The sequence below is a fragment of the Calypte anna genome, chromosome 18 (assembly GCF_003957555.1).
Source record: "Calypte anna isolate BGI_N300 chromosome 18, bCalAnn1_v1.p, whole genome shotgun sequence".
In the NCBI taxonomy this organism is placed as follows: Eukaryota; Metazoa; Chordata; class Aves; order Apodiformes; family Trochilidae; genus Calypte; species Calypte anna.
The window spans coordinates 4,643,826-5,675,514 of NC_044263.1; the positions used below are offsets into that span (position 1 = coordinate 4,643,826).

The 1,031,689-nt window shown below is 45.6% G+C and overlaps 23 protein-coding genes and 5 long non-coding RNA genes across 52 annotated transcripts; 18 read left to right on the top strand and 10 right to left on the bottom strand.

Moving 5' to 3' along the window:
- Positions 1-395: 395 nt before the first annotated feature.
- Positions 396-170,403, bottom strand: DNAH9 (dynein axonemal heavy chain 9). The gene is given in 70 exon segments (XM_030462115.1): positions 396-1,048; positions 5,898-6,287; positions 12,027-12,209; positions 14,942-15,112; positions 15,859-16,050; positions 16,851-17,042; positions 20,982-21,209; positions 28,274-28,401; positions 29,711-29,859; positions 34,018-34,211; positions 47,599-47,721; positions 49,605-49,775; positions 53,982-54,122; positions 55,977-56,141; positions 61,462-61,666; positions 63,340-63,462; positions 66,070-66,305; positions 67,639-67,827; positions 77,207-77,326; positions 80,529-80,954; positions 81,421-81,681; positions 86,113-86,346; positions 87,235-87,396; positions 89,619-89,761; positions 91,686-91,809; positions 93,411-93,573; positions 95,731-95,927; positions 96,988-97,149; positions 104,205-104,444; positions 105,587-105,689; positions 106,059-106,224; positions 111,279-111,486; positions 112,235-112,408; positions 116,798-116,821; positions 116,823-116,973; positions 118,971-119,118; positions 119,776-119,884; positions 120,335-120,462; positions 122,618-122,828; positions 123,257-123,544; positions 124,729-124,867; positions 125,169-125,326; positions 128,237-128,341; positions 129,183-129,339; positions 130,376-130,536; positions 131,602-131,841; positions 132,487-132,612; positions 133,639-133,791; positions 136,696-136,822; positions 137,950-138,080; positions 139,890-140,760; positions 141,364-141,530; positions 143,819-144,041; positions 146,316-146,740; positions 146,821-147,017; positions 147,849-147,984; positions 149,437-149,678; positions 150,838-151,093; positions 151,671-151,797; positions 152,746-152,814; positions 155,078-155,192; positions 156,207-156,357; positions 157,235-157,351; positions 159,391-159,558; positions 161,800-162,033; positions 162,217-162,428; positions 164,609-164,739; positions 165,470-165,628; positions 167,318-167,514; positions 170,059-170,403. Coding segments are annotated over 70 exon segments (13,389 nt in total). The 3' UTR covers positions 396-820.
- Positions 170,404-171,732: 1,329 nt separating this feature from the next.
- On the bottom strand, positions 171,733-184,965 carry ELAC2 (elaC ribonuclease Z 2). Its single transcript, XM_030461931.1, has 24 exons — positions 184,775-184,965; positions 184,653-184,703; positions 184,496-184,566; positions 183,734-183,798; positions 183,050-183,107; positions 182,554-182,622; positions 181,894-182,043; positions 181,369-181,427; positions 180,618-180,676; positions 180,458-180,530; positions 179,615-179,727; positions 178,931-179,029; positions 178,580-178,718; positions 178,423-178,508; positions 177,344-177,453; positions 176,494-176,590; positions 175,935-176,073; positions 175,280-175,318; positions 175,008-175,117; positions 174,498-174,597; positions 174,297-174,417; positions 174,050-174,128; positions 173,172-173,316; positions 171,733-172,484 (listed from the first exon to the last, which is right to left on the bottom strand). Exons 1-24 carry the CDS (start codon positions 184,963-184,965, stop codon positions 172,233-172,235), a joined length of 2,475 nt encoding a protein of 824 aa, XP_030317791.1. The 3' UTR covers positions 171,733-172,232.
- A 132,612-nt stretch (positions 184,966-317,577) lies between these two features.
- Positions 317,578-417,327, top strand: MYOCD (myocardin). 8 transcript variants are annotated; one of them, XM_030461946.1, is made up of 13 exons: positions 317,578-317,742; positions 390,524-390,589; positions 393,317-393,372; positions 398,795-398,870; positions 401,072-401,233; positions 404,907-405,082; positions 406,009-406,134; positions 406,645-406,904; positions 407,272-407,425; positions 408,585-409,538; positions 412,667-412,780; positions 414,052-414,109; positions 414,761-417,327. In XM_030461946.1, the coding sequence occupies exons 1-13, from the start codon at positions 317,595-317,597 to the stop codon at positions 415,324-415,326; spliced, it is 2,916 nt and encodes a 971-aa protein (XP_030317806.1). In that variant the 5' UTR covers positions 317,578-317,594; the 3' UTR covers positions 415,327-417,327. The 8 variants fall into 8 exon arrangements, with proteins under 8 accessions (XP_030317806.1, XP_030317808.1, XP_030317809.1 ...); XM_030461952.1 differs by lacking the exon at positions 317,578-317,742 and adding an exon at positions 357,529-357,585; XM_030461947.1 differs by lacking the exon at positions 317,578-317,742 and adding an exon at positions 381,971-382,141.
- Positions 417,328-422,033: 4,706 nt separating this feature from the next.
- On the bottom strand, positions 422,034-495,812 carry MAP2K4 (mitogen-activated protein kinase kinase 4). 2 transcript variants are annotated; one of them, XM_030461913.1, is made up of 12 exons: positions 495,585-495,812; positions 471,299-471,401; positions 458,737-458,832; positions 452,989-453,163; positions 442,863-442,982; positions 436,769-436,888; positions 433,999-434,050; positions 433,456-433,583; positions 427,883-427,960; positions 426,915-427,063; positions 423,874-423,919; positions 422,034-422,983 (listed from the first exon to the last, which is right to left on the bottom strand). In XM_030461913.1, the coding sequence occupies exons 1-12, from the start codon at positions 495,682-495,684 to the stop codon at positions 422,870-422,872; spliced, it is 1,281 nt and encodes a 426-aa protein (XP_030317773.1). In that variant the 5' UTR covers positions 495,685-495,812; the 3' UTR covers positions 422,034-422,869. The 2 variants fall into 2 exon arrangements, with proteins under 2 accessions (XP_030317773.1, XP_030317774.1); XM_030461914.1 differs by lacking the exon at positions 458,737-458,832 and having other exon boundaries at positions 495,585-495,810.
- Positions 495,813-505,299: 9,487 nt separating this feature from the next.
- TMEM220 (transmembrane protein 220) lies at positions 505,300-509,726 on the top strand. The gene is made up of 6 exons (XM_030461816.1): positions 505,300-505,429; positions 505,558-505,587; positions 506,540-506,600; positions 507,491-507,614; positions 508,412-508,471; positions 509,257-509,726. Exons 1-6 carry the CDS (start codon positions 505,358-505,360, stop codon positions 509,387-509,389), a joined length of 480 nt encoding a protein of 159 aa, XP_030317676.1. The 5' UTR covers positions 505,300-505,357; the 3' UTR covers positions 509,390-509,726.
- A 1,027-nt stretch (positions 509,727-510,753) lies between these two features.
- Positions 510,754-512,662, bottom strand: ADPRM (ADP-ribose/CDP-alcohol diphosphatase, manganese dependent). Its single transcript, XM_030461813.1, has 3 exons — positions 512,009-512,662; positions 511,344-511,460; positions 510,754-511,087 (listed from the first exon to the last, which is right to left on the bottom strand). Exons 1-3 carry the CDS (start codon positions 512,562-512,564, stop codon positions 510,801-510,803), a joined length of 960 nt encoding a protein of 319 aa, XP_030317673.1. The 5' UTR covers positions 512,565-512,662; the 3' UTR covers positions 510,754-510,800.
- Positions 512,604-517,401, top strand: LOC103529210 (protein SCO1 homolog, mitochondrial). The gene is made up of 6 exons (XM_030461812.1): positions 512,604-512,826; positions 512,932-513,022; positions 513,820-514,017; positions 514,299-514,391; positions 514,511-514,626; positions 516,441-517,401. The coding sequence occupies exons 1-6, from the start codon at positions 512,623-512,625 to the stop codon at positions 516,567-516,569; spliced, it is 831 nt and encodes a 276-aa protein (XP_030317672.1). The 5' UTR covers positions 512,604-512,622; the 3' UTR covers positions 516,570-517,401.
- Positions 517,402-524,851: 7,450 nt separating this feature from the next.
- On the top strand, positions 524,852-548,084 carry LOC103529209 (myosin-3). Its single transcript, XM_008494631.2, has 39 exons — positions 524,852-525,055; positions 527,210-527,353; positions 527,440-527,596; positions 528,317-528,344; positions 528,426-528,534; positions 529,037-529,129; positions 529,444-529,507; positions 529,589-529,687; positions 531,013-531,116; positions 531,201-531,339; positions 531,887-532,005; positions 532,182-532,331; positions 532,773-532,943; positions 533,662-533,971; positions 534,086-534,162; positions 534,701-534,788; positions 534,880-534,997; positions 536,302-536,425; positions 536,516-536,652; positions 536,730-536,985; positions 537,153-537,395; positions 537,730-537,906; positions 537,987-538,132; positions 538,216-538,306; positions 538,676-539,065; positions 539,174-539,300; positions 540,301-540,419; positions 540,915-541,111; positions 541,333-541,516; positions 541,754-541,919; positions 542,509-542,633; positions 542,791-543,099; positions 543,185-543,388; positions 543,502-543,627; positions 544,631-544,801; positions 544,894-544,998; positions 545,076-545,171; positions 545,295-545,433; positions 548,008-548,084. Exons 1-39 carry the CDS (start codon positions 524,852-524,854, stop codon positions 548,082-548,084), a joined length of 5,883 nt encoding a protein of 1,960 aa, XP_008492853.2.
- Positions 548,085-556,915: 8,831 nt separating this feature from the next.
- Positions 556,916-614,122, bottom strand: LOC115599304. Of its 3 annotated transcripts, XR_003988297.1 has the most exons (9): positions 613,946-614,122; positions 613,079-613,212; positions 587,836-587,949; positions 585,915-585,978; positions 573,397-573,513; positions 563,906-564,004; positions 559,953-560,048; positions 557,851-558,026; positions 556,916-557,087 (listed from the first exon to the last, which is right to left on the bottom strand). It is a non-coding gene; the product is annotated as an uncharacterized LOC115599304 (long non-coding RNA). The 3 variants fall into 3 exon arrangements; XR_003988296.1 differs by lacking the exon at positions 563,906-564,004 and having other exon boundaries at positions 613,946-614,120; XR_003988298.1 differs by lacking the exons at positions 563,906-564,004; positions 573,397-573,513 and having other exon boundaries at positions 613,946-614,120.
- LOC103529093 (myosin heavy chain, skeletal muscle, adult) lies at positions 563,812-581,722 on the top strand. Its single transcript, XM_030461705.1, has 38 exons — positions 563,812-564,018; positions 564,107-564,250; positions 564,343-564,499; positions 565,064-565,091; positions 565,189-565,300; positions 565,385-565,477; positions 565,609-565,672; positions 565,764-565,862; positions 565,964-566,067; positions 566,155-566,293; positions 567,246-567,364; positions 567,462-567,611; positions 568,150-568,320; positions 569,910-570,223; positions 570,325-570,382; positions 571,603-571,690; positions 571,780-571,897; positions 572,241-572,364; positions 573,177-573,313; positions 573,404-573,659; positions 575,071-575,313; positions 575,421-575,597; positions 575,682-575,827; positions 575,916-576,006; positions 576,097-576,486; positions 576,671-576,797; positions 576,892-577,010; positions 577,306-577,502; positions 577,882-578,065; positions 578,152-578,317; positions 578,490-578,614; positions 578,803-579,111; positions 579,212-579,415; positions 579,696-579,821; positions 579,917-580,087; positions 580,173-580,277; positions 580,375-580,470; positions 581,569-581,722. The coding sequence occupies exons 1-38, from the start codon at positions 563,812-563,814 to the stop codon at positions 581,719-581,721; spliced, it is 5,811 nt and encodes a 1,936-aa protein (XP_030317565.1). The 3' UTR covers position 581,722.
- Positions 593,727-642,619, top strand: LOC103529092 (myosin heavy chain, skeletal muscle, adult). Of its 2 annotated transcripts, none has more exons than XM_030461694.1 (38): positions 593,727-593,948; positions 594,033-594,176; positions 594,269-594,425; positions 595,657-595,684; positions 628,225-628,336; positions 628,538-628,630; positions 628,762-628,825; positions 628,913-629,011; positions 629,118-629,221; positions 629,303-629,441; positions 630,002-630,120; positions 630,215-630,364; positions 631,146-631,316; positions 631,741-632,050; positions 632,198-632,280; positions 633,490-633,577; positions 633,669-633,786; positions 634,097-634,220; positions 634,845-634,981; positions 635,097-635,352; positions 636,183-636,425; positions 636,655-636,831; positions 636,913-637,058; positions 637,147-637,237; positions 637,328-637,717; positions 637,869-637,995; positions 638,175-638,293; positions 638,756-638,952; positions 639,302-639,485; positions 639,572-639,737; positions 639,898-640,022; positions 640,180-640,488; positions 640,581-640,784; positions 641,031-641,156; positions 641,252-641,422; positions 641,508-641,612; positions 641,756-641,851; positions 642,464-642,619. In XM_030461694.1, exons 1-38 carry the CDS (start codon positions 593,742-593,744, stop codon positions 642,617-642,619), a joined length of 5,835 nt encoding a protein of 1,944 aa, XP_030317554.1. In that variant the 5' UTR covers positions 593,727-593,741. The 2 variants fall into 2 exon arrangements, with proteins under 2 accessions (XP_030317554.1, XP_030317555.1); XM_030461695.1 differs by lacking the exons at positions 593,727-593,948; positions 594,033-594,176; positions 594,269-594,425; positions 595,657-595,684 and adding exons at positions 626,127-626,368; positions 626,454-626,597; positions 626,690-626,846; positions 628,100-628,127.
- On the top strand, positions 596,542-603,320 carry LOC103529208 (myosin heavy chain, skeletal muscle, adult-like). Its single transcript, XM_030461700.1, has 17 exons — positions 596,542-596,658; positions 596,739-596,877; positions 597,405-597,523; positions 597,619-597,768; positions 598,142-598,312; positions 598,785-599,094; positions 599,252-599,322; positions 599,925-600,012; positions 600,100-600,217; positions 600,385-600,508; positions 600,590-600,726; positions 600,852-601,107; positions 601,859-602,101; positions 602,206-602,382; positions 602,467-602,612; positions 602,701-602,791; positions 602,883-603,320. The coding sequence occupies exons 1-17, from the start codon at positions 596,557-596,559 to the stop codon at positions 603,303-603,305; spliced, it is 2,865 nt and encodes a 954-aa protein (XP_030317560.1). The 5' UTR covers positions 596,542-596,556; the 3' UTR covers positions 603,306-603,320.
- Positions 610,563-624,295, top strand: LOC115599308. Its single transcript, XR_003988303.1, has 3 exons — positions 610,563-610,962; positions 622,490-622,616; positions 624,215-624,295. It is a non-coding gene; the product is annotated as an uncharacterized LOC115599308 (long non-coding RNA).
- LOC115599305 lies at positions 618,009-649,028 on the bottom strand. 2 transcript variants are annotated; one of them, XR_003988300.1, is made up of 3 exons: positions 648,946-649,028; positions 644,512-644,618; positions 618,009-618,611 (listed from the first exon to the last, which is right to left on the bottom strand). It is a non-coding gene; the product is annotated as an uncharacterized LOC115599305 (long non-coding RNA). The 2 variants fall into 2 exon arrangements; XR_003988299.1 differs by lacking the exon at positions 618,009-618,611 and adding an exon at positions 624,319-624,464.
- A 16,031-nt stretch (positions 649,029-665,059) lies between these two features.
- Positions 665,060-693,413, bottom strand: LOC115599306. The gene is made up of 7 exons (XR_003988301.1): positions 693,238-693,413; positions 692,953-693,009; positions 675,217-675,315; positions 672,791-673,335; positions 671,268-671,344; positions 667,443-668,847; positions 665,060-665,434 (listed from the first exon to the last, which is right to left on the bottom strand). It is a non-coding gene; the product is annotated as an uncharacterized LOC115599306 (long non-coding RNA).
- Positions 675,111-763,244, top strand: LOC103529205 (myosin heavy chain, skeletal muscle, adult). Of its 4 annotated transcripts, XM_030461696.1 has the most exons (40): positions 745,248-745,263; positions 745,487-745,530; positions 746,390-746,627; positions 746,716-746,859; positions 746,952-747,108; positions 748,758-748,785; positions 748,883-748,994; positions 749,074-749,166; positions 749,273-749,336; positions 749,418-749,516; positions 749,623-749,726; positions 749,810-749,948; positions 750,801-750,919; positions 751,019-751,168; positions 751,748-751,918; positions 752,127-752,433; positions 752,727-752,812; positions 754,284-754,371; positions 754,455-754,572; positions 755,289-755,412; positions 755,498-755,634; positions 755,736-755,991; positions 756,977-757,219; positions 757,323-757,499; positions 757,582-757,727; positions 757,816-757,906; positions 757,998-758,387; positions 758,500-758,626; positions 758,850-758,968; positions 759,051-759,247; positions 759,658-759,841; positions 759,928-760,093; positions 760,254-760,378; positions 760,574-760,882; positions 761,016-761,219; positions 761,572-761,697; positions 761,793-761,963; positions 762,049-762,153; positions 762,392-762,487; positions 762,971-763,244. In XM_030461696.1, the coding sequence occupies exons 3-40, from the start codon at positions 746,424-746,426 to the stop codon at positions 763,121-763,123; spliced, it is 5,829 nt and encodes a 1,942-aa protein (XP_030317556.1). In that variant the 5' UTR covers positions 745,248-745,263; positions 745,487-745,530; positions 746,390-746,423; the 3' UTR covers positions 763,124-763,244. The 4 variants fall into 4 exon arrangements, with proteins under 4 accessions (XP_030317557.1, XP_030317558.1, XP_030317559.1 ...); XM_030461697.1 differs by lacking the exons at positions 745,248-745,263; positions 745,487-745,530; positions 746,390-746,627; ... (2 more) ...; positions 748,758-748,785; positions 748,883-748,994 and adding exons at positions 675,111-675,329; positions 675,419-675,562; positions 675,655-675,811; positions 676,120-676,147; positions 676,245-676,356; XM_030461698.1 differs by lacking the exons at positions 745,248-745,263; positions 745,487-745,530; positions 746,390-746,627; ... (35 more) ...; positions 762,392-762,487; positions 762,971-763,244 and adding exons at positions 675,111-675,329; positions 675,419-675,562; positions 675,655-675,811; ... (33 more) ...; positions 691,029-691,124; positions 691,709-692,001.
- LOC115599307 lies at positions 763,153-765,197 on the bottom strand. The gene is made up of 2 exons (XR_003988302.1): positions 765,104-765,197; positions 763,153-764,893 (listed from the first exon to the last, which is right to left on the bottom strand). It is a non-coding gene; the product is annotated as an uncharacterized LOC115599307 (long non-coding RNA).
- Positions 765,198-772,439: 7,242 nt separating this feature from the next.
- Positions 772,440-790,082, top strand: LOC103529204 (myosin-1B). The gene is made up of 38 exons (XM_030461704.1): positions 772,440-772,643; positions 772,733-772,876; positions 772,969-773,125; positions 773,675-773,702; positions 773,800-773,911; positions 773,991-774,083; positions 774,190-774,253; positions 774,335-774,433; positions 774,540-774,643; positions 774,727-774,865; positions 775,431-775,549; positions 775,649-775,798; positions 776,369-776,539; positions 777,135-777,444; positions 778,004-778,077; positions 778,385-778,472; positions 778,552-778,669; positions 779,494-779,617; positions 779,767-779,903; positions 780,582-780,837; positions 781,344-781,586; positions 781,692-781,868; positions 781,953-782,098; positions 782,187-782,277; positions 782,368-782,757; positions 783,413-783,539; positions 784,405-784,523; positions 784,741-784,937; positions 785,348-785,531; positions 785,630-785,795; positions 786,402-786,526; positions 786,722-787,030; positions 787,132-787,335; positions 788,190-788,315; positions 788,404-788,574; positions 788,660-788,764; positions 789,042-789,137; positions 789,770-790,082. Exons 1-38 carry the CDS (start codon positions 772,440-772,442, stop codon positions 789,920-789,922), a joined length of 5,820 nt encoding a protein of 1,939 aa, XP_030317564.1. The 3' UTR covers positions 789,923-790,082.
- A 15,002-nt stretch (positions 790,083-805,084) lies between these two features.
- On the top strand, positions 805,085-832,256 carry LOC103529203 (myosin-1B). The gene is made up of 38 exons (XM_008494627.2): positions 805,085-805,288; positions 805,386-805,529; positions 805,622-805,778; positions 806,355-806,382; positions 806,475-806,586; positions 809,237-809,329; positions 809,423-809,486; positions 809,576-809,674; positions 809,770-809,873; positions 810,099-810,237; positions 810,599-810,717; positions 810,818-810,967; positions 811,047-811,217; positions 811,494-811,806; positions 813,202-813,275; positions 813,801-813,888; positions 815,042-815,159; positions 815,954-816,077; positions 816,763-816,899; positions 817,475-817,730; positions 819,720-819,962; positions 820,368-820,544; positions 821,223-821,368; positions 821,456-821,546; positions 822,324-822,713; positions 822,806-822,932; positions 823,337-823,455; positions 824,109-824,305; positions 824,807-824,990; positions 825,869-826,034; positions 826,837-826,961; positions 828,148-828,456; positions 828,543-828,746; positions 828,837-828,962; positions 829,865-830,035; positions 831,309-831,413; positions 831,493-831,588; positions 832,011-832,256. The coding sequence occupies exons 1-38, from the start codon at positions 805,085-805,087 to the stop codon at positions 832,254-832,256; spliced, it is 5,916 nt and encodes a 1,971-aa protein (XP_008492849.2).
- Positions 832,257-841,761: 9,505 nt separating this feature from the next.
- GAS7 (growth arrest specific 7) lies at positions 841,762-920,836 on the top strand. 3 transcript variants are annotated; one of them, XM_030461702.1, is made up of 14 exons: positions 841,762-842,047; positions 868,265-868,388; positions 879,442-879,513; positions 881,383-881,468; positions 884,330-884,383; positions 893,355-893,444; positions 895,605-895,720; positions 899,056-899,130; positions 902,126-902,204; positions 905,980-906,108; positions 908,554-908,677; positions 910,631-910,710; positions 911,666-911,764; positions 912,517-920,836. In XM_030461702.1, exons 1-14 carry the CDS (start codon positions 841,865-841,867, stop codon positions 912,628-912,630), a joined length of 1,425 nt encoding a protein of 474 aa, XP_030317562.1. In that variant the 5' UTR covers positions 841,762-841,864; the 3' UTR covers positions 912,631-920,836. The 3 variants fall into 3 exon arrangements, with proteins under 3 accessions (XP_030317562.1, XP_008492734.1, XP_030317563.1); XM_008494512.2 differs by having other exon boundaries at positions 841,825-842,047; positions 868,268-868,388; XM_030461703.1 differs by having other exon boundaries at positions 841,825-842,047; positions 912,521-914,171.
- Positions 920,837-926,729: 5,893 nt separating this feature from the next.
- On the bottom strand, positions 926,730-950,057 carry GLP2R (glucagon like peptide 2 receptor). The gene is made up of 13 exons (XM_008494511.2): positions 949,953-950,057; positions 944,597-944,690; positions 943,605-943,709; positions 942,403-942,524; positions 940,037-940,143; positions 939,636-939,792; positions 938,660-938,819; positions 937,687-937,747; positions 936,054-936,123; positions 935,522-935,610; positions 934,474-934,612; positions 929,004-929,045; positions 926,730-927,147 (listed from the first exon to the last, which is right to left on the bottom strand). Exons 1-13 carry the CDS (start codon positions 950,055-950,057, stop codon positions 926,797-926,799), a joined length of 1,602 nt encoding a protein of 533 aa, XP_008492733.1. The 3' UTR covers positions 926,730-926,796.
- Positions 950,058-953,044: 2,987 nt separating this feature from the next.
- LOC103529089 (germ cell-specific gene 1-like protein) lies at positions 953,045-959,360 on the top strand. Its single transcript, XM_008494509.2, has 5 exons — positions 953,045-953,357; positions 954,899-954,946; positions 956,915-957,067; positions 957,692-957,803; positions 959,105-959,360. The coding sequence occupies exons 1-5, from the start codon at positions 953,048-953,050 to the stop codon at positions 959,358-959,360; spliced, it is 879 nt and encodes a 292-aa protein (XP_008492731.1). The 5' UTR covers positions 953,045-953,047.
- A 3,931-nt stretch (positions 959,361-963,291) lies between these two features.
- On the bottom strand, positions 963,292-971,756 carry DHRS7C (dehydrogenase/reductase 7C). The gene is made up of 7 exons (XM_008494508.2): positions 971,627-971,756; positions 971,030-971,185; positions 968,033-968,145; positions 966,567-966,777; positions 965,910-966,002; positions 964,106-964,261; positions 963,292-963,612 (listed from the first exon to the last, which is right to left on the bottom strand). The coding sequence occupies exons 2-7, from the start codon at positions 971,181-971,183 to the stop codon at positions 963,404-963,406; spliced, it is 936 nt and encodes a 311-aa protein (XP_008492730.1). The 5' UTR covers positions 971,184-971,185; positions 971,627-971,756; the 3' UTR covers positions 963,292-963,403.
- A 9,691-nt stretch (positions 971,757-981,447) lies between these two features.
- Positions 981,448-995,206, top strand: FBF1 (Fas binding factor 1). 7 transcript variants are annotated; one of them, XM_030461757.1, is made up of 31 exons: positions 981,448-981,505; positions 981,667-981,784; positions 982,087-982,114; positions 982,796-982,837; positions 983,164-983,254; positions 983,688-983,748; positions 984,123-984,173; positions 984,295-984,439; positions 984,933-985,013; positions 985,727-985,846; positions 986,063-986,216; positions 986,438-986,574; positions 986,800-986,902; positions 986,999-987,394; positions 987,818-987,895; positions 988,194-988,288; positions 988,632-988,690; positions 989,403-989,447; positions 989,536-989,670; positions 989,874-989,974; positions 990,373-990,579; positions 991,053-991,160; positions 991,458-991,597; positions 991,880-991,998; positions 992,114-992,236; positions 992,462-992,647; positions 993,368-993,544; positions 993,722-993,859; positions 993,938-994,058; positions 994,382-994,551; positions 995,021-995,206. In XM_030461757.1, exons 2-31 carry the CDS (start codon positions 981,782-981,784, stop codon positions 995,102-995,104), a joined length of 3,498 nt encoding a protein of 1,165 aa, XP_030317617.1. In that variant the 5' UTR covers positions 981,448-981,505; positions 981,667-981,781; the 3' UTR covers positions 995,105-995,206. The 7 variants fall into 7 exon arrangements, with proteins under 7 accessions (XP_030317617.1, XP_030317620.1, XP_030317619.1 ...); XM_030461760.1 differs by having other exon boundaries at positions 987,002-987,394; XM_030461759.1 differs by having other exon boundaries at positions 986,441-986,574.
- A 521-nt stretch (positions 995,207-995,727) lies between these two features.
- MRPL38 (mitochondrial ribosomal protein L38) lies at positions 995,728-1,000,193 on the top strand. The gene is made up of 9 exons (XM_008494507.2): positions 995,728-995,819; positions 996,023-996,202; positions 996,767-996,895; positions 996,978-997,186; positions 997,549-997,621; positions 998,179-998,224; positions 998,570-998,728; positions 999,083-999,219; positions 999,564-1,000,193. Exons 1-9 carry the CDS (start codon positions 995,753-995,755, stop codon positions 999,698-999,700), a joined length of 1,137 nt encoding a protein of 378 aa, XP_008492729.1. The 5' UTR covers positions 995,728-995,752; the 3' UTR covers positions 999,701-1,000,193.
- Positions 1,000,194-1,000,836: 643 nt separating this feature from the next.
- Positions 1,000,837-1,005,338, top strand: TRIM65 (tripartite motif containing 65). The gene is made up of 6 exons (XM_030461819.1): positions 1,000,837-1,001,296; positions 1,002,289-1,002,384; positions 1,002,460-1,002,693; positions 1,003,148-1,003,319; positions 1,003,647-1,003,727; positions 1,004,635-1,005,338. Exons 1-6 carry the CDS (start codon positions 1,000,859-1,000,861, stop codon positions 1,005,165-1,005,167), a joined length of 1,554 nt encoding a protein of 517 aa, XP_030317679.1. The 5' UTR covers positions 1,000,837-1,000,858; the 3' UTR covers positions 1,005,168-1,005,338.
- Positions 1,005,339-1,006,985: 1,647 nt separating this feature from the next.
- On the top strand, positions 1,006,986-1,017,144 carry TRIM47 (tripartite motif containing 47). 2 transcript variants are annotated; one of them, XR_003988311.1, is made up of 7 exons: positions 1,007,023-1,007,730; positions 1,009,652-1,009,747; positions 1,010,272-1,010,502; positions 1,011,064-1,011,253; positions 1,011,934-1,012,002; positions 1,012,771-1,013,987; positions 1,014,100-1,017,138. XR_003988311.1 is itself a non-coding variant. In XM_030461818.1 (6 exons), exons 1-6 carry the CDS (start codon positions 1,007,023-1,007,025, stop codon positions 1,013,394-1,013,396), a joined length of 1,920 nt encoding a protein of 639 aa, XP_030317678.1. In that variant the 5' UTR covers positions 1,006,986-1,007,022; the 3' UTR covers positions 1,013,397-1,017,144. The 2 variants fall into 2 exon arrangements, 1 of the variants encoding a protein (XP_030317678.1); XM_030461818.1 differs by having other exon boundaries at positions 1,006,986-1,007,730; positions 1,012,771-1,017,144.
- Positions 1,017,145-1,019,229: 2,085 nt separating this feature from the next.
- On the top strand, positions 1,019,230-1,027,035 carry WBP2 (WW domain binding protein 2). The gene is made up of 8 exons (XM_008494504.2): positions 1,019,230-1,019,348; positions 1,021,070-1,021,178; positions 1,021,698-1,021,833; positions 1,023,335-1,023,427; positions 1,023,715-1,023,831; positions 1,024,069-1,024,191; positions 1,025,268-1,025,344; positions 1,025,434-1,027,035. Exons 1-8 carry the CDS (start codon positions 1,019,290-1,019,292, stop codon positions 1,025,485-1,025,487), a joined length of 768 nt encoding a protein of 255 aa, XP_008492726.1. The 5' UTR covers positions 1,019,230-1,019,289; the 3' UTR covers positions 1,025,488-1,027,035.
- The last annotated feature ends 4,654 nt before the right edge of the window (positions 1,027,036-1,031,689 follow it).

Here is a 1,031,689-nt window from a genome sequence, read left to right on the forward strand (position 1 = left end):
CCAACAGAGCTTCTGGTACTGCTGCTGCTTGTCCTTTGTGCAAATATATTGCTGGGTACCCAGCATATGGTACATGGGATGCACTGCCCTGGACAAGAGCAGTGCCATTTCCCCAGGTCACCTCCCTTCCCAACACATCAATCCTCACCCACCACATTCAGAGTTGTAACTTCCCCATGTGTGCCCACCGTGGCAACACCTGACACAGCCTCCAGGCAATTTTTATAGACTAGGTGAAGAATAATGACTTTTATTAGTAAATTTCTATCATTATGAAATGTTCTTCTGAAATAACCCCTGTGCTGTATTTTTAGCAGTGATTACATTAAGCACATTGGGACATTAATGTTATTTTTAATGTTTCTAAAACGTACAGGAATATTAGCAATAGCCACACCACCTGCTGATCCCCCAACTTCTGACATAACGGGTATGACAAACACTCAGGTGTAGAAAAAAATGAGTATTTCAAAGGTCACTCAACTAAGAATATTGGAGACCACTTACTTTACAATTACTTTGAATCACACAAGAGAAAGATGCATTCAATTCAGATTTGAGCACAGCACTCCAGGTGTGGAAGATTCGGCTGGAGATTGGGATCTCCAGTGTAGGAATTACAGGACATTGATTTATAGCAGCCAAGAAGCTGCTCCTTGTGTCCCTCTGCACCTCTGTAACCTCCTTTCAGGCTCCATTTGGGCTACGTGCCCTGTGGTCAGGGAGGGGGAGCTGGGCTTCAAACTCAGGACATTATTTTTCTTGTTGTGGGAGAAAGCCACTGCCAGGGATTTGCAGACGAGGAGCTCCACTGGTGAGCCTAGATCTGTAGAAGCATTGCCACACCAGCCAGAACCCACTTGGAAGGATTTTCTCTAGTTTTAAGGTTAAAAGTCCACACATATGTTGGCCCTCTTTGGCGGGTTTTGTACACAGGACATGGGTACATACTCCGGGTGTCTTGTTTGTCAGCAGGAATGGCTCTGATGAAAATGACAGGCATGGCTTGGGCTAGCTCCTTGAGCCTGGCATCTGTGATTAACCCAGTCTGCAAAGGGAAGAAGACAGAGTCTCAGTTAGGTTTCCAAGATGAACACCAGCAGTCCCAAAATACACACAAGCCCCTGTAATGTTTATACAAGCTGATGTTTTGGAGAGGTGCAAGGTTCTCTCCTGAGAACATGGGGGTGGATGAATCCATCTGAGGTAAGATCAAACATCTCTCCTGTTTCATCAGAAGCCTCCTTCAAGTGTAGCTTATCTGTGGAGGCATGTAGAGACACCTGCTCTCCCCAGGTGCCCACACCCACACCTGAGCTTGACATCAGAGGGGAACAATGTTCCTGGCTATGTCCAGCCACATCATCCTCATGCTGCTCATCAAGAGCAGGAGGAGATCATGGGAAGTGTTGCTTGAGCTTGGTCAATTGTGGACATCTGGAGAGGGCTCAGGATGGAGAAGAATGCTCCCTTGAGAAAAGTCTAAAAGGTACTGAGTGAGTCTCTCAGCACACAACCAAAATTTAAGCATGACCTGGGATGCACTTGATTGTGCAATGAATGTATTCAAGGTTTTATGTAGCCCCAAGATGCCCCACAGGATTGTTTCCACTCTCACACCCACAAGGGAGATTCAGATGGACCATACCTGAGGGAATATTACCATTAAGCAAGTCCATGGGATCCCCTTCAAAGCAATGTGCTGGCTCAGCAGGATGCCTGACCCAGCAGAAGCATGGTGTGCTCTCAGGGCATGACACCACAGAACCCCAGACAGCTTGGGGTTAGAAGGGACATTCAAAACCATCTCATTCCAACCCCCTGCCATGGGCAGGGACACTTCCCACAGCCCAGGTTGCTCCAAGCCCCATCCAACCTGGGCTGGAACACTGCCAGGGATGGGGCAGCCACATTTTCTCTGGGCCAAAAAACATTTTGTTTCTTTAACTTGGCTCTCTGGCAACTTCTGGTTCTCTTCTGACAATAAACTGCCCTACACAGCAATAATTTTTCCAGGGAAGCTTGCAAAATTGCTTAATGGAAAGCAGAGAAAAAACAAATACAGAAATGGAAATAAAACTTCTCAGTGCTAAAGAAACTGACTCTCACTGCAGCTTAGCTTCACATATCATTATTATTTCAAATGCTCTTAGATCAGACTTGTGGGATGAGATTCAGCCTCTCTAGTATTTTATTTAGTTCTTCAAATTAGTGAAGAAAAATGATCCCTCTTGTGACACACCTTGGTTTAATTGTACTAATGCCATCTGTTATCCTAAGCTGTGATAAATCCAACTCTATGGATTTTTTATTTCCAACATGCTGAACAAACGTCAAATAATTCTTATAATACCTTGTGAAGAAGCTATTTATCAAGCTTTATTTTGGTCTCTTCTTAAATCCACATCTTTCACTTCTGAGGGAGGATTGTGATCAGATTTTTTTTTTTTTTTTTTACTGCTGACAATTGTTGAAATCAAATTTCTAAGATATATTCTGTCTCTTTCTGGGTTAACAAGAGTTGAAATCTTCCCAAGCTATCTCTGTAGAACGTTTCATTGTGTTATGTCTGGGCTCATTTGCGTTTGAATTTTTTATCACTCTCATCACCAGAAACTAATTCTACTCTGAAAGCAATTTTCCCCAACTAAAAAAGCCATGGTGAAAGCCATGGTTCTGTGCTCAGAGAGCTCAGGCTTCACATCCTACAGAAATCCCCAATTCTGCTTGTCCTGGCTTCTCAACAGGCAATTTGAGGAGCAGACTTGTTGCCTTGCCACATATCCTAGAATCATCTTAATTGGGAGGTGGGAATAGGTATCATCTGTGTGTCACCTTTTAACTGTGTCTGAGAATCATAGAATCATTTAGGTTTGAAAGGACCCTTAAGACCACCAAGTCCAACTGTTAACCCACTACTGACCATGTCCCTCAGCACCACATCCCCAGGGCTTTGAAACCCCCCCAGGGAGGGGAACTCCACCCCTGCCCTGGGCAGCCTGGGCCAGGCCCTGACAACCCTTTCCAGGGAGAAATTGTTCCTAATATCCAATCTAAACCTCCCCTGGCACAACTTGAGGCCATTCCTCCTGTCCCATCCCTTGTTCCTTGGGAGCAGAGCCCAACTCCCCCTAGCTCCAACCTCCTCTCAGGGAATTGCAGAGAGCCACAAGGTCTCCCCTCAGCCTCCTCTGCTCCAGGATCAACACCCCCAGCTCCCTCAGCTGCTCCTGGGCAGACTTGTGCTCCAGACCCTTCCCCAGCTCCATTCCCTTCTCTGGACACACTCCAGCCCCTCAATGTCCTTCTGGTCCTGAGGGGCCCAGAACTGACCCCAGGACAATCCCTGCCCTGCTCCCGCTGGCCACACCATTGCTGATACCTATCTATGGGTCCAAAGACACAAAACAGATGTCACAAGCAGGGGATGCTAACAGATGGCCCAAATACATCTGCAGGAAGCCAATATCCCTGCTCATTCAGCTGCATTTTGAGATGTTCTTAGCACAGGCTTACCTGAACCAGAGCTCATTTAGCATCAGTTGGCTTAAAGACCTTTAGCATAGCTCAGTCTTTCAGATGGAATTGCCTTTGTCTGTACCAAGGTGGTACAGAGATTCCTGGGATTAGTGGCTTCAATGGGACATGAGTAATGAGAAAAGAGCCACCCATGGAGCTCACAGTGCAGAAGACCTAATGATGTGCTGTTCAGTAAAGCCAAATGAGAGAGGAAATTTTATCACTGAGTATTTTAAGAGTTCAGATATAGATGAAAAAGGGTTTGCCAAGTTACTAATTTTTCAAAAAAACCATAAATAAGAGACTGGCTGTTCACAGCACAATTTGCAAGTGTCCCCTCCATGGCTGCATTGTAATTTTACCACTGGAGACCTCAGCTTGAGCTACATTCTATTCTTGCTCTCACAGCTTTCAAATAAATGAGCATTACTGACAGTTAACATCTGCAGGGAAAGGCTTCACATGATGTCCCAGCTCATCCCTCCAGGAAAAATTTCAATCTCTGATGCATGAGATCTGGTGTACCTGGTGCCTCTGCAGAAGAATGAGGCAAGCTGTGATGTTTGGGACTGTAGCACCAGAACTGGCTATGCCACTTACATACTAATGGTATTTTCATCTGCAACTAATGCTGGGAGCAGCTCAGATAAAAAAATGAATGGTTTGTAACTGCTCCCACAGATCCCAAGCTGCTTGAACCCTCAGATAAATACGACTGTTCCAGGTCTGCCCTTCTCAGCCTCTCTACTGGTTTAAGACAGGTGCTTCACATAGGGCTGTCTTTAAGAAGTGCACAGAAATGGAAGGAGGCACAGCAGTCTCAGAGCTCAGACAGCACAGCACACTGGGCATCTCTTCCAGAGAGAGGTGCTGGGCTGTCTGGACCTTGTAAATCTGTGTTAGGTACCCATGGTGCAAACCCACCCCAATCCTTCTCCTCTCCTGTTCCAGTACTCTTCATGAGGAGCTGGGCATACATTTGGCATCAAAATCTCCATTGCTGGGAGCAAGAAAGCCCCAAATCATTCAGCAGTGTCCTATGGCTTGAGATAAAAATGTTTCATAGTGTCACCAGTTATACCAACCCTGCCTGAGTCCCACTGACTTTAATGGTGCTACAGCAAGAGATCAAATAACCTGCTTGGTTTCATTTCATCTAATAGCTTCCTGTAATGAATGTTTTGTAAATGCAAGACACCCAAAGGCAAACATAAATGTTTAAATAAATAGAGAAATGTGAGTAGCAGAACACAAGATTGTTAGGTTTTTTTCCTTTTTTTGGAGGCACATTCTAAATGTGAAAAGTGAAGTTGTTCCTCAGAGGAGTTCTTCTAAACATGGCTTGCCATTCCTATCAGAGGATTAATTTGGAAAAACTTTACAGTCTTTACCTGTTCTGACAATGCTGAATCCATTAACATATAGTGGTGCTCACTGGATTACAGGTAAAATGAAAAGTTCCACTAGGTGGAAATGATATATTCAGTGTCAGCAGCAATATGAAAATATTCTTTTCCTTTCTGAAATAAACTGAAGCATGAAGCCCAGAGATTATGACTGGTTCTATAAATGTAATTGCTAGGTGTCTTTTAATCACAAGGAAAATGTAACCAGAAAAATATACTTACCAAAGTCTGGGTTTGTCTAAAAATTGTCTCTGCAGAAAAACCTCAGTGCTCAATGCAATCACTCCTCTGGTAGGAGAGAGGCAGAGGGGAGAAGCCACGTGCTTCCCCAAAATATCTGGCTTTGCACCACTAAAATTTCTCACACTTCACTCATATCACCACTGGGGGATGGGTAAAACCCAGGCAGAACTCAGCCATTTTGACCATTATATTTTCTAGCAATGATGGTAATGCTGGTGAAGAAAAATGTAACAACAGCCACTCGGATTTGTTTTTAATGGAGTATTTGGTAATGCAATACCAGAATTTTTTTTAAACTTTCTCTGCACTATTTTGTGAAGCTGATTTGTATCAGCTTAAAAGGTCAGGTCTGAGGGTAACTGAAACCCAGTGCTCCCTGGAGTAAGGGGTTGTGATCTCCAAGAGCTGCACAAGGTTTTGTGTGGCAGCCACACCAAAGGCTTAGACAAGGAAATAGGCAGGGAGGTGTGGGACCAGGGCTTGGGAAAGGGACTGGGCTGGAACAGACAGCTCCAGGGGGAGATTCATCTCACCAGCCTGGACACCCAGTCTAGGCTGCAGAGGAGAGGCCCACTTTTCACATGTTTCCCATTCCTGAAGGGGCAGCTCAAATAACTATTTTAGACAAGTACCTGGCTGGGCTGAGTAGGTCCCCAGAGTACAGTACCAAGCAATCAGAGTGTAACACCCATGGTTTCTCTATAAACACAAGAGCCTTGGTGAGCTCACCTCTGTGTCCCAGCGTGCACCCTCCATGAAGAAGCCATGGACATATGCCCCTTCCCGAGGAGGACTGGCACAATCTTCTCTGTTCTTTTTTGTCACATCACACTGCAAGGTCATCTTGTCCAAAGGCCACTCATTCTTTCGGGCTGTGGACTGCATGATGGCTGTCAGGAAAGACTGGGGATTGAAGAACCCAGCCAGCCACACTGAGGAGGGTAAGGAAAAGTCTCCTGTCCAAGCCTCCAGCTCCTTGATGCGAGTGAGAAGGTCAGCAAACCACCCCCCCAGGCTGGCTGTGGAAGGGTAAGCCCTCTTCATCCAGGACTCAGGCACCATGTCCAAGAAGAGGGCGTTCTGCAAGTTCTCCATGTCACTTGTCATGGTCAGTTCTCCCTGCATGAGAAAGGGCATAATTAGTAAGGACAACTGTTAAATAAAGTTGGGAAGCAGAGGCTGAGCTAGGACACAGTCACCAGTGTTCACATGATGTGAATTTCTTCGGGAGTTCTGGGTTTTCATTAACACCTTCTGTACATTCTTGCATCCTCATCTTCCTTACTGTAAAGTTACTATTTGGAGGAAAATGTGTGACAGCAAAGATGGGTGTCCCTCCCTGACAAACAGTGTTTCTGGTTTCTCTCATTGACTGAGGATCTGTACAGGGCAGATTTTCAGAAGTGCAAAGCTGTTTTCAACTCACACTGCCAGAGCAGGAGACTGGAGTCCTTGATGATCTACCTCAAAACTCTCTCAATGTTTGTTATGTCAAGTCCTAACCCCTCCTCTCCTCCACTTTCCCTCACTCCCCTCCTCCTTTATCACTTTGCTGGGCAAGTCTGTCTTTATGACTTCATATGTTGTCTGCAGATGTAATCACAGTTTGTTTCCCAGCAGGGAAACACAACAAATTTGGCCAAGCGAGATATAGACAGAAGTTGGGCTTTTCTTTTGTCCACCAATTACTTATTTTTAAAGCTTTTAGAAACTTGTATCAGTTTTGCTCAGGCAGGAGAAGAGCTGAAACATCATTGCATGGCCAAAAAGGCCTTCTGGACAAAAATATCATTCTTGAACTTGTGCTCTGCAGAGGGTTCCTGGGGTATACCAGTCAAAGGCTGGGGCTCAGCTCATCATTCCTGGGACTACAGACAGTGCCTGAAGCCTCTCCCTGAGCCTAGGACTGGGACATTGTCTTCTTGCCTGTTGTATCTGCAGGGGTAGAGGCAGGGATACCTGACCCTGCTTTGAGAATGGGGTTGGACTTGATGATCTCAAAACAACTGATCTGTGTTGCTGTGACTCTCAAGCCAACTAGTCTTGCAAATGTAAAAAAAAAAACTTGTAAATGTAGGGTCAAATTCTGTAAGTATGTAAAGCACTTCAACATTGAAATCTTCACATGCTGCATGTTGAGCTAGAGGGGTACAACCCACCCCAGCAGTCTGGAGTTTTAGTTAATATTGTTCACAGATTTCCATTGTAAGGGCTTACGACATTTGTCCCTTTACCATTTTGCCAAAATTTATCTGTCTTACAATTTCTCTTTGCCCGAGGCTGAGTGTTTTTGGAAAGATTAACTAAAGTCAGTGGAGGCACTGCTGATAATGAAGGCATGGGAACTGGGTCAGTCTATTCACATTAAAAAATTCCAACTGTTCTTTCACAGGATTTCAGTGCCTCCAGCCATGAGGTCAGCAGAGGTGCCCTTTACTGGGGCCACAAAAGTCTAGGAAGCTTTAGTAAAAGCTGAAACCTACTTAAAGAAACCCAAAGACACATTTAGCACTTCTTGTCAGAGCCAGCAGTTAAAAATCTTCCCAGTTTAATCCTGCACTGACCATGCCCTGCAGAGCTCTGATCTGGAGATCCCACTGACAAGCTCCAGCAGGACAAGATCATCACTAGACACCAACCAGGCCATGGGAGAGCCAGCATCAGCACCCTTCTTGATGGTCCAAACTGTACTGGGCAATGTGGATTTTGTTGCAATTAGCAAGGGCAGTACTTTGGGCTGGACAGGACGTGGCCCCCGCAGAACCCACCAGTTCAAATTAGAGCTCAGAGCATCTTTGTAATGTCCTCATGTCTGGAAGCCACTGCAGCCCTGGGGTCCCTACTCAGAGTTGCCCAGACTGAGCTGTGGTGGTCCATGCAGAAATGTCCTCCCTAGGAACTGTTCCTCTGTCAACAGAATGGGCTGCAGTGAGTCCAGAGAAGGCCACAAAGATGATCCAAGGGCTGGAGCAGCTCTGCTCTGGAGCCAGGCTGAGAGTTGGGGTTGTTCAACCTGGAGAAGAGAAGGATGTAATGGGGAGACCTTAGAGCACCTTCCAGTGCCTGAAGGGATCCAGGAAAGCTGGGGAGGGACTTGGGACAAGGGCAGGGAGTGATGGAACAAGGGGGAAGGGTTTCAAACTGGAAGAAGGGAGATTGAAATGAGATCTTAGAAAGCAATTCTTTGGTGTGAGGGTGCTGAGCCCCTGTCCCAGGTTTTCCAGAGAAGCTGTGGCTGCCCCATCCCTGGCAGTGTTCCAGCCCAGGCTGGATGGGGCTTGGAGAAACCTGGGCTGGTGGGAGGTGTCCCTGCTCATGACTGGGGGCTGGAATCTTTAGGGTCCCTCCCAACACAACCCAACCCACTCTGTGATCCTACAAGGCAGTATTAGATCCCTGCTCAAAATAGGGCTTGTTAAAATGCATTGAGTTTTGAAAGGCAGAAAGCATCTGAACCTTCTGGGCTTGCCCATGGAGAACAGATTTCTGGTCAACAGAGAAAATCATGCTTACAAAGGTTTTAAGGTTAATCTTTTGTTACACTCTTGAAGCCAAAAGCTGCAAATAGGTTAAATGAAAAGCTGGAAGCAGGACTACTTGCAATTAGTCCTAAACCAGGAGGAACACCTGTAACAGAAAGAAGAAAAATTCTGAGGGGAAAAGTCCTGCACTGATCACCACAGGACACCAAGAACCACAGAGCCTTCCAGTAGTGACAGTTAGAAGGGTTTGGTACTCCTGGAAAGGTTTTAAAGTGGGTAAAAATATAGCAGAATCTGTCCAAGCAGTCAAATTGATTTAAAGCCATAACCCACATGATCATATATCCTGGCTGATTTTGTTTTCAGGAAACAAATGAATTAGCAAATGTAATTCTCAGGAAGGCTTAAGAAAAGCAATGTTTAAAACCTGTGCACCCAAGCATACTTGCTGGAATCTCCTGTGAGGGTTTAAAGCATCTATAGCAACTATCTCATATAGTTGTTCAAACAAAATTATGCATAAATTTGCATTTCAGATGCTGAATACTTAAATGCATCTGGAATGATTCAAGTTACTTTTTTTTTTTTTCCCAAAAATGCTGGCAGCAATTTTCATTAAAGACACCCTTGAAGGAAATCCTAATCAGCCTGCAGACATTCCCTCAAGATGAGCAGACTATTGACACAAATTGTTTTCTCAGTTAAGGTTATTTTCACTTGATATAGTGAAATACCAAGCTAGCCTTGCAAAATTTGGTCTTGCTTTCTCATTTTATAATATTTATTATCCTCATTTTGGAGGCTCACTCTTCACTGAAGTTCCAAGATAGAAAATCTGCTTGCAGAACTGGGTACAGCATTAACATGCAAGTGGTTCAGCCCAGCCTCTGGTCTCACCCAAGTCATCCAGAACAAAGGGCTTTGGAATGCAACACGCCAGTTATTTTTGATGGCTACCAGTCTATTGCAATTTCTCTTCCTCTTAATAGGATGTCTCCTATTTTTGGAGCAAACAATCACTTTCCGTTACACAGACAAAATGAATTATTCAAAAATTCAAATTAGGCATGACATTTCCAAATCGACTTCCTTCAGCAGATAGTCAGTTAAAAACAATAAGACTTGCTTCCTCTGTATTTTATTTATTCTCTTCCGAGGTCTGTGGCTCCTACTGTGTAAACTCTCCTCCTCTTAGTGCTGTCAGTCAAGGTCCCCAATCCCCAGGACTCCTCACAGCTCCCACAGAGCTGCTCTCAAAAGGAACAATTAAAAGAACAATTTATCTCCCAAACCAAGTATGGGACCTTACAGCCAAGTCAGGGCAGCAGCTCTGCCTATGGAGCACAGATCTGAGCAGCAGCACCCGAGGGACCTGGGGGGGTTGACCTGGAACTGAACCTTCTTGCTCTCTGCAGCTCCCTGAGAGGAGGTTGGAGCCAGGGGGGGTTGAGCTCTGCTCCCAAGGAACAAGTGATGGGACAAGAGGAACCACCTCAGGTTGCACCAGGGGGGGGTTTAGATTGGAGACTGGAAACAATTTCTTCCAGGAAAGGGTTGTCAGGCCCTGGCCCAGGCTGCCTAGGGCAGGGGTGGAGTTTCTATTCCTGGAGGGTTTTAAAAGACATACAGACATGATGCTGAGGGACATGGTTTAGTGGTGGGCTTGGCAGTGCTAGGTTAATGGTTGGACTTGATGATCTTAAAGGTCTTTTCCAACCAAAACAATTCTATGTTTTTATAAAAGAGCCAGCAGCAGAGCCAAGAGTTGCCTGGCCATTCTGTGGTACCCAAGGCATGTGAAGGGCCTGTTGGAGGATGCTGGGCAGTGATGCAGGTCATGCTCAACATCTAATTCAGCTCTGCAGGGACCCACATGCAACCTTTTCTTGCAGACATAGAAACACTGCCTGCTGGTGGTATTTCAGACCCTTTAAATTTGTCTCTTCGACAAATACAAGATGAAGAAATGCTGACAGGAATAGATACTGCTACTCATCTGCTCCTCAGCAGTCCTTGAATCACACTGTAGAAACCAAGGCTGTTGGGAGAAACCTACATGGACATTAGAGGTACCTTTTCTGCAGTTAAATCTCACTTCCCTGCCCTGAATTGTAGCAGGTTTTGGGGGAGAAATTTGCACCCCTTATCATTGCCTGATTTCCGTGGTTTATTTAAGCCCATGCATCCGCTCATTCCCCCTCACACCACTATTAAATAGCTTATTCTTCTCCCCATTAAATCTAATAGCTAGGCATTGTCCCAGTTACAATGACATCTTGTTTAGTACTCCAGGATAGAAACATTAAATCACTTCTGTTTACCTGTCTCAGGAAACAGAATTTTCAATTCCACTGCCTTATGCTAGAAAATAAAGGAAATCTGTCGATAATAATTAACTACATAAATATCAGCCTGTTTTCAATTGGATTGTACATCCTGGGCCACCATAAAGTCTATATTGGATGTCTCTCTCTTTAATTGAGACAATGAACATCAGCAGAAATACAGTGCAGAAATGTCTGAGCTAGCACAGACCTGAGCTGCTGGGTTCACAGGGCACAGAACAATGTGGCTGGGAGTTAGAAGCAGCCACGTCCTATCCCTGCAGTGCTGCAGCTCCCTAAAATCCCAGAGCAAACCCCAGCACCTCTGTGTGCACCCTGCAGATGTATCATTTGAAGAACTCTCTTTAAAGCTCCACTCAGGAGAGGGCTGGGACTGTCATTCAGTCTCAGGACAGATCCTCCTCTCTCACCTGTCAACCCTTTCAGTGGGACACGGGCATCAGCTTCCTGGAGAAGAGCCTAATTTCCTATAAGGGAAGAGAAGCAAGCATGGACAATATCTCCATAGGGAAGGTCTGCTCCTGACCCTCCTCCATTAGTAAGTGACTCATACTCAGCAAGGGGAGTTGTATCTCACTCAAATATTGAGGTTTTAGGCTTTTTCTCTTATAGCTCTGGACATTTTATGCCATTACACATGACCAATCTTTCCTTTGATTTCAGCTCAGCTTATGTTTTTAATGGCCCTTTGTTAAAATTCCATCCAGTACATGGGCCTGTTGTGAAAAGATGTGATTTGGGGGGGGCTTTCTTTTAAATATGTCACATCTCAATTTCTGAGTGATGTGTTGGTGCTGTTTTACAGTATTTGGTGGACAGAACTGCCTGTTCTGTTCTCCAGAAGCAGTCACTGCTACATGTATCTTTAAGCAGTGCCTGTGCTCTAGCCTGCTGACCGTGTGCCATTCCAAATCCACCTGTGAACCCTTCCCTGTGGAGCCATGCTGGTCACGCAGTGCTGAATGCAGAGCGTGGCTCCTTGTATTCCCAGCACACCTTTTCCATTCATCCCAAGCACTCGGAGCTCCCACCTTCAGCCCCAGGTCCAGCTCCTGGAGGGAGCGTTTGATTTCACTGGTGAGGACGTTCATGCGCTCACACTCCTGGAGGGCAACCACGACATAGGGGGTTCTCTCCTCCACCTTCACCATCAGTTCAGCAATGTTAAACTCATCCGTTAGCTTCTCCAACATCTCTTCCAGAAGAGCTTTCATCTGCACGCAAGAAGGGAAAAGGGGATGATAGTGAGTGACCCGTGGGGCTGCCTGGAAGCAAAGGGAAAACCTCCCCTGCCCTGGGCCTGGCACCTTCCAAAATTCTTGCCCCATCCTATTAAAATTCAAATGCTTCCAGAACTACATGGCAGATGAGAAGCTTTCAAGGTGATGGTTTTAAAGGGTCACAATGACACGTAGCAGTCTCCTTCCTCCCTGTCTCTCAAGCCTGTTCTCTGGCTGCTCCTAAGGCCAGATGCAATGCCAGAAAATGGATGGGGCCATAACCTCAGCTGAGCCTCAGGATAGCTGAGCTTGTAAGTTGCTTTTATGGGGTATATTGCTAGAGAGAGGTGATTATTTAAAATTTCATTTTAAGCTGAAATTCTGAACTAGCAGAGCTGTGGAAGAAAAGCAAAAAGAAAGAAAATTATTTGCTGGTCACAATCACTTGATTTGGAAATAGTGTTTTATATCTCTAAATACTAAACAGGGGAAGCTCCAAAGCCACAAGGTGTTTCTAGTGTCTAAAAAATAAATAAAACAGACAAAACCCTTTCTGCTTGACAATGTGGCATGAAGCCCTTAATTCTGTCACCTGTTATCTCTCAGGTTTGATTGGCCCTTAGCTTGGTATGGAAGCCTTATGGAAGCCTCATCCAATGCTTTGCTCTACTTTTCTGCTGGAACCTGAGCATGACTTGTGCTTCCTGGGGATTTTTCAGGAATACATAACACACACAACTCTCTGCCCTGATGTGCAAAACCTGGAGTGCAGGTGACACTGACAGCTGCCAGCTCATGGCAGAGGCAGCCCAGGGGAACGTTAGTTCCATGCCCACCAATACTCATCGTTTGGGCTCTATACTCCAATTTCCACCCACTGCTGCTTTTCCAACTTCTCCACACTCATCTCAGCTGTTAGGCAGAGGTGATGATGTGAGGTTCTCACTGCACCCAGCCAAGGGGCTCAAGTTAAAGCTCAGCTGGAAAAGCTCTTCAGCTGCACCTCAGATGCAGTACAGAAACATCCTCTAATTCAAAATTCCCCTGCAAATCCCTTTGGCTCTGATTTTTTTTCACAGCAATTACAGCTCCTTTCCTCAGAAGGCTTTCCTCCTTTCTGTGGCCTCAGAAACCTGTGGGAGTGACTGGGCCTTAGGAAAATGCCAGGATCACTGTGACCCTGAGAGCTTCAGCAAACCACCTCAGCCAAACCAGGGGCTGGAAATCTCAACTGGAGGAGCTGAGAGACAGCTCTGAACTCATTCTCATTCAAGGATCAAATGGAAGGGATACAGCCAGAGCTCAGGTAAAGGAGAGAGACCACTCCCAAAAGAAGACCATCTGAGGTAGCATCCCCTTGGGCCCAGCTGGCGCTGTTTTCAGCAGCTTTTCTTCTCAGAGAGATCACAAATGCCATGAGGACTTCTGTGCTCCTGTGACAGTCTTCTTAACAGTCACCAGGAGTTTGCAGGGTAGCCATGCCCTCTGATGACACTGTTGGATCACTCACTACTAATTTTGCTTCTCTGGCCAAGAAGTTTAATTGTATTTCAATAGCAAAAGGATCTGGAAGGAAAGAGAGGAAGTCATATCTGCCAGAAATAAGAAACTCTTCTGGCTTCGCTACCACTGGATTATTTCCCTCACCTTCAATTCCAGTATGGACTGAAAATTGAACAAGCTGACCACATCTAAGAGCCCCTTGGGCTAAGACAAGAAGTTCCTGAGCTCCACACCAAGCCAAAGGAAACATGTGAAACCACAGACTTCCTAAGAGCTTTCTATTAGCCATTCATTAATTTGCAAAGCTTGAAACAGAGCTAGGACCTTAAGATTGCAGAAATAAAAAACAGAGCTGCAGTTGGCTGCTTTCAGATCCTGCTATGAATGCCAAATTTTAATGAGCTGTGAGTTTGGAGAGGAAGGGCTGAAAGCAGCCTGGTACATAGGCATAACAAAGGAGTTCAGCTGGGAATAAGGAATTACAAGGTCCTTGGGAACCTGGGAGATGGGTAGGATCTGGTGGCAGCAGTAAAAGATGGGGTGAGCTCTGGGTGACACACTGTACCCAGCAGACAGTGCTCAGGGCACCCACTGCTGTGCCGGGCACAGCCTGGTCCACAGGGTGGCTCAGAGGCAGGGGAGGCCACTGAAGGTTTATTTGCAACATCCTCACAGGATGATAATGAAGACACTGCAGTTCAGGGGGTAATTAGAAGCCACTGTCCTATTACTGAAAAGACTTCAATTACATCCCACTATGGTGATGTTCTGAATAACAAGAGACTGGTGATTTTAGACACTTGGCTTGCATCTGGAAAGGACAGAAAACATTATCATAGAATGATGGAATGGTTGGGTTGGAAGGCACCTTAAAGATCATCCAGTTCCAACCCTTTGTATGGGCAGAAACACCTCCCACCAGACCAGTTTGCTTCAAACCCCATCCAACCTGGCTTTCAACATTTCCAGGGAGGGGGCAGCCACAACTTCCCTGGACAACCTGTTCCAGTGTCTCACCACCCTCACAGGAGAAAATTCTTTCCTAATGTCTAACCTAAATCTCCCCTCTTCGTGTTTCAAACCACTACTCATTGTCCTCTCACTACACACCTGTGCAAAAAGCCCTACCCTGGGTAGCTGTGAGACAAACTGGAGCTAGACAGGACTACTCATGAATGAGCCAGGTATCAAAATTCAAGAGCTCCTTCCTCTACCACTCTCACCGTTTCTTCCCTGGTCACCACTCCTCCTTCACCCACGCTGCAGTCTCGGGGCTGCATCTCCAACAGGACACGGAAGAGCCTCTCCGAGCTCTGGGTCAGGAAGCCAATCTCAGCGTTGGGATGGAGGCCATACAGATAAGGAGACTCTGGAGGCAAGGCATCATCTATGTACTGTGCAGAGAAATTCAGGTTCAGGTGAAGTCCAGCACACTTTGCCTGCAGAGTTCACTGTGCTGGAATTATCAGGCTGAGAGAACTCTGCTTTGTGGCTGAAACACCAGCAAAGGGGTGGGAGAAAGGAATGCACAATTATTACAGAATGGCTTCTACTCCTGCTGTGAAAATTCAGTAATTGGTACAGTTTGGCTTGCTTACATATCTCAGGCCTGGGTCTTCTCTAGCAATTATCCACTGTGCATTTCAGCATCAATATCCTGAAATCTCTTGTGGGAATTTAGCTTCCAGTAGTTAAGTTTTATGAACAAAACCAGCCTAATATGCCCATCTCTGTGACCGCATTTGTGTACAAAGAACAGATGAGATCAGTAAGTAGATCAACAAGACTCTTCACTGTGTCTCATTGAAACTGATGATAAAAGGAGCTTGAAAGGGCCATTTCAGCAAACAGTATGTGGATGTAATTTTCCAGGAGCCCTGCTCAAGTCTCAAGAACCAATACAGTTGTTCTATTCATGCACAAACAGAATGAGCCTGTGATGAAGTAGCAAATTACCATTAGACTTGGTTCAGCCAAGGGAATGCTGAAACATCTACAGAAACAGAACATAATGGGGCATAACAGGAGGTGTGCTGAAACACTGCAGTCCTATTCACTGCCTCCTAAAACAGATTATAAGGCAGTTATGGAAGACGCTATATTTATGTGTATAAATAATGTTGGAAAACAAAGAGCTTACCTGATGGTAGCCATTGTAGTCCATGTTCCCTGGGAGAGGGAAACCTGGAGCAAGAAAGAATTCTCCTTCTAGCATTTCTGGCTTAATAAATTCTTCCAAATAGGTTTTACAAAGCCTCCTGTCCCAGTCATCTGTGATGTGACCTCCATACATGATCTCACCAAAGAGGTAACGTAAATCATCATATGGCACCTGAAGGATGAACCAGGAGGATGTGAAAGAGTTCAGGCAACCAGAGCTCCTCCAGCCATGTGGTTGAACTGCAGGCTACAGAATGAAGAACTGATCTTCTGATCAGTGAGCTGAAGGGCTTCCACTTCACTATTTCAGTTTTATAAGTAAACAAACATTATGTAGCAGTTAAATCCTGCCCAAGGAAAACTGAATCACAGCACAGATCCCCTGTACTTTCCCACTGAAATGCAAATTTATTCTAAGCTCTGTTAAACCAAAGACCAATGTGTATTTTCAATTAATAAAGACCAGAGGCACAATTTGCTATGATTTGTAAGGCACTTCAGATACAGGAGACACTGAAGCTTCCCATCTCACCACAAAGGTTTACTGGACTGTGAAGTTATCAGACTAAAGATACCAAGGAAATGTCATTTAAGGAGACTTCCCAGGAGTTTCAGCACAGGTCAGTCTATTGCTGGTGATTAAAAGCCACCAATGATTGAATCATAGAATGCCAGACAGGTTTGGCTTGGGAATGACCTGAAAGATCATCTATTTCCAACCTCCTGCCATGGGCAGGGACACCTCCCACCAGCCCAGGTTGCTCCAAGCCCCATCCAACCTGGGCTGGAACACTGCCAGGGCTGGGGCAGCCACAGCTTCTCTGGGCAACCTGGGCCAGGGGCTCAGCACCCGCAGAGTCAAAGTGAAGAATTTCTTCCTGATGTTTGGCCTAAATCTCTCTTCCATTTTAAGGCTACCCCTTGTCCTGTCACACCATACCCTACAAACCAGCCCATCTATGAGTCTCATACCTTTGAGCTGGCCTCCAGGTAATTATACAGCACGTTCACAGAGATAGTGAGGTCTCCAGTGTTAAAGGGGTAGGAATGGTTCCAGCCTTGGGGACCAAACTTCCGTCTTTCTGCCACCACAGCATGGAAGTAGCAGAGGGCAAAGAGGATGCTCTTGAACTCGTTCTCCCGGGTGCACATCTCCAGGGTATCCTGCAGCACAGGAGAGGCAGAGCTGTGTAAGTCCACTCGATCTCAGTGACTCTCAAGTTCACCAGATTTTGGACAAGGGTGGGTTGCTTTGCTCAGTCACTTCATTTCTGCATAATTTACACGTTCAATGATTTTCTAAGCTGGTGGCTTTGCATTGCAAATGTATCAGCAAAGTCTGATGCATATATTCTGAATTAATGCTTTATTTTCCAACTCAAAGCAGCTTTGCACAGATATACATACTGCCAGCCAAGAAGGAAGGAGATGTGCACCCACCCAGCATGCCCCATATCCCACTCTGGAAGGATGGAGAGAGGCACCTCACCAGGCAAGTGTGCCAGTGGTGGGACTGGGACTGTGGCCCCAAACCAGGCTCCTGCCATGGAGAGCTGTATCTGGAAAAACTAAAGTCCCTCCTGCCTCTTGTGTCCAAAATGTTTCCCTGAGGCAGGGTTTCCCTTAGCTGTAGGGTGCTCTCCCAGGCAGGCTGTGTGCCTACTGCTGTTACCTGCTGCTGTCACCCCCTGCACAAAGCCTGCCTGGCCATGTGTGCAGCAGTGCATTTGCTGACAGCAGGACCTGTGCAGCACATCAAGGGAGGGATGTGAGAAACTGCTAAAAAGCCAGGTAGGGGAGATCAAACACTTGTGAAAAAAACCCTAAAATCTAATGGAGCCCTTTAAAGCCAGCACAGCAACAGCAGCTGTGAAGCAACCCTTACCCAGTTTCCAGGTGATGCAAGTTTGAATATCTACGAACAAATAGGCAGAGTACTGTTGTTGGAAGTGGAGAGGAGGGAGCTTGAGTCATTTAATCAATGAAAATGAACAAAGGAAACTGCTCTCCAAATACATCTGAACAGTGCTGGAAGTGATGTCTCAGCAGGCACACACTCAGGGGAGCAGCCTGAGCATCAGTGTTACAGAATCACAGAAGCACAGAACAATTTGGGTTGGAAGGGACCTCTCAAGGTCATCCAGTCCAAGCCCTTCAGTCAGCAGGGACACCCTCACCCAGATCAGGCTGCTCAGAGCTTCCTCAAGCCTCACCTTGAACATCTCCAGGGAATAGGCCTCAACCCCTCCCTGGGCAACCTGTGCCATCTTTCTACTACCTCGTGGTAAAGAACTTGTTCTTAACACCCAATCTAAATTTACTCTTCTCTAAATTAAAACCATTGCCCCTCATTCCATTCACTCCAGGCCCTTGCACACAGCTCCTACAGTTCCTGTAGCCCATTCAGATTCTGGAAGGTCACTGTTAGGTCTTCCTGGAGCCTTCTCCTCTCCAGGTGCTAAACACCCCCAGCTCCTTCAGTGGGAGAGACCTCCCTCCCTGGTGCTAGAGGAGAGCAGAGCAGCAGAAAGGCTAAAGGGCTGGAGCTGTGTGCATGGCTTGAAGCTGAAGCTCACTCAGCTCTCCAGGGGGAAGCTGATCTCCCTTTCCATGGCTGAAGCTGGGAAGGGGCTTGCCCAACTCTAGCCCTTGCTCTGCAGCAGATCCCCAGCCCCACAGCAGGAACCTGAGAGGATCTCCAACAGCCAGAAGTTAAGATCTCACCAGACCTGGGAGGTGAACGTGCTGGGAAGGGTTGTCTGAGCCTTCATTCCTGTCTCTGCAAACCCTCCCCAGCATGCTGTGGCTCTGACCTGTGCAGCTGATAACCAGGGAGTAGCTACTCCAGCCCCTCCATCCTTCCCCTGGGTAAGTCCCTTCAAGTCCACTCTGATGTGTGACAAAGACTACAAAGGGCACTCATGTGACTTCCCTTCCTTATCTCTATCTAAAAAAATTACAGTGTTAGACCTCTTATCAGCTGGGGAGCATAACAGAGCTTGGGGGCTGTGCTGAAAAGGGGAGAATCCATTATTCTGAACTGCAAGGCATTGAGTAACTGCATAAGGTGATCAAGAACATCCCAAACCCTGCTTTCCCCTTGATTACACAACTCTCTAAACTCTCTTCTATTATCAGCAACCTGATGAAGAACTGGTTCAAATATTCACTGAGCACTCTTCTAGTTTTAGAAAATGTCCCTGGACTTCATGGGGAGCTTGCCTGAAGGAGCAGTGGGTAAGAACCCAGCTCAGTCTCACCCAGCCTCTCCATTTAGTTGTGCATTTTTCTTTCACTACAAAGCAGAACAATATTCTGAGCACGGAATAATGGTCCTTCTTTGTGGCTTTCAGCTGAAAGCTAAATTTGAACATCCATTCTGTATAAAGCAGGGAAATGAGGTGTAAAGGGGCCCAACCCACTCGCTACAGGATTTCTGATAAGAGGCGTTTTATAATACTCCAGCAATTTAGAAAATGCTAATTACTATCTGATTGAAATGAGCAGAGGCAGGATGAAAACGTTACTTGGGGTGAAGGTTCTCCCCTCCCTTGCTCCCCAGGACATTTGGTAAAGTTCATGATGAATGACAGGAGATAAAAATGGAATAATCTTTCCTGACTGCTCCCATTAATCCTTGCATGGTGCCTCCCCGCCTCACCTACTCAGTCATTTTAGTTCCTGCACTTCAGATTCCCTCCATAACCAAGTCTAAGTGCAAAAATAGTGGTGAGCTGCCCTGGTTCTCTGCCCCATGGAGTGGTGCTTGGGCTCCACAATGAGCTGGGGTTGTTCCTGCCTGCTCCCAGAAGACAAGAGGCCAAATAAAATCCTGCAAGGTTTGCTCCTCCTGTTCCTGGCACAGTCATCAGCCTTAACAGCTTCAGTGCTAGTGACACAAAAAGGTAGTTTGAGAGGTGAAAGGTCTGCTGGAGGTCTGAGAGCTGGAGTCCTGCTGCGAGAACTGGGCACACCGAGGTGACAGTGATGTGTGAGTGAAGGGAATGAGCACTCAGGGCAGCAGAAGGCCATGGCCCGTCTCTGGAAAAGGTGTCACCACAAATGTAAGCTGTTAGCCCTTAGCTCTTGTGTCACGTGAAGAACAGGGTCAGCAGAAGCAGCGAGGCTGAGCTGGCACCTCCTCCCTGCCCCACTGCTGGCAGCATCCCCGTGGTACCCACAGCTCCTGAGTGAGGCCATGAAGCCCATCTCATTTCATCACCACATTATGATGACTCAAACACCCCTGTCTGCTCTCTGCAGCACCAAGAGTACTTCCCACCATTTCCCCACACTTTGCTTTGGTGTCCTCTGCACAAGGGACTCAGCTGAGGCTCCAGCAGCAAAGAGCAGGAGTGGTGGCTGCTGCCACAGAAGGATATGCATGTGGTCACTGGGGAATAAAAACAACCAGCAACCTGCTTTTCTCAGAGGCTGCCATGTCTCAAGGTGGTCAACTTCACTCTTGTCTGGCAAAGCAAGTCCCCCCTGCAGGGAGATTACAGCTCCATTTGACATCACCCCTGATGCCAGCCAGGTTTTGAGCACCCAGCACAGTTCTGAGGAATGATGTGGGGTGTGACATAACAGTGCTTATGAACTTCTAACCACAGTTAAACAGACAGGTAAAAAAGTAGGGTTGAACCTGCAGAATCTAACTTCTGAATGCAGCATGTCACAAAATGGCCTTTTTGAGGAACACACATCAGTGAGGAAATTATTAAAGCAGGCAGACATTATTAAAGTCTGGTATCCTCTGATCTTCTGCTTGAAAGAGGTTGTTCAGGGTTACCTGAGTTGTCTTTGGGGAAAAGCAGTGCTTGGAAAGAGATCTGGGAGGTGAGGAGAAGAGAGAGAAGAGAGGAGAGGAGAGGAGAGGAAAGGAGAGGAGAGGAGAGGAGAGGAGAGGAGAGGAGAGGAGAGGAGAGGAGAAGGAGAGGAGAGGAGAGGAGAGGAGAATTGTTGAATCCAGAGGTTACATAGTGCTTGGATCCAGAGACTAGAGGATGCAAAGGGACTCACAGGTGACACTCCCTATGGGGCTCCAGCAGCTCCAAGCTGGTCTGTTGGAAGTCCCCAGCATGAACCCCTCTGCCCTCCTACCTGGTTGAAGTTGTCGAGGGCTTTGTGCAGGTTGGCATGCATCCCGGTGGGGGCTTCATTGGTAATTTTGATGGAATTCTGCAGGATGCCCTGAGGAATGATGTGACTGTCAGGGGAGGGTGCTGGCTCCGCACTGATGAAGACACGGAAATTCTGGTGGCTGCCCTCACTGTGCTGCTCCAGCTTCTTCTCCAGAGAACTCAGCCACTTGGCCACCAGGTGAATGTTCTGGCAGGGACAAAGGGGACAAAGGCTCTGTAAGTCCCCCCTCATTTGCACCCACCCTAAGCATGCACTGAATCCATCACGCAATTGAACGGCACCTGCCAAGGCCATGCCCTCGATGTTGGTGTTTGTCCCAGTCATCCCCGTGTGTAATTCACAGCCCTAAATATTCTGTCACATCAACAATACTTTTAAACTTAAAAATAAGCAGTAGAAATAACCAGTAATGGAGCAAGTCACTGTCGGGTTGTTTGAGTTGTAGGGGATGATGCTCTTCTTGTCACAGCAATGTACAGCTGATAAAGGGGAGTTATTTCCCCAGATCAAATGAAAATGTTTGTTCATTTTTAACAGAATAACAGTGAGGAGCCTCCATAGCAGTTACTGGGGAGAAAAAAATAAGTCACACAGGTGGTTTTACAAAGATCTTCAACATAAAATATTTATTTACTCCTGCAACTCATAAGCCATATCTGTCAGAAAACTGAGCAGTGTTATGTGGAGATGGTGAAACGGATGAGGAGAAGCCTCCATTTTTCAGCTAGAGCCATACACAGCCTTGTAGTTCCCAGGTAAGAAACTGTGTAAGAAACTGTGTATTAGGAATGGAGCAGGACACATACAGCAGGGATTGGTGGGATGAAACTACCCTTAGTGTAAAGTTAGTTGGATAATCCAAACTGACTGTGTTAACAGGCACTCTAGAAGATGATTTATCCCATCCAAAAACAGGACAAAGAACTTGATAAAATACAATTAAAAGTTGCCATCAAAAAGATAAACTGTTTGCAGGTGGCAAGGAAATTACATCAAGAAACCACATTAGAGGCTTAGAATAAATATGTATCACCTATAAAAAAGACCAGAAAGGAGCTCTCATGGTTAAATAGCAGAGTAATGGAGACTATTAGGAATAAAATTACTTTCATCAGAAAGTGAAAACTGTGTCCAAATGAGAATAACAGAAAGCAGCACAAAACCCAGTCATTGTAAGGGCAGAAAAGGTTTTAAGAAGCAATATTCTGAAAATCACAAAACCTAATCATAAAGCCTTTCTAGAAGCCAGCAACCTACTAGAAAGCCTGTAAAAGTAAAAGATGATGAAGGTGTACAGAAAGTGCCCAAGAAAGGTAAGGCCATTACAAAACAGCTTCTATGTGCAGGAATCACAGAACCACAGAATCATCCAGGCTGGAAGGGACCTCTGAGATCATCAAGTCCAACCCTTGATCCACTGTCACTGTGGTTCCCAGCCCATGGCACTGAGTGCCACAATCAGTCTCTTCTTAAAAACCTCCTGGGATGGAGAATCCACCCCCTCCCTGGGCAGCCCATTCCAATGCCTGATCACCCTCTTTGGAAAGAATTTCTTCCTAATATCCAAGCTAAACCTCCCCTGGCAGAGCTTAAGCCCATGGCCTCTTGTCTTACTGATATCTGCCTGGGAGCAGAGCCCGACCCCCCCCGGCTCCAACCTCCTTTCAGGGAGCTGTAGGGAGTGATGAGGTCTCCCCTGAGCCTCCTCTTCTCCAGCCTGAACACTCCCAGCTCCCTCAGCCCTTCCTCACAGGAATACTGCTGGATCCCTTCACAGTCTCCTTGCTCTTTGGACCTGTTCCAGCACCTCAATCTGCTTTCTGAACTGAGGGGCCCAGAACTGGACACAGGACTCAAGCTGTGGCCTCACCAGCGCTGAGTACAGGGGCAGAATCCCTTCCCTGGACTTGTTGGCTACCCTGTTCCTGATCCAGCCCAGGATGCCATGAGGCCACCTGGGCACACTGCTGGCTCATGTTCAGCTTCCTGTCAATCTAAATATTCACTGCAGAGCTTGGGGAAGTCTTGGTGTCACCATGTGTTATGTGGTGGTGCCACCCAAATGCTCAGGCTGGGGACAGCTCTGGAGACCATCCACCCAATCCTTCTAGGGTCATCTAGAGCAGGTTACTAACTGCATCCAGTTGGGTTCAAAATTATTTGGATAAAAATTATTTTTAAGGGGAGTCTGTATTTCAATTTGTGCCCATTGTCTCTTGCTTTTTCACTGGGCATCACTATGAAGAGTCAAGCTCCATCTTCTGTACTCCCCCTGCCCTGAGGTATTCAAACACATTAACAAACTCTTCTGAACCATCACTTTGTAAGGTTAAAATATCTCAGCCATCTCAGCCTCCTCTCATATAAAAGATGCTCTTATCCGTAAATCATTGGAAACTCTTAGACTAAAGCAGTAGATGAGGTTTTTTCAGAAAAAATTATAACTTAGCAATAACAATTGAGTAGGATGAGGTGGTATCCACCCTGAAGACACTTGGACATGGAGGAGCTGCCTTACTTCTTGGTAGGTACCAGGGCTCCAACACACCAGGAACTAACACACAAGCAGTGTGAGCCAGATAAAAGCAGTAACCTGAAACTTCTCACCCATTTTCACAGGGAAATGGAGTGACATGGCGAGGAAGAAGTTTCAAACTGGAAGAGGGGAGATTGAGATAAGATCTCAGGAAGATTTTGTTTGGTGTGAGGGTGCTGAGCCCCTGGCCCAGGTAGCCCAGAGAAGCTGTGGCTGCCCCATCCCTGGCAGTGTTCCAGCCCAGGCTGTGGTTCTGTGATTCTAGGTAGTTAAAAGGGGAACGTCCAAATCTGAGCTTATCTCCATAAATTCCCTTTGAGACAGGTGAGCTCTAGCAGGCAGCTGGGGAAGGAATTGTCTCCATGGATCAGTGTACCTCCAGGTTTGGATTCTCATCAGTATCAGCTCTTTCAGCTACCAGTATTCCTGCAGCTGAGAGGAAAGGTCTCAGAGGCTACCGACTGGTTAAGGCACAGAAAATGGGAGGTGGGAAATGACTGATGGAGCTTGAGCTCCTCACCACATCAACAAACAGTTGAAAAAGCAAATGATCAGTGAGCTGACAAAATTAGTCATAAGACAAAGTAATTCTGAGTAATGAAAATAAAAGCTAGTGGTAAAGAACAGCAGCAGTAGATCAGCATTCTAACTGACTGGCAATGATAGGGAGGAAGAAATTCAGTGCTGATGGACGCAAAGTAATGCACACAAGGAAAACAACCCTAGCTATGGATATAAACCATGATGGGTTCAGAATTAGATATTACCACTCAGTGAAGAGATCTCAGAGTCCTTATGGTTATTTCCTGCAACTAATAGTTGAATGCTTAACAGTGTGAAAGCAATCAAATGTCAGTTAAGGAACAGAGAGTAACACTGCAAATCTTATTATGCCAAACCATAAATCCATGGTGGGCTTCCATCTTGAGAACAATACCCAGTTCTCACTTCTCTACCCCCAAAAGGATAGAGCTTTCACACAAGGAGACTATAAATTGTTATGGACTTGTCAATTTGGAGAGAAAAGAGATTAAGGTGGAGAGGGTGAGTGAAGAACAAGAATGGAGAAGCGAATAGAGCAGACTGAGTAAGTGGAAGTGCATTTCCATTCAGCACATAACTGTGAATATATTGTCTTGGGCTTTTGTGGAAGTTGAGAGAATCATAGAAAGTGAGGGGTTGAAAGGGACCTCAAAAGCTCGAGTCCAACTCCCCTGCCAGAGCAGGGTCCCCCATAGCAGTCACACAGGAACACATCCAGGTGGGCTCTGAATGTCTCCAGGGAAGGAGACTCCACAACCTCCCTGGGCAGCCTGGGCCAGGGCTCTGGCACCCTTGCAGTAAAAATTTTTTCCTCATGTTTATATGGAACCTCCTATGCTTAAGTTTAAATCTGTTGCCTCTTGTCCTATCATTGGGCATAACTGTGAAGAGTTTTCAAGGGTACTGGACATGGGTAAATCTGATGTCTAAGATGGCTGCAGATGGAGCAGTCATCCCTCTGGAGAGCCATGGAGAAGGTAGTCACCTAATCTTGAACCAGATGGCTGTGAAGCATCCCACGGCTCACTCTGGTGAGAGGTCCTGGCTCTTCCCCAGCCTGCAAGAGGCACCTGTGGGGCTGGGTCAGGGGAAGTTGTCCCTTGCATGCTCCTGAAGTCACAGGGAATGTGTGGTGCTTTCTGAAGCTTTCTAGTGGAAAGGAGAGATGTTACTACCCCTGGCTTCAGGAGTATCAGAAAATAACACAGTGAGTATGCAACTTTAGTTTCAAGTCTGCAATATCTTTTAAAAATGTGCATTTAACTCTTTCCATTTCCTTAGTCCCTGTTCAATATTGCCCTCTTTTGCACAGGATTTTATGGGGCCGTCTTGATGCCTTAAGTCAAATAAATTGCTAGAGGACTCCTGCCAGAGGTCAAGCCTCCATCTCTGAGACAGCAGCTGCTTCATAGTCAGAATTATTTACAGAATCACAGAATAGTCATGGTTGGAAAAGACCTCTAAGATCATGGACAATTTTCACCTTCCAGTCTTGTTGCTGATTCACATGGTTGGGAACAACATTTCTTATTTAGAACTGTATAAATTGCCTCCTTCCCTGCACAGATGTAGGGTTGTGTTCATGTTGGCAGCCAACTCAATCTAAAAACACAATGCCAATAATAAAGTGGGAGGGGGCTGAAACCTGTAACCAAAGTGTCTCAAACAATGACAGAGATTTAGCAATAGAGTGAAAAAGCTCAAGAAAATAGCAGAAGAAAAATTATGCATTAGGTATCAGCTTAATCACAGACTACACACCTGACCTTGAGTATTTTCATCTTTTATTGGTAGTTTCTTCCTACATCTGCTTTTGTGGTTTTAGATGGCTGAAAAATAATTGCTTTTGCTTCTGTTGACATGACACCAACAGTCCTTGTTTGTCCAACAGCTGACTTAGGGAATATTTCTGACTTACTGAGAATTGAGTGCATTTCTACACAATCCTTTTGTGTCAGAAGTGATGGAAAAAAGGAATATATGCAGGAAACATGGGTTAGTACTAAGAACTTATGACTTGGTCAGGTGAATGCATCTGCAAAAAACAGAGAGAAATGCTGTGGAGGGGATTCACAGGTTTGAAGGAAACCTTGCACATTAATATCCAGGGTCAGATAACACAACTTGACAGAATATGCCTAATGACAACATATGTGGCCATAGCAATGGACTGGTCCACCAGTAATCAATAAAGACACAAGACAGTTACTGCACCAGTGCCCATGAGCTATATGTTTATGGAAGAACCTTCTCTTGCTTGGGTTGAAACCTGCCTCCTACCAGTTTCTTGGGCTACTTCTAGATCTTATTTGGGAGAAAGGGGGATAATCCATGCACTCCCAATGCTATCTCCCTGAACCACACTGCACCTGCTTGACACCCACCTGAAGACACATTTGCTCAGGACACAGCAAGGTAATTCCTTGCTTTATCACATTTTTTTCTCAGCCAGATTTTGAAGCCTGTGGAAGAGCTGCTGTGCAAGGGGAAAAGACAATTCCCTGATATCTTTGGGTTTTCACAGCTCATAGTTGTCTCTGTGCTGCAGGCAGAAATAGGCCAGGCTTTTAAATTCATTACCTTGCTTTATGAATGGAGGGTGGGGGCTAAACATGTCTCAAAAGCAAACTGCTGAAAAGAAGGCAATAAAGAAAACTGAAGCACCTTCCCATGCACACTGATCACTGCCCCAGGGCCTTGCCCTGTGTTATTTCCCCACTTTGCATTTTGGAGCATGAGTGCAGGTACCAGAATGAGAGGCTGTGGCAAGAGGTGAAGTGGGGTGCAGGAGTGAAACCATGGGAGCACCAGAGGCTTTTCTGTGGGAATTCACTTCCAAGCACCTCTGTGTTTGTACTTCACAAGGCAGAACATATACCAGAGGATGCAAGTGTCGCTATGGTAACCATCAGAAATAGCACCACACAAATATATAAAGCAGCATGCACTCCACAATGCCTTCCCTTTGCTGACAGCAACTGGAGACCCTGCACATTTCTGAAAGTGGCTCTTTCCTTCAAAAATCACCTCATGCAGCCATCAGAATTAGTCGTTTTTACGAAGTCTCATACTCCTCTGAGATGCTCTTAGAAAACTGTTGCTGATTTCCCAGTAAACCTGCAAGCTGGACTTTGCAGTCCAGGGGCAGCCCAACACCTCAGTGCTCACTACATCATCTTGTGGTATGAAAAAAAGGACCTGGAGGCTCTGCAGAGATTCTCTTCCCTTAGCCATGCTTACTGTCCATGGGAGCATGGGCTTTCATCACATGAGAAGGTGCCATGCACACTCAGGAATGGCTCCATCCCTCCAGAGCCAACCCAGTGATCACATGAACTCTGCCATAGGACCAAGAGACCAAAACAGGTGAGCACAGACCCCATCATCAGCACCCAATCATACCTCTAAGCGACCAAGCTGTTTCTGAACAACAAGCTTGCTGATGCTTCACGTGGAGAGAGGTAATTTCAGAGCTCTGGAAGCCCCAGAGAGGTTTTACCCAGTTCCTGGAATGTACTTTCCCCCAGCTGAGGAATGACAGCAGCCACCTTACCAAAGGTGCCCTGCCTGGTAGGCAGTGAGGGCTGCATCACATCCTCATCTCTCCCAGGTGCCTGGATTTCAGCAGTAACACCCTGAGGCTTTTTCAGCTCTCACTCCACAAGTCAAGGAAGAACAGGTTTGATCCTTGCAGAGTCAGTACTCCCTGATCCCTCCCCCCTGAAGCCCTTACACCACCGACAGACAGGGGGGAGGATCACAGTGAGTAAGAGCAAGGGCAAGTAATTTGTTGTCCTCCAGTCTCACCTCTGAAGATTCCCTCTCAATTTCCCCACCATCTTCCCCGTGCTGGGCCACACAAAGTAGCTCTGTCACCTACCAATTGTCACTCCTCTGCTCATAGCCTTGGCCGCTAAGTAATTAGGAACATGATGGCACCACTCTGCCTTTTGCTGCCCAAAAAACCAATGCATCTGTTCCCATCCTATGTTTGTGGACGTGGCTCCTCCACATTTGCTATATGATTTCAGCAGTACAGCCCAGGTGCAGCATTGGCCAAGCATGAAAGGTTCTGGCAATGCTGAGTCTGTTCCCATTCCTGGAGGGGCTTCAGAGTTCTGGAGATGTGGTGCTGATGGACATGGGGCAGTGGTGGCCAAAGACACCATACCTGCAGGATGACCCAGTGACCTTCCTTCGCAGCCAGATCTAAAACTTGCTCAGCAACAACCTCTTGGCCTTGTCCAAGGGAAACATTGTGGAAATTCCTGTTGTTGAATGCATAACCAAGTTTCCTCCCTAAAAGAGAAACAAAACAAAACCAAACCAAAAAGCACCATGTTCAGCAGTTCCCTGGAAGTGCAGGCAACAGAGCTGAGCTCACCTGGCAGAGTCAATCTTATCAAAGCACCTCACAGAAGAGCTATTGCACAGCTGATAACACTTACCTTGTCTCTCATGCCCTCTCTGCCAGAGCACTGAGCACAGCAGTGGCTTCTTCCAAACCACTTTTAATTACAGAGCAGCATCAACACGAAGGTACATTATAACAAACTGCCTCTTATTTAAGGAACATTATTCCCCTGCAGCTGTGTTTAAAAATGTATTTTACAGTGATAGCAAATTAAAATCTTTTCCTGCTGATTAAATAGGCTTTGAACAAGACACTGTGTGGTGGGGAAATGCACCCTGTGCTATGTGTGAGAAACAGCAGTAAGGTGCATCATGAAATCATAGAATGGCTGAGGTGGGAAGGGAGCTTAGGACCATCCACTCCCACCTCCCTGCCATGGACACCTCTCATCTGGACAAGGTTGCTCAAGGCCTCATCCATCCTGGGCTTCAACACCTACAAGGAGCTTGAAACTTCCCACTTGTCCCATCACTAAAGTAGTGATCACAGTTACTTCTGTTCAACCATCACAAGTGACCCCATTTCCAGACTTGGTGGAATTGCTGTGGTCAAGCTGAAAATGGTAATTCTCCCACAGTGGAGCTGAGACCCAGAGCCAATTCTGCACACTGGCAGCTTTACAGCACAGGCACTGGCTACAGCAGTCAGAGCACAACAGAGATCTCTGCTTTCTCAAATGAGGGTCCTTGGACAAGCCCCTTCAGTTTGCAGCCAGCCAACAGCACTGTATCAGATACCCACATCTGGTACAAAATCAGCTCAGGAAGGAAGGGATTAAAAGCTGGAAACTCTGCCACTAACCAGCAGATTGTAGTAGGGAGCTGTTGCTTATTTTAGCTATCTGACAGCATATTAGATATCTCTGATGTAAATTACAGGTTGCACAGAAGACCAACTCAGAAATCACTGCAGTGTGAACCACACTGGGAATCCTGGCATTGCAGGAAAACCAACAAGTTTAATTTAAGCTTTAGATGAAAAATCCAAAAACCTTTAAGAAATGGAAGAAATAAAAACCCAAAACAACCACAACCTCTCACAGTTATCTATTTTTAAGAGATTACTACATTATCTTCAAAGAGATGAGGAAAAAAAAAAACAAAAACCAAACAGAACAAGAATCCCCTGCCAAGATAAGTATGCAGAAGATAAAGAGCAATGCTTGTGCTATGCCAGGAGATGTGATTTATTTACCTTGCTTCTCCACATCCTTCAGTGGATCAACTCCTGGGGACAGGATAAAAAATATGGGGGTTCCAGGTCCTGATTCCTCAAAGGTTGTTGCGAAATCCAGGGATCTCCCTACCACATATTTACTGCCAAGCTTTTCTTCTACAAAATCTCTGCCAGAAAGAAAAAAGTTTTATCAGTCTACTACTGTTCAGAAAAGACAGATTTCCCTGCAAATAATCAATTATTTAGTTTTGATTTTCCTTATTCAAACAAATTTGGAACTAAATGGAAAAAAAGTGGGCATGAAATCATTTTAGAGAAGATCTGCAGGCTGGGCTTCTGGAGTTATCACTTAGTGGCAATGTCTGGCATTTTTAAGGGGTAAAATGAAACCTTGGCACACCAGTGTCTGACAAACAAAAAGAAGTAAGAAGGGAACCCCCTGGAACCCACCAGCCCAATGCTGTATTCAGAAATTCATTACAAGTACTGTCTCGATTCTGACAAAGGTATCACAGGAGAGAGGAAATAGTTAAGGCAATGTATAGAAAACTGCCATGTACTTTGTAATCCATACAGGTTTTGAGAGGAAACAGCATCCCTTTAGATTTATCACTGAAAGTCACAAAAAGTCCAGATGATTTACAAAAGTACTTTGTTCTGGAAAGATCAAAGGGAAGAGTGCTAAGAATATTTTAGTGTGTGTAGCTTAGCCTCTGTATGAGAGTTACAAGGAAAAAAACAACTGAGTGAACGGGAAAAAATTCAGCTCTCCATCAGCTGCCTGAGCACATGGAGGGTTCCAGGTTGGATTTCCCCAGGATGAGCTTCCAAAATTGCTGCTTTAAAATAAAAATCAGACAGTGACCATTGATTTGAAGGTAGGATTGTTATAGTCCAGCCCCAGGAAGGAGCAGTTAATCTGCTGCAGATACATGACTCAGGTCTTTTGAAAACCTCAGTATCACAGGGTACTAAAACATGAGGCTGTTTTCTACTGGTAGATGAGACCAGAACAAAGCAGGCAAAGTCTTCCATAGAGAGGCAAGAGTCTCCTGCAAGGAAAGGCAGTTGGGGTAGAAATACCTATGGGATTGCAAGAGAAAAAGCTTTGTTTGGTACCTCTTTCAAGCAGATTTTTCTGTTCTGGGTCAAGATTTGATAAAGAGCTGCTGGAAAGCTTCCCTCCACAAAATTCTAAAAAGTCCACCAGATAGGAGGTCACAACATTCTTGTTTAACATCAAGTCTCAGCTGTATGAAACGATGCCTTAGAGGTTCAGAAACACACCTAACATGACTTGGAGACTTTGACATGGAGCACAGGTGCAGAAAAGGAAGGCCTGAGCTCAGAGACAGGGCTGGAGAGTGCCTAACCTCAGTGTTTTTCAAACAATGCATTCATAGGGGTGGTTCACAGTAGAGGCAGCAGGACTTGAGAAATGGTGCCAGAATGAAAAACAAAACTAGAATGCAAGAAAAACAGCTGTCTTACAGCTTTCCTAGGTTAGAAGAAGCCACAGCTGCCTAAGACCCTTTATCTGAGTTATCTTCATCTGACATAGCAGCGATCAGAGTCCTTAGTCCTCCTACATTATTTTAAGATCTATCCCTAAAGGCAGAAGTAGCAGCATTTTTGGAAGGACTTCACCATGACCAAGTTATCTGCTGCTAATAGCTGTTGGACTGATCTGAACTCTTTGTGGATGTGGAAGCATAGGAGTAAAAGGGGTTGTGAAAGCTCCTTGATGGTCTTCAGTAAGATAGAAGAATGAAATAGGTGTTTGCACAAGAAAACCCCTCATGAGAAAATGATGGTTCTTGGTGATGAACAGTAGAGCACTGCCTGCACCTAAGCTCTAAGGAGTGAGTCAGGGTAAAGAGTGGTTTCTCCTGATAGCTCTTTGGACCTAGGGAAGAAAACAGCCTGTGCAAATATCCCCAGGGATCTGCTATGAGGAGTGGCTGAAAAACCTACCTTCCAAGACAGGGAAATGCAAGAAGCCTGTACAGGGTGGATCATCTACATAGCAAAGAACTTCCTAGATCATCTTCATGGGGCTGCCACATAAGACATGAGGGATAAAGGGGCTTGCACCTTCCTGAAGAGCATCTCCAAATGAGGTAGAGATATCCTATGGAATGTAAAGTACACCCCAGTCACCTGTGGTTAGACTACCAAGTTACTCCTTGACCCCTAAAATCCACTTGTCAATACTCTCAGGGAGGCAGGAGGTTAGGCCTGGTAGTGATGCCCTCTGACCACCCACACAGGATTTAATGTTAGCAGATTTATCTGATGTACAGCAGGAAGAGAGCTGCTAGTTGAAAACAGCAAACCAACACATGGGATCCAGTGACATTGCAGGAATCTAAAACCTGATGAATTTAGCCCTCACATATCTTGAAACACTGCTGGCTAAAGCAGAGATGCTGAGGCTGAAGCCCTCGTGGTCAGGGTATGCTGGAACCCAGTACTCTACAAAACTACTTTTTGCAGGGTCACAGACACAACACAGCTCTGAGGGTGCTCAGAGATCCCAGATGCCATTAGTATTCCCTGTGGGGCCTCTCAGGAATCCTAATGGTATGAAGATCAATCCAAAGGTGTCTTTTCCTTCCTACATCAGAGCACCAGACTTGAGTCTCGAAGGACCTGACATGAGCAGGACAGATGAACAGACTTGTGCATTTTCCAGAGGTGGATCTCTTAGGAACAGCAAATTTCTTCATTAAGGCCATAAAGTTCTGGCTCTGTCTCAGCCAGACCACTGGCTGAAGGAAGGTCTGGGGAGCATGATACTATCAAGGATGAACCAGGAGTTCAGACACATTCTGACTGTCATCACTATCACTAATAAATTCACATTTGCTTCTGGGGTATGAGAATTCCCCAAAACAAAAGCTCTTTCTAGGACTTTTGGGCCTAGGGTCTGTCTACTCTGAACTTTAAGAATAATTTTACTCACAATTCTACAAAAAAAGCCTTGGGGAAGGTGCTGTGAACTGTTACTTCTTGCAAATATTCATGTTCTAACCTATTTCTTGATAAGAAACAAACAAGCAAAAAAAAAACATTTAAATACTCCTGTGCAAATGGGAAAATTTGACATGCCCAGGCCCTAAAATATCCAGCCAAGCTTTTGAACTTGGATTCTGTTACCTTTTCATAGAAGAGAACTATGAAGGGTGTTGAAACTTTATGTTCTAGTTATTTTTGTGGTGAGTGCCACCATTTTGATTGAAAGAGATGAATTAACCTTACTTAAATGAAATATGCATTTAAAAGTTCAGAAACACAAAAGCTCCTTTTACTCAAACTAAGCAGCAGTAAAAACAATCTTTTCAGCTGAGATAACACATGGAACATCCAGCCCTAAAAGAGCAAACATTGAAAAAGAAGATGGTTTAGAATGGTATGATTATGACAAATCACAGTATTTAATTTAATAAAAACATAATAACATGAGCATAGGGAGGCTTCACTCAGCCTTCTAAGCACTTTTCTGTGAAGTTTAAAGCACAAAGAGAAATCTATTTCATACACTAAGTAATCCAATCTGCTACATGCCCCCATATACATGCACATGCCAGATGGTGGAGCAATATAAACTATTTGAGAGGCATGAGAGGCACTACAGAAATGTCATATCATAGACAACAAGGACAGAGAAGGAAAAAACAAGTCCTAATGGAGAGAAAGACCTTTAGTTTCCCCTGGAACAAGCATATTGCTTTGCATACCTTCATAAAGCTTAGACTCGCCTAGTTACCTTCAGTACATAATTTACAACTACAACTTTCAGAACTAGCATCACATAAATTTTGCATTTTACAGGAAAGAAAAAAAAAGATGAAACCTCTGTAAGACTTTTCCTTACTTCTACCCTTTATCCTTAGCCTAAGGAAGAGCCTTAAAGACAGAGTACCCAAAATTGACCTTAGTGAACTCAAGAAGTTATACTGCTCATTAAAAGGCTCTAGCAGATGCCTAACAGCTATATGATGATGATGATGCTTATTTCTGGCTTGACGTGTCTGCTCCTCACCCAGTGCTGCTTATGCTGCTCCATCACTATTGGTGATATTGGGGTTAGATCTCCCTGAGCCAGGAATTCCAGAAAAATGAAACGTGTTGACTACTTGCAGAGTTCAGACGTGACTCATTCAGCATTTTCCTCCTTCACAGGAAACCATTTTGCAGAATTAATTTTCTACAATAAATAAATCTAAACATATACCTGAATTACTCTTGTTCCTTAGAAAATACAGACCCAAAGTTGCCTGCTAAGGAAGAGCATCCCAGACCCAGTGAGGAGATGTCCCCACCTGACAGCGTAGCTCATGCGGTCGGGTCGCAGGGCTCTCAAGATGCACAGGCGCTGCAGAGCTGACTTGTTCTTCCACTCCTGAGGGAACTTCTCCTTTTCTGGACACTCAGATTCAACAAATTTCTTCCATCGTTTTGCAGACCCCTCAATATCCCGATCCAGGTTTCTGAATTCCTCCATGGATGACAGAGCCTGGAAAAATTAAGGGAAGAGCTCAAGAAGAACATTCCAACGTGCCTCTGGACTGTTTTTTTAACACCACTGATTGCTCTCATTTTGCTCCACAAGAAGCAAACCTGGGGCCTGCAAACCAGAGCCAGAAACTCACAATTAGACTTTCTCCATTCTCCTTCCCCCAACTCATCAGCATGTTGTCAGAGGAGCAAGAACTATGATAGCCCATGTGCAAGGATGCAGGAAGTATGACCAAGGGCAGTTCCATACTTGTGGAAGGTCTCCTGAGCAGAAAGGTGTCTAAAGGCTGCCCACAGAATGTGAGGTGTAACATGCTGCACCTAAAATGGGCTTCCCTGATGCTCTCATCCCCAGCTGCCAGCCAGTGAAGCCACACAGGACATCCAGGTCATCTCCCCTGCAGCACAGCTGCTGAGCGACGGAAGTTTGAAAATGACAGTACAAGAAAGGATTAAATAATTGAGGATCAGAGTTTCACAGAATCCCAGAGTGGTTTGAGTTTGAAGAGACCTTAGAGATGACCTCGTTCCACCCCCCTGCCATGGGCAGGGACACCTCCCACCAGCCCAGGTTGCTCCAAGCCCCATCCAACCTGGGCTGGAACACTGCCAGGGATGGGGCAGCCACAGCTTCTCTGGGCAACCTGGGACAGGGGCTCATCAGCACCCACAGGAAAAAATTTCTTCCCAAGATCCAAACTCATTCTCCCTTCTTCCAACTTGAAACCCTTCCCTCTCATCCCATCCCATCCCTCCCTGCCCTTGCTCAAAGTCCCTCCCCAGCTTTCCTGGAGCCCCTTCAGGCACTGGAAGGTGCTCTAAGGTCTCCCCATTGCATCCTTCTCTTCTCCAGGCTGAACAACCCCAACTCTCTCAGCCTGGCTCCAGAGCAGAGCTGCTCCAGCCCTCCACCCACAGTGTGGTTCTCCATAATTCCATGCAAAAATAAATCTGCTCTCATGATTTGAAACCTGAACTGAAGAATCTCAGGTGACAAGTACTTGCTGCCATCAGTTATCCCAGAAATGCCTGATTTGGATGGGAAATTTTGAGCCCATGTCTGATAGGAGAGCACATTGCTGGTATTCCTGTGAGCTTCCAGTCTGCAAACAGACTCCTTGCTGCTTCAACAGACACAAAGAGAAGTGTGCAGCAAAAAATTACAACTGATGAAAAAATGTGCTTTTGTATCCAGGGAGCTCAGTATCCAAAGCAGAGACTCAAGCATATCATGCTCACCAAAACTGTTTTTTAAAGGGATTTCACAGCTAGAATATTAATTATCTTTATATACATACAGTTATTTTTCTCTCCCTGTTCCCCAGTGCATACACCTCTCTGCCTGCATAGTCTGGTGCCCACACTCTGCAAGCACAACACTGAGACTTCACCAATCTCACTACACAACACGGAGCCACAGATCTCCATAAGCACAGTGCAAGCTGTAAATGGGTGGGTGCCTCCTTTGTACCAGTGTGTAAACCATCCTGAGCTGATCTAAAAAACAAATCACTCTGATTTGCACCTGCCAAGGGCACACAGAGATTAACTTGAGGTGCTCCAAGTCTGGAGCAGAAAGAGGTAGCTGAAGAATGCTGTGAGGAACAGCTGAAGATGGCAGTAAATAAATAATAATTATAATGAAAACATAGCTAGAAAGTGGCAACTACAAATGTTATGCAGAGAAGGAAAGAATCTAAATCATCTTTCATACACGTGACAGCAAAATGTATTGCACAGCTTGTAAGGTTCTTCTGGATTTCAAGGAAAATTCTCACTGAAACAAACATCTTCAGAGCATTTTGCATAATTCGGAGCTGGAAGCAGTTGAACATGAAGTGGAAAAGACAACTGGAGTATAAAAGACAGTGAATGAGAAATTCATCAAGAAGATATATCTTCTTACTAAATAGGAACAGGACACAGAGAAAAGCAGAAGCTTTCTGATGGGCAGAGGTGTTGGGCACTGCTAATGCTCCAGCTCACATCCCATACAGCTCCACTGTGGAAAGCAGCTGAGAAAGCTCCTTGAAAAAATGGTAGTGTCACCTTGTGCAGATCAGCTGAAAATACACACCAAAGTCATGCAAATGCCCTCAGAGAAGGGCAGAGAGATTGCCTTGGGTACACTGTTGCTGCCTATGAGGCAGATGACACTGAAGGCTACTGTGCTCTGAAAAGTGAAGAAAAGCCACGTGTTCCCCCTGGAAAGGCATCCAAGTGGGAAGGCAGGAGCAGTGTGAAACTTTGCTCTTTCTGACAGACTGAATGGAGTTAGAAACCAACCTTCAAAACAGAGACTGAACACAAGCAAGAGGCAGATAAAGGGACTCATGACAAACAGGTTCATGTTTTTAGCAGTGGGAATGTCTGTAGATGACAGAAAGAAAAAGGATTTAAAGCTGTTCCCAGTGTGAGTCACTGACCCAGAACATTTATTGAATATATCCTTCCAGCAATTACTGGAAGAAGCCTCTGGAGGTGCCCAGTCCAACGTGGGGCTAGGGTTACAGCCAGCATTGACTCAGGTCAGCCATGGCTTTGTCTACCAGAACCCTGACCTCTAAACTAAAGCTCTGGAAAAGAGGAGGCTCCAAGGAGACCTCATCACTCTCTCCAACTCCCTGAAAGGAGGTTGGAGCCAAGTGGGGGTTGGTCTCTTTTCCCAGGCAACTCTCAGCAAGACAAGAGGGCAGGGTCTCAAGTTGTGCCAGGGGAGGTTTAGGTTGGAGATTAGAAAGAATTTCTTTATGGAGAGGTTGATCAGCCATTGGAATGGGCTGCCCAGGGAAGTAGTGGATTCTTCATCCCTGGAGATATTTAAAAAGAGACTGGATGTGGCACTCAGTGCCATGGTCTGGGAACCACAGCAGTAGTGGATCAAAGGTTGGACTTGATGATCTCTGAGGTCCCTTCCAACCCAGTCGATTCTGTGATTCTCTCAGCTCCTCTGGGTGCCCTGCTGCAGAGCTGCACTGTCCTCCAGGCCAGGAAGATACTTCAAATTTTACTATGCTCAAACCTCCCTACCTGTGATCTGCCACAGCTTGATCCTTTTTGAAATCATTTCTAATAACAAGGAGAGTTTGGTCCTGTCACCTGGTAGCTGGATAAATCCTTCCACCTTTCCTCACAGGTTGTGTGCCCTAGGGCCAGAGTTAGAGCTATTGGCAGAGAATTCCCTGTGGATATCCCTGTAAAGACTCCCACAAGAAACCAAGCCTTGCCCAAGGTCCCAGGTTCAGGGCTCTGACAGCAAAAGGCACAGCTAAGAGCAGAGTCTTTTCTGTACTGACTCGAGCTGGTGCTGATCAGCTCCATGCCAAGCTCCCAGGGAGGCTGAGAAGTTGGTATAGGGGAGTGTGAACAAAGCAGTGATTCAACAGAAGTTGTTTCCATGTGTGGTTTAGCATTGGCATGGAGAAGTGTCAGTGACAGAATTCATTTCTCCACCATCAGTGCAATATCCTGCTTTCTGTGGAAAACTAGAAACCAGAGCACAGAACACGAGAACTTGAACCTCAGAAAAATAATGCCACATATTCTCATCTCCCAAACCCTTGTCCTTGCAGCAATAAATGCATTTGATGCATCTCTCACAGCTGAACACAATACAATGGCATATGTTGAAATCATCAGTGCAAGTGCTTATACAAAACATTTTAACACACTTGACTTTTGAAATGACTTTCTTAAAACACCACCTCGGAACTTTGGCTGCTGCTGCTTTGAGGAGTCTCTTGCTGATGTTAACAAGAGAGACTCTGAAAAATTGCTTTCTTCTTACTAAATGACAGACATGTAATCAGAGATGATAGTCTCTCTCTCCCTGAACAACATGTTGCAGAATCAAGAAAGTGCTAATTACAAGTGTAAATTCTGTATTATATAAATTAACACTAAAATTTTCATTAGTCAACAATTTTAATTGCATTTATTAGGAGTGATGGTATTAATAAGAGATGCTGCTATTTAAAAGCCAGTGCAGTGAAAGCTATCTCAATCAGTAATCTTTCTGTGAATATTAATTCTTTTCAATATCTCTGCTGTGAAATTTTCCAAGAAACTTAGACCAACAACAATATTTCACTGTTTCCAAGCAGCAGGAGTAAAAGCAGGAATGGAACATGGGGAGAGCAGATGGGGACTACACAGCAACCTGTGCAGTGTGGCTATTTTTGTCAACATAATGAAGATTACATTTGTCAATTAGGGTTGTCATGGAAATTGAAACAAAAAACATTGATTAAAATCAAATACCAAACGGGCTGGAGGACTTCAGTTCCTCTCTTTGCAACCCACACTATAATCATCTCTGATGGCTTGAAACAGGAGGGTCTTGAGTTTCTATCTCAAAATGAGACTTTGCCAACAAAACAGATCTCTGCACCATCTAGACCAGGATCCCTGCTGTCTCAGAATGATTTTTCATTCACTGAATCCCAGACAACTTGTTTTATTACTTTGGTTTTCTTTGACAGTTTCTCATCTAAGCCAGAAGCAGCTTTACATGGAGCCAGTATGTCAGAAGATTTAACACATTCACAACTGCAAAATGTTCCCTGTAGAAAACACAACGTGCATCAGCTGTTGGCTTTGAGAAAGAAATTCTGGTTGCCATTGCTGGTGTGGTTAGCAGGTGTCCCTTCAGAACCAGCTGGAGGGATAGGTGAGGACAGGATGATGTCGCCTCCCAGGCAGAGGGGACAGATGAGGAGATGGGACACTCAGTTTCTTCTCACTGCTTCCTGCCTCCAGGGGATGGATGGCCTGAGCTTTTTAGTAAAAAGAACAACTTCAAAGGTTTGGTATCATTGCTACTACATACAATTCATCTCCTAATGCCAGATACACACCAAAAAGATTTTGTAAATTTGTCAGAGAAGACACTTGCTCTTAGCACTGAAGGCTGTTATTCAAAGGACTCCACCTGGGCAAAACTTGCCCCAAGTTTAAGCATTGCTTCATAAGTTTTTATAAAATCTAAATGAAAAAGATATTATCTTCATGCTTTCTTAACCTTAGCTCTAAAGGAAATTATTCTTTTTTTTTTTTTTTTTTTTTTTTTTTACATGAGATTGGTTTGTATTTTAAATTATTTCCCCAATTTAATATACTCTTCCCAAGAGTCATCTGACTCAAAACCAGCTCTGGGGCAAGGGGACCCAAAGCAGCTCCTCATTGCCATGTTCTGTGCTGACATAAATAATGTGGAAAATAACACAGCACAAGTCAAACCAGTGCTGCCAGAGGAAGCTTCCAACACATATTGACCAAGTTCCCCAGCAGCCATGAGGCTGGTTTCTAAAAAAAACATTGTTTAAAAAAAATTGTGATTTTGTTATGAGGTTGTTTTTTAAAAAATCTATCCTTACTTTTTTTTTTTTTTTGAGTCTTCAGGTTAGTAAGTTATATAAGGAGCTAAGACTCCAGATAGGAATATCTGGAGTCTTAGCTCCTTTTCTATCCTGCTTTTTAAAAAAAGAATCCTCTACTTTAAAAAATGAGGTCTATAAAGAGTACAACATCAAATGTCTCTCTGGAAATCACGACTTGATAACATTGGAAAGAAATTATATTTAATACTCACACAGTTTTAATAATCTGTGAGATGATTAAATTCTGACCATTACTCACAATTTCACTTGCAAAACTGAGATATGTTTTTAGGAAGTACATCACACAGTTTTTAAGTAGAGAAGGCTCCACAAATGAACAGATGACAGTGCTCAGCAGTTGTGCAACTGCCCAAGACTCTGCTTCTGGAAATACAATGTCCCTTGCAGAGGGTACCAAGGTTTCAGGGGGACAGGGCTGGTCCCAGTGCTGGGGGAAGACTGGTTGTGTGCAAGCCCAGCCCATAGGTTAATGAGAGTTAAAGGCTAATGAGAGTCAATGGGGAATCATTTCAGAGAATCACAGTATGGAGAGGGTTGGAAGGCACCTCTGGAGATCATACAGTCCAAGCCCCTGCAGGTTCTTTTAGAACAAGTGGCACAGGATCATGTCCAGGGGGGTTCTGAATGTCTTCAAAGGAGGCTCCACAACCACACTGGGCAGGCTGTGCCAGTTCTCTGTTGCCCTCACAGTCAAGAAGTTTCTCCTCTTGATGGAAATCCTCATGTTCCAGTTTGTGCCCACTGCCCCTTGTCCTCTCACTGGGCACCACTGAGGACTGCCTGGGCCCCTCCTCTTAACACTACACTCCAGATATTGATAAGCTCTGATAAGAAACCTTCCCAGACTTCCCCAGATCCAGGTGTCTCAGCCTCTCCTCATAAGAGATATCCTCCAGTCCCCTCATCATCCTCCCAGCCCTCTGCTGGACTCTCTCCTTGTCTTTCTTGTATCAGGAAGACCAGAACTGGACACAGTTCTCCAGATGTGGGCAAAGGGGGAGGAAAATCTTTCAGATGAGATTTTCAGAAGTCAAGTGAGGTGTGCAGCAAGCCTACCCAGATTCAACTGAGAGCTTTCAAAACCAGCATCAGCATTAGAGTCTAAGACTAGAAACACGAAGTATTTCACATGTGCAGCTATTGCCATGGCTTGGCTGGATGCCTTGGAGCTGTGTTTCACCAGCCTGAGGGATGCAGGTTCTTGGGGGGATAGGGAGAGGCCCCGTCACAGCTCAGCTTCCCAGTTGTCTGCCTGTACATGGGCTTGTAGAGTTTTAAGCAACTCATGTGTGAACCTTTGGAACAGGGATAAAGCAGAGCAGCTGCACAAATGCTTGGTGCTTGGGAATAAATTCATACATTTTCAAAACACCTTCTAAAGGTCTTACATTGTCCATGTGCAAGTTCTGCTTATATAAGTTTCTGCAAACATTCAGAATTTCTTTTGCTTTCTGCAGGTGGACCAAATCTCATTTGGAAAAACAACAGCCCCACAGATGGTGAACACTCCTGGAAGGATGATAAAATGAAACCTGCATCTGGCTTGAATTGATAGACTGGATCATTCAAGAAGTAGATGGATAAGCAGATAAATTACTGCACATTTGTGTTAACTCGAAGGAATAATGTAGAAAATGATAGATTATTTGCTATCTTTCCAACACTAGGTTTTAGTTTGTATTCTTCATTCACTGAAGGTGTTATTTTCTGTCCACTGGCATCTTTCAGGAGTGCACTGGAAATAATCTTTTCTTATTTTCTAAGTAAAGCAAAATTATTTTAAAAGATTCCCAAAAGATTCTTTTCTAAAAAAGATCCATTTGATATCTAAAGCACCTATCTCTGGTGAAGCAATTGGTTCCCTTTCCCTCCATTTAGAGGGTGAAAGAATTTTTATATTTGAAGTGAGGAGGTTCCAGCAGGCTTTGTGTCATGGCTGGACTGAGATTGAGGGGCAGAGGCTGACACTGCTGCAGAGGTATCCAGACAAACTTGATTTCCACTCTGCAAGCAAACCAGCAAAATGTCTCTAAATATTCGATGTGATCAAAACTTCTGATGGATTCAGATAAACATCTGATCGATGGCAGGTTAAAAAAGAAAAGGGAAAACAAAATGAAAGTGTTTTCAAGTGTAATTTCTGTGAGACACTGGGAGCATTTCTCTGAGACCTGAGTGCTGGTGAAGACCAATGAATGTCCTCAAGAACTCCTACCTGAGAGCAGATAAATGCACATTGAAGTGTCATAATAAATGTTTTCGCTGAAAGAGGCACTAAAAGGCTGTACATCTGAAGAACTGAGTTAAGGGAAGATATTTAATTAAGACTATGATTTTCTGCTGTAATAATAATACTGAATGTGCATGAAAAGCTGTGGGTTGCAAGCCTTTCATATCTGACCAGCCTGATCAAAGGACCTTGCTTATGCACAAAGAGCACAATACAGGCAGCAGATTGTGTCACAATGAATCTTTGACAAGAATGAAAAATTTCAGTCTCTAAAAAGTACAAAAAGTAAAAGTTGGAAAAGAGATTGCAGTTCTTTTGTAAAAAAAAAATAAAAAATCCAGTTTTCTTAAATGTAAAATATATGAGTTGGTATTTTATCTCCTAAACCACACACGCAATCTTATCATCTGCATTCTGCAAAATTATAAATATGGAGTTAATATAGTACTTTGTCTACTGCTGCTCTCCTCCTCGAAAGCTGAATTCAGTATTTAGAGCTCATTATTCAACATCACATCTATTAAACAATGCCCTTTCAGTAGCGTTTTCATATCTACATAATGAAAATTCTTCCTCTTCAGAATAAGATGAGGGAAATGATTGGGATGAAGAAGTGATCCGAGTTGGCCAGGTGTGTTCTTGCTGTATAGTAATGAGTTTCTCTTATCCTATGGGACACATCTGCATTCAGCATTGAAGAGGCACTGCAGAAATTACCACAAAGAAAAGCAGCCTGGGGAAATGGGATCTGTACAGAGCAGACCCAGAGCTTCCTGCACCCAGCCTGGGGGAAGAGGCTGCTGTGGGGAGAGCCAGGAGCAGGCAGGGTTAACCAGGGACCACAGCTCTGCAGGAGGCACAACACAGACACAGCTCCCCAGGAAGGGCACAGCATGGAGGGAGCTGGAGGGTGTGAGAATTCCAGAGCAGAGATCTCTGGGGCCACAGGGAAATCCATTCGCCCAACCTTTAGCTGGTCGCAGTGGTCTGAGAACAACCCTCACCTTCTAAAAAGGGCTGGGTTTGGCCAAGAGAATCATCTGACTGGGAATGATGACAAGGGAATGACCAGAAGAGCATGACCATTGGCTTTATTAGAAGTGGTGAGGCTGAAGAAGAGCCCAGCTTGACACTAGGTGTGTTCAGAGGATTTATCCCTAGGCAAATGCAAACTGCTCACTGCTCTCCTGAGCCCCTGAGAACATGGCCATGGTCTTTTGGTACTGGGCACTGAACAGAAGGTGGACACATGTGGCTGGGGGAGGCTTTGCCTAAGTTTACAAGCCTGATGGCTAGATGGTATTAGCTCAGGGCTAAAACCATACTCATGTACCCATAAAGCTGTTCTGAAGGAAACAACCTTACAGGCACTCAAAACTTTTGCAGAAATGCCAACAGAAATGCAAACTTTCAAGCTAGGTACTGAGAACAGAGGGTCAGGAAAGTGTAATGTGCTGTAATAGAGGAAATTGAAAAAAAGACAGAAAGCCTCATAAAGAGGAAAAGAATACTTTTGACTTCTCAAGAGATCTGTTAAGAACCTGCAAAAGCCAGGCCTTAGAGCAGAAACAACCAATACTGTTGAGCACGAGAGCTAGGGACCCAGCAAGGTAATAATTTCATTAAACCATATAATTTTCTCCCCTTTCTGTTCCTACCTAATCGTTCACCACACCAGCAGCAGTGTTTCCAGGAAGGGTAATGCCTGTGTCCTTTGCCCACATCTCCCAGTGCTCCAGCACCAGCTAACAGGGCTCTGCAGGGGCTCCACAGGTTTTTTTATGTTTTCCTTCATCTAGGCTGCCTGGTGAACAGAATCCAGTTAAGCTCAAAACAGTTTTTCTCAACCTGTATTTAGTTTGAATTCAGTTCCTCTTTCCGGCTTAGAGAAGCACCTAACAGCCTACTCCCTTTTTTTCTTTTTTTCTCTTTTTTTTTTTTTTTTCCTCAGGCCTATTAGCAGATCTAATAAAAGATGTTAACCTTCCCTACAAACTGGGCCCTTCTGGACAGGTCTGTAGTTTTTTTTTAATTCAATGGTAAATATTGAGCTTGCCTGGCACAGACATTATAGCTAAAAGCTCTGTGAAACTTTGTACTGAACTGAAAAGGAACTGTAGGACTAAGTCATAAATATGTATCAGATGATCCAGTATCAGGGGCTGAAAACAGCAGCCCAGCTGCAAAGGACTATTAGCCAATATATATTATTAATCAAACAGCAACAATAAATAACAAGCCAAGTCACACAAGGATATTTGCATGCCCAGAGTCCTCAGCTTTTATGGAATTTTCATTTGAAATTCATGTGTCCAAAATGGGAGGCACAGAAAGGGCCACAAATGGCATTAGTGACTTCTTTTGGCACTGCTGTCTTGACCCGAAACCTCTGGCAAGAGGACCCCTTTGTGCAGGAGAATTTTCAAGTTTTCTATGAAAAATCAGCAGAATACTAAATTCCACTGTGAATTTGAAATATGAATCTGAAATGTGCTTTGCTCAAGCTTTGTTGAAGAAACAAGTTATTACAGCACTTAATCTTCCTGATGAAAGAAAAGGAGACTTTTGCCTGCTAATAAGCTGTATAGAAGCCATGACTAATTAACCTAATTATGGCAGTCTGTGACAAAATGTGATTGTATTAAAACTGTGCCTCAAGTAACTGGAGTTGCCAAAAACTCAAAGGCTAATAAACCAACACACATTAATAGAACATAAACACTAATAAAGTTGACACCAACCATATTATTTATAGCAAAATCAACACTGGAATTATCACAAAAGACAATCTGAAGAGTATTCAGTGTCTGATAATATAGAATTCACCATCTGAAAATCCTGAAATACAGAAAATTAATGTGGATAATTGGGCAGTGTCTGTGACTCTCCAAGATGTGCTGTTTGTGAGGACAGCAGATGTACACTCGAGCTGAGCAGACCTGATGCCTGCAGAAACACTTGGAAATGTTCACATCCTTCAACCTCTCAGCTCAGCAACAGGGCAGTTCTGGCATCCCAGGGCTGCCTGCTCAGCCCCAAACCCCAAGAGGCTCCGTGAAAGGGAGGGAGATGAAAGGGAAGGGTTCATCTCAACAAGAATCAGTTATTGCAAAGCAACTTCAGTGGACAGTCCACTCTCCATCCCTCTGTATCTCAGGGTAAGTCTCCTCCTGTATGATCATCACCCAACACTGCACCAGTTTGGGAGTGCAGGCTGCTGGTGGGGATGAAGCTGGGACACACAGCTGGGAGAAGGGGTGAAGACTTTGTTCAAGGCTGTCATTGACAGCATTTGGGCTCTGCTGAGTAGAAGCTCCTTGCTGTTAGTCTCCTAACAGGCTCTGACACTACACAGAAATGCCTCTTCTGGATATGTCAAAGAGTGATGCAAGAATAAAGCCTGGGAATTGATGGGAATGTCTGGGGATTGATGTTCCTTCTGCTGGTTATCATAGAATCATAGAATGTTTTGGGTTGGGATGGACCTTAAAGATCATCCAGTCCCAACCCCCCTGCCATGGGCAGGGACACCTCCCACCAGCCCAGGTTGCTCCAAGACCCATCCAGCTTGGGCTGGAACACTGCCAGGGATGGGGCAGCCAAAGCTACTCTGGGCAACCTGGGCCAGGGGCTGGCTCAGCACCCTCACAGCACAGAATTTCTTCCTGATGTCTCACCTGTATCTCCCCTCTTACAATTTAAAGCCATTACCCTCTGTCCTATTGCTCCCTGAACTGGCAACAGCACCAACTTCATCACAGCAGTGAGACAGTTGTAACCATCATGATGAAGCCCCCAGGGAACACAAGAGGCCATGTCACACACATTGAATGGAACTGCCCAGCACAGAAGGGATCATGGCCCAAAGAAAACTCACTGCAGACTTAGAAGTTCTGCTTGGAGAATGTACCACCTGCAGGCAAGATTAGCAAAGGCATCCCTGGGCACTACATGATTAATATGTAAAGGGATCTCCAAAATAAGAATCAGAGCCCAGAGCCTCTGAAACCTATGGTGGAAGGAAGTTCGGCTTTCAAAGGAAACTCAGAAGACTGAATTAGAAAGAGGCTTTGCAGTGCAGAATGCCCCCAGGCAGTGAAGAACACCCAGCCAGAAGGACTCCAGAGGAACTGAAATGCATCACTCATCTCTTACATCTCCATGCTGAACATGGGCAGGCACAGAGAGGAGCTGAGAAAGCCCAAGCTTTCAAACAATAACATGTATGTACATCTACAATCTATACAGACTGCACAGCCCAAAGACTAAATATGCTGTTGTAAAGTATCTATTTCATTAGCTCCTTGGCTGAGTTCCCCTAATTATGTGTTGACCCTAAGTGTCCATTAAATTTGTCTTCAAAGGAGAAACAAAAATAAACCTGCTACTATCTCAACAGCAAAGCGCCACTGCTGAACAAAAGATGATTAAAGAAAGGGTGTAGAAATTTCTTTAATTCCTCCATTCTTATGGAAATATGCCTTTTAGAAGACGAAGAGGGCTGGTTTAGCAAGAAGATCTGAGCTTATTTTATGGCTGAAAATGTGACTGTGACCTTTTCAACATGAGCTGCGTGCACAGAATAAGCCAGAGGCTCCATCCTCATCACACTGAAGAGTCAGAGATGTGTCCTGCTCAGGGCAGACACATCTGGCATGAATTCTTCCATTTGAAAGTGCTATGGGAGACCTGTTTTAGAAAAAAGCAGCACCATTTGACTTCTGAATGGGAGCCTGAAAAGTAGAGCTCTAACTTTGTGTTGCTTTAAGCAATTGCCAAACAAAGCACAGTGTAGCATGTGCTGGCCTAGAAAGGCTTCTGGCACCATAAGAGAGAGCTCCTGCAAAACTCTGGAAAGGCACCCAAACCAATTCAAACAGGGAAAGAGTATCAGAGATGTCTCGGGCCTGGATGGAGATATTTTGTCTGGTCACCCTCCCAGAACATTCTCTGTGCAGCATGGTGGAAGGGAGAGAAAGGGAAAACCAAATGTTCTAGATGAAAATTTGAGAACTATCCAAATGAAACATAAGATGTCTTCACTCCCTACTTTACAGCAGCAGAGAAATGTTCCACTAAGGCAGCATGCTACAAATAAAACAGATTTTTAAATCACAGCAGGTGCCAAAGACTGATCAGAATCCACAACAAAAGACACAATCTCAGATCCAACAAGGTGGGAATGAGCATACATCACTTGAACATTTTATCTCCTTCCAGAAAACAAATCCCACCCTGCTGAATTAGGTCCCAGTCCAACACAATTCATGTTTGTTGATAAACAGAAGCAAAGATGGGATAACCCACATCTCCTTGGGATTGCTCTTCCTCACCTCTCACCCTAAACCCATGGTAGCTGGTAGCCCACATTGCCATGGCAGTGCATTTCAGCAGAAGCTCTGTCATCCATTACTGCTCTGACCCCAGCACATTTCTGCAGATGCTCTACCTTGAATTCTCACCTCCTTCCAAATACAGTGAAGATCTCCATATCCTTCACAATCCATTAGTCAAAAAAGGAGGATACTCTCATTCCTGTCCTACAGAGAGAGAAGCCTAAATCTCAGAAGGAAAACTCTTCTTGGGGGGACACAGATCACCAGAACTCTCCCTCTCTGTGGTGGTTTTGTGCTATTATTCAGGTATGGTGAGAACATTGTTCACCAAATGCTTAAAGGACCAACCTGAAGGCTGCTGAAAGGCTTTTAGAGGAGATCAGGGAAGCTGATTTCACACAGTTCAAGCAAAGCAGATACCTTGATTCCTCCCCAGGAGTGATTTGACAGGAACTCCACAGGGCTTGTGACTCCAGTCTGTGCTGGGTATCTTAGTAGGAAATCCAGTTCTACTGGGTCAATCTCTTTATTCATCAGAAGTATCTGTAATTCCAAATACACAAGATATTCTTGAGCAGCCAAGACACAGACCAGCATTATCCTCTAGCAGAATAATTATTCATTTCATATAGCTGCCAAGTGTATGCCTAAAAAGTTACAGGGTCCTGATGAAACATGTCGGTGCTTTGGGTCTCCCTGGAAGATGACCAGAAATGACTGTGGAGATTGGCACCATAAGAGGACCAAAGTTTGGGAAAACTGTGTAGCAAGGGCTGTGACCCAGCTTCATAGATAGAATGTTGAGGATAAGTCCTTGCCAGCAGAGACAGGCTGCAGGGTGTGCTGCTAATAACGTCTTGTCTGTCTCCACTACCTTGCTTTCAAAGTGGAAAATGTATAAAAAAAATCCCAACAAACAAACAAAAACAAAGCAAAAAACAAACTTAGAAATAAAAAAAAAAACAAGCAAACCCCAGAGAAAAATCTCATCTCTTGGTACATCCCTTAGGTCTCAAACACTGGAAAGCACCTGGGCCATTCAGCTACTATGAATGATTTTGGTATGTTTTATGAGGATGCCCCATCCATCCCTGGAAGTGTTCAAGGCCAGGTTGGATGAGGCTTGGAATAGCCTGGTCTAGTGGGAGGTGTCCCTGCTGATGACAGGGGTTTGTAAAGAGGTGGGTTTTTAGGTCCCTTCCAACTCAAACCAGTCTGGGATTCCAAGACTTTTACCATCAGTGGTGGCTTTTAGAACACAGGGAGTAAGACCACCAGAGTGATGTTCAAGGTACTTTTGGAAATGGGAAGCCCTAGATGCTCCTGCTGAAGCCATTGCTCCAAGTGCATTGCCAGGCTTTGGAAATCTCACACACAGTCTAAAACCCTGAGCACCAGTTTTGGGTGAAATAAAAAACAGTGCTGAAGTGGTGAGTTTGGCATTCCCTGGTCACAGTTCCTAAAATCTATCTCATTATTGGCTGCTGAGCAATAACCTCTGGAGTGTGCCTGGTGTCTCTTCCACCTACACTGAGCTACTCAGTTCAACAGCCAACTGCTTTTTGATATAGGACAATCCTGTCTCTCATCACCCAACAGCCTCCACACACTGAAACTGTGGTTGCTGCTTTTCCTGAGAGCTTGAAGTGATCCCTTAAATATTTTTAATTCTTTATGCAGTTACAAACACAATGTATGCTACCAAAATACTTTATTTAGAGATCTATATTAGAAAACAGGTCTCCTTTGGGTCAGAATTAAGGCTGACATTGAAAAATACAAACCGACTTTTTACACACAATGTATTAACTAATGTATTGGTAGAGTAATTTTTAATGTATGTATATATATGTGTGTATATATACTTACTTTCCCTTTCACACATAGTATTTTCTTATGCAGAATTTAAAAATCCATGGCAATCCCTGAGTCGAGGTTAACCAGACCTGCACAGTGTTTGAGCAGTCAAACATGGTTCCCATCTGTGTTCTACATGTCAGGGCATTTCCACATTCACTGCACAAACAGTAACAACTCTGCAACATCATGCTAAGCACTATCTATTGATTGAATTTGATTTCAGCATAGGGATACACTAAATTACACAAACGTACTATATAAAAGAGAGCAGCTATGTAGCACACATTTCTCCTGGAGAAACCCAATAAGCCTTCAAGATCATCTTGTCTTCCTGTTTCTTCAGGTTCTGCAAGCAGTTTTACTCTCTCAACCATCTGTCAGCATAATGCAAATCAAACACAGCATTGGTGACTGTTCAGCAAGAGAGCCAGAGAAGAAAATCAGTCCCCAGCCCTTGTATTTGCTGCTCTGATGCTGAAGGCCACAGCTGTGAGAGCCTGAGCTTTCTCTGTGTGCCAATACCTTTGCCTGTAAAATAACTCATGGCACAAAATGGTGGTGTTTACCTGGAAGGTAAGTTGAGCAGTGTAGGTGAGTTTATCACACTCAAACAGCCCCCGGGTTGTGTACTGGAAGACAGAGAAGGTGATGCTGTCGATGAGGTTGAGCACTCGGGTGGGGAGGTTCTCATCTGGAGCTGCCCTCTCAATGGCCTTCTGGAACACAATGTGGAATGCCTGGATGGGGACACAGAAAGAGAGGGATGGTTTCCAAATGCTCTTTGCATGCTTTGCATGCACCTGAGGGGCTACAATAGGGGAAGCCAACTCAGCAGTTCATGTCTGGAGCCACAGATTCCCATCTCCCAGCAGTGCAACCCACTAGATCCAGGAGGCAGGGGAACAACACCTAGAAACAAGACCCTCAACACACCTTTCTCTGCTGTTTCAGACACACACAGCCAGGCAATGATGACATTCCCTGGGACATTGTGCTCGCTTGGGCTCCAGGAAGCAGGGCTGACTGAATTAAGACACAATGGATACGGAAACATTGCTCTGAGCGTGTTCTCTCACAGGCATTACACAATCTACTTTCTCTGCAAATGTTGAGCCAAGAAGTTTTCCCAGAGGGAAGCACAGCTCTCAGTTCACAATTGCTTCAACTTAGAAAAAAAAAACCAACTCCTCAAAATAATAATGATAATTTTTTTTAAAAAGTCCAATGGGTATTTTACTTATTGAAGCAAAGGACTAGATGAGAAGGGCAGGTGGGACTGCACTTTGCTGAAGAGGGATCAACCAGACAGGAATGAGGCTCTTATGTAAAATACTAAGGATGTTCTTGTAACAACATTCCTGACCTAAATGAGAGAAGACAAAAAACTTTCAGAGCCATCCAAAGAAAACCCAAGAGCAAATTACAAAATGCAACTAGAAAAAGAAAAAATCCTGTGTCCTGATCAGCAGCACAAAGGCTCCAAACTCTGGGGCCCAGCTGATAGGAAGTAACCAGGAAAATGCAAATGAAAAGCACCAACTGGACAAGGCATGACTGTGATGGCAGCATTATTTTTAGGGTTCTACAAAGAGAAAATGCCTCAACAAATTAAAGTAACACTGATACCTACATTATTAAATAATGGCAGAATGGATTTTTCTGCTTGCATTTCTTTAAATTGTGTTAAAACATGCTGCAGAGTCACATATAAATCTTATGTGCTCTAATTTATAATGGGCTTCTAGCTGTGTAGTAAGTATTTAAAATAATCTCTCTGCATCTTTACACAATGCTTTATGATCTCTCATCAAAATTTATTAGATATAAACCATTTCACACAATAATTTTCTATGTATTTATACACATTGCCAATGTAAACTAGAAAACAAACCAAACAAAATACAGAAGACATAGACTAAAGGTGAAAACTCAGAACTCCTGTATCTATTATGTATGTGTAAGGAATGAATCTTTCAAAGGGCACCCTTCCACAAAAGATATTCTGTACATTTTCCTCATAAAATTATTTCATCATATGAGTTGTAGCTATCAAAAAGAAAAGCTTCTTTGTGGATGAGCCTCAAAATGTTGAATTCTCTTTGCAATTACTTTTTCCAGGTCACTTGTCAAGGTAAGAAATCATTTGGAAGAAATTCTAGACTAGGATGCCATTGCATTTAACCCTCCATCCCCCAAAATACCTTCCTACCAAGATAAAAAAGGTCTTGCATTCATTAAAAATGGAACTCTTCAAAAAATACCAAAAAGGATCTTGGGTCTCTATGGGCCAGACCAGACCTACTGAGAATACTTTGCCAAGGCAAGGAATTGTCTGCACTTTCCATTTTACTGCTGCCCAGAGACCAAGACTTCCCCAGGTACTTTGGGGAACAAACAGAAAGAGGGGATCCCTGGGTAAGCAGCCTCAGAGATAGAGAGGATGGCTTGAAAGAAACCCCACTGCCTACCAGTCTAGGAACAGAGAACAATGGATTAGGTGATGCCCATGTGTGAAGCAAAAGCATGAACTATGAATTCATTGCTGGTCATGTGTTTTGTTCTATAGCTCCAGCTCCTCCATCATGGTAAGTGGAGTCTCAGTCTATTCACAGCTAGAACAAGGAAAAGCACTGGTGCCTCAGAGATAGTCAAGAAATTTGGAAAACATGGCCATGCCTTCATTGCCACAAGCTACTAGCTTCTCACTGGGCTCTGCTGCCACATGGCAGCATTATCACATCAGCCCCATCACTAAGAGTAGTAATAATTACATGGAAATCAATCAGTAATGCTGGAAATTGTGTTCTGGTAAGAAACTCCAGGTCAGAATGTTCTCTAAAGGAAGAACATTAATCCTAGATCTCCATAGAACATGTCCATATATTAGAGAACCACACCTACTATGCAGGGAGGGGTAATCTGTTTAGACAAGACAGAAAAGTAGCAAGGCTTTTGGAGCATAGACCCCTTGGCTGTGGCTGTTCTACATTCATTTTAGGAGCACAAGGCAAAAGTGGTCTCTTGCCCAGCATGGTCCCCATTGAGATGTTCATGGTGCCATCCTGAGCATCCCTGTAGCTGAGACTGACAGCAAGCACACTGCAAAGGGGTATCACACGATATATATACACATGGGATATATATCCCATCTGGATTTCTAGTCTAAGGACATTTTAGGCTGTAGGCTTCTAAGTCTGTCTGACAGGCACACAACATTGTGAAGAAAGTGGAAACAGAGCCCTCCAGAGGACTGCTCCAGACTGTAGACAAGTGCATGGGTGGGCCTGTACCAGAAGGCAGTAATGGTCCAAGTCATGAAAATCTTCACACCAGCCACCCACAGACACAAACTCAAAGTTAGATTTCCCACCAGGCTGCTGATTGCCTGAAAGACTCCTGTAACTGATGTAGAAAGCATCCAAGCTCCTGAAAGCCCAGATGCTTCAGACCTTTCTTGTGTTTTAGAGATGGGAGTAGGAATGACTTGCCTTTTGTACAGAAGGTGGCAATAAACCCCTGGTGATGTGGTTTCCATGGGATAAGACTGTATTTAAAGAGTGATGTTTTTTAATACAGTGTCATTTGGGAAGCCAGGACTGTTTCAACATCAAAGTCTTGAATCATTGATAAGGGCTGTGGCAATTCCTGTTAACTTATGAAATACCTGCACAGGCACCATGACCCTGATGACACCACAAATACAGAACCAGTGTAAGTATAAAGAAATATAGATATTAATTTACAGAGCCAGTGGTTCCAATGCTGTGCAAAATCTCTATGCATAAATACATAAAATACACAGAAAAAGGTACTTTCTTGGTTCTTTCCCTAAATGATATCTTTTAAATCCATTGCTCATCATATTCTGCCAGACCAAGGCTGTGAATATGAAGGAAAGAACAAATGGGATCATAAGGTTCTGCTTTCAATGAAACTTCCTGGATTGAAGTAATAAAGGATTTTAGTGCATTGCTAAGTCTGACTCTATCATTCCACACACTTCAAGTGCTCAGAAAGAAAAGTTAATGAAGCTCATGTAATCTGATCCTAATATAACCACCTGCAGTGGGCTGGCTGGCAAGGTCAGTCATGCTGGGACCCTGGCCCACACTCAGGCCAGGGAGGGACCTTCTCTTCTGGCCCTCAGCCCACTCCTCCCTGGGCCTTTGCAGGCACTGCAGACTCTGCTCCTTTCCCCAAGGCAGCAAAAAACATGCTCTGCTCAGTGCTTGCAGCAGGTTTTGGACAAATCTTTCATAACAACAGCTGATCACTATCAAAAGAAGGACATGGAGCTCCTTGAGTGTGTCCAGAGCAGAGCTACTAAAAAGCTCAGAGGGCTGAGCACCTCCCTGTGAATCCAGGCTGAGGGATTGGGGTTGTTCAACCTGGAGAAGAGGAGGCTCCCAGGTGACCTTATAGAAACCTTCCAATATCTGAAGGGGCTACAAGAAAGCTAGGGGAGGGCTTTGGACACAGGGGTGTGGGGAGGGGACAAGGGGAAATGGTTTAAAACTTGAAGAGGGGAGACTTAGATTAGATATTAGGAGGAAATTCTTTAGAGGATGATCAGATGCTGAAATAGGTTGCTCAGGAAAGCTGCAAAAGCCCCATCCCTGGCAGTACTCAAGGCCAGACTAGATGGGGATCTAAGCTACCTGGTCTCGTGGGAGGTGTCCCTGCCCATGCAGGGGGTTGGCTATGGATGATCTTTAAGGTCCCTTCCAACCCAAACCATTCTATGAGTCTTTAAATTAAGGATAATGTATGTAAAGCAGACTTCAACACAGGAAAGTACAGGAAACTCTTCCATAAACCAAAGTAGTGGAATATTTTTTGTCTGGGATATCAAATGTCCCCAGGATGCCCAAGATGATGGTTTTGTGGCTCAAAAGGAAGAAGTGTCCCAACCTTCTGCAGCCCTGGGCAGGTGGGGATGGTACCTTCAGTGAGAACTGGTACATGGGGTGGATGGTGTGGAGGTCACTCATGGTGAAGTAGAGCAGAGAGGCCCGAGCAGCAGCAGGTCTGTAGTGCTCTCTGGCCTCGTTGATCTTGGTTTCTGTGACTTTAGACTCCTGGACCTGGGAGGCAAACACAGACCAAAATTACTGCGGAAGCAACTTTTTGGATTGAGCATGCAGCCTAGGGGAGGGCTGAGCCCTGCCACAAAGGTGTCAGGCTGAGCAGTGTCAGTTCCTCCTCCTCTGCAATGTTCCCCCTTTAACTGCATTTACCAGCATTTTGCCCAGTGCTCTGCCCCAGCCTATTCCTGCTCCTCACCAGGGTCCCTGCTCTTTACTAACTGGAACTGTTTTTCTCCTCCCCCTCCTGTGCAGGTCATGAATAACACAGGGCTGAACAGACCCAGTGCTGCTCTCCAGGCAGCTTCTCCAAGGCTGAGAACAGTGAATTTATAAGGGCTGTTTGCTGCCTTTCCTCACCAGCATTTAACACTCCCTGCCTTGCTGGCCAGGTGTCTGCAGAGCTGTCTTGATGGACACAGTGAAAATCCTTTTGGCAGGTACATCACTCCATTATCATCTCACTCCTGTTCATTCTTTCATTCCACTTCAGCAGCACAAAGTGACATCCTCGAGCCTCTCAGGGATTATTTTAGGCTCTGGTTATGTACACTCATAAGTGTCTTGCAACACAGCCACATGCTGCTGAGCCAGAGCTGATCCAGACAGCTCAGCAAACCGTGCAATGAGGATGTGGCAGAAAAGGGCTCAGCGTATGTTGTACAAGCAGGGCATGAGACAGCCCCCACCAAAACACCAGTGGGAGTCCCTCAGCTGTGACTCAAGCTGGTCTGAGCACATCTGGCTGGGGCACATCAAGCCTTCTGCTTGGGGAATCAAACCTTCTGGCTGGGGCACCCCAAACCATCTGGAAAGGGCACATTAAACTTTTCCAGTGAAGCACAGACTGAGCCTGAATCTGCTGAGTGCAACCAGCACATGTTGGGATCAGTGGGAGTAGCCTGGATGGACTGTGACTGTAATGCCCAAGTCCCCCAGAGAGCAGCTTCAGCGACTGCTGGAGGAACAAGCACCCACTTGGGCCATCAATCTCCTGTCTACATCAGATGAGTCCCCTTCTGGCAGCTCTCCACTGAATAAAAAGGGTGTCCAGAGCCTAGCTTAGGCAACTAACTTTTAGATATCCTGTCTCCAAAATGATTAATAATTCTGCTAAAATAAAAGTTAGGTGGGAAAGACTGATGTTAGCTCCTTGGCTTCTGGGGCTACAGCTCTGGGACATGAGAGGCAGTTCCAACCTCACCCCAGCATGGGGGTAACTCATCCGGGAAGTGCAGGTTGGTGGGCTGGAGGAGGACCAATGTGGGCTGTGAAGATGGGAAGACATCCTGGCATGACAAGTACACTTCTCAAGTCCCCTCAGTGGCAGGGGAAACGTCTCTGCATGTAACTATTCCTTCTGGTAAGCAAGGTGACCTAAGCAGGTGGTAATGCTGACACAGCAAATACAATCTGGAATTGTATTTGTATTCCAAGGAACAGAAGAGTAGGAAATCCCTAAGCTTTTGCAGATTTACTCGAGATGGCAAACTGAACAGTTCCCAGTCCCCAGTCAGTACTAAAATCCAACTTAATTGAGGAACCATTATGTATTCAGGATTACACTAAAACAGTCTAAAGCTGCCTTGACACAGTGTGTAAATTTTATTGTCTTTACATCTGACACTGATGTTTTCTCTTGGTCTTAAGTAGGCCATTTAACACACAAAAGCTTCAAAGAACTAAATGGCCTTAAGCTGTCCAGAATGGAGAGCACTTCAGCTTACACCAGGGTCGATTCTCTGTTTAACAGAGGGGAAGAGACGGGAAGAGTAAAGAAATTATGTTCCACGAAGAAATCTTAAAGATAACATGCCACACATGCTTTTCTTGAGGCTATCTCTGTCTTTGTACCTTCTCTTCAATTTCTGCAGCTGTCTGTTTAGTGATCTCCAAGTTCTCCACCAACACTGTGTCTCCCAGGAAGTTTCCAGATGCTGAAGACAGCCGAGAGAGCAAGTTGTCCTCTAATGTTTTCAAGGTGATTTTGAATCCATTCTGTTCCTTTGTGAGCTCTGACTGCAAATAATAAATTCAGAAAGTTTTAGTCAAAAAACACACACTAAAGCAAGGATTAATGACAGGGAAGAAAGGGAACTGACACAGGGAAGCAGGCTCTAACTGACTCTCCTGTTGCTCACTGTGACTCCTGAACACGGGCAGATCTCTGGGGATCATGCTGCATTCAACAGAGAAACCTTGAACAGCCCAGAAAGAGCCAGGAGAACTGAGCCCTTTCACTAGGAATGTATAAAAATGTTGGAAATTAATCAGGAGGAAAAACCCATCTATCCCATCTCAATACATCAATATGTGATATCTCAATATCCCATCTCAATCCCATCCCCCATCTCAGATATATATCCCTGCATCTCCTTCTTAGAAGTATCAAGTCAGCCTGGGTAGTCCCTGCTGCTTCTCACCACTGCTGGGGAACCTCTGCACTGGCCACTGCTCCCCAACACTGGTCACACCAGCAAGGAGCATGGGGTTAATCCCTGATGGCAAACCAACAGCAAGGTCACTGGGGTCCAGAGATGAGCACAGCACACACCTGGCTCAGAACTGAGAGCACAGTCATGGCCTTGCTGGATGGGATGAGGGGAAATGGCTTTAAATTGGCAGAAAGGAGACTGAGGATGTCAGGGATGGGGCAGCCACAGCTTCTCTGGGTAACCAGTGTCTCACCACCCTCATAGTAAAGAATTTACTCCTAATATCTAACCCAAATCTCTCCTCTTCAAGTTTTAAACCATTGCCCCTTATCCTCTTGGTGCACACCCATGCAAAAAGCCCTACCCCAGCTTTCCTGAATGGAAATGTGACCCTAGGTCTTTTCCAGACCCACAACATGAAAGGAAACCAGAAGTACCTGCTCCATTGTCAGGGGTTTTCAAGCAGATTAAGCAACTCTTTCATTAATAAATGATCTTTCAATACTTGGGCTGAAATTTCATATACTTGCTGCACACAGACTCATTCCATGTTAATGTCAGCCCAAATACTCAGCAGAGTGTGCACCCAAGCATACCATTTATTGGTGCTTCAGCTATAAATGGCTGATTTTAAGGGCCTGTTCTATAGGCATTACACACAGGACTTTGCCCATGGTGGTAAATATTTTATAGATCTTGAAACAGAAAACTAACATGACTAATTTTTTGTGTTTCTGTCATTCAAGCATAGCATGCCTTGCAAAGTGACATTTTGCAGCTGTTATTCCAGACCATGACTGTAAGCCCTGGAGTTATTAATGAGGATGTGTCTGATTTTTGCTCCAGTAGCTTGTAATCACCACACAATTTCTAAAAAGCACCCTCAGAAGTGCACACAATGCTGTATGTATCTCCCTGCATCTCTTGCAGCTTTATCATGCCATTGTTTTCAGCAGCAGCAAGGTCATCATTTATTAATTCTGCAGTGGAGCTCATTATTTGTTATTTCAAAGTTCATATCTAACAGCACTACTTCAGGGGAACAGTTTACTCTGAGAGCCGTTCAAATTTCATTCCACTGGGGAAAAGAAGAAAAAAAAATAGTTAAATTTGAGCTACAGGCCAGTTCTACAGCATTCATCACCAACCTCTTCCAGCTCAGCCACAGAAGCCACCTTCTCTATGCTGATTTTGGTTGGGACACAGTTAACTTTCTTCACAGTAGCTAGAATAGCTCTGTGTTTTGGATCCAGTACAGCATTTGGTGTGAAAAGAATATTGATAATACACTGATGGCTTTGGTTGTTGCTAAGAAATCAAAGACTTTGCATCTTCCCATGCTTTGCTGGTGCACAAGAAGCTGGGAAGGATCAAAGCCAAGACACCTGACCCCAGGGACATCCCAGACTGAATTGCATCATGCTCAGTATCTAAAGCTGGGGCAAGAAGGAGGAAGGGGGGAAGTGATGCCAATTGTCTCCAGAAGTAACCATTTGATGTGATGGAGCCTGGCATCCCTGGAGATGGGAAGTGGTGAACCAATTCCTTGTGTTGCTTTGCTTCTGCATGCAGCTTTTGATTTGCCTATTAAACTGTCTTTATGTCAACCCATGAGTTTTCTCACTTTCACCCGTCCAGTTCTCTCCGTGTCCCACAGGGGGGCAGTGGGTGAGCAGATGGGCAAAGGACTTTCTCCATGTCCTTTCTTCTCTTATTCTCTTATTCTATTATTTTAACAGCACAAACCAGAGGAAAAAAAAAACCCCAAACACTTTGTTTTCAGTTCTGCTGAGTGTGTTTCCTGAAGAAGAACCTCAGTACTGTCCACCACAGCCTAAATGTGCAAGGACTTTCACACACTGTACCTAGGGAAGCAGCAAGCCAGCTAACTCACTGCATCTCCACCTATAGCTTGGCATACAGCTAGAAAATATTCTTCCCAAGGTTGTTCTCAGCACTAAACAGACACTGAGTTTGAGACAAATGCCATTTGAGACATTTCAGTCCAAAGAATGAAGACTGGTGAAGATGGGAGATGGTTTCAAGTATAACGATAGCTTCAGAGGTAAGAAGGAGCAGGAAGACTGAATAATGGGGAATCAATGAAGAAAAAGACTATGGAATCAGACTGTGTGGAGGAAACACTTAAAAAATGTCAGTGTTATTGTAATTGGATTAGTAATAGCTGCTTGATGAATTGTGTTTAGGTTATTAATGATAAATTCTGAGCTCCAAAGCCAAGATGTGTTTCACCCTTGCCCATGACAAGAGACTGAGCTCAGTAACTGTGGGGCAGTGCTGTAGGAGTCACCTCCATCTGCCCATGAGCCAGAGCCCTCAATCTACACCAGGTGCCTATACCTCTATCCCAGGATAAGAAGGATGGATTAAAACACACACAGAGAAGCAGTCTTCTCCTCTGGGGAATCCAAAGATTGGAATCTTCATCTTCAAGGAGTTCCCCACCTATCAGACATGAGCCTGAGGGGCTTTTCTCGCCTCAGTAAACAGAGCAGGGGCAAAAGATGGTGCTGAGCCCCTGGCCAGCAGCCACCCAGCAGGCAATGCCCCTGCAGCCATTGCCAGCCCCCCTAGCAGAACACACATCTCTGCTTTTATTCCAGCAGGAAAGAGATTTTTTTTTTTGATTGACTGTTCCTCATCTCATCCTCACAACAACCCCATGCAGCGCTACAGGCTGGGGACAGAGTGGCTGGAGAGCAGCCAGGCAGAAAGGGACCTGGGAGTCTGGATCGACAGGAAGCTGAACATGAGCCAGCAGTGTGCCCAGGTGGCCAAGAAAGCCAATGGCATCCTGGCATGTATCCGGAACAGCGTGGCCAGCAGGTCCAAGGAAGTGATTCTGCCCCTGTACTCAGCCCTGGTGAGGCCACACCTCGAGTCCTGTGTCCAGTTCTGGGCCCCTCAGTTCAGGAAGGATATCGAGGTCCTGGAGCAGGTCCAAAGGAGGGCAACCAGGCTGGTGAAGGGACTCGAGCACAGACCCTATGAGGAGAGGCTGAGGGAGGTGGGGCTGTTCAGCCTAAAGAAGAGGCGGCTCAGGGGAGACCTCATCGCTCTCTACAACTCCCTGAAAGGAGGTTGGAGCCAGGTGGGGGTTGGGCTCTTTTGCCAAACGACTTTCAACAAGACAAGAGGGCATGGTCTTAAGTTGTGCCAGGGGAGGTTTAGGTTGGATATTAGAAAGAATTTCTTTACAGAGAGAGTGATCAAGCATTGGAATGGGCTGCCCACTGAAGTAGTGGATTCTCCGTCCCTGGAAATATTTAAAAAGAGACTGGATGTGGCACTCAGTGCCATGGTCTAGCAACCGCAACGGTGGTTCAAGGGTTGGACTCGATGATCTATGAGGTCCCTTCCAACCCAGTCAATTCTATGATTCTATGATTCTATCTAGCAGAGCATCTCAACTACCAGGCTGGTCCTCTCCCCCATGGTATTCCCTGGGGCAGCAGGACTGTAGCAGAAGGGAAGTAGGTGAGAGGGAGTGAAGAGACAGTGAGCTCTTGTATTTTCTTCCTATGGTCTTAAAGATTCTTAAAGGAAAAGAAAATCCCACCCCACACCAATCTGTACCTGCTCAGTGCTTTCTGAAGCCAGATCACAGCCCCGTACTGTCCCCACCGTGGCACAGTTGGCACTCAGGGACACATTGCCCTGGCCCTGTGCCCAACCTCCTCTTCCCACCACATGCAGACCCTGAAGAAGCAGGACCCTGAAAGGACACGATCCCACATCTGCATCCTCTGTATTGTTTTCTAGTTCCTTCCGTTACAGAAGGGGAGTGTTGAGTTACTGATTTTCAGAGCCTCATCGTGGGTTTGTTGGCTGTCCAGGACACTGAATTTGTCTTTCCTCTTGTGACAGCAATGCTGCCCAGGCTAAGAGGAATAGCCCTTAATGTAGGAGCAGCTAATGACCCTGCTATGTTAATTGTGGTCACCCTCCCAGCTCCCTTCAGTGCAGCTCAGCAAAGGAAGGGGCTGTTGGCAGCATTTGCAACCCAGTGGGGTGTTAAGGGTGTCCAGTGGAGGAGCTCTGGGTCTCTTAAGGTCCCAGGGAGGTAGCCATGGCTTACACATTAAATCATTTCATTATGTCTTTTTGATGCCATCTTTTGGCTCGTTAGCACATGAGCCTGGGTAAGACTGAATGCATCATTACGGCTGCACAGCAAATGTACTTTAGAACCTCATTAAATGAAAAGATTATTACAAAACTGGCCTGGCCTGACTGAACATGTGCAGTAAATTTATTCCCACTCTCAGTAAATATTTAGTATAATACATGTTTGTTACATTGCTAAATGTGCCATTAGAACAAAGGATTTTCTTCAAAAAATAATCTTGAAACCCAAACCATACTTATTAAACAAAAGAGAGAGAGACATTTTGGCCTGCTACAAACAAGTGGGAGGGAAAAACAGAAGAGAAAAAGTTCATTACAAGCCTCACAATTCTGACAGTAGGAATCCTGTACCATAAATGACTGAAATTAAGTCTGCCTCCAAAACTAAATCAGTTAAGTCCAGAAAAAAAATGGTACAATGAGAATCTCAGTTTCCATTTTCAAGAGAAGAGGATGGAAGAGATTCCTACCCAAATTTTTGGAGAAAAAAAAATTTGAAATTGCAGTTAAAGTCTTTCCAAAATACCACAAAAACAAAAAACGGACCAAAAAAAATCCTCAACGTTTCTTGATTCAAGGAAAATCTGATTTTGTGACATGCTCAGGAATCTTCTCAGCCTTGCACATGAAATGCTTTTTGGTTTAGATCACTGTAACAATTTTTTATATTTATACTATTACTATGCATAATTATTATTAAGATAATACTAAACAAGAAGAATACTACTCCCCAGTGTAAACTCTTGTCTGCTGACCTTGAGCTCCTCCAAGTCAGGCCTCTCCATGTTGACCACGGCAGCAAGGAGTTGGTCCTCCAGCCCATCTCGTGTGATGGTGAAGTTGATGAGGGTGCACTGGGCCTGGAGCTCGGGTGGGAAGTGGGGATTTGCCAGCTTTGTGTGCAGGATCAGACGGAAAGCAGGGTTGAACTCACACTCCTTGTCCCCGATCTTAATGTACCTGAAATTAGACCAGAAGGACACAAATGTGCTTCTTTTCCAGGACAACCAGTGATAACAGCCAGTGGCATCTACCAGCACTGGACTTGGCATTCTTCACAAAAAAATTGCTATTTTAAACTGGATGCACCTGAAACACTTCTGGTTTAGGATGAAAGTCCCAGACCTCTGTCCCTGAATTCTGGATCCTATTTGAGAAGGCTCACAGTTTCTCAAGGTGGGACGGCCAGTTCAACCATGAACCCTCCTTTGCTTTTCACAGAGGCTGTATTCTCCCTGAAGTTGGTTTAAATGGGAGGAAAGCCTTTCAGCACCAAGATTTTAATTAGCCAGATCTAAAATTGCCTGGTCTGTTGGCTCAGCTCAGGCCAACTCTGGTTGCACTGAGGTGGAGCAGTGAAGCCAGGTTTGGAGAGCAGCTGGCTGCCATTTCTGGCAGGGAACATCATTCAGGAAAACCCTCTTTTCTCCTGCTCTGTATTTCTGACATCAACTCTAAAACCTACAGAGACCCCAGGAATCAACACACTCACCACCCAAGCTTAATGAGGCTCAGGGGAACCAGAGGACAAGAGAAACTGGAAATACTTTGAGGGACACAGGGGGACCGTGATAAGAACAGGGATGTTATCCTGGGTATTTGAAAGCACTTTCCAGTCAAATATCAACTCTCTGGGTGTCCTCTTGGGCATCCCAATTGCTTTTAGAGCTGTGAAACAGACAGAGAGAGCTCATGAAGCACAGGCAGCTCCCAGAAATACTGTCTAGAGTCCTGGTTTCACAAAAACCTTCTTGTTCTAGGACTGCCAGTATCTGTGGGGTCTGCATTTGGGTCCTGCAAAACACAAACCCTACAGACTTTTTATTTGATTTATGATTAATTTCTTCTTTCTTAAGAAACAAGTGATCTCACAGAGGCTTTTGAGAGCAGAGGCATATGGTCCCAAAGGCAACGACTGTGTTTTCCCCTGCAGGGGAGCTCAGGGATCAGACCACCTCTGCTTTATGTCCATCTCCACTTTCAAACATCTCTATCCCCTTCACCTGGGACTGTCAATCCCTTGGAAATAATCCTTTCCCTCCCTCCTGCAGGTGAACCCACAACCAGCCACACTTCTCATGATGTTTTCCCCTGTGAACTTTCCAGTCCACCTGCATTTCCCAGCAGTTTACATCATCCTAGGATATTTCAAGGCAAGTAAGGAAATGATCCTCAAGGAAATAATGGAATGTGAAATGTAGAGCTTAAGGGGCTTTTTTGTTATTTTTTGCAAAAGACCTGGAGCAGGACAGCACCAGGAGGCACAGAGGGCAGCCCTTGCTGGGCTTCTGCGAGAGGTGAAGCTGTCAGCAGCAAAGCGTGACTGGAATGACACCTGTCCTAAAGGCTGATGGAGTGGGGTCACTCTGCAAAAGCCAGTGAAACAACAGCAAAGGAGTTGAACATCAGTTTTGAATTACACTGTCCAACAAGATGAAAAACCCAGGTTTAGTTCAAAGCCATCCTCTGGCTGAATTACCTGTGACTGCCTGACTTAAAATGCTCTCAGTGCTGAAAGAGGAACGTTAGTGCTGCTCTGTGTGAACACCCACAACCTGAGGCCAGGATCAGAAAGTACAACCACAGCACAAAGCACCTATTTCCACATGCCAAGAAACTTCTTCAGACCTCACCTTCCTTTCTTGATTGTTTCTCGCCCCAGTAATGGCCCCAAAACTGGATCCACAGATTCCTCCAGGTTTTCAATCAAAACCACCTCCCCTGCAGCCAGGGCTTGCTCCATTGTGTCCAAATACCTGGGGGAAAAAGCATGGGTGCATGTGACAACAAGGATGGGGAAGGGTCTGGAGCACAAGGCTTATGAAGAGTGAGGAAAATGGGACTGTTTGGTCCAAAGCAGAGGCTGAGGAAGGACCTTCTGAGGGAGGACCTCCCTGAAAGGAGGCTGGAGTGAGGCAGGGGTCAGTCTCTTCTCCTAAGTAATGATGGGACTAGAGGTCTCAAATTGCACCAGAGGAGGTTTAAATTGCATATTAGGAGGAATATTTTTACCAAAAGAGTGGTCAGGCATTACACATGCTGCTCAAGGTGGTGGTGGAGTCACCATCCCTGGAGGGGTTCAAAAATATGTTTAGATGTGGCACTTCAGAACATTGTTCACTGGGCATGATGGTGTTTGGTTGGTGGTTGGAACTGGTTGATCTTATAGGTCTTTTCCAACATCAATGACTCTATTCCATGATGCTTTGCAGTGAGGTGGATGCTGGAGGGATGCTCCCAGCATTAGTGCAGAAAGGGGCAGTAGCAGGAGTCCAACAAAAAGCACCAGGTCTCAGACCTCCCAAATGAGACATAACAACTGCCTTCTCTCCTGAGAAAAGAGCATCACTGAACAAAGATGGGACAGAATCAGGTTATTTTTAGCAAATCCTTTGTTTCTCCCAGAACACCCTAGTGCAGTTATTCTTGAATAAAAGCAATGAGGAAGAACAAGTTTTGGCTCCATTCTGCCCAGGGTTTAGAGTCACATTTAGGACAGTTTCTTTGTTCAAGAGGGAATTGGTCCCCTTTGCTCAGTGCCTAACTGTGGAGCAGGGATGCTCTGCATTGGAATGCTTTGTATTGGGAAGGGGAGGAAGGTCAAGAATTAGTGCTCTCTCCTTCAGATTTGCTCTGCATTTCATACAACTTCTCTGCAAAGGGGAGAGAAGAGACTTGGGCAGTCTTATACCATCACTGTTGCACTGATCCATTGTAACACTGGCTAAAACTCAGTTTCCTCATCCAAGGCAGAGTTTCCTCCTCAAGGGGTGATTAGAAAGATCTGAGACAAGAAGTTCAGAGTGGCCTTTAGGCCCGCTCTTTAAGGATAACATTGATACAATGCAATCCCCCCCCCACCTTGATCAACAGCCCCCATCTTTCTCAGGCCAGGGATATTTTATGCAATGAAACAATCAGAGAGAATGACAGCAGCTGACCCCAAAACTGCTCAGTCCAATGGCCCTTACCTAAAGGAAAGGTTTAAGTCTCTTAAAGGAGCTGAAAGCAAAGAAGCACCAATTCCCAGATGATGAAACACTCCCTTATTTAGTGCAATGGGGCAGTGAGTGATGCTTTTAGCCAACAGCCATAAGACATCACAGCAACACACTAAATCCCTCCTTAGAGTATCTGCCAGCCTGGTGTGTGGCAGAGGAGGGAGGGGACAAAGAGACACTGGGTCTGCCCTGCAAGCTGCAATGGCAGCACATGAATGTTACAGGGTCCATTCCCCTTGTTGCATGCTGCAGGGATGTATTTGGGTGCCTTCTCTGGGACACTCACTTTTCCCCACACTGCTGTAACTGGCAGTCACCGTGACCAGAAAACAGAAATATGCTCTAATGAAAAATCAGCTGCATTTTCATCCCACATGTTATTAAATCTAACAACTTCTTGTTATTTATCATGAGGAAAGCAGAGGAAGCACCAGCAAAACAACCCAGACAATCTCAAGACATCTCTAAATTGCAAGCTCCAAGCTCAGGTCACTCTGTATTACAAAAAATAATCTCAGGGTTCATATTGAAGCAGGGATTTGACTTTGGGTCTGCTCCACACCAGCTGGGACTCCTCACTAGAGGGGAAAAATATGTGCAAACTGAGACAGCAGAAATCCTTCCCCAGAAAGATGCAGCCAGAGGAATGCATTGGTGCAGCAATGACAAACTCCTGGCTGGTGCCAGCAAGGGAGGGTTTCCAGGATGTGTTGACCCTCAGAGCAGCTTTAGCCTCCATGCCCAGGCCTGTTCTCTTTTTCTGAGGTGTAGGAGGTCCCACTCAACCTCTTGGTTATGTAATGCTGAAGATGGGCAAAATACTCATGTTCAGAGTGAAGCTATCTAAATATTTAAGAGTAAACACTAAATATTTAAGAGTAAACACTAAAAGGAAAAAATATTTCCTTTTCAGATCTACACATTGCCAAATATACATAAAACCAATGGCTGCATTCTCTAATTCTTTTACAGCATATCACAAGTCAAGTTCTTTGTGAGAACTCAAGTTTTTCTTAGGGAAAACTGAGTCAGGACATGACACACAAGACAAGCCTGATGGAGGATGCCACAGCCCAGCTCCGAGCTCAGCCTTCAGCACTCTCTCCATTCTCAGCCTGAAAGGAGTAACTGAGTACTCAGGAACTGAGTAACTGGGTAACTGAGCCACGCACTAAACAGACCCTCTATTGAATGAGAAATCTCTATTGTTTTGGTAAGGAACAAGCAATGAATGCACAAATACCCCTGAGGTTTCCCTCAGTGTCAGTGCCTCAGGTGGCTCCAGGTAAAACCCACAGCTCCGCACACATGAACAGGCGGGGAACCACCTGGTTACCACGTCAGAAGGCTGCTGATGTTTACCCCTTCTGCCCAATCCGGATCACTCGGAGGCCTTCTCCATACTTGGTTTTGACCCATTTGATCCCTTGCAGCTGGGGATCCACCAGGAGGGGCCAGCGCTCGCAGGTGACAAGGACAGTGGCGTTCTCGGTGGAGGAGCGGTCGGCGGGCAGGCCCTGGTTCTGCCAGGCTGCAACGGTGGCATCGTCTGTCACCATGGCCAAGGGATGGAGGGATGGAGTGACAGGGATTGGCACCTGTGACGAAAGGAGAAGTCCTTCCTGCTGTGTTGGTAAAAAAAACTGGGAGGGTGACTTGTGACCTGCACCAGTTGCCAGCAGGGAAAACGTTTCAAGAGAAATGAGCTTAATTAAAAAATAATAAATTGTACTAATCAGTAGTTTCCAATTCTATGGGATGGGTTCATTTAGTATTGTTTCCCAATCCTGCTGTGAACAAATAGAAACACTGTCCCAAAGATTTTTACCTTCAGAGTCCTAAACACCATGAGCAAGCAGAGCCGAGCCCAGCTCCTGCTCCTGCTCCTGCTCCTGCTCCATGGGTGCAGCACTCTGTGACAACAGCTTAGGAGAATGTTCCCAGCACCCTCGTGAGCCTTCTGCTCCCTTGCAAAACATCAGCTTCAGCTCCAGAGCCACTTCTCAGACACAAGAGGCCATTTCTGGGAGTGACAACCAGAATGTTATCTGTGACAGTTATCTGAGCAGAATGAGCTTTTTATTTTCCACCAGACATGTAGGCACTTCCTTGAAATTTCTAAGTATTTTCTGGTTGGTTTTGGAACAGTATTACCTTTCCTAACTAAATTTTTTTGCTTATTACTAAGAAATGCAGAATGAAGTTTTTCCTCTCCTATCCTAAGGAATGTGCTGATTTTCTCAGGAATGTGCCTGCTATTTTATTCAGGAATCATCACTGCTTCGCTGTGACCTTATTTAAAAGCTTCTTGGCATTTCACCAGGATTTATAACATCCAGTTACTGTACTGCTGTTCAAAAGCTCCATCCTGCAGGAGACTGAGCACTCACATTTACTGATGTTAAAAATTTGTGAAATATTAAACAAGTTTGAAGCATGATGGTCTCCATCTGGTCTAAACAGCAAGACATGGGTAAAACCAGCTGAGAGGCACAGCCAGCATGAACAGAACTTGTGTCCAGCATGAAGAATCATCTGGAGTTTTTCCAAGCCTTCTAGAGACTTGGCAGTGAGCTCTGACTGCTCCAAGCAATTTCTTCTCCATATTCTGCCTCCCCTCCTCCTAGGCCATCCCTGATGCCTGGTTATAACCACACAGCATTGGTCCATGCTTGGGTTGCTGCACTGGGGTATCTGCTCCACACATGGAGAAATCAGGTCACTTGCATGGGGTATGGGAACCCCAACATCTTTCCCAGAGAGCAGCAAATCAAGTCTGGCTAGGTCCCGGTCCTCAATCCAACTTGGTGGACACAAAGGGGTGCCCCTCATTTAGGACATCCCCACCCTTGAGGGATCCCCTGTGGACATCAGAATTTATGGTCATGGTAATTCCAATAATAACAGCTTTTCAGAGAGATCAGAGCTTACTTTTAGCTGGTGTAAATATGGCTTCCATAATCCATCCAGGAGGTCCTGACGGTATCTCTTGGTGAAGTAGCCCAGGTAAGAGACAAAGGCTGTAATCAGCAAGACATCTCCACACAAGGTGCTCCGTTGTTGTTTGAAGTCCTTCACAGCTTCAGCCCATCTCACATTCTCAGAGGTGAGTCCCCCAACCTACAATTTCAAATAGATCATTACAGAGGTTCCTTAATCAATACCTGGGGTCCTGGACATACCCATCCCTTCCTCCTGATGTTAACAAACATTATTTGTTAAAATGAAAATCTGGGGATGAGAAATATTAAATGGTTACTTTGCAACCCCACCCCTTCAGCCTGGTCCTGCAGTCAAGTCACAGACGTCTGATCCACAACTTCTCTAAAATAAGAAAGGAAGAACCCATCACTTCCTCAGCAGGAATTCACATTGAGATACCTGCAGGAAGGATTTCTGATCAGGTGTGATTTCATCAGGTGTGAATTGTCTTAATGCCACACATTCACCCCTCATTACACCTTCCCTCACACAGAGCACTCCAACAGCCACAACCTTCAGCTGTGTCACAGAATTCATCCCCAGGTAGATGGGATTTTTGATCACAATCCCCTTGGCTCTGCATTTTTCTTTCTCTTGAGGCTCTGTCCAGAAAATGCTTCCTCCCTGTGGACATTTTTCATTGGCATCCAACACACAAACAAGTTTGCCAGTTTTGAAGAGCAAAATAAAATAAAACAAAATAAAATTTCTCCACATGCACAGACTACTTATTTGACTTCTTTTTGGGGTATCATTGATCTCTCATTCCTGAAGTGTCATGGTTACAAGAGATTTCTTGACTTCCCCACACACCCTTTTAGATTTTTTTAAAGGGGAAAACTTTAGCTCTATTTTCTGAAATATGAATGGAATGCATACTTCAGGTTCACAAGTCAGAAAAACCCAAATCAGTTTTAAATTGGCCTCATTTGAGATTGAGAATGCCAAACCTTGTGGTCATATAGCCAATCACTTTCCTGTTGTCATGGTGCTCTGCAAACATCCATGTGATGCAGAGATCCCTTCTGCTCACAGACTTCAGGTCTGAGGGCAAAGCAGCACTTGCTATTTGTCTTCTTCAGTGTACAGTCCACATCAGCTTAGGCTTATTTCTCATATTTCTTATTTTTATTGAAAAATTCTCTATATCCTTCTCTTTTGTAAACATCCTCTAATAAGAGGTGCTGGAAATAGGACTAATACAACAGTGTCTCCTTCTTCCAGGTCACTGTTAAATAGGACCAGCTCTACCACAATCCCTATGATAAGCCTCATGAACACCTTCAATTTCCCTAAACTCGGTTATTTTACCAACTTAGACTGATATGCAGAATTCAGATCCCCAGCATGGGAAGGCACCACCTTCAGATCCATTGATGTCCACCAAAACAAGTTCCAACCACACCAAGTCCTAGTTCTAGCAGAATCTTGCTGCCTCCTGAGGGTTAGGAGCTCCCTTTTGATTTCCAACACTCCTGGCCAGTTATGTCAGCAGTTCTTATGCATGATCCTTTCACCCCCAGGAACACCTCCAGAGGCTTTTGTGAATGGCCAAGGAATGTGCTCAGTTCGGCCAAGCAAAGGAAGTTTTTCCACTTCCCCTCTGAAATACCCAACCAGTGGAAGAGCCAGGCCCAAACTCTACCTCCTTCAGTATCTTGTTTGCTGACAGCAGCCTCCAGTGGATGACTTGGGAGGACCATACAAATCAGCTCCTCATAGAGTTCCTGGAGGTTTAAGGACTTTCTAAAACAAAACTTATATCTTTGTGGTTACTGATCGCTGATGATTTTTTTCCTACATAACTGAGTCTGAGCTGCCTTGGAAACCAACCTGCCTTTTGGCATCTCCAGCCCCTGTAGCCAGGAGATACACAGTTTAGCTCTGCTTTCAGTAAAGAAAGTACATCCTTTGATGTGCTGCCTGACCTTTTCAATTGCTGAAACCTGCTCGAAGGGTGGAAACCAGCAAACAATCACGCTAGCATCGCCTTCTCCAGACCACTCAGCATTTCAAGCCCCTGACACCTCCCTTTGCTGTCTCCCTTCGAGGTTGAAGAGCTTTAGCCTATTCAATAATTCCTCACACAGAAGCAGCCTTTTGATTGTCCTTGCAATCTCTGTCTTCACTGACTGATATAATCTTTATTATCCTGTTTCTTTTTTTATCATTACCTTCTCTTCACCATTACCCATTCTACTACATCCTTTGAGGTAAAGCAGTGAGGGTGGAGGTACAGCTGCACATTCAAGATGTATTTAGAATGTACTTATAGTGAAATTGTGATTTTCCTCTGTTTTGTTCTCTCTTCTTTTCCTAAGATTCTAAGATTTCCTGACATTCAATTTCAGCTTGGGTTTTGGTTTATTGAGGGTTATTTTGCCTCTGGGAGCACAGAGCTCACATACTCAGAGAACTCTTAATTCCATCATTTCATTCCTGAATGATAATAACTAGCTCAGCATCACTTACAGGGCATGGAAAGTAAAAACTAATTTTCCCGTCTACATTACTTTACATTTATCTACCTGGCATTTCATATCTCTATCACTTGGTATAATTTTTACAATTTTTATAGACCATTTCCATCATTACTGTATTCCTGTGATTGAGAAACTGTGTGACCTGCTTACACACTATCTCATCCACATCATGTATGATTATTCTGATGAACATAAGAGCTAACAGATATCTGCAGTAATACCTCCAATGGCATTTCTGCCTTGACAAACCTCTCTCTTGGAATCAGTGAAAAATACCTTCTGGGGGGGCTGAGTCCTTCCAGGAGCAGAACAAGAGGCTGCAGATTTTTCTTTGCCTCATTCGGCCTCAGAACTGCCTCTAAAATCTGTTTCAGCTGAGTTACTCTTCCACAGACCCCACACAGAGCTGCAGAGCTTTCCCCAGTGTCTTGAGCTGATCTTGATATGACCAGGTCCACATCCAGGTCCATTCCTTTGTAGATTTTATAGATGAAGTGCCTGCTGGTACCTCCAGTTCCCTCAAGGTCAGTTCTCACACTACTTCCATAGTTTAAGATAAAGAAGTCTTCACTGATCTGATTTTCCTAATACTTGTAGATTCTTTCCATATTGTGAATTAATTTTTGAGGAGATTTTTTTCTTTTATTCACTTAGGTCCTGGGGGTCTTTTCTTCTCCTTTGCTTGGGTCACACACTACTATCAGGTTTTCTATGTCAAAGAAATCCCAGGTGTACTCCACCACAGATGCTTGAAGTTGTGGGAATTATTTTTATTTAACACATAGCAAATTAACAGAGATGTCATTAGATCACTCTTAGATAAGAAGGGATGGGGAACAGTCATTTCCTATTCACCTTCTGCATGCTAGTCACAATTTTATAGGCTTCTCTCACAGCTATTCCAATGCTTTCTCTTTTCCAAACGAGTCCTAATTCAATAAGAGTCCTAAACTGCATCCTCACTTTGCACGTGGAAGCTGTTGCACATGTTTGTACCTTTTCTAGATCATTTCCAGCCTTCTGAGATGGTGTAACCTGACTGTTCAGCATGCAGGCTGTGGGCACACCATCCATCTGGACTGATACAGTGATTGTTTCACTTCTGCTTCCTCAGTTTTTCCTGCTCGTTCCTAGGATTCAATTTGCTGTTCGTCTTCCAGCCGAGTACCATGTGCTGTTTCTGAGAACTCTCTGCAACAGCTCCAAGAGCTCTTCTGTGAGTGATAATAGTGCAATTAGGACCCATCAATGTAAATTCATGATTCCACTCCATTTTCCCTGCATGCATTATTTTGCATTTGTCATTGCAAATTTTCATCTGCAACATTAGCACATATTCACTCCCAGACAGCACACACCAACCATCCTCCTTTGTCTGCTGCATGGATCATAGAATGGTTGAGGTTGGAAGGGACCTTAGAGATCACCTCCTCCAACCTTCCTGACATGGGCAGAGACACCTCTCATCTAGACAAGGTTGCTCAATGCCTCATCCAGCCTGGCCTTGAGCAGCCCCAGGGATGGGGAAGCCACAAATTCTCTGGGCAACCTGGGCCAGTGTCTCACCACCCTCATATTGAAGAACTTCCTAATATTCAGCCTAAACCTCTTCTCCTTCAGTTTAAATCCATTTCCCCTTGTCCTTTTGCTGGACACTTATGAAAAGACCCTCTCACCCTCTCCAGCTTCCCTCCGAGTTCCTTAAACATTCCCTGGACCCTGTCCCTTGGACCCTGAAGCACCTTTCCCAAGTTGTCTGAAGTTTACAAGATGCCAAACTAAAATTAGAGGTCCTGTAAAAGCTGGGATTTCCTTCATCCCCTAATTAGCTTTTGAACCCAAAGCAGTACTATCTGTGTTGAGTCAGGTCAGTTCTTACAACCTCAACTGTGCTTATTTCAAAGTCTGGGAACTTGCAGCCCAGAGTCACATGGGTGACACATCTCAGATGTCAAATGAACAGCACATTAGTAAGAGCTGTCAGGATCTATTCCTAGCTCAAAGCCAGAGATGATGCAGCAGGAGGTGAGTTGGAACATCAGTAGCTCCTTGCCTGCCCTGCACCAGTGATCTGCTTTTGACAGCAGCAGTAGCAAGCTGTGCTTTCTAACCAGCTGGTGGAACTGGCATGGACATAACTTGTTCCTATTGGTGATTCCAGCTCTCAGTGCCCAGCAGACCCTGTTAGCTGCTCCTCACAGCAGCAGCTCTGCTCTGCAGCCACCACCATGCTCAGGGCTTCAAGAAGCCTCAGTGCCATGGGGTAAAGAGGCAATGTAACCACCACAGACCAGGACTCCATGGTCCCTGTTCCTTCCAGCATTCCTCTCCATCTTACAGGAAGCACAGTAGGACTCAATACAAGCTCATCTAAGTTAACAGGTTCTCCTACTGCAGCTCATGTCCCAGCTGCAGGCAGACAGCTGATTTCCCAGGGACTGAGTGCTTCTTTCCTCTTCTTCCAACAATTTGCATTGACCTTTTAATTTCCAGCAGCAGAAATAACCCTGGCCTTGCCCAGACTTTTAAATCATCCCTGATCCTAATCATTCCCACTGTTTTCTGTGAGTCACAGCAAGCAGAGCCCCAGGTGATGGCACATCACTGAGGGCTGCAGCACCGTGGTACCATGAGGAGCCACAGCTATATTTCTGTCTTTGCCACTGTGCTGGTAAGGGCCACACTCTCCCCTTGCTAAAGTTCCCAGCAGGAGCCCACGGGACGTTCCAGACACACATTTGAGCTGACAGACTGTGCTCACCTTCCACGTGAAATGAGCATGAGAGTTGCTGGATTTAGCCTGGATGACTTTGCCCATCAGTGGCCAAGGCTCTGAAGTGCCTCCAGGAGCAGGAGGGCACAGGAGCCCATTGCCTGTGTGACACTGTTCTGGCTGAGCTAGGAAACATTCCCTGCAAGTGGGAAGCAGGAGCCTTCAGCAAGAGATGAAACCCTTCCAGCCAACATCACCACTCCAGGAGTTGGGGTGGGAGGCAGAAGGTGATATTCCCTGCAGCCATGTTCCAGGCTCAACACCACAGCCATGGGGGGCTCTGTGAGAAGTGCTGTCCAGGTGTTTCATTCACTGCTAAGGGGGCTGCTATATCTTGCCATCTTTTTTTCCAGTGTTTTTCTGGCACAGATGGGTAAGGTTAAGAGGGCTGTGAGAGAGGGAGCAGCAGAAAGACAGTTTATGAACCTGCTTTCAGCAATATGAGAGTTTCAAGCATCACTCAAATCTCTTTCCAAATCTTTGCATCACAGCAGCACAGACACTGAAATGGACAGTTAGCATTTTTTCTTCTCTTGTTTGCTGTTGTGTTGTACATTGTTTGAAGCAACAGAAGACTTTTAATGAGGCTTTGTATGTCTGTGTGTACATGTATATTCATCTCTCAGCGGGCCACAGACAAAACGAGAATGCAAACAGTCCCACTCCCTCCTCCTTGGCTTTAGAAAAGCCCAGGGTTGGCACTGGCTTCCCAAGCTCTCAGCCTCTTACTTGTTGTCAACACTTGTAACTATTGGGCTGAAAAATCTACTCAGTGCAAGTGGGACAGATGCTCTTTGCCAGCTAGAGATCAATACCCTGCTTGTTCCTAGCAGAATCCAGGGCACTGCCCAGCAGTCATCTTTCTCAGCAATGGAGAGACCGTGCCAGCTACAGGAGGCTTCAGATTTGTGTGATCCTTGATGCAGGAACAGAGATTTGCTTCCACCTTGCTCTGTTTTTTCTCTAATGATCAGAGAATTCCAGATTGGTTTGGGTTGCAAGGACCTTAAAGGCCATCAAGTCCCAGCCCCCTGCCATGGGCAGGGACCTCCCACAGCCCAGGTTGCTCCAAGCCCCATCCAATCTGGGCTGGAACACTGCCAGGGATGGGGCAGCCACAGCTTCTCTGGGCAACCTGGAACAGGGGCTCATCAGTGATGAAGGACAGGGAGAGCTCATCCTGGCAGCAGGCAGGGGGTGGAAGAGGACAACACTGGCAGACTATGGAGGGACCAACATTTATTCTGTCTCACCTAGGCAGACAGACACCACTTGAGAATCTCTCCACACCCTCAGGGGCAGAGCAAAGCCATTTGTCAGCCTCCCTGGGCAGCACCTTGGGGAGACATGACTGCTCGTGGTCCCCACCACAGCAACACAGAGATCCAAATTCAATCTAAATGAAAATGGCTTCTCAAGCTCAGCAAAGACTGGCAGCGCCGAGAAATACCAATTGTATTCAAAGTAGAAAGCCTGTACTCAAGCAATGTCCTTTATATGCCAGAAAAAAATCAACCTGCCTTCCTCCACCCTGTTCTCTTGCCCAGCTCCGGACGCACACTGACCTGTCCTCTGCTGTTCTTTTACCATTTCTAGTTTGCTGCAATGAGACACTGGGAACCCAGTCACCTGAACATTCACATTTTATGCATATATAAAAGACTGAAGTAACAACAGGACCAGGCAATGTCACCCACTGGAGAACAGGCAGAGACACCCATGGTTTCCCCCATTCACACACCACCACATCAGAGGGGTGGGACAAGCAGAATGTGCACAAACCACTCCCTAACTGCTGTAATGGTTTTCAGATGGTCAGTTTGCTGCTGTGATTCTCCTGAAGCCTGGGCAGGGAAAGGTTTCTTTCCCAAACCAGTCACCAGTGCATCCAAGGCATTCCAAGAGGAAAGAAATGGAGGGTCTGAGGCTGAGGCAGTTTGACTGCTACACCAAAACTGTGCCTAAAGAATGCAAAACATGCTCAGGTATTCAACGGGTAAGGATTCAGTCCAGCACCAGCAGGGCACAGGAACAAGGGATGCTTTTAAGCTGACCCTGAGCCCATGAGCAGTTCCAGCTAATGAGCTGGGTAAAGAACACACTTAAAATCAAATATATTCCTGTGGCTTCACTGAGGTTTTCCTGCCTGTGACACAGGCCCCGTGCTCTCAGACCAGGGACTGGTGCAAACACCATTGAAAAACCACAACTGCAACCAAAGAAAGTTTTCTAAGACTTAATTCCAGTGTCTAATCTTGATTTCAGGATCTATACATTTTCTTTAAAAAGAAATTATTAACATTTAAAAATCAGGTAGGAACATACACACCCAGTGACAGCCTATCTTCTTAAAAGAACTGCTATATTTGGGTTTTTGAGCACAATTTTGTTAACACACTTAAGCCAAAAAAAACCCAAACCAAACCACCAAACGCACAAAACCTCACAATTTTTCCTTATCACAGTCTGAATGAAGATTCATGTTTTAAGCCAAGAGTTTGCATGCTTAGCATGCACCTTTAAGAAACTATGTTGTCTGTTACAGTAGTACTAACTGAGGTGAAATTAAGCTGCATTCAGTGTAAAATACACACACATATACAAATATGAAAAGAACTGAAACCATCATTTCCATGTTTGCTTTTCATAAACCATTTTCTTTTTGTGTTTTATGTTTACTCCCTCCTATGTGACTCAGAGCCACAATCTACCTCCACATCACATGTTAAACAGGATTTTGTTAGGCTTTAGAAAGACACAAAGAAATATTCATCACGTAAAATCTCCCCAGAAACATAAATGGCTCTTTCAAATGAAAAAAACCCAACACTACCTTCCTTTTTTAATTAAGGATTTTGGAAGCATTCAGTGAGATTTAACCTGAAAAATATCATAGAATAAAACACCTTCAGTGGATGCATAAAAAAGATTTAAATCAGCACAGGAAGGGGCTCATCTGCTGTTTGTCTCTGACCCCTTTTATCTGAGTGTACCACAGCCCTTGTCTGCAAAGCAGCCACTGTGCTGCACTCCAGTTTGCCAAAGGAGGCACACAGAGATTAAAGATGAAGGGGTTTTTAGAAGTTTCTCAATGCCTAAACATGCAGTGGTGAACTGCTCAGTCTTTGGGAGCACTTTAATACCCCCACTAATTGCAGCCTTTTTTCATGTGCCCATGAAACCCTCCTGAAACCTAAATAGCTCTGAAAAGCCTGGCTAAAGCAATTTACTGAAGGTCACCTAAGAAGGATGGAGTGGACAAAATACAGAACTGAGCTCTCCATGTCCAAAGCAAATCCTCAACCAATTGGCTTTACTATTTATCACTTCATTGGGATAGACACAGATATTTCACATACAAATTACAGCCCAACACAGCCACCATTTGATAAAATACAGAGAACCCCACATCCAGTATCCCTTTCAAAAATCCTTCTGTGCTCTGATGCTCCCAGCCCCCCTGCAGGAGTAGCTTCAGCAAGACAGACTGAGCCCAACCTCCATTGGATCTTTGAAAAACATGACCAAATTGTTGCCACATCAGTGTTGCCTTCATGTGATGGAGGCTGAGCAGAGGAAGCTGCTAGAACCAGCTCCAAGCCCAGTGCCTGCCAGGGCAGAGCTCACTCCAAGCTGACAGCCGGTCCAGAAGACAAAATAGAAAGGTTTAAGGGCAATTGTAGCACTGGATGTGAGCTGGGGCCAGCAGGACAGTGTGAACACAAGCCCTTACCTCTCAGTCTCTTATCTATGAGCAGTGACAAGGGCATTGCCCTGCAGAGGACTGGGAGGCTGCACACTCTGAAGATACAACAGACTGTGATGCTATTGATGGGCTGACAACAGGAACACCCACTGGGGTTTTAGAGGTTTTCACTATTAACTTCTTCTCATTTCAACACCTGCAAAGCAACTGGCCTTTGTCTTTACTATACAATTTTCAAGTCATATAGTTTTGGCCCATCAGTATGTGATCACACATTTCAATACCAAAAAGGAGATGAGATCTGTGAGGAGGGTGTACCCAGTCTCTTGAAACACAAGCCGTGCCTGCCCCTTGATGTATGAAAACAGCCAAGGCAAATTCATTCTCATTACCAAAACCTGCTGCAGTGCAGGAAATGTATTAAAAAAAAAAACAAAACCAAAACCAAACAAAAACCAAACAAGGGGATGCAGCTTTCTGTGCACACAGGATGGTACCTGGGCAGCACCCAGTACCCCCAACCCTACCCTGAGAACTGCATCTGCTGCCACTTACCAGGCGGTTTGCAAGAGCGATGGTACAGGCTGTGGCTTCAGCTTCCTGCTGACATTTGAGTTTGTCTGAAGTGGCCTTCTCAAACCTGGCTGTGAGCTTTCTCAGGTTCTCATTGAGACGCTGCACATATTAAAAAAAAAAAAAAAAAAAAAGCACAGTTTTAAGGAAAACCCATCTCCAGAGATGATTCACCCTGCAGGCAGGGCTGGCCAAGCTCCACCTCAGGCTGGAGGTGCCCAGAGCCTGCCAGTGCTCAGGCTGGCACTGGGCTGCAGACCCATACTGTGTTGTGGCATTGACCTGGTCTAGTGGGAGGTGTCCCTGCCCATGCATGGGGGTGACACTGGATGATATTTAAGGTCTCTTCCAACCCAAACCAGTCTGGGATTCTGTGATGAGGAGACAATGTGGAGCAGTGATGGGCTGTGATATTTTACGTGCTTGTAACTCACATCCTTGGGATGGGGCAGGGGCAAAGAACAGGCAGAACTCATTTATTTGAAGTTCCACCCTGGTGGGAATTTAAAGTGGGACAGTGGGTCCTTACGTCCAAGTACCAATGACTGCTGAGCAATGAACAGGGCAGCTAAGAAAACAATGTTGTATTTCCTAACACTGCAGTCGCCTTGGTCTCAGTCCAGTCCTGATTCACCGAATTATTCTCAAAACCCCAATGGGGCTCCTTGAGGAGCTGGAGGTATGTTTGAACCATCCCTGAGCCATACCTCCTGCACCCTCTCTCTAGAAAGGAATATGACATCTAAGTCAGGAATATGGCATATAAATAAGGAATATGGCATCTAAGTCAATCGAGTTGCTCTGCTCCTAAGCTGCCTGAGCATGTGCCTTGGGACACTCCTGCAGAGGACCCAAACCAGCTCCAGGTGGGACCAGCTCGAGTGCAGGCTGGCCACAAAGTGTTTTGGTTCTGTTCTTGGGCAGAAGCAGCCCAAACCACCTGGAGCCCATCATGCTCTTCCCTTTGCTAATGAAAAAGAGCTTTTTGCTTGGCCAGAGCTGCTCAGGCATCTGTGGGTCCCACAAGCACTTGGAGCATTTCAGTTCTGATAAGAGAAGCAGAAGCATAATGGATTTTATCTGCACCCAATGCAAACTGCTTTAGGCTAAACTGCTTGTAAATCACCTTAACACTGAGCTACACACTGAAAACAAACCTGAAAAATACAAAAGGATAAAGGATTGTATGAGGCAACCTGCAGCTCTCCAGGACACTGGAAAACAGAAAGCAGCCTCTCCTCAGCCTGCTTTGGAATTAATAACACAAATGGTTTCTGTCTTTGTGGGCATGTGAGTGTCTGTGCACACAGAAGTACTCTCACATATATAAAAGCACAAGCTGACAAATGAGCACCCGTGAGTGATGAAGAACCCCCCAGACACACAAATATATCCATGTGTAACCATGAGGGGACATCTTGCTTCTCCAGCAGCCCTCCCCAAAGGCATGGCAACTTTATTTCCCAGGGGGACAAAGGAAAAGTCCTCAGTATTTCTGACAATCCAAAGAGTTTCATTCATTACTAAAAATGGGTTTGTGACACCTTGGGGCCTGGCTGTGAGCAGGTATGAATCAGCCTCATGTCAGTGAAGCTATCCAAGATATGCCAGCTTGATAAGCAAAGATATACCCTCCATATCCCCCCACGCTCAGCAGTGTAACATTACTCATCTGCAGAGGGAAAACTCACCCAAGCCAGTCAGTTTTACAAGTGCCTGCAGGTGGAGTATCAGCAATCCCCTCAAAGATTGCCATTTGCTTTAACAAAATCCTGTCTTTAAAAAGAAAGGAAAAAAAAAAAAAAAAGAAAATAGGCAAAAGAAAAGTTCAGGCATTATAAGCTTTGGAAATAAGCAGAATAAAGGGATGGACAAAGTTCCCCAGCACCATATTTCACACCTGAAATGAAAGAATTAGAGGCTGAAGACCACTGAACCTACCTTAAGGCACTGTGCTCAGCCTCCTTTCACCCCACTGGGAGGGAGCTACCAGGGGGGGCTCTGGAGATTTTTAGAATATTTTTAGATAACAGTGTAATAAGCATTTTAAGAATAATAAGAGGCATCAAGAGAGTATATGTTTTCTGAAAAGGAAGATGTGCTGGTGGCAGAGATGAGTACTGGGATGAGCTGTCTGGAGGGACTGTCCCCTCCTCTCCAGGTGAGATCTCAAAGCCACTTATTTCAAAACAGATTTATCAGCCTGGCTGCCAGCACCTTGGCTCTGAGAGGGTCTTTTGCACCAGCTGTGGTGTTAAGACAAAAGCACTGCCACAAAGGACCCCTCACTCATGAGGAAGCATCCCAGACCCATAGCACCTCAAAAAAAGGCAGGTTTGGAGCACAGCAGTGACTGCCCATATGAAGGGATGTGGAGAGCAGAGCCAGGGAAGCATGGGCTACAGCCTAAGGGACAAGCTGGCTGGGTCCCTGGGCTGGTTTTCACACTTTGCTGTTAGCAGGTATTGGACAGGGAAGAGGAAGGGCAAAAAAGCAGTGTATCTTCTAAGAGAGGGGCAATTTTTTAAAGGAAAACGAGAAAGCCTAGGAGCTACTCTCCATATAAAGGCATTTTTCATCACACAGGAGATGATGATGCACAAGATACACCACCAAGGAGCTGGGTGGTGGCAAATTGTTAGACTTATGGTAGAGCAGCTGTCATCCTGCAAAACATGCCCAGTGCTGGGGACAGAGCCCAGCTCTGTGTCACCAGCAACCTCAACCAGCCTCTGATTCCTCCTCTTTGATTCTCTGCAGTACTCCAGGAACATAGTGATTTGAGATAACAAGTTGTCTGAGGACCCACATTTAATGTACATTACACCTCTACAGATCAGGTAGGAATATTAAGAATTAATAATTATCATTCTTTCTAAGGTGTAATCATGGAATCCTAGACTGGTTTGGGTCAGAAGGGACCTTATAAACCATCTAATGTCAATCCCCCCTGCCATGGGCAGGGACACCTCCCACCAGCCCAGGTTGCTCCAAGCCCCATCCAACCTGGGCTGGAACACTGCCAGGGATGGGGCCACAGCTTCTCTGGGCAACCTGGGACAGGGGCTCAGCACCCTCATTGTGAAGACATTTTTCCTCTTGCTGCTTTAAAACAAAGAACAGATGACACCAAAGAATAGATAACAAAAGAGCAGCAATAAAAGGTGTGGAAAAGACTACGATCTCCTGATTCTGGATTCTCACCCTACCCTTAAAAACACACAAGTGCAGAGAAGCACCTTTCTCCAAATTCTCCACAAGAAGTGACAAGCATGGTGGGTCTCACCAAAGGGCAAGGACTTACAGCAATTTTAGCCTTGATGCTGGCCAGCTTGTCCTGGGCAGCTGCCAGCTCAGCATTGGCTTTGCTCAGAGCCTGCCTCTTGGGCTCTACCTCACAGTAAACCTCGTGGAAACGCACGATGTTGACCACCCAGGAGCAGAGCCCGGCAGCGGCGTAGGACTTGGTGGTGACAAATTCAGGTTTAAACTTGGGATCTTGTAAATAAGGCTGAAGGGCTTTGAGGCAGTTCTCGTGGATGTTCTCCTTGTCGAACTTGATCAAGGAGTCCAGGAAGCTATCCACCCTGACCATGGAGGCTTTCGCTGCTTTCCAGCTCCTGTCCTTGGGAATTCTTCCTCTTGGGGCCATCAGCACCATCACAGCGGCCATGACGTTGCTGACAGCTGAAGGTGGCGACCCAAAAGACCTCAGCTCAGTCAGATTCTTCTAAAAATGGGGGAAACGAGGTTGTTAGACAAAAATGCAAGGGATTTCTTTTCACTTTGCCACTAACAGAGCCAGGCTATCAAGCTGATACATCAGGCTTCTCTCAGTCTGAGCACTGCTGCCTTTAACTCACCACTGGGAACGTTTGCAGCCCACCATGGCATCCTCAGATGCATCTAGACCATCTCCAGGGGTTATTCTTTGCAGGAAATTGCATAGGAAGTGTTTTGCTTTTGTTGTTGTCACTGTCTTTTGTTTATTAGAACCTCTGCACAGACAGCCCAGCCACCTCAGCCTGGTGCCACCTCATAGCTGCTCCAGGTTACACCAGAGATCAACTATGTACCAGCTGGGAAGAAGCTGGAGAACAGTCAATACAAAGACCAAAAACTTGGGCCATCAGATGACACTGCCCCCAACAATGCAGAGCAGAGGTACTGAATTCCCAAGGGAATCTTCACCCTACCTTGTTGAGGGTGTTCAGGGCATCTTGGGCAGCTGCCAGGGCAGGCTCAGCTTTGGCCAGGTCCTCCTCACAGTCCTTCTGTTTCTGCTCAACCTCCTGGGTGATCAGTGCCACTTTCTGCTCCTCCTCATCAGCGATTGCCTTTTCCCTGCTCACTTTCTCCGTCTCCACCCCCACCACCTTGATCAGTTTGTCAGCATTGTCATTCTTCTGCTTCAGCTCCACTTCTTGGGCTGCCAGCTTGGCCTTCAGCTCATCCACCTGGAGGGAAGAGACACATGTGGGAGCACAGCCCCTCACCAGCCCACTCCCCACCCTGCCCAGCAGCAGGGGCTCACCCTGAGCAGCACCCCATGGCCTGGAGGTCCCATGAGTAGAGCAAGCCCTGGCAGCAGAGAGAAGCCGCATTTCCAGTTGTTAGCAGGAATCTGCTGCTCTCCTTTGCTCGTGGTTGCTTGGGTCACCACTGGGGAGCTCACAGATATGGTCCGAACATGCAAGCAGTGTGCCAGCAGTGAGGAACCCAGCAGGGGAAAAACCAACCCCAACTTGGGGAGGTTGTCCCATCCCTGCTGGGACACTGGGCAGAAGTGCCAGGGCAACCCAAATGCTGCTCTGAGCAAGATACCATGGGATGCAGGTGGCAGCTTTCATTTCAGGAATTCTTTGGATTATTTTTGTACAGCCCAGGAGCCTCACAAGGAAAGCACCAAAAGGCACATGGAATGTGTGCATGTATAGCAGGGACACCTAACAAGTGGACACAGGCATGGACAACAGGGCCACCAGGGCCACAGGGAGCTGCTAAGAAAGATGAAAAGAAGCAGTTCCATGTGGAGGGGAGAGAAGAGACTGTTTAATGTCCAGAACAAGAACAGAGGATTGGAGATGCACATCTGTTCTAAGACATGAGCTCTCAGAGCTCAGGGTGGAGCTCAAGCTGCTGCAGTGACCTGTCCTGACAGCAACAGAAGAGTCATTACCACATCCAGGGGAAAGCAGAAAAACACCATCAAGTTTTCCCAGCATCTGCCAACACTGGTGAAAGCAGAAGATGACCATCAAACCACAGATGGCAAATCCCAGCAGACTGTCATCCCAAAGAGAATGCTATCAACCTCCTTCCCACAGGCAACATCAGGAGAATAACCAGGTGAAGGTGTGAGCAGGTAGATCCAGCATGTGCCTTAGCACACAGGATACCATTACCAGCCACAAAAAGGTCAGCAGTTGGTCGCAGACAGTGATAAAAAATGTGAAAACCTGGGAGCAGCTTCCTGAGTTCAGGACAACCTGATAAGCAATTAGCAATGTGAGGCAGAAAGGGGAAGATCAAAGCAAATGAGAAGGGAATGTAATGTGACTCCAACAGGGAAGGAAGAAACGCTTGTCATCCATGAGGAGAGAAGAAGAATTATTAAGGAATAGAAAACCTGGAGGGCAGGCTCCCAGAAGACTTGTTTTATCTGATAGTCCCTGTCTTGTTTCAAGAACACAAAATAGATCACAAAGGTCAGCAATTAATTGATAGAACAAGCAAGGCTTGAACCTGGAACCCAGCAAGGCAATATTAACCAAAGCCAGATGAAAAATTACCCAGCAATGGGCTCTGAACAGAGCACTGACCTCTTCAGAGCAAACATCCCTGACAAACAAATGACTCATCCCACACATCTTCCCAGGTCTATGATGACCTAATAACTAGAAGCCAGCTTCTTTTCTGAGTACTGAGGACAGACACTGCCTTCAGGGAAAGATGGTTTGGTGTCTAAGCTAATGGAAAAACATTTATTTGGAAGAAAAGTTGATCAAAGGTACCAACATGTCCAAATCGCAAAAGGAAATTAAAAAGGCTACTGGGGGATAGAAGTGGGGGGGAGGTTATTTTGAAACTCTAACAGCTAAGCCAAAAAAGTACCCTGCAACCCTGGCAGCCCCCCCCCCATGGGCTGAGGCCACACTGAGCAGTCTATAGAAATCCATAAAATTAATCATTAATTTGTCACAGCAGCCAAGCAGCAGGTATCTGGTTAATGCTGACAATGGGAGCTCATACCCAGGTATCAAAACCCTCATTTTCTTTGAAAATAAAACCCCCACAGGGTAGCACTTCCAAGCACCATGACCACAATGTGGAGATGACACTTGAGTGAGACAGAAGGCTTTTCACTTCTCCAGCACCAAGACCAACCATCTCCATGGGTGAACGTGAAGTTCAGACTTTTAAATCCATATTCAAGACTGAGCATTCAGCTGTGATTTCCAATACTGCTGTATATCCACACTCTGGTTTCAAATCAACAGCAGTTTTGCCTGTTGCGCACATCTGATAATTTAGGTGTTTAATTTTAGGCCCCCAGTACTAATTTTAGATTGAAATTTGACATATTTGTCCTCACTGCTCTGCATCTTAATCAACCTTACAAACAGGCCCAGCCTTACTCCAACCACACCTGAATTTTGTGTTCTTTTACCTTTCTTGCCACAGCAAAACCCACAGGACCCACCAGTGGTGTGACTTCCCATCACCTCCTCCATCTGCCACTGCTCAGCCCCCACCTTGTGGCCTCTCAAAGAACCTTTGCCAAAGTCACACCCACCTGAAGATGCCTGACAGCCACTGCAGGGACTTGGTTCCTCTCCAAAGGTGAGTTTGATATGAGATGATTCCAATAAAAACCAGACCTTACCCATCTTGTTCCCCACTGAGGCAGCATCAAAACCAGCATCACCCCACGAGTCAGCACAATTCATTGCCTCCAGAGGTCAGGCAGATGTAAGGTCTGCTCTGCAGTGAGGCCAGGCTCTGGTGGACTTCACTGGGAGTGATGGGGGCTTTTCACTACTCCCTGTTCAACCTCAGATGCAGCCTTACAAAGAAGATGTAATTTGGTCACAACAACCCCATGCAACGTTACAGACTTGGGGAGGAGTGGCTGAAAAGCTGCCAAGCAGAAAAGGACCTGGGGGTGCTGGTTGATACCTGGCTGAACACGAGCCAGTGTGTGCCCAGGTGGCCAAGAAGGCCACCAGCACCCTGGCTTGTATCAGGGACAGTGTGGCCAGCAGGAAAAGTGGTCGTGTCCCTGTGTTGGGCACTGGTGAGACCTCATCTCGAGTGCTGTGTTCAGTTCTAGGGCCCTCACTACAAGGACACTGAGAACTTGAGAAGTTCAGAGAAGGGCAACCAAGGTGGTAAAGGGTCTGGAGAACAAGTCCTGTGAGGCTGAGGGAACTGGGAATATTTAGTTTGGAGAAGAGGCTGAGAGGAGACCTTACTGCTCTCTACAGCTCCCTGAAAGGAGGTTGTAGAGAGGTGGGTGCTGCCTCTTTTTTCAAGTGAACACTGACAGGACCAAAGGAAATGGCCTGAAGTGGCACCAGGGGAGGTTTAGACACAATCTGAGGAAGGATTTCTTTACTGAAGGAGTAGTCAAGCATTGAAATGGGCTGACCAGGGAGGTGGAGGAGTCACCATCCCTGTAAATATTTAAAACCACATAGATAAGGCACTTCAGGACATACTCTAGTGGGTAATACTGTCCTCACTATTGATAAATGTATTTTATTTGGGGGGGATGTTGGCAATTGGATGTGGTGATCTTAGAAGAGGTCTTTTCCAACTGTTGTGATTCTGTGAGATGTTAAAGCCTGCCAAGGGGCTATGCAATAAACCCAATCCTCTCCTGTGTCCTCAGTGACATGTTCCACTCCATGAAGAAAGCAACTGTTTGAAGTGAGATGTAGGCTATGGGAAGCAAGAGGCACTGAGCAAGCCCATGCATCACCCTGCAGTAAGGCCTGGATCTGACTGAGCATGACAGACATGATTTATGCCACCACCATCATCCAGAATGGGTGCCTGGAAGGGGCTGAGCCTGGTGGTCCTTCATCCACACCGAGCCCCTGCGTGTCTGTGGAACAGGTTCAGGAGAGGCCCAATTGCCACAGCAGAACCTTACAAGCAAACATTTGTAAGAGTTAATAGAAAATGAAATGGTGAGAAAAATGGGAGTTTAGCAACAGCTGTAAGCAGCAAAGCTCAGCAGGGCAGTTTGAGGCACTGCAGAGGGGGATGTGGATTGCTGAGAGCATGTAGGCATTACCACAGAGGAGTGCCAGTGCTGCTCCTCAGCAGGGGGATTTTGGGACAGGTAATCTACATTTTTTCCTCTCTCTTTTTCCTTAAAAATGGATAGCATAATGCAAGGAAAATGAGCAGGGAGCCTCAGCTTTAGTTTAAAAGGATGCTCTGTTTCATTTGAAAGGGAGAATTCCTGATGAAGTTATGTCAATTTCCTGGGTGCAACTCCAAAAATCCCCAAGTTTCCTGTATTTCAGAAGCTCTTTATCACCACAGCTGATGTACAGGATGATATACACAGCCAACTGTATCCCTATCTCACTTTATTTACTCTGATCTTCCATTTGGGGTTAGCACCACCCAAACAGCAGAGACAAACAACACCTAAACACTGCACATCTCCTGCCTTCTTCCAAAGCACACCACAGAACTTTTGCTCCTCTGGGAGCCCAGCTCAAGCCAAGCTAGAGCCAGGATCTAGCAAAAACTTTACACCCTGCACAATTTCCACCTCCAAAGCCTCCAAAGGCACTCCTGGTGGGTGCAGGCCACCGAGATGTCCAACAGAAACAGACAACCCCAGCTTTACCCCCAGACAGTTCACTTACCTGGGCAGATGTGCTGTTGAGCTTCTCCAGGCCGTTTTCCAGCCGTTCCATTTTTGCTTTTAAGTCCCTGCCCTTTTTCAGCAGCAAATTCTGATAGAGTTTGATTTGCTCCAGGAATGACTTTGGGGTGGTGTAGTTGTACCGTCGCTCGTTGCTCAGGTACAATCGGGACATCTCGTTGACACTTGTGTGGACATAAGCCATGAATTTGCTTATTGAATCCTTCACTGAATCCTAAAGGCAGGGTGACAGGACAAGGAGAAAATCTAAATATACCACAGCCCTGTGTTGTATATAAAGGAATTTATTAACTTTTTATTCTGCTGCAGCAAAATCCAGGATATAACATCTAAGTTGATCCCTTTTCATTCGTTATCTCTAACTTTGTCTGCTTGTGTGTGCTATACCTTCTATTTTATCTGTACTTTATCTTATTCCAAGCAATTTTTGTAGCATTCAGTTCTAGAAAATAACAACCTTTTAAGTATAAATTTGGACTTTTCTTACCTCCAAATGGGGAAAGTACACATTCATAAAAAGAAAAGACTTTATTCTTCAAAAATCCTACCCAGAGAAACAAAAGAAACAGAACTGAATCTCTCTGAGTAGCAGGTTGGCATCAATGACAACTTGACATATTTTTTGCCCTTGACAATTACAGCTGCTCAGACACTCCTATGGAGAAAAAACTGTGGTCCAGGCAACAACCATCAGCAGCAGGTTATTCCCTATCCTGAGCTAGAAGCTGCCTCTCTTGCTGGCAGAGCAAGGACTCCCTGGCAGTGCTCTTGGAGCACAAACACCCACAGCACAGGGCCTGTGGCCACCCCTCTGCTAAGGACCCTGCTGCGAAATCAGGACCATACTGGAAATGTTGAGTTCACTGCATGTCAGCCTGACCAGCACCTCCTCCTGATGTCCTGGATCAGTGCTGGAGGGCAATTAATATGAGCAGACCTCTCTGCTGTCCCATCCTTGCTGTGTGAGGTGTTGCCTGCAATAAACGGAGGGATGAGGTGACACTTTGCTGCCACCAGCACCATGTGGCAGTGGTGGCCATGGCTTGCTCATGGCAGAGGGGCTGAAACCCAGGCACAGCTCCCTCCAGGATGAGGTGCTCACCTCCACAGCCTCTGTTTCTTGCAGGAAGCTGAGGCTGACAGACTCCAGGGCCTCCCGTGGCCACTCCTGGAACCAGTCCATGGTGGTGCAGCTGATGATGGCAGGGAACCTCCTGCTGCAAACACGCAGCTTGCTGCCCACGGGGGAAAAGCACAGAGCCACCTGCAGAGCCCCAAGGAGAAGAAGGTGAGGAGATGTGAGCTCCAGCCAGCTCTTCCAGCCCCTTCCTTTGGAAGTGTTGAAAGCCAGGTTGGATGGGGCTTGGAGCAACCTGGGCTGGTGGAAAATGTCCCTGCCCATGGCAGGGGCTTAGAACTGGATGAGCTTTAAGATCCCTACCAACCCAAACCATTCTCTGAGATCTCTCATCACCCACTGCAGGTCCAGCCAACTCAGCCCTTGATGCCAGCATGCCTGGCCTGGAAAAGGCATAATGTAGCAGCAAACATTTTTTCTCTTCAGTAAAGACAAGCAGTGGTGTTAAGCATTCCTTTGGTCAAAAGCAGAAGCCTGGCACCCTTTCAAGGCTGAAGCTGGGGTTCAGTATAATTGCTCTTCTCTGCTCCAGCACACACAGCTTTGCCCAGCAGGGAACTGGCATCCAGATTCAAATGGTGCAACCAGGAATTAATGTGAATGGACCTAAATTCTCCTGGCAGGAGCACAGGTCTGCCTAGATTGTTCCCCACAAGCCAGCATTGAAAAGGGTTGAGGTGGTTCAAGCTCAAAATCTGTTTTTATCAGAATGAGAATTTTTTAAAAATAGAGAGATCTCAAAACAAAGCAGAATGGAAATAAAAGCATTTGTGAATGTGGTTTTATCCGCTCATTGCATTTTTGCACAGCAGATCCTTTGCTTTTCAGGCTTTTATTTCAGTCCAACAGCTGCTAAAAGTGTCTGTGGTGCAGAAAATCATGGAGTTTGTGGGTCTATGAGAAATCTCTCTTCACATTCTCTGGGGCCTGGTCAAAGGGCTGTTACTTTCCTGATCAGCATCTCCCCAGCCTGGTACCATTTCTCCTTCCTCCTATCTTCAGAACCCTTCCCTCACCCACCAACCTGTCCTTGCAGACCAGGAGCCTCCTTCCCCCAGCTCAGCTCCTCTCCAGGATGTACGAGCTCTCCCTTTCTCAGAAGGAAACTCCTTGGCCAGGGTGTGAAGTCAGGATAAGGCAAAGTATTTCTCCCCTTCGCTGCCTCTTCCTCCCCCAGCTTTAAATGAAGCAAATTAAGACCCAAGGACCAAACCCTGCTCCAGCATCCATCCCATCCCTCCTCCTGCAGATGGATTTAGGAGCTCAGCCCATCAGACACAAAAAGGACACACAGAAGCTGCCACCATGTGATGAAGCACCAAGAGGTGAGGAAGGGCCATTTGGGAAGCAGTGGGTACCACACTCTGCATGGACTCCTTAGCCCTGCCTGCTCCCTGCAGAGCCTGCCCAGGGCATGGGGCAGGGACTGCTGACTCCAATCCAGGTGATAGAAGAGCTCCAAAAGAGAAGTGCTCCAAAAGCACCAGTGCTCATCAGAAATTCCCCTCTACACTGGGAGAGAGAGGAGTTGAACATCTCTATTGTGCCATGGTCCCCTAATTTTGTCTCAAAAATGAACTCTCTATCTGTTCCCCATCCTAAACATGTACCTACCTACACCAAATAGGGAACAAGCCATGCTACCCCAGTGAACACGTCCCACCCACATGAACTAAGCAGTAAGTAAGAAGGAGGATGTGGGTTCCTAATGCAAAGATCACATCTCCACTCATTGCCCACCCAACCTCCCTGCTGTGGGGCCACAGCACTGTTCAATCCTGCAGACGGGACCTCCTGGAAGAGTCTAACTCCTTACACTGTGTTTTCTCCACATGCTGGGCATACCTGGGGAGTTCTGAAACTGTTTTGGGATCTTAGGACCTTTCTATGCTGGAATATGGGCTGCAACATACAGGAAGAAATCCTCTAAGCAGGTTGTGTCCAACACACTCAGTCCCCACAACCCTCTAGTTTAAAAACAATGTTTTTTTAAATTCTTCTGGCACTGGATTATCAACAGCACAAGGACTGATCCCCCATGCAGCTTCTCCAAGCAGCAAGACCTGCTCCTGATGCACCCCAATTAAGCCCTTGTGCATGGCTTTGAAGGTGGAAAGCTCAACTCTTGGAAGAGAAAATTTTCAGCTCCCACAGTGCAGCCCAAGAGGCAGCATTTCCTACACTTCCAAACCACTTGCTAAGAGAATCACAGATCATGTCACAAACAGGCAGAGAATCCTTATAGGCTGCAGCCTGACCTCCCCCCAAAGTAGCCCAAGGCATCTCCACCCCGTGTCCCTGCATCAAGGATGATGGGGAAGGACCCAAACTCCCCAAGCCCATTTCACCTTCATCTGGCGTCGAACACGCTCTATAAAAAATTTCCAGCAATTCTCTCTGGAGTCCACCAGCCCCCGGGCTTTGACTTCACTCCTCACACTGTTGATGATGTTTTCAATTTCTTCATCGGGAAAGAGTTCAGGGATTTCACCTAAGAGAAGAGGGCACATTTAGATTTACTGGTCTGGATTTTCTTGAAGTCTTAGAGCAAAGTAAAGCAGCTTCTTCCCTCTTCTGGGGCTTGGGGAAGCCTCAAGAAAAATCATTGCACCAGGTGCCCACAGACCCCAGCAGCAGGAAAGGGGCACAGAAGGGGCTGCTAAAAAACACACCTGTGAGAGCAAACTTTCTTATAAAAGCATGAGGTAAACAAACATAGAATAGAATGCAAGTATAGAAATTCCTTCTTTTTTTTTTCAGATCTACAGTGTTAATTAGGTTATCAAAGAAAAAATAATCAAGTACCTAATATGCTGTACATGACAATGTAAAAATTATTTTAGTTCTGCAATTTATTTACTCAACATGTACAGTTTCTGCAGCTGTTCAGTGCTATTTCCAGCAGTGTTCAAATAACTCCCAAGTGACCACAATGTTTTAAAAGTTAGAAAAATTTTAAAACCTTTTAGAAGTTAATTGTTATGCACCTGATGGCCAAAAATGTAAATAACCAAATAATTTTTTAGTGGTTCCCTAATTTATCGCCCGTTCACTTCCTTTCTGGTTTCTGATTTGACTGAAATCATCATTATTGAAATCCTGTCCATATGAGCAAGAATCACTTAGGAAATCAGAAACCTGCTCATTTCTAAGAAAGACTAAAATATATATTTTGATTTAGTGTCTTAGGTGAAGAGACAAGTAGGAAAAGCAAGGTCACAGAGAGCAGCCAGACCCCTCAGCAGCACCCTCTGGGCAGTCCCAGTCCTGGCATGGTCCCTTCACGAGATGGTTGGGTTCATCTACATCATTCCTAAGAGGTGGTGGGAGCTACTCACAGCCCCCCACAACAACCCCTGGCTTTGCTCCTGATTACAAATCCATCACAGGCAGGGCATGTTTGCTCCTGGAACCATCTGGCCAATTTATGGCCATGTATCAGCTCTGGAGTAACTCACAAACTATCACTCCACTGAGCTGTCAGCTCTCCACCCCTCACATCCATGGAGGTCACCTTCACCAGCTGGCATCTTCCCACTCCCCAGTCATAAATAAAGCAACAAGAAGAGGCCCACAGTAGTAGCAGTGATTCACCAGGGAATCTGGGAATACACCTGCTCTGGGTTACTTCATGTGGTGACGCAGCTGCACACTCCCATGTGCCTTGTAGCTGCGGAGCACCCAGCACAGGGAGTGCTCACCCACACATCCTTGTGCTGTGGTCTGCAAGGAAGCAGTGCATTCCAAGCCCCATCCAACCTGGGCTGGAACACTGCCAGGGATGGGGCAGTCACAGCTTCTCTGGGCCAGGGGCTCAGCACCCTCACAGGAAAGAATTTCTTCCTGATGTATAACCTAAATCTCTTCTCTTCACGTTTTAAACCACTGCCCATTGTCTTCTTGCTACACACCTATGTAAAAAGTCCTCCCCCAGCTTTCTTGTAGCCCCTTCTGATATTGGAAAGCTGCTATAACTCACCTTGGGGCCTCCTCTTCTCCAGGCTGAACAACCCCAAACCCTCAGCCTGGCTTCCCAGGGAGGTGCTCAGCCCTCTGAGCATTTGGGTGGCTCTGGTCTGGAGACATTCCAGGAGTTCTGTGTCCTTCTTGTGTTGGGGACTCCAGAACTGGACACTCCAGGTGCACTCCAGGTGGGGTCTCACCAGAGCAGAGTAGAGAGGGAGAATCCCCTCCCTTGACCTGGTGTCTGTGCTTCTTTTGATGCAGCCCAGGATGATGGAGTTCATCCTCACCAAGGAGATCTTAGCACTGCTTACACTCTAAACCTTAATGCATATCTCTCCTAGCTTACTTCATATATTGCTCTTCTGAGTATTGTAGAACTACAGCTGCTGCCATGAGCAAAGCTATATTGAAAAGAGGGAGAGGAGAAATCAAACCTGCCAGAGACATACCTGATGCAAGGAAGTCATTCACCAGCACTAAGAACTGCTCATCTGCCACCTGTGTGTCAGTCATGAGGAACACGGTGCCTACATTCTTCACTCCAGATTTTAGGTACTGGTTTGCCAGGTCTGCCTGAGGTTGAAAAACAAGTGGAATCAGGAGCTGCACCTACACCCTGCAAAGTAGGTGCCACACCAGAAGTGGATATTAACTGAGAACAACTGCAATTAATTTGCATGAAACTGTACTTTGGCCACTTTCCATCTTCACAGCAGAGACTCCCAGGTTATGTGAGGGACACTTTACTGTCATTGTCATAGAACACAAAAATGAGAAGAAATAGCCAGCACTGGGAGACAGAGCCTGTAGCTGAAGCACTGGGAGGTCAATGCATGCGGCTGAAGACCTCAGTGCAATCCCTGGGGGGGGAGAGACTGCCAGGGGGGGCTCAGAGAATCTCAGTCTGCCCCAGGCTGGGGAGACCACAAATCACATACAGAGGGAACTAAAGCACTGGGAGACTGGAAATGTTGGTCCTTGTCATCCCCATTATGTAGATTTCTCTGGTTTCATATGTATACAGGAATAATTATTTTATTTTTCTTTTTCCTGAGGTGCTGCAACACATGGGGTTTGTTTGTGAGGATGGCAGGAGGAAGCCTCGTGCAAACATGGATTGGTTTCAGCTGTATATTTCTGCCTTCTTTTCCAGAGTCCAAGCAGGGACTGAAAAATAGAGGAGAGCTGAAAATCCTCAGGGGATGGTGGGACAGGCTTGTGCAACAAGATGCAAGCAGCTCATACACAACCACAGCTCACCAGGTCATGCCACTGGTGGGGAAGGAACCCACAGCTCATCAGCCATTTCCCAGGCAGAGTAGAGTGAAGCTACCAAGGCTTATAATAATTTTTAATGGAATCATTTTGCCAGCAGTAAAAATACTTTTAAACTGTTTCAGTGATCTTTTAAAATGTTAATTTCTAACTCTTAAGCTCCCTATCCTGTGCATTAAAGCACAGGCACATAGTGAACCACCCACCATGTACTCAGCCCTTTCTTTCCCTATACAAAATCCCAGAGGAAGAACTGGATAGACTGGATAAAACTTAGGAATTCTCCTCCTGCTCCTTTTCCCCCTCCAAATCACTCCACGACAGGCACCTCACAGCTAAGCCAATTATCACAACTTGCTTTAATTTGAAATAATAAGCAAACAGAACTTTTCTGGTCCTTTACACTCTCTTGAACAAGTGGATGCCCCTCCTGCAGGGCTCATTAGCAGAGCCAGTGCTGACACAGAGACTGGGGCAGGGATGCCTTGGGCAGCTCAGAGGACAGGCAGAGGACATCAAGTCTGACTTCATCAAGGTCTTTGGAGCAACACTGTTCCTCTCCACAGAGCCACATTATGTCTGAAGCTTTTTAGTGCCTTCATAATGGTATCACTCAATATGCAACAAGACAAAGTTCTCAGGGAACGTTCAGAGAATCACAAAATCCCAGACTGGCTTGGGTTGGGAGGAATCTTAAATCATCTCATTCCAACCCCCCCACCACCACCACGGGAGGGACACCTCCCACCAGTCCAGGTTGCTCCAAGCCCCATCCAACCTGGGCTGGAACACTGCCAGGGATGGGGCAGCCACAGCTTCTCTGGGCAACCAGGGGCTCAGCACCCTCAGTTCTGCTGCTTCTTTCCTTTCCCTCCACCTCAGCCTTGGAAGTCACCCACCTTCAGGTCAGGGATCCCATACCCTTTCCGCAAAGTGATCTGGAAAACCTCCAGGTTGCTGATGAAGGCTGCCAGCCTGGTCAGGCTCTGTTTGCCACTGCCCCCCACCCCAACCAGGAGAGCGCTGCCCCTGGGGGACTCCAGGATGCGGTTGATGCGGCAGCTGAATTGAAGCATACAAAATCTCTCATTAATAAAAGTGTTTTTCTTTTGCTCTGCCTGGTGCTTTTCAATACATATTTTATTCACTAGGAAATTGTGTTCTGAAAGGGATGAAAAATGTCAATCTGAGAGACATGTCAGCAATCAATCCCCATCTCTGCTGAGACCTGTGCAAAGGACAGAGCTTATGAGAAAAGTTGTTTGGTGGCATTTCAGACTGTGTCCAATTTCTTTTCCACTTGCCTAGTTCTGCTGGGCAGAACTATTTTAAGGTGAAGGCCTGGACATCTTTGCAGGGAGGACACGGGAAAAAACACATTATGTTGACATACAAAAAATGAGATCAAAATATAAAGCTCTGATGCACATCCCAGTAAAGCTTTTTCCTCCCAAAGCATTTGACATTCTGGTGAAGAGAGTCCTGGTCTGCATTAAAGTGTATTTATATATGTCTAGAACAGCATAAAACCTGTCTGGAAAACTCGGTCCATGTTTCTTATGTCTCAAAACTACTACTAGTTAAAGTGACATTTTCTCACTCTTAAAATGAACTTGCTGTTATTTCCAAGGGCTGTTCACTTGTTCTTTCTTAGTCACATGGTGACTCTCTGCCTCCACTTTATTCTCTAAGCCATTGCTGACATCCCCACGTGTTAAAACCCCAAACAAGGGGAGTTTGAAGGATCCCACCTGTGAAAACCTCCCTGTTCCATGCCTTAAATACAAGCACCATTCCCCCCTGCCTCACCCAGCTCCAGTGAAAATCACGCTGAGCACTCAAACCTCACTCACCTGACTACTCACAATATTATCTGCAGGGGCAGTGCCATCTTTTGTCACAAATTCCATTGTAAGGGAAGTGCAAAAGGAGCACAAGATTGATATTACTGTCACCTTTCTGCAACCAATGGAAGCAGAAACACCCATGGACACCAGCTCCCACAGGACTCATTCACAAAAAGGAATAAACGCCCACACTGTAAAGGAGGAGGAGGTGCCCCAGCATAACTGGCAAAATTACCAGTAGTAGTTAAATGGCTAGTTAAAAGGAGCAGCAGTTATATATATATATGTGTGTGTGTGTGTATATATATATATTTATTTTATATATATATATATAATTTGCATACCAGTAACTGCATTCAGTTGCCAAGTCCAATGAGAACTAAAATCCCCCACAGTGGTGTGCAGCAGGACAGAGGTTTCCTCCCAGCTTTAAGCCACAAATCTGCACCTCTTGATACAATGCTTTCATCCCAAATCAGTTACAAGGATGATTTAGAGAGCAGATCCATCTGAGGTGATCTAAGGCCAGATCTGCATTTCAGTACCCAGAAATGAGTCTGACTGCTGGGATTCCCAACATGTTTCAGTGGTATTTGGCAGTTGGAGGCACACCTGCCTATCTACAGCCCAGACATGTAAATAGCTTGATAATTACCAACCAGAGACTCCCTGGTTGGTCCTACATGTCCAATTTCCAAAGGGATTCTATCTGGACCTCCAGGCCTCTAAATGCAGGCAGGATTTTCAAAAGATCAAAGCAGTTCAAATGCCTCAATCCATCCAAACTAGTAGCCTGAAGACACCTAATCTCACTTTATACAGATCCAAAAATCCCACTAAGAACCTGTGTAAACATGGCTCTAAACCACTTGTGGAATCATTTAGAGAAGTCCTGGCATAACTACTTCTGTAGCTGGCTGTCAAGCAAAGACAATAAAGCACTTGAACACTGTTACCTACAATAAATGTTCCTGCAGAGCATCAAGTGCCAAAGATATCACAATTGCAACCACACTTTAAAATAACCACTAGCATATGCAGGCTGACAGCCTCAGGAATTGTTATGGCTCCCTGAGTGCTCTCCAAATACCATCAACAAATGCAGAATTATCATTATTATCATTATTATCAGAATTATCAGTTATACGGATGATTTAGAGAGCAGGTCTATCATCTGAGGTGATCTAAGGCCAGATCTGCATTTCAGTACAGCATTTGTGCTGGACATGCCACATGAGCAGACAAAACTTCTGCACACCTCCAGCTCTATCAGCAAGCATCATTGATACCTACATCTTCCAGGAAACTCCAAGGAAGCAATCTGCATAGATAAATGTTATGATGAGACCACAGAGACAGAAAATGCCCTTACACATGGCACATGGCATCCTCAAACAGCACCAGGCTCATGGCAGCATTGACTTCATTGTAGTTGTCCAGGGCCTCCACAAGTACCTGGTTCAACTCCTCCCAGGTTGGAACTGGTCTATAGCTGGGTTCATTGATGCCCTTAGCAAAATGGCAATAAATATTCATTCGCTTGGTCTGCTCTAGAGTTTCCTCCATGTCCTGTCAAAGAAAATAAAAATTGTATATATATGTATACAAGAAGTATAGGAAAAACTACTGCAGCTCTCTGTCCCCTTTCCTAGGAATGTAGTATTCCACTTTTTCATAGAATCATGGAATCCCAGATTGGTTTGAGTTGGAAGGAACTTTAATGTTCATCCAGTCCCACTCCCCGACCATGGGCAGGGACACCTCCCACCAGCCCCATCCAACCTGAGCTGGAACACTGCCGGGGATGGGGCAGCCACAGCTTCTCTGGGCAACCTGGGACAGGGGCTCAGCACCCTCACTCTAAAGAATTTCTTCCTCATATCTAATTGAAATCTCTCCTCTTGCTGCTTGAAACCATTCCACCATTTTAATGCCCACACAGCTTCACCCACATGTTGGAAAACTGGAAAGAGGGACAGAAGGGAAAGCAAGGGAAAGGGAAAAGCCCCAGTCCTGACTTCTTTTGCTCTGACAACTTTCTGCAACTCACAAAACCTCAGCTCATTACTGTCAGAGAGTGTGGCCAGCAGAAAAGCCCTGCAGCAATAGCTGGGGCATCAGGCTCTTGCATGGACAATGACAACCCCTGGAGGAAAAAGCTCTGCCTGCACCCCCATCAGTGATCCCTGTGTGAGTCCTGCAGCAGTGCTGTGGGGAAAAAAGGAAAGCAGGACAGGAACTTTCAGCTGAAAGATATTTTGGACCAAGGGGAAGCACTCGGGATTTGTGCCTGCCTTGCACTTTGCTCTCATCAAGACCAGCAATCTGACTCCTTTCCTGCTTTTGCCTCATGAGATTCAAAGCACTTTAATGAAGCATTTTAATTAATTCCCAGAGCCCAAATCTCTCCCCAGTGCCCTTATGGACTGCAGCATTTACTCATGCTGTACCTTGGCAGTCCAGGATATGGAGGATAGAGATTTTATTCCTGGGCTCCCATCAAGAGCATTGTCCTCCAGGTGAGTGAGAGATGGGCAGATCTTGAGCCAAACTTTGCTTTCCCAAGGAACTTTTTTTTTTTCCTGCAAGCACATTTGTTATTATCAGAGTTATGAACTTCAACACTTACATCATAGAATTTCTTCACCGCTTCCTGTTGGATTTTATCAAAGCTACCAAAATCCTTTTCTTCAACCATCTTATCCCTGTACACCCGGCTTGACTCATGCAGGTAGAGTTTCACCAGGTCCTGGGGTTGCTTCAGACAATCAGGGGTAGCGAACAGAAGACCCTGGAGAACAGAGACAGTCAGTAAAGCCCATCATGACCCAAAGGGACTAACCTCACCCCAGCACCCACACCAGAATAGAGCTGAACCACTCTAAATGCAGAGTTCCAGCAACTAAACTTCTGAGTTAGCCCCTGAACAGTCCCTGGAGAATGTACCCCATGTCACCCCAACCTCTCAAAGCAGATTCTGTTCACTCTGCTCATTTGACACCCTGAGCAGCACCCCCAGACCAGCCCTGGGGGTCCTCATCTCAGCAGCCAGGAACATGAGGGAGAGTCAGGCACCAGCTCACACGTGCAGCTTTTTGCATCTCAACACCACACATGGGTTCTTTGTCAAGAAAGAAAAGAAGAGTTGAGAAATTTTAGTGGTGATGATTTTATTCTTCTTCAATCAATTAATTTTAATTAGGTGCAGTCTGCCTGCAGGCAATATTAGTTGCTGTCTGCTTAACACAGTATGTTTACTGTGAACTCTATTGAAATGCATAAAAGAATTATATTTCAAAGAGGTGTTGGCTGTTAACAGCACACAGAGCTTTCAGTGGCATGAATTAAATAGACAGCTTTTATTTCCAACATCTAATTACTACACATAAAACATAAAATGTTTTAAAAGCAATGTAAAGCAGTGCCCCTTAGCATACTGGCCCAGGGATCAAATTGTTTGGGTTTCACATTTGTCATTAAAGCTGCCAAATTGTTATTTTATTTATTTCAGAAAAAAAAATAGTGAGAAGGGCTGACAGCTCCAAGCAAGAAAGGTGAAACCCATCAGGTCCTACACTGAAAAAAAATTTAAATTAAAATCCTTTAGTCACTCTAAAGACATCCCAAGCCACAAAAGTTGTTGTGTTCTTGATGCAAGCACGTGGAAGGCTACCTCAGAGGGAAGGAAATCCACAGTTCACAAAGCTATAATGAGTTATTATCTTAACAACTTAACATCTTCACTTTTCTCCCTCTGCAGCCCTGACCCTCCTCACTCTCCCCAGCAGAGCTCCAGACCCTCCTATGGACACACCAGAGCCACAGAAATGCTCCATGTGTGAGCCTGGGCTGCCAGAAGATGATGAGGGATTTGGGGATGGGAAGCACAAAGGGTGCATGGTCATGGGTCACAGCATCTGGGATGGATGAAGTGCCATAATTTAAAGAATTGTTGCTGAGTTCAACAGTGCAGGACACCTAGTAAGGCTGCACAAGCAGTTGTTATTTTAAAAGTTATTTAGATTGCTAAGAAAGATAAAAAGCAATTTATTTTTCTTACCTTTTTATGCCTGGGAGACTTTCTATTCTGCCACCTGATCCCCACAGGCTTCACATCCAATCAGACCCTTCCCCTCCCTGGCAGCCCAGCCTGATCCCTGATCCCCACTCTGCTCACTGCTGATGTTACTCTTGGGGCTCCTGGAGCAGCTGTAGCACTTTGAGGACAGCAGTGACATGGAAACAGTAACAAACACAGCATTTCTATTTCTCTGATGGTGCTGAGCCCCTGGCCCAGGTTGCCCAGAGAAGTTGTGGCTGCCCCATCCCTGGCAGTATTCCAGCTCAGGTTGGACGGGGCTTGGAGCAACCTGGGCTGGTGGGAGGTGTCCCTGTCCATGGTGGGGGGGTGGAACGAGGTGGTCTTTAAGATCTTCCAACCCAAACTACCCTGTGATTCTATGAACCCAGAGCCATATTTAAAGGTATCAATTTAAAATCCATACATCAGGGGGGATTGGCACCACCAAATTGGCACCATGTGGTGCTGCATGGGATGGAGCAGCCTGTAAGCAGCTGTGAGTGTCTGGATCTTTGTTAGGAGGAGAAATAGCAGAGATGGTGAGACAGAAGGAGGGGGAAGCTCTGAAACCAGACTGGCTCAGGTAACCAGATCCCAACCAAGTCCAAGTCTAAGACATAACACCCACACCAGAGCCAGGAACCAAAGGAAGGTGCTGCTGATCCTGCCCCAGCCTCACAGCCGCTGCTCTCCCCTCACCAGCAGGCAGCAAAAAGGGGCATTCTGGTGTTTGCAAGCCTGGCATTTGCAGGACTCTTCAGCGAATTTAACCGTAGGTAAATACAAAAATCTGTGCAAAGGAGCTTGAAGTCTAAAGCCGATATGGAGGTGAAGCTGATGGGACACCTGAGATGGGACACTAAGGCCACCGCATTCAGTGTCAGCAAGAGAGAGGCTGTTCTTCCTCAACTGCCACAGACCTGAATATGACACGCTGCTGGGAAATCTTGTTAGAAATGGGAATAAAAAGCAAAATACAATCCCACTGAGTCTATGATTATTATTTTACAGAAATGATAGATATAATTTAGAGCATAATACCATGGTAACCCTTTCAGATGGAAAGACAGACAGCACGGGGCTTTCTCTGGTGTGAGCCAGCAGGGAATATGGTTTTAAAAAGCATAATCCACGACTCAGTCACTGCAGAGACCTGTCTTCTTTAATCAAGGACAAACTGTCTGGAGGGTACCAACCAATTTAGCTGTGCAGTGTGTGTTAGGGCCCAGAGGCATGAAAAGGTGCTGCAGAAATTCCATGCAATGTAGTGTTGGACAACCACAAACAGGACCTGCCAGGGAGGGACAGTAACAGGCAACAGCTTCTGATGAGCCCATAGGACTACAAAGGACTGCAGGGTGACCTTGTCCCTGCACAGTTAACACCAGGAACAGTAAGTGATACAGTCCAAGGACAGAGAGACATTCCTGCCCATCTTGCCTAATCCTTTTCTGGCCTGTTATCTGAAAGACTGAGAGCCCTAGGGATGTTCAGCCTTGAGAAAAAAAGGCTGAGAGGGGACCTTCTGAATGTCCATCAGTATCTGAGGGGTGGGTGTCAACAGGAAGGGGCCACTGGTGCCCAGTGATAGGACAAGGAATAATGGGTTGAAGCTGGAACATGGGAAGCTCCACCTCAACATGAGGAGAAACTTCTTGAGTGTGAGGCTGAGGAAGCCCTGGCCCAGGCTGCCCAGAGAGGTTGTGGAGTCTCCTCTGGAGACTTTCCAGAAACCCCTGGATGTGTTCCTGTGTGGGCTGTCCTGGGTGATCCTGCTGAGGGACTGGATGACCTCCAGAGGTCCTTTCCAACCTCTGACATTCTGTGATGCTGGGATCTCAAAGAGCTGTCAGCCCTCTTTGTCACCCTGTGGCCCTTGGCCAGATGATGCCAGAGAAGCAGTGGCACCAGTGAGTACAATGCTGAGGCACTTAGTGTTGTTCTGCTGAACATCAAGTACAGAGACAAAAATCAAGTGAGAACAGTGGATAACATCATTATTGTGTAGGAATCCATGGAATTTCCCATGACCTTCCTAACTAGATGGTTCATCTCAGGGGACACCTAATCTATAGCCCAGGGAGCATAGCTGAAGGGTGCCAGGCAAGACACCCACATGGAACAGGCAGATAAAACAAATGCAGACATCTGTGTCCTTGTACCACTGCTGAAGCCCAGGGGGTTGTACTCACATGTTTCAAAAAGTGACACCCACATTTGGACAATGGAGTGACAACACACCTGCATCCCTGGCAGGGGACCTGGACAGCCTCCTGGCCTCCCCAGCCTTGGATGAACCTGGGCATCCTCACACACTTGGATCTGAGAATCTGAAACTGAACCCAACCCCCATCTTAGATCTGCAAAGTGCCAATGCACAGCAGGTCACTCACAGCATGACTTCTTTCACCTCCACTGAATGAGGTGCTTCAGAAACACAGTTTGTCTGAGCTCTTTCCAGGAGGATGAATCCAGGAGGAACTTGAAATAAACACAGAAATGCCCTCTGCTGCAAGAGAGGACGTGACTAGCCAGGCATCAAGGAATGTCACTGGAGGTGCTCAGATCCTTGGAGATGACCATTCCAATTAGCAAAGACAAACATGAACAGTGCTTGACAGTCAACCCACTGCTGTGTGTCAAGCCTTCAACACCCCAGTGTACAGGGTGTTCTGTTTCCCTGTGGTTTCACCTACACCTTTATTTGTCTAGATAAACCTCTCTGGCGTTTTGCCATCATTTGGATTAATTGCCTTCTGGAGTCACCTTCAATTGACTCTGAGCAACACAGGCACCAGCCTGACCAGCTCAGCCCAGGGGGCAACAGGTATTTGGTGCAGAAGGACAAACATCTGCCTGTTCCTGCTCCCATGTTCCGTGCGACATGCACACACCCCAGCTGCAAACTCATTCCTTTTTCATTAGCTGCAGCAATTAAGACAGAGGTTCTTAGAGTGCTTTGTAGTAAGAAAATTAGCATGGGACTCCTTGTCTTAAGAGCTGTCAAGCAGTTTTGACCCAGGTATTCAGGCAGGGCTTGTAAGGCCCTACTTAAATACTTAGGCACGCTTGAGCATGGCCCCTGGTGTGCTCAGGGCAGAGGCTGCAGCCGGGGTGCTGTGCATGATCTGCACAGAGCCAGCACCATCCCCAGACCCAGGCAGGAAAGCTGGGGTGGCCTCCACTACAGATGCAATTTTCACACAGTTTGTGCCTTTCATGGTTCCCTTTGGCTGCTTGTATAATTACTGTATAGCTGAAACAGCAATCCCCAGATGACTTTCATATACATAGCTCTCATGCACTCAGTCTTTGATTGTTTGCCTGGGATTAAGAGGAATTTGGAAAAGCCTTTATGTACTGACCTACATGCTTTACACCCACCAGTTCTCCATCTATCCCATAGGCTCAGGAACTCAGGTGGCCTTGCTTTCTTGGGATGTTTTGTCTTGTTTCCCTCTTTTTTCTTTTTCATTTTTGTTTTTCACAGATGCCATCAAATAAAGTCTCATAAAAGAACATGGACCAGATGGATGGACTGCAAGGTGGTTGGAGAACTGGTTGGAACTCCAGTTTCAAAGTTCCTACTGGAGAACCTCCAGCAGTGTTCCTCAGGGGTTGGTGCCCAAGCAGTATTGTCCAACACGTTCCTCCATCACCCAGGCAGTGCCCTCTCAGCAGGTCTGCAGGTGACACTGACCAAGCAGAGAAGCTATTACACCAAAGTGAGAGACCTTGATGGCCTGAAGAGCTGTGGGAGGTTCCCCCAGTAAAAGAAAGATGTTGACATACTGGAGTGAGTTCAGTGGAGGCCACCAAGACAGTAAAACGGTAGAACACAGAACATGCAAAGAAAGGCTGAGAGAAATGGGTTTGTTCAACCCAGACAGGAGGTGAAGGAGAACCTTTCTGCTGCCTATAGCTCCTAGTGGGGACTTACAGAGAAGATCAAGCCAAATGTTTTCTGGAGAGGCAACAAACACACATCACAGCGTGGGAAATTCTGATTGAATAAAAGATTTATAAACTTCAGCACTGAGGGGATTTAGCAGAGCAACAGATGCCAGGCAGGCTATAGGAACCCCAGCCTTGGAAATGTTCAAAACTTGTCTGATCAGCCTGACCTAACTTTGAAGTTGGCCCTCCAAGAGAGCTCAAGCTAAATACGAGATTTATAAAGCTGTAACAAATGCAACACATGGAAATACATTCCCAGAGTCCAGAGCTTCTTTCACACTCAGTTTCAAGGAAAAAAAAAAACCAAACTGTTCAGCAGGGCTAAACAGGAGATCAGGAGATCCCAAACTCTGAAGACTATTTAAGGTAAGGAAATAATCAAGAATGAATAGGAAAGGAAGGATTTCAAGAAAAATTGAACTATAATTAAATAAACATGAGACCAAGGACACAGAGTCCCCTGGTCCTCCCACAGCCATGTGATAAAGTCATCTGAGCTCCTGTCATTTCTCCTACCCTCTAGCCCAGCATCTAGGTCTGGCAGGACATTTTCTAATATGCCTCAACCTTAGCACCTTTCAAGCAGACTACAGTTAAAATCAAAGCTTCCTACTGAAATGCCTTTTTTCTCTCTCTCTGCCTTTCAAAGCACAGATTAACGAGAAGCCAGGATTTAACATGACCCACATCTAACGTCAAAGCCTGCTGATGTTTAGCTGAGCACAAGTGACAGGTCTGATTCCTTCTTGACACAATGGAGTTATTAACTTTTTCAAGGTCCTGTTCTTGGATTTCCCATTGCCTGCCATTACTGCTGCCCTTGTCTGATGGAGCAGATCACATGGCACTGAACTTCCAGCACCTACTTTGTAAAACAGACGTTAAGAAGGACAGCTACAAATTGCAAAGTGGCATTTTTACAACAGGTTATGGTGTTCTAAACCTCGATTTGCCAGCTGACAGCTTTCTCAAAATTTATTAATCATCCTTAAACTCTGAAAGGCTCTCTGAGCAGTAATATCTACTGCTAAAGGCAGGAGATTTCTGGGGGTATTTCTCCATTGTTGGAATAAAACATTTCTAAAGCTGAACAACTCCCCTTGGTACAGAACTGGCTCGAGTGATAATTGCTTCAGCAATTAAATCAAAGCTGATTTTGATTATCAGCTCTCTATATTCCATCCTTTGTGGACACACCGAACACTTGAGTGATGACATGCTGAGAGGACAGGCCAGTCCAGGCCAACAAACTGTGCTGGCTCTAGGCAGAACACTTGAACTGGTTACTGTTCTCCTATCTCCGGGGTCAGGAGCCCACAAAGCATAAACAACCTTCCTCAGTGCAATAAAGTCATTTCCCTGCATGGTGGAGCAGTGCCATTGATCCCCAGAGTCATGTGTGTGGAACTGAGGCTCACAAAGCCAAGTCCAGCTCTCTCGCATTAACTAAATTAAATGCTGAAGTCAAAAGGCCACAGCTCCCTTCAGTTAGTGCTTTCTACCACCAGAAGGTATTTCAACCCACCCCAGACGTGCACCTCCTTCTGGACGTATTCATCTGCCCCATTGACCACATGAGGCTGGAATAAATAAGATTCTAACTTATTCCTCAAAGCCATGGCTGATGGCTCTGGAATACATCCAAAACCAATCAGTAATTAGGTAATGTCATGGAGTCAGCCCTTTAGCTCAGGGGATGACTGTGTCATTGCTTACTGGGAGACTGCATTTTGGTCACCAAAACTTGCTGGGACAGAGAAACACATGCCCACAAACTTCAAGTGCCACTGGACAGCAACTGCACTTACTTGGAAGATATTGGCCAAGTCTCTCAGGTTGAAAACATAATGGAACTTGATAGCTGTTGGCAGGAAAGTAGCAGCTACCTTCTGATGCAGTCCCAGGGCCAGGGCAATCAGCTGCTGAGCTGATTTTTGCACAGCCCCTGAGTAATCCCCACTTGTCAGGTGCTGTGTTAAAATGGTGCCATAAATCCTGGACAAGGCATCCTGAGCAGGGCTGGACAAAGCAAAGACGCAGAAGTGACGCTGAGGAAGAGATAGGAAGACATGGAAAGGTCAGACAGGTGAGCAACCAACTCTCAAGAAAAATGCTCTCAGGGACTTGATGTGATTGGACACACCACTAGATAATTTCATCTAGGCTGCCTTTCCCATGAAAGGTTGGCCCAGATGATGCTTTAATCCTTCCAAGCTAAGATGCTCTATAATTCTGAGAGTTGCAGACCACCTGAACAATGTAATTTCTTCTTCTAATCCCCAGCAGAAGACAGTGGGCAAGTAACATCATTGGGCTTGCTAAACAAGGGATTTTTCACTGCATTTCACAACTGCTACACTGCAAATTCAGCCTGTTGAAGGGTGCTGAAGGTCTCACCAACCCTTGATGAAGCCCAGTTCCTGTCTCTGTTAGGAGCATACTGTGGAAGGTGCCATCTCCCAGAAGGCCCTCTTATCGATTTGGAACTTGTCACACCAGAGGAGATGCCCATTTCCAGCCATGGGATGCTTCTTTGTGACACAATGGAGTCTCTTGCTAAAGGGGCCTGGGCTGACTCTTGTCTGAGCCTGAAGTGGATGCCTCTCCTAAAAGGTTTCTGCATGGAGAAGCCTTATGACAAGAGCTGATCACAAACAACTCTGTGAGCCAGGTCAGGCCTCACAGCTCCCAGAATTCAAGATCTGAGGTTTAAGATCTCTTCCTAAATCTATATTTGTGTTACTTGTACTGTTTCAGGGTTTTTTTGTTTTGTTTTGTTTTATTTGCATAGAATTTGCTTTGCCTGCTTGGGGTTTCCTCCTCACCTCTTTTTAATGAGAAATACTCTCCCCACAGCAAATTTTAGAAACCAAAAGGCTTTAATGTTCCAGAGGCAAATCCCAGCTAAATGAAGCTCTGTATGAACCAGAAAGCCTGTCTTGAAAGTAGGTGTTAAACTGGCTGCCAACTTGTGGCTTCTGCCTCTGACAGAGCAACAAAACGTGAGGAAATACAAACAAGGGAATTAGGGAGCAAGTTGGCTGCTTCATCATTAGGAATTGCAGTCACTCAGCAGATTCGTGTCATTGCCACTGATAATATGACAGCAGGACCTGCCAGAGATTTTCCTCTGGTCTCATGCTTAAATAATCCAGCCCGAAATAAAACCAGTGATGTGCCTGAGTTTTACCTGCAGCCGGGGGTTGATGGTGAAACTCCCCACAGTTGGGTTCATGCAGGTCACGTACTGCACGTTTGTGATCTCCTTCAGGGACAGCTTGGTCCTGTCATACCTTGGGAAAAACAGAAGCAGCATCAGAATGAGCACAGCCTGCTACAGACCAAACCCATGGCACTGCTCTGCATGGCAAAGGGGATGGAGGCTGGTGGGCAGCACTCTGCAGTGCAGGCTTTGCACTGGGATCTCACAGATCTCAGTGAGAGCAAAGCAAAGCTCCTCTCAACCACCAAGGACCTTTGTTTGCTGGGGACATGGGGCACTTGGTGCTTGGTTCCCCCAGAGCCAGCTCCAGCTTAGCCCAGGTGCATGTGATAGCAGACAAGAGAAGAGGGAACAATGCTTTGACATCCCCCAGACCCCAGCCCCAGCCCTGGAGCTGAACACAAAGGTCTCCAATGGCTGAGCCCCAGCAGCCTCCTACCAGTGCCCGTAGTCCAGGTGCTGCCTGATGAGTGTGTGGGGCTGCACTGTGCCATAAGCATCCACTTCAGGCATGTTCAGATCATCGATGAAGTATATGAGCTTCTTGGTACCTGGGGGGCCATAATTTCTGCCAGCTTTTTTATCCAGAGGTTTCTCAAGTACACCTATATGGAGGCAGAGGTGCAAAGCTAAGCTAAAGCAGGGGGGGGTGTCATTTTTGTAAAGTAAAAATGATTCCTCAACCCCCAGCTGGATGGCATGCTGTGTGTAGCTCTGGTGGCTGTCCCCAGGCTGTGGCTACAGAGCAGCAGGGAGCCCTGCATGGGGCTGGCAGGGACCTGTGGGCAGCTCTTTGGTCTAACTCAACCCAGATCAGAAAGCTCCTCCTTTTAAACAAAACATGGCCAAACTAAGTCTCCTACAAAATAGATTTGCTTCAGATCAAACAAAAGCTTTTCACGTGAAATAAAGCCTTTTGAATCCCTTCTACACAATTTTTAAAACAAAATCTGGCTTGCTGAGGTGATTCTGACCCACACGATGGAGCAGAAACATCCTCTGCTGCCAGCCCAGTAACAGAGCAGCCACAGAGTCACCATGGCCAGGAGTGGCAAGGGCACTGGGACTGGGACAGAGCAAAGGAGAGGCTGTAGGTACAAGGCACAGAAGCCCATGAGCAGAGCCAATTACCCCTGTTAAACAGAAGTAATAAAATATTCTGGGGCCAAATTCCTGGAGATATTCAGAACAAAATAATACTTTACATTTAAATGCACCAAATACCCCCAAGTTCCCTTATCCCCTCACCAGCATTACCCAAATCTTCAGATAATGTGACCACACTTATTTCTAACACAAGCTGCCAAATTACCACCTAGTTTCAAGCAGGGTCATGCATGAGCAAAGGGAAGCACAGAGGCAGAAGTCTCATATTCCAAAGCTTTGGAAGATTTTAATTTGGTCTTAGCAGAAGGCTGAGGTTATGAGGTTATTTTTCATGGGTGTGTACTGAGAATCATAGAATCATAGAATCATCATAGAATCCTTGGGGTTGGAAGGGACCTCGAAAGATCATCTAGTCCAACCCCCCCTGCCAGAGCAGGGCCACCTAGAGCACTTCGCATAGGAACGTGTCCAGGCGGGTTTTGAATGTCTCCAGTGAAGGAGACTCCACGACCCCCCTGGGCAGCCTGTTCCAGGGCTCTGTCAGGGGCAATGGTTTAAAACTGAAAGAGGGGAGATTTAGATTAGATATTAGGAAGAAATTCTTCACAATGAGGGTGCTGAGCCCCTGGCCCAGGTTGCCCAGAGAAGCTGTGGCTGCCTCATCCCTGGCAGTGTTCCAGCCCAGGTTGGATGGGGCTTGGAGCAACCTGGGCTGGTGGGAGGTGTCCCTGCCCATGGCAGGGGGGTGGGACTGGACGAGCCTTAGGGTCCCTTCCAACCCAAACCATTCAATGATTCTACATGTTGCTCTAGATTATTAAATGTGGGAATATTTATACCACTAGGATGATATTTAATCAAAATCACCCCACGCTGCTGCACAGGATGTTTTATAGGTTATTGATTCCTCTGATTGCAGCCTGAGCAACCTTTACTGGCTCAGTAAGTAGAAAAGCAACCAGCAGCAGCTCTCCTCTGCCCAGCCCCTGGGGGGGCTCAGCCTCATGCTAACTTGGAGCATCCTCTGTCTCAGGGACTCACTGTTCTTCTGAAATGAAGGCAGAATTAATTTCATTTACACAGTTCAGGGTTGTCAACAGCCCTAGAAGGTGCTATGTAGCAGCATGGTCTTCACAAGTAAAAGGAAGAAAGTAAAAGTAAGAAAAGTAAGTAAAGGTAAGTAAAAGTAAGAAAAGGACCTGGGAGTCTGGATCGACAAGAAGCTGAACATGAGCCAGCAGTGTGCCCAGGTGGCCAAGAAAGCCAATGGCATCCTGGCCTGTATCCGGAACAGCATTGCCAGCAGGTCCAAGGAAGTGATTCTGCCCTGTACTCAGCCCTCGTGAGGCCACACCTTGAGTACTGTGTCCAGTTCTGGGCCCCCCAGTTCAGGAAGGATATCGAGGTTCTGGAGCAGGTCCAAAGAAGGGCAACCAGGCTGGTGAAGGGACTCGAGCATAGACCCTACGAGGAGAGGCTGAGAGAACTGGGGTTGTTCAGCCTAAAGAAGAGGCGGCTCAGGGGAGACCTCATCGCTCTCTACAACTACCTGAAAGGAGGGTGTAGCCAGGTGGGGGTTGGGCTCTTTTACCAAACAACTTTCAACAAGACAAGAGGGCATGGACTTAAGTTGTGCCAGGGGAAGTTTAGGTTAGATATTAGAAAGAATTTCTTTACGGAAAGAGTGATCCGTCATTGGAATGGGCTGCCCAGGGAAGTGGTGGATTCTCCGTCCCTGGAGATATTTAAAAAAAGACGGGATGTGGCACTCAGTGCCATGGTCTAGCAACCGCAACGGTGGTTCAAGGGTTGGACTCGATGATCTCTGAGGTCCCTTCCAACCCAGCCAATTCTATGATTCTATGATTCTATGAAGTAGGGAAGACTGGCAAACAGAAATGGGAGTCTCTCTCCCCCTTTCAATAAAGCCACAATATTTGAAATTTCTGGCAGCAAGTTAAATTAAGTGTTTCAAATAAGCATTTAATTTAAATTTAATTAGTTCTTAATTAACATATAAAATCAACCCTTTTTGAGGTTAAACAAGTATGCAGGAGATTCATCACACTGAAACACAATTACTGGGGATCAAGTGACATGTTTGTGAAAGTTGCATTTTAATTCAAAGCTGTGTCTCACAATAATAATGAAGGGTCCATGTCTTCTGCCTCTGACATCTTGAATTACTCAAATTAGCACCAAAAAGAAAGCTGCTGCTAATCAGACTCAGCAAGTGGGACTCCTCTTGCCTGCTGGTTGTTGATCAGGGGGAAATAAAAACAATCCCAAACCAAATTTCAATTTTCTAAGGGTGGATGTAGAGTGGAAAGGGGCTGAATGACAGGAGGCAGGGACAATGGTTGAGAGAGCAACAAATGCCACAGAAAGTTGTATTTGATCACAATACCCCAAAGAAAAAACCCAAACTGGCCCCAGGCTTGGGCAGAGAGAGCATCTGGCTCCTTTTAAACCTTCTGCAAAAGGCACTTCTGTAAGCCACAGAGCCTGCAAGGATGGTATTAACCACATACCTGTGCTTCTCCTAAAAAACACATGTCTGCATCTCATCAATCTCTGCACCAACAGGCACCGTGTCTAAGAAATTCCTGGCTTTCAGTTTTTTAAGTTAAAAAAAAAAAAGCCACAACAAAACCAAACCACAATTCAAAAACTGCTTTGTATCTATGTTTTACAAAATCAAAGAGCCTGCTGGGAAAAAAAAGCAGCCAACTGACAAACTACACAAAAAAGGACAAATTAACTCTGAAAAATGGACAGTTGGGACCCAAGCCAAGCAGTATAAATCGTGCTTCCCAATGCAAATCTCACAGCTCCATCTTCAACCCTGTGTGAGATGAGCTGCTCCTCTCTGCAGAAGAAGGAAATCATAGCTCATGCATGGGCAGAGGAAATGGGGTGGTTCTGCCAGGGCTGCCTGAACTGAATCTCAGCACCTGAACACACTCGGGTGATGCTATCTCCAGATGGAGATAAATGAGGGAGCATTCCCCCACCAGGCAGCTGGCCAGATGGACAGGCAGCTCAGCTCAGTTATCTGCTCAAGGACATTTCATGGAGACCCCACAAAGGGAGAAAAGGAAAAGAGGCACCTGGAGGAGGAAAGGGAAGCTTTAACCATCCCACTGCTCAGGGCTGCAAGGCTGCCCAAAAGGTGAGATTTTACCATTTTGTGGCTTGATGGACATGTAACCCAAACAACTTGCATTCCCACTGTGGGCAGAGGCATGGGCACCATCCTATGGGGCTGGCTGGCACAGGCAGGAGGGTGGGCACCAGGCACAGGATCTCTGCAAACCTCCTCCAGAAAGCTTCAGTGTTTGCCCCATGACATGGCCCCAGATTACATGGACAGGCTGAGCCTGTGCTGTCAGCTTTCTGCAAGCAGATCAGTCTCACAGGGCCATTTCAAGCTCTGACACCTCTCTTCAAATGTTTGTGGTGTTGGGAGCCTGGCAGAGCACAGACAGACCCAGCTGCGTCCTGCCTTCAGCATCAACCCTGGGCTGTGAGCACATCCCCAGCTGGCACCACTGGGGCAACCACAGCCCAGAGAGGGAAGGTGAAATCCTTGATCTCACCAATGCTTCAGGAGGGGTAGTTCTGCATAGGGCTGGCTGAGCAAAAGGATTTTAGACCATTTGGGCCAAACCAAGCTACATAAAAGAAGCATTTTTGCTTTATGGCAACCCACAGCTGTCATTCAGCCCAAAACAAACCAGGTTGTTTCATTCCTGGTTAATAAATACATGTAAAAAGTTATTCTGTCTCTCTCCATGTCAACTCAAAGTGAAAACATTATTCCAAAATGAGCAACTTTTCAAAGATTCCCTCTTTTTTTCACCCCTAAGGAGAATGCAGAGCAAAACTGACCTGGTCTTGGTCCTACACTTTATTTTCCACTAATGTACCACAATCCTCAGAAGCATATTGTTATGCTGGCTTTTCCAGAGCCAGCAATTCCCAAGGGCTCTGAGGCCCACAAGCTCAGCCAACCCTGGGCTCCCTCTGGCTGTGTGTGTGCTCCCATGGGAGCACATCAGGTTGCAGGAGGACTTGGAGGACAGTCCCAGGAACCAGCAGCCCTGGCTTCCATCCAGCCTGCACTCCTCTATTAACACCATCCTCACTGCTGACTGGGATGCAATTCCAGTCATTGCACTGTGAAGACAGTTTGGATCCTAGCAAAGAAACCCATCCTATTCAGCATGGGCTTAAATTCAAAAGATTTAAAGACACACTTCAAGTCAAGTACGAGCTGTGTGCTGTACAAAACCACAGCAGATTTAAGCACGTGCTTTGACACAGCTCTGAACGATGTTCAGAACTCAAATTCTCACATGGAAATATATCATCATCCATAAAACCAGGGGTCTGCTGAGCTGAGAGCTTCACAGTGGGATTTGAGAGTCTGCAGGTATCAATGCAATGCTCATGAAGGACACGGTGCACATCCTGCCCCAAACCCTGCCAGACACCCTGGGAATTTGCTAACCTGACAGCCAGAAGTCCCGTGGCTCAGCCACTGCCTTACCTTGCAGCATGGCAGCAGTGGTATAGTAGTTAAAGGGGACCTTCTTCACCAGATAGACATCTGTGTCCAGGGAGCAGAGCTTGTCCCCCACCAGCACAGACTTCCCAGTGCCAGCAGTGCCCACCAGCATCACCGGGCGCTGCCGCTCCAGGAGTCTGTCCAGGAAGAACCGCACACGGACCGTCTCGGTGGTGGGTACCAGGCAAGCCTGAGAAGGGCATAAAGAGCAGGTAAGAGTCCTCACCCTGTCCCCAACCCCACAGTCCATCTTCTGGGGAGAAGTAAAATTGGGAGAGGCAGGAATGAGTGAGCTTCTACATTGCCCTAGGAAAGGAGAGAGAGGCTGCTGCCAACCGTTCCACTTATCTGTCTGTACAGATGAAACCTTGACAGGCAGCAGCTGGGAGCAGCATCCAGATCTCCCCATATACACATTTTGCTAAACCAGTAACACTTTGTACACGTCACCTGCTCACTGTGGCACTTTAAAAGAAAAGAAAAGCGTAGCTGGCAAATGCAATCCATTTCCTGCCGAAACTCACTTTTCATCCAAATCATAAAAACATCTCTATTTTCAGCCAGGCATGGGTTGAGGACATGGTGTCTCGAGGGATTTGCCACTTCACTGTGTCACATCTTGCAGGCTGAACTTCTTTGTTAAATGCACCACTCCCCCTCACCATGCACCTCCTGTCCTGCACCCTGGGCACCTCATCTCCTGGGTCACAGGAGGGTCTGTCCCTCATGTACAACACTTGTATTTGGAAGATGGATGGAGGCTGCATATTAATCAAAGTACAGTAAACAGAAAATGGGTAATTCAGTTGTGCCTCCCAAAAAGTGCCATCCACATAATGAAGTGCTTGACCTTTAATGAGACATCATTGAAATGCCCATGTACAGGCACTGAAATGCACATGTTTTTCTCAGACAAAAAGCATGGAAGGATCACGTACCTGTAATGGAATTTCTGGATCAAATTCAAACTGGGGAATAAGTTTAGACCAAGGCTCAAACTTCTTTGTTTCTGGATCAATGTAAAAGTCAAAGACTGTGCCCTGAGAGGGGAACTTGACAGTCTTGAATTCTGCCACCCACCACTTGCTGAACTCCACTCTGTAGTCCACAAGCTGCACAACAAAAAGTGGAGAAAATAAGTTCATCTAGAGAAATTCATTAGTGGTGGAGAATTTTATCTATCCCAGTCCACCAGAGTGGGATTGGTCCTTAAAATATATTCCACAGCATAATGATCTTATCCTTCTTCCTATTATTAAACCTAATTTTTCATTTTCTTCATTTCTTCTCATCATTCCTATTTATTCACCTAAATAATTCATCCTCTGTGTTGATGACTCTTGGTGTGTCTGAGATTAGATAGATGGATCAATATGAAAAAGAGATATACGTGACTAGGGCTGAACAGACTGCTTGATTGATGCTGGGTGCCTACTTCTTCCAACAGACAAGGACACAACATCACTCTACATCTGTGGTCATGTCTAGTCAAAGCATGCATACTAAAGCCTTTCCTCATAAATCACAATGCTTTATTAATACTTTGTTGTATTCTGGCCTCTTTTCAAGCAACAATGTTTTGGAGAAGCAGGATTGCAAACCCCACCATGCCACAGCACCAAAAAGGGACTCAGGACAGGGATCACCCCCTATGCTGGGCACTGGGGAGGTTGCACCTCCAAGCCTGGTGTCAGTTCTGGGCCCCTCAGGACCAGAAGGACATTGAGGGGCTGGAGTGTGTCCAGAGAAGGGAATGGGAGCTGGGGGAAGGGTCTGGAGCACAAGTCTGCCCAGGAGCAGCTGAGGGAGCTGGGGGTGTTGATCCTGGAGCAGAGGAGGCTGAGGGGAGACCTTGTGGCTCTCTGCAACCCCTGAGAGGAGGTTCGGAGCCAGGGGAGATTGGGCTCTCCTCCCAAGGAACAAGCAATAAATAAGAGGTAATGGGCTCGAGTTGTTACAAGAGGAGGTTTATAAATTGGAGATTGGCAACAATTTCTTCCCCAAAAGGTTGTCAGGCCCTGGCCCAGGCTGCCCAGGGCAGGGGTACAGTTCCCATTCCTGGAGGGTTTCAGAGTTGTGGAGATGTGGTGCTGAGGGACATGGGGCAATGGTGGCTCTCTCTGAATGTCCTTTCAATGCAGAAAATGAGGCCTACAGCCCTTCTGCTCAGGGGAGAAGTGGGTGAAGGAAGGAGGTTAAAAGCACTGTTAAAGATGCCTGTGAAATACTGAATAGCATTATTAGTTTGCTAGTTTTAAGAGCACAGTTTTGGTCCTGAGGCATCTGTGGCTCTGTCCTTCCCAATGGATATGCTTTCTGGGCTGAAAGCCCAGGTGGGATCACCACATTGCCCATAGACTGCTAAACCTTCACCAGCAAAACCTCAGCCTGAAGCTGAACTTGAACTGAGTGTCCTTCGTGAAGTCTCCTGATCCATCAATAGACCAGAGCATCAGAAAACCACATATTAGTACCCCGTGATTTGTGGTCTCATGCTATTTCTGAGAGGTAGAATAACTTAATTCTCCATTCTCCTGTTGCTGTAACTCCTCCAGTGTCAGCAGCAGAGTCCCTGCAGCGAGCAGGATGTGCAGCACCACTAAAGCTTTCTCCCAGGGGTGCCTGGAGCTCCAGCAGGATGTGCTGCCTGCCCTCCCTAACCCAGCGGTTAAGTGGAGCTGCTCCAGCCCCAGCTCTACTGCCAGAATGGTGTCAAACTCAAACTGCTTCCTTAATGCAAACCTCATATGGATTTCCACTCATTTCAGAGCCTGGAAATGGCAAATCTATCATCTGTGTTTATACAGAGGCCTCACTACCCACTAACACCTCAGAGCATTGGGAAGCCTTCCAGGCTGTTTCTGACATTTTGGCAGCAAAAGGTCAGCACGAAGGGCACCTTCAGTGGAGAGCAATAAACAGATTTGATATTGGATCATTTTTCATCAGGCTTCCCTCGCTCAGACTGCTGTACCCCCTTGCTCTCTGCTCTGATGTTTTCAGAGCACCCCGGGCAGCAACGAATCTCCAGCCCCAAAACCCATCCTCCCTCACACCCTTCAGCCCCAAAACCCAACCTCCCTGAGGGATGCAGGGACCAGGGCTCCTCCTGCCACCCCCAAGCAGCCCAGCAGGAGACTGCTGAGACCAGGAAAGGGACTGCCAGGACCTGCCTGACTGCCACTATCTGCCAGGAACCACCCTCCAGCCAACTTTCTGGAGGAGCTGTAAGCTCTTAGCTATAGACAGCACCTTGTACGGCTGCAATCAAAACAAGCAAAGCCTCCCCAGACTTATTGTAGGGTTTTTTAAGTCATCCTACACTGACAATACTAAATCCAAGCTGGCAGATAGCAAATGGTGGGTTAATTCCTCCACATGGACCAGGCAAGCTGGTCCCACATGTCATCCAGTGGCCTTGAGGCATGATGGCACTGAGTGAGAAGGGAGCTGAGCTGGACCTGGGTGGTTCATCACTTCCTGAAGCATTAGCACAAAGCAAATGTGAAAAGACTGGCAGATGTTGTTGGTCTGGCACTGAGACACATGAAAAACATAGCAAAGAGATCCTAGCGAGCACCGGAGCAGCGCTCGAACAGCAGTGCCTCCACTAAAGCAGGTGGGGGATCTCTGGTGTGGGATTCTGGTGTCAGGTCCATGGAGAGACTGCCCACATACTCCAGACAACACAGAGCTGACACAAGCCCACTATGACCAGATATGGATCTCTGAGCCTTGACAGCAGTGTCCTGCCACGGGGCAGACCCACACAAGCAGAATGACATGCTTTAGACCTGAGGATAAGTTATCCTCTGACCAAGAGATGTAACAACCACGGAGGACTGGGCAGAACCAGAGCACAGCTTCAGCATGTGCCCAATCTGTCTCCACCACCTGCTCTGCACACCTCAGTTTCCTTCCTGCCACTTACTGAAAACCCAAGTTACTCAAAATTGGGCTTTCAGGTGCCACACATGATCTTGGACCCCTCTACCAGGGGGTCCTCACGTTTCTCCTGCCTACCTCTGAACCAGAGGTAAAAACCAGATTAAAAATCTCCATCTTGTACAGACAGCAATCTGGATATATCTGGGCTAACAGAGGCGTCCTGCAAGCATGGGCATGAGACCATGGAAGGGAGTTAAAGGTGGCCTCAATGTTGGCAGTGCTGGCAGCAGGGCTCTGCCACACAGTCTGCTGGCTTCTTGTCCATTATTACTGTTCACAGTTGGAAGCTGTAAAACAGCAGCAGCTTTTCCAGTTACTCACAAAATCAGGGAGCTATGCAGAGCTGAGACACATGGCCAGAAAATGGGGCGAATGGGGCACTGAGGGGAAAAGAAATGTCCATTTCTCCTCTCCTGTGCACAAGACACCAGGGAGAGACAGAGAACAGGGGGTTCTGAGGAAGTAGCACGAAACTGCTCCCCCAGCCAAGTCTGGAGAAGATCCTACTCTAGATCCCTGCTCACATGCTACAGGTCCCAAAAAGCAGCTGTGCTTCAGCTCGGCTGGAAATGTCTGCTTTAAGGGCCTGAACTGAAAAGGACTGAAAACATGCAGTATCAAATGGTGACCTTAAGAAAACTCAGTCTTATAATATAATACTAACACCATGCAAGAGATCAGACCCACCCTGTCCAATGTGGGCTGATGGGATCCAGACACTGACAGCTGCAGCTCATCCTAGCTGAGGCACTGCAGGAAGCAGCATGGAAGCAGTGCCCTGTCTGCCTCTGCCTCTCAGATACAAGGCACACTTTGAATGTCAGAGGCACCACTAGTGATCCACAACCTGGTTAAATCCTTCTGGCCCAAGAAAATCTCAGTCTCTAGACTGTGTCCTCCAGTACTGCAGTCTTGTTTGTGGATATCCATCCACCAGCAGCTTGACTGAGGCCAGCAGCTCATGGCAAGAGACCACCCAAAGCTGTATGGAAGGGAGTTCAAGCTGAATGCCTACAACCATCAACTTCTAACTCATCAGCATCCCCCCAGCAAAGAGGATTTCAAACAACAGAGCCCCTGTCTACTTCTGTTTAAGTGGAAGAATGTAATTCCCAAAGCCCACCCTGCCCTGCTGATCACTCCTCTTTCTCACCCACTTCTATCAGAAACTAAGAACACCCAGTTCTTGACACCTGCCTATGTTTGATAAAAGCCAGTGGTGACAAAGCATCAGCTGGTTTCTGTCACATGGCACATCCTCTGCCTGTGCATTCAGAAACATGTCTGCATAAGCAAACATCCCTCCACTTTTATCACTTGACCACTCAGCAATTCTTCTGTGGTGTTACACCCTGGATAACCAGGCCTTTTGCAAAAAAAATTGTTGCACTCAGGTTTCCAGGTTATTATCACCTATTTGGGAGCCCTATGCAAACAGCATTACTGATACAGGACTGTGTTTGAGAAATTATAAGAACAAAAAAAAAAAAAAAAAAAAAGCAAGGAAAAAAAAAGCTTGCCGTAAATTTGCTGAAGGGTCATCTTCCTTCTACCTGGTCTTGAAACATTGATCCACCCAAAGGCCCATACAGCAGCAAAGACAAAGTAAAGTTCATAAAGCTCCTTGGGACAGTCAGGAGGTGTGTTCTCCTCTGTCAGAAGGCACTCAAGGAGGTAGCACAACATCTGAACCATACTCTGCTCAGGAATGGGAATAATCTTCTTAAATCTAAGGGATGAAATGAAAAGCATAGGAATGCAACTGGGTCCAACAACACAGTTCCTCACCTCCCAGGAAAAGAAGCCTAGAGATGCTTTTTCAGAATATTAGCATTTCCCTTACAGCAGTGTGTGTTTTATTCCCAGCACAGCAATAAGTGGGAACACCCATTCTCTCCCTCGGACCTGCTGGCATGGCACATACACAAGTAATAACAGTAATCAGAAGTTTCAAGCATTTTAAAACTTTGATCCTCTTGAAAGAAGTAAAATGGAAGACTTGCTAAAGGCAATGATTTCCTGTGAACACGATGAGTTCAAAAGCGGTCAAATAGAGGAGTAATAAAATAAACCCTTTCATCTTGCCATTTTACATTCATTTAAGCTACACTTACAGAATCTCAAACTAATATTGTAGCAGCACTGAAATCCTCCATAAAGTAATTATAGTTATTTGAAAGCTTGGTTCTACAATTTCTGAATTAAGTAAGCTACCAAAACACTCAGGTCAGGGTTGCCTGCAGCTAATCCCGTGGATTTCATGGTCTGACACAATGTTCAGCAAACAGAGTCCCACAGCCCCTGCTGCCAACAGCTATAATCAGCTTGGTCCCTCAAGGAGCAGCTCCCTAGGAAGATGCCTAATTCCTACTTCCAAAGACCACAGCTTTCACCAGTACAGCCCCTTCTGACATACCCCCAGTCCGTCAAACAACTCCTGGCTCTACAGTACACTTTTTGGTTTTTTAATTTCATTTTATTTTAAGTGAAGTTGCAACTCCAGGGAGCAATGAGAGGATGGAAGAAACTCCCTTACTCAAGTTTATTGGCACTCTATTTGGGCCAATAAGTATAAGACAGTTGTCTCCCATAATGATAAGCAAGAATTACAGTTTTTCTGTTAAAGTTAGTTTTAAAGCTAACTCCAAGAAGCACCTGCACACTTCCAAATACTTAGGTTCTTCATGTTCATTAGATCAGTGTCCAACCATGAAACATACTCAGGCTAGACACCCACACACACTCACTTCATTTTGTTCAAATGCATCAGGAAAGATATTCAAGAGAGAAAGGCTAATAGAGTGATCCCAGCCTCTCCCCAGAACACCAATTCCTTCTCATCACTAAGAGATAGGGAAAGAAAGGATAAGAGGAAAGGAAAGGGAAAGGGAAAGGGAAAGGGAAAGGGAAGGGAAAGGGAAAGGGAAAGGAAGGGAAAGGGAAAGGGAAGGAAAGGGAAAGGGAAAGGGAAAGGGAAAGGGAAAGGGAAAGGGAAAGGGAAAGGGAAAGGGAAAGGGAAAGGGAAAGGGAAAGGGAAAGGGAAAGGGAAAGGGAAAGGGAAAGGAAAGGGGAAAGGAAAGGGAAAGGAAAGGGAAAGGAAAAGGAAAAGGAAAAGGAAAAGGAAAAGGAAAAGGAAAAGGAAAAGGAAAAGGAAAAGGAAAAGGAAAAGGAAAAGGAAAAGGAAAAGGAAAAGGAAAAGGAAAAGGAAAAGGAAAAGGAAAAGGAAAAGGAAAAGGAAAAGGAAAAGGAAAAGGAAAAGGAAAAGGAAAAGGAAAAGGAAAAGGAAAAGGAAAAGGAAAAGGAGGAGCTGTTGTCTCCACCTTCCACATTGCATATTGAAAACTTTCCTTCAGAACTTCAGAACTGAAAAATAACTTGTGGAGCCGACTCAGGTCCAATCCAACACATCAGGAGACTGAATAACGTTGTCTTTAGGATCTCCTAGATTTACTTTCCAGAAAAGATCCAGAGAATGGATACAAGAAATACAGGAACAAATAAATCAAAACCAGATGAAAAACAGATCTGACCAGCACAGATAGTGTGTGTCAGCTCCCCCACCTCACCCTGTTGTTTCTCTGAGCTTAAACCAATGTTGCTCAAAGTTTTCAGGGTCCAGGAGGGTTATGTGCAGCACAGCCCCATCATGGCCCAGCTGGTCTGGAAAGCAGCGAGTGCTCCTCTGCACCCAGCAGCAGAGATACAATCACTCTTCATTGATTGTACCTTGTTCTGAGGGTGTCCAGGCAAATGGGCAGGTACTTGTCAAACAAAATGGTCAGGTTGGCTCTTTCCGACTGGATCTCTCGCCTGTCAATCCAGCTGCTCACTGGGGGATTCCAGCCCAGATCTGATGGATTGATGTACAGGATCCCTTAAGGCCCATGACAAGAGAGAACATATGGTAAGCACACAGCAGACACCCTAACTTTCCTCCAGTAGAACTTCTCAGTTACTTTCGCAAAATCAAAATCCTGCCTAATATGCCTGGGTGCCTTCTCACCTACCCTCCTCCTCCTGCCCTACTGCAGGGTAGAAACATTAAGAGTGAAGGGATTTACTGAATTAAACCACGACAACTTTCATCCCCCTGCCCCAAATTCAGACCATGGTCTTGCCTAACTCATGCTTTGGACCCCATTTGTAAAACTAGGGAACACCTTCATTCCCTTCTTCCATGCCTCATGCACCTCTCCAGAAGATCAGGAGCTCTTGGGACAGGGATTGTCAACCTCCTCATCAAGTCTATACAGGATTCTGCACATCAGGAGTGCTGAACCCCTGACTATCCATCTCCCATCAGAGAGCTCTGGGTAAATCTTCAAGATCACCATAGCTCCACATCTGGATTTGGGGATCAGGTTCCTCAGTTTGTCTCTGTGTTTCAGGAACCTACCCTACCCACCAAAAGTGCATCCCAGGTTGGATACTTTCCAAAGGAACCACATTGGCCAACAGAAGCCTGGCTAATGGCACTAGATCCTACTTGCTCCATGCAAAATCCCAGTGTGAAGCTCAGGCCAGGACTCACCTGCTCTGGACACAGTTGCTGGGGTGGCTGTGTGCAGGTGGCTGATCTCAAACACCAGCCGCATGGTTGGGTTCAGAGGGATTCTCTCGTTGCTTGCCAGGGTCAGCACCTGTGTGTGCCAGACAGACAGACAGACTAAGGACTCCCTTGGAAACAGGACTGAAAAGCATTCAGCACTTTGCACTAAAAAACCTGGCTATGGTCAGCCCAGTTCCTCGAAGCAAAGCAGCTGATTTCCAGCAGGTAGTAGAATAATCCCTCACCCTTCTGTGACCCAGAATGAACAGCAGTCATTCAGGGTGGGGGAAAAACTGCAAGATTGTGACCCCACTCTATTTTTAAAGGGCCTGGAGTTATGATCAGGGTATCTATGGTTATTCATGAGTGTAACTCTCCAAGAAAGGGAAATTCTAATGAGAACATGCTTTGAGCTATTTCTTTCATGCACCATTTTCTCTGCTTTATTCTAGGAGGTGTTAGTTCAGCATGTGCATTTCTCCTAGGCTGAACCACGCCATGCAGTCCAAGCATACCTGCTTCTCCAGCATATATTCATTACCTTATTGTCATCCATCACAGTATTAAGAGACTCAATCCACATTGGATCAATATCTCCATCTAATACTATCCACTTGGGACCATCATGCGTGATGGTGGCCAGCTCTCGCATGATCGATGAAAACAGTCCTGGGAAGGAGACAAATATGTTGATGTATACTGAAGCTGACACTTGCTTTAACATTTTTCTTCAGCAGCTTTCTAAAAATTATCCTAATTAATGCTTTCCTCTTAAGCATTCAAAACTCTATGCATCTGCATATAAATATTACTATACCATGATATGGGGCTAGTCCGCTTTGAAGTAAAAAACATTATCAGCAACCCCCACTGCAAATGACTGCAGACCTACACACAAGCTTCATTCCCACTTAGAATAATGAGAAATAAGAAAAGTGAAGAGAAGATACTCAGAGGCAAAAGAAGGCATGAATTACCCAACACAGACAAAACTATCTGAATACGCCTTGGAAATTCTTATAGATGTTTTTTTGGGCTCAAAGTATATCAGGGAAATCAAGATGCATTAAACACTGGGTCATGGCTTTAGTGAGATTGAGGGGAGAACAAGCATAGAATGACATTGAATGACAGAACAAAATGTCAGTAAAATCAAGGAGACAGAGAGGATATAGTGTCTCGAGGGGAGTAAATAATGAATGTTAAGAAGACCAAGAAGGCTGGGAATAGAACAGCAGTACTGCAGAGCAAATGAAAACTCCACAAAACTATTGCTCTTCCCTACACGGGAGAAAATACCTAGGGAGATGCTGGTCTTCATGAAAAAACATTAGGCAAACATTTAAAAAAGCCTCTCTTCTGGTGAATTGTGACAAGCACACTTTTTTTTTTTTTTTTTTCCTCCAGGACAAGCTATTTCTATGGCTGAAGACAAAGCAGATGTACAAGTGCAGAAATGCTCACCTGAAACAAGTTTCTGGTTCTGAGACTTGGTCAAAAAAAAAACACTTCACTGACTCTGCCATGACTCAGTTCCTCACATATTGGACACATGTTTTTGGAAATGGCTCCAGCATCATTAGGATCAGGAATTGGCTACAGCCTCAGAGCACCAACACTTCCCCCATGCACACCACGACGGAGTGAAAAGTTCCTCTCTCCTAACCTTGGGCGTCCACATCACAGAATGTTCTTGGGATTTAAAGAAGAGGTGGTTCTACAAAGAACACTTTTAGGATTCCCTTGTGGGACCTTTTGCCACCTAACATACAGAACCTTTTCAACTCCTGCTAATGAAAGCAGTGGAGGGATGAAAATGGGAGAAGGAAAAGAGGGGTCTGATCCATAAGGGAACATATGTGGTGGTGAAGATCGACTTGTTGCTCTTTGACAATAAAAGCAAAATTTTTAGGAATGAGTAATGCAGAAAATGTCTGCAACTGTCCTGAAAGCTCCTTTGAAAAGCTTCAGGCTAGAAGCCAACTGGACAGCCCCTATGAAGGGTCCCTCCTGCTATCCTTGATCTGCAGCCACTGCTGCAGCCACTCTGCAGAGTCCAGGCTGTATCTCCCACCTCTTTATGTCTCTTTGATTTAGGATCCCTGATTACAATTAAAAATAAATTAACCCTGCCACTGGAGCAAAGCAGGGGTCAGGAGGGAGCCAGAGGAGGTGGGCAGCAGCTCAGCTCCTGACAGGCTTCTGACCAAGAGTGATTTATGGCAACATCTTCCCTTGCCTCCCCCACACCTCCCAAACCAGCCACACATGTATGTCAAAGCTGCCTTTACCTATTAGTCACAACCCAACATTCTCACTCCAGATTTCTGTCATCTTTCAGCAAGTTTTAAATGCTCATTTTCCTCAGGAGTAATCAGGATCAGCAGACTGGCAAGTGCTGGTGTGCTGATTGGCCAGCAATATTCAGTGGAAAATCACCATCTGAAGGCTGCTGTGTCTGTGCTACCACCAATGGACACTTGGGGATGGCACATCATCTCTTCTATCACCAGTCCAGCCAACCCTGAAAAACTGCCTGGTCCATTTAGGAACTGGTTAGTGTTGGTATTAGTGGACACAATAATTATTCTTAGGGCGATTGAATAAAGTAGGCTTATGGCATACCTGCAGTTTGAGGATCAAAAACCTAACACATCCCATGTATCCTTTCAACAACAAGCTGTCATGTGACTGTGAGCAGCAGAGTAGAGCCTTGGCTTTCAGACCTGCATACAAAGAACTACTCATCCTGCTGCTGCTCCTCAGCAAGTTCATGAAAAATGTTCTTCTTTATCTACAGACTGAGGCATGAGAAGACATTTACCATCTTTCCATTCTCTTGTTGCTGGGTTAATGATGCCAAAGAGCTCATCATTGGTGACTGCCTTAGGGTTGAGGTCTGCCCAGACAGGACGTCGCTTCATTATCTGGTAAGTCTTGTTCAGGGATCTCATCACCTGAGACTTGCCTGTGCCTGCATTGCCCACCACAAAGACAGAGTGCCGGACCATCAGCAGCTCCTCCAGCTGCACCACCTGAGAAAAACACTCAGATTTTAGACAAAGATGCCAGACTGAAGTTCAGATCTACAAAACAGTTCCCATTGGGCCTCTTTTTCAGAGAGATGTAACCCAGAGACACAAATAGATTTGACACTGAGTTTGATCTATCCACTCTAATCATGATGGGTGAATCCTCAGACAAACCTCCAGCACTATTTACATCTGACAGCCATCAGGTGATGGGACCAAACTTTCATGAGCCTACAGACCCTTTGTAAACTCAGACTGAGCCAGTGCTGGCTTTAGCAGTGGGTGCAGCTGCATCTGACCCAGCATAGTAGACCGTCTGCCTGCAACAGGAATATTGTGCAGAACACTCTTTGTAGAAGCAAAGATGGCTGAGAAAACAATCAATCTGATGATAGACAAAAATGTAGGTACAGAAGATCACTTGGTCGTACTTTGAGCACAAAGTTGTCCTCAGCCTGCAGCTGGAGGTCCAGCACAGCCTGCCTCACAAACAATTCAAAATTCAGGTCACGCTTCCGAGGTACATCCAGTGCAGGAAAGAGATCTCCAATCAGCCCCATGAACACAGGTACATCATCTGTCACAATCTTGGGGATGTTGAAGTCACGAAGGGAGCGCATCAGAACCTGGTCCTCAGGTCGCTCTGGGTCATCCCGCTTGAGGGAGCCGGCAACAACCAGCACAGACTTGATAGCACGCAAGCCCCAGTCGTAATGATCCTACATGAGAAGAAGAAAAAAAGAGGGATGAGCTTATGCTTAGACAGTACATCACCACACAGGGCAAAGAGCCAGCACCTCAACACTGCCAGACATTTCAGCAGTGGAAATACATTCAAATCTATTCTTGGCCAGAGACCTTCACCAGCCTGAGTTACCTGATATCCACCTCTGAGTGAGATTCCATCAGGGACAGTATTAAAGAGTCAAACAGTTCAGCTGTTCTCACCATCACATGGGCTCACAGTTGGCAGTAAGACAACAGTACAGGTTGCACTCCAGAGACCTAAGCAATTTGTTTCACCTATATCATAAAGCAGACTCCTGGACCCGCAGGAACTGCCAAGGTGAACAACTTGTTAGCCTACTGTAAGCTCAAAATACCCAAGTTTCTCCATCCTGCCCATCACAAGATTTCTAGCATGTTTGATCTCAGAGGCAGTCCACAAAGCAGAGCCCAGTAAAGATATTGCTGAAAAAGGACAACAAAAAAGCATGAGGGGAACTCTCAAACCAATAAAAATCTCTTTATATTTCTACTCTGTTAACATCGCCCAGAGCCCAGCTTGACAGCTGACTGGTTTGTGTGGGAGACCACAGCTTCCACCAAGATCTCCAAGACACAGCACAGTCTCTGTGACAAGGCATGTCCCATCCAGCACCATGCTGGCACAGCCAGAATCAGGTTTTTCATCTAGAGTGCTGATTCATCTCTTCTCTGGATCCAGATTTGATCTATGCAAATGATAATGAAGAAAAACACAATTTGCTTTGCACTGACAGTAATCCTACTTGGTCAACACCCAAAAAATCCTGGACCAGTTAAGCTCAACTCAGAGAGTGACACACATCATAAAGCTGTGGCAGGCAGGAGAATCAATAGGAACTAAGAGATTGGAAAGCAAAAGGTCATTGAATATTACCCTAAACATGGTATCACTGAAAGATCTCTCCCAGTAATGCAGTTGGTTAAGTGCTTTTGTCCGTATAGATCCTTCAGTAAAGCACCCTGAGAATTTCATTGTTCTGATTACCACAAAACAACTTCTCCCAGCAGCTAACAAAAACACAGCTGTTAAATAAAAGCATGAAGCTTTAGCCATAGAGCTAAGGGGCTGAGAGCGGTATTTCTGCTGATTTTGGAGATCAAGGGGCTTCAGTTGTACCCCCAGCCATGGGCTCACCTGCTTGGACAGGAGCTCTTTGCAGAGCTGGTACAGAGTAATGAACTTCCTTGCTAACGCCCGGGCTTCGATGAATCCTTCAGCCACCAACATAATTTCACAGATCAGCTCAAAGTCTGGCACAACCATTGCACATGGCCTAAAAAGACAGGTGAGAAAAGATTGCAGAACAAGTATTTCTTGTCTACAGGTCTTAGGGGCAGTGGATTTGCAGCTTTGTCTTCCAGCCAAGTCACCCTCTGCCCTTCCCCTCACAAGGGACAGAGCTCCTTTGCCCTGCCCATGCATCCCAGGCCCAGGCTTGCTGTGCAAGGCAGAAACTATCTGTGAATCCCCAGTGCAAGTGAATTCCCTAAGGAAATTAAGTCAATCCTGCACGTTCCAAAAGACAATTTCTTCCAATCTTACAATACAGATCCCAAACCCTGACCTTGCCTCACCTGAAGAGAGCTTTTAAATTCTCGGGCAGCTCAGTTCGCCCTGCATAGCCAGGGTTCATGGTGATGAAAATGCCTACTGAGGGTACTAAGTTAATGTCTTCCCCAAGGAAATTGAAAGATTTCTTCTTCTCCCTTATTGCATCTTGCACACTCTTCACCTGGAAACCAAGACAGTCCATAGTACTCGTGTTCTGTTATGAAAAACACTTCAGATAACAGTGCTGCCTTCCTTAAACTTGGCCCTGTGATGAATGGGGATTATTACTGGCTTGGTTTGATTTTTTTCACCATCCATATAAAGCTTTGAACACCATTTGGAGTAAATCTGTATTGCAATATCAATCTCCCACCACAATCAATCTCTGACCAAGCAGAAAGGAGCTGAAGAGATCAGCAGTCAAAGTGCAAAGGAATCCCAAGAATCTGCACATTTGTTCTTTAAGACAAAGACAGATGTGGGTCAGGAAGAGCAACTCAGGAGCACGAAACACCCCCAACGCTGCCTGCATCTCACTTTGGCTTCTGACATCACCTGTGGAACACTTCTCAAAACCACCACCAAATGCTTCATCATCTCTTTGAACTTCCCAAGCTAGCAGGAGGTCAGGTGCATGAGATGACACAGGGCTGTCCAGGCATCCACAGCACAGCCCCCAGGCCCCCAAGACTGACACAATACAGGCCCCAGCTTCCCTTGGCCTATCTTCATTTCTCTCCACACACTGTTGGTCTTTCTGACACCCCAAAACCCTCCTGGGCCTGCTCTGTTCCTTGGCTTGGCCCAGAAAAGGAGCAGTATTGCCTAATAAACTTGGCCTCATCTCAGCTGCAAACTGATCACTTGATATTGCTTTTAAAGATTTGGGGATATCAGATGCTTAACTTAAAGCCAAAACCACAAGACAGAAGCTACAAAACCTCCCCTGACACCTTCACTCACTAATACTATATTATTTTTTATATTTGCTTGAATGCAGCTTTGTTCCTCTCACTCCTCCCCCCTGTGAGCAAGTTTATTAAAGTGAGATCACCTCCCTGCAAACAGCACCTCAGCAAGGGAGAAACCTCTCTGTATTCACTACTCTAACCTTAATGCTGTTTGCCATCCTAAAGTTAAGCAATTAATCGAATTTTTCTCTGTAAGGAACCATATCGACATCAGCTGCATGACTAAGACAGCCAATTAAACATCACCATGGTTACAGCCCTAATAGCAGCCAGGAGACAGGGTGATGGAATGACAGCCCTGCTGCTTTCCTCAGATGCTGTACTCCCGCCAGGAGCGAGGGAACCATTAGCAGTTGAGTCATATCTGGGCTTCTTTTGTTCAGCTTCCCTTTTTATTTTAAGATCCTCAAAGACTTTTTTCAATGTCAGCTTTAAACTAGAACCTGATGGAAGAGAAACTGAGAGGGAGCGAAACATAAACTCCTGTACCAGCCTGGGGCTTCTTTGGGACATCATGTAAGGGACTAATTATGAGTGAAAGAGAAATGAGAAGAGGGAGGAGTTCATGGAGGGGTTCAGAACAATGTCTTTGACCAAAACGTTTACAAAAGTGTAAAAACTTCTGAGCTCTACATCTTTCTGCAATACCGAGCCCAAAAGGCACTCAGCACCTGTGTCAGGCACTGGGATCCTAAAACCTGCAATCAACTGACACTTGGGTCTAGAAGAACTTAAGACACTTGGGAACCTCAGTTTTCAGCACTGAAGCCCCCCCAGGACTCAATAGTTTCAGTTCTGCCCATGTCAGAAGTGTCTCAGTCAGAAGAACACAGCTGAGCATCCACCCTCTGCTTCAACTCCCCTGGCATCTGGATTTACCTGGAATTTGCATAGGACACCAAGATTTAGGATCTGGAGAACATCCAGATGCAGCTCTCCTTTGAAGCAAGGGCCAGAGGAGGTAGCAGGACCTGCTCTCATCTGCTGCCCTCTGGTTATACCTGGCCTGCCCCAGATTTCTGAGGGGCTTCAGCCCCCAGCACCAGGTGCCCCTTCACTGGGCTTGCATGACCCTGGCACAGAATGCCATTCCTCCTGCAGAACTGTCCCTGGGATGAAATAACTCCAGATTTCCACATGGGCCAGTGAGAGGAAGGGAAGGAGGAGGTGAAGTGTGAAGTGCCAGATGAGGCACAAGCACAGAACGGGATTCCCTAGCACAGCAGACTGGGCAGTCTCCTTTCCAGCCCCTCTCCAAGGAATGCTGCTGTGCTTCACACAAGCCTCACTAATGCCACACACTGAACAGTGACACTGCAGAGGAGATGAGAAACCTTTTTTGATATCCTAGGCAAGCACATAAGCCAGGACTGCAGATCTGCTGCAGGTTCCAGTTGCTGAGTGTCACCCGATAGATGCTGGAGATGGGAGCTCCAGGCTGCACCTGGGGGGGTCCCTAAAGCCTCCCAGGAGCTGTGACAATCAGCTGGGAATGTCCTTCAGAGGGATTCTGCAGAGCTCTCACTACAGACCTTGGAATTAAATCTACAGCCATATGAGAAGGGAAGGAAGGGGACTGCACAGTCTTGGTGACAGAGAAGTGTTAAGAAAGTGAATCTGGAATGTCTCCCTGCTTGCTGAATGTAACACACAATCCTGTGCTTGCCTAAGTCCAGCAGACCATGGATCTGCCCCAAACAGCTCCCTTCTCCTCCATGAAAACTATTCCCTATACGGCAGGCTGAGTGGCCATAAGTCAAGGCAGATAACTCCTCAAAATGATGCATTACAATTATCTCCCAGCACATTAACAGCACGAGTGCCTTCCTCAAGAGGAACGTGCACAAAGCCATGGTGTGCACTGATCTGGGAAAGGATGCTACAAAAAATTGCCTCAAAAAAAATGCTGCAGCTAGGGTGAGAAGTGACATAAGATTTGCACCATATCACTGCTACGTTTTGTCAGTGCTGTTATATTCATGTGATTAATCTTGGGATCCAATCCCTCACCTGCCTACATGCAGAACTGAAACAAGCAACATGCACTTCCCACATTGACTCATGCTCCAAAGCCTGGCTCTTCCTTTTTTGCCATCATTAGCAAGTGTTTCTCCACTTACCTGTACAGCTACCACAGAAAGGACCTCAACTGAGATCCTGTTAAATTCATCAAAACAGCCCCAGGCTCCCGTCTGGGAAAGGCCTTTGTAAATATTCCCACAAGACTGGAAAAACAAACAAACAAACGAAACAAAACAAAAAACAAAACCATGAGTGAAATCACAAATGGAATCAACTCCAGAAAAAAAATAATTATTTCCTAGCCTGTTTATTTATAGCAATTTACAGTCTATTGTGGGTATTCAGAAAAGTGCATGGAAACAGCAGGCACAACTCAATTATAATATTTATAGCTCTGCACAGTTTGCCACTTGATTTGCTAATTGCACTTTCTCAACATATCTGTGCACTGGCTCCATTTAAAGGTCACCTGTGCTGAATTACTGACAGCCCCACATCCTGGGAGAGCCCAGAAGATGAATAAAATATGATCTGAGGCTACTCAAACCACCAGACCATGCCAGACCTGCGGAGAACAAAGACTCAGCCCAATGATGCAGTGTCCCAACGTGGCTGAAGGTTCAGCATGTTGTGGCCTTGTTCTGAGGGAAGATCCTGAGAACCCCAGGGCAGGTCCCTGCCCCCAGGCAGGTCCTCTCAGCCTGTGAGCTGGCCAAGAAGAAATTACTAGGGTCAAAATATCAGCACAGCCAACTGAACAGACTATTGGAAGATTTCACATGGAACCTAACTCCAGAAGGAAAGGGAAATGGATGAGGGGATAGCATAGTTTGGGTCTCTGCCTCCTGAAGAACCTTATGAAAGCCTTGGAGGAGAAAAGGGAGGAGTAAAACAAGGTGTCAGCAGAAAGAACATAGCAGGGATTTGAGGAGAGGTGATGGATTGAAGTCATCTCAGCTGCCTGACTCCCATCCTTCAGGTTTCATCAGGCCCTGAGCACCCCCAGCCCCACGTGATGTCCTGTGGCTAAGGTGGGAATAGTACCTTGTAGTCCATCTGCTCGGAACAGTTGAACACATACACCATGATGCCCAGGGCTCTCCCCAGATCTTTCGTGGTCTCTGTCTTGCCAGTGCCTGCAGGGCCCGCGGGAGCTCCGCTCATGGTCAGGTGCAATGACTGGGTCAGGGTGATGTAACATCTTTCAGAGCAAAGGATGAAAGAAAAAAGGAAAGAGAGTGAGACTTGGGCCAGCATCTCATTGCTGGGCTGCAGAAAAACAGCACAGTCAGGAGAGCCTTTCTTCCAAAAAGCTGCACATGAGCTGGGTGCATGGCAAAGCTGAAAGTCTCCTTGGGCATTAATCACCACCTCTGCCCAGCCAGGTTTTCTCCCACAGACACTCATCTTTCACAGGAGGCTGCTCAAGTCTTCATGCATGGGTTGTTCTTCCTTTAGATCCTCAGAGCACTCACTGATATCAGGCACATCGCAGTCAGTATAAGAATTGCTCAGCTTTTCTGAAAGACTCTTGTTTCACAGTGCTTTTCAGACCAAAGGATCCTGTTCCCCATCATCCCACTCAATGCTACGACAAGCGCCAAAGCTTCTCCATCATTCTGATGATGGGCAGCAAGGAGATGCTCACATGTGTGTGTGTATACTGTTATCAATACTGCCAACAAAACCTGATAATGCATGGGGCATGGCTTAACTAACTATCATAGGTGACTAGAGCCACCCAAGATGCTTCCGGCTACTGCAATGTCATATAGGGTGGAAAAATATGACAAGGGGTCTACAAGAAATTTGCATGCTTCTTGATGGGCATCTGGAAGCCAGGTGGGACTATGCAGATCATCTCAGGTCACCCTAGGTGTCCCTATTAAGACAGCTGAATCAAATAGTAGTAGATGGCTACTTCAAGATGGGATGAAAGCTTTCTAGGCTCACCAGCTCTATGGGGAGTGGACATCTTGTGCACAGGCAGACACCTACAAGTGAGCATCTTACTCTGTGAGCTGAATCTCACCCCATGATCTGAGACAGCTATCCCAGAGGATCCCACCATCAAATGACAAACCAGGGGAGAGTTGGAGCTTTGCCACTGGGTCCCTGGGACATAGAGAAAGAACAGGAGGGTTGTGGGTGGCAAAACTAAGCCCACCATTGGTTGGCAGCTCTTCCCCTAGCAGCATGGCAAAGCCCAGCTCTGATGGTGTTTCCTGGGGACTCACCTGTCAGTCAGGGGGGTGATCACAAGCCGAGGGGTGTTGCCAAGGTATTCGTAGGAGTACAGGAATTGGGCATCACAGATGTTGGCAAAGCAGTGCTGCTCCTCATCTGACCATCTGTGCCGGAGCTGTGACAGCCAAATGAAGGCCTGGGCATTGTCAACCTGCAATGCACCCACAGGCACCATCATGGGACAGCCAGGGCTGCCAGGCACACACAGATCAGGTGCCCAAATGGTGACTGCTATGAAGAATTTTTCCCTGGCTCTTGCTGCAAAGGCAGGTGTGGTAAGGAAGGTCATACCCCTGTAATGTGGTGGGAACCATCAACTCCCCATCAGTAAGGGTAGGTACCAAATTAGTAAGCATGTTGGTGAGAGAGGAAAAAAGTGAGTACCCAAGAGAAAGAGCAGCACAAAAAAGATTCCTGAAGAGACTTAAGAAGCAGCAAGCCATGAAGAGGCTTGCAAACAGAGTAAGAGAAGGAGCAGAGGCTGGCTAGACAGGGAAGGGACCACAGAAAGCACCAGGGAAACAGGCTGGAGACAGGGGGACAAGCACAGCCACAGCCAGCACCCTCTGCACTACCAGCAGGCAGGCCCTTCACTACAAACTGGACCAAGGCACCACCAAACCCAGCTGAGCTTTGAAGCCAGAAACCCTCTTGGCTGCCTCCAGGAGGACACAGATGAGGATAAAGCCATAATCCAGCACTCTCAGGGTATCTTCCCACCCAGTGTCAGGGCTGGACACTTGTCACAGTGCCAAGGACAGGGGAGTGGTGTGGGAGAGATATGCAGGACAAGGGAGCACAAAAGGAGTCCCTGTAGTCCCAAATCAGACCAAGAAGGCTACATAAAGAAAAGCCCAAATTCTTTTTCTGACTTTCTAAAGATAAAATGGAGACTGCATCCAGCGGCCTCCCAACACAATCCCATCATCCAACACGTGCCTTGGCAAGAAGACACAGGGCCACAGTCTCACTCATGATGTCAATGTGGGAAGGACAACAAGCCCCTTGGTGCTTCATGGCCATGATACAGAACAGCACTGCAGGCTCAAGGTGGCCTTCTGCCTCCTTACTGCAAACATCATAGAAGTAAATTTAGTTGCGTATCTTTCACTGAAAAAGGGCAGTGATCTGAACAGCCTGGGGCTGGTCTGTCACTCCTGTAACCCCCCCTGCTCCAGTGCCCAACACCAGAACATGTTCAGCTGCAGCCACAAACCTTTTGTGCTACCATCTTTGCCACCACGTCCCGAGCGTGCACATCAATGGTGCAGAGGGTCATGATTTTCTGCCTGTCACCCTTGGAGAGCTGCCCAAGCAGCATGGTAACCAGGGTGTTCAGCTGGGTCACTTGTTTCTTGTGGTATTCCTTCATTGCATTCTCGTAGCCTTCCTCCACCCTGGAAAAGGCAATCCCAACCTCTGTTGTCCACCAGATCTGGGAGCAGCAAAGAGCCACCTAGGGAAAAGGACTGGCTCAGTATCAGGGAAGACACCACAGCTTCCTTAATTTCAGGGGTCTCTGACCCACATGAGAGGAAGGATAAAGTATCCATGACATGAAATTAAGCGTTTTCCATTGCAGCAGTCACAGCAGACAGGACAACAGGGATCTGCCCCGTGACATTTGTTTAAAACAAATATCAGTGGTAGACACATTTAGCAGCTACTTATTAGTAAATAAGCACCTTTCATGCTCCTAACACAACAGAGGAGGAAGAACTGGAGTCCACAAGGGGCTCTTTTCTCTCATTAGGCATAACCACCATTTTCCTGCTGCCACTCTGGCTTCACTGACCCAGGTGCAGGTTCCCCATGACCCAGGGTGCAGCAGGCACTGCCCCAGCTCTGGGCTCTGTAACCCCACCAGGAGTGTATCCTCCCTGCAGCCCCAGCCAGAGCATGGAGCTCAGCCTGGAAACTCAAACAGGAAACTGCCAGGATAAAGGACAACTCATCCTTCCTCCCTCCTGGATAGCACATTAGGGGCCAGGAATGTCCCCATCCCCAGCCAGAGGCCTTTTCTGAAAGAAGGGAAGGAGAAGCCAAGTATTGCCTTTCCCACATGTCACCCTGAGTGGAGAGGAGGTGCCATGGCAGATACCTGGGCAGGGTAGTCAAACAGCCATTGTTCCCTGGGCTTCTCCTCATAAGCCACGACAGCTTCTGTCATCTCTTTTCTCACAGTAGCCCTCATGCTGTCCAGTACACGATTCAGCCAGACCTCAACCTGGAGAAGAGATGAAATCACAGTAAAACATTTCTCTTCTAAAGCATCTTTGGTAATTAGTGAAGATGGGGAATGGGACAAGCACTGACAGTTGGACTCAGTGATCTTTTCCAACTGTAAGGGCTCTGATTCTATGAAGCATCTCAACTCCCAAGTTACACAAGCCTTAGAGCCTCCTTCAAACTGAGTGGTGGATTTAGCCAATTCTTCTACTTCAGAATCAGCATCTGTTTCCAGATACCAAGAATACAGGGCAGATTTTTCTTGAACTCCAACTACAGGAAAAAACAAAACCCCACTGATGAGTAGTTTAGTTTGGCACGTTCTACCTCCAGGACATGACAGAATCACTCATGGGACTTGGGCACAATCTGCCAGCAGGAGGAGAAAGCTGCTGCCAAACTTGGGAACACAATTCCTGCTGAATTTCAGACAAAGCCCACAGACAAAGCTCTCACTGAGAAAATACTTTACATGCAGCAAGCTCCATCACTGGGGAGCTCACAGCTGGTACTACATCCTTTAGCTTCCTATAATAGCCCATGGAGAAAGGTGCAACTACAGGGACAAATAAGCTGAGCAGCAGTGTGATTTTTAAATTTCATACTTTAACACATCCTATTAAAGAAGGGAGATCTGGAAAACAGGAAAAAAAAACTTATCAAAAGACCCCCATGCAGATGCACTGTAGAACAGCTTAGTCTGTCTTACTGAGGATATTTGTAAGAAGTTGTAACAGCAACCTTCAAAACATCTGAGAAAAACTCAGACAGTAAAACCCAGTTAAAAAAGGGCACAGCCCTCACTCTCACTGCAAAACCTATGCCCCACCTTAGTGAGGACCTATCCAGAGTGGGACCAAGGGCTATGGAGTGAGGAGGATTTAAATTACTCACCATCTCTTCCAGCCTTTCTCACATGTAACAGAACAGTGAATCTCTAGGATACAGACAACAGATGCCCACACAAGGGGCAGGAGAACAGACTCCACTGAACATATTTGATGGACAAAGTCTTTCCTCTCACCTGTCCACTGCAGTCACAGGGTTCACTGAAGCTGACATATTCCTCCTCTCTACTGTACATTCCCAGGCCAACCTTGGTTGCCTTTTGCTCAGAGTCCAACTGGAATTTAATCTTGGCCAAGTTGTCAAAGAGTTTGCAAAGATGACGTTGCACCTGAATAAGGAATTGTATAAATAGAATCACAGAATCATAGAACAATTTGGGTTGTAATGGATCTCTCAAGGTCACCCAGTCCAACCTCCTGTAGTAAGCAGATCAGGTTGCTCAGAGTCTCCTCAAGCCTCACCTTGAACATCTCCAAGGATGAGGCTTCCACCACCTCCCTGGGCAACCTCTTCCATTTTTCCACTACCCAGATGGTAAAGAACTTTTTCTTAACATCCAGTAAAAAAGAAATCACTAAACAGAGTGACTGAGACAGGGCAAGCGTATTGCAGATCACCATACACATCACAGGCATTATCATGCTCACTGAGCATGATCTTGGACATCTTGGTAGCACCACATCTTCTCACACATGGCCAGGATACTGCAAACACAAGCCTCCTGCTACTGCTCCCAGTATCTCAACCTATCTCACATCATTTAGAAAACAGACACACGTTAATAGATCACATTTCTCCACTGGGAAATCTCCCTTATAGTGCAAAAGCACAGAAACCATTCAGAGAAACCAAACATTGCATGACCTTTTAGCCCCAATCTCCCTCCACGCAGTGATGAAAGGTCTCCTGTTGTTGCTCCACCTCCTCCTATTCTCAGCACACTGTGGAGTTTTCTTCACTATGAACTTTTCTGTTTTTTTCATTACTAGAAATCAATTTTGTGCTGATGAAAAGACCTGAATTCTCCTCCATGGAGAAGAAAGACTTTTATTTCTGCAACAAACCCATGATAAACAACCCAGACCTTCTACAAAAGCCCTGTATTGACCAAAAGCACTCTTCCAGAAGGAAAAGAATAACTCAGTCCTGTCCTGTTCACACCCAGATGAGTTTGAAAAGCCAACAGGGAGATGCCAGCATTGCTGTCCCAGGCTCTCAGCTTCAGCACCTGCCTGATGGGACCTGAGCAGGTAACCAACTAGATCACTACACAGCATACAGCTAAATCACTGTCTGTGTCACACACCACTGACAACATAGGCAGGCTTATCCCAGGACTCATGTTCCCACTGCAAAGGTCAGCTCACAAAGCTGTCCCAAAGAGGAGATGCTTCTCACAAAGACATCCAGGGATGGGGAGGGAGATGGACAGACCCCCACGGGTGGGAGGATGAATGAGAATGGTCCATGATGCTCCATGCTCCAAAGCTTCCAGAGAAAGGCAGGTGGGATTCTCCATTGAATTCCTACTCACTGACTCACAAAGGATTCCAACACTCCTCTCCCAAGCTGTCCTGCAGGTGGGTATATCTCAGTAGGTTTCTTACACACATTCAAACAGGGCCAAATGCTAGAAGATGCTAAGTACCTCTGGGAAGGTGCCTGGGTGCCTATGCCCTGGGTGCAGCATGCCCTCAGACAACCACATCTCCTTTCAAATTTTAAGTAAACCACAGGAACCTTTTCTTACATCTAGAACTTTCTGCTCACAAATCCCCCATGTCTGTTCCCAGGCCCTGGACAGTCTGCAGGGCTTCAGACACCTCAGCACTGGTGCAATCCTGCTGCCAGAGCCCTGGATACACCTGAATCTGTACAAGTGCAATCTCTGGTTCAAGAGGATAATATCACTGTGTGTTTAATCCTCTTGTAGGAATTATCAGACACTGAAACAACAGCGGAAAGGCTGAGAGTGTATCCAGGTATGATCCTACTTGACATTTACTTTGATTTCACTGCAAATGATTTTGAATAACAGAAATCACCAGGAGTTTCTTCTTACTCCACGGGGCATTTCAGCACAGTATCTTTTCTTCGCTTCCTGTGGGTTTTTTTTTTCCCCCTTTCCATTTTCAGCATCGATCAACTATGTATTTATGGTACTCTGTGGGTTGAAATCCCCCAGCAGCAGAAACAGATCCAAGCAGTGTCAAAGGTTAGAGGCAAACAACAACACTGCCAAATGCACTTTCAAACCTGCCCCATTCATGTGCTCAGAGGGATGCTGAAAATTATGAAAAGCTTACTGAAGGTGAGATGACTTGCTACTGAAAAGCTGGAATAAGGAGTTCATTCTTTATCCCTCATGCTCTATTTGCTGTGAACCTTTTGATTTGTTTTACATAGAACCCTTGAGGTAAATGATGCATCCCAAACACCACCAGCCAGCACACAGCACTGCCAGGCAAAGTGGCCGAGGCTTTCCAGCAGTGACTCTGGTAGTTCCAACCCTAAGGATGCTATGGAAACACATCTGCAGGTCTGAATCCTCTGACCTCTGTCCACCAGGGGGGAGAAGGTGTCTTTGCTCCTCTGGGGAATGGGTTAAGAGCACAGTGCAGCCTTTTCTCTATAGCCACTGTCACACCCCCAGCTGTCCTACCTCTTCCAGGTTGTGTTCTTCTTTCCCCCTATAATGATGATATTCCAAAGGTCTTCACATGGAGGAAGGAAGCAGTGTCTGACTAGCAAATACCTCTTCTGCCTAAAAAAAGGGACCTCTCCAAGCCATTGGCTGTCAACATCTCCACATCTGAACATCCAGCCTGTGGCTCTGTCAACAGCACAAACTGGTTGGTGGCATCCCAGCTTGGGGAGTCAAGGCCAGCAATAAGTTTTGGCTGAGATCCTTGAGAAAGATGGTTTCCTCCAGCCTCATTAGCAGAAACAAAACCATTGCTTTGACAGCAATAAGGCCACGCCTCTATGCTGTGTAGCCCTTTCAGGACCATTTGCAAGCATCACCAGGGTTAGATCAGACAGCACACAGTGCACGTGGCCTTTCAAAGATGACAGATAAAGGCCAGCTGTGAAAAAATTACTTAATCCAAGTGAGGCTTGAAGAATAAGCTCTCGAGAAAGGATAAACTACAAGAGAGTCCCAAGACAGCATCTTCCACTGTGAAATTACTGACAGCTAGAAAATTCAAAGTTGCTGCAGTCCAAGGCTTACCAGCTCTGGGTTGGTGCCATTGGAAAGAATATCCAATAAATCCGCTGAAGAAATGAAGTAAAACCTGGGAAAGGCCACCCTCTTCATGTCCAAATATTCAGCCAAAGCTTTCTCACACAGAGACAACCTGGAGAGACACAGCAAATAAACAGGGCACAGGGCAGGTGGATCAATATCCTTCCCTGTTCCACGCTGCAGTTTGGGTTATCAAGCACATTGTCCCCTACCACAGGGAAATGCCAGACATGAGCTGAGCCTTTAGGCTGCTCCTCTACAGCATTTTCCAATCAGATCAACGAAGCACAAAGTAATTCACAGATCTCTCTCTACTCCCACAGGTCCAACAACCCAAAAGCCAGTGAAGCCTCATAAAAAAGCAGAAACACAAGTGGAAGAAGAGGCTAGATAGGGTTTGCAGCCTGACCGACTGTTTTAGACAAGCTTCTAACTGCCACAGGTGATTTCACACTGGGATGAAAGTTTCCATAACTGTTTTTATTCTAATGAGACACATTTTAAAGTCTGATTCAAACCTACTCAGCTTTTTCTGTCTGCAAAGCCTGGAAGGAAACTTGCTTGCTCTGATCTAAAGTGAAACTTTCAGTGTTTATATGCAAAACTGCTACTAGGCTTACAGAGTTCATCAATAACATGCAGCTAGTCCTCTGTGAGGAACACTGGCCTTATCCAATTGAAAAATAAAATAAAACCTATATTTTAAATGGATTGTTATTACTGATATCACAGCTATCATTAAGCGTGTTCCAGGGAGATTAGCTGATACCTTATGTAAAGAGTAGAGCACAACCATCTCAGGACACCCAGGTCTTTCTCAAGAAGTGTAGTTTTGCCATGTGTGAAGGGTATATATGCAGAGACAATTTTGAAAATTAAAGAATATGGGCTCAGCTCTACTGCAGATATCCCTGTTTGGACTACTAAACAGACATTTAAAACATTGTATTTGGGGGGACAGTGGGCCATGTCCTATTGAATGCTGAATGCTGAGCTTTCTATGTGTGCAAATCAGCAGTCAGGATGGGAGTTTGCAGGTACACAAGGGCAGACTCTACTCTGGGGGCTTCAGGGTGATGGAACACAAATAAAAAGACTTGAGAAAGATCAGAAATGCTGCAACTTGTGAATGCAAAGAATGTACAGTCAAGGAAGGAAGAGCAGGAGCACAGGTTTAACAAACTTATCAGAGTATTTCCAGTCTTGGAAAAAATCCTGGGACTGAAGTTTTCTACCTACCTACTCTGAATGTTCTCCAGTTGCTGGGACAGACCTGGCTTATTGGTAGCCTCAACTATGTTTGGAGTTTTCTGAGCTTCATAGGCCAGTTCTTTAAAATCCATATCAATCCCTTCAAAGCGTTTGGAGTCCTAAAAAGCAATACAAGGAACACATTCAAGGTAAAATACTGATTTTATGCTAAAAGATCCCATCCTCTGAGTGTTGTCTTTGGGTTGGGGGGAAAGGCTCCTGCAAACAGTCTCCTGTCCAGTGCAGAGAGGGACCTCTCCCACTATTTCAAAAAGGATTATATGCCTGAAACAAGTCTGCAGTCAGGCACTTTCCTTTGTACCACTGTATCAAGTGATGGGGACAAAGCAATCCATGCAGAAGCCAATGCCCAGGATCAACCATTTTCATGGGACTCCCCTTTTGATCTCTCTCCTTTGGATATCTTACTCTTCCTGTCCCATGTCTAGATTAAAAACAAAGATTCTGAGCCCCAGCAGGAGGAGATGCTCCCATATTATGGGGAAGACTTCCCAGGAGTTCACTATTCCCTTCCTGCTGGAGTGTAGGAGTCCCAGTGCCTGTCCCTGAAATGGGCACGGTGACACCTGCAGAGGAGAACGTTGCCTGGAGTTTACTCCAGGAAACCCCATGTCAGCACCAGAGGAGCATGCAGAGAATCATGCTCTGCACTTGAAAAGAACACTGAATTTCTGGAACTAAACAGAGAAGCATAAATAAAGTCATGTCTCTGCTCCTCCCTTCTTCCCAAGTCAGGCCCCCAGAGCAAGCCAGGACACTGAATACAAAGTGCTCCAAGCTGCCTGGTAACACTTCCATGTTAACCTGGGTTCAGACCCAGCAGCAAGGCTCTGCCTGGAGGGTTGAGTCCTGTAACCAGCTTCAGACATGAGCCCCATGCCCTGGCCAGTGTGTGCTTCCCCAGCCTGGGGTAGGGAGGCTTTGAGCTTCACCCTCTCATCTAGGAAAGAGGCTGCTGATCCATACTGCCTGCCAGCCAGGGATGGAGATGCAGAGAGCTGCCCAGTAGGATGCAGATTTCCATCTGGATGTGATTTCCTCCATGCCATGAGGTAGCTGTTGGGTATTAACAGCTCACTGGCACACAGCTCAGCCCCCAGGGTGTGGGAGTATATACTGCCCAGAAACTCAGCTGTGCCCAGCACCTACCAGAGCTCAGAGTGCAAGGAGACCTGAGCAAAGGGATAGAGACAGTGTAGTGACATCCAAGTGACACCGGGCTGTGCACAGCCCCTGCTGGGTGTCAGTCCCCCAGCACTGCTGCCACAGAGAGCAGCCCCTGCTCCATTTCAGACCTGGCACTGCATGTGGACGGGGACAGAGGTGACACAGCCAACTGCAGTGAAAGGCACGGAGGGGAGTGGGGACAGGAACCATCTTGGAAGACCTTAATAATCAAAGGAAGCTGGAATGAAGCTGGAAGCTGGATTTGAAAGTCTCCCTGAGGAGGTCACCAGTGACAGCTCTGTTCCCACTTCAGAAGCAGTAGTGGGAGAGCAGTAGCTCTGGCCCTGTACCAGTGCTGATGTCTGGGAAGGAGATGCTGCCAAAGCTGCCTGGTCCAGCCCTGGTTTGACAATTTGCAATGTCTGAGGAATAACCCCTCTCCCTCCTGAGGAAAAAGGGAACATGCCTGAAGGCAGCCAGCAGCCTCATGCTCAGTCTCCAATATTTGCTACACAATAGTGAAGGGGAGAAAATCAGCTCCTCAGCATGACTCAGGCAGAACCTGCAATGCAAAAACCTCCCAGGGCAGCAGTGGGAAACTACTGTGGCACTAAGGGAGCCTCCAAAAAACCAAGGCAGCTGTAGAAAAGCCCTGCAGTATGGATAAGTCTGTTTCATACAAGGGGGACTCTCCTTCAATACTTCATAAACAGAAAAAAGTAGGACTTGGGGTTTCATACCTCAGGGAGCTGTGCCCGGATATCTTCTGAGCCTATGAATATGCTCTCCAAATGAGACCATGTACGCTGCACTTCAAACCAGAGAGAAATGACAGAGTCTGCTGTGGACAGCTTCTTCTGCCATGCAGACACTTCCTCCAAGAAGAAAGCAATATATTTGGATGTCATTAAATTCTGCAGCTGCACCTGGTTGTCTTCTAGAGTTTCAATGAGTTCCTCATCTGACTTCAGCAATGGGGTGTTTGTTCGGGGGTGAAGCTCATACTGAAATTCCATGGCCCTCCAAGTCATCGTTAGCTCCTTCAGGACCTTCTCCATACTCATTTCTCGCACTGCTTTGTCCACAATGCCACGAACTTCATCCTCAAAGTTATGCAGGTTGAGCTTCAGGAGGTCAGCCAAAGTGGTGTCTGAATCCATCACAAACCTCACACCCGTCATCTGCATCAGTTGATTCCAGTGTCTTTCTCTAATGGCAGGATTCTGAAGTTCTGCCACAGCTTTCAGGGCTGTCAGCATGTTCTTCACCTTGCTGTCCAGCCCAGTGAAAGCATCCCATGCCCTCATTTCCTTATCCAAATTCCGAATCTCTCTCGCAAACTTTTTACACTCCAGATCCATGTTTTCCACATTAATATCCACCCATTTGGTGGTCTGCCAGTCATCAAGGCTGGTGTTCACAAGGGAGATCATATCCCAGAGCTCTTTGAGAAGACACAGCTCCTTTCTGCACTGCTTCAGTTGTTTATAATCTGGCACCATGACTTCAAACAGACCAGCTGATTCATAAATCGAGGCCATGGCTGACTCCATTTGTTTAATCTCAATGTGCTTTGCATCCAGAAGTTGATAAGGGTTTTCAGTGTCAAACCTAGAAAGAAATGTTTATTCTTCACAAGTGATATTGTAACAACTTCTAAAGAAAACATAAAATAAACAGTGCCTCTAAGAGACAAAGAAGAGACGAAACATCTATAGCACACATTGATGGTACACTTAAAGTGATCTTGGCACCCAAATTCAGTCTCTTGTTAACCCTGCACAGTGTTCCCAGGAACAAACCATCCCAGGCATAGAATCACAGGCTCAGAGTATAATTTGGGTTGTAATGGATCTCTCTAGGTCACCCAGTCCAACCCCCTGCAGTCAGCAGGGACACCCTCAACTAGATCAGGTTGCTCACAGCCTCATCAAGCCTCACCTTCAGTATATCTCCAGGGATGAGGCTTCAATCACCTCCCTGGGCATTTTTCCACTATCCTCATGGTACAGAACTTGTTCCTAACATCCAGTCTAAATCTCCTCTTCTCTAATTTAAACCCAGTGCCCTTTGTCAGGCAGTAACAGGCCTGACATAACACTGGAGAAGGTAGGACATGTACACAAGGACTGGAGCATGCATCCTTGGGACACAGAGACCCCACAAATGCTTTTTTCCCCTCAGGGCTCTTCCAGTGCTGTAATTTGGCTGTACCTGAAGGGTGCTTCTTTCTGAAACCTCTCTCTGAATCTCTGCTGCTCAGCATCAAAGGCCGCGCAGCTCTTGCGCAGAGCCGTCATCTCGTTGGCCTGCAGAGGAGCCACGTGCTGCTTCACAGCTACTGCCAGCTTCTTGACATTGTTCCATTTCTCTGGCAGTTCCTGCAAGCAAAATTGAAATGCTGGTAGGCAGCAGTTGATATTTGATATCAGACACATCTGATCTGTTCATGGGTAATCATAGGCTGGCAAAAACAACAGATCTCGTGTGTAAAACTGTGAGGATGTTTTGTTGAGATGGAAAGAGTAAACACACAGTTTGGGATAAAACCTATCATTGAGTCACAATTTGAAACTAATAAAGACTGAGACCTTATAAATGACCATTCTGATTGTCAAAATACTTTCACTCAATTCAGAAAAAGGGTCCCAGACCAGATCCTGGACTGTGAGGATGGTTCAGTGGTCAAGAGAGAGCAGTGACCCCAGTGCCCAGAGCCTCCTGGGAGCAGCTGAAGACAGGAAGATGGGGGGTGGATGCCAGCTCATTAGATCATCTGGTTTCCCAGGCCTAATTAAGAAACAGCCTGGGAAGTTTTCTGCCAGCTCTTGAAGCAGAAGATGTCATAGCAGAAGGACTTCCAGAGAGCTCTCTAGGGCAAATTCCATCAGCCTGTAGTACAATATTGGTGCTAAATAAGACTGGTTTCTTCTCAGGTCTACATCCAAGCTGCAAGTGCACAGCACTGCTGACAATCCACCATCTGTACCTGGGATTTTCTTCGGAAAGGGATTTTAGTTCTTTTCACTAGGCTTCTCAGCCCAGACACCAGCTAAGGGCTCTGCTGTCCCCAGGTCCCAGTGCTTTGCTCTTGAGAGCCCACATCCCCAGGATACAAACCTACAGAAAAGCTTTCTTTTCATTCCAGTTCACAGAGTTGAGGAGATGAATGAAGATCCACCAACACAATGAAAAGATGGAAAATAACCTGGAGGCAGCTCTGAGGCAGCAGAGACAGCCAGAGCAGGGCCAGTCCCTCCTGAGGGGTCTCTGTCTCATACTTTATATTCCAGTCCCAAAAGAAATCACTACCCATGAGCTGCATGACCACAACAGGGCACACATGCAGCTGCTACCTTGGCTTTCTCACCTCACCTGCCAGCTTCAGCCCACCCATCTCCAGGGCCATGGAAGGAGCAGTACCTAGAGAGACTTATTTCTGGTTTTCCCACCAGATACAGGAGTGGATGAATCATTCAGCTGTGTGTTGCTGTCACTTGCCAGAAATAAACAAAAGTGTTTTGTTATCTCCTGCATCTGACTGGCTGCCCTGCATCCCTCATTTCATCTATCAGTAAAATAAATCATTTGCACTTGGAGAAACAGGCACCAGACAAGCAGCAATTGGGCAAAGGCATCAGCAGCACCATGCTTTATGCTGGATGAAGCAGTTGCAGCAAGCAGAGCACCCATGAAAAGCAGCTCTCCTGGTTTTCATAGTTTGTAGGGACCCTGCTATCTTTAGGACCCTTAAATATATATATAGGACCCTTAAATATAAACCCTTAAATATTCCAGAGTCACAGCTGCATAAGCAGAAAACCAGGGGATTGCTAAACCCCACCCAGCTCCCATCCAACCTGCAGCAGAGACCCAGAGCCTTTGCTGCCCAAGTGTACAACACAGGAACATCTCCCCAGGAGGTGCTGTGTCCTACACAGAGCTCTCTGCCCACAGCACTCCATGACAATAGAGCATCCACCAGCACACAGCTGTCGCAGTGTGCTGACAGTCTGAGGCTGTACTGCCTCACACAGCTGCTGTAACATCTTGGCTGCTGCCAATGCTTGCCTCCGGTTCCCCAAGGCTGGATGGGCATCTCAGAGTATTTCCTAGCCTCCCTCTCATGGTCCCCTTCCCAGAAAGGAAAGGAATACCTAAGAGAAAACAGATTCATCAAAGCCAGATGTGGAAAGGTGCCAAAACACTTTCATAACCTGCTCTGAGTCAAGCAAATTTGGTGTTAGAGAGACAGTAAAGGACTGAAGTCCTGTGAGAAGGCAACTCCTCTGCCAGAATTATCCTTCCCATCTCCACAGTTGCCAAGAACTGGCTTATTTAAAAATAATTATAATTCAACCTAATTAACAGATGTATTTGAAAATGCATTAATTTTTTCCAAGAGTAATCGCTGGGAGTTGGAACAGGCAATTCTGTTTTTCATACATAACAAAAGGCTTAATCTCTGCTTTAAAAGAAAAAATCTCAATGTAACTCCAAAATTTAGAGCTTTTAAGGCACATCCCATGATAGCAAAACACTATCCACTGAGGCCCTCTAATGACAGGGAGTTGGGTCTTAAAGTCTTGCTGCAATGCTCTTAGGCTCCCACTCTCTGTGACATCTGCTACTGGGCACACTGGTGAGGCCACCACAAGCTTTCACCCACCTCCAGTTGCTCATAGACTTCCTCAGGCAGCTGCTGCTCATATGTCTTCAGCAGTTGGATTGTTTGCTTCAGGGGCTCAAACATGGCATCAGTGGCACTCTGTCTTTCTTTGACAGCCAGCAGATGACCCATCATCTCCACCAAGCCATCATAATCACCTTTTTCCACCTTTTTGCTCAAACCTTTATCAGCAGTTTTTATGAACTCATCAAGGTCCGCCAAGCTACACAACACAAAGCAGGAAAACACAACATGAGATGATAATAATCACGAGATGCTAATGAACAGAGCTTTACACCAGGCAGCTGGACTGATGTGGACAGGGGAAAGGCCAGGCTAACCCTGCCCATTGCATGGCCACAGCCTGAGGGCATCAGAACCACAATCCATAGGTTATAAATTTGTTAGGGTTGGAAGGGACTTTAAAGATCATCCAATCCCAACTCCCCTGCCATGCCCAGGGACACCTCCCACCAGCCCAGGTTGCTCCAAGCCCCATCCAACCTGGGCTGGAACACTGCCAGGGATGGGGCAGCCACAGCTTCTCTGGACAACCTGGGACAGGGGCTAAGCACCCTCATAGTAAAGAATTTTCTCCTAATATCTAATCTAAATCTCCCCTCTTTCAGTTTTAAACCATTTCCCCTTGTCCTCTCATCACACCCCTGTATCAAAAGCCCTCCCCTAGCTTTCTTGTAGCTCCTTCAGATATTGGAAGGTTGCTCTAAGGTCACCTGGGAGCCTCCTCTTCTCCAGGCTGAACAACCCCAGACCCTCAGCCTGGCTTCCCAGGGAGGTTTTCAGCCCTCTGAGCATTTGAGTGGCTCTGCTCTGGACACATTTCAGGACTCCAGAACTGAACACAGTACTGCAGCTGGGGTCTCACCAAAGCAGAGTAGAGGGGGAGAACCCCCTTCCTAACTTGCTGTCTGTGCTTCTTGTGATGCAGCCCAGGACATGGTTGGCTTTCTGGGCTGCAAAAGCTGTGGTACAGCTTCCTGTAAGGAACTGCTGGGACTTTCCAGGTTGGAGAAACAGTCCATGAGAAGGAGTATAACAGAGACCTGTGAGCTCAGGAGTGGTCTGGAGAGAGAATATGAAAGGACAGTTTTCATCCTGCGTTTTCCAATACAGGAATTCAAGATCCCCAGATGAACCTGGCAGGCTGCAAAGCTACAACAAACAGGGACTCTTCACATACTGCCTTATTTCACAGGGTATGCCCCCACTGCAGGGGTTATAGGTGATAAAAATTCACAGCAGTTCAAAAAAGCAACCAGCCATTTGTGGGTGAAAAAAAATAATTTCATCCTGGTTTTTAAATACAAAGGCATGAGCCCTGTCTCTCAAAGCCCTTGAGCTATAAACTGTTAGAGATAAGGAGAGTATTTGGGGGAATTTTCCCTGCCTGCTTTCCCTGTTGTTGATCTCACCAGCTCCTGGGCACTGCCAGGAAGGGCTCCTAGATTTCTGGTCCTTTCAAGCACAGCCATTCTCCTCTCCTCAAAACACTTCTGAAGTGCTCACTTGAATTCTGTGGATACTGCTGGGTCAAAATGTACCCTTATATATTTCACTTAATACTCAACTGCTGAGTCAGGTACTCTTAGCAACAACTCCTGAACACCCGTTCTAAGCTACACAAAAACCTCTTCATACAGAAATTATCTAACAGAATTATGGTGCTGAACAGAACACAAGAGCACACATCACCCAGGGCAGGCAGCACTACCACATACACCTGTAAAGTCTCCTCTGAAAGCATCCAAGACCTCCAGCATCCTTCAGTTGTGACCACTCAAACAGATCATCCAACACATCATCCTGCACAGACCTGGTGACTGAGCAGAGCATTCAGAGCAGGGAACACACATTAACTCAACGTATATCCAGAACTACTCCTTTATGTAACCTTGAAACTACCTCCTCAGGACTGCTCAGGCCAAGAAACCCCGATTATTTTTTTTTCTTTTTTTTTTTTTTTTCTCCACACAGGGTGCACTCAAAAGAGCAATGCATTTAGAAGCAGACAGGAGTACCTATGGCATTAATGCAGCTTTACTGATGCCTAGTATCAAATTCACCAAAGTACACACAGATCCCTGGCAGAGATTAGATTATTTGGATCAGACTGAGCAGACAAAGAGATCTCCTATCTACCACCACACAGCAGGTCCCAGGGGCACTGGGCTCCAGGGAGGTCAGTGGTACCAGGTCCATGTAACTGTTCCCAGTTTACACACTCAGCCATACTGGTTCCCAGCAGAGACCAGGGGATGGAATCATAGAATGTCAAGTTGGAAGGGACCTCAAAGATCATTTGGTCCAGCCCTAAGATAATGGAAGATATGGGGATTGTGATGGAGCTGGCATGCAGCATGGGCTCCCTTCCCTCGCTTCTCTTTTTGTGATCAGCATGGAGCAACAAAGACCAGCCAAGAGAAACGAGCTTTGGTCAGCACAGGTCCCATGGTGAGGAGGCAGGAACAACTCTTACCTGTGTGTGACATGGTCCACAAGGTGCTGCTTGAACATCAGGCTCCACCTTTTAATGATGTTCAGCAAGGATGCCTTGAAAGGTCGAGCATCAACTTTCACCCAGCTCTGAAAGACACTGCTGGGCTCAATGCCATTCACCTCCTCATAGATCTTCTCATAGGAGTCAATCTGCTCTCTGAACTGCTGCAGAGTGGGAGGTGTCTCGGGGACCCCATCCTCTCCATGGGCTTCAATTTCTGCAGCAGTGAGGATGTGCCCATAGAGGAGGAACTGTCTGCAGAACTCCTTTCTGTCATCTCCATAGAGGTAGGAGTAGCGGTCAAAGGCAGCACGGTAATCGCAGGAGGTGAGCATCACAGCCTGCACACGGGCCAGCAGCTCCTGCCTCATGGCAGCCAGGTCAGCCAGATCCTCCAAGTCAGCCTAGGAGAGAGCAGGGGGTCAGGAGCTGTGTGGTACCTCCCCATGGCCACCCAGCAGGAGGCAGCTCCACAAACACAGACCTGGTAGTGGGGGAAGCCACAGTGCTCAGCCAGCCGGGGCACCAAGGAAGAGATGTGGTAAATGTCATTGAGAAGACTTTCCACCAGGTCATAGAAGCCATCGTTTGTGCCAGGGTCCAAGGAGGGACGAAATATCACATCTGGGATTACCAAATCCAGCTGCACCTCAAACAGGGGGGCAAGCCCTGCCTTGGGATCTGGTCAGGAAAACCAGAGATGGAAGGATAATTGCCAAGAGGAGAAAAGTGATCTTGAGCCACATCTAACACCGTGCCACACAGACACTGGGCAGGTGTGACCACAGACACCCACTTGCTGCCCCCAGTGGCATTAGGTCTGCACACAACAATGGGAGATGGCAAATGCTGGCAAACTGGCTGATGTTTTGGTACCCACAGGAGCTACTAGAGAAGAGAGATGAGACACAAGTGATTTAAGGACCGGAAAAAATGCTGTGGAGGGAAGCCTTAAAGCAACCACGCTCTTTAGCTAATCAAAAGGGAGTCTGAGAGCTGAACAATTACAGCTCATAAGTACTTGTAGAGGAGAAAAACAACAGGAACCAAGAGGCTCTTTAATTTAGTGGAGAAAGGCATGAAAAAAAATACCAAACAAAAAAACCAGCAACTGGAAACTAAAGCCAAATGCAAGTGTGAAAATATGTGCATATTTTTAACATGATGGTGAAGAACTGGATTCAGTTCTCCAACCTGGTGTTCCCCCTCATCCAGGAGAGTAGGGCTCCTAGAGATGAGCTTTAGGCAGACAAACTGCTCTCAATTCTGTCTATCCATTAATCCCGGCAAAATAGTGCACAGTCTCCATCCCTTTGCCCTGAGCAATACTTTGCTTCAGGGCTGAGGGCTGGAGCTACCCACCCCTATCTGGAGGCTCCCCTAGCATGTGCTGGAGACAGCAAGGAGGGAAAGCAGAAAGCCAGAAAGAAGAGAGGAATGAGGGAGAGGACAAACCAGTAACCTCTCTTCAGTGACACTGAAGCAGCCAAGGAAAGAGGAACCAGCAGTCACCTGTGTTTTCCAGGAGGTATCTGAGTGAGCATTCAATGGCAGTGAAGAATCCATCCAGGACGATTTCATCCATGTAATCCACATAGGCCTTCCACACATCAGATGCTGGGTCTGCAAGAAAGAGGCTCTGGTTTTCCTGGAAGAAAAAGAAGACACCTTCAAATACAGCAGGGTTGAGTCTATGCTGCAGGAGAGCTGCCCACAGCAAGGAGGTGTGACAGTGAGCACAGGGGTGCCAGCTTTGTGGGAGGGATGGGCAACAGAAGATGGATGTTGCTGCTGGTGGCCTGGCCACAACTTGGTCCTTCTGTCAAGGGCTGCTTTGTCATCTGAAAGAACTCAAAAAATCACAGGGTAAAAATGGAGTGCAGAAGAGGCTTAGCAGCTCTGTGATATGTTCTCCTTCCTTCTTCTCCACAGTCACAGGGCTCAAGGCTGTTTTTGTACACCTCAGGCAGGGAGCACTCAGAGGTCTCTGAGGCTCATCCCAATGCATGAAGACCCAGGTCTGTTTCCAGGCTTTCAGGGTGAGCTGCTTACACCTCTGCCCTACAAATGGTCATCTCAAGACCAGAAGACTTTTAAATTCAAGAAAGGGTTTTTAAATAGACCATATAAAACCATATCCAGATTGGGATCAGGAGACAATGGGTCATAGCTAACAACCTCTCTCCCCAGCTTATTTCACTTCCTTCTTCCAGGCAAACTCCCAGTCAGGAAATTTTGGGGTTTTTGGGTCACAGAAGGGACTCATCCCTCCTGGGTTTCCTCTTTCTATCCTCCCAGGTCAGCATAGCCACTCTCCGCTCCCCCCAGCAGCCTCCCAGGCTCTGCTGTGGTCCTGTCCCCTGCCTTACTATGTCCTCTGTGTGCTCCTCCCAAGCCTTCCACCACAGAAAAACCAAAGATAAGAGTTCAGTGTCCCAGAGTCAGCTGTCTCTTTCCAGAGCCCAGGGTCAGATGGTCATCCTCAGGAGAGGGATGGATCTTAAACCCACTTCCCTCCAGGACAAGATGTTGTCCCTGACATGCACCTCACTGCAGGCAGGTGAGGAGCAGAGCTTTGGGCTATCTCCTGGCCTGCAAAGAGGTCTCAGCTCTGGTGCAGTGGTTGGGAAGCACCGAGGTTTCAGCAGCTTTTCTCCTGTCACTCAGCCTCTCCCTCGACTGTCAGCGTCACCTCCTGCTGCCACAGGGGGACAACAAGGCAGAAACGAAGGTCAGCCACAGCCAGCTGCCTCTCTATTCTCAGGTAAGTATTTCAGAGGAGGATTTTTCCTCTGACCAGGACCCCAGAGCCTGAAGCACCACTCCCCTCTAGTGGCTCTCCAGAACTGCCAGAGTCCTGTGCTGGGCTGCAGCTGCTCTGGTTCCTGCTCCAGTTCCTGACCAGCACTGAGTGCCCAGCCAGCAGCCCCACATCACAGTCACACCAGCTCACCCATCAAAGTTCTTGTTAGTTAACACCAGGTTAGATTTGCAAATGAGTTAAGGGGGTTAATTTTAGGGTAAAACAGCTCTGAACGTTTTCACCAGCACACAGCGACACAGAGAGCCTATAGAGAGCCAAGGGAAGGTCCCCTCTCACCTTCACCAGCAAGTGAATCCTCAGCCCTGATTCTCTGATGAGGCTGTAGCGCCTTTCCAGACGGTCCTGGCAGTCCTCTAGACTTAGCAGGGATTCCTTTTTACCATCTTTCCTCTCAAATATGGGCATCACCCACGAGCGCACAATGGTTTGGATTTCCTCAGCATTATTTTTGGCTTTCTGTATCCTCTGCTCAAGGTCACGGACACTTTCCATCATCATGGAGATTTGATCCCAGACACCTGGTAAAAAATGAGATGATTGACCACATATTTTCAGAGCTGTTGGGCCAGGACCTCATACATCCTTAAGACCAGTCTCATGTGGTCCCAGTATTTATCCCACCCCAAAACTCACAGCACAGACAGCTGCAGTCTCTGCTTTCTGCCAGGACTACCAGCACCATGGATATGTCTGACAGTTCCCACTTCCCCCTACCCAGCTATTATCTCCCTCTTTCTGTTACTGGAGACAGCAGCACAAGGAGAGTGAGCAACACAGGCTGAGTGATCCTGACACCATCAGAAGACCAGGGACATTGTACCCACAGCCCTAAGAGATGAGCTGTGCCAACCCAGGCACCAGAGATGGCTGCATTTAGATGCAGGGAATGAAGGGTTCATCTGCAGGAAAACCCCTTCATTTTTATTGTGTAATAGGGAAAGAGTTCTTCAGCATGAGGACTTCTTTTAGATGTTCCCAAGGGAGGACACTTTTTCCTGTTCATACCACAAGCTTGATGACAGAAATATATATTCCATGTGTGAGCAATTTGTTTTCACCAAGAGAAATCAAATTGTCTTCCTCTGCTCGGCTTTGCAGTTAAAACTGATGGAGCAGGAACACTGGTTAAATCATCCCATAGTCATAGTGCACAAAATCCACCTCTAGCTGCAGTATTTCATCCTTCTGGAAAAGATAATGAGGTGGCCCTGGGCTCATGATGGGACAAATCCATCTCAGTTTGAGATGGCTGAGCCAGGGGTTCCCACTCACAACTGGGTGAGACAGAAGTGCCTCAGGGACACAGGCATGGAACCACACATGAACCACCATGGGCTGGCACAGGGAAGACAGCCCAACCAGGGAGCAGATGCTCCAACCCCAGCCTTGCCATCTCCTTGGCAGCAGTGCCTGCAGAGCAGCATCTCCCCCTCAAAAGCCCAGGCTGAAGCTGAAGGGAGCAGGATCCTTTCCACAACCCTAGGATATCAAGGGGACATGGACAGGAGCAAACAAGCCAGGGGCTGCATTTCATATGTCCAGTGCTGGCCCTGCTGGAAGGTCACCTGCCCTGCTGGGCACTGCAGATGGAAATAAGGCGATGAATCTGGGCACATGGGGGAATCTGATGACACACAAGTGTAAGTGCTCTTGTCCCCAAACACAGAGCCAGCTCACCTTCTGTCTTCCAGGTCAGTGTTTCCTCTGCCTCCTTCAGCTTCAAGTCAATATCCTGCAGCTGCCCCTGTATTAGAGGGTATTCAACCTCCAGGACTGTCTTCAGGACCTTGTTGTAGCTGTTCACTATCAGGTCCAAGTTGGCCACCATCTGTCGGTATGATTCCTTGGAGGAATAGATTTCTGCTGCCATGGGTGGGATGGTTCCCATCTGTCTGCTGGACAGGTAGCTCACCTCCCTCAGCACTGAAACTAGCTGGAGAAACAAGGCAGAGAGCTGAACATGGAACAGTCCTCCACATTTACCTGGCAGACAGTCTCCAATCAATTCTGAGTGTCTTAGGAGTTTCCTGCTGGTTTACTCATAAAGCAGCATGTTCTGAAAAGGGCATGAACACCTTCTAGTCCAAACCATCTGTCTCCCATTGATCTTTGCCTCTGGTTTTCTTCCCAAAGACAGACAGCTCTGTTAACTACTGAGCCAGCAAACTACACAGCTTCTGAAAGCCAGGATGATCTGTGATCCTCTCAGTTATCCTCATCAATAGATCCTTTCATCAACACCATGCCCTCAAGTGGAGCTTAGCAGTTCTCTAACTGCTAAGAGAAGCTGTGGCTGCCCCATCCCTGGCAGTGTTCCAGCCCAGGTTGGATGGGGCTTGGAGCAACCTGGGCTGGTGGGAGGTGTCCCTGCCCATGGCAGGGGGTTGGAATGAGATGATCTTTAGGGTCCTTTCCAATCCAAACCATTCTCTGATTCTACGGTGTAGTACTATGGTGTACCCCCCATGCCCACAGGAAGGCAGGCAAGTTAAACTGGCAGCAGTTTTTACCTGGGAATCAAAATTGACTGAGATCAGTTTGGTTTCTGGATCCCGACGGATGAGTGGTTGAGTAAGGTTGTACTGTGATTTTTCAGAGACTGTCTGGGACCAGGCTATGTAGAGCTTTTCTTGATACCTGACAGAAAACAAAATGAAACAAAACCAAACATCCACCATGTAACTACCAAGCCAGCAGACCAAGGCATATAACCAAACACTAAGTCAAGACCACTGAAGAACATGAAGAAATATTAAAAACTGTTCCCCACCACCTCCATCAGCAACATGGCTTCAAAGACAAATACGTGAAAACCAGTGACAGCACCATCAGGATGGCAAAGATCTCTCAAACGCCATTTCCAGCAGATTTGGGGACAGAATTTGAATTTAGCCTACAGTAACAGATAAGCAGCTACTGGGCATTTCCAAAATGTCTAAACTGGATGGAGTCCTAAATGCACACACATGCTGGGGACAGAGGCAGCTGCCCTCACTTCTCCCTGAGTCCCTGCAGACTGTCAACCTCAGGGAACTTCAAGAGTTCAGTGACACCACTGTGTGCCCAGCAGCCAGATATCTCAGCTCCCTTCACTGCTGACAGAGTGACCCTGAAGAGAAATCTCCTTCCTGGGGAGGTGGCTCTTCCCAAGGGAAAGCCCAGAATGAACAGTTCAAATTTAACATCAAATGTTAAGATATTAAGTGAGGGGTGGTGAATCCCATTCTGAGTTGTGGAATATACACAATACAGCCACTCTAAATGCACCCAGTGAATGGGGACAAGTGGATCCAAGTGGACCTGGACAAGATCAGTCCAGGTTTCCCACCACCAGAAGCTTATTTCAACATTTCTGTCAGGCTGCAGAGCCCCCATTCCTCCCATGCAAATTTCCCATTTCCAGCCATCTCAGGGAGGCTTTGGGACATAGCAACAGGACTCCTCCTCCTCTTTCATCAGGAAACTCCCTCTGACTTAGAAAGGGACCTTTCCAAGCCCTGGGTTGGCAAATGTACTGGAAGGTGGCTTAGAGGAAGAGAATTTTTTTTCGTACTGGTTCAGGACTTTGCCTGAGTCACCACTCACCTGTCCAGCAGCTGGATCATTTCTTGGTACTTCTTTACCACCCTTTCTACTTCAGGAGAGTCCAGGCAGCTGACAGCACAACAGATAAGCTCAGTGTTACATTTATCTCTGTGAGGCTATTATCTGCATTTACCCCTTCCCAAGATCACCCACCAGTTTGCAGGCAGCCTCTGACTGAGGACCTTGGATTTCACTGAAAATCTTTCACTGGTCAAGGGCTCTCCAAGCCCTAGAGTACTCCTGCTTGGATGCTTGCACAGCAACCTGCAAAATGGGAACCATGCAGGGGGCAGAAGGGCTCTGTGCTGCTGGACAAAGCTTCACACGCCCCATCTGCACAGAGCACAGCAACCTCCACCAGCACATCCCAGCCAGCACTTCCTATGATCAAAGAAGCTGAGGGGGAAGCAGCACTAGATCATAGATTCACAGAACAGTTTGGGTTGGAAGGCACCTTAAAGCTCATCCAGTCTCACTCCCCTGCCATGGTCAGGGACACCTCCCACCAGCCCAGGTTGCTCCAAATCCCATCCAACCTGAGCTGGAACACTGCCAGGGATGGGGCAGCCACAGCTTCTCTGGGCAACCTTGGCCAGGGGCTCAGCACCCTCACACCAAAGGATTTCTTCCTAAGATCTCATCTCAATCTCCCCTCTTTCAGTTTCAAACCATCCTCTCTTGTCCTGTCACTCCCTGCCCTTGTCCAAAGTCCCTCCCTAGCTTTTCTGGAGACCCTTCAGGTACTAGAAGGTGCTCTGAGGTCTCCATGGATCCTTTTCAAGGCTGAACAACCCCAGCTCTCTCAGCCTGGCTCCATACCAGAGCTGCTCCAGCCCTTGGATCATTTTTGTGGCCTCCTCTGGACTCACTGTAGCTGCAGCTCATTGTGGTGCCAAATTTGTGCCCCTCAAACCACAGGAGTAGAGCAGAGCAAAGGCACCCCAGAGGGTGGAGGCAGTGCCCCAGCCATGCTGCCCAGGCTGTACAGATGCCATGGAACCCAGGAAGGCAGCAGGCCAGAGGAATATGTGTAAGTCCAGCTCTTCCCACTGATTCATCTACAATATCCAAGCTTTCCTGAAAATAGATGTTGATTTTGGAGGACATTTTGACAAATCCTGAATTAACTTAAACACAACCGACAAAGGGAATGCCTGCCTGAGCAGTCACCACAGGGCAAGGACTGATCAAACCTTCTGGAAGTAAACAATTCCCCTAAGCAAACCCCAGCAAAACCATCTTTGTTTTTGCTTTTTAATCCTTTTTCCCTTTCAAGCTGCACGTAGAAAAGAGCATCAAGTCACCCCTGCTGCAGGGCATGTTATTAACTGCTCTAAACAGAGGAAAGAAAATCAATGCAAAATGCAGATCCAGGTCCTCTTTCACAGTTTACAAAATTTGCTGTTCAGATTCAAATCAGACATGATAGCTTGGGAGGAGTCCAAGAACCTGTTTCACTGCACATTACTGCTGCAGAATAACTGAGCACTGAAAGACATCTCATGGCAGTGCACAGTGAAAGGAGGCTACAAATATTGCACAGGGATGGAGATGGCTTACTTTGGTCACTCACATAAAAACAGTGTCTCCATTTACTCAGAATCCTGCCCAGAACAAGCACAGCTATTCCTGTGAGCTCCAAGCAGGCCCTGGAGCACCTTCATGTGCCTGAAGCTCAGCACTGTTTTGCATACAGGGCTACTAAATGCTGGCTCATCCAGTGCCATGAGACAGAGGGGGGCCACATTTCTCCAAGACCACCCATCAGTGATCAGTATTCCAGCACTGGCTTCCTTCCTTGATCTTGGGTGATTGTTTAATGCTGAGAAAGTTGTCTTCTGCCAGAGCTCAGCCAGGTCTTCATCTGCTCACCAGCCTGGAAACTCAGCTCCATTTTAAATGAGCCCACTCCAGCACCTCTCTGCCCTTCACAGCTTGGACAATGTCAGAACCAGGGCTTGCAGCCAAGGCTTGGGCTGCTCCCAAGGAGGTTCTGGAGAACATGTTGAGAGGGATCGCAGAGGGAAACTCCCCAGTACCTCTTCCAGTTGCAACCCAGGACTATGTCTGAAAGCTGAATAGCCCACTGTGCCACTTAACCACTTCAAAACAAATCCAATTAATGAGTTTCTTAAAAAAAAAAAAAAAAAAAAAAAAGAAAAAGATCACAAGGAAGCTGAAAAGCACCAGTGCAAGCACTTCACACCTCTTTGACTCAGAATTATTTCAGCTTTAACCACTGAGTAATGTTCAACATGGAAGGAAAATCAGATTGATTAGAAAAGAGATATCAAAATGGTCATAAAGCAACTTATCTGGAACAGACACTCACAGATGTTTGATGTGCATGAAGTTACCAAATGGCACCTGGATTCGTGCTCGCAGGTCCCGAGCCCAGCCCAGTGCTCCAGCTACTGGTGGCATGTTCTTGTGCACAGGGGGAGATCCTGGGGAGGGCACATGGACACAGTGTTGGACTGAGCACTGCACTTGTAACCCCCTGAGACACACCAAGAGCAACTCAATTGCTCTGATTTCCCAGTGTCTTTCCCTAAATTCAAGCATGTGCTACACTTATCCAGGTCTGTGACCAGGACAAGTCTCCTTATAGAGACTTGGACCTCAAATAAGGACCTAAGATCAAAGCAGAAGCCCAGCGTGTGTTAGCAAAGAGCTGATACAGAGGTGTCCTTTGCCTGGGATGCATTCCCAGCTCTCCACCAACACTTGATGTAAGGATGTCTGACCAGAGCTACTTCTGACCATCTTATCTAACACCAGCAGAACAACACCCCCCAAATTCACAGCAAAGGATGGACTTGTCCTCCCTGAATCTCTCCATTCCTTTTGTTAACCTGCACTGGCTCCAGCACTGCTGCTTTTGCAGCCCTTGTCTGGTTCCAGTACAGTCTTTCTGAGGCAAGGGAATGGGTTGTTGTTGGAAACAACACACTCTAATCCTCAAAATCTGATAGAAGTCTATCCATTCCCTCCTGTGCCACTATTCATGGGAAATAATAAACGTGGAGAAGGCTGATTAAACCCTTGGCTACAAAGTCCCACTCACGTATTTAAAGCATTAGGAGGGAAACACAATGAATTCCCACTGGGGAGCACACAAGTGGGTTTGCAGGCCCCACAGGGTGCTCAAGGCAGCACACAAGAGTGGAAAGAAAGCTCCTGTGACAGCCTTGCTGGGGAAAAAGCTCAGCACGTGTCTTCATTCCCAGTCACATACCATGTATATACATTCTATAAAGGATATTTTTGCCCCCAAATGGATTGTTTTCATACTAAGAGCAGAGTTTCTCCAGGTTTTCCACCAGGAGCTATAGAGGCTGAAAATGTTTGTAATTTGGAAAGTTTCAGTTTCCTTAGGAAAAGCAAATTATTTTCCCCCCCCAAATTAATCTAAATCCTATCTCCTGTAAAATCAGTTTTACACAGCACATGCCACCCACCAAGCTTCAACTCTGCCTGGATGTGCCTGGAGTAGATCAGCCTAGCATGGTCCAAGGCCCTGCTGATCTTCCTGGTGAGGACAGAGCACTTGTCAGCAGCATCTGCAGCAATTATTGGTCGCTCCAAAAGGCTCCCAAACATGTCCAGCAACTGTGGAGGTCAAGAAGCAGGGAAAGAAAGGAGGAAAAAAATTCACAAGCCCAATTCTTCCAGAGAGCCCCTGGGATCTTCCTCACTAGCTCAGATGCTTCGTTGTCCTCAATAGCCCAGATGTCTGCACCAATGAGCACTTTGGAAATTTCATTTCCTTACCCTTGCTTTTCCAAATATCCCTTCCCTTTGTTAACAGGGAAGCTCAGACTTTGTCTATGGGTGAACTATATTCCAACTGTCATTCTTCAAATGGTTGAAAAATTGATATTGTTTCAAAAATCTTAGAAAGACAAATATTATCACTTTCTACAGTTGTTTCTACAAACACACTGAAATTTTTCAGAAAATACCATTTACTTTTCCTGCAAGATAAATTAATTGGTAAAAAACTACAGTCTTATTTCTACAGACGTTCAGTTTCCCAAAAGAGAAATATGTGCACGTATTAACAATATTAATTGATAATAATCAATAATTTTAAATAAAATAATAAAATTATAATAACAATATTCACCTGTTTTTTATCAGAGGTTCTCACCAGGAATTCCTAGACAAAAACATAATTTCCTCCATCTCACAGAGACACAAGTAAAACTCCTGGTATCCAAAAGCCTGGCTTGTTTGACCACCTTGGACAAAGGTCCATTCTGTTTGTGTCTTCATGGGAAGAGCAGAAACAATCCCCACCCTGCTGCCAGCTCCATGCTTGGCACTTTGTGAGGGACCCACAAGCCACCACTACCCAAAACCAGCCCAAAAGCCTCCTGGTCCCACTGTCATACACCAGCCCCCTGAGGCATATGATCCTCACCAAAGCAAACCTTGGGCACTCTGATGTCCCCTCTCCAGAAGAGAAGGGACACAACAGACAAACCTTGAAGATGTGCTCCAAGTCTGAGGCATCATTGAAGGCCTGGATGAAAACAGTGCCCAGCCGCCGGTCAAGGTCTTCTACTTTCCGCTGGAAATCAGAGGCATCTTGCTCAAATTCCTGCAGGAAGGCAAAACTGTGAGCTGTGAGGCTGCCAGATGGCCGCAAGGAGGTACCTGCAACCTCCTGATCCAGAGATCCTTCCTCTTCTTATTCACCATGAATTAAACTGCTCCTCTGGCCAACCTTCAGCCACTGCAGCAGGGCAGAGCCCCACGGAGCCTGAGGCCATTTCCATACTGTCCTACAGCTGAGGTCATGGCCCTCCAGAATGGATCCTTTGGTCCCAAGGGCTTACAACAGTACAAGAAGCACTAACTTCAGCCAAGAGACAAGATGGACAATTTCATAGAACCATAGCATGGGTTGGAAGGGACCTTAAAGATCATCTAGGTCCAATTCCCCTGCAATGGGCAGGGACACTTTCCACTCCATACACTCTCACTCTCTACTTGCCCTGAAGACTTTCATCCAGAAAACCCACAGATGCAGCTGAGTTCCAAATTCAATCTGCTTTCAAGCCAAAACAAGCCTGTATCATGAATTGGTTGTAAGTGGGGCAGCAATAAAGCCGTTTTCAAAACACTGGCACATGTTGTACAGATGGGTTGTGGAGTCTCCACCTCTGGACATATTCAGCCTTGGAGATACTTAACCAGAAGGGTCACAGTCTTGCTCTAGCTGAGACTGCTCTGAGCAGAGGAGGAGGACTAGGCAATCTTCAGAGGTCTTTTCCAACTTCATCAGTTCTGTGTTTCTGTAATTCCCACTGTCTTTACTTGCTCCAATTGTAAAAAACCTTTGAAGTAAGTAAAATCTAGTTTTGTTTTCCTACAGGCAGAAGAGCCCAAATCAAAGACTGAACTTGACAAACTGAGATATCAGTCCTTCTGACCTAACTTGAACAAAGACACTAGAAGTAAAGTTCATGTATGTCTTTTCTGAAAGGACAATACACAGGGCAACTGCTTTTGCTATTACCATTGCTCCAGCAGAAGCAGATGCTATGTTTTAGTTAAAAAAGAGGCTCTAGAAAGTAACAGAGAGTGCAAAACTCAAGCGGTGAAAGCACAAGCATGACCCAGAGACACCAAAGGCCTTGGGGTCACTGAAAACAAGCAAGCTCCTGTAGAGCCACCATCAAGCCTCTGCTGAAGGGGGGACTTTTTCCCCAGAATTACCTTCCACTGGGATGTCTGCCATGAATGGCTGCCCCATGGGTGGTGTGAGACTGGAGCTCCTCACCATGGAGCTTCTCTAGGGACACTCCAGTTTCACCACTCCCTCCTCCAGATGTGTAGCTAACCATGTCCTGTTCCCAGGCAGAGCAAAGTGAACCCAGGGCAAATGGGAAAAGCAGCAGGAGTAATCAAAGATCCCCTGAGATCAGCCACAGACCCCTTCAGAAATGTCATTCCCACCCCTCTGTTCATAGATCACCCAAGCTATGCTGCTCAGGGCCAAAGGCAAGAGGAGGAGGTTCTGAACAGACAGAGCAAGGAGGCCCAGGGCACATTTCCTCTGCCCTGCTTGGATGGCCCACCCATGTTGGTGTGAGCATCTCCACATGGCCACAGAGCCATGACCCAAAGGGTTGTGAATATTTCTTTAATTAAATATATTCCTGTTATTAAAATATTGAGTCCTTGAGTTTTCAGGGCACCACTTGCCATGCCTTCATCTACACAAGAGCAAACACATCCCCAGAGATTACCTGAGCTGGCCCTCAGCAGGCAAGCATGAAAGCAGGAGCAGGAATGTAAAGACATATGGCTGTTGGTACAGCCCATGCACACCTGCAGGCAACATTTAACAAAAAAGTTTGTGGAGCAGGTATGGAAATCCAGGCTTCCCAGCTGCACAGGTCTAAGGTTCTCAAGTAGCAAGATATGCTAGATACAGACCTGCAAGAATTCCAAATCTCTGCAGGGAAGGCCAGGGGCTCCCTGCTCCCTACAGTGACAGAGCATAACGAAAGAAGGAAGGAGCTGGGAAGAAGTCAGCAGGATCACACATGAGCCAGGGCTCCAAGGCAGAGGAAGCTGCTGCTTTGGAAATGTGCATGTATTGCTGGTGTTCCTCAAGCTGGTCCCACCTACCATGTTGCTGAGGTCAAGACAGTCAGAAGTTTTCTCTGCAAACACCGTGTACGCCTCCTGGAATTCCTCATACATGTCCAGCACCTGCTGGCCCAGGGCCTTCCCTTTAATCCCGCTGAACTCAATCTTTTCCAGCTTCATCAGGTCCAAGGCAGTCACCAGGAGATCCTTCAAAGTCAATGGAGGCATGCATAGGTTAAGATATTGACAAAAGAAGACAAAACCTGGAGCTGCCCTGGCTGCTATGCCAAAGGACTTCCCCAACCATGCTGCTGGTGCTCAAAAGGGAAGGAGGGAACCAGATTCTGCCTGTCCTGGGCTGCTCAGAGCATATCCCTCCTTCTGCTGTCACTAGAAACACCGTGTCACCTGGAAACTTGCTTTTAAGGGTATTTAGAGGACAGATCCAAAGCAACATATGAGACTCTGATATGCCATCCAGCATAGCTAAGAATCTCACCATTAGAGGTATTAGCCAAGAAGAGGCCTCTGATGCTTACAGGTACCTGAACTACCAAAAGTTCCTGCTCAGTCAAATGTCCCTGTGTCCAAGGGGTGTTTCTCACCCTGCCCAGATGGCCTTCTCTGCTGAGGTGGGGATACGGGTCCTCCCCTCCCCATCCTCTGCAGCCTGGCAGGGTCTGACCCTGTGCTGCTTTCAGGACGTGCCCCTTCCCCCAGCCATGGCAGCAGTGCTGGGCAGCCCTGCCACCACCCCACCCCATCCTTCTCTTTTGGTAGGGCCAGACAAGGGCTGGTTGAACACCCATTGTCTCAGAGGACCAGAAGAAATGTGCTGATCTCAAGCACAAGTGGTGGAACTGCAGCTTTTACAAAATCTCAAAGCCAAATACACCCATCATCTTTAGGTAGGAGCACAATAACTACAACAAATGCCTTGTAAGACAAAAATGACACAGAAATAACAGCTGCCCCTGCTTTGTCTGACAAGGATGATTGAAAAGAAGAGGCAGGGGGCAGAGATGAGGACAGGCAGAAGCTTTCCTCATTAACAGGCTGGTGTGCTCTCTGCTTTTAATTACTATTTTACAGCTCACTCCACAGGTCTTCCTTCTGAATGCATCTACTGCAGTCTGTGACTGTCCCAGGAGGTGTGGGACAGCCACAGAAGGAGGAGACACACACTAGCTCAAAAGCACAATGCTTTGCATGTGCAGCTGAATACCTGAGGCTTTTTTCTGTAGCCTCCATCCATAGCACCCAAGCAATGAGCAGCAAGTGCCCAGAGCCCTCACAGAGTGCCAGTGTGTAACTACTGTCACTCTCACTGCTCCCACCATAACCTGCAGTCATTCCTCTGCCCACTCACATTCCTCTCTACACAGCCCAGTGTGATTTGGTTATCTGCCCACTGAACCCTAGTGCAAACTATCATTATGAAGAGTTTTAAAACAGACATCAGTCAGAGTGGGTTTCAGTGCAGTTAATTAAGGGATGCATGAAGCTCTGCAGCATGTTTAAACCAGTGAAACCTCCTGTTCCACTCAAGAGAACAAAGAGAAAAACAACCCAGACCTTCCTTTGAACAGGCAAACACCAGCAGCTACACACCCAGAAATGCTCTTTTCACATGCTCTGCAGTGAAAAGCAAAACATCTCACTGCAGAAGTGTGCAGGCAGCTGCTCACCACCCCAGAGATAATGGACACATGCAGGGTCCTTCTGTTTCTCTGCAGTCTCCAGACACAGCCACCACCATGGAGGATGGAGAGCACTCAGATGGTTGGGGCTGCCCCCTCCATGCAGACCTGCTCACTGCATCCCCTCTGGCCCCTGGAGCCCTCAGCCACACTTAGGAGCACAGGGACAATGGAACTTGTGACACCAGATGTCCCTGCCCTCTTACAGTGACAAACCTTGGCATGCAGAGACACCCCAGAGCCACAGCACCCCAGATGGACACACCATTAGGATACGAAGGGATGATCAGAAGAACATGTCCCCCAGGCCCATGTGGCACATCCAAGTGGTGCCCAGCATTAAGGGGAGCAAGCGGTCTCTCCCCATCAGGCAGGACCCAGGTTTAGGGTGTCTCTGGTGGCAACTTGGAGGGTGCATTGCTTTACTCACAGTCATGCAAAGCACAGGGCCCCTGTAACAGCCATTCCCTTGCCCCAACAGGAACAAGGAGTCCACCAGAACTCTTGGGAACACTGACACACCCATCAACCTGACAGCAGAACACAGCTGTGAATCTTACACATGCACCAAGCAGGAGATGGGAAAGCAAAGTCCTGGCTTTGCTATAACATGAGACCTAACAACAAAGAGAGCAGAGCTATAACATGGCATCAGGTAAAGCTACAGAAGGGAAGATGCCAGCAGGTGAGTTCATGGCCACAGTGCTCTCCTGAAGGTTTGCAATAACTTCCAAGACCAGAGTCTCACCTTCACCATCTCCAGTCTCTTCAGGAAGCTGTCCAGCCTTGTGAACACTGTAATGGTGTGGAAGTCCCACTGCCTCACTTCTTGGCCTGGTTCATAATATGTGTGCAGTTTTTCCCTTCTCTCCTCAAATGCCTCTTTGAATGCATTCAGGATGCTGAGCACCATTTGCACCTTGCCCAGGCTCTCTTCCATCTCCCCTTTCAGGAGGTCTTCTGGAGACAGGTACACCAGGGCCTGGAAGAGCAAAAACACACCTGAGAGCTCACTTCTGCCATCACAGAAAACAGTGACTTCTTGAGCATGTTTGAACCCTCTTCTCCAGTTAAGACTCAGTTTGCCAGGGAAGAACAGAAGAAGGAGAGGGAGTACTTTGATAAAGAACTTCCCTTGGCAAACACAGGCATCAGAGACACACACCTGCTGGATGAGAAGGTTGCAGATTTCCTGGAGCAGCACAATGATTCGTGTGGCCAGGTTGTAGTGCTGGGAGGTGACCCAGATCAAACACACCACGTGGAGCAGGGGGAGCAGGAAAGGCTTCACCTCACTGAAGTCCACCCTCTCGATGTTGTCCAAGTGGCACTTGAGGGGTGTCAGGTGCAGGTGAATGTCCCGAGCTTCTGCCAAAGCTGGGTTAAGAGATGGGAGAAGTGGTGAGATCCAGCAGGCGGTGGTGTGCAGGTGTATGAGCTGGCTGCTGGCCTCACATTGCCAGATGGAAAGGTGCCCAGGAAAACAGCCCTGACAAGCAAAAAGCCCACTCTGTGTGCTGGGGACTGGTCACCCTTCAACACTGCTCAGCGATGGCAGGAACCAGAGCAGGAAACAAACCTTACCCAATGGTAAGGGACAGGGAGCTGGGACAGGGCTAAGTGCAGAGCCTGAGTCCACAACTGCTAAATGAGCTGTGGGGAACATGCCTGGCCCTGAAAATCCATCATGGACGTAGCCATGAGCAGGCTACAGGCCTTGCCATGAAGCATCACAGGCCAGGGAGCACCACAGGTCTTGGCTGAGCTCATTTAGGCTCAGGTTTGGCAATAGGAGCCCCCTGGCCAGTGGGCAATGACCATAGTCTTACTTGTCCTGGCTGTAACAGCAAAGCTGTCAAGAGCAAGGTGACTGATGTCTGCCTAGTTGAAAGCTTTAGCTTGGCTTTGTACAACTGTGTGGTTTTACCTAGAAGAATTACCCCAGAGTACAAGCATTAAGAAAACCAAGCAATCATTATGCAATTAAAGCTGTGGACCAACAAGAAAAGCAATGGAAGTGCTTGAATGCATATAAAGATAATACCCAAAATCCAAGACTAAGGAGGAAATACCCCCCACCCATTATCAACACAGCCCTCCCAGCAATGAAGACAGACAACAGCCACACCAGCATCACAGCAGCAGGGAAAGGGGCACAGACTTAAAAGCAGGTGCATCCAAATGTGAGCTATGCTGTAATGGAAATTAACAATCACAGTCCAAATTACCCACTTAGGGTTAGTATTGGTGAAATTGGATTTAAACCAAATATTTGTTGGGGTTTTTTTTATTAGATTCTTAAAGCATTAATTAGTCTGACAACAATCTCTTCGCTCCTTGTAAAGGGGGTGTTCTCTAGCCCACACAAATTGCACAGTGGGGAGTGTGACACAGCTCCTTGGCAGGTTAAATGTTTCCCTACAAAAGGATGAAGAACAGTGTTATCTGTCAGCACGCACATAAATACCAAAGCTTGAATGGTTTTGTTTTGCCAGAGAGCATTTGGGTTGAAGGTGGACATAGGGGGTTGGTCATGCTGGTCTGCAGGGGACACAAGAGCAGGACCACAATTTTTTACACTGTGGGGAGGAATCTGCATGTTTCCTTTGGCTGGGCTGAACTCTCCTTAGCAACATCCTTAGCTGTATTTTTTAAAGACAGAATATTTTTTCACCTTCAGGAAAAAAAAAATTCTTCCTTACAAGTCTTCTTATGAATGAAAGGAAAAAAAAAAAATTAAAAAGGGTCTTTCATCCCCTAAACTGTGAAGTGCAATCTTGCCATTTTTTGCTCGCAGCTTTCTTGCCTTACTGCATCGTGCCAGGTTCGCAAAGTAAGGGAGAGAAAGCAGATGTACAGATGCACACCACCATCTACAGGTCACCCACCCCACCACATCCTTCCCACAATCTTCCAGCCAAGGTGTCCCAGGGAGCTGCGGGCTGGCCAGGGATGTGGAGAGCCCTGAGGGAGGAGGGGTCATGCTCAGCACATCCTGCTCACCCCCATCCTGCAGCCCCTCAGCTCTGCCTGCATTTCTGTGCAGCCACAAGGACCCTGCATCCTAAAGTGCAACTGCTGCTCCTTTAGCAAGGAAGTTGAGGCTACAGTAGCCAAATCCTAGGAATCAGAAGCCTAACAAGGCTAGTTTCAGCTGGCTACAAGATGTGTTCTGTTACCCTGAACCCCCATTCCTGCAGACTTGACACCACAAGAGATGGTGAAAGCTGGGGTGAGTCCTGCTGAAAGCAAATGCTTTATTACAGCAGAGGGAACTCTCCAATCTGCTCACCCTGACCTTTGGGAAGGGTCTGGCTCAGCAGACCAGTGTTTAAGCTTGTTCCAGCCTGGAAACAAAATCCATCAGATGGAGCACAAGCAGCCCAGGTTCACTTCACAAAGCAAAGAGAGGGCAGCAGTGTGGCTGCACTGTCACAGCAAACTCTCAATGGTCAGTGCCACAACAGCCACCTTGGGCTTGGCTGCAGTAACACCAGGCTATGAACAAAGGCCTGAAGTCAGCACATAGATGTGGTGAAGTTGCTCAAGCATCTCACCTGCCTCAACATCCATAAGCATAGATTTGAAGGCTGGAACATAGCAGCTCTCAACTCTCTCCAGCACCTCGATCATGTTCTTGACCTTCCTGCTGCTCAACTGATTGTAAATGCATTCCAGGTCATCACACCTATGGCAATCAAGGCACATTACAAGCCCACACTGGGAAGCATTGGTTCTCCTCCCACACCACCCATTTCCCATGCACCTGATTCAGGATTTCCTCCAGCTACACAGAAACTGAGTCCCAGCAGTTAAAGGAAATGGGAGGAAGTTCATTGGAGCCATGGACAAACTGTACAGGACAGCCAGGGCTGTGTTCACCAGGACAGCAGCTCTGCCACTGGCAGGACAGCGCTGAAAGAAGCATTCAGGTGTTTCTGCAAGCATTAGTGACAGCTGTCCAGCAGGCAGAGCTTTGGCCACAGTCAGCCTGGATCATTATGGCACAAAGGTTTTCAAAGGGCAGGAGGAAACTCTACTCTCTGGTTCTTGAGCATCTTAACCCCTCTAGACACTGACAGCTGAACAGCAGCCAGCTGAGCTGCACCATTTCCAGAAGGCCTTAGAGGAAGTGTCCATCAGCTCTTTCTCCTATGGCTGATAGTGAACAGTGATAGAAAAAGCATTTCCAAACACAAATTCCCCTCATGGTGTAGCTCCTGGACTAGGGATAAGTTAAACCCCATTTGACTGCCTAGTGACCTCCCACTTTGCATTATTTTATTTGCCTGAACAACAATCCTTAGCCCAAGCTTTCCTGAGACAGTCTGCTCTTCTCAACTCGTAGAAGTACCCAACCAACTCTTTCCCTCCACCCAAAACCAGGGCCAGTGACCACCATGCCCTGCCTAGGGTACCTGCTCTTCCAGAACTCCAGTTCCACCTTTGGGTTGGGGTTGCTGACTTGCAGAAGAGGCTCTGAGGAGTCTTTGTTCAGTGCTTCCTCGATCTGATAGCTCCAGTCTATGATTGCTGACTCAGTGGCATACACAAGAGATTTATCTACCAGCTTCAGGCTGCAGAGAACAGAGCACACCATCAACTTTGCTTCCTATTTAGCATGCACTGCTCAGTTGTATCTGCTTAAAATGACTTCATGGGCAGCTGGCTTTTACAGAGGATGTCTAGCTTCTGATTTGCCTATGCCAGCTCTACAAATTAATCCAGATACACATTGCAAAACTATGAAGCTATCAAGAACTATAAGATCTGGCTGTTGTTTTAATACAGGAATGACACCCTGGGAAGTGAATGAAGCTCTGCAGCATGGTGGGCGACACACTGTTCATAAAATGAGTGACAGGAAGGCAGAGCCAGTTGCCACCTCTCCACACAGCCAGTCCATGTCCCAGATTCATGCAGAATCTCTGGCCTGAAGAGCTGTACCCCCAGCAAGATCATCTTTCCCAGTGCTGTCGTCCCTGAATCTACTTTGTACTACAGTCATTAACTCGCTTAATTCAGAGAACCAACACAAAGCAGGCTGGCACACTGAGGACAGGACATCCCACTGCCTTAGAAGCAGTAACTTCTCTCCCAATCCCACCCACCTCCTGTCCCAGGAATCAGGAATCCCACTGTGCTCACTGACACATCTCCTGAGATCCCATGGTGAAAATGTGCAGCCTGAACATGATGTTGATGTGCTCTGCAAACATCCCACCCCCTGCCAGGACCTTCCAGCTGTGGTTATCCTGGTCTGGTCTGGGCCAGGTTTTCAGCACTGCAGGAGTCACACTCCTCCTGCTCCCAGCTTTGGACACCAACCCAATTCCTTGGGAGGACCGAGGTGTAAGTTCCCCCAGCTGCAATGTGAGCATCCTGCCATCATCCCAGCTATGATAATCTCATGATGCCAGCATCAGCTAGCAAAGAATGGGCATTCCTCAGCTGCTGAAGATTTTGCAGGATAAAGACCAGCAGTACCTGAGGCCCAGCATCCCACAGCTGACCTAACCAACCAGATATGCTGGGATGGTTTTCCTGGGGATTGTGCCTTAAGGGCTGGAAGTGAATTTAAGAATCATGACAGTTACCAGGGGGAGTTTAACTGAATGGAGAGGACCAAAATTACGAAAGATGCCCATTTATTTCTTGAATAGAAACACCAGGAATGGTCATGGGTGCCTGGGAAGCCACCCTACTTCTCCAGGAGGACGGGTGCAACAGCTTCCCAAACTCTCTGTGGGACCATGTACAGTTCAGAAACTTCCAGGATGTTAGAAGTGTCTTTCCCTATACCTTTGCATGTGCTCTTAAAGGGGGCAGAATAGCCCTGACCAAGCAGACAGCATGAAATCACTAACAAGGCAGTGATTTAACTTCTAACCATTGGCTGGGCATGCTTTGGCAGACAAAAGCCAGAAAGAAGAGAGAATCCCACCCTTCCATTCAGTGGCATCAGGGAAACAGGTGCTTTGCCTGCAGGGATTGGGGTTTATCCAAGAAACAGTTGTCTGTTTCTCTGTGACCCGTATGTGTTTGCCCTTTCTGAGCTTTTCCTGCCTGTGCTGTTTGTGGAGTCCCCAAAGGAAGAACCATGGCCCAGAGAGCAGGTAGAGCAAAATACACACATCTTGGTAGCCTGGATGAACAGCAGATGACAGGGAGCAAGAAGAGTCCCCAGGACTGAGTAGGAAACCCCCAAAAGAAACAGCACATGCATCAGCAGAGAAAACTCAGTAGAGAGGAGGGAGGGTACTCACGATTTCTCATCTTCCAGGTCAATGTCCTCTATTCCCTCCAAGCCTACTGGAAGAGGCAGCAAGGTCTTGCCCTTTACTTGCCCAACAACCCTGAAAACCATACTTTTTAGATTGTGGACGTGATGTATAATATCTTTTGACACCACTTGTGGCCAGCCCTGATGGTTCTTCTTGTTTGTCAGGATGGGCACAATCACCTATGGCAGGAGTCATGAAAGAGCAAAAGTGAAAAAAAGGGCTGCAGGAGACGGAGAGCCCACCAGGTCCTTGCTCAGCTGAACCTGGAGACCTGAATTCATCGCTGTCTCAAGAAGTTCCCTGCCTGTGTAAAAGAAAAGGGTGGGTGACAAGGAACAGGTGACAATGCATATTCTATATTCTATATTATATATTCTATATATAATATATATATATATATAAAATATATATTCTATATTCTATAGGTCCTCTTTCTTTGGACACCCTCTCTCCTGCATCCAAGCAGCTGAGAAGGGTGGAAACCAGCAGACAGAGTGAGCAGCCCCATCCTCAGTCTCTCACAGCCTCTCAAACCTGCAACTAGACACAGTTCCTTGGGCTCTTGCCCCAACAACACCCCTGCTTATTCCCTGTTTTAGGGCCAGCAGGCAGGGACAGGGCTGCAAGGCAGCCTTTTAAGGCCAGCAGGGCTGGGCTGAACCCACAGGCTGCCCCTTGATGGCAACCACCCTTGTGCTGAAAGGGAAGGTCCTTTGGTACCTCCTGGGATCTACTGTTGGTGAGAATCATCTTGTTCTCCATCCCAGCTGTACTGCAGGTCTTGAGTAAAGGCACTTTTTAGCTTATTTTCCAGTGTTACAGCCCACTAAATATGATATTTGTCTTTAACAGTGAATGTTCCCAGGGTTTGTATTGACTGGGCAGTGTGGGGCTAGTCTGGGCTTGTCTGGTGTGTTTGAGCTGTGATGGCAACACAAGAACTGTCACCTACCCTGGGCTGGCTCTGCTCTGGCAGCAGCCTGTGGCAGCAGCCTGACAAAGCCAGGTTGTCCCTGGTGATGAACAACAGCCCTTTGTGTTACCAGGCTTGTAGGAGGCTAGCAGTAGAAAACTAGGTACAAACAGACACAAAACTGAAAAGGAATCGAGCAGCCCAGCACCACCAAGGTGACGTCCCAGGAAGACCAGCAGCAGCAACCTCTGTGCCTGGGGAGCAGTGGGAAGGGGGAGCACAACCCCAGGGGCAGTGGGCAGAAACTCCCCAGCCCACCTTTGAAAGTCTGACCCACGTTATTAGCAAGATTTCCCCCTATTACTTAAATCAGGTGGACTGCTAATGCTAATAATGGTGTAACCTGACAAATGATAGCTGCTCATTCTCTCTTAGGGTGCTAAAATGCTACTTGGAGTAATGATGAGCCCCCAGCTCCACTCAGCAGAGCTGTGCCCTGCAGCCATCACAGGAATCAAGTGAAACAAACAGACACTCACCCCAGGTGTGCCCCGCTCAGCTGCACTTCCCTACTGAATAAAGACAGTTTTGGTGTGTCTGTTCCTGATGTCCTCCAATGACCCACGGAAAGTTTGACACAAAATGTCTCCTGCCCTCAACAAATTCTTCTGAGGCTGTCCTAAAAACCCCTGGTAAAAGGCTTCCTGGGGAGTGCTTGTGCAGGGGGCAAAGCAATGCATTTCCCCACCCTCAGGAAATTCACACAGACTCACACCATCCCCCTGACCCAGCACCACCACTCTCTTACCTCAATGAAGGTTGAGAGGAAAATAGGACCAAACCCAGGCACAATCTGCTCCCTCAGGAAATAGAGCATCCACCTACAGAGCCTGGGGGAGAGGGCAGCCCGGAGACACAGCCAGGACACACAACCCCAGCAGCTCACAGAAAGCAGGATCCCACAGGATCTGCTGATTTCCCAAAATTTCCCCACAGCAGCGTTTTCAATGCTGCTCATATGCTACATGCCACAGATGACAAAGTGACGATGCAAAAACTGAAGTTTGTGCGGACTGACTCACAATTTCTCATCTTCCAGGCCAATGTCCTCTATTCCCTCCAAGCCTACTGGAAAAGGCAGCAAGGTCTCATCAAACACCTCAGAATGAAAGCTGCCCATATACGTAACAAGTTACCCCACAAAACTAAGCCGATTGGGAACCCACTCTTGGATTTAATGTATAGGTCATGCACTAACGGGATCACCACAGCTTCTCAAATGAAGCAGTTCTACTTTCTCATTACTGCCTCACTGCTCTGATTTACCCAGGTCAGGGGACACCAGGAATCCAATGAGACAATGCTGGGTGGCTCAGGCCATTAACTCAGGAAAGGACAAGCACTTGAACCTCCCAAAGATCCCTTTGGGAAAACATGAGCCCACCTGAGATAACTGCAGGAGGTCCCTTCTGAACATCAAGAAATTCTTGCACTGCACGAGTGACTGAGAACCGGTACAACTTTAACAGAGAGGCTGTGGAATATCTGTCCTTGGTGATACTCAAAATCCACCCAGACCTGACCCTGGGCAACCAAATGACCTCAAGATGTCCCTCTCAGCACCAAGCACTCTCATTCTGCAAAGCAGAGCAGCCCCGCGAGCCCACCACCATCACACGGGCACAGCGATGATGAAGATGGGGATTTGGGAGGTTTAGATGAGCTCTACAGAACCCCGGGCAGGAGACATCAGCAGAGCCGGGCGGGAGGCCGAGGAGCGCCACGTGCCGGGGCTCTGCCCGGGCCTTACCTCTTCCACCAGGGTGGCGAAGTGCCCCAGGGTATCGGCGGGTAGGTCCCCGCAGAGCAGCTCCCCGGGGACGGCTCCCGGCGGCCGCAGGAAGAAGAGAGCCTTGGGTTGGGCGGCGGGGAGCGGCCCCGGCCCCAGCTCCAGGACCCCGGCCGGGCCCCTCCAGGCCAGCAGGGCCGGGGCCGCCTTTCCCCGCACGAACTCCCGCATCAGCGGCCCCGCCGGCCCCAACCCCGCCGGCACCCCCAGACCCCGCGCCGCGATCCGCCACAGCCGCTCGGCCCCGGGATCGGGCTCCGGCTCCTCCGGCCCCGCCGCTGCCACCTCGTGCTCCTGCTCCTCCATCCCCGGCGGGTGTTTACGGGAAGGTGGCGGCGTTGCCCGGGGGACCCCGAGGAGCCGCCCCCGGGACCGTCCAGAAGCCGAGGGCGGGCCCAGTTTCCCCGGCTCGGGCTGCCAAGCCGCTGCCCTCCCGAACAGCCCAGCAGCTCAGCTTCCAGGGCTCATGTTCCATCCCATTCCCAGGCAGGTCCCTTGCACCAGCCCCTATCGTGTTGCTCCACCGCAGCCACCACTCTTACATCAACCACCTGGAGCTATGGCCTGGGAGCTACGGGCTCCTCCGCACTGCTCTGTTTGCATTTTTACTGATACTTTTATATGAGAAGTAGTTTCTTATTTTCCAAATAAAGACGCTTATTTACTCCCATTAAAAGAAGGCGGGGATGCTGCACAGCCCAGAGGGCACCCCTCCTCCCCCAGCAGGAAGCAGCCCCATCCCGGGGCACCCCCCCACGATCCTGTTTTAAACCTGTGCCTTGAGGATTTCCCTGCCTCACTCCCCGGCTCCTCTTAAGAGCCCGGCAGCGCTTTGTGTACACGTGATGACAGCAGTGTCCATTACCCACTTTCTTCCTTAGACAAGCATAATATTAAAGCAGAGCTTATCGACACAAAGATGGGTTGCTGGCAGTTTGTGTCTTAATCTTTCAACACCTTAAATTGAAGTCTTAAATCTCTAATACATGCTGGTATAGTTTGCTAAGCAGCACGTGGGGGCCCAGTGTCTTTGAGCTGCCTCTTAGCCTGAGCTTGTCAATTGAAACACTGCAAAGCTCCCCCCTTTCTGCTTCCAAACACCTGCAGTGCATAAGCTGACCTTCAAAAAGCCTCAAAACCACTCCACTTAACCTGACCTTCTCCACATCCACCTGCTTTGCCAGCTTTCCAGTCCTCCACATGCAGAACAGGGGTCTGATGCAGTAAATACTCTCTTCTCTGCTCTGGACTTGCTCAAGAGTCACCCCAGTTGTTACCACCTTGAACTGACAAGTGAAGCTCCTGGCTGTAGAGAAACAGAGGTAGATTTGATTTTGCTGGCACAAAACAGAGCCAGAACAGTCATGAGGCTCCAGCACCATAGCAAGATCTTGGCCTTTACACCAATGCTGTAAAAGCAGAAACAGTCAAACAAGGTTATTCTCTAGACCAGTTCAGGAATTTGTTTCTCCTAAGTCCTCATTATCAATTTTGACTAAACAGCAGCCTCCTGAAACATGTTGAGTGGTTTATTCAGATTCTAAATAAAGGATCTTAGGAAACTGATCTTAGGAAAAAAAAAAAGTCATCCGAGAAAACCAAAATAAAATGGGAAGACAACAGCATTCACATCCCTAATTCAAAAAAGTTAATTTTTAACTGGGTCTCATTTTATTGTGAAATTTCCTCCTATGATCTGGGTTCTGATACCTAGCTGCATTCCTCATAACCCTGAGACTTGCCCACCTTATTCTGGCGAATCCACAGCCCCTCCAGGGCTTCTCAAACCGTATCTCTTGCAGAGGTCACAACCGCTGTTGCATTACCAATAGCTTGTAGCAGGAAACCAAAACTAAAAACAGCTGAGAGAAGGGAACTTTTGGTTAAAAGAAAAATGACCCACGGACTGGCAAGGCCCAGAACAGGAACTGTGTGAGCAGACACTGTTGCTGCAAGGACTCAAGCTGCTGCTGTGAGCCTGGTGGCTGCAGCCCACGGAGATCCACTGGTGACCAAGCAAACTCAGGTGCCGAGGCCATCCTCTCTGCCACAGTGCTCGCAGCACCGTGTGCTCCCAAGGCCTGCAGGGAGCAAGGCACCTCTAACAGAGCAGAGTGTTCTCAACCTTGCTGCTTTCAGTTTACTGTTTGGTAAATTTTCAGCTTCTTGTTTGGTAGTTCCTGATGGTTCTTGGCTTGTTTCCGTTTCTGGCAAGGCTCTTCCTTGTTCTCACCAGCAGCCAGTTTGTCCAACATGACAGCAGTCTCCTTCAGAAGCCTCATCTCCCGTTTTTCCTTCCGTTCCTCCATCTCTACTATGTCATCTGCAAACAAAGCCTTCAGAGGTGGGATCAGCTTCGGAATGGTCGCAAAGTCACCAAAACGTACCTGAAATATTTGAGACAGGAACACTGTGTGGTTTTTTTTTTTCCTTTTTCCTTTCCTGTCTCCTGCCTATTGAGGTGGCAGGGCTGTGCCCCTTCCCCCGTGCAGTACCCAGTACAGAGGAGCCCCCACCTCACTACTTCCAGCTGTGCTGACACTAGCAGGCAGGTCACCACTTTCAACCTTACAGAAGTCAGTTCACAGAACCCACAGGCCAAGGTACTTGCATTTTCTTTACATTCTTTACAAGAAATTATGGGGACACTGACCAAATTTTGATTTATTAGTGGCCTATTCTGACTGCTATGGCTGCATCTGATCCCATGGCAGCAGCTCTTGGCTCCTGGACATCTTTTGCAGCACACCAACTGAGCAGGGATGGAAGCAAAATTGGTTTTCTGATGGGAGAAGCATGCAGAAGAGGTGACGTGAGGCAAGTGCCCAGTGTGTTAAGAGTGGACTTCTGTTCTCAGAAAGCCATCAGCACCTGTCTAGTTCTGTGCCACCCAGTTGCCTGCTCCATCAGTGATGTCTGCTGCCAGCACCAACTGGAGTTCATTCAAAGATGACAACTCTTCAGGAGACAATGTATTGACAGAATGTTAAAAGGGGAGAATTTAATTCATGAGCAGCCATCCCAAAGCAACACTGAAAGCTTTCCACAGACTGGCTCAAAGCTCCCAAACATACCTTCATGTGATCAAATGCTATTCCAACCTTCTCACTGAAGTCTTCACTGAACAGTGGGATCTTGGCGTATCTCTGGCTGAAGTGATTGAGCATGATGAACTCTGCATTCATCTTCATACCAGTCTGGATTGCCTGGGAGGTTGTGCTGAAAAGGAACAGGAATGTGTCACACACAGGCTGGCTGGCACTCTCTCCCCCAAAGAGGGCAGGGCTGGCTGCTGGGCAGCTAAGGTCACATCACATCAGCAGCCAACACCAGACACTACCTAAGAGCTGCTGGGCACAAGGTGTCCCTGCTCCCTACAGCAAGCCCAGGCACCTCCTCCTCCAGCAATCAGCACTAGTGGCAAGTCTCTGACATCCAAACAACTCTGATTCCAGTAAAGGAGCTATAATTCGTTGGAGCTCTGCATTTAAGAGTCCCATAAGCTGAGGACGGGGACTTATCCAAACACTTGTCCCAGGGGCACAACAAGTGCAGCTCTCTTGCAGTGTATCTCACACCTAATCCCACTAAGTTGCCCTCAGGTTTCCCCCCCTTTGCTGGGGCTTTGAACTCTGTGGTTAGCTGGAAGGGTATGATGACCCTTCTGCCTCCTGAGCTGAGTCCTGAAGTGTGACCAAGCAGAAGACCTTTTGTTTGGACTGGTCTATTTGTAGAGTCCACTTCAAAAGCTTTTCCCCTCTCTCTTTGGGATTGTTTGGAGGAGATACAAGAGTTACAGAGCTGGTTCAAGCAATACACCATTCTTGGTGCTGAAGAGCTCTACAGACACCAGAACTATCTACAGGACTTGGGTCCTTCACCACCAGCTTCAAGGACAAAGCTCAGCTCCACATCTTCACCTGTCTAATAGTGATAGCAGAGTACACCCTACCTGTGTGTCTTCTCTATTGCTTCTTTTTCCATGCCATCTTCCAGTGTTGCTTCATGGATCAGCAGGGTAGCATTCTTTCCTGGATAAATAATCATGCATTCAGTTGAACACAGACTGGCCCACCTGCCTCCATGAACTTTCACTTCCCCCCTCAGCCCCTCTGTATTGCAGACAGGGGATTGGGAATGCTCACTTCAGGTGGAGACCTTTCTCCAAGAGATCCTCAAGCTGTGTTTTTGTCACCTACCCATTTGTACTAAGGCCACGCAGGGCATCGTGTCACCAGAATAGACTACTTTCCAGCCAGATTTGTGGATCATTGAACATGCAAAAGCATTTTTACAGTGCTGGACTTCACAAGTCTGAAACTGAACAAAGATATAAGTGTTAGACCTCGGGTTCCCTTTTGCCCCTCATAGCAACTGCCCCTTCCAGCTCGTGAGCTTACCTCAGCCAAGTCATAGTTCTCTAACAGAGAACTGAAAAACCATTTGGCTTTAGGTTTGATGTTCTCACAGCCTTTCACAAGAGACTGGGAAGTAATCATTCTGTGAGGGAGGGGAGAAGAGACAGCTGAGGACAGGTACAAAGTAAAACCTGATCTTATCTTTAAGTAGCCCGTTTCTCTTATTTCTCCTTTTCGGGGCTTTACAAGCAAAACAATTTTTTGCACCCATCTGTTTTTCCCCTTGTTTTCAGTAACTCATCCAATCACTTCTTCCCCACTGTCAAATGCTCTCTCTTCCAGGAATCTTTTTTCACTTTCCCAATTCTCCTTTCCTAAGCAAAAGGAAAGCCTGCATGTAAGCCTCTATTCAGTAGCAAACTGCACACTCTATTTCTATACCCAGTGGAAGGAGTCAGTCACCTTCAGAGACCCAGTGGGGGGAATGAACAGTGGTTGGCCTTGAATAAGGAAACAGCAAGGATGTTTCTCCACATACCACACACAACTCACTTGATGTCTCCAAGAATCTCTTCACAGTGGCTGTGGTACTCGTGTAGCCAAGGCATGATCTGTTCAGGAGCTACCAGGAACAGAGGGCTGAAAGCCTGACCAAGGGCTGCCTGGAAAGGCAAAGAGTTAGGGGCGAGGAATCAGTACTGGGAACACACCAAATCAGAGAGCAACAACACCCAGGAAAACTCTGGTGCCCTTCCACTACTCAGAAGTTCCCCTCCCTCACTCCACAGCAAGTTTAGGAGCAGTGAAACAACAACACTACTTACAAAAGCTCTCCGCCTCTCCATCAGGATGTTCAACAAGCCCTGCAAAAGGAAGAAACATGCCATGAAGTTGGAGTCAGAAATACCTGGGGTGGCAACTGTATCACCACAACTCAGCAAGCTACAGTTTTTGGAAATCCTATAGATAAAAATAAGATTACTTCTTTTCCAACAACTGCAAGTTGCCAAGCTGCTGTAACACTGTAACTGCTCACACCCCAAGCTGGTAAGCAGCAGCCCCAAACAAATGTCCCACAGCCCTCCCTTTAAAAGCAGACACAGCAGCACCGGGAAGAGTGGGGAGCAGAAAGTCTTCATGCAATATCTTAGTCCCAGCCTGGTTCCCAGACAGCAGCTCAGCAAACAGCATGCCCAGCTCAGGCCCAATCTAGAACAGACCAAGGGGTCCTGCTCTGAGAATTTACTGTAAAGCACTCAAGGAAGTTGAGTTGGACACACCTAAACTTGGGATAGTCCCAAGTCTGCAGGGAACCATGACAGGGAGCAGGAATTAGTAACAGAGATTCTGTAGGGAACACAGAGGGGAACTGCACCACTAACAACAGCAGGGCAGCCTCCATCTCCTGCAGCTACATCAGAATGCTAAAGAGCAGAATATGTCTGCAGGGCCCCTTCTCCTGCAACAGCCTCACCCTACCGAGTGGTGATCCGTGTGCATGTGAGACACAAACACAGCCAGGAGGTTACACAGCACTTGGTCCACTCGCTCTCCATAGTGGCGACAGAGCTGTCCAAATGTTCCTTCCCCACAGTCCAGCAGCAGGGATCGGGTAGAGCTGACAAGACAAGTGACAAACATTTAGCAGCCACTGGATGAGCTCTGAGCGGGGCCCTTTCAGAGGGGGAGGATCTTTTGGGTTGGAAGGCCTCAGTGCTCTGCACCTCTAAACACTGCTCCAGTTCTGCTATCATGGCTTTAAAAAGGCTGCTGTGTCTGCACAGCTCATTCTGGTCTTGGGTAGGAGCAGAACACACCTTGGGGGAGACAGCAAAATGAATGATGACAGAAAATGTTATGTTTGCCATTCCAGGGGGTTCTCAAGCCTCCCCCATCCACAGACAGATGCCTGAAGCTGAAGTCCTACAGACTCCACAGTGGGGGCATTCTGCCTGTTCCATCAACACACTGCTCAAAGGAGCCCTCCTGAGACACTGAGCCTCTCCCTCCCAGCAGGATGCCCAGCACTGGGATTTACCTGGTATTTACCAGGGTGGAACTGACATTCCGGATTTTCATTGGAATTGCAGATCCTGTTCCCAAGAACACAATTTCAGGATAAGCAGCTACATCTCCTGGATAAAACAGACAACAGGGTCTTATGAATACATACAATCCAGATACTGCCCAGTCAGGCACCATTCAGTTCGACAGCCCAGGAACTCCAGAGCCCACATGCATTTTTTCCCCACCCTCAGCCTGTGGCTTTCCCACAGCAGCAAGGATGAGAAGGGAAGACGAAATATGCTCCACCAAGAGCAAACATCACTGTGCAGAACTCTGCTCTGAGCAGGACTCTGCTCACAGCCCACGACAGAGCTGGAAGGTCAAGAAGGACCTGGCTGCTGTCCTACAGGGCCTTGACTCCCCCCAGGATGAGGGTCCAGACAGTGAGTCAGCAATGCTGTGTCCTGCCATGGAAGTCTCATTTCCAGTAGGAAAACTGAAATGCAGAGGACAGTGCCCCACAGGGAGATGGTTCTACAGCCAAATTTCTCCCATACACAGGGACTACACTGTGGCTGCTATCACAGCATTCAACATGAGTTCTGGTTGACTCAGAAAAGTAACCCATGGATGGTCTCCAATTGCTCCCATCCCCAAACCCAGCAGCTTTAGATAACCAGACACACAAGGCTGCCTAACTCCAGCTGAAACAAGCTGACTCAGTTCATGCCTGTCCTGTGCACAGCCCCAGGAGTGAGGAGCACCTCAGGCAGGAGGAAAAGTGCACAGTCACAGCTTTGCCTGGGCTATGAAGCAGTGGGTCAGCAGCACCTCCCACTTCCTGTTAATTACACTAACTCAAGACATGGTGTGATCCTGACCTGGTACAGCAGGCAGGCTCTCTTTGCACTCCTTCACACGAGCCTGGAAGTCAGGGAGCTCCAAGGCTTCACTCACAAATGCATCATGATCACAAGTAGTCACAGCATCTCTGAAAGAACAGGATGGGGCAGAGTAGGAACACAGAAGACAGCACTTTTCAAAGCAAAGTGCCAAATTACTGTGCAAAACAGCCTTAAATAAAGGGCCAAATGCTCCTTTCAAGTTTGGTTTTGAGGGGTGAGGGATGATACATCCATGAGCATGGTGTGTGCCAAAAAGCCCTGGTTGGGCTTAGCTACACCACAGAAATCATCTCCTGGAAAAGCACTATGTTCCCCCACACTGCCCAGAGCCAGAGAGCTGTCAGACACTAGAGGGCACCACAAGACAGCTCGGAGACTCCTGGAAGGGGAACAACAACCCAAAAGGGCTTCAGACACTACTCAAAAGCATAAGAGACCTGTCTACAGGCCTTCAGACACCCTAAGCAGAGAAACTTAAACTCTACTTGGCATCTGTGTCCTCCTGTTCTGCCCAACAGAGCCAGAAATTTGAGCCATGGCAAGGGTTCTCTACCTGTAAGGTCCTCAAGGAACAGCTTCACCCACTTGCCCACAAAGCAAGAACCAGTGGAGATGCCTGCACCTGTTTGACCACCTGGGGATTTCAGCTCTGATACCATTCTGATACCAGAAAGCCTGATAAGACTTCCACCAGACACCCCAAAAAGTCTCTCCCTGCCACAGCCATGGTTGGGTGCACAGCATATGAGGTCAAAGGAAAGGACAGAGAAGCACATGAGGTTGCAAAAAAGGGACAGAAACAACACTCCAAACTGCTGGCCAGGTGATGTTCTCAGTGGTTCACTCACCCATGTCCCCACATCCTGTCTGAGACTTTCAGGGACAGGGACACAGCCCTCAAGCCACAGCTGATAGCTTGGCAGCTACCCCAGCAGAGCCAGCACTAAAGATCTGCAGAGGATGAGGGCACAATGTCCTCCCTCAGTGCAGACTCACACTGAAAAGCTGATTCAAGCCAACACCCAGAAACTGGGAACCCAAGGATACCCACTGACCTCTGCCACTCCTGTTGGGGTCTGAAGTGGTATTTCAGGAGGCACTCTCCTCTCACGATGGGCACTTTACACACAGCCTCCTCTTCCTACAGAGAGGAGAATTAAACAGATTCTTTGTGCAGAGTATGAGGTACACAGGCAAGAGCCCGTTGCCTACCTTGCTCTGGTAGGTGGTGAGCAGAGGGAAGATCTCAGGGTGGATGAGGTTCAGCTGGGTTTGAATCTTGTAGCTGCGTGGGTTGTGCACTGCAGAAGAGTTCTCATTGAGCACCAAGTGCTGAGTTCCAGGTCCAAATCTGTAAGAGGACAATAAAACACACAACAGCTTCAGACCCAGGTTAGAGTTGGGCACACAAGCACTTCGAGCCATTAGCTCAAACTTCACCTGAGCCAGCAGAGCCCTGCTGCCAGCCAGCAGCTCTTTCTACTCCAGTGAAAGCACTGGCACCACCAGAAGATGCTGCTGCCCAGCACTGACATCAGCTGAAGCTGTCAGGAGGTCCCCTACCTTTCCATCCACTGCTGGTAACGGCTGTCTCCAAGCACTGACTCAGGAGTCATGTGAATAACCAGGGCCACCCTGTCCCCAGCAAGTCCCTCCTGGTACCTGGGGCACATTCAAACACAGAACACTTGAGCTCCAGTCCTCCCTCACCTTGGCATCCCCACCCCTGCCCAGGTGCTCCCAGAGATGCCCGCCCAGCAGCAGGCAGAGCACAGCTCTTAACAGCACAGCCCAGGACTCCCCAAGGCTCCACCAGGCTCAAGCCTGCCATTTCCTATCACCTCCACTCTTCTCCCAAGGGCAGTTCCTCTCCTCCTTGAGAAACAACATCTGCAGAGTCTTTCAGAAACCCCAATGCCACAGAGCAAGCCCCACAGAGATGTTACCTGCAGTCCAGGGAGGTGGCAGTCTCTGAACTGCTGCCCACCAAGACACCAGTGCACATTCCCTTCCCTGAAGGCTTGAGGGAAGCCCAGGCTGTCCCAGCTCCAGGGGCCCTGCACAGGTCTGCCTTGCCCAGAAGGCTCAAAATGCACCACCAGTCCTTTCCTACATCCCTAGCTCCCTAACAGGGCCAAACAGCTCAGACATCAGCCTCGAGAACCAACACACCCAGAATAAAACCTCTCTGCCAGAGCTCAGCACAGGTCTCTTCTCCCAAAGACTCCAGGTCCCCAGCTCCATTACCTTTGGAAGTTTTGGTTTTCACAGATGGCATCCACAAAGCCCTGGTGAGGACACTCCAGCACAATGAACACAGGGCCAGGGTCAGCAGGGGTGCAGAGTTCTTCAGGAAAGAGCTGCAGGCAGACACACAAAGATGACACCACTGCCAAGCTGCAAGTGCAGCCCCTTGCACGGTTCTGTCCCATTCTTGGCAGCCCCAGCAGGAGCTCCAGCACAGCTCCTGAGCCCTCTCTGCTCTCAGTGCACAAGTTCACATTTTGCTGTGTAACAACAAATCCCAACCCTGGTCTCAGAGCAAACCACAGGTTGAGATAAGGAAGGGAATGTTGTCACCTTCTAGGTTCAGATGGTTGTAAAAGCTTAAGAAAAAAAGTTTTGTGAAATTCTTGTTGCACAAAAAAAAGTGAATCCCTCCTCCCAGACAGGATTTGCATTACAGACCAGCTGGGACATGGCCTCCTGTGACTGCATCAGTTTCGGGAAGGGGAGATGAAGAAATTCTGACCAACTGCAGACATGCAGCACACTCACAAATGAACTCATTTCAGACCCTGCTTCTCTCCTCATACCCCTACACAGCCCCAGACACACTCCTCACAGGAGCCACATCCACTTCTTGGGGCTGTAAGAACAACCACTGACCAAAAGTATCTCAAACCCAACAGCCAGCCTCTTGGCAGAGATGAGAGGGAACAGGCAGACAACCATTATCCACCCTTGCCTCAAGAATGGGTGTTAACACCAACACAATCTGTCTCAGTACCTATTGGTGGGCAGAACAGATTGTGACCCGAGGAGCCCAGAGAAAGAGGGAGGACAGCAGAAAGCACACATGCATCTTACCTCTCTGCCTTCAAAAGTTATGCTCTCTCCATTTTTCAGAGCTGTAATTATGGGCAGAATGGCTGGAGTTCCCCTGAAAAAAAGGCCATAGAAATATTAGGTGGCCACCATCAGCAGGCCTGGTGTTGCCCCATCCCCCAGCCTGGGATCTTGCACTCACACTGGCAGGCCCATCTCCTGTGCTTTAGCTGCTAGGAATTTTCCCTTCTTTGGGTGAATCTGAAGAAAGTTAAATAAAACAGAATTATCAGCCAAATAAAGAGGGCCAGGAAACAAGATCTACATCTTAAGTGTTCCCCTACAACCCAGGAGAATTTTTTTTTCAACTTTTCAGTTCTACAGCCACTGATCTAATTAGCCCCCAAAAAACTTTTCCTAGATTTTCTGGTTTCCAAGATCATACTGCTGCTTCTTGCTCCCTTCCTCAGTCAAGTCAGGAGGACAGACCTCCTTCCTGTAAGCACCAAGCAAGAATAAAACCTGTATATACTTAACTGGCTGCTCTAACAATGACTTCTAGAAAAATGTCCCTATTATTTACCCATTCCTCCCCATGCTGCAGTTGCTCTGACCTTTGACAAGTAAAATCACAAAATAGCTTCAAAGTCCTGCTTGAAAATGTTACCCCCAGTGAAGTCTGCTCAGCAAGATGAAGTGTCCTAACAACAATAGGAAACATTTTTTTTTACACAGACAGAGGTCAAATGGTGGAACAGGCTTCCTGGGGAGGTGGTTGATGCCTCAAGCCTGGCAGTGTTCAACAGGTGTTTGGAAAATGCCCTTAACAACACACTTAGCTGTCAGTCAGCCCTGATGCACTCAGGCAGCTGGACTGGATGATCATTGCAGGTCTCTTCCAACTGAAATATTCTACTCTACACACATTTAGAGATCTTTGTGTCCCAGCTTACTTTACAAAGGAAAGCCATCACCAGATCAGGATGATTGCTTGCAGCCTTCTGCTCACCACCTGGGAAAGAAAAACTACTCAGTATCACCACTTTCTTAAAGCCCAAACATACCAGTGTTTGCTAAAGCAGTAACACAAACATCATCCAACCAGCCTGGAGCCCAGGAGCAACAGGTTACAAGTACCTGAGGCCAGAGGGCCCAGAGTTTCAGCTCTGAGAAACCAAAATACAGCCCAAGACTGAAAAATAATAAACCCCAACATCCACTTAGAATTAAACTGCAAAGGCTAGGACACCTGCTCTAACCAGGGGCAAACTACTACAGGGACTAATCACACTCCAAGTAAGAACCTTGTCTGATTTCTAAGCCTTATTAGTAATGCATTGATTTCCAATGAATCAGAACTCATTCTGCCCTATGTAATATTTCAGCTGAGCTTCCCTACAGGGAGCAAATGGGTTGGAGAGAAAATGCCTATCCACAATAATCTGATTTAAGCTAAAGAAGTTATTACATTTTTTCACCTGTTTTCTTTGGGCTTTGTTTTTCCTTGCTCCCCTCCACGTTCTGCTGTGCAGCTCTTGGGGATCCAGGCCCTGTGTCCCTCTTAGGGCTACCTTGAGTTGACACTCCAGGACTCTGAGGTGATGTACTTTCAGTAGCCAGAGGTTTTCCTGTCCCAAATCCAATAAAACCAGACAAATATCACTTGAGAAGAAGGGACAGATAAGAAAAGCATGAGTAGCATTCCCTCTTCCATGACAGTCATGTTTAAACTGCAACAGAATACAGAGCTCCTCCCCCCAGTCTGACTTCTGCTTGCATACTCCACTTATTTCAGGAGCCATCAACCATCCAAGTCCTTCATATTCTCTCAAAACTGTTAAATTCTGTCACCTCTCTGCCTGTACTCTGAGCACGACAGTTTCCAGCTGTAAGAAAACTCAACTGATTCTCAAAGCCAAATCCAGGGATGTTTCACAGCCCCACCCAGAAGAACAATCCAAGGCCCTGACTCAGCAGGTCTTGTTTCTTTGAAATAGATCTTGCTCATCAGAACTAACAGGCACATTAATAAACCTCTGCTTACTCAGGCTTGCAAACAGAGGCCTCTCCTTTAACCCCCTGAGGCACAGCTACTGAACAAGTGCTGCTGCCCTCTGACCACATCATCATATTCTCACCTGTCAGAGGTATTTGCAAGACTGTCATTGTCTCATCCTTATATTCAGGCTCTGTGTGCAACTGCACAGCTGAAGAGAGATCAGAAATCAGCAAAGTGAACAGAAGAGATTCACACACCAGAGGAATTTAAATCAGCAAAATATCTTCCTTAAAAAAAAACCAACACCAAAACAACAAACCACCTGCTGAATTGCCCCTTCCCTTTCTCTGCCCACCTGTAAAAATCAATCAACAAGTGAAGTTCTTAAATGCCCACCCACAGAAAGAGTCCATGATACCACAATTAGCAAGTGCCTCCTGAGTGCTTCAGCACTGCCTGGCAGCAGCCTACCACCAATAGCTGGAAACTGCTTTTCTTCCAAGCAGTTCCTGGGCTGGATTTGATCAGTTTAAATGTTTAAAACTGATCTGAACTAGAGGCATTTTTTTTCAACTGCTAAAACAACAAGAAGTTCCAAGTTCAGATTCACTCCCCTTGCTGACTGACTGACATACCTAAATCCATCCTCTTTAGGGGCCCAGGGAAGAGTCGAATTGCTTTGAGGTAGTTTTGCTGGAAAAGAGACAGGGATTTCAGGAGTTACAGTCACTGTCAGGAAATCAAAGGCTCAAAGCCCAGTGAGGGAAAATGGAACAGCACAGAAACAGCCAGAAAACACTGGGCAGGTGTCCTGCCTCTGGTAGGCATTACTCATTTAGAAAGGGAAAGGAAAATAAAAAAACCCACTCTCCCCATCTCTTCCCTCAATTTAATCAGCCAGCACAGACTGCAAGGAACTAAAACTATGCTGAGATTAGAAATATTCAGCCTAGAGACAACATTAGGCTTGCAAAGATCCCTTCAGGCAGGAGGTCAGAGACTCAGTTTCTATTAAAGGGAAATGGGGAGAGAACAGACAAGAGAACACAGGACACCCTTTGCCAAGACATGATTTACCAGAATATGAGCTGAAAAGGCATTTTAAGGAGCAGAAGACTCTGATGCTGTCTTGTAACTGAAGAGGTTTGCTTTTTAAAGGCAGTCCTTCTGGCAGAATCTTTGGGCTGGCACTAACTCAGACCAGCATTTTACACCTGAACAAGGAGTGATTCATTCCTCTGCTGCCAGCTCCCCAGCTCCAAGAAAAGCTTTAACATCTGAAGGGGTCACTCTCCCATCTGCAAGTGTTCCCTACTCACCAGCTTTGGTGGCCCCAGGAACACACACCTCTGAAGCCCCATAGCCTTTAATGTGAGAATCATACCTAAAAGAAAGCAGAGAAACAACTTTCACACAGCCCCACTAAATTCACTGGGGGATTACACAGGAAAGAGCCTTCCCAACGACCAGGGCTACTGCATCTTCCCATGAAGGCCAGAACTTAACTCAGATCCAAATTCAGTTTTGCCTCAGCTTTGTGGCATTTTCAACCATAAAGAGAATACCTGTAATTTGGAACAAGTTACCTGAACAGATTACTAACATCCTCCTCTCTTGAAAATTTCCAGAAGTTTGAAAGACAAATCCCAAGCAATCTGTTCTAATCCCACCCAGCTCTGAGGGCAGGAGCAGGCCAGAAATTTCTGTAGGTCCCTTTGAACTCCCATTACCCGGACTCACAAATAGCTCCCTGCTGACAGTGCAGCTCTGCTAAAGCCTCATCCTCCAGCTTTGGGGCAGCCAAAGCCCTATGAGCAGGGGAACCACCGCCACCGCCTCCTCCTTCCTCACGTGTCCTCACGCCCTGCGGCAGAGCCCACACTGCGCCTGGAAGCCCCGCAGAGCCGCTCCCACACCGCCCTTTCCTTCCTCCCGTGCCAGACAGACCCCACCCCACTCCCACCCCCATTCCCCCCCCGGGGCAGGATGCAAACGGAGGCCGCGGGCCCCAGACCTGCAGCCGAATCTGGCGAGAGGAGCCGGTATCAGCCCGGGACCGCCCCGCCAGGCCCCCTACTTACCTGGCAGCCCCCCGACGTTGGCCCAGGCCACCCGGCTGAGGAAGATGCTGTCCAGGTGGGAGATCTTCAGCCTGAGGGGCGAGATTAGGACGGGTGGGAGTGAGCAGGAGCAGAGGCGGCCCCGGGGAGGGCAACCGGAGCGGCCTCTCCCACTTACTTGTGCTCCTGCATGGCCCGCTGCGTGCCCTCGCCGCAGTTGAAGAGATACCTGAGGGAAAGAGAGGTCAGATCAGGCCGGGCCGGGGCGCTCAGGCGCGCACGGAGCATCCCGGCACTCACCGGTTAAACTCGGAGAACACGTAGACGGAGGCGCCGGCGTCGCGGCTCCCGGCCGCCACCACCTGCACGTAGACGGTGTTGGGCCCCGCCAGGCCCGTGCCCGCGCTCCGCCGCCGCTCTCGGGCCCAGAGGTGCCGCGGGACATCCTTGGGCCGCCGCCCCGGTCGCGCCGCTGCGGAGGCCTCGGCCATGGCGCCCCCGGGGCCGCTCCGGCACCGCGCGACCAGCGCCACCCGCAACGCGCGCGCCTGGGCCCACATCCGCGCGCCTCGCCCCGCCCCCCGCCAATAGGCTCTCGGCGGCCCCGCCCAGCCACGTGACGCGAGCCAGCCAATGGGAAACGAGAAGCACGTCCGGGCCAACCGCCTCTGGGGAGCTCCACCGGGAACCTGCTCGGCCACCGTCCGATCTCACGTGACGCGGTTTATCCAATCGGAAGTGCCCCGCCCCGCCGCTCAGCGGCCTCTCAGCTCAGCGTGCCTAGCAACCGGTATGCCTAGCAACCGCCGGGCCTAGCAACCGGTGTGCCTAGCAACCGGTGTGCCTAGCAACCACCGGGCCTAGCAACCGCCAGGCCTAGCAACCGGTGTGCCTAGCAACCAACCGCGACGCCTGGCAACAACCCCTGAACCCAGCAACCACCTCCATTCCCGGCAACAAACCCCTGTGCCCAGCAACAATCCCTGTGGCCAGAAACTGACCCATGCCCAGCAACAACCCCCATGCCTAGCAACAACCCCAGTGCCCAGCAACAACCCCCATACCCAGAAACCACCCCCATTCCTGGCAACAAACCCCATGCCTGGCAGCAAACCTCTTCCCAGACCCCTCCATTCTGCCCCCATCCCTGGTGGGACCCCAGGCCACCCCAGGCCCTGCCTCCCCCTGCTGCAGCCCCCCCCCCCGGCTGAGCCTCCATGCCCAGGGACTGCAGGGCCTTTGGCAGTCCCAGCCTAGCCCGTGGGTGAGGGGATCCGGGGGGGCCGGTGGCTCCTGGGAAGATATGAGGAGGAGATGATCAAACAGGCACTGTGTGAGGGGGCTGGGTCAGGGCTGCACAGTCCCTCTCCTCGGGAGCTGTCAGGGCCGGGCTGGATAAAGCCCTGAGGACTCTGGTTTGAGCTGGGAGCTGACCCAGCTTGGAGCAGGAGGTTGGGACCTCCCCAGGTCCCTCCGAGCCCCGATTGCCCTTTGAATCCATACTGCTCACCAGCTCCTCATCCATACGAGTTTTGTTCAAGCCCTGTTTAGAAATTCAGGACAATCCAAGCCACAGATCTGTTTATTTATGAACTCTCTTAACCCACTCTCAGTTCCCTTGGGCTTGTTGTTTGCTTCAAAAAGAACCACAAAATTTCCCTGTAACCAGAATACCCCAATGTAAACAACCCTAATCATCAATATCCCTTTTTTCCCTTACTTCCAAAGGCAAACCTTATCTTCCTCAGTGCTTTGCTTTCCAAACACTGTCTGTCTTTATTCTTACTGCCAATGATCTTCCCTATCTTTTCCAGAGATCCAAGCAAGCACTTTGCATGGGACCTGTCCAAACCTCCAGATCTCACCGTGGCTGTTTACAGCTTTTCTGTCAGCCCTTCTTCAAATCTAGTATTCATTTACCATCTCTCCTGACTCCCTTCTCTTCATGCAATAGCTCAAATAAGCATGGGATCTTTCCTTGGGTTTCACCCCCTTCTGGATGAAATAAAGAGTTTGTTCCATTTCATGGCAAACTCTTTGTTCATGCACGTTTTACACGTTACAGCCCTGCAGCACTCACTGCACTTGGCTCTGCTCCTCATAGCCCCACAGGAAGGGACATATCAGCTTCGATCTTACATTGGTTCCCAATAAAAGTTGAAGTTTCCTAAATATGAGTGCTCTATCTGTGCATTCCTGCCCCATTGCTGCATTGTTTTTCCCCTGTCTCAAAAATTTGCTGTTCAGGTGAATAATTAAGATGCACAAAAATACCTTTTCTGGTGCTTAATATATTTTTTTACACCTTTGGGAACACAAAAGCTTTCTTAGGGCTCTGACCAGCTGGCATGTGGTTTCCAGGCAGTGTTTCTTTAGTTGATGAAATAACTAAGATGGTGTGTGGTATTTTTCATCAAAAGAGTTCTGGCTTGGGTTTCTGTGCCCAGGCCAGTTTTTAGAATTGTGACTTCACTGGAAGTCTGTAAAGTGACAAAACTGCCTGCAAGTTCTCAACAGTCTTAGGAAGATTCCACAGGAATTCTAAATCTGCTCTGAGGTCCACAGAGACAAAAGCACATGAGCATCCTTTGCTGTTTCAGCTGCAGTGTTGTCCAGGCAGCTCCTGGCTGTCTGTGGTTCAGGAGCAAATGTCTTTATTTTGTTGCTTTGGTCCTTGTTTTTCTTCAGGGTGTTAGCCTGACAGTTGTTGCCGGCAGAGAAGTCGGGACATCCCGGAATTCAGTCCCTGTGGTATTTACAAAGTGAATGACTCATGAATTTTGCCAACTTAATTCTTGATGTAATTTTGATTTCCTTGGAAAACTGTCGTTTGTCTTGCAGACAGCACATGTTAAGCAGGGTACCTGGGCTTCGAAGCAGAGTGCAGTAGCAAGTGGATCTCCTGGAACAGGTCTACTGGCCCTCTGCTAATAATTTTTAAATTACAATCCAATTTCCCCAAAATGCATCATCTTCCCAGCTCACAAAGGTCACATGCAGTAATCAGCCCCAGCTTGGAGCCCCAGCCCACTATAAAATCCGTGCTGCCTGAGGGTTTTGAGGAAGCACACCCTGCCTGGCCTATTAAATAACACCCAGTAATGCAGGGTTTGTTTAATTAATTCAGCCAAAGTGATAACATCAGCCATGCCATGAGAAAGATTGAAAAGTAATAATCAGGTAGATGCTGTGAACAGAGAAGGGAGGATATTTCTCTCAGAGACTTTCCCAAGCTGCTGTTGATGGTTGGCTTTGTTTGCCAGCAGGGACTGTATGTTACAGGGATTATCCATTATCCTCCAGAGTCTGCAGTTGTATTAAAAGAGGAGTAGATTAACATGTAGATTAAAGAAGTACGAAGAGTTTAGGTGGGTCAGTGGCCCACTCAGTCTTCTTGTGAATTTGTTGCTTGTAAAGATTATCAGCCTGGCCAAGATAAAAGGCAGAATTAGTGGAAACAAGGAGGCCTTGAGGGCAAAGCAATGAGCACACTGCATGGGTCTCAGGCAGGGGGATTCTCCCAGAGACACCAGGGAGCAGGAGAGCACACTCAGAGGAACAGGCCTGTCCTGCACCATGAAGCTGTGACAATGCTGGTGGCTACCCAGGGATGGGGATGTCACCCTGTGACAAGAGGCTCTAGGAAATGCAGGGTGCACTTGGACATGCAGCTGGAAGAGTTTATAGCTGGGGCTCAGGGTTTAGGTCCTCTCACCTGAGCTATTAGAGGGTTGCAGAGCATGTTCAGGTCTCAGTCTTTGCCCTTATGGTGCTTCAAGGACTGGCCAAGCACGGGCCAGGATTCTTAGCAGTGAAAATGATGGTTGGGAGCATCACATCTTCACCTCCACAGCCATGTGCACCATCCCTTTAAGCCATGAACCCATGGCCATGGCAGAACTCATCCCTGATGAGTGGAGGAGAAGCTCAGGATGTACCTCAGGGTGCACACAGACCTTGGCTTGGCTGGCCAGTACCCCAGGCCCTCTTGGATATGGTGTTACTTCATCCCATTCCCCTTCCCATATCCATCACTACACAAACCACCCAGCCAGCACTTGTTCACCATGTTCCCCCCCTGTTTCATGGCAGAACTTGTACTTGTTCAACAACTTGTGTTTAGACACCAGCCCAGCATGTGCCTGGAACACGGAGGACATCCTAATGTCTTGCCAAAATGGCATGATTCCTTAGTCTAGAGGGACTGAGCAACAGACTCCACGGTGGTATCATTCCAGTTTGTACCATGAAATTGTCATCGTCACTTCTTAAAAGAGGTTTGGCTGTCCCCTGGAACAGTCTCAGCTACCTGAGGGACCCTGAAGTTTCACCTGCTCTTTGTCCTCACCCATCAGTTCCCTGCAGGTAAAGGAGCTCTCCTTTTCCAGCAGTCAATGCCAGGCCATGGCAGTCTGTGACTTATGAACACAAGGGCTTTGCCAGCTGCCTGTCAAGCCTGCAGTGATCCTGAGCAGTGCAACAGAGAGCTTGAGCCAGGAACTGCAGAAGCCTGGGGCTCAACACCATTGAGAGAGCCAGGACACGGGGCTGCAGTGAGCATGGTACGTGCCTGGCACACGTCTGTGCCAAAGGGGAGAAACTTCCCTGCCATCCCAGGGCTGGGACTGCATATTGCCTGTTGTCATGAGCATTGGTGGGTGAGTGATGCTGATGGGAGAGCAACAGAGAAAACTGGGAATGCTCTGAGAACTCACGCAGATGTCCCTAAGCCTTTCCCCTCTTACACTACCTGTGCTTGTATTTGATGAGGCAATTGTCTGGTCTGGGAATCCTTGTTTGGTGTCTTACTTCTTTTCAGGGCTTGTCCTCCAGACAGGTGGTCCACTGACCCATCTCCTCTCAGCTCACTGGCATCCATCCTCCAGTCCCAGTGTGCACCTTGGAGGGGCATCCAAAGCACCAAGCTTGTTCCCCTGGGCTGTTCCATGTTCACACTACTGATAGCAAATGTGTGGATACAAGGTTCCTCATCCTCTGTGCTTTTTTTCCCATGCCTTTGCCCTCACCATCACAGGCAAGACCTTGCCTGCAAAGCACCTGCAAAGCAGAAGCATCCTTGGAGCTCCTTGGCTGTGCTACCCATCTGTGTGCGCACTTCACATCTTGCACACACAGAAACACAGCAGAGAGGCCAGCATGCTCCATGCAGCTTGTTTCTTCACATGTGCATCTTCAAAGAGAGAAAACCCTCAGTGCTAAATGGGCCTTTTAACATGGGGTGAGCAGTGATAGTCATGACCAAGCAGAGAGCACCTGTCCCAACCTGGAGCACAGGGCACGCAGGAAAACAAGCCATGGGTGGAGGTCTATGGGCACTAGCTGTGCTGTCTGGCTGAGCCAACACAGGAATTTATGGAGCTGGAGCTGAGTTCCCTCTTCTCTCAACCTCTCTGGGGTGAAGCAGCACTGCACTACAGGGTCTCAGTTTGCTGATGTTCTGGTAACACCCAGCAGAGCTCTGCAGCCAAGAGCAAACTCTGCCTGGGCTGTAACTGGGGGGGGCTACAGAAGGGTTTGATCCCTGAAAGACTTCTCAGTCTCCCTTCCAAGCAGTGAGAGTGAAAATCCCCAAATCACCAGGTGCATTGGGGTGAGCCTGCAAAGCAGGTTGCACAGGGCAGAGGGAGCAGGTTGCTCAGTGTTGCAAATTGCAGGTTCAAAATCTCAGAGGACTTCTCTGAGTTTGGCTCTGCAGAACCGTGGTGGTGGATTTTAGCAGCAACCCTCTAGTTTCTGAGTGATACTCCAGCTGCACTTATGAAGGACATCAAGTAATCAAGAACAGACATCCAAGGAATCCAAGAGGAGAAATCAATTTGACAATGCTGATTTGCCATAGATATGGTGTTTTAATGGAGGTAATTGGTAGAATCATCCCCAGAGGTGAACTTCTAGGTGGTTTATTCCTCAGATTAGGGGTATTTTGCTGAAAAAGCTTTGTTTCTCACTGACAAATAATGACAATACTTGACAGAGGAGTGGGGAAATTCTCACAAAGTGGCATGGGAAGGTCATAGGGACTGCCTTGGCCAGTAAACCTTCAAAGAGACAGAAAATTAATAGGCAAAAAAAATAGAGCTAATGGGGAAAGAGAAACAAATTCCTTGTGTCACAGAAATACTTGAATTTTGAATTATTTCAAGGAGTGAAGAGCATGGTGTAACCCAGGGAGCTCATTAAAAAAAAAGCATTTACATTTCTTATCTATAATCTCATACAGACTCCCTGGTCCTGTTTCTGCTAGAGGAGCAGATCCATGGATATGTCTGACCCTCCTGCAGAGGCAAATCTCCCTCCCCATCACCCCTGCTGGGGGATATTCCTTGCTGCTCTTTATAAAGGAGGGCAAACACTCCACACCCAGCTGCAGAGGCTCTTGGTTATTTTCAGTTCTGGCTGCCAAAGTACAAATTGAATCAATTCCTGATTTTTCTAGAAGGGAAAGTGTCCTTCTCCTTGGAATTTCTCTTTGTCCTCTGCCCATGGCACATGAAAACCCAGCCAGCTGGATTTGTCACTGGTTTGATGTAAGTTCATTGAGCAGGAATACAAACAGTGTGTATGGCAGAAGGCAGAGCAGTTGAAATGTATAAATCAAGATTTTCCCACCTGTCCTGAACTGCAAACTGCAGGGCTTAGACCTTTAAGAGGGGTACAAGCATGCAGCACTGGATGCTTCTCCAGGTCTAAATGTCCATAGCCCAGGAGTGCAGTGAACACAGCAGCCTGCAGAGCAGGGGAAAGCCCTTAGAGGGACAGACACCAGCAATCAGGTTTGGACCAGGTTGTTTTCTGTGCAATCAATGCTAAGGGCACCTGGAAATACAACAGCAGACAGGCAGGGCATGCAGGAAGCCTCATCTTCACCCTCACCAGGCTCTCCTCCAGCCCTTGCTCTCCAGTCCATCACTCCTGGGCTGCCTTTGTGCTCCATGTGTCTGGGTCCAACCCTTCCTTCATTCGCTGTTTCCTTGGCAGCTGCAGGATGTGGCACATGGCAAGCATGCAGAAGGCAGCCCATGTCTCTGATTGAGGAGGATTTATTGCTGTGCTCTGCTTTTTTCTTCTCAAGACACATCTGAACTTATTACTGTATGACCCAAGAGGTTGGTATTGTCCCACTGGAGGACTGATCTGGGTCTGGTCCCACCATGCAGAGCCAACACTGTTCCTAAATGCCTGGCTTCCAGCCCCATGATCAACCTTGCCAGCCTGAAGGCAGCCTGAGACACACTGCAGAGCCAAGTTTGAAAGAGTGGGTAAGGTTCAGTCTGCTCCTGAGACTAAAAGAGAGATGGAGACAGCCTGGAGAAACCTCTCACTCTCATGGGCAGGGAGGCTGCCTGACCTGACAATAACAGACAGAAAGCCTCACAGGTCTTGAAGACTGACTGATGTCTGGCCACCAGTAGCAGTGTGATGGTGGGAAGCAGACTACACGTTGTTTTGGGGGACTGACTTAAGACTTGATGTATGTGCCATTAGCTTAAATGTCAAGAGTCAAGAGAGCCACATCTGTGCTACCAGAGCCAGAGCAAGATCCAAGCTTTTCTGCCTGCAAAGGCCAGGACAAACTCAGCGCACTGGGACCTCTCCACCTCCTGCACTCACCAAGGCCTAGCTCTGGATGCTCTGTGAGGACATGGCCTTTCAGGCAGGGTCTTGCCTGTGATGGTGAGGACAGGGAAAAAGCAGAGAGGATAAGGAACCACACATTTGCTATCAGTAGTGTGAATGTGGAACAGCCCAGGCGAACGACCATGGTGCTTCGAATGCCCCTCCAAGGTGCACACTAGGACTGGAGGATGGATGCCAGTGAGCTGAGATGGGTTACTGGACCACCTGTCTGGAGGACAAGCCCTGAGAAGAGGACCCCAGTCCAGCTTTCTCTCCCTTCCTTGGCCGTTCGTGGCTGGGAGGGATCAACAGGACCAGCCCAGAGCACCCAGCACTGTGGTGTGGATGCCACCGTGTCAAGCACAGCACTGTCGCTGCGGTGGCCCGGAGGCAGCTCTGCCCCGATGAGGCCGCCCCCCGCCCCCTGCCCACCACCCCCGGGGGCAGGAAGGGGCTGGGTGAAGCTCGGCTCCCGCTGCCATCGCCCCCCGGCCTCCGCCTGCAGAGGGGCGGTCACGGCGAGAGCCCCGCATGGCCCCGGGGAGAGCCCGGGCCGCCCCCCCGGCTGATCGGCCCCGGGGGGTCCCGGGGTGCTGGGGTCTAGGGGTGGTGGAATCCCGGGGTGCTGGGGTCTGGGGTGCTGGGGTCCCACTGTTGCTGCGATCCTGCTCAGGGCTGAGCTGCGGCGCACAGGACCGAACCAGAGGTGCTGCCGGGGCGGTTCCAAGGCAGGGCCCGGCCCATCCTTCCACCCCTGCTGGCCCTGCAGCAGCCCCGGTTCGGCCCTAGATGGCACCGCGCTCCCGAGACACCGCAGCTTTCTGCAGCCCGACTGGGGGGGGAAGGAAGGGAAGGGGACAGGGGCGAGGAAACGGCAGCCCCGGAGGCAGCCTCCGAGACCCACCGCACTCCCTGCCCCTCCTGTGCTGCCCCCCATTCTGCCCCTATTCTGCCTCCCATGCTGCCCCATCCCCTCCATGCTGCCCAGCTGCTCCTTCTGCTTCCCTCTCCATGCCGCCCCGCTGCCTCTGTGTTGCCGCACTGCTACGTCCCCTGGGTTGGAAGGGACCTTAAAGCTCATTCAGTTCCAACCCCCCTGCCATGGGCACCCCTAGCCCAGAGCCTCATGCAGCATCCCCAGAGCATAGCTGCCCTCCAGCAGCTGCACAGGCAGGATCTCTGTCCCATGGAGTGTCCTGTCCTCCTGCCCAGAGCAGGCCTCCATCAATGCAGCCATAAAACTGCAGCCTAGAGGTTCAGGAGATGGGACCCTGCCTTGCCAAGGGTGTCACCTCATCCAGGACCAGCTCCATTTCCCACCCTTTCTCCTGGGCCGGCTCTGCTTCAGCCACATCTTGGACAGCCCAAGACCCCAAGGTATTGTTGAGTTTTCACCAGCTTGCCCATCCCAGCACCAGCCACGAGGTCTGAAGCTGTGGCTTGGCATGGGCAATCCCTGAACAGTTAAAAGTGGACCACGGAGAATCCATGGAAAGCATACCCCCTTTTCCTTCCCTGGGGCACTGAGTCCCCCAGGAGGAGGTCCTTCCTCCACTCTGAGTCTACCTCACTCTAACCCTCCCTCTCCGTTCCACAGAGAGCAGAACCCTGCAGAAGCAACTGCCCAGGATATCTCAGCTAGTCCCAGGGACAACCCACCTATCATCCCTACCTCCTCCTCCAAAGATCAGGCTTCTGTATTTACACTAGTAGCTGAAATGTTCCTGGAGAGTGGTGCAGAGAGTGGGACAGCTCAGAGTGGGTCCATCCTGACCACTCTTGTCCAGCCTTGGGGCAGAGCCAGGTCCTCTTTGCTTCCAGGTTATCACAATGGTCCTGGATCTGTGTGCAGAGGGGGACACCAGGATCCCATTTCTGCTTGGAGCAGTCCCTGCGTACATCCCTGCTTGGAGTGGTCCCAAAGATGCTTCCCCTCTGTCCCTGTCATCTGCAAAAATGCACTGGGGAGATGCATTTCAGCAGGCAGTTGAAGGTTCACCTCTTGAAACAGAGCTTGTTTAACTCCATCCCTCTCCTCCTTTATTTATGGGTCTTCATTGCTGGCTTGTCTTTGCCCTGATGGACGGTGTTTGCACATGTCCTTCTTATCCAGAACATGGGGCTTTGCAGCCACTTCTCTATTTACTGTAATTTTTAGCTCAGACACAACCAGAACTCCCACCCTGTCTGGGAGTTTAAGTGTAGAAAACAAGACTAATCTATTTTGGGATGTTTTTCCCTTTTCCTCATACTTGGGTGCTTTCCCATGTGGCTAAGTCGTTGAAGCCTTGGGGAGGGTGAACCTGTTTCAAACACCCCCCCAGAGCTGCCTCTGGCCCTTTCTGCACACATTAACCCTCCTCTAACCACCGGCACCTCCCACACAAGGCATCTCCAAGCTCTGCTTGGTTTTTCCAAGCTAGAAAATGTATCCTGTGTCAGGGGATGAGCTGGGAGTCCAACGGATGGGAACAAGGCTCTCAGGCTCCATCCACACCATCCTCCTTGTCACCTTGTCTGGTCACACGTACCCAAGATGCCAAGAAACTGCACTGTAGGGTGGGGACTTGAGTTTGGTCTCGTTTGGCTGGCACATGTGAAAAGGAGCCTGGAAAATGCCCCTTTGCCTCCAGCACTCCCGTTTTAGTCCCTTATTGCGTGGCACCCGCTGGGGAAAGGCCGGCACAGAGCCGAAGCGAAGCTCAAACCTTCCCCCTCCTGCCTCTCTCACAGCCAAGGGTCTCTCCATTGAAGTTTACTTAAAGGTCTAATAAAATTTCCAAACTGGAAAAATCTTTATGTGTTGGGTTTGCTTTGTTTAAAGGAAGAGGACCATAAAGATAAAGCCCTGCCTGCCCGCTGCTCCCCTCCCGCTCCCGGGGCGAGGGGCCGGGGCCCAGCCCTTCCCACCCGGCCCGGCTGCCGGCAGAGGAAGAGCTTGTTTTCCTAACGAGAAGTTTAAAGATTAAAAGGGGGGGGAAAATCAGCCATTTGGAATCCTCTACTGACGCTGCAAATACCCTCGTTAATAGATATGTCTCGTTTTGTTACCTCATTTTAATTAATCACTAAACAAAGACAGCTGCCAAATTTTGGCTCTGGCTCCCAGCCTACAACTGACTTGGAGCTCTTGAAAAATAGACTATTTATGGTGCCTGGGTTTAAAGCTTAAATTTCTTGTATAAACCTTACCCCTCCTAAGACTAATGTGGGGGGGTACACTCCTGGCTGCACCCACAGTGCCCTGTGCCCCCCACCCCGAGTCCTGCACAATCCACGGTGAGGCCAGAAGGGAACTGGGTCCCTCCAGCCACCAGTGGTCACCAAGGAGTGACTTCACTTCTTCCATGGTGTCCCTCACTTCAGCTCTGCCCTGGCCAGCCTGCCATGCCTGCCCAGGTGTTGTTGGCATGGGACATGGCAAAAAGAGAGTTGCACTTTGGGCTGAGGATACTGATGCAGGAGATCATCACTGTGTCCCTCTCACTGGCTGGTGCCCAAGGCTCCCCTGAGAAGTATTTGTACCCTCTGGGAAAGGGCAGGGCACAGGGTGAAGAACCTATGCCATGTGTTAGGGCTTGACTGCTACATCCAGCTCTCCCACTGCTGCCACAGGACTGGGGTTCCTACCTCTGCTCCATGCAGACCCCCATGCCAGGGCCCTGGAGTTTTGCATGGTGAAGATCAGTGCTGCTGAGGCTGCAGTAGGAACCTGTGGCTCCTGGGCCTTCCTTTGGATGGTGGCTTGGGGCACTGTGAGACATGAAATGTCATTTTTATTCCTTTTTACCTTTTGCTTATTTTGGGTTTTATGGCTTGAAGTACCGTGGGTACCCACATGCCCTTGGATTGCAGGTGTGAAGGAGCTTTCTGGAGAGCTGGGATGAGGGCACAGGAGCAGCCTCAACAGAGACCTTTGGCTGCCTGACTTGTTCAACTCCCAGATGCTGGGTGATGCTTTGGGGGTTAGGTTGAAGCAGGGACTGTGCTCCTTGGCTAGTGTGTGTCCTGGTCCTCTCAGAGCATCCTGCTGCCCTGAGATCCTGGCCTCACATGTGTGCTTGCATACTCACACACAAACACGGACATGTGTTCCCACCACCCAGAATTTTGTGCAAATCAATCCCTTCCACGTAGACACCACCACCCCAGGACCCCCCTCCTCACACACATATGCACAGCTGAAATAAATGCCTGGGACCCCAGGCTGCCTGCACCAGAGCTGATCCACCCTGTACCACTCCCCAAGCATCCCAGTAGTTACCTGACCACCTGGCAGCACCACCAGCACCCCACTTGTGGAGTGCCCCCCTGAAGTAGCACCCAAGGCCCTACACTTTTGAAATGGGGCTGTGCCATGGCCTGCAGCCTCTCTGTGGGATCTTTGGGTCTCAGGCTGGGCTGCAGGTGGGGAGGAGATGATGTGCTGAGATGATGGATAAAGGCTGATGCGTGCATCATCCTGTGCATGGGGCTGACCCTGGGGGAAGGGACATTTACTTTTTCCAGCACCTAAGAAGCAACTGAGCTGTAAAGTCTGGGAGGAGAGATCACCCTGCATGGTGGCTGCTGTCCGCAGAGCCAGGCTGTCAGCCTGCAGGGTGGCATTCCCCCACAGCTGCCACAGTGTGGAGTGTGCCTGGGTCTGAGCCCCACAGCTGCAGGGTCCCCCCGGCTGGCTGGGGACCAGCACTGGGATCTGCACCGGCCCTGTCCACCCTGCCCCTCCTGTCCTGGGAGGGAACAGGGCCAGGCAGCAGGACCGACTCGTCCAGCTGCAGCTGGGAACCCACAGCTCATAACTCACCCCGCTTGCAGCTCTCCCACCCGGGTGACACCAAACGCGTGTCACAGGCGCTGGAGCAGGCTGGCGGCCCCCCGCCCGCCCACACAGCCTCAGCCCCTGATCCTCCAGCCCCTGCCCTCTGTCTCCCCGCCTCAATGGCTAAAATAAACTGTCTGATACACAGCTCATATGCTGCTGGGAGGCTGGGAGGCTGGATGGAAACCCAGCAAGGCACATGAAGTGCCAGACACCCCAGATCACATCCCCAGACCTGGATCTGGCAGCACCCCAGATCTAATCTCTGTATCCCACCTCCAGCCTGGAAAACCCCTGGACACACCTGGCCTCCCCATCCTGAACAAACCCTGGGCACCCATGAGCAGGTACCATGGCACAGCCACACCACCACCACACTGCCGTGACCCGTGAGGACTGCAATGCCCACAGGCAGAAGGGAAGGGTGGCTGCATGGCACTGGAAGCAAATGAAGCTGTCACCCATGCCAGCTGCTCACGTGCTCCTATGGGATTGCTGGCTGGGGCAATCTCAGCCATCTGCCAGCAGAACAGACACACCACCTCTGTGACACCCATGGGCTGCTCCACACCATCATCCTGCTCATCACCAGAGTCTAAGGCCCAGTGCTGAGCTGCTGTGGGATGCTGCCAGCTCATGGCTCTAGTGGAATAAATTCACCATGTATGGAGCTGTTGGGTAAGAAATTAATGGTCTGACCCGTGGTGTTATCCAGCCACCTGCCAGGCAGCTGACCTTGCCACACAGCCACACATCCCTCCAAAGGTCACCACTATCACCCTCCAGGGGTCCTTTCCTCTCTTTGCCCTGGCCCAGCTGCCAGCATGGCTCTAGTGTCACTGCAGAGTGGTCCTGCCCAACCTGACCTCTTGTGGCAAAACTGTCATGAAGACCTTCCAGAGCAAAGACTTTTCAGTGAAAGCTCAAATGCCCCCCCAATCAGAAGTGACAACATGGAGACCAGATGGTTTGGAAGAAAGCTCAGAGGAGAGCAAGTTATTCCACTGCCCGGTATGGACTGACTCCTAATGGCAACAATCTAAGTAACAATCCAGGTGCTATACAGCCCATTAGTACAGAAACACTCACCTCTTCACCTAAGAAATGTCACTGTTTCCCTTTGTTCCTCTGTCCTAAAAACCTCCTGCTCCTAAAGGACACTTTCTGGACTGTAGCTCTTACCTGTCCAAACATACTATGATGAGACCTTTTTTGGGCCAAGAGTCCAGATGTGATATCGAAGCAACTTCCTAGGGACCATCATTAGATTTTTGTCACAGGCCCTTTTGTGTCTCTGCCTAGATTTTTGTCACAGGCCCTTTTGTGTCTCTGCCTTCGGTCTTTCCTAAACCAGGAGCTGCTCTGCCAAAAGGGCTCTGCTTACAAGCTGCCATGTAAACAAACCTGATGGGAGCCGAGGATTTATGGCTGAGCTGGAGAGGGCTGGGGGAGATCCTCCCGATGCATAGGTCTGCCCGGCCAGCGACTTCTACACAGACCAAAGAGACGTGTTTGTTAGTACGAACAGCAGGTTCGCCGGCGGGTGAGTTTACAACCAGATGGATGTAAATAAATAGAAGAAAAAGGACTTTCCCTGTGCAGGGGAGCAGCACTCTGCCTGCCCAGGGAAGGCTGCCCTTGGGCTGGATGTTGGTGGGAGGAGGGGTTTTCCTCAAGGGAGCTACCTGCTGGTGACAAAAAAACCTACAAGGATATTTTTTTTTTTCAGGGAGAGGGGGTGTGTGGGTTGGGTAGAATGTCCCCAGCACTGTCCCCAGCACACAGCACTGTCCCCAGCACACAGCACTGCAGTGGCACCCGTGGGGCACAAGGTGTTACTCTGCTCTCTATCGACTAGAAGAAAGCACCAGGCTCCTGTGGGGAGCACGGGCAGGGAGCCTTCAGGCCTTGATGCTTATTACACAGCTAGAGGTGCAGCCTGAGCAGAGACCCTGCCCCTCGGGCTGCTCCTGTGCTCAGGAAATACTGTTCAGCCCAAAGAATGAGAACTGTACTTGGAGAGACCTCCCCTGCCTCAATGCAGGTTCACTTCCCAACAGTAAGAACCTGCAAAACTCCAGGCTTCTGCCTGGCACTGAGCTCAAAAGGGAATTAGTTGATTTAAAGGACTGTAAAGTATTACAGGCTGCATTGGTACAGCAAACTCCAGTCCAGCTATTTGGGGTGGCCTAGGCTAGCCTGAGCCCTGAAAAGGGGCTTTAGAGGGGAAAGTGATATTTTTAGGGCTTTGCTGCATAGGTGAAGTAAAAGGGCATTCAGCAGCGTTTCATACTCCCGAGGACCAACTCTGGAAAAGTCAAGTGCTTTGAGACCTGATGATGCAGCAAAGATAATGAAGAGCAGCTCCATTCCTGCAGTGAGGCTGTGACCTTGGGATACAGGAGAACAGGGGCTGCGAGTCCCCCCCCCTCTCCGTTTCCATCCCCCATCCTTTTCCCTTTCTCCAGCCAGTGCTGCTCCCCAAAACTGCCTTTCATAGAGTGAAGGGTTGGAAGAGACCTTAAAGATCATCCAGTTCCAAACCCGCCCCCCATGGGCAGGGACATCTCCTTCTAGATCAGGTTGCTCAAGACATCCTCCAACCTGCCCTTGAGCGCTTCCCGCGAGGGGGCATCTGCAACTTCCCTGGGTAACCTCTTCCGGGGCAGTACCCTTTGGTACCCCTTGGCTCCAGTGAGCATGCGGGTCTTCAGAGTGGGAGCTGTTGTGGCTGTAGACAAATTTCTTATACCTGCTGGTGCAATGATGAATGTACCTTCAAAGAAAGGAGAAACTGATCCCGGGGTGCTCCAAGCACAGGATCCGCCTGCCAACAGAGCTCTTGGGGCATAGTTATTCTCAGTCCTGGGTTTTGCAGCCAGAACACACCACACCGGCTCGGTTTCCAGTCTGCGAGCGGAGACCGCTCTGCTCGAAGTGACTGAAATGCCGCGATAGGCTCTGCAAACTTCTCTGGTGCTCTGCACCGGGGGGTCACAGCTCTGGGTGCTCGGGCCAGCTCAGGCGCCGTGACCTGGGACCCGACCCGCAGCAAGCCCCAACCCATCACCTCCGGGCAGCTGGCAGGGCCAAGGAGACCCCTGGGAAAATGGGGGTGCCCAGAGGATGGGATGTGAGGCAGAGCCCGGCATGGGCTGACGCGGTGCCTTGGGCTCTCAGGGCTGGGACCCCCGCAGCCCCTCCGAGACGGGCAGGCTTCTGCGGAGACACCGGGTAGGGGGGGTGGCGGTGACTAATGCGGGGGGGGCCACAGCCCGGGGAGAGCGGGGGCAGCTCCGCCATCCTTGCATGGCCGGGGAGCAGGGTTCCGCTGCCCGCCGGTCCGCTGGGGAAGGACGGCCGGGGGGTCCGGAGCCTTCCCGCTGAGGGCAGTGCTGTAGGGGCAGGTAGGGGGGCACAGGTTGCGGAGAATGATGACCCGGAGGGCAGGCGAAGGGACGAGCCCGCTCCTCCTTCGTCCGCGGCCGCCGCTCTCCGAGCCCGGGCCGGGGTAGCTCCGCCTCTTCCTTAACTCTTGGGGAGCCGGCGCGGAGCCCGGGGGGCCGGGCTGCGGCGGGGGGCTGCGGGCGGGCCCCGAGCAGGGCAGGGGGTGGGCACAGGGCACGGGGCAACTCCCGGACTCCGTGCTGGGGCCGCCCTTCCCCGGACTCTGCTCCCTGGGCACACGGCGGGGCCCCCCGCCCCCCCGGCTCTGCTGTTCCCCCCGCCCCGCCGGGATGCGCTGCCCACCCCTCACCTGGGGCCGGGGCCGGGCAAGGTGAGAGCTCCCCCGCAAGCCCCCTGCCTCACTCGTCCGCCCCCGGCCCGCCTGCACCCCAGCCCCCAGTGTCCCCTCCTCTGCTCCGCGGGCTGCAAGAAGTTAATTTATTTTTGGAAAAGCAGCTCTCAGAGTTTGTCTAATTCCACCCGCACCAGCTCCTTTCACTCTATTTTAAACCAGTTCTTACTGTGCCTCAAGTTTATAAAAACAATCCCTGCTCCCTGATAAAAGCAGTCCTAAGCCACGGAGAAGGCAAGGAGTCCCAAAAGCAGCATCTCCTCCAGGACACACTAGCCCAGCCGAAAAGTTTGCAGGTAATTTACGTTTCCTACTTAATGCCTTTCTCTTCTTCTAGCTGCTTTCTCACGTGTGTGTTTGGTTAGGGTGACACACAGCCCCTACGTGTTGCGGCATCACAAGGGAGATGGAGCCCAGTCTGGCCTCTGCTGCCTGCTGCTTGTCCTGGGTTATTGGTGGGACTTTAGTGGCCACTTGCACATGGCAGGTGTGGACTACATGCAGACCTACATGGATCATGGCACCTCTTTGGGAATAGGCACAAGGTGCATTTAGGGTATCAGGAGATGGCCTTGCAGCGACTGGCTTTGCACATGGAGTATGGTGGTGAAAGGCCATGTGAGGTTCCCAAAGGCTCTTGCTTTACTGCAGCCATTTGGAGGCTGCTCTGATGGTTGCTCTTATCCCTCCATCCCATCTGGTGTGTAGGATATCCCCCTAAGAGGGGCAGGCTGTGCAATGGCACCGTTCCTTTGTTCCACTTGCTTCTGCTTTGTCAGGACTGTGTTGTGGGTCTGGTAATTGTGAAGGGTCATCCTGGTTGCAGTCATTTAATGCAACTTCTCCGTGACTCACCAGTGCAACCCACAAAAAACATTTAGAAAAAGATCCCAGCATTGCTCATGCTCAGAATTCCAGGGCATTTATGGACCGCTTTGTTCCTTTCAGCTGAATGCATTGCAAAATGCCGCCAGTCATAAATTACTGATGTCATCTGTTGAACACCAAAGCACTCAGAGGAGGTTTTGTCAGCCTTGTGCAGGGCTTTCTGGTGTTTTGGGGTTAATGCTTTTGAAAGCATCACCTTGGCACAGTTGGACTGTGTGGATTAGGACAGGGCTGTGCCATGCTCTCCTCCTCACAGGCTGCCCCTGGTGATCACCCTGCTCAGCAGAGCAGCCCTCAGGGCATGTACATGTTCTTTTGGAAAGGGATGAGGGTCAGGTTTGAGCGCTGTGTAATGCAAACCTATGCTCTTCTGAGATCTGCCTGGGTCCTGGTTGACTCTTCCCTGTTGGCTGTTGTTAAAGCACACATCATTTCAGCTCTGAGTAGAAAAAAAAAGCCTCAAAAGGCAGAAAAATTAAAGTGTTTGGGGATTTTTTTGTTTTGTTTGTTTGTTTGGTGGGTTTTTTTTGTTGTTTTGTTTTTGTTTTGGTTTTTTTAGGATTGCATGACCCAAGCTCTCCTATAAATGTCACTTGTCAGATGGCCCAAGGGACATCAGAAGTCAGTGACCTCGTGTCCCCCTCTTTGATGCTGCTCTCTGCATGTCTTAGTGGTCCAGCATGCAGGGAAGGGAAATGTGGTTGTTGTGTGGAGTGTACAGGCTAAAAATAGTTTTCCTCTTGTGCTCCATCTGAATGGGCAGCCATATATGACTGTACATGGATTTGTCTGATAGTCCCTTTTCAGTGTAAGAGACAAAATATCTTAGTTATGGCTTTGTTCTTCAGCTAACAATGGGTAGCTAAAAATATCCGGCTTTGTTCCACTCAATAAAGTTCTCTCAAGGGGAGACACTAACGTTACATTTTTGCCAAATCTGTGCAAAACACAGCCAAAGAAAATGCACGTTTTTGCCAACAGCTTTTCATAAAATATGTCACTAGCAGAAAACTCTGTACCGCTCCATGAGCAGAGCTACACGCAGCATCCCGGGGCTCCTGGCTGCCCCGTCCACAGGAGCAACTGTGGAGGAGAGTGAGGGACGTGGCCTCATCCCCATCCTCCTCCTCCTGCTGCCCCTAAGGCTGCCAGCACCCTTGGGCTTGGCGGGCAGAGGGTGAGAAGCTGCTGCCTGCTCGTGCCTGGCAGAGGGAGGTTGCCCCATGGCTGCCAGTGGCAGCTGCTTGGTGGTCGCTGTGGTCTCACTCCAATTCCCTTATTTCCCATTTTGATGGCAGCCAGGGCTGGAGCCCAGCCAAGCCGGCCCCGTCCCGCTGTGCGAGCGCTGTGCTGGTGTTAAAAGCCTGGCAGGGCTGCTGCAGTGCACCCGCAGCCTGACAGCCAAGAGGAAACCAGCAGAGACCTCACTGGGCTGGCACGGTCTCCGCCGAGAGGATGGGAATGGGCCCTCCCGCACTCACCCCATCTCCAAACTAAATCATCTCCTCACTGCTGCCCCCCGGTGCCTTCTTTCCAGCCGCAGTGCTGTGGGGATGGTTACTGAGCCCTGGAAGGGTCGGGGAGGCAGGAGAAGCTGTCCCATCCTTCATGTCTGCAGAAACCAGCCTGTGCCTTGGGTGATGCTCCCTCCTGTACTCCCTTGCAGCCCTGGACAGAGCAGATTGGGGTGACCCCGGCTGAGAAAGCCCTTCACTCCGTGTCAGGCACCAACAGGCACTTTGTTTTCTCATTAGAAGCACTCAGGCTCACCTGGAGCTCCTTCTGCTTAGGACTGGGGAGCTTCCCAACAGGTGCTTGCTGAGTTGGACCAATTTTTTTTTTTGTATCTTTGCCCAGCATCAGGAAAAGAGGTTGAACTTCTTCTGCCTTTCATGGTACTGCAGTTTTCCAGGCTGCAAATCCATTCCTATATTCCAGTGTCCCTCTTAAGGTGTAGGCACAACGAGTAAGCATCTCCTTAGTTCTGGACGTCTTTCTCCATGCTTTCTGTGCTCTTCAAGCCACAGTGTCATGCCCAGAGCTCCTACTCAGTTTCACCGTCCCCCTTCCTGCAACCTTGTCAAGTTTTGTGTGTGGCCATGTTAAACACCCACTGGTGTTCAGGTAGGGATATTTCAGAAGAATAGAGAAGGTCTGTGGGTTGTGGCAGAAGCAGCTCCCTGTGCCAAGACTTGTGGAGCTGGTTTGGTGCCAGTGAGAAGCTGAGGTTAGTGATGGAGGAGGGATGCAGGCCAGGGGACACTGTGTGGCTCTTCCACATGTCAGGGCTGAAGCAAAGCCTCACTGCCTGGTGGATGTCCTGCTCCTCACCACCCTGCTGTGGGGGACTTGTCTTCAGCTCAAAGGGCTGAGCTCCAAAGGTGGGCTGCCCACCCTGGGTGGACAAATATGTTTTTGGGGAAGAAGACGCTGCCTGATGTGATTCATGCAGTGTTTGGGGCTGCAGCATTCCTGGAATGCACCTGCTTTATTTCTTGGCCTTCTTGCCTGTTAGAGGAGAGGAGCTGAACTAATGTCTTGGGGATGAGATGGCAGAGCTCCAGTCCCTGCTCTTGGGTTTTGGGTATGCACCCTAGGAGTTAGGGGTACTCCGGGCAAGGGGTGCAAACACAGAGTTCTTCCAGCTGAAGGGCAGAGACCTGCTGGGTGGTTGCTCTGCCAGAGATGACACGTTTATGACAGGTTTATAAGTCACCTCCTCACCTTCCCTGGCCAGCAGGACCATGCTCCTGTCGCCTCTGTTCTGAGGTTGCCCAAATCCCACATGAGCTCCACAGGTGCTGTAGGCACTGATGTTCAGAGTGTGATCCTAAACATTCTTACTCCTCTCAAGGTATTGTAGCTCCAGGTGCCCACTGCCAGCCTTGGAGGTAGAGCTGTTGGCATCTTGCTGATGACCCTGTCATTAACCAGAGGTGGAGCTGGGTCTCCAACCTCATTCCCAGCTGAATGGTTTCATCTGCTGCTTGCCTTGAAGCAGGGATGGACACTGCAACCAGGAGTTCTCCTTTCATGTGACAAGCAGGGAGTGGGACCCTCTGTAGTTGCCCTTCCTTCTGAATGTGATCAGGGTAGGCAAGGGGAAAGGCTGTGGCCATGTCCAAGCAGTGAGATGTGGGCAGGGAACAGTTTGGCAGCTGCCAGGATGTGGGGGGTTGTGCTTTGCAGGGGCAGCTGTGTTCATGGGGCATCACACATGGGAACCGTTCATTTGGCCATCAGAGGACATTCCTTTGGGACCTTCTAGCTATGTGTTTGTGTCTGCATAGCCCCAGGATGGGATCTTATGCCTAAGAGTTTATGCACATGGCCTTCCCATGACCTGCTGTGCTTATCTTCTGTCCTGCCACCCAGTGCTGCTCACCAACTGCTGATGACCGAGTTCAAACTAAGGTAATTTCTGAGAACCTCAGGTGGGACCATACTGCCTGGATTTTCCAGGCCATGCTGTGTGTGTGATGCACATACATGGCTTCCCCACCAGCACACTCTTCTGGGGTCATGGCTTTCATGGGTAATCCTGCTCTCAGGATTGTCCCACCTCATCCTGAAGCCAGCCCAGACAGTGCAGTGATTTGAAGGGTTCTCTGGCAACTGCCCTGGGGCCTGCCCATGTCCATTGAGCAACATGTCCAGGCACACAGCAGGCGCCAGCACAGTGCTGCTGGCATCATCTTGGAGAAGACACCAGGGCAGGGGACATATGTGTCTGCTTTTTCTGACTCATGTTGATGTATGTCCCAACCTCAAGCCAAAAATACACCCTGCAGGCAGGGGCACTGTTGGAACAGATGCAGAGGGTTTATCAGCTGTCCCCAGAGGCTTCCTGGCTCTGGACCTCATCGTGAGGGTGTGACAGCATGAGCACCCTTAGGAACAGGGCCATGTGCTCTCCCTGAGCACAGTGTGGGGTCTGCAGGGCCATTGGACTCTGCTCCAGGGGTGTGCTACACACGGTGGGTGAAATTTCTCCCCCCCAAACAGAGCTAATGGAGAACAGTCAACCTCCCAAGGGCGTTGTTTCAGCTGGGATGCTTGTCCCCCAATCCCATCAACTTCAGAGCTGCTTTTATTTTTTACATTATATTTCAGGTGTCTCACATCCAGTCCATCCCCACCTGCTGCTGTAACCAGCAGAGGGGAAGAAAACAAAGGGGCTGTGGCCTCTTGGGGGTGACAGTCTGTCACAGTCTTATTTAGAAATGCTTCTTTGTTCCTAGAATGAGTTTGTGAGGAGCAGGACGATGCTGTTCCCACAGTCATTACAGTATATGACTCCCAAATGGAGTTTTGCAACTTTTCTCTTGTTTCTAGGAGCAGAGTTGCTGCTGAGGTAGGGGCAAAGCATTGGAAAACTGAGCTGAGCATCTTACCCTAGGAGCCAGTTTCCAGGCATTCCTACAGGGACTTGCTGAAATCAGAGGGACCTGGGGATAAAAGCACTGAAGGGAGCACATGGACCCAATTGGGTGGGGATACAGATCCAGCACATGGCTGTGCGTGATGTTCCCTATCTGCACGGCAGGCTGAGGCCATAAATCAAAGTGGATCCCTAGGAGAAGGGCTGTCAGAGCAGGTCATTTCACAGGGCTCTGACATCGGCCAGCCAGCTGCTGGACGGGGCATATGGAGTTTGTTTAACCACCACCAGCAGCAGCACGGATTGCTTTGGGTCCAACTGCTCGTTTTGCAGTGCAAGTAACAATAACAGCATTTGTAGCTGATGGAGGGTTGCAGTGCCATGTGGGATTTGCTCTCAGCTCAAAAAATGTTCCTGGGAAAGTCTTTTCCCTCCCAGTGTTAGAAGAGGCTCGACTCCTTTCTGAAGTGGGACAATGAATAATAACTCCCCAGAGATGTGGCAAATGCTGTGAAACAGCCTCACATAGTTGCAAACTCCAGTGTAGAGGACCCTGCTGTGTCCTGTCCCTGGAAAACTCGCTGGGTCCTATTTCTGCTCAGCAAACAGCACGTAGGCATCTCCACCAGTGGCTGTCATCACCACCCCATGGAGCCATCCCTGGGCTCAGGGCCGATGAGTGGCTCCCTCTCTCGAGATCAGCTCTCCTGTTGCAGGAGCACGTGTCCCTGTGCCACACGGGCTGCCCCTCTCCTGCTGTTTCTGGGGTGACCTGGTGAAGGGCAGGGGTGGCTGCAAACAGCTCCTGGAGCTGAGCTGCTGTTGGCACAGCTCTCTCCAGCCTCACTGCTGAGTGGAGTCTAATGACAGAAATGGTCCTTTAGGTGGTATCTGAGCTTGGTGAATTCCTTGTGCTGTTGCTTGCACATCCCTGTGCTGCTGCTCGAGTCTCTCTGTTCATCCAGGGTTTTTCTGTAAGGTGACTCCAGGCTGTGTCCCAACAGGATCCAATGTCCAGCTCTGCAGAGCAGCCAGAGCTCCTTCATCCCCATCCCATTGCAGTGCTTCCCTGCCTGGAGAGAATCTCCTTCCATCAGCAGTGCTGTCAAATCAGACTTGAAGCAGGTGCACAGCTCCTTTGCCCCTGTCAGTGCAGTAGTTTTAGGGCCCTCGTGAGAGGGACTGTCTCGTGGCACCCAGTGCCATGGGACCGCCAGGGTCCTCCCAGGATCCAAGAGGTTAGATAATGTTGCTGCCTGGGACCCTCCACATCATCCTGGAGCTCTGTCCTGTCGTTGTACGTCATCCTCAGGGATGTGTGACAGTGAAAGGTGTATGCACAGCCTTCCAGAAGGGTTCTTAAACATACTCTTCTGGGACAAGAAGGATACCAAAAAAATGTATCTCAAGCAGCAGTGCCAGGACTGCTTTTCTCCTGAGGAACTGCTCCTGCTGCAGACACCACTCCAGGTTTGCAGAGCTGTGGGGAGCAGCAGAGGCAGAGGGTGGAGGGACAGTGGTGGCTCATGGCTGCTGCCTGAAAATATATCTGGATGTATCTGTATCCTGTGGGCTGAGAGCAGGGAGAAGACAGTGTTGAATAATAATAGGACAGGGGTATCTAATAATAGGACAAAAGGCAACGGGTACAAACTGGAGCACAGGCAGTTCTGTATAAATATAAGAAGGAATTTTTTCACTGTGAGGGTGACAGAGCCCTGGCCCAGGCTGCCCAGGGAGGTTGTGGAGTCTCCTTCACTGGAGACATTCAAAGCCCACCTGGATGTGTTCCTATGTGACTGCTATGGGTGACCCTGCTCTGGCAGGGAGGTTGGACTCAGTGATCTTTTGAGGTCCCTTCCACCCCCTCACTTTCTGTGATTCTATGGTGGAGAGGTCCTGAGCACAGCATGACCACACATCTGGGAAAGAAAGAGAGTTGTCATTTGGGACAAATGGGACATGGTTTCCTTGGAGGGAAGATGGTCAGCCCTGGGTGCAGGAGGTGACCCTCTTCAAGAAGAGCTCTGCTGTTACTGGAGCACCAGGGATTATCACAGCCAGGACAGAAAGGGTGCACTGAGGAGTGGAGCTCACAGTGGTTAACCCATAGCACACAGCCAGTCCTAGAGAAAGAGATAAGCCCAGAGTCTAAGCCCAGAGTGGGAGGCAGCTTTCTGGAGAAGAGCAGGATGTGCCAAGAGCCCTGGTTTTGTACTCTGTAGCTGCACAGCAGTCTTGACAAGAAGCCCTTGCAGGCTCTTCCGCTGGGGATTTGCACCCACACAGTGGTATCTTGGTGGTATCTGTTCCCCTGCACTCCCTCTCCATGGCCATCCCGCTGCAGCACGCATGCTCTGGCTGCCCAGCTCCCCAGCCATTTGTCACTGAGAAATTTAACTTTCTGAAGCCTGCAAGCTTGCTAAGAATAAACTTAATAAATTAGTGAGCATATTTAAAGTGCACCACTGCTCGCTGATCTGGCATTTTAATCTACTTGTGAAGCTATCCAGAGTGTTTGCTCAGCGTGTGGCCAAGTTCTGAAATACTTGCATGCTGCTATTGTCAGTACATCTTCTGACCCTTTGCAAAAAGATAGCAGGAGGAGTGAATTTATAAGAATCTTCCACTGGCGAAGGTAGCAGAGTCATTCCTGCTCTCACACTGGGCAGAATTATCTCCCTGAGATCATCTTCGCCTTATCCCGATCTGCTGGATGAGATACTGCTAAACAATGCAGCTGTGTTTTATGTTCTCCAGGGCTATGTATCCTCTTCAGTGACACACATTCTTTGCAGGTCAGTTGTAAAACATGTTTGATGTTGGCACATAGGCAGCCGGAGCAATCTGGAGGCACTCTTTCCACTTGGGAATGACGGCAGCCCTGGCTGCAGGTTACACTGACCTCGGATCTCTTAAGGGCAGAAGTGCCCAGCTCCCTCCTGCCTCTTTCTGGGACTGCAGGCAGGTGGGCAGCAGGAAGAGAAAATCCAGACAAAGGCCGAAACACTGTGTGCAGGGCTCTAGGACCTGCTTCTGCTCCCCTCATCCTCTGTTTTGTTGCAACAATGTGAAAATGTCTCTCCACAGACTGCCTTTTCTGCAGGGCAGAGAAAACAGGCTCATAAAAGACTTAGAAAAGACTTAGACTCATAAAGTCATTTTGGTTGGAAAAGAACTTGAAGATCATTAAGTCAAACTGTTACCCAGCACTGCCAAGGTCACCACTAAACCACATCCCTCAGCACCACTTCTCCACAGATGAATCCCTCCAGGAATAGGGACTCAACCCCTGCCCTGGGCAGCCGGGGCCAGGGTCTGACAACCTTTGGGGAAGAAGTTGTTCCCCTGGCACAGCTTGAGGCCATTCGTCCTGTCCCATCCCTTGTTCCTTGGGAGCAGAGCCCGACCCCCCCTGGCTCCAATCTCCTCTCAGGGGGTTGCAGAGAGCCACAAGGTCTCCCCTCAGCCTCCTCTGCTCCAGGATCAACACCCCCAGCTCCCTCAGCTGCTCCTTCTCCGGCTCCATTCCCTTCTCTGGACACACTCCAGCCCCTCAATGTCCTTCTGGTCCTGAGGGCCCCAGAACTGACCCCAGGATTGGAGGTGCAGCCTCCCCAGTGCCCAGCACAGGGGGCAATCCCTGCCCTGCTCCTGCTGGACACACTATTCCTGACAAAGGCCAGGATGCTGGTGGCCTTCTTGGCCACCTGGGCACACAATGACTCATGTTCAGCCACCATCAATCAACACCCCCAGGTCCTTTTCCTCAGGGCACTTTCCAGCAGCTCTGCCCCAAGCCTGGAGCATTACCTGGGGTTGTTGTGACCGAAATGCAGGACCTGGCCCTTCTTTTAGCAGCTCACAGGGGTTCACAAAACCCTGATGAAATGGAGCAAGAAGCCCTTGGCTATCTATAGCCACAGTTGTGTTCCTTTCTGTAATGCTCTCCATGCTCTGGTCTGCACAAGGTGTAGGCAAGTTGGTTCTAAGGAGCAGGTCTTGGAAGGATGGGAGGTCTCCCATACTCTGTGATTTAACAAAGCTGCTGTGTTACTTCACCTCTTCTGCTCTGTAAGATCTCTGCAGGTCTAAGAAATGGACACAGCTCTTATTGTAGCAACTTGTCACTGGGAAAAATGTCCCTGTTGAAGTTTTTGCTGTCAGTGAGGTCTGACTGAAAAGGAGCAGTGGGACTGTAAGTACAAGCAGAATCAGCAAGAGTAGTGATGGTTTCATTTTCAGAGTACCTCTCTACCAGGTTTTGGATGGAGAGGCCTTCAAACACCTTTGTGACCTTCTATTCTGGCTACTAGGAATAATCTGAGCCCAGATTTATTCCTGCTTGTATCACAGCAAGCAAGCATGATGTAATATTTGCTAATGATGGAGATTCCCACACTGCCTTCATAAATTGTTCCAATGGTTAATTACCTGTGCTGGTATGCCAGCAAGCATTATGCCATTTTCCTAGTGTCAGTTTGCCTTGCTTGAGGTTTCAAACATTGGATCATTCTAAAGCTCCATCTGCAAGGCTGGAGTATCCTGTGGGAAAATATTTGTGATCTACAGACCCCTGCACCTGTTTGGTTTGGGTTTTTTTTTTCCAGAAGAATAGATTGAGCTCTGAAGGTCTCTCACTGCATGATTGGTTCTCTTGGATCATCTTCACAACTTTTCTTCTCATTCTCCTGCTGCATGACCAGGACCAGGACCAGGACCAGGACCAGGACCAGAACCAGACCTGGGTGCTGGAGGTCCCAGGTCCTTTCCCCGCTCTGCTGCCCAGGGAGCTCTCTCACCTTTCAGTTACCTCCAGGTGTGAGGAGGGTACAGAAAGCTCAAGCTGTCCCAGGCTCCTGGAGGTCACCACTCCCCAGGACAGAGCCCCTTGACTTGCAGAGGTAGTCAGTGACCTTCTGCTTTGATCCTGGACCTGGGATGATATTGGATGGGTTTAACTCTCTGCTTGTGCCCAGAAACCCTGACCCTTCTGCAACAGTGATCTGTCTCCTTCTCTCTTTGCTAGCCTTGCAGTCTCGGTGTCATCAGCAAACTTTACCACAGATGATTTAATATTTTTTTCAGATCATTGATAAAAACATGGAATAGCACTGGGCCAAGAACCAACCCCTGGGGAACTCCACTAAATCCACCCCTGCTGGGTGAGGAGTTCCCATTTACAATTGCATCTGAGACACGTCACCCAGCCAGCTTTTAATCTCTTTAATATGTGCCATGTTGATGGTGTATTGTTCTAGTTTCTTAAGCAAAATTTCAGACAGTACTGAGGCAATTGCTTTGCAGAAGTCTATTACACCACCAATATTATTTTTATCAATCAAACTTGTAATTTCAGGAAAAAAAATGACTCTTCATTTGACATGTTCTCTTTTCCAGAAGTCTGTGTGAGTTAGCATTAATCATAGTTCTTTTACTTGAGTCCTTCTCTGTTGTATGCCATGGCAGCCTTTGGAGAGGAGTGCCCAGAGCTGATGCCAGGCTGACAGCCCTACCAGGGTCTGGTTCAGCCAAATATGAGCTCTCTTCTATTGGTGTTGATTGCTCTGGAGCATCCATCCAGAGCCAGACTTGCACAACCATCAGCTTCAGAAGAGCTATATTTATTCCTTTTATATTGAAAGAAATCACTTCTCATTAGCTTCAGGTTTTTCAGCCCATACATTGTACTCAGCTCTTGGCTTTTCTTATCAGTTTTCTACAGTTTCACACTTCTCATTCATTACTATCAGTTTCCACTTTCTTAAGTTAAATATGGTTTTCTTATTTTTCGCAGTTGTCTTCACTTCCCTCACAAGCCAGAGTCATATTTTTTTTTTCAACTGACATTTCTCCTTTCTCAATTGTGGGATTGTGGTTTTGGGGCAACGCGTAAAATGTTTTTCAACAATTCCCACTTAGCATTCACATTTTTCTGATTAAATTCCTTCTCCCAATTGATTTGGTTCATAATTGTTTTCAGCTCTGTGAAACTGACTCCTTTCAGCATTAAGTAGATACACTTTCAGAACAGAGCTTCACTTTAAATACTCTCTTTATTGTCATTTTGCTTTTCAGTTAAATAAAACACTGACTCTTAGAGACATTTGGCATGCATTTTAGGGTCACAGAACTGGGAAATAGAAATTGTTCCTGAGAAAAGTTGTTTTCATTAAATGTTTATCTTTTTTTTTTTTTTTTTCTCAATATATGTATTAATTTGAATAAAATGAGGCTTGTCTAAAATCCAGCAGCGTGAGGATGGCATTGTCCCTCTTTTGGCAAATGGGGATTGAGACATTTAGTCTGAAACTTTTTTGATTCTCCAAATTTCCCTAACATTTTGAGCATGGCAGCCAAAATGAGAAACTCTGTAATTACTTTGGTGTTGTTCAGATTTCACTGGAAAGGAAATCTATTTGTTTATTTATTTATTTGGTAGGAAATATATAACTCCTTTTGAAATTGTGAATTTGATGTCCGAAATATCAGTGACAAAAGAGCTGAGCAAACAGTTGGGGCTCATTCTGAGGAGGATGCCTACAGATGGAAGTTCTCTCAAGATTTGCCCAGCTCATAGCAGGGCTCCTCTCTCCTAGAAATTGGTCCCACTGCTGACTCTCAATCCAGAGAAGTGGTGCAGGAGGTGACCAAGTGTTTTATCCCTAGAAGGGGCAGAAAAATGCTGTTGGGCAGCATCTGCTGGTCCTGCATCCCTGTGTGTGGTGGAGAGCTCGTGCATTTCTCTGGGAAGTGGGTGAAGACCATCTGGGGAGAAAACCCCAGACCTCCCTGTGCACTTTTCCTGGGGTTGGTGACACTGTGGCATGGCAGGTGGTGCACGGAGGGAAGAGGACAAGTCCCAAGTGGTCACAGCCCATGACAGGTTGGGGTGTGACCAGGTTGCTTTTTGAGGAGAAAGTAGGAGAAGGCAAATGACCATGGATCCAGGTGGGCACCACTGCAGGCACTTCCCTGCCTGAAGCCCACAGGGACCATGGGGAGCAGGGAGTGGGCTGCCCACTCAAGCCATGTGGTTGAGGCTCTGCTGACCCACCAGAGATTTGAGGGCTCAACACCATCCCTATCAGTACACCTTCCAGAGCCTTTCCCTCACCCCTCCTCTGGCTTAGACCCCGGGGCAGCTCATCAGACTGGCACAGACTCCACACTGCTCCTGGATGTAAGATTTCAGAATTTCTGTGTCTTATTCTCACCAAGTCACTTTTCGTCAGACCCATTGGCTGGCTTTGAAGGCCAGAAGGAATCCTCTGCACGGATCCCTGTGTAGCAGGCCAAGGGCTTTCAGCTGCTGATTCTTTCCTCCTGTCTGCACCAATGTCTGATCAAGAAAGAGGAAACTTGTTTTACAGTGAGATACCCACCTTGCTGAAAGCAAATCTGCTGCATCCCAGCCAGGTTGGGCCAATGGTGCTCAGTGTCAGAAGTACATTACATATTTCTGCCTGAGTCCTGGGCTTTGCCTGCCAGATTCAAGAGCACTCTGCCAGAGAGGTTTTCCTCCCACGCTGGTGATGCTGGATAACTGGAGCCACTTCTGCTTCCCTGCAGAAAAGAAATCCCTTTATTCCCAAGGGAGCTTCCTGTTTTCTCCAGACATTTCAGCCTCAATTATCACTTCCAGAGCCCAAGGCAGGCCAGGAAGGCTTCTCTCTCAACTACCACCCTTCCCCTCTTCTGCTTCCCACCCTGAGGAGACCTAGAAGACTTGTACACACTGTTAAGGGCAGCATTTCTTTGGTGAGTTGCTTCTTCATGGCTTCCCTTCCCCACATCCCTGCCTGGGAGATTTTATTGATCTGTCCATAATGGACATTCTGTCCTCAGCTGCACTCAGGCCTGGTGATTGACAAACTTGAGGGATGCTGTCATGTGGACCATCTCCCCCATCCTCCCAGGGCTCTCAGGATCCCAAACTCTGGCTGGGCTGAGGCCCCCCACTCATACTGTGGGGCAGCAGCTCCTCTGGAGCAGCACAAAAGCAAAGGCAGAGCTGGAGTGACACGGTCACCCTCAACTCCCCCATAACCCAAACTGAGGAACCTCTTGGCTGACCCTCAAGAAGATCCCAGTGCATGTGAGCCATGCTGCTGGGAGATCCCCATCATGGCATCTAGGTCTGCTCGTGCTCTCCTCCTCTCCCGACAGCCCTGGGTCACGTAACTCCTGCTCAGAGCAGGCCAGACAGACTCTCTGGCAGACTCTCTGGCATCATTTTTTCAAGCCTGATTAATGGGGCCAACTCTTCTCCAGATTGGACTCGAGAAAATACCATTATCTCCTGTGCAATGACTCAGATATTGTATTGCAACATCTCGTTGGTAATGTCAGATTGCAGGCAACGATATTAAAAATGAGCATTTTACCCTGGACAGGTTATTAACTCTGAAATGAAATCTGTATTTATTGCTTTTATCCACTAGCCTCTAGACTCTTCCAGAATAAATGTTTTCAGTTCCGTGCAGGAAGATTCTGGCATTTATAGGCCAGACATTTCTAAAGGGCATATATACACCCTGTGTGCACACCCCCACGATGCCCTGGGCTGTGATGTCATAGCAGATAAGATGAGCTCATACCTCCTTATATTGAGAAGAAATACTCACTGTGCCCCTCAGCTGCTCGTTTCTGACCAAATGTGTATTGAAAATATCAGCCAAAAGCATTTGCTTGGGTGTTTTTGGCCCTTTCCCACAGTGTGAGGGTGGAGGGGGCTGATGGTGGGGATCAGCTCCATCCCCAGCAGCAGGACACCATCCCTGGCACAACCATGGCATGGGGCAGAGGTGGGGCTGGAGTGATTGCACTTGTCAGCAGTAGGAAAGCCACTGCCATTCATACCTAGAATAATGGAATAATTTTTGGAGTGGAAGGGACCTTAAAGATCATCCAGTTTTACCTCCCACCAGCTCAGGTTGCTCCAAGCCCCATCCAGCCTGGGCTGGAACACTTCTAGGGATGGGGCAGCCACAGCTTCTCTGGGCAACCTGGGACAGGGGCTCAGCACCCTCACACTGAAGAATTCCTTCCTAAGAGCTCATCTCAGTCTCCCCCTCTTTCAGCTAGAAACAGTTCCCCTCTATCCCACAGCCTGGCCAGGTGGGTCCTGCAAAAGGCAGGAGACACAAATACCCTGGGGATTCTCAGGCCCTGGACTGCTAAGTTTGGTCCTCAGCTTCCACCTTTGCTGCCCATCCCAAGAGCTTTCCTGCTGAACAAGAGGGTTTCTCTCAAATGGGTGTCTTGTGCGGAAAAAGTCTGTTCTCAGAAAAATGAAAATGATAAAAGGTTTAGGGAAGCAAGTATCAGAATAAAAACCAGGTGGCTTTGTTTGTATGACAGTGATTTCTCAGTGTCATTTTTTCCATTGAAAACCAACAAAAAGGGACTTTCAAAAGGATGGTGAGAAATGATAATGTTTGGTTTCATTCAGCTTGAGACTTCCTATGTGTAATTTCTTTCATTTTCTTTTTATTTATTTTTTTTTTTTTTTTCCTTTTCTATTTTGAACAAATATTTGGAATGGCTCTTAGGTAGGGCTGAGCTTTTGTTCTGCATGAGTTTCTTTTGGTGCCTGGCTCTCTTGTTGGCATTCCCCATGGTCTGCTATCTGAAAGGTGGGAACCATGTGCAGCCATACGAGACATTGACAAATGCACCTGAAGTTTCCAGACTGTCTGTTCATGATGAAATCCATCCAACTCAGCTTCGCATTGCCACGGAGTGGCCTTAAGGACAGCAAAGATGGCCAGGCCCTCACTCAAAGCACCTTAACTCCATGGTCACCCTGAGAGGGAAAGGGAATAAATATTCCAGACTTTCTTTGGAAGTCAGCATGGTGATGTTTGCATTCCCTAATCATGTTTCACCAGCATAGTGTAGAAGCCATGAGGAGGAGGTGAGACCCTCTTTAGGAGCCCCAGCTTTGGTCTGGGGGGGAAGAGTGTGAGCTGGACTAGGGGGCTGGGAGCAGGAGGAGCCTGCAGGTGAGGATGCTCAAGTCCACGCTGTGTCCTACCAGCTGCTGTCTTGGGATGGCCACATGAAAACATAAGCTGAATCCTACAGAATAAAGGACAGAAAGGTGCAATGAGCCCTTTGGATGCTTGCTCTGCAAGATACCTGTGGATGCAAACCACCCTTAGGAATGGTAAAGAGTAGCATCAGGTTTGTCTGGGGATGTTAACTGTGTGTCTGTACCAGTGGCCTGGGCTAACCACAAATTTCATTTGCTGGCTGGGACTTAGTGCTTGTGTCCTGTAGTTTACTCTGAATTACTGTGAGTTACTGGGTTGTATTTTCAGCACTGTGGCTTTTGTCCAATTTTTTCCACTAATTAAAAAAAATATCCCATTGGAACATTAAACAAGACATGTGAAGGGAACGTTCTTCCAGTGAGGGCATCTCCCTCAGCTGTTCCTAACTTTCTGGAGCTGTGAGTACCAAGTTTACACTTAGAAAAAAAAAGAGTGAATGTGTAAATTTCTTTGATCCCCTTGGCTTAGGGTCAGGACAGAGCTCCCCCAGCATAGCTGACCAGGTCAGGCTTACCATATTTTAACTTGCTCTGGCATATTTGGAAAAGATGCATCTCCTGAACATGTAGTGTGTTCTCATGAATGTGTACAGTGCACAACCATCTGTCTCATCTGCTGGGTTTTTTTCCTTCTATTATGTAACTTTTCTTCAGTAAGTAGTATTTCTTAAAGACTTCTAGGATTAGTGGTCATTTTTTTCTGTGACTTTTTCTACCACGAACTGAGAGCACTGAAGTATCTGTGGCACAGAGAGGAAATTGTGTGCTCTGGCATTTGCTGGGCAGGGAGAAAATGATCGTTGCTACGAGAGGACTTTCTGGGAAGAGCAGTGACTCTGGGAAGGCTGGAGGTGGTGAGCATAGTAAGTTTATTCTGTGATTTGATGTATGGAAAACCAGAATTTTGTGCACGGATGATGGAAAACACTCAAGAGGGTATAAAAGGAGTATGAGTCAATTGCTAATGTGTATGCACTCTGTGAGATGGTGTTGCTGAACTAAAATGAGATAGATGATAGGGATATTTGTGACAAACAGGACCCAGGAATGGGAAGGAGCTGTAGGGAGGCAGGAACCTCACCAAAAATGTAAAAAATTGGTTTGGAAGTTTTCACAAAAGACTTATGGAAAAGATGCTGGGGCAGAAAGTCCATTTTCATGAGTGTTGACAGGGAAGACTCCAAGGAGGTGAAGAGGGGTAGGGCCTGGCATTTTTGCAGTAGATTGTTTTCTGCTTGTGCAGGATGTGGAGGGCTGTTCTTCTCACGTGGGGTCAAAAACTATTGCCTGGAGTGAAATTGCCCCAGGAGGTGCCTCTGGCTTAGTTGAGTATCCTGGTGCAATGAATGGCTGGGAAAACCAGCTGAGAGGAGAGGTTTTAGCAATCAGCTTGAGTGGACCAATTGCTGCCAAACTTATTCCCATAAAAAAGAAACTCAGGGATCCAGATCTGATACCAGCTCTTGATGTGTGGCTTAGAGCCAGGCATCTCTCGGAGCTGGCCCGAGCAGAGCTAAGAGCTGGGGGGGGAAAGGGAGAGAAGTAAGAAACCCCACCTGAACTGGCAGAGGGTCTGCAGAGACTCAAGTGAGGAATGTGGCTGAGCATCAATGAGAGCTTCCAGGATAAACTTGCACCAAGCAAGCAAATAGTCACTGTTGGGGTTGGAGATCAGCACAGAAGGCCCAAGACACACAGAGAGCTTTGGAGTTTGCCACTGATCCCAGATCTTTTCTGGCAGAGACACACCTGAAAGGGAAGGAGCTGTGAGCAGGGGAGATGGACACTGGTTGAGATATGGCTCCATCTCTGTTATTGATGGCGGAGCCCTGTGCATGGGGCCTGGCCAGAGAGTCCTTGAGCAATTAAAAAAAAGTGATATGTCCTGTCTGTAAAACAAGAGGACTGGCAGCAAGGCAAAAATTAAGAAAAGCAGTTGAGTTAGTTGCTGGCACCTTCAAAACTCACCCTTTCAAGACCCTTTCTGGTTTGCGGGGCCAGCCCAAAGGATTGGCCAAGCTGTCTGATAAAGGACTGGCCCCACCATGGCTAGAAATGACTGCTGCTTGCTTCCTGGCTCCTGTCATGGGCCCAGGACCATCAGAGCTGTCCAAGCATTGCTGATGCCAGGGCTGCTTTTAGTGATGTGAATACCTGATACAGCATCCACAGCCCACAGGCACATCCTGCAGGTCACTACATGGCCCCCCCTGAATGGCAGCAGTGCAGACTCTGACACTCTTCTGCTTCCACAGCCCAGAGAGCATCACACTGTGGTTTCTGGTTGGCTATAGACCCATGGTGGGGGACAATTGCTGTCTGGACACCTCAGGGCTCCCCACACAAGGTGCATCCTTGATTCCTAAGCAGAGAGTTGAGGGTCTCACTGCGTCATTTGCAGTGGATCCTCAAGGATACCAAATTTCCAGCTGCTCCCCAATCCTGTGTTTCTCATCCTGGGAAGTTTTCCATGATCATGTTGCCTCTGCACTGCTTTCTTGCCAGAGTTTTTCTTGCCTCTCCCCTCTCACAGCCAGCACTGCAGAGGTAGAAAGGGAAGGACAGAGTGGCTGAGCTGAGGAGTAGAAGGGAAGGCAGGGTCAGACATGCCATGGGGTATAGGAGTTTGTCAACTATCTCCTTTTCTCTGTGCCTCTCAGTTCCTGCAGAGCAGAGGCAAAGCTGCTCCAGTACCACCATCAGCATTTTGCTTTTGCCCAAGGGACAGGGCTGTGGGAAAGTCTCCTGTTACCAAGGGCCAGGCTGAAACAGGGAACGGGGTCAGGGACTCCCAGGCTGCTGCTCAGCTGCTGAATGTTTGCCACCTTTGGGTTGTGCAGCCCATCAAGAAAGTTTGGAGTCTTCTTTACTCTTTGATGCCTAGAAGCTGTGTTTGGAATCATGTGCACTCTTCCTGGAGTTCTTCTGTCTCATTCCCTGGAGGTGTTGTTACCTCCTGTTGTAGGATGAATTGACTTTGGCCCCAGAAGCCTCTCTGATTCTGGCATTGTGGCTCTTTTCCATCAGCCCGGCAGACCTTAACTCCAGTGGGAATTGTGAGGTGCCACAGGATGTGGTAGCAAGTCTGAGCCCACTGAATCATCCCTTAATCCAGGTCTTTGTCGCAGTACAGCCTTCTCTGCTGATTCATGGGACTGCCATAATGAGGCCTTGAATTGCCATCTCAAAGACATTTGTCAAAGTGAGTCACACCTATATTATGGTCTCTTATCTCCTCTTCACTTATTTGGTATCCCATGTCCACCAGGCAGTGATTTACAGTGTTTCCCCTCACCATGGAGTGCTTTCTGCACGAGCTGCATTTAAGAAGAGCTTTCAAGCTGTCAAGATTATCTTGCATTGAGCTGAAATGGATCTGCATTGGCTTGAGCCAGGAACCACAAGAGACCTCCTGTGATTCCAGTGGGGTTTCAGCTTTCCCTGTTCCTCCCTCGTGCTGGCCCAGAACAGGATGTGTTGGATAGAGGAGATGGTTTTTCATGGGCTCCTCTTGGAGATGATGCAGAAGATACCTGAGCCTCTCTGAAATGCTTTTTTCATCCTACCTTCCTCAAAGCTTATGGCCCATACTGTTTGGCATCTGCCAGAGCATCAGTGCTTTGTCTGCAGTGTGCCCTGGCAGCAGTGGGTGTTCCTGGAGCGGAGGGGTAGAAAAAGCTATCCATGGGAAGGTGAAGGGAAGCTGCCTCCCCAGGGTCAGTGAATCCAAATCCATAAGGCTACTGAAGGGTGGATTTATCAGTGGCTTTTCAGGCCCTACCATGTGGTCAGGCCACATCCACAGGGACTTTACCTCCCAGCCTCACAACAAACATGTGCTCCTCATTAGACTGCTGTGGGCTTGCGGAGCTCCCCTCACCCCTGGGAAGATGTGGGATGTACAGGTGAGTGGGAACACTGGGAAGCAGCACACTGCAGGGCTGAGTTCTCGGGGATCATTTCTCACTTTGATTCAAGGAGAGGGATGCTCTGAGCAGCAGCCAGGGGGGCTGAGAGGCACTGATGTGGAGTTGCATAACCCAGCACTGCTTGTGTACATGCTTGAGAAGAAACAGCCATGGAAAAATCCTGTAACATTCCTCGGCTGGTCCGTCTCCTGGTATCAAAGCCTTTCCTGCAGTGCTTTCACCTTTGAATTTTAATCCAACAGCTTTGTAGGAGTTGAGAAAGTCGGGGTGGGGGGTGTGAGTGTGTGAGGGCTTTGGGAAGTGGAAGACCCCTCTGAGGAGAGTGCAGGTAAAAGCTGAGTCACTGTCTGTCCCAGAGGAATGAGGAACTGGTGATTTATTGTTTCCAGACTGGAGGAAATCTGTCACCTGGGAAGTGCTGAGCTGTGGCCGCAGTGCTGGTTTGCAAGGTCAGGGCAGATGCTGGTGTAACTCAGCCTTATTCTCCTGAGGAGGACACACATCTCTATAAAGGTAGCCCCCAAAAGCTGCTCTTAGATCAGAAGAACTTGTTTCAGCCCTCACCTTTTCATTAATAAACCCCTCTTGCCTCTGTGAACCCCCAAACCTGTGTGTAGTGGCTCCATCAGTTTGTAGTTGGAAGTCAATTTATTTTCTCCTGTGGTCTGACTCATGACAAGGTTTTACAGGGAAGTGACAACACAAGCAGACAAAGAGGAGGTCTTTTTTCCTCCTGGCCTGGGCTTGTGGGATCCAAACTGGCAGATCTTGGCCAGGTGGTGGGATGCTCTCTCTCCCCTGTAGCCTCTCAGTGTCCAGGAGGGAAAGGAGAGACAACCATGGTCTTGGCTGAAGGCTTGAGGGGTGTGGGTTTGGTGTATCTGCCTGGCCCTGGGAGCACAACCAGCTTAGCTTAGTGCTTTGGTCTTCCTCGTCTGGTGTGAGAGTTCTGAGAACTCATCTTAAATCACCTCATCCTCACTCATCTCATCTTAAGGAAATCTCTGTCTCCTGCTGACACTTCCCCTGGAGCAGCAGCTGTGTGCCCTGCAGCCCTGCCCAGGTATGGACTCTGCATGGTGGCAAAGGATGCCTGCAAGGAGCCCCAGGGATAGAAAGCACTATAAAGCTTTGGGGCCCTCTTTCTCCTCACCCTCAGCTCGTGAGCCTTTCCAGGGCATGGAAAAGCTGGGGTGTGCCTGTTGACCAGGGAAGGCTAGAACCTGGCAGCCACAGGCTCCCTGTGACAACACTGCAGAGCCAATGGGATGTAAGGGGGTCCCTGTCCCTGCCAAAAAAAGGTGAGAGAATGCTGGACACACCTGGCATGGCTCTGGACCATAGAAAGGCAAGGGTTGCCTTCATCCACACCAGGGCAGGCCTGCTCGCTGTGTGACACAGAAGATGGGGAGCTCAAGTTTGCTTCTGATGGAAACTCTGTTCAGTTCTTGCTGCCGGAGCGTCAGCCATCACCCCACAGCACCTCCCACACCTGAACCCCTCCTCAGCCCCTGTAAGGAAATCTGCAGCAGATCAAGAAACTCTGCTGGATGAAGTAGGTGTGGGGAAGGTTCACTCACACAATCTGGGCCATGCCTTGCTCTCCCGCAGCCTCACATGAGTGTCTCTGAAGTGACACCAGCAGCTTCCTCTGCCACTCCAACCCAGCAGACTCCACTTGCTGGGGGAGCTGAGATGTCTGTTTATTGCCATGGACCTTGAGTGTGACACTGAGACTTTGCCAGTGCTCACCAGCACCTTGGCTCCATTGTATAGATTCACTTTATGACTCACTCTGCAACTTGATGCATTATGTCCAGATAAAAGATACTTTATCCCTATGATAAAAACGGACACGGATGATGTCAAAATGAAAGAATGTTTTCTCATCCAAATAAAAGTTGAAGCTGCCATTCTCGGGGTTATTTTGCTTGAAAACCTCCAGAGAAAGCAAGACTTTGAGTTTTTACCATTTATAGTTAGTTTTAGAAAATTCAGCATACAAAGTTTTCTATCTGCCTGCCTCCCCTCATGTGGATAGCAGTGGCTCTGTGCTGGGTGCCTGGGGCCATGGTCCTGCTGCTGGGATTGCAGAGGGTTCATGGCAACCCAGAGCCACCAGCCAGGGTGGACCCAAAGCCACAGGACACAGAGGGAGTAACTCTGTCCTGGGCACTCCTGAGCTAGTGCCAAGGCAGCTGGCCCACATCTTGTGGAAGAGCTGGCACCTGGAGGGCACACACACTGCCACAGAGTTAATGAAGGAGAACTAATGAGGGACAGTCCTTGCCCATGCCATGGAGAGCAGCTCAGGCATCCCTGCAGCAGGATGACAGCCATGCACCAGGACAACTGGGCTGATGGAGAGCTCAAGCCCTGGGGGAGCTGTGTCTTCTTTGGCTGCATTTCACTGAGCAGGAGGAGTTTATTTTTAGCAAACAATGCCAATTAGAGAGGGATTGTTCAATGGCTGCATCTCAATGGAGAGCAACAGCTGCTGGCACAGCTCTGAGGGACCCCATCTGTGGAGGGACAGGGGAGGGGACAGCTGAGAGCTGCTCTGCTGCTTTTTCAGCTTCTGGTTCTTCTACTGCTTAGAAGTTTCCAGGTCATGGTTCCTGTTCCTTTAGCAGCAGACACAGGGATCACTGGGTGTCACCAGGGCCTATGGTATGCTGGGGGACCATGGAATTGGCCTCTTTGTAGAATGATTGAATGGCAGAATTGTTTGGGTTGGAAGGGACCTTCAAGATCATCCAGTCCCAACCCCTGCCATGGGCAGGGACACCTCACATTAGACCATATTGCTCCAAGCCCCATCCAACCTGGCTTTGGGGCACTGACTCCAGAGGTCACAGTCTCCTTCTCTTCTTGGTCTCAAAAGACTCTGTATTTCTGGCCTGAGCCATCTCTAGTTGGGGAGGGTGCTTCTCTTTGACTGGTTTACAGAGGTGCAGAAGCACCAGAGAAGCCTGGACAGTTCTTCCTGCTGTGTTGGGTTGCAGCAGAAACTCTGGGGAAATGCAGAAGAAATTAACACAAACAGGAACCAGGGACCCGACCACCCCATGTTGATTCTCCATTCAGAGGTAAACTGCTCACAGGGGTTCAGTTAAATTCTTCTTATTCAGATAGTTAAACATTTTCTGGAGAAGGATCACGGGACAGCTACATCCTGAGTGGATGCATTCATGAGCCTGTGCCAAGGGAAACTGCTCCGTGAGGATGCCTCAGGGTGAAAGTACCAATCTTGGGGTAGCCCAAACTTCTTAATTTTGGTATTTGGCTGTGTAGACCCAGTTCAAATATGTGACCAGGATCAGTAAACTTTTCACCTTCAGTCTGAGCCTGTCCCTCATAGACAGTCCTGGAAGCAGGGGGGGGGATAAGTGGTTGGAATGATGGATCTGAGGAGCTCCTGGAGGATGGGAAGTTTTCTGTGTGCCAATACACTAAGCCCATACAGACTGCAAATACAAAGCTCTTCTCAGGACAACAAGCCAGTGACCAGTGCTGGCCAAAGGGCTTTCTATCCTCAGTGCCAGGCTGTTTGTGTGGTGAGAAGGGGGTCCAGCCCTCTGTTAATTTGCCAGTGAAATATCTTGTAAAAAGGTGAAGAGAGACCACAAGAGGGAAAATAAGAGAAAAGCAGAGATTTTTGACTTGCCTCCTTTTGGAAATGAAAGAGCCTCCTGGCAATGGCAGAACTGCACATGCTGAGCTGGAATCACAACCCGGGGAAAAAGGGAATGAATTAAACAGAACAAGAACTGAGGGACTCTAAATGCTGTCTTCAACATTTCAGTAGAGGCCTCATAAATTCAGACAATTAAGAGATGCACTTAAAGAAGTCCAGCACTGTTATGTTGGGGGGGAGGCTGGCTCTTTGGAAACAAAGCTCTCAGCAGCTCTGGTGTGAGGCCACACTGGAGTAATGTGACCTCTGAAGCTCTTTAGTAGCTGGGAGGGAATGGCTGGGTGGATGCAGGGGGCTGGGAACATCGTCTGCTAACTCATGCAACACAGTGCAAGGGAAATGTCATTTGGCTTCAGCCTCTTACCTTTTTTTTTTCTTTTTAGTTTTTTTTGGGGGGGATGCTGGTCTGAATCCTGTGTAGCCAGTCCTTCAGTCACCTCTGGGTGTGGAGGTAACTTGTGAGAGGAGGCTCACACTCAAGTTCCTCCAGCCAGCTGAGCTTGTGCAATAAGGGCTGATTGACTTCCCCCCAGATGCTCTGACAGGAGGCTCAGCTTGTCCTGGTTCTACAGGAGAGAAAGTGGCTGATTGCTTTTATTGAATTGTGCAGAAAACGTAAAAAAAAATCTAGAGGAAATACATAATAACATCACATTTTGTGTGTTCTTCCTTCCAGACAGTAGTATTAAGAGCCATTTCAGTTTATTGGAGCAGTGGTGTGCATCTGTGGAGAGGAGTCAGCCAGGAAACCAGTTAAAGTGAAGCAGTGCAGATATTCCTGGACATTGTGGCTCCAAAGCTGTACTGGGATGAGGCACAGACCTCTGCTCATGGGGTGTCAGTGGCTGCAGTGGTTGGGGTGCTCATGGCACCCCCCAGATCTGAGAAGAGGAGGGAATGCTGTGCTGAGGAGGGAGTCACTGGATAGTAGGGCACTCAGGGCTCTGTTTGGGGTGACTCTGGTGGGATGGGCAGGCACTGGGCAGGCACTGGGCAGCCAGCAGCACTCCCAGGACCAGCAGATATGGAGTGTGTCCCACCCCTCCCTGGCTCTGTAGTGTTAGTGTGCAGGAAGGGACAGAGCCCTCACCTGGGGGTGGCTTCTCTGCCCCTTTCACTTGCTCTGTTTTGGGGACAGTGATGTGGAACAGCTCACCCTGGCAAGTCTGGTAATGCTCCTGTCCCCAGGCTCTGCTCAGAGCCCAAGCCCTTCTCCTGCTCTGCAGCACTAAACCTGCTCACAGGATGCCCTGGGAAGGAGGGTTGTCCATGTGGGACAGCCCAGCAAACCTTGCCACAACCTCCTCCCTGTGCAGAGCTGTGAGCTCAGCACTTCTGGGCATCTCCTTTGCTGAGAGAGGCTCAGAGGCACCCACGTGGCTGCCACCTCTCTGGGATGCCTTTGAGGTGTGTGGCTTCCCCAGGACCCACTCATCATGTGGAGAGGTAACCAGCTCACTGAGTGCTTGCTTGGAGAAGTGTTTCTCTGTTTCCCTCTTGTGGGAAGGTGGATGAGCCGACCACAGCAGAGGTCATCCGTGAAGGGGCTGAGGGTGTGTGGGATCTCAGTGGGGGTCAGGGTGCCCTTCCTGGCTCTGTCAGCCCGTGCTGGGCATGGTGGCAGGCACAGCCCCTTGGCAAAGACATGGTGAGGAAGGATGGGCTGTGTCTTTGAACATGTCTTGCTCACACCCCTCCTCAAAGAGCAACTCCAGAGGTATTTTATGCTCTGTACATTTGTTTAAGGAAGTTTAAAAGCAAATTTGGCCCCTGACTTTGAATCCTTGCTCCTATAAATTCAAACACCTTGGACAGAGCATGTCTGTGCAGTCTTACATGTGACATTTAGCTAAAACCACTTACAAACAACTTGCATTACAAGTTTATTCATTCCCTGCAGAATGTTGGCTCCGCCGAGCGTCTCGCGAGCCATCTGCTGTGGGCGAGCTGCTTATCTCTGCTATCAGAGCCCTCTTCTAAATATTATGACCAAACAGAATTCCAAGAACAACATCCATCCTGCTGCACTGCAAATGCACAAAGCTGATAAACTGTTTATATATTATCAGCTAAATAAGTTGGGTTTATCTGGAAGGGTTTGCAAAAAATAAAAAATAATAATAATTTTTTTAAAAAAAGCCTCTTGGGGCTCTTGGAAAAAATGTTTTTTGCAGGAGGTGCTGGGTGGGATGGGGAGCTCACTGGGTCTCCACCCAGCATGCTACCTGTGGCTGACATCCATTCAGGATGTGCATTGTGCTGGTGGGATGGAGGACCCTCTAAGGTCAAGAGCTCCTCTCCAGGGATGGCCCAGGAGCCTGATGAGTTGTGGTGCTCCAGTGGTTGAGCATCAGCTTCTTGAGTTGTGCTCATCTGGATGTCGGGTTGGGTGAACCACCAGTGCCCACCTGCTGCTTCTTGTGGGGCTCTCCTGCCCCACACCTGACTTTCTGCAGCTTCAGGTTACCTTTGGTCTGTCCTGCTGGATCACCCTTCAAGGCAGATTTGGCATCTGAGCTGGTGAACCAAGGAGCTTTCTGTTCTCTGCCTGGGACAGTGTCCAGAGCCACTAACCCTGGTGCCCCAATGTAAATTATCTAAAAGCTTGTGAAATCCACCCGAAGTGTCTCTGCCCTCCCACTGTCCAACAGCCCAACTTGGGTATCACAGACTCTGTTTAAAACATTCTTCCACATTGGGTTTTATTGATCTCCTTTTGGTGTCAACAAGGAGGACATGAGCAGAGGTCAGTGTAGACCAGCATCTCAGACCCCAACTGTCCCATCAGATGGAGGGCATTTACTCTCCTCGAGGGACTTCATATTTAAGAAAGTCAGATTTAAGTGCTGGCTGCCAGCATGCACATCTCACAACTGCAGTGGGTTTCTCCTACCCTTGGCCACTCTCTCCAGGAGCACTCCAGCCTGTGGCAGTTCAGGAAGCCATGGGACACTGAGTGCCAGGCTGGCAAACTCCTGCATGGCTGAGAGCCACCAGGCAGTGAAAGGAGAGCCTGGGGCATCAAACACCAGTGGGGCTACCCAGTCCTGGCTACTGGGACCTATTAGGACCTTGCCTCTCCGTCTGGGGCAGGGAATGGACCAGCCTGAGTTGGGGATTGAGCCCTGTTGGGCTTCACAGCCCTGGGGAAGATGCATCATAGTCTGGGCAAGAAAAAGAGGAGGAGTAGGGAATTTTGATTTTAACAGTGATCCTGATGCTGGGCAGGTCACCCTGGTGCAGGGTGGTGCTGTGGAGGTCTCTGCATGGGTTGTCACTCAGCTGAGGTGCCAGTGCTTCTTCACTCATCCAGTTGTGAAGGAGTGTTTCTCCTGCTGACCCTTGCAGATGACCATAGCTCCTGGAGAGGGATGGAGAGCTGTAGAGAGCTGAGCTGGATTGTGTGGCAGATAGGGCTCATCCAGAGAAGGTGTATCATCCAGCAGCTCAAAACTCTGCTCCAGCTGGGGTTAGGGATGCTCCCAGAGGGGAGCAGGGGACAAGCTGCAGAACAGGGGCTGATACCTAGTTGGGGATCAGAGCAGTGAGGATAAGTCATGGTTCCTGCACAGTGCTGCAGGAATGTCCCTGTAGGGGGAATGCCATTTGCTGACCAGAGCCAATGCCCCCCAGAGTGACTACAACCAGGGGACAGATTGACTTCAGTGTTGAAGAAACTGCCCCAGGGAGTTGTGCAGAGTTGGGTGATCCAGGGAAACCTTGAGACTTGTCTGCATTATAGATTAACATCTTCTAAAGAGGTCAGTGCACAAGGACAGACTCTACAGTTGAAGAGGAGCCATGCAGTCAGGTGAACGCATTTCCAGGGTGGTGGTGTGCAGTGCAGGACAGTCAGAGATTGTGGAGGGTCTGTGGCTGCAGCAGTTTAAGTTCTCCTCTGGGTTGGTGTGGTCTAATGGAGACTCAGTGGCTCTTTAGGAAGCAGGTGCTCTGTATTGAACCCCAGTTCCATGGCCTGTGCAGCAGTGAGCAGTGAGATGTGGTGTAGCAATGGTGCTGGAGAGGACACTTTTGCTTCCTGACCCACTCTGTTTATTTTATATTAAACACCCCACAATTTAATGCAGTGCATTCAAGCCGTATTAAAGGGCAGTGAGGGATCAAGCAAAAACTGCACTGCTTTGACATCAGTCACTGTTCAGGTGTGGCTGGGTGCTGTGTCCATCCAATATCCTCAGTCACAGGTGCACTGGTCCCCCATTGGGTTGTCATATGCTGGGTAATGATGTGGTTCCTGGCACATCAGCCATCAGAGGGTACTTCCACCTCTGGGACTTGTGGTTGCCCTCCTCAGAACATGGCTTCTTCTCCAGCAAGCTCACACTATTGACCCTGAAAGAATCTTTGCAGTAGCATAGTACTCCCATGTTGTTCTCATCTGAGGAACAACTCATCACATCAAGATCTTGTCACTAGAAGACGGTGGAGGGAAAGACCCTGGCTCTTGACACTTGGAAGCACTTGTGACACTTGTGATCACAAGATCTTGTTCCTGTATGTGCCCAGGGTGGAGAGCAGCTGGGGCAGATGCAAACCCAGGAGATGCCACCAGCAGATATCATTCCACCACTCAGCTCTGCCTTGACCGTAAGCACAGAAAGTTGTCGCTGTTCCCTCTTATAAATGTCAAAATGGAGACACAAAAGGCATAGTCATATGGAGGCCTGTCTGGAAGTGAACCCAGGTGTCCAGGATTCATCCTTCCTTGTTCTTTCATACTTCCATACTCTAGCATACTTCTTTGCATCCTTGAAAGGAAGTCTGAACAGGTGAAAACTGTGGATAGATTTTTGTGCCATCAGGTGGCACAAAGGAGAAGGGACTCACTAAGGGGAAAACAACAGAAGGGACAGTCAAGGAAAGTGCAATCTAACGCAGAGTATGTCTGGGGCAGGCAAAGCTGGAGGGGAGAGCAGTGCTCTGAGCATCTTGGCCCTTTTGAAGGAAGAGCTGAGCATGGCAGTAGATATCCTGGGATGCCCAGGCCTCTGCCAGATCAGTCACTTTGAGATCACTGATGTTTTCTACTACCACCCACCCTTGAGGACATGAGCCCTTGGGTGTCTTCCCAGCACTGCAGCTCTGCAGGGACTCCGCAGTGTAATGCCCACCTGGAGCTCATTCCATCTTTCCTATTGCTGCAATGGGCTTGCACCCTGCCATGTCCAGACCCCCTGAGAACTTCTTGTCCCACAGAGAGGCTATCCTTTCCCAGGTTTCCTGTCACCAGATCAAAACCATTTCCCACAGCAGACCTCCCATGCACACGGGCACTCCTTGTCCTGGAAGTTCATGCTGGCAATGAGCCTCACGGTTCTGCATATCTTGTATACATGAAGTAACTCCTTTGCACAAAGATATGGAGTTTATTAGGAGATGTGAAAGCTTAGAAGCTGTCAGGAGTGGAAGTCAATTCTGTTTCTGACACGCAAAGAACCTTTTACAGGCTGGAATGGGCACAGGACCCCAGACGATTCCCTCCCCCATGGCCAGACCCTTCCCAAGTGCCACCACTTGCTGGAGACTCAGACTTGGACTTCCACTGGTTGAGTTTCATCCCCATTCCTTACCGTCAGAGATAACACCACAATCTAAGGAATCTCTTGAGCTGATCTCATTCAAACACACCCAGACAGATTGTGCTCCCTCAGGTTCTTCTTCTCCCCAACTCCCTCATTAACCCTTGTCTTCTTTCCTGGAAGCTCAATGAGACCACAGGAACCTCCTGAGCCTGGTTGGCTGTGAAGGACGATGGGCTGCTGGCCCTGTTCCTTGACTCATGTCTCATGAGAGGGCTGCAGAAGCAGCAGCTCCTCTTCTGGGGCTCCTGTTGGTCTGGGACCTCAGGGTTCTCCCATCTCTTCCACCGTTTGATGTCCTCACAGAGCTCAATAATCTCTTTCCTGTGCTGGGAGTCATGAACTTGGCACTTATCTGTTGTATCCTCTCCTCAGCCACTCTCACCATAAGCAAAATGTGGTTTAATGTGGTTTCTCTCCTCAGTAAGCAGATTGTTGCATCTTTCAGGTCTTCTGCCCCGGTGTCATTCCCCAGGCTCCTTGGTCCCCTCTGCTACACTACATCCTTATACAATAAAGATGTCCATCCCCTTCTGTCCTCTTCCTGTTCTGGCCTTGCTACTGTGGCTCAGAAAAAGTGGGATTTCTCTGTTTCTCCAGGAGCACCCACATCTTTTGGTGGTGAACCTCCTTCAGTTCAGGGATGGAGCTCATTCAGGCTCAGTGACCCCAGCCCAGCTCTGCCTCCTGATTTGGCTGCCCAGAGTCACCTTCTGAGTGCTGCAGATGGTGCCTCCTCCCTTCTTGGCTGGTGGCAGCAGGGTTCAGGTTCAGGTTCAGGTTCAGGCCTCCAAACCCTGGGAGGTACTTGGTGCTTTTGAAACCTGAGAGATGGGAGAATGTACCTGAAAGAAAAATCCTGACTTGTTTTCTGGACTGTCTTGAAGGATGTTGCTTTCTACCAGAGTTTAAAGCTTGAGCTGGAATTGCAGGTCCCTCTGCCCCACAGTCTGATTGTCCCCAGTGAGCTTCAGTTTATGTTTCAGGCTGGTGCCATCTCCCACCCTGACCTGCTGGAATCTCACTTCCCTCTGGAGTGCTTTTTGTAGGGGGTCAGCATCCCACAGGAGGTAGGAGCAGACGTGAGTGAGCGTGTGTTGTCCAAACCTGTAGGCTCTTCTGAACAGAGGAGAGATGGTGAGCCAAAACCTTCTGCCAAAACTCCAACCAGATTTCTGCTGGAGCATTTCTCCTCGGGGACAGAGCTCTCCAGGCTCTGCGCTGTGGGCGGTGGGAGACTCCAGCAGAGCAGCAGACGTGTCACTGGGAATCTCACTCATTTGTAGCTCATTCCAGTTGCACAGCTGTCTCCTTTAAACAAAGTTTACTCAACGTTACTTAATGCTTCAGCCGTGCCTCTGCCAGGAAGATGTTCAGCTGCAGCCTGTGTGACCTTTGCCCACCAAGCTAGTTTGGTCTGGGTCCTCAGGGGGGATGCCAAACCCACAGGAGTTGGGCATGGTGATGGTTTGAAGCTGGATCAGACTGTTGGGACTTTGGCCCAGCCCTCCCACCACTTACACACACCAGGGACATGGATCACCAGACCAAGTTATCCTGGATCCACCGAGACTCCTCCACGCTCCATACAAGACCTTCTTCCTTTTGGTCTCTTTTCTTTTGCTCTTTTGGTCTTCCCTCCAGTCTGGCTCAAGGCAGAGGGGACCAGGAGAGGATGGTGCTATTCTGAACCCTTCATCTCTGGCTGCAGGTCCTGAGCAGTCAGTTTCTGTGCCTCAATTTCCCCCCTTACAGAGGAAAAGAAGTGCTCTGAAAACTTTGACAAAACCATGATGGTTGCCCACACTGTCTGGGATGCACATGGGACTTCTCCTGTGGTCCCAAGGTGGTCCACAGTGTTGCTAAAGCTTCCCAGGTACCCAAAGGGGAGGCTGTAGGTCATATTCCTGTCAGATCCTTCCAGCTCTTTCAGACAGCCTATTCATAAGAGTTTTTTGATGCCAAGCTCCCCATCAGACCATGCTGGGGTTGCCTCCCCATGTCCCAGTGATGGTGGGAGAGCTGCACAGAGCAGCAGACAGCAGATTTATGGCCCCTGTGTCTAGACCAGCTCTGACCTGCCTGGGAGGACAGGTCCAGCCTGGTGGAAGGCAGGAGGCCCATCTCTGGCTGTCTGGCCCTTCATCCTACAGCCAAGCAGGGGTAATCTTGCCAAAAAGCACTCTGCAGAGCTGTCTGGGGATGGGGGGGGCATTGGTGGTCAGGTGATGCACCCCTTTAGTGGCACAGCTCACCCCCCAGACAGGAGGGACCCTGGTAATGGGCTGCAGGGAGCCAGGGGTCTGAAGGGCTGCTCTGCCCTGGGCTGTGTGCCTGGGGCTGGGGGGAGGTGGTGGAAGGGCTGGAGAGAGCAGACACCCACGGGCCCACTGCAGGAGCAATATCTCTGCTGAGACCTGCCAGGGGCTTCAAGGGGCAGAGGTGTTGAGTTGGGATGCTGGGGGTGGTGGCAGAATCAAAGGGCATCTCTGTCACATCCTGGGGTGGGAGCTGAGGGTGACCTAGTGCCAGCAGCACCTCAGTCTGCTGGCCAATGGCCTCTGGTGTCTGTCTGGGGGGTGAGCTCAGGGATCATAAAATCATCAAATCACAGTATGGGTTGGGTTGGAAGGGACCTCTCATCCAACCCCCCCCCCCTGGAGTCACCAGGGACATCTTTCACCAGGCCAGGTTGCTCAGAGCTCCGTCCAACCTGACTTCGGATGTTTCCAGAGATGGGGCTTCCACCACCTCTCTGGGCAACCTGGGACAGTGTCTCACCACCCTTAGTGTAAACAATTTCTTCCTTATATCCAGTCTAAATCCTTCTGTTTGCACCCATCACCCCTTGTCCTGTCACTGTGCAGGACCTTGCTGGTGGCTTGGAAGGGAGAGCTCCTACTGCCATGAGGCTGTCCCCTGCCCCTGGTGCTGGGTGGTAGATGCAAGATGGGGGCTGTGCTTTGGCTGTGCTTCTCACTTCCTCCTGTTGGACATTTTTGGGGGGATGGAGTGCTGGTGGCAGCACTGGGTGCAGAGTGGAGAGGTCCAGACGTGTCACCGTGCAGATGGGGACAGACACACATGCTTGGTGATAAGCATGCAGATGTGAATGTGAGGAAAAAACGTAAATATAAACAATAATTTTCCACAATTCAGAGATGTTTTAGAGCAGAAAATTTCCATTTTAGGCTTAGAAACATCAATTTTATAAATAAAAGATTTAAATAAACACTATCATGGATACATCAACACACATACACACACACACACACGCTCACACGCTCACTTAAAATAGGCTCCCACACTATAATTTTAAATAGTACAAAACAAATGAATTCCCCAAATATTGTTTAAACTGGCACGGGGGGTTATGATGTCATCTCTGTAGTAATCATAAACTTGTTTTCCTGTAATAAATATGATTGCTTTTCCCGTTAACAGTTTATTAGGCCTTTTGGTCTCTGCACACCCAATCCCAGCCCGTGGATGGTTTTGATTGCTGCATTCTGCTCTGGGTCTCCATCCTCTGCTGGCTCCCTCGCCCTGCTGTCAAGAGTCACTCTTTTATTTTCTCATCCTTTTCCTCTGGGGAAATAAAGAGTGGCGCCTCAATCACAAGCCACATCTCATATCTGCAGCCTGTGGTGGGACCCTGCCCATGGGCTGGGTTCCTGGTGCTTCAGCAGGAGCAGGATGGGGCCCACGCAGGGCTGTGGAGGGCACAGAGTGTGCTGTGCAGGGGTTTGTGCTCCCCATACCCCACTGAGAGCTGTCCCAGGGGTGAGAAGCCTGGCTGATGAAGCTTGGTGGGATGGAGGCACCGAGGCTGTGTCACCTGGTGTCACCTTGTGGTGCTGAGTCAGGGCTGTGGCTGCTGGACTCATCCCCAGACCAGATGTGCACATACTCCAGCTGAGCATCCTCACCAGCTCTGTGGGAAACCATCCTGACAGGGTGGTTCCTCCACTTGGAGGAGCCCATACTGGAGGGAGAGGTGACATTCCCTTCCTCAGTGACAGCACAGTGGCCTCTGTCACACTGCCACAGGTACCAGCAGTTTCAGTGGTGGGTGCAGGTGAGAATAGGTTCTGGGTTCCCTGCCTCTTTATCCCTGCCCAACCCTGAGCCAGGAGGGACCCTGAGGGTCAGATCTAGACCTGAATGTGACACTGGGCAGAATCTGTGAGCAGGTGGGTGGCCCCAGCATCCTGCTCAGCCTTGGGGACTAAGTACCACCACCCCATCCTGTCACAGCCCTGTAGGAAGCACTGCTGAACACAGCAGCTCTTGTGTTCTTTAACACTCCCCAGCACCAGGACACGGTGACTCTGAGTGACTTAGAGTAATATTTGGAAAAATCCATCTGAAGTACCTTAGTTCACTAAGCCTTTAAGTCTTCACAAGGGCTTTAATTCCACAGGTGCTGGTGGGTGCCTGTGACAAGGGTTTTGTAGTTCAGTGACACAGAGGCAGCCTGGGCTCACTCCACACCCTGTGCTGCTGCCCTGAAAATGGTTAACAAATGTCTTACTGCTGGAAATATGGTTTTGCTTAGCTGGGAAGCAGTGGGGTTCTGAACCCTGCTTTGTAGCACCCTGCTGGCAGCTTTTGTCATTCTCAGGCTTGGCATATTATTGGAACTATTAAATGATGTTGCATTGCCTCATTGTGTTTAGATTTTAAACATATTTGTAAAGCTTTGAAAAAAAATAATGATAAAAAAATTGCACTCATTATAAAAGCAATGTACCAAATATCTTCTAGTAAATAATTTGTCCCAGAAGTGCTCTGCTCACCCAAAGCAGGCTGAGGAGCAACAATCCAGGAAAAGAAATAAAAAAAAAAAATAAAAAAAATAGCATGGATGTTCCAGGAATTATAGAGCCAGGAGAAGTGGTAACATGTGGGATGATGTAGCTGAAGTCCCTGAGAGCTTTTGTTCATGGGCACAGCCCAGGAGGGCATCAAGTCCCACCCAGGAGCTGAGGGCAGGGTATGGGCAGGGGCAGTGCCAGCTCCAGAGAGAGGTGATGGGATGAGGGGTTCTGCCATGTGCCACTGCCTCTGGTGGTGCTGGAGCAGCCAAAGGCTTTGGCATGCACAGTGAGGGATGTCAGAAGGAGCTCAGAGGTCTCCCTGAGGGCTGCTGGGGAGCATCTTGAGGAAACATTGCTCTGCTGCCCTTGATTCTCAGATCCCCTTGTCCAAACAGCTTCATGGGCAGAAATCAGGTTGAGGAGCCTTTGGTTCTCCAGGCTCTGCCACTGCAGCACCCAGGCTGGCTAAAATCAAGAGACAGAGTGAGCCACTCTGCCACCCTGCACATCTCTCCATGAAGATATGGAGATGGAGGTAGAGGTGGAGATGAAGGAGGAGACAGGTGGAGCTGCTTTTCCAGAGTTTGACTGATTCCTTGGCATACCTGAATTTCCATCTGCTGGCAAATATTTCTCCTCATCCATCTATTCAGAGTAGATCCCCATGGGCAGACTTTATTTTCTTCCCCACTCTCATTCCAGTGCCAGTGGTCCCAGGGGCTCCAGCACTGAGTCTGGGACACAGTGGGAGAAGCACAGTGGGTCCCAGCTCCAGGCACCCTCTCCAGGGAGGGATGAGCTGTGCTGGAGGAGGAAGGACATGGGTCACTGCTCACTGTTCATTTGCAGCACCATAAACCCCCTGTGCCATCATCCTCAGGCATCACTGGAGGCATCACTGAACTGTCCCCAAACTCTCAGCCTCCCCAACACTTGAGAGCAGAACTAATTACAAGTGGTCTGAGCAACAGAACCAGCTGAGGCCAAGTATATATTGGGTCAACCTTCTAGAAGCTGGGAAAGTACCAAACAGCAAACAAAACCAAAACAACAAAAACAACACAATAAAAAATCCAAGGAGAAAGAAAAATAGCTGTGATACTGTTGTGATGTCTGTAGATGAGTATTTTTGCACTGAAGGAATGCAGATGCATTTTTGCTCTGTTACAGCACAGCTCTAGACAGACCAGCAATGATGCACTGTAAACAGACCATGGTAAAACACATAGTTCTCTCTAAAGCTTTCTGCAGTATTTTTCTAAACAGTTATTTTGTAATAGGAGTTTTATTTGCTTTGCTGAGTCCCTAAACAGTATGACTCTGAGTTCAGGAACATGCATGTTCTGGCGTTTATTTTAAAAGGCTTTTATTTAGTAAGTGCTGCAGCAAGTGGTGTCCCCCACCCAAGGTTGTCCCGTGGTGCCAGGCTCGTGCAGTGGAGCTGGGGTCACCACTCCCTGGGCCACTCTTTATCAGAGAATCCCAGACTGCTTTGGGCTGGAAGGAACCTTAAAGCTCATCCATTCCCACCCCTTGCCATGGGCAGGGACACCTCCCACCAGCTCAGGTTGCTCCAAGCCCCATCCAACCTGGGCTGGAACACTGCCAGGGATGGGGCAGCCACAGCTTCTCTGGGCAACCTGGGCTAGGGGCTCAGCACCCTCATGTAGTGAAATGAGGCAATCAGGTGTTGCTAATTACAAGGTGGGAGGTGTGAGCTTGTGTTAAGCCCACCTGTACCCAATTAGGGCTGACCCCAGCTGCACATGAGCAGGATTGGGGGGCCAGTAAAAGGTGAGCTTCCGAATGCATGCTCAGCTCACTTTCGAGCAGCCAGAGGAGGAGGTGGTTTGCTGAGTCTGGAGCAGAAGCACTGAACAAGGCAAGCAAAGTCTAAAGGCAGCGAGATTGGAGCACTGTTTTTGCACCTTGGCAAGAACACCTGTTTGACTTTGAAGCACTGTGCCCCAAGAAAGGTTCGTCTGCTACACCCTCACACCAAAGAATTTCTTCCTAAGATCTCATTTCAATCTCCGCTTTTTCAGTTTGAAACTGTCTCCCCTTGTTCCATCACTCCCTGCTCTTTTCCAAAGTCCCTTCCCAGCTTTCCTGGATCCCTTCAGGCACTGGAAGGTGCTCTAAGGTCTCCCCATTGCATTCTTCTCTTCTCCAGGCTGAACACCCCCAACTCTCAGCCTGGCTCCAGAGCAGAGCTGCTCCAGCGCTTGGATCATCTTTGTGGCCTCCTCTGGACCCTCTGTAGCAGCTCTGTGTCCTTCTTATGTTGAGGACCCCAGAACTGGACACAGCACTGCAGGAGGGGATCTCACAAGAGTGGAGCAGAGGAGGAGAACCCCCACCCTTGGCCTCCACACCTCTTTTGATACAGAGTCATCTTTGGGAGGGTCTCTGCTGGTGCAGGATCATGCTGAGATGGAGGTCCCTGCAGCCAGGCACAGGCCAAAATGGACAGGAGTGTGGCTGAGAGCTGTGAGGGCTGGAGACCCATTGGTTCTGGGAGAATCTGCTTTCTTCTTCAGTCTGCTCAGTCACCAAGGGCTGAGGTCTTCAGGGAGTTTGAATCCTCCTTGCAGTCTCTGCCATTGTGCCTCAGGGTGCCAGCAAAGCCCCCGAGCAGCCCCCTCCTCACTAACCACCTGCAGCACCCACAGGGCCAGGCAGGAGCTGAGCTCTCTGTGTCATGTAGCCAGCAGAGGTTGTTGAAGTTGATTTTCCCTGCTCCAGTGGAGAGGAAGGGGATGCAGAGGATGGGTAAAGCAGGCAGAACCCTTTTGAGTTGTTCCACAGCCCATTAGGTTATGCTGAGGTTCATGTCAACTTCTGAATTCTGCTGCCCCACCTGCCTGGAGAAGGCAGCCAAGGGAAGTTCCTTCTCAACTGTGCTGGAAGAAATGGAGCTTTTCTGGTTTTTGGTTTGCATCCAAATCAAGGTGATTTGGTTCCTAAGAGACTGGAACACCCCTTGATGTACTGAGCTGATCAAATGTGTTGTTCCAGAGATGGCAGCTACAGATGAAGGTGGACAGAGCATCAGTGCAGGACATTTGAAGGAGCTCTGTCATCTCTCTTTGAGCTCTCCACCCCCAAGGGAGTGAGACCAGGATGTGACCAGGGGAAAGGGCTGAAGTTTGGAGAATTAGAGTCAACTGCCCGCCTGCTTCTACATGCTGATCCCATGCCAGAGAAACTTTTGGGGGAGGGATGGGACATGGACAGCACCATTTGTCACTTGGCTGAAAGTGGGATGGAGCCAGAGGGAGTCCTGGTGTCAGTGCTGGTGCTTTCAGACTGTTGGAGGATGCACAGAGGTTTGGACATCACCCAAGCTCTTCTGCCTGCCTTGGGGCACAGGAAAGGTAGGCTGTGCTGAGCATAAGTGGGTTGTTTCATCACAAATATCAGAAGGAATTTCCCATGTCTCCCCAGTACTACTTTTTCTTTTTTTTTTTTTTTTTTTTTAAGAATGCAATTTAAAAACATTATCTGAGACAATTTTATTTCTCTTTTAAAAAATCTTTTTCTCGGTGGTTGCTTTTGATTTCCCTCCCTCTAAATCTCCCTGGGTCACCAGCAGAAATTCCTGTGTGTTTTGCAGAAAACAAATTGGAAACAAACTACAAAATATTTTGCCTTCACAAAAAAGAGGGAAAGAGAAACAAAAGTTAAATGCAATTTTCTATACTGGCCTCATTTACAGCGCCAGGTTTTACCCATTGTGTAAAATGTGGCTCATTTACCCAAGCAATGTTGATGGAAATCCAGCACTTTGGGTTGGGTGAAGCTGTTTGGGTCTGCAGCTCACGCTATGGAGCTGTGTGGAGGGCAGAGCTTCCATCATGGTTACCAACCCCAAACTTTTCATAGGCGTTGTAAATTGTGTTTCCACAAACCAACTTCCAGGAATAACAGCATGCTTTTCTAAACCATGTTTGTTTGCTCTCTGCACCCCTTCCAGCCCTCCCCCTTCTCTGCTCTGCTTTTTATTCTTTTATTCATTCAAGTGATGAAAACTTAGGGAATATTTTGGTGACTTTCGCAGACATTTGTGATTTTTCCTCATGAACTGCCAAAGTAAAAGTTGGCCTGGAGCAGCTAAGGCACTTCCACTGGGATTTGGGGATGGTAAATCAGGAAGAAGCAATAGTATAGTGAAATCTTGGTCAGAAATTACAATGCCATTTCCCCCCTTGCGATGAACGGAAAGACAGAAATAGCTTCAGGGAAGACTTTCCTGCCTCCGCAAAGCTGGCTGGAATTTGCAGCCAACCCAAAGCCTTTCTTCTCTTTCCTGCTTGCACATTTTGCTTGTTAGGAAGTCCGGGACCCAAGTCCTTGGTACTTTATCTGATACAAGAAGTGGAGCAGCTGCTGGACATGAGTTACAGTAATGGCCCACCTAAGTCGTGTGAAAACTTGTTCTTTGTGTGAGGGGGGGCAGGATCATGCAAACCCTGATTGTGAATCATTCTTGGAGCTGTTCCTGTGTAGGCCACATTTGCAATGAGGCTGTTTGCAGACCTGGCTCCAAACAGCCTCTAGCTGAAGACTATTGTTAGCAGCAGTTCAGTTCTGTCATGCAGAGAGGACACTGCTCTCCATCTCGGCACAGGGAAAGGAAAGGGGGAGCTCCTCCACCTTCCTCCCAGCTCTAGGTGTTTGATCTCCTGCTGGTGTGTGCATTTCTGTGTGTCATTTACCTGGGAAAAAATGTGGTGGGTTTGTGGCACTGCAGTTGTAGGAGATGTTCTAGAGCACCACTGAACCCCAACATCCCTGACTGGGGTGGGGCAGGAGTTTGCAGCTGTGTCAAAATCTGTGGCAAAAGTGCATGGAATCTGTTTCTTCTCCTGGCCTTACCAGGTCATGAAGGGAGCCTTGACAGGACAGCAGTGAGTGGGTCTGGCTAGAAGAGGTGGGATGGTCATGGTGTTGAAAAGAGGACTGTTGGTATGGAAAGAAGTAACTGGTAGGATTCTTTAAAGAAGTGTTGAGATCTTCTGCTTTTATATCACTTTAAATAACAGTTTTTCCATAAAAAGAGCACACTGGAGAATTCTGTGCTGAGTAGAAGGCTAAAGGCACAGCTGAAACACAGGGAGAATGTCACCTCCCAAGTGCAGAGGGAGGGAGACTGTGTCACCCCAGGTGGGACTTGAGGGCTTGGCTTGTTCAGACAATCCAGAGCAAAGGCTGAGGTGGAGAGAGAGCCACTGAAGCTGTAGGGCATGGATTTCATAAGACAATCTAACCATGAACATTAAAGAGGAGGAGGTGTTTCCTAGACATCAAAGCAGGGAGACACCAGAAAAACTTCCAAAGAGAAATGAGGAACAAACAAACTGATGCCACAGAGCTCATCATAGCCAGGACTGGATTCGGATGGGCATCTCCCATATCCCATAAATCCCAGGTCTGTGAAGATGCTGTGTTCAGAGGAAAAGGAGCACAGGGCTGGGATGTCACAGGCAGGGCAGGTCACAGTGGTTATGCTGACCTCGGACAACCCCCCCTGGCAGACTGCAGTGACTTGGTACCAAGCACCCACAGCAATCTGGTACTGTGGGTCCAAGGACACTGGGCCAGGTTCTCCCTTGAAGTTAGAGCCTGACAATCTGGACAAGTTCCTTGATTAATCCTATTACAGGGACTTTCTGGGTAGGATAATGCTACCAAGAGCAGGGGCTTCCAGGAACAAGACCCAAGCTGGTGACATGGTGTGGTGGCTGGGAGGTGAATAGGAAGCATGGAACAGAAGTTACAAAGGAGCCATGATTTCTCTCCCAGAATTTCTTCATGTAATCTTGGGACTAATGATTTAAAACCAAAGCAAGCTTTTAAAACAGGATTAAAAGAATCCATTGTGAGGTGCTGCTTTGATTCGTTGTTCCCAAGCCTTTCACAGTTGTGATTTTGGGCCTCTCTTTGAAATTCAAGGATCAAGAAACTTCTTCAATTAAACAAGAACTTACCCTATATCATGAATCTTCAGGACACAGGGCCTTAAATAAAATCCCCTAATCTAAAACTGGGTGGTCAGAGCCTTCTCATGAGGTGGTGGCCGTGCCCATGGCCCCTGGCCCTGCAGAGGGTCTCAGGCTGGAGCACAAGCCCATCCCAGGAGGGGGCAGGAGCAGTGTGTGGCCATGAGTGTCTGGGCTTCCCCCCAGAGCTGCCCCCCAGCTCTCCCAGCTGTGTGCAGACACATTGCTGTCCCCTTTGCTGAACAAGTCAATGCATCATTTAGGGGCTGGGGAATGGCAACTTCATATTCTCTGGTGAATTGCCCTGCTAGAGAATCCAGTCTCGTGCATGTTTCCATTTCTATACCCGTTGGTATAACATCAGGTCCTGGGAATGCTCCCCCTCCTGCACTCTTTCAGGGGGTATCGATGTTTCCATTTAATGTGGGGTTTTTTGCCCTCGCTGAGGAATTTTACAAATAGTTTGTTTATTGTGTCAATCTCTGCCTTTGTGAGCAGAAGAGGGAGCATCTGGAGAGCATCATGAACTCTTGGCATGGATGCTCCTGGGAGGCTGTGCTCTCCCCAGCGTGAGAGCAGCAGCCCCTCCCCACTCCCCAAAGCCCCCATCACACCCTCAGATGGGTCCTACTCCCAACCTCATGGGGGGCCACAGCTGGGTGCAGGGACAACTGTGTCAGGTCTGCTGATGGAGAGTTATTTGCCCTGTCCTGGGACGCATCCCTCTTGTGGATTCACCTGCCTGCTTCACAGCAGAGAAAGGTCTCCTGATGCCTCACCTCTCCTGGGAGTCAGCTTGGTTGGTGCAGGAGATAAAGGCTCATCTCTTTACGTGTGCCCAGGCAGTGCAAGGCTGTTGTTCCCACACAACCCAGGGATCCAGCAGAACCAGAGCTGTGGTGCTGAGCCCACTTGCGGGCAGTGGCTCCACCTCTGCATCAGCTGGGAACTTTCCACCTCAATAGGGTTGAGCTGTGGAAAAAAATGAGAGAGTTGATTAACCAAAAGGAAAATGTTACATCGGAATGCACCAGTTTCAGCTAAAGTCTTATCTGAAAAGGTCAGTGGTGTTTGGGGCGGAATGTCTGATGAGGATGGAGGCAGACCACCCTGCAGCCACCCAGCACCTACTGGTCAGGACACAGCTGGGAGGGGGGAGACGGCAAAGCAGGAGCTTGACCCTGGTTCCCTATGTCCCAGGAGAGCACAGCACTCTCCAGGACAAGCACATGCCTTTCCTGACTTGTTGGAGCTGCTCAATTCTGTTCAGTTAATTAATATTCATTAAGTCGAAGGGAAAGTTGGATTGCAGTCTGCTTGTTAAGGTACTGCCTTGGGCTCCAGTTCAAGTGATTATTCCTTTATTTATGCTGTGGGAAGTCACAGCAGGACAGGCCGTACGGACCCACTGGCCCTGTGGTTCCAGGGCTCAGCTGGGGTCTGGGGGACTTCCAGCCAAGTCCCCCCTCAGCCAGTGCTGGAGAAGGCCCTTATCCCTCCTTCCCACCCCCCAGGCTGCTTTCGTGCCACGGGAATCCACTTGGGAGTGTCTTCGGTTTTTCATGGAAATCACGGGAGGTTTTGGGTTGCTCCTGGGGTGGGAACATTTTCTGATGCCTCTGGAGGATTTTCTGGAATGGGGACCCTCCTCCTGCCCATATCCTGCGATGAGCACCATGCTTGGAGGCAGCTGAGGTGAGGGAGCATTGGGTGGTGGTCAGAGAGCTCAGCTGAGGGAGCTGGGGGTGTTCAGGCTGGAGAAGAGAAGGCTCAGGGGAGACCTCATCACTCCCTACAACTCCCTGAAAGCAGGTTGGAGCCAGGGGGGTTGGGCTCTGCTCCCAGGCAGCTCTCAGTAAGACAAGAGGCCATGGGCTTAAGCTCTACCAGGGGAGGTTTAGGTTGGATATTAGGAAGAAATTCTTTCCAGAGAGGGTGATCAGGCATTGGAATGGGCTGCCCAGGGAGGGGGTGGATTCTCTATGCCAGGAGGTTTTTAAGAAGAGACTGAATGTGGCACTGAGTGCCATGGGCTGGGAACCACAGTGGTAGTGGATCAAGGGTTGGACTTGATGATCTCAGAGGTCCCTCTCAACCCAGATGATTCTGTGGTTCTGTGGTGGTGTGCACCGTGACCTTGGGAACAAGCGGTGGCACAGCCGTGCAGAGCGCTCTGCCCCAGGGGATGAGGACACCTGATGCCCACAGAAGGATCTCCAGGGCTCCAGGAGCAAGCACAGCCTTCTTCTGCCCTGCTGCCCAGTGTGCACCATGAGGAGAGATGGGCAGAGCTTTGGCAGTCCTGACCTGCAGGATGGTTTTTTTCACTTGCTTAGAGCCTGCAGAACACTAAAGCCACACGGAGCCACTGCTGTCCCCTCTATGGTAGAAGTGGAATCTGTGACCTCTGTGTAGGTGAAACTGAGGACTCTCCACCCCTGTCCAGGAGTACTAAATGGTTTATGTTCAGGCAGAGCAGAGGCTGCCACCAAACTGGTGGGCATCTAACCCCACAAACGCCCACCAGTGCCCCATGCTGACTGAATCCTCAGCCATACTGGGAGGCCAGCTGATCTTCTGCTCAGCTCAGACTGGAAGCACTGGTATAGCAGGGAGTGAGTTACAAAGCCCATGTGCCCATTTCTGTGCCCCAAACTGACAGCAATGGACAGGGTCTGGTAGACATCAGCAGCAGAGGAACAGCCTCCCCTGAGATCCTGTTCCAGTTTGAAGTGATCCAGTTGAAGGTGGGTTTTGGCTCAGTGCCTCCATATCAACCAGCTCCTAACAAGTACCAGGCAGACAGCAGGGTGGAGAGAGCTCAAGTTCAGCTCCACAAGAAGCAAGCAGGGATTTCGAGGTGATGAATTTGAGGAACATACTGGAGGGTGCCTGTGTGTGCTCAGAGGTGGGTTGTGTACCATTCCTCTGTTCACAAGGATGTTCCTAACCACACAGACAGCCTGGGCCCTGCCAGCAGAGCTGGTCACACTTTTTTGCCAATTCATCTCAATGGAAACTTTCCATAGGAACTAAATTTGTTTAGAAAAACCATTGAAATGAAACATTCTGCTGATGTCAAGATGTTTGGCTTTTACATTAGCTGGTGAAACGCTATGATTTTTTGTTTTGACTTTTTGTTTCTATATCCTACTGACTTTATTATTCCAGTATAACTCATAAAAATAAGAAGGAAAAGAAAAAAAAAATCAAACTGAGTTACTTCAATCAGCCCTAGTGCCATTCTTCAAATTACATGTGACTGGCCAATTGAAAAATTGTTGTTTTCATCCTCATTAGAGACAAAATCAGCTCTCTGAATGGTGGAATTTTCTTTGAAATGGGATTATGACCCTGGCAGCTGGAGTTGTGAAGCATGTACCCCTTACTCACTGTGCCTCTGGGGCAGAGCTGGGAGGGGGCCAGCATGGGCAGTTCCTCCACAGGGGTCAGAGCTGATGCTCTCAACAAGGGGACCTACCCTGCCCCCTCCTGAAACAGTGACTGAGGGGCGATGAGTGAGTTGTCCACACATTGATGTGCCAAGGACTATCCTCCAGCCTTGAAAGCACAGATCTCACCCACAGCCCTTTAGTATCACCCACAGGATCCCACCTTGTCCCCATGTTCCCTGAGCTCAGAAGTGACAACTCACAGCCACCTTTTCCACCCTCAGCTCATCACCAGTCTCCCTCAGATGGCAGACAGTGACATTCACTGTGTCCCCACTGCCTCCCCCCACTGCTCTGGTGTCCCCTTGGGGAGCTTCAGTGGCTGGGAGCCATGTGTCTGCTGTGGGACTGTAGGGACAGACAGTGTCCAGCCATGCTGGAGCAATGTGTTCACCTCCAGATAATGACATTCCTTCCATGCTGCCTCTGCCCTAGGACCTTCCTCCTCCCTGGGTCCCCTTTGCTCCTCCTGCACTTGCTGCTAGCTGCACCAGCCATGGTGCAGGATTTCCATGCTAGGAAATGGAAATCAAAACTGCTCCTGCATCTGAATCCTCCTCAGGTTACTGTGTCACTAACTGTTCCAGCTCTCTTTCCTCTCCCTCCTTGCACTTCCTCCCCTCACTGCCCACCACAGCCTGGGCCTTGGAACCGTCCCTGTCCCTCAGTTCTGCTTTGGTGTCTGGATGGCCATGGGAATGTTCTCCTGCATCACACCAAGGGTGGTTCTTCTCAGAGACTGGCCAAAAGTCTTTCCAGGCAGAAAACACTGGTACAGTGCCATCTAAACATCTCACAGGACCATTTCTGTTTAGCTGAAGAGCCTGACATAATGCTGCTGATGCACTTTGTTTCAGGCAGTTTAGGAGCTCTTGGCTTTGGTTTCTTGCTGGGAAGCTGAGCCCACACTTTGCTGGTGTCCTGCGGGACGAGGTCTGAGTCTGCCCAGGAGCCCTGGCTCCAGACCAGGGCGCAGAGAGGTTGGAGGGGAGCAGTATGTGCTCCCATCCCGGGGACTGCGGGGCAGGGCAGGTGCTGCTGGGTGCTCTGTGTTATCCCTCCTGAGCAAACCCCCTTGGGACACAGGGACACTCTGAGGTGGCTGCTGTGAGTCCTTCCCTGGTGGTTTTTAGTTCACAGGAGCACTTGTCCAAAGCCTTCCCTTTGCCATGGGCTGGGCTCCTCAGCATCCTGAGAGGGAGCCTCTGCTCCTGGGATGCTGGAGAACACCCACAGCCACTGCCTTAAAAAGCTGGAGGGACTTTTAATTGGTTACCCCCCAGAGAGGATGTTCATTCATCTTCCCCTTGCAGATAGAGGAAACAGCCCCTGCCCTGGTGCTGTTGGAACCCTTGAAGCAGGAGCTCGCAGAGGTTTTATTAGCAACTCCCTGGGGGAAGTTTAGATGCAGTTGGCAGTCCCAGCACCGGAGGCTCTGCATGCCTGTCACCCGGGCAGGTCTGGCTCCTTTCAGAGCTGCTTTCTGTCCGCTGAGCAGAAGTTATGTGTGGTTTCCTCCCAGGAAGGTCCAGCACCCGCTGCCCACATCATTCTTCTGTGGTGGGGAACCCTTCCTGCTCGGAAGCGATGGATTTTGGACTTCAGCAAAACACAGTGTTTGTTTAACCACCGGCTGTCTGGGTCTCTTGGTGGCCCTTGGGGACAGCTGCCTTCCGAGCTCTTAAATGAGCGAGCTGACAAGTGCGGGATGTAAAAGCTGAAGGCTGATGACCCCTAGAGTCAGCCCAGGAAATGCATCCCCTCCTCAGCAGCTCCTGTCTAGGGCTGTTGGTACCCACTGGGACCCACCCTGGGATTCCCTGGCCGTGGATGCCCTCTTGCTCTTCTCGTGCGTACAAAGAGCATCCTGATCCAGCCCCGTCCCTGTAAGAGTCCTCGGGATGGATGCGGCTCGTTCATTGCCAAGAGACCTTGGGATCAAAACCTCCCGTGCCCTGCCCAGCCCTGGAAAGCAGGGTGGAGCCCACAGAGAGCTCAGCCCTGGCCACTTCAGGGAAGGACAGGTCAGAGCAGGCTGCCTGAAACAGGGCAGTCTCTGTTCTGCTGACTCAGCACAGAGCAGGTGAGAAGAGACCCAGAAAGGGCCCAATCCGGCAGCCAGGGACTGCAGAGGGGAAGGAGGTACTCAGGAGGTGGCATTGGTGCAGGAGGTGCTCAGCCCCAGGCAGGACTAGTTCCATCTGCTATAGCTGTTCTGTAGTCACAGAAGGGACATCACCACTGGCAGCTCAGGGCCCTCCCCACAGCCAGGCACCCCAGGGAGGCTGCCTTGGTTTTACCTGGAAGAAATCTAGTGTGGGGGACCCTGGTGCAGAGACAACCCGCTAGCCCTATCACTGAGGTTTCTGCAAAAAAACCCATTGCTTAGAGTGGGTAGAGGGTCGTCTTCTTGTTGGAACCAGTAGGCCAGATCTAGGGGTGATTTTCTCATTAGCATTCGGGGAGCCCCTGATACTACACTCTCTCATCACTGGCTCAGAGAAAGGCTTGGCCATCCCTGTAATACACAATGGTACTACAGCCCTCTGCCAGGCAGCTGCCCAGTCTCTGTGCAGTGAAGATACTGATTTATTGCACTGCTACCTTTTATTTTCAGCTGTATTGCTTAAATGGGGTCAGCAGCAGAATGATGTTTCATATACAAAGTGCCCACCAGAGCTTGCAGCAAAGGATTCCCACTTGGTGCAGGGGTGTGTGTGTGGCTGTGTGCTCTGGATGTGTGTCTGCATTTCTCTGAAAAGAGATTTTTGTCCATTCTGGAGGCATCTGTAGAGCTTATTCCTGCAGGAATTACATGGAATCAAGAACAACCTGGTGTGGGACTGGTGTGGGTGTGGGACTGCCTGGAGAACAGCACAGCCTGAGGGACAGGTGCTGTTTTAGATGTCTTAGCACCAGCTTCCAGTGTGAGATTTTAGGGTGTCCCACATAAAAAGCCTGGAGAGACAGGAGGATGGATCTTGGCCCATTTCTAGGAGGAAACTGAGGGTGAGTAGGAAAAAACCCCAAAACATGTATGTTTTTTGCATTCCTGTTTTGCAGGAATGGTTTTCCATTAAATCTTTCTAATCCTTGATCAAAAAGTGAATGGCCTGGCACTGCAGCTTCACTTCTCATTGGGCATCTCCTGAGAGCTGAACTTCTTGGGCTTCCCCATCTCCATTCAGAGCCTCCACCAAGGGCTGTCCCTGCCTCACCTGCAAGACTCAGTGGCCAAGAGCAGGCTCAGTGTGGGATCCTGAGGTTTATTCTGTAATAATTTCCTGGGAATTAAAACTTGCTGTGAGAAATATGAATAGGCTTTGGAGCAACTTCAGTTTCTTCCTGAGAGCCAGGCAGGGCCACATGGGGTCATATGAGGAACCGGCAGGGCTGGGAGCTGGCTCACCACAAGATGGGAGGTTTGGGAAAAAGTTGAGCTTGGGATCAGGGCTCAGATGGAGCAGGATAAGCCAACAAAAGAGGATGTTCAGTGTGTGATGCATCTGTGGGCACTGAACGAGATGTACTTTGAGGTTTCCTCCAGCCTGTGACCCTAAAGTCAGGTCAGGGTTATAAGCAGAAGATGCTTCCTTCTATTCCAGGTGGTTCTGTGGGGCAGGGAGGTGATAGACTTGTGAGTGGCCCTGGTGCCTCTCCAAGACAGAGGTCTGTGGAGGAAGTGCTTGGTGGGACAGGGAGTGGCCATGTCCCCCACATCCCTGTGTGTGAGGAGGGATGACAATTCCTCCTTGGGGAAGGGGCACAGCTTCCTGAGGTCTCTCCTCAGGCACAGGAACATCTTGGCATGAGCACTGCAGGAACCGTTTGCTGTTTCTGGTGTCATTGTCACACCAGGAAGGATGGAGAGCAGATTTTCAGGGTGGTGGCATCTGTGTCTTTGGCCATGGGGGGAAATTTTCAGGTGGGGGGACATGACCCCTGGCAGTTGGACAGCCACATGATATGGTTCACCTGGAGTGAAATCCCACTCAGTGCTGACAGCCCTGGCCTGGGAGACCATGGGAACAGATCTGCCACCACTGCCATCCTCCCATGGGTCCCCAGACCCATCCTCCCCTTGCACACACCACCCCAGGCCAGGCAGCTCTGTGTGGGCAGGCTCAGCCCCCTCATGCTGGGATGCCCACGGGTGGGCCGGGGTCTCGCCAAATCCACCAGGAATTTTGCCCATGACATCAGCAGAGTGGAGCCTTTGGGTCATTCTATTTAAAGAGATTATGTAGAGCAACCCTTGGCAGCCCTGCAAGGGTGAGATGCCAGGTTTTTTTTTCCCAAACGAGAGGTGAAATGTGCCAGTAGAAATGGAGTGAGAGTTGGGCTCTCTGCTTCCCAACAGGCAGGGTGCTGGCAAGCTGCTTATTGGGTCGGTACCCAGCAACACCAACCTTGCACCTGTGGTGGAACCTCCTCAGCACCCAAGGGCACAGCTGTGGCTCTCTTCATCTCTTCCCAAACCTGACAGTGTATTCACAAGGAAAGGAATGGGGGTTGGGGAAAAAACTGAGAAAAGAAGTGAAAACCTAAATTTTCCCACCAAATATACCAGGAAAATGGACTGAGCTTTGCTTTGTCACTGTATTTCCCTCTACGCCCCCCTTTGAGGAGTACTTTTTTCCTCAGAAATTTTTATAGGAAAATTAGGCAAGAAAGGATTTGTTCCTTAGGGCCATCTGGTTAGGCAGGACTGGTGGGTGCTGAGCTGCAGGGCTTCCTTGGTCTCAGGGCTCCTGATACAGGGGTTTTAGGCTGTGCATTTTCCATTGGATGCTGCTGTGGAGAGCACACTGAAATGACTTGGGTTCTGTGCTCATTATTGCTAGAAAAGTGTCTCAATGAATCACTGAACTTTTCATGACATAACTTTTCTTTTATACAGACCACTGAAATGTTAAAAACACTCAGCACAAAAATGCTGGTTCATTAAGTAAATTTGGTTTATTCCTGTGTTTTATTTTTGGTCTTACAGTATGCTTTTATGTTATTGTATATTGTTATCCTTGGTATAGTAAACAGACAATATGAAAGTTACTTTCTTAAGTTTTGACTCAGGGAATGTTGAGGCTTTTACAATTAATTTAATGAGAATCAGAAGAAAGTTCCCAGTGTTGACATTTCTGATGGGTGGAAATTTGGTGCTCTTGTGCTCGCCTTCTTGCAGTCTGATTTGCTGGTGCTCTGATTTGTCAGGACATAAGTCACTAATCACCACTGTAAATTAGCTTAGGGGAAGTTTTGAATCCACCTGTGCACCATAACGTGTAAACCAGGGACTCTTCCAAATGGCTGGAAAGCATTTATAGGGATCCTCTGCACAGCCCTGCTGAGATCCCATCACTTGTGCAAAGCTAAACTAAGAGACAAAGGGCTGAGAAGCTGAAAGGGCAGAAGAGCTTAAAGTGGGAAAAACAGCTGACCAGAAAATCACTAGAAATAGGCAGATGCTCCAAGAACCATGGAAGTAGAGGAGATATCACTGCCTGCCTCGGGGGTTCCAGCTGAGAGCCCCACAGTGAATTTTGCTGGAGAAAAATATGGGCTGGATATCAGCAAAATCCTGTCTTCCAGGCAGTGAGATTCTGGGAGCAGAGTGTTTTCCCAGGGGACAGAGCAAGTGCTCTATTGCTGGAGTAATTTAAAATTGGATGGGACAGAGTGCTTGGGAACATGCTGCAGGGGCTGAGGGTGTGGGTGTGACTGTGTGAAAATCTGGTGAGCACAGAAAATAAAAGTTTACTGTGGAGGAAAATAGCTGTTGGTCAGTTTGAGGATTTTGAGTAGAGAAGGGGAGAAGCTGTGGGTCTTAGGGAGGTGAGCTGCATAGGGTGATGGTCCCTGGGTCCCTGCTGAACCTCAGGGCCACCTGGACATGGCAGATCCCTGGACCAGGGGCCAAGAGGCTCCATTACTCTTTGTGCCACCTCACTGAGATGATCTCTGTTGTCACTCTGTCCCACTCCTGGTGGGATCCTGGCCTTTCTGTGCCAGGGAGGAACTTGAAGGGGTTTTACTACCCAGGGGGATGGTGTGATCCCTGTCCACAGCTCCTGCTCCAGGCCTGGCAGTTCCCCCCACTGCAGGGATCCATCACCTTCCTCCGGCCAGGTGCTGGTCCATGATGGACACATGGCCCTGCTGTGGGTCCTGCTGCACTAGGGATGGCCACAGCACTACCCCAAATGGGATGTGGGCTGCTCTCCTCTGGAAGAGCCCCTGCAGGGTCCTGTGCTGCCCCCATGACTTACAGCTCTCTCTCCAGCTCAGCTTTAACCTTTGTGCTTCTCATTCACTACATCATCATAAACAAACAGAGCTGGGAAGTGCTGGGAGCTACAAAGTCCTGGCAGAGACTGAGCCCAGTGTGCCAGGGAGAGAAGGGTGGGCTGCCCGCTGCCCTTACTGGGGGAACTGGTGGGTGCAGAGACTTTTCCCTCAGGTGGTGTTAGGCATGGGTCTGTCTGCTGATGCCAGGTTCAGGGTGGACTTTGGAAGGGAGGCACCTTTGTGCCCCACAGAATGAGCTGCTGGCTCCCCCTGGGTCATCAGTCATGGCTTCACACCATGGTATCCCAAGTGCTGGAAGGGTCTGGCACCCTCACCCACATGCGGACAGACACCATGGCATGGGGATGAAACAGCCACAGTCCTGCCCTGCTAGACCTGGGCTAGACACAAAGCTCCTGCTGTGGGACCTCCACTCCATGGTGCCCAAGAGGAGAGCACCCCACTGCTTGCCCCAACATCTACCATGAAAAAGCAAAGGGTCTTCCAGCATCTTCCAGGCAGCTGCAGCCCTGGGCTGACCTTCAGTGGCAGGATCACTGCAGGATATGGCCATAGGGTTTGATGTTGGCAGTGCTGTCCTCCTGCCCCACAGATGTGGAGATGAGGCTGGGCCAGAGCCCACTCATGCAGGTGTGGCCACTGAAGTGTGTGTGACACTGCTGGCACAGAGGACTGTGCCTTTGAGGACTTGTAGTGCCAGCCCTCTCCTGTCTTTTGGGCTCCCATTCTTCTCTGCTCCTTTTTCCTGGGAGATGCTTCACCTGTGGGGTCCCTGCCTTGCCTCAGGAACAGCCCCTTGGTCCCTGCCCCAGCCCTGCTGAGCCTGCCAGGCATGGGATTTATACTCTGCTTCTGGTTTCACCTCAACTCATTCCTCCACCAGAACAGTCTCTTCCAGAACCTGCTCCTGCTCTGACCTCTCTGAGGCTGCCAAACTGGAGACCATGGGCCATTTTGCTGTGGTTTTCCCATCCTGCTGGCCCCTGGGGTACACCAGTGCCCAGGACACTCCACAGGAAGCAGTCCCCATGCCAAGCTCAAGCTGTCTGGGGGTCTCCCTGCCCAGCTGGGACTGTGCACAGTGACATCCTCACCACCCCTCCCCGCAGGACAACCCCTTCTCCTAGGCCTTGCAGAGTTAAAAATAGAGACTTGCTTATGGAAAGTTCATGCTGGATAAGAGACTTAGCAGGACGTTGCTGAGATCTTCATCTGAACATAAATCACTGGCTGTGCTCCAGGCAGGCTGGGCAGGCAGGAGCAGGGCAAGCCCCCGGAACAGAACATGTCCTCTCCAGGGAACAGGAGGCTGCCTGGTGAGCAGGATCCATGCTCTTCATCAAGGGGAGAGCAGAGCAGCTGCAGGGGTATGGGACCAGGTGGGTCACCCAGCTGCTGGAGCACTGTCCTCAGCCTGGAGGTGGGCACAGCGCGGGTGAAGGGTCCTGTCCAGAGGCTGCGGGTGACCCCCCAACTTCTGGGGTTTTATCCATGGGTGCTGTGCCAGCATTGAAACACCACAGCTTCACTCCACATGTCCTGCTGAGTCCAGGACTGCAGAACTGCTCCCCCCCAAAGCACGGGTTAATGTGGGTTGATGTGGGTGTCCACGGGGGGAAGCCTTGGTGCTGATGCTCTCTCCTCCCCCTGGGACACTGTGGGTGGCTGAGTGCAGTGAGAGAGGGGTTAAAGCACCTCCGGTGTGCTGTGGGCGGGTGCTCCAGCCACTAACAAAGAATAGTAATGAATGGAAAAAGTGAAGTGTTTTTTTCCCTAAAGCAAACAGCTCGGTCAGATTAGAAGCTCGGAGTGCGCTTTACCCAACTATTAATACATTCCTCGCTCATCTCAAACTAAACAGCCACACTGAGCTCCAAGTTCATAAAAACAGCATCAAATCCATGAGAGCACAGTACATTTATAGTGTCAGCCTGTAAAACTGCCTGCTGGAGGTGATGGCACTCTGGCTCACTGCCTGCTAGGGAGGGATGAGTTGAGCCAAGCCGGGGGAAGATGGGCACCCCCAAGCCAGGAGACCTTCACCTGCCCCAGCCCAAGCTGCTGGCAGGTGGGGGGCACCTGGAGAAGCCCCAGCTACTGCCCTGCTGGAGTTGCCTTGCTTAGAAATACTGACACTCAGCAAGCTGGGGTTTCCAGGACCTGGGGCTTGTGCCTCTGGCTGCCAGCACATGCCCTAGGGTTGGCAGAGCTGTCAGATGGGCTTAGTCTTCTCAGTAAACACCCTGCATGTATCCTCCAACCCCAGAGTGCCAGGTTCATCTCTTCTCCTACCTAAGAAAAGCTGAGGAGGGCACAGTGCAGGGCAGAGCCTGGGTGCAGTCCTGGTGTGTTGCTGTTAATGCTGAAACATCAGCAGGTTTGTGCTGGCCTGTCCTCCCATCGGGAGCAAAAGGACTGTCCCCACCAAGGACCCCTGCTGTGGGACACAGCATGCTGGGGCAGGTGGCTGCTCCACGTTTCCCCCTGGGATCCCTGGAGGTCCCCATTGGGCTCTCCTGGCTGACAAGTGTGGAGACAGCCAGGTGCCTGCCAGGCTGAGCTCTGTGTCAGAGCACAGGGACAGCACGAGGCAAGGACATGGACAGCAGTGTCCCCATTGCCTTCTGCAGCCCTGTGGGGTGTGTGACCTGGTGTGTGACCTGCAGAGTCAGTCCTTGTGCACCAAGCACCCCTGGCCTCAATGCCACCTGCTGGGAGGCAGAGGCAGATGCTTTGTCCCTGAGGTTTGGTGCACTAGGGAGATGTAAAGCCTGCCCACACTTGGCAACTGGATGAGTCCCAAAAAATGGTATCTAGTGGTGCTTTGCTTTTCCCAGTGCCTTTCCATTGGGCTGGCCTATGCCCAGTGTGTTCTCTCTGTATGTATGTCCAGAACCACAGAATCATCCAGGTTGGAAGGGACCTCTGATATCATCAAGTCCAACCCTTGATCCACTACCACTGTGGTTCCCAGCCCATGGCACTCAGTGCCACATCCACGTTTCTTAAAAACCTCCTAGGATGGAGAATCCACCCCCTCCCTGGGCAGCCCATTCCAATGCCTGATCACCCTCTTTGGAAAGAATTTCTTCCTAATATCCAACCTAAACCTCCCCTGGCTTAAGCCCATGCCCTCTTGTCTTTCTGAGAGCTGCCTGGGAGCAGGGCCCGACTCCCCCCTGGCTCCAACCTCCTTTCAGGGAGTTGTAGAGAGTGATGAGGTCTCCCCTGAGCCTTCTCTTCTCCAGACTGAACACCCCCAGCTCCCTCAGCCCTTCCTCACAGGACTTACGCTGGATCCCTTCACAGCCTCCTTGCTCTTCTCTGGACCTGCTCCAGCACCTCAATCTCCTTCCTGAGCTGAGGGGCCCAGAACTGGACACAGGACTCAAGCTGTGGCCTCACCAGGGCTGAATACAGGGGAAGAATCCCTTCCCTGGACCTGTTGGCCACACTGTTCCTAATCCAGCCCAGGATGCCATTGGTCTTCTTGGCCACCGGGGCACACTGCTGGCTCACGTCACATCGGGGTTGTTTAAGGTGACACAGCCTGGGGCTGTTGCTTGCCCTGGACATCACTTGGGGGCTGCAACTATCTAGAGAGATCCAAAGAGTCAGTGTGCAAGAGCCAGCGTTGCCCACAAACTGCCCCAAGGGGAACTAGGCTATTGTTCAAGGGTAGAAAGACCAAGACAGCAGGAGCTGAGAGAAGGCTGCTGCTTTGAAGGAAGCTCTTATTCCTCTTCTTTGTCTTGGCTCAGTCTGAGAAAACCGAGTCATTTCTCAAAGAGCAAAATATTTAGGAAAAAAAGGTGCCATCCCAGAACTGACAAAATTCTTTCTTTCCCCTGGGCTGTGCATTACCCAGCTCTGCCCCTTGGAGCTCAGCACCCAGTGCCCAGACTGCCCTCTGCCCAGGGCTGGGTGGCTCGAGCCATCATGGAGGGGATCTGGACATGAATTTCAGCTGACTGGGCAGACTGGGAATGCCAAGGATGCAATGCAGCAGCTGAGGCAGATGCAGGGTTAATGCCCAGCAGAATTGGTGGGAAAGAAAGAAAAAAAATTCCTTTGGAAAACACTGATTTTGGTTTTCTAGCTGTGCATTTCCCAGCAGAAAAAAGGTCACTGTGGCAGAAAACAGCTGGAACTGAGTTCATTCTGGCTTACTCTGGATCTTGTATCCAGCTTCTAAGCAGGGTCCACTTCTAAATGCACCTCTGCAAAACTGAGCTGAAAGCCACCTTAAAGTGGGTTGGAGCAGATTGACCTCACCTATGCCCATGCCAGAGCTCTGCACAAACCTTTTCTGGCTGCTGAAAATTCACTGGCCAGGGGGGCTGTTAGGAAACCCAGCCTGTGTCAAGGAACAAATGAGGCTTCCTTGATGACAATTTTATGTACCATTTCTGAGCAGTAATAGTGCAGCCACTTCACCCTACCAGGGATCCACACTGGGAAGGTTTCTTTGTAAAGCTCTTTATACCTGATACGTGCTCCCATGCCAAAAAGATCCTGGAAAATGTGCCATGGCACAGGGCTCATTCAAGAAATTGTTGCTTATTAAGTCATCCGGGTGGCAGAGGAAGAAGCTGATAAAAGATGAACTGATAAGGCATGACTCTGGGAGCTGCCTGACCTCGGGGTTGTGTTCTGCCCCATTTTTTATCTTTCCCACACATTGCAAGACCAAGTCTGAAGTGATACTATATATACAGCCTGCTGCACTGTTCATCTGGGCAGCATGAAGCCAGGGTTTATATGGATCTGTCTGGCATTAGAGGATCGAAAGGTTATGTTATTGGTACATTTCTGCACATCCAAACCATGAGTCATCATTTCCAGGAAGCCAAATACTCACTTAAAGAGCAGTGATGCAAATTGTGTTTCCCAAATATTTTATTTCTAATGCAACCCTGGACGCTGACTCTAGGAACACAGTTTAGGAACAGCTGATCTACAGCAAAAGGTTGAAGTAATGGGTCAAAGCTGCCACTGAGTTTAGCCTGATTTATGGACAAAGTAATTTTGTTATGAAAAATAAGCATATAAAGTACTTGGATGCTATAGTAAAACCATAAACAGTGTGCTTTGCCTTCTGCATACAAGAACTAATTGCAAGTATGCACCAGGGCAGAAAACAGGCTGAGATGTGCTTGCTGGTGTTTTGTACTGAGATAAGATTGCAAGGTTTTCCTACTGCTGGTTGTTGTTGTTATCATGAAGGGTGAAATACTTTTTAAACAGATGCATTTTGAAACTTCCGTAGCATCTCTTTCTCCGACACTAAGCTGTAAACATGGTTCCCCCTAAAGCCACGAGGAAAAGCTACAAACCAAACCCAAATACAACTCCACAACCAGGAAAAAAAAAAAAAAAAGGGCAAAAGTTCTTCCAAAAGTATGAAATTTCAAGCAAACGGAAACAGTTTCAGGGTGGCTGTTTGCAGACACCAGGTACATCCATTGGCACCAATGTTCTTGGCTGTTCCAGCAGTAGCTGTGCCACTACTCCGGAGGTTGTCCCAGCAGAGAGAGGATGGAAGCTGCCAAATTGGGTACAGGTTCTGCCCCTGAGAACCACTGCTTAGGGAGCACAGCCCAGCCTTGGTGCTGGACAGGAGAAGGTTCATGGCACTGGAGAGGCACCTGAGTGGGAAATGCATCTCAGCAGATGGGAGAAACCAGGGGATGAAGCCCTTGCAGCTGAGGCTTTCCAGTCTATATGCCAAGGGGACTAGATCTGGGCCCTCTTTCAAAGAACTTGAGTTTGTAATTCAGAACTGGAAAGCCCTGAAGTTTTCTCTTGTGGTAAAATTTCACAGGAATTTCAAAGGGAGATTCACTGTCCATCTCTGCTGGTGGTGAGTCCACCGGACCAGAGACTCTCTCCATGACTTCTGTAGTCACTATCTGTTGGACCTTGCTGAGCCTAGGACCAAAAAGCCCCAAAGAACCAGATCTTTCTAGGACTGCAAAAGGAAAGAAATGGAAAAGAACCAAAGAAATCTATCCCAAAGTTTAATTTTAAAAATGTGAAAAAGACAAAAATACAAAATGAGTTAAAAAGGAATTCAAAAGAAAAGCTAAATGGGTAAAATATTTACAGAAGGCATAAAAAGTGTTTAAAGAGACAGAATTAGAGGCTCAGAATAAATATATACAATCAATCTAGAATGTGCTAAAATATCTAGGAAAAAAAAAAAAAGTACCATGCTTTAGTAGTGAAAGAAATTACAAGAATAAATGGAGATTTATCAAAATTGAAATAATTTCCAAAGAAGGAAGATAGACTGGAGTGCAAAACCTGTCTCTTAGATGTAATGACCATAATAAGGACAGGCCAAAAATATTTTCAGGAAAAACCTGCTAAAAGCATAAAAGCCAATAATAAAACATTTCTTCAAGCATAAATAGTGGGAAGCTCATCAGAAGGTGTCCCTGAATCAGATCTGTGTTGGAAAAGACACAAGTTAGTGTTGCAGTGCAAGAGCTAAATAGCTAAACTGAGGGAGAAGGAAGTGTCCTACACTGTGCCCACCCTTTATACAACCCCCATCCCATAACCAAGGGAACAGCAAGAATCATTGTCTGTTTCTCTGACTGAAATGTCAAATCTGGAAGTAGCCTTGAGGGAGAACCTGAGCTGAACCCAATGAAGTATTTGGGAAGATGGTTGGCCTGAAACCCAATGTTTGACAGCCAGGTCCTGTTCCACACAGACACCTGCATACCCAGGGATGGTGAGATCCCACCCTTCCCTGAACACCTCCCCACCTTAATGCCATCACTTCAGCACATGCTGTGACACCACCATTGCCTCTACCTACCATAGAAACTTTCTCCACCTCTTTTGGTGATCTCCTCCTCTGTCACTTGACCAGCATGGGACTACCCAGGCACTGTGTGATTCCTCTTTTCCCAGAGTGGAGGAATTGAATTCTGTTCCTAGCAAATCCTGTGGGTGACCACCACCCCTCGTTCCCCACCACCATCCTCACCACTACACCCTTAGCCCCTCTCCCCAGTCCCACTCTCAAAGCATCAGCCATGGATGAGCAGAGCAGAGCACAGTGGCTCTTCCATAGACCAGAGACACAAGAAAAACCAAGGAGACAGGAATAAGGGTCAGGGACTCATGCCCCCATCCTTGGCTGAAACCCTGTACAATGGACACCTTGTGTAACCATTGTTTTATGGCCATTTTTGTATGCAAACAGCTCATGAAATGCTGTTAGCCTGGACTCAAACTGGAATACCTTTAGTCACATTCGAGCCTGAACTGGAACAGAATGAAAAAAATGTAGTGGTTGGACTCCCTGCTAGCTGAGCACTGGGCTCTGAATTAGCAATTACCACTGGTGAAAGAAATCCAGAGTTCTTGGACTAGGTCACAGAAAACACTGGCTCAGTAGGGGGCAAGAAAGGGAATCAGATTTTAGTGACTGACTAGGGAAGGAACTGGAAACAAAACAGAAAATGCAGAAAATGTTGTAAGTCATCCCCATGCCCCAAGCTGGCTGGTGTATCCATTCCCGTCTCCTCCACTTGCCTTCTCAGAAGAGTTCAGAAAACCAGAAAAGGGCAACTACCATGACCACAGGCATTTCATGGTGTCCACAAGAACTATTAAATAGACAAAGAGACATCTGAGCAAGGTGACAGGGGCACGGCCCAGCAGTCAGGAGCAGTCTGCTGAGGGTGCTTAGGGGAGTAATATTCACTGCTGCTTTCTGGTCAGGAACTAGGAGGCACTCCACGGAATTGTCAGGTAGCAGATTTAAAACAAACAAAAGGAAGTACTTTTTCACACAACTCATAATTCATCATGAAACTCATTACCATGGGACAGTGTAAGGCCAAAAGCATAACTGCCTTCAAAAAGCCATTATATTCAGGTAGGATAATCATTAAGGCTATTTAAGAATATCCAGTGATAACCTCTCAGTCTCCAGATCCAGGCTGGGAATTACACAGACAAGTACTACAGCAGATATTTTGCTGTCTTGCCTACTCCTTCAGTCCATGTAAGAGCAGACTGGGACACAGCCACTTCTCTGCTGTTCAAAGCTGTCCTTGGCTTCCTGAGTCTCAGCCTGAGGGGAATTTATTTCTATCTTCTCCTTCAGCTTTGGTCACTAAACATCCCAAAGATAGCCATCTCCATCAGAGGGAAATGAGCCTCCCCAGTGCATGATTCACTTGCCTGGCTGTAGACATGCCCATGTCCCAGCCCTCTGCAGAGGAGCTGGAAAACCTCATCTTGCCAAGGTTTCACCTGACCTTTTGTTCTGGGCAAAGAGGATCTACTCAGAACTGTAATTACCAGGGTGTTCTCTGTTAGGTGTCCCCAGGAGCCATCCTCTCTCCCTAGCAACAGATATATGAGGACAAAACACAGAACCAGCAATTCACTTGGTATCTTATAAGCAGCAGTTAGGGGCTGGTCTCAGGACCTTCCCTCTGAGGTTGATGTAGAAAGAAGAGTTAAACCCCAGACAGATCCATTTTGACCTTTAGATCAGGTGAATCACTCTGCAGAAGTGCACCTTGACTTGCCAGTGTGTCCATCAGGTTGGTTGCACTGCCACTCAGCTCAGAGCCCAGGCTTTGCAGAGAGGAATCACACAATCATCAAATAATCTGGGTTGGAAAAGACCTTTAAGCTCACCAAGTCCAACTGTAGACCTAACACTGCCAAGTCTCCCAGGGAGGAGAAGGTACCCAAGATGACACCTTGTCCCCAAAAGGGAGCTGCTGTCTTCTGCTCAGATAAATGTCACCTTCACAGACAGCACTAGTGCTGGCCTGATGTGTTCACAAATGTGTTGGTGCTTACAGGAGTCCAGGGAAACCCCAGAGACCTTTTCATGGGCACACACAGACACATACACCCCACTTGTCCTGATGCATAGCCTGCCCGTGCTCTGCTGGTTCCAGCACCCTTGGGTGGGGGGTGTCAGGGCAGAACCAGCCCCTCCTGCTGGACTCGTAGGTGATCACTGCAGGCAGAGGCAGAGCCAGGCACACAACTCCAGAGTGACTGTCACAGACATCTTCCAAGTACATTCAGTTCACTGCCCTGCCTCCCATCCACCCCCACATCAGAGGATTTGTAAATAGAGGATATTCTTAGCAGAGAGGATTCCCAAGGAACTGCCATGTCACTTGATGCAAGCAAGGATTTAGTACACTGATATGGGGAATCACTGGGGTCTTCTTAGTTACAGGAAAGTCAGAACTTCCAGCAGGCACAGGGATGGAATGAGGCTCAGGAACACTTCCTCTACTTTCTTCCACACTGGAAAAACTTGGAAGGACCACGTCCCCCCCTTCCCATATTGGACATGGAGTAGCTGCTGCTGTTTATATCCTTCAGGAATGAGATAAGCCCTTCCTGCAGGTGGGATAGAAGGCAGTAACAGCATATGGAGATCTTTTTTTCACTCTACAGTTTCTGTACATTCATAGCAGTGTGTCAGAGACCTTCTGGCTCTCTGCAAGCCCCTGAGAGGAGTTTGGAGCCAGAGGGGGTTGGGCTCTGCTCCCAAGGAACAAGGGATGGGACAGAAGTAACTGGACTCAGGTTGTGCCAGGTGAGATTGGGAACAATTTTTTCCTGGAAAGGGTTGTCAGACCCTGGCCCAGGCTGCCCAGGGAAGTGTTAGGGTCACCACTCCTGGAGGGATTTAAAAGCCAGGTAGATATGGTGCTGAGGGACATGGGTTACTGGTGGCCTTGTGAGTGCTGGGTTAGTGGCTGGACTTGATGATCTTAAGGCTCCTTTCCAGCCCAAGTAATTCTGTGATTCTACAAATCTCCTGACTTCCAGAAGCCTGCTCAAACCTACGCCTGTCTGCAGAGAAGTGGTCATGGGGGCAGGAGATTGCTCACCTGCCTGCAGGGATAGGGAGCTGCAGACTGCCTGTCCTGCCCTTGCAGGCAGTGCCTCAGCTTGGCTGGAGGCTCCATCACCCCTGTGTCCCACCAGAGCCCACCACGGTGCCCACTGCTCACCTGACAGCTCCACCACCTGCTCATGCTAAAGACCTTGCAAGAGTGTTTGCGTTATATGGTTTCATGAAGTTCCATGTGTGCTGCTTTTCAGCATTCTACGTAATGTTTAGTCACATTTAATAACAATAAAAGTCTCCTTCACAGCCACGTTCTGGAAAACGGGACCGATTTTACTAAAAACAATGAATGTGAATAGTTCATGGTCTTCTAGCATTACCCAGAGATTTATCACATCTCTTGCATAATTTAATCTCTACATCTGTGGGACACAAATGTTTTACATTTCTTACATTTATGGGCAGACATCGAAAACATCTGTGCAGACCCAACGCACAAAAACATCTGGAAGACATCTCTGCCTTTTTATGACATATGTCTCCTGATCTTTTGTCTGGAACAAGTGTGCTGCTATCAGTAGTAGCTTTATATGTCGGTTACTGGGCTTCCCCTTTGGGCTTTGACAGGCACAGGGGAAAATGTGATCAGCTCTGAATTTCAGCCCATTTCAGCAAGTGGAGAAGCAATTCAGGGAGCTTCTCACCCACCCACGCTGTGAGAATTTGGACCAGGATGGGAACAAGACAGCCAGGGCTTGCTGCTAAGCATGTGGACAGGGCTGATTCCTGAAGGTTCAGGCTCAGAGCTGGGCTGAGCTGCTGCTGTCAGTTCTGTGGGTATCCCAGGCTGGTGTAGCAGAGGGGCTCAGGAGGAGATTTTTCTCTGCATCCCCAGAAATAGGAGCTGCCTTGGTGGGGACTTGGGGGGACCATGTCCCCCTCTTCCCATATTGGACATGGAGTAGCTGCTGCTGTTTATATCCCAGTCCTTCAGGGATAAGCCTTTCCTGCAGATGGGATGGAAGGCAATAACAGCACATGGAGATCTTTTTTTTCACTCTACAGTTTCTGTACATTCATAGCAGTGTTTCTGAGACCTTCTGGTTGTGTCCAGGTGAGCAGAGGAACCAGGACATGTCCTTGGGCAGGCAGCAGCTCCGGGCAAGGGCACCCCTGCTTGTACCTGGGTGCAGTGCAGGGCCTGGCTCAGCCCAGCCACCCTATTCAGTCTGAAGGCAGCTGGAGAGTTCAGTCAGCATTCATAAAGATTTTAGGCTCTGCCATGTCACAGGGCTGGAGAAGAGACCCTGGCTTTTTTCAATATAGTAGCACAGATGGAGCCATTGCCACCCATAGATGTAGGGTGGCCGTTGATATTTACAAGGGAGGTTTGGTTGGGGACTTGATGTGGTGGATGTGGTGCAGAAGATGATGAAAGAAAAAGTTGCTCTTGCCATCGCAGGCCCGATGCAGGGCAGTGGCTGATGGAAAGATCCAGAGAAGCTAAAGAAATGACTTTGGGGCACTGAGTGTAGTGGTCACAAGGGTGATGGGCAACGTGGGATGGAGCAGAAAGAAATGTCCTCAAAACTGTAGCAGGGAGCCAGTGTGATCAGCTGAAGAGAATGGATAAAACGTGTCAGTGCTGACTGATAAGGGGGAAGGAGAGCTCAGAAGAGATGTAGGAGACAAGGAACACGAGCAGGTATGCACCAAGAGGGGCAGACAGCAGAGGTGGATGAGATAGGAAAGGTGATGAGATAGGAACGTGGCCCTCCAGCACACTAACCCTTCTGATGTTAAAAAAGCCTGTTGTGGTCCAAATAAACAATCATTATGTCTTTTATATATATAATATTTCAAAAAATGTGAAACGTTTCCTGTGAGTTTAGGCCTTTTTTTTTTAATTAGGAAAAAATCAAAATGCAGCAATCAGAAATTGCTAACAAGGTGTTATTGTGAGAGGCAAACCAGGAAAGGTTTTGCACAGATGTATTAATTGGGAGTTCTTTCAACATCTTCAAATTTATACCTTTCTCATGTTCAACAAGCAAAATCAATGAGTCAGTATGTTCTTGCTGGTTTCAATTTTGACAGATCTGCATTTTCTGACACCAAAATATTTTACTTGAATATTGTGAATAAATTCCCAAACTTTTTTGATTGCCTGGGCAATTTCATTTGCCTGTATTCTGATACAATGTCGGACTACCTGACCAAATGTTATTTTTCCATGGGACATGATGTGTAATATCAGACTTTTGGAGATGTATGATTTGATCAAATGTAGCTGAATTTTTCCCAGTAATAATTGGTTGTGGGTTTTTGCTCCAAAATGAAGTGATTTGAACTTCTGAATGGTGGCTTTGAGGAGCTTTTCATCATGGATAAAGCAAAATATTTTTCTCCAAAGCCTGTTCTGAGGAATTGCTGACCTGTCTAAGCTGAGTGCTTGCGAAATCTTCGAGTGGAAGCAGACGTCCTGGCAGTCAAATATGGGGTTTGGCAAACTCTTAAGTTATGAAGGGTTTACAGCAGAGAACTGATCAACATTACCTGTCTGTGTTCATAACAGAGCTGGTGTTTTCCATGGGCTTTTTGTAATACTTCTGAATTCCAGGATGGAAATAAGAAATCAGCACAGTAGCTTTTTCCATCTTCCTCCACGAGTAGGGGGAGACACACAGAGCACATCAGAGCCCTGGTAAGGAGGTACTGTCAGGGAAAAAATTAAGTGTTCAGACTGTGCCTAATTTCAAGACACATTGCAGAAACCAAGGCCAGGGTTGGGTACCACTGGAGTGGTGAATGTGGTTCTGGAGGTCCAGAGCAGCAGTGTGATCCTGCTACTGCTGATGGGAACAGCTGCTGATTGACTCTGCTGTGTACCACAGAATAATTCACCCCCACAGGCACCATGTTTGATCATATCAGCAGGTTCAGACCCTTGGTTGTACCAGGAGAGGCTGACTTGTTTGTCCTCCTCAACCTGGGCCAGTGCCTGAAGGTTGGAGCTGAGCCTGGTGCTTTGGCAAGCAGTGATGGCTATCTGGCTCCTTAATTTCAGCTTTAAGATGACAAAAATTTGCAGCTCAAATGCAGCCAACTCCCAAATAACACCCTCCAAATCCCCAAGCTGATATGTCAAGGTGACAGAGCCAACCTTTCCATGTATCTGCAGCAGGGATGGTGGGAGTGGGATGGTCCCCTGGACCAGGAGGTTGGGGCTGTGCCCATCTCAGCCTCCTGCAGAGATGGGGCCTCCAGGGCTTTGGGAGCTGGCAAGGAAGATGTAGTCAGAAGTGAGACTTGGCAGGAAAGGGCTGCAGGAGGAGAGCTCCCCAGGGGCAGCCACTGCTCCCCCCAGACACAATACTCCACTGCTTCCAAACACATTTTTCTCAGGCAGTGCTGGATAATCTACGGGAATGTAAAACACCAAAATGAGCAACAATCCTAGTTGGAGTTTCTCTGCAGGACAAGCAATGCTCTCATTTTCCTCTCCAGGGGTAAGCAAAGAGTGGTGGAAGAGGTCAGTGTTCCCACATCACCCAAGTGGCTTAACCTATGTTGAAAGTGTCTTGGACACTTCAGGGTTTGAATAGTTTGGATGAAAGGAGACTGGCAAAACCACTTCTGTGCATGCTGCTCCCTCGCTTCCCTGTCGGGAGCATCTATTCTCCTGCAAGGTGTGAAGATTGCTGAATCCACCTTGCTTAGCTCACAGCTCTGGAAAAGACTTCTATGTCCCCAGTGCCACCAGTTTGCCCTATCCCCCTCCACAACCGTGGCAGTGGGATCCTCAGCTGGAGGAGAGAAGGATGGAGGATGCTTTCCCTGGGATACCTCCTCCCAGTGACGGAAATTGTCATCCTCTTCCCTGGGAGCAGAGGTTAGGTTAGCAGATGGCTCCTATTGCTATCCTAACGTCCATGATATCACAGAACCACAGAATCAGCCAGTTTGGAAAGGACCTCTGAGATTATCAAGTCCAACCCTTAATCTACTACTACTGTGGTTCCCAGCCCATGGCACTCAGTGCCACATTCAGTCTCTTCTTAAAAACCTCTTGGGATGGAGAATCCACCCCCCCCTGGGAAGCCCATTCCAATCAGCCTGATCACCCTCTCTGGAAAGAATTTCTTCCTAATATCCAACCTAAACCTCCCCTGGCAGAGCTTAAGTCCATGGCCTCTTGTCTTTCTGAGAGCTGCCTGGGAGCAGGGCCCAACCCCCCCCTGGCTCCAACCTCCTTTCAGGGAGCTGTAGGGAGTGATGAGGTCTCCCCTGAGCCTCCTCCTATCGGATTAGGGACACTTTGCATTCTGGATCTCAAAAAGCTTGGGGCACAAGAACAGCACCTTCAGTCACTCAGAAACCACCAGGCTCTTCTACCAAAGGCAGAGCAGCCTATCTGCCCCTCTCACACTGTGGGACAAGCAATGCCTGACCCAGAGTGATATGCCAGCTCCTGCTTGGGAGATGTCCCCTGTGAGGGTATATCTGCTGCTGAAGCAAAGCCAATGCTTGGGTCCCAGGTCACTCTGTGCCTATGCCACACCAGGCAGACACCCTGCTTGTGCAAAAAGGGTCTCCAAATCAAACCAGGTTGGTTGCCAGTGGCCACTCCTGAGACCTGCACGTGTCTGGAGGACGTGGTGGCACACAGCAACCAGTGCTGTAAAACAGAGGCACATCCAAGCCAAGGCCAAAAGCCTCTGGGACTGTTGGGAGTAGTGTGAAAGTAAATCTTTCTTTCACAAAAACATCTCGTTCTCATCTTTTTAATAAAGTGTTCCTGTTTACATGGGAATGGGACAGGGGTTGTTTATTTATTTGCTTTTAATAACTGAGTAATGTTTACTTCTGAAGGGTTCTCCTGGTTTTCTTCCATGAAAATCCTCCCAGAAGTTCAAAGGGAGAAAGATGAGGTGTTTGGTTTGGGGGTTTTGATCAAAAAATCTGCTTTGGCAAAAATACCACTTTCCAGTAAGGGATGAAATATCTCCCCAGCCCCAGGGATCAGTGCTGGGAGACAAATCTCTTCAGTGCCCACCAGAGCTGCAGGCATTTGCAGAGGAACAGCAGCTCCCTGGTTCAGGGCTCAGTTGGGGCTCTGGGACAGCATCTTGAGGTTGTTCGTGCTCCAAGTCACTCCAGGAAAACTCCCTCGGATTCTTGGCGCACGCCTGGGCTCTGTGATCTGGCATTGACCCCCTGAAAGGCACATGGAGGCTCATTATCATTTGCTGACCCAACTCCTGTTTTCATTCCTCATGACAGGAATCTGCACAGTGTTTAATGCAAACAGAGGAAACACATTTATTGCCCTTTCTAAAAAATTCGGCTGTTTGAAAGCCATGGTCGGAAAGCTGGAGTGACTGAATTCTCCTGTCTCTGCAACTCTGGCTCTGAGAACTTTATGCTTTCTGGTTGGGAAAACATCTTAAAAAAAATCCACCCAGGAGATATTTCTTTTACAGAGACTGAACCTTCACGGAAGGGCTGCTGGGCTCGATGTAAGGTCAGTCATGCTGTCTGCTCACAGGAACAGTCAGTTCTGTGCAGGAAACTGTGTTTCTGCTGTAATTCTCCCCTGCAGAAACCAGATTTGACAGTATCTTGATCTTCTCATGGGTTTAGCCAGATGTGGGAGTCTCAACCAGCCTGCATGGTTATAGGGCTCTCCATCTTCAGCCAGCAGCCCAGCAAACATGGGGGTTTCTATCTTTTAAAAGGGAAATAATCACATTGCTAAGAGGAAAACAAACCTGAGCCCGGGGCTCCACGAAAGCTGGGGAGGGACTTTGGACAAGGGCAGGGAGGGAAGGGATGGAATGCGGTGGTTTCAATATGAAGGAGGGTAAAGTGAGATCAGATCTTAGGAAGAAATTCTTTGGTGTGAGGGTGCTGAGCTCCTGTCCCACATTTCCCAGAGAAGCTGTGGCTGCCCCATCCCTAGCAGTATTCCAGCTCAGGTTGGATGGGGCTTGGAGCAACCTGGGCTGGTGGGAGGTGTCCCTGCCCATGGGAAGGGGGTGGGACTGGGTGCTCTTTAAGGTCCCTTCCAACCCAAACCATCCTGTGGTTCTGTGATTCTAAGGGGAGCCTCAGCATAGTATCATGGGAGAAATGCTCCCCACGTAAGAGCCTTTCTCCATTTCAGCATATGTCTACTCCCCAGTTTTACTCCCTACTCTGAGGGCTTTCATTGCAGCCTGCTCACAAGATCACAACTTAAAAGAACTCCAGTGTTCACCGAGCCTCCATCAGGGCACTGTTGGCATCAAGGACAACCAGATCACCTCTCTGAGACACCGTGATCCTGGAGTTTCCCAATGGGGTTCTCATGGCCAGCAGTAGGTAGAGGCTGTAGTGTGTCTGTGTGGGTGGGACTGAATTACTTTGTGTGAAGCTCCCAGATGATGTTCAGGGACTGTTTTCAGCAGGAAAGGGATGAAACTCAGCATCAAAAAGGCTTTGGGGGGCTTTACAGAGGGCAAGAGACTTCTACAATAAGTCCTCTCTGCTCTGTAAGCACTGTAACAAAGTGGATTCAGCTCTGATCTTAGACTCATTTTACTCTGGTTTAAGGCACTGCCTGATGTGGAGTCAGACCTGGTAGGTTTGGATGAGATCAGGTTATGCTCCAGTCAACCCAGGCTGTGGGGCATCCTCTGCCCTGGCCGGGGTACAGTAAGATGAGGAGTTTGGCCACAGCATCATTTCCCCTGCCACGTGCTGGCACAGACCTTGGGACCTGCCCCAGTGATTTGCAGTCTGAGGTAGATGTGAAAGGAAAATACTATTATTTTCATCAAATTAGAGCCCTGTTCATTGCTGCTTAGAGCAGCCTTAAGGATAACACTTTGTTTTGAGGGTGCTTCACTACTCTTAAGTGCAGTGACCTGTTAAATCATGTCAGGAAACCCTTTTTGAGCAGCTTCAAACACATTCTGCCATCTTTAAAGGTTTTGTAGTTTCTATTTTATCACAGCAGAGTGATTTGCACTTGAATCCTTTCAGAAACTGAGAAATGCCATTTAAATATTCAGCATGTTGTTCCACCTTACATTTGCTGAGTTTGCCAGAAATGACCAGGCTCTACCTTGAATGCTGCAGCATCACCAATCTTTGGCAATAAACTGGTGCCTCTAGTAAGACTCGGTTGACAGAGCTCTGCTTTTTGCTGTACAAATGAAATCTCAGTCCAGAAGATATCAACAAGCCTTAAACCAGTTGACAAGTGGCTTGCTGTAGCTCTAAGATGCCTGTTTGTGGGACAAGGGGTATCCCAGAGTGGCTTTGCTGCCTCACTCTGTCCTCAACATAAAGATTAAGGGCAGCAGTTCTGGTTCAAGTGTTTAAGTGGGTGCCACTATAATTGAATTTCATGCTTGTTCATTCTCTCTGAAGTGGTGTACACAGGCAGTCACTTGAAAGGGGGAAAATTTTGCTCAAACCCTCTGTGAACTTTGCTACTTTCAGCAAAATTTTTAATAGTGGGTAAATTCTGCTTTAGACCCCTTTGACTCTGGGATGCTGATGAGAAAGGATTTCTTTCTGTAAACATTTCCGAGGGCAAGGGCTCACTATGATCTCTTTATGTCCAAATGATCTGAAATGTTTTGCACATATCGCAAGTGATGCATGCAGAGAAACTGACTGCAGAGGGTTTCTGTCATTGAGGAATTAGCAGGGAGAGGCACATGTACAGCTCTGGTCTGTCCACCTGGCACTTGTGAGAAGCTTCAGTCTCTTCAGATGAAATTTCCTGAGTAAGCACCAATATTCCAGTTATTTGCAACCACTGCCTTTGTAACCATGCACCTGAATGTCCATGGGGATGGCACCATAGGTCTGTCCATGAGCCATGTGCTGTGATGGCATCTGTATGCCATGTGTGGGCTTCGTGCCACAATGCTTCTAGGGGACATCATGAGTTCTGTGGCCATGAAATCTGTCAGCCAAGAAGTGTCACACTACTGCAGTTCAGTGTCTGGTGCACATTGGACAATAGTGGGTGGCACCAGGGTGCTGGCAGAGGTGAGGGTGATGACAGTGCAGTGCTGCAGGGCAGATCATGCTTCAGATCCAAGCTGCAAGCTGCACTTGCTCTGTAGGTCCCAAGGAAGACACAGATGCCCAAAGGAGCTTCTCTAGCACATCCAGAACATCTTATGAAGCTCAGTAATATTTAACATACCCCCAGAAGATCATGAGGTAAACAGCACCCTGCTGGGTTCCAGCCTCAGAATGTCTGGAGATGGATGGCCAGCAGTGTCCTGTGGAGAGTCTGGCAGGCCAGGGATAATGCTCCCAGCTGAGGACCCAGCTGCAATCCCATGGCTGCATTTCCTTGTGCCCATGCACACCACAGCAGAGCATTTCTGGCCCATGGCCCACAACAGGAGCACTGGCTGGGCAGCTGGGTGGGCAGAGCTGGCATTTCCCTTAAGCAAGGCAGAGCACCTCTGTGCTTAAAGCAGGGTGACACCGAAGGCAAAATTTACAGCTGCATTGTCCTGTTGCCAGTAGACATTTGACCAGCACCCCTACACATGACATTTGTTTGCTCAAATGTAACACAATTCATGGACTCTTTAGGAGTGTTGATGCAGTGACATTAAGCAGCTGATCACTCCTGTGCTTGGCAGGCTCTCCATCCCGCAGTGATATGGCTCCTGCCCAGCGCCTTCCCAAGCAAAGTGCATTGGCATAAATATGTGAGTAACACAGGTGACAGGCGCTGTGGCTCTGGATGATTATCCCTTGCTTTTATGTAATTTATGCTCCAAAAGTAACTGTGCTCAATCTTGTCCATGAGCTTGATTCCTTTCATGTGGTTTTCTGTGCTAACAAGATTAAATCAGTTCCAATAGGCACCGTTTTAATGGAGATGATAAACTTTTATTGAACTCAAGCACATTAAAATGAAATGTAAGCAATAGGTGACTTTAGCATTAGTCTAGAGTCTTTTCCAATCTGGATCAAGCCCGCATACCTTCCCTGTTAAGCAACAGCCAGCACCCCAGCACATTTTATGAGCTTCTAAAAGGGCTGAAAAAAATTCCTTCCTCCACCCGCTTCCAGGTTGGGATGGGCGGGAGCAGCTCCATGACCTGGTGCTGCAGCCATGAAAGGAGGCATAAACACGTCTGAGGACAGGACTTCACATCTCACAAAAACAGGAAAGCAGGGGATGGGTAATTTGGTGTTTTACAGCAGCTTTGTCTGCTAATCTGTGATCTGTTTGGTCTGCCAGTAGGATTATTATGGTGGGTTTACTGAAGAAGTGCCAAAAATGATGTTAAATAAACTGTTTACACAATGTAACTACAGGCTGAAAAGCTAAACAGAGAGTCAGCCCCAGCCCAGGTTTGAAGAAAAATAAACTTCTCGACACTTTCAACTGGATGCTGCTGCTCTGCAGAGTCTGCTCTGTTTGTTGAATATTAAAACATAAAATTAATGTGTTTCCCCCTCTTCCTGGGGCTCTTTCCAAAGGTCTCATGGTTGGAAACATGATCGGATAATTCTGAGCTCCTTGGCTGTCCTTGGAATTTGCTGTGATCATTTCATCCGTTATAAAATATTCAAGTTTCAGAATGACTACGAGAAAGACTATCACTCTTCAGAAGTGGGTTGTGTAACAGTATTTTGAAGAGGATAGGAAGAGCTGGTGGTTGCTCTTTACTCTCCAAGGAATTGTAGAGGGAGCCTTGGGGGACAGAAGTTCATGGTTCTCTCCTGGCACATGGAGATGTTGGTCATAAAAAGCATCACCATTACCAGGGGGTGGGTGATGCAGGAGTGTTACCCACTGACTTAAAGGACAGTTTGGAGCCAAGCAGGATCTCTCATGCCTTTCTATCACTTTTGCCTGTCTTGAACATGGGTGTACTCATTGCTGAGGAAAAAGCTTGGATGGAATTTTGAAAAATTAGTGCTGTCAGCTTATTGGCTAAGGAATTGCATGCAAACCACTCTTGAATTCTGACTGTGTCTGGTGGCCATAGCCTCCCCCCAGCAGACCAGACAGTTTCTAAAGCACATGAGCTAAGCACGCAGTTTGTGTGAGACTCATCAGTTACAGCCCGTGCTCACTCCAAGTCCTTGTTTTAATGTCTGAGAGTGTGGATTTGATTTTTCTTAGATATGGTGAGATGAACAAGGCATAACTGGCATTGGCAACAACTTCAGGGCCCTTTCAGGATGGGGTTCTGGTGCTAGCACAGGGTTTGTAAGTAAAAAATTCCGTAGAGATCAAGGAAACACACGTGTGCTGGCCATCAAGAGTAGTGTGGTAGGACAGCGTGTGCCTGGCACTGTTTGCACAATGGCTGTATTTATGTTCTCTGAGCATGTCAAAACAGTGGGAAAAGAAGGATCACTGACAAGAATTTAATGAGCTTTCAAAAATCCCTCATAAGAGGTGGCTGAAGGAGCTGGATCCTCTGGGCTGTGGCCAGGGATCAAAACTTGGAGGCAGGATGGGCAGTAAGATCTCTTTGTCCTGCTGCAAACCTACAACGGGGCTTCTGAGGTTCCTTCTGTGTTCCCAGGCATCACTACAGATTTTGTACAAAAACAGAGGGAGATGATACGGAGGTGCAGTGTAGTCAATGCCATTTGAACCTGCCTGTGCAGTTTAAAATACTCCCCTGTGTGTATACTTCACAAGATAGTTTCAGTTACATGAGGATACAATTTCTTTGTTTTTCGTCTTGTTTTGTTTTGTTTTTTTATTCTATAGGAACCAGATTTACTAATTGCACAATCTTATTTTTTTCCCCGAGATCTTTTTATTAGATGAATCAAAGCTGTGATGACATTACACATGCAATCACATGGATGCTGCAGCATATGGTAAAATTGAAAGTGGGGAAAAAATAGTAATTAAATCAGCAATTTTGTTTCATTAGGGAAAAAAAAAATAAAAAAAATAAGAGTAACATCATCAGGAGATGAGCAAGTTGAGCACTGGAGTGGCCCCAGCACCAAAAGCCCAGGGAGGCATGGTTGGTGGCCAGGGCCACAATGGCATCGTGATGCAGGGGCTGAGGAGCCAGGGCAGAAAGGGAGTGCCAGGGGCTGAGGATGTAGGTTCATCGGAGAGAGAGGTCCTGGCACAGCACTACTATTTCAGAGCTGCTTGAGAAAATGTGATTTTCCAGGCCCTTTATGTAGCCCTTTATGTGTGGATTTGTCACAAGAGACACAAGTGGAGACACATACCTGAGACCAAAGCACCTTCCCCAGGTAGACTTGCAAATCTCTGAAGGACAGACTTCCCAGCTGTGATAAGAACTGGAGCAACCCAAATGTTTCCCCCTAATTTTACGTTTCAAAAGGACTGAACTTGTTCTGGCTGAAGCTAACCCAAATTATTCAGCCCGAAGAGTTAAAGTTTGGCAGCGCTGTAAGCAACCGAACAATGGGTCATATCATGGAAACTGTCAGGCAACCTTAAATATAGCTGTTATGATCTGCATAGTCTGCAATGCTCTGGAAACCAGGGTGAGCAGTAAGGGGAAAAAATTCATAGAGGCCATAGAGTTGTTTAGGTTAGTGAGGAACAGCGAGGAGTGCAGGGGAAAGCCAAGGGGGTGGGTGGTGGAAAGGCAGGAGCAGGCAAGGAGCACACCAGGAGGGAGAGACAAGGATGAGACAGCTTGGAGGGCAGTCAGGGAGGCGGTGGCACTTGGTTTCTGGCTGGTTTGGGAAATGAGAGGGCTTATCTGATGGCAGCTGGTGACCCCATCTTTCCCCCTCCCTTTCTCCTCTGGCCTCTCTAATCTGCCCAGATACTACAGAACTGATCTCGTGTTTGCACAAACAATGAGTCAGGAGTCAGGTCTGGGCTCAGCATTAATGTGGGGGTCCCAGATTATCTCAGGGGAGCTGAAATCCACCCCTGAGCACTCACCAGGGGCTGCAGTATGTGGATGTCTGCTCCTTCCCCAGACAGCATCCCAAGTATCCTGACTTAGGCAGCCAGCAAACATGGACTGAACTTGGAGCCCAAAAGCTTCAAAGTGATTCGGAAACTATTTTATCACAGCAAGATCAGTGCAAGCCGCAGTGCTGGATGTGATGGGGACTGGGGCTGAGAAGCCCTCTTACGGGAAATGGTTCTTAATGTGCTCCCTGAGCACGAGCCCAGAGCAAGGAAGGAGCAGCTGAGGAGCGTTGTGCGATGTAGGAGGTCAGATCCAACATCCCTCCTGGCATCCAGCTCTACAGGCAGATCTCAGCCGAAGCAGTGTTACAGCCACAGAGCTTGCATGATTTATACCACCAGAAGAGTTTTGCCTTTCCCTCCTTCCTGCCTGCTTGCCTCCCTCCTTCTTCCCCAACCCTAATGGGCAGCTGAAGGGTGAGGAGAACATCCAGGTGCACACCAGTATGGATGTCTACAGCTCAGATATGTCACAGGGAATGGAGCCTCAGGGGATACAGCTGCTCTGCTGCACAATACAAGCACCAAGGCTGGCTCGTGGCCTGACCATGTCTTCAGAGCCCTTTGGGGACAAAACTCATTTCTGGCCATATCTAGTGGCAGCACGGTCAGCTCGTGAGGGAGGCTTGGCTCCTCTCAGGGCCTGTCCATCCCTCCTGGCATCCCCACATCTCCTCTATGACCCGTGCCTGTTGTCCCTATGGGTTTCCATGAAATCCCTGTCAGTCCATGACCCGCATAGCCTCCCCCCATACCTGTCTGCTCACCTCATCTCTAGCTGCTGTCCTACAAGCCAGACAGGGACAGGAGCTTCTCTGGGACAGGCTCTCTCTCTTTGGGGTCACTGGAAGGTTTGTCAGGGAGGGCTTGGTGCAGGTTCACGCCAGGAGAAAGCTCTGAGGCGCAGAGGGACACCATCCGTGCTACATGGCACAGCGCTGACCTGAGTATTTCCACTGGTCTTTTCCTGACCATTTTTGGTCCCTTTCATTTGCTTTTGAATCTGTTCCTCCTCTTTGCCCAAGTTCTTTGTGCTAATTGGGAACTGGCTCCTCTCGGGGTGGGAGGTCTGTCAGGGCTGCCTCATGACAGATTTACTTTGTCTCTCTGTCTCCACAGTTTGGCAGTTTGGTTCTTCTGCAATGTTCTGCATTTGGATTCTACTTCTCAGTGCTGATATCCTCACAATAGGCAGCCTATGGATTGACTAAATTAAAACATGACGAGCTGGAATGCACCCGGCAGCTCTAGGAGATCCCCATGGGCACGCGGGGCCTCGCGGGCAGCACAGCGGCGTCTGCAGGCAGGGCCCTGCCCCGGGGTGACAGCAGGGCCTGGGTGCTGCTCCCTGTGACATGAGGGATGGCACTGACCCCTTGGCACTGGGTCAGGAGCTGACAGGAAGGGCATGTTGAGCTCCAGTGAGGCGCTGACAGGCATGGAGTGTTGCTGGGTTAGGGCTGCAGGTTGGGCAGGAGATGAAGGCAGTGAGCTGAGCTGCTCCTCTTCACCAGTGTGGATCCTTGCACCCTACGTGCTCTGGGTGAGGAAGGCTTCTTCATGGCTGCAGCCCCTTCTCCACCCTATTGCCATCCTGGCACTGGTTGCTCAGGGAAGTTGTGGATGCCCCCTGGATGGAAATTTTCGAGGCCAGGTTCAATGGAGTCTTGAGGAACCTGATCTAGTGGGAGGTGTCCCTGCCCATGGCGGGGGGATTGGAAACAGATCATCTTTAAGGTCCCTTCCAACCCAAACCATTCTGTGATCCTATGATCACCACCAAAACCTGCAGCTGAGTCCTTCCTGCTGCATGGTGGCCCTGTGCCAATGTCAGCCTTGCACCTGAGAGGAATGTCTGCAGCATCTTTCCCTTTGTTTGGCTTCCCTCATGCAGCTCTAGGGTGTCCATACAGGGGGTCCATATCTCTAGCAGGGCACTCGTTCCTGTTCTGCAGCCTCCCCAAGATTTCACCTTTTGTGAGCAGCCAGCTCCTCCAGGCTCATGAAGGGGCTTTCCTAACCTGGTATTAACTTGGGTCAACTTGTCATGTCAGCAAATGTAGTGGCCCCAGAGGACAGCCCCCCTTCTTGTCCTGTGCAAGGACATGACACACACACATACACTGAGCTTGTGAGGAGCATGCAGCAAAGGGAAGAAAAAGAAATGCTGGGTGACACTGCGTGTGGCAATGTGTGGCTAGCCTGGGATTGTGAGAATGTTCATCCCAGCTGGTAAGGCTGGAAGGAGATCCAAACCCAGGGAAGGCCCTTGAGAAATAGAGAAAGTTCAGGCTGGGCCAGAGCTGAGAGTGGCTGTGATGGGAACCCAGGCAGGGAGCAAATGGGAAATAGCAAAGGAGGGTGAGGAAGAGGTTTGCTCTCCCTCCTGAGGATGCTGCTGCTCACTGCAAGCTGCCTGGGACCTGCTGCCAGCTCTGGGGAGGCTCCACACCCATCCTGCCCACCCTGGCAGCTGCAAGTGGGGCAGCAGTGTGGAGGGTATGGCACAGATCCTGTTTGGTTTGGGTCAGCACAGCAGGAAAGCTGATGTGACACACACACATCCCAGAGCTCGCCGGTGTTTCCTGATCCATCTCTGAGCATGGGGCTGTGAGGGGCATGGTCAGTGTGTGCCTGCAGTGAGGACACACACCTTCCACAGTGCCTGTGCAAGGGAGGAGAAAGACAAAATCCAGGATGAGCCACAGGAAGGGGTGTGCCTTGGGTCCTTCTCCTTTCTCATTAATTTCTTACAGTTCAGCTGAGTAGTTTTTAGGGCTCGGGACAAATTCTGTGTCCTCTTTTCCCCAGAGTCTGGGTACTCGCCTTGCTCATGGGAAGAGTTTCTGCACTACCTCCAAACCCAGCCATGCACCTCTTCCAAGAGAGTAGGATAATAGTAGGACCACAGGTAACATTTCTGAGATTGTTCTCTCCTTTCTTGACTGTGGGATATCTCTAACTCCTAACAGCAAGGTAGGGAACCATCAAAGCTCACTAGTGCCCATATAATGTATACAAATAACTGAAGTTGGTAACTAACTAAAGCCAGAGGGTTAGTTGGAGAAGGGGCTCAGAGATTCCCTGCTGGTTAGTCCAAGAAGGGATGTCATCTGGCTTGTTTTCCTGCATAGAGTAGGCCAGAGTGTTTCCCCAAGTGAGTACTTTCAGAGCACTTATTTATGGCAATCGTTTTATATTGATTGCTGAGTTGGCAATGGTACAAACTCCTCCCACAGCCCTGGTTGACTTGTTCCAATGCATCTTATTCTACATCAGATCATCAAATTAACCTAACGATCAGCTTGATTAAATTATAATAAATCAAGTAACATATTCATGTCAGCTTTCTGGAAAGATGTCAGTCTTGTTTAGCTCTGAACTTCCCAAATCAGCTATCATTTGACTATCTATGTCTCATCCAACCCAATGGGAATTTTGGACCAGACACCCTCCTGACATCCCTCCAACCAATGTTTCTTTCCATCTATTAATAGCTTGTCCTAGGAGTATCAAGTCAACCCTTTACACGAGCTTCAGCTTCTTGAGGGGACCACTCTGCTCAGCTCTGCTGCCAGCTGAAGCAGTTTGACCAGAGCAGCTCTGAGGGTCTCATGTTTTGTCTCTTTCTGTAAACCTGGTGTCCTGTTCACCAAGCCCATCCAACCTGAACGAGTGGAGTGTGTCACAATATGTACTCAAATAACAGACCTGGATGAAAATACGATTTCTTTTAAATGTTAAATATATTATTTTTAACCTACCAGCTACATATATGGGTGAGAGAGAAAAAAAAACAAGAAGGGAGGGAGAGGTTTCAGAGACCAAAACTGTGGTAGGTGGAAGGTGTCATTGCTCTCATGTGTGCTACCTTAGTGACAGCCAGCTGGATGGGCAGACATCAGGACCCAGTAAGAAGCCTGAGGCAGTGCTGTTTGCTGATAGGGATTAGGAAAAGATATATGACCTTGGAGGTTCAAATCTGTGGGTGCTGTGGTTTTGCTCAGCCTCTGGAGCCTGTGTTGCTGTTGAGAAGATTAGCAGGTGATCTTGAGAACCCTGCTGCTTTTTGTCAGCATGATCACAGACCACCTGGAGATTATTTGCCAGGGATGGAGAATCATATTTTATAAGCTGAAGGATTCCTTTAGCCTGATGACCAATTAGTGGGTACAGGAATATAAGCAGAGATTCCTTTGTCAACTCTATTGACACCAGAAAGCTGTGACCAATGTCCATTAGAGGCCACAAGCTGCCTGCTGGCTGCAAGAACTCTTTCTTTGCTCATTTTTCAGCTGCTGTCAGATGTCCCTCAGTTGCCACCACAGTACATCACTTCACTGAGACCACAGGGACAACCCAGAGGATCTAGTTAAGTTTTATTTCTGTGGTTAGGAATCATATCTTTTCAGGATTTTAAGGTCTTTGGATCCAAAAATATTCACAGTGCACAGGACTGTAGGTCATCTGATACCTTTCAGGAGATGGGACTCCCAGCCACCTTTAACAGTCCATGTAAAAAAAAAAATAATCTATACTTGTGAAACCTTTTCCAAGCAACAAAATTGCTGAAGCCCTGGGAGTTTCCTTTCTATTTTGCTCTTTGACAGCTTAGCATATGCACAAGCAGCATGTGGACCATCCCCAGCAGATGCTGAATTCTAATTGCTTGAATATCCATCTCCCACAGCTGTCAGGGCAGCTTTATGCAGCTGGAGTAGCTGTCCCTGTTGCAGGCTTTGTGGATTGTCCTACCCCTCAGCAGACACATCCTCCCTGGGACCCCTCTCTGGTGTGGCTGAGTTGTTCTGTACTCCTCATTGCTTAGATGTGTGTCCACCCAGACTTCTGCTGGAGAAGGAGTGGCAAATGCCGTTGAGAAACTCAGGGTAGGAACTCAGAGGAGCATCTGGCTGGGGAGGCAGAAGAGGAGAGAGTGAGGACCATGCACATCTCATTGAAGTGGAAAATTGACAGGGGATGAAGAGAAAGGATCTGCTAGAAGTGCCTGTTTCACACATGGTTTATGTGACACCTCCTGTCCCTGCCACCCAGGGGGGACAGGCAGGACAGGCAGGAAGGGTATGTCCTCCCCCTGGTCTAGAAGAGAGTCCAGCTTTCAGGAGTGTTAGAGTCATAGAGAATTCAGGCTCCCAGTGGATGAACCCCCGGGGAGCCACAGCGACCGGAGGAGTGGAGGTGAGGCCATGACCCGGGTGCTTATAGAGAAACTCAGCAGGAATTAGATCTGTTCCATAAAATAAACAGTGCAAGTCTCTAATTTCCAAACAAGCCCTGATGGCCCCTTTCCCTGAGCAGTTCTGCTGTGACTAATCATACTGGTAGGTGTTGGGTCAAAATCAACAATGGTTCTCCACTAAGGTCACTCACTTTCTCTGTTTACACTGCTAATTTTATCACAGCTCGGAGTGGCTAATGGGATTATTTATATGTTTAGCAATGATAAATGTCGATGCTAAATAAAGGCTTCCTGGCGTGGGCAGGTTGAGGGCTGATATGGCACATCCAGGACTTTATCATCAAAGGAATTAGCACTGTGGGTAAGAGCTTTCCTGGTTTGCTGCAAAGCCGAACACTTATGAATGAGCAATGGTGTCAGCAATTAGCCTTGCCTGATAACAAAGCCCATTGCAGAGGAGCAACATCTTTAAGAAGCTGGATTTCATACAGCTCCCAGGGGCCTAAAGGAAAATCCCCCCCAGCCTCCCTGCCCTGGTGAAAAGTTGCATCTGAAAGTGCTCACACCTTCAGCTGGGGGAAACCCAGGGCTGCACCACAGCAAACAGGCAGCCCTCTGGCAAGAGCTACAGGAACAGGGATACACAGGCTCTCAGGGTCATCCTCAGTCAGGGCTTCTTATGAAACATGCTTTTGCTCTGGAAAAATGCTTCCTTTCTAGTGAAAAATCCCAGCCCACGTTATTTGAGTGGAAAGCTGGCAAACAGCCAGGAGGTTTGACCCAGGGATACTGCAGAGTGAGTCACTGGACTTGTAATTTTGGAACCTCCTGTCACTTTTATCCTATCTGGGACAGCCTTCTGTCTTTGGACTACATCACCCATGGTGCTCCATGAGGTCTTATGAGCTGGGCTGCTGCACGGTGAAAGCCCTTGGCTGTAGTTCAGCCTGACTCAATCACCATGAGGCCCTGACCTGTCTTTTCTAATTAGAAAACTCACCCATTTCCAGTGAGAGATGATATTTTAAGAAACCTTTTGTGATGTCTCATTTCATTTTGAGGAAAAAAAATCCCAAGAAAAACATTTGGCCTTTTTTCATTTTGGAAAATGGATGTGGGTGTACAAAGGGGGTCTCAGGGGCAGGGAGGCAGAAAATCTGTCTGGTCTGGAGGCTTCATGGCCATGAGCAGCAGAGACAGGGCTGTAAGCTGCTACCCCAGAGCTGTGGAGTGGCAGCAAAGCAAGCAAAGAAAGAGACTATGAAGGGAATATGATGGTCAGGAATTGAACTGTACAACATGATGGGGTCCATAGCTGTGGTGTAGAGGCTGGTGAATACGCTCACAGATCCTCATGCCTCACAGCATCTGTAACTAATGTGTTGTGATGCCCACAGCATCCCAAATCCAAAACTTAAGCATCCTAAGGAGTCCTGGATCCTGACCTTCATTCAAGCTACAGCTGCCTGATAAGAGGCTGCTGTTCTGGCTTAAATAACCATGAGCACAACTCAGTTTCAGCCCCTGGCTGAAACCCCAGTTCTCTCTGCACCTTTTCATTTTTTCACCTCCCTTCCCCAGTTCCTCCCATATGATGATGTAGTGAAGGTGACTCTGCAGGGCCCAGGGGCTGGAAAGGAGGCAGGGAGTAGAGACCACATTTATGGCAGTGTAATTTTTCCAGGAAGATCTGCCTGGATGTAATGTGTGGTTCTGGGATGTGCTGCAGGGCCAGGGATCAGGGGGACTGAACAGACTTAGGATGTCTCTCACTTGGGATCTTAACCCAGTGGAACCTGGACAGTTCTGCAGAATCCTGCAGAATGTGCTGGCTGCTGGGGTGAGTGCAAACAGATACTGTTCCCAGGCTGCTTTCAGCCAAATGTACTGCAGGGCAGATTTGGGCCAAAGAAGCTCAAGGTTACATAGAATCATAGAATCATAGAATCCTAGGGGTTGGAAGGGACCTCGAAAGATCATCTAGTCCAACCCCCCCTGCCAGAGCAGGGCCACCTAGAGTACATCGCGCAGGAACGTGTCCAAGCGGGTTTTGAATGTCTCCAGTGAAGGAGACTCCACAACCTCCCTGGGCAGCCTGTTCCAGGGCTCTGTCACCCTTACAGTAAAAAAATTTTTTCGAATATTCAACTTGAACCTCCTATGCTCCAATTTACACCCATTACCCCTTGTCCTATCACTGGTAATCACTGAGAAAAGCCTAACTCCATCTCCCTGACACTCGCTCCTTAGATATTTGAAAACATTGATGAGGTCACCCCTCAGTCTCCTTTTCTCCAAACTAAAGAGACCCAGCTCCCTCAGCCTTTCCTCATAAGGGAGATGTTCCACTCCCTTAATCATCTTCGTAGCTCTGCGCTGGACTCTTTCAAGCACTTCCCTGTCCTTCTTGAACTGAGGGGCCCAGAACTGGACACAATACTCCAGGTGTGGCCTCACCAATGCAGAATAGAGGGGGAGGAGAACCTCTCTTGACCTACTATATGCTACTACATGCTGTCTTCTCCATGAACAAACTCATCAAACCCCATCCCAGGGCAGCATGCAGAGATGAGCCTATGTTTCTGCTGTAGATGGTGAAGCTGTGTCTTTTGGGTGGTGATACTTGCTGCTCCTTCTCCTGATGTGGTGCCTGACTGAGCAGTGCCTGTGGGGTCAGGCAGACTTGAGCAGCCTTGGTGCTTGCTGTCATGGGGTGCAGCTCTGGTGGTCCATCAGAAAGCAGAGGGCTTTCAGTGAAGCTGGGAGGCCACACTTGTAGATCTTGAGTTTGTAGAGTGTAATAATGATTGTTGGCTGCTTTGGTGATGTAAAGATGTTTGCATTGTGGTGACAGCAGGGCCTTCACAGGTGGTTGTTTGATGCTGTACTTGGACCCTCTTCCTCTTGGAAATGGTAGCCATGTCCTTTCCCTCAACGTGATGTATCCTGGGAGTGTGGGGGGGGGAAGGGGCGATGTGACAGTCTGGCAGGATGCTGGCTCTGGCCTTGTCTTGTGGCTTTATCACAGTTAGGAGGTGGAGGTGAAGAGCTTGAGGAATGCTACAGGATGGGAGGTCCTGCTCTGTCTGCCTCTCCCTGGAGATCCAGTGCCTGCAAACGGGGCCAGTCTGGCCATGTCCTGTGTCTCCCCAAACCCCTCAGAGCACATGCTCTGCCAGGTGAAACTGTACTTGCAGGGCAGCCCCAGGACCACTCTTTGTTGAATGCTTCCTCTGGGTAAGGCATCTGGGCTGTACTCGGTTCCTGTCCTTAGGAGAGAAGTCAAGAGCTATATATGCTGTTATGTGAGCTAGCACATTCATGTAAACAGAAGCCTCCAAAACAGTGGCAGCAGAATTAACTGATGCTATATGCTGCTGCTTCATGTTTTCTTTGGAGCTGAGGAATAGGTTTTGGAGAGATTTTCCTCCCTGTTTTCTACTCATGCCCTTGGACACGGCTCTGTTATCCCCAGCTGACTTGCCTAAGCTTATAATCCCTGGTGCTCAAGAGAGTGAGAAGAAAATAGGATTCAGAGTCCAAATGCCTTATGTGTCGGACTCTAGAAGATTTCTACCATATGGTCTGGCCACCAAGCAAAGGGATTGAGCTCATTTTGTATCCTGTCATGTAATTCTGGTGTGTAGAAGATGCTGGAAAAGCCATGGTGGGGGCTTTTTGTCACAAGTTTGGTGTGTGTGGACTTGCTGAAGCACTGAGCATGCAGCACAGCCCCAGATTGGGCAGCACCCCCCTCATGCAGGGCAGTGTCCTGTGCACCACCCCATAGAAACATGATAGGCAGAAAAACAGGCAGACCCTGTGCACCCACCTCAGGTAGAGATCTTCTAGTTTGAAAAGAATTTATCTTGGACACTTGAAACAGAAAACATACCAGCAATCACTCTGCTGTGCAAGGACAAGATCATGACCCCATGCATTTATGCAGAGCAACCACTGACATGCAGAGGGGCATCCCAGATCATATCCAACCCACTGCTTCTGGCCAGGCAGAGATCAGAAGTATCCTGGTCTGCCAGGGGCATCGTGCTTCTCTGCCAGCTGCTGTCATTCCCTAGGAATGCCTAGTTGGTGAGATCCAGCTGCTTTTCTGCCCTGATTGTTGCCACAGCACTTGCAAGTTGTCAAGTTGCAGCAGTCAGGATGAACCAGTATTATTTTTGACAATCTGTGTTGGTTTGGTTTACATGCTTGGGTACGACCTGTGAGCAGCTGTTGGCATGGGAGACATGTTTATTGTTAGTTGAGATGAAATGCTCTTTTACATGTTTCTCTTGCCAATGAAGTCCACTGCCTTATATTGCAGCATGAGATGAATTCACAGCCTTAATTTAATGTGCTGTCACATACCTGGGCTCAGTGCAGGCAGCACAACAGCCTGCAGGCTCATCCTCTCCAGGCTGTGTTCTGTAATGGCAACAGCAGCTGCCACTGCTGGGGTCAGAGGCAGCAGAGCTGTGAACCCTGCAGATGCTTCCCAGAGTCATAGCACAGTTCCAGGGAAGAGGCAGCAAAACCAACCTTGGCTTTTCAGAACAGATTCACAGATCCCTGGCTGCAAGTCAGGGGTCACCACAGGGCAGAGATCACACCCAGGAATGTCCCTCTGCAGCTCTCCAGTACTGGTTCAGAGGAAAGTGGTGTCCAACCACAGCCTGCTGGGAAAAGGAGCAGCAACCACATCCCTAAGCTGAGGTTCTGATTTTTTTGAACTGGACACCTCCATTACAGCTGGCATTGTCTCACTTCCACCACCAGCCAGTAAGCCCTGTTCTTTATTATTCCACTAAATCAAAGACTCTTCTTGTAGAAATGTTGACTTATAAACACTGTTCAGTCACTTCATCATCTTTTCCTGGGTAAGTTAAATTAATTGACCTACTGTAATCTCTCACTAAAACATGCCCTTTAGATACAATGTATTTTCTGTAGCTCTTTTCTGAACCCTTTCTTTTTTCATTTTTCAATAGCTTAAAAGAAACTAAGGCTAAAAATGGGAAGACTCTTCAGTACTCTTACCAATGTCATAAACACAGAACTTTGACACTCAGAGTCAGAGTTACCCACTTTCTGCAGGCAAGATTGCATTTCCACATCTGGAGAAAGCAGCATTTTGACAATTTGTGATAGCATTACCAAAAGTGACCCCTCAGTCATTTTCAAGGTCATGGCTTTCTAGGGTACAGTCAGCTGTCCCGTCAACAACATCTTCATCTTTCTTCCTGAAAGTATAACATTTATCTGGCTTTAATGATATTAAAATGCTTGGTTGGTAACTCCTAGGTTACCAGAACCTCAATTACCACACCATTCCCATGCTCCCTGTACTGAATACTTTATGTTTTTCCACTATAATGCATTTCATGAACTTTGAAAATGACAATAACAAATATTTCTCTCCAACAGGAAATGGTTTTTTCCCCAGATCACTGATAAAGAGCTTGTGTTGTGCAGGGTTGAGAGCAGAACAATAATGTAGCCCCCCTGGAAGCTCCATCAGATGGTGACACTCTGTTAACAGGTACATTTCAGGATCTGACTGCTGGGCAGGCTTAAATACACTTAGCAGAACAAATATAATTTTTGGTCAATGAGAATATCAAGCACAAAGTATCACAAAGTTTCAGTCTTCACCGTGTCAGTTGTTACCTCTACAGACAGAACTCCCTGGTATTAAATATTGTATTCATGTTTTAAGACCAGAAACAGCTTTTAATTCTCTCTGAGTAGTGTTGTATCAGCTTGCCACAGTTTCATCTGGGACTGATGTCAAGTTAAGAGGCTGACAGTTTATTCTATGCTCTGTAAATATTTGTACACTGTTGGCCTTTTCCAGTCTTTGGAACAATATTCCAACATTTGTTAAAAATAAACATTAATAGGGCAGAGCTCAGGGCCCAATTCTTTATAAACTCTTTTGTTCAGATGTCCAGGTTTCTGCTGTTGGTGAGATTTGGCTCTCCATGTCTCAGCTTCCTAACCTGCAACCAGTTTGACAGTAGTTGCACCAGCATGAAGATGGATGCTACCTCGGGGTTCAGGCAATAGAAAATATCCAGCTGATAAAAAACCTGCTGGGTCTGGGTATTCGGACCCAGGAGACCTCTTCACACTCTCAGGTTACTTTGAAGTGTCAGCTTCCACAAAGAGACCCCAAGCAAGTTGTCCAGATCATAGGCAGAGTTAGAGGAACATCATCTAGCAGGAGCTGGGGAGGGCATCAAGGACGTGTGAGTCCTGGGGTGTCAAATATCTGAGTGAGAAGAAAACTTGGCTTCCAAACCCATCAGCATTCAGGGCTGAGTTTTTCCCAGTTCTCTCATTCCTGATTAGGAGTTCATGTCAAAATGAAGAGCTCTAGTTATTCACAAAGGCTGGACAAGCCTGAGAAGCTGAGGGATTCCCTCCATCTGACATGACATCTTCCTCACTGCTTTTGCTGTGGTAGCCAGAAGGAAGGAATTTGGATCCTTTCTCCTTGCCATTGCTTGTGTAGGAAAGCTGTGATTCTCCCCAAACACCCAACCTGCTGTAAATTCATTGGGGCAACCCAGAGAAACCAAGGGGAGAGTGGAATGCTCTGACATGTCAGAAGAATCCTCCCCTGCCTTGCATAACAGGACAGCAGCAGGAGCCAAGGAGGGGGAGACCTGGTCCAAATGTTTGGTGCTTCCACACAGAGGGCCTGGGGCAACTGCTGGATGTTGGTCAAGGTGACCACCCAACAGCTCCTGTAAGGCACAAACCTTGGCCAACAGAGAACTGGGGACAGGGGGGAGCATGGACACTTTGCAGACCCACTGCCCTGAGGCAGACCTGGTTTGGATGTGGAAGAGATGAGGCCATCACTCTCTTTTCTGGTCTTCCTTGTGTGTTTACCACCTCTGAGCATGGTAAACTTTTGCAGTATGAACACAAATCACTGTGCTGAAGCTGGAGGATGCCTTTCCTCCTCACAGAACAGAGGTGCCAACGGCACCCCCAGCACAGAGCAGAGTGTGGGCTCTCTGCCTTGCTGGGAAAGACTGACAGAGCACAAAGATAGGACAGCAAGTGTGTGTCAAACTCCAGGGAAACACTGAGCAAATACTCTGAGAGCCCAGTACTATTATTCATTATGTTTTTGGTATTATATAATGACATGAAGTTAAAATAACACAGTCAAGTAAAGAAATAAAAATGACCTACAAGATACCAAAGCAAAACACATAGGGAGGACAAGCATCTTTGGCTCTAAATCCTTTGGTGGAGGTTTGATGGGGGAACCCTCTTCAGCTGCATCTCCCCAGTGGTTTACATTCAGCCCTTCTGTGAGTTTAACACCTGCAAAGCCAGGTGCAGGCGTAAAGCCATGCAAGTTTTCTGGTAATGGTGAGGGAGGGAGGCAGCTGGGCTTGGATGAGGAAATGAAGTACAGACCCAGGCACTGAGGAAGGGGAAATTTCAGTGGGAGCTGATTTTTGGTGCCAGCTGGGGTTGGCACAGTCACTCATCCAGCCCACTGGGTTTTGTCAGGGCTCTGGGAAGTGGAGCATCAGGCAGACAGCCCGAGGAAAGGCTCAGCACACTCTTTTCTCCTCAAGTACTCAAATGCTGTGAACCAGAGACCCACAGCCATGGGGGAAAGTACTGCTGGAAGAGTCATAGCCTGCTGGTGAGGATTTATGAGATGTCTGAGGGGTCAATAGACCCCCACCCTTGGCACCACAAGGCATAGACCATGTAGCTCATGCCATAAATCTCTGCTGTCTTCCCAGCCCCGGTACAGCTGAATCCAGTCCCGGGTATGTGTGATCCACATCCAGGGCCAACACATTTTCAGCAAGAGGCAGATGGGAGAGCAGGGGAACGAATGGAGCATTCATGACTGCTATTGGTGTGGATAGCTTGTTTGGGCACCGTGGTCATGTTCCATCAGAGGCAGCAGAGAGTGACATGTTGGTCTGGGCCATGCCCAGTGTTGTGGCAGTGCTGGGGAGGCTTTCCCAGGGACACATTCCAGTCCCCTGGGTCATGGCAGCTCACTTGGATGTTGTTTTGCTAAAGATCCCAAGTGGATCTCTGACAAAATGCAGCCTGAAAAACAGCAAGTGAAACCCTCACTCCCTTGGAGCCATCACTTCTGTCTCAGAGTGCAGCAGGGCCAGGATTGCTCCCAGCCTCTCCCCTCACCACACATTGCCACAGTGTCCATAGGCACAGAGCAGTGCCAGCTCTTCATGCTGGCAGGGGGCAGGGGGCCTGTGCCCAGAGAGTCAGACCCAGTGAGAGAAGGAGCATGCAGCCATTCCCCAGCTGCTGCCTTCTGACCCAACAGGGTTGGAATAGCATGAGCTGCAGAGCCAGGAGATGCCAGGGTGCACCTGGCTCTGCAGAAAGGAGAGGTAACACTGGAAGTGTCCCAACAGTCATAGGACACATGCTGTGTAGCCCATCTGGGTGGGAAATCACTGCCTCACAGGTTGGAAGAACCATGCAATTAAATTGGTGCTTATTCCTGCAGACATCCTCCATCCTCCTGGTCTCTGGAATTCTATGTGGTCAGACCAATGTTTAATGGTTATGCTGTACCCATGATGGTTTCTTCTTGGCTTCCTCCACCAGCTGATCTCAGCACAGCCCTGTTGCCTGTCCCACCATGGAGCAAAGCTCAGCTCAGAGAAGGGGTGGGCAGCAGTGTTCCCCCCACTGACCTCAGCTCTTTCCAGAGAAAAGCAGCTCTCTGCATAGAGCCTGGGCAGCAGCTCCAGCACTGCCAGGTTAGCTCTGCACAGCACAGCTCTGCACAGCACACACAGTGTGAAATGTTCTCCCTGTTCTTCTTCTCCTTTTCCCCAAGTTAGGCAATTTTTTTTTTTGCCTCATTCTTGGATGGAAAGTCTTCTCCTGGTGAATAAGATGAGGTGTCACTTCCACAAACCCTTCTTTCTTCAGCAGGAAATATCTCCCTGTCTCAAACTCTCCTTAGCTGGACGATCATTTATCTTTGGGTTTCCACTGGTCTCATGTTTCCTGTTTTCTTCTTCCAGATTGTGATCCCTAACTGTGGATATTTTACAGCTCTGCTTTGCTTTCCACATATCACTGCAGAGATAATCTCTGAGCAGATAGTTTCTTTTTCCTTGGTAGTTACTGGAAAAAAAAAAGTAACTGGGCTATCAAAACACGAGTGTGTCTTTGAAACAGAAAAAGCTCCTCCCTGACCATGCATCCTCCCGTCCCCAGTGTGTTACCCAGTGAATAGAATTTCTGTATATCCCAATGCAGAAAGTATTTGCTTTCTGCCTGCTTCTCCTTTAAATTCCCAGCACAGGCAGGGCTGATGCCATCCCACCAATGGCGAATGCTTTGGACTTGATTTTATTGATTCCTGTAATCTAAACTAAGTCGTTCTCTCAGAAAGTTCAAGGCTCTGGAAAGGTGATGCTTTGGGCCCCTTCCCAGGTGAATGTTCCTGTGCCCTGCCAGCTTCTAGAAGGGTAATGACTATCCAGATCTCTCTAAGTCCAGTACCACTGGAGTCAACTGTTATAAAACTACCATGAGGGATGAGAACTCATGAAAAAAAAAAAAGAGCCTCTTTATTGTCTGTCTACTTGTCTCCCCTCAGTGCTGGTTCCCATCACTGCACTTACCTCTGCACCTCCACATGAGATGTATGGCAGTAGTAAAGCCACGTGCACACAGAAATGTTCTTAAAGCAACTGAGCCTGGCATGGGTCATTTAGCTCTGTCACTGGTCCCATCTCAACCATTTCCAGGAACCTATTTCCCCTCCCTTTGCTTTCTCAGAACTGAAGTGGTGATGGGTTTTCTGGGCCATCTTTTCAGAAGAAAAGACACAAGACATGGAAAGCTGCAGTCCATGCACTGGAAAGCAGTGCAGCTGGTGACAATTTTCCCAGAAGCTGAACTCAGCTCCTGTGACACTGAGCTCTTTTCACTATTTTTCCAGCTACTGCTGCAGAGATCATTTCCAAAGGGGAGTTTTCTTCAGATTTTCATATTTTTTCCCAGAAAGTACTGGGGTAGGTGGTAGGGGAAGTGGAGAGGGGAGGGAGAGAAATCTGGTGTCAGATTGTCTTTACAAAGAACCAAAAGCAGATGCTCTTTGCTTGAGACAATTCTACTTGGGACCTGGCTCCTGGTCACGTTTACATCTCTGCTGTCACAAATAGAACACCGGGATCTTGGTGTTGAGAAACCAGCTGAGGTGACATTACAGCCATAGTCAGAAGGTGCTGGATTCCTTTTTTCAGAGAGGTACTTCACAGGGGGTTGCAAAGCAGCTCACAGCACCTTTCTGAGAAGAGCCAGACCACCATTCTGAGTGCCTTTCATGGACTTTGGCCGGGGGTCCAGTCCTTGCTCCCACTGACTCAAAATTCACCACCCTCTTCAGCAGGTTTGAAGCCTCAGGACATACTGACAGCCAGGAACCAACATCTCAATACAGTCTGAATAACTTCACAGATTGCTTACAGCCACGTTCCCTCTTGTGCCAGCCCTGTTCCTCATGGTATGGATCCCCCATCATTCCAGGTCTGGTATATGTACTCCTCTGTGTTGGACACAAAGGTCAGATTTGGAAAGACTTCTTCAGTAGTTTGGAAGATTAGGGCTGGTGCCTACTGGGATTTGGGAAGAAAGGCTGTGCCCATACCCATGTGGGATGTATGTGTGGGATCACCAACACTCATACAGATTTTTGCTGTGAACATTTTTCACTCCTTTTGGTCATTTCACACCTGTCATCTCCCCTTGCTGCAAACAAATTTATTTTCCCAGATGATTAAAAGGGTCTCACCTTCACTGGACAGGTTCACAAGTCCCCAGACCAGCCCTGCCAGCAGCTGCACCTCGATCCCTGGGGTCAATTCTGAGACTCTCAGGACCAGAAGGACATTGAGGGGCTGGAGTGTGTCCAGAGAAGGGAATGGAGCTGGGGAAGGGTCTGGAGCACAAGTCTGCCCAGGAGCAGCTGAGGGAGCTGGGGGTGTTGATCCTGGAGCAGAGGAGGCTGAGGGGAGACCTTGTGGCTCTCTGCAACCCCCTGAGAGGAGGTTGGAGCCAGGGGGGTTCGGGCTCTGCTCCCAAGAAACAAGGGATGAGACAAGAGGAAACAGCTTCAATTTGCACCAGGGGAATTTTAGATTAAAGACTGGGAACAAGTTTTTTGTGGAAAGGGTTGTCAGGCAGGCCCTGGCCCAAACTCATGTAGATTTGGTGCTGAGGGACATGAGGCAGTAGTGTCCTTGGCAGTACTGGGTTAATGGTTGAACTTAATTGTCTTGAAGGGTTTTTCCCACCAAAATGAGTCTATGAGTCTATAACCTGGGATGGGACACTTCTTCCAAGCTTTAACCACTTCCCACACCAGCCCTAGTGCTGACAAGCTGGCTTCCCTGCCATGCTACCAAGCTGTTCCCACACAGTGGCCCTCGTAGCCCATGGCTGGGACCAGTGTACCCCAGTGACCCCCCACCTCCCAAGCTTGAGCTGCACCCTGCAATCAGCAGCGCCATGCTCATGATCATCAATCAGCCACGGTCATCAGCTGCACCGTGGCAGCAGGGGGTACAGGGACATCAGGTGCCCTCCGCATGGTGACACAGCTCCTGATGGATTCCAGCAGGCGGAGAGATACAACCCCATCCCTCAGCCCCTCAGCCCCTCTCCCTGCTGTGCTGGGCAGGACATGCAGTGTGTGTCAGTGCTCTGCAATGGAGCCCTCAGCACCCACGGGCCAGGGCTGGCAGAGGCCACTCTGAGTGTGGACACAGCACAAGGCTCTCTGCTGAGCAGAGCCCCGAGTTCTTGGCAGGGTTTGCTGACACCTCCAGCACAGCCCCCGCTGCACAACTCTGGATGAAATTTCCACACATGGTCCTTGAGTCCTTCTCCAGCAGCTCTGGAGAGCCGGTTCTGCTGCCTGTCACGTAACTGTTTGCCTGGAGGAATGTGCTGGTGTTTCTTTTGGGGGATTACTAGGTCTTTCCTGTCCTGTTTTTTTCCCTTGGAAAAGACCTTTCTGTCTGCAGGGCCCCGGCAGGATCTCTGGGCTGTGTAAACCTTTGCACCACACGCCATATGCTGGGTCTCACCTCCTGCCTCTGTCTGTGTCAGCAGAGATCAGGGCTTGAGCAGAGTCAGCTCTGCTCTGCAGAGGAGCAGCCACAGCCACTGTCACCAGCAAAGCCATGTGCCAGCCACAATGAGGATGTGTACCTGCTCCAGGGGGCAGCTCCTCCAGGCTGGCCACCCCTTCCTGGCTGTCCCAGAGCTGTAAAGGGTGTGCAGGAGTGAGGCAAGAACCCAAAGAAAGTTCTTGTCCATGCTTCATTGGGGTCCTTGGTGATGGGGCACATGGCTATGGCAGTGCTGTGCTTGACATCTGCCTGGACTGCCCCTCTGCCCTTCCCAGGCACAGGGCTTGAGCTGCATCCTCTGCTCCCATTGGACACCCTCCATGACTGGACTTCCCCTTATCCAATGTATATTGAGAGCCTAGTGACTGGGAATGTGTACCTGGCACAGAGTAGGATAAGCTGGAAATGCAGAGTTTGGCCATTGTACAGCAGTGTTTGGCCTAATGTTAAAGCTCTTCTTGTAGATCATTTCTTTTCTGACACAAATAGCAGGAAGTACATGAGCCACCTTCTTATGTAGAGCTAAGAAATATTTTCCATGGTCCACCTATTCTGACTGTCATTTCTAGGATGTCCTCTGGTCTCAGCTGTGCTGCACTCTGCTTCAGTCATTGGGCTCAGCCCCAGTGGGAAGGAGCAGGAAGGGTCAGTAATTCAAAGGTCTCGTGAACTCCAGACTTAAGAGCTACCCTGTCCCCTGTCACTTCCATAGCCTTACACAAGGTTCTTGGGTCTGCTCCCACCCATCAGAATGACACCACTCCTCTGACAAAGTTGTAAATGTCAGGCTTTTGGATTAACCCAAAATGAACTCCTGTTTTTTCATGGAGTTTTGTAGTCTGCACACCTTCCTGTATGGTGATGGCTGAAAGACTCTTCCAGTGGCTCTTTCAAATGATTCCTATAAAAAAGGGCTTGTTTACAAGACGTTGTAAGTAAGGGTCAGAAAAAGAGTTTATTTGTCTCACAAGTACAGAGGTGAAGTCAGCACCAGCTTATCTCTTACCTCTTCTGGATCACAGCAGGTTCCACTGGAGCAGACTCCAGATTTGCAGGCCCTGAGATGCAGAGAAAATGCTGTAGTCAGGCTAGTTTTGAAGAGGACTAAACCACAGCATGCCTGGGGCACATTACCACCTCTTGAGCCCACCTTGGGCTGCCCAGTGCCCACTAAGGAGCCTCTGCTCACCCTGGTCCCCCAGTCAATCCACAAAACACTTCTGAAGGTACTTTCAGAAGCTGTTTCTCAGAGTGGCCTGTGGGTAGGACAGAGACCTCTCTGCTTTGCTTTCTTGGGGCACAGCCCCCCCGCAGCCATCGTGTCCCTGTGCAGGGGATGAGCAGGAGACTCAGGAGCATGAGGGTCTGCATGTCACAAACATGTTTTGGGGTGAAAGAGAGCGTGCAGGGCTCTGCCTGGGACACTGCAGGGTGCTACTGCAGACCAGAAGGGCTGAGAGACAAAAGTGGTTTCTGAACCAGAGCTTCCTCTCATTGACCCCCTCAGGTCTCCTGAGATGGTTGTTCCCAGAACCACATCCACCCATCCAACCTTTCGCTGCATAAAAGGCTCCCGAGGGAGCGCTGATGTCGCTCGGTCCATCCGGGATGCTCCCGGTATCCCGAGCTGATTCCTGACAGCGCTGCGGAGCTCCGCGCCCTGCGCAGCCCCCGCGTGGCTGAGGGCGGAGAGACGGAAGGAAAAGGACAGCCCTGGCAGAGCAAAGACTTTCACTGAAGAGGTTAAAGAGTTACCTTGAGCTGGGATCTGTATTTTGTTAAATAATTTGAAAGAACAGCATTTCTGCTGTTTCCTTCTCCAGGATGGAGAAGAAAAATGACTGTATTATGGTTGTGTCTGGAGTAGTCTTTGGCCCCAAGCCAGTAGGATTTACAATGGCAGGGTGAAAAGTCTAGAGGGAAGACAGTTCGTTTTGCTGTGGACAGTACTTACAGGGTCTGAGAGGACCAATCTCATAGCAGAGAAGGGACCCATTGAAGCTCCAGAAGGGAAACCTGCCAGCAGAAAGCTGCTAGAGAAGTCATTTGTTCTGTCCATGAAACATAAGGTCAGCAGGACCCACCACCTCCTGCCAGGAGTGATAAGAATGTAAGATGGGCTTTGTCTATTCTGGATAAATGATCAATTTTCTTGCAACTTTGTAGCATAACAGGCTTTTCATGCTCCACTTTTCTGGCTGGAAAAATGTGTTTTCTCCGGTTTAGAGCCATTTTCAGAAAGAAGCACCTGGTCTTGCTCCCTGGGGGGAAGGAAGTGGCTGAATATTGATTTCTAATACTCTTATTAAATTCACACACATTCCCGAACCACATTTTACTCCAGAGGCAAGCAGAGCTGCCAGGACAGGCAGGTCTCTGTTCTGTTCTGCTTCCCATCACAGCAGGTACTGAGTATCATCCTGCTCTGCTTGAATGCTGTGTCTGCCCCCTGTATGCTCCCCTGAAGCTGAGGCATTGAAGAGCCTGACCCTGAGCACAGGCTCTTGGACACAGGCTGTGGGACTGTGTGGGATGGTGTCTCAGCTGGGTGCAAGACGTGTCCTGGATGAAGACTGCTGATGTGGTGTTCAGGAGGGATGAGAGGCTGTCCCAGGGAGGACTGTTCCCAGGGCTGTGGGGTGGCTAGTCCTGTGCCATGGGGGCTGCAGGCACCATGATGGGCTGTTGTGGGGAGGGAAGAAACCTACATAATTGTCACAGTTATAGGGATAATGAGTGGCTGATGGGACTGATCTCCCTGCAGGACCCCACATTTCTGGTAGGTACAGACCAGTGATTCCCACATGCTGGATGCTCTGTGCCTTGGAAAATGGCATAGCAGAAGGCCAACAAGGGTATCCAGTTGTGGATGCTGCTGTGAAAGTTCAGAAACCTAACATTACTTCTAAACCACCACAGGGTATGTAAAACCTCTTCAGAGGAACTCTCTCCATGCCTGGAAACCTCTCTGCCTCCATTTTGATGATTTAAGCAGCTCCTGATTGCGGCACCTGCTGGGTGTGTATGCAGTACCCATGTGTTCCTGGGACCAAAGTCCACACTGTAGTTATTCACTTGGGGATTGCAGACACCACAGCATGAACTGGAGAGATCATAGAATCATAGAATCATAGAATCATAGAATTAGCCGGGTTGGAAGGGACCTCAGAGATCATCGAGTCCAACCCTTGACCCACCGGAACAGTTGCTAGACCATGGCATTGAGTGCCACATCCAGTCTTTTTTTAAATGTCTCCAGGGACGGAGAATCTACCACCTCACCAGGCAGTCCATTCCATAGCCTGATCACCCGCTCCGTGAAGAAATTCTTTCTAATATCTAACCTAAACCTAAGATAGACTGGTGCAGAGACAACAAAGCATAGTCTGGATGTGGAAGAGATTATTGATTTGGTTTATTGGTTTGCTCTGATCAGGTCTTACATTGGAGGGAGCTGGATGAATCCAGTTGGATTTCAGACCTTCAGGGACAGGTGAGTGCCTTCTCCAAGGAAGACACTGGTTTTTGGATCAGGACTTGCTCTGAGAGTTCATTGCCTCAGCTGGTGACTACAGGCAGAGGCTGCAGGCAGTGATATTGTTGTCATTCTCGAACTAAGTAGGTCAGACTTCACAGACACCATCCCATGATTTTGTGGTGCTCTGTACTCTGAGCAGTAGTGCTGGACCTCTGGACATGGGTAGGATCTTGCCTTGGGCTAGATGTAGTGAGATGTGGCTGCTCACATCTTCAGCTGGACTGGCAATCCATCCCTGAGGGCCACTGGCTTAAATCTTTCTCTCTGGCACGGTAAGGCCTCCAGTTGGACATGTGGGTGACTGGGACACACTGGCCTTATGTCCTGCCTCCCAGGTTTCACAGTTTCACATCTTGGATTAGGTGCCCCTTCAGGAGACACTGTGGGCTTTCTTTCTTGGGATGGGCTGTAGCAGATCCACACCCAACAGTGGCAGCAGATCCTTGGTTTTCTGTGATAGAAGTGGCTTAGCAAGATGTGATGAGCATGGGCAGCAGTGGACAGCACAGCCCTGTCCTCTGGAAGGTTTTTAGTAGGCAGGCTCCTTTTAAACTGCTTGACTGACTATCAATAAAATAAAATTTCAAGGTTGAAAGAGAGAATTATTCTGGGAATCAGCACAAGGAAATGTGTAGTAAAGACCCATGGACTGAGTAACACTGAGGACACAATGTTGATGCTCACCATTGCAGGCCACTGTCAGAAGAGTTGTCCTAAGCTCACAGGTCAGGCCCTTTGTTCTCATCCAACCAGGAAAAGTCAGGCTTTGTAAATGAGCTAAAGTTGTCTCATTGTTCTTGCATCATCTTGGATTCTGGTAATATCCTGGTTGGTGTGAGTGAAACTCATGCCTTAGGTTTGAATTGGACATCTCTGACACCAGCTCTCCAGGATAATTTACCATTGAACTTCCCTGAAAGCCAAGTGAGCTTCCATGCTCCAGGCAGCTGGACAGGACAGTTGTGTCCAAGTCATCATTGCCCCCATAACTTTTGTGTGAGTCTGGTGAACTTTGCTGGTCTGTGGAGTAAGGGGCACAGAGATGTCCCCTAGCCTGGCAGAATCAGGCAGTTGTGTTCAGTCACCCATCCCTGAGGACAGGTGGAGGGGATGGGTCAAAGGCAGCTCCGCTGGGGCTCAGCAGATGGAAAGGGAGCAGGCATCGGGGTTCAGCTCTGCTGGTGAGTGTCTGCCTGAGCATGCAGCTGCCTAAATCCCAGAGATTACTCACAGCAACCTCAGCACAAGAGTTACTGCTCAAGGGAAAACTTCAATGTCAAGAGCATGAGTAATAACCAAGCTGGCACTTAACGGTTCAAACAGAAGATAAGAACTAAGGCTGGATTCTCAGAGGGCTCGTTTTATCTCTTTTATATATGTCACAACTGAAGAAATGAAGAATATAAAAGTTATTTATTGGTGTTTCTTCCCTGCAGTACTTTAATCATGTTGAGTGTGCACTGACCCCACGGTACCACGGAACTGGAGAAGGGTTTAATGGATTAAGGGAATCCTCTATCTCAGTTGGACCAGATTTTGGGTGATCTTCACTCTCTGACCCCTTCACAGCTCTTTCCCATTTGCTTGTGAAGCTGCAGTGCTACTCCTGAGCCTTCCCCTCAGAGTGAAGAAGAGATTCTGACCCTCGGGGCAGGAGGCTGGAGGTGGTCAGGCTGTGAGCATTTGTACCATCCCACGAGTCAGCTCTGCTGGTAGTCAGAGGAGAAAACACCTCCAGGCTGTTCTTCCCTACCGAAGTGCACAGGGGTCCTACCAAGGGGACATGTTGTGAGCTCCATCTGCAACAGGCTGGTGCTGGTGGTGAAGGCACAGAAAGGTGAGAGAACTGATCCAGGGCTGGAGAAATGAGATTCAGACAGGAAAATTTAAGATGCTATCTCTGCAAAAGTACTGCAGAGCAAACAAAGGTAGGAAAGAAACCAGGAGAAAGGAGGGGGGTAATTGAAAAATTAAATTCAGTAAGTACCAAATATGTGTTAAATTTCCTTAATTCTGTGATATTGATCTTGGCAATGCTGTGTGCAGTATTCTCAGCTGAAAAATTATCTTCCCTGCAGTAACTTTGCCCTAGCTGTGAACCAGGCAGCTCTAAAGCAGCAATGGATGTAATTGCTGAAAATAACCAAGAGCAGTGGCTGGCCCAGGAGCTCAGCAGCACCCTGGGGCTGGGAGGGCAGAAGGCAAGGGGGCATCCTGAATGTGGCATGAAAAGCAGAATTGTATTCAAACAAATGTGTATTGGTGCAGAAATGCAAACCCTTCAGTGGGGGTTTGGAACATTACATGTTTGGCTGAGCTGAACAGCAATGAAAGGTGCATCCATCCCAGTCTACACAGACCATCAGGGTGTTTATGTGGTGCAGGCAGAGGGATTGCTCCAGGGGTTCAAGTGTAGAAAAGGTCAATAATTAATTATTGAACAGATGTGACAGTTTTGCCTGCATCTTCCTAATAATCTGTCTGTGAGCAGGTGGTGACTGTCTTGAATCTGTCTGTGATCTGCAATTAATCTCTGTTGCTGAATAATTCTTGACCCTCAAAATATTTGCATGCTGTAAATGTAATAGAAATTCAAGTCTGTAACCTTTGATGGCACCCCAGGTAGGGCTGTGCCCTCAGGACTGGGCTGGCAATCCCAGGAGGGAAGCAGAGGGCAGATGGTCTCAGGCAGGGTGTGTGCAATGCACCATTGCAGGGAGATTTTAAATGCTATAGTTCAGCTGCACTAAGGGCTGTTCAAACTTTTCATCTTAGTGATTAGCTTAAACTATTTGTGCTGGTGGTGTCAGTGGTTTGGCTCATTTCATAGAACCAGGGATCATAGAATCATGGAACTGTTTGAGTTGAAAGGGACCTTACAGACCCTCTCGTTCCAAAGCCCTGCCATGGGCAGGGACACCTCCTACCAGATCAGGTTGCTCAAAGCCTTGTTCAGCCTGGCTTTGAAAAGGAAATAAAAAAGAAGCAGTTAGGAGTGGGGTCCTGGGGTAGGAGTGGATTAAGTGGGCACCAGGAGAGTGCTTAGGAGAATCCGTATGTGCCAAGAACAATATGAGTCCTGTGATGCTCCTGGTCAAAGTCACACGTGTTCATTATTCTGACTATTAGGAATAACTCCACCTGGAAGATGGAAGAGATTTCCAGGAAAGAAGCATTGTCACAGGGTGGGCAAAGGGCTGGCAAATATATTTCTGGGTGCAGGCCTGTCTTGACTATCTGGGCAGATCAAGTGTGCTCACAATGGAACTTTAGAACTTCATGTTTTGACAGCTTTAATTCCTCTGATCTCATCTTACACAAAATGTCCTGGATTTGGCATCAACATCACCCTTTACAAAATGACTGGTACCTCTGAAGTAAACCAAATCTGAGTTCAGGGCAATTAAAGCTTAAATTTAATATCCAAGATTGAAGTGTGGCTTGTGGTTAATGACAAGCAGGTGAGTAATAATTGCAGTTCAGGCCACTCAACACTTCTCAGCTCAAGGATCCGCCTTCATTTGTCAATAACTTTGATGAACACCCAGGACTAGGATCTCTTGTGCCATATATCTGCCTCATGATGTTTTTTTTTTTTAAACAATGCACTGAAATGAGTGAAGTTGCATCAAAGAATGAGGTTAAAGACAAATGGTTGATTTTGCCTATTTTCCAGAATTCTGTTATTTTGAGAAGCTACAGCTTATACGGGTTATGGAGCAGGACATGACATTTGGCAGAGATGGTGATGCTTATGTCAAGATGGGTCTCTTGCTATCCTAGGGAAAAGATGACCAAATTTGGGAACATTAAAAGTGTTTAAAAAGTCTCAGTTCACATAGCCTCAACTGAGACTAGCTAGAGTTTAGCACCTAAAATCTTGCAAGGCTTTGCCTGCACTAGTCAGTGGGTTGTTGCTGAGGACAGCCTTGTGAGAGAAGCCCTGAAAGTGACCATCTTGAAAAGCAAAACAGATCCTGAAGGGCAGAGCAACAAAATGTGAGAAGGATCTTGAAATGGAGATGGACTCAGGAACCCAGGTGGGATCAACAGTGTGGGGAGCCAGGCGAGGAATAAGTAGGATGGGTACTGGAATGGAGATCTGGGATGCGTGGGTATGAGAAGAAGTGACTGGTGGAGGAGTGGAAAAGGGAGGAAAGTGATATTGGATCTTGGAGATGGAGGACCTGGAGGATGAGTGAAGTGCACAGCAAAAGGTCTGGAGCAAGAACCTGTGTTGGGGACAACAGAGCAGTCTGGAGACTGTGCAAGAGATGGGGTAAAGAGACTAAGTGAGGCACCCAGGAGCCTGAGGGAGGAGGTACTGGTACTTAGATCACATTGAAGCTTCCATCTTCCCCATCTTTCATCTCAATAGCTGTTGTATGAAAGGAAATGAGAAAGAGCTTTTTCTCAAGGGCGGGCAACCTAAATGCACAAGGAGGTGGGAAAGAGCTGGAGCAGAGCTGCAGAGCACTGGTGGGGCTGAGGCTTCCCATCAGCCCCATAAGGGAGAGTGACCAGGTGGTTGTTCTGCAAGGTGTGAATCCATTTTTTAAAGAGAAATAATGTAGTCATCTGAGGGACTGTTCTGACTTCCCTGGGTCATGTTTATTTGCCTGAAGCAGCAGGAAAGAACAGCCATCTCAGGGGGTTCAGAAGAGGTGTGCTTTGCATCGCTCTTCTGAAGCACCTCCCCGTGCAGAGCCCACTTGGAGCAGGTTCCTCCTGGAATGAAGACCCCACCTGATTTCAGCTGATGACTGGGGCAACTCAGAGAGACATTTGATCTCAGGGCTAGAATAAACCTGGGGAGGGTCTTTCTCTTGCCATTGAATAGGAAGAGGACTGAGGCAGCAGCTTTAGACACTCACTGATACACCTCGATTTAGCAAGGTGAATCTGGACCTGTACATGAAGAAACTGACATTCCCTCACTGGCTGTCTGGAGGCATCTGGCATCCCACACTGGCATCTAAACCCAAATTTAAGCACTTAAGATGACCAGACAGTAAAGGTGTTGAAGGAGTTTTTGTCCCATCCTGTCCTCAAGGGAACACTACCCTGGACCACTATAACCTGGCATCTCCTTTCCACCTCTTCACCAAGACTTCAGGCAGCTCCCAGAGCAGCCCAGGCAGCAGATGGGGAAGCCCCCAGGCTGGGGCTTTGCCTTGGCAGCTTCACAATTTTGGACCCTCAACCTGGGAAACCAGGATTGTCTTTGAGACTTGGAGTGATACAGAGGAAGAGCTGCCATCTGGGCAGGCACAGAGAAGGGAAAGCTTTCCTGCCTGCTGACAGCAGGTTTATAACAGGGACACTGCACTATCTCATCAGGATTGCTTCTTCTATCTCTAGGAAACTGAAGTCCCACTTGCCCATGTTCTCATCCACAGAAAGCTTCCAGTCCTTGAGCAGTGACATGGCTCATCTCACTCCCACCAGCAGCATCAGGAGAGGCTTTGTGCAGTGGCTCCAGTGATGAGAATCTTATTGAAGTCAAACAACTGTTGCTTCTGAGCCACTGTATCACTTGTGAAAGGGTCAGGACCCTGCCTGGATGGTGATGTACATAAACAAGAAGGCAGAAACTGCTCTGTCCTTGCAGCTCTTGATGGTTTCTCTGCAGGCAAAAGAGGGAGTGCAAAAATCCAGCAGCCTTTTAGCTGCTGCATAGCACTCTCTTCCTAGAAAAGTCAGTACCAAATGTGTGCTGAGCAGTGAGCTGCCCTTGGAACATCCCTGCCCATGCTGAGCTTTGGCCATGCACACGCTGCAGGGTCTGGAAGTGCTCAGCCCACAGGACAGCTTTTGGCACAGCAGATTCCTCCCAGCAGCTGCTGCAGCTGCATCTGCTGAAACTCAGAAGAAACCTTGTGTGTGATGCAGAGGGACCCAATACAGCCACAGGAGCCTCTGCTGGGATGGGAGGGAAGCCAGGGCTGAGCAGAGGAAGATGGAAAGTGTCAGATTTGGAAAGCAGGAACATGTAGATTGAGGCTGGAAGAGTTTGTTACACCTGGTCTCACCCATCCCCTGAGCACAGGGTGATACTCAATAACAGCATTGTGTGAACAGATGGGATGAGAGACAGGAGAGGATCATGTGTCCCTTCCATGTGGCCTGCAAAGTTCTGCCATCAAAAGCTTTCAGCTTGCCTGCCCACACGCCAGGACAGCAGCTGAGATGTCACCCAGCATGTGGCCACAGGGTCCCTAGGGGCTTCCTGAGATCAGCCAGGGCTCTAACTCTACACACCACCTCAACAGGTGAAGTGGGGTGGGCAGGAAACCTCCTGGATATCAGTGAGGTCTGACAAACATAGCACAGAGACATGAGGAGCTGAGGTTTGGCTGCAAGAAGGTGGTTTTCCCCTGGGGTAAGGAGGAGAAGAATTAGAAACCTTGCTGGCAAGAGAAGACACTGCCCCTGAGCATCTGTTGAACTCTGCCACAGACAGGGCTCTCTTGGGGCATCAGCTGCCAACAAGGTGAATTTTGAGGGAGCATGGTTGTGGTGGAGAGGGCATCAGCCATGTCTGTGGCCCCTCCTGTGACCTGATCCTTGTGTCTGGGCCAACCTCAGTGAGGCCAATGGGTAAGAGCAGCATGGGGTTTGCTCTGCTCAGACAAGCAGCAGATTTCCAACTCCTACAGCAGAGCTTCAGCACAAAGAGCTTCAGATATTTTGCAATCTTCAGCTTGAAGCTTGCCCAGGTGTGAGCAGCATTTAGGGGGCTGCAAGAGGCTGTTTGTTCTCTGCTCCTCACTCTGCCAGTGCCAGTTTCTTGGTTCAACTTCTAGAAGTGACAGAAATTTTCTGCTTTTCTCCTTTCATTAAGAAAGATCTGAGCTTATTTTGCTGTGATTTTTGCAATTCTTGGAAAACTTAGCCTTGACATCTGATTTCCTGCTAAGCTGATAGCAAGGCTTGCTAAATAAAAAAATTTAAAAATCTTCTTTCAAGCACTGAAGCTGCATTAGTATAAGATGTTTCTTCTCTGCTTCTGTTTTTGTTTTCCCAAATATATTCTGCAGAAAATCCTGCTAGGATATTTTATAACCTTTTAGGCAGTGATAGCATTATTCCAGTGCTCAGTGCTCACAAGTGAGGGCTCCCACGGAGGGTGTAGGGCAGAACTAATTAGGGGTTCAGGCTGTTTCTCTGCTTAGAGCAGTCATGTTTAATCTTTCCTTAAATGTCAGTTTTTCCAGTGTCTCATCCTTTCCCACCAGTTCCAGGCTCTCTAGTCTTTGGCTCCATGTCCCTGCAGTCAGCAATGCCTGAGTCCTCTGCGATGCCTGTTGTGGTGGAAGTGCATTGCTCTGTACCAAACCATTACCTGATTTCTCTGTTTCCTACCCACCTGATACTCATCTCATCTGCATCCTTGGAGTCTACACTCCCCAGCTTCACAGTCCTTCTTAGCTGGTGACTTTAGGTCCAAGCAGGCAGCAGATGCTCTTGGTTTCTGTTATCCCCAGGGTGTGAGAGCCCCCACAGCAGAGCAGGTAACCAGAGAGCCTGGCTGTCCCAGTCCATACAGCCACGATGATGGGAGAAGAAAAGAAAGATATGAATGAATCTGCAGAGCCCAAGAGCATTTCACAGTGGTTGGAGGTGGACAGGGAACACTCCCACCAGCTCCTTTGGGCAGGAGGTGGTACTGAGAGAAGGCAGGATGGAAAAGAGTCCTGGAAGTAGGCTGACATCCACCTCAGAGGTAGGGAAGCTACAAAGATGGTGAAACCCTGGCCCAGGTTGCCCACTGCCCCATTCCTGGCAGTGTTCCAGCTCAGGTTGGATGGGGCTTGGAGCAAACTGGGCTGGTTGGAGGTGTCCCTGACCATGGCAGGGGGGTTGGAATGAGACGATATTTAAGGTCCCTTCCCAACACAACCATCCTGCTCTTCTGTAAGTTTAAGGTAAAAAAAAAGCAAATCCTCAGACAGTGCAGAGGGAAAGTTAACAACAGATGAAATTGAAGGGATGAAGAATCCAATGGCTGAAAAATTCATTGCTTTCTCTACTTCAGTTGTTGCTTGGGTGATGACCTTCAATCAAGTGTTTAATGCAATTAGCTAGCTACAAAGGGGGAGAAAAGCAGATTGAATAAGAAAGAATCAGTTTGAGAGTGCTTAAATAAGCAAAATCCACTTATTTTCACCTCAGCCAGGCCTGCTGAAATTCTGCTGAATTTCTCTAGGTCATTGAGAGAACTGAAGCCATCTCACAACTGCTGGCAGCTCTCCCTGGGAACATGGACAGGGATGGGATCCTGTCTGTCCTCAAATGGGGAGCAAATGGGATCCAGATACAAGGGGCAATCCACACAATGCCAATGTCACTGTGAAACACTGGAACAAACTGTGCCATGTGCAAACAACTGGACAAGGCCACGATGAGGGATAGCAGCCACCTGCTGTGGATTCATCAAGAATAAATGAAATGCTGAAACACCTCCTGTCCATTGTGCTGCTGTGAGCAGTGCAAGCAGGAGAAAGCCAAAGCTGTCAGATGAGATCCTGTTTCAGGGATTTTGCACACTACTGGCATCCTTGTGCTGGGCAGGCAGGAGATGGCCTGGGTGGAAGTGCCAAGGGCTGGGGATGAGTTGTGTGTTCAGTGCTCATTCTCCTTTGGAGTCTGGAAGCCTGATGAATGGGGAAACTGAGGTCCGACCCTGGCAGGGTGCTCCTGAAAACTTCCATGAATTAGGGTGATGGAGCCGGGGGCATTTCCTGCTTCCGTGACTGATCACAGGCTAGGAAGACAAGGAACTTTACAGCAGGGCAGAAAGAGGATTCAGACTGGTTTAGAGCAACTGGAGAAGCTGTCTGAAAGCAGTGAGGTCCTATTCCTTAGGGCACACATGAGAGGGGGCCACCAGACATGTCCCCAGGTCTGGGCTGGTGTGGGCTTATCCAGGAGGCAGTGAGGTCCCACCTGCTTTCCATGATAGGACTTTATGTCAGGGTGCCAGCTGGGCTGGGACTTCTTCAGACAGTAGCAGCACACAGACCACTCAGGTTTGGTTTCTCCATCTGCAGGAATGGCCACAGGGAGGAGAGCTCGGGTGGGCTGACCGTGCAGAGAGCTCCCAGAGAAGTGCCCACAGGCTCCAGAGGACATACAGCTCTGCTGGCAGGTGTAAATTTTCCTTCAAAATAATATTCCAATGGAAGAGCATCCTTCTATTAGTAGTTTGTTACATTCTATTTAGTAATCTGAGATGCCAGCTGCCTGGGAGCTCCAAGTCTGCCTGTGGGAAGAAAGCCCAGCCAGGAAGAGCTTTTCAGACAAGAACACCCCAGCACCTCAGCACCCCAGCTGTCTGTGTCCTGTGCAGGAGCACTTGAGGGAAGGACGTCTGGAGAGCTGAAGACCTGAGGGCTTTGGAGAGAGCAGCTTTCTGCCCCATCCCTGTCAGTGTTCCAGCCCAGGTTGGATGGAGCTTGGAGCAACCTGGGCTGGTGGGAGGTGTCCCTGACCATGGCAGGCGATGGAACTAGATATCTGTAGGGTTTCTTCCAACCCAAACCAATCTGAGATTCTATAACAGATGGAGAAGGAGACCTGACCTCCTGTCTTCTCACAAGGTGGCACAGTCCACCACTGTGTTTCAGTAGGATTTGGGGCTGTCTTTTTGCATGTGTCCAGGCATCCTGATGTCTGCTGTCTACCAAGGGTTGCAAGTGGGGAGGCAAAGTTTTTTGCTTCTTGTCCACAGGATGCTGTAAATCTCGGGGAGCTGCCTCTGTGAAGCCCTTCACCACACCAAACCTGCTCCCTATTGAGAAAAGCCAATACCCTTCTGTCTGTCAGATGGCACTTAACCACCACGGTTATTCTAGATGAGTGAACACTTGTGTTATATTTTCCAATAGCAAAAGCTGGGGTCAGCAGGGTGTCTGCTGTTTTAGCCAAATCCAGATGGGGTTTTCCTATAAACAAGTGCACACAGAATATTTATACAGGCGATGGCACCTGACGCCTTAACACTTAGGCCATCCTATTGAGTAGCCACTCATACTATAAGTCACTTCAGTGCATTAAGTAAATATTTTAATATAGCCATGTCACTGTTTATTATATAATGGCGGGGGCCCAAATCTTGCCTAATGCTTGGTTAAAAAGTCAGTTTACACCATCCTTTACAGTGAATCAAAGAATGCATAAACGGGGCTCTTTTGTTACTCAGAGCTCTGTTTACTTTACTTTTCTGTAAACCTTTTGAAACACTTGCTTATAAGAGCTGATAGAACCCAGATTTCTCCTTTGGGCTGAGGTGTTCATGATGCTGGGAAGGTACCACACTCAGTAATCAATGGAGTTTGCACTGAGCAGCCCCAGCTCATCCCTTGCTATCTGTCCCCCATTCTGATTTGGCACTAGCTGAAGGTGGCATAAAGGCCACTGGTGCTGCGAGTGTCTCTCACCCCACCTCAGATCACTCTGCCTTGTGGACACAGCAGCAGTGCAGGGGAGCATCTTTGGAAACTAAGGTGCAGTCTGCACCAGGAAAGGGTGTCTTCAGCTTCTTCTCCAGCTGAAGCACTGCATGACCAGAAAGATGCATTCGTCCCCTCTCTTTAGTGCCTTCTCTCATCACTTGAGGGCTCTCTCAGCATCACTGCCTCTCCCAGCACAGGGGAAGAGTCAGTCTGAAGAGACAAAGGGACCTTGAGAAGAGGAGAGGACAGAACCAGCCTGCAGGAGGTATCTGGGCACTCAGTGGCCCGGGCTGGCTGGTTCAGATGAGCTTTAGGTAGCAAGAAACCCCTTCTGCTTCTCGCTGCCTGCTTCATCCAGCATCTGCTTTCAGTTACTCAGCCCAAACCAACAAGCCTGGGTGTCATTTTACAGCACTGGTTCTGGATCTGATATGAATCAGATAATTACCCCTCTGTGGGTTTCTAACTGATGCCCCGCCCTGTGCTGGGCTATTAATGCTTACAGCACTTAGCACAGCTCCCTGCAAAACCAGACCAGAGGTTTGATGCTAACCAGCCCCAGAGCTGGTCAGCCACAGGTAGGTCCTTGAGCCCTTTTGGATGGGAGGGAGGGGAAGGGTCTCAGCCCTCCTGGCACATCATGGGGCAATGAGCTCTCCCCTCAGCTTAGAGCTCGGGCTCTGCCCCTCTCCCTAGGGCTCAGATCTTCACATGCTCAGGTCCTTTAGCCAAATTTGGGGCTCTCAGCTCCCCTGGTGAGAGAAGCATCTTTCTCCAGTTCAAAATTTCCAGAACTTTTGAGTTCTGGGTTAACAGAGAAAGACATTTCTGAGGTTGTGAGGACCTTTGTGCATGGGAATAAAGCTGCAACTCAACTCTTAGGATGAGCAGATCTCATTTGAGACCCAGGGTGAGGAGCACCTACCCTGTGCCCCATGGGGGAAATGTTGTCTCTCTGCTGAGATGCGCAGGCAGAGGAAGAGGAGGGCCCTGCCACATCACAGCCAAGTGCAGAGGGCAAGGTTTGGCTGCCCTGGCCAAGCCACACAGAGCTGAGCTGAGCACCAGGCAGGGCACATGCCCAGAGCCATGGCAAACACAGCCATGCGGTTCCTCCAGCTCCTGTTGGAGATGCTGATGGACAGCTGTGGCTCTGGGTGCTGTGCCAAGGCTCTGTGCAAAACTCCGGTGCTCCAAAAACTCAGTGTGATGGACAGTCTCTGTTTTGTGGGCTTTTTAATCCTAGCACTACCCAGCACTCTCGCCAAGCTGTAGTGTAGCTCCTATCCTGAGAAACAGCTCCTGAGATTTCTGAGGATTTCATGCAGCCCAGGAGCTGTCTTCAACCTCTTTTTTAAAGCTCTTCAACTGGTTCCAAGTGAAAGCAGTACTACTGGCAGGCTGATCAGGCTCTGGGATGTCCAAGACCTGACCCTTTGTCTACAGCACTGGCCATCCCATTCCCATTCCAGGGCTATTTCCCAGCAGTATGCAGCAGCTGGCAGGAGATGTGGGAGCAGTGCTTGACACAGAGCTACAGGGTGCAGTCAGTGGGCATTTCCCCATCTACACAGTCAGGAGCAGCAGAGGTTACCACAAGTGATTATCTGCTTTCTGACTGTCCTGGCGTTGTCCAGCATTGTCTCCAGACCATGGATTTGAAGGCTGAAGGATGACAGGAGAGTCATTTGGAGACCCTCTTACTCTTCTGGGTGCAGGGAAAATCTTCTCTGAGGGAGCCCTTGAGACTGGACATGACCTGGGTTGTCAAGGGAAGCCCACAGTTATTTTTCATTTAAATCAGGTGTCAATGAGGCTTTGCTGGAGAGGGCAGCAGGGTTAGTCCTAGGACCTTAATGTACAGCACCTTGCAGCCAGCCAAGAGCCCTTAGCCTACCCTCAGTTTTCTTGTCAGCAGAAGCTGCCAGATCCTTGGTGTAAGTCCCCATGTCTGACCTGGTGTCCCATTGCCTGTGTGGGTATTGGGATGTCCCATTCCCCACCTGCAGCACCAGGAGGTGGGTGAGGATGGGGTCTCACCCTGCTGCATTCCCTCACTCCCCCCAAACATGTGTAGGGAGTGTAAATCCTTCATCTCCTGGATCTCTGGCCCCTGTAAGATATTATTCTCCATTTCCCCCAGGACAGCTTGTTCCATTGGGTAATTGGAAAGTATTTATCTGTGTCATATTAAGAGTCATTTGGGATGATTGTGAAATTGGCAGCTCCATCCCTCCTTTGTTTAGACCAGGGTATAATTTGGTTAATTTTAATGTTTTTTTTAACTGTGCCACAAGAAGGCGGAAATTTGGATTCCATTATTTAGCAAGTAGCTCTGAGGAATGTCCTTTGGCAGAGGGGGATGCAGTGGGGCCATAGAGCTCTTCACAGCCTTGAAGCATTTCTTGTGCTGGGAGTTTCAGCCAGGGCTTCAGAGCCCTTGCCACAAATCCCCACCCTTCCCTGAGCCATAAAAGTTTCTCCTCCCTGCCCACACTCCACCCTGTCACAAACCAGATCCAATAGGCTGTCACTGCAGAGGGTTCACCTGTAGAAGACAAAGTATTAGAAGGGTTTATTTTGGGTCAGAAGACTGTTACTGTAGTTCAGCATTTGGTTTCCAACCATGGGGACATAGCCGGAGAAGAACACTGAATACTCAGGACCACTTCTCTCTGTATGTGTTTTCTCACCATCTGTGCCTCAGAGGCTCCTTGAGCCAAGTCGGTGTCTCTGACACTTATCTTGTGGATTTCTCTTTCCTGAAGGGCTGTGAGTGCCTTTTGAATCCATATGGTGCTTTGTCACATGCAGCATCCTGGGACAAAGAGTTCCACAGTTTAAAGTGGGTGAGAGAATCCCTCCTTTTGTCCTTTCTAATCCTGGTACTTGAGCTCTTCATTGATTCTCCCTGGTTCCTGCAGTGAGCAACTGGTTCCTATCAGTGCTGTTTGGACCACTCCTGACTGGGCAGTGCCTCTGTCTTCTCCTTCTAAGCTAAGAGTTCCTGCCAATGCCACCTCTCTTTTGGTCATCTTTGTTACTCTGCTCTGGAGGTTGCTTTTCCCCACAGACATTACTTTGCATTTGCCTTTTTATCACTCAGCCACTCAATATTAGGATATCTTTCTGTAGCTCTCTGTATCAGGTTTCTTTTTCACGTCACTGAGTAAATGGGCATCAGAGGGAAAATTTCTGTCTCTTGATTCTGTGATTCTATGATTCTTTCTTTAGATCACTGTGTTGGCCAGCACAAGCCCTAGCACAATTTCCTGGCTTTTGCATTCATTAAAACAAACCTACCCTTTGCTCATTATTAATGTACATATTCTGTAACAGATGTTTCTTCAGCAGCTTTTGGGGAGGAAAGTCATTAGAAATGTTCTGAAAATCCAAGATTGTTCAAGTCACCTCCATCCAGGTTCTTGCAAATAGCTTTAGCAGACTTGAGGCATGCAGGTGTGACTCCACATACACCTTCTAACCCTTACTATTCCATCCAGTGGTGATGCCAAAGCCTGTGCTTTGAGACCTCTCCTTGGTGTGGTGGAGAATGTGATACCTCTGGAGCATGGTGCTGTGGAGCAAGTCTGAAGGCTGCTCAGTACTTTATCCCTGCACACACTCCTTTCCTGTCTGTCTTGTTCCCTTTGGCCCTGCCATGAAGCTGTGGGCACTCTCTATTGACTCTTCTGTATATTGAAGTGTATCTGGGTGTCATCAACGGTCACAAGAAGACAGCCCATGCAGAGTTCTCTGGGTATGGGGGGGTTATTATCAAAAGCTCTTACTGGGCAGGTGTAGTGAAATGAGGCAATCAGGTGTTGCTGATTATGAGGTGGGAGGCATGAGCTTGTGTTAAGCCCACCTGTGCCCAATTAGGGCTGACCCCAGCTGCGCATGAGCAGGATTGGGGGCCAATAAAAGGTGAGCTTCCGAATGCATGCTCAGCTCACTCTTGAGCAGCCCAAGGAGGAGGTGGTTTGTTGAGTCAGGAGCAGAAGCACTGAACAAGGCAAGCAAAGTCTAAAGGCAGCAAGACTGGAGCACTGTTTGTGTACCTTGGCAAGAACACCTGTTTGACTTTGAAGCGCTGTGCCCCAAGAAAGGTTCGTCTGCTACAGGTGGGTCTGTTAATTTATGCAGTGATGGTGGCTTGCACAGGATACACACCAAAGCCAGGATCTCCAGTGGGAAAGATCAGGTCACAGCTGCCCTCTGTGCAGTGTAAACACTGCTACTCCCCTGCCCACAGTTAAGGACAAGAGAGACTGAGTTCTGGATTAACATGCCCAATATTTTTTCTAGACTTTGAGCAGAGGGTTTCCAGGTCTATAGAGATCAGCAGCTGCCCTGCCTCTCCTGGCTCCTTGCTTTCTGAGATAGCCTGAGGCTGAGAGGCTCTGGGTCACCAAGCTGGACATGACTCCTGTCCTCAGCCATATTCTTTTCCAGTTTTGGGATCCACAGCCACAGGGATAAAGGTGCAGCACACAGGGTTGTGCTGGGTGGGTCTGCTCCATGCTCTGGCTCAGGTCAGTCCCTGCTGCAGCAGGAACACACCCCCTGGGCATGAGTCCTCTGCCAGCAGTCTGGGACCTTTCCCAAAGCCCTGCTAGGTCAGTCTGTGGCCTTTCCCACCCACTGACTGCTGCCTGTGCCAACCCAAGCTGGTGAGGGCCCTGTGGTGGGCAGGGAGCTGGCTCTGCCTCCAGCTGCACCCGTCTCAGAACTGCCCTCCACATTTTATTGTGTTTGTCATTGGGGGGTTTGGTTGTTCCCCTCCTTCTGGCATCTCACAAAGAGGCATGGGTCCAGTTTGCTCTCTTTTCCATTTCGAATCTCTGCCATGTTTTCTTTCTTTCAGAAAGATTTTGTTTATTACATTGCTGAAATGTAACAAAATAGGAGAGACAAAGATCAGACACAACTGCAAATGCTGCAGGGTTGGACGATGCAGCAATAAGCAAAGACATTCAAATGACCCTCTGCAAGAGAGGCCAATGCTTGCTGGCAGAAATGTGGGGAGGCAGCTGCTGCTGGGGACACCAGTGTCACCTGGAGAGCCTTTTTGGGGGGGACTGATGACATCCAGGCTTGCCCGATAGCCACAATGCCATGATCCACACATGGGAAGAACATGAACTGGCAGTTGGGCTCCACTGGCCTTTAAAGATGTGCTGGAGAGGGGATATGGGATGTGGACACATCACACAAAGCAGGTGCAAAGAGTTCCATGGTGTGTAGCACCATGTGGGGAGGACAAGCAGAGATGGGGCTGAGACAGAAACTGCTCTGCCCAGCATTGAGTTGTGGAAATATGTAGGCTGAGGGACCTCAGCTTGTGTCTCAGTTTGGTGCTGCAGTGCCCCTCATAAGCAAATCAACCCCATGAGAGATACAACCACATTTCTGGTGGAAGACTGCAGGTTCCTGAGTCCAGAGTAGCCCTCCAGGTCAGTAAGTATTTCCTAAATCCAAGGCAGGTCTGTGAGAAAACTCAGCCTGGATTTTCTGGACATTTTTGCCCATGAGATCAGAAATAATTTGGCAGTTGGACAATGATATCTTAGAGGACTTTTCCAATCATAACAATTTTGTGAATCTTAGAGTAGGATGGGTAAGCCCACTGTAGAGCCTGGCCTCAGGAACCCTGCACACTTCATTGCCATGAGAAACCTCTCATTTGGTAGCATCAGAGCCATCACTTGGTACAGTGTTAATTAGCAAGCAGTGATACTGGTGGTGTCAAGCACCAGGGAGCACTTGCACCAGGGATTCTCATTTCACTGAAAAAGTTGAGACATGCAAGTTTTGGTTGTGGTTGGATTGAAACCAAATTCTGTTTCCTTTGAAGTAAGCACAGGGCTTGTCCTTTGTAAACAGTCCAGGTTGTGTTGCCACTAGCAGGAACAGCTAATGGATAAACATTTATAAATAAAACAAAATCAAAGCAAATAAGTAGAAATAAGCAGAAATAAGTCCTACTTCTATCAAAAGCCTCATCCTGACTGTCACTAGCCCATGATGGCTGTGGGGAGTGAAGCCGTCCCCAGGTATCCAGAGCCCTGCTCTGGGCAGGAACCAGTGTGGTCCAAGCACCACCAGCCCCAGGACTCTGGAGTCAAACCTGGACAAGTCACAGGGTTAGTCTAAAAGCACTTTTGCAAGCAGAACAAGCAGCAATAATTTGAGGTTTATTGTGGCTTTTTGAGACTTTTTGGCATACTTAGGGGCATGGGACACATGACATTAGGTAATATGAAGCCTGAAGGAAGGCCTAAGTACCAGACCTGGGGTTCCCATCCACACCTTGAATGTTGTTTTCATGACCAGACCTGTAAAAGAAGAGGAGTGGGGACAGCTGGAGTGCTCAGACTCCCACCACATCAACATGAGAATGTGTCCTCTGTCCATTCAGAAGTGAAATTTTACTCCTATGGCTTCTTGGTCTCAATATCCAGGGATACTGTTACTTTTTTTTGTTTTTTAAAGCTTTCATTCTTCCCCTCTTTGGGGATGGCTGTTCCTTCCCCCTTTTCCTCTGGAATTTTTACTCTGTGTGTCTGGAGCACAGCATGATGTCCCAGCATTATCACCACCATCCATCCCTGATACCACCATCCATCTCTCACACCCCTCCAGTGGATGGGTCCTGCTAGCAGCACACTGCCTGTGGGGACATCTCCCCTGGAGTGTGCCAGGAGCTGGGGCTGCCTCTGTGCCAACACAGAGCCCCTAGGGAGGAACACTGGGGCTGCAAGAGAAGGTGTCAAAATCTGCAGACCATGAGCAGAGAGAGGGGTGTCCCCCTCACCCCATCTCACTGTTGGGCTGTGCAGGGACTGTCCCTCCTGACTGCTAACACAGAGGGCTCTGGATGGAAGAGACAGCAAAGTATGGGGTGGATCAGTCACAAACCAAATGCTTTGCTTGCACAGAGATTTTTTTCCAAAATCTCCAACTCTTTCAAGCAATGTGGAGTGTCAGTCCCAGTGACACTGGTGATGACCAGGTGCCTCCTCTGCTGTGGCCTGTGATGATGGAAGGTCTGGCTGGCTGGCTGTAGAGTGAGCAGGGCTGTGATAAATACCATTCGGAGCAAAGAATTTATTTTTCAAGCTGCTGTGGATAGAAAGACTCCAAGCAAAGCTGAGTCTGTGGGTTGGAGACCCCAAAAATAGTCACTGGAAGAGGTACAGTGTGACTTCTGTCTCAGGTAATGATAGACCAGGTCTTAGGTGTTAGGTATTAGATGACCATCACACAGAGTCTCTTTACATCCCATTGCATGAAATGGGTGCTTTAGGGAGCAGATCACCTCTCTTGCTCTTCAGCTCACAGACAGGTACCATAGCCATGCCCTAGAAATTCTCACTTCACCCCAGTGAATGCCAAGAGAACCAAGAGCTCTTTTCTCTGGATTTGAACCATGGCATTTGGTCAGACAGATGCTAACCACAGGGAGATCTCTGAGAGGTGCACCAGGTCACAGGCCTGAGACACACTGTTCCCAAGGCCCTGGATGTTTACTGGAGACTGTTGGTGCTCTGGGTCCCATCAGGGAACTGGCAGTGGGCACAACTCTGGATTTTGCACAGATGTCATCTATGGGATTTGGCATAGCACAGACCTGCTCCCAGTTCCCTTGAGAGAGTTCAGCAAAGGTTTCAAGATGGTGCCTTTTGGAAGGTTAATTCGGACCCTGGGATTCCTCTAAAAATCACAAGGTCCTGCAGAAGCAGCAGGCAGATGTGGGGCAGGAGAAGTGCTTTGTCATTGCCTTTTCCATAGAGTTCATCACTCAGAAGTGTCCTCATGGGCTCACCCCAGATCCTGCCCCTGCTGCAGGCTCACACTCAGGGAGGGTGATGGCAGCAGCCTCAGTGCTGCAGCCTGGCAAGCAGGAGGACAAAGAGGGCTGACAGCTCTTTGAGATCACAGCATCACAGAAAATCAGAGGTTGGAAACGACCTCTGGAGGTCATCCAGTCCCTCTGCCACAGCAGTATCCCCCAGGACAGCCCACACAGGAACACATCCAGGGGTTTCTGGAAAGTCTCCAGAGGAGACTCCATAACCTCTCTGGGCAGCCTGGGCCAGGGCTCCCTCAGTCTCACACTCAAGAAGTTTCTCCTCATGTTGAGGTGGAGCTCCCCATGTTCCAGTTTCAACCCATTATTCCTTGTCCTATCACTGGGCACCAGTGAACAGAGATTTGCCCCTTCCTCTTGACACCCACCCCTCAGATACTGATGGACATTCAGAAGGTCCCCTCTCAGACCCAGGGCTCTGCTCTCAGTCCTTTTCCACAGGAGATGTTCAAGTCCCTTCATCACTCTCATAGCTCTCCATTGGACTCTCTCCAGTAGGACCCCACCTCTCCTGAACTGGGGAGCCCAAAATTGGATCCAGTATTCCAGATGTGGTCTCACCAGGGCAGAGCAGAGGGGGAAGACAGCCTCCCTAGATTTGCTGGACACAGCAAGTTTTCCTGATGCACCCCAGGACACTGTTGGCCACAAGGACACATTGCTGTACTATGGAGATGTGTTGCTGACAGTCAAAGCCCATCAGGTGCTTGATCTCCAGGGAAACACCTTCCACCAAAGTGTTAGACTCCAGCTACCTCTCTGTGCCAGCCCACAGCCCTGCCAGCCTGGCTTTCTGTGCTGGTCACCATGTGCCACTGCACCAAACCACAGGCATGCAGCCTCATTTTTAAGGTTCTTCTCAATCCTGACATTTTCTGTGTTTGTTTTCCTTTGCCACCACATCATGACAACACCTGCAGTGCTGTACGTGATATCTTCTCCAGACTAATGAATTATTTTTCTAGGTGCTACTACAGTATGATAAATGGCATTACAGAGGACACACCAGCCTGCCTGTGCTCACAGGGCAGCATGAGGGAGTCCTTGTCCTGGGAAAGGCCCTTGCATGCCAGCAGATGTTCTGGGGACTTGGAGGCACAAACAGGGAATTAGTTTTCTAGGATTCTGCCACAGTGAATCCACTGTGAGTCCACATTAACTTTAGGATCCATTATTTCAGAAGCATGGCCTTTGCCCGTGTTATTTTGTCCCAGATATTCTCAGCCTGCTTAGAGGAGTGACAGAAAGGTGGATCTTGGGAAGATCTGTGTTAGTAATCCATTTCCTCGTTGCTGCTTCAGCTACTGATTTTCACCACTTAAAGCTTCATTCCATGAAAATCGAAGGAGAAGCTTCTCCTTTTCCAAATAGCTCCAGGGGACAGGGCTGAGGCCAGAGCTGAGATGTTCTACTGAGAACAGTCCCTGTCTTTCACCATTCTCCCCAGGTGCTGCCCTGGGGGAAGAGAGCTTCCATTTCCATCACTGGCTTCTTCATTGCTGTCTCAGGCCACGTGGCCTTAGTGCAGCTTGGAGCAGATATCAGAGCTGGGAATCTAGAGGCTGGGAAGGAGATGCTATCCTAAAACCCCTGGGGTGTGACCAGTTGGCAAAGCTTGCTGAGTGTGGAGATCATAACACATCCAGACACGGGGGGAGTTTTCCTTGAGTGAAGATTTCATGGCTTCATGTTTGCACAGCTTTGCTGGCTGGGTCTTGGCCCTGGCCCCAGCAGAGGGTTTGCACAAGAAGCTGCATGGAGAAGCTCGTGGGTAGAGGAAAGTATCCAGGCTTGTGTAAGGTTTACTTGGTTTCTTTTCCATTCCCTGCAGAAGTCCTATGGCCACCTTGGCCAAGAACTCCTGCTGAGCTCCTCTCTTGCATGGAGGTTGAACCAATGAGCTGGTCACTTCTCCAGGGAGTGGGAGGAATATTCAGAGCTGTGGGAAACAGCCTGTAGGCTCCATGCTATGCTGCTGCCCTCAGCACCATCACAGGATGGGGCTTTCTGTGTCCCTGAGGAGGATCAGGGAGTTCAGGGAGGGGAATCACCCAACCAGGACATCATCTGCAAGGAAAACAGTGAGATAATAGCCTTGGCACTTTCCCTGTCAGCCCCAGGATGGTCTCACAGCAGCAATGGGCTCTTCTTGTTCTGGATGCACGGCCAAGTGGGCAGAGATGTTTTCTGCCTTGCCAAACATGACGTGACCCTGAGGACCAGGCAGGATTCCTGCTGGAGCTTTTACAGAGCACGATTCAACCAGCAACAGGACAGTGCCAATTGTCCCCAGGACATTTGTCCAGGGGAATCCAGAGCTACTCTTACTGTCTGAGCACTGTAAACATCAGCTAAAACACATAAAGTCCATGCTCAGGAAGATGGTTTTATCAGCAACATTCCTGCAAGCAGAAGCCCAGGAATACAAACACACCACAACAAACACGTGAAGAATTTGATAAGGCTGCACTGCATCTCTGAACATCTCCTCCTGGTTTTTCTCTTTGGGCATTTAGAGTTTTATGGTGGGTCAAGATTGCTTAAGAGGCACTGCACATGTTTTGGAACTGAAGGTTTCTCCTTCCACTTCAACCTCCAACATAGCAAACAGGAAAGCTGGGGAAGATTTAGATGAATCTGGTGTCAGAGGAAGTGCAAACTGTGCTGATCCCATATTGGCGCCTGCAGGAAGTGGCACAGGGGAAAGAGTGAGAAAGTAGAAAGTAAAGGTCTGGGTCCATGCTGGGCAGGGAATGACTGTGCAGACCATCCCAGTTGCATCACAGTAACATAAGCTGTAGCCATCCTCTTGGAAGTGTCATTCTTTGAGACACAAATAAAAAGTTAGAAGCAAAATGCATTTCAAGGTGGTGTGCCTAACCCTGGGCAGGCTGTGGGCAGGAGCCAGGTGCCCAGACATGGGTGTCCCAAGCCTGGAGAGTGCCTGTAGAGATCCTTCAGGTCCATCTGCCACAGTCTCTGCATCCTACCCACCAGCTGGGCAGGGGCATCTCACCCAGGGCTGGACACCTCTGCTTGGACACAAAGGATCAAACTCTACATATTTCAGGTGACAAAGAGACTCTCCATATCCTTTTTTAATCCATCTTCCTTTTTGGTGTTTCTCCATCTTCCTATTTCTGGTGTGAACTCGGGCACAGGAGATGGGGCAGAGGGAAGGGGTGAGGGGCACCTGTTCAGGTGAACTGCTTGACACAGGAGTGGGGGGGAGGCAGCACCCAAGGGTGTTACCCCAGTGTAGTCCATCTGCAGGGCAGGACCAAGTGCATACTGACCGTGTCACGGCCCTAAGCACAGCAGCAGCAGGCATAAGGGACACAAGAAGTGACAGTCCCCAAGGAACACTGAGCACCCTGTGACCCAAAGGAAGGAAATATGCCAGATGGTGACATGACCTGGCCATATCCAGAAGTGCTCAGGTACCTCTCCTGGCCAATCACTGCACCAGGGACAGTCAGGAGAAGAATCCATCCAGCCTGGTCCGTGTCCCAGGGACACAGGGCTCAGGGTCCCTCAGCACCCAGCTCCAGGTGTCAAGGACAATGGGGCCCTGTGCCTCTTGTGCTTTATCCCTCTTCTTCTCTTCACTAGAGCTGAGCCCTCAGCTTTGGCCTGAGGAGCACTGGGAAGGGGCAGTGAGGTGCAGGCATTGCATCAGCCAAGGAACCTTTGCCTCAAAATTCACAGATGAGAGGTGTCTGAGCACTTTGGGTCTGCACTTTGTCACCACAGGAAAGGACCTGGCTGGGTAGACTGTGCCCCTGCCCTGAGCAGACTGACAGGGGCTGATCTCAAAAGACCCTGGATTTACCTGTGGGCCAAAGTCCACAACCAAGAGACACAACCAAGCCCCATGTGGGTTTCTGTGCGTGGGTATGTTTAAGAGAAAGCAGGTTTGATCCTCACCAGTGATACATTGCTTCCCAACCAGAAACTGGGGAGGCTTGGAAACCAAGTCCTGCTCCAGCCCATCTCCAGTGGCTACAAGGAAATTCCCAGGAGCTTCCATGGTAGTCAAGCTTTCTGAATTTAATATTTGTTTGCAGAGAGAGATGGGCCATGGTCTCCATTGGGATGTGCTGGCAGCAGCGACTGATGGGAGGTGTGCTCTGAGGCTCCAAAGTGTTCTTAGCTTTGTGAATCCAATCAGTTCAGGCTGAAGCGAGTGAACAACAAGGGATGTTTTGAGGCCAAATTTGACTTCAGGAAAAAAAGAAAAAACAAAATACCACTGAGCCAGTGATACTTGAGTGTGTTGTGAAAGCATGCATCTCCGGGGCTGCAGCGTGGCCTCCTGGCTCAGACACTGAGGACCCCAGTACACTCACTGCAAATTAAAATGTTGCATATGTTGAATGCAAAAAGATTGTACACAGTGCCTGTAAGAAGCCTTCCTGAAAGACTCTTGCCTCTGCTGGTGGTCTTGTAGTTTCGGCACTGAATGTCTGGCTCACGCTCCCTATTTTTCAAAAACATTAATAATCATAATCCATATAAAACTGTCATATTGGTTCAACATGTACGTCACCAAAGCCCTGACTAATTTATCAAAGATTTAGTGTTCAGTTGAACCAAGTCTCATTTTTGTAAGCAGATGCAGTTTGCTGGATTGTCCTGTCATCACCCACTGTTTTCACTGGAAAGATGCATCATATCAGCAACTTCTAAAAGTTAAAATATGTACATTTTAAAATGGCAATGTAAACACTCATTGCATGCTCCATGTTAGTCATGAATTAAATAGAAAGCTTAGAAGATGATGATGCTTGTGCCAGAGCAGGTCTGCAGCTCTGTGGCCTCCAGTGGAAGGTTGTGCAGCACATGGGTCACCCATGGCAGTGGTGAAGCTGCAGTGCAGAGCAGTCACACTCCTAGAAAGAAGGCAACAAGTCACTCAAGGGAGTGCAAAATGCTCAAGCAGAGGTGGAAAGAGAGCTTGCTTGTTCATAGATGTGGCACAGAGCACAGCCCTGGGCTGTCTGGATGCCTGCAGGGCTGTTTCCATGTGTGGTGGCAGCATGTCAGATGTGGGTAGGAATAACTGAGCACAGCGGATGGGGAAAGGGCCATGGTGGCAAGCAGGAAGCAGAAGGGGTCTGGTGGTTTGTTTGAGTCCAAACAGCAGGGTTGGGAATGGACACTGCCTGCCCCAAGTGGTGTACAGGAGGACAGTTTGATGTCTCACCTGCAGTGATATAGGAACCTCCTCTCTGGACAGTGCAACCCCCCCATGGACACTCAACATGGGAGCTCTCCAGGCAATGAGACCCAGAAGAGAGCAGGACAGATGGATGAATGCAGGGTCTGACCTGCTGCCAGTGGGACAGGGCTGTGGGGGAATGGTTAGGTGGGATGGACCAGGAGGAGACAGCAGATGCCAAAATCCCTGCTGGTGCAGGGTAGGAAGAGGGGTGTGAGACAGTCCTGGCACATGTAGTGCAGAGGAGATGGTATCGTATACAATCCACTATCCTTACTTCCTTATACAGTAAATTGGTAACTTTTTTGTATTAAATCAGATTTTATCACTGAATCAATCTTGCACTTTTCTATTCTTGTTCTCTACAAATGACCTTTTTTAGCTCTCCTCAGCTCTTTCCTGATGGGACTCATTAGGAGCTGGTGCTGATTCTTACAGGCATTCACTTTCACTTAGCATCTGGAAATTTTTTTTGGCCAACACTTTGTTGAAACTGTCCTTGCAGCTTTCTTTTGCTGTGCTTAGTATCATCAGCTCTTCCTGGGTCATGTGTCTCCATTCCACAAAAACATTTGGTGGGAGATGAGTCTTCCCCTCCCTGCTTCTGATGAGACATGAGTGTCATCAAGGGAGGTACCTCCTTGACCAGGTGTTTTGTAGATGCACTACCTGCTTTTGTAAAATTCCTTGAGAGTCTTCCTGATATATTTTGACCACAAACCTCAGAGTAGAACAATGTGATAAACAAATAAGTCCTCTCATCTTTCAACAACTCAAAAAATTTTACCTAGTTTTGTTCAATTCTTCGTAAAGGCTTTATTCTACTAAGTGTGTTAAACACAACTTTGATATCAAAGGATAGTTTTTCCATGTACATTTTGCTTTGCAGGGTGTTTTTATGCTTCCTGGTGTAAAAACTACCTTGTATTTGCTATTCAGTTTTTGCTGTAATTATGTACGTGTTGTGGGGGATTATTTCTATCACTCAGTGTTCTCAGCAAACAGGAGCCTTCCATAAGGGAAGATCATTCCTATTTTTATACCTGTTCTGTATTTCTAACAGTTTAGGGGATCTCCTATGGGTGCCTCATGACTATTTTTTTCATAGCACCCCTGGTTTTCTGTAAATAGCTTGTGGTTATGGTTGGGCATTCTTTCAGCAAAGCAACCAAGGATACAGACCCATCAGACAAGGTGAACAAAGCCAAGGTGGCAATAGGGAATCCTGAAGTCTTCCCCTGAAATGCTTCTAATGCAGAAGAACAGATGGAATAATCATCTGTGATTTGATTGTTTCACAAATGCCAAACTTTGTTCCCTCTTCCAAGGGTTGGCTGAAGACTTCATCCTTACTTGCTCCTCTTCTCTTCCAGAAGTCACTTTGGTGTCTGCTTCTTGACCTGATCATCCAAAGTGGAGCAGCCAGACTCTGGCCCAGTCCCTTCAGGCACGGTGATGAATGGTGTGATCAAAGAGGATTGCTCAGACCACAAAAGTGCACCAAGTGGAAATGAAGAAGAAAAAGCACCCAAAGAAAAGGCTGCCAGTGAAGTGAGAGATGGCACCAAGCTCCAGCCACCACCCTTTGCAGAGAGGAAGAACGGTGAGTTCCTTCCCCAATGGTGTCAAGAGAGGGAAAGTGGGACTGGATAAGTGCTGGCTTAGCATCTCTCACTCATGATTGGTTTGTGGGTTGTCATTATTTTTATGCATGGTGCCTGTAAGGGTGTTTCAGATGGCAAGAATTAAAGATATAATGGAAGCAGGTCCTCAGCTCAGTATTTCTGGGTCAGCTTTAAATGCTGTCGTCAGATTTGTGGCAGTTATCATGTTCTTTGTAATTCAAGTGTTTGGTATAATTTTGGCTGAAATGTGGCATTTCAAAGTCTTAGGAAGGGACTGGTGTCCTGGTTGTAGTGATGGGAATTACTGGGGAATTAGAGTGATGTAACATTGATCAGTGGAAAAGAAATGGAATGAGAATTTTTTTTGCAAAGGCACTGACAGACCTGTTTGGCTCTCACAGAGCACTGGATGCTTAAGATAACCTTGTCTGCAGCAAAATTGCTTCAGATCAATGTAACAGAGAGCAGGATTTGGCCTGGACCTCTGCAAGGGTTATTTGTGTTTCCTTGGGTCAAGACCCGAGTTTCAGTGGAGATCTGTTGATTGTGATGGACAAAACCCCCTCAGTCAGCCAGCACAAAGGGTGTCCAGCTAGGAGCTGCTTGCTATTTCTTTCAGGCAACTTTATAATATATGAAATGAAGAAAATTCCTTTTGTGCACTCTCAGGCTTTCAATATTAAATCCTCACAACATCATGCAATGTGAAAGTGCAGTTTGAAGGCAGGACTTTTGCTTTGCATCTTTGATTGTTTGCATTATTGTACAGGACCCAATTTTTCTCAGCCACTATAAATCAGAAATAATCCAAATGATGTCATCAGGGCAATGTACTGGTGTCAGCCTGGAGCAACACAGCAGAGAAGCAGGTCCAGAGTCTGTCCTACCAATGAGGGCACTTTTTTCCAACAGTCCCAGATATAAACTTATACCCAAGATAATGCAATAATGATGGGAGAGGTGACCTGGGCTTGGGAAGGGGCAGAATGCTTGGTGACAGAAAAAAATAATCACATATTCTCTGTAGCTTTTCCATCCTTATTTTTTTCATCCATTTTCCAGCATGGCTTTTATATAGGAAGACAAAGAAAAAGCATCTGGTGCCCATGGGCTGAAGCTGTCCCCTGTCATAACTGAAGCCATGATGGTATCACCTGCATGAGGCCCTGCAGCACCACAAACCTCTGCCATGCAGCTCACCTGCTGCCAGGGGCTGGGGGCTGTTGGCAGCTTGAATCCCAGACTGATTTGAATTGGAAGGGACTTTAAAGATAATCCATTCCCATCCCCCCTGCCATGGTCAGGGACACCTCCCACCAGCTCAGGTTGCTCCAAGCCCCATCCAGTCTGGGCTGGAACACTGCCAGGGATGGGGCAGCCACAGCTTCTCTGGGCAACCTGGGTCAGGGGCTCAGCACCCTCACTGTGAAGAATTTCTTACTAATGTCCAATCTAAATCTACCTTCATCCAATTTAAAGCTATTTGCCCTTTTATGCAGAGTCTCTCGGTGAGAGAAGTCCCCCCCCACCAGCCTGGGCATCCCTCCAGCCCTTTGCTCTCCTCCTTTTGCTGCTTTTCTCTTTCTTTCACACCTTCAGACAGCTCAGGGCTGGGCTCTTCCTGCTGTCCCCCTTTGGGAACAGCCGTCTCCCTTCATCTCACATCATCTCAGCTGCTGGTGGGCCCACCAAGTGTCACACATGTCGTGTGGCACCCGGGACTGCCTTTGATGTCCTGTTCTGTAGTGTGACAGCTCTCGCAGAGCTGGTGGAGCAGCCTGGCAAGGGAGGGGGAGCATTCCCCCACCCCCCAGACTGCCCTCACAGCTGTCACCCCCCCTGTTTCTGCAGAGCCCTGTGGCAGACTTGTCCCCACCAAGGGCAGAGCCTCCCTATCCCACCCAGTGCCATTTGTTGGCTTGTCACAGAGGGCACCTTCTACCCAGCTTAAAAGCAGTCTTAGGGGAGACCTTATCACCATCTTCCAGTACTAAAAGGTGGCTACCAAGAAGATGGAGTCTCCCTTTTCTTTTTGCAAGGAGTGACATGGAGCAGACGAGGGGGAATGGGTGCGAGTTACTCCTGGGGAGATCCTGACTGGACACCAGAAGAAAATTTTCAGCTTGAGAACAGTCAAACATTGGAATAACCTCCCTAGGGAAGTGGTGGGTTCCTGAACCCTGGACATTTTTAAGAGTCAGCTTGACAAGGTGCTGAGCCATCTCATCTAAATTGTGCTCCTACCTAGAAAGATTGGACCAGATGATCCTTGAGGTCCCTTCCAGCCTGGCATTCTATGATTCAATGACCCTACCCAATCCATCCACCACAAGGTAGAGGGTCAGTAGTTGGGAATGCCATGGGGAAAAAGAAAGATTTCAGTGCCTCCTGATATCCCATACCCAGGAAGGGTATTTATAAGGGTGTGTTCACCACTCCCACCCTCATCCTTTACCCCACAGATACCTGGCGGAGAGCAGCAAGAGGGAGCAGGGACCACCTGATATTATGGCACTGAAGAAGCCAATGTCTAGGAATGAGTTGGGTGAAAGGTATGAAAGCTCCATCCATGTCTTTAGGAATCTGACAGGGCAAATCAGGAGTAGCAAGTACAAGGTGTGTGAAAACCCCCCTTCTCCTCCTGCCCTGATGCACCCCTTCTCCTGAGGGTACAGGGTGAGCACTCCTTGGCCAGGAAGCATCTGCCCCACACTCTTCCTAGCTGTGGTCTGGTGATGTCTGGTGGCTTGGTGGGTATTGGTCAGACACTCATCTGTCAAGGATACAGCTCCTTGGAGAGCTCTTGCCCGAGTCTGAACTTTCAAACTGCAGCCTTTATTTGACTTAACTTTGATTTAATGAAAACAACCTTCCTAGAATATTTTGAAATTGGAAAATAATCTTTTTAACTCTAGTATTACTTTAAAATGGCTGAGGGGACTTCATTTAAATTTGTAAAAATAAGTCACCTTTGAGCAAACAGAGAGCTCTTTCAGCAGGTCCTGCAGAAACCCAGAACTGGATGCATAGGTCCAGGAAAATGGAGACTGTTGCCTCCACAACAAGCAGGAATCCTGACATCTGCCTCCCAGCTGTGCCCCAGCCCCTGCCCTGTCCTGTCCAGGGTGGCACTGCCAGGATGCCCTCTCACCATCCCTCTGCCCAATCCCAAAATCCATGTGGGGTTTCTATGCTCAGTGACATCTTTTCTTCCCAAGTACTGGTCCACACTGGTCTGAACTGGGCAGAGCTGTGAACTGTTGACTTGGCAGAGCCTAAACATGGCTGTGGGTCTTCCCAAAGCACCTGGTAAAACTTTGTTTAGAGATGAGATGTGCCCAGACCCAGCACTCTGCCCACTGTGTATTTACCTTGGCTGGGCACTGGATCCATGGGCTCTTGCTCTTCTGTATTGCCAGAGAGAGGGACTTTGAGACCAAACATGGTGACTTCACCATCTCAGCCAGTCCTCTACCCAGTACATTTCACTTGTCCATGCAGTGAGACCACTGATCCTCAAGGTCAATATGTGGTATCTCTCAGAGTGAGGACACCCACCAGTGTTCTGCCCGTACCTCTTTTCCTCACAGAGTTGGTTTGGTTGTGCACAAAGGCAGGTACAAAAAGCAATGAGATAATTCATGATGCAGGGGATACACACAGGGCCCCAGCAGCCACCCCCCCCTAAGGTGTTGGAACCTTCATCCTTGGAACGATGAGGAAGAGTGGCTGCACTGCACAGTGTGCACCAGAGTCCCCTTGTGTGGGCACCAAAGGTGAGCACGCCTTCATCTAGAGGTGCTTAAGAAGTGCATCCTTCACAGGCTCAGTGCTCCCTGATCCTCAGGTTTGGGTCAGAGAGGGGCTGACAGGTGACCCCTCCACATAGGGTTTAATTGCTGGGGCAAGGAAAACAAACATCTTATATCTGACTAATAAACTAAGCTGCCTGCTGGGTGGACAGCAGTTCCTGCCAACATCTTAGGTGTCCTTAGGATCCATAAACTACTTTTCTCTCACAGGTCCATCTGAAACCCTCTTAGATGTTGACATGAGGGCCAGTGGTTACACTTGGAAGCCTTAGTGCTCCCAGGATCATTTTCTTCAGCTGGTAACATCTTCCATCTAATCTCACCCCATCCCACACCATTCCATCTCACCTCCCTGCCGTGCTGCACACTTGTACTTCAGTGGCAGCTGTGCCATGGGGACAGCTATACAACATTTTCCTTGTCCTCTCTATCTTTCATCAAGATTGCCTTTACCCTGCTCATTCCCTGTGTGTCTGAAGACAATAATTTCTCTGCACACCTTCCTGACAGTGAGGATGCAGGCTCTGTGTGTCACTTTGGCCAGACACCATTCACAGTGCCAGTTTGGCCAGGTGAAGCTTCGAAAACATTTCATGGTAACAAGCACAAGAAGTGGGCTCAGAGGACATGCAGGAGAGACTTGCTAACAAACAGCTCCTCCAAAACTGTCTCAGTAGGTCTGCTCAATGATTGAGGAGTCAGGCATCCTCTGGTACAGTCCAGAGACAGCAAAGTCCCTGGCTCAGAGCTACTCTCTCTTCTTTCCTGTCCTAGTATTCTGAGGGGGAGATGGACCTTACAGTAAGACATCGTGTCTGATCTGTTGAGGTTTCCCTGCCTCAGAAATGGGCTCAGTCCCCTCTGAAGGCTCCCATTTCTCTCCAGTTACTATCAGAACTTAGATGACCAGCTCCCACTAAGACATTGGAGTAGAGATTCATTTTACCCATCTGTCTCCATGTGGATGTCTCATGTCTCCAAGTTCGGGTGTCAGAGCTCAGGCTGCAGATGATGGATCTACTCCCCAGGCATGTGGCCACAGGCATTTACCCACTGCCACAGAGTTCCCCTTCTGCCTACTCCAGTTCAGCAGCACGTTTGCTGACTTCTAGTCAGGTTTCCACAAAGGTTTCCCATTGCTGATTTTGGAAAACAATGTAGTTAAATTCTTCTGTTTATTTGTGTAGGGAAATAGACCTTCTGACCACTGGCTCCTTTAGCCCTCTGCAACGAAGGGGAGGATTTTCAAGTGCCCATCTGGTTTGTGTTTAATGTAATGTGCAGAAAGGTTGCACATTTTCAGGGCCCGTATTCATAAGTAGTAGATTGTACAGCAGTTTATTACACAAATGGAGCTTTTTATTGCTGGGCTTTGTTGAGCTGCCAGTTGGGATTAAAAAAAAACAAAAAAACCTGTAACGTGCTTCGTAGACCCTATCAAGCAACATTAGAAAGCATTAAATTCTGCTCAAGTTATCAGCTATTGGTGAGCTGGTAATCAAATCCAGAAAGGCTGGTGGGAGGTTAAGTATTTCTTGTTCTGGGTGCTTCTGAATCAATAACTACTCTGAAAGACATAGAAGTGAAACAAAACAAAATAAAACAAACAGAAAAAAACAAACAGAGTGCTGTCTGACCTAGAAGTCATCACAGCATCCCAGTACTCAGGCCAGAAGAGGTAAGATGCCCACAGGTTTTGGGGAGAAAACCCCACATAGTCTCTACTCAGTTCTTTTGATGAGCATGTGTTTTAGTTTAAATCTATATTGGAATGGTTATTAAATTACTGTCTAGTCCCAAACAAAATCGAGCCCTTGTTCCACATGGCCAGGTGAGAGGTGTATCTACAGGAAGATTTTCCAAATTACCTTAAGATCCAAATCAAATAAATATTGCAAACATAGTATTGAACCCAGGTGATATCTAATCCACAATGAAATGTCAGCTTGCAGCCTCGAACTGCACAGCCCAGCTCTAATGCCACTTAAATCAGAATGTAAGAACCAAAAGAATTCCAGGAATCCAATGATATAAACTGTATTTTTAGGGCTGTGATTGACTTGTGAGAGTGAAATATTGCAGTGACTAAAGATAGCAGAAGGCAGGTTTTCCATGATTTATCGCAACAACGTTCACAGTAAGTGAAAGTCATCGAATGCTGTGATAGCAGCACCTACATCTTGGCATGTTTTCAAGACAAGTCATTCATAACATATTTGTCACCGAGGAAAATTTCCATAACAGCTCTGAGCTGCATCTCACGTGCACAAGCACCACACACATCACTTGTCTGTTAAGGCACTGAGAGGTTCATTTTTTTCCTAGGCTCGATTTTTTTCTTTAAGACAGGCAGTGGGGAACCCTCTTGCCCTCCTGTTTCAAACTTCACAATCTGGCTGAGAGACCAAAGCTGTGGTGGCAGAGGACAAAGACTGCCTTGGACCCATCCAAGTGCTGTCCCACTCCATTCACTTCTGGCCTGCTGGATTTTAATTATCATTTTAATAAGGGTGACCCATCATTCTTCCTTGGGGATCTGTGCTGCTCTGTGCACTGAGAAGTTGAGCAGTACCTTTCTTTGCCGAAAAAAATATCTACAGGGGTTATTTTAAGGATAAAGTCATGGCAAACATTTCCTGACACCTCCTGATCAGCATTGCTTTTGGCTCCTGGCCCTTGCTAGCCGCAGTCTGCAGAGGAAAGGAACTGGCTTGTCAAGAGGCAGGTTACACCATGGAGTTGTGTTCTCCTGGTTTCTAACACACTGGGGTGTGTTCAGATAGAAATGGCCCATCCTGAGAGCAGGCATCTCATAGGCAGGTTGACTTTTCCCTCTTACAGTCACCTGCCTGGTAGCCTGAGAGTCACCTTGAGTCTCCTTTTCTCATGTCTCAAGTCCCAAATTCCCCTTCCAGCACAGAAACCCTGTGCAGGATGTGCAGAGCCCAGGTAGGGTTCACAATCATCACATGCAGAGTGAGAATGGTGGCCAGGAGATTGGAGTGGTCTCCTCTCACTCATTCCTTCACCAGATCCATGGTGTCCCTGCCTGGCTGCTGGGTCTTTAAAAAAAAAACAAACCTCTACTCTGTGCAGTCACGATTGCCCCTCTCACAGGGAGGTGATCTGTGAGTTATTATTCCCTTTTCTTTTCCTGATACCTTTTGAGGTGTTTCTAAGAACAATTTCAGTATCCCCCTGACTCAAAGCTACTGCTTTGTTTCCTCTTTCAGAAACCAAACTGCACAGGTAGCCATTTAGGCACCATGCTTCTCGTCCCATGTCCATGTGCTGTGAACCATGCTTCCACAAGTGACCCCATCTTGCTGTTCAGTGCACTTGGGCACTGCAAACCAGAGTAGTGCTGAGGTACCCTTGTCTTTAGTGGGTCCATGTTTGGGGGAGCTGAGTGCCCCACTGATGAGAACCATTGCTCAGCACCCAGCAGGACTAAGCCCCCAGGAGACTGAGTCCGCTCACTCCACTGTCAGACCAGCCCTGGCACTTGCTGTCTGGGCTCTGCTCTGTTGTCCTTCCCTTGTAACCATGCCTGTGATTAAATTAAAAAAGTGTATCCATGATTATAAGCTTCCCTCTCCCTACTGCATGGGGGAAAGAGCAGTGATGTCTCCATGCAGAGTCTGAATTTGTGTTTCAGCTCATTTACATTTGTGGGTATTTCTGTTTCACTTTCATGATCTGTATGTTCTCGAGGCCATGGCAGTCAGGTTGCACTTAGCACCTCCTCTTTTATAAAAATTTGTGAGCTAGTGAAGGGAACAGTTTAATCCAGGCCATATTTCTTAATTCATGATCAAATCTGATGGATGGCGTGTGAATGACAACTGAACACAGGAAACCTGTTTTTGAAACTGTGATTTGTACTAGAAAAACTGGTGGTCCTGAAATCATGAAAAAGAAAACATCATTTGGCCAGAAGAACATCATGTTTGCTCCGTGTGTTCTTAACCTGTAGGACTCAGTAGCATGTAGAGCTCACACAGACCAAAAAATCAGGAGGTTTCCGGAAAGGATTAGGCATCAGGAGGTAATGAGCAAGGGTGCATGTGTGCAAGTGGAGAATCTAAGAGGAATGACACCTGTTGCAGTAAGGCCATGGGTGAACTGTCCTACTAGGAAATCTGACTTCGAAAGGAGGCTTGAATAGTTCTGCAGGTTAAATTGTTTATTAGGGTGGCTTATCTAGGGACTTCTGCAGTCTTCAGCACTTCAAGTCTTCCAGCTGAGACTCACTGGTTCCTTCCAAAAGATTAATTCAGATGTAAAAGGAAAATACACAACTATGCAGAAACATCTGGGGAAGTTTCTCCTGCTCTTGCTCCATCCTCAGTTGCCTCAGTGCTCCCACATTTTGAGTAGCAAGCCCAAAGGAGTCACAGGAGGCACAGAGTACTCGGACTTTGTTAGAGGCCAACACAGAGAAAGCTTCACTCCACATCAGCAAGTTCTAACTGGTGCCTCACTGCTGATGCTGACAGCCCTAAAGCCTGGGCTTTTTGCAGTGTTGGTAAGAGAGGACCAGGAGGTGATTTGTTCCAGCTCTTAGTACCAGCTCACCAAGCTGTAAAGATCAGCAGCTTTGAAGAGCCTATCATAAATGGCACCTTCTGTCCTTGAACAGAATGAATATATGAACACACTGGAACAAAAGATGTTTCCAGTTAATACAGCATCTGTGTTAGATTTGTCCATTCACAAAGAGGAAACATATTTTCACTCTGAATGACTTTTTAAATTAAGAGGCAACAAGGAAAGGGAGCGTGTACGTTGTGTCTGCGTCTCTGGTGCGCAAGTGTTTGTGAGAGCCCAGGGTCCTGCCCCAGCCCCATGGGTGCTCACTCACAGCCATTCCACCTCCACGCAGCTCTCTGAGGAGCAGTGAGAAACCACAGAATCCTCATGGCATCCTCCGCAGTGCAGCACAGGTTCTTTTTTTACCTAACTTGATGGAAATTGCCACCTTTAGAGATGACTCAGGGTGAAGTGCCTGGGGACTGTCTCCTGCCATGGGGAGGGTGGGTAGACTCAGACCAGGGCAGGATCAGACCAGGGGCTCCCCAGCAGCACCAGGGTGTGGAGCTCCCCAGGCAGCTGGTGGACTCAGGTCCACCCTCAGTAGTGAGGCCATACTGCTGGTTCTGCCCATAGAGGGGATGGAGCAGGGTTTCTGTGCACATCTACTGCAGGGTTTCACCCACTTGCACAGCCCAGAAGAGAGGTCTGAGCACTCAGGGTGGTGATGCTGGCCATTCTGAGGCTGGGTGGAGACAGTCCAGGCATGGGTGCCTGGAAAGCACAATCCGTGCTGCTGCTTAGGTCAAGGCTTGTGCACAGTGCCACCAGAGTCACCGAGATCATGGAGAGCTGGGGAGCACCAGTGAGATCAGTGGACTGGACACAGAGCCTGCTCCCATGGTGAGGAAGATCCCTGTGGGAGACCTAATCAGAGCTGTAGGGCTGCCTGGGGATCCTTCCTCTGACACTCCTGCCACAATAGCTCTGTCAGCCCTTGTGCTCCCTCATGCACTCTCATGCTCTGCTTGTGAGACAAGAAAAATCTCCCATGGGGATGGGCAGGCTCTGATTGCAGCCCTTGTGCTCTGTTCCCATGTTTCTTGGAGATCTTATTTTCTCAGGGCTGATTCTGGGCAGGCTTGAAGGGGTGGCACTTCCAGGAATCCATCTCCAGACCCAGCACTGTGTCATCTTCTGGTAACATCTGGCACAAAACCTTTGCACAGATGTTTAGCACTGTGGCTGTTTCCCAGTAGTTCAGTGGGGTGGTGTTTGGAGAACAGCTCCATGGATGGGAAAAGCTGCTTCATACTGAGCTTGTGCAAAGCAGCTCATATATTTTAAAATGAGAAGAGAGGAAATTCACAGCTGCATCTTTGTTATATATGTATTTAGGGCCAAATCAGGCTTGTTTCTGGCTTGGACATAGAGAACACTGCAGGGAGAGGCTGTTCCTTCTGAAGCTGCTGAGCAGCAGCAAAATCTCTCCATAGCTACTGTTGCAGCCCTGGGTCTGCACACCCAATGTTCCTCCTGCAGCACAGGATATGGGAAATCTCTGCAGCCTCATCCTTGTTCCCCCACCCACATAAATTCTGCTGCTCAGGGACAGGAGATCAGGGTGGGTACAGCTTCACTGGGCTTTTCTGGACCCACAAGACTGGGATAGGGCCTGTCCTTCCCTTCATACCTTGCTGAAGTTTCTGCTTTACAAACCCTCCTTCCCAGCACAGCCTGCCAAACTGTCCCACTGAGTTCTCCTGCAGGAGAAGAATGTTTGGATAGTTGGGGTCTGGGAAACTTTGCAGGGTAGCTGGAAACTGCTCCTTAGTGTGAGCTGTGCTGCTCAGGGTTTATATTCACATTTCCAAAGAGTTTATGGATTTCCTCGTGCCCTGTTGTGTTGTGCTGCTGGTGCTCTGTGTCCCAGGATGATGTTTTTGACTTTCACAGTGAAGGGTGTAAACCACTGCAGGGAGTTCTCTTTTCAGGCTTAGTAATTGGAGTAGTGTCACACCTGTCACAGATGGAGGGTCAGAAATTAACTGGACCTTTTAAAAATTAATCAGCAGCAGCACCTGAATAGCTGAGCAGCACTCAGTGCCCTGTTTCCATCCTGTCAGCCCCTGCAAGGCTCCAGACAGGGATGTGTTTTATGATTATGGACCCTGTAGCACTGCTGACTTTCACATCTTCTGGGCTAGGGCTCATGACCATCATTCCTGACAGAGCAGCAGCTGTTTTTCTTGTCCCAGCTCTGCCTCACCCTTGTTTTGTCTGGGTGAAGGATAAGGAGCCCAGGGAAGGGGCTGTCTGGGCAGTGCTGGTGGGGAGGTATTCAGCTCTCTGTGCCTCCCAGCCATCACATTGGGTTCAGGCTGCTGGGCATCCCAGGTGGGGACACATGGGGGAAGAGGGCAGGGAAGAGGGGAGGCTGAAAAAGCTCACCAAGACCCAAACTGCTTCCCCAGAAAGGGCTCACTGAGCACTAGTGGACAGGACAGGGCACAGGAGCCTGGCTGAGCCTTTCAGACTGACAACTCCTGTCTTGTTAAAATGAGCCAAAACCTAAATTTCATGGCTATGCCCATCATGACCACAGCTGCAACTCTACAGTGAACAGGTGAGCACCCATGAGAATAAAGCCAAGAGCTGCCACCACTCTGGTGCTCACTGTCCCCTTCTTCCTGATGCTGAAGGATTGATTATGGCTCTGCCAAGGACTTTCTGCAACTTCTGGAGGTCAGCAGCACCCAGAGACCTGCAGGGGCTAGAGTTGCCATTGCAGATGGGTTTGAGGGATATGGCACACACTGCTTTTAGCATTCATCAGCTTGGGGTAATACACTTCAGTCTGTTCCTTTTATGGGTGCTTCTCCCAAAACCACACTCCTAAAATGCTCATACCAGACATGAAGCACTTCTCCAGCCAGCCAGCAGCATGCAGGACAATAGACATTGTCCTCAGTGGTACACAGTTTAGCCAAGGATGGCTGAAGTGGTCAGGATGCAAAAGACTCTTTGGAAATGTGAATATAAACCCTGAGCAGCACAGCTCACACTAAGGAGCAGTTTCCAGCTACCCTGCAAAGTTAAAGAGCAGAAGAAAAAGAAGGACCAGGACATGCAGGCACTATCGTGAGATGGCATCAGAACTCTGGCAAAGTTTTAGCATGCCCATTAACAGCAGGCAATGAGCCCCATGTTAGTGAGGGGACTGGGAGTGAGCAGGCCTGGAGGATCACACACCAAGTCTGGAACAGGCTCTAGGGTGTTCAGGACTGAGGGGCAATGCCCAAGGAGCAGGAGCACTGGGTTGCCAGAGCTGCTTCTGCCTGCAGCTATGAGTAGCCACGGTTTACTGCATAGTGGCAGGCATGGAGACCAATGTGGCTGTGGATTTGTTACAGTATTGTTGTCCAAATCAGTTATAGAAGACACTAACATGAAGCCAGCGGGAGAAGCACTGCACATTCTGTACTCAAGGCTGTTTGCAAACCACCAGAGCAGAGCTCAGAAGGAGCGTGGTTACCAACAAAGCTGTTAGCAAAATAAGAAGAGTCTTAATATTAACATACACAGGACAGATCCCTTCCTGATGGATGCATGTAGTCCATAAACATCATTGTCACATTGGAGATCTTGCCAGAGATTCCTGAAGGTGCTTTCAAGCATGCTACAGTCTCGTCCTTGTGGTTCTTGGGGTTTCCAAATTATGACCATCTGTTTGCAATAGACATCCATTTGGAAGCAGAGGAGAGTCCTGCCAAGAGACTCCTTTTGGACTAAGAATGCTTTCAGTCCTGCTGAGAAGTTCCCCCAGGTAGGCAGAGCCCAGAAGGGTTCTGCATCACCCCCAGATGTGGTAGACAAGCTCAGCTAAAATGCCTGTGACAGGTATGACACCAGGACAGCATAGGGGTGTGTGAATGTGAAAATGAGTGGAAGTTTCTCAGATTCAAGGCCCAGCCCTGCAAATATCTCCTGTCTGCTATACTGCCATAGCCACTGCTCAAAGAAGGAGTTTGCAAGAGTGAGCAGAAAATTGGCTTCCAGATATTTGAAATGATCCCTGGTTACTTAAAGCCCTGACTGTGTTTTCATTCTTACTTTGCAATATCTGTTGAGCATAAAGGTCTGTGGGCAAGACTGGAGAGAGCCATGCAGATCAGCTCAGCTTCCTACAGGCCCTGCTGTGTGTCATGTAGAGATAATGGCTGAGCATCATAGGGAAAGGGCTCTGCCACCCTGCTGAGCTCTGCACAGGCACCGAGGAAGAGAGGAAGACATACACTAGATCCAGCAGGGAAAAGGATCAAAAGGGAGATTTTACCAAACCCTTGGATGTTTCTGTTGAAATCATGGAGGGGATGGCACTGAATCTGCCCATCTCCATGGTGTGTTTGTCCGACATGGGCTGCTGCACCTGAGAGATAGAAAACCCCCACCAATGGGTGTCTGATCCCTTTCTCTCTTTGCAGTCTTGGCCTCTCAGTGGGATGAACCAGCACCTTCACTATAGGCCCAAAGGTCCCCTGATGGAGGTTTCCTTCATTAGCACTGAACCAGGGTTTGACATGTGGATTTAAATATTGATTTGTCTTGAAAGCCTCAGGCAGCCCCTGACATGTGGCTTGGGATCCTGTTCACTCAGCCAAGATGTGCTCCACTGAAAAGGAGCCTGAAAGTTGATAAGAGCCCCTCATTAGAACTGAAATAGCTCTTTGCAATGTGGCACTGCCTGGAATAGGTATCACATGAAGAGGAACAGTCACAGCCCAGCAGAAAGGAAGCTGAGCTCACGCCTGCACTTTGGAGCTGCCATGGGTGCACAGCTTGCTCTGAGCTGCTGCTACGCTCATGCTCTTCATCCCTCAGGACAGGGATGCTTTAGTGCTCCCTCTCCCTGACATGTAACACCAAGGAAATACATAGGGGAGAGACACTGGGGAGAGAATTCCACTGGAAACAATCCAGTGAATGCAGTCTGGAAACTGGTCAGGGATACAGGTTTCCCACCTCAATGGCAGCTGCAGAAAGGGGCCAGAGGTGTTTACTGAGTTACCTGTGGCTGGGTCAGGTGCAGTGTTCCTGATATGAAAGTGCCACGGCAGTGATTTTTTCCACTGCCTTCAAAGGAGGAGGAGTGATGGTCCTTTATTTCCACCCTTCCTGGTACCCTGAAGTACAGTGGAAACACCACTGACATTGCAGCAGCTGGGACTTTGTTCTGTCAGGGGGTTTCTCTCTACCAGTGATAAGATTTCTCTCTCCTTCATCATCCTGTAGGGATGGAAAAAATGCTTGGGTATTCAAGCACACATTAAAGTCAGTCAAAACTGTCTGGAAGTATATTTCTCTACTCTAGAATATAAAAATATTATCTTTCTGGCATGCGTCCCTGAGAATATTAAAAATAGCTTACTGAGTTACTCTGTGAAAATCACTAATATAATAAGACTTTTGTGTCTTATTTCATTAATGAAGGCCCTCTAATGCTGTGCTTTAATGTAAATTAAATCTGCTGTAAATCAATAAAGAATATTTTTGGAAAAACGCAATCCTATTATTCAAAGATATTTTTGTAGGGTGAAGTTAGCAAGAAACATTTATTGCCATGACTTTTGTCCAACTCACTAAGCTATTTGCATCTGAAAACTTTAGTGCTAGTTAAGTAAAAGCACACTTCTGCACACGGGATGGCATTTGCTTTGCCAATTTGTTTTACTGCTGTTTGCCCAGCATGGGGAAGAATCTGTTTGGCAGAGAAAGGTCTGAAGCTAAATTCTGTCCTGACCCTCACAGCAGAACCCTGGCTTACCTAGGGGAGAGCTGGAGCGGGAGAAGGCTCCTGACTTTCCCTGAACAGTATCCAGAAAGCAGAAAGTCTGGGATGTGTCCTGACTCCAAGGCACAAGATTTCTGTCCTCTTTCCAGCCTCCAATTGTTCGGTAATAAACCCCTGGGTCTGTGGCCATCCGAGATGAGTGAGCTGAGAATGCAGCCCAAGAACCCAGGAATGATACTGGCTGGGTCAGGACAGAGGTTGCTCCAGCTCAACCCTCCCACCCAGCATAAGAACCAGACGCCAAAAGAAATGCAGGGAACCAGGGCTGTGGTACCAGCCCTCCCACCCGGCACCAGCGGGTGCCAAGCTTGTCCTCAGGGGACAGTTCATCCACACGTCTGTCTAATGGCCTTTTGAATCCGGGTAAAAGAGGTGATTTGCTGCTTCCACTCTGGCCTGCTGAGGGCTGTAAATCAATGACCAAGGCTGTGCTGGGGTGCCCAGCTGTACAGACCCCATTTCTGCCCAGATGCTGCATTGCTGCTACCCCTGTCTGCCCCAGAGAAACCCAGGGAGCTCCTATGGATGGTTGTTTGCAAAGTCTTCTGTGATAGTCCATGCTTTGAGGCCAGAATGAGGGCTCCTGAGCCCCCGAGGTGCTTCATGGTTGGGTCTGCCAGGGTTTCACTGTCTCTTGCCTTAAAGCACCTCTGTGGGGTGAGGAATGGCTTATACAGCAGGAGCAGAGATGAGCTGAGGGAAAAGGGTCCTCCTAGACAAGAAACAGTGTTCAGCTGTTAAAGCTGAGAGCATGCCTCTGGGAGCAAGTGATATAAACCACCACAGTGTTGTCGTGAGCCTAGAACTAAGGATTACACAGCCCCTCTCAATCCACACAAACATACGGGCATGCTAGGTGCATCTGGAGGAAACCCCTCCTGCCCAAGGGAGCAGCTTTCTCTCAGTCATTCCTGACAGAATTTTGTACATCTTGCTCTCAGAAACCTCTTTTGACAGAGATTCCAACTCTTGCCTGAACCATCTTCACCTCAGCTCCTTCCCAAAGTGTAAGCCTGGACTCCTAGTAGGGTAGTGGACTCCTAGTTCTGCCCCCAGTAGGGATACAGAGAGCAAAATGTTCTGTTTCTTTCCATGGCAGTCTTCTCTAGAGTTAAAAGCTTATCAGGGTTCCCCTCACATAATTGCAGAACAGTTTGGTTGGAAGGGACCTTAAAGATCACCTAATTCCCACCAGTCCAGGTTGCTCCAAGCCCCATCCAACCTGGGCTGGAACACTGCCAGGGATGGGGCAGCCACAGCTTCTCTGGGCAACCTGGGCCAGGGGCTCAGCACCCTCACACCAAATAATTTCTTCCTAAGATCTCATCTAAATTAATTCAGTTTTCTTCAAACTGACTCTCATTCTTTGAGTCTTCCTTTTAATGTCTTATTTTCTAGACTTCTGGTGTCTCTCTCTGTCCTTTGGGCTCTCCTCTGTTGACTCTGATCTTTTCCATGTGACATGCAGCAAACCACAGTGCTGAAGCTGAGTGTGTGGCCCTGCTGAGCTGGGCAGGAGGTTTCAGCAATGTGTTCTGTGGTTTGCACTGCACCAGCCCAGTGCTCACCCTCCCACCATTCTGCAGCATTGCCCCTGGTCCTGACTCGGCTCATTGTCCAGGTCTGTTTCCTCAGAACATCTGCAGAGCGTTTTGTTCATTGTGTCTGTGCCATAGGCTACTCCTGACTAATTCTTACTGGATTTGTTTCTGTAAACGTCCTCACATCCTAAGTTCTTTTTAAAAATCATCTCCAACTGTAGCCCTACCCTGCTGCCTGCATCCACCCCCTTCCAACTTCATCTCTTTTTAAACTGAATAATCTTCTACTCCCTGTTGTAGAAAGACACAGAGAAGACAGGGGGACTCTGTGGCATTTAGTAACCCACTGAAAACTTTCTGACCATTCCTTTCTAAGCATTTTGCCCCAACTTGAGCTGTTTCCTACAGACCATGTTTTTCCAATAAGCTTTTGAGAATGCCATGTCAGACAGTGTCAGCAGCCTTGTTAAAGGGAAGATGGATGACATGTACTGCTTCTTCCCTATCCACAAGCCTCACAGAAGGATTAGATTTGACACATTTGCATTTGCATTTGCCACAATTAGTTCTCCCAGAATTTTTCTGGAAATGAAAGTTAAACCAGCTGATCTACAACTTAGATTTTTCAGAACCAGATATTCTGCTTTCCATTTTTGAAATCCATAAAAAGTGTATAACTCTATCCCAGTCTTGTGTCTTTAAAAATCTCTTTAACGTGCCAGTACCTTTGAGAATATCACAATGGATGTGTAGATCCAAATTATTGAAGAGAAGTCAGAATTATGTTCATTTGTACCTTGAGTGATTATTCCCAAGATTTACTCCTTCCTTGGTTGGTCCAGTGGGCATGTGACAGCTTCTTGGGGATGCACTATGCAGCAAGGGGTGTGATCCTCACAAGAAACACACTGATGAGAGACAGAGGACAGCTATGGAAAGAACTGCATGGAGGCTGGAAATCTTGTAATTCCCATTTGATAAAAAAAGAAAGTTTTCTTGCAGTGGAGGTGTTATTTGGAGGGTAGTTTAAGAGTCATCACTGCAGCGTGGGGGAGACTAGAGACCTCAGCCCTGGCCACTGCAAATGCTCTTGCTGCGCACAGCATGTCTGCTGCTCTCATAGAAATGCAATAATGATTTCTCATAGAATCACACAATCATTTTAGTTGGAAAAGATCTTTAAAAGCATCAAGTCCAACCACTTACCCAGTACTGCCAAGGCCACCACTGCCCCATGTCCCTCAGCACCACATCTTCAGGGCTTTGAAACCCCCCCAGGAATGGGAATTCCCCCCCTGCTTTGGGAAGCTTGGGCCAGGGCCTGACCACCCTTTCCACAAAAAAAATTGTTCCCGGTCTTTAATCTAAAATTCCTCTGGTGCAAATTGAAACTGTTTCCTCTTCTCCCATCCCTTGTTCTGTGGGAGCGGAGCCCGAACCCCCCTGGCTCCAACCTCCTCTTAGGGGGTTGCAGAGAGCCACAAGGTCTCCCCTCAGCCTCTTCTGCTCCAGGATCAACACCCCCAGCTCCCTCAGCTGCTCCTGGGCAGACTTGTGCTCCAGACCCTTCCCCAGCTCTATTCCCTTCTCTGGACACACTCCAGTCCCTCAATGTCCTTCTGGTCCTGAGGGGCCCAGAACTGACCCCAGGACTGGAGGTGCAGCCTCCCCAGTGCCCAGCACAGGGGGACAATCCCTGCCCCTTTCAGACCCTATCAAGGACAGTCTGGGAAAGATCAAGGCAGAGGAAAAGGCAGCTCCTTTCTGGCTGCCAAGACCCCCAGTAATGCCAGAACAAGCCTGGACTCCTTTCAGGCTGTGAGCAGAACCACACGGGCATGGAGCATTTCTCTACACATGGTTTCCTTCACTCCCAGCCTGGGGCAGCTGCCTGCCAGCATCCATCCTGCTGGGAAGTCAGTAAAAGCCAGAAGATAGTGCATGAGGGATCAGATGGACAACTTACACCTGCATAGACTTGCAACACCTCACACAAGGTGTAGTCCCACATTGATTGCATCAACCAGCCTGCCCTGATAAAATAAGAGAGCATCACGGAAGCTGTCAGGGTGTTAATCATCTATAGCATAACTGAGAGACTGAGAGCATTTTTAAACTTTGAATTTATTTCTATGAAAATTAAAAAAACAAAACAAAACAATCTAAAAAACCCAAAGAAATCTAGAATTTAATCTTTAATTCACTCAGGGGGAAAAAAAAAAGAAAAAAAGAAAAAAAGAAAAAAAAAAGCAAAAAAAAAAGCTTGTTTCTTTGTGCCTTTCCAGAACTTCACAGTTCATCATGTACAATGCATGTGAAACAAATGGGAATGTTACCTTCCTCAGACCAAACCTTGCTCTCAGGTCTAAATTTCTTTCTTTGTTTTGGTTTAACAAACTTCCCACTCCATACATTCAGGAATGCTGGCTTGGCAATAATCTCTTCAGAACTTCCTTCTAACAAATACTCTTTAATCACTTACCTCCTTTTAGTTCCCACATTTCTCCTCCTCTCCAGATGCCAGGAGCTCAAAGTTTCACCAGCTTTCCCCCTTTCTCTTTGCCCACAAGGCACACCACAATCCAGATGTGGTAAACCTGTGGTCAGCTTCACCTTTCTGTGATGTTCCTACAGCCACTTCAATTTCCCACATCTGTGCAACAGTCTCTTTTCTGTGATTTGGGGAAGAAATCTTCCCCATTCACCCCCTCTGGGTAGAGGCTCACAAGGTCCAGAGGTGAGGGCTGAGCAATTAGGAGTGTGATTGGAGATCCCTGAACACAGCATGGGAACTACACCTCTCCAGCCCAACTGAGGGATTAGTCCATAGGATGAACTCACAGGGTAAATTTGACCTCAAGTTCAGTCCATTCTATTGGATTTTAGCTCAGGTGAAGGCCATTTGGTGCCTTTCAGGGCAGGTCTGGCTACCTGCAGCTCAGTGTCCTTTCAAACAGAAAAGGAAGACTAGAAAAGCAAAATGCTCTTGGATTTGGAAATATGGCAGTGAGGCAAGCAGCCTTTGCATGACATCCTGGAGGTATATTTGTCCTTGTTTTTTAGAGGAGAAGCCCTTTCTTGTACTTTTTGCTTTCTCCAGAAAGTGTAAAACCTCCACTTTGATTTGCACTTGCTCTGGGCTGCTGTGTCTTTTGTGCTGGGTTTTTTTACCTGAATGAAATTCACTGCTTCTGCCCTGCAAGAAAGTAGTAATCTTAGAATATCACCACAGAAAGGCAGCTCCATTTTTGGTGACTTGTACTGGAGCTTCCCCCTCCAGGTCCTTCAGCAGAGGAGGAATGAACCAGCAGTCTTTCATCTGCAGGTGTTGGCATAGTGTTGGCTGGAAGAACAGGTCTGAGAATTTTGTTTTGTTTCATTTTTCCTGGTACAGGAAAAATGTACAGGGTACAGGGAATTGGTACAGGGAATTTCACAGGCACCCAATTGCTCCTGCAGCTCCAACCAATGCTCTCCACACAGCTGGGTGCTGAGCAGAAATGGGATTTTCCTTGGGAGCAGGGAGTGGACACAGGGGCAGACACAGGGAGATTTTTCTCAGGACTCAGAGGAGACCATGCAGAGTTTATGGCACCAAATCACAGAATCACAGAATCACAGAATCCTAGGGGTTGGAAGGGACCTCGAAAGATCATCTAGTCCAACCCCCCCTGCCAGAGCATGGCCACCTAGAGTACATCACATAGGAACGTGTCCAGACGGGTTTTGAATGTCTCCAGTGAAGGAGACTCCACGACCCCCCTGGGCAGCCTGTTCCAGGGCTCTGTCACCCTTACAGTAAAAAAATTTTTTCGAATATTCAACTTGAACCTCCTGTGCTCCAATTTACACCCATTACCCCTTGTCCTATCACTGGTCACTACTGAGAAGAGCCTAACTCCATCTCCCTGACACTCACCCCTTACATATTTGAAAACATTGATGAGGTCACCCCTCAGTCTCCTTTTCTCCAAACTAAAGAGACCCAGCTCCCTCAGCCTTTCCTCATAAGGGAGATGTTCCACTCCCTTAATCATCTTAGTAGCTCTGTGCTGGACTCTTTCAAGCACTTCCCTGTCCTTCTTGAACTGAGGGGCCCAGAACTGGACACAATACTCCAGGTGCGGCCTCACCAATGCAGAATAGAGGGGGAGGAGAACCTCTCTTGACCTACTAACCACACCCTTTCTAATGCACCCCAGGATGCCATTGGCCTTCTTGGCCACAAGGGCACATTGCTGGCTCATGGTCATCTTCTTGTCAACCAGGACCCCCAGGTCTCTTTCACCTACACTGCTCCCCAGCAGGTCAGCCCCCAACCTATACTGGGACATTGTGTTGTTCTTCCCCAAATGCAAGACTCTACACTTCCCCTTGTTGAATTTCATCATGTTTCTCCCTGCCCAACTCTCCAACCTGTCCAAGTCTCTCTGAATGGCAGCACAGCCCTCTGGTGTGTCAGCCACTCCTCCCAGCTTAGTGTCATCAGCAAACTTGCTGAGGGTACACTCTATACCCTCATCCAAGTCGTTGATGAAGATATTAAACAACACCGGTCCCAGTACCGACCCCTGAGGGACTCCACTAGTCACACACCTCCAACCAGATTCTGCCCCATTGACTACAACTCTCTGACTCCTTCCTTTCAACCAGTTCCTGATTCACCTCACTACCTGATCACCAAACCCATATTTGATCAACTTATCTACAAGGATGCTGTGAGAGACGGTGTCAAATGCTTTACTGAAATCAAGATAAACCACATCTACTGCTCTTCCATCATCTATCCACCTAGTAATTTCCTCATAGAAGGCTATGAGGTTAGTCAAACATGATTTACCCTTGATAAAACCATGCTGACTGCTCTTGATGACTCCCATGTCCTTGATATGCCTGGAGATAGTGACAAGAACAAGTTGTTCCATCACCTTTCCAGGGATGGAGGTGAGGCTGACCGGTCTATAGTTACCCGGGTCCTCCTTCTTGCCCTTCTTGTAGACTGGAGTGACATTTGCTATCCTCCAGTCCTCAGGCACCTCTCCTGTTACCCATGAGACATTGAATGAGACAAATGAGACATTGAAGGTTGCTGGAGTGAGGGTAAGAGGACACTGTCTGCGAAGACACTGTGAACAGTCCTTTGGGGAGTTTCAAACTCAGGATATGGCAGGCAGACTGCAGGTAGGGCTGTTGTACTAGGCTGAGGGGTGCAGCAGGACTCCTGCTCCAAGAAAGCTCTGAAGTGTTGAATATCATTTGCCCAGAGCAGGAGGGCTGTATCAGGATACTGGGATTATTGTCATTTGGGGAAAAAAAACAAAAAATAAAAGAACTCCATACATATATCCATAAATTAATCCATATTTCTGGGAAGAGACCAGACAGCTTACCCTGCTACACAAGGAGGAGAGATGGTAGCACCCCACAGTTCCCAAACACCTGGTGGCCCCCAAGGGCCATGGAGCCCAAACCCCCTGCAGCACCCATTCTGCTGAGGTTTAAGGGATGCCAAGAACTTGATCATAGCAAGGCCACCAGAGGCCTCAGCAGTGCTCAGGCTCCTGTGTTTGAGGCAGTCCAGAGGACACAGCTGTCCTCAAGCAGACACACTACAAGCCATGGGATACCCTGGCAGCCAACCAGTCACTAGTACATCCAAACAATGTCTGGGTTTCCTTGTAAATTAATAAAAACTGGTGCATTTCCATGAAACATTTTGATGTCTATGAATCAGCGTTTTTCCAATAAATTGTTTCATCAGAAAATTCCTGGTGAGATCCAGCCCTGCTAAGGTCAGGAGCAGTGGCTGCAGTCCAGGCAGCAGCCCTCAGCCACGGGGCAGCCCTGGACAGGGATCTCTCCGGGCGGTGCCGATGATGCTTGACCTTTCCTGCAGTCTGACTGTGTGGCCTGGGCATCTGAAATATTATTTATAGCCAGAAGCAGCAAGTGCTGTGGAGACAGCCTCCAGCAGGCCCTCCAGGGCTGTAGCTGGACATGCGAGAGCTGCAGGCAAGGAGTTTGGTGGAAAAGCCACTTTAGAGAAACACGAATAGAAACAAACTCCCTTTCGGAGATAAATCATTCCTGCTGGGGGCTTTGGTCAGTGCACATACTTTTCGAGGGCCCAGGGACTCTGCTAACTCTGTGAAATCAGTAGTACAAGTGGTCTGATCTCCTCCTCTCATTCCTCTCCCTGGTCTGTTGCCAGAGCAAGATCCCTTACAGCAGAGAGGCTCCAGTTTCTCTGGTGCCTGCAGTTCACTGTGTGCTTTCCCACACCTCAAACTAGAGGATTTGCTGGGGAAAATTTGCTGGGACATGACTGTAAGGCCATAGCCCAAAGACATATGTTGCTGTGGCTTTAGATGGAGCATGAACCAATGAAACAGAATTACTCCCTCTCAGATTTTCTCTAAGTTTCCCAGAGCTTCTGAGCTCTCTAAAGGCAGTTGGTGGTTTGGGAAAAGATGCAGGAACTGCTGAAGTGTCCAGCAGGGCTGAGGACAAAACAAACAGTGTCAGGATGCTCAGTTGCTCCAGGTGGCTTAAGAAAATGAAATGAACCCAAACCAGTTTCTTCTAAACAAAACATTCAATTTTTCTCCCAGTTAGGAAGCCTGGGCTGCTGTTTCCAGGTCTTCCATTATTTACCTGTAGCTTACTGGAGAAGTATTTTTCAGCTCTTGACCCTTCTTCCAAAAAGAGGTCATTCCAATGTCCCTTCTGCTCTGGGTTCTTAACACTTGCCAATGGATCTCTGCCCTTGTGTACAATAAAACGAATACATGAAACCCAGGTATAGTTTCTTCTCAAAGGCCCTGCAGGCACCTGTTCAGAAGCCTATGTCAGCTGGTGGGACCACAGGCATGTTTTATTCTGAGCTAATTTTTTTTTTTTTTTTTTGCATAAGTGAGAGACGTTAATAGTCAGCTATTACTCAAAACCAGTTCTATAATCTCCCTGGGAAATGGGATGATTTTTGAAACAAGTTTCCTGGTGTTTTTAGTGCTTAGTAAAGAGTGCCTGAACCTCTTCACTTTCTTTTGGCTTCTCCTGGCACACTGGAAAGCAAGTCTGGGCAATTCGTAGGTAGAGGTATGCAGCATATGAAATGTGGGAGCTTTATCCATAAGTTATTATATTCTTATGCAAAGCTGCTTTTTAGCTTTCATCAGAACACAGAAGTCAAACATTATTTTAAGATTGTGCATAATTGAGTCTCAGAAAATAATAGGATAGGATTATGTGTCCTTGAAAGAAAATTCTGCTTATTAACAAACAGGGAACAAATCTTTTATTCCATTTTTCAGTGTCAGAGACAGCTGAGAACCAGATTTATATCTGTGGCTTGATGAAATGCTATGACAATATGTATATTAATGGTTTCACTTCAGAGAGACATTTGTCTGCTTATGTGCACTCTGAATTCCTTTTGGTAAAAAGAAATACTTATTCTGACAGCTTGTATTGTGTTTCCAAGAGGAACTGATTCAGGTTTTCATTCAGGAATGAGAATATGTGGCAAATTATTGGTTTAAACAGTACAAATAAACTTTCATTCTCTAATTGTACTTTTGTTCACGTAAATCAACACTAAAACATGTAAACCAAACCACTCACAATTCTATCAATCAAACAGTATTTTTGGTTGCTATTTGGAAACCACCTTGCAATACACCACCACCATCAGTGCCATCTTTAAGAAACCCAAGAATGAAATGGTGGAAGGAGGCTTGAAACCATATAATATTTCTCAGGTATATATTCCAAGTGCTGAGCAGAACCTTCCAAGTGAGCAAGTGGAGAACAATGGAGAAAACTGTCTACTGCTTTCACCTACCTGTCGTTTCCTCTTCACACCATTACCCATCCATGGCCATTGGGAACCTGCCCAGCCCCACCTAGAAAATCTCTTCCAGTTCAAAAGAACCACAGAATCATCCTGGTTGGAATAGACCTCCAAGATCACTGAGTCCAACACTTTCTAGTCCAGCACTAACCCATATCCCTCAGCACCACATCTCCAGGGCTTTTAGACACCTCCAGAGATAGTGATTCAGTCACCTCCTTGGGCAGCTGTTCCACTCTCTAATTACCCTATTGGTGAAGAAGTTTCTTCTCATATCCAGTCTGAACCTCTCCTGGAACAAGTTGAGCCCATTTCCTCTTGTCTTGTTGCTTTTTACTAGGGTCAAGAGACCAAACTCCACCCCACCCCTGGCTCCAACCTCCTCTCAGGGAGTTGCAGAGAGCCACAAGGTCTCCCCTCAGCCTCCTCTGCTCCAGGATCAACACCCCCTGACAGACTGGGACTCCTGGGCAGACTTGTGCTCCAGACCCTTCCCCAGCTCCATTCCCTTTTCTGGACACACTCCAGCCCCTCAATGTCCTTCTGGTCCTGAGGGGCCCAGAACTGACCCCAGAATTGGAGGTGCAGCCTCCCCAGTGCCCAGCACAGGGGGACAATCCCTGCTCTGCTCCTGCTGGACACACTATTCCTGACAAAGGCCAGGATGCTGGTTGCCTTCTTGGGCTGGGAAGAAACCTTTGGGCAGAGCTGGAGCTTGAGCAAGAAGAAAGAATGGACTGGCTGGAATGGACACAGGGGCTGACCATGCATCCATCCTCATTCAAGAACTTTTGTGTATGAAAAAACAGTCTCCTTCCTTCTCCCCTCAATGACACTGATGCAGCAGAAGTGTAAACTGCTCTTGGTGCTACTTATCCCATAATAATTTATGTGCTGATTGTCTTCAGTACTTGTGAAAGAAAGGATTGGTTACTGCTAGGCTGACGATTAAATCTTCATGTGCATCCTTATTTGACTGGGAACGAAATCTCCTGTATCCAATGAAACAGAGGGGGTCTGTGGGAAATATGTTTCTGACAATAGTGGAGTAGCCAACTTCCACTGACTTTTCATATTTGGGAGCTGTGCAATGGCTCTTTGGTTTTTTTATTATCCCTGATATTTCTAATGCTGTTTCTCATTCTCCATCTTCTTCCCAACATTTCTCCTTCCTAGAAGGAGAAATAACTTCCTCATATTCAAGTTCATAGGCTCCACATCCTTCTGCTGTTCTCTTTCTCCATCCCACTGCGGCCAGTGATGGTCCCCAGCTATCTGGTTCCAGAAAAACAAAATAAATATTCTGGTGCAATATGCTGACCATTATAGGCTTAAAAAGCCTTTTGGAAGATATGGTTGATATCTGTAATCATCATCAGGCAATTAGAAACAATTATGAATCAACCATCAAGTAAATTACTTGGTAGTATCAAACTATCTCCTCTGGGGAGGTGTCAGCTTTGAGACCACCTTGTGCTCAGGAGATGTAATTGAGTGATTTTTATAAATCTGACAGATCTTGAGCACACAGTCCCACCTCAGAAATGCAATGGCCTGAAGGAAAGCAGGAAGGAGTTAGCACTGATATAGTTCTCATTGCAGCTGCTTTCTGATAGTACTGTGACACAGTAACCTTTGCTTTCCAGCTGCCTCACTTTTCTCATGTGTAATAAACACTGCTAAATGTGGTTCCCTGCTCTGCAGTAGAAGGGTCAGAAGGAATAGATTGTGGCTACCTGGGGTGGCAATGCTGCTCACCATGGTGTGCATGGGGGCTGCAAAGCCCTCACTTCCAGGCCCCTGCTGCCTTTATTGATGGGGAAGCTGCATTGCCTTCAGCAGCCTTTATGGCCCAGGCAAGGCCAAAGGAGGCATTGAGCAGGGACAGTGGAACACAGACAGCTTTGGGTTGGAAGGCATCTGAGAGATCATCCAGTCCCAACCCCCTGCCATGGGCAGGGACACCTCCCACCAGTCCAGGTTGCTCCAAGCCCCATCCAACCTGGGCTGGAACACTGCCAGGGATGGGACAGCCACAGCTTCTCTGGGAAACCTGATCCTGGTGTGAGGCTCAGCACCCTCACACCAGATAATTTCTTCCTAAGATCTACTGCAGTAGTGGCACAGCAACATTTTCTGTTGCACATCACCCTTGGCACCCACAAGTCTCATTCTTCTGGGTTTGTCAGGATCTTACTGAGACACATGATTTTGCCACAGATGTAGTGGAAAGAGGCAGACAAGGAATTTCCAGGATCAAAAGAGTTGGGTTTGAAGGTCTCAGCATCATTCTGTATGATATGTACATATGTATAGCACAGAGCACAAGGGGCAGCTGAAAATAGCTGCTGGGTTGGGAAGGGGCTGGAGGAGAGGCTGGAGGTCAGGAGTGATGGGTGCAGGCAATAAAAACAAAGGCTGCACTGCAGCCCTGCCTTTTCTTTGTAAATTCATTTGTTGCTAAGAATAACCTGCCTGGACAATGTCCTACAGCATGCTGCAACCTATAGGGTGTTTTGGTCTGACAAATGAAAACTACTAAAGTTATTACCATATGGACATGCAGATTGAAAACATATGTTGAGTGATTAAAGGCAAAGGCTTGATGACAGACCCATCCTGGAGCTGGTGCATCCCAGGGAGGAGACTGGCTGCTTGGGAAATGCCATATTTTACCATTGAGTTCATTAGTACTTGCCATAAAGAAAACAACAAAGGTTGACTCCAGCAAAACAAAAACCCTTCATCTCAGATCCTATCACTTGGTAGAAGATGTTTGCTTTGGAAACCCCTCACTGGGGTTTCTGTCACTCTGTTGCTCTGTGTGTGCTGTCTCATGGACAGTTTAGGATTTCACTGGATTTCACTCTGATTGGGCTTGGACTGCATCCCAGGAGTGTGCTTGGTGTCAGGAATCTGAGCTGGAAAAAGTGTGTGTCCTGGAAGAGTGGCCACAGAATGATGTCCCCACAGTGCTGGCATGCTGAGCAGGTCAGGCCCACTGTGGTGAGGAGGCCTCACCAGCAGTGCCACCGAGGGCAGTGGGTGACTCCTTCCCAGTGCACCAGGACATTTTATCCAGCTTTTGCGAATGTGCATTCCCATTTGGTAGTGCCCATGACTCGTAGTAATGTCATGGTAGAAATAGAGAGCTGAGAGCTCTCCTTGGTGAGGACCCTGTGTGCCCTGCACAGCACTCTGTAACAGGGAAAATAAAAATGGGAAGGTGTTTGCTGTGCACTGACAACTGCTCATGCACCTCCTCTGCTCTCTCTCCCAAGACTCAGACAGAAAAGCAGTCTGCAAAGAAAAACTTCATGTAGATGGCAGCTGGAGGCTGTGGGGCTCCAGAAAATGGTGGGAATGGGACATTGAAGGGACAGCCAAAAAACCAGTGAGGTTTCTGCTGCCAAACTTCCCCTGCCCTCTGAGAAAGGGTCCAGGGCAGGGGTGGCTGCAGAGCAGAGGACTGCCCCAGGGGATGTGGGGAACCACCAGCTCCATCCCCAGGGAGCAGGAAGGGCTGAGTGCAGGCAGAGGACAGGCAGCAGCTGCCAGGTCAGCAGAGCTGATGTTGCAAGAGGAGGGGGCACTGCTTCTCTGGGCAGGGGACATTTATTACAAGGGGTTCTCCAAACCAGACCTCCAGCCTTTTGCTTCATGAGGCTGCATCCAAAGGAGCAGAATGTCACCTGGGCTGAGGGGACACATAAGCTGTTGTGCCCACTGCAGCTCACAGGGTGTGGGTGGGCCAGGACCAGTGACAGTGTCTGCCCTGCTGCGTGCTCCTCCTTCTCTCCTAGAGCAGCATCACCCTGAGGAGCTGTTTGGAAGCTGCAATGTCCCTTGTCCCTTCCTCCTGTTGGTGGATCCCACAGGCATGTGTGGTGGGCTGGAAGCTCCTTTCCCTCCAGCTGTCAGGAGGGGCAGAGCTGCCCATGGTGGCTGCTGTCACACCCTCCCCTCCATGGAGTGCACATGGGAAGCTCCCTTGCTGCCCGTGTGCACTGGAATACATAAAACTGGTTTCTGTCTCATGGTATTAATAATCCCTTGGATGTTTTTGTTTAAAGTATTGCACTGGGAAGTGCTATTTTAAGGCTCCATTGAGTCAGGCGGAATGTGAAACCGCCGGACACTTCACACTTGGTGCTTATCTGCTGGTATTTTGTCTAATACAATGTGGAGATTAGCTCTCCTTGCAATTTCACTTTCACAATTTACATTTCATACATTTGCAGCAGCCACAACAGTCTGCAGGAGATCGTGTCCATATGTTCCTGGTGCACTGTAGTTGTTGGGTGGCAGGGCCGTGCTCTGGGAGATGCTGAGGATCTGGTCCTGCATGCTGGGCAGACCCTGGAGCTGGTGAGCTGGTCCAGGAGTCATGGAGAACATTCAGCTTGCTAACAATTCGTCAAGTAGCTACGAACAGCATTTGGCTCTTCAGCCCGAGATAACACTCAGCTGACTCTCTGCATATGCAGAAACTATTTCTGCTTTTGAAGTGCCTCAAGTCCCTCCCAGTGTTGGCTAAGGCACTGCAGGAGAGGTCCTGGTGGAAGCACTCCTGGGCTGGATGGGATCTGCTGTGTGGCAGCCAGCACATCAGGGCTGGACACTCAGCCCAGAATGCCACAAAAAGTGCTTCTCTTTATTTTTTTTAAACCCTTGCTGTTTCATTCCCACAATCACTGGTGGACTACAGCTGAAACCCAGGGAAGGGAAGCCCTTTGGCTAGAAAAAGTTGTAAAAGACATTGTTGAAAAGGAAATATTTTTATTAAGTTTGTAACAGAAAAAACACAATAGAAAAATCTGTTTAAGGAATGGTTCAGGATGTAGATTTTGTTGACTAAATCTTCACTGGATGTTACAAGGGAAGGAGAGGCCAACTGTCAGAGTAAGTGCTGTTGTAACTGTGAAATAGTTTGCATAATATGAAGGAAAAAATGTTGGTAAGAAGAAGAAAGGAAAGGAAAAAAACCAAAACCAACCAAACAAAAAAATCATAATTCTCAAAATATCACAAATGTTCTAAGTGCTTGCTCTGGCTGTGCAGGGAAGGCAGCAGGAGTGGGGCACAGCCAGTTCAGGCTTTCCAGGGTTGCAGCTGTGCCCAAGACTGATGAAGCCCCAAGAAGCTGCAGTAACAGTGAACCTTAGGGGAAGCTTCTCCCAGCCCAGCTCCCTGGACAGACCTCCTGACCCCTCTGCCCACCTCCTGGCATCAGAACTGGCCAGTGGCTCACAGGGGCAGGCAGGTTCCTCTTCCTGTTTTTCTGCCCTCTATCTCAACTATCTAGATGATCCTCCTTGTAGGGGAGATACAGAGGAATTGTCTCCACCTCACAGCCCTTCAGTCTGGGACAATCCCTTTCCTCTTCTTGAAATAGCAGGCTTGCTGAGGCAGTAGAATGATTTCTCCATCCATTGTTTTCTCTTCTCCAGCCCTAAAGAAGGAGAGGGCAATTCTGGGGAGGAGAAGAGCCTCTTCGAAGCAGATCTGATCTTCTCTGGTCTTTGACATAGTAGACTTGGGGTCTCAGTGGGAGGGTTCATAGGGGCTATCCCAAATACTTGAGACTCAAAGAAAGACCTAAAGACTCCTGCTGATGTTGCAGAGGAACCAGAATAGATGGCATAGGACTGGGCCAAACTAGACATGTAACACTGGCTTGTTCCTCTCCTTGTTCCATTCATGGTCCCAGGTCCCTGATTCCTCACTTTGGATTCAGCAGGATGGGATCATCATGGCTGGATGATTCCTTTTAGATTGTACCATGCCAGGTGATTGTCCCACTAGTCCCATACTTCCAGAAGGGAGAAAGGGACTTTGGTGCAGGCAAGACCAGGTCTTCTGTGTCAGATTTCACAGCACTGCTCTCAAAAACTTAGACACTTATTTAAGTTACATGAACTATATCCAACCAGTGGTAGGGTGTTCCACTGATTCTCTCTCCTACAGCAAGTCTGGTTAAAAAAGGAGAAAGTGTGCCCAAAGTAGAAATATGAGCTGTTATGTGCAGCTTATGCCTCCAGGTTTGAGAGGAGGACCTGGAAGACATCCCTGCCCTGGTGAGTAGAGGCTGGAGCCTGGCAGGAGCTCCCATCCACAAAGGAAAACCAGACAGTTTTGGAGAATGAGGTTTGCTGCCCATGGGCTGCCAGGACTCTGCTGTGCATGTTGCTGCTGGATAGCAACAAAACATGGTGCAGCCTTATCCTGTGCTTATAAATATCATGATCTCTGTTTTACCCATACCTCTAAAACAACAAAGTTGATTTATTATTGTTCCTTCAACCATGGCTAATAATAAAGTGTGAACTCCAGGCAAAAGCTGATCCCTGTACCAGGGGTTCTCCTGTTATGAGAACAGTGTTATGAGGTCAGTGTTGTCCTGTTATGAGGTCAGTGAACCCAGATGCAAGGAAGACAGGAATATGTCAAAGGTGTTGTTGAGACATTTTTTACATCCATTGCAAGAGCCAGTGTGGAGCCAGGAGCAGCTTAGTCTGAAGGCTTTGGCCTTCTCTGGCAGGTACCATTTTTTTTTTTCTATGTAAGTGACACAGGGAGCTTGAAATGATTTACAAGTCAGAAACAACAAAATGCCAGTGACACATTTGAAGCACATTTTTTTCCTCTAAATCATTTTGAAGTATTTTTCTGTAGAAACTGGAGCCCTGCTGAGGAGCACTGGCTGCAGCTGCGTTTCTCCCGTTTATGGTACCCCACGCACAGGCAGCAAATGCTTCATTGGCCCTGGAGTTCCCTTGCCATCACAGGGCTGCCTTTGGAGAGGCCCAACCCCTGCTTCTGGCCTGGCAGGGTTTCCTAAGTCACAGGGCTTTACATCCTGCCCCTCAGCCATCACATACTCACTGCAAACAAGCACTTTCAGTTCTTCCTGGAAACTGCTTAACTCTGACCCTGCTGAAAAACTCAGCAAGATGGGGAGGGCTGTGCTAAAAAAAGGTAAAAAAATAACCAAATCCTTCTAGGCATGACATGGAGAGAAATTAATATTTAAAAAGCATGTATGATGTAATGGGTCTGCATCGTGGAAAAAAGAGATTAACTGCTTAAGGCAAACTAATGAAAAGGTCACTTGGCCAATGCTGGCAGAGCACTCCCTGTGCTGCATCACCAGCTTATCGGTCCTGTTTGACAGGGACTCACACATGATCCCAAGCACTTATCTCTGTTTTATACTTTATGAAAAATTGATTGACTCCTTTTGCCCAAGAACGTGCATTAAATAAGAAAAAAAATGTTGTTTATGGGCAACTTTCTCTTCCCATGATCAGGAGGGGCCAGTTTTATAAGAACAGGGCATCAAATCTTAATACTGCAAAGTACCTGCATATTTGACATGGCAAAGTGAACTCTTCTGTTATTATCTGAGCTGGAACAGTTCCTAAAGTTAAAGAGAAACAGCAGCGAACATTTTCCATTCTTTCTGCCTCTGACCAGCTTCCTGCACCCTCTGGCACAGGCCACATCCTGCCAGCATAGCCCCAGTCCTCCCAGTAATGCTGATTGAAATGGGTGGAGTGGGCATCTCCATCCCTCCCCAGCCCAGTGTGGTGCTGGAAGGGCTGAGCTGCCCAAGCTGTGGGGTGCAGCAGGCACCCCATGTGTGGTTTGCTGCCTGCAGATTCTCTGGGGCAGCAATCCTCTTCCCACCCACCATCTACATCTGTGATGCCCAGTGTGCTATGGGGAGGATATCACAGTGGTAGATGCACAGAATTTGGAAGCTGGATGGGGCTCACAGGGAGAGTCTTTTTCATCTGCTTAAAATTTCAACCAGCACCAAATAGAGCACCCTTGACTATTATGTTAGACACATATTGCTATTGTGCAATAGCATACAAGAGAGGTGAAGATCTCTCATGATATGCCTCAGCTGCATTGTTGGACGTGAGGACCATGGTCTAGGAAGTTGTCTTTGTGTGCTTGCGTTGTTCTCATCTCCTTCCATAAGCATCTGCTATTGACCCCTGCCAGAGACTGGACTGTTGGTTAGATGGGCTATAGTCACCCAGAGTGGCTGTCTTTATGCTCCCTTCAGCTGGGCCTGAGATTTCCCCTGCAGTGTTGGGTCCAGTCCTGGGGTCCCCAATAGAAGAAAGATATGAAGCTTGTGGAATGAGTCCAGAGGAGGCCACAGAGATGACCCAAGGGCTGGAGCAGCTCTGCTCCGGAGCCAATATGGAAGAGATGGAGTTGTTCAGCCTGGAGAAAAGAAGACTGCAATGGGGAGACCTTAGAGCACCTTTCAGTGCCTCAAGGGGCTCCAGGAAAGCTGGGGAGGGGCTTTGGACAAGCATCTGGAGGAATGGGATGAGGAGGGACAGTTTTAAACTGAAAGAGGTGAGATTGAGATGATATCTTAATAAGAAATTTTTTGTTGTGACTGTGGTGGGCCCCTGTCCCAGGTTGCCCAGAGAAGCTGTGGCTGCCCCATCCCTGGCAGTGTTCCAGCCCAGGTTGGATGGGGCTTGGAGCAACCTGGGCTGGTGGGAGGTGTCCCTGACCATGGCAAGGGGGGTTGGAACTGAATGATCTCTAAGGTTCCTTCCAAGGGAAACCATTTTATGAGTCAATGATTCTATGGTCACAGCTGAAGTTCAAGGTTCTATTTTCCAGTAGAGACAAGATGAGAAGGTTCTTCCTAGACTGTCTGCTTCTTGTATGTAGGAAGGCTGTTGAAAGGGAGCTCTATCCCTTACTGTGGTGTTGTCATTCACCTTAGCTCTGCAGACCAAAAATAAGCTACAGGTCCCAGCAGGCTGTACTTGTTTTTCTCCATTGGAGTTGTTTTCTCAGAGGGTTTCCTTAAGGATTTCTTTGCTTTCCAGCAATGCCTCACAGCTGCAGGGTGAAAATAGTTCTCGACCTGTTCTTGTGCAGAGTGTATGCTCTGCCTCAAGGACATGGATTCTGTTTGATTTATCCTGAAATAGGACACACACATATTCACCCAAGTGCTGGGAATGCAGCTTCTGAAAGGGATGTTACACAGTCTTCCTAAAGATGGTTTTATTTTCCTAAATAAAGTGTCATAAAGCCTTCAAAAATTTCAGTCCAAGTCAAATGCTGTGTGGTGCTATAGCCAGTGCCTGGCAGAAAGTGCTATATCTCACAATCCCCAGAAGTTGCAGTTTATAAATTCAGGCAGTCTTTTCAAAGATTTATGCTTTAGGCTGGGAGGTATGAGAAATGAAGTTGCTGTTTCAGGAGCTTACACAGGAGCAGCACCAAGAGCCATCCAAACCTTGGGGCTGTTCAGACATAGGCTCTGTCCCATCTTTGAAGCCAACAGTGCTGTTCAAACTTGGTCCAAGGTGCTCTGGGAACTAACTTGGGCCCATGTCTTCTCCCTTAGCCAAGTGCTTTTGTTGTCACAAGATGTGGGAGAGCCCACACAGCTGCAGAGCCTCCGTCTCCTCCCTCCAATGGGTCTGAACCTGGCACTGAGCTGCCAGTGGAAACTCCATGTCTGGACATGTGGATTTTCACCCATTCCCACCAGCATCACTGTGATCAGCACAGATAAACAGGACCCCTCTCCCAGGCTGTGCAAACACCAAGCAAAGCAGGAGGAAACACCAAAAACATTGGGAAATCATGGGACAACCTCAGACTGAGGGATCTGGGCATGAAGATCCAGTGGGACAGGGCACAGTGGGCTTTGAGTGATACCATGTGAGTAGGCAAAATGGGTATGACAGCAAGATGCCCTACCATGGCACTGTGGGGGAGGTATAATACTGCTGGAGAAGATGGTCCTGCATGCTGTTATGCAGTCTTGGTAGGGTAGGAGTTTGCTAGAAATGGTAACCAAGGCAGAAAAACACACTCCAGCCTGTGCTGAGCTCACTTTTTTCTTTTTTTAGTGGGTTGGCCCAGGCTCTGCTGGATGAGAACAACTCTGGAGCAGAGAGTTCTTCTGGTTTCACCTGCTACCAAATTTCTGCCTCTTGCTTCTTGGGATCTCACACTGGGTTGGGCTGATGGTCCTGATTGTCCTCCCTGGCCAGAGCTGAGGCATCTTGCTTGGAGCAGAATGGAGGAGCTATGCTGCTCCTTCCTGTAGGTGCTTGATGAGTGCCCAGAGGATTTCATGCTGGGGTGTCATTTCTGTAACACCTTTCACCAATGTAAAATTCCTCCAGAAACAGAGAGAAAATGATCCAGAAACGTCACTACACATAAACTCCTCAATTATACAAAGTCCTGCAAACATCAGATAAGACCATAGCAGAGAAAAGGTCACTGCAACACCAGCTATGTCATGAATAGCAGCAACAAGTAGCAGCCAGTGCCTGATTCAGTCTAAGGCTAGAAAGATGAAAAGATAGAAATGCTGTTGGCTTTAATCCTTTTGTAGTGAGTTCCAGGCAGCTGTCAACTGCTGAGTATTCGAACCACCAGGGCCTCCCAAAGGGAAATAACATCTTTGGCATAGCCAGGCTCAAGAAAACACCACATCTCAGATGATGCATTGATGGGGAAAATAAATTCAGAAGAGAATTTGGTGCTTTGCCGAGCAATGTCCTGCAGATAAGCTTGTACCAGTTCTTCAGTCACGCACTAATGATCTTCGGTTCATTACATGTTATAAATCACTCTGATGGATATTGAAAAGGGTAATAAATGAATAAATAAATAACAAACACTTTGTGGATAGTGCTGGTCATAGAAAGATGAATTATTCACGAACACTGTTTCCAAAGGCTTTGACACAAATAAGCATTCCTTTGATATCAGCCATGCTCTTCTTCCCACCAACTTGTTCTCAAATAAACATCCCAGTAAATATTTGTCTCCTTGCTCCGGACTTGCAAATAAAATGAGAAAGGTCACACCCCTTCCTGGCCTGCAGGCAGCCGTTCCCTTCAGCTGCTGCTGGAGTTCAGGTTGGGAGTAACTCCAGCTCACTTCAGTTGGCTTCTGGGTTGCCATCTCAGTCTAGACCAGGCTCTTTGGGCTCCCCTTAGGGCTTTCCTCTTCAACTACTAACCCCCAGTACATGCAATTTTTTTAAATCACTGCTTCAGTGTCAGATTTCACACCCTGGTGCTCTCTTCCCTCGGAAGTGCCCCAGGACACTGTGATATTCCCTTCTTTCTCATTCAGTACTTTCCACCTCCACACCCAGCTTGTGGCCCCAGGGTCCAGCTGCACCCTGATCCTGCACCCTGCTTGGTTCTCCCTGTACTCCTGTGCAATTGCAGCATGCCAGAACCCAGGACATGGATGTAGAAGCTCAGAGACACCCCCCAAGCTCCTTCTGGGATGATTCTTGAAGGTTCAAAGGAGGCCATCAAAGGGGAATGGGCTGCCCTGCCACAGCTCAACCCATCCCTGCACACCACCCGTGGTGTCCCACTGGACTGAGTGGGACAGAGATGAGCCCTCTGCATCCTCTGGGATGCAGGAATCACTCAGCTGGAGTCTGGATGAGTTTTTCTAACAGAGTGAGGGCTGATTCCAAAACCACATTTCCTCTTTCTGGTGCCATGTGATTGCAAACTCTTATTTCATTCTCTGCCTGCTCTTCTTCCTAGGTGAAGCCCATTCATTATTTTTAACTGTATGCATAACTCTTCTTTATCTCTAAACCCTCCTGCACAGACTGATTACATGACTGCATGCACTCTGTCTCCTGGTAGCTTGCCTGAGCACAAACATCTTCCTGCTGCCTTTCTGTTTCCATATGCAGTAGGGGATGCTCTGAAGAGCAGACCCAGTGCATGGCCCCACAGCTGCTATCTCATTCCCCTGGCTGCAGAGAGGCCAGCACAGGGGCAGCAGCCTGTCCTGCTCACATCCATGCCAAAACACCTTGCAGCACAGTGATGGTGCATCGACCTTGGCCAATTCTTACCTGCATTTGCCCTGTTCAGCCTAGGGAATCTCTTGGCAACTCCAGCCCACACGTGGCCCAAAGTGGGCCCCACAGCTCGGACTCGTCTTCAAGCTGATGCTCTCAGTGTCAGCTTCATCTTTACAAGATTTGAAGTCTGTGTTCCCATAGGCCAAAGGCCAATTTTGTCTCCAAGTTGTTTGATTTCCCAGTCAGTTATTTTCTCAAAAGCAAGAGGGTTTAAGTGGTGGGAATGCTTCTGCAGATAAATGGTGCTCAGAGGGCTTGAGATCCTCCACTGGATCTGGAATGTAAAAGCCTTCATGAGCAATGCCTGTTAGCAGTAAACTTGTGATGCTCAAGCAGATAAAGGAATCTATCACCTCCCTGTGTGCAGCTCTCCCTCAGCTTATCCTCCGTGTTAGCATTGCCCTGAGCCCACAGAGATGGAGGGTAGATAGTCAGAGACCTTACTGGCTAATCAGAGGCAAACATCAAGTTCTTAGCTTCCTGGCTGCTTATTTTCCCCAGACTGGAAATAAAAAGGGTGGTCAAAGTACTGGAAGACAGTTTTAAGTGTGGTTCTGGCTTGAACAAATGACTCTGTCATGTGGATGTTGCTGCATATTGTTTCTTAATAGGCTTCTCAATTATTTCTGCTGAGTGCAGCTCAGTGGGAGAACTGGTTTTGTCTCCCTGCCTCCAGCCTTGACGTTAACTCAGCCAGGGAGGGCTCTCCACTGCTGGTCCCCAGCACAGAGCTGGAGGAACCATTGGTAAAGAGCAAGCAGAAAGATGAGCTGGGCTGCAGGAGAGAAGATGGAGGAGGAGATGCCACACTCCCTGCTCTCAGCACACAGACACAGCCATGTCTTCTCCAGCTGGCACCACAGCACTCCTGGCTGTTAGAAACACGCTGGGCTCCTTCCAGATGAGATGCCACCATCAGTAACAACAGACGTGCAGGACTTTGTGATGCTTGGTTTAAATCCCAGCCTCAGAGACGCCTGCACAGCCCCTTTGCTTTCCCTGTGACTGGAGGTGGCTGGGCTGGAGTGTAGCAGGGTGACACATTCACGGGTGGGTGTGGAAGAAGCTGGGTTCTGCCAGGCCATGAGGTTGAACACAGACAAATTTCACAGCTCTGAAACCTGCATGTTCAGGCCTGGGGTGTAACTGGGAGGTGGGAATGCACTCATTTGTGTAGGAGACAGAGCTGTAAGATAAGAAACCCCTGCAATTGGAATTTCCCTCAGCAGTCTGCCTTGAAATAATGTAATAGCAGGTTGGAAGGAATCTAAAGGATTATCTGGTCCAACCGTTCTTGGTAAAATCATGGTGTAGACAAGATGGTCCAGAACCCTGTCCAGCTGAATCTTAGAAATGTCCAGTGTGGGTGAAATGGTTCAGTCCAGACCACATTTCACTCCGCCCATCCAGAGAACTGTTCCTACAAATCTGTATGTTATATTCTGTGTTCCAGACTGGGTTTGATCTGCTTTTACATCCTGGAGGTCTGGTTGTCTCTCCTCTGTATGACCCACAATGATTCAAGAAGGCAAGCAGCCTGGTCATGAATCTTAGCACATGCCTCTCTGCTTTGTTGTTCTCCCAATATATGCCCACAAACCAACACCAAAACCATCTCTTGGTTCACTATTTGCTTTCTGCCTGAAAAAAAAAAAAGGAGAGAAAAATGAGAGTAAATGGACATGTGTGAGAGAGAACAATATGAGAGATTCATTTTTCATGAGATTTATATTGAATAATACACTAAGGACTTTATACAGAAAAAAAAAAGTTGCAGGTGCTGGAAAATTGTATGACTGCAATTAAGACTAGAAGGAACACAGCTAAACTGAGGTCAGTCTGACAAGTCAATTTTTGAGCAGTTAGTGCAAAGTTTTGTATTCAAAGGAATTACGTGTGCTGAGTCGAAACAGGAGGTCAGTGTAAAAGTGTAGTCAAAAGCAATCAAAAACGAGCTTACTTTTAGTGTTACTGAGTCAGAATCTTAACCTCCAACAGGCTGGCAGGTGTTCAGCTGGGATGGGTCAGTCACTTCACCTCAGGAAGATGCCATGAAGACAGAAAAGGAGTGAATAAGAGCATAAAAGATGGAGATGCAGAAAGCATCCTACCTGAGGAGATGGTACATGATTGCCAGGACATGGTATAAACACAAAACCTGAGGGACAGCAGAGAAACATCAGAGCATGCCAAGGTTTCCACAGCATTTTTAGTTCTCATCATTGGAATGCTAAGACATGGTCAATGAGTTTAGAAAATAACATCATAAAGGAGGAGGAGAACATGCATTCTGTCAGTGCAGAAAGTGGGTGTACTCTGAGCACATTGTTCATTTATGTGATGAGAAACCTTTGGTGGAAAAGCTTCAGAGGATAAATTTAAGACTTTGAGAAATGATCCAACACTGCTTTTCAAGTGCAAACTAAGCATTTGAACTATTTGTCTGATTTTCCTCTGGAAGTTTTATGTTCCCTGCAAAGCATCCAGTACAGATGCTGTGCAGGACTAGCACAGACTGAGCCTTCTGCTAGGGGCAGGGTCAAGGGGCTGAGCTCCCCAGGAGCTCTCTGTAGACCACAAGCTGAGGAGCACTTGGAAGAACTGATGTAACAATATCTCTATGAATTGGGGGTGAGGAACAGTGACATCAGGAGGTTTGGGAGCCAGCTGAAACCAGCAATGCTCAGGGGAGTGCTGGGTGTGTGTGCACAGCTGTGCACAAGGTTGCTCTGGGTGGAATTTCCCATCACCTTGGGAAATGTGGTGTCCGTACCATCACTTGTGGCACTCAGTGACCTTGCTTCTCACCCCCTTGAGAGGTAGGTCACCCATCTGCTGGGTCTGGTTGATGTGTGTTGAATTACCCCTGGAATATTTGGCTGCTGGCATGTTACTGTTCTCATGGCTTGGCAAGTTAGGAGAAACATCTGTTGTCCTCATAAGCCTATGACTTTGCCCCCTTGTAGTCCTTCACCCACTAAGTTTCCTAAGGGAAATTTCTACTTGCAAAAAGCCCCGGGGTCTCTGAGTGACCCCAGAATCACATTTTTGGAGCCCACAATACAGACTAATCAGAGTCAGCAGTGGGTTTCTGAGGTTCTTTATCCAAAATCAGGATGGAGTATCCAGAGGATGTGTTTTATTTCTTGACTTTGCATTCACCTCAGGTGAGAGTGATCTGTCCAGTTTCCCAGATGCCCTCAAGTTTCTTCTCCCAGGTAGATGTGGACTCCTTGGCCCTATCTCTGAGGCTGTGTTAGAGCCTGCCAAGGTCCAGGAGAACATCAGTGCTGTAGAGCTCCAGGCCTATCCCTCCTCAGGACCCACGACAGTTCCAGTTCATGGCCAAAGCATATTAGAGCATGAAGGTAAATACCACATCATACCAGTAAGTGTAAATCCAATTCCAAATGGGCAGTTGAGGGCACCCATCCTGCCATGCAAGAGGTGGCTCCACACAGTACAGGAGGTCCTGCCAAGAGCTTTTTTTGGCTGTTCAGTCAAAACTTCCCTTTGCCTAATATTCCATTGCTCCTGGGCACAGTATGTGCCTTCTTGGAGCACCCCAAATAACCCTCCCTCACTACCACTGACTTATTGTTTCCTTTAAATGATATTGGAAGCTCCTCCAGCCCCAGACAGGGAGGAAGGATTCCCCTCCTTGCCAGGGGACTGTGTGACACAGCTTTCTGCCAGTTCTGCTCCACGGGGGCCAGGAGAGAAGCAGGAGGGACATAATGTGTTTTCCACAAGGGAAAACCATCCCTCTCAAGGTCTGCTGGGGCTTGCTCTGCCACGGGCATGGTTGCCTCTCCCAAGTTATACAGGACTTGATAAAGTCAGACAGCTGGATGAAAGAGCAGAAATACCCTAAACTTAAACATGCTATTGAGAAGCTGAAGGCAGGACATAAATAACTGCACTCTCGCTTTCATGTTTATCATACAATTGCAACAGGACCATATTTGGAATAAATATTCCAATATTTGAATGCAACATGTGATTGGAGTTTATCTGTTGTTATGTTTTGAATAAATATTCAGAAAACTCATTATTTCGGATATCCTCCTCTTCTCACTTTTTCCCAAAATGAGGTGGAGCTAGGCAGTTTGGACACTCTCGAGCTGTCTTTCATGTTTTCAAAAGCCAAAAGTCTTTCCCTGGAACCGAGCTCAGCTCAGTTCATTCCTGACCCAGCCGGGAGGCAGGATCCCAGCAGGGCTGCAGCCACCGCCCTGCCAGCCCCTGGGTCTGCCCCAACCCCAGCCCGGGGTGTCCCCAGGGGATGGTCACCCTGCTCCTTCTCTCCGGAGACCCTCACCAGGTAGGTGACTGTGGCTGCTCATGCTGTGGGAGGGGACAGTGGGGCTTTCCTGTAACAATGATAAGGGACCAAAGTGAGGCTGTGGCATGGCAGGATCATGACAGCTGCTCTGAACAAAGGAGGAGGAGGCAGAGCACATAACCTGCTCTCTTTTCTGTGGACAGGCTCCTGGCACTGCCTGCCTTTGAGCATAACATGGCCATTTCCAGGGCCACCATCCCTCAGGGTGTCACCTCTGAGGGCTGCTAGAAGTGTTGTTTCCTGGCCAGGTGGCAGCAGGACACCAGTGTTTGATGAGACACTTTCAGGGGCTCTTGCTCCCCTGACTGTCTGGAAGGTGGAAGCTTCCATCCAAGGACTTCAGTCTGCAAAGGGGCACAGCATCCCTCTCTGGGCTCTCCCAGGCTGCAGGCACCTCCAGTTCAGCTGGTGCCATGCTTCCCCAGGGCTGATGTGAGCAGGGCTGTGCCACTGCTGAGATGGTTATCAGGGTAAAATGGTCAGTAAAGTTCACATCAGTGTCCTTCAGCCTGTTTTGGGTCCTTCAGATGCCCTCATAGCCCCAGTCCTCACCTGCCAAACATTTTGTATGTTTGGGTAGAGCTCCCTTGTCACTGCCTGCAGGTACATGTGGGGTTCTGCTGCACCCAAGGGATTGCTGACCTGGAACCATGGGCCCTGCAGGAGCTTTGAACTGAAAGAGGCTCTTCTTCCTCTTGGAGACAGTGAACCTGAGCAAAGGCATGAATCCTTCAGGCCTCTGGAGCTGACCAGCAGAACCTTGATAAGGGGAAATACCTCCACTTAGCCTGAGTTATAGGACAGCCAGGAATTTCCATGGTCCTTAAGCTGTCTTCTGTAAAATTATTCCACTGATCAGACCCACAAAAGAGCAGGGATGGTGCAAAGAAACACAAGGTGGTGGCATCAGGCTGCTGGTGAGCTGTAGATGCCCAGGTTGGAGAGATTGGAACTAGATGATCTTTCAGTTCTGTGATTCCGTGATGCCAGCATCTCCAGCAAGATGACAGCCTGATGTCAGAAGTGTTCATACTAAGGGTCTGTGTGTTGGGGTGGCCTCTGGGGGTGGCAGATCCTGCTGTGGCACAGAGCTTGGACATTCATGCTTTTCAAACCATAACCATTGAGCACAGAGTGGACAGAACTCAGAGGGACTGGGGGCTACACAGACCCAGAATGAGACAGTCCCTGCTCACACAGAATCCTGGTGCAACAGTCATCTTCTGCTGAGATTTAGTAACATCAAGTACAAGAGATAACCCAGCCATGCCAGCCATGGTGAGGTGAGGCATAAAAATTTGTCCAAAACCTTTGAGAAGAACGTTACAAAAGCAGAGGATCATGTCAGCTAGAAGGGTACCCCAGAACCGTGTTGTTTACAGGTTATGATCAGACACATTTGTAAGAAATTAGAATCTGTCAGAGTGTGGAGGATTCACAGGCAGGTCTGCACCAAAACGATGAAGACACATACATGGAGGGCTGAAGCTGTCATCACAACTGTTGCTTCAAGAAAACTGTTTAGTGCAGGTCCATGAGTTGTGGCAGTCACCGTGGAGCACAAGTGGCAGTGCAGAGCCTGTCCCCTGTGCCAGCAGCCACACGGGTCAGGGCTCTGCAGACTCCCACCAGCCTGTGACATGGTCCTGTGTGACAGCACAGCTCCTGGGGTGCTTTCACTCAGTCCTGCTGGCTGAGGCTTGTTCCAGATTTACAAATGCAGCTGATGAATGCAGTGGTACCTTGTTGGGACAATGTGGATTTGATCAGTTTGCGTCCAAGGTTATCTTTGCTGGGGAAATGCAGTGTTACAAAGTAGCTTTTCCCGTGACATTCCCTCTATTTTCCCTTTCGCTCTTACTCGATCAGATTTTGGCACAGAACATTTTGCTTAATTCCATTTACGTTTAAAAACACGAGTTCTGCAATTAATTTTCATCTTTCTATTGTCTCAGAAATGTTGGTCAACAGGGAGAATAATGGGCCTAGATTCCTAGTGTACATCGGGGTACTGCACTGTGTTGCCAAGAGATTCCCAGGCACTGGTTGCATTAGAAAGGAAATGAAATCTAAGAGCCCAGCGTGTGGAAACCCCTGGTGTCCCCCTCACACATTTACACAATCTCACCACTGCCAGTTCACTCAGTGAGCAAACGCTTGTGCTCATGCATGATGCTGCCATTGCTGACATGGGGTGCTCCTGCACCCCATCCCAACTCAGCCCTGCTCTCGTGTGCCATGATGGACATTTCTTCCTTCATGTTTTAGGTTTCACATAGGTGGGCCACAAGGTGCTCTGCATTCTTGGGACTGATGAATATGCCATCTCTCCAGAACTTGAAGCTGATGATGACAGGAGCACAAGCTCTGGATGAACAACCAGGTCACCTTTAATCACATCCTTCTTTCTGCTGGTTCCATGACTACACCCCCATTCACTTTGGGAACACTGGGGTACAGGAATCCATATCTCCCTTCTCCCAAGTTCCATTTGCCATATTCCCACTTCCTTCCATACAGAAGAAACTGCAGCCGCTGGCCCCTCTTGCAGGACCCAGGTTTGGGTGCTGTCCTCACTCAGTCTCCTCATTGCTCCCATTCAGGCTGGTGCACTTGGAGCATTCCTTCTCCCTGGGTTCACACCAACATTCAGATGCTCCATTTATACAGGGGCTTAATATTTAGTTTCTCTTTTCTGAAACTCCATTTTCACTTCCCAAGAGTAGCAATATGAAGAGAGGAGCAGCCAGGGAGGACAGAAAGGATTGTCCCCCAGTCTGTTTCTCTGTGATCTCCACTGCCCTAGGAGAAGGCACTCAGGTACATCACCTCCCTTCCTGCTCTGTGGGTGACTGAGCCCCTGCAGGTTAAAGCTTCTCCTAAACACCAACACTGTGCTCCTTCCCTCCCAGCCACTAACTCAGAACAGAGGGTTGAATTTGTTGACACATCTCAGGGAGATCTCACTGATTAATGTGCTGAATCTCAAACACAGCCTAAGAGCATGAAATCCCTAACAGGGGTTTAGATCAGAGATAACATAATAATACACAGAACTCTTGGAAACATTTTCAAACCATGTAATGTCTATATCCTCAGTGTTCCTGACAGTGCTAATGGAACCAGCTAGTTGACAAGATCTCCTCTGTATTCAATTCCCTGATTGATTTTAAACCCCTTTTCATGTAGACATGGTTCTTCCAGCACCATTTAAACCTTTCAGGGCTGTAGCAAAGGGGCTCCTCAAGCTTGGCAATTCACTGTCACTTCTCCCTGCCCTGTAGTCAGGGACAAGAGGCTGGAAATGCTGCCCCCAAGGAGATGCCCCCTCTCAAGGTCCAGGAGGGCTCTGCTTTCCTGATGGAGGGGAAGATGATACAGGCCAAAAGGAGGAGATCATCTTTGTTTCTAAGTTTTTGTGTCTTCTGCTTCTCAAGAGGGTGGGGAGGGGAATGATGAAACACTGAGTTTTGAGACAGGTTAGGGAATGCTTATCACTGCCTCATCCTGCAGGGAAAGGCATGGGAGAGAAGAGCATGCAGTGATTCATTAAAAAGCTCTGCTTCCCCTGTCAGAGCCTTACATGGTGTATAGCTTACGCCTGGTGTCTTAATCCTTTGAAGATGCTGGGTCAGTTTTTCCTCTTCATCTGCCTTCAGCTGCACGCGCTCTCGGCGCATTAAACTGCCAAAGTTTCCTGAGCTCCCCGAAGGGGCAGAGGAGAGGTTTTAACTTCTGCTACTTATCTGGTCTGTGTTTCGTGTTTTATTTGTGAAGGGAACAACAAAAGCAGGGATGATGCCCTGCCATTTCCCAGCAAGCCCCACATGGGCCATCATGTTTACTCTCATAAGGATTCACAGAAGGCAGCTCTGGGATTTCATGCTGAAGCAGTCAGGAATATTTTCTCCTATTTGTGAGGCAGCAAGGGGGAAGGTTCCCAAACCCCTCTCCGAGTTCTGGCACTGATGCAATTAAATGAGCTGGAAAAGGGCCCTTCCCAGCAAGAGCTGTGCATGTACTCACAATGGCATGTGCTCTTAGGAGGGGAGAGGTCCCCATCCAAATCCCACACGCAGCTGACTACAGAGCTCATTTCACCTTCACCTGACCCATTCATGGGTCTCCACTCTCACACTGATTTTGTCTGCTTTATTTTACATGCTTCTTGCCTTTGGGCAATGATCACAGTGGCTGATACAGGACAGAGACCTGCTGGCAGTGAAGCACACCAAGGCAGAGCAGGAGTGCTGGGAAGCAGCAGGCTCCAGAGGGAGATGCCAGCCCAGCTCTGGCAGGAACAGCTGCCCCAGCCCGGGCTGCCCAGCCATGCTGTGACTTACTGGTGAAAACATGGAGCACAGGTCTCCCATCACCACTAGATCCGTGCAGGGAAATTGAGGCAGATGCAACTCAGTCTGTGAAGAAGAGAGCACCAGGGCTGGAGCTTGAGCCAGCTCAGCATCTCAGGGGCAGCCATCCCCTTGCACAGTGCTGACTGGTGATACTGGGAGGCTGCAGCCCTCTCACAGGCTGTCCCATCACACATGTCACATCTGGCAGAGGATGGAGGGTCGTTGCAGGCTGCCTGGGCACCAAGGCAGAGCTCTGCTGGTGTTCCTGGCACCCACCACCCTGGGCTTTCCTCCTCACCTTGCCAGCCCCAACCTAGACTCCCTCCAGCCCCACAGCACCCACAGAAGCTCTCAGGGAGATATTTGGGAATCTTCTACCAATCCCAGTGGACACTTCACCCTGCCAGCAACACCCCTGCACTGTGTCCCAGTACACAGTGCCTGTGGGCAGATCCAGCACCAGCTCAGCCCCCCAGGGCAGGCTCATCCCCAGCAGCTTGAGAGCCTGGCAGAACCTCAGCCTCCACCCCAGGAGCACCCAGGGGAGAAGAGAAAGGTAAAAACAGGGCATGGGGAGTGTGAGGATTTTCAGGGGTACCTTGAGAAGATCTTGGATCTTCCCAGTGCAGGTAACAACACAGTTCTTCTGGGGGCCAAAGGAAGAAAAACAGTTTACAAGCTCTGAGGCTGCACAACCTGGCTATGCACTTCCCAGAACAGCAATTTGCCTTCTGTGGCTCTCAGCTCACTTTCCCTGCCCAGCTTTACCACAAGCTTTCTGCCACTTTCTGTAGTATAGCCTCTGGTTTATGCCAAACCTCAACTTGTGCTGCAGTTCACTTAGCAGACGATGATCAGGGGGTTGACTTCTCAGGCAGTGAATTTTCTGCACTATTGACAGTTTAATCATCCTAGTTTAATTTTTTTTGTCTTCAGAAATTTTGGGGAGAGCAGAGAGTGGAAACTAAATTTCCTATACCAAGTAATCCTTGCTTTTCCTAACAGAATAAGCACCATCTAAAATACAGCCTCCCATTGCATGGGCTTAGTGTCACATCCCATCAGGTGGCAGCCCCACTGCAGGATTTGGCCCTCTTATCGTCCTCCTGCACCTCTGGATGCCCTTTAAGACATTGCTCCATGTAGCCAAAGGTACCCTGTACTTCACATCTCGATGGTTCCTTGTCAGCCAGGGATGATTTAGGAAGCGTGTGATTATTGAAATGTTATTTTTTAGAGAGTGACAGTGTCCCAGCAGACTCTGTGCTGCAGTACCATGGATATTTTGCTGAGTTCAGGCAATGCTGAGAGCTGAACCTCTGGCAAGCAGACACAGGTTGGGCCATGTAAGTGTTTCTCCCCAGTTGTGTTTCACTTCCACCCTTTCAGGGCACAAGGAGACTTCCGAATTTCTGGCTAAAACCTTGGCTGTGCATTTAGTTAAACTAAATGGCATTGCCAAGAGTACGGGGAATTGGTCAGCATGGAGGAGTGGAAATGTAAGGATGTTTTTCCTCTTCATAGACATGTGCCTCACTGGTTTTAGTAGGAATTTATTACTTGGAATTCTCACTACTAAAGAGACAGGAAATACATTAACAGTAATTAATAATATTTACCAAATGTTGGGTACTGGAAGCACTACTGGTGCTGCTGTAGCTGCCATGACAGGAGAGAGCTTTGCAGAAATAACACATTTCCTGAGATGAATGATTTTTGATCTTGGTTTTAGTTATCATGGATTGCTGGAATTGGGCTGCCACATGCCAGCATGGGAGGTGGGACTCTGCCCCAGACCTGGAGTTCAGCACCTGGAAATCATGGGTGCAGAAATTCAGCATAGGACAGTTATAACTCACTAATATTGTGCCACCATGAAACAGGCAAATGCAAGTTCAGGGTGCCTCAGGATGTCTTCTCCTAGCAGTGATAAGGAGCAACTGGTGCCAGGGAGCCCTGGAAAGACTGTGTCTGGAAAGGTGCCTGTGGTTCTGGTTGCCTGCTTCAAGAGAGACACATCCATTGCTCTCTGCACATAAGTCTGGGGTAAATACCAGGGATTAGGAAGAGCTGTTTTTGGCCGTTTAAGCTAAAGATCTTTGCTGGCAAAAGAACAAATGGGTATAAACTGGTCATTATGTATTTAATCTGAAAATGAGGAAATACAGTTTGAAGGTCAGGAGTGAGATAGAGGAACAGCCTTCCCTGCAAACAGTGGATACTGATCAGATCACTTTAAACCAGAGATGATTCACTGGAGGATAAAGACACAGTGCTGTCTGTAGGGTCAGGGCCAGCAAACTGCAGCCTGGTTGTTCCTGGATCACAGGAGCTGCCCAGTGCCAGGCACAACCTGCCAGGGGTACAGGGGCTGAGAGCTGCAGCAAAGGCTCTGGTTATCAGCCCTTCCTCTGAAATTGTCTCATCTCTCCAGAATGGTCTGTTTATTTTGATGTCTTTCATCTCCCAGGACACACTGAAGTCCCGTTTTTTTCTAGACTGGGAGTTTCTGGGTGCTGAGAAGGGGCATTGCTGCAGTGTGTGCAAGCAGATGGAGAGGGTTTGCTAAATCCTCACACTAACTCTCTGTGCCTGAAAAAGAGAAAATGGTCTCTCAGAAGTTGCCCCCAACCAAATCTCTGTCCCACACAGTCCCACAATGAGCTTTTTTAGGGCATCCACAACCTGTCTGCCACACACAGCTCCTGCAGCTGCTCACCCTGGCTCCTCCCTGGGCACAGCTCCAGGGAACCCCAGCTCCACATCCAGGTAGGGAGAAGTGGAGGTGCAGAGGGCAAAGACAAGCACAACTCACATAGGAACTCAGTGAATCCTTCCTAGCAGGCACTCAGAGCAGAGGAGAGGCAGGAGCTCACCGAGATGTGAGCAGAGGGGCAGGAGGATGTGTTTGCTGCACATTAGAGAGGGGTAGTGACAACTTCTCTCATACTGAGGAGCTTTTCACCTCCCTTTCCTGGTGAGACCCAGCAAGTCTCCACACACAGGCACTTGGCAAGGAGTAGCAGAGAGACCCCACAGCCAGAATTCTGGCTGCTCCCCAGGGCTCTGCCAATGTGCCCTTATTCATGAGCAAAGAGCTTAAACAACTGTTGGTTGACTTGGCCATTTTTTTTGGCATTCACATTGTGTGACTGAGAATTTCAATCATCTGCCATTGTTTCTGTTCCCTAAGTGGAAGGCTTTTAAACAGGAGACCCAAAAATACACTCTGGTGAGAAATATCAGATGAATATTCACTTGGGATTGAATTTACATGCTTCTGCCTTGCAAACACTTGCCCCAGCATGGAGCTGCTGTGCACGTGCTCCCCAGGAACCCAGCACACCCAGGAACCCCATCAAGCTGGAGGTCACACTGTGCTAAGCACACATCTTGGCAGAGCTCCTGTTCCTCACTGTGTGATGGGCTCCGGGGGGGATGGAGGGACTGCTCTGAGCATCCAAATCTGACCTGGTTTGTTTGTGAGCTTTGTAGTCTCTTCTGCACATTTTCCAGTGGAGGAAGTGTTGCTTCAGGTCCTTGCTGTGAGCTGTGTGGGGCTACTGGTGCATTGGAGTGGGCTGCCCAGAGAGGGGGTGGATTCTCCATCCCTGGAGGTTTTTAAGAAGAGACTGAATGTGGCACTGAGTGGCATGGTCTGGGATCCACAGTGGCAGTGGATCAAGGGCTGGACTTGGTGATCTCAGAGGTCCTTTCCAAACCAGATGACTCTGTGATTCTGTGCTGTGACAACCTCTACCACTGCACCAGTGGCTGTCACTGCCTCTGCACCTCCTTCCTCAGGGCTGCCAAGAGGAGGGGGCAGTCCTGGGTGTAGCAAAGTATTCATGGCCATGGCTTCTCTCTGGGCCAGTAAGAGCTGTGGCGAGCAGCCCTGTGGCATAGCTGGTGCCTGACACAGCCCCTGCTCTCCCAGCACCCCCATGTTCAGCCCACCTGGAATTCACCTCCAGGCTGGGGACAATGTGCACAGCAGGGAGGAAGACCCAACCTGCTCAGTGTAGTGTCCTTTGTAATATGGAGGATCCCACAGACCTTTGAGTCTCCACAAGATCCTGGTCCATCTCAGTGCAGGAGCAGGCTCACAGCCAAGAGCCTGGAGCCCAGCTACATTTGAAGGACAGGGTCAGGACCTGTCCCTTGTCCCAGCTTTCCCTGCTGTCAGTGTATGCTGGTAAAGAGGATGATGTCCAAATGGGTCTCTGCAGGAGGGGCTTAAGATGGGTCCAGCCTCACACGATTCCCCATCACATGTCTGGTGTAGGTCCTCCAAGGGGTTGAAGGCCTGATCCTGTGTGATTCCTCATTCATCTGAGTGATGTCTCTGAAAGGGCATTGTGAGCAGATGGCAGCTGTGAGTGTGATGTGAATCTAAGGAAATCGGGGAAATGCAAATATTTGTGATATTAGAAATAGCTACAAAAATATAGACCAATAAAAGCCATGATTAGGATTATAATAAATGCATTCCAGAGCTGCCACTCTGTCTCAGCTTGCTTGGGAAGCTGGCATCTTAGCCTCCCTCTTCCAGGGTTGGTTGTCCCCAGAGGATTACTTCAACTATGTCTTTCCTGTGCCTATTGTCTGAGATGTCCAACCCTTTCTCCAGAGAAGAAGTAGAGGGGGAATTCAGAGGAAGTGTCCATCCTTATCTGAGCTTGGCCATCCATTCTTGTTCTCTTCTTCTATGTAAATAGAAGAAGGAGAACAAAACTGTCTTCTCTCCCATGCTGTAGTACAGATTTTTCTCTTCGTCATTTGGGGTGCAGCCAAGGAGGAATGGGAACTGTTCACCACAGCAACCTGGTGCATTCCCCAGCAAGCAGAGAATCCAGCCAAGCTTTGGGTACCAATCAGTTGGTTTCAACAGTTCTCCACTGATTTTCATCAGATCTTACCACTGCTTTTAAGAGTGCCACAGAACTTCCTCCTGGAGGACAACCTCCAACTGCAGAGACTTCAACCCCAGTGTGCAGGAGGAGGAGGCTCTGGGAGGCAGAAATGTGTGAGAAAGCAAAGTCAAAGGGTTTGGTCATCCAGGACATGAAAATTGAGATGAAGCAGGCAGTGAGGAGAGGGCTTGTTGGATATGCCTGCCATCTTGTGTTCCCAGAGTTTGCCACTGCCAGGAACAAACACTTGATCATTCCAATTGTATCTACTGCTTGTCCCCTTTGTCACTATGGCAATGGTGAAAACCTTCCAGTAGTCTGCTGAGATACTGCCCTTTCCAAGCTGGGGTGCCTTGTACTCAGTCCTCTGACAACAGCCGAGATGTGTTTGTCTTTCAGAGACATTAGTGAGCCTGAGGACAACTTTATATAATCCTCTTAGCCAATAGTTTTCCCCTGGGAAAAAAAAACAATTCCTTTCTGGAAAACACTGGAACTAAGCACATACTGGTCCAGTGAGGCAGGAGCAGTCAGCAGGGTGGCAGAAGGTTTCCCTTGCTAGCACAGCCCCATTTGCTGGCAGCACAGCCCAGCAAAGCACCACTGGCAGCACCTGCCCCTCCTCCTTGGCCCCACACACCACCCTGAACAGGGAGAGTGTGTTTGCTTCTGTCAAGTTTTTTAGCATCCAGTGTAAAGACTGTGTCATTTTCTCTCACCTTTTCCCTCAGGGATTCACTTATCATGTTCTTTCAGTGACGTTTTTGTCACTTGCTTGCACCTTTGAGCATGCACACACCCCCTTAAGTCAGAGTTAGTAATAAGTAGAACTATTCCTTCCAAAACAGAAACTCATTCTTGTCAAGATTCCCATCTATAAATATCTCTGAAAAGGACAGGAAAGTTTAGCTTGGCATGAAAATGTGGGTGCCATGCGGAATGCCAACATTCAGTACTACCAGGCTGGGCCCCACAATAGATGCATACCATGGATATGTGGGTCCTGCCCAGACTACAGTGCTTCTCCTGTGCCTGCAACCTATAGATTGGCCACAGCTGGTAAGCAAAAGCCTGTGGAAAGCTGCAGGGTGCTTCAGGCCATCTGACTGGCTGGGCAGCAGTGCAGAAATTCCAGAAAAATGCCATGTACAGTGAGGTAACAGGAACACAAGGCATTTGATGTGAGCTGTGCAGACCATGGGACACCCCTATCCAGAGGAATTTAGCATCTCAGTAAAGACTGTGTGAGTTGGGAAGTGGGCCAAGAAGTGACTTGCTGGAGAGGGACTTCCCTGAGCTGGGGGGTGACAAAGGCAGGTTCTTGAGCATTGGTGCCAGCCAGTGCTCTGCTTCCTAAACTGGTTTCTCCATCTTGCCATGCACACACAACCCCCAGGAACTGGTGACCCTAAACATCTGCAATCAGTGTGTTGCATTCTTGTCTTTTTGGTCTCCCCTGGAGCAGTCCTTACTTTCCCTATGGGACCCTGGCCCATTGTCAGGAGAACCTGCTCTCCACACACTGAGACATCTCCTACTAACACCATATCCCACATCCTTTGAACTCTGCTGCTCACAGGCCATGTTTATTCACTCTCCATGTGTGTAGGAGCAGCTAGGAAGCTTCAGGGCAGGGATCACTTTTGTGGATCAGTTTGTGCAGTGGAAGTGTCTCCCTAGCTGATATAAATTCCATAGCCCCGTGAATATCTCCCAAATCAGGTGTCTTTTCAGTAACACATGTGCAAGGGTTCATCCAACTCGATTTCTCCAAAGGGATCACCACTTTCCCAAGCAGCTGCTCTGATGTGGCTGTGTCTCTGGCACTCCTTGGGGTCAGATTGCAGAATGCAAAGGACATTCTCAACCCCCACACACCAGACACTAAACCGGGAGCAGTGATGGCAGAGCAGCCCCTCCCCCTGTTATCAGTCAGACTCCTCTGGGACAGGACCCCATCTCTGATTGCTGCTGGGGCTGCTGATAGCAAGGTCCTTAGGTCAGACCGTTGCTGAATAAAGCCTCCTATCTCAGCTCAAAATCCCTTCCCATTTTGTGTTTTAAAGCAATGCCTGGAGAGCCCGAGCACTCTGGGCAGGAGACACATTGGGCTAATCTTGGTCTGTGCTGGCTGCTCACAGCACAGCTGACACCTGTCAAAGAGATAGCAGAGGTGGCTTCCCAAAGAGGCCTCTCCTCAAAATCCTCCAAGGTTCAGGGCAAGTAGGAGCCAGTGTCTCTCAGCTCTTATCTGCCAGCTTCTCTGAAAGGAACCTGAGGTGTGTGAAGGAAGCTTTATCTCCCCAAGTGACAAAATGCCTCAAGTAAATAAGCTACTAGTTGGGGAAGGTCCCAGATGTGTTTCTGGGGCATGTTTTGAGCCACCACAGCTCACAGTTGAAGTCATGGAGAAGTGGTTGGTACTATCAGCACAAGCCTTCCTCACATCCCATGGAGAACCACAGGACCAGGGCACAGAGCATCTGCCCAGACTGCCCACAGAAATCAGCACATCTGACTCCCATGGTGAAGAGAGCAGTCAGAGAACATGTGTCCCTCCACTGGACCTAGGCTAGGGCAGGTTGACACAATCTCATCCAGAACCAGGTTTCTTGGGACCATGATGGGACATGTCACAAAGATGTTGATCATCTGCCACGATGTGACCACATGAAAGGTAATCCAGGTCCCCCTGGGGTGGACATCTCCATGCAGCAATGCTCTGGGCACCACCAAGGGCACTCTCCCATATTTCCTCTTGGGGCCAAACCTGTTGCTCCTCCATTCCCAAGCATAAGAGCCATCCAGGTGTCCCAACAAAGAGCAAGAGCTCTACCACACACCTCTAGACAGGGCTGTGGATGTTTGCTGACCTGCCTACCAAGGTGAGTTGACCACCCACGGGTGATGAACATCAGCCCACAGGAATACAACTGAGGACAGGCAGTGCTATACCAGAGCACTCATCTACCTCTTTTAGCTCTCTCCCAGCTGCTTCCCGCCTTCTCCCACACGAGGGAAACTGGTGACCAGAGCTCTGGGGTCAGACCTGCACTCAGAGAAGCAGGCAGTCCTGCTTTGTCCTGATTATGTCACTGGAAGCCAGAAAGAAACCCAGGTTTTTTACATTTTTTCCCCAAATGTCATTTCCATTAGGTTGTCTGTTTCAGCCAATTTAAGCTCTCAGCAGAATTCCCACCAAATTTTATATCAACTATTTCAGGGAATGGTTTAAAAAAGTGAAAGAGTTTGACTAATTTTAAACCCAGCTTGCCCAAGGGACACTTAACTAAACATACAATGTCTAAAAACCTTTGCCGTTTCAAAGAGTTCAAAATAACATTCCAGAAGGGATCTTTAGAAATATGTTCCTGCACCAGTCCTGTTCCCGCCGCTGGGCCGAGCCGCCTCCCTTTAATACATGACATTTGTTTTCCATTTAGCTATCAAACTTACATTAAAATAAAATCTCAGAGTAAATGAAATCAAACTAACCTATCTCCTTTCATTTTCAGAATATTTAAGGCATTTTAAAGGAGCTGAGCCTCTCTGTTTTCATTTCCAAGAGGGCCAGGTACTGGAGCCCACCAGCTCATCCCTCTGAGCCAGTGTGATGGGGAAAGGGCTGAGCACAACGTGGCTTTCCCTCATCCCACCCCACTGTGCTCTGCTCCATTATTACCAGAGCCACTCCAGGAGAAAGGTTTTGGGGCTGTCCCTACCACCCCATGCAACAGGACAGCCCAGAAGCTGCCACTCACAGGGAATACACCAAATCTCATTTCACATTAAGCCAAGAATCTAGCAAAGATTCTTCCAAAGCTTTTTATTAAAAGATGTGAGGCTGGAGGTATCTAAATCACCCTGCTGGCAGCCTGCTGAAATTACCTGTGCTCATCCCCAAGACAAGTCACTGAATAGCTTGCAGAACCCCTGCCTTATATAAAAATGGAAAACCTTGCCTCACAGAAGAGGTGATTTCTTTTTCCTGCTGTAATGGATCACTTTGACTGTGCTCCCTTCCCTCAGGACCACCCCTCTGTCACGACTCTGTTTACATCTAGAAAAGCTAGTGACAAACTGGTGGTTCACAGAAATCGCAGAAAATTAGAGTCTGGAAGGGACCTCAAAAGATCACTGAGTCCATCCCACTGCCAGAGCAGGATCACCTACTGGAGGTCATGTAGGAACACGGCCAGGTGGGTTGAATGGCCTCATGTGGGACCCCCACAGGTGGTCTGAGCAGCCACACAGCTTGGTCCTGTACCCATCACCTTTGTGCCCAAGCACAAGCAATCCTGGGGATGGGTGGCACCTGAAAGGCATTTTACATTGCTATTGATGAGGGTATGTGGTTAGGACTGGTAGTGACAATATCAGATTTTGTAGAAGGAAGGTGTATTTTGTTTGATCTTCATAGCAGAGATACCAATTAGACTAAAACATTTAATTATTAAATTTTTATTTTAAAAATAAATAAATAAAAATTAAAAATTAATGTTTATGAGTCAACATCTGCCCAGAGAGCATTTCCTGGAATATCAGCTATACAAGTAACTCAATACAGGGATTGCTTTCTTTTTATTAACAGCGACAATATTTCTTTTTGTCAACAAAGATATTTCAGATTTATTGAAGCATAGTGGGATACGTCTGGGTCCCAAACATACAAACAAGGCTATAAATAGTTAGAGAAGATAAGAAAAGTATCTTACGTAAATACTTGGCCTAAAATAAGCACAGAACCCAGGAATCCTTCCTTGTCCCCCAGTATATTTAACATTTCCAGATATGCCCGGGTGGCCAGTTTGGGATGAGAGGTCTGAAGCTGCATCACGTGACACTCACTCTTCAGGCAGAATAAGTCAGAACAAATGTGCCACAGCACATCCAATTTTCTACAGTTCTTCATGACCTCAAAAAGTGCTTTGATATTTTATGGGAGAAATGTCTTTCACTTGATTTTGTCTGTCCTGCACATCACTGTCAGGCACTTTCTTTTTCTTACTGTGATTTCACACTCTTTTATCCTTTTGGACCATCTGGTCCTATGACCATTGGCACAGACTTAGGTGTTGCAGTGGACCAAGAACCTCCCTGTTCTCAGTGGCCTTCACATAATGTTGCTTGTGAACTATGCCAAGAAAAAATATGTCAAGTCTTGTTTATCAGGCTGTGACATTTCCCCTGTAGGAGCCCTCTGACTGTACCTGCATGTGTTGTGCAAATGCTTGTCATGCCCTGGATGTGATCAACCCCAGCATGTGTTATTAGTATTATTCCATGCAAAAAGCCTCAGGGATCACTTCTCGAGGTCTTTTCCAAGAGGATTCAGATTCAGTAGGGAGATTGACAGCACTTTGCTTCATACAAGACACTCCAGATTGATTGTAGGCTGACATTTGCACACATGCCAGAGTGACAGAGATGTGCTGGTCCCACAGCACCACAGGGGACAAGAGAGACATTTGAGGCAGGGTTAGGTATTTGAGAGAAGCCACTTTGGTCTGCTTTTCATGGGCTTCTATCTACATCCACTTAAACCACTCTGCTGCCATGTAAAGACCCCTAATGCTGTCCTCTCTGTGCCCAGACCACGAAGGGACACTGATGTTTTATGACACAATTTATGTTGCAATTGTTCAGTAAACAGTAAAACTTCTGCCAGAGATAAGATCAGGTTGAACCACAACCAAGAATCCATCCCTCACAGTCATTAAAAGATATCTGCCACGTTGTCCAAGCTAACGGGGTACAAATTGGCCTCAGCTCCACATCTGAAGGTTTTGTTAAGTCGTGTCCTGAGGTGGCAGGTTTGCTGCTTTTCCCATAAACAATACTGTTTCTTAATATATTGACACAGCTTTGGATGGCCATCTGGGGAGAGTTTAGAGGAGGACTGGAGGGAAGATGAGGGTAGGATAGAACAGGGCTTGCTCCAGCCTGAAGCCCACTGCTTGGAAAGTTGTGTTGTACCACCAGTTTTACCTGTCCCATTCTGAATGATTTCTAAAGCCTCTACTCAGTACTGCTTGTGTCACTGTCTCTCACAGATCTGGATCTGTTCTTTTCTGATCATGTTGCTGCACTGCTTTCATATCACCAGGAATCTCTTTGGCCCCTCCAGGTCCATTCCCTCTATTCTCATCCTTACCTGATGCCCAGGACAGTTCCTCTCTGCTTCGGTTTTGGCCGTGTCTGGTGGGATTCATCTCCCCTCACGTCAGTTATCTGAAAGTTAGAATCTAGTCTTAGCTGTCATCTTGGCTTCCTCTCTGCTTGATGGAAAGAGAGTGCTTCCTCCAAAGCCCTGTTCCTCCCAGTCAGAGCTCAGGGTGGAAGATAAGAGGAGCAGATGGCCCTCTGCCAGCACCTGCTTTTGTCCTTGCGTGTGCAGGAGACCTGAAAGCTGAACTCTGCCTCTAATTTCCAGATGGTGAAGTTGGGAAGGATGAATGTGGCTCTCCCAGAATAGCAGCTCTTTTACTTCTAGCAGAGTAGGGGGAGAAAGGCATCCCTTGGGTGTTCCAAGGCTTACACCTCCCCCATCATGGGGAGGAATCACTTCCCACCACCAGCACAGATCAGGTGTGAGGTCCCTTCCTGTTCATCCAGAGACACGAGGCTCTGAAAAATCCCCTAACACTTTCAAGGAAACAAAAAAACTTAATTGCAGAAAACAGATTTGTAAGAAATAGGATACTGCAAAGGTCATGGACAGACACCTCCTGTTGGTTTATTTTCCCTCAGAATGGACAGGAAAAGGCTTTTCAGAGCGATGTGTAGAATGATTTTACTTCCAAGATTTTCTTCTTCATCTGCACTAAAGCATCAGGTCTCTGTTTACACAGCATTTCTGAGCCCTGTCCAAATAATTCCCCAGTTTGTTTACAAGGCAGCGGGAGGAAGCTCCCGTTACCACCCCTGTGAAGTGTCCTTGGTGCAGAGGTTTCCCTCGGGGGATGTGCAGCTGCCCGGTCTGAAGTGCCCCACTGCTCTGGCCCTGTTCTCGTCATTCAGAAAAAAACAAACATACGCTTGAAGGTTATACCTAGCACTTAGTTCTATTTTTCCCATGGTTATATCAAACTTGCCCCCGTTTCTCTATGTTTATTTGGGTTTCATTATCTTGGAAGAGATTTTCTGGGAATTTTGCGTCTCTGCTGCAGCTCTGTAACAAAGTCTTTACTCAGGTTATTCATCTTCAAATTGGTGTTTTGCAAACCTTGGCACCTCTGTATCACTCCCCAGCTGGGAGAATTTCAAAGGCTTTTCTTTCTCTCGTGTTGGAGTAGCCTAAACTGACTGGAGCGGGAGACCTGGAGGGGCTGCTGTAAAGCAGGATCAACCACCAGCATTCCCAGCTTCATGCCAACACAGCCCCACTTCCTAATGAATGGTGACCGATGGAGGACAACCCTCCAGACACCCTGGTGAAGGACTGGATTCTTGCAGCATCAGGAGAGACTCCTGGTACCGGACTGCCGGGGAGGGGATGCTGGAGCAGTCGGCAGGCAAGGAGCTGCCAGGGAGGCGATGCTGGAGCAGTCGGCAGGCAGGGAGCTGCCTTGGCTGTGCTGCAGACGCTGAACGGGTCTCTGCGCACCCAGGGCTCCCCACAGGCGCTGCCGAGCGGTGGGCGGAGGTGTAGGACAGTAGCAGCCTGAAGTCCTATAAATAAAGAAGGCGTACAGACCTCACTGAGCAGATTCCTGCTCTTGCCTCGGGCTTCCGTGGCAAAAGGAGGAGCTGCCGTTCCCCACAGGTGCGAGCCAGAAGCTGCCATGTGCAGGGACCCCGGGCCATGACAGGACCTGGCCCGGGAACCTCCCCAGAACCCATCTCCCCAGCAGCTCCACCTCTACTTGTGTCTTGTAATGCCTGAGAGGAGGCAGAGCCCGGCAGAAGCCACAGATTCTCTGGGTTTAAGTCTTGTCTTATGTCTGGAATTGAAGTGGAGAAAGTCCATGTGTGAGGGAATGAGGGCAAAAGAGTCCTGGAAGCTGGGAGCCTTGCTGAGGAGGTAAGGGAACTCAGAGTGCTGAGAGCAGGGTGCTGGACACAGGCTCTTGTTTTGCCCCAAACCACTGAGTCCATACTCGTGTTCCTGTCAGATACTCTGGGTTGTAAGGACACTGAGGAACCTCTCCTACACTGGTGAGAGGTCCAGACTCAGGTGTGAGGGATAGTCAGTGGCAGGGTAGGGCACTTGAAGCACCTGTGACAGGGTTGATACCTCCAGGAGGGCAAAGAGGATTAGTCCAGGGAGACTTGAGGGTGGTCCTGTCCTGAGAGGCTCAGGTGGGATCCGTGTCTGTGTATCCCTCTGCCTGAGGAGCTCATCTGAACCCAGAGGTCACCTGGGTGGGGAGGACTGGCAATGCTACAGACATGATGCTCCATGAATGTGACAGTTTCAGTGAACTTTGGGGTCTCTCTGCACCCTTTTCCATGGCCAAGGCAGGCAAGCAATGGCACAAGTGTCAGTGAAATAATGCATCTAATCCGCCTGAGTAATGCTCATGCAAGCCTCTTGATTAGTGTTTAGAAACCAGGCAAACAATTGATTTAAAATAATTGGTAAATTATGATTAAATAAAAACATTTATACAAAAGAGTTTGTCATTGATATGGTTAAATAAATATTTGTAGAAGTAACTTATACTTGGCCCCGTGCCTGGGCGATGAGCTCTCTTGGGCTGGCTGTGGTTTCATTTTAATAAAGACCAGAAGGCATTCCAGAAATACATAATGCTCCCAGCCCATCCAATGTATATCTGGGGCTTTAGTTCTGCTCACCACTAGTGCAGGCCCAGCTTTGCTTCAGATCACTCACTAGTGCCTGTCACACCCTGCTCCCCAAAACCATGCTCCTTATTTAGGGCTGAACCACCAAACAAGTGCCTGTCCCGAGAGAGAGCAGTGAGCAGGAAGGAGGGATGAGGATGGAGATGTTCAGTTTGTTGCTGTTCCCACTGGGGGCAGAGGTAGAGCTGGGCAGGTTGATTTGTAGGGAAACCTCCAGTTTTGGGGCTGCTGCAGGGCTTACAACAATACAACTCTTATCTGGCTCTGCTCAGCGGGAGATTTCCAAGAGCTTTAGGAAGCAGTTAGCTTCATTATCCATCATTTAGAGATAAGGAAACCAAAAGGAGAGGTGACTTGCCCAAAGTCCAGCTGCAGGGGGAACAGAAGCAGGTCACTGCACCAGCCAGGCCAGCAGAGCCTCCACAGCTCTCAGGTCACATTGTTCTGTGCCCACACATCCTCCTGATGGTTCCTGCACTGTGTGGCTACCAACCCACTGCCATGGACCAATGGGACTTGTGCAGTCCCTCTCGACTGCTGCTATCTCCCAAGGGTGAGGAGGGCACAGGTCAGCAAAAGGTGTCCTTTACAGGCTCTGGAAGTAATTCTGGCACTGCTGTTGCTTTGTTCCCTCATTTCCAGCCAACCACCAATCCAGCACAGCCTGGATAAGCCAGGTCAGGCATAAAAAAACCTTCTTGCCTGCGCCAGCCTCCATCTATCCATCCATCCATCCAACCATCCATCCCTCCCTCCCTCCATCCACCAGAGGCTTGCCATTGCTACAAACACACCAGCTCAGGATGGATGCTCACATTCTCCTCATTGCTCTTGATATTGGTCTGAATGGATTGCATCAAAGTTTGTAGAGATATTACCCTACTCCTAGTCATTCCCTTCTGGTGCTTTGGTAGAGTTCCTAGAGCACCCATGCAGCTGCAAGGAGTGCTTCCCAGACTGGGGCAGGACAAGGAGCACCTGGAGGAATGCTCACATGGCTGTCATCAAGAACAGGAGAGCCAAGCAGTTCCTGCATGCAGAAATTGTCTTGTTCGCCATGACACCCTTTCAGAGACACACAGTCAACTTGAAACTTAGAGAAGCCCATAGAGCAGCATGGTCTGGGGATCTGAAGGTGTGCTTTGACTTCTGCCTGGAGTGATCTCTCTGGCTGGCTACTCCAGGAAGGAGGAGAAGGTGGAGAAGTTTGAGGGATGCAGGAGGAAGGACACAGGCAGCCAACATGTAGCCCTGGTTTATGCCATGCACGGGGCATTTGCAGGATGAAGGAGTAAGTCTCTCCTTTCCTGGGGTGCTGAATTTGGGGCTGATCCCAGGCACTGTTCTAAGGGGAGCTCAGCACCTGAGAGAGCCCTGCTGGTGGCCTGAGACATCCAAGCAGTTGTGGGTGATAGAGGGGTTCCCGGAGGGAAACAAGTCACCAGACTGCCCAGCTCCACTGGGAAACCATCTCCAACATGTCAACTCCAGTGGATTAAAAGAGAAATTCACCCACCCTGGCTGTGAGACAGAGAAACACACTGTCCCACTCAGCATTTTCCTCCCTCAGTTATGCCCATGGGGAATCAGCAAAGCTCATCCCCAGTTCTACTCCCCACAGGGACACACGGGAGACTCTGCTACCTGTGGCTCACACCAGGGGAGCACTCAGGGCACTCAGTACTGCTTTGAAGGCCCCCCTGACAAGGGCAGCACCCTGACTTTGGTGTCCTCACAATCATGAGTGAGGAGGCAGCTCTTGGCAGACCAGTCCACTGCTGGCTCTGGACAGCATAGGCCATGTCTAGTCTGGCCCTTTCCCCTGCTTTGCATGGGCAGAGAAAGTCCCCAAGTCCTTGGACTCCTGCCAGCACAGCCTGCTTGACCTGAGAGCTGTGCTCAAGCCAGAGTTCCCATCCAGAGTGTCACCCCTCCCACTGGCCTCCTTGTCCTCAAACCAGGCTGAGACTTTGACCCTTTAACTCTTCCTTCACCCTCCCTGACCCCCCTGCCCAGAAACTCCTGGAGATGATGGGCTGGCTGGGGCTGCCACTGCCAAAGGACCTCTTGGTGTGTCAGGAGAGGAGTGACCCCCACTGTGCCCATCACCCAGAGCCAGTGAGATGGAGAAAACCATCAGTGCATCCCCTGTCCCCAAACAGAGGACACAGGACAGCCACCACCACAGTGCCCGCTGTGGCTCTGCACTCACTGCACATCCCTAAACACAACAGACAGAATTTTACAATCAAATATTTATGCTAGTTAAAAAACATTTTACATAATCTTTAAACAGCTTTGTCATCTCCCTATTTTCATTCTCTGATCTCTCTGTTTTGAATTGGGATCGGAGAATTTAGCGTATTTACAAAGAAGTAAATATTATGATGAAAACATCAGGCAGCTTAATAGTAGCTTTACTGAAGTGCAGAAGTATTTTTGTGTTCGTGCTGTCACTTGCATAATATCGTCTGGTCCTTCATAAATTAAGGGACCTTGCTTGGATGCTTGCAGCATTGTGATAAATAGTTCACAGCTCGAATTCAAGCAAAGCCCATCTGCTGTCAGGATGAACAAAGCTCATGACATCTCCACAATAAATTCCATCCCTCAGGCTCAGTGAGGAGATAGGGAGGTGACAGATCAGCTAAGCTGCCTGGAAATATAGTGGCAAGTTTAAGGTAGCCAAATGCCACTGTAGTGGCACTCAGTAGGGCCTGATGCAATCACAAAGAAGGGGCTGGGTTGTGTTGGACCATCTATGCTCATAGCTTTCTGACCAAAGAAACACCATGACCTGGGCTAAGCACTGAGCTAGGACCAAGCTGGGATCATTCTGAACTACTTTGCAGGGGCCACTTCTACTTCACAGTGTCACTTGTGAAGATACTGCTGCTTTGATAGCTCCAGCTCAGAAAAGCTCTCTCTGTCCCAGGTTATGGAGAGAAATATACTGACTGTTTGCCATGTAAGAGCCAGAGGACCTCTTTTCTGCCCAATTCACCAAGAGGCTGAGGCTCAGGCATGCAAAGAGCTCATTAATTTGCAGGTTCCTAAAGACCACAAGCAACAGCAGAGCTGGAGCTCTCCTAGGGGAGTCTCAGAGCAGGAGATTCATATCTGCCCTAACTTCAGGTGACATCCGTGATCAGTGTCTCCATCACTGGGACATGCTAATGTGCAATTCACCTGGCTTCTCCCACTCTCCATCAAGGTGATGGCATCCTGGCAGTAGGTATCTTGAAAGGATGTCCAGAGCTCCTTGTGAGCCTTGGCTGTTGGCTTCCTCACAATGCCCACCTTGCACTCAGGTCATCACAGCTCATGGTGGTTACAAACAGAAGAACACTCTTCTTCTGAGCAACTCATTTGTAAAGGCAAATCTCTCTGCAGCTTTTCTCTTCCTTCAGCCTCAGAGCTCTACCAGCCTGGGGACACTCAGCACTGTGCCATACAGCTCCATCTCCCCATGGGACATTTGCCAACACAGCTAAACAAACATGCAGCATCTTACTGCTTACATACCCCATACACACAGTATGGGGAGAGTCAGGGTCATGACTTCGTCCCATTGGATTTGTCTTTCCAGAGCATTCAGTGAAGATTCAAGAAACACGGCCATGGCAGAAAGGCTGTGATCCAAATGGAACTGCTAGAGAGAAGAAACCAAGGCAAACTGGGCTCATTCCTAAAAGAGCAGAGGGTCTGAGCAGATGTGAGGGGCAGGATACCAGGTCTGGGGAAAAACTGTTTGCTTGGACAGTTGCAAAGACCTTTTCCTTGTCATTACATTCAACTCCAAGGCTGGCAGTGAACTTGTTTTGCCCAGTTCAGGGGTTTGCTGTTGACAATGCCAATAAATACACTCTGTGCTGGCATCAACACCAGCAGCAGCTGCAGAACATGGGTAAAATGGGAGGTCCTTTCCATGCAGAGCTGGGAAAACAAATGCCAGAGCAGGGCCAGGCAAAGGGAATCCCCTCAACACCAGACTGACAGACCCCAGCCTCACCTGGTAGTGCCTGGGGGGATCTGGGAGACATCCCTCCCTAGAGCTGCAGCTCCACAGCCCTGGGACCTGCTGGTGTCTGGCTTTCTGTGGCACAGACACAGTGTCATGTGCTGACCCCTCCAAGTCCCCAGAGGGATCTCATAGAAACCTCAGCTCTTTTGGATCTTTTTCCCACAGATGCAATTTTACATAGAAACAAACAATCTGTTTTAAAATAAATCAGTGCTATAAACAATAGGGTGTGCTGGAAGATTAGGAGGGATGGCTTACTGGTATCTGGAGAGCAACCCAGAGCCGATATCCTAATGGCTCCAGGGTGTGACTTCTCAGTTCAAAAGAATTCCCTACTGTGAGTAATTTATTCTGGTATTTGAAGCTCCCTCCTTCACTTACTGCAGTCAGGACCCCATTTACAATGGAAATACCTAAAGCAGTGCTGTAATACAGGAGTAATCTTGGTCTTTCCAGTCTTTGGTGGCTATGTGACTGTTTCACCTTCAAAAGAATGGTGGCAACTGATGGTGATCTTCTTGAAATGTTTCTCCTGACAGAGTTTCTGCTCAGCCTCATTAAGAAAAATCTGGCTTAACCAGAAGGAGATTTTTAGATGAGCTCATATGCAGCAGTTTCAGCCCTCTGGTCAAAAATTCAACCTTCCTGCTGCTTCCTTTCATTCTTGGTGTAATTCAGCAGAGTGCCAGTGTTCAGTGTTGGGATCTGGGAAGTACTGCCCATGACTAACAGGCTGTAGCTGACAAGAAAAAGGAATTAGAGCTGCAACAGTCTCATCCTCATTCTGAGTGCCTGCAGCATTTGCTAATTGAGCCCCAGCATCTGTGGGCTTCACAGGTGGATGAACCTGGGGATGTGGCCAGACCTCATGGGCTTGCAATACCAGGGAAGAGGGAGCAAATCCATGACACCAGGAGTCCTGCACAGGCACTGGCCTTCAGAACATACTCTGACATCTCTTGTGAGCAAACCCTGGCACTGAGGAACTCACCCTGTGTGAGGGGTGCCATACATCAGCCTCACACAGCTGATGTATGGTGTCAGTGTGCTCAGCCAGAAGCAGGCTCACTCTTCAGCTAGTGCAGAACTACCTACACACCCTGGGACAGATACAGCCAGCACAACTTCCTGCACACAGTGCTGATCTGACACGTGCCCTCCAGGGCACCTGCTCAGGAATTGTCTGCAGATTAATAAAAAATCCTGGGAAATGAGTAGGGAGGAGCAAGGGTGACCCATTAACATGGAGGTCAAGCCAGCCAGGTGGGACACCCCTGCAAATCCCTAGCAAATCAGCAGATGGGATGTACCTGCTAAATCACACCACACTTCACATTAATCTGTGTCAACAGCCACCAAATAATTAAATAGAAAGCTTTACTCTGAAGCACAGATATCATTTCGTCCACTTGTCCTTTGCACACACAGTGACTCAAGTTCAAGGAACCTGTGATCTTTGCATGACTCCACATCCCAGGCTTCTGTGCTTAGGGAGCTTGCAAGGCAGGTCCAGCATGATGGAGGAGATGTGAGGAACTGACAGGCTGCAAAGGGAGCAGAGATACCTGAGTGGAGCTTTGGCCAGCAGGAACAGTACATCCCAGTGGTTTGCAATGCAAAAAAAACTACAAGAAGCTGCAATTTAAGACTGGGTGTTGCTGAATCCTGTCTTCTCCTTGAGTTGTTTGTGGTGTGGTTCTGCCAAATGGTACGGGTTTTTTCAGGACAGCCTTAAGGTCCCTTGCAACCCAAACCAAGCTGGGGTTCTATGACCTGCTGTCCCCTCGCTGTCCCCTCACCCTGGATACTTGCCCTGACCCCAGCCTTTCCTTAGCCTGGGGGTCACACAGAGCCCCAGACCAGCTTGGTCACCCCAGCGAGGGAGCCTGGGGGGTGCTGAGGCCTTCTTCTCCCCATGCTCCAAAGAGTTAAGCCCTGGCTCTGTTGATATTTCGGAGCGGCTCCCACAGCCGGCCCTGATTGGCTGCTCACCGGCCGGTAGTAATTAGTATCAGATATCAAACTTGTGTCTTTGCTAAGACCCTTTCTGATAGTCACTGCTCCCTGCTAGACGATGACATCAGCCAGGACACCCAGCTGCTGGGGGTAAACTCCAGGCAGGAGGAGGCTCCCGCTCACTCCTCGTTAATTAGTCCAACACGGCACAGGGGATCAGTCGGTGTCTGTGGAGGGTCAGTGCTGGATGGGACCAAATCCTTCAAAGCCACTTGGTGCTCCTTGCCAGCCGGCTGTAAAAGCACCCAAAGAGTCCCGGAGAGCTGGATGAATCCCGAGCAGTAGCTGCGGTCTGGCTGGTTTTTCTCTCTGGAGGAAGTTCATGGTTTAAGTGAGGGGCGCCTGGATCTGGTCCCGAGTCACCATGACACTCCTGGGGTCTGAGCACTCCTTGCTTATTCGGAGCAAGTTCAGATCAGGTAGGGGAAGCCTTGAGATTTCTCTTAAAACTTTTCTCTCCGGCAAGCTGTAGCCACCAACTGTTTTGCATTAAATGTTTGGAAGCAGCATGCGAGCAAAATATTCAGGGGTCAACGAGCTGTCAGGGCTTTGCTCTTACAGAGGCTGATCTGCAAGTGGAGAAATACTTCTTCCTCTCTTTTGCTTTTCTGTTTGTTTTCTCCCCCGTTTTCATATTGTCTTCAATTTCTGTCTGTGGTTTATTTTGGTAAAGCTGAAGTTCCCAGGTCTCTTGCCCTGGCTCTGCTGCAAAGGATTTGGGCCAGAAGCCAAAAGGGCATCTGGGATAAACAAGGTGCCTAACGCCGGCTGCATATCCCAGGTGCTCTTGCAGGTCTGTCTGCAGTATGAGCAGTGAAGACGGGCCCGATGCTCTCCTTGACATGCAGGCAGCTGACTTTGTTCCATTAACTTGTGACTAATTGGAGAAAAATGAATTTGAAGAAATGCGTCATTTTTAGAAGTAAAAATAACAAATGGAACATGAAAAGTATTTAAAGTGACATCATCAGAGAAATAAAACCAGAGCCACACAATTGATTGCTGCTCGCAGAGGGTTTGCAAGTAAAACATGCCTCTGCCTCCTAAGTTAGGGGAAGCACCAGTTAGGGGATTCTCAGAGGACATTCAGCACGAGTGAAGGTGAGTGAAAGTGAACTATGAGACGGTCACTTCTAAGCCAGACCCTCTGCTGGATATTCATGCCTTTATTCACTGGCTTTATTTATAGTAAGTATGCGGGCTTTGCGAGTGGGTGTCTTTACTTGTCTTTTTTGTAATGAACAGAACATATTGTAAAATTTGTTGTAATGTCAAAAAATGTTCTCGTGGAGCTTTCTCTGACCTCCCCAGAGGTGATGTTGTCCCTGGGAATATTATCTGTGAGGTCGTTCAGGCAAACGAGCTGCATGTGCCTCATGGGACACTGTAACACTGGACGGGGCTGTCACATTGGAGCAGGCACCCAGCCTGGCATGTCACCCACACTGTGTGTGTTTTTGCCTCCTCGTGCATTGTGATAATGAAATTAGAGATTTATGATACTGATGGTAGACATGAGTGGTGTTATCAGGATCTCTTGATAGCTGGGTGGTCAACTTAAAGTTTGTTTTCTCAGCAAATACAAAGTTGGCAGTTAGTTGAAAACTCAAGAGTGTGTGTGCAAACACAAGTGTCCTAGTCTGGCAGAATTATACAAAACTGAGGTCCAGGGCTTTGGTGTGGTTTTCATATCGCTCTGATCTTACATTTCATTAGATTAAGTCATTCCTTAGATTTTGTTGGTATATTATGGTACATTGCTGTTCAGTTGAAAAAAAAAATCTCAGCCTGTAACTACTTCTCCAGCAACTACAAAGCAACACTGCCACCTTTCTGACAGAGAGCGTGGGCTGTGCTACCCATCCCTGCATTCTTCTCAAATGAACCAGCATTGTTTTTAAGGCTCATTTCTGCTTTTTTTGTAAGCTGGCTTTATTATGGAACTAACAGTGGGATCTCTAAACATATTTCTCAAATGATGCTCCAGTAAAAGTAAACTCTGTGGGTCTTTGCATCCATAAATTTGTGTGTCTTTCAGCGTTTCCAGGGCAGTCAATTTGTGGGGTATTCTTTGGTTCATGACTTATTCCCACAACTGCCATCCCTCACCGTTGCCTTGTGAAAGATAGTTTTCCCATTTGACAAGATTTTTCTGTCTATTTATCATGTCTGAGCTGGGCTTGTGTTACTGTGCCTTGGTGCTTCCACTGAAGGGAGGGCTGCAGGTAGCACAGGACATGGCCACAGCACAGCCTTGGTCATTGCAGCCTGTGACAAGAGGAGGTAAGAGGGATGCTAAAGAGTAGAAATAAATTTGAGGCTTTTAGGTTTTGTTGAACTTTTAGTAGCATGGGGAATGGAGAAGAAAATTTTGTGTTTAATGGTTGAAGGTGATCAAATCTCTTTTTTTTGTGTGAAGTGTCTATGGGACAGATGTTCCCATGGTGTCCTTTCTCCATGTGCAGGTGCTGGTAGCTGTAAAGTCCCACAAGGAGGGCCAGTGCTCTGCTTGGCAGAGGGATGAATGTCTCAAACATCCCCTCGCCCTGCACAGCCCCCATGCGGCTCAGGGGCCCTCACATGTAGCAGTGACCACAAAGCTATGGAGCCTGCACAGAGCGAGCAGAAAAGAAGCCAGGAGGGACCAGGCTGAAGGAGCTGTTCTTCACACTGCTTTGGAAAAGGTTTTGTGCAGGCAGGTGTGAGGTTTTGCTCATTCCCCAGGTTTGGGAAGGATTAGCTGTGCTCCATGCCTCATATTCGGACTGAGTCCCTTTTGAAGGATTCCAGGCAAATGTTAATAACTTAATAATCTTAATAACTAAACTTTTGCTGTCTCTATCTCCACAGTCTGCATGCTGAGATTCTGAAAGAGATATGTGTGTTTGAAAGGTTGCTAGAGATATATTACTTGCTGCTTGTTTCCTCATCCCAGAATTCTTTTAATCCCTTTGGCACACAGCAAAGAAAGAGAGTCAGGCAAGGAGGTGGCAACGAGAAGCTGATGGCACGTAGGTGTCTCTAGGAGAGTGGCTCAAGGGTCAGCTTTCCAGTCTCTTGCTTCCATCTCGTAGCATCATCAACAAGAAAAATAGTTTGGCCAGGAAAGGCTGATCCAATGGAAACAGTGGCTTTTTCACAGAGTGCCCAGCAATCCTCCCTTGAGTCCTATAGTGTATCCTCCTGTTCTTCACTTTCCAGTGGTCCACAGTGAAGGAGCAGCATGGCAGTCCAGTGTGGAGAGGCAGTAGTTACCCTAGCACAGGGACTGCTCCAGTGGAGACAGCTCAAGCCTCCAACATGTTGCAGGCCTTCAGGTTCCCCCTCCGCTTCCTCGAGGATTTGTGTGCGTGTTTATTTTGTCTGTTTTGCCAAAGATAAATATACTGATCTGAGGTCATCCTGACAAATTTTGCAGGAATGATGATTCTTCAAGCCTGCCATGCTATCCCATGTGCTCCAACTATCAATAGGATTGCACTAAATCAACTAAATCTTCTAAGGGCTGTTCCAGAAACATATTTAACTCTTCCCAGAGACAATCATTTATGTGAAGTGATCTCCTGCTTTGAATACAAACCAATTGTCCTCTGGCAGCAGGAAGCTGTTGTCATCAGACCAAGCAAACAAAGCTGGCAAATGCAGCCTTAACCTTAATTCTGACCCTTTCTGTCCAGTGACACAGAAAAAGAGTTTACAAGGCAAACATCTGCATAACATCAGTGATAGTTCAAATAACTGGTGAGAAGTGAAAGTTTAACACTCTAAATATGGCTCTGCATGGCTTAGCATGGGGTAATATCCAGGCCTAATTGTGGACACATGGGTGTGAATTTGCAGAGAAGATTTTGCATGGCTCTATGGACAAAAGGGCTCAGGCTTACACACAGGGCTTGAATGAAGCTGGCTGGAATGGGAGAGGAATTTATTCCATCTGCCTGTGATGGAAAGAGTGATTTGGATCAAAATCAGCAAGTTAATAAAGGCAGAAGAGATTAGGTTTTGGTAGGGTGTTAAGCCAGGCATTTTGGCAGAACCTTTATTTTCATTTCCCTGGTGTCCAAAGCTGAAGCGTGTGTGTGTGTGTTTCCCCTCAGGTTGGGAACTTGTACCATTCACAATCAGTGTGTGCATTCAGACCACAGCCTCACTGTAGCTGATGACACTGGTTTCTGATTTTGTAAAGTTTTTGTGAAACACAAATGTAAGACTCGATGTATATTGGCTTGTGCTTGGTTTTGTTTTTCCAGCATCTTATACTTTGGTGTCTTAGCTAACAGACACATTTGTAAGTCAGGTGTTATTATAGCATGGATTGAACTGTACTGGGCTTGAGCAGCAGGCTCTGCTCACGGGGATGCTGAAGGGGTGACTGTGGGGAGGGCTTGTTCTCAGGACCATGGCAAGGTTGGGGTTGTCCACTGTGATGGGCACAGCCCTCAGGGATTTCACAGCTGGTTGTACTTTGGTGACTCGTGCCCATTCAGTGGTCTGGGTTCCTTGCTAGCCAGGTCTGTCCTAGGTCTCTTCCAAGGCACATGCAGGCCCAGATGTTAGTTTACAGATATTGCTGTCTCTGGTGTAAGATGAGTATTTTGGAGTAGTGCAGCCTCTTGGGTAACACAGAAATTCATAGGGGACATCAGAGGCAGAGATAAGGCTGGGGTGTCTGAGCCCCACTCCAAAGCAGTGCCAGGCCCGGAGAGGACTGTCCAGAGCTCTCCATGGCTGTCCCTGGTTGAGTTTCATTTCTGCTCCTGGGGGTCTCACAGGAAAGTCCCATCCCCGCTAGGTGCTGAGCACTGCACTCCAAGGGCCCCTCAGACTGAAGCAGAAGACCAGGTCTTCCTGCTGATGGAGTGCAGGGAGATCTGAACATGTTCTTTCCAGTGTATCACCAGGTCAGGCAAGGCCCGAGTTGTCCTCTTAACTTCTTAAAACTCTGAGGTCACCTCCTAGGGAGGGGGATGATTCATGACTGAGAGTCATGGGCAGTTCTCAGAGTCTGAGCCACCAGAACTAGTGATGACTGATGGTCTCCTCTGGACAGATCACTCAGCCCCACTGCAGGGGATGCTTCTGGAAGCTGTATCACTAAATGGGGCTTCATGCTAGCAGGGAAGAGAGGATTATATCTAACAGAAAAAGTTCACTAGCAAAATCACTGGAATAGCTCTGACATGCCTTGCACCACCTAGGGAGGGATTTCTCATCATTGGGTCCATGGGGGGAAGCTGATCTGCTGTTATCAAGAAAGTGTCTCAGCTGATGGCAGCTGACAGTGCCACAAGGTGACCAATGTGCATGACTGCTCCCCTGGAGATTCTTAGAGTGGTCTGGGTTGGAAGGGACCTTTAAAGGTCACCTAGGCCTGCTCACCATTCCAGCTGGTGTGGAAATGAAACAAGGATGCTGAGAGTGTGGGACCAAGATTGTCTCACCAGTGGTACCCAAGCCATGATTCTTTGCAATATAACTGTTCCTCTGAAGTGTTATTGAAACAGTTTCCTTGAAAAAAAAGGATATTTCAGAAAAAAAAATAATTCCTGTATGTGGTAGATGACAGCATCCTCAAAGTGAGTCAGTGGCAGCACTCAGCTTCAGGCACCTAGCAAAGGAAGAGGATGGGAATGCAGCTGGGGTCAGACACAGCTTCAGCAGATTTCAAGCCCCCTTCAAGAAGCACCTAAATGGTGGTGGTTTGTATAGTGCCAGAGGTTCCTCCAACCCTGTCTTTAAGCACTGCTGGTTTTGAGGGAAAGGTGCAAGCCTTGAGCTGCAAGCTGCAGCATGGACTCAGGGACTGCAGAAAGTAGTGGCCACTTTACCTCTTCCTGCAGGGTTGTTCAGTCTTCACTGTTCACAGCTACATTTCTTTTGGATTCATAGAGGTGATATCTGTGAGACAAGGCACACATCCTACTGCATGAGGGTGGCCAGATTGGGATGTATATTCAGTGCCTGAGTTAACTGTTTCAGTCATCAAGCTTGGGTTGCTCCTGGAAATGGACACACATTTCCTGTCCTCACATTTTCTGTCAGCTTGCCATGAACAGACAAGGCTGGGTAAACTTCTTCTCTTTGATCTGTGGCTTAATGATGGGCCAGGGAGTTTGTAAGCTCCATGTGGCCCAAGACAAACCCTGTGTCTGGAGGAGGTTGCATGGCCTGCACAGAGGCACTCACTTGTGGAAGAGCTTCACTCTCATGCTCAAGGCAGTTTGTGTCACTGCTGGGTCATGATTTTTATGCCTGTCAGCATGAAAAATAATTTTAAGCCCTTTTGTCCCTGCACAAAATTATCATTATAATCAGGTCCCCTCTGTGGTGATGCCCCAGCAGTGCTCATTGCAGGAGACAATGAAGATGCTGTCAGCTGGAGAAGGGATTGGCTGCAGCAGGGATGCTCCTGGGGACTGGGCACTGCTGCTGAAGTGCCCAGTGTCCTGCTCCCAGCAAAGGGAGAGCTATGTAAGTGAAACCTAAGCAGGTTTTCAGCATTTCTTGCACCAAGGCAGACGTTGAATCCTGTAAGCTACCCCATTGGAAATCATCATCATATTCCAAGCTATGCTTCCAGGGAACTATGAACATCTTCTTCTTCTCTAAACAGACCTGGCTGGCAGCTGACTGCACCCTGAGGTTGTGAAATTATTTGTCTGCTAGGAAGGGCTATGAAATGAGCAGCAGAAGCAGAGAATGTGGGCTTTGAATGCACAGCATCCCCCTCAGTGGTGTGGATGTGGTGTGTCACTTGGCCTGGAGGTGTCGGAAGCTGGAATGAAATGGTGCAAATAATTCTGCACACGTGGGAGCTGTGAAGGGAAGTCATGGAGTGTCCTCACTTGGAGTACTGTGGAGATTGCTGTGTCCTTGGCAGGGTGTTGTATGAGGCTCTAGAAGTCTTTGCTATCTCTGACTTCTCTTTAGTGATGGGATGCTGTGTGTAAATTATCTCAGTTTAAGGCAAGATACTCTAATATCTGGGACACTGGACCAGGACTTGGGAGAGTAGAGACCATTCTCAGGTAAGCTTCAAAGCCACTTCATTCTTAGGCAGTTCCTGACCTCCCTTAGCTCAAAGTTCCACAAAGCTACATCTCCCCAAAGGAAGTGCAAAGCCCTGTATATGGTTCTTCAATATTGTGAGCAGTCACAGAGAAGGTTCTGTACAGAGAAACTGGAGTCCACAACACCTTGTGTGAGATACCTACCACGAGCTGGGTACCATTACACTGCCTCTATAGGCAAGGAGGAAAGACAGGCATACCTAAAGTATGGAGTGCCTGGTTTGATTATGGTGTCCCTTGAGGGGGATGACACCTAGATGCAGACACCTGGATCTGATGTAGATCCAGATGTCCAAACCTGTGGGGGTCTAAATCTGTGTCCATGGGCTGAGCCAGCACTGACTGGGTGGTGCCATGGGGCAATGAAGGGCTACAGACTTCCTGACAGCCTGTGATCCCAGCCACCAGCTTCACCCTGGCATAAGAGGACCAGCATCCGAGCAGACCTTGCCAGGTACTCAAGGCCACATCTTTAGCTCACAGCAAAAATCTATCTCTGGTGTTGGAATTTGTCAGGAGATTGTTGTCCCACATGAGGCTTCACTGAACATCTGCTCTGAATGTGAAACATGGTGTGTGCAGAGGACATAGAAAGTCACAGGCAAGGGCATCCCAGGGAGCTTTGTTCTCTGGGGACTCCTTTGGAAAGGATTCTTGTTCAGGTCCATCCCATGTCCCAGGGAAGCTGCAGTGCAGACCCTGAGCTGTTGGTAGAGTCTGCTCCTGAGGACAACTGCTCTTCTCTCTTCCTCTTCCAATACCACCTCTCTTGAAGCAGCTATAGGGATGCTGGGGCTGTGCTGGTAGACAGAGGACACTCTTGTGGTTCTCTTGTGGCTGCTGAAAGGGGGGTGTCCTCATGGCAAGCGGTACTTGGTTTCCAGCAGGAGAACATGGAAGCCAATTTTGTGTTTTATTTCGTGATACAACTGTCTATCTTCTTGAAGACAAATTTGCAAAAAAAAAGGTGTAGCATATGTTACTAACTCAAAGTACAGGCAGGATTGCCTGAGTGAGGGAACAAACCACCTTGTGCAGTCTCGGGCCATGCAGAGGTCCTTGGCCTTGCCCAGGGTTGGCTGCAGGTACTCTGTGGTGAGCAGTCACTACAGACTGAGAGGTGACTCTTAGAGGTCTAATTGAGGTTGTGTAGCTGGGACCATGTCTCTAAGGCACTTTGTGATCCTGATGAGTGGTTCATTCCCATCCATTAGTGCATTGTTTTTAAAAGGAAGGGACACTAGAGACTGCAGACTAGAGTCATTGGAGCTGTGGGTTCATACACCACTAATCTCTCCTCACGCCGTTATCTACATCCCTCTCAGTAGAGGAAACATCTCTGCACCAAGGACCAACCTGTGCAGGGCTGGAGATGTGCTGCCAGGCCCTCAGCAGGGTGATGGGAAAACTCTAGCCACAATGCTAAGGAGAGGGATAAACTCCCAGATTCAGAGTTCAGAGCTGAGGAACTATTTGGGCTGCAGCCACTGCCACCTGAGGCTGCTGTTCCAGGGCAGGAATCAGCCTGTCCCAGGCTGCAGCACTCAGGGCTGGGTGGGTGCAGGCTGCCCACCCCTCAGTGACAGTCCTTGCTGTGGAGCTCTGCTGCAGCAGGGCTGGGATCAATGCCAGACCCCTGTGCCACACACAGACCCCCTGATTGTCCCCTGATGCATTAGTACCTCTGTAAAATCTTGCACCTTTTCCTGATGCTCTCTCTCTCACACACAGTTCTACAGCTGCGGCTTCAGCAGAGAAGGACCCGTGAGCAGCTGGCAGACCAAGGCATCATGCCCCGTGAGTAGCTTTTTTCTGCCTTTTTCACCTGCCCCGGGCTCAGAGGCATTGTGTTCACCTTGGGTACTGCTGGGGCACCGTGTGACACCAGCTGCCTGCTCAGATCACCTCTGAGCAGATGGGGCCCAGGGGAGATTTTGCTTCCTGCCCTATAGAAACATTTTTTTTTCCCTGGTAGCTATGCAGATTGTAATCTGAAGTCAGGAGAGATGCTGATCTTATGCCATCCAAAAATTCAGCTGAATAATTCCTTGTCCCAGAGTTCACTGTAGCAGGACAAGCATGTCCAGTTCCAAGCAGAAGTCACTCTTCATGTGGGAAAGGGCAGAGAATGTCACATCCTCCTGTAAAAGCCAGGAACTTCTGTGGCAGAGTCAGACCCACAGAACTGAATGAGACATATCTGTGCCCAGCCAAGACCCTCAGGGCAGAACTGTCACTGTACACCTGAAGCTGGTGAAACTCCACTGATCCTGTCTGCATCACAGTGATGAATTTCATCTGTCCTGCTCCCATCTCTGACCACATGTGTCCTTGCTAACCTGGCATTCAAACCTGAAGGACAAGCCCCAGGCCAGCATTATCATGTAATCTTTCAGCATCTGAAAGCCAGCTACTAGAGCCCAAAACAGTAACTGAATGAAAATGATCCCCTTCTGCAGGTACATCACTACCAGAGAAATGTTGAGAACTCAATTTCATTTTTCTTCTGTTTACTTATTTAAGCATTCAGATTTTATGCTGCCTGCCTCCAAAAGGCAGGCATTTCAATCCCAGGACCCCAGGAGTTGGAGCTTTAAGCAAAATACTGTGACATTTGTTATAATATCGCAAACACTGGCAATACAGTCCGTGGACAAAAATGTCATAAATTCCCTGACTTGCAAAGTCCACTCTGTAAAAGCGGGCACAGGCAGAGAAGGTGCAGGAGCCCCATCACACACAGGGACCAGCAGTACCAGAGGAGTCTGTGTGCCTGACACTGCCCTGCAGGGCCCAGGGCACAGGACTGGACTTTACCAATGACACCAAACATTTACAACCTTGCACATTGCAGACCAAAAAAACCCAAAACCCTCTTGCTGTATGCAGCCACCATGTCATCCTCTACCTCCAGCCTTAAGCAAGATTATCCCAAGATTATCAACACCCAGCACAGGAACTCTGTCCTCTTGTCTCCAGACGCTCAGCCATTTCAAGCTGACGTGTCATCCCCTGACAAGCTGTCTGAATAACCAGTGCTAGCGATGTCTTTATTCATTTTGCAGACTAATACAGCCTGCAGCATCCACATAATTCCTCCAGAAATCTTGGTAAACTACTAAATTCTGCAACATTTTCCTCTTGAATAGAGCAGAGTTTGGTTAATGCCCACCACACACTCCTGGGGTCAGTGCTCCACAGTGAGCAGGGCTGTAAAATCATCTCTCTTGCTAACTTCATCCTCTCATGTGCACCATTTTATTTTGCTTCTGATGAAATAGCTGTCACAAGTCCTCCTGGCTGTTCACCAGAGCATGGCACAATACCTCCAGCTTGTCTGTGTGTCTGCTTTCAAAATGTGAGGAGCAAGAATGTGCCTTCCAGGTTTTACCTTGAGTCACAGGAGGTTAGAGAGGGGTTGCTCTGGGTGCTGCCCTCCAAAAGTCAGTTCAGATGGTCTCCAAACACTTCCTGGCTGTCCCTCAGGCTTCTATGATGGAGGATAACATGGCCTGTGTGAAAATAATTTCCATCTTTATTGGATACTGTTCAGAAGATGAAAAGGGAATTCCTGTTGCCAAACAAGGAGTTGTAGCAGACTGGATTTTTGGGTCAGGACACCTTCCTTATGCTAATGGGAACAGCTAATTGTGCTTCCTGATAAAGCCAGAAAATAATTTTTTGCAGGATCTGAAAAATATTAACCCCTTCAATGTGCAAATTCTGCTTCAGTTTCTACTGAACCAGAGCCAGCAAGGAAATGTGCAAGGTCCTCTGAGATTCCAGTACAGACATTTCCCATGGTATTGGTGTTCACTGGTCCAAGAGCCAGTGATCATTGGCTTTGTTTTGGGACCCCCCTCTGGGTCAGTCCTCCTTGATGTCAGGAGGAGCTGAGAGCATGATCTGCTGCCCAGGACGTGGATGGGCAGCTGCTCAGGAGGACCCATGTCACACAGATGCTTCTGAGCAGGGCATAGGACAAATGTCCAGGCAGAGGAAACATAAAGGAAAATGGAGTGCAGTCACTGATGGAACAGGGACAAAAGGACCCCAGCTTTGGGTTCTTCCCTAGAAACACCCTTGCCTACATAGCTCCAGGAGATGAGACAGGTCTTTTGGGTTTTCCTGCTGTCCTCAAGACTCAGGAGGTTTTATTGCAGGGAAGGTTGTTGCTCTTCCCAGATCTTTCTTCTGGGGATGTGGTGCCTTCCACAACCTGCAGGAAGCACTGCAGAGAAGAGCCATGGCTGCTCCCTGATGTGTCTCATGGAGCACTCACCCCTTCCCTGCCCCCTGCAATCCCCGTGCCCTTCATCTCTTCTGCTCTCTCACCATGGGCTGGCTGAGAGCATGGGATTTCCCAGATCTCTCCCAAGTTATTTTTAGTTAGCACAATAAAGAGAACAGCTAGTTTGTGTTGCTATTTTTACAGCACTCACATGGAATTGCTGTTGCTGAATATCCTGGTGGCTGCTTGCTTCCTCTCCTGTGCTGACTGCTCCTCTTTCTTTCCTGTTGCAGCACTGAAAAGCCAATCCACATTCCATGAGCAACGAAAAAGTCTGGAGCGAGCCAAGGTAACTCCTGGAGCCATCCCAATGAGGAACCTGTGGGCTCGCTTTGCATGCATTGTGGGGTTTGAAAGCACCTTCCACCACTGTCCCCTCCTCCAACATCCTTTATCCAGGCCCTGAGATCAAAGTTGAGGGTCAGAACCTCTCTCCTGCCTCCACATGGGAAGGCAGGTGTCAAACCAGGGTTCACAGATGCTCTGGAAGCCCTTCTCCAAGCAGGGGAGGTTGAAAAGGGCAGAGAGACCTCCTGTGCCCTGAGCTATGGGGTTTCACAGCAGCCCCTGTGTTTTTTCAAGAGTCTGTGGCCAGGACATGGTTCAGCATGGTATTGGCAGTCCTTCCGGGAAATTTCCAGCAAGCTGAAGTGCTGTTTTCCTCTCTAAACCATGCCCACAGCCTGCTCCTCACTGCTGGCTGCTTAGTCAGCAGTTAGAGGGGTTAGAGGACAGAGTCACAGAATCATTTTGGTTGGAAAAGACCCTTAGATTGTCAAGTCCAACTGGTACCCCAAAACTGCCAAGGCCACCACTGCCCCATGTCCCTCAGCACCACATCTCCAGGGCTTTGAAACCCGCAGGAATGGGAATTCCACCCCTGCCCTCGGCAGCCTGGGCCAGGGCCTGACAATCTTCTGGGGGAAGACATTGTTCCTAATATCCAATTTAAACCTCTCCTGGAACAACTTGAGGCCATTCCTCCTGTCCCATCACTTGTTCCTTGGGAGCAGAGCCTGACCCCCCCTGGCTCCAACCTCCTCTCAGGGGGTTGCAGAGAGCCACAAGGGCATGGTCTTAAGTTGTGCCAGGGGAAGTTTAGGTTAGATATTAGAAAGAATTTCTTTACAGAGAGAGTGATCAAGCATTGGAATGGGCTGCCCACTGAAGTGGTGTATTCTCTGTCCCTGGAGATATTTAAAAAGAGACTGGATGTGGCACTCAGTGCCATGGTCTAGCAACCGCAATGGTGGTTCAATGGTTGGACTCGATGATCTATGAGGTCCCTTCCAACCCAGCCAATTCTATGATTCTATGATTCTATAAGGTCTCCCCTCAGCCTCCTCTGCTCCAGGATCAACACCCCCAGCTCCCTCAGCTGCTCCTGGGTAGACTTGTGCTCCAGACCCTTCCCCAGCTCCATTCCCTTCTTTGGACACACTCCAGCCCCTCAATGTCCTTCTGGTCCTGAGGGGCCCAGAACTGACCCCAGGATTGGAGGTGCAGCCTCCCCAGTGGCCAGCACAGGGGGCAATCCCTGCCCTGCTCCTGCTGGACACACTATTCCTGTCAAAGGCCAGGATGCTGGTGGCCTTCTTGGCCACCTGGGCACACACTGACTCATGTTCAGCCACCATCAATCAACACCCCAGGTCCTTTTCCTCAGGGCACTTTTCAGCAGGTCTGCCCCAAGCCTGGAGCATTACCTGGGGTTGTTGTGACCCAAATGCAGGACCCAGCACTTCATACAATTGACCTCAGCATGGCCAGCAGCAAAGAAGGACTGAAGGAGCCTATTTACCATGAATTCAGCAGGAATGCAGATGACCTCTGTCACCTGGAGCCAGTCCCCTGTCCCCACTCTCACACTCCTCACCAGAGTGCCTGGGTTTTAACTCCCCGGTGCAGAGTGGCCATTAGGACACACCACATGCCAGGGGCTAAGTGGGCCAGGCTCCAACTGGCCCCATTATCTCACTGCACTCAGGATTCCCTAAATATTCCTGAAGGCAGAGATAAGATAAGTAGCCATTTTCAGAACACATCAGAAGTCCATGATGTGATCACTTTTTGGGAAATCACACCAGTTTTCCAAGCACCCTCCATCCAGCCTTGGCCAAACTGGGGGAATGTCCATGGGAAAAGGAGTGCTCAACCATGCAGGTTTTGCTTGATCACTTGAGTTTGTTCCATTAATCTGCAAAACGTGTTTGCAGTCATGTGGGAAAGGACATTTGCAAGGATGGGTAATTGTGAAATGTGTAGAAGCACTCTCTGGAACTTAAACACACTTTGAATCTCTTGCCCTGAGTCTCCCGTGGCAATAAACAGATAGCATAAGAAATATAATATGACTCTGAAAAATTAGTATGCTTACAAAATTTCAAGCAGTCCAAAGTATGCTTGAACTGTCATATATTTTACAGTTCAAGTATACATTTGTGTCTCTGTCTTTCTCTTGAAAGGCTTTCACTGGCTAGTTGCCTCAGGAAAAGGGAAGGATGCGCTCCTCTGTCCCAAGCTGCCTTCATTTTTAGAGCATGCCGATGAAGACACTAACGAGCACAGCCCATAACAAACATACACTCCTTTTCAAGAATTCCCTGCTTACAGCTGCGATGGGGAAGGAGCAGCAGCTGTTTCTGGATAATTAGCTGATATTCCTCCAAACTGATGTTTTGTAAACAGAAAGCAGATAACAATAACCACTTTCATGTGTTCTGAAAGCTCTTCTGCTTCAGCTGATGCTAAAAAAACCCCATATCTGAGGTATTTCTCTACCATTTGCACCCTAGTGACACAAATGCAGCTTAAAACCAGCCAGGGTCAGCAGGAACTAAAATTGTAGCAGAAAGTCAGGCTAAGGCAGTGGGAATGATGGGTTCAATGTGAACAATTCTGCATTGGAAGGAGAGCAATGCAAGCTTAGGCCAAGTCAGGACTTGATCTGAGGTTTATCTGGAAATGCATTAAGTGCATTTAATTGCTTGCACCAGGCAAACCAACCCAGAGTCCAAACAGAGGATTGTGTTGGTGAGAATACACTGGGAGAAAATATGGGGGAAGAGTAAGAAATTGTAAAGACTTCAGTAACTAAAATGTCTGTTATTTGTTTAAACATGTCACTGGCTATGTTTGAGGCTGGCACCAGGCCAGTGCAGCAGGCTTTGAAGTCAGTGTCCTGTCACAGATGTCTGGGTTAGGGGACAGAGGGCAGGCTGAGGTTTCTGAGGCAGCCTGGCTCAGCAGGGCTGCAGCACTTGCTCCCAGCACCCCAGAGAGTGTGGCAGGGAGGGACTGCAGAGGATGGCAGTGGTACCTTTGCCCCAGAGTAGAACAGCCCCATCTGGGTCATTCCTGGCAGATGTGTGCCCCCAGCAGACATCCCACCTCCCCAGCAGCCTGCCTGCTCCAGTGCTCTCTAACCTGTGCAAGTGTCCCCTGATGTCCAAGCTCTGTGGTTGCAGTTCAAGCCCATCACATTTCCTGCTCACATGCAGAACTTTTTTTCTTGTAGCACTTTTAAGAAGTATTTTGCATCCTGTGTCCCTGTAGCCATCTCACCTCCAGAGTGGCCAGCCTGGCCTCCCCACAGCCCCTCCTCACTGACCCCACCTCCAGCTCACTGGTGGTTTCTGTAGCTTTCCTCCAGCCCCTTCCCATGGATGCATGGTGCAGAATGGGGCCTGGCTATTCATTGGGTCCATCTGACATTCTCACTGTGTCTCCTAGAAAGCTGCCTTCTGGTCTGGGCATGTGCTTCAGCTGCTAACCACTAGATTCTTCAGACTCTTTTCTATTTTTTCTCTATTTATGCAGTAACTAATTTCTGCTAAGGCCACTGCCCAGTGACCACTGCAGAAGGATCTCTGGTGGATTAAGTCTTAATCTACCTCAGGGTTTAATCAGCTGGTTTAGCTGTGGCTACCTGTGACCTGAGTACAGTCCTTTCCAAATGCCCTTCTTTAATTTGTATCAAATGTATTTCAGCTTTTTTCTTCAATTATTCCAGATCATGTTGCATTGCAATCTCTTAGCCCTGAATGATTCAGAGCTAAGGAGTTTGTTTTATATCATGCAAGATACTAATAAATGTATTGACTAGTAGGAAAAATTTCTGTGTATCATGATTTGTTATATTCTTCTGTTTAGACTGTAAGCCATTCCTAATTCCTCTGGTGACCCACAGCTATGCTCTTTTTTTATGTTAGTCTTATCCAGACCAAATTTCTCTGGCTTGCATGTGAGAAAGCCATGTGAGATAATGTCAAAACATGCTTATAGTCAAGCTACATGACACTGATTTTTTATTCTTGTAACAGAAATCTGTCATCTCTCCAGAGAAGGAAACTAGGTTGGTGTGATGTCGTTCATTCTTCATTAATCCATTCTCGCTGTCACTCAGCTCCTTTCTATCTTCAAAATCCATTTATACAGATTGTTTGATTACTTGGTCTAACATCTTCCTGACTGGTTTATAATTTCCTGTTTTCTTTGTTCCATCTCTTTTAAAGCAAGGAATTATGCTCACTCTTGCCCTGTTTCATGGAGACCCACAGATAGTTGCTAGTATTCTAGTCTTGTGTAGCTCTGTTTGGGAACATTTAATTCATCTGAGTATTCTCCAATCTGTTCTCCAACCTGACAACTGAAACTTCTTCTCTTTTGTTGTTAAGGGTTCTTGTCTTGGTCATCTGATTGATAAATAGTCATTTATCTTTTTAGAGAAGATGGTTTAAAAAGGCATTAAACTGTGAAGTCATCTCAGCAGCATCCACAATTATTTCTCCTGTTTATGGAACACAGACAGCACTTTCCATTGCTTTTTGCTGGCTACAGAGGTGCTTATAAAATCTTCTTCTCATGATCCTGTATACTTTGTACTGTGAATTTTCCAGTTTAGTTCCAGCTGTTTGTACTATTCTTCTGTATTTATCCCAAAGAGTTTAACCTCTTTGAACTACGTACAGGTTTTGCACTATTTCTTCTTGCATATCCAATTAGCAAATGGCTAATAATTTGTCTATGCCATGCTCTAGCTTTTCTTCACCAGCTGCCCTCAACACTGACTTTCTTGGCCCTAATGGAAGTTGTTATTATACCTCTGTGTGCTTTTCTGTTCCTAAAGCCATGAGGAAGCTGGCACATGGGACCATGTTCATCACAAGCTCAGCTGCAGTGATCTGCAAAGTGGATTTTTACATCATAACTGGGGCAGAGGAACCACAGAGCCCAGGAGCTGCAGGAAGGTTAAGTCTCATGGCTGACCTGGGTACAGAGTCAGGGTAATTCCATGTCTTGCTCATCCTAATACCCTGGATTGCCAGGCTTCCCACAGAGCCATTGCTAACAACACACTCTGAAGCTGCCCTGGTGGTGTGCCAGGCCAGGAGCAGATGCCCTTCTCCCACTGAGTAGGTCTCCTCCTTCCCATAAGCTCCCAGAATACTTCAGGCATCAGAAGCCCAAGGGAAATTGGAATGGGCACAGCTTAGGTTTTGGGGATAGTGAACACACCACATTTTCCCTTTTTGAAGAACTTCTCTCCAGGAACAAGTTGGCATCTGAGTGACAAAAATTGCCATTTAGGAGCTCACTCAAACCAGCTTATAATAAATCCAAAATAGCCACGGGATGGCAAAGGGGCAGGCACTCTCTGTACTTTAGTGCTGCTCTAGCCAGGTAACACTCTCTGCATTTGTGTTCTGCAGACTGAAGACTATCTCAAGCACAAGATCAGAAGCAGGCCTGAGCGATCAGACCTGGTCAATATGCACATTTTACAAGGTAAGACTGCCTGAGCTTCTCCACATACTCCTTCTGTCTCCTGCCTTGTGAGTCACATCTCTCCTGCCCCACTTGAGTTCCCTTCAGGACTCTCATCATGATTAACTTTGCCCCAGCTGCTCATGAGAGGCAGATTCAATGGGATACATGTTGTATGAAATTTAGTCCAGAAGTGGTCTTCAGGAGGCAGGACACTCCCTTTTTCCATGACAGAAGGAGACCTAAGGCCATCTAATCTTTGTTCCATCTCTGGCAGGGAACGATATAAGATGTTACAGAAGACAGTGGGGCAAGAGAACAGGTGTGAGAGAGGACTGTTAGACAGCAGTGACAAGGTGTGATCCCCATGAAAAGCATACCTGGGGCATCTGTTGTCCAGGGCACTGAAATCAGGTGTTTACAGTACTCTCCCAACACTGGATATCTTTTGGTTTGCCTTAATTCTTAGTGTTTGATGTGACAATTCATTGTGAAGCAGTCCATGACCCAAGCACGTCCATTTGCAAAGGGCGAGCCCTGCAATCAGTCCCCGAGCCACAGCTACCGTCCCCTCTCCCATCCTGGTGTTCCCTCCCATCCAGAGAGCTGGTAAAGCTCTGCCACCCCTGTCACAGACAGCAGAGCCTGCAGGGTCCCTCCTTTCTCCAAAAATCATGAGCTCCTTGGAGACAGGGAAGATGTGCAGCCTCTCTCCTCAAGTCCTACCAGTCCCCTGGCAGAAGTAGATCACCCTCTGGCCACTGTAGGTTCTTACCTTTGCTCTCAGGATGGATGAAATCCCTGTTTCTTTTTTCTCTGGAATGAAGAAAGGCTGAGCCAAGGGCCCATGCTGGATCAGTGCTGCAGCATTGCTTTTCCCTTTGTTCTCCAACCCTAAAATGAGCTGGCACCATTGCACAGGTGGAAATTTGGTTAAATAATAGAAGTTACATGGCCTGGAGCTGGGGCCTGGGGGCTGTAAGCCAGATGTGGAGGCAACTGGAGAATGCCAGTGAGACACAGCTGTAGGAGAGGTGGATGCCTGGTTGTGCATTGGACATAGCTCTTCTCACACCTCTGCTCCTCATGCTCTGCATTTCATGGAGGTGTGCCCAGGCATATCATGGACTTACATGTCCCTTTGGTTCCTAAAAGGACCTGGAGATGATTGAAATTGTTCAGTCAAGACATCCTGCATCATCTAAATACCTTCCAAGCACACCTTCTGTTACTGTTCACCTTAAAGAACATATAGGTGTTCACTCCTCTGCATAGTCTGAGACCTCGACCATTTCTCCTGACCTCCTGCAAAACATTTTTCTCTGGTATCAAGCCCTGTATCTTGTGTTGCCTACAGCATATCTCCTAGAAGAGTGTCCAGTCTTTGAAGATAGCACAGCCTAAATTCAGCCCTTCTTACTGTAGACCTCTGAGGGTATGGACATGGTCTAGGTGAGGATTTTGCTCCTTCACTACTCACACCTGTGTCACCAGAAGAGCCAGATCACCTTTGTTTGGGAAATGACCACTTTGTATTCTAGTTGGCAGCTGTTCTCTCACCAGTCAATAACTGCAAACATCTCAGCCAGAGCTCAGTAGGGCTGCAGCTTCCAGACCTTCTGTTGTGCTCCTCTCCACTGTCTTGCTTTTCCCCTGGAAGCCTGGAGCACTGTATTCATGCCACTTCCAAATATCTGCTCCCAAAGTCTCGGCTTTCCATCTTCCAGAGCAAGGCATTTACTTCAGTTATTAAACACTGCTAAAGGTTCTTTTCTCCAGCTGTTCCTCAGAAGCAAGGAACACAAGGGCCTGTCGGCTTCTGGGAGGCAGGAGCTGGAGTTCACTTTGACCCTTATGTATCCGATAGTTTGTTGAGGAAGTTTCCATTGCAGATCATCCCTCAACCTTGGAGAAGATGCTCCAGCTGCAATCTGGGTTCACAAGCCTAGGCTGGTAAACAGAGGCTCCTACTTGGGAAGAGAGAAGCTGGACAAATGTCCCAGGAGGTTTAGAGGAAGACTCATGTCCCAAAACCCACCAGCCTCATCTAATCCAGCATCCTGCCTCCCAACCTCTGAGCAGCTCCCCATGTGCATTGAGCCCTGCTCAGGTTTTGGCTGCAGCCCAGAAAGGCTGTGCCAGAGGGGGAGCACATTCTGACTGAGTGCTGTGCTTACAGATGCCCCAGGTCCCAAACTGATGCCTTCCATTTGGCCTTCTAGACTCAGCTGCAGAGGGGTCCATTCAGTCTACCCAAATGAAGCTGAAACGAGCCCGACTGGCTGATGATCTCAATGAAAAGATTGCTCTCAGGCCGGGTCCTTTGGAGCTGGTGGAGAAGAATATTATTCCTGTCGATTCAGCTGTGAAAGAAGCCATAAAAGGTAGTGGAAGTGACTGTGCATGTTGTGTTGTGTGCGTGGCACAGGGCAGGGGCTGGCAAGGCTACAAGGATGTACCATGGTGACTGCAGGGAGTGACCATCTTGGAGTTAGTAGCTGCATTTATTGCTTAAATTTTATTATTTTCACAGTGAGCAACCCAATCCAACATATCCTGGGTTTTGTTACCCAGGCCTGTGAAAAGAGACCTCTTCAAAAAGTGACCATAGACACATGTCCAGGCATGGCTCTTCAGAAAGAACCTCCCTTCATGAACTCCTTCTTTCCAAAAGCATTGATCACATAAAATACTGCTGGAGACAGGACATCCCTTCCTCCCTCTTAAAGGACAAGACCTGGGTGCACTTGTGTGGTTGTGAGGCCAGCCAGGATTCTCTCACTTGTGTCCTGCCAAGCTTTTACATCCCAGTATGTGGAGTTGAAGTGACCCAGGCTCTTTTTTTTTTTCTGCCCAGCGGAGTAGGATGGTGCATGGCTGTGAAAGGTAAATCACCCCCAGGGTGCCAGGCTGCTGGGGAATAAAAGGAGCAGCCAGCAACCCAAAGCAGGGAACATTCCACCTGCCAGTATCCAGCACTTGGCTTATGCCTAAGTGTGGTTTTCCTCCATCACCCATTTTTAGCTGGAAGAGGGAGGCAGAATCCTCCACAATTATTTCCCCCTCGCTGCTGCAGGGATGCTGGTGCAGGAGCTGACACAAAGCAAAAAGGTGACTCATGTTTTGATTCAGGCCCCAGTGCCAGGACAAGGAGGTCCAAAGGAAGAGAAAGGATCAGGACAGACAGTGAGGTCCTGTGGTTCCAGGACAGCAGCCAGTACTTTTGAAGCCTAGGGCCACATCCACATGTCCAAGTTGGCCCTTGGGTCTCAAGTGAGGCACTGAGTGATGCTTTGCCCCCTGGTTCCTCAATTCATGTGATCATTTCCACTGGCACAATCCCATGTTAAGAGCCAGGACACAGAGCAAGCTGAGGAGAATGTCAGGGCTCTGGGATAGGAGGGGCCTTTGAATGACAGGAGTGATGCCAAAAATGAGAATTGAACAGGAAGCACTTTGGCTTTCTCTTCATTTCAAAAACCATCATAAATGACATGAAATATTCCAGGCTCTCACACTGCTCTGTCCTGCCCTGTGACTGCTCCTGCTCTTGGTTTGCCCGCTGTGAAGTGCACACAGCACTCACACTGTGGCTTCTCCAGGGTGGTTCTCCATTTCATTTCACAGATCTTGCCTTTGAAGGTGAAATATTCCAGAACTCTGTCTGAAAGGGAGTTTTTAAGGAGTTTTTAAAGTTTTTAAGAGTTCAAGTAATATCTCCCCAGCTGCTTATCAGAGAGAGGAGTGGGGAAAAAACAAAACAAAACAAAACCCAACAACAACAACAAAAATCAAAACCAAACCAACCTTTTTGTTGTTTCTCTCCAGCTACCATGTTAGAGGCTTCTGGTAAACAGTGATTAATGGCACAAGAAAACAAGAAGTATGGCTTAAAACAGTTTGCTCAATTTTAAATTTCTCCCTTTTCTATTGGCCTTCTGTCACATTGCTGGGGAAAAAAAATGTGTCCTGTAAGCCAGCTTTTTCCCATTTAGAGTGAAGCACACAACCCATGAGGGTCAAACATGAAGTAACTTGGTACTGTTGGGTGCTGTGAGGAGGTGGTGCACCTGCACCAGGAACACAATCCCAGCTCTCAGGTTTCTGCAGGCAGAAGGCCCAGGCTGTGGGATCCTCAAAATGACTTCCAGAGTCAGAGGCACCTTGTGGTTCTCATAGTTTGGGGTGAAGGGCTGAACACAGAGCAGAGATGAGCACTGGCACTTCTGGCCATTAAGCCTTTTGTTTTTGCAATACCAGAAAGATGACAGGGTTTAAAACAATTTTAATTTAACCTTGGAATATCAACTGTTTATACAGTGGAAAGTTCATCTGACGTGTTCCCCTAATCACCTCCGGCAGGGTGAGCAGAAAGTGCCAGACCCCAACTGAAAACCCAGATGTCCCAGTGACAGGAGGCAGCCAGTGCCCTACATAGCTGAGCAGTGATACAAGAACCTTTTTTTACCAGGTCCTTGTCATCACGTTGCCCAGTAAGCTTGAGAGGACAATACCCAGTGCATTAGAAACAGCCCCAAGCAAACACCATTCTGCCTGAGATTACAGCAGAGAGAAGGGATGGTGAAATAACACGGTCAGCCCCAGCCTGGGGCTGGGTGAGAGCAGGACAGATAAGGGCAGCAGCATTCCCCACCCCGCACCGGCCCCTGCTATCTTGTAGCAGGATGCAGCACATTCCTGCCGTGCTCCAGGCTGTGTCCTAAAGGTCCCTTGTGCTTTGGCACCATTTCTCAACCCATCCTAATTAAATGCCAGCCCAGCACGGGGTCTTGCAGACCCACAAGTCCCCCTTGCTTGGTCATTTTTCCCCGAGGGAGCCTGCTGAGGTTTGTCTGCAGGCATGGGGAGCAGTAATAGCCCATGCAGCAGTGCATTTCTCACCAGCTTGGGTCTCCCTCTGGCAAAGGGGGGACAGGCCCCATTTCTGGGGACAAATGAGAAACCTCGGAGACCTGGGAGGAGAGGCTCTTCACAGGACACACACAGCTGTCACATCCCCACCCTGGCTGGGCAGGAGCTCAGGCTCCCTGCCTCTCCCCACCCTGGCACCAGGAGCCAGAGCAGGCAGAGATAACCCTTATCTCTCAGATAGGGACAGGGGTCAGAGCAGGAGGTGTGTGTCAGTGAGAAGGCACACGTTGCTAGACTAGCAGCAGGGACAGGTGGAAGCTTGTCCCCAGGCCCTTCCTATTTCCCCATTTGTCACCTCGCTATCGGCGTGCCAAGCTGCCTGACGAATGCCAGACATGAGCACAAGGAGACTGTGATTATAGACATGCTGCTCCTTCCTTTACCCCCACCTGCAGCTCTCCCAAGGCTCACATGGGACCTTTTCTTTTTCAACACTATCAGCAAGCACTGCGGGGTCAAGAGCTCTTGCCCATCTGACTAGGAAATGGGCTGCTGGGAGCTTTGCGGGGGGAGGGGGGAGAAGCAATGTCTGGAGCAGTCTGGGGGCAGTGGTGGTGTTTTGAAGCATCTTGTGTGGGTGAAGCTTGTGGACAGACACAGGAGTTGGAAGCCTCTGTTCATCTGTAGCAGGGTCCACATGTGTTGGCTCTTGTGTCAGAACCGGATGGGTCACCCTCTGGGTGGATTTCAGCCTCTGTTCTGCTGCTGAGGACAGGGTCCCACACGTGGTGTGGGCTTGGGCTCAGGATGCTCAGCTGGTGGGCAACTCTAATGCCCCACCTCCCTCTCTCAGCCCATTGGGAGGTAGGACAGCAGAGCTGCTCTCGTGCCAGTGCCATCTGCATGCAAAAAGCCTCCTCACCCAGGCTCCTTGGAGACCTCCTCTCTTCTCTCCAGGCAAGGAGCTGATGCTATCTCTTGTCCCCACCAGCCTTAGCTGTGGGAGCACACCGAGGAGCTGCCCCTGCACACGGCTGGGAACAGGGGGTGTCTGAGCACCATGTCCTTCACCCTTGGCCAGGTCTGGAGGCGGTGGGCACAGGCACGGAGGCATCTCACAAGGTTTACCCCATGCCTCCTTCCATCCAAACAGGGCCCTGACGGCTGTCCCTTCTTCCCTGCCAGGCACACAGGTCGTCTTCCCCAAGTCAACCGACGCCTTTGCCTTCGAGGAGGACAGCAGCAACGATGGGCTGTCCCCAGAGCAGGTCAGGAGTGAGGACTCCCCAGGCTCCACCGAGTCGTCAGCCGGCCCCAAGGTCCCGGAGCTGGTCCCTGCTGCCCCTGCGAGTGTGGCACAGGTAGGGCCCAGGGCACCGGGAGAGGGGACGGGCTCAGCCAGGGACCTGCATAATGGACAGGGGGCTGGGGGGCAGCACGGGGCTGGGGAGGACAAAGGGCTGGGGTGGACAAGGGGCTGGGGACACACACACAGGGATGGGAGGACAGACACGGGGATGGGAGGGACAGACAAAGGACTGGGGTCACAAACAGGGATGGGGTCACAAACAGGGATGGGGACACACAGGGATGGGGACACACGCGGGGCTAGGACACACACGCGGCCGGGGCGTCACACACGGGGCTGGGGGGGTCACACACGGAACTGGGGACACTCGCGGGGCTGCGGGGGTCACACACGGGAGCGGGGACACACGCACGGCTGGGGACACACACGGGGGTGGGGACACACATGGGGATGGGGACACACGCGGGGGTGGGAACACACGCCGGTCTGCGCGGGGCCGCCCCGCTCCCTGCCGGCGGTATCGGGTACTGCATATGGGGGGATAGTGGAGGGAGAGGGGGGACTGGAGAGTGAAGTGGGACTGGGGAGGGACTGGGGAGACTGGCCTGGACTGGGTGAAGGGTGGGGATACCGGGAGGACTGGGGTGAACTGAAGTGGACTGGAGTGGGAGTGACTGGATTGTCCAGAATATGGATTTTGGAGACTGGGCTAGTCTGGGGGACACTGAGGGGTCAGCAGTGTACTGGGGAAACTGAGGATGGAGGTCTGAGGTGGAGTGGAGAGGGTTTGGGGACTGGGATGGACTGGGGAGACCGAGGGACTGGGATGGGGCTGAGATAGCCTGGGAGAAGTGTGGCTAGTGAGCTGGAGGATCTTGGACTGCGGGACGGGAGACAACCTGGGGCAGGGGCTGGGCCACCAGGTGCCCCTTGCCCAGTGCCCCTTGCCCATCCCACAGTTCCCCCTCTCCCTTGCAGGATCAGACCCACGAGGCCGACAGCCATGCCCTGGACCCGTCCCCGGGGCAGGACAGGCGGTGTGACAGCCCCAAGCCGTCAGCGGGGCAGGAGAGCCCACCCCTCCCGCTGCCCTCGGCAGTGAAGGTAATGCCTGTGCCTCCAGCCTGCCCAGGAAAGGGGATGCTATGCTGCATCCAAGCCTGAAGTTCCAGCATGCTGCACCCCACATGAGTGGGATATCTGGGGCTTTGTCCTTAAGACTTGGAATAATGCAGGGGAAAAGATTTTGTTGTCAAAAGCTGCAATTCGACTGATTTGGTGATGTATAAGATATAGCATTGCAGCCTGCACTGGTGATTGCTCAGGTCCTGCACTGGAAACATCCTCTAGGGCTAGGAGCAGGAGGAGATGGAAGGCAACGCTGAAAGACCTTCCAGGCAGAAAGGGTCATTCTCCATCTCACATGCTCTCTAGCACAGCTGAGATGAGACATGGCCCTGAGTGATATCCCCCCATGCAGGCTGAGCACCTCTTGGAGCTGAAGTCTCGGGGTGCTGGCAGGAGCTGCTCTCTCTCTGTCCCAGGCCTCTGAGTTCTCTCAGGGGTGGCTGAAGCCCTTCTCCCAGCTAATTCCCTTCCTTCTTGGACCAACAGTCCAAATCATCCAGTGATAGCAAGAACCGTCACAAAAAGCCAAAGGACACCAAGCCCAAGGTGAAGAAACTGAAGTATCACCAGTACATCCCTCCGGACCAGAAGGCAGAGAAGTCCCCTCCGCCCATGGACTCTGCCTATGCCAGACTCCTCCAGCAGCAGCAGCTTTTTCTGCAGCTCCAGATCCTCAGCCAGCAGCAGCAGCAGCAACAGCAACAGCAGCACTTCAACTATGCAGGGATGCACCAAGGCCAACTTAAGTGAGTGGCAATGTGCCAAGAGCAGGTTTTAGCCTTGTCTCCCTCCAAACTTTCCCCTCCCATACCTGATGGTGCCCATGTAAGGAGATAGATACATGCAAGGGAAGCATGAAAGATTATCAAGGCAGCAGAGTACCCTGCAAAGCTGTTCTGTCTCTGTGCACTGCCTGGGCCACCTGTAACATTCTGGTGGGTCACCAACGTTCTCCTTACAACCCAATCTGGTTTTCCCTGGGGCAGGTCATCTTTCAGGTCTCACACAGGAGACAGCAGCCCCAAGGGAGCAGAGATGGTACATTGGGCACAGAGATTCCTCAGGAGCAGGGGAGGGCAGACAAGTTACCCCAAATCTCCTTTGTTATTTCAGGCAATCAAATGAGCAAATGGTCAAAAGTTCAAATTCTTCATCAACTTCTGCCAACAACACCCCTCTTTCTCCTGTGAAAACCACCTTTTCAGGCCAGACTTGTGTCTCATCTATCAAGCCAGGACCTCTGCCATCTAACCTGGATGATTTGAAAGTGAGTGCAAACTTTGTCACTGCCGGAGCAGAGTCCTGGAGCTTGAATGTGCTTTGCTGGTCCTGACACGTGCAGTGTAGTGCCATGGGCTGAGCTGGCCAGGAGTGACCAAATGTTACAGAGCAGCAAACTAGAACCACCACACTGTGAGCAGTCATCACACTGGGTCAGGAACCAGTCACCACAATGGTAACTGGAAACATGGGTTTGCTGCTCTGCAGGTGGAGTGTGAGTGAGTTACTCCAGGGCATGTGTCTGCAAGTCTTAGGTCTAACTTGAGATGGCTGCAGGCCAGGCCATCAGGTCAGGGACTAAAGGATGATCTGTGCTGCTGCTCCTGGCTCCATACCTTCTGTGGTTTTATGGCAGACATTAGGGATGCTGCTAGGAGAAGCAGCATCCTCCAGCCAGAAGCTAGGAGGTCATCATGGCCTCCATTTAGTGCTCATTGCAGCCAGGCCAACTTAGCTCTGCACAAGAAAGTATCTCCTGGAGTCTGCAGCTACAAGCACTGCTTTAAGCAGTATCTAAATGTTGACAGGACAGGCAGAGCATGAGGGATAATCAGTCCCATCAAGGGCTTTTTAATATTTTGCTAAGAAAGCCTCAGCCATGGGTAAGGCCAAGTCCTTTTAAGAGCAGAGACCTAGGGACAATACTCATTACTGGAGAAAGAAGATGAGACAAAACTAACATGAGTTTGGTGTAGCAATGCCCCAGCTCAGATGCCTGAACACGGTGCAGTCACCTGAACATGGAGTATCTTGCTCCAAGGTCAAATTCTTTGAACTAAAGGATGCAATCAGCTGGTTCCTGTTCTGTGGATATGTCCTCTGCTCATGTAGAAACCTTGAGCAAGGAAGGAAATCTTGGGTTGCCTCTGTGGCTCAAGGACCTCTGCTGGTTCATGGAGTGCAGTAGCAGTTCCTGGAGGAAGAAGGAAGGTTTTCTTGTCAGGGAAGGTTTAGGTCCTGCAGAACACACCGTGATCAGGGCTGTGTGTGGTGACACTGGCGACTGCAGGTGCCACAGTCAGCACCCGGGATGTCAGATATTTGAAGTGGGAAGCTGGGAGCCTGTGACCAGAGACTCCTAGAAATGTTTGGTTTCTAAAGGGCTCATCTGCTACTGGGACTGATCTTGATGACTTTTCTTCTAGGTGTCAGAGCTGAGACAGCAGCTCCGAATACGAGGTCTGCCCGTGTCAGGTACCAAAACAGCACTGATGGAACGGCTGAGGCCCTTCCAGGAGTGCAGCAGCAACACTGTGCCAAACTTCAGTGAGATCACCACCGTCACCTTCCCAGTCACTCCAACAAGCACTCTGTCAAGTTACCAGTCACAGTCCTCCACCAGCATGTTATCAAATGGCTTCTACCACTTTGGCAGCACCAGCTCCACCCCACCCATCTCTCCAGCCTCCTCTGACCTCTCTGTGAGTGGCTCTTTGCCAGACACATTCAATGATGGGCCCATGTCTTCTCCACAGTTTGGTCTCCAGGCATCTCCAGTTCATGGAAGTGCTGAAGAAAGCCTCATGAGCAGCATGAATGGAGGCAGTATCCAGCTGGAGCTGGAAGGGATTGACACAGAAAAAGACAAGATGCTGGTGGAGAAGCAGAAGGTCATCAATGAACTGACTTGGAAGCTGCAGCAAGAGCAGAGGCAGGTGGAAGAGCTACGCATGCAGCTCCAGAAGAGAAAGAGAAGCAATGGCCTTGAGGAGAAGCAGCAACCCTCTCAGCATTTCTTTGGTGTTCCCATCAAGCAAGAAAACTCAGTGTCCAGTTGTCCATTTGCATCCAAACAAACTACCTTGAAAGGCCAGGCCAGCAGCTCGGATAAGTTAAGTAACTGTGGGGTGTCACAGCTGCCGCACATTGTGAACAGCCGCTGCTTGGAGCCTGCGGGGCAGAGCACCATCACCTCCTCCACATTCCTCAGCCCGCAGTGCTCCCCCCAGCACTCTCCTCTTGGGGCCGCCAAGAGCCCGCAGCACATCAGCCTCCCTCCCTCCCCCAACAGCCACTATCTCCTCTCGGTGTCTCCCGGCTCCCAGGCAGAGGTCCGCAGCGCTTCCCCGCAGAGCAGCAGCTGCCTGCGTACCGCACCGGTAAGTGGAGAGCAGCCCGAGTGCACCGCAGCGCTGAGCAGCCCCGTGTCTGCTGGAGCCCAGTCAGACATCCCAGTTTGAGTCCTTCCCTGTTAGAGCAGGACCGCTGGCACCCAGGGTGGGTACCCAGGGGCTGTAGCAGCAGTGGGGCTGCCTGGAAAGGCAGAGAGTGGTCCGGATGGGCAACAGGTTGGAAGCTGATGGCTCTGCAGAGTCCTCTGCAGGGCATCTCCTGGGGACGCCTGCTGCCACCACATCCAAGTGCCATAGGGGGCACAGCTCCCCTCTTTTCCAGAGGACCCCAGCACACCTCTCCCTGCCCCTGGGTGAGCATTAGAAAAGCTCCCTGTGGCCTGAGAGAGTCCTGGCATAGCATCCACTGCCCCATGGAGCCCTGGCACAGATCCCTGCACCCTGGGGAAGCCCTGGAACAGCTCCCTCTGCCCCTGGTTAAGCATTGGCACATCTCCTTCTGCCCATGGAGGAGTCCTGGCACAGCTCCCTCTGCCCTGGGGAGCATTGGCACAGCTCCTTCTGCCCTGAGAGGCCCAATACAGCTGTTCTCCCCCCAGGGGGAGCGCTGGCACAGCTTGCTGTGCCCCATGGGGAGTCCTGGCACAGTTTCCCTCTTCCCCAGAGGACCCCAGCACAGCTTTCTCTCCCGCCGGATGAGCACTGGCAAAGCTCCCTGTGTAGTGGGAGAGTCCTGGCATGGCATCCTCTGCCCCATGGAGCCCTGGCATGGTTCCCTCTGCCCCCCGGAGCCCTAGCACTGTTTCCTCCACCCTGGGGAAGCCCTGGCACTGCTCCCCCTGCCCCAAGGAGCCCTGGCAAAGGGAAGCACCAGCACAGATCTCTCAGCCCCTGGGAGAGCCCTGGCACAGCTTCCTGCACCCCAGGGAAAGCCCAACTGCAGTGCTGCAGGGCTTTTAGCATCTTGCTGAGCCGTTACAGCTCCTAGCAGCGTGTGAGCGATTTTGGCCATGGGGTGGAAGGAGGGCTGTTGCCCCAGTCATATGGGAAGCCTTAGCTTGGAAAGATAGAGCAGGGCTTTCAATTAGGATCTGCAGTCGGATAGAACTTGTGCCTCCATGCCAGGCAACCACCACAGAGCTGTGGTTGTGGCAACCAACTGCAGAGTTGTCCCTTCAGCACCCAACACTCCTTACTCAGCCCTCTGGACATATATGAAAGTGTGGAGAGGGCACACACTGCCAATAGACAAGTGCTGCACAGATCCAAGCTGGGTGGAGAATGGATTGAGAACAGCCCTGAGGAGAAGGGCTTAGGGGTGTTGGGTGGTGAGAAACTGAACACAAGCTAGAAATGGAAGCTCGAAGCCCAGAAAGCCACCCGTGTCCTGGGCAGGTCAAGAGAGGGGATTCTGCCCCGCACTGGTGAGACCCCCCCCTGCAGTCCTGGGTCCAGTCCTGGGGTCCCAATAGAAGAAAGACATGGAGCTTATGGAATGAATCCAGAGGAGGCCAAAGAAGGCTGGAGCAGCTCTGCTCTGGATCCAATCTGGGAGAGATGGGATTGTTCAGCCTGAAGAAGAGAAGGCTGCAACGGGGAGACCTTAGAGCACCTTCCAGTGCCTGAAGGGGCTCCAGAAAAGCTGGGGGGGGAGGGATGGGATGAGGGGCGACAGTTTCAAGCTAAAAGAGGGGAGATTGAGATGAGATCTGAGGGACAAATTCTTTGGTGTGAGGGTGCTGAGCCCCTGTCCCAGGTTGCCCAGAGAAGCTGTGGCTGCCCCATCCCTGGCAGTGTTCCAGCCCAGGCTGGATGGGGCTTGGAGCAACCTGGGCTGGTAGGAGGTGTCCCTGGTTGTGGGACAGGGGTTGAACTGGGTTGTCTCTAAGGTTTCTTCCAAACCTAAACCAACACGTGATTATGTGATTACAGCCCCAGTTCATTTCATGGGTAGGAGGCACACAGCATGGCCAGTGATGTGGGCAGTGGAGAGTAATTTTGGGTGAGAGGGACAGAGTGATGCCAGAGGGTGAGCAGGGGTGTGCAGTGCTGTCTGGCTGAGATGACAGTGAGAGCAGTGCTGTGGGTGAGCAGGGCAGGGGGCAGAGATCAGGGAATGCAGTAGGCAGTGGGATGCAGTGGATGACCCCATCTGTGGGGCATGGAGCTGCAGAGGTGAGCGGGGCCATGGGGCAGAGCTGTGGGTCTAGCAGGCAGTGGGGCACAGTGCTGTGAGGAGAGGAGTGGTCACTGAGAGCTGCTGGGAGCACCCTGGGGGCATCTCCATCTCCTTCCTCTCTGCCTGACTACAGTGAGCATAGAGAGGTGATTGCCCCATAGTCTCCTGCAGCTCATCCCACTGTAACACCCCTCACAGGGGTGAGGGTCCCTCTTCAGCCACAGCTCCTGCTGTGCTCAGCACTCAAGTGCTGTCCCCCGGGCAGGGATACTGTTCTCTCCACAGAAAGGTGGCCAGGATATGCTTGGCCAGACTGGGTGGTCTCACTGCTGCTCTGGATCCACTTGTGAGTCTGACCCACCTACCAGAGCCATGCTGCACTCCCTGGCACTGGCTCTCATGGGCCATGGCAGCTGCGGGCAGGGGGCTGGGAAGGGAACATAGGGCCAAGAGGTGATGGGGACAGCATCTGGCAGGCACTGCACCTTCAGATGAACCCCTCCTGGAAGAGGGTACTGGCAAAAGGCTGGCACCAATATGCAGGCAGAGGCACAGCTGAGGCACTCTTTTGAGTGGTCTTCCTCAGCTTGGGCTCTGCAAAATGCTCTGGATGGGCTCTGATGGAGAGAGTTCCTCAGAGAGGGGCTGGGAGGCAGCAGACAGCCAGGGGAGAGCTTCATCCCTGGCTTTGTGCAGCCAGCACCTGGCAGCCCAATTCTCTCACCCTGGTTCTGCATATTCGTGGTGGTACTGAGCACTAAGATGCCTTCTGTCATTATGCCTGTACCAAAAGGCCAGCCCAGAGCTAGTTTACCTGCTCTCAGCTGCCCCCAGGACAGGCACTTTGAGCTGATTTGATCCACAAGATCATTCCTTTCCCTGGCACCATTCTGGCTTCAACAGGGCTGAGGGGGCTGTGCCTCTCACCGTGCCTCCCTGTGCATTGACTCCGTTTCCCTGTATTTCCCCCACGCAGATGACAACGCAGGCAGGTCAAAAGTTTTCTATTGCACCCCCAAGTTTTTATAAGTCAAGCCCAGCCCTCTCAGAGGTAAAGCAGCCTCCACCCTATGAGGATGCAGTAAAGCAGGTAACTGCATGATTTTTATTTTCTATAGGGTTAGGGCTGCACAGGGCATTCTTTTGTGGTCAATACAACTCATCTGGAGGAGTTACAACCTATTATGGGCTCTCTGGTGGGTAGGACAGGACTGTTTCCATAAGGAATAGGCTTTTCTGGAAGAGTTAGTTGCTGGATAACTGCCACAAAGCAGACAGACACCAAGCTGGATGGGATAGCATATTCTGTACCAGCCCACCCTGGGGTCCTGCCACCCACACAAATACCCCGGGACTTCTGTGTTGCAAGACAAACCTCTCTTAGGGCACGGCGCTCTGAGGTCCAACAGGTGTTCCAGCAGAAATCAGTTGCCCTCAGGATTGGTTAGCCAAGCTCGGTGCTACTGCTCTAGATTTGACAGACCTCTCTGCTGACTTGCTCATAAATGAGCTGAAGCTGTGCTTCAAGCCTCCCCTTTTATTGGCCCCCTAATCCTGCTCATGCGCAGTTGGGGCCTGCCCTAATCAGGCACAGGTGGGCTTAACACAAGCTCATGCCCACTACTGGTAATTAGTGGCACCTGGTTGCCTCATTTCACTACGCTTCTGTGTGCTTTTTTGGGTGCACAGTGCTAAGGGAAAAACAGACTCTTGAACATTCCCAAGTCACCAGGAAACCTCACCTTCCCCATTAGCAAAGTGCCCTTCTCCATGCCATCTGCCTCCCTTCTCCTTCTCCTGGAGCACTGCTCCCACCAGGAGGAGGTTGCCATTGCCCATCAACCCCTTACTTCTTGTGAAAATCCGGCAGCAGCCAATGCTGGTCATGATGGTGCCTGTAGGAAAATGGAGTGAATCTGTTGGCAGTGATTAAAATGAGCTTATGCTGGCTGGCAGGAAGGGATGCAGAAAATCTTTCCAGTCTCTGGTCAGGGAGAGGATGAGGATGATGCACTGCATCCCAGGAGGTGCAGGAAGTGCAAAGAGGCACATGCCAGCATCAAATGGTAGGTCCAAAGTGTCAGCATGTCCTGATGAGCCTGGGAAGAGGCATTCTGTGGTGACCACTGAGCAGAGAGTAAGCAGCAGGGCAGGGGGCACCCGGCACCAAGGTCCCTGGATCTACCCTGTGTGTTCTGAGGCCCTGCAGTGCTCACCTGAGAGCCATTGCCTTCCCAATGCGGCAGTGGCATCTCTCCTGCATGGGAGAAAATCCATCTGTGGGGTCTAGAGCCATCTGCCTGGCTGGTGGCTGAAGGGCCTCTCCTCCTAATGTCCTCTTATCTTTGTTGTTTGCTGCAGCAGATGACACGAAGTCAGCAGATGGATGAGCTCCTGGACGTGCTGATTGAGAGTGGAGGTATACACTGCTTCCCTGTTCCCCTCCAGGGCTTCCCCTCCAGACAGCATCAGTCCCTGGGGCTCAGCACACTCCGTGTCCCCCAGCAGAGCTGCCCAAGTTGTGCACAGCTTTCATTTGCCCTCCCTGTGCCAGCAGCCACTGAGACTGAATCCAAAACCACCCTGGCACTCCCAGAGCCCTCTCCTTGCCTGTGCAGACTCAGTGGGGTGGTTGGGCTTGGTTGTGGCCTGTGCAGATTAGCCAGAGACTAGGGCACAGCACAACCAGCACCCTCCCCACACAGAGCCCCCAGGGTCCCCACCATTCCCAGTGCTGTCAGTGCCATCTCCTGTGTGGGGCACTGCGGTGACCCCCTCCCTGCAAAGTGCTGCCTGTGCCTTTTCCCACACACAGCCCACACACAGCCCCATGGGGACAGCTGCCAATGTTCCTACCCTGGGGACCTGTACCCAAAACCAGACGAGTCAAGGGCAGAAAGCAGGAACACGTGAGGCTTTCCACGAGGCAAGCAGTGTCAGGGAGACTGAGGAGCGAGTGGGTCCCCGTGGGTATGCCCGAACACCCAGCCAGGGGGCTGTGTTAGTGCCCCTGTGCCCAGCAGCAGTGGGCACTGCCAGAGCACCTCAGACCCCTCTCTTTTGTTGACAGAAATGCCAGCCAACGCCAAGGAGGATCGGTCCTGCCTCCAGAAAGTACCTCAGATAACAGTGTCTACAGGGAACCCCAGCGCTGCTCTCCCAAAGCCACCCGGAGCCTTTGAGCAGATCTCAGCCCCACTCCCCTTCGAGCACTGCCCGGGCAGCAGTGACTCTCACCTCGAGGTCCTGCTGAATGCCCACAGCCCTCTGGGCAGGGTCAGTGAAATTGCCCTGCTGAAGATGGGGGGAGAAGAGTCCCACTTTGAAGGTATGATGGAGGGGTTCTCTGGCAAAGCCACAGATGAACTGCTCACATCCCAGGAGATTTTACAGACTCCTCTCTCACCCATGGAAACTCAGCTCTCCCCTTCCCCTGCTGATGGCTCTGGTTTACAAATGAGTTTCACTGAATCCCCGTGGGAAACGATGGAGTGGTTGGACCTCACCCCCCCCAGCTCTGCTACTGGCTTTGGCTCCCTCACCCCTGTGGGGCACAGTATCTTCAACATTGATTTCCTGGATGTCACCGATCTCAATCTGAACACCAGCATGGACCTGCACCTGCAGCAGTGGTGAAAGGGAGGGTGGTGGAGGCCTGCAGCAGCCAGCACAGTGTTTCTGCCATGCTGGAAAACACACAGGGCTAATGTGCCAAGTCCAGGGGAAACTGGAGTAATTTTCCCAGCATATAAACTTGTTTAAATTTCCAGTTACTGCGAACTGACAGCACAACAGCTGAGGGACTTTTGTTTTCCTTCATCAACACATCCCCACGGAGGACATCAGTGCCTTTAACACTTCTTTAGATTGACCAGAACTTCAGTTTTGTTTCTTTTATCTTTTCCCCCCTCAACCAGTTGTAGAAGTCACTCTTGTAAGAACTGGAGCAGCTCATGACAAAACTCTGTGGTCAGGAGAACTCACCTGGGTAGCAATGGGAAATCCTGGAAAAGAGATCCTGTTGCTGCCCTCTCTTCTACCCACCTCCAGCTCTTTAGACGATCCTGTTGGGCTTCTCTTGGCAATGCCCAGGCCAGGGTTGTGGGAGCAAGGAGGCTCTGCCCAGCCAGGGCCACAAGCACACTTCTCCATACATCCAGACTCACCTTTCTTCCTTCCTCCTGCCGCCAAAGCTGCTCTGTCCAGTCCCTGCACAGCTTTGCTCTGGGTGGATGAGAGATAGAGACTGTCATGTTCATGGTGGCACCTTGTGATGTCCTCACAGTGCCTGGAGGGGTCCCAGATGCCATCCAAGCTGCAGTATGGACTGAATCAGGCAGAAGCCTGTGACCTTGGAGCAGAGAGCTCTGGAGGTTGGAGACAGCTGCTCAAGCTGTAGGTTCAGGTATCAAAGGGACATGGCATCCCAGTGGAGCTGTCATGTCCCAGCTGGTCTGGTACAGATAAAGAGATATGTAATGTGGTTTTGGTCCAAGGTAGGAGCAAGTTGCATAGAAAACAGAGCCAGGCTTTGGAGGGACTGTCTTTTGCACAGGACAATCAGGATGGATCTCCACCACCCTGCATGGCCTGGGAGCTGGGGGAGCCAGAAATGGGCACTCAGTGACCTGCATGTCAGCGATGAGCAGGCCCTGGCATGGCTGTGATTTTGTGTGAGCATCTGCTTTTGTTGCCTCCACTTCTCTCCCATCCATCCCTCCATCCTTCTTCCAATTCCTCCTCAACCTGCAGCAGTCATCCCCTTCTTCTCAAGTTTACTCCAGCGTCACTGTTCACTCAGTCCAGGGCAAGGCCATCTGGAGAACAGCTGTGAATCACTGAGCCTGGAGGAGCCAGTTCTCCTGAAGCCAGCAGAGGTGGATGCTCTCCTGCAGTGATGCCTCCCATTTGAAGTCACAGTCTGTGCAATAATATCCTTCCTCAGGTGCCAGCAAAATGAAGCCTTTCCTTCACTTCTTGGCTTCCACCAAAGAACTTTGCTGCAGACCGTTTGACGGACACTTACTTCTACTTCTTTGCAATTCTGGTTTTGCCAAAGTAAATATTGTTGCTGACAAAGATTGTTAAACTATTTACAGACTGAGCGTATTTAATATTTGTGTTACTGGAAGGAGAGTGCATGGAAGATGCAGCAGCTAGGAGGAGGTCTGGTGTGAGGGGCTGGTGGGCAGCCTGGCTGTGGCTCCCACTGGGAGCACCCCCAGGGATGCTGGAGCTGCTGGAGGAGGCTCTGCAGCCCCTGCAGTGTCTCCAGTTGGTACCGTTGTTGCATGCTGTATAAAGCACGTGGCAGTAGCTTTCAACTCACTATTTAAAGCACCACTTCTCTATTGTACAAATGGTCACAGCACACTGCTAGGATAGACAATCACAGGTTGCGTTTTTTTTTTAAAGCATTTCTTTTTCTAAGTGAGAGATTTGTTGAAGCCAGTCCATGGGGAATATTCATAGCACTTGAAAGGGAGTAGTGTTAGCTGCTACACTGCCTCGTTGTACAGGCCTTTCCAGATAATTTTCTCCTTGCAGCAAATATATTTCCTTATCTAAAGGGATGCTGTCAGCTTCAAACTTGTAAACCAGCACATTTCCTTACCTATGTTACCAGCAACACCTTCATTATTAAAAATCCCTTTGTCTTGCCACTTGTCTGCTCCCAGTTTGCTGTTTGATTTCACTGGCTGGGGCAGCCACCATCATCCCAGCTGCCACCTTTTGCTATCAGCTCCATGCCCTGGGACAGCAAGAGTCCTTGCAGGAGCAGAAGGATTTCTCTCATAGCAACAGCTTCTCCTGCAAGAATTCTAACCAAGCTGCCTGGAGCTGCCTGTTTCTGAAGCTTTTTCTTCTGTTGGCTCTGGTTTGGCTTTGTTCCCCTGCAAACCATGCTCCTGGAGATCAGTGTCCCCATCAAAAGCAGTGGTCAGCTCCTGCCCAAAGCTGTTGACAGTTTCCAGAAGCCAAGCTCCTGGTGGTGTTGGGCTCTGGGGGAGCTGCTGGGGGGCTCTAGAGGGCTGCCAGATGGAGGGCACAGTGTGGGCACTGGCAGAGCTGCCCCTGCTCCTGAACCTCTTGTGTCCCACAGCCAAGTGGCAGAGGCTGGAGACCTCTCCCACTCTGTCTCCTTCTCCCTGGGAGTTTCCAGATTCATGGCATCTTCTCTTGTGTTCCAAAAGGGTTCCCAGAACACTCACCTTCATCTTTGCAGGGTGGGACTGGCTGAGTACCCACAGCCAAGCTGGAAAGGAGAAAGGATCCCGAAACATTCATAGAATCATGGAGTGATTTGGGTTGGAAGAAACCTTAGAGACAACCCAGTTCAACCCCTGTCCCACAACCAGGGACACCTCCCACCAGCCCAGGTTGCTCCAAACACCATCCAGCCTGGGCTGGAACACTGCCAGGTCCCTGCCCTCCCCTCCCCCCCAAAAAAAAAACCCCAAACCTTCCTGGGGCTACAGCCCACTGAGAAATTCATCCATCAACACTGGGTGGTGTTGGTGGTCTCAGAGATGTTGTACTGGGTGCTGAGCAACTCCCCCAGGAAGGGGGGAGATGGCAGTGCCAGTGACAGCACAATCCCCAGGCATGGGGACACTGCTGGGGCCACCCTGGCTGCCCCCCCCCACTGCACCCAGGGTGTACCCAAAGAGCCTGAGGGCCTTTTGTAGAAACACCTCTGAGGAACAGATGAGTTGGGTCTGATGGGATTCACCCTGGTGTGCAGAAGGGACTGGCAGAGGTTCATCTCTCCCAATGATCTTGGGAGTCTGTGAAGGTCCCTGATGTCTGGAAGTGAGACAACGTTGCTGTAAGTGACAAGGAGGGCATGAGGGAAGAGCCAGGAACCTCTAGACCTGTGAGTCCATCAGTCTCAGTTCCTGGAGAAAGGATGGAGAAGATCAGACAGGGAGATGCTGGAAGGAAGGTAAAGAGTAATGCAATTATCAAGCACAGGAAGCATGGGATCACAAAGGGAAGGGCAGCACAAGCCTAGTCATAAGAAGATTAAGTTGGCCAAGATTACTTGGTCAAAAGTAGGCTCAGTAACAGGAATCTTTGCAAACAGCAACCTGAAAAATACACAAAATGAGTCTTACCTCCTACTGCACAATTTCTTGCCCATGGGCTTACAAAATCTGATGCTGGGAGAGGTACTGACCTGCAGTGGGCAAAGCTGTTCTGGGCTGTCCCAGGTCAGCCAGGAAAAGGGAGCATTTGAGTTCCCTTGGTTCACAGAACTGCTGTTCTCAGGGCGGATTTCCCAGGTCAAGGGCATTTTGAGCTCTCGTGGACAGCAGATGTTCTGTGGTGTCCCGAGGCAAGGAGGCAGGGACTGAGGAGTCTTTTTAATTTATAGGTGTCTCTGGTTTTGCATCAGGACTCAGTGACTACTATCATCCACTGAAATGCTTCTGAGGTTCTGCCCAGGCTTCTTCCTTGTGACATTTTGGATCTGGCTTTATAGAAGCAGGTGTCTGGCATGAGAATCAGCCTTCCTCAACTGAGCATTTAGTGTTTGATAGTCCACTGTAACCAGTGTTTACTTTCTGAACACTTACCATAACAAGAAATGTCTGTAGCTGAACCGGACAGACCTTGAGGATTTGCAGCCAAAACTCCCAAGTGATCCTTTGCTGATAAGGCAGCAAATACCCATTTGTGTGGGTGATAAACTGGGTTGCTTTTTTCCTCTGATCATAATGGAAGCTGCATGAACTGAGGAAACCAGCCCTTGTGAAAGTGAGCCCAAATTCCTGGGCTCCAAGCGTATTGGAGTCCTTTGCCTGCCTGTCATTTGGCAAATTAATTCAGTGGCAGAACCTGGCACCATTGCCTCCAGCAGGCAAGTCCCATTCTGCAGGCAGCACAGCTCATCCTCCAGCTGCCCGGTGAGCAGCCTGCAGAGAGCAGGGGAATCACATCTTGCATGCAGGAGATGTGGCCAAAGCTCCAGAAATGAGACTCCAAGTCTAGTTCCATGGCAAGTCCCCGTTTCCCCACCATCCACCTCAAGTTCACTCAGAAGCAACCACTGACAGCTCCATCTGTTCAGATTCAGGCAGTCTGAATTCATTCTTTTTGATTTAAATTCAGCACAAGCAATCTCAGAGGATGGTTCTCCTCTGAACAGCTACTTCCACCTGAGGGAGGTCTTGGAACCTTACTACTTAAACAGCTTTTACTGAATCTTCCCATTAATGTCTGACCTTACAAAATAAAAATAACAAGGTCACAGTCTCATCCTAGTTTTATTACAACTGACCTGCAGGCAAAAGGATAGAACTATTACATAAACACTCTGATCAATGTGTAATATCTTATATAGAGGAGGAAGTGAAACCAGGAATCCAGATAAAATTTTCTGAAGCTCTTTGAAGCAGTTATGTTCCTGAGCTCCATATTACAGACAATAAGGCAACATGCCTGCACATCAGCTTCTTGATATTTTTTATACATTTTTCTATAGTACAAAAAAAAAAAAAAAAAAAAAAGTAACCAGAGTTCGCAATGTACAGTTCTTACACTATTTCACAGCTTCTGAACACTTTACACCTTTTTTCTTTTTTTTTTCTTAATACAGGTACATGACGCACCCTTAATAGTTTATAATAACCTCTGTTTAATATGCTAAACATCTCTTCTGTACATCCACCCCATACCACAGCACTTCAACCCTGACTTTGGCTGCTCAAAGCTTTGTGATTCCCATCTGCTGAAAGCAAACTCCCCAGGCTGCTGAAGAGGAGCTCGGGACCTGCAGTGGAGAGCTGCCCCCAGTTGTGCTGAAAGCACAGAGCAAGGCAGACACCTGCATTGGAAGGAAACTGTTTTTTTTGGGAGGCTCCACCTCATGAAAGGTTTTTGGGCTCCCTGTCATGGGGCAGATGTGAATCAGAGCTGAACACCTGGAAGGTGGGGCAGAGGCAGAGCACCTTGCCAGGCATCTTTCTCTACTGGCCCTTGTCTCCTCTGTCCCCAGACAGCTCCTGTGAGGCTCAGCATAGGTCTGGAGGATGGGGAGGTGAATCCCAGCTGTGGGGATGTGCCAAGCCTGAGAAAAGAAAAAAAAACCAACACATTTTCTTAACCTTTGGGGCTGGGGGCACAATTACTTTGCTTTGGATACACTACACATGGTGTTCAACTGATCCCCCATGTGAATAAGCAGAGCTGCTAAGACTGACCAGTTTAGTACTAAAGATCTGCCTTGTCCATTTTGGGAAAATTTTAGTGACTGCCTGGCCTGATGGGGAACATAACCCACAAGTGCAGGAGGCGTGCAGCTCCCAGCCCAGCCAGGCACTCTGTGCCCCAAGGCACTGGAGTGAGCAGCTCCTCCAGCCCAGCAGGAGCTGATGCAGAGTGCTGCAGCTGCAACCTCACCTCCATGTCTGGAGAAACAACCAGGTGTCCACAGCATGGTCTTGGCTCTCTGTTCTCAACTGAGCAGCTGGGGCAGGGATGTCCTGGTCTCCAGTGAATCCTGCCAGCACCGCTGTCTTTTCACTCCTCTGGAGTCTCTAGTCCTCTGCTTCTGGGTCCAGCTTTGCTGCAGAGACTGCTCTACCAGTGATGAAGTCCTACCAAGTGCCTAAACTAGACAACTCAAAATGGAAATCAGAAACCCCAAAGCCTCCAGCTGGTATGCTACTAAACGGCTGAAAACTATAATGTTTGGGGGGAAAAATGTTTTCAGGAAAAAGTTAATCTTTAAAAAAATACACCAATTCAGAAAAAACTCTACTGATACTCCCTTTTGCTTAGCAATAAGGCAGAACATGACAGCTTCCTTGGCCTAGCTGGGTCAGCTAGAAACCCATGAGGCCTTAGATGCTCCCTCATCTCCACATCACCTCTGTTTGCACCAATCTCAGTGAGGTTCACTCTAGGATGCAGTTACAAGAGTTATGGAGGGTCATAGAAGGGGTTAAATGAGCCCAGAAGGCAGTGACAAAGGTCTCCAGCAAGCTAAGCAGAGTGTGGTATTTGCAGCAGAAGGTGGGCACAGAGCCCCAGTGGGTGGGGGGACCTCCCCCACCTTCCTGCCTGCATTGGCAAGAGGGAAGCACTGAGGTTTGGTCTTGTGAGGGACACTGGGCTGGGAGGTGGTCTTGGGGTCAGTGAAAAGGCCACATCCCTCTCTGACATCAGGGCTGGGAAGAGCGAAGGACATGAGAAACACTGACTAGAAATCACAAACATTTGTTTGTGGCTCACTGAAACAGCTGCAGTCTTTATGAACAGCACCTAGGGAAGTCAAAGCAAAGCCAGCTGGTGGCAAGCACAAGCACTGTGCAGCTATAAATCAGGCCACAAGCAGGTTAAATTCAATTGAGTAGTTTAATAATTCTTCAGGTCAAAGATCTTATCTTACCAGGTAACAAGTTACAGGACACCTAGTTAAGAGTGAAGAGTGGCTGGTATGGTAAAAGGAGAAAGAATACATTATTTCCCATCTCTGAATAGTTTAATGTTAGCCTCTTCAATGCAACATATTTTTGGTAAAGACATATTCACTATATTTAACATGATCTCTCTTTAACAGGAAGTTCAGCTGAGCACACCGTCCCCAGAAAGTACACTGCGACTGTAAAGCAACAGAATTTCATAGCAGTAAATCTATTGCACTTTGTGAAGAATAAAATTCTCCTTTGCCTTTCTAGCTTCAGAAGGCAAAGCATCTCGTTGGTTAAGCAAGTTCTTCTCCCTCCAGGCAAAGTCTCTTACAGTTCAGACAGACAACGCCTAACTTCTGTTTGTTTGCTTTTATTATTACTTGAAACAACAATTGGAAGAGTTTGAGAGAAAAATCTTTCCAGTAGCTGCTGAGAAGTCTCCAAGTTTTGAGTCTAGAAATGAATTTTAGGTGCTATCCAATCACGGTCAACAAATATATGTACTTATTTCCACATTTCATGAATATGTCCACAAAAGAGCAAGATGAGGTCTCTCTTTGACCAACACTAACACTGTGTGATCAGATATTACAGGGATGCACTTTATATGTGACAACAGTATACGGACAGGATGGAAATAACACCAATATTATTGCACATGGTGTCTGGGCGAGCATTAAAAACACTGCAATATGTGATGAAAATTCTTTACAGCTTGTTTTCTCTCAGCCCTTTTTCTAGAGTTTGATGTAGCAGCAATATCAATCGACGTACATTGGAGAGCTGGGAGTTGCTGGCATTTGATCGAGGATTTTGCAAACGTAGCATGCAACATCCACTGTGCGTTCCTCATACATCAGGATGAAGGGATGTTTCTGGAATTGGATAAAAAAACCAACAAGGTTACATTCTCCCTTCTGACACATGCTGGCTACCCTAGATAAAAGCTTCCTGCATGGATTTGCCTAATGAAAGAACACAGGGCTTGGTGGCTGTAAGACAACATGACATTGCTTGGTCCATGATTTTTACATAGAGGGAATCAATGTCTTAAATGTGCAGCATGGATGTGGGACTGGATTCCTGGAGTGTCATGAACACTGGGCAGGAGGCAGTCCTGCAGAACTAGCAGCACCCATTCCTTGTAGCATGGACATGTACTGAAATCTTTTTCAGGAGAGGTTTCCTCATCACTAATGAGGAGAGACAGGAGTGAGAGGGAGACATGGCTTGCAGAGGTCAAACAGGATGTCAAGACCCAACCACAGTTCTGAGCCCTGACCCTCTTGTTTGCTCAGGAAGCCATAGTGGCTGGACCCAATGCAAAGCAGCTGGAAAGCAATGACACCATGACCCTGGGCCAGGCCATCTGGCAAACTCCTTTTGTATCCCACCACCACCATCAGGGACCCAGGGCATGGTTTCACATATCCCCTGAAGAGGTGGCTTCCAGATGCCCAGTGCTACCTGAAGGTGCATGACTGCCAAATGTGACTTATCCAACTCAAAAGCATCACTACATTTGTTCCTTCAGGACCCCCCCACCACAGACAGGCTCTGCTGGTCTCAGAGACATGAATGATCTTGGTGAGCATCAAGACCTCAGACCAGAGGCAGTGGCATGGAGGTGGTGTTCCTCCTCAGGCTGTGGATCCCAACATTCTGCCTTGATGGCTCAAGCAGCAGCCTTGGAGGTGTGACCAGCCCTGCTGTGGGACTGGCAGAGCTGTGAAAGCCCATGGGGGCAGCCAGGATTTGCACTCACCAGAAGCTCTTTATACTTTGGCCTTTTGGACTCGTCCTTTGTAAGGCTAAAAAAAAAAAAAAAAAAAAAATTACAGACTTCAAATGCAATTCTTTTCAGGACACAATGTTAGATCCACTGCTGTCATGGGCAGACTCACTGTCTTCTAGAAAAAACACAGGTGGAGCCCAAAGGAGTTGCAAGCAGAAAGCCATCCTGGCTACTGCTGTCTCCATATGGAAGTGGGGTCTGAGGGCTGTGTAACCACAAGCCTTGGGCAGCAGCAGCCATCCTGTCTTCCATCCATCGGGCAGGGGGACCTGGAGGCAGAGCCCATGGTGTCAGGCAGGGGCAGGGGCTGTGGCAGACAGCAGGTGAACAAATGGCTCTGGGGGGCCATTTGTGCTTATCCCCAGCTGCCTGGAAGGAGCAAGGGAAGTGATGTGGCTGCCCATGGGTGGCTGAGGGACAGAGAGGGTGACTGGAAAGTGTCCCCTCCTGTGGGGATCCCCTGGCACCTTGACCACCTGCTAGGCCTCAGCTGAGCACAAGGATGCTCCTGAAGCAATGTGGACATGGCAGGAGAGAAGAGAGGTGATGGGACCAGAGGCAGAGGCACTGCCAGCTGGGGCTCAGTGCTGGGCAGTCCCTGCCCTGGGAGTCAGAGAGAAAAGGCTGATGTAGCATATTTCCCAAATGAAGGGAGTTGAGTCTACTGCATTACCACCCCATGGGAATGTCCCACCCCCGACTGGACCTTTCTCAAGCTCCAGCACTGCTGCAGTGTGGCCTCAAATCACTGGGGGCAGCAGAAGGTAAATAACACTGCAGGCTCAGTGCTGCTCAGTCTGTGAGCTGCCTGCAGAGCTGCCCAGGGCAGAGGGGGCAGGAAACCCACAGCTGCTGCACAAACATCCTCACTTTGTTGGATGACTTTGCTTGTGCTGCCCAACAACAATTCATTTTCTGGCCTCAGCAAGCCTGGGGATTTGAATACACTCCTCACACCTTTAAGGCAGCTAGTTAGGACTTCAGTCCATAGACCAAAGCTTTGCTCTGAAATTTCTATGCACTTTCATAAAGCACTCAGAGCATTTCATTTCTTTTGCAGCTTGACATGAAGCTCTGTGTCTGGAGTGGTTTTCTGCAACACCATACATCTCCTCTGCAGGAACATCTCAGCTCTCCAGGCACACTGGAGCTCTGCCTGGAAGAGGCCAGACACACAGCTTGGATCCTCTGCAAACTCTGGAGCATAAAGCTGAATCACTGGAAATACTTCCAGGACAAGAATGATGTCAGATAAGCATTTAAAACAGGGAGGTGGGCTGAAGGGGGAAAATATTCCACCTAGGCATTCACAGTGCTGTTAGGTTCCAAAACAAATTGGAAAAAAACCCTAAAATACTCCTCTTTCAACATTCTTCCTGACCCTTGAACACACAAAAATAGAAGATTATTAGATTGCCATTTATAGGGTAATCCTCAGGAGATTTATGCTACCACCCAAATACTCACACCTGCCTGGATTAGTAACACCCAAGATTACAGTTTGCTCTCAATGAAAAGTTATTAAAATAAATATTTATTTCAGTGTTGCTATGAATACATCATAAATATTTCAGGCAGATTTCAGATTATTTACAAAACCAGACTATAGAAAAAACAGAATTAGACTGAGAATGTCCCCAGTGTTCCACTCATTGTGGCTGTCCCAGAGCTGCAAGCCTTGGGAGAGGCAAATGAACTGGAAATGTGAATTGACCCAATCAGACCCATAGGCCAAAAATGCTCCTGTTTAGGAGGGAGGCCATGCAGGCTCCTCTGTTGGGCCACCTGGAACCAAACCCACCAGTGTACGCAGGGCAAGAGAGCAAGCTCCTGGCTTTGCAAACTGCAGTGGTGAAGCATCTCTAAGGAGAATGATGTGGGAAGCCAACTATTGCTTTCCAACCAAATACTACACGATTTTTGACTGAAAAATGGTAACAACTTTTGAGCAGCAAACCGTTTTTATGCGTTCTGCAGCCCAAAGACAATAACCAGGCTTTCCTTACAGCCAGCTGGAAAGCGTAACCTGGCCTCAATAAAAAAATCTGTATTTCTGAAAGATAGTAAATTCTAAAGCAAAAAAAAAAAAATCTCCAGTGGATGAAGAACCCTGAAACAAAACCACTTGAAAGTTAAAATTGTCTAGAGACAAGTTTTCTTGTGTCAGAATGCTCTGAGATGAACATCCATGTGCTGAGGACGTCTCCTGCATCGGTCTGCAGAAGGTCCCAAAAGAGAAATGCAGGTTGCAGGGATGGATCTTCTGTGTTCTTTAGTATTAGCTTAATGAAATTATGCTGACAACCTTTCACATTTTGACAAGAAAAAATACTCAAACAGAAAGTTCATGATGAACCCTTAACCTGAGCAGGACCACACAGGCACCAGGCAGATAGACTGCTCCAAGCCCCTTCTGCACAAACCCTGCACATTCTCCACCCAAGGCAGAGTCCCTGCCCTATAGAAAACCACCTCTAGTCTTTAAATTGATACATGACTGACACAGGACATGAAGCCAACAAGCAAGCAAGCCACCTGCCACAGTCCTGACAGTCACTGTGCTAAGCAGAACACACTACTGAGTGGGAAGGCTCAGGACCAGTACAAATCCTCTGTCCAACCACCAGAGAATACTGCCAGGAGTCTCAAGCTTCTGCCTATATAAGGAAGGAAGTCATAAGGGTGTGTGACACCAAGGAACAGGATGCACAGGCCAGGCCCTTACCTGGCCACACAAATCTCCTGCCATGGGTCCTATCACAAGCGTAAATTCTCAAGAGGTTTTCTCCTCACCCCTTCTCCGAAGAGCAGGTTCTAAAGGTCTGCCCTTCAGCCCACTCCCCACTAAGTTCCCATCATCTCCAAACCAGTGAAATGTAAAAAGTCCTCACTCTCACACTGGCACAGGAATGTGAAACTGAGCTAGGAAGTGCTTAGCATGTGACCCTTGCCAAATACCTAGCAATGTCAAAGCAAACCAACTCCAAGTGCTTTTGGCAGGAAACACTTACCACAAGTTGACGAAGTTGATGAAACTTGGGGAGAATTCCCTTTCCTCAGAGTTACTCAGCTGTGGTGGGTCTCCTTTTACTACTTGTGTCAACTGGTCAAACACACTGTTCCACTTGGGGTATGGGAATCGCCCTGTGGCCAGCTCATACTGCAGAGACAGCAACAGCACCAGGCAGGTTACACAAAGTAACTTCAATCTGCATTGCCATGTGATAATGTCTTCTCTCACACTGACCCTCATCAAGGTGTTCATAAGTAGCAGAGTAAAATCCTCCCTCCATTCCTAAGCATTCTGCCAACCACTACAGAAAATGGATAGTGAGAATCACACAATCACAGAATATCTTGAGTTGGAAAGAACCCATATGGATCACTGGTCCAACTCCCTTGCTCCTTGCAGGAAAATGAGCCTTTTAATACACCTGTGGGGAAGACAGAATCTCCTGGTTCACATTTACTGCTTCTGCTTTCTCTTATACTTCACCCCCTCGAGAAGGGATGATCTTTTCAATTTATCCATGTATGCACCCAGCAATGCTGTGGTGAAACCAGAGAGGAATCAGCAGCCAGGACTGGTTAACTGAAGTTTTCTGCACACCTCAAATAGAGATGAGGCCAGGGCTGTGACAAACTTATCTACACTTTCTGCATCTCCACACTCACCATCCCTTCTTATATGAGATTTTAAAGACAATTAATTCATCCTTGCTCACATCTCTTTCTCTGCAAAACAAAGCTGCAGCTAAATGCATTCTATGGGCTTCAGGAGAGCCATCTGCCTTGAAGGGAGTGACATTTTTTCTGGGCCCACTTCAATCACAACATCCAGATGCTTCACAGCAGTGGAGCTGGGCTTTGCTTCAAGCACCTGTTTGACAGCAACCAACTCCATCATGCTGCAAAGCTGAGCAAGGCTGCCCAGCAGACATGCACCATGCAGTACAGGGCTTAAACCCAACACACTTACCAATGTAATTCCCAAACTCCAGACGTCTGAGCGGACATCGTAGCCTTGCCTGGATGCACTGGGATCTATCCTCTCAGGCTGAAACAGGCAGAAGGAGCAGTCAGACACTGTGCCGTGCAGGAAGGAAAGAGAAGCATCTGCCAACTTAAAAAAAAACTTGACGTTTGTCCCTCTGGGCAGAGCCTGGCACAGCTCTAGAGGCAAACTTGTTACTAGGGCAGACATCCCACCCCAGGAGAGAAATATCTGAAGGAATCAAACACTGAGTTCATGGAGGTTTAGTGTAAAAATTAATGTGAAATGCCAATTCAGCACAGTCCAGTCCTTTCTGGTTTTTATGCAAGCAGCCTCAGTAGTTGTTACTGTCTACTTATTGAGTTTTGTTTTAACTTCAGGATCTCTTTAACAGAAAGTCTTAAATTGTCCTGAGTGAATCATAAGAATCAGAACAAACAGGTATAGGAAATAGGTATAGGAAACACTTGAAAGTGCCCTTATTATATATGCCATAGGTGAGCCAAACCCTGGAAATCTATGTTTTTAAAAAGATGCTTTAAAAAAATAGGAGGTTTATAGCACAGCCATAAAATACAATCTAATCTGCCTTAAGGTTATAAGCTGCTCATCTGCTAATCTCCTCAAAGAAAAGCTTAAGAGGTGACTACATCAGAGTCAGAAAAGACCTCCTGAGGAAAGGGGCTAGGGCAAGTAAGGGACTCTGTAGTTCTTCAAATAAAGTGGAAATGAAAGCCCAGAGCCATCCATCAAAACAAGACTTACTCATATTAAAAAGATGGCACTGAGAGCATAATTAATAACCACGACAACTTCATGTGCACTATAGAAGATTCTCCAGCACTAGAAGAGGCATCTTTAACACAGGGCTCTGGAGGTCTTCCCCATCTGGTGTTGTTTCATAAGGCCATCTCCAATACCCCAGACCTTGATGCATCCCCACCACTGCTTCCAAGAACTGTGTTAGTGAACAGAGCCAAGCTCTGGAGAGGCAGCAGGTTTGGGTTATAAGGTAAGGTTTCAGCCCTGATAAGTAACTTTGTCCCAGAACCTCACTGAAGACCTGTAATTTTGGTGGAGATCCTCTAGAAGTCCTTGAAAGGGCAAGAAACTGAATTGCAGAGAGCCCAGTTATTTTTCCACAGCCTGAATGGTGACCCAACAAGCAAGCTTCCAAACACATACCAAAAAGAAAAGGAGTCTAGTGCAGCTCAGGGGACAACTTAGGATTCTAAAGGACCCTAATGCAGCAGAAAAAAGGGAACCAAAAGAGAGTGTCTACAGATGAAGTCACACATCTTAACCAGAAATCAAGCATAACAAAATGCAGATAATCATCAGCAAAGGTACCATCATATGGCAGCTCAGCTAGGCTGGAGTCACTAGCAGTTCAGCCTTACTATCTTGTTTCTTTTTCTTAAAGATCTCCCATTCAACCTGTTGGTCTGAACACAGCATTGGGAGGTTCCCTGGGCCTCATCACCCATGAAAACCCACACCCTGCAAAGCATGGCCCTCACCACCCTGGGTCCCCTCCTGACCCCAATGCTCCCCATACTACATGAAAAAGGATCTCTTGCATTCAACAGATGCTTGAGCACTGGCTCCTGGACATGGTGGGTGCCCCACTCCTGCCATGCCTGCTCCATCACCCAGGGCTGGGCTGCAGCAGGAGGGGATGGAGGAGCTGGATGCTGGACTGGCACCCACAGTGGTGCCCGGGCAGCTGGCAGTGGTGCTGCAGGGGATCCTGCCCTTGGGAGGAAAAGGCTTGACTCAGGGGCAGAGCAAATCCCCTGCAATCCCCCAAGGTCCTCCTGAAGCATAATCCCCCCCAGCCTCACCCCAAATGGGCTCAGGGGGATGGGAGGCTCATGCTTGGGACCTGCACAGCTCTTCTCTCCCTCTCCCCACACCTGAGCCTGCCCTAAAGAACACTGCCCATCCCTCTCTGCATCTTCACCAGCCTGGTGATCACATCCTGCTATTTGTGGCTCCTAATCAACCTTCTTGCAGCTAATCACAGCAGCCAGAGCGACCCTGGGTTGTCCCTGCACAGCCAAAGCAGGAGGCACCTGATCTTTCCAGCTGAACCTCAAGTACCTCCCCTGAGGGCACCTATCTCCCAAACTGGACTTTTAGGCATTTTTCCACATGAATTCTATTGGCCAAAGTGACTTTTTTTTTTTCTGCCTCCAACAAAACTCATATCCTGCCTGCAGTACTTCTGGCTGAGCAGTCTGCTCACACAGTGGCTGCTGACACATTTCCCCAAGTTTCTACAAATCTGCCCAAGCAGATGAAGGAGCAAGGAGGGAGGCCCCTTACCATCATCCCCCTAGCAGGATGGCGTGGAAATGCTGAGGCACAGGCAGGAGATCAGCATGGGCTCTGCACCATGTGATTTAAGGACCTAATTTTGGACAGAAGTCCCATGCTGGGTCAACCTCGCTGATGACTTCAGCAGGTGAATGAGTAAGCAGAGGTTATCTTCTCAGCCAAACGCCCTGCAGCAGGTCGGTGACAGCAGCACCACATGAGCTGGGAGAGCTTGCACAGAGCTCAGGCATCTCCCTCAGCTTTCACTGCACTGCAGGCAGCAGAGCCCAGACCCAGGCTGAGGGATGGTGCCATGTCTCCCACAGTCTCTTCCCAAATTTGTTTTCTCAGATGTAAAAATTATGGCTGAGTGCCAAGTTTCAGGAGGAAGGAAAAAAAAAAAAAGTTCAACAGCAATATTCAATAGCATCCATGAGGATTTTAGCTGCATGAATTCAAGCCAACAGCCTGCCTGTTCAGATAAATGAATGAGCCTGATGAAAACCTGGGCAGGTCAGGAATGTAAAGCTGAAACAGAGGCTCCTGCTGCAACTCTGCTTGGGTAAAGGATTCAGAGAGCTCCTGCATCCCTGCAGCCTCTCCCTCTATTCATGCAGGCAGCCAAGGGAGGCTCTGAGCTGTCACTGTCACCTGCCTTGGGAATTTTTCCTTTTCCATGCATGGCCTGAACTCTGAGAACACAGGGCATCAAAACACATCCCTTTGCTTCACTAGAACAATTGCAGGGGAATTCACAGCCAAAAGCAAACCAACTTCTTCAGCACTGGCAGCTCCAAGGCAGATAACGCTGCTTTCTGTGACAGCTCTAACAATTTTGGTTAAACCACACAGCACTTGCTTAGCAAGTGGACTTGCTTGCCTAGCAGATGGACTTGGCTCCTGCTCGCAGCCGAACTGGCCAGCACCCAACGTTATTGTTATCCATGGCTATTTGGGGACCCAGCTCCAGTGAGTGTGGTGTTATCAGGTTCCTTTGGTGGGCAATTGCTCATGCTGTAAGAATTACTCCAAGTGCCATAGGCCATGCGAGGCCTTGCAAAGCAACGTGGTTAAGTCATCATGGAGCATCATCCAGCAGCCTGGATCACATCTATATTGGCTGAACCAGTCAGATCATTTTGCACCAAAAATAGTTGCCTATTTTGCATTAAAAAAAAAAAATTTAAAATTTTTCTTTTGAAAGGAGTGTGATTGTCCTGACTTCCTCCCAGGTATATTGAGGTTTGGTCACAGCATCACTACAGACATCAACCTCTTGCTGGCTTGTAGAAAGATCTGGCAAATGTGCCTGCATGCTGGGGACATCTCTCCATTTCCCAGCCTTCCTAATACATGGAAATGCTCATGTACTTGGAGAGGAGTCCCTGAGTCCAGAGAGCAGAAGGGAAGAGGCCAGCTGTCACCCACACCGCTTGCCAGCTGCTGGCTCATCCCACAGACCCTGTACCATGCCAAGGCTCCTAAAATAATAAATTGAATCAAAACACTTTTGCTCACTGCAAAATCCAACAGAGTCTGGAGCTGGTGATGGAGATGCACAAAGAGCAGGGTGGATATGCACAAACAGGGAGGAAACCCAAGGGACTATGGGAAGCACTCACCCACCCAAGTCCCAGGGGAGATGAAGAAGTGCAGCTATTTACAGACATGGCAGAAACAAAACCAGGAGCCTGTACAAAGCTAACCAGCTACTCACGGTTTTAAGAAAAAGTGGGAACATTAATTTCTGTAATTATTGCCCATGGACCTTGGGAGGGGGGAAGGAGAGAGCAATTTTGCAGGAAGACTATTTACAGACCTGATACACACCTCAGAGCACAGGGAAAAGTTAACAGCAGTTGTGATTCCATGGAGCGATGCGATCCAAAGAGCCTGTGGTCTGACACACAAACCCAGCCCTGGGTCAGACCAGCTCAGACTGCACTGATGCCATCCCCTCCTGGGGCACCTCTCTCTGCTGTTGCCCTCTGCACCCTATGACCCACCACCAACACACATGGGGCAGCTCTGACCAATCCTCTTCCCTGGGGGGAGCTCTCTGCATTTGCCAAGAGTGCTCAGAGCAGGGATGTGCCTCTGCCCTCCCTCCAGCCCATCACAAGTCTACAGTAACACATCTCATTGGCACCTTTCTTTCCAGATTGTTGAATAACCAGCACTGCTATGAGGACAGTGAACAGAAAAGGTGAAATACTCTGAAACTCAAAATCTGCTTGCAAAGATCGTGATTAAGGTGGACAGGTTTTGCCTTGGACACCAAAGTCACATGAAAGCCACATGAGAGCCATTGCCAAGACGAGGTGGGCACTGTACCTTAAAAGAGAGATATCTTTTCTTTTTGTTTCCTTGATGGTAGATGCGAATATTCAGAAAACAGTATTTTTCAACATATATAGCCATAAGACAAGTAACAAGAGGTCAAATTTCAGCACAATCACAGTTACACTGATAGCAGAAGACACACAGCTCTCTGTGCAAGACTCCTTCAGCAGAGGTGGAACCAACAGGTACATTTTCAAAGCAGCCTGAAGCACAGAGGCATGTAAAACCCTCAGACAGCTCTGAAAATCACTACCACAGCTTTTCTTCCTAGGAAAGGGAGGGAAGCAAATAAGCAGGACAGACTCCCAGGCGACAAGGCTCAGCCCCAGCAATTTCTATGCAGCTGCTCTCTAGACTCACATTCTCCTGGAATTAAGTTATGGAACACTTTGGAATTGAAGTGGTTTGCAAAATTCACTACCATTCTGCTCTGCAGTAACTGCTGTAGCATAATCTTGCTGTGGCAAATGGATTTCTTGCAGAGCAGAAGAACCCTGCTCCTGGAGGGCACTGCTGCCCCACATGCTGTTTGTTGGGTTTCGGGAGCTGTTGGGAGGCAGAGAGCAGAACCTCCCCACTGCAGCACCAGCAGCAGGTGAGCAATCCAGCAAAAAAACAGGGGAATTCGGTCACTTTGCCACAGCCTGATGCTACCAAGAGCAGTGTTGAATCCAGAGCATGGTTCCACCTGGGAAGGGGGTGCTCATCCCACAGCTAACAGTCTGACACATCAGCCAGATGCCAGGTAGGGCCATGCTGAGCCAGGCCCATAGGAGGAGGGCAAGGTCCTGCACACCTCTGGGCCAGGCCAGCTCCTGCTGCCCAGCTTGTGCCCACTCAACCCTGCACACCCCTGGGCCAGCCCAGCCCCTGCTGCTCAGCTCATCCCTACTCACCGCCATGTACGGCCGGCACCCCGCATCCCGTGTTTTGGCAATGGAGTCCACAAGCTGTCCACTAATGCCGAAGTCACAGAGTTTAATATTTCCATTTCTGTCCAGAAGAATATTGGAAGGTTTGATGTCTGGAAGGGAAAGAAATTTAAACCAGTAAGTCATGGCTGGAGCTTTCAATTCCTAGAAGAGCAGCTGCAGTGTTGACACCAGCGACCACCACCACCCCTTGGCGCAGGGTGGGCAGTGGTGCCTGATGTGCTCACTGCCATTGAGGAACCTAACCAGGAGCAAGAGGAGATGGAGCCAGCCTTGAAGATGCCACATGCCTGGAGGCAGAGGCAGATGCCCATGCACCTTGAGATCACCCTTTGAAGGAAAACCAAAGACCAAAGTGAGAGCAGAACAGCCAGCGGAGGGATGCTTGTGCAAAACCTGTACTCACACTCGCGGCGGTACATGTTAAATACACTTCTACACAACACAAAGGCTGCTTAAAATCCTTGCAATTATTTTTGTAGGAAAGAAGAAAAGACATGAACTCACCTCTGTGAATGATTTTCAAGTTTTCTTTTAAGTGGTTTAGTGCTTTCACAGTCTAGGAAAGAAAACCAGATGACAAATTAGCAAACATCGTAAGATTCTTGTGATTATTAAACTTCTGGAGCTCTAAAAAGGGGGGAAACATTAATATGTTGACATACCAATGCTGTAATATTTCAAGCAGTAAAAAGCATTTTTTTCCCAATCTTTCCTGCAAACTGGTGATATGAGAGAGGGCATGTGCTTAAGTAAACACATACCACTAGTAACCTCTAAAAGATTACACTCTGGGAGTGGGGAGTAAGAGGTAAAGTCAAGCAATTTCTGATGCCAATTATCTCGAGTAAGAATGTATTTCAAGCCCTCTGCTGCACTCATTCAGTAGGCAATTACTGTTTCCATTGCACCAGCTGAGCAGCAGCAGTGAGGGGAGCAGCAGAGAGAGTTTTCTGATTTAACCATTAATCATTACATGGAAGGAATGGTCAGAGAGCCTGATTTCACAGGACAATTAAAAAAAAATGAAGATATTAAACAAGACTGGACCCAAAACTGAGCCCTGAGGAAGGCCACTGGTAACCATCTGCCAACTGGTAACTCCATTCACCAAAACTCTCTGGGCTGGGCAGTCCCAGTGAAGAGTACACATTGTACTGCTAGGAGTCACCAGCTTCTCTAGGAGAACACTGTGGGAGACAGTGTAAAAGGCTTTACTGAAGCCCAGGAAGACAACACCCACAATCCTTTCCCTCATCCACCAGGCAGGTGCAGGTCACCTTTTCAAAGAAGATCAGGTTGGCCAAGCAGGACCTGCCTTTCATGAGCCCTGGTCATCCTCCACCTGCCATGTGAGCACACACAGGACGAACCACTTCATCTTCCCTGGTACCATGGGCAGGCCTGTCCTCCTTCTGGCATTTTTTGCAGGTAGGTGTCACACTGGCAAGTCTCCAGTCACCTGGGACCCCCTGTTAACCAAGACTGTTGGCAGATGATGGACACAGAGCTCCTCTGCCAGCTCCCTCAGTACTCAGGTGGATCCCATCTGGCCCCACCGACTTGTGGGTGTCCAGGTGGTGTAGCAGGTCATTAACTGCTTCCTCCTGGATTATCCTGAAGATAACCAGTCTGATTAATATTAAAGACTGAGACAAAGAAGGTATTAAGTACCTCAGCCTTTTCCTCATGACACGTGACAGCGTCTGAGGCAGCACGGTAACTGTAAGAAGTGGCAGCAGGTCCAGGTAGGCTCAACATTTTATAAAGATGCCCCTAAGAAGAGTCAAGATGGTTTTCTCACAGGATCAGACACTGAGCAGAATCTTCCCATATCCTTTCAGGAGGTGATGGTTTGGGAGTGGCTAAGCACCTCCCCATCATCCTGACAGCTCAGGACACCAACTTACTGTAGCATTCACATACTGAAGTCAATGCAGAAGCAGTCTGCCCATCTGTCACCAGCTCCAGCATCTGAGAGGAGACCTTATGGCTCTCTTCAACTGCCTCAAGGGAGGCTGGAGCAAGGAGGGAAACAGCCTTTTCTCCTTAGTAAACTGTGACAGGACCAGAGGGAATGGATGGAAGCTGCACAGGGGAGGGTTAGGCTGGATGTTAGGAAATTTTTTTTCACTGAGAGGGTTGTCAGGCATTGGAATGGCCCAGGACAGTGGTGGAGTCACCATCTCTGGAGGAATTTAAAGGGCATTTGGACCTGGTCCTTAAGAACGTGGTTTACCAGTTCAATTATGGTGTTGGTCAAAGATTGGACTGAATGATCTTGGAGGTCTCTTCTAACCTAAACATTCTGTGATTCAGTCACATTTCCCCCCATTACTCCTGAATGGTGCAGCCTTCCCTCTCCTCCTCTCCTGAACCTCTGCAACCTTTCATCTTCCAGCAGCCCCACTGAACTCATTCTTTAGCCTTGGCCTTGTTTTTTCACTGGGTCAGGACCTCCAGGTTAAGTCAAGGGAATATCAACCCTGTTCTCCACCTGCTGAGGACCCCGTTGTGCTTTTGGGAGCCCCTGCACATGACTACTAGAGGCTTCTCTGGATTGGAGTGGTCCAGCACCCCCTGCAGAAATCCAATGAACCTGACAGGTCTTATGGGCACCAGCAGGATAGAGGGTTGGGGATATTTTTCAACATCCCTTCTTCCAGAGCCCCAAACTAAAAGTTTGCTTTGCAGAGCCAAAACTTGCCCTTGTGTTTAGACAACTAAGGGTTCATTTTGTCACAGCCAGTGATAATATTACTGTGCTCCTTAAAGGCAGACAGTGGTCCCTCTGTAGCAGGGCTGCACTCTAATACCCTGCATGGGATTCTTCTTTGTAAGGTGCTATATAAATGCCCAATTTCTTGTTCCCTTTACAAACAAGGAAAAGGGAAATAGCCAGCCTGTTTTAGGCATCTTCCTTGGGATGAAATGAACTGCACCCAGCTGATTTTCCACCCCCAGCACAAATGAAGTGATCCATGAGGAGGGGGCTGGTGCCTACACTGTCAGCACTGATTTTCAAGCAGACTGAGCAGGACGCTGATCCTGGGGTTTCTTTATGGACAGACATCAGGACCTGATTTTCCACAATCCAGTGTGTTATGAGAAAGTCATTGAGTATCCTCAGGAATCATTAAAAGCATGGTGCAATCCAACAGCAGCATTTCTGCTGTATGCAGATCAATCAGCTTTCTCAGGTAGATGAAAGAGATAGGAATTTTTCACATTAGCTTCAAAAATATAAACATTAAAAGTGGCTTAACAAAATACTCACAGCTAAAGTGATTTTGCCTAGGATTTCTTCTGGAATAACATCATCTAATACACTATATACATATTTGTAAAACTTATCAAACGAGGTAGACATGAGCTCCATACAGATCCAACAGTCACCCTGGAAAGAGAAAAGAGTCTGTGTTACTGTTAAGATAAAAACATGAAACAAAAAACCAGAAAGCATCAGGATCCCTTGAATCCAATAATACACATCATCAGCAACATGCATTGACAGGAAGGATGGAATGATTTTTATTAACTTTAGGAATGGAAAACTTGCCCCTGTGTGTGCCTCTGCCCCACTCCAGTCACCAGCAGAGGAATGTAGCTGATCTGCTCAGACCTGATACTGCATTTTAGACAGAACCTAGATGAATCCAAGTCTCAGAAATGCTTTGGTTCTCCAGAAGGCTGCAGGCACAGCAAAAAAACAGCATGCACAGCAAGACTAAAAAATATTCTATCCCTGCAGAGGACAGGAGACATTTCATACAACATTTGAAAACAGTAAGAGGAAATGAAAACAAATCCAAGTATTTGTGGGTTTTTGTTGATTTGCATCTTATAGTTTATCAATTTAAGTGCAGAAAATTGTAAAACATACTAGGATCTGTGTTAAACAAAGCTAAGCTTAGACCTGCAAATCAACGTACTCACAATGGATTCACTGGAGATGAGAAATTGATCCCCACAAGCTAGAAGGACTTAATCTTTTGTTTTAGCATCTATCTACCACATGGGGTGGACAGCTTAGCCATGGATTGATCTTGGTTATTTCAGGTTTTTTAATATTTTATATCCAGAGTTAAGGCTGACAGAAGGCTTTGCATGAGCTATTTCTGTAGATTCTCATGCACTTCAGGTTAGTCTTCAGTGATACTGAAAACACTAGAACTAGACCTGTCCTTGTCAGATGTGACATACTCATATCTATCTTCTACAAGCTGTATATCACAGTGAGTGTTAAAACTACAGTAGCTGTCAAAAGCTAAGTGCAGAATGGAGTTGATTAGTCTGGTTATCTCATCCTGGCTAAATACAGAATCACCCTGTTTGGAAAAGACCTTCAAGATCATCGAGTCCAACCATAACCTTACACTGACAACACCTTGACTAAACCATATCCTTAAAGCACTATGTCTATACAACTCCTAAATACCTCCAGGGATGATGACACCACCACTGCCCTGGGCAGCCTGTTCCAGTGTCTGATAAACTTTAATATCACCTAAAATGCTTGTGTAGGAAGCAGTATCTTCAGGATGTGCTGGGTGGTTCCAAAACTGGAACACCAGCCTGGTTATGACTAAGTGCACGCCCCTGGGATATAACAAGACACAAACTGAGAAACTTCTCCAAGTAATTATCCTACAAAAGGCAGATTTTTCCTGACCAGACAAAACACAAACCAACTAAACTCTATATTCATACATGAAATGAAGTTAGGAAAAATCTCTGGAGCATGGATATGCTGGATGTGTGGCAAAGCCCTATGCTCCCATCCTGCACGCTCATGTCACATCTGTTTGAGATAATCTAACAGTGCTCACAAGATTCAGAAGCAATTCTTAAGTTATACTTAGTTGATAGAAAAGCTTGTAAAGCCACAGGTTTTAAAGACAAACAGGGCTTTTTTGACACTCAGAATGACCTCCCATGAAACACAATGACAAGGAACTGCATCCGCTAAGATGCCTCCAGTTCAAATGTTTTGTTTATTAAGAACAGAAGCACCCAGCAAAGGTGCTGAAGAACACTGCAGGTTGCTATCAGCAGAGACAGCAGTATCACCCAGCTTGTCTAGGGCTGCTGACACATGCAAGGCTGTTTCCAGCAATACATGCAGCAAGCTGACAGCGTCCTGTGTGCCACCAACATAGCAGCTGCTGCTGCTTCCGTGACAACGTATCCATCTCTGCCTCCAACCAAAGGAGGGATGCTGACTCTGAGAGGAACAAAACAGAATAATTTCAGTAGGAAGGGACCTACAACAACCACCTAGCCTAACTGTGTGACCACTCAGGGCTGACCACCTTTTCAACACTGGTAAGTTTAGGGTATGTCCCCATGGAATGGTGTCAGGCCACTGCCTTGGTGAAGAAATGCTTCTTAATGGCAAGTTTAAGCCTCCCCTGGTGCAGCTTTGGACCATTCCCATCAGTCCCATAGCTGGATAAAGGGAGAAGAGCTCAGTACCTTGCTCTCCACATCCCCTCCCATAGCAACCTGCAGAGAGCAATGAGGTAAGTCCTCAGCCTCCTTTGCTCCAAACCAGACAAACTTTGTCCTCAGTTGTTCATCAGAGCACATTTCTTCCAGCCCTGTCACCAGTTCTGTTGCCCTCCTCTGGGTGCATTTGAGGACCTTTAACTTCCTAAGGACCTTCCCATCCTTAAACTTTGGGACCCAGACCCATACCCACTGCTGGAGGTGAGGCCACACCAATGCTGAATCCAGTGGGACAATCCCCTCAAAAGAAGGGATCAGCTGTTTATGGCAGAGAGCACCTTCTCCTCAGCAGGGGGATCTGCTTTCCTAGGAAGGGCTGAACCACCTGCTCATGGGTTCAGAGCCATGGGCAGCCCAATGTTTCATTTTTGGCACCAGGAGTTTATGTCAGCACAAAGCAGAGCAGGAGCCAATGTCACTCATCCCAAGGAAGTGGCTGCTACAAGCCTGAGCCCAGAAAAAACCACATCTCACCCAAAACAAAGCAGAAGGGAGTGATCAAAAAGGTGCTGTGCTGTATGGAGAAGCAGAGACACTGAGTGAAAGAGGCCACGCAGCGCAGCAGGAATGGACGTGCCATGGAGAAAGGTGAGCTCAGGAAGATTGGTTACTGATGAATTTGGCTGAGGACCTGTTCAGATTTAAACTACAGAAATGAAATTAGGGAATACATACAGAAAATTTCCCTTTTCATCATTGGCAACAAATGCAAAGTGCAGCTGAGGCACTTTCATATTTTTGAGAGTCGTTCAGAGAAAGCAACATGGACCCCGCGCTAGTGATATGCACATATCAGGTGAAACTGGAACCACACCAGACCCTTACAAGCCACCTAGCATGAAAACAAAAAAAAACTTGGCCTTGTTTGACTGGCTGCAGTCTCATTCAAAACATCACCTCTGTTTTGACCAGGGTCATATAAAAAAATCACTACTGCGCTATATCCCCACGTTATTGTGCTAGGACTGCAGGGGATTGGATTTGATCTGGAATACCAGAACACTACTGACTACCTGCAGCCCTTCATTCTTGTCCAGTCACACCAATAATGTGTCTTCAGTCACTCAGGCTACAACAGCTGCTGTTCAGACAGCAAAACCAAATTTTAATGAAACAACAGGTAACCTTATTAGAGCCATTACTGTAACAAAAGCTTCAAAATGCACTTTGTGCATCTGCACAGTTGGGATGTGAGTTTTACCAAAAGCCTAAAGAAGTACAATAAATGATCATCCATGTAAATTCAACCATAAAACACCTGCACATGATCAAAAGCACCAAAGGGAAGACTTGGTGTATTTGATTTCTTAAAGCATATGCTGTCTAGAAATCCTGGATGTAGTCATTTATTGATCTGGTAATATAAAAGTCTACTTTATGAACATGAATTCATGTCAGCAACGTGACAGCCCTTTTTGATTATGGAGCTTCATTAAGGCTGGTGGCAAGATTCAAAACTCTACACATTCTTCCTGGGAGTTGAAGGGACTTAGTGATTGGCAAAGCTGATGAGTTTTACGGAGGGAAAAAAGGAGGACTGGCTTCTACTTTTTCAGCTTTGTTCCTATTCCATTAATCAGGTAATTTAATTTCATCTGATGTTGATAAACTCAATCAAAGCCCTGTACCTGGCAATCAACCTGTAGCTTTTGTATAGTACATGTTCTGTCATATACACAGACACATTAACAGCAAGATGTCCCGTTATGATTTAAGAACAAGAACCAAAGAATATGTGTTAGGATGCTGCCTGCTGAAGGACAAGCAGGATCATTTCCCAGAGTAGACTTTCCCTATCAGAAAATGGTTGCTGAACAAGTGAGACAGAACACAATTATGGGAAAATATTTGTGTAGTATTCTTTGCCTTTCCAAATCAAACTTTTGGTACTGATGGAGGCTGCCACAGTAATGTGCCTTTTGCAGTTACTTTCCCAATAGCAAGCTGGGATAATTGTCCACTTTTGTCCAGTTAGGTTTAGTGCTCCCACTCCCCCAGCTGTCAGGATCTAGGTGCTCTGTATCAAGACTTCAATGTTCCACAAAAGCTACCTGCCCTTCCTAACAGCCCTGCTGCTGCTTCTGAATCCTGAAACTGCTGTGATCTTCTTGTCAATTGTGAGAGACACCTACTGTATAAGTTCCCCTAGAGAGGCTCAAATTGAAGTCTTCCACCTTTTATCAGTAGGCAGAAGACTTCCCATCAGTAGTTCCATCCAAGCGTGGAGGACCTGAATCCTGGCTCAGAGCAGGTGGTCTTGAAACTTATTTTGAAACTTATCTGCTTACTTCTAACCTTGAAATACTGAATTGAACAGCTCTGTTTATACACATTTTGCTGTAGGACTTCTGAGAGAGGTTCAGTCTCCAGTAACATCCCATGTGCTCTTATACTCCAGGAGATGGTGCACCAGTGACCTGGACTGCTCACAGTGATTTGGGAACAGATCTGCTAAGCAGAGGTTGTGGTGAGACAGGCTAAATTTTATACTAGTCAAATTCTTTTTATCCCTGTGTTTCTCTGCTGTCACAGTTTCCTACATCTAAAAGGTGTAATTAATATTAGAACATGTAATTAATATGACAAGAAAGAAAAGAAAACCTTCTCCAAGCATACCAGCTCACCCTGAATACCTTTGAGGTGCATGACTGAGAACATCACCTCGGCAGTAAGGGACCAAGGAGAGAAGATGGCTTTCATCTAGAAGTAAACACCACTGATGCTGAGGGTTGGAGGAAGAGAGGACCCCAGAGATTAACACGATATAATCCAGAGTGATCTTACTGAAACCTTTCCCAGATAGAGCACCCAAGGAGCCCAGCCTGGCTGCAGGGGGACAGGACATTTTGACAAGAAAAAGGCTGGTGCAAAAGCCAGACTGACATTTTGGTGATGATCAAGGTAGGTCTTTATACTATTTATGTATTTATTTACACTTACAATCTGAGATGTGCCTAGAGCTGCAGAAAGGTGACAGGCTCACAAAACTCTGAACATGCTGCTCATCAGCAGCTGGCAGGATACTGTATTATCCAGAGAGTTTTCTCTGCAACAGCTAACAGCCTCATCATCTGTACTTCAGCAAAGCTGGGAATATGCAGCCAAGGCTGAGGCTTCACACTTGCTTGGAACTTGTACTGACTGAACATGGACAGTATCTTGTGGCTCAAAATGGCTTTGAGTTTAAGCAGATAAGAAAAAGAAAAGCATGGGAATAGGAAGGATTATTACCTTTATTTTAAAGACTGAGATTTAAAGCCAGAGGAATGGCAAAATAACAGAGGTGCTCTCTAGAAGTGGGAATTGAATATTCAGTTCCAGATTGGGGCTTTAACTAGGACTTTGACCTTCTTTTTGTAAGTATACCATGTAAAGCCCCAAAAGACTCTGCACAGGCTGCTGTGCCTGATAATACAGAAAGATGACTAACAGCCAGTAGGTCTTTATCACAACAGCCACCTTCACTACAGGGATACAGGTTCTCCACATGGGCACATCTCACCACCACTGACATAAACCACATCTGTGCCCCAGCTCTGTGCCAGCCTGGCAGCACACAGTGCCTGGGAAAGCCACAGGCTGGGAGCTCATCAAGAGAGAAGAAAAGCAGGGAAGAAGGGGAGAGTGAAATATGCAGAGATGTAACAAGAAATGGCACTAGAATGCTCAGCAGCACCCAAATGTCTGGGTCTCCTGGTGAAATACTCTTGATTAAAAGTAAAGAGCTAAGAAACCTAAATTAACTTTATTAAATTAACTTTATGCTTCTTATTGAAAGTTGGAAACTGCAAAGAAAAAAAGATTTAAAAAAAAAAGGGAAAGACCAAACTCTGCTATGAATGAAGCAAGTTTGGAGAGCCCACCTCTCTGAAGAGCGCGCCATAAAACTGAACAATGTACGGGCAGTCACTGCTTCGCATTACTACATCAAGGTCCATCAGAAGCTGCTTCTGTTCCTTTTCATCCACTGTCGACCGAATTCTCTGAAAGAGGAAGAGTGGCAAAGACTTTATCACTTACATGCCATGACTGTATCCTCAAACCCACTTTTGGATAAACATGCCAGGGACCCCAAACCCAAGGCTGAGCAAGCAATCCCCAAGGCATGCTCAAACACATTCTAGAGAATTAAGCTTTGCTCTCAAATAAGAAACTGAAAACCCTTAAAGCCATTTAATTCAGGATATCAAATCTCCAGTCCTCTCATGAGCATCAGCATTTTCAGATGAAATGTTGTAACAAAATTAAAGACCAGAGATTTAATTGAGGATAACATATTCAGGCTTTCATTACCAAACAAATTCCCACACAGTTCTTAGCCATGTTGGATGGGGCTTGAAGGCTGATTTGCATTTTAATCAAGGAGTATTTTGTTTAAAGTTTCTAAGACAAACAGAGAAGTCAAAAAGGCTCCTTCCACTATGCCTGCACCATAGCTGGAAAGGTGAAAAGGGAAAAAGGGACCATCATATAACTGAGGGAACACATTGCTCTGGTAATACTAATGGGGGGCAACAGTCCCATGAACTCTTCTCACAAAACCAACACTTCCTTACCTAATAGTGACCTAGGGAATGTTAGCACTACATAAAAGTTATTTTTTATACATATATATACACACTATGTCTAAATAAAGGTATACATATGCATACACACTATATATAAATATATACATATATATATGACTAGATGACCTTTAAAGGTCCATTCCAACCCAATGCATTCTATGACTCTTTATTTAAACTATATAGAAAAGAAAATCTGATTTGGGCTTGAAAGGGAAGTGCAAGTGTGAAAATACAACATCATCCATGTTCAAGATGTAGCTTGTTAAACAAAGGGTGGAGAAGACCATCCACAGTTTTTCATGTGATTTTATAGACAAATTTAACATCTTGCACTAAGTAATACATTTCCTGAATCACAGGTGAGGAAAATTGTGACTCTGAAGGTGTGAGACATGTTGAAAAATCCTTAAAAAAACAAGAAAAAAATTTTGCAAGAAGTCCAAAGCTAGATAGATGGACCATCCTTGAGAAGAAAAACTACTTGGCTATCCAAGAAAGAAAAATTATTTAAGATTGAGGGTGCGAAAAATCTGCAAGATACCTGCACCCACTCCCACTTACACTATGGCCCTGTGAGTAACTGCTGGTGGTACCAAGACCACATGCAAGCACAGGGCTACGTGTATCAAGGTAGTTTCAAGGTTGGCTGTTCATACTGCACCACTGGAGAAACTGTGCATGATTGTGTACCTTAAGACTATTTTGTGATGACCCACACAAAATAAGAACAGTATTGACACTATAATTTTCCTTACCTTTGGTATCTCTTGATATTTTGGTATTTCACCACTCGTTCTTAATGTTCTAGTAGCTCTAGTATGGCCAGACCAGAAATTGTCAGGTTCTAATTGCCCTTTTCCCTCCCAGTGAATTCTAGAGTACTTGGGAAAACTGGCACACACTTGCCCAGAACACCCATAAATGTAACATCCATACTCTGTGATGCCAGTGAGCAGGGGGAATTTTATAGTCTCAAACAAGAAGAAGAAGATGGCTCAATAGACTAGTAATGAAACTGAAAATCTTCACCTCTAGGTCACTGGTTCAAGTCTGCTTGGCAGAAGTTTGGTCACATCACTGAAGAGAGCCTGCCAAGCTTTATTATTTCCTTCTCTTTTGTCTACAATGTACAAATGTCTTTTGTAATTCCCTGCAGCTCCCTGCTAAGGTATCAAAGGCTGAGCAGACTGAATATCTCTTTCTAGGTGTCACACCATCAGCACCACACGAAATAATAATGCCATTGCTCTGACCTCAGTAGAAGATGATGGATGCCAAAGCTGCCATGGTGGGACCTATGCAAAACAGTTTAGTCTCACTGAGATGCTACCCATTCCTCTGAAGAGTTCACTTCTTTGGCAAGGAGCAATTCCAAAAGGAGTTTTTCTCTGTACTGTAATTCTTATCTTCCTTCTGTGTCAACTCCATCTCCCTCTGCCTTCAAAGAGCCTCTTTCCTTGTCCTCTGGGAGTCTCCCCAGCCCCTCTTTCCAGTTCTCTTTGCACTTGTAAGATCCTGTCCCAACCATCCATGCAGCATGCTTCTCAAACTCTACAGCATCCCCTGAAAGCATCTCCTTTCACCTCTGACATTCCCTTCTCTTCTGTTACTTCTCCAGCTCTGGAATGTACATAAAATACATGGTATAGAGGAGGTGATTTTAAGAGCACCCCAGAACATCTTTTTCCATACATGGTCTCCACAAGGAGAAAGAAAATGCAGACAGTGGACCGAAAGTGGGTCAGCTCTATTGCAGAGCATCCAGGCAGACAAAAGACACCTTGAGAAGACACTATGGACCCCCCCACACACAAACTGCCTCAGGTAGTAAAGGAAGGGATGTAATTGGGGGGGTCTCAAGCAACAGAGCTGGAGACCGAGACTGGCAAATTCAAGAGGAAAGGGGAAGATGCAGCCCAGCACTGAGAAGGGGTCAGCCTAAGCTGGAAAAAATGACTTTGTTTAGCTGGAGCACACCAGGAGTTTGCTGAATGCCAGCAGTCCCAATTCACCAGCCAAGGAATAAGCATTCACCAGCGAAACAAGGAAGAAACAGCTAAAGGTGAGTGAAGTCAACAGCAGCCAGGACCCAGACAGCATCCAGGCTGTACTAACCATCTGCTGCCTAACTCCAAGGCAGAGCACAAGACACTGCAGCAGCTCCCACAGACAATCCCTCGAGACCAGGGAAGATGGCAGGGAAGGAAGACACAAGGTGAGATGATAGCCTGAAGACATCATTTAAGACAGGGATAGATGCACAGGTCTGACTTTGTTTCAAGTCTTACATGTCTCAGCCTGGCCACTCTTCTGTGTGTAGTCACTGACATGGCCAAACAAGCCAGGTAAGGAAAAAGTAGGGTTTGTAGTACAGGCTTATGAAAAGTCTTGTTTTTAATGGCTCCTTGTTGGCCTTAAACCTAAATTGCACCAAATTCTCCAGGAGAAAATTCTCCAGCTTTTTCAATACAAACCCATCTTAGGACAAAGCTTTCTAATATCAGGAACAACCACCACCTGGGCAGCATCAACAGCAAAACACTAAGATGCACTGTGGACTGGACCAATTGATCTCAAACCTGAAACTTGCCCAGAAACTGGATCCAAACCAGAAAAGACATCACCCAGTCCCAGTAAACACACACAATCAAGTGCAGTGCGAATTAAAAAAAAAAATTAAATGAAAAGAAAGAAGAGAAGAGAGAACTGAAAACCAACTCCTTGAGCTGATAACCAGCATGGTGCTGCCCTGTGGGCAGGGCTGACACATGTCCTCAGCTGAGAGCACAGCAGTGCTGACAGTGTCCCTGCAGGGCTGGTGGTCCCTGGGAGGGCAGGGTCTGAGGACACCAAACCAGATGGTAAAAAGAGGTTTGTCTGCTCACTGCAGAGGACCAGATCAGCCACCTACCCACCCCAAACACATATGCTTTTGACAGAAGTATGTCAGGTCTTCCACTGATCACAACCATCTTCTCACCTCCTGCAGTAAGGTTTTTGCTCTCTCTCACCTTTTTCTTTTAGCCCTTTTTTTCTCTTTTCCCCATGTACCACAAGCATGGACTGAAGCCCTGGACTCCCCAGCTCTCAGCCAGATAACCCAAAGGGGTGAGAGAAACAGAAAGTTCTGTTCAATAAACCATAAGGAGACAGCCTGGGAGAAGGTGCCTAACTGGGTAAAGAATGGAAATAATGATTTACCATAATGCCAGCTTCCAGAAAGCCCCAAGACTTCTCTGCAGAAGCCATATGAGAAATCAGAAAGAGAAATTTGCCAATTGTGTCACTTGGTGGACTATTATGGGCTGTCAGACATTCCAGGTGAGGATTATGGAGGTATAAATAAATGCTCTCAGGGATATCTGATACCTGGCAATTTCAGCTGTGAGCTTACCATCAGAGAAAACCTGTGAAAGCCACAGATAATGAAAATCTCTTTCAAAGCTATGGGTGAGAGACTAAGAACTAACTACAAAGCAAAGTGGTGTGAAAGAGGCACTGTGCTCTGAACAAGAAATGGCTGCACAGCTTGCTGGTTTGTCCAGGAAGAAGAGGGATCTCACATGGACACCTCACGGGCTTGACAACATGCTCAATTTTATGTATCTATCAGCAGTGCCTTGACCAGCTCCTCCAGCTGTCCAGCTGATCTTGAAATTATTTCTGCTTTTCTTAGGACAAGTGTAAAGTAGAAGTACTGAAAGACCACTTGTAGTCTGATAAAAAAAACTGCTAGACTGATGAAAAAACAAGAGACCAGCAGCAATGTCTGAAGAGACTGGTTGGAACTGGAGAGTAGATTAGGCAGTGTTGCAAAGCAGGACCAGACCAGGCAGGCTGATTTATAAAATGGATATTGGAAAATATTGAATATTCTCATATAGGGCTGAAAATCACTACATCTTCTTGGTGTGGGGAAAAACAGAACACAAAGATTGTGGACAAAAAAAAGCTGGCTTACTCTCCTAGGTGTAACACTGACCAGAAAATAATTCAATTAAAAAGAGATACATTATAAGCCCTAAAGGTCAATTGAAGCACAAATCACTCTTACTTGCCTCTTGATGGTGTATTTTTCAGCCAGTTGAATGGCTGAAAAGGAATAAGCCAAAAGCTTATTTTTAAGTAATAAAGATAAAAGCAATAAACAGAATACTGAACCCCAAAGCTGGAAGCACTCCCTGCTTTGGGGGAGAAAGGGACGTCCTGGTCCCCCAGGACAGGGGCTGGAAGGGCAGGCTCAGGACACACCATGCTCAGGCTCCTGACCCACACAGGCCTCACAGATTAAAGGCTGGTTATTTTAATCATTCATCTATTAACCTTGTGAACTCTTCAAGCAGGAAACTTTCCTAGCCTTTGAGAAGCCTTTTAAAATACTCTGGCTAATAAAACCCACACAAGGTATTACATGTATTATTTAAGTAAAAAGCTGAGCATCCTGCTCCAACAGGGAGAACACTCCCCAGCTTTTGTTCTAGTGTGGCCTTCTTTTATTTATGTATTTTTACACTTGTTTGGGGAAAAAAGTACACCAAAGGTCTTTTAAAGCCTCTTTTTTTGTGCATGTGTGAACTACGACCAGTGTCAGAGGGAAACCAAAGGACAGAAAGAAACTACTGATTGAGCTTCCCAAGAAATCCGTATCACCCAAATAAAATGGGACTTCTTTAAGGTTCCACCAGCATGCCAAAGACAGTTCTGTTCCTTGAATTTGTGGTACCCTCATTCAAATAGGTGTGCACCACCTCCTGGAGCATCTGGAACAACAAAAGGTCTTGGTGTTGGAGGGCAAAGTCAAAAGAGAGCTAGAGAAAAGCAAATACCATGAAGCCTCTGGGATAAAACCAGGAGTGATGCCATTGGAACAGATCCTGAGAAGGGATCAGGGAAGAGTGTGGAGTGAAGAAGCCAACAAGATTACTCAAAAGTCATTTGTGAACTTCCACAGACTGGGCAAAAACTGAGGAGAGAATAAGAATCCAGAAGCGAAGTCAAAGGACACAAAGGAAGCTGGACCATGAAATACCATGGAGAGCTGATGCTGCAGGCAAATGCTGGCCAGGGCATGTTGCCAGAAAAGAAACCTGTCAAAAAGGGTGAGGAGTTGATGTACAAACTGGCCTTGCAATAGTGAATTTGCAGATGCAAAGCTGGCACAGGACTGAACAGGGTTGTCCTCTTTCCCACCTGGAAGAGTCTGGATCTCATATGCCAATAAATGCTCAAGAAGAAGGATAACGTTTTTTTCTGTGAAAGGAGAACCACAATGCCAGCTGATCCAAGGTAAACAGGAACTATGCAGCTCTAGGAAGAGCTGAGAGAGGAAGGCACCTACTGAATAAAAGGACTGTCTTTTATTAAGATTTGGAAAATATAAACATTTTCTAGGGGCAAAAATGAGAAAGGCTTGAAAACAAAATCTGAGTTGGATTCCTCTTTCCTGTCTCCCTCTCCCTGATGGCTCTGGGAAGAAGCTCTCCATAGCAGAATGGGATGCAACAGCACTGCACCAGAGACCACAACTGTCTGCCTCCAAAATCAACCTACTGCAGTCAAAAGCCTCAAAAGCAGGAGGTTCCTGCTCCTGCCACAGCTCCAGCCTGTTCCTGAAGAGGCACACAAGGTCTTTTTGTTATTTAAACAGATATCCATAGGCACAGAATGACAAAGGTGAAGGAAAGAGAAAAGTAGTACTGGGGCCAAAAGCGCATCAACCCCAGCAATGTTCCATCAGGCCAAGATGTGCTGCCACCCTGATTCAAGGAGGCTCCAGGAGGCTCCTTTTCCTTTTGGCCACTGACGCTGGAGTAGATGAAAGCTTCCTGGCAGCCCTGCTCCTGGGAGCAGCTCGAGACACACACTACAGATGCCAGGATCACATCTGCCAGGACACATATATTGGCTGCTGAGGCCAAAATGCATAAAAGGGAAAACCAAAAGAAAACAGTGCCTCTGCTTGCAGATCTCAAGTTAGTTTGGTGGTTTCAGCACTCAGGAACTACTTCCCTGCAGTAGTAAGAACCACAGCCAGGCAGCATAGCAGAAGGCTGTGCTCGGGGAACTCTGCAGAACCACTGCCACACACACCATGCAGGGAGGGAGCAGACAGCTGAGCTAAACCACGCTTTGAGTAACTAAAGCCTCTTCCTTGTGCAAAGGCTTAAGTGGGTAAAAAAAGCCAGAGGAAGGAGCTGGACACAGGATTTGTGGGCTTGCTCCAGCAGCTGCTTCTGTGCAGGCTGGGGGGTCAGCAAGAGGAATGCCCAGAGGTGTGAGGCAAGAGCTGGGATCAGCCAGAGGAAGACTCACTCCAGCACACAGGGTCTCACCCACTCTTTACAACATAACTGCAGCACACCTGTAGAACAAAGTGGATCTGTATTTGTCCATGGCAGAAGGGGCTGACAAGCCACAGGGAGCACAGCCTGATCTGCAAACAGGACTTGGTCCTTCCAGAAGTGGGGTAAGCAGATACTTACTGTGCTGGAAATCTGCAGCAGTGGCAGTGGGAATTTGGGTAGTGTTGAAGCAGCTGGTGGAGACCCCTGTATCAAGTTTCCCTGCATCTAATTAGCAGCTTCTGGAGCCATCTCTGTGTTGCACTAATCAGCACAGAACAGCCAACAACTTCTGGCTTGTGGCCCCCATAAAGTTGTTTCCCACTGCTGAATGTCCTTCCAAGGATGATTTCCCTGCTGCACTGCTGCCACTCTTGGGGCAGCACAGGAGAGGGACAGGAGCAGCACCAGGTCAGACATTGGCTTTGCAACCCAGCTAGCTGCAGCACAATGGTCCTGATGCCCTGCACACATATGGTGCTTGAAGCTTTGTAGCTTCAAGAAAGTATGGAGGAGATGACAGCCAAGACCTCAAATCACTAGATTGACACCTTTTCTTCTTAAACCACAGCCCCCTTCTAAACCTTCTCAGTCTTCTCTTACAGAAGGGCACTATGCTGAAGGAGAAGAAAACAAGGTAAATTCCTCCCTGTAGAGCAAGGAGAGACTGTGGAGAGCAACTGGTTTCCTAAGTGCTGGTGGGCTGTGGGGGCTTCAGAAGGCAACAGCTCCACAAGGTGTCAGAACATTTTGAGGCAAACTGAGAGAGGAGGAGGTGGACAGCCCAGAGTGTGTGTCCTGGTCTCTCCTTTCTTTATCTACAGGGGAGGGGGACTAATAGAGAGCATCTGTCATTCAGTTAATTGCCAGCCCAGCATTAAACTGTGACAAAGTGAGATTGAGGCAGACCAGAGCAAGAGCAGGGAGATTAATGCAGAACCTTGCTGTCCTAAAAGCAACAGCAGCTGGAGAAAGAAAAGGCTCAGTAGTTTGGGATTGACAAATTGCTAGCCCAAGCTCAGTCCTGTGCTGAAACCTCATCTTAAATAACTGCCCCAATCCAAGCTGTGGAATAGCTGCTGCTGCCTCAGAGATCTTGCTTACTGCTCCACCCACAAGGTCCTCCTTTGTTCAACTCTGTATTTTATCCCCAGTGGGACAAACAGAACAGCCCCACTAAAATTTCAGAAATTATGTAGCTGCCCAGACCTTCCAACCTTTCTCCTCCTGCAAGTGTATCCATTCCCACCCAGGGGAGTGGGTTCCAAGAAAAGAAGGTGGCACCATCCCAGCCCACAGCTTAGACTTTTCATTAGACACTGTAAATCTATCAGGTTTTATTTATTTAAAAGTGAGCCCCCGAGCTCAACACCCCTCTGCAGCTCAGGGATGCCAGCTCAGCAGGCTCTGTCATGTCATCTCCAACTGCAGGCTTCAAGAGCAAAGCCCTGGTGTCTTCTGCCTCCCACATAGGAGCTGTGCCTGTACTACACCCCCTTGACACTGCTAAGATTATCCTACAATGCTGCACATCCCTTGTGCAAACGGTCTGGGACAACAGAATTCCTCTGCCAGCAGATGTGTCTCTTCCTCAGTGATGATGGCTGATCCAACAAAATGCTCTTAGCACAGCAGTACCTGCTGCACAGCTTCTGATAAAGTCACTCAGCTATGTGTAGGACTCTTCTTACCCACAGCTGTAATGATTATAGCAGCAAAACTATAGTAACGCAGGTCACACACCTCAGGTCTGAGAAGCTGGGGGTGCCCAGGCATAATTTCATTATGTCAGTAGTTTTCAACCTGTCATCTGCAAACTACAAGCTCTACCAAAGGCAACTAAGAGAAACAATCCTTTAGCTACAAGCAGCCTCTAGCTCCTCTGGAGGCTTTTAGGGATTCAAAGCCAGGCTGAAACATTACTGCATGGTGATTCCAAACCCTGAGACCTGGCCAGTATCACCATGCTGTGAGGAAGTCATTTACTGGAGAAAATAAAAGGCTGGTGATTGCTCCAGTAACCTGACACACTAGAGAAAAGTATGAATTATATTTACAATAATTATATATATATAAATATATAATTATATATAATTTGATATTTATTATAATATTCAGCTAGAGCTGGGGCTGAGATATGTCTACCTGGCTTGAGAGAAGCAGGAAGGAACTTTTCCAGATCAAATCAGGGAATATTCCAGAGAAGACGGAATTAGAAAAGAACGCAACACAGATTCCTACTCCACTTGCTCCTGCTCTTGCATGGGAGCACTTAGAGCTGCTAACATCAACAGAGTTAAAGATGTCATAGCTAGCAGCCAGCAGCAAGCAAAGAAGAGGAGGAAAGAGAAAGAATGGCTGCTGCCCACCTCACCCAACTCAATGGACAAGCATCTTCTCAAAGATGTCCCTGTGAGCAGCACTGCTGAGGCCAAAGATGACTCTGTATCACCCAGCTGAGGAGTGAGGTTGCACATTGTTTCTCATCTTAAGGTGAGATTTTGGGTAGCATAAGATAGCAAACTGACTTTCCATAAAACTTCTGTGCTTTCTATCTCCAGAGCAGGTCCAGCACAGCAAGCACAAAGCAGTCACTCCATTATACACCACCAAGACAAAAACACTCCCTAGATGACATCCACTCCATTCCAGCTCCTCTTGTAAAGGCTACACCATGGCACATGCCTGCATAAAAAGCAAATTTTAAGCCACTATTTGATTTCACAAAAGACACCAAGCTATTAGACATCAGCTTGTGCCTACCACCAACCTAGGCTGTATCTGAACCAGTGACCCAGAGGTGAAAGGCCCGTGCCCCATTATCAATCTCCAGAGACATGTGATCCCCTCAAAACAGCAGGTTCCCAACAGGCATTTTCAAAAGGGCCCAAGCAATTATGAGAGCATCACAAATCAGTTGACAATATGCCCACTATACAATGCATTTTTAGCAAACAACAGCCTTTACACTGCAAATAGAGAAGAGCAGTAGATGGGTGCTAGATGGAAGAACATTGATTCTCCATCACATTTCATCCCTAATCGACTGAAGTACAAATGTAAGTATGGGCATCACCTACTTTAACTGCCATAATTTGCCCACTTGGTTTGTGGACCATTTTGTTGACAGAACCATAAGCGCCTCGTCCAATTTCTCCAAGGTCTTTCAAGTCCTCTGCTGTAAAATCCCAATGTTGTTCAGGGGAAATCTTCAATTTTCCTGATGATTCAATGCTGTGTGTTCTCAGTCTCTCTCTGTCAAAAATATTGGGAAGCAATTTTTCCACATTTTAAATAGTCTGTAAATTTCTCTTTTCAGCACTTGATTAAACATTAGAAGAGAGGGGTTCACAAAGGCTACAGCAACAATCTGACTCCATGAAGGATTGTGGTTGGGGTGGGGGGTGCAGGGGTGAGGGAAAATGTTAAATCAAAAATGACATACACTTGCCCACAGCTTCAGTTAAGGATAAGTTTCTCCAGCTGTGGCCGTAATTCAATGTGTCTCATAGAGTCATTCGAATCAGGCATTTACACACTTCTTTCTGCTTTGCACAAAATACATCAGGCTTCAAGTAGCATCTGGTAACATGCAGAACCAAGAGTCTGAAGAGTACTCCCCAGCCCCATCTCCCCAGAGCTTCTGCTGCTCTACACCACCACACTCCACAACTGCCTTCCTTCTAGCTGGGTTTCTACGGGACACAGCTGAGATCTTCAGTGGAAATCAAAGGGACTTTTAAAAAGAGTTTGCTCTTAATGGAAAACTGCACTTAATTAAACAAACAAACAAAAAAAAAAACCAACCCAAACAAACCAATGTTAAGTAATAATTTTTATTTATTAAAATACCAATAAAGAGCCAATAAAATTTGTATTTATAAAAAAACAAGACACATTGTTTGTGACATATGGAAACAAAACCTGACTGCTCAAATGTGACCAAATACCTAAATTAACATTCTTGGGCAAACATTCTTCTTACTGAAGCCATCAAGATTTACCCAGGCAAGAAGCAGAACAATGCCCAAAATTTGTAGAACTGGGGAGTTCAGCAGGTTCTTTTAAGGCAATGCCAATTACACATTCGAACACAGCAATGCTATCACTGCATTAGTAGGAAAAACACAAGTTGACATATTTTGTCTTACAATGTCATGCAATTTTCAATTTTTCATTCATTAATTTGCACTTCCTAGGTTGTAAAATAAGCCCAAAGCCTGAGCTTTCCCCTTTCAAGTAGCATTAACAGCATTAAAGACAGTTCCCACTACAGGGCACCCAGATCTGGAGGAGATATTGAAACAAACAGATACTTCTGACTACCTGGTGTACAAGGGAGATGATGTCAAACTCATCCCTTAGACTCTTATCTCTTTTCTTGGGTGTTTGACTTGGGCAGTGAGGTAAGGTCCAAAGATCAACTGGCTGGTTCAAATGGCTACATATGCTGCACTTTAGTTTCTCTGTGATGTTTGGGTTAAGCACTTTGTGGGCTTTGAGCAGCCACACGTCCTAAACCCCTCACCTGTTTGACAGGAGCCTTACTGAACATCTCTCACCACTTCTGTGCTCTGCCCTGCTCTTTCCTGACTTCTAACCTGCCTTGCTTGAGATTTTCAATCTGCTGCTCCCTACCACGTTTCCCCACTGCCCTTAAGAATAATGTGGGGAAATAATAATGTGACAAAAAAATAATCTGACAGTGCTACAACAGGTCACAGGTGTGACTGAGGCAGCAGGCCCGAGGAAGAGGTGGCCTTTTGCTAGCCCTATTTACATGCCTTTATGTTTCTGTGCATAATAAAACAATGCATTGAATGGGCTTCTCCATGGAATTTGTAAGGAATGAAAATAAGCCAATAATAAAATGAAAAAGCAACAGAAGAAAAAAGGAAAAGGAAAATATGAGAAGAAACATGACCTCCAGACTTGCCAGCTGTCTTGCAGGCAGCTTATGGTGGAAGCTGCAGAAATCAGTTACTATCTAACTGCTTGACCAACCTATTATGTCAGTACCACAAAAATGTTGTTCTGCTGATGGAAGAGGATAGGTGATAAGCATCATGCTGAGGAGGCAGTGGCAAATGGGCATCTCCTGCCCACCTTCTGCCAGCTGGTGGGCAGGAAGAAGCATGACCATTGAGAGCTAGATCTTGTTCAAAAAGACAGGGGGGAAAAAAAGGCACAATGGGCTTATCAGGAGGGTGAAATGGGAGATTTGATTCTCTGAGCAAACTCTCCATCTCCATTTTCAAAACAGTCTTTCATATCAAAGTTCCCATGGAAAAAAATATCAGATGCTAATTTGATTTATTCAAATAGTGCAATTAAACCCACCTCCACTCTTCCCTGTCTGTTTTTCTCCCCAGGAAACTTTGTTTTCTTACTCTACATCAGTAGAGAAAGCAAACTTGAATCCATTATGTCCTCGTTACACAAGAAGCCTTTTTCTTGCCAGCTGTAGCCTGAAAGCAGATCTGTGCCATTGTTCTGCAGCTGCAAGAGGGTGGGTGGCTCCAGCAGCCAAGAAGAGAGGTTGGGAACACCCCCTGGGCGGGTCTGCAGCTGTATCCTGGTGAGGTGCAGCAGAGCTCCAGGGGTTTGGATCAAGATGTACCCTCACCATTCACCCACCAAACCTCACATTCTGGGGCTTGGCTTCATTTCCAGGATGTGTTTATGATGCTACCTCTGTCACTGCAGTCACAGATCCCGCTCATCCTTTTTCAAATACCCAGGAAAAAGGTCAAATAACCAAACAACAAGTTTGACAGAGTGACAGACACTTCAAGATAGATTTTGCTCATTTAGCTCATTTGTCACATGTAAACTAGGCAGTTTTCCTTTAAGCAGTGCAGCCTGGCCTAAGAGTCAGTAACTGGAATGCAAGGACTAGTTTTAGCATCTAAAAACTATGCTTTGTATTAGGAAGTTTTCAATGGAAATCAAAATCCCAAGGGATTTACATGCAGAGAAATCAGCTCAGAAAATTCAAAACAAGAACATAGACTCTGCACTGATACACATTGGGAACTTCCTGACTTAAAATGGAGTGAGGCAGTAAGAACAAATAAATCTTCAATGCAGCACATCGATTACTAGATGTGCACTACTACAGATATAAGAGGACATAAATCCCCAGGGTGGCCATTCCCCCAAAAGACAAAAAAGCCTTCCAAAACCCTGCCCTGAATGCTGCAACAGATTGCTTCAGAAAACAGGACAAGCTCACAGAACAGTGTCAGTACAGGTGAAAGGCAGTTAATGCCCCAGCCCTGTTTCTGCAACCCATCTGATTTCAGTCTCTGTGTTTAGTGCTCATTAGAGTTTGCACAGATGTGACCAGACATATGCCTCCTCTTACCATCTTCTTTTTAAGCTGTGCAACCCAAATCTCTCTAAGGCTGGAAATGTTGGACAAAATTTGGCACATATTCTCCAAATGATCAGGATGTGTAAGGGACTTGTGGGGCTTAATGTAAAAAATAAAACAGCCAAAGAAGGCTAGATACTCCTCAAAGTGTTAAAAGCAGGATTTTTAAAATGCACCTTAGGGATTATAACTCCTGATGACTCACCCAACTCCGCATCTTGCTTTTGAAAAAACAGGAAGAAAAAAGTAAAGAAAGAAGAAAAAAAAAAAAAAAAAAAAAAAAGGTAGGCAGGAGGTGGTTGGGGTTTCTGCACTTGAAAGGCACCAAAGGATCGGTCTTACTGCAGATGGTTACTATGCTTGTCACAGCAGTTCTTCCAGGGATTAGGGAGCACCAAGCAGGACAACAACTCCTCCAAACAGTTGCCCTTTGTCAGAAATGAAAATGTTTGTGGGTCCAGCTTGGCAGGAGGCAGCCGGAGGGCTGGCGCCAGGCACCGCAGCGGGGCCAAGGAGATGCTCGGATGGGACTGGAGGCTGCTCACTGGAAACCTGGAGAGCCAGACATAGATGGGAAGGTTCTGCCATGGCTAGAGGCCCTCAAAACCTCCAGGGAGAACCACGGAGACATTGGGAAGCTCTCGGACAGGCAGCTAGTTCCCTGAGCCCTGCTGTTAGCACCAAACTGCAAGGATGCCAAAAGCTTTTAAACCAAACATTTTCTCAGTGTGATAAAAGACTGCGAGGAAAAGCAGAGAAAAGTTGGTGGAATTTTTAAGCAAAACTGAAAATTACCAGACATGAAGCAAGGCCAGAGAGATGCTGTAGGTACCTATCTCTTTTCTGTATTATTTTGTTAAGAGTTCTGCAGGACTCAAAAGAAGCCCAGAGGTATCTGACATTACAGTTGACACGGATCAAAGAAATCTGCAGTCAAAAAGATCCAAGCAAACCAGCTGTGCTTCACAAGCCTGACTAGTGCTGGAATTTTTTAAGAAGCCTCTCATTAAAGCTCCTATTGAAATTATGGTTAATGAGAATATCCTCAGCTTTTCCACAAGTTTGGTAAAAGCTGCTCAACACAATAGGACTTTAGAAACTGATTTGTGGTCAATCAACCAAAAGTATGGTATGCTACAATGTAAATCCTAAGAGAAAAGTTTCCATGCAAACTGCAGGGTTTTAATAACACTGGTCAGTAAAAACACAGATTTTGTCTTTGGCTAAAGTGTTTCTATCAAGCCTTTCAAATAGCCTAGAGAAGGTATCATGCCTCTCTTTCACTGTCTGCATCAATTCTAAAAAAAGTTTTCACACCCTGCAGGCTAACATTAATAAAACAGCAACCTCAATTTGAATGTCACTGCAGGAAGCCTCCAAAAGAGCCCGTTCCCTTTTTTTTTTCTTTTCTTTTTTCCCCTAGAGGGCCGAAAATGTTGGTGCTCTCACAAATCTTTTGAATTCTCAAAAGAAAAAATTTCTGCTTCCAATGAACTGATGGGCAACAGCATCCTTGCAAGAGGGGCAGAACTGAATTGGTTTTGCTTTGACCCATGTAAGCCATCCTCAATTACATTTAATATCACATTGCTGTATCTCATGAAGAGATGCAGAAAATGTGTCAAAGGAAGAAAATTATTTAGTTTCGCACCTTGTACTAGTCAGACTAAATGCAAAATCCTTTCATCATGACCAAATCGCAGAAATTCTCCCCTACCATTTCTCTGTCTTTCTCTGCTCCTCCAAATATTTATTTGAAAGATACTAATTATGTCTGAAAGATTTGCCTGGCCCCTTCCAGACCTCTCAAAGACTCAGTCCAGCACACTCTCAAGGCTGCAAAGAGCCTCCCTGATTTCAATGGAGGATGCTTTTAACATGTCAGTATTTTGTATTAACCTCTCCTAGTTGACTAGAGAGTTACAACAGATTTTGATTAACCCAGCCCTTGACACAGATGAAGCCTCTCAATTCATTGTGGTGAAGAGTCTGTACTGAATTTAACTGAGCACAATTATCTCAAACTAATTCTGATTTGGACATGAGCCAGACCAGAGCACATTTACTGAACCCACCCATGATTGGGTATTCAGTGCTTACACTCAATTCCAGAACTTCAGAATAATCCCAGAAAAAAAAAGAGCTAATTAATTTAAATAATGCTTCTGAGAATGCTGACTCCTTCTGAAACATTATGCCTCCTGAGCCATGGTCAGCTACCTGAGAAAGAACAGGGAACAGAGACATGAGCACATCCATCAGAATTAACAAAAGAACCCCAAAATATACTTTAAGTAGTTTGCAAAATGACACTGAGTGCAATTATCATTAAAATTACACATAAATTACGCAGTGGAATGACACTCTTTCTGAGACAAATTCCATTACTTTAATAGATGCCATTTTTGTTGGTATGGAAAATATTTGACAATGGCTAACAAGTTAAGCTTACTGTAGCCTGCTGGAAAGTTTCTGGATGAGGTCCGCTTCTCTCCTTTTGAAACTGAACGGTACAATGTGATTACTACCCAGGGTTGCTTGTGTATCACTTCAGCCAGGAAAAGTTGTGAAAATGACAGGAAAACATGGTGCTGTTATCACATGACAATAACGTACAACACAATACTCAGCTACTCACACTACCCACACAGTGCTTAGCTTAAGAAATCAGTGATTACGTATTTTTCTTCCAAATTCCACCTAAGCAACTTCCCCTCAGTTGGAGCAATGCAGCATATGATGAGTTGAGCTGTATTTTAACATATTCAATCATAAGCAATTTATTTTCTTACAGCAATGATTATTTCCAGGTGTGTTATTACTGTGATTAGAAATACAAATAACTGCATTTAACTTACTAATCAAACACGTGTATGTTAGTGACATGCTGTTTCCTTGAGGCACACTGACCATCACTGCTGGTTTTCTTGCAATTTCTAAAGCAGAATTTTTATTTTCAATTTTTTTTTTTTTTTTAAAAATCTAGCTTCCATCCTGAATCCACCAATCTAGGACTGGTGGTCTGTCCCAGGTGGGCTTGTCATTCATGTTATCCCCTCTCTTGATGAGTAAGTTTGTATGACTTGAACAACTCCATCCCTTCTTATGACCTCCAGAGCCATACGACTGGCAGATAACAAAAGGTGAACTACCACTCTCAATTGCAAGATTTCTCCAAGAACAGGTTCTGGATCTCCGAGTCCCTCGAGCTGTCCACCTTTGGACATCTCTTTTCCCTATTACAAGGACCCATTATCTTAGAGCAGTTGGAGTAGTTCAGGAAAAATGCCTCCTTTGTGGAGGGCACACAGAAAACAAGCACTCAGGTACTTGTACAAATAGCAGCAGAGCAATGCAAACTTAAGGCTTTGCTGAGCTGTTTGTTGGAAACACTTGAGAGAAGCAGATAATGAGCACTGTTATTTCAAGTACATGAAATGCTTTTTGTTTCAACTACTCTAACAAGTGACTTTCCTAATTTAAACTTCCATATGTCATAAATTTCCAACCCTAGGCTAGGAAAGCTAAAAGCTCTCCAACTTCTCCTTTGGGATCTATTACCTATTTGGGATTAAAAGACAAACAAACCGACAAGTGGAGGCTAACCTGAAATTCAGTGCCAAAAATGTACCTGGCAGGTTTTTTTTTCTGTGGCAGACAATGACAGATAGGAGAAAAAGAGATCACCTAACTGCAAGACAGAGACTGATTTTCTGGAGAGATGCAGCTACCATGAATGTGATGACCAGAAGAGAGCTTGTAACAAGATTAAGTAGATTAAACATGACTTGCATTTTTAAACTACTCCATCTCTAAGACATTAAAATTTCAACAGCCCAGTGAAAGCAACTGCCTGTCAAGGGTCTCTATGCTCCATGGTCTAGTAGTATAGTGAGATTTTAAATGCTGGTCTCCTCCAAGATGGCTGTGTGGGGCAGTTTTTTCCAGACTCTCAGGAGCCAAGAGGTAATTTTACACAAACTCTGTAAGGATGCTTACAGAAAATTAAGACTTCTATAAGGAGTTAGGCCAATGCTTCCAAAGAATGACCTTTCCCATCTTTCACTGCTATATCCTCCTAGAGCATCAGAAACAAAACAAACCCAGATGAATTCCAGAGAAGGCCCATGTTCTTCAGAGAGGACAACTACCTTCACACTGCTCTTGCAAGAGATACAGGAAACAATCACTTTTCAACTGATCTGCACTTAGCAAAGGCATCAGTTACATTGGGCATGAAGGACCAATTGTGTTCGCTCAGATTTACTCCAAGGATATTTTCCAAAGGAGGGAATTAAGACAGGCTCGAAGAGAAGGCTGTTCAGGGTCACGAGAATCCAGTGTGAACTGGCTTGGCCATTTGCTCTTGCTTTGCTGCAGTTTCCCAAAATGGACGGATCTTCACAATGGAAGGCAAGAACATCCACCCGAATCTCAAAGATGATGTCTGTATTCTTCACTGATGTGATATACCATCAATGCAGTTCATACAAGTTAATCTCATGTCAGTTCCTCAAGCAGACTGGCAAAACCAATTGAGCCCTGCAGGGGCTGAGGGCCTCACCTCCATCATGTGCATCCAACCCACAAGTGTCCTTTCCATGAGGTACAGCAGCTGTTTCTCTTGGGTGTTTGTGTTCATTCAGTCCAGATGTCCTCCACAGTACATGCTGAAAGTCACTCAGTAATGCAAAGGACAAACCAGAAGTTGTTGATGACCTGTGGGGTTGAAGTAGTCTGCTAATTTGCAGACTCTCCTCTCTTTATTGTCCATTTCTTGATATGCACAGGGGACAAAAGGGATGATTGATTCTTTCAGTTTGAACCAGCAGAGCAGAAGAGTTGGCTCACTTCTCCACAGCCAGGGAAAAATGCAAGATATTTTACTATAAAGTTGTGACTACTGTCTGGAGACATAAAGGATGTACTCTTGCTCTGAAGAAACGGGGTGCAATCCCAAGCATGCAGAATAGCAATGAGCTAAGTTTATTTCTGCAGCTAACAATGGCAGTTGTTTACTTGGATTTTCTGCAGGAATGTGATTTGCAAGGTCCACATGCGGAAACACAGAGTTCAAGTCCAACTTAACTCACAGATGTGATTAGTGATTGCCAGTAAATAAAATCCTGACATTTCAGTATGTCACACGATAAGCAAAAAAGAAATTAAAAATGTCTGTGACTAACCATCTCAGGTTAACTGGAGTCCAACAGTGACAGCCACTAGGGTTAGAAACCATATACACCCTCTGTACAGTCCAGTACAGAGCACTCCTGCACACAGGCACTAAGCTCAGACCAATGGGTAAGCAATGTCCTACTTTGTTACTTCGAAACAATTACAGAACAATACATTTATCCAAAAAATGGGTAGAGACAAAACCTCTGCGTGTGCATGCAGATATATACCATGAGCAGGGACAGTACATGTAAATAATCTGCTTCATCCCACTTTTCTCTCCAATAAGCAGCAGGTTTTGTGTATTAACCTAGTGGTTACTGTATTTGTCCAAGGAAGGAACGTGAGGATTCAGGCTCTCTACAGCCTCAGGTTTTCATTCATTTTCTAGGATACTAGTCCCTAAGACATACAGGATGGACAAGTATTGCTCCTACTGACCTTGGATCAATCCCAGCTCCGAAAGCCAGTTTGAGTCCGGAAGAAAAGAATCCAAAGGAGAAAGGCCAAGAGGACTGTCCAGCTCTGAGATGTAACATAAAGATGAGCAACGCATCTACTGCTCCCTGAATAAACCTTAACTGAAATCAGAACCATTTTCAGAGGATGCCTTACACGCTGGTGAGTTCAGATATGGGGGATGCTCAATTCCCATTGTGATTTCAGGCAGGACAGCAGTGGTGTGCTGAGCTCATCTGCATCCCAAGGTGCCCCAGGACTTGTTAACACATAGGCATAATAGAATATTTCTGGATGAAAATTTTCAGATCCCTAAGACAGCTCCTTGCTGGAGGGAGGAGGGAGAAATTTTGGCAAATTCCAGCTCCCATTCTGGATCTCACTTGTACTTAATCATAAAAAGTTACTGTTGAATGTAGATTTGAAGGCTCAGAGATGGCAACACATCACACTTTCTCTATAAGGTATGAAATACGAATTCTAGAGGGCTTACAGAATTCACCAGGTGAAAAGGTGAAGCACAGACACATAGGTCTTAAAATACTCTGAAAAATACACTAAGATTCAAATACTATTGAAAAGTCTAACAGGAATGGAACTGTGGTCTCCCCATTTTCTCTCTAACCTCCAGAGAAGACTAGGGCATTTTGGTGTCCTGAACACTTTTAAAATATTCAGACACCAAGACTTACAACCAGTTTGCACATAAGCATGCATACCACTCTCCTGACTAGGGGATGCAGCACGTACCAAGAAAAGAAAGAAAAAAGGAGAGAAAATCATGCTTCTGTTATCATAACAGTATGAAGGGAATACAAGAGCTGATACAGACTCTGAAAACTACTTGACCTACTTTTTCTTTTCTTAAATTAGCATTGCAGTGGTTACATCTTCATGTGAATTATACTGCCATGCCAGGACCAGATGTGTCCTTCCTGATGTGTAAAGACGACACAGGGATCCCTAGGGCTTACTGAACACTGATGTGGGAGCTCTGCTCCTGCCATACCTGTTGACACCTCTTGACCACCAAGACATAAGTAGCAGAATTAAATAAAGCTGGAACTGTTAAACCACACCAAACCCTCTGTAGCCTGAAGCCTTGAACTGTTTTCAAACAAAAGCAGCACCATCTCCCATCTCAGGCACAGCCAGGGGACTGGGTGAAATTTCCAGCTCTCCAGTGGTCAGGACAGATATTTCTCAATCTGTCTTCCTTATTAGATCATGCAAAATATTAAAATGTTGACCTTGTACTCAGGTTTATAAACCTGGGTTTTTTTAAACCAAGCTAATTAAGAAAAATCACCACTTGCTCTTCTCCATGCTCTCTAGCATGACAGCTACCTCCAAAACAGGAGTGTAGTCCTGAACAAGGTGCAGGCACACAGCTTTGGCCATAGGCATGGATGGAATCAAGAACAACGACTCTTCTGTGTCTCATGGAAGGATCTGACCAGCCAGAGATGGAGCCATATGACTAGATAAAGGGTAAACAGCACATCTCACTGAAAGCCAGGCGCTAGAATGAAAGTCTATACGATACTTCAATCCAAGGGAGACATTGTCTAGCTTTGCTCTTCTGAACAGCCCCTCTGTGTCCCAGCATGCAGCCAATCTCATGCAGACTTTATGGTGAATGAAGTCGGGCTCAGTTTGAAAATTAACATTTCCACCTCACTGCTCTACCTGGTAATTTCCCAATTTCCATCAAACCAGAATGCTTCAGCTCCCTCCACACACCATTCAACTCAGCAGAAGAAAATATGGCTGTCAATTCAAAACTGCTGCTCTTCAGAGACTCTCCTCAGACCCCACCGCAGTGTTCCTGGAGCAGAACAACTGCACTAAAAACACCTTCACAGGCAACACAGGAAGGGCCTCTCCCTTCTTGCCTTCTCCCACCCAATGTGCCAGTGAAAACAGGCCTGAGGAGGCAGTGTGACCATCAGACATCACGCCATTAAGCAGGGAACATTGATAATTCGTGTCTTGGTGTACATGTGCCAAGCGCCAGGGACAGCCATGTCCCTGTGGGGTCTGCAGAGGTCATGGTGCCCTGGGCAGCTCTGGGCCTCCAGTCAGACCCCAAGGCTGCTGTCCCCCTCCAGGCAGGACAGGACATGATGGATGATGGACAGGAACCACCACTATTGCCATCTTCTTCCGGCCTCTGGGGCATCAGTCACTCCTCCCTCAGGCACCTCAGTACCTACTCCATGGCACACCCAGGTCAAGCAGGAGAGGTCAAAGTACTGCTCCCAAATGAGCAGTTCTGACCACTGCTGCATTGGTGTGAGGGCCAAGACAACAGCTTCCAACTGTGCTGGTGATGGGACAGGTAACAGAGCCAACCGGTGGAGCACTGATTGTCAGAGATCCCTCCTGAACAACTCTGCCCTGTCACAACCTTCTGGCTTAACCTTCATCTCTGCCACACTAATTCAGGAAGGAGATTGAGGTGCTGGAGCAGGTCCAGAGAAGAGCAAGGAGGCTGTGAAGGGATCCAGCACAAGTCCTGTGAGGAAGGGCTGAGGGAGTTGGGGGTGTTCAGGCTGGAGGAGGCTCAGGGGAGACCTCATCACTCTCTACAACTACCTGAAAGAAGGCTGGAGCCAGGATGGGGTCGGGCTCTGCTCCCAGGGAGCTCTCAGTAAGAAGCCATGGGCTTAAGCTCTGCCAGGGGAGGTTTAGGTTGGATGTTAGGAAAAAATTCTTTACAGAGAGGGTTATCAGGCATTGGAATGGGCTGCCCAGGGAGAGGGGTGGATTCTCCATCCCAGGAGGTTTTTAAGAAGAGATGAATGTGGCACTGAGTGCCATGGTCTGGGAACCACAGTGGTAGTGGATTAAGGGTTGGACTTGATGATCTCAAAGGTCCTTTCCAACACAGATGATTCTGTGATTCTGTGAACTACAGCATGCTCTAGCTTCCCATCTGCAAGATGGGAAACACAGAGATTTGTGCAACCGTTTAGTTTGCAAAGCTGTATCACTCAGTACATGGGATGCACTCAGAACCCACAGGAGCCAAATTACAGAATAAACTCAGTTAAAAAAGGACCTTCAAGATCATCAAGTCCAACCAAAAGTACTATGTCTAACCAACTTAAATCCTTCCAGGAATGGTGATTCCACCACTGCCCTGGGCAGCCTGTTCCAACACCTGATGACCCTTTCAGTGAAGAAATTCTTCCTAACATCCAATGTAAACCTCCCCTGGTGCAACTTGAGGCCATTACCTCTTGTCCTATTGCTCATAAACTTCACTGAGCAGCCTGATCCTCACCTCTTTACAGCCTCCTTTAAGGCAGCTGTAGAGAGCAAGAAGGTCTTCCCTCAGCCTCCTTTACACCAGGCTATACAACCCCAGGTCCCTCAGACACTCCCTGTAAGATATATGCTCCAAACACTTCATCACCTTTGTTGCCTTTCTTTGGACATGCTACAGTAGCTCAACACCCTTTCTGTAACGAGGGGACCAAAACTGGACACTGGACACTGGAGGTACAGCCACACCAGTGCTGAATACAGGGGTAAGGTCACCCCCTTGTCCTGCTGGCCACATTATTCCTGATGCAGGCCAGGATGCCATTGGCCCTCTTGGCCACCTAGGCACACTGCTGGCTCATGTTCAGCTGGTTGCCAACCAACACCCTCACATCCTTCTCTGCTGGGCAGCTCTCCAGCCACTCCTCCCCAAACTGAGGGTTGTTGTGGCCCAAGTGCAGTACACAACATTTGGCCCTATTGAAGCTCATGCAAACGGTCTTGGTTTGTTGATCAAGCCGGTCTACATCCCTCTGTAGATACTCCCTACAGTCAGGCAGATCAAAACTTCTGTGAAATGACTCTGACAGAAATGGGGGACAGAAATGTTTACAAGAAAATCCACACGAGTAATTGTGAAAATGTCAATTTAGGATATTCCACAATTGGTTTTTAATATTTTTCTTAGACAAATGTAGTAACTGTCCCAGGTTATTTCCTGAAGAACACAGTCAGCTAAAGTCTATGGAGCTAGAAAGCCTGAAACCACATATCAGAAAGGTATGGAAAAGCATAAGAGGAGATTAAGAGACATAGACACTTGAGAAACACTTTGGGACAGCCAGAAAAATCCTTTCCAGGAATGACAGTCCCTGGACTATACAGAAAAAAAAGGAAGCAGCACCATGACATGCAACTGGACTTTGCTTTTGAAGCCCTGAAAAAAGCTATTAAACAAACAGCTGCCAGTACTCTTGGGGCAACTGTTTTGAACGTGTGACTCTACCAGGTGTCAAAAGGAGAAGAAGGTCCACCTGGGGCACTCTGGAAGCTCAATTCACAATGAATCTATGATAACACCCACATGCTATAGGATGTCTATGGCATCTAGCAGGCCACCAGATAGTTCAGAAGCTGTGTTTGTGAGCATTACAATTTCATTTTCATTTTGTCACCTTTGTAATTTCATTTTGTCACCTTTCTAGACAAGACTGCAATGCTCTGCTGTTCAAGCTCTAGAGAGGCTGCAGCTCTGGCAGCTAAGAGAGCTCCCAGACAGCAGACAGGATACTTGAGCAGCACCATGCTGGGAGTCAGATGCCAAACAAAACTCCTATGCATGCTCACGTCTTAGCAGGTGGATCTAAGCTCTCTAGACTCCAGTCAAGATCACACATCAGTGCACCAGAAGAATAGAACACTTTCCAGAGAAAAGAAAAACTCATCTACAGCCATGTGCACAACTTGGTTCAATGGATGCCAGCAATGACCAGCACAGAGAGCTGCCATACAAACCTGCTGTGCACAGCTATACAGTCCCATCTCACCACATCATTCCCATATTAGTGTTATTTGAACCTTCTTTCAGCAAAGGCCACCAGCTGCAAGTAGCTCTGTAGAGCATACACACAGATAATTGAGTAATCTAATTTTGTTTGTGACCTAAATCCTACTTGGACACAGAGCTGATGAGGTGAAAGGTGGGATGCTCTTCAGTTGGTTGGAAATAGCAATTGAAAAACACTGGGTTGGAAGTTTAAGAGCTCACCCTAACCATGGCTTGCATCCTCCAGCCCCTACAATGTCTGCTGCAGAGAAAACAAAGTTAGTACTTGTTAATCCAGCCTAAGAATTAGTTCAGCCTGTCTGGACTAATGAGACCTGTGGTCTCAACTGATAGCTCTCCATGGCCTCCACAGACCAGCAATGACACAGCCTTGCTGACTGTGATCAGGCACAAGCAGGAGCATACAAGGCCCTGGAAGGGGGCATCAGCTCTCAGAAAAACACATCTTTCTCTAGGTGGCATTCTTTCAAGTAATAATTTTACACCCAAACTTCTCTAGAATTCAGGCTCTATTCTGCCTTTACCCTGTACAGGTCACATGTAAAATTATGCAGATCACTGTGCTAGTAGATACCCTATGAACAGGCTGGGTAGCACACCATACCTAAACAAAACCTCTTTTTGCACTTATAAAGTACAAAAAATTGGTGGCAGAAGTCATGGCTGACCTGAGAAAGACACATCTTCTGTAGATCCAACAGTCTCATGAAGTCACAACTACAACAGATCTTCCTTCCAAACCCAGTCTCGTTCCCTGATGCTCAAGGATCATGCTTCATCCCAGGGCTCTGCCCACAGGACCTGTGCTGAAAGCCATGCACAGCTCCTGTTAGTTGCAATCAGGGATGTCTGAGCCCTCAGCACCTCCAGGAAGTGAGATTTCAAAGAGCTATAGCCCAAATTCCAGTTTATAACCTCATTCAAGGCTTCTGAGTCAGCCTCTTATTTTAAGGTCATTTCAAAGTCCCCTGATTTTAACACTTTCCAATTCTGGAAATATTTAGGGCAAAACCCCAGCAGCACAGGAGATGTAAGGGGTTTTGCCAGTGGCTCCAGTCTGAGCAGCTGTAGCATCTGCTGATTTTCCCTCCCTTAGTTTCCTGGTCATCTGTGAAAGAGGTGACCTCCTTCAAGACATCCCAACACAGCTGGTAGCTAGGAAGGAGGAAGAAGGGAGGTGTTCTGGGCAGAGGGCTGGGGTGATGGGAACTCTGTATCCTGCCCTAGCACCCACCTCCTGTGCACCCACATCAGCACACTCACACAGCCTGGAAGGATGCAGGCCTCAGACCGCAGCCTCAGACCTAAACTATAAGGCATGGCTCAAAACCCCTGCAGATAGGCAAAGAAACACAAGGTGAGGGGGTGGGAAGGGAGAAGAAGGAAAAGATTTCGGGAACTCTTGTCCCAGCTTCCTATATTCAGTAGCATTTAATCTCTCTGTTGAACTCCAGGGCAACAAAAAGCCTCTGCCCATGAGAGCCACAAAGCTCTGGGAGGAACAGCTTCTGCGCAGGAGCACAGCAGGAGTGATGCTCACTGGGTTAGAGGGCTCCTGGGCCAATGGATGTAAGGCAACTGGGAAGCACTGGTCAGTCTGAATAACAACAGATGCTGCAATTAGGATTCCACAGCCTTTGAACTCATTCCTCCAGGTTGTTAAAACCAAGGAAGTAGCATGAAGGAGCAGAGTCAGAAACTGCACACAGATCACCTGGGAAACCCTCCTGTGTGGAAACCACACTAGGTTCCCCCCAGCCGTGTGTGAGCTGAGTTCACCCCAGCTCACATGAGCTGCACTTCACTCAGTTTATAGTGATCCCCAAAATAGTCTTCTCTACACTCCCAACTTTCTTTTCTAACACTCTTGGAACCTCTCTGACCAAGAAACAAACCATAAATAAAGCCAAACTCACACCTTGTCAGGGCATGTGGGGTCCACACCCATTTTACCAGGGTATGGAGCTCAGCACTGAGGAAGAGCATGGCTATATCCAATATCCTGCAGTTTTCAAGGCCACCTCTGGCATGCCATGCCTTGCCTCCTCAGCAGCAGTGCCTTTGCTTCACTGATGCAGTTTACACAGAGTTTTCTTCCCTCCTAACACACACACAGGCACAAGGGGCCTCATTTTCTCCTTTGCATTCTGTCTACACAGCAAGAAAACACACTCTTACCTGAACATCCACCAATCCAGCCTGATCAGTTCCCTGACCAAAACCTGTTAATCAAGCAAAATACAGCTAATATGCAATTTACATCTCAGCAGCTGCAGGACACTGCTGGCTGCCTCCAGTTGCACCCCAGCCAGAGACTGGCACAAGCATTTGACAACTGGACCCTCTCCCTTCCTGGAGGGAGAATTAACAGGACACCTCCAGATTGGTGGATCCAAGTAACAGAAACCCAAATTTCATGTGAAAAATTGACCTCTCTGTATCTTCAGATCCACCTATGTGGACCAACAGGATCTGCCCAGTAAAATTCCCATCAGCGTTGAGCCAGCGCTCATCTTGGGAGGGTGCTGAGGCCACTCTGCTCCATCAGGCTGGGGAAGAGAGGTGGCTCACTGAACAGAAACACACCTTGCATCAGGAATGCCTGTGGGCCAGGAGGTCTGGAATATCCAATTCAAGTCTGAAGTCCAGAGAGATTTCTAGACAATTGAAGAAAAAACATTCCAGGCTCTCCAGGAAGTAGGTGGGAGATGCAGAGACATCACCATGACGCACCAGCTGTGAGACAAACACTTGAGAGAAGCAGGCAACCAAGAGATGTGAACATTGCTTTTGAGGAACAGTATCCACTCTGGACAACACAAAGGATGTGAGGATGGATTAGCTGTATCCAAGCTAAACCAGGCTCAACAGAGAAAGCAATCAAACCAACAGCATCCACCACCTTCAAATAGAAATGGCTGTTACAGCTTGTAGCTGCCCAAAAAAGCTTCAGCACAGACATATCACCATGGTTTTAGACACCTGAAGAGCTATTATAACCAGCCTAAAGCACTTACAAGTCCTCAGAACCAGTTACACCCAGGAGCTAACCCCTGCCAACAACTACAATGTCCATGGAGATGGCAGCACCTTCTAACTGAACAAAGTTGACAGTAATGTGCACAAACATGAAATTCAAGATGTCACCAACTAACAATGAAATCTCTTCTGTGCTAGACAGGGGCCACTGTGACTTCAGTGAATCCAACACAGAAGTCCATGTTGAAAAACACAGAAAAGTCAAATCCCTACAGATGGCTGATAATAGGAATGTGCTAGCTGAGACTAAGTCCTTTATTTAATGGACATGGGGAGGTTTGAAAGAGGAAAGAGTCCCAGATGTGGTTCCACAGAAAATTCATATAAGGATTTAAAGACACTGAAGGAAAGACACAACAAGTGAATATATAAACACTACTTTTACAAGTGACAATATTCTACTTCTGAGAGGAAAAAAGAGAGGAGGAGGGTGGAGGACTTGATAGAAAGGTCACCTGGAATGGTAAGAAGAATCATCTAAAGAACTCTATTTTCTAGGTGTTGTAATTAACATTGAGAACTCATCAGAAGCATATTTCTAGTTCAATAAAAGCTTGCTTGAAAACTCCCAGCATAAAGAAACTCCCAGAAATAGGAACAGATCCCAGAGGGCAGATCCTGAGGAAGTGGAAGGCACTGAGCTCAAGGAGAGAGGCAGCAACATGCAGAGCCAAGCAGAAGCAGCTGATACCCAGGGACACACCAAAGAGTCCAGGCAGTGGGAAAGCTGCAGGTGCAGTTTTTGAGACTTGTCACTGACAAAACCCAAGACCTGCTGGGGAACTTGCGAGAGAAAAAAACTGGGAACATCTTTGCATGCTAGCTGCATTCTGTCACACATACAGGCTGTGGGTGCATCACCCCATCAATCTAGATTGGTGGATCTGAGGATACAAAGCTAATATTTTCTGTGACAATGTAATGCTGTTAATTTACTAGCATCAGGAACAGCTCTGTGCCACACTTTAGGTGATAGGATTACCTGTAGCTAGCTAGCTAGGAAACACCATGAGAGCTAACCACTGCTACCTCCCTGACATCTCCTTGTTGATATAATGACAATCCTCCAGCTTGTGTTTATTTTTGCACTAAAAACAAATAATCTATCTTTCACAAGTAACACAGAAACAAGAACTCTTGAAAAGTAATAAGCACTGAATAAAGAGACAGGAAAATGAGGGTGAATAGATCTGGAATTTCATTATAGACATATCTTGCATTAACAGCTACAATTCATCTCAGTATAATAAATTCTGGAAGGCCGTAGCTCCAGTGTAAAACAGGAAGATCCCAAATTTAACCTTTTTTAATTAGGGGGTGGGGTGGGGAAACCCAACAAAAACCCAGCAATCCAAAACAGTTCTTGTACAGTGACTCAAACTGACAGATTTAAGCAACCTTCAAATAACAGAAGTAATCAAACTGCATTAAAACAGCACCTCATGTTGGCTAAATAATTTCCAAGTTGGTCCACTAGTTGTGCCTTTGGCTTTATACTCACATGTGTGGATTCTGGAACGGAACTCCAGAAGTGTTTAGAGTAAATCTTGCTGTGGACTTGAAAGGTGGATTTGCAAAATTTAACTTCAGCGCTTTGCGTTTACCTGGGAGACAGGAACATAAAGTAAACTTTTTGTCAGCAATAAAATACTAAGAGGATCTTGAAATAAACAGAAAAAGATAAACATATTACAAGAAAAGAAAAACTAATTTCACCACAACATTAGCAAATACTGGCTCATGTTAGGGACTCATGCATGGAGAAACGGGAGTCAGCTGGCACCCCAAAGCCTTTCCTCATCTCATTCCAATTCAGTGGCCAAACCAAGGTGTTCAAAGCCCCTCCTATGATAGCTCGAGTATCAGGTGCCAGAGCCCTGAGCTTCCTCCATGCCCAACCTTTACACAGACCCATGCTGGCAGACAACTTCAGCCCAGGGACCTGACCTGCTCAGCACAGCCTGGACATGCCACCAGCCCCAGGGTGGACAGCACTGAGGAGGGAAAACAACACCTTGGTATGTCTTTTATGGGACACCCCCGCCATGACAAAGTTGCTGACCCTCCTCAAACTTACAACAAATGAAGATAACCAGGCCTGAGTCAAGTCTCTCTGCTGTATGTAGACCCAGGAACCAAGCCTGTGCTCTTTTCTTACTCTAATATAACCAGAAAAAAAGAAAGACAGCCACAGGAAAATGAGTTGTGGCAGCAAACAGCAGGATTTGTAACCAAACGATTTTGTAAATCAAAGGATTTGTAATGAACTGTGTAACTTTTTACATCTCCCTGGTAAAATTAAAACATGAACAAAATGATAGAAAACCGAGGAAAAGGGATGTGTCAGGTTGCCAGACATTTTTGGGTCCGTTTGGGAAGGGAGTTCAAGGTTTTTCTTCTTATGAGAAAACAGCAAAATATGAATTTTGATCTCTTCTGGGGTATCCTGAAGTAAAGCAAGTGCCAGCTCTCACCTGAGATAGAAAAAAGTCCCAACAACACAGATCTCTGCTCTTCCAACAGCTCTTACTATCCAAACTGTTGGCCTTGTCTGCCAACAAAACATTTGCTTTCATGCAGAGACAGCATAAGAACCTATGTTCAGAGCTGCAGCCCCACAGCTGCCAGCATTCTGAACACACCCAGGACACACAGTGCATCACCTATTGCTGCCAGCACAGCACTACCTCGCCATCCACCCTTCCAAGATACCGTCTTTCAGTTGTCACAGAATTTGCCAAGTTGGAAGGAACTGTTCCATTTCAGGTTTGCTCATGGATGTACTCCAACATCCTCAGAACTAATCTGGGAGCAGAGCAGGTTTCCAACATTGCCCTCAGGATAAACCATTTTCCAAGAAAAAACTAGTGCTAATCTTGCAAAGAAACATTAAAAATTTCAGCAAATAGAACAGTTTATTTGAAAGAAAGAAGAAGGTCTGGGATTTGAGAAGAACTACAGGAACTCACTTTCAAGACTACAAGTACTTTCAGTATGTCTACCACTGGCATTTACTGCTCTTCAATGAAACTTAATTTAGTATAATCCAAGAGTCAGCATTCAAATTCCAGATAAAAATTTTGCACTGCAGGATGTGCTAACTATAACTATGCTCATTTTTAGAGCTCACCTCATTAGGAAGAGTATTTATCAATAATTCTCCACAACCTCAAGTGTGCTCCCACCTTAGAAGCACACAAACAAACAAGCCCAGACTCTGGAGGGGTTACTGGCCACTTCCTTCACAAAATCCCAACACGGGAAAGCAGTTGCACCAACTCAAAAGTCAGCAACCCACCTGGGTGATTTAAGTCTGGGATGCAGCTCATGGTTGTCCAGATGCATCCCACACCAGTGGACACACACAGCTGCAACATGCAATGCATGGTTTATGCTATCCAACAGCACTTGCAACAGCTTCTAAAAATACCTCCACTGTGAAGCCTGGCTAAAGTAGGTTAGGTTTCAAGTGCAAAAAATTGCCATCAGATAAAGACAGTTTCTTCAGACTGGAAACTCCCAGAAGACCCAAGACTGACATCTCCAAAACCTACCATTAAATTTCAGCATCCATTATCCCTGATACTATGGATGGAAACCATTGACATGAATAGCCATAAACAGAGGTAAAGCTACCTGAGTCTTGGCAGCAGATCAGCTGTGGTCAAAGGGCTGAGACCCGTGTTTGGGCAAGCATCATGTGCAGAGTGCAAGAGACCCTGGCCAGCCGGGTGCAGCAAGGGAAAGCCCAGAGAAGAGAGCATGGCACCAGTGTTAGGTGGCAGCTTTCCTCCCAAACTGCAGTTTGGGCCATTTCTTGCTGGAGACCATTACTTAACACATTGGTCACAGCCACAGTCAAATGCCAAGCCTGCAGAAACATTGACAGAGAGAACCTGGAAGATCTGGGTGTCCTGAGCACTTTCAGCCATCCAGCAAGTGGGAGGTACCATGACGGTAGAGCTCTGTGGAAAAGGGTGTGCTCCCAAAGTAGATGTGGGTTTGTTACAGCCACAAATACTGCAAAAAGTTGACACTATCCCTGTTTGATTATACCACCATGGTATAATCCCGTGGAGACCACACTGGAGCAGCTGTCAGAAGGAAACGGTGACATTGCCTTCGGAAATTCGTGAGACACCTGGAGCCCCTCCTGATATAACAAAATTATAAATTATGCAAAGGGCCATGCCTGGTACTTTTTCATTATGAAACTGCACAGCAAGAACTGTAAAATACACAGCAGGGAGAAGAACTTGGGACAGGTTTAATAGACTTATTCCTTTTTTTTTTTTTTTTACTTTTTAAGTTTAGGAGGCTGCACTTAAGACTAAAGGAAAGGAAAAGAAAAAAAGGAAAAAATTCTGCCCTTGAGACCTTTGCTTAAGGTCAATGGAAAGGATTTAGTTTCTTTGGATAAAGCAACAAGTATGCTTCCATCATTCCTCTAGCTATCTTCTGCCAGAAAAGTGGCAATGTCAATCACAGCCTGCATCTCACCAGCTCTGACAAACATCTTGGACCATCTGCTGAAAGGCAAACAACCATGGATGGGGAAGAGAAGAAGGAACCAGAGGATGGGGAGGCCTTCTTCCACTTTAATGCATAATCATTTTGGGGGTACCAACTGATTCTGTCCACCTTAGCATTACTGTATCATGGTTTTAATTCTGAAGACTTAGACTACAACCAGATGCTGCTGAAAGCAAGAAACAGCACTGGGAGCTGGGAAGCTCTGTCCTGCTGTCCACAGGGAAGGACAAGGAAAGCCCTCAGCCAACAAGCCAGGAAACATGTCCTGACACAGCAGTTCTGGATTTCCTAAGTGTAATTTCTGAGAACTCTCCATCAGAAGAGGTACACAGGGCAGAGACTCACTGAGGTACCAGGAGGGATTAGCAGAGCAAATCTGGACTCATTTAAGCAAAACATTCCCCAAAGGCCAAGAGAAATGAGGGCAGTCTGGCTCCATCTCCTGCACACATCTCCCACTCTTGCCTCTTGCTCTCCTCCCAGTGACTGTCACACAGGTTTCCAGCCCTTTGCTATGGCTGGAAGAACCAACCTGTGGAAGGAACCTCAGTATCCCTGTCCCTATCTTCTCCTTCCCCAGCTTCCTCCCTGTCCTGGTGCTGTTCTCCCACACCACAAGAACATTTTGCTTCACATCCCTGTGACACAAGAGGCTTCATTTTTTTATCTCCCTGTTAAACCAAGCAGGTATATTTTTAAGCCTTATATCATCTATGGAAGGGACCCTGCCCAGCAAATTGCTGCTTTTCTGAGAGGTTTCAGCATGAGGTCAGGCAGACAACATCAACCCTGAAAAGATCCTGCTGCTGGTGCAACTTAACATTTACATCTCCCCTTAAACAAAGCCCTTGGCAGCCTCTGTGCCATGTGTGTAGGTACCTAAATGCTACCAGAGAGCAGAGACAGTCCGTCTGCTCAGATGACCCTGCAAGCAGCCAGGCAGGGGGCAGTAGAGGACACAACCTTCTCCCTGATCAGAGAGGGAGAAAGTAAGCCAGGTAACACAAGATGCAGCAAAGGATGAGTCAATAAGGCTGGTAGTGAAGGAGTGGGCAACAAAGTGTGCCCAGCCAGACCTCAGCCTAAGGACCACCTAAGGATGCCATCATTTTAAGTCTCCTTGCTTGACCTCTAAGCCTTGAGAGCAGTGCATGGTGCACACACACACATGGATGACAGCACTGCAGCACTGTCACCTCATTTCATCATTAAGCCACAAGAGGTACAAAGCACACTAACAGAGAGCATATTTAAGAAAACTGATTGTTTTGAAACAGCAACCAGTCAAATTGGGCACGGGAAGGTTGAGAGGAACATCTCAGGAACACTTCAGAGTCAGGAGGAAAAAGAACAGTGTCCTGGTTTGGGCACATTAAACCATGACAGTCACCAGCACATGGCACCTGTCACCAACTGGTCGAACAACTGTTGAGGTAGAGACCACTCGTGTGTGTGAAAATCTTAAAAGCTGCACTAACAGGCACAAATGAAATGCTGGAAAGAACCTGTGTGAGGGTGAAGACTGGCACTGGAGTGGGCTTCAGATTCCACTGACCAAAGGTAATGCTTTGATCCTAGAATTGGCTTGGTTCTCCCCCTGACCACTGCTTCCACAAGAAACAATCCTTTGCAATGCAAGAAAAGCAGATCACACTAGTTTGAGTTCAAAGATCATCCAGTTCCACCACCCTGGTATGGGCAGGGACATCTTCCACTAGAACAGGTTGCTCAAAGCCTCATCCAACCTGGCCTTGAACACTTCCAGGAAAGGGACATCCACAACCTGCCCTTGGGCAAGATTTCACAGTGTCTCACCAACCACACAGTCAATAATTTCTTCCACTATTTAACGTGTATCTCCCCTCTTCTAGCTTAAAGTCATTACCTCTTGTCCTATCATTCCATGCCCTTAACGAAGTCCCTCCCAAGCTTTCCTGTAGCCCCTTTAGGTACTGAAAGGTGCTCTAAGGTCTTCCCATACCTTCTCTCCTCTTGCCTTGTCAAGCACAGGGTAGGCAGCAAACTGTCTAACATGCATGCTTTTGTTGCTTTTATACAACATGACATTTTAATCCCCATTTAAGTCCCACATGTCCCTTGAAGGGCACTATGTACTCAACACACGATGTGGTAAATAGTGCTTCAAAAAGATTAGCAAGCCAGTGCTCAAGAGCAGGAAAAGTTACAGCAAGTTGATTCATTATCAAAACAAAACCAGAGAAAGTAGCTGAAGGGAAGTCTAACAAAAGCACAACTCTTGCTGCCATGGAAATAACACAGCTGCCACTCCAAAAAGCACACACATGCACAGTATTTAAAAAAAAAAAAAAAAAAAAAAATCTGGCACAGTAGCCAAAGCACTGAAGCAGACAGCCTACAAATATACACTTGTTCATGGCATTTCTTTAATGTCACACAGCTTCTCAGGAGGAGAAATAAAATCACACTGGGAAGTGATCTAAATATCAAAGTCTGCGAATTGTACTTCAAGCAGTTTTGATGCTTGCAACCCCAAAAGAAACAGGGGAAGAAAAAAAAAAAAAAGAAAGAACAGGTCTTGACCCTTTCCTTTTGCTATACGAGCTTGTCAGAAAAAAATAAATGTTTAGGTATCATCCCTGGGAATGGTGCTCTCCCAGGAAAGGGCAGGTACAGGCACCGGCAGGATCCCAGCTACACAGGCACTGAGAGTGGGCAAGAATCACCATGGTGAAGGTGAGGGGACCAAAGCCTTGGGAGGTTCAGCACTGCCTTCATCTGCCCTGTGGAGCTGCACCCCAGTGTGCACAGCAGAGGCCACTAACAAAAAGCTGTTCTTCTCAGGTCAGTGGGAAGTCGGCTGTACCACAACCTTTACCCCTTGTTTTATAGTTTATTAATAAACTAAGCACTTACTGCTGTGTTCTCTCAAATACAGCTCCAAAGAAAATCAACAGATCTCATGCCTCTACCTGACAGCACACAGTTTTGCAAAATTATTCAATAAGGCAAAGCTGTCATCCTGAACTGAGCCACTTGCAGCTGTTCTCCCATGAAAGCATTGTAGAGTTGTGGATCAAATCCTGCCACTTCCCAACATCTTACAAGAGAAATTCAGACATCTGTGTTACATACCTATAATTTACAACAAAGAGAGATCTGGAACGCATCCTGCTCCTCTGTGTACCTTTGATCTTCCTGCACAGAGAACAGCTTTGTCCTCTCTGTACAGTAACTACCTTCAGATTAAAGGTGAGATGGTGTTCCTCTGGCAAAGGAGTGGATCCAAAGCAGAAGCCATCACTTCCCAGAAGAGAGCAACAGCTATGTATGATCCAGCACCAGAGCCAGTGAGACCACTCCTGCCCACTCCCCACCACCATCAGTGTCACTGCCAATTGTTACTGAGCACTGACAGTGGACTTGAATTAAGTAAAAAACAATAAAACCTGTCATTCTCATTAATAGTTGCTAAACATGACCTACAAAATTTGCCAGTGAAACAGAAAGACTTGAAGTGGGTAAGAGAATTCACATACACATTCATGTTTCCATCACCCTTTCCTCTATCATAAACGTGACACTTCCATGCCATATGAACAAAGTCAGATAATACACTCCTAACACTTTAAAATGTAGTTTCAAGAGAAAACTGGAATGAAATCTACTCTAGGTGGGTAATTCAAGTAAGCACACTGTCACTATGTAGCAGTCAAAAATATTTTTAATGGAAAATACCCAACATGAAATTTTTGCTAGGAATTTCTTCTGTCAAAAGAGTCTTCTTGAGTCCCCTCCTAATGATTTGCTTTTTAATTCAACCAGTTACAACCCACAGGAAAAAGCCACCACCACCTCTCCCAGCTCTCCAGCTGAGCCCATAGCACAGGCAGCATGAGGGTCCCTGGACCCAGCCAATGGTCCCCCCAGTTTAGGGCTGAACAAGGCCCCTTCCCCACCCATCACTGCTCTACCAGCAGCTTGCCACCTTGGGTTAAATTTCCTGCTGACAAAAATTAGATCCTCCAGTGGCAGCCTGAGAGAGGTTGGACATAAGGAAGAAATGAACAATGGAAGAGGGGAGCCCCTGGCCCAGGTTGCCCAGAGAAGCTGTGGCTGCCCCACCCCTGGCAGTGTTCCAGCCCAGGTTGGATGGGGCTTGGAGCAACCTGGTCTGGTGGGAGGTGTCCCTGCCCATGGCAGGGGTGTTGGAAATAGATGATCTTTAAGGTGCCTTCCAATCCAAACCAGTCTGAAATGCAATAAGTAACTTCAAGAAACAGCAAATCAAACATCTTTTACACAGATTTTCAAACCAGGCCAATAACCCAGCTCTAGCAGCTGAGCTACACAGTCTTCTCCTACCACCAGCAAAGGAGTTTACACATTTTTCCTACACTTTCAGATAACCACCAGTCAACTGAGCTGCTCAGAAAGCTTCACGGTTATTTGGTACTTGGCTTATGTAGGCTCAGAACTTGTCCACTCCTGCAACAGGAAAATAAATTCCCTTCTGTAACACCCCATATGTCACCACTTTGTTTAAGGAGCTATCTACCATCAGACCCAGCTGCAGAGCTTGGGAAAACCTCTCTATTTCATAAAACCCTCTGACAGCAAAGCCTTTTTGCTTCCAAAATATCATTTATTGAGGACTTTTTTACATAGCAGATTTCAACCCCTCTAATGCACAGGGACTGTCTATGCCGGACAGCAGACTCCAGCTGCATATGAAACACAGTGAAGGAGAAGGAACTGCAGAAGCATTTAGTCTCCTTGATGTGCCAAACAACTGGGAATAAGCAAAAAGACAGACACAAAAGCAAGCCACCATCCTCAACAAATATTAATCAACTTTCTTAATCTGCCAGGGTTCACACAAAGCATGGCATGCCAGCTGCTCCCAGCAGCAGGTCCCATCTCTAACTCAGTCTCACCTGCAGAGCTGGTAACACCCAGACCCCAGCAGCCCATGGCTGACCTGGTGACTGCTCCTCCATCATCTCTTCTCTCTTTTCAGTCCCTGTCATCTCAGATTTAAAGGCCTACAAGTCTAACTCCAGTCCTACCACACAGCTCTAGCTTGCAGGAGATTTGAAATTCCTGCTTCAAACACCAAGTTGCCTAAAGATTTGTATATCCTGTGCAAGTAGAAAATTATTAAAGAATAAATATGTTTTCCAGTCCTGTCCTAAGGAGTAATTCTGCACTGTGACACTGGAGCATACATCCTTCTCAGCTCTGCGAAGACAGAAAAGCAGAGGTCTATGAAAAACTATGGACATCAAAGGATTTTCTCTAGAAATATATCTCAGAATACTGAGGAAAAAAGCTGAAGACAGCAATTATTTTTAAAAATGTTCATTATCTCTCTAGCTATTAGAATCAGTAGGGCAGATGCATGTACAGAATGCAAACAGAAAATATCTAAATGCAAACTGAAAGAAATGCAGTCACAACATTTTTAAAAATCTGATTTAAAAATAAATAAACAAACCACAAAAAAAATACACTAAAAGAACCAAACCAGAAGAAACCTGGTTTCTAATAAAGCTCCCACCTTACTCCTGAGGGTACTTCAAGAGAGTGTCTGAGCAATGTACATTTCATACCAATTTAGCAGGCAGCAAAACCCTGGAGCTCCATCCACAACCAGCTTAACTGGAGGTTGTTGGAGTGCTGCTCTTCTGCTACAGCTACAGCTATCCCCCCTCAACAATTAGGGACCTTTTAAGAGTCTTAACTGAGCTCTTTCCTAACACTATGAAAAATGGAGGCTCCGGTAGGAGCAGGACTGCTGCAGGTGGTTAATTCGAAGAAAAACTAGATGCATTGCCAGTACCAAGGTTGATAAAAAAGGCAGGATAATCCTAAAAAATGTGCAGGTTTTTCTGTGCCTTTACACAAAAGTTTAGCTGAAATCTAAAGCAAAACCCACCAGTTCTTGTTCATTCACTGCAAGTCAAAGCAGTGCATCACTGCTGAGATTCACTTTCTCTGTTTCAGTGTTAACTCTAAAGTCTTTTTTTTATTATTCTTTTTACATCAAACTTTAGACTGCATTTCTTCGGATACAGACAAATCACATCATGTCAAGATCCATCACTTGATAACCCAACCTGAAGAGACAGCACTGCTCAACAACCATCAAGGGAAGCAGCACTGGTACCCGGCAGGCAGAGGAGCTCAGGGTGCCACCAGGAGTGTTGGTTTTCTCCAGCTGTTTCAATAGCTATTTGGGCACTTCTTGCCAATCATTATAAAAAGCTTATTTGAACAGAACAGCTCTATTACAAGTCTGGTTGTAACAAGTGACACTCTTAAAGCCTGAAGAGGTGGTTTTGTTCCCAAGTCCCATGCTTGCATTTGCTCATAGGAAGTGGTCTCTGGAAACACAGAGTCCAGCTGCGCATGTCCAGGCTGTTTACCACCAGAATTCTACCCCTGCCACCACAGCAGAGAGCAGAGCTGGCACAGGGAGCAGCAGCACACCCCCACATCACCCCAGAGCAGGGGAGGATGGGTACACCATGACTTCCTGCAACACCCCAACATGGATGCTACTAACAACAGTTCACAAAGAACCAAGGGAGCAGCTCCTTGCCCCCAGCCCAGAGCTTCCACCCCCTCCTTGCCCTGCCTGCAGCCAGCCCAGGGTCACACCAGGAGTAACCATACTTTAGACCTGGGCACAGATCTCCTGCCTGACTTAAGGAGCAGATCATGGCAAAGCTCCAACTCTTCAAGCAGTGAAGACATCCCACCCACACTCCTCAGAGGCCCATGGGATCCAGCAAGCTATGGTGGTGCTGGCACTAAAGCAAGGTGCACAGGGAATTAAGCACCACCTCAGGAAGCTGCAGGCTGCCATTTCTGACCATTTTACCTTTAAAGCTGACAAATTAAGGGCTGAGGGAAAACAAGTATCGCTTAAGGGGGATTTGGCATCACCCCAGCCATGGGAAGCACAGGGCTCCCTGCAGTACCTGTAGTGGAGCATCCTCCACAGGCACAGTGGCCACTCAAGGATGGGCAGGAGGTGCCAGCCAGCAGCAGAGCCAACACCAGTCCTGGGCCTCTCTACCACTGCTGATCAAACCAATGGAGATTCCCTCTGACTTTGCCTAGGACATGAACATCTGAACCAATACCATCACCCCAGAACCTGTATAAGCCACATTAAATCCACACAGTGCACTATGACCATATGGGATGGTGGCTTTTCTCCACACCAGAGCAAAGACCATCTTCTCCCCACTGCATCACCTTATCATATGGCAAGGAACAGTCCCAGGAGAGGGGACCTGGCTGGAGCTCATTTGCTTCCCCATGGCAACTCAGAATCACAGAGGCAGATTTTTGGGAAACATCTGGCACAGCAGAGGTGAGTGCATCGATGGCTCGATGGAAAAAAGAAAACAGGGAAGGAAACAGGGAAGGAAACAGGGAAGGAAACAGGGAAGGAAACAGGGAAGGAAACAGGGAAGGAAACAGGGAAGGAAACAGGGAAGGAAACCCAAAAACAAAACCAAAAAGTCCATTGTTGCTCTTCCCCACTGCAGGTCCCATCCAGCAGCACAGAGTGGTCCCCCTGGATTCACGAGTCTCACAAGACCTTGTGTCCCCTCACACCAGCAGCTACAATTTACACAATCTTCTAAATGAGACTCTTTTCTTCTAAACTGGTTTTCTATCTACAATAGCATACAAAAACTGAAAAATAACAAAAAAGATGCCACAGCAGTCTAGCAGTACGTTCAGAGGACAAGAAAAAGGCAAGAATTTGAAATGAAATTACCTACAGAATCATCCTCCTGCCAACTTTAAGGCTCTAAAATCTTAATAATGATGGATGGTGAAAATAAGATATGTATCAGCTAGCCACCTGACTGGTACGAAAACATGAAAATTTAAAAGAAAAAATCCTCATGTTACTCAGCAAAGAAAGTTCCTTTTACCCTTATAAAACCAACCCAGTTTTCTCACTAAACTTGGAAATTCACTTTTTTGTTTTAAAATTTCTTCCCATTCCTTCAGCCCAGCTCTCTATCCATTACCTCTGCTCTCCCCTGGAAACACTTCTTTCTCAGCTGCAGGTTGTGAGATAGATACACACACTGTACTGTGGTTCTTAAAACAGGTATTGAAGTCCGAAGAGAAACACTGAACACATTTAGAACTTCAGAGACGGTGAATGCCATTTTCATCTGCTCTTAGTTTTCTTTTGAATCACCTCCTTACTCTCCTTTTCAGTCATGTAATAACATGATAATATGTAGTAATAACATGTAATAACACAAAATAAGTCAGTACACCAGACATAATTCTTTTCGGGTGTCACACAAGTTTTTTCATTCTTTCTAAGTCCCACAACTAGAAGCAAAGTTTTTCTGCTGAAGAAATAAGTACCATAGAATCTCTGAACAAAAAATTCCAAGTCCACTAGATTTTGAAAGCACTTGAAAAAAAGCTCTACTGCTGTGCAGAGGGCAGGCGGGTCTTGGGTAAGGAAGGAGCCTGGGAGTCTGCCCAGCTAATCCCCAGTCTCACGCTGGGTAATAGAAGACTGTTGCAAAAATATCAGCCAGTAGCCCCAACACAGATCCGGCTATCTTCTCCCCTTGCCCTCATCCCCATTAACTCCTTCTCCCTCGGAACTCCCAGAAAAAGGAATTCACGTCCCAGCCAGGGATCCCTCTGGCTCTCTTAAGGTGTCAGCACACCACAAATAAAAGCTTTCCACCTTCACAGCCATGCGTGTACAGGCTGTAGACAGAGCCAATGCTCTTTGCTGTCTGCCTTAAATCTCACTCCAGATAAAATAGCCTGCAATGCTTTGGTTTAAGATGCCGTGATTTCACCACTACAGCAGGACCCACAGTTTTTCACTGAGAGGGTGGGGGCTGAGTAATGCCACCCATGTCTGTGATGCTGGGCTCATCTCTGCTCACGGCTGATAAAACACTGCACAAGTGCAGTCTGGGTCTGCTTCTGGTGCTGCTGCCCTGGAAGACACCCCAGTAAAGTGGGAAGAAGCTCAAGGCTTCAGCCTGGTCCTGATATCCACGACTTCTGTCTCACACAAGTGTGTCAGCAAACTCAAGAGATTAAGTGAATTTTCAAGTCACCACAAATAACTTCCCATCAGTAGAAACACAGCATCCGTTCCCTGAAAGGGTGGCAGCAGGCTCAGCCCAAGGCATGCCAGGGCAGGAATACCACCACACCCTAAAACACCTCCAAGAAACTGGCATTCCAGATGGCACAGCAGCATGCATGTTGAAGAGGACAGACTGACAGCTACACAGTCATCATGAAATCACCACAGCCTGGCAAGTGAAAAAACCATCTCCAGATAATGACTGAAATTATCTTCTGGAAAGCAGATAGTCCAAACTGTTTTCAAAGGGAAGCTTGATATGCTTACCTACGAGGTAGAGAGGGGTAACTACTGGAACAAAATATTAAGCTTGTGGCAGGATTTCTTGGGTATTCATCTTGCTGGTACCGCTAAGGGAGAGTGAAGGGCTTCTCACACCAGCTGGGCCCTAGCTGACCCTGGCAGTTTGAGTGTGTTCACCCACAGGGGAAGTGCCAGACACTGTGTTCCCATTCTGTGGTAATTTTTATTTGTTACTTTATTTCTAAGATATTCCCAAGGGTCTTTGTCTTCCTTTGAGTCCTAACATGGACCAGAGCGTATCAATCTCAGTTGTCTAAAGCAACTGCCACACTTGAAACTGAGAGGAACTTCTTCTCTAGCATATACTGGCTACTTTGTTCCCCTGATGAAGCACCAGGAAAAATTACTTCACAGGATCACCTGCAAGTTCTGTTCACAATAACTGTTTCTGCAGTATCCAAAATACCACCACACCCTAAAACTCCTCCAAGAAACTTGCATTCCTTTTCCTCCAGTACATCACAGTGGCAGCTTAAGGACTTAAACTATGGATATAAATTTGCACCAAACTATTGCTGTGAGCCTGATGCAAATGCAGAGAACGTTGTACTCCACGGTGAACAGGGACACTCAGTCACCCCACAGACCTCCAAGGCTGACTGAGCAGACTGATTCACAGACTGAGCAGTCACTTGTTCTCCTGGTACATGCCAATGTTCCTGCTGGGCAGTCAAGCAGCAGCAGCTCCTGCCAGGTCATAAAGATGACCCAATCTTCACCAGCTTAGCTGCCATGGAGCAACCAATATTGCTAAACCACAACTCTTGAACACAATGCTTGAAAGGACTGAAGGATTTTGACCCCAGTATTATTAAGTCTGCAGTCCAGTGCAGTGCTCCACAGTATGGTCAATCAACCTGTTAAAGAATGTTGCCACAGTGTTCACTGAGTTTGGTTTGAGTACCTCTGAGGATATGAACACTGGGCAATCAGAGCTTTGCTGCCAAACAAGTCAGAGTATTAACCAGATTTTAGAGAAAAAGCCGACATAAAACTTCCCAGAAAGCTTCTATTTGCTAAATGGAAATAGCAGTGTGGACAAGCAGCTCCTGGACTCCATGCGAGGTGCTATAAGAGCAGCACAGTGCTCTGGCACAGGGCAGGGTGCAGCCAGACCTTTGGCAGCTCTGCAATGAAGCAGGTTCCCTGCTGCCATTTCAGTTACAGGCTCCTGTTCAAGTCAGTTGTGACTCAGAACCATCTAAAGCAAATGACCAGCCCCAGAAAGAGTTTGTGTCTTCACTGAAATAAACCCTGCATCTACTTATTATTCATTTACTTTATTTTTGTAGGGCGGAAAAAAAGCAGTTGCACTGACAAATAAGACTTGGAATTTCCAGCTCAAGTCACAGAAGGTCCCAAATCATGTCCCAGCTGAGCCCTCCCATGTGAGCATACACAGACACATATGGGCCAGATACCAGCTCCCACCACTCCTGTCTCAATCTTCACCACTTCCACGCTTGCTGAGAACAATCTCCCCTGTGCTCAGCTGTGATCCTTGTCAGCAGGATCAGCAGGGAGGAGGCGAGGGGAACAGGTCAGAGTAAATTCTTGTTCTCTGCCCCAATAACATCTAGCACTGATGTTCAGCAGCAAAGCTTAACCTGTAGAAAGTATATTTGGCCATGGCTCTGCCACAGCCAGCTGGGCAGATAAACTCTGGGAAGTCACTCCACCTCTGCTAAAAATGAAATAAAATAATTAGAAATATATTTTAAACTAGAGTTTGAATTTCCAGAATGTTGACAAGCTTGTTCTGAAATTAAACGTGCTTCCAGTGAAGGAAGAACTTAACTGCCAAGCTGCTGTCTAAAGCAGCAGCACATCTCCAAATCTCAACATCCAGCTCCTTCCTCCAGTAGAAGTCTGAGCTCATTCACAACTCCTTTGCATAAACTTGCATACATACTTCTACCATACAGTCACACTTCCTAGCTTCTTGTTACAACAGCAGGTTCCATCGGATCAAAAAGGATAGGTCTGACCTCTGCTTTTCCCCAAATCATCAAGGAAACCAGCTTTAAAAGGAGCCATTATAACATTCCAGGTGCCACACAACAATTGTTCCTGCTACCCCAAGGCAAACAGTCTCTTCAAGAAAGGGCAAAACTCCATCTGCAGCTTTGGGACACCAGTCTTGCCCAGTCATCCAAAGAGCTTCTGATAATCTCCCCCTTCCTACCCTCTGCCCATCCTGGTTTCTGAGTGGGACAGGAGAAAAGAGGAGGACATCAAAGGTAGGGTGAGGTTTCCAGTGACTGGCATAAGACCAGATCCTGAACTGAAACTGCTCAGGAGGGGAACTGGTTTGCAGAAAAATTCGGACATGGTCCCATCACTCCCCTGAAGGGCCTTCCAAACACAGTGCTTTTATCTTAGTCCATAACCCTTCCCAGGTCAAAACAACACAGCCGTGTGTTTTTAAAGGAAACTGTTTTATCTCTGTCCACAAACCTCTTCAAAGTGCAAACATTTTACTCTCTGATCCAAAAGCAAAGTGATGGCTAATTCAGTTCAGATTTTTGCTTCCAGAGAATTATGTCCAAAGCAAACCATAAAACCCCTTTGGTCCAGAGACAAAAATAAGCCTAGACAAAAACTGATAAAAGGACCAACTCTCCATCAGCTCAGCTCTGTCTGCTCCTAACAGCTGTCCTCCTTACACCACAGGGCATCTCCTGAAGCACCTCAGAAAGATCAGATAAATTATTCAAAACACAGACTAATTCCTGGTGCTTAGACTCTTTGTTCACTCCAGGATCAGTGCAGCAGGCTGCTTCCTGGAGGGCTCTCTCTGCCTCCAATAAAGGGCAAACACAAAGGCTTCGATTTGCAGAAGAGGAAATCAATTTAGCAGCTAATAAATACACAATTTGTGCAATATACATACTCTCTGTCTCCCCTGATGCTCATACAAAAGTTAATGGCCATACCCTGCTAAGCACCAAGTTATTGCAAGCGTTCATTGAACAGAGGCTCGTTTGAGAGCAGAACTGAGAGGGAGACAGGGAGTGGATGCTTGGCAACACCATGTTCTATCTCCTCACAAACAGCAATAGCAAGAGATCCCTCCACAGAGGGCTCAGCCTGAGGAGTCAAGGTCACACATTTTGGAAGATGCTCTGCAGCATCACATGACAGTCCTGACGCAAATCCAGGGCAACGATATCTCACAGGCCAGGCACAGGGATTGTGCAGGCGTGGAGCAGGCAGTGAAGAGAGCTCCACAAGGACCTTTGCTTACTGAGGAGACCAGACTATCAAAAACGCACAGACTATGCACACAGGAACTTAAATAAACCTGTGACATCTGCTAAGTCATGCTTGCACCTTTTCACCTAACCATGGGGAGGCACAAACACACTGCAGCTGCATGAACTGCAGAATTTATCTTGAAGCAACAGCTACCTAAACGCATACCATGGATATCCTCAAGATCTAAAGCCTCCGCTCAAACAAAAGGAATCCCAGAAAGATTGCATATGTCCATGAGATACCTTAACCTAACTTAAAGCAAAGTGATAAGTTTAAAACCAAAGTCAGCAATGCAGCCTGTCCAGGACTGTCTCTCCTGGACACTGATGCTCAGGGTAACATAAAGCTTGCTCCTGTGGTTGAAGCACACACAAACACTGGGACAGAGCAAGTTTTCAATCCTCTGCTTCCTTCTTATTGTCAGGTCCAAATGTACTTGGCTGCCAAAGTTAGTCTGTCCTCTTTTACAACCTTTGGTGCTCTGAGTTTACTATATTAAATGCCATTAATTAGATCAGGTCTGCCCCATTGCAAAACTCCCTGCAGACTGTCCTTTCCTTCAACTTCAACAAGTGTCTCAGAAAAAAGCCCAATCCAGTCAGGCACAGTTACTAACAGATAAAACACAGAGATTAAAGGCAGGCAGGAAGCTAATTAGCTCCAATATGGCACTCTTCTGACTCAGAAGTTATTGTACCTCAGAGCACGGATTTCTTACACTTACAGTTGACAGTGCAAGGCAACTGGAAATTTACCTGATCCCTGACAAGTGAAACACACACACACAGTAAAAGAGGAACCAGATGAACTAATTGAACCCTACACCAGTGATGCACCAGGGAAATACAGCACCTGGGGAGACCACACAGCTTATTTTGGCAGTGGGGCAGCCTGGCAGCAGAGGAGCTCCTGAGCAAGTCAGAAGCACCAGGCTGTCTCCAGACACACACTTCTGCCCTGCCAGCAGCACCAGCTGTGAGGACAGGATGGCCTTGGCCACCACTGACACAGCATCAGCACCAGACCTGCTTCCTGACACAAGCAACTGACCTGGGCATAGATAACTTCAGTCGTCAGGGGACGCAGGATGAACATAACACCCGGGTGCTACACAGGCGCAGTCTGACAAGTGGCGGAGCCAAGCCACCATGCCATCAACCAGCCCCTGGGCAGTGAGGTTCCTTCCCCCTGGCACCCCCATGGCATGTCCTATGCCTGTACCACAGCCCAGGTGCTCTGCCCTAGAAGGGGAAGACCAGCTCTGGAGCTGGGATGGGGTAAGGGCACCACAGCATGGGAGATGCCTCCATGGTGAACAGATAGAGGTATGTCCATGTCAGCACCTGCAGTCAACACAAAACTCGTAAGACAGGAGAAGCTCCTTTGAGAAGCTCCCACATGTTGTGCCACTTGCAGTGGCAGTTTTCCAAGAATCTTACCTTCAGTAAGGCCACCTGGCAAAACCTCAGCAAGAGATTTGTAACAGAGAACACATATCCAACAAGTCAGCAATGGTACAAGGAGTTAGGCAGCAATATAAAGCAGGATGCAGAGTCACACCAAAAAGTACTTCATCTTGTTCAGACAACCAGAAGGACCCCAAATAAAACCAGAGAGGCTGTGCATATCCATCCTGCAACCTCATCCCAGAAGAGGGAGGTGACATGCATCCTCCTTGCAAATTCATGCTTCATGGACAACCACTTAACTCCTAGGCACTTTCAGAATAACAGAGTACTTTATTTCTATATTATTTTTAATAATTAAATATTTTTATATGTTAATAGTCACCCTAAGCATCTAAGTCAGCTGTCTACTGAGAGCAGTGAGCCTCAGTTTTTCAGATACCCTCCAAATAGAAGTGCCATCATCAAGAGAAGCACAAGAAGCATGTGCTCACAGAGAGATAACTCATGCATTAGCTATTCCAATGCCTAGCAGAGATAGTATTCAAGTTATCTACAAGTCGAAATGAAGAAACATAGGTGAAGTGTCTCCCACTAGTGATTTACCATGCATTAATTATTGCATGTTAATTAACCCAGTTACAGCAACACATATTCTTAAAAGAAAGAAATTTCTCAGTGCTCAACAAGCACTGCTCTATCATTTACCCATGGATCACAAGTTTCTTCTGCAATCAAACAAGCCTGCAACATCAAAAGAAATCTAGAAGCAAAAAAAAAAACCCTTCACAGGGAATGTCAGCAGACTTGAATAACATGGTGCAGGATTCACATCATTGAAGGTGTTGGCCAAGTGGCAGCAGTGACTGCACAGGGAGACTGATGGAAGAGGGCTGCTCCACCAGCAACCAGTAGCCAGAAACCAACCAAACTGATACTAAAACAAGGAGTTTTAAAATACAGTAACTACTGAAACAATTGGCATAAATACACCAATTCTCCCAAACTGGTGTCTTTATAGAGACTGGGTTTCTCCTTGTAGAACAGAGCATAAATCACCAGATCAACACAGGAATTCCCAAAAGGTTTGTTAATCCCCCCCGAAGCAGGAGATCAGATAATAATAATCCACCCTGACCCGAATACCCATGGAAGAGACTACCTCCCAAGGTGACAAACCCTGAACCACAATGGAAAGGTTCAACTGCCAAAATCAGTAAGGTTTTCTTCACCCTGCTATGCCCATCCCCCTGAGCAGGATGCTGTTGTCACGGCATGTAACAAAAGGTCACCATCTAAAAGAGCATTTATATCTTTTGTGGATGCAGCCCATTATAAATAAAAGTACATGAGATGTGGGAACATAACCAGCACCTTCTGAAAGCTGGTCCAAATCAGGGCACTCCAGGCTTTGAGAGGATGCCAGAAACATCACATCCATTCAGAGATTTTTATACCTTCTATATAAACATCACTTCAGTGCAACTTGGATGGGCATCTGCTGCCAGTTCCTGCCCTGCAGGCCAGAACCCTACATAACCAACCCATGCTGCTTCTTTCACAGTTTTTTCTTCCAGCTGCCACGAGCTACAGCAGCTACTTCTCCCATTGGGAAACAGATCTCTTCCTTTTTCTCTTTCAACTCGCATAAAATCTTATCAAGCTTAAATCCAACAGAAGACAACTTCAAAGGGAGCTGTATGATGCTAACAAGGTGTTTATGCTTGATACACACAGAGCTTGATGTGGTTACACAAGACTCCTGTAAGTAACATTTCACTGCATACTGGGACTATGAATAACTTTAATTTGGGAGACTTCACAACAAAATCAAGTTTGGGAAGTACACAGTTTTTTTTCTTCTTCACAAAACTTCTCTCTCTCTCCACACGGCCCTTGTTTTGACAGGCAACATTGTGATTTCTACTGACATCAGCTCCATCAAATCAGCATAATAACTGGAAAATACTCACAGCATTCTATAAGGCTAACAGGAATTTCTGGATTGCCCCTTTACCAGGAAAACAGACCTATTAAGGATGTCAGCTGATTACAAACAAATCAAAATGGAAAAACATACACTTGCAGCACTTCAGGTGCTGATGCAGACCAAGACTCAAACACAAAGCAGATATGCTCAGCCATATGCTGGCAGAAACACCACACAGGAATTAACTGGTAGGCACAAATGAACTGAACTACACTACACAACCACCTTCACCTTCCATAATAAATACAAACATGCCCAAGTAGACATACACTCATCACTCTGAAAAATCTGCCAGTGTCAGCCTGCACCAGTGGCATACACTAACACACACCAGTTTCATAATTGTACTGTGGGCAGGAGTAACTGCAGTCACCTTCTGATTTTCTTCAATCATTTCCCACCTGCTAAAGACACAACTCACTCTTGTTTTCTTATCTCATATGTTTCATTTTACCTGACCATTCATACACTGCTTCATACCTAATCTGCTGCTTGCTTGTGGCTCCCTTTGTTTCACAACCCCTCTACCTCTCCACTGTCTTTTCATTCCCCAAACTCCCCTCTTAGAGGTTCCCTAAACAAAGTGCCATCTTTACTGGGGCTTCTCTTGCTTTCTCCATCCATTATGCCCCTCTGCTCAGAGATGTAAGTCCATCCTCCAGCCTTCTGACAGTCCCCATATTGTATCTCAGCAGATCAGACATCTCAGCATCAAGGCATCAGCATCTCATTCCTCTGCTCTTTTTGCAGTCCTGGGTCTTGGAGCACCTTCAGCAGTGGGGAGAAGAGCTGCTCTGTTCTCAGTCCTTGCACTCACAAAGGCAGCAACACAAAGAGTGGTATACAGGGGTCATGCTGCCTCATACTGAATTCTTGTACCAAGGTTCATGCCAGACACAGTGATGCCCACAAATGTTTTCAAATAATATTACTTTTTGCTATTGATAGCACTATCTGAAGTAACAATGGTTGTCCCAAAGACATAGTGTAGATTACACACTGACACTAAATTCATCTGACCATGGTGACTGACAACGTCCATCACAGTGCTCACCAGTTCTGTCATCTGGCAAACATAAACAAGCCTTCAACTCTTAAAAAGCCTCCCACAAGCTCCTTTCTGCCAGGCAAAGAAAGGTACTATACAGAGCTTCCCCGCACAAAAGGTGAAACTCATCTCCCAACACCACTAAGTTACAAATGTCCTGAATGACATCTGAAGGTGAGAGCAGGACTCTGGTTGTCTTCTGATGCACTCAGACAGATACTCCTCAGCAACCTTCCTGCCCAGGGACATCATCCCATAATGGCAGAGGGCTCACAAACCAGGTATAGACCTTCTCTTTTTTTTTTTTTTTTTTTTAAAGAACAGCTATGGCCAGAGTGGAGAAGCAGACATGTCACACATGTGAAAGGAACTGAGAGTCCCAAATCCCAGCTGAGACTCAGGAATTCCCACCCAACATATCTGAACCATCATGTAGATTCTGAAAAGATACAGACAGTAAGTATGCTTCACTTTTGAAAGACATCAGAGCATACCAAGCAGCAAGTGCTTTGAGAAGTCCCAGCTACCTCCAGTCTTCTGGATACCAAACAGGGAAGCTGAACCCATAACAGCAAGCTACAAGCAGTTCCAGCTCCTGCTTGGCACTGCAGATAGAACAGGTGACCCACAGGTAAAATTAGAGCAAAAATTCTTCCTACACCTTGGAACCAATTACATTTCTAAATTTCAAACCGCCATTCTTCAAATGATAATTTTCTACATGTCAGCCATAAAGCCTATTATTAATTTTGCCAAAGACAGAAAGGCAGAATTGCTCCAGTTACATTTTATGCATTGCTTTTCCTTAAATCATTGTCAAACTTTGCACAGAATCTCTGCTTTCTCCACAAAATACACAGGATACTATGGAGGACTCCTGGACTTTTAACGTAACTATGAAGCACAATTCTTCACTCGAACAGCTACTGATATCCAGACAGATACCCTTTCAAAAATTATGAAATAAGGTCTACTTTCAATACTTAGAACTTTGTCTCTCCTTTGAGTTATCAACTGTGCCTTAAACACGGCACCATCAATCGCACTGGCCAAGAGGACCCTTTGGGATGAAACAAAGTTCCCAGGTTCACAGATATGAACAGCTGACACCAGGAGAAAACAGACACAAGAAGCTGCAACATGCAAAACACAATGATCAAGAAGACCTGAAGCAATGCCTTGCTTGATCGCAAGGCTGGAGAGCCATGCCTGCACAGTAACCTCAGCATGAGGACAGTTAGGTGTCCCTTCGTTTCAGTATTGTCACCTGGAGGGGCTTTAGCCTGTGCCATCAGAAGAACTGTAGGACATCAAATTAAAACCAAAACAGGGTGGCCAGCAAAGACCTTCTGGATCTGCTGCTCAAGCTGCAGGCCTCAATCTCCATTAAGACTTCTCCCTACCTCCAAGCCCCTGCCAAACTCCACAAGATAACCCTTATGACACCCACCAACTCTCTACCCAAACAGAAACCCCCTGTGAGAGGCTCTCACCTCAAGCCAACTTTCTCAAGCATGTATCCTTTGGGCAGAGTCTCCACAAGCAGTGGATCACTGCCCAGAGGGGTACTGCCACAGCCCCTGGTGTGGGCTGAAGCACAAGAGCCAACCCACCCTTTCCCGCTCCCACCACTTCCCTGGCAGCAGCAGCAGTTGCACAAGTTGGGTCCGAGAGTCTTTTCCGGATGAAAATTAACTGAGCAAAAAATTTTTTTAAACTATAATTACTTGTTTCCAGCTTAATGACTTCCCTGCTCCACCTTGCCATACCATTTAAGCCAATTAAATCAACACTGACACAGTCCTACCTGCTTTTCTCCCCACACGGTAATGCATTCCTGCACCACCCTCCCACCAGTGCCCACTCGACCCCACCACAAGCAAACAGTGGGTGCCCACACTGCAGAAAATTCACTGCTTTTTGGTGGATTTGCTTTGGGAGAGCTCAGCTTGCCCAGTGTTATTAGGGAACCAGTGCAAGAGACATGCCTAGGGAGAGGCCAGAGTGCCCTCTGAGAGCAGATAGATCAGCCTTGGTAAACTGCAGACACATCCAGCCCCTTCCCATCCCACCCACAGACATCTTTGGCTTTGCACAGGAGGGGGTCACGCGGTGACAGAGGTACCCCCTCCAGGGGCAAGGAACTGCCTTTACCACCACCACAGCAACCTGCTCCTCCAGATCCCACCCAGGATGCTACACACAGCTTCTCCCAGGGCAACTGAACACATAGCTCAACCTGCTCAACTGCTCAACCTTTAAAAAACCACAACACCTCAACAACAGCTTTCACCACACCAGCAGACTGGCCCTGTCATCCTGAATTCATACTTAACCACTTTAAACCAACAACAAGAGAAACAATTGCTCCTCATCCACCTGCAGAAATAATATACATACTACATCACCACAAGCTTTCAGGGCATCACAGGGTGAAAAGCCAACTCTGAGCCCTGAAGACACCGGGGATTCAGATAAACTCTTAAATATTCAAAACAGGAAACAGGTGTAAGTACAAGGAGCAACACAGAGAGGTGTAACCGCTCAGCAACGAGGCTATTTCTTGTTTTATCACAACCACTTTGGCACATGGCAGTGAAGTTTTTAATCCATGCACTTGATTTACAAGGTCGGGGATTCTTGTCTTTGAAAGGTGTTGTACACATGGATAATACGAACTTCCCAGGGCCCTAAAGTTACCAGCTCCATCTAGCCAGCACATAAGCAAGCACATTAGCTTCTCACAGGGGAAGCTGCAAGCATTAACCATTTTATGCCAAATATTTAAGCTCTTTAGTTTATACCACCAGTTCTCTGCTCAAACACGGCTCCCTTACTTAGAGTGCAGTTTTGTCCCTGCAGGACAGAACACAGACTCCACAGAATATAGCAAACATCTGTGACAAACATTATTCACTGGTTGTTGCAGCTCACAGAGCACACAACCTTTCTGACTTCTAACGAAAAATAAAGAGTTCCCAAAAAACAGGGCAAACAGCTGCTTCATTATTAAAGTTTCTGTGTTAAATAAAAATTAAAAAAAAAAAACAAAAAACCCACCATCTCTGTGTCATCTTGAAGCAGAAGATGTTGCTCAAGTACAGGGTACTTTTAAGTGGCCTAACTTTAAAGGAAAGGCTCCAACGGTATTTTCTGGGGCTTTTCTGAAAAATAAATACCCCCTATTTTTACAAGAGTGCTCAACCATCAACAACTGCAGGCGGGAACCCTGGCAACACGGCGACTGTAAATTTCCATCAGAATAAACCAAACAGCCGTTCACCCTAGCACGGCTGTTACTTACACACCTGCCTCGAGCAGAGCACAGGTCGCACCGGGGCCGGACAGCCCGAAGCCGGGGCAGAGCCCTCCCGCCGCGGGCACCAGCACAGCCTGTGCCCCTCCCCACTCCCCCACTCAACCGCGGGGCTCCGGCAAGGGACTTGGCCGCTCCCGCCCCGGCTGACATGGGCCCCCGAACCGCCACCGGGATGCTGCTGCCCGCAGCCTGCGCGGGGCCCCCCGCAGAAGCCGCGAAATCCTCCCCGGCTGGAGGAAGCCAGAGCCGGGGCCCGCCGGCCTTTGTCCCGCCCCGCAGCTCCTCTGCCTCCTCGGGACAGCGCAGCCCCCACCCACGGGTGGCCTCCGCGCCCCCTGCCAGCCTCGCCCGGGGGGCAGGGCAGTCCTCTTTCCCTCCTTCCCGGGGAGCTCTCCGGGTGCGGCCGGGCTGCCGAGTGCGGCTGGAGGCAGCAGCCGCACGGAGCGGCAGGGCAGGCCCGGAGCAGGGTGGGTTGAGTCCACCCCGCAGGCACCCCCCGACCCGGAGCCGCACCGCTCCGGACGGCAGGCACGGCCGCGCCCCAGCCTTGTCCCGAGAGCCGCCGCCCGCCCGGGCCAGGGACCCAATGCGGGGGACGTAGGGCAGCCGGCGCCGCCAGCTCTCCGCTCCCACCCCCCGGCTCGGGGATCCGCGCTCGGCCCAGGCAGGACCAGCCCCGCGGCGGGCACCGCGCTCCCGGGGCCCGGCCCGGCCCGCCGAGGCCTAGAGCGAAGCGCGCCGCTCGGCCCGGAAGCGGCGGCCGCGCCGCGGCCTAGTGCGGGGCTGCTTACCCTGCATGCTGCCGGCGACGGCGTGCGCCTGCGGGCCGCCCGCGCCCGGCCCGCTCCCGCCGCCCGCGCCGGAGCCGCTGCTGGGGCTGGGAGTCGCCATTGTGTGCGCGGAGCGGGAGCAGCGCGGCGGCTGCAATGCAGCAGGGACCCTCCCAGGCAGGACACCTAGAGCCCCGCCGCCGTATAGCAGCAGCCGCCGCCGCCGCTGCCGCCCCGTCCGCCCCCGGGCTGGGGCCGCCGCTTAACCCCTCCCAGGCGGGGCGGCCAGGCCCGGCGGCAGCCGCTGCGGCGGGCGTCAGAGGTGCTGCCCCCGTGGGGAGGGGGAGCCCCCGCCGGGCCCCTGCCCTCACCGGCCCCGCTGCCTTCCTCCCGAGCCTGCTGCCAGCAGCCCTGCTCCACGCCTGCCTCCTCGGGCGGGACGGGCATCGCCCCCTCCCTTCACCCGCAGCCCCTCCGGGCCACGGCTTCCCCCGGTGCCTTGCGCCGCCCTGGGGCCCCACCACCATCGTGTGTCGCAGCCTCTTGCCCCGGCAGCCCCTGGACCTGCTCTCCTCCCACCTTCGTGCCGGGGGAAGCCCCTTGAGTTGGTGGTCCAAGCACTTGGATCTCATTCTCACCCATGGCTTTTCCTCCTATGTAGGCGGCTGCTTACACGGTTCTCATGTCTTCCTTAAGACCTCTAGCCAGCGCAGGGCAGAACTTCCTCCAGTGTTTTCCATGATACCCAAGGAACATCCCTTTTCTGCCATCAATATCCTTTACATTATCTTTTCTCCCTCAGTCACTGCTGTGCATTTCAGCAGAGTTTCTGATCGTACCTCTAACTTCAGCAAATCTGCAGCCTCAGCTGTAGGGACAGAACACACGAGGAATTAGAGGAGTGAAATGGGTCCTCCAGAGATAGGGACTCTCTGCAGCCCACAACATGACTTCGGCAGGTTCCTTCATCTACAAGAGTCTTTGTTTCCTCATCAGTGTAACAGATATAATACTGACCTCTTTTATGAATTGAGATCTGACGGTGAAAGAGCTGGACCTCCAAGTACTAGACAGCGGTATGCATACTCTTTCCTCTGTCTCCATTCTCCATGCCCCTTATGAAGGTGGTGACAGAGCAAACATCTCAAGTCCTGAATATGCTCTGGGTACATCTCCAGAAGCTGCCAACCATTCCGCTTTGCACAGGTGCAAATGCTATGGGGATAAGAGAAGCTCTTATCTCTTACCTCTCCTTCATTTTTCCTTCCTTCTCCTGCAGCTGGGCTTGTATTTCTTTATCTCATCTCATGCAAAGGCTGAGTGTTTTCCACCTTCTTGTGCTTTTGATTTTTTTTTTTTCTTCCAGTGCTTTGAGTTTGGGAAAATATCTTCTCCTTTCCAAGATCCTTCTGGTTTCCCTGTTCAGCTGTATGTGCTGTCAGGGAGATGGTCTGAGACCCAAGAAGTAGTCCCTGGGGAACAGAAGACCCCCAGACTTCTGCCTGAACCCTGCTCTCCATTGAATATCTCACACTCTGCAGAGCTTCTCCTTAGGCAGGAGAAGAGGGCAGAGCTGGGCCTAACCAGCTCCCTGTCAGGGGTGCAGCTTTCCTTTGCATTGGGGAACACCATCCCTTTCTCATGCACTAGGATTAAAATCCCAGTAATCTATTTGGTAGGTTGGATTTAAGTCTTCTGCCCTGTGCCATCCCACCCTGGCCTCTGCTCTCCCTAGGGATGTTGCTCACTCTTTCAAAGTTGTGTACAGTGTCCCCTCCACCATTTCAGCTGGAAAGGAGTGGGAAGCCCTCACAGTCAGCTTCCCACAAGAACAGCCCTTCCTGAATATGGTTTGTGTGGGCACCATCAGTGGTAACCATCAGTGCCCAGTAGAGCCTTAAAGACCTCCAGTGATGGAGATTGCGCCATCCACAGCAGTCTGTTCTGGCACACTTCTATCCTGACATTATCTGACAGGCTAACTTAAGCATTTCTGAGCTGAAATCCTTTACATCCTGCCCTGTTTGCTACAGCTGTGACCTCTTAGGCACATTTCTTAGTTTCCCTTCCTCACTCCAGGTTCTCTTCTAGAAACTGCATCAACTTGATTCTTTCAGCCTTTATTGAAGTTTTTTGTGCCTCCCAGCATCCTCACTGAACTTCTTTGACCTTTTTTCTGTTGATGTGCTTTTTTTTTAAAGCACAGTGTCCTAGACATATTACTCCAACTTGTTGGAAGCTACCACTCCTGGCTAACATCCTCCAGGGTGGTGATTGCCTTTCCTATTGCTGGTGGTCATTGAGCTCTCCATTGTACTGTAGGCTCTTTTTAAAAAACTACATCCACCCATTTTTTCCCTTAGTTGTACTTTTATTGCTCACTGTTCTTAAACATAATGCTCCAAGGTGCATCTGTTGAATTTTGCCTTGTAGGCTTCAGCCCATTTCTCCCATTTGTTAGTGTAGTGCTGAATTCTGCTTTCTTTGCTGTCCTTCAGAGCCTGGAGTAATTTGCACATTCAACAAGGCACTGATGGATGTTAATCGTCCAGGCTGTTAACTGAAGTACTTAAAAAGATCTGGCACCCCTGCAATAATTCACTCAATATTTCCTTCCATTTTGACAACTACTGATTGTGTTGCACTTGAGGTACAATTATCTCACCGGTTTTGCACTCACTCTGGGGTCCAGCCTTGTTAAGAGAGGGTCAGGACAGCCAGTGTTAAAAGCCTCCTGAAGTCAATGGCATCCTCCTAAATCCATGGCATCCACTACTTCTTACTTTGTGCCTGAAAAACTGTGCCATCCCAGGACATCAGACTGGTTTGTTAGCATTGGCTCCTGATGACTTCATGGTGGCTGTTGTCCATCCCCATGTTGTACTCTAGGTGCATACACTTGTTTAACAAGTACTTCTAGAACTTACGTGTGAATTGAGAAAGTTCAGATTAAAGAAAGCAGCTAACAAAACGTAAACAAGAACATTTTTGGTGAGCTTTATAAAATTAATGAGTAAGAAGGTTTTCAATGTATGATTTTAAGGGCAAGAATGTCAATCTATTGAAGACTTCAGGAATGTATCCTCAGAAGTCAGAAAATAAATAACGAAATAACTAAACCCAAAGCACTTTTCACAGTATCAGCTGTGTAACCACGTGTTTGTCTCCAGATGTCTCTGAACTGCAGTCAGGGTCCTGGGGCCAGGAAAACACCAAAGCTCCTGAGGCCTTCACCTGTTCACTGGGAGCCTGTTAACTGGTTTTGATCTGATTAAAACCACCAATCATGGCAGTGGCACTGGTGTCCACAAGGATGAGTGCTATTATGGAGTGGCTCCCTGGGATGGGTGACTATGGCAGTGTTTCAGTGACATCTCTGGTCCAGGGAAACAGTCTGGCTCTTCCAGCAGTGCAGCTTGACTGCCAGGCTCATCCCTGCAGCACTCTCATTTGGAAGTCTCTGTCCTCTGCAGGTGGAGCTGAAGATAAGCTTCAGCTTCTATGGGCTAAGTAGCAGACTCCAGAGAGACATAGAGGGAAAATGTTTTCTCAGATATTGAGGAACTAATTTTCAAGTATTTCAAATTATACTCAAGCATACTAAATGTTCTTGGCCTCCCTATGATGGGAGAAAGCAGTGTTGCTGGAGATTTTCAGACAAGTCTCCCCTTTTCATAGAGGAGGGCGGTTATAGAAAATCCTTGTGATAGTTGGTAAAACTTTAAAGTCAACAGCTTCAACCTTTTGTGTCCTCACAAAAGACAGACAGACCTCTGCCCTCTCTTATTCTTGTGTCACTGAACTTTGCTCACTTCCAGGATTGCCAAACCCTCTGCATTGTCCCTCCCAAGTGTCCAGGAGAAGCTTCTCTCTGCCAGCCCAGCAGGCCCATTCCCTCTGCAGAAGTCCTGTCCCATTCCATCCCAGGCGGGCTCTGGATGTTCCCATCTGGCTGTGTCTCTGCCTTTTCCCCATTATTAACCATAACCAGTTCCTCCCAGCTTCTTCAGAAACTGTGGTCCCCCCTTCAGTCCTGCATCTGGCACCCAATGGGGCAAACAGCAGCCCAGCTGTGGCACAGAAACCAGGCAGGCTGTGTAGGTTCCTGCAATAACTTCTAACCAGACCAATGAAAACATCATAATTACAGCTGAATTTTCTTTTTGCAAGATCAGCTGATACAGGTAGAAAAAAACAGACAGTGATTTATAATTTTGTTTCCTACACGAAGAAGAGCTTGTGTGTCTGAAAAGCTTCTCTACTTTAATTTTCCTGTCATATGAATTACTTTAATGAAAGACACACTGCCTCTTACATTCTTCTTTCTTATTAACACACCCATTACTTTTCAGTCCTGGACATTTCAATTTTCTGGTCTGAGCTATGTCCTCTCCCTTACAAAATACATTCAAAAGTTCACGTGGGACCTGGAAACAAAGCATCCAAGTGATTAATTACTAGAGCACATTATGAGGTTCATTACTAGAGCACTGTTCTTTCTGAGCTGAGGGGAAGGGGCTGAAATATGAGGCAGAGGTTACACCACAAAGACAAAAGTCACTGAGTGATCTCCAATGAGGTCCTGTCTCCTTAAAAAGCCAAACCAGAAGTCATTCATGGTGCCTTAGTGAGGGAATAGGGCTCCCTGGGGACCAACTGTCCTGGTTTGGGTCAGGATAGAGCTAATTTTCTATCTTTTAATTTTGCTTTCAGCTAAATCTCTTATAAGTAGCTGCACTTGCTGACATTAACAGCAAGTTTCTAAGTCTCAGTCCTTCTAGGACTGATAGAACTTGATGTTTACAGTTATGGCTGGAGAATGGTCTGCAGAACCAAGGCCACTGCTCAGTTCTGAGGAACATCTTATGTTCTGGAAAGAGAAAGGGAGTAAAAAGGTCACACCTGCAACCCTCCTTTAGGGAGGAGCAGACCAGACAAATGACCAAAATTGACCAGAGTATTCCATCCCATATGTTTCATACTCAGTATAAATTTGGGGGATCAGGAGAGTCAAGCCCCTCCACTTTCACCTTCAGTCTTCTCTTTGGCTCTTTTTCACCTGTTCCTGCTTTCTTCAGCATCTTGAGAGGATTCCATCCATTCCTCTGCCCATGGGCCTGATCCATGCCCTCCTGAATCTTTGTGTTCCTGCCTCCAGCTCCCAACTGCTGCTGACTCCAGGACTCCAGCCTGGACTTTCCCAGGGCTGCCCTGCAGCCTCGGTGGTGATGTGAGAGTTACTGGGGAAAGGGAGGAGGAACATGGTACTGTTTTCCTATATATTTGTATATATTCAATAATATTTTCCTTTTTTATCATCAGTGTTTCATTAAAGCTGTGTAGTTTCATTTCCAACCCATAAGAATCTCTTCCTTATTCTCTCTCCTTTCTTTATTAGAGAGGGGGATTAATAGAGAGCATCTGTCATTTGGTTAATTGCCTTCCCAGCATTGAACCATGACACCTACCAAGAAACTGTAGGGAAGTTTGGACTGCTGGTCTCACTAAGCCATGCAACAAGGTGGGTTTTGGTAAGAGGAGAATAAAATGTGGAGTGTAGTTCCACAGATTTCCTTTAGGCATTTTTAGTCCCTTTCCAGAGTGCTTGTGAACAGGAAAGTCATTAAGGGTGCCTGTAGAGAGTTGTTTAATTTTCCTGGGCTCTGGGATGGGAATGTGAATCAATTTAAATGTCAGGAGGGATTTAGTTATAGTGAACATGTCCTGCTGTTCTGCCTGCAGCTGCCAGCAGTTGTTTAATGTACAGAATACCCCAATTATTATGAACCATAAAGCCTACTCAGTAGAGCTGTAACAATGGCAGCCATTTACAAAGACTTGTCTTACTTCTCTGTGAATTTCTCTGCAGTAATTTTATCTCTCATAACCTACTCAAGGAATACTCAGTTGAAAATAACAGGAGCATGAAATAACAGAAACAGAAAAAACAGAAAATAATGAGCATTAGTCCTCTCTGCAAATCTGGATACATTCACATGTCTTCTGCATAATGGTTCAGGAAGACCTAATTCTCTTGGGGGCTGTTCCTGGGGGCTGAGAAGGCTGTATTAAAGTGTTAATGAAATCAGGCTGCAAGATTTGCAGTAGTAGTTCCTGATTTTGTCTTGCTTATGCTGAAAAAATTGCTATCTAATCCTGCATAGTTCTGCCTGACCTCGGAGATATCCTTCAAAAGAGCAGTAGTAGCTGTTCCTTACCCTCCAGTGTCCCCACTAACAGTCTGACCTGCTGCTGCACTGCCAGCCACTGTTCCCAACCCCTCCCCAGGAGCTCTCCCAGCTCAGCCATGCCCCAGTACCTGTCATCTCACCATGGTGACTGATGGTGCAGCTCCACAACCACCTCAAGCTCAGCGTCTCTGCACTCCAGCCCCACCTTGCTGCCCTGAGAGCACCTCCCTGCCCTCCGTGGTCACCAGTACTGACCTGGGTCAAGAAACTTGTCAGGGAGCAGCAAGGTCCAGCTGCACCCTTAGGGATAGGTGCTGGAAGGGACACAGCTGCTAACGTGGCATGGGCAAGACCCAGGGACTGCAACCAAGTACAACTGAGAGCCCAGATCACCAGCCAAATTCATGGAGTCAGTCAGCCTGAGAAGTGAACTCTATGGGTGGGGGTCAGGATCAGGCCCAGTGGAGGTAAACAGCATCAGATATAACCCAGTGATGGCCCCAGTGATGGCCAGTGAGATCCACAGTGATGACAAAGGCCAAGCTGGGAAGTCAACCGCTAAATCAAGGTCTGTGAGCAAACATGGGCAAGACCATGCCAAAGATGGTCTTTGCTACAACAGATCAGGGACCAAACTCTTGAGGCTTTTATACTTTAGGATATCTACTTGCACAAAGATCTAATTCTCCTTCAGGGACATGAGTTATGCCAGAAACATGGAAATGTTGCTATGAAGGCATGGCTTGAGTCCAACAGCCCAAATGAAAGAAAACTGTCACATCAGACCAGGTGAGCCATGGTTTTGTCTAGGTAAGCTTAGGGAATCTCCTCTAAATAGAGACCACACAGCCTGTCTGGATCACCTACTGCAGGCTGCATGACCCTCCTAATGAGGATGTTGCCTTAATGTCCATTCAAACCCTTTCAAGACACAATTTGTGACCACTGCCCCTTGGTATATCATCTGATGCAAACAAGGAAAATATGGCTCTGCCATCCCTGCAGCCACCCTACAGACAGTTACTGGATTTTGCTTCTTCTTTGCCCTGTTCTCAAAGGTCTGTTCTCTGGACTCCTGACCGTCCTGGCTGTCCTCTGCAGAACCCCAGTCCAGGTCTTCCACATCTTTCCTCACTAGACAGGACTGAAAGTTACAGATACACCAGCACCAGATCAAGGAGAGAACCCTAACTCCCCGCAGTCTGCTGGTCACGCTTATCTTCCCGGAGCCCTGGACGTACTCAGGCTCTGGCTGCCAGTGCTGGCTGGTGACTTGATCATGGGCAGTGACCCAGCGCTGGGGTCCCAGGCGATCCCTCACTCTCCTGTCATTGCGCGTATCGTGGCCACACAGCTCTGGGGTTTGGCTGACTTGAAGAGCTGCCCCACCTTCTGCTGATGGTCTCAGGTGACGCCAATCATCAGCTGATAAGGGGGCTGCACTGCCGAGAGGGATAAAAAGGGCTGCGAGAAGCACCAGTGGCATGGAGCGCGGCGAACAGGAAAGGGACACGGCAGTTAGCAAGGAAGTTAACGCAGGCAGTAAGAGCTGGCATTTAGGGCAGGCAGGTAGAGCAGGCAGTTAGCAAGGCAGAGCAGACAGCACATGAGTTAGCGCAGGCATTTAGCAAGACAGCGCAGGCAGCTAGCGAGGCAGCTAGCGCAGGCAGTTAGTGAGACAGTTACCGCAGGCAGTAAGAGCTGGCATTTAGAGCAGGCAGTTAGCGCAGGCAGGCAGTTAGCGCAGGCAGGCAGTTAGCGCAGGCAGGCAGTTAGCGCAGGCAGGCAGTTAGCGCAGGCAGGCAGTTAGCGCAGGCAGGCAGTTAGAGCAGGCATTTAGCAAGGCAGAGCAGTTAGCGCAGGCAGTTAGTGCAGGCAGTTAGCGCAGGCAGTTATGGAGGCATTTAGCACTGGCAGGTAGCGCAGGCAGTGAGCGAGGCAGTGAGCGCAGCCAGTGAGAGCAGGCATTTAGCGAGGCAGCGCAGGCAGTTAGAAAGGCGGTTAGCGCAGGCAGTTGTAGCAGGCAGTTGTAGCAGGCAGTTAGCGAGGCAGTGCAGGCAGTTTCTGAGGCAGCGCAGGCAGTGAGGCACTTAGGGAGGCAGATAGCGCAGGCAATTAGCGAGGAAGTTAGCACAGGCAGGTAGCGCAGACAGGTAGCGAGGCAGTTAGTGCAGACAGTGCAGGCAGGTAGCACAGGCAGTTAGCGCAGGCATTGAGTTAGGCATCGCAGGCAGTTATCGAGGTAGCGCAGGCAGTAAGAGCAGGCAGTTAGCGCAGCCAGTTAGTGCAGGCAATCACACAGCACCTACAGGTTGGACAAGGGATTAGACCCAGCCAGCACGGGTTCAGGAAGGGCAGGTCCCGTGTGACCAACCTGACCTCTTTTTATGATCAAGTGACCTGCCTGGTGGATGAGGGGAAGGCTGTGGATGTGGTCTACCTGTACTTCAGCAAGGCCTTTGACACCGTCTCCCACAGCATTCTCCTGAAAAAGCTCTCAGCCCACAGCTTGGATAGGCGCACTGTGCACTGGGTTAGGAACTGGCTCGATGGCCGAGCCCAGAGAGTGGTGGTGAATGGTGCTGCATCCAGTTGACAGCGGGTCACTAGTGGTGTTCTTCAGGGATCAGTGTTGTGCCCAGTTCTGTTTAATATCTTTAGAGAGTATTTAGATGAGGGGATTGAGTCCATCATCAGCAAATGTGCAGATGACATTAAGCTGGGGGGGAGTGTCGATCAGCTGGAAGGTAGGAGGGCTCTGCAGAGGGACCTGGACAGACTGTAGAGCTGGGCTGATTCCAATGGGATGAGGTTCAACAAGGCCAAGTGCTGGGTCCTGCCCAGGTGGCCAAGAAGGCCAACGGCATCCTGGCTTGTATCAGGAACAGCGTGGCCAGCAGGTCCAAGGAAGTGATTCTGCCCCTATACTCAGCGCTGGTGAGGCCACAGCTTGAGTCCTGTGTCCAGTTCTGGGCCCCTCAGTTCAGGAAGGATATTGAGGTCCTAGAGCGGGTCCAAAGGAGGGCAACTAGGCTGGTGAAGGGACTCAAGCACAAGTCCTATGAGGTGAGGATGAGGGAGCTGGGGCTGTTCATCCTGAAGAACAGGAGGGTTGGGGGAGACCTCATCACTCTCTAAAACTCCCTGAAAGGTGGTTGTAGTGAGGTGGGCGGCGGTCTCTTTTCCCACGCAACTCTCAGCAAGACAAGAGGGCATGGTCTCAAGTTTTGCCAGGGGAGGTTTAGGTTGGATATTAGAAAGAATTTCTTTACAGAGAGGGTGATCAGACATTGGAATGGGCTGCCCAGGGAAGTAGTGGATTCTCCGTCCCTGGAGATATTTAAAAAGAGACTGGATGTGGCACTCAGTGCCATGGGCTGGGAACTGCAGCGGTAGTGGAGCAAGGGTTGGACTTGATGATCTCAGAGGTCCCTTCCAACCCAGCCGATTCTATGATTCTATGTTCTTGAAAATGGGCCCTTGTCTTTCCCCTCTGAAACACCGCGACCGTACCTCCGCCAGGCTACCCGTCTCGGCAGCCCGGAGGAGAGGGAAGGCCCTGAGGGCGGTCCCGCCCCGGCGGGGCTGGAGGCGGTGTCGGCCATGGCGGGGGTGCTCTGGCGGCTCTGCAACCTCCTCATGGCCGCCTTCTTCGGGCTGGCGGCCGCTGTGCAGGTGAGGCCGGGCTGCCCGCCGCTCTCCGCTACCGACAGCTCTCTTTCTTCCAGCGGAGCGCGGCCCGGCTCGGCCCGGTCCGGCCCGGGGAGTGGCTGCGGAGTCTCATTCCCTCCTTCTCGCTTCAGGTGAACGACCCCGACGCCGGGCTGTGGACTGTGAGTACGGCCCCGATCCCCCCGCCAACACTTCGGGGGAGTTGCAGCGGGCGGGGGCCAGGGCCAGGCCCGGCCCCTTCTCCTGGGCTCCGCTTGGCCCGGGCATCCCGGCGGCCCCAGCCCCTCTCCGCTGCCCCCATTGCCCCTCTCCTGGGCCGAATCGGACCCGCGGGGGGAGCCTGATCCCTGCTTATAGATGACGAAGAAGCAGGCGTCGGGAAAACAATCTCTGCTGCTGCGAAGGTTGGAATCGACCGTGCTTCCAGGATCTTCCGCATTTCCCTCAGATTGCCCCAGCACAGCCCCGGCTCCCTCTGCAGAGCACACCAAGTGCCCGCCCTCCCCCCTGCCCGGCTCCAGGGAGCCCCTGACCCGGCGGCCACTTCCGTGGTCACTGCTGCTTACCCTGAATTCCCTCCGTGCCTTGGGCCGGGCCGAACCCCCTGGCTGCCCTTTGGAAACCCCTTCTCCGGCCAGCCCCTCCTCGGGCACACCCTCAGCCCCTGGCTCGGTGGGCGCAAGGCTTGGAGCTGAGGGCACAGCAGTGCTGGGTGTGAGGGGCTGTCCCCTGCATGTCGCTGGTGCGGGGGGAACAGCCCCTGTGAGCATGAACCCAGCTGGCAGCAAAGGGTGCTCCTGCCCCAGCGCAGGTGGAGGGGCTTGGGGGGGCAGGGAGGTGTCCTGTAGGGATCAAGATGCAGTGCAGGAGCCCTGCAGCCCGTTGCTTTAACCCGGAATGAGGGCTGGCACTCAGCTGATGGTCCAGGATTTTGGGTGGTGATGGTGAAGATGAGCACTAACAGTGCCAGGCATGCCGGGGGGGAGGGATTGGCACTTGGTGTGGCCATGGGACAAACTGCTGTGAAGGGGGGGAAGCGTTGAGGTTCATGGGCACTTCTGTCTCCTACCTTGCTCAATTTTGCTACAGAGTGGATTCATGTTTCATTAACAGGTTGTCTACTTAGTGCCAGCTGCCCTGACAATGCTGGTAGGCATTAACTCCTCAGTAACAGGTATGATATTGGTGTGCCTCTGCTCAGATTGTGGGATTTCTTTATTTATTGAATCACAGATTAAGATTAGCACACATATAAACATATACTACCTTTTGAGGGCAAAAAGCTGTGGGACCTGCCTCTACAAAAACTGGTCTGTAGTTTAGTGCCTATGGCTGGATATTCTGCAGATGGAGGTAGCAGCTCTGCAGAAATGCCTGCTGCTGAGATGGTCTTACCTTTGCATGCTGATCCCAGCACTCATAGCCTGAGGGACCCCAAGCCTAAACCTGAGGGACAACAGACTCTGAACCTGTCTCTGTTGTTGGTGTTAGCACATTAATTTACTTTATTTCCTTGTTGTAAATTTGCAGTTTTACTTATCTGTATCATAGAAGAGCAGCTAAGCTTTGCACAGTCCTTTAAAAAAAGGTGAAGATCTTGTTCAGTATCAAGTGTTGTAGCTACTCTGAAGCACACAGGCAGCAACGGGGACATTTAGAAGTCTCCGTGCAGTGGCTGTATGTCCAAGTGTGCTAAGGGGCCTAGTGCCACATCATATTTTAAGAGAAGTGGAATTTGTAATACCCCTGGGGGGCTTTTTCTATGCACCTTAAATGCTGGAGCCTGTTCTGTTTGGTGGAGCAAACAGGAAACCGTTTTCACTGATGTGCTGCTGCCAGCTTAGGGCATTCCTAGAGCAAGCCCCAGGGCCAGTATTTATTTTCAACAGCACTTTTTAGCAGGTTTCCCTGGTCATAAAGTTGCTGGTATTTACTTTCATCTTCCTGCAGAAGGTCTGTGTAAGTTTTCTGAAGGCATCTTTTTTTAGCTACTCAGTTGCTTTCTGATTTATAGGGTTTACTTCAATACTACATTCCAGTTGCTGCCAGTCTGTTTTTCCTCAGATAACGTGGTTTGGAAGAGCCTCTGTGACTTCCATCGGGCTGGCTGTATTGTTGGCACCATTGCCTTGGCTTGTTCTTTGTTTGCCTACGCTCAAGGAAACATTTTACACGAGGAGGAAGGCAGGTAAGCAGCGGGGGTGATTTTCCCCTTGCACGAATTCAGCAGGCCAGGCCATCTCCTTCGGTGGTCAGCTCGCTAAACTCTACTGGGAGTTTGCAGTGAGTGCTGTTGGTCCTCGGGCTTCACACCAAGGAGGAGGGACCAGCGATTTGTTGGACAAAAGAGCTAAAGGGAGCATGAACACTCATGATCACTTGCCTGATTGAGGCATTTAGGTTTAACTTGGGGCAGTTCTGGCTTTCAAAGACCTGGGCACAAGCACAGTCTAACAGCTTTGTGTTCTCTTGCTGGAGCTAGAGAATAGGAATGTTTAAAAACTCTTGAAGTGATACCATATGCGTGTTTGCCTGGCACGGCGGCTGAGTCCTCTGAACTGCTAGGGACTAAGGGGAGGAGAGGATTGCCCTCCCGGACATTCGATTGTTGCCTAAAGTAGGTGCTTGAACAGTTTTGAGGGGAAGCACTGGCAGCTACTGCAGCTGTTCATGGAATGGAATGGTTTGGAATACTGGGGGATGCTGCTTTGCTCTGGGTCAATGTGGGAAATGTGCTGCGGAATATAAATTGAGCAGGGAAACAGAAAGTGAAAGCAGGGATTTCTGCAGCTGTATAGCTGGGTCACGTGCATTTGTTGATTTGTGGTGGGAAGTCAAATTACTCCTTGTAAATCCCTGTAAATTATACTCTTAGTAAAATATATTCAACTTGTCCAGATAAACAGACACTAATATTTTGGAGGCAAAACCTGTGTAAGTATCTGTTTTTCTCTTTTTATTATTTTCTGATTTGTTTGATTCCAGGGAGTTGTTTGGTCTGGTGATTATTACAATATGGATGAGTCTTTGTCGCAATTCAGCCAAGTAAGTTTTGTTTCCTTTTTTTCTTTTTTTAATCCATTGATACACTGGTATGTTCACATTTAGTGACTAGCTTCTTGAATCAGTTGGTTTTGACTTTTATATTTCATGTCACTGTCTGAGCCTTCTCTGATACTTTAGTAGTCAATGATGCTACAGCCCATAGAATCTTGCAGAGGTAAAAGTCTGTGGGGGGAAAGTAAAACTACATGAAACATTTTTCCTGTTCCCCTTGCCATCATCGTCAGGGTACATTCACCTTTCTGAGTAAGAGCTCTGTGTCCCTTTTGTGGAACAGGCGAGGGAGCATTGGCCACAGCCACTAATGAACTGCAAAGCCATTTCTGCCATTGCTCACAAGTCACAGAACTTTCCAGTGAGGTTCTCCATGCTGTGTCCACTGCATGCACCAGAGCAGAGAGGTGATGCAGAAGTGGCAGAAGGCTCTGGGTTGGTGGCTGGCTGCCTCAGTGGCTCCACACTTTCCCCTTTCAGCCTCTTGAGAGACTACTGCTACAGCAGCTTTGCTAAATCCCTGTTAGCATGGATAACAATACCTTTGTGCTGGGAAAACACATCACAGATACTCTGGGTAAGCAAGGTGATTTTTTTCCTCACCTGGTCTATGTAGGCTAAGATGGCAGGAAAATTTGCCTCTCCTATGAAGGAGGCTGCTTTGATGCATCCCCTGAAGCTACACTGAGTCTTGTTCCAGCTGCAGACAGGTGTGAATGTCAAAGCAAAGCAATCTGATTTGAAGTAGCTCTGTTGCATTTGCTTCCTTATAGGAGTCCACTGAGTGGAGTTCGCTTGATGGCTGCACTCTTCATTGCCCTCTTCCCCTTTGTTTCATGGCTGTACATTTATGTGAACAAAGAGATGCGGGCATCTTGGCCAACCCACTGTAAAACGGTGATTTAATAGAGTGGGAGAAGTCTAGAATATTCTGACCTTACTTGCCTTGGCTTTTGGTTCATAATGAAAGGTTAGTATCAGTTTGGTAAGAGCCAGGAATGCCAGGCTGTTTCCAGCAGTGCAGTTTGAGATTTGGTAAAAAAAATTGAGGACAATCAAATCAGAGTGGAGAGATTTTCTATGGAAACTGTTGTTTACTGTCTTCTTTGTGTATTTTCTACGTGTTGTTGATCTAATATGTGTTCTAATGGCACATTCAAGATATCCCTGCATCCCTGGATCACTCTCCAACCACCTTGTACTTTGAGAAATCTAATGTTCTGTAACATAAGGGAAAAGTAAAGCAAACACTTCATTTCAATAAGTTTCTATATACAGCCATAAAACTTCCAGATATCTGCCTGGATTGTCCATTGACACTTACAGAAGAATTAAGTAGTCTGTATTTCTATTCTGTGCTAAAATCAATTATCAATTAGATAGATTATATCGGAAGAAATATTTTTGCTGTTATCTTGAACTGAAAATTACTGGTTTTATGGAGTAATAAATACTATTTTCCTAAATAAAATCCAATAAAAGCTTCTGTTATCTTTCTTTTCTGAGATGGGTACTAAAGACTGCTACAAGCAGACATGGTACCAGCTCTGCTTCTCACAGGATTTCTGCTCCTGGAAAGCAGAACCCACACAGCAGCCCAGCCCTGGAAAAGGAAGCTCAGGTGAACACTCTGGACATACAAGCTGGCTGGGAGAGAGGACAGGTCCAGATGTAACATGCTGTAAGTCCTTCCATGTCAGGGCTTCTTTGCTGAGTACTGGTGCAGGTTAATACAGCTGTGCTCATGTAGATCCCAGCTGGTGTATCTGCAGCATTATGTGGTGAAGCACAGATGGGTCTCCATTTTCCTTGGGTTTTTTAAGATTATTTTGGTCTTTTAAAGCAATAAGAGGACTGCATTAGGCTACAGGGTGGACTAATTCTGGCGGATATGAAACATTACCATGATGTTAAAAAAAAAATTTCAAAAGGGTGGCTGGGCAGGTACAATTCTGCATCTTTTAATTCTGACTGATTTAAAAAATGGCTTTTTGGAGGGACAATATTCATGATAAAGTTTGCATTTTTTCCAAGTAAGTAACAGTCTACCCAGGATTGGATATTTCGTAATTCTGCATTCAAGTATATTTATTTCAAACATGGTTACTGGCCTTCTGTATTTTCAATGAAGAAACTAGATCTGTTTTCTTACAGAAACATAACTTCTAAAATTCAGTATCTAAGAGAAAAATGTATGAGTTTCAGCTGTAAGAATCAGCCATTCACAGCTTTCAACGAGCAAATAAGCTGAATCTCCTTTTTTTTGCGTGTGTCAAGTACTTTGTGAAGAAAAGCAATTTGTATTTGCAGACAATTTTCAGAAATGCATAACTCTGTCTGGAACTCTGCCCCTTCCTTTTAGTATCATTTTATCTTCATAGACATAAATAGTTCCAAAGGCATTGCTTTCTGGTGGAGTTTCAATAATCCCCTCCAAAGTCAGATGATGAACTCCGTGAGAGTCTAAACAATAGCCACCATCATGCAGGTGCCCTGCAAGGAAGCAGATCACGCACTGATGGGAGTGTATGACTGAAAGGGCATCTTTGTAATTCCAGGCTAGGCAAATGCTGTCTGAAGCATCTGGATGAACTGGCAGATGACCTAAAGTTGAGAGGGAAAGAAGTAGAAGAGTTACTTTAAGTACAACCAAACTCTCCCTTTATTGCTGGAAAGTTCAGACATCTAACTGTATACAGAAAGCTCACTCAAGTGTGAGACCTGACTGCTATGCTACTTCACCGGTTACATGTGTACATCAGTAGAGCTACAAAGTTCCTACGTTTTCCTAAGCTAACATATACCGGCTACATACATTTTTTATTTTTATTTTTTTGCATATACCCCCATATCTACCTACCCATAACTATAACTTTTTCTTGGTTTTCATCACAGAACTTGAGGACTTCATTGAACCAGTCCAGCTGGGCTTGGCTAAATCCTCCATTAAATTCTACAAACTGAGGTTCTTTGAGTCCTGCAATGAAGAAGAAAGTTAGGCACAGGTGCATACACCTCTTGTGGCTCCCCTATTTGCTTGCCTTCTGTAAGTGTGCATACAGTTGGTTGTTTACTCTCACAAACTTTTTTGTTGTTGCATCTCTTGGATCAAAAATCCACTCTCTTTAGACAAAAGAGAGAAAGCTGTTTGTTAGTGTTTTGGGGGGGCTTAATCACACTGCACACACAGGATTCCCACTCCTGGGTCTCCCTCCAACCTGCGATAGAGTAGGCATCACTTGATGCTCTGCGATAGCTGCTGCTCCAACAGCTGCCTCTTGTTCTGAAACTGCAGAGCACACAGCATACCACAAACCCATCCCAGAAGCACCAGAGCAGCACAACGGGTTCAGCGCCTGCCCTGAAAGCGGCTGACTGACTCTCAGGGGACAGCAGGGAGGAAGAGGGCAGCCATGGGGCCGTGCCTCAGCCCCCGCCCAGCAGCCCCGGGAGCCGCCTCATCGCCCTGGGAAGCGGAGGTTCCGCTGCCTCCGCTCCCTGCCGCAGGGTCGGGCCGGGGGGTACCTGTGGGGCTGTTGAGGTTGTCGTTGGGGTTCTTCTCTCGCAGCAGCCGCAGGGACTCCTGGTAGCGGGGGCTGTCCGGCTCCCTGCCCAGGACGCTCAGGTCGTAGGCATCGAGCACGACGACGCGGAACTGCGCGGCCGGGCTGAAGTCATAGGCCTGGCAGTCCCCGGGCGGGAAACCGGCCATGGCCCCGGCAGGACGGCTGTTGAGGCCGCTGCGCACCAGGCGAGCCCGGCTGAAGTTATAGAACTCGTGGTTGCCCCATGTATGATGCACCGGCACCGGCAGCCGCCCCAGCACTGCCAGTACCTGCTCCAAGGCGCTCTCAGCCTCCCCGTTCCGGGCGTTGAGGCCATCGATGCTGTCACCCAGCTGCAGCACGAAGGCGAGCGGTGGCCTCTCTGCAGCCCACGATTCCACAGCGTCCTGTAGTAGCTTGAGACTCTGCCGGTAATACCGCCGCCGGTACCCGCCGAAGTTGTAGCCGTCCTCCGCGTCGGCATACTGGATGTCCGCGATGACACCGAAGGCGAAGAGCGGCGGCACCGCCTCCATGGCGGCCACTCCCGGGAGATGGGGCGGAAGGGGCGGGCCCGGCAGAAGAGGCGGAAAGATGGCGGCGCCGCTGGCGCTGCGCTCCCGGCTGGCGGTGCTGTGCTGGCGGCTGCCGGGCGCGGGCGGTGCTCGGCCCCTCACCGGCCGCCCTCCGGGAATAAGGGGCTGGGCGGTGCCCCCAGCGCCCCGCAGCCGCCCGCTGTCCCGCCCGTCGTCCCGCCTGACGCCGGGCAGCGGTCCACGGACGGGTGCGCAGAGGAGGGTGAGTGGGTGCGGGAGGGAGCGGGAGAGCCGCGTCCCTGCTCAGCGGGGCAGCGGGAAGGGCCGAGCCGCCCCTTTTCCTCTCTAAAGAGCCTCTCCTCAGCAGCTGGTGACGTGGCGGTCGCTGGCGGCCACCTTCGTGCTGTGCGGGGGCCTTTTGGCCGCCATGAAGATCGTGAAGCGGCGGAAGGAGGAGGGTGAGTGCGCGGGGGGGGGACTGGGCCCCTCCCGGCTCTGGGGCTGCACGGTGCTGGCGGGAGGGAGGAGCCGCCGGACCGCTGGGTTGTGGTGATTTACTGGGTTTACTTAGATGTATTTTAACCACTTCGGCGTCCCATAACACGCGTCGTGTTGTAAGTGTATATAAATACCACCGAAATTTTTCAAAAATGAGACTTCCCCTCCCCAGTTCCATGTGAAGCGTTAAATTCGTAAATCTGCTTTTGCTCTTGAAGTAGTTGCATTTGGTGCTCGCCGCTGCCAGACACGAGGGTTCCTGTGCAGGCTGTATGTGCCTTTCCCTGCCCATCGGGAACTGCCCTCTGGTTTGATTTTTTCTTTTTTAATGCTGAAAATCGAGGATATTACAGCTTTTAGGGTATGTTCCGTTTGCAAAGGATGCTGATTTTTCTGTTTAACCCCAAGCCACCTACCTTTCTTGCTCACTTTCTTTCTTTCTTGCTCACTTGCTTGCTTGCTTTCCTTCTTGCTTTCTTTTGCCTTCTTCCTTGCTTTCTTTTGCCTTCTTCCTTGCTTTCTTTTGCCTTCTTCCTTGCTTTCTTTTGCCTTCTTCTTTGCTTTCTTTTGTCTCCTTCCTTTAGTAGAAATACAATCAGATGATAATGAAAGAGATCACGTGCGTAGATCTTGGCATTTGAGCACCCTGGGCTGTGACTCTGCAAGGTTACCTGGCTCTGGACTGCTCCTGTGGCTCACCTGGGAAGCAGTATGGATTGTCGCACGGATGTGTTTGATCCCATTTTGTTTTTTCTAGAGCTGGAGAAAGAACGAAACAGAGGCATTGGGAAACCACTCCTAGGAGGGCCATTCTCACTCGTCAGCCATGAGGGACAGCCAAAGACCAGCAAGGACTACATTGGCCAGTGGGTGCTGATCTACTTCGGCTTCACACACTGCCCTGACATCTGTCCTGATGAACTTGAGAAAATGATTCAAGTGGTAGATGAAATTGGTATGGGAATTTACTGAGTTAGTTGTCCTTTTTATGGGGGGGTCCAGGTGGAACATATCACAAATGGTAATAATTTGTGATACTTTTTTTAAAAAAAGCACGAGCATAGGATACTTGATTTTATGGCAGTTGTTTCATTCACATATTACATAAATTAAGCTGTACAAAGTAGCCGTTTTGCATCATTTAGGGTGGCTTTGAATTGATAGCAGTAGCTTGGCCATGAACTTGTTTGAAGGGAGGTGAAAAATGACTCCTTAATGACTTTATTATTGTCACAGATAGAATTCCATCTTTGCCTAATCTGACCCCACTCTTCATCACCATTGATCCTGAAAGAGACAATGAAGAAGCCATTGCCAAATATGTTAAAGGTATTGCTGTTTTTTTTTTATTTCCTCAGTGTCTTACAGCATGTAATATAGAGCACTGAAAATGAAGCTCTAATGGGATTCTATTGACTAAAATGTCTAAATGCCTTCCTTTTGTCTAGAATTTTCTCCTAAACTGATTGGATTGACTGGTACCAAGGCACAGATTAACCAAGTGGCCAAAGCTTACCGTGTGTATTACAGTGAAGGTCCCAAAGATCAGGACAATGACTACATAGTAAGTAAATACAGGGCCTTTGCCTAGTGAAAGACTTCGAATAAGAGCAGAAAAACACATTTTAAAATCAGAACACAGCTGTTGCAATCTGTGATGAAGTCCTACATAAAAGAGCCCTGTTGCACTGATGTGTTAAGATGTGTTTTAGATATCTCATTTGGAGTCAAGGTGCTGTCTTACAAGCTCAAAACCTTACTGAAACTTATTCTAAAAATGTACAATCCCAGTCCTACATACAGAATAGCATATAGCAAGCCTGGCAGTAATGGGAACTTTTTTCTGTAAAGTTTGTGTAATGGCTGTTTTCCTATGTGAAAGTGGAACTGGGCAATTAGGGCAGTAGGAAGAAGGGAAAATGAGAGTTGGAGGTGAGTAACAGCTCATTTCCTGCCAAACTGACACCAGGGAGTGGGGTTTTCCTGGCAACAGACATGGATGATGCAAAGTCTGCCTGCAGATACTGTGGAGGTTTTCCTTCTGTGTCAGACCTGGGAGAGCATGTTAATGCTAAGTAAAATGGGAATAAGATCCATAAAGTAATGGCGTGAAGGGGGAAAATTACCTTTAAGTGAGGCTGGACTGAGTAGTCAAAATATCACCCTCTGGAAATGAATAAGGCAGCTTATAGGGCTCAGAGCTGCTGCCAAAGCCTTCCTGACTTGCCACATCCTGAACAGATTGGAAGAGTAAAGAAAGTACAAGTGAAGATACACGTTATGTGATACGGTTTTTTTTTTTTATTTATTACAAAAACTAAGGCTATGAGTGAAAACTAGAAAAAGGTTCAAAAGAAAGGTAATGTAATGATTATTGTCAGAACTGGAGAACTAGAATGAAAGAACTGGAATCCCTCACTTCAGATGGAAATGGTAGAAACTTGTTGGAGTCCACTGAGCTAGTTGAAGGATCTAAATTGTGATTCAAATTCCTTAAAAAAAAGTCTACTTGAACTTGATTTTGTGATCTTATCTCAAACATTTGAAATTTTATTAAAGGTTTCCTTCAAATATTTTAATTTAACATTGAGAAACATTCATTCAGTAACAGAAATCCCATGAAGTTTAATCCTTATAGCTTGTGGTACTGAAGTGTGAGTTCTTACTTCAAACGGTTGTACCCTCAGTGCATAAATACATTTCAGTTCCTTTTCCCCAGTGTCAGTGGCATGATGTACTCACTGGAGTGATTTATGGCCTCCGTTTTAAGTATTTTATAAAAAATTTAGAGCGGAGTTAATTTTTATGAAAGTCAAATTGCAATACTTAAAACGTTCAAGTTGCTGTTCCTTTGAACATTTTTAAAGTTATTTCTATTCGGACACCAGAGGGAGCCCCCTCCCAGCACACACATTTCCCTCCACACCCTCTCCTCCAGCTGCAACTCCTCTCCTGTGCTCCTGGTTACATTTTTGGTGCTGGCAGTGACCTTGCTTCAGTGAAATATCTGTCTATGCTGGATTTACATCATAGTAGCAGCAAGAATACCTTGAATACCTTGTGGGGCCATGGAGCACCATGGGGAGGGAGGCTGGGAAAACTGGAGACCCAGCCTTTTCTGTGCAGCAGCTTAGGGAAGACCTGCCTGCTTAAAGTAATCCTTCACATGTGCTGAGAATGCAACTAATTTTCTCCATTTATTTTCTTGGGTAAAACCAGGGGAGGTTGCTGAGGTGATACTGAGGCTTTCCTTATCTTGCTTGTTGGTGAGGAGTCTTTCCAGAGAGCTGGAGCAAAGACTGAGCAGGATGCTGTTGCTGCTGACTTTGACAGATGTGTGGGATCTTTTATATTAAGCTGTGATGTGCTCTCTTGCAGGTGGATCACACAATTATAATGTACCTCCTTGGGCCAGATGGTAACTTTGTGGACTATTATGGCCAGAACAAGAGGAGCACTGAGATTTCTGCTTCTATTGCTGCACACATGAGAAAATACAGATCCTAAACCACAAGGTCTTCAAAGACTGATATGAACATCACCTAGAGGTTTGGCTGTAATTGGGCACTGGAGTTACAGCAGAAACATACAAGTGTAACATCCTGTCATCACATGCTTTTATTCCAAATAAGAAAGGCAGAAATACTTCTGCTAAATACCATTGTCAGAAATCTCTATAGCGTCCTCCCCATGGATATTATTTACAGAAAGATCTAGACTACTGAATAAAATCTGAGACTTTTCTGGAACATTGTTGGTAGTGAAAAATGGAAGACTCTTCATTTGGGAGGAACATATGAGTTTCTGGCAAAATAAATGGTCTCTCTTGGCATGACATCAGCAAAAGATGGTCTCTGCAGGAGGATGAGTACTTGGTGAAAAGCCATGTGGGGCATGGCATTCTTGGAGGATTCCTGCCCTCTTTTTTTTTTCTGCACTGTCTGGCCTTCTGGGAGAGGCATTTCTACAGTATCATAAGCAGGACAGCCTTAAGAACACTTCTTTATTAAGTTTAAGAAGGTGAAGAGCACTGAAGCAACTTCCATGCATGGGACCAGCCCTGTAGTGTGTGTGATCTCTTATTCATCTGAATGCAGGGATGAAATGTTTTTTTCTTGGTCATTTTCCAGGTGAACACTATTAATTTACAAGGAAATCAACAATGGGTTGCAAGTAGATTTTTTTTTCTTGTCTAAATGATTTTATGCATAGTTGGCCTGATTGTTGTATGCTAAGTAGTGAAGTGGGGAGGATAGGGGGGGGTCTGTCCATGCATAGGGCTGTCAGATACATTTAATGCAGTGCAGCATTTGAAAATAAAGATTGTTTTTTATAGGCAGTCTGTTGTGGTTTTTTATTCTGTTGGTTAGGTTTGACTAGAGTATCATCAGAACTTTGTATACTGGTCAAACTTCGTATTTTTCGTCTGTCTAATCTCTTTTTAAAAAGTGCTCTTGATCTCTGGTACTGCAAACCATAAGCTGAATGTGCTTTTTTAAGGTAGCTGGGTCATAGAGAATGGCCCACAGGAGGAGAACCAGGAAACTTCTTGGTACAACTCGCAGTGTTTCAAACTGAAAATGAGTGTTGCTGCTGGTAGCACTGGTGTTCTTAGGAGTGTGGGGTTGGAAGAGAAAGTTCCTGTCTGAGAAAAGGTGCAATGTCTATGCACCTATGTCTGTTTCCATCTTTCCAAAATCATGAAAAAGAGTAAACTTAACCTGTTCAGAGTAGTTGTAAAACTTAAGTAGTGCAGTCTGCACCAGCTGCCCTGTGTTACGGTGACCTCCAGAGGGTATCGGAAAGATTGCAGTGATAGAGTATAATGAAGACTGCATTCCTGTCAAGGAGGAAAGATTCCTGAAGTTGCAAGTTGTTTTTTGTTTGGTTGTTTTTTATATCTTCTTAAATACTGGATAGTTTAAAGAAGAGGGTTTTTTTTTTCTATTTTAATGGATCAGCAAGAATTTCTTTGTGCCAGTTCACAGCGGGAGTTTAATATCTTACTAGAAGTAAACCAAGAAGCTGAAATTAGTTTATTTTCCAACCCAACGTCCACCCAACAAAGGCAACATGCTCCTCATATGCTGTGCACATGGCCTCTGGAGGAGATGAACTAATGAATGATAATTAATCCACACAGATGAAGTTGGCTGTTTTATGAGTGTTTTCACCACCAGCATGGGCATAGCCAGACACTGAAGAATTTCAGAGAATGTGGCTTTAAATGTTTGTAAAACCCAATCTTACATTTGCAGTCCAGATCTTGGAATAATTCAAATGAGAAGGAACCTCCAGAGGTCTGTATACCAACCTGCTGCACAAAGCAGAGGTAGCTTTTTGGGTCGGACCAGGTTGTTCAAGGTTTTAAAAAGTCAGGGCTTGAGAACCTTGATGGATGTAGGTTGTACAACCTCTCTAGATGGGTAAAAAACTGAGTTTCCCACTAGGGGAAATTATTTTCTTTACATCCAGTCTTAACTTCTCATTTCAGACAATATTTTTACTCTTGGTCTTTCACTGTACACCAGGGTGAAGAGCCTAACTACCTTCTTGATAACCTCCTTGTAGGTACTGGAAGGCTGAACCTCCTTCCCAGGCTGAACAAGCCCAGTTCCCTCAGCTTTGCCATATGTTGAATGTGATGGCTGGCTTCAGGCCCCTGACCATCTTGATTTCAGATTCTTCTCACCAGACTGTTTCCTAGCCAGTCAGTTCTCAGCTTGTATTTTTTGAAGGATGTTTTCCTTACCAGGCACAGAACTTTGCATTAGTTCTTGTTGAACTTCATATGGTTCCTGTCAGCCCATTGCTCTGGCCTGTCTGGATCCCTCTGAATGGCAGCTCTGACCTAGAGGGTCAGCTGCTTCTCCCCCTGTTGCCTACTTTATAAGCAAGTGTGTTGTTGCCTCCCCCAGGTCATTGATAAAGGTGTTAAACTCCCAGGGCTGAGCCATGCATGTGACCCATTGACAGCTATCTGCCTCTACAGTCAGGTTCTTTACCCATCTGGTCGCCCACCTCTCCAGACCATAAACATCTAGCTTGGACACAAGAATATTGTGGCAGAGCTGAGGTTGGGCAGGATCCACTGCTCTCCCCACATCCATGGAACATTTTTATCATGACAGGCAATCAAGATGGTCAGATGTGATTTACCTCTTAGTAAATCCACACTGACTTCCCAGTCACCTTCTCTTTTATGTGCTCAGAAATGTACTCTAAACATATTTTTTTTCCTCTTTACTGAATTTTTTTTCTTCTGCACTTGAAAAAGAATCAGGAAAGCAAGCCCTCACCTTGGCTGGTGTCCCCGAGGAGGATGTGGGAGCCAGGCTGGGTATCAGTCCACAGTCACCAGGGCAAAATCCAAATCAGGTTTTAATTTTCCATACTCTGTCCCATGTGTACTGCCAGTGTGAAAATACTCTGTGTACCTGCTGTGATAGCCAAAAGGGCTCAGTCCAAATCCACTTTTGATCTTAATGAGAATTGATGTGGATCAAATGCCTGTAATAGAGGAATTCATCAGCTCCCCAACTCCTGATCCCTGTGCTCTGCAGCTGACAAGCTGGCTTGTGCCCAGAGCAGGTGAGGCAGCAGAGAGGACGTGGGTCCCTGGTCTGATCCAGTTAGTGCCTGGTCCTCAGCATTCATTTCACAGAAGCTTCTTTTGTCAAGGAGCTGCTGAGCAGCCCTCATCTCCTTCTGTGCTGAGCCTGAGCTCTGCCCCAGCACAGGGCCAGGAGCTTTTGGAGCAGATCTCCTGCTTCAGCCCATCCCTGGAGCTTGGGCAGTGAGGACTGACTGGGTCATACAGTCTTTGACTGCAGTCCCGTGATGTGTCTGAGTTATGGGAGTGTTCATAGTCACTCATGACTGTCTCCAACCAGAGTAACCTGCTGTGACTTGGAGAGACTGTTCAGGATGATTCCAGGGCAGGTATTTCCCACAGCACTGGATTTTCCTGATGCTTCCAGGTGATGGAGTAACTCATGTGAGGGAGAAAGAATAGATGTTTCTGCTCTCTGGAAACAACACAATGTCCAGAGAGGCTCTAGATCCAGACACCTGAGCTGATATTTAGAAAATGCTTCCTGGTGTTGCCAGCTGAGACCATGTGCTTCCAGGGCATGGTGAATCTCAACTAGGAGCTCACTGTCTTGGGGTCCACAAGCTGCTCTGAGGTTGCTGACTGAGCAGTCACCAGACACGTTCCTCTCAGTACAGATTTCTACTAGCACTTTCTTTAAAGGGAAGGCAACCTCAGAAACATTCCCAAGCCACTCCAAAGCATGACCTCTTCACCTCCATCCCTGGTAAGGTAATGAAACAACTCATTCTTGATGCTGTCTACAGGAACATCCAAGGACAAGAGGCTTACCAGGAGCTGTCAACATGGCTTTACTAAGGGGAAGTCATGTCTGACCAACCTGATAGCCTTCTGTGAGGATACAGTCAGGTGGATGGATGATGGCAGAGCAGTAGACAGAGTTTATCCTGATTTCAGGAAGAAACTGGTTTGAGATGCTGTAGTTTTTTTTCCCTTCTGCCAGTAACTTTGCAGGTATCTGCATTTTCTGAGCCTTTTCTCACTTCACCAGAGTTGCCTGATCCAAGCACTGACCCTGAAGCTCCCATCAGCCCACTACAGCCAGGACTAGGAACTGAGTGGTGGGGAGAGCCCATTTGGGCAGGCATGAAATGATGTCCCAGGAAAAGATGAGATTTAGACTGAGTCCCAGGCCTACTTCAGCGTCTCACAGACAGAGGACAGTGAACCACCTTCCTTTACCATCAAAACCTTCTAAGAGCACTGCAGAAAAGCCCCAGGACACACATGTGGGTGCACATCTACTTGGTAAGAGCCCTGGGGAACAGCAGTTGCAGTTATATCTGTTGTTTTATGTTGCCAACATGATTTGCAGACACAAAGCTTTCCTGAGGTGAAGGTCACAAGGGTGCTACCACAGGAAGCTGCATTGCCTTGCAAGGCTCTGTAGCCCTGGAGTTGCCAGGGAGCTTTAATTAATGCCCTTTATTCAGATAAGGGCACTCATGGCTCAACATACCCCCACAAATTAAAGGTGGATTTACTGGTTGGTGTCTATCTATTTTTGCACAAAGAACTTTGGGAAAACAAGGAGGTTTTGTAAGCTGCAGCTGAGTAAGTTCCCTGGCATGCTGAAGGAACTTATTTTAATAAACTAGTAATACACAGCTTAAAACATGTAATGAGCTGGCTGTTGCTCAGAGACAGATGTAAGCAGCCCTTCCCAGCTCTCCCCAGCTCTCCCCAGCTCTCCCCAGCTCTCCCCAGCACAGTTTCAGTAAGGCCAAATGTTAGGTCCTACATCTGGACCACAACAACCCCAGCAGAGCTACAGGTTTGGGTAGGAGTGTCTGGAGAGCTGCCCAGCAGAGATAGTCCTGGGGTTGCTGATTGACATCCAGCTGAACATGAGCCACCAGTGTGCCCAGGTGGCCAAGAAGGCCACCACCATCCTGGCCTGTAGCAGGAGCAGTGTGACCAGCAGGACCAGGGAGGTGATCTTACCTTTGTACTCAGCCTTGGTGAGGCTGCACTTCGAGCACTGTGTGCAGTTTGGGCACCACAGGAGGAGAAATGGGAGGTTGAGGGAAGACCTTACTGCCCTCCTCAACTTTCTGTAAGGAGACTGTAGTGAGGTGGGTGCTGGCCTCTTCTCCCCAATGTCAAGTGAAAGGACAAGAGGTGATGGGTTCAAGTTGCAACAGGGGAGGTTCAGATTGGATATTTAAAAAATTTCTTCATCAAAAGAGTGGTGAAGCATTAGAACGGGTTGCCTGGCTGCTGTAGCTGGTTGCATATCAGAATTACTTAGAGATCTGAAACTTATTAATATGTACTTTTTTAGCTACTAACCCTTGCTTGGCTGCAGAGAGCAGCAGTGACACTACAGCTTCTGGACACCCTGATTTAGAACATTTGAGACTATGACTGCAGAGAAATGAGTTTATACAGCCCAGTATGTTCGTGGTGCAGTGCTCAGGAGGTGCCTGGCTAGTTGGCAGGAGAGGATATCTGTAGGTCATTGCTCACTGCAAACTCATTGCTCCTGCACTCCGCTCCCAGCTGGGCACCCAGAGCAGCCAAAGCAAATGGACAGAATAGCTCTTGGTCCCTGCATGTGCTCCTAGCTCTGATCCCACAGCTGGGTGTGGGGAGGAGGGTCCAGCCCCTGTCTTTTGGGCATGTCTGGGAGCAGGGACAGTCCTGAGTCACGCTAACAATTTGGTATGAGGACAAAGCCCTGAGCTGATAGCTGGTCTGGTGTGTCTTGGCTGTTTGAAGACACTTAGCGCATCCACTGTGCTGAGTTCAAAGGGCTGATCACAGGGGAGGTTTGCTATAAAAAAACTTTCCCTTATCCTCCAGGCTTAGGGGGATTCTAGGAATTCATGGTTCATGAGATATGTGGCTGTGGTATCCATTTTTAGTGACCTTAAATGAAGCTAAGGGCAACATTTGTCAAAACACTAGTGACAATAATGGTCCTGCAAGATCATAGGGTCATTTTCCTTGAGCAGATACAAGTAGGGCCAAGCCAGTGTCTGAAGGACAAGGTAATGCCCCCCATGCTGCAGAAGTAGCTGCAGGTGCCCCAGGATGCACCAGCTGGGAGTATGCTATGGATGGTGACAGGAGCTGTCTGGGATAGGGTTTTGCTGCACACAGCTCCTGTTGGTGAGCTGCAGTGCTGGTGGTGAGTGTTAGATGAGTGTCCATGGAAGTGCAGAGGCTGAATGTGGGATACTGAACAATGACAGGAGACAACCAAAGTAGGCAGTATACCATGGGATGAAGGAGACCCTTCCACTCAGAAGGGGTACCAGGAGCTACCTCTGTCCATGCAGTCAGGAAAGCTGCCATTGCTCCTACAAACTGCTGTCCACACTGCTCTGCCATGTGAGCTGTTTGCAGCCATTGTCTGTCTGCTATATACCAGCTAAAGAAAGCATTTGGGACTGGAAGAGCTCCATCCAAAGCCCTCTATGGCCTAAAGGGTGTTCACACCCTTTTTGCAAGAGATTATGATCCAGTTTTGCAAGACTCACAGGAGGTTTTGTCTTGTTGAAAATGCACATCTCTCAGCAGATTGTTGAGTCAGAAAGCAACCCAGCAGAAGCTGGATGTGCTGCCCACTGGTCATGGTGGGATAGCATGTTGGAACGTGGCTTCTGCAGCTCCTTTTGGAAGCAAGGGTAGGCTTTGGCAACATAGGCAATCAAAGTGATATTTGAAGCAACATTTCTGTAGCTTACTCAGGGCTTGGCATTCATGAACCATCATCCCTGACACTAGATTTGGGCGTTGCTGTTCTTGATAAGCCTCCTATTTGCCATTGTTTAATAGATAACTCATTCACAGCTTCTTCTCTCATCCTTCTTGACCTGTGCATAATGCAAAGCCATAAGAAATATCATAACTGATCCTACAGTGACCCTCAGCAATTTTTTCCCTTCCTGTGACCTTGCCCTCCACCTCAAGGGGAGCTGCTTTGCCCTTGCCACTGTGCAGCTCTGCCCTGGCAGCCCATGAGCAGGAGTGGTGGGGTAGGTCCCTTCTGTACTGTTAATTCTCTGACATATTGGTGAGAGCAAGTATGAGTGAAGTGATGGCCCTGGTGGCAGCTGGAAGGAAAGCATGGTCCCAGTAAAGGAAGTTCTCACAACAAAGTCTACAAACCACAGTTAGATCCCAGAGTTACTAAATCTGGAAAAAAGAGCATCTCCTTTCTATACATACTGTATATGGCAGAAAATGAACATGAGGTGGTGAGCAGGAATATGCATTCCAAATATGGGGAGGGGGCTGAGCTAAGGGAAGGGACTGAGCCTATAAAAACCGTGAGGGTGAAAGTCCTGAGTGGTGGCTCCTGATCCCTTGGTTGTGCTCCTGGCCTTCTGCTGCAGGTTCTGCTCTCTATGCTTAGAGCTCCACAGGGCTGTGGCACTGTGGTAGGAAGTCTGCTGTGCTGTTCCTGGGGTAAGGAAGGACTGTACCTGGGGTTTACTTTGCTGGTTCTCAACCGGAGCGGTTGCTCACAGTAATTGAGAGGTATTGGACCTTTGGAGGGGCAATAGCTTAACTGGAGTCTTACCTTCACTCTTTCTCTTTCAGAGAGAAGAGAGGTCATCCTGTTCCTTCCTTCTTCCAGTTGGCTAATTGTTAAGGTGAGAATTAAGGCATGAAATCTAAGAGCTTGCCCAGGCTGACCCAAACTGCCTCTTCCCTTGTGCTCACTGTGGGCAGGTCCCCATTCTTCTTCCTGCATGGGTTGCTCTAATGGGCCACAGCATTTGTCCATTCCTGCCCACTACAGCTGCCCACCAGAAGACTAGGACAGGCTCCATGCTAAAGGGAGTGGGTGAGATCACAAATGCAGAGGAGAACTGGTTGGAAAACAGGCCTCAGGGCTTCATTCTTACTAAAGACTCTGTGAATCCTTCAGAGATCCCTCCCCTTTGCTGCATGTCCCCAGGAAGCCCTCCTGCTCATTTGGGCATGGATCCCCTTTCCCTGGGGTCATGAAGGGTGGCAGCCCTTCTTTGTAGCTTTTGTACATTCCAGCTGGAAAAGGCAAATATCTCCCTTGAGCCCTTGTGGTATGTGGGTTTGGGAAGGGTGTTCAGATATATGCTCTTGGAGCCCCTGACCTGGGAGGTTTGGTGGACATTCTGCTGAGCTCAACACTGCAGACTTTACAGGGGACCACCACAGCAGGGACTGTCTTTCAGCTTCAGCCATGAGCAGAGACCCTGGCATGGAAATTTTTGGTGAGGCTGCACCGTACCTACGTAAATCAGAGAAGGAGAGAATAGAAGCCCAGAATCAGCCATTTGATGCCAAAACCTACTGCTTTGTGGCTGACCCCGTGGTGGAATACACCAAAGGGAAGATCAAGGCTGCACAGGATGGGAAAATAACTGTGGAGACAGAGGATGGCAGGGTAAGTGCATTCTTCTGGGCCCTCCTCCCAACTCTGCTGGGGATCTGGTGTTTGCTGCTGTGGGTAAGGAGCACAGGTGAGAAATCTTTCCTGCCCAGCATCTGCTCTCTGACTGGGACCAGTACAGCTCCAGAGGAATGCATTGCTCTGGGTGCTGGGAGGAAATTATTCATTGGATAATTATTCTTTAGGTTTTGAAGGTCAGACAATGCTCTGAAACAAGTTGGGTTGTAGTCTTGCCAGCCTTAGCAAGTCTGTGCTTTTAACCCGTTCTCATATCCACTTATAAATTCCTTCCTTTAGTGGTAAGAGAGCAGGCAGCTACTTTGAAAATCCTCTTTGCATGGGAAATTATTATCAGTGACACTGGATGTACTTTCCTAGAGGGGCCTCCAAGGTGTTAATCTTGCAAAACTGCTGAAATGTCTTAGCAGCTTGTGGCCTGATAACTTCTGTAAGAATAGCTGCAGCAGCCCAAAGAATCACCTCAATCAACATCTTGATAGTAAGCACTACCAGATTTTTAGAAATGAAAGAAATACAGAATAAATCAGTCATCCCTTAGGTCATCCCCAGCCTTTAGCAGTCACAGGTATGTGACCAAGCAGAGGCTGCAGCAGGTACTGTGTAAAAGGACCTGCTTTCCTGGGGCTGTCTTTTTCACATCCATTTAAGCTTTTTGCCTCCATAGTGTCCTAGGGGAAAGATTTTCAGAGTTAAAAATTGGAGTAGTTGTACAGTGCTTCCTTTTTCTTCTATAAGCAGCCTGGTAATTTCTGCTTATTTTCTCACAAGGAGAAAAACTGAATAATCCTTCCTTGTTATGTCCATGTTTGTCTGCCATTCTGACTGGGCAAACAGCAGAAGTATTTTTGTTTCACTCGCAAATCCAAATCAAGTAACACTCTTCTCATACAAAAGCTGTTTCATACCTGTTACCATCTTTATTTCTCTTTTCTAGATAAATTCTATTACATCTGTAGCCTTTCTAAGAGGTGTGATCACTGATGAAAGTGTGAATGAACAGATGGACACATCCTACATAGCACTCTTCTTTTTTCCCTTTTTTTCTCAGTATTCTAGATCCTCTCTTCTGATCACTGAACTGACATTATCTTAGAAACCTCTCTAGTGACTCCCAGATAATGTCCTGTCAGTGATAGTTAATGTACCATCTCTTATTCTATACTGAGACTTCCCATGAATCCTCATTACTCAAGTGTTTGAACCCCTTACAAAGGTATGTAGGGACGCATATCCAAAAGTTGCTTTTGAAATCTGTGCCTTTAATTCTTCCATTCTCAAAAGAAGGCCAAGATCATTCCACTAGTCAGGACTTGAGCTTGAAGTTAGGGTACTATCTTTCCAAATCAACTATAGTGGCACTAACACTGTTTACTCCTTGGACTGGAAGAGTCAGCTTGGACCAGTCCATGGGAGCAGCAATTACAGCTTAAAAACAACGGAAAAATGGCAAAAGCCATCTGGACAAACGGCAACAGGATTTTCAAACTCTTTCATGGTTTAGTGTGGTCATCGGTGTACAGAAGCTTTTCTGCACATCTTTTCCCTCTCCTGCCATATCCTCAGGCTCCAGCTGTGCAGCAGGATCATTGCCCACAGTGTGAGCCTAGGAGACAGTGCTATTTGGCAGGGTAGAGCCTTTGTGGGATTAGGAATGGCAGCAGGCAGGAGTGGCAAGAATCTGTTCCAAGGCAGGATTTGTTGTTGAAAGATTTTGTGCTGTTGGTGTCCTGTCTCCCCAGCACTGTGCAGTGTGGATCCTGAAGGCTGGAAGGCTGCCCAGCAGTTGTCCCCAGAGACTACAGCCACAACCAGCAGTGACCTGGAGAACAAAGCAGCAATAATGTGTAGAAAGATCAGGTCCAGCAAAAATTGTGTCTGTGTTGTAGCAATTCCAGGACAGTAAATTCACATCCTGTAAATTTGGCAATGTTGTAGGGCTCCTGGCTGGCTGGACTGTCTGTCCTGTTATAACCATGTCTTGTTTTGCACATCTAAGCAGGAAGAAAAATCTGAATTAGAGCAGTCTTACAGATGTGATCACTTCTCTGTGTTTGTGTCTCTGAGTGTACACATAGAAGGAGCATTGAAAGTTGCTGGATCAAGATTAACTCTTTTTCTGAATTACAGATGGTTTCTGTCAAACCTGATGATGTATATGCCATGAACCCACCTAAGTTTGACAGAATTGAGGATGTGGCCATGTTGATCCACCTGCATGAACCCGCTGTCCTCTACAACCTCAAGGACCGCTACAGCTCCTGGATGATCTATGTAAGTTTCCTCTCATGGCAAATGAGAAAATCCAGCTGCCAGGACATGGAATTCAGTGTCTCTTCTGTGCTGTTCTTTCCTCACAGACCTACTCGGGTCTCTTCTGTATCACTGTCAACCCCTACAAGTGGCTGCCTGTGTACAACCCAGAGGTGGTGTTGGCCTACCGAGGCAAGAAGCGCCAGGAGGCCCCTCCACACATCTTCTCCATCTCTGACAATGCCTATCAGTTCATGCTCACTGGTGAGATTTCCTTTTCTGACCAGTTACAAGTGTGTTATTCTCTTAGAGTGCTACCCCAATTCCTGGTTCGGGGTCATGTTGCAAATTATCTCCTTGAGCTCCCAGCTATTGCACTGTGGAATTAGATGGGCCAATTTTATGTCTGGGTGATGCAAAACCAGCTACAGACTGTTTTCCCTGTTTCCTGAAATTGTTTTGTTTTAATTTTCTTTTTTGGTTTTGCTTTGGGTTTTTCTGAAGTGCTTTGCTGTTGTTTGAAGTGATGATGAAATTATTTATATTTCTCATCTAAGCAGTAGGATAACAGGAACCACTGCAAAGAGCAGTTGTAATTGGATAGGCCACAATGTCTGGTCAGCACACCAGCATTTGGCTTCAGGAAGCAACAGGTAAGTTCAGAACAGAGATGGAAGAAGTATTTTCACCAAAATACATAGTTTTAGTTTGAATCAAATCCTGTTTCTTTTTAAATAGTAACAAAGTTAAAGAATGGTAAAGACAGAAGCAAAGAGGAGAATGCATGATGGACCAAAGGTGGAGCAGAAAAAGAGCAGTACAGAGAGGGAAAAACAAGAGGAGAAAAACATTGTGCATCTTTTCACACATCTCTTTGCAGAGATTTTGTTTCCTTCCCTCAGTGGACACCAGGTTACAGGTTGCCTGAGAACCAGCACTTTTTCCTACAGCTTCTCTGACTGCACTTATTTTTCCCTTTGACAGATCGTGAGAATCAGTCTATCCTAATCACGTAAGTACATCTGTCATGTTGAATATTGTCTCCAACCAAACACAGGCAGACAATTCCTCACTCTGTTCTGTCTTTCCATAGTGGAGAATCTGGTGCAGGGAAGACTGTGAACACGAAACGTGTCATCCAGTACTTTGCAACAATTGCAGCAAGTGGGGACCTGGCCAAGAAGAAGGAGACCTGGATGAAGGTGTGAGGAAGAAAGGCTTGGCAGAGGGGCCGTTCAGGATGTTAGGAATTTTTGCCTGTGGACAGCACTGGTGACAAACATTTGCCTAAAATTATGAAATATCTTTTATTAGTCTCAGCCACTCTCAGAAGTCAGTGAGAAGAGGGGCTGACCACAGGAAACATCAGCCAGCAGGGATGCCTCTGTCACTGTAGCTTCGCCAGAACAGAAATCAGGTCTTGGGGGATTGATGTCCAGGAAGAAATAAAAGCTCCAGTTTCTTCACTTTTCTGTCCCCATGGCTGAGAGATGAGAGCTCTGGCCATGGGGTAAAAAGTGAATTATTTACCATTTAGACACAGTGCTGGTTTATGGCACTGGAGCTGAGAAGATGCTGTAGTAATGCTGTGCAGCTGAAATGAAGGGCACGTAGTTGCACAAGTACTAAGGAGAGCTGCAGTGTAGTCACTTCTTTTGGCATAGTCCATGATATTTTTCAATAAATATTCAAATATTTATGCAGGGTACACTCGAGGATCAAATCATCAGCACTAACCCACTTCTGGAGGCCTTTGGGAATGCCAAGACTGTGAGAAATGACAACTCCTCACGCTTTGTGAGTCATTATGTTTCTCTCTGCCTTCCTGCATTTCTGGCCCTGTTTCCATGCTTGTTCCTTGTGAGGCACTGGGCTAGGAGTAATGTTCTTGCTGACAAATTTCTTGGTTGTTTGTCAGACGCTGATGTGTTCACAGCTATTTCATGCTCAACAGTTTGCTGTAACAAACTGTTCCCCTTTATCTATCTCTTAATAGCTAAGATAACCGAGATTGATTCATAGATACTGTCACTGAGACTCAAGAGGGAAGACCACACTGTATGTTACCCTGAGCATGCTGCACTGACCACCTTCCTTTGTCTGATTGTCAGGGTAAATTTATCCGTATTCATTTTGGTACATCTGGAAAACTGGCTTCTGGGGACATTGAGACCTGTGAGTAAATGAGGGGGATTTACTGCTTTACTGTAATGTGAAGAAGAGCTTGAAAAATTGATATATGTATATGTATTACAGACTTGTTGGAAAAGTCAAGAGTCACTTTCCAGCTGAAAGCTGAGAGAAGTTACCACATCTTCTACCAGATCCTTTCCAATAAGAAGCCTCAACTGCTTGGTAAGGACAGGCATCTCCTGGTGACATTTTACAGAGAAACCAGTGTGGAAAGCTCCTTCCTAAATATCCCAGCTCAGTGACAGAGGGTCCAGTGGCACCTGCTGGCCTTGTACCATGTGTCACAAGCACCAGCTTCCCTTTCAGTAGATGCCTGGAGCTGTGCAGAGCACTAAGGCTCTGACCATGTGCTTATTTATGTCACCTGCATGCTAGCAGTGATGGTGGCTGGGTGACCAAATTTGGACACAGCACTTCTATCATTGTGTAATGTTTTGCACTAGGGGTTACTGAGCCTCCAATTTATCTTCTCTGGGAGTGTTCTAAGGCAAACTGTGTTGAGGTGAGGTGCCTTACTCTGCCTTACACCCTGATGCTCTTGCTGATGTGGAAAGTTCATTGTATCTGGCCCAGGTCCTGTGTATGATCGTCAACAGAGAGGTGAGAAATTCCCTGGGTGCAGCATGGTCAGATGTCCTCATCTACAAACTGAACTCTGCCTCATATACTAGAAGTTTTTTCCCATTTTTCCCCTTCTCATATCCATGACGTAGCCTACCCATGCCCAGCATCTATCCCAAAGCCTTTTGTGACACACTCAGCCTCCTTCTGCTCTTCCCATCCTTCCCTACTACCCACTGGACAGTTCCCAAAGTGAAGCTCCTACACCCATTGTCCCACTACATGCTCTCCCAACCTTTACTTCCTCCCTCTTCCCTTCCCAGAGAGACTGCTGTAAGCCAGGAGTCTGCACGTCTGTACAAGGACACAGATTTATCTTCCATGTCTGGAGGGCTTCCTTTCCTTCACACTGCTCAGTACCGCTGCACACCTGCACACCCATGCTTCTCCTCTTACTCTGCCACAGGACTCAGGACTGAAAATGAGTTGTGAATTTTGGCCTTGATTAGATAGAAATACACACATTTTTGTTACTTATGTGCACGAGCACCCAACTCCAGTGGGTGAGAGGGGCACTGGGGCTGGATTAGTGTATGGAATGTATGAGGATAACCATGTATGAGTCTTACCTAAAGGTACCTTTCTTAAAAGCTGTTTCTTTGGTTGGTCCTTGTTCATGGTCTGCCATTGCTGAATGTTCAGCTCCCAGTTCACTGTGTATCAAACTGGTAGGACTGAGAACCTGACCAGAACTCTCTGCTTGTCCAGTGGAAAGCAGATGAATGGCTTTGTTCTGTCTGTCATGTTCCTTAATAGTAAACCAAGAGTCTGGGAATACAAAAGGCAAAAGCCTGTGAAACCTTGCTGAGCCATTATCCCATTTTCATTACCAGGATCTGGCTCTCATTCCTATTTTTGCCTTTCAGAGATGCTCCTCATCACAACCAACCCATATGACTACTCCTTCATCAGCCAAGGGGAGGTTTCAGTGGCCAGCATTGATGACCAGGAAGAGCTTGTTGCCACAGATGTGAGTACTTTTAGCAAGGAGAGACTATCACCATCACCATGCCCATCACCACCATTACAATCAGCTGATCTATCCTCTCTGCAGGCAGCCATTGACATTTTGGGCTTCAGCCCAGATGAGAGAACAGGAATTTACAAATTGACAGGGGCAATTTTGCACTATGGGAACATGAAGTTTAAGCAGAAACCACGTGAGGAGCAGGCAGAGCCAGATGGCACAGAAGGTAATCCCTTTATGGATTGTAGAGTTGTATTTCCAACTGGTTTAATACAATTTTTCAATAATAATGCAAGGAGTCTTCTGGAAAAGAAGCAGTTGTTCCTTGATGAACATAAAAAGGAGGTTCAACCTTCAACTTACCATCTCCTGTGCATTCACTTTCTGTATCCACTTTATTTCCGATGGCTCTGCTGAAAGAACTTGTGCATGGGACATGTTACTGTAGTGTTTGCCAGCTTCTGGTACCACGTCCAAACTTGTTCTGCTTGGATGACACTATGGACAAGTGGTTGGAAGGGAAAACCACTGTCATTCCATCACCAATGCAGCCACTGTTTTTACCACACCTCTTGGGGCTGCTGTAGCCACTCAGTCATGAAGACCAGCCCCACAAGGCTGTTTGGAAAAGTAAATGAGAATGTTAATCAAGCTTTGTGGGTAGGGTAAGCCAACCATTTTGCCAGGTTTCAGAGTGAGCTCTGGCTGGCTACAAAACATTGTCTGTCCCAGCTGAGAAGACAGTCTTTCAGCTTCTTAGTCTTGTTTTTCAGAAGCTGACAAAGCAGCATACCTGATGGGCCTGAACTCAGCAGACTTGCTGAAGGCTTTGTGCTATCCTCGGGTGAAAGTGGGAAATGAATATGTTGTGAAGGGCCAAACGGTGGATCAGGTGAGTGTCAGGGAGCAGCAGGGACTGTCCTTTCCCTATGAGACAGGAGTGGAGGCAGGTCACGACTATTAGTGCTCTTTGTGGGCTGATAGTGTCTGTGCATGCTGGAGGGGTGTTTTATTCATGTGATGCACTAGCAATGCCCTGACCTAGCTGTGTGAACCATCTCCCTGCAGGTGTACCAGGCGGTGAATGCCATTTCCAAATCAGTCTATGAAAAACTCTTCCTATGGATGGTGATGCGCATCAACCAACAGCTGGATACAAAGCTGCCAAGACAACACTTTATTGGGGTCTTAGACATTGCTGGCTTTGAGATTTTTGAGGTCTGGTTTTACATAGCACTCTCAGACTTCTATCTGTCTTTAAAAAGTTTGTTGTTGTTGCCTGTCTTATCTGATCTCTCCTCCACCTCACCTCAGTGTAGCCCTCAAGAATGGGCCAAATCTCTCTGAAGCTGCTTCTGCCTTTGTAGATTCAACACCCACTTTGTAAGAGAAAATAAATGGCAGAAGCATAGCTAGCCATCAAGCTGCTGTTTCCCTCCCCGCAGATCTGTATTTAGTGACTCCAGAACATCACCAATGCAGGCTACATCAACCATGTGCTGCACAGCATTTCTCTAAGCCTGGACCACCCATGAAATATCCTTTATACTAGTATCAAAACCCTTCAGGAATAGTTTGGCTGACCTTGCCTTGACATTTCTATGAAATAAATTGCTTGGTGTCAGTTTAACAGTATTAACACATTTACTCAAATATTAGTTCAACAGCTTTGAGCAGCTGTGCATCAACTTCACCAATGAGAAACTGCAACAGTTCTTCAACCACCACATGTTCGTGCTGGAGCAGGATGAGTACAAGAAGGAAGGAATTGAATGGGAGTTCATTGACTTTGGGATGGACCTGGCTGCCTGCATTGAGCTTATAGAAAAGGTGAGTTTCTTACACAGCTTGTGTAACTACACAAGTCAGATCTGGAGGGGTTCTCATGAGTGGTTGCATCGAATGCTCTCAGTGCACTCTGTGAAGACTCCATGTCTCCTTATCTTCTCCCTCCCTTTAGACATAATCCTTAATTATTCACTGACTGGAAACTTATTCTACCTTCTAAGAAGATGTTTTTTTTTCCTTCCTTCCTGCCTGCCTTCCTAATCACTGTAAACTGTCACTTCATTGTCATATCTAGCCTAGTTGTCTTCTGTCTGTATATTGGTTCCTCTTCAGCTTTTCATCTCAGTTAAATTAAATATAGAAAGCCTCATATTTGCTTTCTTTTTGCTCCTTCTCAATAAGAAGTCTGCTCCATATCCCAAAAAGTTACTGTGTAGTGAAATGAGAAAATCAGATGTTGCTAATTATGAGGTGGGAGGTGTGAGCTTGTGTTAGGCCCACCTGTGCCCAATTAGGGCTGACCCCAGCTGCACATGAGCAGGATTGGGGTGCCAATAAAAGGTGAGCTTCCGAAGTTCAAAACCCTATTTATGAAAATCTGGTGCTTTTGAATATCTTGCCAGTTGTTCACAAAAAGTCTTGCTTGCCTCTTCCATCCAAGCTAATTCTTTATAAAATGCCTCCAATAATTTAATTTTTTCATTGTATATTATTATAACTTAAATTGATCTTATTTGAAAGTGCTTTTTTTTCTATCCAGCCCATGGGCATCTTCTCCATCCTGGAAGAGGAGTGCATGTTCCCCAAGGCAACAGACACTTCTTTCAAGAACAAGCTCTATGACCAGCATCTGGGCAAGTCCAACAACTTCCAGAAACCCAAGCCTGCCAAAGGCAAGGCTGAGGCCCACTTCTCCCTGGTGCACTATGCTGGCACAGTGGACTACAACATCACTGGCTGGCTGGAGAAGAACAAGGACCCTCTGAATGAAACTGTTGTGGGACTGTATCAGAAATCATCTATGAAAATTTTATGCAATCTTTATGCCACGTTTGCTTTCATGGATGAAGGTAATCTCAGAGGATTGTCTCCTGTCTGGTGTCTCCAATTGTAATCACCTGACTTGAATTAGAGTTGAGACAGTATTCATGCTCTATTTATTAGACTGTCATCTCATTTTCCAGATGCGGGTGGTGGTATTAAGAAGAGAGGAACCAAGAAAAAGGGCTCTTCCTTCCAAACTGTCTCTGTACTCTTTCGGGTAGGTTTGTTCTCTGGCACAGCATGAGTCAGCTACAGAAAATACTGAGAAGTCATCTCTGTGTGCACTAGGTCATCATTCCCACTTTCTCTATTGCTATATGATACTGTGGAAAGTTGCCTTTGGCTTTTGGTGAAGGCTAATTTGAATTTTACTTTGCTGGTGAGGTCCAGTGGTTGAGAGGAAAAGTCATGTGCTTTGATCAAGTTGTATCCAAAAGCTACAGGGTGCTGAGGGGCAGTCAGTATGGGCACCACAAAATACCTTTTGCATCTCATTAATGCTCCTGTGGTACATCCATATCCAGGGGCCATCCAGGAACAGGCTCAGCCCTTCCTGGCAACATGAGTGCAACATCTACCTGGCTGTGATGTGGGCCATACTCAGAGTATGAGATGATAACAAAAGCTATCCTGAAGAGCAGATAACTGTTGATGTCATGAAAATTTTATTTTCCATCAGAGTCAAATCAAACTGAGAATATTTGCATTATGACTTGAAGTAGTATAGAGGTAATAAATGATCTATGTTTTTACAGGAAAATCTAAATAAGCTGATGTCCAACTTGCGAACAACGCATCCTCATTTTGTGCGTTGTATCGTTCCCAATGAAACTAAGACCCCAGGTAATTCATAAAATACAGAGTAGAAGTTGTCAGAAAAACTAATTCACTAATTCTTGAGAAATAAGTATTTCCCCATGTTGCTCTGTCATAGGTCTGATGGATCACAAGCTTGTTCTGCACCAGCTGAGATGTAATGGTGTTCTGGAGGGCATTCGAATCTGCAGGAAAGGATTTCCTAACAAGATATTATATGGGGATTTTAAACAAAGGTCTGTAATAACATTCTTGTGTTTATACTGAGCCAAGTTCATTAGAGAGAAGAGCCCTGCTAAACAAGTCAACAAGTTGTTAGGAAAAGATTATATCAACATTTAACAGCTATGTAAAGTATGAACACATATCAGGTAGAAGGGTCTGTGTGAGCAGTGCCCATCCAAATGCCTTTCTGAATACTGTATGCCAAAGCCTATTTTCACTTCATTCACACTCAGCTGAATACTTGGGGATTCTTTGCTTAAATTTTCAAATTTTACACAAGCATCTTTCAGCAAAAATATGGAGTGTGGTTTATACCACATCCTGTATTTAATCACTATCTAGTATAAGTGTGAAGAATGTTGTTGAAATGATTCTAACCAGAATAGTTTTACTGAAAGGAGATTTTATTAAACCTGATGACACTTCTTCATGAACTACATTAACAAACCAGACTTTAGCAGGACATGTAAACTAGTTCAATGTGACACTCTCATCTTTTACAGGACTAACGTTTCTAAATACTCACATTTTCACAGCATCTTGCCTATATTTATATATAGACTAAAAATAACCATCTGAAGAATTATAATTCAGGAAGTGCCATGGAATTAACACATTTAATGAGGGGTTGCTAAATTTAGGGCAACACAACCAGGATAAGCTGTTGTATTTGAACAAAGACAAATGTATGGTCAGGTCTCTAAGAACAAAGTACAGCACACTCACAAGATGGAACAGGATCTCACCACCCCCATGAGGAAGAACTTCTTCCTAACACTCAATCTAAATCTCCCCTCCTCTAGTTTGAATCCATTCCCCCAGTCCTATCACTCCCTGACATCCTAAAAAGTCCCTCCCCAGCTTTCTTGTAGCCCCCTTCAGATACTGGAAGATCACAATAAGGTCTTCTTGGAGCCTTTTCCTTTCCAGACTGATTAACCCCAACTCTCTGTCTGTCCTCATAGGAGAGATTCAAGTATATGAAGTATACCTTTTCGACAGTGAGAGTGAATGACTTACCTGGGGTTGTCTCAGGGTGTAAGTGAGCTGTCCCCCTGGATCAGTGTAAATGATTGTGGCACAGATGAGCAGAGTTTAAGTCCAGGCAACAGACCATCCATGCCCTCAGTCTCAGGAAGCGCTGTAACACCTGCTAGAATTTTGCAAGCTGACCTGCTTCTTACTGGTTTGATATTTAAGGCTGGAGGTGTAAGTCAGACTCAGCCTTTGTATCTGCAAAGTGACAGCTGTTCTTGTGGCATTCTGTACACTAAAGTGACACCAAAAGTAACGTTTTTTTCCTTTCTTTTGTCAGATACCTCCTTTTGAATGCTGGTGTTATCCCAGAAGGACAGTTTATTGACAGCAAGAAGGCGTGTGAAAAGTTGCTGTCTTCCATTGAGATAGATCACACGCAGTACAAATTTGGACACACTAAGGTAAGAATTTAGTTTGTCATACCATGAGAAATCATTCCTTACATTAAAATATAAGCCCAGCAATGACTGATCTCTGTTCTTTCATTGCAGGTGTTCTTCAAGGCAGGTTTGCTGGGTGTCCTGGAAGAGATGCGAGATGATTGTTTAGGAAGAATGCTCACACGGACACAGGCCTTGTGCAGGGGATACCTCAGGAGAATTGAACTGCAGAGAATGTTAGACCGAAGGTGTGTGTCTTTTCTGAGGTCTGGTTTCTCAAAGCTGTGCTTTTTTTCACAGTACTGATGAATCACTTTGGTTTCAGGGAATCCATCTTCTGCATCCAGTACAACATCCGTGCATTCATGAAAGTCAAGCATTGGCCCTGGATGAAGCTGTACTTCAAGATAAAACCACTCTTAAAAAGTGTGGTAAGTGAGAAAGTAATGGCCATGATGAAGGAAGAGTTTGAGAGAACAAAAGAAGAACTGACTAAATCAGAAAGGAAGAGGAAAGAGCTGGAAGAAAGAATGGTGACTCTGGTGCAAGAGAAAAAGGACTTGCAGCTGCGAGTACAGAGTGTATGTAATTCAAATCCATTTTTGACTCAGTTTTCTCGGAGTGTTCAGGAAGGGGCTGAATGGAAATTCTGTTATTTCATGTTTCAGTTGCTGAATGAGCAGGTGATTTCTGCATGTGCCAGTTCCAGTGTGTGACAATGAAAACTTTTTTTTTTTTCTATAAAAAGGAAAATGAAAATTTGGCTGATGCTGAAGAAGGATGTGGCCAGCTGATCAAAGCAAAATTTCAGCTGGAAGCAAGAATAAAGGAGGCAATGGAAAAACTGGAGTATGAAGAGGAGATAAATGCTGATCTGACAGTCAGCAAGAGGAAACTGGAGGATGAATGCTCTGAGCTAAAGAATGATATTGATGAACTTGAGATAACATTGGCCAAGGCTGAAAAGGAGAAGCATGCCACAGAAAACAAGGTACTTTTTATTTCTGCCTGTTTAATAATAGTTGCTCTGGATGTACAGGTATAGTCCACTTGAACAATAACACAGTGTTGTACAGGGAAATCAAGTTAATTAAACTCAGTCACTTGTGCAGGAAAATCAATGCATAAGAGTACAACAAAGCATTGAAAAGAAAGCTCAGAATTGTTTTGTGACTTCAGTAGGGTTGATACATAAGCAGGGAGATTATATAGTTTGACCATATAATGGAATTAGTCTGCCCATGTGTTGTTTGCCTTTGCGTAATCAGTAGCCTATATAAAAGCCAGAATTATTAGTGACCTTTAAGTATTTTGCCTTACAATAGGTTAAAAATCTAACTGAAGAAATGACAAGTTTGGATGAGTCTACTATGAAGTTAGTCAAGGAGCAGAAGGCCCTCAAAGAAGCCCACCAGCAGGCACTGGATGAACTGCAGCTTGAGGAGGAAAAAGTTAATGCCCTCACCAAAGCCAGAATCAAGTTGGAGCAACAAGTGAACCATGTGAGCACCTTCAGTGCAAGATGAAGGGACATATTCTTCACTTGTTCCACCAGTCATCTTTATATGTGTTTATGTTACAGGTTGAAGAATCTTTAGAACAGGAAAGAAAAGTTTGTATGGATCTTGAAAGAGCAAACAGAAAGCTGGAAGGAGACTTCAAACTTGCCCAGGAAACCATTGTGGCTCTAGAGAATGATAAACAACATTTAGATGAAAAATTAAGGAAGTATGGGAAAAAACATACTGAGAAATTTAGTTTCCTTTTAAACAGGATATTTTTTTATTATTAAAAGAACATTTTCTTCACAGGAAAGACTACGAATTTAACAAGATGCAAAATCTAATTGAGGAACAACAGAATTCTGTTACTGAGTTGCAGAAGAAGATCAGAGAATTGCAGGCAAGAGACTTCACATAACCACTTCATCATTACTGTTTGCTTGTTTAAAGTGTAGCAGCATAAATAATGCTTGTTCACATTTGGTAACTGATGAAATCTCTGATTTGGTCACAGTGGTTTCCCTGATAAATTTTGTAATAATGTTCTCCATACAAAAGCTGTGATCTAAAGTTAGCAGGAGCTGATTCATGGGTTATTTCCTGCTGCTAAGCCTTCACCTACAATAGCAAAAGAGTAAAATGCAAAGGGATATTTTGCTTATAGTCTTTGAAAAATGAGCTTGGGTACTATGGCAAATACACTTTAACCTAAGCATTGGTTTTTCTTTTCCCTTATTAATTCCTTATGTGCTGTTTCCTCAACATACAGGCATGTGTAACGGAGCTGGAAGAGGAGACCATGAATGAGAAAGCTACAAGGGCAAAAGCAGAGAAGCACTGTGACGAGTTGGCTGCTGAACTCGAGGAAATCAGGGGAAGACTTGAAGAAGCAGGAGGAGCCACCTCAGCTCAGATTGAGATGAACAAGAAGCGTGAGGCAGAATTTCAGAAGATGCGCCGTGACCTGGAAGAGGCCACGCTGCAGCACGAAGCCACGGCTGCCGCCCTGCGGAAGAAGCACGCAGACAGCACGGCTGAGCTTGGGGAGCAGATTGACAACCTGCAACGGGTGAAGCAGAAGCTGGAGAAGGAGAAGAGTGAGCTGAAGATGGAGATTGATGACCTGGCCCGTAGAACAGAGACGATTACCAAGTCCAAGGTGTTTCTTCATAAGTGAAATACTTGAATTGGCAATATTTCTGTCTGGTGGGAATTCAATGCAATTCAAAGATGCATACCCAGATTCCAATTTGTTACTCCCTTTCAGGCTATTCTGGAAAAAGTTTACCACACCCTGCAAGACCAGGTGAGAGAGATGAAAGCCAAATTTGAGGAAAAACAGAGAAATATGAATGAGATAATTATACAAAAATCCCAGCTCCAGACAGAGTCTGGTAAGTAAGGCACAAAGGTGTGCTGATGGGATATTGTTTTCTCCTCACTAGCAGAGAGACCCTCAGACATGGGGCATTTTTAGAATCTGCTTTAAGCGTTTATGAAAGTAGGAATGAAATATGTAAATTGATTAACCTTTGTGCTACACCAGCTTGTAGCCAGGTTAAGCATCTTGCACCAAAGGATGATGATGATGATGATGGCCTTAAGTCAAATTGCCCATCGGATTGGTCATGGCAAAACCAGCCCTGGCAGCACTGACATTGGTCCATAAGCTGAGAGATGCTGGTGAATCACTCAGTTATGGGTAGGACAAAATACCACATGACAGCCACCCAATCCTGGTGGAGCACAGGTAACTCTGATCCTTTGGCATCAGCAACAGTGAATAAGGTTCCTGTTAGCACTGGGTGCTCAAACACACTGCACTATGTATTGCAAACTTTGCATATATATATATTGCAAACTATAGTGTGTGGGAAAAATATATATGAAGGCTGGAAAAAAGTACTGAAACTCACCTGGAGTCAGTTGTGAAGATGGTACAGAACATTACTAAGTATTATGAATTTGGTTTAGGAGAAAAGAAAGAAGAGGGGGGGAAAAAGGGAAATTCCCTACATGGGCCAAGCAGGACCAACCAAGTGGTTAAGGCTGACAGAATTGTGTGTTAAGCATGGCATGCTGAATGAACAGTCAAACTTGTGATTAAGGAAGAATGCAAGTAACATCAGAGGAGATAGAATAGATTGATGTTGGAGGAGGCTCTATCTGTTTCATAATTTCCTTACTAAACCCTGCGTTACTCTAAAGATGATATTTTGAAAAAATATATGCAATGAGAATTGTAGAACAAGAATGGTGTAAGAATGTATATAAGGGTAACAACTGATGGATGACATTGTATGATTCCTCTTGTCTGTTAGTGACTATTATTTATACATTAATGTTTTCAGGATGCTTAAGCTGGCCAGTACTTGAAACATTCTCTTGTCACAGGTGAACTAAGTCGTCATCTCAGAGAAAAAGAAACCATAACATTGCAGCTGTCCAGAAGCAAGCAGGCAATTACACAGCAAATAGAAGAATTTAAAAGTCAGCTAGAGGAAGAGATCAAGGTATGTGATCACATTCTAGGGCTTCAAAATGTATCAGAGCCTCAGTTCTATTCAAAACCACTTTTAAAAAATGGTAATTATTGTTGCTCACAGTCTAACACAATAAAATTACTGTGCAGAGTGTGTTCAGGGAGCACTGAGTGTTTTGCTAAGGTAAGTATCTGATATGCTAAAAAAAGTGGCTTCACTTTTGGTTAATTTTTTTGCATATTTTTTTACCTTTGAAGGTATGGTCTACATGATTTCTTTTGCTTCTCTAGCCCCAGGATAGAAAAGCTGCAGCGTATGCCAAGATGAGGGCATCACTCTTGATCTTTTTCAGTGCTAGATCTAAGAAACATTTGTTGGACCTGAAGATAGCTGCCTTGGCACTTATAAACCTCTGGCCTTTGTCTTCTGCCCAAGCTGCAGTAACTATATTTTTAGTGTGCAGGTCATGGGATCACCTGCTGGTCACAGCTAGCGTAAAGACATGATATTATCATTAATTTTTAGGCCAAGAACTCCATGGCCCACGCCCTGCAGTCTGCTCGCCACGACTGTGACTTGCTGCGGGAACAGTACGAGGAGGAGCAGGAGGCCAAGGGGGAGCTGCAGCGTGCCCTGTCCAAGGCCAACAGTGAAGTGGCCCAGTGGAGAACCAAATATGAGACGGATGCTATTCAGCGCACAGAGGAGCTGGAGGAGGCCAAGTATGCAGTAGATGAGATGAACAGTCCAGGCGTTTTATATTGTGCAGAAAAAAGACCTACTTTTAGTAGCTTGACCTATATTATTTTATTACATATACACTTTTTTTTTTGCATATACATTAATTTAAAAAAGCCCAGCTTGCACTATTCTACTTATTAAATAATGTACGTGATACATTATTTTCTTGAATCATATGCTTGTTTCATTTGTATTCCTTCAGGAAAAAACTCTCTCAGCATCTCCAGGAAGCAGAGAAGCAGGCAGAGATTGTGAATTCAAAGTGTGCATCCTTGGAGAAGATGAAGTTGAAGTTGCAAGTGGAGGTGGAAGATCTGACATTGGACATAGAGAAAGCAAATACACTGGCAGCAGTCCTTGACAAGAAACAGCAGAACTTTGATAAGGTGATAAGTGAGCACAGCTTCTTTTAAGCCTAACCTTTCTAGAAGGCCAAACTAATATTTCATGCTGAAGTCAATACTGAAATCAAGTGAAATTAACATTTATAAGCTACTCTAAAACATGGCAATAGGAATTTGTCTTGATTTCAGAGACTGCAGTATTTGTCTAGTACAGAAAGTAGCCACAAAGAAAATATCATTTTTGGTACTTGTAGGAAATTAAACATGATGTCTTTTTAGGTTGTGGCAGAATGGAAGGGAAAGTATGTGGAGAAACAGCTGGAGCGGGAAGCGCTCTCTAAGGAATTGAGCTCACTGAACACAGAGATTTTCAAAGTAAAAAGTGCCTATGAGGAAACCTTAGATAAACTTGAAGCAATTAAACAGGAAAACAAGACACTGAAGCGTAAGTGTTTGGCTCTGGTTTGCCATTAGCTGTTCAGTGCCACCACTACAAGGCATGTTCTACAGGCATGCTGGTGTTTGTTCGACATACGCCTAATTGCAGGACTGTGTCATTGCTTTTTTCTCCTTTTTAATGGAGAATATAACTATCTCACCAAAAGGTGTCAGGCAAGTTTGTAAGGTGCCTAAGCTAATAAATCAAATGCGCTAGCTCTCCACTATCTGCTGCAGGGATGTAAGATCAAGGGCATTTACGTGGCACTACCAGGTGAAGGTGGTGCCCTCAAGAGGGTGTGCAGCTTGTGAAAGGGAATTTTACAGATAGATACACTGTGAAGAAACAATGACAAGACCTGTAGAGTTATGCTGATGGCTTCTCCAGAGGCATAAACCCATGCTGGTGTCTTCCAGGATCTCTGTAAGGAGGACTATGAAACCATATTATGGCACACTATATGAGTTGGATGTATCTGTTTTTCTCAGTACAAACATAGATGATCATGAACACATGTAGGGATGTTTATACACATATGTAGGTATGCAAAAGAGGTGTTGATCACAGGCTTAGACTGATGTCATTCTTATCTTAGAGGAAAAAACAGATCTGACTGAACAAATTACTGAAAATGGCAAAATGATCAGAGACCTTGACAAAGCCAAAAAGCAAGTAGAAGTAGAAAAATCTGAGCTGAGGACAGCTTTGGAAGAGGCAGAGGTGAGTTAATTTAAATACTATTGGAAAAAGCTCTATTCTCTCTCCTGGGCAGTGGCTGCATGCAAAGTTAACTGCCACAAACCATGGGAATCTGTGTGAAGTCACTAACATCACAGTAATTACTTTCTCCCTTCATTTTTCCCCTTTTCTTTGAAAGGCAGCTCTTGAGCATGAAGAGGCCAAAATCCTTGGTGTCAACTTAGAAATGAGTCAGATTAAATCAGAAATCAACAGAAAGATTACTGAGAAGGATGAGGAGATCATCCAGTTAAAAAAGAGCCATCAAAGGACTGTGGAGATGATGCAGAGTGTTCTGGATGCTGAGATCAGGAGCAGGAATGAATCCTTAAGGCTGAAGAAGAAAATGGAGGGAGACCTGAATGAAATGGAGATCCAGCTGAGCCATGCCAACTGCCAGGCTGCTGAGGCACAGAAACACCTGCACAACATACAGGGAGTTCTCAAGGTCTTGATTCACCTTTTGGGTTGATTTAGATTTAAGCACAGTATCTGAGAAATTCATTAGGACAAAACTGGCTCTTCATGTTTAGGACAAGCAGCTGCACTTGGATGATGCTCTAAGGACACAGGAGGACCTGAAGGAGCAGGTGACCATGGTGGAGCGCAGAGCAAACCTGCTGCAGGCTGAAGTTGAGGAGCTACGGGCAGCCCTGGAGCAGACAGAGCGGTCAAGGAAATTGGCTGAGCAGGAGCTTCTGGATGCCACTGAACGTGTGCAGCTCCTCCATACCCAGGTAGTTTGCTTTGGGATACAGAGATTCACAGAGTAAGAACAAATAGTAATTCATGGTCTCTGTGTAATGAGCACAAATAGAGCAGCTCAAAACCTCTCTTTCCTCCTTTGCAGAACACCAGCCTTTTTAATACAAACAAGAAGCTTGACGCTGATATGGCTCAAATCCAGACTGAGATGGAAGATACTACCAATGCATCAAAAAGTGCTGAAGAAAGAGCAAAGAAGGCAACCACAGATGTGAGGATGTTACTGTGCTTTTCTCTTTGAATTTTCAGGGCTTCCCAAGAGCACTGTACTAGCTGTTAATGTAAATCCTCTTGTTGCAAGTTGGACAACAGACCAGTCTGCGGGCCTGCTTGAAGAGACTGTGTCAGAGGACACAGGGAACTTGTTCTACAGACAGATGAGTTATTGGGGCTGCTGTCATCATCAGGAACTAAGTCCACATTGAGTCAGTCTGAACCAAATAACTTTCTCCAGTGCTGCATAAAAATGTACACCAGAAAAAAAATATTGCAGTATTGAAACCAGGAAAGTGTTTAATGTATTTAAATATTTATCTTTTCCAAATCCTATTTAGGAACTCTTCAAATGAGAATTATGAACTACCATTCAAAATCAGTGCTATATCCTCATATGCAAGTCTAGTGAAGCTCAACTGGGCAATAGGGCTGGTTGAACCCAACCTGCTAATGACTTTTGATGCATAGGATCAAAACAAAATCTTAACAGTTAATAACATTTTTTGAAGTTAAAATAGAACAAAAATGTCTCTAGCTTCTCTGGAAAAGAATAAAAGAAGTAAAATAGATAACTTTAATGTGTGAATAGAACAGGAATAGAGCCTTACAATTTAAATACACACACACACGAATGTAAAATTTCTAATGTAATTATTTTGTCACATTTTTCAATTTAGACTTATTTTGCTGCACAAAAAAAGATTGAATTTTCCATTATTTGCACCTGGGTGTCAAGAGGGGTCACAGTAATGATCATTCAGTAGGACAGGGCATTTACCTTTTCTGTCATTCCAAGTGCTGCATCTGCATCAAGGCAGATAAAAATCTCCCATCCTTTTTTCCTCTTGTTTGCTAAAATGTTTCTGTCACTACCATGTCACTGAAAAAAATGAAGCAGGAAACGCAATGGCAGGAACAGTGAGCAGGAAGAAGGAATAATACAGCATATACTGGTCTTTGATGTTCTTCCAGTTTCTTGTGTCATTGTCTGTTCCAAGGCAGCCATGATGGCAGAAGAGCTGAAGAAGGAGCAGGATACCAGTGCCCACCTGGAGAGGATGAAGAAGAACCTGGACCAGACAGTGAAGGATCTGCAGCTTCGTCTGGATGAGGCTGAGCAGTTGGCTCTGAAGGGAGGCAAGAAGCAAATCCAGAAGCTGGAGGCCAGGGTGGGTATTAGCACTGAACATGGGTGTCCAAAATACCTTTGTTCTCTGAGTCTTGTGTGAGGGCACAAGCCAATTGTTGATTGATTCACCAGATCCGAGAGTTAGAAGTTGTACTAGAAGAAGAACATAAACAGTCAGCAGAAGCTATCAAAAACATCCACAAATATGAACGGCGTATCAAAGAGCTAACTTTCCAGGTGGGTATATATAAAAAGTAATTCTGCTGTAGTTTTTTTCTCCCAAGCATGTATAATTGCACATTCACTTTCCACAGAATGAAGAACACAGGAAGAATATGATGAGGTTACAAGATCTGGTAGATAAACTGCAGATGAAAATCAAATCTTACAAAAGACAAGCTGAGGAAGCTGTGAGTCAGTAAACTGAAGCTTATACTTGTTTACCATTTTCTAGGACTGTTAATTTAAAAGTTTGCTCTGTACTCCAACATGTTGTCTCATGGTTTTTAGTTTCTTTTGTTTTGATGTTTCAGGATGAACAAGCCAGTACCAATCTCTCCAAATTCAGAAAAGCTCAGCATAAGCTAGAAGAGGCTGAGGAAAGGGCAGATATTGCTGAAAGTCAAGTAAACAAGCTCATAGCTAAAGCCCAAGAAATCCCTTTCCACAAAGGTAAGCCTTTATTGCAGAATGTATGTGTGCAGTTTTTACTCCATCATTCAGAAAGGGCAGTTGTGAAAGGAAGGGACTGCAAAGATAGGCTGAGAAAGCGAGGGTTGTTCAAACTGAAAAACAGAAGGCACTAATAAGACCTTATTCTGGCCTTTCAATATATAAGGAAGTTTATAAAAGAGACAAGGAATTTTTACAAGGGCTTTGTGTGATAGGACAAGGGGCAATGGCTTTAAAATGAAAGAGGGTAGGTTTAGGTTTGACATAAGGAAGAAATTTTTTATGATGAAGAGGGTTGTCCAGAGTTTTGGGTACTTTATCACCTGAAGTGTTCAAGCCCAGGTTCAGCTGGGTTTTGAGCAACCTGATCTAGTGAAAGATGTCCCTCTCTCTATCAGCAGGTTTGGAACTAGATGATCTTTGAAGATTCCTTCCAATTCAAACCATTCTGTGATACTGTGACTCTGGCTTTTCAGGCTCTGGTGCCAAGCATGAGCCTTCTGGCTAGTTTCATCACTTTAGTTTCAGATTTAAGAAACAGCCTCAGACAGTGAAAGAAAATAAGAGCCAGCCTAACTCTGAACATTCCTAAAATAACCTTCCTGTGAGCCTTAGGAAGAATTAATGTTCTGAAAGATAAATACACAGCAGTACTGTGTCCTTAGTTGAGGTTTCCAGGTAGCTGTCTCCAACTCAAGACTGTTTGGTACAAGATCTAGAGTCTATTTTTCCTAGTGTGACACCTTCTGACTGCACTAGTCTAGATCTGTTTGCAGTTGGAGGTAATGCCCTCAGTCCACATTTTGGAAAGATTACTAGTTCTAGTGCACATGTCCAAGGAATTGAGAACCTTGGCTCCAGGCTGCCTTCTGCTTACCCACAGCATCCTCTTACTCGTACAGCATTTTAAGTCTAGAACTAATGCTATGGAGGACATGCTACCTCATGAAGGCTCTGGCCTGAGATTTAACAGACAATGTTTGTGCTGCCACAGGTTGGTGTGCAACTTTGAGTGAGTCACTTTAATGCCACACTCCAGTAAAAGGCTTTGACTTCTCAGTCCTTGTCAGAGTGCCTTGCCAAGACCCCAGAGGAATCATAGGGAAGGCTGAGTCTGGGTTCCTGAGTGGTGTATCAAGACATGGGAGAACCTTATAGCAGGAATGCTGCTGCTTCAATTGAATTGAAAGCCTAGACAGGGGCAAGATTTCAGATATCTTTGACTGGGTATCTCCAGGTAAAGGCAAGTTGAACATGCTGACTATGGGCAACTCTCTCAGCAATATGTTGTAGGTTTAGATCCTGCTTTGAGGTGCCTGATACTGTGTGGTGTATATGGACTGTGGGCACTTGCCATGAATTTTTGGAGGCCTAAAAATTAAGCATTGAAATGACTAAACCTTTTAATAGATACAATGGACTGATACATCCTTCTACTCCCTTCCAAGCTTTACCTTCACTTCTGTAAATGCTGGGATGCCCTTTGTCCCAGAGGATGGAGGTGTGGGTAAATTCACCACTGCAATGGTAAAGTGGCACTTTAAAAAAGCCAACAAATACATTTCTCAGTTTTGGTTCATCTGTCCTACAGCATGGCATTTTATAGTCTTAAGGGTTAGACACTGATGCATTGATTTGGGCTCCACTTGCACATCCTAGCTGGACAGTGATGATTTTAGGGACCAAAAGACTCATCTTGACATGTGTAGACTAAAGAAAGCCTCTCCTTTCAGGTGGTGTTAAGAAGTGAATCATGAACTTCCTCTGGATAACCAGAACTTACACAAAGTATCGTACAAGCTGTAGATTTATAGCAGCTAGAGCTGTAAAACTTCCATTTGTGTATGGGTATCAGCATTCTTTCTCACTCTGCTGCTGTACCAGTTTCAATAAAGTAGATATCTGAAACTTCATGGTCCAAATGTTGATGTTCACATGACAGTAATTTTCATTCTAAGTTAAGCATAGTCAAAACTGTGGGTTCAAGTGTTACTGTTGTTATGATCATGTTTGAACAATTTTGTCCTGACCTTCAGATCAGGTGTTTGACAGGCTTCCTCCATACCTGCTGCTTGAAAGCTGATATTCTGACCTTGTTAAATGAAGCTAAGAATAAACCACTGTATGTAGAACTAAGTTTACATCGTTTGACTACTACATCAAACATGTAAACGTGAACAAAAATTACAGTGTTTATGCTGAGTTTCACTGCTGTATCACTGCATGGGAGAACAAGACTGGTCTAGCCTGTGAACTCACAGCCAGCTGTATGTATTAATTTTCAAGTGTTTCTAAACTCCTTGTAGCCAAACTTCACTTCAGAAAATTGGCCCATTTATGAGCAATCAGTGCTGCAGCTCTGAGCAGGTGAGGATTTTAACTTAGGTGTTTCATTTACTTGTTATGTTGGAAATAGTTATCAAATGGTCTGTAATATTAGCAGCAAAGTCTGAGTAGCTTCTTGAAGCTTATCTTCCCAGTAGCAATGGGCACCATAATTCTGCTTGGTCTTTCCCAAAGAGAAGTAGGTGTTCAGCTACATTGTGTTGATGTGTGGTACTATTGAAACTGCAGGATCTCGGGTATTGAGACAACCACTGGTGAAGAAGGTTGAGGAGACAACCAGCAGCACAGAAAGGGCAAGAGAGTGAATGTGATACCTTTGTGCAGACATCCCACTGCACATTCCAGAATATGAATTAATTTGTACATAGCACAAGATGCTGGGCCAAATAGAATGCTCACACTGTTGGGAAGTTCCAGCTGACTGCTTCATGTCTCTGTGCCTAGGAAAGGATCCCAACTTATTTGGCTCCAGGACACAGCCACATCAGTGCTCAGGAAGCAGTCTAGTCTGCTTCTGCTGTCAGCAACATGGATGAGAGAGGAGAAACTCAAGATGTTCTGTCATTCTTGTCTGGAAAAGAGTGATGGGCATCACCTCTCTCTGTTTTACACTACAAAGTTAAAACCAGCAGACACTTGTTCCTACCACTACACCTTTGGAGGTTTCACCTTGGTTCTGTGTTAGACTCCCATTTTTAAAAACTTTTCTTCATCCAGTGCACTTGTACTCCTTGACAGAGTCAGGGTGCCCCTACTATCATGGTCAGTGTATTTGTCTCCTCCTTAGTGCTGAAACATTACCTGTATATGAACTGCTACTCTTAGATGGCAGATTTGTTTCTTCCACTACAATGAAATTGTCAGGAGCTTTAATCACCTGGCAGCAACTCTATCTGGTCAACAGTTCACCTGTATGCAGCACTGCTCTGTACCACATTGCCCTAAGCTCCCGTGCCAGACATATCTGACCTGCTGAGCTGTGATGGTTCAGGGCAGCATGAATGGGAGCTGCTGGAGAGCTGAGGAGGAGCACACAGCCCTGTCTGACATCCCCATCATACAGTCTGCCACACCAGGGAGATGGTTTTGAGATCTTGGTTGACTCTCCACCTGGCAAGGCTGCCCTGTAGGAACCTGAGCCTCATTATGTAGCATCAAGAAGGGGGGGTGGGGGTAAAGTCTTTGTCTTTATTGCCAGACTAGTCTTTAGATAAGCAGCCAAGGGGCTGTTCACACTGCCCACACCCAGCTGTACTGTCTTGTGATAGACACAGGGGGATGCCCAACTAGCACAGAGGTGCCTGTCAACACCAGATGGCTGGGGCTTGTCAGAGGAGTCAGTTTAATTTGTTAGGCTGCTGAAAGAATAACTTGTCCATGAATCAACAGTTGTGCCTCTGGTATGCCAACAAATCACCAAAGTCTCCCTCTGCAGGACTGCTGAACATGGTGATGGCTCAGAAGGATGGGACTGTGCCAAGGGGACTTGTTCCACAAGGTGGCATCAGATCCATCCCCTGAAGGTGTGGGATTGCATCTAGGGATAGCACTTTATACACACCTAATACACATTGAGTCCTTCATGCCTGCTAACACCACTGTTGTGCATTGCTCCAGTGGATTGTGGAGTCCCAAGGGAGACTGACTTGGCCATTTGATTCAGGTGGAAAGCTTTTCTGGGAGACTGTTTTGTGGGTTTTGTTCCCCAAAGACAACTTCATTTGCAGATCCATTTTTCACAAAACAATGAAAAAAAAAATCTAAAAAGTACATGAGACAAAAATAATTTGGAATTAAAGAAATCCATACTGTAACAGGATAGAGGATGTTACAAGGATGGCAATAAGTTGAGGAGGGGGGTTGTGATGGTAGTGAGGAGGGAAAGGGGCCTCTCAAACATCCACAATATTAAATCTAGAGTTAGAAAGCTTCAGGCAGTAAGAGGTCAAAGTCCTCCCAACTGCAAAGGACTTGTGTTTCACCAGCACACGGTTACACATTCTCTGGCATCTCTGTTGTGCTCAAGGATGTGGTTGAAAATGAAGCAGCAGACACATGCCCTCAGCTCAGGGCCGGGAGCCCACCCTCAGGCAGCACTTGCCCTAAGCCCAAATGGGCAGTGCTAATGGGACTGAGACCTGGCCTTGCATCCAGCAGATTCACAGCTCCCTCCTGGCCTCTGCCTCCTGGCCTCTGAGGTCCCACCAAATTGCCCATCAGCCTTCACAAAAGCCATTCCCAGAGGACACAAGGCCAAAGCTTTGGAGGGTGCCCATGCCAGGAAAATCAGCCTGTCACTTGCCTCCCTTCCTCCTCAGTGTCAAAAGTTCAAAATAGCCCCACTCCTGCAAGGCTCCTGTGTGGGGTCACGCCTCTTTGTGTAGATGATACACTTCCACTAATAGCTCCCGAAGACATTCCTGGACGGGTAGGTTGCCTTTTATATCTCAGCACAGTGTGCTGCCATGAAGGAGCTGGACAACTGTGCCGTGTCCTAAGATGGCAGATACTATTCTTACCCCAGAGAGGCTTCCTCCAGCACAGCTCTTTTCCCAGCTGAAGTATTCAAAAGCAGGAGCAGGCCTGAGTGTGCTCTCCCTGATAAGAGTAAATCAAGAGAGGACCCTCTGCAATGATGCTGTGCCAGCCCAGCACCTGGGTGCTCACCATGGTGTGTGCTGTGGCAGGGGGCACACAGCAGCTTCCCAGGTACTTCAAGCAGTCAGCTAGGGTTCAGTGTGGGTTGGATGGGAGCTTCCCTTCTCTTGGAAGCCAACAAATTAAAACAATGCCTGTGGACCTTAAAGCTCATCAGCAAGAGACTCAAGTCTATTAATCCTTTCCCTGATGAGGAAGGCAGATGCAAGTCTTGCTCCAAGCTCACTCCAGGACCAGCAGAATTGCAGAGAGCTGTGTCCCCTCTACCACCCAAGTCGAGCAGGAGCAGCTCATGAGCATGTGCAGATCAAATACAAATCTGGGGACAAATACATAGCATGAAGTGAGCAGCTGAATTCACCTTCATGTGACTCTTGCTGCAGAGAAAGAAGATGATAAATGAGAGAGGGTGGAAATAAGAGTAAACACAGTGCTGAGGTAGGGTTGAAATTGTGCTGGGGAATACAAGGAGGAGTTTGAGAGAAGAGAGATGGATGTGGAAGAAATGACAGCATCAGGTTTGGAGAAGAAAGGTTATGAGAAATCTGAGGGGAAACTACTGAGAAACATTGCAATGACCATAGGATCTTTATTTTGTTGGAACAGACCTTTACGATCATCAAATTAACCCAGCACTGCCAAGTCCACCACTAAATCATGTCTCTCAGTACCACATCTACACGTGTTTGAAATAGCTCCAGAGATGATGACTCGTGATACTCTGCAAATCATAGTCTAGCTCATGGTCCACCTTGAGAGAGCTTTGTAAAGCTTTATTTTAGTTTTGAAGAAGTGATTGTATTTAATAATATGATAATTTACTGTATTTAATAATGTAATAATTTGCTATGTTTTAACTGCAGAGTAAAGCAGTATGGTTGTTTCATTACCAGTGCACATGGCACATGGCCATCATTTGTGCTCACACTCCCTGCTGAGAGCTGGCTGCACCACGGAGACAGCATCCTTGGGCAGTACTTCCCAAACCCAGGAGCATAAGTTGTGTTGGAAGGAGGCAGTGAGAAACCATATCTTTCTAGAAGGCTGAAGACTTCAGGGGCTACTGGCAATGCCTAGCTGGAGTCTGGAAAACAAACCTCACCAGCCCAGCCTGCTCCCCAGGCATAGACAGCCTGGGTTGGGATCCCCCAGCCCCAGGAGCTGTCTCTGGCAGTGGCTGGTAATGGTGCAGCATGGCCCAAGTTTTGAGCAGCTGCTCACCCCACAGGGACCCAGCTTGTATCTCCTTGTGAGCTCAGCCTGTGGCTGCTACCCATGCATATGTGCTTTAAAGAATCTTCCAAGAAAAACCTGGCAATTAAGAAGTGGAGGAGGAGATGGAAGCAGAAGCTAAATCTCCACTGACAGTCACTGCTACAAAGCCTGCTGGATTATCAGGATCAAAATGGGACGCTGCTGTGAAGATGAATTGCTCACTGCTGTATGGAGAATGAGGGTCATCTTGCATTGACATTCTATCTGTGGAATGAGGTTTCTTGTCACCTGATAAGGGTTTATGCAAAGGTCTTGAGAAAAGTATCAGTCCCTAGTGGCCATAAATGAACATCTCAGAGACAAAGTTTAAAATAGATGCAGCTGATGGGCTCATATAGAGCTGCTGTCCCCTGTGGATGGCCAGGGATCTCCTGAGCTCAAATACAGATTTCCAGCAACAGGAGAGCAATTATTTGCAAACATTTCCCTTTAGAAACTATTTGTCAGTAATGTAAAATTCGACAGGCCACATTATCAGCTCTTGCTAGGAGCCCCAGGAAAAGAAGAATCACCTGAGCCTTGTTGTTAAGATCCCTTGACTGTGGTTGAGGCTTTTCCTCCTCCCACTCCCTTGTCAGCAGCACAGCCTTGCTGTCAGTACAACACTGCTGGGAGAAATGTAGTTCAGTGAACATGAATGCTTTGGGAGCAGAGCCCAGAGGTGAAGTCCAGACTTAGCTAAGGTAAGATGTAGGCAGAAGTGAAGGATCAGGGGATCATGCTGTGAGACCTATCAAGGTATCTGCAAGATCTAACCCACCTGGAGGCCCTCTCAGGGAGCAGCAGATACTGTGAGAGACCTGAAGAACTGGCTTGGGAGGAGGGCAACCTACACCTATGGTGCTCAGCAAAGCAGTGATGCACTGAAGTTGTCACTGCATCTTGAGCTACAGAAGAATTAGCACATGCTTTCTCAAGCCACAGCCCTGATTGAGATGTAGAACACCTTGACTGCTGAATGTCTGGTGACAGGTCGCTGTCATTGTCTCCTGCTGGTGCTGCTCTGCTTTACACTCTCCTTCAGAGGGAGAGGGGACTTGTGTCCTTGGAATCTCAAATGGACGTAGAGAGAAATTAAGAAAAAGTGCAGGTGAGCCACCAAGGAAATCTATCTGCTAATATAAAATAATGAGGCTGTTGGCAGATTTCCTGGTTATGGAACAGGAACTTTTATACAACATAAAAAATTAGTTCAGAAAATGCCACTAGAAAATATTGCTGTGTACCCTGCAGGTAACGCTGGTATTCAGAAAATCCCATGATAATCCAGTGGGCTGTCTTAACCTTTTAAAGTCTAATGCTCAAAGTGAACAGGTTTATACAAATTACATCCCAATAAATTTCCATTTACAGCACTGAAATCTGCCCAGAAGTGGAATTTGTGCATCTGTCACAGATGAATGTCAGCCTAGAAAGGTCTCACCTCATTGCTTTCTTTTTTAGGATACAGTTGTTGGTGCTAAAATTATGCACCTAATCCTGATTTTCCTTCCCTCCCCTTCCTTCCCCCGCTTTTGCCACTTGCTCTCTTTTTTTCTTTGTCCTACCCAGAGGCATCTTAACTTGCCCACCCTCCTCCCCTGCTCCGTAACAGGAGCACCTCAGCTGCTTTGGTGGGTGACAGAAAGGGCATCCTGAATGTCACCTCCTCAGGCAGCTCTTCTGCGGATGTTTGCCGGGAACACGAGGAGTCTGAGTAAACAGCACAACTCTGACTCTCAGTGAAAGGTTTCTCACCCCCAAATAAAAGTTTGCAACCTTACCTTTCTCTCCCCTGTTCCGTTGATTATGCTGTGCCACTTGAGTCTCACTCTCTGTAATTTTGCTGAAGGCCACTAAGGAGGATATCATCCACTATCAGTCATAAAACTCCTTCATGAAGATGAAACAGAGAATCATGTTCTCTGTCCATACACTGGCTCTGAGCCATACATAAACCAAATCCTATAGCCTCTGAAAGGAGGGCCAAGATTAGGAGACAGGAAGGCTACCAGAATAGTTGCCTGCAAGCATCAAGTCAGTGCTCACTGGTGGCCACAAAAGGCAAACAGACTATTTGGAATTACCAGGATCAGCTGAGAACAAAACATAAATCATTGTAACAGGCCCACAATCCCCCCTGCTATGTGCAGTTTTGGCCTGTGCAGTTAGGAAAGATACAGGGAAAGATGACAAAATTGATGGGAACACTGGAGAGACATCCAGACTATGATCTTTCACCTTGGGAAAGGAACAACTAGATGGGAAGATGATATTGGAAACAAACTTGAGAAGAAGAAAAGATGCTTGTCATTAAGTCCATCACCTGTGTGACATAGTTTATAGAGACAGCTGGTAACACATTAAACATCAATGTGCATATAATCACTGAACAGATGTATATGCATTCTATGCTATGGAATATTGACAGTGTTTTCTGAGGGTTTGAAGACAGTCAATCACCCAGCACATTGACTAGGTTGAAGCAGGCAGAGTAATCACCAGTACTTATGTACCACATGCAGGTTTGGCTTCATTTCACCTTAGCTCTGATGAGTTCTCAGAGGAGCAGCACAACTGTGCAGGTAGTGCAGGACATTCCTGGTCCCTCCAGGCACCTGAGCACCTTCTAGTCTCTGAATGGGACACTAGGGATACTGATCACCTGAGAAGGAGCAGCTGAAGTGACCTGTCCACAGACATAGGAAACACTGCTCTCTCTGTAGGCACCTGACCCTGCTCTCCAGGCCACTGACCCACAGGAGGATGTTTCCTACTGGAGCAGAAGCTGAGCAGCCCTCAGGTCTCTCCAGCCAGAGCTCACTGGGTGTGCAAAGGGATCCCTTTTAAAGGTGATGTCTGCTGTATCCCATGAACATTACAGGCTCCATGTTGTAGTGAAATGAGGCAATGAGGCAACCAGGTGCCACTAATTACCAGGTAGTGGGCATGAGCTTGTGTTAAGCCAACCTGTGGCTGATTAGGGCAGGCCCCAACTGTGCATGAGCGGGATTAGGTGGCCAATAAAAGGTGAGGCCTGAAGCACAGGCTCAGCTCGTTCCTGAGCAAGCCAGCAGAGAGGTTAGTTGAATCTGGAGCAGTAGCACCAAGCTTGGCTAACCAATCCTGAGGGCAACAGACTCAGAGCACTATTTTTGAACTTCCGCTGGAACATCTGTTGGACCTTGGAGCACTGTGCCCTAAGAGAGGTTCGTCTTGCAACATCATGTGAGGGGACATTGAGACCTGAGAAGGCCAAAGGTTTCTTAGGCTTCATACAGAGATAGCAGGAATGTGCATATTCTTCTGTCCCCCATTATCAAAAGTGACACAAAGAATACATTGCTGAGCTCAGCAGTTTCCCATGTGTGCCTTATTTAGATTTTGCTCCAGTCACATGACGGTTTTCATCAGCTTGAGGTGATTTGTGTTCAAAGGCTTTACCACATGGGTGGGACATTGTGTGGAGGGTGGGTATTTGGAGAGATTGTGATGATGAGAAATGCCTCAGGTGTGAGAGTCTACAATTCCTTTGATCTCACTCCATACAGCCATTCCCAGAATTACAGAATGTTTTGGGCTGGAAGGGACCTTTAAAGGTCATCTAGTCCAATTCTTCTGCCATTTTCAGGGACGTTATATAATCTTATTTCCTTCAATGTTACGTTATTGTCAGAACATAGAGTGGTGATGTTAGCTGCTGTTCCCTATATTATACACACCTTTTCTGAGAAATTGTACTTAGTGACTCAGAATTGAAAAGGTTTATACCAGATCCCTTAATTCATGTAACGGGCTAGGGAAATGCTTATCAGCATGTAATTATTGCTGTGAATGTGTCCAGCCTGTGATAACAAAAGTACCTTCCTGTAGTCTGCCTGCCCTGCTGCTTCTCACCTGGTAGAACTTCTTTCTGATGTGATATGATGCACTTTGCTCCACAGTTCTCTGACTGCGTATAGGCCACGTTGTTCTTCAAGCACTGAAAGCTACTGAAGCCTACTGCTGCTGAGAATGTTTCCAGGTACACTTGAGAGGCAGTGTTCTGTAAGAACATGCTTTGTCAAGCTGCATGGAATTAATTGTCTCCAACAGTGCAGTGAGATCAAAGATTCATGCCCAGTGTTCCACTCATGAAAAGCTGTTTTCAAGGCTCCAGGAAAATATCTGTTTCTAAACAGAGGATGTGAAGCTGCAGAAACCTTTTCTGGTAAGCTCTGAGCAACTGTTCACTTTCAATGGATCAAGAGAATCTCTACATTAAAGCCAAAGAAGTCATAGAATTATTGAATCATAGACCTTTAGCAGTTGGAAGGAACCTCTAGAGACTACCCAGTCCACCCCCCCCACCCTGCCACAGCAGGATCGCCCAGGGCAGCCCACGCAGGAACACATCCAGAGGAGTTTGGAAAGCTGTTTGGATTAAGACTCCATGACTTTTGTGTGCCACGTCTGCATTACCCCAGAGTCAAGAATTTTCCTAATGTTTTACTAGAGGCTTTAAAGCAACAATTTGTGGTCACTGATTCTTGTTACATTGCCTGCTACTCATGAAAAGAAGTTGGCACGTTGTTTTTGTAATTGCCCCTCATGTACATTAGCCTTTTTTTCCTGAGACTAAACATTCCCACAAACTCTCTTCATAGCACAAGTTTTCTGGCTCCTTGCCCACCTCTTTTGAATGGGGGTGCCAAAAACTGGACTGTTTCAGATGAGGACTCACCAGTGTCAAGCAAAAGGAATAGTAGATTCTTACAATCAGCTGATCACATTTCTAACAACAAAAGACACTTGGTTCATCCTGTCTGCAGTGAGAGCACTTGTATTCATATCAACTATAGCCCCAAAGTCCTTCTTCCTCTTGCAGGGCAGTCAGTTCTTAGCAGAACAGAGGACCTGAATAGTCCCCATAGTGAGTTTTCCCCATAGTGAAAGACTGGGGATCACCAGACTACAGTAAAATATTCCTTTTCCTACTACAAAACCTCCTTCCTAGGTACATTCTTCTTTTTTCAGTTCATGAGCCTAACAACCCTGAACACTCATGAGAGGGAATTTCCCACCAGCCAGCATGCAGCAGTCTGTAGGCACTTCCCCTCTCCACCCTGACTGGGCCACCTAGCTGAGAAATGCTTGCTTACTCCTTGTCTCTCAGCTAACCAGAGGGATTAGAAGGAGAAAATACACATCAAGGGCTGGCAGAAAGAGAGACAGCTGCCTGATCTCTGTCTCAAGAAAGACTTATTTTCAGCACAACTGAATATCCTCCACACTAATGTGTGCTTTACTGACTGGCATTGTTGTTCAGGACAGTCTGTATCTGAAGATGGTTTCCAATCCATTTCTTCTCTTTTAACTGTCCTGTGGTTTGCTTCTGATTCCAGTTGAATACCACCCTGCAGAGATGGAAATAGGATCAGCAGAAAATGAATGGCTGCCAGGAAACATTTCCTTCTTTTTGCATTGAGGCATTTGAATTTTTTCCAACAGAATCCTTTCTGGACAGGTTTCTCCTTTGGTGCACCTGAATACAGGAAATAGTAGTTATCCCTCATGTAATTTACTGAGGTCTCCAGAGTTAAGCTACAGTGAAATCTGGATCATCTACTACTGATTAGAGACTGCTTCTTTGTAAGAAACTTAGTAAGAAGCTGGAATGTCAGCGTTAGCTAGATGATACCTGGGTAGGATAGGTGAGCATCATAAATTAAAACAAATCCAAAGCAGATTGATTTGGAGCATAAAATCCTTTCCAGGGATGCACATGCCACCTGACCAAACATTTCACATTTCTTTTTGTGAGCTTTATGTCATTTTCTAAAAAACCTAATGCTGGGTTATTCTCCCAACCCTTTTTTTTTTTTTTTTTGCACATTCTCCTGCCTCCTCTTCCATCCTCCACAAGCTTAGTCCAATTGTCAGATGTCTTTTCCCTGTAGACATTCACCAAGAGTTCATATACTACCTGTGTTCACAACACAGACTGTTATAGCTGCCATAATTTCCTTCAAAACAATATTTTAAAAACACCTACTGAAAGTGCTGAATAAGAAGTTCTTGCTTTCCATGTTTGTTTAATTCGTAGAAAAGGGGGGAAAATGAAGATGGGGATGAATTTAGAGTTCTCAAGTGAAAGTAGTCAATGCTTTAACATTTTACCTTCTTGTTCTGACTGTCCAAAAGAGGTATTCGAATGCTGATTCTCCCAGGGGAGCTGCTAGAATAGCTTTGATATTCAGTTTGAATGTCACTGGACTGTTTAATACCAAATTCAGTCAGGACCCTGTACTTTTGCTGGTCCAAGCCACCAAGATTATTTTTGTCTTACAGTGCATCTGAAAGAAAAGTGCGTAGAAACACTTGATGTCATCTACAAATGTTGCTTTCTGGTGGAGGTAGTACTATTTAATGTAAAGTATGTAAGTTTTAGCTGAAGTATGCAGCTTGTTCTTAGCATGAGGGCCATATGTCTGTATACAACATTCTGGAGAGTTTTGTTAGATTTCAGTAATCCTTCAGGCTCTTGAATGATTAATACCAAGCACCTTTCAATCCAGTATATCAAGCAAAGCCCACATACCCATAGTCACAGTATGCTAACTTTGGGGTTTATAGTGGTACTGAGGTATCAGTACATAGCTCTTAGTGTAAACATAGGCCAATACTTCTGATGGGCACAAATATTCAATCTAGGCATCTACAGTAGTAAGAGTTTCTTTCTCTCTGAATTTAAACTGACATAAAAATTCCTACTGTGAATTTGCATAGAAACCTTTGACCATAGTCAGACCTCCTCCAACACATGATGCAGGGTTGGGTGGGACAGTATGTCCTGCAGCCCTTCTCCACCCTGAACAATCAGGTTAATATTGGGTCCAATAGTGTGAAGGAAGTGCAAAGCCTTGCACCTGTGAGGAACAACCCCATGGACCACTGTGTGCTGACCTGCTGGAAAGCAGCTTTTCCAAAAAGGACCTGAGGGTCTGGATGGACACCAAGTAAAACATGAACCAGCAATGTGACCTTGCTGCAAAAAAGGTGAATGATGTCCTGGGCTCCCTTAGGAGGATGATGCCATCAGGTTGAGAGAGATGATTCTTTCCCTTGATTCAGAACTGGTAAGGCCACACCTGGAGTGCTGCATCCAGTTCTGTACTCTCCACTGTAACAGATATAGAGCTACTGAAGACAGTCCAGCAAAGGGCCACTAAGATAACTAAGGGACGGGAGCATCTCTCCTGTGAGGAAAGGCTGAGTGAGCTGGGAGTGTTCAGCTGGGAGGAGAAAAGGCTCAGGGGAATCTCACCAATCTATATAAAGAGCTAGAGGCAGGGTGCAAGGAGAAGGAGTTAGGCTCTTGGGTTGTGCCCAGTTACAAGACAAGAGACAATGGACAAAAACTGACATACAGAGGGTTCATGGAATCATAGGGTGGTCTGGGTTGACTTTAAAGGTCATCCAATTCCATCCCCCCTGCCATGGGCAGGGACACCTCCTACCAGCCCAGGTTGCTCCAAGCCCCATCCAAACTGCCTTTGAACGCTTCCAGGGATGGGGCAGCCACAACCTCCCTGGGTAACCCGGGCCAGGGTCTCACCACCCTCACAGAAATTAATTTCTTCCTAAGATCTCATCTCAATCTTCCCTCTTTCCCTCATCCCATCACTCCAGGCCTTTGTCCAAAGTCCCTCACAAGCTTTTCTGTAGCCCCTCCAAGGTCTCCTCACAGTCTTCTCCTCTCCAGGCTGAACAACCCCAACTTGCTCAGCCTGGCTCCAGAGCAAAGCTGCTCCAAAATCTGACCATCTTCATGTCTTCCTCTGAACTTGTTCCAACAGCTCCATGTCCTTCTGGTGTTGGGGACCACAGAACTGGATACAGCACAGAAGGATTTCACCAGAGTGGGACAGAGGGGGAGAAACCCTCGACCTGCTGGTCACACTTTTCCTGCAACCCAGGATATGCTGGAAAACCATGCAGGTTACTTTTGAACACCAAAACATAATTTTACAGTGTGAAACTGAGCACTAGCACACATTTCCCAGAGCCATTGTGAAATCTCCATCCCTGGAGATATTCAAAAGCCATCTGGATGAAAGTCACTCCTTTACTGCTATGCCTTGCTTCTCAACTCTTTTCTAAGATTTTGACCACTTTAAAAAAAAGATTTGAGGTTTGTCTTATGGGGACCTACTGACATTGAGTTCAATCCCTAAAGCGCTGCTGAGTGACTGTCCACACCTGAAGGCACCTCAACTTACCAGCCACTTCTCTTTCAAACTGGACCTTCTCTTGGCTGAATGCTCAGAGCTCTGTGACCATGTGTCTTCTGCATATTACACACCTGGGTCCACATTCTAGCAAACAGGAAGAACACAGAAGACCTCTACTGAGAAGATTAATTTTGTCATTGGTCATCAGGAAGTTGAAGACTTTTTGTCCCCAAAGTCAAGTGATATGGCATAGTACAGTCCATAAAAACCTGGGCACACCCTGAGGGCACTTCATCCCAGCCTGAGAGCACTAAGACAGATTTGCTGTGTGCTGCTGGGAGCAGGGCCTCTCAGAAAAATCAACAGCAGCTATATAATACTTAACTTGCTGCTGCCAGAGGATGCTGCCTTTACAGTGCAGATGTTACAGATTCCCTGGGAATGGAAGAGCAGACCTCTCTCCTCAATCTGAGTGGAGAAACTCCCTAGCTCCCATGCCCTCGGAGAGGCCTCAGCCATCCCTTGCTCTTCTTGCATAGTCTTCAAAACCCTGAGGTTTTAGCTGCCAAGGCCTTCCTGTCATGCCTTGGCCAGGACTGGTAGCCACTGGCTTCTGGTCACCATGTGGCACCCTGGCACCCCAGGGACTCAACTGCAAGAGCCCCCCAGATCAAATCTTGCAGGCCCCAGGCTAAGGAGCTCAGTTACTCTCTGGGTCCCACTGGAGGCAGGTGTCCCCACCAGCATCCCTTGATGCCCTCTTCCCAGAGAGGCAGACTTCAGATGCACCCTTGTGCTCACCATTCCCCCTCTTGATGGTTCTGGGCTCCTCCTGGTCAGGGTGCAATCTGTTTCCATCAGCCTCCCCATACCCAGAGAACGGAGCACAGTGGTGAGCTCTGGGTTTGGGCTTCAAAAAGGTGGACACTACAGTGCTGCAGCCTTCCTTGGAATGTGCTTTACAAGCACAGGAAGTTGCCTGATCCTGCGTATTACATCAGATCCATGCACCATTTTTCTAGCTTTGTGTGTTATCCATTGGGCTCCTTTAATAACCAAAATATCAAGTACCAAGGGAAGAGTGTGGTTAAATCTGAGAGAATTTAAAGCAGCTCACGTGACAGTACCTTCTTCCTAAAACTAGATCAGTCTCTCTAGGACCAGCAGCAAATCCCTCTTTCCCTCCAACTCTATCATCACTATACCGGCATGTCTGCCACCCCCAGTGCTTTCATAAAAGTATCACTGGTGGTTTTTTTTTTGAACTGGGCAAATGTGTAAATGTGCAAGATATTTGTGATGAAATGGACTGAGGATGTCTTGGGTGCAGAGAATCTGGGACTTCATGATCCCAATGATTGCACATCATTGGTACCAATTAATGTCCATTTATTTGTACAGATAAGGATGACTAGAAGATTCGTATATCACTTACAGGTAGGAAATAAAAAAAAAAACCTAGGGGGTTATCCCTAGACCAGAGTTATACTTCCTAGGATTATAGGAACCTATATAAGGTGCCTGTAACCCTAGGAAGCACCTGAATAAGGTAAGAAGTTGCCAGCAAAAGAAGGGGACATGTCTTGCTCACCGGCACTGACCTGCAGACCAGAAGTCTCACCAGGTTTTAACCTTCCCAAAGATTAAGGTGGTGCAGAGGGTCACAACATTTCTTGGAGAATCTCCCACTCCCACTTATTTGCAATATGAAATGTGTACAGAGGCACACCTGTGTGTACCTCTGTGTGTGTGTGTGCATGTACTCTTCCTGATAACCCTGAAGCTGCCTTGCAACTCTGTCAGAAGCACCAGCTTAAAAGCCCCTGTAGAACCCAGCCTCTGACTGCTGCTGTGCCTGTAACACTGCTGAACTGTTACACATCTGCACTTCTGCCTTCAAGATTTTGCCATCACAACTGCAAAAGCTTTTAATAATGCTAATTTATATTTTGACATCCTGTTTTATCTATTGTACAGCTGGGATATTTGCAATGCAGACATACCAAGCAATCCACCCTGGGTCGTACAGTGAGTCTGTGGGAAAGCCAGCAATAGAACCAATAACTTCTGCATCCAAGTTCTCTAAGTGCCTCAACTAGTCCAGATTCCCTCCTTAACACCCTTGTCAGATTGTTTATAGGAGATGTATTCATATAGTCAGTAAGACATCAAAATTTTCTAATTATATCTAGTCATGTCAAATGACAATTATGTCTTTAGTTTGCCAGACAATGCTTTACCAAAGAAGGTTTGCCAAAAATATTTTGACCGAAGAAAGAGTAGGCATCTGTAGCATCTGCAGACTGGATCATATAAAACATCCCCGGGACAAGTAAGCCCTGCCTCCACGGAAAGCTTCAAGGTAAGTGTATGGGGTCGGCAGGCTTGCAGGAAGAGAATGGTGCCCTTATGTGCCACAACATTCCTGCTGCCTCCAATGCTCATTTCCAGGAGGGCACTCAATTTCTGAGCTCAGGTTTTAAATCTGCTTTCAAGGCACCTGCACATTTGCACTCTGGATTTCTGTGCAGCAGCAAGTAGGAGGCTGTCATTTCTTTTTTACAGTACTGACCAGCTGCCAGCCAGCAAGCCACCCATTGGGTGTCACAAGAGGTAAGACCCTGATTTATTGATTCTTAAAGAGCAGAGACAGATCCTTTTGAGGGGGAGATCTGAAAGGTTCACTGTTTCACTTTATGTTCAAACTTAGTGTGATTACAGTAGAAGGCAGTGGGGTGGCCAATGTTTTCAAGTGGCTGTGTCTGATGTCCCTGACCACTGATAGCAGAGAGAAAATTCCCACGGGGAAATTCTCCACTTCTTCTTAACTGATCTAGCAGGGAACGAGACAGGCTGGCTTCCCATCTTTGCTATGGCATCGGTAGAACCAGTCAAAGATGAGTACAACAGGAAAGAGTGAAAAATTATGCATTCTGACTGAGAAAGTATGAATAAATAAATCATCTGAGCATATAGACATTCTAACCACCTTTGTAGATTGCCAGAGCTCTCTTAGATAATATTTTTCTGACTATAAATTAGGTTATTTATTACCTAATGAACAAAGAGGGAATAAATTTTAGCAGTATAGCTAGAGAATTTTTAAGAAAAGTTAGCTAAATGTAGCTACTGACATGTTTAATAAGGCATCTGAAGAAATACTCTTATTTTTTTAAAGTTTAGAGAACTCATCTGTTCCTATTTTTTATTAGGTAAGTTTATTTCTGGGATCTCAGTACAGCCTTGGCAATTCCAGTTTCAAGAATTTTATATCACCAAAATTAGATATTTGGGGATGAAATGATTTAAATATTGTACTGAGGAATGACAACAGCATGCAAAATACTAAATTGTATCCAAATATTAAAAGGTTACAAAGCCTGCCCTTTTATTTCAGTTGAAAATGTCATTAACAAAATTCACTAATTTCCCACTGTCTTTCTTCCATTTTATATTCTATTATATTCAATAGATAAATGTCCCCCAGGTTCAGTGTTTTCCAAGACTGTAGGTCACCTAAACAACAGTTTTTCAGAAATGTTACTTCACTATTTCTTCACCTTTTAAAAAAATGTCCTAACTGTATTATCATCCCTAAGAGTGATGTCTTAGTGAAATTCACTCAGCAAATTCACTCTTATTTTACAGACATGATATTCTTAAATCACCAAATCTACCATTCTGAAAAGTCACTAAAAATTGCTCTCCTGAGCTGACCTAAAAATGAGTCTGTAGTTAGCTCATTTTAGATGTTGAAAATACTAAGATTGTGAAGAGAAAGCAAATCACATGATACACAAATTTTCACAGTCTTTAAGAAGAGATGTAAAAAATCAGTGCTATACTGTTCCTTCCCATTAGTGTCCACCAGACACTCCTGCTGTCGTGCGTTCAATAAAACGCAGACATGGCCTCTGGAGATGCTGAGATGGCCATCTTTGGGGAGGCAGCTCCCTACCTCCGGAAGTCAGAGAAGGAAAGAATTGCAGCCCAGAACAAACCTTTTGATGCCAAGTCATCCGTCTTTGTGGTGCATCCTAAGGAATCCTTTGTGAAAGGTACAATCCAGAGCAGAGAAACAGGAAAGGTCACTGTCAAGACTGAAGGTGGAGAGGTGAGTGATAAAAAAAGTGGAAGGGCTCTATTTTATTCCCAGTCTCTGCTCTTAGCTAACATGTATGGATCTTTTATTTCCCTGGCAGACCCTAACTGTGAAGGATGATCAGATCTTCCCCATGAACCCTCCCAAGTATGATAAAATCGAGGACATGGCCATGATGACCCACCTCCATGAACCCGCTGTGCTGTACAACCTCAAAGAGCGTTATGCAGCCTGGATGATCTACGTAAGTACCAGCCACAGTCTCCCTTTGGGCAGCTAGCAGGAACTACTCTGCTAGGCTAAGTGGAGCCAACGGGCTGTCTCCTTTCCTCACAGACCTACTCGGGTCTCTTCTGTGTCACTGTCAACCCCTACAAGTGGCTGCCCGTGTACAACCCGGAGGTGGTGTTGGCCTACCGAGGCAAGAAGCGCCAGGAGGCTCCTCCACACATCTTCTCCATCTCTGACAATGCCTATCAGTTCATGCTCACTGGTGAGTGTTTTATCTCCCTCACAGCAATATAAACCAAAAAAACCTCACTGATCTCACTGGACCATGTGACGATACAGCTAAAACCACCATGGAGGTGTATGATTCAGCACTTGAGTTATGCAGGAATTAATTTCAAGTGATACTGACCCAGACGAATGAGTGGACTTAGTACTGTGGTTAACTTGCACTTTATTGTATGAAATTCTATACTCTCCTACTGCTAAAAATTACTCAACTGAGTTTGCTACCTTTTCCACTGATGGGAAATTAAAAGTTGTTATTCCATATAAGCCTCTGTTTTGAATACAGATAGACAGTTTGATTAGATTTCACGAGAACTCCATACAGGGTAAGCAGGGGAAAAACTTGTGTGAGTTTCGCATGCCTCTGACAACTCTGTGCATCCATTTCAGCTTATACCCACTACTGTTAGGTTCAGGATGGGTACTGGGTACTCTTGGATTTTCTGAAGAAGCCCTGACTTATGTTTACAACTTTACTTCCCAGTTATCTCATCTTTACCCAGGTCATCTGATAACACTGTGTCCATTCTGTCTTTCACAGATCGTGAGAACCAGTCGATCCTGATCACGTAAGTACCTCCCTGTTCAGGTCCCTGTGGGGCTGCCCAGTGCCAGGGGACCTCCTGCCTGATCACACACTCTCTGCTTCTCTCTTTGGTTTGACAGTGGAGAATCTGGTGCAGGGAAGACTGTGAACACAAAGCGTGTCATCCAGTACTTTGCAACAATTGCAGCAAGCGGGGAGAAGAAGAAGGAGGACACGTCTGGCAAAATGAAGGTAAATTAATAGATAATGGCTTGAACCAATGTTTTCTTCTGTTCTCAAAGGATCATTCTCAAAGCAATCATTACCCTTCTGTAGGGAACGCTTGAGGATCAAATCATCAGCGCCAACCCACTGCTGGAGGCCTTTGGAAACGCCAAGACCGTGAGGAACGACAATTCCTCACGTTTTGTAAGTTGTGGCTTTGGACAAAATCTCTTCCTCTCATGAAGAGATAAATGAAGGGCTCCAGCAATATTCCACATGAAGCAGATGACAAAAGAACCCATCCAGGCTGAAACGCTGCTTCTTCTCCTGAACAGGGCAAATTCATCAGAATCCACTTTGGAGCTACTGGCAAATTGGCTTCTGCTGACATTGAAACTTGTAAGAGACCCCATAGCCTGACCCTGTTACTACCTGAATTCCTACCTCTATGTACAGTCTTGTGTCTGACTCTTCCTGCTGTCCTTGCCAGATCTGCTGGAGAAGTCCAGAGTCACTTTCCAGCTCAAGGCAGAAAGAAGCTACCACATATTTTATCAGATCATGTCCAACAAGAAGCCAGAGCTAATTGGTAGGAGGCATCACTGAGCTTTTAGGAGAAAGATCAGTGAGAAACATTAAACTACATTACAAAACTGATAAAATTTAATCCAAGAACGCGTTTATTTTCAGAAATGCTCCTCATCACTACCAACCCATTTGACTTCCCTTTTGTAAGTCAAGGCGAGATCACTGTTCCCAGCATTGATGACAAGGAGGAACTGATGGCTACAGATGTAAGTAGATCAACAACCAAGCAGATCAACAGCCTCAGGTCATACACATAACATGCAAAAATTTCACTTTACTGATTTTATTACTAGAGTGCCATTGACATCCTGGGCTTCACTGCTGAGGAAAAGACAGCCATCTACAAGCTGACAGGGGCTGTCATGCATTATGGGAACTTGAAGTTTAAGCAGAAACCACGAGAGGAGCAAGCAGAGCCTGATGGCACAGAAGGTATCATCAAACTGAACACTTCTGTAAGAAGCTTCTGTAAGCCACTGTGTATGTGACAGACAGGAAATTCTCCTGTATTGGGTTCTAGGATCCCAAGGGAAACAGCAAGCCAGAAAAAATGTGTCCTCTTGTGTCCTCATGTCCTCTTCTCAGCACACCAAGTTCTCAGTATTTTTCTATCTTATACTACAAATAATTAAAAATTTTAAACTTTTCTTTATGGTCTTCCAGGAATTCAATCCTTCCTGTACAAGTCATTCCTTTGTTGGAACATGGCTTGCAGCTGTGAAACACTCAAATGGTTCAGCTCTGACAGGATGATTGGAAACATATGTTCCCAATCAACCTCATCTATTAGATTGTCAGGAAACTCTGGTGTGAAAAGTGTATTTAATTCCTCTCCTTTGTTAGAGCAGGGTCTGCAACCCATGCCTTCAGCTCTCTGAGTACATTTCCTCTTGTTAAAGGACTAGAAAAGAGGCTGCAATTGCCATAGATAAAAGGATCAAACCCAGGGCGTTCTACAGAAATTAAAGCTCAGAAATGGTTGTAGGCTCTTGATCTGAAAGAGCACAGAGATATCTCTGTGTTCCACCCTAAATATTGGGTTGCTTTGATCACCTGAATGTAGATCTGTACCCAACTATTGTCACTGCAGCTCCTGAGCTATGCATTTACTAAAAATACTCAGACTTGCAAGCTGCAGCTTTCTATTTTGTGCCAAAAGATTTTTGAAAACATGAGTAGTTTCTACATGCTTCAGTGAAGACTTTAAAAGATAAATTATTTCAGAAAATGTTAATACGCATAATGATGATTTTGACCACTATGAGAGCCTACCAAAAGATTGCAAAGAACATAAATCTGAGCCCTGCAGCCTTCAGAGAATACTTCAGGATTCAAAGTCTATCTTAATGACACTAAATTTATCCTTTTCCCTCTGTCTTTTTAGTTGCTGACAAGGCTGCCTACTTGATGGGCCTGAACTCAGCTGACATGCTCAAGGCACTTTGCTTCCCCAGAGTCAAGGTGGGGAATGAATATGTAACCAAGGGTCAAACTGCACAGCAGGTAGGAAGCGTGGTAACCTGAAACTACATTTTGTAGTAAGATTCTTTTTATTCTTCTCTGCTCTGGAAAATAACTCTGGAAGTTATTTTTCTTATAGGTGCACAATTCAGTGGGTGCTCTGGCCAAAGCTCTCTATGAGAGGATGTTCCTGTGGATGGTTGTTCGCATCAACCAACAGCTGGATACCAAGCAGCCCAGACAGTACTTCATTGGTGTGCTGGACATTGCTGGCTTTGAGATCTTTGATGTAAGTAGCAAGGATTTGGTAAGAGCTATTTAGAGATGACAACTGGATCTTATGATCAGTCTGAGACATATTTTTAATGAACATGTAAAGATAGCACATAAATATTTGTACTTAATTGCCTTTATTTGTCATCAAGTAAAACATGATTCTTCAAAAGAGTTGTCTTATTTCAAGAAGTGCAAACTCAACAGTATAGAATGGTTCAATCAGAATAATTCCTTGGTTTAATTGATCAAGGACAAGGAGCATAAAACCATGTATATACTGATAGTCCTAACTGGGGGGGGGTTTCCTCCCTGTAATTTGGTCTCAAATTATATGGAAATATATTTTATCTTCACATTTTTATCAATGAAAAAAAAATCCTTCTGTAAAAATAATTTCATGCATTTCTTTGGTTTTTTTCATAGAACAGTCTCAAGAAATGCACAGACTTGACAATGAAACTAAGATAGTTGCATTTCTCATTTTTAAAGGATGAGGTTTTTCAAATTTTGCTGCATCTTGCAGACATGGGTCTTTCTTATTTTATTTATAGTTTAATAGCTTTGAACAGCTGTGCATCAACTTCACCAATGAGAAACTGCAACAGTTCTTCAACCACCACATGTTTGTGCTGGAGCAGGAGGAGTACAAGAAGGAGGGAATTGAATGGACATTCATTGATTTTGGGATGGACCTGGCTGCCTGCATTGAGCTCATTGAGAAGGTACCCTTTCTGCTCAAATACATTACAAATGGGGGAATTCTAAAAGTGCTCCCAAGTTTCAGTCAATAGAACAAGAGGAAATGACCTCAAGATATTCCAAGGGAGGTTTAAATTGGGTATTAGGAACAATTCCTTTATTGCATGGCTTATCAAACAACAGGATGCTAGAAAAGTGGTTGAATCACCATCCCTGGAGGGATTTAACAGCCAGGTGTAATTGTGGTGTTGAGAGGTATGGTTTAGTAGTAGACTTGGCAGTGATGGGTTCATGGTTCAATTTGATGATCTTAAAGGTCCTTTCCAACCAAAATGATTCTACAGTTCTGTGTTCATGTCCAAAAATTCACGTTTTGCTATTCAAAATATCTTGCCTTGTAGTTTTTTTTTTCTGTCAAGTGACACATCAAGGTGATTTCACACAGCTTTGTGGCTGCAAATCTGTACTGATCTCTTTTTAAGGGCCAAAAGATTGTTAAAGTTCCATTAAAAATGTTCTTCCAAAACTGCTAGACTAAATTTCCAGGTCAAAGTGTCCCCACCTTTCAGCTCAACAGCACAATAGCTATGTCTTTGTAAAATTAGCATATGAACACACAACTGCCAGAACTGTACTTATATGTGCAAGCTTTGACCATGAGAATGTGGTCATTCTGCATGGGAAATGAAAAGCTCAGTGACTGGCAGGGGAATAAGCAGTTAGGATCACAGAACTGCTCAGATTTGAAAGCAGCTCTGGAGATCACTAAGTCCAACCCCATTGGTCAGCACAGGGTCATCTACAACAGGTTGCTCAGGACCATGTCCAGTTATTTTTTTAATATCTTCAAGGGTGGATACTCAACAGATAGTCTTGTAAATCTGTTCCAGCTTTTGACCACCCTTACAGTAAAGGTTTTTTTCTTCTGTTTAAATGCAACTTTGTGTATCTAGGCTCATTCCTATTCCATCTTGACCTACCATTGGAGATCACTGAGAAACATCCATCCCTGTCATCTTTATCTCCTCCCATTACGTGCTGATAAGCTAGAGCCTTCTGATTTCCAGGCAGAGCAGTCCCATCTTTCTCAATTAATCCTTGTACTGCAGATTTTCCAGTCATGTAAATATCTTTGAGATGTCACTGGGCTCACACTACTATGTCCACATTTCTTTTGTACTGGGAAGCCAAGAACTGGACACAGCACTCCAGATATTTCCCAGCCTGGAGCTGCTGGCAACATTCTAAATGCAGCACAGGATGAGCTGTCAGCCTTTGCAGCAAGGGTTTATTATGGATTCATGTTCAGTTGTCTAAGATACCTCTGTGTGCTTTGAGTCTTTATGGAAAATAAGGTAGTGCTTTAATTTCTTGATGTTCTCAAGACAAATGTTCTCAACAGAAAATAACAGAATTTTCATTAATCTTTAGGATTCATTTCATGTTAAAAATGTGTCAATACTTTCATTCTTATTTTCTTAAAAAAATGGAATTGAATAGTAGTATTTTCTTATACGTATCTCAGACTGTGTTCTGTTACTCTGCCTAAGTGAAGTTCATTATTGCCCTGAAAACTAAAGTCAAATCTGTTTCCCATGTGCATTTCTTCCAGCCCATGGGCATCTTCTCCATCCTGGAAGAGGAGTGCATGTTCCCCAAGGCAACTGACGCCTCTTTCAAGAACAAGCTCTATGACCAGCATCTGGGCAAGTCCAACAACTTCCAGAAACCCAAGCCTGCCAAAGGCAAGGCTGAGGCCCACTTCTCCCTGGTGCACTATGCTGGCACAGTGGATTACAACATCACTGGCTGGCTGGAGAAGAACAAGGACCCTCTGAATGAAACTGTCATTGGGTTGTATCAGAAATCATCTGTGAAGACACTGGCCTTACTCTTTGCCAACTACGGTGGAGCAGAAGCAGGTGGGTTCTATGATTGCCATATTTTCACTGATGTACAGTTTACAAAAAGGCAAGAACCTAAAACCTGTTTTATTTTCGTTTCAATTTTGCAGATGCCAGTGCTAGCAAGAAAGGTGCCAAGAAAAAGGGTTCCTCCTTCCAGACTGTCTCAGCTCTTTTCCGGGTACAGTTAGAGAGCTCACTGTTTTTTGCAATGATAGGGGGTAAACCTACCATTTAAAATGGATGGTCTTTATTTGGCTTAGTTGTGGTAAAAGACCCTGAAATTACTGGGCTATGTTTTGCTAGAGGTAACACTACTTTATTTATGCTCCATTCTTTTGAACGCTTTATTTTTATTTTTATTTTTTGTCCACCTGTCCCATGACATATTCAAATAGAAGAATGTCATATAAAAACTATGTATCTGAAATCCACCTGAGTTCCCTTACATGCCCACCTCTGGCTCTGGAACCTTGTACTGTCCTTTCACAACATTCTGCCCAATGGTATGGAGGTTGGCCTGTTTGTTTATATCTCTAGTTTTTCTCTGTGGTTCAGAGAGCAATCTCTAGATGAAATACCACCAGTCCTTGGCTTATGGATTTTAAGATATCAGATACTTAGCAGGAAATTATTGCCAGAATATAGAATTCAAAAATCATGCAATAAGCCTATGTTTAATAGTCATAGGACTTTAGAGGTAATATTATAGGAGAAATATCAAATTTGGTTTACATTTCTGTTACATTTTCAAACTTTCTCCCACTATCTTTCGTGTTTAGACAATTTAATGTTTTGGCTGCTTAATTTACATAATCTGACATGTCCTCTGAAAGCACCTTCTTCCCTCTGCTAATTATAGGCAATAGCTATTTAGAAATAAATATAAAATTATTAATCACAAAACATGGCTGGGGTTCATCTCATCTTACCTTTCAAGATAAGCATGTAATCTAGATATATAGAATTCAAATTTTAAAAATTTCCTTTTGCTCAGTGGGGAAAACTGGAAGGTTCTATGTAATGTGCTCCATTTGACCCACTTGAAATACCTACTGTATAGTATGATTCAAGCTGCCTCAGAAACATACCAGTTTCTCTGGGTACATCCAATGGAAGATAGATATAATTTCTAATGAAGTCATTCCACTATAGTCAGTGAAATGTACTAAAATCATATGTGTAGTATAGAATTTCCTACAGATTAATCAAAAGCACTTTATACACCAAATTAATAACAGCAAAGATCTGTGATGGAAACTCAGAAAAACTGGTCTGGGGATCTGCAGTTCAGGATTCTGCAATCTAATTTTTGTCTGATACCTCATAATCTCATTTCAGAGGGCTTGATGCTTAAGGGAAATTCCATGTGCTAATCTACAATTTTAATGACTCTCCCAGGAGAATTTAAACAAGCTGATGACCAATCTACGAAGCACCCACCCACACTTTGTACGCTGCATCATCCCAAATGAAACAAAAACACCTGGTAAGACTCACATACAGAAGGTTTTCAGTATGGTATAGCTCTTTGACTCTATATTACAGAACTACATATATTTGTGCTCTGAATTGCAGGTGCCATGGAGCATGAACTGGTGCTTCACCAGCTGCGGTGTAATGGAGTGCTGGAAGGGATTAGAATTTGCAGGAAAGGGTTTCCCAACAGAGTCCTGTATGCAGATTTTAAACAGAGGTCAGATTTCTTTCCTTTTGTGGATCATTTTTTCAAACTTGAGTAGCTTCTGAAATTTGAGTTTCACCTCAGGTGACCAAGGCCAGCAGAGTGGCCTAAAAAAAAGTTTATAAAACTTATGTTTATAAAAATTTATGTTTATAAAGTTATAAAAGTTTATAAACTGCTAAAGTTTATGTTTAGCAGTGCTGTTACACTCCCAATGGTTCCTAGACTCTTTCTTGCAGTCAACTGGTCTCAACAACAGACCTCCTTGTATTCACAGAAGCATAGAATCATTTAGATTGGAAAATACCCTTAAGGTCATTGAGTCTAATGCAAGTCCTTCCATTTTCTCTCCCAGATACAAAGTATTAAACGCCAGTGCTATCCCAGAGGGACAGTTCATTGACAGCAAGAAGGCTTGTGAGAAACTTCTTGGATCAATTGATATAGACCACACTCAATACAAATTTGGTCACACCAAGGTAAAAGAACTATTTTTTTCAAGTATTATATGTTTTTGCTTTGCATGGCTTGAGAATGATACTTAGATTATCCAGATATTACATGAAATGATCACACAATGTATTTAAAATAAATCAATTAAGTACTTATTGACTCAGAACTTGAATAATACAGAATTAATTGACATAGGATGATTTTAATCATAGATTAATAAAGGGTTCCTAATTTAAGACAAATTTGTATAGTAAAAGAATCAAGAGTTGCTGGAGGGCATGAAAGCACGGACTTTGCTCTACGTAATCAGAATAATTTATTTTGCAGAATACAAATTTTAAAAAGACTAAGATAACTAAGTGACTAAGCCCCGACTGTATGGTTCACTACACATTTGTAGGTACCCAATATCTACTCAACGATTTATAGTTTTGTTTGTTAACACACTTACAGTGCTTCATTCCCGAATAATAATCTTAACTAACCATTCCCACAGCTTGCACCTGGCACAAGTTCATAATATTATCGAGAAGCCATACTCCTCCAACCATTCCCAGGATGTATACTGTACCTCTATCTCACATAGTTCCATCTGTTCTCATGGTGTTTTTCCACAAAGAGTTAATAAAAACAAAGGCAAAATGTCTGCCTATTGTAGTTCCACAGGTACAGGTAACTGGAACCTTGGAGATATAGAAGAGGTTCTGTCACTGTATACATTCTTTGTGCTTTTGCTCTCTCTCAAAAAATCTCATATTATGTGCCACGGGGATGGGGTATTGGGCTACGCTGAATAACAAGCACATACACTGCACTTATTTTTTCATCCTTACCTAAGGTGTTCTTCAAGGCTGGGCTTATAGGTCTCTTGGAAGAGATGAGGGATGAGAAACTTGCCCTGCTCATCACTCGCACACAGGCAAGGTGCAGGGGCTTCCTGATGAGAGTGGAGTACCAGAGAATGGTGGAGAGGAGGTAGGCATTTCTTCAAATTAGTTTCACTGTATTTGTCTTACTGAGTTGTCATGGTCAAAATATTTAATATTAATTTCACTTACCATTCAGAGAGTCCATTTACTGCATCCAGTACAACATTCGTGCATTCATGAATGTCAAGCACTGGCCCTGGATGAAGCTGTTCTTCAAGATCAAGCCCTTGCTGAAGAGTGCAGAATCTGAGAAGGAAATGGCCAACATGAAACAAGAGTTTGAGAAAACTAAGGAAGAGCTTGCAAAGTCTGAGGCCAAGAGGAAAGAGCTGGAGGAGAAAATGGTGAAACTGGTGCAGGAGAAAAATGACCTGCAGCTCCAAGTGCAGGCGGTGAGTACTACCAATATGCTGCATCTTAACTGAATTGTCTGTGAATCTCAGGATGCAATGAACAAATACATTTTAAAAAGGCATAGAGAAACTATAATTTAATTCAGATGTATTTCACCAAGTGCTGCTCTTGAAAATATACCTAGCTTCAGTATGGACTGTCAGGAGGCTGTGGTAAAGATACTGAATGAGTGAGTCTTTTCTGTGGTCTATGCTGAAGTTTCTATTATTTACCTCCTGTTAAACTACATCAGAGTAATCAAGAAACATTACTTCTAGTAGTATCATGTTTATTCTTCTATCAATTTTTTCCTACCTCTCCAAAACCAGGGATGCCTATCTTTACACCCATATAATTAGGAAATCTAGGACAAGTTTAAGAGGATGTTTCTTACCTCTCTTTCTCCTTCAATTAAACAAGGTAAATTATTTATTTCCAATGTAGGTGATGGCCTAGCTAATAATAATATTAATACATTTTAATACTGAAGTAAGTGAGAGGAAAAGGAATTCAATTTTCTCACTCATTCTGCCGAATCCTTCAGAATCATTATATAAAATGAAGTGACACATCTGTGGTGTTGCAATGCTGTGTTTTCTAAATGAATTAATTCACAGAATAGAAAGAACTGTAACCTCAAAGTAGTATTGTGCAGCATATGTCACATATAGGAATATTAACATACCTCCATCGTACTGTGAAAAGTGTAAAAAGACAAAAAAAATCCACTCACCACTAAATTTATATTTTTATTTCATATTATTTCTATTGGACTTGAAGCAAAATATAACAAGTACCACAGGGTATCAGTTGCAAAAAATCCTACAGACAAAATTTTCTATCAACACCATTTTCTTCTTAGCTGATGAAAATCTCAAAGAGAAAAGGCAGAGTTTTTACAGACTGAGTATTTTTTGGCCATAGTAATGAAAATCTAACTCAGAAACAGTTTCTTCAAAAAGAGAGAAGGGTGAAAAAAGAGAAATATAGCCATGATGTGAGTATAACTGTCACTTTGGTATTTTATGCCAATGGTTTATATGTGCAAATGGTTGTCACTCAGCACTTCATAAACTTTGGAGATATTCCTATGAATAAAACCAAATTTATGTATTTTGTTCTAATCTTAGATATTATGAGATATCGGAATCCATACCTTGCACAGATATATAAAAAATCACTATGTAGATTGAAAATAATCTGCTTTTGTTTTAGCTTCCAAACTGGCTGTTTCAAAAGCAAGAATATAAAATCAGTTCTGCATTTTATACCAGTCTGTTGGAAACAAAGCAAATTTTTCAACTAAAAACTTACTATTCAGGACTCTGAAATATGAAGTTAAGAATCTTGATATTCTTGATATTGATTGTTATAATCTTGATATCTCTAAACCTCATATTACCTTACAAGGAAGCTGATGCTTTGGCTGATGCTGAGGAAAGATGTGACCAGCTCATCAAAACTAAAATCCAGCTAGAAGCCAAAGTTAAAGAGGTGACTGAAAGGGCTGAGGATGAAGAAGAAATTAATGCTGAGCTGACAGCCAAGAAGAGGAAACTGGAGGATGAATGTTCAGAGCTGAAGAAAGATATTGATGACCTTGAGTTGACATTAGCCAAGGCTGAGAAGGAAAAACACGCAACTGAAAACAAGGTATGAAGCAGATGTCACTCTCCCTTGTGAAAAGATTGTTGTTTTATTATACAGTATCAACTTTTAAACAATATTTTTTATCTGCACTTGCTCCCTTCTTCTCAAAGGTGAAAAACCTCACAGAGGAGATGGCAACCCTGGATGAGACCATTGTGAAGCTGACAAAAGAGAAGAAAGCCCTCCAAGAGGCCCATCAGCAGACGCTAGATGACCTGCAAGCAGAGGAGGACAAAGTCAATACTCTGACCAAAGCAAAGACCAAGCTGGAGCAGCAAGTGGATGATGTAAGCACACAGGCATAGAGCAAGAACAGGACAGGTGTGGAGTTAGACCGGCTGGTAGAACATGGATGGTCTTGTTTGTTGTAGCTGGAAGGGTCCCTGGAGCAAGAAAAGAAACTGCGCATGGACCTTGAGAGAGCCAAGAGGAAACTGGAAGGAGACCTGAAGCTGTCCCATGACAGCATAATGGATCTGGAAAATGATAAACAGCAGCTGGATGAGAAACTGAAGAAGTAAGTATGGCTGTGGAACACCTGAGGGCTGGGCTGGTGCACTTGGGTGGTTTTGTTCAGGCACTAACAGGGTTTGCTTTGCCCCAAGGAAAGACTTTGAAATCAGCCAGATCCAGAGCAGAATTGAGGATGAGCAACTTCTGGGCATCCAGTTGCAGAAGAAGATCAAGGAGCTGCAGGTGAGTCTCTTTTCCTTCTTTCAACCCATCCAAAAGCCATCAACTGGGACAAAGGTGTGGGTGTGAAGGGCTGTTCCTAATGTTCCCCAGGCTCGTATTGAGGAACTGGAGGAGGAAATTGAGGCTGAGCGAACGTCTCGGGCAAAAGCAGAGAAGCAGCGGGCTGACCTCTCCAGGGAGCTAGAGGAGATCAGCGAGCGGCTGGAAGAAGCAGGAGGAGCTACCTCAGCTCAGATTGAGATGAACAAGAAGCGTGAGGCAGAATTTCAGAAGATGCGCCGTGACCTGGAAGAGGCCACGCTGCAGCACGAAGCCACGGCTGCCGCCCTGCGGAAGAAGCACGCGGACAGCACGGCTGAGCTTGGGGAGCAGATTGACAACCTGCAACGGGTGAAGCAGAAACTAGAGAAAGAGAAGAGTGAGCTGAAGATGGAGATTGACGACCTGGCCAGTAATATGGAGTCTGTCTCCAAAGCCAAGGTACACGATAACTTTTATTGGTAATTTAAAATAATTCAGCATTTGTGTTTTATCTTTATTTAACGGTTCACATATGCACATAGTCTATAGATATGTAAACTGAACGTTCTGGATGTATTGTCCTGCTGTAACTAGTCTGAATCAAGGTATTATCTCTACTTCCTCATGTGTGATTGACATATAGGCAAACTTGGAGAAAATGTGCCGCACTCTGGAAGATCAACTCAGTGAATTTAAATCAAAGGAGGAGCAGAATCAGCGCTTGATCAGTGACCTCAGTGCTCAAAAGGCTCGTCTGCAGACAGAATCTGGTACAGCATTTGGATCTCTGATTGCAAAATGTGGCAACCCACTGAATGACTCTCTTGGCTGTTAAAATATTTTCTTCTTTACAAACTTTGCCAGGTGAATATGCACGCCAGGGGGAGGAAAAAGATGCTTTAATTTCTCAGCTGTCTAGAGGGAAACAGGCTTTCACCCAGCAGGTTGAAGAATTGAAGCGACAATTAGAGGAAGAGATAAAGGTGAAAATATTTCACGTTACATATGAAATATTTTGCATCATTTGTTTTTCGTACATTTTTCAAAATGGTGATCTACTTAAAAACACAAAACATTCCACTATGTCATGAGGTCGAGGTCCTGTCAGGGCAGCATTTGCAGATTTTTTCAGTATTTCAGATCCTGGCTTTTTTAATGGATTTTTAATGATGCAATTTAATCAGTGTTTCTCTGTGATATATTCTAGTGTCAAAATACCACTAAGACAAAATATCCCATGATATTTCTGACCATTATTGCAACTTTTTTTAACACTAGGCGAAGAATGCCCTAGCCCATTCCTTGCAGTCTGCTCGCCACGACTGTGACTTGCTGCGGGAACAGTACGAGGAGGAGCAGGAGGCCAAGGGGGAGCTGCAGCGTGCCCTGTCCAAGGCCAACAGTGAAGTGGCCCAGTGGAGAACCAAATATGAGACAGATGCTATTCAGCGCACAGAGGAGCTGGAGGAGGCCAAGTATGTGGGGAAGGACTGGAAGAAAACAATACTAAAAGTTTGAAGACAGGAATGAGATGCTAAAAAGTGAAAGGCTAATTCTAGGTTGGGAAGGAGTTATATGTAACAGGAATATGTACTACAAAGGGAGTGTTTTTGAAAAACACAGGTAAAATACACTACATAACAAAGATTGCAGGAGACAGGCAATTTGTGGTGTATGCAAAGGACATAGTGATAGCTTGAGCTGGGGGAAAGAAAAAAGGAAGAAAAATGAATGGGTGGGATAAGTTCTACACTGTGTACATAAGGACTTCAATGTGCTTCTGCACTCTAGTGAAAATAAAAAAGCACAGTCCAATTTAGTACCCAATTAGGAGCTAGACTTACCTCCTTCCAGGAAGAAGCTGGCACAGCGCCTGCAGGATGCAGAGGAACATGTCGAAGCCATCAATGCCAAATGTTCTTCCCTGGAAAAGACAAAGCAGAGGTTGCAGAATGAAGTGGAGGACTTGATGATTGATGTGGAGAGATCAAACGCTGCCTGCGCAGCTCTGGATAAGAAGCAGAGGAACTTTGACAAGGTCTTTTGGGCTCCAGCCCTGGGGCTCCTGGGCAGAGCCTCCCCTCCTGATTGTCACCTCCATACTCATGCCCCATTTCTCTTCAGATCCTGGCAGAATGGAAGCAGAAGTATGAGGAAACGCAGGCTGAGCTGGAAGCCTCCCAGAAGGAGTCTCGCTCGCTCAGCACGGAGCTCTTTAAGATGAAGAATGCCTATGAGGAGTCCTTGGACCACCTGGAGACGCTGAAGCGTGAGAACAAGAACTTGCAGCGTAAGTCCCTGGCCCTCTGCTGCTGGCAGGGCCTTCTCACTGACCACCACTACCCAGCACTCCACATGGCTCTGTTGCCACAGGTTTGCAGAGATGCCTGTCACCTTGGTGTGGCAGGGCCCTTCCCATCCATCTCTCTGCCTGACCATGACATTGGTCTTTGCTCTCCCAGAGGAGATTTCCGACCTCACGGAGCAGATTGCTGAGGGAGGAAAGGCGATTCATGAGCTGGAGAAAATCAAGAAGCAGATTGAGCAGGAAAAATCAGAAATCCAGGCTGCTCTGGAGGAAGCTGAGGTACATGTCCATAATCCCTGGGGTCTGCACTGAAGAGATAAGCACTGGGGAAATGTCCCTAAAACTGCTTGGTCCCCTTCTGTTCTGTCTGGGGAGCACAGTCAGCTGAGATCTCCTGAAACTGTCATTACCTAGGACGCAAGCAGTATTTTCATTGGTGTTCTGAATGGTTACTTCAACTTGTCCAGGCCTCCCTTGAACATGAAGAGGGGAAGATCATGCGCCTCCAGCTTGAGCTCAACCAGGTGAAGTCTGAGGTTGACAGGAAGATAGCAGAGAAAGATGAGGAGATTGACCAGATGAAGAGAAACCACCTCCGAGTTGTGGAGTCCTTGCAGACCACCCTGGATGCTGAGATCAGGAGCAGGAATGAAGCCCTGCGTCTGAAGAAGAAGATGGAAGGAGACCTGAATGAAATGGAGATCCAGCTCAGCCATGCCAACCGTGTGGCTGCAGAGGCACAAAAGAACCTGAGGAACACACAGGGAGTGCTCAAGGTCCGTCTAGCAAACTAACAGAACAAGAAATTTCAGTCTTGACATACTGAGCACCCAAGCACACACTGCATCCTCCTGGTTGCTCTTGCCTCTTTTACAGGATACGCAGATACACCTGGATGATGCTCTCAGGACACAGGAGGACCTGAAGGAGCAGGTGGCCATGGTGGAGCGCAGAGCAAACCTGCTGCAGGCTGAAATTGAGGAGCTACGGGCAGCCCTGGAGCAGACAGAGCGGTCGAGGAAATTGGCTGAACAGGAGCTTCTGGATGCCACTGAACGTGTGCAGCTCCTCCATACCCAGGTGAGGGTGTGGTGTCAAAAGCAGTTGTGTTGATCCTCAACAAACACAGATGGCTGCTTTACACCAGAGGATGGGGAATATCAGAATGGCCTCTCTATTGCTGTACACAAGGAACAGCCTACTCAGCAACCATCACCTGCCAATCACATTTTGTAACGAAACATTTAAAAAAGAAAACCAGATTTTTAACTTCAAGCTTGAGGAGTAAAGACTTGACTCAAGTGGTAAGTTTGGTATTGCAGGCCCAAAAAGACATGTCTTGCAATTTCTCTTCGTGCAGAACACCAGCTTGATCAACACCAAGAAGAAGCTGGAAACAGACATTACCCAAATTCAAGGGGAAATGGAGGATACGATCCAGGAAGCCCGCAATGCTGAAGAGAAGGCCAAGAAGGCCATCACAGATGTGAGCTGGGGGTTCTTTGCACTGCTTCAGATAAGTGCCTTCCCCCTAAAAGGTCTCCAGCCCCAAAATTACTTTTGCTCTTTTGGTCTCATCAGGCAGCCATGATGGCAGAAGAGCTGAAGAAGGAGCAGGACACCAGTGCCCACCTGGAGAGGATGAAGAAGAACCTGGACCAGACAGTGAAGGATCTGCAGCTTCGTCTGGATGAGGCTGAGCAGTTGGCTCTGAAGGGAGGCAAGAAGCAGATCCAGAAGCTGGAGGCCAGGGTGCGTAGAGCTTTTGTTTGTGCATGAGCAGCCATGTCAGGTGAGCATCCATCAGGGAAGCTCCAAAGTGGACTTGTCATTGCAGGTGCGGGAGCTGGAAGGGGAGGTTGATGCTGAGCAGAAGCGCAGCGCTGAAGCCGTGAAGGGTGTGCGCAAGTACGAGAGGAGGGTGAAGGAGCTGACCTACCAGGTAAGGCAGGAGGACTGTGTGGGCTGATGTACCCTCGTGCAGAGGTACTTGCAGAGTATGCTGACATACTGTCTACCTTGTTTGCCAACTGCTTTAGTCGGAGGAAGACAGGAAGAATATTCTCAGGCTGCAGGATCTGGTGGACAAGCTGCAGATGAAGGTGAAATCCTACAAGAGACAGTCTGAGGAGGCTGTAAGTATCACTCTGAGTGCTTACAAGAATCATGTTACAAGCAGGTAGCAGAGTCATTGTTTGGATGAATATAAAAAATTCGGAATTTGCCATTGGTTAGTAGTGGAGGGCTTCAAGTTCTTTGAAATGCCTATAAATTATACTTACTTTTAGGAATGAAAGGATGAGTGCAGCAAATGAAAATATTTTTTTTTCACTATAACAAAATGTAACCTGTAAGTAGTTTTCAGGAATTTCGAATTAGTAAGAGTGACGATACAATATATTAAGAAGTTTTCTAAAGAATATTTTCAGACTTCTGAAAACCACTTAATTTTCTGGATGAAAACTTCCTGTGACCCTTGCAACTTGGAGAAGCTTGGTGATTATGTCAAAGTGCATTACAATACAAAACTCCAGAAGTCTGTACTGCAGAACACAAAACTATTGCATAAGAAATCCCTCTCATTCAGTATATACCTACCTAGTATAGGGAATTCTGTATTTATACATGGCCAGGGAAATTTCAGGAGATATAGAAGACACTGGAATTACACTCCCAAGCCACACTGTGCACTGCATTTAGTATTGTGCCTCTGCCTTTTTTCTGGACATGCTGCAGTCACGGATGAGCTGATGCAAGCCCTGCAGACCCTGAATGTACAAGTGTCTGAGCATGGCTTCCTTACTGTTGCAATAGTTCAGTAAAGACAAGGGATTCTGGACTCAGATGAGGGAATGTATGAGAGGGACACTGAGGAGACTTCATGGACTTACATCTACAAACTCCTAACCCATCTCAGGGTCTGCAACAGTATTTGAGCATTTAGTTACAGAGCTAACAAAATCTGATTTCCAGCATCCCATTTTGTTTCCTTCCCACATTTCAGAACAGAATTATGTTCAAACCTAATTGTGCTCTGCCTACAACTGTTCTTCAAAAAAGGGGAGGATGAGGATGTCTGTGTGAGGCTTATGTATAATAAGCACTGGTGTGTTGGAGGGAATGGAGGTCTGGGCTGTCCTCCAGGAACAGCCACAGCTGTGCAAGGCCAAGGTGTGGGAGGAGTGAAACCCCAGCCCTGGGCTCCTCAACACCAACTCCCTCTCCCTGCACAGGAGGAATTATCCAATGTCAACCTCTCCAAGTTCCGCAAGATCCAGCACGAGCTGGAGGAAGCCGAGGAGCGGGCTGACATTGCAGAGTCACAGGTCAACAAGCTCCGAGCAAAGAGTCGGGAGTTTCATAGGAAGATAGAAGAGGAAGAGTGAGGCTGTCCTGAGGCAACAAAGTGACCTGAGCAATTCACAAAATGTGAACCTCTCAGTCACTTTCTTCTGCAATGTGTCTTTGTACCTACCCTGTGTCTAGAGAATAAATAAAATAGATTAATCTGTATGCATGCTATAAACACACACAGTGCCTTCTTTAGTTTTGTTTCTGACCAAGCCTGGTGTAGGGCATTACAGCAGAGGTTTTCTTGCTTTCCTGGCTGGAGGAAGGGAGAAGCAATGTGTTGTGGGTGTTGTATGGGTAAGGAAAGGAGAAGGTTTCTGTGAGGCTTCTAGGTCATCAGTCTATGAAGGAGATGGAAGTCTGGACTTTTCCCTGCAGAACAGCTATAGCTCTTCAAGTCCAACATGTGAGAGGAGTGAAACCCCAGCCCTGGGCTCCTCAATACCAACTCCCTCTCCTTGCACAGGAGGAGTTGTCCAATGTCAACCTCTCCAAGTTCCGCAAGATCCAGCACGAGCTGGAGGAAGCCGAGGAGCGGGCTGACATTGCAGAGTCACAGGTCAACAAGCTCCGAGCAAAGAGTCGGGAGATTCATGGCAAGAAGATAGGAGAGGAAGAGTAAGGCTGTCCTGAGGCAACAAAGTGACCTGAGGGATGCACAAAATGTGAACCTCTCAGTCACTTTCTTCTGAGATTTGGTTTTGTAACCTCCTCAATACCTAGAGAATAAAGAGCGTAGATTCCTCTTTATGAGGAAAAGTTTTCATTTGTTTTCTCATTGCTGCTTAGGTCTATGGTCTCATGCATGCTCTAAACAGTCCTTCTTTAGTTTTGTTTCTTTTGGTTTTTTACTCCTCATGTGAGAGGCAGGAGAGGGTGATCCCTTTCCTTTTTGTTTTTCCTGCTTCTGTTTGTGATCCTGGCAGTTGCAAATCATAAACATCAGTTTCTGAGTAAGTTGTCAACAGTCATGATACACTGCACCATGGAGGACTGACAGTTCCTCGGCAGAGACAACTTCTGGCACACAGTGCACCCTTAGGACACAGAGATAGTGCCCCTAGATTGTACCATCTCTCTTACCCAAGATTCCCTCAGCTGCTGCCACCACCTGCTCCTAGTTCCTTCACTTGGACAAAATGCTGCCCATGGACACATGCTGGAAGGGCAGCTCCTTTGGGTCCATTTCTTGCACGTTGCCTGGCACCAACACAGTCTCCTCATCACTTCCCCTCCGAGGTCAGCTTTGTGCTGTCTCACACTACAGGCTGCACCTGGCACTGCCTCAGGCACGAGGAGAGAAGAAAGATGATGGCTGCCTCCCTCCCTCCTTCAAGGTCCCAGTCCCTTGTTTGTGGCCTACCTACAGGCTCAACAGACAAAATATTTTTTTGTATGAAGTGAAAGGAATGAGGCAAGAAGGGAAGAGGGGAACTGTCAAATGGCTTTTCAGACCCTGGTCTCAACAGCAGAGGCCCAGTGGGCACATACAAGTCTGAAGCTTCACATGTTCTACGACCCACCTCAGCTGAATTATTCCAATGCAATCAGGATGCCTTGCCTCCTGTTTGGGAGAAAGACACATGGACAGTGCCAAGGTGTATTGAGGACAAGCCAGGTGATGTCTGCCTAAGCCAATATTTTCTCAGAACCAAGAGCTCTCTTCCAAGCAACTTTGGTCCCTTATTTTCAGGGAGACCACCCAGCCTTGGGAGATTTTTGCAGAAACCTCCAAGAGTGCAAGGAGTGCAAGTCAGTAAATCAAACGCAGCTTAGTGGGAACTGAGGGCTGCGCAATTAATTTGGAAATCTTTCAGTAATGTCAACTTACATTATTGCAGGTGCTGTTGCAGCACAGTCTGTCTTAAGCACTCACCGCCCCCCCTAACTGGCTCCAGGCTGCAGGGTCCTTTCCACAGAGCTATGTGGTGCAAATGAAAAAAATATGGGCAGCAACTAGGAAACTATGATGTGTACAAAAGAACTGTCACCAAAGACATCTGTGAGAAACGACAGGGGAGTCACTGAAGAAGTAGGTCTTGCATCAGAGCACTGTCTGCTCTGACCTGCCTTAGCCTTCTTCAGACTCCATTTTGAAAAATCAACTGGTTGTTCCTCTTCTTCCTCCTGTGTGCTTCACCAGCACACGGTTACACATTCTCTGGCATCTCTGTTGTGCTCAAGGAAGTGGTTGAAAATGAAGCAGCAGCCACGTGCACTCAGCTCAGGGCCGGGAGCCCACCCTCAGGCAGCACTTGCCCTAAGCCCAAATGGGCAGTGCTAATGGGACTGAGACCTGGCCTTGCATCCAGCAGATTCACAGCTCCCTCCTGGCCTCTGCCTCCTGGCCTCTGAGGTCCCACCAAATCACCCATCAGCCTTCACAAAAGCCATTCCCAGAGGAGGACACAAGGCCAAAGCAGAGAGCTTTGGAGGGTGCCCATGTCAGGAGCATCAGCCTGTCACTTGCCTCCCTTCCTCAGTGTCAAAAGCTCAAAATAGCCCCACTCCTGCAAGGCTTCTGTGTGGGGTCACGCCTCTTTGTGTAGATGATACACTTCCACTAATAGCTCCCGAAGACATTCCTGGGCGGGTAGGTTGCCTTCTATATCTCAGCACAGCGTGCTGCCATGCAGGAGCTGGACAACTGTGCCGTGTCCTAAGACGGCAGATGCTATTCTTACCCCAGAGAGGCTTCCTCCAGCACAGCTCTTTTCCCAGCTGAAGTGTTCAAAAGCAGGAGCAGGCCTGAGTGTGCTCTCCCTGATAAGAGTAAATCAAGAGAGGACCCTCTGCAATGATGCTGTGCCAGCCCAGCACCTGGGTGCTCACCATGGTGTGTGCTGTGGCAGGGGGCACACAGCAGCTTCCCAGGTACTTCCAGCAGTCAGCCAGGGCTCAGTGTGGGTTGGATGGGAGCTTCCCTTCTCTTGGAAACCAACAGCTGGAAAAGGCAGGCTGGGCTGTAGCTCTGAAAGTGCATGATTTTACAGCTGCCTGTCCTGGGGTCTCTGTCTAGGTGAAGATAGAGGCAGGGCTTGCTCCAAGGTTCAGCAGCATTGCAGGCAGCCATGGGCCTTTGCTCAGGCTGTGCTCTCACTGAGGTAAGGTGGTGGGGCTGTCCACTAGGGATCCCTCAAGGGCCACTGGAGTATCAGGGCTGCAGGAGCTCTCCTGGCCAGTCCTGTGGCTATAACACAATGGTTATGGAGACTCAGCTCTGCCAGCAGCCTGACTCTGTCAGTCCTTTGTAGAGTTCAGTAAAGCCATCATCAGTGCCTGCTACCAGTAACCACAGGAAATCAGGCAGGGGAAACCAAGGCCCAGAGGTATCAGTTGGGATGTGGCTGTGCCTTTTACCTTGCTGCTTGCTCTGTTTTTCAGATCACACAGACCTTGTCAACTTTATTCTTGGCTTGGGTCTTGTCACCAGATACTGGAGCAATGGACAAGTTCTTTTATAATCCTTGGCAGAAAGATGGCGGCATTATTACCAGGGGTCGGGAGCAGGGATTCCTGTCACAGTGCTCCAGCAGGCTCCTGTCATTCAGAGGGAGCTCAGCCGGGCGGCAGCTGAGCTCAGGGCTCTCTGCTCATGGCACCTATTGCCAGGGGGTGGCAGCATGGGGACACCAACGTGGATCCTCCTCTCAGAGGCTGGACTGCCATAGACCAGCAACTAGTTCTTACTTTAAAACAGCTGCTTCTAAAGCTGCTGAAACTACTCGGGCCACATATCATGACAGAATCACTCCAGCTCTATTAAAATCCAATGAAATGGGTCAGCCGGTCTTATGTTTTCACCACCGGGACAGGATGGCAGCGGAATGGGCCAGAGAAGGTCTGGCAATGAATGTTGGGTGCATCAATCCTGAAAGAAAAGGCCCTGAGCTGACAGAAGCAGCCACTGCTCTTGTGTCCCTTGGGAAGAAGGATATCCAAGTACTTTGGCAGGGTGGCACAGAATCAGACTTAAAAGTCTGTTTGGAAAATTAAAGAAATTGTCCCTAATTTTCAGAAGGAAATTCAGTAAATAGAAATAAATTGGAGGATGAAATGAGGCAGAAAAATGCATGCGATTTGTCATCTGAGTCAGGGAGAAAAGAAGTTGTGGGCAAAAATTTATGCACACTCAGCAATGTCAAACAATTGCAAAAATGTTATAGCTAATGATTAAAAATTTTAGTATAAGTACTCTGTGTGGTGCAGGATATGAATACTTGCTTACCTCAGCAATGGGTTATCTCGGTCAAAGTCTGCATCCCATTGCATAGGGCACATTTTGTAGTCTTCTGAAGCAAGAAAAGTCTTTCTTTAGGTAAGCAGGAGAGGAAACACTTTTACAGGTATAAAGAATATGACTTAGAAGGTGGTTTGGGTAGAAATTCATTTCATCATTCAAGAGATGGAAATGTTAAGACTAGGTGGGAGAGTATGAAAATAATATTGTCAAATTAAAAAGATTTTCATTAAGAGACATAAATTGTTATATTTCCAGTCCTATAACAGTTTAATTTGAAATAAAAAGGATTTTTAGTAAATGTTAAAGAACTATTTGCATCAGAAGAACTGCATGGTACAACAGGGTATCTATAATATTACATGATCTTCTTCAGCCTATGCTTTTAAGGATCTGTTTTTGACAAGCATCTTCCCTGCACTGCCTATATATAAATGGTATCATATGCACTTTTGTAGAAAAGTAACAAATGTATCTATGAACTGTAATGATCATCATGTTTATTTATATATTTACATTTCACAGTCAGCTACTGATCCTTCTTGGAAAAGTTTTTATAATTTCTGAGAGGGTGTGTATATCCCACTTTGACTCATAATACCCACCAAAACTGTGTGGACATTTTAATATCTGATATATGATTTTTATATATTAAAAGCTGGTTTCTCCATCTGACAAGAGTTCCCATGTTAGAGTTCTGGTTATTTGCTTCCCTGAACAAGGGTAGTGTGGGGAATACATTCTAAGGTATATAAAACCAGCAGTTTTTCAAAATTGATAAATAAATAAAGGAGCACTGTAAACCCAGTTTTACAATTTAAAAATGAGAACGATTATGATTTTAATGGACCTATAATGAGACTGTTTTTTTCAGAACTCTAGCTTGTAAAGGATACATCTGTAAGGGTGCAATATGAGCTATAGCAATGTGCTAGTCTAAACAAGACACATCATATATATTTAGAACAGATAGGAAAAAAAGTCACATTTTAGGGTTTTCTTTCATGCTGAACTAATACTAATACTACTCATCACTTGAGGAGACCATAAATTATGACAGATTACTAGGACCTAAATATTATACCAAGAGAAAGGAAATCAAAGACTCTTTCCTTTTAGATATTTATTCCTGTAGCATCAGAATGATAACCATTTGCACTGACACACTGTGGGGTTGGGCTGCCTGTCAGCTGACAAGTGCTAACCAGTCACAGAGAAACTCCTGCTCCAAAAGGACTATCTTGGAGAGAAAGTTTAAAATAGGTACAGTGTGCATGTTCCAACAGAACTGCTGCCTCCCCTCCCTCCTCCTACAAAGGACCTCAGATTTGTGAATTCCTCACCCCCTGGGTGATCCTTCAGTTTAATTGCTGTTTTTACTTCCTAAAATATGTGACTTCATATAAAAATTTGGATGAAGTCTGAAAAAGATATATATTTGTAACAAATATAATAACAAAGTGAATTGAACTGCGTATGTGGATGTTTGCTTTCTATGAGTTAGCTTCAGTGGAAGATCACGATACCATGCCATACAATCAGAGGTCATGTGTTCAAAACATGTTTGGAAAAATTCAGTGGTTAAAAATCCACTGTGAGCTGTCATCATGTCCTGCTCAAGCCTTCCAAAAACACAAATTACTGAGAGAGAGGGGAGTTTTAGGGAAATGCTGCTCTATGTTTCTAATGTTTCTTAGGGAAGATGCTGCTCCTTCCTGAGCAAGTTGAGCTAGGTGGACCTTGGATCTCAAAAGTACTGATTATTTTAGGTTATGCTACAGTTGACTGCAGAGATTAATACTATCTCCTTTCTTCCTTTCTTTTCATTCTCTTTCCTTCCTCCTCTTCCATCTGCTTGCTGTTTAAATTACTTCTTTCTGCTCAGTGGTTTCCCAACGCTCCCACTCACCTGCTCTGTAACAGGAACTCCTCAGCTGCTTTGATGGTTGATAGACAGGGCATCCCAAATTGAGTAATTTCTTTCACCAGAATCTATTGCCCAGATTTCTTCTGCTGGTGTTAGCTGTAGAGACAGTACAAGTATGAGTAGTGAGACACCTGTGGTGCTGATTTGGAAGTTGCCCATACTCCAGTCCCAGATTGTGGTTTTTATTTGCCTCTCATGTTCCGTAAATGCATTCTGAGGACTGCCAAGAGTATCATTCTGTGGAAAGCTACTTAGCAACAAATTTGTCATCAGTGTTCCCCCTAGGACTCATACATTCACTTCCCTTGACATGTAGTCAAGGCAAATCACAACTGCAGTAAGATCTGCAGAAATTAATATCTGAATAGAGAAGAAGGGACAGGGCATTAGCAAGGCCATTATGGCCCCATCATGGCCAACCTGTGACATCCTCTTGTCTTCACTAATGTTCACAGGTAGACCCAGAAATTTTTGCTTACATTTGCCATGGCAAAGAATGGATGGCTCATACTGCTTTTCAGACTGTAGGTTTTTAGCCTCATTAGTTATGATCCTCAGTAGTTCATCCTGGGAAATAATTTATTGCTTCTAGCAATTTTCTTTGCAATTTTCATTCCTTCATCCATGTTTATCAGAAATGTTCGTTTAATGCCACATTTCCTAACCAGATGACACATCAAAATATGCACTGAGCACATTCTGCACATAACATTCAAAGCATGCACCTTGGCAGATAATTGATAAAAAACCTTTTAATATGGAAAATTTACTCTTACCATTTCCAGGGTTCAGTGTCCAGTCACATCCTAGAAGAAGTGTAAGGAAGAGCAGTTTTGCTACAGAGCAGTATTCTGACATTTCTGCTTGTCCTGTGCTAACATTCCTATGAGCTCTCATTTCACACAGAAGGCAGCAGTAATGCTGCTACAGCAGAGGCCGGGCATTCTCTGTCAGATTGTCCATCACATCCTACAGAGCAACCTGTTCTGTCAGGCAGATAAGCCCTACCATTATGACAGCATGGCAAACAACAGCTGAAAATCTGCAAGGAGTGAATTGAGTTCTTTTTAAATTAATATTCTTTTTATTTTTTAAAATCATAAGCAAGTCAGGGAACTTTAGACTCCATCCTCTTTCTAGAAAAGTCGTAAGTGAAGCTATATAGTGGGTTTTGTTTTGGTTTGGTTTTAGTTGTTTGGTTTTTTGTGTTTTTTTTTTAACCTGGAAAGTCCTATATGTTTATGCCTTAGTTCCAAAATAGATATTATGCCATTTATTCGGGGGTGGAGGAGGAAGGGGATATATCTACACCCTGTGGAAGTTACAGACTCTAGTAAGGAAAGGTATTAGACCAGAAGGGTCTTTCAGTAGCTAGGACTCCCATTGCCATACATTTTAAAAGGGCATGTGCTGAGAGGATAAGAGGTAATGGTTTTAAGCTGAAAGACTGTAGAATTATATTAGATCTTAGAAAGGAATTCTTCCCTGTGGGGGTGGTGAGACCCTGTCCCAGGCTGTTGCTGCCCCATCCCTGGATGGAATGCTGGCATGGATGGCTCTGCACTATTTGGGAAGGACAGACTGACAAGGCGAGGTGGTGGTGTTGCTCTTTATGTGTGAGAGCAACTGGAATGTACTGAGTTCCATCCAGGGGGAGAGGTAGAAGGAGTTGAAAGCTTGCAGGTAACAATTAAGGGTCATGCAAATGGGGGTGGAACTCTCGTGAGTGTCTGCTATAGACCATCAACCCAAGCAGGGGCTGATCACTTGGAAGAACTATAAGGATGTTGTAAGACAATGTAGGAAAGCAAAAAGAAAGGCCAAAGCCTGTTAGAACTCAAACTAGTAGAGGAAGTAAAAGGAAACAAGAAGAGCTTCTTCAAATATATCAGTAGTAAAAGGAAGAACAGGGAAAATGTGGGCCCAGTGCTGAATGGGGTGGGAGCCCTGATAACAGAGGATGCAGAGAAGGCAGAGCTGCTGAATGCCTTCTTTGCTTCAGTCTTTATTCCTAGGATCAGCCCTTGTGAACTGCAGACTGGATATGAGAGAGAAAGCCTGGAGGAGGGAAGACACACCACTGGTCAATGAAGACTGGGTTAGAGATCAGATACGCAAATTGAATATACACAAGTCCATGGGCCCTGTTGAGTGTTGAGAGTGCTGGTGGACACTAATCATCCTACCACTCTCCATCATTTTTAATAGATCATGGCAAACAGGAGAGGATGAATGCTACCTTTGTGAATGTAAATAGATGCAAAATCTGTGTAGCTACAGTGCAATGAGCTGCTGCTTTTTGCAGTGCTACACCCAGCCTGTCCCAGTCCCACACAGTTAGGTGAGTGTTTTTCTCAGTGAAGTATCTGCTTGATGTGTTCTGGGTGGATGCCCTGTCCACAGGGGCACTACCTTTAAGCTTGGCTGCTGTAAGGGCAGGCACACTGACCCTCTTCTGAGTTAAGCCACCTTGGTTTGCCAGCAGCTGTCTGCAAACATGTGCAGTGCACATTATTGATAGTAGGTTGAGAAGATAGAGTTGAAAAAGTGCTTGGCTGGGATGCATGTCTGAAAGTATGCTTTTATATACATATATATATGTATATACATGTATGTATATGTATATATATGTATATATATGAGGGAGTTCAACTGTATGGGTCACACCTTTTGTAACATGAAAAATTAATCATGAGATAAAGGCAATTTAATTAAATGTATTATGAATATCTCGTTTTAGGTCGCAGCCCTGAACGTGACATTTAAAACCTGTTTTAGTGTGGTTTTAAGTGCATTTGTTTAACATTACTTTTAGAAAATATCTCATATTTGATTGCACTATAGGTCAATTCTTAAACAGCCCATTTTTCATCTATGTCCACAATTGTATGTGAGCCAGTCAAAGCTGCTTTTCCCTCACACCCTAACTAGTGGTTTCATGAAGCACTCACTGACAGTGTCCACAAATATAGGTTTGGTAACACAACCTAAAAGAACATTTTCCCACTCTGTATGGAATACCTGTAGTCTCCTATTGGTGTTACATTCATTGCTTTAGAAGTCCCATAGCTGGTGTTACTATCCTGAGAACACAGCTGTTAAGAAATGAGGAGAGACTTGCTGACAGGCCTCAAGCAGGAAACGTGAGGGACGTGAATTCCCTGAACAGCATGAACATGGAGAAATATTAACACAGGACTTCAGGGGTGGACATGGAAAAAGCTGGAAGGAATTCAGCTTCCCAATTTCCTCCTCATTTGCATGCAATTTGTTTGGCATGAGTCTAGCTCTACAGCCAAAAGGTAGAGAAGGTTATTATTGGAATGCCTCATCTTTCTCCAAGGATCTGCGAGTGGTAACTGAACATGCAGGGAAATTTGGCAGGCTTCTATTCCTAAATGAAGAATTATTTTGTGGAGGTTGTTTGATGAAATCAGATTATAAATGTTCTCCATATTAATGTACTGTGCTTGACAAGAATTAAAAATTACCACACCTGTTCTCTGGTAATAGGTAGCTCACTTCCATGTGAAAAATTAACCTTTTGAAATATTCCCCTGTCCCTGTAACTTGTGTAGTGAACTCAGGAGTGAGCTCTGGATTTGGATTCCAGTCTGGGGCTCAAAAAGTGAGTGCTGCAGTGCCAGAGCACTCTTAGAATGGGTTTCCGTAGCACAGGCCATTTTTATTGCTGTATCATTCACTGGACCACAGACATTGTTTTTCTAACATCTACCATCTTCCTTGTGTTGTTCACCAAGATAGTTAAATGACTGAAATGCAAATGACCAGGAGAAGAATGTGTTTAGATCTTGATGATCTGTAGAAGTTTAAATGATCCTTAGACAACAACCTTTCCTAGAACATAGCCACTTAATCTCTTGGACTACCAGCAGATCTCCATTTCCCAAACCATCAGCATTACACAGGATTTCCTGCTACCTCTGATAATCTGGTACAGCCATGCCTGTGTTGTTAGATTTTTCTGTGACTGTGAGTGTTCAATCATGCATATTCTGATGGCACAGTAGTGCTTGAAAGAGTATTTATCATAGCAGATCATATCTGGATTTATACATTGAGATACGTGCGACTGTGCATACAAGCATGGCAGGAAAAGTAAGGCATGCTGATTTGAGGAGCTGTAGGGAGGAAGGGGCTATTGGAGATTCTGTAACTTCAGATTTGATAGAGGGAAATGGTTATTTATGCAGACAATAATCTGAGTAAGCATACATAAAATGCAAGGAAAAATATAAGAGAGTGAACAGTGAGAAAACAGAGCTTTTGAGGAATGCCTTTTAAAATGCAAAAGTCATAAATATTATTTTCATAAATGTATGAACTAATCATATAGTATCTATGCATGCTCAACTGTATGTTTTAATTTGATACCTCAAAAGTCAGCTCAGGAATCTATTCAAGGGATCCATTTCAAAGTAGAGGCTCCCATTACTTGGGATCAGGCTTTCAACTCACTGTATGTGAAACTCTCTCAGCCCCTGAGAATGTCCTATACTGAAACCTCAGATATAACACATTTTGACTTTCTGTGTTTTTAGAAAATACCACTGAAAAGTGGACCCTAACAACAAATATTTTCTGTTTTTTTAACATACTTTTCCTGCTCCTCTCAATGAAGGTCTTCCTAAAGAATTATGGACATTATAATCCCCGTTGCCTGCCTTAAACGTTGTGGAATATACATACCAAGGAAACTACCATGGATCAAGGAACAAATCACTGAGAAAGCCAGCAATAGGAGCCATAAATCCCTGCATCCAAGTTCTCTAAGTGCCTTGAGTTGTCTAGATTCTCTCCTTAACACTCTTGACAAATTATTTATAGATGTATTCACATAGTCAGTAATATATAAAAATGTTCTAATTATATCATTCAAATCCAATGACAATTATGCCCTTAGTTTGCCAGACAATGCTTTACCAAAGAAGGTTTGCCAGAAATGTTATGACCGAAGAAAGAGGGAGCATATACAGCATCTGCAAACCAGACGCTATAAAATCTCCCAGGGATAAGTCTGGGCTGTCCCCACAGAAGGCTCCAAGGTAAGTGACTGAATTTTGTGATCTTTAAGAAAGAGGACAATGTCTTTGCAATATCCCATTCCATTTCTCCAGTGTCTGGCAACCATTTCCTTGAAGGAGTGCCCATGTGAAAAAAAATTTTGAATATAAATTCAACCTAAATTTTTCTCTGGAATTGCATGCAGCAATAAGAAACAACTGCCATTTCCATTTTACAGGGTTGGCCAGTTTTCAGGATACAAGCCATTCTCCAAAGGTAACACCCTGAATAATGCACTCCTAACCTATAGTCTAAGGCAGGACTTTTAAACAGCTGCATGAGTTGTCTTTGTATATTTCTGCTGAGTTTCGCTTAGGCCAGAATGTTGAAAAGAGGAAAAATCTAAAAAATGTAGTAATTTTTCATTTTTAGCACACAATGTAATACTTTTAGTACTATGTTGAAGATTCATCACTCGTATCAAGGACCAGAACAGAAAGTGATTTCCTCTGGCTGTAGATTCTTTTATGTGATGACCTCAAATATGGTCGAATTCATCAAGGTGAGTTGCCATACTGTAGACAGTATACAGATGATGTTCTGTTTACTGTTTCAAGATCTATGTGTTTCAGAAGGCTGTCTCACTCTTGAGTTGAACTTATGTACGTTTATGTTAAAATCAAACTGGTTTTCAGTGGTTGCATCTAAAGAGATTCTGAGACAGTATCTAACAATTCATTAGCTAAAGAGGAAGGTGTTTTCTCAGCGATAAAGATTCTTCTTCTTTCCAGCCTTCCACAAAATTGTTTCTTTTTTTCCTCCATCAGACACTTCTGCTGTCGTGCTTTCAATAAAACGCAGCCATGGCCTCTGGAGACTCTGAGATGGCTGTTTTTGGGGAAGCGGCTCCCTACCTCCGGAAGTCGGAGAAGGAAAGAATTGCAGCCCAGAACAAACCTTTTGATGCCAAGTCATCCGTCTTTGTGGTGCATCCAAAGGAATCCTTTGTGAAAGGTACAATCCAGAGCAGAGAAACAGGAAAGGTCACTGTCAAGACTGAAGGTGGAGAAGTGAGTGAAAAACAAAGCTGAAGGACTCCATTTGATTACCACTCTGGACTCAGCTGACAGACATATATCTCTCTTCCTTGGCAGACCCTAACCGTGAAGGAAGATCAAGTCTTCTCCATGAACCCTCCCAAGTATGATAAAATCGAGGACATGGCCATGATGACCCACCTCCATGAACCCGCTGTGCTGTACAACCTCAAAGAGCGTTATGCAGCCTGGATGATCTACGTAAGTACCAGCCACAGTCTCCCTTTGGGCAGCTAGCAGGAACTACTCTGCTAGGCTAAGTGGAGCCAACGGGCTGTCTCCTTTCCTCACAGACCTACTCGGGTCTCTTCTGTGTCACTGTCAACCCCTACAAGTGGTTGCCCGTGTACAACCCAGAGGTGGTGTTGGCCTACCGAGGCAAGAAGCGCCAGGAGGCCCCTCCACACATCTTCTCCATCTCTGACAATGCCTATCAGTTCATGCTCACTGGTGAGTTCTTGATATACTTTCGGCTGCACTTGTAATGAACTATCTGTAGAGCAAAATGTAGAGTATTCTCTGGAAATACGGAGCAACATTTAAAATACTGTATGTATGACATTAATGGAAGATTAATGCACTTAACTGTAATGATCTGTGTGAATTGAGTATGTCTGTTCCCATTAGAACAGATAAAGACCTGGACCTAATGAAAATAATCTAGGAGTAAATTACCTGGAAAGAAGACACCTATTTTGTGTTGTACACTTAACTGACTGTACTGGGATCTTACATATATGCATAAGTTTATGTATCAATCACTAAACTGGACTCAGCTGGAAAGTGCTGAGTACAAGAATATCACACATACTGTATAATTTATGTGTGTGCAGTCAATTAAAATTTGCAAGCATCATTGCTAAGAAGTAAAGCAGAGTATCTTCACATTCAAGAGGTACATAATCTTCACTTGATTGTTACAAAAATGTCACTCATGATAGAAAAAATGATTGGGTGTTTTAAGTACATGCAGCCTTTAATGGTTACACTGCAGCTGTAACTTGTGCAAATGTGTATCAGTTGCACCTCTCTCAATGTCAAGCAAAAACTCATTGAATGTCTTTAAAAAAGTTCTTTCTGCTTTCTCCTCTTCCTTCCACCTCTTATTTTAAATTCCCTATGAGTGCATTGAAACAAAAAAAGTGCAGGACTGTAAACATTCTTTCCCTGTTCTTAGATAGAACGGGATAAAGAACAGATAGACCCAGAGTAGAAAAATTAAATATGAACCTTGTGATCTTAGGAGTATATAATTTCAGCATATATAGGGGTTAAAAAAAAAAAATTAAAAATAGTGAATGATGTTTGTTGGACATTTCTAAAGCTCATAACACCACCATATTTCTGTAGTATTATTGGGAAAACCTTCAGATTCATGCTGTCAAAGACCAAACTCAGTATTTTCATTCAACGTATTTCTCTAATCAGAGAGAAATAAATATCCTGATAAGAAGACAATATCCTGAAAGACATAGGACTAGAAAAGCTATTTGGAAGTGATGTTTTTACTGATCCACTTGATAATACTTTAAGGACTATTGGGATCATAAAAACCATCCTAGGGCTTTTCACTCTCCCTCCCTTCTTTGGAACTTTCAGTTCATGTTTTCCTCCCAGTTTCTAAGTTCTCTGTTATGCATGAGCACTAGCAAATGCTTTCTTATCTCTTCCTCTTTCATAGATCGTGAGAACCAGTCGATCCTGATCACGTAAGTACCTCACTGTTCAGGTCCCTGTGGGGCTGCCCAGTGCCAGGGGACCTCCTGCCTGATCACACACTCTCTGCTTCTCTCTTTGGTTTGACAGCGGAGAATCCGGTGCAGGGAAGACTGTGAACACAAAGCGTGTCATCCAGTACTTTGCAACAATTGCAGCGAGTGGGGAGAAGAAGAAGGAGGACACATCTGGCAAAATTAAGGTAAATTAATAGATAATGGCTTGAACCAATGTTTTCTTCTGTTCTGAAAGGATAACAGCAATCATTACCCTTCTGTAGGGAACGCTTGAGGATCAAATCATCAGCGCCAACCCACTGCTGGAGGCCTTTGGAAACGCCAAGACCGTGAGGAACGACAATTCCTCACGTTTTGTAAGTTGTGGCTTTGGACAAAATCTCTTCCTCTCATGAAGAGATAAGTGAAGGGCTCTAGTAGTATTCCACATAAAACAGATGACAAAAGAATCCATCCAGGCTGAAACGCTGCTTCTTCTCCCGAACAGGGCAAATTCATCAGAATCCACTTTGGAGCTACTGGCAAATTGGCTTCTGCTGACATTGAAACTTGTAAGAGACCCCATAGCCTGACCCCATTACTATCTGAATTCCCACCTCTATGTACAGTCTTGTGTCTGACTCTTCCTGCTGTCCTTGCCAGATCTGCTGGAGAAGTCCAGAGTCACTTTCCAGCTCAAGGCAGAAAGAAGCTACCACATATTTTATCAAATCATGTCCAACAAGAAGCCAGAGCTAATTGGCAAGTAAATCACTAACATTTTTGAAGATACATCACTGAACAATAGCCCCTCAAGTTATCTGTAAAGCTAAAGTAAGACTGTGTTTTCCCCTTTGTTTCTTTCAGACATGCTTCTCATTACCACCAACCCTTATGATTTCCACTTTGTGAGTCAAGGTGAAATCACTGTTCCCAGTATTGATGACCAGGAGGAACTGATGGCTACAGATGTATGTAACTTACTAAGCAGGTCATCTGGTGGATGGGAACCCTGGTACATATACCTTTACTTTACTGTGTCCATTACCAGAGTGCTATTGACATCCTGGGATTCAGTGCTGATGAAAAGATGGCCATCTACAAGCTGACAGGGGCTGTCATGCACTATGGGAACTTGAAGTTCAAGCAGAAACAACGAGAAGAGCAGGCAGAGCCTGATGGCACAGAAGGTATCTGCAGATTCAGCAACCTTACCAAGAGAGATTTTCTTTGCGAGATAAGGGAATAGATAGATTTCAGTCTTTACATAGACAAAAGTGTAAACTTAAAAAAATTAAATTGTTAAAAGGCTAGATGACTGTGGAGATCTGTATCTCATCTAATGAGACTCCTATTCACCTTCACAAATTGGTGGGAACTCTAATGTGAGATGTGTAATTGATTAATCTCTGGTACAGCAGGAAGGACAGTACATGCCTCTAGCTCTCTTGATGAATTCACTTGCTATGAGACCAGAAAGAAAGTGTGAAATCTCATTCATTCCTGAATAAGGAATTCTTCTCTTGAAGAACATTTGTAGAAACTGAGGCTCAGAAAGTGCTATAGACTCTCAATCCTGAAAATAACAAGAAATAAGCTTCGTAATTTTGACTCAGTAAGGGTGAACACTGTTGTTAAATTTGAGACCTTCAGTCAAGGACAAAACCTCAGGAACTATGCAATATTTCTTTATCTCTCACACTTTTCTGGTATTTAGTTGCTGACAAGACTGCCTACCTGATGGGCCTGAACTCAGCTGACTTGCTCAAGGCACTGTGCTACCCCAGAGTCAAGGTGGGGAATGAATATGTGACCAAAGGTCAAACTGTGCAGCAGGTAGGAAATGTGGTAACCTGAAACATGCTTTGATGGTTCCTGTTGATTGTCTCCTGCTGAGTGCAACAACTTCCAAATCTTTTTACTTGCTTTAGGTGAACAATTCAGTGGGTGCTCTAGCAAAGGCTGTGTATGAGAAGATGTTCTTGTGGATGGTTGTTCGTATTAACCAACAGCTGGATACCAAGCAGCCCAGACAGTACTTCATTGGTGTGCTGGACATTGCTGGCTTTGAGATCTTTGATGTAAGGAACACAGTTTTCCTAGAATTTTCATGGAAGGCCGATTGACAGTAAAGGGAATTTTGGGACACATTTTTAATGCAAGTCAGTATCTTCCTACACTTACTTGTAGGGCATTTGGAATCACCTCTTTTAATTCTGCAAAAAATAACGATCTAATCTTCTGATTACACTGAATTTGAAACCTCTGTTTGCTGAACATGAAACCTATCCTAGGAAAATAACACAGGAAAAATACCCACAAAGAGGCCTTGTATTTAAAGTATCATCCATGATGAATTAGGATTGTGCAAGAAAAGACCTTGCTATTATTGCTGAATCTTGCTAATGTTGCATGTTTGGTTTTGCTTTTTGGGTATTTTTTTATGTCTGGCAGTACAATAGCTTTGAACAGTTGTGCATCAACTTCACCAATGAGAAACTGCAACAGTTCTTCAACCACCACATGTTCGTGCTGGAGCAGGAGGAGTACAAGAAGGAAGGAATTGAATGGACATTCATTGATTTTGGGATGGACCTGGCTGCCTGCATTGAGCTCATTGAGAAGGTATCCTTCCTTTTCAAGGGTATTATATGTTGGACTTTCCATTCTTTCCTAGATTTGAGTTGTTGTTTGTTTTTTTTTTTATATATATACGCCCTGTGGAAGTGGCGATAGAGTGGAAGTGGTTTTGGAATTAACACTTAGATGTAAGGACTTTTGGTGATAATATGAATTTCCAAATTATAAAATGAAAGTTAAAAAGAAGACTGTCGTGGTTTGTAAGTACCAAGCAGTAAAGAAGTTTTATGAAGAGGATATTGCAATGCCATATTTGTAATTTTTTTCATCAGTAAATGTATTTACATAGGTTCAAATGAAATAGTAGCACTGAAAATAGTTGAGCCTTCATTTTCTCTGACTTACTGTCATGAAATGCATGGGGACAGCTTTTTCTTCTGACTCCAGCAACTTTGTAACCAAATGGGTTTTCCATTCTAACCTTTTTCTCTGTCTTGTCTGTTGTAATGTCTTCCAGCCCATGGGCATCTTCTCCATCCTGGAAGAGGAGTGCATGTTCCCCAAGGCAACTGACGCCTCTTTCAAGAACAAGCTCTATGACCAGCATCTGGGCAAGTCCAACAACTTCCAGAAACCCAAGCCTGCCAAAGGCAAGGCTGAGGCCCACTTCTCCCTGGTGCACTATGCTGGAACAGTGGATTACAACATCACTGGATGGCTGGAGAAGAACAAGGACCCTCTGAATGAAACTGTCATTGGGTTGTATCAGAAATCATCTGTGAAGACACTGGCCTTACTCTTTGCCAGCTATGGTGGAGCAGATGCAGGTCAGCTCTGTGAGAACTGTATATTCATTGTGGTACAATGTTGACACAGAATTCAAACAGTAAACACTAAACATTTCAAATAGGTTTGTATTTTGCAGTCTCTAAAATGCAACTTCTGTATTTTAATACTTTTTCTTTTCTTTTCTTCCATGTGCAGAGGCTGGTGGTAGCAAAAAGGGTGGCAAGAAGAAGGGTTCTTCTTTCCAGACAGTCTCAGCTCTCTTCAGGGTAGAGTACTGCATATTTATCTCTTTTTAATATGATGAAAGGGAGCAAGCTAACATTAAGTTTGAAAGGGCTATTATGCATTACTGTAACAGGAGTAAAATTCTTCAGAAATTCCATATCAGGTTTTCCAGTACCAGTTTTAATATTGCTAATATGTTATGTTCAAAAATAAGTATTAATTTTTCAAAGATCATGAAATTTTTTTTACCACTCCTGCAGTAGTGTGAGGTTGACATGTTTTGAAATTGAGAATCCCCTTATAAGCATTTTACAATGATGCATTTATCTGATTAAACAAAGCCCTCACTTTTTTTAATTTGAGTAGATCATCTTTAACAGGTAGAACATGAGAAAACCTGAAGTTTTTTGTGAAAGTGTGAAACTGCATATTAGTTTCCACTTTATTGAGAGCAATACAGTGGCATTTAAGTCTTTAAAAATTATTTTCAGTGTCTTCAAAGAGAAGAAATATTTACTTGCTGTAGCTATACTTTATTGTTCTGAAGCCCAGCTAATTTGGAGAAATTATAAAGTCACTACAATAAGCTTGATTCATTGAACACTAGGCATAGGAAGCTCACATTACTAACTGATCCCTCTAGGAGAACTTAAACAAGCTGATGACCAACCTACGGAGCACTCACCCCCATTTTGTCCGTTGCATCATCCCAAATGAAACAAAAACACCTGGTAAGATGCTCATGCTCATGTATCCTCTGATACAACTGTTCCTATGAACCAGAAATGGAGGTAATAATTTACATTCTGAATTGCCAGGTGCAATGGAACATGAACTGGTACTTCACCAGCTGCGCTGTAACGGTGTGCTGGAAGGGATCAGAATTTGCAGGAAAGGTTTCCCCAGCAGAGTTCTCTATGCTGACTTCAAACAGAGGTAAGAGCATCATTAAAAGCAATGCTCGTTCATCTGTATAGGCTCATTCCAGATGGATTCTGTTGTCAAAAAATAGCTGTATGTGAGCTGGTAGAGTTTCAGAAGCTAGTGTGTGTTTGTTGGTTGGGAAAAAAAACAGCCTTATTTTCTACTTTCTCTTTTCAAAGATACAAGGTGCTTAATGCCAGTGCTATCCCAGAGGGACAGTTCATTGATAGTAAGAAGGCTTCTGAGAAGCTTCTTGGGTCAATTGATGTGGACCACTCCCAGTACAAATTTGGTCACACCAAGGTACAAACCCTCCTTGGCTCACTGCATGCCTGTGCTTTGTTCTACCTGTCACTTATGTGATGCAACATTCCCTTTCTCAAGGTGTTCTTCAAAGCTGGGCTGCTGGGACTCCTGGAGGAAATGCGGGATGAGAAGCTGGCCCAGCTCATCACCCGCACACAAGCAAGGTGCAGAGGCTTCCTGATGAGAGTGGAGTACCAGAGAATGGTGGAGAGGAGGTAGGCATTCCTCATCTTCAGTTGAAGTCACTGTACTTGGAGGAAAGTGCTAGCTTAGTTAGTTTCATCATACTGAAAATATTCAATATATATATTGATATATATATATATTAATTATGATTCAGGGAGTCCATTTACTGCATCCAGTACAACATTCGTGCATTCATGAATGTCAAGCACTGGCCCTGGATGAAGCTGTTCTTCAAGATCAAGCCCTTGCTGAAGAGTGCTGAATCTGAGAAGGAAATGGCCAATATGAAACAAGAGTTTGAGAAAACTAAGGAAGAGCTTACAAAGTCTGAGGCCAAGAGGAAGGAGCTGGAGGAGAAAATGGTGGTCCTGCTGCAGGAGAAAAATGACCTGCAGCTCCAAGTGCAGGCGGTGAGTTTATCACCATTAATTTTTCTCTCAGAGAAGAAGTGCATATATTCAGACTGTGTTTAAAATGTAGAAGATCAGACTACTGAATACGAAAGGTCAGATATTTTTTGCATTATCCATCATGTTTATGTATCCACCAAGTTTAGGAAAGAAGTGTCTGGCAGTAGCATAAAGAGCACGATGACAGCCATTGAAAAAAAGCAGGGAGCTCCAAATGGGAAGATGAAAAAGGCAGACAGAGCTAGCCAACATGAAATACTCAGAGCAGACTTCTGCCTGAACCCCCATCTACCTCTAAGCCAATGAATCTTGCAGAAGTTATCTCCATCTCACCAGGATGTAGAACAATGGAGTCATTTTAGAGTGTAAATTCAAGTCAGAGTTGAAAGTGGTACTTTTGAATTCAGATCTGGACTGTTAGCTTTTAGTTGAAAACAATATTCTTGGAAATGCATCCAAGGTCTTTCAGCACTAGGTAAATGAGCAATTCTTACAGCTGCAACATCTGGAAGATGTTTTTAGGAGAGAAAAAAATGGTTTTGAATCAATATTGTTTCCAACAGAGAAGCTGTATAATGAAACCCAGGAAAACCAAACCAAACCAACCAACCAAACAAGCAAACAAAAAACCCCAAACAATACCCTCCAAGATTAAAATTGATTCAGGAGATGCCAACTTTACACCCCATATTAGCACATTCTTATATAGAAAAGTTTAGAAAACAAGCTCAGAAAATCTGTCTTTCCATAGGAAGCAGATAGCTTGGCTGATGCTGAAGAAAGATGTGACCAGCTCATCAAAACTAAAATCCAGCTAGAAGCCAAAGTTAAAGAGGTGACTGAAAGGGCTGAGGATGAGGAGGAAATTAATGCTGAGCTGACAGCCAAGAAGAGGAAACTGGAGGATGAATGTTCAGAGCTGAAGAAAGATATTGATGACCTTGAGTTGACATTAGCCAAGGTTGAGAAGGAAAAACATGCAACTGAAAACAAGGTATGAAGCAGATGTCACTCTCCCTCATGAAAAGATTGTTGTTTTGTTATACAGTATCAGCTTTTAAACAACATTTTTTGTCTGCAACTGCTCCCTTCTCAAAGGTGAAAAACCTCACAGAGGAGATGGCAGCCCTGGATGAGACCATTGTGAAGCTGGCAAAGGAGAAGAAAGCCCTCCAAGAGGCCCATCAGCAGACGCTAGATGACCTGCAAGCAGAGGAGGACAAAGTCAATACTCTGACCAAAGCAAAGAGCAAGCTGGAGCAGCAAGTGGATGATGTAAGCACACAGGCATAGAGCAAGAACAGGACAGGTGTGGAGTTAGACCGGCTGGTAGAACATGGATGGTCTTGTTTGTTGTAGCTGGAAGGGTCCCTGGAGCAAGAGAAGAAACTGCGCGTGGACCTCGAGAGAGCCAAGAGGAAACTGGAAGGAGACCTGAAGCTGTCCCATGACAGCATAATGGACCTGGAAAATGATAAACAGCAGCTGGATGAGAAACTGAAGAAGTAAGTGTGGCTGTGAGACACCTGAGGGCTAGGCTGGTGCACTTTGGTGGTTTTGTTCAGGCAATAACAGGGTTTGCCTTGCCCCAAGGAAAGACTTTGAAATCAGCCAGATCCAGAGCAAAATTGAGGATGAGCAAGCCCTGGGCACCCAGTTACAGAAGAAGATCAAGGAGCTGCAGGTGAGTCTCTGTTCCTTTCCCTTTCTCCCCCAGTCTCAGGTATGGTAGGAGTAGAGTGTGGGTGTGAAGGGCTGTTCCCAATGTTCCCCAGGCTCGTATTGAGGAACTGGAGGAAGAAATCGAGGCTGAGCGAACATCTAGGGCAAAAGCAGAGAAGCAGCGGTCTGACCTCTCCAGGGAGCTAGAGGAGATCAGCGAGCGCCTGGAAGAAGCAGGAGGAGCTACCTCAGCTCAGATTGAGATGAACAAGAAGCGTGAGGCAGAATTTCAGAAGATGCGCCGTGACCTGGAAGAGGCCACGCTGCAGCACGAAGCCACGGCTGCCGCCCTGCGGAAGAAGCACGCGGACAGCACGGCTGAGCTTGGGGAGCAGATTGACAACCTGCAACGGGTGAAGCAGAAGCTGGAGAAGGAGAAGAGTGAGCTGAAGATGGAGATTGATGACCTGGCCAGTAACATGGAGTCTGTCTCCAAAGCCAAGGTACAGAGCTTCTGTCAGGTTACTAGCCTATGATATATGATGTGATATTTGATTTTGAATGTTCCATTTTGCTGTCAGACATTATTCTGTGGATCCTCATCATGAGGTGGATGTTATAATTTAGTGATAGTATTCTTTCCTTTCATGCATTCAATATAAAGGCAAACTTGGAGAAAATGTGTCGTACACTAGAAGACCATTTGAGTGAGATTAAGACAAAAGAAGAGGAGCATCAGCGCATGATCAATGACCTCAATGCTCAAAGAGCTCGTTTGCAGACAGAAACAGGTAACACACCCCCACACCCCTGCACAATGGGAGAATCTGTAACTGACACTGACAGGAAAAAAAATGATGTTTTACTTAAATTATTCTGTGCTCTGTAAGGTGACATACAGTGCTTTAAAGACAGAAAGATTTAGTATTGCTTTTTAAATTACAGTGTATCTGTAATCTTTCTCAGGTGAATATTCACGCCAGGTGGAAGAAAAAGATGGTTTGATATCTCAGTTATCCAGAGGCAAGCAGGCATTTACTCAACAGATTGAGGAACTAAAGAGACATTTAGAGGAAGAAATAAAGGTAACAATATTTCTGACTTTGAATTCAGATTCTATTGTATTGCATTAATATTTCACGCTCTCACATAAAATCAGAATACGGAAGTAATGTAATTTTAATTTGACAATTCTTAAATTAGATGTATAGTTTTTCCACCTTCCTCTCTGGTGTGTGAGGAAAAGCTGTAGAGGGTATCTCATCTAACCTGTTGCTGAGCCAGAAAAGGACACCTCTGGGTTTGAGATATATCTAAAATCTGCTTTTCTTAATTCTACTTTTCTATAACAGAAGCTGAAAACTTAGAACACATTTTAAAGGATTCAACAATTCCCAGATTTATGGTTATTTTACCCACAGCTTTCCTGTGGTAACATTCTAGATAACATGAAAAAATTATTTTCATTTCATGAATGAAACAATAAGAGATTCTCAGAAATGGAATCAATACACGGTTTTCCATGGGCTGAATTTAAATGTCAGCTTCAAAGAGTATTCAACAACTTTGTTCAAATTAACTTTTTACTTTCTCAAAGGCAATTTAGTTCACCAATCCAAATATCCTTTCCAGGCCAAGAATGCCCTGGCCCACGCCCTGCAGTCTGCTCGCCACGACTGTGACTTGCTGCGGGAGCAGTACGAGGAGGAGCAGGAGGCCAAGGGGGAGCTGCAGCGTGCCCTGTCCAAGGCCAACAGTGAAGTGGCCCAGTGGAGAACCAAATATGAGACAGATGCTATTCAGCGCACAGAGGAGCTGGAGGAGGCCAAGTATGTGGGGAGTGATAGCATCTGAAGAAGCTGGGGGGAATGAAAATTCAAACTGGAAAAGACACAATAGTATAGTTTAAGGAATAAGTCAAGGATTTGCTTTGGGGAAAGATAACAGAAAGATTGTAGGATATTTCTTGTTGAAAGTTTAGTGGTTTAGTATAAGTCAAACGAAAAAAAGCATAAAGTTACCTTTCCACTCTGTGCAACATTAGACTTAAGCATGTTCAGTTCACATTCATTTAACCATGTTCTTGCAGAAATCATAACAGTTCCTCCGTGTTAACTCTCAGTTGTGCTTACCTCCTCCCAGGAAGAAGCTGGCACAGCGCCTGCAGGATGCAGAGGAACATGTTGAAGCTGTCAATGCCAAATGTGCTTCCCTGGAAAAGACAAAGCAGAGGCTGCAGAATGAAGTGGAGGACTTGATGATTGATGTGGAGAGATCAAACGCTGCCTGCGCAGCTCTGGATAAGAAGCAGAGGAACTTTGACAAGGTCTTGTGGGCTCCAGCCCTGGGGCTCCTGGGCAGAGCCTCCCCTCCTGATTGTCACCTCCATACTCATGCCCCATTTCTCTTCAGATCCTGGCAGAATGGAAGCAGAAGTATGAGGAAACGCAGGCTGAGCTGGAAGCCTCCCAGAAGGAGTCTCGCTCGCTCAGCACGGAGCTCTTTAAGATGAAGAATGCCTATGAGGAGTCCTTGGACCACCTGGAGACGCTGAAGCGTGAGAACAAGAACTTGCAGCGTAAGTCCCTGGCCCTCTGCTGCTGGCAGGGCCTTCTCACTGACCACCACTACCCAGCACTCCACATGGCTCTGTGGCCACAGGTCTGCAGAGATGCCTGTCACCTTGGTGTGGCAGGGCCCTTCCCATCCATCTCTCTGCCTGACCATGACATTGGTCTTTGCTCCCCCAGAGGAGATTTCTGACCTCACGGAGCAGATTGCTGAGGGAGGAAAGGCGATTCATGAGCTGGAGAAAGTCAAGAAGCAGATTGAGCAGGAAAAATCAGAAATCCAGGCTGCTCTGGAGGAAGCTGAGGTACATGTCCATAATCCCTGGGGTCTGCACTGAAGAGATAAGCACTGGGGAAATGTCCCTAAAAGTGCTTGGTCCCCTTCTGTTCTGTCTGGGGAGCACAGTCGGCTGAGATCTTCTGAAACTGTCATTACCTAGGATGCAAGCAGTATTTTCATTGGTGTTCTGAATGGTTACTTCAACTTGTCCAGGCCTCCCTTGAACATGAAGAGGGGAAGATCATGCGCCTCCAGCTTGAGCTCAACCAGGTGAAGTCTGAGGTTGACAGGAAGATAGCAGAGAAAGATGAGGAGATTGACCAGATGAAGAGAAACCACCTCCGAGTTGTGGAGTCCTTGCAGACCACCCTGGATGCTGAGATCAGGAGCAGGAATGAAGCCCTGCGTCTGAAGAAGAAGATGGAAGGAGACCTGAATGAAATGGAGATCCAGCTCAGCCATGCCAACCGTGTGGCTGCAGAGGCACAAAAGAACCTGAGGAACACACAGGGAGTGCTCAAGGTCTGTTCACCAAAACTAAAGAAATATAAATTATATTCCTGATATTCTGGGCACTAATTGCATCCTTGTGGTTGCTATTGTCTCTTTTACAGGATACACAGATACACCTGGATGATGCTATCAGGACACAGGAGGACCTGAAGGAGCAGGTGGCCATGGTGGAGCGCAGAGCAAACCTGCTGCAAGCTGAAGTTGAGGAGCTACGGGCAGCCCTGGAGCAGACAGAGCGGTCGAGGAAATTGGCTGAACAGGAGCTTCTGGATGCCACTGAACGTGTGCAGCTCCTCCATACCCAGGTGAGGGTGTGGTGTCAAAAGCAGTTGTGTTGATCCTCAACAAACACAGATGGCTGCTTTACACCAGAGGATGGGGAATATCAGAATGGCCTCTCTATTGCTGTACACAAGGAACAGCCTACTCAGCAACCATCACCTGCCAATCACATTTTATAACGAAACATTTAAAAAAGAACACCAGATTTTTAATTTCAAGCTTGAGGAGTAAAGACTTGACTCAAGTGGTAAGTTTGCCCAAAAAGACATGTCTTGCAATTTCTCTTCGTGCAGAACACCAGCTTGATCAACACCAAGAAGAAGCTGGAAACAGACATTACCCAAATTCAAGGGGAAATGGAGGATACGATCCAGGAAGCCCGCAATGCTGAAGAGAAGGCCAAGAAGGCCATCACAGATGTGAGCTGGGGGTTCTTTGCACTTTGCTTTGCACTGCACCTTCCCCCTAAAAGGTCTCCAGCCCCAAAATTACTTTTGCTCTTTTGGTCTCATCAGGCAGCCATGATGGCAGAAGAGCTGAAGAAGGAGCAGGACACCAGTGCCCACCTGGAGAGGATGAAGAAGAACCTGGACCAGACAGTGAAGGATCTGCAGCACCGTCTGGATGAGGCTGAGCAGTTGGCTCTGAAGGGAGGCAAGAAGCAAATCCAGAAGCTGGAGGCCAGGGTGCGTAGGGCTTTTGTTTGTGCATGAGCAGCCATGTCAGGTGAGCATCCATCAGGGAAGCTCCAAAGTGGACTTGTCATTGCAGGTGCGGGAGCTGGAAGGGGAGGTAGATGCTGAGCAGAAGCGCAGCGCTGAAGCCGTGAAGGGTGTGCGCAAGTACGAGAGGAGGGTGAAGGAGCTGACCTACCAGGTAAGGCAGGAGGACTGTGTGGGCTGATGTACCCTCGTGCAAAGGTACTTGCAGAGTATGCTGACATACTGTCTACTTTGTTTGCCAATTGCTTTAGTCGGAGGAAGACAGGAAGAATATTCTCAGGCTGCAGGATCTGGTGGACAAGCTGCAGATGAAGGTGAAATCCTACAAGAGACAAGCTGAGGAGGCTGTAAGTATTGCTTGTATTGCTAGCAAAGATAAATTTATAAGGCAAAACATAAATTTTATGGACAATGAGTTTTTTGGAATGCAGAGAAACTGCTGAACAATGGTGGAGTTTAATTGCATAGAAAGTAAAGTCCTTTGCCTGAGAATATAACAAGAAGCTTTTACTTGAAAAGCCTGTAAGGAGTGGTTACCTATGATTAAGTGTGGTAACTGGAGGAACACAATCCTTAGAACATTCTTAGCATCACTTTCTTTTGGCTATGCTCCTGTCAGTGATGAATCAAAGGATGTCCTGCAATCTTTTTTATAAAGGAAGACTGACTGAGGCCTAACTGGACTCTCAGGTAATAAAATTTTGAGTCAGTTTCCTCACTGCACAAGCCAGACTGGTTTTGCTGTGCTGTGGTGATTGAAAGATATGTGAGAGGGACACTGTTGGGTTCTAACTGTTTCACCTGTTCTAAGTTCTTCATTGTATATCAGAGAGTGCTGCCTTAGGACACTGAGACAGAACAGGAGACAGGGATGCAAAGGTCATGTCCTGAACTGGAAATAAGTTCTTCTTCAAAGCAATGTTTGTCATAAGACAAGGAGATGAGATATGTGACCACAGAAAGTTGTTGAAGTGGATTGTGGTGGGTGTTGTATGGGTAAGGAAAGAAGGAGAAAGTTTCTGTGAGGCTTCTAGGTCATCAGTCTATGAAGGAGATGGAAGTCTGGACCTTCCCCTGCAGAACAGCTATAGCTCTTCAAGTCCAACGTGTGGGAGGAGTAAAACCCCAGCCCTGGGCTCCTCAACACCAACTCCCTCTCCCTGCACAGGAGGAGTTGTCCAATGTCAACCTCTCCAAGTTCCGCAAGATCCAGCACGAGCTGGAGGAAGCCGAGGAGCGCGCTGACATTGCAGAGTCACAGGTCAACAAGCTCCGAGCAAAGAGTCGGGAGATTCATGGCAAGAAGATAGGAGAGGAAGAGTGAGGCTGTCCTGAGGCAACAAAGTGACCTGAGGGATGCACAAAATGTGAACCTCTCAGTCACTTTCTTCTGAGATTTGATTTTGTAACCTCCTCAATACCTAGAGAATAAAGAGTGTAGATTCCTCTTTATGAGGAAAAGTTTTCATTTGTTTCTCATTGCTGCTTAGGTCTATGGTCTCATGCATGCTCTAAACAGTCCTTCTTTAGTTTTGTTTCTTTTGGTTTTTTACTCCTCATGTGAGAAGCAGGAGAGGGTGATCCCTTTCCTTTTTGTTTTTCCTGTTTCTGTTTGTGATCCTGGCAGTTGCAAATCATAAACATCAGTTTCTGAGTAAGTTGTCAACAGTCATGATACACTGCACCATGGAGGACTGACAGTTCCTCGGCAGAGACAACTTCTGGCACACAGTGCACCCTTAGGACACAGAGATAGTGCCCCTAGATTGTACCATCTCTCTTACCCAAGATTCCCTCAGCTGCTGCCACCACCTGCTCCTAGTTCCTTCACTTGGACAAAATGCTGCCCATGGACACATGCTGGAAAGGCAGCTCCTTTGGGTCCATTTCTTGCACGTTGCCTGGCACCAACACAGTCTCCTCATCACTTCCCCTCCGAGGTCAGCTTTGTGCTGTCTCACACCACAGGCTGCACGTGGCACTGCCTCAGGCACGAGGAGAGAAGAAAGATGATGGCTGCCTCCCTCCCTCCTTCAAGGTCCCAGTCCCTTGTTTGTGGCCTACCTACAGGCTCAACAGACAAAATATTTTTTTGTATGAAGTGAAAGGAATGAGGCAAGAAGGGAAGAGAGGCACTTTCAAGCAGCTTTTCAGACCCTGGCCTGAACAGCAGAGGCCCAGTGGGCACATACAACTCTGAAGCTTCACATGCTCTACGATCCACCTCAGCTGAATTATACCAATGCAATCAGGATGCCTTGCCTCCTGTTTGGGTGAAAGACACATGGACAGTGCCAAGGTGTGTTGTCCAGCAGATTCACAGCTCCCTCCTGGCCTCTGCCTCCTGGCCTCTGAAGTCCCACCAAATCACCCATCAGCCTTCACAAAAGCCATTCCCAGAGGAGGACAGAAGGCCAAAGCAGAGAGCTTTGGAGGGTGCCCATGTCAAGAGCATCAGCCTGTCACTTGCCTCCCTTCCTCCTCAGTGTCAAAAGCTCAAAATAGCCCCACTCCTGCAAGGCTTCTGTGTGGGGTCACGCCTCTTTGTGTAGATGATACACTTCCACTAATAGCTCCCGAAGACATTCCTGGGCGGGTAGGTTGCCTTCTATATCTCAGCACAGCGTGCTGCCATGCAGGAGCTGGACAACTGTGCCGTGTCCTAAGACGGCAGATGCTATTCTTACCCCAGAGAGGCTTCCTCCAGCACAGCTCTTTTCCCAGCTGAAGTATTCAAAAGCAGGAGCAGGCCTGAGTGTGCTCTCCCTGATAAGAGTAAATCAAGAGAGGACCCTCTGCAATGATGCTGTGCCAGCCCAGCACCTGGGTGCTCACCATGGTGTGTGCTGTGGCAGGGGGCACACAGCAGCTGCCCAGGTACTTCCAGCAGTCAGCTAGGGCTCAGTGTGGGTTGGATGGGAGCTTCCCTTCTCTTGAAAACCAACAGCTGGAAAAGGCAGGCTGGGCTGTAGCTCTGAAAGTGCATGATTTTACAGCTGCCTGTCCTGGGGTCTCTTGTCTAGGCGAAGATAGAGGCAGGGCTTGCTCCAAGGTTCAGCAGCATTGCAGGCAGCCATGGGCCTTTGCTCAGGCTGTGCTCTCACTGAGGTAAGGTGGTGGGGCTGTCCACCATAGATCCACTGGAGTATCAGGGCTGCAGGAGCTCTCCTGGCCAGTCCTGTGGCTATCACATGGTGGTTATGGAGACTCAGCTCTGCCAGCTCTCTGCTCAGGGCTTTCATTGCCAGGGGGTGGCAGCATGGGGACACCAACGTGGATCCTCCTCTCAGAGGTTGGACTGCTAGAGACCAACAACTAGCTCTCACTTAAAAACAGCTGCTTCTAAAGCTGCTGAAATTTCCTGGGCACCTTATCATGATCGGATCACCAGAAATATTAAAATCATGAGCAGTGGAACAGGCTCGAGAAGATCTGGTAATTTTGGGCTCATCAATGCTGGAAGAAAAGGCCCTGAGCTGACAGAAGCAGCCAGTGGTCAGCATGCGGACCTTCATTTGCTCTGAACCCTATGCCTAGAAATAGCACCATAGAGGTCTGACTATTGAAAAGAGAACATGTAACTTCAATGACCCTGCCAACTCCACCACACACCCCATAGACGAGACTAAGAAGAGCTACTGCAGCCCTCTTGTCAGCTGTGATCTGGCTGGACTTTCGCAGTGCACATGCCTGGAGTGGCCTAAGGCTCTGGATCACTGTCACTCATATTAAAATGACCATGAGATTCAGCCTCCACAGATGAGGACATGACAGACTGTTAGTCCAGCAAGGGCAAGAAAGCAATCCCTTTGCAGCTAAAGTGTGGGTAAATCATTCCCCTGGAGCACACCTGTCATGCAAACAAAAGTATGGGATAACAGGGAGATCTGCTTCAATAGCATTTTCCTGTTTGACACTAAGCATTAATGAAGCTATGCGCCAACTCCAACTCAGCAATTAATGCTGAGTGCACCACACCAGCATGTGTGAACCCCAGGTGAGGAAGGGGCTGGCTGACACCTACCCTGAAAGACACCATCACTGACCCAAAGGTGATGGTCCAGTCTGGGAGCTTCTTTGCAGCCAAGGTTGCAGACAAGGAAGTTGCCTTCTGGATGCAGTGCTCTAAAATCAGGTGAAGTCTTTTCTTTCCTTCTGCCCTGGCATGTGACAATGAGCTATCCAGGATCTTAGGAGAAGAGGGATTTGGAAGGTTAAGAACAGATACTTGCCTCCTATGGGTGAGCTGCACTTCATACCCTTGGTTTGCAGATCCCTGCAGGAGCCGGTAGCCAGAATGTGACATTGCCTCAATTGCTACAGCTACTGAGCTGGTAACAGACTGTCCCATCAGGAGCCTGCCAGACCCCTAGGTCTGCAGGACCAAGAGTCTTCAGGATAAAATTCTCAACTGCATATAATGAGCACTTGGGCATCCTGTACTAGGATTTCTGTTGAATTTCAAAGCAGGAGTATTCAGTACCACACTTGAGTGGTACTGAATACAGTATTGCTGCGACATGATCTGCCCTTTTAACCACTTGGAGGTGGTCACGATTATTTCCTCTGATTACCTCATATGTCTGCAACAACACTGGCTTTGTGAAGGGCCTAGGAGATTCTGGGAGAGGATCATTCAAGCACTCTGGCAAGGTGAAATGGGATCAGAATTAAAAGTAGTTCTGGGAAATTACAGAAATCGTCACAAATTTCAGAAGGAAATTTTTAATGAAGAGAAACAAAATACTTTTGGGAAGATGGGATGAGATAGACAAATTCATGGTTCATGTCTGTTGAGCTAAGGTGGAAAGGAAGTGGGGATTTTATCACATTGCAAATTAACACTAGGAAAAAAGAAGAAGGACTATTTTATATTTTTATAAATTTTTATATTTTTGAAGGTTTCTAGGCAATTTGTATTGGTGTTTGGATGTTATTGTTACAGACCTAGAAAATTTCTGTAGTAGGAAACAATTCACATTTCCATGAATTGGCTTGGTAACTATGTGAATGAGAAAACCAGTACCTTTACTTTGGAAAACATATTCAGGGGATATCAAAATAATAATAAGTTTTACCACAAATTAGAACTATGTTCAATATATGAGCTGCCTCAGTTATAAATATCATATTCATTAGGGCTTTAAACTCATATCACTGTTATAAGATGATTTATCATTCAGGGCTTTTTTAGAATCCTTGCAATTTGCCATAATTCTCAACTTGAACGAATGACATCATTCAAGTTGTGCTCTTTTGCTGTGTGTTGAGGTCAGGGGTTGCTTTGCACTGATGCACTATTTTTAGATTTAAGCTGTCTGTCATCTGATCAGTACTTGCGCAAATGTCCTGAAAAAAATGGTGGTCCACAATGACCATAAAGAAAGATGTCTCAGAGAAAAGTTTAAAATAGGTGTAGTTAATGGGCTCAAATAGAGCTTCTGTCAAATATGGACAGCAGATTATATATTATATATTATGTATTTTTTATATATATATATATATAAAATATTATATGTATATTATATATTATAGCCTGTTCTCCAGTGAGAGGTGTTACCCTATTATTCTCCTCAAAAGCAAGCTTTGAGGATCCTGTTTTCTCACTGTAAATAGCCACTCTGGGAAATACTACTAGAAAATATCTTGCATCAATACTACAGACTTCCTCTGCACTTGAGAATGCCTTGGGTAATGTTAGTAGTTTTAATGTTCAGAAGTCTGTCTTGTTTTTTGAAGAAAGAAGATAAAAATTCTGGATATAACTGTAGCGTTCACTTATAGCAACATAAAAACAGTTGTGAAAATTTAAACAAATCTCTGTCTCTATCTGCTTATCTCATAGGTGTATCATCAACAGAGAAACAAGGCAATCAGTGTATCGTAATTTTAGTTTATACTGTTGTCCTCATTTCTTCTCATTTCATGCCATTCTCCGATACCTTTTGCTGTTTCCATTCCCTTCCATTGCCGTAACTGAAGCTGTTCGGCTGCTTTGGCATGTGATGGAAAGGGCATCCTGAATGTCACCTCCTTGGCCAGGACCTACAGCTCACATATCTTTCTCTGACATTTGCTGTGGAGACAGGAGGAATTTGAGTAACCATAGAAATTTCATGCAAACTCAAGAGCTCTTTCTCTTTAAGTTTAAAAGTGCTTTGTGTTAACTGTCTCCTGTCTCTGGCTGGTTTTGCCCTCCATATTCACTTTTGTTTGCAAGACTGCTACTTCTACCCAGTGGTCATCCACTTGGTGTTATCAGAGCAAAGCATTCCTGGATTTAAAATCTACTGTTGAAACTTCCCAAGTAGAAGTCACTTCTTACTTCACTTCTGTGGGGTCAAATAATACTGTATCAAGCATTGCAGAAATTAGACAACAAACAAAGGAACAGGGTCAGAAGATAAGCAAGGCCATCTCAGTCCATTCATAGGTAACATGAAGTACAAGGAAGCTCTGATCACCAACAGACACAAAGGTTAACTCACTTCTATTTTGTCTTTCCTAATCTGCCTAATCTGTAACTGTTCCAATATATCTGAACTATTAGCAGGTTAGTTAGTTGTTTTATCTGTTGGGATCATCACTGGCATTTCCCTAGATATAACCCCCAACTCCTTTTTAGCACTGCTCATCTGGAATGATAGTTTAAATCCCTGAAGGATGTTTTACCCAAATAAACTACAATTACCCAGAATAGGTATGCTATGTCAGGATCAGAGAAGGCACTCATCATATTAAATACGTTCAACTCAACATCTGCCTTTATGCAGAATAAAAAGAAATTTTTTTGTAAAAAGGGTTCTTACCATCTCCAAGATCCAGTGCACAGCCACATCTTAGAAGTGTCAGAATGAGAAGCTTTGAATTAGAGAATTAGTGTTCTGGCATTTCTCCTTGTCTCATGTCAGGATCCTAGTGAGGTCTTATTTTACCCTGGGATTTTCAGTATGAGGCTACACATTCCTTATTGGTCTGTTCATCAAGGACCTTCAGGCACCAAGATACCTCTTGGCATGTTTTATAAATATTAACAGCATAGCTGAGAATAGTGTTTGCAAGCTGCAAATCCTATCAGGATTTTTCTTCAAGATTAGAGTAAAAGCTAACACTAAGCAGTAAAAAAAAAAAACTTTAACATCTTTCATTTTTATTAAGAAACTTGGGTGCTTATTATTTAGTTAGCAATTCAGCATTATGAGATAATCTACAGGTAATTTAACTCCTTTAGCTATAGACTTGTCGTATTTTAGCACACTCATTGCCGAGACAAATTATCCTGGTAACCCTGTGGGTGCTAAATCCATTTTCTAAACTTATGCATTAAATAACTTATTCTGACAACAAGAAGAAATGGGTATGCATTCCAACAGAAGCATATGGATTATTTTTTTCTGGGTTCAGTCTACTGAACCTAATCTATTTCTGTAAACAGAATGGAGAGAATGATTTGAAGTATCCGAATCTTTAGAGTTTTTTCTTTAATTACATGGAAAGGCTTTAGATCTGAAAGTGCTTGGGACACAAAGGAATAGGAAGTCTGGAGAAAAGGTATTTTGTGCTATGAAGTATGCATTTTTCAAGGAAACACATCACTGATTTTCTGAACTGATGATGAGTATTTTGTAAAGAGCCAGTGACTGGACCCTGTGTTTCACTGACTTCACAGAAGAGAATGGAACAGTATTATAATATGTGGAGAATTCCTGAACAATCCACCTTTAGAGGAAGTATGATCTATAGTAAAGCAATAGGGACATGTAAAATTTAATTCCAGGATTTCTGGTCATCAGTGGAAGCTGATAATCCCTGTATGCTTTTGCCATGCCATTTTTTCAAAGCATTCTGTAGTTAATGTCTAAACTGGACCCTAGGCCTCTTGCTCCCTTGAACGGAAACCTCTCAAGTGGTAAATTCCTGCCTAACAGAATGGTAGAGCAGGGTGGCCCATCTGGGGTCTAAAAATAACCCTAGGATACGACGAAGAAAAACAACAGATGGTGTTTCAGTCAGATGTCTTTGAAAGATCTCATAGAATGTGAATACCCTAAAGATTTTACTGACAGTCTTATTGTAATGCAGACCTTTTTGTCTAAATTCCTAACGCTGTGGGTTATGACTAACATATTGCCCAAAACTTGGAAATTATGAAATTTTGTGATGCCCATGGAAAAGCTGATATATCATTGTCCTAAGCTTAACAATAGGTTTAATTAGTTCTCTTCAACTCAGCAACTAGTGGAGTGTTATTTTGTTAAAAGGCTGTGATTCAGGAAGAAATGGCCTTGTCCTACCTGCTCTATTGTGGGTCAGGTAACTGGCCAAGGGAAAATTGGCCCATACCTGACAGGACTTATACAGTGCAGGGAGATGAGTGGTAACAGAGGTAGAACAGAGGTGCAAGAGAGATCTGAATGAAGGGACCTGCAGCAAACTGCTCAGAATAGGAGAGAGCACAGGTGATTTTTGCAGATTCCACTTTGTCTGGGAATACATAGAGGCACCTTTTCCTCATCTGCCTTCAGGTCTCAAAAGAAGGATACCCAACAGACTGGAAAAGTTTGCAGAGGTTACTCAACCCATACAATTAAAAATTCCACTGCTGAAACCAATACTGGAGAAAAGGGTCTGCTCTGGAAGGACAAGAAGGGAGGAAGAATTTTTTTATTATATTATTACTTAGTCTGAGTTATTTTCTAATTTATTTTTTTTTAGTAACCCAGGTCTCTCATTTGTAACCATTGGCCTAACCAGGTTCCCCAAGGCCCTTTCTTCTCTGACTTTAGCAAAAGTTCTGCTTGTACCTCACAAAATTTAAAAGTTGTTACTTGAGTATACTATTTTACTAAATGGGACAAGATAAAAAGTGGTATAAATTTATGCCACCATGAGTAGGGGAGAACTGTAGCTAGATTGTGAAAAGAAGCAACATCCTAAACATGAAAGGTATGTGTAAAGGTCAGCTGCTACAATTTTTTAGTCTTAAACCTTCCAATGTTGTTTTCCATAAGCATGTATTGGAACACTACTATATTTTTAGCACTCATAGCAAAGAAATTTTACAGTATTAGACACAGATGTTATACTTAATATGCACTTCTGCTATATGCTTTTCCTTGCAATGAGCATGTGCAAATAGTATGAGCACGAGATATGGGTATCCAGTGACACCACAGGGAGTCCAGACACAACTCCTTCCCTAACATGGCTCTGTGGAGAAGTGAAGAGGGAAAATATTGCACATAATTTCACTGCTGCACTGAAACAAAAGAAGAAATATGACTTTACAATTTCTTCACAACTCTACTGAAATTTGCCAGGGATAACCTGGTTGTAATAAGATTTAACCTAGCGAAGATGCAAAGACCTTCCTAATGGAACGTAAAAAATCCTAGTAATGTTCCTATTAAATTGCTTTTTTCAAGTTGTACAATAGAATGGATAAGTACTATGTAATGATCTGGGGTCAGTGGTCACTCTTTTCCTAGGTTCTGCTTCCTAAATAAGGTCCATGAGGTCTCTCTTACTAAGGATGAAGGTAATGAAGAAGGTATCACACTCCTGAACTGTGAAACTCCCTGGAATGCTATAAACCTGAGCCTCTAGTTCACAATGCAAATCCAAAAGTAAAATTGATGGTGACATTCTGCCTGGCTGTAGGGTGAAAATCTTTGTCTACGTACATATTGACTGATGTACTGCTGAGTAACCTCTGTTGCTCTGTCTGCTAACCCAGAGCCTGATGAAGAAGTCATATCTGAAGGACTGGCAGAGGCACACAGCTGCCTAATCTTTCTCAAGGTGGTTCTATTTTCAGCATGTCTGAGTTTCTTCTTCGTGGGAAATGTCAGCACTGCAGCACCTTGCCCATGACACATTGCTGAGTAGGATGTTCTGTACCCAGGGATTGCTCTCACTCTGCCTCTTATTGATTTTTCTGTGGAGTTGCAGTGGAGTCCAGCCCTGTGGAGACCAGGCTGCAAGAAATTTAGTGATAGGCAGGATCTATTTAATTTTTGTTTTTGCATTAAGGCATTGTTGTTTCTTTCAGCAGATCCTTTACGAGGAGCTAACATGCAAATAGCACTGTTTTTCAAAAAGACAGAAGAGTAAATGCTCTGGAGCTTTTCACATTCATGTGAGTGGCTACATGATTAATCATTATGATTTTCTTTGCAAGAGTTTTCTGTCTTGAGCATGGACTGCCAAGCGTAGGTGGAAGCTTTCATTAACGTCATTATTAGTGTCCAGAAAGAACCACTAAAGTATATGGTTATGAATGGCAATCATACAGAGACATTGCCAATGACAAAGAAGCAAAGAACTTTTTTCCTCTTAGTCTCTTTTGCATGTATTGTCTTCTATTTTTTTTTCCTTTTGCAACATCTGAAAATATAATCCAAGTGTCAGAAGTCTTTCCTTTCTAAACCCATACCAGGAATACATGTCAAATTTGTATTTGACATCACATGGTATTTCACAGCTGTTGTTGCTATAAATAATTTTTTTCTTACTTAAGATATGTGGATTTTAATAGCACCTGTGGAAAAGCAAGGAACTTTGATGAGAATTGAAAAAAAAGTATATTACAGTTTTCAAATGAAAATTTAAATATGTCTTTACTTTTCTTCACGCTTAGCAAAAGGTTTTAGTTATTGTTTGCTCCATCAGGTCTGAAGGGATTCACACTGTCATTCATTTTATTGGCACTGAATTATTTAATTACAAGCACTGAGCAGTTTACTGTTGAACTCTGTTGAACATCCATGTCCTTGATGATCCCAATAATATCAATAACCTTAATTTTCAACCCATGTAACAGAAAAACAGACAAGTGCACTAGATACAGTCTGTAGGGACAGGTCAAAAGTAGGTAGACTTCTGAAGAATCTTTGTTATTAGAATTTTGAGGATGAATTCAAATTCCTAGGATGAATCTCACTGACTTTTATGAATTTCCCTAAATGTGATTTAATACCATTTTCTTGCCATAGTATTTTAAACTCCCAGTTATAAAGCAGAGCTTGAGAGAACAAATTGTAAAAAGACTTCAGCTGAATGCTGAGATTTCATTTAAGAATAACTTGGTATTTTTTGAGCAGTAATCTGTACATACGTGCATCATTAACACCATGCTAGCACTTGGTTCCAGAGACTTCTGCTATGTAGGAACTATCTGCTAGTGATTGTAGTCCCCTTTACTGGATGTAAATACCTAGGTCTGGCCAGCTGTTGTGGAAAGCTTCCAGTGCTCCCATGTAAGCAAGGTTCCTTTGTCTCCCCATCAGATGACTACAAGCTTTGCGTGTGAGGGTGGAGTTTCAAAGGTATGAGGGAAACAAACTGGAAATACTTGCATAGAAAGTTCAGTAACAGCTGTTACCATCCAGGAGAATGGAGGGCATTATCCACTCCAAATCCATTTTGTGGGTAGAAAATGAGCCTGCCAGTCATAATGCTTCCACCAAATGAGAACTGCAAGAAAGCATATGGACAAACACAGAGTTGTTGAGTCACACTGTTTTTATGTAAGAGACATTTGGACTGCCACAGCAGCAGCAGTCCAGGCCCTCCCCAGGAAAGCTGGGGGAAATACAATCCAGCATACTGGAGTTGCAGAGGAGTGAATTCCAAGCTTAGCTAATGTGTGAGGTGAGAGCAGGATAGGGTCATGGGATGGTTCATGCTCTGAGACCCTATGAGTCATCCTACAAGATACTGGCCAACTGGAGGCACTTCTCAGGGAGCTGAAGAGACTTATCTGGAAAGAAGGTGACTGCAGCTTGAGCTGGAGAGCATATGAGCTACATTTTCCCAAATCTACATGCTTAGAGCTCAAATAATGTCCTCATCTTTCACATTAAATTCAGACCTGTGCTAGTACAAGCCTTATAGAGGGAAAGGTGTGTCCCTATCAGCCTTTAGTGGGATGAGCAGCGGATCACTTGACAGTAGATCCAAGTGATTGTGGCACATGACCATCATTGCTTCATTTCTGACATATCTTCTCTGTTCTTACCCAAGAGGCCTGTTCCCCTCCTCACCTGCCCTCTAGCAGAAGCCCTCCAGTTGCTTTGACAGGTGATGGAAAGAACCATTTGGAAGGTCACCTTCTCATCCAGGACCCACTGCCCAGCAGTGATTACTTCTAGAGGCATTGGCTGAGTAACTGCAACTTAGGAACTCATTCAAGTGCAGCTCCACTTCAAATGACAGGTCTGTCCTACCAGCCACGCTGCTCACCTTTCCAATTAGACTATTTGGTCCTTCTCCACTGATATCCTCAGGCTGCAGGAACCCATTTAAGAAAGCCATCACTAGAAAGAGAAAGGATGACCAATAGAAAAGCTGTGAATCAAACTCCCTAAAGGCAAGGTGCCTCCAGTTCCCTTTTTCCTGCTGTGAGGACTGGTAAGACCTGTAAAATTGGTTCCTGAGTGGAGAAGCAGCATAAGGAGATGTCAAAAGGCCTACCCAGTCTCTTCATGGCTGTCCTGAGATAGGATATATCTTAACCAGATAATGTGGAGCAGGCAGGGGACCCTAGATGATGAGGAAGCAGCACTCCTCATGTTTAAAGGAGAGAGGGAAGGAGTCAGGGAGAAGGTACAGGACAGATAAATGTAGAATCAGGACCTGAAAGTTGAAGGAGATATTTGAAGACAGTTTTCTTAGGGTGCAAGGACTTCCAATCTCAATGGAATAACAAGATGGAAGATGGAGGGAAAAGGCCAGATGGAGTAAGTCAAGACCTCCTAGACAAACTAAAACCCAAGCCCAAAATACACAGGCAGTGGAGGCAGGGAAGATCATACAGATAAGACCCAAGAATGCAGGGAAGGGATCAGGAAATCCAGGGCAGAGTTGGTGCTAAACTTGGCAAGGGACATGAACAGGAATCATAGAATGGTTTGGGTTGGAAGGAACCTTAAAGATTCACAAGATCCAACCCCCCTGCATGGGCAAGGACACCTCCCACTAGATGAGGCTGCACAAGGCCTCATCCAACCTGGCTTTAGACACTTCCAGGGACGGTGCATAAAAAACCTCCCTAGGCAACATTTTCCAGTGTCTTACTATCCTTATGGTAAAGAATTTTTCCCTAATATCTAATCAAAATCTACTCTTGGTTTAAAACCATTACCCCTTGTCATGTCACTGTCCTCTCTAGTGAAAAAGCCCCATCCTAGATTTCCTGTAGGCCCTCTTCATGTAGTGGAAGGGTGCCATGAGGTGTCCCCGAAGCTTTCTTTTCTCCAGGCTGAATAGGCCCAACTCTATCAGCCTGTCTTTATAGCAGCATGCTCCAGCTCTGATCTTCTTTGTGGAACTTCTCTGGACCCTTCTTCAACAGGTCTATATCTTTCCTGTGCTGAGGGCTCCAAAGCTGTTCTCAGTACTCCAGGTGTGGTCTCACAAGAGCAGAGTAGAGGGAGAGAATCCCATCCCTGGCCCTGATGGTCATATGTCTTTTGATGCAGCCCATGATGCAGTTGGCCTTTTGAGCTACAAACACACACTGGTGACTCATGTCAAGCTTCTCACCTACTACCACCCCCAAGTCCTTTTTTTCAGGATTGCTCTCTATCCACTCACCTCCTGCCCTGTATTTGTGCTTGGTTGCACTGGCTCAGGTGCAGGACCTTGCACTTGGCTATGGTGAACTTTACCAAGGTGGCATGGGCCCACCTCTCCAGCCTGCCTAGGTCCCCCTGGATGGCCTGCCTGCCCTCTAAGGTGTCAACCACACCACACAGCTTGGTATTGTCTGAAAACTTGTTGAGGATACATTCTATCTCAATGTCCATGTTTCCAACAAAGATGTGAAACAGCACTGGTCCCAGTACTGATCCCTGAGGAACATGACTCATCACTTGGCTCCACTTGGACACTTGAACCATTGAGCACAGCTCTCTGCACAGACATCTGACCAATTATTTATCCACTGAGTGGTCCATCTGTCAAATCCTAAGTGTTTTGTCAGTTTGGAGATCAGGACATTGTGTGGGACAGTGTCAAATGCTTTGCACAAAGCGAGATAGATGACGTCTATGACGTCTGCCACTGTCCACCATCTCTGTTGCCTTGTCCTAGGAACAAGAAGGACTTCTTCAGGTACTTAGAACAACAAAAGAGGAGGAAAGACACTGTACACACACCACCCTCCCCCAAATGACATCATCTACCTTGACTTGTGCAAAGCATTTGATAGTGTCCTGCATGACATTCTTGCCTATAAAATGGAGACATGCAGATTTGATGGGTGGACCATTCAATGGACAATGAATTGTCTGCATCCCAAACCTGAATGCAGGCTGGGTGAGGAGTGGAATGAGAGTGGCCCTGGAGTATTTGTGGATGAAAACCTGAAAATGAGTAAATGAGTTGATGATGTGTTCTAGCAGTCCAGAAGTACAATCACATCTGGGACTGCTTGAAAAGAAGTGTCGCCAGCAGATTGAGAGAGGTGATTCTCCCCCTCTACTGGGCTCCTGTGACACCCCAGTTGGAATATTGTCTTCAGGTCTGAGAGGAGCCCCAGCATAAGACAGACATGACTGACTCAACTGATCAACTGAACAAACTGGTTCAGAGGAAGCCCATGATGATGATCAGGGGGCTGAAACACCTTCCTTATGAGGACAGATGAGAGAATTGTTGTGTTTAGCCAAGCAAAGGTTCCAGGAAGATCTTGTGATCTTGCCTTGTGATACTTAAAGGGTGCCCACAAGAAAGAGGTGAAGGGACTCCTCATTAGGGGAATGTAGTGACAGGATGGTTAGATCTTGATAAGAAATTCTTTCCTGTGAGGGTGGTGAGACCCTGGCCCAGGTTGCCTGGAGAGGCTGTGGTTGCCACATCTCTGGAAGTGTTGAAGACCATGTTGGATGAGGCTTGGAGCAATCTCATCCACTGGAAAGCATGTCTGCTAATGGCACAGGGTGTGGAACTCGATGGTTTCTAAGATTCCTTCTGCCCCAACCATTCTATGTTTTTATTCTAAAATTCTCCACATGAATGAGTGCACCTCAGCAAATTTGCAGATGACACTGAGCTGAGTGCTGCAGTTGATGCACCAGTGGGTAAGGATGCCATCCAGAGGGACCTTGACAGGCTTGAAGAGTGCATGTACATGAGCCTGGATGGGACTCTGATCAACCTGATCTAGTTAAAGATATCCCTGTCTACACAGGGGTATTGCACTAGATCATCTTTTTATTGTCCCTTCCCATTTATGGTTCTATGGTTCTGTCCTCTATGGTACATCCACAAGAGTCAGAGGTTGCCCAGAGGAATGACTTGAGATGCACCCCTGAGCTGTTTCCCACTGATTATTTCTGGGCTCCTCCCAGGGAGGACAAAAGGATGTTTCCACCAGCCTCCCCATGCCCTCACCACCTCCAGTGCCAGAACCTTCCTGGGAACAAGCTCTTCATGCACAGACCAGTGCTTGGTGCTGGATATTACCTTGGATCACAGGTATCATTTTTTCTGACCTTGCTCCTGTGTTAGCCCCTGAACTTTACCCACTGAGCTCTATTAGTAACCAAAATGCCAGTGACCAGGAGAAAAGTGTGTTTAGATCTGACAGTGTTTAAAGCAGCTCAAGTGACATTGCCCTTTTCCTTGAACTAAATCAGTCACTCTCCAGGACCCCCAGAATATTCCCCCTTCCTCTGGGTACTGGCATGTACAGGACTGCCCACTGCCTCTAATTCTCTGGTATAGGCAGCACTGTTGACAGCTTTTGTTGCTGTGTCTGTATGGATGTGTGAGTGTGCGAGATACTTGTGATGGGACAGGAGTGTGAACAGGAGTGTATCAGAGTGTAGAAGATCTTGGGGTGTAAACTGTGGGTGTGATAATGTGTAGAGTTGTGTTTGGGTGGAGGGGTGGCTTTTCTGATGTTGTGAAGGGTAAAGAGCTACAGGGATCTCCCCTGCTCCCAACTTGGTTGACATTACTTGACATGTGTTGACAATGGAGAGATATTTGAGGAACAGGCTTAAGCTCTTTAGGAGGTTACTTTACATTTTTGTTTCTTTTATGTTCTTAAAATCTATACTAAAGGTGGAGGTAGTTTGTTAACTTTGTTAATAACTTCATGCTAGTCACTACATGTTACACATACATACCTATTCAGTTCTTTCAAGAGGAATTTTTAGAAAATTAATATAATTGATTATTCGGCTTCCACTGCATCTCAGTTCCCAAAAATGTTGTATGTAGGAATTTAGAGTGTAACACATTGTGTTTCACTTCAAATATTAAATGACAAAAATAATTGAATTCATCCAACAGGAACATTTTTTTTTTCACACAATTTGAATATTGCTTTTAATGCAATTTTCATTAACCTGAGAACCTAGTGTAGAAAATACTTTATTTGCTCAATGCAACTGGAAGAGATGCAGCACAGACATGCAATAAAAATCTGCCTTGAGTCAAGGAGGAAATCACTGGAAATGCAGCAATAGAATCCATAAATCCTACATCCAAGTTCTCCCAGTGCCTTGACTAATTGAGATTCTCTCCTTAAGTCTCTTGTCAAAGTATTTATAGTTGATAAATTCACATCATTGGTAAGACACAAAACATTTCTAAATATACTGGGTCAAATCAAATTATAATTATGCTGTTAGTTAAGTTTGCCAGACAATGCTTTGACAAAGAATATATGCCAAAAAATATTTTTTCTGAAGAAAGAGGAGGAATCCAGAGCATCTTCTGGCTAGACTCTATAAAACTGTCTTTGCAGTGCTCTGCCCTGTCTCCCAGAAAAGTTTTAAGATAAATGAGCTGGGTGTAGTGATTTGTTGAAATTAGGCAAGTCCCTTTATCACATACAATGCAGTGTACCCTTTTTTTTTTTTTTTTTTTTTTTTTTTTTTAAAACTGGTTTCCAAATAAGTTCTTACATCTGCATTCAAGGATAAAACCAAGATTTTTCTTTTCTGAGTTGAAACCATTAAAGCAGATGGATGCTAGCTTTGGTAATTTTAAAACATAGGAAAAGGTCTTCTTGCAAGCAAGATACATTAGTACTCCACTGATGCTACTCTTCTTTTCTCCCACAGGGTTCTCTGCTGTCTTGCCTTCACTAAAGTGTAGACATGGCTTCTCCAGATGCTGACATGGCTGCCTTTGGGGAGGCAGCTCCTCACCTCCAAAAGTCAGAGAAGGAAAGAATTGCAGTCCGGAACAATCCTTTTGATGCCAAATTATCTGTCTTTGTGGTGTATCCACAGAAATGCATTTGACTATGTATAACATCCATATTAATAAAAATTCTAGTATTTAAATGTTAATACATTTCTTCTGTTAGCTCTGTAAGAAAAATAGTGAATCTTTTAAAAACAGAAATGTCTTAAAAGAAAGCAGTACGATCTTCTTTTTTCAAGTACGAGGTACTATTTTTTAAGAGTTGGTAAAACTTTTCTCTAGTGTTAGTTTTGACTGACTACACTGCCAGTGAACATTCCTCTAGTATGCACATTTTTAATTTTTCACTTTCTGCAAAATAGTAAGTACAGATTTACTCACATATTTATTTCTTTTTATAGCTATCACCTTTTACATCCTAGGCACATATTGTGTGTCTAAACTTGAAGATGTATTCTGACTTGCTATCAGACCCCTGTATATAATTCTCCTGCAGTCAAAGTCCTGGCCCTCAATATGTGTCTGGATTTCCCCTTTGCAATGTAACATACAATGAATTACTGAATGTCATTTAGTCATGATTTATCTTCTGTAGAATTCTTTTCTAACGTTGCAAAGGCAATCCCTATATTCACAGGACACTAGGTATATTGTATTATTCCTATTTTATGGCTGGAATAGTTGCAGTGCATAAATGCCAAAGAATCTCTCCCGGGTCAAAGATCGAGTTATCAGTAGAGACAGTAGAGGAACCTGTAAATTCTACATCCAAGTTCTTTAAGTGCCTTGACTAGTCAAGATTCCCGTCTTAATAGCCCTGTCAGACTATTAATAGGAAATGTATCAACAGGAATGGTAAGATGTAAACCATTTCTAAATATATCTGGTCAAATCAAATGACAATTATGCTGTTAGTTAAGTTTGCCAGACAATGCTTTGCCAAAGATGGTTTGCCAAAATATATTTTGACTGAAGGAAAAGGAAACACCCAGAGCATCTGCATACCAGACCCTATAAAAGTCTCTTTGGAGTGCTGTTCCCAGTCTTGACAGAAAATTTCAAGGTAAGTGTATGGCTCCTGTGAACTTCTTGACAAAGCATATACCTTTTAATTCCATTTAGTTTATTATAAGTGTTGGATATCCATTTTTTTCAAGAACTATCTCTGTCAACAGTGATTTTATTTCAAGTTTAAAGGCAGCAATTTTTAATTCAATTTATATATTAGCTCTGGATATCTATGCAACACAAAATGAGATGGTAGTTTTCAAGCAGCATGGACTGAATTCCTACCTCTACCACCAGAATTAATATAAAAATTTACCACTTCTTAAGAAATAACAAGAAATCCAACTCCTTAAGATTTCTAGAAATCAGGGCAGTCAATAATGAAATTTGTATCTGTCATATTGCAAGATGAATTGTCCATGGAAAGCAAATTTTCCAGTGAAAAGCCACTACTCATTACCAGACAGTCTCTCAGAGACTCTCAAATAGCATTTGGGAAAAAAAAACCCAGTGACTTATTTAATGTAAAATCTCTACTACAGTAATATCCAAATTCACTGGAGTTACCAAAGTTGAAGTAATACTGCTAAGCTGTGCTGCAACACTGAAGAACTTTTCTGTGCTTTGTTAAATAACTAAGTGTCTAAGGATTAATTTCATGAGAGTATACACATCTTTTCAGCCAAGACTGGAAAGTTTATATCCAGCTTTTGACTTCATATCTAATTAAATATTTGAAGAGATTTGAAGTGCAAGAGATTTCCTCTCCTCCATATAAAAATGTTCACTCACTATCTCAACATTTCTTCTTTCCTACAGAGGAGTCTCCTGATTTGGCCTCCTAGATAAGTACAACCATGTCTGCAGACGCTGACATGGCTGCCTTTGGGGAGGCAGCTCCTTACCTCCGAAAACCAGAAAAGGAGAGAATCGAGGCCCAGAACAAGCCTTTTGATGCCAAGTCATCAGTCTTTGTGGTGCATCCTAAGGAATCCTTTGTGAAAGCCACAATTCAGAGCAGAGAATCGGGGAAGGTCACTGTCAAGACTGAAGGTGGAGAGGTGAGTAAGAAACAAGATTCGAAACTGTGTAATTCCCAGTCTCAGTTCTTAGTTGACATGCATCATCTCAATCCTCATCTGACAGACTATGACTGTGAAGGAAGATCAAGTCTTCTCCATGAACCCTCCCAAGTATGATAAAATCGAGGACATGGCCATGATGACCCACCTCCATGAACCCGCTGTGCTGTACAACCTCAAAGAGCGTTATGCAGCCTGGATGATCTACGTAAGTACCAGCCACAGTCTCCCTTTGGGCAGCTAGGAGGAACTGCTCTGCCAGGCTAAGTGGAGCCAACGGGCTGTCTCCTTTCCTCACAGACCTACTCGGGTCTCTTCTGTGTCACTGTCAACCCCTACAAGTGGCTGCCTGTGTACAACCCGGAGGTGGTATTGGCCTACCGAGGCAAGAAGCGCCAGGAGGCCCCTCCACACATCTTCTCCATCTCTGACAATGCCTATCAGTTCATGCTCACTGGTGAGTTTGGAGGTTTTTTTGTTGTTGGGGTTTTTTGGGGGGTTTTTTGATTGCTTGTTTGTTTCTGGTTTTGTTTTTTTAATTATTTGACTGTTAACACAGAAGAGAAAGAGAGTCTTCACTGTAATAAAGTTCAGTTTAATGGTATAGGGAAGATGGATGTCCTTTCATAACTGGAAATATGCTCTTTACTAGACACCATCATTTAGATCATGTTTCTAACATTTAAGATTAGAATTTTCCATCAAAAATATTTGGGAATTTGGGAAAGAAATTCTTTGCTGTGACGGTAGTGAGACACTGGCCCAGGTTGCTCAGAGAAGCTGTGGCTGCCCCATCCCTGGTAGGGTTCAAGGCCAGGCTGGATGGGGCTTGGAGCAACCTGGTTTGTAACTAGGTGCTCTTTAAGGTCCCTTCCAACCCAAGCCAGTCTATGATTCTATGATCTGCTTAGGTAACTCTAGACAAATGGTTTGTGAGACTTTATAAAATTATGCATAGCATGGAGAAGATAAATAGCCAAGAGAACAGGACATGGAAAATCACACTCCACATCACATTTTTTCTTTTACACAGTGCATAATTTAAAACCAGGGCAGAACGGATAATAGAAGTTGAAGCAAGACAAAAAGGACTGAGTAAGGGCTAAAAATGGAACCTGAAAAAATTCAGGAAACCAAACTGAACCTAAGATATTACACACAAAACCACCAAATCTGGTTCTTGGGTATGAAAGAGTATTCTAGTAAAAGGTTACTTTACTACAGGTTTGTCATTTTATGTGATTTTCTTTCTGCAATTATCAAATCAAAGAAGGTCCTATAGACTGACCAAGAGTGTTTGTTTCTATGTTATAATGTTTATTGGAAGCAGTGGTTCCAGTTCACTTTAGGTTAAAGATAGCTCAATCAATATATCTACAAAAATTATTCTTACTTGGGATCATTTGATAAAGAAAATGAGCACTTTGACATAAAGAGAATATCCAAAAAAGAAGTATGCGTACTACACCGGGAATCTATATGTGTTGATGTGTCACCTTTCCTGCTACAACTAGAAAATATAAAAAAGTTCGAACACAATTACACTACACTACACTACATTAGTACATACTACCTATGTGAAAGCACATAGGATTATGAAAGGGATTACCTGACTACTGATAATGTACCTTCAAAAAATCCCAGGAATATTTTTATTCAAGATGTTCACCATGCATATTAGTAATTTCTTTGATTCTGCCCCTTTCACAGATCGTGAGAACCAGTCGATCCTGATCACGTAAGTACCTCCCTGTTCAGGTCCCTGTGGGGCTGCCCAGTGCCAGGGGACCTCCTGCCTGATCACACACTCTCTGCTTCTCTCTTTGGTTTGGCAGCGGAGAATCTGGTGCAGGGAAGACTGTGAACACAAAGCGTGTCATCCAGTACTTTGCAACAATTGCAGCGAGTGGGGAGAAGAAGAAGGAGGACACACCTGGCAAAATGCAGGTGAGTCAGAAGGAAAGTACTGCATACTTGGCATGTATGTGCCATTTCATACAAACACTTAAGTGAAAAATTATCTTGTAGGGAATGCCTGAGAATGTTATTATTATATATTAGATATTAGATACTGGCTTGAATCAATGCTTTCCTCTGTTTCTGACATGGTTTTTGGAAAGGATAACAGCAATCATTACCCTTCTGTAGGGAACGCTTGAGGATCAAATCATCAGCGCCAACCCACTGCTGGAGGCCTTTGGAAACGCCAAGACTGTGAGGAACGACAATTCCTCACGCTTTGTAAGTTGTGGCTTTGGACAAAATCTCTTCCTCTCATGAAGAGATAAATGAAGGGCTCCAGCAATATTCCACATGAAGCAGATGACAAAAGAACCCATCCAGCCTGAAATGCTACTTCTTCTCCTGAACAGGGCAAATTCATCAGAATTCACTTCGGAGCTACTGGCAAATTGGCATCTGCTGACATTGAAACTTGTAAGAGACCCCATAGTATGACCCCATTCCTAAATTCCCACCTCTATGTACAGTCTTGTGTCTGACTCTTCCTGCTGTCCTTGCCAGATCTGCTGGAGAAGTCCAGAGTCACTTTCCAGCTCCCGGCAGAAAGAAGCTACCACATATTTTATCAGATCATGTCCAACAAGAAGCCAGAGCTAATTGGTAGGAAAGATTATTATGTCTTTTTGAGCATGATCATTGAGTAACAGTTATCTCTATTGCCTCCTTGGGAAAACTAAGCCTGAGCCTTTCCTCCCTCTCCTTTCAGACATGCTCCTCATCACCACCAACCCTTATGACTTCCACTATGTGAGTCAAGGTGAGGTCACTGTTCCCAGTATTGATGACCAGGAGGAGCTCATGGCTACAGATGTAAGTACTTCAAAGAAGATGTCGTTAATGAGGTTGTTAAGGTTGTTAGGCATAGTTTTTACTTCCTTCTTTCAATTGCAGAGTGCTATTGACATCCTGGGTTTCAGTGCTGATGAAAAGACAGCCATCTACAAGCTGACAGGGGCTGTCATGCACTATGGGAACTTGAAGTTCAAGCAGAAACAACGAGAGGAGCAGGCAGAGCCTGATGGCACAGAAGGTATCTGCAGATTCAACAAGTTATTTCTTCAAAGAACTTCTCCCCCTGCAGAGATATTGTACTAGCCTTCAAAGACAGGCATTTTTTGGCTGAGTCACCACATATAACAGTGAGGAAAAGCACCTTTGTTCACTGCAGAGGTGCTTTCCTAATCATGAGAAATACCAGTCTTTTATTCACACCAAACACATTCTGTCTGAAAGGCAGAATTCTTGCTTCAAAACAGGGTATATTTCATTTTGTAAAGCCTTCAACCACTAGGTCACCAGATGTACAAACACATTTTTAGGGAAATAAAGCCCTGATATGTTTGCAGAGGCTTTTGGGATTATTCTGGTAACTTGTAGATTCAAACTATTCTTACCCAAGCCACGTTCATTCTTGTTTCAAAGGTATCCATTGCTTGTGTGTGGAATTTACATTCCTCCCATGACCTTGTGTATGAGACCAGATCAACATTTTTCCATTTCTATAACATGAACAGCAGAGTTGCTCACACTGACCAAGTTCTAGCCACTGTTGAAAGGTAAATGCTTCTTTTTCTCTCTCTCCCACTTCAGTTGCTGACAAGGCTGCCTACCTTATGGGCCTGAACTCAGCTGAGTTGCTCAAAGCCCTGTGTTATCCCCGAGTCAAGGTTGGGAATGAATATGTGACCAAAGGTCAAAATGTGTCACAGGTAAAATTTGGAGAGTGAAAATAAATGGCTTGAAAGAGTACATGAATATTTTTTTGGCCCTGCAATAACCCTACTCCTTTCTTCTCTGCTTTAGGTGAACAATTCAGTTGGTGCCCTGGCAAAAGCTGTCTTTGAAAAGATGTTCCTGTGGATGGTTGTTCGCATCAACCAACAGCTGGATACCAAACAACCCAGACAGTACTTCATTGGTGTCCTAGACATTGCTGGCTTTGAGATCTTTGATGTAAGGAACAAGGATTTGGGGCCATTGTCAAGGGAGGGCCAAGGGGGGTCATGAAGACTCAGAAACAAGCTTCTTTTCAAGAAGATTCAGAAGTGTAGCCTCCTCCTCAGCAGCTTTCTAGCAACCCTTACCTCTTCTCTGTCACAGACATGTCATCAAAAGGCTTTATTAGAAAGCACTTTGATTCCAATTGCTGTCAACAGGTGGACAATAGAGCTTGCAAAGGTCTTAAGTTTTGCAAAGAAGGATACAGCTCTAGGACTAAGGTTGGGACATATGTGGGCCAAAGGCTGGATGCTCTTGAAGAGTGAAGGAAGGGGCAGTGCTATGGGATCATTCACAGCATGTTTATTTTATTGTGATTGCTGTGATGATTCTAGGACTTCTATGCCAGAGTAGAGAAGCCCCCTGTTTGTGAATGTGGGGGCATAAAATGTCTTGGGTAGGACACTGAGGAGGTTTCCATTCTCTGGCAGGAGAGAGCTGAGACACCTACAATATGCTGCAGCTAAGGTTATGGAAAGTTTTTTGTGTAGTACAGAAAAAAAAAGTTAGTTTAGCTTGATTTCAAAAGTAATAATAATTAAATCCTTCAAGAACAGTAAATTTTAGAATGGATTTAATTTCCTCACCTGCTGGTGAGGAAACAGATGCTGTTACAGCACAGTTAGGAGTGGTGTTTCTCCTGAGGAATGTTAAACAGTTTTAGGAGTATTCTAGCAGAACCATGTGATGTTTGCCACACACTGAGAAACAATGCACCTCTCCTTGCTTTGGGCAGTTCAACAGCTTTGAACAACTGTGCATCAACTTCACCAATGAGAAATTGCAACAGTTCTTCAACCACCACATGTTCGTGCTGGAGCAGGAAGAGTACAAGAAGGAGGGAATTGAATGGGAGTTCATTGACTTTGGGATGGACCTGGCTGCTTGCATTGAGCTGATTGAGAAGGTAACCTTTCCACTCAAGTGTATTTTGGGATTCTGTGGTATTTCTGAGCAATATTCAACTCAGAAAGAACACATAGCCAGACATTTATTTTCAGTTAAACGAAATATTTTGTGCTGACCTTTATTTTAGTCTGGGATAGATAAATTAGGTAATGCAACAGGTGGGGGCTATTGTAGCAAGTTTCTCATTTTTCTGTTTAAAATATCTCTCCACTTTTGCCCCCAATTCTAATGAAGACAGGATTCAGGAAAGTAATGGAAGGCAGGAATAAGCCTCTGTAGCTGAGAACAACTCCTGATGAAATTAGATTTTTATTCAGCCTGAGACACTACCAGCAACATATTGGTACCTTTGATGTTCATACCTCATGCTTCACACCATTCACATCACTGTCATCTTTGTCACTTCTTCTGGTACCTTCTAGCCCATGGGCATCTTCTCCATCCTGGAAGAGGAGTGCATGTTCCCCAAGGCAACTGACACCTCCTTCAAGAACAAGCTCTATGACCAGCATCTGGGCAAGTCCAACAACTTCCAGAAACCCAAGCCTGCCAAAGGCAAGGCTGAGGCCCACTTCTCCCTGGTGCACTATGCTGGCACAGTGGATTACAACATCACTGGCTGGCTGGAGAAGAACAAGGACCCTCTGAATGAAACTGTCATTGGGTTATACCAGAAATCATCTCTCAAGACACTGGCCTTACTCTTTGCCAACTATGGTGGAGCAGATGCAGGTCAGCTCTGTGAGAATTATATATTTTGTGTGGGACAATGCTGACACAGAATTCAAACATTAATTACTAAACATTTTAAGTAGTTTCATGTTCATTAGTGTCCAGTATGCAAAATCTGAATTTTAATACTTTTTCTTCCATTTGCAGAGGCTGCTGGTGGTGGTGGTGGTGGCAAAAAGGGTGGCAAGAAGAAGGGTTCTTCTTTCCAGACTGTTTCAGCTCTTTTCAGGGTAAGGACACTATCTCTTAGAAGACTGAAAGCAATTTTACTTTGAACTTGCATGGTCTGTTTCAGTCTTGATTAGACCTCTTGTTCTCCTTGAGAACCCTCCCCTTTCCATCCTTGGAAATTACAGTTACTCTCTTAGAACACTGCAAAATCTCTACAATAATGTGTGCATGGTCTTCTTTTTATTTTATGAGATACAATGATATTGTCAGCCTCCTGTCAATTGTTCAAGGCTTTTTTCCTATTTATTGGTACTTCATCCTTATATTTTGGCAGATTTATCCCCTCTTCCTTAGTTTTGCTATCACCTTCCCTGAATATTCTACAAAAATCTCCAAATTAGGAAGTTCACCTAAGTAGCCAGAGTGAATATTAAATCAGATAACTTCCTTAAAGTCTACTTTGGAGACTTAAGAAATATTTTCCATACATGTTCTATGTATATATGAAGATTTTTGGTGCGAAAGTATTGTAGAATTTGAAAATAATGAAATAGTAAAAGAAAAAAAGAAAAAAAACCAAAAACCAAACAAATAAAAAAACACCAAAAAACCCAAACCAACAAACAAAAACCCCAAAACAAAACAAAAAAACAAAACCAAAATCACTTGAGATTCTGAGGCTGTAATACTGGAAGACATTGTTTTCATTTCAATGGGGAAAGAGAGTGAATGATAAATTACATCAATTAATTAAATTATTAGGAATTAATTCACATTTTAATGTGAATTTTAAAAACACAACACACAGTTGTGTTTTTAAGGTTACATATGGCTGATGTGGAACAATTGAATTTAATTGCTTCTAAAAACGCTGCTTGTATTCGGTGTACAAAGATTTCTTCCATTAAATAAGGCATTATTTAGCTGCCAAATCAGATGCTAGTCATACTTTGCTAAGAAAACATATCATCTGTTTAAAATGTCCAACTGAATACCATAAGAAATACCATCTGGAAGGAAAGCTGTGATATGGCAGCTCCATATTTGTATAAGGAGTCCAAGGAAAAGTAATACTAACTATTATTCTGAAAAAGAATTTAAAAACCAAAAATCTGTGAGCCTTCAGCTTCCAAATTTCTCTTTGGAACTTCTGCAGGATGTTTTAGAGAAGACAGATCTACATCCTAAAACACTCAGTTTGATATATCCACTCCTAAGCTTCCAGTGTTTCTGCTTAATAATATAAACTAAATTTCATGATCTCACAGGAGAATTTAAACAAGCTGATGGCTAACCTGAGAAGCACTCACCCCCACTTTGTGCGATGCATCATCCCAAATGAAACAAAAACACCTGGTAAGGAAATCCAATAGGAGGAAGACTCAAGCCAGAGAAGCTTTTTTCCTGAGTATCAAGCAAGGGGTTGGTCACTGATGATGTTTTTCAGGTGCCATGGAACATGAGCTGGTGCTGCATCAGCTGCGCTGTAACGGGGTGCTGGAAGGGATCAGAATTTGCAGGAAAGGTTTTCCCAGCAGAGTCCTGTATGCTGATTTCAAACAGAGGTAATAGTGCTACACCTTTCTCCCCATTCAGACCAGAGATAATTTCTTCCCATTCAGACCAAGCTGAAAAGCCTGAGTAATATAGGTAGATTTCATCGATCAGCTCACAATTATGTGACATTGCTGATATCAGAATTTTCTTGCACCTAGAGTTAATAGTAAAAATATTCTCCATATTCTGTTCTGAAAGGATGAGCTTGTCACTATATATGAGACTGGTTCAGTGAGAAAGTCTGAGAAGAATGTGTGGTTAATTTATAGTGGTGGTTTTGGTGAAGAGAATTTCTTCATTTTCTGTTTTCTTCTACAGATACAGAGTGCTTAATGCAAGTGCTGTCCCAGAAGGACAGTTCATGGACAGCAAGAAGGCTTCAGAAAAGCTCCTTGGGTCCATTGATGTGGACCACACCCAATACAGATTTGGTCACACCAAGGTAGAAACAAGACTTGTATTAGAAGTTTGTCAGGGAATGGAAAGGACAGACTGCTCTGTCAGGGACAGAAAGCACAGCACAGTAACACGTCTGGTTGGGTAGGGTCCTCAGTTTGCAAGAGCTAAGCCCCACAGTACCCAAGCAAGCTAAGTGAGTAAGACTCTGGAATGGTAGTCAGTTTCATTCAAGAGTCCAGATTAACAGGCAGGTTTGTGACAATAAGGAAGGTCTGAAGTGAAGCCATAAAACCTACATCAGGGTCAGATATAGGTAGACTAACAAGGCCCAAGTACCATTCCTTCACTCCTGGACAGATCCACAACAATGAGACTGGTCTAACATCAATCCAGGAAGTAAGTCAGCTCATGATAGAACACACCAGGTAGATGTGGCTGAGGCTGTGACTGAACTGGAACTCATAATTCACACCACATATCTTAGATGGAGAACGATTGTTTAGGGCTGAGATTATAGGAAGTTTGCAGAGCTGTGGGCAAGGGTTTGGAAAGCAGTCCAAGGTGAAGCTGGTCAGGGCCATTAAGTTCTACTTCAGGATCCTGAAAGATTCTGTAACCCTATTCTGTACAACCAGAAAATGACATGCTGCAACATTTTGTTCTCAAGGTGTTCTTCAAAGCTGGGCTGCTGGGACTCCTGGAGGAAATGCGGGATGAGAAGCTAGGAGAAATCATTACCATGACTCAAGCCAGATGCAGGGGCTTCCTGATGAGAGTGGAGTACCAGAGGATGGTGGAGAGAAGGTAGGCATTCCTCACACATGGTTTGTTCTCAAGCTACTTGACAAGGGAATTCCTCACATAGAAGCTATGTAATATCCATGTGAACTTCATTTCATTAATTTCACTTACCATTCAGAGAGTCCATTTACTGCATCCAGTACAACATTCGTGCATTCATGAACGTCAAGCACTGGCCCTGGATGAAGCTGTTCTTCAAGATCAAGCCCTTGCTAAAGAGTGCAGAATCTGAGAAGGAAATGGCCAACATGAAGGAAGAGTTTGAGAAAACCAAGGAAGAGCTTGCAAAGTCTGAGGCAAAAAGGAAGGAGTTGGAGGAGAAAATGGTGGTCCTGCTGCAGGAGAAAAATGACCTGCAGCTCCAAGTGCAGGCGGTGAGTTTATCACCATTCATTTGTGCCTGGGGAAAGAACCATAGGCAGTTGAATGGCTTCTTATCCCAAGCATAGATTTGCATGAAGCTGACAAACATGCAATGGAAAAAAGCCTAAATCACAAAAGCAATGAGTAAACAGGCTCTGGCAAGGGCATGGTTAGTCTCATGGCAGCCCCACATGAGCCTCAGCACTCCTGTTGTCTGGGGAGTCATGTAAGTCTAGAGAACATGTAATGCATGGAAGAGAGCTCTGAGCTGGAAGCAAAGCATCACCATCTCCTCTACTTTCCAGGTGGTGTTAGCAGTCTAACAGGGTACAGGCAAAGCTGAGAAGGACCCATTTTCCTCCTTACAGCTACACTAGGAGGCCCTTCAGAAGCAGAGATAATTCTAACTCAGTTAGGAAAAGGCAGTTTCTTGACATCAAACAAAGCACCATTTCCCACCATTAACTATTCTCACAGTAACTTTACTCCCCAAATATTATGAGCTTCATGATAACAATTACAAATAAGTTACTGAATACTCTAAGCCCCTGATCCTGCTGAAACAAGTAATTGAACTGACCTCTGATCTTTCATGCTTCTGGGTGCACAAGGCATTCTAATCATTACCCTCTCTGTGAGCCATTTTTAAAAAACTCACTGTGGAATCAATGTTGATACCAGATGACAAGGTTTCCCAGAAAACAACAGGCAAGGTCTTCCTGTTGCTGGAGCAGAAGGCCAGGCTCAGCCACCATTTTAGCACATTCCTGCTCAGCATACAAAAGACAAAGCAATATATTAAAAACATTCCAACCCACGAAATCCTTTGTCTCCCCACCAGGAAGCAGACAGCTTGGCTGATGCTGAGGAAAGATGTGACCAGCTCATCAAAACCAAAATCCAGCTGGAAGCCAAAATTAAGGAGGTAACTGAAAGGGCTGAGGATGAAGAAGAAATTAATGCTGAGCTGACAGCCAAGAAGAGGAAACTGGAGGATGAGTGTTCAGAGCTGAAGAAAGATATTGACGACCTTGAGCTAACACTGGCCAAAGTTGAGAAGGAAAAGCATGCCACTGAAAACAAGGTACATACCCAGAGACTAACATAAAGGGTGAAGGGAAAGATGCATCCCATATCAACATGCTATTCTCAGAATGAGCTTGGTTTGCAGCACATCCATAGCATGACTGTGCGCTAGACAGGAAGCCCAAATAAAAATCAAGCTGCTGGCTAAGCACTATGAAGTGAAAATTCCATTGAAGCAGCAGTCAAGCCTTCTACAGAGACATCTGTCACTTTCTTATAATCAACAGGTGAAAAATCTCACAGAGGAGATGGCAACCCTGGACGAAACCATTGCCAAGCTGACAAAAGAGAAGAAAGCCCTCCAAGAGGCCCATCAGCAGACGCTAGATGACCTGCAAGCAGAGGAGGACAAAGTCAATACTCTGACCAAAGCAAAGACCAAGCTGGAGCAGCAAGTGGATGATGTAAGCACACAGGCATAGAGTAAGAACAGGACAGGTGTGGAGTTAGACCTGGCTGGTAGAACAATGATGGTTTTGTTGTAGCTGGAAGGGTCCCTGGAGCAAGAAAAGAAACTGCGCATGGACCTTGAGAGAGCCAAGAGGAAACTGGAAGGAGACCTCAAGATGGCCCAGGACAGCATAATGGATCTGGAAAATGATAAACAGCAGCTAGATGAGAGACTGAAGAAGTAAGTGTGGCTGTGGGACACCTGAGGGCTGGGCTGGTGCACTTGGGTGGTTTTGTTCAGGCACTAACAGGGTTTGCTTTGCCCCAAGGAAAGACTTTGAAATCAGCCAGATCCAGAGCAAAATTGAGGATGAGCAAGCCCTGGGTATGCAATTCCAGAAGAAGATCAAGGAGCTGCAGGTGAGTCTCTTTTCCTTCCTCCAACCCATCCAAAAGCCATCAACTGGAACAAAGGTGTGGGTGTGAAGGGCTGTTCCCAATGTTCCCCAGGCTCGTATTGAGGAACTGGAGGAGGAAATTGAGGCAGAGCGAACATCTCGGGCAAAAGCAGAGAAGCAGCGGGCTGACCTCTCCAGGGAGCTTGAGGAGATCAGCGAGCGCCTGGAAGAAGCAGGAGGAGCTACCTCAGCTCAGATTGAGATGAACAAAAAGCGTGAGGTAGAATTTCAGAAGATGCGCCGTGACCTGGAAGAGGCCACGCTGCAGCACGAAGCCACGGCTGCCGCCCTGCGGAAGAAGCACGCGGACAGCACGGCTGAGCTTGGGGAGCAGATTGACAACCTGCAACGGGTGAAGCAGAAGCTGGAGAAAGAGAAGAGTGAGCTGAAGATGGAGATTGATGACCTGGCCAGTAACATGGAGTCTGTCTCCAAAGCCAAGGTATGGAATTGCAGCAGAACATTCTCATAGGACCAGAGGGTGACACACAGGATGCATTTACCAGCCACATTCTCGTTAAAAAATCCCTTCTGTGAGGCTATGGCAGAGTCCAGGTGTTCATCTCCTTTCCTTCCTTGTGTTTGCTTTCCAGGCAAATCTGGAGAAGATGTGCCGCACCCTGGAAGACCAACTGAATGAGATTAAAACTAAGGAGGAGCAGAATCAGCGCATGATCAATGACCTCAATGCGCAAAGAGCTCGTCTGCAGACAGAATCAGGTGAGACATCCTCATTACTGAGGTGCAACGGGAGGACATTCATATCAAAAGCAAACTGCTGTCTGCAAAGTGAAAAGTGGTGTAACCCTTCCAGGCCACTCCTGGCTCCATGACTTTGCAGGCAGAAATTGTCATATTATTAACAGCCTTGTAAACATATTTCACTTTACCATTCAAAGGTGAATTTTCACGCCAGGTGGAGGAAAAAGATGCTCTGATTTCTCAGCTGTCCAGGGGCAAGCAAGGATTTACCCAGCAGATTGAGGAACTCAAGAGGCATCTAGAAGAAGAAATAAAGGTCTGCAAGTACTTTCTACAGTACTGCCCTCATTCTACAGTGACCCTAAAAGCTTCTGGAGAATCATGTCTCATCCAAGATGAGCTCCATACCCTTTCACCAAACACATTCAATACTGAAGGAAACAGCAGTAATGCACATAGCCAAACACATAAGCTATAGAGGGAAGGAAAGAAAGTGAATTTAGTTTTGGAGGAAGTCACCCCCAAGGCTGTTATAGTTTCTGACGATACTCTGTAAGGCAGGATTCAGACACATATATCAAAATATTTACCCAAAAAGCAGACTGACTGACTCCAGACTGTCCCCAGAGCACCTGTCACCAACACATTCTGATCCTCTGGAACCCACTGGTAATGGCTACATCAGTTCCCGGCTGTACATTTGCCTAATAAGATTTTCACCCTAAGTTTCAAGAGGCATTTCTAGACAAACTTTCTACAAAACCCAATGTCTCCACAGGCCAAGAACGCCCTGGCCCACGCCCTGCAGTCTGCTCGCCACGACTGTGACTTGCTGCGGGAACAGTACGAGGAGGAGCAGGAGGCCAAGGGGGAGCTGCAGCGTGCCCTGTCCAAGGCCAACAGTGAAGTGGCCCAGTGGAGAACCAAATATGAGACAGATGCTATTCAGCGCACAGAGGAGCTGGAGGAGGCCAAGTATGTGGGGAGTGGGATGTCAAAGAGGTGAAAAAGATTGAGACTCTGAAGGGAAATCAGAAGTTGGAGTCACTCAGAGTACAGATGGGACTGGTTTTTTTTTTGCAAGAGAGAGAAGGAGTGAGACTGGAGATTGGAAGGAGAGCGATTTTCTTCTGGGCTAGAAAATCTAAGACATACCAAATAGAAGGTGGCAGGACTTTTTGGCTTCATGCAGCCTTTCAACAGAGAAAACACTCATGCAAGACTAGGCTCAAAGCTCTCAAAGTAGTCAGCCACACTCAGCTGATTTGTACAGAACTAGGTCTCGACTAAGCTCTCATGTAGAGCTGTCCTTACCTCCTCCCAGGAAGAAGCTGGCACAGCGCCTGCAGGATGCAGAGGAACATGTTGAAGCCGTCAATGCCAAATGTGCTTCCCTGGAAAAGACAAAGCAGAGGCTGCAGAATGAAGTGGAGGACTTGATGATTGATGTGGAGAGATCAAACGCTGCCTGTGCAGCTCTGGATAAGAAGCAGAGGAACTTTGACAAGGTCTTTTGGGCTCCAGCCCTGGGGCTCCTGGGCAGAGCCTCCCCTCCTGATTGTCACCTCCATACTCACGCCCCATTTCTCTTCAGATCCTGGCAGAATGGAAGCAGAAGTATGAGGAAACGCAGGCTGAGCTGGAAGCCTCCCAGAAGGAGTCTCGCTCGCTCAGCACGGAGCTCTTTAAGATGAAGAATGCCTATGAGGAGTCCTTGGACCACCTGGAGACGCTGAAGCGTGAGAACAAGAACTTGCAGCGTAAGTCCCTGGCCCTCTGCTGCTGGCAGGGCCTTCTCACTGACCACCACTACCCAGCACTCCACACGGCTCTGTGGCCACAAGTCTGTCACCTTGGTGTGGCAGGGCCCTTCCTATCCATCTCTCTGCCTGACCATGACATTGGTCTTTGCTCCCCCAGAGGAGATTTCTGACCTCACAGAGCAGATTGCCGAGGGAGGAAAGGCGATTCATGAGCTGGAGAAAGTCAAGAAGCAGATTGAGCAGGAGAAATCTGAACTCCAGGCCTCCCTGGAGGAAGCTGAGGTACTCAGACTTCTATTAAATGGTGTCCAGACTGAGAGGATGGGAGATATCCATTGAGATGGCAGGAAAGGAAGCCTAAATTTCATGAATTATGGCATAAAAAATTAGTTAAAAAGGAAGCAGTAGTTTAACCCACTGTTCGTGCTGACATTTCTAGGCCTCCCTTGAACATGAAGAGGGGAAGATCATGCGCCTCCAGCTTGAGCTCAACCAGGTGAAGTCTGAGATTGACAGGAAGATAGCAGAGAAAGATGAGGAGATTGACCAGATGAAGAGAAACCACCTCCGAGTTGTGGAGTCCATGCAGAGCACCCTGGATGCTGAGATCAGGAGCAGGAATGAAGCCCTGCGTCTGAAGAAGAAGATGGAAGGAGACCTGAATGAAATGGAGATCCAGCTCAGCCATGCCAACCGTGTGGCTGCAGAGGCACAAAAGAACCTGAGGAACACACAGGGAGTGCTCAAGGTCTGTCCAACAAACCAAGGGGAATATAAATTATATTCCTGACATTCTGGGCACCCACTGCATCCTTGTGGTTGCTATTGTCTCTTTTACAGGATACTCAGATACACCTGGACGATGCTATCAGGGCACAGGAGGACCTGAAGGAGCAGGTGGCCATGGTGGAGCGCAGAGCAAACCTGCTGCAGGCTGAAATTGAGGAGCTACGGGCAGCCCTGGAGCAGACAGAGCGGTCGAGGAAATTGGCTGAACAGGAGCTTCTGGATGCCACTGAACGTGTGCAGCTCCTCCATACCCAGGTCAGGCAAGCTTCAGGAGTAACACATCAACAAGGAGTAACAACAAATGATACTGCTAGCATATTGGGATTGCTTTGTTTGTGCTTGAAAAGCCAATCTAGGCAGTCCTCCACATCTGCTTGGTGCCTGTGGATATTAAGAGGACTCTTGCATTAAAAAATTGCATAAACAATGCTTAGCATTGCAACTCTTGATGTGAAGGCATTAAGGCTAAAAGTAAGAACCTTGTCCTTCATTGTTAAACAGAACACCAGCTTGATCAACACCAAGAAGAAGCTGGAAACTGACATTACCCAAATTCAAGGGGAAATGGAGGATATGATCCAGGAAGCCCGCAATGCTGAAGAGAAGGCCAAGAAGGCCATCACAGATGTGAGCTGGGGATTCTTTGCACTACTTCAGATAAGTGCCTTCCCCCTAAAGGGTCTTCAGCCCCAAAATTACTTTTGCTTTTTTGCTCTCATCAGGCAGCCATGATGGCAGAAGAGCTGAAGAAGGAGCAGGATACCAGTGCCCACCTGGAGAGGATGAAGAAGAACCTGGACCAGACAGTGAAGGATCTGCAGCTTCGTCTGGATGAGGCTGAGCAGTTGGCTCTGAAGGGAGGCAAGAAGCAGATCCAGAAGCTGGAGGCCAGGGTGCGTAGAGCTTTTGTTTGTGCATGAGCAGCCATGTCAGGTGAGCATCCATCAGGGAAGCTCCAAAGTGGACTTGTCATTGCAGGTGCGGGAGCTGGAAGGGGAGGTTGATGCTGAGCAGAAGCGCAGCGCTGAAGCCGTGAAGGGTGTGCGCAAGTACGAGAGGAGGGTGAAGGAGCTGACCTACCAGGTAAGGCAGGAGGACTCCTTGGCCTGAGCGAGTTTTCTCACAGCAAGTCTAAATGTTTATGCACCGTCCTCAAGGGCAATAGTTAACCTCACATGATGCAGAAGCGAGAATTAATTTTATTTCCTGTTTGCCAACCCCTCTAGTCTGAGGAAGACCGGAAGAATATTCTCAGGCTGCAGGATCTGGTGGACAAGCTGCAGATGAAGGTGAAATCCTACAAGAGACAAGCTGAGGAGGCTGTAAGTATTGCTTGGAGACTGGGCAAGAACCACCTGGAAAGCATGGTCCTTGACATGCGTATGAATCCCAGGAAGGGAGAATGGAGAAAACTCTCAAGACACAGTAGTCTTGGATACACCACTTCGCTCTTGTGTGTCTTGAGGCCTAGCTGAGTTCTGGGCAGCCTGGAGTCAAGGATGAATTGGGATGAATTGAGTGAGGTTCAGCAGTTGTTTTTACACAGGAGGTCAAACTAAACATACCCAGGGGCCACATCCACTGACTGAGAAGTTAATGAGTCTCTGCTGCTGATCAGCAGCAGAAGGCTTCGAGGTCTTTCTCAAGCTAATATGTCCTACTCCTTGTTTGACATCAAGTAGTGGGACAATAAGTACATAAATGGCAAATCTAAAGCATAATTTGATTTTCGACCATGATGTTTTTCACAGTGATGTCCTGAATAGGGGAGGATGAGGAGATCTTTGTGAGGTTTATGTATAAGCAGTGCTGTGGGTGGGATGGAGGTCTGGGCCACCCTCCAGGGAAGAGCAACAGCTCTGCAGATGTGAGGTGTGGGAGGAGCGAAACCCCAGCCCTGGGCTCCTCACCACCAACTCCCTCTCCCTGCACAGGAGGAGTTGTCCAGTGTCAACATCTCCAAGTTCCGCAAGATCCAGCACGAGCTGGAGGAAGCCGAGGAGCGGGCTGACATTGCAGAGTCACAGGTCAACAAGCTCCGAGCAAAGAGTCGGGAGATTCATGGCAAGAAGATAGGAGAGGAAGAGTAAGGCTGTCCTGAGGCAACAAAGTGACCTGAGGGATGTACACAGTTTGAACCTCTTGGTCATTCTCTTCTGTAATGTGTCTTTGTAACCTTGTCATTATGTAGAGAATAAACACCTATATTCCCTTGCATACACAGCATCAGGACTCGTTTACATGTTTCTCTTTTTACTATTTCATCATTAGCCTTTGAGCACATTTATGTCTTATAGGTTTTCAGTACTTATGTCATGGTACCTCTAGTTCACAGCTACTTATCTACTTATCCCTTCTCTGTGACTTTAATGTGTGATAGAAAAAGGAATGATGTCAATCAGGTAATTTCAAGTAAGTTTCAAAGACACAGAATGAAAGAGAATTTTTTTGTTCTTTGCCACTGAAACTATTGATAAAAGAAGCTGAAGTGGTTTCAGCATGAGGGTACACATTGTGTCCCAGTGAAATAACTCTATTTCAGGCAGTAATTGGAATTACTGATGCATAAGGAATGCAGACAGCTTTCATGATACTTCTCAAAGAGGTTCATTACATAGCATATAAAACTCAGTACAGTTACAAATAATTATAAGTGTGGTGGGACATAATATAGTGGAAAAAAAAAGAGTCTAGCTGACAATTACCATTCAGGAACAAGGCCTTCCATATGTGCTTCAAAACTGTATTAAAATATCCACTTATTTCTCAACAGTGGGAGCAAAAAAGAAAATAAAAAGAGACAAACAGAATTTGGAAGGAATTACTATTCTAATATAATAACCTACAATCAAGTTTCTTGGAGGGGCTTCCATAGGAGGACTAATGAAACAAACCTAAAGGGAACCAAGTGGGAATACAAAACAGAATTCTAAAATCAACACAGTGTGGAGAAACTTGGCAGGGATTGATGTTCTAACTGGTGCTGGCACTAAAAGAACAGAAGAGTGCAGAGGGCAGAAGATTAGAGATAGTGTGTGTGTGTGTGTGTGTGTGTGTGTGTGTGTGTGTGCATTTAAATCAAATGAAACCTACCTGAAGGTGAGGTATTCAAAAGCATAAAGACACTGGGTACCTAACAAAGTATCTAGTTAAGCTGTGGAACACCTTGTTACTTCCAGCTAAGGGATTACATGCATTCAGAAGTGACTTGGACATGTTCAGGCGAAGAAAATCTCTGGAAGCAACTACGGAGAAACCGTGTCCATACTGAAAAGGCTCAGAGATGTTTTGAATGACAGAGGTCCAGAGAGCACTTGAGAGTATGAGGACATTTGGTTTGTTTTTTCTTATATTTTTATCTTCTGCCAGCAGAGCGCTAATTCATTTGGGAATGGGAGGGCATCCTCTGCTCCAAGTCCATTTCAGGGTGGAAATGAGGCAGAGGGAGGAACATATGGTTTGGGAATGACATTGAGGCTTCTTTGTAATTTTCAGGAGTTTACAGTCTATGCTCTCCATAGTTTGGTCACTGGATATCTAATGTCTGTCTTAGGTTTTGCCTAAAAGGTAAATTTAAGAAATACAGAGATCTAACCATTACTGTGGTGGCCTTGGAGGAGCATTGTCAAGAAGCGAGCAATACAGGGGGTGCTGACTGTCAACTGCTTGGTCAGGAATGGCATGCAGAGCATGGCTATGCCCAGGCATTGAGGTTGGTGGTCTGCAAAAATATGGGCTCCTTTCATCTACAAAGCTATCAAAGGAGAGCCTGTTTCGGAGCTCTTGAGGTTTCATAGGAAGTGCTGAGTATTGAACGTGTTCCCCCTGTCAGTGTGTGTAGAAACAACTGTTGTAATATGGACTTTGCTTCCAAAGAGAAAAATGAGCTAGCTGTGAATTTTACACACTGATGGAAATTTTGAGCTCATGGATCCATGTCTGTATGGCTAAGACAGAATTATCAAAATAAATCTTTAATTACCTCTCTCCAAGATGCAAACTCACCAACACACCAATGATTTTGAGGTTGTGCTGTGGTCAGTAGAGAGGATGAGAAAACAGAACTCCAGACATCTCTGTCATTGCTATCTGAAAGAGTAATGAGAATGAGATTGCTTGTAGTTCATAATGTTTCAGCCACAAAGAGCTTAATAAATCCATCTAACACCTAGCAATGATGCCAGACTACCTTTTTGTCAAGGTTCCTTCCCATCATGTGTTAGAAAGCTTTCTGTGTTTCTCTAGTAGACTTCACATTTCTTTCAATTCAGTTTATTCACTTCACTCATGCTCCATGACAGATAATGGCCTGATCCTGTTTTCTGAAATTGTTTTTGCCATCAGTTTATCTTCATTTCACTCCTTCTGATTACCTGACCACTATCTGTCTGTACTAACAGTTTTCATTTCCTTATAATCTCCATCATTGTAAAGCACCATTTTTTCCCCATTAGCAGCAAAAGGATTTAGGGTTTGTATTGACCTGACAATACATGGTCTTGTCTGAGTCTGAAGTGCAGAAGTGGTTTTAGGTTGTTTTTGTTTGTTTGTTTGTTCGTTTGTTTGTTTTAACTGTCTAGTAGCCAAATAACCTTATATGTTTTACGCAAAGTGTTGTGAGTACCATATATTGGCATTCTGCCAAGCCTTGGGGGTCACTAAAAGAATTGGGGGTTCATAAAGCATTGCCTTTCATGAAAACTGAAGCAGGGGAAGCTACCCTGCATCTTTCACACTTAAGTTGAGAACCAGTGAAAGGAAAGCTGACTGTGATAAAAAATTTAGATAAAAATAAACCAGAGCTGGGGCACCTGGGAGGGTGAGGAAGGCTGGGACAGGAGTCGCCTGCTGCCCTGGGGAGGTTTCTGTTTTCATTCACCCCCGTCTCTTTGGTTGCCTCCTTCTGCCTAGTGATGGGAGGGCAGGGGGTCCTCTGCTTCTTGTGGCACCTCCACCTGCTGCCTGTGCCTCGAGGCCAGCAGCGTCCACCGATCGATCTCCCTTTCACATTCACAAATACCCCTCAGTCTCTCCACCTTCTCTTTCAGTTCCACCACCAGCCTGAGCGTCATTCACGCGGGCGCAGTGCACACCGCCTGCTCTGGTGCGAGCCTCAGCCTCAGACGTTCCTTGCATCCTGACAGCTGAACCGCCGTGTGTATCCGGGCAGCTCAGGCTGAGTTGCCACATTCTTCTTGGCCCTGGCTTTGGCACGAGTGGACACCAGAGCTAAGTTGTCTTCTGTGAGGGAAATTACAGCATCTGCCGGGTCCGCCGGAGCGAACCGCCGGTCCGACCCCCGCCCTCCTGCAGGGCCGCCGCGCCCCGACGGCTGCTCCGGGGTTGGGCTGAGCTCGTCTGCTCTCGCTCTTCCCATGCTATGTCAGAGCCGTCCTCAGAGGGCTGGAGCTGCCCTGCCCGCTGAGGACGGGGAAGTTGTCTCCCTCCCTCAACCTCTCTTGAGTTTTGCACTTTATTATATATATATTTTTCTCTTTGGTTAGCTGCCTCGGCAAGAGTCCCACGTCAAGGCTTTCTATGTTGACGTTTCTGAAGATATAGAGACAAAGCTGTATACTGTGAGAAAATTTCTCCCAGTAAATAAAAACAACAACTATTTCCTTTTTCAGTCCCAACTGATTTTTTTAGTAATCAAACACACTTAGAGTTGACGTTATTACAAACAATGCTTGTTAAGGGCAAAGCAACTGTGAGGATGGACTTAAATATCTCTTGCCTTTATTCCCTTTTTTTATCTTCCACTGGGAGAGTAGTAGGGAAATAGCAGCATCTGACACCTAGTTACTGGCTAAAACTGTGACAAATTTATATCACCATAGTCTTCCATAGCTGCAGACCCACTGCAGATCAAATATGATCCTTCATGAGCAGCAGATCCACATCTGAGCCACCATGGTCCTCCATGGCTGCAGATCCACATCTCCCCATTGTGGTCCTCCATGGGCTGCCTGGAATCTCACCAGGGGCTGTAGTGGAACCCTTTTCCTCACCAACCTTGTTATCTCTGCTTCAGCACTGCTCTCACCTCCCCCTCTCCTCCACAATGCAGGTCTTTTTGCAGTCTTGTTTTCTTCTTCTTGAATATACTACTCCGAGAGGCACATCCATTTTCCTTTCTACTCAGCTTTGGCCGAAGATGATGCCAGAATTGGAGCTAGGGGATCTTCCAGTAGCTTCTCACAGGAGCCAGCCCTCTGGCATGCCTGCTACCAAAACCCCACCCTACCAACCAAAACCATTACTCCATATTTAAAATAGTTTTCCTATTTTTTAAAATAAGAAAATATTAATCCACATTCGTGATTAACATGATGAACGTTTACAGTGCTGATGGTATTTCACAGCAACAATCAACCTGCACATGCCACTAAGCTGCATATATCCAGAAAAGTCAAATAGTAAATATTGTTTTGAGACAGTTCTTGTTGAATCTAGAAAAATCCCTTATTTATATTTGGCAAATATTCATCAATTCAGACAAATGCGAGTATATTTCATTTCTCATGTACTTACAGTTTGGTGCCATATCTCAAAGATTAGAATCAGCCTCTATAAAGCTCTGCGTAGTCAGACTGACTCCTAGGTGGGAATTACTGCAAAGGTCACTGACCTTGAGAAAATCATTGGTCCATAGTTAAGTTTAAAACAGCCACAGCTGATGTATGCCAGTGGAGCTGCATGGATTGCAAAGACTCCTAGGGCTATGATAATCTGGACATCAGTTATGTGCCTCCTAAGTAAACAAGCAGTGCTTCATTGACAGTATAACATTAACTTGAATTAGTTCTTCAAAAAGGAACTTTCACTTGGTTAGTTCTGATGAGCTAAATTTTTCAATTACTTTCTTCATGACTTTTAAATCTGTTAAAACCTTAGAAGAAACTGCGAGCTGAAACAGATACAAACTTTTTCATGAGAGGAAGAATGAAGTCTGGTGAAGCATTTTATTCTAGTTATCTGGGTCGACTTTTATAAGACAAGAAAATACTTCTGGGAATATATGATTCAACATATACCAAAACCTCAGACTTGGGGCATTAATAGGCAAATCCAAGGTTTGCAAATGTGGAAGGCAGAAGGCGGGCCAGAGCACAGGCGTTCTCGTACTGTTCCAGCTCTGCCTGGAGGCCCCTAGAGGTCACCCTGTTCCAGGATGTCAGAGGCTGGATGGAAAAATCCCTAGATGAGCATCAGATAATTGTCAACATCAACGCAGAATGCAAAGATTATGCCTGCATGCTTGATAAAGCAGTGATTGAGTGAAACAGTCTTTACAGCTTAAGATAGATGGCAAATAGTAACATGAAGTTCAAGCAAGGCTTAGTTTAGTTGTACTTTCCATTTTTAGTGTCTAAGAGTCACACATGAAAGTTATGATAATCTGCCTGCATCATGACACCTCTCAAACTCTGTGACAGACAGAGGGTCAGCTAAGGCTCATGCCACCTAACCTCTCTTTCTGAGTCATTTGCATCCTAATATTATATCACACTAGCAACCCTAATTACCCTTCCATCCACCTCCCTGTCCTTCTCTGACTCTTTTGCCACCTGTTGTCCCTTTGCTTTCTACACTTCTAAGCCTTTTTACGTCACTCACCTGTTCTGTAACTGGAGTCACTTGACTGCTTAAAAGTGTGAAGGAAATTGCATTCCAAATGTCACTAGAGAGTTACTCAATATTTGCTGTGGAAATAGGAGGTGTGTGCATTGTGGACCTTGACTTCTCGTTCAGTATTGCCTATTTGGATTACAGGTTGGACATTTATCCACCTCTCTCAGTTGTTTTTTTGAGGACCTTTCCAAGGGATTAAGTTAATCTATTCTATGTGTGGAATAGAGAACTATTGCTGGTAAAAGAAGACTTTGTGTGTATGAAAGTCCATTTTTCACATTCCCTATGTAGAGACATGGAATGTTTGTTTCCCTAGTGCATTGCATATATTAGTTTTTGAAGGCAAGAACAGGATAAGGAAAAAGGAAAGACATCTCTACCACTGCCTTATTTGAGTTTTTATGGCTTGTAGCGCAAGCTAGTCTTTATCAACAATATTCTCATGAAATTTGCATTTAGCTTCAGATACTGACTTTAACATATGTACATAAACTATTGGCCCTGACTTCCTCTCTTCCAAGGGAATTACTTTACAATTCACATTAGTAATGTCCGTATCTCAATAAATTCGTTCAAAATTCCATCTTCCTCTTCCCACCCCAGCACACAGTTTTTCTCAGGAAAATTCAGATAAATTCTTACAGGATATTTAAGAAGATAACATGGCATGTTAAGTTCCATATTTAACAGGCAAGTTCCATGGGGGATATAGATGTTTTTCCTGTAATTAATTAATCTCATCCAATACTTATCAAATCTAATAAAGAAAGTGCATTCTTACCATCTCCAGGTCCTGTTCACAGCAACATGTTAGTCGAAGTGTCGCATTGAGATGATTTGCCCTGAAGGATTAGTGTTCTGGCATATCTGCTTATCATCTGCCAACATTCCTGGGAGCTCTCCTTTTACCCAGGGAGCAGCAGAATGAGTCTGTATTTCCTACTTCGTGTCATATACACTGATGGTTTGCAGGCCATCCTGATCTTTTGAGGCATATTCTTCTAATTCTAATCGCATGGCTGACAACAGGATTTGCAAGTTACAGATCACACAATTTTAAATTTTATTTTATTTAATTATTATTTTTTTAATGTATACACCAATCAGATCAAGAGAAGATTTTGTTCCAGATCTGTTTTTATGGAAAAATGGTAGCACAACCAACTGCTCCACAGTCAGATGATTGATCTCTGAAACGTAATCCTCTTTTTTATCCAAAAAGAATTGTGTTAAACTCAACTCATTGTTTCATGATATAGGTAAATGCAGGCTAATTTACTGAAAAATCTTTTTTCAATACTTTTTTTTAGTAGTCTCACCTAGAGAAGCATTCTGCTTTGCCTAGAGTGATACATGAGTCTATATATGGGATACTGATAGGGCAGAGCCATCTTGTTAAGTTTTCTGCAGTCTGCTCAAAACCTTAGCATCCTGCTTCTTTTAGATTCCATAATTAGTGAGGAAGCATCAAAGAAGTAGACACTAGGTCCAACAGTCTTTATAGAGCTACACTCAAAATCACCACCAGCTTTATACACTTAACTATCTCCTGGATGTCTCTGATGAGAATAGTATGGACTTCTTATTAGAGGTTTTCACAACCAGGCAGTCTGAGAACAGGCAGCTTGACAGTGTGCATGACACTCCCATTCATCCACCCCACAGCTGCAGAGCCATGACCTGAATGCCCAGCAGGTTCAGGTGCTAAGGTGTGACCCACAGCACAGTTGGTCCTGCTCAGAGTTGAGCATATACTGCTCATGGGGTGCTACAAGCAGTGAGGACACACCAGCAGAGCTTACAGCAAAGCTGCTTGAGCCCAGGAGCTACAATTCACATATAGAATACCTTGTTCGATGCCTTTTGGTAATGTTATTCTGATCCAAAACCCTTTTGTTCAATTTCTCTCATTTATGTCAGAGTTATTGTCTTTTAAATGAACCCCATTTTTTAAAGTCTCTATTCAGTTAATTTTGTTTAGCTTATTAAGACAAGACCAGTTCCTACATCTATCAAAACCACACTACTGTCTCTTTCAGACAGTGAACATGAATTGATAGGCACAGATGCAGCACCTTTCTGAGGTTCACAAGAGACTGGAGTCATAATTAGAGCATGAAACATCATACTTATTCAGCAGTTACTGAGTCAAGTAAAATTTCCTGGCTGATTAAGTTAGGAACTGCCTCTGCTTCCCTCACACTAAAATCTCCTTGACCACCTGTCAAAATGGACTCTCCTAGTACAATGAGTTCTTTCTTCATTGCATTGTCTAGACAAAGTGCTGGCGACTGCAAAAAGAATATTGGAATGATGAACTCCTCAGAGCTTTCATTATTGCCTTCCCAGCCAAAAGCAGTACCATCTCCACCATTTCTTCCATACCATTTAAGTCATGCCTTGGTCTCACCCTATTTAATACATCCTTATTAACCACTAGCTCCCTCCCTATCTTTTGATATATGTACAAATGTAATTTCCTATGACAAGAGTGGTCTGTGGACTAGCCCTTTAAAATATCCATAAAATACCCATAAAATATCTATTAAGTTCATTTAGTTGATAACATAGGACCCAGCTATTATGGTGGTCTTCTAGGACAGGAGAGATTTTAGCTTGTTGGTTTGTTGGATTGTTTGGTTGGTTGGGTTCTTTGTTTTGGTTTGTTTGATTGGTTGGTTTGGTTTGGTTTTTTTAAAGTTACTTGTCATCAAATCCAGCTCAGGACTCATTGCTATGCTTGCACATCATCTTATGAGGCCAATCCTCAACTGGTTTATGTCGTTCCTGCTACAATACTTCCTGTAACACATGATGCAGATCATGGGCGACAACAATCATGAGCTTTAGCTGTTGCAGTTTCCAGCCCTTGACTCTTTGGATAAGGGTTTAGCATTTCCAATGAACTCCTACCTTTGCCCTTGCCCTTTCCCTTGCATGGATGTATCCTTGGGCCACAGTCCCACAAGAATGTGCCTGAGGGTGCCTGCTCCAGCATGAGAAGGACAATGTCCCTCTCAGTGTAGCTCTAGCAGTGATAGCAGAATGCCAGAAGCTGTTCTGACCCTTTGAAAAAGAGCTGCTTTTGTTTTCAGAGTTCATATGGCTCATTTCTCCATCTGCCATCTCTGTGATGGAGAAGGACACCAGCAGAGCAACTTTGCCACCTAGCTCTACTAAGAGCCTAGATAAAAGATGGAAATTAGGAACAGTCTATGGACATTCCCCTTCCTTCCAAGGCTACAGGTAGGGGAAAATGGAAGTGTCAGCCTTTCGGTTTTGATAGCTCCCTCTCCCTCCACAGGAGGAGCAGTCAAATGTCAATCTCATCAACTTTTGCAAGATCCTACCTGGAGGAAGCCAAGTAGTGGGCGGAGATTGCAGAGTTACAGGTTAACAAGCTCTGGGGGAAGAGCTGTGAAAATCACAGAAAAAATGAAGGAGAAGAATGAGAATCTAGAAAGTTGTAAGGTGGGGAGTGCACAGAATGTAAAGCTCCCTCCCTCACTTTTGTCAAAGTTGTAGTTTGTTTCTTTTGGAATTTGCAGAAAATAGTTTGTAGAGATCTTGACATAGTAAGTGTTTCAAATGATTTCTCACAGGTTAGTGCACACTTGTTTGTTATTGAGAAAATAATCCTTTATCAGAAGGCAATTCATATGCAGCTGGCATCCAGTTAAGACAAGATAAATAGGGAAAAGTATGCTTAAAATGTCTGAGACAAAGGAGAAGGCAGGTATATTGATTTTAATGGGGAACTTCTCCAATCAGACAACAATGATACATCTCTAATAAGTGTTTTCCCTGCATGTGTATGATACATTAATCAACTGTATTCTAGACCTACTGAGATTACTTTACAATATCACAGGATATGGGATGATAATAGCAAATGTGATATACGATGAGCCATGGCTTTGACCAAAGCAAGCAGACATGTAAATTACACTCTGTGTGTTTATACGTGATTAAAGGGGATATGCTGACTACAAGGTATAATTTATAGAGTTATGGTTTGGACTTCCATTCAGATGATCTGCTCATGTATCTTTTTGAGTAGATAGGATTTACCAAGTGTAGTTCTATGTCAAGAGACAAACTTGTTATGACCTTAGTTACACTTGTAAGTTAAACTGCAGCTTAAAACTGGATCTTGTGTGATCTGTCAGCAGATGTGCTGTTTGCCTTTTTGACATTTTTCCTCTGGAACCATGTAGACTGCTTTAGAGTGTGCCTGAGCCATCTCCCTGAAGCAGAGCAGCAGTATCATGTTTAACAGCTCTGACGAGGAGTATGAGAATAGATGTCTCTGCATCTGTTCTGCTGGCAGCAGAGCACCATCCATCAGTGCCACTAAAGAGCTTGTTTTCATTCCACCAGCCAGACCGTGCTAGTTTTATAATAATGATCTTCATTTGAATAGCTTTGGGTGCCTTTTTTATCTTCTCCACAAGTTGAAAGTGGGACGTTTGATACTAAATTGCAGTTGGCTAGAACAGTATTTCCTGTGTGGATGTGAAGTTACCTCCTATGGAAACATTGGAGTATTCTTTCTTCATGTCATTGTGGTTTTTTTTTAATTCTTAAGAAAAAAATTAAAATATTACCCAGAGGATGGGAGATCAGGAGTGGAGGACTTTGATATTCAGATGTCAAATGAGACAGTCAAAGAAGAAGAGTACAACAAAATATCAATTAATCCATAGTTTTTTGGACCCATTCTTTGATTATATAATTCCTGCTAGCCTTAGTAAGTGAAACAAATATGAGATGTCAAACTCAGGTTATGATGTACTGTAAATGTAATGTTTGAACCAATGTACTGGAGCCTGAGCTTTCTTCCTCATTTCTCTTCTGAGTTGGTTTGAATGGTTCATGAAGTATGTTTGACTGTAAAAAATTATTTCCATAGCCTGATCGACTGGGGCTGTGATGACTGTAACTGCCAGTTGTCAGTTTTTTAAGAGAATGGGATATAAGGAATGGCAGTTCACCTGGTATTAGATACCTGTCCCAGGTTTTCTCTCCTTTGACTGTGCAAAGGGGCTATGCTAATGACAGCATTCTGAATTAGAAATCTGAATTATAGATACTGGAAATTCAAAGGTAATCCAATCCCAAACACTTTCCAGATGCATCCAAAAAGGAGGCTTTGTAATCTGATAACTTGAAAAGATCAGAGTGCATTAACCTTGGAGGGTGGTTTCCCAGGAGAGCTAACAACTTCAAAACTACTTAGTCTGTTGTGTAACTTCACATTTCATTCCTTCTTAGTACACATAGTATGGAAAAAGAGACACCAGTGTCTTAAAAATGCTTCAAGGATGATTCTAAGGAACACAAATCTGAAGAAACTGTATCCAAGAATATAATTACCAAACAGGTAGTAAAATATCTATCTGGGGGGGTTTAAAGGCACCAGAAAGGATGATGTGTAGTTATTCTATGTAGAGTATTGCTATTGACTCTCCAATAATTTATCTTCTTATCAAATGCATGCTCAAGTAATACTTTATCTTCCCTCTTGTGAGTCACTAGTCGACCTGGCTGCCTGGCTGGGGGAATCACAGAATTGTCACAGTTGGAAAAGACCTCTAAGATCACTGCATTCAACTATGAGTATCTGCCACAAATAAAATAAATAAAAATACATATCAATATCTGTGTGAGCATGTCCTGAAGTGCCTCATCTACACAGCTTCTAAATACTTCCAGGGACGGCGACTCCACCACCTCCCTGGGCAGCCTGTTCCAACACCTGACTACTCTGTCAGTAAAGAAATTCTTACTAATAGCAAGCCTAAACCTCCCCTGGTGCAACTTCAAGCTATTTCTTCTAGTCCTATCATTAGTCACTTGAGAGAAGAGACCAATACCCACCTCCCTACAACCTCCTTTCAGGTAGCTGTAGAGAGCAATAAGGTCTCCTCTCAGCCTTCTCCAAACTAAACATTCCAAATTCTCTCAGCCTCTCCTCATAGGGCTTGAGAGCTTCTGCCTATGGAGCCAAATCAGCAGGGAAATGCAAAGGCCAATTACCTTCCCACCAATAGAAAGAGATTAAGGTAGGTGTAAAGACTGAGCTCCTGCAAATGGTTGAGCTTCTGTGTCATCCAAACCAGTTAGACAGAAAGCAGTCAGGTCCATCCTAGAAGTGTCAGCTAAAATCAGAACTAGTTCTTGAATTAACTATTAGAAAACAGCAGCCGGTCATTTGGCTTTTTTCCACACCCAGATCCCTTCCTGCTTTTTCACAGAACTTTTACAGGACCACATGCTTTGTTTCTCTGCTCAATTCTAAATTCACACTCTTTTTGATTATCTTCAGTTATTTTTGGTTTTTTGTTCCTCTGATTTTCTTTGCATGAAATGTCAGGTGAGAAAGGCTGTACTTTGTCAGATACTTTTTCTCAGTTGGTAATGTTCATAAGCCACTCTGAAATTATCTGTATCCTTAATTGTGTAACTACAGAGGTAAAATTTGATAAAAGAAACCTGCTAAAAGGAGAACTAGGCCATTGGCCAATCTGAAAATTGCTTGACTTTTTTTCTGCTTGTTGTGAAATGAAATTAAACACTCCTGAAGATTTGCCAAAGTCCGGAGACATCAGTGGGATGCACCTGTTCCTCTTTTACTGCAAATACGGTGTTGGATTTCTGCTGTGATTTACTGACATGTCATGTTAAATGGGCTACTGCTGATCCAGCATGAACTTTTGCTATGGAGCATGAGCTGTGTTTTTAAAAAACAGTGTTTGTGGGAAGTCCTCCAGTGGACTCTTTTACACAAGCTTTAAGTGTATAGAATGATTGACTCTATTTCTACAGTGTCTTTTTATGATTTTTCTTCTTATTGGCATTGGAATGGGCTGCCCAGGGAAGTAGTAGATTCTCTGTCCCTGGAGATATTTAAAAAGAGACTGGATGTGGCACTCAGTGCCATAGTCTAGCAACCGCAACGGTGGTTCAAGGGTTGGACTCGATGATCTCTAAGGTCCCTTCCAACCCAGCCAATTCTATGATTCTATGATTATTATTATGTCCTGGCATTTTTTAACTCTTTGATCTAGATAGAGAATTTCGACTCTTGTAATATCTTGTGATTTTAAAAAGAATTGAGAAAATGTTTAAGACCACATTGCTACATAGTTTAATATAACATCACATGAGCACGGAGTGTGGAAAATAGCAAGGGAAATGGCTGGAATGGTCAACTGTGGAAGAGAATCTCATAGATGAAGATTTGTGTACAAGAAAATGTGGCAGGGACTTGCTGGTTTCCTTTGAATTGTTGCTGAGAGTTACAGAAATCTCAACTTTCATATCATAGACAAAGATTTATTCTGAGAGTATACAACAATGTTGGACCTTGCACAGGGGTAAGAACTGCTGTTTCTGGAAATCACTCTGTTTATTGTTACTCATTTGGTACATTAATCATTATAAAATTATACTAACCTATTTTTTTACAGTATTATTTTCTCCTTAAACAAATAAAGAAATTATGATAAAAATTTCTTGTTACAACATTGAAATTATCTGACTCCATGGAAATTTGAAAATCAGGCTAAGTATATAATGAAGCAGAGACTGAAAGCCTGTGATTCATATGATGGCCTGTTGGATCCTTCCAGGGCAGAACTCACCTATCCTGAACTACAACACTGTTCTTGAATACCTTGGCAGTCACCACTGCCAGCAGCTGTAACTGCAGATAAAATATATCAGATCCAACTTGTGTGATCCTGGGAGATGGATACTGAGCATCCTCTCTTGAAGACAATGTTCTACAAGGATAACAGCCGATGTCAAGTAAGTTGGTCCTCCCAGCAAACCAGAACACCCTTCCAAGATGTCAGACTGAGCCAAGATTTAAACCCTTCAGATCAAAATCCAGTTTTAAACATTTTTATCAGTCTCCATGCAGGAAAAGAATTAACTGTGCAAGGGTAGGTAGTCACCAATGTAGCAACAAAAGGGAGTAAAAAAATCAGACAAGGCTCTTCTCAGTACTATTCAGTGACAGAACAAGAGGCAATTGGCTCAAATTGAAAGGTAGGAAATTCCTCATAAACAGAAACAAATGAGAGTGATGGAGTATTCAAACACTGGAACAGATTACTCAGAGTGAATGAGTAGTGTCTATCCTTGGGTATATTAAAAACACAGCTGAGCATCTGCTTTCAGCAGGACAGTTAGACTGGATAATACCCTCAGACCCCTTATGATCTCATAACTATATGATTCTATTGTTTTATAGCTTTTTTTCACCTAAGGTTATGGATGACAAGTTCAACTTTATAAAGGGCTATTGGGCACTAGAAAGACACAATGGGCCACCTCCAACTGTGTGCTGTCAGCTGTCCTTCTCAGCTCATCATAACCAACTGAATGTTGGACACTTCTGCACCACCAGCTCACTACCAAGAACAACTGGCTAACAACAAGCAGGTGGTGCTTGTTCAGCATTGAGAATAGAAACTCAGGGAGCCAGCAGCTCTGCTCATGGTGAGATTATTTTTTCAAGGAAACTTTGTATATAAGGGACTCCAAGTATATGAGTCATACCATTTGTAACATGAAAAATTAATGATGAAATAGACAATTCAATCAAATTTGAGGTATTTGCTAGAAGTAATGTTAAACAAATACAATTAAAAGAACATCAAAGCACCAATTTAAAAAAATATTTTATACAAATGCACTTGTAAAGCATCTGTAGTGAAATGAGGCAACCAGGTGCCACTAATTACCAAGTAGTGGGCATGAGCTTGTGTTAAGCCCACCTGTGCCTGATTAAGGTGGGCCCTAACTGCGCATGAGCAGGATTAGGGGGCCAATAAAAGGTGAGGCCTGAGGCACAGGCTCAGCTCATTCCTGAGCAAGCCAGCAGAGAGGTTAGTCACTTTCAGAGCAACAGCACTGATCCAGGCTAGTCAACCCTGAGGGCTATAAGCTTGGAGCACTATTTGTGAGTCTGCTGGAACAGCTGGTTGGACCTTGAAGCACCATGCCCTAAAAGAGGTTCGTCTTGCTACAAGCATCCTTTTTTTAAAAAAGTTGTGTTAAACATATGCAAATATAAAGCACCCAAAAATATTTTCTAAAATAATGTTAAATAAATTCACTTAAAATAAGCACCAAAGTACAGTTCCTAAATCTGATATTCAGGACTGCAACCTGAAACAAGCTGTTCATAATACATGTGATTGAGTTACCTTTATCCCATCATTAATTTTTAGTTTCTTGTGTTTGATTGAATTGCCTTTATCTCATACTTAATTTTCATTTTACAAATGGTGTGACTCATACGCTTAAACTCCCCTATATATATGTACAGTTTCCTTGCAAAAATCAGCTCACCATGAGCAGAGCCACCAGCTCCCTGAGATTCTGTTCATGGTACTGAACAAGCATCACCTGCTGTTCTGCAGCCAGTTGTCCTGGCTGTGAGTTGGTGAAACACAAGTGGCCAGTGGCCAGTTGGCAGCAATGAGTTGGGAGGGGTCAGCTGATGTTATCTAGTTCAAAGTAGACCATTTTCCCTTTCTCAGATGTGAAGCCTTTAGTTTACATTTTATTCTTTTGAGTCCATACAAATGTTTCTATATGAAGTGCAGGAAAGGTTTAGGTCAATATTAACTGAAAGACAAAGATTTTAATAATGGGTTTGGAATTATAATTAGCCATAATCAATTCTGCTTACTTGGGATGCTGTCACAGAGAATATGGCATAGATAATACATATTTTAAAGCTATCACAAAGCTTTTAAAATCAAATATTTATCATCTAATAAGTTATTGTCACATTGTTCTACACAAACTATTGATATTGTGGAAAATTTTGTATAGAAAAACAGCATTTAAAAAAAATCAGTTTTTTTTCTGTTACAAATAGTATATCCAGGAAACACGAAATTCCCACACAGTGCATTATACACAACTCCATCTGATATCATATAAGGTGCAGAGGATTGTTGGGATCAAATGGAATGTTAATAAATGTGGAATGGAAAGCTAATTTCTCCTTACTTCGTAATTTGTAGCCGTACATGGAGGACATGACTCATTTTGCACTGATGCACTATTTATGGAGTCAGGCTGACTGTCAGCTGGTAAGTGCTGATGCAAGGGTAACTGATCTTGGGAAAAACATGGATCTGTAACACATAAATGAACATGTCTCAGAGAAAGTTTAAAATAGATGTAGCTGATACCTTTTTTGTATTGCACAGGCTTTCAAGTCCATCAAAATCTTGATGTGAGTGCTGTGTATTTCTTAGCATATCTGAGCTTCATTCCCTTTCCTATCACCAGAGCTAGGGGAACTGAATCTCAGTTCCATAAAAAGTACTTTTTCTTGGGAGACTTGAGTTCTATAAAACTAACTACTGAAACTGCTTTAATCCTAGTAATCTGATGCCCAGGAATAAATCCTCTGTGACGTCTGAGATGTCATTTAAAGCTTGATCATGGCAGTTTTTTTCACAGTGGGAAATATTCACCATTTGTACCTGTTGATGTGCTCTTTCAAAATAAAGAGGGTAGTAGTATGAATATATATTTCAGCAGTGGTGAGTGGAGGTTTGCAATCAGTAAAGGCAAATGTATAATTTCAGAAGAAGGATTGGAAGTGAATTTCTGGGAAAACTTTGTAATTTCTCATGCAGATATTAACAGCAATGCTCATCTCAACTCATCGCTGCAAAATACATTTTGTACATTATTATATGTTCTTCAATTTTTGACACTGACAATTTGATGATTACTTTTTAAGGAGAGAGGTTTTTTATTCTTTTCATCCCAGTCTTTATGACTCCAGTATGACTGTGTGTTTTAAGGAAATACCAAGCCTCGTCAGAAATTTTACTAAAGTCACTATATTTCTTTTATCCTGACAACTTTTCAAAATGCCACAGAATATTTAGGCATGGTTTATTTTTGACATATCAGTGTAGGCTATGATTCAACAGGCAAATTGACAATCATTTTCACCATGCTTATGAATGACTAGAGAATAGCATTATTATTAGACCTGGAGCCCAGAACTAAGTGGATCCTTCAGTTTCACAAATGCAGAAAGGCTCAGGAATAAATCTTCCAATCGATCTTATGAACAAAGAGCTGATGAAAACACAAGGACAAGACATTCTGCAGACTGAACAATGATGTAGTAAAATGGCAAAATATGAGAATATTTCCATATATATTATAAATACATATATGTATATATACATATAATACATAAAATATATTTAATATATTAATATATAAATATTAGATCATGTTACGAAGGGCACTCTTTTGCGTTCTTGCCAACAGTAGTATGATACTTGAGCTGGACATAACAACTAATCTGGACTTAGATCTGTGCTAATAAGTATTCAAAGAATCCTTCCCAGCATGCCTGGGACCTTAGGGTGATATGCCTTGATCCTGGTGACAGGAACCATGGCTTTAGCAGATGCAGGAAAATATTGTCACTGATGCCATAATCCTGTTACAAGGTTTTCTGAAAAAGAGGCATGGGATGCTTGATGGAGCTGCTTTGGCTTGTAAAAAAACAAAAGGCAGAATTTAAAAAACCCCACAACCCTAGACTTTCTATCTCTCCAAAGAGTCGTAAAGATATATGTGGAAAACAGATGCAAGGAGATCTGTAGAAAACAGATGAAAAGAAATTGCAATTCAGAACTTTAACGTCTGAAACTGTGTTGAGAAAAAAAATAATTAAGGATACATAGCTGAGATGACCTTCAAAATTCCTTTCAGTTGTCGAACTCGTGTTGCTTATTTGTTTCATGATTTTCATACCTGTAGACATGAAATGTATGTAAATATGAAAAATACAGGAACTAAAACCTAGGTCCCTCTACTCTATTTTGAGTTCCTCTGGCTTCTTTTCTGTTGTATGACTTCTGCCCTCTTGCTGCATGTGGCTTCAGCTGGAACACAGCAGCTTCAATCAGAATGTCAGTTTTGCTGCCTGTGCTGAAGACAGTAGGACTTCAGCTGTAAAGTAGGAGGTGTGGCTGTGATCCTTTCCAGCCTGAGAGACTATTTATGTAGACATGTGAATATATCAAGCTGGAAGTCAACTATAGCAAAAATAAAAAAATAAAAAAAAATCAAACCATAAGAGTGCATAAAGAGTCATCAAAATAAAACAAATATTAATAAACAGTTGAGAAATATTCACCTATCTGGAACAAGTGTAGCTCCGACATTAAAATGGTATGAAAATCCATTCTCATCCATGAGAATGGATGAACTGGTTTTGTCAAGTGACTTGAAAAGATTGGCTCATTTATTTTAGTGAAATGAAGCCCATACAAGATGGATTTATTTGTATAGCTACTGAAGAAAAATAATTGAGGAAAATGTCTCTTTAGGCTAAAGAAAAACATTAGGAATAAAATGAATGTGAAGAGAGCTATGCTAATTCATAATTTGAGAACTAGAGGTACATTTCTGATCCTCAGACACCTATATGCTATTTCCCTCTTTTGAGAACTGCGAAGGTAAACAAATAAATTTTGTCAAAAGTGGGAACTGAAAAGATGTTATAAATTCTGGTCACTGCAGTGGTAAGTACCATGCAATAAATTTTTCTCTACCCCTGTAGTGTACTTCATTTTAACTGGCAGTAATTTGGTACCTGATGAGATTACTCATTGTAAGACATTTTTCTTGGTACAGATAGACTCAGAAGGTGTCTAGTTCTGTGCTCATATCTTTTGGATTTTCACAAGACAGTACTCTTTTAGTTAAAAAGCTAAACCATCTTTTTCACACCATCTGGACTGTCAGGAATACAATGTTCTTCTGCTCCAGAAGTTTTGATAGTGTCATGGATAGTCAATGACTGACAGGGATATTTTTCAACTTTCTCTGTCTGTCCAGATTTATAGAGAACAAATTGTATCATTATTCTGTAGACAAACTAATATGCCAAAATGCCCTCTCAGTAATAGCAATCTGAAAATCACAAAAATAATTTAACAAAAGCTTTGATGACATGCCAAATGTTTGCCACCCTTAGGGAGAGAATTGCTAGGGGAAGAACCATTTGCCTCCTAAATACTGAGTCTGTAGCAAAAGGTGGGAATATTGGCCTGATGGTTGGTGGCTTTTCATCTGTTCTTTGAAAATTATTCATGCAATGGCCTTTTTCCAGAACTAGTGTGGTACATAATTAATTTTTTCTTTTTTTTTACTTTGCTTCTCTTTGCTGATGTTTTTAGCAGAAAATTCTTGCTCCCTGTACCCTCTGTCACACACCTGCACTCCTAGATGAGCTTCTCACTGGAGGTTATACAATACCATGCTACAGAACGAGTTCATTCATGCTACATTGTACTTCCTGATTGTGACACTAAAAGTGGAATCACATTCTGCCTGCACATTCCTAGCACTTTGTTGGCCTGCATCAGATGAGCCCTGAACCCTCTGCATAAAGAGAAGCCAAACTTCCTTGTTATGCAGATAATCCACGGTTTAGTAGATGCCATGCCATTCAAGCTCTTCCCAAACAATCCAAGTAGCTATTGCACGTGTGGATTGTTTCCTAGGCATGTCAACAAACCCCATTTCACAGAACCACCTCTGTCAGTACTGACATCTCAACTGAAAACATGAAGGAACTTCTCCTCTAGCAAGAGTGAACTGATGGAAGCCTAGTACCTTCCTGTGAGCTAAGAGCAAGGCACCATCAACAGCCTTGTTTCCCTACAGAACTAGGGGAGACACAACAAGGTTTCCCTGTCATGGCAGGGCACCAGAATTTTTCTCTGGGTGGGACTGTCATATTGACACAGGGTCAGTGATGCTTTCATACGCTGGAGGAGGTGTGTTACAACAGATGCATAGGACCAGATCATCAAGTCATCTCTAAGGCTCCTCTCTGGCTCAGTTTTCCCTTCCTCCCACCCCTGTCCCTTAGGGGATCCATGTCAATGCTCTTCTGCCTCAGTGCTGACTGAGCCATGATGACTGTGGCCAGCTGTGGCAGTGAGGTTCATGGCTTTCCCATTCCTCTCGCCAGAGTGTATGAGCCCAGCACATCTCTGCAACGGGCTTGCTCTTCTTTCCTTGATGATGCTGTAGGGATGGCTCCCAAATCACACTCTTATTTACTGTCTTCTTTTCCAATGTGGTCTGGAAACTGCTTGGTGACACTACAATGGAAGGAGGGCAGGACACATCCACGCGTATTCTTATTATAGGCAAGGACTGTATCTTCTGTGCAGCTGACAATCAAATGCTACACTCACTATCTAGAGAGTGCTAACACCCCCCTCAAATTTTAAGATTTCAGTGAAGAACAAGAATATATGAATATTAACATTCATAAAAATAACTATCTGATATGGGACTCCTAGGGATATATCACTGACAGAATTGCTCAGCATCAAAATAGTGCAGATATCCACATCACAGATCCCTGTGCCCTGCAAATACATACCTTCCTCTCCCTGTCATACAACTCTGGTTTGCGTGGGCACTGGCATCATCATTTGCAATTGTGGGAGCCTACTCACAGTTTCATTTTCCCTCAGTGGGACATCAGATAGAAAATTAAAAGTGATCTCCAGGATTGGACCCAAACTTTGCTGTCTCAGAAAAGAGCTGTCATGAGAGTTATGCAGTTTTATTCACAGTGCCTGTTCCCACTCAGTCTTTGTCTTGTAACAGCCGTTACTAAGTTTTGCTAAGAGTCTTGCTAACTCTTCCAGGGCCCTCCTTCAAGAAAGTTTCTGTGTTTTCTTGTGGTCTCAAAAATTATCTTTGCACCCTATATGGCCTGAGTCAGTATTTCCTGAATCCGTGTCTCTGGGACGGTACAGAGTATTTCAGAGTAGGTGTCACCAAAACTTTATACAGAGCCATCACTGCTGCCCTAGCAGTTTCCAAAATACTGCAGCAGGTGCACTCAGCATCACTGTGCCTGTTTGGGAAACCCACAGCACACATGATTGGTGCTGATGCTCTGACCTCTTATTTTCAGTTATTCTTTGCTGTTGTGCTCTCACATTACCTCTCTGGTAGGGGACTATTGTAATTGCTGCAGTGTCACACAGCCCATATGGTTCAAATATAAAGTTCCCATCCCAGCTGTCAAGACAGCAACAATCTCAATTCAAAATTTCATGTTATGGTACATATTACTCAGCAATAACAGCTATTTTGATATATCTGTGACTGTCTTTGGATGCAAAGGATTCAATGAGTTTTAGAAGTATCTCCCCCAGGGCTGATAGGCATTCCCCATGTCCCAGCAGTGTTATTGCAAGAACTCTTTCCCATTTAAAAAGTGACATCATGTGTCTTGTAGCTTGCTCATGAAGCAAGAGACAAATGCTAATCGATTTCCAAAAAAGACTTTGTTTTCTGTCCTGGGGCACCTGTGTCTCCCTGTGTGGCCACTTTCTGCTGCATAGCCTCATCATACCACTGGTTCCCCCCCACTGCACATGGTGAGCTCCACAAAGCCCTTGGATATTGTTGGGTGTTCCTCACAGTGCCACAGAGCCCTGAGCGCCTTGCAGTGAGCTCTCTGTCCTGCGAGGCAGAGAGGGGCAGGCAGTGAGCCTGTCCTGCTCTGCCTGCAGTGGGCACTGCATTAGGGAGAGGAGGAAGAGGTGCTGCCGGTGCCACGCTGGGTCCGCGGCAGCAGAGGCCGTGCGGGGGAGCTGAGCACGCACCAGTCGGTGTCCGTAGGTCCCATCAGGGGGTGGTGTTGTGGTGTCTGGCAGCCAATTAGCAGCAGCCAGTTGGCGAGGGTCAGTTGTCCCATCACTGGGATCTGTTTTCTCATTATCTGGTTCCAGTTAGCATTCCATAGTTAGGAAGATCTCTGGCATGTTTTGCACCATGACTCTGTGTTCACCGCGGTACAGGGTTGCTAACACAGCTGTGAGCAGAAGAAATCTGGATGTAAAGGCAACAAAAAACAAATAGGAAAGGATGTCCCTGGATGGACATAATTAGACTTTTATGTGTTTCCAAGGGCTGGAGGGCAGTTTGAATACATCTTGAATATACAAAAATTTGCCCTAGGAAAGAGAAAAACTCAATTAACTACAAAGTTTTTACCAGGCAAAAACCATTCATTGGAAATTGCAGTTGCCAAAAAAGTTTACCATTTCATTAATGTGTGTTACTGTGGCACAGGAGTAAAGGAGACCCCCAAGATTTTAGTCTGTACACTATATAATCTTCAAAGAATGTACATGTAGATCCATAAGAAAAATGTGCATTATGTATTTGCTCTGCAGAAAGCTTCTGGGGTCCAGCCTTTTAGAAATGGAACCACAGAAGAATGCAAGACAGAAAGACAACTTTTCTGCTTCTTGCTACTGGACACAGTACACCCAGTGTAGTCTCACAGGAGCACCTTACTCTTCTTACTGAGATTCAGTAGGTTTCTGTTTCCCTCATTCTCATGTTTATCAAGGTTCCACTGGGCTGAATCTCTGCCATTTATGTTGCTCAGAGGCTCCCACTAGATCAGTGTTATCTGCAAATTTTCCAGAGGTGCATTCTGTGTCATAACTCAGGGTATCGATAAAGATTTTGTAAGATAAGCACCTCATTGTGAACTACAGAGGCACTGTTCTCAACAGCTGTCAGCCATCTACTAATTAGCTGCTGATCGCTACCCGTTGAACAGTTTGGACAATTTTTAAATGCCACAGCAGCCCATTTGTCATGCCCATACATTCTCAGCTTCCAAATGAGACACCTACAAGATATACTATGAAAATCCTTATACCTTTACACAGAATCTAAAGCTCTTTATCAAGGTATTTCACAAGGCTTATCTCCTCATCACACACTAAGATTTCTAGTACATGAGATGAATGGCAACTAAAAAAAAAAAAAAAGGAGGGGTGGGAGGTTGCAGGTTGGGGTGACCTAGTGGGGTACAGACTAGTATTCTGGAGATGCCTCCTTTTCCTCACTTGACCTGTACTTCCTTGCTAAGATGTGCCTTCTTGCTGCTGGTCTCACAGACAGTCACAGAACTGAGGGGAGAAGCAAGTCTTAAAGGGTGGCAGAGAGTGAGGCAGCTGCCTGGTCTCCATCTCAAGCAGGATCTATTTTCAGAACACCCAAATCCTCCCTTGTCCACAGGAATGTCAGCACTGCAGAACCTTGCCCATGCTGCAGTGCTGGGCAGGACAGCCTGTATCCAGGGTCTGTTCTCATTCTACCTCTTCCCTTTTGACTCTACTGTGCCTTTCATGCCACTGCAGTGGAGACCAGCCCTGCAGAGATGGAAACATTGGAAGAAAGTTAACAGAGGCAAGATCCATTTCCTTTCCCTTTTACCACCAAGGTACTGTTGCTTCTTCTATCAGGTCTTTCCTTTGCCAAGGACTGGTACTTTGAGGCTGCTCCAAACCTTTCTGCAGGAGCACCACAACTCCTCTAAGAAGTTAAAGACATCCATGAACCATAGACCAACTAGCAAAAGACTGCTTATGCTTATAGGAGTCAACTATTTCTGTATCAAGAATGGTGAGACTGAATGCAAACTGTACTGGGAATAGTTCCATCTGTCCAATTAAGCCTTAGGAGATTGGTAGCTGACATAGGTCGAAAGATTGACAGGGAATCCACTAATACTTTATTGGTACAATTGATTGGCATTCTGTATCTATAAATGTTCTTAAGCACAGTGCAGCCTATTAGCAAAGACATAACATGAGACAGAGTTTTGTCTGTTGTAATACACCAGTATATGTGAATTCAGAGCAGACAAGAAATAGAATTGAGGACTTTAGACTATAGAAATCTTACAAGAAGCTTACAGGCTAAAATGTTATGAAATTTAAATTAATAAGCTATGGGAGAGAGATCATCTCTGTGAAAGAAAATAAAACTGCCATAATGGATGAGTAGCTCAGATCCCTTCAGGATATGTTCATGTGAGTGGCCAAGGGATTAAACATGAATTTTTGTAATTTTTGATTCTTACAGAAGAACACTCAAGAATAAGCTGCCTACATACTTTCTTTGACTTCATCATGATTTTTCAACTGCAGGAAATTAAAGAAGTGTTATCTGTAACTGAAAATTTCAATGACACAGAAGCCCTGAATAACCAGTATTTTTCCATGAGGTTCACCTGATACTCTTCGCCATCTTTGACCTCTATAACATAGAACAAATTACTCTTCCTTGCCCACTTTGCAATGAAAACTTGAATCTGATGGTTATTCTGTTTTCCTTGGTAACAATAGCAGAGAGCAACGAAAAAATGTTATCAGTGAAATATTTTATATCATTGAAATAGCTAATTTGTATTCTGGCAAAGATTCATAGAATTATAAAGTAGAATGATCTGGATTGGAAGAGACCTTAACAATCATCTAGTTCCAACCGCACTGCATGGGCAGAAACACCTCCCACTAGACAGTTTCTTCAAGCCCATCCAGTCTGGCCTTGATCACTTCAAGCAATAAGGCATCTGCAGCCTCCATGGACAACCTGTTCAAGCTTCTCACCACTCTAAAACTGAAGAATTTCTTCCTAATGTCTAACTTAAATTTACCCTTTTCCAGCTTAAAACCATTACCCTTTGTCCTATCACTACACACTTTGTAAAAAGTCCCTCCCCATATTTGTTGTAACCCCTTCAGGTACTGGAAGGTACTAGCTGTCTCCTCAGAGCCTTCTTTTCTCCAGTCTGAACAACACCAACTTTCTTAGCCTGTCCTCAGAGAAGAGATGCTCCAGTCTTCTGACCATTTTCATTACCCTCCTCTGGACTTGCTCTAACAGCTCCATGTCCTTCCTGTGTTGAGGACCACAGAACTGGACACCCTACTTTCACAACACCAGAGTAGAGTAGGAAGAATCACCTCCCTTGACTTGCTGGCCATGCTTCTTTTGATGCAGCCTAGGACACAGTTGGCTTTCTGGGTTCCAAGTGCGCATCGGTGGCTCTTGGTGAGCTTCTCATCAATGAATACAGCTAAGTCCTTTTCCTCAGAGCTGTTCTCAACCCATTGTCTGCCCAGTGTGTATTAGTGCTTGGCATTGTGTTAACTCAGATGCAGGACTTTGCACTTGGCATTGTTGAACTTCATGAGGCTGGCATGGGCCCACCTCTCAAGCCCGTCAAGGTCCCTCTGTATGGACTCCCCTCCCTCCCATATGTCAACCACACCACACAACTTGGGGTCATCAGCAAACTTGCTGAGGGTGCACTCAATGCCACTGTCCATGTCTCTAACAAAGATGTTAAACAGCACCAGTTCTAGTACCAACCTTTAAGGAAAGCCACTCCTTACTGGTCTCCATTTGGATATCAAGCCAGAGACTGCAGCTCTTTGAGTGCAACCATCCAGCCAATTCCTTTTCCACTGAGTAGATCATCCATCAAATCCATATTCTTGAAATTTGGAGACCAGCGTGCTGTACAGGATGCTTTGCACAAGTCCAGGTAGATGATGTCAGCTGCTCTTCCCTTCTTCACCTTGTGGACAAAATTACCTAAGAAAGTTTTGAGCTATTGTATCTATATCCTTTTTATTTTCCCAGTATATCAATTTTAATGTCAGCAAGGTTATTCCTCTAGAACAGAATTGAGATGTCAATGAGATGGGGTTGTTGGCTGTTAAATGTGAGACAAAAATGACCATATTTGCAAGGACTAATGAAAGTCCTCCTAAACAACCAAGACATACAAATATCTTTTTATATTGAAAGTTTTTTTCTGGTAATTGGGATATAATTACAGGGTAGTAAAAAACACTTCCATCAATGAGATTTTCCTCTGGTATACTTCAAGTAAATGGATATTTGTGTAGCCTGCCCATGTGTTTTCAGCGTCCCATGGAACTAATGATGGCTGAGCTTCTGAATTTGGCATCTAATTCAGCAACACAATATTGAATAAGATAAAATTTGACCAGTGAATTTAGCATTGCATTCTATCGATTTAATGAAGGTGTTTCTTTGTTATGACATTGAAACCATCATTATTGAAATCTCATTACATAAAGAAGGACTTGTAGAGTAAGAGGGAGCTAGAGTTTAATCAGGTCTTGAGCTCTTGAGACTTGGGGGGTTCAGTTATATGTCACCCTGGGAATGACAGCAAAGAGTACATAAATATCAGAGAGAGGACATACAAAGGAATTAGTTTCTCCAGCCATCCCCTGCTGAGCCCTGGCAGCAGTGGATATCAGCTAGTTCTTTTCTCAGCTGCTGCTGTAGCCTGAAAAGAACCTTGAAAGGCTCACTTCAAGGTCATATTGAGAAGTTAGGTCAGCACTGCACTAGACCCTGTGACTTCTGGAAAATGCAGCAGGAGTGTTTCTTTTATGAGAAGCCTTCATGTTTTAGACATGCTCATCTTTTCTGGCAGAGCACAGGAAATTTCATTCTCTCTGCAGATCCAGAATCACTGAGTATGACATTGTGCCTGAGTCCACATACACATCATCAAATTTAAATTGTTATTATTCCATCCAAATCCATTTCACTCAATGTGTAGATATGGTGTGAGGTTCCACAAGCTAACCAGAAGTTCTTCATGATGTCATACTTTGAATATTCACATTGTCTTTGGCCAGTGTAAGAAACCCGGTAGGGAAAACAGTATGTAGTTTGAATTTTATAACACCGTTCATCAGAAAGATAGTTATGTAAGTAGACTTTATGATGAAATCTGAAAAAAAAAAATCCAGAGAATTTAGAGTCTTTGGAAAGCCAGGAAAAGCACTATATTTTTAACAATACAAGGTGTCACCTGAGATTAAAGACTGTGGAATATATTGGCAAACAGCAGTATTTCATATACAAACAAGTACAGACCTGAATATCCTGTGAATGGAACTGTGGTATACAACATGCAAGGATAGAATGTTTTGTTTTGTTTTGTTTTTTTAGAAATTTAATTAATATTTTTTCAGTTATCTTCCCTGATATTCATAATGTGCCACACAGAAAAGGACTGTGCAAAATACTTCAGTTTATCCTGAAGCAATATTTGGCATATCTTTCCTGTATCTTTAATGTCACACTTTTGAAAAACTACCCATGGATATTTTCTGCAAAATAGCTGTGGAACAGCACATGAGGTACAGTTATATCCTTCTTGGAACACTAACCAAACCCACCTGAACTTTAAATAAAAAATCCTCAATGGTCTGCAGTTAGAGGAAATGTCATCTGACATACTGAGAGAACATCATAGAGTAAGGAAGGAATTCTTCTTTCCCACAACCTAGCTCACATCTGAGAAGCTACCTGGAGGTTAGGAATAATTCCATAGAAGGAATCAGACCTTACCTTGGCTAACTGCATGCCCAGAGATGCCTGGCTGTGTGCCTCGCTCCTGATTGTTACACAGCTGGGTCCACAACCTTTGCAACACAACAACAAAGCCCCAGAAAAGCTCTGCTGAGAAGATGGACTGTCATTGGAACACTGGAAATTCAAAGATATTCAGTCCCTAAAGTCACAGTCAGAGTTTCCACATAGGCCCTGGAAATCCAGGCACATTCTGAGGGTACTTTGTCCCAGCCTGACAGCACTGCACAAGACAAGCTTGATAACTACCACTGAGAGCAGGACCCCAAAGAAAATCAACATCAGCTACTCAGAGAACTCAAGGATACAGGTGAATGAGCTGACAAGGTCCTCTTGTAACCTAGAAAGCTAACAATATCCTGGGTTTCATCAAAAGAAGTGCTGGCAAGTCAAGGGAGATGATTGTCCCCCTCTACTCTGCTCTTGTGACACTCCATCTGGAGTACTCCTTCTGTCATTGTGAGTCCAGAACAGGGCCACAGAAAATTCTCCAAGAGCTGGAACACCTCTCCTATTAAGAAAGGCTGAGAGACTTAGTGTTGTTTAGCCTGGAAAGGAGAAAGGCTAGAGGAGATTTACTGCTACCTTTGAATTCATTGAGAGGACTTACAGGATAGATGAATAAAGGCATTTTATCAGTGCTTGCAGTGACAAGACAAGAGAGGAAGCAAAGGTTTTAAATTGAAAAAAGGAAGATTTCTAATAGGTATAAGGAAGAAATATTTTACTATGAGGGCGATGAGGCACTGGAACAGGTTCACCAAAGAAGTTACAGATGCCCCACCACTGGAAGTTTTGAAAGTCAGGTTGAATGGGGCTTTGAGCAACCTAATCTGTTGAAAGAAGTCCTTACCCACAGCTGGGTGTTGAACTAGATGATCTTTGAAGTGTTCTTCTTATTCAAACCATTCTGTCATTGTAATAATACTTAACATGCTGTTGCCAGAAGATGCTTCCTTTACAGTTCAGATGTTACAACCTCAGCTGTTACAGGAATGGGAGGCTAGAGCTTCCTTCTCAATCTGATGGGAGAAACCCCCCAGCTGTCCCATCCTGAGAGAGGTCCCAGCCATCCTTGCAGCTCCCATGATGTTCTTAACCCCATGCTCTGATCTGCCAAGGCTCCCCTTTCCCCTTCCTGGCCACTGGGCTTCTGGACACCATGTGATACTGTAGGTACTCAGTTTGGAAGAGGTTTGGTTTCCAGACTGGGGGTCAACCCACCCAAAATGTGGGTACTGCAATGTCGGAGCTCCTCTTGGAGCAAGCTCTTCATGCACAAGGGACTGCCTTATGCTGGATATTACCTTGGATTCCATGTATCATTTTTCTAACCTTGTCCTTATTTCGCTGACCTCTTTCAATAACTAAAATGCTCCAGTTCCTCAGAGAAAAGTGTGTTCAGATCTGACAGTATTCAAAACAGCTCAAGTGACTGTTCCCTTTCCCCAAAACTAGATGAGTCACTCTCCATGACTGCCAACAAATCTCCCTTTCTCAGAGTATCAGGACTGCCTACCACCTCTAATGCTCTGATATAGGCAGCAACTTGATAGCTTTTGTTGCTGGAACTCCATGAATATGGCAATGTGCAAGAGATGAGTTTTTAAGAGTTGTGGGTAGGGGAAGGGCTGAAGTGTTCTTTGGTTTTTTCCTAGTTTTTGAGTTTGACAATGGGAACAGTCATTGACTGAAACTGTGGTTTGTTTATGCTAGAAGAACTGGAAAGAAGTGCTGTGTGTTGAAAGATAAAACAAGGACTGCAAGTTTCTTTACCTAGGTTGTCTTCTGTATGTGTAAGCAACTCTTTGCGAAGGTGGAAGGGCTCTGGAATTCTGCAGGAGCAGACATTTCTGCAGAATGGAGAAAAAAGGTTGGTTAATATATACGCTCTAAGAACGTGTAACCATTCCTTGTTGAAAAGTAGTATGAACATTCAAATGGCATAGATTTCTACAGGCCTAAACCTTTACCACAGCAATTGGCTTTATTTATAATACAGATTCATAGGTTAGACTTGAAAAAAAGACATAAGAAAGAACTGAAAACCATGCCTGAATTGCCAGAATGGGTATTTTCTCATGAATTAAAACATCATCAAGAAAAGGAAGGAGCACTTGTTCAGCTGCACTGACCTACACAGCAGAAATCATAGCAGACCCTAAGACACCTTTGCAAAAATTAATGGAAAGGCTTTTAACAAGATATGGAAAATCTCCCACTTTTTCACTGTTTCAAGTATGCAGATGGACAAGTGCATGCATGCTCTTCTTCATACATCAGAAGCACACTACTCCAACCCAGTAGTTCAGTCTGATCCCAGTCTCCTATTGCTGTGGCGACACCCATTACTCTTAGCCAGTCATATTGCTATGTCTGTGATTCTCAGGCACCACCACTAGCACAGCCCCAGACTACTCCTTCCAGAATTTTAGCAACACAACCACAAAATGCTCTTAGTAATTCTTATTTCCTCCTTAGTGGCCTACTTAATGCATTATTTGTAGGCATTTCATATAAGCTTCATACCATCACTTGGGAAAGATGTAATCCCCATTGTACAGCTGGGATATTTGCAATGCAGACATACCAAGCAATCCACCCTGGGTCATACAGTGAGTCGGTGGGAAAGTCAGCAATAGAATCCATAAGTCCTGCATCCAAGTTCTCTAAGTGCCTCAACTAGTCCAGATTCCCTCCTTAACACCCTTGTCAAATTATTTATAGGAGATGTATTCATATAGTCAGTAAGATATCAAAATTTTCTAATTATATCTAGTCATGTCAAATGACAATTATGCCCTTAGTTTGCCAGACAATGCTTTGCCAAAGAAGGTTTGCCAAAAATATTTTGACCGAAGAAAGAGTAGGCATCTGTAGCATCTGCAGACTGGATCGTATAAAACATCCCCGGGACAAGTAAGCCCTGCCTCCACGGAAAGCTTCAAGGTAAGTGTATGGGGTCGGCAGGCTTGCAGGAAGAGAATGGTGCCCTTATGTGCCACAACATTCCTGCTGCCTCCAATGCTCATTTCCAGGAGGGCACTCAATTTCTGAGCTCAGGTTTTAAATCTGCTTTCAAGGCACCTGCACATTTGCACTCTGGATTTCTGTGCAGCAGCAAGTAGGAGGCTTTTTTCATTTCTTTTTTACAGTACTGACCAGCTGCCAGCAAGCAAGCCGCCCATTGGGTATCATAAGAGGTAAGACGCTGATTTATTGATTCTTAAAGAGCAGAGAAAGATCCTTTTGAGGGAGATTTCTGTACTGATGAGTGACTGGTGACTGGTTCACCCTACCTTTTCAGACCCAGAGTGGTCACAGTAGAAGGTGCTGGTCACAGTAGAAGGTGCTGGGGTGACCAGGGTTGGTAGGGTTTTCAAGAGAATTGTAGAATCATAGAACACCCCTGGTTGGAAGGGACATTGAAAGTTCATCTAGTTCAATATTTAAGTGGCTGTGTTTGATGTCTCTGACCATTCTGGCAGACCAGAAAATCTTCACAGGGACGTTCCTTGCTTCTTAACTGACCTAACAGGGAGCAAGGTGTGCTGCTTTCCATCTTTGCTGTTGCAGCAGGAGAAATGGATTAATGCAGTATGAAAAAGGACAAAATTCAACATTCTGTCTAGAGCATGTGGATTAATAGATAGTTTTGTCCAAAATTTACCACAAAATCAGTAAAGAAATGAGAGTAGAAAGATATGTAAAATGATCATCCAAGGTCTACTTTTCATCTCTGTAAAACAATGCTGTCATTTGTTTCCCTTAATGCTCTGCCTGTTCTGTTCCACACAAAAACTGAAAGCTGCAGCCCTCCTCCTCTATAAGCCAACACCTGTTCCTGCAGGGACAAATAAAGAATTATCATGTTACTGTCTCATTTTAGAACAAATATAACACAATATAAAAGGCTATGTAAATATTAGGTACTTATCCCTATAGAGTTTATATATAAATAAAAGTTGTCCTAAGCAACTCACATATTTGTTTCAGGGAAAAAAAATGAAAAAAAGATATTTTTTCTCAGAAATTAATCCTGGCTTAGAAATTAGTTATTTTTGAAACTCCTGAGTTGAACTTCAATTTTTTTGTACTTATCTTAATAATATTAATTTTTAAAAAGCAAAAGAGCAAACCATCTTTGTCCAGTGACATGGACAGTGGCATTGAGTGCACCCTCAGCAAGGTCACTGATGACCCCAAGCTGTGTGGTGTGGCTGACATGCTGGAGGGAAGAGATGCCATCCAGAGGGACCATGACAGGCTGTAGAGGTGGGCCCATGCCAACCTCATGAAGTTCAACAATGCCAAGTGCAAGGTCCTGCATCTCTGTTGAGGCAATCCCAAGCACTGATAGAGGCTGAGCAGTGTGTGGCTTGAGAGCAGCCTTGGGGAAAGGGAGTCAGGGGTGCTGGTGGATGAGAAGTCCAACATGAGCCATCAGTGTGCACTTGGAACCCAGAAAGCCAATTGTATCCTTGGCTGCATCAGTAGAAGCGTGGCCAGCATGTCCATGGAGGTGATTCTCCCCCTCTACTCTGCTCTGGTGAAACCCCACCTGGAGCACTGCATTTAGTTCTGCAGCCCCTTTTACAGGAGGGACACGGATGTGCTGGAGTGTGTCCAGAGAAGAGCCATGAGGATGATCAGAGGGCTGGAGCACTTCTCCTATGAGGACAGACTGAGAGAGTTGGAGTTATTCAGTCTGGAGAAGCTCCAAGGAGAACTTATTGTGGCCTTCCAGTACCTGAAGGGGGCTACAAGAAAGCTAGGGGGGGACTTTTTAGGATGTCAAGGGAGTGATAGGACATGGAGGAATGGATTCAAACTAGAGGAGGGGAGATTTAGATTGGATGCAAGGAAGAAGCTCTTCACCACAAGGGTGGTGAGACCGTGGCAGAGGTTGCCCTGAGTGGTGGTGGGAGCCCCATCCCTGGAAGTTTTTAAGGCTAGGCTGGACAGGGCTCTGAGCAACCTGATCTGGTGGGAGGTGTCCCTGCCCATGGCAGTGGGGTTGGAACCGGATGATCTTAAAGGTCGCTTCCAACCCTGAAAATTTGATGATTCTATGATAACAGAAATGGAGCTATGTCAGTGTGTTCTGGAACACCGTTGCTCTCTTTTGACAGGCAATGTAGCCTGGACTGAAGAACTCATTAAAGTTCATTAATAATTGTATCATTATTACAACGATTCAAGCATTTTAGAGATTTGTAACTGAGCATTAAGATGCTGGAGTTCTCAGTATATAACTCAAAGCAGTAGTGTGACAGCATTATAAACTTTCTGAATTAGTATTAGTTGAACAAAAAGGCATCGTAACAATTTCAAGTGTTTTTAAAAACGGGTGCATGGGCACTACTACATGACTATGGAATATTTCAAATGCACTTTCAGTACTGTGGACCCAAATCTGAACAGTCTTCTAAAATACAATATTTGCATTTTATAAAAATCTTGAATCCTAGCAGTGCAAAAATATACATTTTAAAAGTGCATAGAATTAATAAACTTCCTCTCTTTTTCCATCTTTTTTGCAACTAATATACACTTATATTTAGACATATTTCAGCAACATGTCTGCTCTTCCACAGTGTTCTCTGCTGACGGTTGCCTCCATAAAGTGCAGCCATGTCATCAGACTCTGAGATGGCCATATTTGGGGAGGCAGCCCCCTACCTCCGAAAGTCAGAAAAGGAGAGAATTGAGGCTCAGAACAAACCTTTTGATGCCAAGTCATCCGTCTTCGTGGTGCATCCTAAGCATTCCTTTGTGAAAGGGACAATCCAGAGCAGAGAAACGGGGAAGGTCACTGTCAAGACTGAAGGTGGAGAGGTGAGTGAAAAACAAAGATGAAGGACACCCTTTGATTCCCAATCTCAGCTTTTAGTTGACATATATGCATCATTTTCTTCCTCTGACAGACTTTGACTGTAAAAGATGATCAAATCTTCTCCATGAACCCTCCCAAGTATGATAAAATTGAGGACATGGCCATGATGACCCACCTCCATGAACCCGCTGTGCTGTACAACCTCAAAGAGCGTTATGCAGCCTGGATGATCTACGTAAGTACCAGCCACAGTCTCCCTTTGGGCAGCTAGGAGGAACTGCTCTGCCAGGCTAAGTGGAGCCAACAGGCTGTCTCCTTTCCTCACAGACCTACTCGGGTCTTTTCTGTGTCACTGTCAACCCCTACAAGTGGCTGCCTGTGTACAACCCGGAGGTGGTGTTGGCCTACCGAGGCAAGAAGCGCCAGGAGGCCCCTCCACACATCTTCTCCATTTCTGACAATGCCTATCAGTTCATGCTCACTGGTGAGTTGCTCCATCTCTCTCAGTAGGATTGCATCATGAAATTTTTCAAAGGCATACTTTGTCTCAGTAGTAGGAGGATATTTCTCAAAGCTTTCATAGTTCTGATACATGCTTACTTCTCTATATTTTTCCATGTTTTTACTTTTCTTAAAAAAGACTCCACTGTGCTGCATGAGATGTTGTAGAAGTTGTTTGTTTGCTTTAACAGAAGCTAACATCAGGGGGTGAAAACATTAAAATTACCTTTGCTTAATTGTTTCTATGTTTTTAATTGATTTTGAAGTACTGTACTCCTACCTCTTTCACAGATCGTGAGAACCAGTCAATCCTGATCACGTAAGTACCTCCCTGTTCAGGTTCCTGTGGGGCTGCCCAGTGCCAGGGGACCTCCTGCCTGATCACACACTCTCTGCTTCTCTCTTTGGTTTGACAGCGGAGAATCTGGTGCAGGGAAGACTGTGAACACAAAGCGTGTCATCCAGTACTTTGCAACAATTGCAGCGAGTGGGGAGAAGAAGAAGGAGGAGACATCTGGCAAAATGAAGGTGAGTGAGAAGGAAAAGACTGCACACTTGGCATGTATGTGCTATTTCATATAATCACTTGAGTGAAAAATTATCCTGTAGGGAATGCCTGAAAATGAAATTATTAATTAGTAGATATTGGCTTGAATCAATGCTTTCCTCTGTTTCTGACATAGTTTTTGAAACGGATAACAGCAATCATTACCCTTCTGTAGGGAACGCTTGAGGATCAAATCATCAGCGCCAACCCACTGCTGGAGGCCTTTGGAAACGCCAAGACCGTGAGGAACGACAATTCCTCACGCTTTGTAAGTTGCTTAACGAAATGATTCCTTAAAACTAGTAAACAGGATTGTATAGCAGTCAGTCTTTTCTGTTGTTCAGGATAGGAGAGGAAAAGAGTGAGAGAAAGAGAGGAATTGAAGAAGGGAGGAAGGAAGCAAGGAAAGAAAGAGCAGAAGTGGGGAGAGAGAGAATTTCTACTTGAATAATAAGGTGTTTTTTTAATGAAAAATTTAGGTAATCAGAAATGAAACGGCTTCTTTGACAACAAGATAGATTTAACAACTAAACTACTTAAATGGTTATTTCCGTATCAATAAAATGACTGCTCTATGTGCAGGATACATTTAGAAGAGTTTAGCTAGCAAAATACACCCATTCCTTTTAATTTGTATATTCAGCATACAAAAAACGTACATCTGTGCCACTGCTGGTTATTCTAATGGTCAAAAATGTGAAAGATGACCTAATGCCAATGGTGCTAATACAGTTGATTGTTAAGAAAATATCTCCAAGTAAAAACCTTGTGCCCATTGATGTAAATTGAAAAACTTTTCATTTCCATATATTTTCTTTAATACAATTCTTAAGACATTTTTATTCCTTTAAAGGGCAAATTCATCAGAATTCACTTTGGTGCCACAGGAAAACTAGCTTCTGCTGATATTGAAACATGTAAGACACTTCCCTGAACGGTATACAGTCTGCCCATTCACCAACTATCATAGAACGCCTTTTAACCTAACCATTTATCCTGTCTTCCCTGATTTTCTTCCTGTTTTCTTCCTACTTTTGTGCTGTTTCATCTTGTTTGTACTTGATTTTCATGTCCAGATCTGCTGGAGAAGTCCAGAGTAACTTTCCAGCTGAAGGCAGAAAGGAGCTACCACATATTTTATCAGATCATGTCCAACAAGAAGCCAGAGCTAATAGGTAAAACGAATTACTAACTTTGAGGATGAATTATGAACACCAGCTTACACTATTCCTTGCTTGACTAAACTAAGTCTGCACGTTGCCTCTGCTTGCTTTCAGACATGCTTCTCATTACCACCAACCCATATGACTTCCAGTTTGTGAGCCAAGGTGAGATCACTGTTCCCAGCATCAATGACCAGGAGGAGCTGATGGCTACAGATGTAAGTAAAAATTTTTTAAAAATGTATCTATTTTAATCTGTCCCAGACAAAGCTTTTATATTATTTCATGTATCGCAGAGTGCCATTGACATCCTGGGCTTCAGTGCTGATGAAAAAACAGCAATTTACAAGCTGACAGGGGCTGTCATGCACTATGGCAACCTGAAGTTCAAGCAGAAACAACGAGAGGAGCAGGCGGAGCCTGATGGCACAGAAGGTATTAGCAGTTTCTGTGGATGAACTGTGAGAAATGAAAGTAGAAATAATAATACAGTATTTGGAAGATGGAAAAAGAGACAAGTGGAAATGTGTAAAAACAGTGTTCTGGTGGAGCTAGTACATAGGTATGAAACTGCTATCCAAAATATACCTTTTCCAGCTACTGCCTAACCTTTATTTGAAGTAGAAATTGCATATGTATCCATAATTTTCTTCTGGGATACCACAGTTCTGGATAGCACAATCTCCTTAGTGTGCTTACATTGAAAACCCACTGAGAGAAAAACTATTCAGAAGATATATTTCTGATTTTTTTTTTTTTTTAAAGAAAATGGAGGCATTCAAAATTGTAGTTGCTTTGGCAAGGGTTTGTCACTCAAAATGATGCATGTTTTGGTCGTCTTAATATCTGGTCTTCTTGTCCTTCTACATAGTTGCTGACAAGGCTGCCTATTTGATGGGTCTGAACTCAGCAGACCTGCTCAAAGCCCTCTGCTATCCAAGAGTCAAGGTTGGGAATGAATATGTGACCAAAGGTCAAACGGTGCAGCAGGTAACAACCAGCTGTTGACTGGGAACCTCTGTCATAGTTTACACTTTTACTATGGATATTATTTTCCTTCTGCTGCACACTTCTTTGTTTTAGGTGAACAATTCAGTGGGTGCCCTTGCAAAGGCTGTGTATGAGAAGATGTTCCTGTGGATGGTTGTTCGCATCAACCAACAGCTGGATACCAAGCAGCCCAGACAGTACTTCATTGGTGTGCTGGACATCGCTGGCTTTGAGATCTTTGATGTAAGTGTTCCAGGTCTGAGGACTGCTCTTGCAGGGGAAGATTTGTGCATACAAGGACTCCCAAGTAATATTATTCTGAAGATTTAACATGCTAGTCTTTTGCAATGTTCTGAAAAAAACCCTTTATTTGCTTTTGTAGCACAGAACAAAATCCTCAGAAACTTCATGAATACAAGAGCACTAGTTACACTGTTTGTGTAAAAGTGGCAAATCGAATTTTATGTGTACTAACTTAAGCTTATTGTTAATGACTGAAAAAACACAACATAAGTACAATAGTTTTATATAACAGCTTCTAAAGACAAACTATTATTTGTAGACTAATTTACAAACATATAACATAAAAGATGTGTAAGTGGTGTAAAGGACAAAAAGAGGAATATATAAATATTTAATAAATGATATCAAGTGTTTGAAAATTGAAGACTGAGGCATATGCCATAGTACTTGACGGATTTTAGCAGATTTACTAGGAATATCTGCTCTGGAACTTTTTCATTATGTAAGTGGTTTTCTTTGAGATTTGCACATAGATCCTGATAATACAGTTGTGGTTAATAACAGAGATTTATAAAGTGTTGAGGATGAACAAGAACTGGGCATGTTGACAATGAGTTGTTGTGCCTTTTTTTTTTTTCCACTGGGCAGTTCAACAGCCTGGAGCAGCTGTGCATCAACTTCACCAATGAGAAACTGCAACAGTTCTTCAACCACCACATGTTTGTGCTGGAGCAAGAAGAGTACAAGAAGGAGGGAATTGAGTGGACATTCATTGACTTTGGGATGGACCTGGCTGCTTGCATTGAACTTATTGAGAAAGTAAATTTTGAATTAAAAATATCGTGTATATTCAGGAATTCTTTCTTTTTAAAATTGAAAATGCTTAAATGGTATTTTTTTAAAAAGGGGCTCTTCCATGGTTCATGCATTCAGCTCTAGTTATTAAAATATCCCTTGATCTGTACTTTTGTTTAGTATGCATTACAGATATTACAAAGACCACACAAAACTACGAAAGTCATCCTTCACACACTTTCTTGGTGAAAGTTTTCTCCATTTCCTTGATTAGAGGACTTAATCAAAACCACAGCGCAGCTCCTAGAATAAAATAAAGAATATTTTCTTCAGGTTCTGGAAAAAAGCTATCTAGATGATAACTTTTTTCTAGATGGTTCATAGTAAAGTAACTATAGGCCAATACAAGTAGTGCCTGACCTCTTAAGTGCAAGGAAATGAAAGAGATTTCTTGCAGTTGCGTATAATTTAGGCAGATTACTGAAAGTACAAAACCGGAAACAAATATGCAATGGATGCTTTTGAGAATGGCATTTGAAAACATAATATTTGTCCTCCTGATTTTTTGCCTTGTTTTGGGCATGAAAATCAGTTCTTTATCACTGTGCCAAATTCTGAGAGAAGCAGGTGAATCTTTTAAACTTAACATTCTTCATGGCAAGGATATTGGTTTCTCATCTTCTTGTCTTTTACTGCATTTTCCTTCTGATCAAGTTATTCTACAAGCATTCTCTCTTCTTTACTGTGCTATCTTCCAGCCCATGGGCATCTTCTCCATCCTGGAAGAGGAGTGTATGTTTCCCAAGGCAACTGACGCCTCTTTCAAGAACAAGCTCTATGACCAGCATCTGGGCAAGTCCAGCAATTTCCAGAAACCCAAGCCTGCCAAAGGCAAGGCTGAGGCTCACTTCTCCCTGGTGCACTATGCTGGCACAGTGGACTACAACATCTCTGGATGGCTGGAGAAGAACAAGGATCCCTTGAACGAAACTGTCATTGGGTTGTATCAGAAATCATCTGTGAAGACACTGGCCTTACTCTTTGCCTCCTATGGTGGAGCAGATGCAGGTTAGTTTTCTAAAATTCTTTTTTCCCAACATTTATGATATATTACCAAAAAGGTAATATAAAAAAAACTCCTATCGTTTTTGCAGATGCAAGTGGTGGTGGCAGTGGTGGAGCAAAGAAAGGTGCCAAGAAGAAGGGTTCTTCTTTCCAGACTGTCTCAGCTCTTTTCCGGGTAAAGTATGAATATCATTATCTGTAAAGGGACATGAATATAGTTTCAAATCTAAGCTTTCTAATCTCATGCTCTTCTCATGACCTTGGTTATATGATAAAGGAAGAATAAGAATTGAGAACTTGTTCACTGACTTTTCCTAGTAATTCACAATTAGGATTTGAATTTCTTTTAAAAGGTTGCTTGCGTTCTTACTGAAAAAGTGTTTTTCAGAATCCAGGGTGAAATATAAATATTAATGCTATAAAAGCTTGCATTAGAATTTTTATGCAGTAGTGTTTTACTTCTTTCAGACAAATGTGAAGAATTTTAAACTTTCTTTTAATTAGAATATTGAAGTGTATAGAAGGTTTTATTAAACCTAAATTTTTAATTGGAAAGCTTCTTCCTCCTAAGATTAATTACATTAGTTCTTTGACATATAGATACAGATTATACAGAAGTAAATTTTTAAAGTCATGCTGCTACATCTGATCTCACAGGAGAACTTAAACAAGCTGATGACCAACCTACGGAGCACTCACCCCCATTTTGTCCGTTGCATCATCCCAAATGAAACAAAAACACCTGGTAAGATGCTCATGCAGAGAGAACTTCCTCTGATAAAGTTGTTCCCATGAACCAGAAATGCAGGTATTAATTTACATTCTGAATTGCCAGGTGCAATGGAACATGAACTGGTACTTCACCAGCTGCGCTGTAACGGTGTGCTGGAAGGGATCAGAATTTGCAGGAAAGGTTTCCCCAGCAGAGTTCTCTATGCTGACTTCAAACAGAGGTAAGAGCACTGCATTTCTCAGCCTTCATTAAAGCAATGATGGATCATTCATATAGGCTCATTCAGGCTGGACTCTTTTTTCAGGTTTGTTGAACTGGTAGGGTTCAGTAGATAGTGTGTGTTGACTGGGAACCAACAGCCTTATTTTCCTCTTTCTCTTTTGAAAGATACAAGGTGCTTAATGCCAGTGCTATCCCAGAGGGACAGTTCATTGACAGCAAGAAAGCTTCTGAGAAGCTTCTTGGCTCAATCGATGTGGATCACACGCAGTACAAATTTGGACACACCAAGGTACAAACCCTCCTTGGCTCACTGCATGCCTGTTCTTTGTTCTACCTGTCACTGATGTGCTGCAACATTTCCTTTCTCAAGGTGTTCTTCAAAGCTGGGCTGCTGGGACTCCTGGAGGAGATGCGGGATGAGAAGCTGGCCCAGCTCATCACCCGCACACAGGCCATGTGCAGGGGCTTCCTGATGAGAGTGGAGTACCAGAGGATGGTTCAGAGGAGGTAGGCATTCCTCATCTTCAGTTAAAGCCATTGCACTTGGAGGAAAGTGTTGGCACTCAGCATACTTAATGTATTCAATGTACATTTTAATTATGCTTCAGGGAGTCCATTTACTGCATCCAGTACAATGTTCGTGCATTCATGAACGTCAAGCACTGGCCCTGGATGAAGCTGTTCTTCAAGATCAAGCCCTTGCTGAAGAGTGCAGAATCTGAGAAGGAAATGGCCAACATGAAGGAAGAGTTTGAGAAAACCAAGGAAGAACTTGCAAAGTCTGAGGCCAAAAGGAAGGAGCTGGAGGAGAAAATGGTGAAATTGGTGCAGGAGAAAAATGACCTGCAGCTCCAAGTGCAGGCTGTGCGTAGCATTTTTATTTTTTCATTTATTTATCTTAATAGACGAAATTAATAAATAAGATCTTACTCATTTCTTAGTACATAATTCTCAAATCACACACTAAAATAAATCTAAAATTCAGGCCATGATCTTTTATGATTCAGTCTCACTCTTTTCAAAGTGGGATTTGTCTTGTTTCTCATAGTGAAGAACCTACTGCCATTTCTCACCTGAGCTCCTGTAATTACTGCTTCCAGAAGATACAGATGCCCTTTACATAACACAAACAACAGCCCTTCTTATTTTTCTTTAATGACATTTAGGCTTTCATAAACCTAGGCAACATTCAGGCAATACTGTTCAATTGAAATGTCAACTTCAGGGAAAAATTAATCCAGCTATGGAGTCCATTGAGTATATTGCCTGGATATACTTCTACTAAAGTATTTTTTCAGTGAGGGAATTTTTTACATTTCTCAATACTTCCACATAAACATGAACATGGTACATCATAAAATATAATCACTTTCTAAAGGATAAAAGGGAAACATAAGTTAAAATCAAGTAAGCCACTAACATGCCTGAAATAAAGTTAAAATTTAATAGACTACTGGATAATGAAAAAGAAAAAATAAAACTGATTAAAAAATTGCTTTAAATTTTTTTTTTTAACTACTTCAATAACCTTTTTACAGAAAGTAAACTAAAAGATCTTATTGATGCATATCTGTTCGTATTCTGTTAGATAACTTTTACTGTATTTTCCAACTAGGAAGCTGATGCTTTGGCTGATGCAGAAGAAAGATGTGACCAGCTGATCAAAACTAAAATCCAGCTAGAAGCAAAAGTAAAGGAGGTGACTGAAAGGGCTGAGGATGAAGAAGAAATTAATGCTGAGCTGACAGCCAAGAAGAGGAAACTGGAGGATGAATGTTCAGAGCTGAAGAAAGATATTGATGACCTTGAGCTAACACTGGCCAAGGTGGAGAAAGAAAAACATGCCACTGAAAACAAGGTACATGTGGGGAGACACATAAAGGGCCAAGACATTATTGATTGCAGGAGTAAAACCTTGCAACTGTAAGACATTTTGACTTTAGAGAACTTGGAACTCAGATTTTTATGAGCAGCAAAGCACCTGTAAAACAGTGAAAAGTGAAAATGTGACTGCAAAGAAAGATGTGTTCTGCTGTACCTTGACACTTGTTCATATCTGTAGGTGAAAAATCTCACAGAGGAGATGGCAGCCCTGGACGAAACCATTGCCAAGCTGACAAAAGAGAAGAAAGCCCTCCAAGAGGCCCATCAGCAGACGCTAGATGACCTGCAAGCAGAGGAGGACAAAGTCAATACTCTGACCAAAGCAAAGACCAAGCTGGAGCAGCAAGTGGATGATGTAAGCACACAGGCATAGAGTAAGAACAGGACAGGTGTGGAGTTAGACCTGGCTGGTAGAACAATGATGGTTTTGTTTCTTGTAGCTGGAAGGGTCCCTGGAGCAAGAGAAGAAACTGCGCATGGACCTTGAGAGAGCCAAGAGGAAACTGGAAGGAGACCTCAAGATGGCCCATGACAGCATAATGGATCTGGAAAATGATAAACAGCAGCTAGATGAGAAACTGAAGAAGTAAGTGTGGCTGTGGGACACCTGAGGGCTGGGCTGGTGCACTTGGGTGGTTTTGTTCGGGCAATAACAGGGTTTGCTTTGCCCCAAGGAAAGACTTTGAAATCAGCCAGATCCAGAGCAAAATTGAGGATGAGCAGCTCCTGGGCATGCAATTACAGAAGAAGATCAAGGAGCTGCAGGTGAGTCTCTGTTCCTTCTCTTCCAACAATCCAAAAGCCATCAACTGGAACAAAGGTGTGGGTGTGAAGGGCTGTTCCCAATGTTCCCCAGGCTCGTATTGAGGAACTGGAGGAGGAAATTGAGGCAGAGCGAACGTCTCGGGCAAAAGCAGAGAAGCATCGGTCTGACCTCTCCAGGGAACTAGAGGAGATCAGCGAGCGCCTGGAAGAAGCAGGAGGAGCTACCTCAGCTCAGATTGAGATGAACAAGAAGCGTGAGGCAGAATTTCAGAAGATGCGCCGTGACCTGGAAGAGGCCACGCTGCAGCACGAAGCCACGGCTGCTGCTCTGCGGAAGAAGCACGCGGACAGCACGGCTGAGCTTGGGGAGCAGATTGACAACCTGCAACGGGTGAAGCAGAAACTAGAGAAAGAGAAGAGTGAGCTGAAGATGGAGATTGACGACCTGGCCAGTAACATGGAGTCTGTCTCCAAAGCCAAGGTACTGAAAATATTCTAAAACCAACTTGAAAATAAGTAATGTTGACATGTATTTTAAAAATATGGTTACAATATAATGCTCTCTCTCTATGGAACTGTACTTCTGACCTTCTAGCATCACTAATCCATATATCTCTTGCATATCTGTTTACATACATTCCTTTGAGAATCCTGCTATTCAGATTATTCTGAAGGAGGAGTGCACATACCAATCCTCTTTCATTCTCTCTTATCCCCACAGGCAAATCTGGAGAAGATGTGCCGCACCCTGGAAGACCAACTGAGTGAGATAAAGACAAAAGAAGAAGAGCATCAGCGCATGATCAATGATCTCAATACACAAAGAGCTCGTCTGCAGACAGAAGCAGGTGAGAGCATGTAGTGAAATGAGGCAATCAGGTGTTGCTAAGTACGAGGTGGGAGGCGTGAGCTTGTTTTAAGCCCACCTGTGCCCAATTAGGGCTGACCCCAGCTGCTCATGAGCAGGATTGGGTGACCAATAAAAGGTGAGATTCCAAATGCATGCTTGGCTCATGCTCGGACTTACAACCTAGGCATTGCTCGGCTTTGTACTGCTTATATAAGCACCACACATTAACCTGATTGCACCACTGGAGCTCCCCCCAAGGTGAGGCTTGAAGTCACTACCTCAGCATTGCTCCGGTTTGTAGTGCTGTAAAAGCACCACGTGCTAACCGATTGTGCCACTGGAAGAGCACCTCCTCTGTGCTGTGCAAAGGAGAGTAACCTACAACATTTTCTTCATATTCTTTGGGTCGTGAAAACCAGTAAATATGTATTTCCTTTCCGTGTGCATTTCTAGGTGAATATTCACGTCAGGTGGATGAAAAAGATGCTTTGATTTCTCAGCTGTCAAGAGGCAAGCAAGGATTTACCCAACAAATTGAGGAACTTAAGAGGCACCTAGAGGAAGAGATAAAGGTGATAACTTTTCTTACAGGTGGCCCCTGAAAAGTTGCTCAACTTTATACTTCCTAGTGGGCACAGGGTCTTTTGCATTCTGGGACAAAACTTTAATTTCTGTGGGGATTACATTTTTTCCATCTGGTTTACCTGTACCCTTCACTGCAAGCAACAACACCCACCCAGCAGTTTTAGTTATAGTATTAAATTAATGCATTGGAAGATATTTCACAGGATACTACAATTTTTTATCTCAATACTTATCTCTACCCAGGCAAAGAATGCCCTGGCCCACGCCCTGCAGTCTGCTCGCCATGACTGTGACTTGCTGCGGGAACAGTACGAGGAGGAGCAGGAGGCCAAGGGGGAGCTGCAGCGTGCCCTGTCCAAGGCCAACAGTGAAGTGGCCCAGTGGAGAACCAAATATGAGACGGATGCTATTCAGCGCATGGAGGAGCTGGAGGAGGCCAAGTATGTGGGGAGTAGGATGCCAAATGGCTGAAAAAGACTGAGACTGTGAAGGGAAATCAGTCTTGGTGTTTCCAAGATGGGGATAGAATGGGGATGGGACTGCATTTGTGGTAGATGAGAGAGAGCAAGACAGGGGAAAACTGTGCTGTGGAAAAAGTGTAGACTGGAAGGAGAGATACTGTCTTCTGGGCTAGAAAATCTAAGACATACCAAATACTCAGAAGGTGCCAGGACCCTTTTGGCTTTGTGCAGCCTTTCAACAGAGAAACCACTCATACAAGACTAGGCTCAAAGCTCTCCAAGTGGCCAACCACCTTCAGTTGATTAGTACAGAATAGGCTCTCCTAAAAGCTCTCATCTAGAGCTGTCCTTACCTCCCACCAGGAAGAAGCTGGCACAGCGCCTGCAGGATGCAGAGGAACATGTTGAAGCCGTCAATGCCAAATGTTCTTCCTTGGAAAAGACAAAGCAGAGGCTGCAGAATGAAGTGGAAGACTTGATGATTGATGTGGAGAGATCAAACGCTGCCTGCGCAGCTCTGGATAAGAAGCAGAGGAACTTTGACAAGGTCTTTTGGGCTTCAGCCCTGGGGCTCCTGGGCAGAGCCTCCCCTCCTGATTGTCACCTCCATACTCATGCCCCATTTCTCTTCAGATCCTGGCAGAATGGAAGCAGAAGTATGAGGAAACGCAGGCTGAGCTGGAAGCCTCCCAGAAGGAGTCTCGCTCGCTCAGCACGGAGCTCTTTAAGATGAAGAATGCCTATGAGGAGTCCTTGGACCACCTGGAGACACTGAAGCGTGAGAACAAGAACTTGCAGCGTAAGTCCCTGGCCCTCTGCTGCTGGCAGGGCCTTCTCACTGACCACCACTACCCTGCACTCCACACAGCTCTGTGGCCACAGGTCTGCAGAGATGCCTGTCACCTTGGTGTGGCAGGGCCCTTCCTATCCATCTCTCTGCCTGACCATGACATTGGTCTTTGCTCCCCCAGAGGAGATTTCTGACCTCACGGAGCAGATTGCTGAGGGAGGAAAGGCGATTCATGAGCTGGAGAAAATCAAGAAGCAGATTGAGCAGGAGAAATCTGAACTCCAGGCCTCCCTGGAGGAAGCTGAGGTACATGTCCATAATCCCTGGTGTCTGCACTGAAAAGATAAGCACTGGGGAAATGTCCCTAAAACTGCTTGGTCCCCTTCTGTTCTGTCTGGGGAGCACAGTCAGCTGAGATCTCCTGAAACTGTCATTACCTAGGAAGCAAGCAGTATTTTCATTGGTGTTCTGAATGGTTACTTCAACTTGTCCAGGCCTCCCTTGAACATGAAGAGGGGAAGATCCTGCGCCTCCAGCTTGAGCTCAACCAGGTGAAGTCTGAGATTGACAGGAAGATAGCAGAGAAAGATGAGGAGATTGACCAGATGAAGAGAAACCACCTCCGAGTTGTGGAGTCCTTGCAGACCACCCTGGATGCTGAGATCAGGAGCAGGAATGAAGCCTTGCGTCTGAAGAAGAAGATGGAAGGAGACCTGAATGAAATGGAGATCCAGCTCAGCCATGCCAACCGTGTGGCTGCAGAGGCACAAAAGAACCTGAGGAACACACAGGGAGTGCTCAAGGTATGTTAGGAATGTGCATATAGGTGTCTATCTTGTCTAATTCTGTGGAATCACTGAACCATAGAGCGGTTTGGGTTGAAAGAGACCTTCAAAGACCATCTAGTCCATCCCCTCTTTCATGAGCAAAGATCTCTTTTGCAAGATCAGATTGCTCAAACACCTATCCAACCTAACCATTAAGATTTCTGTGAGGTGACATCCACAATGTTCTGTCATTGGGTAACAAGGAGATCAGCACCTCTATTCTCTTTCCTTCGCTTCCCTTCCCTATTTCCTAAGAATCTGCAGAGTGCCATGGGGTCACTCCTTATCATTCTTCTCTCTAAACTGGACACACCTTGCCTTGTTGTTATCCTGCCTTCCTTGCCTGATTGCTTTCACATAGGAATTGGGAGCTCTTGCAGAGCTGCTAGTTCTTCTCTGCTCTTTTCTCCCTGATACTAGTTTTCCAGGGCATCCCACACAGTAATTTCTTTAAACAAATGCCATATCCATTTTTCTGAAATTCAGAGTTTTGACCTTACCTCACCTGGCCTATATCCCTCAGGACTGTGAATACCAACAACCACAAGGCTTTATTTGTTGGCTCAGCTGCTAATTTTCACTCATAATCTCTCAGTCTGGATCATCACTGTTTTTCAAAGACAGATTTGTGCAATCAATCCATGCAAACAAGGTGGCCTGCCTGCCACTTTCCTCTCCTGAATTTTCTGAACAGTTTATTCCCATTGATTGCAGCACTCCAGTCGTGTGATTTATCTCACCAAACTTCAGTGGTAGCGACAAGATCATAGCTTTCTAGAAGCACAGTGGCCTTGAATTCCTGCTGTTTGTTACCTGTGCTAGGCACATTGCACAGTTCAGTTGGGATCCCACAGTTCAGCTGGGATGTCAACCACATCACCTTTCTAGAGAAACAAACCCTAATTCTTTTGAATAATTTCAAAGATATTTCCCTGTCACTTCCTCATACATCAGCAGCCCCTGTCTCCTCCCTGGTTCTCCAAACTCCATTCCCTTCCCTCACTAACTCTAGTTTAAAGCTCTGGTCTTGTTAGAAAGGTCCCTCTTGCCCCATTTGGTCATTGAATCCCATTAGCTCCCAACAGATCCAGCTTCTTAAAAGCAAATCCATAATCATAGAAGGCAACATCTTGAATATGTCACCAACTAGACAGCTAAACATACACCAGTTCAATTTTTCTCCTCCTTCCTTCCTTCCTTCTTCTGACTAGGAGAGTACAAGAGCACACTGCCAGTGCTCCAAAGCCTTTTAACATTGCTCCAATGGACATAGTGTCTCTTTGGTTTTTTTAACTTGCCTTGTTGCAGTATCATTAAAACAGAATAGTAGGATCAGGTGATAATCTGAAGGGTCCACCAGCCTCTCAGTGATATCACAAATGCAAGCTCCTTGTAGGAAGCAAACTTCTCTAGAGAAATTGTCTGGGTGATAAATGGAAGTTTTGGTGCCTCTCAGTATATAATCTCCAATTACTAATACCTTATGTGATTTTCAGATGGCACTGGTTCAAATGAGATTAAGTGGTTCAGTTTTACAAAGGTGATTTTTCCTGGATGAAATCAATTACTCATTGTGCAGCCCCGGAGAATCATTGTGTCTACATAACATTGTGTCTGTTATGTAGGGGTACTTGAGAAGATGAGAGAAGGTTCTTTCTTCTGCCTAAAGCAGGGACAAAGGCCAATTTCATTCATCTTCTAAGTTTCTTGTGTCAGTCAGATAGAGTTTGAATTCATGCTACCCTTCCCTTTCCATAGCCTTAACTTTAGGCAGAGCTGTCACTCAACCTAAACCAATGTGCAATACCATGTATCAGTCAAAAGCTTCCATCCTTAGATACTGTGCATATAATGACATAATAAATTATTCATAAGAATCTACTGCACATCTATAAAGACATATAATATACTGACAAAATAACTATTAGGATGTTGGTAGTTGTCATTGTTCAACAGTGCTGTGCCACCTTGTAATTTCACTTTACTCTCTTTTACAGGATACCCAGATACACCTGGATGATGCTCTCAGGACACAGGAGGACCTGAAGGAGCAGGTGGCCATGGTGGAGCGCAGAGCAAACCTGCTGCAGGCTGAAATTGAGGAGCTACGGGCAGCCCTGGAGCAGACAGAGCGGTCGAGGAAATTGGCTGAGCAGGAGCTTCTGGATGCCACTGAGAGAGTTCAGCTTCTCCACACCCAGGTGAGAGTTTTGAGATCAAAATTTCAAGAGCCATTTGTTTCCCTTTTCCAGACTTTTTATCTGTGTAAAGTATTAAATTTTAAAAAGCTTAATCTGAACAAGAATTCTTACCCTTGTACAAAAACATGTATGACAACAAAACAAGTAAGACTGCATTAACTGAAGTGAGAAGTGTTTCTTAAAATTTTAAGAACGCTCTGCTATCTAACTGTGGATGAGCTGTCAAGATACATCATATGAAGCAGGATGCAAATATTATAAATGCAGGCAGCAATTTTAAATTTAGAGAATAAACTTCTAAAATAAATGTTCCATTTTGGAACTCACTTGGCAATCTTTTTCATTATTAAACAGAACACCAGCTTGATCAACACCAAGAAGAAGCTGGAAACAGACATTACCCAAATTCAAGGGGAAATGGAGGATACGATCCAGGAAGCCCGCAATGCTGAAGAGAAGGCCAAGAAGGCCATCACAGATGTGAGATGGGGATTCTTTGCACTACTTCAGATAAGTGCCTTCTCCCTAAAAGGTCTCCAGCCCCAAAATGGCTTGTGGTCTTCTGCTTTCATCAGGCAGCCATGATGGCAGAAGAGCTGAAGAAGGAGCAGGACACCAGCGCCCACCTGGAGAGGATGAAGAAGAACCTGGACCAGACAGTGAAGGATCTGCAGCTTCGTCTGGATGAGGCTGAGCAGTTGGCTCTGAAGGGAGGCAAGAAGCAGATCCAGAAGCTGGAGGCCAGGGTGCGTAGGGCTTTTGTTTGTGCATGAGCAGCCATGTCAGGTGAGCAGCCATCAGGGAAGCTCTAAAGTGGACTTGTCATTGCAGGTGCGGGAGCTGGAAGGGGAGGTTGATGCTGAGCAGAAGCGCAGCGCTGAAGCCGTGAAGGGTGTGCGCAAGTACGAGAGGAGGGTGAAGGAGCTGACCTACCAGGTAAGGCAGAAGGACTCCTTGGCCTGACCGAGTTTACTCACAGCAAGTCCAAGTGTTCATGCACCGTCCTCAAGGGCAATAGTTAACCTCACATGATGCAGAACCAAGAATTAATTTTATTTCCTGTTTGCCAACCCCTCTAGTCTGAGGAAGACCGGAAGAATATTCTCAGGCTGCAGGATCTGGTGGACAAGCTGCAAATGAAGGTGAAATCCTACAAGAGACAAGCTGAGGAGGCTGTAAGTATTGCTTGGAGACTGGGCAAGAGGCAGCTGGAAAGCATGGTCCTTGCCATGCATATGAATCCCAGGAATGAGCATGGAGCAAACTCTCAAGACACAGTAGTCTTGGATACACCACTTCACTATTGTGTGTCTTGAGGCCTAGCTGAGTTCTGGGCAGCCTGGAGTCAAGGATGAATTGGGATGAATTGAGTGAGGTTCAGCAGTTGTTTTTACACAGGAGGTCAAACTAAACATACCCAGGGGCCACATCCACTGACTGAGAAGTTCATGAGTCTCTGCTGCTGATCAGCAGCAGAAGGATTCAGGATCTTTCTCAAGCTAATATGTCCTACTGCTTGTTTGACATCAAGCAGTGGGAGAATAAGTACAAAAATGGCAAATCCAAGGGACAAAGTTGCTTTTCAAGCATAATGGGAGGTGTTGATTAGGGGCGGATGATGAGATCTGAATGAGGTCTATGTGGGATGGAGGTCTGGGCCACCCTCCAGGGAAGAGCGACAGCTCTGCAAATGTGAGGTGAGGGAGGAGTGAAACCCCAGCCCTGGGCTCCTCAACACCAACTCCCTCTCCCTGCACAGGAGGAGTTGTCCAATGTCAACCTCTCCAAGTTCCGCAAGATCCAGCATGAGCTGGAGGAAGCCGAGGAGCGGGCTGACATTGCAGAGTCACAGGTCAACAAGCTCCGAGCAAAGAGTCGGGAGATTCATGGCAAGAAGATAGGAGAGGAAGAGTGAGGCTTTCCTGAGGAAACAAAATGGCCTGAGGGATGCACAAAATGTGAACTTCTTGGTCTCTTTCTTCTGTAATGTGTCTTTCTAACCTTGTAAATGTGTAGAGAATAAAGATTGTAGATCACTTTGCATACACAGCAGAAGCAGACATTTGGTTTACTATTCAATTCTGCAGATCCATAACCTTGGTGTACTTTCAAATGAAACTTTTTCTTTCACTATAACGCTTGGATAGCAGTAGAGATTTAAGTATCCCATATCCAGTATTTCCATACTGTGTCCTGATACATTACTGAATAAGGAATAATAGCAATAAAATTCTTGTGTTGGCAGGAGGAAAGTATCAGGACAGAGGTAGGATTTGTATCTTGTCTGTTCTGGCCCAGGAAAAATATTTCTGCCTTGGGGAGTTCTCTTTTTAAAGATGTGCAATACACAAAATGTTCTCATTCTCACTATGGCAAATTGCATTTAGAGGCATTATGCCCCACAAAATAAAACCTCTGGAGTCCAAGAGGCATCTTCATGGCTCTGAATACTCATGAAAGAAGTTCTGCAAGCACTGAGGTGCTTGCCTCATTTGAACAATGCTGGTGAAGGCCACACAGTCTACAGAGTAGCTTTTCACCGAGTTATGGGAGAAGTTATTACAAATCACTTCTAAAGCAAAACAAATATTGTACTTGGATAAGAAGTCATTGCAGTTCCCTACATTCTTAGTTGGATGGAAAAGTTAGCATTACAACAGAATGCTCCCACTGTGATAGAAGCAGAGATGAACATATTCTTAGAAGTTAAGTTTGAAAGAAAACACTATGGGATAAAATTCGACTAATGTAATATATAGAGACAAGAGAGCAAGCTAGGAATTGTTTCAGTGCTGTATAGTGTAAGAATATAATAAGAAAATATAAGAACACAATAAGCACTTGTGCCAATAAATAACATGGAGTTCTAAAGGAACTGGTTTCATCATGTAAGATAAGACATCAAGTTGGAATAATTCTGTGACCTTTACAGCTTTAAAGAATTCACAAAATCTAGCACCTTACAGAGATAAAAATAAATCATGATGCCAAACTGTGTCCTACCTGTCTGGCTCTTCCAGCAGTGGATGGTTTAGAATGTAGATACGAACTGCATCCTGGCTGGACAAAGAAGAAAAAAAGTCACCCACATAACATGGGCTAGGCTGAAGTTTTAAACAAATGGCAGCCTGTTTCCTGCAAGGCAAGAATCAGTACTTAAAATACAGAGCAGGCAGTCTGGTAGCACGAGACCCCAGTGCACTGTGTGGGTGCTAAGGTCAGATTCTACAAGCAGATGTCAACACTGGTAAAGGAGAATTGTTGTGCTCTCACTGAAGGGACACTTACAGCTCCCTTGAGGTTCCTGGATAGCTCTACACCCCTACATTTCCAGGCAGTACTTCAAGAAGCTGTGAAGCTGTTGGGGAAGGCAGCTGGACTTGTTGGAGGCAAGGAGGGGAAGGGAGAGCAGGAAGGGAGCTCCTTGCACTGACCACAGCAGTTGGTGTGTTTGCAGAACCAGCATTCAGGATGAGGAGGTCCTTCTTCTCCCAGGCATGCCAAGGTTTGCACCCAAAGAATCCTCCCATGTTGTTACTAAATATGGAAGTAGTTTGCAAGGCAGCAGCTAAATATATTTAAGGAAAAGATGACACCCTATGTTGACTCCTGTGTCCCTGTAAGTGATGTTCAAGAGACAGCATCTTTACATGTGAATCTGTGAAAGCTGCACCAATGCCAGCAATATCTGGACACAAAGGAGGGAAAGCACGTCTCTCCCCTCTCCATTCCCACAGTATGCTCCCAAGAAATAGGTGGGATTCTTCTTCTCCAGACAAACCTTTGTTTCCACCCTCTGAAAGGAAGCAAAGGGATTGTATTTGTACTAAATACAGAGGCTCCTCTTTCTTTACATGAACAAACCAAATGACCCTGAATGCAAAAGCTGAGTTCCAAAGTCACAACATTGCAACTGTGGCTCAGTAAAAGTGTGGAACAGCATTTCTGTCTCCACAATTTTAGACCTGTTAAGTGATTAGCAAATGCTGCAGCAACTTTGGGGACCATGTTTTGATGCCTCAAACCTCTTTTCCCCTTGAACAATATTACAATGACCATGCAAAACAAACAGCCTGTCCCAGCTGTGTAAGAATCATAATGCACTTGAAGCACTGGAAGTTCTCTCACTTGTAAGCCAAGTTCTGGCTTGAGAATTTATTGTTAAATGTTCATCAGATGAAAGGTAATATTTCAGGTTCCTTAGATCAGTGGCTTGGTCTGATTATCTACTTCAAACTGTGTATGTGGTAAATGGAGAGAAGCCCCACAGACTTCACTGGGCTGACCTGGTCGTGCTACCAGACATCCTGGAAAGTGTAATGGAAGACTTTTTACAATCAGAGTGGAATATTAATGGGAGGGGTAAGGAAAAGTGATTTCTCCTCACTTTCTGATTTGCTGCCTTAGATGGAGGACAGGAATCACTTTGCATTGACATGTTATTTCTGGAGTCAGGCTTCTTGTGACCTGATAAGTGCTGATGCAAAGGTAACTGATCCTGGAAAACATAGGTCCATAATAGTCATAAGCAACCATCTCTAAGAGACGATTTAAAATAGATGCAACTGATGAGCTCGACTAGAGTTGCTGCTACATATGAGTGACGGAGTTCTCTGTGCTTAAACAGCTTGAGCATGAGTGTGGTGTGTCTCCTGAGCACAAAATCACAATAAGAGTCACCAAGACATGGAGAAAGTCTTTCTGATCTGCAAAAATGAAGTTCCTTACGGAGGCTTCTTCCAACAATTCCAGATTTAGCTTTCCAGTTCTTTAAGTACTCACTGGCCGTCCTCTCAGGGGGCAGAAACAGTTCCTTGATCAAAAAGTGCATTACCCACCCACAGGAAGGAAGGCAGGCAAATTAATTAGCTAGTTAATTATCAAATTTATTATCCACAACAGTCGTCTATGTAACTTCATTGTCCTAACTCTGTTGTCAGGGGATGTTCTTGGTGTTCAAACTGGTATTTTGATCATAATTAATTTGTGACAGTATTGAAGGAGACAAGCTCAGAGACAAGATGATATGCATGTTCCTTCCATTCACAGCATTCAAAAGTAGGACATCTAAATTATATTCACCAACTGACATTTTTGGAACCTCTATTATCTGTCAGTGGCTGCAAGTGATCAACATGTTCTCAGAACTTTCCTGGAGTAATAGTAATTTTCTCAAGCTCACACTGTACTAGTCGCCCTGATTTTCTTTCCTTCCATTTCGTTCTCCTTCTTCAACTCCTTCTGCCACCTCTTACCTCTGGTTTTGCCTGTTCTACCCAGACACCACACTGGCATCTCACTCCACTCACCTGCTCTGCAACAGGAACTCCTCAACTGCTTTGGTGAGTGATAGAAAAGGCATTCTTAATGTCATGTCCTCATCCAGGACACACTTGCCATTTCTCTTTCATCAGTGCTTGCTGGAAAAATAGGAGGAGCCTAGGTAGCTGTGCAACTTTGACGTTCATTCAGCATCTGCACAGGTATCATTTTTCACCTTCTTCTTGCATGGCTCAAGAAAGATGTCAACAGACTGGAGAGAGTCCAAAGAAGGACCATGGAGATGATCAAAGAATTTGAGAACCTGCCCTGTGAGGAATGAATGAAGGAGTTTGTTTTTTTTAATTTGGAGAAGAGATGGCTGAGGGAGCAACATTATTATAATTTTCCCGTACTTAGAGGGTATTACAAAAAGGATGGAGATTCTCTTCATAAGGAGTGACATGGAGACATGGAAATAAAAGCTTAGCTGAAGTGGAAAGCCACCAGCAGAGTCCCACAGATCTGTGAGTTAAGACCTGTGCAGTTCAATGCAGTGGCCTGGAAAAAAGGACTTCAAGAAATTACATTTATGAAATCAACAGTTGTGTGGAGAAGGGGAAGATAAATAGACTGTGTCTCATGTAGATATAAAGCAACCAGTAGTAATGTAATGTCTTGATGCATTTCTTTGTCAGCTGCTGAACAAGGCAACAGCACATAAATTTCATGTGCCATCTGGCACACATAAAACACTACCTCCTGTGACAGATCAGTGTGCTGAACTGCACTGCCCCTGGGAAACAAAATGGGATGTATCCTGGCAGCCTGTAGCCCAGCTCTGCACCTAAGAGACCATTCTCCTAGAATACTGCACCCTCAGAGTGGTTATTATACAGCAACATCTGCATCGTCTTTCTTTCCAAGAAAAGACACCTGGGTACAGGGGCACGGGGTGCAGCATTGCTAACACCACTACTGTGGCTCTTGAGCCATGACCTCTGGGTTAGTACACTGTCTTCTTTCTGTGCATGGACTGCAGGACACTGGGGTTTTACAGCTGTTTCACAACATTCTGTATTTCTACAGCCTTGATCTTTATTGCACACAGTGTGGACATGACTTTTCAGCCATTTAGCTTACCAGCACACCAGAATTCACTGGGCTATTTCCCAAAAAAATCTTAGCTTCTACCTGGCACTTCTTGCATGACCTCACTGCCTTTTTTTTACTGCTCTCAATAGCGAGTCAATTAAATTGAGGATTTGATTTAAGCTAATTTTCTGTCTTGTAGTTTTGCTTTCAGCTAAGTCTCTTGTAAGGAGCTGTAGTTACTGACATTTACAGCAAGTTTCTCAGTCAGTGTCTGCTTCTAGGACTAATAACACTTGACATTTACAGTTATGGCTGGCTGATGTTGGTTACTGGCCACTGCTTGGTTATGAGGAACATCTTGTATTCTGGAAAAAGAAAGGGAGTAAAGAGGTCACAGCTGCAACCCTTCTGAAGGGAGGAGCAGACAAGACAAATGACCAAAATTAACCAGAGTATTGCATCCCATACAAGTCATACGCAATATAAATTTGAGAGGTCATGAGAATCAAACCCTCTTCTGTCTTCTTCAGCTTTTCACCTTCACCCTTCTTCACCTGTTCCTGCTTTCTTCAGCATCCTGAGAGGATTCTGTCCATTCGTCTGCCTGTGGACCTGATCCATGCCCTCCTGAATATGTTCCTTCCTCCAGCTCCTGACTGCTGTTGACTTCAGGATTCAGCCTGGACTGTCCCAGGGCTGCCCTGCAGCCTTGGTGGTGATGTGAGAGTTATTGGGGAAAGGAAAGGGGTGTTGTTTTCCTGCATAGTTGTATATATATATATATACAATCTTTCCTTTTTATCATTAATGTTTCATTAAAGCTGTGTAGTTTAGTTTCTCACCCATAAGTTTCTCTCCCTTATCCTCTCTCCTTTCTTTATAAGGGATGGGAGCGGGGTTAATAGAGAGCATTTGCCATTCAGTTAATTGCCGGCCCTGTGTTAAACTGTGGCAGAATAGTTCAACATTCTACTGGGCCTGATGACAAGGTGAATGGAACCATAGCTTGAGGTAACACCAGCCCAGTGTGAAATAATCCTCTTTCTACAGTTATTTTTAGTGACTGAGTATTGCATTTCACTTCATTTTCAATGCTTCATAAAATATCAAGGCATGAAAAAACATTTAACCACATTTTCTACCTGATTTTAAAAAGGTTTTCAGGAAGAATTTCTAGAACATCTTACACCATGCACACACCATGATAATGGGGAAATAAATGACTATTCTGAACATCAAGGATCTTACTCTGGCTTTCAACAAGAGGTATCATTCCTCAACAAAGTATGTTCACTACAAGGAAAAATAAATGAAAAGCAATCTGTCAAAGGCAGACCAAGACAGACTAACTTGTCATCCAACTGTCCAGACAAAGAACCTGTGACATTTCTGATCTAGCTGAACTAGAACAGCTAGACTTTGGAACAGGGCCATCAGGGAGACTTCTATTAAGGTAGAAAACAGCCAGGAACTGAGCTCTGTGAGGTGGGAAAGGAGTGTTTCCCTACTGGACAGCCAGCCTGACAGCTGAGCCCCTCCAACTGGCAGGGCTGCAGCAGCTTTTGCTGTTTAAAATATTCTGGCAGTGTCTGAGATTACAAGTGAATGACAAGCATATTTGGGAATATCCTCTGGCTGGCCTCCCTGGGAATGTATAATCCTTACTATACTAACCACATGTGTTACTTGCACAGAGCTGAAAGAGTGTGATTATTTTTTAAAATTTTGTTTTATTTTTTTTAAAAACAAGGTTCGGAAATAGAGAAGTCTCCTACGATACATTAGGTTTTGCACCAGAGTGACATACAATGTATATCTTTGGTATACAACTGCCCAGCTCCATGAAATGGATAACTTCATCAAAGAAAACTAGTTTCATGTGTATAATACAAAGACTATTGCTGGCTCAGAAAGATTCCAAGCAACGGATCAGAGGGGCAATGGGAGTATTCTCAGCAAGATCACTCCACACTTGGTATGTTCACATATTCTAACAAGGAATGTCCTCTTGGCAAGTGTCAGAGACAAGATCTGTTATTAGTAAGATCTTTATACAGATGTTATGTTCATTTACATAATGTAAACAACTAGTAGGACTCCAATGTAACAGATAGAATTTCCTGGGGCGAGAGATAGGCAGTGTTGAGACACTTTCACTTACTCCCATGATTCAAACTGCACTAATATGTTGTCTCACACTTTTCAATTATCACAGAACAAGGTGTATTTTATAAACATGGTAATTCAGTTCTTTGCCCGGTACCATCTCACTGTACTCAATAAAATTAAACAAGTGTGAAATCAGGAACACACAATAGTAGTTACATTTCAATGCAGTAATAGTGCATACACCTCTTAAACACTTAACAGGCTTTAACTCCTCCATTTGAGAGAACTGAAAGATGAAAGGAAACATTGTTCAAAGAAAGATGCTGGTTTTAAGTGATGATTATTTCTTTTCTTTTTTTGTTTTTCTTGTCTTTTCAATAGGTTTAGGAAAAAACCTAAATGCTTGCTGCTTCCATGGAAACTCTCACAAATGAACCTGTCTTGGGCTTTCTACTTCACTTAGCTGCTTAAAGCTGGCAATGATATTTACAAACACTGAAACTTTAGTTTAAACCAAGGAAGAATCTTCTCAAGATCAAGTGAGTTGAAATGGCAAACTAGATCTGCATACATTGAAACATTCCCCTTCTCCTCTCCAATTATTTGTTTTCCAGAACTGAACAAAAATTAAGATCTGGGCAAAAATGAGGAAGAACAAAATCTTCCCCTTTCATGAGAAGTAAACCATTACAGCAATTCAGTAGATTGCCATAATTATCGTAGCAATACCTAAGTTTATCCAAAGGCAAGGTCAACAGAGAGGGATAGATAGTGGCTATGATAGCTCTATGCTGAATAATTTGAATTAATTTTCCCAGGAGGAGAAGAGAAAGCCACGATCATTTTTTCAAGCATAAATGAGAGGTGTTATGGATTCCTGGACTTTTGCAGAAGACACAAAAAGATCCTGCAGTGGCATAGCACAGAGACACCTAGAAATTGTGCAGGACCATATCCAGATGAATTTTTATTATCTCTTAGAATTGAAAGTCCACCACTTCTCTGGGAAACCTATTCCAGTGCTCGGTCATTCCCACAGTAAAAAAGTGTATCCTAATGTTCTGACGGAACATGTTCTGTTCAAGTTTGTTCCCATTGCCTCTTGCTTCTGTCACTAGGCACCACTGAAAAGAGCCTGGCTCTATGTTCTTTGCACCCTGCCTGCAGCTATTTACATACTTTGATGAGAACACCCTCAATCCCAGTTCTTTCAGCCCTTCCTCACTGGAGAGATGCTCCAGTCTCCTAATCAATGTCACAGGCTTTTGTTGAGCTCTCTTCAGTATGTCCATGTTTCTTTCGTGTTTTCTCTCATGAATCACAGAATTACCTTGGCAAGGAAAAACCTTCAAGATCCTCGAGTCCAGCCATTAACCTAACAATGTTAACATTAACCTAACACTTAGACCTTAATTAAGACATATCCTCAAGTTCTATGTCTGTAGGACACCTTCAGGGATGGTGACTCTACCACTGCCCTGGTCAGCCTGCTCCAATGCCTGATAACCCTTTTCATGAAGAAACTCTTCCTAAAATCCAATCTAAGCCTTCCCTGGTGCAACTTGAGGCCATTACATTTTTTCCTATCTCTTGTAACTTCATTGAACAGACTGATGCCAACCTCTTTACAACCTCCTTTAGAGAAGTTTTAGAGAGTTTCTGACAACCCATTTCTCCAGCCTCCCAAGGTCCCTCTGGATGGCAGCCTGGCCCTCTGGCATATCAGCCAATCCTCCAAGTTTTGTGTCTTTCAGTGAACTTGCTGACATTGCACTCTATCCCATCATCTAGATTATTAATGAAGATATTAAACAGAATTGGACCTAGTAGTGACCTTTGTGGTACACCAACAGTTATTGGTACACCACCAACTAGACTTTGTGCCACTCATCAAGACCTCCTGACCCCAGCCATTCAGACTGTTTTCAACCCACTTCACTATCCATTCATCAAGCCTACACTTCACCATATTCTCTGTGGACACAGACATAGTGCCAACAGTCTTCTGGAAGTCAAGGTTAACAGTATCCATTGTTCCTCTCACCTCTACCAGACTATTCAATTAATCATAGAAAGAGATAAAACTAATCAAGTGTGACTGCCCTTTGGTGAAGCCATGTTGACTGATTATTTTCTTGTCCTTCAGCTTGGATGTTTTCCAGGGCCCATGGAATATTCTATGATCACTGAAGTATTTCCTGACCTGATCCTCTTACAGCAAGGATATGTTTGGAAAGGCACAACTACACAGCCAACACACAGCTGGGACAACTGGAGACCCACCAGCAGGTGATGCTTGTTCTGCACAATGAACAGATTCTTGGGGAGCAGGTGGCTCTGCTCATAGTGAGCTGCTTTGTGCATGGAAACCATGTATATATTTAGGGGAGTTAAGTGTCTGAGTCATACAACCTGTAAGATGAAAAATTAATGATGAGATAAAGGCAGCTCAATAAAATGTGAGAAACCAAAAAAAAATAACTAGCTAAAGATAACTTAATCAAACATATTATGAATAGTTCATTTCAGGTCACAGTCTTGAACATTATTTTTAGAATTTTTAAAAAAAATTTTATAAGGACATTTATATAACTTTACTTTTAGAAAATACCTCAAGTTTGATTGAGTTGATTTTATCTCATCACCGTTTTTTCATGTCACAAATGGTGTGACTCATAAACTTGAACTCCCTTATATATGTACGGTTTCCTTGCAAAATCCAGCTCACCATGAGCAGAGCCATCTACTCCCTGAGGTTCTGCTCATGGTGCTGAACAAGCACCATTTGCTGGTCAGTGGCCAGTTGTCCTGGGGTGAGTTGATGATGCGAAATGTCTGATGGTCAGCTGAGTTGGGGGTGGCCAGTTGTCCTAGGCTTAGGTATATCTGTTTTGCTCCAGACTTTTTACCTGGTCTCTGGGACCTAGGATTATGGAATGTCTTTCTAGCAGCACTCAGTACCTTTCTAGCATCACTAGTACCTCAGCCTTTTCCATGTCCCGTGGCACCAAGGCCTCCAACCCCATCAGCATCTGGCCTGCATTTTTGCTAACCCGTATTTTGTCACCTAAATATTTGCAGAAGCCCTTCTTTCTGGCTTTGACATCTTTGGCTAGATTCAATCCCATCTGGCCTATGACTTTTCCTAGCCTTATGTAGAGGCTTGGACAGTGTCTCTGCATGCCTTCCAGACTACCTGTCCTTGCTTACACCCTCTGTATGCTGTGTTTTCGTGTTTTGAATTTTGCCATGAACTTCTCATTCATCCATGCAGCCCTGATGGTATTTTCTTTATCTGAATTACTACTCTATCTTTGGCCATGTACCTCAATAGAGGCAAATGGTAAAATTATCTGTTTGTTGCATGTGGAGTTTCACATGTCTGAGTCTTACGTATCAGAGCTCTGTCAGCTAAGGATGAAATGTTTCTGGCCTTGAAAGACATGTCTAGGTATCTCAAGCATGTCCTTGACGACAAAGAACTATTTTCAGTGAGAAAAAGTAAACTGAGAGGAGCTGTGAAATAATTCTGTGACACATACACTGGGAAAAAATGCTCATAAGTGTAAAGTAATGTACACTGGGAAAATAACCCTAACTATCAAATATAGTTATGGAAAGTGTTTAGATCTGTGGAGGTGCAGTATTAATACCTCATGTCATCAGATCTTGAGACAGAGAAAGCAGAACTTGAAAACTATAGGGAAGAACGTCAAAGCTAATGAGAACTAAATAATGATTTCTGTACAAAGAGTGGCAAGATATATTAGTATTATTCGCTTTCTTATATGGTTATACTTTTTTTCCTATGAAACAAAATAGGGATTGACAGGGCAATAAGCACCACTGAAGTAAAGGAAGTGCTTTTCAGTAATTTTAAACTACAAATCTGAGAGAGCTGTTTGTATTATTAAGTAAAATTGGTCGTAAAGCGATTAAATAAAAAATAATAGAAAATAATAATAATATAAAAAAATCCAGGTAAGGCTTTTGAACACAATTATGTGATCATATATGAATCTCTGTACTAAAGACTTCCAGAATGTCAGAACTTACACAAAGTGATATTATTTTTTATTTATATGCAGAGAACACAACAATGAACACTGAGTTTAGTTCAAGGTGGCTATTCTCCCTGATACAATGCACTAGATTATGTTACAACTGAAAGAATTTAAGTGTAATATTTAACAATCTGAAAAAGATATACAACTGAGGCAACAGAAAAACCCACATCTCATGGCCAAGGTTTGTAATAGAGAGCTCTGTAAAGGGACAGCTATAATCAGCCTCATTGTGGCCCCAGAAAAGGTTAAGGTAGGCACCCAAATGTCATCATGGTTGTCCAGTGAATGATTGTTCCTGCTCCCTTAGCTCAGATTCATGCAGCATCTATGGCTTACAGTTATTATCAGTTACCCTCATCCCTCAAGTCAGCATTAGTTGCAATCCCTCCTCAGGAGTCTTCTCATATTATTTATAGGTTTATTCACATAGCTAGTGGGATACCAAAAATTTCTAATTATATCTAGTAACATCACTTCACAGTTTTCAATTCCTTCTTTTTGCCAGACAATGCTTTGCCAAAAACAAGGTTTGCCAAAAATACTTTGCCCAAAGACAGAGGAGGCATCTGCAGCATGTGCTGACCAGACTCTATAAAAGAGTCCTTGTATGTGGGCTATCATGTCTCTAGAGAAAACTTCATGGTAAGTACATATCTGTGGCTGGCAGAAAGGAACAGTGTCCCTGCAGTCCACACATCCCACTTCAGCCCTGCTTTCCCAGTGTGCATATCTGTGTCTGCAAGGATCTGATGGCTGTGAGATAGAGCATGTCGGTACTTTGTGATCTGTCTGTGGAATTCTGTCCAGTAGTAGTGAGGAATAAGCCATTTCTGCTTTACAGCGCTGGTTGTCTTCTAGCCTGCAAGACATCTTTTCATATCATAAGAGGTAAGAGCCTAATTTGCACTTAAGGGACAGACAAAAAGGTGGCATATTCTGCAGAATTTATTTCTTTGTGATGACAATTTTCTGTAAAACTGTATGGGCATTTTTTGCATGCCCATATATTCCTGGCTGCTCCTTGGTTATGGTAAATGCAGCGTGCTGATGGATAGGTAGACTGCTCATGGCAAGCTAGCTTTCCAAAGTGGCTGTACTTGAAACCACTAGTCGCAGATATCATGCCAGGAAATGCTTCTTGGGGATTCCTTATGTCTAACTATGGATCAGTGAAATAAATGATCTGTTCCGGCATAAAAAACAGATAAATAAAACCAGTCAACAGAACAGACTATTGGAAAAGCTTAAAGGGTTGGAAAAACTGTATCTATTATTATTTATGACAATGGCCACAAATTTATAATAAAATTATTTTCAGAGGGTTATAAGCTGCATGTGAGCCTTGTGCAGGGAAATTCAGTAAAATGTAAAAATCAACTAACCAATTAAACAAAAAAAATGTACTGCTCCTGTTACTTTGAAACAAAGCAGCAAAAAGGAGGATCTGAATGCTACTATAAGGTGCAAATGACAGCATTTGGTTGGCTTATTTAGGTTAAATAGTTGAAAGTCATGACGTGACATCTAAATAAGTTACCTGTTTGTTTAACCTCCTAAGAACTCAGGTGCTTTCTATTACTGGACATGTGGCATTTCCCTGGAAATTTTCTTGTGTCATTCCCAGTACTGCCTCTACATACTCAGCTTTGATTTGTAAATTCTTCAGCTAAGGTTTCTAGCTTTGCATATAATTATTTTCATGAACAATTAACATACAGAGAAATAGCTGTGATGCAGTATTTTAACTTATTGTATTACCTGTCCTTATAAATCACTTGTTCACATGCTACTTCCTGGAGTTAAGTCGCTTGCAACAGACTTCTACTGTTGGCAAAGAAATACCAGTGCAGTGTACTGAAGGTGACAAGTATACTAAAATGGAAACATGATTTAATTGGGGTTTTTTGCATTTGTTTGTTTGCTTGCTTTTTCCTTCAACAGTGGAACATGGAAAACTAAAAAAGAGTCTAATTTCATTGAGACAGAACAGATTTTCTTAGATCATTGAAATTATTCTAGTGTCCACATCTGGTCTGATTTCTAAAATTAGAGACGGAAATATCACTGTTTAAAACCAGACACAAATCTGTTTGTATCTGAAAGACACGTAAAGGGCACTATTTGATTATCAAAGGAGGCCCAGGTAGCTGTACTGATCAGCACAGCTAATAGCACAGCTAACATTCACTGAGTTTTTCAACAGCAGGAAAGTGGTTGTACACATCTAATCCCTGCCTTATAATCAGAATCTACACAAAGCCTGAGGAGGCTGCAATCCCAACTTCCTTCATCCTAAGGTATTTTTATTTGCCCCACACATGCTTCAGGCATTGGAATGGGCTGCCCAGGTAGATGGTGGATTCTCCATCCATGGAGGTTTTTAAAAAGAGTCTCAATGTGGCACTCAGAGCTCATGAATATGCTGTAGAGGAACGTTACCATCAAGAAAGCTTCCAAAGGCCTTGAGCTAACAAGAACCTAATGAGTTTTTGTAGTGGAACAAAGCAATCAAATGCCTCTGATTACCAAGAAGTGGATGTGAGCCGGTATCAAATCCATCTGTGCCCAGTTAAGGCAGGCCCCCTGTTGAGCATGTGCAAGACCAGGGGGCCAATAAAAGGTGAAACTCACGGCCACAGACTAGCTCACTGTTGGGCTTAGACGAGAGAGGTCAGTAGCTCTCTGAGCACTGTATTACCTTTATTGCGCCACCAGCTCTCATTGCCCTCAAGGAGAGGCTCTCGTGGCGCAGCTGGTTGAGGCCCAGTACTGCAATGCCTAGAGCCCCGGGTTTGAGACTCCACAGAGAGCCTCACCCTGAGGGTAATGAGCGCTAGTGGCGCAATGAAGGTAATACAGTGCTCGGAGAGCTACTGATCTCTCTCGTCTAAGCTCAACAGTGAGCTAGTCTGTGGCCGTGAGTTTCACCTTTTATTGGCCCCCTGGTCTTGCACATGCTCAACAGGGGGCCTGCCCTAACTGGGCACAGGTGGATTTGATACTGGCTCGCATCCACTTCTTGGTAATCAGAGGCATTTGATTGCTTTGTTCCACTACAAGTTTTATCGAAGACAATGTGAAATCCTGCATGCAGGAAAGAATAACCCCATACAGCATAAATACAGAATAACAACAACAGATATTGGTTGTTATTTGGCTAGAAAACACCTTGCAGAAAACTCGTGTATCCTGGTGCACGAGTCAGCAGTGTGCCTTTGGAGGAATATAGGTACTAGCAAATTGTCAGGCACTCCTAATGGTGTTCCCAGCAGGCAAAGGGAAGTCATTCTTCCCCTGCATTTATACCCCTCATCTGGAGGGACAAACTGTGTCCACTTTCGTACTCCCAGGTGACTAGAAAGACATTGACATTCTGGAGTGAGTCCAGTGAAGAGCTTACAAGATAGGTAGGAGAAAATGATGTATGAGGAGAGACTGGAAGGGTGGAGTTTGTTCACTCCAGAGACAAAATTAGAATGGAGTTGACTTATTGTTATCTTCAACAAGAAGTGGGTGGTTATACTGTTGAAAGAGACACTCTTGTCAGACGTGCAGAGTGAAAGGCTAAAGGACAACGTGCACAAGTTCTAGCAAAGGAAATTTCTGTCAGGTAAGGTAGTAGGAAAAAAGAATTAGTCATCAAGAGGGATGAAGAGGGACTGAGGAATCTCCATTATTGAGCATAAGCAAAACTTCCCAGGAAAAGGCTCTGAGAAACTTGACTGAACATTTGCCCTGCTTTGCACAGGAGGGTGAACCAAAGAACAGCCTAAACTTCTGCTTAAAATCACAAATTCAATGACACAGTTTAACTTGTTCAATAAACTGCATAGCAACAAAAAATGTGGACTCATTTGGGCAAAACATCTTTTCTTCCACAGTGTTCTCTGCTGACAAGCCCCTCCATAAAGTGCAGCCATGTCATCAGATGCTGAGATGGCCATATTTGGGGAGGCAGCCCCGTACCTCCGAAAGTCAGAAAAGGAGAGAATTGAGGCTCAGAACAAACCTTTTGATGCCAAGTCATCCGTCTTTGTGGTGCACCCTAAGCATTCCTTTGTGAAAGGGACAATCCAGAGCAGAGAAACGGGAAAGGTCACTGTCAAGACTGAAGGTGGAGAGGTGAGTGAAAAACAAAGATGAAGGACACCCTTTGATTCCCAATCTCAGCTTTTAGTTGACATATATGCATCATTTTCTTCCTCTGACAGACTTTGACTGTAAAAGATGATCAGATCTTCTCCATGAACCCTCCCAAGTATGATAAAATTGAGGACATGGCCATGATGACCCACCTCCATGAACCCGCTGTGCTGTACAACCTCAAAGAGCGTTATGCAGCCTGGATGATCTACGTAAGTACCAGCCACAGTCTCCCTTTGGGCAGCTAGGAGGAACTGCTTTGCCAGGCTAAGTGGAGCCAACGGGCTGTCTCCTTTCCCCACAGACCTACTCGGGTCTTTTCTGTGTCACTGTCAACCCCTATAAGTGGCTGCCCGTGTACAACCCGGAGGTGGTGTTGGCCTACCGAGGCAAGAAGCGTCAGGAGGCCCCTCCACACATCTTCTCCATCTCTGACAATGCCTATCAGTTCATGCTCACTGGTGAGTGGCTCTTAGTAACTCCATAAAGAAAAATCATTTTAGAACTTATCTCAGAGGTTCCTCAATAAACATGCTGATATTTCTTAAAACATTGTTAGACTTCTATTTAAGGCATAGCATTTATAACCGCTAATTTAAACAGGATTTTTTTTTCACATCAGTATTTCAAAAAAGCAAGTAAAGTACTAGTGTGTCAGGAAAAAAACCAAGGGGAATGGACAAGGTAGAGCAAGTAATATAATTAGGTCTTCAATTAAATGTTGAAATTCAACAAGGTATGAGATCAATATATGATGTGAAAATTCATTCCAACAGTGTGAAGTCAATATAAAAAGTTTACAGGAAACATCAATATCACAAATGTTCAGATTTGTCTTGATAAAACCATAACATGAAAAAATGAAATTTATATATTTATACATACTGCATTTTTAATTGTATATTGCTGCTGGTTTTGCTTCCACCTTTTAATTTTTTCCTTTGCTTTTTCCTGTGCTAGTGCATTCAGAACTATTATCCATGCTCAGGATTCCATTGTCATAGATTCTTACAATTTTCTTTACTTCTGTTCTAAATAGAAAATTTAAAAAAAAGAGAAAAACAAACAAACACAAAAAGGCCAACCAAACAGAAACAAACCAGAAACAATTTACTGTGTGCAACAGAACAAAAGACTGTAAAGACACAGACCCATTTTCACTCTTTATGGAAAAGCATTACTTTGCAAATCATTGAACTTTTAAAAATTGTTAGTACTAAGTAAAGAGAAAAGTAGGCAGATATTTTTCTTGTCATAACCTACATTTCCTTCATTAATTTTCAGTCTTTTTTGTATTCTACATTTTTAAAAGCTATTTCTTCCTGCCCCTTTCACAGATCGTGAGAACCAGTCAGTCCTGATCACGTAAGTACCTCCAGGTTCATGTTCCTGTGGGGCTGCCCAGTGCCAGGGCACCTCCTGCCTGATCACACACTCTCTGCTTCTCTCTTTGGTTTGACAGTGGAGAATCTGGTGCAGGGAAGACTGTGAACACAAAGCGTGTCATCCAGTACTTTGCAACCATTGCAGCAAGTGGGGAGAAGAAAAAGGAGGACACACCTGGCAAAATGCAGGTAAATTAATAAATGCTGGCTTGAAACAATGCTGTTCCTGGCAAGGGTTTTGGAAAGGATGACCAACAATAATTATCATCCTGTAGGGAACGCTTGAGGATCAAATCATCAGCGCCAACCCACTGCTGGAGGCCTTTGGAAACGCCAAGACTGTGAGGAACGACAATTCCTCACGCTTTGTAAGTTTTTCATCTGAGAAGATGACATTTGCAAGTGATTAAGGATGTCAGAACAGAAGCTGTCACTTCTGAAGTGTCATGGTTTAATGATTTTATTCCTTGAACTAATATTCTTTTTATAATTTTTTCAACTAAAAACTATCTAGATTATCTAAGAATAAAACTTTTTAAATGTAGCACTGCACAAAATATTTACAAAGCAGGACCATTTAAATATGTATAAAAACCTATATTATTTAACACTTATATAACACTGCTGGTATGTCATGAAGACTGTATATTCCAATCTGTATAAAATGATGCAATGCAAAAGGCAAGAAAGGAGGAAGGAAAAGGAAGACAGAGGATGGAAATTGATCCAGTGTTCAGCAAAAATACAAATTCCTGGTACAAGTTGTCTGGTAAGGGATAGGGACACAAATGTCTTCAAGACTTCCTATCAGAAACCAAACTACTCCATGACATGCTCTGTGCATTCAGGTTTAACCACTAAAAAATAACTCTGCTCAGCTCATTAACTCAGTATTGTCAGCATTGGGAGTTTTCTGAATATTTGTTTCATTCTGTTTTGATTTTAAAAGAAAACACGGGGAAAAAAATCCAAAGAACTTCTAAGTTTAAATGCTGTCCTCTATGGAGAATGTAAGATTGCATACTTACAGTCTTAATGAAATTGCAAAATCTCTTTTTCTTTCCCTTCTAAAGGGCAAATTCATTCGAATCCATTTTGGAGCTACTGGCAAACTGGCTTCTGCTGACATTGAAACATGTAAGAGCTCCCTTGACCTGATGACAGTCCTTCCCCACATTCTACCTCAGTGTTACTTCCTTAGGCCTAACTCTGCCCTACCATCCTTGCCAGATCTGCTGGAGAAGTCCAGAGTCACTTTCCAGCTCAAGGCAGAAAGAAGCTACCACATATTTTATCAGATCATGTCCAACAAGAAGCCAGAGCTAATTGGTAGGAAGCATTACAAATTGTTTGATGGAATCTGAACATGTTTAGCCTCTATCTTCATTCTTATACCTAGATATGTCCTATCCTACTTTACAGACATGCTCCTCATCACCACCAACCCGTATGACTTCCAGTTTGTGAGTCAAGGTGAGATCACCGTTGCCAGCATCAATGACCAGGAGGAGCTGATGGCTACAGATGTAAGTGACATTTGTAAGAGCATACTGGTATAGTGAAATTCCCTTTAACAGTCTAGAGGTTCATTAGAATGATTCTGTTTCCAGAGTGCCATTGACATCCTTGGCTTCAGTGCTGATGAGAAATCAGCTATCTACAAGCTGACAGGGGCTGTAATGCACTATGGGAACTTGAAGTTTAAGCAGAAGCAGCGTGAGGAGCAGGCAGAGCCTGACGGCACAGAAGGTATTAATTAAATCCAGGGCTCCCAGTAAAAGCAGTTACATAGCTGACAGTTTCCACTCAGGTATCTTGCTCCAATTTAGTTTCATACAGACATAAATCTCAGTTTCCATAATATTCATGCTTCCTAATTTCCCCTGAGGGTAGCAAAGGACTTTAGTGCTGAAAACTGCAATTATGTATCAGATGACACCCACTTTCAGTAACCACTTTTCTTGTCACTGTCTCCGTCTCTCTGTGTGTGTAGTTGCTGACAAGGCTGCCTATTTGATGGGTCTGAACTCAGCAGACCTACTCAAAGCCCTCTGCTATCCAAGAGTCAAGGTTGGGAATGAATATGTGACCAAAGGTCAAACGGTGCAGCAGGTAATAACCTCTGTCATAGTTTACTCTTTTACTCTGGCTATTATTTTCCTTCTGCTGCACACTTCTTTGTTTTAGGTGAACAATTCAGTGGGTGCCCTGGCAAAGGCTGTGTATGAGAAGATGTTCCTGTGGATGGTTGTTCGCATCAACCAACAGCTGGATACCAAGCAGCCCAGACAGTACTTCATTGGTGTGCTGGACATCGCTGGCTTTGAGATCTTTGATGTAAGGAACACAGAAATCCCATTGAAATCTTGAAAGGCGATTAGACATCAAGAGAATCTTGACCACTTATGGTGGTGTTTTGCTTTTGTGGTTTTGTAGGTTTTTTTGTTTGTTTGCTTGTTTGTTGTTGTTGCTTGTTTGTTCATTTGTTTTAACATACTGTACATGTGCAATTTCAAATCAAATTTTGCATTTTCTTGAAAAGATTTATTTTTCATTTTCTGAAATGCTTTTCTTCCTTGTATATGCCAATACTTTTTCTCCAGCACAGTCCATGATCCATGTATCTTCATGCAATAGCTTTATATTATCCACAAAGTAGCAACTGCCTATCACACGAATATCACAGATGTTGTAGATTAGTATTAATAATATCCACTGACAAATAGCACACAAATACCAAAAATACCATATCATGAGTATAGGAAGAGAAAGGTAGACTTAAGTCACACAAAGTTGTACCAGGGCTCTGTGAAGAGAGCACTATATATAGCCCTTGCTTCTAAAGAGCCAAGGATTTCAACGGGAAGAATCCATTAACTGTCTTTAGTGCAGAGTTTTACAGACATTTGGGGAAGGTACCTGAGCCCAAGCCAGGACTGGCAAACACTGCCAATAACTGATTGTTTTTGTAAAAGCAATGGGAAAATTTACATATTGCAAGAAAAAAAGAGAGATGGAAATTGCACCTTCATAGGTGCAATAAGACTACCAAATTGTTTTGGTGTTTCTTTCAAAAATAAATTTTATATGAAACCATCAACCAGGTAGCAAAGAGAAAAAAAAAGACTTTAAAAAAATCTTCAACTTGGTATCCCTGTGTAGGATTCTGGGTGCACAGGAGAAAGTTATGTGGGCAGTTCTTCATCTTGAGGATGACCTAACCTTGTGTTTGCACTGGACAGTTCAACAGCCTGGAGCAGCTGTGCATCAACTTCACCAATGAGAAACTGCAACAGTTCTTCAACCACCACATGTTCGTGCTGGAGCAGGAGGAGTACAAGAAGGAAGGAATTGAATGGGAGTTCATTGACTTCGGGATGGACCTGGCTGCCTGCATTGAGCTTATAGAAAAAGTATGTTGATTATATTTAAGATTTTGTTATGTCTTCCTTGTGATAGGATTGTTCTTCAGGCAATAGAATTAATATGATCACACATAGCTTGATGGCAAGAAGTCTATATGTGTAGATTTTTTTCTAGTTTACAAAGATGAAATATATCTTTTCAGAAACCCAGACACCATTTTTGGTATTATGTTTACTATATATTATTATTACAAGTTTACTTTGCAAAACCATTAATGCATTAATACAATTTGATTCATCAGAATTTCCAAATTATTTAGAAAACTTTCTGTAATTTTGTGATTATTTAAGTTCTGAAATTCATTAGTTCCAGACAGAAATTCATGTTTTGTCTAGAACTGAGTGTCCAAAACTTAAAAAAGATTTACCGTTTTTTGACCCAAAGATTGAATACATTTCTCAGCTTCCTGTGCCTCATCGTAGTCTCCCTCTGAAGGAATATTTGTATTTTATTGATGTTTTTTTGCTGTGTCTCCCAGCCCATGGGCATCTTCTCCATCCTGGAAGAGGAGTGCATGTTCCCCAAAGCAACTGACACCTCTTTCAAGAACAAGCTCTATGATCAACATATGGGCAAATCCAACAACTTCCAGAAGCCCAAGCCTGGCAAAGGCAAGGCTGAGGCCCACTTCTCCCTGGTGCACTATGCTGGCACAGTGGACTACAACATCGCTGGATGGCTGGAGAAGAACAAGGACCCTCTGAATGAAACTGTCATTGGGTTGTATCAGAAATCATCTGTGAAGACACTGGCTTTACTTTTTGCCACTGCTGGTGGAGAGGCAGGTCAGTTCTCTCAAACATAAACCTTTTGGTGCAAAGTGGTTCTGCAAAATTGTAGAATCATGAAAGGACCACAAAACCATAAATATTTATCTTCACTTTATCAGAGGCTAGTGGTGGTGGTGGTGGTGGTGGTGGCAAGAAAGGTGCCAAGAAGAAGGGTTCTTCTTTCCAGACTGTGTCAGCTCTTTTCCGGGTAAGTAAACACTTTATGTTTTCATCTGTGCAAGTTAGAATTAAACGTCCCTTTCAAACGGCCAAATGGCTCAACCACTATAAACAAGCTAAAAAAACCCAAAAACCCAAACAAACAAAAATACCAACTCCTCTCCCAACTTTTGTTCAGATTTTCAAATGACATTGTAATGTTCTAAACTTAAAATAAACCGGGATTGGCTCATAACACGATGAGAGACCTCTCTCTCTCACTTCATTGATGACAAAATTTTTTGTTATACTCAGAATCAAAGGGTATTGAGCTATTAATTGAGGGATTACCAGATGATAATTTTCATCCTATCTTATTCCCAATTATAGGCTTTTTATGCTAAGTTCAAAGAACCTAACAGTTAGTTTTTCCATATTTCATATAAACAAACAATAAATCATGGTCCTACAGGAGAACTTAAACAAGCTGATGACCAATCTACGGAGCACTCACCCCCATTTTGTCCGTTGCATCATCCCAAATGAAACAAAAACACCTGGTAAGACGCTCAAGGACTTCCTCTGATATTAAGAGGAACAGAGAACTTTCTCTGGCATGGCCACTCCCATGAACCAGAAATGGAGGTATTAATTTACATTCTGAATTGCCAGGTGCCATGGAACATGAACTGGTGCTTCACCAGCTGCGCTGTAATGGTGTGCTGGAAGGGATCAGAATTTGCAGGAAAGGTTTTCCCAGCAGAGTTCTCTATGCTGACTTCAAACAGAGGTCAGTCTCCTTTCTGGTCCTCATTCTGTCTTTACTGCATAAATTGCCCATATTTACTATTTTAACGTGTGGTAGTTTTTTAATGCCAACTCTATCTGATAACTGAAAGAACGAGGAAATGCCACAACGTGTAACCAAAGGCAACATGAAAGACAAATTTTTGAGAAATGAAGAGATAGATCTGGTGTCCTCACCAATCATCATCGATAATCACTCAACTGAACTTTACCGGTGTCTCTGAATATGAAAATCAGTGATTATAAGATTTAAACATGCAGAATGGGATGTGGCTACAATACATTCTCAGGTGAAAATTACAAAATTACACAGTGCTTTGGCCACTGTATCATCTTCAAGTTTCAGGGGAAGATGCTTTCTCCCTAAACACATAAAATCTCTCTAGAGAGAGAGAGAAACAGCATAGTTTGAGTAAGAAAGATATTGGACCGAAATGGCTGAAGGTCAGTGTCCTCTTTTCATCTGTGACTGATCAAGATGAAGATTGATCACATGCTGAAAAGACAGTAAAAGTGTCCTTAACTTTGTTATCATATTAGGACTTGACTATAACTGTATCTCTAAACAAGGGATTACATTCCAACTTCCTCAGCCTCATTCTACTGCAAAGACTGCTGTTCATTTCCATAAACAGCATAACTTTGGGACCTGAGATTGTCTTCATTCCTATTTCTGCTCATTCCTCAGATACAAAGTGCTTAATGCCAGTGCTATCCCAGAGGGACAGTTCATTGACAGCAAGAAAGCTTCTGAGAAGCTTCTTGGCTCAATCGATGTGGATCACACGCAGTACAAATTTGGACACACCAAGGTACAAACCCTCCTTGGCTCAACCACTGCATGCCTGTTCTTTGTTCTACCTGTCACTGATGTGCTGCAACATTCTCTTTCTCAAGGTGTTCTTCAAAGCTGGTCTGCTGGGACTCCTGGAGGAGATGCGGGATGAGAAGCTGGCCCAGCTCATCACCCGCACACAGGCCATGTGCAGGGGCTTCCTGATGAGAGTGGAGTACCAGAGGATGGTTCAGAGGAGGTAGGCATTCCTCATCTTCAGTTAAAGCCATTGCACTTGGAGGAAAGTGTTGGCACTCAGCATACTGAATGTATTCAATGTACATTTTAATTATGCTTCAGGGAGTCCATTTACTGCATTCAGTACAATGTTCGTGCATTCATGAACGTCAAGCACTGGCCCTGGATGAAGCTGTTCTTCAAGATCAAGCCCTTGCTGAAGAGTGCAGAATCTGAGAAGGAAATGGCCAACATGAAGGAAGAGTTTGAGAAAACCAAGGAAGAGCTTGCAAAGTCTGAGGCCAAAAGGAAAGAGCTGGAGGAGAAAATGGTGAAACTGGTACAGGAGAAAAATGACCTGCAGCTCCAAGTGCAGGCTGTGAGTATTACCATTTATTTCCATAACATAAAAGTTTTCTTTCAGACTGCTCTTTTTCTAGCATAAAGTCAGACTGTAGATTACCGGATGTCATATACCTGTTTAATTATGCATCATATTGATTGTGAAGCTGAGGAAACAAGTGTCACAGACTGAGCACTCTGACAGTTTAAGAACACAGGGAACTCCTATTGAGAGTCAGAGCTCTGAGTGCTAACTATCCTGTTTCAAACCACAACACTTAAATGTAAAATGCACATAGCAAATTTTGAGAGCACATGTATGTATAATAATGTATAATAATAGTAAAACACCATCCTCAGGAAGGCATTTCATACTGCTATGTTATTTAGACAGAATTCTGTACAATGCAGAATATCAAAGTAGATGATTAATAAAAAAAAATATTTTGTTTTTGAGTAGTGTAATGCATCTAGCACCTGGATTTTCATCATATGCCATGTGGTAGGTTTGTTACAAACAATATTGCATGAAACTTCTAGTCACATCAAACTTAAAAAAATAATTTCTTGTTTTAAACTGTATTCTAACACCATGTATTATTCAAAGCCCATTTTACAAAGCAGTTCTTATTTACTCATGAAATTATTGAAAGAACTGCAATTACAGAATATGTTATTTACATTTCCTCTAGTTACATAGTGATTTGAGTCTTCAGTTGGAGGAACCTAGGAATTTTTTCACTCTATAACGGCAAATTAGACACAGATTTTGATTTTTCTGTCTCAGCTAAATGCATTTAGGACAAAGCGATTAAAATGAAAGACCAAAGGAACAGAAAGACAGCTGAAGTCAGGATTGAAAACTGCAGACATAAAGACTGGCAATATGACAAGAACAAGCATTTTTAAAAAGGCAACACCTCTGTAATATGTGCAGTAATTTTAATGAATGTTGAAGAGTGATATTCTAAGTGCTTTTCTGTTGAGAATTATTATCCTTTACCTCCCCATGTAACACTTGCTTTAGCATCAATCATAAAGGGTTATGCCACTGATTCCTGTGTAGGAAGCAAAAAATCTGCAAGTTAATTCCACTGAAAAATCAGTAATAGAGAAGGTCACTTTTTTGTATTACTTTTAAGTACTTAAGGAGTATTTATACCACCGAATAATGTGATATTTTTTACAGAACAAAAAAATTAAAGTACTTCCAAATGGAGCACTTGCAATACTATTTCCCAGACAGAAAAATTGTAAACTTACATCGTTTCAGATACGGCCGTTTCATGTGTCAATTTAGTCAGGTGTATATAAAGAAGGAAAATTTGCTAATGCTAAAACCAAAAATTCTATGTGTCTACACCAGGAAGCAGACAGCTTGGCTGATGCTGAGGAAAGATGTGACCAGCTCATCAAAACTAAAATCCAACTGGAAGCCAAAATTAAGGAGCTGACAGAGAGAGCAGAAGATGAAGAAGAGATTAATGCTGAGCTGACAGCCAAGAAGAGAAAACTGGAGGATGAATGTTCAGAGCTGAAGAAAGATATTGACGACCTTGAGCTAACACTGGCCAAGGTTGAGAAGGAAAAACATGCCACTGAAAACAAGGTATGAGGCAGAACTGTTCATGCAAGCCTCACTCAAGACCACTGTGCTGTTACAAGACTTCTGTCTCAACCTCTTTTATTTACACTTGCTCCCTTCTTCTCAAAGGTGAAAAACCTCACAGAGGAGATGGCAACCCTGGACGAAACCATTGCCAAGCTGACAAAAGAGAAGAAAGCCCTCCAAGAGGCCCATCAGCAGACGCTGGATGACTTGCAAGCAGAAGAGGACAAAGTCAATACTCTGACCAAAGCAAAGACCAAGCTGGAGCAGCAAGTGGATGATGTAAGTACAGATAAGTATGAGAATATTACAGCTATTATACAGTCAGACAGTACCGGCAGAATACTGATGGTCTTCTCTTCAGCTGGAAGGGTCCCTGGAGCAAGAGAAGAAACTGCGCATGGACCTTGAGAGAGCCAAGAGGAAACTGGAAGGAGACCTGAAGCTGTCCCATGACAACATAATGGATCTGGAAAATGATAAACAGCAGCTCGATGAGAAACTGAAGAAGTAAGTGTGGCTGTGGGACACCTGAGGGCTAGGCTGGTGCACTTGGGTGGTTTTGTTCAGGCAGTAACAGGGTTTGCTTTGCCTCAAGGAAAGACTTTGAAATCAGCCAGATCCAGGGTAAAATTGAGGATGAGCAAGCCCTGGGTATGCAATTCCAGAAGAAGATCAAGGAGCTGCAGGTGAGTCTCTGTTCCTTCTCTTCCAACAATCCAAAAGCCATCAACTGAAACAAAGGTGTGGGTGTGAAGGGTTGTTCCCAATGTTCCCCAGGCTCGTATTGAGGAATTGGAGGAAGAAATTGAGGCAGAGCGAACATCTAGGGCAAAAGCAGAGAAGCATCGGTCTGACCTCTCCAGGGAGCTAGAGGAGATCAGCGAGCGCCTGGAAGAAGCAGGAGGAGCTACCTCAGCTCAGATTGAGATGAACAAGAAGCGTGAGGCAGAATTTCAGAAGATGCGCCGTGACCTGGAAGAGGCCACGCTGCAGCACGAAGCCACGGCTGCCGCCCTGCGGAAGAAGCACGCGGACAGCACGGCTGAGCTTGGGGAGCAGATTGACAACCTGCAACGGGTGAAGCAGAAGCTGGAGAAAGAGAAGAGTGAGCTGAAGATGGAGATTGATGACCTGGCCAGTAACATGGAGTCTGTCTCCAAATCCAAGGTACACAAGTACCTTATAGGCATTTCTGCACAAATGGAATTTGATACAATGCACTATCTTCTACCTATTATTAAAAGTGCAAATGACTGATCTCTACCTTATGTTGACACAGGCAAATCTGGAGAAGATGTGTCGTACACTAGAAGATCAACTAAGTGAGATTAAGACAAAAGAAGAAGAGCATCAGCGCATGATCAATGACCTCAATGCTCAAAGAGCTCGTCTGCAGACTGAATCGGGTAAGACATGAAAATCTCTGAGGCACAGAAGAATAATGTCAGAGAAGTAATGCAGAAGTGGCCTTCTGGGCACATGATCTTTGTCTCCCCTGTAACGAGAAATGTATGAAATGGGATCATTAACTTCTGCAAGGTCTGCTAACTGCTTAGTTTTACAGCCCTAAATGTCCTCAGATTGTCATTGATGGAAATAAAAGTCTTGTGTATCTGCAAACTTTCCCAGGTGAATATTCACGGCAGGTGGAGGAGAAGGATGCTCTGATTTCTCAGCTGTCAAGAGGCAAGCAAGGATTTACCCAACAGATCGAGGAACTCAAGAGACACTTGGAGGAAGAGATAAAGGTAAGAAGGTTCTCCATATTCTGATATATCCACCAGATTCCTTTTCTGAAAAAGGTGATGTAGACAGTTATGAAACTACAGAATGCTGATATGGTAAGAAAAATATTAAGGTGATTCATGGCAACTCTTCCATTATTAGCTAGTCCGGCATTTATAAATTACTATTTTTTGTCAGTCCCAGCTTTTTTCCTCATTTAATATATATTGTAATTTTTCATAAAACTATGCAATAACATTTCAATCTGAAGTTTTAACTCTTATTACTCCAGGCTAAGAACGCCCTGGCCCACTCCTTGCAGTCTGCTCGCCATGACTGTGACTTGCTGCGGGAACAGTACGAGGAGGAGCAGGAGGCCAAGGGGGAGCTGCAGCGTGCCCTGTCCAAGGCCAACAGTGAAGTGGCCCAGTGGAGAACCAAGTATGAGACGGATGCTATTCAGCGCATGGAGGAGCTTGAAGAGGCCAAGTATGTGGGAAGGGTGGGAAAACAAAAAAAAAGATGTATGCTTACAAGAGAAATTTGAATATAACATATTGTCATAATGAATATTGCCATAAAAAGTTAAAAGTCCTTTTGTTCAAGATAAATGATGAGGTAAAGTAAATCAACGGGTTTCGGTATAGAAATGTAGAGGAAAATAATCTGCTGACACAGAACTGTACAGAAAACCTTTCCACACTGGACATGGAAATCACAACAGTTGTTGAAGCTTCAGAATCAAAACTGTGTATAAAAACAATGGGTGTACTAGTACTCTCTGTGCATAGGATACTCAGTGAAATAATAAAAAAGACTCTTATATAAAGCTTATCAACCACACAACACAGCCATCCCTTTTCTCTCAAACCAAGAACTGTGCTTACTTCCTCCCAGGAAGAAGCTGGCACAGCGCCTGCAGGATGCAGAGGAACATGTTGAAGCCGTCAATGCCAAATGTGCTTCCCTGGAAAAGACAAAGCAGAGGCTGCAGAATGAAGTGGAGGACTTGATGATTGATGTGGAGAGATCAAACGCTGCCTGCGCAGCTCTGGATAAGAAGCAGAGGAACTTTGACAAGGTCTTTTGGGCTCCAGCCCTGGGGTTCCTGGCCAGAGCCTCCCCTCCTGATTGTCACCTCCATACTCATGCCCCATTTCTCTTCAGATCCTGGCAGAATGGAAGCAGAAGTATGAGGAAACACAGGCTGAGCTGGAAGCCTCCCAGAAGGAGTCTCGCTCGCTCAGCACGGAGCTCTTTAAGATGAAGAATGCCTATGAGGAGTCCTTGGACCACCTGGAGACGCTGAAGCGTGAGAACAAGAACTTGCAGCGTAAGTCCCTGGCCCTCTGCTGCTGGCAGGGCCTTCTCACTGACCACCACTACCCTGCACTCCACACAGCTCTGTGGCCACAGGTCTGCAGAGATGCCTGTCACCTTGGTGTGGCAGGGCCCTTCCCATCCATCTCTCTGCCTGACCATGGTCTTTGCTCCCCCAGAGGAGATTTCTGACCTCACGGAGCAGGTTGCTGAGGGAGGAAAGGCGATTCATGAGCTGGAGAAAATCAAGAAGCAGATTGAGCAGGAGAAATCTGAACTCCAGGCCTCCCTGGAGGAAGCTGAGGTACACAGCATCATTTGTTGCTCTCATATATGTCTTGGATCTCTGACTAATGAGCACTGGGACATAATTCCCAGGCGCAAGAGGAAAAGAGTGTTTGTATAAAAAGGCATTATCTAAATACATCTCTCCTTCTCATTGAGAGCTTCTGGTCCAACATTTGCCTCATAAAAAGTATTTTAATTTTTTGTTGTCCAGGCCTCCCTTGAACATGAAGAGGGGAAGATTCTGCGCCTCCAGCTTGAGCTCAACCAGGTGAAGTCTGAGATTGACAGGAAGATAGCAGAGAAAGATGAGGAGATCGACCAGATGAAAAGAAACCACCTCCGAATCGTGGAGTCCATGCAGAGCACCCTGGATGCTGAGATCAGGAGCAGGAATGAAGCGCTGCGGCTGAAGAAGAAGATGGAAGGAGACCTGAATGAAATGGAGATCCAGCTCAGCCATGCCAACCGTGTGGCTGCAGAGGCACAAAAGAACCTGAGGAACACACAGGGAGTGCTCAAGGTCTGCCCAGAAAGAGAAATGGCAGGCTTGACATTCTGGGCATCCAAGCACACACTGCATCCTCCTGGTTGCTATTGTCTCTTTTACAGGATACCCAGATACACCTGGATGATGCTCTCAGGACACAGGAGGACCTGAAGGAGCAGGTGGCCATGGTGGAGCGCAGAGCAAACCTGCTGCAGGCTGAAATTGAGGAGCTACGGGCAGCCCTGGAGCAGACAGAGAGGTCAAGGAAATTGGCTGAACAGGAGCTTCTGGATGCCACTGAACGTGTGCAGCTCCTCCATACCCAGGTCAGGCAAGCTTCAGGAATAACACATCAACAAGGAGCATCTTGGGATTGCTTCATACATGCTTGAGAAGCAAATCTAGGCAGTTCTCCACATCTGTTTGGCAGCTGTGGATATAAAGAGGACTTTTCCATGAAAAACTTGCATAAAGAATACTTAGCATTGCAACTCTTGATGTGAAGGCATTAAGGCTAAAAGTAAGAATCTTGTCCTTCATTGTTAAACAGAACACCAGCTTGATCAACACCAAGAAGAAGCTGGAAACAGACATTACCCAAATTCAAGGGGAAATGGAGGATACGATCCAGGAAGCCCGCAATGCTGAAGAGAAGGCCAAGAAGGCCATCACAGATGTGAGCTGGGGGTTCTTTGCACTACTTCAGATAAGTGCCTTCCCCCTAAAAGGTCTCCAGCCCCAAAATGGCTTGTGGTCTTCTGCTTTCATCAGGCAGCCATGATGGCAGAAGAGCTGAAGAAGGAGCAGGACACCAGCGCCCACCTGGAGAGGATGAAGAAGAACCTGGACCAGACAGTGAAGGATCTGCAGCTTCGTCTGGATGAGGCTGAGCAGTTGGCTCTGAAGGGAGGCAAGAAGCAAATCCAGAAGCTGGAGGCCAGGGTGCGTAGAGCTTTTGTTTGTGCATGAGCAGCCATGTCAGGTGAGCATCCATCAGGGAAGCTCTAAAGTGGACTTGTCATTGCAGGTGCGGGAGCTGGAAGGGGAGGTTGATGCTGAGCAGAAGCGCAGCGCTGAAGCCGTGAAGGGTGTGCGCAAGTACGAGAGGAGGGTGAAGGAGCTGACCTACCAGGTAAGGCAGGAGGACTCCTTGGCCTGAGTGAGTTTACTCACAGCAAGTCCAAGTATTCGTGTACCGTCCTCAAGGGCAATAGTTAACCTCACATGATGCAGAAGCAAGAATTAATTTTATTTCCTGTTTGCCAACCCCTCTAGTCTGAGGAAGATCGGAAGAATATTCTCAGGCTGCAGGATCTGGTGGACAAGCTGCAGATGAAGGTGAAATCCTACAAGAGACAAGCTGAGGAGGCTGTAAGTATTGCTTGGAGACTTGCAACATATTTCCTTCTGTGGGTTTCACAGAGATGCTGAGAAGATGAATATAAAAAAATTGGAAAGTGATGAAGGTTTACAGTCTTTGTCACTCAGATATATGCCTGTGATACTTGAGCAGCAAACTAGTTGGAGTATACAGAAATTACAGCACCACATAACAAAACAGCCGTTCAAGAGTGACTGGTGAAGCTCTTCACAATGAGGTGTTGATTAGGGGAGGATGAGGAGATCTTTGTGAGGTTTATGTATAAGCAGTGGTGGGGGTGGGATGGAGGTCTGGATCTTGCCCCAGGGAAGAGTGACAGCTCTGCGAATGTGACATGTGGGAGGAGTGAAACCCCAGCCCTGGGTACTCATCACCAACTCCCTCTCCCTGCACAGGAGGAGTTGTCCAATGTCAACCTCTCCAAGTTCCGCAAGATCCAGCACGAGCTGGAGGAAGCCGAGGAGCGCGCTGACATTGCAGAGTCACAGGTCAACAAGCTCCGAGCAAAGAGTCGGGAGATTCATGGCAAGAAGATAGGAGAGGAAGAGTGAGGCTGTCCTGAGGCAACAAAGTGACCTGAGGAATGCGCAAAATGTGAACCCCTCAGTCACTTTCTTCTGTTGGTCTTTGTAAACATGTAAATGACTAGAGAATAAAGGCTTTGCATACACAGCAGAAGCAGAGCTTTTGGTTTTTATAATTCAATTGTGTAGTTAATTAAGTTTTTGTTGTTTTGAAACAGCTAGTATTTATTTTCTGGAGTAAGATCCAGAAACTGTACTACTCCAGCTACTGTAGCAGTTTCAGGGATGAGAGCAAAAAGCGATTTTCTGAACAGCACTATAAATTTCTTCCGAGCAATAGACTTGTTGTTTAAAGTTAAAAATATTTTTATATTAGAAGAAAAATTGAAAACTTATATTTTACTAGCTGTACAAAAACATAGATCAAGAGTAACTGGGTTTGATTATTAAAACAGCAAATGAGAACAACTCTTGGAACACAGGAGCACGAAAGACATTTCTGAGTGTGACACTCTGAGACTACAGGGAAACAGGGAACACAGAAGCTCCATGCTGCTCAGCAGTGCTTCCTCTCTGCCTTTTACAGCAATGTATGAGTGTTTTTGAGTAAGTCAACTGAATGCTGGGTAGAAAGAAGTAGCAAAAAGCTACTGACTCTTTTTTTCATCTCACATGGGGCAACAATACAAACAGTTAAAGTCAGTATATAATGTGTGGGAAGGACAAAAATGAGGAAAAGTTCATCATGAAGAAGAGCTTGCAGGCAGAAACGATGTCTTCCAACTGCAGACAGTCTTGACAGTTCCACAAGGGGGCTGTGAAGTCTGAGCAGATGGCAAATTTGGATACCAGTTGTGCCTTCACTCTGAAGCAAGGATCATTGTAACCACTGGGATATCACAATGACACTCACAGAACTGCTTCATTTGTGTGAAATAGGTGTTTAACAGGTAACTGGGTAGTTAACCTGTACAGAAAGTAGCAGAGAAACTTAAAATACAGAGCAGGCAGTCTGGTAGCACGAGACCCCAGTGCACTGTGTGGGTGCTAAGGTCAGATTCTACAAGCAGATGTCAACACTGGTAAAGGAGAATTGTTGTGCTCTCACTGAAGGGACACTTACAGCTCCCTTGAGGTTCCTGGATAGCTCTACACCCCTACATTTCCAGGCAGTACTTCAAGAAGCTGTGAAGCTGTTGGGGAAGGCAGCTGGACTTGTTGGAGGCAAGGAGGGGAAGGGAGAGCAGGAAGGGAGCTCCTTGCACTGACCACAGCAGTTGGTGTGTTTGCAGAACCAGCATTCAGGATGAGGAGGTCCTTCTTCTCCCAGGCATGCCAAGGTTTGCACCCAAAGAATCCTCCCATGTTGTTACTAAATATGGAAGTAGTTTGCAAGGCAGCAGCTAAATATATTTAAGGAAAAGATGACACCCTATGTTGACTCCTGTGTCCCTGTAAGTGATACCTGTAGAGACAGCATCTTTACATGTGAATCTGTGAAAGCTGCAACCAATGCCAACAGTATCTGGACACAAAGGAGGGAAAGCACGTCTCTCCCCTCTCCCTTCCCACAATATGCTCCCAAGAAATAGGTGGGATTCATTTTCTCCAGACAAACCTTTGTTTCCACCCTCTGAAAGGAAGCAAAGGGATTGTATTTGTACTAAATACAGAGGCTCCTCTTTCTTTACATGAACAGACCAAATGACCCTGAATGCAAAAGCTGAGTTCCAAAGTCACAACATTGCAACTGTGGCTCAGTAAAAGTGTGGAACAGCATTTCTGTCTCCACAATTTTAGACCTTTTGAGTGATTAGCAAATGCTGCAGCAACTTTGGGGACCATGTTTTGATGCCTCAAACCCCTTTTCCCCTTGAACAATATTACAATGATCATGCAAAACAAACAGCCTGTCCCAGCTGTGTAAGAATCATAATGCACTTGAAGCACTGGAAAGTGTTAGGGCTCTTCTATCACCTGGAAGTTCTCTCACTTGTAAGCCAAGTTCTGGCTTGAGAATTTATTGTTAAATGTTCATCAGATGAAAGGTAATATTTCAGATTCCTTAGACCAGTGGCTTGGTCTGATTATCTACTTCAAACTGTGTATGTGGTAAATGGAGAGAAGCCCCACAGACTTCACTGGGCTGACCTGGTCTTGCCACCAGCCATCCTGGGAAGTGTAATGGAAGACTTTTTAGAATCAGAGTGGAATATTAATGGGAGGGGTAAGGAAAAGTGATTTCTCCTCACTTTCTGATTTGCTGCCTTAGATGGAGGACAGGAATCACTTTGCATTGACATGCTATTTCTGGAGTCACTTCTTGTGACCTTATAAGTGCTGATGCAAAGGTAACTGATCCTGAAAAAACATGATGACTGTCAGACACTTCTTGTCAATAACTCGTCATAATAATGTTCACCCTACCTCTCCTCCAAGCACTTCCAAGCCTCAGGATCCACAATAATTTCCTTGATCAGAAAGTGCATTCCTGCCAAATGAAAGAAAAGGAGAGGGATAGTGTGAAAGACAGAAATCAAGAGATGTAGAGGAGGGAGAGTGAGAGAAGAGTAGGAGGGGAGAAAGAATTAAAAGAAAAGAAAGAATTAGTAGTGAGAAAAGAAGAGGGAGGCAAGCAGGAAGGCAGGCAGGCAGGCAGAAAGGAGTAAAGGAACTTAGTACCTGACCCTGGACTTTCAGTCTGCAGTTTTTGATTATTTGTGGTAGCACTTGCTAGTTCCAACGTCTCTGAGTAGTTGAGTGCAGGTAGCTGCTATTCCTAAGTGGAGAATTATGGCTCCAGTTTTATAAGAAGAATAAAGGGATGAAGGGAGTAACTGTGACACCTGTACCTGCATTCCAGAAGGGGTACAGAAGGGATCCCCACTGTTCATGTGAACCCACTGCCTATCTATCCATTTCATGCTATTGCCTTAGTACTTCAGTGCCTGTCTCACTAGGTGAAAGAGTGCCCTGGGAAACAGGTCTGGTTTTTGAATCTCTGCTTTGTCCTGGCACTGCAGGAATGGCAGGCAGGCATGCAGGCCATGTCTGGTGCTTCCTCACACACCCAGTTCTTTTGATAGTCTTTGTGCCAAAAGAAATGGCTGAAAGCAATGAAGGGAGGTGCACCTTCAGAAAACAAAGCTACTGGAGGGGATAGAAGGGCAGGAAGATTGTGGAAATCTATAACTCAGAGAGTGGGTTTATATATTGAGCACTGCATGATGTATTACTAGTTTTCAAGCTGGTGGTGTCTTTTAGATAGGGAGCCTAAGTCTGATGATCTTTATGACAAACATACTAGTCAGCCAAGAAAGAATTAGAATTCAAACTTACAGTTAAGGGATGCTGAGCTATCTTTGGAGTTCCAGTTGTTCTCTTCTTGCTCTCTCTTCTGAAAGACATTATAAGTATGAAGCATTTTATATACATGTATGGCAGAATTCTCTATACCATCAAGTTATACCAGAAATGCATTGCAAAAAATTAAGCTTGGAGCAGAATCAAGAAAATGCAATTAGTAGACAAAGATTTTCACTTCCTGTCCCTGCTTTGGTGGCAGGGACTGGGCAGTCTTGCCAAGTACCTTCTAGTCCCAGAAATTCTAACTTTCCTTTGCCATTGCCAGCCTCATGAAGGCCAAAATTGCCCTGTACTATCTCTATCTGTCTTCCTCTGAATACTTTTAAGTTTCTGAAAGTTCTGTTCATGACTGTTTTTTAACATCATAGGTACCCTGCAGCACAACGGCTTCCAGCTCCTCCTGTTTGTTGCCCATGCTGCATGCATCGGTGGAGGTGAACTTGAGCTAACAGTTTCTCTCCTAGCATTGCCATTCCACCCCTAGGCTTATCCCTAGTGGGCCCAGTTTTATCCCTTTTCCCCTTCAAACCTAGTTTAAAGCCCTATTGATGAGCCCTGACCTAACTCCTGACAAAAAATCTTATTCCTACTAGTTCTACACTATCCCACACCAGCAGATCTGGTGCCATATAAACATCCCCATGATGAAAGAACCCAAAATTCAGCCTATGGCACCAGCCTCTAAGCCATCTGTTGATCAGGTATCCTTTCCTACTCATTTCACTAGTTCCTGCCACTAAAGGGATTGGGAAACCCTCCACCATTCAACCCAGTGCCCTGAAGTCCCATTTTATTGTCTAAAGACTTCCCTCAGTAATCTCATCACTGCCCACCTGCATGACCAGTAATGGTCAGTTATCAGAGTGGCTTACAAGAGCTTGGAGCTCCTTTATAACATCTCTGACTGCAGCCCCACGGATCATGCGGATCCAGACTGGGATCCAGGGACAGCTACTAAGCACTCTGACAGATTGTGTTCATGTACCTAAAGGTTCACTTTCTCTTCACACATACAAAAAAAAACCAAAACTATATTGCCATTAGCAAATCATAATTCTTGAACTGTCAGAGTGGAATAGAATGAGGCCATTTGCACTCTTTGCATTTGCATGAGTGCTGAGTGCATTCACCTGTGGTGATCCCCGTGGCCAGCTGTATATATACGTATGTATATTTATATATATATGTATGTGCATGTTGCATATGTGCTCTGTGTCTGTGGCTTCTGGGAATACGTGCTCAACCTCACTAATCTGTTGGTGGAGCCTGGGCAACCTTTGTTCCTTCTGTCACACTGCCAGACTTAGCCCTGTTTCCTGACAAGAAACATAGAATCAGTGAATTTTCAGGGTTGGAAGTTACCTTTAAGATCATCCGGTTCCAACCCCACTGCCATGGGCAGGGACACCTCCCACCAGATCAGGTTGCTCAGAGCCCTGTCCAGCCTGGCCTTAAAAACTTCCAGGGATGGGTCTCCCACCACCTCTCTGGGCAACCTGTGCCAGTGTCTCACCACCCTCGAGGTGAAGATCTTCCTAACATCCAATCTAAATCTGCCCTCCTCTATGACCAGTCCCCCATGTCCTATCACTCCCTGACATCTTAAAATGTCCCCCTCCAGCTTTCTTGTAGCCCCCTTCAGATACTGGAAGGCCACAACAAGGTCTCTCCTCTCCAGCCTTTCCAGGCTGAATAACTCCAACTCTCTCAGTCTGTTCTCACAGGAGAGGTGCTCCAGCCCTCTGATCATCCTCGTGGCTCTTCTCTGGACACACTCCAGCACATCCATGTCCCTCCTGTAAAAGGGGCTCCAGAACTAAATGCAGTACTCCAGGTGGGGTTTCACCAGAGCAGAGTAGAGGGGGAGAATCACCTCCATGGACATGCTGGCCATGCTTCTCCTGATACAGCCAAGGATACGACTGGCTTTCTGGGTTCCAAGTGCACACTGATGGCTCATGTTGGACTTCTCATCCACCAGCACCCTCGACTCCCTTTCCCCAAGGTTGCTCTCAAGCCACACACTGCTCAGCCTCTATCAGTGCTTGGGATTGCCTCAACAGAGATGCAGGACCTTGCACTTGGCATTGTTGAACTTCATGAGGTTGGCATGGGCCCACCTCTACAGCCTGTCATGGTCCCTCTGGATGGCATCTCTTCCCTCCAGCATGTCAGCCACACCACACAGCTTGGGGTCATCAGTGACCTTGCTGAGGGTGCACTCAATGCCACTGTCCATGTCACTGAGGAAGATGTTAAACAGGATTGGTCCCAACTCTGATCCTTGAGAGACCCCACTTGTCACTGGCCTCCACTTGGACACAGACCTGTTGATAGCCACTCTGTGGTTGTGGCTGTCAAGCCAGTTCTTTATCATCTCTGGAACAAGGCCACAAGGGAGACTGCTATTAAGGTAGAAAACAGCCAGGTATTGTGGGAAAGGAGTGTTTTCCTACTGGACAGCCAGCCTGACAGCTGTCCCCCTTCAGCTGGCAGGGCTGCAGCAGCTTTTGATGCTTAAAATATTCTGGCAGTGTCTGAGATAACAAGTGAACGACAAGTATATTTGGGGAGTTCCTCTGGCTGACCTGTCTGGGAAGGCAGAATCCTCACTATTCCTTTTCTATATTAGCCACATGTGTTACTTGCTCAGTGTTGACAAGGAGAAAGCTTGATGCTTGAAAGTAAATTGATCAAAATAAAAGGCAGAGGAACTGACCAGATTGGTGTGTTTATGATCAGCATGTCAAGCCCAGTGTTCCCTCAGTAATACCAACCAGTCCTCTTCATTTGGGATATTTCACAGCAGGAAAGGTGGCACAGCATTTGACTCAAGGCAATAGGAAATACAGGAGGATGTGGGAACACCTGTACATTGCCACAGAGACACACATGCCCTCTTGCATGCTTCTATGTAGCCTAGAAAGGCCTTGCTTTTGACATCTGAAATTTGACAGTCACAATTCAAGAAATACCTTTCCAGTGTTTTCTCCTCTGAGTCTTCAAGTCAAACCTCTTCCTTTCCCTTCTCCTTTCTGAGAAGACAAAGCTGTGCTATTATCAGCATTCAGTCTGTAACCTGTCTTGGCTCTGAACCACTTGCTCCTTGCATGCTTCCCTCCTACCACACTGCATGGTTGGTCTGTGCTGGAAGCAGCCTGAATGCTTTGCACAATGTGGAAGCCAAACATTTAGGTGCCAAACTTCCTTGTTATGCAGATAATCCACTATTTATTAGATGCCATACCACAGGCTGTTTCCAAACAATCTAAGTAGCCATTGAATGTGTGGATTGTTTCCTAGGTATGTTAACAAGCCCCTTGCATGGACAACTCAGCTGAGGACATGAGGGAACTGCAGCTATTGCAGTAATGAAATTATGGAAGCCTATCACCTTGCTCTGAGTTAAAAGCAAGCCCCTGTCAAAAACAGCCTGGTCTTCTCTATTTCCTGTGGTACATTATAAAGTTCATCCCAGAACAACTCCCTTTTCTATGCAGTTTTCTCTGGCACTCATGTAGCATTCCTGGCTGGAAAGGACGAGGACAGAACTCGTTTGAACATGAAGTACATGGTAATTTTTGGATCTGGGAGATAAAGCTTTCACCCATCGTAGTTCTGAGTTAGTGTTTCTTAATGCCACTGATGCTAAAAACTCTACTGGTGCAGACATGAGCAGGAGCCAAACACATGGTGATCCTTGTTAACTATGGATGATGTCCCACGGGAGACCTTCATCCTGTTGTATTACACAGAAGACAGGTGCTACTCCAAAAGGATATAAGGACTCTTTTCATATGGTTCCACAGCCACAGTTCTCCTGCCAAAGAAGGAAATTTCATCACATAAGGAGAGGAAAATGTTTACCCTCTAGTATTCAGGAACCTCTTTTCTTACCTGAGACAGCTATGAATTTTGTTTCATATACTTATGTGAGAGCTGGGAAACAGGAAAAAAAAGGGTGAACATGGTCATGGTCAACAGTGTCCATAATTTTCTGGGGAAAAACTAGTCCACATGCAACCAGCTATTTCCTCCCCAAAAGGCTTCAGATTCTGCACAGCAACGCAGGCCAATCCAGACTGTGTGGGACAAACATGTGTGAATATGGCTGTAAGGAGAACCATTACTTTAAATGAGCGTAGTTCATTTAAGAATGAAGAAATGTACTAATCCTCAAGTTCTTACATTTGGTCCAGATCATATATCCTGTGCAGCTGCTGGAGCCAAAGGCTTCATTTACTCCCCAGAGACATCTAACCTCCCCCTCAAATGTTATAATGTCAGCGAAAAATTAGATTCTTCTGAAACCTGACTCCTGAGAGAAGTTATATCAATAACTATAATAATAGTTACATCAGTTGAAGTCCGAAGAAATCTGTTTTCTCTGGAATTTCTAAGTCAAGAGATTTTCTTACCAAATCAGGATCCTCTGGGTTCACCCTGTCCAGGCAAGCCATTTTGAGGAGAAAATCAGATATTTTATGTAACTGTGGAGACAGAAAACATTTTCATCTCTTCTACACAAACACAAATCAGAGTGAGATATTTTCAAGCACCCCACAGGGCTCCCTCCCACTGAAAAGAACATTGTGTCATCTGGCAGACATAGGAAATGTACCTCACCAAAATCACAGAATCACAGAATCACCCAGGTTGGAAAGGACCTCTGAGATCACCAAGTCCAAGTGCCCAGTCAGCCTTGGGCCAAGGCCAACCTTCCAAAGTGATAGCAAGCAGCTGTAAGATAAGGTCTGTAAAATCAAGAAAGGTCAAAGAGAAGAAGTGGAGGGATGACTGAATTTCCCTGCAAAAGATGTAGGGACAGCAGTTGAAATTAGCAAGTGGAAAAAGACAGAAGGATGAAATTCTTCAAAACACTTGTGGTCACTCTGCACAGCTCCTCACCACCAACTGAATGGCTCCTCAATATTTCCAGTCATTCAAAAAGCTACCACACAAATTCATGGGAGGAGAACCAGGAGCAGACCCCTGACATAACAAACACATGGGCATTGGGATGTGGCTGGACCAGGAGCACCTGGTGAAGGGGGCAGTCCTCAGGAAAAGCCTCAGCACACCTGTCTGTTCTCATAATTCTTGTGCTTTGTCAGCCTTAGACACCAGAGAGGCTCTCAGCCACTGCCAGGAGACCCTGCTCTGGGCTGGTCTTTGGGCTGACCCTGAGCAACTGCTATGTCCTGCCATGCCTGACACCACCACCTGACAGGTCCCTCTTGGCAGGTTGGTCCCTCTTGGCAAAGAGGTCATGCAGAGAGGCTGGAGCCTGTGTGCTGCTGTTCCTGAGCCAGGGCAGGCTCTGGTCCCTGGGAGGGAGGATGTCCCTCTGCATGGGCAACATCAGACACAGCCACTGCTTTTGGCTCTGGGCAGAGCCTGCACCTGGCAGGCAAAGCACTCTGTTGCCAAGCAACAGTCTCAGATGCTCGCTGGGTTCCGATGCCAAGGTGTGACTACAGCACAGCTGGGCCTGATCATTGATGGCTAAATCCCACTCACAGGCTGCTGCCAGCAGTGGGGACACACCAGCAGGTCTTTCAGCAAGGTGGCTGGAGTTTATCATAGATCCTGTGTTACTTCTTCAGCACCTGGCCCATAACCTCAATGTTAATGCCATCTGACTGGCGAGATACAAGTTAATTTGGGTGTGCCATGGTGTAATTGCATGTCTGTACTGCAGTCCAAATTGCCATGCAGAGGTGCCTGAAGCTGCATGCTGCTTCTTGCCCAGGTATAACAGTCTTGCTGCTCTGTTTAGCCTGTTCTTTAGCAGGTATCATGAAATAACAGAGAATATCTGAGATTGGAAGGACCTCCAGAGGTCAACTAGTTCATCTCCTTGTTCAAGGTAGACCTAACTAAGATCATCTTGCTTAGGGATTTGTGCTGTCAAGTACTGAACACCTCCACAGATGGGCCATAGATAGACAATCTGTTCCTGACTGGGACCATTCTCAGGGTAAAATTAGTTTTCCTTATATCCAGTCTGAATTCCCCTGGAAAGAGCAGATGAAACAAACTCTCACAGCATCCTCACCTGGGCCACTTCCTACTCAGCCAAGCTCATATCCATTTGTAGCACTCCGTGGTGGCCATCATAGAGTGAGGAAACAACTTTCTCAGTGGAACAGGAAGGGTATGCCATCCCAGCAACTGGAGGCACCTGGTCATGGTGAGTATATAGAGACAGGTAACAGTAATTGCATTTGGTTTATGATTTGGTTTTATATTGCAGTTGCTCTATTGTGTTTGTGTTGTGATTTCATCACATTATTGTATCACTGTTAAATGAAAAACATGTAAGAACAAATATCCTCAAATAAGTAAATCTGGCATAAAACATTAAACCCTCCTTGTGGAATATCTAAAAGGACAAAAGAGTACAGACTGACATATTTTCATAGGAGATGCTGATAAATGGACCTGTGGTGGTTTAGACATGGTCAGAGTATGCTGCTTGTCACAACAGATAGGAAGTAGGCTCCGGAGTGATTTATTTTTGCTGAAGAGCTGGTGACATAGCTGGACCTGTATAGGAGGCAAGTCCTTCTGGAACTTACGTTAACAGAAAAGAATATAAAGAATTAATAAGAGTTTGATGAAAGCTGAGTTGGAAATTCACTTGCTGTTAGAATGCCACACTAATGTATTCTCAAGTTTGCCATAACTTAAATGATGGTCACATTGTTTATTTATCTGACTTTATATTCCACAAATCATTAAGCAGCTGAGGAAGGCCACAGCTCTTCTTTCTTCTGCAGAGAGACTGGTCAATCTAGATAATTTCACCCTGCTCCTGCTTCCTGATATATTAACTTACTTCTGATATATTAACAGAGGAAGGAAAGGCATTTAAATTGTCCTAGCTCACCTTTGTTTTTAAGAGTAGTGGAAACATTCTTAGAAGGTGTTTTGACAGTTATTTTTGCCTCGGAGAAAAGAACATGCTCTTTATAATTAGCCCCCAAAAGAAGGACTTCACAGTAACTCAAGATGCAATCATGGCCTGAGGTGATAAGGTGTAAACAGGCTGCAAAATCTCAATATCTAATGGTGTTCTGCAAAAGACAGGCAAGAAGGGATAGAAAATGCAGGTTTCTCTCTGGTTCTCAACAAGAAAGGTCCAATAACAAATGGCTTAATAAAATAGCCAGTTGGATAAGATAGAATAAAAAGAGGAACACAGATACTGAGGAATTCTTATACACCTTCATCCCTATCTTTCACATTTCATTTACATGCCCTATGGTAATTCTTTCTTGTGGTGTAAAAAACAGGCAGCCTGCTACCTCACATTGCAATGCAAATGAACCTCATTTCATCTCCATCAAGCCTTATTCAGTGAGGGTCCAGCTGTGGCTGGATGGTCAGGCTGACAGAGTAGTAGTAAATGGAACTAAACCTAGCTGGCAGCAGGTCACAAGTGATGTCCCCCAGGGTTCAGAGCTGGGCCCTCTTCTCTTTAATATCTTCATTCATAATCCGGATAAGTGGATTGCGTGTACTCTCAGTAAATTTGCAGATGACACCAAACTAGGTGGCTGTGTGGATCTGCTGGAGGGTAGGGAAGCCTTACGGTGGGACCTGGACAGGTTGGACCAAGGTTAATTGTATGAGGCCAAATGCCAGGTCTTGTACCTGGGTCATAACAATCCCATGGTGAGCTACAGAGCTGGGGAAGTGTGGTTAAAGAGATATAAGTTGGAAAGGGACCAGGGGGTATTGGTTGACAGTCAACTTTATGTGAGTCAGCAGTGTGTGGAGGTGGCCAAGAAGGCCAATGGCATCCTGGCTTGTATTAGGTACTCAATGGCCATCAGGAATTGGTAGGTGACCATCCATCTCTACTCAGCTCTGGTGAGGCCACATCTTGAGTACTGTGTTCAGTTCTGGGCACCTCACTATAGGAGGGACATAGAAGTGCTGGAGTGTGTCCAGAGAAGGGAAACAAAGCTCATGAAGGGCCTGGAGCACAAGTCCTGTGAGGAGCAGCTGAGGGAGCTGGGGGTGTTTGGTCTGGAGAAGAGGAGGTGAGAGAAGACCTTATGGCTCTGTGCAACTGCCTCAAGGAAGGTTGAAGCAAGGAGGGAAACAGCCTCTGCTCCTGAGAGAACTGTGATAGGAGCAGAGGGAATGGATGGAAGCTGCACCAGGGGAGGGTTGGGCTGGATGTTAGGAAATATTTTTTCACTGGGAGGGTTGTCAGGCATTGGATATGACCCAAGACAGTGGTGGAGTCACCACCCCTGGAGGAATTTAAAAGGCATCTGCATCTGGTCCTTAAGGACATGCTTTAATAGTTGACTGTGGTGTTGGTCAAAGGTTGGACTGATTGGTCTTGGATATCTCTTCCAACCTAAACATTCTGTGATTATGTGATTCTATGAGTATATCTAACCCTTTTCAGGTTAACGTTCTGGTCCTCAGATGAACCTTAGTAAAAGCATCAGAGAAAATATCCCATTAATCAGAAAAACAGTATGTTTTACTTTGCAAACTGGATACAGTAATGTGTAACTGTCAAGAAAATGGAGAATCCAAGCAAAACAATTTTCTGTTCATCAAGCTGACGGAGATAGACAAGGGACATGACCCAAAGCCAAGTAAGTTGGCAGCATCAGTTACAGTGGAAGTTTCTGTTTTTCTGTGGTGGAAATAGAGATGCAAGCAAGTCAAGAAAAAATTCAGCCTGGGCAACGACTACTTTTACCCACTCAGTAAGACTAGGAAGAGTTGAGAAGCTTCAGACCACATAAGTGAAGGGCAGAAACAGAATTTACAGCCTAGGACAAAGAACTCAAGAGAAACTCTAGGAGTGTAGCAATAATATCAGACATGTGGAAAGTGAAAAACACCTAAATACACTAACCAAAGAGAGTTTCAAATAAGCTAGAGCCCAAATACCAAAGTAACTCAGAGTGAATTTTGCCGTTACAGAACACATTACTGTGGAGGTACCAGAGTCTTGCATAAGACTCTGGATGCCATTAACTTCCACATATTTCTTTCAGGTATTACAATAATTCTGACTGTTCTGTCTTTGCCTGGTGTGCTACTTAAAAATCAGTGGGAAATACTGAATGAGGATAATAGCATAAAGGTTGCATTGATTATGAGTAAATGTTCTCTTCAAAATAATGCATTCATATCAGTTATCCCCACTTGAAATGTGAAAGTCACCTTGACAGCATGAACAAGGGGAGACAATTTCTCTCATGACTCTTTGAAGGGGCAGGCCATAAACTGAAAATTTTGAGTTATTTCAACTTTACTTTATCTGAACTGCTGTTATTACCTGTCTGTCCTTTCTGGCTCTTCTCAGCATGGGGGAAGGGATATTATATTTTTGGAGATGGCAGAAGGTAAGACAGCTGCCTGATCTTCTTCTCAAGAAGGATCTATTTTCAGCATACACAAGTGGCCCCTACGCTCTAAGGAATGTCAGCACCCCAGTGCCTTTCTGACGCTGCATTGATGTGCAGGGCATTCTATATCCAGAGATAGCATTCAATCAACCACTTTTTTTTTGCCTGTGCTGTGTTTTGCTTCTAGTGCAAGTGAACACTCACCTTGCATAGATAGAAACAGAAAGGGCAGGAAGTCAGTTACATGGTTTTCCTTCTGCATTTAAACATTGCTGGCTGTCTCTGCATTGTCTAGATGGTTCTTGATTAGATATGCCATGTAGATTAACAGACTGAGCTGTGGATATTAGAGTTGGTTCTCTATTTCTGTCCATAATAATCTTTTTTAGGAATACTTCTTACATTTTGTTTTGAATTTGGGGGGTTTTAAGTGTTTATTTTGTTGTTTGTTGGAGTTTTGTTTCCTTTGCTCTTTCTACAGTTCAGTTGTGCACTCTAAGAAAAAAAAAACATTGTTACTGGATGTACCTTAGGTATTTTTGCACATTCACCTTTGCACATTCACATTCACTGTTTTATGGATTTTTTTTTTTTTTGAGACACAGATATAATAAGCTACACGCATCCAAATAAGGAAAGGTCCTGTCCTATGTAGTATCCTGTATGTGCAGGTTGATCCTGCTCCCTGATAACTCTCCCTTTTTTTCTGTAGTGGTTTACTTGTTTGTACTACACACATAAGTTTTTAAGTGGAGTAATCACACTGGCTCCCCTGCCAAGCCGCAACTGCACAAACAGTTTTACAGCATAGCACAGTAATGTTCCTGGCTTTATATTCTACTAATGCTTTTGGTGCAGCCAAGCTCCGACTTTTTTTTTTTTTCTTTTTTGAGTACTACATTTTTTTTAAAACTTCCTTTTTCTGAAGTTTCTGAGATTTTTGATTATGCCAGGATAGTGAAGTGATTAAATCAACAGTATTACAGGATTATTATAGCCCCAGAACTGAGTCTACTATGATGGACAGTTAGAACACAAAAGTTCAGAAATAGATAGATCAAAAGCACAAATGTTTTATAAATAAATCTCCTGTATACTTCACGTCCTTGCAGGCTGCTTTTTCCATTTCATAATCGTCATGGCTTGGCTTCATGAAGAAAGATTTCAGAAGGGCTCTCCCCGTGCTTGCTGCAAGTGCGCTGATGGCTGGAAAGGCCAATGCAGGACAAGCAGTGCAGTGGCAGAAGGCACAGCAGAAAGTCTCCTACCTTGGACAGCCAAGTCATGGTTCTTTCTGGTGCTGTCTTTTCTCCTCGAGACTGATTCTCCATATATTCTCAAAGGAGGCAGCAGCATTATGGATGGTGTGTCTGTCTCCATGTCTCCCAATTGGAGGCCAGCAAGGACCACTGATGGCAGTCAGTATGGCCAAAGCGGAGGGATTGTTTCAGGGAGTCCTTGTATCTCCTCTCTGGGGCTCCTCTGTTGCAACAGCCCGTGGTAAGTTCACCATAGAGCACAATCTTAGGGAGGAGGTGATCCTCCATCCTGGAGACGTGCCCTGCCCAGCACAGCTGCATCCTCAGCAGTGTGGCCTCAATACTGGTGACCCCTGCCTGTTCAAGGACAGGAACATTGATCACACAGTCACTCCAGTGGATATTTAGGATTGTACAGAGGCAGCACTGATGGAAGCATTCAAGGAGTCATGGGTGGTGGTGGTAGAGACCCATGATTCAGACCAATATAAAAGGGTAGACAGTACAATGGCTCTGTAGACACCAATCTTTGTACTTTTCTTCAGGTGTTTATTGCTCCAGACTCTTTTATGAAGTCTTCCAAATGCTCTGTATGCCTTTGCTAATCTGTTGTCTATCTCTTTGTTGATCTTGGCATCCAAGGAAATAATACATCCTAGAGAGCTGAACTGCTGGACTGACTTAAGCTCTGATTCACCTATGGTGATGTGGGGATGATAGTGGTGGAGACTGGGGGTGCAGACTGATAGAGAACTTCTGTCTTCTTCAAGTTGACTTCCAGCCCAAGAAGATCTGCAGCCTCTGCAAAGCAGGATGTTATGTGCTGCAGAGGTGCTTCTGTGTGAGAAATGAGGGCAGCATCATCAGCAACAAGCAACTCTGGGACATTGTGATTTAGGGTCTTGGTGTGGGCCTTCAGTCACCTTAGGTTGAACAGTGGCTCCCATTGGTACAATATCAGATGTAAATTCCATTTTCTTCATCAATGTCCGCCGTGGCCCTTCAGAGCATCATGCTGAAGAAGATTGTGAATAGAGTGGGTGCAAAAACGCAGCCTTGTTTCACACCAATTATTATTGGGAAGGATTCAGAGAGTGCATCACCATATCTGACTTGGCCCCGCTGATCCTTATGTAGCAGGATGATCATTTTGAAGAACATGGGGGGACATCCTAATCGTTCCAATATTTGCCACAGGCCCTTTCTACTCACATTGTCAAAAGCTTCAGTGAGGTCAATGAATGTCACATAAAGACCTTTGTTCCGTTTCCTACGTTTCTCTTGAAGTTGTCTGAGAACAAATACCATGTCTGTGGTACTCCTATTGGCTCTGAAACCCCACTGGCTTTCAGGTAGAAAGTCCTGAGCTGCCTGCATGCAGGGTTGCATCTGCGGCTTCCAGTGCCCCTTTCCCCTGATGTTTCATCCCTTTCCTGTCACTGCAGGGCCTTTACAAGTGTGGGTTCACCCTTCGAGCCAGCACAGTGGCTTTTTTAGGTGAGGCTCAGCATGTGCAGAACTGGCCCCATCCTTTACTCCTAAGGTTCATCTGCCAGGGCCTAACAAGCTTGGATGGTAACAGCGAAGTCTTCAAGACACAGGTTTAGTTAGAGTATCCTTCTCTTAGATAGATTGCCTTACGGGGCTAAACAAGCTCCATCTGCCTAGGTTTGGAGTTAGAGTTGTCCTTCTCCTAGGATGATTGCCTGAAGCTTAGTGAGCCCGTCCTGCCCATGGACACACTTTGCCTGGCCCTTCAGTTGTGACCTGTCTGGCATGGGAGACCCTACTGCAGGCATATGGCACCACCAGCATAGCTCACAAGCTCAGAAAGGCACACAAGCTCCTCCTCCATGGCAAGAGGGTGCCCATAGAGGGTTCTCCCATATAGTAACTTTTAGATTTGCTGTGAACTCTGTGATCTGCTGAGAACAGGTCTTCTCTGTGAGAACATGGGTAAAAGTACATCCAGAGTCAACACTCATTTTGTATACTGAGAAAGCTTACAACCTTGGGAGAAGGAATCCCAGAGAAAGAAGGAATACAAAAGTATTTGGGAAGTTTCTTCAGCAAGGACTACCTGTGGTCATGCTGTGGAAGGGATAACAAAGGAAGCTGTAGAGCTGCTAAAGAGGAAATTTTAAAGAGGGTTATTCATGGAGAGGTGCAGTTAATAGGATGGCCAGCAGTGTGAAGCTGCTGCAAGGGACAGTGAGCAAAGGATACTGACCTCCAAATGGCTCACACATCAACTGGCTCCAGGAAATGCAGCACTAGGTAATAACCAGAGCCTCAAGAGAAGTAGGACACCAGTGAGTAATTGTGCCCTTTCATATATTACTCTGTTTTCCTATCATCTTTCCAATAATGCAGTCTTTAATTAAGTTTGTTTGTTGATACACTAGCAATAGAAAAGGGAACTTTCTTAGGCTTCTTAGGTGGAGCTTCAAGCTGGTGTTTTAATGAAGTCTCAGAAATCGAAACTCATTTTTTCCACCGGTTAAGTAATGATGGTAGGGTTATGCCTGCTCTCATCTATCCCTGGAGTTGTGGATGAAAAAGGAGGTTTAAGTAAAGGCATTTTCTAGCAATTCTTATGACCAAGGTATATACTGTTTTGCCTGCCTACCTCCAACAAGCAGGAAGACAGGAATTATCTTGACTAAAATAAAAAGTAGTGGAGTTCTTCAATTAAAGATTGAAAAAATGTAGAAGTTCATGTAATTAGGGGTGAAGTCCTGCTGTCCTCTTCTCTGAAATGTTGGCAGGTTTCTCAGCTGGCTCACAAACCAGTTTTTTAGAAGAGATTAGGTACTTCATTGAAGGGCACCAATCATAACAAGAAAAAAGAATAGTTCCAAAAAGAACTGTTCCAAAACTAATGCTTCCTCTGTAGCATTCCTACAGTAACTACGCACCCAAGGTTGGCAGAAATTCAGCCCATCTGACAGAGTATGTAGAAAAATACAGACAGCTGCAGACTGCTGAAAACTTAAAAACACTAGACAGGGTTTTCTTTTGGTAGAATATTTGTGAGTATGGCTATAAGATGTGTAGAGAGAAATGTAAATTATGGAGGTGGATGTAGGAAAGACTTAAGAATGAGAAAAGCACATACCTCAATTTTCTGAATTTCTGTAATAGTTGAGTCCCAATAAAAGTCAGTGACTGATTCAAGCAATCAATGCTGCTGGGAATATAAGAATGGGTTAAAGGAACTAAAAAAGAGGTCACAAACAAACAAAGAAAAAATACCAGAAGCAGAGGTCTGTGTCCTGTCCTCACACAGGAAAGCCCTGTAACAGACATAGAGAATGCTGTCCCTTCCACACACACAGCACTTCCAGCTCTGGGAAGCAGCTAGGGATCCAGGAGGTCTAACAAAGGCTTGGAACTTGGAATTTTTCCAAGTGTCACTGGAAAAATACATCAGTACACAGGGCTGATGGTCTTGTCTCCACATGACAGAGGGCCTCATCCACACTGCAACATCCAATGTCTTAGTTCCTCATTCCTCTCCCCTTAGAACTGCCCAGAGATATAAAATGACCACCAACATTTCTCACCATTCTCTGTACCCTTATTATCTGGTTTTGTTGTACATCACCTGGTTTTCTGAATTTACTTGTCAGTCCATAATTCTGTGGACGTTCTAATAAATTAATCAGTCTTATCAATCTGTGGAGGTGCAGGCATACCTGTCTTGAGAGTGTCAAGTCTGGGAAGTCCTTGATAGTGAAAAAGTAGGATCGCACAGTGAAGTAACAGGGAAATCTGGCCTTAAAAAAAGGAAACTCACAGATTCCTGTCCTTTGTATGTTGGACTAGGGCTATATAAGCACTTCTCCAGTCCTTCCTCCCTCAGAGCCACCATTAAAAAAGAGAGGTCCATGCTACATAACACATCATCAAAGAGTAAATTTCTGTATAAAATGAATGAGAAATATCATATTCTCATACTTCAATTGATGCTTTACGTCTGTGAGAGCAATTCTCCAACAAAGCAGTAAAAATGGCCTCAGGAGGGTTTCCTGCATACTCCTGGAGTACACACTCCTGGAGACGCACACAGCTTCACTTTATCTCCCGACTTCATATACAAAAGCAGCATGGCAAGAATCTCTGACTTGTCTGTGGAATTCTGTGCAACTGTAGGAAAGGTCATGGCATTTCTATTTACTGTGCCTGACCAGTTTTCAGTTTGCAAACTGTTTATATTGGGATGACTTGTCAGATTAAAATCACAATCTCACATTTCTCAACATCTGTCTAAATTCTGAAGAACACCAATGTTCCCTGCAATTGAGCATGCAGTGTTTTCTTGGCATTTTGCAGTCTTAATTTTGAATATCCTGACTCCAGCATCTTATACTTAGAAACTAGAAAGAATGGGATGTGATGACCAGGGGCAGCTCTGGCTGCAGACCTTGAGATGCTGGAGTTCAGGAACATGGGAAGAGAAAAAAAAAACAAGTTTCAGGACCACAACCCTGACCTTCAGAAGAGCAGAGTTTCACCTGCTTGTGGACCTACTTGGAAAAATCCCATGGGAAACTGTCCTGGAGATAAGGGCCCAGGAGAGCTGAATTTTCAACCAACACCTCTTCCAGGTTCATTCTGACTTACAGAGAGTTTGTAAAAGTGCTACCAGCATGGATGAGCGAGGAAATCCTGACTATAATCAAACTGAGATGAGGAGGCATACAAGAGACGGAAGCAAGGTCACGTGTGCCAGGAGGAATATAAAGGCAGCGTATGATAGCAGAAATGGGGTTAGGAAAGATAAAACCCATGTTGAGTTGAATTTGGCAAAAGGGACATGAAGAGGAAGAAGGGCTTCTACAGGTATACCAGCAGCAAAAAGATTACTTGGGAAAAAGTGAGTCCGGTGATAAATATGGCAGACTACATGGTGACAGAGGACACAGACAAGTTCCAGTTTGAATCCAGTCCCCCATGTCCTATCATTCCCTTGACATCCTAAAAAGTCCCTCTCCAGCTTTCTTGTAGCCCCCTTCAGGTACTGGAAGGCCACAATAAGGTCTCCTTGGAGCCTTCTCCTCTCCAGACTGAATAACTCCAGCTCTTTCAGTCTGTCCTCATAGGAGAGGTGCTCCAGCCCTCTGACCATCCTCGTGGCTCTTCTCTGGACACACTCCAGCACATCCATGTCCCTCCTGTAAAAGGGGCTCCAGAACTAAATGCAGTACTCCAGGTAGGGCTTCACCAGAGCAGAGTAGAGGGGGAGAATCACCTCCATGGACATGCTGGCCATGCTTCTCCTGATACAGCCAAGGATACAATTGGCTTTCTGGGTTCCAAGTGCACACTGATGGCTCATGTTGGACTTCTCATCCACCAGCACCCTCGACTCCCTTTCCCCAAGGTTGCTCTCAAGCCACACACTGCTCAGCCTCTATCAGTGCTTGGGATTGCCTCAACAGAGATGCAGGACCTTGCACTTGGCATTGTTGAACTTCATGAGGTTGGCATGGGCCCATCTCTACAGCCTGTCATGGTCCCTCTGGATGGCATCTCTTCCCTCCAGCGTGTCAGCCATACCACACAGCTTGGGGTCATCAGTGACCTTGCTGAGGGTGCACTCAATGCCACTGTCCATGTCACTGAGGAAGATGTTAAACAGGATTGGTCCCAACTCTGATCTTTGAGAGACCCCACTTGTCACTGGCCTCCACTTGGACACAGACCTGTTGATAGCCACTCTGTGGGTGCAGCTGTCAAGCTCGTTCTTAATCCACCAATAGGTCCGTCCATCAAACCCATATTTTACCAGCTTGAAGACTAGGATGTCATGTGTTGAAGGCTTTGCTCAGGTCGAGGTAAATGATGTCAGATACTCTTCCCTTGTCTATTGGTGTTGTGAGCTTTTCATAGAAGGTTGTATCCCATCAGGTACAATGGACTTTTACACTTTCAGATTCTTCATGCAGTTTGCACAACTCCACTTCTCCAGCCTGTTAAGATCCCTCTGGATGGAATCCCCTCCCCTCATTGTGTTGACTTTTGCATACAGTTTGGTGTCACCAGCAATCTTGCTGAGGGTGCACTTGATTACACTGTCCATGTTGCTGACAAAAATGTTAAATGGCACTGGTCCGAGTACAAACTCTCAATGAACAAGAGAGTCATCCCATCACAGTCCCATAACAATTCAGCTTTGAGGGTATGATATGGTTCTGCCCAGTTTGACTCAGATTGTACAAATGCTTGTATGTTTAGAATTGCTATAACATTTGTTCATTCTCTGCTGCACCCTTATGTTGCTGGATGTAGAAACAACATCAGTGAGCCCCTGAAATAAGGAAAATGCTTGCATTTGAAAAATTCGCAGAGTTCTGGGAGTTGTGAGAGTTTTGCCTTGCCATTTTACCAACTGAGTGTAGGGCAGTGGCCTTGTTTAGGAAAGCATTTATCTGACCATACATCTCTAAGAGTCTCCTCAGGAACAGGAAATTAAGTATTGAAAGCTAGAGAAGTGTTTCTTGGCAGACACTAAAGATACCTTCTGTGCCTGTTTTCCTTTCCTGTGTTCTGACCTTGTGTTAACACCACAGGCAGAATCAGTCTCCCCCAGTAGATAAAATAGGGGGGTGAATCATCCTGTGCAGGGAGGAACAGTTCACCTACTGTTTTTTATCCCCTCAGCAGGCTGAGGGTTGGGATATGAGTAGGAGAAGCACCTTATCTCTTTTACAGAAGGAGAGGCAAGGCTATCTACAGGAACTCAGCATCCCAGGATGGCTTTGGGACCTTTTGATATATATTGATATATATTCCCACATATACTCACTGTGGGAATATATGTGTGAGGTGCTATTTCCTGAATGAGGCAGATAAAAGCCATGCACTATAGAAGGTGGTCCTTTCTTACCAGTTTTCTAGCCAGGTAAGTTAAAGGGAACAGAAAACCAAGTCGGTTGTCAATTCCTCTCAAATCTGTTGCCTTCCCAGATGATTCCCATTGCCCTAGGAGGTGAAACAAAATACAAGCTGTCAAACTGACAGAGAATGATATACTGCAAGTGTGATCTTTGAACTAGTGTGCTGGAATTCAAGTCATGCTCTTTAATTAACATGTGCAGGGGACCCAAGAACGAAGGTGAAACTATAAAGATTCATCCTGCAGCTAATACTAAATACATAAATACGATAATGATTGTACAAGCAATCTTATCATAGAGATCATAGAGAGCCTTAATCAGGATTAACAGGAGATATTTAAGGTGCAAAGCTTTCATTTCCTGCACAACTTGGAAGTCACTATGTCAACAGTCAGAGACAAGTTTATCAATAAACTACAGATCCAACTTGAGGTAATTGTCGTGTATCATATAAAGAGCAGTCGTGTTCTTTGTTAAACAGCTACACACTGCATTAGAAGTAAAGGAAGGAATGTATCCTTTCTTTCTCTCCCTTTATCCTGTTTTGCATGCTAGAGGATAAGTAAGACTTTTCCATTTTCTTCAATGAAATTTCTACAAGTACTGTTTTTCTACAAGTATTATTTTTTCAAACACTGAAACTTCTGTATTTATTGTTCAGAAAGACATTGTCAGCTTCATAAATACTTGACCTCAGATGTTTCGGTTGTACCTCTGTGTGGATTTTTGTTATGGAAACACACAAACATTCAAGGCAATGAGTTGAGAAGAGTCATCACCTCTGACCCTTCTCACAGTGCTTCACTTCCCATCTTAGGGAGACTGTGACCTTTCACAATAAGGTATAGAATCACAGCACCTCAGCGTAGATCCATGCAGAACTTCAAACAGAAAATCATACCTAAATTTTGGCAAAGGAAATGACACCTCATGAATTTCAAACTTTTCTTATACAGAGCAGCTACAGTGTTCTACTTGTGTCTTTTCCTTACACCCTTCTTAAACGACGCAATATAAATTTTCTGCTGCCTGATTCCTATAAGTAGTAGCAGAGGATATGACCACACCACATCCCCTGAATTGGCCATGTCATTAAATTTTACTGTCAGTGGTTAAAGCCATGCAAGTAGGGGTTTTTTTCCTCAGCTACTTAGTACATCTCTTCTCAGTTTTACCTGATGTTCACTTTCACTGATAATTATCATGCATAGTTTAAAAGCCATCTGCACAATTAAACTCGAGACATGATGTGTTATCATTGATGTATGGGAACAGGTCAAGTACTCCTTCCTCTGTGTAAACAGCATCCAAAACCTTTGTGAATTTAGCTTAAACTAATGGTTCTTTTTAGTTTTCTTTAGAAATGAAAAGGCATTGTAATATTAAAGAAAACAAAGTCCTTTTTGATAGAAATTTTTATTTTTAGGGTGAGGTTTAAGTTACTATTTTCTGTTGAAAATATTCTGTTTCTGGCAGAATAAATCTACCCAGAATACCTAGGTTTATTTCCACTAGGTTAATGTAGGGGGGCATGCAAGTCTTGTCTACACCCACAGGTTAGACATGTCAAGACCCAGAGCCTTCCAGGATTTCTCAAGATTTCTGTGGAGTTTGTGTTTGTTCTTCGGAAGGCTGGAGGAGCTGCATTTGTGATCTAAACCCTCTTCTTGCATTTGGTAACTATAGCCACTGTCCAAGGTGTCTACAACAGCAGCAAATCTGAGTTAGAAGTAACATGTAACCTAAAAGGTCAAGGACACAAAATGACAGTAATCCCTGATAATCTGACTTTATGGAATATTCTGCTAGATGCATCTGAGCAAACAAGAACAAAGGAGAAGAGCAAACCAGTATCTTTAAAATCCAATTTTCAAATTGAAGCCAACTGGAAATATTTCAGAAGAAGGTAAAAGATGTAAATAAACGTATGAATCAAGAGGAACAAACAATTTCCTTCGATATTTTGAAAGTAGCCAGCAGCTAAGTAGTTGTAAGTAGGTGCAGTAACACAAGAAAGATATAACTGTCTGAACTTTTGGAATTTGGACTATACTAGATTCCTCCTTTTAATCTCCATAATATTTCAGAATAGAATCTTCCTAAAGCTCTTTGTAATAGTAATCCTTCTCACTGCTGCTGAGTTCTGAGACACACAAACCTTCCATTTCAATCAGGAATTCAGATTCAAGCAAAGCCAACAATTCCAAGTCCCAGGGTCACGCTCTATTTGCTGGACAGTACTTCCTCCTTTCAGATTCCTAGTAAAAATATTTATAGTATATTTATTCACATAGCTACTAATACTTCATATATTTCTAAATATATCCACGAACACGAATGAGAATCATGCACTCAGTCAGGTTTGCCAAACAATGCTTTGCCAAAAATTTTTTGACCTAAGAAAGAGGAGAAGGGAGTTCTATGTGCAGACCAGAACCTATAAAAGTCCTGGTAGGTCAAGTATGTTCTGTCTCCACGGAAAGGTTCAAGGTAAAAGTATGGAGAGCTGGGTACTGGCAGAATCCCACTGCATTTCTACTGCCTGTGGACCTGCCCTCCTTAAAGGAAAAAGGGTTGTCTGTATAAATAGAGATTTTCTTTCTGCTTTCAAATCACTGGCATGTTTTTCCTCTTCAGATCTGTGTAAAAATAAGAAGCATTTCATCATTTTTTGTGCAAAAATAAGAAGCGTGTTGTTATTTTTGTTTTTCAGTATTGTTCAGCTTCCAGCCTGATAGACAGCTGGCATCACAAGAGGTAAGATTTTGATTTACCTACCCCATAGGAATAGATTCTCCAGAATTTTTTTAATGCACCTGTATGGGCACTTCCCATATCCTTTTAAATCTGTGCATACTAATGCAGTGCAATTCCATATGACAACTGAATCTAAACCAGAAAATTTCCTTACATAGCTGGGTTGGACACATTTTTTGGTTATCTTCTGGAAAATAGGTGACCTCTTACCACACAAGCCTGTTAAAGGGAGGTTGCCTGTAAATAGAAATCCAGGAAGAGAAGGTGAATGAACAGAATAAATATAGATAAGACTTTGTTAAATCTTTCTGAGAGTTTTATGTTGAAGTTTTCGCCTTTTGATAGAAGTTAATCTTAAAGGATCATCTTGAACTGGAAAATGCAGAACAACTGAAGCAGCTAAAATTCTGATTTCTAACTGATGCAAAAGTTCTGTGTAGACAATTCACACCTGTGCTTCTGCTTACTCCACACCTTATTTGGTCTAAGGTGAACAGGAAAGAAAGCATATAGGTAGGATTTGTTAATTTCATTGAGAATACTTCCCTTGGCATCTTTGCTGCTTCATGTAGAAAATTTTCAATTGTGTAGATCAAGTAAATTTTCCTGTATATCCTACTGAAACATTACTAGATCTAAGGAACAGAACATGTAAACTGGAATAAGGGAAAATTAAAATAAACTAAATCAAAGACACCTATTTTCTTTAGGATCTAAATTAAGAAAACCTAGGGTGAAAAGCTGGTAAGAAAGTTAGGGAGACCTGAAGAATAGGTAGAGCACAACAGTAGAGAGTCAGCTGTGTGATACAAAAGTGTTACTTCCTTCACTCAGAACTGTGTATGTCTCTCCACCTCAGACCTGTGCAGTGCTGCACTCAATAAACTGCAGCCATGGCAACAGATGCGGACATGGCCATCTTTGGGGAGGCAGCTCCCTACCTCCGAAAGTCAGAAAAGGAGAGAATCGAGGCCCAGAACAAGCCTTTTGATGCCAAGTCATCAGTCTTTGTGGTGCATCCTAAGGAATCCTATGTGAAAAGCACAATCCAGAGCAGGGAATCCGGGAAGGTCACTGTCAAGACTGAAACTGGGGAGGTAGGTAAAATGGAAGATTTACAAACAGCATTAAATTCTTACTCTGAGATCTTAGCTGACATGCATATACCTTTCTTTTTTATGGCAGACTATGACTGTGAAGGAAGATCAAATCTTCTCCATGAACCCTCCCAAGTATGATAAAATCGAGGACATGGCCATGATGACCCACCTCCATGAACCCGCTGTGCTGTACAACCTCAAAGAGCGTTATGCAGCCTGGATGATCTACGTAAGTACCAGCCACAGTCTCCCTTTGGGCAGCTAGGAGGAACTGCTCTGCCAGGCTAAGTGGAGCCAACAGGCTGTCTCCTTTCCCCACAGACCTACTCGGGTCTTTTCTGTGTCACTGTCAACCCCTACAAGTGGCTGCCCGTGTACAATCCGGAGGTGGTGTTGGCCTACCGAGGCAAGAAGCGTCAGGAGGCCCCTCCACACATTTTCTCCATCTCTGACAATGCCTATCAGTTCATGCTCACTGGTGAGTGGGTCTCGGAGAAATTCCATTGAAAAACATTTTTAAAGTAATCACAAAAGTAAAAGTAATCAGAGATATCCTGGTAAATATGGTGATATTTCTTAAAACATCATTAGATTTTAATTTTGGTCATATCATTGAACACCAATAATTTAAGCAGGATTTTTTCACACCAGTATTTTTAAAACGGAACGAAAGTACCAGGTATAGTTAGTAAGGACTGTAATTATGTCTGTGAAGAAATAGTGAGAGTGAAAGTGGTTTGAGGTTGGTATGTGATGAGAAAATTCAGTCTAACAGTGTGAATTTAATTCATCAAAGGGCTAAAGGAAACCTCAATATTGCAAATCTTTAGATTTGAAAATAATTAAATAGGACCTCTGCAGTACAGAAGATATGTATTGCCCTTCAAGGATTTTCTGTGTTCATAGAAAAGCATTATAGAATCATAGAATGATTTGGGCTGGAAGGGACCTTGAAAAATAATGTAGCCCTTCCCTCCAGCATTGGAAGGGATATCTTCCACTAGAACACGTTGCTAAAAGCTCTGTCCAACCTTTCCTGGAGCTCTTCTTATGCAACTTCTCTGAACAGTGTTTTCCTTTGGCTCACTGCTCTCAGAATGAAAAAAATTTCTTCTTTATATGCAATCTAAATCTGTTGCTCCTTGTCCTGTAACAAAATAATTTATTATAAGCCCCCTGTAATAATTGAAATGCCACAATAAGGGGGCTGTGGAGCCTTTTCCAGGCTGAGCAACCCCAATTGTCTCAGCCTTTCCTCATAAGAGAGGCGTTGCAATCCTTGGATCATTTTTGTGGCCTCCTCTGGACCAGTTCTAACAGGTCCACACCTTTCTTATACTGGAGACCTCAGAGTTGCATGTAGTATTCCAGGTGGTGTCTCACAAGAGTGGAGCAGAGCAACAGAAGTACCCATCTTGCCCTGTTAACCACACATCTTTTTATTCAGCCCAGGATCTGACTGCATTTCCAGGCTGCAAATGCACATTGCAGGCTCATATCCAATTTTATATCCACCAGTAAACACAATTCCTTCTCCACATGGCTAGTCTCAAGTCATTCATGTTTAGGTCTAGACTGATCTTGGGGGCTGACCAGTATGTAGTGCATGGCCTTGTTAAACTTCATGAGGATTGTGTGAGCCCACTCAGAGTCCTTCTGTATGGACTCCCTTCCCACTGCTGTATCAACTATACCACTTGCCTTGGTGCCATCTGCTGATTTGCTGAGGGTGCACTCAATTGTATCACGTATGCCATTAATGGAGATATTAAGTAGTGTTGTTCTCAGCACAAAATATTGATATCACTTGTTAACCATTTGGATGAAGAACCTATGAATATAAGATTTCAATGCAGCCATTAAGCTGCATTCTTTATCCATCTAACAGTCCACCCATCAAAACAAAATCTTTCTGATTTAGAGGCAGTAGTGTTGTGGCTACGTTTAAAATAATGTGATGCAAATTACTTCACAGGGAACTGAAATGAAAAAGAAGGTAATTACTAACAGCAAACAAACAAAAAAAGTGCAGATTTTTTTCTTGTCATAACTTTTATTTACTGCAATAATTTTCAATCTCTTTGTGTTTCACATTTAAAAGTCTGTTTCTTTCTGCCCCTTTCACAGATCGTGAGAACCAGTCAATCCTGATCACGTAAGTACCTCCCTGTTCAGGTCCCTGTGGGGCTGCCCAGTGCCATGGGACCTCCTGCCTGATCACACACTCTCTGCTTCTCTCTTTGGTTTGACAGCGGAGAATCTGGTGCAGGGAAGACTGTGAACACAAAGCGTGTCATCCAGTACTTTGCAACCATTGCAGCGAGTGGGGAGAAGAAAAAGGAGGACACACCTGGCAAAATGCAGGTGAGGTCCTAAGGGTAGGAACCTGCAACTACCGAATTTCTTTAGGAGCTGTATCATGATAAAGGGATTTTTATTCTAGGGGACACTTGAGGATCAAATCATCAGTGCCAACCCACTGCTGGAGGCTTTTGGTAATGCCAAGACAGTCAGGAACGACAATTCCTCACGCTTTGTAAGTACCTGCCTAAGAAAAAACTCCTTTTTTTCACACTGACTTGAATATTCTTGCAGGCAGGATTGGTTAAATGGATCTCAATCCACCTTTCTTCTTCTTTCAGGGTAAATTCATCCGAATCCATTTTGGTGCCACAGGGAAACTGGCTTCTGCTGACATTGAAACATGTAAGTGACGCTCCTGGCCTGATCTCTTTCCTTCCAGCCACCTCAGTTCTTGTGCTAACTCTGTCTTACCATCCTTGCCAGATCTGCTGGAGAAGTCCAGAGTCACTTTCCAGCTTCCGGCAGAAAGAAGCTACCACATATTTTACCAGATCATGTCCAACAAGAAGCCAGAGCTAATTGGTAGGAAAGATCACTGAACTCTCCAGACAAAGGTTTATGGAACAACCCCTAGTTCCTTCACGTGCCAGTTCAATTGGATCTGTCTGTGTTTTGTCCTTCTTTTCAGAGATGTTACTGATCACCACCAACCCATATGACTATCTCTACGTGAGTCAAGGTGAGATCACTGTTCCCAGCATTAATGACCAGGAAGAGCTGATGGCCACGGATGTAAGTAATGCACAGACATTTTCTTTGGTGGGCCCTGACCTTTATCAGGCTTGGTACTCTCACTCTAATGATTCTTTTCGTAGAGTGCCATTGACATCCTGGGCTTCAGTCCTGATGAGAAGACAGCTATTTACAAGCTGACAGGGGCTGTCATGCACTATGGCAACATGAAGTTTAAGCAGAAGCAGCGTGAGGAGCAGGCAGAGCCGGACGGCACAGAAGGTACCAGCATGATACATCCCACAGCACAGTACCCACCAGAACACTCTCAGTAAGGCAGGCAGAATTCAGAGCCATTGACTCAGCCTGCACAGTTCCCCAGATGTGCTGGAAAACATAGGCATGTTCTAACCAGGAGAACACAACTCAGTGGAAGATGAAGATTATTTTGAACTATGCAAAATGTAAGGTCCACTGAAGCCTAAAACCCACTCCCACTGGCTGACACAGTAGGAGTTAGGCTGAAGAAAAGCAAGCTGTGCTGACATAGCTGGCACAGAACTGGAAGCCACTTTGCTCACTGCCTGAAGTTTATCAACACAGGTGGCTACTATCATTTACCATCAGCTGTAGTCACTTCCTAATGGTGTGCAGCTGTGCAAGCCAGAATCCTGAAGCTGCTCTGCTTCAAAACCCATGTTCTGGAGGCAACTCACAATGCTTGAACTGAGAGCATTGTGCTGCTTCATTTGATATGGGGGGTTAAAAAAGTACATCAATTATGCAGCTGTGGCTCAGACATACTGCATTTTCTGTAGAGTCTTAGCATGTCTCCAAGACTTCTGTGCGAAAAACAGACATCTCAGATCTGTCACATATATCACAAACATATAAAATTAAGGAGTTAGATTTTTTATCTTGAGTTGTGGTTTTAGCGTCTGTGGTTTTGCTATTTTTTAGGGAAGTTGAGATAGTTAAGTGAAAATGTCTGTAAGGAATACAACAGCAATGAATTGGACAATAATGAATAGTAAATAATTCAATATAATAGACTTATTCTATAGAATAAAATTGCCCAGTGTTCTTTCTATTGGAGAGCTAATATTTGATCCTGCTGTATGCTTCTTCCCTTAGTTGCTGACAAGGCTGCCTACCTGATGGGTCTGAACTCAGCAGATCTGCTCAAAGCCCTGTGTTATCCCCGGGTCAAGGTGGGGAATGAATATGTGACCAAGGGTCAAACTGTGCAGCAGGTAAGAAGCAAGGGATGATAGAAAGCAAATTACATGAACTGAAAACTTTGAGCTTCTTCTTTTGCCCTGAATGATAACTTTGCTTTTACTTTTCTTTAGGTATACAATTCAGTTGGTGCCTTGGCAAAAGCTGTCTTTGAGAAGATGTTCCTGTGGATGGTTGTTCGCATCAACCAACAGCTGGATACCAAGCAGCCCAGGCAGTACTTCATTGGTGTCCTGGACATTGCTGGCTTTGAGATCTTTGATGTAAGAACAGTATTTTATTACTATGTTTTTAGAAAGAAAGATGCTTCACCCTTTTATTTTTTTATGGAATTTTTTTGATCCTTTAATGCTTTTTTGATCCTAAAGCATTATGATTCTCTCAGGGAAGATATTTTTCTGTGCACGTATGTCAATATAAATCTATAAATGCAGTTTTTTAGCTAATTCCAAACAGCAGAACATTAAAATGGTGTCTATTGAAGGGATGCCAGATCCATAGACACAATTTCTGCTTAGAAGGTGTGGGACATGCTTTGAAATGAGTATTGTCAGTGTTGGATAAAATGTTTCACTATGGACTCTACTGTAAGTAAATTAGCCCAGTCTAGTAGAAATCAAAACTAGTAAGTGTGGAATATTAAAGTAGCCTAAGCTCCTAGGGGTCATATGCATATGGGTAAAGTTAAGCTTGGCAAAAGAGACACAGTGATGGAAGTTCCTGGCTGAACAAAGGGAATTCAGAGATCTCCTGTAATTTGGTGCCCAAAAACCTCAGAACTATTCTTTATTTCTAGCTTTCTAAATTTACATTATTATGTACTTCTGTTTGTAACTGTTCAGTTCAACAGCCTGGAGCAGCTGTGCATCAACTTCACCAATGAGAAACTGCAACAGTTCTTCAACCACCACATGTTCGTGCTGGAGCAGGAGGAGTACAAGAAAGAAGGAATTGAATGGGAGTTCATTGACTTTGGGATGGACCTGGCTGCCTGCATTGAGCTCATTGAAAAGGTATTAATGTAATTCACAATGTCTAATATTTTCAGAAATGCATTAATTTTTGGCATATTCATAAATGTAGCTTGAAAGGGTATTTTTAATATCATAAGCACAATTTGCTCTGTCCCTAAGAGCATTAATATTTTCCAAATCTAAAAGCTATTTCTTTTTCTGTGATTCTGACTTCTGACCTTTTCCTCCATCTTTCTGCTTCTCCCAGCCCATGGGCATCTTCTCCATCCTGGAAGAGGAGTGCATGTTCCCCAAGGCAACTGACACCTCCTTCAAGAACAAGCTCTATGACCAGCATCTGGGCAAGTCCAACAACTTCCAGAAACCCAAGCCTGCCAAAGGCAAGGCTGAGGCCCACTTCTCCCTGGTGCACTATGCTGGCACAGTGGACTACAACATCACTGGATGGCTTGACAAGAACAAGGACCCTCTGAATGAAACTGTTGTGGGGCTGTACCAGAAATCATCACTGAAGACACTGGCCTTACTCTTTGCCTCTGTTGGAGGAGAGGCAGGTCAGTTCTGTGAAATTCATATTTTAATTTTTAATGACTCTACCATGAATATCACCCAGAGTGTTTGAAAGAAACTGCATATTGTGCAGAGTCACACCTTTGGTCCTCTGTTCCTTCAGATTAAGTGTTGACTCTGTTTCACACTGAATCCTAGGTTCCTTTCTAAGTTCCTTTCACTGAACGTTAGGTTCCTGATCCTAGCCTGACTGACACATATGAACAGGATCTTGCAGTCTCATGGAGAAGAAGTCCAGAAATCATTGTTGTAAAACCATTTCTTTTGTGTTTTTCAGAGGCTAGTGGTGGTGGTGGTGGTGGTGGCAAGAAGGGAGGCAAAAAGAAGGGTTCTTCTTTCCAGACTGTATCAGCTCTTTTTAGGGTAAGTACAGAAAGCATTCTATCTTATTTTTAACTCTTCACACTAACTCCAACAAGGCCATTTTACTGCACCTATTAACACTCTTCTGCATCAACAAGATTTCTACAGTTATTCATAAAAGTCAGCTGAGATCAGCTGAAGAAGATCAATTTTGACCTTGTTTTTTTTTTTTAAATGTTGGAAAGTGCACTTAGGTCAGGCTACAGTTTCACTTACTCCTGAGTACACTGGTTGGTAGGATAAAGCTCCTCCCCTTTTTCCTCTGACTTGGGTGGAAAATGGTAGATATCACTAGCTGCCTCAAGGAATTGCAAGTCTGGACAATACATATAAATATGTGTGCATTTGTAGATAATAATACATAGCACATACTTTTTCAATATCATTTTAGGTATGAAGACAAAGCAACAGGGAAATGTCAAAGCCAGTTACCTTTTCATTAATGAACCAAGCTTATGGCAGATGGATACACTCTCATTTCAGTACTTGTCACACGTAGATGCCATCTGGCATCCTGAAGTTTTACATGGTATGAAATAGGTATTTGAGCAGCTTTGCCCTTACCCCAAACAACAGCTAAACTGAGAACATTTAGGACCTAGCTACTAAAAATTATTGTTAAAATAAGAGATAGTTAATAGATTTGCTTCTAAAAACACATTTGGAAAGGAGTACTATAGAACCTCCCGCTCATGTCTTTTCTCTACAACTTTTGATTCCCATTCGAACTGCACAGGGAGTCTTTCTTGTTTTTCTCTGTGCAACTTCTGTCAAATATTTCTTTACAAGGAGAACCTAATGCCATGAAATATCCATTTCTTGGCTTTCTCTGCAGAATGGGCCATTTCCACCCTTCTCTTTGGTCCTATTTTTGGGTTTGTTTCTGTTCCCATTAATAATTGGTGTTTTCCACAGAGTAAGAATCTGGTGATTACAAAGTTATCTTTCACTCAAAGAATCACAGAATCATCTGGGTAGGAAAGGACCAACCCTTGATCCACCACCACTGTGGTTACCAGACCATAGCAATGAGTGCCACATTCAGTTTCTTCTTAAAAACCTCCAGGGACAGAGAATCCACCCCCTCCCTGGGCAGCCCATTCCAATGCCTGATCAACCTCCCCTGTAAATAATTTTTTCTCAATATCTAACCTCAACTTCCTCTGGCAGAACTTAGGACAATGCTTAAGACCACTCAAAACTATGCTTTTTGCTATGAACTTATGGTCACCCTTCTCCACAGGTGTTCTGTTTGAGTGGCTGTACACCTCAGTCTCATAAAAACATATTACACAATTTTGTGGCTTCCTGTCATACTAAAGATTGAAACTTAGAAGAAAACTCAAATTAGGGTGCTTATATGTGGAAATAATAAATCCATTATCACTTTCCAACACCTCTCTCACATCTGATAGTATAATTTCAGAGGTACCATTTGTTAATGAAAAATCTTTTGCTTATGAACCAATAGGAAAATCTAAACAAGCTGATGACCAATCTACGGAGCACTCATCCCCATTTTGTGCGCTGTATCATCCCAAATGAAACAAAAACACCTGGTAAGATTATCAAGTAGAAAGAAATAAATAGTACGATGCATCTCTCTATTATGAAGTATAAAATAATTGTCCTATTTGTTTAGGTGCCATGGAGCATGAACTGGTGCTTCACCAGCTGCGCTGTAACGGTGTGCTGGAAGGGATCAGAATTTGCAGGAAAGGTTTCCCAAGCAGAATCGTCTATGCTGACTTCAAGCAGAGGTCAGTCTCCTTTCTGGTCCCCATTCTGTCTTTACTGCATAAATTGCCCATATTTACTATTTTAAGATGTGTGGTAATTTTTTGATAACTGAAAGACGGAGGAAATGCCACAACGTGTAACCAAACACATCATAAGAGGCTGGTGAAAGAGAAATTGTTGAGAAATGAAGAGATAGATCAGGTGTCCTCACCAATCATCATCGATAATCATGAAACTGAACTTTACCAGTGTCTCCGAATATGGAAATCAGTGATTATAAGATTTAAACATGCAGAATGGGATGTGGCTACAATACATTTTCAGATGAAAAATACATATTTACACAGTGCTTTGGTCACTCTATCATCTTCAAGTTTCAGGGGAAGATGCTTTCTCCCTAAACACACAGTGGCAGTGTGGCAGTATAAAATCTGTAGAGATTTTATACAGCATAGTTTGAGTAAGAAAGATATTGGACTGAAATGGCTGAAGGTCAGTGTCCTCTCTTCATCTGTGACTGATCAAGATGAAGATTGATCACATGCTGAAAAGACAGTAAAAGTGTCCTTAACTTTGTTATCATATTAGGACTTGACTATAACTGTATCTCTAAACAAGGGATTACATTCCAACTTCCTCAGCCTCATTCTAATTCAAAGACTGCTGTTCATTTCCATAAACAGCATAACTTTGGGACCTGAGATTGTCTTCATTCCTATTTCTGCTCATTCCTCAGATACAAAGTGCTTAATGCCAGTGCTATCCCAGAGGGACAGTTCATTGACAGCAAGAAAGCTTCTGAGAAGCTTCTTGGCTCAATCGATGTGGATCACACGCAGTACAAATTTGGACACACCAAGGTACAAACCCTCCTTGGCTCAACCACTGCATGCCTGTTCTTTGTTCTACCTGTCACTGATGTGCTGCAACATTCTCTTTCTCAAGGTGTTCTTCAAAGCTGGGCTGTTGGGACTCCTGGAGGAGATGCGAGATGAGAAGCTGGCAGAAATCATTACCATGACTCAAGCCAGGTGCAGGGGCTTCCTGATGAGAGTGGAGTACCAGAGGATGGTGGAGAGGAGGTAGGAATTCCTCATCTTCTGTTGAAATCACTGCACTTGGAGGAAAGTGTTGGTATTCATCAAACTGAGCATAATCGATGTACATTTTAATTATGCTTCAGGGAGTCCATCTTCTGCATCCAGTACAATGTTCGGTCCTTTATGAACGTCAAGCACTGGCCCTGGATGAAGCTGTTCTTCAAGATCAAGCCCTTGCTGAAGAGTGCTGAATCTGAGAAGGAAATGGCCAACATGAAACAAGAGTTTGAGAAAACTAAGGAAGAGCTTGCAAAGTCTGAGGCCAAGAGGAAGGAGCTGGAGGAGAAAATGGTGGTCCTGCTGCAGGAGAAAAATGAGCTGCAGCTCCAAGTGCAGGCAGTGAGTATTATTTGTACATTTCTTCCAGGGGAAAATAAGATCTAAAACTTCTATCCTCGTATGAAACTCCCACAATGAACACTAAGTGGCCTTGAAAAATAAAATCCACATGACTAAAACTAAAATTCACATTTTACATGAGGGTCAACATTATAATATGAGGTCCTACTTTGGGAGTGACTTTTTAAGTCTCTATACCGACATATAAGTTTTACTATGCAAGTTCACAATATATGGATGAATTATAATCACTAGAGATTTAGTATATCTAGTTCACAGAATTAAAGATGTACTCCTACTTACGTAGTGATTTGAGTCTTCATGTACAGGAACATAGAGTTTTTTCTCACTCTAAAAGGGCAAGTAAAATTTTCTAGTTATGAAGGTATGTCTCAAATAATTACATTTAGGACAAAGTCATTAAAATGAAAGACCAAAGGAACAGAAAGACAGCTGAAGTTAGGATTGAAAACTGCAGACATAAAGACTGGCAATATGACAAGAACAAGCATTTTTAAAAAGGCAACACCTCTGTAATATGTGCAGTAATTTTAATGAATGTTGAAGAGTGATATTCTAAGTGCTTTTCTGTTGAGAATTATTATCCTTTAGCTCCCCATGTAACACTTGCTTTAGCATCAGTCATAAAGGGTTATGCCACTGATTCCTGTGTAAGAAGCAAAAAATCTGCAAGTTAATTCCACTGAAAAATCAGTAATAGAGAAGGTCACTATTTTGTATTACTTTTAAGTGCTTAAGGAATACTCATGCCACCAAATAATGTGATATTTTTTACAGAACAAACAAAATAAAGTACTTCCAAATGGAGCACTTGCAATACTATTTCCCTAACAGAAAAATTGTAAACTTACATCGTTTCAGATACGGCCGTTTCATGTGTCAATTTAGTCAGGTGTATATAAAGAAGTCAGGTGTATATAAATTTGCTAATGCTAAAACCAAAAATTCTATGTGTCTACACCAGGAAGCAGACAGCCTGGCTGATGCTGAGGAAAGATGTGACCAGCTCATCAAAACTAAAATCCAACTGGAAGCCAAAATTAAGGAGGTGACTGAAAGGGCTGAAGATGAGGAGGAAATTAATGCTGAGCTGACAGCCAAGAAGAGGAAACTGGAGGATGAATGTTCAGAGCTGAAGAAAGATATTGATGACCTTGAGCTAACACTGGCCAAGGTTGAGAAGGAAAAACATGCCACTGAAAACAAGGTATGAGGCAGAACTGTTCATGCAAGCCTCACTCAAGACCACTGTGCTGTTACAAGGCTTGTCTCAACCTCCTTTATTTACACTTACTCCCTTCTTCTCAAAGGTGAAAAACCTCACAGAGGAGATGGCAACCCTGGACGAGACCATTGCCAAGCTGACAAAAGAGAAGAAAGCCCTCCAAGAGGCCCATCAGCAGACGCTGGATGACCTGCAGGTAGAAGAGGACAAAGTCAATACTCTGACCAAAGCAAAGACCAAGCTGGAGCAGCAAGTGGATGATGTAAGTACAGATAAGTATGAGAATATTACAGCTATTATACAGTCAGACAGTACCGGCAGAATACTGATGGTCTTCTCTTCAGCTGGAAGGGTCCCTGGAGCAAGAGAAGAAACTGCGCATGGACCTTGAGAGAGCCAAGAGGAAACTGGAAGGAGACCTGAAGCTGTCAAATGACAGCATCATGGATCTGGAAAATGATAAACAGCAGCTCGATGAGAAACTGAAGAAGTAAGTGTGGCTGTGGGACACCTGAGGGCTGGGCTGGTGCACTTGGGTGGTTTTGTTCAGGAACTAAAAGGATTTGCCTTGCCCCAAGGAAAGACTTTGAAATCAGCCAGATTCAGAGCAAAATTGAGGATGAGCAAGCCCTGGGCATGCAATTACAGAAGAAGATCAAGGAGCTGCAGGTGAGTCTCTGTTCCTTCTCTTCCAACAATCCAAAAGCCATCAACTGGGACAAAGGCATAGGTGTGAAGGGCTGTTCCCATTGTTCCCCAGGCTCGTATTGAGGAACTGGAGGAGGAAATTGAGGCAGAGCGAACGTCTCGGGCAAAAGCAGAGAAGCATCGGGCTGACCTCTCCAGGGAGCTAGAGGAGATCAGCGAGCGGCTGGAAGAAGCAGGAGGAGCTACTGCAGCTCAGATTGAGATGAACAAGAAGCGTGAGGCAGAATTTCAGAAGATGCGCCGTGACCTGGAAGAGGCCACGCTGCAGCACGAAGCCACGGCTGCCGCCCTGCGGAAGAAGCACGCGGACAGCACGGCTGAGCTTGGGGAGCAGATTGACAACCTGCAACGGGTGAAGCAGAAGCTGGAGAAAGAGAAGAGTGAGCTGAAGATGGAGATTGATGACCTGGCCAGTAACATGGAGTCTGTCTCCAAATCCAAGGTACACAAGTACCTTATAGGCATTTCTGCACAAATGGAATTTGATACAATGCACTATCTTCTACCTATTATTAAAAGTGCAAATGACTGATCTCTACCTTATGTTGACACAGGCAAATCTGGAGAAGATGTGTCGTACACTAGAAGATCAACTAAGTGAGATTAAGACAAAAGAAGAAGAGCATCAGCGCATGATCAATGACCTCAATGCTCAAAGAGCTCGTCTGCAGACTGAATCGGGTAAGAGATGAAAATCTCTGAGGCACAGAGGAATAATGTCAGAGAAGTAATGCAGAAGTGGCCTTTTGGGTACATGATCTTTGTCTCCCCTGTAACAAGAAATGTATGAAATGGGATCATTAACTTCTGCAAGGTCTGCTAACTGCTTAGTTTTACAGCCCTAAATGTCCTCAGATTGTCATTGATGGAAATAAAAGTCTTGTGTATCTGCAAACTTTCCCAGGTGAATATTCACGGCAGGTGGAGGAGAAGGATGCTCTGATTTCTCAGCTGTCAAGAGGCAAGCAAGGATTTACCCAACAGATCGAGGAACTCAAGAGACACTTAGAGGAAGAGATAAAGGTAAGAAGGCTCTGAATATGCAAACCCAGAATCAATGAGATTGGAGGGAGAAAAATAACTTCTGTTACTATTTTTCCTGAAGGCCAAGAACGCCCTGGCCCACGCCCTGCAGTCTGCTCGCCACGACTGTGACTTGCTGCGGGAACAGTACGAGGAGGAGCAGGAGGCCAAGGGGGAGCTGCAGCGTGCCCTGTCCAAGGCCAACAGTGAAGTGGCCCAGTGGAGAACCAAATATGAGACAGATGCTATTCAGCGCACAGAGGAGCTGGAGGAGGCCAAGTATGTGGGGAGGGTGAGGAAGACTGGGAGAGACTGAGAACAGAAGTTTCAGGAGACCACTGTGATGTTCCCTGAAACAATCCACTGCTCTAATTCTGGCCATGGTGCCAGGATGAGAGCAATTGGGGAAAGCACAATGGGGAAAGGCAGGATCAGCAAAGCTCTTCAGATGGGGAATAGCAGAGGGATGCTGATGTCAACAGCAGGGTAAAGAGAAGAGTCTCAATTGCTGTAGCCCAGGATACAGCCATAGAAATAGAGCAGCTGGATGGGAGAGTTCCTACACGTCTACACAAACGGGGATCACACACTACCAAGTGGCTAAATGTGATGTTGTGAAAAACATCCTGACTGCACACCACAAGATCCCCTTTCCCCACTTACATGGACCTGTGCTTTCCTCCTCCCAGGAAGAAGCTGGCACAGCGCCTGCAGGATGCAGAGGAACATGTTGAAGCTGTCAATGCCAAATGTGCTTCCCTGGAAAAGACAAAGCAGAGGCTGCAGAATGAAGTAGAGGACTTGATGATAGATGTGGAGAGATCAAACTCTGCCTGCGCAGCTCTGGATAAGAAGCAGAGGAACTTTGACAAGGTCTTTTGGGCTTCAGCCCTAGGGCTCCTGGCCAGAGCCTCCCCTCCTGATTGTCACCTCCATACTCACGCCCCATTTCTCTTCAGATCCTGGCAGAATGGAAGCAGAAGTATGAGGAAACGCAGGCTGAGCTGGAAGCCTCCCAGAAGGAGTCTCGCTCGCTCAGCACGGAGCTCTTTAAGATGAAGAATGCCTATGAGGAGTCCTTGGACCACCTGGAGACGCTGAAGCGTGAGAACAAGAACTTGCAGCGTAAGTCCCTGGCCCTCTGCTGCTGGCAGGGCCTTCTCACTGACCACCACTACCCAGCACTCCACACGGCTCTGTGGCCACAAGTCTGTCACCTTGGTGTGGCAGGGCCCTTCCCATCCATCTCTCTGCCTGACCATGACATTGGTCTTTGCTCCCCCAGAGGAGATTTCCGACCTCACGGAGCAGATTGCTGAGGGAGGAAAGGCAATCCATGAACTGGAGAAAGTCAAGAAGCAGATTGAGCAGGAGAAATCTGAACTCCAGGCCTCCCTGGAGGAAGCTGAGGTACACAGCATCATTTGTTGCTCTCATATATGTCTTGGATCTCTGACTAATGAGCACTGGGACATAATTCCCAGGCGCAAGAGGAAAAGAGTGTTTGTATAAAAAGGCATTATCTAAATACATCTCTCCTTCTCATTGAGAGCTTCTGGTCCAACATTTGCCTCATAAAAAGTATTTTAATTTTTTGTTGTTCAGGCCTCTCTTGAACATGAAGAGGGGAAGATCATGCGCCTCCAGCTTGAGCTCAACCAGGTGAAATCTGAGATTGACAGGAAGATAGCAGAGAAAGATGAGGAGATTGACCAATTGAAGAGGAACAATCTCCGAGTCGTGGAGTCCATGCAGAGCACCCTGGATGCTGAGATCAGGAGCAGGAATGAAGCGCTGCGGCTGAAGAAGAAGATGGAAGGAGACCTGAATGAAATGGAGATCCAGCTCAGCCACGCCAACCGCCAGGCTGCAGAGGCACAAAAGAACCTGAGGAACACACAGGGAGTGCTCAAAGTATGGCATAACTAAATATACACTGTGTAGCTCATGTCACAGCTAAATATTTTGCTTTGCTACAGTTCTTTCTGTTCTCTGATGATTTCAAGGCAGGAAAATAGGCCTCACAACCTTTCTTGTGTATTACCAGGATACACAGATACACCTGGATGATGCTATCAGGGCACAAGAGGACCTGAAGGAGCAGGTGGCCATGGTGGAGCGCAGAGCAAACCTACTACAGGCTGAAGTTGAGGAGCTACGGGCAGCCCTGGAGCAGACAGAGAGGTCAAGGAAATTGGCTGAACAGGAGCTTCTGGATGCAAGTGAGCGTGTGCAGCTCCTCCATACCCAGGTCAGTGTCAGGTGTGACTAATGCTGTCATTAACATAATTTTATGTATTCTGTAGCACCATTTATGTTTTTACTACCACTAGATTGAAAATGGTGAGGAGAGATGATCCATCCCTTTTTTCTCTATGAGTCTATATTTCTTCTCTGTTTACTGAGAAATTGTGGGGAAAGACATTATCTTAAAATACAGCAGCGCTCTGCAGCTATTACAGCAGCTTTTTTAGAACAGAATCACATGTGACCTGTTTGCAAAATTTATATTAAAAAACCAACATTTATGCAATGTTCTTTTTTCATATATTGTAAGCTAAAAAAAATATATATATATTTGTGATGTTGATTCTCTTCAACAGAACACCAGCTTGATCAACACCAAGAAGAAGCTGGAAACAGACATTACCCAAATTCAAGGGGAAATGGAGGATACGATCCAGGAAGCCCGCAATGCTGAAGAGAAGGCCAAGAAGGCCATCACAGATGTGAGCTGGGGATTCTTTGCACTACTTCAGATAAGTGTCTTCTCCCTAAAAGGTCTCCAGCTCCAAAATCGCTTTTGGTCTTTTGCTCTCATCAGGCAGCCATGATGGCAGAAGAGCTGAAGAAGGAGCAGGACACCAGCGCCCATCTGGAGAGGATGAAGAAGAACCTGGACCAGACAGTGAAGGATCTGCAGCTTCGTCTGGATGAGGCTGAGCAGTTGGCTCTGAAGGGAGGCAAGAAGCAGATCCAGAAGCTGGAGGCCAGGGTGCGTAGAGCTTTTGTTTGTGCATGAGCAGCCATGTCAGGTGAGCAGCCATCAGGGAAGCTCTAAAGTGGACTTGTCATTGCAGGTGCGGGAGCTGGAAGGGGAGGTGGATGCTGAGCAGAAGCGCAGCGCTGAAGCTGTGAAGGGTGTGCGCAAGTACGAGAGGAGGGTGAAGGAGCTGACCTACCAGGTAAGGCGGGAGGCATCTTTATGTTTAAACATTCTTCTTCCAGGAAGGCAAACTGTTGGCACATTGCTTTCCAGAAGGATTACTTTCTATATATGACAGTCATATAGTTAGCAGAATTTTGACCTCTGTCCTTCTGGACAGTAATGCTCCATAAAGAACGTTACTTACACTGTTTCACAGTTATGATATTTAGAGAAACATCTAAGCAAGGGTCTCTATTATTTGCCATTTTCTGTAGTCTGAGGAAGACCGTAAGAATGTTCTCAGGCTTCAAGATCTGGTGGATAAGCTGCAAATGAAAGTGAAGTCCTACAAGAGACAAGCTGAGGAAGCTGTAAGTATCACTCTGACCAAGGCAGACTTCCTTCTTGAGAAGGTGGAATTCTGTGTTGGTTTTCTTCTGTCTAGCTTTTTGAAATCTTGACTTTTTTAATGCAACAAGACAATGGGAAATGTAAGAATAAGAAATGGTGGTTTGAGGAGACGCTATACTTCTTATCCTCTATTTGTTTTGCTCTAAGCCTCTATTTCTTCCTTCCTACTCTGCTCTGTGAGTCAGAAGCAGCTGTCTGTCTATGCAGGAAGTCCCTGACATGAAGTCTGCCTAGACTGTGCTGCGTATAATGTGGTCATGGCTTTCTTAACACTCTGGTTTTCTTTTCTCTTCTGGGACACTTAACACCCCAAGCTGGTTTCTTACCTTTGTCCTGAACCTGCTCTGCTTGTCCAGCTGTGGCATTTGAATTTTTGTTTGTCAAGTTTTCAGATACTAAATCTCACATACGTTTTGTTTTCATAACTCCCTCTCTCTGTACAGGAGGAATTATCCAATGTCAACCTCTCCAAGTTCCGCAAGATCCAGCACGAGCTGGAGGAAGCCGAGGAGCGCGCTGACATTGCAGAGTCACAGGTCAACAAGCTCCGAGCAAAGAGTCGGGAGATTCATAAGAAGACAGAAGAGGAAGAGTGAAGATCCGAAGTCTAAAAAAGTGACCTGAGGCATGCATAAAATGTAAACCTCACTGTTGCTCTCTTCTGTAATTATGTTTTATGTCTAGGTAATAAAAACAGTAGAGACCTTTGCATACAAACAATTATTATCGTGCTTTATTTTTTTTTTCTAGCTTTCATTACTTTTGGAATTAATGTATGCAGTTCCTATTCATATTTAAATGTATATTAAATAGCATGGTTAAATTTATGGTTTTTAAAATGCATGAGAAATAATAGAAGTTTAGGATTAGCCCTTTACCTCACAATGAGAAGATTGCATTTCTTTGATAGACTGTGACTTCAGTCTCTCAAGTTATGATGAATTCTTAGGATTGAAAAAAAGATCCCTGAAGTATTTTTTTAATAATACGTGTTTTTTTATTAATTGGAAAAAAAAAAAACCAACAAAAAAACCAAAAAAGCTGCTTTTGTTAGGGGTAAAAGTGTGAGAAACTTAAACTTTTGCTTTGATTCAGGAGGTTGGAGTTTGCTCCAAGCATCAGTGAAACCAATGTGGTGTGATAATGGCATGAGGAGATACCCTCACTTTCTGTCTGTGAAGCTATTTTCTTTCATTTATAGCACACAATTATAAGCAATTCACATATGGGGTGAGTGACAAGAATTCACAGTGGAAAGGTTCTGAAAGAAAGAATATCTAAGGCTGCACACTATGGAGCATAGGTAAAACGAATTATTTTATGGACAACTGAAAGATAATTGAGCATATATTAAGAGATAAAAAAATGGAGTGGTTTTTTTCTCCTTATATATACAGTATAATGTAAAGAACTAATTTCATAGCTAAAAAGAACAATTTTAGAACAAGTTTATATGTAAGTCTATGGGACATGACAAGATGTCTTCCAGAGCCCTGAGGGAATTGGATGATGTAGTTGCCAATGATAGTTTAAAGCTCTTGGCAGTCAGGTGAAGTTCCTGGTGGGTGGGAGAAGGGAAACATTGCACTCACTTTAAAAAAGGGTAGAAAAGAGGAGCCTGGGTACTACCAACCTGTCAGCCTAACCTCTCTTACTGGGAAGATCATGGAACAGATCCTCTTAGAAGCTATGCCAAGGCACTAGGAAGATAGGGATGTGATTTGAGACATCCAGCATGCTTTCAGTAATGGCAAGTCCTGATCAAAATACCTGGTGACCTTCTATGATGGGGTAACTACATCAGTGAAAAAAGGGAAGAGATAGATCTCAGACAGAGATGTCATCTGTTTAGACCCTTGTAAGGCCTGTGACATAGTCAACCCCAATACCCTTCTCTCTAAATTGGATAGATATGGATTTGATGTGTGGACTGTTTAGAAGATGAAAAATTGGTTGGATGGCCACATCCAGACTGTAGAGGTCAATGATTCAATATCCAGATGAAGGCTAGTGACAAGTGGTGACCGTCAGGGGTCTGTATTGAGTACCATTTAATATCTCCATCAATTAATAAACAGTGGGATCACCCTCAACACCTTCAGCAAGTTTGCAGATGACTCCAAGCTGAGTGGGATGTTTGCCATGTCTGAAGGATGGATGGAGTGCCATTCAGGACCTTAAAAATCTCAAGAAGTGGATCCATATGAACCTCATGAGGTTCAAGACGACCAAGTGCAAGGCATCTGGGTCAGGGAAATTCCCAGAATTATAACGTGTTGTGGGATAAATGGATTGAGAGCAGGGCTGCAGAGAAGGACTTGGGGGTTCTGGTAGATAAATAGCTAGACATGAGCCAACAGTTTGCCCTCTTGTAGAGAAACAAGATAAACCAGGTGCCTCGAGTTGCCAAAGAGTGGGTGTGAGTCCACCTGTGCCTGGTTAGGACAGGCCCCTATTACCAGGGGGGCAATAAAGGTGGGACACACACCCACATAGAAGCTCACTTTTGTGCGAGGCAATGGAGATGCCAGCAGCTCATCGAGCCTCAGGAGCAAGAAAGGCTCTCCCCGCTACACCTTTGATGAAACCCCACCTGTGGTACTGTGTCCAGTTCTGGAGTCTTCAGCACAAGAGAGACATGGAGCTGTTGGATCAAGTCCAGAGGAAGGTCATGAAGATGATGAGAGGGTGGAAGCATGTCTCCTGTGAGGACAGACTGAGAGAGTTGGGGTTGCTCAGCCTGGAGAAGAGAAGGTTGCCAAGAGACATTATTGAAACCTTCCAGTACTTAAAGGAGGTGTATAAGACAAATGGGGATAAACCTTTTATCAGGGACAAGGGGTAATGTGTTTAAACTGACAGAGGGTAGATTTAGACCACATATAAGGAAACAACTTTTTTACTATGAGGGTGAAACACTGGCACCTGTTGCCCAGAGAGATGATAGAAGCCCCATCCTTGGAAATGTTCAAAGTCAGGTTGGATAGAGTTCTGAGCAACATGACCTGTTTGAAGATGTCCGTGCTCAGTGAAGGAGGATTGGACTGGATGATATGTCAATTCCAATGAAAATCATTCTATAATTCTATGAAAAATCACCATCAAGAATGGTAACAGTTTCTACTAAGATATTAGTGTTGTATCAGGAAAGTCTGCTACACTTACTGGAGATTGGATTTTATTATGGATAGGATCTTCTGTATTATTAAAAAAAAAGATAAATAATTCTGGAAATGGTATTCTTATATTGCCTTCCCTCAAGGTTCTCCTCAAGGGGTTGATCTCCCTTAATGAAGATTAAACACAATTATGGGTGTTAGTATTTCTCCAACAAGCTGTGAAACAAGAGGAGATCACAATCTGCCATTGATTTTGCTAATAATATTACAAGCAAATAATAAGTGCAAGACAATAATCCCATAAGTGATAATGGCTTGCTCACATTTAAATGAAAGGATACACAGAGTTTACTTAAATCCGATTTTTAGACAGTATGGTAATTTTTTAAAGTAAAGATTGATGTACACAGAAGTTCAGAATGTAAGAGGTGTGGCAAGTATCAACAGTGGATGGAAATCTTTCACTTCTTTTGATGTACTTACATTTAGAAACTGCATTCTATAGAAATCAAACATTGCTTCATAATGAAATGCATGTTCTGGGTGAGATTCACTTATTATATTCTAATGCAGAGTAGAAGCCTATTATTTCACTGCTTCATTTCACTATTCCCTGCGTGCATGCCCGCTGTAGGGAGACCTCCAAAATTGTGTCTGTAAAAGCAAACATACTCTCCAGGATTTTCTATATTCTTCACATTCTGACACACACAGGCAATTTCTCTGTGCTTGAATATTAGGAGGGATGAAAGAGGATCTGCCTTTATTGGAGGAGCAGTATCAAGAGAAGATACCTGGCAACCTGGTCAAGCAGGAGGTGTCCCTGCCTATGGCAGTGTGTGTGTGTGGAGCTAAATGATCATTCCTGTCCCTTCTAACCCAAACCATTCTATGACTCTATTAAGGCCTCTATTAGACGGGGTCCCTAAAGGCCCTGCAGCTTCAGTGGTGATGTGAATATTATTGGGAGGAGGGGCAAAGGAATGGGATATTACTTTTTTGTATATTTCATCAGTTTTCCTTTTCATCACTACTGTTTCATTAAGGCTGTGTAGTTCAGTTTCCAGCCTGTCCGTCTCTATCCCTTATTATCTCTCCTTTTCCTATAAGGGAGGAGAGAGGGGTTAATAGAGAGCACCCGGCACTTGCTTAATTGCTGGTCAAGTGTTAAACCATGACACAGGTTCTTACATGGACAAAATGAGTTGACAAATGAACAAAATGAGCCCATGGGCCCACTCCAAGCCTTGGCACTAGTGTCTCTGTCTGTCCTATTCAGATCCACCAACTCTCCTGCTTTGTCTGTCCTCTAATCTCCTCATCTCTTCCAGTCAACTTTTTCTGTCTACAGGCTAATTCTTGCCTGTTTATTGTCAGTCTCTGGCTGTTCATTTTCCTAGGTACAGATCATTATCCCTAAACATAAAATGCTATGTTAAGCTGAACTAGACATTCAATATTTATGAGCTGATTGCAAATGTAACATAAGATGTTCAGTATAGCATTGCTTGTGTGAGGTGTCCCACTACTGCTCACACTTTACAGATACATAAGTAAATTAGAAGGTTTGGGAATACATTGAATAGGTATAAGGGCTCTGGCAAATTGGAAGTGAAACTGTATAGGGACTCCTATTACAGCTAAATAATTATTTCTTTTTTCCCAAACCAGAGAAAGAGTGTGAGACTGACTTGGATGGTATTTTGGCATATGTGAGAAGCTTTAGTAGCTACCTCAGACTTGCTGTTTATTTACAGGAAATGGTAAACTTCTTTGGCCATCCCACCAGAATTGTCAGTCCCTAGCTGACCTTCATGTGTTCTTTTTAGATACCTTTTCTAATCCTTTAGCCAACCTTCAAGTGCTGTAGAAAACCGCTGCCCTCAAATGCCAAGGGTTCTTAATAAAACATGTAAATAACATTTGGGCAGCAGAAGACAGCTGGAGTTAGGGACACAACTCCATCTGTTTTAGAAATAGTAGTTCAAGATTTGCTATTGGTGAATATCTTTGGTGCTTTTAGTAAAAACCTTGAAGGGAAAAATACAAGGGAAAAAAGCGTTACAGGTTGGGGAAATTTTCAAGTTCAAGGAAATTTTGAAAAAAATATTTGGAAACCTATTTCTCATACACTCTTTTGAGTCTTCAAAGTGTTATAGATTATTCTTTTTCTGTTTGAGAAACTCTTGCGAAAGAAGAGTTTTGACCAATTTTATGCCAGGAGGTTTTTTGTTTGGTTGGTTGGTTGGTTGTTTTTTAGTTAATTTAAATACAGTTCAAAACTGCATGAACCAGTGAAATGAAACAACTTATAGAGTCATTGAAATACCTGAAATTCACAGTGTATTCCAGTTCTCATACAATGTAATTGCATTGAAGATATGAAAGAAGTGCTTAGATGAAAGCCAAGCTATTAGGGTTAAACCATAGGCTTCAGTCTTATTCCTTACTCCAAATGCTCCAAATGTGAACCTGACCTTTGCCAATTTTCTCCCCACCCCCAGGATTACACTGGCCTCACAGAGATACAGTCAGCTGGCTGAAGAGGGGGAAGGAATTTCCTCACTTTCTTATCCAGACCTTTGAGTAGGTGACACTAAGAGGGAGTGGAGCACAACAGGTGCTGTAAGTGGGGGGATAGTATGATGTGGGATCAGGTGAAGCTGCTACAATGTGATTCAATTCATATTGCCCTGTTTGTCATGGGAACTGTAATTTGAAACTTCTGGGGGAAAAAAACAAAACAAAAACAAAAACAAAAATAAAAACAAAACCAACCAAACTCTAAACTAAATCAAGACTTGTTGCATAGGGTTGACATTGTTTCTCAATGAAAGTGAAAGGTTCCACCCAGAGCGCTCTTCAACACTCCCCTCCTTATGCCATTTCAGAACTTGTGTAACCTTAACCCTCCATAACCTTGGTGGGAACATCCGAGAGAACAGTATTGACTTTTTTCACATACTAGCATGAGGTTCAGGTCCTTCTTGATACTCTTATTTTCCTATCTTCCAGACTAGCACAGGACATGACTGTTTCTCTTCTATCTACCTAGCACAGCTCTCATGCACCAATGGTGCTGAATGTCCTCCCTTTGTTTCAGACATCATCTATTTCTCCAGTGGGATACAGGTCTTAAACTCACTACAATAGTTCCATAGTCCTGTTCAAATGATCTTTGAAGCCCCAGAAACTAGAGCTGGATTTCTATGTCTTTCCTCTGGGATCTAACTCAGTGGCTTCAGTCTCAGAGGCTTTTATCTTCAGCTTGCTTTGCCCTTTTATTGACCCTTGTGTCTGTAGTGACTTGTTACTCCTTTGGAACAACAGTCCTGTTTATTTCCTATTTATTAATCATTTATCTTTCCTTCTAACTAGCTTCAGACTTATCCTTCCCCGTTCTCTTGCTTTGGTCCATTTTACTACTTGTTCATTCATGTCATCCCTTGGTTCTCACTCCTGCTACTTCTGTTCCAATTCAGGTACTTCCTCCTCCACTGTGATTTCTTTCCTCTAGCAATGACCCTTCATCTCAGTAGGACTTCTCATGTATTGCCACATTGCAGACTCAGAGCACATGCAGCACACCAGAGCCTGTGCCTTCACCTCCCCAGCCTCATATGTTTCCTATGACAATACACTGGCTCTTACTCTTCACTTTCTCTCCTTGAGTCACCATTCGATTGATTACAGCACCAATGTAGCCTCTTTTAATCTTTATCACAGGGAGCATGTGCTTTCCCCCTTCTCAGGCTCTCTTGTCAAATTATTTATAGGAGATTGATTCACAGACCTGTTATGTCTAATTATATCCATTCACTTCTAAAATGAATGGCAATTCTGCTAGGAGTTAAGATTGCCAAAAATGTTTTGACTTAATAAAGAGGAGGTGGTGGCTACGTATGCAGATCAGACCCTATAAAAGTACCCTGGGAAGAGTGTGCCTTGTTGTTCCTCAGAAATCTCCAAGGTAAGAGTGCCAGAGGCTTTGGGGAGGTGGGGGATGAAGGGAAACTGGCCATGCATTCCACAAGCACCAATGCATTCCACAGACACATTCATCCCAGTGTCAGCTGGGATTTTCAGTCTGCTTTCAAGGCATCCATTTATTTTGTGCCTAAAAATTTTCTCTGGAATTTTGTGCATCAGTAAAAAGGAAGCTGATAATTCTTTTACAGTACTGACCTGCTTCCAGTCTGCAAGCTATTCATCTTGTCTCACAAAAGGTAAGAATTTGATTTATTCATTCTGTAGGGACAGATAGAGATGCTCTAAGGCAGGACTTCTATGCAGATGTGCTGGTAATTGCTGTATTCATTTTGTTTATTTGCATTATACAAATATAGTACAATAATTGTTCAACAAAATTCTCTAAGACAGTGGTCTTAAAAGTGCTAATCATTGCTGCACTGCCTGCATTCTCCACAGGATTCCTCTATAGAGGAATCTACATTAAGTGTAGATGTAGTGTCTACATTAAGAGACACTAGGTCCTAAGCTTAAGAGAATCTTGAAGAAGGAAAACCCCATCAGGAAGCAGTTTAGAATTGCTTGTCCATAAATTAAATATATTTTCAAAGAAAACAGAGGTTTTTATTTTGTTTAGGGTTTTGGTTTGGTTTTGCATTTACCTTAAAAAGCAAGGGTAATCTCTTAAAGAAACAGGAGAACACATATGTATTTAAATGATAGTAATCTTTCTTTTTTTCACAGTGAATCTTGGGGAATGGGTTTACTATATTTTGTATCAAAATGCTAAAAGAAGACATTATTTTAGTCAGAGTTTCTTATGAGCTTTCTGTGCCTATGAAAATACTGTACAACTGTAATATAATTATATTAGCAAACATCAGCAAACTCAGAGAAATTAAGAAAGAATTATACCTACTTGAACAACTAGAAAAAGAGAGATGGAAAAACAGCTAAATTCAAAGTTTTAAATATTTGCACTCTTCCTATTTACTTTTTACATTAGTTAATATTCATTTTTCTCCAATTTTGTCACTGAAATATATCTCTGAAAGTTATAAAATGCCAAAGGCTAACATGTAAAGAATATAATTAGCATGCTTTGAGTAAGTAGAGGAGAGTTAACTTATAATTAATTTCAGGAAAAACAATGTAAACCAGAATAGTTATCAAATACTATAAGAAGGTGATTTAGTGACATATTATATATATTATATGCTAATATAATGTATACTAACCTATGATACATCCTATACACTGTAATAATACCATAAAGATAAATAGTAATAATGACAAATACTTATACAAAAATACAGTATACAGTATCTATGCAACATCCATATTATCCACTATTATATATACTAAAACAATATATACTAACATAGTATGAACAAAAATATATAATTTGCTAGTATTATTCCTTAGGAAACTTGAAAGAAAATTTGAGATATTACAGGCAATGATAAAACTGCTGGTGAAAGATTGGGTCCATTTTACAATCCAATTTTGTGAAATATTTTCCGTTGATTAATAACACTTCATGTAGTGAAAAATCATATAGTTAAAACCAAAACCATCAGACAGGTGATTTTACCCATGCATTTGTCTAGTTAACATCAAGCTTTGTCATGAAGTCTGCCTTTGATTGCTAAGAAGACAATTAATTTTTTCCATATTTAAGAAGTGAAATCATAAGTGGAATGAGGTTTGTAATGTACAAAAATACTGTCATAATTATTACAATACTATTTCTGTTAGGCTTGACATACTCCAGTACCAAAGCTGCTAAATGTTAAAGGTTCAGAAAACAGTTTAATAAAATATTTTAGATCTAGAATATCTTTCCTGCAATCCAAGTGAAACTGTATATCCAGGAAAATCTATCCAGTTTGTTTTCACCTAGAGGTATGGCATTGCTGAAAGCACTGATTAAGAAATAAGCTTCTTAATTTATTCAGAAAAGATACTCAAATGGTAAATGATGAACCTAAACAAAATAAGTCTAAAATAAAAGGAAAATTTAGAACAGTTTTAATTTTGGAACAATATATGTAATTCCAGGTTCAGATTTGCATTATACTTTTCAGTGAAGACAATTTTTTTGGCAATAATAAACAGGGTTATTGATAATATTTTTTCAAGTTGTTGTAAATTAATGCCAGAGTCCTCAGTTTCTGTTATAAAGAAGATCAAAGAAAAGAATTTCAGCTTTGTTTGTTAGAAGATGGAATAAGTGAAATATTTGACAACTTGGGCTACTTTATTGCATGGTAATGTCTTTAATGAGCAGTGCTAATAATATTATTGGTCTACATATCCAGTGTACTGTGCCTTTTCCTGTGCTTTATTGCAAACAAATCTCATAGTATGAAAGGTACTAAACAAAAAAGGTACAATTCCAAATTGGGAATATCTCATGAGTGTGATGTCTGGACATTGGAAAGGATCTGTTATATCAACAATCAATAAATAAATTTTTATTTAATAATATGTTAATATTTAATAAAATAAAATCTATAAATAAAAATTCAATCCTGCTGATTTAACAAATCAATAAATGACGAACCAGAAAACATTATTCTGTAAATAGAGTTGTCCAGTAGGCCTGGAGAGCTGACTGTATAAAAGAGAAATAATGAAAAGAAAATTACAGAACAGAGCTCTGAATTAGCAGAAAAATGAAAGAGTGAATTTGATCAGTTGATACATGCAGCGGGAGCACCATCTAATCTATGCTGTATGATGTTTCTTTCATTATGCACATTTGTAATATATTTTCTACTTTCACAGATAGTTGCTGCATTACCCCTTGTAAACTGCAGCCATGTCATCAGATGCTGAGATGGCTGCCTTTGGGGAGGCAGCTCCCTACCTCCGAAAGTCAGAAAAGGAGAGAATCGAGGCCCAGAACAAACCTTTTGATGCCAAGTCATCTGTCTTCGTGGTTCATGCAAAACAATCCTATGTGAAAAGCAAAATCCAGAGCAGGGAATCCGGGAAGGTCACTGTCAAGACTGAAGATGGAGAAGTGAGCGAAAAAAAAATTCAAAGCTTGAGAATACAATTTAATCATTCTGTGAACTTTTAGATGACCGATATGTATCTTTATTTTGTCAGACTCTGACTGTGAAGGAAGATCAAATCTTCTCCATGAACCCTCCCAAGTATGATAAAATCGAGGACATGGCCATGATGACCCACCTCCATGAACCCGCTGTGCTGTACAACCTCAAAGAGCGTTATGCAGCCTGGATGATCTACGTAAGTACCAGCCACAGTCTCCCTTTGGGCAGCTAGGAGGAACTGCTCTGCCAGGCTAAGTGGAGCCAACGGGCTGTCTCCTTTCCTCACAGACCTACTCGGGTCTCTTCTGTGTCACTGTCAACCCCTACAAGTGGCTGCCCGTGTACAACCCGGAGGTGGTGTTGGCCTACCGAGGCAAGAAGCGCCAGGAGGCCCCTCCACACATCTTCTCCATCTCTGACAATGCCTATCAGTTCATGCTCACTGGTGAGTGCCTGAAGTCCCTCTGCAGCAATGTAAACCTAAAAACTCCACTAATCTCACTGTAGCATGTGACAAGTCATTTAAAGACATCATAAGCTGTATGAATCAGAACTTCATTTATGCAGGAATTTATTTGAAGTGAAACTGACCCAGAAGCATGCATAGATTCAGCACTGTGTTTTATTTGCACTTTATTGTATGAAACTCTACACTCACCAACTGCCTAAACAGCTACTTTTTTCCACTAACAGAACAGAAAGAATTATTATTCAATATAGTACTCTATTTTTTATGGCAGTATGATTATATTTCTTGATGAGAATTGTGAAACACAAGTGGGACACAGACAACATGAGGACCACATGCCTCTTACAGCTCTGTGCATCAATTTCAGCTTTCTATTGTTGGGAATTAGGCAGTTTTGAACTACTTGGCTACTACTACTTTTTGAGCTCGGAGAAGGCCCAACTTCCATTTTGAGTTTTACATCCCAATTATCTCAGCTTTACCCAGGTCAGCTGCTAACACTATGTTACATTCTGCCTTCCACAGATCGTGAGAACCAGTCAGTCCTGATCACGTAAGTACCTCCCTGTTCAGGTCCCTGTGGGGCTGCCCAGTGCCATGGGACCTCCTGCCTGATCACACACTCTCTGCTTCTCTCTTTGGTTTGACAGCGGAGAATCTGGTGCAGGGAAGACTGTGAACACAAAGCGTGTCATCCAGTACTTTGCAACCATTGCAGCGAGTGGGGACAAGAAGAAAGAGGAGACATCTGGCAAAATGCAGGTGAGGTCCTAAGGGTAGGAACCTGCAACTACCGAATTTCTTTAGGAGCTGTATCATGATAAAGGGATTTTTATTCTAGGGGACACTTGAGGATCAAATCATCAGTGCCAACCCACTGCTGGAGGCTTTTGGTAATGCCAAGACAGTCAGGAACGACAATTCCTCACGCTTTGTAAGTACCTGCCTAAGAAAAAACTCCTTTTTTTCACAGTGACTTGAATATTCTTGCAGGCAGGATTGGTTAAATGGATCTCAATCCACCTTTCTTCTTCTTTCAGGGTAAATTCATCCGAATCCATTTTGGTGCCACGGGGAAACTGGCTTCTGCTGACATTGAAACATGTAAATGACCCTCCTGGCCTGATCTCTTTCCTTCCAGCCACCTCAGTTCTTGTGCTAACTCTGTCTTACCATCCTTGCCAGATCTGCTGGAGAAGTCCAGAGTCACTTTCCAGCTCAAGGCAGAAAGAAGCTACCACATATTTTACCAGATCATGTCCAACAAGAAGCCGGAGCTAATTGGTAGGAAAGATCACTGAACTCTCCAGACAAAGGTTTATGGAACAACCCCTAGTTCCTTCACATGCCAGTTCAATTGGATCTGTCTGTGTTTTGTCCTTCTTTTCAGAGATGTTACTGATCACCACCAACCCATATGACTATCTCTATGTGAGTCAAGGTGAGATCACTGTTCCCAGCATTAATGACCAGGAAGAGCTGATGGCCACGGATGTAAGTAATGCACAGAAGTTTTCTTTGGTGGGCCCTGACCTTTATCAGGCTTGGTACTCTCACTTTAATGATTCTTTTCGTAGAGTGCCATTGACATCCTGGGCTTCAGTCCTGATGAGAAGACAGCTATTTACAAGCTGACAGGGGCTGTCATGCATTACGGCAACCTGAAGTTTAAGCAGAAGCAGCGTGAGGAGCAGGCAGAGCCGGACGGCACAGAAGGTACCAGCATGATACATCCCACAGCACAGTACCCACCAGAACACTCTCAGTAAGGCAGGCAGAATTCAGAGCCATTGACTCAGCCTGCACAGTTCCCCAGATGTGCTGGAAAACATAGGCGTGTTCTAACCAGGAGAACACAACTCAGTGGAAGATGAAGATTATTTTGAACTATGCAAAATGTAAGGTCCACTGAAGCCTAAAACCCACTCCCACTGGCTGACACAGTAGGAGTTAGGCTGAAGAAAAGCAAGCTGTGCTGACATAGCTGGCACAGAACTGGAAGCCACTTTGCTCACTGCCTGAAGTTTATCAACACAGGTGGCTACTATCATTTACCATCAGCTGTAGTCACTTCCTAATGGTGTGCAGCTGTGCAAGCCAGAATCCTGAAGCTGCTCTGCTTCAAAACCCATGTTCTGGAGGCAACTCACAATGCTTGAACTGGATAATAATGAATAATAAATAATTCAATATAATAGACTTATTCTATAGAATAAAATTGCCCAGTGTTCTTTCTATTGGAGAGCTAATATTTGATCCTGCTGTATGCTTCTTCCCTTAGTTGCTGACAAGGCTGCCTACCTGATGGGTCTGAACTCAGCAGATCTGCTCAAAGCCCTGTGTTATCCACGGGTCAAGGTGGGGAATGAATATGTGACCAAGGGTCAAACTGTGCAGCAGGTAAGAAGCAAGGGATGATGGAAAGCAAATTACATGAATTGAAAACTTTGAACTTCTTCTTTTGCCCTGAATGATAACTTTCCTTTTACTTTTCTTTAGGTATACAATTCAGTTGGTGCCTTGGCAAAGTCTGTCTTTGAGAAGATGTTCCTGTGGATGGTTGTTCGCATCAACCAACAGCTGGATACCAAGCAGCCCAGGCAGTACTTCATTGGTGTCCTGGACATCGCTGGCTTTGAGATCTTTGATGTAAGAGGACATTCTTTATACAGGTTTCCTGGAAGAGTCATTAAGAAACTGGAATAGTTTTGCCTTTTCTTTTTTTTTTTTTTTATGGATTGCTTTATTGCTTTCTGGTTCTCATAGTACATATTCTACACAAGGACTGCAAGTTTTTGTAGATGTCTATTGTTACATGCAGAAGGGAATTGCATTTAGAACTGACAAGAAAATGCTGAAAAACTCATAGGTAGTAGCAGAGACAGATTTTGAACACGTTAAAACATCCCATGTTGAAAGAAAATTTTTCTGATACTGAAGCCAGATTCCCTCTGAAATCTTGGGAATAGATTGAAAGTGTACACAACTCAAGTAGAATAAAAGTTGGACTTGGAGTAAGCTCTGCAGCTTTTCAGAGCTCAGAATCATGTTGAGACAGTAGGGGAGATAATGCAGAGGATGGAATATGCCAGTCACTTGTTCAGTTTCATGGCTAGAAATTCAGGCCCCAAATCATGGACATCTTAATGGGTTGAAAATAAAACCTGTTCAAAGATGGAAAGTGTTCCTGGGAAAGTGAAATCTCTTTGCATTCTGCAGTTCAACAGCCTGGAGCAGCTGTGCATCAACTTCACCAATGAGAAACTGCAACAGTTCTTCAACCACCACATGTTCGTGCTGGAGCAGGAGGAGTACAAGAAAGAAGGAATTGACTGGGAGTTCATTGACTTTGGGATGGACCTGGCTGCCTGCATTGAGCTCATTGAGAAGGTTTCTGGACCCAATACAACTTAATAGCTTTTTAGATGTGAAACATAAAAGGAAACCTCAATGCACAATTTAGACCACTGTTAATGTGTGGAACTCAGCATGTTTTTTTCTGGGCTTAAAGAATTTTGTATTTTGTCTTTTATTTCATTGCCTATGGGATTCTGTTGTGTAGTACACATGATTTATATGGGGACAAAATTTCAGTCTGAGTCACTCTTCATAGTCAAATGTGTGCGGTATTTTTATATGCATGATGATTGAGTAAATACATTGAGCAGCTTCAATTTTGGTATGTTTGAAGAAGTTTTCCATCTTGTTTCCAAGAAAAAGCATTTAGGAAGTGTAAATTCTTCTCCAAATCGGTATGCTACTAATACTTTATTACATCACAACCTTGAAACTTATGAGTGAGCGTGTTTTCATATAACTAATGGCATATCCACTAACAAAATGCCCTTTCTGGAAAAAAATAAGACTACACATTCTGAGAAGGACTTTTTGAAGGACTTTTATCTTCCATGCCTCTCCCTGATATACATTATCTCTGCTTTTTGCTTCCACATTTTCTTCCCTTACATGTTCCTATTTCTTCCAGCCCATGGGCATCTTCTCCATCCTGGAAGAGGAGTGCATGTTCCCCAAGGCAACTGACACTTCTTTCAAGAACAAGCTCTATGACCAGCATCTGGGCAAGTCCAACAACTTCCAGAAACCCAAACCTGGTAAAGGCAAGGCTGAGGCCCACTTCTCCCTGGTGCATTATGCTGGCACAGTGGACTACAACATTGCTGGATGGCTGGAGAAGAACAAGGACCCTCTGAATGAAACTGTTGTGGGGCTGTACCAGAAATCATCTTTGAAGACACTGGCCTTACTCTTTGCCTCTGCTGGTGGGGCAGAAGCAGGTGATTTCTTTGAATTCAGTTCAAGTATATTTTTCACAGGAAAAAAAAATTGCAGTAATATTTTGCAGTAATACTAACATTTCAAAAATTAGAAACATGAAATGTCATCTACTTATACATCTTAGTCACTTAGACTAATAAAGGATATTACATTTCTCTAGGGACCTTAATAGTTAGGATCAGGAAGCTGTACTAAAACATTAACACAAAGACCAACGTGCTACTAAATTTATTCATACTCTTTAATGTAAAAATTCATAACGACTACACTTAGTCTATTCAATAGGGATTTAATTCAAATAACTTACTTTGCAAAATGTTACATTTCCTGTTTGCCCTTTCTTAACTTCAGCCATCAGATGTTTTTCTGCTTTCATCTGAAAAAAATCAAGGCTCTCATTGTAACTTTAAACATTGTATACAGTTGCAAATTTTTACACAATTACAATTCTTATACTATTACATTTTGTATTATTTTAAGATGAACACACAAAGTTTTTCAGATTCTAATCATGTGCTTTTGTTATCAATTTCTTTTTTAAAAAATATTTTTGTTTAGAGAGTAGTGGCGGTGGCAAGAAGGGCGCTAAGAAGAAGGGTTCTTCCTTCCAGACTGTTTCGGCTCTTTTCCGGGTATTGTAGAATAATCATTATAAATTTTACTGCATTTTGAAAAAGATACAGAAAATTAATTTCAGAAGAGATTTAGAGTCATCTAATATATAAAATTTTCATGTTCAGAAATGAAAAAGCCACGTGTTTCATAATAAAGAAGGATTCTCGTTGAATCCTTGGAAGTAATCTTTCAGAAAAAAAGCTGTACTAAAAAAAAAAACAAAACAGTACTGTTCATGGTTTTATCACAGTGCCTTCACTCCATCTAGTACTGAGGTTGTCTAAGTGTCATTTTCTAAAGCAAGTTGTTGCTCTTGCTCTTAAGGAAAACTTAAACAAGCTGATGAGCAACCTGCGGAGCACACATCCCCATTTTGTGCGATGCCTTATTCCTAATGAAACAAAAACACCAGGTAAGTTGTTAACATTTAAATATACGATAAATGTGTTCTTCTCTGTGTAGTACAATGAATTCATTATGTCGTTTACTAGGTGCCATGGAACACGAGCTGGTGCTGCATCAGCTGCGGTGTAATGGTGTGCTAGAAGGGATCAGAATTTGCAGGAAAGGATTCCCCAGCAGAATCCCCTATGCAGACTTTAAACAGAGGTCAGATTCCATGTCATACACCCTCCAACATATCCACCAGTGCTTAATGATGTACACTTCCTAATAGTTTTAACCACTGTGGCAGTTATGGGAGAAGTAGATTGTACCTACCTTTAGGCATACAAAAGTGAATTGTCCAAGGTAATAATCCAGTCTCTTTCTACAGCTAACAAAAGAATAAGAATTTTCAATGGGCATTTATTTACTCCTTTGTTCATATTCTGCCATGGGGTAAAGCATTTTTAAATTATCTATCCAGAAATGAAGTTGACTAGCTTAGACTTAGTTAACTTCTGGGTAGCAAGTGTAGAATCACTTTCAGTCATTAGCACAGAAATGTCAACAAAAAACCTAGAAAATACTCTAGACTAACTTGTTGGGGAAAAAAAACAAACCAAACCGAAACAAACAAACCACAAATAAAATAAAAAATCTTGCATCATATTCTATATCAGCTGGAAAATACCCAGAGAGTTTGTACTGCCACTATTTACGATGAAGAATTTCTTTACCTCTCCACATATTTTTTTCTTGCACATAAAGATCACATTTGGAGAGCATTGGATACTAGAGCATGTGAAATATGTCAGCTGTTACTTACGGAAATCAGTACCCATTCTGTGTCAATTTCTGGACTGAGGAAAATGTAAGGTGTTTTTTTCCTGAAAACACATTTACCCATGAAAATATTATTTCTAAACAATAGAACAGAGTTCAGCCATATTCACATTTGTCCACTCTTGATTCTTGACAATGGCATCATCACTACAAGTTTGACTGAATCAGATTCCTATCTGAACTTCTTTATATTCTTCTTCCTGCAGGTATAAGGTGCTTAATGCCAGTGCCATCCCAGAGGGACAGTTCATTGACAGCAAGAAGGCTTCTGAGAAGCTCCTTGGATCCATCGATGTGGACCACACCCAATATAAATTTGGTCACACCAAGGTACAAATGCTGCTTGACTGATGTACTGTGCATACACGCATACATACATGCATACATACATGCACATATATATGTGCATATTATACCTGACATTATGTACTGTGCTTGAAATACCTGACATAATGTACTGCAACATTCCCTATCTCAAGGTGTTCTTCAAAGCTGGGCTACTGGGACTCCTGGAGGAGATGAGAGATGAGAAGCTGGCCCAGCTCATCACCCGCACACAGGCAAGGTGCAGGGGCTTCCTGATGAGAGTGGAGTTCAAGAAAATGATGGAGAGGAGGTAGATACTTATTTGGCTTGCTGGGCCAAATCTCATTGGCAAAACTGAAAATAAGCTGCTTCTTTACAAGTCTCATTTGTTCTCATTAATTCGGTTTACCATATGGACGTATTTGGGAGGATAACCTGGCAGTAGGAAAAGCAATAATCTCACTTGTAGAAAAAATTACTGTTTCAAACCTACATCACCCTCTACACTATTTTTTTAATAAATTCAGTAAATGGCTACATCATATGTCCAGAAACCAGTTATCTAGTCTAAGTTAATTATTTTACTGCACCATTATAACTGAAGGTGAGAAACACTTCTAGTACAAGTATGCTCTTCTCTTGAATAAGTTTTATGAAAGGGATCAATTCAACTTCTAGAGGTTTTCTTTTTCTTTACCTGTGAGAATGTGACAAACATCTAGACTTCAAAATGTCCATACAGATTAATGATCTACATCACACTAAGGAGTTATCTTTAGAGATACCTGTATTGTGTGTGTATATATATATATAATAGTATTAGGAAATATATAATTTATACTATATAATATATTTTTACACACACCGAGATACAGTACTATAATATAAATTACTATACATCGGCCTTCATGTAATATGTCTGTATAGACAAGTATGTATTATAAATTCAAAAGTATGTAACATAATTTATATTTTATTTACATTTCAGGGAGTCCATCTTCTGCATCCAGTACAATGTGCGGTCTTTCATGAATGTGAAGCACTGGCCCTGGATGAAGCTGTTCTTCAAGATCAAGCCCTTGCTGAAGAGTGCAGAATCTGAGAAGGAAATGGCCAACATGAAGGAAGAGTTTGAGAAAACCAAGGAAGAGCTTGCGAAGTCTGAGGCCAAAAGGAAGGAGCTGGAGGAGAAAATGGTGAAACTGGTGCAGGAGAAAAATGACCTGCAGCTCCAAGTGCAGGCTGTGAGTATTGCTAATGTTTTTGGTTTCTAATGTCTTGCATAAAATGATACCAAATGTCTCAGTAATAGACACATTATCCCAAACCAGTGCTTATTTTAAGAACATATCTGACGACATAGTTTTGTTCATCAGAACTCTATGCAAGTTTCCATTCCAGTCCAATGCAACATAAGTAAAATGAAGTTACAAAGGAGATACTATCAAATCTGATTTCAAGGCTTCAAAATCAATGTTGGAGCTACAAGAGCAAAGTTTAAGGAGAGAAAAACCATAAGAAAACCAAACCACAAAAGAAGTTTAGATGTTATATTTATAGTATGATAAAATACTTCAGATTTTCTGGGGGCTGGACAGAGTAGAAAACAAAAAGATTCTTGTATTCTTGAAATGCATTACCTATAAAGGACATTGTAAAGCTGCATTGAGAAGAGTACTACATTTTTGAAAATCAGTATGAAAAAAAAAACCTGTATAAATAATATATTATTTAAATTTATCATGTGTAGGAAGCTGATGGTTTGGCTGATGCTGAGGAAAGATGTGACCAGCTCATCAAAACTAAAATCCAACTGGAAGCCAAAATTAAGGAGCTGACAGAGAGAGCAGAAGATGAAGAAGAGATTAATGCTGAGCTGACAGCCAAGAAGAGAAAACTGGAGGATGAATGTTCAGAGCTGAAGAAAGATATTGATGACCTTGAGCTAACACTGGCCAAGGTTGAGAAGGAAAAACATGCCACTGAAAACAAGGTATGAGGCAGAACTGTTCATGCAAACCTCACTCAAGGCCACTGTGCTGTTACAAGACTTATGTCTCAACTTCCTTTATTTACACTTGCTCCCTTCTTCTCAAAGGTGAAAAACCTCACAGAGGAAATGGCAACCCTGGATGAGACCATTGTGAAGCTGACAAAAGAGAAGAAAGCCCTCCAAGAGGCCCATCAGCAGACGCTGGATGACCTGCAGGTAGAAGAGGACAAAGTCAATACTCTGACCAAAGCAAAGACCAAGCTGGAGCAGCAAGTGGATGATGTAAGCACACAGGCATAGAGCAAGAACAGGACAGGTGTGGAGTTAGACCGGCTGGTAGAACATGGATGGTCTTGTTTGTTGTAGCTGGAAGGGTCCCTGGAGCAAGAGAAGAAACTGCGCATGGACCTTGAGAGAGCCAAGAGGAAACTGGAAGGAGACCTGAAGCTGTCCCATGACAACATAATGGATCTGGAAAATGATAAACAGCAGCTCGATGAGAAACTGAAGAAGTAAGTATGGCTGTGGGACACCTGAGGGCTGGGCTGGTGCACTTGGGTGGTTTTGTTCAGGAACTAAAAGGATTTGCCTTGCCCCAAGGAAAGACTTTGAAATCAGCCAGATCCAGAGCAAAATTGAGGATGAGCAAGCCCTGGGCATGCAATTCCAGAAGAAGATCAAGGAGCTGCAGGTGAGTCTCTGTTCCTTCTTTCAACCCATCCAAAAGCCATCAACTGGGACAAAGGCATAGGTGTGAAGGGCTGTTCCCAATGTTCCCCAGGCTCGTATTGAGGAACTGGAGGAGGAAATTGAGGCAGAGCGAACGTCTCGGGCAAAAGCAGAGAAGCAGCGGGCTGACCTCTCCAGGGAGCTAGAGGAGATCAGCGAGCGCCTGGAAGAAGCAGGAGGAGCTACCTCAGCTCAGATTGAGATGAACAAGAAGCGTGAGGCAGAATTTCAGAAGATGCGCCGTGACCTGGAAGAGGCCACGCTGCAGCACGAAGCCACAGCTGCCGCCCTGCGGAAGAAGCACGCGGACAGCACGGCTGAGCTTGGGGAGCAGATTGACAACCTGCAACGGGTGAAGCAGAAGCTGGAGAAGGAGAAGAGTGAGCTGAAGATGGAGATTGATGACCTGGCCAGTAACATGGAGTCTGTCTCCAAAGCCAAGGCACTGAAATAGTTCTTTGTAGTAATTCAAACTTAATCGAGTATTTATATTTTAACATAGAAATTATGTTATTCATACTTGAAACTTGAAACTATTCATCATGAATAGCTACACTCTACATCTTGAATTTGATTTTAAATATTTCAGTATTATTATAATAATATGTTCTCTCCTTTGGGTGAGAGTTAAAAATCTGATCTGAAGCACCTAAGGATATATACGGTCTCATTGCATGGTTCAGACTATTACAGCTGTGAAATGTAAGACACTGCCCTTGTAAGTTTTTTCATTTTTTCTATAATAGGAATTAGTCTTACCCAGCCCTTTCCTTTTTATTCCTGTATTTCCTTTCCTGCCTTAAATACTTTAATGACAAAAATCAGTATGAGATGAACAGAAAGTTAAATTATTTTCTCATGTTACAGTATACCATCAGCCTTTTTATCTACTGAAAAAAATGAGTATACATTAATAAATTATATAAGTGTTCAAAATAGGTATCCAATTTTCATAGAAAGATATATTTGCTGAGACATTTTGAGTATAATTCTAAAGCTTTGGTTTCTTTTTTTTTTATCCTTCAAAGGACTTGAGATTCTCAGTAGTTATATGTTGAATCTCCAGTCATGTTTGATTCTTTTCTTAATGCAAATAGGCAAATCTGGAGAAGATGTGTCGTTCCCTAGAAGATCAACTCAGTGAGATCAAGAGAAAGGAGGAGGAACAACAGCGCACAATTAATGACATTAGTGCACAAAGAGCTCGTCTACAAACAGAAACTGGTAAGACATTTATGTTTTTAACATATAGATCCGTATATGACCTGTAGCTTTAAAAAGAAAAAAAAAAGAAGAAAAAAAAAAAAAAAGGTCAAAAGGACCTGAAGGTCTTAGTGGAAACCAAGTTAAACCTGGTCAAGAAATGTCCTCTTGAGACAAAGAAGGCTGACAGCAGGTTAACAGAGGCTGATCCTTCACCCCACAGGTGAGGTCACATCTGGAATACAGTTTCCAGTGCTAAATTCCCCATTATCAAAGAAACAGACATCCTGGAGCAGGACCAGTAACATGATTCAGGGACTGGAAAGAACAGTCTGTGGAACAACCTCCTCACCACTGTGGTAGGGTCCCCATCATTGGAGGTTCTCGAGACATGAAAGGACAGGGTGCTAGATAGTCTCATCTAGTCTCCCTTTCCCAAGACAGAGAGGACTGGATGACCTTCAAGATCCCTTCCAACCTAGACTGTTCTGATTCTGTCATTGAAGTTTTAAACAAATAATCTCTCATAAACTAAACTTCATCCTTCTACTTCCCAGGGGATATTCAGCAGAGGTCAGCGATATACCTGAGCACATATACTCCTTCTGTAAGCTCAAGGCTTGAAGTGTTCACTTGACTTAGTGTAACATAGTAAGATGTGGGACTTACTAGCTAGATGTTGGATAAGGGGCACGATATATCTCATTTATGCCTCTAGGACAAATGTTTCAGCATACTCAGAGATAAAGATAGGTATTAGTGATTACGATTCCATGAAAGAAAGAAAAATGTATTAGCCAAACAATATTATGTGCATTTAAATATCAATTTCAATAGTTCTAAATAAGTAATAAGAAGGTTCTTTTACTCATCCGAACCATCCCAGGTGAATATTCGCGACAGGTGGAGGAAAAAGACGCTCTTATTTCTCAATTGTCAAGAGGCAAGCAAGGATTTACCCAACAGATTGAAGAACTCAAGAGGCACCTAGAGGAAGAGATAAAGGTAAGAAGGCTCCCCAAATCCTGTCTTTCAGATACAGATGAAAGTTTCAGATACATATGAAATTGCAAAATCAAAAAGATGAGAGGGACGAAAAGCACATATATGTAATTCAGTGCAAGTCTCCCCAAGCAAGCTCTTCTCCCTCTTTTCTGCACATTATCCAGTAATTCTTTTACAAGATATTTCCATTTTTCTAACACTACTACTTTTCCTGAAGGCCAAGAACGCCCTGGCCCACGCCCTGCAGTCTGCTCGCCACGACTGTGACTTGCTGCGGGAACAGTACGAGGAGGAGCAGGAGGCCAAGGGGGAGCTGCAGCGTGCCCTGTCCAAGGCCAACAGTGAAGTGGCCCAGTGGAGAACCAAATATGAGACAGATGCTATTCAGCGCACAGAGGAGCTGGAGGAGGCCAAGTATGTGGGGAGGGTGAGGAAGACTGGGAGAGACTGAGAACAGAAGTTTCAGGAGACCACTGTGATGTTCCCTGAAACAATCCACTGCTCTAATTCTGGCCATGGTGCCAGGATGAGAGCAATTGGGGAAAGCACAACGGGGAAAGGCAGGATCAGCAAAGCTCTTCAGATGGGGAATAGCAGAGGGATGCTGATGTGAACAGCAGGGTAAAGAGAAGAGTCTCAATTGCTGTAGCCCAGGATACAGCCATAGAAATAGAGCAGCTGGATGGGAGAGTTCCTACACGTCTACACAAACGGGGATCACACACTACCAAGTGGCTAAATGTGATGTTGTGAAAAACATCCTGACTGCACACCACAAGATCCCATTTCCCCACTTACATGGACCTGTGCTTTCCTCCTCCCAGGAAGAAGCTGGCACAGCGCCTGCAGGATGCAGAGGAACATGTTGAAGCTGTCAATGCCAAATGTGCTTCCCTGGAAAAGACAAAGCAGAGGCTGCAGAATGAAGTGGAGGACTTGATGATAGATGTGGAGAGATCAAACTCTGCCTGCGCAGCTCTGGATAAGAAGCAGAGGAACTTTGACAAGGTCTTTTGGGCTCCAGCCCTGGAGAGGGGAGGGCAGAGCCTGGGCAGAGCCTCCCCTCCTGATTGTCACCTCCATACTCACGCCCCATTTCTCTTCAGATCCTGGCAGAATGGAAGCAGAAGTATGAGGAAACGCAGGCTGAGCTGGAAGCCTCCCAGAAGGAGTCTCGCTCGCTCAGCACGGAGCTCTTTAAGATGAAGAACGCCTATGAGGAGTCTTTGGACCACCTGGAGACACTGAAGCGTGAGAACAAGAACTTGCAGCGTAAGTCATAGAATCCTAGGGGTTAGAAGGGACCTCGAAAGATCATCTAGTCCAACCCCCCCTGCCAGAGCAGGGCCACCTAGAGTACATCGTGCAGGAACGTGTCCAAGCGGGTTTTGAATGTCTCCAGTGAAGGAGACTCCACGACCCCCCTGGGCAGCCTGTTCCAGGGCTCTGTCACCCTTACAGTAAAAAAATTTTTTCGAATATTCAACTTGAACCTCCTGTGCTCCAATTTACATCCATTACCCCTTGTCCTATCACTGGTCATCACTGAGAAAAGCCTAACTCCATCTCCCTGACACTTACTCCTTACATATTTGAAAACATTGATGAGGTCACCCCTCAGTCTCCTTTTCTCCAAACTAAAGAGACCCAGCTCCCTCAGCCTTTCCTCATAAGGGAGATGTTCCACTCCCTTAATCATCTTAGTAGCTCTGCGCTGGCCCTCTGCTGCTGGCAGGGCCTTCTCACTGACCACCACTACCCAGCACTCCACACAGCTCTGTGGCCACAGGTCTGCAGAGATGCCTGTCACCTTGGTGTGGCAGGGCCCTTCCCATCCATCTCTCTGCCTGACCATGACATTGGTCTTTGCTCCCCCAGAGGAGATTTCTGACCTCACGGAGCAGATTGCTGGGGGCGGAAAGGCAATCCATGAGCTGGAGAAAATCAAGAAGCAGATTGAGCAGGAGAAATCTGAACTCCAGGCCTCCCTGGAGGAAGCTGAGGTACACAGCATCATTTGTTGCTCTCATATATGTCTTGGATCTCTGACTAATGAGCACTGGGACATAATTCCCAGGCGCAAGAGGAAAAGAGTGTTTGTATAAAAAGGCATTATCTAAATACATCTCTCCTTCTCATTGAGAGCTTCTGGTCCAACATTTGCTTCATAAAAAGTATTTTAATTTTTTGTTGTCCAGGCCTCCCTTGAACATGAAGAGGGGAAGATTCTGCGCCTCCAGCTTGAGCTCAACCAGGTGAAGTCTGAGGTTGACAGGAAGATAGCAGAGAAAGATGAGGAGATTGATCAATTGAAGAGAAGCCACCTCCGAGTCGTGGAGTCTTTGCAGAGCACCCTGGATGCTGAGATCAGGAGCAGGAATGAAGCACTGCGGCTGAAGAAGAAGATGGAAGGAGACCTGAATGAAATGGAGATTCAGCTCAGCCATGCCAATCGCCAGGCTGCAGAGGCACAAAAGAACCTGAGGAACACACAGGGAGTGCTCAAGGTTTGTTTAACAAAAGGTGCCTGCAGAGAAATATCTGACCTAATATTCTCCATGCCAAACAACTCTGAATCTGCTCAAAATTTCTTTCAATGGATCTACAGGATACCCAGATACACCTGGATGATGCCCTCAGGGCACAACAGGACCTAAAGGAGCAGGTGGCCATGGTGGAGCGCAGAGCAAACCTGCTGCAGGCTGAAATTGAGGAGCTACGGGCAGCACTAGAACAAACAGAGAGGTGTAGAAAGGCAGCTGAGCAGGAACTGATGGATGCAAGTGAACGTGTACAGCTTCTCCATACCCAGGTGAGTCACTTGGTGAGAAATTACACTCTTCGTAAGTAGGGGAACACTTGGATGCTTTATTCCAAGTGTTATTGGAGGCTCACCTTTGAAGATGAGAGTCTGTTCTGAAATAAACATAGTGGAACAGTAAGAGTTTTTTACTGAAGAAGTGTGTACAGTGTCTGTGTTCCCAGGTTGATTCAATGATACCCATGCTTCTACTTTCTTTGCATACTAACACAATGTCCCAGGGAAGGACACTTAGAGGGGTCAAGATTTTTAGTCACACAACCCAAATGGTCCGCTATTTGAGAAGTCAGGGACTGAAACTCTGAGACTACACCACCATTCACTACTTTCTCAGTTAAAATTTAACACCTGATACTCCTTGATGTTTCTGAACTCTAGGGAGAAACAGGTATGAACTCCTGGCTCTGATATAGCCCATGTCAAGCAGACTGTGACATGAGCTACACATTATAACAGTAATCCATGAGTCAAGTGATGAAATCTAAAAAAAAGAATCTGGTTTCAAATGCTGAAAAGATTCTGGAAGGAATCCATCCTACCAACATTACAAATGTTCTCCAAGAGTGAATTAGTCTTTCTTAATTATGTTGAAGAGAAGGCATTTCACTGACTTCCCTCACTCTATTTCTACTATTTTTCTGTACCACTCTTGGTGGGTGAGATGCAGAGCAGGTCATTTGAAGTGCTCTTTTTCCAATTAATACAACTAATCATTGAAGGGGGGAAAAAAAAAGCAATCTGTGGGATCATATTTTCACAAAATTATGTCTGAAATTATTCAAAATCCTGAAATGTTCTTTATTTGAAATAACGAGCTAACAAAACAAACATCTGCTGCTCAACAGAACACCAGCTTGATCAACACCAAGAAGAAGCTGGAAACAGATATTTCCCAAATTCAGAGTGAAATGGAAGATACAATCCAGGAAGCCCGCAATGCTGAAGAGAAGGCCAAGAAGGCCATCACAGATGTGAGATGGGGAGGGTTTCAGTGATGATGGTGGCTGTATTCATTAAAAAAATGTCTCCAACTATAATAAGATTTTGCCCTCTCATCAGGCAGCCATGATGGCAGAAGAGCTGAAGAAGGAGCAGGACACCAGCGCCCATCTGGAGAGGATGAAGAAGAACCTGGACCAGACAGTGAAGGATCTGCAGCTTCGTCTGGATGAGGCTGAGCAGTTGGCTCTGAAGGGAGGCAAGAAGCAGATCCAGAAGCTGGAGGCCAGGGTGCGTAGGGCTTTTGTTTGTGCATGAGCAGCCATGTCAGGTGTGCAGCCATCAGGGAAGCTCTAAAGTGGACTTGTCATTGCAGGTGCGGGAGCTGGAAGGGGAGGTTGATGCTGAGCAGAAGCGCAGCGCTGAAGCTGTGAAGGGTGTGCGCAAGTACGAGAGGAGGGTGAAGGAGCTGACCTACCAGGTAAGGCAGGAGGACTCCTTGAGCTCACACCTCTTTTCTTATAGAAAGCCCAAATGTATCACTTAGGGAATTCTCAATGTCCTGAGCCACACAGTTAAAAAGGAGACTTTGAACAACAGTATGAATTATCTTTCTGAGCGTGTCAAGAAGATCTGGTTTTTTATGTCTGCCTTACTGGACAGCAGTTGTCTTATCATGAATGTGATTCTCTGTTTTATGCAGAGTATTTAAACGGGAGGGGCAATTACATGCTTCTCTTTCTTGGCCTTCTCTTTAGTCTGAGGAAGACAGGAAAAACGCTCTCAGGCTGCAGGATCTGGTGGACAAACTTCAAATGAAAGTGAAAGCGTACAAGAGACAAGCTGAAGAGGCTGTAAGTTTTCCTGTGTGCCACCAGTCTCCAGTCAGCTGGAGATGGAATTCTGTGTAGCTGCTTTCCCCTGTATAGCTCCACTCCAACTTTTTTATTGTTTTGGAATGAACAGCTGTTCTGGTGAACAATTTGGGGGTCTAGATGGCAGCAGAATACATTTTCTGTGAGCATTATTGCATCACTGGGAAGAGCAGTAAAGGCTCAGGTCATAACTGGGGGAGTAGGTCTCTGCTTCCTTTTATGTTCATTATTTCATATCTCTGCCTTGAACAAAAAAAAAAACAACCACTTCAGAACTGTAATACATAACTTTATGGCAGTAAGTAAATGCAAAGTGGAAATAACTGCAATAATGTATATTTATTCGAATTTTCAAAGTACATTAGCACTTCATATTCAGAATGGGATTCCTTATATATCTTACTAGCCATCTAAACATTTATCATTTAAGCTTTTTCTTTGGATTCTCTCTAGAAGTATTAGAAATAATGTAATGCTTATTCACACTCTTCCCTTTTTTTTTTTCCTTCATTATGTGAGGGCAAAATACCACACGATGTCCATTGCAGTATTACAGGAGAAATATTATTAAACATTTTAAAACATATTTATCTCTCTTCCTATGTGCACAGGAGGAATTATCCAATGTCAACCTCTCCAAGTTCCGCAAGATCCAGCACGAGCTGGAGGAAGCCGAGGAGCGGGCTGACATTGCAGAGTCACAGGTCAACAAGCTCCGAGCAAAGAGTCGTGAAGTTGGCAAAAAGGTGGAAGGTGAAGAGTAAAGGCCTCTCATGCTGTGAAGTGAAAGAGAATTGCACAAAATGTGAAATTCTGTCTCTTTCATTTCTGTCTCTTCTTTTCTAATCACTGCCTAGTCCTTTATCGAGCTCTAGATAATGAATGCCTGGATAATAAAAAATTGTAGAGATTTTCACATGGAAAGAAAGAAGTTTACTGTTTTATTTTAACCATTATCTTGAACTCTTTAAGGTGTACATTTTTGCTTACTTATTTAAATTCACCCAATTAAAAATCCTTAGAGTGTTTCAGCCACTGTTAAAGATGTCTAACACTACATCCTCAACATGGGATTTCATTTAAGAATCCTTATTGTTTGCAAGAGAATAGAATTACCCATACCACTTCTGCATTAGTCATACAATAAATTTTATCTGAAGGTTCTATCCAAAGAATAAGCATTGCATGTTCCAGTAATCCATCCTAAACATTGATTACTCTTTTAAACTGTCTTGTTTGCAAGAAGATTTTTTTTTCAGGTTAAATGTCTTCAGACCATCAAGCCACTTTGAAACATAGTTTAGAGGACATTTAAACCTAAAATGAGATCTACTTTTAACTTCTGTTCACAAAAGTGATATGCAAACCAACAATCCAAGGCTAGCAGGACAAGCTACCTTGTGTAGTTGTTCTATAATCTGTTCTCAGAACCCTCCTGTATCTTCTTAGATGGTTAGGCATCTCTTTAGCTCCTATGCAGTCTCTGGGGTTATCCTGATAAATTTCCCTACATTGGCCTCACTTAAAATCTGGGGTTTCTTTCTTTGTAAAGAATACATCATTTTTACATCTTTGTAAAGCATGCATCAGAGAATCAAAGGAAATGAAAGAGAAATAGGGGTCACTTTCTCAGTTGTAACCTAATACTCAGAGCTCTTGCCCTTCTATGGTTATAAAGGATTTGAACCACCGAGACCTTCTCATGATTATGTCATATTTCACTGGACATGCGAACACTGGACAAGCCAAATCAACCTTTCCTGTTGAAGATGCACTGCTATGCCTTCAGAAGTAAAAAATATTTCTCTACAATGAAAAATATCAAAATGGTTTCTGTAAGACAATGGAGAAAATACTTATCTGGGAAAAAGATGAATGTGGTTAGGAAAAGACAAAATTATAGCTGGTGTTCAGTCTACCAGTTCAGTCACTTCTGATTTTTCCATAGGTCTAATTCTTGATTTAAGACACATGAAAGATAGCATTCAGTGACAGAGCTACTCAGTAAATTTTCCCCTTTGTTTTCTGTTTAGTATTATTCCAACTAAGTTTGAAGATGGAAATATTAAATTTCTCATAGGCTTTCCAAGACTATAAGATACATGTGTGAAACATCATACATTAATGTCTTTACTTACTGCATGCAATTTATGCATACACCTCTATCTGTGTGTATATATATAAACACATATGGATATATAAGCATATACACACATACTCATATGTATATATATAAAGTTTCCAAAGCAGTTTTTTTCAGCAGCACTGTAGTAATATGAAGATGTATGTTAGTTTTATCACTGATACGTAATTAAGGTCAAAAAATAGTAATTAGTTTTAGGGTTAATTTTCGAGACTTTGATCAGCATTTCACAGCTTTACAGGAGAGCTTCCCCTGACTGTAGTACTAGTTGAGTGTCCCCATACCTCCAAACCCATTCCCAGAGCCATGTCAGATGCTTGAAAAATTAAGTCTGCAGCATTGATTAACACCTGTAAAAATATTGCTACCAAGTTTCTTTCAGAGGAATAAAAAGAAGATGACAAATCAGCATGTATCCTTTATGCAATGTGTATAGAACTCTTGCCACGTATGGCATGGAAACAAAAGCAGTAGGCTACCCCAAATCCTTGTGATCACATCAAAGCTGTGTTATCAGCCCTACCCTCATTCCTTTTCCCATGCTTGCTGATATTCTGTGTTCACAGCTCAGTGCTGTCAAGCCTTCACACTCCTATCAGCCTGATTCTGCACCTACAGGGGGTTGCTGGGGGAATACTGTTTAAGATTTCCCAAAGAGAGTATTGCCATATCATACTGCACCCATTACAAAGCATGTGCCTTACTGCAGTTAAATCTTAAAACAGGGATAAGGAAAAACATCTCTGGTCTGGACAAACATTTCCAACAACAAACATTAAATAGCTAAAAACCTTCACTCACAGCTGTCATGCTTCAACTAAGTCTGAAGGAAATCAAAAGCAGTAAATGGCAATGGCTAAGCCTTGCACATGCTTTTACAGGAAGAAGAAAGTAAGGCTTCAGTCTGGTTACTTGTTTTCTACCTGGCTGATATTGCTGAACCTCTTTAGACAGGAGGCTGCAGCTGAGGTTCTTTTCTGGTGGTCTGATAGGCTGCAGAGACTAGGACTGACTAAGGAACTGAGTCCACTGCTAGAATAGTTCCCACCAGTAACTTCTTGGAGCAGGACTTCCACAGGAATGAGTCACAAAACATCAGGAGAGAGCTGTGTGTGCCTCTTGAGGTGTCTCTTCCACCTATTGTTGATGATGCCACGTTGTTTCCACAGAGGAAACCCTGTAGTGAAATGAGGCTATCAGGTGTTGCTAATTACAAGGTGGAAGGCATGAGCTTGTGTCAAGCCCACCTGTGCCCAATTAGTGCTGACCCCAGTTGTGCATGAGCAGGATTGGGCGACCAATAAAAGGTGAGCTTGACACAAGCTCACCCCTTCACCTAGTAATTAGCAACACCTGATTGCCTCATTTCACTACAAAACCCAGCTAGGATGCAGTTGACATCCTAGTGCCCTGTGATTGGCTTTATTATACAAAAAATTTTTGTCTGCATGCCCACAAAGCAGCACAGAGAGATAGTGGCAGGGAGGGGAGCCCAAATAACCCATTTGCTCCGAGGCCTGTCATAGGAGCCATCAGCCCATCAAGGGCACTTGTCTTCCAGCCGAGGAGGGCACAGGGTCATCTGGGGACTCCTGAGGAACAGGTAATTTTGCTAGGTCCCTCCCAGGGCTGCACATGACCCAGGATGCAGGTGTGGAACCCACTGCCATGAGCCACAGGCAACAGGTCTCCTTTCCAATTGAGGAGCTTTGCTGCCAGTGGGTGTGGGGCATGCTGTGCGATGCAAGAGAAGAGCAGGTGGGATTGCTCAGGGCTAGTGGTGGAATGTTTGAGGAAGGAAAAAAGGTGTGTAAGAGGAGGGGATTAGGTGATCTATACAGGAACACACGTAGGAAAGTAGAGAGGTAATGTGATGAAAAGAATCAATGCCATGTAAATAACAGCTTGTCAGTACATTTTTCTGGCCATGCCCTGTGTCTGATCATTGCAGTCTGTCCTGTCGTGCTATTAAACTCCTTTCTAGCTCTGTCCTGAGTGAGGACTCCCTATTCATTGTGCCTTTGGTGTGAGTGCTGTACCTGGAGTCAGACCATGGGCTGAAAGGCCCGTGTGTCCACAATGCAACAACTGGATCAAGTGTGCAAAGGTCTGTGTTTGTCAGTGAGGATCAAGCCAGACCAGCTGTTTATCCAGCCAGACCCAGATCTGTTTATCATGGAGAAGATTGGGAGGGTATCTTACCAATGCTTAGAAATATCTAAAGGGCAGTTGTCAAGATGATGGGGACAGACTCTTTCCAGTGGTGCCCAGTGACATGATGAGGGGCATGGGGCAAAACCTGGAACATGGGAAGTTCCATCTGAACATGACTTCTTTGAGGGTGGCAAAGCACTGGAACAGCACTGGCTCTCCAGAGAGGTTCTGGAGTCTCCTTCTCTGGACACATTGAAAACCCACCTGGAAGTGATCCTGTACAACCTAGTCCAGGTGAATCTGCTTTAGCATGGGGTTTAGATTAGATGATCTGCAGAGGTCCCTTCCAGCTCCTACCATTTTATGATCCTGTGATGTGTATTTTGTTCTTGCTAGTAGCCCCTCATCCTGCTCAGTCAGAGGGAGCAAGATGAGGCTGTTGGTGGTGCCCATGTTTCTGTCAGCATTCTGAGCGTCTGTGATCTGTACAAGTCATGTAGAAAAGAAGATAAATATACACACACACACATATACATGTGTACGTGTATAGTTTTGTTTGCATTTAGATATGTAAATGCATACAGGGGGTAAATACTTTTGCCCTGTCTGTGTTTGTGCCTCCTGGGAACATATCTTCCACCAAGGTACAGGGAGCATGGGCCAGGGGACATGGATCTGGAAGCATGGAGATGCAGCACCCTTGTCTCTCTCAGATAGACTCTCTCAGCAGACTTTTATCTCTGTCAGATACAGCATGGTCTCTTTTTCTTCAAAATTTGGGATAGTCAGCAGGAGTCATCTGGGCTGTGAGTATTCCCAAAACAGCAGTTCCTTCATATAGCTTCAGTTGGGAAGAGAGGTAGAATGAGTTGGTACAGGGTCTTCCCTGTTAAATATGGAAGAAAAGGACAATACAGAGTTGTGTTTTTCTGTTTTAAAAACTAGATAATTACACCACAGTTCACAAATGCCACTGAATCCTATATCCATCCTCACAGATATTTTCATAGCAAGGGGAGTAGCAGTGCTTGAGGGAGCCAGATTCAGGTGGGATCCACAAAGATGCCTTATAGAGCAGCTTTGGACTGGATGACTGATCAGGTAGCTCCGAGCGTCCACCGGCAGAGCAAAGTACTGGGGTCATCCCTGTGGCCTGTGCAGTTCTGAAGCTGACTGCTGATTCCTGACCACAGGAGAAAGGGGAGGCAGATCTGGGCAACAGGAAGGCAAGAGAGGTCACTTCTCCACTCTGGTTTTACTGCCTGCTGTAAGAGCTCAAAAAAAGCACAGTGTTGATATCCCAGAAGATACTTTTTAAAAAGTCATTGAGTCCTTAGAAGTAGGCAAGATCCTTCTGGCACCTTGACAGTCATTACTCAGTAAGTTAATGACTTAAAATCATGATAGCTGTTTCATAACCTGCTAGTAGGCTTGACAGAGAAGGATAGAAAGGGTAGATGGGATGTTGCTCAGGAGGGCTGTGAGGTTACATAAGGAGTGTCAGGAAACAAGGCTTGTTTAGGCAGTACCAGAGGGTTGTGCTGAGCAGTTAATGCAATATATATTTATATATATAGAGAGAGAGATGGTGAAGTGAGTTTTCCCCCAAGCTGCTCCTGGGTTTCGCTTCATTTCAGGCCACTTTGAAGGCTCAGAGATCATCCTCAGGGACGCTCATAAGGCTGCAGTAATGCCTGTCCTTGACCAGGATCACTTCTCAGAACTATCTCATGTAACAACACATACACACACTTAGCTTCATTAAGAAAGGTGATACACCTTCTCATATGGCTTTTAGCTATTCATTAAGGCATTGCCAGCTGGTTCTTCCACCTATCCACCTATTTTTGATTCTACACTAAGTTTGTGGAATATGTTTTTCCTTTACAAATGCTGTTTTTCTCTCTATGTTCTATTTACCAGTGTGTCTTACATTTCTACACATTATTAGCTTCTATTCTTTCTCCAGTGCAGACACCAGGTTTACTGGGCCACAGTTCCACAAAACACTTTAAAAATTAGTGTTCCACTAGTCAGCTTCCAGGTTTCCAAAAAGCAAGGCAGCTTTAGTAAGAGCTCTGTCATTATTTAACTGAAAAGTCAAATTCTAAAAGGATAATCAGTTCTGTTCCAGCTCAAACCAGGACAAGTTCACACACTGAGTTCAGCTGTTTCATCCCTGCACCTTTCTGGAATTATTAGGTAAATCTCATCTAGTATTGGATGCTTGTTACTAATTTTGTCTATTTGGCAGAATGTGCTATGGTCATCACTTTATTAGCTGAATAGTACTGGCAGAGAAATTGAGCCTTTTTTTATCCCAGCACTGCATTTTAGGTTTTTGTTCTTCGGAGCTCTAGATAAGAACCTAAATAAGCGATATAATTTGCTTGTACAAGGAGCTGTTACAGATGTGAGATCAGCTCTAAATGGGTGCAAAGAATTTATATTGTTTCCATTGCTCCTGCATCTACTTTTGCTGCCAAAGCTGCCTGGAAAGATAAAAAAAGGGGGGGTGGTTGTACCTTTACAATGCCAAGGTATTGTCACAAGTCATGGCTGGGTAACGAAATGTTTTCGAGTTTTGTTGTTCCAGGAAGGGCAAAAGGAAGTTGCAGACCTCTCATTTAGGGTAAAACAGCCCCACAGTCCACCAGATAACAAACAGGTTTTATCAGTAACTTGAACAGAATATGGATTGCTGTCAATTCTACGAACACTAAAACAAACTGAAGATACAACTTCACTGCTTTATGATGGGGGGGAAAAACACAATAAATTTATTATAGAGATCACCTCACTCCAAATATATACAATATATATTGTACCATTGACCATTTTGCAGTGTTCAGAAGTTAGATGAAAGACATCTTCAGTGCCCATGTTCCAATATTACAGCAGAAGCTCTTGCAGGGCAAGGGTAGTTGACAGCTGTTAAAAAAGCTTGCATATATTTTTAGAAAAGAATCTCTCAAAGATTATCTTTAATTCTACTTGACCTTGGTGCAGTGTCAAACTCTTGCTCAGTTGTACATAAAATCAACATGCAGTATCATAAACTTCTGACAAGTTTAGATTAAGTTTCTTTTCCCTTTAAACTATCTTTCAACTTTCATTAGAAAAGAGTGTCATTTAAATTGAGGCTGAGAAAATGAACTTCTATTGCATATTCTCAAAGCTCAAACATGTTTGTATTTAATGGAGGAATGCTTGCTGAGTTAAAAAATGTATCTGAAAATGTATCTTGCCATGAATATATATTTAATATTTATTATAACAACTAATAATTATTATATATTAATATACAATAATAAATTTACAGATTTGTATAATATATAGTAAATTACATTATAAATATAATTAATTTCTAACAAATTTTTATATTTATTATAATTTTATAATAAAATTGTAATAAATATATACACTTATATAGACGTATATAATTTATTCTGCCATCACTGATCATTTGAGCCTAAAAGTCCTTCTGCTTAGTCTGAGAAGAGCTACAGAGAAGTTCTCACTCTTCTACTGATGAAATAGGAGATTGTATGCCAAAATGTTTTCAACAAACTGGACATGACAAAATGAAACTGTGGTGTCATTACGGCATGAAACAATAGTGAGTTATGTCACAGTTCTGCATTTTGTGGATGGTGTTTCTTTTCCTTCTTTTCTCCAAAACCAGTCACACATAACCTTGCTAATTCATCATTTAAAGCACAGAGAACAGGCTTTATCCCATGATAAATACTAATAATATATATGATAGAGAACCTTTTTGGCTTTTAGAGGCCTGAATGAACTATTAAGGACACCATCCAAACTTGCAGAATCAGTAGTTCAGATAATGATCTTAAAGGCCAGGCAACTTTGCATCACTGAATATGTAATGGTAGATTCATATGTAAGGGCTAAAGCAACAGAATTATATTTTCAGAAGCTCTTTGATAGGAGACAAGAAGAAATTAGTTGCCTGTTTTCCCAGCTCATTCTTTCTGGTGTACTGCAATAACAGCAAGCAACATAATAACCTGTTAAGATTCAGTGATAAATATTAGAAAAGGTGAATGGCATGAGGAGCAAATTCATTCATTCATTCATGGCTTGGTTTCGTGAACAAAGATTTCAGAAGGGTTCTCCCTGTTCTTGCTGCAAGTGCGCTGATGGCTGGAAAGGCCAATGCAGGACAAGCAGTGCAGTGGCAGAAGGCACAGCAGAAAGTCTCCTACCTTGGACAGTCAAGTCATGGTTCTTTCTGGTGCTGTCTTTTCTCCTCAAGACTGATTCTCCATATGTTCTCAAAGGAGGCAGCAGCATTATGGATGGTGTGTCTGTCTCCATGTCTCTCAATTGGAGGCCAGAGAGGACCACTGATGGCAGTCAGTATGGCCAAAGCTGAGGAATTGTTTCAGGGAGTCCTTGTATCTCCTCTCTGGGGCTCCTCTGTTGCAGCAGCCGGTGGGAAGTTCACCATAGAGCACAATCTTAGGCAGGGGGTGATCCTCCATCCTGGAGACGTGCCCTGCCCAGCACAGCTGCATCCTCAGTAGTGTGGCCTCAATACTGGTGACCCCTGCCTGTTCAAGGACAGGAACATTGATCACACAGTCACTCCAGTGGATATTTAGGATTGTACAGAGGCAGCACTGATGGAAGCATTCAAGGAGTCATGGGTGGTGGTGGTAGAGACCCATGATTCAGACCAATATAAAAGGGTAGACAGTACAATGTCTCTGTAGACACCAATCTTTGTACTTTTCTTCAGGTGTTTATTGCTCCAGACTCTTTTATGAAGTCTTCCAAATGCTCTGTATGCCTTTGCTAATCTGCTGTCTATCTCTTTGTTGATCTTGGCATTCGAGGAAATAATACATCCTAGAGAGCTGAACTGCTGGACTACTTAAGCTCTGATTCACCTATGGTGATGTGGGGATGATGGAAGTCTTCCTGTGGTGCAGGCTGGTAGAGAACTTCTGTCTTCTTCAAGCTGACTTCCAGCCCAAAAAGATCTGCAGACTCTGCAAAGCAGGATGTTATGTGCTGCAGAGGTGCTTCTGTGTGAGCAATGAGGGTAAAGCAACTCTGGGACTTAAACAGCATTGATATTTATGACTCTATATACTTTCTTGTTAAATGTAGCAATATTAATTGCACATAGATTTGTTACTGGTTTTCATTTCTATGTATTTCAGTAAGTTGGAACACCACACAGTAATGTACCCACTGCATAGATTAAAAATTACTTAATTGAAAGGCATCAAAATTATTCTATATCTTTAGGGTCACAAGTGGGTGTGTCTTTGGAAGGGAATGGTTCTTCACCATATACTATTTTAATTTTAGAAAATGACATAGGAGCAAATGAAAAATCTCCTTCATTACAAAAGAAATATATGAGTCAGAAATAAAAGACAAAATAGTCTGACAAAGAATAATCATTACTCCGGTATCCCCACGGTTAAGCTAAAGATTCACATACTTAGAATGCAAATATAAGTGCTTGTAGAAAATAATAAATGCAGCACATAATACAGATGGAGCTGTACTAAAACAAGCTCTTGAGACTACTGAAATTTTGAAGGTGCAAACAAGTTCAGTGCTGCAGCCAGCACAGATAATTTTAATATTTCGCAGAATCACAGAATGTTTAGATTGGAAGAGACCTCCAAGACGATCCAGACCAACCTTTGACCAACACCACAGTCAACTACTAAACCATGTCCTTAAGGACCAGGTCCAGACGCCTTTTAAATTCCTCCAGGAGTGGTGACTCCACCACTGTCCTGGGCCATTCCAATGCCTGACAACCCCCTCAGTGAAAAAATATTTCCTAACGTCCAGCCTAACCCTCCATTTCCCCAGGGAAAGGAAAAGGAAAAGGAAAAGGAAAAGGAAAAGGAAAAGGAAACAAAGAACAGAAAAAGAAAAAGGAAAAGAAAATGAAAGAGAAGAAATCTTCTCTAGAGAACTGCTTGGGACTTGCTAGTCAGGAAATCCACCTGTTTATCTTGTCATGCTAAACCTTATTCAAAGGCCTCTTTTTATATTTTATAGCAAGCAACCAGTGATTAAGTAGTATAAATGGACACATCCCTGCTGGTGATTCTATAGTGCTGTGGTTCTTTCTGGCTCTCTTACATTTGTTCTATCTCAGAACACTGAACACTTTCAATTTTTCTCTCCTATTAGAAAAGCTTCAAGAGAAAGGATGGGGAGTTTCATTCCTTGTTTCCCTGGTTGCAGCTCCCTTGTAAGTGAGTGATAAAGCTGAAGACTAAATTAATAATGAATGTGGAAATGAGGAAATCACTCATGAGTAAATGACTCATGAATGAGTCATGAGGAAAAATTAATCCCATTTTTCTTCATAGAAATGTTTATAAGATGACCATCCCTACTCAGAAGAGATCATAGAGATGCAATATCTATGTCTCTGAAAACATGAATTTCTCTGTTTGGTAGTGATTTAATAGAGAAATTACTTGTTTCACATTATTAGGAATAGAACAAAGCACAAAGAGAAACCATGGCATAAGTGTATGGTTATATGAGTCCTCACAGCTTGAACACTTAATGCAGTTGTAGATACATGTACAAAAAAGGAGTTGAATTAATTGGGGAAAACTTAGAGGGGACAAGAGTAGTGAATAAATCAATATAATTGCTTCTGAATTAGGAATTATTAAGGAGTATAAAAGTATACGTGGAAAAAAAGGAGTAGGTTGGAAAAAATGTTTCACTTCAGATTACACTAATTCCTTTTTCAGACAGATGGTTCAGAACAGATAAAAATGGTTGTTCTCCATGCATGCAGTTAATTTACTGACACAGGATGGTGTAAATGCTGTATGCTTAGAGTATCACAAAAATGATTGAATAATTTCAGAGAAGAAATCCATTTAGAACTATTTAATCTAAAGGCATAGCACTGGGATCATGGATTCCTTGAACTATTAGTTTTTGTAGGTAGGGAGAGCAATTTGGGTAAGCAGTATTAAATGTGTACCCTGTTCTTATATTCTATCCTGTACATATGTGCTGGCTATAGCTGGGGACATAATAATGAGTCCATGAGACAAAATATGGCTGTTCCTATTATTTTTGTCTAAAAGTTTTGTGGGTGACTCATGGAAGAAGAAGGTGGGAGAAAGAAAGCATCTGATTTTAGTAGTGAGATTACACAAAGAGATACTCACAGTTTAATAAGAAGATATAAGAATACAGGGGAGACTGCAGTGATCAGGTGCAGGGCTCAGACAGACAAGCACATTGACTGTCCTCATTTTACATGTGACTGACCTGTCCCTTAGACTGTTTTCTGTTTATCCTCCCTTCCCACTACCATCCCCCTTTTTTCTTTCCTGCTCCCCCTTTCCTTTCCTGCACATTCCCTTTTGGCTTTGTTAAGCTCTTTCTGTTCCTGCACCCCAGCCTCATCTGGGAACTCCCATGGTTCACAATCCTATCAGCAGTGAAGTCCAGGTCAATTTTTCTGCAAGTGGTGCCTGTAGTTTCTTGACAGTCTGATCAATTAGTGTGATCAGTCAGGATTGTTTATTTTCATTGTCTTCATGATTGTTTTGTCTGGTTTGTGTGTCTATATATTGTTTCTGGTTCCCCCTTTTACCTTAATTTCCCAAGTGACTAGATCTGATCCAGTAACCTCACTGGAATAATCATTTTCACACTCTCACATGCCTTCATCAAGTAGTGTGACTGACTGGGTTTGGTTCCCATCACCTCCTCCCTTAGCAATTGTCAGTCAGCTTTGTGTCCCAGTATGTTCTTCTTTATTGCTTACCACTATTCTTACTGTCCTTTGTGGAGTCCTAAAGTCCTTAATCAGATACTCCTAAAGGAGCAGACACTCTCCTTCCACATACTCTTAGAGAGCAGCTCAAAGTTATTGTGGTTTTGTTTCAATATACTCTATGTTTCAACATACTCTGCTGGATAATGGAGTGGTACAGAAACCAAGCTCCTTCCTGCAGGCTGAGAATTTAACTATGCCTGCAGGCCTCAGTTGTTGTAAACTTCCAGGCAAGTCTGCCTTGTGCTCCATAAGGTGGCAGCTGTCTTACTCTGTCCCAAGCTTGAGGCTGGTTTCAGGCTTATTGAGAGAGAAATTCTGCCTCACTACGCCTTCCTACTTCTCGATCATCATGATAGACAGAGAAGATAGAATGGGATCCATTTAAATTACAGTTTCTAAAGAAATAATTGTGCACAATTAGGAAAAAAATCCATGTTGTTTGTTATGGTGAGCTCTTGGACTTGGGAGCCAAGTGTTGCCTTTTTTGGCCTTATCAGAGCTGTTGTTGGGTTTTGCCATTCTGGCACAGAGCAATGTGAAAAGAACAGGTCAGTCCAGCTGACTCCATACAACCTTAAACCAATCCTGTCTCTGAGTAATTAGCAGAGAGATCAAGCCTTCAACACGTTTACAACTAAAGAGTAAATTATTATTTACCAAAAATAGAGCACTTGAATGCTGTGTGGGCAGGATGTTACATATAAAGAGCCACAGCTGAAGGCAACCTTATTCTTTGTTACCTCAACATCTCATGGTAAGTCCCATCGGTTTGCTTCATACTCTGACCATGACATCCATACAGTTCTGGAAAGAAGTGGACTATGTAGAGGACTATGTAATGGGGACTCTTGTTCCCTACTTCTACAACTCCAGATCATGGCTTACATGCAATGTCAAGGTTATATGACCAAACTACTCCAGTGATACGGCATAGGGAGAAGAGGCATACTATGTCATTCCTTTGCTACACCCCAGCTCTATGAAAGGCACAGGAAAACTAAGTTTGAAGGAAGTTAAAATTGATCAGGAATATATATGTAATGCAGCTGATCTTTTCCTAGACAGATAAGATTTATTTTCTGCAGATCATGGTGATATCGGGAGAAAACTGAATTTTCCTGTGGGATTTGTCTCTAGCTCATGAGTTGTAAGGCTCTGTTCAGCTGTAGGGATAGTCTACAGAGTAGGCTTTTTGATAGAGCACATGATCAAGACAATGAACTGGTTTTGGTTTAACTCACTGTTCTTTCTTTACATACAGATACTTAAAGGAGAATTCCTCCTGGGATCTTTGAAGGTAAGAGTTTAACAAATAACATCTAGTTATTTACTAACTGTTCCTTAGCAATGAGAGAAGCACGCCTTGACAATGGCAAGAGCAGGTGGCAAAAGACCCAAAAGACCTTGCTGTAGAATCAGGTTCACTGGAAAGGATATATGTTATTTTAATCAATATATCAATATGAGCAGATTCAGTTCTTGGTAGGAAATATTGCATTTATTAGGAAAAAAAGTTATGGATACTCAAGATTAGCCAAGAGGACATGAGACACAGCAATAGGATAATCTTTTTGTAGTGTAACCTGAGATTCTGTGAGTTATAGACTATTAAAATTTACAGGTCTGTATATGACATCTGCACAACTTCTGGAAGCCTGAAATTGAGGTTTGTTTAGAAAAGACACTCAAATTACAATTCAAGAAGGTTCTAAGCCTATCCCGCCTTACATTACCCTCTGGTGTAAGTTCTAGAATATTATATGCTGATTTGTCTTATCACACAGGTTCTGAAACGAGAAGTTTAGGATGATCTTTTCTCCCGTCTGATGCACAGATCTGTTTATATACAAAGTCACCTTCACAGAGAACTTAATATGCACCATTCCCTTCTAGGTTTTCTGGGGAATGTTAATGACTGAGTGATTGAAAGATTTCACCCAAACAACAGTAGGAACCCTCCACACAACTGTCTTACAACCAGAAAATTTCAATTGAAGCTGAAAAGGATAGAAGTACAGCTTTTCATCCCAGATAATAATATCTTCTCTCTTCAGTAATGTATGAAGATCTAAATTTTACACTATTTTACACAAAAACATTTAGTAGTTTAACAGACTGTGCCTCTCAGTAATCTGATGATCTATTATTTCTGATAATCCGTTGGCATTTTCTGATTATTTTCTTAAACTTTTTCATGGGCACTGTAAAATCATTTTTCCTTCTTTCATTCTGCTTCCATTGAGCCACTCAGAGGCAGGATCACATGGCAAAATCCCAGATTCTATATACATAGCATAATACTTTCAAATTAACTTAGAGGTTCTGGATTCTGTGCTTTGAAATTCCCAGGTATTAAACATTCTTGAGAGATGTAGTCCCTCAAAGTCCTGCAAGGTTCATATCCTATAGCAGCAAGGTTTTACTGAGAGAGACCAGCATTTCTACAACTTGTCCAAAAGCAGCATTGCAAATGCTTTCAGACTCCTTTCATAATTTTCTTTTTACATAAAATCACTCCATATTGATTGCTTCAGTACTGTGATGCCTTTGATACATACAGTTTTGCCTGAGTTTTTCTGTTCTATTCCTTTATCTTGTTTAGTACCACATTGCCTATGAAATACCAGGAGTTTAGGAATTTTTCTCTTTTTTCCTTTGTTCTTTTGTTTCTTTTGTGTTTGCTATTTTTGTTTGGTTTTGGGGTTTCTTTTGTTTGGTTGGATTTTTTTGTCGGGTTTGGTTTTGTTTCTTTTTTTTTTTTTTTTTTTTTTTTTTGGCTAGCCTGTATATTAGCTTGTCTGGGGTAGAAATTCTGCCTTACGTTATTTATGACTGTTATTTCCAGATACTCTTGAATTATCCACATCTTTCCTTCTGACTGTAGCAGCCAATAGAATTTATTTGTGTTTAAGAATTTTTACTAGGTATTGCTAAAAACGTAAAATAAAACTGAGCATAAAAGTTTTTTGCAATATTTCTAATAGGCAAATCCCTAGCAAAATGAGTGGCATCTATCAATACACATTAACTGTCTTTTAATGATTCATAACTAATATTACTTTTTGTAATGTTAAAGCTAAAACATACTTTGTAATTGAAAGTGTAATTTGAAATGTTATACCATGTACTTATTTAATAGTTATCACTATGCTCTGAATTATTACCTTCAATAAGGTATTAGATTGCTTTATTAGCCAACTTTGCCACAGATCTAAAAAGACATTTTATATTTTCTTCATCTGATAAAGAGGTTTGGCTTTAGACAGGTGATGACTGATTCTCACAATTTGTTCCAGTGCTTGGAACAGACAAAAAATAGTTAAAATTTCCCTGCTTGGTATTAAAACTTAGAAAATAGAACAGTGGCAAAAATACCTCCACTGTGTTCTAGAGGAAATATGCTTCACTTACAAATTTTACTCCTGTCTAAATGTTTAGATGTCTAATAAAACAAACCATCGAAGTTGCTGTGTCAATGAGGCTTTGAGATATCTGTGGCTGTGCAGCTGTGTGAATAGCAGATGAAGATATGACAGAAAAGGCTTTTGAAGGCTTCTAACTTAATATTCTCTCTGCCCTCATTTGGACACACAGGCATCCCTTTTAAGGAGGATATCTTAAAGAACACATATCTGTCTAAAAAAGGAACTTTCCTTATTAGGACTTCTTGAGTGGATACTTAAAGTTGAGGCCTGACACTGATTAGTCGTCTTCTTCCTTTTAGTCACTGAGCATGACCATTTTCTGGATCTATATACATTACAAATTCACAGTCTCTCTGAAACTTTTCTGAACTCCTACAGAGCAACTCCAGTCATGAGTTCAGATGCAGAGATGGCCATCTTTGGAGAAGCTGCACCCTTTTTACGGAAGTCTGAGAAGGAGAGAATTGAAGCCCAGAATCGCCCATTTGATGCTAAGTCAGCCTGTTTTGTAGTGGATGAAAAGCAAATGTATGTGAAAGGTACCATACAGAGTAGAGAAGGTGGCAAAGTCACAGTTAAAGTAAATGATGATACAGTAAGTGTAACCAATTGTTACTCATACATGATCATCCAGTTCAGGCTGTTCCTTGGCTTAGATTTCATCTCCTGTTTTTTCCTTGCATTTTTGCCAGACTGTGACTGTAAAGGATGATGAAGTCTTTCCCATGAACCCTCCCAAATTTGATAAAATCGAGGACATGGCCATGATGACCCACCTCCATGAACCCGCTGTGCTGTACAACCTCAAAGAGCGTTATGCAGCCTGGATGATCTACGTAAGTACCAGCCACAGTCTCCCTTTGGGCAGCTAGGAGGAACTGCTCTGCCAAGCTAAGTGGAGCCAACGGGTTGTCTCCTTTCCTCACAGACCTACTCGGGTCTCTTCTGTATCACTGTCAACCCCTACAAGTGGCTGCCAGTATACAGCCCAGAGGTGGTGTCTGGCTACCGAGGCAAGAAACGCCAGGAGGCCCCTCCACACATCTTCTCCATCTCTGACAATGCCTATCAGTTCATGCTCACTGGTGAGTCATTTGGCAGGAACAGGAAACCCTGACAGAGGCAGGACTGGCTGCCTGTGCAAGGAACGCTTGACAGTTCAGGCATCTGAGCTGCTGTTCTACTCAGTACCTGATGGCAACAGCTCCCATAGTTTCATGATAGAGTAGATTGTCTTGATGACCTCTTTGCTATCATATAATGAAGGAAAAGCAGTAGGTAGCTGTGTGGCTTTGTGACCAGTATCCTGAAAAGGAATTTAAAGAAACAGAGTAAGGAAGGGATACAGCAGAAAATCTGATTACAATTAAACAATACTTAAGCCAGGATGTCTACATAAACGAAAAGAAATAATAATTGGGAAGCCTTTTAAAGAACTGTTGGAGCTAAAGTTGGAGTGAAGAAAGTGCTTGGAGTTAAATTTTGGGCTGCACCATCTCTCTGTACTCAAAAAGATACACATGCAGGCTAATGCAGAATTTTTTTTATCTGGTTACAAAGTTACAATTTAATTATTTCCTTTGAAGTTGGTTAGTTACGTGTAAGGAACAGAAACCCTCCATATCACATTTGAAAAATTCTTTCTGTGACTTTGTTTTCAGATCGTACCAATCAGTCAGTCCTTATCACGTGAGTATATTTTCATATGTGTGTCAAAGCTGACAGAGAAGTAAAAACATTTCCTGTTTTTACTATAAGAATTAATATTTTCATTTGAACAGTGGAGAATCCGGTGCAGGGAAGACTGTGAATACAAAGCGTGTCATCCAGTACTTTGCAACAATTGCAGTTACTGGTGATAAGAAGAAAGACCAACAGCCTGGCAAAATGCAGGTATTTCATCATCTCCCCCTGATAGACTATGCCAGCAGAGCAGAAAAAACGCATTTTTTGTGTTGAAGGGTTATCAAAACACAAAAAAACATAGTGCAACTGAGGGGACAGTAATGATGCACAGTCTCTACTTGATTACCTCTGCTATTGAGCCTCCCTCCTTCTGAAGCCTAGTGAAACTCTTCTTAAAGAAACACTTTAGTCATTTAGGAAAGGCTCAAAACTCAGTTTCTCTTCAGTCTCCACTAATATGCAGAAAGTTTTCACCAGGGAGATAATGTAAGCCAGCAGTTTACTCTGTGCTGTCTGCCTAGGTACCTGTCCATTAGTATTCTATGAGACGGGCTACATCTACAGCACTCAGTGGCTGCAAATGTAAAGAGCTCCTAGTGACATGTGATTGTGTAATTCAATCAATCATAGAATCATAGAATTATTTAGGTTGGGTGGGACCCCTAAAAGTCCTCTATCCTCTTCCTGAAATAAGCAAGAACACCCTCAACTAGATCAGGTTTCTCAGAGCCTCCTCAAGTCTCATCTTGAGGATCTCCAGAGATGAGGCCTCAACCAACTCCCAGGGCAACCTGTGCCATTTTTCCACTACCAATTCCTATTTCTTGTGTCATTCCTATTGACAAGGGAAGTGCAGGCATTCTGAACTTGAGTGGTTGTACTGAAGTTAACAGTAATTTCAGTTGCATCAGGGATTAGTTTTCACTGGCTTATTCTCTTGCCTGAGAGGCAGCATAAGAAAAGCAGCAGATTTGGAACTGCTGGGATAACTTGTCTGACAGCTAGAAAGTAACTTAGAAAGACTCCTTCCAGGGAAGAAAGCACATGCTCAGATGCCCCTTTCTGGCGAGCAGACCAGCTGCTGCAATCTGCATAGGCTTCATTCCCTAGCACAGGCCAAGGAACAAGCATCCTTATGGCACAAGTATGTGTCACCACAGACTTTGAGATGGTATGTGTACTAAAGCGGCTGACATGTGTCAGCATGTTATTTGAGTACCCAAGGGCACAGGAGAACCTAAGGAGGAGATTCCAAGGCTGAATACTCTTTTCACACTCAGAGGCAGGTGTCTGTGATTGATGGGTTCTTATGGCCCAGGCACGTTCATTACAAGCCCTCTTTCCATCAGCACTATTCCAGAATCTCCTGAGCTCAACTTTCACCAGCTGCTCAGTATGCCAGGACTGATCTCAGAAATACTTTTGAGACAGCTGAGAGATGTACTGATCATGTTTGATATAAGGATAATCACCTGGCTCAGATGGACAACAACCTGTTCTGCCTTCTGAGTTATTTCACAAAATACTCTGGGTTTTTTAGTATTCACAATCGCTGTAACAGGAGCATGTGCCTCTTTATAAGAACATTAAATAAGACATTCAAGTCATAGTTCTGTCCAGCCCAGCATCCTACCCCAGTTGCAGGCTGAAATCAGATGCCATCAAGAGTATATGAATAAGGGAAGCATGTAACTGCAATGCCCTAGAAAGCTGTCTCAACCTCCAGCACTTTGCCACTCAGCCTGTAGAAACTACTTCAGAAACAACTTGTGTAAGGAACTGCCATGTTTTCTTCCATGCTGTTCTCCATGTACCACGCTCCCTTGTGTTCCTCTGGCACATGTGTGCACTAAAAAGAGGTTTGCAGCTGCACTGACACACAAATCCTCTTTTCTTAATGAGGAAGTTCATTTAGAAAGCTGAAAAACACATATGAAAGGGCATTACTCTAGGAATTGGGGACTTCTAATACAAAAGAAAAATTATATAGCATTTCGTGTGCTACTGTGTTGCCTTAATTTTACAGGCTCCACTTTCACAGTAAGCTAATAAAAAATTATTTAAACCCATTGTGCCATCTGCAGACAGTGATGAGAATGGCACTCCCTCTTCATTAGAAGATGTTAACTGCTGCACTTAAAACATAGTAGACAAAGCACCTTGACCTGTGCCACTAATCTTTCATCTGGATAAAATGGTATTTTTTCCTCAGTCTTTGTTTTTCCATTGCTGTCTTGGAAATTATCTCTGGCAACACCTTCATACTTGTTGGAAGCCTTGAGAAAAACATCCAAAAAAGCACATAGTGACTCTGCTTCCTGTACTGTACTGCATAGAAAAGGAGAAACATAATGTCACAGAAGTGTCCTTCCTCCCAGATTTTTGCAGTTAACAAGAATGATACAGTACTATATTGAAACTTTACATGTAGACCATTCCTTCTCCAGTTATGCAGTAAAAAGCTTAGAGTTTCTGCTATCTGTTTTTTGAAGTTTGGTATTTGAGACTCAGGCTTTGTCCATATTCCACCCTTCTTTTCAAAGCATATCTGGAGATGAGTTTTGCAATCTGAAAGTCTGATAGTTGTTTTAATGCAATTGCAAAGCTAGGTGCACCCTTGCAAGGTGCAAGATTGCTATATTGCTAGCATACATTGCTATATTGCTTTCAGCAATCTTCCTTTGAAACTAATGGCAACATAAATGAGTGATGGCTGATGAGTGCTTAAAAACTCTGCTAATTTCAGATTAAAATCACAGCTGAATTGTAAAAATTATCTGTTTGCAATACTTTCTTTGCAGTATTTGTTATTAACTAGTAGTGAAGCTTGTTAAGAAACTTTTTCTTGTGTAACTAGGGAACTTTGGAGGATCAGATCATACAGGCCAACCCACTGCTGGAGGCTTTCGGCAATGCCAAGACTGTGAGGAATGACAACTCCTCACGCTTTGTGAGTTCCTTTCAGATTTGTTGGAATGCAGACATCTCATATACATTTTGTTCGTTAATTGCTATAACCTGGTTGATCTGTACTACTTGATAGGGAAAATTCATCCGGATTCACTTTGGAACAACTGGCAAGCTGGCCTCAGCGGATATTGAAACCTGTGAGTTGGAGCAAGTCAGTGCATGCAGAATTTGTGCATTCATGATCTCAACTTTACCAGGAAACTAACAGCATCTGTCTTTTGGTTAGATCTTCTGGAGAAATCCAGAGTGACTTTCCAGCTGTCCAGTGAAAGGAGCTATCATATTTTTTACCAGATACTGTCTAACAAGAAGCCAGAGCTCATTGGTGAGTGTCAACAGTGCTGGGACATGCACAACAAATGCTTCCTCTTTCACTGTGACATGCCCTGGTGCCACCAAAGGTGCTTTGTATACCTGCAGATCTCCTCCTTATCTCCACCAACCCCTACGACTTCTCCTATGTGAGCCAAGGAGAAGTCACTGTTGCCAGTATAGATGACAGCGAGGAGCTGCTGGCAACGGATGTGAGTACAGCCCAGCACCTGCAGGGCAGCCAGGGAGATGGGAAGGAGGGCAGGGAGGCCTGGTGGTGGGCAGGCAGAGAAGTCTGGTGGCAAGCAGGGAGGCCGGGCAGTCCACAGTCATGAAGTGCCAGGCTCTGCTGCCTGAAGAAGTCACAGGAAAACATCAGTGCTGCACAGCACCTTGTGCTTCTCAGACCTTCCCTGGCTTGCCTGTTGCCTCTGCAGAATGCCATGGACATCCTGGGCTTCAACTCAGATGAGAAGATGGGGATGTACAAGCTGACGGGGGCTGTTCTGCACTATGGGAACATGAAGTTCAAGCAGAAGCAGAGGGAGGAGCAGGCAGAGCCTGATGGCACAGAAGGTAGTGTTGGCTGCAGAGGTTGCTTTTGAACTTCACAAGGAGATAAGCTAGCAACCCACTCCCATAAAGTGCCCAACACTTTGAGAATGGTTTCCCTTTCCAGAAAAGAAACTAATTTTTTTTTAAAGTTTGTTGCAAGTTCCACCAAGTCAGTGATTTAATTTACACTCCACAAAGAAACACACACTTAAGATAAATATTGCTGTAGCCCTTCAGGCATGGAATGTGGCGTAGCTGAGACACTGCCTGTGTTGGAAGGAAAGCGTTTTCCATGGGACTGGAGAGGAGCTTCTCACATCCTAGGGGACCTGGACATCTTTCTTTGTCAATTTTTGAACTTATTTGCTGTCTCTGATCCTAGTGGCTGACAAAGCTGGCTACCTGATGGGTCTGAACTCTGCTGATTTGCTCAAAGCTTTATGTTATCCCAGAGTGAAAGTTGGGAACGAATATGTAACTAAAGGACAAAGTGTTCAACAGGTACCTGGACAGCTGATTGGTTTGTCATTTTGTTCAAACAGTTCTCTCAACTTCATAGTTAACTCACCTTTCATTACTGCCATGGCTGTGTTTCTTACAGGTATACAATTCAGTGGGTGCATTGGCCAAATCAGTCTATGAGAAGATGTTCCTATGGATGGTTACTCGAATCAACCAACAGCTGGATACAAAGCAGCCCAGACAGTACTTCATTGGTGTCCTGGACATTGCAGGCTTTGAAATTTTTGATGTGAGTTACAGTAGGTATGCTTGCCCACTGATGACTTTTCCAAACTAACTGGCATTTTTTTTGTATTTCGAATTTGCAGTTCAACAGCCTGGAGCAGCTGTGCATCAACTTCACCAATGAGAAACTGCAACAGTTCTTCAACCACCACATGTTCGTGCTGGAGCAGGAGGAGTACAAGAAAGAAGGAATTGACTGGGAGTTCATTGACTTTGGGATGGACCTGGCTGCCTGCATTGAGCTCATTGAGAAGGTAGAGGAAATATTTTAATTTTAGAAAAGCACATTTCTTTCATGACCATTTATTTTAGTCCAGTCATTGTTAATAAACTGAGCATATTTCAAGTTGCCATGTTCCTGTGTAGTAGCCTGAGCCTGAGCATTTAGTTTGCCTAAATGTTATAGTAACTAGTGATGTGTTAAGACCTTGTGAAGTGCAAATTAGTCACTGAAACAAGTCACAAATCACATTTTATTTACTTTTCCCTCCCCACCACTTACTTTCTTTATGTATTCATATTATTCCCAGCCCATGGGCATCTTCTCCATCCTGGAAGAGGAGTGCATGTTCCCCAAGGCAACTGACACCTCTTTCAAGAACAAGCTCTATGACCAGCATCTGGGCAAGTGCAACAACTTCCAGAAGCCCAAGCCTACCAAAGGCAAGGCTGAGGCGCACTTCTCCCTGGTGCACTATGCTGGCACTGTGGACTACAACATCTCTGGCTGGCTTGACAAAAACAAGGATCCTTTGAATGAAACAGTTGTGGGACTGTACCAGAAATCATCCCTGAAGCTGCTGTCCTTCCTTTTCTCTAATTATGCTGGTGGGGCAGAGACAGGTAAGTGCTTTTCCAGTGTTGATTGATAAGGTGAGAATCACTTAAAGTCTACTTCTGTTTCTCATCTCTGTGGCATACTCCAGACTCTCTTACATCCCCCATGTTCTTGTGCGCACCCAGATATGCCAAAGCGACGATACAAACATGCAGAACTGATTAAAACACTACATTAACGTAGTGCAAAGAAGCAAAACTCAGCAAATCCAAAATAAAGTGATAGGAGGTGCATGTTTTCTGACTTACTGTCTTGTGAATCATGTGCATGCTTACTCATCATGTAAGGTGCCAAAATACACGGCAATGTGCAAGCACTTTATAGTCTTTGGGGACTGTTTTGTTTCTTAAGGTGAACTGGAAGAACTAAAAGGAAACCATGGAACTAGTTTGTATCCAGCAGAGAATCCTGGTGTTGCAAAGGAAATGAGGCAGAGAATGTAATTTAGAAATCCTCTTAGGGCATCAGAGAGTAGTCTAATCTCTTGCCCTGTTGGACCCTCAAGTTGGACAGTCTTCCTTACCAAAAATGGCCACACATAATTCTACAAAAAATCCAAATATTCTGGCAGCCTGGAGGCTGGTCAAAAAGAAGAGACAGTATCAATTAGTAGTCAACTCATCCACAGGCATATGGAGAGCAGGGTCTCAGGATCTCGAGAGAGTACTGCATGGGGATTTCCATGCAGTTCAGTTTTGCTGATGTAACAATGTGCCTGAGTAAGCTCTTAGGAAATACTGGTAAGGAGTGAGCAGTGGTTCTTACAGGTATTACCAATATTAGAGAGGTGAGAAGAAAAAATTGTGGAAATAAAATTTTGGATAAAGTGTGAAGTTCAGAAGACAAAGGCTCCATTTAAGTCTTGATTTAATTTAGTTCAACAATAAAGCAAATATGACAAGGCACTGAGCTGCTTGGATTTGTATTCCTGAGACTATAATATGTGTCCTGCTTTGGGGCTGCAGAACTCAGAACAAACCTCTATTCTTCACCTGGAACATCAGATTAGGAGATTTTTCTAAAGAGAATTTCACTATGCTGATAAATAAATGCACTGCTGAGCCACATTCTTGGGTCTTTCGCCTAATTAAAAAAATAATAATAATAAAAAATAGAACTGTAAGTAAAAATGATGTGACTGGTAGCGCAGTGCACACTGTTTTGAGAATTACGTAGTGTAACAGTGGCAAAGCCACACACATTCTGATACAGTCTAACTCATGCATTTGAGACCAAACACACCATACAATGACCAACAACCAGAAGTTCACTAATCTCTTATGCAGCAATGAGTATTCAAAATTTTAAAATAATTATTTTATTGGCTCGTGACCAAAAAAAGGAAGATCAGATCTATAAAACATACTCTAACAGTTCACCTCCTATCTGCTTCTTCCAAGGTGATAGCGGCGGTGGCAAGAAAGGTGCTAAGAAGAAGGGAGGTTCTTTCCAGACTGTGTCTGCTGTGTTCCGGGTATGTGAATTTCCTGTTAAATGAGCCATTCTACAAAAAAATGATACAAGGGCTGAAACACCTCTCCTGTTAAGAAAGGCTGACAGAACTGGTGTTTTTCATCCTGGGGAAGAGAAGGGATGTGTTGTTGCAGCCTTTCAGTATATAAAAGAGGCTTCTCAGAAAGATAGATGGTGTTTTACCAGGTCCTGTCATGAAAAGACAAGGGGTAACTGGTTTATACTGAAAGAGGATGCATTGAAATTGGACATCAGGTAGATATTTTTTTACAATGAGGGTAGTGAGACACTGGAAAAAGTTGCCTAGAGGGGTTGTGGATGCCCATAATTGGAAATGTTTAAGGACAGACTGGATGGGGCTTGAACCAACCTGATCTGGTGAAAGATTTCCCTGCCTATGGCAGGGATCTTCAAAGGCCCCTTCCAATCCAAGCAATTCTGTGATTCTTTTACAACTTGACATTTGAATAAAAATATAAAAGATCTGTAACTCAAAGCTCAATCACATGCTTTTGTTTTATCACAGGAAAATCTAAACAAGTTGATGACTAACCTGAGAAGTACCCATCCTCATTTTGTGCGATGCTTGATTCCTAATGAGACCAAGACACCTGGTAGGTCTGTCACACTTTAAAGACATGGGTCTGCTGGCAATTAGCCTGCTTAACTTTCACACCAACTTCTTCTAGAACAGCTCCCTTTGCATGAGGCAACTGTCCTCTGAAAGCAGACTGAGAGTTTTAAACAAGCTACTTATAATCACTGCTGAGTTGGAATCTTTGTAACGACCAAATCCCAAATCCAATTAAATTTTATTATAGTCAATACTTGCATCACAGCCAGGGTAAAATCTTACATAACATGAAGAGTGATTGTTTAGATTGTACTTCACTCCATAATTTGCTACCCCTACCTATATCCAATGAGGATGCCGATGATGTTGAAGATTTTTTTAGCTGGTCTCCTAAAGCATTTTCCTGCCACTGTTAAGTAATATGGCCTTTTGCCTTCCTGCCACTGGCAATTCAAAAGCACTGCTAGCTCCAGCATTCATTGTAAAACTCAGCTCTGAAACAGCTCTCTGCAACTTGTGTGAATTGAAGTCATGTTCTGTCTTCACTTCCTGCATCTTTAATCAAGAACTGGTTGAGTTTTATCAAAAATGGGAGGTTATTCTGGAATGCTGGCTGGAAAAAAGTTAATTTTCTTCACAGTAGCCAGTATGGGGCCGTGTTTTGGATTGTTGCTGAGCCAAAGTATTGATGGTGCAGAGATACTTTTGTTGTTGTTGAGTAGTGCATACACAGCCTCAAAGCCTTTTCTGCTTCTCACACCACCCTATCATCTTGTGGTGCGCAAGAAGTTTGGAGGGTACACAGCTGAGACAGCTGACCCCAACAAACCAAAGGGATATTCCATTCTATATTACATCATGCTCAGCATATAAAACAGGGGGAAGAAGAAGGAGAGGGAACATTTGGAGGGATAGTCTTACTTTCCAAGTAATCGTTAGGTGTGAGAGAGCCCTGCTTTCATGGAGATGGCTGAGCACCCACCTGCTGATGGGGAGTAGTGGAGGAATCCCTTGTTTTGTTTTGCTTCAATGTATGCTTTTTGCTTTACCTACTGAACCCCTAAGTTTTATCACTTTTACACTTCCAGTTCTGCCCCTCAGCCCATCAGAGAGGAGTGATAGAGTGTCTTTTGGTGTTGAATTGCTAGCTGGGGTTAAAGCACAACAATCATACTGGATGTATTTTGTTTAAGGTGAAATGGATCATTACTTGGTGATGCATCAGCTGCGGTGCAATGGGGTTCTAGAAGGCATCCGAATTTGCAGGAAGGGGTTCCCAAGCAGAATACTTTATGCAGACTTTAAGCAAAGGTAGGTCTTCACTTACTACTGTCTGTTAAGATAAGGCTTCAGTAAACCAATAGCTCCAGTAACAAGTCTGGTGACATCACAGCTACAATGGAAGCCTAAGAGACTAAATTTACTACACTATTATCACTGTCTTGATTTTACATATTCTCTGTCAAGGTAGACTTAAGAATAAGAAGTGTTCAGTGTACAGACATGCATCTCCTTTGATGTATCTGAAGAAACAACTTTTGAAGGATTAGGTGGTCCTGTGCATGACATTGTTACCTTGCAAAATCCTAGGACTGCTGTTAGCAGTTAGAGAATACTACCATGCCATTTTATTCCCAACTCAATGAGTCAGTGGTACAACTTGTGGAGTGTGTGAGCTGTGCAAGATCCATATTCCCTTTTGAATACAAAATTATTTTTCGAATACAGATTATTTTTAGTTTTAATTCATCTTCAACTTCCATTTCAGTAATATTTCTCTGATCAATGAAATAACATGAGAAGGGGTTGATGTGTTCTCACTATGTTCTTCCTAATTCCTGGGCCTATGGATGCTCTTCAGCGTGCACATTAATTCTGTGTGCAACAACACACTGTATTGTTACACAGCCAACAGATTCCTCTGAAGAGTAGATATGTCCCCTTAACATCACCTTCTTTCTGTTCAGCCAAGACTGTCTAGATTTCAGATGCCATATTCAGTCACTTGCCAATAGATCAGCTTCTGTATATTTTATGATACACAGTGGATCCTATTTTCTTCACCTTGTTTGAAATCAGTCCTGTTGCAACCTGTCTTACCACAGGTACAAGATTCTTAATGCCTCAGCCATACCAGAAGGCCAATTCATTGACAGCAAAAAGGCTTCAGAGAAGCTTCTTTCCTCCATTGATGTTGACCACAGCCAATACAGATTTGGCAACACCAAGGTAAGGTCCTTGTGGAAGAGTGTGTTTACTTAATGGCAAAAAAAATTGTTAATTTAAAATATTTTTGCATATGAAATCAGCATTCATGATAATTCGAAACAAATTATACCACTAGCAAGATACAGTCCAAAAAATTTTGTCTGGTTCAGGGGGTATGTACAAGTATGTATAGCACTGACAGCCCCGGGGACCACTTCACTACCAGAATAACCCAGAGAGGCTGCCAATAGAATGAGTGCTGCCCCTTTCTCCTGCCAGTTATACTGCTTTATATTACAGCATGTTAGACAGGCACAAACAAGTTGGTCAGACTTTTCAGGGGATTTAGGCACACACACAAGTCTGCCTTCCATATCTAAAGCAGTCTTAGGTGGGACACTGATTCCCTGATCAGCACAATCAAGACAGTACTATTTCTGGATAAAAACCCAATCATCTTCACTACTGAACAGACAGCATCATGTATGGCCCTTTAAGCCATCTCTAAGTCAGTTAACAGAACAAACCTTGAGTGTGACGTAAAAGACTACAGCTAAGAGAAAGAGTAGGACATAGTACTGCACTGAAAATTAGTTCTTTAATTAATTCATTAAATTATTAATAACTACTGATGAATTGGATCTTCCACTGCCTGCAACAACACCACAATAATGTCGTCAATATATGACCCTCTTTTATATTCTAGGTGTTCTTCAAGGCAGGTCTCCTGGGACTGCTAGAAGAGATGAGAGATGAGAAGCTTGTGAGCCTCATCACTCATACACAGGCTATGTGCAGAGGCCACCTCATGAGACGTGAATTTAAAAAGATGAATGCAAGAAGGTAATATAAGTAAAAAGTGACAACCATACTGTATCAAACCAATAGTAGAGAAGTGCAGTATACTGTCTCCAATTAAAAAAAATCCTCAAGAAATACCCTTATAAATACTAGGGGGAAAAGAGGACACACAAACTAATGGTTTCTTTGTTAGTCTCCAAAATTCTGAAAATAGCTATTCAGCAATTACACTATGCACCTGGAGCATGGTATTTAGTATTTAACAGTGAACCTTTTCCCCAGGAGTGCAGGAGTTCAAAATTTACAGAACCCCATGACAGAGATAGGCAATTGAACAAGTAGTAAGTTTTGTCTGTTTTAAATAGGTTTGATCATTTCAATGGATCATATCAATTTTATATATCCAGATATCTCCTATATCCAGGCACAGTTATTGTTCATGCCACTGAATCAAACATTCTGTAATCAACTGCCTAGAAATTACTCTTTAATAAAAGCTATAGAGGTGAGGAAAAATAGTTCCCTGAGGAAAATGCTGATGCTTAATGGCCAATAATCAAAGTCTGTTTTTAACCAAAGTCTCACCAACCTCACAAACTATGTCTCTGTGTTTTCAGAGAATCCATTTACATCATCCAATACAATGTGAGGGCATTCATGAATGTCAAGCACTGGCCCTGGATGAAGCTGTACTTCAAGATGAAGCCCTTGCTGAAGAGTGCAGAATCTGAGAAGGAGATGGCCAACATGAAGGAAGAGTTTGAGAAAACCAAGGAAGAGCTTGCTAAATCTGAGGCAAAAAGGAAAGAACTGGAAGAGAAAATGGTGACCCTGTTGCAAGAGAAAAATGACCTGCAGCTTCAGGTTCAATCTGTGAGTAACCATGTGTTTCAAATTGTTAGTTATAGTAATAGTTGCAGGCTAAAAATCTGGTTGAGCCACACTCTGTACTGGCTGAGAGAGGGGTTAGAGACTGACAGGAGCAAGGCTGGCCACATGTGAATGAAGTGGAAGCAGTTTAGTAGAGATAGTCTGACCTCTGTCATTAGAGCTGGAGGAGCTTATCAAAGACAGAATCATCCAGCAGTATGAAAGCTGACTTTGAAATGCTGTTTGTTTTACAAATTCACATCTAAACTCATGCTTCTGTGAAATTCCATTTGCTATCAGATCTATTGCATATGGAAGTAGCCTCGAGGTCACGTGCCCTGGTGCTAAGGATTATTGAAGTCACCCTGATATTAGTTGGAAAGATCACACAGCCAGGCATAACCAGTCCAAAAGGTTCCTGCAGTGCATTAATAACAACTTTCTGGTGCAAATGAATGAAGAACCAACAAGAAGAGGTGCAATACTGCACCTTGTATTAACAAACAAAGAAGGTCTGGTCATGGATGTTAAGGCTGGGGGCACTCTTGGCTGTGACCACCACAGGGGGCCCAAAGATGGTCAGTATTCAAATACTACCTCCTCTAAGCTCAAGATAAATGTATCCCCTTGAAAAGAAAAATCAGGTAGAAGAGGCAGGAGATACGCATGGATAAGCAAGGAGCTCTTGGAAAATCTCAGATGGAAGAGGGAAATTTACAGTATGTGGACAAAGGGTTTGGTTAATTGAAAGGATTATAGAAATGCTGCCAGAGTGTGTAGAGACTCAACAAGAAAGGCCAAGGCTCTCTTGGAATTTAGTCTGGCTAGGGAGGTGAAAGAAAAGAAGACCAAATACAGAAGCGAGAAAAAGAAGAATAAGGAAAAAAATGTAGGTCCACTGTTAAATGAAGTGGGAGATAAGAGAAGATGCAGACATGGCACATGGCAGAGTTGCTGAATGCCTTCTTTGCCTCAGTCTTTACTTCTAAGGCCAGCACTCAGGAATCACAGTCACTGGAAGTAAGGGAGCATAGCTGGAGGGAGGAAGACTCTCCACTAATCAGGGAGGATTGGGTTAGAGATAGCTTGGATAAACTGAAAACACACAGATCCGTGGGCCCTGATGAGTCACATCACATGTGCTGAGAGAGCTGACTGATGTTGCTGATGAGCCTCTCTCCATAATTTTGGAAAAAAACATGGAGAACAGGAGAGGTACATGAGGTCTGGAAGAAAGCCAGTGTCACTCCAGTCTCCAAAAAGGACAAGAAGAAGAGGCAAGGGAAGTCCCAGGTAACTACAGACCAGCCAGCCTCACCTCCATACTTGGAGAATGAGGTATAAAGGCTGAAAGGGGATCTTAATGTCTACAAATAACTGAGGGGTGGCTGCCAAGAGGAAGGGGCCAATTTCTTTTCGGTGGTGCCCAATACAGGACAAGGAATAATGGGTTGAAGCTAGAGCATAGAAGTTCCACTTCAACATTAGGAGAAACTTCTTCACTGTAAGGGTGATGGAGCCCTGGCCCAGGCTGCCCAGAGAGGTTGTGGAGTCTCCTTCTCTGGAGACTTTCAAAACCCATCTAAATGTGTTCCTGTGAAGCCTGCTTGGAAGTGGGATTGGATTAGATGATCTCAAGAGGCCCCTTCCAACTCCTAACATTCTATGATTCTGTGATTCTATGATCCTATTTATGTCAGATTCCTTGCAGGCTTCTTGTTATGACTAAGCCCTGTGAGTTGATTGCACAGTATTGTAGCCAAATCATCTGATCAGCTGAATGGAAGTGCCTCTACCATGGGACAATGGTCCACTTTTCCCAGGCAGAGAAACTGAGCAGGACAATTTCCTTATGACGGAATCATGTGCATTACTTGGATAGGAAAATGTGTCCTGACTTGTGCAGTTTCTTGTAGATGGCGCTTGAACAACACATGTTGCTTTTTGTTATTCTTAGAAGAAATATAACCTGTCTTTGATATGTTCTGACAGGAGAGTGAAAATCTAGCTGATGCTGAAGAGAGATGTGAAGGACTCATAAAAAGTAAAATCCAGCTGGAAGCTAAAATTAAAGAACTAAGTGAAAGAGTGGAGGATGAAGAGGAGACAAATGCTGAATTGACAGCAAAGAAGAGGAAACTTGAAGATGAGTGCTCTGAGCTGAAGAAAGATATTGATGATCTTGAACTGACTCTGGCCAAAGTGGAAAAGGAGAAGCATGCAACAGAAAATAAGGTGACAGAGGAATTAGGGACTTATTCTTCCCCAGACAGTTTTCCCTGACATTTTTAATTTTTGTAGAAAGTTTTGTTCATTCTTAAATGATCTGAATGGGAAGGATACATGCCAAAGTCATGGAAGAGAATATTGTCACTTTATCACCTGTGACAGAAATTAGCTTGTTAAAATTGTATTAGTAATAAACAACTAAAGCAAGAATTCCAACCCTTGCAGGACCAAAGAGGTAATGTGTCAGGCATAACACTTTCTGCTACCCCCATCATGAACTTTATAGACCTTCTGTGGAGAGCATTTTGACTACATCCATACAAGCTTTTTCAAGGGTGCACTCACTGTGTTCTTGCAGTCTGACATTTCTCAAGGCACTCCCTCATAGTATGGATGCTTGCTGTCTAACAGGTTAAGAATCTTACTGAAGAGATGGCAGCTTTGGATGAAAATATTTCTAAACTCACTAAGGAAAAAAAGGCCCTCCAGGAAGCCCACCAGCAGACACTGGATGACTTGCAAGTTGAGGAAGACAAAGTCAGCACACTCACCAAAACCAAGACTAAACTGGAGCAGCAAGTTGATGATGTAAGAAAAAGTTTTGGGGTTGTATAGGTGGGAGCTTTGACAGATTAGAAAAGAACAGAAATTTGTATTTGGGACGAGAAGCAACTCCTAAAGAAGCCAAGCCAGCTCTAATCATTACAACTAATAAATTGTTGTAAATTACCAGAATACTGTGGAATCCAGTACATCTTTCCCTATTTAAACTATGCTCATAACTGGGTATTTCAGTGTTTTTGACTTCTTGTGTCCTTGTGTCCTGCTCCTTTAGCTGGAGCAGTATATCTATGGCAGATTGCAGTTTGATGCAGAGTTATTTGAGGTTTCTGGCTGTGCACTGTGTATATACTCCAGGAAGTTAATGAAGAGGGGGAATTTGTCAACATATAGCAGTATATTTGCAAGGAACTGCAGTCACAGCAAAATTTTAATATCTACATTTTTCCAAAACTTCCACTTCCACTGTGCACAGCCAAGCTGTGGACAACTTAATGGATAAAACCAAATCATCATGGCTGGTCTGATCTTGCAGCATGAGTGTAACACATGAGAATATGACAAGTCTATGTAAGAACTCTCTGTTCTTATATTCTCTATAATTGTCTATTCATCAATTGCCTACTCTTGTGATATTTTTAAAATCAAGAATAGTTAATTTCAGATTATAATTTATATGCTTCAAAATATGTTTTCTGTTTTTAGCTTGAAGGATCTCTGGAACAAGAGAAGAAACTCCGAATGGACCTCGAGAGAGCAAAGAGAAAACTGGAGGGAGATGTGAAAATGTCTCAGGATTCCATCATGGATCTGGAAAATGATAAGCAACAGATGGATGAAAGGCTAAAAAAGTATTGCACTGAACTGTTTATGCTCTAAATTCTAAACCTCAGCTTTTATCTTAACCATATTGAATTCGCTTTCTCGTTCTTTAACAGAAAGGATTTTGAAATAAGCCAGTTGCAAAGTAAAATTGAAGATGAGCAGGCTCAGAGTTCTCAGCTGCAAAAGAAAATTAAAGAGATTCAGGTAAAATCTAAGAGTTATTTATATTTTAATAGCCAAGCACAAGTTCCTTAGAATTAATTGATATTTATTCATAGACTGTTATAAAAAAATCATTTTCCTACCCATGAATAAAACAATTATCATGGACTCTGGGTGCTATTCTCAACTCAGGGCACTTTTACAGAAGCTCTGGCCTCTAATTATACATAATTATGTAAGAAATTTCTTAAGTGAAGATTGTGGCAGGCTTTGAAAATGGATCAGCGGCTGAGTTATAACAGTAGTGAAGCCATGTGAGATTTGATTTTCTAAGACAACAATATCACATAGAATGTGATAGAGACTACCTTCTACATGCAAAGCCAGGACAGCAGTTCTTTTTAGATATTATCTCATGGCTGCTCATCACAAGGTTTTTTCCACCTTGTTTGCTGCTGGAGAAAGGACACTGCTTTTTTCTGGCCTGTTCTTTAGGAGATTTCTAATAAAACTCACATAACTTTGCGTTTTCCAGTGACACATCACCTATTTCTTCAGAAAAGTGCAATACTAGATCCTTCATAACATAATAAGCTTATTCCAAGCTATAGCATAAGAAGAAATATCAGATTTTACATTCTCTTTTTTTTTTTCAAAACTGAATATTTCATGTCATAAGACACAATTCATGTGAAATTTCTAGTGGTGTTTCACAGTTCATGATGATATAATGAAAATGAATGTTTACTCTTTATTCTCTCATGGCAATTTCAAAACTGTCTGTTCAGAAGTCCTCATTTAACCAACTAACTTTCACAGGCTCGCATAGAGGAACTGGAGGAAGAAATTGAGGCAGAGCGAACATCTAGGGCAAAAGCAGAGAAGCAGCGGGCTGACCTCTCCAGGGAGCTAGAGGAGATCAGCGAGCGCCTGGAAGAAGCAGGAGGAGCTACTGCAGCTCAGATTGAGATGAACAAGAAGCGTGAGGTAGAATTCCAGAAGATGCGCCGTGACCTGGAAGAGGCCACGCTGCAGCACGAAGCCATGGCTGCTGCCCTACGGAAGAAGCACGCGGACAGCACGGCTGAGCTTGGGGAGCAGATTGACAACCTGCAACGGGTGAAGCAGAAGCTGGAGAAGGAGAAGAGTGAGCTGAAGATGGAGATTGACGACCTGGCCAGTAACGTGGAGTCTGTCTCCAAAGCCAAGGTTGTCACACACAAAGAAACATGTCTCATCACTACCATTGTTTTTCTGAACAATGAGATGAGCTCAAGGATTTGCTGTCTATCTCTTAACAGAGCAGCCTGGAAAAGATGTGCCGAGCTCTCGAAGACCAGTTCAGTGAAGTCAGAACCAAAGATGAGGAACATATGCGACTAATTAATGATCTGAATACTCAGAAAACACGTCTACAGTCTGAGAATGGTGTGTCCCTAGATGAAATGTAATTGTCCTGTGTCAAGTACTCAAATATGCTGTCTGACTGCCTGTGTATTTTGTAATGTATTCATCCCTGGGTGATCTGAGCAAAACTCAGAATGTAGAATGTCCTCCTAGTGGCAGTCATAGAAACTTATCCACGGAAACAAAACCAAGCCTAAGGAATCATTGTCAAGCAAAATTAATGTGGCAGTCTGTGGTCAGTTCATCACCTCTCCTTTGATGACAGCAAAAAACTTATCTTTGATAGCTTTCTCTCTCAGATGGGACTGAAATTTCTGCTCTATTCTACCAAAGTATATCTTGCAACCTCTTTCCATATGGCTAGCTCTTCTTATTTCTACAGTTTATGATTTGTATCTGTCTAAAAAAAACGTTTTGTTTCTTAGGTGAACTTACTCGGCAACTGGAGGAGAAGGAGTCCTTGATTTCTCAGTTGACTCGGGGCAAACATGCTTTCACTCAGCAGACTGAAGAACTGAAGAGACAACTAGAGGAAGAAAATAAGGTGACCAATAAGTTGTAAAATAAATCAATGAGCTAAAACAATAATGGAGATTTTTCTTCAGAGAAAGGTGGAGACTTCAGAAGTGTGAAACTTGTGAACGCACAGAAGAGGCGTAACAAATTAGATAGGGAGGACTGTTTAAGCCCTTCTTTTCATGATTTCTGAAGTTCAAAATCATGACAGAAGTGAATGCAAACAGCACTGTGTGCATGTTTAATGCTAAATAAAATCCCTAAAGCAAAGAATACAGCAGCAGCCAAATAAGGAAAGAGTGCTGGAGTGCAGGCATACCCAGGGATAGATATGACAATGCAGTCTAAAGTTTATTCTACCTGAAGGTCAACACCAAATCTGCCTGAAAAGCTTACAAGAAAACTTACTGAGATTTAATTCCCACCTTGTTGCCTGATTTGTTGTGCCTTTGCCTGAAGCACTTGGTGCAAATGTTTTTGAGAGGCACTATCCCAGACAATATGGACATGTACCTGATAAACAATAGGTCTGAAACACAGTTCTTAATGCTTTGCTCCTTCAGTTACTGTAACAACTGTGGCACATGGACAGTGAGATGTGGAGTTTTTATAAAATACAATTAAAAAATCCAGTCACAAATTATTAATGTTTTGATAACTTCTATAATTCTAACTACCCAGGCCAAGAACGCCCTGGCCCATGCCCTGCAGTCTGCTCGCCACGACTGTGACTTGCTGCGGGAACAGTACGAGGAGGAGCAGGAGGCCAAGGGGGAGCTGCAGCGTGCCCTGTCCAAGGCCAACAGTGAAGTGGCCCAGTGGAGAACCAAATATGAGACAGACGCTATTCAGCGCACAGAGGAGCTGGAGGAGGCCAAGTATGTGGGGAACTGTTCTGGAGCAAGTAAAAGGATATTTAAGTGTAAATGTAAGAAGAAACTGGAGGAAACCAGAGTATGCTTGTAGTGGGAAAATGCACAGCAGTGTGCTTTGAAATGTGTCAGGAGTGAAAAGTGGAATCAGTAGAGGTTTAAATAAGAAGGAAGAGAGGCTGGGGAGTGTCTGCAGAAAGGAGAATTCCAGTGCATTACCAATGAGTTAATTATAGTAGTTGAGAAATCATGCTCTTTACACTGCCAATATTGAAAGTGTGTTTTCAGTTCCTTTCCACACTGGTCCAACCTACCCCTTGGCTAAGTATTCTCCCAGGCTATGCATGACTCCAGCATGCTGCATTATCCCAGGCTCTCTGATCACACCATCACAGATTTCCATGTTGCTCTCCCTGCCCATATGTCCCATGCCAAACTCTTTTCCCATACATTTCCTGAGAACATCAGAATTTTCCTTTTCTCAGTGTTGATTGTCTCATTGTGCAGAAAGAAGCTTGCTCAGCGCCTGCAGGAGTCAGAGGAGCAGATTGAGGCTGTCAACTCAAAGTGTGCTTCACTGGAAAAGACAAAGCAGAGGTTGCAGGGAGAAGTGGATGACCTCATGATTGCTGTGGAGCGATCCAACGCAGCTTGTGCAGCATTTGATAAAAAGCAGAAGAATTTTGACAAGGTTCATTCAAAGAGCCTGCCAGATATGAACATTGTTAGACATTTGACATAGGCCAGGTTAAGTTCTGAAATTAGGGAAGTTATTTCTGCACTCATACTAAGATAGATTACATTTTATTCAAAGCAAAGCTCTGGTAAGGAATATACAATGGGACATGTAGTAAGGACAATGTCAAAGTGTGAAGTAACCCCAGATGACCATAGCAAACAGTAAAGTATCCTTCTGACAGTTTTTAAAAGAATGAGGGAGATTGAGTGGATCTATATGTCTTCTTTGAACAAGCAGACTGACTTTTGCCTGGTGCTAGTCTGCCAGCCTTTTATTTGTGTTAGGCAGAGCCTTAGACTTCTTTACACAGCTCCATTCTCCACTGCCTTTAAATGAACACTGTTAATTAGACATTGTTAATTGCCCAAGTGATGTTGCACAGCCTTGTACCTTGACCCAGCCTTGTGTTAGTGAATTAAGTGAATATGCTAATAAAGATGTTCTGCAGGCCTAAGGTATCAAATTCAGGAGGCAACTGGTAGAACATGATCATTCTGGGTGGGCTGAGTGCAAGACCACTGGCTCCTGTAATGACAAAAAGGCTCACACAGCCTCATTCAGACTAAACACATTGTGACCAGGCTGATATCAAACCAGACTCCTGCATGAAATCCTGAGGTATGTACTAGTGCTGGCTGAAGAGGATAATTTAAGCAGCTTCCACCAAAACAACCAGAGTATGTTTGATGGTGAATTCATTGTGACAGGCAGAGAAAAGTCCAAAGCAAAAGACTCTAAGCTAAGTCATGACTCTTAGCTTCTTGTCCTATGAACATATGAGTGTTGAAGAATGGATCATTCTTATGTTCTGATAGCTCCTCTCAATCCAGGTCCTGGCTGAATGGAAGCAGAAATACCAGGAGAGTCAGGCTGAACTGGAAGCTGCCCAGAAGGAGTCTCGCTCTCTTAGCACTGAGATCTTCCGGATGAAGAATGCCTACGAAGAAATTCTTGACCAGGCTGAGACTCTCAGAAGGGAAAACAAAAACCTCCAGCGTAAGTTCAGATCTCCATCAGCTCCAGCATGACCCATCATCAGCTCCATCAGGATCCACCATGAGTCCTAAGATACTTCCTTGTTTCTTGGATACCAGAGCTCTGCCTCTTCCAAGGTTTTTGTTCCATATGACTTCCCACCAAACTCTTAGGTGACTTTCTTTACTGTTCAGGTGATCACAAAGTCACCCCTAAGCACATAGCTACTGCCCATTACAGCAGCCTGCTCCCTCATGCTCTTCCCTCTCTTTCACACCATCATAATTCCATTGATGGGTAGGGGCCAAATTAACTGAATGGACAAAAAATTATGATGAAACCAGTATTTTTTTTTCTGATTACTTCAGTCACTGCCATTAGAATAAATCTGGAGGACTTTATCTATCTCCTGATTATTGGAGAACTGTGGCACAGCTGTGGCACCATGGATTACCATTTAATAAGCAAACTAATTACATACAGGAAACACAGTTCAGTGCCTTTTTATGAGTTGAATGATCCCTGGGGAGCGTAAAGAGAGCAATTAGACAGCACTGTCTCTGGAGGTGTAATTTCACTATCCAGAGGACCTTGACATTTTTCTCTGATGTCACCCCTATTGATCCCTCTCATTTTCAGATGACAAACTGAACTGGAGATGTCAGATAATCAGAAGTAAAGACTGCAGAGAAGATCTAGTATTTTTCTTCACTGCTGCATCATGTTATGTCATTATTTCTTCCATCACTCCAATTGTCAAACATGAATTTCAGGTGCTATTGACAACATCATCTAAGATCAGTGTGTGTTTTTTGTGTTCCAGAGGAAATTTCTGATCTTACTGAACAGATTGCGGAATCTGGAAAAGTTAATCATGGACTGGAGAAAGCCAAGAAGCAAATTGAGCAAGAAAAGTGTGACCTTCAAGCAGCATTAGAAGAAGCAGAGGCAAGTGTCATCAATAAGGAAGTTTATTTTGAGAGAGATTATGAATGGAGCAAATGTGGAGACTATACGTTTGTGTTTATCCCGATACTGCCACAAGGGTGCAGTATGAGATCACAAGCAAACCAAACAGCACAGGCTCCTGTCCTCCTGTCCCTTACCAATGTGGCATACTTTGCTGTACTATCAGGCACAAAAAACTCCTCTGTCCCAGACTAAATCTGTGCTCATTTTACATGACCTGTTTGAATTTGCTGCTGTGAAAGGCTGCAGAAATGTAATTTGTATTTCATAACTCTGACAATTTTTGTTTGCTAGTTAAATAAACCAAGGATGTTTTCAGAGTAGGTCTAATCCAACTTAATGTAACTTAAAAAGCATTTTAGTATCACCTCCTGTCCAAAAAAAGATGAATGCTGAAGAGAACTAAGATTATACTTCTTCATTTCCTCTGCTTTCAATGAATGAGAGCCAGTAAGGCTTTCAAAGCAGAGTAAAGTCACAGGACGTGTTTTGATGAACATAGATTAGTGAGGATCAGCCTAATCTTGGAAGTGACACTGGTACAATTACATGTTTTGCTAAAACAGGGTGCATACCAGGTCCCACAATGCCATGACTTGCTAGGTCATCTGGCCACTGTCATAACAGAGAGCAAAATTTTTACAAAAAATGTTTTTACAAATATGTTAACCAAATGAGAGGAAAGGAGATCTCCATCCTTTATTGGATGCAGGGAGGGAACATTTACATCAAGGATGAGGAAAAGGCTGAGGTACTTAATGCCTTCTTTGCATCAATTTTTAATAGTCAGATGAGTTGTCCTCAGAATATACAGTCCCCTGAGCTGGAAGACAGGGGTGGAGAGAAGCACAACCTCCCCCATAATCCAGGAAGAAGAGGTAACAACCTGCTACACCACCTGGACACCCACAAGTGTATGGGCCCAGATAGCATCCACCTGAGAGTACTGAGGGAGCATTTTCCTAAGAAGTCTTATTCCTAAATTACTGAGTAATATACAATGGAGGTATAATGACTTTTGTTTATGGGAACAGCAGTCAGCTTTTTCAGTGCTAGGCCTTTACTAAAGATCCACAGTAAGGCAAATATTTGTGCTGGTGGCCGCAAAGTGACAGATTTCTGAATGAACACTACAGAGACAAACGATATCATTTCACCCTGCCAGGGCTCTTTAGAACATGAAGAAGGAAAAATCTTACGTGTTCAACTGGAGCTGAACCAGGTGAAGTCAGATGTTGATAGAAGGAATGCAGAGAAAGATGAGGAAATTCAGCAGCTGAAGAGGAATCACCAGAGGGTATTAGAGTCCATGCAGACCACGCTGGATGCTGAGATCAGAAGCAGAAATGATGCTTTGAGGCTGAAAAAGAAGATGGAGGGAGATCTGAATGACATGGAAATACAGCTGAGCCATGCCAACTGTCAGGTGGCAGAGACACAGAAGCACCTCAAAGCTGTGCAAGGACAACTCAAGGTAGGGACCACAAGGGCCACTGTCCTACAGGTCTTTGCCACTCGTGCTGCTTGCCTCTGAGTGTCATGTTGATTTCACCATTAAAGGATTCTCAGCTCCATTTGGATGACTCTCTGAGAGAAAATGATGACCTGAAGGAGCAGCTTGCTATGGCAGAGCACAGGAACAATCTGATGACTACAGAAATAGAGGAGATGAGAGCTGCTATGGAGCAGACAGACCGAGCCCGGAAAGTTTCCGAGCAGGAGCTGACAGATGCCAGTGAACGAGTGCAGCTTCTCCACTCACAGGTATTTGGTATCTTCTTTAGCACAGGTCTGTGGGAGTGGCATGAAATGGGGTGGACATTGACATGACATGTCTTTGGACTATCCCAACAGAATACAAGCCTCCTCAACACAAAGAAAAGACTCGAAGCGGAAATTACTCATTTGCAGAATGAAGTCGAAGACAGCATTCAGGAAGCCAGAAATGCAGAGGAGAAAGCAAAGAAAGCAATCACAGATGTGAGTCCTCTTGCTTGCCCCTCTTCCAGTTTACACAAATGCAGTCGCTTTTCACTTCAGCAAGGCAGCAATCAAGTGGAGGAGAACCAATTCTTCAACACAGGAACAGGAAATATCAGTGACACACAACACCACATGGGCCTCACACAGGCTCTGCCCTACTGTTTGCCACAGAAGATGCCTTCAGTCCAGATCCAGATCATGTTCTGCTACCAGTCTGTACTGAAAAGGCACTCTGTCTCACCTTCCCCATACCCACATTCGCATTTGTTTCAGGATAAATGTAGCAGACAGGATAGAATAGATGGTGACAAGATTGTAACAGGAAAAGAGTGGTCTGAACCACATCATCAGATCACACATCAACACACACATCCTGGGTTCTGAAGATCTCAGCAGGCAAAAGCTTTTCTTTGTAGTTCAAGACAGTCAACATCATTTCATTGGCAAAAACTGCTTAGGAGTCTGACTCTTCAACAAATTTAGGCACCAAATGGCCAGATACTCAAAATCATGTAGGAGCCCAGAGCTGCAGAGTGCCAGACAGTAATATTTCAAGATGCCCCTAATTTCTATTCACTCAAAGAATTAAAACTTTGGTACTGGTTCATTTGCATGCCCTGATTTTGTGGGGTTTGCTTGTTTCTTGCCATCAACCCTGCTCATTCTCCAAAGCAGAGTAGTTTAGGAAAACAGAGAATGAGAAACAGAATGATCTTTATATCATAGAATCACAAAATGTTAGGGGTTGGAAGGGACCTCTAGAGATCATCTAGTCCAACTGCTAGCATGGTCATAGGCACTGACTGAGAATGTGAAGTTTGGCATAGCTTCCAAGAAAGAGTGCAGAACTGCTAGGGATGGAGAGGCATATTTGTATCATAACTGTGTGCTACAACCAGGCAGCCATGATGGCAGAAGAGCTGAAGAAGGAGCAGGACACCAGTGCCCACCTGGAGAGGATGAAGAAGAATCTGGAACAGACAGTGAAGGATCTGCAGCACCGTCTGGATGAAGCTGAGCAGCTGGCACTGAAGGGTGGAAAGAAGCAACTCCAGAAATTAGAGGCGAGGGTATGGTGAAGGCTTAAATCAAATTCCTGAGTGGGCCCTTGGTTGCTGGAACCTATTGGGAAGGTTACAACAGGGACAGCCCCAGGTATCTCCAGCAGGTTTGCTAAGAGTTACATTGAGTAACTAAACACTGCACTGTGGGTGAGGAACTTGAAAATGACCTCATAAAACTGAGTGGACAAAAATGGGGGTAGATGAATATCAAGGTAGACATATATGGTAACTAATGTAGGGAAAAACTTTAAAACATACTTACTTGGGGATGATCTTGGAACTGGCAATTACAACTCAGACAGGAGATCTCAGTTTTATTTACAATAGCTCTTGGAGACTGTTCAATGGGCAGTAAAATCAAAAACTCCAAGAGAAAATTTTTTGAGCTTCATTTGGAAATGCACTGAGAACAAAGACAGAGAGTATCTATTTATTAAATGTACTATGGCCAGGTCTGGTCTTTGGAACTTAAGAAGGACTTGACAGTTAGAAAAGCATCCAGGGAATGACAGCTCAGTGAGTGGTCTTTTGAGGAGGGACAAACAAGGGCAGGACTCTTCAGATTGGGGAAGAGATTGCTGAGGGGTATGTGATCAGAGTTTACAGAATCATGACAGCAGTGACCAAGATATATTGTGAACAGTTATTCATCAAAATACACAATTTTAAAGATAAGGACACACAATGCAGATCAGAACATCTCCGCCTAGAGATCAGTTGAAAAGAAATAGAAGGAATTACTATGCAGAGTGGTCAGTAAAATTGTGGAACCTGCTGCCATGAGAGGCTGTAAGAGTCAGTTGGTAGAAGGGATTAGAAATAAGCAAATGTGCACATACTTAAGGGAACAGGCATAGGTATGCCACCTTACACTTCTAATCTGTGTGGATTGATTGTGGAAGATAGACTAGTGTAAGGGGAGTAGATGGCCAGGTTTCCATTGTCCATAAGTAGTATCTGCTGCTGCCACTCCCAGAGGCATTGGGCTAGATGGACCATTTACCTGAACCATTTACTTCTCTCTTCAACTGTTCTTATTACAAAAAGCAGCACAACTGACTGGGAAATATGTACTCTTGGCTTTAAAAGGAAATATCCACTAAGAAATAAAAGCACTGTGTCCAGGTACTGCAGAAGAGACATGGAGCTGCAGGAAGCTGCCCTGTACTGTCACTTTCTCTGCAGTCTTAGTTGGCAGAACACTGGTTCCTAAGATTCCACAGCAGTATCTGATCCATTCTTGACAAATTTCTGTCTTTATCATCATACTGTGTTTCAGATTAATGAGTTAGAGAACGAACTTGATGCTGAGCAGAAACGAGGAATGGAGTCACTGAAAGGTGCTCGCAAGTATGAACGAAGGCTGAAAGAACTCACTTACCAGGTATCTCAAATCCTCTGCCCTCTTACATACATCACCTTGGTCCATCTTCTGAGGCTGACTTGATTTCCACTTCCCACAGTCTGAAGAGGATAAGAAGAATATTCTCAGGCTCCAGGATCTGGTGGACAAGCTGCAGTTAAAAGTGAAAGCATACAAGAAACAGGCTGAGGAAGCTGTGAGTGCAGGATTCTTTTTAACTCTCTGTGAGCCGTGGGTGGAGATTTCCATGTTTGTTAAAATAATTAAATACTCAGTTTGACAGGACAGCTATGGCCACCATCTTTGAATACTCCTTACCACTTAAAGACTTACGGCTCACAACATAGCAGACACAGCTGTAATTATTCTGGAGCTGCTGCGCTTTTGGAGCCACACTAGCCAATTTTCCCAGCTTGAAGAGCAATTGCTCTGTCCCCAGCTGAGTGCTCATGTTGTTGACAGTACTGAATAGAAATGCACGAAGTGCTGGCAATGCAGGGATGTAGCTGTGAGGTTACTGGTAGTGGGTTCTGTTGCTATGGCACATCCATATGGTTAATGGTAAAAGGGCAATGTTAGTTTGTGTCTGTTTCACTGATGGCACCTCATGACTTCCAGGAAGAACAGGCAAACATTAACCTCTCACGATGCCGCAAGGCCCAACATGAGCTCGAAGAAGCTGAGGAACGAGCTGATATTGCTGAATGTCAGGTTAACAAGTTACGAGCCAAAAGCCGTGATATTGGAGGACAGGTGAGTTGGAAAGTTGTGGAGAAGGACCCTTCCTATGCTGTAATTGTCCCAACTATCTCTGCCCTAATACCTGGCAGACACAGCCACTCTTGCACTAGAGTGTCCTTATAAAGGAAAGCCAAAAATGGGAACTTACTTTAAAAATGGGGTTTTGAAGGTCCTTTTGGTGACTCCCAAGAGCCAGACCAGGTATGACTGACTAAGAATCCATGTCTTTCAGCAGAATTAGGCAATACTGGTTCTTTGTCAGTAACATGGCAGATCATTTGCAATAGACACAGACCTTAAGCAACCCCACAAATAATTCAATTGCTCCAATAACATCTACATTTTTTTTTAATATTTAGAAATCAGAGGAATGACATCCCTGAACAGAGAGAGATGAAGCAGCTTCCCTTACAGTATAGACTTTTGTGTGTCTAGCAGGAATAGTCAATACTCACTTCAAGTAACTATCTGTGCATGTAGCTCTGTTAATATTTAGTCAACCCTAAGTAGAAGCTGTGAGCAATAAAAATAAACCTGACTGACACTCTGGTGACTGTACGGACTATCAATTTGTTATGAGATTGACAGTGAGTTATCTTTGAGAGGATATAGCAGGTCGGGCAGCAGCTTCCAAAGTCCAGGATTTGTCTTATACAGGCAAAATCGTTCCCAGGACAATGGGAACACACTCCGCAGGTGTTTTTCACGGTTTCAACTCTCGTGGGAAGAGAGAGTTTCCCAACACTAAAATGGGAAAAAAGCAGAAAGATCTCCCTACAAGTCTGTTACAATACCTGTACCTTCAACTGCTGCGTTCTCCGCCTCTGTAGTGCCGGGCACAGCTCTGCGGGTAAGGGCAGAGGGTCCCTCCAGGCAGCGCGTGCGGCTGGGGACCTGCCACCAGAGGAAGGAGTGGAGGAGCGGGGACCCTGCATGGTGCGTGCCAGAGAGCGGCTGCGGATGCGCTGCATTTGTGTGCGGGGGGGGTGGGAAAGGGGCACCCGCACTGTGAGGCAAACCTGCTCAGCTCCGCCACCCGCTGGACCCACCTAACCCCTCTGTCCACCGGAGTCCCCACCTCGGGACCGCTCCCACTCCCCTTTCCGGACCCCCCCGGCTCCCACCGGGGCGGCTGCGCATGATGCGGGTCCGCCCTACGGGAGGGGCCCTGGTCAGGGGGCGCTGCAGCTCCGCGGCGCTTTGGGCAGCCCCGCCCGTCCCGGAGCTCCGGTTGTGACCGGTCCGTGTGTCTCGCTGCCAGCCTCGGGCCCGTCACGTAGCCGCCGGCTCTGGGCTCTGGTACCCGAGAGCATCTCCGGTTTGAGCCGGGTCCTCGTATGCACAGGGCGGGGATGCACCGGTTGCGTTGCCCATCAGACCTCATTGCTCGTCGCTATCTAAGTGAAAAAGGGAGTGTTTCTGAAATGCAAAAGTATTCTGGAACACCGAGCAGCTTCGGAGTTCTCATTTTAAAATATCCGGACTTTCACAGTCGGCAGGAGCCGGACTTTGGCAGGTGTTCAGACAGGTGGCCATGTCCCAGTGGCAGCGGGTGGCTCTAGACATTTTCCTCGCTCTTCTTCCTTCAGCACCAGTGCTCTTCCCACACCGCCGCGATCCCCCCGCCGGGCTCCCTTCCCCGTCCCGTTTTTATCCAGTGCTCAATGTCCTGCTGTTCCCCCCGTTTTGATGTTCCCTCTTTCCATGTCATCCCTTTCTCCTCCTGTGTACTGATCTGCATCAATTGTTCTCATACTTTGTGTTCCGGTTGGGTTTCTATCATCCTTTTCCTGTATTTGTACCCTCTCATAGCTGCTGGCTGTAACCCATGTGCCTCCTGACCTATCATCCTCCTATTCAGGGTCCTTTGTGCCAGACAGTTCTCTGAGGTTTTGTCTGCTAATGCCCCATCAGGCTGACCAAAATCATCTTATTGTTTAGTTTCCCTTGCTCCATGGCTACCTGCCATCATTGAGTCTAGCTTGCACGTTCTTTAGCATGGCATTTTCTGTTGTCTGATGCAGGCAGCTCAGTCACAAACACATCAGTCTGCAACTTGAACTGCCACCACGTCCAACATCCCCCCCCTCTCCTCCCCAAACTGTCGGGTCCTGCCCCCTCTCTCACATGACATGATCCAGTTTTCATTGCACAGCTGTGCATATTAGGACCACATCCACACAGGCCAACAAACGATGCTGTGAGAAGCACAATGCTTGCACACAAATCAGTAGATTAGCAGTTTATCCTTTTGCTAAGTACAAACCTGTTCTCAATACTCGTACTTGTATATAAAGGAATTAAAATGGAAGGAATGAGAAACAGTTCCTGCATGAGAGTTTCATCCTGCAGAAATGGTTCTAAAGGCATTTTTTCTTTAGTGATGATGGTTGCAAACATTTATAAAGCTGAATGAAAACCTTTGAAAATTTCTTTGCACAGCCAGAAGTTTCTAGATGTGCTTTGTAGTTGTCATGACATCTAGAGAGCCCATTGGCTCCCTCTCTTGTCACAACATACCAGAAAGGGAGAGGTAAGACACATACGCATTACACAAGAGCCAACACTCTTGGAATTCTGGGCAGCAGTAGTGATGACTTTGTGTGATCATCTTTCTCTCTTCAGGAGTATTTCATTAAAGCAGCCTCCTAGGTGTTTAGGCCATACATTAGCATCACTGGCTTCCTCCTATGACTACAGAACATGTCTCCTTCACTCACTCAAGACAGCTCTGGGAGAGAGACAGAAGAGACAAGATGAAGGTTAAAAACTTGGTCCAAATCTATGCTACTCGCCACCCTGTGCAGGGGCAGTGGGCACTGTCTAAGCTTATAATTTGAACAATCCTCAGGCCAAAGGTTTGAATTGCTGTTAGGCTGATGAAAAAAACAAAACAAAACAAAAATCAGACCACAACTTTAACTTAGCCATAAATGTGAAAATGACAGCAAACATCCATGTCACCCACTCTTTAGAACTTGCTCACTGTTCAGCTAAGTATTTCTACACAGACAGATGCTGAGAAAACAGGAGAGAGGCATTGAGACTCCATGGACTGACAAGGATCTGAACACAGCTCTGTGCCAAGCAGTTCTAGTGAGCAACTCCAGACTATTCCCAGCTCAAAGGTTTTTATTTCTGTATCTCTCTGCTTAGTTCTTGCCACTCAATTTGTAAGATACACAGGTGCACATTAGCATTCTGAAGAGAAACAGATGGTTTCCAGAAAACAACAGAGAGACAGAGGGGGCAAAAAGAAATTCTACTCCCCAAAAAAGCCCAGAAAGCTGGAAGGAAATTGAGATGGTATAACTGCTAGGTTTGGTTTTCAAAATAAATTTGATTAATTTCTTTAAAAACAAGACATGTACTATTTTTTCCATGTAATTGAACCAGAGATAGCGTGAGAAATATGAAATAAAAAAAGACAGGCTCTTTATTTTAGAAAAGTAACAATAAGCTTTTTAACAGAGCTATGTCAGACCTCAATGTATATGAAGAATAAATCTTAGTAGTTTGCCAATCTGTGAAGTCAGAAGGAGAATTAACATGCTCATTTAAAAACACACCATGCACGCAGAAAGCTCATCCCTTCCAGGCATAGTGCCTGCTCCTCCTTTGAGGTCCTGGGAGAATGGATTGAAGTGGGATTCATTCCAGTGGCCTACAAGATTATCTTCCAAGCCTGCAGAGGCTTTTGGTAGGAAAGGTGCAAATTGTAGTGAGAGTTACGGCTCCTCTGCTTCATCTGTGACCAATATCAGAACTTACACAGCTCTAAATTTTTTTTTTTTTTTTTTTTTTTTTTTTTTTTTTTTTTTTTTTTTTTGCAGAAAACTGAGATTTCTTAGGTGTGAAACTGAGCTCCCATGTTCCACCATTGCTCCTTACTTGTATCAGCAGGTACAAGTGGACTGGTATATAAGTGGCTATATACTCAGATATAAATGGATTCAGATACAAATGGACTCAGGCTTGACACATGATAAGTTTGGTCAAATTCATGTCATCCTATTCTTTCCCACTCATTCACTGCTACTGGCAGAGATGCAGATTAGCCTGGAAATATAAGAGAGAGGCTTGGAGGGGGTCATCTGTGAGGGCTGAGAAGAGTGAGAGAGATAGAAGAGTCACTAGGTGGATCCAGATTGGAAAATGGAGTGAGGAAAAGGTTGGCCACAGTCAACAGTACTATAATGGGTCTTTGTCAGAACCAGCAGTCGGCTTGCAGTGCTTGTTTGCAGAAACAGCTTACTGCCAACCTGTTGTTTAAGTGTGTGTCAGAAACAGCAGATTTTAAAGATCAGAGCTGTCAAGGGAAAACTAATGCTGAGTTTCCAAGAGTTTGTGAGATTGAATCCTCATCTTCACTACTACTCAGGATGAACATAGTTCTTGATAATTCTTAGAGACTTTCCTATATGAGTCATTGTTCATGAGAGAATAACAGCTTTATGCACAGATGGCTGCAGAACAGAGACACCATTGAGAGGAAAACACTGAGACATCTATGTCCTGCAGATAGAGGCACACACATATACACATATCAACAACTTCATCCACAGAAAGCAGTCAGTCCTGCTCAGTGTGTTCAGGCAGAATCTCTACTCTTTCATGACATGAGAAATCCCTGGTGGAATTCAAGTAATGAACATCTCACGCTAAAGAGGGAAGGTTAGTCCACACTAGCACACCCAGCAAGAGTTTGGCTGAAGGACTGTCTGGCTGTTCTTAGCTGGCCAGAAGCCCAATTCTCTGTGGGATCAAAGCCCAATTCTCGGTGGACTCAGAAGAAAAGATCAGATGCTCTGGGACCCAGCAAGCTGTTGTAGATTATCTGGCAAGTCCAGATCACAACACTAAGACTGAGAGAAAGAAGTCTGAAGGAAGGTTTCAGTGTTCTCTTAAGACTCCTTTTGGGATGTTTTCCTGATTTTCCAGTGTCTCTCTGTGTGCCTTAAAGTAGATGATTCATGTACATTTGTGTCCACATCTCCACATGCAGGTAAATTTCAGTTTAATAGTTCAGGTCAGGACATTGGCACAACTATAACAGTAGAAAGGCTACTGTGAGAAAGTTGTGCCTATGATTGTCTGGAACTCTGTCATGGATGTCTATGCCCTTTTTAGAAAAGGTAGACCAGCAAGGTGCTGGTCTTTATGTGAAAGAGAAACTGGAATGTATTGAGCTCTCTCCCTGGGCATGGATGAAGAGCAAGCTCAGGGACAGACAATGTAGTGAAATGAGGCAATCAGGTGTTGCTAATTACAAGGTGGGAGTTGTGAGCTTGTGTTAAGCCCACCTGTGCCCAATTAGGGCTGACCCCAGCTGCGCATGAGCAGGATTGGGGGGCCAATAAAAGGTGAGCTTCTGAATACATGCTCAGCTCACTCTCGAGCAGCTGGAGGAGGAGGTGAGCTGGGTCCAGGGCAGGAGCACCGAACAAGACTAGCCAAGTCTAAAGGCAGCAAGATTGGAGCACTGTTTGTGCACCTTGGCAAGAACACCTGTTTGACTTTGAAGCACCGTGCCCCAAGAAAGGTTTGTCTGCTACAAGACAATGCAGAGAAGGTAGAGTTACTGAGTGCTTTCTTTGTTTCAGTCTTTACTGCTCAGGACAGCCTTTAGGAGTCCCAGACTTTGGAGATAACAGTCTGGGCGAAGGAAGACTTTACCTTGGTAGGGAAGGAACAAGTTACAGATCAGTTAAGTAAACTGGATATCCACAAGTCCAAGGGTCCTGTTGGGTGCACCCCTGAGTGCTGAGGGACCTGGCAAAAGTCACTGCTAGACCTCTTTCTATCATCTTTGAAAGGCCCTGGAGAACAGGTGCCTGAGGATTGGAGGAAAAACAATGTATTCAAAAAGGGCAAGAAAGAATACCCAGGAAATGATAGGCCATAATAACAAATGAGACCTGTGGTCTCATCCAGCAGCATTAGTCTCATGTTGTTGTATAACACTTAGAAGAACCAAATGGCCATGGCTTACTTTTTACTGATACTGAAACTGTATGATTTATAGGTAAAGACTTTCTTCCTTTTAATGCTTTTTCCATTTAGCATGAAGTAGTTAAACATTCAATAAATAAATTATGTAACCTGTTGATAGAGCTGGAAGAAGAGAGGAAAAAGCTGCAGTATCTGCTCTAATGCATATAAATGCTTAGGAATCTTTGAGGTCCTCTAGAGTCAGGCCTGTCCTCTTTGTGAGCATCATGCCCACTGTGAAATGCCCTAGAAATCCTCTGCATATTTAGTTTGCACCAGGAGTAATAGCAGGAAGATGGACAGAGGGAAGCCCTCTCCTGAAATTTTATAGTGCATGAATGGCATATTGTTGTGATTTAGTTTCCAGAACCCCAGAGAGATGAGCACTGAACTGCTGGAAAGCAGACAAGCATTTTGTGACAATGGGCTGCTGTTGACACCTAACTCTAAGGCAGAGTCAGAGTTATGAGTCACATTTCTATGGCAAAATATGTGCCTGTCCTGTGACAGGGTAGGACCTGTTCTGCCTCTCAGTAGGAAATATGTTGACTGGAAGTAAACTGATGTTATCAGAACAGTTTGTTATTCTCAGACCTCTTCTAAGAAATTAGGTCAATGAAAGGAGTTACCCCTCCAAGGTCAATTATCCTGGAAGACAAATCTGACTTAGGTGAATCACCACAGGCTCTTTGTGCATGGAATGTCACTGTCCACTTATAGGCAGAGACTATGTTTGTTTACATCTGGGTCTAAGATAGTAGGTACAGCTCTGGGCACTGTAAAGATGAAGATGGTTAAAGCTGCCCTTGAACTCAACTGAGGTTTCCATGCAACCATGGCCATGCAGGGCACTGTACATCTGATCTTATTTTCAGTATTGACCTTGTACAAGAGGAGCTCCAAGGTCAGCAGAGCCAGAAGAAACACTACAAAAGGAAGAAATCAAAGTTAAATACATTCTGTATCATTAAGTGCATTTTTTCCTTTTGTTTAAACAACATATTTGGTCATATTAACATGACTCATAACTCTGAGTTCTCTCCTTGGAATGTCTGAGGTCCTGGATGCCTAAATTTCCAAGTGCAATACTCAAGAATATCTGGCTTAGGAAATCCCTGAACTGCAGCTTAGTGTATGATGGGAGCACATTCAAGGGAGCCCTGGTATGTGTTGTCCTGCTCTTTCATTCCACTTCTATGAATTCTCTGTGAGTTGCAGACAGACAGATTGGGCTAGGTGAAATTTTGTTCTGAGTTCCTGTATCTGTTCTCATGTCTTGGCTGTTCAAGGCATTGAGAATAGTCCCTTCCTTCAAAAACTACAGCTTTTAAGCACTTTAACAACTAGGAGTATCTTTTGTGTACAGGCTCAGAACATGTCCTCTCCAGCCACAGAACAAATTTCTGCTAGTCATTTAGACTTCAAAGGTTATTTAAAGATCCAGTGCTACATGTGTTTTCTTTTTACTCTCTTTTTGTATCCTGGTTCTTGGGCTCAGAAGATCTCCTGGTGTTGCTGTGTCTTGCAAACAGGTTTGGCCAATCTGTTATTCTTGTGAATCTCCAGTCCACCATGACTGGAAGTTCTCCCATGCACTTATGTCATCCCATTCCCATTTTGATCTCTGCAGGATCTTTTTAGTAAAGACACAGGAGTAATTTAGCTGTTTTCCATGGACTAGACAGATTGTCAGGTGCTGCTTTAAATAAATGAAACATTGACCAGGCTTCTCCTACAGCTGTAATATGTGATCTTTCTTCTATTAGTCACAAGAAGTTTTTAGGCACCTCTTCAGGGAATCTGCCCATCTGTACAGGCTTGTTTTAGTGGTGAAATTTAAGTTTCAGGTACAATCTGTAAAATCGTGTAATAATTCTCTTTTAACTGTAATTGAGGGTCTTTGCAATGTTATATGACCCTAGACTCTTTGGTGGCAGACAGGGAGAAAAAGGTGACATGGAGTATGTTCTTGTGACACTAATTTTAAAACTGGTTTCTCATTGCTATGTAGAATACCCGCCCAGACCAATTAGTTCCAATGTCTGGTAGTTCTGAAGTAGCAAAGCTGCTTACATATGAGGTGGCTTCTACATCTTTTGTCTAGTGACTCTATCATATGCAAGATAAAAAAGCTTTCCATGGTCAGAAATCATTTTCCTCGTAGAGAGTAAACATGCCACACTTTAACATCCTTCACAATGAAAACAGCACATAATGCAGAAGCAAACATAGGTCTATGCATTTGCTTAGTAAAAGCTGTTCTGTTTGCCAGAAGTAAAGCCATTTTGCAAGTTGAGAAGGACATGATTTATCTCTGGAGAAGCTAACCATGCAATTATCTGTACAATTAGATAAGCTTTACTTATGGGACCTGTTCACATATAAACTGGGGAAAAATATGGAGCTTTTCAGTTTCAGTTCTTGCCATCTATATACAGTGTTAGAGAATGCTTCTGATAGATGCACCTGTGTGTGTGCCATGATACCAAATCTGTTGCTTATTGAAGAAAAAGGCATAGATGATGTGATAACACATAACAGATCACAGTTCAGTAGTTACCAGCTTAAATGCTTATCAAGAGCAAGTGAATTTGTGTGTGAACACGCACAAAGGAGTAGCACATGCTAGAGAGACAGCCTTGCACACTCGGAGAAGGTGTGCACATAGTGAATGTTCAAAACATACCTGTCAGTGTCTCACTCAGAGATATACATGAGTGTCACACAGACCAGGGGGCCAGGTACACGGAGTTGTCTCACATGCAATTACACACATGCTACAGTTGGACACATGGAGCGAGTTGCTGATGCAGCTGAGTGTTGCAGAGGTATCTGCTCTTAGGAATGTATAGCATATACATGTACATTTCATCCATGCTTGAGTGTGCCACACAATGTCTTTCAGCAAAATACATTTCATGTACTTGGGTGTGTCATGAATCCACAACATGGTGTCTCAGACACAGGGTCACACACATGTGCATTGTAGACACACATGGTGTGTCATACAACATCTCTCAGACACACACTCACGTCAAACACAGGCATTTGAGACAGTGTCTCATGTGGTGCCTTTCATATGTGGATGTCTCCCTGTCACAGGGACACATGGTGACTCATACACATGGGCGCCTCTCACAAACACTCCCAGGAGTATCCCTAACTTATACACAGGGTCACATGTCCCCCAAATACAGCAGCTCTCCCTCTTTCACACACACACAGACAGGGGTACCAAGCAGTGTCTCTCGGACACATTGTCACCTACACCCACAGTGTTTCTCAAGCATGCACACACATGGTAGCTCTCACCCCCTCTCCTCTCTCCCTAACACATACGCAGTGTCTCTCAAGGTCCCACCCGCACACGGTGTCACAGTGTCACCCTCTCGCTCTCTTTCCCCCACACGCAATCCCGTCGGCACGAGTGTCCTATGCGGACGGAGCCGTGCACCCAGCGAGCCTCTTCTCCTCCCTCCTTCTCCCCTCCCTTCTCCCCGCCCCGCTTCCCGGTACCCGCCTCAGCCGGCGGTGCCCCTGGGCGCCCGGCGCCAGGGCTGTCCCGCTCCCGCCGCCCGCGCTCGGATCCCGCCGCGCCCCGAAGCGGATCGGGGCGGGGCGGGCGTGGGCGCGGCCAGCGCGGGGCTTCCCGCAGCCCAGCGGACCTCGAGGCACGCGTGGGAGGGTGGCCGGGACCTGGACCGGACCGGGGCGGCCGGAGCGGATCTGTCCCCCGCAGGATGTCGGGGTCGCGCTGCCAGACGCTGTACCCCTTCTCCGGGGAGCGGCACCGTCAGGGACTGCGTTTCGCCGCAGGGGAGATGATCACGGTGCTGCAGGTGCCGGACGGCGGCTGGTGGGAAGGGCAGAAGGAGGATGGGCTGCGTGGATGGTTCCCGGCAAGCTACGTGCAGCTGTTGGAGGTAGGAGAGGGGCCGGGGCCGGGGGCAGCAGGAGGCTCGGCTGCCGTCCCGGGCCGAGGTGGGCGGGGGAAGGAGGCGGCCCGCAGATTATCCTGGGCCCGGCCAGGGGTGTCCGCTGCGGCGCGATGGGCCCTGCCGCCGGCTCTGCTGACGGGGAGTACCGGGAGTTGGGGGGAGGACGCGCGGCTGTACAGCAGGGGTGCTGACAAGGACCCGCCTTGGCATCGCTGTGCCCGAGCCAGCCCGAGGTTGTGTGCGGCACTGGGAGCGGGAGCATCCTGCCCGGCCCCTCGCCCACGGCTGGGGCCATTAGTCCCTTTGGTCGTAGCCGTGGAGAGACAAGGTTCAGGGTGGGGTCCTCTGGACACTTGAATTTCACAACTGCTGAACAACAGCAGAAGTCAGTGGCTGAGGTGGTGGAGCTCTTGTCTTTTTTCTTCTTCTCCCTCCTCTCGCTTCATCTCCCTCTCCCTCTCATTTTCTTTCACTGAACACTTCTTGGCCCCAGCAGAATTAGCATCTGTTGCTCAGACTCAAAGGTCATGGACTTTCCGTCAGGACGCTGAAGATCTCTGTTAGCCTCAATTGTTTTCAGGGACTTGACAAGTGGGGCAGCAGCTGCATTCTCACCTCAGGACTGCTTGTATCTGAACTTAATACTTTCTTTACTATGCAAACAACACACAATGCAAGTGTAGAATATATGTCCACAAAGAGTGTATTCACAATATCTACATTTCTGAAAGTGAAATCTGGAATATCTCATGCACCAAAGCAAGAGCTTGTTGTCATTTGGAGCTTAATATAGGATGTCAGTATGGAAATGGTCTCCTCAAGCCATATCCCTGCAGTGACTGGACTAATGTTAGCACACAGTGTTTCTCAAGTCAGCCTCTTTTTGTATTCCAAGGTTCTAAGGGGAACCAAACAGTCTGCTTTGCTTACATGACAAGGTAGGCACCACCCATCCCAGCCCTAAACAGAACCGGGCCCATTAGATGCATACAAAGTGGTGTCCTGTGAGCAGAAGATTCTGTGCAAAAGGATATTTTGCCTATAGAGCTGGCATAGCCTTTAGTTTTCTCTAATCCATATTAATAAAACAAATGTGTGATGTTTCAGTTGAATTTCTGTTACTCATTCTTACCTGGAAAGACAGGAAAGCAGAGACTAAATTCCCCACTCAGTGCTACAGTGAGGTCTGGAACTTTTCTATGCCACCGAAGCACTTGGGATCATTTTGTTTTGTTTATGTGGGGATCCTTTTGTTTGCCAGTTTTGCCACCTACAAGATCATTTACTGAGATAAGTGAATGTTTGTGGTTTCACAAATTGCTAAATATTTACACATCTAACCAGGAATTTGAGGCACAATGTGTCACAAGACAAACTCTGCTCAGCAAAGACAGTAGGAAATCCCTTCTGTGTGCACAGTAATTTTGCTCTCCTATCATCTCCCTATTGGAAACTCCTCTTTTCCTGCTTAAGACCGTGCAAGTTCCAGTGTCTGGAGCCCCAAGATGTGCCCTTCTGACCCTTGACCTATGTCCACTGAAAACTTTGATGTAGACCAGTTGTTCAGACAGTGGACACTTTCTGCCACAGAAGTGAAAGAACATGTCTTGTAGCATTAACCGTGGCCTGCCAGGTCTGGCAGGGTTTGCCCTACATGGCACCCACCCTTTCTTCTCACATCAGTCTGTCATGTGGCTGCATGCTACCAAAAGGAGATGGCCTTCTTCTGGCACCTTTGTAACTATAAGCCTGCCACTGAGTATGGACAGGCAGGCTGGATTTTCTCATTCATATACATTTGTGTTTATCAACCTTGAAATCTCTGACATCACTGCTCTAAAGTCTCCACTGAGTTTTGGTCCTGAGCTGCAAGAGGGAAACAAGAAAGGTGTGAAGGACAGCAATGTAGAGGGTAGTCTCATCCTTGAGCTGTTAGATTAGCAGCCATTCTGCAGTGTGCTGATTCCTGCTGGAGGAAAGAGACTTTTCCTGATGCTATGTTTGACTTGGGAGGAACTGTGCTGTACTAACAGCACCTGTGTCTCTTCACAGGCAGCTGAGCTGTGGAGCTGCCAGCGATTATCATCTGCATGCTGCCACGTGGCTTTAGCTGAGGATAGGGCAAGCTCTTCTTGTCTGCACTCACACTGAGTGGTAGGTGTTGGATCTTGCATAGAAAAATAGCTATCCATAGGTGATAATCAGCCAGAACAGGTTTTAATGGCAAATGTGGAGAAAACCATGAAGGAGGCTTGTTGGAAACAAACTTCAGTGTTAGAGATGGGTGTTGCTGGGGGATTGCTGCCTTTGCCTCCAGAATTCTCTTGCTAGCAAAATTCTCTTGCTAGTGTTTTCAATCCATTCCTCACAGAATATCAACAGAAGGCCTGAAACTGCAGTAAATGTGGGGTAAGAGAGATAGAGGGAAGTAAGGAGGTAAAGATGTTTGGCATCCTTTGGTTCCTGGTTCTGCAGTTGCTGCAGACCCACAGTGGTGGATAAGAAGAAAACAGTGATGGCTGGAGGAGGACTGGAGGAGTGTGTGGTAGGAATAAGACAGAAACAAGATGTTTCTATAAGCTCCTGAGAGATTACTGTTGTCATAGAGTAGAAGAGCTATCATAAACCAAAAGACTATCAAAAACAGAGAGCAAAGTGAGCAAGGGATGGTATTAGCTCTGTGATGGGGTTTTATCTGTGTTCGCTGAAGAACCTGCTTGCTGGCAGCAGTTGTGGAAGCAGCTGTTGACTTGTTCAAAGAACTGATGAAGGAAGGGATCTCTGGAGATCAGGTAGTCCAGCTAACCTGGCCGTGTGTGGTTTGGTTTTGAATATGTGCAAGGATGGAGGCTCTACAACGTTTCTGGGCAATCTGTTCCTGTGTTTGACTGCTGTCCCAGGGTTTTTTTGTGTTTAAAAGAGATTTCCTGTGTTTTAATTTGTGCCCAGTGCATCTCATCCTTTTGTTGGATATCACTGAGAACAATCTGTGTCTGCTTTTTTTACAGTCTTCCCCATAGGTTTTTATACACATTGATAAGATCCCTCTTGATGCTAAACAGTCCCAGTTCTTTCAGCCTTTCTTTGCATGACAGATGCTCCAATCCCTTAATCATCATTCTGGCCCATTGTTCTCTCCAGTGTGCCCTTGTCTTCCATGTGCCGGGAAGCCAAGTACTGTTTCTTGTATGGTTGTGCTCTTGGAGATGGTAGGTTAATGAAAAAGCAGCCCTCAACCAGTATTTCCTGAACATGAGAATCCATTGACACCATAGGAATCCAAAAGTGTGCTGCCAAATTCATATGGTTTTGCTTTGACTGATCTTGGTCTATGAGCAAGCAGCACCCTCCTGCAAACTGAAGGGCTTAGGGAAAGAGGGATTTTGTTGCTTCCGATCCATAGCATAGAGTGGATATAACATCAGCTTCAATCTTCACCCCACTTTAGGTGATTTATAGCTATATCAGCCATGAGACCTGAAAGTTGGGGAATAGCAGCTGCATCTTCTGACCATTTCCTCCTCTGTGCATACTTTTATATGTTTGCCTGACCTTTTGACCAGTTGATCAGAGCCACACAGGGACCCTCTGTAGCAGACTGACATTCCCAGGTTAAACAGTTGTGCTTCCCAGCCTTTTGCAAAGAGGAATCTGTGAAGATACAGGCAATGAGCAGTCCTTCAAGCCAGCATTGCCATGGGTGAAGACAGGTATAGAACAACTGGAATATGGTGTGCGATACAGTGAGGTGAGATGAGCTGAAGGCAACAAAATGTTTCCTATGCAGAGGCTGATTGCTTCCTCACCTCTCCTGCATCAGAGATGCTTGGGGTGATGATGTGTGTAGAAAGATCTATATAGCTCCCTGCTTGAGAGCCACCTAGGACAAGTTCAGGTGTGTATCAGTTTGTCACAACCTTTGTTGGTGCAAGGCAGCATAGACATCAAGATGGTGAGGTGGTGTGTTAGACTCCTGTGTATACACTCCAGGAGATGGTTTGTACAGGACCTCTGGGGAAACAGTGGCAGTTGTGTCTGCCTTTTCCAGGGAAATGATTTTCAGAGGGGTGGGGGAATGTGTCATTCAGTCACATTTGCAAGTGGTTTGCTTTAAAATCTATTTTGGGCATCGCTTTTTGTATTTGTGGTTAGCTAGAAATCACTTATATAAGCAGCAGCAGTAGCAACATATGCAAATTTGCTGAAAATTGTCAGCACTTTTTATAGCTTCAGTCATCCCACAGATGTAAGTCGCTCTGTGAAGTACAGTGTGTGCTTCCAGCATGGATGGAGGTGTCTCTGGAATCTGACTGAGCGAGCTGCACCAAGCTGCCACTGCTCTTGTCTGCACTTTCACAGCTTGATTTACCGGAACCATGAGGCCCTTTGGGAAGAATCACACACTCCTTGATGCATGGTGCATGTGCAGGGATCAGGCAGTATTATACATTACTGCTTATGCTGTGTAATATTTGGGGGGATAACTAACCCCACCCTGTGACATTTGCTACAGGGACATTGAAATGTGTAAACATTTGAGCCTGGAGGTTGCTTCACATTCAGCTGCAGGAGGCATGGCACGGATTGCTTCAGTTTTTGTGCCCAGGTAGTCATGGAGAAAAAGGATGAAAGGAATTAGTAGAAATGATAATGCTTCTAATCTATTTTGTAATAGCAGGAAATTTGTAGAGGATTTCTGTGCCAAAATGTGTCTTGTCATAAGCTGATATGATCTAAGGAGACAATGTGCTTAAAGAGAAACTAGACCTGCCATCTAATGAGCAAGGATAATTCCATTTTCTGATAAAATTCAACTTCCAGACATTTATGTGAAACACTATTATGGTGAAACTGCTATTTGTACAGAGAAAAAAAAAATATATTTCTCTTGTTCATGTTACTGATAGAGTGTGTTTTGACTGAGTAAAACCTAAAAACATTTTTTGCCAGAAAATATTCACCCAGTCCTAGAAATGAGCAGTCCTGTAGCCAGTGCTAGGATATGACAGCTGTGCTGTGTGCTGCCACAGTGAGAGCTGGCACAAGTACCTGAGGCCTGTTTGTGTGTGGCGTCAGTACCTCTTGCAGGCAACAAGGATGCTTTGCTGTCATGGCAGCTTCTTCTATGTCCTTGGCATTCATTATCTCACACTGTCATTCCTTCATCTCCCTATTCAATCAATTAAACATAAAAAGAGTCATAGAATCATAGAATGGTTTGGGATGGAAAGGACTTTAAAGATCATCTAGTTCTAACTCCCCTGAATAGACAGGGACACCTCTCACCAGCCCAGGTTGCTCCAAGCCCCATCCAGTCTGGTCTTCAACGCTCTCAGGGTGGGGGCATCCACAACTTCCCTGGGCAATGTGGGCCAGGGTCTCACCACCCTCACAGGAAATAATTTCCTCCTAATGTCTAACCTAAATCTCCCTCTTCCATCTTAAAACCATTACCTCTTGTCCATTGCCAGCATGCCCCTATAAAAAGTTCCTCTCCAGATTTCCTGCAGCCCCTTCAAGCACTGGAAAGCCACTATAAGGTCTCCTCACAGCCTTCTCTTCTCCAGGCTGAACAATCCCAACTCTCTCAACCTGTCTCTGTAGCAGAGATGCTCCAGCCCATAGACCATCTTCATGGCCTCCTCTGGACTCGCTCCAATGGCTCCATGTCCTGGTACTGGGGCCTCCAGGGCTGGACACAGTACTCCAGGTAGGGTCTCATGACACTGGAGAAAAGGAAAGAATCACCTCCCTTGCTCTGCTGGCTACGCTTCTTTTGATGCAGCCCAGGATACAGCTGTATACACTGGAGAGACATGGAGAGCAACCAGGACCAGAGAGGATACGGGATGATCTTGGGTACAAATGTGGCTGTTACCACACTGCTTTTTTTCTGGGGATACTCCATGGAACAAGTAATGCTCCAATATGTGGTCTTGTGATGGAAGAGGAGTCTGTGTAATAAGGCTTTGGGTGCTGAACCTAAGTGTTGCTTTTAAGCAGCAGTGGAGTGAGCAGACTGCTGGGCTCAGGAAACCTGTGCGGTGTTCAGCTTTAAGCTGCTTGGCTGTACAACTTTCAGGCTGGAATGAAAGTTCCCATCTCAATGTGGTCCTTCCCAAAGGATGCTTGTGGCCCCTACTTGAGCTGTATGGCTGTTCTGCAACCACTGAGGGATGGTGCTGAGGAGGAGTAGCAACCATGGTCAAAGAGGGGCTGGCATCTCCTCCAAGCACAGAAGAATGACTTTGATTCTTTTGGTATAGGGATCATGCTGGTGTGGATGACTAAAGAGGGAGAAGGGTGAGATTCCCAAGTCTGGAAATGGAGGCTGCTGTGGGTGTTGTCTCAGGGGACAGGGCAGAGTTTTGAAAAATTAGCACTCACAGCTGCTGAGGCTCATCTGCCTTGCATGATTCAGCAGCAAAAATGTGTCCAGAGTAGGAAATTCATGAGACAGGAGAGACAATGAGAATTTTCTGCTATTGCCTTGTGTTTTAGATTCAAAATGACATTTTTTTATAGTTGTGGGTTTCTGTAACTATTATCTTTTCAGATTTGAAGCTTCTGTTTATCTGACCATTGACATTTCCAGAAAATGTGAACAAAAGGAAATAATCTGTTTTCTCATATTAAAAGTGTGAGGCAATTATGTTTTGCTGTCTGAAGATCACCTTTTGATCAAGGATTCTGAGGGATTTTAAAGCCTCATGAGGATGTGAAGGAGATGTGATAGTACAGGTCACAATCTCTCACTTGTAAGAGTGCTGTTTATCATGCATATGGTGATAATTGTCTTAGGCTGTTGTAGCTAGAATGTAAAAACTGAATAGTACCATAAATATCTGAAATTTCTGAAAGAAGGGGTCATAGTGAAGGGTGTGAGCTCTTCTGTTCTTTACTCAAGATGTGGTCTTGCAAAAACTGGGCTTATTGGTGCTGCACTTGGTGGCTGAAACTGCACATGACAGAACTTTTAAAGATGTTATCCCTTACCCTTAGCTAAAAAATGAAAGAATGTAATGGAAGGCTTAATTTGGAAGGACCTCTTTCTGCCTGTGCATTATGAAGAGTCTGGAAGTGATCTCACTACATATGTCTGCCTGTAGGTGTTAAAGATCAAACACATTGCCATGAACCTGCATATTTAGGGTGGATATACAGTGAAGATGAAAAATGTGGATCACTTAAGGACTCACTTGAAGATCACCTTGTTCTCTAAAGAATTCCCCATTCATTCTGTTCTCTGAAGGGGCATGCGTCCTGTGCATGATTTCTGCAGTGGTAGGCATGGGATGCTCTGTAAGCAATCCCACTTTGCAACTTGGGTGCAAAGTGGACCTTCAGTGTCTTGAGTGTTGCACTGCAAAAAACATGTTCTGAGTGTGTTACCTGGTAATTTATACTGAATTTAGTGTAAAAGGACGCAGTAGGAATAATGAAAAGATGCCTCATTACTTTCTGGGAATAAAAATGCTTTATTTTGATGTTCTAAATGAAAAATTTAGCTCTGGAACCAAGACCAGAAAGTTCTGGTAGATTTGGTTGGATTTGTCTTCCCTACTTTCTTCACTTTTACCTGTGTGATAATTAATGGCCTTGTAGAATTAACTGGTCATTTTAGTAACCAGTTTATTTTCCATGATTCTTTACTTTACATGATTGCTTATGTGCCATAGAGCACATTACTACAAGTAATGCACCCTGGTGCTGCATTACCAGAATCTTAAATGTCTGAGTATGTAATCAGGACTTATTTTCAGTATTTCACTGACTATTGATACCAAGAGCCAATTCCAGCGATAAGACATTCCTCTGTTTTAGAGAAATCCCACAATAATAGAAGCAAGCATGTGGTGCTGCAGCATTGCAGATAGTATCTGTCTTTGGAAAAATTTGAGACTGTTTTATTTGTTTTTGCTGCAGCCACTTTACAACACAGGGCAGCAGGAGGGGTATTTCTCAGATTGTATGTATTTACCCTGTTGCTCCTTCGCAGAGCATGGCCCTGCTGAGCTTGGCAGGCAGCCAGCACTGCGAAATTCTGTCTTAAAATATTTGACATAAAGCACCAATATATCTGTCTTTGATTTCTGACACTTCCAGGGAGTGCTTGTTCTGTGCAGCTTTTTCAGAACCTGGTGTTTTTGGGGATGTGCCTCTCTTACTGTGCATGCATGGCGGACTTGCTGGAAGCCTCCCAGAAGCTCTGTGTTGCAGTGGCTGCTCCCTGCTGTGTGCATTTCCAGTAACTGTGCACGGCTCCACATTTGGAGACAGGGCAGGATGACCTGGGGAAATATGAAATAAGCATAATGGACTTGATGTTTCCCACACTGTCATGAGTTTACATCGGTTTAAAGTGTCATTGGCTGTATTTAATTACATCTCACACTCCCTTTTATTGGTATGATCCACTTAAAGTGCAGAACAGTGTAAAATCAAGGCCAAGAGTTTGCTCAGTTGCTGTTTCTCAAGAACTGGGTGCTTCAGCCAGTGTTTATCTTAAAAAGCACAAGTATGCCTTAGTATAGGTGGAATTTTTTATGTCATGCCACTGTAAAACATTACCTTTTAAGAGGCTCTCATGTAAAGGATTGGTATGTGAGGAAACTATGGGTTTACAGGGTATCTTCAGTGCAGACAGACAGAGCCTGGGCAGTACAGGTGCCAGGGAGGGGGAAAGCCCCTGGCACACCTGCCATGCTAGCAGAAGGGCACTGGTTTTGGTTGAGGGGGAGAGCAGGCTGTGCTCCACAGGCTCTCCCTGCCATGGGACCTTCTCTGTAAGCCCTGTGGTGACTGTCCTGAGCAGCACTCCTTTTACAGGGGTGGATAATAGCTTGTACTAGTAACACCTTTTTTCATATTATGCTATCAAAATAGCTTTCTTATTGGCCTAGTACAATGATGGTTTGCTTCCTTGCTAGCAAGTTACAGAAGGGGCATGCCATGGGTTACTTGGGAGCGACCACTCAGCTTTGTGTAGAACACATCCAGCAAGGGAACAGGCATGTCTTTTAACATCCACCATTTTCAAAATTTGTGCGCAGTCTCCTCAGTGTTCAGTTGTTGCTATGGCCCATTTTGGAGTGAATTTAGGCTGACTGACAAATGACTGTGGTGACTGATCTTTGAATTCCTAGACAGCTGCAGACCCAAAGGTTGAATATATTTCTTTGACACTTAGGTCTGTCTGGCATTTCTTCCTGTATTTGTAGTTGGTAAGAGTAGAGTGTGGAGACTGCTTTTGATATTCCCCCTATGATGCTGGCAGTATAAGCACCATGGTCTTCCAGTGTTGGTCTGAGCACCAAATTTGTTTACTGCAGGGATGTCCCAAGGGCTTTTCCAGTTCCATGGCAGCTTGTGATAGCCCTCTGTACCTCTGCTACCACAGTCTGCATGATGTATGCAAGGGACAAAATAACTTCACCATCAAATGTTTCACCTGCTATCACTTTGTGTGCCCCTATTGATAAGTTACTTGCTTCTCCTTTTGACCTGTCAGTTGTTTTTTCCATAGAAGAAAAAAATATTAAAAAGTAATTCGGTAAAAAGTAATTACAAATTAAAAGTCTTATAAAGATCTGGAATGTTTGTATCAGGCCAAAGTGCATAAGGAAAGTGTGTGAGTGGGTGTTCTGTGGCTGTTCTATGGAGTGCTGGGCAGCAAGAAGGGGGCAGGAAGCTGGCATGAAAGCTGCAGGGGTTCTGCCAAGCCCTGGAGTCTGCCCAGCCCCTCTGTGATCCAGAGCTGGGCAGCAGTACTGGGACAGGAGCAGTGCTGCAAAGCTTTCACACATCACATGGAGAGAAAGTAGGAGCTTGCTCTGGCAGGCTGTCATTTTCAAGTTGCCCCACTGTCACTAGATCTTAGTCTTTGAAATGCCCCCTCACACTCAGTGAGTCCAGGAATGGATGAAAGGGGTAAAGGTGTGAGAGGGAGGAGGAAGCAGAGGCACATCATGACATAATCAAAAGCCCCAAGCTGCTCATTTTGTCTTCCTTTATTTGGCCCTATCTTTTACTTGAACCCCTTGTGAAATCTTCCTCAACTCTTAGAGGCATATTTGTTAGCTCAGGCTTGAATCTGGTCTCTTACTGAACCAGCAGTGTGCTTTCTGGCATTTCAGCATCACCCAAGACCTCTGTTAGCCTTCTCACACCCATTCCATCAGGGACATGGTGAAGCAGTCCTGACACTGTTGAGGAAAAATACATCATTTGAATGGGGAGCATGGACAGGGTTAAAATGAAGTATCACCCCTCTCTTGAAGGCACTTTGGGTTATAAAGGGACCAGCGTTTGTGGAGTAGAAAGGGAAGGAGCTGGGATCTCTGAACAGGTGAACATGGTTTGGAACATGAAAGATACATCCAAATATTACATCCATGCACAATATTTTGCATTTATCACTAGTGTATCTTGTTTGCTGTGATGTTATGTGTTCATTGAAGACTTACTGAAGCTCTTCAGGCTTTTGCCTCACGTAAAAAGTAATGTAAAACTTGCAAATATTTATAACTCTTCTCACTTTCCTTTTCATGAATTGCTTCTTGATAGCTTTTCTTCTGAAAGTCTTCAGAAAGGAGTTTATGGTCTCACAAGCATGATTGTGATAGCTGATCTAACAGAAGATACCAGCACTCCCAAGAATACCTAACACAAACACTTGTCATGGCTGTAACACTGCTCTTGGGTATAACTGAGTATATTCCTTCTGCTTTTTTTTTTTTTTGCCCCGTCTAATGATTTTTAAGCATTTTCAAAATGTTCCTCTAAACTCTCTGGCTGCATCTTGTTTGTTTGATCCCAATCCTTTCTAATGTGCTTAATTAGCAATTTATTAATGTTTCTAAAACAAAATCCTGTGGCTTCTGTGTGCCCTGCTCTTCCTTGAGCTGTGTGCCACAAAGCCAAACCTACACTGACGAGAGGTTTCTGTTGCTGCAGAAGCGAGCTCAGTTGTAGAAACAGCAGCCTCGAGCTAGCAAGTTTTTAGTAGTGGGAGAGGAGGAATAATTAGTGTGGAGGAGAAAAATGAAGATACGGAGTAAAAATTTGCAAGGGGTGGCAGAGATTGAATAATGCAGTTTGAATTTGATAGTGCTGCAGCAAAGTGCCATGCACAGAAGTAGAATTATATTTTCAAGAGGTGGGCAAATGCTTAACTCAGAAGGCAATAGACAGAAACTTGACTGATGAATTTACTGTATTTTGCTGTCCTGGAGACATGTGTGCACTGTCCGCAGAAGTCAGTTCAAAACTCCTGCCGAGGGCTGTGTGTATTGCACATGGATGAGCAGTTCCAGCCTTGCCTATGTAGTGAACTGCCTGAGGAGCAGATTTGCTTCTCCTGTGCCAGCTGCTGTATAATAGGACTAACTCATAACCCAAGGCCAAGTAATCACTTTCAATAGCAAGATTTAAGGGACTGCGACTTGTCTCACTGTTCTGTGAACTGCCAATTATCACAGAGACAACTGGCATCAAATGGTGACGGGCACTGAACTCCAGTCTGTTATGGGATAAAGAATGGAACTTCAGGTATTTCCAAATAAAAATAATGCTTAAATTATTTACTGGCCCCCTTTGGAAAATAATTCTGAAATGAGTCCAAGTCAGAACTTAACACAGAGCTCTGCCCAGTGATGCTCAGCGAGTTCTTTGTATCGCAACTTTATATGCTTGTGCCCATGCACTACGTCTGTTTGTCCAAGGGAGGACCACTCCAATCTGATCTGGGAGTATGCAGATTGCAGCTCTCCTTGCAACCATGACACAGTGGTACAGTGTTCCCCAGGCTCCTTTCTCCAGGCCAAGAACTGCTCCACCCATGTCTTACGGGCTGAGAAGCTGATGGTTTGTTCCCAGGCACTGATCACTTTAGATGTATGGATCACGTTGTTACAGCATTTGTGTGGATGTTGCACAGAAAGTTGCCCACTTCTTGGCGCTCCTGGGCTGGCAGGCTCCTGGTTTGCCTGCAGATGGGTTTCACAGAGAGCCAGGCTGGCCCAGGCAGTAGCTGGCTGCTGCCACAGCCTCAGCTGTGCAGAGCTCTTCTTGGGAAGGGCTCTTCTGCTTCACTGTTTTCCTTTCTCATAGTTGAGTTTGCATTAGGCTGAGTCTCTGCAGCCACTGAGTCTTACCTCTTCTTCCTCTGAGCTAACTGTGAAGGTTTGCTCTTGCCATCTCCCAGCATTTTGGCAGGATAGGGAGGTGTGTATGCTGACAAGTAGGGCTGATCAGAGGAGGCCAGCCAAGTCCCATCCCCTAGATCTTGTGCCACTGTTGGACCCTGCACATAGAGCTGAAAGACAGTGATTTTGGTAACATGAAGACAGCTGCACTGAGTAGAGTGGCTTTCTGATGGACAAGGTGTCTGTGGAAATGGCTCTTTTATGCCTCTAGGGTCAGAAATACACAATCAGGAATGGCTTTAGTCCTTCTTTGAGCACTGATGAGCACTCTGTGTGTGTCCCTGCTTTCTGCAGTGCTGCTAGAGCCACTCAGCTGAGCCGCCTCCTCCCTTCCTGCCTCTGCAGCCTTTTGGGGCACGACTGCTTCTGAGTTGAGATGCTGCTGCTGGGGATCAGGGTAGGTGCTCTGGTATCCAGTGAAGAGCAGCTCAGGAGCTCCAGTCCGTTTCCAGTCCCAGTGTCAGCCCTTGGAGCACAGGGATCACAACATTAGTTTCTGTGATACAGAATTTTCTTTTGCTCTTGGTTCTGGGGGGTCCAATATTTGCCTGTGGTTAGAGGGAAGAGAGCTTGAAAAGTCCCTTTTCCATTCGCCATGGGAGGAGGTTGATTTGAATTGCTGTGCTCAGGCCTTTCACTCCCTGTGCCAGAATGAGATGTTTTCTCCTCAACACTAAGTGAGAGCCTCATGCAGCCTTCTGCTGTTTTGTTGGGGTTTTTTCCCATCTCAAAGGCTCCGTGCTTTAACCTCTGCACTTTATACTCTTTGACACACATTATATACAGAAGAATCAAAATCAATCTTAGTCATTTTCCCTTTCTTCAAAAGAAGGATGATGCTGGCTAATAACCTTTGCTTTGCTCTGTGTGATGGTTCATGCAGTGCTTATTTTCACAGTGCAGTTCCTAGCACTTCTTGGTGCTGCCAGCCTGAGGTGCACACCTGTAACCCTGTGGACAAATATAGCAATACAATCATCAAGACTACAGGCAACTGTCTTGGGTGCTTCTCTCATGGGTGCTTCTCTCATGCTGTGTGCCAGGAAGGACATATAGCATATATTTTTAGGTCATGTATTGCTATGGTCTCTGTTCAGGTGGCATGCTGCATGAAGGGCAGACATTCTCCAGCATCTTGTGGCTTGAAATGCATTGCAGCTTAAATTGTTAAAATATTTGCTTTTTTCTATAAAAAACCCAGTATAATTACCTTTTGGACTCTGATAGAACTTGAATATCTTATTCTGCTCTCTGGGGAGCAACAGTTATCTCTCTGACATGTAATATGAAACTTTCTCAGTTGCCTTGTCAAGAAGTAGAACAGTATCACTGATCATTACAATATAGGACACAATTTCTCCTCTGTTGTAAGCCTTTTCCTTATGATGTTGTCTTCCTTGGCAGCTTCCATATTTTATTCTTCTGGTGAGAAATTTATTTATAAATACGTAAGCTCCCCCCACCCTCTTCTTCAAGTATTGGATCATTTTTTCCTCTGTCTGCTGGGCTTTAGCTCCAGCAGTCAGAAGGCAATTTCATCAGTTGAAGTAGTTAAATGTATCACCCCAGAAAACAGAAAGCTAGATCTGAAAGATGTTCTGTGACACTAATTTTGATCTCAGCCCTGTTTCCTGTCTAAAGTCATTTATCTTTCAGTGGAGATCATGAAATGTCACATTCATTATTTTTGATCAGAGCATGCTGAGGAAACAGCTTTTGGCTCCAGAGATTCCCTCTCTGAAGAGCATGGTCTGAGGAACAACAACCACGAGTTAAAGCAAAGTTGCAGTTCTCTATATATTTAAATAATATTATTCTGGAGAACAATAATTTTAAATGTATTGCTATGGTATAGTGTGGTGTGATCAGACAGGGATTCAACACATTTAAGTGTGCATAATGATTACTGGAATCTGGCTGAAACCAAGACAACCTCCCAGATTTTCCTCAAATAAAGCAAGTTTTGTTTTTCTTTATGTGGTGAGATCCGTCAGCTGTGCAGTATTCAGCAGGGAAATAATCCTATAGAGAGCATCTGTCACTCAGTTTAATTGCCAGGCTAGTGTTAAACTGTGACAATAATTAACCGAGGAATAGGGGCTTCCGAGGTCAGACTTTCATAATGCTTTTCCAGATGTTCAGGCTGAAGGAGCTGGATCCTCTGTTTCTCGCTGGTGATCAGAGAGCACCAGCCTGACTGGCTTAGCTGTGGGGCACTTGTGTTTGCTCAAATAGAGCTGAAAGGAGACAGGAACATTGACCAGTTCTGCATGTTGATGTCACTGGACTCAAAACAGGCTGTATGGCAGTCTCCATGAGCTACATCAAAATGTAGTTTTCATGTCTTGCCATACTGTTCTTGCTATTGCTAACTCAAAGAGCAGGAACCTACGGATGTTGTTATCCATCTGTAATTTGAATTCAGCGTTTGTTCTGTGTTGTCCTGCATCTTTCCTGGGTATGGCACCAAGGCTGGTGTTTGGTGTCCGGAAGGAGGTGAGAACTGCCTGCAAATGCAAGGCTGTGCTAAGGCTCCTGGTTCCTTCCTCTATAAACCAGACTGTTGCGGAAGAAGAGGATGGTGTAAATACAGTTTTTACAAGCTAGAAATCAGCTCTTGAGTTTGACTTTAAACTATTTAACTGGGACCTAAATGTTTTCCCACGTGTGTCTCTCTGAGCCCAACACAAGTATTTGTACATCTGGGTGCAGCCCACAGAAGCTGGGGTTGGCCTGGGGGCTATGTGGCAAGTTTCAGGAGGGGAGTGGTACAGACAGGGAGGTGCCCTGAGCAGGACCAGGTCCCTACAGGGTACCTCTCTGGTGGATGGGGTTTTGGATGTTTTCAATGGGGTGTTTCCATCACTCCTGGAGTGGAGGTACCAAGGCTGCTCTGCAGCACTCATCTGTTTTTTCTGCTCTCTAATGGGCAGCAGCTTCTTAGCAGAAAGTTTTTGACTCTTTATATTTACATTAAGTGTTTTTCACCAAAATGCATTAATCAAAAAACCCATGGCCTTAAAATAATGGAATGTAATTGGCAGACTCAGAACTTCCTTGCTTTGCCTAAATTCGAGTTTTTTGCTGTCCCAGGCTCCAGAATATTTCAACTACAGATACTACAGTATTTCACAGGAAAAGTTTGCAGCAGTTCATGTGGAGAGAGTATAGGAATTATTTTTGTGTGTCTTTTCTTGTTGATCTGTCCTGGTAATTATACACAGGGCCACTGGCAGTGTCACACACTGAGAGAAGAGCAGGGTGATGATGATGTTGGGAGCTCAGGGCTGCAGGATGGGGCCCTCGCTGGGGTGCTAGGCTGCAGGGGAAGCAGCCAACTCTGTACAGACTCTTGCAGAAACCCTCAGTTGTTGCAAGTGTGCATGCGCTGGAGTGCTAAACAGCTTTGGCAGAGACCACTCTGCCCATCACACTTCATACAAATCCAAGGTCACTGATCTACTGAACCCTTTCAGTAGTAGAGCACAGGCTTGTAAACCTCTGATCTTGTCAACCTCTGTCTGATTTTTTACCAGATCTTTTCAAAAACAATGACCTTGTGCTGCTGTCATTCAAATGCGTTTGTTTTGTACTGACATTTTTAAAGGCCTGCTGGATCAGTCCAGAAGCTTATCTGGCTTTGTGATTCAGAGTGGGTTGGAAAAGTCCTCTTGCATTTGGCTCATGGATGGAGAATTGTCTGAATGCACAGGGAGCATGAGTGATCTGATAAGTGTTTGATGAATAAAACTCAACTTAGGCCTTTCACATCCCTTTGAAAATGGCCTGGTTTGGACATCTGCTGGACAGTTTATTCATTTCCTTCTAAACTGGGAGGTGACCTACTGACTCATGCTGTGTTCTTCTCAGGGGGCTCAGTTACTGGGTGGAGCGAATTACAATTCATCAATAACTACTTCCAGGGATTTCTGTCCCACTGGCTGTTTTCTGGTACTTTTTCGCATGCTGAATCTCATCTTGATCTTTCCCATCTGTGTTTCTGCCCTCTCCATTTTGCTGCATGTGTCTCTCTTGGCTGCAGCTGATCAGCTCTGACCTGAGTGAGTCTCCCTGTCCTCCCTCCTCATCTGCACTGTTCCCTGGCACTTTTCTTGAGGTCTGCCTTTGTCATCCCTCTTCTCTGCAGGCATTCCCACTGTCTACAGTATTCTGGCTTAAATGGAATTCTTGTATACAGGCCATCCCAGGACTAAATGAATTTCACTGCATGAGTGTGGTGACCTGGATATTCTTTTTCTCAGTTGAAATGCTTTTACTGTGGAATTTCATTAAAAAGAGAACCTGGACAAATGAGATCTGAGCTCCCTTTAACAAGGAAGCAGCAGGCTGGGAGCAGTAGCTCCAAGGACAAGAAACTGAGGTTTTCCCTGTGTCAAAGGTATGCAGCTAATTGGAAAGTGAAGATAAACAGACTCTTCCACGGCATTGGTGGGATGTCAGGGGTAAGAGGCTTCCACATTACCAAAGACTGCCCAGCCTGTTTAAATGATAGCTCACTTTACAGGCCAGGGTACTTGGCATGTGGGAGAGAGACACAGGTGTCCTTTGTCAGTGTCCTCCTCCAAAACAGAGAGTCCAGGAAATGAGCAGAACCTCTGGGAAGCAGCACCAGAGAGGGTACAGCAGCAACAGGATGCTGCCAAGACCACTGTGAACTAGCTCAGTCCTTCCAGGAACATCAGAAACTGCAGGAGATAGACCATACAACTCTTGCACAGCGTGGAGATCCTCTGCTGTGATGTCCACCAAGGTCATCTTCACAAACAGCTGATGGTACTGCATTGCCTGAATGTCACATTTACACTTTTTTTTCCACTCCTGTAATTGGAAAAAGCTTGTAAATGAGTATAGCATACTCTGGTGACAGCAGGCAACTCTTGCCATGATCATCCAGACTTTCTTGTGGGCTGAGGTGCTTGTGGTCATGCTCAGCACATCCTGCCTGAGCAACCTCCAGAGTCACTGAGCCTGGCATAAAAGGAGGATTTTTGTTTAGCACATCTTAGTCTCTTGGCAGGGTACAAAGGCAGTTGCACACTTCCTATATAGGGACCTCTGGAAAAATGCTGCTAATGCAGCAAGTGTTCATGTCAGCAGGGCTCTCAATGCAAGATGTGCCTATGGAGCCCAGCAACAGATGTGTCCCAGCTCCAAGGGAGGAGTAAGTATTTTGCACATAGACCCTCCCCTTACTACCTTGACCTCATCAGGGTTGGGCACCTGGCCTCCTGTTTACCATCACACCATCCCCACTCTCAGAACAGTGCCCACCCATTCCCTGTCAGGGGCTGCTCTACATCCATCTGGCTGGCTGGCTAGCTGCAGGGTGGGTGGGCAGGCTTCAGGGATGAGCCACAGCTTGGGCTCTGGCAGCCTCACACAGCCTTGTCAAGTCGTGGGAATGGTCTTCTGCCCTTGCTTTTTTTGTTTGTTTGTTTGCTCATTTATTAAGAATTGTTGCAGCAGAAAAATAAGAACCTAAATATTGTGTATCTGAGCGTACTTTACTGCAGTTACAGGCAACAGCAGTTACATTCCCTGCGCCCGAGAGAGATTACAATGGAGGGTACAGGAATGTGCATCTGGCAGCACTTTGTATCCTGCCCATTTTGTTGTTTTCTCTGCATCTGAATTTCCCGAGGTTTTAGTAGTGAAGGGCCATTCAGTCCAGGGAATATCAGGTTGGGGCTGCAGAACAGATTTTCTCTGCAGGGAAACACCATTCCGGAAAAACTGATGACTGTTGTAAATAAGAAGCCCCTATCCGGGCTGTCTGCAAAAGTATCTAGGAGCTTTATTTGGGGATCCTGACCTACCGCAGCAACAGAGGGAAGCAAATTTTATTTTGAAGTGCAGGAAAATCTAGCTGCAATATTCCAAAACCTTCATAGTTCTGCTTAAAGCCTGGGACCAGGAATCTGAATTAACTGTTCTGATTTTATTTTAATTGCATAGATTTTGAGATAATATTTATTATAAAAATATTTTAATAGGAATGCTGATCATTAACATAAGGTTCTCAGAGACCTGATCCTAACATTCTAAGAGAGTTGATAACTAAAGTATTTTTTAAAGTCGTTAAAAATAAATGCAAGTAACCTGCATTTTTATTTGGACATTTTCAGAATGTCCTCTCAATAACTTCTCTTGAGAAGGAGAATACAACAACAACAGAGGTTTGACCAGAAGATCTGTTATGATGCTTTTACTTGCTTTTCTAACTTTTAAGTATGTCACTTACTTGCTTCAAAATGTTTTTGTGAATATCCATTTTTGGCAGATGGCTGCAGCAAAGGTGGATGTTCCCATGCCTTAGCTTTGCTGTGCCAACTTGTGTGTGCACATGGGAAAGAGCCTGCATTATTTAAAAGACATTCCCTTCCTTCCTAATCAAGCAAGCACTAATTATTAGTTGTTATGAAGTGATCTTATTGTGTCTGGGAAGCTGCAGAACAGAACAGTGGAACTGTGCTTGTTAAAAACACCAACATGAAGTATGAGAACTGAAGCAGGCAAAGGCATGCTCTGGCACATGTTTTTGAAGGCACATTGCACAGGCACATTATACCCTCAGAAGAAAAATTCTCTTTCATAGTGGTTTGTATATTTTTTAATTATTTTTTTTTACTCATAACTTCTTTTTGCACCTTGTGTGTTGCTGGAATGTCCCAGTTCCATGGAAACCACAAAAGTAAGCGAGCCTGTCACCAACAGCTGCTATGGTGGCATCACGTTTGTGTTGGTTACTGCAGTCCCACTTGGAGCCAGGGTATTGTGCTGCAGGGGCAGCTCTTCCCTTGTTTACTGCAGCAGCTGACAGTGGGTTTGTTTACCTGGCTGCTGTGCTCGGGGTTGTGCAACACTGCTGGTACAAGAGGATGCTTGTAATTCCTGGGAGCTGTGGAGCACACTCGAGCGAGATTGGCTGCAGGGTGTGGAAGGGCTGGTTTAGGGGTCCTCAAGGGGATTTGTAGCCCATGGGGGGCTGAGGGCTCCCATTTGTGCCTCCAGGAGCTTTGTTCAAGGAACCAGGAGGGCACGGTGCAAAGGGTGATGCAACACAAGGTCTGTGCACGAGATCAAGAGTGGATCTGAAGGAGCTGCTTAGTGGGCAAGGCAAAAGTTTGTAAAAAAACTGCTAGGTTTCTGTTTAAGGTTTGTTTTTAATTTTTCTTCCTATTTAAGCAGTTACATCTTCACATTGGTCTTCAGGTAAAACCCTGTGGCATTGTTTGGGGATGGTCATGGCCAGAAGGGGTATAGAATATCCCCACAAAGATCAGAGTGGCCTGAGGCAACCTTCCAGTTCTTCGTGCATGTATTTTGAAGCTTCTTGTCACATCTTGTGAAATATCCAACCCTAGCATTGCATCATGAATCCCATTAAACTGTCAGTTGCTTCTTAGCCCTGGATGGAGAGAGGGGACATGTTCCTGTGTACAGGTGAGGTGGGTAGGCTTGAGGCTTTGTCCTAGGCTGACAGGAGCATGTGAATTCAGCAGACCACTGAGGCAGGCTGAGCTGTTCTGCCCTGTATGGGCTGGAGGCCCCATATAAAAAAAATAGAGCATCATTCCCAAATGTTTCATTTCTCCAAAATCAGCTGCACCCACAGGGCTCTAGGATGCAGAATACAACTGTCCTGCTCAGCTCTTTGGCTGCTCTGGGTGACTTCTCTGCCTCCCTTTTCCCCAAAGCAGCTGAGGGAGGGGCTCTAAGCATGAATTTAGGTGGCTGTGGGAAGTTTCTTTTTATAACTGCTTCCAGTCACTTTTCTAGTGCAGAGCACCTGGAGCAAGCAGCATATTCCTAACTTCCTGACCACCTCTTCAGGCCTCTGACCATCTTGCTGGTGTGCCATGTTCTGCAGAAGCTCAGAAATGGATCTATCCTTGCAGTATGTAATTTCAAACTGGGGACAAACAGTAATGCTGCAGCTGGGCTGACCTGGCCTTGTGACTCTCTGGGTGTATGGGGGTGACTCCTACAGTACAAGGTTTGCTCAACAATAGCCCTGTTGTTCCTGCCTGCCCAGGACAACAAAGCCCTTCAGAGCACTTGGCCCTGGTGGTCCGCCTTGTACCAGATGCTGATGTCAGAGATGGAGCAGACATATCCCTCAGGAGCAGGGTGAGGGGCAGGGGATTCCTGTGTCCTCCACGGCTTCCCTGGCACAGGGCACATCCACACCACAGCTCTTTGAATGCTGACACTACCTCATCTCCAAGCTTTTACCTTCTCCTACCCATTTGTTCTCTACCAAGCCATAACTCTTGGTGGGAGAAGTCATAGCATCTAGAAGAGCCAGCTCATGGCAGCCTGTGGCAGATCTCCAGATCCTGTTGAGGAGATTGGTCTGTGACTCAATAAGCTCTTGACAATTTTGTCACATCCAAGTGAGCCGAGTGAATGTGGCAGACTGCAGAGCTTGGGCATAGAAACATGAGACTGTGGTACCATCAGCTCTGGATCTCTCGAGAAATCAGCTTTGTCCCAGCTAGCCATATCCTGTTATTTTGATCCATCATGGTAGGAAGACACCATGGCTTCATTTCCTAATAGCAGAAAGGCAACAGGGCATAGTGCTCTGTGCACAGCTTGCTAGTGACCCAAGCTGTCTGCCTGCTGGCATATGAGCCATTCCTAGAGCTCCCCAGCCTGTACATGGGGATGTCAGGAAACCCATGTGCTGAAAGGAAAACAAGAGGCATTGGAGAGTGCTAACTTTATTTCTCTTTGGAAAGAAGAAAAATGACTACAAGTCAGAAAAACTCCTTAGCTGCTACAGGAAAGCAGGCTGCTGGGAGGGATTTCTCCATGTTTGAGGAAGACATTTGGACACAGATGTGCTTGAGAACAGGGGAGAAGTACCAGCCCATCCTTCCTAGCATTCTTGTACTTGTCTTTTAACTTCTTTGCAGTACATATGCTGACTTCCCATGAAGGTCTCCAAGGCCACATGTTGATGCTGAGATCTGCTTGTTTTCAGTGCCCTGTGGCTTAGAGTTTGGCAGACATAGTAAGTGAAGATTTTTCTTAAACTGTTGCTCTAGAGCTGAGCTTCTGCACAATGGCATGAGCAGAGATATGCTGCAATGCTCCCCCTTTCCCTCAGGGCTATAACAGAGGACAGGCAAACATGAGGTTTCTCTCTTCATCATTGCTAAGCTCTGTTTTGGACTGGGATTATTCCATCTTGGCTGTCCTCCACATCAGGACCTGGAAGGGTGAATCCCAAGGGCCAGGAGGTGCATGTTCATGTTAGGGGCTGCTGAACTGTGTAACCCACTGGAGACAAGGCTGCCACAGCTCCATATCCTCAGGTCTAGAGAGCAGCAAGATGAATCATGCATCCCACAACTTCACATGTACAGTTCTTCTATACTGTGTTCACCCTTCTGCCACACCTTTGCTCCCCAGATCCAGAGCTTCCTCGTCGTTTTTGTTCTCTCTCTTGCTAACCATTCTCCCCAAACCACAGCCCCACTCCCATGCTCCTTCTCCACATTTAATCTCCCCCCCCCAGCCTCATCTTTCTTACCCTTCCTGCTTCTTACCCCTGCCAAGCTTCCCTCTCCTCAGCCCAAAAGGCCTGTCACCATGGCACTGCCCTGAGCTGTGGCTTCGCCAGGGAGAGAGCAGCATCTGCAGCAGGATCTAGACCATACCTGGTACCATGGGTCCCATGAGACCCACCACAGGGTTCAGGCACAGTAGCAGCTCAGTGCTGTGGCTCCCAGTCTGGCCCCTCAGGTGGCTTCATGCAGCTGACACATGTTGAAAAGGAAGGGAGGGGACTGAGCTGCACTCGAGTTACTCAGATTTTTCACCTATGGCTTGACAGCCCATTTAGAAAAGGTCTGGGTGGGATTCACTGATCAGTCTTCCTCTTCCCACGTATTTTGGTCTCTCACACAGCACTGAGCCAGAAAACATCACCCAGTCTGCTTCCCTGGGTCATGTATCCTTCAGAAACTGTTTTTCCCTAGTTCAGGGTACTGGCAGAGAAAAATATAACAATCCCAGAAGACTAATTCTCTGGAAACACAGTGCTATTTGTGGATATTACCTTAAAATCCTGGCCACTTGCCTGCACCACATCCAGGGACTTGGGTGGGAGATGAGGGAGGATTTTGTTCCATGGGCATGGCTGGGAGAGCAGATCCTCAATGGGGAAGGTTGAGATGGGTGGGAAGCACAGACAATGCAAAGCTGTAGCAGAGCTGTCCAGAGCAAAGACCCATGCACAGGGACACTTGGTCCTCCTGGTCAAAGCTGTGGCAGGTTGGTGAGAGGGTGGCAGAGATGGCATCCAAGGGCAGATGCATGAAGGTGCTGAAGTTGTTTAGCATTCAGTGTGGCACAGAGGAGACTTATTAGGACTGAGAAAAATGAGAGTTGTCCTCCTAGACTGACTTGTGGAGTGTTTCTTTGGCATAGCTCAGCCCATGGCTGCAGCCTGGCAGAGCAGGTGATGCTATGTGATGCCCAAACACTTGGCATGACCCAAGTGACTGTTTCTCTTTGAGGAATTATCCAGAGATGAGGCACGGTGCCCAAAGGGGAATGCTACAGCCAGGCTGGGGTGACTGGAGGGGCAGTGGCCATGGGTGCATTGGCAACATCTTGATGCTTTTCTGATGCAGAAGCAGTGCCTTCAGGGCCACCCAGGAAGGGTGACTTGTCCCCAGCAACCATGTGTCACCAGATCCATCCAAAAGGGAGCTATGCTAGTTGCCGTGACAACTGGGACAGGTCATATGACCCGTTCCACTTTCTAAATATAAATCTGTTTCACGCAGTGTATATGACTCCATGGAAACCAAATGTTGAGCAAGAAAGATTGCATAAAAATGAACAAAATACAGAATGACTCAAAGTACTGGAGAGGGAGAGGCTGCTGGGAGTGCCAGAGGGGTTCAGAGGTGCATTGGGCATTCTCCTTTGCCAGGGCGTGTGTTCTTGCAGACACACACATGCCCAGCCTGGGGAGGGTTTGCAGGGCACCTCTTGTGCCAAACCTGGGATGCACACAAGTGGTGGTGTAAGTACCTGTTCTGCCAAAGGTCTCCTGTGGACCTTTCTCACAATCAAATCCTATTTGCAGCATCTGCTGTGCTCAAACACTGAACCCCACATCTGACCATACCCTATCTGCCTTACTTCTGCTTCATATGCTTGAGTTGACACCTCTGCAAGTTCAGTATTATGAAAGCTGCAGTTAGACAGAAACACAAGTTCACTGCTGTCAGTACAGAGTAAGTGTTTTCCAGCAGGACAGAGCTGTTCTGGCACAGGTTCCTGTTACGGCAGTGTTTCCATGCTGTGTCTTTGTGTTGATTCTTGCAGGGAGTTTTTCTTGCATATTTTATCCAGCTTTCTGTCACAAGTGGTCTTCTAGCACTGGATAAGGCACTGCTGGGGAGCAGCTTAGCTGGACTCTGTAGCCTTTCTTAGTGCTGTTGGGTTTGCAGCAGAAATGCAGTGTGACTCTGAGCAAGAGGCAACAGCAGTAAGTGTCCTGACTGCATTTATTTCAAACTTTTCCCACAGCCAGAGGCATCCTATTCATTTGCTCTAAGGATGGATGCTCTATTGAAATAGGATCGTAAAATCAGAGAAGAATTTCAATTCAAAGGGCATTTTGCAGGTCTCTGGTCAAATTCCCTGTTCAGAGTTAGATCAGGTTACTCAAGGCCTACATTTGTGGTTTTGGGATTGTTTTGCTTTGCCTTGTGTGGGTTTTGTGTTCAGGAGAGCCCCTTGACTGCACTTGGCTGGAGCAAGCTGACACATCTTGAGGGAGCTCAGGCTTTTAAGCACACAGATGTTTCCTCCCTAGGATCCCTCTTTGAAAGGGAATGGGGATTTCCTGATGTTTGAAAATGAGAAGTGATTTTCCTCTGTTGAGCAAGGCTGAATTTGTCTCAGGGGGTCAGTTAGCATGGGATGGGCAGATGCGTGTGGGCCCTTCACTCCTGTTGCCTCATTTTGCTGTGTAAAACCCTTTTTTTTTTTTTTCTTTTCTTGGCTTTCTTTTTTCCACCACTGGGAGATCTCATTGCCAGGTGGTATTCCAGTGCCATATAGATAGCAGAGATGCTACTGATCAATTCTGCATACCACTCTGCTAGCCACAGGCACGCATAGGTTGGGATCTGAATCACAGAGCATTCAATAGAGTCTCTTAGTATCTTACAAGCTAACTTTTTAATTTTCTGTTGGGCCAGCTGGGTCTCCTGGGCTGTATTTCTGCCCAAGGAGGGGAACTAAAATCTGAAGCTGCATAGGCTCCATCTGTGTTGTGGCAGCGAGAGTGAGATTCATCTCACACTGGTCTTGGTACCACATGGCTGCTTTGCCACCTGTAATGTGGCTGTGAAAGTGCAAGATCAATCTCAAGATTGGTGCCTCTTGAGAGCCATTGCAGTCAGGGTTTTCTGGAACTGAAAAGAAACAGAAAATAGACTTCTGGCTCCAAAATCATTAAATATTCCTTTTATTCTGGTTTGGAACAGAGTAGGAATTTCATTCAGAGACTGAATGTGTAAGAGAAGGACACATCACAAATTTCTTTCTGACAGTGCTGTTCATGTCTGTGAATGTCTGAACATTATATCCACTCAGATGCTTAAATTCTGGACATGGCTGAATGTGAATCAAGTGCATTCACTTCAGACTGTACAGCCTCCACTGTGTCAGAAAGCATTTCCTGGATAGAGCTTAGCTTCCACAGGATAAATAATTTAATTTCACACATTTTTCCATGTTCTTTTATATTACTTCCTTTGAAGGCAGTGCAAACAAACAAACAGAAAATGAGTACATTGCATGCCTGGATTGCCTTAGGGAATGTGGATAGGCAAAGTGGAGCTCTCTGGATGTGAGCCAGAAGGAGGCTGTGGGTTCATAGTTGCAACCCTGTAGGGCTGAATCTGGCAGTCTTTGGCCATACATCTCTCTCTGCCTTAGCTTTATTCAGTGTCCCTGGTTAAAGGGACCAAATGGGGCTCATGCCTCCACTGGAATGAAGCCCTCTTTGCCAGTCTCACATCAGGCAATTCCAACCTACCAAGGAACCACCAGAGCTACTTGGAAGAAGGAAAGAGTCCAGTAGTCCAAATTGTACTACTGCAATGTAATATGAACAATTACATGCACTTTATCTTCACCTCTTTCTTTTCGTTGCACCATGATCCTGCAATGAAGCTTGCAACTGAGTTGGTGAAGTGTGTACAGCTGAGATAGCACTTGAACCCTTGCAGAAATTCTCTGTCTGCCTGGAGAGCAGGTGACAGCATGATGATCATCTTCTGCTGTTCCAAGTTATCTGGATCATTCTTAGTAACCTGGGTCCTAGTGGTCCTGTATCTGGATCACTGGCCTGTGGATCCAGACTACGTCTAGATTGGTAGTGTATGCATTGCTAATAATATGTATTGTTAATACATGATCAGCATAATGAAATTTACTTCAGCAGACTACGCCTCAAAGCAACATGACTCTTCAGTATTTCTTCTTAAAAACACCTGAAGCTGATGGTGCCTCTGTAAGGTAAATTGGGTTCACATCTCTGTAAGCAGTGCTTTGACCCACCAGTATATCCACACAAAAGTAAATGAGTGCCAGATGCATGCCTTTCTTTTTCATACTCTTAATGGTTTTATTCTTTGCGTTTTATTGCTTAACCAGAGTCAGTAACTTGATGGGGTCCAGGTGCTCATGGGACATCAAATACAGAGGAATTATATTTCTCTCCCAAATGATGTTCTGTGTAGCTAGTGCTTCAAGTGAAGATTGCTCCGTGTTCTGGATAAAGCAAGGACATGTGGGGAGAAATGGACTGAAAGTCTTTGTGTGTATTGCAGTCTTTAGAATGCCAAACCACATGGTCCCTTTCTGTGTGGTTAGACTTTGGATTATCTAGATATTGACTTAATAGGTTGTTTGCTTTTTTCTTTTTCTCTTTTCTCAGCAGAAACCCAGAAAGGCAACTCCTCAGACAGGAGAAGATACCTTGAATGGCCATCTTCCCCCTGGCTGGCAGAGCTATGTGTCTCCCCAGGGTCGAAGGTACTATGTGAACACCTTCACGAATGGTAAGTCAGGGTGGGGACCCAGTAAACGTGTCAGACTAGCAGCACAGATCTATTGCAAGAAACTGTGTCTCGGGTTGATTTTGGTGACAAAGTAGGCCCATAGTCAAAGGAATTAATATGACCCTTCCACCATATGAAAGAACACAATTACAAAAATATTTAGACTTTTGGTCCCCTGACATCTGAATTCTGACCATTAGAAGACATCTGAAGCTTTTACAAAAGGCAGAGAGTGTAAAGTAGAAACACTGCTGCCAAAGAAGTTTTAGAAAACAAAACACTGTTAAGGAAATAGTTTTTACCACATCCTTATTTCCTTTCCCTTTAGATGGAGATATTTATATCTATATATGTACAGCTATGTAGAGTAGTTCAATAGAACATCAGGTATCACTGAAGGACTGTTCGGGGAAAAGAGAAATAGTTAATTGAAAAGTTGCTCAAATCAGTCAGCTTGGCCATGGAGACAAGGGAAGAAAAATACATGTAATGGGACATCAAAGATAGAATTTTCAGACTGTGTTTGTGTGCTTTATTCACTCTTGTGCTAGTAGAGAAGCAGGCTTAACTCACAATCTTATCAGCTGCTCAAGACCTGTCAGACTTGTACCACCTCTGGCTTTCCTAAGGCTGTCTACCTGCTTTTCTCATCATGAGCTCAGAACTGTGTTTCAAAACAGGGACTTGTGACCAGTAAAACCAGATTTCTTTAGCAGAAAGAATGACAGGAGGAAAAGGACAGCAGGAGTTCACAATAGAGTTGAAGCCATCAGGAATGAGCACAGGAATTCCTCTTTCTGACTCACTGGGAGTTCTAGGAGAGCCATAGGCTGTTACAGCATGCCTCACAACCCATTCAGAGACTGATGTGTTTGATTTCAGAAAACTTTGACCTAGAATTGGGCCAAGTCATTATTTACCTGAATTTTATGCACTGATACCTCAGAGAACCCTCCAGGAGGCACATTACCATAAAGCATTGCCTTCATTTTCAAGCATAGTGTGCTGTGGCCCATGGGCAGCATTCAGAGTGAGATTTATCACTTCAGAGTGATAAAAGAATGAGAAAGAGCTTTCTGGTTCTTTTTGTCTAAGTGGCTTAATTGTGGTGAGGTTTTTTTGTTGTTGGTTTGTTTTTTTCTTTTTTCTCCATTTCTTTCTTTTGTAAGTATTTGTAATGGCTTTGCTAAAACTAGATGTTGGCATAATGTTAGAATTGCATATTAACATAGCTGCACTGGAAGGTGAGTATAAGGCAACTTGGTTTACAGCAGGGCATTGTTCACAGGGAGCTGTGGTAGATGTTTCACTGTCTGCTCAGCCCTACTGCATGGACCAGGTGGAGAGCTGGCACAAGAGGATGGGACATCTGACATGCAGCAAAACACTGGGACACAAACTTGGACTGTGAAGTTTTCCAGGGATGTGGGTCGACACTGAAAAATGAGTGGTTTTCTCCATTTGGGGCTTTCTGTCAGAGAGGACTTCAATTTTCAGTCCAAAACTGGAAAGAGGCTCTGACTTAAAAGCAGTATAGGTTTGTCCCTTTATGTCTCATGTCTCCTGTTATCAAGATCTACAAAGCTTCCTATTCAACAGGAAGAAATATGAGTTTGTCCTGGAAAGGCTTGGTGGTTGTTTTCTGTGATCAATCAAAAGACCATTTTGAAATGGTCTGTGGAGTTTCCTTCCATTTTCAGGTACAGAATATAGACCTGGATCAGAATCATCATACCAAATTAAGGATGTCTTCTCCAGGTGCTGAAACACCAAATTGTCTAAAGGGGCTGTCCAACTTCAGCTTTGTTATAATGGCTTGTATTTTATGTAGCCTTTTTTTTTTTCTTTCTTAACTTTTAATCTTTAAATCCAGGAAGAGATTTCTCTATCTCAACTGTGGTCTGATAGCTTTGCTTGCTGAGGGACCAAATGGTTTCAGAGAGAGTAAATATGACTAGTTATTCTTCTAGCTTGCAGCAGGTCTCCCTGGCTGATGCAGAGATTGGTTTTAATGCCTTTTTTTCCTCTTACTTCAGATAACCTAGAATATCCTTCCTGTTTGAATCTTTTCTGTATTAATTGCTCTGTACTTCTACCCAGTGAAGCTGAACCAGGCAGTGAAGCTAAAGTAGTGGGAAGAAGCTTCTCAAGCATGCAGAATGTTGAAAGGAAACCCTAAAAAAAGCAAAAAGCTGTTCAGTGGAGAGAGTGCAAGATGGACTCCACAGGAGTCCATAAAGATGATCCAAGTGCTGGAGCACCTCTCTTATGGACACAGGCTGAGAGAAGTAGGGTTGTTCATCCTGGAAAAGAAAAGGTTCCTTAGAGCACCTTCCAGTACCTGAAGGGGCTCCAGGAAAGCCAAGGAGGGACTTTTTACTAAGGTGTAGAGTTATAGGATGAGGGGAACAGTTTCAAACTGATAGAGGGGAAATGGAGATAAGACATTAGGAAGAAATTCTTTCCTGTGATGGTGGTGCCAAGATGCTTCCATCCAAGGATGCAGCCGCTGAACCTCCACCAGCAGTATACTGCCACAGGAGCTGTCTGATCCTAGATTTTCCAGAGGGCATCCAGACTTGGCCTGCCACTAAACTCAGCTAATATCTCATGTAGTGCATCATGGTTTTTCCTTCAGGGATGATACTCAGTAGCAAATTAAGCCCTGCTTTTTTGGTTGAACTGTGGCCTGCCAGGTCTTCTCTAGCCTGAAGCCCACAAATCCACACTCTTGCTTTATTTGTATACATGTAACACAGCCCATAGGCCTTGCTGTCATGCACTCTGCTTTGGTTTTATCTTCCATCATATGTCTGTCATGCATGAGGCAGAAGACAGTCATTTATCTAAGATGTATGCTAAGCATCTGCGAAAGCTCCAGGCATTGGGTCCACTGTCTGTTCTTTTAAATGTTGTATTTGGACATCCTCTGGGTGGCATGTCCTTCTCTTGAAGCACTCCAGCTGTTCTACATGCCCAACCAGTGACACTCTCAGTCAGTGCGACGCATACCCCAGAGTGAGCCTGGGATACTCCGCAATTTCAGGGCTGTGGCAATGCCCTGGGCTGGGCAAGAGCATGGTACAGCATCACCCCACCCCACTCTGGGACCTTGCTGGCACTCACCATCTTTCTGGAGGTACAGGAACAGGATTTCTTAGCAGGTTCATGGCACTTGGATCACTGAGAAGCAGTGTGTGAAGAGGTATATGGCCTCTAGCATTGTAGATAAAATTTTACATAGCTCTGAGCAGGGCAGGTTTGACAGCTGGGACCCTGCATGCAGGAAAGGCAGCTTGTTTACAGGAAGACAAGTCTTAAAAGGAGCAAAGGAAGTTTGAAAGCTGGCTAGAAGGAAAAGAAACTGGAGGGAAAAGGGTCACCACAAGATGGTGCAGAATTGCTTGGCAGATCAGACTCAAAGCTTGGTAATCAATGCTCCATTGTCAAAGGAAAGTTTTCACTGAAGGAAATCCTGCAGGGATCTGCCCGAGGCTTCATTCTAGTCTCATAAGAGAGTACTTATTGTTAACTTTTACTGAAGCTGGGAGAGAACATGGTGTGCTGCACAGAACAGGCTCAGAATTCACAACTACCCTGCAGCTGAGGACACGTGCTGGAATACTAGGATGCTACTCAGTGAAGTTGCATTCAAGATTGGAGATTTGATTAGAAATAATTAAGTGACAAAGATAGGCAAAGGAGCAGTTTACAGACAAAAATGTAGGGTCTCTGGAGAATCTAAAACTGAGTGTAGGCCAGGAGTGTACAAAAACTACTACAAAACCAGCCAGCATTTTCCGTTGTATAAATAAGAATGTTTTCTGTGAGGCATGAAGTAAGCCTCCCAACTTAACAAGGAACTTATAAAGCCTCAGCTGGAATATTTAATCTTGTTTAGGCTCTGCACTTCAGGGAAGATATGTGCCAATTGGATAAAGCCCAGAAAAGAGCAGCAAGAATGATGGGAGATGGGGAAAACATGGCTTGTTGGCAAATTTAAGAGATTGGGGCTATCTGCCTCAAGAAAGCAAAGACATGTATGGTGACTTGAAAGAAGTCTTCAAGTGTATTAAATGCTGTTGCAGAGAAGACTGCAATGCATGACTGGAGGACACAGTATCATGCCTAAGTTGCAATAAGAACAACACTAACTTTTCCTAGCACTCTATAAGATAATAAAGTGTGGGAGTAGGGAGTTGCCTGGGAGTCTGCATCTCTGGAGGTCTCTAAGAACAGATTATCCAAAGCTTCAAAAAAATGTTGGACTTGGTTTGGGGCACAGCAGGGACAAAAAGACTTCCTGGAAACCCTCTTAGGCCTGTTTTTTCAGTCTGTAAAGCCTAACCTATATGAAAATAATTTGTCAAGGTAGAGCATGACAAATGCCTGGGACTCACATAGGTGTTGTTCTTTCTTTGATATCTTTGTGTTTTCCACAATCTTTATGTACCTCATACCTAACTAAGCTGTTGTCACTCAGCTGCTGGTTTGCTCTTTCTGGTTGTCTAAATCAAGGAATCTTAATATGAGTTCAGAGAAACACTTACTGTGCTTCATTCCATGACATGCACCTATGACAATACTCAAAGTGGGGTCTTAGAAGAGCAGAGGGGGATGACCACCTCCCTCAGCTGTCCGTTTGTGCTTCTTCTGATGCAGCCCAGGACCCTGTTGGCTTTTTGGCCTGCAGGTGCACATTGACACCTCATATTAAACTCCAAGATGGGAACTCAAGTATGCATTCCCTTTCCTGGTGAGTGGAAATGGGATTTTAGGGGCAAGTAGCATCTTGATTCTTCTGAGCCTTCAAAATACAAAAGAACCTTCTCCCCTTGAGGCATTAATATTACTGGCAGCAGCTTTCACTGTCTTGGCTTTTCTGTCCATACATCTTACCAAAGCGTGATAGTATTTCCACCATGTGTGTTGTGTGATCTAATTTTCATTGTCTTCATGTGAAAAACTCAAGACTGTTTAACTGGAAAAAGATTGACTTTATGATGAAACAAGATGTTAGAAAAAGCTGTAATGAAGGAATTAGACTCTATATGAAATAGGTTTGCACATATAAATAAGCCAGGCAACAAAGACAGTGCATTCCTGTCTGTCTCCACCTGATGGCCCAAATCTCCCGGTATTTAGAATCATAGAATCATAGAATAGAGTTAAACACCTGTTTGTGCTTTGTGTTTAGAATCAGGGCACCATAGAGCATGGATGGTAAACTAGAAAAAAAAGCCTGTAAAAGAGTCCACAGCACTGATTGGCCACTAGCATGCTCAATCCTGTGCCTTTGGGTAGGTTTCACCATCCCTATCACCGTCTGAGCAGGACAGAGTTTGATTCACCTTACAATGTCCCATCTGCAGGGTAGACAGCTCCATTTGAATGGGATCTTCCAGTAAAACCATTTATCCATTAAAAGAAATAATTACCTTTATCCTGCCCCAAACCAGGCCACTAATGTAGGTGTCTGAAGTAGCTAATGTGAGGTACACCCCATAAGAGCCAGTCTCTCTTTACTGAGTCTAAGGAGAGCTTCAGTGTTGATACCAGCCCCACTGGTGAAGCTTCGTGTGGTGAATCTCATACAGCCTGGAACTGAAGGGAAACAAAAAATGTCCTGTTTCCTTTCATGGGATTACTGCCTCTTACTACTCCTATAGCAGAATGGAACCATGGTGGTGTCAGCAGGCACAGAGAGGCGCTCCAGAGAAACACCCACTTCCCATCAGGTTATATGGTGAGCACACCTCCCTTCACACCCAAAATACCCACCCTGGCTTTCTTCCCCAACAGTGTGTAGGATGCTTGGGACATCTGTAAAATGCCACACCCCACTTCTCCACTTAGCTCCTCCAGCTGTTGCATGTACCCAAGCACACAAGCAGACACACTTGTACATCTACTCACACTTCAGAGGGACAGCCTCTGGGGAGATAACACACTCTGAAGAGCTGCACAATTCCTGAGGGTTACTTGGATAACAGGAGCTGGAAGGCCGGGCCAACAGCTCTGCAAATCAGACCAGGGAAAAAATATTCATCCAGGGGCAGGAAGCCTTGACAGGTTTAGGAAATACCAAAAATATGGCCTGTTGGCGTAGCAATGGCTGAGAAAAGAAATATGTATTTAAATACTTTCATTGTACAAAGAAGAACCTCAGAGGCCACATGGGGGCTGGCAGGATGACAGTGGAAAGGGAAAGCAGGCTCTGCAAGTTCAGCTTCAGGGAGAGAGTGTCAGAGAGAACTTCTTCACCATCACACACTTGGCTTCATTCAGGGTAGCTACAGCCACCTAGAGCTGGCCAGAGCTGCAGCTCAGTGTTACAGAGCTGTGAGACTCACAGAATGGTTTTTTACATGCTAGTAGCTACTAGATCAGAACTGAAAAAAACGCATTTATGTGTGCGGTACCCATCCTCTCCTTGTGCACACAGGTCAGCTCCAGTGTTGACCTGTTTGAAAAAACATGAAATGAGGCCTCCAGAAACCACCATTTTTTCTTGTGGCCTTCATATTTCAAGTGAGCTAGCTCAGCTCTAGGCTTGATAAATATCCCAGGGCTTTATGCACACTTCTCTATCTCTGTAACTCAGGTAAGGGCTTGTTCTGTGTGGTCTTACTGAAGTAAAATCAGTGAGTGTTTAGATGAAGTGCTATAAACCTCTGTGAGCCTCTCAGAGCCTCTGTCTGTGTCATCGTTTGCCTGTACCTGTCTGGGTACCTGTTCATTCCCTTCTGAGGACAGGTACCATTGCAGAGAGTCAGCGAGAAGCTGTGTTGTTCTGCTGGAATTTCAAGAAATAAATGTCCCCAGGCCGATCTAGGTTGCAAAACCACTGAGTCTGAAGCTTTCAAAACCTTTCATGCATATGAGCCAATGGGAAGACTCTGGAAACCTTGTCTGGGAAAGGGTGCAAATAGACAGAGCACCCACATTTTCATTCAACCTTGAGCACATCTGTGGATTATTTGGTGGCAGGTGCAGGTTAAGGTGAAATAATTTCTGCTCTGGATATCTTCTAGCTGACAGTTCATGTGAAATAACTTTTTTTATCCACTTGCTGCTATTTTGGGGGTTAGCAGCAGGCTCCAAGCTGGCATTTTAACAACCCAAAGCAAGAAAAACAGCACTACTCTCCCCTGCCTGGATTTCTTTACAATGCTTTATATTTGGTTCAGGCAGTATCAGGATCGCTGGCAACTGTGCAGTTTACTAAGCTGAGTCTCTTCCCTTTCCCAGCACTACTCTGGCATCATCTGAAACTTATATTTCTGAAGTAATTCCCCAGTATGACATTTTCCTGTCAATAACAATCATACTTCTGTGTTGTGATTGCGAATGAGAGGAGACATGAGTCCAGGCACAAATGATGGGGAAGGACATAATGATACAGGGTAAGACAGGTAAATGAAGTGGCAAAAAAGGTGGGAAGCAGTCAGGGTGGGAGTGTAGAGATGCTATTTTACACCCTGAAAGGTATAAAGAATTGTGTGCTTCACATAGCCTCTTAAAACCATCTTCTGTGCATGGACAGTATGTATCATCTTTAAGAAAACTGGGGTGAGTGATCTCCTCTGCTTTGACATTTGTTAATCCTCTTTTCATATCTGAGGCTGTTGAAAGCACATTGACTGAATGGTGCTGCCAGAACAGATGGTACTGCATATAACCTGGATAGTGAGAGCATGTGGAAAAGTTTCCAGGCTGCTCAGCAGGGGCATCCTTTGTGTGTTTCCTGAAAGGGGAACCCTGGGATCACACTGCCGTGCTGAGTTTGAATTACCATGTGCCCAGTATGCACAGCTACTATGTGGTTAACCATACAGTTGCTCAGCGTCTTTGGGAGTGGTTTACAACTCTGTGTGTGGGTGGTAGATTCAGCAGGAAAATATTTGATTATACTAAAGAAATTCTCTGATGTGCTGCAGCTGTAATACCTCTTGCATTACTCAAACAATAGTTCTCCAGCTACCTTGTCTGTCACATTAAAGATGATTTATATACTTATTACACAAGAGTGCATGTGGCTTGCTGCCATCTTGCATTCTCAGCTCATGTCAGCTGCATGGTGTGTCCTTATTTCCAGGCTTTTCTTGTCTGGGGTGTTAGGTCCTTCCCATTAGCTAAACAGCTTTCTGTCTCCTGGAAAGCAGGAATTCCGCTTTCACATTATCTTGATCCTAATTAAAGTCCGTAGAGTCTCATCAGTAGTAAAATGTCACCTGCAGCACCTGCATGTTCTGGGGCATGAACTTCCAGGCAGTCCTGAAATGTGTAGCTACAAGTGTTTGTTTCCCTAAAGAAGATTTTAAGTCCAGCACTTCAGATTGTTAGTTTCTTGATCTGCCTATAAAAATAGGTATTAGTATCCTCCTTGTACCAGCAGCCAATTTTTCTGTTTCTGCCCTTCTGGGTATCTTCATTTACCCCTCACCATTCTTCCATTGTAGTTTCTAACTCCAAGTAAGTTTCCGATCCATTTTTGCCACCACTGCAACTTGCAGCCTGTCTTACTGACCCCAGGAAGAGCAGAAACAACAGCTTATGCTTTTCCTATGCTTTCTAGAAAAGCTATCAGCTATCAGTAACCAAATAGCTGAAAACAGTGCTATCAATACAATGGATTTGCCTCACAAACCTAGTGCTTAGGGACCTTTAACATCTCATGGCTATCGAGCAGCTTGGTTCCTTCCATCCATCAGGGCACTCTCTTTGTCCTGCAAATAAATTTCCTAGGGCACCAACCCCAGTAACTGCTACAGCATCCCAGTCTGAGTGGTTAAGCACTGAGTTGTCTAAGCCCCATTGGAATCCACAGCTTAAAATTCCACCAATCTCTCTCCCCCTTGTGCCCTGTCGGTATCAAGACCCTGTAACCCTGTCAGTGTTATCAAGAACAGTGTGTGGCACAACATGGGTAGATAAGAGATGGTCACCATGAGTGTGGTCATCCTGTAGGCAACACTTTTGTCATTTGGACACTCACTTGGTCAGTGAATACCCACAGGAGAGCAAAGAGACTTTTGTGTGTTTTGAGGTTCTCCATCCCAAAATATGTAATTCATTAAATTTGTGTCTCACAGTTTCTATGCAATGCCAGAGGACGACTACAGACTAAGTAGGAGAACTTTCTGCCTTGCAGTCACACAGTGATATTTGCCTTTTCACTGATGTTGATGTGTGTGAGGAAAGGAACTTGGTGAATGCAGAGAGTGGCCAGTTGTCCAGAGAAGATGTGTACCAGAGATATCCTGGCAGCCCCAGCACAGCCTGGAGTGAGTCTAGCTAAGGGTGGCCCTAAGGCTATTGATAACAGATGGTAATTTTGTAACTTTACCCTCAGCATTTACCAGGTATTGATCTCTTTATTTACAGAGAATAACACAACTTACTACATCTTTGCTTGGTTAGAAGGCAACCTCAAAGTGAGCTGAAAGCATGCCATTTATTTGAGAGAGATGACCCAACAGTCCAGGTAGACTGGCATCTTCCTGGAGCTCCTGCTCCCTGGGAGCCAGGATGTGTGTGTCAGCCTGGGGCTCAGCCAAACCAGACACATTGAGGGCTCTCTCCTAGATTATAATCAGTACTGCAGTGCTGGAAACCAGTGAAGAAGTTAACCACTTGTGGGCAATTTTTGCCTCTTCTGAAGTGCTTGCTTGACCCGAAGTTAAGAGATCAGTGATTGGAAGAATATAACTACGACCTACTCTAGTACTTCCTCTACCTAATATATTTCCACCTCTCTCAGTCAGTTAAGGAGCTTGGGAGGATTTTTTCTGTGGGTTGAGGTATTTCTACAGTCAGCTACAGACAACACCTACTCCAAGTAAACTTGACCGCATCCAAGTCATCTGTGGAGACTACTTTTCATTACATGTTTTTTCTCATACAGATAAAACTTTTTAGTGACGGTTTCCCTCTGATACAGGATGGCCCAGCTAAAGGGTGGTGTAGAGACCTGCTCTGGTAAATTGGCCTAAAACCTAGAAAAACAAAATAAGTGGTGGAAATAGCATTATTATCACTACTAAGCCTGCAATGAAGAGCTCACTTTTGTTGCATAGTGTTTGCAAAGGAGAGGCCTGGTACAGATTCCAGTGCTCATTTTGAAAGATCAGGTAAGGACTATCATCATCAGCTTTTCCTATGCTTCTAAGGTAGTGACAAACACCTTTACCCTCAATACATGGACAGAAGATTTCAAGAACTCTTGGATGACTCCTGTCTCCTGTGATGTTTCAGGACTAAGGATAAGAGCTGTGTGGCAGCATTAGTTTCATTTTTATTGAACTATCTGTGGGATGGAGCTGGATTTCAGTTCTGACACTGCAGCTACATGTGCTACCTGGTGCTCTGTTCTCTGCTCTTGTGAGATTAAGTCTTATGTTTTAATTCAGGTGCAAAGAGATTTGTACCTATCACTTCTGCATGTTTTTTGGATCTCTTTTCATTAGGTAAAAATGGGGGTCTTGGGGGGGCCTGTGGAGGACCACAACCTCACAATGCAATGAGAAGAGACTGTGTACCATGTTGAAGTTCAGAGTCTGGTTGTTTGGGCCACTGTTTGATCCTTGTTCCCAGGATAGGGGCCACAAGTGGCTGTACTGCAGCTCCATGTCTGCAGTGGGCTGCAGGTAGGACCTGGTGCTGGGCTTGATTTATCCACCCCTGGAAATGTCAACGGAACAGATCAGGGCTGCAGCTTGCAGGCAATGATCTGTGCACACAGCTCTATCCCTACTTTACTGTTGAGCACTGCCCTGCAGAAGACCTGCTCTGGAAGAACCAGTGACAGCTTCCAGTTCACTGTTTCCATCCGCCCTAGCTACCTGCTAAGGGAGCAGAGACTGGGAAGCTACAGCAGAAGGAGATGGAAGGAGATGGGGAGTACAGGGAGCTACAGGCAGCTTCCTCACAGCATGAGAACCTGGCTCAGAGAACACTGAGGGTCAGACCCATTTGTATGTGTGGATGCAGTAGATGTATCTGTTGTGTGCAAGGTTTCTATCACTCTTACCTTCATGTTTCCTCTCAACAGAAACGACCTGGGAGCGGCCAAGCAGTGTGCCTGGGACTCCAAAGAGCCCTGTAACACAAAAGAGTTCTGCAGGTACTGTTTGATGCGGTGCCAACCCACTGCACCGGGTGACTCTGCTTCTCTGTCACTGAGCTGAGCAAGGGAAAATGCTTGTACTGCATGGGATAAATATTTAATGTACATGGTCATGTGAGTGTAGCAGAGTAAATGTGACAGAGCTTTCCCTTCTAGAACATCTGCTGCTGCTGTTTCTCTACTGATGCAGCTTCTTGGTAGTTGTCTGAAGTGTCTGCTCAGAGTTGAGGTGGCTCCTTCCCTGGAGCATGGAGGCAGATGGTGGCCCAGGTAGCCATGGGGCTGTGAGCTCTGGGAAAGGACAGTCTGGGAAAGGACTGCTTTTCACAGTCTTGCTTTCTGCTGGGACAGGGGAAGCAAAAGCTACAGAGGAACAGGACTTGGCTATAGCTCTTCTATGTAGTGAAATGAGGCAACCAGGTGCCACTAATTGCCAGGAGTGAGCATGAGCTTGTGTCAAGCCCACCTGTGCCTAATTAGGGTGGGCCCCCACTGCGCATGAGCAGGACCGGGGGCCAATAAAAGGTGAGTCCTGAAGCACAGGCTCAGCTCAGTTCTGAGCACATCTGCAGAGAGGTCAGTCGCTCTTGGAGCACTGTACTACCTTTATTGCGCCACTAGCGCTCATCGCCCTCAGGGTGAGGCTCTGAGGACTCTTGAACCCGGGACCTTGGCATTGCAGTACTGTGTCTTAGCTGGCTGCGCCGCTCAAGCCTCAACCTGAGGGCAATGAACGCTAGTGGCGCAATGAAGGCAGTGCAGTGCTGAAAGAAGCGACTGACCTCTCTGCAGACGTGCTCAGGACTGAGCTGAGCCTGTGCTTCAGGACTCACCTTTTATTGGCCCCCGGTCCTGCTCATGCGCAGTGGGGGCCCACCCTAATTAGGCACAGGTGGGCTTGACACAAGCTCATGCTCACTCCTGGCAATTAGTGGCACCTGGTTGCCTCATTTCACTACACTTCTATACAGAGCACATGTGGACAATGAAGCTTTTAAGCAAGTAGTAGCAGCAGGGTTGACTACTTCACCTCAGTCCTGACTTGAAGTTGCAGGGAGTCAAGTAACAGAGTCAGCTGCATAACTGTAGTGAAAAGCTTAAGGTACTGCAGAAAGACAAAGCAAAGCAAAAATTAATCTAGAATTAGAAGTGTTAAATGTAAAGGTCATTGCTGCGAGCTGACTGTAAATAATGCAATCTAGAGGATGCTTTTCATAGATCTTTTTTTTTTTAACTGATGCTCCCCCTATCAGCAGAGATGAGTGCAAAGTATGCTTGAAGATTGTGCATTTTGTTGTGACCAAAGGATTTGTGATGTAGTTGCATATCATGTTTCAACCCTCCTTTGAGCACTATTCTTTGCTCAGTGTATTCTGGATAAAACATCCTACAGCTGTATACATGAACCACAAACATCTTACAAGGCTTGCTTACTTAACATGAAAAGACACCTGCCTAAAGCCAGTGCTTGTTATATATCCTACTTCTTTAACATATCATTTTACCAAACAGCTCTATAGGAACCATTTTGAGTTTCTTGACTCTTTCCAGCTCAGTAACTTATGTTGTAATTCCTGATAAGAGACTGCTGCAGGATCCTGAGAGCAGAGTGAGCTCATAGGCTGAGTCTCTGTAGAGTCCAGTTCTGGGGTTTTATGGGCTGGAGCTAATACATCAAATTGGGAGCCTGTTGGGATGGGGAAAAGCATTTGTGGTTTCCTAGGCTGTAGGCACTGAGCACTGCTGACTCAAAAAAGGCACCATGATTTATATCTGTGTATTCAATTATGCAATTAGTTTTTAAAATATGCAATTATTTATTTACTGCTGGCAGCAAGCCTGCTAACTCCCCATCTGTTTTTACAGTGAATGGCTACCACACCTCTGGAACTCCAGTACACCAGCTCGACCCTGGTCATATGAGCCTCCGAAAAGCAAGTGGGGACCCTCAGGTAAGTTCTGGGGAAAAAGCCAAGCAGTGGTGTCCACGAATAAAAGGGTCTCCACTTAAGTACTTTAGGAATCTGTCCAGAGTGGAAGATCAAGAGGCTTTTTCTTTTAGAAACTGTCACATCAGACAGATCTCTTGCACCTAGAATAGTTTGTGTCCAAGTGGTAAAACAGTACAAAATGCTAAGATACTTTGGATCTTTTTTGTCCTTTCTGTAAAATCCACCAGGCCACTTCAGTCACTATTAACAATTCTACAAATTTTCCTGCCGCTCCAGCCTGAAGCCTGGGCCTGTCTCCAGCACAGTCCTCTCTGTGGACTTAAACAGCTGCCCGTGTATCTGTATCTCATTGTATTTTCCTGCAGCTCCAGCCTTCCCTCCCAAAGACAGCATTCAGAAAGAATTTGTCCAAAGTTTTTTCCTCAATTACTTCATCCGTTCCTGCATGTCCATTTACAGGCCCTCCTCTGTGCCTTACATAGCCCATGCCTCATTCATCTCATCATGCCAGGGTAGTGTTCCAGATGCTGACTCGTGACAGCTGTTCTCCCCTGCCTGTTTGTCCAAGTTTTCAGTAACTATCTCTGCACTTTTTCTTGAACCAATTTATGTCCCAGGGAGAGTCTTCCCCACAAGTCTGCAGATTTCACACAGGGTCCTCTTTCAGCTCCTCCACAAAACTCTGCTCCCAGCCAAAACAGCAATAGCTGAATAGTAGGTGGTTTGCACTCCTCTTGGATTGTGGTTCCCTGTCCGCTGGCATTTTTCCCTCAGTGGTACCAGACCTGAGTACTCTGTGTCATTTCTTTATTAACTGGTAGGTTCTTCTGCAGTGAAACTACTTAAATATTCCCAATGAAATGCATGTTTGATTTCTGTGCTGCGACCCTACTGAAAAAGTTGCTCAAAGTGTCTCTCTGATGTTACCTGTTTTGTGGATTAAATTTTGTGTTGTCTGCCAGCTGTGTCTCTTAACCTCAGCCACCTTTCTTGCACAGTGCCTCCTAGGTAGTGGTCCTCAGCTTTGCCTTCATGTGTGCTCTTTCAGCAGTCAGCATTTCTCTTTTTGCTTGCCTATGGTGGATTCACAGCATCTTTCATGATACAGTCCAGCACTTGGGACTCTCTGTTCCTTCCAGATCCACATCAAGTATCTTGCGCTAAACTGTCCTGTTGCTGCTGCTTATCTGAGCTGCTTGCACATGTGAGCACATAACTTAGGTCAGAAGTGGTTTAGAAACTGATTCAGTGCACAGCCAGACACCTCTGTCCACACGTGTGCTGTAATTTCTTCAGGTAATCCAAATAAACTTGAAAGCTGTGACTTCCTTTAAAAAAAGCTATGTTAAAGATTGTGCAACAAATCTCATTTCTCAAGATATCGGATCCACAATGGTTTTGCAGTCAGTTTGTTACACAAATCAGATTAAATAAGCCCCCCAGAACTTCTTTTGTAACATTTGCTAGTTTTCATTTTTAAGGTGCTGAGTGTGTTTATAGCCACCTTTTTGGTCAAATTCACATCTGAGATACACAAGGAGTCCATTGCCATGTACTGGTTTGCTCAGCTGACTCAACCATCATTCAGATCAACAGCCTTCACAATACTTTCTATCCATTGCTCCTTTATTACAGGTTTTTCCAAATTGAAGTCCTGGCTTTGTTCCTGCTTTGAACCTGTAACTAGTTTTGAATCTGTAACTAGCTGCTGGTGCCACTCATTCTCATAGCAGCTTGTGCCTACACCCCCTTGGGATCCTGCTTTTCCTGCAAATGCTTTTGCAGAGCAGTCGTTAGAAGACCAGAAAATGTTGGTTGCAAGCAGCTGTCTTCTGCATCCTCAGACTCTCTTACACTTCAGCCAGCCTCACTGTTTGCCTGTCTTGGGCCATCACAAGCTGCCTTGGCTGTCTGCAGGATGCTTTCTTAGACATGGGTAGCAGCCATCAGAAAACAAAGGCTGGCAAGCTCCCTCAGGCAAGCTCAGCCATATTTTCTTGGAAACAGGTCAAGGGGCAAAAAGCCACAACTGAAAACAACGCGGAGTTGTGCTGTGCTGGGAGCAGGGCCAGGCCTTATTTACGGCTTCCTAGAGAGCAGCTGAATGCTGCCCGCTCAGGTTGTCACAAGTGCCAGAGCGGGCGGGCGGCCGCGGGCCAGCAACGGGACCTAGGGAAGCCGCACGTGGGACTGCACCGGGAGCTGGGACTGCAGTCTGCGGGGGCTGCCTCGGCCCTCGCCTCTCAGAGCAGGGGGACGCGGGGCTGGAGCCCAGGGCACAGCTCAGCCACGCCTGCTAGGGCCGCACTCGCCCGCTGTGGTTCCCCTCCGGGACCGCACAACGCCGCCAACGCGGCCCGAGCCCGACCACCCCCACAGCCCGGCATGGCTGAAGCGAGAGGCGGAGCCGGGGCCGCCCTGAGGGCTGTGCCAGCAGCCGGGGTCCCGCGGCTGAGAGGCGGCTGCGCCTCCCGGCCCCGCCCGGCCCGGCAGCCATTGGCGGCGGCGAGGGGAGGTGTCGGGGAGGCGGCCCTGATGGACGGTGGCACCGCCCCCGGCTCTCACCCGAGCCCTGCCGAAGCGAGACGCGCGAAGCGGGGCAGAGCTGAGCCCAGCGTAACCGGGTCGGCCCGAACTGTGCTGAGCTAAACAGAGCTGAGTCCAGCCCAGCCCAGCCAAGCCTAGATGTGCTGAGAGGAGCTCAGCCGGGCCGAGCTGTGCTGAGTGGAGCTGAACCGAGCTGAGCCTAGCCGAGCTGTGCTGAGCCGGGCCGGACCATGGGGTCTGCGTAACGCCCGCCTGTGCCCGCCATGCTGGGCTCCGAGAGCGGCCGTGACGGTGCCCCTCGCTTATCTCCACAGACCCCGGGGTCCCCGGCGGCGCCGCGGCGGCAGAGCAAGGAGAGCAGCCTGACGGTGAGTGCTGCGGGACCGGGCCGGGCGGGGCGAGGGTGTTGGCGTGGGCGCAGGACAGACATCGCCTGGGCGGTGGAGATGTGCCGGGCGGGCGGCAGAACCTCCACCGGGAGGTTGGGTTTCGGTAATTTCGGTGTTGAAACGACAGAAGTAAGGGACCCTGGGAGGCTTTGGGATCTCCGTCCTGGGCAGACTTCCAGTGCCATTCTCCATTAATGATTCGAGGGTTGGCAGGAGGTAAGGACAGGCGGAGGAAGGGAACAGAGATGTGGCGGCACCAAGTTTCCTGAAAAAAACTTCCTCTTCTCCTAACCCACCCACTCCCTGCACTGAAAGGTTCAGGGAATGCACCGAGGAGTTGAGTCTTTGTCCTGCCAGGGCAAAATCTTCACTTTCTCCTCAACGAGCTGTGCGAAGATACTTTTCTGGGCCAGAGTGCCCAGGGAAAAAAATTGTCTAGAAGTGCAGGCAAAGATTTTAGATTTCAATATGAAGTTAGCCTTGTATTCGTTTTTAATATTGGTAATTAAATATAGCTGGCTTAATTGAGATGTTGTCAGTATCATGTTCATAGACATTATTATCTTTTGTATACCTGGTGACCTCATCTGGAACACAGCTTGCCTTTCTGGACATCTCAATATAGAGCAGATGCTTAAAAACAGGAAAGAAATCAAAATATATTAATGAAAGTGGCTGGGAATGGAAAGGCTACTTAAAAGGAAATAATAAAGAAGATAAATGAGCAGGTGATACAGGAATTGAAGTGATAAAGGAGAGACAATAAACATGCTTACATTTGCAAGCATTGGCATGGTATAAAATCCAGGAACACAAAAGGAATAATTGAATGTTATACATAATTGTTAACTGCTACTCTGAGTAGGTTGTTGTCTGCATTATACAGGTTGACAGTGTGCTGAGACATTTCATATAAACAACAATATTAGAGGGGTTGGACCAGATGATTCTTGAGGTTCCTTCCAACCTGACATTTTACAATTCTGTGATTATTGCACGCAGTCTGTTGATTTATCCTTCAGTGGACAGAGTTCCCTGGGTTTCTGGTGACAGGGATGAGGGTTCAAAAGGTGCACATGCAAATGTCCCTGACGGTAATGCAAGCCATGTAGATACAGTTTGTTTGGGGGAAAAATGAAAATATCTTCAGTAGTTCACATAGTTATCAAAATCAGTCATTACAAATAAACCAAATGTTTTTACTATTAATTACTGTATTGAGAGAGCATTATATTATGAAGTATAAATCTGTTGGTTTTGGCAGATTTGCAAATGTCTTTGGGAATCGGCTGTAGGGCTGATCAGCTCCAGGGCCGTGGTGGCTGCGGCTAGAATCTTATCCAAGCCACCTAATGCAACCCCTGCTCACCTGGGTTAGAGGGGCAGCAGGAAACCATGGGCTGAACAGTATGTCCAGAAGGTCTAGAGGTGGTCTCAGAGTGGGTTACAGGGCACAGAGCAGGAGTGACGATGCTCTTACATTTCTGAGATACTTCTTACAGGGATGAGACCTCGGACTGTTCACTGAGGTGGTTTTTCACAGTCATGTTCTCTGGCCCATGTGCCATCTGGTAGCATCTGCTAAGCAAGAAAATGTTATATGTTATGTCAGGGTCACTGCATTTCTCCAGTAGAAGTCCAAAGCTTTCAAGTATGATGCATCCGACAGACAAAAGCAAGCTAATTTTAACAGCTGTTTGCTCCAAGCCATTGTCTGTATCAAGGAAGCATTGTGAAAAATAACATTCTCATACTGAGTGTAAACTGTAAAGCAATGTAATTTCTTTCCCTGTCTCATAGGAGGTTATGTTTGTTCATTGCCACTCAAGCTGATATTGGGCTGTTCTGCTTAACAACAGCTGCAAAGTATGTCCATAGCTTTCTGTCAGATATTTTTTTCTTGGTCTGTAAGCAGTGCTCAAGCAAAACCCCTCCTTGCAGAGGGGAATTTTGTGATTAACTCTGAAGGGGTCGCAGTCTAGCAAACAAAGTCCCCCCAGACTGAAATCCTGTGATACCCAAACTGCAGACATAGGTGATGTCTAGGCTGACCAGCAGCTGCAGCCTGGCTGTCTCTGAACTCTTCCAGCAGAGGGGTCGCAGTTCATTCCTATCTCCAAGAATGCTCTACATCCAGATAGACATTTGGAGCACAGCTTCTGGATATTCTGAAGGCAGGTGGGAGCTGGCGTATTTCTTATTTATATGCACCCAACAAGAAGACTTTTGTGTTTTGTCTTTGCTAAATGCATGTTGCAGACACTGTTGTCTGTTTTTATTGGAAGGGAAACGCCTGCTGAGTTGTATCAGAGGCTCTTATGAAACTGCTGCTTGCACAAATTATTGATGCTCACTTAGGAAGCAGCAGTGCAGGTCTGTCTGTGGTCAGTGATTTTTCAGTGTTTCATGGTGCACACATTAGTTTTAGGCTGGATGGTTACTGTCTGATTCCTGAACAGTTGTGTCTCTGGCCTTGAGTTCCTGTGGGAGCTGAAGTTCCTTTACAAATAAGAGAGAGTTAAATGGAACAGCTACAAGGGGATTTTGACTGCGAGACAGAGGTATGTCTCACCTGAAGAGCAAGAAACCTGTCTGATAATGTACAGTACTGTATGTACTGATGTATGTACTGATGATGTACTGGTGACACAGTATTTCTGAGTCTGGATTTCTTTCTGGAGGATGCTCAAGTGCCCAGTCATGATTTGAAAGATGGTGGCATTTTTGTTGTATATGTTGGACACACAAATTGAACACCAGCTGCAGATGGGAAGAGGAGCATCCTACATGCAGTAACTTAGTATTTTCTTCTGCCATGCTCTGCATCTGACACAAAGTGATGAACACAGTATGTGACTGCACATTCAGCCCCCTTCTCTCTCTGCCCCGGGGCTGACTGCACAGCAGAAGCTGTTGGAAATCTCCTGTTTTGGAAGGCATTGACCAGATCATCTCTGGACCTTTCTACAGATAAACCAAATAAAGAGGGTTCCTAAATGCATTTGGCATAATCTTCCCTTTGAAATAGCAGGTGTATCAATTGATACTGAAGACCAGAACTTCAGTTGTTGGTTCTCCCCCTCCACTGTACTGTAGCATCACCATGCCAGCACTAATACCACAGACAAATTTAAGATATTGAAGCTACCTAGACTGGGCATTCCTGGGCTTGCCTGTCTAGGTGGAGTTAAAACTGCCTTTGTCTGTGCCTAAGCTCTTCCAGGATTTCTTCCAGCCTTTGCATTGTCCCATTTACCAGGTTAACTCATTATAATCTAGTTGGAGCTGGCTACTGTACTTTTCAGGTCTCAATTGACATTGTAAGGCAGGTACTGAAGTTAGGCAATCTGGCGTTGTTGTGCTGTATATAAGGTGCTGTGAATGAGCAGAAATCAGGAAAAATAATCTACATTTTTAAATTGAAAGAAATGAGTAAGAATATTGCCCTGCTTTAGTCACTTTAGCATGGCCCATTAAGTTTACCCATTGTCTGCTTGTTTATTTATATAGTGTCTTATGTAATAAACATGTAGTTGATTACCTACAGCTTGATCAAATTATTCTTGTTTTATTAATGTTGCTTGGCAATGTCTCATTAACTGGTGAGTGCTGGTAGCAACTTCAAAGCCTCCAGAGGACTTTGAAATCCATGAAGTAAATGTGCAAGTCCAACCCAACAAAGTTTCTTGCTACTGTACATGCTGCTCTTGAGCAAATCCTGTGCATTTCCTGCCTCTCTGTGACCGTTCTTGTGTTACCCTTTTACATCTCAGACATAAGTCAAGAGTCTTCTACATCTCATTTTGCCATCATTGCCAATGTACTCCTCAAATATGAGCTGGAATATTTAGCTGCTAAGACTATAATTGCTTTTGCTCATGATTGATAAACATGCAAAAGTGTTTTAATCTGTTCATGGAGTTTGGTATGCAGTAGACTTGTCAGAAGAAATGCATCAGTTTGTGTTGCTTGTCTGGTTTTCTACTCCTGCCCAGACCTTCGCTTTCACTGTGGTTTTCACAGCATGTCTTCTTTGGCTGTGTACTTTCTTCTAGTCTCAAGCATTCGATGACTCTTGCACTGGTTTTATGGTGCCACTTGTGTCTCTTGGCATCTGGAAAGACAGGCTGCTGTCCACTGGCATCTTTACTTAGCTTGCACTTGAGTATGCCTTGCTGGTGTCTTGTCATTAATTTTGCTTTGTTGCAAGCTGACAACAGCCATTTTCTTATTAGGAAAGAGGCTGGATGAGAAAATATATCATGGTGAGGCTAATTATCACCTTGACTGTCCCTGCAGAGTCTGTGCAAATGTAATGCAGGTCATAATACCTTGTTTTCTCTTAAGGTTATGTGGCTCCATCACTAGCACAGATACATGGTTTATTTTGTTTTGTTCATTACTGACAATTACAGCTGTAATAATCAGCTTCTGCAGGCTTTTGTTCAGGCCTGTTGGCTAGTCAGCATTGTTGAAAGAGATTAGCACTGTGATGGTCTGTCCTGCTGTTTGAATTGGGACCTGTCTGGTAAACTGACAGGCTGCCAGGGGTGCAATTAAGGGGAGCAGTGGTTCCTCACATGTGGAGGTGATGTTCCTGTCTGTGGGACTGATATTTAATGCTGTTCAGCTGCAGGGTGTCATTGTGAGGTCCTTTGACACTTTCATCAGTCAAAAAGCTCATCAGTGGAACTAAGCTGGGGAACCAGAGTGCTTTTTTTTAAATCTATATTTGATTTTAGAAACAAGAAATGGAATATTTCAAAGGGAGGATTGTAGAGGGAACAAGATGTGGTCACTCCCACAACTGGTGTGTGGCCATGTCCTGCTCAGTGCCAGCTGGGTGTTCCACTCCTTGCTGGGAAACCTTGAGAGGTTTTAGAAATGTTAAGAAATACAGATCCAAGAGCTCTTGTTTAAGTATTAAAAATCTGTGCTGATGAAAGGAATGAATCACAGGATTCCCTATGCAGTTGTACATTATTATTTGTAGTATTTCTAGAGTTTTGGAAATATTTAATCTTTCTCTGCTATTTTGTGTAGAAAACATTAATTCTGTTAAGTTCTGTTTACTACGCAAGTATTTTTTGTTTTTTAAGATTGCAAAAGCTTCTGCATTTTTATTTTTTTTTAAATTCTGACGCTAATTTCCTTTTAAATGTGATACTAGGCCCAAATGGCCCCACGGGCAATTCAGCATCATTTCTAGACAATTAAGTATAAGTTTCTGAGAAGTGAAGAATGTTTGATTTGTTCATAGAATTTCAAGTCTGATGATACTCTTTAGGAAATGTGAGCTAACCTTGCTCTCAACACCTGTTGACAAGTGTGCTCACTGTTCCTCTTCCTGCTTTGTGCATGGATATGATGCAGTGCTTGGTCCATCACAGCAGGATATCTTCACCAGTCTGAACAGGAGCATTCCCAGTGACTCTGGGTTTGTTCCTTCAGGACATTATTGACGTAGCAGAGGGTTTTAATATGCAGCTTCCAACCAGCACAGATTTAGTTTGTGTGAAGCAGGGACTTGTTTTAGCATGGAATATAAATTTCCCTTAAAGGTTCCCTTTGCAGATTTTTAAGCTGCAGGGAACAGCTCGTGTGCCATTGTACGTGCTCCCTGCTGCACATCACCTCTGTGTCCTGGTGTGCACTGCAGTGATGCCCAGTCTTTGGCTAAAGGCTGCAAAATACACTTAGGAGGTGCCTATTCACCCCCCTTCTCATTATCCAGTGTGGCAATGTTGGACCCAAGAAATCTGCCTTGAAAACACTGCTGTCTCCATGGGAAACATTTCATCCCTTCTCATCTGAAATAAGTTGTCTTGGGCAACAAAAAACTCTACTCAGCATTTTGTTTCCACGGATGACTTCCTAGACATTCTCTGCAAAACCACATGTAAGAGGATAGTTGGAAACAAGAGTAGCTTCTCCTGTCACCACTGCAGTATTGATGCTTCACATGTGGAGATGTGAATCATTTCCAGTGTACCTAAAACTTCCTTGCAATCTCTTTACCTCTTTTGCCTTCTGCTCCTAACTATTTTTGAGTTAAATCCCAAGTTCCTGTAGCTTGGCAGTCTGCTCTCAAGAGGCACCATCTTAAACCCATGAGCTGTTTTGTGTAAGCACACACTGTAGCTGTGCACAGGGCAGTGTTTCTATATCCTGCAGGGGCTTCAAGGAACAAAGATGCTGGGTGGCTACAGTGTCTGGTAGAGTTGGAGGATCTGGAGAGGCTAAAAGGACTGGTGTCCAAGTGACCTATGGCTGTCACCCAAACTTTTTTAGTCAGTGAGTGTGAAATGCAACATGAAAGCTAGAAATCCTCAAAGCCAGAAGGTGTTTATAAACTGGTCTGGACACTGCACACCCACACCTAGTTACCTAGAACATTGCCATTGCTGACAATTCTTTCCCATTTCTCCCCTGCTCTGGGAGGATGAGCTGCAGGGCTGCTCACTCACCAGAAGCAGTTGGCCTGCTGTGGTGTAACAGGGCAGTTGTGCACAGGTTCTGAGACCATCTCATTTTTTTAAGACAGAACTACAATATATTGTGTTACGTGAGAAACACTGTGTGGCTGTGGCAGTGTAGAGGCATTCCCAGTAGCAGCGCAGGTCATCAGCAGTGGAATGGGATTTGATGGCCTGTGAAGCAAAGCAGAGCCTCTTCTCTCTCTGCCTCTGCGTGCTTGTGCAGTGCTGGTCCAGGTCAGTGCTTCTTGGGTGCCATCTGAAAGTAGCACTTTCACTTAAGGTCTCTTGGTGGTATTTTTAGGGTATTTGGGCTGATCAGTTGTGAAGCTTCCTGGCAGGGGTAAGAGGGATCTCCTTTCACGGGGTTGAAGCTGTGCACACTGTCAACCCCTCTTGCCGGAGTGTTGCTGTGCCCATGAGTGGCTCTGCATTGCTCTCTCTGGCTGCTCCTGCAAGAGAGGTCCCAGCTTTTCTCTTGGGGTGCTTTACTGCCAGTGGATGGTGGGATCTGCTCACAGGCTTTTAGGTCTGGTGGTACCTGAATGGAGAAGGGAAGGTAACCAAACCTATCTAACAGAAAAAGCAGGGCAAGATGGGCTTGTAGTGCTGTCCTGAGATAACTGACGTGGAAGAAGAAAACACAGAGAGGAGAACTTTAGCTGAAACAGAAGGTGTCCGTAGTGAAATGTCCCTCATGGAGGAGCTTTGTGTCCTGGAGGCTGTGGTGGTGACAGAGGTCAGTCTGTGATAACATAGGGATCCATAGCTGCAGCACAGGTAACCCCAGTCCAGCTGAGTGACACTTCCTTGGCATGTCCTGTGACACTGCAGTGGTGTGGGGTGCCCAGGTGAGGGTGAGTGCTGGTACCTCTGTCATATGGACACCCTGCCCTGAGCTGAGCTGATGCTTTGACTCCTGATGTGTGGCACTTCTTACAGGGATCCTGCAGGACCAGGGAGGTGTTGCTCATTGTTGGGATCGTGTGGTCAGCAGAGGGTGGCTCTGGGTGGAAATGTAGGCTGCTGCCTGCAGAGTGATAGTGAATTGAGAGCCCTTGTCTCAGACTTCCTGCAGATCAGATTGAAGCCCAGTGGAGCTGGAAAGAAACTGGAAGGGAAGACGTGATAGAATCTAGCTGAGGTGACAGCCAAAGACACCATAGGTACAGGCTTCTTGACCTGCTTTGAAATGAACTTGGCAAGCTCTGCACAGTTATTTTTGTGGAGAAGGAGAATGAAGAAAGCTCTTGTGTTGCATACAGGACAGCCACTGAAACTTCAGCATGGGCAGACATGGCAGCAGAGTCAACATGGGTTGTAGGAACAGCATTTTGTCAGCTAAAGGCTTTGTCTGCATTGCTCTGGCATGATGGGCTTACACTGTGTCAGCACTTTACTGCATGTTGCTGTGTTTTTTGATCCTCTCTGAATAGCCCAAAAGCAGATTCACTGTGTGTAAGCACTACCTTTAGGTTTGCCCATACAGCTGTGCAAACCCTGCCCACAGCTTTGTTTTTGGATTTTGTGTGAATGTTAACTGATGTAACCCTCCCCCTGATCAATACAGTTACATTTGTGAGTCTTCTAGCTCCAATTTCTGCTGGATTCTTGATTAATACCCAAGTACTCTTAGTGCCCAGTGACCCTGCAGGCATGATAAGAGGAGCTGCTTCTGGTCTGCCTGACCAGCAGAAATTTTAGGTGAGCATTATGCACTGGCAGTGAGATTTTGCTCTCACCAGCCCTTCCCCTGAAGGGCTTAACTGTGTCCAGAGTTACCCTGCAGCACATTCAGAAGCAGCCATCACGTTCTTTGCTTCCAGTGTGCTTTTATCAGGCTGTGTCTTCTACTGTGATAACTTAATGAGCGCTTGTACTTTTTCATACCCTTGTTTAATGACTGTCTCACAAATTGCTGTGGGATTTGAGTACGGAAGGCTTCCTGACCATGGAGAGCCCCTGTTCCTCTTTACAGGGAGTGTTAATGTCATCCTCAAAGGTCTCTGGAATAAATGGAAGGGCTGTGCACTGAAAAAATAATACTTTATTTTTTCAGTCCTAAAAGAGATTAACCAAGACTATAGCCAAGATGTTCTGATGAGATGTGCTGATAGTGCCTTCAGTGCTCTCTGTTGCTCATAGTCTTTCTTGTATCCAGGCATGCTCAGGGTGTTTCACGTCAGTTTGGTAAAGGTCTAGGAGGACTCCCTGTATGGGGCTTTCCAAATCAAGCAGGTTTTTCTCGTGTGAAATGAATAGTTTATTTTCCTCTGAGCCAACACTTCAGCTTGCTCAGAAGAGCTTTCTTGGAATACTTAGCTGCTGTTTCCATGCAACAGCGAATTTTTCTCCACTACCATGCATTCACTGGATTTTCTGATTGGAAGTGCATGTATATAACCTTTAATCTGCATAATTCTTTAACAGCTAAATTTCATTACCTTCTAACTCTCTTTTGCTTTTTTTAACAGATAAACTGTGTGACTTTCCCCCACCCTGACGTAATGCCAGAGCAGCAGTTGCTGAAACCTTCAGAGTGGAGCTACTGTGATTATTTCTGGGTAAGTAGGCAGCCAGCCACATGCCATATTGCAGCTCCTTAGCTTCCGAAAAAGTGGAACAAACAGTTTGATTTGCAGTAAAAGGTAAAGGAGAATTTGGGCTGAAATGCAGTGCATTAGGGCAGTACTAATAGATTGAGGAGACCAGTGAAGATCAAATGGAAACCATCTGACCGGTCTCAGATATAGGTGATTATCAGAAGAGTGTCCAGAAAGGCAAGATCAGCTGTCAGGAGATTGCTTTGGTCAGGAAATGAGGATGATGTAGGATAAGCTACAGTTCTCATAGAATCTCACCCAGAAGAACTGTGCAGCAGGAGCAGGGATAGCAAGGTGGCTGACGGAATATTATTTCAGTGTTACCCAGAGCATGAGATCTGGGGATGCAGAAGGGAGTGAGGGGTATCACATTTAAAACACACAGACAGTTACAAACTTTGTGCTAAATTGTAAAACTCACTCCCCTGGGATATTCTGGAGCATGGATGATAAGTGACTTTTTTAAAGGATGGGGTCTGGAAAGGACAGGCCTATTACCAACTCTTAAATTGAGTAGTTTTAGCAGCCTTCAGCACAGAAAGTCTTCAGTAGCTGTGTTTCTGTGTGTGTCCTCTTGTACTTAGCTCCACTTTCAGGATCCTGAAACAGATTAAAATGATACAGTCATTTTTCAAGTGTGGGGTTGATAGAAAAAATCTTCACTGGAAAACACTTTTGGGGGTGGGGAGAATACTACCTCAAGAGTGAAGATTTTATGAATTTCACATGTGTCTCAGTCATCAGTTATTGAAGTGTTTCCTTTTTTTGTTTGTTTGTTTTTTTTAAAGGAATTTCTCTTACAAAAAATGTATCTCTTGGCCCTTGTGTGTGCTCAGCGTTGGTGTGAGGACTAATGGCAGTAACTTGCTAAAATGCACTGACACACTTGCAAATGGTCACATTAGCAAACCATCGAAGTTCCTTCAGTTTCTTCCAGTCTTCTGATCCCAACAAGCAATAAGTTGGAAATGGTGTATAAGCTTGTTTTTGCATGTGTTTTACAGAAGGTGCTGCCCTGCTTTCTCACTATTTAGGCTCAGGCACTGCTTGGCTCCTTGAGTTTGGTCACATCTTGCTCTCAGTGAAACTCCACTTACAGTCACCTTTCTTCTGCAAACTGTTATCCCCCATAGCTCTGCTCTCAGGACTTTCCTTTTGTTCAGCCTTGTAATCCATATTCTGCCCATGACTCACCACCACCTTCAATCAGATCTATTCCTCCCATTGCTTCAGGCTGGTGGTGTCCAGCTGCCCAATACCTGGCCTGGCATCCTACAAGTTTCCTGCTTTGGACTAATGTGGCCCTTTCCTGAGTGAAAATCTGCAGTATCCAGAGTGTTGAAGCAAAACCTGCAATCCTTAAGGAAGTGTACTCCAGGCCTGTTTGTTTTAAGAGGGTGGGAAATGAAATTCTGAAATTAAAGAGAGGAAGAAGAGTATGAGGAAGAAAAGAGACAGCAGAGAGAAGACTGTCTTTGTAAGGACCCTGAACTCAGTGGAGCAAGGAGTGAAAAGGGCTGTGTAGAAAGTGAACAGTGAAAGATGGGAATTATAGCAGTCATCTGTTGAACAAATTGCTGTTTTACACTATTTTGCAGCAGATCTGTGCAGCCTGGCTGAATTTTTTCTGAGTGCAAATCGGGGTTGAATTTTGCAGTCTGTTAAAGGTTGTTTAAGGCTATGTTGCCCCTGGAAAAGAGCAGCAGTGTCCTCCCCTTTCCTCCAGCTGGCTCTCGGATCCCTTCTTCCTTTTGCAGGACTGAGCCATAAGGGCTGCTGCTTGCCAACCCAGGGCATTATCCAGTGTGAAAGGCCATGGGTAGAAGGGAAAGTAAGACTGCTGCTTTAGCCCCAGCACCATCTTAAGATAGCTAAAGATAAGTGTAATTTTTTTTTTTCTTTCTTTCTTTTTTACTCAAACCAAATCAGTAACAAAAGGAGGAGAAAGAGAAAATGTTGGGCTGTTCCTCTAGCAGGGGCTATGACCATCAGCTGTTATCAGAGGGCTCTTTGGACACCATCATTGCCTGTGCTCGGGCTGCTTGGGCAGTTGCCACTGGGAACTGTGTGTCTGTGGTTTTGTTCCCCATATCTTTTTCTTGAATTTCTTTTTTCTTCCAGGCTGATAAGAAGGATTCACAGGGGAACAATACAGTATCTGGATTTGAAATTCTTCTCCAAAAGCAACTTAAAGGGAAACAAATGCAGAAAGAAATGGCAGAGTTTGTTCGAGAAAGGTAATTGATACTTGTGCTATCAAATTAACTATTTATGGCATTTACTTTTTTTTCCCTTAATTTAGATATTCCTTTCATACATTAGTGATGTAACATAATATGCATAAAAGGTACACTACAAGCTGTCAAAGACTATTTAGTGTTTCTTAAATGTCAGTCCACACTCTCCAGTCTTCCTCAGCTTTCACTCTTTTGTCCTGCTGTGCCTGTCTCACTTGTACTGTAGCCAGGCTGCCTGTTCAGATGGAGGCAAATCAAGAAGATTTTATGCTGCAGAGTCAAGAAAAAAAATGTGGACATGGAAAAAACAGAGTAGAGATGATATTTAGAAAGGAAATGTTTTGTCTAAAAATTAGAGAAGCAATTTGTTGACATGGAACATAGGCACAGTTGCCATAGGGAAGATGTAAAAAGACATCACTTGGGACTTAAGATGGTTATGGAGCTAAATTACAGATATTTAGAGTAAACCCCAAGTCATAAAGGCAGATATAAGTACTGTGTTCAGTTTTGGGCACCTCAGTACAAAAAAGGCATTGAGGTGTTGGAGGAAATCCAAAGAAGGGCAACAAAGCTGGTGATCGGTTTGGAAAATATCTCCTATGAGGAGCAACTGAGGGTGTTGGGGCTGTATAGTCTGGGGAAACAGAAGCTGAGGGGAGACCTTATCACTCTTTACAAATACCTGCAGGGAGGTTGGAGTGAGAGTGGGGTTGGTCTCTTCTCACTGATGACAGATGACAGGACAAGGGGAGATGGCCTCAAGTTTCATCAGGGGAGATTTATGTTGGATATCAGGAGAAACGTCTTTACAGAAAGGGTTGTTAAGCACTGGAACAGGCTCCCCAAGGAGGTGGTTGAGTCTCCATCCCTGAATGTGTTTAAAAATTGCCTGGATATGGTGCCTGGGGACATGATTTAGTGGTGGGTCATCAGAAATAGAGTAATAGGGTTAGGATGAGGCTGGACTTGATGATCTTGAAAGTCTTTTCCAGCCTGAGCAATTCTATGATTCTGTATTGCTACTAGAAAATGCCAGAATGCTATCAATGGTCTCTTGGCTCTGCTGACATGGGAAGTGCACTGAGCATCAGACAGGCAGTTGATAGATGCTCAGTTCAGCCATGTACAGGACATGATGTGACATCATTACTCATAAGTACTGTCACTGTTACTTGAAATCACTTGTCATGTGTCCAGATCAGTGTAAATCATCTTGAGAATGACTTTCAAAACTTGAGAACAGCCCATAAGGAACATGCAGTGTTTACTTCGAGGAGGAAGGCAAAGCATGCTGATGGATGTTCTCTCCTGGAGGCAAGTTGAAGGAACTGCTTTCCTGTTATTACTTGTGTAATAATCTAGATAGCAGTTGTAAAAAGATTTTTTTTTCTCTCTTCTGTTTGGGACAAGTGATTCAGGATTGCTCTGTGGAAAAGGAGGAGGATGATGTTGAGCTGGGGAGGTTACTCATGAAAATAAGAGCTCCAGCCAGGGGAACTTTTACATTCCCAGCTAAGAGGGAATAAGAAGATTTTTTGATAAGATTTTCTTGGTGTCCATCAGGTGACTTGGAGAATACAAGACCACATTTAAATGTGGTTTTCGAGTCCAGAAAAATTCTCTCCATCTGTACAACCAGACTTCAGGATGTGAGGTTCAGGCAGCTGGTAAAATTAGATTTAAGTAGGAAGCTGAGAAGAGACACAGTAACCAGATTTCTTCATCAAATAACCAAGAATTAACTCAAATTTGGTTTATGAAGTAGATGTTTTTGTGAGAGCTACTCATAAATAGCAGTCTTAGACTGAGTAATTATGTATTCATTCAGTTCTTGTTGGCAAAGGTAGAGTTATAATACAGACTTTGAATTTTAATAAGAGAAACTTCAAGAAAGAGGGAAAAATAATTAGTAATTTGACTGAACTGATGTGTGAAAGAAGAAAATAAGTAAGTAGTGAAAATATGGTGCAGCATTTGTATTCAAGTAAGCACTCTGAGAGAGCAGGGAAAATCTGCAGACTGTCCTGGATAGCACCAGTCTCTCCCAAGTATAAGAAGTGTTTTTATCAGCAAAGAAACACTTGTCTTGGGCTTTTGGCCCCTCACATTTTAATTAAGCTGTGCCGTGCCTAGAAAATTTAAAATAAATAGCAGATTATTAAGATGGAAGAAAAGAAATGAAACACAAGCAGGACAATGACTGCAGTAAGACTGGTGAGGGTCTGCTAAGCCCACTGACCATGGCTGTATTGAGTGCTTACGAGGAAAAAGCATGAGGCACTCTGTCCTCACAGCTTCCAGTAACCAGATTTTGGGGGATTTCCAGAGCCAGAGTTTGCCTTAGGTCTTCTGTGTTTAGCAGATACTTGTGAATAGCTTTTTGAGTCTTTTTCTATTTTTGGTCACTACAGCACTTTGTAGCAAATTTCTGCAATTTATGGACTACAGGAAAAGTAATTGTACTTCTGTTGTCTGATAATCTGAATGTTGCCTCCTAATCAGGAGCAATAGTGTAAAAAGACCCATAGTCACTTTCTTCAGGCAGTGGCAGTTGTGTAGATACCTGTCAGATATCATCTATTACCTCTTCTCCATGTTCCCAGTGTTATCTTAACCTATTTAGTTTCTTCATGCATGGTAGTCACATCAGATCAGATGTGCCTCCCTTTGTAGCTCTCTATTTTAATTTCTTCCATTATAACATGGCATAACTGAAAATATGGGCACACAAAGTCCATTAAAAAAAACCACAACACAACAAACCTTAGAGAGCAGGGAATAAATAAGAGTAAACTAGAAAGAATAACTAGAAATTATAAAGCCAAGACAGTATGGGTCAAAAATGCACTTATAATCTGTAATACTTCCAACCACACAGGAAGTGAAATTTTGAAAGTTTTTCAACATTTGCACCCCTGGATTTCTCCTGTTGTCACAGTGTTCTTTCATCTTCACTTTGAGGATGTAAAATCACCTCACGTTTCACAGGAGACTGAAACATGTGCTTCCCAAGTGAGTCCAGTTTTGCAGACAGTCCATGTTGTACAGTGGAAACACTCTGTCCTTGTTATTTGCTCTCCAGAATGGTAGATTTTTCTTCTAATTTTATCACACATGCTGCCCTGCATATATCCCTGCACTTGCCATTGCATTTTTAGCATATGGAGGGGAGATGGATCCTGAAACTGGTGTTGCCAAGCCCTGGAGACTGAAAGGAAAATTCCTGTGGCAAGATCTGTTAAAAGGCAGATAATTTCTTTAAATTATGTGTGTGGGTTTCTGCCTTAAAGCTTACTTACTGCTGTCTCTATTTTCTGTGTGTGTGTGTGTAGGATAAAGATTGAGGAGGAATATGCTAAGAACCTGTCCAAACTGTCTCAGAATTCCTTGGCTGCTCAAGAAGAAGGGTAAGTGTGTCTTCTGCAGAAAGGAATTTTAACATGAAAGGCATTTCTCCCACACAGGTACACGTATTTTTCCTGAGCACTCCCATTGAGGAGAGATTTATTCAGCTTGGCATCCTGGGTGTGTTGAGGAAGACAGACTTATTTTGGAATATTTTTCTTTTGGAGATGTTCATGGTAAATTTTTAGGAATATTTGTATGAAACCTTGTATTTATTCACAGTAACGTGTTTATGCTATCCTTGTTCTAGCCAGCACTAGTTTCTTTAGGGGTTAACATGTATAAGTACTAACTTGATTTGAATATCAAAAAATATATGGAATATATGTAAATATATGTACTGCTGTTAGTAGTTCCGTATGATCAAACCAGTGGAATTGGAGCAGCACAGACAGGAAAAAGAAGTATTTTCTCATCTTGGACCTGGTCCTCCAAGAAAAAGAGCAGATTGTCCCTTAGTTACAGCATGTTTACACTTTGGAAGTTATTAAGAAGGTATTAGGCATGCACTTCAGACTAGATTGTAGTTCTTAAGTAATAACGTACAGACACCACTCCTGAGGGATTAGAAGTAGTTAGCTTTATCTGTTCCAACAAAAACCCTCTAAGTACTGAATGCCAAGGTAGGTATTGATTGCCCTCATCCTAGTTCTGGCACAGTGTCTTTCTGCTGGCAGTGAAGTTCCACGAGATGTTTGCTCAGCTTTCAGTAGGCAAGGACAGAAACTGCAGGAGGCTGTCTGGGGTGTTACTCCTCTAAGCACCTATGCAGATGGTGGGGGTGTTGACCTGCTTCTAGCAAAGCTGAAACCACTTTTCTTCCACATCCTCCTCTCACTTTCTCCTACTCCCAATAGATGAAGGGGGCAATGTCTGAAAAAATGAAGGGGAAGGAAACTAGGAGAGAGAAGATGAAAAGAGAGGGAATGGGGACTGAAGCATAAAATGTTGAAGTAGAGAACTGAAGGGGACACAGAGCAGAGTGCAGGGAGCTGGGAACACTGCTCAGTTGGACTCTGTTTGGAGAAGTGTCAAGATGACAGGTGCTGTGGTGGTCCAATTGACTAGGTCCAAGAATAGGCTAGTGAGAAGATTGATGTGGCCCAGGAAAGGGAAAAATTTTAGTTAAAAAAGTGGGGGAGAAGGGGCAGCAAACAGGGGGATCTTAAGGAGCCAAAAAACTGGAGCTGCAAAACTGGGTAAGAAATCATATCCACTCCTTACAAAAAGTAATGTGCTGAAAGAAGTTATGGAGTGTTTGTGTCAAGTCCAGATTTTTTTAAATGCTTTTGTCAATGACTTCTAAAATAAATAAAGGCTTTACTGTAATCAGAGATCAAGCAAAGCTATGAAAGGTGGTGCATACAATTTGAAGGCAAGATTGCAGTTCAGAGTTATTTTGCTAAATAAATAAGTGTACTGGAAAAATTAAGATGCTTTGCAGTGAGGACAAAGCAGCAGGTTTTATACTTTCACAGGATGTGAAAGATACAGTTACATAACGGTTTGTGGGAGAAGGATCTGGCTGTAGTGAATCACAAGCTTACTCATCAACAGCTTCATAGTTGTCTAAAAAAGCAATCATACTGAGATATGTAGAAGCAAGAGTGTCTAGTATGAAATAATCTGTTACCAGCAGCAACTGGAAGACCTCTGGTGGAAGATGGTTTAGTTTTGGTTGCACACTGTCATGGTTTAACACTAACCCAGCAATTAAACCATATGACAGATGCTCTCCATTAATCCCCCTTTCCTCCCTGGTAAAGAAAGGAGAGAGACTTTTGGGTTGGAAACTGAACTACACAGTTTTAATGAAACAGTAATGATAAAAAGGAAAAAAATTACTGAATATATACAAATATCAGGAAAATTGATAGGCATGTTCCTCCTCCCTTTCCCCCAATAACTCTCACGTCACCACCAAGGCTGCAGGGCAGCCCTTTGAAAGTCCAGGCTGGACTCCTGGAGTCAGCAGCAGTTGGGAGCTGGAGGCAGGAACACACAGATTCAGGCTGGCACAGATCAGGACCACAGGCAGACACATGGATGGAATACTCACAGGATGCTGAAGCAAACAGGGACAGGTGAAGAAGGGGAAGCAGGAAGGGGTTGGACCCTCGTGATCCTTCAAATTTATACTGAGTATGACTTGTATGGGATGGAATACTCTGGTCAATTTTGGCATCTCTCTTGTCCATTCCTCCCTAAGGAAGGGCTGCAGGTGGGACCTCTTTACTCCTTTTCTCCTTCTGGAGGGCGAAATATTCCTCAAAACTGATCAGTGTCCTTGGTTCTGCACACCAGTCTCTAGCGGTAACTATAAACATCAAGTGTTACCAGAAGCAGACACTGTCTGAGAAACATGCTGTTAATTTTAGTGAGTGCAGTTACTTCGAAGAGACTTGGCTGAAAGCAAAAGTACAAGACAGAAAATTACCTTTATCCTGGCCCAAACCAGGACACACATTAATAGGACTTTAGGCTTTTGGAGCGGGTCTAGAGGAGTGTACTTAAACTAGAAAATAACTTGCCTGAAAAAAAAGAAGGTAGAGAAAAGACTTAGTAATTTTAACAATAATGAAAGGTTCCTCCAAGGAGAAGTAGAATAATCTGTTCACTAAAGGTAGGGTGTAAAGTAGAAGAGGCAATGGGAAAAACTGCATTGGGGAAAATTTATTTTAAAGATTAGACAATAATGACTTGTTATGATAAGGATAAGATACTGAAGTATCTTGCTTCTGGGAACTATGGCATCTCTGTAACTGGAGATCATTAGGAACAGTATTTTTAAAGATCTGCTACATACAATGCCCATATAATTGTGCTTTGGTCAGAGATTGGTTATCTTAGATTTCTGCTATCGCTTTTCTGTGATTGTGCTGAGCATGATATGGTACATAGCACTATGCCATATCTGTTTGTTACTACCTGACAAATCTCTCTGGGAGAATGTGCAGAAGGCAGAGCATTGATCATTGTCACTTTGTGTTCTTTCAGCACGCTAGGAGAGGCTTGGGCTCAGCTAAAGAAGAGTTTAGCTGATGAAGCAGAGGTTCATCTAAAATTTTCTTCTAAGGTAAACAGTTCTTCCTTTTGCAAAGATCTTTGCTCTGTAATTGATGGATCTTCCTTCAGTGCTTGTTAGGAGGGGAAATACACATATGTACAAATTGGTAAAAAGAATAAGCTGGTGAACCAACTTATGGAAACTCTATCCATTCTTCCTCCTAAAATCATGGTTTGTTTTATCTACTTGATGAGTAAGTTAAAACAAATCTAGCTTTCACATTTTATAAAAAAGAAGGAAAACTGATTCTAGAGGTTATTCACCTAGCTCCAAGTTCGGTCTTGTTCAAGTAAGTTTACCTAGAGCTTATACAGATTGTGTGTGCAGAGGAAGAAATAAAAAATAATATTTGGCTTCTCAACAAGAGTCTACTATATCTGTCCAAAAAGAAGAGACCCAGGACTCTTCATGTCATTCATTAACCTTTCTGGAAAGTTCACTGGGAACTTACTTCATGGTTCTTTTGGGTCTCTGTCAAGTGATGCTCAAGGAGATTTATTGTACAAATTACTCTTTTTTTTTTTTTTTTTTTTTTTTTTTTCCCCACACATGTGACTATTCTTGCATCCTTTTACACTATGTTAACCTCTGTGGGTGATCAAGTTCAATACAGTGGCAGATATCTTAGCACAACAGCCATGTTCTGGAGGAAAATTACAGCTCTGCACTGTTTGTAAGCGATTATGCAGAGGTTACTCCGGCAACCAGGCGCTGCCTTGGTAACCTGCTGCTCTGCTTCGAACTTTTACTTCTGGGCTCTAATTAGTGAAATACTTTTTGCTCCCCATTATTCTCTTGTATTGTTTTCAATGAGGAAGAAATGCACCCTGGAGTGGTGTGTGCATGTAGGCAGGCAACATATAGGGCTCTTTCATTGCTTTACTTTTCCTTAAACCCTGCATTGAAACTCCATAGCATCCGCTGAACTCTCCTCACCGTTCCTGTTCCTGCTTTGTGAGTTTTTACTTTCAGCATTCTTTTATTAACAGAGAATGTTTGAAAATATATTGATTATTGCTATTAATTTCAGAGATGTTATTCTTACAAGTAGTAATTATATTTCATGTTGATAAAGAAAACCAGCCAGTTCTAGCACAAAGCAGTCAATACAATGCAGAGCACATCAAGAGAAACACCATGGAGGTGTTAAACTTCTGTGACAGTGCTTCATGGCACCTGGGGTCATGAACAGATCAGAGAGGGTGACACTCTTGTGGCACCCAGAGCATAAAATACTATTACACTGCTAATACTTGTACAGACTGGCGTGACATGTGAACATGATATATCCTTCAGGAAGGCCATCATGGCACAGAAGTCTTCTCCAGCTATCTGACTAGCTTTTGCTGAGCTCCAAGAGGTGCAGTCTGCTGGAAAAGATGCATGGTTTGTACTAGCTGAAGTCATGGTGGGCTGGCCTGGATATGGTGATGTGTTACCTGCCGTTCTGAAAATGGTGTTGACAGAGCAAAGGGAAAAAAAGGGAACTTGAGAAATCAGAGGAATTTCTCAAGTGTAGTTTCTGGTAACTCAGCTTCTCTTTCTGCCTCAGTCTCCACCATACTGGTACAGAAATACAGGGTCTCTGTCCTACACCTGACAACTTCTTTTAGCAAAATTCTCGAGATTTCAAGTTCTTTGTCACATCTCGCCCATCCAGTGATGGCTAAGTGTCAGAGTTGTCTGTATAAACCGGTGCTTTAAAGTTCCTCATCTTAGGAAAGTAGTTTGTTTTTTTCATCTATTGTGTGCATTTGGAAGTCTTTTAACAACACGATCAGGCACACAACAAAGAAAAAAGAATAAATATGGTCAACTGTATAATGCACTAATTAAGAGCCTGGTATGCTTATGGTACCTCTTGCAATACAGAAGTTAAGCAGGATAATGATGCTAGAGGAAAGATGACTGTCTTCACTGAAAATTTCACTTCTCTGATTCTCTGAACACAAAGCTGGAGAAAACAGTTGCCTTGTTTTCGTTATGAGCCTCCTGGTAATACATTTCTCATCTTTATGAGTGTCTCAGAATTTCCCATCTCATAAACCATTTGAAATAAACTTTACTTTTTATTAGGCAAGTAGAACTACCATTGAACCAGTTTTAGAGATTTTCACATCAGAACCTACTTTCACATCAGAACTCCAATGAGTTAGATTGCCACTTCTTCCACTGAGGGTGATTGACTCATGTTGGTTTGTTTACCCAGGTTAGTCCATTTATTAATGGAGCACTCTGAATGGCATGGACACAATTTAAGTACTTCAGTCTCAGCTGGACACAGACATCCCTATCATTTCTGATAAATTGCCTCTGGAGTTCACTGAAGCCATCCTGAACTTCTTTCTGTTACAGTTCATGTTTTGTTGAGCATAAACAATGCTCCTGGAACAGTTACCCGTTTTACCACAGTTCTGAAGAGAGCTTGTGTAACCATGGAGTTGTGAACAGCTCTTTATTAGCTTGTGTAGAGTCTTCCTGATGAGACTGTCATAAACTTGTCCAGTATTTTCTTGTCCAACTCCCCCAGTCACAGTAGGATTATCACACACAGCAGTTCATATCAACTACATCTTTGTCTAGCAGAATCTTGAATATTTCTAAGGACAGAGATTTCATGACCAATCTGGTCAACCTGTTCTAGTGGCCAGCTGTCGTTGGGATGATTTATTCTTTTTTTAAATTACATACCCTAACCTTCAAAAGCTCAATTAGCTGTTGTGACATTGACTGGCCGTACAAAGAGGAGTTTGGCTCTGGTACCCTTGTATCTGACCTTCAGATAGCATATTAGATCACTGGGGTGCCAGTCTTCATCTACCTAAACAAGCTCTGTCTAAGCTTAAGCTCTCAAGGATGTGTCCTGTAGGGCCTTGACTAGCTTTATAGCTTCTCTCCATTAAAAGGCTGTTCTAAACTTGTGTGAAGTTTCCTTCTCTGTTAAAATAGCACTAGAGAAAGGTTAAAAATACTTGCTTTCAGGAAGTTTTGATAATGCTCTGCTGTGGGCTGTGTTAGGTGATTATGGACGCAACTTGCCTGTGTTGACAGAGTCCAGCATCCCCACAGGATGGAAAATAGAAAAGAAGTATTTTGGTGCTTCTGGGGAGGTGAAATATCTGTATTTCCTCAGAACACAATGCCTAGATATTGAAACTCTGGATCAGAAGGCCAAAGTCTACTATGCAAATTCTTACCAGAGTTGAGTATTGACTGTCAAGTCCTGCTTGTAAGACATAAGGCACTTGTGTGGGGCCTTGATGGATCTCTCATGAGTTCATTTCAGTGATTTCTTGCCACTACTTAGAGTTTCAGCTAAATACTTAGGTTTCTCTCTAGGCTCAAGTATAAGATTTCCCTTATACAACACAAATAATCTGCAGTCAGGGTGACTGGCTTTAGTTTGTATACCTAGAGTTTTTTAAGCAAGTTGCATCAGTTAGACCAGAATCAAAGCACCCCAAATAGTGCTCTGGATATTTCCTGAAGCTTGATCTTATGTGTAAGAAGAAAGGTATGATTTGTCAGGGAGAGACAAAGACAAGATTTCTGTCCTTTTGCTCCCTCAGTAAATATTCCCTTAATAGAGCTGTCCTGGGAGCAGCAAGCTTTGCAGCATCTTCAGTCAAAGCTCTCTGAAGGAAGTGAGGTGTTGCTGGATGACATTGTCTGTGGATGCTGTGTGTGTATTATTTCCTTTCTGTCCAGATCTCTGCTCAGCAGAACCAGGGATTACTTTCTGGCTCCTTGTTATTGCTATTTCTTCCTTTGTTTTCCTTACCAGCTTCAAAGTGAGGTAGAGAAACCCCTGCTCAACTTCAGAGAGAACTTTAAGAAAGACATGAAGAAGTGTGACCACCATATTGCAGACTTGCGGAAGCATCTGGCCAGCCGCTATGCAGCAGTTGAAAAGGTGGGAGCAGAGAACAAACTGGAGAGTTTACAAGACAGTGCTATTTTGGATAGAAAAGCAGCTGCCCCTGAAAATTTCTGTTCTGCCAGAAAGAACCACACAGGCATTTGCTGAGTGCTTTATTTTGTTAGTTATGCTTTGCTGGGCCCCAAATACCATTTGCTGCTTAGTTGAGATTTGAGAAGCTGGGGGCCAACATGTTACTGCTGAACTGGCTTGTGTTTGTTTGTTTTCATTCTCCCCTTCCCAATTTTGGGCAATATATGTCTGATGCATTTGGTGCATATACCCTTGCTCATGAGCATCTGGAAGTTACATCTATTGCCCTCAATTTAAAAAACCTTGCCTTAGAATAAGAGCAGGGTCCAGCCAAAGGCTCGCCTGGTTATGTATCCTATCATGCAAATGGACAAGGAAGGCAGTTCAAACCTGGCACAAGTCACAAACCCTCTTCCAGTTCCCTTTTTCTGTGCCTCACAGCAAACATCCCCACCTGAAAAACCCGAGGAGCAGCAGCAGCACTCTCATATGAAGTGCTGTTATAACATGAATATTCAGTAGGTAGCTGAGGTTGTGAATTGAGGAGAGATCTACCCAAAAAAATTGTTCTCTTAAGCCACAGCCAGTAGGAAACAGGGTGTACCTTTGCCTGAGCTGCCAAGACACTTGTGTTGCTTGGTTTGCTCATGAATATAAGTTGGAAAGGAAGATATTGTGCTCAGTCATCCCAGAACGTTGTTTGGAGTTTCATTAAAGATCAGAGTGCACATGCAGAAGTTCACTCTGGGCCAGAATTGTCGCAGAACACACAAGGTTATTATACTGTATGTATTCAGGGAAGGCAATTTTCTGCAAAACAGTAAGTTCCTCACAGTCATATCTGTAAAGAAACAGTCTTCAGTAAGGGTATTGAAAAGAATGAATTTAGAATAGCCTTGAGAAGAAGGAACAAAAAAGGAAAAAGCTGTGTCTGCAGAGTGCCAGAGGAAGCATGCAGCTGGTCACTGGATTGCTTTCCTGCAGCTCCCTCCTGTGACCTGCAGAGCCAAGGACAGGGGCTGTGAAACTGCAAAATGAAAAAATTCAAATGAGTTGCAGCTTACAGGATGGCATGGCTGAAACTGCAAGCTACTAACAAAATATCATCCAAATGTAGTTTTAAACACTAACAGGATAAAGAACAAATGTGACCTATATGTACTGTGTCCAGTTTTGGTGCTGTTAGAGCAGGTCCAGAGGAGGACCATGAAGAGTCTCAGAGGGCTGGAGCAGCTCTCCTAGAGACACAGGCTGAGCCAGTTGGGGTTGTTCAGCCTGGAGAAGAGACAGCTCTGAGGAAACCTTAGAGCACCTTCCAGTCCCTGAAGGGGCTCCAGGAAAGCTGGGGAGGGACTTAGGACAAGGCAGGGAGTGATAGGACAAGAGAGAAGAGTTTCAAGCCAAAAAAGGGGTGATTAGATATTAGAAGAAATTCTTTTCAGTGAGAGTGGTGAAGCCCTGACCCAGGTTGCCCGAAGAAGCTGTGGCTGCCCCATCCCTGGAAGTGTTCAGGGCCAAGTTGGATGGGGCTTTGAGAAACCTGATCTAATGGTAGGTGTCTCTGCCTCTGGCAGGGGTTGGGCCTGAAGGATCTTAAAGATCTCTTCCAACCCAAACCATTCTATGATTCTGTATTATAACAACTCTGTGCAAAACAAGTTATTTTTATTTTATATATTTAGGCAACCTCAGGTAACACCATGCTTATGTGATAATGATGTTTATTTGCTAAGACACTTTACTAATTTCCCTGTATAAGTTCAATAATGATACTAATAAGTCAGGCCTTAAAATCCTGAAGAACTTTAAAGTCATTTAAAGAATCAGTTGTAACCTGGCTGTAGGGTTTTATTTCTACATTACGAAGTGCTGTTGTCAAGAACCTGAATTAGTTTTTCTGAACTAAGCCTAGAAGTTCGTATTGTTAGAGTTTATGATATAAGTGCATATTGAATCCAGAGGTTACTCCAAAATAAATTTTGAAAGATATTTGAAATTATTTCAACAGTTTAGATCCTAAGAAAAGCAAATGGAAAAAGCATCCGATTAAAATCCTGGTTAGAGATTTGGAAGGAGCTCCAGCTCCCCTTTCTTCCTGAAAAAGTGAGAAAGTTACTAAGAAACATGGAAATATGATGATGCCTTTTGTTTTGTGCCTTTTTAAGAACCTGTGAAGAGTTCAGATACTTTTGTGATTGGTTGGTGACAACTTCTGTTTGGTGGTAGGACACTTCTTTGAACACCACATGCTGTGCTCAAAACCTGAATACCAGTTAGGACCCAGTTTTACACAAGGTCTCTGCTTTCTTCCTGACAAATCCTTTTGTGAAGGAGTCATAGATAGCTGAAAGCAGTCGGCAGCTCTTTTCCTCTAAAACATGTGACTCTTCATTTAATTACTCCAAGGCCCGGAAAGCCTTGACAGAGAGACAGAAGGATCTGGAAATGAAAACACAGCAACTAGAGGTGAAGCTCAGCAACAAGACAGAAGAGGAAATTAAGAAGGCAAGACGGAAGTCCACTCAGGCAGGTAAGTACCTGAGTCTGCCAGTGGGGCTGAGCACAGGCTCACAAATGGCAGGGACATGATGGGATGCAGCTGCCCATTTACCTGCGTGTTTCTTGGATTTTCATACTATAGCTACAAGTCAAAGTGAACCATTCAACAAATCTGCTTGGTATTAAATTCTATGAAGAAACAAGCCCAGTTTTTCCAAGTTGTATGTAAAAATTTATGGTTTTGATAGCTAGGGTGAGAAAGTAAAAGGAGGATAAATTGTCCTTTTGAGAAAGTATGCTGATATCACTGAAAGTAAATCTTGCAAAGTCAGATTCAGAGAAGCTGAGAATGGTTCTTCCTCAAATCATTCTTTCGTAAATTGCAGTCACCCACAACTATGTGGTTGCCTGTTATGCTTTCTGTTACTGTCTTTTTCCTTGAAAGTGAACTTTTTGTCTTTTTTTCCACTACTCTTTGGTGATTAAAATTATTTCTGCTCAAGGAAAACTGAGGATGTAGTAGTGTTCTTCACTGTACTGAGGACACAGCAACTTGATGTGACCTATGCATGTTTTACAGAGGCTCAAATCACTTTCATCTTGATCTTGAGATCTACAAAGCTGATGTGTGCAGCTCTGTTAGTACCTTTGCTGAAAATATGTTTTAACTAAAGCTTTCATGCTTCGTCCCTTCGTAGGTCCATTATTTGGCAGAATGGTCCTTCAGAGTTCTGACACTTTTAAAACTTCAGGATAGCCTGTCAGGGGGTTGAAGAGACTGAGAAGGGTAATTTGCAGTATGACAACGTGTATAAACAACCATTTAAACAGAAAAAAAAACTAATTTAAATAACCAGGTGTAACAAGTTCTTACGTTTTTATTTCTACAGTACATACTAGCAACAGGAGGCTCCGTGAGAGATGGTTTTTATCTGTCTGCAAATTCACAGCTTCTCTGTCTTCTCTTGGGTCCTTAGAAATTGTTTCTAATTAATGTTTATTGAAAAGTAAGGGAGAGCTGATGTTCCTGGCAGTACAGTGGCTCAGATTCACTTGGGTGGATGGAGGATAACCCCAAGACATATAGTTCCCAACGAACTTCCTGGGCTATGGGAGACCTAAATTCAGCCCTGAATCCTGGTTTCTTCACAGAGTTTTTTTACTACCTCAAGTTTCTTCTGGATTCATTTACTTCTTTGATTGCTCAATGGATTCCTGTTCTTCAAGCTTAATTTGTCCCTGGTTTATGTATCATGACCTTCATGCACCTAAAAGAACAGGATCAATTTGAATACTGGACATAGGCATCAAATTGTTACCAAAAGCATAACTGAGCCTTGTTTAAAGAAAGAGAATTTACTAGCTGGAGAGCAGTAACCTCTGAGACATGCCTTTCAGGTTTTCCACCCACTTTTCCCTCTCTGTCAGAGCAGAATCCTGCAACAAAATTAAAATCTTACAGTAACACAATTAGATGTGATTATTTCAATTTTCCTATTGAAAATTATATTAGATATATTATATTGAATAAATATATTATATTGAAAGCTATTTTCCCTTACTTGGGAGGAAGCCAGAGCTTGACTGGAACTGTGCATCTTCACAGGCAGTGGAAAATACACAAGAGTGAAACTGGGCTAAGGTTGCAGTTAAGCATCTGTCAATTTCATTATTGGTTTCCCATTTTAATTGTTTTCTTTTTCAGGTACAACTTTCTGCACATGACCATTTTTTTATCTGAGCTAACTTACTTTCATAGTTCTGTGCATTTTGTAAAATACAAGTTAGTTTCGGATGTTCCTTTTAATATCTTGTCTGTTCTCTCATTCTTTCTCACCCAGTCCCCTGATCTTTTTACTCCAGGACCATGCATTTTGTTGAGATTTTTTTGCAGAAACATGATGTAACAGAACCTAAACTGCCTTTTCTTTCTAAGCTCTGTAATACTGGTTAGAGAAGACTCATGTATTGCTGAACTTTTCAGGGGATGATCTGATGCGCTGTGTGGATCTTTACAACCAAGCTCAGTCCAAGTGGTTTGAGGAAATGGTGACAACCACTCTGGTATGTAACAATGTGTAGCACCTTGCATCTCTAACATTGCCAGATTGTAATAGTGTACAACATTCCTCAGTCATAGCTAGTTGTAGTGCAAAGCAGTGGAAAAAATTAGATGATAAATATCCCATTGTATTTTTCTTTCCTTCTAAGAAAAACTTACATCATCAGAAGAAGGAAGAAATAATTGTTTCTTTGCAGAAGGCATTAAGCCAGTTCAGGGCTGCTTAGGTGCCAGAACACTGGAATTGTGCCCAGGAAGGATGAAATGTAATGCACAAGAAAGATGCTGAAATATGTGATAAGTTACTGAATCCATTTATACATTAATGAATTTTACAATTTCTTCAAATCAGTATTGCCAGCTCAGAAGAGGCATGCTTATATTGCTCAGCTTTCTGTTTCTCTGAAGGTAATAATTCAGAGTATTCACCCTAGGGGTGGATACCTTTGGCTTTAGTCACCAAGAAGCTAAGATAGAGCTTTGATGAGCTGTATTCCCTGAGATACCTGTACTTTGGCTTTAGGACTCCTCCCCCCTTCTCTATTGCCTTGCTGAACAACAAGCATTTGCTTTCAAAAGTGGGAAATAAAAATGTCTTTTGCGTCTGTTTTTCAGAGCTAGCAACAAAGCATACAAAGCTGCTTGTAGGAAACAGATTCCCTCTTGCTTGCAGTGTCCCTGGAGACAGTAGCTCCTCTCTCTCTGCCTTGGTTGTCTCTCGTTTGGAGAGGTTTTGACCTTGTTTTCTGTCATTAGGCTTAGGCTGAAGTAAATTGTGTTTCTTGCTATCTCTGATTCTCTGCAAATCAGAGAGATGTGCAATCACAGAGTTCCGCTCCAAAGCATGACCCTGGGGTAGGATCACACTGGCTGATGACCTTTTGTGTGTCATCCTTTCTCTGGGCCTTCAAGCTCGGCTTCCAAGAAAAATATGAACTTGTTTTTCTTTGTGTTTAGGAGCTTGAGAGATTAGAAGTTGAAAGGGTAGAGATGATTCGACAGCATCTTTGCCAGTATACACAGCTGCGACATGAGACAGACATGTTCAACCAAAGTGTAAGTCTGCTTTTTGTTCTGTCCCTTTGGTCTTTCCTGTGCTTGAGCTGAGCAGAATGTTCCTTATCCTGATCCGACTAATCTCTATCAAAAGGAGATGTGAAAAGTGTAATCAGTCATCTCGTTATTTTGCAGCAGCATTGTACTGCCACTCTACAGTCCTGTTCCTCCAGGCCGCTCTGATCCTGGTTACATTTCACACCCCTGGATCACAGCTTTTTGCTGGGGAACATGCAGTGAATTGATTCACATTTGGCCAGCATGAACTCACACATTCCTGCAACATTCTGCTGTGCCAGCAATATTCAGTGCCCCTTGAGGTCATCTGTACCTTCCAAGGAAGATGGTAAATAGTTTCACTGGTGGGATAGGTAGTATATTTTTTTATTATTAAAAAATGGCTAGTTTTCAAATATTAAAATGAGAGGGATATATGCTTCAGCACATGGTTGTATTTGGTATGAGATATACATTGCCAGACATGAGTCAGAGACCAACTGGCCAGTGCCAGGCAAAGGAAGCCTGTCTCTGCTTGATGTTAAAAGTCTGCCTCTTCTCTGCTTCCCACTCTGTGGCTGCACATTCAGATCTTGATTTTGTCCACCAAGTCTCACATCCATGCAACATGTGTATTCTCATTTGCCTGAAAATGCAGCTTAGACATTTGCATAGCTGCTCTGCACTTCAGAGCAATAACTGTCTGTGTTTGAAACGTGCCCTTGACATTTTGATTCTTGTTTTGTTTGTTTTAGACAGTGGAGCTTGTGGATCAGTTGCTTCGGAAAGTGGATCCTGCCAAAGACAGGGAACTGTGGGTAAAAGAACACAAAACTGGAGATATCCGACCTGTGGACATGGAAATATAGACTGATCTGTACTTGTATGTGATGAGTCCACTGAATTAACCAGGCTCGTGTTTTTTGAGGGTCAGCAAGAGCACAGGGAAAAGGTTGTTCCATTACCAAACACCTTGTAATTTATGCCTGTATGGGCTATCTCTGTTACATTTAGTCCTCATTGTGCTAAGACTTGCACCAGACATTCCAGGATGAAAAAAACAGATGTGTGCTTCCCACCAGAGGTTCCCAATTGCACGCAGCTTCCAGAAGAAATCTGCTTTCTGGTACAGAGAGAGCTGAATTCTTCAGTGACTTTGTGCTACACCCTGTGCATGACTATCTTTATATAGTATGTTAGAACAACCATGCAGTGAGCCTCTGGCCAGCAGGTAGATAACTGTCTGAACATGATGCAGGAGGTAAGGAAGTCCTGATCATGAATCCCAGGTCTGTCACTGACTGCTTTCATGGCCATAGGCAAGTCAATTAACTTTTCTGGCTCCCCCATCTATAAAACACGCTTATCTCACAGGAGTGTTCTCTGAATACATTTATTTCATAACACAATTCTCCCAAAATCTATGGGGAAGACTCCTGTTCTTCCTGTTTTACACTCCCTCTCAGGGATACATAAACCCGTTATCATCATAATTTCTGTTCTCTGGCGATCAAAAGGGTTGAAGGTGTTACCATCACTGTTATTTATCAGAAAGTCTTGGTTATGTTATACCTACCTCATTAGCTGTCTGAGTGCCCTCAAGGACAGAAAGAGGTTATAGGAATAAATGGTATGTTCAAAACCTTTCCTGCCTATGCAGGGTGTTTTCTCACAGAATCCCCTTAAAGGCAGTCCACTAATATTTTATTTGACTTCCAGGTTTGAGTTGCCTTTTGTTGGTTCCTTCAGGTGAATATAACAGCCTTTAGATATCTTTAATAATCAAGTTTGTTGAGCTGATTTGTGAGGTTTATATTTTTAGCATGATTTTCAAAGGTGCCATGAATCTGTGATGCTACATTTCATTAAATGTAGATGTTTGTACCCAGCACTTCTTCACCATCAGGTTCTTATCCTTAGCTTTTTCTTTTGTGACCCTTACTGCAAACTACCAAAAATTCAACACTGCTTTTGACACATAGTGTAATGTAGTTTGGAGACTGGTTTTGAAAAGGTATTCAGTTTCTTCTCCTGACATTATTTCTGATTGATTATTCAGATATGGTGTTCATACACTTTTCAGCATTTCGTATAATGCCAAGATTTATTTAGGTACAGCAGAAACCGTGATTCTCACCACTGTGGCCTTTACTTAGTGTTTACTATCTTGTTACCTAAAAGTTCCCAAACTGTATTATTTGACTGGATGCACAGTTACACTGCACTTTATGCTACTATACTTTTTTCCTCAGCATCAGCATTGTATCCTTCCTTTCTGTTACTGCTATTCTAGTTTGTTTGGTTTTTTTCACCATCCTCAAAGTGCTGTGATTAGATCATTGAGAATATTCATAGAATTATAGAATTGATTTTGATTGGAAGATACCTTTAAGATCATCCACTCCGACCATTAACTCAGCACTGCCAAGTCCACCACTAAGCCATGTCCATAAGCACCACATCCAGGGATGGTGACTCCACCCCCTCCCTGGGCAGTGTATTCCAGTGCCTGACCACCCTTTCAGTGAAGGAATTGTTCCTAATATCCAGTCTAAACCTCCCATGGCACAACCACAGGCCATTCCTCTTCTCTTGTTGCTTGTTACTTGACAGCAACCCCCCCTGGCTCCAGCCTCCTCTCAGGGGGTTGCAGAGAGCCACAAGGTCTCCCCTCAGCCTCCTCTGCTCCAGGATCAACACCCCCAGCTCCCTCAGCTGCTCCTGGGTAGACTTGGGCTCCAGACCCTGCTCCATTCCCTTCTCTGGACACACTCCAGCCCCTCAATGTCCTTCTGGTCCTGAGAAGCCCAGAACTGACCCCAGGCTTGGAGGTGCAGCCTCCCCAGTGCCTAGCACAGGGTGACAATCCCTGCCCTGCTTCTGCTTGCCACACTAATGCTGATACAAGCCAGGATGCTGGTGGCCTTCTTAGTCACCTGGGAACATGCTAGCTCATATTCCACTTCTTTTGATCATCAGCCCCAGGTCCTTTTCCACCAGGAACTTTACAGCCACTCTTCCCCAGCCTGGGGTGGTTGCCTGAGTCACTTGGTCTTTTTGAAGGTCATACAGTTGGTCTTGGCCCATGGATCCAGCCTGTCCAGGTCCCCCTGCTGAGCCTTCCTACTGTCAGGCAGACCCATACTCCTGCCCTATGTGGTGCTGTCTGCAAATTATTGAGGGTGCACTCTATCCCCTTGTCCAGACTATTGATAACCTTTACAAATCCAGAGACATAGACAAGTCTTATCTAAAATTAATTTTTAATAATTGCTGGAGTGATTATTTTTCTGGTTTGTCATTCCAGACTGATTTTACCTATTGTTCTCTTCTCTCGGACATCTTTTTACGAGGAAAGATTCAATCCTATATTGTAGATGTTTCCACAGCCCATTTCTCTGTTGCATCATTAACCTTTATAAACCTTTGCATGTTGACAGGTGCAATGCCACAACCAGTCAGCATTGCTATTTCTGGCGTGACACCTCCTGTCCTACACGTCTGAATTTGTGACTGCCCTTATTCACAGTGTTAGGCATGCAGCACACTGTTATATGAGCCTTCCCTAAGTTCCTGCAAAAACCATTGCAATACAAATGAAGCGTGGCTTGCCTAAGCTTTGTGTAGCTCAGGTAGTAGAGTGCATGCTGCATGCACTTCTCTAGATTCCTCTTTTGCTGCTCAAGCAGGGAAGTTTCAGTATGATCTCTATCTTTCAGTCTTCTTTTGATTTATTCCGTGTCTTGGTTTTGAGGGTTGTTTTGGGTTTTTTTGGCACTCTATACTTACCCTATTTCTACCATGCACTTTTTTCTTTTAAAGAACAGATGCAGGATGAGCTTTCAAAACTTCCAAGTATCAAAAATGAATGGAGCTGCAGGTCAGGTTGACCCCTGTAATTTAGGCTGTATTGTAAGTCAAAATAAGCACTCTTGACACCTCACCACATTTTTGTTTCAACTGTAAAACCATGCTAGTTGTGCACTTTATACAGTATTGTCCTTAACAAGTATCTGAAATAATCTGCTTTCAATTGCACTTTATTCTTCCTCTTTCTTTAAGGGTCTTTTTTATTTTATCTGATTTGGACTGGAATTATTATATGTTAGCACAGTTTTCTCTGAGGACTGAAATCCATTTTCATTCCCCTACTAAGGTGTATTTAAGCTGCTCTTAATTCTTCATTGTATTTTCTGGTAATTATTTACCCCTGCTTTATTGTTTTGGGGGGTTTGGGGGGGGGTTTAGTTTGGTTTGGGTTTTTTTTTGTCTTTTGGTTTTTGTTTTGTTTTTTTCCCCCAGTAGTTTTCTTACTGCTAGTTTTTCATCCATTAGGAATGTTGCAGGAATGTGTGAGCTGCACAATGTGAAATTCTCCTGATACAGAGTCTGTATCTCTTCTTCATTTCAGTAGTCTGGGGAGAGCATTTGTACCTAGCTGTTAATCTTACCAGGCCCAGCAAACTCTCATGTGGGGCTGCTCTGCAATGGGTGAAATACTTCTACAGTAAGAGGAAGTTTTGCTGTTGCTTGCAGTTTTCAGCTTATTTCCTGCAAAGGATGATGTTCCTTTGTGATACAGAACTGCATACAGGAGTATCAGTGTTACTGTCTCATTCACTTCTGTATCTCATGTATCCTGGACAGTGTGATGTTTTGTGCTTTGTGATTTCCCACAGCTTTGAATCTGTTGGCTGTCTAGTACCAGTGCTGGAGAGGTGCTTACCAGCCATAACCTCAACTACCATACATAATGAGAATATTCTATTCATAACCCCTGCCTATGTCTTTAAAACCATCTTCTAGTACTGTGTACACAATAGAGATTCCGTGCTAGAAGTCTTCTTCTAAGGCATTCTTTCAGCTTGTTTCCTAGCAGAACTGATGCTGGATCCAGTGCTGTTGGCTGATTCCTGTTGGAGTAGATGAGCTGAAAGCAATGAGACTTTTACCACATGGGCCAAGTGACTCTTCTCCCATCACTGGTAAGAATCTTGTTGCTTTCATAGAGCAACATCAAAAAAGGCCTAATTATCAGATTTCCAGTCTGCTCCAAATTTACTCAAGTCTTAACTCACATTTCTGTATCAAATCAGTTGTTCCCTTATAGGGATGTTCTTTCATTATTTGACACTGGGATCTTTAGAGATAGCTTTATATTTTTTAAATGTTAAAATATTGAACCAGCAGTGAAAGTCATATGGAAACTCCTCTTATGTCTCTCAAAAGCTTTTACCCTGTTGCAGCCATGTCTGAGCTGCTGTTGGGTAGCTGTGCACCACCTCATGTTGTACAGTCACAGTAAACACTGAAGTTGTTCTTCCTTCCATGCAAACTTGTGCTCTTGCTCTCTTTACCCTTTAGGCATCTGAGTGGTTTTGTGTTGCAGAATTAGCTGCTGTTTAACTGACAGCCCCATGCTGTAAATAAGTGTGTGTAGCTGTCTTGGGATGATGAACTACACTGAGATTACCTCTTTTTTCTTGATGTTGTTTTGGTTTTTCTAATGGGAATTTTCTGTGAAGCATTCACAGAAAACTTTTAAATTCTCAGTAGTAGTTGTAATTTCTCAGACCTTCTCAGAACCTCTTTACACTTGTCCCTGCTTTTAATGTCATAATTTATATATTTGCTGCAAGTTAGTAGAAAAGTGCACTGTTCTTTTCACCTGCTCCTTGGAAGTGCTTTTCACTCAGCAATTTCTTGGAATACAACAAGGAGCATGTAGATGATAAGAGACTTTCAAAATCAGGCTAACAAATGCACAAGCCTCTTTTTTCCATAGTTGTTGGGTACATGTATGAAGTCATGATTAAGAACTGAGAACCTCAAATACTTAATGTATAAGACATAGTCCCTTCATGTGCGGTTCTCAGCAGCTGCACAAGTGAATGTTTGTCAGGGTGTGGGCATGGGCCTCCAGCTCACCTTCTGCCATGGCTGTAAAAACCCAAATTTAAAATTAAGGGGAAAAGTAGCTCTGCCCATCTATTTCTTCAGTCACAGGAAGAAAAAGAACACTGCTTACCTAGGTGGGTCCTTCATTATCAAGCACCTTAAGAAATCCAGACCAGCACCTTGAAGGTCCCCTGGAACGAGTAGATGTGACTTTTTGGTGTGATCAGTTGATTGTCACCTTCTGAGTTGAAAGCATACTTGCAATTTGATTGTGCTCTTTGCACTCATGCAGCTTGCCAGATCTGTTCCTAGAGATGGCACTCACAGTCTGGTGTCCTGAGGCAGTCCTGGTGACCCTTAACATTTCCATTCTGCAAAAACTAGATTTTCAAAAGACAGTTTTCAAAATAATGAGTTTTCCTAATCTCAGACCCTTCTAGAAAGCCTGTTGGGTTTTGGCTAGCCAGCATGTATTGAAATAGGAGGATGAGGTCACAGAGGTTGCTGTGAACAGTTCTGGCCTCCTGTATTCTCACAGTGGTAGGGAACAACTGATGAGCATCCTTTGCACAGCAGAGATGTCTGCCATTTTACCAGAGGAGCCTTCTGGTCACATTATACTTAACCAGGTGCACAGTAGTCACAGGTAGATTAAAATTAAAAACAGACAGATAGGGCTGGAAAATATTTATCTACCCCAGTGACATTTGAGCTTCTCAGCACAAGGCACTCATCTCCCTCAGACCCCAATGGATCCAGTAACAGGCTCATCACTCTCCAGATTCTGCTTAGCACATGAAAATCAGTCCGAAACAGTCCCTTGTATCTATTGCTTGATGCAGGACTCTCCAAGTAGCACCTGCTGGCGGGAGACCAATATGTGGCAACACCACACTGGTGACAGCAGAATGTTTTTTGGCCTTTAGTAGTGCTGTGATGTTCTGCACCCTTGCACTGAACTGACCTGAGCTTGGAGCACGCAGTCTCTGTGTTGCATAATGGTGATGAAGTCTGTTCTGCCAGAAGATCCTCATCTTTTCCTGAGAAGCACTATTGTGTAAATAATTTTCATTGTTTTGTCTTATAGCAGATCCTATTCATAAAAGCATTCATCTTTTAATTCTTATTTTTTCATTTTCATTGTTACTGTAGCTAGCCCTCCACCACTGAGGTACACCTGTTTTCAGGGTCTTTTCTTTCATTTTAAATTTTCATAGAAGGTTTCCGTTGCTTTAATGTGCTGACCAAGCTTCATCCTTTTGAATGTTTTCTGAGAGTGGTAAGTGTATGCTTTTTGCAGGGGTTATTTTGGTTTTTCTTTTGGAATTTTATATCAGCCACTGGCTTTGAAAGCGTAATGATTCCTTTTTGTGATAGTCACTTTATTTTCTTATACCCTTCCATGACAGTTTTTCTGAAGGGACCAACACATAGCACAATTTGACTTAAATTTCTAATCCCGTGTGTTCCTCAAGGCAGAAACCTTTCATGCCTAATGATGCACCTGATTCTAAGCATTACACATGAATAAAGTCTTTTATAAATCAGTAAAAAATAGGTCTTATGTTAACCACATAATTATGACAGAAAATATATATGAGTTTGAAACATTCAAATTTAATTCCCTCAACTTATATTAAGTTGAACTATTTCAGGTGTGTCATTAGAGGCAAACTCTGGATATTCAGAACCAAAGCTTTTCAGCTCCAGTATTCAGGTTCAGTGAGTGGACAAGACTGTAATTTTGAATATATGCAGTCTTTCAGAGCTACTGATTTAACAAGTAACTTGAGTAATGACTGGTATCACAACCCTACTAAAATTCTGCTAGACATTCCCCTTGAAGTGCCTCTTTAAATTGTGTCTGGTACAAGCATGTAAAGTAGAGTTTCACCCTACAAATTTCCAAAACTCAGGAGCAGTCAGTATGCATAGATCTGTGCAGGATTCTCAGCCCTCCTTCCTTGCTCTGCACTGTGCATGCACTCTTTTAGGACATCCACTTATCCAATAGACCTGCATTTCTCTCACTGACCATTTAATGTCCAGCACAGTCATCCTAAATTCTCAATGCCAAAAATGGAGTAAGAAATGTAAGACTTAAAAGGAACTGCATTTGATGGAGTGTTGCTCACCTAATCTTCAGTATAGAGGTTTCAGCAGAATGAGCAGGGAATTCTGCATAAAAATAGTTGGGTAAGTGGCATTTGAGGCCTAAGTAGGCCTTTATTGTGTAAAATAAAAAAACTTTTAAGTAGTTTTGAGAAGAAATTTTCTGATATTGGAAGTCTAAAGCTGATCAGTGATTTCAGGGATCTCACATATGGATGACATGATAATCTTATTGGTATGAGCTGAACTCTCTGGATGTGATGACTGAGATTTTCAGAATAGCCTAAGGAGTTTGGATGTCCATTTAATATTTTTTTACTACAGCAGGTCAAAAACACTCTCTAGGGACAGCAACCTGTATATAGTACGAAAAAAAGCAGGTACTAGTTTGGGAGAAATATTTTCTTCTCCTCCTTAGATGGTTTCTTTTGGCAGCCCAAGACAGCATGAAAAACGCACTAGTTTTGCAGACATTCTAACAGCCGGGATTCAGAGGTGGGCCAGATCACCAGTCACACACTAAACCAGAATTTTATACTAAAACAAAGTTGCTTATTATTATTGTGTAACTTTTGCTAAGTACTTCTAAATTTCTAGCAACGTTGTCTTTTGCCAGTACTAATAACTTATTTTTAAAGATGTTTAACCAAAACTTTGTAACTTTCCACAAATTCTGGATTAATAGACCCCCTACAATAGTTTATGTATCATGCAGCCTCTGTTTGGGTAACTAATAAATCTTGGATCATTGTGCAAATTACAGGATGGTTTTTGTTCCATCAGGGTACATGAAGGAATCGCTTACTGAATTTAAGAAGTTGAATGTAGGAAAGATTTAAGGGGCAGATCTTCAGCTTGGGTAAACTGTCAGAGTTCAGTGGAAGCAACTTTGTCAGCTTTGGATCTTGTTCTTCAGTGTTGACAGTGTTTCCTATACATAATTTTTCTGTCTTACTGTAAAACAATTTCATATGGTTAAACTGTATTTTCCTATATTGTTCTGCAAGTTTATATGCACCACAGTGCTCATCTCATCTTCTGTAAAATAAACTGTACAGAGACACATTGGGCATGGAATTGTCTTTATCCAGTTGCTTTTTCTTTTACCAAAGCCGCACACCTTTTGCTTGTAGTATCATCTAAGACCACTTGGGGTGCCATATGCACATGTACTATTTCGCTGCTAACAGCTTAATGCAGTTTGCATTTTCAGTGCCATCAGTCAGATGTAATCACCTTGTACTTACCCTTTTCACATCTTTGCAGGATACGCAGATGAGTGTAGTCCCTAAAAATTTATTTTATTAGGAAATCAGTTTGGGAAACACCTGTACCAGTGTGGTTTTGTTTCTTAAAAAGGCAGAAAAGATGACCATTATCAGTCTGAAAGCACCTGACCTGATATGGGCATGCATTAAATGATCTGTAAGTCTTCTACTTCCAATCAGTCCTTTACCTGCAAGTTCCACATTTATATTGAAGTTTAGTTGAAAACATTGTTTAACTTTAAAGGTTGTTGTTTAATACATTATTCTAGTTTGGATGTTTGAGTTTACATTCTGGCTATTTTTCTTACACAAAAAATCAGCCTTTTCACAATCCTTCAAGTCCAACAGCTCCCTTCAAAAGCAATCAGCATGTGAAAGTGCTATAGAAGCAGAGCTCAGAGCACATGAGTGTTGCTGTTCTGCAGAATATAGCCCCACCTTCCTAGCAATGTGTGTGACTCGGGGACATTGAAGGTAGTGGCATTATCCACACATCTCATAAACCTCAGAGGAATTTGTCTGGTTTTCACCTCATGTTAAAATTGAGTTTCTGCAGTCATCAGTAGAATGGCATCCTGCAGCTCCGCACTGATGCGGTAAGTAGTTGTACACTCAGCTCTGGAAAAGAAAAGAAGCTTGGCTTTCATAGCAGAGTCTTTGCACCTTGCCTAAAGTAGCCTAAATCTGTTAAAAACTTTCAGAATGCTGTTTCAGATGCACAGACCAGTTTGGTGAATACTTAATTCTCCACATACCGTGGTATGTTTAACTGGAACTTCCCAGCAAACAGTAATTTATGGTTGTAGAGGACTTTGATACAACTTTGAAACTCAAGATGGGGGGTTACTGTACAAGCCATGACACTTTTTTGCTATGCTTCTGCCAGCAGTCAGAAGAACGTACCAGTGGAAAGCCCTTAGTGGACAGTGGAAGTAGCAGCGTGGCAGCCTCACAATCTGCATTATCTATGTAACAGCAGGAGATTTTACTCCATTCTGCACAGGAGTACCTGTGCTAGGCTTTTGCAGCCAAAGTAATTAAAAAATCGGTTTGGATTCTCCTGTGCAATTAAACCTTTGAACCTGTCAGTGAAGGGCATCAGTGAAGAGTTTTGAATTCAAGCTACTTTCGGAACTGAGAGGTAGGTATGTTTTGTGCCTCAAGCTGTTATCCAATACTTGGGAACTTCCTTTAGTTTTAAGTAAAATTAACAACAATACAGTCTACATCTTCTGCCATTCCCTGGTCAGCAATAGGACTCTGAACACTCTAGTTATGTACAAGTTTTCTATATAGTGAACTGGCCAGTTATGTCAGGAGTATTCTAACTTGTATTTTTATTTGCAAATATTAAGTGTAAGTGGAAATCTGAGGCTGCATGCACACCATCAGATTGGATCAGATCCCATTTTGTTCTGGATGCTGCTCCTCACAACACCTGCACTGCTTTTGTGCTGGCTTCCTTCTGCCTTTGGGGATGGAATGACTCCGTCTTGTTGAAGGCAGAATTTGTGAGCAGTTCAGTCATCAAAGTTACGAGAGAAGTGCTTTGAGAGGCAGGGTCTTGATTGCACTCTGTAAAATGGTGCTGTGGCCCTGCCCTGACAAGCCTTGGCCCCACATGCTCTTTCCCTACCCCTGCATGCACTGGTGCAGCTCCAGCTGCAGGAGACTGCTGAGCAATGCTGGAAGGAAATGCTAAATCCCCAAGCAGAGGAAACTTAAAATACCTCCCACTGGAGGAGGGGGTGGGACACAGTGGGATGTACTTGGATGAATCATTGGAGTCCAGTTCTGAGCAGGACTTTGAAAAGAAAAGAGCTGGTTTGCTATGACAAATTCCTACTTTGCTTTTTAGTGCTGGCCCTGTTGAGAGCCCTGGCAGGGTGCAGTCCTGCCTGCCCTCTGGGTGGGTGGTGCTGTGGAATCCTTGGCTGCTTTGGAAAGCTGGAATTTTCTGAGAGACTGGTGACTGTTAACCTCACCTAGAATATACTCTTTTAGACTGTTCAGAGATGGGAGAAATGCAGTGCTTTGGATGAGGTGCAGCTGTGTGGTTTGGGCATACACCTGTGTTGCTGTTCCTGGTCCATGTGCCACAGGTAGGACATGTAGAGCCCCTTCCCAGTCCTTTAATGGACAGATTCTGAACTGTAACTGTTACAACAGGAAGAAGACTGAACAGAAGCCTGGGGAAAACATGGGCTGCCCCCTGCAACTCAGAAAAAAATACTAAAACCAGCATGAGGGGGGGTAGGGGGGGAGCTATGGCAGTCCTGATAAGTGCTGTGACTGCGAACTGCACTGTGTCCAATGGCACCTGCTCAGGCTCTCTTGTCCTGGGTGCTGTCCGAAGAGGCTGCTTGCACAGAGACATCCCACTCCAGTAAGTAAATAATATAGGAATGTAATAAGGCAGTGGTGGCTGAATGGGGATTTTATACACTGTATTTCAGGACTAGGCATCTGCCTAGGCAGTCTTAGGCTGTTGCAGATAAGCATGGTGCTGATGGCAGGGTGCTAATAATAGGGTGCATCTGCATCCTAAGACAAGGTGATGAACCAGGTTCATCCATGGAGTTTTGCCCAGAGCAATAGGAGATGAAGGAGACACAGGACTAGGAAATAAGGCTGTAACAGAGGTTAAAGGTCCATCCCAGAAGCAAATCTGGAGGTGGCTGCTCCTGCAACTGAACTTAGACACTTACAGCTCAGGCCTGAACTGAAAAGGTGCTCCTGGAATCATGGGCAGTGGTTGTGGGCAAAAGCTCCAGGTCAGGCTGGTGAGGGGAGGTAAGTGATTGGTGAACCTAAGGACCTGTCAGACATCGATCACATGGACCTCTCTGCATCTCTATTGGCCATCGTACAAATAAAAGAACAGACAAATCTGCTTTGCAGAGGACAGAGAACAGACAGAACCAGATTGCAGAACATCCTCACATACAAGTGAATTTTCGACCGTCAGGATCTTTTATGTTGATTGAAACCACAGAAATACTAATGCCACATGTCGTCCTGAAAGAATCTTGCTTGTATAAATTACTGTCTCAAATTTTATACAAATGAAAAAAAATTACAAACACTCAACAGTGAAGTATTTATTGGAGGGACAAACAGTCCAGTCTCACTGGGTAATGCTGCATGCTCTGTTTGCACAAGCCCCTGAAAGCAGAGGATGAGAACATCTCACTCTGATTTTATTTGACTTCCTGTTTTATCATGTAGAGAACCACTCAGTCTCCTGGAGCTACAGCATAAGTGATACTCTTTTTATTTATGGAGCTATGTTTTGGTTTTGTTTGGGTTTTGGAGATTTTTTTAGACTTTGCAAATGCTTTTAAGATTCTGCTTGTTGGCTCAAAGACACTAGGACTCTCATATCAGCTGTTTGGATGTCTTTAAGATTTTTCCAACCTGGTGACAATCCAGGCTCTCAACTCACAGGTCCAGGCTTTAGGATCTCCTCTCACTTGCTGGAAGTCTATTTAAAATGGGGAAAGGTTGCTGGATGGCACTGTGGTTAACTTTGAAACATGGAAGTCAAGTCAGCACACCCTTTTAGCACTGCTCACATCCCCTGCAAATGTGTTATAGTTTTATGCTTAAGAGTGTAATTAACTGCCTAGTTGCTGTGGTGCTTACATATTTTGAAGGAAGATGTGTTGTCAGTGCCTTTTTTGTCCTTAGTTGCCTTCTCCATTTCCACCAGACTTCATCAGCCTTATCTACACCTGCTGCTGTTTCTGTGCCAGGTTTTTCTCCAGTCCTTATGGGACTGCTCCCCTTCGTGCAGAGCTGCAACAGCAGCTCCAGGGACGGAGGTATATGAACAGTAATGCTTTTCTGGACACCTCAGGTGCTAGGGAACTCCATGTTTAATATGGTCCAAGGAGCATAATACTCTCACCATGCCTAAGTCACAAGATAAATGAGCAGATATACTGATATGAAGATAGACAGACCGATCAGTCAGTGACTGATCAACTGATCTCCTGTGATACCTTCTTCAAATAAATTTCAATTAAAAAGCAACCATGTCAAGGGTGTCAACCCATCAATCCAGCCTGTCAGGGTCCCTCTGCAGACCCTTTCTCAAGGGACATCCACACTCCTGCCCTGCTTGGTATCACCTCTAGAGGAATTCAGTCTTTTTTTAAATTGGAGAAGGCACAATCAACAGAAATTTAGTGTCTGGTACTGGAAAGGGGTAGTAGACAAATCCACCTCAATAAAATGCTAAGTAAGCAGAGTGCACAATCAGCTAAAAAAACCTCTTAAAACCACAGATATATTTTAAAGTGGATCAAATATTTACATTTTATTAATATTCTTACTGAAATATACAACATTGTATAAATTAAGCCTTCATAAACTGTTAAAGGAACAGCTTTTTTTTTGAAAAGTACCAGAAATGTGATAGCTCAAATACGTTCTTGCCAGAAGAGCATCCGCAGCACTGCCACTGGGTAGAGGGAGGACGTGACTGGGGCCCTTGAGTAGCCCTGAATCTCAGTTATTTGACATATGGAATCACAGACTAATTAAGGTTGGAAGGGACCTTCAGAGGTCACCAGATCCAACCCCTCCACTCAAGCAAGGCCATGTACTTGCCTAGTATATGCTTTATTACATTTGCAGGCATTTACGCTAAAATAGAGTATTTGCCAGTAAAGTATAGGAAAAATTGTGAACAAATGCTATGTAATTAGCTGCAAGCTAGATAGTTACCTGTCTGTGCTTGGAGCATATGGTTACATTGTAGATAAATATTGCCTACTAATCCTTCTGTTGATTTTTTTTTTATTTTTTTTTTTTCATTTCAGTATGCCAGTTGTCTGGTGTTCACCATTTTGGAAACTGGCTCATAGAATATAAACAAACTTAGCTGAATATCTTAGATCCCTGGGTGATCTGTATGTGACAATTAGAAGTTTATCAAGGTTCTTGTTAAATGCTTAAAGAAGGATGTCACAATATTCTTTTGGTACTGTCACTAACCCATGTCATTATCCATTTTGAGTCTCCCACGAGGAAGGTGGGAACAGCTCTTACTACTGATCTATTTTTTCATTTGAGTCACAGGTAAGGCAAACCTCTAGATGCATCAAAATCCATGTCTACCAAAAAAATAGTAAAAATAAAAGTGAGAACACAAATTGTATCAAAATATTCCATTTGGGTACTTTCAAAAAATAATATTTTGGTCTTTCATTTTATGACATTTCCAGTGTCACTAAACATTCAGTGACAATGCTATAAAATGCAAGCAAAAGCTAGTTTCTTCCCAAGTTTTGTTTTTTTGTTTTAATATATATGTAAATCCTTTCATTTTGCTTAAACAAAGTGTGTCTGGTTTGGTCTACACACATCTCTATTTATGAAACACACCTATGTAAGAGAAAAGTAAACAGCTTCTCTATTATATGAGTAGAATGGCAATAAATCATGGATGAAGTTCCAGGGACACAATGTAAGTGTCCAGAGTCTACACATTTCCAGAGTACTTCCTGCTCACATGTTCATCACTTTCACCATCTTCCAGCCTGGACACCTTGACCCAGCAAAACTCTTCTATCACAGCCACACAAGTTAGCACCATCTATATCAACGTTGTCCTCAGACTAGGAAAACAAGGACTAGTGGGATGCTATGTCCTCCTTTCATTGCACATCCCAAAGATCTGCACAGCCTGGAGGTGAAAGATCTTCCAAAATACTGTGGCTGTTGGAAGATGCTGTCCTAGTGGATAGCTTTCTAAATCTCACTTTCTTCAAAGACTTCCTCGGTTGTCTCTCCAGTGGTGACTTCTCCTTCACTGCTGTCTGACACGCTTGCCCGTGGATGAGACGAATGAGCAGAGTCTGGCTCTGGGCTGAGATTTGTCCTTGGGCTTGTCCTTTGCTTCACAAGCACCCGTTGGAGCTGCATACCCCAGGGCTCACTTGCCTCCAGGCACAAGTGGTGTTTGCTGCTGTGGTGATGTTTTCTTCGTTTCTGTGAACATTTCTGGAGGTATTTTATGTTTTCCCCAGGAAAACAGAGTTTACAGCCAAAGGGATCTGCCAGCAGGAAGCGGGACCACTGCTTCTGGAGCTCTGCTTTCACCTGGGGGGAGAAGAAAAGAGTCTGTCCATGGTGACACCCTGTAACCCCCCTGCACTCCACCAACCTCAGTGCCAGCTGTAAAATGAGGACTGTGGAAGCACTGAACCTCCCGGACTTTTGTGGTGCACCTCTCACCTGGACAGGTGCTTTTAGGGTCGAAAAAGACTTGTTTGCTAAATCAGTGTTAAAACTCCACCTCTTCACAGTAATTTGGAAAGCTTCTCCTAGCCCCTGAGTCTCTGATACACCGTGGTCTTCACACGTATGTGTGGGACAGCTCAAGTGGCTATTGTGGCCTCAGACTGGCCCAGGGCTTCTGCTGGCATGGAGTAGAAAGCGAAAAGAGCAGCTTTTAATTGCTGAGGAGTCAGGCTAGAAGTTCTGTGCCTTTTATAAGTGTTAGACAACTACTCCTGTATTGCAGGCAAGTGTCATCTCTCTTTTTAATAATTGCTTCAGGTTTCCTTGTTAAATGTTAGGAAAATACAGCCTGACTTGTACATAGCCCATCTAGTTTGTTTCACCAGTGCCTTTAAGGTGTCCAAATTCCTGTACTTGTGTCAGTGCAGTGTGTCCCACGCCAGCTGCCTTAAGTGCTGCTGACACTGGGTACATATTATTGCAAGTAATGGAAGTCTGCGCCCAGACAAAACATAAGGGGACTACAGACAGTGAGATTCAACTCAGAAAACACTTTAAATTAAATTACATTAATTACACAGCCTGCATAACATGATTTTCTGAGGTAGTTTGTAGCAAGTCATTGTGATAAGGGAAAAGCAGCATGCAGCTGTGGTGGTGATGAAGGCACTGGTTGTATGGACAGGAACGCAGCCTGTAGATAAAGAGAAGTGATCGATCTCCCTTACTCAGTATCTGTTAGGCTACCTCTGTGCCACAGCACAAGAACTACGTTGATAAGCTTGAATTTAGCAGAGATTAAGCCTGGAGCACTTATCCTATGCGGAGAGGCTGAGTGAAGTGCCTACTTCACATTGAACGCCTCAATACTGTCTATGGGGACATGGAGCCAGACACTCTACAGAGGTGCTGGGTAGGTACACAAGAAACAATGATTATAAATAGAAATAAATAGGAGAAGTTCTAACAGAATATGTGGAAATGTGTATCACTGAATCAGGACCACAGAGATGGTGGAACCTCTGTCCTTGTGGGGACTCAAAGCTCAGCTGGACAAAACCACAACCAACCTGATCTGCACTCAGACTTTGCTCTACATTGGGTAGGAGGTTAGTTTTCTATGCTGTCATATCCTTGCATAAGAGCCACTACTCTACCTAAATCCTAGCATAGAGCAGATTGAATTCCAAACTATGCCTTGTGGCAGGCATAGCAGGAGACAACTTCCAGACAAGGAGTTCTCTTACATCAAGGTTAACGGTCTCCTAACCAGTGCATGCATTAAATTATTTTTTTAGCGTATTGCTGTCTAAGATACTAAAGCACCTCAAATTGATTGCCTCCCATGGACTTCAGGGGTAAAAAAAAGAGCAAGTTTAGCCTGGCTAAACATAAAGTCTGGGATTCCAGGAGCAGGGTTTAGGCAGCTGACCATAAGCCTCTGTTATTTCAGCCTCTAGTATGTCAGAGAGCCCAGGATATCCACACCTCCACAGTGTTACAGCCACAAAAGCTTCAGAGGAAATACTTTGCATTTGAATCCCAAAGCTGAGAGAGATCTTGCTGTTCTCTTCATACAAAACAATTATATCAGTTCAAAAGAATGCCCAAATGCTCTCAAATAAGCAGATCTTGCCAGTATCTTCATCCTTCTTGGTGTCATTAATATACTTTATTAATCAACCAAAATTTTTTCTCATAGCATTGTCTCTTACCTCTCCATTAGCAAAGCAGTATAGAACTGCTACAAAAAAACCCTGTAAGAGAAAGACAGCAAGAGGAAAAAGTTAGAGTTTACAGGAAATACCTGAAGTTTTACTGAAAAGATGATGTTAGTGTTAAAGACATAAGTATAAACAATGCTTCTTATTTTCAAAAAGAAAACGAGTTGCCTGTATTTACTTATTATTCAAGTACCCATTAACTTGTTTTCATATGGTGCCTTAGCAAATGTAGGGCACATTTGGTGCAAATGCTGAGAAACAGAAAAAATACAACCTCGTTTGATCAGTCATGTTATCTCTTAATTTTGCTGTCACATATATTTTTAAGAAACTATTGCTGTTGCTATACTGTGATTGCTGCCATTTCTAAATACAGTTTAAAAAATGCACCTTGGCTTGTCATACTATCTATGTGCTTGTTTAAATTTGCAAATAAAAATACTGAAATGTGAGCTTTTTAAAAATTGGTGAGTGTCATTTTAAGGCTCAGCTGTGTTGTTTTGTCTCTTCTGAATTGTAATTTTTCCTTTAACTTGGATTTAAATAAATACTTCTTAAAATAAAATACTAGAGATAAAAATTGTTTTAAACCAACCTCTAAATTAGACTTTCCATTACCCTCCTCTCAGTCTGTTTGTGGTGTTAGATCAAAACATGATAACAGTCTGACACAGATGTGCAGATTTGTTACCATTGCTTCAGGAAATGCACTTCTTTTGGTGTGTCTAAACACATCTATGACCCAAGTTCTAATGAAAAGCATAAATGCTGTTGACTATCAGTCCCAAGGCAACTTCCTATCACAAGTAAAATGGTGTCGTAACCATTTAATACAGCTGACATCATTTAATTCCCTTCACACTCATACTTTTCCAGAAATATGTTTTTCTTAGACAAGAGCTTAAAAATAAATTCACACATACTGCACCTCAACCATTTTTTATTATATCTACCATTAACCAACAGCATCTTGAGCCTACTGTTAATTTTGTAGCAGTCCAGAAAGCTTTGGAGCCTTTAATTGCTTAAACATATGTGGCAGTTGATCGGCCACACTGATGGAGAGGAGGGCAGCAGAAATGTAATTCACAGTTGCTTTTTCCATGTATTTTATTTCTACTGTATTTATTGCTTTACAAAGGTTACAGTAGCAAAACATGGGTAATTTTGACAAGTCATTTATTAATGAAGTTTTAAATAATCCTTTGGGTCTTTTTGCATATTTCACAGAAATATGCAAAAAACCAAACCAAACCAAACCACCACAAAATATTGTTGTCACCAGAGTTTATAAAAGATTATATTTTACCGTGGGGATAAATTTTAGAATAGCAGTTACTCAGAAATAATGGAGAGAGGTTCTGATGGATAAATATAAATTCAATAGCTTAGGAATCAGTGTCTGTAGAGAAACAAGATAAACCAGGTGCCTCGAGTTGCCAAAGAGTGGGTGTGAGTCCACCTGTGCCTGGTTAGGGCAGGCCCCCTATTACCAGGGGGCCAATAAAGGTGGGACACACACCCACAGAGGAAGCTCACTCTTGTGTGAGGCAATGGAGAGGTCAGCAGCTCGTCGAGCCTCAGGAGCAAGAAAGTCTCTCCCCACTACATGTGGTGGAGAATGCGGGCAACTTGAAAGAAGAACAACTTCTGAAAGGCAGCAGTATGAGGAGCTGGCAACAGGAACGTTCTCCCTGGTTTGAAAAAGTGCCTGGGCTAACACTCTCCCTGAAAGGTATGACCAGCAAGCTCTTTGGATTGGAAACCCCTGAGCAGAGGGAAGCCAAGATAAGGATTCTCTCTTTGGAAACCCCTGAGCAGAGGGAAGCCAGGAGGATGGAATCCCATGAGGAAGGGTTAAAACCCATGTATGGAATCCCATGAGGAAGGGTTAAATCCCATAATCCCATGAGGAACCAGAAACCCATGAGGAACCAGCAAGCTCTTTGGAAACCCCTGAGCAGAGGGAAGCCACGATAAGGATTCTCTCTTTGGAAACCCCTGAGCAGAGGGAAGCCAAAAGAAGAGCAGATACAGGAGGGAGAAGAAAAACTCAAGTCAGGAAGGCAGAGACTTTATGGAAAGTGCCTGGGCTGACATTGAATGGTTTGCCTAGGCTGCAGCAGTGAGAGAAGCTAGGGTTAAATCCCGTAAACTATAAGTGTATCCTGTAATCAGTGTTAAAATGTTTGTAAGCTAGGGCAAACCGGGAAAGCTTTGCTGTAAGAAAAAAAAAAGGGGGGGTGGAAATGTAGAGAAACAAGATAAACCAGGTGCCTCGAGTTGCCAAAGAGTGGGTGTGAGTCCACCTGTGTCTGGTTAGGGCAGGCCCCCTATTACCAGGGGGCCAATGAAGGTGGGACACCCACCCACAGAGGAAGCTCACTCTTGAGTGAGGCAATGGAGAGGCCAGCAGCTCATCGAGCCTCAGGAGCAAGACTCTTCCTGCTACAAATGTCCTGTGCAGAACTGCTTCTGCAGTTTTGTTTTTGGGCAGAAAGCCCATGACAGTGTCTCTGCTTGGTGATTTTTTTGCATGTGTTCTGGGTATGACCCTATGTTTGGTCTCATGGGCACCACAAGCAGAAAAAGAGCACATCATGCTGTTAAGCCCTGTGACTGCAAAGCCTGATCATCCTCATTTTCAGAGGATTTTGTGAATGATAGTGGCACCTCTGTGTTGAATCTGCGTTTGTAAATTTAATGAATTTAGTTTAGTGCTGCTGCAGAATCAGGACATGCAGTGAGAGGCAGAAGTAAAATCTTAACTAGAAGGTGGAAATTTCAGTTTTTATTCTTTTTTTTTTTCAACACATAGAACTTCATATGTGTACTTTCATGTATGTCATTACTCCGAAGATATAAATTTTTAAAATGTTTACAGTGTGAAGGAAAAAGAGGAATCAGAAATCCAGAAGAAACATTCAGTAGCATAATAACCAATAGGAAAGGATAGATGCATACATAAGCCTCATGGCAGTTTTTCAGTTCTGTTGACAGTGGCAACATAATAAATTGTTCATTATGCATCTTAGATTTATCCACCAAAAGCTAGCAGTCTGCATGCACTGGTGAGCCAAGATCTTCAGATTGTTTCACTTTCCAAAGCAAAGAAGCATCTTATCTGCAGCAGAGATTGCATTTAGAATTTAATATTGTGCTTCTTGAAAATCTTTAAGTTAAAACCTCCAGATGAGATCCCAGAGGTTATTGTTTTTCTTTAACAAACCAGCTGAACTGATTTTTTTAAACTATTGAGAAGATTTACAGACTAAACAAATGTAATTGTGTACAGCTTTTGTGCTTTTGTTTTGCTAATCCCTTTACAAACAATGTTGTAGCTAAAAAAGAGAATCTGCAATAAACACTGTCTAAGACCTCTGGGTATTTTTGAACAGCATCCTGTGTGGTTGAGCACAGGCATGTTCCTCTACAAAAGAAAGAATCTTGTGTTTTCTAGTAGGGATGAATAATCTATCTTCTATATCAGTTTTCTTTGTACAAGCCAGTAAGTAAAAGTTTCACTTAAAACGATTCTGTGTTTCTTAAAAAAGCATCCAGCCACTGCAACCTCTCCAAGTAAGGATATGTCTGAGGAACAAGGACTTCAGCGCCATGTCAGCAGGATCCCTCAGGGAGGTGGCCCTGCATGAACTCCTGCCTGCATGGACATTTTTTGCCTCAAGCCATAGTGGAATTTGTTCATTAGACCCTCAGTAACAGTGTCAAAGCACTGAAGCATGCATACACCAGAGCAATGAAGCATACATACACATTAAAAGCCAGGAGCATCATAAATTCTGGGAAAAGTGCAATAACACTTTGGTAATTTCATGACTGTAGAAGAGTTGAGGTGTAAATGTAGTGAGTCAGTGAGTAGTAAGGATTTCAAGGATAACAAAAGAGGCTTTTACAAATACATTAACAGCAAATAGATACTCTAGTAGAAAGTGACAGAATGGTAGGCTCTGTGGTGGGTTGAAGACGGGCTGGGTGGCCAGGCTCAAAGTGCTGTGATAAATGGGGTTAAACCCAGCTGGCAGCTGTCACAAGTGGTGCCCCCCCCTACTTAGGGCATCTGCCAAGGCTGCACCTTCCTCAGCCAGATGCTCTAACCACTAATTCAGATTCACTTCTACCCTCCTTCCTTTCAGTTAATTTTGCATCTTTGGTTGCTGGTTTATTATACCTTTGGGCAGGAGGAGAAAGCGCTGTGTATGCCCTACTGGAATGAGCGAAACCATCTCCTAGCTGGGGCCTGTGTTGCCTCTGATGCCCAGAGGACTGCACTAATCAGAGGTCTATTTTGCAACAGTTGTCATTTTACTGCCACCTATTCCCTGAATTCATTGTAGGTTTCAATATATCACTTCTGATGCATTAAGTGCTTTGTTGAATTTATGCTTAAAACTATGAAAGAAACAGAAGCCTCAAACTGATGTCCTCAAAAGGACATCTCAGACCATATGATGCCTATGTGTGAGCAGTGGATACCTGAAATATGTAGCTGTGATTTTGGCATTAAAAAAAAGTCTTTAAGTTTTTCTCTAGACTTATGTGGAAGTACCTCTGTTTCAACTCCTGGACAGCACACAACTCAGGTGAGTCGTGGTCCTGGCAAGGTTCTTGTACAAGCTTCAATGCACGTGTTCAAGGTCATTAATCTAATATCATATCCAGAGTGTGTCCTCTAGGCTGGAACAACACACAAAGTGCTTCCTGCTTATCCTGCACATACTTCTCCTCACAGCACATGTTTTAACTCTTCTACATGTTCTCACAATATTTAGATCTGCATCTCGTTTTATAAATCTGCCCCAAATGCCATGTAGTTTACATTCCTCTAGGAAGAAGTCCTTAAAGTTATCAACTCCCCCCCAGGCCCTCTGTGTCAGTGATGTGTCAGTCATGAACTGCTTGCCCCAACTACCCAAACAAAGATGAAGCTGGGCCTTGTACCTATTGGTACAAAGATTCTTTCTTGGCATGACAACAAGGTCATTGTGGCGTGTTTAGAATATGCTGGATACGCACTGAAAAAGGTGACTCCAGAGCCAACTCTGTTCTCATTGTGACTGCTAAGTCAAGACATTACCTGAAAATCTTTTTTTTTTAAAGCCATCTAGTGATTTTTAGGAATTAACTTATGTGAAACTCACATTCTAAAGAGACCACTTTAATCCTGTGTTCAGAAAAGAAGTCTGTGATGAACTGTCACCCATTACCACAGAATACAGGACAAACTTTATCTGAAGATGTCAGACTCCTTTTTTGGTCTTCAGGACTACCATATTTGAATATGCACTTTTTAACTTGTCACTGTAAGAGTGTATCTACAGACATGATAGATTGGAGCATAAGATTAAATAAGAATACTCTATATCTGTGGTACCATTAGGTGAGAAACTCAAATATGTGAATTTATGAGCCCTGTAAACAGTATTTGCAAAATAGTACTTACATGAAATGAGCTCATTGTCAGCTGAATGAAAAGTCTTATATGTCTTGAAAGTCCTTCCACCTGTTCATCAGTGATGAAGGTAAATACAAACTCATGGATACCCAACAATGGAATCAGCACAAGTGTAGATCTTGCCAATCTTAAAAAGAAAATGTTTGAGTATAGTATTTTTTCAATATTCTTGTTGCAAAAATCAAAAATTCAGCTACAAATAAATTATTCCAGAAATATTTCTTAACATTCTGACTCTGGGATGATATTAGTAATTTTGTAAATTTTAGGACAAATTCCCAGATGCAGAGTTTGGATTACACTATCAGAAATGTCTACACAGGAGGGAATCCTGGGTTTTACTTTTAAGTGGAATGTTAGGGACAAGAAATGGAAGGCCACTAACATCAAACATATGCTGCCAGGTAACAGAAATATTTACATAGCTAAATACAAGTGATCTGTTAAGAGGGTTCTTAGACCTCCCTGTCATTGCTGAACACTCCATGTAGCTGCATAGAAAGTTTCTGTTGTACTGTTGGCAGTCATACACTTTTTTTGGATTTAATACTGGAATTTAATAGGAAGTTAGTGGTTAAATTTCCATCCTTCCTCCCTCTGACCAGTCCTGTTAGACAATAAAATAATTCATTTTCATAAGGCAACACTGCAATAACAGACAGAGATGCACAGTGCTTTCATTAAAGATAGTAAGAACTGACAAGAATTGGGATGTGTAAAGCAGTTAACAAATCCTCAGGTTTCTATTGATTTAAGTCAAGTTTCCACTGAACCCTTAATTCCCTGGAGAGCAGCCTGCTCTTGCTGTTCCCATAAAGTGCAAAGATACATGTGCAAAGGCAAATTTCTTGACTTTACATATGACACAGTGTACCATTGAGACCATGGCCAACAGAGCCCACAGCATTACCTGGAAGAGTGCAGGCTAAGGAGAATGTTCTTATTTGGATTGACAAGAAGACAAGGGACATTCTTGAGTCAACAGTTTCTTTATCTATGATAAATTGCAGATTTCTTTGTTATTCATATTACATACCTGTATTTGTAGTCATGAAAGCTCATTTGCTGAGCTTTTAGTTTGGAAATCAGCATCCTGAGAATTTTTAGGAAGATACCAAAGTTAACCTTGAAAGAGAATACATATGTGTTATTACAAAAATTCATATGAAACTACTCATGTAGCTATTGTAGAAATGTAAAATAGATATTAAACACTTATAAAGCAAGTCACTGAAGACCTGTAAGCAGGAAAAAAGAGGAGCAGGTTATTACCACAGCTGCAGCAAAGACCACAGAGCTAACAGTTTATATACCTTAGGTCATACAGTAAAGAGGCTCCAGACAGTCAGACAAGGAAGTGCTGTATCTTTAACATAGACAGAGCTGTGTAAAATTCAAAGCACAGATAAACAGCAGTGTTTTGAGACAAAAATCTTTTTTGTTTGTAGATAGACAGAAAGGACACCCCCAATAAGAAGCCTCTTCTACAGTTTCTACTGTCTCCTCTATTTCAGTTGAAGAATTGGATTATATTTGGAGAAAGGATAACAAAAGTCAATAATTCTTACTACAATGGAAAACAGCATTGGTCCTCGGATGATCCACCAGATTCCCATGTGTTCATTTGTTCCCCAGCACCTGAGAAATTATTTAAAGTATAATTAGATTATTTTCATAGAGAGAAACTGGTAAGCTTACATAACCCATGTATACACTTTAACAAATATAGCTGTTAACGTTTTCAGGTAACACTCAAGAGAAGAGGAATAAAGCCAGGAAGTGTCATCAACAACTGCAATTGTATTTATTCTGAAGATCTTTCCACTGTAGAAGTTTCCCTGGACTGCAGACTTCAGAACTGTGTGGCAAATTCAGTCATTGGACCGCACAGCTGTACATGGCACCAGATCTGGTGCCTACTCAAATCTGACTTTCTGAAACTGGAAACGAGTAAATGATGAATTGTGACCATGGTTCTTGATCTGCTAAAAAAGTATGCATACTATTTCCTTGAAGCTGCCTCCTTTACTCCTCCTCAAACTCCCTAATTTGTGCTGTGCATATGTTACTTCTTGCTCAGTAGCCTGAAACTCTGTAGGATCTGAGCTTGTCATTTGCAGTCTATATAACATCTGACTTTATGAGACTTTAATTGTGATAAAACCTGATATTGTTGCTTTATCACTATATTGACATTACAAACAAAACTCTCTAGGAACTATGAATAAAGAATGGGAATAAAAGGAGTCATACATAAACCCCAGAGTCTATGAGATGCCAATAACAGCATCATTTAAGACCTAAAGACTGGAAAACTGGTGCTTACTATTGCAAATTACTCTTGCTGATTCAGTCACTGAATGCTGAACACACTCATTTAGTATCAGGATTTAGTGAATATAATTTTTTTTTTTGTCACTCTCCTCCTTATATTTTTCATTATTATTTTTCAATATTTTTTTTAATTATTTTTCAAAATGGCAGTGAATACTGATTAAACTCAAAGTGTAGATGCTCTCCAAAGAAAACACTGGTCTTGTTTTCTTACTAAACAGATGCTCTACATGAAGATGTTTGTGCTGACAATTTTCTTCATTTACATGGATGACACAGGATGCAATGGCTTGCTTTTCAGGAACAGTGAATTGTCATTCTACTTCTTGATTTATGCACAAGTGTAGTGAAATGAGGCAACCAGGTGCCACTAATTCCCAGGGAGTGGCATGAACTTGTGTTAAGCCCACCTGTGCCTGATTAGGGCGGGCCCTCACTGAGCATGAGCAGGATTGGGGGGCCAATAAAAGGTGAGGCTCAAAGTCACAGGCTCAGCTCAGTCCTGAGCAAGCCAGCAGAGAGGTCAGTTGCTCTTGGAGCAATAGCACTGATCCAGGTTAGTCAACCCTGAGGGCTATAGGCTTAGAGCACTACTTGTGAGTCTCTACTGGAACAGCTGGTTGGACCTTGAAGCGCCGTGCCCTAAAAGAGGTTAGTCTTGCTACACACAAGTAAAACTGATAATTCCTAGAAGTAATTTAATGTAAAAGTACTAAAATGAACATAGAAAATGTAACAAGTATTAGGAGGTGTTATATAATCTTAATATAGAAGTCAATACTTGTGTAAATTACTGCCAAGAGCTTCCAGAAAAATTAAGCAAACAGAAAGCCAGTATCCTAATGCACATTTTATTTAGTGACATACCCTGTGTTCTCCAGTTTTGATCTGCTTATTCCCCAAGGGCCCACAAACAGAATGGGAACAACTGAAAAGCAAAGGGGTAAATTACGGTCAATTTTGGAGGACAGTTATATGATTCTGTGATGGGGAAAAGGACACTAAAGAGTGAGGTGTGGCAGGGGAGAAAACCCTGAGGCTTGTCAACAAACACTGAAGTGTGATGTTATGTTTTGACAGAAACTTTTTATGGTTTCTAATAGGAAGGATGGTAATGAGTGTGAAAGTGAAGGAAAGTAATTAATGCTCGTTGAGGAAGAAGCAAGAGGAAAAGGACAGATGCCAAAATTTGAATAGTATGTTCAAAACTGCAATCCTGAAAAATAATCTTCAGAGCAGCATAGTGGATGAAAACAGGTAAGGCCAGAGAAAAGGATGCTGTAGGAAATGACAAGTTCAAATATGACTATATCTAGAGATGCATGAAAGTGTTAAGGTAACATCCCACTTCTATTTAACACTGAAATAGTTCACTCTTTAAAAGTACTCATCTTCCTTTGGTTCTAGAGAGTGTCTAAAATATGACACCTGAGCCATGCAGTGTTTCAGATTGCTCCCTAATTTAAAGCACACTTTAGAACTCAAAGGTAAACTAGGAAGAGGAATATATAAAAGAAAACTGTCAATGCTTAGACAGCTTCTGATAGTATCATAATATTCAGTGATGCCAGAAAATACGTCTGAATATAGTCCAATTTCTTCTAGTTCAGTCCACTAGGCTACTGTTTTATTATTAAAAAATTAACTTATTTCCTGTATCTGCAAGTCAAGCTGAACTGAAACCAATGTATCACTCACTGACTGTGTATCTTTAGTGGCAGTTGCTGACTTCAAAACAGACAAGAAAGAATTCAGATTTTTTCTCTTCATTATAAAGTATCCACCAATGACTAAAGAAAGTACCACAGAATCAAGAACTTTGGAAATCCTTACTACTTACCCCATCCTATGACAATATATGTCTGTAGCAGTCGTCTTTCAGAGAGTACAACAGTTATCAATAACGTATGCAGATAAATTCCTTCTACTAACAGCCAAAAATAATTTGCCCCAACAAAGTAATGCATTAAAAACTGTGCAGTCCTGCAAATGATTACAATCTGTAGAAATGAGACACCAGAAAGAATTAAAACATAAAAACTCTGACAAATAATTATTTTCTCTTGTTCCTTTAACAATCATTTTAACATTAGGAAATGGTTGTGATAGAAGGAAGGAAAAGGTCGTGATAGAAACAGGAAAAGCCAGTGACGGTGTCTGGCTTATGTGTTCTTTGTCACCATCTGCATATCAGAATTTTTACTGATGAGCACTACAGTAATAGTCACCATTAACACCCTGCAGCTAATTTTCCTTGCTGACATTGGCAAACTATATTAACACAACATCATGGAAGTATAATATAGTATAATTTGCACAGTGGTTGCAAATTAAAGAAGTGTTTATTCCATTACCTAAACAAGTGTAAGAAAAGTAGCACATTTTTCTAGTACAGAAAAGCCTTTAAACTCCTTTTATCTTATTTAACAGCAAATACATTGTTTGATAAGATTGCTTTAAAAGCAAGGTATGTGTGCATCACATTGTCCCATGCATAGCAAGAATGAATAAATATAGTTATAAGTGCCAAATAAATGTTTATTTCTTCCTAAAGTCTGCAGGTGTAAGGCGTTTTACTAATTGGATGTATCTATGTCTTGCTTCTCTACAAGACTTCATATAATATAATATATTACCATTTATCAAATAAATTTTTTGTGATTGTGCTAAGCTTTACCAGCAAAATCTCAGCATTCAAAGCTCAACTAAAAAACCACCTGAAACTATGCTACCATATGGCATATTTTTGAAACTGTAAGTGTTAAAGCCAGTAGCAGCATGCATTTACTATTAGTGATGAACAAACAAGAAATTACCTCAGGACTGAGGTATAATATCCATCCAGTTTCATCATTTGGTCTTTTGGAGTAAATATTGTAGTATACAGTGTCTTTGATAAGAACTGCAGTGGCACGCAAGATAAAAGATGCAAATAAATTCATATGAATGTAGTTCCTTGTGCAGTGAAGTTTTCTGTGGGAAAAAAAATAAGGCATGAAATCTCTGTAACATAATTTGCAGAGATAAAAAAAATAAATACTGTAGTATCCCCATTGTTACCATCAATTAAATTTTGCTTCGGAATTGCTTTTTTTAATACTTATTGAGAAAATACAAGTTGTTTACTTTGGAAGGTAAGCAATAAATTAAATTGCATGGCAAGAAGAACATGCATACTGGGGCCTGTATTTTTAAAAAGCATGTAATTTGTACTAACCTGAGTAAAAGAAGTATAAGGAGCGCTAATACAAGCGAGATGAGAGAAAAATAATATCCTATAGTGTATAACAGCTGCAATGTAGAAAGCAATTTATGCTCTTCTTCCTAGGAACAAAGAATTAAAACTTTTTATACATGCAGGCAGTTGGGCAGAGCACAAACATAACTCAGAAACTGAGTCCACCTTCTTTGTGTTGCAAAGAAGCCATGGGAGGTTAGTGATGCCTGTTCCCTGCACTACTACATGAAATACTGCATGACAGAGGCACAGCCTCAATTTTAAGGTTTTTAAATCTGAACTCACAGTCTCATTTCTAGATTGCTACTGCACAAGCTCCATTTGTTGTCTAAATCATTGTTGTGATTAAATGCACCAAAGGGATCCCAGTGGTTTAACAGTTGCAGAGATCAACTCACTCAACCCATACATGTGTGTCTGTAGCCTGGGGACACAGTTACAGATCGGTTGTGTCTCTACAGTTTTGAGAGTCAGCTTGAAATAGACTGACTTCTGCCTCAAGTTCAAAGAAAAAAAATTATTAAATCTAAATCTTTGATGAATAAACCCCAGAGGAAGAAGGGGGGGCATTCACATTTCTTTGCACTTTGCTTCATTTATCATTTCTTCTTGCTAAGTTTTTGCATGTATCTTCTTTTGTCAATTTCTCATCTCTTCATACTGCTTTTCTAGCTCAAGAAAACTTTCTCTGCAGAGGGGACATCAGGATACAGGACAAGGGACTTTCTTAATCCCTTTTCGGCCTGCAAGTATTTTCTTGGAACTTAGGTCTTTTCCTCAGTGATTTTGCTGTGTTCTTTGTGAATTGCCTTGCTGCTAAGAGCCATGTACTTTAGCACCATCATCCTGACAGTAGATATCTCTACTCAATTTATGCCACTGAATATAAATGCCACCTAGATGCTACTTGGGAGCTGTGCCTGCTGGTAGAATCACTCATGGAGAGGTTGAAGGTGTCCAGGGATCACAGTGGGGGTGCATGAGATTCCCTAAACACATTTGTCACTCTGCTTCACAAAAGCATTCAAACAGGCATGACCCCAATAAAAAGCATGAGTTATCACCTCAGCTCTGACAATTTTGGAACACCAAAGCAAATGAAATCAAGTTGATTCCTCCTATGAGTTTGGATACTAGCCCTGAGTTATTCCTAACGTCTTAGGGCTTTTCATTAAATAAACAAACAAGTACAAAACTATGTTTAGTGTATTAGGAAAGCTGGTTAAGAGAAATCATATACTGCCACACAAGATTAATTAATGTGTCTCCCACCCATGAGTCTCTGATCCAGAACAGTCAACAACACATGGAAAGCTCTCAGTATTTGTGAATATTTAGCATACCAGTATAAAGAGAGTGTAAGTTTGGAAGGTAAGATACTCAATATATAAAGATTTGAGTAAAAAGTAAAACTTGGGAATCCTGAACTAGTAGTGTTTCATGAAGTAATCAATAGAGTAATGTTACTCAATAAAGCAACAAATAGTAAGAGTGCTCACCAAAAAAACTACTGAAAAGTAAAAGAATCACCAACATTAATAGTGCTTATTGAAAGACTTATTTTTTTTACATCAGCTAAGCTGAACTCTATGGTGGAAGAAATTGCAGGAAGCTGAATCTTCATACTTTGCTGTTACCTGAAACTCTGCTGCATTGGCTGCAAGTCATTGCTTAAGGAGACAGCAGGACCTGACCTTTCTCACTGCTTGAACTGTTCTTTCCCCTTAAACCTAACCTGGGTGGAGGAGTGAGTTTCCCGGCTGCAAAATACCTTGTTGCAGAGAATAAGAGCCATGGAGATAAAGAGCAGGAGTGTGACCCCCAGCTTCCCAACCCAGAGCTGCCCAGGGACTGTTTCCATTTGCTCTTCAGGAGCTGCCTTGGGGAAGCAGGGTGAGAAATGGCATTTGCATGATGATGGATCCTCTGCTTGATGACCAATTAAAATGGAAAGGACGATTTAACTGCTTGTGAAGTGCTAACAGGCTCAGGAAGTGGCAGGGAGTGAAGTTTTCTGTTCCTGGAAGACCAGAGCTGTTTGAAGTAGATGATAGGATGCTCTGAAATCATTTGCCAGTAAAGTTTCAGTGCTTTTCAGTTTTATTTGGAGAAATTCAGCACATATGAACACTGGACAATGAACGAAAAATATTTTTTGCATCTAAAGCAGAAAACCCCCTCCTTTCTCTTTTCTCCTCTGATTCTTCTAAATAAAAGAACATGTTTCCATTTGGTAATCTAAATGAAATTTGAACATCTTTTGCATGTATCCAATGGAAAGGTATTATCAGTTACTCAAGAAAGGATTAAGAAGATTAAAGTATTAAACCATAAAACATACTTACATTTTTTTTGAAATTATTTTTCTCAGAACATTCTGAACTATCACGCCAAATGTCTGTGGAGTTCTCCTTTGTTTGCCAAGTCCCTTCATCCAAGCAGACTCTGTATACATTTCTTACACTTCCTGAAAGTAAACAGAGGTTTAGTCTGAAAGGTCAAAATAAAAACCTCATTTTTCATACATTTTAAATTTCTCCTTTACATAGCAGCAATAGACACCACCCTGCCAAAAAAAAAACAAACAAACAAACAAACAAACAAAAAACCAAACACAAGAAATAACAGAATAAAAAATACTTTTTTGTTGTCTTTTACCATATATTTTTCATATTTATATACAACAAAGTAGAAATGTAATCTATCAGATATTAATTCCCAGATTTTACCTGGTACTTACAAAAAGCACATAGTTACTACATCCAAAAGAAAAGCCTACATCTCACTTTATTCAGTTTTCCTCATTAAACTCATAGGTTCAATCAAGTGTGGTTAGCACATTGCCCAAACTGTTCAGTCAAATTGTAGAAGGAAGTGTATGGTTTGCTTAGGGAATGATCTTTCTCTGAACCACTGTGGCTGATGCTTTATATGTGTGCTTTGGAGCCTGATCAGCAGGTGACATGAACCAGTGAAGTTTTCTTGGCTTTTACCACATTATCCTAGTTTATACTAATAAAGATTTTGACCAGAACATCAGAAGAATGGTATGGGAGCCCTGATAGTATTTTTTGGATGTGGTCCTCAGCAGCTGCCCTCCAGGAAAAAGGTTCTTGAAAGGCTTGTTAGGTTAGGACACCTCTTGCTAGTGGTGCAGTATGTCCTGCTGGAGGGCTGACTGCTTGGACTGCTGTTTTATTGGACTATTTCATTTTTATGGGAGAGAGCTTCGGGTCAACAGGGACCCCAGAAGGTGAACCTCAGAAGCTGAATGCCATATCTCTTACTGATGGTTACATGGTCTTGGAAATGTTGCTTTATGGGAGATAATATGGAGCTGTAACAAGAACAGATGAAGAAAAAGGGTAAATAATTCAACCACTGACACTAATTTTGTGCCTCAATTTAGAACAGAGATGAAAAGAGGAGAGACAAGAAATTCCTCAGGCACTTCGGAAGACACTGGAACAAGAGACACCAGAGCAGCATTTCTCATGTAGTGAATTCCCAGCATAAACACAAAAAGAAATTACCACTTTCACATTACCATTTTCCAGCCATGGCAAATAAGAAGGACAAGGAACAGAGACTTTTCCTGGGGGTGAGTAAGGCCAGCAAGCAAATTGATCAAAAGTCCCATTACAATATATTCCTAGGGAGAAAAGCAAATAGAAGTTTCATTAAAAGTTGTACAGACAATGGGCAATCACAAAAACCATGAGTGTACTGCTCAGGTAGTCTGCAAGCTAGCAGAGAAATTGTGCATTCAGTGTGCAAAGTTCAGTGCATGGGGCTGAAATGACGTCTGCTTCTTCCCTGGATGTGCTCAACAGCAGCAGCTTTTAAATGCTTCAGTATGAGATAAGGGGATTGCTCAAAATCATCCTGAGGCATCTGTTGTCCAAATATAACAGAGTTTCTAGCCATGCTCTCACTTGCTGGTTTTGGTACATGTCACAGACTTTGCTGGTAAATGGAAGACATTCCACCATTCATGACTCCTCTGGCACTGGCTCTCAGCACAGACCACTGCCAGCTTCTTGGATAATGACTCCTATGAGAGTCTTATATCCTACATAAGATAGCCTTTGCACAATAAATGTTAGGGAGTTGACAATACAGCAGATGAACTCAGTTTTAAGCTTAACAGGTACCACATCACTCACAGGACTTAAGGCTGAGATAAAGCATTTGAAAACGTAGAATTTAAATGGTTCAATCGTGTTACAATAAGATAAAATGCATGAGTGGCTGCAATAACTCTTGCTTAGTTTCTGCCTGTCTTCTAGGATAAGCTGAAGTTTTCCTCTCTAAACTTTAAAGGTTTTGCCCTTACAAAGCTAGAACATCTTAGGGTTCAGAAATTATATGCTATCATGCAAGTCACTGAACTATGGAGATTCCCAGATTCTAAATTCTCAGCACTGAAATGCATACTGGCAGAAATGGCTTTAAACATTGCTGGTTTTCCTCATATTGGTTTGCATATTCATTGATGTTAATTAAGATGTAGCTTTATTGTGCTGTTTGTTTTCTTACCACCATCTACAGTTGATTCCTGCAGCATTTTCAAACATTCTTGTTTATATTTATTCCATCTGGTAGTGGTTTTTTCCAGCAGAGATCCATTGGCCTGTAAGTGAAAATGCTGGACATAAGGAAAATTGATTAGAATCTTGGGGTCTTTTAGTGGCAAGTTTCCTTCCACTGTAAGAAATTTGAGAGGACATGAGAGATAGGTAAGCAGGTAGATAAAGAGAGACCCCTTCATTGTCCATGAAACTGGTAGAAAAATTTCTTATGTTGTTTTATTTTTTTTCCCTGAGCAAGAAATGTATTGCCATGGTACTATATTACCAGCAACTTGTGTAAAGTACACACAGATATTTAATTGCCAGGGCCTGTGAGTATGCACCAAAAAACTCTGGCATTTCAATCCTCCACTGTAGAAAACTGGTGCTTACCTTGACAAATTTTACTTTCTTTCCAGGATTTTACAGTCAATTTATGCCAAGGTCAGCTAATACTTCTCATTTTTCTGCTAGATTAATTTATGAATGTTGATTGATGATAATTTTTAGGGATGCTCATTTTAGAGTAGTTTTAAAGATAATCAAGGACATCTGTTTGAATAGTACAGTAAAAAACTGGATAAGAGAGTAATTAATAAGCAATGTTATTTAGCTACTAACACCTTATCCAGTACATTCCTTACTCCTGCCCAGCACTTCCAGGACCACTTCTTTCTCCAACGGCTGAAACTGCCATAGACATCTTTCTTTCCCTCATTTTTTTGAGAAAACAATTTTTTTTTATAGTTTTACTTTCCCATCTACACCAACAATTTTGCCCCTTTTACCTGCATAGGGCAGTTTTTCTGTCCTCTTATTCCACAGGGTGTTTGCTGTCAAGATTTCTAACACAGTGAAATGCAGTTTTAATTTTTGCCATGCCAAAGTTTTCTCCATATAAAACATTTCACACAAAATGAACAATCCACCCTCAATCCACAGCGTCCCACAGGACCTAGCAGTCAAACTCTGTCACTAATAATCACTGAAAATGGAAAATTCACTACTGGTTGAAATTCACTACAGGTTACTGATTGTAACAACTGATTGTGGAGATGAAACTAAATGCAAGTTTTCTAACAGGGAACAATAATTATACCAAGGGATGCTTTTCAGCTCTCCGGGGAAAATCAATTTCCTTTTGTCTGGACTACACTGTTTTTGGAAACTGCCTTTCACACGTGTGGTTTTCCTGATCTTCTCTGAACTTGGTGATGTACCAAGGGCTGAGATTAATAACTAGGCCAATGTATAGCTGTGAATTTCACCAGGATCTTTTTCTTTTAACCTGTGTTTTTTTGGAAAATAAAGAAAATTGTATTTATTTACTTTCAAATCAAGAACACTGAAAAAATTAGCTATCTATTGTATGAGAACAGTCTTTCATGCATATTTTTTTCAGTGCAAAATGTTGCTTGCTTTTAGTCTCTCAGTTAATTTCCAGACACCCCACTTTAAATTCCAGGGACTGGAAAGGCTATAATTATTTTTCCTCTGATGGGTTTGCAAGATAAGGAGAGAATATTTACAGCAGCCATGAGAAAGGAATGCATGTTTCCAAAATAAAAAGCATCTTGACATTTCCCTCATGCAGGCCTCAAGATGCTGGGAGTCAGAGGAGATTCTTCAGACACTCTTGGGTCAGTGAACATCATTTGAAGAAGCAGGAACAAGGAGATGATGCATTTGTAGAACAGACTGCCTGATTTAAGGGGTAACACTTCAGTTACTAACAAACAAAAGCATTAAATACTTAATGAAATATAAAGAAAACTTTATAATGGATACCTGGCCTGTTGTTTGATTCAGTTCCTGGAAGCAGCCACAAAGAAGCTCACTCAACAAGAGTGAAAAACAGTTTAGGCATAAACAACCGTTTCACATCATCTGCAGGCAGAGTCACATAGCCAATACCCAGTAACTATTGATATAAATACTTGTGAGATGTTTAGTTTTCTAATATAAGACCTTCTGATGGAAAAACAAACCACATTCTATACAAAATGAGAGCTGCACCTGACAGCTAACATTATGAGCTGTCAGTTGACCTCAAAACTTAATTTGAAATATAGTTAGAATACCTTATAAACTTATTTAAATTATTGAACAGAAATATGCAGAAATTGCAAGTTAACAAGGGAGCAGATAATTACCAGACCATTTAGATGACTGGGAAACATGAAGCCCTCTGCAGATCATGCGCTATGGTTGACAAAATGCAACATTTTCCTCCTAGAAGACACAGCTTGAGGATGAATGTCAGGACTTTTTGAGAATTTATATTTAGTTTTACAAATGAAGTTATATGAGTCACCTGTAGATGATGTCTGTAGTACAAGAGAGGGTTGATATTTCTGTATTTTCAAGGGAGGATGTTGAAAAGGAGTACAAGACAGCAGTGATGAGTAGTATTTGTCCCTGGTGCAGCTCTGTCTGGATAGTGTGACTATGATGGTCATGCCTCCAAAGAGATGGTAATAAATTTGCACATTGGAAAATAAATATTAAACAGATATTTAACAGCAAACCATAATAACTTGAATACTACTTACATGGGGACTATCAAAGGCAGCTAAAGAAAACCAAGCCTGCTATTTGTATGTGACTATTCAGTCTGCAGTGGTCTTCATTCTCTCTGGAGAAAATCTATAAGGACATTTGTGTAGAGAATGGCTGAAGAGCCCTGGCAGCGCCTTGGAATCAAGAAAATCACCTTGTTTTCACTTCTTAGTTTCAGAAGGATTGGTGCAGGTGCCACAAACAGAAGACTTCTATGTTTTCTGCAGTGGAACATCCTGCTAAGGCTCTTAGCACTTCACTGTTGAGTGAGAAGCAAACTGTAGGGAGTGGGAGAAAGGGAAGGGGAAATGAAGGAAGTGGGAAACCTTGATGTCATCTGTCTGTTTAATTAAGTGAAAAGAGTTCAATCCAAAAACCAGAATGCATCCATGTTGCTGTTATTCTTCAGGGAGCTACTGGTACTTTCTGAAAGAGGAAGTCTGCAGTCTGTCAGTCACTGCTGAGAAGATGGGGGAATTGGTGCTTCTGCTACATGTGGGCATTTGCTGAGACCTGACAAATTTCTCTCTGTCTCTGACGTGGGTCTATAGTTACAGATGCTAGTGAGTTTTTTATTATGATCTAAGTTTTGGGCTACTGAAATTTAGATACAATGCAAGCTCAGCAGTAGAAATACAAAGTTTCAGGTGAATTTACTGTGAGCTCAAGCAGTGGCAACAACTGCTTAGTGTGGGTTTTGAGCTCAGATTTATGTTTCAGTTGATGTTCAGCCAGTAGCATTTAATCAGGAATTTCAACTCAGAAGAAAATTAACTCCAATATCCAAGACATAAGCTCAGAAAGTCCAAGACTTTTTACCTTACCCAGGACATATCTTTACTTCCAGCTATCTGAAATTTCACTGGGAGCAAATGAACTACCTCAGCCTGCTAGCCTGGCACTCTGCTCACATCACAGTTCACCCGCAGTGAAACGTAATCACACTTCCCTTAAAGTTTGATTTTCAATTAATTTGGGTTTCTTGGAGGCCACAAATTTCACCAAGAAGATGCCATGGTGTAAAAACATGTTGGATGCACCAGGTAAAGCTGCCCGAAGCTCTTGCTTAAGAAGGTGATTATAATAATAAACCTCTAAGGTTGCAAACAGACTTGTTTAAATTTTTTTTTCCATAACTGGCCACAGTATAATCAGTATTTCACCCTTTTTATTTCTTGTACAAATCTAATTGTAAAATTATAATGTTTCTGTTTATTTAGATTATTCTATTATGGACAGTATAAACCTTTAAGCTAATTAGGAGCTTAAATATTTATTTATTATTTCAGTCATGATCTTGGTTTATTATGATTGATTGATAATTTTCATATCTATATAGGCATTTACTAGGAAAGATGGATATAGTGATTTATGATTATTTCATTAATTTTTACTTTATTAAATAAAATATAAAGAAATATGATATATTATGTAAAGAAGTTGCAGGAGTTCCTATGATGAAGTAATTCACCATGATTTCTCTTCTACTTAAGTTTTGATCTCACAGAAGTAATAGGGAAATTTTCCTTTAGCAGTGATAAAACCACTGCTTTGTTTGAGTTGTCCTACAGGTTTTAGGTGCCACACAACCACGAAATGTGTTTCAGTCCTATATTCCTTTATGTGACAGAAGTTCTAAATTTGAATTGTGCAAAAGCACTGAAACATTTTCAATTTAAAAAACCAAAACAAACCAACACAAACCAAGCAAGCAAACCAAACCAAACCAAACCAAACCAAAACACAGAGTATGTGTCTGCTGGTACACTTCTGCCTAAAAATGTTAGGAACACAATTACAGTCTCTATAGCACACACACGGACACCCAGTTCTTTAGTAATGTAGATAGATGGAGGCTGAATGGATAAAAATACCTTATTCTTTTCAGTTTAAAGAAGTCTATCAATCACACTTACTCTCACCTATATTTATTTCACTAACTCTACATACGACTTTTATTCAGAGGAATTAAAATTTACTGCATCTTAGCAATTTTAAAGAATTCTCAAAATCAAAGCTGCTATCAACAAATAAATCATAATGCTTAAAAACATTTGTGAAAGTTTTCTTGAAGTTAATTACACAGAGATATTTTGTAATTAAATACATAAAGTTCCTCAAAATTATGAGACAGTATAGATGAAGAAATAAGTTTTCAGACTTTTTAATAGATTCCAGGAGGGAAAAAAGTGAATGGTTTAGTAGATGTCTACAAACAATAGAAGTAGAAATATCATACAGAAATACTGTTCTTCCGAAAAAATGAGGTGCAGAATGGAATTAGTAACAAGAGATTTTAGAAATGTGATTCAGTGCTCACTTTCTGTACAAGTGTAAAAGGGTAAACCAAAGTGTTAGTAAGAAAGCAAAGCTGCTTTTAAAACAGGGAACACCCAGAAGAAAATAAATATGGTTCACAACAGTATTGCTTTATGATAGGAAACCTGAGAAGTAAATGTAATTCAATGATGATTGATACTGATATGAAAAGAGATTGTATAAATGGACTTAAACACAATGCATTCACTGTCTGAAGAGCACTAATACAAGAAAACTGTAATAAATGACCAAGTCAGGGTGAGTTCTAATACAAAATTCTACAGCTTCTCAGTGAACATTTCTCATATATAATACAGATAAATTGCTATGTAAGAATGAATTTTTAAAGAAACCTGCATGTGCAAAAACATGTTTGTGAAACTTAAAATGTTATGTGATAGCAATACACTTTTATACTGTAATTATTAATTACTGAATTAGCTTACCTGTTTCACTAGAAACAATATCATGACAGAGCTGGCAGGTATGGAAGATATTCTGGACCAGAGTCCCATGCCGGAACAGAGACCAAAAAGCATTACCATGCCCATTCTAATAAATTGGTCCCTAATACGCTGTAATTTTGCTTTAGATCTATTGTATCAGTCTGTCCTGTGGAAAAAAATATTAAAAAATCAAAATCTTCTATGAGTGAAACTGTTTAATGAATCTTCTTAAAAGGGAGTGAGGAAGTCTGTTGTAGTGTCTCAGCTTGCTAGACTCCAATTCTTGTTTTTCTGATTAAGGCAGAGAGAATTTACTCTAAACTTCACAGAAAGTCTGCTTACTGTAGTTTGTCCTTTAGCCAATAAGAAGAAAACTCTTAAAACATTAAGAGGACTGTTTCTGTTCCCTTGAAACTCCATGGGAATTTTGCCAGTGATTTTACAAGGATGGAATCCAGCTCCATAAATACACATATATTTATACACACCTCACTAAACCATTAAAAGACACCCTAGAATACAGAAATGCTTCATGTAGGAAGTTTATTGAATCTAATTGTCTGTGAGGAAATATGCAGACTCAGTGCAGGATTGAGGAGAATCTCAATTTACAAAAACTGATGTTACCAGCAGTTAAAGTTTTATTTCAGTTCTTAGGACATTCAGGGTTTTTTTTTTCTCTCTTCCCGGTTCAAGAGAGATAGGGAATTGCTAGAGACAGTCCTGCAGAGGGCAACAAAATTTACTGGAGGCCTGAAGCACCTCTCCCATATGGAAAGGTTGAGACAGCTTAAGCTGCTTATGAGATTTGAAGCTTGCTTAAGTGACTCAAGTATTGCTTCATTGGCCTTATTGTCCTGGTCAACAGCAGAGTCTTTCTGTAAGATCCCCTTTGGAAACCACTCCTTTGATTTTGACCCAGAGGTGTTCAATCAGGCTTCCACAATCACATTAGTTATCTTCTGTGCATTCAAGATTCTCCTAAATACAGAGCATTCTGCTGCTGTATAGAGCATTTTTAAATGGGAAATTGATTTTTAAAATTGTGGTACCAACATTGATAAGCAGAACACCAGCTTAGTAAAAAAATGACTGCAGCTGTCAAACAGAACGTATCAAACGATAGTTCTTTTTCTGAAGTTTCCAGAGACTGATTCATAGTCTAGAACAATTTCTTCTAAAAGAAGATAACAATGCTATGACATCTATGCTGGTTAAATTTTATAGTGGACATAAAAGTGTACAGTTTGTTGGTGTCAATTTTATTCCCAAATGGCCTCAGGTGCCTTGAGTCAGTGGTTTCCTCAAGATACATTTGAATACAGATATATGCAGATTACTCCTGGGAGTAGGAACATAGATAAGTGTTTAACCTTTTAAAAGAGTTCCCTCTCTCCTTAACTTCCACTGCTCCTGTTTTCAGACTTGCTGGGTAATACTGTCCAGAATCCATGTCAATGCACAGAGGCTTCAAGCAGAGCTACCTACTTGTGAAAATACAGTAACAGAAAGCTGTAGAAAAAAAAATAACTCCTAGTTCAATCTACAGTCTGCTTTTCTAGGTTGTGAGATTTGCTCTGCTTTTTATTCCAGATACCTGCTTGGTCTTTCACTTTGTTTCTGGCTAACTCTTAAAGCTGACATCTGCATACTCCTCTGAAGAAGGTACTTATTTCTTTAAGTTTCATGCTGCGACTTGTGTAGCAACATGTTTCTCCAGCCCTGACATCTCCTGGGAAAAGAGATGACTTAAAAATCAGAATTGTTTTCATTAAAGGATACCTATGTGACTTTTGTGTCTGTCCTGTGGTATTACTCTCCTTTCGGGTATGTGTTTTGACCTTAAGATTATTGTAAAATTGAGTCAATAATTTACCAACACTCGTGAACTTTCTGTTTCTTAGCATCATATTGACATTATAAAACAGAAAAACAACATATCTGTCATGTCAAGGTGGGAAACATTTCTTAGATGTAGGAAAAAGACAAAAGCTATTTCACACCTGTAGTGAAATGAGGCAATCAGGTGTTGCTAATTATGAGGTGGGAGGTGTGAGCCTGTGTTAACCCCACCTGTGCCCAATTAGGGCTGACCCCAGCTGCGCATAAGCAGGATTGGGGGGGCCAATAAAAGGTGAGCTTCTGAATGCATGCTCAGCTCACTCTTGAGCAGCTAGAGGAAGAGGAGAAGGTTTGCTGAGATTGGAGCTGAAGCACTGAATAAGGCAAGCCAAGTCTAAAGGCAGCAAGACTGGAGTGCTGTTTGTGCACCTTGGTGAGAACACCTGTTTGACTTCGAAGCGCTGTGCCCCAAGGAAGGTTCGTCTGCTACACACACCAGACACAAGATAGACAGAAATATGGAGAGTATTTTAGCTTTTTCTCTCCTGTCCCACCTAAAGTGGCTGACTTCTATCATGTGTTCATGGAAGCATCCTGGAGAAGCCTAGAAGCCCATCAATGGCTGAGTCATACGACTGATGACTTTCATTTGTCACTGGTGGAACTTTTAACAGATCCAAACTATTTCCCAGTAATCTTGAGAAGTGCTGTAATGCTGTGAAATTCACTGATTTAACAACTGGTTTTGTCTCATTAAGAATTCCTATATAGTAAGATTTACAACCCTACTCAATTTAATCAGTGTTCACAGGAGCATTTGGAACCGTATAATTTTATTAATTTCTTAGCTGAGTAATTGATAAGTTCCATCAGTCTGATTCCACCTGCTGATCAAGATAAATATCCATTTTTGTTTACATATACAAACCTTTCCTGATCACATGCTGAGACATTTCTAATCTCTCCATGGTCTGTGCACCTTTACTCCTGTAATTCACAGGGAAAACTATAATTTATTATCCCACCTCCTCATATTTCCTTCACAAGACCTTACTGCCAAACAACACTATCCTGTGACCCTAATCTCTCCTGCCACATGATTTCTGCTCGTGGCCAGATCTCTGCTTTTGTCTCATCTACTAAACTGGTACAATTTTCTGAGAGGAAAGACAGGCAGGTGCTTCACCAGGCAGATACATCCATAGCTTTGTAAAAGGCTATTTTGAGACTGATCACCAGTATAGTCCAGGAGGATGCCAGTTGCAGTCCCAGCAGCAGACGGACGGCAGAGAGCCTCAGCAGCTTTTTCTCTCAGTTTTCTCTCTTTAGTGTTCTCAATTACAGCATTCTGTAGCAGTTACTGGTGTGAAGGGGCAAGAAAGGTTGCTAAACCTTTCTGTACAGGACAGAGCAAAGGAGATCACTGCATCCGCTTTAATAGCCCTGATGCCAACAACAGCAATGCTGTGCAGTATATATGGGAGACAGGAGATGACAAATTTGTTGATCAGAAGTTCCATGCTGGGATTTGGTATTCGTGTGAAGAAATTATAAATGAAGAAGGTGAGTAAAACCATGTAAATTTACTTAAGTAATCAAAGCTCTTCTTACTTACTTGGTGTCACCTTCCTCTTTGATGCAACATTATGTATGTATTCTAAATGAAAAAGTATTCTTTAAAAGTTGTTCTTCTCTGGGAAGACAGAATTTTAGAGGGTACTGTCTAGGCAGTTCCTAAAAAATTCCTACCAAATTCTGCAGAGACTTTTTTTTTTAATTATTATGCTAAACAGTGCACCAAGTTAAACTACTTTAACAAAACAATGTTTTAGTTTCCTGATTTTGTTAGTCCCTTAGGCAAAAATGAACTTATTTGCCTTAAATGATTACTTACGATCTCCTATGGCAATATAAATAACACAACTTGATTTTCTGGTTTTAAAAATCATCTGAGCAGGTAAAGCTATGGGATCTAAGTTATTTCATGGATTTTTCTCTTAAGCACAGGTATTTTTATTTTCTTACTGCAATTTTACCTTTCATAAGCATGCGACTAGAGATTTGGAACCCAATGAAACATATTCTGGAGACTTACTAATCATGAGTGGCTGTGTTTAATTGAGCTTCACTCTGAGTATGCATCAGGAGAATGAAATTAGATTTCCATTTAAAAAAGCTTCTACTTAGTTTTGTATAATGGGATTGTTTAGCTGGTTCAAGAAATATAGCATTTATTGCAAATCCAGATCAACAATGTGTTTTTCCCCTCATAGTCTTTGTCAATTTATGACAACTAAATGACAACTAAAACAAAACGTCAGAGAAATCAAATCAGCTGTCATATGTGTTATAAAATGCAAATATTTTTGCAGTCACCTATCCTGAAAGCCCAGTTCTACAAGAAGGTCTTGTAGTTTATGCACTTTTAAGAGGCATGATGTTAGAGATTAGAGCAACACACATCTTCAAAAGTCATTTGGTGGTAATTGAATTACTGGTTATGGGGTGGTTTAATTTGTTCATCTGCTGTGGCAGTTCCTTTCCCACTTGGTGTAATTAGGAGCTGAAAAAATCCCTTCCCTGTATTTTCAGAGTGTATCAGTATTAATTCCAAGAGCTTCATTCTCAGCATCTGTAGGGGGGTCAGGAGGTCATATGGGTTTGAAAATCAAAGCTTACAGAAAGAAATAAGAATTAAGCTTTGAAGAAATTTGTTTGAGCAACAGGCTTGTTGCTGTAGGGAGAGCAAATTGTCCTTCTCAGGGAAGATGATACACAGGCTGCTAGTCATGCAAAGGAATTGATAATTTTCCTATTCTGTCTTTCACAGATACAACCTTTTGAAAAGCAATCTATAGTCTTTCTCTGTTTTCCAGACACTGGTTTTGCCTTGAAAAGTCTGGAAGGCTTTTCTAGCAATGTCCCAGAGTAGGTTAAAGAACCAGGGACTCTGTGTACATACATCAAAAATTGTTTCTCTTTGTCATCTCAGATTGTAGATTGTACTTTTATGATAGATTTTGAATATTATGCTTTCACATAGTCTATTTCTTTAAATCATTATAGAATAAAAAATAATCCTGAATTTTAAAATATTTTTTTAGGTGAGAAATGCAGAAGCTTCATCAGTCTGACTCCAGCTGCTGATCAAGGTAGATATGCATTTTTTAATTGTGTAAATACATTTTTTCTGACACACTTAACAATATATATATATAATATATATTATATATTAATCCCACAGAGGTTTTTTGCTTTTATTTAGTTTTTCAATTTAAAAATGAAGTTCATATGATGTAAAATACAAACTTGTCTTTTGAAAACACTCTATTTGAATAGGAAGGTTTCCTATAATTGTTCTAAACATGGATACTGAAACTCAAGATTTCTGAGTTTTTCCCCCTTTCTCCTCACACCTCCATATTCACAGAAAGAAATTTTTTGGCTTTCAGCATGTGGGCTGGAGAGGGCAGAGGGACAGGCAATGGGTGAACAAAGACATCCAGGAGGATGGGGGGATCTGGGGAAGATGTGTATTGGACCAAAAGAATCATGATGGCAGTCTGAATGCTCTCTAGGATCCTTACACAGAACTGTAAGGAGATCTCCCACTCTCCTAAAAGTGGAGAGTTACCTTCTTTCAAACATGACTCTTTCTGTAAAACATCCCTGCTGATGCTGGTAAGCAAACACAGAGCTCCTAAGGTGTGGCTAGAGAAATCACTTTGCAAATGGATGCTACATAAAAAAAAAAATTTCCTTTCTTCCCCAAGAGGGTTGAAATTGGATGTCCAGGATACTGGGATTGCACTACTCTCCTGGATACACAATTTTAGCCCCTTCAGCTTCTTTGGGAAGAAAGACTCAGGATCTGAAGATCGTCTTTCCCTCTATTGCAGCTTGTCACTGCACAAATAGTTCAATACTTTTTTCGTGTGAGAAAAAAACTAAATGAGATGTGGTTCTTAGTCATAGACATGGTTCTCAAAAAGGAAGGCTGAATTACAGGCCCTGCCCTGAGATCTCCTCACACATGAAACCATTGGTGGACACAGTGCTGAAACAAATTGTGAATATCACTGGCAAATGCCACAACTCCCTGGAAATCCCATCAAGACAGGGAAGACAGCAACTAGGTACCTGATAACCACACTGAGAAATTATCCCTGGGTAGTTAAATCCCATGTGAAAATAGCCTCTTGCCTTGCATGAGAGAAGAAAGGCTTTGTATTCTGCAAGTGCATGATGCTGCTGTGCACAAAACTCAGGATGCATCAGGCTCACCCCTCCTGAATGTATCATCCCTGGGCAGCACCTGGATCACCATGCAGGTGATGGATGTTGTTCAGTGCCTGAGTAGCAATGGCTCATTTACCAAAACTGAAGATCAAAGCTCTCCCTGCTGGAGCAGCCAACTCTGCTGAGCTCCTGGCTGTGTGACATGGGGATGATAATAGTAAAAGGGCAGGCTGAAAAAACCTTCATGGGAAGATTAACTCCCTGTGTAAGATATAATTAGCAGATATCCAGAAAGAGAAGAATCAGCAGATAACCAGAGAAATTGATCTCAGTGAAACCTCGAGAGTGCCAGGGATCATGAAGACTTCTCTGTCCAAAACATCAAGATCCTGTTTAGTTAAATAGTAAGACCAAGGGGAAAATTTTATTTCATTACTAGACCTCAGGCCGTGGACCATTATTACAGTTTGTTAACAGGACACATGGTATTTTGTTTTATTACATTTCTCATGGGACTCAGCAACAGTAATGCCAACAAGTTAATTGGATAGTAGTTCATCTTTTTTATATTAACTTGGTTCATGGTAATTTTACAGTAGTCTTGGAATATAAATAAGCATTCTGCCCCTCTTTGCAGTGTAATCCTCAATAATAGTAGGAAGGTCAGTGATAATAGTAGGAACGTGCAAGTGCTCACTAAACAGCTAAATCAGTAGAGGAAATTATAATTTAGGATGTCCATTTACCTTGAAGTCTTTCTAAAGATGTTATGACAGTATCCTGACAGGTTTTGTTTAATGTCACATAAACAATATAAACAAAGAACAAAGAAATTATAAAAATATTAACTGACTGCTTATGCTATTGATTTGCTTTTCCAGGGGTTTTATGGCTGTCTATTGTAGCAGAGCTTCTGTACATCATTTTGCTTCTGATTGGAGCCATTCTTATCTCAGTAGAGATTTGCTACTACAGTTCTGTCATGGATGGGCTAAAGATCAATGCCTTTTCAGCAGTAGTCACCGTGCTAGCAGGTACAGTTAAGGATCTCAGTTCATTACATATAAAAAAATGCAACATTGATAGACTTTCACCTGAGAATTAACAGTGTTCAGGTTTCAAAACTATCACGATACCTACAGAGACACTAACAATAAAAAAGGCAGCAAAATTTTATGGAAAATGTTAATTTCGGTTTATTATGCCTTATTGTTTTTATTTTTTATTTATAGTTTTTACTATTTAATACTTTATTATTTTAATTTTATAATTTTAAATTTTATTGTCAGCTTAGGTCAATGATAATAACACATTCTTGTGGATAACTAATTTTTTTTCCCAACATTTGGAGTACAAAATTAGGAATAGACAAATTAATACAGCACTTTTAAGAGGGAATAAAACATAATTAGATCATTCTTAGTAGAGAATCATCATTTAAATTGTATTTGATTTTCTGCATTATTATTTCTTAATCCATTGATATTTAATCATGAGATCCTAGGAAAATTTAGCTTGGAAGAAACTTCAGGTTTCTAGAATTCAGATACTTTGTAGAAAATATTCTTCAGGAGCTCAAGGGACAACTACAAAAAATTACAAAGAAGAATGTCCCCAATTTACATTTTCTAATATTCTTATGCTATTATATTTTTTAGGTCTTCTGGGCATGGTTGCTCACATGATGTACACAACTGTATTTCAAATGACTGTAAATCTTGGTCCTGAAGACTGGAGACCTCACACATGGGATTATAGCTGGTCCTATTGGTATCTATTGATTTATATTTGCTTTTTCCATTTGCTTTTTCAGTCACTTTACCCTATGTTCAAGAATGTCCATAAGAGATTAAGTTCTTTCAGTATTTACTCAGAGGCCTTTGTAGAATCCTTCTTGAAAACAGTTTCTTACCTTTATGTCACTGAGTCCTTCGGTTGTCTTCATGTACAGGTTACATCCCACCAGTAGGTAGGACTGCTGTCCCATTTCTGCTACACTCATATTTGCTTCCAGGGAGTTCCCCCTGTTCTTGCTGCCTCTTTGTTACAAAAGCTCTTTTGTGGCTCCCCACATTTGAGAGTTAGTGAGGGTGCAGTTTGACTGAATCTAGGAGCAAGGCTAGCTTAACCTCCACCCCTTCTTCAAGCTTCTAGGAGCCTTTCACATCTTTGTGCCATACCCCATCACACTCAAATAATAAATTAACCAAAAAAACCCCCATAAAACAGTAATTTAAAAACCCAAATGAGTTTAACCACATCGAGGGAATAAACAATGACAAAGGAGATAAGTGATAAGCAAAAATTTCTTAAACTACTTTATCCACCAAAGAATGTTTCATTAGATATTTGTGACCCTGCCATGTTAAGAAAGGGTCTGATGGGTAAATTAAATCACTGTGTACTCAAATTCATTTCACTGTGGCCATAATTTTCCATGCTACTTTTACACCTCCAGCATGCAGTGCTCACTGACTAGTCTTAACATTTCACACAGTTTCAGCACATTACACCTCAACATAATGTTTGGATCTATTTTCTTATGGTTTTACTTTTAGTCAGAGTTGATGTCCTTTCCTCTTTGTTTAGTTATGACCTATATTTCCTCAGGAATGCCTGTCAGTGCTCTGAACCTGCCTCAGTAACCTATTTAATTGTGCCTTTTCTTTTTAATCATTTTAGATAGCTGGCAAACCTTTTTTCTGTGTCACTTGTGAGATTTGTAGTCTTAACACTGATTCTTTTCAATTTTTACGCATTCTTATTTTTTTTATAGTTCTTCCGTCTCATGTTAAGCTCTATGCAGAGAAAACAGAAAAGGTGGTGGCAGGGTTTCATTAAACAAGAATATTAAATGTAAATACTAAAACCAATATGAAGATGCCTACTACATTAGTCAGATAAGTCAGCTAGGTGGATGGTCATTCACCAAGAATCTTTCTTCCTCCCCCATCAGGCTTCTCAAAAGAGGCACCAACACAATCACAGGTGGCAGTATTTTCAAAAACAAAATTGAAAAACTTGGATATGAAAATGTTCTGCTAATTTCTGATAAACCTTTTTGTTTATAGCCTTGCATGGTCTTCCTTCGCTTGCTGTATGGCTGCAGCTGTCACCACTATTAACAAATATACAAAAACGGTTTTGGAATTCAAGCACAGAAGAGAAATGTTGGAAAGGAATTTAAAGGTTAACTACAAGATTCCTGATCACACAGCTCCAGAGAAATCTTGCAATGTGTTTGTGAACTCTTTTCGCAACAGTACAGAGGACCCTGCACACCCAAAAAGAGGCTTGTGTCACCTGGCCACTATTTCAGTTCTGTAAATTTGAACCCTATCTCAAGACATCCTGTAAGTCAAAATACCAGATCACCATGAAACAGTATTAATTAATAGAAATTTATATATGTGTTATCATTAGTTGTTTTTATTAACAAAGAAAATGTATTTCCATGGATTTACAGGAAATCTCAGTCTAAAAAAGCAGATCTGAGTGTCTTGTTTCAGAAAAAGACAGTGACACAGGTCCTTCACTACTCTGACTTTTAACCAGTCTGTGAGTCTGTTAGAATTACAGAGCATAATGGATTTCCTCTCAAATTATTTATAGAAAAAACTTTTTAAAACCCCATCCCAAGCAAAAAACCCTCAAAACGCAGAGAAGAAAATATGGCAGCTCACATATGGGGGCTGCACATATTAACACATATGTTAATTGTTTTAATAATTTGTTTGGTATTAAAAGTACTATTGCTCCTGGAAAATCCATGTATTGCATCTTATGATTCAAGAGTTTCACCATATGCTGTGAAAGAAAGGCTAACAGAGGGAAGAGGTTTTCAGTGTAATTTCCTAGTAATTTGAATTACTAGGAAGGCAAACAGAAATGTGAACGATACATTAGACACCTCACAACTCATCTCTGAAATTCTCTAGGTATCATTCTGACAGCAGTGTCATAGAAATTTGATTTGTGTTCATTATATATGCTGATTAATCTACAGTCTTACTGGGAAAACAGAATTGATTATGGTACTCATAGATGAGGAATTCACAGCTGCCACACCCTGAGGATCAAAGTGTCCCCATGGAACTGTGCCACGTGTTCATTCATTGTTGTATGAATGCTCCTGCTAAGGAACCCCCAAGGAAAGGCACTTGTAAGTACTGGGTGGCAGAGGTCTTTTGCAGTACATTGAGCAGCTCTGAGCTTTAGAAAAATCACTATACATTTTTACCAGGTAAAATGTTTACTGGTTTATGGCCAGCAATAAGGTGGAGTTGATAATAGAGTAGCACATGTTCAGCAGATGGCCACCAGGATGATGAGAGATTTATAAAAGTTATAAAATCATATATGTCATTTATAAAAGTTATTATTATTAAGGAATCTACATAGATTAAAATATGGATGAGAGAGGCTCACATAAGATATATCTTCATGAACCCGGCTCATATTTTTTTACAATTATAATTTTTTTTATAAGGTGGATAACATATATCCACCAACATCTGGGCAGTGAGGCAGAGATGGACAAATAAAATAAAAAACAGATAAATGGTAGATTTCCCCAGAGGAAAAAGGTATTACTTCAGAAATACCAGTGGAGAAAACTTCTTCTCAATATGACAAAACACCCCAGAATTATAGAAAATGGGACCTTTTTAAAGGTCACCTAATCCTTCTTTTCCTCTGGGCAGGATAAAATAAAGCTATATTGTTTTTTTACAGCTATTTCATTAATCTCTTCTCTAAAGCTTCCAAAGACAGGCATTCTAAAATTTCTCTGACAATTTATCCTCTGTGCTTAACTACTCTTAGCAGAAAATTATTTCCCTGTAAATCTCCTTCACAGTAATTTTTGAACATTGTCTACTACATGTCCTGCAGTGGAAATGGATAAAAATTTAGTGTTATCCTCCTGGAAGTAAATTTTAAGTATTTGAAAACTGTTTAGATGCAACTTTCTTCCATATTGTAGATAAAAATACAGCTGTTCTTTAAAAATGTCTTGACAGATGGTGTGTATTTTAACTTTATAACTCTCACTGCTTTCCACTGTAGTTTGTTGAACTGTTCCACTTTTTTTTAAGTGAAATATTAAAAAACAATGAAGAATTTCTGCCGATACCTAGAAATTGCAAAATGCAGTAGTAGGACTATTCAGCTTATTTTAACAAGCAATTCACCTGCTTTTAGAACAAAGCAAGACAATGTTTACTCATGTTTAGCTGTGGTGTCTTATAATGCTCTGATCCTTTCCTAATTAAATTCTTCCATACCTTGTTTGTGTGAAGCTGTCAAGGGCTTGGCTATTGTTGAGCTACAGCCACAAGTGTAGCTGAGACCACAGCAAATTTGCTTGAGGGAGTCAAGTTCTGGCAAGGAGCAAGAAAATTTTGGACAAAGTGGATGTTTGACTTCATCATTAAGGTAAAATAATTTAAAAACTGACAAAAACAAACAAACAAATAAACAGAAAAAGCCCCACAACCAATAGAAGTCCAGCTCTACAACACAATATAGATAAAACTCCAGCAGGAGCTGCAGGAATTGGCACTTTTCGTTAGTTGTGAACTTCCCTGTGTGGGGTAAATGCATGTATGTTTCTTGAAGCCAGAGAAATTGATTTAAAGATCAAGGAAAAAGTTACTGTTCCTGAAAGATGATAACCACATATTTCACTGCCCTGAGAATTCCTTTCATGTTTCTTTTCATGCACTCTTACTTATTACCATTCAAGAGAGTAAGATAATGAGGAACAAACCCAGATCTTAAAATCATTTCCCCTCAGCCCTCCCTTCTTCCTGTGCTTCACTTCAATCCTCCTTTCTTTCCCTCCTTCCCACTACAGTGCAGAGTACAGGGAATGGGGGTTGTGGTCAATTGCTCACACATTTCTGCCACTCCTTCCTCCTCTGGGAGGACTCCTTTACACTCTTCCCCTCCCATGGGAGACAGTCCTCCATGAACTTCTCCAGTGCGAGTCCTTCCCACATGCTGCTGTTCCTCATGAACTGCTGCAGTGTGGGTCCCTTCCATGAGGTGCAGTTCTTCAGGAACAGATCTCTCCAGTGTGGGTCCCTCATGAGGTCACAAGCCCTGCCAGCAAACCTGCTCCAATGTAGGCTCCTCTTTCTACAGCTCCCATCAGGATTCTACTCTAGCTTGGGCTTCCCAGAGGGCTACAGCATCCACCTGCTCCAGTGTGGGGTCCTCCTTGAGCTGCAGGTAGATAATCTGCTGTATTGTGGAATAATCTGTATTGTGGGCCTCCATGGGCTGCAGGGGAACAGCCTGATGTGCCACAGTCTTCAACACAGGGGAATTTCTGCCTCAGAACTGCAGCACCACCTTCCTGTCCTCCACTGACCTTGATGCCTGCAGAGGTGCTTGTCTAGCATATTCTCACTTCTCTCTCTGGCTGCACAGGTTTTTTTTCGCCTTCTTCAATACATTATCCCAGGGGCACTACCACTGACACTGTCTGACTCAGCCTTGGACAGCAGCCAATCCACCTTGACAAAGGGGAAGCTTCTAGCAGCTTCTCACAAAAGGCACTCCTGAAGTCTTGCTGCTTCCAAAACCTAGCCATACAAACCCCATACACCAGGTTTAAGATAAACATAAGGAAGATTTATAGATAGAATGGGATAGAATGTTTCAAATAGGAATTTGAAAGATTTCTGAGAAAAACTAGTATTTTACCAAGATGGAGAGAGAGATTCTGCTTCAAACTGTGTAGCAGATCACCAAAATCTAGGAGACTATAATACAGAGTTTTATTGTCTTTTTTGTTTTCTTCCATTCTTATAACCCATCTTTTAAGCATGTACTCCAGAGTCCTGTAACGGATGATACTGAATGACATGGAGCTAGGTAAGTCCTTATTTGGGTTCACCTTTCACATATCCTGCAGGTACTTCCAAAAACACACCTGAGAAACACCAATTCAGGCTCTAACCTCATTTTCCTCTGATTTTTAATTCTCTGTCTCTCACATCTTCCTACTTCCCCATCCTTTTTTTCATGTAAATTCCCATAAGTCCGAGCACTAACATTATTTCGATAAATTTCTGCACGTCCCCAAACTTTGACCTACCTAACATAGGAAATCACTCCCAATAGAGTTTTTCTCATACTGTTGTAATGCAAACAATGGCATCTCAGCCTATTCACAAAATGCAGAAGTGTAGAAATCCCACAGGAGAAGGTATGTTAGTGGTAGTGAATCATTGAGACATTGGCTGGTTCGTGTTTAATAAAGCCTCTGGCTTTATTCTGTCCATACTGAAAAGCAGAAATCTTTGACAGCTGAAATACAAACTACTTTTCAGGTCAAAAGCAGAGAAAAGAACTAAGCAAAACTAATCTTCTTCATTTATTTTTATCTTTTCCCTAACCCCTGAGGCAACAATGGCAAAAAACAGCTGAGGGAAGAAGGTGCGAATGTAAATGGCTGCTCTGGGGATAGGGTTGGCCATAAGAACCTCCTGCTTCTTCCTGCTCACTGTGCGCAGGACTTCCTCTGCCACCTCCACTGGGTGCACACCATATTCCACCTTTCTGAAAAAGGCTGTAAATCAAACCAAGAGGAGTGAGAGCTACAGACAGACAGCTATACAGAGACCTCTGAGGGAGTGGTAGTAAAACACACACAGCTACTGCAGTAGTTTAATTAGTTAAATGCCTACACACTTTCAGTCCCTTACTCCTTCTCTTACCCTGTCCCTAAGGGCTTTTTAAAATTTTGAAGTAAAACCCTTACAGTCCTGAAGAGAATGCAGTGGAACTCTCCCTTGGGACCTTTCATGCTCTGACCTACCTCCGTTCCCCATGTTGTGGCACATTTATTTTCTCACATGAAGCTGCCTCTTTCCATGTTGTTCCTCTTTTCATCAGGCTAATCTTATCTCTGTTCTGCCTTTTCTTTTTCTTCCCTAGCCTGTTCATCCTTTTTGTCATTTCCATTCTTTTCCCTACTCTCCTTTCTCTTCCCTATGAAAAGTCTCCATACTGCTATATGTATATGCCTCATATACTGTCTCTTTTGATTCATCAAACCTTACATTTCCAAATAGATGCCTCCCAGTTGCCAGGTGCTGGTTGATGATAGTATGAACAGACGAAGGTTGGATTCACAGTGCTTACAGAGATATCAAATTCTTCCATTTCAGCTCTAAGACAATCAAAAAAGCCTACAGCAGCATGCTTAGAAGCAGCATCTAAAAGAAAGAAAAAACATGTTTGCACATTTGGATATGAATGTATGGCCATAGATGCATGATAGAACCTTGTAATACATGAATGTCTGGACAACTGAGCATGGAAAGATTAGTCAAAAGAACAGTGAATTATTTCACCAGTGAAATTATCATATGACATATTCAAATCAAACAAAAGAAAATCATTTGTACAGAATACTTATGCTATGATGTATACAGTCAATCTCCCTATGCCTGTCAATGAACCTGTGTCTGGACTTCCCAACCAGAAATATTAAGTCCTTGGTTAAGGAATAATCCTTCTATCTCAACAGTTTAAAAATCTTTTTTGGTGGACAAACAGCTGTCGTTGCAATGAGTCACCACACCACCTGTTGCCGCAGTTTGTGACACATCAATAAAATGCATTGAAATACACATCCGCTTCTGGAATGCAGGTATATTAATGTTTTGTAAACTAATTAGGCCTCTGTGCTGCAGCAGCAATCCAATATGGTTTCAATATTAAAGTTAATTTTAAAGTTATGACTGTTAAAATTTTTCTTAGCAGCTCTTAGTGCCTTTTTGAAAGCTGCACGAAGTTCAACAAGACTGAGTGCAAGGTTCTGCACCTGGGTTGAGGCAATCCCATGCACAGATACAGGTTGGGAGGAGAAAGGATTGCAGACAGCCCTGAGGAGAAGGACCTGGGGGGTGGTAGTGCAGCAGAAGCTTAACATGAGCTGTCAATGTGTGTTTGCAGCCCAGAAAGCCAAACATGTCCTGGGCTTCATCAGAGGAAGCACAGACAGCTGATGGAGGTGATTCTCCCCCTCTACTCGTCTCTTGTGAGAGCCCATCTGGAGTACTGTGTCCAGTTCTGGAGTCCCCAACATAAGAAAGGGAAGTGCTTGAAAGAGTCCAGCGCAGAGCTACTAAGATGATTAAGGGAGTGGAACATCTCCCTTATGAGGAAAGGCTGAGGGAGCTGGGTCTCTTTAGTTTGGAGAAAAGGAGACTGAGGGGTGACCTCATCAATGTTTTCAAATATGTAAGGGGTGAGTGTCAGGGAGATGGAGTTAGGCTCTTCTCAGTAGTGAACAGTGATAGGACAAGGGGTAATGGGTGTAAATTGGAGCACAGGAGGTTCAAGTTGAATATTCGAAAAAATTTTTTTACTGTAAGGGTCACAGAGCCCTGGAACAGGCTGCCCAGGGGGGTCGTGGAGTCTCCTTCACTGGAGACATTCAAAACCCGTCTGGACACGTTCCTATGTGATGTACTCTAGGTGGCCCTGCTCTGGCAGGGGGGGTTGGACTAGATGATCTTTCGAGGTCCCTTCCAACCCCTAGGATTCTGTGATTCTGTGATTCTGTGATATAGGTCCTTGAGTGTGTCCAGAAAAGAGCCACTAAAATTATCAAAGAGCTGGAGCACCTCCTCTATGAAGACAGGCTGAGGAAGTCGGGGCTGCTCAAAGTTATACTTCAAAGGTACTATTTTAATTACTACTTCAAGTTCCATTTCTTTGAAAATTTTTAATCCAAATACTGTATTAGTAGTTTCTGAATTATGATGCAAATTAGCACTTTTAATAGCTTATTATCAGTGCCACAGAATACTCAAAGTTAATAGATTAGAACATACATTTTGGATATGTATAACTTACAAGCTGCACGAAATGGCATTCCTATTTTTCCTTGGATACTATTAATTAGCACAATGTGGCCAGTTCTTCTTGAGATCATGTTGGGAAGAATGGCTGAAAAAAAAAAGAAAAAGTAACAAAGAGCCACATAAATAAAAGAACCCAATGTATTCAGTGAAAAGAAGTGAAAGCTGAAGTGCAGAGAGCAAAACTTTAATACAGATTGTCTCAGAATTGCAATCAAACATATCACAAAACTCAGTAGCTGGAAATGAAGTGTCTTCTACGCTTCACTCAGATTCCAAATGCATGTTTGGGTGAGGTATTATCACATCTAATTGTCTGTATTCTTGCCTGTCTTGCAAGGGTTTTGAAAACCATTGTGTGTAACAAAGGCAGCAAGTACATAAATAGAGCCAACATATGCAAATTACAACAAGCAGTCTTCTGTCTTTCAAATACCTGCCCATATATTTCCTGAAAAATCTCTTTTCAAGCCCAGATACTCTGATTTTTATCCTCTTGACCTCAATTTCAGTCCACTGATTTTCACAAAATTGTTATTATAGTGAAGGCAGAAAAAAAAAAAAAAAAAGTGAAAGTGAAACAGTGCTATGCCAATGACTGGGATCTCAAGTTTTAGGTGACAAGCAAACCAGGAAAAAAAAAATAAAATACCTTTGGTTAACGTTATAGGTCCAAAATAGTTGGCATCCATTATCTTTTTATCAAGTTCCAAAGAAATGCTTTGTACTGCTCCTTTCACCTTCATACTTGCATTGTTGATCAGTATGTCCACACAGCCATAGCAATTCAGGATTTCCTTAGCTACATCTCGAATGCAGTTTATGTCCGAGATATCCAGAAGTATGAGCTTCGGTGCATATGTCTAAAAAAAATCAGTCATTTATTTCAGGGATGTCTATTATATACAAATTTATTTCTATTTACTTTATTTTAAATTAATTTATTTTGGTATCTGAAGAAGGTGCTTTTACTGTTCTTACAAAATCCTTGATTTGTTCTTTTGGAAAGTAGGTTGTTCAGCAATGGTTATTGTAGAATCACAGATTGATAGAAAAGTTTGGATTGAAAGGGACCTGTAATGATTTTCTAATGCAATCCCCTTGCAGTGAGCAGGGACAACTTCAACTAGATCAGGTTGCTGAGAGCCCCATCCAACCTGATCTTGAATGTTTACAGGGATGGGGTTTCTACCACCTCTCTGGGAAACCTGTTCTTCTGTTTCACCACCTCCACTGTAAAAAATGTCCTCCTTACATCCAGTCTAAATCTACCATCTTTAGTTTAAAACCTTTACTCCTTGTCCTGTCACAAAAGCCTGGACTCAAGTTTTGTCCCCATCTTTCTTACAGGCCCCCTCTAAGTACTGAGAGGTGCTCTAACTTCTCCTTGGAACCTCCTCTTCTCCAGGCTGATCAGGCCTGACTCAGTCCTCATGGGAAAGGTGCTCCAGATCTCCAGTCCTTTCTGTAGCCCACCTCTGGACCTGCTCTAACAGGTCCATGCTTTTTCTGTCCTATGGGCTCCAGAGCTGGACACAATACTCCAGGTGAGGTCTCAGAGGGGCAATGCCTACTTACCCATTGGAAGCAAGGAAAGGACACTCTTATCTTATGCTCCCATACCTTTCTATCTGGGATTTCTCTCAAAGTAGTGGAGAAACTCAAAAATTAATTCCATCTTTGGATCTATCTGCCACTCCTCAAACACTCAAATCATGTGAAAAATGGATGATAATTACTGTGATTAAATTAAGCAGTTTGGATCCCTTTCATCCACATTAACAGGAAAATTCCTCTGCCTATCACTTCTATTCCAGTGGCTTCTTTGAAATACAGGACCAGTCAGTTTCTTTATAGAAATTATCTTGAATTAGCTCAAGAGAGCAGGATTTCTGACTTTTACATTTGGAATCATGCTATGACAACCTTCAGAGGTGGTGTTCTCTCTTTTTTTCTCTGGACTATGTTGGGTATGTTACCTGGGTGACAAAAGTCACCATTAACAGTGAATCATGTTTCATGTTTCTTGTTTTACTGGATTTAAAAGTACTTTGTGTACCTGCACAAGGTCTTTACATCAAGTTGTGAATTTTCAAAGCAGAGTGAAGAAATACTTACCATACTGGGGTCTGACACACTAAGTAAAGCATCATACAAGTCTTCTAGCTTTTCCCATGTCCTTCCACACAACACAAGCCTTGCTCCTTCTGTGTGAAACACCCGAGAACATTCTAGAATATAAAGCATTCAAAAGAATTAATAATAACATTACTGATTTTTTTTTCCTTAAAATGGGAGGCTGTTCTTGCTAATGATGTTGATTTTATGCTTTAAAATTCATTAATTTTGAAAGAATAAATATACATGGGAAAAAAGAAAGCACTAAATGGCAATAATATATATCCCAAGATGTTTTTCTCCTCAGTATTAGACCTTCCCAGTAGACAGTAGAGGTATCAGGGACCAGATTGAGTTTCCTCATTCCCTAAAGCCTTTCTGAGAAGACCATTGAGAACTTTCTGGGTATGCTGTGCTGGCACTGTATTTTTTCATTTTTTTCAGCTCCCTCAACACCCTAGGCTGGATGGCATCTGCACCCATCAATTTGTACGGGTCAAGCTCCTGTAATAATTGATACAGCATTGATTCCTTCACTGACAGTGAAGGTCAGTGTCTGCATGAACCTGGACTTTTGTTCCTATGGCCTGGGACCTAACAGCACTACTAAAGACAGAGATGAAGAAGGTGTTGAGAACCTCTGCCTTTTCGGCATTGCTGGGTACTACTTCACCTCTCCTGTTTAACAGTGGGCCAATTTTATTCCTCTTTTTGTTAATGTTGTTAGTATATCTTACAAGTTAATATATCTTGCTGTTAATATCTCTGCAGAACCCTTTCCTGAAGTTTTTTACAACTCTGGCCAAATTTAGCTCAAGCTGAGCTATTTTCCTAACTGCTTGTCTGGCTACCCTGTTAACGGCCTTCTAATTTCCAGCTGGTAGTGTTCCACTTTTCAGCCTCTGGTACCTGTTGGTTCTGAGGAGACCCAGAAGCTTGCATTTAAGCTATAGGTGTTGCTTGCTTCTCCTACTTCCATTGCCTTTGGAGGTCATGAACTGGTTTTGTTTTAGGAGAGTGGTCTTGAAGAACTCCTAGCACTCACTAGATCCTCTACCCTCCATGGAAGCTTCCCATGGAATTCTTTCCAACTGAGCCCTGAACAGGCTGGTTTGCTCTTCTAAAATCTAAATCCTTTGTTCTTGAATTAACCTTCACTGTGCCCAGCAGTACCCCAAAGTCCACAATATTGTGGTCACTGCAGGCACATCTGTCACTAATGAAAATATCACAGAGCAGGTTTTCTTGGTTAGTGAGAGGTAAGTCCAGCTGTGCCCCCCATTCCTGGTTGGCACATCCAGTGTCTGTGAGGAAGCAGTCTTCTACACATTCCAAGACTGATGTCAAGTGAGCTGCAGTTTTGTTCTTCCAGAAAATGTCTGAGTAGTTCAAGTCTCCTATAAGGACCAGGTTTTATTGACCCAAAGCTTGCCTGATGGAGCTGAATATCACTTTCTTGGTCACATTGTCTCGGTTAGGGGTTGGTAACAGATGCCTACTGTAAGGTCATGCTTGGAGACAACAGCTCTGATTTTGCCCCAGAGGCATTCCATAGGGCTACCACAATTACCTTAGTTGTCTTCTATACATTCAAGGTTTTCCTTAACATAGAGTCTGACTTCTCCCCTGCATCTCTTTACTGAACAGCCTATAGTCTTCTATCATGATCCTCCTCCAGTCGTGTGACTTTAAGGAGACAGATGAGGCACACTTTGCACTGCTCTGGTTGGCCTTGTTTAATTCCAGATGGGTTGTAGTGGTGATGGTGGTGTGATCATTGCCATTTTGGACCCCTCCCTCCAGGTCCTTCAGTTTAAAGCTTGCCTCACCAAGGTGGCCAGTTGGTACTGATGTGCTGCTCCCAGGCTCCTCTCTGGTAAGCCCAGTTTTATCCCCACTCCCCTCCGAGTTTAGTTTAAAGACCTTTCTATGAGTTCTAGATATATATATACTGAAATATAACCAGTCAGAGAAAACAAATGTCTCTCCTTTGATCTGAAATATGTCAGGGAAAGGAAAAGACCAGGTGGGATTTGAAGGTCAGATTTATTTCATAACTTGCCCTAACAGGCTGTGATAAAGAGCACTCCTTGCCAGCACAGCCTGTATTTCTCTTGCAGTTCTCTACTTTGTTCTCTTCCTCTGGTAAGGAATTCTGCAGGACCATTTCCTTTCCCCAGATGTTCCCTGCTTGGGAGTGGAAGGTTTCCAACACAGAGCAAGTCTTCATTGAAAATGCCAAAATATAGCCTCAAGCTGTGTTTCCCTTATCAGGCATTTGCATCTACTGCCCCTCAAGTGATGTCTAGAGCAGGACTCTATATAAGCAATGTCTGATGCAGTAACTTTAACCTGGCAACACTGTGTAGGCAGAAAATTTATGAATATATGTGAAAAATTAATAGATGTGAAGTGGCTAACCACCCAGGCAATCAGCTTATATAAACAGATTCCTGTTTATCCAATAAACATATCCATTCCTTCTGTCTACTGAACCCACCATTACTCATACCCAGGCAGCCCCGCAGGAGCTACTGGAGGATGTCAAGGGAAGGAGTGACATGAGTAATAGAGGGACAGAGATAAGCCCAGGGACACAGGGGTAAGTCTTTTAGGGCTGAAAAAGGAATGTGTAAAGAGTAAAGTGACACCTGTTAATACTGATTTGCTATTGCTCTGCAGTGACAGCCTATGTAATATGATCTCATAGTAGCAACATGCTAAAAATAACTCTCTTAATGTGCTTACAAAACCTCACATTCTTTGAATTAAATAAAGACAAATCTCTGCAGTTCCAGAACTTCTACCAGCAGTTCTTGTCGCTGAGACTGAAAACATACATTCTAAAATCATTGTATGTGATTAAAAAATATTTCTTAACTTCTGCTTCACCTGTGCAGTTATGAATATATACAAGGTAATATATGCACACTGTGTACTTAGAGAGTAGTTCTCTGTTTCTCTCCTCTGACACTGAGAAGAAATGAGAGAACTTACCCTTGCCCAGTCCAGAGATGGCATCCGTGATCACCACCACCTTGTTTTGCACAACAGATTTGGACAATAGCCACCTGACTGACTGGTAAATGTAAATAATCCCACTGATCCCAAAGAGAAGTAATGGTATAGCAAGTACAGAAAGAATACCCATCTCTGCAGGAAAGAAAAGATCATATGAGAGTAATGGTAACATGCAGTCATTATTTTTCATATTATTCTTATCTTAAAAAACATTTTTGTCACATATCTAGTCACCAGCATGCCAACAGCAGTGGGAAGCTTGTTTTCCCATCAGTGCCTTAATATTATTATTTTTTTCATAAACAGGGTAATATTGTTTGTCTGTTTTCCTCATCATTGCATGGTCTAACCAAATCTGGATTCCTTTTATTTAAAATTACTCTGTTAGGAAAATAAAAACAAATTTTGAGTACAAATATTGCCTTGAGGAAAAACATAAGCTAAAATATAACACTGTGGGTTTAATTCTGTTGTTATGGAAAACAGATAAAAAGCTTTTAATTCTAATTTCAGATAAAATACATAATAGAAGTGTTTTCTGTTCTAAGAGACAGAGAAAATAGAGTAACTTACTATGGCTATGAAGACTCCACGCACAAATAAAGCATCCTTTGTGTTTCTGTAAATTTTTGTATTACAGGTTTAATTAAAGTTCTTTAGAAACTTCTTGGAGCATTGCATTTGTTGAGGCTGCTTGGCCTGAATGAGAATGGCTATGTATAGCCATGTGACAGAGATACTTTAAAAGTAAATATAGCATCTACAGTGTGATTTGCATGCCTGACCTATCTAGTGCAACAGGCAGCACAGTCAAGTAAAAGCTTTTAGTACAATGTTAGTTCAGCTGCACGAAGAAATTTCTGCCTGTGTTGCCTTCAGTTGCAGTTGCTCCCAGAATTGTCTCAATTTCTTGTCATATTTCTATTAATTTTACACTTAAAAACATTTGTATAAATGATGATTACAGTAAGTCTTCAAAAACAAGCAAAAGGTTCCATAAAGAAGTTACCACTTGAATACTCAGCGATAGGAATTATATATCTATGTGTCAGTAAAGGGTCTTCAAGCAAGGCAGCTTGGGGACCAGTGCATCACACAGACCTGCGGGGGGCAGATAAGTCCTGGAACACAGACCAAGCACTTCCAGGTGCCACAGGCTGCTTTGCACTGCTGCTGTCTGCAAGATGAGCCTTTTTCCCAGCAACTTCAGGATCATATCAATGTTAGATAGGTAATCTACCTTTTATATTGCCTGCAGGGATATTATCTATTAACCTGACAATCACAGTTATGGGTTGCCCTTTGGAGTTCCAGGGAAAAGAATGGTTAACCATAAATCACAGAAATGACAGAAATCAGAGATTGTTAGGGGTTGGAAGGGACCTCAAGAGATCAAGTCCAACCTGCCTCTAGAGCAGAACCACCCAATATGGGTCAAACCCACGTGGACATGTTCCTGTGTGAGTATCTCCAGAGAAAGAGATTCCACAACCTCACTGGGCAGCCCATTAGAGTGCTCTGTCACGCTCACAGTGAAAAAGCTTTTCCATCTGTTTACATGGAACCTCCTATGCTCTAGCTTGCAGCTGTTGTCCTGTCATGGGGTATCACTGAGAAGAGCCTGGCTCCATCCTCCTGACACTCTCCCTTTACATATTTATAAACATTGATGAGCTCACCCCTCATTCTCTTCTTCTCCAAGCAGCAGAGCCCCAGGTCCCTCAGCCTTTCCTCATAAGGGAGATGTTCCACTCCCTTCATCATCTTCATGGCTCTCCTCTGGACTCTCTCAAGCAGTTCCTGATCCTTCTATAACGGAAGGGCCCAGAACTGGAAACAATATTCCAAATGCAGCCCCACCAGGGCAGAATAGAGAAAGAGGAGAACCTCTCTCAACCTGCTAACCACCCCTTCTAATGCACCCCAGGATGCCATTGGCCTTCTTGGCCACCAGGGCACATTGCTGTGTCATGAATTTAAACAGTAATTAGAAAGTGACAGATCCTCTCTGTCAGACAGAAACACTGTCACTGTCAGACAGATCCACTCTTCTGTCCCAGGAGAAGGCGAAGAAGTAAGTATCGGAATGAAACTTTAAGGTGAGAAGAAAAAAACATGGGTAGGTTTAATGAGGTACTAATAGCAAAATACAAATATATATTCAAATATAAAAATATGGAGCTTGTCCTCCTCAGTTGATAATTACTTCCCAAGCAGAAAACCCCCACACTGGATGTTGCAGCAGACAGGGGTGCTTAAGTCCAAGGTGGCAGTGACAACTCACAAGACTTGGAGCAGTCATGAAAGTCCTCCCTGTGAAGGCAGAAGGTGACCTGTCTTGGTGAATGATGTTCTTATCCAGAGAAGGGACAAGAAGTAGTGGCACAAGCAGTAGCAAACAAGGTTTAACACAGATAGCACCCCTCAGACAAAAAAGCCACCAGAAGGGTCTCTTGGAAGCAACTTTATACTGCGCACCATGGGAAGGAACAGTGTGATCGGTCCATTTGGATCACCAGACTCATCCTCTCCCCCCAGAGTCTCAGCTGCTCCCCATTATAACTACCACAAAAACTGGCTGGCAGTTGCTGGTGCTGTCTCAGGCAGGTTTCTTCTACTCTGTTTCTCCCAAACCAATCACATGTGCACATTTGGAGTCTGAGCTATTGATTACAACCCTTTGGGTGTGACCATGCAGCCAGTTCCTTATCCAGTCAGTGGTCCATCCATCAGATCCATATTGTTAGTTTACAAGCCAGAATATCATACAGGACAGTGTAAAAAGCTTTGCACAGGTCCAAATAGATCACTGTATTTCCACTAGGACTAGAAGGTGAATGAGAAGCTCATCCACAATCTGTTCAAGGAGAGGGTGCTGACTGAGGCTGATGCTGCTGATGAGGATATGGGCAGGGGAGTAGTAGGTGTCCCTGTCCATGCAGGGGGGTTGGAAGTAGATGATCTTTAACCCTTCCAAACATGGTTCTCTGATTCTCTGATTCTATGATTCTCTGAGGTGGGCCCAGCCACTCCCAGGCATGGGTGTCTCCACAGCCACCACCAGGGCTTTGTGATGCAGGGTCAGGTGCCTGGAAACCATTGTCACAGGGGTCTCCACGGTGACTGTGAGGGTATTTAAAGGGGTCCAGAGGCCTGGGATGCCCACTCCCAGGAGAGCACATCCCTCAGGAGACAGTAGCTGTTCTGGGTGACCCTTACCCTAACCCTAATCCACGTCTGCGACGGAAGATGCCCAAGATGTCCGAGGAGAAGCAGGAGAAGACCTGCTCCACAAGAGTGCAGATCCTGATGAAGAGGCTGCAGGTGAGGGACAGCACAGGACAGAGAGGCCGGTGGTGGCCTGGGCTGCATGGCGCTGCTTCAGCGCTTGTCAGCACTGAGGGGGCTGTTTGCCACGGCAGCCACCTCTATCCCAAACCTCCTCCTCCTCCTGCCCACAGGTGGCGCAAAGAAAGCCACTGGCAGCGCTGCAGGGTGGCAGCCAGCGCCAGGTCTCGTCTCCCGATGGGGATAGACTGCCACGGCTGCCCTGCCCAGAGCGCCAGCAGGCCACTGGGAGCCACCCCGTGCAGATAGGGAGCCCCAGGCTCATGGGGATGGACATCTTCCCAGCCCAGGAGCTGCCGACAGGCAGGCGGGAGGTGCAAGAGGGAACAGGCAGGGCTGGGGGCTGCCAGGTGACCCTGGCACCAGGAGCTCTTCCAGCTGGGACATGGGGGCTGCAGGGATTCAAGGCCACACTCACAGCAGCTTCTCTCTCTGCTTTCTTTTGCAGTCAGACAGCCTGGTACGCAGGGTGACACAGCCCCACAGCAGGGTGACAGAGCAGGAGACAACTCCTCAGCCACCCCAGCTGCCTGTCCCCAAGCACCACATGGTACCCAGGCATGGACCCTCAGCTGAGCCCTCAGCTCATCGGCCATCCCCCTGGAAGGATCCAGCACCCAAGCACGCACTCGCAGCTTGGCCCCAAGGAGCTGCCAGCACCTGCCACAAGCTCCCCCCTCTTCACAACGCCCCCTCTGTGTCTTCTTCCAGAGGCAGGGACAAGGCTGCCACCTCGTGCCACAAGCTCCCCCCTCTTCACAACGCCCCCTCTGTGTCTTCTCCGTCTTCTCCCAGAGGCTGGGACAAGGCTGCCACCTCCGGCCACAGGCTACCTCCTCTTCACAACGCCCCCTCTGTGTCTTCTCCGTCTTCTCCCAGAAGCTGGGACATGGCTGCCACCTCCGGCCACAAGCTGCCCCCTCTTCACAACGCCCCCTCTGTGCCTTCTCCCAGAGGCTGGGACATCACTGCCACCTCCTGCCACAAGCTGCCCCCTCTTCACAACGCCCCCTCTGTGTCTTCTCCCAGAGGCGGGGACACGGCCATCAGTGCTGCAGCTGGCAGACGCCAACAGCTTGCCCCATCTGCTCGGGGCACCCAGGGTGGCAGCCGCTGAGGTGGAGAGCTGGAGGTCTGCCCCACGCAGCCCTGCAGAAGGGGACAGCCTGGAGTGTCCTCAATGAGCCCCAGAGTAAGGCTGTCACTGGGCAATGGGGACGCCACCAGCAGCCAGGAGCACAGCAGGACTGGGCGATGCTGGGCAGGAGCAGAGGAGGGCTGTGCAGCTGATGGAGCTCATCCCCTGCCTGATCTCCATGACAGTAGCGATGATGACAGTGACCAAGATGGCACCTTCGAGCCCTCTTTCTGCGACATCCTTTGGGGCTACACTGTGTCCAAGGAGACACTCAGCACAGACACAGAGTCTTCAGGAGAGGAGTATGGTGGCCAGCAGAACACAAAGTCTAAGTCAGTGTGGAGCTTAGATGTGGAACCAGCATCACCTCCCCTGGTCAGCTCTTCTGAGGAAGAGGAGCACTGCCTCTGGCTCCTGTGGCACAGGAGAAGGCAAAAGCACAAGCTTGTCCTGTGTTCAGTGAGCAGGCAGTGGAGGCAGAGGGCCTGGCACTTGCCCCCCACTGCCCCACAGATGACGTCCTGGCTCTGCTCTTCATCTTCCTGAGTTGGCTGAATGCCCTGGGTCAGATCACAGTGAGGTCGCACCTGGAGAACATCTACCTCAACCCAGCCCCATGAGTCCGGTGCCAAAAGAGAGGCAGCAGAGAGTGAAAATGGCTGACACAGCTCTTCTTGAGTCCCCACAGGTCATCGGCTGTGGTTGCCTCAACAGGAAAACTCTTTGGAGCTTTTCAGGATCGCATCGAGCTGTGGCCCGCATCGTGCGTCCCATGAAGGAAGCTGGGGACATCTGACCCATGGAATAAGCTGCTGGATACTTCTCTTCAATATGGGGGAACCGTTTTGTGACTCCATCGTTAAAGGCCATCGTAAAACAGCCTCTTATCTCCAGGCCCCCTGGGATTTGTGTTGAGGTTGGGTGGGCACCACCCAGCTGTGATGTGTCCCCTTCCCCCTTGCAAGCCACAAGCTTGATGTCCCCAACGCCACCCAGGACACAAGCCCACCTGGTTTTGAAAGGCTTTTCTGACTGCATGATTGGACACACAGACATGGGTATGACTACTCTTGCCCATGTCTGAAACTCCCACTCACATTCTTCCCCAGCCCCTCCACACCTTTTCTTCCTCCTCCCTCCCCCCGCTGCTTCCCGCAATTGCGCTGAAGCTCCCGGGAGGTTTCGTTTCACTGTTCCGGGGCTGCATACGTGTTCATTGAAAGTTCTTAGACTCTTAGATAGATGATAGGTACATTGCATTTTGCTGTTTGTTTATTGATAGGTATTTGTTTTATTTTGCACCCACACTATGCACCAAATCAATTTTGTTTTGACTAATGTGGGGAACATTTTCTTCAAATTAACAGACTGGATTGAATTCCAGACGTTCTGTTTGATATTTAATAAATTTTGCCATTTACTACCTGTCTTTGTTTCATTGTTCACTGTAGAGAAACAAGATAAACCAGGTGCCTCGAGTTGCCAAAGAGTGGGTGTGAGTCCACCTGTGCCTGGTTAGGGCAGGCCCCCTATTACCAGGGGGCCAATAAAGGTGGTACACACACCCACAGAGGAAGCTCACTCTTGTGTGAGGCAATGGAGAGGCCAGCAGCTTGTCCAGCCTCAGGAGCAAGAAAGACTCCTCCCACTACAGTTCACATTCTTGCCTTCACCTCCACCCCCTTCCCTTCTCATGTCGCTCTCCAGACCTCTGCTCTGCTTCTCTTTCTGGGACATCCTTTGGGGCTACACTGTGTCCAAGGAGACACTCAGCACAGACACGGAATCTTCAAGAGAGCAGTATGGTGACCAGCAGAACACGAAGTCTAAGTCCGTGTGGAGCTTAGATGTGGAGCCAGCATCACCTCCCCTGGTCAGCTCTTCTGAGGAAGAGGAGCACTGCCTGCCTCTGGCTCCTGTGGCACAGGAGAAGGCAAAAGCACAAGCTTGTCCTGTGTTCAGCGAGCAAGCAGGGGAGGCAGAGGGCCTGGCACCTGCCCCCCACTGCCCCACAGATGGCGTCCTGGCTCTGCTGGACACCAAGGAGTTCATTCTGAGTGAGACCCTAGATGAGGCTGTGCCTGTGACCCAGGGACCTGTCCAGCAAGACAGAGACAACCGAGACAGAGAGCCTGGCACCTGCCCCCCGCAGTCCCACAGATGATGTCCTGGCTCCACTGGACATCAGCCAGTTCCTTGTCAGGGAGGCCCTGTGCTAGGTTTTGCGTGAAATCCCTGGGGCCATCCAGCATCTGGCGGAACAGGGGGACCTGGCACACAGCAGGGATGTGGCAAGAGCAGCAAGTCCCCCAGCAGAACCTAAGGACAGCGAGTCTGCCTTGCCTGGAGAGCCTCAGGGAGAGGCCAGCAGAGCCCCTCCTGTACCAGCAGCGTGTCAGGGCGGAGAAAACATGGCTTCTCCTATGTGTGGAGGTCACCAAGCAGAGGCCAGCACAGCCATTGCCTCCTTGGCGGCACATGAGGCTGAAGGGACTTCTTCATTGCCTCCAACCTCTCCAGCAGACCCTGGCAACCCCTGCCTTGCCCCAGCAGCCCATGATGATGGAGAAGCAGCAGCTCCTTCCTTGGCTCGGGACCCTGGGCACCAGGTGAGCCACACACGTGTGGCCGGCTGGCACGAGGCATCCTGAGGCGCCGGAGGCAGGACCAGCACCCGGGTGTGTGTGACAGGGAGATGCCTGGGGCTCTGCATGTCCTCCTGCTGCCATCCCCTCCATCCCTCTGCTATTGCTCTCCCTGTGCAAGTGGCCTCCAAGACCAGAGGTGACACACAGCCCTCCTCCAGCCCCAGGGACATGCCTGAGGATGACCCAGATACGTCCCTGAGGCAAGAGCACGCCTGGCCCGACCATCCTGGTGAGCAGCAATGGAACCAGGAACACAGGCGCTGGTCCTGCCCCAGCCATCCCTCCCCGGGGAAAGGCCTCACTGGCGGGGGCAGGCAGGAGATCGCCCATCACCCACTGGGCCTCTCGTCCACAGCTCTGCTTCTCCGCAGACACTGCTGTTCTCCCGCAGGCCCCGGCTCGACGGCGACGGCCCTCCCTCTTCAAGAGGGTGTTCAAGGACTCTGTGCAGGGCTTTCCAAAACTACTACTGCATGGGGGGACAGCAAGAGGAGCCCAGCTCCCCTGCCAGCACCAGGTGGCTCCCCAGAGATGGCTGCCAGCCTTGAGCCTGCCCTCTGGACAGGCAGGTAGGTGAGGGATGGGTGCAGGGACACAGGCACACAGCTGCCCTCAGGACATCGCACTGACAGCCACAGCTCAGCCCCCAGTAACAATAACACCTCCTTTGCAAGAGATAAGAGCAGCTTTGAGCTTAAAATGGTAAAAAACTTCAGCAATAAACCCATATGCCTCAGTCCTGAGGCAACCTCTGAGAAACTGGTTGTCATGGTTTAACACTGACCTGGCAATTAAACCAAATAACAGATGATCTCTATTAATCTCCCTCTCCTCCCTGAGAAAGAAAGGAGAGAGAATAAGGGAGAGAGATTTACGGGTTGGGAAATAAACTACACAACTTTAATAAAACAGTAATGAACAATTACTAAATATATACAAATATACGGGAAAATTGTTCCCCGTTTCTCCCCCCTCTCCCCCAATAACTCTCACGTCACCACCAAGGTTGCAGGGCAGCCCCGGGAAAATCCAGGCTGGACTCCTGGAGTCAGCAGCAGTTGGGAGCTGGAGGCAGGAACACACAAATTCAGGCTGGCACGGATAAGGACCACAGGCAGACGAACAGACTGAATATTCCCAGGATGCCAAAGCAAACAGGGACAGGTGAAGAAGGGGAAGCAGAAAGGAAAGGAAGGGGTTTGACCCTCGTGATCCCTCAAATTTATACTATGATGTATATGGGATGGAATACTCTGTTTGGTCAGTTTTGGCCATCTATCTTGTCTGTTCCTCCCCAAAGGAGGGTTTCAGGTGGGACCTCTTTACTCCTTTTCTCCTTCCAGAAGGCAAGATATTCCTCAGAACTGAGCAGTGTCCTTGGTTCTGCACACCAGTCTCTAAACTAGTAATGATAAATATCGAGCATTACCAGTCCTAGAAGCAGACACTGTCTGACAGACTTGCTGTTAATTTTAGCAAGTGCAGCTACTTACAAGACTTAGCTGAAAGCAAAAGTACAAGACAGAAAATTACCTTTATCCTGGCCCAAATCAGGACACTGGTTCTCTGACAGCTCTAGTATTTGTTGAAGTCTCTTAATTTTGAATCAGGTTTCATGGAGTTTTTCCTGGCACTAACAATGATCAGACACAATGTTTGGCTCTGCATGCAGTCTCTCAACAGAAACAAATGTGTAATTTTAAATAAAATAATGAAACTTGCCTTTTGGCTGCAAGTCTTTGAAGTTGAATGGAACCACTGCTGTTCAGGATACCAAAGGAGAGGGAAAGGTCTTTGCCTTCTCTTTATTCAGTAGAGCAGGCTGCTGATGTGAGGAGGGATGATGGAAGAGCGGGTTAAAAACATGTTGATGACAACAGTACTAGTTAACTGTATGTACAGATTTAATAAATTACAAAAATGTGTTCTCAGACAAAATGCCTTCCTTTCATTCATTGCCTTCAGTGGATCTTCTTTGGGTGAGTGGATCTCAGATGGGTGAAGTAGAATGAATTATTCAGAGGACCTTAAAGTAGATGAATTTCATTTCTTACTTCTAGGCTGACTTTTTCTGGCTTTGCTCTGTAGCATTCCAGGCCAGCCCTTGCTGCTGCTGCCCACAACCACACGGAAAATAAAACTGCCTGCCAGCAAAGCTGTGCCACACTGTTGTTACTGCTCAGAGGTAGCAGAAGATGATCACAGCAAACAGCAGATTTAATAATTGTTTGGCAGCAGAAGCTTTAATTCACAGAATCTGTTTCTTTAAAATGGTTTCCCCCTGGGCTGTTTTTTAATATATAGTGCTGTAACAGCAAATGCTGTGCTTGTTCTTGGTTAGGGCATTGTGTGCCCTTTTTCATCTTGCTGCTGTTGGTGGTGATACCACAATCTGGTAGGCCTTGCTGTGTCTCACAGGCAGCAAACAGTGTTTCAACTCTGTCAAATGGCTCTGGATCCTCTGAAAAAATGTCGTCGTGCCATTTCCACAAGTGCAGAGCATCTTGTGCTCAATGTAAGCGATTTCAGTGCCAGATAATGATACCTGGGACACCGTTCTTGGAGCATACTGGAAACAGCAGCCTGTGACTGTGGTTTACAGTCTGATTTACAGTGATTGCAGAAGTGCTCAGAGGAGCGACGGAAGCTGGCAGCTAAGTGGGGTGAATTTCACACCCAGCAGCAGCTGAGCAAGGAGCGGTTGGAGCATGACATGGACCAAGCCTGGCAGATGGACTCTCAGAGAGAAGGCACCATCATGAGCTTGGCCAAGGTATGGCAGCAGAGCCCCTTCCCATGGCCTCGAGCACCACCCGGCAGGCTCATGGGTATCTGCTGCCCTCTGTGGAGTCCTTCAGAGCTGCTTTTGTGTAACACAGATGTGACTCGGTGTGTGAGGGTAGGTCCTGGGGATAGCAAAACTCCCGTCCACCGGGTGTCTTCGGGCACCCGAAGGCTCCGTGGGGACACGGGACAATCCTGCGGCTTCTCGGAGCCATTTCTGCCGGGATAGGGGTCGGAGGAGTTTGTGGTTTGTGTCTGTGTGTGATTGCAGGGGCTCCGGGGGTGCTGCAGCCGTCGGACACCTCACACTTCCCGACCTGCTCCCGCCAACCCCAGTGCGGGAAAGCTCGCCTCCCAGCCCGGTCTGGGAGCTGCTGCCGGGGGCTGCAGCTCCCGTACCTCCTCCGAGCAAGCAGGGACTACATTTCCCATCGCTTCGGGAAGGGAAGAGCTGGGCTGGACCTTCCGGGGCGGGGGGAGCCCAGGCTTGAGGCTTCCAGCGGCGGGAGTGGGATGCCGCGGGTCCGGGTCGCGGTGAGTGGGGTCCGAGCCAGGGTTTGGAGCTTAGTTTGAGCCTTGTTTAGAGTGGGCTGGAGAGGTCTGAGCAGCAGGGAGCCATCCCAGCAGCTGCAAAGGGGCCCTGAGGAGGAGGGGGAAGTTTAACTGCAAACCAGGAAATTCTCCTCTCCCCACAGGTAAGAGGTTGCTGTGGATTTGATCATCAGTGTTTGATCCCTTGCAACGTGGACACAGAAAGCTGATCAATCTGTAAAGAGATTCGCTGGAGCAGGGGAAGGTTGGGATCCTGCGATGGTGAGTGTGCCGTTGCACAAAATCCTGAGAAATGCAAACTTGGTGCTCTAGCATCTCTGTTTGGAGGCAGAAATGATCCAGAGGGCTGAAAGCTTCTGCACAGCTGGTGTCTCAGAAGCTTAAATATTTGTGTCGTTCCCCTCTGTTTCATGTGCCATTTCCCAAACTGGATGGGTGGGACGAGGGCTTTGCTGTTGCTTGTGGGTTTTTCTGGAGAAACCTGCCTCTGACTTCAGTGTTTAGAGAAAGTCCAGGTGAGACTTGCTTTGTTTTCTAACAAGGTGATTTGTCTTTCTTCGTAGGCTCCAAAAGCCAAGAAAAGTTTAAGAGGTATGTACGCTCGTGTGCTTTCCTCTCCCTATCCACGGGTGCTCTGATATGATGGGAACTCGTGGGACAGAGGAGGGGGACACTGCAATCAGGTGGTAGTCCTGGCTACCCAAATGTTTTGTGGTCTGTGTCTGAAAGATGGGAGTTGAGTGCAGTGTGTCATTCCTGAAACAGGCACTCGCCCACCTCACATCATGCAAATTTTTTATTGGGGTCCTTTGTTTCTTGTGGGCTTTCCCAAAGCCAGGGGAGAATATAGACATTAATTTTGGTTTTTCCCCTCACCTATTACTCCCTAATGGCTTGTTTAGAGGCCTCCTGCATCCCCTGAGACTGAAGCAGTTCTTTTGGCGTTGCCCAGGGGCTCTGAGATGGGGTGAGAGCTCATAGATTAAGTGCTGCTTGTGGCCAGTGACTTACTTAGCAGAAAGCTGGCTCATTTGATAAAGATGTCCCATTTCTGACTAAGCAAAGCCAAATATTTTTATCCACAAACTACTGGATTGGGTGCTGGAAGTTCCCTCTAGACTGGCAAGGCAGAGGCCTTATGCTGATGGTATTTGAGACCAAATCTTTATTCTTAGGGTCTTTCAGAAGTGTGAGCCATATGGAAATGACAAGCTTTTCTACACCTGCTTGCTGAGTTCACCTGCCTTAACACCTTTTGTTGTCTCATTTCAGGTTCTATTGATGATTTGCTTGATGACCTTCTAGGATATGATGGTAAAAGGAACCTTCTTGCATCTGAAAGGGTGGTGTCCTTGTACTCTTACTCCCTTCCTGGGTGCATGAGATGAAAGAGCAAGAGCCATTGATCTCTGAGGGGCTCCATTTGTGAGGGGGATGAAGTGAGAAGCAGAGCAAAGAGAGGATTTTTCCAGAGTCAGAGGCCATTGAACAGGTTGAAGGGGGAGGTGAAGTCCACCTCTGATTAAAAGCCTCCACAGCTCATGGGGAGACAGCAAAACACCCTTTGGGGGGAGGGGGCAGGGCTAGGCCATGAATATCCCCATGTCCATCATCCTTATCTCTCCTTGTCTTCTTTCCAGATGAAACCCCTGTTAAATCTTCCAGAGCTTCTCAACCAGTTGGGAGCAGCAATGGGAGAGCCCGGGGCAGCAGCTCACAGGCCAGCAAGAAGTGAGTCCTCAGACACAGCCTCTCCCACTTGGAGATCTCTCTGTGTTCCCAGATCCATCTGACCTGCCCTGTCCTTGGCTCCTCCATCTCACTGACCGCGCCAGCAGTGATTGCCTGGGAAGGGCAGTTCCCTGCAATGCCTCTGGCAACTGGGAGCCCCGAGCCTGAAACTGTCAAGCAAGAGTTGGGTGACCCCAGCCTTGTGCATCTCCTGTAAATCTCCCTGATCACAGCTGTTTGCTTAAACACAGCAGTCTCAGCATTGCCACCTTTCATCCCAATGTTACTCCAGCCTTGTTTTCTGTTGTATGATGTGGCTGCCACCGTGTGCCTGGTGTGATTTCCCCTCCTCCCCTCACCTGGCCTGGCTGTCCCCAGGGCACCCTTGCCAAGCTCATGTGTGGTGCTATTAACCCCCGGGCTTGTGTCACAGGTCCTTTCTGGAGGATGATTTCTTCTCCAAAGTCCCAGCAGAGGATATGGAAGCTGCAGAGGTGAGCCCAAATTTCAGGAGAGAGCCTGGGTGTGCTGAGGGCTGAGGCTGATCCAGGCCAGGTTTGCCGCTGGTGTCACTTCATCCACATTAGCAGTGGGGATGGGGATATTGGGCATGAACCATGAAGTGTGGCTGAAGGACCCTAACCCAAAGCAATGGCTTTGGGTGTTCCTAATGGTTCACCCTGAGGCAGCAGGATCTCAGCAAAGGACTCAAGGCACTGGGGGTGTCTAGTAAGGGGGATACACAGAGGAGTGGGGAATATATTCTTCCATTCCATAAAATGAGGAAAATGAGGTGCTGGAATGTGGAAGCAAGGGATGAGGAGTTTCCAAAGGCTGCTTGTCTCTGATCTCTGACCTTGTTGTACAGGAGTTCAGTGTCTCTGATGCAGACCCACAAGCTCTGCTGCATACCATGAAAGTGAGTGCATAAATATCCTCCATCTCAGCCCCACGTGAGCTGCAGCCAAAAGGAAGAAGCAGCAGCACTGTGGCAGAGGCAGCACTCAGCCTGCTCTCACTTTTGTCCTCTTGCTTTCCAGGACATGGATGACCTCGAAGCTGAACTCCTGGGACTACCAAAACCCAGTTCTGGGCCAGGGGAGACAACTGTGAAAAGCCCTGGAAAATGTGACTCTTTGGGAGAAGCTGTGAAAACCACAGGGAAGCTGTTAGCTCCTGAGAAAAGTAAAAAGGAGACTGCTCTTGTTTTCATTTCCTGGTTCCAAAGGAACAGGGTGTTTTCTTCCAGGATAGGGAACAAAATTTGTTCCCTAAAATTTTTTTCCTAGTCCTTTTTTTGGGTTGTCCCAGATTTCCTTTGGGAGATCCCTGGCCCAGCCTCTTGTCATGCTGTGGTAGCGTCACTAACATCAGCAGCCACAGCAGTCATGTCTCCCACCAAACACCATTTGGCTGTTCCCTGGTGCAGGGAATCTGCCTGATCTATCTGGAAGGAGAACCAGAAGGGTTGCATACCCAAACTGCCCTGCTCTTTCTCCTTCTCTGCTTGCCAGGAGACCCCTCCAGAAAGATTCCCCTTCCCATAAGGCTGAAGGGAGGCTGTGTGTGGCAATATCTGCTTTTGGGGGCTGCTGTTAGAAAAGTGACTGTCAGCCCAGGTGGGAGAGGTTCATCTCTGCAGTACTCTGTCTCTGAGAGCTGTGGTCTCTCTTTCTAGGAGAGTCTGTACCTGGGATGGAGAAGAAGCCACTCTCATCTGCCACTGCCCCCCAAAAGTACAAGAAATTTAACTTTGAAGGTAGGACATGGCTTCGTTGGGAGCAGATGAGGCCTCTGTCCTTGCTCTTTGCCCATTGTTTGCCTCTTCTGCCAACCAAAGGCTTGGCTGGTTAATGAGATAGAGAGATCTTCAGCCCTACTGTGCTGGTGCAAGTCTAATCCTTTCAAACTGACCAAGAGGAAACAAAATTACATCTGCATTTGAGACCCTCCCCACGATGGGGCAGGGAGACAGTTCCTGAGTCCATTTGCATTTTGATGTGTGCTTTGGCTTTTAATGACTGTCTCTAGCACTTAGCAACCCTGTATTGGGGGATTCTGTCCATCTGACAATCAGGGAGGGTGTTTTCCTGGCACTGCTGAGATCTGGTTGTATAAGGCTGCAGTTTAACTGAGATCAGCATCTATCTATTAAAATCACTAATTGGTTTTAAGTGACGTAGGTGAGCTTTCTTTTCTCCTTTTTCTTTGTCTAAAGAGTGTTCAGGTATCAAAGCAGCCAAATGTAGAGTTGCTTTCTTCTAGGAGAAAAAAAAATGTGGTGATGTCCCTGCAGGACCTGTATTCATGGCTTTGGACAGATCTGATCTGTCTCCATGTGCACAGTGTGGGGGATAGTGTTTGGCTTAGTGCAAAACTGTTCTTCTAAATAACACTGGTTTTGTTGTTTTCTGCTTTTGTTTTTTGTATTGTTATGATTCGCCTTTCCTGCTCCTGTGGGGTAATTCCCAGATCTAGATGATCCTTTGGCAGGGCTTTTATCTGATGAGGAGAAGAGTGCTCCAGAGAAGCCAGCACAAGGAGGCTCTAAAAACAGCTCAGAGAAAAAAGCAGAGCAAAGCAAAGAGAAAGGTAAGCAGGGTTGCTTGATGTATTTGTATTAAATAATTTAGCAACCTGGATTAGTTTTTTGTAAGGTCCAACCTGGTTAAATTGGGTCCCATCTCTTATTAACCAGTATGGTCATTTATAGAGCAACTTGGTAATTAACTGGAACACTCTGAGTGATTGGTATTTCCAGTGAAAAGCCTTGATCAAACCTCATCCTATGTGTGATCCTGTCCACAGAGCCAACCCCAACCCAGGTGCCCCTGCACACCACAGCCCCAGTGAGGAGGAGGGAAAAGCTAACATTTGAGGATGATGGTGATGACCTGATGGATGCACTGGGATTTGGCAGTGACCCAAAAGGAGATGAGAAGCAGGGAAAGAAGACAGAAGAGTAAGGACAATGGAGAGGCAATAGGAGTGGATCAGGGCATGGCTTGTGCATTGAGATGGGGCCTCCATGCTGCGTGGGGGATGCTGGAGCTTCTGCCTGTGGGTCCCCGAAGGGGGCAAGAGCAGCCTTGGTTGGCAGAGAAAAGCCAGCACCCCCTGGCAAGGCTGTGTGATGAGGAACAGCCCTGCCTCAGAGGAACCCACCTGTCACTGTGTCCCCAGCAGAGAGGAGCTCCAGCCAGCCTGCGCCAAGCTGGATGAGTTGCTGGGACAAGGCTCTGTGGCCAAAATCCTGGAACCATCTGGCATGGGAGAATGCAAGGAGTTCCAAGTGGATCAGAAGTACCAAAAGCAGCCAGGTGAGCATAGACAGGGACACTGGGAAGGTCTGCAGAGGTGACAGCATTGGCTTGTGGGAGCAAGATTAGTTCCTAATGCCCTTACAGGGAAAATCCCCTTCCTGTAGTGGTGAGGGGGGCTCCTAATGGGATCCCAGTGGGATTTGCAGGGGAGGAAGAGGAGGAGGGCTGGCATCTTTGGAGCTGCCTGCTCCTCTTGGCACTGACTCAGTGCTGTTTGAACAGAGAAGGAAGAAGGTTGGAACGAGGAGGATTTTGTTTTTGGAACCTACCAGCCCACCGTGGCTTCCAAACCTGAGGGCCGGTCATCAAGGAGACAGTCAGTGAGGTACAGTGCTCTCTGTGTGTCTGCAGCCCCACACACTGGCCAGGCTGTGTCCCCAAGGTCACTGGCAGGCAGGTATGTGACTCCTTCTCCTTGCAGCAGGTTTTCAGCTGAGAGCAGCAATGAACCAAAACCAGACCCCCGCTCCAAACCTCCTCCACAGAGGAGGCAAAGCTCTGTGCGGGGCAGTGGAAGTGGAGGCGACTGGCTGGGCTTGAAGGATGAGGAATTTCTGGGTTTGGAGTCACCATCGCCAGCAAAGGCCAATCCTGCTGTCAGCTACCCCACCCCTGCCACAGCCAGGAGGCCTGGCTCCACCACCCAGCTCCTGGATGCAGAGGACACAGCAGCTAAACCCGACCTGCTGGAGGAGGAGGACTGGCTGAGTGCTGCCCTGGCTCGAAAGAAAGCCCAAGCACAGGCAAAGGCCCAGGAGAGAAATGCCAAGGCCTCAGAGGCCCTTGGTGAAGGGCTGGATCCCCACTCCCCCATCAGGTAAGCCACAGCTGATGGCCGTGTAGTTGCTCACCAGCAGAACCTCTCAGAAACCCTCAACTCATAGAGAAGAAAAAAAAAATTAAGTGCTGTCTTGTCTGAGGTTGAGGTGATAACAGGGGCTTTCTCCCACTGATCAGTCCACAGTCCCCTCAAACCTCTGAGTTCAGGCTTGTGTCATTCGAATGCAACAGGGGTGTGTTGGCTGCTGCCCAGGGGTGGGGTGTGGGCACAGCAAGGAGCAACACTGGTGATGGAGTTTTGAGGTGTCTTTGCTCCTTCTGCAGCCAAAAGGCTGAATCCTGGCTCAGCAGAGAAGGACAGAGGCTTTCACCTGCGAGTCAGGAGCTAGTGTGGGAGGGAAAAGATCTTCTCCTTCCTCACCTCCACAGCTGCATCACACAGGATGGTTTTTGCTTGCAGGCAGCCAGTTGCCTCCAGAGGAGCACTGCAGCAGGCATCTGCCCTGCAGGACAAGGCAGTTAGCACAGGCAGTTCTGGGTAAGGCTTCCTTCACCTTCCAGGCATCCTGCAGGGAGAGGTGTCCTGCAGAAAGCAGCTGTGTGAGTGAGATGGGGGAACAGGGAGGGCTGGGAGCCAGCAATGGTCACTTGGGTCTGGGACCTCTGTGACTGGGAGGGAAGGCAGCTCTGAAAGATCATCACGCTCCTGCCAGTTTGATCACAGTGGGACAGACAGGCTTTAAACGCAAAGAAATGGCCAAACAGGATCTTTTTGGTGTGCCTCACCCTGAGCTGTGACACTGCTGTGCATCACTTGTGTCTCTGTGCCCACGCAGGCAGTCGGTCCCCTGGCTCAGCACCATTGCAGGAGCCTCAGCTCACCCGTCGGAGGTTGCCAAGGGGGAACCCTCCAGAGATGCCAGCACCCTGGGTGTGTTGTGTGAGGTTGAACAGTCTGGGCAGCAGGATGCAGAGAGGGTCAGGGAGGCACTGGGAGGAGGCTGTGCACCAGTTCAGAGGCCATTGAAAGTGACTTATGGGACACAGCCACCTCTCTAGGGGATGGGGATGGAGGAGAAGCTGTGCGTTGCCCCTGTGATTTACTCTGCAGAACAGAGTCCCTCTATCCTCTGAGGGGTTTTGGGTGCAGGACCCTCCATCCCCATCACTGAACAGAGCAGGACCCTTCCTGGCCTGCCCAGGAGACCCTCATCCCACTGGGAGGGGATGGTTCTCATGGTCATGCCTCACTCACAGACTTGTTCAATTTTCAGTCCCCACAGCCTTGGTCCCAGGGGAGCAGGAGACACGGGACCCTGCCCCATTGGTTCAGGTAGGTCTGCTGGTCCCATGTTTCCCAGGAGATGCAGGGTTGGGGTGGTGATTTCCAGCCCTCCCCTGCTGACTTGCCAGCATCCATCTTTGTCCATACTGACTTGGCAGGAGGAAGGATGTGCCCAGCTATGCATTTCTGGTAGCCCATGTTCAAGGAAACAAAGAGTTTGGAGAGGCCCAAGATGCTACAAGTTGTATTTATTATGCCAAAGCACATGAGCTGTGGATGCTTTGTAAATCATATGTGTTTACAGCCCTGTATTGCCTGAGCAGCATTTAAAGAGTTCCCCAGCCATAAATATGTTCTGTTAGTGAGACAAAAAGTCCTTGATAAAGGACTTCTCCTTTATTTGGCTTTCCCCAGTATTGTAAAGGTGTTTTCAGGCAACTGAAGGGGAAATAAAGCCTCTTGACAAAGTGGGCAGCTTTTGGTTGGTCTCTGAAGGTTCCATTTGTCATCTAGCTGGGCCTCCTTGTCCTGCCCTGGTGGCAGGACATGCTGTCTCCCACCCACAGGAATGATGGTCTCATCCTTGAGCCTGTCCCCAGCAAGGAAGAGTCCAGCATGTTGGTGTCTAGGGTGGGGACTCAGTGTCAACTGAGGATCAGGGACCCGAGCCAGCACTGGGGCTGGGTCACTGTTCCCAGGCTAGGAGATGTTCTCCTCAGGGGCTTTACCTCCCTGATGGCATCCCTGTGTCTCTCTACAGGTTACTGCACCCAGGGCACAACTCCAGGCTGCCCCACAGCTGCAGGTGAGGCATACGCCTTCCTTTAAGGGCTGATGGCCACACCACAAAGCCACTGAAAGACCTTGATCTTCTCTCTCCATCCCCGCCACAGGTCGAGTCCCCAGCCCTGGGCTTGCTGCAGAAGAGGAGGCCGGCGTCTCCTCCAGCCCAACTCCAGGAGGATGTGTCAGGCTGTCAGGTAGCACTGATCAGTGCCCAGACACGTGTGGCAGAGCTGGAGAGCCAGGTAAGCACCAGCGCCTGCTGGATAGGGGACCACAGGGGACGCAGGGGGAGGAGAAGGGGCCATGTCTCCTCCAAATCGCATCAGGATGATAGAGGGATAGAGGAGAAACCTCCCTGTCCAGAGATGTCTACAGCCACCAAGTGCTTCTGTGGGGGCTCTGTCCCTGGGGTGGCACAAGGACCTTCTCCATGCATGCCCAACAGGTCCGGACGCTGGAGCTGGAGCGGACGCAGCACAAACTGCTGCTGGAGAGTCTCCAGCAGCGGCACCAGGAGGACCTGGATCTCCTTGAAAATGCACACAGGTACAAGGGTCTTGCCTGTGGTTCTCTCCTGTGTCATATCCCTGCCTCGAGCCCTGTCCATCCGTCCCTCCTGGAGTGAGAAGTGCTGGGGTGCTTCCCAAATCCATCCGTGGGGTGGGCAGGCACAGAGCTACATTGATGTGAGCCTGGTGGGGACAGAGAGCAGCCCTGTGGTGGGGACACTGTCCCACAGGTGACAAAGAGAATGAGCCAGTCCTGTCTCCACCACATCCCCAACCAAGGCACCACACTGGGCAGCAGCAAGAGGGTTCAGGGCTCAGAGTACCGCAAGTGAAGCACCCCGTGCCTCAGTTTCCCCATTGCCACTGATCTGATTCTAAATCCACATGCGCACTGTGGGAGGAGAGTGCCATGAAAACAGCACTTGTTCCTTGCAGGAGCCAGATGAAGGTGATGGAAGAGACCTACAGGCAGCGGGAGGAGAGGCTGCAGCAGGAGAAGGAGCAGCTGGCAGCTCAGCTGGTGTCACAGAGCCAGGACATGGAGCAGGCTCGGGCAGAGCTGGTGGCACAGCACCAGCAGCGTGTGGCCACACTGGAGCAGCAGAGCACACTGGAGATGGAGCGGCTGCGAGAGCTGCAGAGGTGAGGGTGGCAGGAGGGGCACACGTGTGGGGCTGATAGCTTCTGTCTCAGCAGAGGAACCATGGAATGGTTTGGGGACATGGTAAAAGGAGAAATCAGGCTCCAAAATTGCTAGGGTTTGGGCACCTTGGTGGCTTTTGGAATGGGGATTTTGCTGACTGGAGATGTTATTCAGAGTGAATGCTTTTCATTTTGAAAGATGCTGAACCCAGTGTTTTATCTCTCTAGGTCCCTTTTAGTCAGGCCAGTGAGTCACTGATGACCACGTAGTTTGGGTCAGTGAGAAATCAGGTTTTGACAGAGAAGCCCATAACACCCAAATGTGGACGCCTGCTGTGGGATGGATACCCCATGTCAGCTTAGCTCCTGGAACATGGTTCTCAGCTCCACAACCAAACCTCTTTCATGGTGTCTCTCACAGGGAGCAGCGGTTTGTAACAGCTGCTGGTGGTCTCCTTCCCTCTGTCACACAGGGTGTCTGTCCAGGAGATGTGCAAAGACTACGAAGAGCAGCTCCAGCGGTTGAAACGACTGAAAGACCAGGAGATTGATGCAGTGACCAGTGCCACTTCACAGACCAGGTGCTGCGTCCCCATGTTGGTCCCTGGCCATGATGTTCACTATCCTATGGGCAGCTCCCCTTGGACCATAGGAACAGGAGGCATCCCTTCTCCCACATTGCCTCCAGGGGTGCTGAGCTGTTTAACAGCCACCAGTACTCCCCTTAGCAGCAGCTACAACTTCCTTCTGCTCTGCTATGACCCCAAGAGGTTGGGGCAGGCTAACTGGCCTTTGTCCCACCACACATCCTCCTCTGTGTCATAGTAAGACAAAGTGTGTCCACACAGGGGTGACCCTGATCATGCTTCTCTTTGCAGGTCTCTGAACAGCATCGTTGAGCAGATTGAGAAGTTCTCCAGTGACCTACACAACCTCTTGCACAAGGTGGAGACCACACACCACACCACCTCCCAGGAGTTGGCCACGGAGGCACGGCAGCGGGACAGGCAGCTCAAGGGTATGTTTGGTATTCCCCTGTGACAAAATGGCTGTGGGCTCTGAGGACACCCAGCAAATAGGAATGTTGGGCTCTGAGTCAGCCAGAGGCTGGGAACCCAGGCTGGCCAAGTCCTGCCTGCCTTGGTCACAGGACATCTCACAGTCTCCCTCTTACAAAGTGGTGGCCCAGCGATGTGCAAAAGGTGATGAGCACAAGTGCGTGCTGCTTTTCCCTGAATATGGGGTGGACAGAGGACGTTTCCCACTTCATGCTGCTCATGGCCCTACTGTTGTCTCCCAGTGCTCCAGGAAAGGCTGGCACAGCAGCAGAGGGACATGGAGGAGGAGCGGAGCCGATTTCAGGAGGTGATTGCCAAAATGGATGCCAGGCTGGGTGAGCAGACTCGGCTGCTGGAGCAGGTGAGCCCACCTTGTGCTCTCTCCCTTCTGGGGTTTGGGGGTTTGTCTTGTCCATATGGAAGTCCCTGGCCTGGAACCTGTGAATGGCAGCTGTTTCTTCTGTGTCTGGGTACAGGAGCGATGGAGAGCAACAACAGAGCAATCCAAGGTGGAATCACAGCAGCACTCACTAGAGGAGCAGCGGCGAGTCATGACCCAGCAGCTCTCCATGGAGCGAGCAGAGTTGGAGAGGGCGAAGGTGAGAGGATCAGATATCTCCAGGTGCTTCTGACAATGTCCTCTGAATCCCACTGGCACAGTGCTGCAGAGTGTGGTGGAGGAAAGAGCTGAGTGTGGGGCTGCAGCATCCTTCCTCTGCCTCCTCAATCCCACACCTGGTCGCACAGGTTTAGTGGCAGAGATGTGTTAAAGGAGAAAAACCCTGCAGTGAAGAGGATTTGGTGCTTCCTCTCTCCCTCTCCAGAGTGCTCTGCTGGAGGAGCAAAAGTCAGTGATGCAGAAGTGCTCAGAGGAGCGACGGAAGCTGGCGGCTGAGTGGGGTGAATTTCACACCCAGCAGAAGCTGAGCAAGGAGCGGTTGGAGCATGACATGGACCGAGCCCGGCAGATGGACTCTCAGAGAGAAGGCACCATCATGAGCTTGGCCAAGGTATGGCAGCAGAGCCCCTTCCCATGGCCTCGAGCACCACCCGGCAGGCTCATGGGTATCTGCTGCCCCCTGGGGCATGTCCTCCATGTCCCTTCAGAGCTGCTTTTGGGTGATGGAGATATGACTCGGTGTGTGAGGGTCAGGCTGCTCTTGGAGCAGTCTCCACCATCCTGTTTTAGAAGCTGACTGAAGCATCAGTCGTTTCTGTCTTTCCCCTTTGCCTGTGAGGGATTTGGGCAGCCAGGACAGGCACAGCCACCTCTGTTGTAAGTCTGGTGGGAGGGAACCCTACGGTGTGTTAAGTAAAACCTCCCTGTGCCCTGGGGACATGTCCAGAGCCAGTCCTGCTCCCCCAGGCCTGTCCCGAGGGGATTCATGGCACTGACAGTGCATCAGAGCTGGGTTTTTAAGGTCCTATCAGGGTGGAAAATAACCATTCAGGTAGGATATTTCCTGAACATGTCTTGAGAATGTTCTGTGGTGTGCAGCAAGGTGAAGAGCTGCATCCTTTCCAGGGAGGGAGTGTGTGTCTGTCTTTACAATCCCAGTTCTACCAGGCCCTGGTCCTCGAGGGTGAGGGCACTGCTTGAGCACCTGGCACTGCTCTGCACCCCAGCCTGGCACCATGAGGAGCTCAGCAGGGCCAGATCTTTCCCATCACTTGGGAAGGCAGAGGATAGTGTCCAGGTGATGCATTGGTGTTCCCCTTGCCCATCCTAGGAGCAGGCAGAGCTGACGTTCCGGGGCCGTGAGCTGAAAGCAAAGGAGGAGAAGCTAGTGAGGGACAGGGAGCTGCTGGAGGAGGCCTGGCAGGAGCTGAGGCAGGAGAAGGAGAAGGTGAACATGGCCATGCTGCATGTCCAAAGGCAGGAGGAGGAGGCTAAAAGGGTGGCCAAGGTAAGCAAAACCCTGTGCTGCAGTTCACAGCTGTGACTGGGCAGGCAGCAAAGCCAGGGTTTGTTTTCACACCCCTCCCAAAGTGGTGAATCCTAATCTTGTCCCAGGAGGGGATGCACAAGGGAGCCCTGCGCCAGGGTCCCTGTCCCCAGCCTCCCCAGCTGCTCTGCCTTGCAGCTCTCATCCCAGAAGTATGAGGAAGGGGAGCGAGCTCTGCGGGAGGCACGCAGGGTGGAGTCCCAGCACCAGAGCAGGCTGCAGGTCATGCAGCAACACCTGGAGCAGCTGAAGCAGCAGGAGCAGCATCTGCACCAGGCAAGTACCCCGTCACCTTCCCTTGGTCACCATGCTGAGGGCCTGAACCTTTGCCAACAGCTTCTCTTTTTTCTGGAGATGAGGCAGGAGTGGCTGATCAGGGTTTCCCAGGGGACACAGCTGCACAGGGAGCTGCCCAGCAACCCCATGACGCTGCTGACCACAGACCAGGACCTCAGTGCCCACTCCAGGATACTGTGTAAGGCTTCCTGTGTGCTGGTGATGGGAAGGGATCTGCTGGGGAAGAGCTGCACTTGTGTTCCACTTCTTGAGAAGCTTGGGGTGTTTCCTGGGGACAGTTTTAGTTGCTCTGTATATAGACCTCAGATGCGAGTTGGTTTCCTCGTCTTCTGAAGGAGCTCAGCAGAGTTCTCTGGGCCAGGGAAGTGCCAGGAGAATGGGTTAGAGGGGGCAGAAAAGGAGAGGCAGGTGGGTGAAAGCCTGTTTGCACTGGAAGGGTGGGGAGGACCCTGCTGCAGGGACATGGTGACAGTAAAAATCTGTGCTTTCTTGTCTCTGCAGTTCCTCCACCAGCAGCAACATCACCCACGCAGGCTTTTGTTCCAGGCTTTCCTCCTCTCAACAGGGATCTCCCTCAGCACAGCCTGGGTGATGGCGGGGAAAGCCTGGCCATGGCCAGCCCTGCAGTGTTCTACACCCAACTGCTGCTGTTGCAGCACCAGGCCCAGCAGGTGAGGCTGGGGGTAAAACAGGGCTGAAAGGGGGCTTCAAACTAAAAGGGTCAGAGCACGGATGGGTGAAGCCTGATAGCCATGGGGTGGGAGTTCTGAGCCACTGGGTTGGGTGGGCTTGCAGAATCTTTGGGCACCCAGAGGAGTGATACCAGAAGGAAGGATGGGTAGATCGTAACAGCTTGTCTCAGGTTCATCATGAAGCCAGAGTCCAGCAGAGACCACTCTTCATGATGTCCCCATCCTCTCCCATCAGTCCCCTGCTTCCCTGCTGGGTCCTTCCCCACACGGGGATGATCTTTGAGGAGCCCATACGCCCCAGGGGGTACCAGAGATAGGCGCCTGCCCGCTGCTCACTGCATGAAGAAGGATTTGGGATACTTCCCTCACTCATGAGCAACACCCTGGCCTGGGACCCCATTTCTGTGGCACTCTCTGGTATCCATCCCATCCACCCTTCTCTTTTCAGGACCGTGATTTCTTAGAGGATGAGGAATTCTTCCTGGAGACCCTGACGAAAGCATCCAGCAACACTTCATCTTTGTCTTACTGAGGATGTGGGGTCCTCACACACTCTACAAGGGACAGCTGGGTCCGTCCTTGCAGGACACTGCTGTGTCCCTCACATTAGGGTGGAAAACAGTAAATAGTTTCAGTTCACATCTAAGGAGCCTTCCTAGTGTTTACTGAGTGTGAAATCCATCCCAGGGACTGTGAAGCCATACTTTGGCCTCCATCCCTCAGGGCACAGGTCCCTGGCTACCCGGGAGGCAGTTGACTTCGTGGGGTTGGAGTTGGTCAGCCATGCTCATGGCTCTGTGGCAGCCAAGTGCTGCAGGGCCAGGCAGAGCAGTCATGGCTGAGCTGAGGTTCAGCAGCAGCCTCGGAGGATGTTCCACAGCTCACACTCCGCGGCTTTTCTAGTTTGTGACTTTTTCTGAAAGCCTTTTGGGGTCATTTTTCTGAGAGCTGGGCCACTACGCACACCTTAGCGGGATCTGCCCTAGCAACAGAGGAGTAATGGCTGAGATAGGGAGGGGAGCTCCCTTCCCTTTGGGGTCAGTGGGGCCCTTTCTAGTCAGGCCCCGCACAGGGCAGCCCTGTTGCTATGGCAGCGAGGGGCCTTCTAGGCCGGGCCCTGCCCTGCGCAGCCTTGTCGCTATGGTAACGGGGGGGCCTTCAGTTGCCGGCGGCGCGCACCATGGCGGCGCCCTTGCTGAGTGCGGCGCTGAGCGGCCTCCGGGGCGGGAGGGCCTTCGGCACGGCCGGTGAGACACGGGCTGGGAGCCCCTTTCCCTCCACGAGTGGGAAGCGGGAGGCGTTTGGGGTGGAGGCGGGGTAAGCTCTAGGACGCCTGGATTCCTCAGGCGGGGCGGGCGGTGGGGGTGGCTGCAACCCCGGGCCGCTCTTCGGGCTCTCCCGGCCTCGTTTCTCGCTTTCCGTATAAAACAGGAACTCTCTCCGCTTCCAGCTGCGCTCTGCAAGCGGGCAGCCCCGCTGGGGCCGATGCCCAACGAGGATATCGACGTTAGCAACTTGGAAGCGCTGGAAAAATATCGCAGTTTCTCTCGGTACTTCAGGCTGGCAGAAAAGGAGAGCAGGAAGCCCCACTGGTGGAAGACGTACCGGCAGCACACCAACCCCCCGCCAGGTACTCCTGGAAAGAGCTGTGCTGAGTGGGGATTTGCTGCTGAAGGTCAGGGAAGCTGTTGTTGGGGCCACGGGTTTGCCCCAAGACCCACTCTGAAAGGAGCTTTTGAGGTGCTTTGGCACCAGGTTGGGCCCTTGCCAAAGTGGAAGTTTGGAGGTTGCAAACCTCTTCAGAGTAACTGGATGGTGGCTTTCTGGAAGTAGAGAAGCTGACCAGGACCTGCTAAAAGACATGGAGCAGAGTAAAGAAGTGGTTCCTTGGAACCTCAGAGAAAGCAGAGCAGGACTCTGAGCTTTAGACCTGTAGTAAATAAATACTGCAGTTTGGCTGCTGAGCAAATCTGCTCACCAGCTGGCAAACCTGTGAGTCTGGGGTGTGCTGACTTGGGAGAGGAGGAGGTAGCAGAGGTGCAGAGGGAAGGCAGAGGTGATGGAATTGAGTCTCTGCTCTCTCCAGGTGTGTCTTTTTCACATTTTCTGATGTTTTTCAGGAATTTGGTGTTTGGGTATTTTTGATGTTCACATTTTTCACATACACAATTTTTTTTTCCCCTCCTCCCCGAAGAGCCCAAGACTGACATCAGCCTGCCACGTCCTCAGCTGCTGCAGGCAAACAACACCAGGGAAAGAAAAAAGATCCTGAAGGAAAACCGCCAGAACGTGGAGATGGAAAGAGCAGCGCGACTCCGTACAGGTCTGTGTCCCATCACCTCCCTCCCTGCCCCGGCCACGCTGGGTCCCCATCTGCCTCCTGCAGCTTTTCCTTCTCCTTGCAGTGCTCATCCCCCTCGATGAAGTCAAAGCTGAGTGGGAGAAGACCAGTGGCCCCTTCCACAAGCAGCGTGTGGCGGAGCACTGCGGGATATTTCGTGACTTGTTCAAGGGGGCCACCTTCACCCCCTGGGTTACATTGAGGGTGAAGTACAGCCAGGAGGATGAGCACCTCGTGCCAGTCTACCATGGGAACATGGTGACTCCATCAGAGGTGTGTGAGGGGAGCTGGGAACAACCTGGACCCTGTGTGTTTCTGTCAGACACTTCTAACAGGAGCTGTCTGTTCTGGGGGATTCCTTTTACGAGGGCTTTTCGTCTGTGGAGAAGGCAATGTGTTTCTTGGATGCAGTAAGGACAGAGCTTTGTAGCAGGATCGTTGTCTGTTCTCAGGCTGGTGTTTATTAACATTCCAGAGGGCTCTCAAGGTGGAGCTGGTTTATGGTGGCGTGGCTGTGCCTAGTCTGTTGCATGCTGACTGTGCCCATGACAAGTTTGTGTTCTTTGCTTTGGAAATCATGACCTGGTTGTAATAGAGCCTGTTTGATTTATGTTCTTTCTATGTTGGTAATTTAGGCTTCCAGTCCCCCTTTGGTGTCATATGAGGCAGAGAAAGGCTCCCTCTGGACTTTGTTGCTCACAAATCCAGGTGAGTAGCAAGTTCTTTAAAAAAAAACAACAAAACCAAACATGATTAAACAGGTTTGTTTCATTCTGCTTTTGGTTAGCTCCTGTTTCTTTTGCCTGCACAGCAGGAAATGGTGTGATACCCTCTATGTAGGGACATAGTACTTACACAGAAGAGGTTGTAGCCTCCTCATATGTTGAGCAGTTGAGACGTGGGACAATGACACAGCAGGACTTGTGTCACAGTGTAATGGAAGCAATTCTTTGACTCCCAGCTGTAGTTTACCCCAAAACTCTTTCCCTCAGCAGTCTACCTAGGTGAACTGACACTGTTCACCCTGTGAAACCAGGGCACAGTGAAATGAAGCAGCTGACCAAGAATTCCTTTTAACCTTGGACTTATACCTGTGGAGTTCTTTGTCTCATTTTAAGCTTACTTAAGTTAGTTTTCTGCTAAGAAAGGAATGCTGGGAGGTCTTGAGCTGCCCCCTGCATTCAGAGGGGATCTGGGTGTTCTCACTTTGGGGTTGACACAAACAACAGGGTGTCACTAAGTCACCTTTCTCTGTGTGTTTGCAGATGGACATTTAAGAGAGACAGACTCGGAGTACCTCCACTGGCTGGTGTGAGTATTGCACGTCAGAGCCATGGGCTGCTTTGCTCAGGGAAAGCCCAGCAGAAACTCCTCGGGAATATGCGTTCCCTAGGGCAGTTTTGTGGATTTCTATGGTGCTTCTGTAGTCACCTTCTTTAACGTTGTGTCCTGCTGACAACACAGGAGTTGAAGGTGTTGCTTCTGTTCAGCATTCACATCACTGGGTGTGATATTTCATCCAGTGAAAACCTTTACTTGTCAAACAGGGTGTAAGTCCCATCACAAACATAGCACAGAGAAATCCTGGGTGAATCTGGTGGTCCCAGTGGAGGGGAGGGAATGGATATAAACTGAAATAAACTTAATTGTGTTCAGGACAAACATCCCAGGCAATGACATCAAGTCTGGTAAGGAGATCTGCCATTATTTCCCCCCCTTCCCTGCCATGGGAACTGGATACCACCGCTTCATCTTCCTCCTCTTCAAGCAAGACCGCCCCATCGATTTCAGCGAGGACGTTCGGCCAGTGCCATGGTAACTCAGGCTCTCACCAGGCAGTTTCCTGCTCACTTGGCCAGGCTGCAACTGCTTCTCATGATGTTATGTTTGCTACAGCTGCAGGAGAGCAGTTCCTTTTAATCTGTAGGGTTGTTCAGGGCCGCTTTGAGCTCCTGTGCCACCTGAAGCCACAATCCCAGCCCTGCAATCACCACATAGTCCTGGTGCTTTAAACCAGACTGTTCAGAATATGGTTTTTGGAGAAACTGGGAGGTTTTCTTTTGTTGGCTTTCTGTTTTATAGCCTTTGAGGGGTGATGTGGGGAAGTAGTTGCCTACCAGAGTGCTGCCGGAGAAGAGGCTCACCTCAGCTCTTGTGCTTTGTTTCCAGCCACAGCCTCAAGATGCGAACTTTTAGCACGTTTGACTTCTACACAAAGCACAAGGATGCGATGACCCCGGCAGGGCTGGCGTTCTTCCAGTGTCAGTGGGACAGCTCTGTCACTTGGGTCTTCCATCAGCTTCTCAGTAAGCAAAACAGCCTGTGGGGATGCTGGAGGTGGTCTGTTTGAGGGCTGGGATGTAGGTAACACAGGGTCAATGGGTGAGCTGTAGCTGCAGGTTGTTGCTTGGTCCTGCCACTTGTCTAGGGGTTTGTTACTGAGCCATCCTTCACCCAATTAACAGCAGTCTTGAGGAAACAACCTTTAAAGAGCTGGTTTTTATGGGCATTTTAAAATAACACCAAGAGAGCCTTCACCAGGGCAGGCTTGACCAGAATTTGACCAGCCCTGGTCCTGTGCTGGTGATCAGGAGGGCTGGGGATTGGGATCAGAGCCATCTTGCTGACATTCTGCATCTCCCCTCTGCAGATATGAGAGAACCCGTGTTTGAGTTCCTGCGGCCGCCCGTTTATCACCCTCCACAGGTAAAGTTCCCACGCCATCAGCCTCTGAGGTACCTGGACAGATACAGAGACACCGAGGAGCCTACTTATGGCATTTACTAGGGACCCAGCCTCCCCTCCAGCAGCTCTGCTGCACACTGATGCTGGCTGGGCAGATGGGGCTGTCAGCTTCCTGCATCCACACGGCTGGCAGAGGGAAATTACAACATCTCAGCCCCTGGGCTCCCAGTTCGTCTGTGCTGGGAGCAGTGGGCAGCTGGGGGCAGTGGGTGTTGGCAGTGCTGTCAGCTCTCTGGTCACAGCTGCATGGAGAGGATGTTCATGGATGAAAGCAAATCCATGGCCAGGCTGAAATCTTGCTGGAGCAGAGCTGAGCAGTACGGGTGTCAGGGTGGGGTCCCCCAGGGATGCCCGGTTGTGCTTCTTTCAAAGGATCACATACTCTTTTTCACCTGTTTATGGAGAAAATAGAGCCTGTGCCAGGCTGGATTTCCTGCCCTTGCAGCCCTACAGTTCAGGACTCTTATCAGCTTTCATTTGTGCAGTCCTCTTGAATGGATGGGTCTGATTAAACACACTCTGAGTTATGCTGGCAGCACTGTCTTGTCTTTATTGGGAAGAGCTGGCACAGAGCTGGGGAGCTCAGCAGGGTGCTTAGAAGAAGGGCTGCCCTTCTCCTGGCTGAGGTCTCTGTCCTTTCTGAAATGTCAGATGTGGGAAAGGGTGTGGCCCTTGTCACTGCAGAGAGAGGTGACAAATGGATGTGGCAGCAGTGGGTGCCCCTCTCTGGTGGTTTCTGGGCTGTCAGATGCCAGAAGCATCATACTGCTAGGGATGGCTGTCATGTTTTGCTTGGGGACAGAGCAGAGGTGGGAATGCCAGGAAGTTCCCTCAAAAGGCCAAGAAAAGGAGGGGAAATCAAATCCATACATGTATCCATGCAAGAAGATGCACCGAAACACACATTGCTCTGAACCTTCTCAGCCTCTTGAATCTCTCCTTGTGTGGTTGCTGCAGTGTTTGATCCTCTGCAGGGCCTCCTGTTGTGTTTTCCAGCCCTTCCCTTCTCCCGGAGACAGCAGCTCTGACCCACCCATCACCTCCCTAGTTCGTGGCAGGACCAAGGGTGCACCCGCTGGGTGGTTCTTTAAGGCCGTGTCTGGCTCGGAGCCCGGACCCGCCTCTTAGCGTCACCGGCTGCTGAGTTTCTATTTCCTCAGTTGCTTTCCCCCAGTCTCGCCGATCCGTGGCACAGTCAGGATGGCATTGCCCGCCTCGCAGAAGCTGGAGGAGAAGCTGGTGTGCTCCATCTGCCTGGAGCTCTTCAGGGTGCCCGTCACCTTGCCCTGCGGCCACAACTTCTGCAAGCGCTGCATCGGCGACCACTGGCACAAGCAAGAGCGGGAACCCCCCGGCTCCGAGAAGGGCTACACCTGCCCCGAGTGCCGCAGGAGTTTCCAGCAGTGCCCGGAGCTGGAGAAGAACGTCACCCTGTGCAGCGTGGCAGAGCTGCTGCGGGAGGGTGAGGCGCGGGGCTGGAGGGGCGAGACCGTGGGTGCGGGGCTGTGCCCGCAGCACGGGCGCCTGCTGGAGCTTTACTGCCGGGACGAGGGGCGGTGTGTCTGCTGTGTCTGCACCCTCCAGCACTGCCAGCGGCACCACAGGGTGCTCTTCGAGGAGGAACGTTCCAAAAAGCAGGTGGGGATGATGGGTGGGAGGGCCTGGGTGGCAAGGAGAGAGCAGGGGAGGGGGGGGAATAGGGGGGAGTGTGGGACATCTGCCTCTGCTGTCCCCGTGGTCAGAGGGCTGCAGCCTCCCAGCCCTGTGTCCTGCTGCGGGGATGAAATGTGGCTCTGGGTGCTGAGCTGGGACCAGCCTCAGCTGAGCAAGGGGGTGGTGCAGGCTCTGAACAGGGAGACGCCACCAGCACCCAGCTGCACCCTGAGAAACTAGGGGCTAACAGGAGCAGCAGAGACCTGGTAAATCATAGAATTTTCAGAGTTGGAAGGGACCTTTAAGATCATCCAGTTCCAACCCCCTGCCATGGGCAGGGACACCTCCCACCAGATCAGGTTGATCAGAGCCCTTTCCAGCCTGACCTTAAAAATTCCAGGGATGGGGCTCCCACATCCTCTCTGGGCAACCTGTGCCAGTGTCTCACCATCCTCATGGTGAAGAACTTCTAATATCCAATCTAAATCTCCCCTCCTCTAGTTTGAATCCATTCCCCTTACTCCTATCACTACCTGACACCCTAAAAAGTCCCTCACCAGCTCTCTTGTAGCCCCCTTCAGATACTGGAAGGCCACAACAACGTCTCCTCAGAGCCTTCTCCTCTCTCAACTGAATAACTCCAACTCTCTCAGTCTGTTTGCATAGGAGAGGTGCTCCAGCCCTCTGATCATTCTTATGGACCTTCTCTGGACACGCTCCAGCACCTCCATGTCTTTCTTCTAATAGGGGCTCCAGCAGCACCTGTGCCATATGTGTTTGTGACCCCTGATCTAGAGGAAACAGATAAAAAGGAGTGAAAGGCAGCACAAAGTCTTACTTCTCAGTGACACTGGACACAGCCTCTGCCCTTCTGAACCATTCTTCCCGGCGAGACTGGTCAGGAGCCCTGGGAGGGCTCTGGGGGCAGGCAGGTGGCAGTGTGCTGCACTGCAGGGTGTTGGTGCTTCTTTTTGCAGGCCCTTTTGAAGGAGTCCCTGGAAAAAGCCCAGGAGGAATCAGAGAGGATCACACGAGAGATGCAGGAGCTGGAGGAGCGAACACACAGCATTAAGGTAAACACCATGGCCACCTCCATGCTGGGTGACTGGATGGGAATGTGCTGGCTCTCATGGCTCTTCCCCACCCAGGACTCCTCTGAGGGGCTCAGATCAGTGATTCTGAGTAAATTCAGCCTCCTGAAGAAAGCCCTGGAGGAGTGCCAGCGGCAGACAGTAGACAGGATCGAGCAGGAGCAGGCAGCTGTGCTGGGGAGCATGGAGGACAACTGGAACCTCCTGAAGGACCACTTGGATGTCCTCAGCCAGCACAGGGATAGGGCTCAGCGCCTGCTGGATTGCCCCGACGACAGGACCTTCCTCCAGGTACCATCCCCTCCAGCTGCCAGCCCCCTGGCCTGTTGGTGAGGGCAGAGACATGGTTGACCCCTTCCCCAGGGGGCACATGTCCTCAGCCCAGCTCAGAGATGGCACAGGGTTGAAGGGAAGAATCATTTACTGGAAAGATGTGGCGTTAATGCTGAATCACAGTGGATGCTACCACTCAGGGGGACATAGGCAGCATCTCCTATCCCAACTTTGCTCAGCAAGACTTTTCCACCACCAGCAAAACACAAGGTCCTGTGTCACAGCCCCTTTGCTCCCTGCAACCTCCTGCTCCCCCTGGCACTGTCCCCTGACTCCACATATCAGCCACAGCTAATGACAGACACTTTGGAATGCCCCTGTCACCCACTGACACACAGCACATGCCATGGATGGGATTTGGAGCTGCTGATCATCCACAGGCTGGTGCATGGGTGTCTGCATCTATCCACAGGAATTCCCCCTGCTCCCATCTTCAGAGAGCCCAGCGGTGCCACTCCCCAGAGAGTTCAATGGAGTCAGCGTGGTTGAGCCCATCACTGAGATCCTCACCAACATCTCCAGGCTCCTGATAGAGTATCTGCCCAGCCCTGTGGCCCACAGAGCCCCTGACCCCGTTGCCCAAGGTAACCATTCTCCTTGCGAGGTCACCCCAGGGGCTCCAGGTCACCCTGAACCACAGCCTGGCCCATGTCACTATGCTGGGGATGTGGCTGACAAGCACAGTTCTTTGGGATGAGGACAATACATCTACTGTTTAGCAGATGAATATCAATGGGGTGGGATTGGTGGCTTCCCTGTGGGTCTGCACCTTGCTAACAATGCTGAGCTATGGTGGCACATTCCCATTCCCAGACTTGTATACAATAGACTTGCTCCTCCTCCCATCAAAGCCAGGAAGGAACAAGTTTTCGGGTGCCATCACTCAAATTGCCTGTCCCCATCCTCCACAGACCCTGTGCAGCCCGAGGTGCCAGTGGTGAAAGTGGTGTCCCTTCTGCCTGAGTGCCAGCTCCGAGCTGAGCTTCTGAAGGGTAAGAAGCATGTGGGGGTCCTGAGGGACAGCACCCTGCTGGGGTCTCCAGGAGGTAAACGTTTCACCAAGCCAGGCTGTTCCCTGGAAGGGGGGTGGTTGTGACTGCAGGGATGGGGGCTCCTGCCCTGGCTCTCCCAGTCCCTCTGCCTAAATGCAGAGAAGAGTGGATGGGTTGGGGGACACTTTGTGGCCAGGAAAGGGCTCACAAAGGGAATTAGTGGATTTAGAACTAGGGGAATTAGAATCCCCCAGTGTTGGAAGGAGGCTTGGAGGATGTGCAGGGCTTGTTGGGACATGTCACTTTTGCCAGGGAGGCAATCAATGCCTGTAGGATCTGTATAGATTCCTTCTATCAGGCCCCACAAAATGTTCTCAGGGTCATTATATGAAAAAAAAAAAAAAAATAAAAATAGTTATTTACAAGCAGTAGGCATGAGCCCCATGTAGCTAGCCAGGGGGTTGTGGCCAGGTACTGTTGGGGGCCAGTGAGTGTGGCAGGAGGAGTTACAGCAGCCTGCGCAGTACCTCCAGTGGGACTTCTCCCTCACTCCACCTACTTTGTTTTGGTGTTTTTTGCTCTTAAAATCAAGCACATCTTTTCCAAAATGACTATTGGAGCTGCCGCTGTTTGCTGGCTTTGATCTGGGCTGGTCAAGGCCAGAGTGAAGATTCACATCCTGGTGCCTCACCAGCTGTTCCTGGCCTGTTTTGGTTCCTTCTAGCAGGCGGGTGGGCAGGTATCACACCTTGCCCTGTTCTTCTTCACCTCCAGACATAGTACAACATATTCTCTTCTACTTTGGGAGCCAGCCCAATGCAATTAAACCACATCACCCCTGAGTAGGCTCATAACAGGGGCATGATGATGCATTTCAACCCCATCCATGCTATTGTGCTCTCCCCAGACCACCGCAATCTGACCTTCAATCCCAAGACAGCCAACAAGTACCTGGAGCTGTCAAAAAACAACCAGAAAGCCAAGCACAGACGCAGTACCATCTGCAGGCAGCAGGAGCAGGGACCTCGTTTCCAGCCCTGGCAGGTGCTGTGCACGCAGGACTTCGGCCATGGCCACCACTACTGGGAGGTGAAGGTCTCCAGCCACTCCATCATCCTAGGGGTCACCTACCATGGACTCCCCTGGGAGCAACAGCAGGGCCACAAGTTCAACATCGGGCTGGACAGAGGCTCATGGGGGCTGCAAGTGCGGCAGGATTGCTACCTGGCTTGGCACAATGGTCGGGCAGAGAAGATCCAGGAGCGGCTCTATAAGAACTTCGGGGTCAGCCTGAATTACAGCAAGGGGCTCCTCTCCTTCTATGGCCTTGGGGAGAGGATGCAGCTCATCTACTCCTTCCACAATGTCTTCACAGAGCCTCTTTACCCTGTCTTTTGGCTGTGCGAGCGGCGATCAGTGACGCTGTGCTGGAGGGACTGAGCTGGGGTCACTGCGCTGCTCCATTAGCTGGGCTGGCAAGGTCTAGGCTGGTGCCACAGCTGAGCTGTCACAGACCCCAGGGCCAGGATGGGAAGTGGGTTGTGGTTTGTGAACAAGAGCTGTTGAGGTACAGACATGCAAATTAAACCACTCTGGTTTACATCTGCCAAATATCATGCAGGTGGGTGCAAGAATTAGTTTTGTCTTCTTTCCCAAGCCTGGGGAAGATTTGGGGTGAGGGGGGGGACCCTGGAGAAGGGGGAGCTGCAGCCACAGGGTGCTGTGGAGCAGTGTGAAGCTCTGTGCTCCCCCAACCCCATGTGCAGGCAGATCCTGTTCCCCCAGCCCCTCCAGGTCCCTTCCTGACACTCTGGGATGTGGCAGGGCATCTTTCTGGGGTGCTATACTGCAGTTGCTCTTTGGACACACTGCTTTCCTCAATAAAGCTCTATTTTCCTACTGGTTTGACCTCGGTGCTGGTGGGAGCCATGGGACCAAGCAGCCCTGGAGGGGGTGAGCTGGGTGCCCTCTGCAGGGCCCATCCTGCCCCCTCATGTCCTTGGCAGCAGGGAATGACCCACCAGTGGTAGAACTAGAAAGTGCTTATTTTGCAGTAATGCTGTGATAATAAAACCTGGTTTCCTACAGCTCTGCCCCAAGGTTGATCTGGCACAGAAGAAAATCCAGAGTTTTGACTAAAGCTTTTCCAAGGCTGAGGCTGCAGGTCCAGCATCTCCTGCCATCCCCAGAGAGATGTGGGTGAGGACTAACAGGGTGAAACTGGGCGCTGGGTTCAAAGGTACTGGGGACGTGCCAGCGAATGCTCAGGGAATGGGTCACATTAGCTGGTTTCCTTTGGGCAAAAAAAAGGCTTAAAGGCATTAATCTGTTTCTTTGAGCACTTTGTCTTGTGCTTCCTTCTTCACTCTGCACCTCCCTGTTCCTCCCACCCCTCCTACCCCAAGGTCCTTGGGTGGGACCTTGGGCCAGCATGGACCTGGGAATGTATCCAAGCTGAAAAATGGTGTACACTCCACAGGAGGTGTCCTGAGATCCTGTGTTTGCCAGGCAGATCCTCAGTCTGAAAACACGTTGGTGTCTTCGCCAGACCCATCCTTGCTTGGTGTCTGCCGGCTCCTGCCGGACCCTGGAGGAAAAGGGAACAGCGACGGAGCCAGGAGATGAGCAACTGTGGCATTTTTTGGCTATGGGAATGGCTGACACGGGGCCATTCGTCCAAGGGAGGGAAGAAAAGCAGCCGCATTTATGTCCTGATGGAGGAGCTCAGGTCCCTCTATGTGTCCTCAAGGGTGGGGAGCAGGTCCTGGGAGCAGTTTGGTGGCAACAGGTTCTGGGGCAGCAGGTCCCCAGGGCAGGTGATGATCATGGGTGGCAACAGCTCTCCTGGATAGAAGTCCTGGGGGCATGCAGCAGCTAAACCTGAGGGCAACAGACCCCCAGGGAGGGTCCAGATTCCGGAGAGACCATCCTTTAGGAGGGAGCGGACCCTGAGTGGGTAGTAGTACATCCTCAGCAGGGCTGCATTCTCCCGGGCGGGAAGGGGGGGATAGGTCTCCCAGCAGGCGGCAGACGCCGGGGAAAAGGACCACGTGCTTGGCTGGGAGAGCAGATCCTGGGAATAGGGACCTTCCCAGTGGGTTGAGAACGAGATCTCGAAGATGCGGGGGAAGTAAGTCCCCCTGGTAGGGAGCAGAGCCCCGTCCGGGCCAGCAGCAGCTCCGGGCTCGGGGGGGAGGTGGAGCGGGCAGGCGGGGCCAGGCGTCCTCCCGCCCCCCGTCGGGGCTGGGGCTGGGGCCGGGGCCGGGCTGGGACCGGCTGGTCGGGGCGTTCAGGAATGGAGACCGCGCCCGGGAGCGCCCCGTCCTCCTCCGCCGTGGCGTTCCGGCTGGCGCTGGCTGCTCCCGGGCTGCCCGACGGTCCCTTCGGCTGCCCCATCTGCCTCGATTTGCTAAAGGACCCGGTGACCGTCCCCTGTGGGCACAACTTCTGCCAGGGCTGCCTGGGGGCACTCCGCCAGCGGCCGGGCCCCCCCGACGGCAGCGGCGGGGCGGGCGGGGCTGCCCGTTGCCCGCTCTGCCAGGAGCCCGTCCCCGCCACATTGCGGCTCTGCAAGAACCGAGCCCTCTGCGAGGTGCTGGCAGCCGCCACCGCCGGTTTGTCTCCTCCGTCCCCACCCTCCGCCGGATCCCCCATGGCCCCGGGAGCCGAGGAAGAGGAGGATGCAGCGGGGGAGGAAGGAACGACGGTGCTGTGCGATGTCTGCCCGGCGGGATCGAGGGCGGCGGCGGCGCGGTCCTGCCTGGTCTGCCTGGCCTCCTTCTGCGGGGCCCACCTGGAGCCCCACCGCCGCGCCCCCGCCTTCCGTGCCCACCGCCTGGTAGCCCCTCTGCGGCGTCTGGAGGAGGGGCTCTGCCCCCGCCACCTCCAGCCCCTCGACGGCTTCTGCCGCACCGAGCAAACCTGCGTCTGCGCCCGCTGCCGCACACACGAGCATCGCGCACACGACGTGGTGCCCCTGGAGCGGGAGCGAGAGCACAAGGAGGTGCGTGGGGGTCGGTGTGGTGGTGGTGGTGGTGTCTCCATGACAGGTGGGTTGGCAGGAGTGGGAGGGTGATGCAACCCTATCCCCCATGCGGGGCCTGACTCTGGCATGGGGTTGTCCGTATGGGGGTGCAGTGCTGGTGGGGCATCCTGGGTGAGGAGGGATGGGTGGGGAGGGTGCTGCACCTCTATCCCCACGCGGAACCTAATGGTAGCATGGGGATGTCCGTACGGGCAGAGTCCTGGTGGGGGATCCTGGGTGGAGCGAGGTGTAGCACCCCTGTGAAGGGTCCGTGTAATCACCCACACCCCCACGGGGAGCCTAACCTCCACGTGGGTGGTGTGCAGGAGCAGCCCTGTGTGGGATGGGTGCTGCAGCCCTGTCCCCACCTCGGCATGGAGAGACAGGGTGCTGTGCCATCAGGCCACCCTGTGAGGTGGGGACATAACCGCCAGCCCCAGGACAGTCTTTAGGGGCAGACAGACAACTAAGACAGACTCTGGGGTTTGGTCCTACTGCAGAACCAAACTCGCTGTCCCCGTGGGTGTAGGGCCGGCGACGTGGGTTCCTGGGAGACACCCTACCATGGCCACTCCCGAGGTTATGGGGCCCCTGGTTCCTCTGTCTGGTTCCCACAGCTCCGTCAAGTAGGTTTTCTCGGCGTGCTGGCAGCCTGCCCGGACACCGCTCCCTCTCTGCCAGCCCTTTGTGTCCTGGTGTTTTGGCAGTAGGGGTTTTTTTTCCATCACTCCCCTTCCCAGATACGGCTGAGTCACCTCCCAAATTCACACCCACGAGCCTCCCCAGGAGCTGAGGCTCCGAGCCCGGCACAGCCTTGCCTTTCTGGGCACTGGTGCATTGAGTGCATAGGGTCTCTGCGGGACCACAGGCAGATGGGATCCTGCGTGGCTGACGATCTGGTGGCATCCCCGTGTCACCATGGGACGTTTGGGGATGTTGGAGTGTTTTGATTTTTCTAGATACATTTGGAGGGGAGTGCAGTGGCAGCCCCCAGCCAGCCCCACTCCCTTATGGGCTCTTGGGGCTGCAAGAAAACCCTTTTGCCAGCGTTGTTGTCATCAAGTGCCTTAAAATAGAAAGCGGGTGTGATTCAAGCCCCGAGGAGATGTCAGACCTTGGCAGGCGCCGCTTAACGTCACCTGCACGGCCTCTGCGGCCACTCCGACACCACCCTTGCCCTGCAGGGTGGGAAGGATGGATGGATAAAGCTCCCATCATCCCTGGACGGGCACAAGCACTGCAGGGGTCTGCGGGCTGAGCTGCCCTGGTTAGGAAGCTCAGTGCCCTCCTGGCTCCTGAGGGCCCCGTCCTGCCAGGCAATGCTGGGGATAACAATAGCACCTCAGGAAACAACGCGTTTGCTCGGTGCTTCCTTTGCAGCCACGCAGCACCCCGTGCTCCTGAGCTGGTTTGCTTTGCTCCTGATGAGAAATGTCCAGGAGGCTTGGAGCCACGTTTCCGGAGTGCTCCAGGTCTGCCTTTTGGCTTCCCCACCCAGGAATTACAGGCAGATTTTTCCCAGCTTTGGGATGTGCACTTTGAGCACAAGGCTTGGCTAAACTTCCTGCAATCCCTGCCCGATGGTTTTGCTTTCAAATTCCTGTTTTGTTTGGTTTATGATAGGACCAGGGTAAGGGGCACAGAGGTGGGCATGGCCCTTTGCAGCCTGGCTGCTCCCTTCGTTTTCCATCCAAGTGAGAAGGCATGGTTGCAGGTTGGATGTAGTAGGGGAGGAAAATGGGAAAACAACTCCCTGTTCCCCTTGCACACTTCACCCAAAGCCTGGTAACAAGGTCATGGCCAGAGAGGGGGCTGTGGGTTGAAATTAGGCAAGGGTCCCCTGTGTCTTCCTGCTGCCAGGAGGGGGGCTGAGCTCATTGTTTGTCTCTCCTGTCCACAGGCCCAAAAAGCCAAATTCCTCAGTGATGTGGAGAACAAGCTGGAGGAGCTGTCAGTCACCATTGCACAGGCCAAGAAGATGGTGGAACTCATTAAGGTGACTCTGATGGCTTTCCTCTGTTAGTGCAGCTCTGCTGGACTGGGTAGTGGAGGCAAAGGAAATTTTTTGGGTGTTGCAGTGGTGCCCCCAGGGGAACAAGCTCTCCATAAAACAATGATGCCCCTGGCAAGGATCCCTGATGATCCTTATTTCTCCTCTCTTGCTAACCCTCACTGCATCTCTGGTTGCTTTTGTTTGCAACCTGGAAGGAAGAACAGAGCAAGGACCATGCCCATGTACCTGCTGGCTCTTGCACCTTCTCTCCCCAAGCTCAAAGGGCTTTTGGTCCCCTTTTGGGACTGCCTGTGAACATGAGATGTGGTGGAGCAGTAAGCACCATGCTCATTCAGGTCCTTTGACAACAGGGTTGTAAAGTGCTCCAAGATCTTGGGTGAAGGGGTTAAGGGGTATCAGGGGGGCATGCAGAATTGAGAACTGGGTGCTGGGCAGGGGACAACGGTGCTGTCTCTCACACCCCTTCCTCCTGGAGGTGACCCCAATCCGTCTTTCCCTATGCTCAGAGCACTGCCACGAAGGAGAGAGAAAAAGTCAAGAAGCTTTTTGCAGAAGCCTCTGAGGTCCTGGAGACCTTCCAAAAGGAAGTGGCTGGTTTCATCAAGGATGGGGAGTGCTCCATGCTGGGGGAGGCTGAGGCTGATCTCTGCTGGAAGGAGGAGAGGCGAACCAAGTTGGCCCAGTGCAAGCAAAACCTGGAGAACGTCCCCAGCACTGACACCATCTACTTCCTCCAGGTGCCTGGGTGGGATGGGGCAAGGAGAAAGAGCCAGTTATAGTGTTTTTTGGGTTTTGTCCCATTTCATGTGGAGGTGGGTGCCAGGAGTCCTGGGACTGCAGCATTTCACTCCTGTTTGCACAGTCCTCTTCCATCCTCACTCCTGGGGCACCTGGGCACCCAAAACTCTCTCCTCTATCACTCAGTCTCCATTCTGCCCCTGACTTGGCAGAGGCTGCTGCGTTGTACAGGCTGGGTACCTTGGTGTGGGGGGCAGAAAGCAAGAGGTTGGGGTGCCCCAGTGGCCCCATCCAGCAGCCCGGAAAAAGGAGACCTTTTTTGGAGGAGGTGCTGTTCCATGTTGGGTGGGGTGGGCAGGGTCTGGGTTTGAAAAGGACCAACGGGAAGGCGCCTGGAACTGTGGCTGGGAAAGTTTGCTCCTCCCTTCTGCAAGGCTGTCCTTGGGCCAAGTGCTGTGAGCTGCCAGCTCCCAAATCCTCTGGGGAAGGGTGGGGTTGCGGAACAAGAAACAATTTGGGCTTGTTTGAAGCCTACTGCAACTCTGTCTTTTTTGGCTCAGGAATTTCAGGCCTTAAAAGTAGCCATGGAAGAAAACCTCTCCCCGGCTCTGAGCTTCCAGAAGGAGCTGAACTTCACCAAATGTGCCCAAGCCGTGGGTGCTGTGAAGGATGTGCTGTCTGCTGCCTGCAAAAAGCAGTGGGACCACTTGCAGAAAGGAATTGATGAGTTCATTGAGGAGGTTGTGCCAGGTTTGTGTTCACCTATGGCCTCTGCTTGGAGGTCACCCTGTCACTCTCCATTCTCCCCCCACCTAGTTGGGAGTGGTCAGGGGGCTCTGTGGCTCCTGTGAGTGCTGGCCCTGCTCCCACCAGCCCTGGAAGCTCCTCAGCAGGGCTGAGCTGCACATTGCACAATCCCTGTCTGGGCTTATGCCTCGTCCTTGAGGTTTTATGAATTTTTCCACAGAGACCAGAGACCGGGGAAGCAACAAACAGCCTGGGAGTTAGGCAGGGCCCTGTGAGAGGGGGCAAGTGGCCAAAGTGGCCTCCTATGAAAGGAGACTCTCTTCCCAGGATAGATGATCCTCTTAGTGCAGCAAACTATGAAGTCTCCCAAACCTGAAGCCATCACAGTGGCTTTCTCCCATGCTCTCTCATTTCTCTCTTTTTCTCAGATGCCTGGGGGAATATCAGCCAGTTCCTTGCCCCCCCTGCCCATCACCCTGGTGTGGCATAGGTGGCATCTGCCCTTTCCTGTGTCCAAGCAGGCAGGGATGTGCAGGGGCAGCTGGGGATGCTGGTTGGGGCTGGGGGCTGGAGCAGCTGGGTAGCACCGAAGTGTTGGGCAGAGGGTGATGCTCCAGTAACACCCTTGTTTGTGGTATCAGTTCCTTTGCTGATGGCCAACCCTCCTGTCCCTCTCTCTGCAGCCAAGTCCCCATCTCCAGAGAAGTTGAACAATCCTGCCTGCCTGGAGAGCCGTGATTACTTCCTGAAATGTAAGCAAGGGGCTTTTGCTTTGACATTTGTTGCTAAGGTTCATCTGCTCTTTCCTCTCTCCTGGCTGGCCAGTTCCTTCCCACACATTTGGCCAAGCATGATCTTGGCTGGCAGGAGCACTGCTGCCACCAGAGGAAACGTTGCTCAGCTCACGGGGCAGCCTCCTTGCTTTCCTGATGACAGTAGTCATCTATTTAGGTGATATTTTTTTTCCTTTATCTGCTGTGTTTCCAGGGCAGGGGGGATGCTGTAGACATATGGTGTCATTTCTGCTGCCTTCCAGCCCTTGATGAATCAGATGCTCTGGTGCATCAGATCAGGGTTTGTGCCTCTGCCTAGCAAGGATCAGCTTCAGCAGAGCAGAGGAGGAGTTCAGGGACAGGAGGGGCTGAGGGAGAGCACAGGACTGGGTTTGGGCTCATCCCCCACCTCCTCCAGCCTTACAGGGGATGTGGGGTCACCTACTGAGATGTCCACAGGGGACCAGATCTGCCAGGTATCATGGTTGAGCTCACTGAGCAGCCCCTGTGCTCTCTCCTCAGCTACCTGTGTTCATCCTTATGGGAACATCACCTCTTTCAGCCCCTCATCCTCATCAGCTGAAGTTGGCTGTTTAAAAGCACAGGGAGAGAGTGATGGTGGAAGTCAGAAAGGCTCATGCTAATTGCCAAAGGCTGGAGCAGGGAATCAGAGCAGGGAGACCTGGGGGGGATTTCTTCCTGTTTCCCTGAAACCTCATCCTCATGTCTCCTTCTTGCCCCACACAGTTGCCTTCATCATTGACCTGGACAGTGACACAGCTGACAAGTTCATCCAGCTGTTTGGCACCAAAGGAGCCAAGCGAGTGCTTAGTCCCATCCCCTACCCAGAGAGCCCGACCAGGTTCATCAACTGCGAGCAGGTGCTGGGTGTTAACCTCATGAACCGGGGCAACTACTACTGGGAGGTGGAGCTCATTGATGGATGGGTCAGCATGGGTGTCATTGTTGAGGACTTTGACCCTGAGGAGTCCTACAACCGCGGTCGCCTGGGGAGGAACGAGCAGTCCTGCTGCCTGCAGTGGAACGGACAGAACTATGTGGCCTGGTTTGGTGGATTCGAGTCCGTCATCCAGCAGCCATTTTTCCAAACAATTGGGGTCTTCCTGGAATATTCAGAGAAAGCCCTGACCTTCTATGGAGTCAAGGACTCCAAGATGACCTGCCTGCAGCACCTCAAGGCCTCTCCTTTTGCCAAGGGTCAGTTTGACCCATTCCAGAACAAGATCAACCAGCAATTCTCCTTTCTTTTCTTGCACAAGCTGAAACCAGCCTTCTTCCTGGAGAGTGTTGATGCCCACCTGCAGATTGGGCCTCTGAAGAAAGATTGTGTTTCAGTGCTCAAGCGTAGGTAACTGCCTGGGATGTGGGAGCACGGGAAGACCTAAAGAGTCTCTCCTGCAGTCTGTTGTCACTGTCACGGCTTCTCCTTGGTATTGTTGTATCTCTCTTTGGCAGCCTTCCCTTCCTGCTCTGTGCTGCTAGTGACCCAGGGGTGGATGAAGCTGTCTGGGAGGGAGCTGGATCCCAGTGCCAGCCCTGCTGCTGGGTTGCTCAGTGAACTTGGGAGACTGTCTGTGCTGCTCCCTGCCCCTCAGTTTCCCTTTCTGGGCATCAGGGACCGTGACACAGCCTTTCTTGGTAAAGCACATTGCTTAGGAGAAGTGCCATGTATTTTTGAAGCTGTCTCTCGGCCAGCTGCCAGGCTGCCTGGTCCCTCTCCTTAATATCTGCTTGCACTGCCCTGGTGACTTGCACAGATGTTCTGCTTTGTGCCTTATCTCAGTCCCTGTGTTGCTGATGATGCTTTTTAAAGCGCTGGCTCATTGTCACCTTCTGCATACTCCTTATGAAGTGCCTTTGAAGCCTGGTATGGACCAGGTGAACCCCCAAAGCAGATGCAGTCTGTTCCCCAGTGCCCACATCACCATCATGCCTTGGGATGGGTAAGCAGGGTGCTCCAAGGGGGTGGGATGCAGAAGAGCCTGGCTGGGTGCAGGAGTGATGCTGCAGTGACAGAGGAGGGATACTGTGGTGACACAGAACCTCTCCCCACAGGACTAATCACCACCATTAGTGCTGCAAAGGTGAAATGAGGATCTTCGCCCTCCCTCTTGCTGCAGCCGGTGGGAAAAGCTGTTGTCCTGTGTGTGCTGTTCCCCAGCATAGCCAGAAATTCCAGCTGGGAAAGGATAGAAGCCTCCTGCCAAGGAGCAGCAGCATCGTTCATGCCTTGAGATGGCAAAGCGAGCAGCACAGAACACCTCTGAAGATGTGCTTTTAGTTAAACATGTTCCTCGGGAACTGCTTACAGAAGCTTTACAGCCGAATTTCTCTCACCCCCAAACATTTTTGATGGCCCTGCTATTTTAGAGGATTTTGATATTTAAATTCCCAGCCTTTAAGGTGCCCTGGGAACACTTGAGCTGTAAATGCTCGCCGCAGCTTGGGTTTTAAGTGACAAAGAAGTGCCTTGAATATATCCCAATGGAAAATGGTGCATTTTAGGGGCAGCTGTGAGTGCACCTATAGAAGATGCAGCAGCAGTCATTATCAAGTGACCCTTTAGACTCTGGCAGGAGATAACAATTAACAAAAACTACTCTCAAGCAAACTTCCCCTCCAGGAAAGGTGGAAACTTCAGGCTGAGAGCCAAAAATGCCAATTCATGTGTCCCAAGGGAGCTTTTCCAGCAAAAAAATAGAGAAACCCTGCCTGTATGGGCAGTACAGCACAGCCCCTGTCTCAGCACAGTGTACCTTTCCATAAGTTTATTTTTCCTGGGATTAGTTTGCTACCTACCTCCCAAAGCTTGCTTTACAGAATCACAGTGCTGTGTAATATATACCTAGAGAGAAAATATATGAGGTCAGGTTCTTTGCTGGCATGAGTGAGTCAGTCATGATGCATCAGCCCTCAGCAGGGATGGAAAATGGTCTGTTTAGCTAAATATATAAAATATATATATATATATTCCTCAAAGGATAAGCTGGAAATTATAGTGGTATATTCAAGGGGAAAGAAGGGAAAAAAGCAAACATGAATAAAAAGGCAGCCACATTGACAAGAGGTTAAAGTTAAAGCCACATTTACATAAACACTGAAGCTTCAAGAGCTGTTTAACTGTAACTCGTGTGCCAGCACTGCCAGTTGTCACAGAGCTGGGGAGAGGTGCTGGACCCCTGCAAGCAGCTACCACTGTAGGCTCTCTTTGGAGGGGCTGAAGGGTCTGAATGCAACTGCCCACTCCCCAGGGCAAGGCAGGTGAGTTTTTCTGACAGGAGGATTGCTTCTCTTCCTCCTCCTCTGCATGCAGTGACTGGAGTATTCAGAGTATTCTGGAGTATTCCAGTAACCTGGAGCATTGTGTGTGGTTCTGGGCTCCCCAGTTCAAGAAAGACAAAGAACTAGCTTCTGGAGAGAATACAGCACAGGGCCACTAAGCTGATGAAGGGACTGGAGCATCTGCCCTGTGAGGAAGGGCTAAGAGGGCTTGGGTTTAGCTTGGAGAAGAGGAGGCTGAGGGGGATCCCATCAATGTTAATGAATATCTAAAGTGTGGATGCAGGAGGGTGGGTCTGGACTCTTGATGTCTCGTGGTGTCCAGTGACAGAACAAGGGGTAATGGATACAAACTGGCACACGAGATTTAAAATAAAATCTTCTTCACTCTGAGTTTAACAACTCTGGAATAAATTGCCCAGGGAGGTTGTGGAGTCTCCATCCCTGTAGACATTCAAGACCTGCCTGGATGTATTCCTCTCAAACCAGCTCTAGGTGATCCTGCTCTAGCAAGGGGGTTGGACTAGATGTTCCTCAGAAGTCCCTTCCAACCCCTCACTATTCTGTGATTCTGTGACTCCTAAAATACTGCAGGTGGTGGGAAAAGGGGAGGTAGGGCTGCCAGAGTGAAATCTTCAGATGAAGTCTTGGCCTTTTTCCAGCGTGTGGGAATGCTGCCCAGACTTCTGTCCCAATGGGAATTCCCTCCACATGTCCCAAGCTCCTACCTCAAAACCTCTTTTGTTTGTTCAGTTCCCTGCATGGCTCAGTCTTTGCAGGAGATGTCAACAGTGACATAGCACAGGCATTGCTGTTGTTTTGCCAACACCAGGGAGGATTTGCTATCAGAAATACACTACCAGATAAGAAAAGGAAAGACGTGCTTGATGACATCCCGAGAGGATGAAAAGGTAACCTGGCTCTCTGCTGCATGCCTGCAGGAAGAGATCTCAGATGCGGGCTCCCATCTCAACTCTGTCTGTGCCATAAATCTCATTTATTCAGGCAAAACTCCCACTGTTCGCAGCAGGAGGTTTGCCAGAGTAAACAGAGCAGACCTGGGCCTTCACCCTGTTTTCATTTTGCTGTAGGCAAATTGATTGCTCCATGGGGAAACTTGTGCTGGAGCCATGCAGCCCTCCCTTCTCTGTGTTGCCCAACACTCAGACACAAGGTTCTGAACTCCTTCAGGGTTTGGGTTGGTTCAGGGGGCTCCTGTGTCTTTCCCCATCCTGTGGCAGTGTGTGAGCAGCTCAGCTCAGGAGGACGTGTCTGGTGTTGAGGCTTTGGCCACCACTTCTGTTTGATTCACCTCTGCCCCGAGAGCCCAGATGCTGGTGCCCAGCTTTGCAGCAGGTTTAGAGGGCTCCTGGGGATGGGATGCCGTAGGGAGGCACTGCCCAACCCTCTTCTTCCTGCTGCTTGCTTTTATCATGGTTGGTAACTCTAAAATTCTGATGGTTTAGGACATAAAGCAAATTCTGACCCATTGAAGGAGCAATCCCCTTAGGCTGCTGGACCAGAAGTTGCTCTGTGTTGCCAATAATTTGGGGTGTAAACTGGAACAGTTAGGATAATGTGAACTATGCCAGCTCTGGATTGCTGGCTCTGCCACAAACAAAGGTATGTGGTGTGTGATGAGTTTAGATGGACACATAGCACTTGGCAATGTAAACAGCCTTTTCATGTTCCCTTGAGCGATTTCTGCCGTCACAGAGTGTTCCTCTTTTTATTTAGGATATTTTACAGTCTGTGAAAAAAACTGTAACAGAATAATATAATGATGTTAGAGATTATGATTTGCCATTAAACAATATACAGACCTTATTGGGTTCTCTTTCCTTTAAATCCCAGACTGTTAAAGCTGTCCCATTATATCATGTTTATTTTTTGGTGTCCTACACATCTGGCATAAAATAACACAGATTTTGTTTTCCAAGTGTGTCGAAGGGGATTGAGCCAAATACACATTTTTATTGCTCGACTGTGAGAGGAGCAGAAAAATCCTAAAATCCAATAACAATATTGTCAGTCCTGGCCAATTCAAAACAATAGATTGTCTCTGTTCTAGTTTCTGCCTTGCTCCTCAGGTTAGAAATAACAAAGATGAACAGATTAGGCACTTTTTCCTTTGTTTTTTTCAGTTCTTAGAATTTAAATTTCCAAGATTTTCTTTGTGATGATTAAGTCTAGAGATTCCCACACATGCTGGCACTCATATCCACACCTTTTTTTAAATAGAGGCTGTGTTTCTTAACACCAAAAGTTGTCTGGAGCTAGAAGGAAAACATTATTTGGTGAGTGGTAGTTCATGTGAGGTGGCAAAGCTTTGGATGGGCACTTCACTGGAAGCTGAGTGGATGTTTGGTACTGCCTTAAATAGGAAAAGAATCAGGACTGTTTGTTACAACCATTTCGTAAAAGGGAAGCTTACTGCTTATTGAAAAAAAAAAAAAAAAAAACGGATATGAAAAGCATAAACTTGTTCTTTTCTTGCCAAGAACTGTACAGATTATGTCACCGCATTTATTTAGGTCTGGTTTCCATTATGTAGCTTTTCCCCCCTCAGCCCATCTGGTTCTCAGGCACTTGGGCAGGGCTGGGCTGAAAATGTTGCAAGGAAAAGCTCAAATCCATATAAAAAGATTTAATTTGGGGTAAAAAAACAATGAAAAAGTATAATTTAAGGTAATATATGCTCTTAATATATATTAGTGTATTACTGATAAACAGTTTTCACTTACTGACACAAGGAATCCTTCAAAACAGTTGATTTGCTTTCCAGGGCTCTTATTTTTAACCATATCATTTAATTGTTATTATTTTTTTAGTTTCTCCTGCTGGCTTACCTGGAGACAGGGAATTATTCCCTTACTGTAGCTCTCCAAAACCATTTGGAGAAGGTGTTTGGAGATGTTTTCCCTACATACAGACAGAGAGACAGAGTTCTGCCCTGTTTGTAGGATGCCTGGTTAGCCCTTCCAGTTTAACAATCTTGAATATAAAGGGGTAATTTTAGGATGTGATTAATTTCAGTTTCAAACACAGCCAATATCACAGCCCCCAAAAGCCATTTGCAAGTGTGGAAAACACGAAACGTACATCAAATGTGGAATACCAAAAATTATTGGAGCTGTTTCAGGGGCTAAGCCTCATTTTATGTGCAACACTGTCACATTTGTGGGATAATTTTTATTCTGCTCTACCAAATAGGTGAGTTCAACCCCTTGGAAGTCAAAGTTTGACTCCATTTCACTTAATTCTGGGCTTTTCACTTAATCCTGGGTAAGGGCATTGGGGAAGGTGGTTTACTCACTCATGAGCAGGGAATGTCTTCAGGATTATTAAAAAAAATAATAAAAAAAGAAAAAGCAGTGCAAACCACAGCAAAATAACAGTATTTTAAAACAAAAAGTTGATCCGAAGCACAAAGCGCAGCCGTACCAGAGCGGCCTTGTTCAGGAGAAAAGCCAAGAAAAACCGCCAAGATCCGGCAGGCTCTGGATAACTGAAAGTATTTTATTATATATGGTCAGTGGGACGTGTAATGGGGTGATTAATGTGTTTATAAACACGCTGGAGAGCTCGCCTGGAAAAGGAGGAGGCGGGAGGCAGCAGGAGGAGGCTGCGGCTCTCCTCAGGGATGATCCGGCCGTTGCCCTTGGGCTTTAGCGGGGGTGTGATGGAGGTGATGAGTGAGGGTTGGGGGCCCAGTTTGGTGCAGAAAGGGGTTAAAAGCACCTCACAAACCCAGCAGTGCCCGCCACGACAGCCTCTGGCTGCTGTGAAGGGGAGCGGCGGCGTCATGGCGGGAGGGGCGGGAACTACAACTCCCAGCATGCACCGCACGGACCGTCCCGTCGTGCCGCGCTCCCGCCCTGAAGGCAAATACTCCACTGTCGCGCATGCGCAGAGCGGTACCGGCCCTGTCAGGAGGAGGAGGCGGGGGAGGAGGAGGAGGCGGCCATGGCGCTGAACAGGAACCACTCGGAGGGCGGCGGCGTCATCGTGAACAACAGCGAGAAGTGAGGTGCCATCCCCCTCTCCCTCCCTCCCCCTCCGGCCGCAGTCGGTGGGGGATAGGGGGGAGCTGCCTTTCCCTCCCCACCTCCCGCCACCTTTCCACTTCGGGGGGGAGCGGCTGTGTGTGTGTGTGGGGGGGGGGGGGGGTCTTGTGCGGTGAGGAGGGGGAGGTTGTAGGGGGGTTTAATCCTCTTGGTGCCGGCGTGTCTGGGCTCGTCCTCCTCTCCCTGCAGGGGTTGGGGCTGTACGGTTGGGGCCTCCCGGAGGAGCTCTGCCTCAGGTCTGCCCCCTTCGCCGCTCCCCTCTGCCCGCCCTCCCTGCCCCATGCTGGCTCTTGCTGCTGTCTTCAGACTCTCCCCCGAGTGCTCTGTGAGGGCGAGCAGAGCTCAGCTCACGGATAGAGGGTTCTGGCTTGGACTCAAACCTTCTCTAGCCAGCCGGTGCTGCGGGAGAGCTGGGATGCTGCCACCCGCAGTCTGCCCCTCTTCAAGGGCTTGGGAAGCGCTGCCCGGTTTGTTTTGCTGGGTTCCCGGCGCACACTGCCCTCCTCCGTGTGTTGGGGGAGCGGCAACAGTGTTGGAAAAAGGTGTTGGGATATAACCATGGAAACAGCCTCCACAGAGCTGCCTCTGTCTGCATGGCGCTGGGCTGTCCTGGCCCTCGCTGTCTGCCAGACTGCTTTGGTTTTGACGTGGCAGTCACCTGCTTCTGGGACAAAGGAGTAGTTCATTCCTCAGAACTTCTTTCCATGCGACTGGTTAAACATTGGGATAGGAATTCTGCCTTCCATCTGGGGAAGAATTTAATTAGACCAACCCTGGGGCTTAAATTTGCATTTACTGAAACAAGTGTGGCAGCTTACCGTGTTACTGTTGATCCCTGTTGTCAGCTGCCTTGTGTCTGGGTTTACCGTGGTGGTGGGTTCACCAGATGTGAACAGAGGTGCTGCCCCCTCTGCCCCACTGGAGCTTTTGGATAAGGGACAGGTACTTGGTGGCAGAATGCAAGGTAGATGACTGAGGGTGGTGACACATAATCTGCCAAAGATAAAAGTGGTGAAGGCTTCTGCAGCTTTAGGGATTAGAATCCCTAATGCAGATGCTGTTATGTTAATGCAGGTTACCCACTAGGTCCACACAAGGGTATTGCACTGGTCTTAGATCAGTTTCTAATGGAGAATTAAGGAGTCAGTGCAGATAGCACAGGTTAATGAAGTCTTGTGACAAAAAAGGGAGTTCCTCTCAGTCACATTTTTGTGACAGAGATGCTTAAGCTGTGGTTAGACATACAAATGCTGTGTTGCATAAGGCAGCCTGAGCAGTTCCTGCTTCAGCAGTCCTTCCTCTGTTGTGTTACTTGTGGGGGACCAAAATAGGGAACTGATCTTGCAAAAATGCAACACAACCAAAACAAAAATAAATATATGTGTATAAATATATGTTCTGAGATCTTGATCAGTTCAATTACTAGCTACACAGCACATAGAAACTGTGCCAACACACTGAGGAAAGAACATAAGGCTGGGAAAAGCAACCAGTATTACATAAACTGCTACTGCCAACCTAAAGAAAAAAATATAAACAAGTCAGACTGATTTTTGTCTGCTGAGTACTGGTCTGAGGTTAAAGGCAGTTTTGGTAAGTCAATGAACTTGCATGCATATTGCACTTCTGACTTGAGCTGTAACCCTGTAACATTGGGTCTCTTCTCATCCTGTTTTCAGTGTTTTGATGACCTATGATCACATAGAAATTACCTTCAGTGACATTGAACCTATGCAAGATGCCTTCAAAGGGACCAAGAAAGGGAGTGTTTTCTTGACTCCCTACCGAGTAAGTAGTAAAAGGCTTTATCTTGTGTAAGGAGATAAGGGCTCTTTGAGATTCTGTGTTTAAATGTCCTCAATGCATGAAAGTCAGGGTAATCTACTACCCCTTGAAGTATGACTTATCCTCTCCCTCCAGGGAGCATTATGAATTCACTGCATGTCCTGTCTGTTTGTCCAAAGATAATAAATTTGATTAGTTCTTTTAATAGGCAGCTGTTTAGTCCATCAGGCATCTCAAGATTGGAAATTAGCAATGGTCTGGAAACGCTGAGCTACTGAATCATAGCTGTATGGAGCAGCGAGGTCTCTGGGAGGTATATCATCTGAGCAAGGACAGTCTTCTTGGAAGTCTTTATTGGCTTGAGACTTCAGTTTACCCTTGTGGCTGTAGCTTTTGGCTTGCAGAACTGACAAGAAGGTTGAGTTGTGGGAGGGAGTTTCAGTCCATCAAATTTCTTCATATAATAAACCAGGGCTGCACTTCCTGTTTGTTTTAAATAGTCTTTGTTATTTTCTTTTTCAGGTTATCTTTGTATCAAAGGGAAAGGATGCTATGCAATCTTTTGTGATGCCCTTTTATTTGTTGAAAGATTGTGAGATTAAGCAACCTGTCTTTGGAGCAAATTATATCAAGGGTACAGTGAAAGCAGAGGCAGGAGGTATGTACAACACAGTGTTGTTTATCTTAGTTCAGCTACAAAATTCTTAGCACAGAAAGCATCTTGTGTAACCCACATTGGATACTGACCAGTGAGCTTTTACACTACTGCTAAAATGAGTTTCTTTCTTTGAAACTAGCAGCTAAAAATATTCCCCTTATCTGCATCCTGTACAGTTACAATGAACAGATCTGTTCTGCAAACTATCTCACTCTTGCCCTCTGTGGAAAATCCTAAATTCAGTCAGCTCAGTGCTCTCACTGAGTGAACGTCAGCGCAGAGTCGGGGGGGTGAGGGTGTCAGTTTGTTCTGCTCAGTTGAGGTTCCCTGGTACTTCTGCATCCAGGTCCTCCTGGGCCAAACACTTGTGATCCTTTCTGGGTCTGTTTGGCTTCTCAGGTGCAGATCTCCAGAGTGCTTTTCTCCATCATCAGTTTCTTGTGCAATTCCAGGAAAGGCATGCAATAGCTATAGTGCATCTGGGCTCTGAAAATAGCACCTAAGAGAATGAACTGCCTTGAAATAAGGGAACCTTCAAGGAGCAGTTTCATTCCCCTTTTTACCAGGGGCACATTAATTCAGTAATATCCTTCACCCCAGCCTTGATTTAGTCTGTTAGCTGTGGCCCTGATGCACAGCACAGTGCTTATGAGACCTGTCTTTACTCCTGAAATTGGCACTGTAGCTTCTGTATGGGAGCAAAGTGGGACCATCCATTGTCAGAGGAACCTGAAGCAATAATGACAGACTCTGTAACTGTGTGAAAGGCACATGTTTTAACTAAATCTTTGTGTTTTCCCTGGAGGCTGTCTCCTTTAGTGAGGTTGTTGCTTTAACAGCCATGAGAGTCTGGCGTAGCTCAAAAGTCTCTTTAATCTACATGTCCCTGTTTCAGCACTGGCACAGCTCCTGCTTTGATGCATTGTTGGGACCCTGGGCTGTGCATGTTTTTCTTTTTTACTCTGCAATATGAGATGTCACTTTTTTATTATTATTATTATCCTGACTTGAAACATCTTTCATGGACTCTAATGTCTTATGTGGACCATGTTTTTTATTAAGCTCTCTGCTTCAGTGGGCACTCAGACTCCCAAACTAATTTATAGCTGATCACTGGGTGTAGTTGCAAAGGCTTTTTAGGAAATGAGATTAACAAAATCCCTGTCTTCTGCACTAATATTACACAAAGCTAGAGCAAAGCCAGTGCTCCTGGTAGCTTGGTCTGTCAGCAGCTGGTGTGGGAAGTCACAACCTGAGTAAGCTCTTGTAATGTCTCCCTCATTGATGTTTCTTCAGGTGTCTCTTGACCTGAAAGTACTGCCTGGTGGGAATTTTTTTCTAATAATAGAATAATTCTACCACATTATCTGCATGTTTTCCTTGAGTATTTGGGATAAGCTCTTTAAAGAATTATATGCAGGGCATCTGTAAATAAAGCTTAGCAGTTAAATGTCATCAAAACAACTTTTCCTTGCTTCTGACTTCTCTTTCCTCCCTGCAGGTGGCTGGGAAGGATCTGCCACATTCAAGATGTCCTTTTTAGCTGGGGGTGCCATCGAGTTTGGGCAGCGCATGCTGCAGGTGGCATCACAAGGTATGGGGGTTTGGTGGTGTCTGCCAAACGGTTCTGGGGTTTCAGGAGGCCTTATCTTCATCTGACATCAAGGACAGTTTTAGGTTTCAGCAGCTGAAATTAAAATAGGTTCAGGTTTCAGGTTGTATCTGGAACTTGATTGCTTTGAAAAATACCTTTCTCACATCCAGTGAGCAGCAGATTTATTGGGATGGAGCATGTTTTTCACATGAGAACTCTTAAGTTTGTTGGGGTTCTTGGCCTACATTTGATGATTTGATGAGGTCAACTTCTCTTTCCTCCTCCAGTCTCCAGAGGTGAAATACCCAACGGAGCTTATGGCTATTCCTATATGCCAAATGGATCCTATGCTTATGTACCAGCTGCAGCTAATGGGGGCTTTCCATACCCACCACCTCCTCCTGGTAAGTCTGGGAATTGAGGCTGGGGGATTATTCTAGTTAACAATAGTTAAAATAGTTAAAAAGGGAAAAAAAAAAAAACAAACAACAAATCACAATTTTTATGTAGTGGTTTAGACTGGATCTCATGCCTCGGTGTTGCTGACCTTAATTACATTTTCCTTTGGCTTGTTTTGGCTGTATGCTGTCACCCTCCCAAAGGAGATAACTGTTCTGCTCTGCTCTTTCCTTTCCTGACAGAGTTTTACCCTGGCCCTCCAGGGGCGGGTGGGGACATGGGTTACATGCAGCTTCCACCACCCCCATACCCAGGGCCCATGGAACCCCCTGCCAGTGGTCCTGACCTGCCTGCCACTCCTGCAGGTAAGGAGTGCGTTCAGGTGAATTAGCTCACAGTGGGTTTTGCAACCCATGAAATTGGCTTTGTTTATTGTCTGTTATCTCTTGGGAAACTTGGGAGTCAACACAGAAGCTCCACTTAGAAGTTAAAATTGTTCAGGAGAGGAATTAGGGAGCTCTCCTCATCTCCAGCCTTGTATGTCCATCTCAGTCTCATTCTTGCCAGGGTAGATGCTATTGAAGCTTTTGCAGCTCAGTTAATGATTGTTGTGACAGAAAAAATCCTGCTGTGGTAATCTTGCTCTGAGAGATGAATAAAAAGAAATTGATGGTGAAATGTGTTTCTAGTCCATATTAGTCAGCAATGTGGCTTTGGTGGTATTCACTCCCTCTTCCCATGTTTCACTCTACCCTGATTATTTTTGCTTAATATGGAAGAGGAATAGATGATGGAAAGGAGCTGGGGACGTATCAGTCTTATCTGCACTCATTTGGGATTAATCTGAGTGATTTTGATCATGAATTTAAAATGTCTGGGGGGTGGGGAAGAGCTTTTGTGGTTGGACACAACCATATATCTCCCATGAGTAAGTCTATTTCTATGGATAAGGCTCTAACTTCCCTCTTTGGTTTGAAGAAACATCTAGTAATCTTTGAACTATGATTTGGAAAGTGGCACTGATCCAGATGGTTTTGTATTCTGCAGAAATGGAGGATCTGGATTATATTCATTAATTGCCATTTTTAAAAGTTATGAATCCCCTGAGCTGCTATAAACTTGGGCTGATTTTTGCTTTGCCTTGTGGCTTTTTTTTCCATGGGAGGGTGGTTTGTTGACTGCCTTTTTTAAGGAGTATTGTCTGTATTTAGGCAAAACAGCTGTTAACCATTTATCTGTTGGCCGACAGGCAAGTCCCAGGTGACATTTCCAAACTAAATCTTGGTCTGGTTCATTTTGGACTTGACAATCCTGTGGCAACTGAAGAGAGAATGTTCAATTGTTGTGTAATGCTTGATGGCCAGGAATATGTGGAGGTTTTGGCTGATTGTGAAAATTCTCTGTGCATCCCCAAATCTGTAACTTCTTTTTTTTCTGACAGCTGAAGCAAAGGCTGCTGAAGCTGCTGCCAGTGCTTACTACAGCCCAGTCAACCCACACAATGTCTATATGCCCACAGTAAGTTCCTGTGTCATTGGTGGAAATTTTTGTTTATTTGTTTGTTTTGCTTCTTAGCCATGAATTGATGTTTTCTCTCTTTCTTTCAGGACCAGCCACCCCCTCCTCCATACTTCCCACCAGAGGACAAGAAAAACCAATAAGCTAACAGAGAACTTCCCGCAACTCATTGCTTTCTTACTTCCCATTTTTGGCAGAATTTTGGGGTACGGTCCATAGCACTGAGGAATAGAGCCTTCCCCCGAGGCACATAGCTTTCCTGGACTCTAGGGGCAGGTGTATGCAGAGCAAGGGGAGAGATTTCAGCAGTTTGGGTGACCTCTGGAGAACTCTTGAGGATTCACTGTCCTCCCACAGTTTTCCCTCCTCCTTGTGCATGGCATTGCTACAACTGAGGGTCTCTTCATCTGTGATTGGTTCCCTGACATCTGTTTTAAAATTATACCTCCTTAGAGTAAGCAGCTACTCCAGACCAGTAATTAATGTAATCATAACATGGAGACAAGGCTTTTGGGTGGGGGGGGTGTCTCGAATTTACCTTAGTGTGCAGCCAAGAGCATCACTGAACACAGCAATGTCTCTGGTTATTCCTCTCAACCCACAGTATCACGTCCAGCTTTTCCCTCTGCCACTGAGAAAGGGCTTCAAAGGGAACCTCTGTGGTCTCAAAAGAAATAGTTGCCTACGACATTTCTCAGATAATAGCTGTTGAGCTTTCTTAATTTTATTCACCTAAGTCATTCCTGACATTCATAGCAAACAGTCTGGTAGCTCTTCATATGTTCCTGCTGTGCACTCCATGTGATGATGCGGAGGAGCTTCCTTGATTACTAGCATCCAACTAGTTACAGATCATATGGGAACACTGATTTTTGTTGTCTCTTTTTTCCAGTTTGATATGTGGGCTTGAGGTCACTAAGTCCCAATATTGTCATTATGATGCACTTTTTTCTTTTAATTTGCTGTAATACAAGTTACACTTTCTGACCAATGAAGTATCTTACTGCTGTGCTTAACCAGTGAATTAATAGCTAATGGGGAGAAAGTAGTTGCTTTACTTCTGTCCTGGAAGCACTTGAGAGAATATACAAGATGTTGGAATAAGCTATTGAGTACAACTGAGCTGCTGACTTGAATGTTGTTTAATGCTGTTGGAGTTCCTGGAATTCAGCTGTGAATTTACTTCCCAAGTAACTTGAACATGATTGGAACTGAGGGTCCATTTTCCTTGCATAGCATTTAATCACTGATCTCATTAGCAATGACTCCAGTTTGCAGAACCTCTGCAGGAATGATCAGAATCCAGGCTGTAAAACTTTGTGTTGTACAAAGCTTTGCACACATCAGATTTCCCTGACTTCTGACAGTGCCTGGGAGAGGGGAAACTCCTTCTCAGCAAGTGTGAAGCAAAATCGTGTGCTAGGAAAGTGCTGAGACTTGCTGCATGCAGCCTGCTTGGAGTGAAAAAAGGTCCACCTCTTGTTTTCTTTTTTTTGAATCTAGCTGACTAATCAAACTGCTACTGTCTGTGCACTGACTTTTCTAGAATTGCTACTGCAGTGATGTAAAGAAATGTTATTTTAAAAAAAATATTTATTTTGAAATGTTTGATTAATATATTAATGTGAAATGACTTTTGAATGCAGATTTGTTTTGCCAAGACTGTGAAGTAAAGAGAAATCAGCTCAAAACTTGGAGAGCTTGTGCATTTATGTGTGTGAGGGGTAAAAACCTGATGGTGACTCAGCAGCTTTGCACGGGGCGAGGGAGAATTAAAGAGCAAAATAACTTGGATTTTATACTTTGCTCTTCACTGGTGACATAAGTCACTTGATTTCTCAACTGACTGTGAAATGAAAGCAAGATGTCAAAACCTTTTAATAAACACCCATTTCACAATTCCTGGTGTGAAGTGGTGAGGTGAGTGCCTAACACCTCACCCAGATGCCTCATCCCTGTGTATTTTCCAAATACTCCTTGTAAATGTTGCAGCAACTGCTAGAAGCAGCAGGCGAGGGAGGCAGCATAGTTGTTGCTGCTAAATGTCTCCAACTAGGAGGTATTCATAGTCTTACCATCTTTTTTTTTAAAGTGTGCTGAGAAGTCTGGGTAGTTTTCAGCTAGGTATGAACTCCCTCAGGTGCTGTGGTCCCCCTGGAAGAGCAGGGAGCTCTTAACTCTGCTCCTGGCTATGCTGCAGCAGTGTGAGAGCTGTTCTGCTGCTGCTGAGCAGAGTTAGGTGTGTCCCCTATGGTTTGGCAGGGCAGGGGAGGAGATGTTCCAAGTGGGATCAGGGCCTGTGGCTGATGAGGTCAGGTAGGACCCTTCAGTTTGCACTCACGTGTCAGAAAAGTTACTTAGGAGCTGCTCTGCAGGTAACATCCAAATCTTACATGGCTTTGCTCCTCCTCCCAGCAGCCACTGGTTGCCTTAATTCTCTTGAACTCCCTAATCAACCAGGATCTTCTGGATTTTGCTTTTCTCCTGCTTCACTTTTGACTCTCGTGTCCTCCCACGTGGCTGTTTTACTGTATTTTAAGGCTTCCTCAGCCACTTGGGTTTGTCTTTTGTAGCAAGAGGTGGGTGGGGAAGGAAAACACTGAGAAAACCTTACAGCCCAGCAGGAACCTAATAAATCCTGTTCTGTGTATTGAATTACTTCAAGGTTTCCTGAATCACATCAGTCTGACTGTCTGTAAGATGCTGCAGAAATGTCTCTGTACTCTGTCCTAAAATGGTTCCCTCCCAGTTCCCCTCTGCTCCCTGACAGATAATCCTAGAAAACACAGATTGCATGAAGTTTCCAGGCCTTTCAGCCAGCACTGCTCACTGTGACAACAGCCAGCACAAACTCATGAGGTTTTTTTGAAGTCTTTCCTCAATTGTGCTTGAGAGGAAAAACATACAGTGATCTGCTCTGATGAGAACTTGGCTCCTTGGCTGAAGAGGGACAAATGGTGAGATCTGCAGGAAGTTTGCTGCCTGGAAAAAGGAAAATATGTTGAGAGGGTGAGTCAGGCTGGAATAAATGAAATGCTCCTCTCCTCAACATGGGTATTGGTGAGCTAAACCAGTGGCTTTTGAGCTGTGAGCTTTTTACAACACTTTGTTGGTGAATGTCCCTGTTACTCCAGGCTAGAGCTTGGCACAGTCTATGGGGAGAGGCGTGAAGGACCAAGCCAAAATAAACAGAGTGATCATGGTCTTTTCAGCGTGTTTGGAGCATGTGGATAAGAAGTGAAGCACATTTTGGGAATACTGACAGTGTGGGACCAAAAGGCTGAGCAAGGCACACAGTCAGCATGGCTCATACAGGTGTTTGAGTGGAGCAGCAAGATTCTGGAGTGGGAGAATCTCTGCCTCATTAAAAACCTGAAAAAACACATTTGGGAACAGGGAGCTGTGCTCTGCTTTGGGAAGGGCTTAATAGGGGTGGATGGGTCAGCTGGTTCTGCTGTCTGCATAGAAGATTTTAAACATTAAAGCAGGGAAGTACAATTGCTTCTGCTCTGGAAGTGGGGCAGGAGGAAATGTACATTGATGCAGCTCCAGGTCTACTCTTTTCTTGAATGATAAATGAGCTACACAGCAGAAAGACTGTCATGGGAAAGCTTGATCCCTACCATCAAATTCCTGTATTTGGATGGTATTACACTAGTGAAGAAAAAGAAAGGGCATGGGGAACACTTAGGATCAGATCCAGTTAATCTTTTATCAAGGACAGATTTTCCAGCACTGTGTACAGTTCTGTATTCTCAGTCTGATTCAGTCTCCTGGTTTGAGAAATCTCCCCCTGAACATTGTTCCTGCCTCCCTCCTGCAGGGAACTGTGGTGTAATTGGGTATTTCTGAAGTGCTTTGAGTTCTTATGCAAAGAAACTGTTGCTGCAGGAACTGCAGGCCCTGCTGACAGCCCTGTCATTTCCTGCTGTCAGCCCTGAAATTTTGCTGTTTTCCATGGGGGCTGGGGAGGGTCCTTACCCTGGAAGAATGGTGTGTGTGTGTGTGTGTGTGTGTGTGTGTGCTTGCTCAGGAACGCTACTCACTAAAGGCAAAAGTCCTCTTCCACACCATCCTGCCCAGATGTTACCTTGAGCACTCTCGCTTTGTGCAACTTAATATTGGAAAAAAAAAAAAAGTTATATTATTATTTTGTATTAATAGCTTGGGGAGATGAGCTGGATGGTTGCAGGGACCATGGTTCTGCCTGCCCTCTCTGTCTGTCTCTTCACTCAGGAACCAGGAGGGCTACCACCACTCTCTGAGCAGCCAATGATCAAATTGGATCTCTGATTTATGGGTTTGCAGTACCAGCTCCCTTTGCAAGCACCACTGGAGGTGGTGGGAGGTGTGGGGTGAAGTTTGGACCCAACTGTGCCCCGAGCAGCCCAGACCTCACTGATGAGGAGCTGGAATTGGCCAGGGTGGTCACACCACAGATATTTCCAGCCATAAACAACTGCCAGGTTGGTAGCAGAAGATGGGTTTTGCTAAGACAGGCTGTGATCAAGAGGTTGTTTGGGGTTTAAAGCTGTACGAGTAGCCCAAGTGATAAATGTGGGTGTTGTGCTTTTTTTTATTTTTGTGGGTGGGTATGAAATGCTAGGAGGTGCAGGGTGGAAATCTGCATTTTAAGCGAGGGTTTTCTTTGCTGCTGTGCTGGGTATTACTCACGTCTGCTCTCCCACATGAGTCAGCTGGAAACTGGTATTTCAGCACCCTTCTTGCTCCAGGGCTGTGCTGCCAGGAGAGGCCACAACAGGATGTGAAGAGACCCACAGAAGGGTGAGAAGGAGCAGGGACTTGTACCTGCTATCCAGGAGATCTCCACGAACCACCTCTGCTGCATCCTCCCAGCCTCCTGACAGCCATTTCCCACAGTCCCTGGATACTGGAGCAAAAGGTACCAGCTTGGACTCCATTTGTGAGCTGGGTTCAGCAGATCCCAGCCTTCTAAACCTTCCCTTTCCCTTGCTCAACTCCAGTCTCTCCTCCTCCTCCACCTATTTTGCTCCATGAGGGCTGGGCTTTGGCTGGGACATGGACACTCCCCTCCCAACATGGATCAGCTGCAATATCATTCCAGGTTCTGGTGTGTCTGTTTGGGATCTGGGGGCAGTGTGAAGGTTCTGCTCTTCAATCTCCTCCTCTAGTCCAAGTGTGCAGCTCCCTGGGGCTTGGTGGGCTCCTCAGGGGGCTCTGACATGTGTGAGGCAGTGGAAGAGCCATGGGGGGACCATTTTGGTGCTGCAGCTGGTCCATAATTTGGGGTGTATGCTCCAGGATAGGCAAGAAGCTGGTGAATACACAACATGGAGCACACCTGGTACCTGGGTGCCAGCCCCAGGTTCTTCCACCTTGACAAACATTCTGCCCTGATCCCTCCTCAGCTCATGCATGTGCTGTAGCTCCTGCTGCTCTCAATTCCACGTCCTTAAACAGTCTTGAAATCTGTGTGTCCCCAGTGAGCACAGGATAAATCCAGTGGCTGACACTGACTTCATCTCACCAGGAGAGGGAGGGGAAGAAATATTTGCTGTGTATACATGGCAGTGATGGAGAAAACATTCTAAAGCTGCCACAGGCAAGCCCAACAAACGGCACCCAGGTCTAGACATGAAGTATGTGACCTCCTAAAGGACACAGCAGGGAGCTGAAGGGGGGGCTGTGTTCTCCCCCTGGCTTGTGCCACCATGGGGCAGGTCAGCCCCTACTCTGGGTCCCTGGGAGATAGCAGAGGAGCAGGGTCTGGGTGGGCATGTTGTACTTGCCTTTTTGGGACCCATCTCAGAGTAGCAGCCATCAGAGCTTGGCATGGTGGTGGGATTTCTTCTGGAGGGGCTGGGGCTGTCCTGTGAGCCCCTCTAGGATGACCAGGGTGGTGACCACCTCGTGGGTGGTGTGGCTGAAACCATCCTTGATGTCCCCACAATGGAGCCAGCAGGTCTCATGCCAGCCCCATGCTCCTGCCTGGGGAAATGCAGCTTTCTCAACCCCTCTGCTCCACGGGTGTGGCTGGAAGTCCCCTTTGCTCTTCCCAGAAGTCTGGGGTTTGCCTTGATGTCCTAAGATGTCCCAAATGGGGTGGGGGGTGCTGTGTATCCCCCTCAATCCTTCCCAGGTACCATGACCATTTTTTGTGAGGTGGACTCAAAGCACTCAGGAGAGCCTGTGGAAGGAAAAGTGGAGGGGTCAGGGCAGAAATTACTGGAAAGCCCCATAGCAGTCAAGGAGAGGAAGTGACTGACATCCCTCCTGGGTATGAAATCACTGGTCCTAGAGCATGCAGCACCTAGAGACCCTTTAGGAGGGCACCTTGGACAGGGAGTCCCAAGGAAGGGGGGG

Coding starts and splice junctions, on each gene's coding strand:
- ELAC2 (XM_030461931.1), bottom strand. CDS start 184,965: ATGGCCGAGGCCTCCGCAGCGGCGCGACCGGGGCGGCGGCCCAAGGAT. Junction 181,428..181,893: donor ACAAAGCCCAAAGAAAACAG/GTGAAAAAATGT, acceptor TTTCTTTCCCAG/GTGGTGAGCAGAAGGCTGCA. Junction 175,319..175,934: donor TGCACACGGATCACCACTCG/GTAGGGTGAGGC, acceptor TTCCTTTTGCAG/GGCTTGTTGAACATCCTGAT.
- MYOCD (XM_030461946.1), top strand. CDS start 317,595: ATGAATGGTGTGATCAAAGAGGATTGCTCAGACCACAAAAGTGCACCA. Junction 406,135..406,644: donor CGCTGCCCTCGGCAGTGAAG/GTAATGCCTGTG, acceptor TTGGACCAACAG/TCCAAATCATCCAGTGATAG. Junction 414,110..414,760: donor CGTGCTGATTGAGAGTGGAG/GTATACACTGCT, acceptor TTTTGTTGACAG/AAATGCCAGCCAACGCCAAG.
- MAP2K4 (XM_030461913.1), bottom strand. CDS start 495,684: ATGGCGACTCCCAGCCCCAGCAGCGGCTCCGGCGCGGGCGGCGGGAGC. Junction 433,584..433,998: donor CTTGAAAATCATTCACAGAG/GTGAGTTCATGT, acceptor TTTCCCTTCCAG/ACATCAAACCTTCCAATATT. Junction 427,961..433,455: donor GGTGCCGGCCGTACATGGCG/GTGAGTAGGGAT, acceptor TGCCTGTTTCAG/CCTGAGAGGATAGATCCCAG.
- TMEM220 (XM_030461816.1), top strand. CDS start 505,358: ATGGCGGGGGTGCTCTGGCGGCTCTGCAACCTCCTCATGGCCGCCTTC. Junction 505,430..505,557: donor GGCTGGCGGCCGCTGTGCAG/GTGAGGCCGGGC, acceptor TTCTCGCTTCAG/GTGAACGACCCCGACGCCGG. Junction 505,588..506,539: donor CCGACGCCGGGCTGTGGACT/GTGAGTACGGCC, acceptor TTTCATTAACAG/GTTGTCTACTTAGTGCCAGC.
- ADPRM (XM_030461813.1), bottom strand. CDS start 512,564: ATGGAGGCGGTGCCGCCGCTCTTCGCCTTCGGTGTCATCGCGGACATC. Junction 511,461..512,008: donor CAACCTCAACAGCCCCACAG/GTACCCCCCGGC, acceptor TCTTCATTGCAG/GACTCAAAGAACCTCAGTTT. Junction 511,088..511,343: donor AGAAAAAGTTATAGTTATGG/GTAGGTAGATAT, acceptor TCTCAACTTTAG/GTCATCTGCCAGTTCATCCA.
- LOC103529210 (XM_030461812.1), top strand. CDS start 512,623: ATGGCGGCGCCGCTGGCGCTGCGCTCCCGGCTGGCGGTGCTGTGCTGG. Junction 514,392..514,510: donor CATTGCCAAATATGTTAAAG/GTATTGCTGTTT, acceptor CCTTTTGTCTAG/AATTTTCTCCTAAACTGATT. Junction 514,627..516,440: donor ATCAGGACAATGACTACATA/GTAAGTAAATAC, acceptor GCTCTCTTGCAG/GTGGATCACACAATTATAAT.
- LOC103529209 (XM_008494631.2), top strand. CDS start 524,852: ATGAGCAGAGACCCTGGCATGGAAATTTTTGGTGAGGCTGCACCGTAC. Junction 531,117..531,200: donor AAGAGCTTGTTGCCACAGAT/GTGAGTACTTTT, acceptor TCCTCTCTGCAG/GCAGCCATTGACATTTTGGG. Junction 541,112..541,332: donor GAGGAGCTGGAGGAGGCCAA/GTATGCAGTAGA, acceptor GTATTCCTTCAG/GAAAAAACTCTCTCAGCATC.
- LOC103529093 (XM_030461705.1), top strand. CDS start 563,812: ATGGCCTCTGGAGATGCTGAGATGGCCATCTTTGGGGAGGCAGCTCCC. Junction 571,691..571,779: donor AAATGAAACAAAAACACCTG/GTAAGACTCACA, acceptor TCTGAATTGCAG/GTGCCATGGAGCATGAACTG. Junction 576,487..576,670: donor AGTCTGTCTCCAAAGCCAAG/GTACACGATAAC, acceptor ATTGACATATAG/GCAAACTTGGAGAAAATGTG.
- LOC103529092 (XM_030461694.1), top strand. CDS start 593,742: ATGGCCTCTGGAGACTCTGAGATGGCTGTTTTTGGGGAAGCGGCTCCC. Junction 593,949..594,032: donor TCAAGACTGAAGGTGGAGAA/GTGAGTGAAAAA, acceptor CTTCCTTGGCAG/ACCCTAACCGTGAAGGAAGA. Junction 637,996..638,174: donor TCGTCTGCAGACAGAATCAG/GTGAGACATCCT, acceptor TACCATTCAAAG/GTGAATTTTCACGCCAGGTG.
- LOC103529208 (XM_030461700.1), top strand. CDS start 596,557: ATGCTTCTCATTACCACCAACCCTTATGATTTCCACTTTGTGAGTCAA. Junction 600,013..600,099: donor AAATGAAACAAAAACACCTG/GTAAGATGCTCA, acceptor CTGAATTGCCAG/GTGCAATGGAACATGAACTG. Junction 601,108..601,858: donor TGCAGCTCCAAGTGCAGGCG/GTGAGTTTATCA, acceptor GTCTTTCCATAG/GAAGCAGATAGCTTGGCTGA.
- LOC103529205 (XM_030461698.1), top strand. CDS start 675,126: ATGTCATCAGACTCTGAGATGGCCATATTTGGGGAGGCAGCCCCCTAC. Junction 677,757..677,834: donor AGGAGCTGATGGCTACAGAT/GTAAGTAAAAAT, acceptor CATGTATCGCAG/AGTGCCATTGACATCCTGGG. Junction 683,826..683,910: donor TGGAGCAGCAAGTGGATGAT/GTAAGCACACAG, acceptor TGTTTCTTGTAG/CTGGAAGGGTCCCTGGAGCA.
- LOC103529204 (XM_030461704.1), top strand. CDS start 772,440: ATGTCATCAGATGCTGAGATGGCTGCCTTTGGGGAGGCAGCTCCCTAC. Junction 782,099..782,186: donor CTCGATGAGAAACTGAAGAA/GTAAGTATGGCT, acceptor CCTTGCCCCAAG/GAAAGACTTTGAAATCAGCC. Junction 789,138..789,769: donor AGAGACAAGCTGAAGAGGCT/GTAAGTTTTCCT, acceptor CTATGTGCACAG/GAGGAATTATCCAATGTCAA.
- LOC103529203 (XM_008494627.2), top strand. CDS start 805,085: ATGAGTTCAGATGCAGAGATGGCCATCTTTGGAGAAGCTGCACCCTTT. Junction 816,078..816,762: donor ACAGATTTGGCAACACCAAG/GTAAGGTCCTTG, acceptor TTTATATTCTAG/GTGTTCTTCAAGGCAGGTCT. Junction 821,369..821,455: donor ATGGATGAAAGGCTAAAAAA/GTATTGCACTGA, acceptor GTTCTTTAACAG/AAAGGATTTTGAAATAAGCC.
- GAS7 (XM_030461702.1), top strand. CDS start 841,865: ATGTCGGGGTCGCGCTGCCAGACGCTGTACCCCTTCTCCGGGGAGCGG. Junction 893,445..895,604: donor GCTACTGTGATTATTTCTGG/GTAAGTAGGCAG, acceptor TTTTTCTTCCAG/GCTGATAAGAAGGATTCACA. Junction 902,205..905,979: donor ATCTAAAATTTTCTTCTAAG/GTAAACAGTTCT, acceptor TTTCCTTACCAG/CTTCAAAGTGAGGTAGAGAA.
- GLP2R (XM_008494511.2), bottom strand. CDS start 950,057: ATGGGCATGGTAATGCTTTTTGGTCTCTGTTCCGGCATGGGACTCTGG. Junction 942,525..943,604: donor TTTGCCATGGCTGGAAAATG/GTAATGTGAAAG, acceptor GTTTACTTTCAG/GAAGTGTAAGAAATGTATAC. Junction 934,613..935,521: donor TTTCATGACTACAAATACAG/GTATGTAATATG, acceptor TTTCTTTTTAAG/ATTGGCAAGATCTACACTTG.
- LOC103529089 (XM_008494509.2), top strand. CDS start 953,048: ATGCCAGTTGCAGTCCCAGCAGCAGACGGACGGCAGAGAGCCTCAGCA. Junction 953,358..954,898: donor AGAAATTATAAATGAAGAAG/GTGAGTAAAACC, acceptor ATATTTTTTTAG/GTGAGAAATGCAGAAGCTTC. Junction 957,804..959,104: donor GATTATAGCTGGTCCTATTG/GTATCTATTGAT, acceptor TTTTGTTTATAG/CCTTGCATGGTCTTCCTTCG.
- DHRS7C (XM_008494508.2), bottom strand. CDS start 971,183: ATGGGTATTCTTTCTGTACTTGCTATACCATTACTTCTCTTTGGGATC. Junction 968,146..971,029: donor CATCTCTGGACTGGGCAAGG/GTAAGTTCTCTC, acceptor TTTATATTCTAG/AATGTTCTCGGGTGTTTCAC. Junction 966,003..966,566: donor ACCTATAACGTTAACCAAAG/GTATTTTATTTT, acceptor TTTTTTTTTCAG/CCATTCTTCCCAACATGATC.
- FBF1 (XM_030461757.1), top strand. Junction 983,749..984,122: donor AGGATATGGAAGCTGCAGAG/GTGAGCCCAAAT, acceptor CTTGTTGTACAG/GAGTTCAGTGTCTCTGATGC. Junction 993,860..993,937: donor AGGAGCAGCATCTGCACCAG/GCAAGTACCCCG, acceptor TTTTTTCTGGAG/ATGAGGCAGGAGTGGCTGAT.
- MRPL38 (XM_008494507.2), top strand. CDS start 995,753: ATGGCGGCGCCCTTGCTGAGTGCGGCGCTGAGCGGCCTCCGGGGCGGG. Junction 998,225..998,569: donor GAGTACCTCCACTGGCTGGT/GTGAGTATTGCA, acceptor AATTGTGTTCAG/GACAAACATCCCAGGCAATG. Junction 999,220..999,563: donor GGTCTTCCATCAGCTTCTCA/GTAAGCAAAACA, acceptor TCCCCTCTGCAG/ATATGAGAGAACCCGTGTTT.
- TRIM65 (XM_030461819.1), top strand. CDS start 1,000,859: ATGGCATTGCCCGCCTCGCAGAAGCTGGAGGAGAAGCTGGTGTGCTCC. Junction 1,002,385..1,002,459: donor AGCGAACACACAGCATTAAG/GTAAACACCATG, acceptor TTCCCCACCCAG/GACTCCTCTGAGGGGCTCAG. Junction 1,003,728..1,004,634: donor CCGAGCTGAGCTTCTGAAGG/GTAAGAAGCATG, acceptor TGCTCTCCCCAG/ACCACCGCAATCTGACCTTC.
- TRIM47 (XM_030461818.1), top strand. CDS start 1,007,023: ATGGAGACCGCGCCCGGGAGCGCCCCGTCCTCCTCCGCCGTGGCGTTC. Junction 1,007,731..1,009,651: donor GGGAGCGAGAGCACAAGGAG/GTGCGTGGGGGT, acceptor TCCTGTCCACAG/GCCCAAAAAGCCAAATTCCT. Junction 1,009,748..1,010,271: donor AGATGGTGGAACTCATTAAG/GTGACTCTGATG, acceptor CCCTATGCTCAG/AGCACTGCCACGAAGGAGAG.
- WBP2 (XM_008494504.2), top strand. CDS start 1,019,290: ATGGCGCTGAACAGGAACCACTCGGAGGGCGGCGGCGTCATCGTGAAC. Junction 1,021,834..1,023,334: donor AGTGAAAGCAGAGGCAGGAG/GTATGTACAACA, acceptor TCCTCCCTGCAG/GTGGCTGGGAAGGATCTGCC. Junction 1,023,832..1,024,068: donor ATACCCACCACCTCCTCCTG/GTAAGTCTGGGA, acceptor CTTTCCTGACAG/AGTTTTACCCTGGCCCTCCA.